The sequence below is a fragment of the Truncatella angustata genome, assembly GCF_020726525.1.
Source record: "Truncatella angustata strain MPI-SDFR-AT-0073 chromosome Unknown BKA67scaffold_3, whole genome shotgun sequence".
Taxonomy (NCBI): Eukaryota; Fungi; Ascomycota; class Sordariomycetes; order Amphisphaeriales; family Sporocadaceae; genus Truncatella; species Truncatella angustata.
This window is the reverse complement of record NW_025763383.1, coordinates 240,165-1,160,160: the sequence shown is the minus strand read 5'-3', so window position 1 is coordinate 1,160,160 and position 919,996 is coordinate 240,165. Positions and strand designations below refer to the sequence as shown.

The window sequence follows — 919,996 nt, the reverse complement described above, 5'->3', positions numbered from 1 at the left end:
CGGGAAATACTCATCTTCAGCCAATAAAAGAAAAGGGGGTGATACATGGAGTTGGATCAATTCATATTCACGACTTGATATCTTATACCTCGCTTAACTGTTGCTGCGTAAAGGTAGCCCAAGATATACTGTCACATATGTCGATCTGACGAGACCAGATGATACATATATCATCATGGTCGAAAATCGAACATGGAGTTTATCAGGGCCACCGCGAGGATGCGCAGCTACGAAGTCCTCCCGGCCATCCTTGGGCCGTAGAAAGGGAGAAACTCGAACCGTGGGAACCGCTTGGTGGCAGTATTTGGCAAGACTCAATATTGAAGCCATTTCAGTTTCCACTCGCCGCATCTGCTTGCGGTGTAGTTCGTGTGAAAAAGCCATGGCGAGGTTCACCCAACCCCCTGTCTCTCTGAGCTATACATCTTCTATTTGTTTCTCGAAACCCTGTCCACAGCCGCAATGCACTAATCGAGACTATGCGTCAGTTCTTTGTCTTCATTCAGCTGGGAGGAAGGAAAAAGACTACGTGTTCCTCTCGACCCCTTAATGGTTGCTCCCTTTTCCGCCCCCGCCCCCCTTGTTGACTCTGACTATACACCCGAATACTCAATGGAATAAGTCACGCGTGTCACTTTTCCCTCAGTGGTATTCATCAACCCTCATCCCCCCCCCCAAAACTTCGTACGAACTCTGCCAGGTCGTCTGTTGATTATTGAGGAGCCAAGTCCGAGCGTAGCTCGATGGAGAGCTCCCTTTGTAGCGGAGAAGAAAGAGGCAGCTGAAAGCTACAACACACGGCTATCGTGAGATCCGATCGTTAGTCTCTTCAGCTCATCGACGATCCTCTCTAGACTAGTTGTAACCTGTCAAGCAACAAAAGTCCTCGGGCCTATTTGTAATATCGACGCCGCGAGATGGGGCTAGCATCCAATCAGCTGGGCCCGACGGGGCTCAGCTGAAAGTTTAGGCGTACGAGTTAGGCGGGACTAGTCAGGTTGCTAGAGCCTATGCTACATAGCGGAGGTTTTTAGCAGGGCGGGAAATGGTGCGATAGGTGTAGACTTTCCGCAGTGCTACGTAGCTGGTCGGCAGGTATTGGATGGGATGGGATGAGACGATGGTACTTATACAAGCTATGGCGTTATGTAACCCCCTGAGTTGGTCCTCAGGTTACAAATGGTATATATGGGTCGCTTGATTTCCTCTTGCTTGTCCAGCGATCCGAGCTGTGATGAGTAAATATTTACAATTATTATTTCCAGTCAACCGTGGGATTTGCAGGCGCTTGAATGCCATTCTTGATGTCAGAGTTTGAGAAGGAAAAAAAAATTTGAGGAAATAAAATATGGGAAAAGGAGGTCATGAGGAAATAAGGGCAATATAGGGAGGGTGCATTGCAGGCCAACAGGCTTAAATCTCGACAGCACGTTTCGATTCGGCCTTTTAAGTTGAATACTCCGACAAGTACCATTACAGGCTCCCAGAAGGAGAAAGAGATAATTACCGGTTTGGCGTTGTCGACATGCCATAATCAAACATCAGGAAATGGGATCGCATAGCTCAAGTCCGAAGACTCCAAGCGAATTCGGCCAATTGCGGATCCCGTTGTCGTACATCATCACAGCTTCTTCTTAACACTTGCGACGACGAGCCACCGCCTCCGATCACTGTCGTCCTTCCGTTCAATCGCCCACTCCCTTTCCTGGCCTTCGACGTCTCGCTCCCAGATCTTCTCGAGCTCGAGCCCAGCCTCGGCCAGTTTCCGATCGTCAAAGAATCCGACCATATTGTGGCGGCCTGTGTGGAAGCCAGCCACAATCCAGGCCCGCGACTCAGCACTATCCTTCATGAACCAGCTAATCGACCGGCGTAGGTTGTCGTGCTGCCAGGGCATCCAGAGGCAGTCACAAGCAAGCACACGGTCGAAACCGCCTTTATGTTTTTGTGTAAACGGACCAGAATCTAGATCACCCCAGGCATGGCCCTCCACTGAAATGGATTCCGCGGGTTTGCCCAATGGTGAGAATGTAGGATGCGTGTTGTGTGACAAATTCGCATGCAACAGCTCCATGAGTGGTGGCGATGGGTAGTCAGTGGCCACGACACTTTTGGCACCTGACAGGGCAGATAATATGCTGGGCAGTGCAGTTCCCGAACCGAGCTCGATCGTCGACAAGCCGCGAACATCAAACGCCGCTTCGATCAGCCTTCCCTCTCCTAGTTCTAAAGCCTCGCCACGTCTGAGCGGAGGACAAAGCTGCAAACCTGACGTCCCGGCTTCGATAAACTCGGCAAGCATGAGAGAGGCGTTCCAGAGATAGTGACCGAATAGCACACGGTCCTCCTCTTCGTCTGGGTCCGCTAGCCGAATATATAGTGGCTTGGGTAAGTGAGGCGAGGTGTATCTAAGCGCATGAGATGCGTCGCCATGTTGAGTCATAACATCATCGGGAAATATGGTGGCCAGCGACTCGTTCAGGAAGTCTTCAGGGTCCTCGCACACTTCGACATTGGTTATCCTGAGCAGAAGAGCCATGGTTGTGCAGATGAAGGGGTCAAAAAAGATGCGTATCCGGGAAGCCAAGCCTCAGGCGACCCAGGACTCGAATCAATGGTTGTCTCGAGAATGGAATTCACACCCGTGGTGACACCGGGGCACACGGAAGCCTGAGCCACAACCCCGGAAATGACGATATATCAGCACGGAGCTGTGGTACGAACTCAATATACGGGAGCTTGGAGCTTGTAATTGGATGGTCGGACAGGATGCGGGCCGGTCCGCCAGGAGTCCAAAATCTCGCACGTCACCGCAGCAGAAAAAGAAGCAAGGGACTGGCGATCCGGGGTACGCTGGACTCACCCTTGGCCAATTCAGACGAAAGCGTGATGAGGCAGTGCGACATGCGTCAACCCAAGTTCTCGGTACCCAATACGGTCTAATGGAGGGGCAGTGCTTCCCAAGACTTTTTAAAAAGGAGGAGACGGGCATGTCGTCAGCGTGGGATTTGAGTGCTTTGGGTGCCATACTCAAAACCCACACCGCTTAGGGCCGGTCTGATACCCAAAAGAGCATAGCTCAGAAAGGAAAACCAGCGGCGTTCATTCCATTCCTTCCGCCACGGGTCCTTATACAAGTCCCGCAGCACCCCCTGTACAGCAATCGCTTATTATTCCTCTCTTTGATTTAGGCCGGCGGTGTGCTGTAGCTTTTTTTCCTCTTCCTTCACTGCCGCAACGATGCTGCTTCTTCGATTGGGCTGTGCCGCTGCACGAAAACAAACAAGTGTACCGCGAATATCCACCTGCATGAATTTAAGGTACGTTTCAGGACGAGGCCACTTTGGTCACGAGAGGCTATTGATGAGCTGGGATTTGAGGAGAAGCAAAAACAATGCGGGCTTGCGAATATTTCGTGCCGCGATTGGCGATTCCATGTGCAGCGTGGTAGGTGGTGGCGCGTGGGCGTATGGGGCTATAACCAAGTTCAATGCTGTATATCCAATATTTGCGCGACTCTGTTTCTTGGCCTCTGAGTTTGAGAGTCTTTCGCGGCATTGAGACATTTTGTGTCTTGTTAAAAAGGACAAGTCGATCAAGAGCCGATTCGTTGGGGGTGCATATACAGGTAAGTTTGTCATTATGGTTGTCAAGCGTCAGATATTGATTTGAAATGATCTTATTCCCCAGATTGCTGGGTTTTGATTATAGTAGAGATTCTCATCATGTAGCCATCATAAGCCAGTGAAAACCTGAAGAAGAAAAATAAACAGGGTATCGTCACCACGCTCGAAAGGTGAAGTAAATACAAGCCAAATAAAGGCAGTCGCTTCGCAAATACAATGTCCCATGCCGAGTATGACCAATTCGCTCTGTGGTATTGGCACACCCCAATTTGTAGTATCCCCATATGCCATTAGTCCCACCATAAAAGATCTGCGCCAGCCATGCTCCATGATTTCCTTTTGTTTTTGGTTGGGGTCATCTCTGCATGCGGTGTGCCGGATGATATTAGATGGTATATATACGGTGCTCATCCGGAGTATGTATAGTGATGGGGGGGGAATGCTGTGAGAGGATGCTGTTTATTGACCAGCAAGCTCAAGCATCTTGCGCATGTCCTCCTCTGTGGGGTCATCTGAAATCCAGATGCCTTTCTCCTCTTCGGTAGCATCAAGGAAGCCTTGCGCGCGCTTCATTGTTTGTACATCCAGGTCGGTCACATACGACTTGCCATCGGCAAGCTTGATGCGTACCTCTTGCTCAGTTGATAACATCATGTCATCCTTGGCGAGGCGACGAGAACCGTCAAAAACCGTCATGACTCGCTTCTTCATGGTCATCTGACCCTTATCGAAGCCCCAGGACGAAGGATAGTCACGACGGTTCTTTCGACTCTTGGACTTGCTGCTCAAGCTAACACCACCACGAGAGTGTGTCATGCCCCGCGACTTCTGCACACCATTGACAGGGTTACCCTTTCTGTTCCTGGGTGAAGGCCTTTTTCCCTTGAAGTCCTCGTCAAAGTCGTCATCATCCATGTCATCATCATCATCCATGTCGGAGTAGCTAGTCGTTTGCGTAGTAAGAGGCAGAGAGTTCTTCTCCAATGTCTGGTGGACATCCTTGTCGTTCTCAACCTCAGCTAGCCGTCTTGCGTTGACAGATTCGGCAGGGTCTTCTTGTTGAACGATGCGGAGAACACAGTCGTCCAAATGCTCATAAAAGTCTTGTGCATTGGAGAAAGTCACTGAACAAGTCGAGCACTTGCCAGTGGCATCGGAAGCATAACTGCTCAACTTCTTACCACTATTTGCGGACGAAGACTTCTTGCGGCTGTTGGGTGGTGTCTGCTCAACGCCGTGAACGGCTGTCAGATGACGTTTGAAGACGTCCGCCCTGTTGAATGACTTCTCAGCCGCCGACCCGGATCCAGGACAGAAGCCGCACACCATTGTCCCTTTGTAGTGGGTCAAGGTATGTCTGTTCTTGTCATACTTGCGCGCAAAACCCTTGATGTGGTAGTCGCATGTCTGGATTGGACACTTCTCTGGACGCTCATTTTGATGCGTTAGCATGTGGGCTTTCAAATCCTTGAAAGTCTTCCCGCAGTCGGGATGTGGGCACCGTTGCTTCTCCTTCAACTCGTCACCGCTGTAAGAATACTCCTGAGGTGACTGGAAAGAGGACATGCTTGGACGCCTGGCATCCTGCTGAGGAACAGCAAACGGACTATATTGAAACCCAGGGACGTATGGCGATGCACTGCCATTTCTGATACCCGGCACAGGGGAGGTGGCTCCTGACAGAGCCGGTGATTGTGGATACGGGTTATGCTCGTATCCCTGCATCGGTGGCCCCATGGGTCCCCGGATCTCAGGATGGATCAGAGAGGGATCTATATGCATTCGAGTCAGTACAGTCGTATTTTTCTCTTGGGGGTTGAAGTGTAACAGAGGAAACCAACAAGAAGAATCAAGAGGAGCGACAAAACGACCACTACTCTGAAAAAAGAAAGAAGAGTGCGAAGACTTGGTGGAAGCTACAGGGGTAATGGGACTGTTCCATTCAGGTCCGGCAGTAACCAGAGGAGAAAAGATTGAAGGGGCTGATGAAATTGGTGATGTCCAAGCTAAGCTTGCTGTCGAAGACATGGGAGTCGTCACTTGGGAAGGAGAGTCCACCTGTGGCGTGGCTGTGTCTAGCGCAAGAGGGAAAGAAGCGGAGTGCGAAATACTTCTAGGAATCTGTGTCGACTCACCAACAAATCCTGGTTTGCTGTCTGTATATGCCAACTCATAGCCTTCGATGGCTTGAGGGACATATGTCGTGTACTCCGTTCCGGTATAGTAGTCGTGGTGTACTATGCTTGGATTTACGCCAAGCGTGTTATGGGTGTATTCAGGAACATATGCCAGTTGCCCATGGTTGGATTGTGGCGAGCCCATATTGGATGATGATGCGGAGGTAGTTGATCGGTTAGACGAGGGTAACCGCAGTTCGCCATCTTCTTGATATGCGACTGGTGAACCAGTCGTATCATAGAACATACGCGGTGCCTCTGCGTATAAAGGATTTACTTCAAAGCCGGTGGTCTGAGGAAACCCAAAGCCTTGTGGGCTATATTGCTCCATTGGTGGTGAAGCATAGCTTCCTGCTTGTTCCCCGGAATACAGCAGGAAGTCACGGTCGCCAGTGGATGTCGGAAACATGTTGTATGATTGTTCTGCTATTGAGGCCATATTGACGGCTCTGTGTGATTTGGCGGTGGGCTTTGTCTTGCGAGCAAAGGCCACGCTGCTCACGCTAGGAATCCCTGCACCGGTCGAAAGGCTGAAAGAAGCAAGAAAAGATGGCAATGTCAGTCAATAGCCGGAGAGTTCTCCGAATCTTAAGACCTCATACACGATCACGGCAAGACTGTTTTCTTCGTGTGGAGTTGGTGGTTGCTGTTTCTGCACCAGGGATCTCGGTGTGAACAAAGCGTGGCGCGGACGATGATTTGATGTGAGATGGGAGGCTTCGTCGCAAGTCAAGGACCGGCAGTATTGGAACAGAATGGAATACGTCAATTTCGTTAATTGACGTATTGCTTCCCTTTTCAACTCGATCGTTCTATATACGGGCTCTCCGATATTATGGGTTCTGACTGTGGGCAATGCGCTTGGTGGAAGGTTGCCACAGGAGTGAAAGTATTGGGTCGGTTTCTGATCTGTTCTCAGCGAGCAGAAGAAGTGTCGATGAGATTGTTATATATTGCTTGGAAGCAAACAGAAGTCGTGATGTCTGAGATCTATGGAGGGGGCCAGAAACATCACGCATAGGTTTCGGGGGACTCCCAGGATAATATACACCATAGCCGTAGAGACTGGGTCTGATGAATCTGGTAGGGCTCAGAGAGGTGGCAGTGATCCATGTGTCGACCAGGGGTCTCGAAGCACTAAAGACGAAAAGTCCGGGTGTACCACGGTACCTAGACGCTCCGCCGTATGGCCTTGTCATTGCTCGTCCTCAATACTTTGGTCGGTTTTTTCTCTGCGGGCCTAGCCTTTAGGAGAAAGCCAAGCTGCGATTGGGCTTGGTGGGCTTTGGTTTAGGCGTACAAACCAATGGCGTCGGGTACGTGGGAAGGTACCGACTGCTGTGGAGGTATGTACAGGTAGTCTGCAGGGCCCTGGACCCAAATTGGAGGAAACTCAAGACCGGGAAGGGGTGGGGCTTTTTCTTACCAGACCCCAAACCCTGGCAACCTGGTACCCAGCCAGCGCACTGGGGAACGAGAACGACGAGCTAGCGTGGAATTTAGCTACTAATCATGTACACTGGTATCGCCCGTATTCCTCTTCAGGTACAGTACGGCCAGCCATCACAGAGGCCCGTTTCCCTCCCTCGAGGGTTATGCACCCCTGATTTCCTGATTCTGGTGGCCATGTCACTCGCGTTCCGTCCAGGCGAGAACATGTCCGCTGTGGACATGCGAGAGAGCAAGCGGAGCAGGCCGACTGCTCTGGCTCCTCTACTTCGTGCTCTGCCAATACCACAGGATTACAAGGACGTCTTGCACAAAAACATACATATCAGATGCCGGTGCTTGCTAGGTTAGCTGACACTGGACGCGCCAGGACAGGTCTCAGGTGGCAGCTTCCGTGTAGTGTGCATGGCATGGCCTGGCGGGGAATTTGCTTCAAGTAACTCTTTTTTGACTTCCTTCTTATCTCACAGTATAAGCAGCCCGGCTGTTGTACCCGGGCTCGCTGATCCATTGCTTTTTCTCAACACTCCCATGCTAATAGCCAAGCAATCCGAACATTGACGAGGCTGCAGCTCAGGGGAGTACCACTACTGATCATGGGACTCGATAATGTCTAGGCTTGATGGCCCGGGACATTTGATGTTTAGCAATTTATTTCCATCGTTTATGGGTGATGGCTGCAACATGACTACTGGTGCTTGAAGCTTTTTGGTAAATGCAGTGAATGCTGACTTTGAGCTTCGAGGAACATCTCCTCGTACTTGATGAACGAAAGCGCCACCGGCTCGAAACCATAAGGATCGGGGCGCTTGTGACTTTGTTCCGGCGAGTGAGAATAGAAGCTAATGACAACGGCTTTCTAGCCCCGCGACTTGTCTCACAAATCGCAGAAGCATTAGTAGTAAGTATGTGACAGACCGTGGTGCCCACGAAATTATCCACGCTATACCCCAAACTTGAAGCAACATATCGGGGAATTCTCAATCGAGTAAAACATAACGAGAAAATGCCTATCGGCCGGTCTCGATGGCCGGTCTCGATCACTGCAATGGCAAAGCGGAGCTTTCAAAGAAGGACAAATCTGGAGCTGGCGAAAGCCAGAAAATACTTTCAGAGCGAGTGGGCATCCGATGCCGTTCTCATGCGGAGAATACGCACATTGATGCATGGTGGAGGCTTTGAACACCGTGGGCGTGGTTCATATTGTTCCCAGTTTCGATGGCCTTGAAGTGTTATCCGATTGTTCAGTCGCACTGCATGCAACCAACAAGAAGAACACAACGAGACACTGGATCAGTCTTAGTGGAGTATATTTTTATTCACTGGGTGTCATCTGCAGTAGTTTGCATAACGCTCGATACTTGTCTTTCTACTTGTGCTATGCACAGCCCATCTGAGTCTGCAACTCGGTCGCGGAGTGACCAATCATATGCTCACAATGCAAACCAACGCCAGGTACAATTCACAGTTAAGCACCGCCCAATAGAAGCCCTATTTGTGAGGCAGGGAAGGGGCTTACACACATATCTCCTACGCTTTGATCGGTGTCTTGCGCTTGAATTATACTGCGTCTGATCCACCCACCACTCAAAGTTAAAACCTATTGCCTAACTGCTTCATCGCCGCGATTCAGAGAGCCCTACATGCATAGGAATGTATCAATCGGGATGGCATGTAGCACCTGTGGTAAGCATCTTATTAATATTACAGGCGGCTCTGCCCAAAACAGTAATGGTCCAGCTGCTGTGGTGCTTCGCATATGTCCGGCGAAGCGACAGCCCTTATGAGGGCTTGCGGGTAAGTTAGCGGTCAAAGAGCAGTACCGAGAAACGCAACAGCATCACACATACCCATGGCGCACCTCACTCTCTAATCAAACGCAGATACAGCATGGTGGCCGTATCTCGTCCAGTCATTTCGTCCCATCAACTTATGGGCCTTGTGTACGTTTTGACTGTCCAACGTTTACCATTGTTAAACTTTGATCATTTCGTGCAGAATTCAACTAGCTTCGCCATTGCATTCCACTGAGAAATCATGGTGCCATGTGGGGTGCGAGACATTAACAAGTCGCACTGACCGTCGAGAGAGGCCGGAGCCAACAAAAGAAAAATGTGCCCAGTTTTTCGACCGGAAGGTTTCGGATGACATAACACAAGGGGACTTTTGGCAGCAGGATACTTCGAGAGCCGACATGAAGACTGCTTCGATCTTGAAGATCATGAAGATCTTCGTTGTGGGTTCTGTGCTGTACTATGTAGATTAGAGGAAAACTTCTGGAACGTACTTTCCCATGCAAGATGATCTCACAATGTCTGAATGCGCAGTGCCCGACAACTCGGTCAACCAGACGAGTCAGCGGCAAAGCATTGCCGCGTTCGATTAAGGTATACAAAGTGCTGACCTACTTGACGAAGGATTTTGACTCGTCTGTGAGAGCCTGTCGGTAGAGGACCCTTTTTGCCTTCGTGGTTAGGCATATTTCTTGTCAATAACCTCAAGACAGTGAGCACAATCGGAACTCACTCCACTATCTCATAGGACACATCCCGCAATGTCAAAGCCGGAATGTGACATGATCGCTGGCTGTCAATCTTAGTCCAAGTGGTGGAGCTTGACGGTCTCAACGTGGGGTTGAAACAGCTCTGATCTTTTGTGCCATTAGGCCAAGTCTAGTATAGTGTCGAGATTAGCGGCGTCACGTCGCCGACTCGGGGACCAAGCACAAGATGTTCTGATTGGCCATTATACGCAGTCGCTTGCGTAGTTCAAATCCAAAGATAGCAATCCAATGAGGCAGTGCGAGTTCGATTCACTGTGTGGAGAACGGGAACTCTCTGCAACAGCATTGCTGCTATCTTTCGACAGTGCAACCTTATGACAAAGAATGTTTCCAATACTGTCTGGCAACACAACTCGATGGTAGTCAATACTACAATGCAAGTTCGCATTTGCAATCGGTTCACCTGGGCGTAGTAAACATTGTCGGGATAGTTGAAGTCGTAATGGAACTTATCCGGCGAAGGTACTGCTTGTACAGACAGGATGCAGTCTGACAGTTCCTGAACGTCATCAAGCATGGACTCGGGTACTCCTCCACGGTGACTGATTCTGATCGTCGCGGTGGAGATTTAATATGGAAGCAACAGCTCCCGAAAGATCACTTGAGTCTCCCCACAGCCGGCATCCTGACCGTACCGTGCAGTACCGATGCAGAAAGTTCATCCCATTGCAAAAGTAAACCCGTTACTTGTCCCGCGTCATAAGTTGCACATCTGTGAAATGATTATCAAGTAGGGTACTGAGACAATGTCGTATCCAGCAGTAAGCCTCGTGCCACTGATATCTGCTCAAATTGGCAAGTGTGGATACAAAGGGATTGAAATTGCCATGGTCAATTCGCTATGCTCAAAATTCTAGTTGTTAGGGGTTTGGTGGCAGAGGTGTGTCTCCGAGGTAGGGGAATGCTACTCTGCTGCATATGCCCATATGGTTTTGGTTACACAGCATGGAAGGATCAGAATTCCTACACCTGAAGCTTTGTCAAGCGCGTAACCAAACAGCCTGATAAAGGCTAGCGAGGCGACATGATAATGGGCAGATTGTGTTCATCACCAGGAAGCTCTTCACGACCGCGGGCACCTTCAGCCCTATCATTGCGGATAAGGCTGCTATGCGCTCTTTGTAAGAATCCATTCGCGGCTATAGAAGGATTCCTTGGCGTTATTAGCATGGCTACCTCCAGAGGTGTGAGGCGCTCCACGTGTTTTTCGAGGATGAGGATCTGACCATCTGCCGATGCGCTCCCCCTCTCACTTTGAAGGATGGCCATGTGCCATTGGCACCCCCTTGCAAGGCAGGACAGTGTCGCAGCCTGATCACCCATAAATATGTAATAATCTCTCATTCGTGTTAGTTGAGCGTGTGAGTGATCCTTCATCATGCTCGCTAGTTTCGCGAATGTTGATTGGTTTTAGTGCACAATGTTTTCCTGTACGATATAGGGGCAGCTTATTCCACGACGAAACACGGAGCTTATGGGCGGCATTAGTCTGTAGGGTCTACAGAGCCGCATTGCAAGTGACTCTAGCCTGAGGATCTGGCTTGTATTATCCCGGCCGTTTATCCCACCGACTCGCTAGTAAGCACAGGGGGGCTTAGCCACTGCAACATCGGCGGGCATATCATCAAGTAATCATGAGCAGGATTGCTTGGCTCGGCTACCATAAAGCCACACTTGAATGTGTCGGCCGTAACGCCAACGACGCTCCCGGACAATATTTGGTAAGCATAAGTTTAAGAAGTGTCAGAAACACTACCTGGTCGCCTCCCAATGCTACAACATGACGACATGAGAAGGAGGGATCGAACTCGTGTCAAACCAGAAGGCTGTCCACTACTGACTACTTTGAGAATATGAGTTGGCAACACTAGGTTCATAGAACGTAACGAACAGTCATGCTATGCTATTTTTTTATAAATTTTTTTTTTTTTACATACGCTCCTTCTACCGAAGAGACGCCTCCCGAGTCGCAAGTAGCCCCAGTCGCAAAGTAGAGTCTAAAACAACGATTGCCTTTCATTCCAGAACACGTACAGTAGTTAATGGTTGATATGATTATTTTTGTAGTTTCAATCTCGTCTCTACCGAACTTACATTTGAATTATAAGTGCTGACCAGTTAGCGAATGACTAATAGGCCGACTATTTTGGCACTGAGAAACATATGTAGTGACATTTCTTCAGGTGTCAGCCTAACGATTTCGGGGTAATATGATGAGTATTCTGCTGCATCTTACCCTCTCGGGTACTACATCTCATCTGATCAATGTGCCAAGACGGCACGACCGAAGCTTCAGAATTGAGCACAGGCCTTGGGTAGGATCCTTTCAGTCGGGGAAACCAAACTCACACGTGGCAAAGGTCTGCTAGCATTAAGCTGCCGAAGCAGAGTTTACAAGTTCAGCCACCACAACCCCGAAATTGGGCTCGGATGCTGCTAATGTGGACGTTCGACTAAAAGATGCTAGAAAGGAGACACCAGCGCTAAATAAAGATAGATTGAAAAGGCTCCCCGTTGAGCGAACAGAAGTCAATGCTTGCGAGTTAGAACTGCTCAACGGTCCAATTGCTGCGTTCAATTAAATAGTGGCTTCCTAATTGCTATCACTGGATTTTACAACTCCCGCCAGAACCGGGATGCATCGCGCACAGTAGATACTAGACAGTCCCGCTCCGCCGCGGACCTCCCTTGTTGGATATCCATAGCTCATCGCAATCACCTGGTTCCTCACAGACGCTTGTCGCTTGTCGGTACATGGTAGACTCTTCAAGCCGTCATGGATCCATCGTTGACCCATCTGCGGAACGCATTGATGGAATGGCAAGCCATGTCAGGGGTAAAGCAGATCTAAGCGCAATACTATGTACTTACTGGGCTCCCCCGTCGGTGCGCTAGGCCGACATCAGAGAAGTTTAGCGAATAATCCACAAATCTGAATGAATCGAGGATGGCGTGTTTACATATTCTGGTCCACTGCATGATTGCATACAACCTTCACTTGGCTTGCAGATGCTTATTGTGCAATATTCCACCATTTGGGATCATGAGTCCCCTAAAACGGCGAACTCCTAACAGGTCAAGTAAACCTTGTATGGAGCAATTGTCCCTAGGCACGTATGGAATCTAAACCTTGAAAGCATCACGGTACCCTCTCTTGGTACTTCAAGGACAAAAAAGCTCGGTAGATGAACTTTAATTCAAGCGAAGCGGTAGGCACCGGTCGTGCATCCGTACATAGAATTCCGTCCTTTAGAGGGGCCCCGTTGTCCCCCTAATTGTACTTCGTCGGTCCTCAAATGGCTGACTGTTGGTAACTAATCATTTCTTCAAAAGGGGATTGTTCCGTGGCCATGTTCCCCGAAGAGAGTCTATGGATGCATAAAAAGACAACAAGGTTCATGCAGAGGATGTCTGTGCAATCGTGCACATCGTTTTGAGCTGTGAGATTTATGTTTCAGGAGTACCGGCAGGCAGGCATTGCTATCAGTGGTTAGTTTGCGTTAGGTTTGTATACTTTGGATTCGTTTTTACGATGATCCCTTATGGACCGCCTTGAGCGGTGTCATAACTCAAATAGTTGAAAATTGCAGCCGCGGATTAGCGAGTTTGGAATTCCTCCTCGAGTGTACAATGTGCCTGTACCCGTGGCAGACAAGGAACACTCCACAAGGCTCAACCAGGATAATAAGATTGTACTGTGTATGCAATGTCTTTTTGTTAGTTTTACAGATTCCCCACCTTCGTCTTGAAGCCGATATATTCATTACTGCGCCGTGGTGTACTGTACTAGGCTAGAAATATGAGAGGCCGGCAGCTTGCGAACACGGAGCCAGTATCTATGGAGCGACATGATTAACCTTAGATGATCTTAATTGAGGGGTCAATGGTATGAGATATCACGATGAGTGAATTCCTTCATTACTACCTTGACCCTGGCAGCCCTGGTATGCCATGTTCTCTGAAGCTTGGCAAGTATCTCAGTTGCAGCCCTGGTGGATTATTAGAGTTGAGAGTAATAAGATCTTCGTATTATGATCTGTGATGGAGGGGGGCCAAGTCCTAGACTGCAGTGATGTCTACGTACTATTGGACAAACGACCCCACTACCATATCATTGGATAAGCATCCTCACCGGGATATTTAAGCACACGGTAACTTTCCGTAAGTCGTGTCTACAGAGCTATCCCCTTTTCGTCGTCTAGTGCTACTCCGTCTAAATTTGGAACCAATATGTAATGTTCAGCGATCTGACATGTTTTACTGTGGTAATCGTCAGATGTCCCCCGACACGAGCTATCAAAATTCATGGAGAAGATGGAGGTTTGTAACAAGTGTGTACTCTAAGGCTAGGGCATAGGCAAGTTTACGCGTCGTGGGAACACAATTTTGATTATCTCGAGGACATCGGGAGAGGCTGCAGTCGACCAACTCAATTGCCGCAGGCTACACGCGCTATACGCTCTATAGCGAATGCTAGACCGAATTTCCAAGAGCAGAGCCACTAAGCGTTTCTTCTTTGCCCAAACCTCAATCTATGATGCGAATACGGAATCCCTACAGCGGTGCTTGCAGATGTTAGTCTGGATAATGCGATGACAGATAATGAGTGTTATTGATCCGGCGTTTTGTGGGTTTGGTTGCCAGAATGACAATGACAACCAAGACAAGCTCCCGGAACGCCCAAGTCCCGAGTGCTCGGTAAACCGTGGCAGCCTATCAACAACCCCTGATACCGTGATACCACAATACCCTGCAAGATCTGTTGAAGGAAAACTTCGCAGAGCCACGGAATTTATCTTGGCTTGACTGCCCCTGCACACTACCCCGGACTAGCCTCTCGGTTACGTGGAGATCAAGATTTCTCGTCAGATTTTAGGGTACCTTTACATTGGGACCACTGTCGGGACCGAGAACATAGCAGCAACCAGGGCTACACGGAGCCAAGGAGCCTCGTGAGCAGAAGAAGAGGATGTTGTGGTGGGGATAGTTTCATTCATTTGAGTTTTCATGTTGCCTTCACGGTGGGCATCGCGCAATCACTCATGGTCTATGGATTCAAGCGAACTGTTTCCTAAGGAGCCGGTGGGCCAAGCATTAGGATCACTTTTTATCTGTGCTCGGATCGTGGATAATAAGAAATCTGGTATCACGTTCGCGACATCTGCAAGGTTGCAATCACTGGATCTGTCGGACTAGCCCCACATATTGGTGGCTCCGTCAATATGCCATACAACATAAAATGAAAGGGCGCTCTTGAGAACCGAGGATTTACGGAAAGGACTCTTCTTTGATCCAAGCGCCCTAGGCGACCGTCATCTCTGACCTGAGGTAGTGCTCTGCCAGTGAATGAACTGGTACTTCAACATTCATCGCGCCTGCTGCAGCAGGTTATACTGGCTAAACCTGACAATACCATACTGCATATTCGGAATACCGAGAAGATGTATCTCTTCCACCCGAGCGATCGGGAGATCGTTGACAACGTTGTCCTGTGGGAATCTAGACCATTGTGACGGTTCCTGCAAGTGCCGCCAATCCACTCTACCGGTACCGACTCTAGTGCCAGCGTACAGTCCGTATGTGTGCCAAAACACCGGTAAAGGTCAAAGCTCCTTACGTACTTGATTGGATGGTGAGCGCTTCTCCCAGTACACAGCAGTGGCTTCTTTGCGGACCTGTGTATTTTAGTCGCAATAAGCTATGAAATCGGCCTTCTCTACACTATTAATGTGGCGCTGATTTGTTCTTCATCACAAGAATAACACCGTGGCGTTAATGATCAACCCAAAAAACAATATCTGATTTCATTTATCCGTGTACCTATACACAGCAAATTTGACGATGTGATATGTGGGAGGTCAGATGCTTAGTTGTGCCGTGAATGGGTCAAGTCATTGATCCCCAGCATAAGGTCCCGAGGAAATGGTGCAGGAGGGGGCTTGCTGATCTGCAAGCCTCAAGCTTACTTGTGAATTGACAGAATTCGATCGCAGCATTTTCTTTTTCCGCGAGCGGTCAATCCTTCACTTCAGATACCCTGGATAGGCATAGACTGCCAATTCTTTACTTGTGCATTGTGTGACAACAACAAAACCTACTTAAACCTTGACCCGACGATCCAATCAATCCTCACTAAGACGCTCCAGAACTTCAAGTTGAACCATGTGCCGTGCTTGGCGCAGCATACAGCTGGTCGCCGAGTTGCCCGAGATTGTAACTGAAAGTACATCACACTCTAGGGTCTGGAAAACAAAACAAAATTCTCCGGAGTGGACTGGACGAAGCAGTAATCTATCAACCTAAACTGATCATTTTGCGGTATGGGGACCACCACGAATGCATGTACAGTACATAACAGGCGAAAGCAACTACTGAACCCTCACGAAAATTGGCACATCAATCCATAGCTGGCATCAACTATAGGCATGGTAATTGAAGTATCTTGTCATCTCTGATACTTTGCTTTTAATTGAAAGCCACAAGATGCATCCTTGGATCACAAGGCTTTGCTGGGGTGACGGGAGTGCCGCAGTTAGGTTGTCCCAACTGAATGGTTCGGAAAGCCACAAGAACTCAGCAGCACAGGGTATTAACGAGCACAGAAGATCTATTGGTGTTCAACAACTCCAATAGCGAGAGATAGTCTGTTCCTTGTTGCTTCCCTGATCATTCAAACCAACTTTGTCACACGCGGGAACCGGTGTCACCGCATTGTACCTTTATTCCTCCGCGCCCATGGAGGCCATTTTAGTTGTTTGGCCTAAGCAGCATGAGCCGTCTTGCTTTTATTGAGATAGACGCAGGGGATATTAGGATTATGGAAGTCAGAATAGGTTCGCACAAATGGGAGTCGCCATGATCAGGGATTTGATCATATCCTTGCATTACCTGTTTCTGTCTTCGTTTCTGCCCACATGCGCCATGGATCTCGCTGTGCTGGAGATCAGAGGAAATCTCCACTCCAGTGATGGAATATTAAGTACTCGACCCTAACAGGTTGAGCGAATGGGTCAAGTACTGTCCCGACGGATTGGTTTTTGTCAACGCGCCGCACCGCTCGACAGGTGCCCCCCTTCCCCGTTTGCAATGGCACCCTAAACGGTTAATTTCTCCAGTCTCAGTCTAGCTTAGAACTTTTGACTGCTGTCAGTGCTGTGGAGAGGTGGATATAGTGATCTTAGCTACCTCTAGGGTCCTGAAGAGCCAGTCGCAACCTCGCCTGCTCTCCGGGATGGATCCGTGCCAAGGTCGAGATCAGACAACTGCAAGAACGTACTTGTTGATGAGATGCTCCTGGGTTCTGTGTTTAATCATGGTATTGTTTACTCATCGCGCAGTAGTAGTGTATGGATTGCTAGCATGGCAGGGACACAAATCAAGACCCCGTTTTTTTTTTTTAGTATTGCGTGGTTCGTTGTACCGCACTCGATCGACAGGTTCTTGACCCTCACAGACCCGGAGCCAGTAAGTTCCGAGATTGTCGAGTTGCATTCCCACGGGTTCAATATTATCATGTTCAGCAGGTTGGCCAAGTTTTTGTCCCCATTTCGCCCCACAGTTGAGGTCATGGGCGATTGGAATGACAGTTGGCGACAATATTGATGACAGCCCAGGTTGGTTACTAAAACTACTGAAATTAGAAACTCGGCGAGGACGACTTAACACACCATTGCCTCTCTCACGGGTATCAAGCCGGGCAATGAAGGTTATGATTGCATATGTGTGGGTAGGGTTGCCTCGTGGCATGGCGCTCTCAGGCAGGGGTGGTAACGGCCGTAAAGGAAGTTCATCCCCGTAAATGCACCAACTGCTGGAACGCAACATATCTAAGCCCGTGTCCCCTGCAAACCTTGCAGTGCTGCACTTCGCCCACTATTGGAAATTGCTTCGCCATGATACAATGACAGGGCTCTGTCAATTGACGGCAAAACCGCTTGACATCCTGGTACCGTAAACCAGCCTATTTTTGAGCCTCAACCCATAATGACACGATTGCAAACAACATGGCAGCTACATGGGATGGATACATCCGTGTGATCTCGATTCTATATGCACGCATCTTGCATGCGATTTGAGGAGCTCGAAGCGTCAAGGGTCGTCAATAGGGCAAATGAGAGCCCTTACAATCCAATCCCTTGCTTCTGTGCTTTGCATATATGCCTACTTACTTGGAAGGATCTAGACTTCAAGTCGCCTGACTTGGAAACGACGCTTCCCTATCCCAGCGCGGGCGCACCCGAATTGACAACCCATAAAAGAACATCGGTGATGCAAAGGCTCGAATGCCGCACAGCTGCCCGGAGTAGAGATGGAACTGGCTCCAATTACTCGTCATGTATACGAGTCCAAGATTTAATTCATGCCATACTTTTTTTGGCCTACATTAGGGAAAAGATTTTTGTGTTCCTGGCTTATATAAATATAAACACGGATGAATATATGCACATATTGTTGATGAAATCTCGGGACAATGGGAATGGGTTTCGAGAAGAAGTAAAACTCTAGATTTTCCTACTTAACAGACTGCTCAAAGAAAAAAAGAAAAAAAAAAGAACATGGAGTTTCAGCGGGAATAAGACCAGAGTTTCCATCCAGTGCAGGCAGGGGAGCTTTACACATTGGCGACCTCAGTCCTCCATCCCCACCCCCCTACAGCATCTTCAGCCAGCCTCTGCATGCCAGAAGCCTCACAGATCTGCATGGCAACTTCCCGAACTGCTCGCACCTCCTCAACGGTCGCGCCCCCATTGAGCGCACCCCGGAGATGGCCCTTGAGCTGAGGGTTCACCTTTTTGTGTTTGCGACCTGTCAGTATTCCTTCTCCCAGCCAATACCACGCACATCGGCCTTGAAGCTGAAATGGACTTACATCCTGCGGAATGAGTCCCGCGATCATGACGAAAGATGTCTCTATTGGCGAGAGGATGCTGATGTTGCTCAGTACATGCCCGTACACCAGTCGCGCGGTCAGCCCCAGGTCTTCAGTGCCAGACCTATCCATCTGGCCCATGATCCTCTTGGCTATCTTGCCGTATACCTTTTCAAAAAAGGATTGGCCTCTCCGCAGGACTTCGGAAGCCGGCACATCGTAGAGGTCTCTCAATCTGCCAGTCGGTGAAGGGGACCCAGGCTCATCAATCAGTTCAGGAGGGGTTACTTGCTTCAAAGACAGAAGGGAGTTGATTGTCTAGTAGCGATGTGAGCGCCCTTTAGTCAAGACATTACGTTTGCAAGTGCCTGAAGGCGATGTGGTTCGATGCATGCAATTACCTTTGGCACTCCTCCAACTGCTGATGTTTTGATGAGTGCCTCCCTGATCCTCCTGGTGATTCTGCGCTGGCGCTCCTGGTCCGGCTCGTGTTTCACACCATGGCTCCCATCTTCAATGGCAAAAGACCAGACCTTCGCTACCTCGTCGGGCCTGTTGAGAATAGTCAATGCAGAAGCTGCAACGATGTACCAGCCATGAGGCGGTAAAGTGGGATGGTTTCGAATGGTAGATAACAAAGATGGTGTCATGACAGAAGCGAGCGTAGGGGGCGCCATCTCGACACCTGGACAAGACCAGATTAAATGACGGGACTAATGCCAATTGGATATCGTCACAGAACTTACTTTTGTGACGAAATCTGGGAAGAAACAAACACGGCTTTGAGATCGGGACTCCGCGAAGCAACTCGGTGGCCCACTCCGCCGTGGAAGAGTCCGAGTCCGAGGTAACGTCACGTGGCCTGTTTTCCACCGTTACGTTAGCTTCGGGTGCGTCATGCCCATCCCTATCCTCATCCCCATCCCCAGCCAGTCCGCGCCGCCCGCGCTCTACTAAGCCAAAGCTCTAAACGTGGCAACAACGAAAGGCTGCATTCGCCCTGTAGCAAACAGGAGAACCGTATCGCTCGCTCACTACAGACATAACCCGCCATCAAAATGATCGACACTTGACCTTCTCTCTGCAGTACTTTCTTTCCAGCACATTTAGGCCTCATCATCCCGCCACGATGAGGCTCTTATGGTATGCCGGGGTAAGCTTGGACAACCACCACTCCCCTTGTTGCAGTCCTCAGCTGTTCTATGTGGGTAGCTATGCAGAGCTCCAAGCTAACCACCATGGCAGTCTTCCGCGGCCCTGGCTGCGGGCGTTGTCACATATGCCTTCAACCAGAGGGCCAACTTCTATTCGGCTATGGTGTACCTTTCACAAAACAACCTCAGCTTAATGGTAAGCTTGCTGTATTGCATCCGTTCCCCGTGCAGGGCTCCGTCGTGCTCACCGGTGCAAACCGCCCAGATCCTCATCAACCTCATCCTCCTCGTCTACGGTTCGTTTGTTTACGGCCTACAACGATTATGCTATGGCCAGCTCCGACCAGTTGAAATCGAACAGCTTTACGAAAAGGCATGGTTTGCCGTGACGGAAACATGTCTCGCAATGACCATATTTCGGGAAGAAGTAGGTGCGTGGTTTCTGGTCATGTTTACGGCATTGGTCACCGGGAAGGTATGGGAATGGATCGGCGAGGGACGAGTCGAGATTCTCGAGCAACAACCACCCGCAAACCCTCGACTCTTCCACACTAGATTGAGCATCTCGCTGCTTCTCAGCATCATATACGACACATGGCTGTTCTCATACACCGTAAATACAGTCATCCAGCAAGCCCGACCAAATATGATGGTAATGTTTCTGTTCGAGTTCGCCATCCTGTCAACCTGCTCATTTCGTACTGGGCTCCGATATATCTTGTCCCTGGTGGAGATGAATATTGTCAACAAGCAGACCCGCACAAGACTACAAGAGCGTCGCAAGGAGGTCCGGGAGCAGCGCGCCGACATCCTAAGGCGCCGGGAGTCAGAGGATGCGGCAGAGGCAGAGGCGGCGAACCAGGAGGAGTTGCCCGACGAACATGATATTGATGAGATGGACATTGAGGTACCTGGCTGGGAGACTAAGGGGCAATGGGTCTTGAGTTTAGACCTCTTCGCAGGTAAGTCCGGCTAACAACGCGATTCGGTGGTGCTGGAGACTGACATGGTACCAGATTTCGTCAAGCTAGGCGTCTATGTCGGTTTCTTCGCCGTCCTCATGATGTTCTACGGTCTGCCCATCCACATCATGCGAGACCTATTCCTCACCACACGCTCTTTTCTCAAGCGTCTGAATGCCTTGGTTAAATACCGCAAGGCTCTCGCAGACATGAACAAGTATCCCGACGCTACCCAAGAAGAATTAGCGCGTGAAGACACCTGCATCATCTGCAGAGAGGAGATGAGGCCCTGGGATCCTGCTACACCAGGTCAAGTCGAGCGATCACGACCCAAGAAGCTCCCTTGTGGTCATATCCTCCACTTTGGTTGTCTCAAAGGTTGGCTGGAGCGCCAACAAGTATGTCCTACATGTCGACGTTCGGTCGTTATTGACGGTGCGGCTCCCAATGGTGGCAATGCAGCTCGTCCAAATGTAGATGGTCAAGCACCTGCTCCTGGTCAGCCAGGTGTAGCTAATGGAGCTGCTAACGGCAACCAAGGCCAGGAGGGTCGTCAAGGCGGTATGCGCATGTTCCAGTTTGGTCCATTGCGCCTCGGCTTCGCGCAGGGCAATCCACAGAGGGTGCAAGAGCTCATACAACAGCGCTTTAACGGCGGGCTGGATGGAGCGAATGCGCCTATGGGGCTACCCCAGCCTGGTGCAGCTCAGCCACCCCAGCAGGCAGCTCCAGCAAGTCTGGGCGTTGGGACCGATATCAATGCACAACTTTCACAGATACAGCTACGGCTACATCAGGAGATACAAACTTTGCAAGTCACCCAGGCAGAATTGCAAACCACAGTCACTCTCATGGCTGAACTGAACCGCTTGCGGCTACTCCAACAGCAACATTTGACTGGGACAGTACCTCTACAAGGCACGCCTATGATTAATGGTCAATTGCCGCCGCCTCAACACGTAATGGGCCAGCCATTATACCCGGCGGTGCCCCCAACCGTTGCATCATTCCCGCCATTTACTCATCGGAGCCAGACGCCGTCCGTCATCAGGCATGTGGCGCCACCGAATACCACAGCCATTCCCGCGGGTAGCCCGGATTTGCCGGAAGGGGTTGTGATTCCTCAAGGCTGGTCATTGATGCCATTACAGCGGATGGACGGCTCGAGCACACAACCCTCGCAGCCCACCAGCTCACACACTGGCCCAGTATCGTCGCTTATCCCACCGCGTGGTGGTGTTGACACGCCATCGGCGACGTCGGCAGACGCTTCGGGCACTTCACAACCACAAGCGACGTCTGTTGATGGTTCTACAGCTAGCTCGCTGCAGGTACAGACAGAACCTCCTATAGTAGCTGCACCGACGCCTCGGCTTCCAAACTGGGGTGGCGCTGCCCAGCTGTTTGCTAATGGTGGAGTGGGCACTTCTACGTCAGGAGTCGAAAGCGAAACTGCCGACAGCTTAGAGGATAGCCACAGAGAAAACGAGCCGGAAGGGTCAAGCTCAAGCGATAAGGGGAAGGCAAAAGCTGTGACGATCGAAGAAGCAGAGGATGAATAAGCGGATACCCATACACTATTGTGTAGTCTAGATGAAACAAATCCTGAGCTGGCAACATTTGTGCCCAGAGAGATGCGTATGCATGGCGTTGGTGGTGTTGTTTGATTATCCTGTGTGCCCTCAAAGGTACAATCGCACTTGGCTCCAAAAGAAATAACATTTTCCCGCTCAAAACAACAGGAACACATTTCCCACATTCATGCGCATTCGCGGTATATCTAGTTTGCTCTAGCAGGAGTGTGATATTGACAATGCTTGCATCTTTTGAGACATTTGATCAATTTGGACCCTACGCCGGAATCGTTTCATCAACCGAAGATTTGAAATATTGAGCAGTGACTTGAAGGATACGGGTTGCGATTGAGCAGGCTTATGGTGTGATGACAATGTCCGCAACAGTCTAATACCGTAACCCCGAGTCGTTCACATCGTACTGATATGAAGCGGGAAGTTTGATTGGTTTCTAGTACTCCCTCCTTGGCCTTGATGTTTTGGCAGAATGCCGGGGGCTATTGATTTGATGCCTGACCTTGCCATATGGACCAGCGCAGTTCCAGGCCCAATCATGAGAGACCAGTATTGCGATGTCGACGAATTGGCGCTGGCATTATTTATGCCACCATTCGAGTGTGCTGGCTCTGTTGATACTGGAGGTTTTTATTATGCCATTCTGCACGCTTTTAGTTCCACGCCCAGAAAAACGCAGCATGCAGATGGTAGTTTCGCATAAATATCTGATGTGTTGTGCTATATGTTTTCCGGTTCCCGTCTCTGATTCTGATGTATTATTCCTTTCGTCTACTATCTGAAGAACTCATATCCCGGAATCATGAACATGTCTACCTCGTCAACGCCTTCTCTTCGCGACGGGTGGGTCCTTGTTCCTCTCTGCTTCGCGAGAAGAATCCCAGCACTAATCGCAGACAATAGGCAAAATCATCGGCAGCATACTCAAAATTCAATTGAGTTGTTCCCTCCAGCTGAACGACCAAGCCCGGCAATGCTCCAACAACATCGACTGGACGGGTTCATGGCCGAGCCAGTGTGTTCGAGTAATCGAAACGTGATGCTGCCCGATCAGTCTCCATGCCCGGATGTCGCAGTTCAGGCTGCGAAGGCCAGTATGTCAGCCGAATTGGAAAGTCTGACGCGGAATTTGGTGCCAGCCGACTCCAGGGCTAGCCCAGCCACTCCTACCGACAAAATCTAATCACCGTTTGCTTAAGGCTAGGCGTTGACAGGACACGTATAACTCGTACCCGTAACCCTGTCCCGTTTGGCTTGGTCAGACAGAGGCTGAAGGCAATTCAAGTGGATCGTGGTATTCAACTCGGTGGTTTTGTATTACTTGGCAAGATTTGGCCGAGAAGCCTTTATTGGTCTTGGATTTGCTGTCCAAAGATTTGATGATTGGACGGGGCACGCCACGTTGTTTCTTGTATGGTATTTGGCGATGAAATCTATCTTTACTTTGTGCTTATTGGATCGGGCAGCGGATTGTGGACGGTGGACGACGGTCATTGTGCATTGTGCATTTCGGGCCATTCGCCTCGAAAGAGCGATATACACTTAGGGGTGACGGATAAGCCGGGTATCATAATCGTGACCTGGGGTATGAATCAAATCTTGTATGTATCTCCTTGTGTTTGAGCAAGTCCTTTAACAGCGGCGATTCGTTTCTTCTTCTTCTGCTTATGCTACGAGTATCCTCGTCACTCACCATTGTTAAATTTCGATGTTTTGTGTCGAATCCCATTCCACATAGCTCTTTGCAAAGTGCACCACGTATCTTATGTAGGTGAGGGATGCGCCTCGTATTGCCGAGCCTGGTTCATCCTGCCCCGTTAAGCTGGACACTGTATTCCCCCCACCAAACTCTGAAACCACTGGCAGAGTTCAGGCTGACTCCCCAATCGGAGAGTGCTGACCTCCTATCGACCTCATTTTCCATCCATACTTACTAAGAGACGTGTAGATGCCAGAGGGGTTTCCGAGACTTGTTGCAAGAGTTCTGACCCCTCACCAGACCACCCAGAAATTCGCCACTTAATGCTCGATGACTGGTTTCCATCTATGAAATAAGCGAGGCTGCTGTCACTTATTCTTGCCAAAACACGATGGTACGGGCCCACATGCGACCAATGAAAGTCAACTGCACCATGACTGATCATATGTGGAGCACATAAGAAATAGATACAGACAACAAACAAAAATGGAAGTTGGGCACATAGATCTTTGATTCGACAGCCACCATCTGATTTCACCAGCCATTGCAGGCTCGCCCCAACAATCACCGCGTGGAGTATTTCCAGATCGGCATGCTGAGTTGGCAAGTTTGATGCATGGAATGCCACTGCGTTGTGGTTGTTTGACTACTTAGCTTCATTGACCTGACCTAACATGACCCCAGACCAAATAATAATAGCCAACGACTCTCTACCGTCTTACAACTTGAATGTCGTGCTACGAAACATAGTAGGGATCACTAGCAGACCTGTCAGGTTGATGGCTGCAACGTCACGAACATGCACTGATCCAACCAAGCTTGTGGAACACAATTTCCCATGTCAGGCCGGCACCGGGTGAACACTGCCGCTGGCTCTTTCTATTGCCCTCCGTCACAGAGGCTGATTCAATCCGATGCGAAGTGCTCAGAACATCACCGACTCTAGTTGCTTGAGATTTCCGGTCGACACAAGGGGCATCGGAGATAGTCTTATTACTATAAGAATTAGTGGCATGGGATCACAGGGCAGCATCGTATAAACACGTTGTGGAACCGGGCGATCTTCTCAACATTGCAACTCAGCAACATATTTCCCTGCCCTCTAACTTACGGTCGCCGAGAACCAGACAGACGATAGACCGTACGGCTTTTTTATCAACTGCACCGCGCCCCCGACAATGTCTCGTGGTAACGAAATAGACCTGACAAATTTGCCGCGGAGATATTCGGACTCCATTGTCCACGGGCCAAACGCGCCCCAGGTTGAAGTCAACCAGCCAGCCAGCCAGCCACTCGTCGTCGAAATCCGGGCCTATAGGCCTGTTCCCTTCGACCTATCACGATGCATTCCGGCTGTGATTGGCCTCAGATCCCTGAGCTGCGATGGGATTTGCCCTTCCGGTATGAAAAGTGTGGGCCACCAGCACCTCATTGGGCACAGGTATATCTGCGCCGGGATCACGTTACCGATGGTTCATGCTGGGCAATTTTTGATCAACAAACCATAAACATGGTTTCGGGCTTTTCTTTTTCTTCCAGGGGGGTTTTCTTTTGTCGTAAGCGCGTCTGCATAGCAGTTGTCCTTTCTTTTTTCTTTCCCCCGCCCCGAAGCGGTCGACTGCCCGCCATCGATAGGTTGCGCACCTGGGCAGGCTTGCATTTCGACCTAAACACCAAAGGCTCAGTACGGTTACACACTGGGAGAACGGGGTGGGGGGATCTGGGTTCCACCAGACCAAAGAACAACCTGTAGAGCGCTCTGCAAACAATTGGGCGGGATAGGACACGTTGGATTGTCATTTTCAACCACCAATGAAAGGTCAAGTCCTGATGGCTATGCACACATCGAGAGAGACTGTCTTCACAGAGGCCAAAGCGAGCTCGGCAGCTGCAAGTTTTCTTGTGGTGTTGACAAAGTTATACGGTTTACCTGCTCTGTGGAGATGAACATTTCGAGTTTTGTCAGAGATTGTACTCAAGACATGGCCCTCAAGTGGATGGAAGGGTTCCGGGAACTTGACTATTTTAATCGATCACGGCGCTGTGGCATTTCTAATGATCATGGGGCTCACCTGACAGTGGTGGTTGACGTGTGGTTAGAAACATGGCAAAAAACAATTAGCCGCACGAGCAAGAGAGAAAGTCCTGGATGCATGGGATGAGATACAGCCATAAGAGCGCATGCTGGGTCGTTCGTATGGTCTTGGAGTCGAACCGGCCACACCACTGCTTATGGTAGATCATGTCGTGTACCAGTGTCCCGTAGAAGCTCAGGGCTTACAATGTGGTTGCTATTATCGACGGAGCATTGTCGTGATTGTGAATGAGATGTGCCAGGGTCGAGAGGACTGCCGGTGAATGGCACAGCGACACCATGAGGGAAGGGAACGCTGTATAAGATTGATTACACGACCAGACGAAATTCATTTGGTGGATCCAATTTCGTATATATGGGGAAGGAAAAGTAAGTATTGTGGTCAATTCTTGAGGAAAATAAGAGGCTGAAAGCTAGAATAACCCATGGGGACAGCCTCCTGTCATTACCCAACAATCCCCCAAATCTGTATATCCGTGAACCGAATGACCCAGACGGGCTGAATCAACCATGCCCTCTGGGTCAGCCCCCCACCAACAGAGTAAGAAACGTGTATGCTTCGTAGCGGCGTGAGATTGGGTATTGGCGAAAGAGACACGAAACGAGTAGGTCCCGGCACATTTACTTCTGCATCATCAGTTGGACGAACTCGTTGTCTGGTCTCAAGTTAGTAAGGCGTGGTGGGTGAATTCAAGAGCCAAAGGCAGAAACATACAGTCGATACGCCCATCGCCGTCCTGGTCAGCCTCACGGATCATCTCATCGACTTCGTCGTCAGTCAATTTCTCGCCAATAGAGGTCATGACATGACGCAGCTCAGCAGCGGAGATGAAGCCGTTGTTGTCGCGGTCGAAGACCTTGAAGGCTTCTCGGATCTCCTCCTCGGAGTCAGTGTCCTTCATCTTGCGGGCCATCATTGTTAAGAACTCTGATGGGGCAGCTGTCAGCCTGATGCTATATCTCTTGTCCCCGCTTGGGTTGACTCACCAGGGAAGTCAATGGTGCCGTTGTTGTCAGCATCCACCTCGTTGATCATATCTTGCAACTCAGACTCGGAAGGGTTCTGGCCGAGGGATCGCATGACGGTGCCGAGCTCCTTTGTGGTGATTTGACCTGTTGAGTGTCTGCCTTAGTATGCTGTTCACTTCGCGAATCGAGGCGTTCAACGTGATCGGCCAAGGTTGTCTCTCATAAGGGAGAGATTGAAGCACCGAGGGCAGGGTCGGGATATTGTGTTGGAGAACGCGCAAAGGACTCACCATCGCCATCCTTGTCCTGCGATAAGAGTTAGTGGTGCGTTATGGCAGCCACGGCGCAGGCAGCGTGTATTTGAGCTGGACGATTGGACTTACAAAGAGGGAGAAGGCCTCCTTGAACTCGGAGACTTGTTCTTCGGTCAGCGAATCGGCCTGTTGGTGATAGCCTCAAGTTAGCACTGTGCCTGTTTCTTTGCGTTGCAGCCCCTCCCCCCCCCAAAAAAGCCCCTCAACGGTGACGGTGAAGGTGAAGGTGAACCTGGACCAGAACCCGAACCGCGGGGTCAAGAAATGGCGGGGAGGCAATGCAGAAGCAATGAAAAAGCCAAGAAGACGGACGGACCATTTTGAGTTTCGGGAATTGCTTGTAGTTGGTTACAAACAAAGAAACAGAGGATCAATCAATGGATGGATCGTATCTTAAAAGATGTTCTGTTGAGCAGAAGTAAAGGAGCGTTGCTGTGTGGAGCGTGTGGTGTGTTTGGTTGATTGCCCTGTCGGTGTCGGGGGGGGGGGGGGGGGGGTTCACTGGTGGGTTTAGGGGAAGGAGAACTTTAAAGCTTAGATATCCACGTTTTCCAAGTTGACGTTCCAAGGCAAGGCAAGGCAAGACAGGACAGGACAGGACAAGACAAGGCCAGATGCTTTTGCTCTCGACTGCTGCTGGTGCAGGTTAACTGGTGCTGGCTGGAGCTGGTGCTTCCAAAAAGTGGTGCCTTCCGTCTTCCTTTCTGCCCAGCCAGCCAGCTGCGCAAATGAGAGCCTAGCCGCATGTCGAATGGCCGTTTCCTAGCGAATAGCGTGGGATGATCTGGCCCGCCAGGCTTCCCACGGCTGCTATGGTGGCCCGAGCACCTTTCCTGGAATCCATTGAATTGAAACAAGTACAACGTTAGCACAAGCACAAGCACAAGCACAAACGACGACGGCAGATGTGTCAAATTCAGGACTTTTCCACCCAGCAAGCTTTCTGCGTGCTATGCCCAGCCAACCCCAGTGGAGGAGTGGGACAATGCACACACGGCATTTCTGCTGCCTCAGGCACAACATTCTCCCATCCATCTCCTATCCTTCGGCGTCCAAGTTCCAAGATCCAGCCAGTCCGGACTGGTCCTAGCGGGCTACCACTAGTCATGCTGAAGCTACGTCAGCCTCATTGACATTGGCTTGCATGCGCCGTTGTTGCATCTGAATCTCTCGACCGTTTGGAGGAGGGAAGGCTGGCAGCTGATACTGCACAAGTACTCCAATACCTCAATGTACACCATGTCCTGTAACCTATCATCGAAACCACCACCGACCCCAACACTGTCCGCCATCTCCGGAACCACAACAATAGCTTGAGATTCTGCATTGCGCATCAACCCCCATCGTTTACAAGTAACCATTACAACATAATCGGCGGCCGCCATGTGGCGCGACCGTACTAATCTGTAGGACTGACATCCCAGCCCCAGACCCGACCTCCCACCATTCACCCAAGCCTATACCATGCTGACACGAGCCAAAGCTATATCTCATATCGCCAATCATATGCGCACCATCCCGCCAAGAAGACAAAACACTCGGCGTCAAGCGGCAATGGCTTCTCAGACTTCGGCCGTGGCAGCGCAGCTGCCTCGGAGGATCAGCAGGGTCTCCTGTCCGGCGCCGATTACGACGATGGCGATGCCGTGATCGAGATGGATCTATTGCCCCCGCGCTGGGCTGATATATCCGACGAAGTGACAGATCTCTTGGTCGACATTGCGAGGAAGTCTCAGGCCTTGGAAAGACTACACCAGAAACATGTGCTCCCCGGCTTCAACGACGACGAAGCAAAGAAAGCCGAGGAAGACGAGATCGAGCGTTTGACACAGGCCGTCACAAAAGGCTTCCACGACTGCCACCGATGTATAAAAAAGGTCGAGAAAATGATCAGCGAGGGTAACATGACCAGGGCAGAGGAGACCATGGCCCAGAATATACAGGTCAGCTTGGCGACACGCGTTCAAGAGGCAAGCGCTGGCTTCAGAAAGAAGCAGAGCGCTTACCTGAAGAGTAAGCCTTCACACCCCGACTTCTGGATACACACACACACACATGTCAAGAGCGTGCCCCTCGTGAACTAACAGCATCACAGAACTCCGCGGCATGTCCGGTCTAGGCACGGCCTCACCAGCGGAGCGATCATCGACACCAATGGCATCGGGTTATGCTGCTGATCCGTCACTGCTCGAATCAGATGCCGATCGCTCCTATTCGCAGTCAGCTTTACAGGCAACCACTCATCAGAAGATGCTCCAGAGCAACGATGCTGCTATTGCTCAACGTGAGAGAGAGATAGAGGATATTGCTCAGGGGATCATCGAGCTCTCCGATCTATTTCGAGACCTGCAAAACATGGTCATTGATCAAGGCACAATGCTGGATCGGATAGACTACAACGTGGAGCGCATGACGACAGATTTGAAAGGAGCCGAGAAAGAGCTCGTAATAGCCTCTGGCTATCAAAAGAAAACAACAAAACGGAAGATCATCTTGTTATTAATACTCGTCATTGCAGGCATGATTATCCTACTGGTAGTCAAGCCGAAGAGAAGCAGTAGTGAAAGCGCATCAGCGCCAGTGGAAGTACCCGATTCAGGCGGCAGCGGAGAAGGATAGAAAACGTCTACTTTGGGGCCTTCAATGCCCCGAAAAAGAATGCCCATACAACCCAATTCTGGCATTTATTTTGTATGCATCTAGCGTAATTCTCGAGCTCCTGCGACGGGTTTCGACGGGCCCGGCATGAGCTTTGTAACAATACAGATCATTCAAGAGCCCAAGGCTCTATTCCCAACATTGGCCGCAGTGTCTTTACACCATTTCACTTGACAGACGACCCGGCATGTTTGCATATGTGGATCCATCAGGTTCGATGCGCCAAATATGGCAGCATAAGTACTGATGCATAGGTCTTTCTCACTCAAGTCTTGAGCGATGGCGTATGCGGCCACAAATAGCCTCCTTTCTTGACGCCACTAGGCATCGACGCGGCCCATCAGGGTGGGAGACAGAAGGGGGTTTTTGCCAACTGGGCCCTTGAAATGAGTAATACGCGGAAGAATCTTTGGAGTTTGACTGCTGGCTTCAATGCCAATTACAAATGACATTTACATCCGATCTTCCGAGACTTAGCCCCACACCCGAACCCTAGGTTACATCGAGCATTGTCCCGGTTCTTGCTCATCACCATGAGGCTGAACAAGCAACGTTGACAAGAAGCGCCGCGTGGCCGCCATGCGATCATATGTTTCAGAGATGCTACCTTCGCGCAACGGTATCTGGTGAACCGTCTTCAAAATTATCGTTGCACTGCCACGACAGTTTTCATATCTATCGTTCTACTGCATCAAGATGGAACAAGTTCCATATTGCTATGCCTGGATCAACGTTGCACATCTTACAAGCGTTATGCTAAAATCAGATACTCTTCAAGAACCCTGGACGAATGTGAGTTGGGGGCTGAGCCTTCTCTCCGCTAGCAGAGCTGTCAGAAATGCAACACTTTGTGGGTTCGAGATATATTTGGGGATTGAATCTGACATGCGCATGATTGCCCTATTCGCTGGTTTTCAACGCTTTTAGCGACGCACGCGTTTACGGCGTTTGCTCAACCTCTCACCTGCCAAAAAGCCGCGAGCCCCCGCGATAATTCGTCGTAAAAGGTTGCATTGCTCAGCTTATGCAGGTTGATGTCGGCACCTCGTGGTTGAGGCTCTACGCGATGATGGCAGTGAACCATTCCGTTGTTACCTTAATCTTTAGTATGCGTCGGGTGTGTTGGCTCGCGTATCACTTGCAAGAGCCGCAGTCTATAAGGGTAAAGTCTGTGGTACCCTTCCACTTCGGGTAGTTGTCTATCCGTGTAGTGATTTGTACGAGCATATCAATGTCCAGCTTATGTGTGCGTGGTTGACCTTTCGGGCTGTGGCCCCCCAACCTCTTCTCCTTAAACGGGCGCCTGACGATGGAGAATACTTCCAGGCAGCTTCCGTGCAGACATCACATCGCCAAACTATCACGTATTGGGTTTTCTCACCGAGTTGGACGGCTAGGGCCTAAAGAGAGCGTATGACGGCTGCGGATTCTATCCATCTGCACATGTAATGGATGCTGCATGCTACTTACTCACCTCGTCGAGTGGGCTAGAGTAACACAGCAAGTAACATATAACATTGATATGCCGCCTCCCTGAAGCCTACATAGAGCCTGTAAAGGATCATATAAATCATTATACAACGTCACTCGGTGTCCTCGCAGAGTTTTGCTTTACAAGAAGACTTGTCGACCATAATCAAGGGCCTGTCGTCACATTTCGCGCGCATCACTTCCTAACGGCCTATCATGTCATCCACAGATTCATTGTGCTCGGGGTATGATAATCGTCAGTTTCTAACAATGATATGCGCACTCACTAATTTCTTTCTCCTAGAAAATGCCCAGCCAAGCCGGCGTGCAGCTTCCCAAAGGCCTCGGGGGCTGCGTCTGATCAGCAGCTATCTTCGCAACGCCTGGCCTCCTACTGTGGGGAGCCGGCCTCTTCTGGTACTCGCTCCGTGATCATGGCGGTAGATACCTCGTCTTCTGCTGCTGGAGGTCCGACATCCCTCCAGCGAGCGCAAAATACCATGGTGGCGCATATAGGTGGCATTATGACGGTTTTCGGCAGTAATTAGCGGCTTGGGTCAAGTGTGCACGATGTGTCGACTTCTGGAGTTGATATTGCCGAGGTTCATCATGCGGTGGATTCTATTGGATTACTTACAGTTTGTACCATTATGTAATTTACCGGTTGTCTCTGAAGGTACAGCTTACTTTTTGATATTTATCGGTAGCGAAGGTATCTGTTTCTAAGCCTTGAATGGGGAATTTTACCCCCTGTTTATATATGAATAACCTGCAGCGGAGTTGTGTGAATCTTTACCACCATACTGCAACATGCCCCTGTGTCGGTTCTCTTCAACGAACATCTGTCGTATATGCGAGCAAGTACAAACAAAGACCTTTACCAACTTCCTGCCAAGTCGCCGATACGGCGATCTGAAGTTATCACCGATCGTTCAACTCGGTAGTCTTGTCCACTAACTCTGCGACATTCCAAATGCGTTGTTCCGGCACTGACCCGGAACATGGCGAACTTCTTTATTGTGTCAAAGGCGGCAAACGCGGGCTCACGGCTACACACATATATGTATATGCACGTGGTCCGAAGAGCGGTCAGCGGGCTGGTAGCCAATCATTTTTTCCTGCTCTGAGAGCTAGCTGCCGTTTGCTTCGGGCGATTGCACATAGGCTCGAGATTCATTACAATGAGCGCCGCGTCCGATTAGTCCTGGCCGAAGAAGTGGGTAGCCCTTCTGACACGTTTTTCTGTTTCTCGGCGGACATGTACGTCGTAATATAGGCACTCCATCATGCGATTGGAGGAAATAACCCAAGCCGGTACATGATTAGACACGTTGCCGCTAAGTTATGCGGTCGATTTGTGAATCATATATCACCAAGGAGTCGAGTGATTGTCACAGAGGTCGAGTTTGTACCCCTGGGGGCGAGAATGCCCACCATGCTTCAATCGCTAGAGAACCTGTACCATAACTGATTTAAAGTTTGTTCGCCCCGTGCTCAAGGTGAGTCCCAAGGATATCCATACGTTGAAACTTCATGATCAGGTCGAGACCGTGGCACTGCCAAAGCCAAAACGACCTCCTGCCCCTTACTTGCTCAAAACTTGGCATCTCCCAACATGCCTCGACCTAACGCTCTGGAAAACCTTTCATTCAAAGACCTGGCAGAGTGGGATATAAGTACAGAAATAAAGTTGTCGCTTCTAACAATCCACGAAGCCACAGGACACAGTGGTGTAGTGGTTATCCGCTCAAACCTAGGATTAATATCCTTATCTCCTGGCTGAGCCGTCCCCCCTCAGCCATTCTTCTTTTGCAGGTTGTGAGTTCGAGTTGGATAAAACTCCTTTTGTCGGTACTTTTCTGACATGCAAAATTTTCATTTCTATATGACGTACTGCCTGTTACCGTGGTAGTAACTTCTTAGTCGATTCGTCCCAGAGCATCTGATTATTGTTCCGTATTACTCTTTATTGTCCTCTAAATCTTACTAGTCAAGTCGTTTTTTTCCCCATTGGGTCGACGAGCGCAAAGTACATTAGATCGTCCTCAGTACGTATTGTAACAAGGACATCATCATTTTATCGGAGGACAAATTGCCAAACAAGGGCATGTGTAACGGCTATGGACTCTCAAGAATCTCACTTCCTAGGTGTTGATACTTTAAAATAAGAAAATGCTTTGTTTCCTGAAAACACTGTAAAATATGATAAATGACACCACAAATGATCGAGATGAACAGCCTGGAACGTCTACCTTGATGTAATGGTGGTATGATGAAAACCAATGGAAATAAAAGCCTGGGTAGCGCACTTGCAGACTTGTGGCCTATCAGCTACCCCCTATCGTAGGAGTAATCTTAGCCACTGGAATCTATTGGGCGACCTGCAATTATCAACAGGAACCTTACTAACATGTTACATAATAATATGGGCAGTTCTCATCATGCCGGTGACTATCAGCCTTAATGCAAGCATGCGAACTTGTGCGTTCACTACGTAGGTAGATACATCCATAGCGGAAAGACGATCACTTAAACAACCTATAGAAAATACCAAATATGATTGCTCAGTTGATTGCAACGAGCACACTTCAGCTTTGCAACTTATGCGATGGTATTGTGCGTGGTGTAGTTCAAAAAGAAACGCATAAAAAACATCCGGCAGCACACCTAGCTACAGTTGCAAGCAAGGGCGCGTGGACAACCGTGGACAACGCAGTGCCTGCGCCGGCTGAAAATTATGCACTGGCGAGATCTTGGAAGCTGAGAGAAAGGCATTTCTGAGAAAGAAAAGAAAAGACTTCGGGTCACCATTCGTGTCGGGGGCTCGCAAGTCGGATGCTTAAATAATGTCTGTAGATCTGTCGTACGACAAGCGGTCCGAGTGCTGTTCATACCAAATACAACGTGGAATTATTGGTTAAAAGAAACTTGCTTGGCTCTACGTAACATGTTGTTGCCTATCATGAGATACTTCCCATGTTGTGATCTTGACGAGGCTCCATAATGACAACGATTTAGGTCTTAGACCTGGAGCAGTTTGACGGAGTTTCTGGCTGCCCCCTGTCAAACTTTGGGATCATGGCGACATGATGCACCTTCTGTTAAAACTGATTTGGTTGATCAGAAATCACTTATAAAAGCGGTCGTGTGCAAGTATATCTACATGCCCCGACTGTACTCCTCTGTTATGCACGGCAATGCAAGTAACCACATTGTGTTCGGCTACAACGTGAAAGGTTGCTGGTTGAGTTACACAAAATCCCCACGCATCCTAGTGTTTCCGAGTCACGTATTAACCAACATCCACGATGATCGTATAGCATAGTATTATATCCTCTTGCGCGAGGGCAGCAGGATTTGATCTCGCGTCGAATATGTGTTCTCGACATGCTCTAAATATCTGCTCTTAGACAAGGATTGTCTGTACATAGCTTCACATTCTTTGACATTTCATTGTATAGCCACGGTGGGGCAAGCCTATCCCTGATTACGCTCTGGTACATTCATATAGCTAACAAGCCAACACATCGTCGATTGTAATGGAATGCAACTAGTCGTCGGCCGATGTCAACCTGGACCTGGCATCGTCGTACCATCAAGGCGCGAGACCCAGCCTCACTGAACTTATTCTTGAACCTCCGGGCTCGGTCAATCGACTAGTCGTGCTCCCAGATTTACCTTGCTCTTGCGTTGTGCCCATCCTGGTGGCCTGAGCCCCTGAATGAATGATAGCACTACAACTACCATGTAGAACTTCGTATAGTAACTAATTGCGGCTTACGAAATCACCAGTACATGCTCGTCAAAGTCGATACAAGATAGATATCCCCAGAAATGTTCGATCTGTGGTATCTCACCAAGACCAGAAAGCGTCCAAGATTAAGCCAAGAACATCTGCACAATGTTTAGCGACATAGCAGTTTCTATTGTAATCGCGGTGCCATATTGGCGTTTTTGCACCATCGACCAGGTTGAGAGATAAAAAGTAAAAGCCGCCCTTGTAACAGAAACGATCGGCATTTCTTTTTGCTATGGTCCTTTTTGTGGCGGCTTTTCATTCTGGGCACACATGGGATGTGGACGTGAGCGGTCATTATTACTTTGGGACTCGTGAAATGCCTCGGGCATGTGGGAAGTGGCATTGTGCGACACAATGTGTCACCAAGATTGTCGAGTTTCTCCATATACGATTGTCCTAACGTGTGTAAAAGCTCTTGTATTTCGTCATGAATGCCCTCATACTAACAACGTGAATCCAGTTGATTCTCTTGAGGCCGGCGAAAGCACGGAGTGCCAGTAGTACTTACATATAAACAAAGTGTTTTAGTACGTACTGACGAAGGATTTCTTGCTTTATGTCTGTGAAGAAGTACGTAAAATCCACCGTTTCCATCGGGTATGGGTCTGAGGGACGTCCTGTGAATTGTTCTACCCTAGAGTTTGTGCATAAGCAGGACGTTATTCAAATAAGGTATCTACGCTCGAGGAGCGTCTGCCCAAACTCCTGTCTCCCGGCTGGCCTGGAGGCGTTGCACAGGACAAATCACGGTGAGTGTCCATGGTACGAGATCAATCAGTACTTTCCTTGGGCCGTGGAGCCCACCAACAGATCCGCTCAGGGCTCAGCAGCCATGGCAGTGAAGCAAATTACTTCTTTGAGGAGCTTTCATGTCAGAAGATGCAACGTCATCTCCCGTTCACTCATATCACCCATATCAGCAGGTTATGCAACTGACTTGCTTTTTGCTGAGTTTTTGAACCGCTAGGGACAAGTTACAACGAGACCAGGACTATATTTTCGTCAGAGCTAAGTATGTTTCGGTGAATGGAACCCACTTAACCTAGATAGAAAGCAATATCTGGTTATTACACTTGGTTCGCTCGGCTAGGCGCCTCGAATCCATGCCCCAAAGGAAAATCGACTGCCCATATTCACAACCTTACCTTACGCCAATCCGACAAAAACAAAACTTGAGCAACGCACCCGAAGATCTGTGCTAGTCAATCTTGCATCGGTATGCATAGAGCAGGTAAAAAGAAAAAAAAGAAGAAAAATCTGAAGCTCGGATCTTCGGCGAAGCTTGTATCTAAGGAACCTTTTTTCTTCTCCTTTATCCCCTGGCGCTAAGAATGTAACAATGTGGGCGCCACTGGCCCCCAATGTCAGATTAAGAGTTACTCATGAGAAATTTTGCGAGGGTTCAGCGGGATTCAAAAAGTTGATTCCTGCTGAGTTGTGCTAGGAGCAGACAACCAGTTTTGCATTATGACCAAAGGTTGTGGTGTGCATTGACTTTCTGACAGCCAGCATTCGACCCATGGTTCATCCAGAACAAATAGTGTACAGATCTTTAATGACATACATGTTTCTTGGTCTTGAAATTATTGTTGCATCACGCAATGAGCAACCCAAGCTGTGTTCCTCCACGACTCGTGACAGCAACGGTTCCGCTTCAACTCAAGAAACTAATTAGTGCTCGGCCTATGAACCATGGCGGCCTTGATCGACACATGGTCCCTGCAAGAGAGACAAGGGATCAAGGCAAGATAAAAATTCCGTGATTGAAAAAACAACCTCTCACTTCCACAACGGTGATGTCCTTGATTGAGGCCAGTTGTCAAGGATTGTCTGTCTGCGATCCTCACACTTACGCACATAGTGTAGAGCACCGGGATGTGATTTTCGTACGTCAGATAGCGTCGACGGGTGATCCCTTCGGGGGAGGGTCCGCCGGCCGCAAACTCCACCCAGACCCTATTCTTGCGCAGGTACTTGCAGGTTAACCAGTATCCACTGATAGGGCAGGGCAGGTCCACGTACATAGTAACTGCCAGCCGGCCCCAGCTAACAAGCATAGAAAGACATGTACAAAGTATATTGTTACTAAGTAATCAGCACTTCTTGCGCAACGACAGCCTCTCTCGTAGCTCAAATATAGTATGCGTCTCGTTGCCGTTGAATGTTCATATAATGCGCGAGCTTCATCTTTTCACTGAAGTAACTACGCTCGTGGTGGCAGATGCGTCCGTTCACTTAGCGTCCGTTCACTTAGCGCCGTTGATTTGAGAACGACGATCTTGGAGCCTTGAACAGTTTGATCTTGTTTCCAGAAAAAAACCAAAGAAACACCAGGGATTAGGAAAAGATGGGTGGGAACTTAACGGTAGTACCGTGTCAGAGAAGCTATGCAGCACTACTGGGGTCCCCTAACTCGATGCGAAAGCCTCAAGCTCGCTTGGGAACTTTCTTTCTTACTTCTTTTCCACGTGCCCCGTTGGCAACTTTTCCTTTTTTGCCGAGTGCCCTTAAGGCAACTTTTCATCGTTACATTTCCCCTTTGACCTATTGACCGTTGAAAATTGACCTATGTCCTCTGACCTTGAGAAACTTGTCCTTTCACCGCTTTTCCTTTTGAATGCGCATTTGCCCTCTCGAGTGCCCCTTAGCTCTGTTGCCCCTTGGCTCTCTGGTGTCCCCCTGCTCCCTGGTGTCCCCCTGCTCTCTGTTGCCCCTTGGCCCTCTGGTGTCCCCCTCGGCTCTCTGGTGTCCCCCTGCTCTCTGTTGCCCCTTGGCTCTCTGGTGTCCCCCTGCTCTCTGGTGCCCCCCTTGGCCTTTTGGACCCATGGCTGCTACCACTTGTCAAATAATTTTCATCAATACAATTGTCCGTCACATGGTCTCAGCTGCTCATCTTGCGCAAGAACCCATGCTTGTGGTTAAACTTGGTATAGCTTTAGTGGTGAAGGATTTTTGGCAACAAGGCTTTGCACATTATTCTCTAAAGCTTTCATCACGTTCTCTCTGCAAGTGACAGCCTATCCTATCTCAAGCTTGGCTTTGCTCACGTACTACTACTAAGCTCAGCATATTGATATTTCTATATCTGATGCTCGAAGAATGTATTTATCTTGATCTTGTAAAATTTAATGTCTAGATTTAAATATCACCGTGGAAGAACATGTCGGCCAGAGACTGATATTCTGTGTACTGAATTTTGTGGCTGACTCAAAGCTTGGCTGGCGCTTTGAATGCCGACGCAAGTCAACGGTATTGCAATCTTCATATTGTCTAAGGCAAGGATGCCGAAAGCGGTCAGAGTCCTGGGATCTAGAGTGGGGTGCTCCCGGCACTGGGTGTACAGTCTTCTTTTGTATCCCTAGAGACTTGACAAAATGACGGACTTATGGTTTATGTTATTAAGTTGCGAGCGAATGGTGCTAATGACTTTGCGAAGCAGGATACGTCAGGGTGTAGCATTTTCCGGATATCTTGTAGGGTATCTAGAGATAACATCAGCTAAAGCCGGAACTCGCTTTCCTACTCTAAGTTGTAAGGAAACATTAAGCATGCGAGGAAAATGTGGAAACTGTCCGGATGTACTCCTGCATCCATTCCCTGTGCCGCCCTTGCTCTGGTTACGTGAAGTGTCGCCGACCACCCATGTGTCGGGGTTCCTACCACGCAAGACGACACTTAATCATATTCCACAAATGCGGATGAAGTGATTAGTGGCATGCAGCTCGAAACTCTATTCAATCTGGTCTGGTTTTCCTTGCGTTTGGAGGGTATTGCGTCCTGCAGTATCCAACACTAGCATGCCGGACACAACGGTCCGGCGCCAGATCCATGATGGCCTTTCGTCATCCGACCCTGTCGCTTCTTTACTTGTGCATACGGCAATGCAAGATCTGGAACCCTGAATCTTGTACATAATCCATGAACGGACGTAAGAAGTGAGGCAGCGGGACTATCACTGACATGAGCTGATTTATTTTGGATTGTTTGAAATAGCATGTCGCCTTCTCACTTGCTTTGTTCCATTGGAGGAGAATTAGGTCTGCCCGGTAGATAGCCAAAAGGTATAATTAGACAATTATCCCTTCGTTCTGTATCTCTCAGATATTGCTTGTTCAACCACTATCTCTACTCTTCCATCATTCATTACATTGTGACTTCTAGTCCAGCAAAACTGCTGATCTTCCCTAACCTTCGGCGTGGCATGTGCCATCTTTGATTCCAATTACCGTTCGTCTCGTTGAGAACACTTGATTCCTTGATTGCCTTGTATTGTGGGAATCATGCCACAGACTAGCATCGAGTCTGTCATAGACGGGTACGGGCTATCCTCATGTCTCTCTTCCTTTACAATTTATAATTAGGTTTACTAATCTATTTGTATGTGCAGAGCTCAACCAACGAAAGAGGCTGTGAGACTCACCTCCCGAGTATCATCGAGTACGGACCATGATATTGAGCGACAACCCCTGAGTAGCTACCTCCACGAGCCTTTATCAGCGGGGAATAAACTTGTGAAGCTCCCAGACGGTCCTGACTCTGAACACGCGAGTATTATGGCAGCCCAAGATAAAATATCTTCTGAGATAGAGGATATAATGGAAAAATTTGACGAGTCATGTGGTGGTGAAATATCTCATCAACTATCCAAGAATATAGCTTAGAGATGCAACACATTCTACTCATGTGCAATCAAACTATACTATATCTACTCATCCTACCTTGTACTGGTAAGCTCTGCAAAACAGTAATCCAGAATCTTTTTGGTTTACTAAGACTGTTATGTAACTTGTATGGATCACTGCGAGGTTGGGTGTATCCATATACCATACATTTTGAGCTCACGGGTCATGGAGCGACCGCTGCCGTTGGGGGAGCGCTCTAGAGGCAATAGTTTTGCTTAGAACAATGAGCATCAACACATACGTTCATCCAAATGCTACGGAAATTGCCTGTTTGTGAATCTTGGTAAAATTTGTACTCGAATACAGTACTTTATTGTTTAAATGACACCCTGTGATACACAGGAATCCGACTTGTTTTAGACTTGATGCAAGAGCAGCGTGCAGACCCCCGGCTCCCACGTTGGCAGCCCAAACGCCAGAATTGCTTGCAAGAAATATTACGATTTATCGGTGTGCTGTGGAATCCGAAGAAGTCAATCGTGAACTTGCATTTTAAGATGAAGATCGAAACAAACTTCGCGTACTAGTGCAGCTATACTCTTGGGATATGATGGCTAGTCATGATTGGTGCACGGTCTCTTAGACCAGTGTCACTTAATATTCATCGCCACACCAGCCTACGGATTATGGCGGGTAGTGACACGCAATTTGTGGACAGTATCATCTACGGTTAGCTAAACTCACTGATTCTTAACCGCAACCTGTGGCCCCCTTTCCCTCTCCCCAGCGCATCCGATATTAACCACATTCCAATATATGAACACCATCACCGATGTCGCAGGTCATGTACCCGACATGAAGAGGGGTCGATCAGCCAACCCCTTCAGCCTCTGCTCAACTCTAATTCCGAAGGCTGTCCATGTTAACGCAGGCATATGAGCAGGTAGTTGCAAACCCTTATCAGATGTTTAGCGAGCTGACAGATGATGGAAACTCGCCTGATCACATAGCAAGACTTCAAAGTGAGATCACCTTAAAGTTATGCGCCCAGTGGTCACCACATCGCCATTTTTGATATCGTAGGCAAAACTGGATCACGAATCGCCCATACAATCGGTAATGATAGCAGAACTTCATTAAAGAAAAGACTCTCGCCAAGTATTTGCAGATCACTTGATATAAGTCGAGACTCCAGTCTATCACGATCATGCCGCCAAATAATAACAGCAAGTAGACTGCTCACACATATATAAGAAATACCGTTCACAAGTTGGGCGGACTCTTCATCTCCCTGTTGCTCTCATTCATGTGCTAATATCGTTGTATAACTTTATGTTAGACTATACAGACAGAGTATAAAGAACTTCACTCCATCACGTGTATTTTCGTAAGTCAAACGAATATTACCACTATTAACGCGCGCTCTAGCCTCTCAACGAGGCTACTCTTTCAAATCTGGCATTGTTCTCAAATGCCGAACGAAGAATCGCAGTCACGAAAGGTCTGAGCATAGTTCACACTTCATCGCCGACTTCGACTGGGCTTGTTTCGAGATCACATTCCAAAAGGAGATTATGATGAAACCGGACCGAATCTTGGGGTTGAATGACACATCTACACGTCTTGCGATATTTTATACCTTCGACTGATGTATATTGAACGAACGGCGGTAACGGTGATTTGGAGAGCTACCTTGACATGGCTAGGACTTGTGTCGAACTTCTGAGCATGCATTTTAATTACAACTCTACTGCACCAATGCATTAGACTATTATCTTCTTGCTGCGAATTAATCGAAGAGATGTGAGCAAGACATCCTCTGCTAGTTGCACAGACTAATTCTTACTTATATATTTGTGAAATTTTTATTCTGGCTGATTCGTTGTGTTGGCAGACTACGATGCCGTTGATAGTAGAACCAATTGATGACACTCAGCAACTGGACACATGAACTGGCGTTGACGCATCGAGTCTTACTATTACCGGAAACCAGAACCACCCATGCCATTATGTATTATGCTAGTAAGGTTCACTTACATAACTTTTGATCACCCCTTAGAACCCAGCGAGTTATTGGTCTTAAGTCCGTGCCATTACTGTGGGTAAATGACAAGGTTAGTGCCCATTGCTTGGCTGTATTATACAGTAGCAATATATTAGCTGCTCCTCTACATCTGACCCGCCGTAATCGTGAAGGATTGGTGCTACATTACTCGTTCGGCAATGGTGATTCTTGGCAGTTAGAATGATAATCAAAAGGCGACATTCAAAACGAGTATATTGAAGTCGTTGTCTGAAGTAAGATTACCATTAATCGATACTCACGCATTCAAGTAGTTGATGTCATTTAGTCAGCCTCGAGGAAAGTTCCGTGGCGGATAGGGCCGAGCCCGACAAGAGTTTCAAATATAATAGCCATGTTTGTTTCAGAACAAAACTAAAGAATACTTGGGCAATATGAAGGCTAATCGCTGACAGCGATGATTGTCGCTTGAGACGAAGCAGCTCCTGTGTTTAAGGAAGCTATTGAGATTGGACTTTTACGAACCCGACCCTCGTGACGATCGCTTTCAGGATTAGTAGAAACCGTTGTGAGCGTACCGGTTTCTGGTGATCTGTGCGACTTGCGAGGCCTGGAAATGGTAATATGATATTTGAAATCTCCATAATGACCACAGCCTAATTATCTGTAGTGACACGAATGTCCGAAGCCTCTTGCATGAATTTGGCATTTGTTGTATATGGCAAAGTAATGGTGAGCATCACTAGCTGTTGTCTGCGGCTGCGGATTCGATCCGTCGCTGATTTCCTGGCCAGTTTACATAATGTTGTTTTCAAGTAGATAAATCGCAGTTATGGGTTATATTGTATTGAACCTTTTCTTGGAGAACATTATTTGTCACCATATTGCTGTCTTCTGATCTTAAACCCAAGGTTCTCAATAGGAATTAATTGATCGTTGCCCTGTAGTCAGCCGTATCTAAGTGGCCAATTACTGGAATTCAGCTATATTGCTACTTTTAGAGATATCGTAAGTGTCTTTAGTGTCTTTCTTCCTATTGGTTCTTGATCGAGGACTACCATGGCACAATACAAGACCAACACTATCATGGCTCATGTTAGTGCATTCATGACATTTGCATCGGTTCTGCCATCGGAAGCAAAACCTCAGTATGACCTTTGGACTTATCGTTTAATGACATATTCGAGCCTGGGGAAAGGGCTCAGTGCACTACTAGATCTATCTTCCTCCGATGCCCAAGAAGCTGCGACGACCTTGGACGGAGTGTGTGATAATGCCAAACACTTCGTGTGTAAAACGCACTAAAGTAATCTTACTACAAATAGACATGATGAAACCAGATATAAGAACTAACTCAGACAATGCACACTGATAAAATATACTTCTTGACTGGGCTGTTCAGCATGAAAGTTGCAAGATGAGTACAATAATCGTGCAGACCTCGGACGATGAAGGTTTACCATAATTATAGAAAAATATATGTAAACAATATCCAAACTTCTAAGAACGAAAGACAAGACAACATCCGGTTTCAAACACACGTGAACCCAAGGTGATAGTTGATGTATTTCTTGGCTTAAGAACATTGATAAAACTCAATGCCTCATGCTTAAGTACTATAAGGGAACTATCTATATCTCTACAAAGTCAACGATTGCGACCGAGTATCGTTTGGGATAAGAAGAACGAAACTTTCTCAAGGAAGGTAAAGCGCAGAGTTCTACACAGATTGCAAGGAAGGACCACGAAGGTGAACATATTTCGAGTATTGGAACTGGTCGAAAATTGCGAGAATCGTTCAAGTTCTAATCTTGAAAGAGGCAAAACGTAACAGGTGCATGACTTCCAAATGCATAGCAATTGATTCTTGAATGTTGTTAGTCTAGACTAGTCGGGATTTCAGATGAAAAGATAGCATTAGACTAGTTCAGAAAGGTCGGAAAACCAGTCATTGAGTTGCGAAAGAACGGATTGCGCATTGGGGTATAGTTTCATGAGTCAACAGGAAACATGAATGCCGAACTATATCCTTGCTTGGAGGCCATAGCTGCCACGTCGATTGTAATTCTCCCAAGTGGGCGGCGTTTCGCAAGCAGGTTGAGGAAGCTTGTGCTGTAAAAGCTACTCATCTTGCGCAGTGATCTTACAGAACACGCCGACAATGCGATAAGGATTGGGGCCGAAAGCTGACACGATTGGCCATATGTTAATTGTTGCAAGACGTAAGTAGCATTTGTTAGTATTACGTGACAAAAGTGGCAGTTACCTGCATCCTTGAAAACTATGACCTCGCAGTAGGGAAGACTAAGCAGAATCTCACCTGAACTCGTACTAACAATGGCAGTTAGGAGATTGCTTTTTGGGGATAGCTATAGGCCTCTGAAAGAAGCTGCCAGATCCCGTGGTTCCTTCCCGGCTACTTGCATACAAGGGCAGCATGACAGCCGCCTTTGCATGTTCAGACACGAGCAAGTTCTCGGGGCCACCGATACATAGTTTGCCAGAACCGATGGAGAGGCACACATCAACGAAAAGGCTTGACATCAAACTCTGGGCGGATGTATATTAGCACAGCGCAACGACCTATGCGGCTATTGCAACAGCGAACACATCCAAGTCGCTGACAAACCGAAGGTTTCTGGGACTGCGTGCATGCAAGTTTCAGCACAGCTTACCGAACGCTGGTAAAGTTGAAGCTCCACGTCATGCACATGGCGAGCACGCCTACGCGGGCGGGAGAAAGCGAGGCGCGAATTGTTCGCGCGGTCTCCCTCCTGCCAGAGGGGTCGGATTAGCAGACAGGACAGGAGCGCCGACATGGGAGGTGCAGACAGGACAGGGGGCCAACATAGGAGCTGTCCAGTTGCTCTATTCCGAATTCTGTGGCCACATCCATGTCGGAGGGGGCAGACAAAACTCTCCTCGAAGTTTTCCTTTCAGTCACCTGGTCCACATGGCTACAAGAGTTACACAGAGACCGACGCAGGTTCCAAGCGGTCGGCTGGGCTGGGGTTGGCAACAAAACCGCAAGATCCTTGTCCAGCTCATGGGGATGGGCTGCTGCCAGCCAGGCAGAGCCGCTTCCACTAAGCAGGGGACCTTGTTGGGATCAGCCCGCTAGCTTCCCACAATCAACGGTATGGTGCACTCTCTCGTGCCATTCTACACCGTACATCGAAACGGTGGGAACACGAGATGGGACCTGCTTCCCAAAAGCGGCGTACGAGCGCCCATGACATACCAGTGGAGAGCGCTCTCTTAGGTGCAGTATTCATGATACAGGGTCATGAACAGCCTAGAAACAAACTAATTCGTTCCTTGCCATTTCCCCACTACAGCTAGCTTCCTATGATGCCGGCCTACACCGTTTAGTCAGTGAAACTCAATACAATCGATAGATAGTGGGTGGATTTTGCCCAAGTAGAGAGATTGCGTGCCTGAATCTTCTACATCGATAATATAAGGACCAACCTCTTCTGCCGTGTGTAACGCTTTGCTTTGCGTCGATAACACACACACACGCACACCTTGCTAGCTTGCAGTCCATAACACCCTACACCTTGTTTGTGACTTGTTCTACAACACTTGGAGGGCGCAAATGCAGCAATGAGGAGCAAGCGGGCGTCTGATTCTGCGATACTTCATAGCAGGAGTCAGCACGTCAATTCCAATAATGCATTGATATGCTCCACCATGATAGTTTAAGTGCTGTATTCATATACCCGAAAACGCTGTGACAGTTCGACCTTGAAGCTCCCGATTTCAAACAAGCGGCCACGTTTCCGTGTGTCGCTCAGAGGTGTAGGACCGCTCGTCAGACATGCTACTCATCAAGGCAGCTTCCAAAACATCCAAGGGTGCCCGCAATTGGAACTGGCGAGCTCTCGAAGACACAAGGGTGATCCTTGGCGAAACCGCATGACTTGGGTGTCACAGGGCTTAGTGGTGGTTTAGTAGTCGGTATTCTTCCGAGCGTACCCAAAAACACGGCAGGACGGGCAAGAATCCCTTGTCACAATCTTGAGCGGACAGGGGGCCCGGTCGCTTTGGGCAGATTTGAACAAAGCGATTGCCGCAAAGATCAGACTGGGGATATGAACGACACATTTGGTGCTAACGGGTGTGTTTCGCCAGGCTTTTGTTGAGCAAAGGCTTTTGTTATCGGTCAATTCAATTCGATGACGACGGCGGCCTTGAAGGGCCCGGAGGATCTTTAGCAGCAGGATCCCTAGCAACTAGGCTTAGCACGGTGCAAGGCACTATATCTATACTACGTCTAACTAAGATTTCCCTAGCTCCATGGACTTAAATCATAGATGCATACATGTCGGTAGACAAGAGAATTTGCAGATGGAGTCATTTCCTGTGCATGTTTCTTAGAAGTAAAAAGTAGGAGCATTTTACACGTCTCCTCGAAAACTAGATTTCCATGAACATGTTCAACGGGGTATCTATACTTAATGATCATCGAGAAAGTTTCAGTCTGCTGTTGCAGTAAAATGGCGGGCAGTCCATGTTGGCGTGTTTTGTGGTATGCTGGAAATGATCGAGGCCCTGGGGAGCGTGTAATATCATCTTTCGTGGCATGTGACGATCAGATCTGTTAGTCTGGACTAGATGGTGATTATTGATTACGAAAAAGAAAATAATAAAAATCTGAAAGAAATCGGACCAGCCGGCGGCTTTGGGGAGCCAGGAGTGCCCAGTTGCACTCGTCCCAACATTTGACATGCAATCAATGCTCGCTGCACAGTGGGATGATGGAAAATTGGTGAAACTTCTAGCGCGTAAAATGCCAGCATCGAAATTGATTTCTATTGTGTTTCACGAAAAGCTACTGTACGTTGTACTTGAAGTTGGTTCTCCACAATTTAAGCCTCTGGATCGGTTTGCTCTATAAGTATTGGGTAGCGATGCTTTGAAACCTTTAGCGTCCTTACTTACTTAGGTTACACCTTTTGAATAGGTGTGAGCCCTGTTGATGTGTTGTCAACCAGAAAATATACCATGACCCTGGCAGCTCACCGAAAGTTTTCCGACAACTGAGGGCGACGGCCGCAGGCACGCGATTTGGGCCCTCAGGTTAGTGGATCTGCCCAAATTAAAAAAAAATTTCTTAATAATAAGAATAAAACAAGTAAAATAAAAACAGGGTTATCTGGAGTCTCGATCGTTTGCTCGATGACCCATGCACCAATTGATTCACTATGCCGGCCCTCTTTGCTTCATCCTCTCATGGCGTTCAGTCCCTTTCGTCGTACGGTGGCATCACCTAGGTATGTTACAGGATGATGCTTCTACGCATATGACACTTGAAGCTGTCATCTTGCAGTGATGAACCCACCTTAGCGGTAAGATCTTTCGGACAGGCGCCAGCATGCACACTCACACATATGGAACGAGTTCCAGAGCATGTTGCACGGTGCATCTTCAGCGAGATTTGTATTGATATCAGTACGGATCGGGATTCGCATGTACCTTCCACGGCTGCAGCGGTTGGTGCGATCTGGTTGCCACCCCTGTGTCTGCCAAATACTTTATCACCCACTTGTCAGGGCCCATTGTACTGCCTGCCTCGTCCACTCATGATGAGATGAGGTCAACTTGGTTTAATCGACGGGTGGCCTGAAGAGCACGCTTTATGGACAGGCTTTCCCCTGCGCAGGCCACTTACTTGTTCAAAAGGTTACCTGCCATAGATTCCTTACGGTGCAGGGATAATTGGACAAGATTTACGACTAACCCTCGGCAACCTCTCATCCCGTCACCCCTGTCACGATCGACCTGGTCCAGTCTATGATGCACCTCTTGAGCCTTGACCCTCTTGACTCTGTTGCTTATTTCTTACTACCAGTGAATTCTTCGTCCTCCCACGATGATACAATGTGACCAGCAACACGCTTCCAACTCCACGACTCAAATATAGGAGAACCCGTCTAGATTATGCAATAAATTGCTCTCATGCACATCTGCACACAGCATGAGTATGCAACGAATAATGAGGCGGCGATCCTTGGATGAAACGGCCTCTTCCCCACGATATTGGCCAGACACTACCTCGCTGTTCAGCAGATGATAGATTCTGTGTCAGCAAACTAGTTACTCAGGGAAAAGACCCTGAAGTTTGGCATGAACCTTGTCCAAGATAACCAAGACCTATGAATGCTGTCTACACCCTTGCTTGCAATATAGATTCCGCTGCTGTGGTTCAGAAATTACTAAGTAAATAAAAGGATTACCCTGTTCAGCAACCCAAGTGTTTCTGTGCTTGGCGTGGGGAACTTTTGGCAAAGATTTGGAGAATTAGGTTCAGGATCTATTGGTTGGAAGCTCGCACCGAGGGAATGGTGTTGACGTTGGCAGGTTTTCTTGGTACCTGACATCCCTACTTTCATAACGGCTTGGGCTTCTCATGCTTGACTTTCGTCCACATTGAGCGAATGCAACACGCTTCGGCAAGCAGCATCCACGGCTTTGATACGACAACATGCATGCCTGCTATTTTCGAATCTGCGTACGATACATGTTTTGAACATGAGAGCCCAAGCACGAAGTAAACATTTTAAGCTAGCTATCAATCAAAGGTCTCTCAAATGTGGTTTGTGTACATGTCACTGAAATTGACAGTCGATCCGAAAAGACATTTCTTCGCTTACCCTAGTCTCACGGAGAATATGCGATGCGACATGCTCCTCTACAGGGTCAGCATTCAGTCAAGTGCAACTGTGGGGTTGATTCAAGCTGCATGGCGTCTCCTAAAACTTTCAACATGAGAGGGAAACCGCTGCAAGAACTGGCAAGCTTCTGGGACTACGTAATATCCTAAACCAATTTACGTATCCGCCCTCATATATCGCAACTCTCGCAGAAATCAGGCCTCGAACCGTAGTAGTAAACTCCGAGAAAAGCCAGAAACAGCGTCAATACGTTGTTTACGGTGAAACGACCGCCAAAGTCACTCGATGTTCTTTTGTTTGGAGGAGATACCTGCAGCGGAGCTTTGTGAGTTACTGTAAGTAGACCACCAGCACTCCACAACTGAATGGGGGCAGGGGGGAAGACAATGCTTTAGGTTTGCGCACAGGTTTGATTACTTAGCAGGGAATGATCCTGGTTTGCATTCCCACGCGGCGTTACTGCAGATCGAGGAAAGCGATAACACCCCAGATTTTAGAGATTCGGTTTGCCCAAGCGCTAGCACAACGGGTCCGAAGGCTGCACGGGGTAAGTTACATGTTTGATCTCGCCAACGTCCAACAATAAGAGCGAACTCATTGCCACGGGTATCTTAGATGGCCCTCGCTCGCTCGGCTGAAGTATATCATCATAGTTAAGGTCTGCTCATCGCACCCAAGATCTCTTATTCACCGAATCTTTCCAGGCCGGGCAGGCAAAGAGTAAGGGACAAACGATATGTCTGATGTATTATTACACACGACACCTCGTACTGCGGCCGAGACATTTCCATGTCGGATCAAGCAGGGCACTTGGAAGCACCGAGAGGGGCACCCAGTCAGTGGTGGCTTCCTGGCTTGACAGGGGTTGTGCCGTTGGCCTCGACAGGGGTTGTTACGATTGACAGACGAGACCGTGGGGATTGCCCATCTGTAGACGATACCCTGGGTAGTACACTTGAGCATTCTAGTCTGCAGCAATAAGAGATTGCGGCAGTCTAAGACCCGGCTCTATCTTTTCCATACTCCCGGGTGTCAGTAAACAAAACCTTGCCCACATTCACTCGTGATCTGGACATCCCGGCTGCCTTACTTTCGTAGCAGCTCTGCTGGCTACCTTCTCATATAAGAGAGACGGGCCTCTTCTTGCCCGTTTCTCCTCATGGCTCGATCGACCTTCTTTCAAATTTGATACCGTTGCATTCGTTTCTCATACATTATCCTCGCAGGTGCTTCAGGGTTTCTGTTGACTCTCTTCCTTCCTTGAACCTCTTCCATTCTTTGGTCACTGGTCCAATTCTGTGACTTCGTGCTTTTTAGGTCTGAGAGCTCTTCGGACCATATTCCGCGACCTAATTATGCCAGATACCAGCACAGGATCTGTTATCAATGGGTATGATCTTGTTCATTGTGTACTGGCTACTCTTTAGATTAGTATTGATCAATACCTATACGTAGGGAACATTCTTCGGAAGTCCCCCCTCGATCGGAATATCCAACTTCCCCAGCAACCCAGTCACTCCTTACAGAACAGCGCGTGGGCACCTATCTGCAGGAGCCCACAGGCGAGGGCAACAGATCCGTTATGTTACCGGAACTGCCCAGCTGCCAACGCACGACTACTGCAACAGCCGAGACCGAAATGTCAACCAAGATACAGAACCTCATGGGAAGCTTCGACTAGACCGGTGGGAGCGGTGCCGGCCGCCATTCCCTCCCACAATTCCATTTCGTTTCGCCGTGATGGCCCCTGTAAGTCTCGTCATTGGAAGCATTCAACTTATTTTCTCATTGTTAGTTACAGGGCCATCTACAACCTCGTTCGCTGGTAGCCATGCGGGTATCAATCAACGTATCTCTGCGGATAACTGAACGACGGCTAATGGCAAGTCTTTATGCCCTTACACATGTCGTTGCTTCATGAGCATCACGACTTTTTTATAACTTGGCAGCATTCTTCAACTATTCCAGCTTTACAACACCTGGCCTCCAAGTATGCGATGCCTGCTAGGATGTGGCGCCATGTCATTCACTCATCTCCACCACTGCAAAAGCGTCGACTTCCGGCACCTCTCTAACACATGTTTGCATTCATTTATCTGGCATATTCCATGATGGCGGTGCGGTGGGACACTATCCTTGCTTTCATAGTTGCAAACTCCGGGGCATAGATTGTTGGTCGACAGGTTGTGGCTGGCGATGGTGAAATATTCAAGACTTTCAATTGATTGCCTTTACTTCCAGCAGATGATAAACTGGGAGTTCATTCAATGGAAGTCTTCATCAAACTTTTCGTCATCTTCTGTCCACATAAGCGCCCCTGATCTGTGACCCCCAATTTATGGCCGTCGTTGGCTGAAGCCGTAATCTCTTCTTGTCCTTGGCAATATATCCCGACTAAGCCTGCCTTTATTCTCAGAACTAATAGACCCGGAATAACTGCAGATATTTGGCGTCGTATGATCCACAGCCTTACCAGTATTGTTCTCATTAAGACTGTCGGGGGCTCGGATACGGTCGTGATATTATCTTTAATCGGCTAGATACAGTTACCAAGGTCATAAGCAGAGCCTTCACCAACAGACAATCGTAACGAGTGCCTCTGTTACACTCCATGGGTGGAAGGAACCGGTCTTGGAAGATCGCGTGGTTCGCGATGATAGCCCACCCTGAGCCCATCGTATCTCGTATCTATAGGTGGTGACTGGATGGTGAGGCAGATCCGATATTGTTGTTCCAACTAGAACTGTGCCGATGAAAAGGCTATTTAATTGATTTTGAGCTTTTGCGTGACAGTGCTTGTAGAGTAGTGTCCTCTTTCCTGGGCTTGATGGTTGCCAGCGGCTTAATCCACAGAACCGAGCTTTACAACTCCGTTATGTTTTACTGCCAGAACCTCACAGGTAATCTGGCAGGACATCAGGTAAGACGGTGTATTACACCATCGTATCTCATATAATACTTGTGTCTTTCCTTCAAGATACCGACAAATTCCGGGAATTTTCAGGATCATTTCATCTATTACTGGTGAAAGTCCACTCGCAAGCATTTGTTGAGTCAATAAAATTCTGTACCCAGAAGGTGGAAGGCACAAGAACGATGATCATTTTCGCTTATTTCGATTGACCTGCAGCAAATTCACGAGTACCAATGCCGTAGGCAATGTGTAAGGCGATGACAGGTAAGAAGTCAAGCACTGAATTGTGGCAGAAGCAAGCTCAAGGACTCTGCCTTATGTGACAGTATTATAGGAATAATATATCATTGTTTCGTCCGGTACAACAGATCGTATCTGCAGCGCCATAATATTGTATCTCACTAACAGGGCACAATACCTATCACCCCATGTCACACTACAGGAATAATACATAGCGCAACTCGCTACCCGTTGTGAATCAGCCCTTAGCAGAGCTAAGCGTTGAGATCCTCATCCAACGACACCACCATGGCAGACACAGATGGGGGAACAGATTTACCATGAGCGAGATCGTTGCCCCGTAGACAGTCATATCTTAGAGTCCATGATTCCCGAAAACAGCAAATGTCAAGATTCCTGTCCTGGGAGAGCACTGATGAGAAAATAGTATAGTAACTCCGTGCGGATGAGCGCCTTGATATGGCCTGTATATATCGAGTCCTTCGACGTTTCCAACTTTCTGGGCCAGGGAGCGTTCATAAATACCAAGCTTAAGAAAGCCTTGAAGCGACACGACGGCTTAATTACAAAAACCCACCTCTCGGTTTGCCGAAAAATGCATGTCGCAATGACTGGACGCCTCATGGGATACGCAGAACAAACGCATGATAGTAACCCTACGTACCGAGTTTGAGGAAACCAATTTCAAAAGCAGGGCTGAGTACATGACGACGGTCGGATATCTCTAGGAATATACGTACCGCTTATATCGACTTGACTCTGTGAAAATGTCTACAAATCACAGAAAGGCATCGCACATAAAAGGCGGCAACCTCCACAATGTAAGAAACTATTGGTTCGTTCGATGTGCCGTTTGGCCTACAATGACTTTGTCAAGTCTGCAGCAGTGGTCGGCCAAAAGGTTGAGTCCTTCAATCAAGTGAAGGTGCCCTCTGGCATCTTCATCCGGGTCCGATCAGGAAAAATGCTTAATGTGCCTACGCGATTTTCCAGGGTGGGCACCTGACTACCGATTAAAATTTCTATGCCCAGACACCAATGGCTGGCTGTTGCTGTTCTGACGCAAGTGGGTGGCTCAGAGTCTGAGCGAGTTGGGCTCGGGACCAAATCTGAGCCCTCATGAAGGTGTTACACATTTCGGGTTTACTACAGCGCTATCAAGTAAAGCTAAGAAGACAAGATCTCGAGTTATGCTAAACAATACTAATGGGGTGCTACTGCGTATTGGACGTCGATCCTGGCATGCACCAGTGCCACGGATGGGCAACGCTGGTAAGGCCGAGCGGGACAAACGCTGGATTTCCTAGTCAGATCGTTTAGTCATATTCAGGGTCCTCACGAGGGATCGGCGAGATGATTGCCTTGCTTTTGATGGATGTTGATTGACTGCTCCAAACGCCTATGCAGGATTCAGAGGATCCTTGGTTATTTTCCAGCCAATCTAAACCTCTTCCTATCCCGATCAGTTTTATTAACTCCGTTCTTAGCCCCGCGCCAAGACCTGTATCCTTTTGTACTTGCCATCGCCATAATGTAAAATCAGACCAACTGTGAGATCCATATTAGTTTATCGTGAGTCCTTGTACTCTTGTGTACTCAAAAGTAGTTCTTGCTAATCTTATATTCATATGCCGGTTTGGTGGTTTTGGACACATGCGTTTCATTGCCTCCCTGGAGAAAATCATAAGCTGGCCATGCCTTCCAGATATCAGCGTGTGGTCTTCTTCATTGCTTGATCTCCCATTCCAAGTCTTCACCATACTCGAAGAGTTTGCTTGCCATAAACGAATATATCCTCTTGCTGACCGTCTGAACTATCTTTATCTTTGTTTCAATCGCGCTGCGTCCTTTCTCAAAGCTGCCTTCCTATACTTCGATTGCAAGAAACAATGGCTCACACCAGCACCAGACCTGTGATTAATGGGTATGGCCCTTGCTGCTTGTAACACTGTATCGCAGAAATATGTCAACTCATACATATATATACAGAGACAGTCTTCATCCAAACAATCCAGCTCTCTTTCTTCTCATGCTGCCCAAGTTACAGAGACCGAGTTGCGTTAGTAGCGCTTGGACAGGTACCTGAAAGAGCCTACAACAACCGGAAGCCGACTGGTGATGTTGCCTGACCAACCACGCTCTCAAAACACAAGCACAACATGTGCTAAAGCTAAGATCCGCAATTTCATGGCGGTGACTCAGATGACTGACGACTCTATTGAGCAGTCTGCTCGAATACTCGTTCCACACAGTGGTCTAGGAGCAACATTGTACGCAACCTTGACGCTGGCTCTGGCACTCTCTCTTTTGACAATGTACTGATGAAACTATGCTGACCAACCAATCTCTTATTGGGCAGTGGAATTATCAGTCTTCGTTGTCTGTGTAAGACGTTGAAAAACAATAATGCAGCAAAGTTGGTAGATTATGAACCTTAGTTGCTTTGGACAGGCTTCGGGCACACGATTAGGGTAATTTCACTTCACCACAGTCATATGCATGTTCTCATGCTGTTTCGTAATTTGGCTTAGCACGTGTCAATCCTTGATATCAAGATTTATACCATCACGGCACTTTGCTTGTTGAAGGGCCGTTATTGGTTTGTTCGGTGCAACACATCATATCTCCAGCGGCACACTAGTATATCTCACTAATGAGGTGTAATACCCATTGCCCCTTATCCTCCTGACTAATAATCACACTTGTTGAACGTTTAGGGACTATGGCCCAGGTTTCGAGACTCGACTCAACAAAGCATAATTGTAAAAGATATAGCGAGACACCGGTCACTCTATCCGTATGTCGTAAAATATGGTCCTCGGGAAGGGATTAATGCCATTACGGTGATGAGACCAGAATATTCCAAAGTCACGCTCGGTAGAGGTTGTAGCGAGGCCTGCCCAACAGGTCGGCAGTAGTGGGGAGTATCGAGATCGTGGGCGGGTGTGCTCTGTAATATTCTGGCCCTACAAATGACTGGGAAAATTTGAGATTCTCACCGGGCTTTAATTATTCTATACGGGGACTGGCGTGATGCGTTCATCATGGGAACTTCCCATGGAGACGAGCCATCTTCCATAGCTACATTACGATCGGAAGGCACCAAAGTACTTGTCACCGCCTGGGCAAAGGGGAATGTCGATTTACAAGACAAGCTCCAAGGTGCTAGATTTACAGGAACCTGGCACACAGGCAAAATAGCAGTAGTTTACGACAAAGTGGCCCGAGCTAGGATCCGCTTGCTTTCAGTCACCTCTTGTATCATCGACTTTGTTTACACTTGCATCCTAGGAAAAGCTCAGCGTCGACATACAACGCTACCTTCAAATACGTTGTGTCCACTGCCGGTAAACATGCGTAGCACTAGGACCACCAAGTTGTCAGCCGATCATTACTTCACAAACTCAATCCATCTGCATATCAGGACTCACTATCTGCAATGAAGAGAAAAGATAGATACGCAAACAGGAACTTTAGTTTTTCATGTAGCTATTGTATTCGGTATCCAGTCACCTGTAAGTGGGTATCAGAGAACAGTTTCCACCCTGACTCCGTGCCATGCCTCTGCAAATTTAACGCCGCCCAATGCATTTTTCTCATCCCATTGCTGAATAATGTACTATGTAGATATAAATATGTCAAGCCCAGACCTGTGCTGTAGGCGTCGTCCTCTCGTTGCGTTTATCGACTCTCCAAATTCTTGCCTACCGCCTGAACGTCGTTCAAGAGGCCCTGCATCTGGGCGAGAAGATCAGGCTCATTCTTAATTGACCCACTACTCCTGGCCCTCTTGTGAACACTGGCCGACCTCTCGCTTCTGTATGCGGTGAGATCATCATCCTCGGTGTCGCCGAGACGATAAGAGGCTCGCTTTCGCTTCGATGAAATATCTGACGTGACAGACGGCGAAGGACTAACGCGACTCCTCAGACCATCTTCTAACATGAGCGGCGGGCTTTCGTCGAACAGGCTATCGGCCATTGCAGACGCTGCTGGAGAGGCAGATGCCGAGGGTGGAAGGCCATAGTCGCCGAGGCCAGGGAAGCGTTTGCCTTCGCGCAGCATCGGAAGCGCAAGTGACTCATGTAGGTATTCTCCATTCGGCATTTGTACCAGTCCATTGGCCTTCATTCGCCAGTAAGGATCAGATACTCTGCTCTTCTTGGGTTTCCCAACTCTACTAGTGTTGTAGCCCAAACTCGAGCGGAAGCTAGAGCTGAGTGTTGAATTGCGAAAACTTGTAGTCGATATTGTTGAAGTGTCTTTTCCGGTGAGCTGAGCTTTGAGCATTGCTTGTTTACTGCCTTCCTTATAGATCCGTGGGTGTTGTAGTCGACTTAATGGCGGTAAACCGTGTCTCTCTCTGCGTTTACTCTCTTGTCTGTAAAGCATTTCTGAGGGCAATTGACCGTCGGCCATTGTCTCTTCCTCGTCCATGGCTAATTGCCGCGCTGCTTCTTTGGGATTAGCTGTTCCATTGAGGGCACCTCTTCCCAGCAGTGCGCGCTCAACGCTATCTTCCCGCGATCCCGTCGATTGCCGCGACTTGTCCTCCCCTTCCGCCCTACCCTTCGCCTTTTCTTGCAATAAGTTAACAACCTCATCGTGCTTCCGCCTCTTAACATCCTTGCGCGCAGCTTCCCTCTTTGCTACGTTATCTGGGGAATTCCACTGTCGGAATTTTTCTCTTTCCATCCGAATGCGCTTGACAGATCGGCGCTTCCTGAATATCTCCAGCCAACGGTAGAAGTAAGTGACCGACAGACTATAAGCCCTGAACTTGTTGGCTTCGGCCCACGACTTTTCGTCCTCCTCTTTTCTTTTCCGTTCCTCCTCCGTCTTCACGAAATTGTCCCAGACGTCTCGCAACAAGTTCTCGACCACCCATCCCTCCAGATCCTCCATCAGACCTTGGTCACCGCAAACGAGCCATCTAGCGAAATTGTCAAGCTTCTCCTCGTTTGAGGTTTTTGGGGCAGGCACAAAGGTTCCGGTTGTGGTAGTCGGCGTAAATAAACCGGTCGTCTGGACCGTATTGAGTGGTGCTGCTTGTGGCGCAGCAATTGCCGGTACAGAGGCAGGGGCTGATGTGACAGCGTTGCTGGAAAAGATATTCACACCTGCGACGGGCTGGGTTGAAGAGGCTGGAGCAAAGATCGTTGAACTTTGCCCGGATTCGAAAGCGTTGTCAACATTTGCATTCGGACGAGATATGTGGGTGCTAGGCGGGGACGAAAGACCCCGAGCAGCTGACCCGAACAGTCCACTAGCAGTAGTTTCATTGGAACCAGGAAGCTTAAAGTCAGTACCTGTTGCAGCTGATGCTCCAAACAGAGTAGATTGGCTTTCTTTATTGCCCGAAGTTGGAACCAAGTCAGCTGCTGCAGTGGGAAAGAAAGAAGGACTGTTTGTGCTCGCTTCCTCGATATTTGGTACTGGTTTACTCCCAGTGTTGTTTGAGAAACCGAAAAATCCTGGAGAGACACTGCTATTCCCGGCACTACCAGAATCTTCGCGGGACTCTATATATTTAACGGAAGTCTCGCCAAATGTGACTTTCTTTGCTGCATCCGGGACATGCGTTGGTTTCGTAGTTGTCGACGCTGGTGCTCTGCCGAATAAATTGGATTGAGGCGTCGTGGCTGTCGGAGTAACTTGGGCACTGCTGCCAAAGATATTTCCTGACATCGACGAGGGCGGTTGCGTAGCACCAAGACCTGTGCTGTGTGGCGAAAAGACGGATGTAGTTGGCGAATTGCCAAAAAGGGGTTGCCGAGCGGGTGCGAATCCATCACTTGGCACCGACGCTGCCGCAGTTTCTGTATCCTCCAGATCCGAATCTGCGACCGGAGCAACTTCAGACGGCGTCGACGTTTCTGCCGGAGTATCAACGAAAAGGCTGTCTTCCGCCACATGTGTGCCTGAACCGGTAGTAGCGCCAGGTTCCTCATATATGGTCTCGTGAATGACATCTGGAAAAGGTCTTTCGTTTCGTTTGCGCTCCACGATATCATGCGAGAATGCTTGCGGGATACGCGGTCGCTTGATTTGTGTACGGGGTTCGATGAACAGATAACGAAGCCCATTTTCCTGCTTGAACTCCAGGTCGTGCAATTCTGCAAACGCCACAGCGTCGTCTTCCGTGTCGAATTGAAGTCTTCGTCGAAGAAAGTCGGGAGTGATGTCTTTGGGCGCACCCTTTGGCCGTGAGTAAGATTTTGCGATGGTTTTGAGGATGGTCTGGCGAACAGGGCCGAAATGAATCTCCGCAATGCAGGCCATGGTGTAAGAGATCTGTGGAGATGCGACTATACTGAAGAAAATCGATGCGGCGTTCAACGCAATTTCCGTTGAAGATTCCGGTTTCAAAGGGCCATGTAGCATTGTCGTGTTCTGCATGGCTTCAACAACGCACATGGCAGTCTGGATGTCTTCAGTGCCATATATTTCTTCACCCCAGCTTTCAACGGTCTCCTTCAGGGCTGAATCCCAACCAAAGAAGACAATGTAGTAGGACAAAAACTCGGCCTCATTTTCACATGTTACCCCCATGTCAGCACAGTCCTTGTACCTTTGCTTCAAGGTCATCAGAGACTTGCTAAGCTGCTCGACTTCCTGTTGCTCAGAGTAGTCCTTGTACTTGAACCAGGAACGCGCAAGAAGGTGGGCAGATGTCGCATGGAACCGCACGATGGTTTCGAGTACATAGATTTCATCCTTCATCTCCACCGGCGTCATCGAAGGTGTTTGCATGGAGAGGTCGATGCGGATCGCCCTTGTCCGGTCCCAGGCGAAATGATGATAAGTTGGTAGCCGATCGTCTTGGGCAATCAGTTCATCAATCAGATAATCCAAAGTTCGTCTGCAGGCTGCGGGGGATCGAACATCCATCGGCAATGCCGCTTCTTGTCCGGCGGCAGATCGTGCTAAACGTTTGATCATCTTATCTGGCTCAGGGACCCGAACTCCGCCGTCCTCATATCCTTCGGGACCCCAAAGCCCGTTCTCAACAATTCGTTGTATCCGTTCCCACTCTGGACACATATCCTCGCAAATTCCTTTGAAGGGTAGGGCTTCGTCAAGACGTCGACGTTTGTCAGGATCATCTACAAGGTCTGCTTTCATCAAAGACCTGCGAGCCTTTTCTCGATAGGCGCGATGTTTATGGCGAAGATCATCCATCACAGACTTCTGACGTAAAGCATTATCGTCTGTAGGCCATTCAGGTCGTTTGATCCCGTCTTTGGCGAGCTGCAATTTGATCCTAGTCCCGAATTCGCTTGGTGGTCTTGTGAGAGGAGCCTTTGTCTGAGCTTGCTTCGACCCGAATGGAGTCTTGGCAGGCTGCTGAGACCTGGGTCCATGGTTGCCATTGCTCTGTTGAGGCTTTGCAGGAGCACCAAATGTCTTGAGAGCCGGCGAGCTAAATTGCTTAGGACCAGCAGGAGGGTTGAATCCAACAGGCTTGGCGTGACTTGTGGACTTATTTTGTGTTTGAGGGGCACTCGACTGGAACGAAGGTATTGACTGGCTGGCTAGATTGTTTGTAAAAGGATTCAGTTTAGTCGATTGCGCTGCGAATGGGTTGGATACAGTCTGTAGTGGTGGTTCAGGTGACGCCTTGAATATGTTACTGCTAGGTTTCGGAGAAGAAGCCGCCATATTCGCAAAAGGATTGAAGGGTGTTTGCGACTGCGCTGGCGCTGGCGGAGCAAAAGCTACAAAAGAAAAACCGTTAGTCAAGCATGAGCATGCAGCATACCTATATATTTGGGATCAAATATCAATCAGAGTAAGGACTGCGCGTGCGAGCTTTCAGAACAACGAATAATATCGAAACGTGGTCCATGATCCTAAAAGTCTCGAGCGGCAAGCGACGATGGCTCAAACACACACCAGCCGCCTGATCCCAGAAGGTCCTGAAGAACCATGTATGCGGGCGATCAGGTGCTGTGGCCCCCCCAAAGTTCTCGGCTAGACATGATACGCACGTCGTCGAGGGTATCAGACAGTCATCCGGTAATTCGGTAGTCCTCCCAAGACTTCAGACGTTGAGGATAGTCGGACTGTGGACAGGTCGGAGCGTCCATGTTTGATATTGCCGGACGCATTTCGTGCATGCGATGTCATGGTATTCGCGGAGTGATCGTTGGAGTCTAGTTGGGTGATAGGAGAGGCGTTGGACTCACGATTGTTGGTAGCCATGGCTCCAGGTCGACCACGGCAACAAGGCCGGGAGGTCAAGGATGTCGGCTAGCTATGGGCGCAGTCATTGATGTATCCGACAGGGATTGAAGGCTGTCGGGAGATTGTCCGAGTAGGTTGGAGATGATTCTCGCGCGGGAGGTTTTCGTCAGTGAGGCGCTGGGGGACTGAGGGCTGATTGCAGGTTCAGGTCCAGGTAAAGGCTGGTTTGGGTCGGATCGAGTTCACGATCGCGTCGGGATAGATAGGCGCCCAAGCGCGAAAGTGAATATGGCGTAGTCACAAAGGCACGTAGAATGCGGGAAGGCTGAGTGAACGAATGAATGAATGAATGTGTAGTCTGGCGGTTGGCAGATTTGTGATTGGTGATTTGGGCCTGTTGTCGCCCGAGTCGAGATGTCGGGGCGACTTTGGTGTGGCGCTTTTTGTTCTCGTCTCGTCTCGTCTTGTCTCGTCGATTCAATGTGAGGTCGAGAAGCGGGAAGCCGGACGCGGGAAGCGAGAAGCGAGAGAGCATTTGAATGTTCTATCGCAAGCTGGATGCGGAAGCTACGACCAGCCCGTCTGCCATTCTGCCATTCAGTAGCTTTGACCACCCCCACTCACGCGCCGGATCAAGTCTGGCGCAAGCCAGCGGGCACTGACCGCCCCAAAACCCCACTGACAGCCGTTGAATGCAGAGTGGCTTGCCACGGAACAGTGAGTAGTTGTTGAACATCTCAGCTCACAGCTTGTCGCGTCGTCTTCAGCACTTCAGATACCGATTACAAGGAGAATTTTGATTTCAAGCAAGATATAATCACCCGCCTCACCACGGCGGATGACAATTGACTGCGGGCAGTGAGGAACCAAACTTGTACATGTTTTTAGGACGATGTTCTTGAGCATTAAAATCAGAATTATGTTTCCAGTCAGCCAGCGCCACCCCCAGACGTAGTCAAATCGCTTGGGGACCTCACCCGCGCCATGACATGAATAATTCACCCCATCCTGAAGTACTCAGCACATCCTCGGAATTCTAAACCTAAGATCTTATCGCAAGCTGGAAGCAGATCACATAATGCTCGGAATATGTACAACGTTGCAGTCCTCACACTATTAGGTTCATCAGACTGCCAATGAGGTCATTGCAACCAAGCCAAATTAGTGGGCAGCCCTCGACCGTACCATAGAGCGGCTGGGGCTCTCGGCAATCAATGCAGCGCCAAAGTCAGCCCAAGAACAGTTGAGGTCAGCCCTGGCAACACGCAATCTTCGCAGCGCAAGTCACAACTTAAATGTTCTCTGAACTTCACAGACTCACAAACCACCAGCGGATGTCTCACATAGTAAAAGAGTTGCGGAGCCGCAGCCGTTGCGCTCACTGTTCGCTTGCGATCTGATTGCCCGCTTTAAGCCATCAATGCGCGTGTTATCTATCATACCTTTCTCACCGTCTCAGCTCATGGATCCGAGGAGCAGCCTCATCTCGGCCTGCGATACTTGCTAACTGCATTGCGCACCTTCGATCCAGCCGGGACCACGCTGCGTAGGACTGTAGAACAGCGCGTCCTCCCTCATCTATTTTGCAACCTGCGACAACAGAATCTTTTCGAGTCACGCCCGCTCGTTGGCCATTGACAGCCCAAGGACTGAACTTGTTGACCCTGCTGTCTGTGGTCTCCCCCGGTCGCCGCGATGGCGTTCCTGGAAGACCCCCGATTACGCCAGCGCTGGAATCAGATCTCTCACACTACGGAGGCGGTCACTGAGAACGCTGCCGCCGGTATATGGACATTTGGTCACCAATACATAAACCCATGTTTTGCCTCGATAGGAGCCGTAGTCGACAGCTGCACTGCACCCTGTTTTGGCGACCACGAAGAACGAGCGCGAAGGAAAAGAGAGCGTGAGCGGGAGGCGGAATACAGCTTCGACTTCTACGATGATTGGGATGAAGACCTTGTCGGCGACAGCGGTCAAGGAGGCTTCGGGGCCTGGCGCAACGAGGACTGGGAGCGTCTGATTGGGGGGTCAGGCGCCAGTAAAAGTCAACGAGCAGCTACTGGCGAAATTCAAGAGCAACCACATGGCAGAAAACGGGGCATGAGTTACGGAACCAGAGGAACTAGGCGGAAATCTAGTGTGGCTGCCGAAGATCCTACCATCATTCCTAGTACCCAACCTATCGGCTTTCTCGGGAAACTGCCCTTCAAGATCAAAGGAACTCTGAGGTATAAGCCGAGTGCGGCAAACCTACAAGACCATCCTGGTGCGTCGAGGCATCTGGAAGGCGAAAATCAACCTTTGCTAGGACATCACGAAGAGGAGTATCATCCTCATACGTCATTGCCGCAGACTAGGAAACGAAGCGGTACGACGAGCAGTGGCGACACGAGCGATTCGTACAGGTCACGAGGGGATCTTTTCCCTAGCGATGAAGAGGGAGAGGAGGATGCTGTTCCTCTTGACGATGAGTTTGCAGTGGCCCTAGATCGTGTCGATGACAGGTCGAGCAATAGAACCAAGAGCAGCAAAGGCAAGAGAACTGCGAGCTACACAATACCACGCAGCGTATCAAGGACCACCATAGGCACAATAACACCTTCCAGGCCCACTTCATTGCGGCAGGTACAAGATCCGATCTCAGATGCGGATGAGGCATTAGAAGCATCCACACTGTCACTCAAAGACCTGCTGCAAGAGGAAGAACAAATACAACGCGAAGAAGATGAAGAGATCGAACGAAAGAGGCACATTGCAGCACACCTGGCCATGGAACGCGGACTTCAACGCGATAATGTCGACTATGGTTTTGTCCCGGAGGCCAAGCCCGAGCTGATCAAGGTCGAGAACATTCCAACACCAGAACAGGCCGAGTTTGTTAACGCCGAGAGCCCATCGCCTTGGTCGAAGAAGAAAGAGGAAGCAGCCGAGACCACGGTGTCTCAAGCACACAATCCCGATCAGACTATTGATGAATTCGTACCGGCGCGGTTACCTTATTTCAGGTAAAGGGGTCTAGCGATGATGACGAGACGAATTAAGAGCTACGAATTGTACACTTGTCGCAACTATGCATATTCTCAAATTACTACTTAGTCAGCGCACTTCGTTGGTTGGCTGCCGTTGAACAGAGAAAACAGAGAGTGAAAACTATGCCACAGCATTGTCCATTATTGTAGAAGACCGTTAGGCAATAGACGCGGAAGAACAATTCCTTCGCTCATCATACTAAATCATTTATGTTCGTTGGACCTACTAGTAAAGTGGGCGATTTACATCACTTGGGGAGTTTTACATGGAAACGAGAATCGGTGATTGTAAGCCTGCCGAGTATATGTATGCAAGAAGCTTGGCACTTTCAGTCAACTCCAATTGGTACATGATTTACGATCTGGTTGCCTCATCTCGGCAGGCCATCTCTGCTATGCACTGGAAAGCAATTTGCCCTACCAGAAACTGTCAAAAGTGCCTCGGCACTATGTTACTCCCCCGCATTGAACTACCCCAGACGCCCCACTGCGCCTCCCCATATTAGGGGATACCATGCGGGAACCGACAGGGGGGCCAGCGACGTCAGGACATTATTTCAGCCTGTCCGTCGCCAACATATTTGTGTTCTAAACAGGCCGATTTTTGTGTGAAAATAAGGGAGAGAGTTGAAATCAGTGAAGGATTGAGATCACGGTGGTAGCACTTATTTCCCTCAAGTTTCAGTGTGTGAAACTGGTCGGGATCTTGTTCCATTGCTTTACCCACTCAGCGGCGCCGGCCGATTACTTTATATCATAGACCGAAGCGCAACTCGTCCGAATACCTGCCTTTCCTAGCAAAACTGCCAACATGACATCCGCCAACGCCAATCTCACGCCCACGGGTCCCATCACGACGCCGCTGACCACTCTCTTGGGGATCCAGCACCCCATCGTGCTGGCGGGGATGGCTCGCACATCCGGCGCGGCGCTCGCAGCCGCTGTCTCCAACGCAGGCGGCCTCGGCGTGATTGGCGGTTTCATGTACACGCCAGACCAACTGCGGTCGATTGTCAAAGAGATGAAGTCCTTGCTCAAGAGTCCGGACCTGCCCTTTGGCGTCGACCTCGCGCTCCCGCAGATCGGCGGCAACGCCCGCAGGACGAACCACGACTACACATCAGGAAAGTTGGACGAGCTGATCGACATCACCATTGAGAGCGGCGCCAGGTTGTTCATCAGCGCCGTCGGCGTCCCGCCCAAGTACGTCATTGATCGTCTACACAGTCACGGCATCCTGATCATGAACATGGTCGGGCATCCGAAGCACGCGGTCAAAGCTCTGGATCTAGGGGTGGACATGGTGTGTCCGCAGGGCGGCGAGGGCGGCGGGCATACGGGCGATATCGCGAACAGCGTGCTGATCCCGGCCGTGGTGGACGTGGCGAGGCGGTACAAGCCCGCGGCGCTCAAGGGCAGCCCAGCGCTGGTCGTCGCCGCGGGTGGCATCTATAACGGACGCGGCCTAGCTTCGAGTCTGATGCAAGGCGCGGCGGGCGTTTGGGTGGGCACGCGGTTTGTGGCCTCAGTGGAGGCCGGATGCTCTGAGGAGCACAAGAAGGCAGTGGTCCAGTGCAAGTTCGAGGAGACGGACAGGACGCTCGTGCTGTCGGGTCGCCCACTGAGGATGCGCGTCAATGATTATATCGCCAAGTGGCATGCGCAGCCTGCCAAGGTCAAAGAGCTCTGCGATCAGGGCATCGTGCCTATAGAATGGGACTTTGATCAGGGCAACGATGTCGACCCGCCACACTTGATGGGTCAGGTTGCTGGCGCCATCACCAAGATACAGCCCGCTAGCGAGATTGTGCAGGAGATGGTGCAGGAGGCTGTCGAGATGCTCAAGATTGGTCGGGGTTACTTGACGCCGGAGGGGAAGAGTAGGCTTTAAAACGGTAGCAAAGCTCCCCAGCAGGGCTCAAGAAGACCCTTGGTGCGGATGAAGCACATGTGGGGTGACTGATGCATAAGGCCCTAGGCCGTCATGACGCTTGTTGCAGGCGGGCCGGCCAAAGAGGAGTGGAGACCGAGAGTATAATGAGGCCGGCGACAGCAGGGCCCGACTCGCCGATGTCACTACGTAGAGTTTGCAGGAAGTGAAACCACGGGAGCTTTGTTGGTGGTTGGCGATTTGCAAATCATTCTTGGCGATTACACCACATTTCACCGTCTCTACAGGCGAGAGCGAGTGGCTTGGGAAAGCTTCTCGGATGTTTTTGGGATCAGCGTCCTTCCCGTGTGCGACTACAGCATAGTCGTACTAAATCACAGATCGTACAGCTCTCGTCATACATCGGTGATGCCACGCTGTATTTGGACAGGTAGTCTGTAACACACAGATGTCAATTGGTTGATCTAGAATTGTGACTACCAAGAACAGATAAATCGTTATGACGTAATTTAAGGCTGGACGCGAAGACGTCACTCTTCTAGGTCCAACCGCCCATACTATGTATATTATGTCTTGCTTGACCGCGACGTTTTGAGTTGAACCACTCCTTGGGGGTCCTGCGGGAGCCGCGCGCCCATTCCTACTAAACGCAACGTGGGACTAGGGAGTCCGGCTGAGTTTCCTCAAATCATATTTTTGACTTCAAGTATTCCCAAGCGAACCCCTATTCGTTTGCAGTACACAGTAGACGTGCAGAAGCTAACTTAATCGTGTCGCTGTTTCATCGCCAGACGGACATTGCGTCGTGCGACGAGACTGGACACAACGTCTGCACTGCACAAGTGGCGCTTCCGAAAGTTCACAGAATAGTATTCAACCACCACGTAATTCCTGATGGACATCTAGTAATCTAATTTGGGACAACCATGAAATTATGAAATTCGTGGGCGTTTTGAATAGAAAGCCAGTAGCATAATATGTGACGAGATTGAGTAACACAGTCAAACCACGCAATGGCAATATCTGTGCGACTTTCATGAACTTTTGTGTAGATACGTTCTACTGCATACGCAGAGGCCCGATTTGTCTGCCGTGCCGACTTTAAACCCAAGATAGTCGGTCTGGTTGATAATTGCCCAAGCGGGAAGGACATGCTGCACTATTGTGGCCTTTTAGCTGGTGTCGGCAGTATCGGGGCTTGAAGACGGTAAGATCGACGGCACGCTTGAAGATCACTGATCTGCAGGGTACTAAGAGGGGCAGAGTCCCAAAAGAATTTACGGAAATATTGGAGAAATGGCAGCCCCCCACCACATGGTGCGCTTTGGGCAGGTAGTTTTGCAGAACAGAGTGAGAAGCAAACAATAGGGTCACTGTGCAGTTGTGATTGAGTTGAAAGATTTGATGAACTTGGTATTGTCTTTATGAAGAGATTGGTATTTCATTCATCATTTGAGTAGCGATCGTGGTATTGATCTTCGGGTATCGTCTGAAAATGTAAGAAAATCGTGCAAGTCGTGGATAATTGTACAGCTTCAAATCCGCGCGTCCTGTTCCTCTATGCAAATATAGCGGTCGCGATGATGGGCTCCTTCTCCCACTGGGTCGGTAGTACCATCATCAAAGTATCCAATTCCTCGCGTGCAGCTTGCATTCGCTTCTTCATTTCCTCCTCTGATTGTTGTACCACTGGTGATGATCGTTGTGCCTGCTCGATGCGCTCTACCAATTCCTCAACCTCATCTAGTGCCTCGTCTTCCACCAATTGGGAAGTAGGGCTCAGTTTTGAATTCAAGATGTCATGGACGAAGATCAACTTCTGTAGTCTGTCGAAATTGACCCTTTTATAGCGTAGCACTCTCCATGCACCTTCGGGGACCACTGCAAGTCTCTCTAACTTTTCCAAATCTGTCGTTTTGGCCCATAGCGGTGAGCGACCTGGCGTAAGCTCCGCGTTGCCAATGAAGAGTGTGTCTTTCGAAAAATCGATATAAATTCTTGGTGAGTGCTGTCCCACACCAAAGGACAGTTGATAATGTATCAAGGCCTCATGACGAGCTTCAGCATTGACGTGAAGGAGAGCAGGAATCTCAGTATGGGACGTCCATGCCTCGGCATCGTCATTTTGTTGTAGTAAAGCATTTTCGAGTGATTGTGGAGAGGTTTCTTTGTGGGAGAGAGGTGAGTTGACAACGACTGTTCGCGCTTCAGGCATAGCAGTTTGCCATATCTTAATGCGAAGCTCTGGTGGGAGATCGCCGAATCTGGTGAAACTCGGAGAGCTCTGGGTCGTATAGTTATGTGATGCGACTGACTCCATGGTGAAATTGTTGCGTGGGGTGTACGTTTTGCGGATGATAGTAGTGAAAATTTTATGAGAATCGGGGATATCTTATAGTGTTGTATAAACACCGGAGCAAGGGTCCTTCCAGCAGAATAGACTTCCAAAGGTCGCGGATCAGGTGGTGCTGCTTGCTATGATATGACTGTTTGCGTCAACGGTGGCAAGGTCCAAGCCGCTCTAAGGTTACTATACTATGATAGTGCCCAGCTGCGTAAAGATGATGGGTACAAGCAGGCGCTAATGCTAGTACAACTTTGCGTGGCTGATCGGTAGCCGCGTGATTCAGAAAGGAAAGTCAGTGGCAACGTGGACCTGACGAGGAAAGAGGTAATATGTATGTTTATGAGGAAGAGCGAGATAGCGTCTAACGAGAGGTTCCTCCAATCCTAATCCCTCCAAATTATCTCAGCTGATATGGGGAAGTCTCATTTCCTACAGTAGGCAGCCGATATTACTACTCCCAGCTTGCTAAGTATACTAACCTAGTGCATTGAAGAACCATTGCATGATCCAGGCCCCCCCAGATCGGGAAGCGAGCCAGAAGCTTGGCCCCACTACTGCTGGGGTGGGCGTCTGACCCATTGTGACAGCAATTAGAAACGTGGGCTGATAAGGGATATGACAGCCACACCAAGCTAGACTAGCATTGTCAGCGAGTCGGTTCTTGTACATGCTTGATACTTGAATAACAGAGCAGTTGCGGGCACCGGTGCCGTCGCCGCGTTTTACAGGCGAGTATTGTGTAGTGAAGACGTGAACCCAGTTAAAATCCACAGTCCACAACTCGATGGTGTATGTAGCTAGACTAGTAGCTACCGCGTGGTCTGGTGGTTGCTGCTATCCTCAAGCTGGTAGCTGCATGAAAGATGTAGTGAGGGTATCCCGGTATCACTGAATGGAGCTGTCCAACAAATCTCGGATTAACCAACACCTATGCGGTGTAACACATCTGATTCAATTTGCATGAAGACACGCATGAGCAATGCTTTTGAGAGCCGACAACGAGGGTAAGGTAGCTGTCCGACCAAAAACCCCTCCCGGAGCATTAACCAGATGAATTCCACATGCACTGGGAGCAGTTGCTCTAGCTATTGGTCACATAATGATGGTGTTTGTACAAAGAGGATCGTGCGGGAGGTTGTGCCGGTATCTGAAATGTTGGCAGGCAGGGAAAATTCCAGGCACATCGTAAGGTTCGCTGGTCAAGTCACACGTCTCGCCTTTCAAACCAGTGACGCCACAAGGGTCCCGCGACTTGTGACGAACGGTGATTCGCAAAGCTCCCTCACTTTTAGCATTGCTTCCGAGGAGGAAATACTAATCACGCTACTCTAACGCCAGTGCATTAGACTGGAGTCGGGCATTTCCGGTTGTTATATGCCGACTTCCATTGGGTTGCTCGTGCTAAAATGCCCATCGATTCAGCTGACATAAAAAGAATTCGCGTAGCGAGCGAGGCCTTCGGTCCCGTAGAATGATCTTCAAATTTGAATGCGCACTGACAATACCACAACACTACTCGAGAAATCTCACAGGATGCAGTTCCAATAAATCTTGATAGGCAGTACGTTTGTGTTGACCTCGGTGAGCGGAGCTCTGCATCTCCGCCGCAGCTACCCTTGTTACTTCCCAACCAAGGATCCTGGGAAGTCAAGTTACGCTTTTTGCATGACAAGGCGAGATCATCAAGCAAACAACAGTGCCGGACTACCTAATTGTTGTTGATGACATTAACTGTCTCACTGCATTCCTCGTATGTAAACATTGTGCACGACTCTGGAGTGGGTGCAGCACTGCCACCTCTTTCATGTATGCTATTTACACCGCTTGCTGCTACGCTTACGCGTCCTTGGCTTGACTCAAAGCATCGATCTTCACCTCACTATGTGAAATCGCAAAAACCACGGCCCCGTTGGAGCCAATTCGACACAGGCTCGTCATTTTGCATGAAACCCTCGGGGAACTCTAAATACTAAATAGAGCGCATGGGAACTAGGACATGGTGGATATTTAATACTGGGATCGGAGCTTTCGTGGATACTGACGCCGAGCACCGATCTCAATCATTTCGTTTGGTCTTTTGCCAAGGTCTCGTGAACACTGCCATGATTCGCGGCTGTTAGAGTCACGAGGTGAACTTGTGTATAATCCCCAGCTGCGTCGATGCTAACATCTCAGGGCAGAGCCTCAAAGCTTCGAGTCAAGAACTAAGACTAAGTCACAAATATCATCATAGATCTTGAAACAGCTTCCGCGTCAAAGAAAGCTTCGAAACTCGTCACGAGATCACCCCATGGTCACAAGATGGCGTACACAATTGTCATATGAAGCATTTTTCCCCCAACACTCTTTGAAACTAGAAATAAAGCCTTGGCAATGTCCCTGCGGCAAATTCTCGATACTCTGCAGTTGCAGAGGCTGGGCAGGTCACGCTTATTCTGGCAACGAGTCAAAAGGACCAGCTGGATAGCCACTTCTTCCTCCACATACTTTATGCATCATCTGAAGTCGAATTGACACGTCGATATCAAACTTTCACACCGCTACAGAGCTGGAACTCTCCATTATACCTTTGCCATGGTATGCATCGTGACAGCCCCCATGGCTCCTCCCCCGCATTTCTCCTGACGATCTGAAATCAGGGTCGCATCTGACAAAAGCTGGGTCAGGATCCACCGGTTGATCCGGCTCATACCGTCCCAATCGGATTGTTTGTGATTAACAGTATGCAAAGCTACTCGATAATATGGAGACATACTCGATAGAACACGGAAACACTCGATAGTACGGCTATGCACAGAACAATATCAATGCTCCCCCACGGTGAGGAGACCACATTTCCTATGGTGGTCGTCGAATCCCAGCTTTGATCGTGCCTCCACCAAAACCAACTCATCCAACTTCAATGGAATCTTCCCGGGATGGCCTAGCCACTCCAAAATCGCCAGCAATGAGAAGGATGAAACCTCCCTTCAGCCTTTGGTAGATGGACCGTGAGGATTCCAGCAATCAAATATTTGCTCAGTCCCAAAATCCATCATTGTCGCACTTATGCATGAGACTTTGAGATGGCGCCTATATCGCAAGTGTTCATCAGGAAGCGCTTCGTTGAACGGTTCAACAACCCTTTCTGACGCCTTTTCCACTGCATCCTAAGCGAGTACCAGTCCAAATCTTAACCGCCAAGTGGCAACTATTTTGATTTCATAAAGTTGTCTTTGCCCATGTCAATGTCTAGCATGTGGCCCTTGAGGGGTTTGGACCTCTTACACTACAACAGTGCAAAGTCAAAATTGCCCATTGGTGCCAATGCCCGTGCTGCTTTTCTTCATCTCTATGTGATCTCGTGCCGACGCTTTCAAGTCAGCCTCTTCCCTGAAGGCAGTGCTCATTTCCCGAGCTTGTGTCTATGTTCACGAGCCAGGCACAAAGAGCAATGCTCTGGACCTCGATGGATCCCAACCGTGCCAATGGCATCCAAATTCGCTTCGAGCAAGCCTCTAGGAAATGCAAGAAGCAACCATCGAAACAGCTGGGCCTCACCGTCAAAGGAGGATTGAGTCGTGCGCCCATCAGCCCTAGGCAGTCTAGACTTTAACCCTTGTCTGTTGCCAGATTGCTGGGAAATGGCGGGGGCGCCCGCCTCAGCGTTATAGTCGGGATCTAGAACCCTCAATGGATTTTGTCAAATATTGCTCGGTCCAGGGAGAATGCATGATAACGAATCACATCTTTTCTTATCATATCACATTTGACCAACCAAAAAAGCCGATAACAACGTGGGAAGCGATTCATGCATGCAACCGGAAATGGTATCCAGAACGTTGATCAAAAAACAAGGAACGCGGGCATTGGCTTGCAGCCTGTATTGCAGCCAAGATTGGACAGCTATCTCTTTCAGGCAAACAGCTATCTGGCATATTGCTTAGGCAGTGATATCAGCCGAGGTCGTTGGGAACCCATAGAGATTCGATTCGCCGTTGCCCTTCATGTGACTGATGGCTGTGACCATGCAAGCCAGATTTGGAAAGGAGGCTACGACGATACCACATGTTTTGAGCGATATCTCTGACCAACTCGTTGTTTGGGGGGGCGCGCATATTCTCGCAATCAAACAGCAGAAGCGCACCCCGTCTGCGTAAGCTTATCATTCGACTGGGTGTTACGCCGCTACGTGGCTTTTTATTGAAAGTGTACCTACTTGTCTAGACTAGCCGCTGAAAACCCAGGAGGTAGAAGGCTTTCATTGAAGGGAAGAGTGCAAAAACGTCTATCAGCTACAACATCCTGCTGCACTAGGAGTCTGGTTCCTACCACCCGTCCACGGAGATAGGCAGCGACATTTCTTCCAGGCCAGTAATCTACAACACCATCGTTGCGAGCATCTTTGTGAATGGGGAGCAGAGTTCCGTGCGCCCCTGGCAAGCAAGATGAGGTACTAACCGGCCATCTGACTCAGCCGTCTCACCAAGAACACATACAGCGAGGCTACTTGCTTCCTTTTCCCAAAAGAACCACCACTGTTTCGCAGCTTGCGAGCCCCAAGCCCGACCTATCATTGAAACAAAATCGTACGACAAACAACAGCCGGTTTCTGATTCTGCAGCGAGTGATGTGTAGTTATGGGGGCCAATGATGGGCTGCATTGATCCCGTGTCCAGTACCATTGCAGCAAGCCATGAAATCCCCCAGCTTTGCCCGATCCGGCACGGTGCGTGCAGGGCCCGCGTCGTCTACGCGTTGTGTAGTTTTTGATTTTCCTTGTCCGGCGTGAGGGGTTGTGATGAATGAACAGAGATGTTGCACGATTCCAAATCTCCATCTCAGCCAGAAGAACAGATGAATGGCTGGAACTTGGTCTCGGCCTTCATGCAATGGTATGGAGCACATAAACTTTACGATAGTGCTGCGAATCTATACAGATAACTTGCCAGCTCGACAGCCCTGGTACTAGCAAACATTACTAAGACTGTTTCGAGAATAGCTCGAAATGTAATCCTTGCTGCTGCTGCTGCTGCTGGCTTCTAGGCTCTGTAGGTATGTCCGCGATGTTCCTGGCCAGATATCCACGGCGCTGGCAGCCAGTCTGGGAACTTGTTAGCTCTTGGGACAAGGTTGAATTTTCATGAAGAGCTGTGACAATAGCTTCGCTGGAAGTTCAATAATCATGAACGGCTCATAGGCAAGGCCACTGCAAAGATGCAACTTTTGGGCGAGCATAGATATCAAACTAGGTATACCCAGGTGCAACAAATTTGTTGCACGACAGCAACGTATGCTTAGATACCATTGTTCTGTCCAAGCATTCGATCTGTCGAGGACATATTTGGGAATGCCACATCTGATCCATATGGGCAAATGAGCAGTATGAAGGTTTCTGAAGCAACATCTGATCTGTTTTCATGTTCATTAATGGCCTGTCTGAAATGGTTGCCATACGAAATTTCGCCTTTCTGATACGATTTGTCGGCAGGGCCTTGCACCCCTTCGTTACCCTGATCACCTGGGATACCATCGCTTCGAACTGTTTCCTTGACCAACGCCAATTAGATGTGCCACAAGCTCGCCTGGCACAAGAAAGCTGGCGGCCCTGACAATGAGACCAGTCCACATATGAGACCGGGTACCATTACAATGATTGTGAGTAGTTTATCACGAACCACCCGTGCTGTCCTTGCGCAACATCTCGGCGACATCTGCATCAATACCGTCATCGCCACTGAGATCAGGAAATTCCTCTCCAGAATCAAGACGGCGCTTCTTTGAACCGTTAATGGCGGTCGGTACCGAGTTATAATGGGAAGCCAAGTTAGAAAGCATCTCAATACCATGAGCTGCATTTTGCTGCGGAGGCGCGGCGTCTGGCATAATCTCTGACGACCACTGGTCCTCTTCATCTGCCTCTGCAGGCTCCTCAGGTCCGGCAGCAGGGGGCGTAAGTGCCTCAACCTCAGGCATTTCCACCTCGGGGGCGGCCTGGTCACTGAGCCCATGTGGGCCTGGTGAGTCCGTATCTGACAGGCCCTGCATGATGGCAAACTCGACATCACGCTTCTTGCTGTCAACTTCGGCCTTGCGCTTCTTGAACTTGTCAAGTTGCTCTTCATCAGCCGCCAAGGCAGCCTTGTTTGCTTCAAGAATCTTTTGCAATTCGTCGACTAAAGCACTGCGTGCCTTGACACATTGCTCGACAGCACCCTCGGCATTAGCGAGAGTCTTGAGCAGACCGTTCAGTCTAGCTGCATATACAGGAGCTGTGGGCGGAGTAGCTGTTGGCCCCATAAGCTTGTCGTAGTCCTGGTTCGCACCACTGACCGCTGTCTTTGTGGAGAGAAGCAACTTGGAGACATTTTGCTGAGGAGTGGCCAAGGTGGATAACTCTGCAGGCAAGGAGCCAGAGCTGCCAAAGATTGCTCCTCCGAAGCCAGACTTTGTGGTGCCTCGGGCCTTGTCAAGTTCTAATTTTGGGTCAGCACAACGATTAGTTGGAAATGCATTAACGGTACCAACCTTCAATACGTGACTCAATGGCGGTCTGGATAGGCTCCTCAAACACATGTCGCTCCTTCCAGACATCAACGACACGACGAATGCGTTGCTGAACATCAGACGGTGCACCTCTGTAAGCCGTGGCGCTCGCCTCAGCGATCACAGGCGAGAAAGCGACCAAAAAGTCATCCTTGTGGCGGACTTTGGACTGTTGACAAACTTCTACAATTTTATGGAATTAGTATTTGTTGCGGGCTAAGAACAAGTCGCAGCTACTACGCTGTGTGGAACCTTACCATTGGCCAGATAAACCAGGTTGAGTCTTTTGTGACTAGAAGAATCCTTGAGTCTTTGCAGCCATATCTGCACGGTACGGTCTGCATGCCGCCTGGTATGATGTTGGTTAGTCGGCTCGTAGAGTAATCGGAGTGGGCACTACATGGCAAACTACATACCTATGAAACATAATCCATTGGGCGACGGTGACTATGCTGTCTTGAGTCTCAGCGAGCGTCGAGAGCTTAGCTAGGACTGCATCGTCGGTGTACGACATGATGAAAACTTGGCGTATGGGATCTGAACTGGTGTTGGTTGTCTAGACAGATGGCTGGTGTTGACGCAAACTTGGTTGTGGGATTCTGTGGATTTGTGATTTTGGGCGGTCGTCGACAGGAATCTCAGCAGCTCTCGTTGGTGGATCTGGTGTCGTGATTTGTATTTGGGTTCTCACACGAAGCTTGTTGTTTGTTTACTCAATCAGGTCAAGTTCACAATCTTCATCTACGATAGTGGGAGCAGCAACAATTGTGAGCTTGGCCCGAGCAGTCAAGTGCCGAGTCTAGCTATTACTATGCTGGCCGTCCACCAAGGTGCACTAACAGGATGGAGGTTGCAGATAGTGTAGCAGTTGAATGGGCCCAATCCTGATGGCAGTTGCTTAGTTGTACTTGCGCAACTGGACGAGTTCAGATGTTGTTCTAGCTTTAGGAGCGTTGGATGGAAGTTGGCAAGAGCTCCCATGTTTGTCAAGACCAATCAAAGCCCAGGAAGTACCCGCATTAATATTGGTCCGGGCCAGTCCCTGAGCTAATGGCATTGTGCGCTAGTGGAGTTGTTGTGGTGCGGGAAGGGGGAAGCAAGCACTCAGCGCAGCGCATGTGCAGGCATTTGGCCCGGGCTTTGAGCCTGCTCAGGCTTGAGCTTAGACACTCCGTACTTAGACTTAGCACTGGAGAGGCTTAGGCCTAACTAGGCGGATAAGGAGGCTGAGGACAGCTGCACCTTGTGTGAACTGATCTTAGTGGCCTTGCGACAGCGCAACTGATCCCAAATAACCAGACATCCAGAACAACGTAGAATTGCATTCCACAACGACAAACATCTCAGCATCAGCAATAACGCTTCCGCCGGTTTGCTTCAAGGCCCCCTTCTAAACTTGGACGCTTCAGCATACGAAACTCGTTCCTCCGGTCCCCTTGTCCCCTTGCACTGTCATCCACAATGGCCGACCGCTTCCCATCCCTCGACGATTTCGATTCCGGTGGTAAGATATGCTACCAGATCAACCGACGCATCACATCAGGCTGACTTTCACCCTTGCGTTGCAGCTCAGACAAACGTCAACGACGTCGGTTCTCCAGATGCCGACGACTTTCTTGCCAGGGAGCAAGCCCTCCTTGGTGACGACGCAGCACAGTTCGCAACCAGCAATGACTCGGCTGCTTTCGTAGACACATCCGATGACCTGCTTGGTGAAGGCGACGATTCACATCTGGAGCAATCACAATTCCAGAACCAATTCCCCGACATTAACTCGGGCAATGATGTAAGGCTACCGGTCTGACCTGGATGCACATGGGCACCACATTGAAACCTGACACCTTGCGTAGGCAGTAGGACCCAGCGGCTCCATCACCGGACCTTCGGTCAGCTACAACTCGGGATTTCAGGCGCACGCCGAGGAGGAGCAAGAGCCCGAGGTCATCACGCAATGGCGCCAGAAGCGCGACGCCAGCAACGCCAAGCGAGCCGAACAATTCGCCCAACAAAAGGCCGAGACGGTCAAGGAGGCCCAGCAGAACATCGACGACTTCTATGAGAACTACAACAACAAGAAGGACAAGACCATTTCACAGACCCGCAAGGAAGCCGAGGAGTTCCTGGCAAAGCGAGAGGACACTGTCTCGGGCGGCACTAGCTGGGAGCGTATTGCCAAGCTGGTCGACATCAGCGGAAAGGGCCAGAAGGGTGGTGCTAATGGCTCTGGCAAGGAACGATTCCGTGAGCTGCTCATGACTCTACGAAAAGACGAGAAGGCTCCGGGTGCCGAGGGTTTCTAGACTCAAGCGCATGGTGGGGCGATTGATTATTGGTCTGATTGGGTCGCGAGCAAGTAATCTCGGGGTCATGCCTTGATTCAAGGTTGAAATGACCGCACTGTAATGTAGACTGACTTGCGTTGGCTGAGGAATGCCACTGGCATCTCCGGCGGAGTGAAAACAAACATGGGTTGGGTTATACTGGCTTGGAACTTGCACTGACGGGCACGGTGCCGCGCAGGCAAATCGTAACAGGTGGCCAAAGACCGGTTAGATTAGTGACAAATGAAAGGTGCTGTCATTCGTGTGAAATGCCTGTCTATTCAGTCACTCTATCAACAAACAGAGTACCCCCAGAGGTATCCTCTCCCAGAAGTTTGATATGTAATCTGATGGTCCCCATCTTCTCTCCTTGGACGGGTGGATTTAGTTCTTGCCGAACCAGGAGTTGTAACCAAGAACCTTGCGGCCCATCATGTACAAGGAAGCTATAATCCCGCATTAGTATCTTCACATGCCCGACCGAGTGGATCTTCCAACATACAGCTAAAGGTTCCCCAGAGGATGAGCTTGTAGGGAAGGTAGAGGTAGCTGCTTCGGGGTCCCTGCGTCATATACACGTTAACCAAGACGTCTCTTCTTGGACGGCTCGACCAGTCAAGCGAGGCGATGGTCTCGACGTACAATCTTCCAGAGCCGGGTGTGCTGGGCGTAAGCCTGCTGGTAGAACTTTTGGTGCTGAGGCACGCGGTTGGGAGCGTCGACGATACTAGTGAGAGGCGGTGGGGGTTAGCAATCGTCGTGAGGCCTAAAGTTTGCGGTTTGTGGTTTGTGGTTGGGGGATCGTATGATTCCGATGTGGCCGCAGAGAGCCATTGCCGGTCGCACGGGGTTCGGAAGGGGTCAATGCCAGATGGAAGAAGGCTTACCCCATCTTGAGATCTGTGGAGTGGAGAGTCGGAGGGCGTTTGGATGCGCGAAGGTGTTGCGATGAGCTCTTGTTGAAGCTTTGAATGAAGCAATCCAAGGCTTCCAATTGACAATTGACGTCCGTCGAACGATTGGAGACGGGGGCCCATAAAATGTGACTAAGCTGCTCTTTAGCCGAGATTCTGCCCGTCCCAGTCCGCGTTTCTCGCTTCACGTTTCTCGTTCCAGTTCCCCCGTGCCCATAACTAGTTACCTGTCATTGGACGGAGAAGCGTATTCCGTTTATGAAGCACGTTAAGTACGTTAAGTAGCGAAGCTTTCAGGCTTGGCAGCTCTTTTTTAATCATTATTCTATCTTCAAGACCGCGCCCGCAAAGGACCAACTCATCACCCCAAGTATCTTTTTCAATTTTCATTTTTTTTTAAATGAGATGACAAACAACGCAGACCATCGCTAGCGAGACTGTTGCCATGTGACCGGGGCAGTAATGCGACCGGTGAATTGGACTATCCGAGATGTGAAGCAGGCACGTCTCCTACTCAACCAACAGCTGCCCCTGCGGCATCGCCCTCGCCCTCGCTCTCCGGCTCTACACTCGTCGAGACATGCCGTAGCAGCGTCCTCACGAGCTCATGCTTATCAACTTCGCCAATATGCCACCGGCATCGACCGCCCCGTGGGCCTGATCACGTCTGACCATCTACCTCGATCGCTCCAGCCCGTGCGACCCCTTGGGCTTATCCGCGACTCCAAACCGGACAAGGTCTATGTCCAGGATGCCGCAACATTCGGCAAGTGGCAATGGCTTCTGAGCAATCCTACACGTCTCGCCATAGAAAGCGACTTCAGGCGCCGAGGGCCTGCGCGCAAGTGGAAGAAGACGCTACTCGTCGATCACCTTGACAATTATGGCGACTTCGAGTTGTGGAACTGCCTCTTGCAGCACCTGCAGCGAATGGACGGTGATGAGGGTGTACAGAAAGTGTGGTACGCGTTTTGGGGGAGAAAATCCCTATACCAGCTTCTTCATCTGCCTGACAGAATATTCTGGACCACTTTCGTTGAGGCTGCTCTAAGGCTTGGGGATGAAAAGTTCTTAGACAGCATATATCTTTATGCTGAATTCTTGATGGCGACCCACAACGTTGTATGGCCCGACTTGTACACCACTATCGTTCCTTACTTCCTTCGCACCCGTCAGCACGAAAAGGCCGTCAAGTGGCACCTGCAGCTAGTCCCAAACTTCTATCCTGGCTCACAAGCGTTCGTTTCTATGATGCAGGACTTCTCGACCGATCATACCTTGGCGTCTTCCTTCACATTGCAGTCTTTGTACATCGCGAGTCCCGAACGGCGCTTGTACGACGCGATTGTTCCCCAGCTATATGATCGTGGTCAATCTCGACTAGCTAGGCTATGGCGCAAGATTTGCATCATGCGCGACGACGTCCCACGGCTGTATGCCCCTTCAAGACAATTTCTTCGATACTTGGCAGGTTATTGGGCCAAAGAAGACCTTCACCCACGAGAGGCTGCAGCTTTGACCGACAATAACCAATCGTCCACGAATGAGGAGGACCAGCAGATTGAAGTAACTCGAGAGTTCATGAACCAGGTCCATGGCAAGACGTTTGGCTTCACCGCGAAGACATACAACGACTCTCTAGGCTCGCGGTGGTTCGCGAGCTCTTGGGTTGGCTTGGACTTGGCCATCTCTGTTGTGTCAGCCCTTGGTATTCAAGAGATCGGACCTTTATCGTTGCAAGCTATTTGTCTAAGGGAAGAGACCCCTGCCAATATTCTAGCGCGGATTGCCCAGCTCCAGAGCTCCGGCATTGCAATTCCAACTTCCGGTTACGCCAAAACAATTCAGCATCTTGCCAAAACCGGTGAGGATGTGCTGCTGCTACGTCTGTTGCGTTGCGACATCCACCCAGAAGTTTTTGACGATCTGGATATGCAAGCCAGGTTGATGGCCTCGAGCTCAGCTTCTGGCGATTTGTCAACTTACACCCTCCTCCTCGCTTCTCGCCTCGCAAGTGTTGACGATGCGGCTCAGAAAACAGCCAATGTCATGCTGCGGCTACACCTAGTCAAACATCATTTCCACGCCATTCTACATCTTCTTGACGATGTACGGGGCACCGGTGTTCCTCTTGATGTAGATACTTGCAAATTGATATTTGCGTGGGTACAACGACATGTCGATTGGCACAAGCATATCTCACAACATGATGAACTTAAATTTGCCGTGGCAGTCTGTCGACGTCTCAACTCCATGGACATTCCCGTCCCGGTTTCCTGCTGGGCTCGTATAGCATACGCACTTGGGCGATGGGGATATCTCGATGACCTGCGTGACCTCACGCTCGAGCTCATTGACCACTACACAATCAGACAGTCTTCACGTCCTGGCTTCATACCTGTTAATATAGTCGATGTTCCAGAGTCGCTCACGCAGCCATTAGGAGCTGTCCACAACTTGATGGGTCTCTACATTCCCCTGGACACACCGCTAGGTTTGCCTTTGCACCCCCTCAGTCAAATCTTCCCGCAAAAGTGGCAGACCTCGCTTCTCCGATGGTCCTTCCGCGAGATCCCTTTGCGGTCTAATGCTGCTTCGCCCTTTGGCGCCCAAAAACGACCTGGGACAAGTGTCGAGAATGCGATCCACATCTTGCGTCGGCTTCAGGATCGTGGTGCGAGGGTCAAGAAAGACGGGTTGCGAAAGGCATTGTGCCTCCGTCTGGCCGAACTGTACGGGAACCACCCAGTGGCTAGGAAAATTCAGCAGCAGAGCAAGCAGAGCAATGTCTACTCGCTCAGGGAGATGAAGTCCATGATTGACGAAGCCTGGGGCGGTGAACTTCTACCTTCGTTGATGGAACTTAAAGCCCAAATCAGAAAGTTTGACGAGGGCTACCTGAAGGAATACTACGAAGGTTGGGTCGCCGACAAGCATGGCTGGGAAACAAATCATCCCAGCGGGGTCTGGCGGCAGGTGCAGAGGGAACGCCAGCGTGCTTTCCCAATCCTGTAATTATATAACATAAGATCTTATAGAATGATACCAGCAACAATGTGCAACATATTCTTTCAGTTCTCACAATATTTTAAATTTACGGGATCATCTAGATCAAAACGAGGAACTACTTGACTCTAGTGATATATTAGTTGCGGTTCTTCTACTCATCAGAACTATGGACGAGGGCTTGAGCATGGTTTGGACGTCGTCTGCGTGGTACTTTGCAATCTCATTATAGGGCTGCGGTACCGACGTCAATGGCAAGACTCTAGAATGCACTGATCAGAAAACATGTTCTGGGTGGTAGTGGCCACGACTGTTCGCCGTGAATTTACTAGTAGGAAAAGGAGCAACCTCGAGAGTCGCAAGGCTTTACTGGTTATGAAGAGTGGGAGGCCAGCGGAGAGTAGTATAGTTACGACTGGCCGCCTGCCGGTGCCCGAGTTTCGAGGAAGGGCTATCAATTTGTCCCCTCCGTTGACAAACCAACATGACGCTGATGACAGCCCTACGTGGGGTGCTCTGATGTACCAGAGGCTCAATCAAACTCGTTTACAAAATCATATATGTGCGTCGACATCCTGCCTTTGGCAAGCTTGGTGGCAGTCCGGTGAGAGGTCGGCTGGTCTGGCAACATCACGAGTCTGTTACCATAGAACATGGGTTCGACAAGGTAAGCAAGAATACGTTCTTGAGAAAGTTGTTGGCCATGATTTGGGGTGTGGGCGGATGGTGACACGTCGAACGCGTCCTGGAAGACGGAATTTATGGTGAACTAGTAAGGTGTCGGCTTTGTGCTTCACTATGATCGCAAGAACTACTGGTGGGCTCTTTAATGATGTCAGGGATACAAGAGTAAGAGTCTAACTGATCACATGAAAGTGCAATAAGCTAATGACACGATAAACAAAATTGTTTCTAGATGCAGGAAGACTCAACGACGAGCTGCAAAAACGAAAGTTTTACCGAAACATTGCTGTATAACAGATCAATCAAGAGAGTGTCTAGGGATTATATCGTTCTTATACTCATTTTTCATAGGTCATCCATCCAACACAAGATATAAACAAGACGTTCTTGTTAACAATCCTTGAAGCAGGTGATCTGCTCTCGCATGGAAAATCATGAAATATAGCCACAACTAGCTCACCGAAATTCGAGGGACAACTTGATACTTGTTAACCAGCATTCTTTTGCAAGTAATAACCAATCTTAAAGAGCTCTCAATTAATCACCTAGGCAAATTTACGGATTTCGTAGTCTAGGATATACGCACCGCACCTTACTGAGGAGGCTTTTGTAAGGCTGTTGCTTGGCGCCATCGATGCTGGCATGCAACCGACCAATAAAACTCACAAAGCCTTAAAACTTGACTCTAGCTCATGGAGTATGGCCAAGCCACCTCAATTAGGATGCACGTTTTTAGAACTATGTACCTAACCTAGACTAGTGTAAATAGCGTGAACACACTTTGTTGTGAACCTTGTATCCGTATCTTGGTTTTGGTAGGAGCTATGTTTGATAAACATAGATTCTATTCAAGCATCAGGGTTACTAAAAGCACAGTGTTAGTTAGCGAAGACTTGGCGGGCATCATGTTTCAGATCTTTGTAAATGAATAGGTCTCTGAGGTCGGGTATATTGCCCATATTTGATTTGATCTGGGAAATCATTGACTATAAAAAAGGAGAAGCAGGGGATATGATCGTCCCTTTTCAGTTTGCAAGACTGACTGTAACTGACCCGTTTGTTCAGGGATCTTGTAAGTTTTCGTAACAGTCTGCATGTGTCATTTGCTAGAATATTACCTCCATGCTATTCGGACTCAACGAACTTGGTCCAATTCAAGGGTGCATACATACTAGGAGAAGGGTGTGCTCATCCGTCGGACTACAAGCTGGTCCAGCTCACAAGAAAATGAGGCACAAAAATCCCAAAGCCGAACACAAGACGACGAAGCCATGGCGCGTCAAAGGAAAGTAAAGTATATCATCGGATGACTTAGTTATCGGATAGAAGAACGCTCAACCATGAGTCTTTTGTATGGAGATTAGGTGAGTTATAAGGCAATCACTAATTAACAGTCAAATCATATGAGCTCGGCTGCCGCTATCACATATCACTATATGCACACTTTCAACCAAACTACACTAGATCTGCTCTTTCGACTGTTATAAGAGTCTATTCTGAGATGTCTAGGTAGACCTACTATGGGGTCATCATAGTTACCTCGATCATCAAGCTGATACCGCTTAGAAGTGGTAATGACTATATTACTACTATCACGGAGGAAACTTGTTCTCAACATAAATACGACAATGGTTTGACGACACAAAGGCTCCGTCATGGCATGTATATTATCCTTGACATCGTCTTGTACCAACTTTATCGGCATTAAAGGCTTAAACACATCTAAGGCATAATCGTATAGAGAAACCTGAAAATAAACATAAGACGAGCAAAATTAAGGCACTTCTTGGACATGAATGGAAAATTTACTCCCGGTATCCAGTATCAATTAAAGACCTAGGTGTACAGCGATCTCTGAGCATAGTCAAAGAATTATGTGATATCCTACAAATGATTTAGGACGAGGAGACCTCAGGGCACAGAAGAGTTCTCTAGAGGCTACGTGCACTTTACAGCTTACAAAGCTAGGGAAGTACTGAATATTCTCTACTAGGTCAACTATGATATAAGTGGTTCTGTAATGTATAATACGCTTATGACTAGCGTTTACCGACACACTTCATCCTAGCTCATACTATGCGAATAAGTTTACTATCAATGCCCAATAACTTTCCCGTTGGCTTTCCCCTGGCTTCTTATCCACATCTCTATGACTCTGCTTGTGAGCCCTCTTGCTACGACTTCACATTATGATTGCCTTTTCAATCGCTGAGAAAGTGTAACGATGATAATTCGTGCCCGATGAACGAGATTTGCACCGTGTAACCTCCTTGTCCTAAGCTGTATGACGGGATAGACTAGTGGCGCAACCTCCTTGTTCAAATTTATTCATGATATTGAACAATTTCTCTGACATATCTACTTCAGCCAGAAAGGTGGCAGTTTTATGAGAAGATGGACGGCCTTGCAGCATCATGAGTCTGTCGCCGGAGGACTTAGGACCGATCAGGTAGTCGTGGATACGCACGTCCGCAAGTTGCTGCTGACCCTTCGACACGGGGCATGGCATCTCGCTCTTATAGTCTTCAATAGAGTAAACCCTGAGAATGTGTTACTATGTTTAATGATCTATTATACCCCAGAACAACGCCAAAATCACCTACTCATGCTGAGCTACCGTGCAAGTAGTATTCTTTGACCAGGTTGAGGGAGGCATTGGATACCGTTGGTAGCGTTGAAAGCAGCGTGCTAAGCAAGACAGCTATTGTGTTGATAAGGATGATCGGAAGTATAGTGAAGCTCTAGAAGGCAATGAACCAGGCCCATGTGCTTTTATAAGAAACAACGATTAATTATTTATATATCAGAAAGAAAAACCATAAAAGCCATGAAAGACATCCCGCTGGGTAGCGACAGTATGGCTTGGAGGGGTTACCGAACATCGGAAACTAAACCAGTACATTTGAGGTCATATTACTTGTAGATGTATACAAGCTTTAAGACGAGGTTGCCGCAGATTTCCTATGTATTTGATAATATGGCATGGTTTAGTGATTACAGACCATCCATGTATTGATGCGACCGGGGTCCTTACCCGAAAGCACAACTGCCAATAAGATGCTTGACGGTACAGATACCCTCCCCTAGCTGGAGATGCATAGCTTCCACGCCTTTGCATATCATCATCCCAGTCAATAGTCCTGCGCATATCTCATCAAATCAGAAGAAACAGATCATCGGACACCTTCCGATTCCGGTCGTAGTACCTTGTAAATCGACTCGGACCACATTCCCAAATGGGTAAAGTTTTCCCCAGATAGGATATAATATGCATCAAAATTATGTGCAGCAAGTGTCACAACCATATCATCAAAACGCTTCATGATGATTTAGTTAGTATCTTAAAGACACACTTTGAAATTCAGACTGTTCTTATCGCATTGATTGGCAAATCTTTACTTATCTTTCCAGAACATCGTCCAAGGTTAGTAGGTAACATATCAGTACATCTTATTGATCAAAGGGGAAAAGGACTGAGACTTGAACGACTTGTATTCTGAATCCATTCATGTACGCTATCTATCGTGGAACACCTCACTAGACCCAACTGATTGCCCCTTGCCTTGAAGCTGATTGACTACTGCACGCAGACTACTGTTCACTTGCGTATCTCCACTGTTAATGTACACCAACGAGAACATTAGAACATACGCATAGTTCATCCGTATTCTATCCAGGCTTAACTTCTGAGTTGGTTATTTTATTATGTCACGTTTTGTAATAAACTTGTGCCTTGTTGTTTAAAAATATATCACCATTGTTATATATAATAACATAGTTTATCTCGAAATTGAAACAGGACAAGATTGAATGTATTGCTACATGTTTATGGAAATCGTAAAGGATGACAGATATTTCATTTGGTCTAGTACTAGTAGCGCTTGACAATGACACACTGAGACAACAGCTCCAAAAAGAGCCTTTGTAGTATAAATACTCCAAAAGTGTAAGTACATGGTATAATTGACATCCCAGCTCATGTGTAAGACCTAGTGATTATCTGAAATGATGTAGGCACCATGGGTCACAATTTTTGTATGAACAATGCGGTTCTCCCTTCACGATAAACAGATATACTCGTGACTACGGCGACTTATTTGTCTTGTCCAGTCGTCATCGTAGCGGTAAGGTTGAGAATGCCATCACTGGATAAAACGTAGCTGACAACAAGTAAGGCTAAGTAGTAGGAGAGAGCTCTCTTTGCCGAGGGATGAAATGAACATCTCTAACACGCATTCATGTCGACAGAGTGAATACAGGTTGAGAAGTATATGGAGTACTGTCATCTGAAGAATTTGGAGTCGGGTGCTGTCGGTGAGCCACTGGGTATTGTATTCCCACTCAGATAGTGGCGTGGGATCTAATGACTCATATTATCGTGACGCTGATTAACATGTGGATGGAGCCACCGTTGTTGAGTTTTGTCATGACGAAATCCGTCTCGCAAAAAGCACTTCATAACAGGGATCTAAGCAAAAAGTTTGAGTAGCAATGAAGGAGCCTCCCATTTGTAGTTGATGAGACTTGCAGGTGGGACACCAAGTGAGGTTATAAAACTTGCTGGCGAACTTTTTATGACGAGAGTAATCTCTGTCAACGTATGGCGGGCACATACTAATCTGCTGACAACTGCCGAGGATGCGACTAGACTGACGATGATAGTTTGAATTCAATGGTAGCCTACAGATCACAATACTGCAGCCTCAAAAGTCTGCTAAATACGATAGATAATACCCTGCATAGGTGCCAGGCCATACATGCTATGATCCAGAAGCCCGCATGTATATGAAAGCTCAACCCGAATGGTGCATACTCACCATTCAGTGACCAGTATCTTGTACATGACGTTTCTGACATCATTTTGAGATCACGGTTGGAAGGTCTACAAGACACCTTGTATGAAAATGTGTTACTCAGGGAGTCCCAACAACAACCACCTGAGTTCTTTTGATGATCATCTTAAAAAATCTGGTTGTATTGTGTTCGTACGTATACTTCTTTCGCTCAACGATATTGTTAAAACGAGTAGCCACGACTCATGGGCTGATAGATAAATACATCATCTCCGGTCCTGCTAAGTGTGCCGATAAACAAAGAGGATCCAGCCACTTTTCACGCTCAGGACTCCACGTCGTCATTCTTTGAGGCCCCTTTGAAACCGATACTCGCATCGCGCATGAGTCCATACACATCCGTTTCAGCACTTTTTGCAAGTGAATAATGCGCCCTAATTTCAGGACCAATCCTGGTATACCTTTAATTGTATGGCGACGTTGAAACCATTCTAGCCTCAACGGAGCGCTCAATGTTCATATTACTTTGACAGCGGTTTTAGGTTGCGTGGTTTCCGCCGGTGTCCAGTGGCTTGGTAGAATTTCTTTGTGAAATCATGCAATGTATATGACATTCTGGCTTTGGCCTTGACTGCACTGGTGTGCTGGGAGTTGGTATGGTCTGGTACCATCACCAGTCGGTTCCCCGCTGTCTTGGGCTCGAGAAGGTATGCTTTCAAACGATCTTGAGAGAGTGCTTGACCACAGTCTGATGCCTTCGATGACGAGACACTATGAGGCTTCTTGGAAGAGGTACTCCTGGAGACAAAAACATGAGATTCCAAACGAAGGAACATCAAGCGACCGTGCAGGTTTGAACACACCTCTTAGCAACCACATTCTTGTTTGTGCAGGGCATTGTCTGGGTTCCAAAAGAAGAAGTAGAAGATGAAGAAACTCCTCACGTTTTTCGATAAGAGAATAGAATAAGAAGAGATTATGTAATTAGATGAGTCTTAGTATTCGTATAGCTTCATGGAAAATCACTGAAAGCTGCACAAAAAGGCCGCCTTTATATATCATAAGACATGTCTTTGGCATAACAACAAATTCTCAGTGGGAACCCTAGCATTCACTTTTCCGTGCCTCACGGGCTGCTTGATACTTAGACATACGAAAAAAAAAATTGTATGGAGAAGACGTTTTTGCTTTTTTATACAGTGTGTCTGCACCATTACCTGTTTGGCTAGTCCTGCTGATGGGACGAAGAAGTACAAGCGTTCTGCCCAGTATACAACAGTTGATACGAGTTTAGGGCGATGGGCATGGTAACATGGGCAATAGTGAAGGATAAATTTAAACGCCACAAAACTTCTGTAACAACACCTGCTTGCTACCGGTCAATCGTATGTGGCACGCCATTTCCGAAAAGATACGCCCATGCCGTGACAATTTCCAATTCAGATATGCAAGTGTCACGTTATACAGGGGCATCCCGTGTGCCTGGCGTTATGTTGAAGCAGGGTTTTCAGTCATTGGCCAATTCGAAGCTCAGTTCAGCTCGTTGTAGTCGCGGCACTAGCCTGAGACTATCCTAGTGGTGAGTGGACCGCTATGAAGCGTAATCGCTATACGTATGTTGCCATGTTCCACTGCATCATTTCCTCCACCTTTTCTATATCAACAAGCCTCTTGTTTATTTCTTTTTCTTTCTTCTTATGGAATTAAATAGGAGGAACCTCAATACGTTTTGGCCAAGATCCTTCTCCGCATGCAATGTTTTTAAACAAAGTGCTCCAAGAAAAGTACATAATAAGGATGGAAGGTATCTGATACTGTTAGCTAACGGGGCATTGAGCGGCTTAAGACTTTCTGGGTGACTCGTGACATACCCGCTGGTTTTTCCGTAGAAAAGCACTTCATCCTGGTTCCGGACTGAAGGATGCACTGTGAGGTTAGGCCCGTCGATCAATCTGGCATAATATGATTTCAACCCCGATAATTTTGTGCAGCATCGTGGCGTTGTTCCAGTATCTCTTCCAAAACGCCTAAACGGTTTCCGATCTTGTGGCTGACCTTACCTGCGTCTGTTTGCTTTTGCGATGGAGCCTATCTTGGCAACACCCTGGTCCCAAAACTTTACCATTGACATCCATGATCTTGGGATTTGACGACACGCAACAATTTGCACAAATCAAAGTGACTACCGATCGAAAACCACGCTCTTTTTAAGCTCGCTGACCACAAAATTGAGACCTGTGGATGACGTGCTCGATGAACTTGTAAATGTGATAGCCGACCTGATTTGCGACAAAATCACTTGTTAGGCGGTGACATGTCACGAGAAAATTTCTGATTAGAGTACAGTATTAGGGGGTTGTGGAAAGGACACACCGTCACAATAGTGTGTCTGGTTAGAAAACCACTTCTCCTGGGGTTCTTCGCTCGCAACTTTTATTACATCGATAACTATGGTTAGCCATTCATAGTGACGACGGAGCACCCTCCGGGCTACATGGGCCAGGTTCTCAGAACGGTTCCTTGTGGAGGCTCAACGAACCAGATGCTCGGTAGCATCCCCGGCTGCCTCCACCAATCATAACAGCTTAATTGCCCATTGCCAGCCGACAAGCGGGGATTTTGGAATAAGCATAAAAACATCCCACGCCCATTCTCAAGATCCGGCAGAGAACCAGTGGCGAGTGCCCAACGTCGAATGGCTTGTTCATATCTGCACCAATCCGATCCCAGAACAGCTCGAGCTGATAGCCACTTGCGGTCCTACCGTAATCATCAATACAGCATTTAAAACCACCATTGTCTGCAACTCAAAACTCTAATTGGAAAACTAATGCAAACTTCCTCCACGCCAGCTGTTTGCGTCGTCTCGAACATGGCTGAACGTCAGCACAACAGCGCAACAGCGCAACAGCAACCGATGGAACTTTCAGAACTTCTGAGCCATGCTCCCGTCTCACCGCGTTTGTATGCAATCATAGCGGCGTGGGGTTCCAATATTGGGATCAGTTTGATTGGAAGATCTGATCCTACACGACCAGCAAAACGGTTCAGCTGTTCAACACAAGCAACGACTTTGAGCATGGGCAAGCCATATCTTGATTCTCCAGAAAGCAAGGTCCATTAACCTTGGTTACTCGAGTATCTGCCAGGCTGCGGGGGTGTTCGCATTAGTTTCAACCCTCATATCGTCATTCGACTTCCATGCCAATCTTGGTTCGGTATGGCAGGTCAAGAACGACTTTCCGGCATCTCAGATGTCATGGAGCATCGATTCTCTTGCCCGCTCTACAAAACGCCCCGTTCGGCTGAGTTTGAACTCCGATCCTTCGGCTTCCTGATAGAACCGCCTATTGACAGTGCAATGCAGACTGGCAGTACGGCCATTTCAATCTTGGCCATAAGATGTATCATGGTTGAAAGTCTTTTCGAATCTAGCTTGAAAACAATCTGATCGTCTGGGCCTTGTAATTCAGAGGCTAGGGGCGGAAGTACCCTGAATACGATGGTCTGAGTCGGCTATTCTTATGGGACTTATCGACCTCGGCTAATTTACGTATTGGCCGCTTGCATTTTTTTGGATGCGGACAAGTTGCTTTTACCAATGCAATAGCAATATATGTTGCGTGTAGCTGGTGTTGTTCACTTGCTCTAATTGCGCAATAATTTGCCACTGATATGATTCATCTCGTGAGGAGACTGAAATGTGATCTGGATCAACGGGATCCTTAGATCCTTAGCGCCTGAAGTTACTTGCTGGTGTCTTGAGTGACTGCTCTTCTAGCTCTGTTGGTTGCATCATCACGTCGGAACAGCCAGTAGGTCATTCTTTGCATGACCGAATAAGTCTTACGCAGCCTTCTGGCTAACAATGCTCAATCATCACCATATTGAGCTACTTCGTCGCAGTTGCAAGCTGGTCTCACCGTTCCAAAGACAAAACAATCACACAACAGTATGTATCTTCCCCTGGTAATGAACAAAAAGCTAGTGAAGACTAAATAAACAATGAATGGCTGGATGTGCCGTGGCGTCCTTGGAGGCCAGAGATATGAGACTTCTCGAGCGAGAAGAGACACTGGCTCAAGAATGGACCTTGGAAGAACAAAAACTTAACTTTGGTCTTCTTGGACAACGTACGAGAACCATCATGGTTCAATGCAAAACAAGGAAGTATCGCCTGAGAGAAGGCGACTACAAAGAGTCGGCATCGAGTTGACGTCAGGCGGCATCTGTCCGATTGCATGGAGGGAGTTAAAACATACTGTTCAATGCAAAAGGCTAGACTCCAGAGATACTATGACTAAGGTAATAAACTCCTTCACTCTATATGACGATCTTACAGGCGACGGTGTTACCTTTCGCTCCCAAACGCCAGCAATTGAGCGTTGCTTCTATTCACCGTCACCGACTTTTTGGTGTTATTCGGCATGCGATGCCTGACCTAAGACTGATGTTCGGTTGTCGACGAGTGGCATGACTGTTGCCTGAGATGTGTACCAACCAACCAGCTACGTTTTCTAATCTACTAGACACGATCGGCCTAACCAAGAGAACTTTCCTTGGAACTGGCCTGTTCCAGTCCAGCTTTTGATCCTTCATGTAACTTGTTCCAGTCTTTGCAGCCGGCACATTAGCGACTATGTCTACACAAGACGTTGATATCTTTGGAAGCAGATCGCTTGCAAGAGCGTTTGCTCTCGGAGACATTGATGATCCCTCCATACCACCACATCTTCGTTTGCATGATCCTATCACGGGTACCCCAAAAAGCAAGCGTGAGGCACTGCCCAAGTTCAAGTGCCTCCTCCCTACCTGCACGACCACCCTCCGCTCACAGGAGGAGCTCATGGGCCATCAGTGGCAGAAGTGCCATTATTATTGCACTGACTGTGAGCGAGATTATCCTGACCTCGAGTCACTCGGCAAGCACAACAGTATTGTACGTTGTTCACCTCATCCATCCTGTTCCTACGCAAGCTCAATGCCCTTTCCCTAGGTTCACAAGCAATCTCAAGACCTGATTTGTCCTGGGTGCGAATACAAGAGTGAGACTGGAGCTGGATTAATTGGACATGTCGAACGCGGCGAATGCCCCCGCATCTTCCCATCCTTCCTACACAAGCGACGTCAGGATCAGATTGTGTTCAACGAAGCCCTGCGCAAGATGAACCCGGCTAATGAAGACTTTGTCCTCACCGGGAACATGGCCAAGATGGATATCAGCGATAAACATCGTCCCCACACCAAGCCCGATGAGCGCATTCCCAGCTATAAACTTACTACCAAGAACTTCCCCGAGCTTGGCAAGGATCTCCAGGATTATCGTAGCGGCAACGCTCGAGTTCCTGACCTTCTGACCGGGAATGATATGCCGACGCACTGTACTCCTGCCGTTGGACAAGTCGAGAACCAGTGGAATAAGGAGCAGAACCTCCTCTTGGATATCGGTCCCAGCACACGACCTACAACTCGCCAGCTGGAGACGCTCAGCGTGGCTGCCCCTTCCACCCGTGATGTCAATCCCATCGAGAGAATCAGCGACCCGGACAACCCTGGATTCAGCGCGGCCGTCTTCTACCATCCGATCCTGCAGCAATTCGTCTGCCCTCATGGCTGCAAGTGAGTTATTCATCACACTTACAATACCATACTGCCCCAATTACTGACTCGATCGCTAAAACAAAAAAGGAAGAAGCACAAAAACGCCAGGGCCTTGGTCGCCCACCTCAAGTCACCGGCCCACCGGGAAGACGTCGTGTTCAAGTGCCCCCGCTGCCTCCGCGACTACCGGGGCATGGCGCCGGCGCTGGCCCACGCCGAGAACGCCAGCCGCAGCTGCAACATCCGCGAGACGGGGGAGTTCCGCAGGTTCGTCGACCACGTCACCGGCGGCATGCTCGACGGTCTGAACGGCAAGGATGAGTGCCTCGAGGACGGCCGGCCCCGCATGGTCGTCCCCCGGGCCTTCTACGAGGCGCTTCCCCTCCCGAGCCACCTCGAGCTCGGAGGACGTAAGGAGCAGGCTGCTCACCTCGGTCGTGGTAGGATGGCAGAGTGGGAGGATGAGACGCATTGAATCAGGTACATCTGGATTGTGAACTTGGCTGGGTCTGTCTACTGAGTAGCTAGTCATATTGTTGACGTACGAGTGAAACCCCTTTTTATGTTTTTACGCATAAATCACAGACAAATACCATTTTGTACGCTTGCAGGAACCCCAATCTCATTCCAAATCATACCAGGTGTGATGGTGACTAGCTGGGATGTCCGCGTGTTGTTGTGGTTGGTTGCATCAATAATTTGCCCGGACGTCACATGGTCCGAATTCAAATCATCCCCAACAGCCGAGTGTGTGCACCCGTGTCCTCCTACTTGACGATCATCGACGGCCAGTGCTGGCTGAAGCTGTTTGGTATGACAAAAATGACTGAGATCTCATTGGTTGGTCCCTGTCCAGTATGCGTCCTCACATTATCCGCTGCGACCGTCTCGATTCTAAACACGTCCACCGCTCGTATCGATTAACGTAGAGCCAGGCTAGAAATTTTATCCATCGTGGGATTTGGCGGTTTGGTACGGACCAGCACGAACTGGCGTGAAGAAGCCGTGAAGAAGCTGTGCCAATGCGACCGAGAGACACGTAGATTGAACCAATACCAGCGGATTGCATAGATTATGATATCATGCCAGTAGTCATTTCCCCCTCCCGGCTAACTAGCTATTTCATCATCATCAGTCCCACCTTCGCTGAATACCAAATCAGTCGCTATGAGAATGATCCCTCCAGGTGTTACATGCGTAGGTGTACAAAGGGTTCTTCCTATTCGGATTCCATGGCTATGGATATGGCATCGTTCAAAAGTTGAGCCAAAACTTTAGGGCAGGGGTTTTTCTAAGACCTCTGCTCATCCTGCGAGCGCCGGCTGTTGTGGCTTTCGTTATTGTTGTTGTTGTTGCTATTATTGTGTCGCTTGTTTTCGTTGTTGTTATTGTTATTGTTGTTGGCGGCCCTCTCACGTCGTTGCTCGTCAATCGTGGCTCGTTGAGTAAGACTCTCGTCATGGCTCTTGAATTCAAAGCGTGTGTTGGGCGGACACTTGAGTAGGCTCTTCATTGACTCCCTGAGAGAGTCAGTCAGTATGTGTACGACGGGTGATGAATGCATGTCTCTAGGATGATTCAAGCATACCTGATCTTGAGGACCTTGCCCCCTGCAGATGCGGTCCAAATGGAGATGACGTCCTCTCCATTGCGCACACTGAGCACTGCCCCGTTGATTTGAGAGTTGTCGTCACAGAGTGCGCCGCCAACACAAGCCAGAAGTATCTCGTCCCAGTAGCGGTCTGCCACGCCTTTCTTGAGGCGCAAAACCCACTTGCCTCCGTCCTTGTTCTCCTTGTCCTCCCATATCGGGCGAATACCTTCCTTAAAGATGTGGTAGTCGGTCATTAACGGTACCTCGGAGGGAGCCTTGAGATGTGTATACGCAGTCCAGAACTGCTCGATGGTGGACGCCATCATCATGGGGTGTAATGTGTCCTCGTATGGGATGTATCCGTGGGCCTTGCTGATGGGCGGCCGCGTCCAGAATACCCACGTGTCACTGAGCGGGTGGGATCCTCCAGGCTGAGTAGATGGCGAGGAGTCGGCCGTAGTTGAATCGTCGTTGCCGGGGGGTCTCGCAGCGTCCTTGAAGGTCTTCTCTGCTGAGGGTGTTTTACTTCCAATAGTGCCCATAGCCATCTCAAAAGGATTGCCCGTCGTCTTGGGGGTCTTAGCTGAACCAAAGGCCGCGAAGGCACCGCCTGAGCCGAGGGCAAAGACATTGGAACCTCCTGTGCCAATGGGGGATGCTAGGCCGCTGCCAGGCGTGGCCACAGCCGCAAAAGGGTTCGACCGGCCGTGGGAGGACTGGGGGCCATTTCGGCGTGATAGAGATGAGAAGTCTCTTGCTTGAGTGGTCGGTCCCTCTGGGTTGGTCGACAATGACAGGTTGCTGGTGCTGAAGGAGGAGAAGAAGAGGAGTGTCAGTCGAGGTTCAATGAAAGGACAAGACAGGACAGGACAGGACGGACAGGACAGGACAGCAGAGCAGAGTAAAGCAAAGCAAAGCAAAGCAAGGCACAGCAAATGCGAAGGCTGCCCAAGCTGAGCTGAGCCGAGCCAAGGCAAGGTAGGGCAAGGTAGGCTGAACGAACAGCTACTCACTTGGGGCGGCGGCTCCAGATGGTGTTCTTGTTATCCATTGCCGCGACTGGTAAACGAGTGACAGGCGGGGGACTGGATCCAAATGGTATCGTGAGGTGAAAGTAAATTCTCTCTTGACCGGTCCTCCTTCCCGTATCCAAGGTACAGACAAAGTTTCCAATACTATACTTTTTATCGAACCCGAGGGCAAATAAGGATAATGCGCCAAAGAAGTTGATTCGTTGGTCGCGGGGGCAGTTTGGTTGGCCGAAATGTGGCGAATGCAGTTGTAGGAGTCGTGTTTGGCCGTTACACAAGAGCTGGTGATGTCAGGATTCCTCCGAGAGCACAGAGTGCAGAGTACAGAATGCAGTACGGTACAAGTGCTTTGCGGGACAGTATCGGTCAAATGTGTGTTCACTACTACTGGCAGCCTGACGTTCGTGTTCTGGCGTCGCACTGAGAATTGATATGGAATGACGGGGGTGGATGGGTATATTCGTGTGCAGATTTGAGTTGAGTTGATGCTTGTGCAGGTTGAATGTGAACAATTGGTTGAACAGTTGGGTTCTGATGTTGGTGTGGGTATTTACATAGCAGAGAGTTGAACTGTAAGTTTTGCATATGCTAAGTTTTGCATATGCCCCAATGTGCTCCAACGAGACCAGGCGTCTAAAACTCACGTCTGTCTGCATCGTCTGGCGTCTACGTTCTTCGTCTGCGCCTGCGCCTGCGCCTGCGTCTCGTCTCTCGTGTTCCCGGCGTCTGTAGGTGCTTGGTGGCATGCTTTTGCACCACCTGACAGGGGATGCATTTGTTCTTTGGGATCCACAGAAGCCACTGCACAGCATCTGTCTACAGTATGTAGGTTAAAACTGCTTCATTCTTCAGCAAGGTAACGGAGACAGGTTTAGCGCATCTCATCAATGGATGTGCATTGCATGCGGGTCCGGACAATACCCTTCTTTCTCTTGCAAGACTGCCACGCTTTGTCGGCCCGCCAAGCCTCCCCACATGCCAGCTGGCGCCCTGGTCCCCACCCGCTCTGGCTCCTCTTAACTCCAAAACTTTTCGCCCCAGGCCTCACACTTTCCCTTTCTTCTTCATTATGCAAGACCACCAACTCAAATCATCGACAGCATGCCTTTGACCTTACGCTGCTGACGACTCCGATGTGTGTGTCAAGATTGACCAAACGAGCCATTGCTTAAAAACCATCATCACGAGGGCCCCACGCGAGTGCTTCCCATGATGCGGTGATGACCTGAAGCAACACCGGACATTTCTTTATCATTTGAATCCTATCAATTTGCATGTCTACGTATGCATGCGCGCCCATAGATGAGCCTTGCGGCACTACGAATACCATGCTGCTACTCACATCAAATGTAGGTTTCACTCATGCTCTATTAAATCTCGCAATGATGACATTTTGATTATGGTAATCCGACTCAGCCCGCTTTTATCCTTTTGAGGCTGCCTTGACTGGCTCCCAAGGATGAGGTTGAACTTGTCGAGAATGGCACCGTCTGAGCTTGAGTCCATGTTCTGCATACGTGACATGTAGCTTCCAGGATCAGCACGGGCTGACCTAAGCGTCTTGTAGGCGCATCTGTCCACCTGCAAACGCATCCGACTGAATTGGCCAAGAAAGAATAACAATAATAAAAAATCCCCGTTGTCAACGGCGAGCTTATCTCTATTATCATCAGTCTTCTCAACAGGTATTTTCGAAAAGCTTTGTGTCAAATCAGTACCGATGTTTGAGTGACAACGCCAGCACAGTACGATCAGGCACAACTTGTACTGTGAGGCGTCGAAAGGACATGAGCTACTGCGTTGGTAGCAATCATGATTAAAAATTACACCGTCAGCGCCTGGCCTTGACCATGCTGAAGAAACAGCAAGTGGCCTCCGACTAGCGTCCGGTCCGCCATCCAGCAAGCTCAAAATCTTGACAAAATGCAGCATCACCACCCCAATGTCGGTACCCGTTTTATGCATTTGACGGAACTCTTTGATGAGCTGATCCGCCTGGCCTCCACTTTCGGCATCATTATCGTCAGCCCTGCACCTCTGTTGCCTCAGTCGTTGGAAAGTGAGCGGATCGTGGCTCTGTGCATAAGCCCAGCCCAACGCTTTACACCTTACAGTGTTTGAGTATGTTGAATACGTAGCTGCTCAAGACTAAAGCTTAGAGATCTACATTGACAAGCGCCAATTGACATCCATCAACAAGAGTATGCTCTGAAAAATTCGGACTTGCTCGATTTGCAGCAAGAAAGATACAATCAGTGCTTAAGGTAACAGTACACATGTACACCGGCGTTGTGAAATGCGACTTCCAGTGCTGCGCCCACCACACCGTCCGAACAGCCCGTGATCAAGACTTTGTACTCAGATGTCGCCATTCTAGCGTTAATTCGGTCGTGGAACAATGGCAGGATTGACTTGACGGCATGTACAATTCAAATGCCCGAATTTTGACGTGGTTTACAGATCTGGATAAGGATTTATTATAATCAGGATAGTACGTAAATAATAGAGTAAATCAAGCTAAAGGCTTGGGAGGGAAAACTCTATCTTTTACATATATAAAGTTAAGGGCCTTACAGTACAAACGGCTTACGAGATTACAGTCACATAAGTTAGTATTACTCACGATTCTAACAACGGCGTATGAGAATTATTATGATATCTCCAGACAGTAGTAAGGGTCAATTAGTAGCCCTAATTATCTAGGAAAATAGTATAACTTCCAGAGCATAAGCGCCTATCAGGCCCCTTTTACAACGTAGCAAACCCATATCATCGAAGAAAACGGATACATATTCCCCCGTCAGACTGCAGCAGGTTGCCGCCAACGGGTAATTACCTCCGCTGTCAAATCATCCCGAGGTATGCTGTAAATACAATGTCATCATCCCTGCCGCAGGCAACCAAGCTGTTAATAGAACATATTTCATAAACAATATAGATTATTTGTTTACTTGTATCACTATAATGAGCCATCCTATTCCATATTTATACTACTAGCTTATAATTCGAAGACTATACCAAGTCTAATAAGATTCGGGAATATTTCATATTTCATAAGTGGAAAATTATTGAAACCAGTTGTACACTCTATTTACTTTTGTATGCGCTACTTGGTTTTCATGTAATGGTCGAGGGTCCGAGACTACTCGGTCAAATAACCACTCCGCTTCTTTCATTATCAACGGCCCGGCAACAATTTCACGGGCACAAATGATCAATCGCGAACCCGCTGATCCTCCGCTCACAATAATCTTGAGCTGTTAGTGCAAATGCTGGATTACCTCCCTGGTTCTGCCCTCAATTTTCACACTATATGTGTTGTAGGACCAGGCCGCTAAGTGTTTTCAGAAATGGCAACATGGAATCCATCCATGCATCTCATTTGACCCCTGTCGAAGCTGCTCCGTCTTCTAAGACTCTTAAGCTTCCGAATTGTACAGTGAACTTGCATAATATCTTATTCCGAAGCGACTAAGACATGGGGCAAGTGTCTTTCGCTACGCGTTGTTACAACTACGCGGCCTCTCCCTTACACATTTATTGATTTCCTGCTGTTACCCCTGTGACTAAAACGAATGTGAAGAAGAACCATACTCATGGCACCAGAGACTGGCCGAGCATCAGAATAAACTGCTGACGCCAAGGCGCCCTTTTTATTGGACCCTCTTGTCCCAGGAAGAAGGACCAAGTACTGCCTTCACGTCAACACGAAGCTGTTTACTCTCCTTCCCTTTATCTGCATCATAAGACTTATAGCAAATCTTGACGCCACTTCTCTGAGCACTACTCTACTCCTCATCACGAACCAACACAATGACGTAGGGCTGTAAATTGCATCAATCAACGCCTTCAATTAAACTTGCCAGCTAAACGTCATTTATTACCTTTGGCCTGGGTTGGGTGCCTTGCTTCTGTGGGCACTCCTAGCGTTGTCAGTCTCCTGATGAATGGCACTTTCGTAAGACATGTATCGTGGCAGCGAATATTTTGTGGTCGATCTGTCCATCATACGTATAGGATTGCGGGAACATTGTAACTTCACCCCATGACCGAAGACTGCTTCTCATTTTACTTGTGTAACATCTGCCCTAACCCCAGCGCTCCTTACAGAAGACAGGACACAAGAAATCATTGGGAACAGCCGTGGACGAGTGACCATTGAATGTGTTCGGGCTGTCTTCGATCACTGGTGCTACACCCCGATCCTCCTCTAAATGCCAAACCTGGAGCCATGTTCGGACCGGAGCCGGTTGCGTACCGAGGCCATGCACCAATCAACTGTGAAGGTTGGTTCGACGAACCCAAGGACCAGGCCGGGGAGCCGAATTTGGCTTTTACTAGTGCGTAAATATCCGTTAAGATAGTTTATCACGTATTCCCGAGGATTGTCCCAGTGTCTTGGGTACATAAGGAACTTTAGCTGTGACCGGGGGAATTGATTTAATCAGTTATTAGATCACTACACTATCTATGCGGCCGGTTGCTGCACTGGCCCACCTCGACCTCGCCCGCCCCTTCCACCTCTGCCACGGCCTCTACCACGGCCCCTGCCGCGGTCATTCAAGTTGGCGGGAGGTGGTACTGCGTTGTAATTGCCTTGTGGTATGGCACTTTCCTGATGAGCTTGAGGATTGTACAAATTGCCACCACCCCTTGTTCGATATACAAGATTTGCTGACTGAAGCTGGGGAGGAGCACCGCCGTTAGGGAAACCACCTCTGCCCCTGCCTCTACCTCTTTGCGAAGAAGCCGCGCCGTTCAGTGCGCCTCTGTAGCTACCATGTAACGGGCCAGGTGCCGGTGCCTCGCGATACGCCTTCCCGTGAGAGCTGCCATAGGTACCGTGTGCGCTTGCTTTCGGTTGCTGAGCATCGAGCTTTGCCTGCTGCTGTGCGTTGAGTACAACGAGCTGTTGAAACGTTGTGTTGAGTACCGAGTTGGCAGGAACGGTGCCGCCACGGAAGGGGCTACACCGCTCGCCAAGAGTCGTGCCACTCATGAAAGTGCCATCCCAAACGACGTCAAGCACAGGCTTATTACCTATGTTGCTGATACCAATGACGGTTCCCTTAAGGCCAATAGGCACCTTTCCTGAGTTCTGGGCGGACATAACTCTGTCACCAAGACTGAACTTCTGCTTGCCCAGACGCTGTTCGGCATCTTGCGGACGCAATATAGCGTTTCGCGGTATATCATCAAACCTTCGCAGGGAGGGGGCAGGTGCGTCGCTAAGCACCGCGTCAAGCGCCTGCTCAATTTGCTTGACCACCTCAGAATCAAGCTGTTCGGCATCTAGTGGAACACGTTCGAACTTGCTCTTGTCTTGTTCTTTGATCCAAGCCCCGATTTCCTTGACTCGCTTGGTAGCGTATTCAGGATCGGGAAAGAGGTCGGTCTCGGATAGTTCACTGCCTTGAGGATTGCGCTTGATGGCAGCGAAAAAGTCAGGAAAGTGCGCCATGTAATTAGCAATAAGCTGAACAGCAGCGGTGCTAAACTCCCAACCGGATTGAGACTTTCGTGAATAGCCCAATACCTTCAACTTCTTCGCCTCGAACTTCAGGTCGAGGCCAAGGTTGACCCTCATGCCTCCGACAGTGCGCACAAAGAAGGAAGCCGTAATCTTGCTTAGCACCAATGGATGAAGGTCTAGCTCCTTTGCGAGTGCAAACGACGGCCAATAGTTGTTCTGCTTATCAGCTTTTTGGATAACCGCCTTGGCGAAATGTGGTTCCGTCCGAATAAACAAGTCCAGCTTATTCCGTATTGCGATAGGGTCCTCACCTTCCTCAAACTTTTGCTTAACAAAGTAGAGGGAAGTGTTGACCACGGCTCGGTTATCCTTATGGCCAACGACTTCCACAGGGCGGCCATACACCGGCCGTTCCCGGGATAGTGCCGGTTGGTTCTTGTGATTGTCCTTGTGAAAGCCCATCAGCAGAAAAGCGCGACTCCCGACAGGCAACTCTTCCTCAATAGGCAAAGCCTCTTGCTCAATAAACCGTTGATCTTCACTAACGACCTCATCCACGATTGCTTGAGCGGGATAATCTGTCTCAGTGCCCGGAATAAGTCCGTATTCTTTGACCAGTGCACCTTGATCGGTCTTGGTGAGGCCTTTCAGCATCTCAACATGAACCATGGCTTCGACGTCCCCAATGATGATGGCCAGGCGATTGTTGTAAAAGTTCTCAATGCGAGAAGCCTTGGCACTCCAATCGTTAATCTCCTTACCATGGTGCTCGCGCGTGACTACCTGACCAGAGCCATCCTCAGCAAGGGTATAATCGAAAAGCTCATCCGAGACTCTAACAATCTTAGCCTCCTGTAAAAATGGGTAGCCAACGAAACATTTCTGACCAAGCTTGACCTGGGCAGATGAAGCGCGGCTGCGAATGTCGACATCAGACAGGGTCACAACCATGCTCTCGTTGCGGCTTTCCTGCTGGAAAACCTTGACGCCATGGAATCCCAGGGTTGCATTGTAGGCCAATGTCGCCAGACTGGGGAAACCGGCCAGAGCTGCAACATTCAGTTTGGCACCGGGCATCAAACCACGGTATAGCTCGAGGCCTTCCGCGACAGGTAGATCGTAAATGTTCTCGACAACCTTGCAGTGCTGAATGTCGGGAAACTCGCCGACCAATGATGATGGATAGGTGTAATCAACAGAACGATCATACGTGAACTTGAGACTGACCCCAAAGCCATTTCGAGCCTTTTCGTCATCCGAAAGAAGCTCATTCTTCGGAGCCATGGCGGACAATAGTCGATGTTCGTCGATAAATGGAATCTTCACAACTGCCTCCCACTCCATCTTCTTGCCATTCATGTCAAGCTCAAAGTCTCTTGGGTAGAAATCGATAATAGGTGAGTTTGCTTCAGTCATGAGCGGGTGATAAACAGTAGGAACAATCTTTTTGCTTCGATCGGGCAGAACACCCATGAGTTGTTCAAAAGGCCGGAATGGCTGACCCAATTTGAAGTCGAGATCGGCACCAAAGCCCTTGGTAACATCTGAGTAGAGTTAGCAATGACAACACTGGGATAACTTTGGGACGAACGACAAAATTGTGAATATTGCTGAGCAGAACGTCGTCGAGATAAGATAGAATAGCAAGGATTGGATTCGGAAATGCCAACGATATAGGATGAAATAAGACTGGATGGGTGGAGAAGATACACGCGCGTAGACTGTAACACCTATGAAGCAGACAGACTTACCAGAAATCATGGGTGAATAGTGTGAGGCATAATACCACGGCCACGAAGCAACTCCTTGGTAGTAGTAGTATAAGACCCATTGCAAACCTTGGACGTAGTTCTCGCAGAGCTTGCGCAACTCTGATTCCTTGGTCTCAGGGGTCCATTCGTCGAACTTCTCTTTGTAGTACTTCTCCTTCCACTCAAGGAACTTTTCCTTGTACTTAATCTGCATGGAAGCCTGAGCCTCTTCTGCTGACTCATCAACGACCTGGGCATTGTCGTATCGCTTCATTACACGGAGAAGAGCCATATGGCCCTCCTCTTCCTCTTCCTCCTCGTTCTCGCCGGCGGGATTGGACGGCATAGACAATACTAGATGTCTCTCTCCCTCGTCATCTTCAGTAGTGCGCCATTCGATGTGAAGGCTCTCGGCAGCGTCCTGAACAAATTTGCGATCGGCTGCAATGAGTTTGGTGCCCAGATCCAAACCACCTTCGGGGCGTTTCTGAACATACTTCCTGATCTGCTTCCATAGGTCTTTCTGTTGGGATGACATGATCACTTTGCCCTTGGCCTTGCCAGCTGCATCACCATTGGTTTCGACAGCGCGCTTGCTCCTGAGCCACTTCTCGTCAGAGTTCTCGTGCTCGAAGTGGCGAGTTTCCTCCTTGGATAACTCCTCCAATAATAAGCCCAGCCTTGACAGGTTAATAACACCGCCCTCGTTGAGGTAGCCGTCAGTTTGCGGGAGAATCTCTTTGTAAATACGGAACATGGTCGCCAAAGCTCCTTCGTTGATGTGTAGGTAAGGCAGGTTGGGAAGAAAATCGTTTCCGACGAAGAAAGCCATCAAGATAAAATCGTCAATGACTCTTTCCATGTCGAACTCAAACTTGAGGGCATCGTTCTTTTTCAGGTCCTGGAACTCCAACTCCAGGTACTCGCGAACAATGCAGAGATGCATCAAATAGAAATTTTGGTGCTCCAACTCCTTGGACTTGGTCTTGGAAGCCCTGCCAAACGTGACCTCTTCTCTCAGGAGACAGAAGTGTGGGTCATGGCTGAGAAGTCCCAGCATGATCAGATCAGCGTCGAGACCGTATAAACAGTGTCGAACGTTGGGATCATAATCTGGCTGGGCCTTTGCGTTACGGATGTACTCCATAATCTTATGTTCTCCTTCACCAGGCACCTCGTGGCCAGACAGAACGATCTCACAGCCTTGCCAGTCCTTGTCCTCGGACACCTTCTTGGCAATGAAATACTTCAGGTGCTGTGTCAGCTTCTGCATAAAGCCAGTACCGGGAGTGATGCAATTGCTGTCAAAAGCTTCTTCCTTGGGCATCTCTACACCCTCGCGGATGGCCTTTTCACGGGCCTTCTCGGCGTCGAGAGCGGTTCGGAAACGTCGCGCACGCTGCTGATTCATCTTTGCGCGAGGAGCGACACCGTCAATAGCCATGAAGAACAGCTTCTGGGGTTTGATGGTGCCGAACAAGTGCTCAATGTAGTTGAAAATGCGAATGAACATTTCCTTCTCGCTGAGGCGGTAGGTAGCATCATCGCTGTCCTTGTGTGTACAGTTGTGAATGATGCCGTTCATATCGAGGTACAGGTTATCGAATTCGGGAATCCGATTCTCAGCGATGAGCTGAGAGATGGCCGGATAGCGCTCCGACAGCCACCTGAAGAACTTGGGAACACTGAGAGATGGTCAGCAAGAAGCGCAGGTCGGCCGGTACATGTGTAGACAGACATACCCCATGGTAGCTTGGGCTGATTTCGCAGCTTCGAAACGTTGACAATGTGTGTTTTCGGGGGTAGGGGAGGGCGGATGATTAGACGCAGCTCTTGAGGCACTTTCTCAGAAAGTCATGTACCGAGGCGACAATAGATACTATACTTGCACAGGTCGACTGCGACTGAAAGAATCGTAGTACCAAAGGAACTAGAATTAATGAAACTGGTGGCAGCAAAAGACGATGATGGCCTAGACTAGAACTTGAAGCAGAACTAGAAATATAGAATCCTAAAACTCCGAAAGGAACCTATACGGAAAGGAAAGTGTTGCAAACTGATTGTCGCGAAACTCGTGTGTAGCACATTGGGACTTTTCTGTCAAAGTCGAGGCCAACGCGTGGGTTTTGTTGCTGGATGAGGTGAGTCGATGGACTCTCGGTTGGACGTTGCGCACGGCAAGATGCAGGCGGCGAATGGGGGGTGAAGGCTCGGCAAGGAATCACATTCGATATTCGGTCATCGATGGACTCTCACAAGGCTGAGTAACTTATGCCCCGAGCAGCTCAGGCGGTGGGTGGGTGGATATTGCCTTGTCATGAAAATTGCCCAAATTGCCAAATTGCCTTCGGCCTTGCAGCTGCCCGAAATGCTGGCAAAAATAAAAGAACTGTGCACTGTTACACAAGCGCAGTAAGTGTCCAGAATGCTGGGCATGGCATGATATGATGGACTAGTCTAGGTTACATATGCAGTACTTGTATGGAGAAGGCACCGGATAGACTATGCTTTGAACTTATCCCAGACGGGACCGACAGGCGAATCTGTCTGCATCCATTAATTCCCGTCAAGGCAGTTCGCATCGTCCCAGCCTTCCTCGTGAACCTTGGGTGACTTTGTAAATCCCGTATCACAATGCACACTAAGTTACGGTGTGGAGAAAGTTGGGCGAGGTTACATATCAACATCGTTCATCGATTGGGTTTAGGACACCCTACAGGCAAGTTGACTACTGTAACTACCTACATTTTACGGCAAAAGTTCGGCTGGCTCGCCACATCCCTTCAGTTGCCCACCTGCCCCGCCAGGTATTCCTCTGGAGGCCAGAAGCAGAGAAGTCTGAGGCCGGCCCCTGTAGCATCTAAATAGAACCGCTAAACCAAATGTCGGTTAGTGTGCTAGCTAGCTACATAGAGCTCTTCCAACCACTTTACGCGCACCGCGTCTTGAGCTTCCAGTTGTTTTAATTTATCCCAACTCACCTCGGCGCGAAACCTACCGAAGACCAGCTCAGAGCAGTTTCGATTGCGCCGTAATATCTTCAGAACATCACCTTCACATCGCTAGAGCTCCCGAGGTCTTTACGTATTTGCGCCCAGAAACAAACAAACATGGCACCAGCTCCCACGGTTGAGGACGTCGACAGTCAGTTTTGCCCGCCTCCTCCTCGGGCCCTCCGTTGGAAACAACCAGCCTTACTGACTTTTACGTAGTGGACGGCGCCGCCACATACGGCGAGGAGGACGATGAAGCTCAGAGACTCATCAATGAGGAGTACAAGACATGGAAGAAGAACGCGCCTTTCCTCTACGACATGATTCTCAGGTGGGTGTTGCTACCCAGATCATTGATGCTGAGCTGACAATTCAAAGCACTGCCCTTACCTGGCCAACACTGACCGTCCAATGGTTCCCTGATGTCAAGGAGCCTGAGGGCAAAAACGTCAAGATCCACAGAGCTCTGATCGGAACCCACACCTCGGACGACAAGCAGAACTACCTCCAGATCGCCGAAGTCGAAATCCCAAAGGCCGTCCGGCCGAATCCTCGCGATTACGACGAGGAGCGTGGTGAGATTGGCGGCCACGGCAAGGGCGACAAGACAGCAATGAAGTGGAATATTGTGCAGAAGATCGACCATCCCACCGAAGTCAACAAGGCTCGCTACTGTCCCCAGAACCCCGATTTGATCGCATCCCTCACCAGCGATGGCAGCATTCTGGTCTTTGATCGCACCAAGCACAGCAACACACCCAACGGAAAGGTCAACCCGCAGATCAAGCTGGTCGGCCATGAGCAGGAAGGCTTCGGTCTTGCCTGGAACCCCCATAATGAGGGCCATCTTGCATCCGGTAGCGAGGATCAGACGGTGCGTCTTTGGGATATCACGGCGCTGCAGGCTGGCCAGAACACCCTGAACCCCACACGAACTTATACCCATCACACTAGCGTCGTCAACGATGTGCAGTATTCCCCGATATGCAAACACTTCATCGGTACTGTCTCCGACGACTTGACCCTTCAGATCCTCGATGTCCGTCAACCAACGACTACGCAGTCCTCCCTCGTTGCTAGAGGCGGTCACACCGAGCCCATTAACGCGCTCGCATTCAACCCTTCCACTGAGGTCTTGGTTGCCACTGCGTCGGGTGATAAGACAATCGGTATCTGGGATTTACGAAATGTCAAGGAAAAGGTCCACACCCTAGAGGGCCATCAGGACGCAGTCACGGCCATCTCGTGGCATCCACACGAGGCTGGTATTCTTGGAAGCGCTAGTTACGACCGACGAATAATCTACTGGGATCTTGCTCGTGTTGGTGAGGAGCAGCAACCCGACGATCAAGAGGATGGTCCTCCTGAGCTGTAAGTCTTCATCTCCTACCATTTGTTTTTGCCACTAACACACGTGAAAGCCTTTTCATGCACGGTGGTCACACCAACCATCTTACAGACTTCAGCTGGAACCTCAATGAGCCTTGGTTGATGGCTTCGGCTGCAGAGGACAACATGCTGCAGATCTGGAAAGTGGCCGATTCGATCGTAGGTAAAGATGACGCCGATATCAGTCTCGACGAGATGGGCAGATAGCTTCTAGCTCCGTTAGCCGGATAGGCCATTGCCGTTCCCTCGACCTAGGAGCCGACAAAAGTGGCGCACAGTGTCAACGAGATTTTGTAGTGAACAGGACAGATACCCTATGTATTTATGAGTTTATGTGTAAACGGCTGAAACAGTTGTTTCCTCAACCTAAGGTTGCGTTCTGTTACTCGTACCATTAAGCGTTACACGTGTTGACCGTAGCAGCACCTGGTGGTTTGTATGGCATCGCAATGACTCCCCCCTGTTCGTATATGGCGTAAGCCATGTGAATGCTCAGCCTACACGACCTAAAAAGCTGAAATATGTACCAGTAGCGGCATATGCTCTACACTTTCACACCTTGTTCCAGGACGCTTACAGTAGTTCTTGGCCCGACATCCCTTGTTGTCTTATATCATGACTCGGATCGAACACTGAAAACTACTGACTTGCTGGATTATCAAATGGGACAGAATGCGCAAGCGATCTCACCAATATTCTCTAGCACCGTCCTGTCGTAGCCAGGCAGAATTAGATAAGGTGACTTTTGTCAGACTCGGATGCTTCTGAAAGGGATCTGGCATTAATTCGCGCGAAAACTTCTATGAGACTCAGTCTACCATCAACACATCTAAAAAAGAAAGAAAGAAAAAAGAGAAAGGGCTCAAGCATTAATGTAGTACCGAATATCTCAGCAGGCATTAATGCACTGTAGGCCTCTACCGCACAAGAGTTCTGGTCGGGGTACGTTCGCACATGACTGCAATATCTCAACATGTCCTGTCCCTTCTCTTGGTCGCGATATACGGAAGTCCTGGTCGCTCAAGGTGTATCATTGTATGATAAACGCGAGTGTAATCTCTCCAAAGGCACAAGACAATGTGTATATTTCGATATGCCAATAAAAGTAGCTTCGAACTCAAGGGCTTGTAATATCGCTCAAGCTTTTACTCACAGCTTCCATGATTAAGCTAAGACTTTGTACAGCTGATCAGCCAAAGCTCATGGAACTTGCCCAAATATTACATAATAACAATAATGAAGATCAGGAGTTTAAGTACGTGCAGAACTAGAAATTATCCAGGAAGAACTCGATTGTTTGAAGTGGGTATTCTTGTTGCTGTGTTGGACAACCGTTGTTGTGGAAACTTTGACAACCAACAATCACATACGCTTGTTGTGACACTTGACCTGACTATCTGGATACATTATCAGTCGCTCTTTTACGCACTTAACCCAATTTCCAGAGCTGTTTTCTCAGTTCACTGCAATCTAGCAGAAACAATTTCATCACCCTTGTCGACAAAAAGCCACCCTGGATATCAACACCGCTCATTCTACTTCACTTCAGCTGTATTTCACTGGCAGCACTCTGCCATAAAAAAATCTAGTCAGTACCACCCTATTAAGAACTTTCATTCTTTTCCACTCCAACGACCAAACGGGGTTGCTCTGTTTCTTGATTTGCCTACCAACACTGGCGTACCAACGAAGTACGTTCATCGTCAAGAAAATGTTTGGCCAGATTCTCATCAACATTATGATAACCAATATTTAGTTTCTTTTCCAAGCCAATCTTGAACAGCACCTTTAAAGTTGACAGATCTCGTCAGACTTACGGACCCAATACTTCCTCGCGCAACGAGCTCTCCAGCCTTCCTCTTCAAATGTTTGGCCGATGAGCCTATTACAGAAGAATTTAGCTGTAGACTGGCAACCGAGTCAAATAGGATACTCCAGTTATAGGTATGTAATCAATCCAAGGAGTTTTGCATGAGTCTTTTCGTAACATCTCCACATTCCGATATTAGAGCTTGTGCTTCGTCTGCTATTTCGGCTCAATCATCCTATATTCATCTATCCCGTTGTCATTATGTTTGTCTCTACACTTGATCAGCCACACCCACCCTATGTAGAGTTTAAATCTGCACCATAGCCATATGGCGGCATGTTGATTCTGCCAGTTTTCAACGTATGAACACGTCAGTCACAAAAGTATACCATCGCTCACTATATCAATAGATTCTTCGCCATACCACAGCTGGGCCTTCCATCTGAATTTAGCAGGCCACTTCCGGTCCTCTGTCGAATACCTAACTCGGCCCTTGGACCTAACGAACGCACTGTTCAATATTACTTCGACAACTTTGGATTTCTTGTACTAGCACCGCCACACACACACCCTGATTCCTGTACACAAATATCAACAATTCGCTGGGATACCCATCAAACAGCACAAAATGCCCCTAACACCTATTCGCGCTCAGGCACCTGGTACACCTGAGGCTAAGCACAATGGCAACGTGAACCAGCGAACTCCCAACCGGGCCCAGATCCGCAAGCGTCTGGAAGACTGTGCTGCAGAACACCCAAAGCATCTAATTACAGCAGCGGGACTTGCCAAGGCAATACGTACATTGGCAGCCAGAAACCAACAGGATCAACATGCTCTAATCGCTCAGACAGGATACCTTCAGCCGGCTCCAAATCTGACCTCTAGTGCCATCAAAGACTCTGGTAAGCGAGTTGCAGTCGCCAATGATGATCTTGACCGAGATATCGTCTCATCGCCCTTCAAGAAATTCTGCATCAACAAAGATAAGAGCACTCATGTGCCTCTTGGTGAGTATGATGTGACGACACCGCCTAGACGCATTGCCGTTGCAAGAGATAGCCGTCATGAGGACACCAGCGATGTTGAGGACACACCTCGCATTCAAAAGTTCACACCTATCAACAAGCCGCGGACAAACATTACGGATTCGGAGCACATTGGAAAAAGAACTCCACTGCCGAGTATAGCCAACCGGGGAGAAGGCCTGGGATCCCCAATCAAGCACGGCTCGCCCATGCATAGACACGGAGGTACCCCTTCAGGATCAACGCCCTCACCCATACGCCGCAACTTGGCAAGTGACATCCCGACCTTTTCCTCCGGCACCGGTATCACGCAACGCAAGGCTGCCCCTGCACGCCTGAATCTCGAGCTTCCAGGTGCCGCACCGTTGACTTTCGTCAATGAGGCTACCCATTATGTCGCTCTACCAGCATACAACAGAGGTATCCGAGTCAAGGTCGATGAAGTACAGAAAATCATGGACAATGAGGCACAGCGCACCGGAGATAAGCTCGTAGCTCTGTTGAAGACGCCTATATATAACCTGGAGCCTAAGGATCTTCTAGGCCTGCCCGCGCAATTTCCCTTCGTTGTAAAGCCGATACCCAAGACACCTTCCTCGGCTTTTGCAAGATTCTCGCTGGCTACACCTGCTACGGCCCAGTTCAGTGCCGACGCCAAAGTCCGAAGCAGGGCAGCTAATGATCGCGCGCAGTCTAGGATTGCAGAGCAGGTCGGTACTGCTGCTGCGACAGGCAAGCCATCTGCTTATCGCTTCGTGCGTCGCATGCGCCGCACTGACAGAATTTTAGCAGCCTTGAACACGGGTCATGGTGCCATTCGCGAGAAGGACGTAACCAAACTGGTTTCAATGAGCGGGTTTACCGCCAAGTCGACCGGTAGTTCACAACGGGAAAAGGACAAGCATCCATTCGACCTCATATCAGCACTCTCGCGGATCCCGGAGCTCGCTATGGGCGTGGCATTGTTTCTTCCGCCGCGGGACGTCCTGACACTCTACTCTGTGTCCGTCCAGTTTCACACGCAGACCAACACATATCTCCAGTCCAGCATCGCGTTTTGGACTCGTGATTGGGCTCCCGATGCTGCTCGAATCTTCCGTTGGGATCAGCACAAGGCATATGAGCACTTCGCAATACAAGACCCTGCCGGTCGACAGTTGACATTTCCGCTGCAGCTGACTTGGCAGATTGCTGGAAACAACGATGCCGCCTCTAGAAGTCCGTGGGTCAGAGACAATGGCAGGCGAGTACCCAGCATTAAATGGTATCAGATGGTTGCTCTTCGCGACGATATCGCCGCAGACATCCTCGCACATCTTGCCCGACAGGGCTTCCGATGCCCCAAAGGAACCAAGGCCTCACTTCTGAAGATGTGGATGGTCATGGACCTCCCCACCAATGAACAGCGCCGCGGTCTGCTTGCCCGCCACGATGTCTTCTCGGACCTGGATCTCGTCAATCTCGTCATCCTCATCACCAAACTTGCATTCCGCCTAAACGACCCGATCTACGGCCCCGAGACCACGGACCTGCTCGAGCTCATGCTTGGTCAGAAATCCCTCTACTCGCTCTGGCAGATGCTGTTCGGCCACAACTATCGCGACCACGTCTCGTTGATACAGTGCAAGATCCGTTACGATCTCGGCTCGGGCTGGCATCTCGGCAAATTTCAGCTCACCGGCCTCCTTGACCCCAAGTATATGCGACCCTACGCACCTCCCGTCCTAGGCGTCCCGGCCAACCAGATTGGCCGCTTACACCTCGAGCACTGGGGCGAGAAGGGCGTCATGGTCCCCGCCCTGCTGCGACCCTCCGAGTGCATCCTGGCCGAGGGCGCTCGAAGACAGCTCAAGCTCGACGAGCACCTCATGAGCCTCGTGATCTGGGGTCATGTCGATCAAGCCACCGGCCGAAACGTCGCCCCGTCCGAGGACGAGATCTGGATGCGCGATGCCGAGTACAAGAACCGTGCTATCAACACCAGTGCTGAGCTCACACCCTTCCACTGCCGCCGCGCAAGATGGGACGAGCTCGACGAGCGCGGTCGCAAGAGGATCCTGTTGGCCCAGGAGGTCCGCGAAGAGGGTATCTACAAGTGGGACGACCGGAAGTACGACGATCGCGACCTGACTTTCGAAGAGAACCGTGATGTCAACAAGAAAATGACGGAGGCTTTGCAGTCCTCCGCGGGTGTGGATCTTGATGACCCTAGCTTCAGAGTCGACGCCGATGGCAACGAGATCGCGCCCGATGCCGCCTCTCCTTTCGCCCCCGGTATCGTGACCGCTGGTTTGACCAAAGCTCGAGAGTATATCCACCACGACAATGGCGGCGGCTACGAGTCCGATTCGAGCGTCGACAGCCTTGAGGCTACCATAGAGGTCAACGACAACAGCAAGGTGCAGTACGCATGGGAGCCGTTGCTGGAGGACCACATCATGCACATCCCTCGGACGACTGCGCTTCCCGCCCCCAACTTTGGCGATATCTATGGCACAACTGATGACGAGGAAACGGATCAAGACGACGATGGAGATATCCCGGGAGATGAGGACTATGGACGCGAATCCGACATCGAGTACGAGAACATCTGGGACATGTGGGAGGAGATGGAGCTCAAAGTGTTCACATCCCTCTTTGACGACGGTGTCGATGAATACATGGACACGTAGACGGCCAACACCGTCTCGTAAACCAAAACAGCCCGATGTCTCTCTACTCCGCTCGCATTTGGGACCGATCCTTCCGAGTTTGTCTTTGGGGAACGATCTTCGACACCCGCGCCACTTCGCCGACTCTACATTCGTTCCCTTGCGCTAATCGGTAAGCATTTCTACCGTATCCTTTATTTAAAAATTTTTTTTTCTCATTTCTTTTCATCAAGGGCTGACTAACATGGCGGTATTCGTGCAGCCGTTCTGCATGATATGGCAAGTCGCCATAACCTTCTTGCTCGAGCATGGCATCAAACGCAACGACATAAGACCAATCACGACGCCTTGTTTTTCTTCTTTTTCTTTTCCACTCCACACTGGCACCGTTATGATTCTGAAGGAGGGCATTGGCACCAAATCTCTACTAGAGCAGTTGACTGACACAAGCCAGGACCTCGACTCTGTTAGGATAAGCTTCTCTCCGGTCGTTGTTCTTCTTGGTGGATGCAGTTGGTTTCGTAATCCATACCACTGGTTCTTGGCTATGGTTATAGACCGGTAGATAATATAGTAGTAATGCAATGAACCTGCGTATACTCTCTCTGGGTCCCGAATTTTTCTGCGTCTTCACAAGGTTCGGCTGGCCTAAGGAGGGAAATGGATGAGCCGTTCAACGACCATGATGTTTAGTTATTGTGAAAGTACCAGAGACCGATCCAAGACTTGGTCTTCAGTGGGTTTGGTTTCTGTAAGCCTCAAGCTCAAGTCAAATCACCATCAAGGCTTCTCCATGTCCACTCCGAGTAGATAATCGGCGAAGAAGGGACGACACCTAGAACGAATAATCTTTTAATGCAATTCTTTTTTAAAACTTGTCTTTAGTTTATTCATGCAAATATGCAACAAAACATGGCCCCCTCTCTCACTCTCCGTCCACTATTATTAGCCTCTAACAATATCCACCACTATTTTACTTCTGCACCGGCTCCAGCCCCTGGTGGCGCTATCTTACACTCCATTGACACCCCAAGGATGGGGCTTCGAGCCAATTTCTGGCAATGCCTTTCTGCCCATGTAGATAATTGTGCACATGATAAAACACGAATAAAAGGAATGTAATTGACAGGAGAGTGAAACAAACACACAACAATGAGAGCGGGAAACATTGCGGGAAAAGAAGAAGAAAACCACTTTAGACACGAAACGGGACAGAATATAGACCCTTGCACTCCCTGCGCTATGCACCGCCAGTCCGTTCCACAAAAATCCATTCCATGTACAAGTATTGTCCTACTACCGCCTGAGCCAGTATACCACCATCTCCCACAGATACTGGTAATAGGTCAACATGTCGCGCTTGTTGCCATAAATCTGAAGTCGCTTCAGGTGTAGAAGTGCCTCGGCACAAAGATTCCAATTTCAAATTCCGTGCTTTTGTCTTTCCAGCACCCCTCAAAAGATGAATTTTGATGACGCACAACACCACGCCTGCCCTAACCGCAACCTGGACTCCCCCCTTTACCCTGGTACAAAGCCTGACACTCCCTCGAAATAGTAATCCAGAGAAGTATCGCCAAGGAAACTCTTGGTCTATCGAGTGACAGTCTTCCGAGTATGGTGCAGAAATTAGTGATAAAATGCAAGTCGGAGAGTTGTAGAGCTGCACATCGCTATGGCAAATGTGATGTGCAACTTGTTATACTAGGGCGATTGGCATTGCAGAGTAGACAAGCTTTTTGCTGAAAGCGCCATGACGTGATGTATACCTGTCGAAACAGCCCAAGGAGAAATTCGCAGCCACCAAACAGTACTCAGGTACAGATTAATTGAGAAGTGCAAGTTGACGAAGCCTACTAGGCAGCGGGTGACTTGCTCTGGGGACCACCCTGAGAGCCGTTCTGACGAGCGTCTCCACTAACGGAAAGACCGCCCATACCGGATGAAAGGAACGCGAAGGGGTCGTTCTCAGATTGCGAGCCAAAGAAGTTGTTGTTGTTGGAAGGCCCGGCAGAGGCAGGACCATTGCCAGCAGACTGGAAAGCAGCCTCGGCGGCGCGGCTGTCGAAGGGGCCGGCTGAGTGAGATCCAGGGTTGGGGCCGCCAAGGTGGGTGTTGAGGGTAGACGGATAAGGGGCAGCACCACCGCCGATACCAGATGGTAGAGCGTAGGTGCTAGGAGGGCCACCGAAGTGCTGGCCATAGCCACCACCAGCTCCACCGAAGGGAGCACCAGCAGAGGCGTATGGGCCGGGTCCAGGAGTGCCAGCTACAGAGTGGTTGTTCATGCCGTAGTTAGATCCGTTGTCCATGGGGGATGGGTAGCCTGAATCTGCAACGACGGCAGCGCCAGCTCGACTCGCGCCACATCTAAGGCAGCATACATTCTTGGCGAAGTTGTGGTAACCGCACACTTCATTGCCACACTTCCAGTCTCCAGCGCGGAAAGGGACCACGCCACTGCCGCCCATACGACCATGGCCGTGGCCCATACCGCCACCGTGGTGATGACCTCCATGGTGAGGAGGAGGCATCATGGGAGGAGCTGCATAGTTACCACCGTAACCACCGCCGTAGTTACCGGCATCGGCCTGAGGACCACCGGCACCAACGGCGGGGAAAGAGCATCGGAAACAAGCAGTACGTCGTTGGAAGTTACTAAAGCCACACGAAGGACAAGTCCAGTCACCTGGTCTCGGCCGGTTCTTGCTGGGAGGGAAGGGGGTCAGAATCTCTGCGGCCCGGTCCAACACTCTGCTTGAAGAAGGCGAAACCTCGATGGCCTTTTCGTTGAGGGCACGTCCGTTCATGCAGAGGCTCTCGGCAGCCTATACGTCATGTTAGTATGAGATGGTATATTACGTATAAATTTAAACACTGCTCACCTCTTCATGGGACGAGAACACAGCGAAGCCGGTCCCGGTTGGTTTGTGTTGCTCTGGAGTTCGGAGAGTCCAGAAAGCGATGGGTCTACCACCGAATTGCGTGAACCAGCTCTCGAGCTCGGATTGGGTCGTGTCATGGGGCAAGCCAGACATGTGCAAAACCTTGCTGCGCTCAGACAGGAAGGCGCGGACATCAGCGCGGGCGTCCATGGGCCGGGTAAGGACATCGGGGTGCTCGTGAGGAGGTTGAGACTTGCGGATGAGCCCTCTAAGCACACGGGCAAGAGTGACAGCTTCCTCCATGGCACGACGAGGCGAGGCCGGAGCCAGAGCCTGCAAATGGAAAGGCAGGTTGTGCTTGATAGGGGCGCTCGACTGCACGGGCTCGACCTCTAGCGCTGCGCAGATATTAGAGAGCATGCTGGGGCCGAATGGTAGCGACTCGGGGTGGTGCTGTTGCCAGCGCTGGTATTCGGTGCGGAGGTCAAATGTTCGCGAGTGCTGTAGATATGGTGGCAGCACGACGGCTTTGTCCCGAGCCTCACGGGGGAGCTGGACACGAAGGTCCCAAGCATCGAGGGTTACGAAGACGAAGTCAAGGTTCTGGTTGGTAAGATGCTCGGTCGCAAAGGCATCGAAGCGGTTAATCGCGTCACGGAAAGTTCCTGCGTTGCGGACATGCTCCCAGGTGAGCGTCGTCAGGCTCGCTGTTGAGTAGAAAGTATCGTTAGCTCAGTCGAGCAAGGGGCAGGACAAGCATGATATAACACGACGGTAGAAGCTTTCGTGCAGTCATGCGAGAAGGCCTTGATTTTATTCCCGTGCTAGAGATTGATGATATACAACGCGCAACTTACTGCAAAGAGGAGTGATGGGTGTGTTGATGGGTTTCACGAGCACACTCTCGCGGTGAAGCTGCAAGTAGCATTGATATGTCAGCACAAGGTTAACCTGCTGGTGTCGTACACGACGAGATGTGCTAGGTGGCAGGAGTCATACCTCATCTAAAGTCTTAGCATCGAGCTCAATCCATCCGAGCTCAATGACTTCTGCCGAGTCCTTGGTCACGTAGACACCGTGCTCGTCGCAGGTGGTAGCAACATGGATGACGATATATCGGTCAAAGTGCGGCGGTTGAGGCGGCACACTAGACATATTGGGCGACCTGTAGATGTACAAGGTATTTGTAGCACAAGTACAGTACTCGAAAGATATGTGCTGCTGGCTGTCGATATACGGACAGCTCAAGATGCGATCGAGTGATATTCAGTACAAGAATATTTCCGTCGTTGGGTGGGATAGCTGCCTGAGCTTCGTGAAGAAAAAAGAAAAGTCGAGGAGTACCAAGTCTTTGCTTTGAGGTATGAGACGGGTTGCTCGGTCCAAGTGAAGTGAACTGAGCTCGATTGTCGGTCGTGAAATTTACCAAGCCAGATTGAAGGAAACTGTCAGGGGTGCCCGGCCAGGTGATTGTTGGCGAGGGAATTGGCAAAGCGGGTTTTGCTTAATCCCTAGAGCTTGTCTTCGGATTTGTTGGCTTTCGTCGAGGCGCGAACTGTGCTGTGCTGTGCTGTGCTGTGCTGTGCGAAGATCCAATAAAGTCCTGTAGAGGCCAGTCCAGTCCAGTCCAGCGAGCGAAAAGTGTTTGAGAATGGCAGCAGATGAAAAGCTGAAATTTCCAGTCCGGTCTGTTGTCAATGTCCAAAACCGAATAATGGACGGCCCTGGCAAAACCCTTTGCTATCGGAGGAGAGCTGTGGTGAAGGGGGAGGGGGAGAAAGGTGGGAAAGTGAGAGTGGGTTTTTCCAGAGAGAATGGATGCTTGGGCTCGGGATCAAAAGAAGGGGATGAGGTGATGTTGTTTCTGGCTGTGCTGGTGTGGAGCGGCAGCCGGAAGATGGAGTAATTGAACGAGGAGGACCTTTCAAACCTCGAGACCTCAGACCTCACACCTCAGACCTCAGTCCTCGCCGGAGCAGGGAATTAAACAGAACAGACTACCCTCAGGTCCGAAATGGGTACTTGTGCTCTAAATTCGGGGCCTTGCTTCGCTGATGGGTTTAAACCTTGACCTCTAAAATGAAATTCCGTACTTGGCTACAACTAGGATTTCGATTTTCAGCCGTGTCACATCCAATGCGTTCCTGTTTGATGCGCCGGTTTTCGCGAGTGCCCAGCAGATTCGGGCTCTGTCCCAAAACCAAAAGTGATGATCATTTTTTCCACGTAAAGCTCGAGCCTCAATACTGCCCGAAACAGAATAGTATGGTGGGCTAGCAGGCAAGCTCGGCTAACATGGATAAGGGCGGCTGCACTCACTAGGATTGCGAGTTAACGGTCTTGCAGAGTGCACTTTTGGCAGCTTCAGCAGGTACATGGGATGGGACAGGTCAGGACAGGATGGGATGGGATGGGTTAGGCACGAAACAACGGGTTTGGAGGGTTCTAGATGGAACGTTGGCGGACACGGGGGAGTTTTACCTCTTTATAACACTTTTCTCATACGATAAACTAAACTTTGTTGCGTGCCTGTTATGCACTGGCTTTTCTTCATTGATGCTTCACCCGTTCCTGGTCCCTGGTCCCTCGATAGGGTATGTGGGATGCACCTGGGCAGGTTTAGCCTCTACAGCGCCCACAACCACTACATATAAACCTTGGGTGCATAAGTTAGTACCCGCGGGGGAGCTTGACGCGAACACTTAACTCGAGGAAAGTTTCCCGTTGCGTGCGTATTCTCTACCCAAATTTAGTCCAAGCACAGGTATTGTATGGCCAGCAAAACCGTGGCTGTGTCTCTCCTGGGCATTTTCCAACATCAAGGGCACTCTTATTGTGTTTCGACCCTGATCAACACTAACCTTGTGTTGTACATAGTCTGACACAGAGCAAAGCAGAGCAGAACCGACAAAGTCTAGAGTAGCTCATTCTGATCAGGGGATCGTTGTTTAAGCCGCACAGCAGCAACCAGGTATTTCCCTCCAGCTCCAGCTCCAGCTCCAGCTCTTCACCCGAAGGCATGCACTGTACCTTGTCGCCATGGGTCGGATCTGAACCGCAGGAGTGACCAATCTCACACCGGCTCAATGCTCGCGGATCAACTCACTCAACCCATTCAACTCGTCGCTTACATAGTTAGCGTCCTCCCTTGGAGACGTTAAACTTGCGGAATCTCCAAGTCCTCATGGCGCGAGGTCGTTATGTTGGATTAGAATGATATCTGCCTGACTTTCAAATGTGTCAACCGCGGGCAGCCCTCTCAACAATAAGCAGCACAGTTCCAGCACTACTTAACAAATTCGACATCAACTCTACTTGTCACCGTCTCAGATATAATCCTAGGCCTCCCCTCCGTTTGGCATTAAGCCTAATGGAACAGGAAAATTCGGCTGTCATTTAGGCACCTGCCCAGCTTGGATGGTTCAAGGTCATCTCGATATACTACGCATAGCGCTTTTTTATTTATTAATTTTCTTTCTTTTGAGGGAGTGGAATGACTATCACTCCAGATGTTTGACCTCGGAAAGGTCAAGGTTCTACAACTCCAATCCATTCATCTTTGGCGCGCATGCTGCAGGCGCCTATTAAGTTTCAGGGAAAACATGCCTTAGCGTGCGCTGAGTGCGGCACAAAACGTGGTTGATCGGAGCCTGAGGCGCAACTCTGAGATGTTTACGAATCATCATCTTCGTAGTTGCAGAGTGCGCTCCTTACTTTAGATGTATACTGCATCCAACAAACTGTCACCTTCGCAACTACGAGCGCAGCCAGGCCTGATCGTGGTTCTAAAGCTCAAGACAAGCCCAACAAATACTTTAATGTGGTTCATTGCAGAATACCTCAACGGCTGGTTCAGGCTATTTGCTTTTTCCAACACCAGGATCGTCATGAAAGCCCGACGGACTCGGACTTTTGCTAATGTTGAAATTCATGGTTCTGCATTTATTGTGCTATTTTAAGCTTCCGGGATACAGGAGATACTATTTGATAGCCTTGTTCACTTCCTTACATAAGTAGCTTCCAGATCCGAGCTGCAACTAAAAGCGAAGCTAATGGGAACTTATCTTCCCAGGCTTCGAGATACTTTCTAACCTTAGACTAGATCATGACAGATGTTCGAAAAGGGACTAAGTTAGGTATTATCATGAAGCAATTTACTTATCCGTGGGAGTTTATACTACAACTATCGAACGACTCCATAGGATATTACCTAGTATATAGTATGCTTGACGCTCTTGTAAGCAATCGTCATTCGAAGCATAATTACCAAGTATAACAATTTAGCTCACACTACGCTCTATAAACCCCTTGTAGAAACGTCAACCACAACCGCCATGCCGACATATCCCAGTCATGAGCAACATACCGGCATGTTCTGATAACGGAAATGCACTGAATTGGCATCAGCCACGGTAGAACGGCACCTCAACGCCGACATAGCTACGACCGTTTAGAAGGAGGCGCGAGTTTGACCCGCCACTGCCGGTTGCCGAAAGCTTGGCACGTGCAGCATCAGCATACGTCATCATGCCATATTAAGCGCTTTCCATGTTGGTCAAGGTGAAGAACGTGAAGTTTGTTTTGAATGGGTAGAACAAAACTTGGCAGCGTTGAACATAGCTACTAAATCACACCACGAACATAAAGCACTGCCACAGCGTTTTTGCCTCTGCCACGACGATTTCACAACCACAAAACCACCAGCTCGGAAGGAAACACTGAGAGAACCATTTCGCAAGGTTCCACCACCAACAACAAACAAAGCAACACATCTAAAACAGCAGCAACACAGACAAAATGGGCGCCGTTTCAGCCGTCTTCATCGTTCTGATCACCATTCTCTGTGCGTTCTCCTGGCATTGTTCACATTCATTCAGCTAACATTCTAGTGCCCCCGGTCGGTGTTTGGGCAGTCGCAGGGTGCGGTGCTGATCTCTTCATCAACATCTGTCTGACACTTCTCGGGTAAGCGATACCTCTCAGATGCCTCCTGTTTTGGGCTCCCCTGTTACCATATAATTATGCTAACACGTCTTGCGTGCTCTAGTTATATCCCTGGGCACATCCACGCATTCTACATCGAATACGTCTACTACGACCGTAGAGAGCAAGCAAGGGAAGGTCGATTCGCCGCCAGAAGAGCTGCCGGTGTCTACAGCGATCGTGTACAGACAGGTGGACATGGCTATGGCACAATGGCGCCGCCTACTTCTTAGAGAATGGCTAGATTTCAGTGAAGAAAGACGGGCGAGCGACACGTAGCAATCTTAGTATTTCCCTCACTACCGATGCTGTCCTTGGATGGCATCTGCGTGGAACCACTAGTTCTCCGGGTAGTCACATTGGCGCACAACTCATGTCGAGGCCTGCACGGAATGAGTGTTGTGTGGCGGTTAGCGTATTTGGTTTGCTTTGTGCGGACGGGTTTGTCAGGTATGTTGTGATGTAATACATCTATCGAGAGACTCCATTGCAGTGGTTCAAGCCTCGGCCCGGGGCCGTATTCTTATACCAGTGGATCTCCATATAACAGACAACACACCAGGCATACATAGTAATGAGACGTAATAATTGGACGGATTAGCCTCTTGAAACCTCAGCAACGCCTGCGTCCCTGCTGAATGATTATCTATAAGATAAAGCAAGTAAAACAAATGGACGGAATGCCTCGGTCTCATAATTCTGTTTTTGTAAACACTTTGTAGTGATCGTTACTCATTTTCTATATTACTATGATTTGTCTTACAGCTTCACATCCCTTCTTACCAGTGGGCCCTTCACGAAACTGACCGAGGGTGTCTGGTATCTACAATGGGCTGGATACAGGCATGGAAGATACTTTCGCTTGACCGTAAGCCATCCAAAGCATCTTGTCTTACTTCAAAAGGCTCAGGCATTGACAAAAAGCATTATTGGACAGCTGCCACAGCTCGCAGTGGATAAGCAGATACGTATACAATCAGTCGAGCAGAGTCATCGAGCCGAACCAGACGTGCGTGTACACGTAGCATATTCTCGGAGGCTTTATCAACGTTTGTAGAAGCCGGCCACAACCGACACGTCAAAAATCATGAACCAATCCGGTGCCATGGCATTGGTACCAAGTACATACCTATAATAATGACCGGTCCGCATGGTGGGGCAAACCAACGGCATACCCAGGACCCCAAACTCAACCTTGTGGTATGTAGTGAGGTAGTTCCTTCCCCCCCCCCCCCCCCCAGCTCTCTCCACATTGAATAAGGAACAGAAACGTCGGCTGTTGTACCCAATTGCATGTCACGCTAACGATTCTAAGAAGAATGCCACGCCATAGTTTTGGATTTGCTATCAGTGGCAGTTCGACTTCCAGCTATTGCACCGTGTTGCGATCAACTGTTCAAAATAGCACATGTTTGGTTTCTCTACACAGCACTTCGCTGTTCCGCATCATAAGTACATGCATAACCTAGTGTCCGTGGTGGGAGTGGCAGTTTGGACGGAAAAGGTTCTAAAATGTCCTAGGCTGCATGTGCAGTAGCTGAATTGGATAGGCAGGATGTCCACATATTTCCCCTCTCAGATCCCTGTTGACCACGCCCGAGCTGCCACGCCTTCGTGCAGCCCGCATTGCTTCTGGACTGAACTCCAACGACCACTCATCGCGAGGCTTTGGTTTTCTCTGCAGACGGCCGAGCAAAAGAAACAAATACTTTCCGCTCAGCATCACATCGGGGTCAATCCACCTCTCCGTCCTGGCAATATCTTTCGCATTCACTCATTCCGGTTCCAGGGTTGATTCCATCGCCTATCTGCTTCCGCTTCCCCGTTTCGGTGTCCGCCTGAGGCGATGACAGCAAAGCTGTGGATGGCTGGTTGATTGAGCGAAAACCATTGCCGTTTATCGCCTCTCTCACGTTTCCAGGAACGAACTCGAGGTTCTTCCCCAAGATCGTCCTTGGGGCGTCCAAGACTCCTGTCTGTACCCCACTCCCTCGCACACCCAAATCCACGTTTCTACGTTGCGTGCGTCTTTCTACCATCACAATCCTGTATATACTTCGCACACCCAAAAGACCCTACCTCTTCTACGACCCGCTCCTTGCGCGCGTATCTCTACCCGCAACAGGTCCTAGACTTTGTTTCATTGTCTATGCTGAACTGAAGCCTGGCCCCACTAAGTGCAGCTGCAAGACAATATCGAGCTCTAGTTGAGCATTGGCTCAACTCTGCATATCTCGTCTCGTCTACCCACAAGTGGAATGTGGGAAACCATATATGTCGCTATAAGCTAGAGACGCATATCAGGCGGCACACGTACATCCCTCTATACGGACCCACGACCACCTACATATGCCCGCTGCTTGCTTACAGATTTCCTGCAGCAACCCAATTTGATACTCTTGCCGAACATCATACCTGTTTCTCCCGCTTTACAGTTGTTCATGCATATATGAAATGGCATCTATCCCTCAGCCCCAGCAGAGAGCCGAAGCTACGTTGACACCATCGGCATCAGACACACGTCCGCCATGTCTTCAACCTCATCTAGACTCTATGCCGTCTAATGGTACTACTCATAAACCTCTGCCATCCCCTCGACTGCCTCCTCCTGTTGCCCGAAATCCTAAACGACGTCGGCACTCGCTTCCCTTCTTCATATTCCCCCTCTTGCTCAGCCAAACACTTCTAGCATCTCGCTCGTGCCTTCTACTGCTGAGGGAAAGCCAATACCCGTAGACAACACCTCGACTACGGGCCGAACCACCGCACTGCGCGAGCTCAATCGCTCGCAGCCGTCAGCCCGCCACCGTTATACAAAAAGTAGCGGCGTCCCGAGCACGGCTACGAGTACAACGACTGGTACGCATTCGCAACCAGTAATAGTACGCACGTATTCAGGCCCACCACCCTCTGCAACCGGCAGTCGGCCAGCCAGTCGCAGGGTTCCTCTCTCTGCCGTTTCGATCACGCCGAACGTATCCAATTGGCGGCCAGGTCGCAATGGCATGGTGCTGAGCATGGCACGCCATAAGGGGCAGAAGAAACCCCGGGGGCGGGGCGCTGAAGACGTTAAACTACCACCGCTCGAGGCGTTCAGCTTCAAGAGTATCATGGCGGATATACAACAGGACATCGGAGCAGATCTGGACAGGATTGCTGAAATATGCGCGAGGTCCAAGTACTCGCTGAGCAATCAGTATGAAGTGCATGTTGCACCTCACGGATCAGGGTCCAGTTTTGTGGCTTCTGTTGCATCCTCGTCGAGACATCACGGACCTACACTGCAGGCTATCTCGAGTGACGATGAACACAGTAGTGCAGGGCACAGGAAGCGTCGAAGTGGGCCACGTAGGAAAAGCGCAGCTTATGGCACATTAGAGACCATCATGAGCTCTAGTCGGTCTTCAGAGGAAGAAAAAAGTAAGAAGAAGTCTGCTCAAGAGCTCACTGATGAGGTGAGAGGACGGGTTTCAAGGCATATCAAGGGTGATGGTGGAGCTTCTCCAAGCAGTACAGGTAACTCGAAAGAACAACAGAAGAAGCTCGCCCGGAAGAAGTCAGCTTCATTCGCAACAGCATTGCTGGACAGTAGTCGACAACAGGCCATGCCTCGGACATCGGGCACTGCACTGGTTAGTGAACCTGCCAAGCCCAAGACATCAAGAAGTCATCTCGAAATCAGAACAACCCACGAGGATCCAGCGGTTACTAATTACACGCATGAACCACCGAGTGAGCCCTCGAGACCTACTATATCAGATTCAATTGCCAATGCGGCTATCTTCAGCCCAGATGAGCCAAGAAGTTCTTCGAATCTTCTGTCGGGGCTCGGCAACTGGATACCATGGCGAGGAGGTAACACCATGACGGAAATTGCCTGCTCGGATTTGAAAGGCAGTAGACCGAAAAGCTATGCTGAAGGGAGTCTAAGAGACCTACTCAAAGGTACTGACAACAGTTCAGGAGTATCTGTAGACGTGAAGGGGAAAGGTATTGGACGTTGAGAGTGGCAAGCGTAATGTTTCGGTATGCCAAATCAGGCATTCACCAAGTTGCTCGCTACAACTAGATGGCCTTGCCTTTATACTGCTGTCTTCTTCGAAGTCGCACGTTCTGGCATTCGAAGAAATCGCTTGATTGCTAGGCAGGCCTTTGTTGACGACTTAAACTCCATGAAATGGAGCCTCACGAGCTGGGAGGCGATGACAAAGGCTCAATTCAAGTCAAGACTCACGGAAGACTCATAGATAACACAGCCAAACTACCCTCGTCTGTGTTGAGAGGTCCAGAATACTGATCTGCGGAACTCTTTGGGCAAACGACCCAAAGTGATATCAGTTGCCATGTTACTGAGTCCGCACGTACAAGATGATAACCTGAATGAGCCAGGAGAACGTGTCGATGCGTTTGATCTTAGCTAAGTAGACTTGGCCGATAGAATTCCGCTCTCTCATCAGAATTGTGTATGTGCTAGCAGCAAGGACATTGCTTGTGGAGAGAGAGAGAGAGAGAGAGAGAGAGAGAGAGAGAGAGAGAGAGAGAGAGAGAGAGAGAGAGAGAGAGAGAGAGAGAGAGAGAGAGATGACAAAGTAAGCACTCTTGAAAATTGAGTCTGCTTTGGTCGAGTTAGTATGGCATGTGGAGATGCCATGGGGCTTTGGACAACCCAGCTACAGACAGAAGTTCCAAGAAATTGGACAAATTCTAACATCTACTAGCGTGACTATGATATCCCTTCTTATTCCTTATTATACTGCTGGATTTTCACTTTGAGTACTCATTGAAATATAATATATTTCGAGTCATTCTACATATTAGTAGAAGTCTACTATGAACCAATCCTAAGGTAGACAAAATTTTGTTGCCGCCATTTAGACGACACGAGTTTAAAGTGGTGCACAATACTAGAGTGCTAACCTATATGTGTGGGAGATGTTCCATTCGATGTCTTGTTTGTTTACCTAGCAGCAGTTGTGGTCTCTACTCGTCCGTCGTGGGTTGTATAACCCATCTCACAAGCAGTTACTATTATCATAAACTTGCACCCAATACACCAAAATAGATAGGTAAAACTACTTAGATAGTTAAAGGGGACCAATATATCATCTTGATTGGCGTCCCTTTATCAAAGAGTTACGGTGGTGTCTTCTACCCCGTGATTCTGTTGGTATTGCTACGCCTTACCATTCATCACGCCTTGGAGATAATATTTTCCAACGAGCATACAAGTTCCATCGCCATTTCTCTCAACGTCATTGGAGCTTTACAGCTTTTTGAGAGTATGAAAGTTACATCTCCCTTATTGAGTAGCTCGTCGAGCCAGGACCAGAAGGCCTGTTCCAGTAGCTGCTAGTTTACTCCGAAGCATATACGCCTGTATGAGATCGCCCAAGCCGTTGAAGCTACCCCCACAATAGACCCATATCGTCAGCTCCACCTTTTATTATGCGTCCTCTCATTGAAACATGACCTTATAGGGCGACCGCAGATTGAGAGATTCAACTTGATCAAATACTATAAGTTTTCCCACAACAAGGGAATACCACGGAAGCAAGCTGATGTCGTTTGATAAATTCCCCTTGAGCTTCGGGCCCTATAGCCTGCCATCTATCAGCGTATCGGGATAAATATACCGTAGCTACAAACATAGTGCTCATGCTGCTTATTTTGTTACCAAAGAATACGAGCGCAGCATTGTGCGCAGACAATACCTCCTATATAATTCTGAGATGTTTCCAGTAAGACCACATACTCTGCACGCCAAGACCTTGCCAAGCCTATCCGGTCAAGCTTTGATATAAAGGTTTCTGTCATCGAATCATTCTGGCTCAAGTCATCCAAGATCTTTTCAAGGATTTTTCCGGCATCGTACCCATAGTTGATTGTAGACCTTGCCCATACGTTTGACTTGCGCACTCCGCTGAGCCAGGCCATTCTGGTTGATTACGCAGGGCATCAACCCAAATGTATTGGTCCTCAGTGTGAGTAAACTACCGACTGCATATGCTGTGTAGTGCTGATTTAAAGACCTTTGCAACTGTGAGGTTCTCGCCGTTGACAATGGCCTCAATCATTGAGTTCAAATCAGCCCACTTGTAAGAGAACAAAGGAAATCTGCCAATTTGTATTTGCCAGGCACATGGTCTAAAGAAGAGCAGAATGCGGAGTCTTCCAAAGACGACAGGAATGCCTGTCATCTCAGACGCTTGTGGGCAGTTGATCCCAGTCGTTTAGATGATCCGTGATATTCTGCCATCAGTGTTGACATAATAAATCCTTATTCCAAGAATTTATATATATAAGCTCTATAAATAGGTCCAGCTAGAGACTACAAGCCTACGGTTACAACCTGAGCACGACTTCGGCGGCCTCGGAATGGAAGAACATCAAGCTGGTGGCGGCATTGTAGTGCTTCTCCCTGGCCGGATGAATGACCAAGGCCCGAACAAGTCCGAGATTGGGTGTCTCCATGAGTTCCTTGCAACCTTCATAGTTCATATCTCGTATCTTGATTCGATCTTCTAGAGTCTCCACTGGTTCGAAGTCAGCGGCTCCAGGATTGACAGCGAGCTTCATTATTGAGGCTTCGGGTGAGGGGAGCGAGTTGATAAATTCTGTGTAGTTGTATAAGGGGTCCTTATAGCCTGGAGCAAGTCGAGATATGTACAGCGTTCTAAAGGGGCTGCACTTCAATTGGCGCGAGTAGCAGTGGCTTCCATATAGTTCAATTTCTAACTTGGTGACAGCAAGCTCCTTAATAGTGTCTAGCAGCACCTTCATAGGCAGCCTTCCTCGGAAATCTGCGTCAGTGAATAGAGATTTTTTTATCGCTAAATCGGCGAGAAGTATGATATGGGCGTAGCGAGGACCTGTACTTTATTAGTGTATTATATAGGAGGATATAAGGTGCTTAACATACCAGACTTGCTTCCTGTGATTTTGACGATGTTTTCTCTAGGTATAGATCCATGATGATTGAACGAGAAGAGTCGAGAATTTCTGTTGTTGGCGTTAAAATTTATGTGGCCGGATATTCCTCTTATAAATTTGATGCAGTGTAAGGTGGAAGTAAACCCTGTAGAGCCATGAGTCTCAGGAGAACAAGTGAGGAGATCCGACCAAACCGTGCAGGCTTGCAGTGAATTGCTGAGACACTGCTTGATCGCTAGGACATTGAATATATATAATAGGGATATAGAGATAGAGTGTGTGTGTACTATCGTTTTGCACAAGCAACTTATGAATTGCTATTTGTTACTGCTTAACAAATGCTATGTACAATCTGCTAAATACCACTACATCAGAAATAAAGTTTCGAGTCATTCTTAAACATAAAGCCGCCGTATGAGATCAATAACATCATTTACAGGCCTTGCGACATATACTGCGTCCACAGTTATGCGGGGCCGTTGTAGTGTGCAGCCGCGTGGGGGTTGATGACCTTGTTGGGGTTGACGCCAACAGTGGCCCAGCCAAAGATGCCGTCTTCGACGGAGTTGCCAAGGTAAACGTAGTTCAGAACTGGGTCAGAAGTGGCAGCTTCTTGAGCCATGATACCGTCACGAGCGTTCACGGTGAAAGCCTGAGTGTTGGTGTTGTAAGGAGCAACGGTGTCAACCTCCTCGTTCAACGACTGGTCAAAGAAGAGTTGACCGACTTGAGCGACGTGACCACCAGCGATCGTGCCGTTGGCGAGAGTTGTAGCGCCGATATGTGCCATGACTGAAGTTATGTCAGAGTGAGGTCAATATAGATCAAGAGCGGCTACTTACTATGAATGTGGACGGCACGACCAGTATAGTGACCAGGCACGATAGTATCGAAAGAGAGGACACCATCGTCGTCACTATACTGGATACCACGGAGAGCCGTGTTGTATGGAATAGTAGGATCGTTAGTATTACCATTGCCACGAGCGCTGACACCGCCGTAGACACCAGTGGAGTTGCAGTACCAAGCTTCGAGGGCAACGTTAGAGAGTGGCTCGCAAGTAGTGGTGTCGATGAGTTGAACGTCAAAGGTCAATGGGACACCCTCTTCGCCATCGGTGATGTCCTGGCGGACAAGTTCGCCGGAAACCCCTTGAAAAATGTTAGAGGCATCATAGCCTACGCGTGATGTAAACACTCACAGTAAGGACCCTCAGTAACCGTGGGCTGAAGGATGCAGGAGTTGTCAGAACCGAAAATTTCCTCCGGGGTGGAGTCAGGGGTGACGGTCTTGTTGGAGTGGTGGTTGGTGGTTAGGACTTCTTGGAAGGTGCGCTTCTCCATGCCCCGCTTCTCACGGAGTTTGTCAAACTTCTCCATACGAGCAGAGACCAACTTGTGGTCACGAGCCTTGATTGCACCCTGGCATGGCTTCAAGGAGCGGTATTCGGGATGGGCTTGCCAAGCAGCGCTCCTTTCGATCTCAGCTTGAATATCAGAGCCGGGATGTGCCATGACGCCTCCCACAAGAGAGGTTGCCAAGAGGGCAACAACGGCGAAGTAGCGAGCCATTACTGATTGACACGTTAAAATATTGGTAGATGGCTGATGGGACTGAGATGAAAGTAGACTGGCTGACTATGGCGTGGTGCAAGTCAAGTCTCCGAAGAGTAATCGAGCCTCTTATAGTCATCGTCTTAATCATCCGCAGACAACGGAATCAACACGTCTTACTCACCGAGATTCTAGAACCTCTTGGGTATCCAGTAGCATGGCATGATATTGTAACCCCATCGTCGTAATGGGTCGCCAGTAGGTTACGGTCAAGCTGTAGCGCATCCGCCTTTCTAAGAAAAGAAAAACAAGGACCATAGGCTCATACTCTTGATTGCCTTCCTGTATAGTCGAACTCCGGGCTCTTAGGCTGTTGAGACATCGCCTCAACATAAGAGCCGAACACAATGTTCCTTCGAGGCTTGTGTTTCGCCGCGTGAGACACGGTCCGGTCCAAGCACCGTAACCAAAGGATAGTGCATGGACCTCAAGAGACTAAAAGTGTATCTCCGTTGACGTGCATACATTTACCGACATGTTGTGCTGAACATTCGGGCCTCTTTGAAATACTTCATGTTTGATTGGTTTGGATGGTGCGACTTGACTATTCGAGTCAAGTCCCGCGTCTGGGGTAAAGCTTGGGGACTGACGCGTCCCCTCTTGGCGTGATTAAAAAAGGCAGGACAACACCCGTTGTTAATTATCCGGCCTGGCCCGTAATATTATACTGCTCCTATACATCTTGGCGTCGAGTGCATGGAATTACTTATGTCCTATCGATCACTGAGACATATCCTGAGAGTGTGAACCCTGCCAAATGAACTTACCTGCAGCATTTGCCATGCTTTACCATATTTCTCTTGATAGTCAAGTGGTAAGCGATATACATTGGCAGCAGGAACAAGTACTGGCGACTCATACAATATAGCTGCTTTACACGGATGGACACTAGTCATTTTGGTACCCTGCTCAATGAAGGAGGTCATCTAGAAGAATGCATGCTCATATATCGGTGTTCCGCCGCGGGCAGCTCCCGGGAGACAAGCCAACTCGTCACCAACACAGAGCTGTGAAATCATACTACACGCAAATGACCGGCCACATCGACTGAAAGCTCTTAAAGAAAATTTCGGATATTCCATAATTTATCAGAAATCAGCGAGCTGTTTTTTTGATTAGGGGTAACGCCGATGGTTCCGTTAGCATGGGCAACTTGCAACCAGAATTCGCAGACATCGCATCACGAAATAGCTGTCGGGGTTCCTAAGGACTGTGAGATGCTCAGACGAAGCCTTGACGTCACCAGTGACTACTTTGTTAAGAGAAATCTGCGGGGAAGTCGGCAACGGACCGCTTGGCCATGTGCGTTCTGATGACCTGACGTGGCTCTTAGATGACCCAACATTCATAGAACAAGGCTCATTTGTACGGTGAACGAATAAGCCTGACGAGATGTGAGAGCCCCAGCCTGGCAAGCTAACGGCACTAAAGCTCACATGTCACATGAACTCGAATATCGACTAATCTAATCGGAATAACGCAGCATATCCGCATCATACTGTTGGATGTCTACGTGTTACTTTAGTGAGTTGCGAGATTATTCCATGTTATCTTGGTAAATCTGTATTGAAAATAGTGAATAGTTTTCCATAATTCTTGTCTACGCTACCGGTCGAGTATCTCTTCATGAGATCTACCGCTCGCCATGATGCGCTACACTCGTAAGTCTTTATGGGTTCTCTGATATGTAGATTTATGCGCACGCGAATTCCAACACCTTCGAACTCGTCTAATGGCAATGACCAGTCACACTATGTTCCTTTAGCAACGCTGAGGATCATCTGCCATATACCCAGGATGCTCAAATTGGATCAAACATGCGAACTCGTCTCCTTTCCACCAGTTCAGAACTACAAGCTACGGCAAGACCACGAACTGAGACCAACATCATCAGTCGTAATAGGCTGACTCAAGATGACTACATTGTACTCAGTCGTAGTAGTTCTGAACCTTCAGTCCTTTGTACTCGAACGACGTGCCCTCACGTTTGTCTAGGACGGTCTTATGATGTACATCCTTTACGCGAGCTCGAACATACTCGACACCAGACGGAACTGGTATATTGACGTCCTTATCCTCCTCGGTCAGTAGCCCGAGTCGATCTAGTACAGGCGATGGGACAGGTCGCATTGGTGTATGGTCTCCAGGCCGACTGAAATACAGTAACCCCAGACGTGAGATATTGATCTGGTCCTTTGGTGGCGTTACTACGCGGTGGATGGTCGACTTGATAAATCCTAGACTGGTATTAGCCACGAACTTATGGTTATTGAGGTGAGCGGCTTACCTTTGGTTAGGAATGAGAGAGTGTCTGCAGCGTTGCAGGTGATGCCGCCATCAACAGGTCGAACATATTTCCAATCGCCTTCGGGTGTACGAATCTGCAAGCCAGCAACATGTTGGGAAAACAACAAAGTCAAACTTCCGAAGTCTGTATGGCCGCCTTTAGAGTAAGCCTGTGCCCTTTCCCATTCATCCTGTGTCCTGGCGTTGTAGATCATGTATCGCAAATGGTCGTCCGAATCCTCATCATACGCGTGGGCATCTGACAGATAGTTTTCAGGTAGCTCCAGAATGATTGAGATCAAAACAAATAGCTTGTTAATAACTTTCTCCCACAGATCGCGGTGGAACCTCGCAATCTCATCCCAGTTCTCCTCTACTACTTGGTGCTTGCCTACATTCGCATATGCTGGCGTAGCTTTCGGCACATTCAGCTGCACAATGTTAGCTGTGGTATCAGTCGATAAATACAAAACTCAAATACCATTTCAATGTTTTCTTTCACACCGGTATCACCGATCCACCGCGAGTTTTCGCGATACCCGAAATATTCGCCCTCAGCGAAGTTACACGGGAACCTGCGTTTCTCCTCAATTGGTTCCTTGAAGAAGGTATTGCCAATGCTAAATTGACGAAGCACGCGTTCGTCGTCAATTCCTGTGTTGACGACTGACCAAAAACCAACCTTGGTGACTGCTTCATAGAGTTGATCAGCTAGTTCGTGCTTGCCGCCTGGCTCATCGAAGCGCGAGAGGTCGATCTTTGGCAGGTCGGCCCAGTCAAGCTTCTCCGACGTTGGTTGTGGTCGACTCCATGGCTTTACAAGAAGTTTCCTGGTCGGAAAGACAGCGGTTTCATCAAGGGCAATAGGAGCCATGGCAATTTTCAGTTTTATAGATTGACGATGCGACGTATTGGAATCCCTAGCGGATCAACCGACGCGGTCAGAAGGCGGGAACAATGTTTATAGCAAGAGCTCCATGTGAAACTGCTTGGTGAGGGGATAGCTAGCGGGCCGTTAGAGTTGGAGTCGTTTTGATAGTCGGTAGAGCATCCCGAAGTATGTGATTGGTGTTTATTCTGATTGGTTGGCGTACTATGGCGTGCTCCATGCACTAAATGCGTGCTTGTCGCCCATGGTTTAATAGGTCAATATCAGCCTTAAAGACTAATACTCGGCCGACTCAGATGAATCGGATCCATAAAAGGCTCACCTTGGCCGACTACCGATTGCGTTATACTTGCATGGTACGGATCCGTAGAGATCAAGTCTGTAATTGCCCCAACCTTATTGCCGTTTAATAGTCGGGATATGGGTATTAGTGCCCATAATTGCCGATCAGTTTGCCCTCCCCTGGGAGTCAAGTTGCTGTGTTGCCTCTGTTCAGTCCCATGTCCTCGGATGCTAACTTGCGACGAGCATAACGACGTCATACTGCCAGCGATGTCGTGATGGGCAGTGGATTGTGGCGATATAATGTCAATAGAATAGTATCCACAGCAGCATATGTAAATAGACCGAGCCAACCAGGTTATACTTGTTTCTCCCTCCCGCAACCGGCAAAAAGAAACTATCTCCTTGAGCGTCTACTGCTCCTGAGGATCTTTTCCTTTACAAGATATATACACGACCAGGCCCGATGATGGCCGATAAAGCGCAGGCCAAGTTGTCAGCTAATGACGTCTCAGCTCCTGCACCTACGGACGAGTTTGCTGTATCATCCGACTCCGAAGTTTCTGAAATCGACAGGGAGTTCGAGAAGAAAGTGATACGAAAGATTGACTGGTGGCTTGTCGGGTTTTACTCCTTGGTCTACATCTTCCGAGTTATTGACTCTGCCAACTACTCAAACGCAGCTATTATCAACCTCGAGAATGGGACCGGTATCAAGAAACAGCTTGGCCTCAACGCCAGTCAGTGGGCTTGGACTCTGTCGATCTTCTCATACAGCTACTTGATCTTCGAGCCCCCGAATACGCTACTTATGAAGACCTTCCGGCCTTCGCGATGGATGTTTGTTCTTATCCTTGGCTGGGGTATCTCAGCATGTTCTTCCTCAGCAGTTATGAGCTTCAACGGAATGATGTGTGCCCGATTTGCGATCGGCTTGGCTGAGGCAGGCTTCTTCCCTGCCGTACTGTTCCACGTGGTGAGGACTACCGCCAAAGGACGGTTGATAAAGCTGGCTAATGATGTCTCTCCAGAGTAGCACCCGTTCACAACAACCCCGTGAGAGCGGCGACGGGTCGTAATGAATACTAACTTGCGTGGTAGATGGCGTTCTGGTATAAGCCGAAGGAGCTCCCCCAGCGCGTCGCAATATTCTACTCGGTAGGCCAGCTTTCAAGCGCTTTGAGCGGACTGCTAGCATACGCGATCGGGTTCATGGTAAGTCCATTGCCACCAAGTCATCCGCCATCCAGCTTAATTTCATCCCTAGGACGGCCTTGGTGGTATTCCGGGCTGGCGCTGGCTGTTCCTGCTAGAAGGCCTTCCAGCCATCATATTGGCTTTCATCGCCCTTTTCTGGCTGCCGGACTATCCTGAGACCTCAAAATTACTAAGTGAAGAGGAACGCGAGTTCCTACGTGGCCGACTCGGCAAAGCTGCCCCCACAGGAAAGAAAGGTCACTGGGACTTCACGACGCTCAAGGTGCTTTTCAAGGACCCGTCTCTGTATACATTTTCCATATTTTGGATTTGCCACGGCATTGGCGGGTTCGGTGTCGGCTTCGCCCTGCCGACCGTCATATACGAGCTTGGTTTTACGACAACCTCGAAGTCTCAGCTCATGAATATTGTAAATGAACACTCCCAAATGAGTGTCCAAGGAGTTACACACTGACACATAGACAGCCTCCATATGTCGTCACTTTCCTCTTTCTCAATACCGTGGGATATCTTCTGCATAAGAAGATCATCAGACCTTGGACGACAGCTGTGGCCAGTACGTTCCATATTACACCATTTCGCTACGATCTGAGCTAATTATCGGTAGTCGAATCCACTACAATTATTTGCTACATCATACTTATTACGGTTCCTAACGCTGTTGTAAAATACTTGGCACTCATCGTAGCAGTATCCTGTGCCGGATCAGCCTATCCTGTTATCTGGCCGGAACGCATTCGAGCTATTGAAGGTACAGTGGCGGCTGGGATTGGCATTGGTTGGACCAACGCGATGGCGCAGTTCAGTGGTATCGTAGGTCCGCACGTTTATAACACGAATTTCGGGCCGACGTATCGTACTTCGTACATCATTTGCTTGTGCTTCCTCATTGGCTCTATATCAGGTATACTGGCCTCATGGACGTTGGTAGGAAGGAAAGATCGGAGGGCAGCTGAACCTTTGGGGGAACGAGCTACCTAGAAGATATACAAGAGGACGTGTTCTGTGATTATCCATCGGAAAGAAAACCTAGTAACCTATCGCAACCAGCACAGGCATGATGATACACTCCTGTCGTACCTGTTTTGGTGTATCATGTTGCAACTTGGTTCCCGTTCCTGATGACCTCCAGAAGAACCTGATTTACGCCCTGCGATAATCCATCCGTGCCAGGGTCACTCTTCAGATTCCATACAATCAATCACAAGTCGACCACATTGGGAAGCTGGATCCTCATCCCAGTCATTCATTTGCGGAACATATCCCAGTCGAACGCCGTATCACCATCCTGGGCAGGGAATAATAGATCAATTGCAGCTTCTTGTAGCTTCTGCGGCATGTAGTAGGAGCAACTAGATGGCCAGGGGAAGCTGCACGTTGCGGCCTGAGGACACTGTTGTCAATTATAGCGATGGGCTCCCTGTTAGTGGCCAAAGCCATCTGGTTTATGGGTTAACCCTCTACTGTGGAGTTATCTATGCTAGTTCGGCGTTGAAGTGTGAGATCAGTGTGACGTATAGACCTGAGATTTCGGAGCGTGTTGAGCTAACAGACATATCTCTTAGTCGAGAGTAGTAACGAGACGATGGAAGACAGTCAACTACGGAAGTTTCTTATTGGCAAAATTGTGCTCTTTAGGCTAATAGCAAAACTTTTTGTGAAGGTGCTTACTCATTTCCTCCCAGAATCCCCTGAATATTCCGATGAGATTTGCCAGGTCAGTTGTCGAGCTTCGCTGTCCTCTATACATGCTGCGGACGAAAATATCAGGGTTATAGAGAAAACACCCGCATATTCCCTTGCCATTCGGGTGGATTGTGAAACCTCTTATAAATGTCATGTATGGCTGCTGTATTGTCCCGTGTATCGTGATATCTGAGAGCTATCTGAGAGCCTGGTGCCCAAGTATGGAGTCCTGGTGTTGTCCTATTGTAGCAATGGCGTTTGCTCATTATTATCTCCCTGCTCTTGGTCTCCTTCCTGCTCTTCTGTTCCATCGGGATATCTCTCGATTGCCTTTTCCCTAAGCACCCAAGCAGCACATAAACCCGCCCCAGGTCCAAGGAGGATCGAGAGCCCCAGAAACGCTAACGTGACAATAACTCCTGCCTCGACCAAGATCCAGTATACCACTGTCAGCACAATGATGGCGAAGTCGATCTGAATGAACCGAATAGTAACACGAGTCATCTCCTTGCGATCCTCATGGCTGAATAAGTTCCATATCAGCAGGCCATGCGCTAGCACGGAGCATAAGACCGGCACAGCATAGATTCCGACAGTGGGCCATCGCCGCGACTCAAGGTGATATGGCTCGGGGTCGACAACGGAGTTGACTCCAACTATCTTGACCGCGTATCGAATGGCAGACACCCAGAGCGGGAAGAAGAGCCACACAGCGATACTGATCGGACCGTTCACCGCTAGCATGACCACACTTGGCACCACGAATCCAATGACCACTGCAACCGGGATGGCCCAAACTTCAACCTGACTAGACAGACACCGGACCTGACGGTCGATATCAGAGTCAGCTTCCCTGATACGTTCAGCTCTACGCGACTCTCTCGCAGCCTGGACATCCTTTGCTCTCAGCAAGAAACTCGGCACAATGAGCAGATCCCATACCAAGGCGCCACCCAGCAAGTTGAATACCAACCAGGGGATGGTAGGTTTGTAGATGACCCGGCTCGGCTTGTTGCAAAGCCTTGCGGACTCGACAAGATTGGTCGCCAGCAGAGCCGACACAAAGCTGAGAATGACGCTCATGCGGGCGAACGAGCGGGCCGATGCGTTGGCGAACTGGAAGAAACTGATGAGAAAGCAGGTTGGCGGACCGATGACAGGTATTTTGGAGAGTGCGTGTAACCGCGAGTGCGCGCGACACTGCGAATACAGCGCGGGGATGTTGTAATCGGAGTGAAGCACAAGCATGACGACACCCAGGATTGCGAGGAGCAAGGGAACGACGAGCAGCCATTGTAGGCGGACCCGCAGGAGGACAGGCCTGTGTGTGCGTTTCTGCAGTGCTTGCTCCATGATGCTGGATTTTTGACGAACTGTATTGTGTCCACGGATTGTGAAGCTCACGCGATCATCGTCGGGACAATATGAAATGAGGTCAGATGTTGCAGTAAATGGTTTTCCGTATTGGGCCAAGCGCCGCGCATGGAAGGCGAGAGCGGACCATTGGCTCCGCACAAAGGATGCTACCAAAGCCTTGCATGGTACATTCCAAGAGCCGTAACGGTCGTACTTACTTCAACCAGAGAAGATGCTTGTTGCTCAGTGTTTTCTTCATAGAGAGCCCGTCACAGGGACATGGCTAGACACGGGTTAGTGGTTACGATGGCTCAAATTTATGCCTCTCTTCAAAAAATCACCATCTCCATATCGCTCGGAGTTTCTTGATACGCAACATTGCCCGGTAGCGATCCGATCTTTCCCACATGCTCACGGTACTTGGGAAGACAATTGAATCATTGTCGACACAAACGAGGAAGCGCATTTTGTCGTCCATACGGTCGGTCACATCGAGTCGCAAATTTCCCCAAGTGTATCTATTACCGGTCTTGGATCTGCAGGTTGTTACAAATGCCACTGGCAAGCCCTTCCTCAAACATTTTGCAAGGGAAGTCTGTTGAGAACTTGTGCACTGTTCACGTGCAAGTATTTGGTTCTTGAATATACAATAGCCTGCTTGTAGGCCTTATCGTCTATGCCGTTTGACGATGTACATCCTGTTGTACATAGTAATACACGGGTCCTGGTCTGGTCCTGTCCTCTATTTTCTACCGAAGCTTCCTTATTATGCGCTCTCTGACAATTTTGCTGGCGACCTTTCCGCCGTGTTGTAGCGCGATAGCTCCAATGATGGCATATAACGCTCCGGACATGACGACCGGAATGCCGGAGACTTTCAAATTCTCGGGCTGTGAATGGGTTAGCACAACCAAGCCTCCACCTGGATGCACGTCATGTTCTGTACTCACCTTTCTGGGCTTCCACCTGACCACCCGGTTAATGCCCGTCTCCACAGCCAGCTTTTGCATCTTCTTCAGGTCAAAGACGGAATCTGGTAACTGGAAGGCCAATCGGTCCACCCTGTCCAACAGGGCATTCTCGAAAGGCTCCCTCCGGCCCTCGAATGGATCCCTCTCCATAGTCTGGTCGCCCAGAGGTCCGGCGGTCTCGCTCAAAATGCTCTGCATGGCCTCGGTAACAGCGATCTGGCGTCCCAAGTAAGCCAGACGATCGTTGAAGCCCCTACGTCCTTGGTCGAAAGATTTGTGCGTCACAGCGAGCCACTTCAGCTCGTCGGGAAGCAGGCGCTCACCGCCATTGCCGAGCAGGTTGTTCAGGGCGTCATCGAGTTTGGCGGGATCCGTGTTCACGTGCCATACTGAGTTCTTGGGGTCTTTTGTGATGTGTGGAGAAAAAGTTGCCTTCATACGCTCCGGTGTGCGCGCCCATCGAGGTAGGTGGTCTGCAGATTCCGATGCAGGGGCAAGGTCGTCTTGTGGTCGGGGTGTAGAGGTCGAGAAGGGGGATGCTGAGATGAAGGGCCGTAGCAGGGCTGTGCTGCTGGTCGACTGGGCAGATCTGCAGCTCCGGAGAGTCTGTGTGGCGAGCCGCCTGGCTGTACTCGAGACGTTGAGCGACATTGGGATTGCAGACCACGAATTGCCGTCGTGAAGCTGCGATTGGAATACGGCTCGGCTGCTTGGGACCGATCTTGAGCTTTTGCGACAGGGAAATTTTTGGGGGAGCTTCGATTGCAGCACAGCACAGCACAGCAAGCTGATGCGCTGCCACGTGGCGGCGGGCCGCTGATGGGGAGAGCCAGCCGCCAGACGATTAGTGCCATAACGAGAATACGTAGCGAGCCAGCCAGCCAGCCAGACCAGTGGGCCGGTTTTTTTTATTAGTTCACGCTCACTGCTGTGAGCCTGGAGCCTGGAGCCCGTCTTCCTGTGAGCCTTCCCCCGGCCCCACTGCAGAGACCCTTAATTGCGACCCTTGATGATAATTGCGACGCGACTTCTTCCATGCGCGGTCCACAGATTGGTTGCTGTAGTCTAATGTACAACCGTGACTGGACTGTACTGGTAACCCCGTGATTGATTCGTCGGTGAATCTTCACAGCAACTGGGGCGGTTTTTTCTTTCTTTCTTTGTCTTGTTTGTCGTCAAGTAAACGTTGTTTGTTCAACCATAACATAACCATGGTTTGAGGCCAACAACACGTCTGTCTGTCTGTCCGTCAAGTATGGCTCTTCTTCCATGTTCATCATACAATGGCGACCCATAAGTGTTCACTCGAGGCCGGCGCAAACTCCCTCGTCGACGAGTTGGCCCAAGTTCTCCCCAAGGACACACACTTCACTGCCCACCATCTGTCGACACCCCCAACGATCACTGAGCCACTATGCTACCCTCCTGCATATCCAACAAATTCAAATGGCGAGGCGAGAGCTAGGAAGCCACTCAAGACTTACTGCGAAAAACATTTCCTGGCCATTTCAATTCATGCGCCTGCGTCAAAGGCGCAGGTCCTGGCCTTTGCCCTTGAGTTATACATATACACCACGGCTCATTCGAGTATCCTCTTTGTCGCAAAGGCCGATTCCACTGGCTATCTGGGCCTTTTATCACTGCCGAGAGGGACACCATCACCAACACGACAAGTTACCACGGCCTTCATCTCACATCTTGTCGCCAGCCGAACCCGCAAGGGTACACAGTTCGTGGTCAATCTATTTGCCAGGTCGCAATCTCAATATCTATTCCCAGGCAGTGTCAAGAACAAGGGGAAACATATCCTCGACGACAGGGGACTAGTCAAATGGTGGTGTCGGGTTTTGAACCCGTTACTGGAGAATGGACAGGACGGAGAAACAGGGCAGAAGAGCTGGGACAAGATTCACGCATACCTAGTAATTCCTGGACTGGATGAGCATGAGACCCGAGCCTTTCTGCCTCGCACCGTTGATGCATCGAAACATTGGACCCTGGGCCATCCACTAGAGCGCATATCGCCGTACATATCAGACCCTGTGACATATGGAAAAACTATACCAGTACGGTGTCTTATACCTACATACCCAGACGATCCCAAAGCCCGTTTCGTCGAGGAGCTAGAGGAATCTACTTCAGCAAGGGCCAAACTTGCTGGAGGTTGGAAGAGTCCGACGACGCTGGATCAGTTCTGGGAAATGATGGCTTTTCGACAAGAATGCTCCAGTGGAAGAATGACCGGGTTCACCTGGCTTGTCTTTGACCCGCCTTCGTCAAGCCAGCGCTCTGCCGCAACAGTGGGAGCAGTTCGTAGTAGTACAGCGGCTTTCATTCAGAGCCCCAATGTCTCCTTTAATGCGGCGTCGGACTCAACCGTGGCACCTCGACTCCTGACGCCAGAACCCAGCCAGGGACAGCTCGAGTCAATCTCTACGCGACTATCTTCACAAGCCACACCAGCGAGGTCGAGGCTCCGCCAGCTGAAAAAGAAAAAGACTCTCAAAGGACGTATCATTTCTCGTCAGCCAAAAGTCAAGACACAGCAACGCGCTCATTTCCCGAAAGAGACAAAGACTGCGTACTACTACTGGCCCGAAGAGGGACGGGGCCAGGTCGTTCTTGACGATTCTGGATATAATCGTGCAGTCGAGCTTCTATTGAACCTAGAATTCAGCACCCTGGAGCAAGCAACAACGAGCTCTGCTCGATGGACCAAGGAAGTCAATTTTGGAAAGGACTGGGGCCTCCAGGTTTTTGGACGACGCGAGCTTCCGGTTCAACCCATGTTTGGCAGCGCAGGTAGGGCCGTAAACGACCTCTCTAGCATCATTAAGAAGAAGCGACCTGCACCAGGCGCTACTGACACCTCTGGGAACCCTGTTGGTGATCTCGGCGGTCCAAATGTGTTGAGCGCTGGCCTTGTTCGAAAGAAAGCGAAGACAACTTCTGATACGTCAGTGCCCTCGCCAGTTGTCGAAGCTACCCAGGCCAACCTGCTTGGAGCTGGCTTGATCAGAAAGAAGCCGAAGCCAGCGTGAGCTTATAGGCTGCTTTTCGCTGGACAAGAGAGTACTTTGACTTTGGGAATTTGATTTACAGCATTAGGCGTTTACGGTTCTTGAAGGGCCATCCAGAACACTTGAAAGGACTTGAAACGGCTCAAATAGCGGGTTTGAACTGTGAACTGGCGAATCTTTGAATATATACACCTGCTTCGAACATCTATTACATCCCGATCTTGTCGTTCAGATCCAGTGACATGAAACTGCTTTTCAACCTCAATCAACCGATTTTGAGCCATTGCAAGTTATCTGGTGTAATTCTCAGCCACCGAATATTGACTGGCGTAATCGGGTGCTTTCGCCCCAATACTGCCATAATGTTTCGCATTGCCAGTTCCTCAAAACCGATGTGCGTTTCAACCGTGCCTCCCGCGTTGTGGCAAGTCAGCAGTAATTGGTCACCCGCCAATGATCGGAGTCTCTCGTGCACCATCGGCTCGTCCGCGTGAACGTCCAGCGCAGCACTGCTGAGCCGGCCTTGCTCCAAGGCGTTGGCCAGTGCCTCCTCATCCACCAGACTTCCCCGCGCAATATTCACAAACCGTGACCCAAGTTTGAACCACTTGAGACTATCCTCATTGATGAGCGTACCATCCCCCGAAGGTGTACAGAGGACAACACAGTCACTCTTCCGACACAGCTCCTCCAAGTTCCGACAGAATTTCACCCTGAGTTGCTGCTCCAGCTCCGGTGACTTGCGCTCAATATCATAGTACAACACCTCCATATCGAACGCCAACCCCATCTTCTTCGCAAGCTGCTGCCCGATGTTCCCCAGACCTATCAGGCCCAGGCTCTGCGTCCTCAGATTCCGACTCCGGCCCGTCGCGGTCTCGTGACACTCGTTAAACATCTGCCGGTTCCCCGACGCCGCAGAAGAAATACAGTACGGGAGCACCCGGAACGTCGAGATGATCGATGCCACCGCGAAATCAGCCACGGCCTCGGCCGCCGCCAGCCCCCCGTTGCAGTACACTATGCCCCTCTCGCCCAAGAGCCGCGTGTCGGCCCAGTCGAAGCCCGCGCCCGCGCTCGCGAAGACTTGCACCGTGGGCGGCAGCAGGGAGATGAGCTCCTCGTCCCACCTGCCCATCTCGCCGCCCGTGCCCCAGAAGGGCCGGAAGATGGCGTGGAAGTTGCCCCATTTCCGTGACCGCAGGGCCTGGATGAAGGCCGGGCGCTGCCGTTCCGCCGTCGGGGGCCGTACCACGGTGAAGAGGGTGGAGAACTGCGAGTAGGTCTCCGGGTTGTACTTGATCGGGTCGCCGATGTGGAGGACGATGGGCTTCGGACCCCCAGGGGCTGGTGTGGGCGGCGATATGGCGGGCAGTGGCGGCAGTGGCGGCGGCCCTCCTGGTGCGGGGGAAGTTGACCGGGGGGTCGCACTTATGGGTGTGCCCGGGGCTGTGGGCATTGGTGTATTGACGGGTTCAGCCATGATACTTGCGAGAGTCAAGTTACAGGGTCTTTTCTCTCTCTTTCGCGGTTAATTGTCTACGTGTTCTTTGATAAATGGAAAAACCACAAAGGAAAAAGCAATACCAGAGACGAGTGCATGAAGCTTACGAACAGGAGAAGCTGGACCTCTTATGACGCAAAGCCGGCGGGTTGCCGATAACATGCGCCCAATGATGCTTCACCGCCCAACGTCTCCTGGCATCTTACCCTGAAAGAGTTGGCTTCTGGGATACCCAATCAGCTATAAGTGACATTTTCACCAACAACAACAAACCGTCGGTAATATTGAGACCCCGTACTCGAAATGCTTGACCCCTTCGTCTTCCAGTGAATTACAATTTAAACTGACACGCGAATTCCTGCTTGAGTATTTTCGCATAATGTAAGAAGCAACTGAACCACGAGGGTCAGTTTGGGCCTTTTTTTCTTTTTTTTTTTCTTTTTTGGCTGTGCTGTCTATCGCGATCCCGAAACGATGGGCGTTAGATCTTTCATGTCAGATCGCAATGGATAGGTCATTGCGCACTTGCGATAGGACGCTCCTTCAGCTCTCTGCCGTCCTTTTCCATCGATTTGAGCTCATCGTCTGACTTGCGCAATTGTATCCTGTCCCATTGTTGCAGGACGGCGATATCAGCATTCAGGACAACATAATGTATTTGGTTGCCTTCGTCGTCCCAAACCAGCCCGGTGATCTCGGTTTCCCCCAACGCGCCGTGTTCCCTTGTCCATACATCTTCAGATATCAGATTGACGGGACTCCTGAAGGCCTTCTTCGCTGTAGCAATCACCCTTCCCGAATTCGCACCCCTCGTCAACGCCTCGTCAATGAATTCGACCGGGCCCCCATGACAAAGTAGGAGCTCAACCGTGCTGACGTGCCCGTTCCAGACAGTTATCCACAACGGGGTTGGCCCGTTGATAAACTTGCCGGTACCCTTGTGAATGTTTAAACTCCCACCTTGTTCTGAGAACAAAGACTCTACCACCTTGTCATGGCCCGAGCCAGCTGCTGTATATAGGCTCGAAGAGAAAAGAGGCTCCACGTTGCGTGACAGGTGATTGACATCTATCTCATGTTGAGATGATAGGAACCGCGCCATATTATGTGACCCGTGTTCGCAGGCGTGAAAGAACACATCGCCCAAAAGGCTATTCCTTATCTCTTGGAGACTGGCCGTAGTGAGGCGAGATTCCGGACTTAGAGCTATGTCGTGTAGATAGGTGAACGCGGCTTGGTGGTCTTCGTCGTCGCGTTCCACCGCACTCAGAATCCCACCAAGCAGAGATTCTATAGTCTCCGGCCTCAAGGCTTTCCAGTGGTAGCTCCCATCCTCTTCTCGGCTGTCAATATAAGCGAAGAGCGGCTTGAGGGTCGACCATTGGCCCTGGCGTGAGGCCCGTGCAAAAGCGGTCTCGAGGGCGTCCTTTTTTGAATCTGTCAGAGACGCGATATCACCTTCCCAATCCCCGTCGGAGTTCTGGCGCGGGTATCCCCCCACTTGCAACACCAAATCAAGCATCCCGAGCGCCTCATCATTCGGCGTACCAGCCGCAGCCTCAAGAGCTACAGGCGTCGCCAGAGTGGAGGTATTGAGCCCCAACTCCTGGGCCTTCGCCAGGATTGCCTTCGCACATTCAACATTGCCCCCTCCGGCAGCAAATTCGAAAACGCTCGTCCCTGGTTCACCGCCGGGATGGGGTTTCTGTCTGACCGTGATATCGGCGCCTTTCTCAAGGAGATACCGCACCACCTCGGGGCTCTGAGCCTTCCAAGAGGCACGCATGATAGCCGTTCCACCAAGGTCGTCGAAGGTGTTCGCCGACAGCCCTACTTCCTCGATGAAAATCTTGACACAATCTAGGTGTCCGTTACCCGCCGCTGCATGGAATGGAACTAAAGTCTCATCATCGCCTTCGGTTTTGTTCGGCGTAGCTTTCACACCCTGTTCAAGCAAGAATCTGATGACATGAGGTCTTCCTTTGACTGCCGCAGCAAACATCATATCTAGAGCACGGTCGGGCATATCGACTAATAGCTGCTCGAACGCCTTTACTTGGTCGGGCTCGCTGGGGATGGCCCATATCCTTCTTTGCGCAATTGCATCCTGGCCTAGCGAGTCGTACCAGTTCGGATCTGATAGCCACAAACTATTGTAGGGGTATTGATGCCATACCATATCCTCAGGGACACCGGGATCAAGTTCGTGGGGTGTCGGCCAATATTTTTCACCATTGACTGTGATCATTGACATGTTTTTTGGACGAGCGGCCATGGCGTCTAATTCAATAGTAACAGCTTGAATTACAAGGAATAAGTGTACTGCACGCATTACACCGGGGGGGGGCGGTTTGATTTCTCTCTCTCTATATCTAGAAAATCAGGAGACTGAACGATGGGTTAAAGGTTAAATAGTCGACGGTATTTTATTCATGTGGCTGTGTCTCTGCCTGCGCGTCGAAGGATTCATTGCATAATTGTGTCGACTCCACCTCTAGGTTAGGCAGCGTGGGGTCCATGCTGATCATTGCTCTTGTCATTCGGTGGTTCGATTACAATGAGGCTATCACCAAGTGGTGGGCATTGATGTTAATGGAGGCTATAGACTGATCGTCAATCGGCTTTTCCTAACATAAATAGCATAAGGTAGAAGGTCTCTATACTGTACTTAGGACTTCGGCCAATAAGCTAACGACATAATAGCGTCCCAGTTGATTTAGAGGTTATGCAGTCTCCATGAACTTGGTTGATAATGTTTTTCCCAAGCTATTTATCTGCGTTACATAGGATGAACTGTTTAGTACCGCTCAAAAGTATGGATGGGACATGTATACAAGAACGACTAGAATTAGTCAACATGGCAATTTGTCAGCGTCCTTAAGAAGGCAATTGAAAGTCACCGACGAACTAGTCTAACGTCAGACTCTAGCGGATCCTCAGAGACGAGATCACTTAGGCTGAGGTCAAAATAAAGTTCTTGGAGTCATCCTGTGCTTCGCACACATGCAGATCAGCTTTTGGTATACCGGCAGCCGAAGTCCCGCAAGCTCGGAAAAGTAACCTGGAAAGATGCCGTGTCACCCAGTAGCTCGGATGATCATGCAATCTGCCTCGTACGCATGCATGCATGCATCATCGTCAGAGATGCCACGGCTTCCATAGGCCAACACGTTGCCCAATTCCCCAGCGTTTGTGTATTAGGAACATGCTTATCTACCCGATATAAATTTATTTACTGTCATGGCAAAAACTAATGCATGTCCCGGCACTAAGACTCAACAACTCCTTCTCGTCCGCGTCTATGCCTGACTGGGCAAATATGTGGTCCAAGATACCTAACTCCGTAAACCCCTGATCTGTGCTTAGCAATTGATGGCCGACCCACGTAATTAGCTATCTCAGAAGAATACTGCTTGATATCGTAAGTCTAGCGGCCGCGAATTAGGTTTGACCAAAAAAAAAAAAACCCCCCCCTTCATTCTGACTTCGACGATGGCTAGTGTAACTTGCCCAAGTCAGGATATAAAGTAGGATCACACAACTTCAGTTTGCATCGCTAATCGAGCGTACCATGTATATGGACGACATTTTCGACCACAACCATAATCCCATGACACTTGAGGTGCGTAGCCAACTTGATCATCGTGTAATAGTTCGTGATTTTCTAGTTCTGAGGTGCTGTATGCACAGGGTATGACTTATCCAGGTTACTACATGATAGTTCGTTTTAAGAGACGAACTTTATGCAGCCGCTCCGGTCTGTAGCTCCACCGGGCCTTACGTCAGACGGAATAATCACTATACGAAGCCCAGAACGCTGATCATTGATCTAGTCTGCCCAAGGGAACGACCAGGGAGCTGGTATCTTGAATGGGGCTGCTGTACGCAAGAAGTCCAGCTCTTCCGGACTCATCCAAATCCCGGGTATCACCATTATCTCCAGAAGATATATTTTCCCGTAATGACCGTGACTAGGACCATACATCCTTATAAAAGCCTCATAAATTTCTGTACTTTTCGAGTAGTTCCTATCCAGCCAGGCCCTGTCATCCTCTAATCCCAAACTCATCTCGCACCACTTTCACCACATATACACACATTACTTTACTACTCTAATAATATAACGACAACAATAAAAATTATCTCAAGATGGGCTCTCGAGCGGCAGATTTCGACTTTGGTGGTGGTGTAGACAAGGGCATGCTTGCCTATGCTGCCCCTTCGCTCTTCCAGCCTCACAACGCCAGGCAAGCTATCCGTGATGCACACGAAAGGAAAATTGGCCCAATTCTGTGCGTCTACTACGGAATCAGCTCGATTCCTGTTGCAAGATTATTGGCACCTATGGGATTTGACGCCGTCTGGATTGACTGGGAACACTCATCGTGCAATGTTGAGACCATGACGACGGTACGCTACTAATGATCCGGTGCCACTGAGACTATGCATTGTTGACATAAACTCTATAGATAGTACATGAGACGATGTTTATGAGCGGTGGCAAAACGATCCCCTTTGTTCGGTACATTCCCATATTTTGGCCACGGCTGTGTAGCATCGTCGAGCGCTAATTATTGTGTCAGTATCCCTGGCCACGATCACGCAGCCATTAGCTTCGCACTCGACTGTGGTGCCAGCATTGTTGTTCCGCAGGTCGATACCGTCGAGCAATGCAAGCATGTTGTCTCGGCTGCAAAGTATGGCACCAAGCAGAACGGTACACGATCTGCACCTCCTTTCCGCTTGGTTCCCGGCTTGACGGATCAACCCATGATGGGCGACGATCTACACAAATCGCTCAATAATCAGGCTGCTATCATGATTCAGATCGAGACGCTCGAGGGAATCCATAACCTCGACGCCATGTTGGCCGAGTGCCCAGATGTTGACATTGTTTGGTTGGGCTCGCTCGACGCCCGGATCAGCATGAACCTGCCGGGAAACATGGGCAGTAAGTGACTACTACGAATCAATATACGAAAGAAAGCTAAAGATCGTTGCTGCAGTGGGCGGTATGGAGATTGAATGGGTCGAAGCTGAGAAGTTGTTCGAGGAGACATTGAAGAAGCACAACAAGCCTCGAGGTGGCTTCGGTTTCGGTCCAGTGGTTAGGCAGAAGACTGACCAGGGCTATGCTTGTAAGTCATTACTTCTTTCTCTCTATTTTTCTCCCTCCTTTATGATGACTGAAACATGACTAACCTGGGTCGTAGTCATTACTTATGATGCAGATGTGACGAGGCTAGGTGCGATGGTACAGACTCTTGCTCAGACTAAAGCTGACGTTGCTTACTCGGTCAAGAAATAGAACGAAAAGTGGCAAGGAAAGCATGAAGGGCACACCACTGACCTTCTGAAGAATGTAACTTTCGTGTAAAACAAACTCGTGTCACCGTCCACCCTGGGCTAAAGTGGCATTTCGTAATACGAGCCTCACATACATTGATTCACCCCAAATACATCGGGACCACGTTACTGCTGAAGATCGTCCTTGCGGCCTTCTACACTATAGTCCTCCGTGCTAAAAAGGTCTCGGAGCAAAGTGAGACGCTCTGTTTCTAATCACTGGATACAAAATAACTCTGACCAAACGGACAGTTTTATTCCGAATCAAATGATTCAGACATTCTCGGCCGGGCAAATCTTTTTCAAAGTCCGTCGCCGACACTCCATGAAATAGGCATTGGAACTCCTCGAATTTATTAGCAAGACTTATCAGAAAGTCTGAGCATTCGGCAGGGTTGTTCTATTTGATACCTGGAAACAGGTCCTGTATTTAACGCCATGATGGACGAATTTCAGCTGGTGTGGTGGTGATGACAGACCATAGAGTAGAGTGATGAGTAGGCAGCGATGACCTATCCAAGCCAGTCACGTCCTGCTGTAGATGATTTGGCGAGGACTCAAGCCGATAGGCCTGATTTGGTCAGTTTGGAAACAAAATAGACCGTGTCTTCTACCTCTGCGTATCTGTCAAGTGTAAAATTAGATATATGATTGAGATGAAAACGGCGCGTTGCACACTATCTATATCACAAGCGATGCTGAGCCTATCATCATATTCTAGATTTTACTGGGGGAAACATGAATAGTCAAGGTGGGGATTGTCTCATATTGGTCAAGCCGTGGGTTTACTCTGGTAACTTGGCTGTGTTACTAAGTCAGTATGGACGTTGTAATTGATACAACCTTGATAAAAACCCTGAGTTCTTCTGAACTATAAAAAATCGATTGCTAACCTTAGTCAGCCACCAGATACACATAAGCTTGGCGCATCCTTGCGGTGTCCTAAATCACCTAACTTACCAAGTTCACAGAACCTCTCGCAATAGAGACGATGACATATAGGCAGAAGAGAAAACCAGAACCGGTGGACTAAACAATTAGTAGTTGGTATAAATTCCGATATAGCAGGACAGCAGACAGGATGTAGTATACATATTAAACATACTGACATGAGATAAGAGACCGAACGTGCCCGAGTTAATGCCCTAGCGTCACCAATTCGGGCACTGCTTTATATTAGTTGTCCATCGCGAAATTGCCTGCCTTAATATATGGCAATATGCTAACCCCTGGTGACTTCATCAGCATTAGACACCTTGAAATGACATATACATGACCATTCAGGGATTCCTTCTTCGTTAGTTAACAGAACTGTGCACTCAGATATTATCGCTCCAGTCTTCATTCACATATGGTCTTTTGGAGCAAACGAAGCGATACACGCTACAGAAGTTAGAAGTTTCGCCAAAGTACAAAGCGACCAAATCAGCACAAGTTTAGATCATCAGAAATCTTGGAGATGATGAAGTTTGTGATTAACTGTGCCATTATATTCCGATAATCTTGGCTTTCACCTGAGTTCTGGTTTGGTTGTTTGGCTATTACCTATCTGGGTTTGTTTTGAGATACTATTGAGTGGCTGATTGGACGCCAAATGGCGTAGATAACACGCAATCCAATTAAGTATGTTAGATATCACTGGTTGAACACATCTATTTCGAGCATGTCGACTGACGGGGGTCTCATAATTATAACCAAAGTGGTTGTAACTGTCGTTCGGGCTTGGAGATGCCAGGCCTTATTTTGGAGTTATTGGGTCCATTTCCCAGAGACAAAGTTGAGATACATAACACGCATCTCGGTCCTGCCAATAACTATCCAATCCTCACCGGACCTAAATTTCGCACCATGGCCCGTCGTCAGTCTAAGAAAACTGTCCATGCCTACACACTCCTCTAAAGTGCACTCGCCACGGCGGAAATTCGCCGGTGGTGAGCTTTCAGTGTACATCAACAGCATGAAGTGCTCCAAATCCTTGAATAAGGCCTTTGCCCACAACTGCAGCATCTCTCCTGCGTACTCGTGGGCCCAACTACTAATACTAAGCCCTACTCGTTGGAATCCTCTTTTCTCAGGATCCATCCCCATTACTGATTGGAACAAATGCCGGAGTCTTGAATAACCCATGTCCCCCAGCAGAGCGACTGTATCGACAGCCGGATTCATGTATAAGAGGCGCTTGGTAGGATCGCCGTTTTCGTCGCCTACTGGTAGTGCGATGGTATAGAATGCCAGCGCTTCCTCCCGCGACTCGTGACATAATGACAGAGTTACTGGATTTCCACAATCCGAACACCAGTGTGCTGACACTGGCATGGCGTAATGTCCGCGTTTTGAGTGCAGCTCAAGGACCCGTGGCTCAAATGTTGCGTTCCAGATCTTGAGACGGAGCTCGGCCGGGAGCGCCGGAAACAAACCGAACGCATCAGGAACCGTTAGGTCAGCTGATTGTCTGGCCGTACTTGATATCATGTTGAAGCTAAATTTCGAACTGCAATGGTTGATTGCGTTTAGGATGATCAAAGATTCAAACGTTGAGTTGGCGATGACGTCACTCAAATGACCGTCGCTATAGCATATGCGATGTTTCCACGTGCGTTCTCTGTGAAACCTCTCGTCCACGGGATAAAATATTAACAAAAACAAAAAGAAAGCCTGAAGTACACAACGAAAATCGCCTCTTTTAATCAAGTCCTTGAGGCGAAGACGTTGATCCATCAAGGTAACTTCAATCACCCCACATCCCAGAACACTCCATGAGCAAGTGGGCACAAAGAGCTGTGGCGGTCGCTTAGATTTCTTTTCGCCACCAGCGTAACGAGGAATTACGCATCTTGTTCAATTTGACGCCTTCTGATGACCATGCTATCTCACAAATTCTTGAGAGTTCAGATTTGCAAGCCACTGTGTGTTTTCCACCGCCCTAGACGCCCAGCGAAGATTCAAGCTTTTTTCGATATGGCTGACCACAAAATTCCGAGAGATCACACATTACATATCTCTTCAAGAAGGTTTTTAAGGGTTGCAATTAAAATTCTCTGTAGCAATTTTGGTAACACATCAGAATAGTAGGCATTGTGGATTGTGTTCGTGCTGTTCAACCATGTAAAAGCCTCGATCTTCCAGCCATATCCAGAAGTCTTTAAACGCCATCACAGAATCTCGATGCGTTCTCATTAGACAAATCATGGCAGCCTACTTAAAACCTTCAATCGGGCGACACATTTACCTAATAATATCATTGTGGGGACGGTTGCATCTACTCATACTACATGGGTCAACAACTTCCAAGTAAAGTATTTCGGGAGTATATAGGAGCATCTTTGATACCTTGAGAGCAAGGATGGTCAATGAGGCCATCTTCAGCTCAGAAGATGGTCCAAATAGGACATAAAGAACCCTGAATACTGACTTGTTGCAGTTTCTTTACCGCTCGGTCTACTCTTGCTTCTTCCTCTGATCTTCATCCTGCTTTCTATGTTCTGTCTATTTATCAATGCAGGCCCTTCTCCTCGGACGCCTGCTTCTGCGTATGACGATTGTAGCGCTCCACAATGTTGAGTCTCCTCACCCAGGTCATGAGTTGCCCAGCAAGGTAGATACCATCTGTATCGAACTACGAGGCTTTGCCGTTGTGTAAAATCAAGCGACCTGGATTTCTTTCACGGAGTTCTGCATTTTGTGGTTGAACCATGATTTCTTGGCTTTTGTAAGCGTGCTTACCGGAGCTTCACCGGAATTACCATCGCTTTTAAGACTATTCTCGACAGTTTTCAAAAGTCGTCTCGTATTCGTTATAGAACGTTCTGCATAATAAGGCGGTCCAAAATGTATGGCGCTCTGTCCTGTGCTTCAGAGCTTCGCGAAATCGCTTACCCTCCATGGGATTGCCATCATCTTCTGCATTCGTCCGTGTTTTATTCCGGTTTACTGACTTTGTTATCCTCGTCCACTCTACCGTCTCGAAGCCTCTCATCACTGACCGATGTATTCGTGACTTCTTCAGTGTTGCTTTTGCTGGCTGCGGTGGTATCGCTTGAAGGAATAGGGTCTAAGTCCATGTTCTGGAAGCCACCCACTATGCAATAAGCTTGTTGCGCAAGCTTACCATTTGAAGCAGGCTCTTCACACTTCACGGCATCAATTTGAGTAAGTACTGTCTCCATCGAAGTTTTACAAGGTAATTCCTTGGCTCCAAGCTCGCGCATGTAGCTTTGCGTAAATTCGAGTTCAAAGTTTCAACATCCCTAGCATATCCCGATCTGGCATGTATGGAGAGCTCTTTCATGGCCCGCATAAATGTTTTCCAATTGGTTATATTTCCGTTGATCAGTTTGACATCTGAAGCTTCCAGTTTTTGAACGTGCTCGATAACCTGCGGAGAAGTTTGGCACTCGTTACAGGACTTAGATTACAGAATCAGGAAATTTCTGATTCGCATACAATGTGTAATGATTTAAGCACAATGTCTCGTTATTTGTCAAATACCAGAAACTGCCAGGGCCAAGTTTCTGGTTGAGATCTTAAAGGTATTTCGCTAGCAGAACGCAACTGCTAGTCTAATGGTGGCTTCTATGCTTTCGGACTTGGAATGTTCGCACAAGATTTATGGAGGCTCTGGTAGAATTAGTTTGACGTCGCCCATCCGGGCGATACAGCTTCGATTCGCTTAGGTTACTGATTGATAGCATCCTATATAGTTAGATCGTTCCAGACATGTACACCGAATTGATAAGCTCGTGAAGGTGACCGATGCAAGAGATCCTACAGGCATTATGGAATTTCTTGTTCCGCTTACTCACATACGCATGTGAAACCGAACTGCGTGCAGTAAGAATGACGTGGGGGCACATATCGACATAAGCGAAGTGGCCACGGAAAAATACCATGTGCTAAATGAAATATGGACGGGAAATACAGAACGAAAGATGGTAAATAATAAAATAATTTTCTCTATGGGGTCTTCCTAAGAGCAGTGCTCGAGAGGTGGTATCGTACCCCAAGGGAAGCAATTTGGGAATGCCCTGTGAACCAGAATGATAAGCATGGTCTCTCAATTGATGATACGATAAAGCTCTGCTGTCGATGACCTTTGGAACAGGCTGTAATTTCATTGCATGATGAACAAACACAAATGCGCTGACACTTACAGTTCGACATGACCAGCTTGAGACGGGTGAAGTAGTGGATGCAGGTAGGTTACAAAATACAAATCAATGGCCACCACTTGATAATATTCGTTCCAGCTCGAAGGTGATGTGTTACAACACTCCACTGATACCGCTTATCGTCTATCTTGCGAGGGACAAACAGCGCAGCGGACTGTCGTCACTTGACCCAAGGATGTGGTGGATCGAGGTTCTCAGCCCAAAAGGTGGATAGAATGGACCATTTAATGTGCGTTTTCGTAGGACCGTTTTGAACGACTTCCGCCCGAGTGCCGCCAGTTCCGTTGGGACTACCGACAACCGACATCGCACACACCAACTCCACACATTCTGTGGTGAGAGACCCACATGATGCAGCAACACCTGCAGATCAGAAAACAAATCCTGGAAATCAGGCACATTTGTTCAAGGGGTCGAGGATTGTCGTCTCAGCAGTACTCCGGACTGGACAGCCAGTAGTGAGCACCGCGGGATAGATGATGCAACAGATAGCGAAGGACGAGGAGTCAAATATTACTATGAGGGAATAAAGGCATCTCAAGTGCTGTAGAGACAAATTCAAGGACTTATCGGTCATAGCTCGATGATGACACGTGAGATTGAGGCTCCAAACCCAGTCGGGCTTTATGCGCAGCTTATTTGAACCCTTGGCATCACGACATTTTTGCTCATGATGGCAGCATCTCGTTTCGACGTGTTCCATAGGTTTGTGGAAAGTCGGTGTGTGATACAAACTGGCGCCAATTTGCACGGCAAACACTAATCCCCTCAAAGGCACTGGTGGATAATGACTCAGGCTGGATATGCAGATATTGTACCCCGATGAAAGCCTTCACGTCCATCTATGCTAACGACAATGGCTAAAGTACGTATGCAAGGGAAGATACAGACATTGCTGGTCATATGCTCAGGATGACCTCAGCCACTTGATAGATATCGAGTCAACGGTGTTTGAAGGCACGGTCCCGGTTGCACGGCCTACCTTTTCGTTGCTAAAACCCACAGGATTAGCAGTACATTCGGACATGAGTACGTCCTCGTGTCACTAAGTGCAGCAACAGACACATGCGTGATTCCTATTCATGTTTTATCTCATCGGCCTGCAACGACTCATTTGTTCAGAATTCCTAAATAAGACGAAGCTATTGGTATAGCATATCCGTTGACACAACGAACTTGACCAGATCTCATAAAGATAGGAACCGATAGTAGACTAATGTTAGTTGATACTATTAGTAGCATGTTGTACTAACAGGGTTCCAACTCACGTCCGGAAGATGCGCAGGAACTCCGTAAGCGGGAGCCAACGTATTCAATGCCATTTCCTGAACGTGTGATGCAAATTTGTTCCCAAATGATGCGATGGGTCCAAATCCAGTAGGTCTATTGCTTTCCAAGGGTTTATAGGCTTGAAAGCTTTGAGGCTACTGTGCTCGCCTGAGATTTAGTGGATAAGTCAACCTCCCAGCCACTGAAGGACGTTGAATCGAAGCGCTAACTCGGCAAAACCAAGCACCAAGCCTTCAATGTCGCACCCTTTGCTCCATCTCACAGGCTTGGACGAGGATAAACCTACTTTGGGGCGTGCACGTCTCCCCGCGCTTCCTACCAATCCCGATTTCATCCTGACATTTGATGACAATTGTTTTCTTCTGGAAATTTAGTTGTTCCATTAGTGGCATGCTTAATCGCACATACCGAATGTTGTTCTAGCCTTCGATGAAGGCTGTCTTTAGCAGCCATGGAGATGGAAGATATGAGTCTCGAAGTGGCTGAGAAGGATACAGCAGCGGAAATCGCAGCTGAAGCGGCGGTGGCCGACCCGGCAAACCGACCAGCAAAACGCTCGTCGAATACACGAGTATGTTGTCTCATCTCAATACCCAGCACAACTCCGCTGTCTAATGAATGACGTGCTCACTATTATCTAATAAAGACATGCCAGCCATGTCGATTGAGAAAGGTCAAATGTCTAATCGGCGACGGGACCTCATGCGCCAATTGTGAACGGTTGGGATTTACTTGCTCCTTCGCGGATACGTCGCCACAAGGAGACGGAGACAATGCGGCTCAAGTGACTCTGCCACGAAGGCGCGTAAGGCTCGCCTGCATTAACTGCCACTCAAGAAAGGCGCGCTGCAGCGGCGACACGCCAACATGTGCACGATGCCAGACTCAAGGCATCGAATGTGTTTACCGGCCCACAAAGAGATCCGGAGGTGCTATGACCGGACAGGCGGGAATTTCAGATCATGATTCGGTCTCATCGGAACCACCAGAGAAGAGGAGAATGACCAATGAGGACGCCTGTTCAAGAAATACCAGGGTCGGGGTAAACGATCAGGCAAACTTTGGTGGAGGTTACGGCTCATGGCCTCCAACTCACGAATCGTCAGTGTAAACCAATCGAATCCTGCCTGTAAGTAGAGTACCACTGACAAAATATACAGAAACGTTACCTTTCCAGATGAAACCATCATCGCGCGGACATTCAACAACTTCTTCCGCCATATACACCATGTCCCAGTCTTTTCTTTTCTGCATCGCGCATCTCTCATGCAAAGATATCATGCTGGGATGATGGATAAGCCTTTACTGCTTGCTCTGGTTGGCATCACATCGCTACTCACAGATTTGGGCCCGGGTATGAGAGAGTATGGAACAAAGTGTATTGACGAGTGTCAGAGGATGATATTGGCGGACTTGGAAAACCCTTCAACAATCAAAATCCAAGCTCTGGTTTTCATAATGAAACATCGGATGCTCAATCGCCGCTTCACTGCTGCCTTCATGCTGGCATCTCTAGCTGGGCGATTTGCGTATGCGCTTCGCCTTAACTATGAAAACCCGAGCTTGTGTTTTCTGGCTAGAGAATCACGGAGAAGATTGATGTGGGCATTTCTGACCATCGACTCGGGAATCAATGGAGGCTATCCCGACTTTACGATTCTGCCGTCGGAGGCACTGCATATCCAGCTGCCTTGCAACGAGCGGAACTTTGAATTCGATCTTCCTCAAGTCACAGGACACCTGACGCCGATTCCGACGACGCCTTTTCCCGATGATGTAGGGTCATTGGCACTTCACGTGCGCTTGCTTTGGATCAGGAGCAGAATCCTGTATCGCACGAAAAATATCGTTGCGACACCCGAACCAGAACTTGCCGAGTTGCCTCGACTTGTGGATGCGCTTGCGCAAGAGTTGAAACTCTTTAACGAACAACTTCCGGCTTCATTCCGGTTTTCGGAGAGCAATTTGCGATTACGCGCATACTCTCCCCGACTGTGTGTCTTCATCATGATGCATATCTGGTTCCATCAGTGCTACTGCGATCTATACCGCATAGTCATGACGGGCTTGAAGGAAGCGCTACCACGATCAGCTCTTGATAGACTGCCTCACCAGTTCGTGGCTTTGTGCGAGAAGCAATGTATTGAGCATGCCCTAGCCATCGTGGAAATATTCAGGCTTACCATATCACTCGATGGAGGGCTTCCAGTAACTGACCTTGACTTGTCCGCATGTGCTTACCAATGCGCAAGGATGCTTTACTTCGCTCATCATCTGAACTCTAGCGAGTTTCAGCTGACTGCTGACCAAGTACATGACCATGCACAGAAGTGCCTACAGATCACACGGCACATGATGCATATACCGGCAGGTCATGCTATTGTAAGTTTTTCGAGATTATATCTTGTTCGCGGCATCAACTAAATTTCTCAGCACGCCGATCTTGAAAAGCTTGTCTCGCGCGGATTATCTGCCAGTACAACACCTAGCCATCCGGGCAGTCCTGACAACACAAGAAACCCACCCAGACAGATTCTATCTCGACACAATCCTGTAAATCAAATGAACATCATTGATCATAGCGAAATCCCGCCGGCACAGTCACCATCGATACCCCTCTTATCGCCACTCAATCATAGTAATATTAGTGGTGGCTCTGATCATCATACTCCTGTGTCTCAGGTTACCCCCGGAAATCGCCAAGTGGTTTTCGGAGAGGTGCCACCCTATATCAACGAAATGAATCTACCAAAGCCTAATTTACCGCCCGTTGACCCGCCAGAAGGATTGGACAACAACAACGCGTTTGAAGGTGCGATGGATGGATTCGACTTCAATTTCGAATCTTTCGGCAATACGGGTCTTGAATCAGTCTCTTGGTTCTCTCAGGACTGGCTAAACCAGCCGGAACTTCAAACAGTAGGAATCCCGTTTCAGACCTGAGGCGCACTGGAGCAAAATTGACAGTGCAATAGCCGGGTCGCCCAATGTACATGGAACAACGACCACCGCAGTATCCAACATGACCAGGTACCATCAGCCTTGCATCAAATTATTGTGCTGGATATGCCTGCCAGGACTCATAAACGAATGACCGATTCGTATATGAGTCCTGTCCGGCTAAAGCAAGAAATGAATGCTGCGTTACTTGTCCATCCCTGTGGCGGTAGGGAGGGGTTGCCGTCGCGTACACGACAATTTCTGCGTGGAGGTGATACTATTCGCTCGTGAAAGTTCCATCACGATTCGGTCCGATTATGGGGGTATGCGAGTTATGCAGGCTTCACCCGCCGCCAACTCCTGTATCAGTTCATTTCAAGTCAGGCAACGCCTCATCGATAGTTTTGCTGATACACCACATTAGGCTGTATAGCAGTCACCGCCTGGTGGTCTCGATTTGCAAACCTGTAACATCGAGACAACGGTTCTTCAAGTTGCGATTTGGCCAATGACAAAGCAAAACAAAGAATAAGTGGAAGATGCGACTCGGAGCTGTAACACGACGACCTGCTGTGTGAAGGTACAACAATCGGAAATTCATGGAACCTTGAGGCAAGACTATCGCGCCATTGTGTGCGCGGGGTGAACAGGCATGTGCGACAAGAAATGCGAACCTCTATGGCAGCAGAAGATAGGGTTCGGGTGTCGAAAAAGAGAAGATATCAAACGATTTGGGATATACGTTTCGGCTCGGCGAAGTCACATTTGGCGTGGAACTGTTGAAACTCCGATTCAGCATTTGATCTGGAAGCTGAAAAAAATTATCGATTGTACCAAGTATAGCCGATTTAATTCAGCTTTGTGGCTTTTACATACCCCTCTGGGCTAGCTCACGGGTGCAGAACCGTTCAAGCGTTGTATGGGTACACTACATCATCAATGCAAGACCTAATAATGTAAAACCGATGAGTAACATAACCGTCATTGACGTAATTGAATTGATTTTGATTTAAAACAACTTGGAAACACTGTGCAAGCATTTCTCGACAATGTCATTGTATAACCACTTCAACTTGATTGCACTACCTTAGCAGTCGACACCCCTCACCTGACCTTTATATGCTTTGGCATTCGCTCTTATTTAGTTTCGCAACGCCGAAGGTTTGATATACCAGCAAGTCAACAATTCTCAGACTTGTATTACGAAATGTGATCTGCTCTTCACTCCAATTAACTCTACGCGGTGGATATATGCTTAGTATTCCGGGACGATCTGTATTAATTCAAGTACCCTTTTATCTGATGTTCCGCATTATGCGGGTGCCATGTCGTGAGGAGAACCTTCATATCTAAAAAGGCTATGGTTCACGAGATTTGGCATCAGGCTGGTGCGAGGGGGCCGGAACCCCGTCGTTGTTCTGAAGATGGAGTAGCGAGGCCACAAACGTGTGTGGAGATATAGCTGTCGAATGAAAATTCTTGGGATGAGCAGTTTTTGTAGTATATTTGTGGCCTGGTGGTTATTGCAGGTTAATGGCACAATATAGCATGTCATTTCCACAGCACGGCTTTTTCAGGAGCTCGGGATATCAATGCCACGAGTGCCATTGTGCTACCAGACATGAAAGAAACAACACATCCTCGTTCGCATAATACAAAATCAATCTTTATCTTCGTCTCAGATTCGGCTCTCGTGTTGGTGTTTAAACTTTTGATGTGTGTTATACAATTTAATGTATATGCCAATCCGACCGAAAGCTTACGTCTTGCATAATGGCGTATCCGGTCTCTCAACCCATTGCTCACTACCTACACATGTCGTACAGTAGAAGACATTGTCGGGATCGTACTTCTTCTTTGTAGCTAATAGTTTTGCATAGTTGGATCCATAGAATGAAGTTCGCCAATCCGGGTCATTCCGGTCGCCCTCATTCATGTAGCCACCAGTATCAGGCGCAAGCTTCTTCAGGGCTTCACCCTTGACGAAGGTGATGTCATCTTGAGCAGCTTGTCTCACTTCGTTGGTGGCATTCTTGGGAACACCTCGGCCAGCAATAAGGGCATAGTGGGATTTGCGCCAAGCGGGATGCAAGCCAGACGATTTGTCTGATGCATCCTTGAAGACCTGGCCACCCGAAACTAGGAGAACTACGTTCGATGTGTATTCGTCAACTTTACCACTAACGACCTCTACCGCACCACGAACGGTCGAGTGATCCGCCACAGACTCGGGATCGATTAGTCGTGAAGTTAGGATAGACGTATCACCTGTGGGATCGTAGACGGCTGACTCAGCGAAGTAGAATGACCAATAGTCGGTATAGCTGGCCCAGCTTTCTATCATATAGATAGTGCTGTTGAGCTTCTGCAGTGCCGCCCTCACAGGCGCAAATGCTGCTTCGGCTTCTTCCTGGGTCTTGTTAATGGTCCAAAAACCATGGCTGTAACCTGATGTCGAGCTGGGCGGTATGAAAACGCCTGGAAAGTTTCGAAACCAGTATCCATAGCCAGAGAATCCTAAAGATAAAAAGGTTAAGAACTTGCTCTTGGAATGAAAGTAAATCCTTTCTAGACGCTTGACTTACCAGCATCGTTCATGGCTGGAAATGACTGTAACAATACAGTAACTGCATCCAGTAGAGCAGAGTTATTGCCTGTTATATCATTGACCAGGGGCGCGATGGCGAGATGGTGCGCAGTTATCGTGTTGACATTAGGATAGACCTTGATGGTCCTGGTGAGGATGATTCCATAGCCCGGACCTCCCCCACGAATGGCTTGGAAAAGATCTGTATTGTGGCAGTGATCGGCGATAACAATAGTACCATTAGCGAGAAGAATCTCGGCTTCGAGTGTCTGGTCTGCACCCAGGCCATAATTTCGTGTTGCCGGTCCTTTAAGTTTAGTCAGAACGAGTCCCTATTGCCTGATGGAATTTTGATGAACCTACCATGTCCTCCCCCAGAAGGCCATCCACCAATAGCACCAGGGGAAACTGAGCCACCACCAACGACTATAACATTGTTTTCCTTAGCAACAGGATAAACATCTTCCCACTGCCAGGCGCCGTCGATTCGAATAGCACCTCCCGTCCAATGTGACTTGTAGCATGTGGAAGCGGACAAATAATGCTCCTGATACTCAATGCTATTTCTGAAATGTCGTAGCCAGATCTCCAGGCTGCCATAACCATCTGAGCGGCCAAGCAGATCGTGTCCCGTGCTTGTAACTACCAAACGAACATTATTATCTTGAGAAAACTTCAGTGCAGCAAGAATGTGATCGCGTGTAGTGGCATTGACGGCATATCTAGGATTGATACCTAGACTGCAGCTTGTAGGGACGTCACCTGAGGTGTAGTTGACAGGTGCACAAGTGATGTTATATGGATACGGTCTTCCAATGGGATTGGTGGTCATGAAGTCCTGGTCAGACCACATCTTTGTCACATAATCACAGTCCGCAAGGTCGAAGTTGTCGCCCGGATAACACGACTGTGCTATAGGTTCGCTCTTAATCAGTCTGCCATCTACGGACTGATCTAGCGTAGCCCAGGTCTGATTCGAAGGCCAGAACTTGTCATTTGGGCCCTATACACAAATCAGCTTTTGAACAGAGCTTGGTTGAGGAGTGTATATTGAGATATGAAAACTCACATATCTGCAAGTTGTAGAGTTAGCGTATCTGGCTGACAAGGCTTGAGAAGTGACAGACGCAGCACCAGCAAGGGCTGTCAGCACTGGTAGAAGTCCGTTGGTGTGCATGTTGCGCCTTGGAGCACAATTGTTTTGACTGGGGCGGGCTGACAAACACAGAATGATGGAACGAGATCAGCGCGGACTTGCCGCCGTTTTGTTCAAAGTTCATGCGTAACTCGCTGCATCCTTCTCATTGGACGCTATTCGTGCATTCGCAGTGGCTTGCCAGACTCATATGCTTACTCGCTTCCGAGATTACGTGAGATAATAAGAGATTCAGTCACACGCCGCAGGTACCCGGGCAGCAAGGGGAGAAATGCATAAAGTGGACGTTCTGGGGCGGCACCCAATCGCATATCTTCCGGCCATATGTACTATGTAGCTCGCAACCACATTCTGAATTGATCTGGTTTATGTAAGAGATGGACCTCACATAGCACCTCACTTGATTGTTCGACTTTAAGAAGCTGTTGTGAATTGACGTTAGACAAGAACCGACTTTTGTAAAATTGGTATTTAAGACCCGAGCCGCCAGCCAGTTCATTCACACAGAAGAAAAAGCATGTCAAAATGTTTCCTCTTGGTCAATGCCAGTAAATAATTACGAAATTTTCTTTCCTGCAATGTCCATTCCACATCGCATGTCTGAATAAGTTGTTGCCTCCGGGGAAGACATTTGGTGGAAAAGCCAGCAACATGGTTAGCGTAACTGGCGGAAGCTGTGCGCTATCTCCAGCAGGGCCTCGCACCTGCTGTGAACCCTCTGATCTGGAATTACTTCGTATCCATCCCAGAAGCCCAGTGGGAATGTCAAAGTGACCTCTAATATCTCAAAACTCGCGGAACGGTGACAAGCCAAACCTGATAGCACTTGATATTTACCAGATATTTTATTCTAGCAATCGAAGCAATCAGTTGGCCATAAGAGTTCGTATACACACACTCCTGCTATCTACGGACTACTCACTGCACAAGGTGGAACCTATTACCGTAAAATTTTGCGTCAAATATTTGATAAGTTCATGATCCTAGACAGAATTGCAATGGCAATGGTAACGAGGAAGCAATACTCGATGGAGGTCAACTCTGTCCGGAGCCAAGTCCCCGAGTTATCCTTCAACTATACGGAGCACTGTTTCATATAGTGACTAGATTGCGTACTTTCTTTGACCAATTCAGTGGGAGCGCACGGGTTGGCTCGCTCGGGACACGGTACTACCCATGCGAAGGGACTGATTGGAAGGTCAAAAAGATGCAACATCCCATGACCCAGATTCGCCTTGTTAATGTCGATCTTCTAGTATGATTCAAAAACCATACCCAGATATTGGTATATCGTTCCGGGGAGATGGACCCTGTAGGATTCAAGAGTTTCAAGCATACATGGCCATCTTGCACAATGCAGTGTAAGCGAAATTGCTATCACATAAAATCAACCCTGATGAGAAGAGCCACCCTGATGTAAGTGCATGATGGCAATGTCCTTCTCACAGAGTTTGTTAAACAAAGTTGGTATCGCTCTTGTGGGACTCAAGGCAAGCCAAATACGATGATTTATTTAGAACCATAAGAAGGGTACCAATTCCTACAGAGACACCAAACCCATCATGTGTCTCACGCGATATTGACCTTGCTGCATCATATCGGTTAAGTACAGTCTGTTAAGACGTACTTTGCGACTTGATGGATATGGGGACTGTTAAAGACCTTCTACATCGCAACAGGGGATGATTATTGTGGACTTCTTCGTACTGCAACTTCTACCCGGCTCCTGGTTGATACCAACCTGTTAGCATTTGGCCAAGTCGTCCCAAGCGGACTCCGGCGCACCACTATCAGGGACGGCCGCCACTGCTAATGGAAAGAGATTGGTCGCTATCGTCTGGATATCCTCCGCCCATCGCTTTGCTTTCGTCATTCTCCGTTGTATTGCTCGATTGCATGGGAGCCACCAACTTCTAATAGACGAGTAGTGGATTATCATAGCATGGGCTGGTCTCCTTACATCAAGATTTTTTCGGACTGAACTGCAGTCCTCTGATCTATGTGTTGAGAACGGCCACAACCCCCTCGTGCCTTTATAATCGGAATTGACGTCTCTGGCGGCTCAGCCACCTACGATCTAGTTAAGAATTACTCTAACGCCTCGAATATGTTCATAGATCATAAAGGTTTTGACGCATTCGCTCATGATGCCACATCTTGCAACTGAAACAAATTAGTGAAAGCCAATTATATGGATATCAAATACTACGGAGCGTGCGCTTAAAGCTCAAGACGCACAGAAGACAGATCAACTCTGTGAGCCCAGATCCCATGAAGCATGATGTGTGGCCAAGAAAGAGTCGAAAGATTGCTCTAGGGTGTAACATCATCGTTGTAACGCACTACATGTCCGTAGATAATATTTCACGCGACACGTCGTATTCGGAGTTTAGAAACTTATTATTCAGGACTGCTTAGCTGTATGCTCTACCGTGTAGTCAACTATTCATCTTAATAATACCAAGAAAAAGGATCTCAAGCTATACGATGCTGTTCTGCAGTGTATTGCAGCGTACTATATGGTTCTTATATTGAACGAAACATTTCTTTGTTTATCACAACGCCCCTCCTTACACCAAACGTAACCGTTCTAGAAATAAGTGCGTTAATCTCGCATCTGGATTTTAAAGCCCTAACTCACTTGTCTCATTCGAGGAATGGATTGCTTTCTACACCATTTTCTCACGTACTGACGATATTTGTATGCTTAATCGAGCTTCCTCACGTACTCGACCGGCCCGACGTATCGGTATCTTCCACTAAAGACATAGTAAACAAGCGAAAATAACACCACTGCCCCATACATGAGGATGTTCCAGTTCATTCCTGCAGCATTCGGATCAGGCGCCGATGGAAAAAATGCGAAGACAAAGAAGACAATTAAGAATGCCTCTGACACAATGTTGATGAGTAAACCCCACTTTCCAAGACTAAAACTCGAAGGAAGCAGACGACTGTTGGTCCAGCGTCTCCAAACCATGCACCCTATGGAGCAGATGTAACTCGAGAGCAGAGCATTAGTTGACAAGGAGGTGATTGAGTTTAATGCAAGCGGCGAACCGATATTGATGAGCGAAAGTAGACTGGTGGTGATAAATGTCATGAAGAGAGCGTTCAGCGGGACGTCCCATCCAGGTCGGACGTCTGCAAACCAAGTACTAAAGGGTACGGCATCGTCTCGCGCAAAGGCATAGAGCTGCCTCGAAGATGCCGCAACAATACTGAGGTTGGCGAAAATGGTTATAAAAATGATCAAGAACCCCATGGCAGTTGCCCCGGCCACTGACTGCGTTGAGTTGTAAAATACTTGCAAGTGGGGATAGCCGGTGGCAGTGCTAAGGATCTCTTCCAAATCGCCGAGGCAGAAGCAGTAGGTTATAACCATGGCCCATTGCAAGGCGCCATTGGTGACAGTCGACCAGATCATGGACCGTGGAATAATCTTCCCGGCATCTCGGAGTTCTTCAGCCATGTGAACAGCCGCATCACCTCCGAGTAGTGGTATGATAGCTGCAGTAACACCTATAAGGGTACTACCGCCCAGGGTTCCCCAGCCTCCGCCGTCACTGAACTCCGTAAAAACCGACACTGCGTCGGCCTTTGGGGATAAGACCCAGAGTGTCGCAATTATTCCGAAAAATCCAAACAAATGAATAATAAGCCCGATAGTCTCAAGAATGGGGAGCTTGCTAGCAAGGAATATGTTGAATATGACACTAAACACGGCGACCGCAATTGTGATGAGGGTGCCATGCCACGGCTTAGGCACGTAGTTGGTGTAGTTCAAGATTACCAGACCTTGAATCTGAGTGCCTGACAGGTACGCCGATGAGGCACAGCCGGTCTGCCAGGCAAGAACTGCAAGCCATCCTGTTAAATAGCTGAGGAATTTTTGATACTTCCTGGGCGCAAATTCCGAGACCCAATGCTGGTTGCACGACCCTATTAGCGACTAACTCATTCCTACGATGTATAAACTTCTCTGCAAGTGCCAAATGAGATGCGGTTGATCTGACATGTTCTCGTAGTCTACACGAACCGTGAATTTTGTCAGAGCCCAGTCACTTACATATTGTCCGCCAGTAGTGGGCGCCCTGTTCTAAGTAAGCCATGGGCCATGTTAGCAGGCGATGAGACTGACATTGACCCCATCTCTGCCATTGAGACGTTGATAAATATGAACCCTATACAGCAAATAAACGCCATCCAGATAAGGCCAGCCGTCCCGCCGTTGAGCAAACCAATTGTAGAGACACTAAGGACCATGCTTCGGTCAGCCATGTTTCCTCCAGAAGGGATTTCGCTCACCTCAATGCTGTTTCCCAAGAAGTCATGACAATCATGGAAAAGCCAAATATGGATATGAATCGGAAGTTTCTCTGGAATGCACTTAATTTCACAATTATAGCTTGAATAACTTGGCTTACCCGTAACTCTTGGGTCTTGCCCAATCGCACCATGTGAGCGCGGTCGTCCGCTGTTCCTTGTTTTTCATCGTCACTGGTCTCTGATACCTGATGACCAACTACATCGCGTGTTTCAGGATCATTTAATACCATCTTGCTGCCAGGTTTAGCGATTGCGTGGGGAGTGGTGAGCACAAAGAATGGACAAGCATTCAAATCTAGCCCGCAAAGCCGATGTGTTCTGAAGACACATTTGCAATGGCCATGGCCAACACTATTGAATCAAAAAATTGCAGACCGGCTTTTATTGCTTCGGCAGTCTGGGCTCGATATCTGACTGGCGGGGTCGGTGTTACAATGGCAACCTTACGTAGCTGTCGCTTAAGCATCCTGCCTGCCTGCAGTCTTACTCATTCCGGCACACGTTACTGGTGGACCACGAATGTTAGGTTTAGACTTCCTGCAGCCTTCGTTTATACTCAAAAATAAGCTGTGTCGTGCGGTGTGGTTTTGGATTTGAGTCATGAGTAGTATCAGCGTCATTGCAATTGGTATAGAATTGCTAGTGCTCCTTTGACTGACTTCTATTATAGTCCAAAATAATGAGTCGAGAAACTGTCCAGAATACGATTCGCAGCATCCCTTCAGGAGGGAGCAATTCTCTCAGAAAACATCTTGGCCAATCTTTAATGATCGTTCAGGTGTGGTACCAGCTAGGGTGACATTGTGTCGATGTGCATGCAGAGGCAACCTCAAATAGAGCTGAGACACAAGCATCATTTTCTTATCTAAGGCACCCCTAAATATTGAGATTCCGCAGGACTTTAGGACCTGTGCTGCACTTCGGCCTCCCTTTGGCGTCGATGTTTTGATTATTACACACTCAGATGACCAAAAGGTGTGTTATTTGTTTTACTGATACTGTCTGATAGCGAGACGTCGCTGTCATCTGTTGTTCATGTCGTCGAAAACTTGGACAGTCGAACAGCGCGAAGCACGCTACAGCGACCTCCCAGCAGTGGCTCATGTAACAGCCTTAGCCTTCTTTGATGACAATCTGTTCGGCGATTTAATACATCCGTATCGAGAGCAATATCCCAGCGACGTGGAACTATTCTGGCTGCGCAAAGCTCGAGTAAACTACTGGGATTATAGATGGAAATGGCTGGTCGCTATCGAAAAGGGTGAGGATTGCCAGGAGACCATCGTTGGAGTCGCACAATGGGCACGACTTGGCGAAGGAGGCAAGCTAATGGAATGCGGATGGTATGACCCTCGTAAGCACTAACCATCGTGCATTCTCTTTCTCGAAAGTTTTGATGGAGGATCACATTTCTGCGAAACCCCCTCGCTCGACTACTGGCTACTGAAATTAATAGATGTAAGGTAACTTTCTCAAGCCCGCGTCTTCAGTAATCATGAAGATACATGCCCTCCTATGGCCTAACCGCGCATGCGACCCAAAAGAAGAGGACGTGATCGACCGCGCTTACCCGTGCTTTGACGGCGTCTGGTCTGGCGATCGTGCTGAGTCATGGTATTTGGAGACATTGGCAGTGCATCCAGATTATCAGAGCCGGGGAATCGGTCGGGCGTTGGTTCGATGGGGTATTTACCGTGCTGAGAAAGACGGTATCTGCGCCTCAGTTGTCAGTGCGAAAGGCAAAGACGAGTTTTATCGCAAGGCTGGCTTCGTGCTACAGGATGGCTCCTCAGGTATGGGACCAGGAAATCCACTTGCCAACGTGGAAGGCGGAAATATTTGGTGGAAAATGCGCGAGGGGTCTGGATGATTATGAATGGATTATCATGAACGATGCAATCGTAGGCACTACCTGAACTGTGCTATGTACTCGCATTCGGTTGTCATCATTATCAGGAATTCTGTGCTACTTGTCAATGGCCGAGATCTTGTTTTCCGTATATAGTCCGACTCATGGCTTGAATGGATTTGTGTTCAAACCCACATGATGGGGAGTTCCCCAGGGCGGCTCAAAAGAATGAGGGGAGCGACTGGGGAAGTGGGTCTGAGGCGGGATACTAGCCAATTGCTAGTAGACCAGATGCGGGTCGGCGCAAATTTCTGGTTTTCTAGTTGCCACTTGCTGAATACGGTTTGCAGGGCAACTCTGCCCGGATCCCCTCCTATGTCTTGCCATGATGTTGATCGTGAAGAGAACGAATGCATTAGCCCCCTACAGAATTCTGCGGTGAACATTAGTTTACTTTCCGTCATGATCAGATCCGGAAAGAGCAGATTCCTGCGAGATGTGATGTGCCGTAAGGGTCAACTGTGCAGAGTCGAACGGAAGATGCTTTCATATAAGAGAGCCTGTCGTACTCAATGTGATCAAGTAGGATGGTATTGCAGCATCTCCCAGTTCAACCCTTACTCTCAACCCATCGTCGAAGACTCTCCACGCATTGCCGCACAGTAACCTACCAAAATGGCACCAGTTCGCAAGTTGCAAGTTGGCATTGCTGGCCTCGGTCGCATGGGAGCTCGCCATGCCCTCAACTTCCAGAACCGCACACCCCGATGTAATCTTGTCGCTGCTTTCACACCTGACCCAAAGGAGGCAGAATGGGCAGCAACAGAACTACCTGGTTGTAAGATTTACAACAACTACGACGAGATGCTTAAGCACGAAGGCCTCGAAGCTGTTGTCGTTGCATCGGTCACAACAGCCCATGCCGAGCAAGCAATCAAGGCCATTGACGCAAATAAGCATGTACTTTGTGAGAAGCCTTTGAGTACCAGTATCGAAATCGTAAGCCCCCTTACTCTATCAAAATAACAATTTCACTAGAACAAGAACTAACACGCTAGCCTTAGTCACAATCAGTAGTGGACGCAGCAGCTAAGAAGCCACACCTCAAGGTCATGTGCGGTTTCTCGCGGCGCTTCGATCAGTCTTACAGACAGGCATTCGAGCGCATGGATGCAGGTGCTATTGGTCGACCATCGGTTTTCCGCTCTCAGACTTGTGATAAACTTGACCCTTCAGGCTTCTTCGTTGCATACGCCGAGTTCAGCGGGGGTATCTTTGTCGACTGCAACATTCACGATATTGATCTGGCTTTATGGTACTTTGGCCAAGACTCCGTTGTCAAGAGCGTCGTCGCTATGGGCATCACGGCTGTGCAGCCTGAGCTGAGAAAGCACAAGGACGTTGACAATGGTGTAGGTATCGTGGAGTTTTGGGGCGGCAGGATCGCATACTTCTACAGTAGCAGGATGATGGCAGCCGGTCAACATGATATGACCGAGATCATCGGAACTGATGGAAAGCTGGCTATCAACGCAAACCCCATGGGCTCATTAGTCGAGATGCACGAGCCGCAAGGCGTGAGACGTGAAATTCCTCATGACTATTACGGCCGCTTCGAGCACGCTTTTGTCACAGAGGCCAATGAGTTTACTGCAGCATGCTTGGATAATAACAAGCTGCCGTTTAAGCTTTCGGGAGCTGTTCAGGCAGTTAAGATTGGCTGCGCTCTACAGGAGAGTCTGAACTCGGGCCAAAAGATCAGCTTTGATGAGACTGGCCGACGCATTGAGGCTGCCAAGTTGTAGACAATCCATAGAGACTAATATGCATAGCGAACATTGTAAATTGAACGAGATATTTTCTGTCCTTGACAATAGTATCTGCTATGTACGGTGACTGTGACGACTTGCTTGCCTTAAAATAGTTACAGTTCGGGTGGAACAAAACACAGTTGAACATATGACCAACCAACAGTAATTTTACGCTATCCTTGCACTACACAGCTAATCAAAGAGATACTCTGACTCTCGAATTTTTTAATAAGCGGTCATAACGTTACACGTTGGGGATGCATGGTATGACGGTCGTTGTGGCAATGTCACGCTTGATACATAATCCTCAGAAATCAGTGCATTTTCGATGTCCACGGATGAGAACATCCAGGCTTCCCATACTGATTCGTAAAACAAAAGGTTCATGGGTATATATATATACATACATTCATACTTAAGACTATAATACTTATTGTGGTTCCTTGGTTGAACTGTAAAGTAGTCACAAGTGTTGAAGCAAGTCAGGGCTTCTTTACCAGAGGCGTTCCCAACATCGTCGAGCAAAGCTCATCTGAGCCAGTCTCTCCTTCTCAACCTCCTCAATACCACCCTCTTCCCAATGTCTGCACTCGTCGTCGACCTCCTTCTTGCCACTGATCAAATCCGCTTCGGCTGGTTTGACTATGCTGGTACGCTTGACGACTTTCCAGAGTACGTACATGAAAATGCCAAAGAACAGACCGAAATATGCAGTAATGAAACTACGAGCATCAAAAGGCACGAATGTGTTGTAGCCAACAAAGATCAGCGCTAGGATTCCAAGAACCAGGGCAAAATAAGCCGTCCATGGTGCCCATGGTGCACGGTACGGCAGAGACCGCGGGTCAAGTCCTTGAGCGACTCTGGCACGGTAGAAACCCAGGAAGGCGATGAGCATCATTGTGTATGTCATGATCAATGCCGTTGTAGTAAGGTCGACGAACCAGTAGAAAACCTCAACGGCGGAGTTCGAGGAAACCAGGAAGGTGATGCAAGAGATCAGAGAGACAGCCGCGACGGCATTCATTGGGACACCAGCCTTGGTGCACTTGGCGAATATTTTCGGGGCTTGACCATCCTTTGCAAGACCGTAAAGAGTTCGTGAAGATGAGTATAGGTAGGCATTACCACATGACCACCCTGAAATCATAATAAGGGCGTTGACAATATCGGGTAGGGCTGTGATTCCGAGGTTCTTGATACCGACAACCCATGGAGATGCAGCTGCGCCAGGCTCGCTGTTTTCAATAGCGCCCAAGAGCATAGGGTCGCGCGAGGAACAGATGATGCCAACGCACAAGACGCCAATGACATAGAAGCCAACCAGACGGTAGAAGATGAGCTTGGCGACGCGGGGAATCGTACGGCGGGGGTTCTGGATCTCGCCGGCAGCAAGTGCAATCATGTCCGGACCCGCAATGGTAAAGGCAGCGTAGATGACAACTTTGAACCACCCAAGGAATCGTCCAGTATCTCCAGTGGCGTAGTATTCGTGCATTGCATTGCCGCTGCCCCAATTTCGGAACCCATAGGCTTCATGCTGTGGATTGCCACCGCTCATCGTAATTAAAGTGACAAGGCAGAGTCCAAATAGGAGCAAAACCTTAGTAGATGCCATGATGAACTCAGACTCGCCATACCATTTAACAGCCACAACATTGAGGAGAAAGCACACTACCATGGCCATGGCAATCCATGCAGCCGGGTTGATATCGGCATTCCAGTATTGCATAACCGTTGCGACCGCTGAGTATTCCGTGCACACAAGCATTACACCGGCGAAGAAGTAAGTCCATCCCATGGCAAAACCCAAAGCTGGGTCGACGAACCGCGACGCAAGTTCGAAGATCGAGCCACGGATGGGAAGATAGGCGCACATCTCAGCCACTGTCAAGTTGAGCGGCCAGATAAAGAGGAGCCCCCAAAACGCGTACCCCAGAATAAGAGAGAGTGGGCCAGCTTTGCTTAGAACACCGCCAATACCGACCTGTTGTGGGTTGCGTTTTAGTATGTGTTCATTCTATGTGTCATGGCTCCGGGGTAGATGTGGAGATAGTTACTCACCCAAAGTCCTGTACCGATAGAACCACCGATGGCCATAAGTTGAACATGGCGAGGACTGAGACCGCGTACGGTTTGATTCTGTGTACCGGTGGTGATCACTTCTCCTGGTGCATTATCGCCACTTGATACGGCGGTCAAGCCGCCAATCTTTTCGGTATCCATGTCTGCTGGAGGAACGATGGCTTCGGCGAAGATGTGTGAAGCGTGAGGGATGAGAGCATGTCCTCTGTGGTTTCTCACGCTCGATATATATAAACATGATCAACAAGATACCCCTCAGGCGCCGTCGCAGTAGTTATCAATTCGTGGCAGTCAAGAACACATCCTTGGAGAGATAAGAACTGCCTGCCAAGCAGCCCGTCCGACGCTCCAACCACGCAATGAAAACGTCGCTATCAATCTTGGCGGACGTTGATGCAGGTCAAAAGGCCTGTAAATGCCGGCCAATGCTTGTCGGTTGACCATTGCCAAGCCGGTAGCGCCGTTGATAACAGCATCCTCCTCGGTAGCTCCCCAAGGGTCTGGATTGATTAACGAGTCAGGCCACAATTAGCTGATGAATTGAGGCGGCCCAGTTGACCTCTTCAGATATGCTGGGAGTCAGCTCGCGCGAGATTCAATGCTGCAAGGCTCTTCCAAGACGTCCCGTCGGTTTGGCTGAAGGCTTGGCTTTCGCGTGGACATCCCCATTACTCTTATCTTATTGGCATCTACGCATGTACTTTCCTGTTTCTCATTAGCAACTCCCCGTTCATGCTGTTCCCCGTAGTTCAGCCAAGAACGCCTAGAAGTTTTCCTAAGGCGCACTGCGATAATGTTTCTTTACATAATTGGCATCACTGACACATGCGACGCTATTTCCCCAGATCCGTGATATCAACAATTACAAGTGGCGTAAGTATCCTGGATTGAATTCGCTTTCCGATCGCGGCAAACAATACGTGTGATTTGCATCATCTTCGATCCTGTCCAATGCATGCCACAGACCACGAAATTTACTATCAGTGAGCATCTGCTAGTCATGCTTAACCATGACTCTCTCGATATCGTTCTTAATCTGTCGTGCATTTGGGCTTTGAGTCTGTATATCGTTTCAAGCCGAAAGCACCATGCCCCCCAACTATCGCCTTACACCGTGTACGAAGACGCGTTTTACTGATACACAGGCGCTTGTCTACAACACCCGTATCACTCGAGTATTGCCATTTCTACAATACACAACGCAAGACCGCAAGGATGTCTCAAGAGTTTCAAATTCAACATATATCCGGAGGCTCAGCAAGTGGGCGTACACGATACCGAAATGGCATGATAGTTTGACGGGAAGAGGCACATGGGCTCTTGGATGTGTTAAGCTCTTATTCGTTTGTGGCCTGCGTTGTCGATAGCCATTCTAATAGCTAAGATTCACAAGCCCAAGCATGTGTGCCTGCTCTCTAGATCTGTATCGGAACCGAATCAATACCCTCCGTATTCGAGCAATCCACCATGCTTCTACCGCAAACTTTGCGCTGGCTGCATTGACTGCGCTCGTAAGCCTTGAGCCTGTCGCCTTCGTACCACCAGCCTGTAGCCGGCTTGCCATCCTTCTTGTCGCATACATCGTCAATCGTCTTCCAGGCATTGTCGATCTCCTCACGGCTGCAGGGGTTAAACCAGCCATAATTGCAGATTGCAACGCGTGCGTCGGCCCAGTTCGAATTGACGCCCATGGATGGCCAAACTTTGTTTCCGGCATCGCACCATTCGCTGACAAATTCAGTTATGACTTCAAGATCGTCGGGTTCAAGACTTTTGATGTTGTCGGGCTTGTCGCATCCAACAGTCCAGTGCTGAATGGCTTGACGTGAGATCATGCGATCAGTAGATAGCTCACCAGATACTGAGTTTTCAGAGGCCGAGCGAGTTTTCATGCGCTCATGGATAATCTCGGCTTTGATCCGTGCCATTATCCTCAGGCGTGCCGATTTTGGTGCGGCCAAGGACGGTGTTGATGGTGTCGACAGATGATGCCAATGCAGTACCCGTGACAGCCATCAAGGCGACGACGAATTTCATGGACTTCATTTTTGATTTCTGATGATTGCTTGTGTTATTGTTGTGCGGGTCTCTTGGTGTTGATAACTTGAGAGAGTTGGTTGTGTGGTAATGCAGATGTGTAGCCAAGGTCAAAATGCGCGATCGATAGTTCAAGTGTGTGCTTTCATGATGTTTCCTTTCAGCTCAAACGGTGGGTTTTAAGAGAAGTTTACATTCACATATCGATGTGCAATGTTCACACTATCTCTTTGACAACTCGTGCTTGCTACATGAATTATGCCGAGGTCATTGTGTTGTACTTTTGCTTGTTAGTCATATTTCCTAGCAGCCCTACCGTCTCACATACCGTTAGTGACGCGAAGAGTTCGCCTTTGTTGTAGTATTATCCAGAGAGATTGTGTTATTTTACCATACCTATTACTCTTGTCAATTGTTTGTGTCTTCCAACGATCTCTAGCACTGCCGAATATAGAAACACTAATCATTTCGCAAAATCAAACCTCGCATTTCACGAATCTAGATTCTTTATTTCCATTATCGATGTCTAATGCATTCATGAGGTAGTCAAGCCTTTCATAATAGTTGGCATGATGCTAAGGTATCAATATCTGTTGTCTGAATGTCAGCGTGACAACCTGCTTCGCCCTGTACAAAGTTGACATCATTGCTCAGTGACCATACCACGGATTTCCTTTCACACGTTATGGGCCGATCTTGGGCTTTACGCGCCTAGCGATCGATGAGTCGTGGTCCATACTCTCTCTGTCGGTTCCAGCCACCAGTAAGTACTCTACAGTGCTAGATACTTTATGTAGATTCAAGTTGTTGAGGTGTACTGACGGTTGTATTGCTCGCCATGATATTACACGGCGTGTTTGGTTGGGTGCGTTCTTGATGGCATCTCTAGGTCTGGCATACGCTGGAAGTTTCCTAGCTAAAATCAACTGTAGGCTTTTGGTAAGTACATACTATAAAAGCCACTGGAACAGCAATCCTGAGTATTCTTCCGTCTAGTGAGTATTCTCCATAACGGATACGCATGATATCCTAGGCTGTTGGCTTGCTCTTGACCAATATTCCAACTCAGGAGTTACACACTGATACCATCTATGACTCCTCCAAAGCCTTGATGATGTAGGTTCTGTCAAAGGGCGTTGTTACGTCGTGATATGAGGGCTATAAATACGCTTTCGTGCATTTGTTCCCTATGAAATACACACATCAGTGCCCCATTGATCTGTAGTTGAGGTATACCATATTTACCAGGTGTGCTCATCATGCGATGTTGACCTGATTCACATCAATCGACCGTGAATGTGGCCGACATCCGTGCGACATGCAGTACTTGTTTGCGAGCAGCACTGTTTTCTCGGTCGGAGAAGTCAACGTAGCAAGACTGTGGATGTACGGGGGGTCTAGCGAGTTAGTGAACGAGTGAGGCTGACGAACTCTAAAGTCCTGACACGGGTCTGCGCACCAACTTGACATTCTTTACAGGTTGACTGTGATGACATTATCCAGTCCTTCTAGGGGCAACCTGAAACAGTCGAGCAAAGTCGCATCGCTGATTCCCACGAAGGAAAATGAAGAACCGAAAGGTCGAACAATTTGGTTCAGAAGATTATAATTGGTTTTGCAGCACTGCACTCTGTCTTGAACAATATTCATTGAACATACTTTCCGTCATACTCTTCGCCAATAGATGACACTGCATTGTACTAGAGTGTTATTTCAGGTGGTCCTAATTGTTAAATGGCAAGTTTCTGGCAAGGGAGAGTCCCAATAATGGAGTCATGCGTCATTACCTTTTCCACCTCTCGGAGCTCCGTCTCGTGGCCACGTGCTTTTGCAATACTCATCTCTATGACGATATCTCATCCTAAACAAGTTCGGTGCAACCATAGGGAAAACGTGATATACCCCAGGAATTTACAATTTGGTGCAATTTGACTAGGTTTCATAACACAGATCATTAAGCTGAGGAAAGGGAGGGAAGGTATGCTTCGCTTCAAAACAACGACGTCACGACACTGATGCACTGGTTTGTTTGGCCAAAAGAAATAGAACAATATTCCATAGAAATGTTCCAGGCTTTTTGTGGCACTTGCCAAACCAGCATTGAGTGAGCAGCAAGGTACGTTAACGAATAAGCTTGAACGCGCACAATGTTGCCCCCAGACTAATATCGCGAGCCTGGAGCCGTCAGGCACGATTATAGTATCACCTCAGCCACTTATGGAGCGTTGAGGGGACCGCGTATAAAGTGGAGATCCCATGACCAAAAGAAAAACGCTCTTTTTTCTGCTTTACTAAGTTACCTACCGTATTGTAAAACCTGAATTGCTTCTATGAAGCACCAATTGCACAACGGCTTCGGCATAGTCGAAAAATAGTGCAGCTGCTACGTTCTTGAACTGGGAGACTTGGGAAATTTATCCCCAGCCTGGCTGCCGGTACTTCCGAACTGAGACAGCTCAGCTCCTTGGGCTAAAGCTTAACCCAATGAGAGAGTCGCGGTAAAGCACCAGAGATTCCAAGAAAATGGGCCTACAGTATGAAGCTGCAATTAGTTCTGTTTGCGGTCTTCGAAGCGTTCTTCCGATTCGATCGCGGCGCAAATCCAGTTCGAGAATGCGGGGGACAAGGTGACCCAGCATGACGCTAGTGGCTTGTCCCTAGATGGTGTTTAGTCTGACGACATAGACTTTCGAATACGTGAATTGCATTACGCGAACACAATTTTACGAACACAATTCCCTCGGATCCTGTCAGCAAGATTCGTGCTGGTTACTTTATTCAGCCAACCATGGCATGCTATCTCACATCTCTTAATCCTTGTCCAGGAGGATGAGCTGGAGTCTAAATTGGGTAAGTAGCACCGCTTGAGGCTACGCTCTGATTGGAAGAAACAAGTATGTCGTTTATTGATCGTTTCAAGGTGTCAAAGACTAACTGGAGAGTTCAGGGCTCATGCCAAAGCTCTTCAGCCAGGTCGAGCTCACGGATAAAACGGATTGGAGGATCGACTAGTGTCTTGCAATCGGGCTTGAGTTTATGCACAGCCAAGATGCTACATTGGCTGGTTCTCAGACCACGAACAATGGTGTCTTTTCGTCATTGGCTTCTATGGTAACTAACGCAGCTGGTGGGCTCGGCCTTCCTCATCGACACCATGACTTCACGCTGTTTTGCCATGTGAGGCAGCCCGGTCCATGTCGCCGGTTCCGCAACCTGACGAGGTGATAAAAGGGTTCATGCCTCCCGTCACTTTATCTGGTGGAAGCTTTCTCTTTAGAAACTGTTGCTGGGCCTTTTCGACTAACCAAATTAGTCAGCTTCTGGAAAGAAAAAGGAAACAACTCACAATGCAGCTCAAGCGAACTATTACTCTGGCTTTGGCTGGCGTGGTTAATGCTCAAAACCCAAGTTTGAGTGACGCCCTTAATGCTCAGAACTCCAGCTTGTCCACGTTGAATGGTATGTTTCTCATTTGGACTCGATATTTATCCCATACTTATGGAGGATAGGTCTTCTACAAAGCACCGGTCTTGGCGGCCAGCTCAGTCAACTGAGCAATGTGACCATCCTTGCACCTAACAATGACGCCCTGAGTGCTCTTTTAAACAACTCCGATGCTGCCGCCAGGCTCGCCGACAATTCAGCTCTGGCTGCATTGTTGAACTACCATATCCTAAACGGCACTCACTATGCTGATGCTTTTGGCAACACTTCTGCATTCTTGCCGACATACCTCACCAACCAGTCATACACAAGCGTCACTGGAGGCCAAAGAGTTGAGGCCCGAACCTCAGATGGCAACGTCACATTCTTCAGCGCCTTGAAGCAGAACGCAACAGTTGTCACCGCCAACTTGAACTTCACTGGTGGTGTTATACACATCGTTGATGGCGTTCTGAATATCCCTTCAAACCTGACTACAACACTCTCCAATGCTAACCTCACGGCCGCAGCCGGTGCTATCAACACTGCCAACTTGGAGGGTACCCTCGGTGGTTTGAGGGATATCACTGTCTTTGCTCCGAACAACGACGCCTTCAACGACATTGGCAGTGTTCTTGCCAACATCTCGACAGAAGACCTCGGAACCGTTCTCGGCTACCACGTTGTCGAGAACCATGTTGCTTACAGCTCCGACTTGCAAAACTCAACTTTGACTGCGACCAACGGTGATAAGTTGACCATCTCCGTCATCAACGGTACTGTTTATGTTAACGCTGCACGCGTGACTGTTCCCGATATCTTGATCAGTAACGGCGTTGTTCATGTCATCAACCAGTAAGTTTTCAGCTGCACCCGACATTGTATCGCAATGCTGAATAAATTACAGGGTCTTGAACTCCGACAACTCTACCGCTACTCCTGACACCACCGGCACTGGACCTGCTTACTCTGGTGCTTCAAGCGGTACCGCTGGTGTGCCATACACCAGTGGTGTCGCTACTCCGACGACCACCTTCCCCGCTGCCACATCAGGAGGTACTGCTGCTACTAGCACTAGCAATCCGTAAGTAGACCCTAAGCGACGCTGATATCTTTAGTTGATATTGTCACTTTTTGAAGAGTAATTACTAACTTCGGCTATAGTGGAATGCCCATGAAGACTGCTGCTGTTGGTATGGGTGCCCTCTTCGGTGGCGCTGCCATGCTTGCCAATTTCTAAACTTGTTTGTTACCTCTGGCGCAGAGTACTTACTGCCTGCGCTATCCGCAGGCTCTTTTTGGCTAGATAACAGTTGAACAATATGGATCTGATTGGGGAATTTGGTGTAAAATATTCCTTGCACGAGTTCTGAATACTACTTGAATTGTTTAACTTCATATATTTGTGCTCTGTACAGATTGCGTAGAGATGAATTGGGGATTTCTAACCGCTTGGAGTACTTAATATGGTGCGCAAACCTTGCCGTTGTATGACAAGCTTAACTACTGGAGCCAAAGTGTCATTTCTCATGATGGTCCTTGCACTTATTTTTTATTACTGTATTATATTTGTACCACCTGTAACTTGCCAACAGGGAAACTTAATAACTATGAACTGGGTCTGTGCAAGCCGCATCCCTACGTATATTCCAGTAGCAACCCTCTCTACGTAGCAATCGATCTCCACTGCTGGACCTCGAGTTCTGAGATCTCCCTCAACTTGCCCACCTCTGGAGCGTTTCCAGTAAGCGCACTTGTGGCTATCTCGGTTGCGCGCGTCACGGCGCTCTTATTCGTCAACAAATACGTTGCAGATGTGGTCCTGACCCTGATGACGCCGATTCTTGGGTCGTTCTTCGATCCATCGTGCTTGCCATCTCCCAAGTCGCCCAGCCATGCCTTGAGAAAAGAGCTGTAGTACTTTTTGACGACCTCACGATCCGTCTCTACGTGCGCGTCGCCGGCAAATGACGCCCACTGGCCCGATGAGTCGATGAACGAAATGTTTACATGTGGGTCGGAGGCCAGCTCGTCCGTCTTGTGAGATTCGGTGTTTGTGACAAAAACTAGATCAATATCGCCGGATTCCTGAAAAAGTTTGTTAAAGCTGTGGATATTTTCGACTACTAGAAACACATGGTAAGTCTTGTCTGTACATACTTTGCCGGATAATCCCATGCAACGGGAGACTAGCTTTCCGCTCTTTGCATCGCGAGTGGTCATCATGCCATACTTGCAGGCCGAGATAAATTCGCTCAGGTCCTCGATCTTCTGCTTCAGCGGTACATCGTTGTCCTTGTTCTTCGCGGTTGATGGATCGGCAATCTTGTCGCCGGTGTTGGTGTTCGAGAATGGAGACATATTGAATTGGTGGAATCGGTAGTTTCGATTTGAGTAGGTCTTTTAGTTATGGTCTCCAGGAGATTTACAGGAGAAATTATTGTTGTGATTTTGTGATGATGAGTCTCAGAAAGAGTATTCTCAACGTGTGATGTTCAATTGCATTTACATGGTGCAAAGCTACGTCATGATTTGAGGGTGGGCAGCTTTGTTTCCCCAAACAGGACTGTCATAATGACGTCGAAGTGAGCAGTTTTATATGGTCGGCCAGAGCTCTCAATTCAAAGTATAAATTTGCTTTGGCAAGAGTGTTATATACAATCGTGTGAATGGGCTGGCATGCGATTACCAAACCCGAATTATGCTGTCGTGACAGCCTTCGGATCCCCTCTACAGCCCCACTTCAACTCCCGAACGAGTCAGTTACGCAGTTATATCTAGCCACGTCCATACTATAGCAATACTTCATGGTAGAATTTGCGTGCTACCCAATTTGTTGCCAAATACAGACATTTCTGAGCCATAATCACCTGGCTGTATTACCTGAGCCAGTGATGCTTTCACCGTCCCACAACTAAACTCTATCGGAGACGCATTTCTCCAAGGCTCATCGCGCTTGTCACCTTGGGAGAAGTGCCATGTGATACCAGCTCCTGAAGGTTGAGTTCATGCATGATGAGTGAGTAGACAACATTCCCTGTGTATGTGGTGGTTGTAGTTATGGTGGTGATGTTGATGACCTACCGATGCTCATAATATTGCATGAAGGCCCAAGGAGGTCTGTATATGCTTACATATTTCTATTTATGACTAAATATACACCTCTTTTGGATGGCTGAACATTTTTTTGGGTTTGTTGGGCTTTTCGTGGTTGGATTACGATGCACGGTCTAAGGCAGTGGGATACCAATACATTCATACTAGCACCTATGCTATACTTATGTTAGTGGTCTAAATATATATATATGGCCAAACTACGATGTTCTTATTGGAAAGTTGTTTTCGATACCGAGAGTATGACAGCCTTTCACATTAGTTCACCGCATGATCGTTTTGAGAACCACCATACACTCTTTTACTAAGGTCATCCAAGCATATAAATTTATTTATCACGCAATACAAACTACAGCAATGTCATCGTTGCAGTATTTGAAGATATCATTTGATCTATCTTGGACAATCTATCTCTAGTATAAACGGAATATCTGTGCGGCTCCCAATCATTTCGTGCCCTAAATGAGGTTCCGTGGATGCTGTCTTCAAAACACCCGTGAGACAGTGCAAGTACAGTCGCGCCTGGCGAGATAAATAATCAACGCGACTCCAGTCACATTATGTACTAAGTGCGAGTAGCTTTAAGAAGATGAAGGAATCAATTAAATATGAAGTTTTTATTTGGTTTGTTGAGCTTCATAGCTGCCTTCCAACGGATTTGGTTACTATAAGTAAATTTATCTATTTGACAAGACTCCGAGTCGCTCAGAACGTCAATTCATGAAGTATCAACTCTGAATTAATTCGGCAAGCTTAGGTGATAGAGCCAGTTGTTAGGCCTCTGAATATGGAAAAGTAAACAAACCTGTGTTCCTGTCGCAAATATAGCTGTGGCCAGGAAAGTCTTGCGCCATCCAGCTGGATGTGTCAGTGCTAAGTAAGTTATTTGTTCAAGAATAGACAAAATCTCCCGAGACCTCTCAAGAGCAGGCAAGAACCTGTTAAGGTAATCATCTGTAGAAACATTTGCTATCTGCTCTGGCGATAATAGAGGTCAATCATGCTCGCTACGAGTGCTGTTGAGCGCGGTCTTGGTAATGTCAGGGTTGTCGAGTCGCCTTCAAGCTACTGCTGCCATTGACTGCGGCTGCTGGTATGTTAACGTCCGGTTGCATTGAAAACAGTCTGAACAGACTGCTGCATAGTTTGAAGACGTTTGTAGCCGTTCGGAAATGAAGCTAGGGGAACTACGAAGTCGAAAAGAACAGTTCCAGGTGCGAAGTTTTGGAGCCGGGTCAAATAAGCGGGGATTATACGAAGTCGGCATACAGACCCACCCAGAACCCCGCTATAACCTTTGGAAACCAGAATGTTTAACATGTCGGCGTTACATCGTATTCTATGTCGGTAAGGCCATCCCGTCAATAGCCTCATTATTCTTACAAGCTTGTACTACAAACATTGTAATATAAAGATCGGCCTGGCCATGGAACAAGAATAGGAATCTCAGCATTTGTTTCTTCAGCAAATTGCCAAGACTATTCAACATGGCAAACTACACATGGTCGTTTGACCCCATCCCTTCCGCGTTTCCGCAATTCGCTGTCCCTAATGTCGCACTATGGAATGTAACGAACGGTGTTGATCTAAACTACCAGATTCAATTGTCGTGGCCTTTGGATTGGGCATCACGCGATGTGAACAACGTCACCGCACTGCCTATGTGGGTGATTTATTCAAATCCGACTTCAAGGACAATTTTCTAACCAGTGTCTCTCAGGTACGTCTTAGATGGCAACGCCCTCGGGATGAGTGCAACCGAAGCCTGGCGGCGCCGCGACGCCGTCGAGCTCGCGCAACCGGACTACGTTGTCGTCAGCATTGGGTATCCCATCACCGGCTCCGTCTACGGAGCGCAGCGCAGCATTGACTTCCAACCCATGACACCCGGAGAAGACCCACCGGCTGTCCCCGGCGTGCGTGAGGGTTCCGACGACTTCATTTACTTTCTCGAACACACCCTGAAGCCTTTTGTGGCAGGCCAGTTTCCCAACGTGTCGCTCGGTAGAGAGGCGCTTTACGGACACTCATGGGCGGGTATGTTTGTCATTTATGCGCTCCTGACGAGACCAGATCTGTTCGATACGTTCTTTTCCAGCAGTCCTGCATTGTATTGGAATGACAAGTACTTGCTCAATCACACGTACTGGCTGAATGAAATTGAAGTGCCTGCCGAAGAGGCTGAGAAGCCTGCTTTCCGTCTTGCATATGGCGATCTGGAGCAATATCCTGTCAGGCGGAGAACGGAGACCGACGAGCAGTGGGAGTTCCGAGAGAGCTTGTTTGCCACGTTTGCCATGGCGGACAACTGCAATGCGCTATACGAAAGCCTGAAGGGGAACGAAAGATTAAGAAATGTGGTGCTCAAGGAATACCAAGGGAGCGATCATGCGTCTGTAGCTGCTGTGGCGTTGGCCGATGGGATTGATTACTTTGTGGATTGGTGATTTAGATTAGAGTTGTCATAAGTGTAGTGAGTAATTCAAGTTGTGCTGTGCTGTGAATGTTTAATGGCGCCTCATGATGAGCGTATATCACTTGCGTGCGGACTGCAGGCTTGGGATTGGCCAGCTATGTATCTATAAATGCCATCGGTTTCGAACAAGTTAAGTGCACCATTCAAGAATAAAATAAGTGCTCTCAAACGTGTTGTACATCCCGTTTGTTGCGCTTGAGACCAATCAAATGCAGTATCTCGGTCCAGAAGCCTGTCGGAGGCCCTTCGAAAGTAGACTCATACGCCTCCACAATTGGTCTTTCCCATATCAGATCCGCCTCACGTGGCTTTACCACCTTAGTACGGTGAATCAGCTTCCAGCCGAAAAATAGGATTGGGGCGAGGATGACCATTGTGTAGTAGATGAAGAAGTTCTCCACGCTCCAAGGCTTGAAGCTGGAATAACCGTATGTGAACACAATGGTGGTCATGCCACACAAAGAAATCCAAGCGCAGTAGGGCTGGCCCCAGCCGTAATAGGGGAAGAGCTTACGATCGACTCCTTGCGCCTTGCAGGCATAGTAAAAGAAGAGGTAAGTAACCGACATGGTAATATAGTCGATGATGCCTCCAGCAGTGATCAAGTTCACAAGCCAGTTCAGTACCACACCCGAGCTGCTGGACACGGAGAGGAACGACAGGAAGGGAAAGATCATGACGATGGCGATGCAATAAATCGGTACACCGTTCTTTGTGCATCTGCGCAGAAATCTAGGGGCGCGACCTTCCAGGGCCAAACCGTAGAGATTACGGCTTGCGCAATACGTGTAGGTGTTGCCAGCGGAAAAGATACTCGTCAGCATAAGGGCATTGACAAGGTGAGGAAGGCCATCGATGCGGAGATTCCTCATAGCGATGACATAAGGCGATGCCGCAGCTGTGCCAGCTCCCCCACTCTCTCCACCAAGAATTGCCAGGAGCGTAGGGTCGTTGTAGGGAATAACGATACCGACGCAGAGGGCGCCAAGCATGAAGAAAATGCCAAATCGCCAGTAAACGGTTTTGAAAGCGGCCTTGATATAGACACTGGGACGCTTGGCCTCGGCAGCGACCATGGCAATATACTCCGGTCCTACGACGCAAAAGGAGGCGGACCAGAGCGCAGCCAGAAACCCTTCCCATCGACCCAGACTGCCGGTACTACGATGCTCAGCAAATGGACCTGGATCAGACCAGTATCGAAATCCATATGCATCATGGTCAGGGTTGCCTCCGCACATTGTGATTAGTGTGAAGAAGAAAAGGATAAAGATCAGAATGACCTTTCCTCCCGACAGCCAAAATTCAGCCTCTCCGTAAGCGCGTACCGCCAGGACGTTCAAAGTACTATTCACCATTAGGGCTGCCCAGACAATCGTCTAGTTAGGGTAACTTACGCATATAATACGATGCAAACTGCACATACTGCGGCTACAGGAATGTCATCACGCCAAAAGGACAGAACCAGGTTGATGGCAGTGATTTCATACGGAATCAGTAGTGCCTCGTAGAAGAAGAAGTTCCAGCCGACCATGAAACCAAGAGCTTCATCAACCCATTTTCCTGCCATACGGATGAAACCACCGCTGACTGGGTGAAGCGTAGCCATCTCAGCCATACCATTATTGACGAGACCAAGCAAGCAGGCATATCCGCTATAAGCCAAGAAAAGACTGGCTGGACCACCTTGCATCAGACCAGTGCCAATGCTGACGAATAGAGCCGTGCCAATGGAACCTCCAATCGCAATGAGCTGGATTTGACGATTGTCAAGGCGGCGCTGTAGTTGATCGGCATTGTCAGAAGAACCGTGCTGAACATCAATGCTGCCGGGAGTCTCCTTGGATGCTGAGAGCACCCTGGAAGGAGACTCATTTCCGATACTATCTGACTTCTTTCGTCGGAAGGCGTCCATGATGTAAAAGCCAACTGCCTTTTCACAGAATTTTCTTCAATTGAGCAAGAAGCGTACTTCCAAAGGAAATCCAGAAACGGGCGATCAACGGAAATCATGGTTCTTAAGGTTCCTGGTAGGCAACGGATTGGAAAATGGCCTATCCACATTTGCGGGCCCGTCCTCCGCGCCGATGACCCCCTCCCCCCCATTTACTCGGCGGGTCCCACAAGGAGAGACACCGTTCTCACCTCGTCGCCTACACCAAGCGGCGCAAGAAGGCAATGAGGCACACCCAGAACACCACGTAACGACATGATTTTATCCTTGAAAGTGCAGATTCTAGCCTGCATGTGGCTTAGCCTGATCCTTGAACATCTGTAAGCTTGCTTTGTACGGCGCATTAGCTATGAAATTTGTGCTTGGCGGCTAGGGGTTCGATTTTCAAAGACAACCAATCACATGCAACTCTTGTCTTCGGTTTGCCCCTGTGCAAATAAGAGATATGGACATTTACACCCATGAAAAACAGTCTGCAAAAAAAAAACCCTTTTTAACAAATCAGAATTGATTACGATACGAGGCTATGGTGAGTCCGGCACAACACCACGTACGATAGGCCCCTTGCAATATTGTCGACGTCGTTTTGAGTTGCGGCTTGATGAGGTCGGCAGAGGCTAATGCTCAACAGAAGAGCTTCCATTGGCCATTCATCAACAAGCCTAGGATTCCTTTAGGAATGGTCACACGACACCAGCATTTTAGTCAATTTCCAGGGTCAAGTCTCCCAAACTCTTACATACCATATTAATCGCGCAAAAGTCGGTTTGGTACCTTATGGGCCGACAATAAGTTGCCGCCAGCCCGCTATCCTCTTCGTTTGCGGCAAGCCGCGGATATCAATGTTCTATGACGTAGATTGTTACTATTGCGGCTCTTCTGCCCCGGTCAGCTGAGCGGCTATTATGTTATGGCTTCTAGGCAAGCATGTTCATATCTCAGCTGCGAACCGACGATGAAGCATGCCGAGACCCGCGAGCACACAGTCGCGTAATACTTGGCACGTCTAAGGCGATGGAATGAACCGGGCGGGGGGGTTGATGCATTGTGAAAATCGCCTTGTGTTGCACAACATCACCTGCTGTCATCCGCGCTGTGATTTGCCACAATAAGGAAGTGGTATAATGTGGGTAATTATGATACATACAAGAGTAATTCAGCTTATCTGAACTGAAGATACGTTATCTCACTACGGAGCACTAAGTGTAGTCATGACAGGGCTGTACCAAGGATTTTCACCGACAACCTTGCCGATGTGACGGGCAGTAGTGTGCATATGCCGGGATGCTTATCAACACGGTACGTACTGCTTATTTTGCGCCAATACATACCATCACCGTTTCGCACGGCACAGATCAGAAAATAGGTTATAGAGTTGCAGTCCTTATAGGCATGGGCGTACTATGGTACGCGCCGTCTCGGCCGTTAAAGCCGCCGGTAGTGTTACCCACCACCAGTTCCTCCGCGTCCAGTTAGGCGAGACCCATTTAGCGTGTTCTCCCCACGTTTCCCCAGCCAGGGCTGAGTATCAATGCCCGTTATAGAAGTGCTAGCCAACAACTCTATCCCGGGGGCGCATATCAACTGAACAACGTGCCGGGTTTATCATGCACACCTGCAGCACCTAAGGATTATGGCCGATGCAACAACATGACGACACGTGACCGGGCGAATACCCGCTGCTTCACCGGAGAGCTGGGCTTGGCTGTACTTAGAAAGCTTACAGTGACAGAGTTTGCGACACCTTTGGCCTACATAGGTGCTATGCGATAGGAGCCTCAAAGTGCGCGGAGATATCTCGGACAGTTGACAAACAAAGGATGGATGTCGTGAGTGAGAACCACTAGTCATCCCGGGTACGTTCATCCGTAAGTGATTGTGACCTAGAACTCTGTTCAACGAGGCTGAACGCTGCTTTGGTCCCAGCTCTTACAACGTGCACAGAGGTGGCCGATTTCGTCTGGAGCAGACGTTAGGTAAACGTTGCGGTCGACTCATGGGCAGTCGTTAAAAGGGTTGCGTGTCATTTTCTAATGTAGCGAGCAGCCAAGGCAATGATTATAAGGTATATGACCCCGAGTACCATACCAGCGCCGGCTGTATCTAGCTAAGACTATCAAGTCGTACTTGTACCCACGTGAATGTTTCTGATACATGAGAATCATGTTGATTTGCCGGGCTGTCGCTAATTTCGCTTTGAGCAAAGAGTGATATAATCGTTTACGAAGAACTGATAATCAGAACCCCGGCACGCGTACGTGGCGCAGATTCGCCAATCTCATCATCCCTTGACCTGTTACGTCTTCTCACTAATGTCCCCAGAGGTGGGTGCTCTCGTCACAACGTGGCACTGAGCGGCTACTGACAAGGGGTACGTCGACCGAACTAAGAGGTCTTTGGTAACAAAACCGAACTTGAGAACTCAACTACAGGGGGCTCTCACGTAACCGGGTGCTTGCGTCACTAGGAGATGGGCATTGCAGCCAACGGGACCCGTAGAGCTCCAGCTCTACTCCAAGCTCTCTTCACAAGTATCAAAGCCGCCACTAGGTGTCCTGACGTTCATGATTAGTGTTGGCAATTAGTAGCAGCGCGAAATTCGTTATCGCCACGACGTATCCTTATGTAACTGGGTTCCACCCGTGTACGGTGCATTAAAATATGACTGGAATTGTAACGCAGAAGCGTGTGCTATCAAGTAATCTCCGAAGCTGCCACGGTTGAGACTCGTCGGGTGAGCCATCAGCAAAGGACAACCCCAGGTCAGATTGTCGGCGTAGGGGGCCGCATTGTCGACATTCTGATGGAATTTGTTCCTCGATAGATATGACGAGAATATTTTCCATATCTCATCATTGGCCTCTAGACCGGAACGCAAAAGCCATGATGCTCCATTGTTTTCATCGCTAATTGAAGAATGGAAGAATATACCGCTCGCAAGCGCTTTGCCTCCATAGATCGAAGAGCTAGCATACGACAAGGCTTTATACAGCGCACAGACTCGGTGACCACGGAGACGTGTTCTTGGAGCTTACCTGAACGGATGGGGTAGTGACGGCATATAATGATATTCACTTCCAAGTCTCCCACGGCTCTTATTCGAAAGGGCCCATTTTGAACTGGAAGTGGGTTGTGAAATTGATGGCTACGTATCCCTATGATTGCAGCAGTTTCCGCAGAGATGACACAAGATGTCGTGTTATCGTCCCATGCCTTGCTGTCCTAGGCCAAGTCCGCCACACGAAACCCAAGAAAACGCCCGCGATGGACAAGGCCACGCTGATGATGCAGAATGCTGACCCAAAACCCCTGTGTCCTTTTTCGTCCCCAAACGCCGGTACCCATGTGCTTATTAACGCTTGAACAACTCATTGATTCCAATCTGTCTGCCCCCAAACCCCGAGGCGCCGTGTGGCCCTTGGCCTCCCTGGGGCGACAGGGCCGTTTGTCTGGGTGGCTTGGGCAGCGTCGCCAGCTTCCACAAGTTCATGATGCTGTTGACGTGGGTAGCGCGGGGATTGTCGCTCGAGTCGTGTATGAAGAGGCCCCAGATCTTGAGTTCGCCATCGTGGCCACGGCTCTGAGCATACAGCATCTCGCCTTGCTGCTCAAAGTTGATGACCTTTGCCAGATCCATGATCAGGTTGTCGGTGGTCTTGCGATTGAGGATGAATATGCAGTACTCGAGGTTTGTCTCGTCGAGCCCGCAGGCGAATAGCGGGCCTTCGGTGTTGGCCTTCTCGAATGCGCCGCCGTCGGGGGAGTTCTCGTAGGTATAGAAGACCGCGTTGGAGGCGATGCTGTGGATCTTGGTGATGGAGGGGATGTAGCGCTTCAGGACGGTCAAGTTGATGTTGTCAACAGAGCGCTGGGCCAGGGCGGGATTCGGCAGGGTCTGGGCGGCCGTGTAGCCTGCAGTGTCGGACTCATAATCTGAGGTGATCTGCTGGGTTGCCAGGTCGGCTTGTTGTACGGCGAGGTGCTGCGAGCGTGTTCTTTGATGGCCATGGAGGGTGGGGTGTGCATGTGCGGATGAGCTGTTCTGTTGGTTGTTGCGCTTCTTGCGCGGTGTGGAAGACATGTTTTCGGGATTTTGTTCTTTGTCTTCGTCCTGGGATGCCTAATGCCAGGTGGGGATTGAGGCAGCGTCGCCGACTTGGAGCTGTCCTGTATGTATCGTGTAATGTGACGTTGGTTTGGTCGTCGATTACAGCAAGTATTGGAGGTTTGGGGAGTTTGGGGATGGTGTCTCGTTGGGCAGGCAGGAGCTGCTGCATGGCCCAATGGTGTCCGCACCAACCGTGGTGTTGGAACTTACAGTAGTAGAGATATTACAGATCTGTACCTGGCAGCTCCACAGCGGGGAGCCTGCCGATAAATTACCACGTACAGACGATGCCCAGCTTATCGGCGCTTGTAAGCAAACTATGCACATACCCTGAACCGGCCCTGGACCTACCCTGAACCGGCCCTGAACATAGCCTAAACGCACCCGCAACACACCCTGAACGTCATCGCCATGCTGCCACTAACTGAACCAACCTGAGCAGCCCACGGATGGATGTGATACACACTCGTACAAGCCAAATAGATCACGTTGCACTCTGGAGCAGATTCTGCACTACGTCGGTTTGATTTCATGATGCATTAGTAGCTCCCAATCAACACGAACCGTTACTGCATTTCTTCATGTGCCAGCGCTTAGGCTTAACTCATAGTTGCTACCACCAACTAAGTTAAGTTACCTGCAAGCCACTGAACCCCTCCTACGTCACTAAAATCGCTGCGCTTGCGTCGGTTGCCATCACGCGGCTGTGGCATTTGGACTGGGAAAATTACTTCACCACGTGCAGGTCCTATCTGAATCTGCAGCTCCGAATACCTGTATAGATAGGTATATGCCAAGTCAGGCAGGCATATAATGGGATCCCCCTCATAACACCGGCTTATATAGTTTTCTTTCTCAGCCCTCCAGACTCTCACCAAACTCTTCCTCTCGCAAGACTGTGCGCAAGAGTCCCGTGTCGCACTCCCGCGGCAGAGGCGTCCAACATGGCTGCAGAGGGCAGCTCGTCGACGCAGCAATCCATGCCGGAAACCGACGATCTCGAGAACGACCTGACCCAGACGTCAACACAATACTCCTTGTCCCGTGCTCTCCATGCGCGCAAAGACGAGTTCGTACGGCCGCATCGCATACGCATCAAAGTTGGCTCCTGGAACGTCGCTGCTTGTCCCGGAACAGACAAAGATCTCGCTAGCTGGTTCGTGGACGGAGAGGGTGTCGAGCCCCGGTTCGATACACATCTGGCCGACCAGAGCCTCAAGGCTAGTGGAATCCTCGAGGACGACACCGGAGATGACCAAGACTCGGATGCCGACGACACCACATATGTCGACGTCTCGGGCAGGCAGGACAGCCATAAAAGGCTCAAGCCAGCGTCTCAGGCGGAAAGCCACACCGACGAGCCAAAGATAAGAGTGGTTGGTGGTTCAGATATCGGACTATACGTATTAGGGCTACAAGAGATCATCCCGCTCAACGGCATCGCTGGGTACACAGATACCACAGCGACAGAAAAATGGAAGGCGGCACTGGAAGCGGCAATGCCGCCATACTACAAACTTATAGCTGCGCAACAGCTGTCGGGCCTCCTGTTGTTGATCTATGCCTCGCCTGACGTCGCAGATACTGTCTCCAATGTCTCGACCGTGTCCGTAGGCACGGGGCTTTTTGGGTACATGGGTAACAAGGGGGGCGTGTCAACACGAATCGTCCTCGGTGAGACGACAAGAGTTGTATTCACAGACTGTCATCTGGCTTCCGGGCACGACCAAACGAACCTGGAGCGCCGGTGGTGGGATTACAACAAGATATTATCGCAGACTCAGTTCAGCCCCATCTCCCACAGCGGTGTCTCAGAAGACGAGGCCGAAAAGATCGGAGATGAAGACTTTGCTTTCTGGTTCGGTGACCTGAACTTTCGTCTAGATGGTCTGCCAGGGGACGACATACGGCGACTGCTTATGCTGCATACCCGGGGCGAATACGACCTAGCCAACAAGACACAGAAGTCCCTGTCGGACAATGATGGTGTCATTATCATGCAAAACAAAGACCCCAAAGACGGAGATGGTACCGATACGCCAGGTATGCTATCACGCGAGGCAAGCTTTAATCAAGATGACAGCGACGACGAGAACGCGGAACTTCCGGATCCCAACGATTTTGTACCGGATCCTCATGATGACCCTGCATCTCTACAGGCTACACTGGATTCCCTGCTGCCTCACGATCAGCTGGCCACAACTATCAAAGATAGAAAGGCATTCCATGAGGGCTGGTCGGAAGGTCCGATCACCTTCCTTCCTAGTTACAAGTACGACATTGGCACCGTAGGGTTGTTTGACTCGTCGGAAAAACGCCGCGCCCCGAGTTGGTGTGATCGCATATTGTATAGAACAAAGACCGATTTGGATAAGTACAAGACGAAGATCAAGGAAGAAGAGGAGTCCAAGAAGAAAGATGAGGACATGAAAAAGCGGGGAATCGACGCCGCAGCTGATGACGAAAGCGTATTGTTCGACTATGATCCGGATAAAGACACTTCATCCCATTCAGTAAACGATAGCGCATATGATTATGACGAATACGATGAAGATGAAGTGGCTGAGGGCGAGGGCCAAACCGTTGTTACGAAAGAAGGATACGAGGATCATATCCGTCTTGATTTATATACTACTCACCAGGGCATTACGAGCAGTGACCACAAGCCAATTGTCGCGCTGTTCACACTGGACTATGATGCGGTCGTGCCCGAGTTGAAGGCAAAGGTTCATGCCGAAGTCGCACGAGAACTAGATCGTGCCGAGAACGAAGGACGGCCTGGAATCACGATTGTGGTCGATACCAAAGAAGGAGGACACCACGAAGACCAGGAAGACGATGGAAGTGGTGGAGTGGACTTTGGCGATGTGGAGTTCATGAAGCCTATAACACGAACCTTGACCGTTGCTAATACTGGTGGAGTGCATGCCAAGATCGGCTTTGTGGCAAAGCCAGGCATTGATGAAGACGAAGCTCGCCAAGCAAAGAATTCCTCGAATCCCGAGTGGCTAAGCGTATCCTTGCGTCACTTTTCTGACTCTACGTCCCAGGGACCCGAGATAGAACCCAAGACCGAAACCAACGAAATCACGCTTGAACCAGGCGAGACAGCATCAGCAGCTCTGACCATCTCAGTAACCTCTCTGTCCCACCTCCAGTCTTTAAATTCCGGTACCACGTCGCTGGAAGACGTTTTGGTATTACGAGTCACAGATGGCCGAGATCACTTTATACCAGTGCGTGCCAACGCGGCACCTTCTTGCTTTGGTCGAAGCATCGAGGAATTAATTCGGGTTACACCGCGAGAGGGGGGCCTTAGGGGGTTCGTCTACAAGCTCAGAAAAGACAAGGACGATGTCAAAGAATGGAAGGGTGGAAGTATACCATATAACCTGAATCCGCATTCATCATCGCCGCCAGAGCTCTACAAGTTGACTGCCGCGCTCGAGGCCTTGGCAGAACGCGTCACGGCAGACGAAAGCATGGTACAAGAAGATGAGGCCAAGGTACCACGTGACAAGGCAGGATGGCCTTTTATTGACGATTCGACGAATGTCGAGAGTGGTCACATCTCAGCTTTGATTCGAGCGCTGGATGTTGATGATCCCACCAATCTGCTCGATGCTTTGCCCAAGACGGAACTTTCCAACATCACCAAACTCGAAATTGTCGCCAAAGTAATGCTACTCTTCCTGCGCTCCTTGGTAGATGGCGTAATACCTGCACCTCTTTTCGCCAAAATCGAGTCCGCCCTTCCCGCAATCGGAAGCTCAGCTACCTCAACTAGACCCGCGAAGGAGATCGAGGACGATAAGAGTACCATTCTTGACATCTTAGCTGCGGCCCCTTACCATAATATCTCTTTCGTTTTCGTCACGAGCATGCTCGCTAAGTTGGCCGCGGAAATCACACCTTTAAATCCCAAGGAGCTGGAACTGCTTAATTCAGATGCTAAGAGCAAGGGCACGGCAAGGAAATTGAGCTTCCGTAGGAGCATTTTAGGTGCAATCGGCGCAGGCGTAGACCAAGCAGCCATTCAGAAGAGGCTAGCTTGGGAAAACATGGTAGCTGAGATCTTCGGCCCCGCGGTATGTAGAACCGCCAATGCAGGCGGCGATAAAGGCAAGGATAAGGAAAGGAAAGCAAGCGAAGAGCGGATGAAAGGGCTCTTGGAGTTGTTCATGAGGAGGAGAGATGGAGTATAGAGCGACGGAGTACAAATAAAGTATACCATCAATGGCGAAAGAGTCCTTTGCGGATATGTTCATGAACACGGGTGTCCACTGCACTTCACAATCGTAACGCATGCTGGTACAGAAGATTTGACATAGTGAGTCATTGTGAGAGTTCTCATATAGACTCGCCGACACTATCTAGTGCTCGAATTCTTCCTTATGGGCGTTACGGCTCACTGAGTAAACAAGCTCTCCCGTTACAACCAGCCAGCCGATTAGTTTGGGCTGTTCGACTCAAAGGAACCGCACTTTCATTTCTTGGGCGCACAACACATATAACCATTACAAAAAGGCTGTGATACTCCGCCTGTATCGCCTAATCCCGTCGCATTTATGCCCACCTGCCCAGAAGCAAGCCGCTCCGTGAAGGTGGCTGGAGCTGAGGCAAGATATATTTCCAGCATAAGAGACCGACCCTGCTTGCTTTTGCTTGCGCTAATTCACCGTCAGCTCCGCATCATACCAAATAAATTGGCTGAACGCCGAAATAGTACGTACATGGCACTGGCTGAAGATGTTGGAGATGGTTTGGGTGAAATCTTCGCTGGTTTTGAAGACATACTAAATTTGCGGATTGACAATTTCTAAGAATTCAATGCTCGAGAATAATATTCGATAGATTACTTAGCCAGGTACGATCATATAGGAACAACAGCATGATTTATGTTTTTTTAAATACCTTTCACCTAGATGAATCAACTCAAGCCTGCGTTGCAATACTTGCAAGCCTACTTTGTTTTGCTTCACTGAGTATATCTCGAGAAGTGGCGACAGGTATCTAGTCGAGTAATTATGCTGCTGAGCAGGAAAACGCACGGTGATAAGCTTGGCCAAGTTTTACGCAGCTGCGCAGAACATCCTGCTACCCCACCACCGTCAAGCCACCCTGACCTCATTGTATTGGGCAGGAACATGGAAGGTAAATTCGCGGTGTGCTTGGGTTAGACTCTGTGGCCTAAACATGCCTCGAGGAGCGTTACCGTATCGAATCTTTGATAGCGCTTTAGTGCAATTTAATACAGTTCGGAACACTACATTTTAATGGTCCAGAGAGGTTGTCAGTCGTTTCACTCATGTTCAGTATCGCCTAGCCGGGCTTTATGTGACAGATGGCAAAAGATGCCTCAGGGAAACCCCAAAGCAAGTCCCGCACCATGAGACATTGCTTACTTCATCCTGATAACGTTTTGAATGTAGTGGAAATTGACCGAGAATGCGCCACCGAGCCATCGTTGTTATATTCGATAACAAAAGAATATCGGAGCCAGACAGCGTGTATATCAAACCTTAATGCATTGTTTCGACATTGGATACTAACCATAATAGATGACCATGTAGGAAGCTCCACTTACCGGTACAACGTTGCGATACACAATAGAGGGGGCAGAGGTTACGAACCGGATGACCCTCATCCTGTCTATGCGCCTTCGAGTTCTCAGAGAGCAGTAGCTAGGGCCAGCCAACTGTCCTTGAGAACATTTCACGGCCATTTCTGGGATAAAGATACTTTACTCCAACCCCTTGCTTCTCAAACTGCACCATTACCTGTACCGCTAGATCTGGATACAACTCTGTATGAGAGCTTCAAGAATACCACTGGTACAGAGCGATCAGACTCGGCACATTCTTCATCGATACCATGCAGTCATGCGACTTCAGTCGTCTCTCATGGCCCGAGAAGCCAAGCCGGGTCGACTCCAAGTCAGGACAACAGCGCATGGTCTAATTCGTCGTTCCCTTCGCCCCAACGGTACTTATCGAAGAACATAGTTGTTGCTGGTAGTACGAAAGGGAAGCCATCACGCCCAATAATCAACAGGCCGCTGTTGACTGTGGACGCGGAACCGAGCAGCTCTAAGACTGCGGACAACGTATATGCGTTTCTAGATTCTTTCAGACGTACATCTCTACCAAGTAGTTCTCATGATCGTCATGAATCGGCCCGGCTAGACTACGTTTTCGCAGAGTTTCAACGCGATTTGTTCGCTACTTTCAGTACGAAACCGATAGTCTCGGCCCACGCTGACTGGGAGCTAGAAAGCAGTTCCTCTTTCCAAAGCACAATATCTGACGATGGTAGTGATTATAACTCCATCCCCTCATCACATCAAACGATACCATCAGTGCGGCCGAGATTGTATGTGTCGACTCTGAATGGTCTTGACAGAAGTTTCGCATCCACTGATCTTCTAGCCAGGCGCTCTGTACCTCCAGACTCGACCCTCCTTTGCGAATTTGTGGAGTATTCAAATTGCGATGTTGCCTTCCATCCAACAGAGACGGATCAGTGGATTGACCATGTGATAACACACTTGAGAGGCGTGTTACCTCGCAAATGCTTATGTTGGTTCTGTGATGATTTTGTCTTCGATGCTACGAGAAGTCATGTCGATAGAGAGACAAATTTCATAAATCGAATGGAACACATCCGAGATCATCTCGTCTATGACCATCTTACAGTACGCGATATTCGCCCCGACTTTTATTTTTGGGAGCACCTCGAGGAAATCGGTTTGGCTACTAGCAGGGTATTGACAGGTGCCAAGCCTTTGGATGAAGTTCCAGCACCCTTTGTTTCTGGGATTTATGCGCATGACTTTTTGCCTGCTGAACAAACCAGGAAAGCAGAGCGACTGCAGCGTGTTGTGGTTGTGCAAGACAGATCCCACATCCGTGCAAGGCGCACACGCTATTCCTTTACCAAGACGCTCAGTGACAACAACAGTGCTTCCGAGGCAAATAACCGCCACTCAGGGACCTGCGAAACGGAACCACGTCCTAACATACGGCTTCCAGAAGTGCTTTCTCACGAGGCCACGAGAACCATGAGGCCAAATGACAACCGACCAGCGGGTTCTGTGCATGTGAGCCGAGTCAATGATCGCCACCCGCCCAACCAGCTTGTGACGCTCCAGGATTCAGCAGCGGGTACAACACATCAGAGACACCATGTGCAAAATCGCAGTTCTGCCGACATCGAACTCACTGGTACATCATATTTGGAGGAGGTAGGACGAGGCAGCAAGCATGCCACGGCGCCAACAATCAAACCTTCCGCGGACATGAGTTTCGCTAATAGCGGTTACGGCTCACAGTTCATCCAGGCGGACAGTTTGACTGCGACGTCCTCTCCATCTCTACAGTCGTCAATATGTTTGAGTGAGAGCTCCTCGAATGCATCCGAAGAGCTTCAACCGCCAGTGAATCAGATAAAGCAGGAAATGGTTGAGAAATTGATTGAATATGTGACGCGATCTTTACAACCTCAAAGGGCAGACCGTTACAGCCGTATAGGTAGGCATAGAGAAGAGCCATTCGATCAGCCATCATCATCGACATCTTCATATACCTCTTCGTCAGCGCCGCAATCTTTTATATGGGCTGGTGCCCGAGCGACGGGTCATCTAGGCTCATCCAAAAAGAGGAAACTACTAGACGATCTAGCGGAAGAAGAGGGAACCGACGAGGATGAGGACGACCAGCATGAACAACCTTCCGCAAAGGGTAAAGAGAGACTTGTGGCAAAGTTTGCCTGTCCTTATTACAAGAACAACCCGTCAATATACAAAGACCGGAAGAATTGTTGCGGTCCTGGGTGGCCCGCTGTTCATCGAGTGAAGTCAGAACAGCACCATATCAGGCTTTGAGAATGACATCAGCTAACGTGGTGGCAGGGAACATCTTTATCGACAACATCAGCAGCCAAGGTTCAGATGTAAGCGCTGCTGCCGGAATTTCAAAGATGACCATGCTTTAGAAGTGCACCAACGCGAAGTGGTACCGTGTCCCATTCGGGCGGCAGAGCCGATCGAGGGTTTCGACGAACACCAGATGGCCCTTCTCCGATCACGGAAACAGCCAACGCCTAAGCCAACTGAGTTCCAGAAATGGCAAGGAGTATATAAGATACTGTTTCCTTGGGTTGAGGAAAAGGACATACCTTCACCATGTGAGTTGTTGTATCCGTCTTAAAAGGGAGATGGTGACATTAACGTCGGAATAAGTCTACGACATGAATGAAGTTCAAATCGCTTCGGATCAACCTACTAATCAAAAACACAACAACCTCGAAGAAGTGCAACTGCGTGTCAGACAAAGTTTGGAAGCAAAGCTTAAGCCTTACTTGAGTGAACAAATGGCTACAGATATTATTGGAGAAGTTCTGGAAGATCTCGCAAAAAGGTTCTCCGGGGAACACCCTGTAGAATCGTTGAGTTCAGAACTGCCTCCAAATCCTGCTTCTGTGACGCCAAATTCTGATGAGATCCCCGACTGGTACAACCAAAGCCAGCATAGTTCCGATCTGGATGGTATCGACATCAGCTTCTTTGCCCCATTCACAGACCTAGTGGGCAGGGACTTTGACATGAGCTTTGCAGAAACGCCGCAAAGCTTCTCAGCCCATAACGATGTGGACAAAAGAAGTCTGGATTCTGGTTATCGCTCATTCAAACCCCAAGGATCAGGAACAAGGGCGTCAGAGCCCATGTAAACACAGAACTACGTCTGCCTCGAAAACCACGATATGAAAGCATTGAACTCGGTGTGTTGGCAAGCGGCAGCGACGGAAATTATATCCAGAGCACATATATTCAGTACTTGCAAAGCACTACGTTGTGGAGACTAATTCTGAGGGTCAACCCAGAAAATTCACAATGGACAAGTGGGAAACTCTGCCTGTCGCTATGGCGGCGTCGTGCGTTATTACTGTCACTGTGCAATTCTACATAGCACACACAAGCATTTGCCAAGACGCTTGTCGGTGGGTCACCACTCACAGATGGAAGCCCTCTGGCTGGACCCATGTGCTGCAACGAAGCCGGCCGTTGGAGGACCGTTCGAACCCGATGGCCACAGCAAATTCTATGTGTAATGCTATTGAACAAGTGATACAAAGTCCCCCCTCCCCCAATCAGAGCTCGAGCGCAAAACAGGAAACGCCAATCAGTTGAGAAACTAGGATCAGACTATCATCGGACGAAGGTGACGCTAGCAGTTTTCTAACGGTGGTTCTTGCGAAATTACCCCCCTAAGACCGCTGGCGGGAGCGCTAGCCGAAAAGCGCTACGGGTCCGTACAAGCCCAGATAAGGGGATCAGCATTCCCGAAGGTCTGGTTAGTCTAGCGAGCTGGACTGCGTGAAGGGTCCTTCGGGTATTACGTACAAAGACCATGGTGAACACCTCGTAGGGCAGAGAAGTGGTAGCTATTACTTAATAGCAAGAAGGCTTATATCAACCTTAAAGAAGGGCTTTCGTGGGAGATATAGACGTGTCAAACTAAAAGGGAAGCGAATCAAAACAAAAAAAAATCATAGGGAACGCGCTGTATTAGCACTACATCATGACAACTACCGATATCCTCACGCATGAAACGCGACACGTTTGCCAGTATTCCGGGCTCACTGGCTTGTCGACGACGCTTGCTCGGCCAGTTTAGCACAAGGTCGAGCTCTTGACTGTTTGTATCTGAAGCTGCCGTGATTGCCGCCGCGGTATCGGCAGTGTTTAACGTCATGATGGTCATGGCATGTACTGAGCAGCACGAGTGCTGACCTCTTTAGGAGGCCAAATTATGTTCCAGAGCGCCGCTATTGTAAGGGCGGTTGCCTCTGAAACATGAAACATATGCAGGCTGTGTATGCTGCTAGACAAGGTTTCTACACGTGCTTGGTGAGGTCTTCGTACTAAGCGTACTCAGCCATAACCGAGATGAACACTTGCTCTGGGGAGAACAGAGCCCAGAAAGATAGAATAATGCCTTGAGCGCTCTGCAAGCACGCAAGGCACGGGGATCGGCTTCTGTTCATGGTGCTAAATGCTAGAGGACGCGCCGATTTGGCCTCGCAGCCTAATCGGCTTGGGAGCAAGGATGAATGAATATTGCCGTTTGAGTGGCTTTACTAGGGCCCCTGCTCGGCGTTCGCCATAGATCAACTGTCATTGGTTCTTGAATTTTCTTATCTCTAGGCGTTGTGGACCCGACAGCTTGGCGACTTAGCGAGATGCGCTTTTCGTCTTTAATCCTTCGACTGGCCAGTAAAGGTGTCTTTGGCCGAGTTACCAAGCAGGATGGTTTGACAGGCGCGTGTCAAGTTGACTTGGACGTCCACGATCCTGGGGAAACTCGTGACGGAGGGCAGTACTCATCCAACATGTATCGAACTCTGAAGCCTCAGCTGAAAGCGCCATCGAAACACTAAGCGTGGCGCCGGTGTCCTGTCATGCAAGAATCCTACCGAAATGCAATAAGGATTCGACGGCCACCATTGATTGTCATCGGGGTTGTCAAGCTGTTAATGGCGCATGTCGAGTGCCCCAGACTGAATGTCCCAGAGTCTGCTCCGGATCTCGGGTACGAACCATTGTCAAATTCCTGTGATACCCATACTTACTGGGTCAAAGGATCTAGTATCGAGGTTATCCTGTGCGAAACGAGCACGATGAGTGAGTTGATGTGGCAATGAAATAGGTAACATTGAACAAGATAAAGTCCATATTGCATTCAGGGAGTGGAGATGAGGCGGGGAGACGGAACCCTGAGTACTCCACAGTCGGCTGCCCGCCGATGCGGTCTTGCAATACCAACTAACTGGCGCCTGTACACCCTTCACAAGATTCACAATACCCAAGCTTGCTGTTGCTCCGAGTTCATGACAGCAATAGATTTCCCATCGGTGTCCCTGTCAGAGAAACCACACAGGTCTCAATTTATCATAACACAAACAAACGCAGGCACGGGTTTGTCATCATCACCTCGAGGCTCAAGCTGAACCCCTCATGATCAAAGGTTTGTTCTAGTCAGACTAGACTTGGATCTCAGCCTGTGTACACTTTGCATGCATATATGTAATCCGTACGTGGATCATGCATTCAACGGTTGAGACCATTAAAAAGCAACATCCGATTGCTATTTGCAGCTTTCGAGTCTACTAGCCTAGCCGTCTTTCACGCGTTCTAAGGCTTTGAACATCGAATCGTGCAAGTCCAATGTAGCCGACTCCCACTTTCAGACAAGTCTCGATTACGATCCAAAGTACGATGTGTCAGCTTGATGCGTGGTTGCCCTGATGCTCATCTGTTCTGGAATAAAGTTTTCTCCAAGGACATTGCTTCCCTGCCGTCTCACAGAGCCCCCACGGTTTCATAACCAGGACGAGACCCAGTACCACGTATGCTCGGCCGCCCTGCAGGTGCAAAGCCAGCGAATACGCGCAGGTTGCAATTTCGATACCTGCAAAACCCATCTGTTCAAATCATGTCAACAAGGGTTTTTCCAATCATTAAACTAACCGGCGAGCGGAGAACGTAATAAGACTCTAAGATTTCCTCCTTCGAGAGATCTGATTCCACCTATCTGAAGCGGTGATTGTATACCCTATTACTTCTGGATTACGGGAAGTCCACCGGCGTCATCGTCTTTTCTGACCATGACTGGTTCACTCTCTGTCACACCAAGTGGTACTTTTCTCAAGTTTTATTCAGACGGGGTCCATCATCTCGAGCACTTTTACGCGGCAACTTCCATTCTCAATCTCTGGAAAGTTTCCAGCAGACGGCGGAAACAGGTGGCTCCTGGGATGCCGAGCATGCTTTCAATTCCTCTCGTTTGTATCATGAATTATGAGGAGCATATTCTCCTCGAACCATGGGCCTGCCTGAGCCCAAGTTCGCCAAGGTAAATAATATTGAGCCGAATGATCATGGCTTGCAGCGTCCCGCCCGGGACCTTGGTGTACACACAGAAGTGCCCGGAGGACCGTTGCTGTTTATGGCCTTATCAAGGGTCCCACCCACTAGCGTCAATGGTCACTTCTCAGAAGACTTATGGACCTGCAGGGGTGTCGCACCTTGTTTGGATGCGCATCTCTCACATCTATGGTGCGCTCTGCTGCAAGGCAACTTGTAAGAGGATGGGCCCATCGCTACATCTAATCTTGGTACCTCTCATTTCACCCGGGCGATTGTTCGTAGGTAGGAAGCTCCAAGGGCCCTGTCCATATTTAGCTTACACATGTCCCCAGCTCAACCAGCGTTGATCTTGCCTGCCCTTCTCTCTTCTCACGCCTATTCAATCACCTTTGAAGCGAAACGACACCTTGAGCAAGTGTCTTCAAGGTCATAGCGCTTCATCTACAACCTAAGGCATTTATCTTTCACTGACAAGAGCCACCCCCCGCTACATTCGACAAAATGTCGGCTGGTTTATATGTTGAGGAGTACAATGGCACCATTGCCACGGGCGGTGACTCGCTCACCGAGGACCTGAACGTCTACTACGAAGTAAGCTACAGCAGGACATCCAGTCCTCTCTTGACGCTTTAGCTGATTGCCTCGCTTGCAGAGTGGTGACTTTGCTTGGATCATGACCTCTTCGGCACTCGTGCTGCTCATGATTCCCGGTGTCGGTTTCTTCTACTCCGGTCTCGCCCGCCGAAAGTCAGCTCTATCACTGATCTGGCTGACGATGATGTCCGTCGCATTGATCATGTTCCAATGGTTCTTTTGGGGTTACAGTTTGGCTTTTACACACACCGGAAACAACCCTTTTATTGGCAACCTGGACAACTTTGGCCTGAAGGACGTACTAGGTGCGCCTTCGGTTGGCAGCACCAAGGTTCCTGATATTCTCTTTTGTCTTTTCCAAGGAATGTTCGCGGCTATTACGTAAGTTCATTTCCCTGTTACTCAATTCGTACGAAGGTGTAAAGACTGACATGTCTCAAGGCCGGCTCTTGCTATTGGTGCCGCTGTTGACCGAGCTCGCATGCTACCTTGTATTGTATTCATGCTGGTATGGTCCACCATCGTATACGACCCCATTGCTTACTGGACATGGAACTCCGCTGGTTGGTCTTTCATCATGGGTGGTCTCGACTTCGCTGGTGGTACTCCCGTCCACATCTCCTCCGGTGCCGCCGCGCTGGCCTACTCTCTTATGCTCGGCAAGCGAACTGGCTACTCTAGCTCTGCCGGCCTTCCTTACCGCCCTCACAATGTGACTCACGTCATTCTTGGTACAGTCTTCCTATGGGTTGGCTGGTTTGGTTTCAACGGTGGCTCTGCTCTTGCCGCTAACCTCCGTGCTGTCATGGCTTGCATTGTCACTCATATCGCCGCCTCTGTCGGAGGAATCACCTGGTGCCTTCTCGACTACCGCCTGGAGAGGAAGTGGTCCGCCGTTGGTTTCTGTTCTGGTGCCATTGCTGGTCTCGTCGCCATCACACCTGGTTCCGGTTACGTCGCTCCTTGGGCTGCTGTCGTCTTTGGTGTTGTCGGCGGTGTCGGATGCAACTTTGCTACCAAAATCAAGTTCCTTATTGGCGTCGATGATGCGCTCGATATCTTTGCTGTCCATGGTATTGGTGGTATTCTTGGCAATATCTGCACTGCCTTCTTTGCTGCGTAAGTCGCATGTTAATCACACGAAAGAACTCGTTTACTGACATCAACCAGTGACTACATTACCCACCTTGATGGTTTCTCCGTCATCCCAGGTGGTTGGGTCAACCACAACTGGGTCCAGCTTGGCTACCAACTTGCCGATTCCGTCGCCGGATTCTCTTACTCCTTTGTTATGACCTGCGTCATTCTTTTCATCATGAACTTCATCCCGGGTCTGAGCCTCCGCGTCTCTCCTGAACAAGAGGATATCGGCCTTGACGATGGCCAGATGGGCGAGTTCGCCTACGATTATGTTGAGCTCCAACGCCACACCAGCGACATTGTTCCCGGCGAAAACTTCTCCGCTGAGCACCATGGTAGCTCTTTGAAGGGTGGTGAAAAGAGCCCCACTGAAGTCGTCTAAATCTTCTTTGGTTGGAAAAGAATTGTGAGCAAGAGGCCAAGCAGGCTGGTTGCGTCATTCAATGGAGTGATACGAAGGCGTCGAAGACGCCGACATGGTACATATGCATTTTAATTTGGAATCCTTATTTGGATACTATTGGATATCCGCCCCGCGATTGAACATAGTTTAGAACAATATACCCCGATTTTTAACTCTTCGCACCGTACATGTTACTATAATAATTACGCCGTCTATATGCAGATTGGAATGTCTGCAACTGGAAGTATAGGTTGGGTTTGGAATGGGTTTCGTCAAAAACATAATGAGTGGAATCAAGTTTGAATCATACGAATGACTTTCCAGGAGGACTGGCCTGACTAGTCTTTTCGCAAAATTTCAAGCCGTTATTTGCCACCTACAGCACTGCAATAACTATCACTTGTATCAATCGGGTTTCTTTCCCGCTGAGTTCTGTGCTGATTGGGATGAGCGAGTTGCGACCATACGCGCATCAGTATCATTTCCAGGCCATGTTCTAACGAACGATGATTGGTCCGCCGTGATATTTATACAGCTATGATTTGATCATGTTACAGTCAATCCACCATTTCTCAGCCGTGGATCTAGCTCGATATTTACCACGGGATGTGGTAATTCATAGTTCGTATGAGAGGACCAGCTCAAAGGGAGTAGAGTAGACTTATCTCAGCGTAAAGATTCGGCCTGAAAATCATCGCGTATGCGATACATATTGGACGGTTAGCATCTGAAAAACGAGTCGAGTTCCGGTAGGTCATGATGCGGGTTTAGTCCCGGGGAGTCTAAGGAAACGGTGAGAGTTCTTCCAAGTGGGAATATAGTATCGTAATAGCTGGAATCATGTATAATATGTGCGACGCATGTGCGAGGCATAGACCATACTCTGAAGCTTCTAACGGAAAAAAAAAAAATATCCATTTGCCCTCGAGCTGGGGGGCTCATCTACATATGGATAATACAAAGTGATCGCGGCCACGATCTCCAATGCGCACGGCTTGCCGTCATTCTTAGCGTAGTCTTTGTGCCGGCCGCGATCGCGAGGATCAGTCTCAACCTTGCACATTGCTTATTTGGACGTTCGAGACCCGAAAGCTGGGTAATAGTCTGAATAATCGTATCTCATTGTTCGATTGGTAGCCTGTTGCAGAAATATCACGCGCCTTTATCATGTTTCAGGCGAGACGTCGACCCGATTTCCCTTGTCGGCAGGGTGATGAACTTTTTGCCTGTTGGAGACTTTAAAGTATAGTCCGTTCTTATTACGATCTTGCACTACCTCACTACGCGCGAATCATTGCTGTCATCCATTCATTCGGATCACTTTAGCTTTATGCTTACTTGGTGATGTCTTATAGCTACCAAATCAGTCTCATAGGCTAGGCTACCGTGTCATGTCTCAGCTGTCTAATTCCTAACTACGGCGTGAAGCGTACGTCAAAAAAGTCATCTGTTCCTCACGCCCATGTGTTCAAACCAATGATGGCCGTGAGTTTGACGAGGTCGGATTGCTTTTCAATCTTGGGTTTCACATCATGACGATAATTCGCCAATTGAGGAAAAAGATGTCAACATCATTAAGAAAACGTGTGGCTTTGTAGTGAGCTATTACGTTACTGTGTCTATACATCAAGTTAGCCTCCTTGGATTGAAGCCACTATGGAATTGATACAAATTCTGCGTCTTGGTCGTCTTTCATAAGTCAATTATTTTGTTCTTAAGGTAGTGTGTTATTCTTACTGTTAACATATTAAACACTACTGAGGCTTACTTGCGTTGCAAGTCTTTGGTAGACATGCACTTCCTATATATCACGTTGGCATCGGCCATGCTTGGGCTTGGTAAGATCAAGTGTCCCATTTTTCTTACTAGAATCATAGGTTTCTGACGGTGAATATCTTAGTCAGTAGTCAAAGCTGTCCAGGTGTTGCCGCTCCTCGATATGCATTTGCGACAGATCCTGCATATAAGGCAAAGAAGGTCGCCGGGGGTTTGACGAATCCTCGCGGCCTCACACTAGACAAGGCTGGTCGCATTCTCATCCTCGAGCGTGGTAAGGGAATCAGTCAGCACACTGTCGATTCTGCTGGCTGCATCACGAAGAGCGTCACCCTGCTGAGCTTGACCTCCTTGAACCATGGCATCTATCTCAGCCCCGACGGAACAAAGCTGTATGCCAGCAGTTCCACTGACGCCTTCAGATGGTCATACAATCCCACTACCGGAGCAATTGGCAGCACCCGCACCACTGTTGTTACGGGCATGAACCCGGGGGGCCACTCAACAAGGACATTGGTGATATCGCCGAAGGCCCCAAATCTCCTCGTTGTGTCGCAGGGCTCGAGCGAAAACATTGACGCCGCGTCTATTGACCCAAGTGTGGCTAGAGCGATCGTTAAGGTCTTTGATCTCAACTCTGTGCCCTCAGGCGGGTACAACTATGTCTCGCAAGGCTATAATGCTGGATATGGCCTCCGGAACGAAGTCGGCCTTGCTTTCGATGGACAAGGAATGTGAGTAGGCCCCAAACTTTGTTTAGGAACTCAGCTAACCAATTATTAGGTTGTGGGGCGTTGAAAACAGTGGTGACAATTTCGTGCGCACCGTCAATGGTGTTACGACTGATATACATCTGAACAACCCTGCAGAGGAACTCAACTTCTTAGGAAATGTGAGCAAGCCGAATAATAACTGGTACGGATATCCGACTTGCTTCACAGTCGGCGACCCGAGCCAATTCAAGGATACCACCACTTTCTCCTTGGGCGATCAATTCGTACAGGCACCAACCAGTACCATCAACGACTCGTACTGCAAGCAGAAATCCGTAGCACCGCGCCTCATTTTCCCAGCCCACTCCGCACCTTTGGATGCCAAATTCGACAGTACTTTTTCAAACCTCTATGTAACACTTCACGGCGCTTGGAATCGATCTCCTCCCACCGGCTACGGCCTTGTACGCGTACCCTTCACAAAGGCCAGTGACGGCTCTTACGCTCCAGCCTCGCCCCTGAACAAGGTCGGATATGTCAAGGTCTTCACTCCGTCAAAGTCAAATGGTCCGACATGCTCTGCCACAACATGTGCTCGACCAGTTGGTCTTTACTTTGATGCAGCTGGTCGACTGTATATGACCAGTGATGCATCCGGGGAGTTATTCCTGATTCAAAAGGTGTGAGATGCTCCGTTGAGTATTCTGATGTGGTCGCTTCTTGGATGTTTGATAAGTTAGATGATTGGTAGATTGGTGCTGCTGCCTTGCCGTGCGTATCGAAGGACAAACCACACGAGCACTTTCTTTAAAATATACAGTCCAGAAGATGTATTTGTTAATGTCAATCCGTCTATCCTTTATTAATATTTATATTAGGTCAAAGATGACTAACTAGTCATTCAAGTTATGAAGTTATCGATGAAAAGTCGTTGTATGCTTATTTAAATGAATCGATCTAAGGAATCGAAGCTTCCCGGCATTATAGAACTAACTTTTGGCCTTAGAATACCGTTCAATTTAGGCTTAGCTATGTCTAAAACATTGCCCTGAGAAGTATTCTAATATGTGCTTTCTTCATAATTTATGTGGAGTAAATATGACTGGTGTTACTGTTTATTACAATAAATCAGGAAAGTTAAACATGAATCAATTTATATACTTTCATAAACGTGCAACGAAATGTTGAGACGCAGATCAAGTTTACAATACAGATAACTAGAATACATCTCTTAAGATGCATGGATGCGTAGGTTCCGAACAATTGGCAGCGGTAACACTACGGTAATTACGTCCGTTACGATGTTTGGCACACTCAGCCCGGACTAGATTGGCAGTGAGTCGACGCAGTTGGAAGCAAAAGGGACCGCATTCTGTCTTGATGAAAATGGTCGAAAGGAAGCGAGAAAAGTGATGATACCAACAATTCCGGTTGTGCTTGCACTAATTACTATAGCTTGAGTCGCGAGTCAATACGGTCCTCTAGTGAATGAGCGCCAATATGGCGCCAAATATTGACAGCTTTGGTATTGCGACCACATCACTCTATATATACTCAATGGTAAATACGAATTTAGCCCAAGTTACCACAGCTCACGATTTCGTGGCGCAGAAGTCATGTAATCGTCAATTTGTCGTTGAGTCATATGACTTATAGAAGCGAAACCTGTCGCCCAAATCTAAGGCAATGAATAGAATCGATATTGCTACTAAACGCAGGCCGAGACTTTCCCATACAACCCAGCTAGAGGTTCGGAGGGCTGGAAATCGTGGTGCGGTGGCAGAGAAGGAAAGTAACGGAAAAGTAAATGATGCACAGAAATCTGGAGAAGAAATTGGAAGGCCGAACGAAAACTAAGCTCGGGAGACTGGGTTGCATAAGTGCGGATATATACCAGGATTACTACGCAAATTTATAACCCTTAGTGTTCATGTAATATCTCATAGAGTGCTTCTGCGCATGGTCTTACACTGACTGAGCAATGCATACCTGAAGGACTACTTGATCATACAGCGTCGATACTTTATCTCCAGGCCACAACTTCACTCCATATTAAGGTCACTGAATATAAGCGTTATACACTACTCACAAATGAATCATTAATGAGTTGAGGATGGTAACAGCACTAGCATTCTGGTTTTGTTTCCAACAGCATCGGATGACATTATGGTACACCTGTGGGGTCACTATCCGGGAAAGGCTAATACTATCTATTAAAGGAGTTGGTATCCAGATGTATAATCCTCATCAATGTCCTAGGGGGATATCATGGTGCTGGATGAAATAGAGGAATCATTTGGAGCTTGAAACTTATTTGAGAGGAGATAAAGGAAGTGGGGACTGAAGACCTGTGCGGCGCTGTTGAGATCCGCCGCCCGCCGAGTTCACTGTGATGACCTTAACAATACAACCGTTGAGATCATATTCTATTGTTCATATCTTTCTCCCGACTCATGCCCTGCTCAGTTACAAGCCCACCATGGAGAAAAATAGTCATCCAGTGTCTGGTCGTGTCCGACAGCTTCCTGTCGGCAGGAAGCTGGAAGGCGCACGAAATTCAGCCCTTGATTTGTCCTGTAGTCGTATATGCCTATACCCAGGGGAAGTCAATGAAGCTCGAAGTAATCACGGTAATAATGCGAAGTCGTGGTCGTGTACACCCTGGAGATAATCGTAACCATCTGGCTGCCAGTCTACGCATGGTGCTAAGTCCCCCCAATTGATCCTATCTTTCATATTGGCTGGTAGCTTCATTTTCAGATTGCTCCGGTACCAGGATGGAAACTGTACAGAGACAAGCATAACCCGGGGCTTGTCTGTTTTGTTTGGCACTATAGCATTTGGAGTCAGGAGTTACGTCTTCATGATGGGTCGGGAGTCTTCGGGAGTATTTTGAAACAGCCTTTGAGGACAGTATACCGTCCATGGATCTGCTGAAAAGGGCAGAAAAAGATTATCGCGAAACTTGCTTACTCCCAGCATGCCACAGCCTGAAATCACGAATGATAAGTGACCCTTTCGGAAGCGCAGGTTGAACTGGAGGGCTGATCTTGCGACGTTCTGCCAGCAGGTCCTCCCGGATGACTTCGAATCGGTTAAGAACCTGGTTATCTGTGTTTGCATGGCTGCCTAGCCAAACCTCCGTGGACCCGTTTTCAGCAGATATATCGACCAGACTGATATTGACACAATATCCAAAAGGGATTTTTGGAAAGTCAAAAGTGATGTCGATGTGTGCCGGCTGTCTTCCACTCGCCTTGAAAGCAGTGTTCGCAGAGTAAAATCGTACGGTCGGTTTAGGTCCAAGCATGCACTGAATAACATCGGTTGCCCAAGGGTTCGCGATAACATCTCCAAAGATGTACTCATTTTCCAAGACCGGTTCCTGTTGGATGTTTCCTGTATCGTTGCCAAAATTGCGGTGCGTCGTAGGCCTGGCATAGAGTTCCTTGGCTTCCGGCACCATTCGAGCATTTAACTTGTCCAAGTGTTCCACATTAACGGCGTTTTTCAATGCAACGATTCCGTCGCGATGTAAGGCCTCAACCGCAGCTTGCAGGTTGTGAGATCCCATCTTCTTGCATGCCAGTTCCTCGACCGACAGCTCGATCACTGTGAGCTTAGGCTCAGTCCTTCTCGACGGCATGTTAACAGAAGACATATAGGCTTGTGTGAAACCAAAACTTAATCCAAATATGCCAGCCTGCGCTATTAGGTCTATATTTAGCCATGGTAGGGCAATGGTCTGTCAAAAGGTTGACGTCTAAAGATTTGATTCAATCGTGACGTTCGGCGACCCTACGGGAGTCGCCGAATTCGACCCCCGCTTCAATCGACCCACGCTGCCACGGGAAAGCTTCTCCTTGGTTAATAACCTTTTTAATATTTTAGCTGCGCCTTGGAACGTTACATTCATGAACTCAATGTCATCGATCTCGCGCTATCCGTTCTCAAGCGCAGATATATTCAACGATGCATATCATAGTCACAAATCAGCCTTACCGGAACACGGCATCCCTTGAAGCCCTTCTTGGACATGATCCACTCTTTCCCACCGGCTTTTCGGCACTTGATCAAGGGCCACTATGCGGACGCCCTGCCGAGTTCCGTCCACAGTAGCAATTCACGCGAATCAACATTCAGACAATGTCCAAACAATCTTGGCGACTTCTCCTTTTACGGTTATTCAATGCCTCACCCTTCTCAGTAGCAAGTCACAATCTCTGGGATGCATAGTCTTCATCGTGCCAAGGTGAAGACTCTTGGCTTCAAGCGAAACCGAAAGAATTTCCACCGTCCCATGGCCGGGCATCTTCCTGGACTCGGCCTTTCCCACGTATAGCTGCCGCCTCTGAGGCAACATTTATCATATTCTACATCGCGAGTTGAACTTAATTGGTGCTTCGTCATATACTAATTCCACAATTCCCCATATTCTGTCAGCAGTTGGAGGTCAGCAGGCCCATAACGCACGGAGCTGAAGGTAAGGCTGCCCCAACGTTGGCAGGTACATCATGTCGATCGGGTAGTTTAAGATTCAAGCGTTCCCACATGCCCCTCGTGTTTTGTTACGTTTGTAATTCTTCTGGAACCTCAACCGATCATGGCGGGACCGCGATATTCTGAGGAAGTGCCTCCGGACGCCACCACGTCCAGAACCGACACCATCGAAATAGAATTGGGAGATGTCAAACCCACCCAGGATGTTACACCTCAAATTTTCGACCTTTATCAGCCTCTGCCAAACATCGAAGGCGTGGCCGAGGAGGAAAACCCGTTGACGGTGCGCGCGATTGTGGTTGGAGTCATACTCGGATCGTTGGTTAACGCTTCCAACATTTATCTCGGATTGAAAACGGGTTTCTTGTTCGGTGCATCCATGTTTGGAGCCATATTTGGCTTTGGAATTGTCAAGCTACTCACGAAAGTCTTTCCGGGCGTCCCTTTTCTTGGAAGCCCTTTTGGGCCAAAGGAGAATGCAATCATTCAAGCGACCTCAGCTGGCGCGGGTGGCCTCGGAGGATTGTTCACTGCAGGGCTTCCCGCAATGTACCAACTCGACTTGCTGTCTGAAAATCCGGCCAACGACTTCTCGAAAATCATCACACTGACCCTCGTTTGCTCATTCTTTGGGCTTTGCTTCGCCATTCCGCTTCGCAAATTCTTCATTGTCAACATGGCACGAGAATTACGACTCGTCTTCCCGACCCCAACGGCTACCGCTGTCACCATCCAAGCTATGCATGCCGCTCACAGTGAAGGCGTCCAAGCTATGAGACGGATCAAAGCTTTGTCTTTCACGTTCCTCGGCGCATTCGTCCAACGGGTTGTTTCCTATTACGCGATCGGTATTCTATACGACTGGCATATATTCACCTGGTTTTTTATATGGGGAAATTACAATAACGCGGCGATTTATGTCGAAAATTGGGGTTGGTTGATAGAATGGACACCAGCTTTCATTGGAAGCGGCATGTTAGTGGGCATGAACACAGCAGTCTCCATGTTCTGCGGTACGCTGTTCGCATGGGGCATACTTGGGCCGATTCTAGTCCACCACGGTATCTGCATTGGCACAGCGTTAGCACCTGAAAGCGAACGATGGCACGAAGCTGTCACGTTTACCTCGTTGAATGGCGTGGACGAGAACGGATATGTGCCCTCACCCCGTTATTGGTTTTTGTGGCCAGGCGTTACGGTGCTGGTGTGCTGCTCAGTTGCTGAACTTCTGGTCCACTGGCGAATCTTCTATTACGGCATTAAGTACGCCTGGAAGAACACATCAATCAACGTGATGCGGAAGAGAGGCGGTCGAAGTAAGACCTATCTACCACGTAATGCTTCGCCCCGCCCTGCAACTATGTTCAATGAGAACATCTTCAAAACCGAAGACCCGGCCGAACCCAAGGATCAGGTGCCCAACTGGATTTGGGCCAGCGGAGCCCTGGCTATGGTGGTCGTTGCTTGCATCATCTCGGAAGTTCAATTCAATGTGAATGCTGGACTCGCAATAGTCGCCTCTATACTGGCCGTTTTCTTCGCCTTCTTGGGCATCCACGGAGCTGGAGTGACCGACATCGCTCCTCTGACAGCTAGTGCTAACGCCGCGCAGCTTGTTTTTGGAGGCATTACTTCTGGCCAAGGGCTCACAATTCCTCAAGCGCAGACGGTCAACCTTGTGGCTGGAAGTATCGCTTCGGGTGCTGCTGAGATGGCGCAGGAATTAACATCTGATTTCCGTACAGGTTTCCTGCTGAGAACTCCGCCCAAGAAGCAATTCTATGCCCAAGTCATCGGCGCTATTTTTGCCATGTTCATTGCTCCTGGTGTATTTGTCCTGTTCACATCGGCTTACCCGTGTATCATTCACCCGGACGAATACCCTGGGACCTGTACCTTCTCGGCCCCTTCGGTTACAGCGTGGCGCGCTATTGCCCAAGCTGTCACAGGAGATCTGGATATACCCGTTTCCTCAGGAATCTTCTCATGCGTCTTGGGAGCGATTGCGATTATACAAGTCGTGCTCAAGCACATTTTTCTGAACGACAAAAGAGAAAAGTATCGGTCTTATCTACCAAACTGGATGGCAGTCGGTGTCGCCTTTGTGCTACCACAAACATACTATAGCACTGCGACCTTGATGGGAGCGGTAATAAGTTACACGTGGATGAATAGAAGGAGGGCGAGCTACGACACATATTGCTACGCCATGGCAGCTGGGCTTATTGCTGGAGAGGGTCTGGGTGGAGTGATAGGCGCCGCTCTACAGCTTGGTGGTGTAGGCGGCGATGTATACGGCACTCAAGCCGGCTGTCCACTAGACTTATGTTCGTAATTCAATGCCATAATTAAAGACTCCGTTACTATTCGAAAACCACTGTGCTCGTTGAGGGTGGTTCGTTTTTGGCACGTCGCACATCAATGGGTTGATTATGGTTGTTATTGTGCCTGCAATAGCATTTGTGTACTTGGCTGCGGACCATCTTCGATCCCACTGCATACAACCCGCTACACAAATTGCCGTCTTACGTACAGGAAGCTGAGCAAGCACCAGTCACGGTCAAATATGCCCGCTCTCTTCAAATTCAGAGTCAATCGGGAATAATGTGAAACAGCTAACGTAGCCCCCCGCATTCGAAGCCATCCTCGTGTGCGTCCCCACAGCCAACCAGCTGGCTGTTTATTATGACTAGTATGACAAGCGAGCTATAGATGTGCAACCCCTTAAACCTGTTGCAGCTCACGACACCTCTGGCCGCAACGTCATGCATCACGAGCCTGTCCGGTGATCTGCGCTCTTGCATGATACTGCCGGACCGAAGCGAAAAATCTGGGGTAAAACCTAGCTACCCCGGATCTTCAGATGTGGCTTACAGTGGATTTCTTTAAATGAGGATCATGGACGTCATATCAGGAACACAATTAGCTTGTCTCCAACCCAATAGATCCTTCGTCGATTTGTTCTTTTCTAGTATGGCAGACCATACGCGACGCTCGATCTTTACAATCGGTCTTTGTATCTCCACAGCCGTCCTAGCCCTTCCAGGATGGCCAGCGCAAGGAACCATCGTTCAAGGCAATGCAATCCAATTTGACCAGACCACTTGGGACAGAAATCTAGCACAGCCCAACGCCACCGGGAACTTCTCGATAACGGGTTTCGACCTGTCTCAAGGATTTCCGAGCGAGCAGATTCACGGCTGGCAGCTCTCGGTCAACGTGACCGGCAACATTCCCGACTCGGAGACCCTGAACAACAAGAGCGCGAGCGGCAAGGTATTCACGGGCACCAGTCTGTTTCTGAGTGCGCCCCAGAGCGTCGTCAGCGCCATGAGCTCTTCGGACGCCAGAGATGCCGGGGAGACGACATGGAAGATCTGCGTCACCGTCATGACGGATGGGCCCGAGGAGGACGCCTCGGCCGCAGACAACGGGACATGCAGCTCACTGTCGGCGCAGTGCATTGAAGACATCCAGAGCGTGTATGCGGATGCGTTCGCCCATGATCAAGATTGCTATAGACTTCCAGCGACGCCTTCGAGCTGCGGAAACTCGCTAAAACAGGCGAATTTGACGACGCAGCGTAAGTCATCCACCTCCGATCTCTGGAGGGAGACCAGCGTGTTAACTGAGGCATTTCTACCACAGAGTACCCGATCGACCATCTCAACGGGACGGAAATCTATGTGACAGCATCCGATGCCCACGAGCCGAGCGACAACACAGCATTCGACAGTGCCACCAGGAAAATCTGGCCGGTGCTCGTCGTCTGGGGCTGGAACAACCGTGCCAATGCGAGTGACGGGACAAAGCCTACTGTACAGTTGACTTGTGCCAGAGCAGACTCCATTGAGCCCGGTAGCAGCAGCACGTCGCAGTCTTCAGCTTCCAGGCTGCAGGGTTCAGTGATCATCGCATCTGTGGCTGCAGGACTAGTGGCTATGTTTGCCTAGTAAATCGGGCAAAGCACACAAACCTCTGTTTCCATCACGTCTACCTGCGAACGGTTGGCACTTCTGTATGAGATAGGGTATGTACGAACGTGGTGGTTTCGTCATCGGGATGCCTTCAGTACAGGTTTTCGACCAGCCTCGTGCCGAGTAGTCCTTGATTTTCTGAACGAATAACAACATATTCGCTCATTGCTGCCCCGAGCCCCGAATCGTAGCGTCTTGGTTCACAAATTGGTTGAGTATCGTGAATGGTGGCTTTAATTCCCCGCATTTTTGCGTATATAGTTTTGCGGAGATAGTGGAGTTCATCCGCATAGTTGCCCCTTGTTCCGGCCACAGGGAAGAATTGGGAAAGATATGCTAAGTCGCCATGCCAAGAGTATATATAAACTTGCTTTTTGACAGACGGGACCGGCTCAGTCTTGGGTACTCATACTGGACCTGTGATAGACGGTATATGAAATATTAGTGGTACAATGAGGTTCCTATACCTGATATCGCTATTGCCGTTGACTGCGGCCAAATATCCGTCCACGGCTGCGGAGCCCTCGCAGAACCATACTGTATGGCTATGTGGCGATAGCACGATGGCACCGGGCGGAGGACATAATGGTACGGAGGGGTTTGGACAATATTTGCACTACTCCTTCGATTCCGATCTAATCCGAATTAACAACTCGGCATATGCCGGACGGAGTGCGAGGACATTTACGCGAGAGGGCAGATTTCAGGCAGTGGCAGACAAGATCATACCAGGAGACTGGGTCGTAATCGAGTTTGGCCATAACGATGGTAAACTCCCTTCCTGGATAGACGATGGCTGAATTGAGGTTAATATGAGTGCTAGATGACGGAAAGGGAACGGTGCCTGCAAACGATACAAAGTCCCGGGTTGACTGCCCTGGAATGGGTAATGAAACTTGCATCGGCAGTTACAAGTTGAGGCCGCCCCAAATATGGAACCGTATCAGAAGATGCAACCAATAGCTGACCAATAATCACAGCAATCAAACTGAGATCGTACAGACGTATGTCACATACCTCCAGAACGCATCATCCATCTTCCTCTCCCTTGGCGCTCGAGTTATTATCTCGCCGCCCACGCCCACAAATCCATATCTGACCACCGACGGCTCATTCGCTTGGACGCCGACCAAGTACTCTTATTACTCATGGTATATCGTCTCGTCTCTAGGCGGTCCTAATGCAGGTATCTACTACGTAGATCATAGCAGCTACAATGCTCAAGCACTGAAATTACTCGGCGCCGATGTCGTGAATGCTGCTTTCCCGATGGACAACACACATACGAGTCCATACTTGGCGGACGTGTTCGCAAAGGCGTTCGTTTTAGGGCTGAAATGCGGGACGAGTCCGTTGCAGGCCTATGTAGTGAATGCAACGAGTAGGATCCAAAGCCCTGGATTGGGATCTTGTTTGAGCGTCAATGATACGCTACCGATATAGAAAGCGTTGGTCAGGAATTCATAATCAGTCCTGAGGGTGTAAAAAAAATAAAAAAATTTGACGTATCATGGACCCAGCTACTTGCTCAATCAACCTCTCAACTTCGGGGTATCTTTCTTCCTGCACCACCATTGCAGGCGTATCTCCTCCTGCTGTTGTTAAGCTTGGATCGGCGCCATATTCTTAAGACGATCTTCGTGATGTCGACATGACCATTGTACGCAGCGAGGTAGAGGGGATATATCCCGATTCATCTGCTAGGCTGATGTTGCTACCATGGTTCAGGAGCAGATGTAAAAGTTCGGGGTTGTCACATTGCGGAGCCTAATACAATGCGTTCGCCGTCCTCGCTTTGATGATTGACGTGCGAACCGCCTGTCAGGAGTACCTCTGCTGTTTGAAACGAAAACGCGATAATACCAGTTGCGCCGGCGATTACAGATAAAGGATACATGAGCATTGAGTATAAAAGTCTCGATTGTCAATGATACGTTCGATAATCTAATCTGCGTAGCGGCCTGGGTAGCGCTGGAGACCTCAATCGAAGGATTGGGCGGCCGGATGACTGAGGGAATATGCCTCGGCCACAAGCTGCAAAGCACCTGGGTTAATGCGATGCGCTGCAGCCAATTCACCCCATCGACGGCGCAAGCGTATTTCGTGTAAGCCTACCTATCTCATAGGGCTAGGTTGGCGAGACTTTTAATAAAAGTCAGTGGTCGATGCGACTGCCCTTCTAAAATCAAGTCAAGCTACAGATACTGAAGTCATGAAGCTGGTGTAATATGATCGCCGAAGTCTGATGCTTCATAGGCAGAATCGTAGCATAGCTAGTCAATTCGAAAATACAACCGATAATAAGGATGTTAAATCAAGTGATGAGTTTACTTCATAGATGTCTACCGGGTTGGTCTTGGCCCTAACCCAAGGGAGGTCCGAATGGATCGTCAGTCGTCTTTCGTCGTTTGGCATCTGGTTCAACCAGGGTAGCGCCAAATACTGAAGCGTCTTCCTTCTTTGCGGGCTTCGGCTTCTTCTTTTCTGCTTGCTCACGCCGAGCTTTCTGCAGCGCAACAAGGTCTACTCGATCAGGATCGCGACATTTCTTGAGCTTCCTGACGAACGGCTTCATGGCCTTACTTGTTTCCTGCTGCTTGGTGTTAACCTCAAACAGTACACCAGAGGGTTTTTTCTTCTTGCTTCTCTCAAGTCCAAACTTACAACATTCTGGTCATTTGTTTTTTCCGGCGGTTCTTTCTCTAGTAGCTCGCGGCATGACTGAATGGCATTCCAGACCTGATCTCTGGCGGCCTCGCCTTGGCCGGCGAATGCGTCTCTTAACAAGCGCTGAGCCATACCCTCATCGGCCATTGCCAGAGCCGCGAGCATGATCTGACTCGGTGTATAGTGGAAGTATGCGTCCGTGACTAGAGGGCTGAACTTGAGGATTTCTCTTGCCCGACCATGGCCGCGGTCTATTCTTTTCGTCTCAAAATCGCCCAATCTTCTCAGCTCCATGATTGTGCCCTCCAAAGCTCGGAACGGGTGTTTGACGTCGAATGCGAAACGAATGCCTTGGCATAGAATGTACTCGGCAGCCAAGACGACTTCGGCGCTTGTGTTTGGAAACTTGTCGGCGAATTTGGCAAGGCGCATGTAGTAGCCGTCTGCCTTGCAGCCGAAAAAAAGGCATGTCTTGAGCAGCTCAGTCGGAGGATAGGTCATAATACTGTTGGTGACATAGAACCGTCGCAGGAAGATAGCAGCAGTTGCGCGTATCTCGGTTGGGAGTTCGAGGAAAGCAGCGGCTCGTAATAGTTCGGCAGTGTAGAAGTTGAGCAGAGACAGCTCCTCGGCTGGCGTCAGGAACTCGGGTAGCGGGTCAACAGGCGGGTTCGAGGACTGCAGTCTTGCAGCAATTGCTGCCTTGGCAAGGCTGTTGCTGTCATTCCGTAGAGAGGACAACTGTGCAGGAGTGAACGACCATAGTCGATATTGCGTCGAAGCCCGGTAGCGGGCATCTTCTGTCGCCATGTTGCGAAATGCAGATGGGATGTTGAAGATGCGGCAAGTTGTCGATGAGGATTTGCGACGCGTGAAAGCGGGTCTAGCAGGCTGTTGGAGGTGAACTGGTGATCCGGAAGTGCTTGCCAACTAACCTAAGACCTCCGAAGTAATGAAATGCATGTGAATGCCTGGATCGCAAGTTGCAAGGGAAATCAGCTGCTGCAGGTTCCAGTCAACGAACTTACATACATAATTGAAGCTCCGATAAGAGACAGTAATCAAGTATTGATTATGCACTGTCTGCACACTGTCATCGCCACTACGGGTCCTGTTTAACTTGAGTTACAGGGAACTTCCGAGCCGTAACACTGCGTACTGTGCTCAGCATTCGCTACAACTCAGTAATTGGACCAAAGTTTCAAACGCGACCCTTCCACAGGAGAGAACCCGAGACTGCTGCCCTTCCAAAATACTCAGCACTTGCTCCGTGGCCTTGAACCCACACACCCCCTTTGGTTAGGCCGAGCCTGACTGCCCTGGCCGCTTATCGACCGTATCATCTACAACATCCCGTTCCTGACTGACCATCATTTTGTGCCGAATGATAGCATCAGCAGCCACCGCTAATAGGCTGATATCACATATCGCCGTCACAACCCCATACCAGGCCCAGTTGGTTGGAAACTGTTCACTAGGAGCCTGCGCCGCCCGTGCATAGCTGCGCATCTTTCTCAGGCCTCCGCTCGCCATAAACGAAAGGGTAAATGTTCCGACAAGCGTAAGGCACATGTACAACCACAAAGGCAGGTGAACGCGGCCTACGACGACCAAGTTCTTTCCCGGACGAGGGATCTGTTCGTTCCATTCCCCAATCGTCTTGAAAAGAGAGCCGAGCGAGCCGCCCACGACTGCTGCAAGAATGATTTGCCACTGACTACTGTTAGTCATCATACCCGCCCATCGTGAATGCAACAACCTGGTTCTCTTACAGCCGTGTGAATCCTATAGAATTCCACGCCTGGCGGAATGCCATTGCACAGCGCTTGATCCAGACCATTTATATAGAAAATGGTGAGTATGAGTGACCAGCAATTGCTCGTGTCAACCAAGGCATGGAGGTATGCCTTTCTCTGAGGATGGATCCATCGGGACGTCCACAGCTGACGTAGCCTGCTGTTCTGGGCAATGGTGGATTGTTGCAACCTCGACGAGATCCTTTGTCGGCTCGGCATACTGCCAACGAAGTTGCTCGAGTCGGTGTTTGGCGCCGTAGAGCGGGTCGCTGGGAGGTTGACCAGAGGATTAGCCATTAATACGGTTGCTAATCTGAGGCAATAGAACAAGGTACAGCTTGTATGGATAGTTGTCACTTCTGGTGAAGCTGCTAATTCCGAGGAGATGGGTTGTTTTAAACATAGAAGCATATCATACTACACCAAATGTATTGTTGCATGATATTAAACAGCACCCAGTGTCAGATGCGGATAGCTACCATGTCCAGTGCCGGTTTCTACCCGTTTTTCGTACGGATAAGAGATATTGCTCACTGCCACAATTGTTTCTGTCAGACCTATCAAGGACCAACAACATTTTTGCAAGACGGTCAATGGGAAAAGGTCTTCCGAATGCAGATATCACGTGGTACGCAGGAGATGATTGCTTGAGAGATGTTGCGCAATGCACTACACTTGTTGCCACGTCAAAGCGGCTCTTCACTGAACTCTCGGCTATTTTGCACAGTGGCACGCATGTTTGCTAGTCTTTCATGCGCAAGCGGACATCACTTGGATGCGGTTCTGAACTATTGGAATGACTTTGCTCGATCTTTGAGACGACTCCAATCCTGTGCATCAGCAGGTCTGCTGATATGTATATGAACCTGGGACATGAAGCGTAACACTCTGCGTTCTCGTATCTACTGCATTCGACGGGTCTGTCGGTTTAGCTTGGCCATATTTTCCTTGTGCTACCCAGCTGCAGCTTGCACGTCAACGGCAGTGTCTGAAACCCAATCCTCCCAGACACCTGTCACACCCCTGGCTAACCGTCACCCGCACTTAAGAAGTTCAACATCCAGACTTCGTATCCGATGAAGCATGGTCTCAAATGCTGCCTTCTTTCATGTACGCCGTTCACAGCTTATTTGTTGATTACTAACGTAACTTCGCTTCCACCAGAAAGTCTTTTGGTTTCACAAACCAGTAGTTGTCAGTCGACCACGACACATCAGATCGTGCTAAATCACCGGAAAGCCTGAAATCAAAGGTCTGTACCAGGCGCGGGATAAGTTTCGAAATCTCCAACATGGAGATGTGACGGCCAATACACGTCCGGGAACCAAGGCCAAACTACAAGGATGTTAATGTCAGGAAATAGACAGCCTTCAATAAAGCAAAGGAGTGGAGTATAGTTGGTGTGAGAACTCACAGGCATCCAGTGACGGTTCATGAAGGCAAGCTTCTCAGAATCCTCCGTTAGCCACCTCTCTGGGCGAAATTCATTGGCATCTGAGCCAAAAATGAGCGAGTTACGGTGCTCGATCCAGCAGTTAATGCCAACGATGGACTTGACGTAACTCTGTTAGCCCACCGCTGGTAAGTCTCTTGGAACTATACGTACGCCTTCGGGGAAAAACCTCCCACTAATAGTCGCGCCTCCTTCTGGGACAACTCTCTCCAGTGGCAAGCCCGCGGCAGGATGCAGTCGGAGCGCTTCTTTTATTGTAGCCTGCAAATACGGCATTTCCTGACTCTCTTTGAATGTCACATACTTCTCGGAGGCCTTGCCCTCGGCCTGTAACTCGCTGATCTCATCGCGTAGTTTCTGCAAGCACGACGGATTCTTGAGTAAGTAATAGACGATGGCTGAGAGCGAGATCGCAGTAGTGTCAGACCCAGCCACCATATTCTGAGCGCATCCAACCGCGATGTGGTAAGTAGTGAACGTGTCCGGATCACGAGTGTGGCGAGAAAAGAACTTGGTGAGAAAGTCGGTTGCCTTCCCGGAGACATCTTCCGTCTCGTCGTGATCGAAATCGGTCTTGTCATTGGTGCTGAGCGCTTTGGGATTCGTTTGGTGCTCAACCATGCACTCTTTGGTAAAGTTCTGCACATAGGCGCGACCCGCGCCCTTGGATCCCGCCATGTAGTTCTTCAGTGCAAACAGATATGGATGCAAGTGCGCGTAAACGCCAGTGAGCGTCGCATAACCGAGGAAATTCTCGAGTGCATTGATCACGCCACCGACGTCGTCCCCTTGGTCCAGAAATCCCAGACGTTTGGAATATGTAATTGACCCGATCACATCAAAAGCATAACATTGTAGCCAGTGTCCCATATTGACCTTGACTCCATCTTGCGCCATCTCAGTGAGCCGTGTGCTGAACAGATCTGCGCACTCGTCTACGTACGGTTCGTATGAAACCAGCGACGACATGCTGTATGTATTCTGGAAAAGTCGCCGGTTTCCAGCGTGCCGCTTGACGTCTCGATCTGTAAAAAGTGTCCAGACTCCTGTCCCCGGGTCCCTCCAGCTATTGTACCACGATGATTTTGGAAAAGACGTCCCGTGGCCGTAGATTGCTTTGCCAGCATCGAGGGTTGCAAAACTGTACCTGTTTGGTCCGTAGCGGACAATCGGACCTGTCTACGTGTTAACAGAGCTGACATGTTCAGTACCATATACATCTGGAGTGGATACCGTATTTCTCATGTAGCCTTTGGTTGACAACTTCAAAATTTCCTCCTCTCAGTTGGTAGAGATACCAAAAATTTGTAAAGCGTGCGATGAATGGTCCAGGAATGGAGCGCAGAGGGGATGAGAGGTGTTTGTATATACTGAGGATAACGTTGGCGACGAGACCGCAGCCTACCAGACCTATCAGAGCCAAAGAGTGCATCTTGATCTTGTCACTTCCCCAATTGCAGCGTCTCGGATGTTATAAGTTTGAGAGGCTCCACGATGTTGGAACATCAAATCTGGAGGAACATGCACAGCTGGAATGTGATGATCTCCAAACCTATATGGCAAACTTCCAATGCCGAGAGTCAGCCGAAATCCACGGCCTCCCGCTTGGACTTCTAAAGATGGCAATCCTGCAGCTCATTAGAACCTTGTTCTCGCGTTGCAAGAGCTATCATTGCAGAGATGGTAGTCCGCAGCGGAAGATGTGGGGAAGGTTCCCCCGCATTAACACCCGCCGTTGATGGCGGGGCCGAAGTGCTATATTGTGCTTTATGGGGTAACGTGGGGAATACGCCAATCGGCTGTGTTCACGGTCATTAGTGACACGGATATGCCGGATCTCTCTGAATATTGCTTGCGCCATATCTTAACGACAGACAACTATATCGAGACAGAGCGAGCTTCTATCTTAAGACGTGGAGGGCGTCCGGAGAGCCGCCAGTGCTGCCATTGATTCTCGTTTGATTGAACACTTGAATCGTCATGTAACAACGTGGGCGTCTACAAGCAGAGTACCGTCTCCGTGCAGGGCAAAACGGGTGAGAACAAATCGCATTGTCGTAGGGAGTGGTCAATAAGACTACAAACGGCACACTAATGCCTATCCTGTGTTACTGTTCCTGTCAGAATTCATATCTTAACAAGAGCCCTGCCGACCTTCCATATCTGATCGGATAGATTGCCGCAATGCGCATCACGCCACTCGCTCTGGCCTTAATTGGAACCCTTCTTCTTTTCCAAAGCAGGCCTTCTTGTGACTGACTGTATGTTACTCGATTAATCCGAACTGTGCACAATGAAAGGGGGCATTCTGAGAACATTGACCACAGTGGCTAACCCTGGCGACATGTTTCGGGCGTGATAACGAGCTCTGGAACTAGTAAATGTGTGAGAGTGTGCAACGCTTCTCACAAATTTGTCCGCCCAGATAGCGTATCCACCAAAAGTATTTATACCGGCTCAAAGTAAACGTTCGCGCTGAAAACGGCATTATACACTCTGCAAACAAGACGTGATTGATAGACTTTGTGCTTCGCGATTTGGTCGGCGGATTTGGCGTCTAATAAATAGAAAGTTGCGAGCGTTCATTCTGAAATCCTAGCGGTTTGCAGCCAATGGTACAGGCATGTTTAGTTGTACCAGCGCGCAAACCGTCTCCCCACAACGAGCTCTAAACATCTAAACTTGGAAACAACGCCATGCTTGTTCGGGGACACCTGGCAGCGCTTTCGTATTTGAAATTCGGCTGAAGCCGAAATATTGGAGCAGCCTCCCGAGGTCATCATAAGCGCCAAGAGGTGGGTCCTTTTCCAATAGAACGGCGAATAGCGTCGGTGTCTCCAAAAACTCCGAAGTTGGATCATGTGCTTGCTGGTCGTATGTGTCCCAGTCACATCCAGCGTAGGAGCCGCGTCGGAGAACATGAGGGAAGATGAGCATCGGGGTAAACGGCATCGGTACAGGAACTCTCGGGAAGATGGTGCTGCTGAAAGCTGCATCTGGCGAAGGATAAATAAATCAGATTCGGGTATCATACGCTCAACCAACCAACATAGTACTATAAATGAATTGCTCCCTTTTCACCAAAGGTCTGTTCCTCATCACGCATCCACATTTTCTCGTCTCTCAGGTCAAGCCATGCCGACACCAAAAGCAGAACAGAAAAAACAAAGATGCCCAGGCATGATAGTTGCCATGGGATCATGCGTCTGCTCTCTTCTTGTGACCACTGTCCATGTGCAAGGCCCTGTTGCCCAATGCTGATAGCGCCATATGTTGGATGCCCGACTTCGTACCCAGTTCCTTCTTTGATAAGCTTTTCAGAGTGCTTGTTCACGATTTGTATTGCAGTAAAGAACGCAAGGCTTCCAAATGAGAACACTGAGTTGACAGCCAGTATTGATAAAAGGCCTCGTCGAAGCCATCGTTTCGTCTGACATGGTGTTACTCGCGTGAATCTCTGCAGACGTTGAGGGCAAATGGACTTACGAAAGCGCTAGTCTTGCGCGTACTAAATAGTAAAATCGCTTCTATAAGCATCGAAATTGCCAAACTAAATGTCGCCGTAAATAGCAGAATCTTTTCCGCCATGGCGTATGGGTTTTGATGATGCGTGGACTCCATGGTGTCTTGATTGTGCGCACTCCAACCACAAAATCAACTTAGTCGTGTTCTCTGGATGCCCGGATATTTCCAAAACAAAAGCGGACATGTATCCACTATGCTATCACAATAGGTCGATGTGATGTAGAAACATCAAAACAGGGGATGTCTTCGATGGATGAGCGTTTACTAAATGGCCTTGTCGGAACAGCGGTGTAGTGAGAAGAGGTCGGGCTTATAGGACGATTGGGCCGTCCACGGCTTATAAGTCCCAGCATACATCTGCCCGTGAGTGCGTGCATTTAATGTTGGTAATATCCTATCACGAGCAGCCGCCCGCAGTTAGCATCAGCCTCAAAAATTAGGCCGGGTTTCTTTTTGGGATTGCCAGGTCGCTGCTGTCTTGCTTTAGCGCACCGTGCCTTCACTCTAAATCGTCTGCTGTAACCCCTGTACTTAGTAGGCAGTTGCTAAAAATGCAGACTTGGCAGGACCCTTTACCACATTTAGGCCTAGGAGTCTGGGGCAGATGGGGCTGTTTGAGCAGCTGCGCCGCACTGGAGGGATCCAGGTGCATTACTGGAAGCTGGTGACGGCTTCTGCATTGTGAGAGGAACGCATCCTTTCCCCGACGACGTCAGCGGTTGAACACACGCGCACCACGTTGAGTGATCCTTTCCTCCAAATCTTAGTTTAAGAGTTGCATGACCATCGTCATAATGCTATTATTGACAACTAGAAACCAACTGCTGGCCTAACGCTTCCTCTGCCATAACTGAGACCCATGGAAAGCGCCCCGGCGCTGAGTCGGTCTCGCCTCACAAAGTACGGAATACCGGGCATCGCACCATACCACAAGCCACTACGCTAGCCCGTTTAAATTGTATTCCACCAGGCTCATGGGATTTCTTGAAATATTTGCACAATTCTGGCGTTTTGCATAGGCATCAGCCTGGTCCCTTGACATAACGAACATGTCGCAACCTAATTACTCACAGTAGTTAGTGCCTTGGCACTTTGACGCAAGGGCCGAAGAGGACCAACGCGCCTCCAGTGAGAATCGTGAGAATGCTGGCGCCTAGTGCACATTTCGGTTGGTGCACCACACTTGAGGTTGATCAACTGGAAGGAAATGCACTGATCGTATAAACACAAGACGGCACCGCTTACCCGCATCAGAATTCATTAGCATGAGATAGTGTGAGAGCGACTCACACAGAGCTTGAGCCACGAGCACTAATCCCACCAAATCCAGCAATTACGTCTATACATTTTACCACAATAGGCATCGGAGGATCTATGGAACTAAGTGTATGATATGTATCAAGGAAGTTTGGAACTACATGATCAAACTTGTGTTTTGATCAGTCCAAAAGACCCAATTGGCTGACTTACGCAGTTGCGAACTGAGAAGATGATACAGAGTACTCCCTCAGAATCCCTACCAAAGCTAAATACAGACTAGACTAGGTGGCTCAATCTCTTTTGTGACCCGCTCTGAGGATATTCTCGGGGAGGAATGAAACCTAGACTAAGTTAGACTTTACGTACGCTTCACTAATTTAAGTGACAGCGATGACAGATCACGACTGTTGAAATCACGCCGCACTACCTGCAAGTCTACATATCTATCGGTACTAGTCTAGCACAAAGCGTAAACTTTAGGTTGCAGCAGACTAATCGAAATCATCTTGTATACGGGTGTAACCTGATCTTGTCGGCGCACTTGCACTTACACATGCTCATTAAGCTAAATGAGGCAGATGTCATGTATCAATCGCTGATTTTGTTTGGAACATCCCCTAGACGGTCAAACATTTCAAATGAACATCAAATATCTTGTGTCTTAACAAGCCGCCGCGGACAGATTTCGAAACTGGCAAGATTCATCTACATTCTTCAATACAATGTTTTGACTAACCTCAACAGCAGCTGGTCCTTGTTATCGATTTATTTTAAAACGTTGTAGCGTCGCAATATCAGGTAACTTGGATCGATGGCACCTGCTTCTCGCACTTCGAGGTTTAGATGCAGAACACACCTATTCAAGAACCTGTCACGTGGTTTTGGGCGATGAATCCCTTATTATAATTTTTTTCTTGAATTTATTTTTATTTTTCGCGACACAGCTCAGGTTGCGAGTTGTTCTGAGACGCAACTCCCTGAGTCGGTTCTCAGGCTCAATTACATCCTCATTGATCTCACGACCATGATCGATAACTGCTTGTGGCTGTGAGACATCAAATCAGACACATCGGCTACAACTCGGCAATTGGGAGAAATCGACGTGCACGATTTTCAATACTGCCAACTGCAGCGCATAGATTTAAATACACAAAGAAGTACAAGGATTCACGTAAGATCCAGGCGATTGGTGGTTTCGAAAAGTATCTATGTTAAATTCGAATATTTACAGAGAACAGGGCCAGCAGATGAAATCGAAGCCATTGCGTATGCCAATCAATAAGGTTTCCAACCCAACTCGGGCCATTTCCGGTCAACAAATTAGCAACTGAACACATCGGGGCCTGGAGGAGTGTAAGTTGTGGCTTGGTATGAATCGTATGTAATTCCTGCATCCGAGCCTTTGTAGGCCCCCGGGAAAGCCACCAATCCACTAGGGGTGGTAGATCCAGAGCCAGTGACTTGAATTTGGTGACATCCTGGATAGAACTGTGCGCCAGGGTAGCTGTATGCAGAGTGCAGAGCAATTATCTCATGGCGGACAAGGTAGTAGCCCGACTTCAAGCATGAAGGAATGGTATATTGGTATCCGGCATTGCCGGCTGTCATGAGGCCAGTGTCACCCCAGGTGTTGCTCGTGCCGTCACGACCATCCTCGGAGATCTTGAACCAAACGGCAGCGTTGCCTGGCATGTAGCTCGTGCAGCCAGTGCTAGGGCAAGCAGCCATGTAGGTGATGGTTGGGCCGACATGAGACTCGGGCCACAGCGTCCAGTGGAGAGTGACGGTTGAACCGGCAGCAGCTGGTGCGTGTAGAGCAGCAGGAGATGAACCGACAATACCACCATCAGTGTAACCACCGCACTGGAGATCAGCATACGTCACATCAGTGACAGGACCGTTGCCCTGGACGGGGCGGGAGATTCTGCTAGGCTGTCGACGCAAATAAGTAAATACTTCTCCCACCTAGCGGAAGGGAAATTTTTTTAGAAGCACATACAATAGGCGATGTATAAGGGTCGGTGTAAGGCTGGTAAAACCGATAGTAGGTTCCGCCAATGGTCGCATTGTCGACATATCCGTGCGCGGCAACGAGAGCAGCGCCCCCGAGCCCGAGGAGAGCGGTGGCTACGGCGTGCATGTTTAATGTTGGTATTGATCAGAGCACGGCTGGCTTTTGAATGACTCAGCCTGCTGAGATTATAGAATTGAATAGCACAGCTAAATGGTGTGCTGTAGATCGGAATACCAGAAAAAAGTGGTCGTCAACTATACTAGAAGCCATGAGCTTCTTATACATGCTTTACATCCTTCTATATGCCCCCGTGCCGTAGAAGATGCTGGTGTGTTGGTGTGCCTTGATTGCTTTAGTCATATGGACCTGTTGGATGTTAATTGCCATGTCCCAACGGATCGTAGCAACCAATTTCCCACAATTTTATTGGCTTGCCCCACAGTTGTGGGCAGTATAACTCCCAGTCGACAGGGAGAGGTAGCCAACGGCGTCGTCATGCGACCTGTCAGACGCATCGACAGCGGCAGTTCATCCAATATTATTCCCGGTTCAGGCCTGGGCATGTAGACCGATTTTGGTAGAACGGAAGGGGACCATGCAGTGTTATGGTGATCATGACCAGACTTTCCCGGTCCGCCACGGCGTCTTGGGTCCGTCTTGATGGTGGTTGGTGGATTTAGATGCCATAGTCGAAACATGAGAAACACCCCACAATCCTTGGCAGGAGCCGCAACTTTAAAGGCTTATTGTCAACTTCAGACGGGCTAGTTGTGGACGCCGAGACCTGTGGTCTTGATTAATCAACTTTCAACTACGTTGTCTGACCATTCCCACTTTTTGGATGGTTCTATTGCTTTTCCATGCATTGACACGTTCTAGGATATGCTTGCAATTTCTTGAATAAGATCAGAACAGAACTTGCAATTCACATCGGGTTCGAGATGATGTCGTGAAGTTGCACTAGTTAGTCTAGTAAAGACAGAATCATACAGAAATGCACAAACATACAACACCGGGAATTCTCTCGTGGTAACCCATGTAAGCGCCAATTCAGCGTTCGAAGGACATCCCTAAATGGCGAAAAGGGATTACTTGCCCTGTAAAGTGTAACGCGAAAACGTGTAGCCCATGAATCAGGCAGTCAAGTAAGCCTAACGAGCAACTTTGAACGACATCATTTTTAGCATTCCTATCATTTAATGGCTCTCACATTTCGAAAATGCCTCACCGTTTCTATCCTTTCCTCGAAGGTAAAAAAGCTTAACACAATATCAGCCTAGTACTTTGCAAGTTATCGCCTCATGTTAGCATTTCGTAATCGAATAATGTATCAAATCTAGCCCACAGCTTCTCTTAAAGTATCAACATCTTACTTTATTGCGGATAAGAAAATCGGTCAAGGTCTTGAAACAACGAGATATCATAAGATTTATTCCACCTATCGGTCTATTAAGGATGTCGACTGTCCTTTATGGAACGATGGATTCGGTCGCTCATTTGTACAATGGTCCTGGGCAGGATACTACATGATTTGATTCCCAAAGTTACGTCGTAATTGTTGATAACATCAGTATAACTGGTTACAATCGATCTATAACGATGAAAATGCGTATCCAGAAACCCTCAGATAGGTACTGGAACATTTGATCATTATTGACTAGGGCTTGGTGAGATGTGAGCTAGCTGACGACACGACCAGCAGCCCTTAACGACCATGGTGCCACACATCTACTTTTGCAGTGCTTATAGAACGAAACCTGAGGGCCGATTAGCGATCAACGTACTCTAGTTCAATGAGATCAAGAATGTTTCAGATACCATCCTTTTTCTGGGATTGACAGTTCATTGCCGTGCATTTATCCCTGAGTGTGTCTTGATCAACTTACCATTAACCGAGCCCTTTCGTAAGAATGCTCCTTAGCAATTTGGCGAGTTTCAGTAAGTTAATAGTAAGAAACTTTAGGATATACTATTGACCGAGTCTGTGCTGGCCAAGTGGACTTAGCTGACGGCCACGGCTTGCTTAGTATAGTAGGCTAAGGTCTATCTCTACAGTCATACTTTTGCGGCTAGCATACCTTATTAGTATAAGCCTGACACGCTATAATGGTCTAACCTAGGGCCTTGTTTAACGGGAGCTTGAGCCTATTGTATACGTGTATGATAAACTGAGAAAGGAGAAAGAGAAGGTACTTATGCGTTTAACCAGGGGAAATAAAAGAGAGTCGCCATGGCCCAGGCTCCTGATCGATAATCGGCCGAGGGGTACCCAAGGGCCCCTTACCGGGCCATAGCCCGCGATAACAATATTTTATTCATTATATATTACTCACTATACCTCCATTTAATCTTTACTTACGGTACTTGTAATGACTTTTAAGAGGTTTACGCTTAGCATACAAAATCAATGATCCACTTTATACCGCGCCAATACTACGACATTCTCCACTCGAATTTTTTTTGGAATAATGCGCACCAGCGGCCATGAACGCCACCTTGAGTTAGAAGTTTGAGGCCGTGTGGGACCTCAGCGAATGATATGTCTTGTATCTGAGAACCTATAAGTCTGAGGTAGATCAGTCGTAAGACCTCATATAGCTCTGCAAGACTAGCACTTGTAGAACCTCTCAGAAGATATTCTGAGTAACAATGGACGTTATCGGAGCGAAATAATCTCAGCTGCTAAAATAAGAAGTACTACCTGTCCGCCCGGCTTCACTGCTCCATCGTTGCTCGAGAACAGAGAAGCTCAATGATAACGTCTATAGCATAATCCATGGACGCGAGATTCGCGGCGCATTCCTCAGCGCCCAGAAGATTGGCTTGTTCTAATTCTGCTCTGTTCAAGTCAATCCCGTCCACCATACCATTAAGTTGAAGTCCTCCACAACGGATAATGGCACATTCAGTAAATTTCAAGACGTTCCCCTTGGTAACGACTGCACGGTAAGCCGTCGCGAATGAGTCTGTACTTAATGCAACTTTAGCGAAAGTGACGCGTATGGAAACCTTTACCAGGTTTTTCAGAGGTGCTACCACAAATGTGGCACATCACCATTATAGCCAACGCTAGGGCTTTGTCAACGTTCCATTCCTTGATAGGTTGTCTGACACAAGCTGCAAACCTTTTATTTCTAATCGTAACGATGTCATTGGTGTTACTTCATGTTGTCTGTAGGTAGCTGTCATTACGATATGTAACAGGATAAATGGTGAGTCATACATGCACAATCGCTTGTAACCGCGTTGGTCTCACGTCAAACAAGTACATATTCTCCCGTATGAAATACCTTCCTTCTCAAGTACTGGCAATGGGAACTTTGGGATTGTTGCGGAAATGAGCATGGGGCATGCCTTTCCTATCAGGGGCTGCGCTGCGTAAGTGGCTTGGTTGATCAATCCTAAAATTGGCATTCAGTTGGACTGTGCCGTAATTCCTATTCGTGTACGGCGGCAACACCACCCTTGGAAACCGGAACAAAAGAGCTTCGAGTGGCTTCAAACAAACTAGAATTTTTCAATAATAGACTTTCATGCAATGTTTTGAAGTTCCAAATTATTGTGTCAAGTCAATATAATGAGTCAAGATTCACAAAGATAACAGTAAGGAAGAGAAATAGATGCAATGCGAAAGCGGCAATGATGATGAGGACGGACTAATAGACATTTTGGGTTAAACAGCGAGCACAGTGGAGATCAAAAGTTAGAATCGAATCAGGTGTATTTAAACGACTGAAAATTACTGTCGTTATTCTATAACACGTCATTACGATGAAATTGGTTGTAATATAGCGAAGTGAAAAGCATGTTCAGAAGTGGACGCACACCTGACATTAGTTGAACATGGCAAGCCCAAAGACAAACGCCCAGGATACGAATAGCTAAGGTTAGAAGAACCAACGAGCCTAAATATCAATGACAATCGATTAACCTCAGAAACTAGCACTATAATTTCTCCACAGCGAAAGAGATTTCGAAACAGGCTACATAGGTCCGCAAAAAGCTTTGTAAGAAACGGCTGTTCTCGCAGCTGTAACTCACCAATGCGCGACTTTCACCTTGAATCGTCTCTCTAAGATTGTTTTTAATTTCAATGCCGCCCTCCAGTATTAATTCAGCTCTTGGAAATCCCCCCGAGGTCCTTCAGCAGACAGCCGCGGCCGTACAATATCTTTGTTTGGTCTAGTCAAGACATCATGTTCACACTCACAGTTACATTACTGTTCATTATATCTGTTACAAATTATGACTGCGTACTAAAACAAATGCGCCAGATGTGTGGGTTTTCAGTGATGTGCTTGATGGCTGAGGCGCATATGATATGATCCCGCCTTCCCCCAAAACTATTTTTAGAGCTACAAGGGCGATTTACAATGCGGTTTTAACATCCCAATATGGAAATGCGACATCAGTTATTCTTGTGTCAGCCTATGGAACTTGATGTACTTTCTTTTGAGATGGTGAGTTGTTCCCTGAGCCCGTCCTTTGTGTCATTGCACAGAGTCTTCGACCTGCAACGAGGTCATAAGGAATCTCCTTTGTAATCCTCTGTGATCGACCATTCAAAGCTTGGTCGCACCATATCTAACGTGGGATATTTTATACTTCGAATCTGTTCGCTTGCAATCGCAGCGTTCCAGACCCGGAGTTCATGATGAAGAATTGACGAAAGTATTTTAGATGCGCCATGTACGCTCAGCCACTCAAAGGGGAATGTCTCCAAGGTCCTGTCAGCACTGTAAACTCCTCACGAGCTCGATTAGGCTGCAATCGGCTGCACAGGCCACAAATCCATACACCAACACCAAACCAACCGGGAACGAACAAAATAATGTGACTGGGTTTAGTGGTAACTGCCACTGTTGAAAAGTACCGAGGACGATTCAACACGTTTTTGCGCAAACCATAGTGGTTCCGCCTTTGCTGCCACACGGGCTCTTCCATCCAACTGATGAGTTCCACAAGGTTGATTCAATCCATGACATTGCAGTCTTCACCTTTTACGAGACGAGGCCGGTCCCTGGCCTGGGATTGGTGAGAACGCCTTTTCACAGGCCAAATACGTTCGTATCCGAGACCTAGTCTAGTTGGCTGTCGCAAAGTCGTTGATCAAACTTCCACCACTCTGATGTTCAAGAACGAAGAGTTCCATCCTACTACTGCAGACCACCGATAAATGGTGAGTTTTAGGGGCAGTACCAGCGCTGACTACAAAGACTTTATAGCAACTCTGGAAAGGTTTCGGCGCCCTGATTCGAATCCTCTCGATCATAAGCCAATTACGCACCGGTTGGTTTGAACTTGTCTTGACTTTGAACAAAATAACACTTTGAATCAGGTCAACTCGACCATTTGATTTGGATAAACTCCATCTCCCCTCAAGGGACTTTATTAGCTGAGACCCCATATTAGAGCGTCTCCATGACCAACGGAATTTCGTTACCAACAAGACAAGAGAAACTCAAAAAGTGGCTCCAAGAGAAACAGGAGGTGTAGGAAAGACTCAAACTGCCCTAAATCTCTTCCAGAAACCTTATGACAAAGTCTTTGTGACTGGATTTTGGATCAATGCGTTTTCAACGGCATCCGTAGAAACGGCATTCGACGAGATTATCCATCTAACTGCAAAATCTCTATATCAGGAACCATAGCCAAGAAATCAGGATTCGGTTGACGAAATGGATTTATTATTTAACTATATTTTTGGAAGAAAAAGAATAAAGGAAAAAGAAAGGGAAAAAGAAAAAGAGAGAGAAAAAAGGTCGAGACAGTAGAAGCGGTCGTTCCTCGTGTCATTTGACAATATTCATGATATTGAGGATTTATTATGACAGTTCATCCCATAGTAAGGGCCATGACTTGCTTTAATAACTAACTGCAACAAAAATATCAAAAAGCTGGTATACATGAGATCATGGAGATTGATATGATGGAAGAGAAGGAATTTTTGAGACCCCTTGCAGGCCGTCTCGGAAGTCAAAACGACCAGGTCGAGTGACATGCGGAAGACGTCGGAGCTGTCGTCAAACGACTAGGGTATCTTCCGCTCGCTATCATACAGGCGTCTATCAAATAAGTATACAAGGAAATCCACGCGGGCCTGGCGCGTAGGTATCATGAATTCTCGGGTCATAAATTAGGTGTCTTTGCTACATGGGAACTTCGCCTAAACAAGCTCAAGAAGCGCCACATGGCACAGGAAGATTTTCGAAATCGATGCGACTTTCTGTTAACCTGTGTATTCCTTCAGCTTGGAAAGACCTCCCACGTTCTGTGTGATAAACACTTCTAGCAAAGCATTGACTGTACATTCCGGCCCCAACACTCCTCTTGGCTTACAGAATTTGAGAACCAGGACGGTACTTTCAGCCGCGACAAATTCTCATATTTCGTGACGGAACTTGACGACTTTACACTACTTCAAATCCTACCTTCGAAGTACCTGAGGCCATTCAAGATACATCTGCATCCTCTCATCTGGGACTGGGCTATACGGCGCGAGGAAGATGAGGTACGCCGTCAAGCGTTTTGTACCGAGGCTGGCCAGATACTTAACGATACTGTGCTGTGCGCCATGTATAGGGCAGTAGGGTTCTTCAAATTGACAGTGGACATTTACCCTCTTTCACATGAGCAAAACGACCCACACACACAGGGCGTCAAATTCAGGTTAATTAGTTGAATATATCACGAACGAGTCCGGTTTTCACATGGATAGGTTGATTGAATACTGGAATCTGACGTCTTTCAAAATGTACTTGAGTGGCTAAGCTATCGAGATCATGAAGGTCGGGGAACCTCTTGTCTCCCTAGCACATTTCTTCAAGAGCCTCCATGTGTAACATCATCATGACAGTGCTCACAACCCCGATCGCGGCAGCGCTCCCAACCCGGATTGCACAAGTCATTCCGTAACAGACCGCAGAGCTTCAGCAGCCTATGAGTAACCGACTCCAAGAGGTTATTCTCTGCCTCTCTTATGATAGAAGTTTATTAGAGGTTGTCTACAAGAGCTATGGTCGTATGTACTTGTTTTCACTAAAATTATCATAGATATATATATATATATATATATATCTAATCTATGGTCTCGATAAAGGATACATAGTTAAGTATCGAAGGCCAATGCGCACTGTATCTGGACAATTGTGGGTAATCGCACCTCGATGCGCCCTTATACGATAATCATCAAATTTCATAAGCCGATGATCCGAAACTAGCCTCACACTGCAGCTATCGACATTTAACATCTATTGCCCTCCCCCTATAACATAGTCCTACTTATTAGTTTCGAGCAGCCGCGGTTTAACCGCTGACAGTGCGTGTCACCTTCTCTAGCTCACCTGGCTCATCAGCCCATGCTTTAGTGTATTCCATGGTCATGCGCCGATTCTCAAAGTCCCAGAACATGTTCGTCCACACATATCTCATCCCAGATGAGGGTAGTAAATCACTTGGGCTATCGTTCCAGTCATGCTGGCCTTCAAGCTGTATTAAATTGCTCACAGCGTGTGCTAGACTCATGCCATCCCATGGCCCTTCTCGCCAACGCGATTCACGTAGCAATTCGAGTGCCCCAAGTCGCACTGCATGTATGCGGCATTTCAATGCCACAAAAGTGATCAGTGGTAACCATCCCACCTCGTTGGTAAATGACGTTCCATTCGGGAGTGGAGAACGACTCATGAGATTCCTGGCTTTGGCTAATATGTCCTTGAATTGGGTTGCGTAGCCGTCATATGACATCTCGGTCCGATCCAAACAGCATGGGACCAGAACTTTTGCCAAGAGATGGTAGGTGTCTACAAACGCCAGCCGTCGCAGAGCGGAAGCATTCGTTCCCGCCGCCATCAGCATAGCTAAACCGAAACCAAAGTCATGCAGACGCGCCATGAGAAAAGTCTGCTCACTCAAGAGTTCATCGTCATATCTATAGTCTGGGTTAAGATTGCGCCATATGGCCTTGGCGTAGAACTTCCCAATGGAAGTGCATATGATTTCCCAGATCACACGCGCATGCTCAAGAGTTCGCGGAATGCTTGCTTGCGTTTCAAAATATACATATATAGTGTCGCTGGTATGACTTGCTGGATTGTGGTAGTTGTCCTCAAAAAGTGCGTGAGACGCCGGCTTGCCACGAGGGAAAGGAAGCAGCACAGACGAGATCGAGTGCCGTGAGAATATGTGTGCCATTTCATCTATTTCTTCTGGCGGTCCAAAAGAGTCGCAGTGTGTTTTCCATTTGAATTTCCTTGACTGGGCACGTCCCATGTTGTTGAGAATTCTGATCCCAGAACGTACTAGATTTCTTGAAGAATGATAATTGCCCATCATGTTTTCCAACACAATGAAAAGGAGTGTTGCTACCATAGTACCTCGATTTTCAACGCCAATTTCATGGATCTCTTGTTGCAGGCACCTCAGCGCTCGGGCATGATAACTCAGCGCAGCTTCTCGATGCTTGTTCGAAACTGAAATCGGCCACCACGGGTCATTGGCAGCGTGTAGTGATGAACGCTCAACGCTCAACTCCATGAGGGCTCTAGCGTATGCTCCAATACTCAATATCGAGTATCTTATCGATTTTCTGGTCAGGCTATCTCGGAGAGGTAACCGTGACCAAAAATTGTCACCATGACAGGGCGATAAGTCTCGTGCAACTTTACTGCGGTAAAGAGAGAAATACCAGTTTCCATCTTCACCAAAGTCAAATCCGTTTCGCGGAGAGACCAGAAGGGGAGCTCGAGAGCTGGTCTGTTGCAGAGGGGCACCATCTACTGGAGCCAACGGTGCTAGGCGCGGCTTTGGTAAAAGCAGCCCATCAGCATGCGAAATCTGCTTTGCGCTTTTAGACGGAACATATCCCTCGCAGGGGAAACCGAGATTCTCGCAACGAGAGCAGGCAGGTTTTCGTTCATCGCATTTCACGTGTCTTCGCTTGCAAGATGTACAACCTGGGTCGTTAACATTGAGATGATGCGTGGTTGCGAGTAAGCAGGTTGTTGGCTAACCTGTCCGGACTTTCGGCCTGCTGGCACGCTTCCCAGTTGTTTTAAAACTTCTCCCCCGGCTATCCACTTGAGGATCTTGTATAATGCCGTCGCTCTGATCGCTGCGCGTACTGAGGCTCCTAATAAATGACAAGGGAGAAAAAGCTGATTTGGAAGCCGCAACGGAGCGCTGACTCTTCTGACAAGATGTCATCTTGGTTATGTGTAGGGTGAAATTAAGGTAGGTTCTTGATGATCGGCAAATTTTCAGGAAGGATCCTGTTCACTTCAATCTCGCAGAGAGTTGTCAAAAGCAATTAGAGTGCCTTACTCTACTGTTCAACCTGTTGTTCCATTTGTAATTTCTGTGCAATTTAAATCCAATGCCTAGTGCTCAGCCGTAGGATTCTCAGTTGCTAATCTTAAGGGCCTGGATTCGGAGACTTTCGAGGTGGTCTGTGAGACTTTAAATGGGGCTTTTTAGCGAGTATCGCTGGAACTCGTCATTTTAAGGTGCATGCTATTGTTGTTAGAAGTCCTAGAGTTGTACAATAACCATTGTTCATAGTGTTTTTAATCCCTAGCAAAATTTAACCACGGCAAACCCATGATGCACAGGGCGTGTATCATGATCCAGACAAGAGGCCAATACAGAAGATTTGCCGGAGATCTTAGCCATGATACCTGACCATTGGGTGGTGCATTGTATCACACTACGGGAAAAAATCAATGGCCGCGCCACCAGACGACTTTGCATGCTTGTTTCGTACATCAACTTCAAGGCATAGACCGCTGATTGTGCCGAAATTCAGGGAATCATATCATGTTTGTTTTTTAGCCTGTGTAGCGAATGTTGACCCCAGTGATTCCTTACCAAGAGCATTTTGTCGAGTTAGTAAAGCCCTGCTAGATAGCCTCTGTGGAATTAGTAGTCAATTGACGCGGCCAAAACCATGCAAAACTCCAATTTTGAACTCCTCTGGAAAACCACTTGACATCCGACTGCTTTCCGAGAAGCCAGCTTATGACCATTGTTAGGACTCTCAAGAGTCGCCAGGTTGTTACTGCGAGCTCTACCTAGGTGTCGTTCCAAGGAAATGCTTCATCGGTACTGCGACATGCATTTAACTTATAAGAAGGCATGTATCGATGGTGGTCATTTGTTCTGTACTCCGAGTGGGACGCCAACGATGAGGTAGACTACAAGACAGTCGTCAACTTGCAAATGCTGGCGCATCCGCCTCGAGTTTTATATGGCCTACGCTATCTGTGTATCTATATGAAAAGCATTACTCGAGACTCACTCACGTCGAATTAGCAGTGGCCGAATATATGCCAAGCAACTAAGTCGTATAGGATTGTTTACAACTGATACTGTTTTTACCTGTTGCTTCATCGATTACGATAATTGGCTGCATATCTCCTCATGTACTCACTTTGTTCTGATTTCGGTTTGCTGTTCAGTCTTGAAGTTTATGTACATTATATGTTGCGTTTGTTCCAGTGATAGGCTTTACTCGCCATCTTGACTGGACATCTCTTCCAACGACCTACTTGGTGCGCTTCTTGGCCGCATTTCCTCATGAGTGATATGTTCTTCTTGAGTATTCGGGCTTGGCCCGTCCTAAGTAGGGGAAGGTCATCTATGACTGATTCAGTATATGGTGTCCGTAGCTTCCTGAGAAGACTAATAGTTAAGCTTCGAGCTGAAGAATATTCTGGTAATAGGCAATCATATTGGAACGGTCAAGCCCATCAGCGCATTGTGCTAGTGGCAGATCAACTTCAATTGCGCTCAAAGCAGGTCGAAGCACCTAGGCGAACTGCAAGAGGGCCGATTGAAACTTAAACTCTCATGATAGCATGTTAGTGAATATACCTCACAATTTACACGTAACAATGTCCAAACAGTGAGATCAGGAACAACAGGTTGTAGCCCTGAACTTTGATTACTTCGATCACATGGGCAGGAAAACATCGTGTTTAGCCCAAATCATGCCGGTACTGCACCCTCCACGGATTAAGCACATTCAGGGTTTGTAATTCTACAAAATATCGGCGACCAAGTCCTGACGTTCCATTCTACCATACACCCTGCTTGCAATTTAGTTTGATTTATGAGAACAACCGCTTACTCAGCGGGATTATAGCACATTGTCGCTGATCTGCCTTGGATCCACCCGAGAGACCTTGTCATATTCAATGCACTACAGTAGGGAAGAGTTCTCGTAATCGACTCCATACGTCATGAAAGTGCCGTCTAGTGGTACGATAGAAAAAACAGATCAATAGTCGTGAGTTTCGGATCTTGCACAAGCTATACATATTGCCTTGCAGAACAAAGTTTGCGTGATATGTAAAATCATGTTACTAATGGTAAGTGATAGTGCTTGACATAAGCCCGATGTATCAAGGTTTACCACACAATCTCTGCAAGAATTTAATGCTAAGAAAGTACTTCAAACTGTTCGAACTGTGCCACGTCATGCAAAGAATGAGAGATTATACATAGAAATAGGCATTTTTGAACGTGTAAGAAGCAGAGGAAGAATCAAATGCAAAATTCGCGGGGCCAGGGCGGTATATGGTAAGAATCGACTTGTCTGTACGCCGGTATTAACGGGTCAAGCGCGGGATATGGGCTGATTTCAGCGCCGTCATTTAGTGCCATGCTAATGTTGCGGGTCCGCATATTAGGCCAACGGCCGTCACAAGTGGTGGTATAAGAAAGAATCCAATTCCCACGAGTCTCAGAGATACTGAATACACGACCGCATCTCAAAGATTTTCTGTCAGATTCTCGCTCTTTATTTCTCCCTGTTTTCAAAACACAGTTTCAACATGACAAATACCAACGGAAACCGAGGCTTGTGGCTTGCCTCTTTTGAGGAGCCTGCAAGGATCATTGATCTACCCACCCCAACAGCTACTCCAGGCTCGGTGGTGGTTGAGATTCTAGCAACATTTATTGTTCCTTATACAAATGCCATCCATGCCGGCAAACTTCCCCTACTGAATCTTCATCTCCCTTTGGTGCCACATCCCACATCTATCGCCCGGGTTTATTCAGTGGGACCGGACACCATCCGCTTGACGAAAGGCGACCTGGTCTTTGTTGATGCAACTGTCCGCGCACGAGATGATCCCAATGTGGTAATAATGCAGGGTCACCATGGTGGAGAAGGTAAACAGGGAGCCCGATTGATGCAAGGAGAATGGCGCGACGGTTCTTTGCAGCGGTACCAGAAGGTGCCTCTAGAGAACTGTTACTCACTAGACGAACAACGCCTGTTTGGAAAGCTTAACTACGACGCGGCTGATCTTGCAGCTATCCCGCTCTACCAGGTCGCTGCTGGTGCTATACTTGAAGCAAAGACAATCCAAGCCGCAGAGACCGTTATCATCGGACCTTCCGGTGGCAGTTTTGGTGGTGCGGCCGTGGAGTTGGCATTGGCCATTGGTGCGAACGTGATTGCCTTGGGGCGCAATGAGAGCAAGCTCGAAGAGATGAAACGTGCTTTGGGCAGCCCACCACAGTTCGACTACGTCGTAATGTCGGGTGACTCGGAGAAGGACACTGCAGCCATTCTTGAACGAACACCCAATAGAGCGGGCGCGGAAGTCTACAACGACTGGACTCCGGGCAATATGGCCGAGCCACCCTACCTTCAAGCGGGTCTGCGCTCTCTGAAGACCGGTGGAACAGCTGTCCTCAGTGGAGGTGCATCACAAAATGGTCAGATCCCTTATGCATATATGGTACACAAGAACTTGACCGTCAGTGGAAAGTGGATGAGTAGCCCACAGACGCTTCAACATGTTATCACGTTGATCACCCAGGGAGTCTTGAGAATCGGAAGAAATGGTGGAGCGAAGGTGGCTGTGTATAACCTTGACGATCATCATGAAGCCTTTAACAACGCAGAGAAGACAGGGGGTTGGAGGGATTATACCATCATCACACCGAACACTTCCAAGTAGCTTGTCTAAGCGACGTTGCGGTACTTTTCCGTAAGAAATAGTTCAATACTAGTTTTAATAGAACGATTAAAGCAAAGTGATAGATCTAAACAAGAAGATTTGCCTTAGTCTAGAGCCGCATTCGCTTCTTCGGCAGCCACGGCGACATTTCGGTGTTCATTCCCCTCTTGCCCAAGACAATTGTTTCATCATTATCTCGCTCAATTATTTCCCGGAATTCGGATTTGGGAGATTCGCTCTCACCTCGGCTAGTATCACGCTCATCCGCATGCTCGTCGCATTCGTCTTGCGAGAATTCGCCATCGGAAACAACAGAAGTAGCCTCCACCATAGACTGACTCGAACCAAAGAATAAAGTATGTTCCACGAGCATTTTCGTCAATTTCATAGTAAGTAGATGATGAATCAACAAGGTTTAGAGCAAACAGGATGTCTAAAGAGCCTCCCACTTCGCCTTTCGAATGCAAATCGAGCTCAGTTGAAAGCGCTTGAGCTTTCTATGTACAAGTCTACTCAATCCACGTCTCATAACACCTTAAGCTCAATACTGACCACACTCCTAAAGGCACTAGATCAAGCAGTGCCGTCTCGCCAATTCAGTTCCCTACGTACTAGGGCGGAATTGTCGCTACGTCTTCTTCTCCGCATGGTGGCTGCTCCGTCAGAGGCACCGCCGCATCGTCTTCTTGGTGAGGTGATTTCATACCTCCTAGGCCTACTGATCTTAGTGTAAAAGGGGCCTTCATGCAATGACGGTGGTGCAGCATCTCTCAGTATTCGCGCCGCAATTCATCCACGCCACCTTTGTTCGCCTAGTTCTGTGCACAAAACTACTTATCTATCTGGGTCTAGGCAGTTTTTAGGACTTCTTCGATTTGATATCAATCTTCGTTGCCTTGGAGATTCCGAATTGTATTAGGCGGGTCGGCACGAGCGGCATTGTTGGGAAGACCAATTGAGGTGATTCCTGCAGCCGCGAGACTGATCCCAAAGGTTGCTGGGACATTGGTTGTCCTAATTTCGTTTAATACGCATGGTTTAGACGGGGGAAACATGCTACTAACAGCCTCTCCTGCTTGGTTTTGCTTGATGTGGACGAATCGCATCACCGTGTTTAGGAAACAATCTCAGCTAACTTCAAAAAAAGTTATCGTTGGTTGCCAATTCATGTCTGGGTCGTTTATGTCACCACCACCTCCTTGTAAATTTAATGCGTATTCATGCTTCATCTGCACTTTCCATCTCACAAATGCATTAATAACCAGATTGTAACGAGAGATATTTCTGACTAGGGGTGGAACTTGGCCTGAGTTGTCTATATTCTCCGGCGCAAACCACACTGTCGCATATTAGACGATGAATAAAAGATCGTACTCTCGAGTCATGCTTAAATATAGCTTCTGCTTCGTTTGGGGTTTAGACGGTACGCGATGACAATGCGTTGCGGCTAGACATCTACTCGGTCAATTTTTGTCATCATACTGAGAAATGGTCATTCAATAGACCGGATAAGTGCACCATTCTATTGGTTTCTTGCACAGTACTACAAGTTGGTGAATCGTCTGTGGGTGGTCGAATGTGGCATGAACAAAGTCCACTAGAACCAGTATCGCACTTTGGCCCATGCCTGTTGACCTGCTCCGGTGACTTCCAGTTGTGTCGTGTCATTTCTGATCTTCTCTCCCGAGTTTCACTCAATTGCGTTGCCCAAAGTTTGTTTTTCACAAGCCAGCTCTTCTTGTAATGTCCTCTCGTGATTTTAGGCTTTCCTCCCGGTGGTGAGCCAGGTTGTAGAGTTTATCGTCATACAACCGAATTTGCTCCCGAATCTAGTTTCAAATATATCAAAAACACCAAAAGACCTCAAATATACAAAAAGGTCTCGTAATCGGATCTCTATCCTGGCTCTGGTGTTGTCTAAATTAATGGACCCATTAACCATAATGTTGCAACATGCGCTGCTTACCACGAGCTACTTGCAGTGTTAACAAAGCAACAGAGGAAGTTGATAGAGGTTGCACCCTGTCTTTTGACTTGAATCCTGCCAGCATCAAGCACTATTTCGTTCGTTGTTGTTATTCTTGAACCACAATCAAATATAGGTCTCCACAGCGCATTATTTACACCTATAATAGAAATCATACTCTGCGTTGAATCGAGCCACTCAGCCATGTAGTAAGGTGAGTGGCATTGTCTTCTTGACTAATCTTGGCCCGATTCAAACCACGTGCATCCCCTTACGGGACGATTACTCACGACAAATCATGATAGCAAGTTGTGGCTAATGAAGTCCTTTCGCATAAATACACCTGTCAAATCACTTTAGCCTCGCTAGCTAGGGCTATTCCATGTCGTCTGCTCCATGAATTTTGAGCGTCTACTATGCTGAGGCAAGCGCTGACGAGTCGTCGACGGTGCTATCAAATCATGCATATGGAAGTCCTCCAAATCACAAAGCTGGAACTTCTGCTGGCAAAGATGTGGCCACCCATTCAATTCCAGATTGCACTGTTATGTTTCACTAGTGATGACAACCAACGTTGAACGATTCTTGAGGCAATTAAATATTGCATCAAGAGTTCGCCCGTACATAGTTGTGGCTATCGGGAACTTTGATGCTGCGTGTCCACTTTCGTCACTTAATCAAGTGCTCAGACTTCGGGGTCAATAGACTGGGGATTGGCGAAGACGTTCTGAGGGTCGACTTGTCGCTTGACCGCCTTCAGTCGCTTATACAATACATCGCCGTAGTACATACGACTTGCAGTGTCCTTATCGTACTCAGAATCTACGTAGGGAAGGTAGGCTCCGTATCGGTCAATATGATTCGTCAAGGACTTGTTGAGAGCATCAAGAAAGTTGATACTACGCCCTTGAATTAGCATGGTTTTAATGGCGATTGGCAAGAATGAATGGACTTACCCTTCCCGGGGAAATATTTTGTCGGTGTCCACAGATGCTTGGTGTTGTGCAACCCACATAGTGTCGCGAGCTCCATATGCCGCGAAATTTTGATCCTTTCTATTGATCTGACTTCCTGCACCGCCATAGAGATCCAAGATTGCGTACCATCCGAAGCTCTGTTTTTGTCCCGTGGAAGCAATGAATCGCATATAGCTGATTACCGACTCTCGTGAGGCGCCTGGCTGAGGTATTGTGACACTTTTGGCATAAAAGTTGCCCCGTCCCTTACATGTATCGGCAACAGTTAAATCATCTCCGGCAAGACATTTAAGAGCATCAATCCAACTTAATTCTTTCATAGTGAAAGACTTGGGTTTGGCCACATCCTGGAGGAGTGCAGGCGCTATGGTGCTCTTGAAGCTTTCGAGCGACCCTAGAAATGTCCCGCCAACGTTGAACCATGTTCCAGGACCAAGGACGACACCAAATGAAATATTCCGGTTCATAACGGAAGCATCGTTCGACACAGCTTGCAGATGCAAAAACGTATCTGCAGCAGCCTCGATATCCTCTATGGGTGCAGAGGGTGAGAGATCAATGTCCCACTTCACTACCTGTTTGGGAGCAGGATGGGTTTGAAGGTAGAAGTTGACTGCAATCCCGATCATGTCTGCGGCTCCTCTCATGGCCTATTACATGGGTTTCTTAGTGTATGAAACAGTTTACTATAGTGGTTGATTGGCGCTTGGTATAGCAAATAGACTTACGTAGAAGATAGTGGAGTGTTGGTCTTGATTGGCATGAATCAAGCTTCCGTCGGCGAGTATGACATCTAGGCCAACAATCTGGTCTAGAGCTAGACCCCAAGCACGCGAGAAGTGGCCATAGCCACCGTGAGTATAATGGCCGCCAATACCCACAGCTGAACAGGTGCCATGAGCAAGAGCGCGCTTACCTTGATTCCAGATAGCAAGACCCAAAGGGCCTAGCCTAGTTCCACCTCCAACCTTGGCAATTCCAGTCTTTTGGTCTATCTCTACGTCCCGAAAATTCTGTAGATGAACAATCATCATGCCATCAATGCCACCATTGCTGAAGCTGGCGTAACTATGTCCGCCACATTTGGCCTGAACGTGTATGCCATGATTAGAGGCGCAGATGATAGCCTCCGAAATGTGCTGGAATGTCTTCGGAGTAATAATAACAAGGGGTTCATACGATAGGCGCGTATTGAATGTGCTTGCATGAATCTTCCAATCTGGATCATTCTTTACGATGAATGGGACTGATCTGCTTGCAAGACATTCTAAAATGTGCTTAGAACAGGATCTTTTAGCAGCGGGCTGATTGGGTTTCAAGGACGATGGAGGGTCGCTTGCCATTGGGCTAGGCAGAAGGTAATCACAGAAATTATGGCTCGGATAATATGTGAGAGGTCTTTGAGGTCTGTGAGAGAGAAGATCAGATGAAGAACGAAATTCTGTCAAAAATCTGGGCAAGTACGAAAAACGTCAGTCTGTGGCCTGAGGTAGGTTCATAGTTGAAAGAGGATAGACGTATGCTTCAGGGTGATGTACTCATATGAGAATGAGGCTATGTGGCAATTCTTCAGAAAGGTTTGTGCTTCTAACGTATGATGCTCTTTTTTGATTGCTGACCTATCATGATGAGAGGTTTTATTGCATAGGTTAGTGCGCCGATCGTTGTCGTTGTGAGAAAGCAGAGCAGGAACAAAACTCTCCCACAACGGAAGTGTCGACCAGGTATCATGCAAGGGCTAAATAATTCGGCTCCGACTCAAGCGACGGGAGTATAGAAGTTTGCTAAACGAAGTTTGGATTTAGTACATTCTTTAGACAGATCACAAACCCAATTATTCACATTCACATAAAATCTTGTTAATATGTGTTCAAATTTGAAGACCTTTTATTGACGTTTTCACCTGCATCGCCGCATTAAGCGTTGTTTGTGACTTAATATGTTTTCTCTTGAAGGAAGTATGTATCAATTGATACAAACCAGAATTCTTCACGGTAGGCTGCACTATAGTCTATACCGTCTCAGGTAGGGAATACCTGTTCACCCACAAGCGGAAAACCGCAGCTAGACTAGATAATTTCAAGTAAGCAACAGCAGTATACATAGCTTCAAATCATTCCGTTCTTATGGAAAAATGTGCCGTCCCATTTCACTTTATTAGGTTGCTGGCTGGGTGCTCTAAATATTCTCGATCTTGTTCTATGCATCGAACTGAGTTGTGCTTTCTTAAAACTCTCAGTCCATTGAAGTTCTTGCTATTTCCACGTTTTGATGGGTCGAGAAACATATGTAAAGAGGAGTGGGGGGAGACGTTTTGCGTCTTGGATTGGTTATTTGTTTTTCAATGAAAATAAACTATTGGGTTGTGTCTTTGAGAGACTGCCTAGTTTGACTTTTTTTCTTGGCCTGTATAAAAACGAGATATTCGACATAAGCCCAGAGTCTATTCCTCTCACAATAATGGCTTTCAGCCAACAAGAAACTAAACCGGCTGACGAATACCCCTCCAGCTCCCTGCTGTCAAAGCATATGATCTCCAGTGTCAATTCAAGCACTTCAAGTAACTCTTCAAGCCAGTAATTCTTGCATTCTTACAATATGCCCTGAATATTTTCTCTCTTATAGGCTCCCCACGAACGCCAGCGATAAAAAACGAGTAAAATTATAGCAGATACTAAACTACAGCTTTCGATTTTTAAGGGGGTTCAAGAGTATCAAAAAGCCCAATCGACTCTGATACGCAATATTGCGCTCCAGAGACCTGCTGGAGGGGGCAGAACCCCATTTCGAAAATTTTTACTCTTATAAAACAACCATCCATGTAAATCTTCTTAAACTGTTGAAAACATGAAGAAGGCTTGCGATGTTGTCTAGAACCAAATCTCCGTCTTTGTACTCGGTCAGCCTTGTTTTGGGCCGTTTTGGGCCGTTTTGGACTGGTCTCAGTCCGATCTAGTCTACTCAAGAACTGGCAATGCACCTTTAATCATGTGATGTGTTTACAAGTTTGCTGTGTATACACAATTTGATAATGATTGGGAGGCGAAAAAGTAGAATCTAGATAGATGCTTCGGGACGATTTTGCCTGATAATCCTCGCAGCCAGTGACTTCCCGAAAGTCTATTCCAAACAATTTTCGGTCAAATTTCCATTCGTGTACCGAATTGGATAGTGCCCTTTTTGGTCTTGTTCGAGGGCCGAGCTCCATCCAGTTTTATGTGATTATGGCGATATAGGTTTCTCCCAGCAAGTTGTGGATCTTGAATCATCTAGCAAACGCATGATACGGGTTCACAGTTGAATTACAACTTCCATCCATGAGGTCCGATCATAAGCTCCAAGGCTCTGTGCACGGTCTTACATGTTTGTGAGCATGCTAGGAGATTGCGAATGGTTTTCCGGTAATGACAAGCATCTTGAAGAGACAGTAATATATATCATCGATTAGCAGCAACATGTTGAGAACCAATCAACCGCACTAATTATAGAGCAATAGGTAGCAATGTCAATAGCTTCATCACGTCCAATCGGCCACATTCGACATGTTGTGTTCGGGCTGCTCAAGATCTAGAAGGAATGATGTAAATTTATCAATTTCAGTGTAAGTAAAAGAAGAAGGAAGTTTTAGAAGCAAGCCACAACGCATACGCGTATATTCTCAACAGTCGTTAGATGGAATGCCAGTGTAGGTTGCGAGACTTCATGGGACAACTCACGACGTTTGTTAGACCTGGTTGATAACTATGTCGATGTAAGATTGACCTGTTGGAATTGATGATCTCTTTCTCGCAAATGTTAATAGTCGACCCATGAATATGTGTAGCATGGAATCATGAAGTGCTGAATAGATGTCGGCAGGTGCGTTATCATCCACAACACGATTAAATGGCTCGGGCAAATATGCTAATTGTCAATAAGATAAATCTTACTGGTGGAACTTAATGGAACATCTCCACCTTCAATATACAGGCAGGTCATACACTTTCGCGTTATGTATGTGTGTATGGGTTACCGCTTCACACTGCATTTGACGTGGTTCGTGTCTACTGTACTTGATACAGCCGAAAGCGGAGATCTTTCAGCAGTGGGGCCGGCTAATGTGTCACGCCTGCAAATTCTAACCTTCAACACGCGGGACGTGACGAGTCGAAGATGTGCCAAATCCAAACTCTCCAAGACCAATTACTCGGGGATACGGGCTAGCTAGATGATCGCCGGGTTCAGCTGTCGTACCGTCAGGCTGACAACCATTGGCCGGCGCTATTGCACAACAGCTTGTATTACAGCCACAGTAGAACGTCCTGTCGTAGTGACCACAAGACAAGCCGCACCGATCATCACCGCTTCCAAAGCTAGCTTCAACAGCTGGCAGTCCCAAAACCGGTCCTACAGCACCACTAAGAAGAAGGCGAGCGAGCTCACCAAGATCGACCGCAAGATGTCTGCTGGAAAGGACTACTACCTCACGCTGTCCTGCCCGGACAAGCCCGGTATCGTGCACGCTGTGACCGGCATGCTCGCGGCCCAGAAACTGAACATCCTGGACCTGCAGCAGTTCTCTGACCGCACCTCGGAGAAATTCTTTATGCGTGTGCATTTCGGTCATGCTGACTCCACGGCCAGTATCGATGAGCCTTTAAAGGCTCTGTCTCAGGAGTTGTCATTTGACCACTACGAGGTGCGGGCCACCGCCCAGAAGCCCAAGGTTCTGATCATGGTGTCCAAGATCGGACATTGTTTGAACGACTTGTTGTTCCGTACCCAGAACAAGCAGCTGGGCATCGAGGTGCCGCTCATCGTGTCCAACCACCCAGACTACAAACAGCTGGCCGAGGGGTACGGCATCGAATTTCACCACCTGCCTGTTACCAAAGACACGAAGCTTGAGCAGGAGAAGCAGATCCTGGACTTGATCAAGAAGCACGACATCGAGCTCGTCGTTCTGGCTCGGTACATGCAGGTCCTGTCACCCGGCTTGTGCTCAGCCATGAGCGGCAAGATCATAAACATCCACCACAGCTTCTTGCCGTCGTTCAAGGGCGCGAAGCCCTACCATCAGGCCTTTGAGCGTGGTGTCAAGATTATTGGTGCCACAGCTCACTTCGTCACGGCCGATCTTGACGAGGGTCCGATTATTGAGCAGAGGGTCGCCCGTGTCGACCACGCTATGAGCCCCAAAGAGCTCGTTGAGGAAGGCAGCAACGTGGAGAGCCAGGTGCTAGCCGCGGCTGTCAAGTGGTGGAGTGAGAACAAGGTCTTCCTCAATGGCCACAAGACTGTGGTGTTCAACTAAGCTAAGATTGTGAAATTTCTGGCTAGAGAGCATTTCTGTTCATAAATCGTGATATATAGGAAAGGCGTCCAAAATGAATATCAAAAGTTCAATTAGTTAGAGAAGATGAATTCTCGACTGCCAAGATAGCGTATCAAACTACCTAGACCCGGTACCAAATCCGCAAAGCCGGCTGCCATAAGCCGCCGAAACAATGGAGACACTGCCGCTGAGTGGTAAGAGCGAGTGGCCGTGCTATCATAACTTTCATTTCGAGGGGCCGATAAACCAGCATTTGTGAGTGGTAATAGGTCTGGCCGTCTATTGTGCGCCTGGCTCTATTATATCTAGGTTCTAATTTTGCAAGTTTCCTGACCAAAACACATCACTTTCCGCCCGAGAACGACACAACAGCCCATTTGCCGCTCCAAGCCCATTTTCTAGCTCCACTGTCACCGCCGCCGCCTTCGGTGGCACGAATCTGTTCATCCTGGCCAGGTTTCAGCCCAACGACCACGTCTGCTTTGCACGTACGAAGAGCTAGAACATTAACGCCGGAGCCGGGGCCAAGCGGGCCGATCGCTTCTGTGAATGGAGTTGTCGGATCCCATATAGCCTTGGTGGAGAAGTCAGTATATGTCATTGTTGAACCTGGATTGGTACTCACATCTCCGGTCAATTTCCTATAATTCAAGTCGCCCTTGAAAATGACCAGCTCACTGGTCTTGAGGTCCTCGTGCAAGTCCTTCTCGGCGGGCAACCTCCAGAAGCTTCCTCCATGCGTCCAGAAAGCATTCGGTCGGATTGTAAGTTGACCCTCAGCATGGAAACCGGCCCAGTTCTGAAACAAAAAGGTGAGTTCGTCCACCTCGCTGTCCGTCAAAGGCGCCGGGGTCTTGTCCTGGAGCTTCTCATCGTCCGACGGTGTCTCATAGAAGGGTTTGGGGCTTGCCAAGGCACCGAGAAGTGCTGCAAAGTCTCCAGGTAACACATCTGACACAAACCATGGAATACTTTTGGGATGCAACACAACATGGGTTGCAAGCCCAGCAGAGAGCAGATAGCCGGCCAAGATGAGGTCCACATACAGCTCAAAACCAGCATTGTCGAGGACAATATCGACGCGGCGCTCCTTCTTGCCCTCGTCGCGGGCCTTTCTCAAAACATCGAATGCGGTGTCGAGGTCGTTGATCAGTATGTTCTTCTCGCTGGCCTTGCGAGCTTCAGAACCTTGGAGCTTCTGGATATCCTCATATGTCAAGCTCGTTAGTAACGACAAATCGGTGGCATTGCCCCACAGGCAGATCTCCATCATCTCCCTGAACAAGATCTCTTGTGCTTCTTCCGCCTCCGGTCCAGTCTTGCTCTTGTCGTTTTGGATTTGAATAACAAGATCCCGGTACCGACCAGCAAGTTCCAGCACAGCCGGCCGAGAGGATCGGAACGTACTCATCTTCTGTCTAGAGAAAATGTCATATGACTTCCAGTGTTGCGACAGACTGAACGATGTGTTGATGCGCCTAACTATGATCAGTTATGCTCGGACCATTATTCTGCCGTTTGCTTCACACCTGTATAAATAACACTCGCTGTAGAGCCAGGGCACATTGAACCAAGTCGGGGTACCCAATTTCTCCAACTCTTGATTGTACAAGGCTATGTCAGGCTTTCCGTCATCTCGTATCGGCGTGAGGTGGCGGTCATGTTGCAATTCGTACTTTAGCTTGCCGAGCTCTTCGACGATCTTCTTGCCCTCGTCTTGCTTGGGCTTGTCATCGATCTGTGTGATTGTTCGGTAGACATCGTCAATGGCTTGCGTCTATCTTTGAAGTCAGTCTGAAGTGCTTGTTCAAGTGATGCTATGATTGCTGACAATTATCACTGGCCAGCGGTCTCTGGCAGATATGAACGCAAACGACGTCTTGTCGCTGGTCAAATATAGTGCTACAATCCGAACCTTGTTAGCTCATACTTGTTTTCCATGAGTCAAAAGAGCAATCTTACGTGTCTTAGTATCCAGATCCATGGTTTCGGATGCGAGCAGCGAACGTGAAATGTGATTCGTAGACTTGGAGGCCAGAGATCTTTTTACAAGTCGCGAAAGGCCGCTTCCGTCGCGATTCAGATGCGCTGCGTAAATGGTGGGGGGTTGTTGGAGGGGTCCTTGGCGGGGTAGTTCTCATATCCCAATAGTTGAAAGTCCCGCTTATTCTGATATTTCAAAGATGTCCTCCGTCTTGAAATCCATCCACTCCGTCAAGCCTGATCGATGTCAATGATGCTGAAAGGTGAGTAGACGTCAATGTGCACATCTCGATGTTAGCCGTAGTTATATCTTACTTATTTTGAGGCTCTCTCAAGCCAAAAGGTATCGCCATGCCGGCTTTGTGACTCTGGTCAAACAGCGCAGAGGCCGACAAGCGGGACGCGTCAGTCACTCCGCCGGGCCGAAACACCAGCTTCAGAATGTGAAGCAAGCTCTCCTCGAATTCGCAAAGCCATATCAGTGTGTTCTATTATTGGACTATGCCTGATGATTGGGTACGCCCCAGCATCACCGGACAATGGTGACCAGTTTATTCAAGGTGTTAAAGACTAATGTGCCAGATCTTTCCAGACGAGCGTCACCTTGTCGAACTAGACTAGTCCAAACTTCATGTGCTTTGTGGGGATCGCAGAACAAGAGAACAGCATGATAAACGCGATCGCTGGTGCTGATAAATTTCGAATCAAGTAGTTCCAAGCCAGTAGGTGAACATTGCCCATTATGATAACGTTTACGTTGGTGATCCTTGATGCAGCGGCCACAAACTGGCTGAATAATCTTGGGTTCAGTGATCCTATCGGGCCAGAAGTTTTCTTAGCTCGGCAATATACAAGCGTGAAGTCTGTGAAATCAGATGCGTCTTTGTAGCAGCTGGTTGCTCGATGGAGAAAAGGAGGAACACATTCTGAGAGCCTGACGAGCCTGAGTCTCGATCTCACGACTCAGGAGCTTGAGTTATTGCAACTCTACTGTTTACTAAAGATCTTACGCTAGCATCAAGATGAATGAGATGCAATGTTCTTTGAAGGGTCGTTGGTCTCCTGTGCCCCGATAGCGAAAATGTACAAAATTCTAATTGTTATACTGAGAAATTGGAGAAAGGTAGTGATCTTACAAACCTACTCTTAGATCTACTCTTGAGAATAGACATCTAACGGAGGCGGCCACCACGGTGCAACCCAATACCTGATTCCAAAGAATAGAGGCGGCCGGGTTTCTCGAATTCTCATGCTCATACATCTCATTGAGATCCTAGGATTCAATGCAATGCGGCCTCAATCTCCACCACCGTCACCGTGGCCGTGTCTGGCCAGGTTCACAAGGACAACATCATTGTGCCTGTTAAATACGTACGTCTAGGCGATGGTTACGAACGCAATTTCCGAGTCGTCGTTTGCGTACTCAGATTACTCCCTGGCTATCTACGCGAACATTCACATGTGGACAGAGAGGTCAAGCTGTGTAGAGCAAACTGAGCCACTAGGTTTTCGAGCCGAGTAGTACGGGAGATTTCCCATTGATACACCTACACATCCTGCATTCGGATCTGTGTCGATTGGGCAAGCAATCTAGTAGCGAAATTACCAGATTTTCACTCTGGGCTAGGTGCAGGTTCCATGCAACTAGCTGATTCCTTCTCTTGGCCATATCTGGACTAGAACCGCCCGCACTTCCATTCAAGCTACAGAATTTCCCTCTTGTTCTAGAGCACAAATTTCAGCTATGGTGGAAATGACATTCTACATGAAGTAAGTGGGCTCCCAGTAAGCTTTGAGTACCCGGCCCGGGGCCCCATACAAAGAAAAGCAGCTTGAGTTGAATCCATGGATGATCCCGGGGTGTGAAGGAACGAAATTTGTGGCAATGAATGGGGTATAATTCCTGGGGTACATCGAAGATGCTCAAAGTAGAACTGTTCGACAGAGGAAATCAAAATTAGAGCTAAATTATACTACATTTTAGAAAATCTGCGAGAGGAAAATCTTTAGTCAAGGCAATAGCCATATTATTGATAGCCGTAAGGAGCTCATCTCGCAGCAGGTTATCGTGAGGGCCCAGCTTCGCCTTATTTCGTCCGAGCGGTCAGCAAAAATCATATGCCTCCGAGAAGAATTGACTTTGGCCATCAGCTGCTTCTCATAAAGTCCTTGCCGAAATGCCTACACCTCGGCATGAATGGGAAGGAGCCCAAAGGAGGTCCAGATCCCCCCCGTCATAGTTGTACACAACAGGTTTAGTATCATGCGCCAGGGCAGAATTCCCCTGGCTCACCAAGCCCCTAGCATCCCCACCCCCGGATTTTGCCAGTGGACCCCGGGCGCTAATAGCAGAGGGCCACTAGACCACATGTTGCAGTCGTTCCCGACAAGCTTTTGGCTGCTCAATGCTTCATCGCGCCTGGTTGGTCGACCTTGTCCGATGAATGAGGTGTGAAACTGGGGAACGAGATGATGGCTTCCAAATTTACGTGATGAATGCAACGTCCCGGCCATGGAACAGAAAGTCAGTAGCACTCAAGCAAGAACACCACCCTGCGGCATAGCGAGCTCTCGGCTCTTGTTTTGTTCCTGCAGAAATGCTACCTCCCAGATCAACCGATCCGACTATTGAAGAAACCGATTTGTTTTCTGGCTGCTAAGCAGCATCACAAATTCTATTTTTCTTGTAAGAATGATAGATGGGACTTCAGAGAGGCTGTTTATTTCGATTTTGTTGAATTTTGAAGTAATAGAACAACGGCGTATTTGCTCGCGTTATCAACGACACTAAACTCTTCTTCGGACTTTCACATGGGTTTTTGGTGATCTGATCGACTGCACTGTTAGCACTAATGCACAGTCTACGAATCACACAGGTGAAGGCATGAACCGACTACCGCTGATCATGGGGCAAACCGGCCGAGAAGCATAAACAAGACCCTTGATACCCCAGACTCGAGGCGAGCCAATCAGTTATCATCATTGGGAATCATAACGGTGCTATATCCATATTTGGCAAGTTCAATATATATTGCCTGTCGGCAAGTCACCATACGGTAATACTATTACGAAAGCAGAATAACAAATGGCGACTCCACCCCTGCCAACCTGACCACACTAAACAGGATGCTCTATTGGACGGCCCGACAGCTTTGTTTAATAGGCTTGTCTGTGACTCTGAGACTACTCGTCTGCGCTAACAACCTGTGACGGTGTCCTCGTATACTTGGGATCTGGGATACACGCATGAAGACATAAAAGGTCCAACGTTTCTTCATTGCAACGTGATTTCTTTTTCTTCTTTCTTGTTCAGACACTCGTTTGCCATCTAAGTCGACTATCAATGCTCGTTGACCCTGTATAACACTACCCCAGCTCAATTTCTTGCAACAAGCAACCATAGATCTCCAAGCAAAATGAAGTACGCATTCGCCGCCGCTGCCTTCGCCGCCGTTGTCTCGGCTCAAGACATCTCCACTATCCCATCATGTGCAGTCCCCTGCGTTGATGCCTCGAGATCCAAGGTCACCTCCTGCACAGAAACTGACTACAAGTGCCTGTGCGACAACATCACCAAGATCCAGGGCGATGCTACTACCTGCGTCATCACTTCTTGCGGTGCCGATGTTGCCGTCAGTATGTGAACCCCTATTAGTCCTCTATTCATATCAAGGGAATTATCTAACGACCATCCAAGGCAAGGTTCTTCCCGCCGTCCAGGCCTTTTGCGAGGCTGTCGAGGCCGGTGGTTCAAGCTCATCCAGCTCGGCCGCTGCGACCACCTCTGCCACCAGCGTAGCTGTAACTACCAGCACCGCCGCCAGCACCAAGACCGTCGCGACCACCTCTGTGGCTGAGACGACCGCGACCGTGACCGCGACCTCCAGCGCAACATCCTCAGAGGGTTACTCTGTTTCAATCCCCGAGGGCACGACCACCGTCGTCTCGAGCACCACCTACAAGCCCACGACAATCGCGTCGACTATTACCTCTAAGGCTTCCAACGGCACCGCGTCGGCCACCTCTACCCCCACTAGCGTCGTTACTGCCGGTGCTGCCCTCGCTACCGCTGGCTCCATCGGTATGCTCATTCTCGGTGCTCTTGCTGCTTTGTAATAGTTTGCACTATTCGCTCATACCAACCTCTTTTCTTTACTTTGAGTCAAGGGAGCTGTTACGATATAACGGTTTGGGTATAGCTGGGTCGGAATCTGTATTGTGCATGAGGTTGTGGGTGAATGTGCTGTTCACGTGGATGTAATATTGGCATGTCAAAATGTAAAAAACATCATTGTCGAAGCCTTATAAATTAATATAATTCAAGCTTGGCCACTAGCACAACAACATCTGTTGCCCTTGCTATAGTCGAGTTGATGCTCGTGACTGGCCTAGTTATGGTGTCTTTTAGTCAACAATTGATTCGTGTGATCAACTTACTAACCAGAAGTCTTTAGTCAAACTCTCCTTCTTTTCTTAGCCGGAACTTATTACATTGCGCATCAAAGTTATGGTGCGAGCCCATCCAAATTACCGTTGTAAGACATATTGATGATACTAAGACAGACAGGTCTTGCAACACCTTACCGGCAACCATCATTGTCATCCCACTTGGAACGATGAGGAAGAGTTCCAGCTTCTTCTTTATTATTAAAAAAAGAAAGCAATAATTCGACAAATAATTTGATTGTATATGATACGGTCTCAACTATTCTACAGAGATAATTATTTCTGAAAACTGCCCACGGCCAGATCTAACTGATGCCTTGACACAAGACACTCACTGTTCCCTATGTTTAACAATTCTCAAAATGTCTCTGGCACGGTCACGATTGACTCATATTGGGCTGTATTTCTTAAATGCCAGATATGGGACTTTGACTGCGAATACGGCTCGTATATACGACATGATGCCCGCTCACATTGCTGGGGTTTGTGACCGCGACGCGCATACCTTTTCGTTTCACCCACTTACTCCTGACGTTTCTTTCAGTACAAAAAAAAAAGAGAGTACCTTGTCATCCAGCTGAGTATCGCATGGTTGTGCGTTTTGAGAGAAGACACATCTCGTAAATTCTTGACTGTCGTGGAGGCGATAATGTCTTGGATCCGTCGGTCGAGCAGGCCTCGAGCATGGCGGATGGTTGGGGCCCTCGCCATAGCAACGTCTCTGGTGCTTCTGCTGCAGCTCTCGAATCGGCTGTGGTGCGACCGGTTTGAAATCAGGATAGCGCTGGGCGCTCAGAAAGTATCGGGAAAGCAGCACATAAGCGCTCCGCATGTCCAGCAGTATTGGCACGTCCTACGTGACCACCTGCGCGACTTGACGCCTGATGCGGATCCGATAAAGATGGACGCGCACGCAACAAAAGAAGACCAGGAGGCCGACGCTGTAGCGAATCCAGAGCATCCGCGGCTAGATCTCATCAAGCTTCCGGATCGAACTTTTGAGGCTCTTCAGCGTAGCCACGACTCGTTCGTCAACCTCACCATCAGTTTAGCACCTGCTCTGCCATATCGTTCAGGAACTAGAGGGATCGTCATGACTGCTGGTGGGGGGTACTTCAATATCGTGATTGTCTCCTTACGGATGCTGCGACGGACAGGATCTCGCCTGCCAGTTGTTGTTTTTCTCGACACGCCGGATGATTACGATGAATACGTCTGCGACGAGCTCTTCCCGGCTCTGGTTGCGGAATGTGTGGTACTATCTAATCTATTCGACGTAGCGACACCTTCCATTCCCCAAGACAAATGTCAATATAAAGTCTTCGCCATGCTGTTTGCCCCATTTCAAGAGATGCTCTTTTTGGACGCCGATGCATTTCCCGCGCAGAATCCTGACGCGCTGTTTACTGCCGAACCTTACAAGTCTACTGGACTCGTTACGTGGCCGGATTTCTGGACCAGTACCGCCAGTTCCTTATTCTACGATATCACGAGAATTACTGTACCAACCCTGGCAGCACGTAAGAGTTCCGAGTCAGGGATTATGCTTTACGATAAATCACGACATGCTCGAGACATGCTGCTCGCGCTATTCTACAATTTCTTCGGGCCAGATTTCTACTACCCTTTGATGAGTCAAGGTGCCGAAGGTGAAGGCGATAAAGAAACATTCCTGCAAGCTGCTCTGGTGATGGATGCACCATTTTACGATGTCAAGAGCCCAGTGAGGATAATGGGGAAATGGCTGGATGGGACATGGCATTCGGCAGGTATGATGCAGGCGGATCCGCGGGAGGATTGGGAGCTTTTCCATAAAATAGGAGCTGAGTCCAAGGACTTGAAAGCCCGGTATAACGAAAAGGGGGTATTGGAAATGAGTAACAAACCCACTGATAATAGAGCGGGAAAGGATAGAGGGAAGGCAGCGGCTCCGTTCTTCATTCACAATAACATTGCCAAACTAGACGCTGAACGACTCGTGCAGCCAGATAGCACCTTGCTTGAGACAAATCGGACAGGGCACATGCAGCGGATCTGGGGCGAGCCAGAAGCACTGATTGAAGATTTCGGTTATGATGTGGAGAAAATTCTTTGGGAGGAGCTGATCGTTGCGGGATGCCAGTCAATGGCCAAAAAACACTGTTCGAGACTCCTTCGAATGTCGGAAAGCGTAATAGGTGAAGCTTGGATCAATCCACGCCTCCCGCGCTAGGTATATTATGGGGAACATTTTCACTACATCAAGTAGATAAGAATCAATGATCATAGTATTCATGTCTAACTTGGCTGAGCATAACACTTAGCTTTTTTGTAAAATATACCAAATAGCCTACCCCACAAGGAATGATGCGAGAGTAGCTGCAAAATTTTTGCAGACGTGAAATGAGGCGACAAGGTATGTGTGGGAGTATTACAGGAATAGTGTTTTTTTTTCCCCTTTTCTGACGGGAAGTTGGGATGAGTCTAGTTGCAAAGTGTTGAGGCTAAGTAACCCCACAAGTATTCTACTGGTACCAATCTATAAGGAATCGTTCAGCTGGATTGGCGAGCTCCCGTCCACATATCTGATATATCGTCGTAGATTGGTATCTGCATGCACCCACTAACTCGTCGGGGCCAAGTAGTCTCCCCAAAGAATCCCCAGCCACTTTCCCGCCGAGGATAAGCTGCTGATTGTGTGAAATTCAAGGCGGCTTGCCTGCGTTGCCACGGATGTTCAATCCGTCGATCACTATGATTGTCCAAGAGCGTAATGCTTAGGCCAACGCTTTTCGCCAGGTCAAACAACCGAACCAGTTCGCGACGATTTCCCATGTACCAAGTAGACGCAGCTTCAAACTTGAGTTCCGTGAGCTGCTGTAGTCGCCCGCGCTTCTTGGCATCAAGCACAAAAGAGATTCCCTCGAGCGTTTCTTCGTCCTCATCGGCATGAGTCATATGTAGTGTCTCAAGCTGCTCTGGTAGCGCTCGGAGAAGACGACCCTCGTCAACTTCATTCGTCCAAACAAAGCCAAATATGTATGTGCCGGCGATACGCAAATATTTGAGTTTATTGAAAGTAGAGAAACTGCTCATTGGCGACGTGTGCTGGTTCGAGGCCTCATCCCATTGATAGTCGTGTGGATAGTCAAGCCATATCTTCTCCAGACTATCTTTCTGTTTCTCCAGTGCAGCACGGATCGATTTGTAGCTGATGGGCATGTAATGCTCGGCACGGGTTTGCACCTCGCCTACAACGTAGATGAATGTCTTGAGCGCCTTGGGACTTGAAAGAAGGCGGAGAAGAGACGGGGGTGCTATCCTACAATCGCGAAGCTCTAAGTGTGTGATGTTGAGCATGCGAGGTGCCAGATATGACAAACTGGGACCAAGTCCGGATAGCCGATGCAAGTAGACACTGTCGAGTTTGGGGTGCACAAAAGCTCCAATCCAGCATTCGCCGCGCTGATCAGGGGCCGTGTACCCAAAACACATCCTGCGAAGATTCGCCAAAAAAGGTGACGAGTCGGGAGATTCTGGATTGCCGGTCTTCGACCTTTGTATAACACGATCGAGGAACCCAGTCCTCCACCCGAGAGCAGGCATTTCGAGATCCAAACGTTCCAAATTAGGGAGGCGCGATAGCAGGATTGTTAGAATGACGTTCCTCCGAATTGCCGCACTCCTCTGTGCAAGCCATATCCACCGATCGGCTTCTGTTTCGAAGACTGGAATTGCCTTGTCCGGATCATAGGCCTCGAGCTCATCTTCATCGGCGCTGTCATCAGCCGATTCCCATTCGCTCCCACTACCGTCGTCGTTGACGTGACATGGGGGTGGTGTCCCTGAGAACCTACGAGCTTGACTTCCAGGAATATCAGGTAGCAGGGCTTTAACAAGTTCCTGTTGCTCTGGGCTCAACGACCTTCCATTTTGAGATCTGTCGTGCCGTATGTCTGTCAGCCTAACATTGAGATGCTTTACGAGCCCCGCCAGATGAGGATCTCGGACAACTGCCGCGATAAGTGCATCAATGTCTTGGGCGACATCACGAGTTTGGTAGCCAAAGATGAATCGAGGTAATGAGAGCAAATCTACATGACGGTAGAGGTGTGGTGAAGCTACCGCATAGAATTGACGGGAAGACCGGAAGAAATTGGCAATATCTCTCTTGCTCTGCATAAAATCGCAGATCCGGATCAGTAGCTCTGGCGGTAGAGTCGAAATCGAAGGGGCCATCGTGCCGAGAAGATGATAGCTATGGGGCACTCCCGGCAGCCTCGATTGGAGTTGATTGGGTCCTTATATAGGACTATGAGCTACGGCATACGTAGGTCAAGTTGATGGGGGATTTATCAAAACAAATACTTTGTTGCATCTACATAGTAACACTACCGCAGCTGCGGGAACTCCCCGCCCCGGCTCCAAAAAAGAATTTTAGTGCAAGTACACATCAATTTAATAAGACAGTGGCAGCCGCTCCCAGCTGTCACGGAACTGGAGTGCTTTCAGGTCAAAAGAATATTCTGTGCTAAAAAAGCAATACATGCAGGGCGAAAAAGGCAGGAGTCAATTGGAGATTTAGTTTCTAAATTCTCTTCGTCTTCTACGCATAATATCCTATTTAGACACGGCAAAATCGGATGCGACTTTAATCTCCAGAAACTGACAGCTCATACTACAACAGCCGCTAGATTTCCCACCAGCTTATAGCTCTATGCACTAACCAGTATGCTTGTCCCAGCTGTATAACAAATAAGCTACAAATATCACGCGGACGTTTCATCAATAGAACTTACAGATCTAGAAACAACTTCCAGAGAATAGAGAAGATGATGCCTTGCAAGCCGTTTGCAAGAATGCGAGTGGGTAGACCGCGCCCGAAGAGCCCGGAAATCCCGTCTTGCAACACGACCAACCTTGCAGCTTCCGCTATATGTCATTAGCGATGACCACTCAGACTCAACACCGCTCACAACTCACAATAGGATACTTTCGTGTCGTTGACCTGTCGGTACGTCTTCACGACTCTGAGCGAGTTGGAGATTGAGTCCGATATGACCGATGCACAGAAGCCGATAAAAGCCAAGCGCAACAGGTACAGACCTAGCTGTTGCTTGCCCGGGTCATTGATAAACTCGGTCAAGAAGTTATACTACGCAGGCAATTGGTTAGAAGCGATTTCATTATGACTATGTGCTCGGGGACTTACCGTCGCGAACCAAGGGTAATGTCCAACGAATGTCGCAGCGGCAGTCGCAAAGGCACCCCACCAAAGACTGCCGATGCCATTGGTCTTGACACGCTGACGAAGCAATGCGGTACCACGAGCACCTTGTGCCTGCAGAGTGGTCTTGAGTGTATCAATGGGAGTAAGAATCATCCGAAAAGCGGCCGCGCTAAGATAGAATGAGTCAAAATGCGTTCAGCCTGACTATTGTAGGAGTTCAGACCTACCAAAGCGAAGCAAAAATAGTTTGGACAAGCGTAGGCATACGGTTAAGATACGGGTTAGAATGCAGTAAAGCCAAGATTCCAGCATTTGCTGCTGTGTCACCAAACCGTGCTATAGGGCCTACAGGTAATTAGCCTTGTTCGTGATGTGCGCCTCAAGAAGAATTACCTTGGAAAAGTGCAGCAATAAGACCCGAGTAGTATCTTTTCACTCCTCCTTCATGATATAGTGTCTTGGTAGCTACTGGGAATGACGATCCATGACGGTATTGGTAGTTCATGATGGTGCGCAGTGGCTGATGACCAATTTAGCGAATTGCAAAAGGACGAAATAGAGCATATTTAGGTATATTTACCATCAGCAGAAGGACTTGCAATACCATGGCCGCAGCACCACTCAAGCCACCTCCCAAGGCACGCTTCAGTGCACCGCCAAGGTCAAACTATCGTGAGGTCAGTTGATTACAAATACAACCAACCGGGGAGTTGAGATCTTACATTGGTGTCGCCCGCATCTACCCAGCCTTTAATAAACAAAGCGAGCACCAAAGCACCCAGGACAACCCAAAATGCTCTCCAGATGTACCACCGTTTCGTGCGTTCCTTACGCGGTTGCGGTTCAAGCAACGCGGCCTCCTCGTGCTCGTTGTGCGGAGATTGTCGGTCATCGCGTAGTGTCGACTCCGACGCCTGGTCGTCATCAATCGGGATAGGGCGAACCTCCTGCAACAGTGGCGTCCGCTCAGTGGTCTTTGCCGAAGCACGTTCTACGTCGTCCTGGTGCGCCATCTTGTATATGATTATAGGTGATATCAGTAAAATATGCCATGAAAGCGCAAGGTTGGGTTATTTATGGAGGAGCACATCGGTTTTAATCGGTCGGATCTCTACCGATAATGATTGCGCCATTTGATCCACAATCGCGAGCGCTACGCTCTGGCGGGTCTTCCTCTTCCACTTGCAAGAGCATTGTGTTAACAAATTAAACCGCCAATACAGCCATGAGTTCAATGAAGTTCATTAGAGTTTGTTGCGTTTTCTCTGCAGAAGAAAAACGGAAAAGAAAAGAAATAGAGAGAGTAAATACCACCCCAATTTCCTTCAGCCGTATGGACTGGGTATTGTCTCTCACCTCAAAGGTGATTTGTGGTTGCCACATCATTAGAGTATTGGCAACCCCAACTTTACACGTCGTGCCCGCTGCCATTTGCTGCGCAGCTGTTCATTCCCCATCCCCGCAACCCATGTGTTCTTTCGTATCTATACGATTCTAAATCTATTTCGGGCTGCTAAGCAACTGTCCGATGTAGACGATGACGAGGCCAACACCGCTGCAGACGAGGTAGAAACGCTGACTGATGATGGTGAGCTAGCAGTCAATGCAGAGTTGCCGGCATTGACAGAAATGGTAGCATTAACCACCACCATTGACGTTGGCGAAACCGAACCAGTGCCAGAGGCTGCATCGCTGGTAGTTGGCTGGGCGGCTTCAGAAGAAGTATTCATGCTTGTCGTGGCAGACATGCTTGCACTACTTCTACCAGTCTCGGAGCACCAAGAGAACGGAGCTGCAGGCTGTGGACATGGCCGCTCCCCATAAGCGAAAAGGGTCGGTGTGTTGCATCCATCGCCATCAGTACCATTACGAATAACGTCAGGGTCGGGATCCGGATATAAGACATTGATGCTCGTCTTGGTGAGGCAGCCTTGGGCGGAAGGGACATCTACATTGGAAACGAACATGTTTGGCCGCGTGACTCTTTTCACATGTTTTGGCGACGATCGTTTGGCGCTGCCGCAGGCTTTTAACGTGATGGGCGCGCAGTTCATGTAGAATTCATTCGGCCCTGACCATTTCGGTATCCAACTCCAAGCCATGGTATAATTACCCGGTAGGAAATCGTCTGGTACTTTGAAGGTGTACTCTCCAGGCACGCTTGCCGGGTCGTGATAATCGGTGATCGCAGCACCGTTTCTTGTGAGACAGCCGCCTTCCCACGACTGAAATACGATGAATTTGGAGTCTTTCGTTGGGACACTATCTTCCGTCAAGGATAACTGGCAAGAACCACCTACTCTTTCGTCAGCATCGTAAAAACACTATTATTGTGAATAGGACTTCTGCATGGTGCAACCTACCGCCATGGACTGCGCATCCGTTCAAGGGGTCGCATTGGAATCGTAAGGGTGACTCTTCGCCTTGCGACAAGACAGTAGAGTTCGAACGATCATAGAATTTCACCGCGTCAAGCCCTGCCGGCTTACCGCACGGGAATCTATCTGGAGTCAAGGCTGCCTCAGCAACACCTGTTGTTGACCCAGACTCGGGCAGTCCCAGGCCACCGAAACGCATGGGTTGCAGCAATCTCATATGAGCTTCGGCGACTGCAATCAGCAGGAAAATCCGAGTGAACCGGTCACCCAGCGAGGGCATTGTGAAAAACATGATCTACTGATGTGTGTATTAGTCGAGAGATAAGCCAGTATACACCAGTCATAAGAGAAGAAGCTGCTCCAAATCTTTTATCTAATGCAGATTTCATAGTCTTACAAATGTAAAGTACGGCATTGTGGTTCGCATGTAGTCAACACTTACATGACTCTTGATCAGCTGAGTTGTCTGCTATTTTATCAAGCAAGTTTGGCACTTGATTTTAGATATTTCGAGGTGTATCCATTTCTTGTGGAATGCAAACTACGTGTTGGCTAACGTAAAAAGGATATTGCTAGTTGTTGGTACCAAGTCATGCTTCTTTGTCACCTGCCCAGACCGAATCACGCCAAGGATCTCATCACATTTACAGAAAGATCCTTCTCTAGCTTTCACACAAGCTTTAGTACATCTGATGAGTCGATCCCGAACTTTCAGTGACTGTTGTCAACAAAAATGCATACATCTGGCTTGTGTTACATTATGAATTGAGGACAAGTGCAAGCACTTTACCTAATACCTATCTACACCTACCTATTTTTTGTTGATGTGATAAAAAAAAATATACAATACTAAAGAGCTTAGCTCTTAACAACCTTGGCGACCTGGCTTCTGACAGGGATGTTGGCCGCTCTACCCACCTCCGGGAAGCCCTCGAGCTTGACACCATTTCTGAACAGAAGAACGTGACTAGAACCACCGAAATGGAACATACCGGTCTCGTCGCCCTTCTTGATATGCTGACCCTCCTTGACGGTAATATCGCACGTACTGACTTCATCCATGCCAACTCCAATAAAGGCCATCAGACCAATATCCTTGTTGTCAGCCTCAATGAAAATGACTGCTCTTGTAGCCAAAGCAGTCAGGTAACCCTGAGCTACACTGATGCCGCGCTTGTCGATATCAACCTGACCGTTCTCACCCTGACCCTCAAACAGCGGCTCAGAGAAGTAAGTGCCATCAAGGACGAACTTCTTAACAACGGTCCCACTGACGGGTGCGTGCCAGCGGTGGTATGACAGAGCTGACAGAAATGCTTGGTATATGGTGGCCCCCTGGAACTGATGAGCCAGCTCGTCGTGGCCGAGCATGTCAAGAATGGAGTACGGTTGGCCCTTGATCCAGAATTTGCTGCGCAGCTTGCAGTCATGAGAGATGTTGTACACCTTGGACTCACAGCAGTTGGCAATAACGCTGTCGTCATCTGGGGATGCAACGGGGCGGGCTTCCTCGCGCAGCTTGCGAGTGAAGAAGTCGTCCCACGACTTGTAGCCGTAGTACTTTGCGCTGGGATCACAGATGAACATATTCTCGAACTTGTGGTCGGTCTTCAGAGGAGCGTTGGCTACCTCCATGACATCCTTAGTGGCGTGCTCACCGAACCAACCCTCCTTGTCGTTGCCTAGCACGTGTGCCGAATCCTCAGTCTAAAATCATTAGTACTGTCCTGTGTGTGTATTGGCTCTCGTGGTTGTTGACCTACCAACAAGTACTTGCCCCATTCGTTCAAGACCTTCTTCAAAGAGGCATTGACATCAGGATCCAAGAAAGCTGCATGTCCACTTGGCGTGGCCATGGGGTAATCAAAGATACCGCACATAGGCACACCGACCATACCAGCACCAAAAGCGGCATCTGTCCACTCGGGAGCCTTGCCCAGGATGTGGTTTAGGATATCCAGCATATGCTTGTAGTCTCTGATCTGCTTCTTGCCTGTAGGGTCTTCCAGATAAGGAGCCCTTCGGGGAACCTCGTCCCACATGGCTGTGAAGTACATGTATATACGAGGGTTTGTCTCAATCTGTGCTTGATGTCAGTTACTAGCGTATATTTGAGCCTGAGTAGATAGAACTAACCAGCTCTTTGAACTCCTTCAAGGCCGGGGTCAACTCCTTCCTGTGCCCGGCCTTGTGCTTCTCATCAACATGCTTGATTTGTCTACTCAGCCACTCATGTTGCGTCCTGTGGTCAGCAGGTAGCCATGAACCATGCCTGCGAATAGCTAGAAGTTAGATTATGTTACAGCTACGCCAGCAGTCTTGGTAGAGGACGGCCTACGAATGTCTGTAGTGCTCCTTGGGGACGTTGTGCTCTTCTCCGTGCTGGTGAACCATCTTGAATTATTTTTCAATCAATATTTACAACGTAATAGTCGATATCGAACACTTTTCGACAATTGATTCTTGGCGAAATGGAAATGCCAAGGAAATCCCCCAAGGGCGGGACAACTTATAGCAATGTCGCCGCCCCAGTGCGGGGCTTGAGAGCCTCGGACGCTAATGCAGGAAACAGCCAAGAGATCCATCATGATGTAATGGCGTAGTCAATTGGGCGCAGGTCTACACAGAAGAGCGTTACTAAGTGACCACCATATGACACATTGGAAGTTCATTAGTGTGACACGCAAGCAGGCTTCAAACGTCACTTTACGAAGCCCGTTTTGCGGCCGGGCATCGGGATTGGCGGGCCTCAAAGCTTAAGTGCCTGACATTGCTTGCCATTATGCGAGCTGGGCAGAAATGATACGATGTGATGTGAGTAATCATGCGTCTATTTATGTGCATAACGTATATACGAATCAAGTATGTATAAGAACGAAAAGTGCTTTGTCATCTCCTCGTGTCCCGTTCCACCACATTTGCCAGTGGCAGGTTTTCATAACTCATCTAAGAGAAAGAAGGGTTGGCGTTGTTAAACAGCTGCTCAAAGTATGCCTCAAACCACGAACCAGCCTCGGGCGCAGGCTGCAGGGCGTCGGCAAGGCCGCAGTGGTAGTCATAGCGAGTAGCGGTAGTGTTGCTTGTACCATCGCACTCACCACCTGGCTTGATCCAGACGAAAGCGTCGAGCAACGTGCTAGGAGTGACAGCAGTCGGGCGAGTGCCAAATCCAGTGCCAATGACATTGCACCAGTCACCCCAAGCAAGCTGTCCAGTAGGCTGCTTGCCGCTGCGACCGGTATCGGTGATAAAGTGAGCATTCCAACCCGCTGCTGTCAGGAGAGGAGCGATGGCGGCGACATAGTGCGACTCGTCGTAGTTGGCGTTGCCCTGAGTATATGACGGAGCCGAGCTGACGCTCCAAGCATTGTAGTTTGCAACGTTGGTAGCAAGGCCACGAAGAGCAGCAGGCGAGCCAGCGTCCGTATACACTTTGGCAAAGAGCGTGGCAGCAGGGGACAGGTTAGCGGGCCAGCCGAGCCAACCTGCGTGGCCAGCATCAAGATACATTGCGACGTTGGGAAGGTTCAGTTTGGTCACGGCATAGTTGACACATTCGAGGTATGCCGCCTGAGCGTTGGAGCACTTTGCCACGCTCAGGTTAGTTACCAAGTTAGCCAAGCTATCGGGTTCTATGTAATGTAATTAGCATAAGTGGATTGGAGCAGAGATTGTCGGAAACCTACCAACGACTAGCAAAATGCGAATGTCAGAGTACTTCTTCACGATGGCAACAATGGTGTCGATATAGTTCTTGTAATTGGCAATACCGTTATTGGCAATTGAGTACTCGCCGTTGGATGCTGCTGCAGCACAGTCACGATCCGGAAGATCGTAAACGACGAATATAGCAGCGTTCTGCGGGCTGGCACCAGCCAGGTTCGCCGCACGGATGTCGGCCAATGTGCTGTCCATTAAAGTAGTCTTGGAGAGGGTATCCCTATGAGGCAGGGGTCAGTCAAGCATACAAACGGTGCAGAGGGCTTTACTCACAGCCACATAAAGCTGGGTACTTTAGCAACAGCCGCTGCCTTTGCGCCGAGTGTAGGAACGGCATAGGCAGTTACCTCGGAGGCATAGTAGCTGTTTGCCCATTGCTGGACTCCAGAAAAAGGATTGCCACTCCAAGTAGCTGTTCCACTTCCGACAGGCGCCGTGGTCGTCGTCGAGGCTTTGGTTGAAGTGGAGGAGACCTTTGTCGAGGTAGACGAAACGGCGGTCGATGTCGATGTGCGGGAGGTAGTACCAGCCGAAGTTCCTGCTGAAGTGGTCGTGGCACTGCCAGGCAAGCATTGGGAATAATAATCATTGCCTATAGTACACACACCACTGGAACAGCAGGTCGCGCCAGACCAACCTATGCCGCCACATTGCCCACTAATATGTGTTAACTAGGATTGTATATGAAATGGCATTGAGCTTACTAAAGAGAAGCGCAAGACTGACGCCCCTCGACAGATCCCTCAAGGGGTGCAGCCAACACTATGCTGCTGAGCGCAGCAATGAGCAATGCCTTGGTGACCATGGTGAAAGATAGTACAATCATATGCCAAGACTCTTTGTTGGTTAAATGAACCGCTTGCAGCAAGGATCGACAGGTATAAACAAACAGGATTCCCAGGACTTTTATATCCTGGATTCTGCCTGCTGTCCGGAAAGACGGGATCTTTTTGTCCAACGGAAAGCAGGGCGAGTATTTGCCTTCCATCTACAAAAGAACAGATGCTATCTGCATGCATCCAGGCGATGGAGCTGAAGTCCGGAACGCGGACCGACCCTGGCCATCAATGATCGTGACTTTTAAGCCATGTTGTTACCATGTGACAAGAGCTTGTGGTAGTGACATGACCCAAGTGCTTCAGTACGACCTCGCGCGATTGCAGGAAATCCACCAGCCAAGCAATTCGAGGCCTTTGCGGCTCCCCAGTTGACCTAGGGCTGGAGTGGGCGAAGAGGATCCATGGATGCGTGGTCGTAATCTCGGAGGCCATCTTCCATAAGATACGGAATGGGTGTTGGCGCCGTGAGGTGGGGAAATTAGAGGACTGCTTAAACTGCACGTTGGAGAAGACGACACGGAACAATTACGAGATGCTGCCGACAAAGCAAGCTGAGGCTTGTCGACAGTGGAGGTTGAGTCTAGTCGTTATTATCTTGCTGTGGCAAACAGAATAAGCACGGGTCCGCGACTCAACATGGCATAGTGGAAGAGTGACACAATAGTGTGGTTGGACATCTACGAACAATCCCTCACGGTGTGCTCGGATGATGCTTTAGACTGCCACAAAGGGACGTCGCTCTCTTCACCGCTGCATACAGCAAGTTAGTGGGGAGTCCATTAAAGCAATATGAGTTCCAATCAGTCTTAAAAACCATCGTATTGCCTGCATGGGTTGCTGTTGTGGTAACGTCGAAATCTAGAGTGACGGCTTCGGAATCTAAGCCAGGCGCAACACGTGCGACATTACAATTCATGTAGGCCAAACAAAAGCAAGAAGGGCAGAGTTTCGGGTAAAGTGTAACTATGATCTCCAGGTTTTACAGTGGTTGAAGCCGAGTGCGGGATGTTCAACGGCAGCAGTCCTGCATCGATACCGCTCGTTCATTGCAATAGATTGCTTTGAATACGAGCCAGGCACTCGGATCGGTTCCCGGATGATGATAGATGAAGCGGCTAATGCCAAGGCAGATAGATGAACTGCTTGACAGATGAGCATAAATAGAACCTTAAGTGTATTGCGTGAAGCGCCAAGGCCGACAGGCTCATCTCGCGACGATCATTTCTTCAAATGTCATGGTAGCGGTCACTTGTCACTGTGCGGAACTGGTGAAGCTTAGCAGAAAGGCAGGGAGCCCGGTGGAGGGCGGATGAGTGCGGACCAGAATGCAACTGTAGAACAGAAAGTCTGAACAATCGGTCAGATTCTCCGTGTCCCTGTTCATTGTACCGTGCACATTCGGGTGGCTCCGGCTGGGACCTGAAAGAAGAAGAAGAAGAAGAAGTCTCTAAACCTACACCTCCGTTGCAGTACAGCGTTGAATAGCATCGCTGGAGAGAAATGCCGACTGCAGCGCAGCTCGATCATGACCATGACTATGGCGGGGAAGCTAGCGGAGCGGAGCCGCCAGAAGTAAACTCCGGTGGTCCATTGGCGGGGCTTTCGTCTGGGCTTTCGTCTTTCGTCTGGGCGCTGACAGTGACAGGGGAATGCCCCCTAATTGTAAATGGCCCTGAAGGTATCCGCCCCGTAGTATTCTCAAGCAACCCGACCTAAACTGGGATAGGAGCTTGTGCTGCGCTGAAGTGCTGGCATTCCGACTGGCATCGAACCACGGATATCATCCAGCTCGTCGCGACAACCACTCAATTACCAAACCCAAAAGCTCGACAGGACAGCGTCCGTCGGCCGGCAAGATGCTCTCCGGTATTCTGATCTTCAATCAGAAGGGTGAGAACCTCATCTTCCGCGCATTCCGCAATGACTGTCGCCCGCGCCTTGCCGACGTCTTTCGTATCCAGGTTATTTCGAACCCCCAGGTGCGCTCGCCCATCTTGACGCTGGGAAGTACCACATTCAGCCATGTCAAGCACGAAAACATATATCTGGTGGCCATCACCAAAAGCAATGCCAACGCTGCCCTGGTCTTCGAGTTCCTGTACCGGCTCATCCAGCTGGGCAGGGGCTACTTCGGAAAGTTCGATGAGGAGGCCGTCAAGAACAACTTCGTGCTTGTTTACGAGCTTCTGGACGAGATTATCGACTTCGGATACCCTCAAAACACCGAGACCGATACCCTGAAGATGTACATCACAACCGAGGGCGTCAAGTCCGAGAGAGCAGCAGAGGACTCGGCCAAGATCACCATGCAGGCCACTGGTGCACTGTCATGGCGCAAGGCTGATGTCAAATATCGAAAGAACGAGGCCTTTGTTGACGTTATCGAAGATGTCAACCTGCTTATGTCTGCGACAGGTACTGTGCTTCGCGCCGATGTCACAGGTCAAATCATCATGCGCGCGTATCTCTCCGGTACTCCGGAGTGCAAATTTGGACTCAACGACAGGCTCTTACTCGACCATGACGGTCTACAATCACTACCCAGCGGCAATAGGTTAGGAAGCAAGGCGACAAAAGCAGCCGCCGGAAGTGTTACCTTGGAAGATTGTCAGTTCCACCAGTGCGTCAAGCTGGGCAAATTCGATTCTGATCGCATCATCTCTTTCGTTCCTCCAGATGGTGAATTCGAGTTGATGCGTTACCGAGCGACCGAAAACGTCAACCTACCTTTCAAGGTACACGCCATCGTTAATGAAGTAGGCAAGACCAAGGTGGAATACAGTATTGGTGTCAAGGCCAACTTCGGGAGCAAGCTTTTTGCGACTAATGTTGTCGTGAAAATCCCGACGCCGCTCAACACGGCGCGCATAACCGAGAGGTGCACACAAGGAAAGGCCAAGTACGAGCCGAGTGAGAACAACATCGTCTGGAAGATTGGTCGTTTCAGTGGACAGAGCGAATTCGTGCTCAGCGCCGAGGCCGAGCTTACCAGCATGACCAATCAAAAGGCATGGTCGCGTCCTCCTCTCAGTATGAACTTCAGCCTCCTGATGTTCACGAGCTCAGGTCTTCTTGTTAGATATCTCAAGGTCTTCGAGAAGAGCAATTATTCAAGCGTAAAATGGGTACGGTACATGACGAGGGCAGGGTCGTATGAAATCCGGTAAGCACACCCTTCTCACGATCTTGATAGCTTTACTAACGACAGCAGTTTCTGAGCGCTACTTTGCATTGGCCACTTAAGTACCATTCCTATCGAGTGGTTGAGAGTTGGAGCTCGAGACTACGATCTCATTGACTTGTGTCTTCAAGCTAAGTGGATACATTAAACTCTGAGATATCTGCCGTCAGACGAGCGAAAGTTCACCCGGCATAGCAATGGACAACTTCAATGCGCCCTGCCGGGGACGTTTCGGGATGCTTTATAGCATTAGTCAGCGACGCATGACTCAAATCCCGCGGTCATATATAAGCCGTTCGGAAATGCACAATCCCAGCCTGTTCCGGCGCATGTTGCTTACTGCTGCATTTCGGCATGCCTACCAGGCTTCACGTTGAAGTCGAGAAGATACGATGTGGGGATAAGATTCCGGGGTTTGGGCTTTGTGATACCTCACGCAGGTCTAAAGCTAATAGCGTCAACCATCGAGTGTCGTCATGCATTAACGATCAAATGCCGATGGAGTACATAATGAGAACAAATATTCAATCAATTGAGATACCTTAATTTTCAAATCTATAACTCTTTGATCTAGGCATCTACAAGCATTACAGTGACATTTATCATGTCTTCTACAGCACCAGTGGCATCTGCGAAGGATATTGCCAAGCATGGCTGGACGGCCGTGCCGGTTGACCCGAAGGAGATATTCGGCGACCGGTCATATCAACACAAGCCTCCGCCTGATTCCATCAGTGATCTTCCCTTTCCATACAACGATCCCATCGTCGCCAAAGTACACACATACGCCAGAGCCCATCTACCAGAACCTACCTACAATCACTCAATGCGAGTGTATCACTTCGGTAATGATACCCCCTTTGCGCGCCTCAAAAATAGGTTTTTGGAACTCACGTATGGACAGGTTATTGCATTCTGAAGCACCAGTTCCCGGGCCAGGCTTCCGTCTTGTCAACCTCGACATGGGCACTGTCATGCTTGCTGCATGACATCGGCACCACGCCGGACAACTTGCGCTCAACCCTCCTCTCATTCGAGTGGTTCGGCGGCATCCTTGCCCTTGACCTCCTGAAATCACATGGCGCATCGCAACCCCAGCGCGAAGCCGTTGCTGAGGCCATCATCAGACATCAGGATATCGGGACTGTCGGCAAGATCACCTTCCTCGGACAACTGATCCAGCTTGCGACTATATTCGACAACATGGGCGGCCGGCCGGAACTGGTGGGCCAGAAGACAAGGGACGAAGTTGTGGCTAAATTCCCAAGGCTGGGATGGAGCGGGTGTTTTGCCAAGACGATTCGCGAGGAGAATGGGTTGAAACCGTGGGCGCATACAACGCACCTCGGCGAGGAGGAGTTCCCCAATGGGGTGGAGGGAAACCAATTGATGGCACCGTATGAGCAACAGGAAAGATCAGAGAGAGCAGGGCTAAGTAAGAGTAGTTTCTCACCATCTAACCCCTGAATATCTGTATGGTGTAAAAAGAAAGCGGAGCAAATACGACATGCGTTTCGATTCAAGAAGACGTTAAATAGATCTAACAGTTCATGATTCAGAACTACCGAAGTCACTTAACGGGTTGACAGCGCCGCGGCAGCTACTGGGGAACCCACCCATTCAAGTTAACGTACAATGGGAATTCACCTCAAGAAGCCTCTGAAAACGACACGCGTCCCATTCTTCTTGCCACAAGGGGATTTTGCTAGTAATACTTTTTTCTTTTTTTTCCTGAGGTCAAAGGCTTAACCACAGTTCAGATATTCTTGTCAAATTTGCTAGGCCCTCTAATAGAGCTGCTCCGACTGATCAGCACCAGGTTCCTGCCAACCTATTGTCCTCATCATCGTGTTTCCGAGAAAGTTGTCCAGGATCGCGAGAACACTGTCAACTCTTTCGACTGTCCTAGACTACGTACAAAGCAATGTAGGTCATGACAAAGACCATGATCCAAATTTCCAGTATAGGGCCTAGCTTTGCATACACAAAAAAAAAATTTTTTGTAGGTTACTGGCTGCATTAACTAATTCTGTGTGCTACTGGATGTTAAGAGTGTCAGGCGTCGGGTCATCATTGTGTATATTCCATCTCAGGTTTTTCTCGAAGTCCCCAAACAGCTGAACTCCTAACAAATTGGGAAGGGACATAATAATTACCTCCGGTAAAACCTGCCTGGATTCTTTCTCTTCTTTCCCGGTCGGCCTAATCTTCAGAGGTACCATCGATATGTTCATCCTAGTCCGTTCGGACCGCTACACGTAAGCGAGAGAATCGTACTTCCAGTCACCCAAATTGGCAACTTGCTGACACCAGGGCCTCTTTGCCGTCATCGCCCGTGTTGGCTATGTAGAGAGGCTCAACAATCTCACGTTCGCGGGCGGCAAGCCCAGGATTCGGCGGAAAGCATGCAGGCGTGCAGTCCATCTCACGGCACGAAAGACAGAACTTCAGAAATCATTAGAAAGGTTTTGATACCAGTAGTGCATTCCTCTACAAAGTACCGACGAGTTACAAAAAAACTTAAGTACAAGATTCCACAGTCGCGATCTAACTACCTTTTATAGGGCTTTGACAATCCAACGAAGGGGATGACACAATGAAGAAACCATGACGAGGTGGGGTACTCGATTGCTATGCATGCATTATTTAGAATTCTCAAATCCAACTCCACATAAGACTAGGCCTATTCGTCTGCCTACAGAGCAACCATGGCGGCGCCCACGGCACCCGCAGCTACCAGGTAGATCCCAATGGCGTAGTCGCCTACGGTCATCAGTGTGTCCATGCGAATAGGGCCAGCAGCGAAGTTGGCGGTGGAAGTGGAGGAGGAGCTGCCGCCAGTGGCGGTAGCGACGGTAGAGGCGGAAGAGCTAGCAGCCTCCATCAAGGTGTCGCAAGTGCCGTTGGAAGCGGGCTTGCTGTTAATGGTGGCGGAACCGTCGAAGTCACATGAAGTGGAGGCAGAGTTTTGGTTCTCGTAGTATGCCTGGAGAACGGCACCGAGCTGCTGGGTGGAGTTGCAGCCGACGTAAGGTCCGTATACACCAGTGGACTCATCGTGCTTGATGCTGGCGCAAGCATCGGCGTCATTGCCGCAGATGTAGTTGAAAATGTCACCGTAGTCTTCCGAGTCCAAGCTGGAGGCAGGCTGGCAAGTCAGAGACTTGTACATGCACTCGCAGAGGTCACGGTTGGGTGTGGGAGGCAGGGCCTCGGCAGCTTGCCAAGAATCACCGACGGCAGGGCAGGCCTGAGCAGTGTTGGTGGCCTCGTAAGCACTCATGGAGACAGACGACGGGGTAGCCTTGGCGATCTTGCTGGACAGAACCTCGTAGTTGCTCATGGTGGAAGCATCATCACCGTCGAGCTTAACAAGACCATAGTCGTTGTCCTCCTCAAAGTACATGTAGACAATACCGCCGGAGAAGACACCTGTCATTTCGTCAGAGTAGAGAGCTGTAGTGTCGTCCCACTCGCGGCCCTCAGCACCGTTGACAGTGTTGCAACCATACTCAGCGAAGAAGACGGGAACAGAGTAGTTGGAGAAGAAGTCAACCTGGGTGTTGTAGCCGGACTCGGTGAAAGAGCTCGAACCACACCAGGAGTAGATGTTGTAGCCGAAGAAGTCAATGGCTTCACTCTGGTTACCGCAGTTGAAGTAATCAGCCAGATTGTGACGGATGTTGGCGTCATCGTTGGCAGCATAACCAACACCCAGCCAGCGACCACCGGCGGCTTGCAGAGAGGCAATATGGTTCTTTGTGTCACGAACGGCGGCCTTGACGTAGGCAGAAGCCTCGGTGTTAGAAGCATTGTTCGAAACCTCATTGCCAGCAAAGAAGCCAATGACGTTATCGTACTGGGCGAGCTCATTAACAACGTTCTTGTAACGATCGTACAAATCGACGTTCCAGGCGGGGCTGTCTCTGTTGATAGAGAGCGAAGGCTCACTCAAATCCGAGATGACGTAGATACCAGCGGCGGACAACAGCTTCATGCAAGCAGAGTGGTCCTTGGTGGGATCAATGGCGTAGGTTCGGATAGTGTTGGTGCCGAGGGCTTCCAGAAGGGGCACATCACGCTTGCAGGCGTCCTCGTCAGCGAGGGGATCGCTGTAGGTGGTGGTCTCGGAGGATGTCTCGCCACCGGCAGCGGTGTCTTGCTGGTAAGCTACACCCTTGATGTAGAACTGTGTGCCGTTCTCATAGAAGAACTTGGTACCCTTCATAACAACCGCGTCAAGAGCAGCAACATTGCTCGCAAGGAGCATCGAAGATGCCAATACCGTCTTGAGTAAACCCATGGTGAATGTCTGTGTTGGATCGCCGGGATCTGTTATTGATTATCCGGATGCAAAAATGTATCTTTTAGGCGAGAAGATGCGAATGGAAGTAGCGATTGACTCCTCAAGATGTTCCCTGATGTTGATTTCCCTGTGGAATTCTGGATAGTCTAGTGTTGGAATGGTCGGTAGCTAGTTGAAGATGGAGCCACACAAAAAGATGGTTACAATGAGCGCAAGAACAAATAATGATGTTTTAATGAGTGTATGAAAGAAGGGCAAATAAATCCCTAGTCCTCAACCGTTACCTATCGATTACAAAAGGTTCACGAAAAGAGAATCGACGTTGAATGACCAAGGTAAAGGTTGAATCCAGACTGGCAGAGGGAGGCTCGGTAGAAAAGGCTGTTTCAATGAGACTATCCTAATCCTAGTCGTATACAGGGCCCCACGTCAGGATAGGGGAAGCAGGGGCCCATGATAATCGCTGAGATTGAGACTAGCGCACCACATTCTCCATGCAACTGGAGACCGTGTTAGGCCAATCACATGGAGGAATGGCGATGGCGCGGCATTCAAAGACCCATCTCGAACTTGCTGCTCTTGTCCTGCTGGCATAAATTGCGACGATGCGATGATCGACCAGCCTGCCGTCGCGGTTCCTAGCGGTTCCTGTGAGCTGAGGCGCAGCCACGGTAGATGCTACACTAACAGTGGTACCTCCGAAATGAGCGTTGGCTTCAATCAGTTGAGGTTGGCTGTCAAAATGGCTCGAACCACGCCGGGATGAACATCTCCACAATCATTTCGACTTTTTAGATGGAGATCCACACCCAGACGCGCTTGCAGGAATAATCCCAATCACAATGCGTGCCAAATACGATTGTCCTGTTCCCCAAGACGCTTGATAGCAAGCTGGTTTACCGTCGATAGTCAAAGTTAGGCGGTCGTTGTAACGTCTTGATGAAGCGCCATGTCTGGGGGAAATTCGCCGTGACAATTAGGATGCACGGTCAAGCACTCCGCTGAATTCAAATGTAAATGGTATTGTTTGGCATTCTTGGAATTCCCTGGGCAGAATCTCCGTTACGTATTGCTGAACCAATAATACGGATCTTCCAAGGCCGGCCATCCTGATTACAGACTTGGCATGATCAGCGGTTCGTAATTGCATACATCGGCAACTCATAATCTGTTACTTCATACGACGAGACTTGAGACAACATTTGCTTGGCCACCACCACTTGCCCTCTGTTATCGTCGACATCACAAAGCGTGAGCCCGTTGTTGTTAAGCTTGTCGTCTTGGTCCACCGTACTCCATCAAGCAGACTCCGGCCCCTTAGGGCGCTTTGTCTAGGCCCCAAACTTTACCAAAACTCTATGCCAAGACCTTAAATTTGCACTATTTTGGCACACTTGCGCGTCCCTTTTCAACTTGCCACAACTCGTATTGGCCAACATTGGCAGCAATTCGCAGACGAAAAAAGTGAGAAGCGCTCCGGACTACGAGAAGCGAAGATTTCTTCGCATTCCGGCTACAACGATTTGGTACACAGCCTCGTTCGCCTCGGTCTTGTGTCCAATGTCCATCCTTCTTCCTTCTTGCTTCTTCAAACAGTGATCGGCTTGATCTCCTGTCCACTGTTTCAAGCGGTCGTGTATCAGATTAATGGAGCCGCTCGTCGATCTTTTTCTTGCACATCCAACACCGACGTCATCGCTAATGGTCGGCCGGAATGCGTAGTGGAAGGATCTAATCGTCTGTTTTAATACTCTGGAGAAGGAAGTTCACTTATGGCCCCGTGGTTTTCTGAATTTATAGTAAAGCGAACCAACTCCATAAAGGAGTGCATCCCATAATTCATAAACTTCCCGCAATATTTGCGAGGCCGCGTTGCGTGGCATGGTGCTGGGTGACGTTGGCAGGTTGGTAACAGATTGGACAGAAGAAGTTGGTATCGGGATTTCACAGTGGGTTGATGTTCTGCTAGGTATTGTATGATCGATGGAAATGGCAGTTCTTCAGACTTCGATCCTTTTGCCGAACAAAGGCCTCGAACTAGTCTGGTCAAAGCTCATGGTATATATATGTGTATACACTTGCACTGTGATACATCAAATGACTTCCTTGGCTGCGAGGCTGTCATGTCCGCCTGTTCAATCACGACCGTCATTTTGAGGCAATGCCCTCCACCACCGGCCCGCGCCAAGGTCGCCGGTGCTGTAACCGCAAGGCACAGTCGGCAGTGCATCTATGATGGCCAACCAGATAATCCGTTTTCAATGCCGAGCTCGCCGAGAAGTCTTTTTGCTATCTTCGGCCACAGAGACGGGGCTGTAATGCCATTCACAGGATCATTGGGTATGGTTTGTGCAGCACCTAGGCTGCTAGAGTGCGCGATAAAAGTGTGTTTGTTGATCGGCGAACCATGCGTAAAAAATGGTGATCATACCTATGACGACTTTAGGGCAGAACAGTCACACTATTGCGCATCGAATCACATGACATTCTACACGATGCCGGCCGTGGGATTGTCAGCTATTTGGATGCATTTGCAGCCTTTGATTACCGTACCAACCCACGAAGTCCCGATCTCATATCTCTGGGAACACAATCTCTCGTGCAATTCCTTCATTTGAAGTGGTCGCGTCGCTGTTCAGCAGCTGTCGCTCGATACATCTCGAACCCTTAGCATTTGATGAGTCCGATCGATCCTTCAAGTTGGCTGACAAGTACCTGAAGATAGATTTGATCATGGTATTGAAAACATTGTATTGACCTCAGACGATATTTCTCAATGTCGCGGTGAAGCGTTTTGTTGAAGAAAATGGGAAACCTTTACCTCTTTGGATGCCCCAAGCACAATATACTTGTACTGAAGTTAAAACAAGCTGATTCATTCTATGATCTTGGCTGTGCCCTAGGGAACATGGCCAAGCTAAGAATAGTCGATGTGGCTTCAGTCATGACAGCTGTTTATCCGCTCCCGGTAATGAAGACCTCAAGACTAACAATAATCATTCAAGCAACAATGTTAAGTTGGACAGTTGGAACAACAAATTAGATGCCATCATGACGAAGGCTGCATGATCTCCAGTAAAAATCTAGCAGCGCCTTATTTTAAGCTTGCCTTCGTAAAGTATTGTATAATATTTCCCTACAACCTGTAACTCACCTAATACCATACTAGCTAATATACTTCAGTGTATGGTGGTAACCAAGCTTGCACATGTGAAGATTGCACTTCGGCTTGGATCGGGCATAAAATTCTCTAAATTCGTGATTTTTTTACACGCTAGTTTCTGCAAAATTTACAAATTGAATTCCTGTGCGGCTGTCGAAACGCCCGATACTTGCTTTTCTGTCATGCCTAAGCGGTCAACTATGATGACATCAGAGATTCTCGACTGCTGATGTAACTTTATCGATTGTTAGTTTCACTGGGTCAGTGCTGAACTATGGCACTGTTGCTGAGGGCGCCGTACTCCCTTCAGGGCAAACCCAAATTCTTTACGGAGATTCCCAAAATCCTGCTTCAGTCTTTGCGGCACGGAATGCTTGCTAGTCGAACATGAGGGAGTTAAATGAAAGTATTTTCCAAAATACAATAGGTTTCTGTGACTGATCTGAGCGAGGGGAAGTTGAGACCACTGTGATATACACTCAAACAAGAATTCGTTCCCGCTTCTGCATACTACATATCATATTCGTATATCTAATTTTCGGTCTCAGCACCATCCGACGACCCGCTAATTCTCATAAGGTGGACATATAAGCGGAACGAATAGTTTCGGTAAGAGGCGCCTATTGCTAAACTCATGCAGGTCTCAGCCCGAAACCACACCTCTTCGTCCGGCAGTATACCTGCAGCTTCTATCGGGAACCAACCCGGAGCTATCGGTCTGCAGGCAACCGTTGGCTTGCTCATCGACGAATAGCAGACCTTTTCTGAGCGAGGCTACAGGCATTACCGCTCCGCAATTGCTTGACCTGCCAGCAGTTGCAAGGATCAAAATGTCTCTATCCGATGACACTGACTGTGGTCCCAGAAAGCACATTGAGTCGAAACATGCAAAGTACGACATGTGCATGAAGCGCTGTGATGAATGCATTTCACTGCATATGGTAGTATGCGGCGTCAAGCCCCCGAGGCTTGGTGGCTGCGAGGAGTGGTCAACAATATTACTCGGAATCGCATCATGGCGTTCTTGTGGAACCCAAGAAATAGTAGAGCCGGCATCATCAAGACAGACCCTGAGGTCTGTGAACTGTTCGGCTAGCATCAAATCCTTGCAATTGGCTTCCTAATAACGGTTCCATTCTCACCGTCGTATGCATGAATGGCAACCGAGATCAGATGCAGCTAGGTTAGATACTTTGATGCATGTTCTGTACTGATTAAGCATAGTGAGTCGGACGATCGCAGTCTTGAATAATCAGATGATCATTGATCACATAATATTAGGAGAGTCCCCGATGATCAATGCTTGGAGAAACCGAGCAGACGCCAAGGTGGGATGTCGAGCATATCCCCTTCTGGCTCTGACTGAGGTTTGGCGCCCACAAGAGGCACTTTTTCGTGATTGGTGAATGTACGCCAGGAGAGTAGCTCGTACTGTACAGCCTTCTAAGCCTTGTCCCCCTACCTAATGACCGCTCAGTGTGACTTTCATATGTATTCCTGGCTAGCCGGCCCATTGTCTCACTCGATGGCTTCTGTTGTAGATTGGCAGTTGCCGGTCATCAGCATGAATGAGCCAAATATCATAGGATACTTGGGAACTGAAATTTTCTCTGATGGTATTATGTGAAAATGGTTCGCTAATAATTAATTCTTTCTGTAGACTACTATGCTTAAACAAACGTCAGCATCTGGACGCACAAACGTCAACGAAATGTAAAATTTTGATGACAGGCACGTTCCAAGTATACAAGCTTCGGTGACGCTACATCCGAGATGTAACGGCGACCGAAACCGTTTCTAATAAACTTTGGTATTCGGGGCCATGTGATCTGACCTGCAACACTGTGGGCTTCAAGTTGATAGCATAACACATCACACTTGTCCATGTAATGTTCATGATAGTGGATATTCTATTGCGCCATCGATCCTCGATTACTCGTCCTTGGCCCTCTCGTTTGATGAAGGACGCTTTGGTAATTACCGCTTAAACATCCGGAAACTAGCATCTCGCGTTAGTCACGAGGTACTCAGACGTCATTATGAAATTGCCTCCAAGGCGCTCAATCAGAAATCTGTTCAGCCTCGTCACATCCTCAGCGCTTCAGTCGTTTATGCGCCTATATCAATGCTATCGACCAGCCACCGGCCATTTTGCGACTCGAACTGTCTCCACAGCATCGCCGAACTACCTTGACATATCCTGGATAGCAATTCTATCATTCAAACGATCAGCCTTGCACCTTGCGTATGGTGTTATTCTAAGCATGAAAATCCCAAAAGAAGACGAGATACCTTCCCTATTCTCTCTGCTCAATGTCTTAACCCTTGTCTTAGAGGTGTCTCCACCGGGAGATGTCTGCAGCCACACCACGCGGACCTCAACCACGCTTGCAACGGGTGCCACGTGCAAAACATGCGATGCGCACTCAATAATTTCGTGTCTAGGCAAGTTTGACCGATCAATGTATGTTGGAAGGACTGAATGGCTTCTCAACTATTGAATATCAGCTCCAGTTTGGGCGTCTGGGCTTTGAAGAATCACACGAGGAAATTATCGTATGAATGTGTATCATGAGCTCCGAATGGTATTGGAGCATTTCGTTTCGTTCCTCTACCCTCCTTTCTTCTTCAGGAAACAACCATTTCTGTCCTGTCATGGATGTCAACCTGGTTATGGTTGAACCGGCGTACGGATCAAGGACGGAACCAGAGACTAGAAACCTCTCTGGTGTCATCCAGAGCTTGCGGCGTAATCTCTTTCGGTGATCCAGGCGCTGGGTATGGAAGCATGAAGGAGACACGAACCAAACTTTGACAAAAGGACTGTCCGTCAAGATGTGATATGGTGGTAGCAGTCGATGAACAAGTGAGCCGTTGGCACGCAAGATCTAGACACCTACGAGGGAGACATGTGCCTTGACTCTATATAAAGGGAATGCATAACCACAACAGGGGTGGTTCCCGTGGACCTACAATGTACTCCGCATTCCTTTTCAACATTGTCACATGGTAGGAAAGTAAATACAGTTTTCCTAGAACCTCGTACAGCAACAAGTCAGTCTGAACTGCTGAGAAGGCATCGCCAACGCCTCCCATCTTCAGATCGTACTGTACACTATACCAAGAACGAAGCTCTAGGCCCTCAAGTGGCACGATATCGTGAATGCTTCGATGAACCATTCACTCAAAACTGGCGGAACCCCAGCTTCTCGTTTGATATCATGAGATATCTCAACTCTGTACTGACACAGACCAAGCCAGTTTTCATACCCACGGACCAAAAACTTGAATCGAGACGAGCATCTCCGGGACCCTGTATTCTCACCTCGTGTTTCAAAGGCTGCCTCCAATCTCCCATACACGGTTCTCAAGACATCGTCATCTCGCAGAGCCCAACCTGTCGAGTCATCAGCAGCCTTCCAAGTCCGATCCACGAAGTGATACTGTTCATCTCCACGTGGCCAACGGTGTCACCGTGGCCCAGGTACACGCATACCCTCCCGCATAGCCACCCTCCGTGTCGGGTCGGCCTACCACGTGGCAGCCATGTGCACCTACTACTACCTGCACTACCACCACATCGCACCATGCGCTCGAGACATCGACTACAGCTTGCAGTATGACTTCTGCGAGAACTCAACCATAGTGCGCTCAGTCCCCTCGCCATCAAGCACAGCTAGAAATGCGAACATCGGCAGCAACCAAAACCGGGCTGCAGCCCCCTTCTCCCCCTCCTCCACCACCACCACCTCGGCCCCTTCGACAACAGCGCACCGACCCCGGACGCCAGTCATAGACTACATCCAGCAGCCGTGCGCCTCGCTAACGCACGCCTCCGAGTACAACACGCCCGCCGAGATGATAGACTACAGCAACCCGTGCGCGACCGGCGGCTGCCTCCTCAGCTCCGGGTGCACCTCAGGCCAGTGCCGCCTCGAGGACCTGGGCGGGCGCTGGGTCTGCTGCTGCTGCCTGAGAGGCGGGAATGCGTTCCGCTGGTGCGCCCACCCGATGAAGAAGGTCCCCGACACAATGTGCTACCATACGGTATGCGAGGGCTGCTGGGCTGATGGCTGAGCTTCACTAAATAAGTTCCTCGCTTCGCTGCGAGGAGTTCGTGAGGCGTATCTGGATGATGTGAGGCGACAGTCTAGGCTCGGGGCTGAATGCCACGGCTTCAGCCAGGGATGGGGTCTCGTAACCGACTAACCTAGGGCGGCCGGCGCGACATAGGCTAGTGGCGGTGGGCCCGAAGTGTCGGGTCGTCCCTGATCCGAGGGACTGGGACAGCCCGCTTCCGAAGTTGGACGGTGGTGACGTTGAGGATGGGCTGTGTATATGATGGGGCCAGTCTTTGCTTCTGTGTTCCAGGAGGCTTGCGCAGAACGAAGATAAAAGTGTCGCCAAGGGATACATTAAGTTGCGGACTATTGTCCGCATATTTTGAGTCACACAGGAGTTTCTTTTGTTTGTGGAGTTATGCGAAACGGCTGAATACACGTGTAGCCACGAGGCGTTATTCTCGTACGATTTATCGAAGTTTGACTTTAAGGAATTCGAGTGCTTCTTTTCCACGACGGGAATTTTTTTGTTGAGACTTTTATCTCTTCTAAACCTTCAATTTCCTTAGTTTTTGACTCTTACAAATTGACTTGATTGGGTCCACACTCGAAAGGTTGCGAGATCGCCGACCTCACCACGTGGTCAACGTTGTACATGTTCCTGGCTATGGCTGAACAATTCCAATAACATCCACTCCTTGGCGTCGATCTTTTCTTCTTTTAGGGATTCGGGACAGAAGACGAGAGATCTTAGATCTGTAATGTAAGGCGGGTAGATGCAGATCATCGTCAGTTGAGATCGTAGGACCTGACGATTCACTACTAGTGGTTCGCGCCTGGCGGTAAGGCTTTTGCTTTCTTCGGCTCCAACACATATTGACCAGGCCGTAGATCCCGTTGCGATAATCCTGCAAAGCATTCATCAGAAGACGCACTGGTGACAGGATAGGACACCCACTGACAGTCCATAATAGGTACACTGCAGACTTCATCCGATAACAACCTGGTAGACAACGTGGCAGCCCTTTTCAATAATCTTGAGATATTGCTCGTAGAGTTGCCGATGATGGGTCCAAAGCTCTTTTGGTTACGAGGCTGCCTAGAAAACGGCTCTCCGTATCGACTGGGTAGATATAGAGGGTGGTGGACGATGGTCCACTGTTATAATAAGACGGGCATACAAGCTACAAATTGTCAAACAAGTCTATTGTGCTCATTTTTGAGCAAAACGTCCCAACGATTGTTGAACAAAAACACATGTCAAAGAACTAAACTATCACGGCAAAGTCGTCGGAATCATGTGTACGGAAACAACCTATACCTTACGATGCGAGCACGTCAATACCTTGTCGTCATACTGCTCTGATGCACCGTCGTCGTCCAAGTCGTCCACTCGCAAACAACGAAAGCCTTGCAAGAAGGTTGAGCGAATCGCAGTGAATCATCCGCCACCGCCCGAGTTTGGCAAAGAAGCCAAGTGCCCCGTGGAATCTTGTCCCTTTGAGAAGAAGGATGGTTACTGGAACTGCTGCTGGTGCGGGAAAGAATGGAATGACACGGGGAGGTGCTGTTGTGTCATGATCATCGATAGGCAGCAATACCGGTGTGAGCACCTGTGTTGCGATACATGCGAAGCCGCTGTCGAGATGTGAGAGAAGAGCACGAGTGTGGGCGGTGAACGAGTAGCGGGTGCGTGGCGTAAGCCCGCTCTGGGATTTTAACAAAAATGCGATCAAGCCCTGCGAGCCTGGTGTCACCGAACCGTGTATTTTGTTGTGTGGTATTATTCCACGGTCGTACTCGAAAGAAACAATGTGTGTTAAGAGCCGGGAAAAGGGCCATGTCTCTTGGCAATGGCAATAGCAAGGATTTCTTATGGTATATTGATACAGTCTTGTATGAATTATCGCCTACAAAGACCGGATTCATGTAGAAGTACGAGCTGCGGACGGGGTGCTACAAAGTGCTATGAAAGGACTGGGTCTTGTCAAGGATCCAGCGCCAGAATTGCGTGTAGGCTCGATCTCACGTCGCTAAGTCGCTCAACTGTTAGTGGTGTGTAGCAATGACTTGTCGAAGCAAGGGGTTTAAACGTCGAGGTTCCCCAATAAGAGACGGCGTGAGCAAGACCAAGAGTTTTTCAAGCATATGAGAGCTGTTATTGACTAGTGCACTCGTACACTCTCCGGAACTAGGCACGGGGCGAACCGGATGTTGTAGCTAATGTCGGTTGGAGTCAAGCGACAAAAAAAAAAAGCAGTGAGAGTAATGACAAGGACTCGGAGCAGAGATACGTGCCCGGTGGGGAGGAAGAAGAAAGAAGAAGAAAAAAAGAAAGAGAAAAAAAGCAAAAACCCCTGGGCGGTCCGCTCTTATGGACGTGGGTATGACGGTCGCCCCACTCCAATCGCTGAAGATTTGAGGCTGCTTTGTGCTTGCAGGAAGCCATTACCGATTACCCGGTAAGTTGCAAGCTGCAGTGATGTACTCTAAATGATACCATATATTTTATTGGTCGATCTTAGAAGTGCTGCGGCTATGCGATCAAAAAGAGATCCAATCGGTCTCGTGCATGCAAAGGGATATATGGTTCGCCTCGACAAGGGTACGTAACTATTAGATGACGGTCACTAGCGGCCATTGGATAGGATCCGACGGGGTGTGTTACTGGTGTGGCTGATGGTAAGTAGACTGGATGGGTCGGGACATCTGTAGTTGCACATGATGGCAGCGGGAGTAACTCAGACCGGGCTAGTTGAAGACGACACGTAGGCCGCGTTTTTTTGTGTGATCCAAGGAGGCGCGGCCGAGGCTGTAGTTCCAAGAGACATTGTTGGTCGTCGGGGCGTATGTTCCTTGAAGTACCTGTAACGTATGAACACGGACTGGCAGGGTCTATCGAGGTGTAACAAGATGAAGAAGAAAATCTTTGGAGAATCTAGAAAGGGTCAAAACAAAAGGCTGCAGTTTTCTCTATTCGATCTCTGGTATATAAAGTGGCTGAGATCCCAGGTCAGAATCGCCCTCTCCAGACCAACTCATTCTCAAGAAGTCTATATTGACTAGATTTAATCGCAAATTCTCTTTAGCCATCATACAGAATGTGCCACGGACATCCTCATTCTCATAAGTGTCAACACACCTCTGTGAAGTGGCTTTATTGCCCAGAAGGAGCCTTTGACCCTGAAACTGGATATGAGTCGCCATGCTCAAACCCAATATACTCGACGCCGCAACCATCGAACGCGGACTGCCCCCTTCAAAATTGCCACTATAAAGCCTTGAGAGGCAGCTGGACTTGTTGTCAGTGCGGATACAACACAAATTCCCAAGGCTGGTGCAATGGCAAGGATCCTCGCCTTGGACAGCCTTATTCCCCAGTAGGCGGTGAGTCTACAGGGTGGCAGACTTGTGGCCATGGCTGCTGTAGTAAATGCATGAGAAACAGTAAGCCATTCTTCTGCATCAAGATATGCAAAGGACGTTGCACTCATCACAGTAGTATAGATTCTTCCAGTAGTTCGAGTCCCGAACTAGTCTTCTCGGATGGTCGGAAAGGTAAACACCGAAGCAGGCGAGGGCACAACTTTGAATTCGTCCCGGTCCCATCCATGCATCAAGGTTCATCATCTTCGTCATCATCAGGTGGCTCTGAGTATGTTGTGGATGTCGCCTATTCTAAGAAGTCGAAATCTTCAAGTGGGAAGATGAAAACGCAACGACGGAGTCATCACCATTAGGAGCCGTTAGACATTGGTTGGGGCACTGATGACTGGCAATTTCACACATGTAGACATTGACAGGATCAGGGATTCTGCCGACGGATACATGGCAGAGCTGGTGGGCTAATAAGACAACGTCTCTGAGTAACTGTAATGTAAATGAGTAACCCAGAATTTGGTCAGTATGCACCGATTGCTAAACAATGACGATGAATACTCATGAAAACATGTGACTGATTTCGGGCCATTAATGTGTATGCAGTTCATGTATGCCGTGAGGTCAAGACAGACTTTGTACCTGTGACACGAGGCCGAGTTTGAGGCGACATGCATTAGGAGAACTACCTTCCATGAACTTAGCTCCCAAGGGGCGACATGTAGAACTGTATACCGTTTAGCATCAGTGCTGCGCATCCAATGACTGAGTTGGTTGTACATCAAGGCCCGAGGAAAGGGTTCGTGGAGCGTGTAATGTCGTAATGCATGGCACGGCTCCGAACACGGCCGGATCATTGACGCTCGATAACGACTGCTAGAGGCCGAAGATCGTGCTTAAACGTGCAAGCCCCGTGTCACCAGAGATCACCGAGCGGTCGCTCGACGTCTGCAATCGTCCGAGGGTGCTGTACCTTGCATATATCGGAAAACAAGGTGCAGGAAGTGTCCAGTTGCTAATGCTTTGATGACCTAGCCTTAATACGCACTTGCCATTTGTACCCAATATATTCGTCAACGATCTCCAGGTACAGGCTGCCTTCCGGGCAGCGAAGTGTCTGGAAACCCCATGAGCTTCTGCTAAATATACACGAGCTGTGTAGCCCTATCATCGGCGGCACAGTATATGCGACAACGATCTGTGTAAACCCTATCTTCGGCAGCACAGTATACGCGGGAGCGATCTGTTTCGTACTATGCAGATCTAGATCAGGTGCTGCCCCTTGGGTCTTCCCGTCTGATTTCCGCCACGTGCCAGACCCTGCTGTGATACACTGGACAGGGGTACAACCAACAAGCAACCGCAAATGCTGCGGTCATCCTGGCACATGACAATGGTTTGATGCTGGGCGTTCAGTGGGTAGACTTATCAGATCAGTGTTTTCTACCACTTGATGCCGTGCCGTTGTATGGAAATAATAAAATGCACTATTGATCGGGATTGCATTAGCTTGAACTGAAAAGTACTTTTTTAATTGAATGATGTGCATCAGCTTTATGAGGGAAAGAAGGGAGGGCCGTTGTCAGAGGTGGTGGGGATCTTCGTTGGCAATTGTGCCTTGAATGCCCGAGCGACATGTGCATTGGACAAGACTTTAGGCTCCGCGTGCATTTGTTGCCTTCAGCTTTGACGCCATGTCGTCTGGCATAGATTGAGGCTGACTCCGACTGCATCGGCGCGCCGGCCGCGACACTCTCGGTTCTGCGCCGTGGATGAAGAAGGAATGCTGGTTGAACAGTACAGTACCGGCCGGGCTTCATTTGGATACACGTGTACGCGGTATCTGCGGGTCAGCACCATTGACGTAAGGGAAACTCTGTTGATCTTGACTGAAAATATCTGGAGACATGGATGGTTATTGTCCATCGAAATCTCCACTGACAAGCTGACCTGACTGGGAGGACGGATCCGTAGTACGTTTCAGTCTCAGTCCAATTAGCACGACCGTTAATGGGGGAGTTTTAGCGTTGGGAGTGCGTGCTAGGACGCTTTATTAGCAGTCCCTGAGAAAGAGGCCAGCCAACCTTTACTTTGCTTGCCTACCCGGTCTCCAAAAAATGAATAAAAACAAAATGGATGATTCCGCACTCCCTGGGTCTCCTTGCTAGATTAGGACCTTTCCTTTCCACCGTCAGATGACTAAGTGCGCGCCGTGGCTCACGGTTTTTTTCAACATGGATAAAGACCTAGATGTAGAGGCGAGAGATACATGTCTGAGCGACGCGTGCCACGGGGTCTAGAATTAGCCGGTGTTGATTAAACTTGGAGGGTCGCACGTCGCGTGGCATTCGATAAGCTGCAGGGCAGAGCCATGTGGCAAGAGATGCCGCCCAAGGTTAGTGGAATCCACCGCCGGGTGCTAAAGCGTGGCTCGCTTCTAGTGGCCTCTAGTGCAAGCAGGTCTGCTGGTTGACAGCACCTTTTTGGGAGCTGCTCAGGCTGGATCAGAACATGGCCAAACTCTGTTGGAACAATCGAAACATCAAGCATAAACTATCTGCAAAGTAAACAGAATGTCATCTAGTCTAGTCTAGATTAAACGTTGAATGAGCACAGGGAAAATAAGACCTCGGAAACCTTCGACAGCCGGCAGGCTCGTAATCATGTGTTGTCATGAGGATGCAGATGGAGTGCAAAATAGGGGGCAGGGGGCCGTAAAGGGATACCTATGACCCAATTGTTGTCGATCCTCTGGAGATGCAGGGAAGCAGGTAGCGGTGGACAGCTGGGCTTCGCATCGTGCAAGGGTTTCTCGGCGCTGTTATGGGCTGTGAAAAGCCTCTCACAGAACAAGAGGAACAGAGTTGAGGAGGTTATCTAGGTTTCCTATATCGTAAGTTCAAGCCTCCTGCTATTACACAACTGCATGCTGGGGGAAGGGAGAGAAATTAAAAATTTAAACAAAAACAAAACAACCCAGAAAAAAAAGAGGGCGTTGCGGGACAAAGTTCATCGCAACCATGCTTTGGCCGTGCTTCTCCGCTGTGACCCTTCTCTACTCCAGTCACATCTCTCCCAGCGGCTAAGCCCACTCATCGAAGCACCTCCTCTCAGCTGTGACATTCTCTCTTTCCAAACTTTTTACCCCGTGTTGTTCCCTTCCGGCCTTTGCTTGTCATTCGACCTTTGGAATATCAGGAGCCAAGCACCTTTCGTTTGAAAGGGGATCATCGGCTGCAGCAGAGACGGATCATCATACAGCCATCGCACCACCCACCACGTGAGGCATCTTCAGCACCGCCAACACACATCCTTTCAACTTCTGAGCCCGAGCAAGGAAACGAGCCTCTCAACTGGGAATTGCAGGATTGCAAACAGCTGCATTCCACCTCAATTTTAGCATCACAGAACAGCAAGCCTTTGTCTGCCAACCCGTTTTCGTTTCAGCCGGCAGAACATCACTCAGAATGCCTACTTCGTTGGACTCTTCTCGCCCCATCATGGCTCCCTCGGTACGTTGTCTTTGTCCGGTCTTGGATGTTCTCAATCCCCAGACCATCACTTGCATCCCAGTCAATTGCCTTACTTCTCGAGTCCGGAACTATCGACGATGGATCCAGCGTTCGGCACACCTTGTGTAAACCTAAAACACAAACTCGAGACAAAACATCAAAGCTAATTATACTTTCCCCCCATCCACAGGCCCGCACCTCCGTCCGCTACAGCCAGTACAGCATGCAAGCACCGTCGGTCGCGACGACGGACAGCGCACACGCCGAAATCCGCAACATCGAGACGGGACTTGAGCGCATGGAGAACAAGGCGTTGACCAAGCAGCGCGTCGAGCTGTCGGAAACCAAGTCGGCTCACATGAGCAAGCTTGCCCTCGGAGCTAAGCTCGAGCGCGCCCTTGATCGCCGTATGACAAGCCAGGACGCCGTCATGAGGCCGAGGAAGGACAGTGTGCTGAATGAGAAGACCGGCATCCAGACATGATGCATCAAGACCTGAAGCACCCGGCCAAGCATAATCTGAAAACGAGTGTTGCACACAAACGGCGATCGTGAGGGCATCGGCAGACAGGCGCTCACCCCAGTGGCCAGGAGGAGGAGAAACCCCATAATACGAATCAGAGAAGCGGAGGAGCCAAGGAACACCTGAGGCTCATAGTCTATGTACTTGATTAGACGTCAGATGGATTGGGTGAAAGTATGGTTACGAAAGACATTTTCTTTTGTCATACAGTATACAAGAGAGGCCTCTGGCGGAGGCCTGCCTCATACGGCACGTTAGGAACGCCAAGCTGCATGATTTCGAGCGGGGGCAGGTTACAGAGAGTGAGTCAGAACAACCAATCTGAACTCTCGGGAGCGACCGTGATGTAGAGCCGGAGCGCATCGTCTTGCGAATTATGTCATGTATAGGAGTTTTTTGGTACCGCGATGAATTTTAGTCAATTGATAGGCCGGTCTTGGTCATTTCTCGCCTCATGTCACAGAGGGTCGCCCGGGTCAGCTCCAGACTCGTACAAATAGAGTTTAACATGTTGAATATCAAGCGTGGATCGTGAAGTCTTTCACTAGGCTAGAGCAGATTTGCAGAACGGTCGGTTTTGTGTATTAAGTATCCCCCTAATGAACTTCCAAAACGCCATGAACGAAAATGCCAAATTTCATACCAGCGTAAGCTAAATGCCTCCCTGTCAACAGCTGTCTTGACTAGTATTGTTCAGTCCACTTCCTAAGCTGAATCTTCCGGCGCAAAAATGCTCAATCCCCAGCTTCGTTGGTACTAGAGAGATGCCATGGGTCACAATTGTGGTCGCTGGTCCCTAATCACTAGTTGCATGCTTTCTCCAAGACAGAAGTCTCTACTCAGATCTTTACGAGCTCCTGGACTCAAGCTTGGTGTTGACCTCGCCCAGCAACGTCTTCAGCTCGGCCTCCTCGCCCTCCATCTCGAGGCCCCTCGACACCCACTCTTTGGCCTCCTCCAGCCTGCCCATTTCGTACAGGCACCTGCCTCTCCTCCACCAGGCCTTTGCGTTGCCTACCCGCTTGGCCTCGACGCTGGCCTCGGCGTCCACAGCACCCTCGGCCCAGCTCTGCAATCCCATGTACGCTTGGGCGCGGTTTGAGTACAGTGAAGCAACCTCTTCGCGGACCAGCTGCTGCGGCTCCCAGAGCGGGCGCTTCAGGGCCATATCGAGCCCCAGGCCGTAGAATTTAATGGCCTCGACATACTTCTGCTTGCGGTAGCAGTCGTTTCCGGAGTCGCGCAGCTTGGTGATCTGTGCGCTGCGCTTGGGGTTCACAGGGATCGGCGGAGGGGGGATCTGTGAAGGCGTCTCGAGGGACAGCAGCGAGCGGTGCAATGCGTTGAGAGCGGCGAGCTCATTCTGGAGTGCTTTGTTCGAGCCGAGGGACGTGGCAGAGATGGACTTGGTCTGGGAATCGATTTCGAGTGGGAGAATCTCGATGATCTCGTCCACATCAGGCAGCGCGGGAGGCGCTGCTGGGCGCTGTTGTGCGTTCATGGCGGGCCGTGGTTATATGTGTGGGCAAGAGACGGGTGGGTCGTCGTGTGATGGCTTCAAGGTGAAGCAAGCGAGAGGCAGGCCGTATGTACTCCGTAGTTCGAAGCGTTTCCTCCCGAGCTGGCCGTAAAGTAGTTCGCTGTGCCTTCAAGTGGCCTGTCGGTTCTCTGCCAGGAGATTGAGTGGTAGGCTACGCAACAAAACGCAATACTACAGTGTGTCTCTCGGGAAGTGGGAGGTGCAATGTCGTCGGGCGGGTTGTAATGGGATGGGAACACGCCGGAAAGGCCAGCTTGAGCTTGGAGTGGAGGGTCACCAACAGTAACTTTTGCTGCCACGTAGATGAGATAAGACGAGGCTTATCGTAATCACAACTAGCTTACGGCTTTAGTCTAGAGTCTAGTGGCAAGGCTAGCAATTAAGCCGTAATTGAACTACTTTGCATGCGTATTTTACGCTACGCATTTTGGTGGAAGATGCCTAAGGTTAGGTAGGATACCGTCCTCCGTACAGCGTCAGCCACAGATCAAAGATGAGCAGCCACAACTGAGCGTCACTCGATCAAGACTCAAGTATAACAAGTTGTATACCATGCGTTATTTACACTGTCCCCAATCCACATCACGACGCGACGGAGGAACTCACTCCACCGTCATTAGGCACCAAAACAACCACTGCCGTGGTTCTCTCTTGTTGCTTTTTCTGATTGCTATATATATAGAGGAATCTAGGGAGGCCTTTGATCAGTAATCGTGCGGTTGGGATGCGGTGATCTATGGAGGCCAGATCTCAGTACGAAAAGATGGTTCACCACCAGATCTGCAGCCATAGGCTTATGCTATTGTTACATATATCTTCGCGAGAGCGATCCCCGCAGAGGCGTTCGGCTTAATGTGTTCATCGTCCTAGTCTAGAACAAGCCCTACTCATGTTCGACCGGCCCTTCGTAGCGAATCTCCTTCCACGTTGGCAATGTGTGTCAAACAGGGACAGGGCTGTTCTCAACCTAAGTCGTCCTAGTGAATTCCTCATTCGCTCCCTAGCATATGTTGCTTTCTTCTGCGGCAACTATGTACACATACATTCACCTGTCCAAAGGAGCCAAGAGTGGGACTTTTGGAACGCAATCCTAGGTCGTGCTGTTCCATCGCCGCCGAGAGAGCTGATGTTCACTTTTGACCCTGTCAAGTAACCAGATGCAGCATGATATAATCGATCTAGGGCGATGGGTAGGGTACCCGTCAAACATGCTTCTTTGGCTTGCGTGACATGAATCTATTACTCCATATGTCTGTGTTCGTACGCCCTGTCAGAAACTTGAATATGAGCTGGCATACCCTCTTAATCAGAGATGAGAACAAAAGCGTCTCCTCATTGGACGTCTCGTCGTGGATGTGATTATTATCGGGGCGTACAGCATGATCGACAATCGTAAAGTAGTGCGCTCCAGTAACGTGGTCAAGCTGACAGAAGGTTGTCAGGGTAGTAGGCCTACGGCCGCAGCTGCATGTCATCTTCAAAATCCCATGCATCGTCCATTGCAGTGCGGAGGCTTTATATAAATTTGCAGCCCATGATATGTAAATGTTTGGTCAAAGTACATCTGGTGGCGTCAACCTCACGAACGATATCTCCAGTTTCAAACACGTCATGGATTTCAGAGATGAAAATACTCAAACTCGTCTACCTATCAAAGTAAATACATACAGGCGGTAACGGCGATCGAGCCTGGATATCATCTCAGTTCCGCAGAACATACCATGTCTTTAAACCATTGGAGAATTGGGTTTTTCTTTTTCAATTCTTTTTCCATCAGACCGGTTACATCTTTTGAACAGCCTGCAGACGCCCCTCCAACTTAGTCTTGGGAAAGCAGCAGTTGCATCGCATTTTCGCCAAATGTAAGCAGTGATTAGTGCCTGATCTTATCTAAGAGAAAGTCTGGGCTTTTCTGTTAGGCCTCTCTCATCTGAAGAATAGCCCTTGACATATGTAAATCGCTTGTAGATAGTCTATCGTAAATGCCACGTTCAGCTTCTCAAAACATCCTATTCCACCTGTTATGAAACCCTCGATCCAAGACCTTTTAAATTTAGCTAGCTGTTGGAGGTTTCATGGATGCAACTTTTATTTAGAGAAATTTCCTGACTGTGTACATGAATAGCCAGCGACATGGCAGATGATGATCTAATGTGCTTTGAGCAAGTCCTTAGCATGGGCCGCTTCAAGTACAAGTGAGGCACTGGCGGGAGGTGCAGGAATGTAATGTGCAATATTACACTTAGTTCCGACGATTAACACACTGCGGCCTACTCCACACCAAGTGTCTGGGGTCTCTATAAATTCCTCTTCAATTAGGACGGGTAATCAGTATCCGTGAGTCATCGACATGAGAGAATGAATGACACGCGTGGCCATACTCTGTAAACGATGAGCTTCACTAAACAGGCGACCGGTAGAGTCAAAATTTCCCAGCGTGTTAGGAAGGTTGCCAAGCGGAGTTTTTATACTAGTATGAGTCAACTACTATATCCAACTGAGTTTGGCGCGTCCTCAATATAAATAATTATAGATCATGTTATAAAAGCTCAGACGTTATTCTATACTTTTCATCCAATTGAGACACATGTTAAATAATAAATATATATACATTAGAAGGGATCATTGCTTATAATTATCACTTTGTTTAGGTTTTAGTATGGTTATATACATATCTCACGAAACATACTCACATTCTTAACATACTTAGACATTGGTGTCTTATATCGTTGCTATGTAAAATAGAGTTATCTAGAGTCATTCGAGCTATTGCAATTCAATAGTGGAGTGATTGATACTGAATATTGAATATTACATTCCTAGACTCTGTTGAGTGTTTTATTTCTCCAGGCTTGACACGTTGGGAACACGTATATAAGTGCCAGAATTCGTCAAGAGCATGCACGGACACAAAGGCAGCACGCGCAAATCTTCTAAACAACATCTTTAACATCCGTAATAATATCCTCTGATGATGTAGATGCGCAGTACTTGATTCAGGGTGGCAGATGGTTTTTTAAGAAAAACGCCAGTCCTTTACATCTATTCAAAAACATCCAATATCTCTAATCGCTGACGTCTAAGCGTCGATTATATACCTTGCACACTGCGGACAAATGTTACCAAAAAAAGGCAATTGAAAGCCAATTGAGGTGGTAGAAGACCCAACTGGCATATGAACGAAATGAAACGGCCAGCTACACAGTTAAGACCCACGTTGATTAGGGTACACCAGTTCAACGCCGATGACGAGCAACAAATTTTTCATACCGTGAGATTGCCAAAATCGGGATGGTTCGTTGTGAATATCGTGACATTGCAAATACGAAAATGTGGGTTATCCACCTGAATCCTTTGCACAATAGACGGACGAGCAAAGAGGGAACATTGCGTGCGCGTTCCCATCTGCCGCCAGCCATGGTTTTGCTGCGTGCCACTGATGATGAATATTACAGCCTGATGGTTAACATTCAGGAAAGAATACTCGACACTGCGATGAACATGCGCAGGGGTGATCTGAGTCGCTGTCGGGTTATCTAGGCTAATGGTGACTGCCTCAGCTGCAGAAACATTGTTACTATTTGCCGCATGGTTCGCTATATGATGTGGTATGTTGAGCCCATACTGAAGAGCTCCTATAGCGATAAGACCGAAATATGATAGCATGAGCCACGTTGTGATACAGGCACGGGAACTTTTAGGCCTTTCGGTTAACGCAGTTCAGGGGTGTGTGACAGAGAGAAGGGAAAATCGCATCCTACGAACAACATGAAACTAAGAGTATCTCAGAAGGAACTGAGAAATTATGTCCCAGTGTCATCCACCTAAGTTGGTTGCTATGTACGCGGCTTGAAGATTACCATAGTGGTGGTACCGATATTGGCAACGAGAATTTAAAGAAGGTGGCATGAAAAAAAAGGGAGCATGGCACTGCTGAGTAAGAACTGATGTCCACCAAGCTAACTTTTAAAGTGTCATTGATCGAGTCGGCAGGTGGTATACACAAGAATTGGTGCACTGGCAGGCGAGATATAGTGGTCGTCGCGCCAATTCTTATGTCTACCGCCTGTCCGAGTGTGACGAAAAGTTGACAACTTGCCTTTGGAAATATTGACAAAACGAAACACTTTTGATTGACGGGTACTGCAACACGGCCAAGTAGCATTACGCTCAGTCTGTAATGATGTTCATGCGGCTCGGTATTCCTCAAGCCAGCATCCCGTCAACAACCCAGAACTCGTCATGATGCAGCTTCTCAGAAAACCCTTGCGTTCAATTCTTTGGAAAAGTGGCTTTTCCAATTCGAACATAGTACCCTCGGCCGGATGGGTACCGAGGTCCACCTTGAACCATTTGAGAAGGGTACCATGCAACTCATCTCCTGTATGTACACCCTGTCGATCTAGCCTTTAGAGTTTTGACCAGCTCAATGTGGAAATGAAGTTGTTGAGACCGTTAAAAGTTTTAGAGCGAGGAACTCTCCGCGGTACTCAAACACTTCGTTATTACGATCGTTATTAATCAATGTATCCCATGTTCATCATTTCCTCTGGTACTTCACGATCGGCACGTAACCCATGCCCATCGCACGATTGATGCTCAAGGTCTTCTCCGTCATAACAAACACTCTATCAGGCATTTTGGACAGCATGAGAACCGGTTCTCCGTCACTGCCAGCCCTTTGCTACCTCCACCAGTACGAAAACATCCTCCATAACAACACAACGAGAGGTTATTTTAGAGGTGAAGTTCCAAGATCTTTGGGCTGTAACATTAACGTTCATGCACTGTGTCTCTCAGAAATACTACCATCCAGACCTTCGCCAACTACGGACGACCACATACGTGTCCCACATTGCCGTTGTATACAAAAAGGCTCATAAAACAAGCAATTAAGAGATAAGAAACAACACACACCCGATCGAGCGATATTATTCTAAATATGGGATAAGAACTCTCCCATACGAGATATTAAACATGACGACAAGCCACATGACCTTACGCTGCAGCAACGTCGATGGTCACGTTCCCAAGCATCTGTCGCAAAATCCTCCAGACATGATAAGATCATGGACAGCTGTGTTACTAGTCGACCCCCTGCCCCTATGAAGTATTAGAATATTGATTGGCGTACTACATTCGGTGTTGGTCCGCTGGCTATAAGTCTTCGGCAATACGGAACTACCGCCTGCAAACGTCATTGATGCCTTGCGTCATGATATTTGCTAGCCGCGATTGCGTCGGAAGTCTGTCACCTGTGGATTGACCTGAAGCATTAGCCATTCCCATGGAATTCGAGGGAATGGAACGAACGTCTGGCACTACAAAGTACTGGTTGAATCTCAATAGAAAGTCCTCCCGTTTTCGTCGATAGCGCAGTTTCCATATGTTGGCTGTTACAGAAATGTTTTGCTATTCACTAACTAACACACTATCGTCCCCTTCCTCTTTCAAATTTCCCCAAATCATCTAATTCACAGCAAGTAGACTTCAACTAGACAGATATCCCCTTCTCTAAAGTTGAAAGGCTAGCCTTACGGTGACCTACGATATGCATATTTATTTGCCATATATCCACGCTCGTGAGTCGTTGCATTATTTCGACGCGAGGCTACGTTGCAAAACTTACATCCAAAATGTGGCAATAAGAGATTGTTTTATCCGCAAAAGAACGTGACGGCCCACAAAGCGCCGAGAAGCTTGAGTTAGCAACTTCTGGGCTGGCATCAAAACTTGTGATGCATAGTCTATTATTACGTCAACCAGCGTGAGTAGAACATCGGGCCTGCCTCGTCCAGTGACTGCGAGCCATAGTTACTGTCAATGCTCCACGCAATTTCTAACACAGGTAAGCGTCGAAGATAGGAGCTTCTGGCTCCATCTCGAACACGAAAGGGAGCCAGGTTCAATCAAAGCAACTCAATAGTGCAGCTATTATTGGAAGATGCCTGCTACTACGACTCCTCTGGTTCAATAATACTGTAGCTTTCACCAAAGTTGAAATGTAGTCCATAGATTCTTATTGACTTCGTACCATATTCACCCGCAATGCATTGTGTCAAAAAGCCTCCTGTTACTAGTCGATGTAGACCTAATTATGCCAGTGAGTTTAAGGATGATTCTATTGCAAATCTGAGTGCTCAAACATCGAGCAGTCCATTGATGTGAACTTGTACTATTATCTTACTATAAAAATGGATATCAGCGATTTGGTTGCACATACCCTCAGAATTGACTTACACACGACGTACAATATTTTGCTACGGAGGTTAATGCCTTTCTTCCCTTTTCTCCCCTCGATGTTTCTGTATCATTGATCACGTTACATGTGTTAATGCCTGACCAATCAAACAGTTGGCTTTTCCGGGCAGAAACATGCTGGTTATCGGTGAAGCTGCACATCCCATCCTGTTGATGCAAAATAATATTGTTTCTCCACAACTAAACAGATACATGCGACTGTGATGGTTTCTGACAATGGGCAGGTAGGATCTCGATTATGGCCCGCAAGTACGATTAAGTCTTTGCACCGGTCACCTGGAAATCGAGGCAGGCGTGTGAGGTACTCACAACATAATTTGAAGTTACAAGCCGTGTACATCCCTTGATGGTTTTTGTACAATACCACATCATTGAGGCGAGTGATTGGCCACTACGCTCCCTGCATATCTTAGCAAGGTTCAGGCATCGCATCTTCTGGGAGGCTCTATCATCTCAGGTGATTTAAAAAAAAGCGAATCTGCACGGTAACCAGTATACGCAAACGAGATAAAGCAAAGTGCAGATATGTTGTCAGTTGCAATGTACCGCGATTTCACAATATCAAGCTCTCTCAATCGACCGACATGTGCAATCGGTGATCTTCGGCCTGATATCTGCGTCGTCTTAAGACAGTCTTGTCCTACCCACAACAGAGTACTATGTCAGCAGCGGCGCGGCACGTCCCTTTACCTTATCTGTACCACTTTACGATGTTTTCCGACCACTTTCACGAGATTAAATAGAAGTTGGAAAAGGTATCCCTATGATATCGCACAGCATTTCAGTTTCAAAGGTAGCAATTCAATTACCAATTGCAATAGCAGATCACCGAAAATGGCACAGTAATATTTAACGCTCGCAGTTCTTGATCTATAATACAAGCCATCGCTTGCCATGTTTTGATGAACCTTTTTTCAGGGTGCGATGGTGATTCCATCAGTTCAATGGATATGGTATTTCGAAACGCTTCTGCCATCCTCTCAGCATAAAAAGCCATAGTGGTTGCATGCGCCTTGACAAATCGAGGAGATATGTCAAACTCACGATAGATTGTTCATCTTCAAAGCAGCACCAGCCGTCCTGAAATGCCGAAAATCTCATAGCTTCAGACAAGTACCGAGACTCCAATCACAGTGGACTGATTTTACCGATAGCGCGAAAAGAGTTAGACAATCGCCTGCAATTAGGATTGATGAGCTATTACGAATTTAATAGCAGCTCTACTAAGTACTCCATGTCGCAATTTGCATTAAATCGAATACTGGGAGCGTAAGCACAAGTTATTATGCAGTCAGGATTTTCATTTATTCGAATGGGGGGTAGAAACTTTTCACGTTATATTTGTATAGGATTTTTTCTTCTTTTATTTTTTCTTATTTAAATTCTACGTTCTCTTTTCGGTGCTGTAAATTCGACATCTTCTCCTTTGTTGTCCATTTTCATGAGGAATGAACCCCATCATGAGCAATGTGGGTCATCTTACATACGCTGCCTAATGAGTTCATGTCTCGGGTCCGGGAGTCTCGGCGCGTAGTTGCCGAGAGTTTCTTGCATAGTTGGCGTTTTCGCTTCCGCCAAGCGCGCCTTTCAAGCAACTATCTACGTAAGACGCTAGAAACTACCCCGGCTACATTGTTAACCGATGCTGTAGATTGACGTCTGTGAATGTGGAAACCTGCAATGGCTCGTTGATCAGGCATGGAACGTGTCTAGCCCCTTCCTTGTGGACAAAATTGTTCGGTTCAGACTAATCATCATGCTATATCTGCATGATATTCACAATGGTAATACCCAGGAGCCGAAAACTATCCCACATTGCTTTTCCTTGATTGAAGGACAGCTGACGGAATTCAAAAATACGCTGGAGACATCTAGAACAAACTAATGCACAGCAAACGAAATACCCCGACGTCATGTTATTACACGACGATCTTTCTGTCTGACCGCCAGTCTCAACCTGACCAGATCTACCACAGACAACTCTTGGAAAGAAACTCATGCCTTTATTGAAAGGGAAACGTTCTAACTGGAAATAGTGGCTACCGTCATGGCCCTGATTGGCTCAACACTGGAATCGTGTCTCCCTGATCCACATGATCTCTATCGTGAATACCCCTGGTGGTCGCATTGACATCATCCTCATCCTCATCATCTGTAGGCACGAAGGCTGCCGTTCCTGAATTGTACTTGCTATACATATACACAGGCAATGGTACCAAGGGGTAGCTCAGATTAGGCACGAGCTTAGAGCGTTCGCCAAAGGCACAATCCCATGGGAATGATACCGATTCTGGGACCTGCCATCCCAGCACCGAGTTGCGGAGCCAGAGTCTGACTAGGTGCCGTGAAGACGTCTGACCATCCCGGTACGCTTCCCTCGCATGCAGTAGCCTAAAGATATAAACACATTAGCATTTCCTTTTGCTCGTGTTTGACTAGAACCATGTATACGGTACGGTTAAAACACAATCGCCTACTTACGTCCAGTTGTTGAGATAAACAAGGTCACCAGGTTGGTGCTCGAGCTTCAGCTGGTACTTACGAGCCGTATCCTGCAGCACCGCAAATGCCATCTCTTGCTCTAAAGTAAGTTTAGGAGCTCTGTTACCAGGATATGGGCCAATCCTTGCCGGGTCCGCTGTAATCATGAGGTTGCCACGATGATACACTAGGAGCGGGCATAGTTTGTAGGCTTTAGTGCCAACCCGCACAGGCCAATCATGTTTGGCTAAGGTATGCAGGACCAATGGGTTGTGCTCCCTTAGATGGTTGTAGATTACGCGGATGGGGGCAACACAAGTTCGCCCACCAATTTCTGCAGTCTCGCGCACTTGCAACGCGAGTATCTCAGTTCCCATGTCGTTGTGGAATGGCTGCAGATATAAGTCTACCTTCGACAATATAGTGTGACTGCGGTCAACTTACTAGATGGTCCGTCGTGTGTATACCATGCCTGTGGTCCTTACATACTGATTTCCATTCCTTCTTCTCCACCACGTGTGCTAGTGCGGGAAATGGTTAGTTATGATATTGCACTTGATGTCATAGAGACTTACTAAGCATGGCTCCTTTTGATGACTGAACTCCACGCTGGTCACCTATGTATGACGATATACCAAGATATATCGTCGTACTATCTTCGATGGAGTACTTTTCTGGATCAAGGCCCCTTATGATCACAATGCCGTGGCCCTCGTGAATCTCCTGGCCACAGCGTTCGAGGAGCGGCCCCAATGTGGGCAGGGGGAATTTCTCTCGTTCCACTTCGTCCCCATCAAGTTCATAAACTACAAATATTAGCATGGTTTTCTGTGTATTGAGACCGAAACTTACGCTTGAAATTTGCATTTGCTGCTTCTATTTCAGAAACGTGATGGGTGGTTAGCTGTATGGTATTCTTTTGGAAAAACTTATACAGCTCTCCATTTGAATGACATATGACAGCTGGGAACCCTGACGGTGGTGGGCACGATCCGGTGCTTTGGGCCAGTTCCTCTAGTGATAATCCACCGTATGGGCTTGACCACACACCAGAAGAGCCGTGTAAATTATTGTATATATGAGCCGTCATCTTGCCATAAAATTTCAATGGATGCTTGACGCCAGAACATGGCATCGGACACCGGACGAAGAGCTCCTATTTAAGAACATGGTCAAGTGTCTCAATCATAGCAGAGGAGTGATTTCCCAAGATTAATCTACAACAAGATACTTCGCATGCATGGGGTCACCAGAAGCATGATGGCCACGTTACTATGTTGGTCTGGTAGATATCCAATAGTGAGAGTCTCCCAAAAACAATAGCAGGTACGTGCAACAAAAATAAAGGGTAGCAAAAAACGAAACAAGTAGAGTTTCGCTCATAAACGTGCCAAGTCTTTAGAGCCAAGCACCATAGGTAGTATTTTGACACCGCACAGAATATGTGGTTTTCACGATGAAGTACTCTAGGGGTACAGTCGGATGAGCTTCTCGGTACTAAATATGACCCCATTAAAATTGATCTTCTGGTAGATGTGTTGTCACACTCCGAAGTGACATGACCTCTCAGTTGCCTAACTGAAGACGATGCCTCGTCTCGAGTTGAATGCAGCGGCGGCGAAAAGCATGGGAGGCGACCGCATCAGATACGAAAGGCATGGGTAGCAATGATGGAGGGAGTTATGTGACCTGGAGTCTTCAAGACTATCAGAAGCAATGGGAACCACGACATCAAAGTGCATATGACCATGTAATTACTTTTGTAATTGGTTTTCTGTGCTCCACCGCCTAAGCAAATTGGGCTATATTGGCCTCGGGATTGGGAAATGGGTGTTGATAAATGACGTGGCTCCAGATACACACAGATCCAGACCAGATTTTAGAGTACATCTTGCTATATGATATTGTTGAATATTCAACGCATCCGGTTGCGGCAACCTGCTAGGCCAGAAAAGTCGTGGCAACATCTGAAAAGGGCTTGGCACACGAGGTGCGCTATAGACCCAGAGACCGGGTAGTGAGAAAAGCAAGACAAGAACCACTCGATCCCGTGCAGTGCGAACGTCGGTTTTGCAGGTTTACAAGATACCTTCACCGGTCTCGTCAGTCGGTGTAAAGAGTAGTCGCATTCAAAGGGAGATTTGTATTGCATGCATATGCCTTGCGGGCCATACCGCAATGCTAAACCTGGCATACAAGGATGTATTTTTTGTCGGATCGATTGAGCCAAAAACTAAGGAGGATGTTGTGAAAGGAAAGAATTGTCGGTGTCGGACGAATGTCAAAAAGTTCAACTGGCTTGAGTGGGTATGCATATGCATGTTCATGTTCATAGTTCATAGTTCAGCCTCAGATGGAGAAATTCCAAGACGAATGTCAGGCTCGGCTAACCGCATTTGAATGAGGCACGCTTGAATTGAGATTGGAGGAATCGGGGGCCCCCCGCCTTTCCCCCCAGAAGCGATTGGAAATCTAGGAAGTCAACACCTTCTCGAAATCGGCCACTCTTCTTTGACGTTAGCGGAACCGTGGGGGTTTCGCTCTTCCTCTTGTCGCTAAATCTAGAGTGCCGGGGAGTGAGGTGGCTGGATTCGTGGCTCGTTGCTTTTTACTTGGAAATTTCTCGCTATTGATCAGCAGCTACCTTGATGAGTCCGAGAACGTTGCCTTGTCTTTTCTTTCTCAAAAGGCGTCCAATGTATGAGAAACAAAATGCATCTGCCGAGGCCTTGCAATGACCAAGCGCGTGGAGCCAATATCGACCCCAGCTGAGAGAAGACCGAGTCTTTCAGAAGAGAGAAAAAAAAAAAAGGGGAAAAAAGCAACGGCTCTCGTTGTCAGATTTCAGCGAGACGTTGGTGGACTGCTTCTCACATGAACTCTCAATCTCCAGGTTGAGAGATCAATGCTGCAGTTCACTGCAGGACCTCACTGCGACCGCTCTTTTGCCGTCAAGGGCAATCCCAGAATAGTCATCCGAATACGCTCTATTTTCAATCTGCGTTCTTCTGCCACGATTTGGGCTTGCATCCCTGGCGTCGTCACGTCGCTAAAGGCAAACCACGATTGCAAGTCGGTCTCGTACTACCCACGTCGGTTAACCGACTGCTTCACCGGTTTCACCTACTCCACACTGATAGCTTCCTCTTACTCGCTGGCGTCTTGAATTTCTGGTAACACGACCATTGAGCGCTGAGACTTTGCCAACCCGCTGCGAGGTCCTGATCATGGACAATCCCGCTGCAACCTTGCATTCTACTCATCCTCCTGTAAAGAACCTCATTTTCCCTTTCTGTTGTGACCACTAAGATCTGAGGACGTTGACTAGCTTTGGCAGAAGGGAAGAAAGAGGGTTCGGCCCGTGTCCTCCCCATCTTACACCAACCTACCAAAATATAATGGCGACTCTGCGAAGAGAGGTAAAACCTTGGCCGCACTACCGGCTGGTATCACAGGGTACGACAATTTCTCTTATTGGCAGTCAACCACAATCATGTCACCGGTTTCAGAAAATGCCGTCAATTTGAGTTCCGTCGCCCCAGCATCTGCAGAGCAGGAGACTGGGATGTTTATCGGACATGAGAACCTATATGTACCGAATAGTGTTGTCACAAATCAGCCAAACATGCTTGGTGGGGAGGTCATCAGGGCCATGCCCAATATGGGTCTGCAACCTGCTGATTACACCTTCATCCCTCCGAGTTCAAGTTTTACTCCGGCTTTTGTTCCCGACTATACCACCACGATCCACCAGACAGGCTTTCTTCTTAACCCTTGGTCGGTGTTCGATTTCTCTGTTCCATTGCATTATCCAATCTACCCTACCGACCCCATGTACAACCAGGGCATACCGGCCCAAGAATCTCAGCGGGATCAACAACAGTATCCTGTGGCAACAGAAGAAACCGGCCACCAATACGACGCTTTCGCTGCTGTCCCTCATCCTCTATCTTGTCACGCATCCACGGTCTCCGACATCTCGCCGCACTTTGTGCCTTATCCTTGCTCTGCCAACCCATTCCATGGCTTCCTTGCGCCGAGCATGGACGATCTTACCGACTCTTGGTATGTATGTGAATATGAGTCGTCAAGTGACGGCACAGGCCAAATCGGCTCCTTCGAGCTGGTCAGTCCGGACTCTAGTCCAGCTTATACAACCGAATACGGTCCTCAGGACAACTCGTCTCTGCATCTAGCTATACATCTTGATAAATCAGATGACAGTACCATATCTTCGAGATCTGCACGTCCAAGCTCTCGATCTCCGCGAACTGGGGTGCAGAAGAGGACGGGTAAGCGTAAAGGGCATTTGACCGAATCCCAGCGCGAACAGGCAAGTCTTACACGCAAAATAGGAGCATGTCTTCATTGCAAATTTCAACGTTATAGTGTAAGCTCCCTGCCACACCATCGTCGATTTAAGCTCAAGTTTTTTATTTATTTAGTGTGAACCAAACCCCGCAGCACCAGAAGGCCCCTGTCTAACTTGCATCAAAATGAAGGAATCGGAGTCAAAGAAAGTGATCCATGGGTACTGCCCTTGTGAACGGCTAAAACCGACCGCTATTGTCTTGTTCCGCTCTGGTGGATTGAAATTTACAGAGAGGCCGGGCTGGGAGGGAGCTGCCATGAAAGATCTTGGACCTCAGGACTGGGCATCGGATGAGATACACACCATACACGTGACCCTCGGCCTTTGCGATAAACCCATCACGTTAAGAGCTCGGAGATTTAAGCCAATCAAAGGGGATCAGCTCAGTCGTTTCTGGACGCACAATGGCGCACAGTATGAAACACACATCGCAGCATATGCCCTGGATAATATCCAAAATGCGAGCAAGGTGCTCGAACAGCATATAGAAGCTCATGCGTACGATGCCGTAAAGCTATTTGTCGAGGGGGGCTCGCGCGTTCATCCTCATCCCCTCGTCAGTGAGACTTACAAAGCCGCGTAAGTCTACACCGAGTTTGAAGATGGACTGTCGATTTAATAAGTACTGATAATCTCTTCACAGATGGCATCACATGAAAACTGTTGAGGTGAGTCTACGCATGCACGCAGGGAAGCTCTTTGTTCATAAATTAACACTATGCAAGTGGGTATCGCCCGACAACGTTAACGCACGACTCTTGATGCAGGATCTCTTCAGGCTGTGGTATGCAACCAGTAAGCATGAGAAAGGATCTTCTATTTCTGCTGATCTCTACTGAATGCCAACAGGAAACACACTCGGTTCAGCATGGCTGCTGGGAGAGCCCGAGACTGAGGCGACATTAGGGATGAGGCTCGATCAGAGGGAAGGCTATCCCTTCCCTGGAAAGATCAGTCTTCCGCGTCTGATTGCCCAGCAATTCGATGCCATCAACTACAACATCATGCTCAGGCCTTGGCGAACAAGAGTTCTGAACAACTTGTGGAAGCTCATGTGTGGTAAGATAGACCCCAAGGTCTTCTACACCGTGTACTTGGTTGTCTTCATTCTCCTGCACGAGATATCATACGCTTCGAAAGACCGCTACTGGCATGCCAGAATGAAGAAAGAACAGGTTCGTCTGCGGTATGACATGGAGCTGTTCATGGAAGAGCTCCAGGAGGGCGCCAACAGCTTACTCAAATGCTGGCATTACTTCAGACGCAAGTACCGCAACTTCAACCCACTTGATGCAGAATGGGAGAAGGTCCATGAGAATGATGAGAAAGATGAGAAGGATGAGAAAGACAATTTGTGCGTCGACATCCAGGAGAGCGAAAAATCCGCCATGAGAGCGCTGGCCGAGGCGTCGAGGGATAACAGAGGTCGGCTCCCAGTAATGTTTCCTCCACAACAGTGTTGCTGACCAGTGAATAGTCGAGGTGACGGATGCGGAAAAGAAAGGGTGGGAGGGCCTTTATTTTGACCGCACGCAGCCGAGTCCGTTGATCTGGGAAAGGGATATGCACTTTGTTTCTCAGATGTTCAAGGATGACTGGTCTGCTCAGAAGACTTGGAGTCGTGCCTGGGATTTTGGCCAGGAATTGAGCGTTTGATCTTAGACTTCTACAGTGTGTTGGTGTGCGCATTTAGCAAAGCGTGCGTAACTGGTTTGTTGAGTTAGTTTATCACGAGTATCAATATAACCTCGCCTTGAGGCTCTTTCTGTGTGCTGCCCTGAAGACCTTGAAACGCTCCATAGGTGCGAATGACATGAAGATCAATGCTCAATCCTTTGATATGTCACGTTCCTAACCCGCTTTCATGGTGTAATCCAGGGCAAATTTTATAAGATACGAATTAAGGAACGATTTTGGTGCTATATGCCATTGAGGTTTGTGAAAATGAACGGGTTGTCATGACCCGTCATTTCATCGTTGATTAATTTGTTATACTACTTAACGTGCCATCCTGTTGTGTTTACTCTATTTTCTATCTCATGGTTCTGCAATCGGAAGCAACGCGCGGCGCTGAGTAGTTTACATAGGTTCTATAGTTGACAGGACGGCGACTTATAACCCATAGATCTCCTTGATCCAAACCAGTACCTTCTCAGCTACCGTCTCGCTGTGGTCTGTCGTACAGTTAGTCAACAGTGTTGGAGAGCTCCAATTTCCAACTTACGGATACAGAAGGCGTGAGGCAGATTGCCTTCGTCAACCAACAAGCACGTCCTTTCGGCTTGCTTCTGTCTTCTCTCGATGAAGGCATCCCTCAAATGGCTAGCAACCCAATGATCGTTCTTGCCAAAGAAAAAGAAGAATTTTGGTATCGGCTGCACATTATGCTGCTCAGCTTCATGTGTAATCTCCCAAAGTTCCTCGTCCCATTTGTCCTCAGCAATAACTTGCATCTCGTCCATGCCCATATGTAAAGCCTGCCAGACACCATCACGGCTTTTAAGGAATTTGGTCGTCACGGTCGCCGCGTGCGGCGGGAAGCCGAGCACCTTGCTGACAAACCAGTAGAGGGCCTTGTAGGGCCAGAGACGCAAGAAGCCCTGGGCGATGGAGTGGGCGTTAGGACCTATTAAGGGTGTGCGTCGGAGAAGATTGAGTTTGACGCCTTGAGGTGAATGGCTTATATGCTCGATTGTAGGGAAGAGCAGGATGCCTGCCTTCAGGTGGAGGTGAGGCGCAGAGGATGGGTTCTCCAGGAGCTTGTGAAACAACTGAAGACCGATGTACGTTCCGACAGAGTGGCCGGCAAGAAGCACTTCGTCAAAAGCCTTGCCCTTCTTGGGCCCGCTTCCTACTCTCAGACTCGATAGGGCCTCAAATGAGTTCTGCACCTGGAAGCCCACATTTCGTGGGGGGTGCTTGGTGTCGAAGGGTTCGTGATCATCATCACTAAATCCTGCCAAGTCCTGGCCGTATATGTGAAAGCGGGTGGCCCCAAGAGCGGTAGAGGAATCAATGAGGGCTCTCAGGCTCTCGAAGAAAGGTCCATAATAGTCAATCAAGCCGGGGTTTCCGGAGATAAAGAATATCAAGACATCGCGAGCTGACGAATCGTGGTTGCCGGCTGATGCCGGATATGAAAGTGAATGGACGGGCATTGCGCCCAGGGAAAAAGAAAAGAAAGGGGGAAAAAAGGAGTCCCAATATGACTGACCGTCACTATATCGCAACCATAACCGGGACTTGGCTCTCTGCTCTCTACAACGTTGTATACTCCGTCGGGGTCTGGTCGGGCTTGAGGAGGTGTCTTCAAGTCCGCGGATGCGCAGTGGCAGCTTTTCGGCCGAGGCTGCAGTGGAAAGCCACGCCAGGGAATCTCCATTCCAGCAAAGCTTGAGCCCCGGCGCGCATGTGCTGGGTGCTGGACCCTCTCCATTGGAACAGCGGTGGGGTTCAGGTCGAGTTCAGAAGGTTAGCGCGGTCAACGTGGGGCCAGCGCCATGCAACCATGGCGCCTGATGACCACATGCATCATCAATGGATATTGCGCAACGTACAGAAGAACCTGGAAATCCCATCCTGCGAAGAAGCCAGTCGCTAGTCAAGCTGTCCGCCATTCTCCTCATGAGTCTCTCACACCTGCCTGATCCTTTCTATTAGTGACTCCGTCCATGTTCGAGGGGATACATATCTCACGATGCTGCATTAATATGTATTGACACTTTCAACGGTTCGTCCAAGCCCCTCCGTAGCAGCCCTCTCTTATCACATCCCGCGTCCCGCATGCAGCTTGATGGTGTACTCCTTGGCAAGTGTCAGGGCGAAGCACGCGACAGGCGCATACGGTCTGGTCTGCCTTGCTGACCATGTGCTTGAAGTCGACCATGAGACAAAAGACCATAGACAGATAACCTGACTTATTCTAGATCGACCCCTCCTCATCACCCTTCATCGTTCGACCTTGATATCTTCCAGTCCCGACCAGCGTGCCTGCTGCCCCTAAGAGCTAGCTGTTTTGCTGTCCAAGTCTTGCGACCGACACGACCCGTCTCGAGCGGCGACCGATCATCTGAGCACTCCGCAGCCATGGCGACAAGCGAGCTCCGTCAAAGACCGGCCGCAAAGGACGTGCCGGCCCCGAGTCTGGCAGCTGGTATAACCGGGCCCAAAGATGACATACCGGTGCAAGAACATCCCTCTGGCAAGGCCAAACACGGTCCTATCTACTCAGCATTGCGGGCACTCACATTCGCCGTTTATTTCACGAGCGCATGTGTAGTGTAAGAATTCCACGTTTGAAAAAGAGGTGACATTAATGACTGATAGTTACACCAGCATACACATCACGCAGTTTATCGCTGCGCCGTTATATTGGATAAATCGCGACCTGTACTACGCCTACATGGCACTGACGAAACAGTCCTTCGGTCTTCTCGCCACCACCATGACCCACTGGTGGGCACCGACTCTGATAAGAGTCAGCGGCGATACCTCCGTGGCCGGTCAGCTCAGCTTGACCCCAGATGGCAGGATAGAGTGTGCTTTCCCGGAGCGCATGGTCATGATCGCTAACCACCAGGTATGAAGCACTTGCCATGACAGGACCAAACGCAGTGAGACTAATGGCGAAATAACCAGATATACACGGATTGGTTGTATCTTTGGTGGGTTGGCTACACCAACGTCCCCGCTATGCACGGCCACCTATATATCATATTGAAAGAGTCTCTGAAGTGGATTCCCATAATAGGGCCAGGATGCATGTTCTTCGGATTCATCTTCATGTCACGGAAAATGGCCACAGATCAACCACGTCTAGCCCACCGATTGGGAAAGCTCAAGAAGAAGATCACAGGCCTAGATGGCAAAAAGCACTTACTTCCCATGTGGCTACTCCTTTTCCCAGAGGGCACCAACCTTTCCGACAACGGCAGAGTCAAGTCAGCCAAATGGGCCGAGAAGACTGGTGTCAAGGATGCGAAACACGTCTTGTTACCTCGTAGTACCGGCACTTTCTTCTGTTTGAATGAGCTCAAAGGAACTGTCGACTATGTCTACGACTGCACTGTGGCCTATGAAGGCGTTCCGTAAGTTTTGACCTTTGCCATTGCAGGATATTTGCATTAACGAACTGCCAGCCGCGGCGGATACGGCGAAGAGTACTTCACCCTAGGTAGCACTTTCTTCCGCGGACGGCCTCCAAAGTCTGTAAATTTCTACTGGCGCCGTTTTGCCCTGGCAGAGATGCCCCTCGACGATGAAAAGGCGTTCGGGAATTGGTTGCAGGATCGTTGGTATGAGAAGGATGAGCTCATGGAGCAGTACATCTCTACAGGTCGCTTCCCCGCCAACGGTGCCGGTATCAAGGGTCATATTGAGACCCAAGTGCGAACGAAGTATTGGTGGGAGTTTCTCAAGATCTTTGTCGCACTTGGCGCATTCGGTCTCATTTTCAGAATCATTTTACAGACGCTGTACCACATTCGTGGCTTTTAGGTGAAGTCAAGGTATTTGGGTTGTGCTTCTAACGAGCATCCTAGGGGCGGTGAAGCCAACAGGTCATCGGAGGAAGGTGCTGGAGCCAGAGGTCCCAGCACGGTAAATGGAGAGGGGCACTTGGAAGACGAATGATACCACGAGGTTATGTTTACATGGCAGCGGCGTTCGGTTCTAGAGGGATGCTCCATTCAAGAATTGTTTACTGAACAGGCTTAGCTTAGGTGTTTTGAGAATTCTATCACAGATTACGTTATGCATGCCTTGAAATGAACCCTCACTGCCAACTATGGAATGTTTCTGAGCAGGCCAACCTTTTTGCATTCGCCGGGGCTTCTACTTCTTGAGCCTGCGGGCGCCCTAGAATGCTGAATTATGCGTTGCATGTATAAATATTCTATATCAGTTTTGCGGTGCTACGACATGCTGTTTGTAAATATCAAGTCACGCTGAAATGACTCATGCTTCCACCTGAATGCCTCCCGTTGCACCCACTTGTTTAGACGTTCTACCAGCAACAGTCATTGAAGTCATTTGCCAGAAGACCCAGCTCCACAGTCATGAGTGGGAGCCATACACATTCGAATGCGTGAGAGTTTCAACAAGGCACATTCCTTGGGCTGACTGTAATTGGTTCTTCGTCGTCTACTAAGACTCTTGTTGAGAAAATTTTAGTAGTGATTTTTGTACCATGGACTCAAAACAATTGATGAATTAGCACGTTGTGAATACTGACGGGTGTCTTTCACGTTCATTACTCTGCTCAGCCAATATTGCTGAGCGAATTCGATTCACGGCCTTAGCTACAACAAAGTTTCCTGTGCACATGACTAAAATTGTATTGCCATCTGATGGCCCGCGTATCCTCCAACAATACAATCGGGGTTCGGTCTTTTTTAAGTTGTCTCATTCGACTATACTTCTCCTGGTAATGGCGATGAGTTCAAGAGAGACCACCAGTTTGGCATCGTCTGCTAGTCAATGCAAGCATTTCGGGGCTTATATCAGAGCCTTCTCCGAGAACTCCGTCCTCGTGCTTTAATAGTGTCGACGGTATCATATTGCAATGTTCGGTTATTTGACTGGGACATATTCCTTGTTGTTATCATCTCTAAAGTCTGGTACATTGCTGCTGTCCATAGCGACAATCATGATCGACCCGAGTTTCCGGGAACCCTCCCGCGCTAGTATGTTCCGTGAGGTTGTTTGATCGCCGGCAGTGATTCGTAGGCCGCCTCTTACTCGCCAGACTCGAACTGAACATACAAATCGAGTGACTATAAACATCTTCGGTGTGCATACCGAGTTTGAGCGCCTCAAGCGAGTGTAACGATGGCCTGAGGGCCTTGTTAAAACTCCACAGGGCCGACTTCCACTTCTTCTCCTGGATGTTGATACCCCAGCCCTTGTGTTATAGCTGCAGAACAATTTTCGCCATCCGGCTGTAACTCTGGTAAACCCAGCAGAGAAATTCACAAAGTTTGTGAGCTCCAGAGTGGATGCCCCCCTCGTCAAACTCCGCCCGAGGTTTAAGGGATCATGGTGATTAGCATTAAGTGTCATATTTTGCGGGGCCGCCAACTGAAGGTATTGGATGATCCCGCATGTATACAGTATCCAGTGAAACTCGTGGAACAAAGACATAGAATCGGAAGGCAAATTTGAGGGGAGAAGCACGATGCCGTAGCCCTCCGCCCAGGTCCCTTTGGGATGTGGTCCAAGAAAATCTAGGTGATGACTCAAGGTGCAAAACACTCTCAAAAAGGCGGAATCAGAAAATAAAAACCCTATGTTCGTAAATTCCGCACTCGTAGTTTCTGGGCTGTGTTCATTTCCGAGTTACTGTCCATCATTCCCAACAAAGGATGGAGCTGCAACAAAGCAAGTTTCATGAATCCCAAGCACTGAGCCCCAGGCCACAGCTACAACAACAGAGAGGAAAAAAGAAGAAAGAAAAAAAGTGAAGGGTCTTCGTACGATTTAAGAGCCTGCTCAGATATGAGCTTTTCAAGATAGGATGGCTCCGTTCATGTGCAAACCACGTTTGCTATTTGCTCTTTTACTTCGCCAGTACATGGAAATGTGTATCTTTTATGGCTGCTTGATGCTTTTAATCAATGCTACTCCTAAGTCGGAACCTAACCTCGACCAGAATCAACTGAAACATGACATGCAGAGCTCAAAGACTTCTAAGCAACTCTTAGATGAAACTGATTGTGAGAAGTTACACAAGTGGGTATCTTTAGTACTATGAAACATATTTGAATGACCCAACACCGTATAATGCTTGTAGGGAAACAAACTACCCAATTCCACGTTGTCCATCCAAGACCCTCCCAGCTTATATACACAATTCCGTATTCGTTGCTAATCCCCTCAACCCACGGGGTAATTGAATTTGAGCCTTTCATTGAGCCCTCCTACCCAGCCATCGTCATCATCTCCTTCATCACCCTGGCCGCTGCTTCTAACCACGCATGGTACTCCCCCAACCCAGGTCCCACTTGAAAAGTCCGGTGCAACAAGCTCACCGGTGACACGGATCTCCATACCAATAGTGACACCAGCTCTCCTCTTGCCGTCAATGCTGACCTCGAGCTCGCGACCACGATTCTTCTTGCTCACCTTCAGTACGACCTTCTTGTTCAATGGTAAGCATATATGACGGAAGCTCAAAGTTCGCGCGCAAATAGGGGTCAGAAGCATCGACTTGGTCAGGGGATGGATGATGGTTCCGCCGGCCGAGAGCGAGTATGCCGTTGATCCTGTCGGCGTACTGATGAGGAATCCATCGGCAACGGCCTCGGTGAAATACCGATTCCCGACGTACACATCAACGATGGCGAGATGGGGATTTGGACCACGATGGATGACCAGTTCATTGATGGCATGCACGTCAGGAGTGACTGGTTCCCCTGATTTCGATAGCTCTTTCGTTGCCGGAGGGACAGGGGGCAAAGGTTGGTCCAGAGTGGCGGTCGATGTGGGCATCAGATGCTCATTGATATTGACGCCGTTAGCGTCGTAAACTCCAACTTTGAGGCGATGCCGGAGCAGGATCTTGCTTGTTCGTGTGGCACCCATGTTTTTGCCTTTCATGCTTGCCCACGCATCGTTCTGGATCTCCTCGAGCTCGACTTGCCGCCCGTTCGCAACCTGAGTATGAGGCCCTTGCAGATCGCTCACTGCTACACGACTTCCACTCATATAGACCTCCCTCCACGCACGTTTATACTCTTCGAATTTCCATTCGCCCAGGAATCCCAAAGTGCCCATACTGAAGGACAAGATTGGAGGCACACTAGTGTGCAGACTGAACAGGCTCGCAGCTCGCAGGATGGTTCCATCACCTCCGAGGGTTGCGACCATGTCTATCTTGGGCGGAAAATATGTTGGGTGGGAAGTATAAATTGGGAACGGCAGTGACCCGTGAATTGTCGAAGCTATGCGGTGCTCAAATATGAAGTTGATTTTCGGGTATTCCGCGTTGATGTGCCTCACGAACTCGATGACTGAGGTTATGACGTTTGGCGCATGTAGCTTCGGCACAATCAAGACATTGCGAGGGGGCTCTGGCCATTCCAAGGCAAGCAACGATGAAGTCGGAGAGTTATTGAATCTCGGTAAGATACGGTTGGGTAGGTCCGAAACATCGCGAAGCTCGAGACGTCGCGCTGTCGCGGAGAAATGACGAATCAGACCTGGAACAAGTCCATATCCTAGCTTGGAGCGAATCGCAGCCATTATGCTGAAAGATAGCTAAGCGTGTGGTGCAAGCAATACCGCATGGTGGTGTCGCGAACTATTCGCGCACACGATACGATATGCGTCGCGGCCTTCGTTCTTCAATTTCAAACTGCTTTTTGATGAGTTCGTGACCGGCCCATATTGTGGCCAAGGGTTTCAGTGCATTGCGTAAAGATGCTTTGCGAGAGGAGTTGAGATCGTGATGCAGTAATCAGCGAACAGATGGAAAAAAAAGTCCCGATAACATAACCATGGGTGTCAGGGGGCCCACGCTACATGATGAACAACCAATCAAATCCATTGCAATTCCTCCAGATCTGCGGCTGAGCTGTCGTCAAAGCTTCTGAGCTTTATCATACTTGATTGTCGACATACCACATCGCTCAGACTCACCCACGTCTGTGTGTGCCAGAGCGCACCGTACACTCATCTGGTCTGCAGTCACTGGTTTGCAGTAGGCGATGACCTCTGCAGGCATTCCAAAAAATTGCCATGGGGTTGTCCTCAATCACACAGCTGCCCTGGAGATTGGACCACGGAAAATGACATCATGCCACCTGAGCAGAGCAAACTTTCCACCTGGGTCGTTCTCGCCTTCAACGGCCCTGTTTTCCAAGGACCCCCTTTTCACATCTCTGCTTGAGCTCGACTGTTTCCCGAGCCGTAAGCCAAGAAGGTAAGATCTCGCCGAACTTTACTGCCAGTAGACAACCTTATCAGTAAATCGCGTTACGAAATCAAGCACTTCAGCTTCGGGAGGACCTTCCCTGGAGCTCGTCATGGTGGGGTTGTTTGACCAACCCCAATGCCCCGCAGACCTCACGATGTGCCCGCTGAAGCGCCGGTGCGGAGTACTTATTAGCTTCGGCGAGAGAGTCATTTATGCTTATAAATAATAGCTATACAACTGTACATCACGTGCTATATAATTCACGGTGCTCAATCAAACTTGAAGCGAAGATTGATATTTGCGAAGGGTTGTCTGCACATTGACCAACTTGCCTGTCCATTGCCACTCTTCACACAACCAATATGGCTAGTAAAACGTTCAATGTCGGAGTTGTGGGATATGGGTAAGTACCGTGAATAGCTTTACCTACCGACATGAAAGCTGACTTTGGAGCGCAGAATGTCCGCCAAGGTCTTTCATATTCCCTTCGTGAAGGTGACACCTTTGTTGAAGCTTCACTCCATTCTTCAACGATCGCCCAAACCCACCGATTCAGCGCCTTCAGATTACCCAGATCTCAAGCATCACACTACCTACGATAGCTTTCTGGCGGATCCCGAGCTCGATCTAGTCGTCTTGTCCACCACACCCCCCACGCATTTCGAGCTTGCCAGTAAGGCCCTCAAAGCTGGCAAGCATGTTCTTTGCGAAAAGCCCTTCGTGCCGACTGCAGCTGAGGCAGACAAGTTAGTTGCTATTGCAAGAGACAACAAACGCGTGCTATGCGTCTACCAGAACCGTCGCTGGGACGCTGACTACGCAACTGTTAAGAAGTTGATTCAGGATGGGACTCTGGGAAGAATTGTAGAGTTTGAGACCCACTTCGACAGATATAGGGCTGAGAAGCCGACCAACTGGAAGGCTACTACCAAGATGAGTGAGGGCGGTGGTATGCTGTATGATCTTGGCACACACTTGATTGACCAGGTGTATGCCCTCTTTGGCAAGCCTGCCAGTGTTTTTGCCAAGTTTGTAAACACAAGAGATGGAGTTATTAAGGCACCGGAGGACGAGACCGATAGTGCGACAGTACAGCTATTTTACAACAACGGCCTAGTGGTGCTCGTGCGCATCGGTGTCCTGAGTGTTGAATCGCAACAGCCACGATTTTGGATTCGGGGAACCAAGGGAAGCTACCATAAGTTTAATTTGGACACTCAGGAGCCTGAATTGAAGGATTTCAATGCAGGAAAACCAAATAGCCGCTCGCCCCTGGACGAAAACTTTGGCGTCGAGCCGGCCGACTGGGCAGGCAAGCTTACAACGCTCGGCGAGGATGGAAAGACAAAGGAGCAGAGCTACCCGACAGTAAAGCCACCTACCTACAAAGAGTTCTATAGACTTCTGGCGGCGTCGATAGCTAGTGGCAAGGAGGAGGATGTTCCTGTCCCCGCAGCTCAGGCAAGCGAGGTCCTGAAGATCATCGAGGCTGTCAGGGAAAGCAACAAGACTGGAAGAGAAGTCCCTCTTAGCTAAATCTGCCAATGACCAACAGTGCGTGGCACGACATCAGACGAGAAGTGAAAGCAAAATTTGGATTTCCCAAAATATGTAGAGCATTTGCTGAGTGGGTATGTAGAGTGAGTATTCATCTCTGTCTCTACATTGGGCTTCAAGTGCATGTTTCTTTAGTCGGTGTCATCAAGCCGAATTCAATCCACTTGTCGTCTCGTTCGTATTCTCCTCAATATATTACTTTTCTGGCATGGCCCGCGTTTCTGGTGGCACTCCGTTCAGCATATCACCCGCTGTGAGCGTACCCCGCTTCGCACGAGGACCGAAGCTGCAAGTCTGGTTAAAAACCAAGAGCTGCACAGCACCGGTTTTAGGAGAAGTAACCTGTCCATCATTCACTGTACATATAACATCGTAGGATACAGTACCAGTCTTTACTTTCACATCGTATTTCTAATCCGATCAAGTTTCAAGAGCAAATCGTCACGAGTGCACAAGCACCTGTAGCTTTCAACCACACTGACCAAGGTCTAATAGTTGGCATGAATGGTAGGACAACCAAAACAACCCCACCTGACTCATGTAAATGCTGCTGAGCTGCCTGGGTGTCATGTAGCCATCTTCTACCCAATCCCAGCGACTTTCCAGTGGTACGACAGTCGCGTGGCTCGGGGATCACATTTAACAAGTGCACGCCCTGCTGTTGTGAGGTCGCAAGAGTTCGGACTTACCACGTGAATACCTTAGGCTAACCACCACCGTTGGTTGTCCGCCCATGGTAGCAAGACACATTCCAATTGGAAGTTGGGCTGCTCATTCATGAAATACCTGGGCTCACCCATACTTTCCAGCGGGGTTACAAAATCTTACTATTTTCTATCTCTTATCATTCCTATCGCTCAGATCTTTGGTATTATCAGCCATGCTTTAGGCAAGCCGTGCTGAGGTTAAGCGGGCCAACAATCGTGTATCTTGCCTCCTAGCCAGACGAGTTGGCACTCAATATATGCCTCAGGCTCTCAGGCTAAGGACAATCGTGATCCAGTCGATTGAAGGGAATCATTGCTCGTAATCTGGTCTCGGTATTCACCTAGGATTCGGCATTTCTTGCGGCTGGGCATTTGGAATCTGTTGGTTACAGCCCGTCAAAAGTTACACGAGTACAAAAAGATTGCCCATATTTCACATTGGTTGAAACACTACAGTATTTCTCACACAAACAAAACAACCTTAACAACTGCGATTCGCACATCAAGGTTTAGGTTAGGTGCCTGTTCTAGCTCCATTCTAGACTACTGTGACCTCTTCCTCAAAAGTCGGAGTACTGCGATTGCAATTACGTGGAAACGAACGCAGAAGGCTGACAACCTTCGTCGAGTCTATGCTTGCCTGGCCACGGATTCTGTTCACATCAAGTGGATAAACTCCTCAACTATTGAGAGTTACCGGCGATACTTTAACCACACTTTTTACTTCTACTTTCGCTCAAGGTACCTATGAAACATTCTCCTTCTCACCTCTTGACCCGACTCGATTTCGAAACACTATCATTATCAGTCTCAAACCAACTAGGCACATGATCAATATTCTTGATGCCGAGTTTGGTTATTCCATGCTCTCTCATTCATCCCACCACCTTATTCCATATGGATTCCAGTCCTGACACTAGATTTTGTTTTCTCCAACTGATTATTTTGTGCAATTGTTCAACCTTTGAAAAAGAAGCAAATACACAAGACAATCATCAAAAGACTCGACTGACGTGTCTCTCAGTTTCCACCAACGCATGGTGTATTCTCGACCGAGGGGAAAATACTGACGCATGCCTGAGTATTTCGTCGTTTTGCCTTGACATGCATTCATATAAGCCTTGCGGGCAACCGCTCGGTGTTGGCACCACACCACACAGACAACGCGAGGATATCGATACCACCAACGTATCGAACAACACCGGCAATACCCACATAAGTATTCTTGCACCTTTCACATTTGGGTCACCTCTCCCCTCGCCACAAACTCAAAGTTGCCTTCCGCCCTTCGTACCAGCAGCTTCGAGTGCTGCTGCCGCCTACAACACCTACGGCATAATGGCACCTACACCATCAAAACAGAAGCCGTCAGGAGCGATTTTAAACCCCACACCGCCATCCCATCACATGAAACCAACATCCTTGACAAACTGGTCTGATACTGTCAATATGGGCAACACAGACACTCCATACCCATCCCTCTCCTCGTCGTTCTCACCTCCGTCAACAGAAGAAACCGGAACTTTGTCTGTGCCTTTCTACTCCACGAATTTACCGAATGCATGTGAATATGACCCCGCGATCGATTTCGAGATAGATGAAGCCTTTATTGAGGACTACATCTACGAAACTGCACGCCAAGCGGAAGAGGATGCCGAATTCGCCAAACAGCTTCAGCAACAGTTCGACCATGAGGCCGCGCAAGCGCCTGAGCTTACCAGTGAATACCTGGGCCTTCCGGCTAACAGCAATGACCTTTTCCCAACAGCTTCCAATCAGATCCACTCGCCATCCGCTAGCTTTCACGATTCAACGAACCGCTCGAATGGAATGGACCTCGATCACTCAACCACCTCGGCCACCTACGTTTCTAACGAGGACGAAGGGGACGTGGCTAACATCCCAGCTGATGAAAAGATGAACCTAGAGCAACTGAGGCAATACACGACGTCCCTATCCATTCCATGCGCCGGCTGTGGTAAGAAACACTCGCTGCGTCCAGATGAGATACCGAAGATGACTCGCAAGTGGGTAGCCGCTCCTACAAATCGGATATTATGTGGTCTCCCGTGTCCTGGTAGTAGCTACTGCACGACGGTGACCTGCCCGGGTTGTAGGTCGGCGATTCGAACAGCCAATCCATGGGAAATCGTAAGCACGATAGGAGGTATGAGCTTTTCTCTGAATATTTGCTGCGAAGCTGGAAGAGAGTTCGCTGTCTGGGCTCTGGCGTGTGGATGGGATCAACCCGCACAAATATCGTTACGCGAAACCGTGACAAACAAGCTCAGACCACGCCGCCCCTTGGTCCCAGATCCCCGCGCTGTTCAAGATGCACTTAAAGACGCGGCCAATCGGCCCCGTACCCACAGAGCTTCAGCCACTGCTAAAGGTACCGGCTACGGAAGTGGCCACTATATTCCGTTCGCTAGACACAAAATCTCAAAACCTACCAATCGAAAGCCGGCAGATTCTAGGGAAGAGGTAACCCAAGAGGCGTATTTTCGATTAATGACAGCATTATTGCCAACACTTGAATCTCCGGAGCCGGGCATGATGGACTCAACGCCACCCATTCATCTCCATACCATGCTGGCCCGCAGTCCATTAATGGCCAAAGCTGCGACATTGTTGAGCAATGACTCCATTGAGGAAATATCGAAGCAAAGAAGCGTGTACGATGCTGTTTTAAATTTCGTCAATGTTCTTGGTAACCACTACGCAACTTCGGGTCTTGTGTATGAGGAACGGCATTTGTTTACAAAATGGGGCACCACGATCTCTGTCTCTTTCGATATTGCTGGGCGAGCAGGAAAGAAAACCACGGCCAAGGATACTGGCAAGCCTATGACCGAAATACTTTCACGTCTCGCAAAACAAGGCCGCACGATGCTTCAGCATGCTCGGCAGAACCCACAAGAATTTGAGAGCCAATCGGAGAAGGAAGAACTATCATGGGTCGAGAAGGCAGTCCAGATATCTGCGCTTCATGATATTAACTCTCGACAGCTTCAGCATGGCACTGATGTTATGGACATCGACGAAGGGAAAGGAAAGAATCCAATGATTACTGATTGGTTCAAGTTTCACCAGGATCATGCTGTGCAGGAACTTGATGATGAGCATATTTTGCGTAATCATTACTTCGCCAACCAGGCCATGGCCGTACAAGGCAAACCGCCGCCCAAGGGTAGAATGAAACGCCTTATTCGTGAGATATCTACGCTTAAGACCTCGCTACCCGAGGGCATCTTCATCCATCATGGGAGCTCGCGTCTGGACGTCATGAAGGTTCTCATCATTGGCCCGGAAGGCACACCTTACGAGTATGGTTTATTTGAGTTCGACTTGTTTTGTCCGCTTCAGTACCCCATAGTGGCACCGATGATGCATTTCAAGACCACAGGTGGTGGAAAGATTCGCTTCAATCCCAACTTGTATGAGGATGGTAAAGGTCAGTTGGAGCCATTGCGACTTGAATATCTCTGACACGTATACAGTCTGTCTCTCTCTGCTGGGCACCTGGCAAGGAGAGCCCTGGCAACCGGACAAATCTACGATTTTGCAACTGGTTGTGTCTATCCAATCAATGATCTTTTGCGAAAACCCTTACTACAACGAACCAGGATTCGAAATGCGTGCGAATGAAGACAGTAATACTAAGTACAGCAATGACAGACGGGTCTTCACTATCCAGTATGCCATTCACCCCTGGGTAAGAGCCGTCTCTGCAACGTTGCCAAATGAAGGACAGGCCAACGTACCGACCGAAGCTTGGACGGAACACGCTCGGACACATTTACAGTTGTCTGCCCATAAAATTGTTAAGAGTGCCACTGCGGCTTCCGAAAAGCACAAAAATCATGTTCAGCTCGAAGTTCAGACACGAACCATAGGCTCCGCTTTGCAGAAGCAGGGGTATCTGATCTAGGCACCTCAGATGAACGATCGTTCAGCGGCAGAAATGGCGAAACTTGCAGAACCTCGGCGTAAGCAATACAAAGTGCCCCCAGCACCACCCCCAAGTCCCGAATTGCAAGTGGAAAAGCTCATTCCCCTAACCCCCCCGAAGTCTGATTTTCGCGATGTGTTTTTGAAGAAGGTCCAACGGTTTATGAAGTGTACTGGACGCCTGTTTGCCACGCTTAACGAATAGGGAATAATTGTAGACAGCATTATTGCAGTATAAAGTGTTATTTAAATCCCCGGATACCAACTTGCTAGTGAAGGATCCTGGTTGTCCATCATTTCCAGTTCATCGTCGGTACGAGTTCGATGTTGTAGATTATCGTCTCCTTCAGCTAATCGTATTCTAGTTCCGATCCAGATACGCGAATTGGCTCAGAGCAAACCGTTATATTTGGAATAAATGCCTACTATATTCGGTCAATAGCCCTCGTTCTGTGACTTGTGGGCTCGATAAGAAATCTCCACTGCTGGCTGATTCAAAGATGGTTTCCTCATGTGACCTCCCAGGACACCCATCAGTTACAACGATATAGTCATTGATACGCCACCGAGCTAACAAAGTCCAATGGGATGTTTTAACATTTTTTGTCTTGTTTTCTACAATTTTAACAATGATCTGGGCCAGGCCCCCTATCTCTACTCGAATAACCCATGCGCCTAGAGCAGACCTTTTTCGTCCAGCACCGCTCTACGTGCAGCTGTCGCTGCCGGCTACGAAAGTTCCGTCCGAGTTCTCGCAGCCGCACTCGCCCGTCGAAGGGTCCTGGATGCAGTTGGTGCCGAAGCCCGACTCTGCGCCGCTGTCGTCCCAAAAGAACGTCCAGCAGTCTGAGTCCGAGTCCGTCATCTCGGCGCTGGTCGGGACCGTGCAGCTGTACGCGCTGCAGGTACCGTAAGGGGCGCCGTGGGACGAGTCGTACTGGTGGTCAGTCACGAAAACGGCAAAGGTCTGCGAGGAGGTACGCGTGTTGTGCGAGCACTCAGCGGCCTGGATGGCCTTGGAGATCTTGGAGGCTGTGTTGAGAGCATTAGCAGTTGCGGTTCTGATAGGCGCGGCAAAGTAGGATTCACCTGAGCAGTTGTAGGTTCCCGGACAGGTGTTGTTTGTGTTTGATGTTGCAGGGTCGAGAGTTCGCTTCTGAACGGCCGGAACAGCAGCAGCAGCAGCAGTCTCTCTCTGGAAGAGCGACATAGGCGACCACGCCGCTGTAAGGGTAGGCAGGATTGCGGCCGCGAGACCGAGGACTGTGGTGGACTTCATGGTGGCTTTGACTTTGGAAACTTGTTGTTGTTATTGATGATGTTATTGTTGTTGGAATAACTACCGAGACTATTCTCAATTCGACCAAGACGACTTTTCCTTCATTCTTATATGCCATACGTCCCATATGCATTTCCCCCTGGCTGACGAAACACCGCGGAGCGACGGACACTGCCTAGCGGATCGGAAAATAAATGTCAAACAAAGCTTATTATATTCCACGGATCGGTTCATCTCCACAATGCCTGATCTAGATTGATTCCAGACCTGGGCTTGGGTGTGACAGCGGCCCGCGCACGTCGCCCCGCAGCAAAGTATGGGGTCTCCTCATCAGAAAGACCGGGGCGTTATATAAGGGCAATGCAATCTGCCGCGCAATGAGTCGATTTGTGCGCCTCATTCCTGTGTACTGTTATTTGATGCCGTTCGTTGAGGCTCCTCATAGCACCGGCTAGAAATGCCGTTCGTTGTCCATGAACATGGGAATAATGCAGGTACCCACTTGATACCACTGCCGCTGTTTCTTTGCCGATTGACGAGCACTGCAGAACAGCATTCATCTCATGCAATCTTGGTATGGATACTCATTGTCAAGAGCTCCTGACTTCAGAGTGTTCTGATTTCGTAAAGTAAAGGGGGCAGAGGCTGTATGTGTTTCAAATACAAGTATAGTTATTAGGTCTTATTAGCTCGATGATGCTTCTCCACAAGACGGGAGTAGCCGATATTCATATAGGTAGAACAGCCCAGAACAACATATGACGTGGCTTGCGGGCATTTTGGTACTATTTATAGTAGTGAACTCAGTACAATATCTAGTGGCTGGCTGCTTCTACGAACTCGTGCACTCATGCTCTGCATTATCCGTGTAAAGATAGTCCTTCTCCAGAGTGATCGCAGCGTTCGTCCAGGTGATACCACCATCGGCTGTGGCAAACCCGTCACTGACCGCATTCGTAAGAGACAAGGTACTGCCGTAGTTCTTGTCCGCAGCGGAAAGCTGGACGGTGATGTTTGTCCACGAGTACGAGTCGAGCGTGCCGCACGACTGCAGATAGCACTCGTTGGCACCATAGAAGACGGCAGGTACCATGCCCTCGCTGTCAGTCTGCGTCGAGATCAACTTGCCGTCGGCATAGACGCTCTGGGTGACCGAGCCGTCGACCGTGATCTCGAAGTCGAGCTGCGCGCCCGCGGCAATCGGTTCGTAGGTCTGCCCGTTCTGTCCCTCGGGCGTGTACGTGCTTGCTGCAACACACCACTCCGTATTATCAGATGTGTCGCAGCCTGTTTGCTTTTGGCTCGGCGCCCAGTTTAGCAGGGGCTGTCTAAATGAGTAAGTTGTGTTAGCCATTGGTCTAACTAAATCTTTGTGGGAGTGGTAGCTCTTCGAGCGGGACGTTGTATGTAGCGGCTACATCTTCAAAGGTGTGCACATGTATTTAGACTATAATCATAGCGTATACTTGCACGAAATTTTCTTGCATCACGTCCTGGTTCGTTGGGTCGTCTTGCACGCCAATCCACAGCGCGAGCTCCTCGTTGCCACCGCTAGTGGCATAACCACATGGCGTCGAAGGTGGGATCAAAGAGTATGTAGCTTTGACAATATGCACGCCTGAGGCGGTGGGGCCGGTATAGAACATGTTGCCGAATTTATAAGAACCCGACCAATCAGCCGCTCTGGCCATAGTGGCGGCTGAAAGAAGGGCAGTTCTGCTTGCGACACGCATATTGTTGGGTTGCAAATGAGCGAATATGGTCAGATAAGGCGCTGTCGCTAACAGTGTAAAAAAAAGTAAATATAATAAACAATTAGTACGATATAGGGAAGGAGTATTGAGAGAGGGACTTGATATATATCACTCACAAACTCCTTATTGAAGCTAGTGTTTGAAAGATGCTGATAGAGGTAAGATGATAGAGATAAATAGTGGTTTGAGATATATTATTGAAGCCAATCAAAAGGAAACCCTGAAGTGTTGTGTCTAACGGCGTGGCTTGGCATTAACAATTTCCAATCCCCTGTGGCGAGACCCACTAAGTACATTATGATCGGCATTTGTGCAGGGCAATACGGAGTATTTATCTCAGTGACGGGCCGGCAACATCGTCTTTGACATGAAAACTGGAACATAAAGCATTGCATTGGCGTCAGGCCATGTCTACCCGCAGTTTGAACCTTCATCGAGCGTGGATTACTATGTAAGTAAAATCCTCCAAAGGTAGTATTCAACAATTTCCATTCAGTCAAATAGGGAGAATTGATTCTCCTAAAACTCCAAACCATTGCGCCGTAGTACTGGTCTGGTCGTTCGCTGTAGACATCGGTAAATGGTAGCACAAGTTTCGGCATACCAGGCAAATCAGGCAATTCAGAACCAATGGATGATACACAAGTAATGATTGCAGTTAGTTCTAGACAATTCGAACGAAAATGTAGATACTAAAGTGCAAGTTTTGCTTTATATCCCCCTCTAGAATTAGATAATCTCCTACGACCGGAGCCACAAATTTCCAGGTAAATTAGCCCTTCCTGAGAAAGTAGTCTGTGTTTACAACTTCATGGACTCTTACGCAGCCCATCACCTTCGCTTCCTTTGTTTCTTTCAAAGCAGCTAATCCTTCAAGTGTCGTTTTCTGAATGTTCTGGTCTCCTCAGCCACTTCTCTTGTATGCCTCACACCCTCTTCTATTTATCCGTCTGTTAAAGTAGGGTTAAAAGTACGAAGCCCCTCCATCAGATAAGGTACCACTCAGGAATTGGCTCGCCAGGTCCTATGTTTCGGCTACGACTCTACATCCCAGACGTCTTCAATTAGGTTCTCGGGGTACATGATTCCATTTATGGCTGGCTTCAGTGTATGAAAAGGACATCCCTATGACTTCTTAGGCTGTATCATTGGCAAATTTGTGACTCTGAGTTCTGCTCGTCTTCGCTAGTTACTAGTCATAGTTTCGTTATTTTCATGAAGGAATCAGTGAAAGATGGCTTGCCTTCCAATATACCGCCTGCTGGTTGAGTTTACAACCCTGGTGGGGTTATCTTCCTGCGCTGTTGTCGCCTTACTACCGACCTCTTGAGACTTTTGCCTTTCTCTTACGGAGTGTAAATCTAACTTCAAATTCATCATCTGTGTCCCATTCCACATTAACTGGTGTAAGAAGCTAGAGATAAGCTAGAGCTTCTTTCGATGGCAGATAGTCCTTCTGAGAGTTTCCGTGGCTCCTTGTCAAACAGGCAGAAACCCCCAGTTGCCATCCCATGTATGTCTTTTGATCCAGTTTACGTTCACGCCCTGATAAGCTTCCGGGTCTATACTGTCATCATTCATCGAGTCAGCCAGCATTCGTGACAGGCCAATCTGAAACAACCTCTCGAGCCTTTGAAAGCTAGTATATAAATTTATCGGTCAGATGCAAAGCCTCGCATTCGTCTTGTTCACTGCGTCTTTTGACATAGTCCGTTACTTGAATTAGCTTGTGGCCCTGCTGAAAGGCCATGCGCGACGCTGTCTTCGTTCTAAGCTGTATCAATCTCATGTTTCCCGTTACCATTGACTGAAGGCTCTTTCTTGAGGCTTATAAGATTGCATTGTATCTCTTATTTCGCCCACTCTTCCGTAGTGATCTTACGGAACAACTTAATACAGTCGACTCTTCTTACTAGGTGGAGCTTCATCAGCTACGTAATTCTCCGGATGCTTCTTTTGAATTTGTTGAATCACTTTAAAAGCTAACACTCTGAGTGTGCTAAGTGCTTCTTTCCTTGATGACTTCTCTAGTGTCTTCTAGGTGATTGTGCCTGCTGAGTTTACTGGAAGGTGTTATATTTGGCGTAGATGTTGAAGCGTTTCTATAAAGAAGCTAGAATAACCTAAAACCCTCCCGTGGTCGCAGACATTCCAAATCCGTTTGTTCATCAACAGGTCTAGCTTGACGACTGGAACGCTAACCGCAGCTCATTTTCCAGAGAGCTAGGCCACATTGTTCTTGTTTCATTTACAGCAATTTAAATTTATTTTTGAGTATCGTAAGCCTTGTGACGAAATCTTGAAAAAAAATTCTTTGTCAAACCCCGGCTCACTTTTACCCACGATAGTCGTGAGAGTCATCGCCCATTTAAAATACCCCAACTCACAGGACCGGTACAGGACATATAACAACGAGGATCATGACTGATTAAGAATAAAGCGTTCATTACGTGATCCGGATAGAAATACTTTGTACTGGCGTAGTAGCACTTTCTTCGAACGGCATAGTATATCGTTGATAAAACAGTCGTTCCTCTAGATTAATAGTCTGGCGAAGATAGCATTACTTCTATCACAAGAAGTACGAGAATTGGAATTATAACGGCTTCACCTATACAAAGACACCCTTAATAAAATGCTGAAACTCGTCGAACTGCCCACAGAAATCCTGCTCCTTATTCATAAGCAAGTGGAGATGACAGGAGACATTGTCAATTTGGCGACAGTATGCAGGACGCTAAGAACGACTCTCTGGACTAGGTATATATTCGAAGCTGACGCAACGCTCTGTTGGCGGTGGAAAGAGAGAGAAATAGAGTACAGGCAGTATCAAATGTACCAAACGTACTAAAAAAATCCGAACATGAACTACGCAAGAGACATAACTCGGTATTTTTCTTGACATCTGGAATCTGACGGGAATATAAAAGAATGGAGGCTTAAGCCTAGACCGAAGCCTCTCTTTATACGATGCATTGAAGCCTGTGACAATTTGGACATGCTTAAGTGGGCCGCACAGGAATATAGGCGCAGCCACCTGCAAGCCCTCGTTGGCCACTGGGGTTTTTATGAACACAATCCATTGCTACATGCGGTCTGTCTGGGTCGGAGGGATGTAGTTGAGTTGTTGGTTGCCCAAATAGCTCAATCCGATGAAGTCCGCTTCCGCGGGACAAGGGGAGCAAACTGGGATTTCGTCAAGAAAGGAGACGACTGGTTCTCACACCCTCTTCCGTGGGCACTGGATCGTTCCATCTTGTATGGCATGACTGATACGGCTATGTTCCTCGCAAAACAAGAAAATGGACTGCTGGTCGGTTGTACTCAGATTGCCATCTCTTTCAGGTATGGAGACATGAAACTAATATCATTTCTGATACGGACGTACCATCGAAGATCCGGCAAGAGCTTGAGGAGGGTACTATACGACGCCATCGCATCGGAAAAGATTGAAAAACATCATCTAATGTCTGACATCATTGAACTCATCAGCACTTTACAACCAAATGTGATCAAGGAGCTAGTCGATCTACAGAATCAAGATATCATCTTGCAATCTCTTCGACAGGGCCTTCCACGAAATAGCCTCTCTACTCTCCAGTATCACAAAAGAAAAGACACACTATCTCCAAAGCTTCTTATCGACAACACGCGCCAGGCTGTCACTGACGATAAAACCCTTATCTTCACGCAAACCTTCTACCCCGACTTTGCAAATCGTTCGCTGGATGAACTTGTCCCGGCCAGCTCTACCAACGAGCTGGACGATGAGGAAGAGCAAATTCACGATGGGCTATTAACGGAGGCCATCCACGGTGGGGCATCACGGACTTGTCGTTATCTCGTACAGTCAGGATGTACACCCAAGTTCACGCATTGGCAGGACGCAATCGAGCAGCAGCACCTGGACTTCATCGACTTCTACATGCACAAACTTCCCGACTCGAGCAGAGTCCTGGAGCCCGATACTCGATATAATAGCGAAGATAGCATAACGGCGTTCGAGTGGGCTGTCTGTCTAGCCACGGATGCCATCACAACAGCCTTGCTGCCTCAGAAGGAATGTTTCAAGGCTGTCCTGAGACTTGCATATTACACTGGCGACCTTGACAAGATCAGCCGCAGTACTCGTGATGACTTGCTGCAGTCTTTTACAAACATGAGTTATACGTACGTCAAAAGAGAAAAGTATACCATAATGCGCATCCGCTATGCTGGTGCTGCTGTCCCAGGCGATGCGGATCAACGTTGGCAAGAATTGACAGGCCGTGGGTGCAAGATCAATCTCTGCAGCCAACTGTGTTTGCTGGCCGAGATGATGACAGGCCACCGCTGGATCACAGAGATTAAGCAGGAGAGCCGCAATGACGGATATTATCGATGATCTATGTGATCATTTTTACTCTCATACTGCTCAAAGAACTGAGTTGTAGTGGCAGGACAGGTATTACATGATTCAACGTTCTCGTGCATGCTTCGATGACCAAAATCGATCGACATCGCTAGATCATTTATTTCCAGTAGCATTACGAGTGGTTAAAAACAGACATAGCATGACGATATATGATAATATTGGATTCACTAGGTTCATCGTGAAGCAAGTTGTGAAAATATCAATCAGACAGAGAGGGCAGCTAGATGACCGTTCGCTGCTTGTGCATATTACAAATTGTAAGTCTATGATACAACGCTCCTTCCCCTACTCCAGGTGATGGAATTAAAATGCCTATACCGATGCCATCTTGTTTATTGTATCGTTTCCCATATTAATCCATATTCAATCATGCTTTCATCCAGAAGACACATTATGAGATCGACAAGCTGCATGATACGTCACTCAAGGAGTGCGCCAGTACTTCCAGAAGCTAGAGCTTGACCATGCCAAAATACGCCACTAAACTTCTCCACTTCTTTCAATTGCTTGAGTGAAGTCAGTCCCGTGTTGTACCACTGCGTTCTCCATTTCATCACACTGCTCCATGACTCGCAGTAATTCTACTGCTTATTTGGCCATAACATCAACATACCGGCCGCTCTTTCGAGGCTTCTTGGCTCCCTTTGTTCTTGGTCCAGCAGCTCCTAAAAGATCGTCGATACTGCTGGCGTTACTAAGGCTAGTAGTCGGGCGGCTTGGAGGGCCACTGGGGACAGGTGGGGCAAGAGTGGGAGGACCATTGCTGTCGGCAGATCCGTTACTAATGTTGCTAATATTGCTGACACTGCGCGCCATTGGTGGTGTGCCCCCCATTGCAGGTCCCGGCCTGAGGTTATCCATTGATGCCATCTTGCTGAGGTTGCTCACACTGCGTGGCATTCCCATGGGAGGACCACCCGGAGGTGGAGGCGTACGGGCACTCATTGGCGGAGCACTGCTACTAGATCCTGGCGGAGGGGTACCACTCGCGCGTGGAGGTGGTGGTGTTGCCGTTTTGGCGGGAGTGTCATCTGCGCCTGCCTTCTTGTTCACCCAGCGTTTTTGATCAGGATCGTAGATAAAGCTGCTAGTCTCGCCGAGCTTTGCGCGGATGGGCTTGTTAGTAGGAGCGGACATGTCAGCCTCTTTTTTAGCACCGCCAAACCAGCCACCAAGCCATCCTTTCTTCTGACTCTTGCCTTCTGCAGCGCGTTTGGCTGTTATTCATGTTAGTGTGGATCCGGATAAAACTTAGAGATGACGACTTACCCTCCTCCTCAGCTACCTTCCGGAACATCTCCTGGTTCTCACGGTCCTTTTCGGCCTTTGACTTCTCCTCGGAAGTGGCAGGAGCAGCGGACTTGATTGATGGGAAATCATCGTCGTCGTCCATGAAGCTCTTCTTGGGTTTCGGTTTGTCTGTATCCGATTCCCCACCCTCAGGATCAGGCTCGTACGACGTAGGCGGCTCGTATGAGTATGGCTGGAAGCTTGGGGGTTCCCAACTGTTGCCTGTGGAAGGCGCTGTAGGCGTTTTCTCGTCCATAGCTTCTCCCTGCGCTGCCGAGTTATCAAATGTGTTGAGCACTGGAGGCTCGTATCCACCGTAACCAATATTGGCAGGAACATTATTGACGGCAATTTCTGGTTGAGCCTCAGGCACATGTGTCTCTGGTTGATAGGGGATGTGGGAGTGGCCTGGCGCTTCCTGAGCAGCAGTGGGTTGGTAGGGAGAATAGTTTGACACGGGCTGGGAAGATGCCACAGAGCTGGCCCGTGCCGTAGGTGCAGGCTGGTAACCAAAAGTAGCCGTGGAGAGGCTCTCTACAGATGAGCCACCATATATTGGAGGCAGGCTCTCCTGAGCGGGTCGAGGAAGCTCCAGAGAGCCACGTTGATACTCGCCCGAAGATCGTTCCATGGATGTCCTTGAAGCATAACTGGAGCTTGGATCATAAGAGACTGCTCGCTGGCCACCCATAGGGGCATATCGTGATGAAGTGCTGTTAGCCGGAATGGCAGGCGAAGGACCGCTGAATGTCTCAAAATTGTTGACAGATGGGGAACGGCTGATTGTCGGTGTTCCGCCGGCGATACGGGCAAATGGTCCTGACTCTGCTCCGGGCTCCCCGGGAGATGCTTGGCCGGAGGCCTGAACGTCATCACCGGAAACAAACTTATTAAACTTGTCCCACATAGAGCTAGTGCTAGGTTTTGGTATCCACGAAGAGCCCCCTTCCTTTGGCGTCAGCTTCAGTCTTCCCATAAGGTCGGCTACTGCCGACTCCAAAATAGGATGGTAGTAGGGTGACCTCTTCGTCTGTGCTCCGATGGCGTTCATTATCGTCTCGCAGTAAGCCAGAGCTTTCTCCCTAACACCGTACTCGGATAGTGTAATAGCATGTTGTAACTTGTAAGCAGCAAGATGGGGACAGCTCTGTTGTGCGTTGGAGCCAGCCAACGCAAGGCCGAACTCGTAGACTTCACTCAGTAGCAAAGCTTCGGGTTCCTTGGCAAATTGGTCGGCTTGACTTCGATGGTCGGCACCAACCAGAACGAAGTTGACATTCGGATCGTCCAAACCACCAAAAACGGCATGCTTTCGAGCGAACATGAAGCAAATATGTGCGGCTTCGGCTCTGCCATAGCTAGACAGTAAATTGCCCAGCGATGTGATGGCCACAATATCGTTGTTACTCCTGTTACTAAGGATTAAGCCCAAGGTCTCACGCCATTTGTCCAGACCAGCTAGCGCATCTGTTGATTGGGCCGAAGTCGTGGAGGTAGACATCAATTGTAGACCTGCCCTGGCATGACTTGGCACAAGTGCATCGACCGATTCTTCGTGGTTTCCAGAAAGGACGCCATAAAGCGCAGCAAGTGACTCATTGGCGCCACCAGACTGGTTTACTTCCTTTTTGATGAACTCTTGACTAACCTGCTTATACAAGTCACCCGGGACAGTGCTAGCAATGAGCATGGCATGGCCCCAAAGACGTTTATCAACAGCAACCCAAGCACCTTTCTCACGATCGCCGATAAGAAGATGCTTCCGAATCTGCTCAAGCGCCGATGAATCAACCGCGTCGGTTTGTAAGTTGCCAATGCCAGATGGGGCTCCTTGTAGCTCCGCCATAGTCGCGGTGGGGGCCTCTGACTCGTCACCGCCGGTATCGAGTTCGGGAGAAAGCACGGTCCGCACCGCCTTCTCTACGGTAGGATTACCCTCAAGGGTACCGTCGTTCTCGATAAGAACGCGAAGGATCTTCCATAGCAATACTCTTTCAGTGGATCTTTTGTCCTCATGTGAGATATACTGTTGAAAGGCAGCGTTTGGCAAGTCTTTCTCCAAGCTTTCAATCCCCTGTGACAGCCAAGTAACGGTCTCCTTCTTCTTGGACTTGCCTTTTAATGGCCCAGGGAATCTTGCAAGGCGGTCCTCAATTGGCTGCACGTCCTTAATGTGCTGGAGCTTGACCTCCCCAGGGCTTCGAAGGATCATGGGAAGTGCTTGGTTCATGCCATAACGGGGAATGTCTTTGGGGAAGGAAGTCACCATAGTACCTCCGATACCCCAGGACACGGAAGGAGCACCTCTCCATCTTTGTAAAGGATCAAGTTCGCGGCCATCCGTCGGCGGGACCAAGTTCAAAACCTGCGACATACCTCGAGCACGAGTAACAGCGGGGCGACTAGACTGCGTTGCTGAGGTTTGTCGAGGGGAAAGTGGTCCATGTGCTGAAGATGGCCGAGGGGAAGCCTGCATAACTTTTACAGGGGCACGACCATGGAGCGCACCGGGAGATTGTGTCTGCGATCTAGGCGGAGGAACAAAGCTGACTTCCCGTGTAGGCACAGCCGGCTGTGAGACAGGTGCGTAGTTCGAGATGGTATGTTTCTGAGGAGAAAGTGTAGTTGCAGGTGAGGTGACCGGTGGGGGCGTTCTTCTAGCCTGTTGTGGGCTATAGCGTGAAGATTGCTGCATGGGGGGTGGTGATTGCATCAATGCATTGGTTCCATCCTCTTCAACTTCTCGAGTAGGTGGCAAAGATGGTACCCTAGTGAGACGTTGCTCATATTGAGAGGAGGCGCTCCGAGTCAGTGATGGCACTTGGCCACTACCAGCAAATGTCTTCTCTCGCGAGACTTCGAAATGGGCCAGAGGACTTGACGTTCTGGGTTGGTGAGCAAGAACAGGGGGTGAAACGACTGGATATGCACCACTGTTCGAGCGGCTTGGAGGAGCAGGGGAATAGCGACTTATGGCAGCCACTGGTGGGGTCATGCCAGCGGCTGTAGACATTTGAGCTGGAGCAGGCGAATAACGGGTCGTTGCGGGCGCACTCGGGCGCGCTTGACCATTATGCATTGCATCATATGGGCTGCTTCGCTCTGGGGCGACCAGACCGGCAATGCCGACCTGAGGCTGCACCGGCGGAGACATTGATAACGTTTGAGGAAGACCGTGCTGAGGACCTTGATGAGAGACTTGTGGAGGCTGGCCATAAGGGGGATGCTGCGGCGAAGGTAGGCTGTTCTGACGTGTAGCAGTCCGAGGCTTTGAGCTCATGGGCAGATCCTCGAAGAAGCTTGACTTGGAGGTCAGCTTAGGCGCTGGTTTGAGACCAGATAGGGGCAGATTCGAGCCACTAGACGACGGTGGTGATGGCATAGATACTGGGACAGCGGAAGCCGGTGGCGGCTGAGAATGCAGACTTGTAGACCGAACAGGACCAGCAGGGGGTGCCAAAGGCGCGTTGGCACGCGGGACTTGCTGCATACTGCTACGCTGTCTCGGCTGAACACGAACAACATCCATCGGTAGGTCGTACGGTGAAGAATAGCCGCCCTTCGATTTGTCCGCAAAACTTTGTGCTCTCGACGCTTCTGGCTTCGGTAGTGGTGCCCCATACGGAATCGTAGCCGGTGGGTTGGGGCCCATAGGAGCGTATTGAGGTGGGAAAGCCTGTTGTGTTTGGGGGACATTCGAGGCCGAGTTGAATGTATTCAAAACTGGCTGTGTCTGTGCTGGCACAGCAGCTGGGGTGTATCTCCCATTGACCCCAGTAGTCTCCTGCGCTGGAGCAGAGGCGGTGGGAACTTCTTCGTCCTCGTCTTCAAGGAAACCCTCATCATCACTACCAAAAAACGCTGCAGGATCTAGCTCCTTAGTCTCTGAGTCTTCCAGCAGGAAATCCTCGTCGTCCCCAAATGCGGCCGCCCACTTTGCATCCACGTCTGTCGACTCTCCCGCTACCGTAGCAGTCGCTTCCTTGTTCAAATCTCCATTAGAGTCCCCGTGAGATGATCTGATCTGCTCTTCGCTCTCCGGGTCGATTTGAGTGCCCAACTCGGATGCGTCAAAATCATCGGATGGGTGGCCCACTGGGTCGCTGTTGCTGACACTGGTTACGATATTGGTGAACATACTTGTATCCTTCCGTTGCAGTGCTGGGTTTGAACCAAGTAATTCGGCCTCCGGGTTTTGTCCGTCTTGTAAGTGACTAAAGAAGTCATCACCTCCTGCGGCCTCGTCCGCAAAAGAGGCATCGAATCCGTCGGAGGGAGCTTTTGCATCCTCTCCATTCAGCTGTGGTTCATCCTGAGGAATGAGCGGCAATCCCTCCTCGAAGCGAGCATCAGAAGCATCCTCTTCAGCACCGATCATATCACCACCAACTGGGAACAACTCTTGTTGGTCTTCTGCATCGACATGATCGAAAGTCTTCAGAAAATCGGGCTGAGGAGTCAGATCCGGTTGGGCTTGTTGCTCCAGCTCCTGCATGATTTCCTGGGCTTGAGTTGCTGCAGGAGGTGATGTAGGCTGCTCCAGATCTGCGTAGCTCAGCTCGGGCGGTGGTACAGCTGGAAACGAGTTGGTCCGCTCGTTCGGAGGCATGAACTTGAATGGGTCGGTGTCTGATCGTTGCAGGTTCCACTCGGCATCGTCATCGTCGTTCCAATTCATCTCATGTGGTACTGTTCGTGCAAAGGAGACGGTACTCGAGTGCTTTGCCGCTTTGGTTTGGGCGCGGGATTCCGAGGAATACGATGGAGATTCATCGACAGGGCCGGCAGTATCAGGGTCCTGCGCGTCCTTGTCTTGTTCCGGCGAAGCTGATGTCGGACTGGGGCCAGGGTTCTCGAGATCCCAGCCTCCCGCTTCAGGATCATCATCATGTCCGAATTGGTCGAGAAAGGCGCCATCGTGGGTGGTCGCAGGGCCTATCGTGGTGGCTTCCGAGGGGATTTCCTGAGGTGAAGCTTCCTCGGCCTCTTGCGGTGGCGGTTGGTCTATAGTTGGCTCTGAGTCTAATTGTTGAGGTTTTGCGGAATTCCAATCCGACTTTGCATCCGAGTTCGGCATGAATGCAGGATGCCACGATGCACTGGGGGTATCTGTGTTGGAGGCCATGAGGGCGAGTATTAAAGAAAAGATGGAAATTCAAGGCCGAAGGTCGAAAGTACTAGGAAGCATCATTGTTAGCATCAAATATAAATGCATGTCTCGCGTCCTCAAACGCCGCTCGATCATGCGCGGCTTTTCCCTTCCTTCATCACTACACAGCACGGGGGCGCGCGCAGGCTGGATGGAAACCGCGGACCAGCCGCTGGGGTGAATGCGCGCGCAGCTTAGGTCCAGGAGTCAAGGAGCTTTGGTGACGGGTACGGGTAGGGGGAGGGCAGAGAGCATTGCCCAAGGCCAGAGCGACGAGAGACAATACGTACTTATACAAGAACCGCGGGAAAAACCAAGTATCATTACAGAGAAAGGTCCATGCCTCTTTGGCGTCGCCCAAAAGCAGTGCGAGTAAAGGTGCCACGGTATGCAAAAGGGCGATGATGTTGCAACTTGTCAGATTCAGGATGGACACACGACATGAGCACCTCCTGGTTAGCACTAACCCAACCTGACATAGTGGAGTATACGGAGCATGGTGTTCGCGGTCCCATGCACAACGTGCAGGCTTAGCAGGCCTAGCAGCCCCTTCAGGTCCTTTTCAAGCTTCGAGAATCGAGAATCGAGAAGCGAGGATCGAGGCACCTTTCCCATGCATCTCTGTAACGCTCGACGAATCGGCGACGTGCAACCAGGTGCCGGCTAGGCCTACTTTGGATTAGTCCTAGATCCCACTCCGCTTTTTTCTTTGTTCGGCAGCATCCCTCAGCAGCCCCCTTTTCGAAAGAAGAGCGGCTCTTTCAAAAAGAAGGAATATAACTTGTAATCGGGTATTGAGACCCTTATAGTACAAACCACAAGCTACCAGCTGGAATCGCCTGCCACGGCAACGGGCGGGTTCTTTCCTATTACAGCATCTAGTTAGTACAGTATTCGCAGTCGGAACCCGCACGACGGCGTAACCATCACATCAGTTTCCCTTCCTGTTACGACATGATGCAATATCATATCAAGATCCGGGAAACCTCGAAATACGTATAATGTATATTGCGATGGCACGTGATCAAATGGGCCCCCGGCTCATGGAAATACCAACGGTCGGGAGGCTGCAAATAGTTGTAGGCTCCACGGCCCGTTTTGTTGCGGAAGGGCAGCCAGACAACCCCCAAGGGCACTCGTTAGTAAGGAAGTCTTAAAGGCGTATTTGCAAGAAAGGACATCGGACTGAGCTGCTGCTCTCCTCTCCTGAACTCGACGATCGTACTCGAGTCCAATAATTGTGATGACCATATGTTTGGAATCTGGGTGTTGCGTCTTAAAAGAGAATCGCGTGGCGTCAATGCGAAGCTCATTTATCCCTTGAATTATCTTTGAACTACCAGAGTGCTTTCATGTTACGACTGGATATCAATCATATTCCGATATCATCCCACATCAACTTCTCCTCACCCCGTTTTGTATCAGTGGCTTCATACTCGAGAACGCATATCTCGCAATCTTCCACTGCCCATCCTCCTTCCTCATGATGAACAACTCCTGATTCAAATGCGGCTCTGACTCCGACGTGGCAAGCATCGTCTTGGTCCCCTCCGCCGTTGTGCGCGCGAAGCCCCATTCCGGCCCAGCAATCACAACTTCCTCGATGGTGAACTCGATCTCCAATGCCACACTGGAAAAGATCCGCGTGTAAGAGTCTCGCAGGGCTTGAGTGCCGACGCTGGCGGTGAAATGTGGAGCGAGGATCACGCCGTCGCTTGTGTATAAGGAGATGGCCTTTCCAACGTCCCGTGACTTCAGCGCCGATCCGTAGGCATGCAAGGTTGCGGTTATCTCTTGTACTGCTTGCGAGGTCACTGAATACCGTGTTAGCTTTGTTATGGCGTTTCTACAGAGGTATTCATTCGTACTTGTTGTTGAGGCTGCAATTTTGGAGCAATCAGGGTCCTCAGAGGGGTATAAGAATGAAACCGAAACGTACTCACACAGTTCACAGCTGCCATTCACTCAGACGATGAGGTTAAATATCAATATTATGCTGATTGGTCAGAAGTGGGGGATGTGCTATTCTACAGTATAACTCCTCCAGAATGTATAGTGGCAGAGTGGGGTTCGCTGTTGTGAAGAGTGGGATACGCAGACAGTGGGCGATTTCCTGTGCTCTGAATTACAACAAAAGACGTATATTGACCCGTCAAGTTCGTGAGCGGCCATGACTCGGTGGCCAGGCACTGTTCCGTGCCAGTCACATAATGGCAAGGTCATATCTATTTCTGTTTTGCTCATTTCTCCTTTCAAAATCAAGGAAGAGGGGGTCAGAAGCTCGTTATTGTTCAGACTACCTTTCCAAACTTTCCGATTGTCCAGTTCAGGGTTACATTATGATATTGATTGGTTAAAGGCTGCGGCGAGTTGATTCCCATGTAAGCGTGCGCATGTCTTGAGAGCAGGACTGGGGAAACTGGCCAGAGAACCGTTGGACCTTGAAATGGTATGAATCAAGTGCATTCCTAACAGGACAGGGGCTCAGCTCGAGAGTCCACCTACAACTTTGTGAGCAAGAGATAATGCTGGCATTAACACTTGGATAGTAAAACACATGTGGAGGAGAGCATTTGAAAATGGGCTCCACAGTCATAAAGCGTTCAGAAAAATCGGTATAGGCGTCAATAAGTTTTGTTTTGATCCCTGTTTAGAATGTTGCACATTTTTGTATTGTACTGTTTTGTTTTGTTTTCATAGGTTGCATACCTCAAAGTTACATTGGGTCCGGCTAATAAATAATCGCAATGTTACCAAAGGTCCCAAGGGTCTGGCGCGGAATTCAAGGGTCCGTCGCGTTTGCTGACGCCGCGCCGTCGTATCCGTTGCGTCTCGTCTCGCTGCGTTGCGCTGCGTTGCGTTTTCCGTTGCGTTGCACCGCCACGTGCTGAGCCCCTCCCCTATCCAAACAACTGACAGCGGGAAGTTCACAGCACGGGAGGGCAAGTCATTTTTGTTGGTCAGCTTCCTTGCTTTTGTGTTTCAGCTCGTTTTTAATCTGGCAGGACGGGACACTTGTGACATTGTGCTGCTCTATCCATCATGAGGTAGCATTTGATGTAAGGCTAGAACAACCTTTCACTCACTCCTTGTAGCCTTTGGCCTTTCGCCTTCCGCCCCCGAACTCGAGTGTGCTTTCATGGATGAGGACTCGCCTCGACATTCTTCGCCCTCTTCTCCCCCCATCATCATGGCCCGCCGATGGGTTCGCAAGATCGAGCGTTACTGCTGCTCCTGCCTCACGTACTTTCCTCTCGCTTTCGTGTATGGCTTGACAACGTGGGCCGTATGGGTTGATATATGCGTTGGCAGCACTCGATCCAAAGTCCGTTGGATAGGTGAGTTTCAACTGTCCTGTCTTTCCATCGCGAAGCACAATCGCCTCGTGCGCTGCTCGGGCTGACATGATGGGCGTCTACCCAGGCACGCAATCGTCTATTGGAGCTGTCTTGCTCTACGGCATGCTCAACTGGGCCTACACGACAGCCGTCTTCACCGAGCCCGGCAGCACGACAAACGCCTACGGCTACTCGACCCTGCCCACGAGCGCCCCACCAAGAGCCACCTCCTTCACAGTCAAGTCTAATGGCGAGTTGCGCTTCTGCAAGAAATGTCAGGCGAGGAAGCCGGATCGTGCTCATCACTGCAGCACATGCCGAAGGTGTGTCCTGAAGATGGATCACCATTGTCCATGGCTTGCCACGTGCATTGGTCTGCGCAACCACAAGGCTTTCCTCTTGTTCCTCATATACACAACCCTCTTCTGTTTCTACAGCTTTGCCGTCTCGGGATCATGGGTCTATTCGGAGCTGGTGGCCGAGACGCAGTACGTCCAGACGTTTATGCCCGTCAATTACATCATGCTAGCTGTCATCTCGGGCATTATTGGTCTGGTAGTCGGCGCATTTTGTGGTTGGCATGTACTGTTGGCGAGCAGGGGGCAGACGACTATTGAATGTCTCGAAAAGACCCGATACTTGTCGCCTCTTCGCAAACAAATGCACCAAACCTACAATGCGCAACACAATGGAGAGGGTGTGCAACTCCCCAAGTATGGACAGCAACTACTCGATATCCATCAAAATGCTATTCCCGGAGTCACGAGACCAGAGGAGGGAGAGATCAGCGTCAGTGTAGACGGCCGCGACAACCGCCAACCTTCAAACATGACGTACGAGGACATGGAGAGGCAACGGGCGCGCGAGCGGTACGAGGAGTACCTGGACGAACAAGATTCGGACAAGCTGCCAAATGCTTTTGACCTTGGTGCGAAACGAAATCTTTTACATCTTTTTGGCCACTCGCCTCTCCTCTGGCCACTACCCATCATCAACACGACAGGAGACGGCTGGTCGTGGGAAGCAAGTCCAAAGTGGATCCAGGCGCGCGAAAGGCTCTCGCAAGAGCGTGATGAGCAGAGGCAGAGGGAGCAAGCTGCTGGATGGGGCACCGAAACACCTGTATTCGTGCAAAACACTACGTATACCCCGGACGATCTTGGTGTCACTAGGCAATATCTTGCGCCGTCTCCGGCACTTTCCGCTGGACGACGAACACCATCCAAGGCCGACCGTGTACTCGGGAGGGATCCCAACCTGTACGCGGACGAACCTCCCACTTCACTTCCTATGAGAAAGCTCAGCCCTTATGGCGCTGAGGTCGAGGACGACTATGACACTAGCAGCGATGAGGATGCGGCAAAGGAGCAACGTGCTATGAACGTTGTTACAAACGGCGCGTGGGCACGGAGCGGTGCTAGCGGTCTGTTACGAAAACCCACAAACTCGCGCTTATCACCCACAAGCCAATCGGCACATCATGACGATGAAGTGGACTAAATGTTGTATGTTATAATGATGGCGAAGCGTTCACTTCTTTTCGGTTACAACATTCCTAGGAATACCATATTGCATAGAAATAGGCGTTCAGACTTTGTATATTTGTACTTTGGGGTTTACATTTTCCAAAAAAAAACAGGGCTTGGGTCGATGGCACAAGGCAACCACTTGAGTTGAGGATTTAGCGAGCATACTCGAATTGTGGCATAATCCCAATTGAATCCTCCTTTTCTTAAGATGGTTATCTGCGAAGAGTGAAGTTCAACAGCGAAGGTTTGCAGTTTAGCTATTCCTACAATCTGAACACTCATATTCTCATTCGGTCGTATGTAACCATTGCTACCGGACTGGTGAAATAGGCGACGAGTCGTGTGGCATTCTCCCGCAACAAAAACAATCTGTCAGCATGTCCAATTATCCATTAATTTCTCCGCCTGGGCGAGCTTTCCAATAGTCCTCTCTCGTCCAGTCCCAGGCTATCACGGCTTGTCCCCCTTATCGTTTCCGTCCCTTCCGTTAGCTGCCGGCACAACATTACCACCACTTCCTTCTCTCAAGATGCCCTTCGGGGTCAGTTCCCGTAGCTTGCCGTCTAGTTCACCACCCCTCCTGTTACCGCCATCAACCACCGTCCCTCTCCGCGACCGCGTGCCCGTCCTTGTCAGAGCAGAGGTCCCCATCTCCCTGTCGCCAGTCACCAAGCTGCTCGAACCGCCGCTCTTCCTAGTTCCAGACGCACTACCCGGGCCGCCCATGGCGAGATAATTCCTCGTTCCCCCATTCTTCAGACCCGGGCTGAACCCTCCGCCACGCGCGGCCAGCAGCGTGGGACTGCGTTCCGCCGCAACGGAACCACAACCGCTCACGGAGCTGATGGCGCTGACAGCGCTGTTCATCCGCCTCAACTCGGCGATGGTATTCACGACCTTGGAAGTCGGACGCGCTGGGTTCCGGAGAGGGGGCACGATGTCATCATCATTGTCGTCGTCGGCAAGCTCTCGCGCGTCCTCGCCGCCCGCATCTTCGCCTCGACGGTGGTGATCTCTAAAGAGCGCGGGTTCTGCCGCTCTGGGGCTTTCGGCACGCTTCCTTGACTGTGCAGCACCCACGACCGCGCTCCCCAGAGCCCCAGGCCGAGTCCGATTACTCTTCGGCCTTTCAGGGCCTAGGGTGTCGCCGGTACTTGGTGGGGGTAGGCTGTCGTCCATGCGGATGGCGCTCAGAGTCGCCGTGCTGTGGTCGAGCGTTGCGCTCGCGCCGCTGCTGAACGCATAATGCTCGTAGACGGACGACAGTCCGCCTTCTGACAGCACCGGGCTGGGCCGACGCGGCGAATTACCCAGTGTTGGTGAACTCATCATGGGACGTAGAGCCTGAGGAGGCGGCACATGTCGATGGCTCTTCGGGGACGGAGTTGGGCTGTCATTTAATTTCGTTGACCTCACTACCGGGAAGGGGCCATTCACGATATCATCCTTGGATCTCGGATCATCGCCAGCATAGTTCATGCTTAATGGGATGGATGTGAAGACCTGTGATAGTCGGACAGGATCCTGCGATGGTGGTGTTACTGCTATGAAGGGGTCGTCTTCACAGGGCACATCCAAGGTATATATGTTGAATTGCAGTGACGTCTCTTGTGGGAGCCAAGCCTTGACCAATTTTGCGTTCTCGACAGTTGGGACCTCTGGAAGAGATCGTGGTATTGATAATTGTCCAAGTGTGGTCCTTCTCACGTCGAAAGGCCCAAGATATGGGACTTTTCCTTCCTCGAAGGGGACTCCAGGAGTTATGGGCCGTGCTGTTGTTGTACTCTTACTAGCGGTAGGAAGACATGCTAGTCCTGCATATGTTAACTGGGTTGAACTTTCACCCCCATGGTCCTCATCCTCGCTATACAGTGTCGAAAGCGCTGAGGAGTGCGAACTTGCAACTGAAGCAGGCCGCAAGGGGTGTATTGGCTGTAAGCTATCTTCTTGACTTCTTGGCTCTGTGGTTTGGATATTTCGACTGGGACTTGACAGAGGAGTGGTATGTTCCGGCTGCGAAACTCGTCTTGGTGTAACCAAGCTGTCCGGCTCGGAGATCCAAGACATCTGGGAGACTTGTCTACTGTGTCGTGAAACATGTGATCCTGGTAAACCTTCATCCAGGATCGCATCAATAGCCTCTAGCTCAGTATACATCACTGCTGGGGCGCTCTTCTGACTCTTGACCGGACTTGGTCTGTTGTTCGCGGTGGCTGGTTCTGTGCTCAAGGGGATGAAACCGCCATTCTTTGCTTGAATGAATATAAGCCGTCTCCTCGAGCTTCTTTCACTGTCACGAAGCCTTTCGGTCGTCATTCTCAGAATTTCAGTCAGTTCCGTATCGGTAGCGCTGTGCTTTGGTGCCTGTGGCCTCTGCGGAATCGGAACGCGGGCGCTTCCAGCAAGCTCCTGTGCCGCCTCATGAGCAACGTTTTCCCTGAGTCTTGGATTGTTGATTGTCTCGGATGGCGCTTCAGGTACGCGTGCTGTCGGCGCCGCTGTTGATGCGCTGGTAGTCATTGTCCGCGATGGACCATACTGTCCTTTTCCCAACGGATTACCCTGCAGAACAGTGCGAGAAGGCGTGGCTACCGTTTCGTCTTCCTTGTGTTTCATAGAAGTTCGTTCCCTTAGCCTCCCACGCCCACAATACCCACTGCCTTCATGCTCCATCTGCGGTATAGTCGGACTTTTGAAGACGGACGAGTCGCTAAAATGTTGGCTCAAGCCCAATTTATTTCCTAGGCTCCAGCCTGTGATCCACGACAATCTCCCATTCTTACTCTTATCACTATGACTTGCTGGACAAACTCTCGGCCCATGCAATGCATCCTCGTCAATCCACAGGCTCTTTTTCCTCATACGGGATGCTTCCGCGCTACCCTGCTTGCTTGGTCCATGAATTTCTCCTGTTAACATCTCACAGTCTTGAATCTTAGTGGGCGTTGTACTTCCGCCGTCCTCAGTCCTGTTCGGCAGGAACATATTCAGATCATAGCTCTGTTTCCTAGAAAAGACAGGCGGAAGGACAGGCGGAAGAACGGTCTGACTCGTCGTTCCGATGTCTTCCTTATTCATGATACGCACTTCTCCATCGAGTACCACGAGATTCTGGGTGCTGATACCGAGGCTCTTCTTCCTTAGGCGGCCATTTTTTGGCGGGACAACTAGCTCGTGTGAAAACAATGGTGTTTCATAGAGAATCGACAGCTCTGAACGTGCAGCTGTTTGGAGGAGAGTGAGACGCTTGCGATCCCGTCGTCGTCCCAGGACAATGAAGAGGTGAGATAGGGCCAAGAAAAGTATCACGCTTCCGCCAAGCGCGATGCCTATTAAGGCGGGGCGGGAGAGTACTGTGCTTGAGGAGCCATGTTGACGGCGAACCATAAGTTTCACACGGGGCATGGCGATCTAGTGGCTTCAGAAACATCAGGCAATAGCGTTCCTAGAACAACGAAACTCACATGCGCGTACGCAATAGTCTAGGATGTCAGTTGCACTGAAAGGACGATGCACTATGATGCCTATGTAACAGGCTCGGGTAACTAGAGTAAGAAGCTGCAGAGCATACCTACCTACATGTCGCTAGATAGGTAGTGGGAAATGGGGTTGCAAGCAAACCACTCTTGAATGCGATCTCATTGCGACTGGAATGTGTCGATTGGCGGCGTCACGCATTCCAGCTGCTTATGTTGATTAAGATGCGAGGTTCACAAACAACCATCGAGGCACTCAGGGTAAGTAGATATTCTACTCCACTGTGATGAGTTTATATATGGAATGCTTGTCCACAATCCAAAACCAGTGCAACTGTGGAGGATTTGAGCACTGCTCTGTCAAAGACTCACAAACCAAGCGTCTGATAAATGTGTCAAAAATAACTGCTAAGACATTGAAGCTAGTTCTGGATAGTTCACCGATCCTTTAGCAGCAAATATCATTCTTGGGAGTCGAAACGGCTATCACAGAAACACGGGGGGGGGGGGGGGGGGGGGGATTTAGGGCCAATTGTTTTGATGTTGACAAGAAGAGAAGAATGTTTTTAATGCTTGAGATTGCTCTTGATCATGTGTTAAGTCAATGCCAAGAATTTTGTGAGATTTCATCCCTTGCCAGAAGAGATGTCCGTCCAAATGTATCATCAATCCATCTGCAAGATTTCACAAGAGCTTGCGTAACCCCATTGCCTCATAACGCCAGAAGCCAGTTCCCATATGCAATAACACAAAGTCAACACCAACTTTTCACACCGTCCACATGAAATACCGGCCACTCCTCTCGAGCCTCTCGGTCCTCTTTATTGACAACCATAGTGTGATCTCAGTTCAAAAGTGGATAAAAATATGGTGGAGTATGCCCAGGCAAGTAGCGTGAAGCCCGAAAACACGATGCAATATCCATCGCACCAGCAGAATGTATGATAACTATCTTCATGAATAGAAACCAGAGGACATGCCTAGTGGTGGCCAGCGTGCACATGGCGGTGTCGCAGGAGGTGGTCACGCTGTGATCGCTTGCTTTCTGCCTTGGCGGTGGCAGTTGGGTTAATCGTCACAGTGGTGACAACGTCTTCGGTAACGTAAACAACAGCCTCCTCGTAGACAATTTCCGAAACAACGCGACCGTTAGTGAAGTAGCCTGTGCTGACTGTCTCGTACTGCACACCCGAGGCACTCGTAGGAGCAGAGGTGGTAGCAGGAGCAGTAGCTGAGGATGTTGACGCCTTGGGGATATCCTGGATGGTAGCCTTGCCGGCTGAGGAAGCCGCAGAAGCAGAAGATGCAGAAGACGCCTCGTAGAAAAGGGCACCTAGGGTGGAAGAGCTCGCGGGCGCGTAAGTGAGGGCTGGTGCGCTGTAAGTGGTGGTCAGTGAAGCACTGGAGGAAGCACCACTACCCGAGCCAATAGTAGCCCGCTCTGGGCCGTATTGGATAGCGAGGTTGCCAGGAAGTGATGTCAACACGTCAGCAGCGCCACCAAGAACGTTCTCGACCTTAAGGATAGAGGGCATTGTTTCGATGTGACACTGAGTCTGGTCCTCTTCGCTCTGAATGGTAAAGAGCTCACAATCCTCGATTAAGCCGGACAAGTTTGTGCATTGATCAACGGCCGATTGCAAGAAGTCTTCTTCCCAGCCCATCATGAAATCACCATGGTAACCGAAGCCTAAAGGAGAATTAGTTCATGTGGAAATAAAAGCAGAGCGAAATCGACTGACCAGTAGGATCTCCGTTAGCGATAACGAATTGACCATCAATACCGTCGTACTTGTAGGTTGCCCAGATAGTCTCGTAGAACAGAGTCACAAGACGAGTCTCAAAGCCGTCAGGGCAGTTGCCATCCTGAACCAAGTCGGGATAAGCCATGTGGCTCTTGTGGTTATCGGAGTCGAGGTCCTTGCCATTCCAGCAAGACGGGAAGGCCAGCTCGAAGCGAAGCCCATCAGGGCAGTTGGCATCCAGGTATGACTTCTCTGGCATGAAGTGGCGGTAGAGAGCGGCTTCAGCGGTCTTTGAATAGTCGAGGCAGTTGAAACCCAGTGCACGTTGCTCTAGGTCAGACTGGCCTGTTTGGCCAAGAGCAGCCCAGTTTGACTGAGGTGGGTCGGGTTGGGAAACATCGCCCACAGTGTAGTTACGTCGTAGATTGTCACCTGCGATCATTCTGAAACCCTCAGGGAAAGCCTTCACATTGTCATTGGGGTCGCGCAACAGATAGTACCTTCACAGAAGTATTAGCAGGCCGCCACGTCAATTCGGGTAAATAATGAAAGGGAGGCTTACGCAAGCATGCCGCCGTCTTGTTGAACAAGCTCGAAAGTACCATTCGAAAACTCGAAGTACAACGCGGGAGTCCAGTAGGCTGAGAGATCCTGGGTGACAGCACAGGATGTGCAGTTGCCAGCTAAGAGCTCATCGGTATCGGCAGATTCAGAGAATGCTGTAATATATCAGCCACAACCCAGAGTGAGCACTCAAAGCTAGTCGTCTCATCACAAAATAAAAGACTCACCACTCGAACCATGGATAGTGTGAGCATGCTCCGCTGTTGAGCCTAATGACATGATGGGATCTATTCTTGCCAGTGCAACGCGCCCACGGCACTCCATGCGCCAGAAAGCAGATGCGCCGTTCAGCGCATTAAGCACGACAAGGGAAGTCCAGAGTTTTGGTGCCATTTTGACGGATTGAGGTTGTGGGATGCTTTGATACTGTTTCCAATCTTCCGTTTATTGAGAAATGGGTCAAGGTTGCCGGTTTTGTGAAAAATAATCACAGTGGTTATTTCGCCGAAATAAGTACCAAGGAAGTCAGTGCAACCAATTATCAACGAGTGTCTTGTTGAGATTATCGCGAAGTCCGTCTGTGGTGAAGTGAATGTGTTGTGATGGTACTTCAATGAATCGGTACCAGGTAACTGTGGCGAACAAAAGCGGGTAGACCAGCTTTGAACTGCAAGGCCAAAAGTGATTTCCTGTCGAAGTGACGTTGTTTGCAGACACGAAAATCGGTATAGCCGAGAGGACGATGTTGTTCGCGCCTTCCTTTCTTCGACCACAATAGATCACCTGATGACAAGTTTTGGCCCAAATTCAAGAACCGAAACAACAACCACGTGAGTTATTCCGGGGAACCGATTCTCTTCTACTTGGAGCACGGTTTTTTGTTTGCTGGTAGTACCTTTCCTGTTTCTCGCTTCCGTGTTGATGATGATCACTGCGTTGCAATGACGTGTATGAGATGTGGGAGGGTGTCCTGGTATTGTGGTTTTTCTTCTTCTTCTTTTTTTTTAACTTTGATTTTCACGTCGTTCTTCCAAAGTAACCAACCTCACAGCAGATACCAGATGGCTTCTAACGCTTAGATGGATTTTCAACGAATGAGTGCGATCACAGACCGGTGAAAGAATGTACAAGCCAACGATCTAGACTACAGGTCTCGATCAGATGAACTGGCAGTGCGGTCGAAGTGTCAAGAAAATGAGTGTTGAGACACAAGTCGGAATAAACGAAATGTGTCGTGGTTAGGAAACCAAAGGCAAATGAGTGAATGAATGTGAAGGGAGGTGTAGTGTAAAGAAGGGAGTGCACAAAGAAGGCTGGTGTGGTGGGATATCGGGAATTGGTTCGATTGGAATAGATGCGGATCTTGTGGTGTGGATGATTTGTGACAGGGTACAGGGTCAAGCCGCAGGATCCCAGCATGAGGCCTGTTGCACAAGCGAAAGACATGACATGGGTCAACGACTCAACCCCCTTCCGAGGGGTTCATCACATCCAACGACCATCTGGTTTCCTCGAATCGCTTGCCAACCTATTAGATCCACCCGGTACCTGAGCCTATCTATTTCCATACAATCCTTTACCCTGCGGTACAAGAGTTGCCTTTCGTGGTGATTGGGTCCGGTCCCACAGCATCACTGCGATTTGCCTGTCTGTCGCAATCTGCCAGCAGTCATGTTTATGGGGTGCCCAATTGGCACTGACCACAAAACGAGCCACCACACAGCAAATCTCTGGAGATCCTCATTCTTAGTACGCTTGACATCGGAAATTGAACCAAGCCCTTGCACCAGCGTCCATGTTTGACGTGTCGCTGGTGCGCGCATTTGCGATACCCGACAAGTCTAGTGGAGGAGGCTCCGGGTAGATTGCAACGCTGCAACATGACACTGCGCCGTATTCTGGGGGAAGTTAGGGGCATCTGCAACTATGTATAAATATTTTTTAACCGATCTACTGGGCTGAGGTTCCCGAAGCCACTGACGCCGCACTCAGATCGAGCTTAGGACAGCTCGAGCGTTACTAACTTAGTGTCATGCACACAACTCTGTTGGCTGCCACGTCCCGAGCCTTACACTATAAGTTGGCCACCTCAACGTGGACGATTGCATTCGTTGCCAACGCATCATCTGCAGACACAAACTTACCAACTCTATGGTACAGTTATAAATCTTTCTTGTCTCCAACAGCAAACGCATCTTCCCGAATCAATCTTGGATTCTGCGGGCCTGTAATAGTAGGCTCATATGAAAGATTGCCTAAATTGGCGCAAGCGCATTTGATCGATATTGAAACGCGCACGTCGGTATTCTATCAAAGGGGGCAGGTCCACTGATGTCCCACCTTGTACTCCATATTATTACATGGCGCATTGCACTACAAACGGCCCGCGCATGTGCCAGGTGAAGTCCAAATTGGCGTCAAATTGTTCGCCGTTCAAATACTTGCAATTATGTCATTGAGAATTTGGCATGATCTGAGTTGGCGTTAGGTGATTGTTTGTGCTTCAAGCCGTTGGAGTACTTTCTGTAGGCACATTGAGTCTCCTTCAGCTTATCCCCCAACCAAAGGATGTACGCCTAGAGAGACCAAGGAAAACCACCACGTAGCGCCCAATATGTAATTAGTTGAGTCATGGAGAAATCAGTATGATTGGCTGTGGCCAATGTCAAGACGCAAATGAAAGTCTGCCCACGTTATCATTTCCAAGAAATTGCAATACACCACCACAGCACAGGATAATAGCACATTCAGGCAGTTCTCTAAATGCGGTATTGTTTCCTTTTCATCCATAACCCGATGGTGCTACGGTTCTCGCTTCTTGAGATCTATTGCGGCCAAGGCGCTGGCTGTCCTCTGCGGGTGCAAGCATTTACGTGCGCCGGATCGATCATGCTCCCCTTCTATCGTTGATGCAGATAAGCTGCCTCACGAATTCAGAAGTTCAGCTTGACCGAGCACAACTTATACACATGACAGCGCATTCGAACTGTTTATCGGATGCCTCCCCAAACACCACATTTCCATTTTACACGAATCATTCCGTACTACGACGACCGAAATTCGTATTAACGGTGATAATAACAAGGTCGATTTGCGAAGGCCCAGTGGCAGTTACATCCCAATGGCCGGAGACACCAGAGTACTAACATCATTTTGTTCGAAGCAGCGGACTGAAGCCAATTCATCCCCGAAAGTGGAAGGGGGGGAAAGGGGTACGAGGGGCAATCGCAACGTCGCCCTTACCCAGTAGCGGGGTTTAGATCTACTATACGACAGGGAACTGTTGTTTCAGTATCCTTGGCTGAACCAATCAAAGCTGTTCCCGCGACTGCCTGAACGCCTCTTTGGGCTGGCTATCTACGTCCCTGCATGGCGATCCCCCATTTTTGCAGCGGACCACTGGATTTGACAGGAGCCCTGGTCTCAATTACATCCTGGTTTCGAGCAGATGGAAAAGGGCGCTTCCCACCGCTCTCACATGCATTTTTATGCTGGCGCCCAGAATGCCTGTTCTATATTGAGCCATTTTTGATGTTATTTCCAAATCCTCAGCTCCCTTGGCGCCGAACTCACCAAAACCAAGGTTTACGGAAACAAAAAATGAAATCGGCCCCCATTTGTCGTACGAGGTGGAACAGCGCACAACGCCATTTTGCTGTGTATTGTAATAGTGCAGGTCAATCACCTCGGCCATTTGTCAAGCATTGCTCTATCTCGAAGCCACCTAGGCACATATGTAGAGAGAGTTGTTTGTGGCCGCCTGGCAATTACTGATCTAACCTCTGGGTGTGAAGTGCAGGGCATTTATCCTAATTGGCCGAAGCAATAAGCCGCCATGTTTGCGTATAGCAAATGGTACACCTCATCACTCTGTGTCGTACACACAAATTAGACACGGCATGACGCCGTCCCAGGAGTGACCATGTTTGATAGTCGCAGAGCTCTTGGCATAGGTATTCGTTTGTTGGGTTCCTCTCAAGGTTCTGTGTAGTCACCGTTGAGACTCAAGCCCTCCCACCTGACATCCACCGAAGAAGCTCGGACAAGACAAACCAAACGTGTTTCCAAAATATGCTTCTTTTCTCGTTTTGGTGTCGATTTAAGATGACAGGCTCATGCGACAAGCTATCCTCGGACGAATCGTCTGGGGAGTGACACCATAGCGTGTGAAACTTTATATGTTCTCAAACGGTTCCTGTATGATCTTCAGTACTTCGTCTGCACCTCTTACTACATGTAGGGAAGCTTGGTTGAAAACAGCAGCACCACTGTGCATACCGAGCAGCTGCCGAGTACCTTCATCCTTTGAAATGGTGTCCTGTGTTCAAATCACTGGCAATGGCTTGTAGGCTTCATATTAGCATAGCCAAGTTAATGTATGAGTAGGAAGCTCAGGGCGTGCGAGTTGTCCCAGACAGCACCCCGACCCTCCCACATGCGGCTGGTGCAGGTGTCCAGGTGTGGCTGCAAAGCACTGGATGTATCAGTAGCCCGGCGAACAGCACAGTTTGAGCCATTGGACCAGAGTTCTATCAAAAAAGGCAGTACTGAACCACTGCATCGTTCGGACAATTATTTATTTGTATATACATTTTAACTTTTCTACTTCTCAAGACAGCTGCATCACAACTATCACGAAGAGTGCGATCGTGTGCAAATATAATTAATTAACAGAACATGGCTACCTTTTGCTGCAGAGTGAGCGCTTACGTAAACTGAAGCCACAATACCCCAACTTTCAGCCACGCCATTGGATTGGATATGTAACGGCATCGTCTTGTCGCGTGTTGTCTCGTTTGCGCCTAATAAAGTAAATCGGCTGCCCAAAAGGTGTGCTTTTGCAACCAAAGACTCAATTGTTACGATGATACAGTTTTCCTGAAATACGCCTCACCATGGATGATCTGTTGGGCCTCGATTTGTCGGGATCGGCCAACCAGGCCCAGCCTGGTTCCAAGACGACAACCCCTATGCCCATGAGCCAGAATAGCTTCTACCCAACGCTGCAGCCGACACCTTCGCCCCAAGTATCTGGCCGCAACACCCCGCTCTCCGCCCAGGGCTCTGGTTTCAATGCCTCGAGAACCGCATCGACCAAACCTGTGACCGACCCGTTCAGCAATCTTGGTAGCTTTGGTGGGGCCAAGGGCAATGCGAACCTCAGTCTACGCGAGCGGCAGGAGCAGCTGGAGGCCGAGAAGAGGAGGAAATCAGAGGAGCAGAAGAGACAGATGCAAGCTCAGTATGGAGGCGGTCAGTTCTGGGACAATCTTGGTTCGGCCAGCGCATCGCGAACGGCCTCGCCCGCGGTCCCCTCAGTCGGCAGTGGAATAGGGGCTCAGAACGGACAACAGCAGCAACAAAAACAACAACGAGACGACGATGATCTATTTGCTGCTTTCAACAAGAATACAAAGGTTGACAACTCGAGTCACTATCCGCCGCCAATACAGCCATCATCTGGCAAGAGCACCCCGGCAAATGCAGCAAAACTGGATCTAGGTAGTGCAAGCGCTTGGAACGTTCCAACTACGTCCAGCAGCGGCGACTTTGGAGATGACGATGATCCTTTCGGACTCAACACGTTCAAAGCTAAAACCTCTCAGCAACCAACACCGGTTCGGGAACAAGCTGATGACGATGACTTCTTGGGCGACCTTGGAAGGCCGGTAGAGGAAGTACGACGAAAGACACAAGTCACACAACGAACAGCGGAGCCCGGAAAGCCCATCGAAGACTCCGAGTCTGATTCTGAGCCAGAAGCACCCCAGAGATCAACTGCTGACGATCCCTTCGATAAGGCAGTTGCGGAGTTGGTTGACATGGGATTTACCCCCGAAAACGCTAGGCGTGGTCTGACGGAAAGTGGCGGTGGTCTTAACATCCAAGCTGCTGTCGGATGGCTTTTGGATGATGCACATAAGACAGCAAGAAAAGAAAAGCAGTCATCTAGAGATTCTCCTGCTGATCGGGCAAGGAACCGCGAGGACGCCGGTCGATCACGAAACAACGCAAGTCCTGCCTGGATGAGGGAAGAGAACCCCGGCCTGCCACCACGAAGAGATAACAGATCACCAGTTGCGGGAGGCGACTTGTCCCAAAAGGCGGCGGCAGTGGGTACAAGCTTCTTCAAGACTGCAAACTCTCTGTGGAAACAAGGCCAAAAGCAAGTGCAGAAGGCAGTGGCGGACTTCAACCAGGAAGATGGCGACCCAAGTCAGCCCAAATGGATGCGGTCTGCCCAGCAGGAGAGGCCGCATCCCCGAGAAAAGCAAGCAGTATCGGCAACAGACGAAGCCATGATGCTTGACGCTGGTAGACGTCCAGAAAAGCCATCTCCTCGGCCATCAAGAGAACCACAGCAGTCCGGGTCCTTCAGGGATGCACATTCTCGCGATCGTCCGCAAGATCTGCCCACAAGACCTGCAGCGCAAGCATCTTCAGTGCCCAGATGGCAGCAGTCCCAGCCTGGGGCTGATCCCAAGGCTCGTCTAAATAAACAGTTGGTAGAGGAGCAAAGTGCACAAGCATATGTCAGCCCGGCAAGGAGGAAGAAGGCAACACCACAACCACAAGCAGCCTCCACTGAGCCGGAAGTGGACTTGTTTAGCACCACTGCTCCGGTTGCATCTAAGCCTCAGCCTCAACGGTCGAGCCAACCGTCTTCCGCTGCCACGAACCAATTTAGTCAACCAGCCTCCCGAGCAATTACGCCCAGACCTGCGGCACCAACCAGACAAATCCCCAGTCTTGCCCCGGCAGTTTTGCAAGCATCTACAAAACATCGGCTCGATGGCACCGCTCATTTCAAGCGTGGTGACTATGATGCTGCACATACCGCGTATTCCAACTCGTTGAATGGCATCCCGCAGACGCATCCGCTTTGCATCGTGCTTCTCACGAACCGGTCTCTTACTTCGCTGAAGACTGGTAGCCCCAAACAGGCTGTAGATGATGCGGATGCGGCCATCAAGATCATTGGTCCATCTCGCGGTGAAGGTGAGAAGGTTGCTCTTGGTGACGGAGAGCATCGTGACATGAAAGATCTCTACGGCAAGGCTCTGAGCCGAAAGGCAGAAGCCCTGGAGCAAATGGAAAAATGGGCAGACGCTGGCAGTGTATGGCAACAATGCGTAGAAGCAGGTGTCAGTGGTGCGACTGCTATTGCTGGGCGCCAAAGATGTCAAAAGGCTCTCGCTCCCAAGCCAAAGCCTGTCCAAGCCGTGAAACCCCGGCCGAAGCCCTCTGCCAGTATGGCGCCCCAGAAGGACTCTGAGAGGGTCCAGAGGTTGAGAGAAGCCAACAAGGCTGCCGAGGCGGCAGAGGACGAGAAATTCGCCCTTAGTGAAAAAGTTGATGCCCGCATCTCAGCTTGGCGAGATGGAAAGAGAGACAACCTGCGTGCCTTGATAGGCAGCTTAGATCAAGTCCTCTGGGAGAATAGCGGATGGAAGAAAGTTGGGCTTCATGAATTGGTCATGGCGAATCGTGTCAAGATACACTACATGAAGGCCATCGCAAAGACACATCCCGATAAGGTACGTTTTGTTATTGTTCTCTCGTTTACACCTCGACGTACTAACAGCGGAGTAGTTGCCTCAGGATGCCAGCACAGAGGTCAAGTTAATTGCTGCCACGGTTTTCGCAACGCTTAATGAGAGCTGGGATAAGTTCAAAGCCGAGAACGGGCTTTGAGGTTAACTACAAGTCGTTCAGATATGAAGATATGAATACATGGTTAAAAAGGCCCTGATAGATAGCGCTCAACAGATTTGCTAGGATTATTGATTCAACCATGATCGTCTTCTACGTCTTCATCATCTCAAAGCTGACATCCCGAGGCTTTTTAGTTGTATTCATGAAGATTTTCTGGGATAGTTAAAGTGCTCACTGTTCGTCTTTTGCGCGCTGGTTTCCAGTAGACCATTGTTTTATTGGTAGAATCGCCAAACTACAAATATGTAATGTCCATAGGAGAACTCGACATAAGATCATTTTACCGCACAACATCTGTGGCATCCCATCCGGACGCACCCGAATAAATGTTGGGAGCCTCCAGCATTCCAATTGCCGGCCTTGTGTTCCTCCTCATGTAAGCTTATGCCGACAATCACTTCCCCTTCCGCTGACCTCGACAACCGAAGGTATCCGCCTCCGCTCCAGCAGTCGCGTTTTGTGGCCCGCGATGTATTTAAAAAGAAAAAATGCGGGATAAGAGCTGCCGAGAAGACACCGAACCCGATCCCCGCATGTCTTCTCCAGAACCCTCCCAGCTGCCTCCCCGCGGTCGATCCCCCGTGACTGATCAAATCGTCTTGTTTGATAACAAGGAATAGAAAGATCTTTGGGATCTCGAGATACTGTGACGTCACATCTGGGTCTGCGCGATTTCCTCCGTGCAAACGGACTTCCTCTTTGGGCAATCCGAGGAGCAACTAGACTCCACTCTGTCCACAGGTTTGCGACCTGGGGAATGGAGACGGGAGATGGCTTGATGGCGGCTGGTATGATCTTGATCGTATTAACAGAATTCAAGGATCCTTTTAGAACAGAGACTGAGAAGGCCGCAGTCTTCGCGATCTCGTTTGTACGCATGCGGCCACTTTCTTGCGCTTCAAGTGAAGGAAAAAAATAAAATAGAAAAAAGCCCTTGTAATACCAGCCGCCTTGTCTTTCCTATCGAGCTTTCTCCGGCGGTCTAACGAGAATCGCTTACTTGTCGGCGAGCCTGCCGACTAGATGTGAGATATCCCCATCTATGTAGACTACAGTAAAGCAAGGAATCTCTAGATGTGGATCTGAATGGTGTAAAGCAAACAGCGGCGCAAAGCAGCGCTCCGCTTATGGGATCGACACTTTGAGTTACCATTTCACGCACAACGTCATGCTATCTTAGCAGTACTAAATGAACGGTCGAGGGCTTGGCGTTGAACAACCAGAAACGGAAAGTCAGGTACAAATACGCTGCATGACCGCACCGCACGTGCTCGTTGAGATGATCTTCATTACACTGACTTTCCCACGGCGCGGCTTACGGTATAGTAGTCTTCTGCGGACATTGATGGCCGATCTGGTATGAACTACACATTCCACCTCTGACCAAGCCGCAATCATGAAACCGTTCTTTGGACTGAGGGGCAAGGCCCTCAACTATGCGGTGGGTATTATCGCAGGATGCGATTTCCTGCTCTTTGGGTACGGTAAGTGGCACCTTGAAGCGTCACACCCACGTATACATCATTCTAACTTCAAGGCGCATAGACCAAGGTGTGATGGGAGGCATCCTGACGATGAGTCAGTTCCTCACAGAGTTCCCCGACATCAACCCAGACGCGGAGGGTATCTCAGACGCTCTGTCGCGCACTCGGTCGACGAATCAGGGTATATCGGTGGCTGCCTACAATCTGGGCTGTTTTCTGGGCGCCATCATTACGATCTTCATCTCTAACCCCCTCGGCCGCAAGCGCATGATCGTGCTCGGTACGAGCATAATGGTGATCGGTGCCATACTGCAAGCTTCTGCCACGACGCTTCCCCATCTGATCGTCGGCAGAATCATCACGGGTCTCGGCAACGGCGGTAACACGTCAACCATTCCGACGTGGCAGAGTGAGACGTCGCGATCTCACAAGCGAGGTAAACTTGTCATGATCGAGGGAGCGCTCATCACCTGCGGTATCATGATTTCGTACTGGATCGACCTCGGTTTCAGCTTCATCGACAGTAGTGCTTCGTGGAGGACGCCGCTTGCGTTCCAGATCGTCTTCTGCATTTTCATCCTGGCATTCGTCTGGGGCTTGCCGGAATCGCCCCGCTGGCTTATCCTCAAGGGCAGAGAGGACGAGGCGCAGGAGGTGCTCGCTGCGCTTGCCGACAAGGAAGTCCACGACAAGGAGGTGCAGAACGAATTCGTTGCCATCAAGGATACCGTGCTGGAGATGAGCAAGGGGTCCTTCGCCGACTTGTTCACCATGGGCAAGGACAGAAACTTCCACCGAACTGTCCTCGGATACACGAACCAGATGTTCCAGCAGATCAGTGGCATCAACCTCATCACTTACTATGCGCCTGTCATCTACTCCAGCCTGGGAATGTCCTCCTTCCTGTCCAGGCTCCTAGCCGCCCTCAACGGTACCGAATACTTCCTTGCGTCGTGGCCGGCCGTGTTCCTGGTCGAGCGCGTAGGCCGGCGCAAGCTCATGCTCTTCGGGGCCGTGGGGCAGGCGGCATCCATGGCGATCCTGGCGGGGGTGAACTCGCAGCCGGACAACAAGGGCTGCAACATCGCGGCCATCATCTTCCTGTTCGTCTTCAACACCTTCTTCGCCATCGGCTGGCTGGGCATGACCTGGCTGTACCCGGCCGAGATCGTGCCCCTGAGGATCAGGGCGCCCGCCAACGCCCTGTCGACCTCGGGGAACTGGATTTTCAACTTCCTGGTCGTCATGATCACCCCCGTCGCCTTCAGCTCCATCGCGCACCACACCTACACCATCTTCGCCGTCATCAACGCCTTCATAGTCCCCTGCGTGTACTTCTTCTACCCGGAGACGGCATACCGCTCCCTGGAGGAGATGGACGCCATCTTCCACAAGGCGCCCGGCGCCAAGGGCTGGATCGGTGTCGTCAAGGTGGCGCGCGAGGAGCCCAGACGTTACGGCAAGAACGGCGAGTTGCTGATCGACTACAAGGAGACGGAGGAGCACAAGGCGCACTTTGGGCACGAGGAGGACCCTCATCGCGGCGCTTCCTCGAGCGATGCCGAGACTGGACGTGGTGGTGGTGTGCTTCGTGGTACTGCAGCGTGATGGCCGGTATCAATACAGAGGTGCAGCGTGGAAGACAATGACATGGAAGGCGTTGGTCACTTCAAGTGTCAAAGTTTACATATAATCGAGTAAGAGGAGATGGCCTATAGGACCAAAGAAAGTAACGCCGTGCTATGCATTTGTTGAAACCATGAATAGATACCCCCTTTTCGATTCTTCCTCGATCAGTTTGCCATAAGCCACCCAATATTGCTATGACCTCGCTGCCGACCAGTGCCGTACACGAGCGTTGGCAATATGCGCTTCCACACAAACGAAGAAGATGATGTCCCATGGCTGCCAGTAACCGCATTGTTTCGTTTCGGCGCCGCATGATTGAATCTTTATATTGTAGTTCAAACGGCAAATCTTGGAATCTTCACATATCACAGGCCGAGCATCCTCCTCACGCCGTCGCGGACCTTCTTCTCGTACTCGGCCCTGTGGTTCCGCCACATCTTGGCAGCCTCGACGTTGGCGGGACTCTCATCGTTGGGCTCTGCCAGCATGCTCATGACGGATATCAGGATCTTCTCGACGCTCTGGATGGGGCTCCAGCGCTCGGAGGCATGCTCGTAGTGGTTGGGGTCGTCGCCAGGTGGGTGCAGGATGGAAATGCATACCAGGCCGCTGGGATATACTACGGTGCCCGAAGGCTGATCAGCAGGCGTGCACTTGCTTTGCTTCCGCAAAAGGTGTCTGAAGGGGCATCGGAAGAGAAGGGGTAAGGGGCGGTAAACATACCATTGGGGTGGAAGATCTCTCCCAGGAACTTCATGCTCGGCGGCGCAAGCGGGTAGTCCTTGGGGAACTTGAGCTCAGCGGGGAACACACCACCCTCGAAGGGCGTGCCTTCGGGCCCTTGAATCAGTGCTTCCCAGTGTAGGAGATCATCTTCGGATACTGGGCCGGCGGTGATGCCGTCCGGCGGGTTATTGGTGAGGGCGCGGTACTCCTGGAGAAGCCGGCGGTGGGCGGTGGATTGCGCCATTGTCTGATTTGGTCTGCGGAATTGGAGCCGGAGAAGTGAGAGACTGAAGTAGCTCAAAGGGAATGTGGAAGCACTCGGGTTAATCTAGGAGGTATGCGAATCACTGGGATAGAAAGCCGATTCACGGTGACATCGGAATGGCATTCACGCTATCGCCAGTTCCGTACAGTAAGTAGGTTAGTCAGGTTAGCATGATGGAGCCTGAGGTCGTCCAGCAGTGGCAACCCCCACTAACCCCCCTCCCCCCGCAATCATCACATGTGGCCAGTGCATGACAGTGTCGATATGATTACATACTCGACGAAGGTTAGACTGGACTAAGTTAACGAGTATCAGTATTCTAATATATGTAGCTTTCAGCTGTCCCTGCCCTTATTGCTCCTCTCCATTTCTCAATATACCTGTCCAGGATTGTGAACTCTGATCTATCAGCATCAAACAAGTCATTTCTCCCACTCTAGCATGCTGCTAATATCCCAAGTTTCACTCAACCGGAAAAGAACCCTATCCATTCCTTTAGTAGCCAGGAATTGCACAAAGTGGCAACCTTTGAAGACACCCATCAACTTGTGCTCCGAGGCACATTTCGAGCCATGTTAGACAAATACTATGGCTTCGCGAAATGTATCGATGACCTGCAGTAGAACAACAACAACCACAATGTCGCGTAACTACCCGGATGAAGCCGTCATTTCTTTGGCGAGAAGTTGATGTATTGGCTAAGTCGGGTGCAAGCCATTGAGCCACAGATACTCGTTTGCCGCGTATTCGCAGTTATCCGATTCTGTACCAACCTCTTCGGTCCCACTCCAGATACGGACGTTGCCAAGAAATTCCAACGAAGGGCAGATGCCAGGATCTGGTAAGCTAGGTCAGCTTGGCTTAGGTAAGTAAAAGGGCAATTTACCTCTTATACAACAGAGCTAGCATTAATACTTAATATAGTTTGGGCTTGGAAAAGGTAGAGTTCGGTCAGAGCAATGGTGTGGAAGTAACAATTAGCGTTGTCAAAACATGTCTAGAACGGAGTATAGTGATGGTTGTTTTTGTGTCTTCACGGAACAATATCATGTTTTTCCCTTGACATGCCTTTCCACGGGCAATCGACTGCGCGCCTTCGGGCGAGTTCACACATCGAAGGACTAGGCTTCCTTTATTCTGGGCGTTTACACCTTGTTTTAGAACCAAGACTGGGAAAGTTGTGGGGTGAAGCTGCACTTGTTTTGACCTCGGATGAAGTGTGCTGAAGACAAATTCCTCGAAAGAATGAGGTATTGATAACCGAGGTAGGTAATCAGCCACCCAGTGCTAGTGCCAGTGCCAATCAACGTATACATATTAAAGCTTCGCCCAGAAATGCGATCAGCGTGCCCGAGCAAGCAGCACAATGACTTCTTCGAGCTCTAGCCAATGATGACAGAAGCCACTCAAGTCCAGCGTGGACCGGTGCCACTAATGCGGAATCTCTGCCACATTGAATCCGCCAAGTCGTCCACCTCAAACTCGCGAATCTCACGCTCTACATCAACCCACTGACCGTCTTCGAGCTCTGAGCGCGCTTCGTCCCAATCCACTGGGCAACCCGGTAGTTCTGTCGATGCCTGCCAATAAGAGCTCTTTGCTGGCATTGTGGGTGCTTTTGTTGATGTGAACTGGCTGTCCGACCACACCGCCAGTGTATTTGGTCGCACGTCGAGGCATTGTTCGAAGCTGTTTTTCAAATTATGGAAGTCCTGGAGTGTCTCCAACTCACCGGTTTCAGCCAATTTCACTAGGCCATAGCGATTAACAAGTTCGAAGAATTCATAAACAATACCACCCGAGAAAACACCGGTCATCTCCGAAGAGTATATCGCATGAGTTTCAAGGAATAGGCGAGGTGACGGGATGTTACAGCCATACTCTGAAAAGAAGACGGGTACATGTGCGTTGGCAAATATTGTAACCTAGACATGACTGTCAGCAAAGACACACAGTTTTTAGTGCATGATTCTTTGACTACTCACGAGCCTATCGTAACCTGAAGTCTGCATAGAGGATTTGCCACACCATGAGTAGTTGTTGAACTTGGCTTGTCAGTGCTTGCCAAATACCATGAAGCGGTATACTCACACAAAAGAAGTCAAGGGCGTCAGACTCGTTACCGCTAGTGAGGTAGTCAAACTCGGATTTGAATACATTCATTATTTTTGATGAGTTCACTCCCACAGGCAGTACTCTTTGTTGGCAAATATCAGCCGCGAGCGCCATGTACTTTTTCACGTCTCGCGTGACGGCCCTGATAACAGATGCAGCGTGGGTGCTGGCTCCGGAATTGATGACTTCATTGGCTACAATGACCCCGAGTGTGTTTGGGTATGCCGCAACACAATCAATGGTAGAAAAATACCCCTGGAGTAGATCTTTCTTGTATGATTCCAACGACGCTTGCCTATTGATGCATGATCGGGGCGTCGATAGACACTACCTTTGGTCAGTATGGCGGACATGCCGCCGAGAAGTGCTCAGCTCACAAAGAGTACATGAATACCGCATTCAGCCAATAGATCCATGGCTATATCATGGTTTTTGGTATTATCTATAAAATCTGCCTAAGTTAGTTGTGTTGTTTTTCAGTGAGAGACATGGGGTTTCCTTACAGACAAATATGGTGTTCAATCCAAGTTGTTTCAAATACGGTATGCTGCGTCGAAGTTGGTTGACACTATCATCCTCGAGGGGATCTCGGCCGCTAAGCTGGTAAACGACGCCTTTCAAGAGGAACTAGGAAGAGGGCGTCAGATGTATAAGCAAAGGCATTGATACACGACTTACTCGCTCATCTCCTTTCCAGAAATAACGACCTCGAATTGATACTAGATCCATCATTTCTGCTCAAACTTGCGGTACTACAGTGAACATTAGTTTTGTTTCTGAGTAGTATTGACCATGCCAACCCCGTCTAGAAATTGGTCGAGTTTTGGTGGTTTACGTGGGTAACGTCATCCTGTGGGGGTCGGACTTTCATATCCAATCCTTCAAACTAGGCACCAGTCACCACTCAAACAAGAGAGTTACAAAACAAAGACTCAATGTGACTATCTCATAGATATAATTCAATGGTTTGAAGCACACGAAGCTCAAAGACCGGAGACTGTTCATAGAACGACATCATCAAATCGGACGCTGTTGCTTCTACACAGAAGATGCATTAAAGTACGATCAGAAACAAATTTTGAGCAGTTTAGGTGAGTAATGCATTGCAGTGTATACAGTACTTCGTTAAGTGATCGTTCATACGTAAAAAAATTCAATGACATCAAGATGGCAAGGAAAGGAGTATAAAACAACCCCTTCTAAACTCAAGCAGCGCACGGACCAGTCTTGATAACGTGCACCCAAAATTTCTGGTCTGCACCAGGTTCGTCATCAAGCTCTACACTGTAAACATAACCATCTAACGAAAAGACAATTTTGCGGTGCTCTTGTTCATCAGAGGTGCAAATCCAACCCATCGAATCATTATGGCGAAGCCAAAACAGTTGCTAAAACAAGCGGCAAAGCCTAAGCAAAAGAAGGAGCAGGTAAGAAGGTATGACCCAGTGCAAGGTTCGCGAAACTGACCTGATTAGACATTCAATACTGCAGACGACTATCTTGCAGGTAAGTCTGAGAGACATGGCATGAGTGTGCGCGTCTTTCTGACTGATGGAAAGCTGGCGTGGAGCATGAAGAAGCTGCAGGAAAGTGGCGAGCGGGGGATGCCGCCAAGTCAATGAGATTCTTCCAGCGTGCCATCGAGGCATACGATCAAGGCTTGAAAGCATTCCCATCGAGTTTGGACCTCGCTTACAACAAGTTGGTATCCATGTTCTTTGCTCCAAACGGCACGCTGATTTTCTTGCCAGGGCACGAGTTTTAGTCGAGGTTGCGACACACCCTATTCTGGTTGCGCAACTAAAAGCTCCTCTTTTAGACGCACTAAAGTTTGCTCTAGATGCTCACCAGTACGCTTTGAAGCTTGACCCGGAAAATGCAGACGCTCTCTTCAACACTGCACAAGTGCTGACCAGTATCGCGGAGGAGATCGCTAACAACGATGACATTCCCGACAAGGAGGCGCTCAAACTACTCCAGGAAGCTCTAGAGCTACAGTCAAAATGTTATTCGATTCAAGAGCTTAAGCTTGAGGAGAGCATGGAGCAAGAACGTCAAGCCAACGAGCAAGCCGCCGAGTTGGAGGATGAAACAGAAACGACAGCGACAGATGAACAGCAGCCCGACCAGGGATCAAACGACGAGGATGATCAGTGGTTCGCAGTTGTCGAGCCGGTGACCCGCGACAGTCTGATCGATACCTTGGTTGCACAGTTCAACACTCTCACCACATTGTGTAGCATTTTGACCGATGCCCCTGAGATTGCTCCCCCAGCGACCTTGCCGATGATCGAAGAATACTCGTCAAATCTTGTGCAGAGAATTCCGGGGATCTCTCAAGACAAGCCAGAGAGATTGCAGGAAATATCTCTGTCCAAAGCGAATTTCATCTCCGTCCTCCTCGAAGCTGGCTTCAAATCGGGCAAGATCGATGCTACAACGTATAAACGAGAGCGCGACACGGCCTTCACAGTGCCGGAATTGTCGACAAATGGCACGGCAGAGACGCTTCTTGCTAACGCTCGCTCGCTGATATCTTTCAACTCGGCACTTGCAGATGCGTATTCGAGCGAGTCAGCTGTGCGGTGGAACGCTCTTACTGAGGCCGTTCAGCAGCTCACTGCCGCCGCCAAGGTGCAAGGCACCGACCAGTCCGAATTGGCCACAACTCACTTGCTCCGTGGAGACGCCAATCTTTTCCTATACGCTCTGGCACTTCCACCGGCATCGCATCAGGCGGCGATTACGAACGCTGGTCAACTGACAAAGAATTCTGAAGTGTTTTACCGCAATGCAAGCAAGCTATCAGGAACTCGAGAGGAGAAGGCAACCGCGAGTCTACGATCGGTCGTCGCTCAACACTTGCAACAGCAGATATCGCAAGGAACTGCTCTGGACATAGGAGCTATAGTGAGTGCAAGCTCGAATGGACCGCAGTGGGCATTGGAACAGCTGGAGGATATGATGGCCGAGGGCCTGCTTCCGCAAAGTTTAGCAATCTAGGGTATACTATACACCTCAGCATAGATAATTTCAAGCGGGGGACTTGCCAAAACGAACATGGAACAACCATCTCCTGTTTGACATGCAGAACTGTAAGGTTAGTATGCTCATAGCACGCTGTAGTGGCTCTGACTGGCAGTAGAAGAGCTCCGATGGGCTTTCGGAGCATGCTAATTAAGTGACATAGCACCTAGCATGGTAATTCACGCCAAAAAAGCAATTGTAGAAATCGCGATAAGTTCAGTGACAGCACTGAGTAATTCGACGAGGCCTTGACAAATAGCATTCCAAATGGTAAGATATGTTAAAATAAAAACAAGCAAAGAGGCCAGCAGGGTATTGGCATATGTACAAGGAGAGTCTGTAGTTAAGCTATGTAGGCAAGGAGCTGGTCCGGGCTTTAACCGCCGCTGGTCTGTCTCCACCTTTCGAGGTACCGGCCAAGAGCTGGCGGGACCCGACATGATAATGAAGCTCTCCAAGTTTGGAAGTTGACTCTGGCGTCATTCTCGAATGCCACCATACTATGCCGCCACGACTGCCATTGAGTGCCTCAAAGGCCGGCAGCAGCCTCTTGAGACCCGCCAGTAATGGCGAAAGTCGTGCTGTGTGTTTCTTTTGTTCCCTTGCGAACGCTCCGACGCAACCCTCGACGCGGCGTTCCAGAAGAAAGGCCGCCAATTCGCGAAGACTACAGTCCACCTCAACAACCACCGCTTCCTCCCCTGCCGAGCCTGATGCAAGGAAAGAACTGGAAGACGCACTTGTACAACTCCAAAAGCATGCGGCCAACTATGTCAACCTGTCAAGACTACAACTGGCCATCAATGGTTTGCGACAGCGGCCTGGCAGCGAGTCGATAAGGGTAGCTATCCTGGGCCTTACCAATGGCCGAACCTCTGGAAACTCTGCCAAGCAGGTGTTGAGGCTGCTTCTGGCAGATCCGCTGAAGGACCAAGAGGAATGGGAACAGGAGGTGGACAAACATGACCTGGCACAGCCGATGATTGTTCGGGTTGGTGGAGTCGAACAAGAGAAACAACCGGGGCCAATCTCAGCAACGAGGGGAAGCCTCTTACATGAGGTTCATGTATCCGCCCCAACTCTGAATGGCCACAGTCTGGAGTTGCTACTCATGGAGTCAAATCCTTACACCTTGTCTCCTGATGACGGCGTGGAAGGTCTGGAAGACTCGATTCTGGTGCCAACAGTGGACATCCCGACCTCCAGCACCGGACGATACACGCCAGTGACGACACCAGTGCACAAGGCCTTGCTTGTAACTGATGGAATCATGGGAGCTGCGGCAATGACGTCGATGCCGCTATCGGAAAGCGCAGATGTTATTGCGGCGGCTGTGAACATGCCTGGATATAAAGCTATGGACAGCGAACCTCTACCGTTCACGCCTGTTGACGTAGAGGCTGCTGCGGTCGGTCTGGGTTTGATTCGTAAGAGCGTCAGTAAAGCTATGGAGTACGAGCATATGTGGTTCCAAAGTAACGTCCCGAAACTAGCCGATTGGGTGAAAGCAGATGTTATCACTACAGCCACTGGTACTACGAAACCTCCTGTTCGACGATTGATTGCATCGTTACTACAGAGCGCCACAAATGCAATCCGTCTGGAAGAAGCACGAACACTGTCTTCTTCATTGGAGTCCACGGCAACTAGAACACCTTCGCACCTTGGACCAAGCTTGGCTGCGTGGGCGGAGAGCGCGCACACGGAACTGCAAGAACAACTGGACCTGGCCTTCTCTAGTCGTAGGTGGCGTAAACTGGGGTGGTGGAAACTATTCTGGCGAGTCGACGATGTGCATATGCTCACAAGCGACATTCTCAACCAAAGGTTTCTGCCCGCTTCGGAAAAGAGCGCCATTTATCTGGCTGGTCGCATAGAGGAAGCGATTGCGCCGAGCAGTGTACCCGTTCTGTACAACGCCCACATTGCCACGGAGGCCAATGCTGTCACGTTAAAGCCCAGCCTCTGGCCCACAAATATTCCTGCGGCTCGAGCGTATCTTCAGAATGAAACGATACCGGCTTTACAAGCATTAGCCCAGAAACTCGTCTCCCAAGCATTGAGCACCTCTGGTCTTACCACCTCTCTGGGGGCGCTGGCCTATTTCGGAACAATCACTACTGGGATTTACGAGGCAGGCACAGTTGCAGCACTCGGCATTGTTTGGAGTTTGCGCCACATGCAAAAGCGATGGGAGGCTGCCCGTGACTTTTGGGAGGGTGAGGTCAGGGAGGAAGGTAGAAAGGCCGTTCGTGGAGTCGAGGCCTCTGTTGAGAAAGTGCTCAAGCAGTCTGATATCATCACCAGCAGTACCGTTGCAGAGAACGAACAGCTTACCAAAGCTAGGCAATTGGTCGAAAAGGCTACTGAGGCACTGAACAGGTTGAAATAATGGGTTTCACCGCCACCTGTATGAGTAATGCATAAATGTATAATACCACACAAGCCCCTATTCTGCAACAAGAAAGAGCGAGGCGTGTAAATAGCGCTCCAAGGAGCTAAAAGGGGCACGGTGCTCCCGGGAAGGGGAAGCTCTCCTCGCACACCAACCCTCCCAAGACACACACACTTTGGCTCTCGTTCTTTTTCTCAGCATACAACCGAGGAAGTGAAATGATCAAATGAGTTGGAACGTTCTGGGAGCTTGCAATATCCTGTTGCTTGTGGCCGCCGGATTTAAGTTTGTCTTCCCCCACGATCTGAGTAAACTCTCAAACCTGTTCAACACCACGGCTACGGCAAACCATATTATCTCCATCTATGCACCCTCTCAGGGACGCTGCCACTTGTTCGTACTCGACCAGAAGCTATATAAGATTAAAAAACACAACTCAAACTAACCGTCCATGAAACCACAGGTCACAGTGGTGTAGTGGTTATCCGCGCAAACCTAAGAACATTATCATTATCTCCTGGCGGAGCCGTCCTCCCTCCGCCGCTCTTCTTTTTGCAGGTTGCAAGTTCGAGATGGGCAAGAGTTTTTTTGCATGTGGGCTTTTCGCCATTTTGACGGTTTTCCTTTTATTGTGCGACGCCGAGCAAACATCATCCTGAAAACAATGTATATGTTTGTTCAGACTTCGATTCGATCAAATGTATTCATGCTAACCTCGAGGTATTCCTATCACTGCAGTTTTCCTGCGGAAACACATGGCCAACTGCCAGTGATATGCGTACTGCTAGCACCTGACAAGTGTATGCAATGAAACAAACCGGATAGCCCGAATCATTAGCGGAGATAGCGAACACGCAGCAAGAAAGCCAACTACAATAAATATAGTTTACCCGTATCATCTCTCTGCTGGAGTACCAATCGGTTTGAATATCTTCTGCTGCAACTGCTACGGTGGGCTGAGTTGTTTCTTCCAGTATCTGCTCATCGGCGATGACAAAAGATATTCGGAGTAGGTACAGTGTATTTCAAAACGCATCGTTCATGGACGATATCGTTACCAGCTTGCCAGAAGTAGTACGCGCTCAATACAAACGTTGACGCATATGCTCTGTAGGTCCAGATCCCCTAGGCAGGTGACCAACAGTGATTTTGTTCGAAACAATACGAAATACTTCAGTGGAATGGACTGAAATACTGGGTGTAATTGAATACTATTGTGGTAGTTTTAAATGTTGTTTGTCCAATTACCATTGTGAAATGTGTTCGTTGGTATGAACAAACCGGCCTCACCTATGAGCCAGCATGGGTGGGTGAAGACTCTTGACCAACAGCGGGACCCCATCAAGAAACAGTGCATTTAGGACATGCACGCTAGGGTCGTCGCAAGCCACCTGATCAGTATGGCTAGCCATCACGAATTGTCGCAGTTTTTGATCATAAAACCGCCCTCTTGTCGTATCATCGACAAATTATTTGCAAAATAGCGGCTTCTTATACATAATTCAACAAGTCCTTAAATTCCGACGTTCGTATGGTAATGGCTCAGTACTATATTCTTGATTGCGAGGTGGGTGCCAATGCGTGCCGAATTGGATCCCTGCTTCAGCTCCTGCACGCCATCCTGTCTTGACTATCCTCTATGGTCCGGTATGAATTGGCGTACTGATCAGCCACTGGCCAGGTTAGCGGTTTTAAACCCTCAAATGAAGATGGATCCTCAGCCGCAAACTAGCCATGTGAGTCGGGATCACGAAGCCGTCGATACACCCTCTCTGTGTTGACACGTCTTGGTCGTTTGGGCACGTCGCTAGTTGCAAGCCTGGTGATCGCTGCGTATCACGACTTTCCATAGCAACTACTGGGCAGACGACAATTTCTAACAGGCGAGTCGTGGTTGTCTCATCAGAAATCTGCTTGGTTCATCATTCATCAGCCGCGGCTTGTAGCCTCGTAGCACTGCATTTGATGCGCTGGCAATCTTACTCGGACAGCCCTTTGGAGTGTATCCTCGAAATCTGCAGGAGAATCAACGTTGGGCTCCCCAAAACACAATAGAGCTCTGAATTGGCATTTCCGGCAATGTCGGGCATTCCAACAGGATGGGAGGCTGATTATGATGGTTCGCGATGGTTCTACCGATACAAGCCTACAGGGCTGACACAATTCACGTTTCCGAAGATTGGCGATGAGTTTCCCGAGCATGTAGGCATAAGCGGCGAGACTTTCGATCTTGCTCCGGAAGAACGGTTGGCAAGCGACCAGCAAGTCAAGAGACGCAGTGCCTTAGATGGTGCGCAAAATGAACCGATCCCGATCGGGAGCCGCAAGAGACACGAGCCGTTGGACGAAATTGATGAGATGAGTGCTACAGGCTATTTCGACCCTGCCAGCTTCATGTATTTTGGTCAAGAGACCAACAACGATTCCAGTCCAGTCGCAAATGCAGATACACATAGTGAACAAAAGACCAGTGTGGTGGCGCAATTAGATTCCGCGGTTTCATCACTTACCGCAACGCCAAATACAGGCCAGCCTGCGACGCTTGTTATCAATAACCCGCCCTCCAGCGAACCTGTCATTTCTATCCAGACGACCGGCGATTCTCTTGCCAGTTGTGCTACCGCTCCGGACGATTCCCAGTTTGATGAACGCGGGATACCAATGCTCGATGGGCAACCAATATATGCAGAGCTTCAGGATGTCGGATCAGCTTCGACAACACATGCACGGTGGACTCCTATTGGAGAGATATCAGAGCTTGCCAGTAATGACACAGTCAAATGCGCAGACGAATTGGCCCCAGTTGAGTTGGACGCATCGTTAAATCAAGCAGGTATTGGCCCTGGAAGCACGCAAACAAATGGTCCAGTTGAGCTTCCAACAGAAAGGAGCATATCTCCAAGGTTACAACCGAACTCTCCGCCAGAAGCACAGCACGTGGAAGCCGTAGACTCGTATCCTATTGTGTCCGCCTCCTTCTCATTTCCTCCCTTGAGGGGAGGAGGAACATCTGCGGCAGCTCATGTACCTCAAACGATCTCCACGACTGGAGTTCATGGTAAAGATAAAAAAAATCAGACCGGCGTATCGGTAGCAAATAATCATCATGGCATCTCGCAGTCAACTCGGTCTACAAGTCAATATCCGAGTCCGGAGACGAACCACTCCCAACGATCATCGTATGCTACATCGAATATATCAGCCGTCCAGTCTCAGGAATTGAAACTTGGAACGTCTCACTCATATCGAGATACCACTGCTAACTCATCATCCGCGCCAAATATCATCCAGCGGCATCCGACCATCTTGACACCTTCGGCAGGTCCCAAAGTCCCAAGAAGACTGGAGGTTGAATCATCGCCACAACGTGTGCCACTTTCACCTATCCCCTCGGTCCTGCAACCAGCAAAAATGCCATTGCATCCAGTCGCTGAAGATAAAGTGTCTCAATCTGCACAAGCTCGCATAGCAGGCTCAAACGCAAGACATGAACGTCTATCTTCGGGCTTGATCGATATTTCGAGAACTGACGAGTCAGCTCAAGGAACAGTCCATGTTTCGACTATTCCAGCACTGGCTGATCCTCGCCATAGCATGATTCCTTATGTGCATGGCCAGAAAACTCAGCGTCCTCAATCCCTTCCCTCCGAGCACCAGACAAGTCTGGCAGCTTATCAGCGCGGTGAGCAGTCGGTGCCGCCGGGTCATATCCTGAAGCCTACGGAGCCTGAGGGTAGGCGGGTACCTGCAGCGGCTATCCCCAAGCCTCCTGCCTTCCGGTACATCACTACCGCGTCGAATCCCGATGCTCAAGAGCCTCGGCCGATGCTACACAAGGCGAACACTGTTCCCGATCAACTGCCGTCTCAACATGTTCACAGACCATCATTGAGTGGTCCTGGGCTCTATGTCTTCCAAGAATTCTCGTCTGTTCAAGGGCCGTCTATTACGCAACGCTCACCCCAGGAAAAAAACACATGGCCAAGTTCTCAGCCACACAAGGAGACCAAGACAGTGTCGCACCATAGCCGAGTCCCTGAGGCTAGTCCAAGAGCACATGCGGCGGATTATTCTGGAGGTAGCTGGGGTGACCATTGGTGATGGTGCTTATTGCTGCAGTGAGAGTTAGACACAAGAAAGGGACGGATATAGAGGGTTAGCAGCAGGAATGACATTGCGCATACCTGACCAACTGTAGAGTTCCTCGGGGACCCCTCAAGGGCTCCTCCGAGGGCTATTACCATTTTATACCAACTAAACCAAGAGCACCGAATCCTTGCCCTATGAGGCACAGTCTAATATAAGTTGTGGGCCCATTCAGTTACGTTTCCATCGTATACACTGACGTAGTATCATGCATAATCTCAACTCGACGGTGTGTCCCAAAGAGCATCAAATAGCTCGTCGAGTGGTATTGTCTCTCCATTGACCCGAAATCTACCGACTTGTATATTGTAGCATTCTTCGTAGGTCGGCATCTGGACAAGGTCAAAGTACCAGCAGTCTTCTCGAGAAAGCCATCAGGGTGGCGACCCTGAAATTCTTTCCAATAACTATAGTGTGTCCGCGAGGCTTCAACAACAGTCACATTGGGAAAGCTCGCGGTTGTGAACCATGGTTTCGTAACGTAGGTACTCGATTCCCTTCGTAGGCACCGCGGGTTGTATACTGTAAAGTCTACAACTGTTAGCGTCATGATCTGCATGGCGGATAGAATTGGGCGCCAGATTGGCCATTAGCCCATCGATTATGTTAGCAACTCTGAGACTTAGCAATAGAGACATATTTCGTGAATGGCAACTGGAACATAGCAGCTACCGTTAAATTGAATCATATTGGCGTTACTTAGACTACTGCTGTAATCAGAATAGTCGCCATCGCCACTCACACCTGTTAAATACGGTGACCTCTTAGATATCATGGGCATGGGCAAGCCAGTTCCAGCACTGTTTTTCAATAGGCCTCACATTAGTTGAGAGTTGATTGTAAAAGACTGCATAAATAGATGGCCGGAGAAATCAGAACTGGACAGCAGTGAAACCAGACAGGGAAGCAAAGATTATGACGGCGAAGTAATTCAAATTCTCGCAACATAATAGATCACGGCCTGGCTACATACATACAGGGCTCATGGCTCTGGTTCGCCTCTTATGTGAACTCTGCAGCGTTGAAGCGAGGTCGCATGTTGAATATCGACATGAGTTTACAGTCACTCTTTTGTCCAAGTAGGACGTTTTTCTCCTTCCGGAAATCGATCCGATTCATCGGGAAACAACTATTGTTGGTGCCAAATGCTGAGAGATTCTTGATCCCGGAGCATTACCCCATTCTAGTATTCATTTAAGATTGAAAGTCCTCGACTGTGTGCTGTCCTCATTCAGGTAATGTTTTTGATGGATCTGCCAAGCCGTAGCACCTTCATTCCTCATGCGGTATTTAATACCGACGAACTGAATCACCGGGAAGTAACGTGTTGATAATATTAATCGAGTTGTAGCTTTTACCAGCCCGAGTTGGAGGGATACACTTTTCGGCAGCAATGGTGTATTCGGATGATAATTGAAAGATCCCTTTTGTGATAAACCACAGTGAGTCTTACAAAACGGGGACAGAAACAGTCAGGGGGACATGTCTCCAATTCGTGACCAACAAGACTCCACGCGCCGTCCGTATCACCAAGGAACGGCGCGAGGTCCCTGAATGTCTCTCCATTGTCCATCCTCCCTTGTAGTCGAGGCGATCGAGGCTGGAGTCGACTCCGTCATCCCATCCTGCTTGTTGCTCGCAAGCTGAGCCTCCATCCTCTTTCCAACCTTGGTTTTCGAGAATCCCCATTTCCCGATTGTCCAAAGTGCGCCTATCCCAATGGTGCCAGCGATTGTGGGAGGCGCGACTAACCACCCCACGCCCGTCGCAAAGCTTCCGACAGCCGTAGCTGATAATGCGGCGACAACGGAGCCCACAACGACGTACTTGCCATAGCGCACTATGCGCCAGAATATGAACGTGCTGATATAGCGAAGTGACCGCAGGAGGGCCCGGGTGCGTAGCCTGGCTGGTGCATGAGCTGTGTCTTTGGGATTGAAAAGATAAGTAAGATTGTGCTTTGCCTTTGTCAGGGCTGATTTTGAGGCAGCATCTGCATGAGCGTCTGTGCTTGGTGCTGATGAGGAGGGATGGGATGATCTGGAATTCGATATATCTGCCATTTATACAGTGCCCCAAGGGAGGAAATTGTATATGATTTTGGCAATTAGCCTAAAGGATATAAAATTGCAGCTTCTTCATGCAAAATGTAATAGTTGAAAAATCACGGTGACGTCACGAGACGCTCATTGTGTTGTGAATGTGGTCCAAGCTCATAATGGGCATTCACACCAAAAGAAAACCTCCAGTATGAACAAATTAAGTTGTGGCGAAGTCGATGAGCAGTAAGTATATCGAGGTTTAGTAAAATGCTTCGTTACGATCTGGCATCATGGTATAGATGGGCGAAATATGTGAGAACAAAAGTAAATCGCACATGATAGAGTGGAGACAAGGGCTGTTAGGTGGGTGGAGTAATCTTTGGACTTATAGTGGTTACGTAGAAACACGACTAATCATGACCATTTGATGCACTTTTTCATGCTGACGATGTTCTTTTCCGTTCATGTGCTCTATTTTAGATGTAAAATACAATGCGCTGACGAACGCCTTGTCTGCATTTCATCTTGTTGCGATAAGAGAAACTTGGTATACCCAGATGCGACAACAGTTGCTTTCATTTGATAACACGTTCGAGGTTGGTGTTTAAAAAATTGCATTTTTGAGGCCTGAATATGAGTTGGCCTTTAATGCCTCAACGGCCTTCCTTCCAAGGTCGTCATGAAAAGAATCAATCCACATAACTTGCTTCAAGGAGTTGCGTATCTCAATCCAGGACGGCTTATTTACCGATGTAGCCTTCCAACTTGCCCAGATCTGTGGCTTGTCTGTATCGCTTACGGAAAGCAAGAGCATCAAAAGCAACCATATTTCTATCCTCTTATCCACGTCTGGAATAGAAGCAATACACGCAGCATACGAAACTTGAAGTTCATTTGCCAGAGATTTGCAGTAGCGCTGCTCGCACAAACCCGGCAGCCGAAACGTTGTTGCTAAGAATGCCATCATTCCCAGCCGAAGGCATTTGGAAATTTCGGTTGTGAGCCGGCCCTCAAGCTCTACGATAGTAGAATGAATGTTGCCTAGGCACTGTCGAATGAACCTCCCTTCCATCGGTGTTTTCTCATAGTAATGCTTGTTGAAGAGTATCGTAGTATACTGCAGGTTACGAAACACATGCGCCACGTCGGCTTCAACGAGCCCATCGACGCACAACATGCCTTCTAGACGGTGACTGTTCGCAACCTCAGCAGTAAAAATGGGTACTTTCCAGATGGAGGCATTATAGAGTGGTGTCCAGAGTTTAGTGGCAAGCAAACTCGAAAAGTTCAGACTATAACCTATTAGTAGGATACTGACCAATTCTAGTCCACAGAGCCGTACCGATCTACCGAAAACTGTATCAAGGGATTATAGTCAACCTCTCCAAAGCCGCCACGTAGACGAATTACTTCCGACAAACCCGTCGCGTGCAATTTTGCAGCATTGAAGTCGCCGAATAGGATGGCGATCGACGCCAAGATACTGACAACATAGAGTACCAGGTCATGTTTGAACTCATCCTTATCGGAAAGCCGGTTGTTCAAAACAGGTATGGTGTACCGAAGAAATGTGTATGTAGTGGTCGATAGTGGTTGTTGTAGTACCAAGTCGTTAGAAGCAGAACTTAGTAGTAAGATGGCGCGAAGATATAACTGTTCAGAGCAGAGTGTCCGAAAGCACCATGATGTATCCATGTGAAAATCAATCAGGATGCCGAAGTAATTGAAAGGATATAGTATATCTCGGATCGGGTTTCGTAGATAGTCTTGGAGCAAAAGCATGTTAATAGCCTAACCATTACACTTCTAACGGTAGTACGTACATTGATGCATCAACTTTTGAGACACAACATCCAATTTTTCTGGGAACTCAAAGAGCGCCCAGTCTGATGGTAACGGCGGTGCAATTTGATCGTGATTTGAGACCTGCTTTTGCCCCCTCATCGTGCACTCCTCTGAGTGAGATACAACTAGGGCTTCAATGGGAATCGGCTCTGGCCTGAGACTACTTCTTTCATCCTGGTTCAAGTGATTGCGTGGAGACTTCGCAGACGCTCGAGCAGCCTCCCGCTTAGAACGCCGAGAGTCTGGTTGTTTGTTCTTCTGCCGCATGCAATGGCGTCTTATGAGCTGGCGCTCGGCGGACCGAATCCTAGCAAAATCATCGGTCGCTACAAAGGCAAATTGCTGTGGCATCACAGCGCTCTACTTTGGGAGATCAATATGGTCTGGTTGGTGTACTGAGCTAGTGAGAGGTGGTCTCCATATGATGTACACATATTTTAGATATACGTAGTCAGTGGATGCCTTTGGAAGTGAGATTAGATTTCCGGCACAGCAAAATAAGTGGGACGACCACATTGGTTTCCACATCGGGACTCGAGCAGCACCCATTCGGCATCGTCTTGCTCTGATTGGATGGTAGGCTCATTGACCTATGGCGCACCCCAGACATCAACTGTTGACCTCGCATCTAGACTTCCAGCAATATCAATATTGCTTCTGAACAACCAAACAAGATATTACAAATCAACATCCTATAGAGAATTATATAAAGCGTAATGTCTCAACGCTTCATGTGAAATGTTTCTCACAATATGTCTTTATTAGATCCATTTATCCTCTCCAAGTGGTTGCACTCGAACCAGTAGTTCAAATCCCAGCATACCATGGCAGCTTCCAGTGGTTCGCTTTCCCTGGCACCAGAGGATTACACGTTTCCTAAAATATTCATTAAACACCAGATACGACCAAATCCCAAACCCACATTTCATGCGATCTCGACTGCTCAAAAAACTGCTATCATAACAGGTGGCAACGCCGGGATCGGTTTAGAATGCGGGCGACTCTTGCTATCACTTCAACTTTCTCATCTGATTCTTGCTGTACGAACGCCCCAAAAAGGAGAAGAATCCGCAGCCCCTCTGCGAAAGCTTCACCCAAACACCAGGATTGATGTGTGGCACCTTGACATGAACTCTTACGAATCGATACGCACATTTGCCCGGAAGTGCGCAACACTCCCTCGGCTGGATATAGCTATACTCAATGCCGGGATTATGAACATCAAGCTTGAAGTCAACACTTCTACCGGCCACGAGGAAATGTTCCAAGTAAACTACCTGTCCACAGCACTACTCGCTTTGCTTCTCCTCCCGATGCTCAAAAAAACCCCAACCGGCACCCCAGGCCGACTTACACTGGTGGCATCGGGCGCAGCGCTAATCGCCGAGTTTTCCGAACGAAACGCGGTGCCGCTACTTCCTGCCTTCGACGATCACGGAAGCTGGGGCTCGTCTACTGCCAAGAAAAGATACGATACTACCAAAGGACTGGTACTGATGCTTACGCTTCAGCTGAGCAAGATGATAAAGGCGGAAGACACAATCATCAATGTCGTGGACCCGACGTTCACACCCGGCACCGGCTTTTTCCACGATCTTCCGGTCGTTATGAGGTTGCTTGCCTGGCCGCTTGCGACGCTGTTGGGCACCTCCGTGAACAATGCAGCATGGAGATACGTGGATGCCGCTGTGGCTCGGGGGCCTGAAAGCCACGGAAGCTTTGTTAGTGACTGGGAAATCCATCCGTATGTCCCGTCTCTCCTCGCCGCGTTCCCTTGTTGACTGCACAGAAGCTTCAGCGCGCTAACTGGTTCTAGGTTTCATCCTTTCCAATATACCGAAGCGGGCGACATATTCATGGATCGTCTTTGGGACGAGACTGTCAAGGAACTGGACTTTCCCGAGATAGGTGAGGCTTTGCAATCTTTCTGATGGTCAGGACTTTATGGAGTATGTTGTACTACATATGAAGCGCTAAAAGGCTATGATTGATCCTTAGTAATTCAAAGTAAAAGGAGGCTCATTCTTCGATAAATAGTTATAGGAATTCTTTATTGCAACAAACAAAGTAGAATCTTGAGAGTGAAAATTAAGAGCAGTATACGCTTGGATAAGTTTCGAGTTGATACAGTTGAAGTAGGTACGTTGTATTTTGGTAAAAAGATTAAAGAGCAATTACGTCGCATATGTTACTAAGCGTAAAAGTCCTTCTAGCCACACACTTCCATCCGATTTAGTCTCACGTATTGATGTCTCGTGTCAGAATTGAACCAAATGTGATGCTTCACTAATCTTCTAAGGTGATTTCGATGGATACAAAATGAATTGTTAAGAATTATGTCTTGCTGTCTTCTAGACATCGACTTTTTGACATGAATATGACCTGTAGTACTCACTATTTTCGTTTGCACAAGAACATTAGATAATTATGACCAACTCACCCGCAGGAACAATAACTAAGCCCGCTCAAATCGTACCATCAAGCCTCAAGCTGGATATATCCACCATAGACGTGCTAGAAAGAGTAACAAATGAGTCGAAAAAGGATCGCTTACTAAGAGGTTCTTGGCCAGCAATGGACAGGAGTCGAATAAAGTCTGCGTTCGGCCATGCTTTTGACTACTCGAACTGCTTCTCGAAAAGAGAAGACCTATTGTATATGTGAATCAATTCGCAAAAAGAATTAAAAAATAACAATAATAAAAAAGAGCTCTTGTGTGTTTGAGTAAGCTTCCGAAGAGAAAATGATGCGAATTAGACAATAGACCTTTGGATCTGGCAAGTGCTTTAATGGTGAAACGTATCTTAGAGATATTATGATTCTGTAGGTTTTGACTGGAAGATACTGTAACAAGCAAGGAGCGACAGCCTTTTCCCACGAGATACGGCCATTCCATGTCGTTGATCTAAAATAGCCATAACTGAAAGCAGTATCACTGCGGCACAAATCGCAAGATCCATGACTAGAGTGAATATGGACCAAATTTTCTACGATTTGCTGGTGATGAATGGTACCGACGAACGGGTGGCTGCTACTTTTGTATAATGTTTACGTAGGTAGCGCGACTGCATCTAGTCCCTGCGGTGGTGGGCAAATGGGATGCAATTTGACGATGGTAATGCAGATGCAGAAGCCGCAGCAATTACGTCCAATCCGATTGAGTAATGGGTGGGCAGTCATATTTTGCTAACCAACGACTTACCAGTAATTCGAGTTCGAGGCATAGTATTGAACTAAGTGATGCGAGGGACTCGCCTAGATTATGCGGTTATTGCGTCGAGGAGATGGGGTGGGACCCTCGCAGAAGCTCTGCCAATGTGATAGGCAGGACATTCATATAACACTCTGACGATTTGGGTGTACCTTTACATGATTCCGCCCCAATTCATACTTCGGGTCTTGTATACATATATCATAGTTGTGAATGCACTGATTTGCAATGCACTGTCTGGAAACTTTTGTGATTTGTGTAGAAATTCTGTGATAACCCTCCAAGAAATGGACATTGTGCTGTAGGAGAATTACAAGAAAGAAATATATGTATATATATGGAAGCAAGGTTGTAACTCGAGGGGTACAATCTGGTGAAGTGTATGTGATTCGCCCTATTGCATGCAATTCCTTGCATGGCGGAGGGGGCCATAGATGAGATGAGGCACGAGTGAGTGATGGCACTCCCTTGCGCGACAAGTGCCATGAATTATGTGAGGGGAGTTGGGGACTGTCCTATAAACCGTACGAATGTTTGAAGGTAGAAAACACGTTGGCCATTCAACAATGACGAATCAGGCATGACTGTTAGGTAACTATATGCCAGCGTCGAAGAAGAGAGCTGATTTCGTTATTGAATTGAGTGACCGTGTCTGTCCAAACGACCAAGCCGAGATAGGCAGCTCAGTGCCTTGTATGACGAAGAATGCGCTAAAATGCCCCAGCAACGGGTTTCGCTCCAGGGCCCGTCGGCGATAAGGACTGACCTCACCTCGCCTTATCCATCAGCTGGCCCGCGGTGTCGGTGTCGGTCGCAATGCCTCGTGGACAACATCTCAGACACTTCTTCCACATTCTCTCATCGTCTTTCCACCGTGTCGCTTGTGAATCTCAGTCGACAGTTCTCTTGTGAATCCAGCTACTTGCATTATCCCCGTATAAGAAATGACAGCGCATACGCCTGAATTCTTGCGACAGCGCAGCTCCAACATGTCACTGCGCATGGCCGCCGCCGCAAACGTCTCGAGCGCACCGGCCACGACGCCGCCTCAAGCACGATCTGTCATGCACGAGAACCCGAGAAGCGTAGCGGCCAGAGAAATCAAGCCCGAGGACTACACAAAGCCGTTCTGCGACTTCTTACAGGAAAACCCTACTGTCTTCCACGCCGTGGACTACTTCAAGTCGAAGGCATTGAAGCATGGCTACACCGAGGTCAGAACACACACTAGGAGGGCGTGGACACGTGTTGACTAATACTCTGGGATACAGCTATCTGCGCGTGAGGATTGGTCTGGCAAATTAGTACCAGGTGGCAAGTACTTCTCGACTCGCAATGGTAGCACCATCATCGCATGGACCATAGGGAAATCTTACAAGCCCGGAAATGGCGTCGCCATGGTTGGCGGCCACATCGATGCTCTCACTGCGAAGCTCAAGCCCGTCAGCTCGAAGCCCAACAAGCAGGGATACCTTCAGCTCGGTGTTGCCCCATACGCCGGCGCTCTGAACGAGACATGGTGGGACCGCGACTTGAGCATCGGCGGCCGAGTCATCGTTCGCGAGGAATCTGGCAAAACCTCGACCAAGCTCGTTAAGCTTGACTGGCCTATCGCCAAGATCCCGACCCTCGCGCCTCATTTCGGCGTGGGCATGCTGGGACAGAACAACAAGGAGACCCAAGTAGTTCCTATCATTGGACTCGACAACTCGGATCTCTATCCCACTGCTGACTCATCGTCTGCAAAGCCTCTTGGCCCTGTCGGGTCATTCGTTGCCACTCAGCCACCCAAATTGGTTAAAGTGATCTCGAAACAATTGGGCATCACAGACTACTCTCAGATCGTGAACTGGGAACTTGAGCTATTCGACCTTCAGCCGGCTACAGTTGCAGGCTTAGACAGGGAGCTTATCACTGGAGGGCGTATTGATGACAAGCTTTGCAGCTGGGGAGCATTCGAGGGTCTCCTGGCATCCACCTTGAACGATGACGAGGGAACCATCAAATTGGTCGCTCTCTTCGACGACGAAGAAATTGGCTCTCTGCTCCGTCAGGGTGCCAAGGGTGACTTCTTGCCATTGGTGATCGAGCGGTCAGTGGAGGCTTTGTCAGAGGAGGCAGGCAAGTCATTTGGCCGCGGCGTCATTGGTCGGACTTATGCGAACTCCTTCCTGGTGTCGGCAGACGTCACACACGCCATTAACCCCAATTTCGCCGAGAAGTACCTGAACGATCATGCTCCGCGGTTGAACGTGGGCATCACCATTTGCGCCGACAGCAACGGTCACATGACGACAGACGCTGTTTCCACGGCTATTCTAACACGAGTGTGCGAGTTATCTGACTGCACGCCGCAAGTATTCATGATTCGCAACGACTCCCGAAGTGGCGGCACCATCGGCCCTAGTTTGAGCAGCACGATGGGTGTGAGATCAGCTGATGCTGGCATGCCGCAATTAAGCATGCACTCAATCCGCGCGACCACAGGTGCTTTGGACCCCGGCTTGGGGGCCAAGTTCTTCAAGGGTTTCTTGGATCATTTCGAAAAGGTTGATGGCGAGTGGACCCAGTAGACGGCACTCGACTGCAATGAGCATTAAGTGCTGATTGATGGTTCCAACTTGTTTGAGCGTTTACGCACTTAGAGAGGGAGTTTAGAAGCAGCATATGCTAGACCGTCTGGAGTGAACAGAGGTGATATTCCACCAATCCAAGCGAAGTGTATCCTCGACTCTCAACATATATTATACATAAATAGGCCGAATGATCAAGTACTATGTTCGAGTTCTATCGTGGCACCTAGAATCTGGCGGTCGTCCGAGTCCGCAATCACTTTGCGGCATGCCCCGTTCCTGACATGTATGGGGGGGCGCTAATGTCAAATGATGCAACAACTAGTCTAAGTTAGAATCCAATGCCTCGGCACGACCCGAGGTCTACCTGTATGATCAATCATTTTTCTTCAGCCCCCAAACGAGACGCTGATGTTGGTCGTTCGACGTAACAGCGTGTGCATGATTTGTTTCTTTAAATACACACGTACACATGCTGTTGTTTATGTATGCATTTTATTGGATTTTGAATTGTGCTTCTGGCTGTGTTGGGGGGAGGGGCTGTGCTTCGAGGTGCTTCGAGGTGTTGGTCGTTGAAAATTATCCTGCAGCCTACACCACATTAGATACCGAACATTTTTAGAACATCATGACGTTAGTCCAAGTGAAGTAATCAGACACAAGACCAACTCGCCAACTCGCCAACTCGATCGTTTTTGGCCGCCAACTCCGACCGAGGCTTGCCAACAAGACCATTCTTTTTTCGTCGCCTCTATTTTTGATCCGCCTGCATTTTTTCCCTTTCACCCACGCCTACTACACGTCCTTCTTTTCTTATATATAGACACACGATACCCAATAGACTTACTTTCACGTGCATTATATCAGTCCCGCCCAGAAGTGGACTGTGCGCATCTTTCGTGACGAACATCAGCTCGCCCCTGCCGTGCATTGCGACACGACGCGACGACAACTCAGAGAATAGAATATTTGTGGCCGATCAATTGGCAGCCACAAAGTCATGGCGGCTTCGTACCTGTCCAAGTTGAACCCCGTGCCGGCCTTCGCCGAGTACACAGGTCCGTACAAGGTTGGTACGGTGGACGTAGAGATCCCGGTCGATGAATTGGATTCTCCTGCGCCGGCGCCCGAAGGAACCAATATTGAAACTGTCCATTTCCGCATCTTCTATCCTGCCCATCCTGAATCGAAAGGAAAGAAAATTACATGGCTGCCGGCACCTCAACGGCATACCTTGTCGGCTTACGTACAGTTTCTCGGAGCCGGACCTTTGCTAGCTGAAGCAGTCTCGTACGTCAATACTCGCACCCGCAGTACTGGCTAACTATTGTGCTATCGCTGACAGTCTGTATCATGCTCAAGCTTTCTACCGAGACATCTTCATTACACGACGATACCCGCTATCAAGAATGCGCCATTACTCGAACCGAACACACCGAACAAACGATGGCCAACGGCGATCTTTTCGCACGGCCTCGGAGGCAACCGCAATGCATACTCGCAAGTGACTGGTGCGCTAGCATCTCACGGAGTCGTCGTTATATGTCCAGAGCACAGAGACGGGAGCGCCGTAGCATCGTTTGTGCGGATACCATCAGAACAAAACCGATACTTCATGAAAGATAGGCAACGCCAGATCTTATACAAGCGGATACCACATGATGCCACGGACGAGGTGCACGACGCAAGAAACGCACAGTTACGCATCAGACTATGGGAGATGGGTTTGATACACGATGCCGTTCTCGCTATCGATCAGGGTCTGAAGAAGATAAATCTGAACACAAGCACGCCCTCGTTGGATCAATTCGCCGGCCGCATGAATGTACACCAGCCCGGAAGCATCATATTTGCCGGACACAGTTTCGGCGCTACCACAGCGGTGCAATTCCTGAAATCAGTGTACTACGCCCGACTACCAGAAGTTGCCAATATGACACGGCCTCTATACAAGCCGTCGCCTGACTCATCGATATGTAGACAGGTGACACCGGAGAACGTTACGATGCTGCTTGATATGTGGTGCTTTCCACTTCTGGCGAAGTGCACAAAGACCCTGTTCGACTTGCCGCTGCCAGTCTATGCAGACGATGCCTCTGCGCCTGGCGGCAATGGACTGGTGGCAATCGAGTCTGATGCTTTTTACAAATGGAAAGAACACCTACATGCTACAGCACGGATACTGTCTCCTGACCCATCTGCTGCGGTGGTGGAGACCAAGGCGTTCGAGCGCCCAAGCGGTATTAAGCTGTCGGAGCCCAACTTCTTTTATGTACACAACTCGGCCCACTTGAACCAATCCGATTTCGGTGTTCTGTTTCCCTGGTTGACGAAGAAGGTCTTTGGCTCAGCCGAGCCAGAACGTGTCTTGCGGCTTAATCTTCGAGCAATGCTTCAGGCATTAAGAATCAACAATGTGCCGATTGGAAGGACATGGGTTGGGGATCTGATCGACGGCTCGCCGGAGGGTAAGCTTTCGGCTGCCGAGAACAAGGGCCAGAACGACGGCACACACGACGACAAGGCCATATTTGACCGCAACGGCAACAGCGGAGTCGAGGCCTGGAGTTGGATTGACATCGTCGGCTTGGGCGACAAGCTTGGCGACTTCGGCGTCACCAACAAGACCGATGTCGAGACCCAGGAGCCCGAGATGGCTGGTGAGATTGAGCCGCAGATGTCTGAAGGCGAGGCCGTCAAGACGGTGGTTTCTGCATCAACTTGAGCTTGATTACAAAGTCATGCTGGATCGTACCATTGCGTTGACTGGCGTTCTTGCGTTTTAGGAAACTACGGATGACGTAAAAGCCATTTTATGTGAAACGGCCCAAACATCGATACCAGGCGTTGGGATTTGGGGTTCACGGGGAGTGCATAATAGAACTAGCCGATGATACACTCATCAAGAATAGAAGGCAATAATCATTTTTTTAAGATCCACATCGGTATCATCTGTATGATACATTATACAATGCCTGCATTCAGTATAGTCGATTGTGGCGCCTAGGCTACCAGCATTTCGTGCAAGGATTGGCTTGATCAAAATGTACATACAGAAGCATGCACTTCAGCGTATAATTGGATAATGGCTGGTTGACTAGTATGCAACTCCTACTGACGATCCGAAATCCCACATATACGCGCACTGTATCTGTTGGCTGGTTGGTAAATAGCTCTACCTCGCGCTGAGCTTATAAGCTCTGAGTTGACTGTGAAATTCGTATCTCACCTAATCCGGTGCCCATATCCTTATGGATGGAGCATTTTAAGACTGGACGGTTGTGGAAATGGATTCAGAAGGCCTACAGTATCAAGAGTTCTTGCAGCCTGGCCTATAGTGAACGCTGCGACGAACACAGCCCCAGTCGGCCAGCATTTCAGCGCACTCTGTCAAGGATATCAATGCAATTGACCATGCTTACTCAAAATGACCATCTGCATAGGCGTTATGCTCTTATGCAAGGATGTTCACATTCTATCATAGGTAGTTGCGTCTTTTCGTACATTGAAGGTCACTCACTCATCAATCACACCGAAATCAGTGTGAGGCGGTAAGTAACGAAAACTGTTGACCTCAACGTGAAAAATACTCTTATATTGGAATGTCTCTGGAGCTGGGGTGTCGATACTGCGGTCCCCTCCCAGGTCTCATTTCAGGTTCTAGGAAAGCTCCCAAATATTGAAACGTCTGCCATGAATAGCTATATGCTCTGAAGCAGTGATATGTAGGGATACAGGTTGGGATATGTGTCTATGCATTTAACCCTAAACATTTGGTAAAGTGAGGCTTCAGATGTCTCCACCTTGCATATCCAGAATTCGCCGGCGGCTTCGGAGGTTCCATAATCACAGCGTGTCCTCTAGATTCCATAGCAAATTCTCAGGCTATTTTCTTGATGCCTGAGCCTTCAATTACCATGGGGTGTTTTCAGTGTGCTCCAAAGATCTGGAATCAGTCATTGTTTTCGAGTATTGTTCTTAAAGAAACGAGGTTTCGGGTGTTTGACGGCCCCACGAACGAAGCTGACCGACTGAAGAGCCCCGCGCCAAGATGAGGTGCATCTGAAAAGGAAGACAAGCATTGCCAAGCCACGGGTATCAGCTTCTTGGCATGCACCACCAGAACATCGGTCGATCATACAGACCTCGAATAACAGTTTCGCACCACCTGAGGAGCAACAACTTCAACAGATTCTGGACCAGAAAATACGTGGCATCCGGACCGCCCTCCTCCTAGTTTAGGGCATGACCTCATATATCGATTAGATACTTGTTCACCAGTTTTATCAACAGTGTAACATGCAACTGAGATAACAACTCCAGTTCCCGCCCTGGGGTTGGAGAATACATGATACGCATTTAAGTGATAGGCGCGACGATATTGGTCATGCAATTTACCCAGCACAATTTGTTCATCATTTCTTACACCGCCTCGAATGATCTGGACGTTAGACGGGCTTTTACGCATGAAATTGGGGCGTCAGGGTGAGCAACTAATTGTTGAGACCCGGTTCTCGCTGTGGGATCCGAGCTCTATTTCAATCATGGCAGTCTAGTCTGATGTCAAGTGAAGCTGGATGACGAAGCTCGGCTACTTCAGCATGAAAATGAGGGCAGCGGCTGCACATGGACCCTGATAATACCCGCCTTGGTGGAACGTCTCGCTCTAACCCTTGACGTTGCGCTCATCAAGCGGCAATACTGGACATCAGGGTCCAAACTTTTCGTTCTTACGTATGTAGGAGCTTCAGCCGGGCAGGGCCGGTCACATCGCACAGGCAGCGAAACTGCCAGCTTGAGGTGGGGTTAGCTATGCCATGACTAGTGAGCGCTTGCGTGCTTCGGGTATAGACCTGGCAAATCGAGCTTGACTTCATCCAAGTCACCAAGGTGCATCTTATCACCTCGTTCTTCAACAAAGATATCGCTCGACTCATTCTTGAACTATACTGCACACTGCTTCTGGCGAGCTAAGCTCAACAAGAGACTAATTCAGGAACATTCCCCTGACTTCTACACAATGGGATGAGTGGGACAAATATTCATGAGATCTCAGGGGGTATACCATTGTGGTGGAGCAAAACAAGCTTTACAAGCATCGGAGTGACCCACCAATGCCGCATAGCCGGCATCTCTCTCCTGTAACTCACGCCCACATTACGTATTGGGGCTGAAGCATCGGTAACAGACCGTAATTCATCATGCAATGAGGGGTCTTTCGTCAGTCGTGAGGCAGCCAACTTACCTATTGCCTTGCTGGCACCCTTCAAGTGGCCAGAAGCTCGTGGAGCTCAAGCTTGATCAACCTGGATCTGATACACGTACAGCCCACATGGGTGTAGATCATGATCGATTGGTTGTCTAGCTGAAGCTAAACATGTGAGATCAATAGCTGCATGACGCTATTGTCCCTGGGCCATCTATGTTAAGCAAACACAATGAGGCCACCCGCCTGAGCTGGCGGGGTTTGAGGAGGGGGAAGAGTAATATTTAAGATCAAACTTTCTCCGGCTCTGAGGTTTAACCTTTTTTCTATCATTACAATCTCAAAAACGAACAACCAACCCTTCTTCAACAACACAACCCACCACATATTCCAAGATGTTCGGATTCGGTTCGTAGATTCACTGCAAAAACGCCCCTATTAGTTATGACTTGAGGCTAACACTCATCAAGGCGAAGCCAAGGACAAGCGTGACGAGGTCTACGACTTCGAGGGCGAGCCCCGCGAGCATCAGTCCAAGTTCACCCACGAGGCTGTTGCCGGTGGTGCTGCATTCGAGGCCATGAAGCTCTTCGAGGACCGCCAGCGCAAGAACGGTACGAACAACCCGATGCTGCCATGAAGCACAGCCCTTCACCATGAGACCACACAAATGCTAAGACGTTATACAGGCGAGCCCGTCAACCACCAGTTCGCCAAGGAGATTGTCGCTGGTATCGCTGGCGCTGAGGTCGACAAGCTGTTCGAGACCAAGGGTCTTGACTTCCTCGATCGCGAGAAGGCCAAGCGCCACGCTAAGCAGCAGGCCGAGTCCCTCTACAACGACCACTATGGCCAGTACGACCAGTACGACCCGTAAGTACACACGTCAATATGATGTATACCGGAACTATAGCTAACCAGGAACGTAGTAACCAGCAGCAGCCTCACGAGTCTCTCCAGGGTCGCTGGTAAATGTCTATCTGACGGCCTTGTCGTATAGTAGATAAATAAGAATAAACAAATCAGTTAAACACTACATATGAAACTTGGTCCCATCCCAGCCCCCACTTGTGACATGTCGTCGATATATCATTGCTACAAATAAGCGTGCGACCGAAATTCAAACACGCACATGGAGAGGACAGAACTGTATATCGCCCATGCGGAGCTTCATTGTGTTCCGCGAAATCTGTAGTTCGGATTGGAAAAATCTTGCAATCGCCCTCAACATGTTTGGATTTAGACAGATACGAAACCGTAGCATGTATTGCTGCCAGGATTTGTTCCCTGGGGTGGTGGTTTCCCTTTTCTTTTCACAGTTCTGTACATGACAGCGACGATTTCTCGGGAAATGCTTCACGCATTTTCTTGTGAGAATTGGGTAACGGAGGGCTATCTGGGATACGAGGTCTTCGATTGCGAACCCTAGATATTTTAATTCCACAGTTCTATCAAGTGAGCAACATGTTTCCGTTGTGCTCGGCTAGACGATGTTTCTTCTAACATGTACATACTGCACGGACCTGACTATTGGGTACATTGAGACCGTAGACGGCGAGGCTCCTTTGACTGCAGGCCAGATACTTGAGCCCGGCTTCCGGATCACGTGCGTACAGGCCTCGGTTACTATCTCTAATTCGGGGTATCAAATGCAAGGAATCACCGGGCGCCATATCTATGCACACTGTCGTCCATGCGACTTCTCGTTATGCTCGACCGGCTTTGGCCTCAGTCTTCCGCTTCTTCTTCTCGCTCTTGCCCTTAAGCAGTTCGCGCTTCTCTTGCTTGCGCGTTTCCTTGTCCACGCTTCCTATGACCTTCTTTTCTTGCCCGCACGGCCATCGGGAGTATGCTTCTGTTTCCTGTTCTTCTGACCACTCTTGAGGCAACACGGCGAAGACAAGGTAGGATGTATGTGTCTTGATCTCAGACTCTGTACGGTGTACTAGGCGGCCGAGCATATGCGATGGTACTGTGGTTTCGGCTTTTTGCTCCTTTGCAGGTTTTTGTTTTGGCCCATTCGTTGTAGGTGTCGCAGTGTTGGGGTTGGCGTTGTCGTCATCGTTGTCGTTGTCGTTCATATCAACATCTCCATCGGCATCGGCTTTGGAGGCCTTTTGTCCCCGGCCATGGAACGCCTTGAATCTCCCCTCAACTTGTCGCAGACGTTTTACCGCATCCGACACATCGCCGGGCGTTTGGTTCGTGGCTCGGTCGCTCGGGTTATCCAAACCAATCCGTTCGCGCAGGACACCAATCCGCTTATGTTGGACCTCAACCATCTCGATCTCCATCCAGCCTAGCCGCCGCATGGCATCAACCGTCTTTGTCACTTGCTCAATACAGGGCGAGAACGTACACAGGTGCACTGCACAGTCTGCCCGCAAAGGAGAGACCCAAGGCTTGTCCTCGCCGTTCGCAGGTGTGGTAGCAGGCCGGTTACGCGACAGGTGTGGCAAGGCTTTCCATGGGGCAGGGAGATCCAGAAACACACATTCGGCTTCTGGGCTTTCTCCATCAACCAAGAAGCCGCCAGTATAAGCGTCTCGATGTGTCATCTGCACAAGATCCTTGAGGCCGTGGGCCGCAATTTCTTTTTCCATGACGTGAAAACGGGCCTCGTTAAACTCGTAGCTGAAGACCTTGCCCTTTCGTTGGGCAGGGTCCTTGGAATAGCCGTTGTAGACAGCTCTCACCGATGCATGAGTGAAACTGCCGCTGCCCGCACCGGCCTCGATTATCCTCATGCCCGGTCTTGCTCGTATCCGGTGTAGGATGTAGCTGTAGTCGGGCGTGTAGACTACTTGCGTTCGATGCGGCAGACCCATGGTCCACAGCTCTGGTGTCGGAGGTAGCACATGGACGAAACCACTTGCGGCAGTCGTGGGCTTCTTGAGGGCGGCGGAAGTCGCAGCTTCTTCGGTGTCGTTACTAGGCTCGTCGGTCTCCTCTCTGACTTTGCGTTTTCTGCCCCTGGAGCCCGTGTCGACGATGGAGGCTCGTACTTGAGAACCCCACGGCTGGTTGATAAGGGTCGAATGTGGGAATGAGCCGAATCTCGTATTGATGACAGTGCCCTCTGCGTAGCCGTCCACCTCGCCGGCAATGCCGTTAAGGACCGCTGGCACCAGGTTGTCGCGCGACAGATGCACAATTGACAAGGAACCCGCCTTGGTCCGAGGACCGGCATTCAGAAAAGGCGATACCTCTTCCATCTCAGCGTCCTCCGCGAGCCTGCCCCGATGTTCAGAGTTGAGAAGCGACGGCGCAACCGATATCCAGCGTTGCAGCAGATGGACCGGTAAAATACTTCGTCGCACTTGGCTGCTTCAGTCTCAGTCGACTTAGTGGACGCGAGCCCCAAAAATTTCAGACGAGGCTGAGAGTGCCGTGAACGCGGGGTGAGTCTAGTGGCAGCTGTCCCGCCTCTAGCGGCTTCACTTAGCGAATGGCTGCAGGACAACGGACCCCTGTGGGCTCCAAGATCTACGAGGCTTCGGCGGGTCCGCGCAGCCACCGGGCAATGAGAGACACGAATGATAAGTTTAGCGTACTGTGATATTGCGGTCCCCTTCCTTGCTGCAGGGCGCTGCACAAGAATCCGTAGGGGGATGCAGTGTGACCCCAGTCGTGGTGACTCAAAGGAATAAGGAATACTCGTCACTGTCCCCGGTTGGCTTTCTTTTCTCATATGTGACACGCCTCCTTTCGCATCCTCACTCTCGTTTCGAGGTCCCATTCTCGTCATTCATTTACTTGATGAATTTTCTTTCGCGGTTCGTCAAGCGTCAGATCTTCACTCCTGGACCCCAACTCGTCGTAAAAAGAGGCATCGCCCACATCCCCGCCATGGACTCGATCAAGCTGCACAACTCCCTCAAGCCGGGCGCAACCGTCCCCTTCGAGCCCATCGAGCCAGGCAAGATCAAGTGGTATGCTTGCGGTCCAACTGTCTACGACCAGTCCCACTTGGGCCACGCCAGGAACTATGTCTCCACCGACATCATTCGCCGCATTCTCAGGGACTACTTTGGCTTCGACGTCAAGTTTGTAATGAACATCACCGACATCGACGACAAGATCATCATCAGGGCTAGAAGGCAGCGTCTGCTGGAGCTGGAGAGGAAGAAGGCGCTTTCCGAAGAACAGGTCAAAGGACTAGGGAAAGCCGCTTTCCAGGCCTACGCCAAGAGCAACCTCCCGCTCCTCGCCGGTTCCGACGGGCCGGAGTTGGACCTCAGCAACTACATTCAGAGACGGGATGCCGCCTACGGAAATGTCCTGGCCGGAGGCACGCTCACTGGGGAGGGCAAACCTGGCGATGACGAGGCCAAGTTGAAGATGCACATTAGCAACATGACGCAGGCAGTCATTGGCATGAGTGCCAACAGCGTCTTTGGCCCCGCCGACGAAATCCTCTTGCCATACTTGGACTCTTTGCACAAGGATACCATTGACACGAGCGACCAGACCATGTTCACAGATCTTACACAATATATGGAGAAGGAATTTACCGATGACATGGACAACTTGAACGTCCTGAGACCCGATGTCATCACAAGAGTCACCGAGTATGTGCCGCAAATTGCCGACTTCGTAGATCGACTGGTCCAGAAGGGTTTCGCGTATGAGGCTGAAGGAAGTGTGTATTTCGACATCTCGGCATTTGAAAAGGCAGGCAACCCTTATGCCCGACTCAGACCAGAGAGCAGGAACGACAAGGCCCTGCAAGAAGACGGTGAGGGCTCACTGTCGAAGAACCTCGGCGGCAAGAAGGGTTCTGGCGATTTTGCTCTGTGGAAGAGGAGCAAGGCTGGCGAACCATACTGGCCGAGCCCGTGGGGCAACGGCAGACCAGGCTGGCATATTGAGTGCTCAGTCATGGCTTCAGATGTTTTGGGCGCTCAAATGGATATCCATTCGGGTGGTGTCGATCTTGCGTTCCCACATCACGACAACGAACTTGCTCAGAGTGAGGCCTACTATTGCCAGGGAGGTCATGAACATCATTGGGTGAATAACTTTTTGCACATGGGCCATCTGTCTATCAGCGGCTCTAAGATGTCGAAATCGTTGAAGAACTTTCAAACTATCAAAGAGGCATTGAAATCGACATACACAGCCCGAAACATGAGGATTGTCTTCCTCATGGGCCGCTGGAACGATGGAGTGGAAATCTCGCCTGATATGAGAACTGCTGCCGACAATTGGGAAAGCACAGTAAACGTGAGTTTACCTCTTTGACACATTCGGATTTAATCTAACAGTTGCAGAACTTTTTTGTCAACACCAAGGCGCTGATCTACGAGGCCAAAGGATCGGCCTCGGAAATTAGCTCGCAAATGAAGAATGTCGCTATTACCGATGCACTGGCAGAAGGCATAGCTGCTGACCTGAAGCAAGCCGAAAAAGAGACAGAGAAGGCCCTCACTAACTCTTTTGATACCCCTGCTGTCATGCGCGCTATTGGCGAAGTCATCCGAAAGTCAAATATCCACATTAGCGAACAAAAGTCTGACTTGGATTTGAAATCACTCGAAGCTATCGCAAGATGGGTCACCAAGATAATAGGCATACTCGGTCTTGATGCTAATGCTAAGGCCCCCTATGACGGGCTTGGCTGGGTATCAGCTGCTGCTGCTGCCAACCAAGAGCCCACAGCGGCAGTCGCTCCTTATAAAGCTGTCTACGAGGCTGTGGCACAAGATGTCCAATCACTCAACCTACCATCTTCAGACACGATTACAAACCTTCTTTCGCAAAAACCTGATTCAGAATTTGACTCTCTAGTCAGCTCCGGTAACAGGGACCCCGAGCAACTCGGCTACCCCTATCTACGTGGCGTCTCAAGGCTGCGTGACGAGCTGCGTCGCATTGCACCAAGTGCAGCACCGGAAACCAAGAAGGCCATCCTTGCTCTCAGTGACCGCGTCCGGGATTTCGATCTTACTAACGTAGGTGTCTACTTGGATGATCGTCCGGACGAGCCCTCTCTGGTTAAGTTTATCCCTACATCTGAACTGATTGCGGCACGCCAAGAGAAGGAAGCCCAAGCAGCCGCAAAGGCAAAGCAAAAGGAGGATGCACGACTAGCACGCGAAAAGGCAGACGCAGAAAAATGGGAGAAGGCTAAGGTGAAGCCGGAGGATATGTACAAGACTGGCGAAGCGGCAGAGAAGTACAGCGAGTGGGATGATGAAGGCATGCCTACCAAGTTGAAGGACGGCAGTGAGGTTCCCAAGAGCCAATTGAAGAAGCTCAAGAAGGACCAGGACCGACAAAAGAAGGCGTATGGCGAATGGCTTACCAAATTCGGGGGTGCTAAGGCGTAGACTATAGGTCGAGGAAAGTAATCGAAGCGATATGGGCGCTTTGATTTAGTGCGCTAAATAAATAGAGCAGTTTTGTCTGCGAAACTTGGTTTCAACAAGTCCATTGTCCAGTGTTTTCATGGGCTTGTTCTACTGACTTCCACACTCTTGAAGCCAAACTTGCCGGTGGCAGTTATCAAGACAGTAAAATTCCAATCTTGAGTCAGCACCAACTCCGAATGCAACAGTCAATGACTATTGACGTGAGACCTCAGTTTTGAGCAGTAGAAGCTCAATTGCCACCGACCCAACACCACGACACCAACACCTGCTACTAGTGATGATGCTGGGTACAATCCCTGGACCTCAGACAAGCAACTACGGCGATTACACTAGCTGGAAATCGACAACGTTGCTTGACTCTACAAATCAATGGCCAGAGGGCAGGGTGTGAGGCTGAATGCTACTGTTCTTGCGGCGTTGTTGGTTTGTCAGAAGGCTACAAACATGATCCTTTCAGGAGTGACTTCCTTGCTATGACAATGAGGTACCTGCCTCAGCGTTGAATATTATATGTGGACATGGCTCACTTGGTTGATACAGCCAGTTCATTTTACTTGAAGCTTCTTGTTCATCACGAAGCTTTGGCCGCCTGCTATAAAATCTTTCACTAGCTACACAAACCATATACTACTCACGTAAGACTAGATCATAGTGGGCAATTATCCAAATTGTATTTTCTATTTCTTCATCAACTTCCTTGTAGTATTTGCCGCCGGACTCGCGTCAAGAACAAAGGTGTAGGAAACCATATACATACACGGAAAACTTCGCACCGATGCCCACCATGGAGTCACGAATCGGCACTTTCCTACTACTACTCCTGCGACAATTCAGCTGCCTATCTCTCATGCTCAACAAAACCTCCGTCTTATCTGTGATGTCTGGGCAGTACAATAAGAAGTCTTTCTGGGTTGACAAGACTTGCACGGATCGTGTTGACAAAAGTGGTGTCAAGATATAGGATGCCATCCTCCAAGACGCTATCGCCATGGCATGTTCGGCCAAGAAGTCCCTTGCATGGAACCCTGTCCATCTTGATTTCGCGTAGATATTTTACAGCTTCGTAAAAACCGATGTGGAGAATGAGCAGAAATCCGCTATGCCGCAGAATTACCACCAGCGATTCCGTGATACATCTGAGAAGACCGCCAAGGTTATGGTCTTTGGTTTTACCCTCTTTCCACTTTTGATATCTGATCATAACGGACTAAGAAGGTTACAGATATCACGACAGATATGTGCGACAACTGGTCACAGATTTCAAGTGGGAATCAACCTTCTCCAGGCCAGATCGTCCCGACTCATCTACGTATATAGCGATAATGATGTAGCCAATACTGATAAATAATTACAAATTATATCACATCTTTAGCTTGCAACGTGCAGAACGGCAGGACCGCGTCTCATGAGGATGCCCACGGCAGAGTTGCAGGCATGAAAAATGGGATGACTGACTTCAGCGACTGCAGTCCCTACGAATATATCGTCAACGGTCAGAGACAAACGATGAAACCGAAGGCGTTTGTGCATATGAAGGCAAAGTTTCGCAACTTTGAGAATCTGGATTGAAATGGCATAACGCTCTACAATAAGGCTGTCAAAACTAAAGCGACTTGACCCCCGGAAAGACTGGCAGGCATTCAAGGGCACCAACGGGGACATACAGACGGTTACAGCAAGGACGTTCCGGTATCTGAATTCACTTATGATACTTCATGAGGTGAGCAGTCCCTAGCGAATGATTCCTCGAAGAATGTACTGGCTCCCACCAGTTCATGCACGTTCACCCCTGCTTCCTGCACGATATGAGAGAAAGAAGAAAGCGACGGCACAGTGCACCAGGAGAGTCCTCACGAATGGAAGAATTGCGTCGTCAAGCTCCCACAAAACGCACTCTCGAATGGTTGAGACCTTGGCATATATCGAACTCATGGCAGCATCTGCCAGGGTGACATGCCAGCGCCCGGAAACCACAGCTATAACCGGTAGTTACACTCTGCCACGGCCGCCGCCGGCTAGGGAACTTGGGCAATGCAAACACCTCTCTCTCGCACGGTGATCTTCTCGACAACGGAGAATTGTTCTCCCACCATGATATCACGACTCCCGGCAACCCATGCGGACCAAATCCCCAAAGCCAGGTCTACACAATCATACGCCATATACTACGATCCAGGGATAGTTATGATAAATTTCAACAATGAGAAAATACTAGAGGTTGGATTGTACAGACAGGACCAACTTCATTAGCAAAGTCGTACTAGTGAATCAACGAAGGTTCACCCGAGGTAATCTTGGAGTTCAAATCAGTAGCTGCCGCAAGCGTGAAGTCGTCACACCAAGCGTAGAAGACAGCCAGCCCTTGGGGCCGGCATCTGCGTATCGTCTCACCGAGATCCTCCTCGGTATGACTTCGAAAGGCCTTAGGGCTAGTCCTACGGCAGCCTTCATTACCGAGTCTTTCCACCACTCTGCAATTCGTCGCGGGTCCGTATCCTCATACTTGCAGCCACCGGGTAGAGCACACCATACCATATCAGCTTCGTCCAGCTCTACGAGCTTGTAGTTCTTGTCAGGGTGGTACACGGGCACAGGTGCGGGCTCTGCAGAAAACACCAATGAGACGCTGGACAGGTTTGGTAGCCGGCCAGATGCCACGAGTGCAGCGACCTGCGTGCCCACACCGCCACGGGACAATTGTGCCTCGTGGCCGTCCAGAGCTATGTGATGAGGCTGTCTGTCCGCAGGCCAGCTGTCCAGGAAACGCCAGTCGAAGAACCCATCATAGCGGTCTGTGGGGATGTACAGGACGTCCAGGCCTGCATGAAACCCACGGCAGGCGCCGAGAAACGTCTGGTTCAGATCCCGGCGCATGGTATACCCAAAGTGAGATTGTGCCATGCACCGGCTCTCGTGACACACATGCATCAGCGTGTGTAGATCCACATCCGCCAACGGTGGGGACCGGTTGGCACTGGTGGTGCTAGCATTGGATATGATGCAAAGCCCGACTGACTCATCCTCTAGAGCAGCCTCCCAGATCTGCCGCCGCAGCTCCAGCGGCAGCTGGCTAAACTGCGGGAATGATGTGATCACCGATGGCATGGCGACTTCATCTCCCAGATCCCGATGAGAAAGTGGTTGGCAAGTAATGCAATCGACGGTTACGATCTAAAAAGTATGGCAAAGACAAAGTGGGGTAGGGTCAATGCAGAGATACAGATTTCGCTTGCTGAAAATAGATAAACAACGGGGACTATCATGACAAGGATGGTGTGGTGCCCACGGTGGTGAATAAGCGGTGATGGATCAGTCTCAATGGGCAAGATGTGGTATCGATACGATGTTGGTCCATCACAGAATTGGATTGGCGGTCATGGAAATATGCGAGGTCGGGTGGAAGTGGACCAGCCCGCTCGCGTAGGGGTCCTCATTACCCAGTTAGGCACAGGCTATCAAAATGCTTAGTTTTTGTTTGGGGCCAATTCTATCATTGCACGATACTACGTTTACTGCCGAGCCAAGGTCGTTTAAAATGTGGCGAGGCAGGCCAAGCGATGTCGAGACAGACTTTTCGAACTAGGATGTGCAGAGCCGGATCTCCGAGATTTTGGACATTGGCATTGGCAAGTCTAGCGCCGGGAGGACTCTCAAGGTCCTGGTCAGAGGTGTTTATAGTCAAACCACCACAGGTCTAATGCTCTCAGTGACCAGAATGAGATGAATTTTAGTTTTACGTTACGATGATAGGGCAGAAATGAACCAGTTAATTAAACGTTCACAGAGCTGATTGGTCCTAAAAGTTTCCTTGTTCCTAATACGGTAAGAATTGGTCTGTGCCTAAGATTAATTCGAATTATAGAATATTGTCTGATTGCGAATTTGTGAGACTTGTTGTATTGTCCCGGTCCAGATTACGCGTGCGGATCGCGTATCTGGTTAACACTATCCGGGCTATCTCCAGGGGGAACATCGATGATCTGTTCTAACTAGTCTAGTGGCATCACGAAAACGTGTAGCACCCAGGCACCTTCCAAAAAGGTGCTAACCAAATGATACCGGTGAAGTTCCCGTAGTGTACTGTAAGTTTCCGGTCCTGACGGGCAGAGGCTAGAAGTCGAAACAAGAAGCCCCAAAAGTTCGATTGTGGACAAATCCATTTCTGGAACGCTTCTGGAAGGGTGCCATCGACTCGCCAAACATAGGTACAAAATGAGAAATTTTGATTTGTCGGAGAATTTTCTTTGGGTATAGGATCCTCATGTAAAGTACGTTGGGGTCATGCAGGTGCAAAATGCTTCCGCGGTTTCTTGTGGGCAGAAGTACCGTACTTTGCGTAGGCATTCATTGGTGCGGGCAGCTTTTATTACGCATTGGCAGGCGGGTCCGTGGCACCATCCCTGGCCCCACTGCCCATACCCGCCCATTACCCTTCAGGGCTGCTGGCTTACAATAGAAATGTTGGCCGTCCGAATGTACGTGTTTCACTTTATTTTATTTTTTTGTTTTTATTCCGAGGTTGTCGCACTTTCTTCTTACCAGTGAGCTCTGAAAGTCGCACACCGATTGAGCGAGGCTGGCGACCTGATTCGAAAAATGGGGTTTGAGATGGGCTTGGAATCCACGCGAGCCATGTCTCACAACGCCATTAGAGTTGAGGAGCAAGGTAATAAGGTTAAGAAGACAGCACCATACGGGACATGGGAGAGCGACATTACCAAGGATGCGGTATTTAGTAGCAGCAGAGTCCTGCAATCGCCCAGGGCTGACGTACGAGACTCCGGTGACTGTTGAAGGCATCCCAGGCTAACCTCATCTTAGCGACTCACGGGGCGGGCATTCTTCTGCGAACAGCGCTCCGATGGCAACAACCATCTTTTGGAAGTCAACGGCGCTGATTGTGTCGATGTCTTACCAGATGGCTTCAGCGTGAAAAGCAAGGTCTACGAGTATGGTGGTGCTCCATATTCAATATTGCCTGGGTCACGGATCATCTTCTCCAATTTCAAGGACAGTTCGGTGAATATCCTGGACGTGGACGAAGGAACGGTCGAGCGGTTATTGGAGAGTGACACTCTTCGATATGCAGATTTCGATGCTCATCCAGGAGATGAGCCCTGGGTACTGGCTGTTCAGGAAGATCACGAGATCGACATCCCCGAAAAAGTCAAGAATTATGTTGTCGCCATTAATACGAGCACAGGCGAAGTCAAGAGAATAGTAGAGGGCGCAGACTTTTACATGTTTCCCAGCTTCAGCCCCGATGGCAACAAGATTTCATGGGAACAATGGAACTTCCCGGGTATGCCCTGGGCTGGTGTTAGCCTACACTGGGCTGATTGGTCGGAGCAAGGTATCAAGTCAGATACAATCGAGCAGATTGCTGGCAGCGACACATCTACCGTGACAGAGCCACGATGGGGCTTGGACGGGTATCTCTATTATGCTGAAGAGCAGAGCAACTACTACCAGTTGTTCCGGCGTAAGCCTGGGGGAACTGAATCTACACCACTCAATCTGCCGGGTTTGGAAAAGGTGGAATTCGGCAGTGCTAAGATGGCCTGCGGAAGGTAAGCGTCGTATCTCTGAAGCATCTGTACAAAGATCCTAACTAAATCCAGTCATACATACGCGATCTTGTCAGAGAAAGTACTTGTTGCTTCGGTGACGCAGGACGGTACGGACAAGATTGTTTCGGTTGACCTAGACGCTCTGACTTATAAGATTCTTGACTTGCCTTTCGCAAGCGTCGTATATGATGGCGTCGAAAGGCGCACAGACGAGTCTTTACTGCTCATTGCCAACAGCCACACCAGCCCGAACGTGGTCTGTGAAGTCAAGCTGACTAAAGATGGTGCTGACTTCATCACCCTCCGCACATCTACCGATGTCAAATATCCACCCACCACCTTTTCCGTCCCCGAATCTATCTCTTTTAGCGCGAAGAAGGGCCCCGAACGCGACGTATACGGCTTCTTCTGGCCACCTCACAATCCTAATTTCGAGGGGCCTGTCGGTGAGAAACCACCGCTGATAATCCAGTCGCATGGAGGTCCGACAGGACACACGCCTCCAGCTTTGACACTGGAGCTGCAATATTGGAACGCTCGAGGATATGCCACGTTCGCTATTAACTACACCGGGTCCACAGGATACGGCAAGTCGTACCGAGAGCTGCTCAACGGAAGATGGGGCGTCATTGACGTGGATGACGTGGCCGAATGCGTACAACATCTTGTTGATTCGGGCCGCGTTGATGGCTCGCGTGTTGGTATCCGTGGAGGCAGCGCTGGCGGGTACAGCGTACTCCAAGCTCTATGCACATATCCAGACATCTTCGCTGGAGGAGTCTGCTTGTTCGGAATTAGCGAAGTGAAACTACTTTTGGCGGAGACACACAAAATGGAGTCGCGTTACGTGGACATGTTAATGTTTACGGATGAAATGACTGATGACGACAGACAGAGAGTAATGAAGGATCGTTCGCCCGTGTATCACGCGGGCAATATTACGGCACCTTTGCTTATTCTGCACGGCGAAGAGGATAAGGTCGTGCCGATCTCACAGGCATACACAATGTATAATGACATGACGAAGCGTGGGCGGGATGTGAAATTGGTCAGATTTCCTGGCGAAGGACATGGATTTCGAGGTGGTGCCAATCGACTTAAGTCTCACGAGGAAGAGGAAGCATGGTGGAAAAAGACACTGGTCAAGTCGTCACTAAAGCGAAAGCTCTCAAATCCCGAGCGTATTTAGAGTTGGCAGGCCAATACATTGCTGCCAGTCACAAAGACTGTGGGCCCACCAAGACAGCAATTTAAAATAAGCTTAAACGTTTTGTGTGGCACTGGGCCCGTCTCTATAATGCAGGTACACTGATATCTAAGCTCTAGGATTTTCTTCCCTGTGACCGGCCTCGTTGCGAAGATCGCAGGCAATCTAACAAATCCTGCAACCCAGATCTGTTCTCAAACAAGATAAGCAACGCGTAGAAAGCAACAAACTCCACACACACAGCAGCCCAACGGCACTTGGCACTCGCTCTATCCTTGCTTTGCCTGCCGGTTTTATCGCCTTCTCCACTTCATCCGAGTTCCGTTATCTACCCATCCCCACCCACGGAAGAATCCGAACCCACTCCTCGTCCTTCTTGTAACTTAACTTACTAGATTAGCTACCTACAGTACGATTTATAACAGACGAGGGTTTCGCGAGAGTCATCATGTGCCAGATGCATACCATATTTTGCAGCTGCAGGAACTATTGCCGGCATACTGTGCAGATCGTCAGATGCGACAGCTTTCCGTAATGTGAACATCGTACTGAAGCGATTATAAAGCCGGGCGGTATTGGAAGTGTAGAATAGCTCTTTCCAGACCAGTGCTTCTTGCATGGACATCCAGAATCTGGGACGGAAGAATGTGGACTATTGTCATTATCACTGCTTCGTGGCCGTCATGCTGTCGAGCAAAGTGAGTTGCCTTGGGCTTGATGGACGACAAATTCGCTGGATTCTAGGGCAGTCCCCCCAACTTCGAGCCATGATATTCAATTAAAGCTCGAGTACCTATCCTCGACATGACCGCCACTCGATCGATATGCAGATCGGGCGATTTGCAGACGAAGCTGGCTATACATCAAATTTCGTCGCTTTGAACACTATTTCATGACTATCAATTTCCATAGATATCAAGGAGAAGACACGTCGAATAAACCTCTCAAATAAATTGGCAACCTTCTTGGAGTGGTTTCGATGTTGCGCAGGGGGTTGCAATAAGCCTATGGCGGTAACCTTATGTGGAGCGGGAATGCGACCTGCCTTGACTGCTAAAGGCGATTGCAGGAAGGCAACCTGTTAACAAACATAGGCACCAAATATGCCACTCTTGAGTGCTTACTCTAGGTATAGTGGTCATGTGCAATTGAGTTGCTTATCGTCCTGTACAGCAATAGCCCTACTTAGACATGACTCGATCGGGGTTTTAAGCCACGACTTGCTTCGATATAACTTGTTTGCCCTTTTATGTCAGTTTGGGCACAGTCCTCGAAGGATGGTCATTCTTTGATGCAGGTCCACGAATTTTGTGTTGAGCAAGCTGGTGTAGTCTAGACAGCGAGGCGAACTAACTTCTGAAAATGATGTAGTCGTGCCAGTTTCCATGTTATCTGCATCCCCACGCACGAATCCCGCTGTTCCGCCAAAGGAGGTGATCAAAGTGCAAAGCAAGTAATCGTTACGGTAGTTTGATACTGGGAAGGAAGAGAAAGGGACGGAGCTTGAATGTGAACAAGATCGTTTTACACCTGAGAGATGCTTGAAAACCTGACTGAATAATTCCAGGCACTTGCAAAAATGACATGCTGCACAAGAATTGAATTCAAAGCCATCTTCGCAAGTAGAAACGGGATGTTCATGAGTGAGACAGAAACCCAATCTCACGTGGTCTGTCTTGAATTGTGGATATTGGATCTGGTGATCCAGATCAGCGAGCAAGAACCAGACTTCTAGCCTGAATAACAGCTAACTGGGCCGCAGATGACCGGTTTAGGTGCCTGCTAGGGCGCATAATCACTGCATTAACTGCCATAATCAGCTGCAACCCAAAAAGTAACCCCACTGTGGGCTTGCATCATTTACAGCAACTTCAACTTGAGGCTGTTGCCCCGCATCACACCTGCAGTCACCAAGGTCTTTCATGTTACTACAGTCAACGACTGGAACAGCTGTACTGCAACACCATACGAGGTACGTAGACAGGACATCTGTATGATGGGAAGTTCTGTCGATTCATCAGGTAGCTCAAGTTTTGAGAATCTGAGCATGTTTAAATGGTGTTTTATCTTTAACTAACGCACCTGGGCAGCAATACTGCAGTGCGGCGGCGCCAACGGGCTTCGGGGGTTGTTGCTTGCGTCCCTTCTCGGTATCACATTGACTCTACTCTTTCGGATACCTTCACAGCTTCGCCAGCCAGGAATCAAAAGCTACTTCATTCCAGTACACAGTTCCGCTCTTCGGAAATTATTTGACAAGATATCTGTCCCCAAGATCACTGTCAGTAGTGGCCATTATCGCTTACATCCAGCCTTGTCAGCAATTACACCCAAATACCAGCGTAAGTGATCAACCATTTGTGCCATGGCAGCTGAATGTGGCTTGAGTATTGTCTCTTAACATTATTTGCGTCCTTATTCTCCATCTTGCGACTCCCTCATGCGTCAAACTCCGAACAGATCAGTCTTTGGTCTTGCGTCGCATTATCAGCCGCCCCAGCCCATGAGCTCATGCAAGCCGTCAATCATGCGCTTATCATCGCATTTAAGCCAACATCAAAACACAGTCCACGGCCACTAGAATAATTTAGTGTTCTGTGATATAAACCTGATTTTTCGTTTCTGCCGATGAACATGAATACTGATAAAGATACAGACTCATCATACGGAACGTCTGGTCACGGCCATTCGTCAACACCAGCCGGTTTGACTCAAGCTGTCATCATGCTTGACGAGCTGATGGAGCTCTCAACGCAGGATACAATCGATACTCTCGACACTGTTATGCTTGACACCCCAGTTTTGGCGACCCGGCACCACCGAAACTCTGACCTTGGTACCACTGCTGTTTCAGGGGGGTTGCCACCATCGAAACCCGGGTCTTCGGACTATCCATCTAGCTCCAATGCGACACCATCGTCACAGGCCCTCCAAAAGCTTCAGGATGCGACTGGGCGCTCCAAGACCCCGAGCGTACAGAGGGTATCGAGCCAGTATCTTGAAGCTGGGAATATCCGCGGTCTTCGGCGCTCAAGTAGAATCAAATCACACACTCAAGTTCAAGACACTCTGGTTGCTGGTGGAAAGAAAGCTGTCAAGAAGTCAAAAGTCACCAAAGCAACTCGTACGCCAGTTCGGTTCCCACGACGTTCAGCTCGCCTTGCCAAGCCTCTGACTGAGTTTTACAAATACGATGATCTTCCAACAGAGATTCTCTTGATGATCTGGGAGGAGGCAAGCGCCGGCCGCGCTGTTTACATTCGTAATAGATCTGCGTCAAATTTTAGCCTCAAGGTCCAGAACACCCAGCCCTCCTGGTTTACAGCTGATCATATCAGTATTGATGTTGCCAAACGGAATTACAGGAAGATGTTTGATGCCAGTCAACTAGTCCATCCCGACAGGGATATCATCGTCTTAGAACCATGTTGTAATGGATGTCGTGGTTATTGGTGCACTCGCCACCAGTTCTCAGTCGAGGACAGGAAGGCTGTGCGGTTCATGGCCGTACAAACAGACTCTCCATATCTGTTGCCTACTGCCACGCCTGGTTGGAACTCGATCAGCATTGCCTTCCCCAATATCGAGACTCTCTATTTGCTGAGGACAGCCGTCAAGGGGGACCAAACGACGGAAAAGGCGCTTCTTCGGATCGAAGAGAACAATCACGAGACCCAGCTACGCAAGAAGTTTGAAGAATGGAAGCTAGGTGAAGGCAAATGTCGACCGTTGAATCGGCTGGAGTTTGCCGTAGCAGTCGACAGGGAGCCGGAATCCATCGGCCTGACTAACCGTTATAAACTGGTTGTGGAACGGGCGACAGGGAAGCCCAAAGATATAATTATCGGGTAAATTTCTGTCATGGTTATGGGAGTTGCTGGCGGCAAGCTTTGTTTTGATACCCCACAGGCCTATATCGTTAATGTCATATCTCGGTAGATTACCGATGACATCTACAGGCACAGATTGGCGTTACCAGGAGTTTTAGGTCTTCGAATCTCACGGTATTTCAGGTGGAGGGGACATGATCGTGGCGTAAGAACTCATTAATATTATAGATCGTGGCTATTCTTGGGAATGAAACTTTAATACATCAGTGAGATAATCAGAAGCTTAGACGAACGCTATTGAGACCGGGTAGCTATTTACACTATTGAACTGATCATACAGTACGTAATGACATTTCAAAGCCGCGGCTTTCCTGAATGATTATCTGTTGAAATCGTTGGAGCCTTGGAAAAAGCCACTTGGATACCTTTGACTAGGCTTGTGCTCCCTTTTGCGCTGTTCTCTGATTGCATTTCATATCGAAAGTTGGCACGATTACTGGCAATATACAATATTTGAATTTTCCGAAGCTCTCAACTTATGCGCCTTTCATGTCATGAGTTGCTCCTTTGACCTTCTTATGTGCCCTATGGCCTGCAGAACAGCGACGAACGGGATACAAATCAACGTCTGAAGTCGTTTTTAAAACAACAATTATCTCACGAACTTTGCTTCTGTCAAAGTCCTTGGGAGTGACAATGTTAATGTCTCCGTTGGAATATCTTTCAACAAAAATCTGTTTTGTTAACGAATCATTCTTCTTCTTTTTCTTCTTCTGCCTCTTTTTGGTACTTGACTTCTGTGCTTCCAGTTTTCCAGGCGCGGGGAGAGGATTGAGGTCAGATCCCCCGACCGTAGGGTGATACATGGCATGACGCCAAGTCTCGGACCAGGTCCCTGATATGGCCCCATCGTACGCCTGCGGCCCGTCTATTTGATAATGAAACGCGCCTGTACAGTTTTAGCATACTCATCATGACAGCTGTTGATTTTGCGTACCGTTTGCCAGGGTCACGGTCCGGTATATGAAGTTTCCCGAAGGGTCCATGATCGGGGCAGACCATACGGCGTCAGGTGTCTGATATTCCGATTCGTTGGAACCGAATCCCGTGTGTTCGTTTGCACTGGGCTCTCCTTTATCGCCATGTCTCACGCCATCACTGCCATGATGTCGGCGCGCATGTGGACGACGTTTGTGCGCCATATCAGGCATGTCTTGCCCATGCGGACAAGCGTTGTTATTATGGTGGGAAATTCAAATTGTCCCCGTTTGGATTGCCGCAGGTAGCATATCAACGGCACGAATCAAAGAGGCCTGCTTCGCTTCGTTCTTTTTGTTGGATCGAGATAATTGTTCGAATTCAAGGTTTTGTAATATGGAGACCTTGCCAAACCGTCAAGAGCTTGGCACAGCAAGGACTGCGCCGATTTATATGACGTCCGAAATGCCCAGACTAGTATCCGTGCCATCAAAAAGCCTGTCAGATCATTTACAGCCCCCAACAAATTGCTGAACATTGTGCCGGTTTGAGGCCAAGCCACCGAGGAGGACGGCGTTAAACCAAAGAATCGTCTTATCCGGAAAGAATGTGCCTCTTAGATACACACCCCTACATGAAATTGCATGTTCCGTGAGGCCCGTCCAAGTCTTTTGCGTACGCATAAACCTGCGCATGAGGCCCGAGAGAGGACAATGCTTATGTGACAGCAGGTCTGTGTCACACTTTGCTGCATTGTAACCCATTCGTATACGTGCGTCTGATGCAGCTCGGCTTCTTACGACTACGCTTCTGGCTCGCAAGGCTGTCAGATTGCGCTACTCTTTTCATATGTCCAGTTCTATCACTAGCACACAGGAACCCCAGCACTGACAGCCCGAGTGGAAAATATGCAACATGATAAATGGCACACCATAGGTCGCAATAATAAGGATTTCTATCTTCACCATTACACTTGTGCGAAGCTATGATCCGGGAAAGCAACGGCTCTTCTATGACTCTATTAAAAATCACCTTAGTCTAGTGTGACACGGCAGAGCCTTGATACAATTTTGTGAACGCACTCGACCTATCCTTGACTAGATCAGCGGGCTTTCCAAATTCAATCAGCCGCCCACCATCGAGTACAGCCACCTTATCAAAATCCATAAGGCTCGACAGCCGATGAGCAATCATGATGATAGTGTGGCTCTTGAACTCCGAACGAATGATTTCCTGCATCTGCGCGTCTGTGCGGGTATCAACACTACGAGAAAGGGTGTTAGTTCAGGAACTCCCCTTTTCTTTTGTTCCTCCCATTCTGTTCTAAGGGTCGAAAGTGAACTTACCTGCTTGTGGGCTCGTCGAGGACAAGCACCTTTCCGGGTTTGAGTAATGCCCTGGCCAAGCAAAAGAGTTGGCGTTGACCATGCGACAGGAAATCTTGGTCCATGGGTGTGTCCAGAATCGCGGCCACGTCGCCATCCTCATCGGCTGTCTTTTTCTTGAGCACGCTCCACAGGCCAACCTTGTTCAAAGCTGCGACGATGGCTTCATTGGATGAAGTATCTAGTGGGTCGACATTGGCGCGTATCGAGGCAGGGTACAGGAACGGATCCTGCGTGAGACAATTGAGTCTTTCTCGTACAGCTGCACCTGTCAAGGTGGAGAGATCAATCCCGTCCAGGATAATCTTACCACCCACAAGATCTATCATGCGCATGATTGCTAGGGTCGAGGAGCTTTTGCCGCTGTACTCTAAGTCAGCGTTTGTGAACCATATACGAAAAGTAAGACAAACCTTCCGGTTCTCCCTACTATTCCTAGCTTCTCTCCTCCCTCGATAGAGAAGGTCACATCTTTGAGGACTGGCGATGCTCCCACACTGTAACCAAGATCATATCAGTTCGGAATTTCGTGATGGTCTGTAAGTATGTCTAGCTTACCTGTAGCTTGCAAAGACATTCTTGAACTCAATTGCTCCTTGGCTTGGCCAACTTACATCGGGGCTATCATCCTCCCCAGGTCTTCTTTCAGCTGGCGTATTCTCGGCGAAGTCCTTAATTCGTGCGATCGCACCGAGAGTCGTCTCAAGCATAGTATAATGCTGAACAAGGTCCGTCAAGGAATGCGAAAGATTCATCATGCCTACCAAGGCCAGACCTAAGAAACCGGCGTCAAGCTTGGTTCTGAGCGCAACGGCCATGCCTACCAGCACGGCTGTCAGGCCGGCAACGACGAGATCGAGGACTAGCACAAGCCATCTTTGTATGCACAAAAGAACTAGTTCCACAGTAAGTTCCAAGTTCATTAGGGGCCAAAACGTGGCATTCTCTCTGGACAGGCGCTACTCACGATAGTACGGTTTCTGAGATTCATCTAGCCGCAGTCTATTCTTCAAAGTGTAGTCTCGAGTCCAGCCAAATGATCGGATAGTCGCCAAGCCGCTTTGAGTTTCGATGAGATGGGAGAACAAGGGTGCATTAGCTTCGATCCTGGAAAACGTTAGTTTGTCTCCCTGGTATTTTGAGATCAACACATACTCAAGCAATCTAAGCTGGCGAGATGTCTTCAAGTAGAATCTTTGGATAAAATACAGAACAAAGCAGACCGGGGGAAGGACGGCGACGAAGTATTGTACGGCTGTGACATTGATGGCCATAATCACAAGACAAGACCCAATTTCTATCAACAAAGTCAGAAGAGCACCCAGGATAGACAACGAATGTTACTCACGGAATGCGACATTGATAATCGAACCGGGAAGCGCAATATCAGCAAGGCGAAGATCTTGGCTGAACCTAATAGCTTATCAATAAGAGTTTTCTTCACGCGAAATCTTCTACAAATAACACATACCGATTTACTAAGACGCCAGTTTCTGTTGCAGCGAAAAATGATAATGGTGCTCTGTGGTCGAGTTAGTAGGTACCTGTGTCTCGAAATCCAGCGTAATTAGAATTAACAAGCTACTTACTTAGTTGCTGCATCCAGCATGATACGGTGTAAGTTGTTTCCAGATTTGGGTATGATGTATATCCAGAGCCAGCTTTTGTTGAATTAGTTCGTGAAGCTCTCCATCTGTGTCACGGGTTACTTACGCTACGGCGCTGCACAGTCCGATGCCTTCAAGCAAATTGAAAAGAGCATATATACCTAACCAATATCCTAGAGGTTGACCGATTTCACTCTCGTTACCGGAAGCCCACCACTTGAGCCAGACCGCTGGAAGTATTTAGCCTTTGATTTTGAGAATGATGATAGGTGCACTTACTACCCATCCCATTGGAGCATTCATTAAGTATCACAAGAGCAACGAATATTGAGAGAGGCCAGTGACCCAAAGCACGAGTATAATACCTATACGTTGCCCAATCGCCCGTCTTTCGAGCCATGCTGTCACCAGCTTCGGTAAATCCTGTGGCAGTTGCCTGGATAGGCTGTTCTTGGCACCCACTCTGTTCGTCGAGCACTTGCTCTTTCGCGAGTTCGACCCGTAGACTGTGGATATAGCTCCCTGGTTTATTCAATTCTTGGAATGTCCCTTCTTCGGCGATCCTGCCGGTTGTATCCAGGGCGAGAATTAGATCCGCCTTTGGTAAGCGTTTCACTGCTCAGACTTAACAACGCTAACAGGTCCATGTGAACTGAGAGACCATACCTGAGTGGGTTGCTAAAACAGCTTGAGTCCCTGTCTTTCGGAGTAAACCAGCCGGGCCAAAGACACGCTGGAAGATGATCTCTTCTGTTACCGAGTCCAATCCACTCAGTACATCGTCAAAGATCGCTAAAGACTTTCGGGCGTAAACAGCCCGAGCAATAGACTACGCTGTAGTTAAACTTTGCGCTTCGGTAGATGCGTACGTGTCTTACCAATCGTTGTTTTTGCCCCCCACTGAGTTTCACACCCTTGCTCCCAACGATAGTCTGATCACCATCGGGCATTTTCCTCATATCGACCTCGAGAGCGCAAGCATTGATAACGGAATGGTACCAGGCTTCGTCGAGTTCAGAAGCAGCAACAACGTTATCTTTGATGAAACCATTGATTATCCATGGTGTCTGATCACAAAAAGCGATCTTTGATGATGGAACAAAAACATCGCCACTTATCCTAGGTGTTTCCCCCAAGAGACCTTTGAGGAGCGTCGATTTTCCACATCCAACCGGTCCAACCACAATAGTAAGATGGATGTCTTGGCCAATGTCTGTTGATACATCTTTGACAATGTTTGAGGAGCTGGACCAACCAAAGCTGGATTTCTCAATACGCAGACCGCTTCTAGCGCTGATTCTTCCAAGATACTGAAGCTCAATATCGTCAGTGTGACCGACAGATCCCCGGCTTGGTCTTGATGCTGGGATAGTGCGCTGCTCTATTTGGACTTCTTGTAGCAGGAACTCCTGAATACGCGTGAAGCAGCCTAGGGATGCCCATCCAGTGGGAATGGCATTTAAGAGGCGACCAAGGGGTGTCGATAAAAGTGTGACTGCTGCCAGTGCCGTAACAGCCTGGGACACGGAGAATGAATCGCCTCCATGAAGTTTGGCTACGATGGCGTAGACTGCAAATACCAAGAAATTGTTGAATATGTAAGGAGCGTTAGCTAGCAATTCAAATCAGCGTGGTACCCCAGGAGTATACCAAAACAGGCCTTACCAAGAGAAACATTAAGGCTTTGGACTTTTCGAAAACGTCTTGAGATGTTCATTTCATCTTCTCGCATACTCTGGATATTCTCAGTCATCTTCTGGGAGAGTCCAAGCATCTTCACGTTGCGCATCGACCCTAAAATTTCAGAAGTGTAATTAATCCTCTCCTGGATCGCCCCGTACCAATGCTTTTGCCGTGAGGTAACGTGGCCGGCTAGCACTGTTGATATACCAGTAGAGACTGTTCCGTGTTAAAATAACCGCACACCAAGATCGCTTCTGAAGACTTACTCAGAGCTACTAATACTGGCGCCACACAAACCGCGCCGAGTTGCGTATAGAGAAGATATATGGCAATAGCGAGTTGAACCACACTGGGAACTAGATCGAGTAAAAGAAAATGATACGAAGCAGCAATTGACTGAACGTCAGCTCCCATCAATGTCATTGCAGCAGATTCGTTGGCCCCTGTTATGGGTAGCATCAGTGCTTTGCTATATATGAGGGAAGTCAATTGCCCTCGCATCATGGTCATAAGTCTGTAAGTTAGGTGAGAGGACCATCCCATCATTACCTGGAAACAGTTTAGAATGTATTCTCTGATACGTTATAGGTAGGTTACTCACAGCAAGGCCGATATATACAAGTCCGAAAGCAGCAATCAAGCCATAGCCGCTACTCCACTCATCAGAGCCAGCCTCTGCGACATACCGCACGGCGGCTTGAATCAGGTATGTCTGAGATAGACTCAGTGCGACATAAGCAAATTTGGGGATCAAAATCATTAAAACCTCCCAGCGAAGCGCCCACGTGCATGCAAAAGCCAAAGCATGCTTGCGCTCCTGGTTGCCTGATACTTTGTGAGTATGTATATTCTGAAATCACAAGTCAGACTCACATTGGTCCCAGACTGGTTGAACGTCACGAGCCAGATCCTCGGAATTCAACTTTTCATGGATAGCCGGCAAGCTGTCAATTGACAAAACGGTCTTGCTGCCGGAGAACATCAAAGAGTTCAGCCACCAGAATGCACTGCGACTTATCATTCCACTGGTACTCTCTCTCGAGAAATGGCGATCAAGACCAAGGAGGAGAGATCGCTTTTCCACAGCCTCCAACGCCAGCATGATGCATTTCATGAAGAGCGAAGCACTCAAAGCGCCCGCAGCACCACTGTCTTGCCCCGCCAGCCATTGCGTTCGAACCCTTGTGGCGTCGAACAACACGGTTGTCAGCAGGTAAAAATTGATTAGGAACGAGGGTCGGATTGTTTTTGCATGCTCCAAATGCGACAGCAACGCAAGGCTCAAGCCGGAGACCAGCGATAGCGACGCCGAAGCGATGGAGACCTGCGTGCGCACCACGCGCTGAGTCGACAATACCAGAAGGGCTAATTGCAGTCCAATGTATGCTCCGATGGTGGTCTTCGGGCATCAGCAACGGAAGCTCAGTTAGGGAACCAAATTACATACCAGCTTGCACACATACAAAGCATTTCTCTTGACCCTGATCCTACGACGAAGTAGCCGAAGCGCGCGAAATGGCACCAGAAGGAGGAAACAAGCCGCTGGCAGGATAGCCAGTATGGTTTCTTCGAAAAGGACTACATAGGTATTTAATTAGCTGCTGCTCGAACGGCGGTTTGCATGCTGAGACCTGCCTGTGAAATCAAAACCACCGCGACAGTCCACAGACTTTACGCTTGGGCCAAACGAATCATCGCCACAAACGAAGATGTTTGCTTGTTCCATTCTGACATGAATGCCTTGAATACTTGGAGAGTTCAACAACAGACCGAAGTTGAATTCAAAACATTCCACACGTTGATGCGAAAGTCGGAATACTGCTGCCTTGTCTCGAGCGGAACTCGGTGTTGAACCCCCTGGCTAACAAGCTGCATCTCCGAATCACGGCTACGGATTACTTACTCCGTATTTAATAGATCAACTTGGTTTTCGGACCAAGCCCGTTACAACGGTTGAAATCATATTAAACTTGAGTTTTTAGATAGCCCAGGATCGCTCTTGCAGACTGGGACAATGATGTGATTGTGGACCGAGGCTCAGTTTGGAGGCACATCACAGAACATCAGGAAGGTGGTTAGGGAGGACCCTGAAAATTGCTGAAACCTAGACTTTTCTCTGCTTCATTACTACATTATACCTGAGATGAATATGGTAAAACACTCAGCCTTACCAGTGTCGTGTGCGAGGCAAATGTTGCTTGTATTTACGCCTAGCTTAGACTAGGTCTGGGCCTTCTGGGTGTTCAATCGATAACCTTGATTCTATTGTGGTAAGATGCCTTTTTGCAAACGAAACTGCACAAGCATCGATATGCCCCATCTTTTCTTTCGAGCGGCGACCCTGTTTGAACACTTCAGCAATCGCAAAAAAATATTATCAATGGTTGGTATCGATCAAAATGCTTGATCGAGGCTGACATACTATATTCTATGGTTCAAAGCGTAGGTATTGCAATTAATTCGTATCACACCGCAAGAGATGCCGATCGGCTCCAGAGCGGTTTCTGGAAGAATACGGGATTGCGAGGTGACTTCACCGCTATCACCGAGTATTCTTATGTTTTCAAGGTAAAGGCTAATAGTGTGAAGCTTGGTGTCTGATGATCGTCTTATTGTTTAAGTCCAGTCAAACCGTTCTTCTATGCCATTTGACTGCATATGATATGCTCCGGCGCCCTTTAACGGCCTTTTGTCCGGATAGAGGGCTACAAAAGCTAGGACGATCATGGAGCAATCCATTCTGAGAGGTCCCCCCCCTAATCAGCACATGACAAGAAGTATTGCAGTAAGGGTGCGCACACAGGTTTCTTGGGACTTTTGAGGTCCATCTCCAGCCCCGTATTACTGTGGCCCATCTTCACACGAGGACGAAACATGGTGTAACCCTTTCTAGAACATTTCCAGTATTTTCGAGACCAAACCGTGTCCTAAACGCCAAGCCAAGGTCAAAATCGTGAATCGCCGATGATGTCAGTGCCGGCTTATCTTCCACCACGTCCGCTTGCTCTGGCTCTGCTGACTGTCGCCCTTCCTCTGGCCAAACCAACACCACGGCCCCTCGCATTTCGGCTTCGGAACATGGGCGCATTCTTCAACATGTCGGGCACAATAAAGAATCGCACGTGACTGCCGCGAATGTAGACCTGGTCGAGATGGCTGACTCGTCCGTCGCGTGCTGTGACAGTGATGTCCTTGAGCTGAATGTTCATGTTGTCCTCAGCTACAAAGCCATGTCAGCGCCGCGTCGGGCAGTTCAAAAGAGTATACGGGTCCACATCATATCATACCTTCCAGGAGCTTGCCGCGGTATGTCTGGCCGGAGGTGATCTCGAGGGTCACAACGTGCCCTTGCGCCTCGTTGAGGAGCTTGATGGGTATTCCGATGGTCGAAGTCATTTTGGCGGTGGCTCGAAGTTAGGGGGAAAACCGGTTGTTCGTTGGATTCGGGGTTGCGACGCGACTCCTAGAGCTGAGAATATGGCTGGGTGCTGGTCTACAGTTCCGCGTAAAATGCAGGCAGCTTCACTAGGAGGCTGAATGCGCATTGAGCAATGGGAGCTCTCGTTCTCCGTTCTCCGTTCTCCCCAGGCCACACACAGGCCAAAGGATTTTCCGTGGTAAGGCCGACTCACCGAAAACTGTTTTTAGCGCTCACCTTGGCCCAGATCCTTACTAAGTGTCCTATCGAGATGGGGCCCTGGATTGGCATCTCCTCCCGCTTTAGTGTACTCTTATTGTGTTGCACCCTTTGGCACCCTGGTAGTCCTGGCACCGGTGCACTACACGTGGTGTCCGAACTCGCGGTGACTATAGTGATCCCGTGTAGAGCCACAATGCATGTCTGCTGGTACGTGTTTGATCTTTCATGTATCGAAGCGCAAACACTCGTGGCTGGCTGACTATGACATAAAAACTGAGCTTTCCATTCAATTCAAATTCATACAGAAGGGGGTCACAACAACTGTCTATAAGGGCAGATGATCATCAAATGAGAAGACGGGATTATTCCTCACGTTGGTGGACAGCATCATTCCGCTATTTGCTATTTCGGACACTACGCACGCCGCTGGAACCGTTCCTAGATGTCTAAGGTTACTATAAGGTAGTTATCGCTTTGCCTGCAGTAACCCCACCATCAACCAGACGGAAGTTGCCCCTCCATCGAAATTATTCCAGGGGGGCACACCAAGTTGCGCTTGACTCACAGCTTGACTCACATCATAAGTCAATACACTGTCATAATTTGCTATATTGTCGCAAATCTGGAGGCTAGAGTTCCTTACAACGGCCGGCTTTGTTTCTGATCCTGCACTTTCGTTCCCCGAAACCACTGCCTCGCCTCCACAATGGCTGCCGAACCTGAGGCCCCGACCGACCTGCCCCCCGCCGCGGCCACGGACCCTGACGCTGGATCAAAGAAACAGCTTGTCGACCCTTGGAACGTTGCCGGAGAAGTCGGCGAAGATGGCAAGGTCAAGGCAATCGACTACAATAAATTGGTGGAGGACTTTGGCACGAAGCTCATCGATCAGGCGTTGCTTGACCGATTCGAGAAGGTCACCGGCCACAAGCCGCATCGCTTCATGCGACGTAAGATCTTCTTCAGTGAAAGAGACCTGAGCCTCATTCTCGATCGTCATGAGAAGGTATGCAGCTGCAAAATTGCAACATATGCAAGGCTGAGCTCAGGACAGCTTCTAATTGCCGAGTAGGGTGAGCCTTGGTTCTTGTACACTGGCCGTGGTCCCAGTAGTGACAGCATGCACGTGGGCCACACTCAGATCTTCGACTTTTGCAAGTGGTTGCAGGAGGTTTTCGATGTCCCCATGATCATCATGCTTACGGACGGTAAGCCAACCGCCCAAGGCCGTTTCAAGAGATTCTCTAACCAGTAATCAGACGAGAAGTTCTTGTTTTCCGAGAACAAGACTGTGGAGGAAGTCATGAGTTACACGAAAACGAATGCCAAGGACATCATCGCCATTGGTTTCGACCCCGACAAGACCTTCATCTTCTCCGATTACGACTACATTGGTGGTGCATTCTACAGAAACATCACGCGCTTCTCCAAGTGTGTCACATACAACACCGCCAAAGCTGTGTTTGGCTTCAATGACAGCACCAACATTGGCAAGATCCACTTCGGCAGTATCCAAGGCGCCACATCCTTCGCATCATCATTCCCGCACATTTTCGGCACAGATGAGTCCCGAACTCAAAAGATTCCGTGCTTGATCCCCTGTGCCATCGACCAAGATCCTTACTTCCGTGTGACACGGGACGTTGCCGCACGCCTCAAGTTTGCCAAGCCATCTCTCATCCATGCCCGCTTCTTGGATGCCCTCCAAGGGCCTGGATCCAAGATGTCAGCCAGCATTGAGTCATCGGCAATTTTCTTGAAAGATACACCGAACCAAATCAAGAACAAGATCAACAAGTATGCCTTTTCTGGCGGCCAGGAAACTGTCGAGGAGCACAGACGTCTGGGTGGCAATCCGGACGTAGATGTCGCCTATCAGTGGCTCGGCTTCTTCTTTGAAGATGATGAGGAGCTGAAGAAACTGGGTGAGCAGTACCGAAAGGGAGAGCTACTTACAGGAGAGCTTAAAGCGATCTGTATCAAGCAACTCCAGGCATATGTTGCCAGCTTTCAAGAGCGAAGAGCGTTGGTTAGTGACGAGATCGTCGACCACTTCATGGCAAGGAAGCCTCTCAATTGGAAGAACAAGCCTGCTGCAGAGAAAGTGGTTCCTGTGGCAAAGGGTGGTGCATCTGACGGTGCCGATGGTGCAGGCGACGGAACGATGACGAAAAATCAGCTCAAGAAGCTGGAGAAACAAAAGCAGATCGCAGCCCAAAAAGCTGCGAAGGCAGCAGAGAAGGAAGCAGCCAAGAAAGAGGCAAGTGGCTAATACTAAGGTTCGTATATAACCCACGTTATGCCAGTGGCTCAGTAACGATACAAGTTGGAATATACTCTAGGCACAGTATAATGCAAGCTGAATGACATGGATGCGAAAGGTGTAGCCCATATCGCATGTTATGGCAGAAAAGCAAATGGCTTGGCTCCTCTGATTCAGTAAACTGGTGACGAGAGTGGTGGGACTCGCGCGACTGATCGAAAATCTTGTGCCCGCCACTTAGGAGACTTCATCTCATGGAACAAGCACAACATCTTGTTCAACTAGCCAAAATTGTATTGGCGTCGAGCAAACCAAGCAGTCCGTGTATAGCTTCCAAAAGGACTCTTGGGACAGTCACTTAATCGCGTCCCGCTATACTTGAATCAGATTGTCTACGCATGCCATATGTTTGTGGGAAACAGGAGTATGATGTATATGGTAAAAAACCCCTGAGGGAAACCGTAAACTCATTTACCTCCTGGTCGAAACGAGGCTCCAGAAGGGTCTTGGTGTAGGACCTATGTCTTGACTCTTCTTCGATGAGCGGTTTTCCGGCCGATCCAAGAGCGAGCTTTGCTACGTGGCTTTTTATTTTTATTTTTACCGAGCAACTCTTCTTTTTTCAACTGCTTCTTGGATCCTGCGTTACCTTGATCAAATGATCATTTGTCCTTGACATTTTAGATACCTATCGTATCAGTGAGAACAAGGGTGCAAACTGGACAATGTTCCTGTTTGCTAGCCGTCTTTGTCAGAAAACAAAGCTCAAGTTCATACCAGATACCTTCCCAATCCAGCCCTTTCCTTTTACGTAGACCTTGCTACATGCCAAGGTATAAAACCTCTTTTCCATTGCTGAATGTGCTTCTCCCGATTGTTCTACGGATTATTACATCATTGCAACCATGGTGTCCCGGTCGAGTTCCTCCCAGCTCATCGCCGATCTATACCAGGACAGGAGTCATGCTGTCCGCATAGTGACTCGGCGCAGTGGTCGCGTGGGCCAGCGCGGGCACAAAATAGTCAACCATGCCAGTGGCTGCATGGGCTTCCTCGCCAGCGGCGCACATCTGACGGCCGGCGGCACTGCCGCCGTGTGGGACGTCCATCCCGAGCTGGACTGGTCGCACTACGCGGCCGGCGGGTTGCGCAGAAGCGGCAACCGCAGCGACGGCGGTGGAGCATGCCGTGATCTCTTTGCAGGAAGCAGGGAAGTCGATGCTCGCGAGGCACTGGCGCTGGCGAGGATCCGACGCCACGTCTCTGATGGACAGCCCGCCCCCGGGAGCGTCTTCAAACACGGCCCGTCCTGCGCTTGTTATTGCGTCTATGGGAATGGCGAGCTCAACGGGTCGTTGCCGACAGAGCTGGTCGAGCACGCAGAGAGGTACGAATCCTGGTCGAGAGTGTCGCCTACCTTGCTGGCTGCAAAGCTTTTCCTCGGCATCGAGGTCCCACAGGACTTCCGATTTGTGGATTGGGTGGTTCAAGTTTTGCAGGATACTGACGACGCGCTTGAAGGCATAGAAGGCTACGGCCCGGAGACCGATGGCTAATGTAACGGTAGGTCTCCAGTCTGTAAAGCAACACGACAATTTAGAATTGCTTTATTACATAATACAACCATAGTACCCAGTACAGTCAATCATGTAACTTGATATTCCGATAAATTTCGTTCGGTGAGATCGTCCTGATTCTGTTTTCTTTTAATCTGGCGAGCTTCCACAAGCCTAGATAATCAGCTTACAGCCCTCCGAGACATGACAGCAGGGAAAACAACGAGAAAAGAGGCCATAGGTTTCAACGGCGCAATTCCGTAAAGTGTATTTGTTCTAATTAGAAAGTCCGAACCCCTGGACGTCACCCAAGAACTTGCAGCCAGAGCTTTGTCAAAGCTCCTGTCTTGGAGAACATAAGAGTCTTGTAGATATTTCTGGTGTTGGCGCGGATACGTTAACAAGATATCGTATAAATTCATTGAGGTCATGTACTATGTTGCTGCACGCTACGCTAAGTCTCATCAAGAAAATCATGAAAAAGCCTATCACTGTTCCCCTACGTCCCGGCATGTGTAGTTGTCGGTTTACTCGCCGATTCGTTCTCCAATCCTCCATCGAGATCGTCTTCTCCAACCGCGGTCGTTCCCCTGCTCGTTGAGGATTCACATACGATGGCAGCTTCGTCATTGGTAGTTGTATCGGCCCAAACTTCTCCTACATACCATCCGAGCTCAAGGTCGGGACCTTTGTCAAAAGAGCCATCTGTTGCGGCGGACTTGCCGCTGATGGCGGTATCAAGGCCAGAGTTTCCCAAAGCCGTTTGAAATGCAGGTTTCTGTCTCAGATTTGACCGTCCACCGCTTCGCGTCACTTCATGGGAATTGGGAGTGTTGCCGTTCGAATTCGTAATTTGGATGCTCTGGTTGTTGTTTCTGTACTCGTTGAGATCATTCGAGGCCTTTACTATCTTTGCAATGAGCTCCGCAACATTCATCTCAATGTGCAGCTTAACGAGGTACACCAATGGGTGGAATTGAATGTAGATTGCAGTGTTAGGCAGGGACATCATCCCAATAAGGACCACCTGGATGAATATATTAGCACTTAGGTTAGATTGAATACACCAAGCCTAGCAACTTACATCCATAGACATAGAGAGGAAAATCATCATCATGTTGAACCGAAGAAGCCTCTCATACTTTTTCAGGCCGTTCGCGACAAGTTTTGACCGCACAAGATAAATGAAGTAGAGATTCAAACCGATGTCGCATAGACCAAAAAGAATTTTCTCTGCACGATCCCACCAGTTGTTGATGTCGATCCATCTTTGAGAAATCTCAAGACGGGCTGGTATCCATATGATGAAAACACTGATGTTGATGAGGCCCACGAAGATAGCTACGCTCCATTTTAAGTAATCAGCTTTGCGCTGATCAACCATCAGGAGCCGGACTCGATTGATTATGATTTGAAGGATGCACTGGATTTGGATAACCCATAGACACACTGATGATCACATTAGTTTAGATGCAAGATGTAGTTAGAAGGAAACTTACATAATCCAAAAAAGATCCAGAAGCCGGGCAGAATACTTAGACTGGGGCTCAAATATAGCCATGAGATGATAGAAATGGCCACGCAGACAAACCACTCAGCCCATACCATAATGATATAGGTGTTGTTCCATAGCTTGCCTCTCTTGTGAGCCTTCCAACTCTGTCTTATTCCTTTGTTGAGTGTGAAAACTGCTAATGCTAACGAGAAGCCCCAGATAATACTGGCAATGTTGAGGTCCAGATCACTTGGTTGCTCAGCGGTATACCAGGATGGTAGCAGAAATCCATTGGCATCGTTCCCCATCTAGAGAGCAGTCCGAGTCTCGGACTGCCGCGCTGCCTCTGGTTCCTTCTCGAACCCCTCGATGATGTCGTCGATGCGATATTGGTGACTCGCTGGCCCCTGCAGGAACTAATGGCTGTGCGAACGATTCTTCCCCAGATCCCAAACAACCAATCGACAGCGCAGTCGATACTCTATTGCTAGTTGCGTACAGCGCTCGACCGAAACGGGTATGACAGTAGTTGAGCGCGTGTAAGCCCGGGTTGTTGTGTTTAGCTCAGTGTGTAGATGTGTTTGGCCATGTGGTTGCTTCGGTCAAGAGTCATTTGCGTAGTCATGAGAATCTGTTCGATGTTGAACCTGAGGATTCCACCCCGGGAACACTTCCCAGTGGCAGCGCCATGGAAATCGCACGCTTTTCAAGCATTTATCATAGTAGTGAGTCGGTGAACGTGCAGCGCTAATACCTGCAAGCTACTGCGACGGTTGAAAATTCGGTCTGTTCTGGCCTGGAAATAATAAAAAGACTAGAGATCGGGGTATTGGAGTTGACCGCGAGTCAGCTCTTTGCCCAAACCCGTCAGCCTTTCATACCTTCTCCAAGATCCTGGGTGACGTCGTTTCCTCAAATGGCAAGGCCTTCCCCAGGTAGAGTTTACGGATCGGCAGTTGGCGTATTTTTTCTTCACCCTTGGCAATGCACAGGCACCAAAACTACGCTTGTAGTTAGTATATGTACGTCCGCCGCTGGATTACACCAATCGGACCGAGGGCCTTTTCTTAAGTAGACCACCATAATCCCGAAGATAGACTCTGCAATTGGACATTTCAAGGATCACAGTCGCGTTCGGCGTTTGAAGAGCTGACCAGTCTGAGAGGGTACTAGAGGGCAAGAAGGCCGAAGGAACTGCAGCGCTTGGCTCGGGTAGAAGTGCGTAAGCCGGTCATGGACTACGAAATCGTGCTCCGTACTTGGCTGCTGCGAATTGCGACTATCAGATCATGAATTGGTTGTGACGCTTGAGTACTGTGGTACACGAAGACCCAAAACCTTAGATTCCATAGCTAACTGGAAGCTTTCATTTACATTCGAAAGAGTTTCATATTGAAACCCTTCTCAGTTCTCGTGCTGCGCCTTTGACGTTGTGGGGGGTGGCGGGCTTCCGGGAACCTTGAGCAACATTTTGCCTTTTAAGCACTTGCCTTGTCGGCTTTGAGGGCTTAGTTCTGAAACTCTTCAGCGACTATTAGTGTACCTACTTAAATTTTAGGCCTTGAAACGAGCACGCGGGCTGGCGGGGACGCTCCGCTGTAACTATGTACACCCAAATGGCTCAGGCTCCATTTTCTTTTTCTTTCCCCAACGTTGATCACTTGTCATGTTCTCATTCCAGTCATAATCCCTAAATCTCAAAGCATATATCATAGGAGTTACATAGCCTATAAGAAAGCTATGACAGCAGAAATACCTCAAGTCCCCATGGTCCCTAACAGCTTTTTGCGCGGGTTATGAACCACCAAAATGTGCCACTGTTTATTTGATACCAACACCATTGAGCGGAGGGACTCTAGCGTAAACCCTAATATCGTGACTCGACATGACTTTATTGTTACACGCCCCGGGAGCGACCCATCTCCATGCTCCCTACAATAATACCTCTAGTACCATGGTTATCTCAGTAGCGATGTTCTCGGTTCACAACATTCATTAGTGCCTCAGTGCGACTCAGCTTCCCCAGGTTGGTCTCTAGGATGTTGAGGATCCGGTCCCAGTAATGGATATTCAACCAGCTGACATGCCTGTGCTCGTGGGTTGGTCGTTGCATTGAGATGTATTTCTGCGGCATCAACCAGGTCAGCTGGAGGGAGACACGGATATATCAGAAGATTTCGTGTTTTCCGCAAAGAGATCATTACTGGGTAAAGGCTCTGGATCAGTGACATCAACCGCTGCACCTCAAATCGACCCCCTTGCTAGCGCAGGTTGATCGATGTGATCACCACGCGCGGTATCGACAAGAATGGTCTTTTTCTTGCTCGTTATTCCGAACTGCTATTGTGGCATTATACCGCGAGACGATTCAGTATGAGGCCAACTTGTGACCAGGATGTCCAGATTTTGAGAGAAATGACTGACGTCATCTCGCGAGGATTTGTGGTAGCTACTTGGCAGGTATGAAGCCATTCGGATCGCCGGTCATGGAGACGCAAAGGCTATTATCCTTCCGCAACGAATATGGTAGCTCCCAAAGTACTGCTTCATTTTCCCTTCATGCCTTGAAAATGGTGTTGATTGCCAATGCTGGCTCATTCAACTTGGGGTGTCTTTGCGCTTGTGTTGCAGAAAACCACGTCGCTGTTTAAATACGTATCATGGGCGCATTTATCAGCTCCATCTGAGGTCAATTGCACAGGGCGCTGTTTTGATAGTAGGTCTGCTAGAGGGAGTGCGGAGCCAATAGAAAATCGTCAGCCCGTCCTAGACTACTTCCCGAAGCTTGTCATGCTTATCCAGACTTTGCCGGGGTCGTCAAGGATGAAAATGAGTATCTTTACTTAATTTATTGCCGAGCTGATGTTTTCCGCCATTCTTTGTTGGTGATTCCCAGTAGCCTACCAAGCTTCATTAGAATCTAGATTGCCCAGAGAAACAAATACACACACGTGTCGATATCGAAGCAAGAAAATTTCAGCGATCACGGTTAGTTGTGGAGGCCAGTGCCATTGCGATAAGGCGGCGGGGTCATCATTATCGCATCCCGGCCGATGTTGCGGATAACGTGTTCGGCTCCGTTCCGTGCAGTATAGGGTCCCGGAGGACGCCGGTGGGGCCAGCTAGGCCGACTATAATCCAAACAAAACAGCTTATGGAATATGTAGCTGACAGATTACACCAACCGATTTCTCATAATCCGGGTGATGTTATCATATTAGTGCTAAAAAAGTTTATTCAACCTGCCCTCATCTCCGCAATATCACAGCACCTTCTCTGAGGGTTCGGGAACATTGAAGCCTATAAGGACGTGCTATCAATGCCAACCACGTCAGCGACATATTCTTGAAGACAATTTGTCCCATCTCTGTATATCGCTACATTGTGTTACTAGCGCAACTACCCCTTAAGCCCACATGTTCAAGCCTTCTAACAAGTCTGGATCGATGGTATTCCCCTTCTTCTGCTTTACACAATCCATCCATCGGTCAATATTCTTCGGTAACAAATTGTCCAATCTGCTGTGCTTCGAATAGTCATGGTCACGATAATCAGGCTTCTTGAAAAGACCTCCTGTCTCTTCATCGCTGTCTTCGCAATATATGGTCTCGAAAGCACTGTCCTCGTCACCCTCACGAGTGTAACGTCCTGATTTGATGACATTACTTCCGTCAATAACATCAGACGGTCTTGGTTATAATGTAGAGCCTTTCAAAATTCCTTATTATCTACTAATTGAGGATATGTAAGATTATCGGTCCACGAACCCTTAAATATCATTCATATCGCTTTCATACCATGTCTGACGAAAGCCTTCAGGTCGAGATGGAAACTTGATCCCTTCATCGTCATCTTCCGTTTGCGGTTCTTCGTCTGAACGATTCTCACCCTCATATTCTGCCTCACTAGCCTTCTTTTCCAGGCACTGGCCATACTTGCACATCGGTCCATACTGTCGATCCCAAGCCGCATCCCCAACCAACTTCCAAGCCTCTTTCACAAAAACTCTTACTTCCTGTTCGTTGTAGTTCCCATTGACGTCACGAAGCAACCTTGTCGGTGCGAAGCCTAGACTATAGTTTAAATCCATGATGATTTCCACTAACGCTGTGCTTGCGACGTTATGCCACTTTGTAGTCATGCCTTCAATAAGTGGAATGCAGGGCTTGATAGTGTGATTTATAAGATCGCTCCGCTTGCGCTTTTTTGCCTTTAGGAGTGCTAATTTGTACTCGGCCTTTGTCTTGGGGAACAGATCGAAGATAATAGCACGAACTTGATCACTCGTCATGTACGCTTCCGTGTGGCTGTCTACACAGGTCGGGATGAAGTCTGCTACCCATGATTTAAATACATCACGAACTAGGCGCAAGGGATTACTAAGTATATCTTGAATGCAAGAACGAATCAAACTCACCAGCCATGATCCTGCCATCCTCTCCTGTAAGCTCGGTGTGATGAAATCCGCCAAAGAAACGACATTTTGTCGTGAATTTGAATAGTTGCTCTATGCTCGTAAACTCGTGTTCCCATGCTGGATCGAACGGATCGTAATCGAGTAGTCGGAGTGCTTCGCTGGGCTCGTTGGTTATCAATATGCGTTTTGAGCCATTCCTGATCTCGGGAATGCGCAAGAATAGTCCTTTAGTGCTAATGGTGATATTGAAAGGCCGTATCATGTTTTGAATCATCGGCTTGAGATCTCCGTGAGCGTAGTACCAAAGCATCCAATGGAGTTCGTTAATACTCTGGCAGATATGCAAATCAATCTGGCAATAACGAAGATTCAACTCGTATACCGAGCCGTCTGGCTCGTCCAGGCCTTCTGGCCACTACGATAGTCACGTTAGCTAAGTCAAAGCAAGTGGTCGCTTCATAGATATATTCGTCACGATGCTCATGTATTTGGGATTCCGTACATACAGGAACGGCGAATTGCGCTTCGCAATTTACCAGATCATCGACTCTGGCGTACGGCGCGCCCAGTAGTTGTCCAATATCCTCAAAGTTGCCCAGCGGAGTTTGCGTCTTGTCCCATGCCACGAAAACATCCACATCGCCATAGTCTTTCTTGGCTGGCGCTTCAATCGGTGAGGCAACCGCCATGAATCGTTTTCTCAACGCCGAATGGCAATGATCACGAACTTGACGATATACATTCGGTGGCATGCGGGGCGTATTGAGGCCGCGAGGGTCTTTGAGTGAAAAGGCAATACCACCCATAATGAGTGCTAGATATGAGGAGTATTCCGATGGGTCGATGAAGATTAAAAAGGACGATCCGCATAAGCTGGAAAGTTTGAAGTTGATAAAAGGCAAGAGGACTGTTCCTAATTAATCCAATTGTTCTTGGAATTTGGAAAGTACGACGACTGCTACACTCCCCTTCATCAGTGGCTTGATATTCTGAATTGTCACGATTGTAATCAAAGGTAACTATTCATGCTACTTACACGAACCACTAACCATAGACTGACACACAAGCATCCGATATTGTTACAATTCGATACTTCTTTTTGCAGCTAGTCAGATTGGAAAATTCGGAGAATAGCGATACAAATGCTTTTCACGTTACGAAGCAAGGCTAGTCGCTACTAACGAATTGAACAGCAATTATTGTGCTGTTCATTCCCACCACACTTGCTTTAAGAAATGGTAACTCAATCATCGAAGATAATCTTCTTCCATGCCGGTTTCATTCTCAACTATTATGTGGGGACCTTGAAGGCCTTCTACTCTGCACTCTGCTGCTCCGATTCTAGGCAGTGATGGTCTAATTGAGACAAACTCACGAGCCCTTCTGTTTGGCTGACTGGTGATACTTTCATTATCGATGCTCTGACTCATGGCGTCAGGGCTTCAGCTCAGATCAGATGTGTGTAATAATAAATATGAGAGATTGTCCATGTACTCTAAGGCATACGGAGAGCACACTAGTTTTCAACTGCTAACAGAATGCTAGGCATTGATGAACACGGATATCAAGGTTAACTCTACCAAAACAAATGCCACTATCATCCATAGAGTACCCTGACAGTAACTCAAGCTGCTGTTAGCACCTACACCACAAACGGTGGGACATATACCATGTCTTTCGCGCGAACTGGTCTCACAAAAACTCGCTAGCCTTAGTCATGAGGTTACTATAACTGCCCAGGGCTCTGTCACGGTTACGTCGGTGATCAAGCCATTGTCGAGACTGCAACCACCACTCAAATCTTATTTCCAGCAGGCGAGATCTTTGTAAGTTTGCTCAATCAATTCTATTATTTTCATTACTAGTTATTGGAATGTTCTTTTACATGTCCATTAATTAAGCTCTTTTACTCATCATCATCATAGTCGACGAGTCTACTTGTTGTACATATCTCTTTCTCTTGGAGAAGGTGGAGGTAGAGACAGAGGTGGCGGCGGCGGCTGCGACGGCGGTTATGACCACAACGGCAAAAAAATGCCCCGAGTATGAACCAGCTTGTGGAAATCTCAGATGTGCCACAGTGAAGATTCCTGCCGCAGCCCGAAAATCGACCTTGATGTCTGAATTTGCACAACCCCCTGGTTGAAGGATGACCCTGCGAACCTGAGCCTTATCCAAAGAAGGACGAACCTGTCTGCAATAATTGCAATGGTCTAAAACGGCAAGTGCCAATTCTACATACACCTTGGGCAATTCTCATACTGAAAACTTATAGGTAAATGCACCAATGAGGCTTTCGATCAAGGTCCTTGGTAATACATCGAGCAGTGTCCCGAAGAAGAGTACACGTTGCATTACCGCAACTATAATGACCAGGGAGACCAATAGAGTTTTTTTTTTCTAGTGTACGTAATAAAAGTAGGTTATTATTGGTACATTCTAACTGGAATCAGAACAAAAATAAGGGCGAGGAAGGACGCTTTAAGGGTTGTTACTGTTCTCCGTACGAGTCGACCGACGCCTACCGGAATACGCTTGGTCTCCAACTTACGTCCTGGATCACTTAGCACTTTGAAAGGATGATTGGTATATTAGTTCGGCCGTCCCTATCTATCGAGGCTCTCACGTCACTACTTCAAAGCCAATGCGACTGCCTAACGTCGAGAATAACATTGTGGCTTTCTGCCAAACCTACAACCAAACGGTGCTCTAAAACCGAATATGTCTGGCCCACTCGGTTTGGAGACCTACCTATCAGATCCATCCTGTGAACACCACCGCCGCATTATGGCGCTACCAGTTTTAGGACTGAATCGCCGGACTGATGGGAGTTCTCACAGGAAGTAATCATGACGGAGCACGAGTTCATTCACGTCCTGGACTATGCGTAAGTCATATCCTTCCACTACTCAAAAAGTTGGAGCTCCTGTGTTGTCTTCAATTACACTTTCAATGAAATCGATCCGCTGACGCAAAATCTGCTATGAAGGATGAACGCGTGCGACCCCAGAGAGCATGGCAGTGCCTACTCAGCTGGCCACATCGACTATAACATTACAACAGACTATGATCTTTCAAATCTGCACTCGCTTCCGTGGACAAAACTGGACCCTGATATACGAGAGACCCAGTGCGATACATCGAGTCCTAGTCACGTTCAAGCCAGTTCTGGACGCGTTTTATACTGTACATTTGCAACGCTTTCTCTCAAGATGGGGGCCAGAAATGTATTCGAAAGAACATAGACCTCATCTGATGCTGACGATAAAGATCCTGGCCTCTATCCACCGGGTAATGGCAAAACCTGCCGTTTCATTTTATGATACGAACCATCCGAAAAAAATCGAATCAATCCCGTGCCACTTCACCTGCCAAACTGCGTATGAGCTCATCGCTGACGGACAGTCTAAGTCGTTCACACTGTCCTTATCGCTGTTCAAGCTATGTATGTGCTGATAAAGTAGGTGGCCATACTAAAGACTATCAAAAACGATAGCAATATAACGAATGTCTCGATATGATTTATTTCATACTGGCTAACCGAAGACACAGATAAAAGAAAGTACTTTGTGGGCTGATTACGGAACATACAGATATATTATTAAAGAGCCTAGTCCAGATGAATGTCGATGCTACCTCTAAGAATCTTTTGAAGCCTACAATTTAACGCAGGCTCCGAGCAAGCCTCGACTCGGAACTTCTGTGACGGCAAAGGTATGGCTAGGCCCAGCTCTGCGACAGATATGACTGTAGAGGGTCATAGGAACTGAGAGGCTGAACACAAGAAACCGACGTGGCCGCAAAAGATATTACATTAACACCCATCTATTTAAATCCTTCGATTTTCCATCTTCTTCGCTGACGATGCAGTTCCCCAGGAGACGGTTGATGATCCACACCCAAGCAACAAGCATTGCAACTCAAACGACGCTAGGTCGTTCAACGCTTTTGACCACAAGGACGATTGCTTAGAACCGTTCGATTCCTTCGATGACTGTAAGTTTATTACGGCAATGAAGAAAAAATTTGTTAATCGGCCTGACATAATCAGACCATCCTCTGATTAATATGTCTTCGAATATGGGTGCGGCTGTGATTCAGCATAGAGCCGAGTATGACTGCGCGATGTGGACGATCACTGTATGCAACGGTTTTCTTGACTGCTACTGGAACCAAAATTGTAACTTGGGGATTCTCAATGCTAACATGAATGCGAATTTGCATGAGCCCTACAAGAGGAACATTTTGTCAGTCAAGACAACGTAATGCCACTCGTGCTCGAGCGGTCTTGGCCGGCCATAGCCAAAGGGGCAGATTGTGATGCTGGTGTTTCATCACAGGCGTTCGATAGACGATGTAGGCAGGCCCACTCGCGGGTCTCTAATATAAATATTCGATATAAATATTCACAAAAAGTCCGTCGATTGCACAAAGGTTTAGGCTCTTGTGCTTATTATTGCTCTGCTAGTCGGTAGACAAGGCCTCGCTCGTCTTCAACATTCATTACTCTGACTTGAATGATACAGAAAGCCAGTTATATAGCCTTTCAAGTAGTGGCTAGAGTCTATGTGACTGCGCAAAATCTCGTGCGTGTATCTGCCGGGCGCTGCGTTCTAACTGCTTGATGTCTTGTGACCATTATAATACTGGACTCTAAATCCTTTACTTCGTACTATCTCGGCCAATTTTTGTTTTTCAATCTGTGTTTCCTCGTAAGACGTGCGACGGCCCTCCAACCGTGTGGTTTAAGAGTCAATGGAGCGGCGTTGTTCTGTTCATTCGACCGCATTACTTTGCAAAATGAGCTTATTTCTCACAGCTGTGGCTCCTCCGATGTTAGATCCCTTGCCTAGAAGATAATGGATCAGGTCGATATCTAGATTGTTTGCCACAAGGTCTGAAATGGTACACCGGTAGTCCAACATATATTTCAGGGTTTCACCAAAGACCTCTAATATAGACTAATCCATAACATCTCAACAAATGTCGGAGGTGTAATTGTAAGCCACGCCCTCCCCATCAATGTACAAGCCGATGGCCAATAGGTGATCCCGAACATTCCCCTTCTACCTCACCTTGGCGCAGAACCTGTGGAGTACGTAGGCTTCCATAAATTTTGACATCCATCTAGGAGAAATCTGTTGGTCGCCTCAATATACTTCATCGTCCCGAACATGCCACAAGCAATCCAACGGTCATATAGTTACTTTCCAGTATACAGACATTGGAATCCATCTATACACATCGCAACCATAGTGCGTAGCAATCCGCTGGGCCGGGACAGCCGGTCCAACATCGACGAGACCGACGGCGAGACACTCATTTACGGCCCCAGTCACACACGCCAAGATAATACGGGTAACCAACGTTTTTCAACTCCCGTTGCTTGTTCCGAAAAAAAAAAACGCGCTCTATGTGGTGTCTTTCGGACCATGCCTTTCCCTCCATCTGTCGAGTAAATCCGCAGTTTCCACCTTTGCCGCTGCCCCGGGAAGAAGTCCCAGGGGGGTGGGATCAGAGTCGTCGGAGAGACCAGGCCTACCGTGCTTACCATCTGGCTTCATGTCTCTGTGAATGCCTATTTGATATGGAAGAGCCGACACATCTGTCGTGCCCTCAAATCTGAAAAGCTTTCAATAGTGGCATATCGTCTTCAATGCAGTACATTTCCAGTATGTACTTGGACCAAGGGCTTGCTGGGCACTCCAGAAAGATCTGGCGGACGGTGGTACGGGAAGCTATTTGGGACAGTGTCAAAGGGAGGGGGCGTCTATCGACTCTTTCAGGCTTGTTGTAGATCGAAAATGTTTTGTCTGTTCCTTTATGAGCTGCTGAACCTTGGCAAAGAGTCGAGAACGTGTTCAATGTAGCCGATTGGCTACGATAGTCAGGTAAGAAGAAAGAAATAAAAAAAGAAAGGAAAGAAAAGAAATCGAAAAGGTAGTGGTGGGTTGCATCGCTGTGTTTGCTCTCCTCCATCATGGAAAGAGGACAATGATTTGTCGTTTCACGACAAGGCGGTCGGAACAACGAGAAGTATCACAAACAAAATGAAGACATAAAGTCCAAGGGAATCCACAAAGACAATAATACATAATACGTCTTGTCATTGTATCAAATATGGTTGAGATGTATATAAAGGTGAAGTTCTCCGTAGATACCTATCAGTATTTTCGAATATCCAGCGGCAATAGCAATAAGAAAAGAGCCAAACCAACTGGCATACATAATTCCAGAGATAATCGAGTCAATAGAATGTCTGACAAGGCTAAATCTGAACAGAATGAGTCTGAACAGAGTAGGTTTGAAAAGATTGAGTCTGAAAAGAGTAAGGCTAGAAAGCCTCAGCCTGAAAAGACGCAGGAATGTACTGGAGGCTGCAGCAGGCAAATCCCCATTACCAGCAATCCCTACTGTGCTGAGTGTAGAGTGCCATACTACACAAGTCCAAAACCGAAGAAAAAGAACACGATATAGACAGGTGCTGCATTTTCAACTTTTTGGGTATTTAGTTCACACATCCTCATGCTGATAAATCTAAATCAACTAATCATCATCCTCTGCCTTCTTCTTCTTGCCTTTTGCGCCACCCTTGAAATGCTTCTTTGAGCTCCCTATTTGCACATCTTTGGGGTCCATGCCAGTCTCTAATGCAACCATAGCTTTCGCCTTTCGGCCACTAAGTGGCTTTCCTTGTACAGCTGCTGATGCAGCTTGGCCCTGTTCCGTATATTTGTAGCTAAAAGGCCTGCTCATGTGCCCAGCATTGCCTCCATTTCTGGCAAAGAAATTCTTGTCAAGTCTTTGTGACTTGGGACCAGCCTTCGGGAGAGGGATAACGTCGCTGTCCGCGACAGACGAATCGTCTGGTAGCTCCAAAGCCTCCATGGCCGCTTGGAGCTGGGCACGACGCTTCTCAGGGAGATGGGCCGAGTCGTACAACTCACGATTGAACTCAGCTGCATCAGGGTATCCTGGTGGCGGCTCGCAGTAGAGGAGTTTGCCATTAACGTAGTCCTTGAGGACTGTTCTAGCCGCACGCGACTCGTCAGGCTGACCATGTCCTTGAGTTTGGAAACCACGTGCCTTGGCGTAGGCGGACAATAGTTCGCTGGATGAGGGCACGCCAGTGCCTCCTTCTTCGAATGGTCGTGTCTTGATTTTGATACCATAAATAGCCTCAAGGAAAAGTTGGGGGATTCTGTGGGTAACCAGAGTTGCTGGGCCAGTGTATTCTCTCAGCTGATCAATGGGTAGCACACCATTACAGACTAAGTCGGCGTTTGTTGAAGCGAAGTTGGGGAAGACTAGACCTGGGCAATCGCACAAGATAACATTGTCGCTGAGGTGGATTGTCTGGAAATGCTTTGTCTTTCCGGGTGTAGATGACACGGACACTTTCTTAGCACCGATGAGAGCATTGATGGTCGAGGACTTTCCGACGTTGGGGTAACCAACAAGACCAATTTGCAATTTTTCGTCCGGATCTGTGTGTCTATGTTAGCGCCAAGCTCCTAATCAATATAATAACCAGACTTACTGTCAGGATTGGGTTCTGGCGCATGGGCCAAGAAAATATCTTCCAACTCCTCGACGGTCAAAATTCTGATGTCTTCGTCGTCAAGGTCTTGCTCTAGGCTAGCGCCGGCGGAAGCATCAGCCTCTCCTTCGCTACCCTCTTCACTATCCTCGTCGGATGACGTTTCATCGGCGGTTTGCTTAGGCGCCGGACGCTGAGCAGAGGTTGAGCTGTGGCCAGTCTGAACATCTTCGTCGGACTCGTCCTCGGCGTTTTGGGCGTCAATGAGCTCTTTAGCGAGGTGGGCCGAGAAGAAGCGGTATGCGATCTTGTTGGCCTTGAAGTACTTTGCCCACTCTTTCCTCTGCTTGACAGTCATCATGTCGGCCTTGTTGACCAGCAACAAATTTTCCTTCTTCTGGTCAACATCCTTGACGTAGTGCTCCAAATCTTCAGATCGGAACATGAGAGGGTTCCTGGCATCGACGATTTGGACAACCAAGTGACTGCGCTCGATGACACGCCAGAGCTGTCTCCAGATCTCGAGGTTGCGCTCAAAGGGAGTCATCAAGAGGTCGTTGTTCTCTGCGAGCTCAGCAAGACCTCGCCTCCAGCTCAAGAAGCTCTCGCGCTCTGCGAGATCGAGTTCCTCCGGTGTGGTGTGTTCATCCCACTTGGGCCTCCTCGGAACGTTCAATGCTTTCCTGTGCTTGTCATGCTTTCCCCTGACCCTGCTCTCTTCGGTGGCAGACAGCAGGTAGGGGTTGCGCTGGTCGGTATGGATGATCTTGACATTGTTCATCTTCTCGGCGGTGAAATCGGTGCCAGCCAGCTCGGCGGTGGCGAGGAACTCGTCCATGGCGGACTGCTGTGTGACGGAGCGCATCTTGACCCATGATGCCTCCTTCCTCTCGTTGGTGACATATGACTCGCCGGTGTCCTTTTGTGTTCGTACGACGCTTCCGGTTGCCTTTTTGCGATCTGCTCCCTTGCCCTTTCCGAAGCGATCGTTCATCAGGGAGTTGCCGAGCCCGACGGTCTGCTTCGACTTTGCGAGCGGCATGATGGGCGATGGTTTATCGTGCACTCAGTGAAAAATGGGCTGAAGGAGTTCAACTTATTGGACGAGTGGTGGGAGGAAGAAAAATATCGCCCAAAGAATTTCCTGGAGCGGGATGACTTAGAATTGTGGATGGAGGAACGAGTAATAATAATATAATATCGTGTCTTTCGTTGTTTCCCTCTGCCACAATACTGCCTAGTTGCCTTATTAATTATGCCCTCTCTATGCTGAATAATGGCGGGGCTGCCGCGGGGCAAATTCTTGAACTTTTTCTTTTCTTCTGCACAGAGACTGAGACTGAGACTGAGACTTGCAAGCAACGTTTAGGCCCCACGCTGCGTCACTAATGCCCCATGATAACGATAAGCAGGCCGCGACTAAAAATAACCCCACCAAGAATTTCTACCATGTACGGCACTCTCTGTGTCCCTCTCCTCCTGCCAGGACCTGCTGCCACGAGAAAAAAAAGTTCAGAGGACCCTCCAGACCCTTGAGACCCTTGAGACCCTTGAGACCCTTGAGACCCTGTCCCACTTCAGCGCCCAACAGTGTGGGAGGAAGAATCGACTACTCTTTCTTCTTTTTCTTCTTCTTTCTTTCTTCGCTTCTCTCCTGGTTTATTCCAACGCTTCCCACTCATAGAAGTCCTCTGTCGCCTGTTGGGGGATTTTGAAATTGTTGCTGAGAACCCAGCCATCGCCAATATGCCCAAAAAGTCCTGGATCAACAAAAAGACGGCCCAGCACTTCACGCTGGTCCACCGTCCTCAAAATGATCCCCTCATTCACGACGAGTCCGCCCCGTCCATGGTCCTGAACCCCACGAATGCGCCCGCCGCCGCTGCCTCATCCTCCAAGGCGAAGCCGTCTTCCAGGCACCTCGACGACCTCGCCTCCGAGCTCGGTGTTGATGCCGAGAGGATTCGAGCCAACGAGGGCGAGGCCGCCGAGTATGGCGTCTACTACGACGACACCGAGTACGACTATATGCAGCATCTGCGCGACCTGGGCGATGGCAATCAGGGCGGCAGTGTCACCTTCGTCGAGGCCACCGACGACGGCAGCAACCGGAACAAGGCAAAGGGCAAGGGCAAGCAGCAAACCCTCGACTCTGCACTGAAGCAGCTGGATATCCAGGCCGGAGACGGGAAGAAGAAGGACCTCTTTGACGAAGATTTCCTGCCGAGCAAGAACTTGACCAGAAAGACGTACCAGGACATGCAAGACGTCCCAGATGCTATTGGTGGCTTCCAGCCGGACATGGACCCCAGAATCAGGGAAGCCCTCGAGGCCCTCGAGGATGACGCCTATGTGAACAATGACGAGGAGGATGACTTCTTCGGCGAGCTCACAAAAGAAGGCAACGAAGTTGACGAGTATGACTTTGATGATATGGACGACGCCGGTTGGGAGACGGACGACACGGCAAAGCCAGCCAGCGAATACAAAGCCGGCACATCATCAACAGCAGCAGCAGCAGCAGCAGCAGCAGGCGACGAAGCGCCAGAACTGGTACCAGTTATCATGAACGAGGAGGAAGCAGCAGAGGCCGCCGACAAGGTGAACTGGATGGAGGACTTCAATGCCTTCAAAAAGGACCAGAAGGCCACCAGTTCGCGGAAACTCGGGGCACCCCCTTCACAATCAGACCTCCAATCATCCATCATGACCACAACCACCAACGGTGGCCGGAGGAAAAAGCGCAAGGGTGCTCTCACGGATAACTCGTCCTACTCCATGACCTCGTCGTCCCTTGTGCGGACAGAACAACTCGGCATCCTGGATGCGCGCTTCGACAAGATCGAGGAGCAGTACCAGCCAGACTTTGACGACATGGGCTCAGTCTCGGCCATCTCCACCACATCGACAGTGGATGGACCCGTGAGAGGCGACTTCGACAGCGTGCTGGACGAATTTCTCGGTGGCTACGCGCAATTCAACAAGAAATACGTCCGCAAGGATTGGACGAACGGCATACAACAGCTCGACGAGATCAGACAGGAGCTGGGTCCCGCACGGATAAAAGGCAAGAGCAAATCTACCAAGGCTGGCGGCGGTCGTGCACGGTAAAGCAGGCCGGCGGTGCAAAGGGAGAAACGAAACTTAGTTTAGAGTCGTCGGAGTAAGATACCCTTGGACCAAATCAACCAACTGATTCGGTATGCAAATCAATGAAAGCAATGAATCGAGTTGAAGGTTTTTTTGGGGTGGTGACTTGGTATGCGGATAATACACACTACTGTACGTATATATGTATTGCAGGCATGTCAGTATAGTGTGGGCCAGTCACCTAATGCAAGCAAGCGCACTTGCTTTGAAGGACTATTTGAACCCACAATATACGCCCTAAAAAGGAGTGCACACGGGCCGTCACGTCAGGTCGTCTCGCAGCAACTACGTACGGCTCTGATAGTTGAGTAATACGAGTTCTGCGCCGGGCAATGACCCGACCTTGTGTGTGCGAATAATCTCAGTAGCGGGTACTATCCTCGAATCAACTCGCCACTAGTGAGCATACGCTTTAACCTATTTCCTCCGGTATAGTCGCCCCCCCGACCTAAACATGACCATTCGTCGGAACTCGCACAGGGGGTGGTTGTGGCCCGTAAGGAGTTGATCGAGGAACAGGGGCTGACGGTTCGTGGATCTCCTCTTCCGTGTCGTCGTCGAACTCGCCCTCGCTGCCTTCCTCGTCGCCCTCTTCGTACTCGTCCTCGTACTCGCTTTCCTCTTCCAGATCAACCTCGTCGCCCAGGTCCTGTTCGCCTTGCATGCCCTGCGGGATACCACGGCCCTGCTCTTGCATCTGCTTGATGATGTTTTTGAGCTTGTTGTTCATCTTGTTGCTGGCGTCGATTTCCTTCGTGCACTGATCGGCGTCGTGGGCCATCTTGGCAATATTGGCCTCCAGGACCTCCTTCTTCTTCTTGAGCCTCTCATTCTCCTTCTCCAGCGTCTTGGTCTTCTTGCTCATGTCCTCCATCTCCTTTCGAAACGTTAGAAACAGGTCGTTACTATTGTTAAGCGTGTCCTCAACCTTCCGGTAGGAAGCACAAGTCAACACTTTGCCCACTGGCACGGATAGAGGGCTGCTAAAAAGCTTACCTGGCGGAACTTCTCGACATAGACGTTGAGTTGGTTGCGGAGTTCCATCTCCGTCTTGTGAAACGTGTTGACTTGGGAGTTGAGCTGACTGGACTTTCGGGCCTCGTTCTCGGCGGCCTTCTTCTGCTGGTCGTATCGAGCCATGTGATATTGCACTTCGATCTCTTTGGTGCGCATTTGCGAGTGGAAATGAAGATCGCGAAGCTCGTATTGATCGATGAGGGACTTGAAGCGCGCCTTGATCCTAAGAATATGCCACATATCAATATTTGCACAACAGACCAGAGCCAGGGAAACCTTGAACCATGCTCAACGTACAGATCCTCGACTTTACCGTTCAGAGCCGGTTTCCTCGGGTTGTCCTTCTCTTCCTGGTACCCCTCAAGGGTCTTCAAGATCTCTTCCGTCCTCCGATCGCCATCCTTCTTAAGTTTGGCGTATGTGTCTTGCAGGGATCGGTGGTCATTCTTCAGTTTATTGTTGTCCTTTTGGAGTTCCCTACAAAGCTTCTCAAGCTTCTCCTTGAGCCCGGTCTGCTTGGTAGCTTCGTTGCGGCTAGCGTCCTTCTCTTTCTGGACCTGGTCGGCCCGCTTCTTGTTCCTTGCACTGTCGCGTTCTAACCGTTTCATAGACGTGAATAGCTCGTTGCACTTCTTGGTCAGATGGTCGATCTTGTCCAGATCGCCCATTTTATTTGTTGCAGAGAGCAATTCCCGGTTGTGCTTTTTCACCTCGCGATCTAGAGCAGCAGGAGGCGTCAGTACAAGTCCAGCACATGTATCTTCTACCTGGAACAACATCAACCCTAGGGGCAAACGGTTGGCGAGCAGGTCGAGTGGTCGCGATCATGGTCTGATTGCCTCCACCACCTCGTCCCTCCGCCCCCGCCCCCGCCCCCCTCCGTGATCCGGCGAAGCAGTCGCGTGACAGTAGCAGGCATGACGTACCAATCTCTTCCTGCTGTTCCTTCTCGGCGGCATTGTCTACCTCCAACTGTGATATCCTGGCAGCGACCAGCTTGGATGCCTCGGAGGAATCCATGGCCTTCTTGCTCTTGGCCTTCTTGTTGTTAGCATTGGCGGCGGATGCGGGCGTTGGTGCTGGGCGGTGGTCGTGATGGTGATAGTGGTCGGCTCCGTTGGTGATGGGATTCGAGGCGAGAGGAGCCGGGGTGGCTGCATTACCGGAGTGGTTCGCTGTCGCCATCATCGCTAGAGCCGTCGGATGACTTTCCTATGCCCGTAGCTGTGTGTCGGGAGGTTGGGTAAGCAAGGGCAGGCGGCGACGGGGGAAGAAGCAGTTCAGGGCGGGATGCCCAGAGAGGTGTCTCTTGTGGTGGGCATGGGCATGGGCATGGGCATGGCTATGGGCACGGGTATGGGTATGATGAGTATGGGCATGCACATACAAGAGCGCATTCATAAGTGGCGTTAGATGAGGACGCTGCTGAAGAACAAATGGTTGGTCTAACACTTATGCAGAGTCCGGGTCTAGGTGGTGAGGTCGAAGGATTGGCCGAGCGACGGGGTCTGTCTCAGGCAGTCCAGAGATGGGTTATTTCTCCAGTACTGTAGTCAAACTGGCTGTCTTGCATACAACCACTCGATCAATGATGGCAAGCAGACTTTGACGTCCACTGGGTTAGGCCAGGTCGTGAATGTCGCTAGCGCCTACAAGATTGCTTGGTCAATGCATCTCATCCACTCGGGATGTGCATTAAACCAACAAGACCCCAAATCACCCTGCACCAAGAGCGTCCCTAAACTGCCCCCCAGGTGCTGCGTGACCCCCCCGAGGTGAAGACCCGGCGCAGTGGATCAGCCCGCAAAGGAATGGCGCTGTCGGACAAGCAGAACGTGGCTATATCGGGGTCAAGCCGTTACAGGGGTTGATCTCAGCTTCCATGGCCATCCACCTCCTACCTACCCAAAGGTTCAACATCTGATAATCCGAATGGATATGTACATCAGCTGAGGCTAAAGGCTGTGTTTTTTCGTTCCTCGACTGTCTGCAGCCTACGTTCATCAGCACTGTTTCGGAATGTCTTCCACGTCGATACTGCAACCTAACTAGACTAGTCCGATGAACAATAACTGGGAACTGCTCTTGATTTGTAAGGCTCGTCCGTCCATTCGATATATTCACTAAACCGAGCCGGTGATAAGCTATCGGGCGGTGCGGTGCGTCATCCAGCGCGACAGCTCCAATGGGGTCGGTCGGGTCGTACTTGCCTCGGAAATTTTCGAGGGCCCATCGGCAGTCGTGGTTGCGATTCATCTTTGACAACTCCAAACCACGCATTCTTTTCGTATTCCCCAATTTTCTGTTACTTGTACTTTAGCATCTATCTGCCTTTAATTACTGTTTCGTCTGCTGTTCCGACACAAAATGCTTCGGAATGCTACAAATGCTGTCAAAGGTGCGGCCAAGAAAGCTGTCACAGAGCTTTCCCAGTATCCCAAACCTGGCGAGAAGGTCCATGGCTTCACCTTGCTGAGGACGAAACATGTACCCGAGCTGGAGTTGACTGCTTTGCACCTCAAGCATGACAAGACGGGTGCGGACTATCTACATATTGCCCGCGACGACAGCAACAATGTGTTCTCCATCGGCTTCAAGACGAATCCTCCAGACGACACCGGTGTCCCCCATATCCTCGAGCACACTACCCTCTGCGGCAGTGAAAAGTACCCCATTCGAGACCCCTTCTTCAAGATGTTGCCGCGAACCTTGTCCAACTACATGAACGCCCTCACTTCCACCGATCACACCTTCTACCCCTTTGCGACAACCAACGAACAGGACTTCCAGAACCTCATGTCTGTATATCTCGACGCTACCTTGCATCCTCTCCTGAAGAAGACCGACTTCACCCAAGAGGGATGGCGGATAGGGCCCGAGAACCCGCGCGTTGCCGAGAAGGATGGGGATGCCACACCCGAAGACAGCAAGTTGGTCTTCAAGGGCGTCGTCTACAACGAAATGAAGGGTCAGATGTCCGACGCCGGTTACTTGTTTTATATCCGTTTTCAAGACCACATTTTCCCAGCCATCAACAACTCAGGAGGCGACCCGGAGAAGATTACCGACTTGACCTATGAACAACTCAAGAAGTACCACGCAGACCACTACCATCCGAGCAACGCCAAGTTGTTGACCTACGGAGACATGCCGCTGGCTGATCATCTCAGAGAAGTAGATGCTCAGCTTGCTGCCTTTGAGAAGATCGAGGCAGACGTGGATACCAAGAGACCTATCGACCTCAGTGATGGTCCTCGGAATGTCACCGTCTTTGGCCCTGTCGATCCCCTGGCGGACCCAGATAAGCAATACAAAACATCTGTCTCGTGGATCACTGGAGAGACAAGCGATATCGTTGAGTCTTTTGGTGTCTCGATACTGTCAAGCTTACTCACCGATGGCTACGGGTCACCTCTGTATAGGGGCTTGATTGAATCGGGTCTGGGCACGGATTACAGTCCTAACACCGGTTATGACAGTCATACCGCCACTGGAATATTCTCCGTCGGTTTGACTGGAGTACAAGAAGGAGACGTAGAGAAGGTCAAGCCAGAGATTCAGAAAATATTCAGAGAGGTGCGCCAAAAAGGATTCGACCGATCCAAGATTGATGGATACATGCATCAGTTGGAGCTCTCTTTGAAGCACAAGACGGCCGGCTTTGGCATGGGCCTCGTTCACCGGGTCAAGTCGCCCTGGTTCCGTGGCACGGATCCTTTGGACACCTTGGCTTGGAATGAGGTCATTGATGCATTCGAGGCAAATATGGCCAAAGGGGGCTACCTCGAAGGCCTCATGGACAAGTATTTGCTCAACGACCATACCATGACCTTCACAATGGCTCCCTCCTCGACTTATGGCGCGGATGTCACCAGGGAAGAAGATGAGCGACTGGCCGCCAAGATCATGCAAGCCACACAAGAAGCTGGAGGCGAATCAGAAGCCCGTAAATTCTTCGAAGAACGCGAGCTTGAGTTATTGGCTGAGCAAAGCAAGACTAATACCGAGGATCTGAGTTGTCTTCCTACTGTACATGTGCGGGACATTCCAAGGGAGAAGGAACTTATTTCAGTCAGGGACGAAGCTGCACATGGGAGCAAGATCCAATGGCGCGAAGCTCCCACCAACGGACTGACCTACTTCCGCGCCATCAACACGTTGGAAGACCTTCCCGACGAACTTCGTGCCTTGATCCCTTTATTCACAGACTCGATCATGAGACTTGGTACGAAGAATCTGACGATGGAGCAAATCGAGGATTTGATCAAGCTCAAGACCGGTGGGATTTCTGTTGGCTACCACAGCTCAGCCTCGCCGACTGATTTCCGACAAGCGTCCGAAGGCATTAGTTTGTCTGGAATGGCACTTGATCGCAACGTTCCCGACATGTTCGATTTACTACAAAAGCTGATACTCGAAACCAATTTTGACAGTCCGGAAGCCTCCAAACAGATCAGACAATTGCTTGAGGCATCGTCGGACGGCGTTGTCAGTGCCATTGCCTCCTCTGGGCACTCCTACGCCTGGAGAGCTGCAGAAGCCGGCCTCACGCGGGATGCTTGGTTGGGCGAGCAAGTTTCTGGTCTTACTCAGGTCAAATTAACCGCGTCGCTAGCTGGGCGTCCAGAAACGGACAAATACGATGATGTTATTGACAAACTCAAACAAATTCAAAACTTTGCAATCGGCGGCTCGAACATGCGCGTGGCTCTTACTTGCGGCGCAGACAGTGTGTCTGCAAATTCTAGCGCTCTGGCCAAGTTTATGTCCGCGCGCCCCACGGAGGCAGTAACCTTCCCCGACTCGCAACGACAAAGTTTACCTCGTGACATCAAGGCCTTCTACCCTCTCCCGTACCAAGTTTACTATGGCGGACTTGCCATTCCAACCGTGTCCTATACACACCAAGACGGCGCACCTCTGCAGGTTCTTTCTCAGCTTTTGACGCATAAGCACTTGCATCACGAGATCCGTGAGAAGGGAGGCGCATATGGTGGCGGCGCTTACATGAAAGGTCTTGACGGTCTGTTCGGGTTTTACTCCTACCGTGACCCGAACCCTCAAAACACACTCAGCATCATGCGTGGAGCTGGCCAGTGGGCAGTAGATAAGCAGTTCAGAGATCAAGACTTGGAAGAGGCCAAGATCTCGCTGTTCAAGGGTATTGACGCGCCCAAGTCCATCAATACTGAAGGCATGGATCGCTTCAGGTACGGCCTTACCGACGAGATGAAGCAAAACCGTCGACAACAAATGCTCGACGTCACAAAAGACCAGATCCGGGAAGTCGCCCAGAAATATATTGTCGAAGCCCTTGCCAAGGGCAAGGAAAGAGTCGCCTTCCTCGGTGAGAAGAAGGACTGGGTTGATGACTCTTGGAGCCTACGGGAAATGAATGTAAGTGGCAGTGCCGATGCCGCGGATGATGTCGAGTAGAACGGCGGCGCCTTGTGATATTTGTATATATCGGCGCAGACTGTACAATAATTGTGCATATACCCACCTCTAATAGACATGTACACTACTTGGGCTTGGCTAGCTCAGCTACCAGAGCTACTTCACGCTTTCAGGATGACTTGAATAGTATGCCAAGTGGCGTACAACCTTTGACATATATGCCTTAAACAGCGTTCAGATACCGATACGCCTCACTGCTTTTTCACAGTAGCATTGAGGTCACAAGAGCGACGCAAGAGCAAGAATCAGATCATGAAAACCGTCGAGCAAACTTTTGGGTTAGTGGAAACACAGACCCGTCGTCGACTTGATAGGCTCTACATCTGGCTCGTCCTTTCAGACTCGGATTCCTTGAGCATTGGAAGTCCGGACTATAGGGCAGAGTACATGCTTACGTGGTGACCAGCTGTCCTTGGTGAATTCGGACGTACACCGCTTTGGAAGGAGAATTGGCGAACACTAGACTAGGGGGCCTATGCAGTTTTGCGAATTAAGAAGACATTCCACCACAGGTTATGGTGGGCCAGTAGCAACGGTTGCGCGATTTTCTGAAACCTGCACCATGGTGGTAAAAAGTACAAAAATGTCCTATGGGTAAAAGGAGGCCTCGGTATACTATCAGTTGAGACTGGCTTGTGAGGCATGGACACTGAGACATGAAGTATACACATAACGAGCGAGACACTCTATCGACGAAAAGGAACTTGAAACGAGTTCTTCCGAAGAGGAGAGGGGATGGCTAGACTTCCATGCAAGACAGTGCAGCATTGCGGTCTAGGACAAATGAACAAGTTACGGGGTCTGGTTTCCTGATGCCCGCTTCCGGTCGTTGGTTGGAGCGGTAAATCGCTGCTTGCCCAAGCACGTAATAACAAAACTGTTGTACAAGCTGGCTGGCTGCAACGTCCAGCGACGGTCTGGTTATGCAGCACAGTTGGCTTTGCATTTGCAAGGGTCAAAAGCCCACTTTATCCAATAGTAGCAATCGGCGGACTGCAGCCATTAGGAAATGTGCCATCAAGTAATTAAGTTAGAGCTTTGCGGTTCCTTGCACATCAAGCCGATAGGTAAAAGCCATTACACATGGAAATAGTGGCAGAGGCATGCAAGCAGAATTTTCCCCTTGTTGATCAATGTCACCCAAGCGCGGTGCGCCTGGGGCCTGCGTCCAGCTAGTCAGACATCTCGATGCGTCCCAGTGGTCAGGGTTGTCAGGGCCAAAGTAGTTCGCACCCCCGCTATGGGCTTTTTCGCGCCCGAAGTCGAGCCAAGTCTGGCAAACACCATGGATTGTTCCCATCCCCTTCAATAATCCCCATCTCCAATATTGTTCACGTACCGTCCACATTGTCCAGATAGAAAATCACTCAGCATTTGCCTTGAGGCCTCCTCAGCTCCATCACGCTGATATCCGAAAGGCTGCGCCTCTTGCCATCGTAACGAAAAAATCAAACTGCCGCAAAAAGCCGGGACCGCATTCTACCTGTATAGTTCTGCGTATCCCTGGTCGTCTATTTTCGGTACGTCATTACATTGACCGCGCTCAACACCAATTCACATGCCCCAGATTTTTTGGCCCCACCACTACGAATTTTGGTTTTTACACACACTCGGCTGTGACTCCCCCCAAACCCAAGTTTCTCTTCTCCTAAATTCTCTCGAGAACTACTTTCGGGCCACCGCGAACCATCTTCATCTCTGCTACAGCCCATGCGGCATTTCATCTCACTCCGCTCATAGCGCTATCACGAACTCACAAGTTCGTACCAAATTTGTCCGCGCGACTCGCCTTTGGTCGCTCAAAGGCCCCCTTGTTACTACGGCTTCCACGGCCGTCAACTTCGTCTCTGACCAAGATTTCTCGCTTCGAAAGACTTTCCACATCATCAACTCCCGACCTCCACCTGCTGCTGAAGTTCTCTAAGCGGCAACAAGTTCCCCTCACGCCCGACCATACTTCGGACCAAAACCCCAAGATCTCCCCAGATCACCAGCTGCCGCATAGGACGACTTCGAAGCCTCTTCCTCTTGCCGAGGGGGAGTCGAGGAGACCTCGTCAGATCGCTTCGGGATCAGGAAGCTACCGTTTTCGACCCCCTTAACATCAGAATCTGAATTCTGGTACCCATCATCTCACTATACACTAGGCTTCTATTCATAGAGCTAGCCTTGAATATTAATACCACCAGAGTTCACCTCTGATATTCCCCGAATCGAACGGTCATCTCACCCACCTTTCCCAACTCCCTTCAGTTACAAACGAGGGATATGGTTATGGCAACAGTCGCTGTCGAGCATATCGCACCGGTTATATTTAATAATAACCACAATAATTTTGCTCACGTCAGGAAGAGTTCCTTCTTTGACCCACAGCAGAATGGCGCTTTGTTTGCCAAACTCATGATTGGCGATGCCCTCCGCCGACGTGTGGAGAGTATCGATCATGAATCTTGTGATCCAGGAGATGAAGATACGTTCTTCGTGGGCGATCTCGGCGAGGTCTATCGCCAGCATATGCGATGGAAGAAGAACCTCCCACGTGTGAAGCCCTTCTATGGTACGTTTTCCCCACACGGTTTTTGTCTCCCTCTCCCTCCCTCTCTCTATCTCTCTCTCTCTCTCTCTACGGTGGAAACGATTACTAATCCTGTGTGCAGCCGTCAAGTGCAACCCTGACCCTCAGGTCATAAAGCTTCTCGCGGGTTTAGGCACTGGCTTTGATTGTGCTTCCAAGGCTGAAATCGAACAAGTCTTGAACATGGGCGTCGATCCCTCGCGCATTATTTATGCGCAGCCATGCAAGACCAACTCCTATGTGCGCTATGTCGCCAACCAGGGCGTCAAACAGATGACATTCGACAATGCTGATGAACTGCGCAAGATCGCTAAGCTTTATCCTGGCGCCGAACTCTTCCTGCGCATCTTGACCGATGACTCCTCCAGTCTGTGCCGCTTGAGTTTGAAATTTGGTGCCTCCCTCGACTCTACAGATGAGCTACTGGCACTTGCACGTGATTTGGGCCTCAATGTGGTTGGAGTCAGTTTCCACGTCGGCTCTGGTGCTTCGGACCCTCTAGCCTTCCTCAAGGCTGTCCAAGACGCTGCCCATGTCTTCAAGCAAGCTGCCGCTTACGGGTACGACTTGAAGACGCTTGATGTTGGAGGCGGTTTCTGTGGCGAGTCCTTTGAGGCCATGGCTCATGTCCTTCGTGAGGCTCTGGACCAGTACTTCCCGCCCACCATCGATATTATCGCTGAGCCCGGTCGATACTATGTTGCGACAGCCTTCACCATTGCCTGCAACATTATTGCCCGTCGTACCATTGAGGATCCCACCACTGGTGAGGCTAGCTACATGGCTTACGTCAATGACGGCTTATACGGCAACTTCAGCAGCATTATGTTCGATCACCAGCATCCAGTTGCCAAGGTCCTACGTACCGGAGGCCAGACTTTGTACAACACGCCTTTTGCAGAGGCTTGTCCCGCAGGCACCAATGGAGGCATCGAGTACTCCATTTGGGGCCCTACTTGTGACGGAATCGATCGTATCACCGATAGCATCCGTTTCGACCAAGAACTTGATGTTGGCGACTGGTTCTATTTTGAGGATATGGGTGCTTACACCAAGTGCTCTGCCACCAAGTTCAACGGCTTCTCTGATGCTCACGACGTCATATACGTCTGCAGCGAGCCTGGTGCTAGAGCCCTGATGGGAATGTAATAATTGGTTCGCCAATTAGAGGAAACCATGACACTCGAACAGCAAGACGATTTTTTTTTTGGATCATTTTACAAATATTGTCAATTTTCAACAGAAGTGTTTAGCCAAAACAGCTCCTAGAGTTCAATTTGGAAGAAGAAATAAGAAAGGGGAAAAAAAAAAGTTACATGCATAGACATTCGTTAGAACCAAGTACGGCTAGATCTCGACATAGCTACAATTACAGTAATTCACAGAACCAATTGAAACTCATCATTCTCCCGTAGCAAAATTCGCATAACTGTTTGATCTTGCCCATGGTTTGTGACAGTTCAACGATCTGTTTCACGAAGCTCATTGATAGAGACATTTAAAATGGCCGTCGTTGATCTCCAAAACATGTACAGTTCCACATAATATTTAAAACAAATTCGTGTCTAGCCAGTACGTAATAGAGTCGTAAATTTTCTATCAAGTAATAGCAACAACTGGCCGGCTGGCGAAATGGTATCGCGTCAGATTTCGGTTCACTGAAATCCCATACTCTGAAGATTGCAGGTTCGAGCCCTGCGTCGGTCGGACAACATCAAGCACATCCACGTGCTCGTTCCTTTTTGCAAAGGTCTGACATCTTTTGTTGTTTTCATCACTGGACCCCTTTAGACAAAATATTATATCCACCCATCCACGACCCACTTTACATACACAACTATCTGCCAAAATGCTCCTGCGCTACTTTTGCTTACATTGTTTGCACATGTGCAGAGAATTCAAGCCATCGCAGAGCCTTAATTACTTTATCAACTCAGGGCAGAATGGCCGAGCGGTCTAAGGCGCTGCACTCAAGTATTCGTACTTCTCTATAGTGAAACATAGAGTGATTTGCAGTCTCGATGAGGCGTGGGTTCAAATCCCACTTCTGTCAATATCTGGCTTCGTGCCAACGTGAGAAATTTCTTTTTTTGCAGGAGGGTGGGATCAACTGTGTGAGGGTCAACATGCTCGAACTAGGGTTGGTTAGTTGGTCTATGTACTCGTCAACTCCTGCTTGCAGAGCGCATCTAGAGCACCGATGTATACCGTTTGCTTGTGACCCTTGCGTCGACTGATGTCAGCGGGAGAGACCAAAACAAGCCAATGCTATCGAAAATAATTACCACGATTGCGATATTGGCCGCTTGAAGCTCTTCGAAAGATGAGAGACCATACGATGAGAATCTTTCATGCTTGGGGTCAGAGCTACAATATATTAACGTAACCAGTAAAAAAAAGTGCTACAAATTTAACTTGTTGCAGGTGGCACACCACTACCAGATGAGGACGATCCACTGGTAGATAGATAAATTCGCGGTTTGTGGCCCTCAGAGTGCCTCCAGAACATCGAACCCGCCCCCATCGGGACCAGACTGCCGTGTCGGCGCCAGCCACTGTTAATAGAGCAATAAGGATGCGGTAGCGGCTCGCCCCAGACTGCCAGGAAGGTTTCAAAGCAATTGGCTCGACATAGGGCTATCAAGCCTGCGGACAACATGCATCCCAGTGGATTTTCTAAGCTGACAAGACTCTATCGCCGCTGTGCGCAACAAGCTGTCTCTATCATCTCGTATCGACTCGCTCCCGCCGCTGAGCTCTGCCATCACCCAGTGCCGCACACGCCCCGATCGCACGGCTGATTTCGTTTTCGGGAAACCTGCGTGTTTTCGGCCCCTAATGACTCCTGGGTACATTACTGAGAACATCATGCCCGTGCACTTGCTGTGGCCGTTGGGTGGCCAACACGAACGAAGGGTCAGATTTCTCATCCCGTTTGAAAAGCATGATTTCAGTCGAATCTCGAAAACGATCCGGATCTGGTCAAGTATTCTGGTTTTTGGGGCATCTAATGACTAATGAAAGATGCTGGTTTATTAGTGAAATGTCACTTATAGATTGACTGTCTACCTCGATGGCCGTGCATTTTACATGGGCGCATGCGCATCGCATTTGAGAATGTTGGCATGGAGTTGTTGGGATGCTCTGTGAGTCTGCGAGTCTCGCAGGACGATAAGATACGAGAACGTCCAAGTTTTCCATATAAGAATAGAACGATTCCCAGGAATCTGGTAATCATATCGTGTAACGAGAAGAACGTCAGGGTGGCACAACTGGTGGGGATATAGTGGATGCGGACTATATTAGCAGCTGGACCAATATGTGTCAGCCGACGAGTATATCTTCCTCTCATCCTATTCCGCAATAGTGGATATCTGTGGTATCAGATCTGTCCAACCAACAGAATCAACATCCTTGAAAAGGAAATAAACACTTTCGGATACCATTAAGGTCCTCAAGAATGGCATCTAACTATCGCTTACTAATGATCGGCGATAATTTTACGCCCCCTGATTATCCCTTGAGAGAAGCGCGGGGTTCACAGTTACGTCACCATTCGTTCTTTGCCTTGCAGAATACGACGGTTGTTTATGTTGGTACTTGAGATTGGGAAAGCAAAAAACCCACTTTTGTGGCTACTGACCGAATGTGCTTACCTAACAAATAATGCACAGATTTACCACGGTATACCTTAGGTAATAAGGATGTAGGCATGGCATCTCTTGATATAGACGTGTTCATATTAACACGGAAAGCTCATGAGGTTAAGGGACATGAGAAGGCCGTGGCCCACCACAGTTCTAAGTAATGGTTAAGCTAAGATAGATAGCTTTCAGGGTCCTTGAGAAAAGCCATGATACACTAGCCGTTTACACACCTCTTCACACCCCCCCAAACAGTGCTTATCACAAGCGCACTTAGAATCGCCATATTAAAATAATGGGGAAAATAGGTTTGTCCTAAGCCAATCTCAGCTAAGAGCCCGTCATAGCAGATGGCTTGTTTGCTTTAGGAATGACTTAAATATTAATAAACGCGGTGAAGCGGCCTTCCATAATCGGAAATACTTAAGTCACTCGGCCCCTCCCCCCGCTCCAAACTGTCATGTATACTCGTGTAACAAGACTTTTCAACACTCGTACATTCACCGCACTCACAAGACACTATTCATCTGACAAAATGCCGGCCGTACGATCAGCATATGACCCCAAGGACATGCAGTTCCGCCACCTTGGACCTACTGGTCTCAAGGTGAGCGTGTTCTCGCTTGGTGGCTGGCTCACCTACGGAGGTACTCAGAAGGGTGAGATTGTCAAGAAGTGTCTTCAGACTGCCTGGGACCATGGTGTCAACACTTTCGATACTGCCGAGACATATGCCTCCGGTGAGTCGGAAGTCGAGATGGGTCAGGCACTCAAGGAGCTCGACTGGCCGAGAGACGAGTACGTCCTCACCACCAAGGTCTTTTTCGGTACCGGCCGCAAGGAGCCCAACACCCGTGGTCTGAGCTGGAAGCACATTGTCGAGGGACTGAAGAGCTCGCTTGAGCGTCTGCAACAACCCTATGTGGATATAGTGTTCGCTCACCGTCCCGACCCTGCCACTCCCATGAAGGAGATCGTCGAGGGCTTTACGCAGACCATCCGCAACCTCAACCTGGCCTACTACTGGGGAACTTCTGAGTGGTCCGCTGTTCAAATTCAGGAGGCCATCCAGATCGCCGAGAGGTACAACCTCATTGCTCCCGTTGTTGAGCAGCCCCAGTACAACGCCTTCCACCGCCAGCGCTTTGAGGTCGAGTACGCTCCCCTCTTCCAGCAGTTCCAGTACGGCACGACCATCTGGTCGCCTCTGGCCTCCGGCCTGCTGACCGGCAAGTACAATGATGGCATCCCCGAGGACTCTCGCTTTGCCACCAACAAGTCGTTCTTCGAGAACAGCGTCAAGTCGCTCCAAACAGAGGAAGGCAAGGCCAAGATTGAGAAGGTGAAGAAGTTGACAGCCATTGCCGAGAGGCTCGGTGGAAACGTCGCACAGCTTTCTCTGGCTTGGGCCCTGAAGAACCCCAACGTCAGCACCGTCATCTTGGGAGCGACCAAGGTTGAGCAGATTGAAGACAACCTCAAATCGCTCAAGTTGTCCGAGAAGCTCACACCCGAGGTTTTGGAGGAGATTGAAAAGATTCTGGATAACAAGCCCACGCCCACTCCTACCTACGGTCGCGAGAGAACGATTGGAGGCGGCTACGACGCACAAAGATCTGTTCGCCTATAAAGAATGAAAATAAGGATAGAAGGGTCGAAATCATACACCAAGGAACGTAATAGACGGGCTTGCTAATCCATTTCCGAAATTGTGAAGGATTCAGGGTAGAGTGACAAACGTGCAAACGAGAGGTTTTATCCTTGCAGTACTCTTATAACCATAATTTTTCGTATGACTCTAATACAATAAAAGAAAAATTATTTACTATTGCAACACTATAATGGGTATACGGTGTGTGGGGATGTTTCTAATGCCATGGCTCGTCTCCTATTCAAATCTTGGAGGCCTGTCACGCCTGCGGTACACAAGTGTATTTCCCTATCGTTGCTTGTAGTTGCCATTATCTGTGCACATCAGGCAAAGGTCCTCGATAATGTCATTCCTCAGCTTGCCAAGCTCGTGTTCAAAGGACACCGTTCAAGGTGGTAGCATCTTGCAGTAGCCGCAGGCATCAACCCTTCCTGTTCACTCTGCGAGTACTAGCTGAGCTCTGACAAGAGTGTCAAGGGTCCACGCAAGAGGAACTATAGGAAAGTTAGACGCCCGTCGTATGAGGGGAGATTTCGGCTGCGTGGCGTAGCTATCAGCTATGGTTATCTTCTCAAAAGTGCTGGGATAGTCTAGAGGTTAACCACCAAACTCTCAGGTTTGAGAGGTCAACTATATTTACAAGCTCCATTCCGAATGTTTCATACTCCTTTGGGCAGCTTTTCAGTAGGTATAGCTTGAGAAGCAGCGTCGTTTCGCATGGTAGGTAGGCGGCTTTCGGTGCGACTGGGTAAATAATAGTCGAAGGCAGAGGAACGGATCATAATGCCAAGTTTCTCCAATGTAAACAGCTCTGTGAAAAGCTTGGCTCAAGGAAAACTCGGAACCACCTAACCTAGGGAAGTAATCTCTCATGACATGATATTGACGGCAATCATGCACCAAACCCAGGACAAGCAATCCAACCTGTCGGCTGAGAAATGCATCATGCACGCTCCCATGCCTTGATTTCTCAACTAGTGGCCTCGACCGGCACAATTAACTCGAGTATACACTTTGCTTCTTTATCCTCTCCGCCCTTCTACGAGCCAATTTCTGCTCAGCACAGGAAGCTGGTCGCCGTTCATGCCAGCATGTTGCCGGACGAGAACGAATCGGAGGATTGCAAAGGAGCAGCAGAAAGACGCGGGTTTTCAAAACGACAGACGACCACTTGAGACTATGTGTTAAAAGGGAGCCCTATAATCCTTCGTGGTTGACGGATGCTCGTTCAAGCACTAAGCCACACTAAGAGCAGTGAACTTTGGTTCTTGTTTAGCGGCAGGAATAGAATGAATATGTGAGTTCACGCTATGCTGCAGGGGCGCAGGCGGCAGCTGGAAGTCGCTGGCAGGCTGCTGCTAGCGGTGTTTTCAGTGGCCGCCGAGCTCTGCGGAGGCTGAATAGGAAACAACACCAACCTCGAGCTTCGTTCATCAGCCTCGTCTTGCTGCGAGCACTCTGCCCAGGTATCATCACATCGACGAGCCGGTGACAGTAATAATATCCTCAACATCATCATTGTGACTATCGACACCACAGGGCGATTCCGCACCACTGCGATTGACCAAGAGTTACCATTGGCGATGTCCATCTAGTCCAGTCCCGTCGAGTCCAATGCGCAGTTGAATCAAAGTCACCCCGCCTTGACCGACTTCTGTCACGACCTCAACACTCCCTTTCGTCGAGCTCTTGCGCAATCTGAATCAACGGCGTGTGCGAGTGACCACCGCCGTGTAAAGCCTTCTGCGTGCCCAGTTTCACGGTTCTCATTGAACGGTCACGTGGACGAGAGCTGCTGCGACGGTCCTTCTAGTTTAGACCAACCATACAATATCATTTCAGCGTATCGCTACCTGCCACTGCCTCGTTTCCGGACCAGTTGTGACCCTCAACACCGAGAATGGCATCCAACAGCGCCGCTCGCCCGTCCGTGTCCCAGGAAGCTGGAGCCAAGACGAAAGAGAAGGACCAAGCTCTGCTCTGGAACCCCGACAACGTGAAGGATGTCGCCGAGTCACTGGGTATCGGCAGCCTCAACGAGGAGGCTCTACGCACATTGGCTCAGGACGTCGAGTACCGTATCGGCCAGGTCATCATTGAGGCACTCCGCTTCATGAAGTCAGCAAAGCGCTCCACACTCACAACACAAGACATTGGATCAGCCTTGAAGTCTCTCGATGTCGAACCTCTTTACGGGTATGATAGCACCAGGCCTGTCAGATATGGAGAAGCAAGTCTCGGTCCCGGTCAGCCGCTTTTCTACATTGAGGACGAGGAGGTAGATTTTGAGAAGTTGATCAACAATCCCCTCCCAAAAGTACCTAGGGATAGCAACTTCACTGGTATGTTTGGCCCTGACCAAGACAATCTCCGCTGTCTTTTGCTTTTACTAACTGATTGCCTACCCACAGGTCACTGGCTTGCCATCGAAGGTGTCCAGCCCACCATTCCTCAGAACCCCAGCAGCAACGAGTCGCGATCAACAGAGCTCCTCCCCAAAGGACCTGGTGCTAATTCTGCTCTGCCAGCTCTTGCCGGCAACCAGGGAGCCAGCTTTCGGCCTGCTGTCAAACATATCATCAGCACAGAGCTCACCCTCTACTTCGAAAAGGTCCAATCCGCACTGCTGGATGACAATCCTGAAGCTGTGGCCCAGGAGCTACGCGCAGCAGCTCTGGAGTCGGTCAAGTCGGATCCTGGTATCCATCAGCTCGTGCCTTACTTTGTCAACTTCATCTCCAATGAAGTCACACACCATATGGACGACTTGTTCGTGTTGCGCCGGATGATGGAGTTGACGGATGCTCTAGTCGAGAACCCGGAGATCTACCTAGACCCATATGCTAGTCCCATATCAGCCCCTGTTCTCACCTGTCTGCTTGGCCGCAAGTTGGGCAACGAGAATGGCTCGGACTGGCTGAACGAAGTCTATCAGTTGCGCGAGTTCAGTGCAAGTCTCATTGGTCGGATCTGCCAAAAGTACGCAGCATCTAACAAGATGCTCCGCCCAAAGATAACCCGCACATGTCTCAAGCACTTCCTCGACATCAACATGCCTGCGTCCGTTTGGTACGGTGCAATACTCGGCCTCTCCGCCGCTGGTGGGCCTGAAGCAATCAGGGTTCTTGCTGTGCAAAACTTCAAGAACTTTTCCGACGGCATGCTGCAGAAGCTGAAGGATAGCAGCTCAGACAACAACCAGATCGAGCTGGAAGCCATTCTCGGAGCCATCATCAAAGCTATCAGGACAATGCTCCCGGACCAGGATCTGTTCCTAGCTAACGGTGTCAACGGCGTAAGCGACCGTGAGTCCTCGGACTTGAAGGACTTCCTGGGAGACTTGATAGGAGAAAAAGTGGCAAGGTTGGGAGATCACAGACTTGTCCAGACTGTCCTAGATGCCCGAGCCTTCAATGCGCACTAGCAATTGCGCATTCATCCACCAGACTATAACCCATGGTCCTTTGATTCGTAGCTTCTGAATTAAAAAGCACGACATGTGGCATCACTATGGCCAAAAATTGGAGGAGAGGACACCCTCAGGAAAATATGGCATTTGGGTTAGAGGGAGGCGCTTGTCTTTCACGCTGTGGTATTCTCCTTCTTTTATACCCCAAGGCACCAAATTGCATCGGCTTAGGCGAATGGCGTTCGACATGAGAGCAGACATCATTAGGGGTCTGAGGAAACAGGCTGAGGGTTTGTATTTTAGTCGCCCTGAGTTAGTCTCCGTAGTCTGGACCAAACTTAGGCATCATATGTGCTAGACTTTGATCTTTTATATGCACATCAAATACAAGATTTGCATGACGAGGTACATCTTCCATGCTATCTTGAATAATAGACCCGACCTGACACGTGCTTGTATTTTGCTGTCATCACAGAAACATTCACCTGATCTCAGGCTAACTATAGATATGTATCATGGAATCCTTACGATAGTTTGCAAATCACGGTAAACAAACATAGTACAATTTGTGCGGCATCTACCATGGTAGGTATACATGTAGCCAAGGTCGATCGCGGTATAACTCTCAGTTCCCTCTGCATTTCATCGGAATCATGTAATTCTACAACATATACAGAATCTCCCCCACCTGTTTCTCTGCCCAACCCGACGCAGTCGATGTGGTCGTTATCTTTCAGGCGCATTGATTGCATAACAGCGAGTTTCGTCACGGAAGAACGTGCTCAGCCATGTACGTCTATCTCGTCTTTCGCTAGTCCATCCTTCCCTTATATCGTTCTGCCTCGCCCTCTAGAAGAAGAAACCCAGGTACAATCCAGAAACAATGCTCACTCCCCAGATGGCGGTACCCCAGGTCTTGATGGCAGGCTTGCTGAAGCCCTTGGCGAAATCCCAAGTCAAGTGACGCATGCCGTTGATGCCGTGGAAGACGAAAGGCCAGGCGACCAAGAACTTGAGTCCGCCCTTGACGGCGTAAGGCAGGGAACCGAAAGCAGCGGCGATGGAGGCGGACTCGAGGTGCCAGCCGAAGAGGGGGGCGACGAGGTAGGCGGCGCTGAAGGTGTAGAGACCGCCCGAGAAGATGGAGCCGGTGATACGTGTCCAGATGGAGCCGCCGAACCACGTTTGGGACTTGTCGTAGATCTGCAGATGGGGAGCGACGGGTCGGCTTTGGCGCTGGGTGGCGAGGAGTGCTTGAGCGTCGGCCTCGGAAAGTTTCGAGGTGCTCACGGTTCTGGCAAGGGCCCAGGCAACGTCAGTCGGCTGCTCTTGTTCATCGTGTGTGTCTTGTTTGAGATGTACTCACCTGGCCTGCATGCCCAATGCCAGGCGAGGCAGGTTCTGGGAGAAGAAGGCGGCATTGGGGGTCCTTGCGACTACGAGGGTGTTAGCATCTGATACAAGTCCTCGAGCGATCTTGTGCAGCTCATGACGGGATTCTGTCTCCAGTCCGGCCAAGGCTCGCCCCGTGTGTGGCCTGCAGGCTGTCCAGCAGAGACGACAATATCTCCAGGCATGATGCAGCTCAGAGTGTCCAGTGGTAGCTGGTGACCGACTTACCCTGGCGCATGGCCGAAACACCAACTCTTGAGCCAATCATTTTGACAAACTTCCCGTACCTCACAGAGTGGTTCGTCAATTCGGTATGTTAGTGAAGCTGCCGTCAATGAATTGAAGCTCTCGACGATGTCCTCGAGTCTCTAAGACGGAACCAGTCGGCTCCTCGGTAAATGCCTTGGCCAATCAAGACCATCTGGAAAGTCAGCCTCTCCATCTCCAATTGTATCCCTCCAGCCACAGCCACAGCCACAGCCACAGCCACAGCTACAGCCATAGCCACAGCTACAGCCACAGCAATGCTCAAGGCAAAGTCTCGACTCAAAGAGAGCTAACCTGGGTAAGATGCGGATGGTCTGTGCGTCAATCCATCCAGCTACCTTCAAATACGAAATTTCCTGTCTAACATTTTCATACCTTTCTTTTCCTCCTTTCTTCCCCAGATAGAACGAGCCTTCCAGACCATGCAGCACCCCCTTCGATGGGTGTTGCGCCTTGCGTCGTGTATTACGGAAGTAGCTTGAAGAGTAAAATATCTGGGAAGATGGATCCGTCGTTAATCTCGGCATCGATTTTACACCGTGTCGATGTCGTTTCATTTTGAGATCTACATTTCGCTTCACCTGTCCAACGTGCGTAGTTGAGGGGGGGTGTATCACCGTATATAGCGTTCGTAAGAACAGACCTCGCCTTCGTCGAGGCACCGTCCGTGTTACTCGTCGCTCAAGTAGTGTACCTGTATGGTGGACTCCCCATGTCAGGAAAATCTCCCTAGTCTAGGTGTACAGCCCATAACGGTTATGAGTCTGCCACCAGCCAGGCCAGCGCTTTGTTTTGTGCGCGACAGGAGCCTCCTGCAGACAGATTGAGTGACGTTACAAGTAACAACATTAACAAGCTTTGAGTCCTCAATCATGACGTAGTTGTGTCTTTTTGTTCAGGAAGGGCAATCCTACCATTTTTGGCGAAAGAACGGCGAAAGCACATGAACTTTTGGACCCCAACGGACTTCTGCCTTGCCTCGACTTTTGGCTCACCATCTCCGCATTGCGCAGCCAATCGTCAAATTGTGACTTACGGTAGGCATAAGTCGATCACTACTGTGTTTGCACATTGGTCAAAAATCCTCAGCCCTATAGCTTTGCATAAAACAGGCAGAAGCCAGGATTTGGAGAGATTTAGAAGCAGAACATGATCAAGCTCAAGCCATATGCGACGTCAGCCCGCAGTTTCGTGGTGTTCCGCTGCAGCGATACGGCTAGTCGAGGGAGACTTATGATGCAATCAAATTATGCGGCCGGGAAGGTAGCTTTTGCTGGGGCAATTGTTGCCTTGGTATAATGTTCAATATCTGTGAAGTGGGAGCTGTATAAAGCATGCAACATAGTCCATAATCCCCCGTCAACTATTTTGGCAAAAGTTTTGATTCACTGCCCTCATCCCTACTATACACACGTTTCCACGGTGTGGTTGACATATTTCTTGAGTACAGGATGGCCCAAACTCGGAAGAGAGGAGTCAAGACAAGCGGAAAAGCCACCGCAACCAAGAAGCAGAAAACAACAAAGGGTGCCAAGGCCACACAGCCTCAGATTCCAATTGACGAAGGCTTCGAGGAAGCCGGTAAGTTGAATACAAAGCAAGTGATAAACATTGCTGAGAACTGAAAAGGCGACGTTCGTGTTTACATTGACGATGACGGAACCGCTTGGGACGCCTCCTTGAACCTGAGCAATGTTTCGGGTAACAATAACAAATTCTATATGCTACAACTGCTTGTAGACGACAAGAATGATACCTACTATACCCATGCGCGATGGGGAAGGTATGCACCCTTGGCAACGCTATTGACACTACGTCAGAGAAGACAATTGAGTTGACCCGTTGCTCCAGGGTAGGCGAAACCGGTCAAGTCAAGACAGTGGATTTCTCAGACTTGGATGAAGCCGAAACAGAGTATGAGAAACGCTTCAAAAGCAAGACCGGTCTTGCCTGGGAGGATCGCATGAATGAACCTAAAGCAAGCAAGTACACTTTTGTCGAAAGGGCCTACGACGATGACGGGGTTGACGGGGACAATGCGGCCGCTTCGGACGGCGATGCCAAGCGGACCAAGAGCGAGCTCGACATGCCCACACAGAGGCTCATGGAGCTCATATTCAAGTGCAAACTGTGCTCGCCTAGACTGAAACCGTATCTAACATCAATACAGCGAAAACCACTTCAATTCTGTTCTCGAAGAAATCGGCTACAATGCCGATAAGCTGCCCTTGGGCAAGCTTGGCAAGGCCACCCTCAAAAAGGGGTTCGAGGAGCTCAAAGAACTTGCCAGCCTGATCAAACACCCGAGCCTTGCCCGGAACAAGTACAGCAGAGACCGCGACGAGGTAATCGAGGAATGGACTAACAAGTACTACTCGACCATTCCTCATGCTTTTGGGCGGACCCGTCCACCTATGATCGACAACGATAATATTCTGCGCAAGGAGGTTGCTATGCTCGACACGCTCACAGATATGGAGGTGGCCAACACCATCATGCGGGCCAACGATAAAGCGAAGGACGGTGCCTCCGTTAATCTGCTGGACTCGCGGTTCAAGGAGTTAGGATTGAAGGAATTCGCTGCTCTGGACCACAAGTCGAAGGAGTACAAGCAGCTCTCAGACTACCTCGTTAACTCGAGTGCCGCTGGCCATGGCTTGAGATACAGACTGCAGGATATATTCCGTATCGAGCGACCTGGCGAGCACGACAGGTTCGAGAAGAGCACCAAAATCCTGAAGGATTCCAACCGCCTGCTTCTCTGGCATGGATCACGAACCACTAACTTTGGTGGCATTCTCTCGCAAGGGCTGCGCATTGCGCCGCCCGAGGCGCCCGCTAATGGTTATGCCTTTGGTAAGGGTGTCTACCTTGCCGATCTCTCGTCCAAATCTGCCAACTATTGTACGGCTTCCCTGAGCGGCGGTGTTGGGCTCTTGCTGCTCGTCGAGGCGGAGTTGAGCAACCCCATGTATGAGATCGACTCTGGAAGCTTTGATGCGGCGGAACAGGCCGAGAAGCACAACTGCATTGCTACCAAGGGCGTGGGCAAGCTTGGTTACTCGAAATGGAAGGATGCTAGCTGCGTGAACTCTGCACTGAAGGGAGTTAGAATGGTGAGTTTCTTCCAACAAACTGGGGGTTTGTGGGCTTGCAATTTGGTGACTGACACATTCATCACAGCCTGATGGGAAACCTGAGGATAATCCCAACCATAAGGGAGGTTATCTACAGTATAATGAGTACATATCGTACAATGTACAGCATTTGAAGTTGAGGTACTTGTTCAAGGTTGCCATGTAATCGAACCAATATAGTCTCGATAGTCACGTACGTTACACCTTGACGCAGGCTTATAATAAGAGGTTCCTCTAACTGTTGTCCATTGTTTCTCGATTCCATGCCGTCGGCTTCTTGTGTTCGATTTTGTAATAAAATTGTGAGCCGGAGTGCCATTATTAATAACCCACGTTCACCAGAGTTCATACCGACCCGACCATTGTCCTCAGGCCGTCCAACTTGGGATCCCCTGTATTTTCTATCATGTGCCTGACCCAGGTCCGCATTGGATTGGTATTCTCTACCAAACACCTCCAAGGTTGCGACATATCAGCCTGTCCTCGTTGCCGTCGCTGTAGGATTTACCGTCATCCTCGATCTCTACACCGGTTATAGCTAGACAGATATGTCGATAAAGATCCCTATTAGCCCTGGCTCTATTGCCTGATAGTGGAGAGTTATGATTTGCGGTTGCGAAACCACCCAACAGCGGAGTTTTAAGGAGATCAGGAACTTTCTCCATCGCAAATTTAGCATTTTGGAGTGTGGTGGAATTCTTAAACTCGTAGAGAAACTACAATGAAATTCTTGAGCAGCCCAGCCTTCTAGGAACTCTGTCTTTGTCAGTACTAAGCAACTTATTCTCACTGGTAGATGTGCAGTGGTGTGGCGAATGCCCATGGTCGTCCACCTACACGATCGATGAAGGGGGAAAGAACAGTGGAATGATCAGTATGTGGGACCGCCAGTGTAATAATAATAATTGCTATGTTCTAACCTAGGTGAATAATACGTATAAAAAGAATTGATAGAATTGGTAACTTACAGGAGCTTTAAAGAATAAATATTATTAGCCAGTGCCCATTCGTTGCAATACCTTTGGGACTAACTTGGTTCATATGGGTCTACCTATAAATCAATATCTCCTTCACATCACAGTGCGTCAACTTTTAGATGTCTGAAAGCACCTCACTTCTCGTAATCACACAACTTGTCACATATACAGGCCAGTCTGACATGAGAAACATGGTGCCTAACGACAACCACGGAGTTGAAGTCGACGAGAAGGGCGTGTATATATCAAGCCCTAGAACGACCCGCAGACACTATCTTACGATTCGTTACATGCTTGCGCAAACGAGAAATTCAAGCATGGGTAGAAGCATGAATATATTTCATTAGAAATAAGATATTCCGCGAGTTTCAGGCGGGGATCCTATAACATGGCAGAACATTATAGGAGCCGAGATGAACTAAATAACTCGTCGTCGTTCACCTCATAGTCGTCCTTGGAATTACCGCGCCATCACCCGAATCCGGACCTCTATGGTCAAGAACTTTGGTGTTAGAGAGAATGCTTTGGGCGACCTGGCTAAGCCTCCAACCAGGCGTTGACAGTGTCGAATATAGGCCTAATGACAAAGAGGTGATTGTGCACAAGGACTCAATGGGAACAACCATGAGGACGTTTCTCCTCAAAATCGACAAATTACTTACACAAGTAACGATCGCTACCAGGAGGGTAAAGTCTCGAGGTGTATAAGCGTGTATACGTGGAGATAAACAAACCCGACTCTTGGGAAGCTAGATGACCTACTCCGCGCCCGATAAATTCACTCCCGTAACCATGTCGATTTTGTTGGTTCGCTCGAGTGACATTCGATTTCTCTGCAGAATTCACGAAGTTGCACTTATCCCGGAACAGACGGTTTGGCCCCAGTGATCTATCCGTAGTCACAAACAGGCATTGATTAATTGGCCGTATACACTCTGGAAACCTTATTACAGATGTTCCTCTCTGCACGCAATCTGGTATCGATAGACGCATTAGGGCGAGCAGACTTCCTTATAACAAAACATCTATTCAATAATTGTTTTTTATTCATTTTTAAATTTAAATTTAAATTCAAATTAGTTTCTGTATTTGATTCAATTCGAAGATAACTTTCTGTTAAATGATAAAGCATATTATTTCAAGAGATCTGTTTATTGAGGACCCAGGTTGTCCCACAGGTCCCAGCCGTGACGACACAGACCAAACCTAACTCGGCCTTCCTGCGGAGTAGATGTGAGTAGAGGGGTAGCAGCTGATGCTCTACATCGGTTTAATTGAATCTTGCTGTCCAGTATCGTGAAGGACACATGCGATAATGCGAGCAAACACGGCTACATTTTCGTATTAGAGCTCTGAGAGCTAATTAATCTTCTTTTTGCTTTGTGAAGTCACTCCCAATTCTGAGATGAGATCAAGAAACAATAGACATCCTCACCTCGCTTCCCTATGGAACTGTAAGTAACAGGAAGGAAAGCCAAGTAAACGACCTTTACCCCGAGACCAGGATAAAGTCAAGTATGACAGCAGGTGGACACACTTCATCGCTGATGCCTGGTTGCGCAAAGGCGACTGCCAGCTCGGAGGTAAATCGGCCAAGCTGTGTATGCTCGGCATATTCAACGACAAATCAGTGGCAAAGTCCCTCCTCAGTAGGATAATCTAGACACGCATTCTATGTATCGGTCAAAAACTAACAAACTTCTAGGGACCTCACAACCGTTGTAGTCCCTTGTGACCCAAGGAACTTCGCAAACTTCGTCCAAGTTGATGTCTCTGTTTGCAACCTCGCAACTGAGAGTTGCGAAAGGTGTCTTAACCAACCAGCAACCTTCCGCGGGTCGGCATTGAGGATCGGCAAATGCATGTGAAATCTCGAATGTTGGCTAGATCTTCGAGGTATCGAAGATTTTGCTCAATATTGAAATGGACCAGGCTGTTTGCTCTCAAGGATGGACTTTTTGCCGCGCTGATCCTACAACTCCGAGGATTCAGAGCGTGGACTGTAGTCCGATTGGCTGACAAGAAATGTGACTTCATACGGATGATATAAACCGCCCGAAAATTTTTCAAATTCCTGCAGTCTCGGTTGACTGGATAGAGATAACGCTACTAAAAATCACTCACCGGGCCCCGGGGTACCATCTGACATACAGTCACTGTTCCACCCTATAGACTATACTGGGTCAACCTACTATAGAGGGACCGATTGCATGTTGCAAGGAATATTCCGGTCACTTTGTTATGCGAGCTGCTGCGATTATAGTCATCGGATCGAAGGACAATGCGCAGGACGTTGTCGAGGGCGAACTCTTACGTCGAGCCGCAAGAATTGGACAAGGTGAACCAGAACCACGGCAAAAATCACCATAGAACGCTATGACGAAGGGTAATCCCGCAAATCAACGGCCGAGGAAACTGTTTCTAGTATTGCCTTGACGCATCGCGCCACTGGCCGCACGCGTGCCTCGTGGTGTTCTGTCATGGCGGTCAAGGACTCGGTCAAGGACTTCTGTCACTCTCTAAGTGGCTAATGCATGCAATGACTTGGATCTGCACAAGTGGTTATGCTTGAATCGTGGCCTCATTGTGCATGGTCGTGCGGGTTGCCAAGCGGCAACCATTGAGTGTTCTTGTGCTGGCAAGGGTAAGCGTGGAAACTCCCTGCGAATGCCACGCTTTGTGCCTGCCGATCCGCTGGCTATGACCTGGGCTTTGGGCTTCCAAGCCCTCAGCGAGGTTCTAGAGCCGATCCAAGACCCGCATTGGCGCGGATCCGGCTGAACCTTCCAGGATTATTGGTCTTCTCGGCGCCCACTCGTTGCAAAACTTTTGCAAACATTTCCCCTCTTTGAAACGGGCTGCGCGACATGTAAATTCTACGTCAACCGTACACGAGCTTAGGACCACTATTGTTGAGTTTTCTTTACGGCATTCAGTCCCACGTCTCCATCCTGGTACCAACCCTCAAACGAGTGTCAAGGACTTGCCGAAAACCGACTAGCGGTTCACCAATCGCCATGCTATCTTGGTGCCCATCGCTGCTAGAGAGAGAGCTTTGGTGAAAAAAAGGTGAAAAAGCAAAACCAAGTTTTGACTCGGAATGAAACCCGGGATAACTAGCGGGGTTACAACTGTCCTGACGTGAGCCGGACGCGAGCCTATCGCCATTGGCGGCCAGGCTGTCAGGTCTCACACCGCAGAATCAATTTCAGCGTTGAGTGAGAAACAGTCGCTCGAGAACTAAGTAGCCAGTCGAGGCCAACAAGGGCCTTCTTATGCCCAAACCACCACGCAACAAAGCCCCTGGTGCCAGCAGACGTATGTGATCTTTACACGTGTCGGAAGTCGGGACTCAGGCGAGAGCGGGTAGACACAGCGTCAGCACCTCATTTCGAACGCGCGTTTGGAGAAAAAAGCGGCGGCATGCCTGATGGTTGTAATAAGTGTGTCATTGGATGCAACCACTTTACCGGCTGATGGTGCTCGCGGGATTCTTGTCAGGTACCCGGCGCCACCCTGCATGCCAGGAACAAGTTCTTCGCACTTCTGACGAATTGGATCAATTATCCAATGATGCCACGCATGTGCTCTGATGCAACTAGAAATTCTTTGTTACATTAGCTCAAGAACCACATCAGAACCACCTTTTTAGGGTCGGTGGATCCCGCTGTTCCTTTGTCTCTGTTCTGCGCACCAACAGGGCTGCTGTGTAGTTACATTGTGGGCTCGCGGCTTTGGTCCCGCTGCATTCAACGGGGCCGCGGTTCTGGAGACTTGGCTTCCATCACAAATCAATCACATCGCATCACAGCCTCCCTTACCAGATGAGGTTCCGCATCCAGCACCACTTTGCTCCAACAAGGTTTTAGCAAGCATGAGAAAGCATCAGACTTGGCATCACCCCGGCTTGGACAGAATCGACAAACTTTTGCACATTCTCTCTCTCATGTTCTCATCTAATTAGTATCATTGATTTCTATTCATGACCGTATGCGAAGGGAAGGTAAGGTATGCAGCGAGCAGGCTTCCTGGGTGGATTCAGCCTTGATTCATGGACTACTGCCCCTCACTTCAATTGGGGAAGCCAGAAGCGTCCGTTGCTCGAGACGAGTGTCAGCCAGCACACTACCGGCTAATGCTGGGACCTGGACTGCATCGAAGCACCGGCCGTGTGGTTCTTGGTTGTCTTGTACTGGATGGGTCGAGTGGCCAGCTTGGTACCGGTAGGTCCATGGTCGTGGCCCACTGTTCGCCCACGACATGGAGGGTCCAGACTGACAGGATGGATCCTGTGCCTGACTAGGCCCCGTGTTCTTGTTTTGTATAAAGCGAAGGGGTTGCCCACTCTACAAGTGTGGAATGTTTATTGTTGATCAGTATCAATACTTTCATTCACTCTCACTATAGTCTCCTTCCTTTGACTAGTGATTCACTCCTTGTTCAATCTAGCCACGTGCTTCATACAGTCATTTGACAACTCAAGAGTACTCTATACTCTCAATAGCCCGGTGCCAACAAGCTATCGCAGCAACACACCAACAAGCCAACCAATTCGGCCAAAATCCAAATCTTTTACATACAAACTTTCTTGTCGATCTCTAGACAAAAAACAAACTCAAGTCAAAATGCAGTTCTTCACTAAGCTCGCCACTTTCGCCGCCGCCGCTGCCGCGGTCGTCAACGCCACCAACACTGTCACCTTCGTCAGCCAAGACAGCACCAGTCGCAAGATTATCTTCACTCCCAGCATTGGCCATGAGGAAATCAACTCCATCACTGTTGGCGGTCAGGCTACCGAGACCGTTGAGTTCCCTACTGGGTGGATCGGCAACTGGTTCGCTCAGTGTGATGGTTCCTCCAACACCCTGGGCATGCTGGGTGAGGTCACCTTCCAGGGCTGGAATGACATCACCTACTTCGATGTCTCCGCCATCGTTGATTCCAGCGACCACAATGGTGTCCACATGATGTGGCCCGCCAGCGAGAACTCTGCTTCCACCAAGTCCAAAATGTCCGGCTGCGAGGTCTTCCCTTGCAACACTGCCTACTACCTGGCGGACGATGTTCAGACTGTTACCACCACCGAGACCGCGTTATACTGCACTCTCGGCACGCAGACCAGCTCAACCGAGAAGCGTGACACACCTCTTGTCGGTCGCAACTTCGTCCTTGGCAAGCTCTAAATCATATGTCATCAAGCTCCGTCCTGGCTATTTTTTTGGCGTTGAGCGCGCTGAGCGCTGCAAACGATGACGATCATGATGATTTTATGGATTTTTCTATGCGAAGATACCCCGTTTCCCTACTTTCTCGGCCCCGCCTAGTGCGTTGAGCAAGGTTACAATACCACTGTTAGGTTTACGGAACAACAAAAAGACTATAGACATGGGAGGTACAGGTGTCTGAAGCGAAGCAACACTGTATCGACAGAGTCCCGGGGACTTTTGGCGTTCAAGGCGTGCAGGTTTCCCACCTCCACGCATCCGAGCTTGGGATCGGATCAACATTCATGTTTCGGTCGCGCAAGCCACCGATCACTGGGTAATATTGCATACCCACTTCTTTACACTCTTTTATTGGGAACTAGGGATTTTTAGACTTCATGTATATACTTAGAACATTCTGCGCTCTCCTTTTGGGCTTACCAGTCTTGCCGCACAAAGGCTTATAGATTACATTAGAAAAGTCAATCGTTCTCACCACTTCCATCTCCTGTCCCTCAATGATCTTGCACCACTTTGTCCATCAATCTTCTGCGCTCAATGAACATTTGCCTGAGACTTTCCTCAATCGTAGTGGTTGTATTCATTCGGAACGCCCTAACCTTTCTCTAGCTGCTGATCTCTAACACATCTGTCAGCCTTCGTGTTGTACAGGAACCGGCCGTCGAATCGGCATGTCGGTAATGCGCCACGGTAATAGACTATAAGCCACACCTGGAAGGGCTCGGGAGCATATGTGTTTGTACGCAGGAGCTCTCTCTATTCGTCCAAAAGCGAGCAGCATAGCAGTGATTTTCACAAAGACAAGCCCGATGGAAAACATTTCTTTTTTTGTTTTTGGGGGGGTGTTTTGTTTTTCACTTTCGCAATATTCATCGACGTCGAAACAAAGAACGACGGAGAACAAGGATGCGCCCTGTCCGTCCGTCCGACTTTTTTTTTTTTTTTTTTTTCCCCCCGGGTTCCTCCCACGTTTCGCCAAGACTTTTTATTTTGGTCCATGGTGAGTTTTGCTTATAACCATTCCCGTCGCCCGCGCGCATGAACGTGTTTATACATCCAACGCAGGAAGGGGGGAACAGGGTCTCAACGCGAAACAACCTTATCGAAGACTCATGATGCAGAATCAAGATGTGCATGTATTAAAACAAAAGCAAAAAAAAGCTGGGGTAGGTGGGGAATCAAATGTCTCGGGATCATCATCCATCCCCCCCCCCCCCCCCCCCCCTCTAAAGTGCTGAGGGAATACATACCGTGTGCGAGGTGAGGTCGAATTAAGAATGAGCAACATTTTCTCCCCCCTCCCCTCTGGAGTGCCAAGACGGATGATGTACGACGATTGCAGCGAGTGCAAGCACCACGTTGTGTGGGGGAGATTGCGATGGGCGGTTTGGCATGAGCTTCCTTCCCCCCCCCCATTTTTCCAGACACGCTTCCCGGTTCGAGGGGGTCCCGGGGACACGAAGATGCACTGAGTGTCGCTGCTGTTCGGCCCCTGTCGTCCGGAAGATGGTGTATCTTTTCTATAATTATTCGTCAGCTGTTATAAGTTCCCGCTGGCCTATACGCGGAGTGCCACCCTGCCGCCACCAAAGAAAAAGAAACGAGCCCAAGAAGCACGAGGAACATTCGTAATTCCTACTCGTATCTATATTTAGGGTTCGATTATTCGGGAGTCATGCACGATGATCTATTCATAGCGATAGGCTTCAGAGACGGCTGCATAAACAACATGAGCCACTTACAACTACACTCAATGGAAAGCTGTTTAGTTCTCACACTCGCAAATCGCCTCAAGCTGACCATTTCAAATAAAAAGAAATCATCGAGTATCTGAGCAAGAAAGCATTCCAGTTCTATAAAAAGCCTTTCAGGAAATCAGAGCACAAGAGTCTGCCTTTCAAGAGACTGTAATCTGATAAACTCTGTGCCCTCAGCTGCGGAGGTCTCGGCCTGCATTACGGGGAATGAGAATCGCTCGCAAGGTCGCTCATTTCCGGCGCAATGGGCAACAGAGACCTCGAAACCATGGATTTATATTCATTTTAAATCCACAATAGTCCAGGATACCCCAGGTCTTTGTGCAAGCTGTTGGCCGCCGTTATTTAAGGCGTTGCCGGGTCCGGTCGGGTCAGCACTGGAGATTTGTTGCCAGAGAGGATTATGGGCATCTTTGCTTCGCCGGAGGAGGGCTGCTAGAATATCCATGCGCCCGGACTGACTCGCCATCACCAAGGGCGAGGATTCGCCCGAGATAGCCACTTCTGCAGAGCCCGTATAATCTGGGTCCGCGCCATATTCTAGTAACAATTCCACGAGCTCCAGCCTACGGATCTTGATTGCTGCCTTGAGCGGAGTCAAGCCTTTCTTCGTTGACGCGTTCAGATTCGCGCCGCCTTCGAGAAGCTTTCTAAAGAAGTCAATTTTAAGGAGCGGCCTGGCACAAGCATAATGTAGACAACTCGTCCCGTCCTTCGTGATGTATTTGTAGGGTGCACCATTGTCCATCAACAACTCAACAACACCATCCGTTGCCGTTTTCAAAGATGCGGCAAGTCTACTTGGGGTTGCCATCAACTTCTTGGCACCCTCGAAAGAAAGCACAAATTGTATGGCTTCAATGTCATCGCATTTGATGGCATGTGCAATCATCTTCTTGAGGCCATTAGGGGTTGGGTGCATGGCGCCATACTCGATCAACAGTTTGCTACACGCAAGGTAGCCTCCCATGAAATACTGCAACACAAGGCTCTGTTCACTTCCGGGCGCGCCAATGGGCCGGATCCCTGACCGTAAAAAAGTCCGAACCATGCTTGCAATTACCTCCCTGTCGCTGTTCGTGTACATGCTACTATTCGATCTCAACACGCAGAGAACGTCTAGGACGGTTTTACCAATGTCGGTCTGCGCATGGATCGAAGCACCTCGTTCTAGGAGTAGCTCGACTGTATCCTTCAAAACGTATGCTGGAACTGACGCAGGTGTGCTACATGCGGCTAGTAGTGCAGTTTCATCGCGTTTGGCTCGAACATTGGGATTAGCTCCATGATCGAGTAGCAACTCAATCAACCCAAGATGGCAGCATCTTGCGGCGGATACAAGAGCGACGTCTCCTTCAGCATCCATCGCATCGACGTCAGCTCCAGCTTCTAGAAGGGTTCGAGCAAGGACCAATCTTTTGGAATTCGGAAACCTGACAGCGTTCCTTTGGGATGCACTGCGCCCGGAGGTTGCGTCATTGTAAGTAACTTTGCAGATAGTGTGTAAGGCTGTCGTTCCACTTCTTCGAGCCGTCAGACGGACATCGGCACCATGTTCGATCAGCCAGACAGCATCATCAAAACGGCCGATGTTGCAGGCGATCAGGAGCAACGAGTCTCCATGCTCATCAACAGCGTTGATGTTTGCACCTTGTTCGAGGAGGAACTCTATCACCTTCCATAATGTCTTGCCCAAATATTCCGAGAGATACGCCCAGAGCAATGGTGTGAGCCCGGTAGTATCTGGCGTGTTGATATCGGGGGCGTAATGCTGCAAAACAGCGACAAGCACTGATAAATTCCCCAATATACTTGCAGAATGAAGTGCTGTAACTCCAAGGGATACCTCTTCATTTCCTTGACAACCAACGTTGAAGGACGCGCCTCGAGCCATAAGCAGCTTCATCGTTGACAGTCGATTGCCACACATGGCAATGTGGAGCGGTGTCCATTCGTATTCAGGGTCAATCGCAAGGTAAGTCCGGTACAGTGGCCGGCAATCGCACATTCTCTTGGAAATGCTGTTGACATCCGCTCCATGGCTCAATAGCAGCTCAGTAATCGGGCCATTTCCAGATCTGACGGCAAGATGGATAGGTGTGTGACGAATCTCGATGGCGGTCATGTTGCGTCCAAGCCTAGCTCTACGTGATCTCGAATTGTTAAGTTGCATCAACTGCGCCTCGTAGGAGGCTAATGTATGTGGTGATGTATCAGGACCATTAGAAGTGACGTTCGTCGCAAGAGAGCCTCTATAGCTCGGGCCGAACGGTTGTGACAGGTAATTTATTGATAAAGGTTCCCGTTGATCATGCCAAATCTCTTCTTCCCAGACGCAATTAGTATCAGCGCCCGCGGCAATGAGTTTCTCAATCGTGCCAATATTTTCCTTTTCCACGGCCCAGAATAGGACGCCTATCATGGCCTTGGCACGTCGATAGAGTGCAGGATTGACTGTCGCATAGATGAAGCGACATGATCGACCAAAATTGGAGCTTGACTTATCTGGGAGACTACTATTGATGATGCAGACAAGCTCATACGGAAGACTCTGTATGGAAGCCATCATACTTGCACTTGGTTTGGCTTGTCGGCAGGGTGAATCAATCAAGTATTCAAAGATCCATGGCTGTTAGATAGAGACGGCCAGGTTTCGTGGGGAGAAGCTCGGGTAGATATTTATTGGTAGCAATGTGACACGAGACTGCGGGGTGCCATGGTGTTTGCCTTAAAGCTCTAACTGCTTTTTCAGTGCCAAACACTGTAGCTTCACTGTGATATCCCCAGCTGTGCCTCTCCTGCCTAACCATGGCACAACCCTGGCTTATTGGTCCATTCTGTGCAAATAATTTGGATCTTTTTGGGCCTGATTCACAGGCTGAAGAACCGCAAGCACGATTCACTCTATTGGATGACATGCACAACTCAGTCTAAGTGTCTGTAGCGAATAGAGCAAGCATTCACGATGTAAGAGAAATATTTCCTTTCTGATGCTCACAAGATTGTACGATATTCCATCGGGGATTGGTTGGACACCACTGATGATGGTTTGCAAGCGCAAACTAATATGATAAGATAACACTACAACAATGTTGTGTCTCTTTGAATAGCGACGGAATTTGGTACCAAGGACAGAAGCAACAAATGGCACAGTACATATCTGGATAGAAATCAGGTAGCAGAGCAAGGAAAGAAATGTTGAGGGATGTGCCGGACGTGGGGATGAATGTCACAATGTAAGGCTGTATTTGTGGCGTGTCACTCATGCACCTATATCTTGAATATGTCGCTCTTTCATTTATACTTCCACAGCACATGATATCTCTTGCTACATAAACAATGAACCCAATCAATCACAAAGACTGCGTCAATTCGACTAGTCCACATATGTACCTGGTATTCAAAGATAAGCCAAAGTATTATCCTCCCGAATCTTGCCAACAATGCCGAGCGATGTGGCTCCACCAACGACCGCTGGTCCACGGACGTTGATCTCTCCCTCAACAGTCTGGCCATCCTCAGACGTCTTGTGGCTGCCAGTGTCTTTGAGGATGACCTCGACACTGCTAACTGGCGGACCGAAGTGGGATCCAGATCCATTACCATGGACACGGTAGTCATTGAATTGAGTCTGAGCCACAGAACCAGCAACTTGAGCTGCTGCAAGGGCATAGATAATCCTGGCTCCAAAGAAGATCCGCAGGTCGGAGATGGTGCGCTCGCTCAGGACAGGAGTGCCAGTGCCAGCCGAGTCTGCCACATAAACCAGCCTAAGTTTACCAGGAGTGGTACCGACGGCAGGCCTGATCTTGTCATTATACGAGCTGAGTAAAGAGGCGACTGGCATCGCACCGTTCTGAACCAGGCTCCGCGTCTGGACCCAATGAGCAGCGGATGCGATTCCGGATGCGACCTGCCCCGATGACTCTGTGTGAGTCGTTTGAAGGGTTTGTGGAGTAGCCACAATGACAGTAGGTGCAACGCCTCCGGTAGCTAGAACAATATCTGCAACGGACCCAGCAACGGAGTTGAAAGCGACCGAAGCATTGGAGTAAAGAGCTGCGAGAGTAAGCACGAGTGGAAACGTGGTGGACAAGGGGGCTGCCGAGAGGAAGAGGTCCGAAGGCGAAAGGCGCTGCGTAGTTGGTATGGCAGTCAGCTGAGCAGAGATTGCTGCGACCAGATTCTTCTGGGTGAACTGGACCAACTGCTCTTGGGAAGCAGACTTTGACTTCCAGAAGAAGACAACGTCAGCAGGTGTTTTTTCATCGGCAGGGAGGTCGAGACTAGTCGTGACCGGGTTATCTTGCAGGATGTCTTGCCATGTGGAAACATTGACCTTGCCACCAAACCCTTCAGGAACCTCGCTCCAGTCGAGGTGGCTACTGCCTTGCTCAACCACCCATACGAGCTGCTTCAAGGATGGGTAGCTCTTCACAACCACATCCAGAGGGAATGCTCCAGAGAGGGTAACGACAGTATCAGCGTTTGATTGCCGGAGCATAGAGACAATTGACTCCGGAGACTCGTCGAATGGTACGACGATGGCAGTCAGGTTGAAAAAGCTACAGGCAAAGAGGGCTGCCAGCAACTCGACAGAATTAGGCAAATAGATGGCGACTTTGCTACCTCCCTGTTCGGAGATGTGCTGGCCAACCAACCTGATAGCGCGGGTGATGTCCCCTGAGAAGCCATTAGACACCAACAAATATCAAGGGCGGCACGAATGGGCGAGAATCATACCGAGCTTGTGTTCAATTACTTTCTCGCGTCCCTGGACGGTCAAGATGCGACCTTTGGCGGAACCGTCCTCCGTGCCGGAGATGGCCCGTCTCCAAACATCTCTCAGATCACCGTCTTTGCCCATGGACCACTTGGAGGCGCCGGGGGGCTTTACGTTCAAGCCGCTGTTGAGAGGCATTCCATGAGGAGCCGAGTTCCCACGATAGATGGGAGACTCGCCTTCTTGTCTGACGGGTGAACCTTGAGCTTGACGAGCAAGGAGCATTGGATGAATGTCCGGGTCTACTCTGGTCATGATAGAATATGTGATGATGAGGACGAGGGCGGTGGCCAAGCCGGTAGAATAGCCGTTCCACTGTCCGACTAGGTCGCTGAGAGCAGCATCGAGCTGGCCCAGGACACTTCCGACACCCATGATGAGGGGGGATGAGATGAGATGAGATACGCGAGTGTGGAAACGGGCGAAATGGTGGGGGGGAAAAGGCGATTGATGGATGAAAGCAGCACGATCGAGTGGCCGAGTCTGCGTCGGCCAAGTGCTGACTATAGGTGAAGATGGTTTCGGAAAGCGAAGAGTTATGATCGGAAAGTTAAGCAGTAGTGAGCGGTAGCAAGTAGTAGTTGGCCTCCGGAGACGCGGGCTCCAAGTGGGGTGGCTTATGTGTGTACTATGTATGGGCTTCGCTGCCCAAATTGATGGACGACCGCCAGGGCTGCAGGGGGGGGGGGGGGGGGGGGGGGGGTCCCGAGGCCGACCCCACTGCAGTTTGTTATGTGCATGGCTCAGGTTGACGGGTCTGTGCTCATGACCTGGCCTGCTAACGTTAACTTTGGGCCGAACGTTAACTCACTGCAGTTGGTCTCAATAGTAGTTAAGTGATGGATTGATTCTAGGCTAGGTTCTTTGCTTGTTTTCGCGACCACCTCTCAACTCGGAAAGAAAACAACATTGCAGACAACCCGACAACGAAACCACGACGACAGCAAGTTGCCTTGCCCTTGTGGCATCGCCTCTACTAACCAGACCGCAGCGATTACTAACCTACAGCAAATAATCAATACAAAGTCGCATTTGACTCGACTCGACTCGACAAGCGCCCGGTCGACTGTGCGACGCGGAATTCCTGCCTCGGAGCAACTGATTAGTTCTGCTTCCTTTCTGCTTGTGGTTTTCTACACCTCGCTTGCCTGGCGGTCACGTCGGCCTAGCTTGCTCCAAGCAGCCAGAAAAAGTATGTCTGCGACTCTGCAGAAGACGGTGTCGACACCGAGCAAACCAGCATCTTCCCCTGCTGCAGAGACACCCGGCAACTGGAGACATCCTCGTCTCCAAGAAATCACCAGGCGGCAGAATGCTAGTACATTCAGCGACAAGAACGTCAGAAAGATTGCATGGAACATTGCAGCCATTGCCGCGGCCACGGCGCTGATTACGATGGTGTACAAATACATTGTCTTTTCGTACGTTTCCCCCCTGCCCTGCCCTGCCTTGCTTGTGGCCTGCTCTCGCCCTGCTTTCGCCCTGCTTTCGCCCTTTCACGGAGCCAGCGACCAAATAATACCCAATGCTGATTACCGCGTGGCAGACCAAATGGATCTTTCGCGTACTTTGTCAGCTGGGCATACAAGCTGTTCCTATGCGCTCCCCTGTTCAATATCGGTGTTGCCCTGTTGCCCCTCGTGAGACCGAAAGACGATCTGTCCGATATCCCTCTTACTCCTGGGCAACGGAAGCTACTAGGTCTCGGGCCCTCTTCTGCACCGCCCACGCCGGGCTCGGTCTATAGTACGCCGCCAAGATATTCTCGGACGCCGTCACTGTCTGGCTCGACTGGAAAGAGGAGTTTCTCGGCTTCACAAAGCCCTTCGGCTTACCGCAGTCCTCCAGAGGGGTTCAACGGAAGTTTCTCGGGGAACGGGTCGATCTTCTCAGCGGCAGGGAGTCCACTTATCCAGAAGGCCATGAACGGAGCACGCAGGTCGTCTTTTGGATCGATAGGGTCGCCGAGTCCCTTGGGCAAGAGCTTCGGTGCAAGCACATCTATCTTTGGCCCCGGGATTGACAGCCCGAGCCCCAGTCCTGCTAATGGAAAGAGGAGCAGCGTGGCACTGAACAACAAGTGGTTGTATGAAAGAGGTAGAAGGAGCTCGGGCAGTGCATGGGCTAACTGAGCAAGGGATTCATGGCTGTGAACCTGCGTTGACATGCATGGAGAGGACGGATGGCAGCGTCAACGTTATAGTCGATGTGGGCGAGCAGAGCCATCGAAGGTGCTCGCTCAGCGACATGCACACGCTTCTGCAGCAACTTAGTCTAGATTTATCGTACACTGCCTGCTGATTGGTCTTGCAATGGCCAAGACACAATGAGCTTCTAGGGGCTATGTAGATGTAGATGTAGATCTCTGAGAAATGAATCCAATAATGAACAAAATGGAGCTGGCCCATTGGGTGCAGCTCACAACATGCATGTGTGCATTTTATTTCTTCGTTGCAGCCAAAACGTACACGGAGTACAGCGACTGACGAACGTCTGTTTACACGCTCTACTGCGTGCTCCTCTACTAGTACTGGAAGTACCATGTAACCTTCTGAAGCTCTAGTGGGGCTACAGGCTGCAGGCTGAATGTACAGGCTTGCGAGCTGCAAGGCTGTGAGTAACAAGCTACCTTGTACTGAACCATGACTGCCCCAAACGCCAAAGGTGGCCTTACTTCACCTACCACTTCGCTTACACGCTCCTTTCCCGTGAGCTTTTGACATAAAATTACCATCACCCCACGACGAATGAAACAAACCGATGCGCGCAGTCTCGGTCTAGGAAAACCCCCCATCATAAAAAAAGATCCCAACACACTGCGCGGCGAGGCAGAGGAGCAATAAACCAGCTCCAAGAAGCCAAATACCGAACATGCACAACTCCCTCACCCGCATCCAGAATGTCTTCGGCTTCTTCACCACCGTCGCATTCGTGGTAGCCGCCTTCATCGCCGCCTCCGACTTTGCCGCCCCGCGCACACCGAGCGCGAGCATCAAGACCACCAACGTGCAGGTGTAAGTCCCTCTCCTCTTTCCACCTCTCTCCTTTTGGGGAAGAAGAAAAAAGGAAGAAAGAAAGAAAGGAAGCAAAAACCCTCCGCCACTGACACCGCACGCATCCACAGAGTCAAGGGCCGCCCGCACTACTACTCGACGCGCAAGGAGGAGTACGCCATCATCAAATTCTCGCTGGACGCGGACCTGTCGTCGCTGTTCACCTGGAACACGAAGCAGCTCTTCGTGTATGTGACGGCCGAGTGGGCGTCGCCCGCCGGCGCGAACCAGACCAACAGCGCCGTCATCTGGGACAGCATCATCACGGCGCCGTCGTCGGACCACCTGGCCAACGTGGGGCCGGCGACGCTCAAGAAGCTCAAGCGCAGCGCCGCCGGCAAGGCCGTCGACCCGGCCCGCGGCGTCCTCAGCCTCCGCAACCAGCGCCCCAAGTACCAGATCACCCACCCCGGCGGTAGGATCGCCGAGACCGCCGACGTCGTCCTCAAGGTCCACTACAACGTGCAGCCGTGGGTGGGCGCCCTGACGTGGAGCCAGGACCGCGACTACGGCCTCTGGAAGGCCGTCAAGGGCGGGCTGAGCAAGGCGTTTAGCCTGCCCGCCGTCAAGGTCAAGGAGGCCAAGAAGGCATGATTGGAACTAGAAAAGAAAAGAAGAACCCCCCGATATTCTAGGCTGGGAACGGGGAAATGAAAATAAAATTTGAAAAGCCAACAAGATATGCGAATATTAAAGCTGCTTTAAAGACCCCTTGAATCCCCCTCCCCCCCTTTCTTCTTCTTCATCTTCTTCTCCTTCTTCTCCTTCTTCTCCCAAGTACGGCGATGGCGTTGGGTGTGGAATAAGACTGTATAACATTTTATTGCAATTGGTATCATGAAGATTGTATTACCACGACAGACGTCCTGACAAGAGTATAACTGCCAACTCTCATCCCTTATAAAGCCAAGTCCCCAGGATGATTGCCTCCCCCGACCCCGGAACTCCAGACGTTGAACGCGCATCATTTCGGAAACAACTAAAACAAATCCCTCACAAAGTGCCTACATGCTAGCCAAATCACGCACCGTTCCTATACACCTGTGCACCTTGATTCCGGAACATGATCGTGTCTCTCCTCTGGAGAATCATCAGGGCCCGGTTCAGAGCCTGCTCCGTGAAACCCTTGCCCTCAACCATCTCCCTCCTGAGCGTCGCCAGGCTTGTGCTCCAGCCGATGGGCAGACGTCTCTTGAGCTCGGTCTCGAGGCGGTTGACCTCCTCGTTCAGCTCCCGGCTGCCCTGGTTGCTGCCCTGGTTGACAGCGTCCATGGTGGAGCACAAGAAGAGACGGATGGCCTCGTCGACGTGCTGCTCGGTCGCGATGGGGGACAAGGTGAGCTTGGCGAGCGACTCCGTGATACGCACGATGGCCTCGAGCTGACGGACCGTGATGGGGATGCTCGAGCGGGTGTTGGCCTCCATCTCGGAAGCGTGCACCTGCTTTCGGATGGACACGAAATGCGAAGAGAGCTTTTCTGCTGCTTCGGGGGAAAGACGTGGTGCGCATCGGCTGTTGTCTACGTTAGCTTTGTCTTCGCACAGGAGACATTCTCTGATTGGACTTACGATTTGCAGTATGAGAGGTAACGCTTCATCTTATCGACTGAGATCTCACCCTCGACCGGCTCTTCAAGACCTCGGCCACCCATATGGATGCCCATGACGTGCTTGGCAATGCGCTCATCCTTTTCTCGTGTATGTTCATCCTTGACAATGAAGATCATGTCGAAACGGGACAAGATGGTCGTTTGGAAGTCAATGTTCTCTCCAGGGGTCTTCATATCATCGTAGCGACCAAAGATGGGATTGGCAGCAGCCAGCACCGAGGTACGGGCGTTGAGAATTGTTGTGATACCGGCCTTGGCGATGGAGATGGTCTGCTGCTCCATAGCTTCGTGGATGGCAACACGATCCTCGTCACGCATCTTATCGAACTCGTCGATACAGACGACTCCACCGTCGGCGAGAACCATGGCACCTCCTTCCAGGTAGAACTCTCGAGTTGAGTGGTCTCTCTGGACAGATGCGGTCAAACCAGCAGCTGACGAGCCCTTTCCTGACGTGTAGATGGAGATGGGGGCTGCCCGTTCCACAAACTTGAGCAATTGGGACTTGGCGGTACCCGGGTCACCCAGAAGAAGCACATTGATGTCTCCTCTGAGCTTCATTCCATCTGGCAGAATCTTCTTTGAGCCGCCGAGGAGCAGACACAGGATCGCCTTTTTGATGTTGCGATTGCCGTAGATGGATGGCGCGATGGAATCAGCCATGACGTTTTGCAGGTCGGGGCGTCTGCTCATCTCCAAGAATTCTTGCTCTTCCTCTTCACTGAAAATAGACAAACCCTTGGCGGTAGAGTCTACGTCGGTCTGAATGCCGACAGCGCGGAGGTACGGAGTTCTGATGGCGACCGCGTTACCGCCAGAGCTCTTGGACGCCTTGTTCTGGTAGATGGAGAAGATGCCCATGACTGTACACCTGGAGCCAGGGACGACTCTGTTGGTGAGGTAGCGATCTGCCGAGATCAGTACGTGACGCGGAAGCTCTCCGACCGGGACCTGGTCCGGTGCTTCTTGAAGCTTGATGACCTGCTGGTCGACGAATTGAGACTTTTCGTGTACGACAAAATAAGGGTCCAGAGGACACTTTTCTGCGGGATCGCCAGCGGCTCTCTGGCGGCCACATTGTCTCGGCAGTGTGGCTCCAGTAAACCCTCCAAGAATGGGGACGACCGAGTTGTGCATGCAGTTTCGGCATTGGATGTGTAACTCGGTGGCTTTGGAGGACATGACGGAAGCGCCGATGACTATACCAGGGACTCTAACCAGTCTGGCGATAGTCATAGAGTCGAGGTTTCGTATGGACACATCTTCGGCAGTCGAGTGGATGAGAAGTTGGTGTTCGGGGATGAGGGCCTTCGGGTCATGAGGAAAGAGGATTCGGTGTGTGCATTTCCTTAATGCTGCTTCGAACTGTTCATGTTGGTGTCAGATGGACTGGAGCTGGGGAGCGGTGCCTATGGGACGGACGGACGGGATGGGATGGGATGATGGCGGCTTACCAAAGGTATGATCTCGGCTGGCTCAGAGACCATGCGGTGGGCGAGCTCATCGTTGTATTTGATGAGGTCGCCGATGTCCACATCGCAGTAGAACTTTTTTAGAAGGGCGTTGTCTTTCAGTTGATCTCTGACGCAGCACCGTTAGCGACCCAATGTCCTGTTGAGATGCCCTGTTTTCGGGGTGGGACGGGCAGGGCTCACCTGTAAACAAATTTGTTGTCTAATCTGAAGGTCAGGATGAAGTTGACTAGCTGCTCCTGGATTTGCGACCTCGTGTCTTCGCCCGCATTCTGGGATGCAGAGCTGAAGACAGAGACGGAGTATGCGGATTGGCGGTCCATGGCGACTGACAGTCTACCTTGTACGAGGCGGCGACGGCTTGGTGAATGCGGTCAAAGCGGCAGAGACAAGAGATGTATGTAGTGTTCTGATGGGGGATTTGAGGATCTGAGGATCTGAGGATCTGGGGATCAATTATCGAGAGTTACTGCGCCAACCCGAAGAGGGGCCCGAATCAATTAACCTACTTTAGTACTTCTACTCGGTACTGCTAAAAATCGCGTTGAGCACGCGTCCTCCTCCTGACGCGGTGGGGACCGTGTAAAGTGTCTCCCAAAGCAGCTAAGGTTAAGTATGTCACTAAGTACCCTGGAGTTGAGCCACTTGCTTTAGACTAACACAAGTTACCGAGTAACGCACAGGTCTCGGAGCAGGGGGCTGTGCACTAGACCTACTGTAGGTAGACCCGTTTGAACCTCCGTACCCGGGTCGTGGTTACCTCGTTGTGTACATGTAGCTTCAAAAGGCGACCCGAACCAACGGTGTTATCCGGCCATGCCATTCGACCACCAAACCGCTTTGACGAGAACCGACATTCTAACCAGTTGGCCGCAGCCCTCTCACCGTACGCTCGTCTCATCTAGCAACTCCAGAGTGTGCTTGTCGCCTTGCCCGCTTACAGCCCCTGCGCTGACAGAGCCCGGGCGCATTCCGCATTCCGCATTCCGCATAAGCTGTAACTATCACCGCAACTACAACTACCACTACCACCATAGCTATCGCTATGATCTCCAGGTAATCCGGTCCTCCTGAGCAATACGCTGTAGCCCACCCCCGTCACCTAGACGGCCCGGCAGTCTGGGACGCTGGCCGGATCTGAGCCATGTTCTCCAATCGGGAAGCCCGTATGTCCATGGACAGCCTGACGTCGCCCTTATCACCGAATCGCAACGAGTTCCCCTTCCATCGACAGGCCTCCGTGTCGTCCTACTCCGCCAACAGACGAGGTTCGAATGCTAGTTCCGTACATTCAATCGGAGGACACTTGGATACTGCAAGCAACTGGGGAAAAGTCTCGGAAACTGGGCAAAATGCCATCTCGACTTTGTTACAGCCTCCCATCGTGCGAACCGGCTTGCTGCCACACACTTCCGCCCCTGCCTCGATCGCTCACAAGCAACCGACTACGAGAGACATCCCCCCCGTGACTTTGACCAACATACCCCGTGTTGATCCTGCCGAATTTAAGCCCTACCTGTCACAGGTTGGCGCTCTCTATGAACAACTACGCCGCGTCAGAGAGAGTGACGAAGATGCTGCGGATCAGGTCTTCAGAAGAAAGTCGGAGCTCCCAGATCTGGCAGAGGACGGCCATCTTACCCCGGGAACCGGTCGCGGCCGACCCATGGGCTCCCGTAAAGGCTCAAATGCCTCCTTGGTCTCCATGTCTCCTATCGAGCCCCCCCAACTACGCAGGAGGTCGAGTTCGGGCTACGGTCGGAGGGTAGCTCAGGGACCCCCTCCACTGAACACCATCCCAAATGTCTACTTCGACGAAGAGTTCCATCTGGAAAACCCCCGCACCTTTGATGTGGTGAGTGAGAGGTCCGAAGTTGTCCGGCCTGCCCCAGGATCAGTAGAGGACAGAAATGCCGCAAATGGCAGTGCCGTTGCTCCGCGGAAAGCTCTCGCTACGAATGCTATATTGCAAGAAAAGCTCTCCTGGTACATGGACACCATCGAGATGCACTTGATCAACTCGATATCCACAGCATCGACCACGTTTTTCACAGCTCTGGGATCTTTGAGAGAGCTCCATTCCGAAGCCGCCGAATCCGTGGATAGGATCAAGACGCTGCGCACTGAACTAGAGGCATTGGACCACGAGATTGCCACGACTGGCCTGGATATTGTTCAAAAGCGTAGGCGGAGAGAGAACTTGCAGCAATTGAACAGTGCTGTGCAGCAACTTCGTGAAGTCGTGGAAGCTGTTGCAAAGTGCGAGTCCCAAGTCGACTCCGGAGAGGTGGAGAATGCTCTGCAAAGCATCCAAGGCTTAGAGGATCTGATTGCTGGACGAAAGAGGCCAGCTGCTCCTGGTGCGAAGCAAGACGCTGGGCCGCCTTTATTGGATCTGAGAGAAGCAACTGCTCTCCAAGGTGTCACTACCGACATATCAAGTTTACGGTTCCGTATTGGCAAAGCCTTCGAATCCAAGTTCATTGACATACTACTTGGAGATATGCGGCGTCACGTTGATACCGTTTCCAACCCAGAAGTTCTGCTCAGATGGAGTGCTTCGGCCACGCGAGTTCGGCTCAGCAGAGATCCCTCGGCTTTTCCGGCTTATTTGGCCGCGACTGAAAAGTTGCGATCGGACCTCCTGCCTGTGGTCGCCGGGCTACACCAGTCGAAACATGTCACTATAGCTATAGCGTCATATCGCGAGGTCGTGCTGCGAGAGATTCGGGTTCTGATCAGACGGCCGCTTCCAAGCTCGAATGACGATGACAACATGACAATTAACTCTACATCTACCACAAGCGTGAACAGGCTATCCCAGCAGGAGAAATCATCAATACTTGCGCGCAATCTAAGGGCGCTGGATCCCCAGGATGCCGAAGAGCTATTCCAAAAGATTTACATCAGTGTTACCGAGACACTGCGGAGGTTGACAACCCAAGTGAAAGTCCTCTTCGACGTGGCTAGCTCCATGGGTGAAACTCCAGACCCAACTTCCGGCGCACGCTCGCCTACATCACTAAAATCGCCCCCACTTAATAGTGCGAATCGGGACCTGCAAGAGGACATCCATCTGACCATGGACATGGCAAACCTGCTTGGACAGGCTGTAGACATCTCGCAAGATAAGATCGTCAAGGTGTTACGGGTAAGATCAGAACAGAGCTCGCATCTTCCACTCGTTTGGTTCCTACGATACTTTACCCTGAATTTGTACTTTGCGAACGAGTGCGAGTCAATATGCGGCCGCAGTGGTACTGCCTTGAAAAACGTTGTGAACACGCATATCAAGGACTTCATCCAATATCACGGGGACCAAGAAAAACAAAAACTTGCTCAGAGCATGGAATCTGACCAGTGGAGTGCAAAAGACTTTGCTGAAAAGGACACTGCTCTTCTCGATCGTATCCTAGAGTCAAGCACGAAAGATGCAGAAGCTTGGTCGGAGGGAAAGCAGATCTGGACCCCCTTGTCACAGGAAGAGTCTGCACCAAATGGGCGGCCGCGCGCTGAATCCAACGGCACAGCTCCAAAAGAGAAGACCCGAACTGCCTTGATAGAAGGCGAATCCTTCATTCTTCCGAATTCCGCCATTCTCTGTCTAGAGGGCATGACTCACTTCCTGCACCTCATAGCCGGCATCCCTTCGATGGCCTCGGATATCTCTTCATCACTCATCGCGTACTTGCAACTGTTCAACAGCCGATGTACCCAACTCATCCTCGGTGCTGGTGCTACTCGTTCTGCAGGGTTGAGGAATATCACTACCGGGCATCTTGCTCTAGCGGCGCAAGCACTAGCTTTTATTTCTACCCTGATACCACATGTTCGGGAGTTCGTCAGGCGGCATGCCGGCACTGGCCCCAATGTCAACAACGCATCGGTGTCTTCCTTGATGGGTGAGTTTGACAAGGTGAAACGACTATTCCAAGAGCACCAAAACAGCATATACGACAAGCTTGTCGAGATTATGAGCGGCCGCGCTGCAGCACATACCAAGAGTATGAAGCAGATCGAGTGGGACAGGCCACCATCTGAAAAGGACGGCGAGATCGGGGCGAACGTCTATATGGAGACGCTGGCCAAAGAAACGGTCAAGCTTCATCGGGTTCTGACCAAGTACCTACCGGAGGGCACCGTGCGCTTGATCATGTTGCCAGTGTTCGATAGCTATAAAACCCAGCTGGGCAAAGCACTTCAGGGGCTTGATGTCAAGACGGGCATCAGCGTCAAACGGTAAGCGACAATCCAAAATCAAAATAATCTAGCCGGAGAAACAAAATCACGAGACACTAACTTGAGTGAACCCCAGCATGCAATCCGACATCAACCATCTGAACAATAAGCTCTCCAAAATTGACGGATTCGGAGATACGGGCGATTATCTCCTCAGCATCGTCAACTCGAAGAAGGTGGACTCGTCGCCGCCCGCCGTCCCAGAGAAGAACAGGCCCGAGGCAAAGGCCGGCGATGATGTTAAAGCGGAGGAGAAGCCGAACGGCACCGAAGCCGAGAAGAAGGACGGCGACTCCAAGTAGTAGGATATGAAAGCGATGTTTTTTTTTTTTTTACATTTTGATTATTTTTAAATTTGTATTTCTTTAATGCATGGGCCGGTCGCGAGCACAGGCTGGGCGTTTCTAGAAAGAAAGAAAAAGTCTCTGGTTCTTTCACAACCCTACCGAGGGGGCGGGGGGCTGATTATGATTCAAGGTTGGTGGGCCGGGCGTGCGATGAGCTTATTGTAGAATGGGGGCCGACCAATTTTTGTGTGCTATAAGAAATGAAGACTGTGAGGTCTAATTATACGTTTTGTGAAATCCTCAGTGACCCTCTGCTTTGTCCCTTGTTCCCACTTTCGGAGAACCGTCGGCTGGGCAAACCTCGAGCTGTTTCTACTTCTTCGATCATTAATATCGCCCTCCTACCCAGTGACAATTTGCGATAATTAGTAGTATTATGACCAGCTCGAAACGATGCTTTTCGTCCAAAGTCCGGATACATGCGGTCCGCCAGAAACGTCAGTATAAACGCCCTCCAATTTACCAATCAGGGGATGAACGCCTCGAACTTCCCAAAAGTCTGTGATCTACATCAGTGGCTCTTCGGAGACAATGGCAGGGGGCCGGCTTGAGTACATATTCTTTTCATTCGCGGGGTGCTGCTGCTGCTGCTGTCGCTGCTGCCATACTCTCGATGTCTAACACTAGGGTAGGTATATAGCTGATAGTGACCGAAATCGTAGACACCCGCTCTCTTCGCTTACGTCAAGTCTATTATCATCATCCCAGGGAGCATTTTGTTAAAGCGCTAGAGCCATTTCACTTTGACTTTTATCTTCCAGAGTTTTCAACGCCTTTCCGTGATAGAATAAGTCTGGACTTCGCCTTGCCGATTGATGTCACGATCTATTGTAAGACTCTGGGGGAGTCGCCTTCGAACGTTTACGCAGGATGAAAACGGCACCCAAACTCACGAATCGTAGACCACTGCGTTTAATATGCGTCGCCAACTGCACTTGTCTTCAAGTTTCTCTCCATATCCGTGTGCGGCCTGCGCCTGGCATCTTCTTGAAGCGCATCGTGGCATTCGACTTATGTATGGTCAAATGCTTCATAGAAACCCATTTGTATGGTTAATGTACGTTCATCTTAACATGGCCGTGGTAATGGGGTGATGAAATTTGTCTTTTGCGTGTATTTAACAGCCTCAAATTCGGGCTGTTAGATACTCTGCCGCGCGTTCCCAAATCTTACGATCAGCTGAGGAAACCTGACCGTCACCGAGCGTCTTGACGCCAGTGTGAAGAGCATCGAAGAATGCATGAGCCACCTTCAAGTCCTTTGTGAAATCAGTGGCGAAAGGAACGTATTTAGAAGGAAATTCTTCCAGCTTCTTCTGCTTGACCTCTGCCGAGTCCGTGGGGTGGATGTCGTCCAGCAATGTCTTGACAGCGATGCCCAGACCAACATCGGTGTCCATAAGGAAAGGTAGACTACATACAAGGTTAGATGGTGCCGTTTCAACAAGGATAGAGAACTTACCGCTGACTGATGTCAAGATAATCTTCCCGTTCCTTCTTGCTCTCAGCAAACATCAGCGAAGATGCCACAATGCCCTCAAGAAGGTCACGGTTGGCCTCTCTGATAGAAGAGCTCAAGGAACGGAAATGCAAGAAGTTTTTGCTCAGTGGACCGGTATAACCATTTGCCTCATGGTGCAGTTTTAACAAGATAGCGCATCGACTGATTAATAGAAGACTTGCCTTGTCTTCCTCGCTTCCGTTCATCGGTAGGCCATTAAGCTCCGGATGTTGGTTGCGAGTGTTGAGCAAGTCATATCTAAGCAGCTCGAATGCGAGAAGGACAGCGTCTGAGAGACTGTCATTGGGATTCTCCTCAACTGTGGGTGATATGGCGTCTAATGATGCTGCCAAAGCATCTCCCCAGACTGTCAAATGATGGTTCTCGTCCACATATCCCCGTAGATGCAGGAAACGCCAGATGGCCAATGATGTGACCAATCCTGTCGAATCGATACCTCTGACCTTCTCCTTGACCAGGGTCGCCTTCGCGAAGTCGATATTTTTTAAAGCAGTAAGCTCGAATTGTATGGACCCATGTTTCACATCAGAAAAGTGCTGGCTGACGGTGGTGTCTTTGACGTTCCAGGTTTGAGCTTGTTCCAATGCACGGTTGCTTGCTCCGCGGGGCTCGATCGTGTAAGAGTACTTGTCGTCGTACCAAGCCTTCACAAAGATGGGCTTGTACTGTATTCCTCTATTGAGGCGTGGGATCACAAGCCTCAAGGCCTGCTCTCGTACGGGGTTGAGCTGAGTGGTGACCAATTTCTTGTACTCCTCGGATTTGACACCATCAAGGGTTGGAAGAATGATTACCTGTCCGTTGCTAATATAGCCCGGCAGACGCCCGCTAATCAAGCCAGTGTTCAGGTAGTGGAACAACTCAGCAGGCAGCTGGTAACCCAAGTATTCGTAGTTGTCCTGCGTAAGCGTGTCAAAGTTGTGAACCTTGACGAGACCGGTCTCCTCGACGTAGATGAAGTGCTCAACCATCATGCGTGCTTTGCGATACTTCTCCCGCCACTCGGGGTCGGTCTTCTTCAGGATGTCATCCATCATTCCGCAAAGGCTAGTCACGGACTTTTCAGCGCTGCGCAGCTGATTGGCGGCATCGTTAATGGTGAAAGGTTGGTTGTGAATTACCGTGGGATCCAGGAGGGCGGGGAATGGAGGAAGGAATGAGGTCCCGATCATTAATAATGCATCGACGAACATGGATTCGCTGCAGCTCAGTTTGTGAAGTAACAACTTCTTGGAGGTGAGCTTGACTGAGCTGTTCTCCCAATCGATAGACTTGATGATGTAGTCCTTGATAGGATATAGCAACAACTCCTGTGATCCCATGATACCAGAGCATTGATCTGACTCGATCATATCAAAGTAAGCGAGCTATTGTGCTCTGTTAGCGACGTCTTCGGCACAGTGCATCTCGCGCTCTCATTTGCTTACCTGGGCTGAGGCATTGAAGGGTGGCACGAGGAAGTGTAGGTTGCGCTTCTTCAAGATGCCTTGTAGCAGGGGGAACAGGTTCGAGATGGGGTATGCCCTTCTGTCCTGACCGAAGGTGCTTACAGCCTGGTTCGCTTCTCCTCTGAAGTAGAGGTTCCAGGCCTCGTCTGTCTTGGCAGTGGCGGTCTTGCCACGCTTGACAGAGATGGCATCCTGGCCTTCGACGGGCTGCCCATCGAAGATAAAGAAGGGCGTCGTATTGTTCTCTTTCCAGCTGTCGAGGTCGGCCTCGATATGTGTCTCAATGCCGGTCAACCCACCAAGAGCAGGCAACAAGGGTTCGTGGGTTGGTGCAAGGTCGAGGAATTGCTGGAGATAGTAGGAGGCATCAACGGCGATGGACGTATCCTCAAGCTGTGCGGCCGTAGAGTTCCTGGAGTGATGGGCCATGCGTCAGCTGGGTCAAGTTTACCTGGAAGGACTTCTGTGGTGGCATGATTACTTACAGGGCAGCATCGTTGATCCACATGTCTTCAATGAGAGCTGGGTGAGGACCAAGAGTTAGCATGACTTCACCGACTTGCTCAGAGACATATCATGGCCATGTCATGGGCCAGAAACATATTGTATGCTCGAGAGTACCTCTCCACGCCCCCTGTTCCGGGTCCCATATCACACGTCGCGGTACATGAGGTAGCCTGAATGCAGGTTGGGCGGAGTGTTTCCATCCGCCGGTCGTTTTGAATTGCTTCGTCACCATGGCAAATGCAGCGATTTGGGGGTGAGGGCAGAAGATGTCCCGCACGACCAGGACGTGGGCAGCTTTGTGTAGATAATTTGTGGTTCGGGGAACTATGTGGCAACTTACGAGGCATGTTGGGCTGGTTTTGCAATTGCGCGCAAGGTCAATTGAACCCTGCTTCGATAGGATCAAGAATTGGGTTGGCAGGTGTGTTCTTGGTAGCCTTGGCTGACTAGAATTCAAAGTTGTTGAGGTTCGGAAGTGGAAGACGTTTGGTGGAGGGGAAGGGCGAGTTGAAGTTGGACTTGGACTTGGACCTGGGATGCCTGCCCGCCTGAAGTCCCAGGCTGAGCAGCGAGCGGTACGGGGAAGGTAGGGTAGGTAAAACAAAGTAAAAAAACAGTACGGTACGGTACAGGGCAGTATAGACGTTTGATTTCCCAGGATGGAAAGTTGGGGAGTTGTAGTTGTGGTCGCAGGCGGACTTTCGTGGCCGGCAGTCGTGCCTCAATTAACTTAAACTTGAAGTGACCAAGTTGCGGTAGCTGCAGTTTGGGGCTAGTCTGGGTCGAGGTCAATGGCGATCACAAACTAAACTTCCTACAGCACGGGACCGCGAACCGTGGACCCTTGGGGAATTTACAGCAGGAAGCAATGTTGGTCCATTAACCTAGAAAAGCCGGAGCTGGGGCTGGAGCCAGAGCTGCAGCTTGAGCTTGAGCTGGAGCTGGAGCTAAACCTGGTCCTGGCCCTGGAGCTTCCACCATTACGCCAAGCCACCCGCATTACCCCCCCGTTCGTTCCTGTGCCTGGCGGACCACCAACTTAAACACAGCATCGCGATTCAGGTGTATGCTTTAGGACCCTCTGGCCGTAGTCAAGGGGCTTTCTGACTAGGTATGCACAAGTAGTTCGGCCAGTTCCCATCGCCAGTAATTCTCGAGTTAGTCCAATTCGCTGTTCACGACATAAAAGCAAGACAGGCCTCGAGACAATAATGTGACTGGGAAACACTATCAGGTCTGATACAGTACCAGAACTAAACAATTACTGGACAATCAACTATTCAGACACAATAAACCGATCATCCTTGCAGCCAAGGTTGATTGACCTGCGTTGAAGTCCCCAAGCCATTAAAGTCGACCCTCAGGACCGTCCAATATGAGCACAACTATCTACAATATTCTAAACACGTCAATTTCCTCTGTATAGATATACTATCTCATAAGCCGAGTCTTGATCTTGCAATGTTGATAGCTATCTCCACATATTTATAAAAAGAAATTAAGAAACCAAACTAGACGGAGTAACAGCAACTACCAATGCAAACTAACTTGAGATTAATATCATATCAAAACATGCGATCACCGGCAAAACAACCTGCAAAAAGTAAACCATGATCCGAGGCGGGCTCGATCCGCCGACCTTCAGTGTGTTAGACTGACGTGATAACCAACTACACCATCGGACCTCTGATTGGTTGTTGAAATCTGGTGGCGCAACAAGGTACTCATCCTTGAAATGACCACACCAAGGGTTTGCAAGTTCGAATTCTGATGCTTGGTGGGGCTATGCCAAGACTTCAGTTGAACTTCAATTCAAGCAGCACGATAGAAGAAGCTAACCTGGTACCTCCACGAACATTGCCAAACCCACGCATGAGCACTCAAGTGTCGTAAGGCTTGGTACGAAGGGACTCAGTTGTGAGAGGACTGTATCGTGCTTGGATACAAAACCCATTTGGTTGGTTGGATGTAAATATCATTTAATCAAAATAGCTTTCCATATCAAGAGAGTTGACCTCTGATGAGGGGCACTGAAATGAGACCAACCGATCTAAACAACTCCAATCTGAAGTTCCCAGCATAGTTTGTCCTGTGGAAGTTTGAAAATCATCTAATCTCAAAACTGCGCATAAAGATAGTGACTATCTCCTGTTTGTTCTTGATACGACAGGATACGACAAGATTCGTTCGGGAAAAGAGTGACTTGAGATCCGTGACTGCGGACTCGCCCGAGCTAGATAACCCCAGAGCCCACACGTGTCGGCAGGCCCCGGAGAAGATCAATCTGGAGAAGGTCAAGTATAACCTAGGCTACTTTTACTTTGCTCGTGCAAGTTCGATTCGAGAACAGAGTACTGTTATCACATTAAGACGCAATCATGCCGGAGGCAGCCCAGATTCCCATTATCGACATATCTGCAGAGGGGGCAGACGAGCTCGAAGTAGCCAAGAAATTGGTCGATGCTGCGGCCGAATATGGCTTCGTCTATATCAAAAACGCCGGAAAGGACATTTCAGCACAACAGGTCCAAGGTGCCTTCGATATTGTAAGTCCACCCACCGCCGTTTTATTTTTGTTTTTTTACGATTACAAAATATCCTTGAACCGCAGATCACACTATTGTGTAGCTCGAAGCATGGCGTTCCGATCTTTGATGTCTGCTGTACTAACCAGTTCATAGTCTCGAAAGCTGTTTCTGGAAACCAGCGTGGAAGAAAAGCAAAAATGTACTATCCAGAAGAACAACCGCGGCTGGTCAGGCATGCACAGCGAGACCCTAGATCCCAAGACGCAGCGTGTGGGCGACTTCAAAGAGTATTGCCCATGTGCCCCCCTTATTCTTCTGCCTTACACACACTGAACCCAGGCCACAGAGCATTCAACTTCGGCCCTTTCAACGGCAACACTCCAGAACAGCCCATCCCGTCGACAATGGAGCCGCACCAGGCCGACCTCGCTGCCTTCCGGGAGTCCTGCCACGGTCTCTGCCGCAAGATCCTCTTCCTTTTCGGGATCGGGCTAGGCGTCGACCCCCCGGATTTCTTCACGTCGGCGCACACCTCCTCGCAGCCCTCCGGCACCATCCTGCGGCTCCTGTACTACCCGCCGCCAAACAGCGCGACCACGTCCTCGGCGCAGGTGTCCGACGTCCGCGCCGGCGCGCACTCGGACTACGGCTCCATCACGCTCCTGTTCCGGCTGCAGGGCCAGGCGGGCCTCGAGGTGCTGACGACGCCCTTCAACGTCTGGGCGCCCGTCCCCGTCGTGCCGGCCGGCACGGAGAACGACCCCTCGCCGCCGATCCTGGTGAACATCGGCGATCTGCTCAGCTACTGGACGAACGGGCTCCTGAGGTCCACAGTGCATCGTGTGACATTTGACGCGAAAGGCGTGAACGGAGAGACTAACTCCGAGGCGCGGTACAGCATTGCATTTTTCTGCCATCCGGCAGATAAGACCAAGTTGGCGCCCGTGCCGAGTAAGAGGGTTGAGGAGTTTGTGGGGAGCACGGCGGACGCAAAGGAAGGAAACCCGTATGCGGAACGCAAGGTGCTGACAGCGACTGAGCATTTGCAGATGAGGCTGCAGGCTAGTTATGCTGATTTATATAAGACAGAGGAGCAGAAGGAGTAATATATCGTCTAAGTATTAGAGATGGAACACTTCAAGAGATCATGAGATCGTGATATTCACAGCGATGTTGTACATGAGTTTTGGGATTTGATGTTCGACCTAACACGCCCCTGAGAACGCGTGCTGAGACAAATTATGTAAAAAGGGTATCCTTATGCCGCCTTCGGAACTTCTTTAATGTAATGCGTTGTTTAATTTATGCAAGACCAACATAACGAGACCGCCACGGATCTGGCCCCTTGTCTGGAGCTCCTGATTCTATCTTCGTTATGTCCTCGAGTATGCGCCAGTCGTAAACTGAAACCCAATCTCTTTGCCCATTTCTGCGTGTGAGGCCCGCTGCCTCAATGCTTCTCATAAATTCATTCGTTGCACCTGGGCGTCTCATCTCGACTAAGCAGACCTTTCTGAGTCGGGACACCGTGACATTGTCAGAGGATCCGACTGCAGGACTACCAAATCTTGGAGTACCAGCAGCCGACGGTGACGCTGGTAAGGCCTGTGGTGCCCAGGCACCAGGGTCTGTTGCGAATCCGAGGATTCCATGTCCTTTAAGGAGATCTTGTATCCAGGCGTAGTTGCTAATGCAGGGAGCTAGAAGGATAATACAGTTCTCGAAAGCACACTTAGAACTCTTTTTGATATGGCCACAGCTGACCAATGCTGGAGACATTTCATCCCCAGTCAAGTCTGTCGAAACTGGCTCTTTATCGCTATTCTTTTTGCGCGGAGTTCGACCGGATGGCGACGAAGGTGGCCTATTTGCGGTGTGTAAAAATCCATTCACTGACGAGGTGAAATTGACTTCTACTGGGGGCCTTGTGTCCAGCTCGCTGATACCTGGCGGTGGTGATGCACTGGTACTAGATCTGGTCTTTCTCTGTGAGTCATTCGCGCTTCTGTTGTCCAAAGGTTGTCGGTTCTTTCTGGCTGTTTTCGTGCCTTGCGAAGACGTCTTCGATTTTTTAGAAGGAGACATTTCTCCTGCCACTGGACTTACACGCTTTCTACCATTAGATCGGGTGTTGTGAACTGTTGTGGCAGAATCATTTTCAGTAAGGCCAGCTGTATTGGCCGAAGACCTCGGCGGCGTAACCAGGCCACGTTGTGGATTTAAGGGTGCGGGTGTATCTTTGAAGATAGCCTGTGTCTTGGCGTATTGATGCATGTCATTGCCTGTCGATGACTTGGGGGCAGCTGTGGATACTGCTGAAAAACTAGGTACTGCAGAGACAGTTGAAGCTGCAGAAATAGTTGAGACCGTAGCTTGACTATCATAGTCCAAGGGTTTGCTTTTGGGATCAGCTTTCTCAATCTTAGTGAGCCAAAGGCACATCTCCTGGCTATCCTCCATTTCCGGTACCTCGGTAGCCGCTCGTGCCGCTTCCTGTAGTTTCTCGAACGACAACACATCTAAAAGGGATCGGTCGAAGTGGATCTTGCTGACTTGTGGAAATCTCATCGTCCACATCCTCGAGTTCTGCGATTTTTCAAACGAGAAGCAGTAAACGTCAAATACGGGCGGATCAGGAAAAACATATGTTGGTCTTTCCAAACTTCCAAGACCCTGAAATCTCAGTTCTGCATACGTATTCTCGCTCAGTGGTACCGCAGCTGGATTGCAGTACATCCTAAAATACTTCAATTGTGTATCATTTAGGGTGACCACGTTCGTCACGATGTACTTGGGCTGTTCTGTCCTTGCTTGTACTTCTTTTAGATTTTCCAGACAGGCCACAAAGAAGTGTGTGTATTTGATGTTTTCGACCTTGGATCTTTTTGCTGTTGCTGCGTCGTAAGAAGCGCCGATGACAGCGAAATCTCCCACATCACCGAAATTTTGAAGATACTCTTTCTTGAGCTTGATAGCACACGAGACGTAACGTTTGGACAAGCGGTTGAAGTCGAAGTACGGATCATCTGGTTTTAGCACTAGACCCTCCCCGCGTGCGATAACGCACTTCGCAAAGGCTTCCCTAAGGCGTTTGCAAGCATCTCTTTTGTGGAAATCGATGGTTTGCCGTTGTACCAATTCGGCGTGTCCTTTACGTGTGGTTACAAGACCACTCAGCCGTTTGATGCGCTCGGAATGTATCATTCCCAGCAGTGACACGTCGTCAATCATAAGTACGTCGTAGTAAATAATCATAAGATGTTCATAAAAGTGGCGTCTGTTTCCGTATCAGCGTTGATAGTGGGACCTGGTATTGGGATTTGAGAATATTCTTACTGCGAGTCTCTATGGGTTCCAATAAAAGCCCCGGACCGTGAAACATGTTTACGAATTTTGTGGAATGGCATGATTTTTTTATGCTGCAAGCTTGTCAGGAAAGTGGCCATGGCCAGATATATATTACAACTTACTTTGTCACTGTACACCACCAATTCGCCTTCTAAGATACAACCCTTCGTGATAAGGCAACCGTTTTGTCCAAGTCTCAGTGACTCTCGGATTGCACTAAGTATATATCAACGTAAGTGAATAGTATGATTGGATATCAGAGAAATTACCGATGGAGATTTTCGCGATCCTTTGTGCTATCTTTTCCACTTTTGGAGAAAATCTGAACCTCGCATAGTTTTGGTTTACCCAAATCAATATGTATCTGACAGTATTCCCCGTCGATCTTTTGCTCGCAGCTAATCTGACGCCTGCCAATCATCTCTGCGCAATGGTTGATGCTCCTTGCTTTGAGCCAAGGTTGTCTGCCAACTTTGACACCAACTTTGATCAACTCTTCGAGTCCTGATGCTTGGTTTCCATCTTTCAGAAGGGTAATGGCTGCAGCGAAGTCATCTCGTACGGCTAATGCCTGAGGCAAACGTGGGTTATATGCCTTACACACAACGTATTCGTCCACTACTGCCGAGGCAAAGTTCTTAAGGATCAACCTTGTGAACCATTTCGCATCACGCGCTGAAAGACGGGCATAAAAATGGTCCAGCTCGCTGCTAGTTGCCTTCTGTGTCCCTGCAGCACGGGACGACTGAACTGCTGCGGAGCTGAAACGACACGAAGCTGCAATATGATGAAGAGTCTCGTCAATATGCTCTACAGTAATCTCTTCTCTCTGTCTGGGATTAGGCTGAAATAGTCAGCATAAGATGGCGCATCTAGAAAACAAAGCAAATCCTGACTATCGGAAAATTTCTCTCATCGGCCGCAATCTTACTTACTGCTTTTGTCAATTGTTCTTCAACACAATCTGCCAGGTCCTTGTTAAGGCCGTGTATTTCCCACTCGCGGAGTTGCTTCAAGCGGGCTGTGCCTAAGCAAAGAGCCCGGCCAACGATACTTTCAAGTCTGTTGGCCTGGATACCATAGACGCGGTCTGTTCTCTTTTCAGGAATTAGTGTAGACAGAATCGCAGCTGCGTCTGTTTCCGGAGCGTCTAATAGTTCGCGGTATTCTCGAAACCATTCCTCGATAATGCTTTTGCTTGAAGTCTTTTGTTTCTTTTTTGAGTGGATCTCATCGTCAAGTTTCTGTAGCAAGTCGCATATAAGTCTGAACGGAAAGGGCATCTTGAAATTGCGAGTTCATAACGCGTCGCGTCTCTCTATGTGTAAATTGATTGAATGTCTTGAGACGTCAAACCAGTGTGCAAAGGCAGAAAGCGGCCAAAGAAGCTCAAATCTTTGGTCATTCTTCCAGGCAGCGAAAGCATCGTCGGTGGGGCAAAGAAAACCTCGGTTGTTCGTGATACCATACGCCTTTGTTCATACTATTATACAGGCATCAAAGCAGAGGGGTCGGTATTGTGGGGGATTGCTTTAGGCAGGGGCAGGGCAGCTGATGCCAGTTGACCGCACAACAGTTAATGTGTAACGTCCTTCCTCTGGTCATCTGAGTCGTGATTGCAACTCTGCTGTAATAATGGAAGAGGCAATATGATATGTTAAAGCTTGACGGTATTCTCTCAATTCGAAGCCATACCCGAGTTGTGCAACTTTAATCCATAGTAGGGTGCATTTTGTGAAGGGGCATGTTGGAGTTGTGCTTGACCGCCATGCAGAATCTACTACGTACTTCTTCTGATCTTGGTGACTTCCAAAATTCTCGGCAGGTGATGCTATGTCAAAATAACGTGGAGTTACCTGCCGAGATAGAACTGTTGCTCAAGCAAACCCGGGTCTCTAAAGTTCAAACACTTCAGTGACAGAACCAACAGCAGCCAACAAAAGATATTTTGACATCTTGATCTGCTTGACCGTTGTTGAAGTTCATGACATTGAAAGTACAGGGCTATTTAAGCTGGGGCACGCTAAAAGCATCAGCGTCAGCGTCCATTTTGCAGGTGCGGTCTAGATCATGTACCGTATCCGCAGCAACGCGCATCTCAGCTACAAGCAATATCGAATGGTCCATGATAATGGGTATAGCGGCATAAGCTCAACGACAGAAACCTGCTTGGGCAATTTCTCAACGAACAGCATTACAGCAACAGCTTTCTCAAAATCGTGGAACAACAGCTTTCCCAGCTCTCTGGCATTTCCCATGTATCTATTCGATGCTCAAAGGAACAGGGCTTAATTTGGAACTGCTCAACTTTACATTAAAGGTCATCTGGGAGCTAGAGTCTTTTGAAAGTAATCTGTGTACATTCCTAGACTATAGTGTGCAAATATACGCTTAGTATGCTCTCATGCATTTATAGGATATACTACATCATTGGAGTCTTTGTATTGTTGACATATCCATGTTCTACTCACCGACAAGTAATTGTCTCTCAAATAATTGAGCAGTTTGGAAATAGTGTCTCACCATGCGGAACTCAAAAAGACATGCACATGCTTGTGACATTGTTTGAGCTTTCTGCAACTGCAATATCCTGATAATTACATCAGAGCTGATACTGACACAGTTATTCGTCCTGCAAGCACATATCCCAAGAGAGATCTCTCATGGCCTACGAACGGACGAGACGGATAGACCCCTATAATGATTGGAGGAAGGTTAGGTCATAATGCCAGGGGCCCCATGTCTTAATTAGCGGTTCCTCACAGCTGCGATGCCGCCAAATTTCCCCTTGCAGCCGTACCCTCCACACAAATCGAAGCTGCAGAGAAACGCCAGTTCCTGCAGACCAAGCACACCGAAGAAAGACACCAACCAGCTTTGCCCCTGACGGCTCGTTTGCTTTTGTGGATTTTGGTGGACCCGTTTCCATGTTGACATGGGATTCGAAAGAAACAACAGTACGGATCCGTAGAGAGGGAAATGATGCTCATCAGTTGTTTTTAAAGCGACCAGGAGCTCACGTCCCTGATGACTATCGTACCTTCAGTCTTCTCACCCAAACAAAAGTCGTGATCCATTTCGTTCGGTTCCCACATCTCAACACCCGCGCCCACGAAGAGTCCCCGAGTCCCGTCTTGCTTGCTGCTTGCCTTGGCCAGGCCCGGAAATGGGCTCCATTGGTTCCATTGGCCCTCGTCAGCTCGACTCGTCCTTCCAATTGCATTGATTCACTCCATGCTGAGCAAGCTGTGCTCGTCCATTGGGGATTCGTGCAGGCCCACTTTGACGACGACCACTCCCAGGGTACGGATCCGTAAGAGGTTCCAAGGCTCTGACCGCCCGAAATTCCATTCTACAGCACCCAGTTCAATTTCCCGAAAGGACTTCCCGCCCCAGGATCACCACCATCTGCCTTGTTGCCGGTGGGTGGTTATGTGGCGGCGCTCCTTGTCCAACTCCTCCTTTCCATGAGCTCAGGGCAGCATATGCAAATTTGTTTGATTACTTCTATTTCCAACACTCTCTTGAATGATTATAGACATCTCAACGGCCTAGCCAGGACTGTCAGTGCCAGGCGATACAACCTTTGGAGACCGAGGCATCGGCGTGCCTGTAGCGTCCCATCCACTCCTTTCAAGCGGCGACGAAGACCTCGAGGTCCAGCAGCAAATCAGCTAGTAGCTGTTTCTGCTCGTCGAGCACTCCATTCATTTCCCAGGCCATTCACTGCAGCTCTCATGGCTTCTAGCGAGGTTCGGCGCCGTGGCGCATCCATCAAAACCACATCTATCGATGCTATGTTAGCTGAGACGAGCTCCAATGCGGGAGGCAGCACCATCGTTTGCGATGACCAACATTCAGACATTGCTTCTATGCCACCGCCGCGTGTCGGAAGAAGCGACAGTTCTTCTAAAGATAGCCAGTCGGATTTCACGCTTCAGCCGTGGAGGAGCTCAGCACCTCCCGTCTCCTCCGCAAGTGAAACATTCGAAACGCGCTCGACGCGATCCAGCTCAACAGCCTCTCGGAATGCCAATCGTCTCTCTCTGACGCTGCCTGTTGCTCCTGCGAACAGCATGCCATCAAGACCAACACCGACCTCGATTCCCCCAACGCCTACAGAAACCATTGGTTCGACTATGGCGTCGCCCGTGGATCCCAACGATTTCATAGTAGCAATCGCTGCGCAAGAACGTCGCGTCCTGGAGCTCCGAGAAGAACTCAGCAGAGCAGAGGCCGAGCTCAAAACACTGAAGACGAGGTGGAATTCTTCAGAAGCGCATAAGATCAGAACTACAATCCGGAAACGAGAGCCTGTACGGCCCGTGCCTACTGGAGCGGACGCTCTTGGTGCGAGTGACAGTCCCACCAATCGCCGCAGCCTTGACATTGAGCGCAAAAAGGCCCTGCTCTTGGCTAACGGAACACCGAGAGAATTTAAGAGGAGAGTCATGCGTGGCGGGCATACGCGGACATTATCTCTGCTCTCACCAACAAAATCCGAGCACGATATTTCTATTCATAATGACGTTGATACATTACGATCCCCAGATGCCCTAAGATCTTCTCCAGATTTCCCGCCGGTACATCTGACCAAGCGTGCTACGTGGGCACCACGACAATCGTCGCCGCCAAATGGAGTGAAACAGATAGCCCAGGACTTCAGACAAGGCTTGTGGACGTTTGTGGAAGACCTTAGGCAGGCCACTGTAGGCGACGAGGGAATCTCGGCAACATCGAACAGGACCAGTGAATTCCCAGCAAAGCCAAACAGAGCCAATTCGGATCAAGATACTATTCGTCCTTCTAATGCCAACAGAGGCCGTATTCCTTTCGCCACGGATTCCGAGAGTCAGATGGAGATTCCGAGAAAGGCTTCGCCGGGCAGTTTCCAAGACCGCGCAAGTCAGAATCAAAGAACGCAGTCTAAGCCGGACTACAAAGCTAGGAAACATTTCTCCTGGACGCCCCTGACATTTGACGATTTGGGCGACGACGACTGGTCGAATTGGGACTCGCCATCTATAAAGACCTCGCGATGGAGTGGGAGCACTGTGAACGGGGATATCATTCCCGCTGTTCCCGAGAAAGTTGTTGAAAACGAGGCTACTTTGTAAGTCAACTACTAGCAGAGGTGCAGGCCGGACGGTATTCGCATATACCGTCTCCCCAAGAACAAGAAACTGACAGTTTCACTAGAAGAAAAAAGCGATCGAGCAGCGATTTACGATCCCCCTCACCGCAGACACCTGGCAAGCTTGGCGAGATCCCGTCTGCGCTGCTAAACAGCCTCACGCCTAGCAATATCAAGAGGTTCTCATCAGACTTCATTAAGGAATGGGAAAGGAGTTTGTCGCCCCCAGCCGATTCGAGCACGTTCGAGCCCAGCTGGGAGAGCATTAAGGACAAGGCTCACTGACGTTTCATGCGCATCATATGCATGGAGTCGCCCCTGCTGCGGTGGGAGCTCTATGAACTTGGATGAGAAAGTGTAGACTCTAGAATACGGAGCAAGAATTGTGGACTTTGGTTGCACGCCTTAAAGGACAGTAGGACTCGGGCTGATGGAAGCGTGGGGCTGGATTATTATATATAATGATAATGACTTACGATAGATGATAGTGTGAAACGAATTAGGATCGTTTGCGTTGTTACTGTCATAAATGGGATATCCAAATTGCCTGGCTGAACGTGACCAAAGCACGATTAACGTGGATGGCTTATATGTAGATGCCCACATCATACTATGAGTTTAGAGCAAGCAATCCCTACCTTGCATGGCATAGAAAAGTCGATGATTGGCTCCAAGGATTCATTGGGAGCATGGACAGTACGTGTTGGTTGGGCTGTTTACTTTCCTACCAATATGGTATGCTATGTCAAGGGGGGGCGCAGCGGCGGATGAAGCGTTGCCACGGCCGCTAAATGCAAAGCGACAAGCAACTGTGTCGTAACCCGTAACCCGCATCAACCCAGCTGGGCGGACCAAAACCAAGCGGTAGAAGCGTAAGCAAGTGTGATTACAACGGTGGCCATGGGTGATCAGTCCGTTCCAAACATAACAAGAACCAAATGCACTCTTTTCTTGACTTTCGTACGTGCATAAACAAACATACACACATACATACATACATACATACATACATACATGCGTCGAGAAGGCGAAACAAACCCAACACCCCGCGCTCCGTGACCACTGATTGCACTCTCTCTCTCTCTCTCTCTCTCTCTCTCTCGCACACATTATGCCCACATCTGGAGCATAATACCGATCAACGCAATTGTATGCAGCTCGGGCTACGACCAAGGCTCAAAGCCAGACCGTCGCTGGTGGATCTACTTGAAAGAGCCAGCTACTTGAGGAGTCCACTTGCGTCACCTGCAGCTACACCTGCAGCCAGACCTGCCACTGCGCCCGGTGCCAGTGCCACTCCCAGTTCTTTCTTCGCGCCGCTTGCCAGGCTCGAGGAGACAGCTGTCCAAGCTCTCAGCCAGCCGCTGCCAACCTCTCCGACTTCTGACCTCAGCAGTCATAGCCATAGCCATAGCCATAGCCATAATCATAGCAGCTCCAGCTCCAGCGCCGGCACCAGCAGCATCGCATCGAGCTCCGACCCATCTAATAGCTCACCTGCACCTGCACCTGCAACTGCACCTGCACCCAGCCCTCTCCAGTCACCTCGAGAGCTACCCCCGACCCCTACGATCTCTATCTCTTTATCTGAAGCCAAACCCGAAGCTGCGAAGAGACCGAACACCTTCGCAAAGACGGTCAAGATGGCACCGGTATGTACTGCGGCTTTGCTTTGTCGAAACGCGCAAGCCCGAGAGAGCCATGCTGTTGCCTCTGCCCCACTGTTGGCATGAAGCTGCGAAACAGACACTGTACTGACTGCCCCGAACACCAGAAAGCAAATGGCGACGCCGATGCCTTGAACCATGGTACGATGCACTCAGATGATCCTCTTAAAACAAGCAGCTCACACAATGACCAGGCAAGATTTACTCCATCTCCGGTCCCGTCGTCGTGGCCGAGGACATGATTGGTGTTGCCATGTACGAGTTGGTCAAAGTTGGACACGATCAGCTAGTCGGTGAGGTCATTCGAATCAGCGGCGACCAAGCCACCGTCCAAGTCTACGAGGAAACAGGTATGTCACTAGCCGATACTGGCTGAAGCCGCCCAAAAACATTACAAGCAAACGGGAAGAGAAAAAAACAACGTCTGACACCCAAGACAGCCGGTGTCACTGTCGGTGACCCTGTCCAGCGAACTGGAAAGCCTCTGTCCGTCGAGCTCGGCCCCGGCCTGTTGCACAACATCTACGATGGTATCCAGCGTCCCCTCGAGAGCATTTCCAAGCAGTCTAAGAGTATCTACATTCCCCGCGGTGTCGCTGCGCCCGCCCTCGACCGACAGAAGAAGTGGGAGTTCACCCCAACTGCCAAGGTTGGCGACCACATCGCTGGCGGTGACGTATGGGGTACCGTTTTCGAAAACTCGTTCATCAAGGTCCACAAGATCATGCTGCCCCCGAGGGCTAAGGGAACCATCACCAAGATTGCCAACAAGGGCGAATACACCGTCGACGAGAAGATTCTCGAGGTTGAGTTCAACGGCGCCAAGACCGAGTATGGCATGATGCAAACCTGGCCCGTCCGTGTGCCCAGGCCGACCACCGAGAAGCTATCGGCCGACAAGCCCTTCATCGTCGGTCAAAGAGTCTTGGATGCCCTCTTCCCCAGTGTCCAGGGTGGTACCGTCGCCATCCCCGGTGCTTTCGGTTGTGGCAAGACCGTCATTTCTCAGTCCGTCTCCAAGTTCTCCAACAGCGATGTCATTGTTTACGTAGGATGTGGTGAGCGAGGTAACGAGATGGCTGAAGTTTTGAAGGATTTCCCCGAGCTGTCCATCGAGGTCGAGGGCCGCAAGGAGCCTATCATGAAGCGAACAACCCTCATTGCCAACACATCCAACATGCCCGTCGCTGCCCGAGAGGCTTCTATCTACACTGGTATCACAGTGGCCGAGTACTTCAGAGATCAGGGGATGAACGTCGCCATGATGGCTGACTCTACGTCGCGATGGGCCGAGGCTCTCCGTGAGATTTCTGGTCGTCTCGGTGAAATGCCTGCTGATCAGGGTTTCCCTGCTTATCTCGGTGCTAAGCTGGCCAGTTTCTACGAGCGTGCAGGAAAGGTTCAAGCTCTTGGCTCCCCCGAGCGTGAGGGAAGTGTCAGCATTGTCGGTGCCGTCAGCCCTCCCGGTGGTGATTTCTCTGATCCCGTCACATCTTCGACACTTGGTATTGTGCAAGTCTTCTGGGGTCTCGACAAGAAGCTAGCCCAGCGAAAGCATTTCCCTTCGATCAACACTTCACTGTCGTACAGCAAGTACAACACTGTCCTAGACAAATGGTATGAGAAGGACTACCCCGAATTTCCCAGGCTGCGTGACCGCATCAAGCAGCTGCTTTCCGACTCGGAAGAATTGGACCAGGTCGTACAGCTGGTCGGAAAGTCCGCCCTGTCAGACCCCGACAAGATTACTCTAGACTTGGCCACTCTACTCAAGGAAGACTTCTTGCAGCAGAACGGTTACTCCACCTATGATCAGTTCTGCCCTATCTGGAAGACTGAGTGGATGATGAAGCTCATGATGGGCTTCCACGACGAGGCACAAAAGGCTATTGCTCAGGGCCAGAACTGGAACAAGGTCCGTGACGCCACAAGCGACATCCAAGCCAAGTTGAGGGCATTGAAGTTCGAGGAGCCTAACGACGGCGAGGAGGCTGTGTGTAAGAAGTACGAGGCGATTCAACAAGAATTGCTCGACAAGTTTGCTGCCGTTCTGGACGAGTAAGCCGTTTTGAGGTGCTTGTATACAAACGTGAGGAAAGGGGCAACATAGACGAGTCTCGGGAGTAGGAGCTGAACTTGAAATAGCGGCTTCAATGGGCCTTGTTTGTGCTATCAATTTTATTGCATTATCCGCGCCATGAATATCTCTTACTTGCTTTGTGCACAATAAGTATACGTATATTCAGATTAATTCAATGTACACCATACTGTATCTCTTAAAGCAATGCCAGTTACAAGGTGGTGACAATCTGCGGCTCTATAACTTGCATAGGATTTACCTCCCTGTAAATAATTGTATCATGCGCAGACGAAAGCCCTTGTATTGTTGTAGGGTGGTTCAAGAAGCGTGGGACAGAATGGGTTGAATCACACGCTTGGTTATCCTAAGTTATCCGGGACGCAGACACCTTTGCTCATACAGTATACGCACAACTAAACGGTAGCAATGCTGGATGGAGATAGATACGTCACGTATGGTGATCAATAGCAGTCTATTGATATGAAGTGTGATGTAACGGTGAGGAACAGAGCTATCCTCTGTTCCACTGAAGGCTATTGCATAAAGTGGTTGCCCCATAACTGCTCACGGTAATGAGTTGTTATTTTCACACAGTACTGGACTTGTTATTAGTCATTTTATGTCTGGGAAGTATTTAGTCGACGGGGCTGCGAACTTTGGTTTGGGCAACTTGAGTGGTAAGTGGAAGCTTCTGGATGGTAATTAGATGCGATTAGCGTTGTATGGTCGAGATTGTGGAACGGCCAGCATCTGGGTTTGACCACAGGAACTACATGAAAATGAGCAGATATAACCAAATCTTACAGCTATCTGTGTGGGCAGCGTCGGGGTTAGGTCGTCGCGTTGCAAGTTGATACCACGGTAGTGAACCAATATCTTTGTTCATCTAATTGTTCCAGACTTTGGATCAAAGAACTCGGTGTTAATAGCACGACTTGAGATATGCGATAATAGCTGGTGACTGATTCTTCTTCATTTTCTAGCTGTTCTGATGGCATCATAGACCAATGTGTCATCCTATCGATTTCCCGCCCCATCCCCTGCTTGAAGATATCATTCCTAGCACCGACATTCAATCATATCCTCGTCCCTATGTAGCTCAATGACCACCCGGCCCTTTTATGAGGTTCCAACTGTACACATGTATATAACAACCCACGAGAGTGACATAAGGAAGTACTGGAAACTCTTTGCTTCCTTCTTCGACACCACCCCAGGTCATGCAGCAATAAGCAGCTGTGCAATCCCAGCTCCCTACTGGATATTGAGAGTATATATAAACCTAATGAAAATAGCAAGACTTGCCAGGTATCATGAGATCCCCCGTACAACTCCGCTTTTATAAAACGAAATGAAATGGTATAATGACAGCAAACACTCTTTTAGATCCAGTCACCTCTGCTCTGTGCAGCATCGGAGTTGCCACGACTCCGAGGAGGGGCGGTTCTTGACGAGTTTTGAACAGGGGTGGTGTTCACCCGCTTGGGGGGTGGAAACTGAAATCCAACTCCCTTGGGACTGGGCACCTTCTTGGTGGGGCTCTCCGGTCTGTATACTGCAGAGCTCAAGGTGAGGGATCCCTCTTCGTCCTCCGGTGCCAATGGTGTTTCCTGCATAAGAGTGACTTGGCGTGGGACTGGTGGCAAGGTCTTCATCCTTGCATTCTTGACAGGATCCCGTGAGCTGACTTGGCTGATGGGGCTGGAGGGCTCGAAAGGCGAGACGGGCTCACTTGCTGGCGAGAACGATGCCATCGGAGTTGGCCGAATAGCCTTTGGGCAGTCCAGATTATGCACTCTCTCGGCATTTTTTACGTTCGAGGCTGCCATTGGCGGCATGTCCGCGACGTTGGAGAAGCGGAGGCCGATCTGGACCGTAGCCGACGAAACAAGGGACGAGTTTCGCAGGTGGCGACTCTTGATGGAAGGCGGCGGCTTCAGACTGTTGAAATCATCAAACAGACTGTTATTGTTGTTCTCAACAGGCGAGTAAGTTGTGGGTGGCAGTATTGTAATCGATTGGGTGTTGGCGATGTTTTGGTTGGGAAACAACGAGTACGACGTGGAAGGTCGTCGCTTAGGAAAGCTTATTGAGGGAGTGGCATTTGGTAACTCAGCAGGTTCCGGTGCACGTGGTATTGAAATAGTTGGAAATACGCCATTCGATCTCAAAGGCGTCGGGCTGTATTCATATGCTTTTGTGGAAGGAGACTCGATCAATGCTTCTTCGTCCTTTTCGTATCGTTTTACCAGGGTCTCTTCGCTGTCTACCCTTTGCAAGGTCTTTGGGGAGCTGACTGGTTGTAGCGCGATACTGGAAAAGTCGTATCCTGGGTCTGCCTTCCGAATTTTGTGTTTTAATTGTTGTCTTTCATATTCGGCAAGCTTGTCTTTAGGCGCAATAGTAGATATGATATTAGCTCTGAAGCAAAGGTGAAGGCCACCGTTCATTAGCCCAGATACATTTGCCACTACTTGGGCAATCATGGACAGTGTAAGGCCATTGTTTCCGTCGTTATCATTCGGATTGCTAAAGGTGAGATAGGCAAAAAATGGCACCAAGAACACCTGAAGATCATTAGCAAGTAGGAATAGCCGCTTCAAGAGTGAAAACTCACGTTAGAAACAATGGCTACGGAAAGGAAGTAGACCATTCGCGAAGCTTCAACTCTAGTGCTTGTCTCGATAGTGGAATGCCTGGTTAACTTCAAGAAAACCGTGATGACACATCCTACAAGGACAACAGAAATGACTGTGAACAGTGCAAAACCGCCTTCTGCCCACTTCGCAACGAACCAAAACAGAGATGCAAAGCAGAAATCCGCGGATGGGATAAAAAAGGTGACCAGACCAGTAATTACGAGGAGCGTTGACCACACAGCTAAACAGATGGCCACGGTCCAATGTCCCCTGCTGGGAAACGGTATCCTTCGAAAGCCACGAAGAGTAAGCTCGATGCCGAATATGAGTTGGAGGAACGGTACGATGAAGACCGCTGTCGGTGAGTTAGCAGTGTTATCCACAAGACTTTATGACCAGACAACGTACCTGGCAGCATGAACTGCGAGATCAGAGCGCATCCCTTAGCGAAGAGCCCGTCTAGTCCTCTTGACTGAGATACTGCGAAGATTATGCCTTGAATCACGATGGCCAATGACAAGAAGAATGGATATGTCTCTGCACCCTTGACACAAGTAAGTAGAGACACTCTGTAGCCTTTGTCAGTTTTATGTATCGAGTCCAGAACTTGGAGCAACTCACTTCTGACCTCTTGGGCTGTTCCTCTTGGCTCTCTGGTAACAATCATATAGGATACCCATCGCTGTGGCGAAAGCTGCGATTGTGTTGAACACAGCGAGGATGATTGCGGACGATCGTATTGATTTCGCGGCCAAAAACTTGAGCTGGTTGATCACTGCATAAGTCGAGTTGCTGCTCGATGCCTGTAGGACTCCTGCAGAGCTGTTCGCCATGCTCATATTCATGCCATAGGCGCTGTTGGCAGAGTAGCCGCTGCCAATACTCGAAGATCCGGACATCTCTGCTGGTAGTGAACTCTAGGCAATGGCGAATGCCTATGCTTGTCTTTGGGTCGTGATCATCTAGTCCATAGATGGCTGGTTGTAGCGATCGAATCGATTACTGAGATATTGTATGGTGGAGAATGGGGGGAAAGAGGAAGTCAAGATAATGAGATGGAAAGAGAAGATAGATTGGTCACGTCAGATACCAGATCACAGACCAGACGAAACAGACCCTGAACCCGCAGTATGGAAAAGAATAATCTACAGTCGGAAACGAAAGACACAGTGACCACTGGGGTACTGGGATTAGCGATGGAAAGCAACGCACCAGGCCGCAGTCCTGATCCAGAGGAAGCGGGAAGAACCAAGAGAACGCATGAAAGCTGGTGGTCGTAGAGATGATATTCCAGATCCGACGTGCAGAAATGTCACCTATGATGGTGGCCCCCGCGCGGGCTCGAAGAGGTCCGGCTTCGATATCGAGCTAGGCCTGCAGGTCATCATGGGTGCAGCGTTTATGTGGTATGGTAAGCGGAGTAGAAAGACATGGACAAGCTCGAGTGCTAGATAGCCATTGGATGCAGGTTTCAGGGAGACCCAAAATAGCGATAACTGGTATGATTCTGTCTGCCATGACCCATGGACAGTTGCAAGCAAGCCAATTTCAGGTATCTTCAACTAAACTTGCTTGCACTTGCGATTAAGTGGGACATGAGTACACCCGCTTCTGCCGTGTGGATGGCGCGAACCCTGGCGAGATGGCATTGGGTTGGTGGCCTAGAGCAGCAGTGAGGTGGTGATGTGATAGCTAGCCCGAGCACAACGCGTCTTGAAGCATTGTGTGGCGATGGGGTTGAAGCAGAGCTGGAACACGTTGTGGTTTCGTCGTGCAGCTGCAACTACGACAATAAGGTTGAGAGTTGAGCCCCAAGGGGCGGTACTATACCAATTATAGCCTAGCACCCCCGCGTCCGAACAACCTTCAAACGTCCCGAGATACAGACCCCTGAGCCGTCAGGGTTCAATCTGCAAGGTCCAGCAAGGGCATCTTGCGCCCGCATGCCCGCCTCTCGTGCCGTATCCGGGCTTAGACTAACTTTAACTTTCACATCTTCAACAGTCAACGTGCAGTGGCATGCAACTACTAGATACATAGCAAGCCTCAATCTGCAGCCCACAACGGCCATGGCCCCCTTACACAATGACGGCATGTGACCTTCAACAGAAAGGAACGAAACCGCACATTAATAACTCACTATGGGACAGCCAGTCGCTTGAGGAGTAATGCAGCCATGTGTGATTGATTCTAGCTATGCGATATCCAATCGCATGTTGCAAATCCACATACAGAAATGCTTCGAAACAGTGGAAGCTACGAGGTGCCACTATCAACACCAACCACTGGCTTTATTATTTGAAATATCATCTAGCTCGCCGTATCGCTTGCAACTAAACCGCGGTCGTCGTCATGGTCCGTGAATACCAGACGAAGAAGCCTGTAAGCTGTCAGAGAAACTGCCCTATCTGCTGTTGGTGGCGGACATTTGTCCTACAAAATTATGCACCGATGGATGGGGAAGAAACCTTCCCCCTGTCGGGAGTCGGGTATTGGTTCGTCTGGTCCACTCCAAATGGGTTGCCTCCTGATGCGCAAAAAGTGTCAACAGCATAAAGTGCTCGGACGGTATTGTGAGAGTGGCGCAGAGATCCCTTGCAAAGGTACGAACACCTTCAGTTCTTCAGATGAATGATTCCAATTGCACCAGCAGTTCTTATAACCGAATTCATAGCGTTAAGTCTGCCTGGTTACAAAGAAAGACATATTTACTTGGAATTTTCGAAAACAATTCTGGTTGTATGCATCGATATGTCACAATGACGACAAACTCCAGGCCTCGGGAGAGGTCATCGCCGGCCTGCAGGGCCAAACGTTCAGATCTTAGGGTGACTTTCGGCTCAAGGCCTCAAACTTTGAGCTCTGGAATTGTTCTAGTTGGTCTGGTGGATGAGACAGAACCAGGGTGTACGTGAGTGTTCTAGAATCCACTCACACCATACAAACCGCCAAAGCCTTGCAGATATTGAGGCCGGGCTCTGGGACCAGTGATATCACAGTGATCCTTCATGTCGACAGCCTACTAAGCAAGTGCAGAGGCAACTTTTCATGGGCCTGTTAACCAGGATCCGCTAGATCCTGGGCCTTGACGCAAACTCACCTTTGCCGTTCGCAGCTTCGCACTCCTCGCATGGCTCCTGCGGCATCAAAGCTTGTCTCTACGTGCAAAGTAGGTAGGAAGCTTGTCGATCCGAAATGAAGGGTGAATCTTACAGGTCAACCAACAGCTCAGTAAGTGGCCCATCGCTTCCAGCCTCTCGCTGGAGATTTTGACTACAATATTCTCCGAGTGTTACGATAAGGTTGACTGCGCCTTTGACTTTCATCATGCTTTAAACAAGAAAGTTCGTGACGCCAGACGCACATCTATTGCAAAGTCGTGCCCGGACGTTATCACAGAAGTTTAGTAGCTCCAAGCTCAGAAATTCGGTTGCCAATATTCTAGGTTAGATACAGCGAGGTGAGAAGACTTTTTCGACGTATCATCTAACATATCCCATTTGGTCTACTATCCAAGCCATATATGCTTCTAGAAAACACTGGTGTGCTTAGACATCATCTAAACTACTAAGACTATTTATTGACGAGGCAACCCCAATATGCATAGCCCATGTCTTCATTGCGTGATGGGGGTATTGCATCATCCAATATGACTGCAGATTATTAGTTTGTTCGGGGCAACAGATTATGACTACAGATAACCTTACAATCTATCAAGCCGCTGTCAACTGCCCTAGAACGCTGCTTGTCAAATTTATTCTCCGTAAGTTGGCTCCGAGTCATGGTGTGGGTCTTTCCAATATATACTCGGTTCTTACCGGTGAGTAACGCACGGGATGAAACAAGACGTCCGGTCTCATCGGCAGTGCGGCAGATTGATTGCACACCACCAATTCAAGTCTCCGAGCTGCCAGCATTCTTGCCATGTCGAATAAACGATCCGAAGAAGCCCTCAGACTTTGATGAGACGAATGCACAAACGGCATTCGCGAGAGTGTGACGAAAGAGGCAGCTCGAAGGAACGTCTGTAACTGCATCGGATGGATGAAAATAGACATCCCACAGGCTAGGTTTACATGAAAATTTTGGATGAACTGACATCTTTAGCAAAATACATCGGAAACAGAACATCCAGCGATATAATTTAGGCAGCTCGGAAGTTCTCATTACAAGTATGTGACGAATCCAGATAACCGCGTAAACCGAAATTATTGGATTGATCGTATCTACGATTAAATACATTGACCGCAAATGTAATTGGAGAAGTTACGGCGTAGAAAGCGCTACAATCGATACTGAAGTCAAGCCTTCCTGGTCACTCGCGCACTCTTGTATACGTTTGACTGATACCATCATCAAAGTCCTTGTAAGCTTGGCTATTGTATCGCTAGCAATGGACTACACGAAATGCACATGGAGTCATGCCGTAACCGAAGCAAAGTATTTGATTCCATGAATCACGTCACGATACTAGCACTATCAACAAATAGCACATCTAGCCACACCTATACTCAGCCAAGCATTGGTGATAAAGTGGTCCTGTGAGATGAATTCGTTGCTATCATTAGCATAACCAAATCGCACATTTTACCCTAAAATACGAACTCGACTTTCTCCTTGATCATTGCAGATCCTCACTTACTCCCATGGGCTTCTTATCACCGCTATATGTTGATGATAGTGGAACTTTTGCGGGCTGGGTTTATAGGTGCAACAACTTTAGCATCTACCTCCCGCTTGTCAGTAATATTACATTTTCTACTCTACAATAGCAAAATATGCAACACTATATTTTCTGGTCAAACCCCTATGCCCTGAAGAGCCGGTATACGGCTGGATCCGTGATGAGCAGAACCTCAGACTTTGTTATGGCCAGTATCGCTGTTTTATAGTAAATGTGAGATCTGGACGAAGTTTTACGTTGCTGAGTTTTGTAGCCGACTGCCTCCCCCAAAGAAGAAAACATATTTCATGTTGATTTAAGTTTCTCGGTTCTACCGCTTTCCGTTTGCCAGTTGACCCGCCAGACCAACCCTTTTATTCCATAAGATACGTCTTGAGTTCAGGGCGAGCTATGAGTCACGATATTGCATTATCTTAGATCGTCTTAGCCGCCGCCCGGTTTGCCCATTGCGACATGCTAATGAGAAAATGGGACGACTAAACGATAATTCGACATTAAAGAAACTAATACTCTATGTGTCAACACTATGTTTCACTTCTCGCGTATAAGTGATAGATCATACTAGCAGTAAGAGCGAAATAATGAATTGCGATATGATCGCATTCTTCATTATCCGGATTGCTGACTATATCCATACTAGGACGAATAAACAGACGTAACATGTCTAGATCACGTCTTTTAGATAGACCTACTCCATGGCATAGCATGCCGCACCAGAGTTCCTGTAAGACATACACAACAGGGGGTCATCGTGCACAATTGAGTAATACAAAGTGAATATAACAAGTTATGAATAGCACGAAGTGGGAATAGCCTATCAAACATTAACCATGGGGCAAATGACACACACACCATGACAGGCTGTGTCTAATGCTGATAGTGCAATAGCCCGGGAGAACAGCCTATGCACTTTCACAATCGAGTCTAATGAGCTATTACTGTAGGTTGGGCGACACAAAGGATGTGTCCGAACTAGGGTCAGGCAAAACCAGAGCTTGTCGCATGTCCAATGGAGGAAAGAGGTAAAGACAAGAAGAAGAACTACAAAGAACCTAACGTAGACTATGATTTCCCTCTTCAACTATGAAAATCCAAGACAAACGACACCGAGAGGTAGAGGCTGGTTGTGTCGAGCCTATTCATACCCACACCACACTAAATGCCTAGGTTAGGCACCTACGTTAATTGCTGTGCGGCATAGTTTATGGGCTACCGCCCTGCAAAGCACCCAGACAGACATCGATTGATCTAAGCTGTGATATCATAACACCTCTGATTTAATCAGCATTTAACGACTTCACTTGATGGTTTAGCAGGCGGTCAGGGTGCAACAGTCGGAGGGTCAAGGTATTCATACTCTGTAGTTGTACTCCTTGTAAAAATAAAAATAAAAATAAAATTGATATCTATTTATTTATCTTTCCATTTTGAGTTTCAATTTTCAGCTTTAGCGCACAGCACCAACAAATGGCCCAGTTTGCTGAAGAAAACACAGGCGAGTGCACGTGCACGTGCATTTGCGTTGGTCATGTTCCCTCCAGTAACTCGCAAACTGACGGCCCAGCTCACAGCCAGAGTCTCCAACTCCACACTTATGTCCATCAACACCATCTCTACTACAAGTCCCTGCTTCAAACGCGCATTCACGGTCAGAGTGCACGCGATGCGACACGTAGAAACGTTCCGCCACGATTCCCAAGCTTACTGTCATACATGAAGAGCGACGTACGCTTGATGGGCAAGCAAGCTTCGGATGAGACCACGGTGCTAAGGGTGACCAGACCTGGATTTCCGCATCACCACACCACCATGCTTCATCACGGCCGACCGACCGACACTTTGGGTGATTCAGCAAGCCGTCATAGCATAGCATCAACTTCTCTTCTACACAACGACTGCATAAACAATAATCCGTAGCGTCACTGTGGTGTCTCCCGCGTCCAGCATCCACAGCCGCAACCCCGCCCAAATGCCTGGAGCTCTTTCTTTCTCGAGTTGTACTGCGCATTTCCGCACGTCATGGCCTAAACATATACCCTGAGTATCACGAAACAATCTCGGACAATAATATAGACTCTATCGCAAACGAAGGCAGTTAAGCTACTCCAGTACCGCCAAACATCCACGGCAAACACGGGCGACAAATGGCTGCATACCGAATATCTACGACGCGGGGACGAGGTGTCGCCGGAGCTTCTGGACTGGACTGCGTGATAGTCTCTCTCGTGTCCCTTAATCTGCATCAGGTCGCCCAGCAACTTTTGACCACATGGAAACAAGTTGATCGGTAAAGCAGTTGACTGTCTAACACGGACGACGAAATGGCTGTTTCTTCATTGGATCAGCAACCATCCGATTCCAAGCTGGCGATAGGCGCAGCTTGGCTCTTTGGTGTTCTTGTGCCTCAAGTTACTCTTATGATTCGGACCAACCAGCAGTACTTGTTCGATATCGGAACGATCTCTGGAGGTTAAGGCATTATTCGCTCTTGCTTCTGCTAATTTGACTTCTGCCGCGTTGGTTGTGGAGCGTTCATTTGACACTCTCCAACACGACTGGGCCGTGGTTGTTACAATACTGCTACTCCCCATAGTCCTGCATTCGCCCAAGGTTAATCCGGATGAAAGCCTGCCTCTCTGAGTGCCGTGCCAGCCAATTATTCGTCTACGTGTACTTCTCCTCTCGAGTTGCAAGGGATGCTAATCTACTCGGAATCGCGCCAAACCTAATGGTCATGTCTACGCAACTGGCTTGTCTCGTTGTAGAGAAAGCCCTGTTGTGGGTCGCATGAGGCTGGCTCTGAATTCCTGGAGTGGTTGTCCACGCAGATTTGTAACAGTACAACCCTTCAGCTATTGCATGTCAGGCTCTGCCACTCGGGATACATGCACCTAGTCTGTTCTGGGGTGATGGGATGACCGGATGGCCAGATGACTGGATTGTTGGGCGGGATTAGACGAGCATGGAGTTTCGATAAAACATTTTCATAGATAGCCTCTTTGTGTTGCTGCTTGAGTCGCAGCTGTGCTGGCCAAAAGGCGAGCAACTGCGGGACGTTGCTAGGAAAGCCTTAAGAGGTTCCCATCGTCCCCCACTGCAGTTGCTGCTGCTGTTGTTGCAGTAGCAGTATCCATCCTGCAACCTTAAGAGCTCTGGGCATGCTTGAGTTCTACTTTGATTGGACTTGAATTCTGCTTGGATTTGACGGTATTTTCTCTGGATCGACCGCAATACTGGGCGACAGCCACTGAAGGGTCGATCTGCCGTCGCCCATCGTCGACAACAGGGGACTACCACAGAGCCAAGCAGCAACTTTGAAGCTGTGGTGGTGGAACTATCTTAGCAGCAAAGGGACCACGGACCACATGCCTACCACCCGCGTGCTCGACATGTCACCTATTGAACCTTACTTGCCCCAGCGACTAAAACCACGAAAGAACGGACAACAGGAGCAGCCACTGAAACCACACAATATACATCTCGGCGTCCGACGTTCACATTCTTCAGCCGACAACAAATACTGAAGGCCGGTGCGTGCTTGATCGCAGGGCATTCTACCGAGTGCATTCAGAAACCAGCATGGGAGGCGCACCCATGTCAGTCGGCTAGGTTACCGTCTTCGCTAGCACCAAAAATCCCGACTCCGTGCTGCATTGCACTGCGCTGCGCTGTATTGTACTGCGCTCGCCCAAGCTGCAGCGCGCTCTTCAGTATGAGCTTCGCCGATAGAGACCAGGAATCTCGACGAGGTCCTACACATGACCACCCAGCTTCATTCCACCCACGAACCCGCCACAGCCATCCTCGGCGACTTGACGAGCGCGCCCGTAATGTTGCCATGAATCGCGACGACGATAACCACCGTGGGGAGCGAGGTCGCTCAGGTCGAGACCGAGATTCTGGCATGCAGCCACAAACTTCACACGACAGATTACATTCTACGTCGCCTGCACCAAGACGACATGAAGCCTTCAGAGACCGTGATTACCCTCGCGACTCAAGGCGCGACGATTTTCGAGACAGAGACGACATTCCAAAAGGGCCTCGCCATAGATCGCGTTCGCCAGCTTCACCGGGTAAGAGACGCAGAAGTCCCAGCCCAGGTCTGAACCCGCATCGTGGCAGCAAAAAGTCCAAACGTGAGAGGGAGCGGGAAAAGCGCCGTGCAAGGAGAAACCGTGGGCGCCAGTCATCACCACATCGGCGCTCACCTTCGCCATACCGGAGTCAGCATCGATCGGAAAGATTTGATTCGTTTGACGCTGAACCGTTAAGGGATCGCAGCCGGTCCCCTCATTTTGCACGCGAGGCTGGCTCCGAAAGGAATCAGTCGCCACTTGCACGTCCCAGACGAGGTTCCCTATTGAGTGAACGCTCCCGCTCACCAAGACCAGGCTCTCGTCATTCGCTCCTATCTCGTGGTCATTCTCCCCATCCCCATTCTCATCCCCCACCTCGTTCCGAAACTGGCTCGTACTCACGCCGCTCTTCACCATCTCTTGACCCATCCTTCGCAGCCCGCCCGCCTCGGTCCCCACGCATGGACAGGGCACCACCTACAGGACCCTCGGCGTCTCGCAATAAGAAGAAGCGTCGTGACGATGCTCGTCCTGTAAAGCGAGGCCAGCCTTCGTCAGGTGCCAATAGTATCGAAGTCAATTTTAGCAGGAGAGGTGACGTCCGAAGCACTTTTACATCTCAAGCTTCCCCTCCTTTCCAATCGAAACGTCCCTATGACTCTCGTCATGACCCCTCGCCTCCGCACGGAGTTTCGTCACGACATGAATCCCCCGGCGCCGACTCGCCACATAGAATAGCAGGACAAGGAGAAAGAAACTCTCACCACCAATTCTCACCTCAGAATGCACCTCCTTCTGGACCTCGGGCTCAACTTGGCCAATCGCCACCCCGTGCTCCCACAGGTCCTGCCAACGCCGGTCGAGGGTTTTCACGGAGTGGGTTCCGTGGTGGCAGCTTCAGCTCAGCAAAACCTGATCCTCGAAGCGGTGGCTTCAACCCCCCAACTGGGCCAGCTGCTGACAGGATCAATCCTGCCCGTTCTGGTGAGAACACTCCCAACCCGTTCTCGGTGTCGCATCACTTCGATGCGGTACAGCTCACAGGCAGTGACGCTCCTGATGATGGTGACCATCATGAGGATGTTTTCAGATCACGGGAAGAGTCCCATATGGATGATGATCGTCATGATACTTTCAGATCGCAGGAAGAGTCCCACATGGATGATCATGATACTTTCAGATCGCAGGAAGAGTCCCGTATGGATGATCATGACGGTACTTTCAGATCGCAGGGAGAGTCCCACATGGATGATGACCATCATGGTGCCTTGAGATCGCAGGATGAGCCCCAAATGGATGAGGCAAATGAAGAACAAAAGGACGATGACCAGTTACAGCCTCTTGTTCGTGCTCCCCCCACTGGTCCGGCAGCACAAGCCCCTACAGGCCCGAGGATTAGCTTTTCCTTCAAAGCTACGTCGAAAGCTCCTGTTGCCGCCCCTAAGCCGGAGATATCGCAGAAGTTTAGTGCCGTTCCTCCGCGAAGGGAAGCGCCGCAGCCTGTCGATGATCGGAGTAACAGAGAACGAGACCTGCCCAAAGATGTTCCTACCGGGCCAGCGTCGTCTAGGGCACGACACGAACCCGACCATCACAGTAGGCGGCGAGGACCTGAGCCTTCCGGGGAGCCTCCGAGGGGGCCACGACAGCCTGATAATACCCGAGGGCCAAGACAGCCAGATCCTCCAAGAGGCCCGCGGCAACCTGAACTGCCTAAAGCTCCCAGGCCCCCACGGACGCGAAAGGTCAAGAAAATCGAACGGCGACTCAAACCCAAACCAACACTTCCTGAGCATCTTGCTCTATCCGAATCACCGTTCTACCGAAAACCGGGTAATGAATCAGTGATCGGCTCCGGAACATATGGAAAGGTCTTCAAGGGTGAGCACGTCTATAGTGGACGATTGGTGGCCCTGAAGAAAATACGCATGGAGGGAGAGAAGGACGGCTTCCCCGTCACTGCGGTCAGAGAAATTAAGCTACTCCAATCACTACGGCACGACAACATCGTTGCATTGCAAGAAGTCATGATTGAGCAGGATGCTTGTTATATGGTGTTTGAATATCTTTCCCACGATCTTACTGGGCTGCTGAATCATCCCTCATTCACCCTGGATGCTGCCCAGAGGAAACACCTGGCCAAGCAACTTTTTGGAGGCTTGGATTACCTACATACTCGCGGGGTACTTCATAGAGATATCAAAGCTGCGAACATTCTTGTGAGCAGCGATGGTATAATGAAGCTGGCGGACTTTGGCTTGGCCCGGTTCTATGAAAAACACCACAATAACGACTACACTAATCGCGTCATCACCATCTGGTATCGGTCACCAGAACTACTCCTTGGAGAGACGCAGTATACTGCTGCGGTTGACGTCTGGAGCGCTGCCTGTGTCATGGTTGAAATTTTTACCCGACATGCTATCTTTCCCGGCGATGGAACGGAAACCAACCAGCTAGACAAGATCTATGCTATCTTGGGCACGCCAAATAAGGTTGAATGGCCTGATCTTATCAAGATGGAATGGTTCGAACTTCTCAGGCCCAGCTATCGCAAACCAAACATCTTCGCAGAAAAGTACAAGGAGAAAATTCCGGCCTCTGCTTTCGAGCTCTTGGCATCCATGTTTCAATACGATCCTGTCAAACGTCCTTCTGCTGCTGAGGTCCTGCAACATCCTTACTTCACGACGGAGCACCCCCCGCCTCGACAGGCTGTTGAGTAAGTGATACGATATTAATATTTCCTACATATGTGTGTATACTAACCAATTCGTAGGCTTGCTGATATCCAAGGCGACTGGCATGAGTTCGAATCAAAGGCGCTCCGTAAGGAGAAGGAGAGGAAGGAGAGGCAGGAAAGAGAAGCACGACGTGCAGCCCAGGCAAAAGAGGCAGCAAGGACGGACAAGGAAGGTGGCCACCGAGATAATGAAAGGAAGCGGCCAGGCTCACCACATGATACCCGAGATAACAAACGGCTCCATATTGAGGGCCAACCAACATCCTCAGTAACGCTGTCAGAAGCTCCATAGAAGGACCGATATCAGCGTGCTTGTTTGTGTAGGATATGTTGGGGGGGCTGTTGCGATGTGAGGCTGTCAACTGAACAGTCGCTTAAACCCCAAGCACAATCAATTCTAATTACCGTCTGATCGCTGAATTCCCTGGGTTGTAGCTCGTGCTTTCACTAACATCCGTGAGCTTCATATGTCAACGCATTGGTGTAATTACTTTCCAAAAAGTGTCTAACCGTGAACAACCTACTCGCTTCACACTCTGTCTACATTATTCACGGCCACAAAGCTCATATTGGAGGCCCCAGAACAGCCAGGGCCAACAAGCGATTTCAAGAACAGTCCAATATCAACTCTGTGTAGTGAAGCTTGACAGATCGATAACTACATTAACTTGTAAGAGCTGCAAGGAGTCATGAGCGCCACGATGTTTCGTGGTCCTCGATCCCAGTTGACCATGAATGGCACGAATCTTAGCTAAGGGAATAATAGAAATACCTCAGGATTGACCAACAACTTATTCGAAATCACCAGTTTGTGAGTATATTCGGGAGTTCGTGGAAACGGTGGCCAGATTGCAAATTTTCTGCTCAGGGGACCGTCTCAGGATCGCTATGTTGATGAGGTTTAGCATGAAGAGAGCAGTTCCTTCCCGAAGCTGTATTTAAGAGTTTCTAATACATGTTACCCAAGTTTCTTCTTTCTATTTGTGTATTCTTTGCGGAATAGAAACAAGTTGGTCTTGAAATATTACTAGACTGTCTTGTACGGCAATGAGGAAATGTTCAATTAACAAAGCATGAGAAACTGGCTGTCATAACATTATCCACTCGTGGTATAGGGAGTGACATATCAATGCCACTAGGTCATACATCGTGTTATCGTGCCTTTATTTACTGGTTTAATCGAATTCTGCGATATACGAAACATATTGTCCAGCAGATTAGGTGGCATGGGTGGCAGTAATTCGACTCCACTGATATAGTCATCCCTTGCTAGATCCCTGGGAAGCCATGACGAAGCAATCCGTTCTCAATCTTGTGGCACTTTTTAAGTTAAATTAGCCTCTTCGTGGTAGCAGAAACGATAAGTCTATGACAAGACAAAAGAATATGTCTTCCAGCTAGTTCTTTACACTGCGAACCAAAACCTATTGAGCTGATTTGTGAGCTGGTGGTGGCCCGCCTCTCAACCGCAGATGTAGACTTTGTATGAAGAGTGCTCCTTGAGTGTCGCACTCCAAACCAGGAAATATCAAGGGGTCATGCTCAATTATGAAAACGGTGAGTAACTCGTGGACTCATCTTAAAGATAGTCATTATGATCATCATTCATATCTGTCCTGTTGATCCGGTACTGCGATCACTCATGCGCTATTGACTCTATCATGTAAGTTACTAATTATTAACTTATTTATTATACTCGGCTCTATGATGTAAATTCAGGCTGATGTACTTGAGTATAATGATGACCTTACAAACCCTGGTTGTTGGTGACCTGAGAAGACCTGCCACACGAATGCTCTAAACTGAGAATCCTGCAACGATATGTGTACTAACACAATTGATCAGTGCTTGCAGGGTGTTAGCCATCTGTTTTCCTCTATCAGATGTCATAGAGCATCATTTATCCAGCTGAATCAATCGGTGGATACCTGATATTGAACGCGTCCTGTCAGTGCACTGCTCCGGGCAGTACTTTCTGGACCCGCGTCTCGACCTGTGCTGCATATGGGGACCAGCCAATCAACTGTTTACTTCTAACAACAAACACTCCTTTCTAGTTTCGTTTGAAAGAAGCACAGATTTCCTGTCAACATCTTACCCCCAACTGATTACGACTTCACACTTCACCACCTCTGTTACTCTTTTCGACCCCATTCCCTTCCAAAATCCTTCCACATCTGGGGTACATGATGATTTTCAAATAGAAGCAGTGAGTCTCTCTGAAGTTCCCATCTCGCCTCCCAAATTATCTCCGAGAAGGATGAAACTTCACTATTGTGATTCACCACATGAACACAAACATATGACAGTGTTGTCCTGATGAGCCGTACCAGAATTACGCACTCTAGACTACATATCTCTCGGAAGTAGAAAGTGTGGATGACGTGAACCATTTATGCCAATAGGTAGCTTTAGCAAGTATCTGAGCTCGTCACTCCCAAGGTAGCACGTCTGGTATGCCCTGCTCTCTTTCCCTATTTTCATCACAATTACACTAAAGCCCACATCGTCGATAATGAGATCGAAAACGAAGTCGGAGGATAAAGTATGAACCATTGAAAATACGTAGGTGTTCTGAGACAATCTCTCAAAATTCGCAAAATCACAAGATTCCTTTTGCTGAACACCAACCAACGTCTAGCGGACAGATAAAGCCACATACGTAAACAAGTCTGATGAAGGGGATAGCAAAGTCTCGAGGCTGAAAAGTTCTGTGCTAAGGTCTTGTTGTTTTCCACAAATCAATATATTCACACGTTTCTTAGTTTCTAGGCGTAGACTCATGTGCTATCCCGATTTCGCATAAAAGAAGGCTGGAGAAAATATAGGGACTCGGTACAAGTACTGATTACCCACATCGGATCTCTATGTATCTTCACAAGCGCGTTCTGCGATGAACCTTGGGACTTATGGCTTGTGAAATCTACGTAAGCTTCAGTGCTGTGCTTGACAACGGCAGGCGACGCGAGGTGCATATTCAAGGGGACGCCTCACAACGGCTGCTATGAAGGTCGACTTTATAGATCTGTTCGTATGATATTTACGCCAAAATCGATTCTCCCAAGTCTAGAAATTCCGGCGTATCATCCCGCTCATGTTGTTTTGCGTTTGTTGTTCTATGTTTTTCAACTTAAGCGGTGTAGCGTTGTTGCGACATGATCCATAATTGGACCACTGGTATACAAGACCAGCTCACTCTTCCCCTGGTAATTAGTTCCCGAATACAACATTAGAATCAGGGAGCTGTTCGGTTGCACGCGTCGTTCCGTGGTGATTGTACAAATACTGCAGAGTCGGGGCAGGAGCAGGAAGTACGTGAAAAGTGGACTAAATAACCACGAAGGGCATCGAGAATAATTCGAGGTTAAATTTCTTGATACCTTTATCACTAACTGTTTGCTGGGTTGACAAAATCCGATTTTCAAAGAAACAATTGCATTTATTTCGTAGAGCAGGAAGGGAGATTAACATAGTTCGCCTAAGCCACCCAGACATGAAAACCATGCGCCAAAGCTGGGTATCTCGATGCTACTTATAGATTACATGCCATGTAAAAACCTTGAAACGCCAGTCCTCAGCTACATTAGCTCCAAGAACATGCGAGGTAGTTTTAGAAACACAATAGCCAACTGCTCCGTTCCCTAATGCTAGTATGCAGGACCACATCCCCAAGACCGCTTTTTTGCTCTTGTGCTTTTGCCTCATTCCCGTCACCCATAGAACGATAAACTTTTCATGCTCTGTTATGCAGCAATCGTCCTCCGAGGCCAGATCCTTCGAGGCCAAGGCACACGCTTAGTTGGACACTCCAGTTCGTCATGGTCGGCCAGTCAATCCTTGACGAGAAGGGGTTCCATAACTTCCAGAGCCTTCAAGCTCTGGTCATGCGACAAGATAACAGCACCAGCTCTGGCGGTCGAGAGATATGACAGCTGCTCACCGGCGCCAGTGTCCGTCATCCGCATTTCAGAGACGAGCTTACCAGCAACGCCCGACACAATACCAGTGGCTTCAAGCGTTAGGTTTTCCAGGTCGAGAAAAATTGGAACAAGGTCCCCGCTCATATCTCCAACAACAGAGTCGCCAAAAACTCCAAGATGTTGCTTATCCAACAACAGCGACGGAGGGTCTTCTAAGGCTAGAGTCATGGAGAGGAACCGTGGCTGTAATACAAGCACCGATATTAAGCTAGTGTACAGCTTAGTATCGACACTGTCAAGCCAGCTCCTGCGGTTGTTGTAGCCATTGCCGGTAGGCTGACGACTGGGAGCCGGGCGTCGGTAATCGCTCATCTGAGTAGTTTTCGAATGTTCCTTTCCAGAAACAAGGACCAAGCTCAAGTCGTCCTCGATATAAGGCACGACATTTCGCTTCTTTAGCAGTTCAAAAGTCCGCGTTTGCAACTCGGCAATATTTGAGGGCGGGGGTGTTGACGGAGGTCGACTGCTGACACTAGGACCTCTAGAATGCACAGAAGGCGAGACAAAAGTTGACTCGTCAGAAAACTCGAAGCCTCGTGCAAGCAGAGCTTGTTGCACGGTTTGACGGTCTTTCATCGGAACAAGGATGAAGTCGGAGTAGTAAGTCGTTATGAAGAAAATGGGAATTCCTGCAAGAGCCAGCGGTGATGTCAACTCCATGACCCTACTTCCTGCATCCATGGCGGCGCTTTCAACCGATAGGATCAGGTAGCTGTCCTTCGATATGCTGACTGTTTTTGAGGCATCTTTGGGCAGTCTCTTTATGATCGGCTCAAAGACCTTTTTCGCCCAGTTGTTGTGACATACTACAGAGCATTCGATCGGGGTAATGCTTATATTGAGAAATCCATGCTTGTTGTCTATACTCAAACCCTCAATGGCTTCGTCAAGGTTGTTTGGATCGCAATCCCCTTGTGGCAAAAGTACCTGCAGGATCGGTTGCAGGAATGTCGCATATAGACTGAGAGGTATGTGTATAAGACTGAAAGTACCGTCCTGTGGAAGAAGCATTAGCAGTTGTTCTTTTAGTCATCGCGTGGCTTAGACAATGAGCTACAGTTTCCACGACTGAAGCGCCCCGCAAAATAGACAATGAGAGTCAAGTCATTGCTCGCTTGCAGGGTTGACATTGACGTTTGAATTCATGTCAATCCCGACGATCTTCATAGCATATGCAACATGGGTTAGAGACTTACAAGAAACGATATTTGACTAGGTGTATTCATTGTGAATAACGAACCTCCTCATCGCTAAAAGAATTAGGAAAAATAAAATAAAAAGAATAAAAACAAAAAAAAAAAAACCCCAAAAAATAAAAGCAGCGATGGCCGTTGTTCTTTTCCGTGAGTCTTTGAGCGCAGGGCAGGGGGAAGGACCCTTAAAAAGCACGGACGAAAGCGGTACCGGCGCAGTGATTTTGGCTCTTGTGGCGCTTCGACCGAGGATTGTCGTTCATTGGTCGTCGTCTTTGTATTCCAGGCTGATGTGCTCTGTGTAACTCTGCAAGAACAGAACGGGAGAAGAAAAGGTGCGACTTGGCAACGATCAGGTGTCCGAGGCAGCGCAGCAGAAAAACAAAAAGCTTTAGTAAGAGGCTCACGAGTTATGTTGTAAGCCCGGATGATAGGACTTGAGTCGGGGGAATTCGAGGAGGCTAGGCTAGCACAAGATCGCTTTATGGGGCAAGAGTTTGACTTCAACTGGACGTTACATCCATACATGAGCGAATAGCGCCATCAGCGTGCAACCTCACAGCTAGATGGGGCGATAGCAGGGTATGGACTTTGCAATGATTCTGTAATGTAGTTCTCTGTGTCGAATGCACAGGTTGGAATATGTAGCCTAGGTATGCACCAAGTGTGGCCTCCTGCGGTTGCTGTCTTTAATCGATGCCGGCAGAGATTCCATGCAGCTGCAGAGTGCCCAATGGAGGCATCAGGCTCGAATCCGACTCGACACAAAGAAGATGAGTAGAAGATGGAAAGCGTGTATGTATGTGCCCGACGGGTGTGGCGAGGATACGTTCAATTGATATAGATAGCTCACATTAAAGGCGGTCCCTGTGCGTCACGAGAACCTGGGTTGCCCGGGGCGTGGTCCCTGAGCTCCAGAACAACAAACTCGTCGATGTCCCAGACGGGTATTCCGCTGGCGTGTGAACGACCGTCATGCCCAGCATAAGCGCCGTGGGTGGCATCGCGGGCAGAAGGTAGCAGACATGGGCGGTCAAGTTGGTTTTTGGGGGAGACTTGCAGCGTATTGATGCAGGTTATGGTCCGAGCTGCAGCAGAGCGTAACCCAAGAACGTGGGGGAGCCTGCAGCGTTGTAATAGGGGAGCAAGCAATGTATTATCTGCAGGATGATGTGTGTGGCCAGTGGTGTACATTTGGCGGGGTGGACTCTACGGTAAATGATTCGTGAAGAGTTCTGTCACGTTCGACAATAGCGTGATAGAAGACACACGTCATGAGAAGGCCATTGGGAGAGGAGATTGAGAACATCGGACAATACCACAATCTTCCAGAGCTGTCAATTGCAATGATGAGTTGTGACGACGCATTGATGACCCCCGCGAGATGATCTGTCTGGTTGAAGCTTGCTTTGCATTCCGCTTGCGCACAAGGTTGGGTTCTCCTGGGGGAGACGTGGACATGAACATGGACGTGGACGTGGACAGCGCTGCAGCTTCAATTGAGGCCCGCACTTTTCCACCTCGAGCCGCCCGCTTATACTTCGTACTATTGTATGGTACCCGACACCTTGTTGCACCATGACCCCGCTTCGATCGTTCCCTTGCATGCAATGCAACAGGAACCCTCCTGCTGAATCTTGTACTACGAAGGCGTCATTTTGACCTAAAACAGCACATCTTGCAGACACGTCCCTTGCACTAAAACCTATGATGTGCTGTGTGCAAGATAACGACCCAGATCCATTATATTGGTTTTCCAGCTTCGATGCAGAACTGACCAGCCCGTATTCTGTATCATCTGTTTGCCGAGCCCTTGAACCGTCTCTAGCCTGAATGCTTCTTGGACTCCACGGCGCCGTGAGGCATCCCGCTCCATATCCACTGACCACCAGCCTCTGCTATTTCAGTAGCGCTGTCACGAATCTGGAATCCAGCAGCCATCACAGAGCGCCATGCTGACATGACTATTGCACATGGTCATCTGAATTGCCAAAAAAAAAATTTTATGATGAAGAATATCTGTTCACGTCAGCCGAAGGCATTGTTCCGGCAACGAGACGGCAATTCCTCCAATGGCACAGCTAGAGTAATAAGGAATGACACGCCTCGTCAAATACTGCCGTTGCGATGGCAGATGCAGCGTCAAAGGCGCACTGATGTGAGAGTATCAAGGGTTCTATCATGATGCTGCAACTTCTCTTGGCGTGGATCACTATACTTGTCACCCCACGATGATGATGTAGTCATCTTTGATTTCAACGGAAAACTCGCGCACTGCAGAAGGGCTGTCGTTCGGCCGACGTGACTAATTGTGGTTGAAAATTGACAGGGTGGGATACAGCTGCTCATTAGTCTGCCTCACGATCTTGTGAACAACAGCGTTATGGAGAGCACGGTCTTGCAGGAGACGGGACGACTATGATCGCCTAACTACCAGATCTGCCCCTGTCTCGCGGCTAGACCCGAAGCCGTTTAGACACATCTCGGTATGCTGCATTTCACCATGGCGCCGGCGTCCAACATCCTTCAGGACTGGTTGACTTTTGGAAAATAACAGCCATGAACGGCTCGCTGCTGCCAAATGCACCCACCCTGACGCAAGTTCATGCAAGACATCCTCATTGCCCTAGTGTCCAGTCTGCTACCTACACGGCGGACTTGTTCGCCAGCCGCGCCTGGCGACCAAGTGGCCAATTGTTTAGGCAGAATCAACAACTACAGAGACAATTGGCCTGACTGGCGCCAGATAACGACATTCCCAGCTCATGGCTATCGGGAAGTGGATAGTTCTGATACCCAACTCCATTCCTGCATGATGATCGGGAGTCAACACCCTAGCCTCTAATTCCCAGTACTTCTGGTGCTTTCTTCAGGTCTGCAGCCGATATCCACTGCGAATAAAAAGACATGCCGATGAGATACTTGAGTGGTATCGCGCAGATATTGCAAAGAGCATAGTCTGTCATTGGTCACGTCTCTTCACCCCAACAACGACTAGATTTCGCGGACTCTGCCGAAAGTCAAACACAGTCTCGACCCAACAATCTTGGACGAGATCGGAATGCTGTTTGAGATATAGCCATCGGTCAGTCGCTATCAAAGATTCCACAACACCAGCACTGAAGGCCATCAGGCTCCAGATAGCGCTTAGTTCCCTCTTGCGATGCAGGTAGAGAACCTCGTACTTGGCGATCTCCTCATCGGTCATGTCGCCCATCTTCTCCTTGATGACATCGCATTGCTCATGATAATCCGAGTGTGTGGTTAATTTTGTCACCGCCCCCCTGATATAAGAACGAAGCGAAGAGTAGCACTTTTTTGATAGCGATCCTAAAACCACGGGGTTGGTAGCCACGTTAAAAGGGCTGGAAGAGTTGCTCTCCTCAGCCCCCTCATTATGATAAATTTTCTGGATGACGCCTTTGTCGAGGAAGATCTTTTGTAGAACCGCGCGGTAGAAATGTCGAGTGAAGAAACCATCAGAGTCTTCCTTGCCCCAGTTTTGCGGTGCCTGACACGCCATCATTCGAGCTGTGATGTTGAACCGAACTCCGTCATCATTATATGTGCTCAGTCGTTCGCTCATAGGGAAGCCCTCTGGATCGAATTTGGCGGACTCTCGCTCCACGCGGCCATTGAGTGCCTGAAGACTGGGCCGCATGTAAGGGTGCTTGTATGTCGGTGGGCCCAACTTCTCGGTCATCAAGTTATAGCAGCACCCAACGATTGCGACTGCACGCACTCTTGGATTCATTATAAGAGATCGGATACCGTGGTGTGACAAGTTGCCGCACGAATGGATTGATATAGCCATCAGACGAAGATCGTTCGCTTTATCCGGGGCAGTCTCTAGCTGAGTGACCACGTCAGACAAATCTCCAGATTCCAGTCGTCCTGAGACATATCGAATGTTACCCTTTCCATCCTCTGGTTTGTATATGGCTTCAAGCTCACGCGTGGGGCGGAAGTCTACTACTTTGTCTGATGCTTTGGCCGCAAGAGTCATTTTCTTCAGCATTCTCTCATCCACTTCGTCTTCAGCTTTTTTGCCGATCATTTTCTGGTTCCAAAGCTTCTTGTTCCGCATGACTTTCTCCTTTTCGGCGAACCGAGCTAGCATATCGAGCTCTTTGGCACCAGCAATATTGTGCTCGCGCCCTTCTACCGCAACGATGTGCTTGTTGTAAGGGTCACTAGCCAGTGCTCTCCCGAGATAGTTCTGGCCGCTACCGAAATCGACAAAGTGTGTGATGCCCTCGCCAGTAAGGTCTTCCACGTCTTCGGAGAATTTTTCCACATATCTGGCGAAATGACTGACTTCGTGGATCTTCTTGGGCTTCATCCCCACGGAGACAAACCTCGTCAGCTGCGGTGGTTTTTCCTCGCCTGCAGCGAAATTTCTGCCTAAGCTAAACCTCCGAATATCCTTCACATACTGCAGCAGCCCCTCTGGTGGTCTTTCGGCGTCTGAAAGTGAGCCCAGGTCATCTCTCATGAGAATATCCAGAAGTCGCATGGTATCTATCCGCAGAAGATACTCTTGCCAGTCCTGTGGTACGACTTGTTGAAAAAGCCCAGGTTCATTGGTGAAGAAATCTAGGATATGCACTCCACCGCAAAGTGTCTGAAATATTTCTGAAGTGGTCGCAAATTCCAGTAGATGGGAAACATAGTCATCTGCGCTACCCCAGCAGTCGGGGTATGGCAGAGGTTTTGAGGGTATCATTTTTGTGAGTGATTGTACAGCGACAAGTCTAATTCAGATATCCAGCGTGGTGCTGGGAGGAAAAACTGCGCTGGTGTCTCTGCCTCGCAATTGTTTTTTCGAATGTGGTCAGTCAATGTCAGCGCTCCCGGATCTGTGAGTGCATAACAAGATAATAATGCATAATGCTCGAAAGTATTGCATTTTTGTTTGTATTTAGAAAAAAAATTATACTAACTAATTTTACGGTTGCGATTTGCGGCCTAAATTGGGTAACTTACTTAAACGGCGACCGAAGATCTGCCCTCCCCGGACTTTAGTTGTTAGGGAGGCCTAAACTACCACGTCATCCCTCCAGAGCCCCCTAACTAGGCTTCAGCCTTGTCCATCCTGCACTGCTTTTGCATCTTCAGCAACCCGACTCACATTCGAGAATGATTTATACAGCAGGGCCGCATTCTTTTCATACATAGATCAATTGAAGTCGCGTAGAAACGCTCCAAGGCACCGACAGGCGGTATGATGTCCTCAACCAACGAGGAGGATCCTTTCCTCCAGGTCCAGCAGTACGTGCCCATTCTGTTCCCTCTATTCGATCTGCCACAAAGATGCGCATCATCCCTTGAGTCCTCTGTCTATACGTATCAAGACGCACGTGGGAACCGCTTGATCTAACCTCCCCGAACAGAGACGTCCTTGCCCAGCTCCAGCAAACCCGCCCCATATTCTCCTCCTACGTGCGCATCCGGTCCCTCCAGACCTCGGCGTCGTCGTCGCAACCCTCCTCGAACCCGGAGCTCACATCCGCGCGCTCGGACCTCGAGTCCGCCCTCTCATCCCTCACCGAAGACCTCGAGGACCTGCGGGCCGCCGTCCAGGCCGTCGAGTCCAACCCGTCACAGTATGGCCTGTCGCAGTCCGAGGTCACGCGGCGGCAGCGCCTGGTGCAGGAGATCGGCGGCGAGGTCGAGGACATGAACGAGGAGCTGTCCAAGTCGGGGAGGGGCAGAGGCGGGAGTAGGAACGCGGCGGCACAGGCGGCGAGGGCGGCGGCGTCGGGCGACCTGCCGGACCCGAACGCGTTCGCGCTCGAGGGGGATGGCAACGACGACGACGACTACGCGGCCGAGTTCGAGCAGCAGCAGCAGATGCAGATGATGCGGGACCAGGACGACATGCTGGACCAGACGCTCATGACGGTGGGTAACATACGGCGGCAGGCGGACGACATGGGCCGGGAGCTCGAGGAACAGAGAGAGATGCTCGAGGTGGTGGACACCATGGCGGACAGGGTCCAGGGCAGGCTGCAGACGGGCATGGCCAAGATGGCCTACGTGGTGCAGAAGAACGAGGATCGGTGGAGTGGGTGTTGCATCGCTGTGTTGATCATGGTCTTGATCATACTGCTTGTGCTGTTGTTAATATTGTAGGTTTGTGGCTGACCCAAGATAAGCAGAATTGGCGAGGTCTGTTTAAGCACAGAGCTGAGCTGGCATGCTCAAAGAGGAGTAACTACTGGGGCATGATATAGCATTGGCGTCACGGCTTGGGAAGCACGTTTGATTTGAATTATATAGGCATCCAAGATCACACTTGTACGATGGTGCGAAGTTGAAATGGGTTGTTGCGGTGCTGCTCAACCCGAGAACGGAGCGAGTTGCTCGTTTTATCCAAAAAAAAAAAAAAAAAAAAAAACCCCCTCCCCGGTCTCCCCCCCGAAGGATGCTAAGGCCATCAAATTGGCAACCCACCTGGAGGATTGTACATGGTATAGATTCGCCTTTCACATCTGCTCGTATTCGAGCTTGATGTCATCGTTCTTTCCCAAACGCCATTGCCTCTAGTGATCTGAATACCCAGCCGGGTCTCTGATGCCGTATAAATCATGTAAGTGCATTCGTCGTCATCGCTTCCCGGGTCCCACGATCTGTATCACCTCAAATCTAGACCTATATCTTTCTGGTACAAGTTGGCCAAAACGGCGAGGCCAGATACAGCCGACGTCTTGTTCGGAACCTTCGAAGGGAGTTCTACCAAAGCTTTCCGCAGTGCCGCTATCGCTTGGTTGCCGTAGAAGCTGATGAACCTGTCTTCGGAGAGGTGGATCATGGCTCGCAACACCACGCACTGTGTGTCTGAGATCTCTGCCGGAGGTGTGTTGACGATTTTGGCAAATGCCGTCCAATAGTTGGCAGGCGGGTAGGGATTCGTAGCTTTGGCTTTTGAAAAGTCTCGCAGAGCGATAGACGCATAGCCAACGCCCAGCCCCGACATCCGCTCATAGTGTTGCTGATCGGGCATCCAGTGTCCCTCTGGTTTCCTCCAACCCAAACGCAACCTTCCTTGCTCCGTCTTTTCATTGCCTCTAACACCAAAGAGAACTGGGCAAGCGATACGAAACTTGGCTATCATAATATCAATCAATGATATACCGCGCCACATGAAGTCTTTCGTAGAGAATATCTGGGCAGCCGTAACACCGATAGGGTCGGCTTTATCTGGCATAGGACCACATTCACTGTCAAACTGCTTAATCATGTCCTTTGCCATGCAATTCAGCAGGTAGATGAACAGCGACGGAAGTTGCCCGTTCTGTGCCGCATCCGGTGCCGGCTCACGTTTATCGCGGACGAACTCGGATGGGTCCACCAGAGCACTTCCTATCTGTCCCTGTAAAGCCGCAGTGAGGACTAATCGTATCTTCTCCAGCTGTGCCGGATTTAGTTTGTGTAGCAGCAGCAGAGATGGGAATGGCTTACCTGTTGTTTATTGGATCCTCTCTCTCCAGTTAGTTGACCGATGGACTTGCGAATTTCCCGTCTATAATTGCCTGCGTTTTTCTTCAGGTCAATGTTTGTTGTCATTTGTTGTTTAATCGAGGCTCGTAGTTTCTTCAGAGTCTGGTGTATTTGCACATATCGATCCGGAGTTTGAGCGGCTGGTGTTGGCACCGCTACACGGCCTATCGTAGACGAAGGAACACCAGGTGTGGGTGTATTGAAGCCGTTGACTGCTGGCGCACCGGGAGGCCTTCCAAAGGGGCTCGCAGCTGGCTTATTGCCTGCCGCAAACGGGTTGGAGGCTGGCGTAGCAGCTGGCGTTCCAGAGCTTGCAAATGGATTGGGCTTGGCCGCACTCTCACTCTGTTTTGCGACAAGTGGTGATGCTTCTTGCGCCGGTGGAGCAGTAGGCTGTGTGGTGTTGGCGACATTCGTTCCATTCGTCCTTTGGGTCGAGGGTGCAACTGCATCGAGGCCTTTCGAAGATGCTGCACCTAAAGGTGCTCCTGCAGCGCCATTGGAACCAGTAGGTTCCGTCCTGGCCGCTGCGGGCGCGGGCGCGGGCGCGGCCTCGACGGATGGTTTCGGTGGTAACTTTGGGATCTGTTGAGCCTCGAGTTCTCGAAGTCGCTTCTCTTCCTCACGCAGCTTCTTCTCTCGTTCCAGACGCTCTTTCTCTCTCTTCTGCTTCTCGAGTATCTGAGATTCTTCGTCTTGTATTCGGAGTTGCTCTAGCTGATAGACATGTTTCTCGAGGGCTCTTAGAGCATAATCCCTGACACGGTCGTGCTCATCCTTGGATGCGGCTAATGCTTCGTCATGGTTCTTTAGATTGTTCCGCTCATTTGAGAGGTAGGTGCCGTAGGTGTTCCTCTCCGGGCTGGTGACTTGCAAGCTTCGCCGAGCAGGTGAAGAGCCGGCCATTGTCTGGTTTCGTCGATGCCGACTATCTCATGTTGTCATGCGAAGTACGACACAGGACCCGTCAAGGCAGGGTGATTCGAGGGCTCTGGTGGCAACAGCAGGCCGAAATTCTCGCAATTCTCGTGGGCGGGACAGCGGGAAAGTCCGTAGTATTCACGTACTGACAAGTAGTTAAAAGGCTCGACGTCTTCTTAGCCTTGTCGTTGTTCAGACGGAACTTGCAGCTTGGAGGCTGAAAGCTCGGATTGCATTGTTTCCTGCCGCATGGAGTCTAACCCTTTCGGGCAGCACAGACAACTTGTTTCGCTCTTTTTGGCTGGGCGGTGAGCTGGGTAGCTGGCCAAACCTCAAGCGACTTCGCATAGACTAACAGTAGGTGCATTTGTGCTTACCGCCAGGGAACATGCTCAGATGCTCTGCGATTGAAATGGGCATTGTCGCAGCAATTCAGCCATTCAGCATTTCATACTACTGTACATACGGACAGAATCAAATGACGGTAGCTTGTTACCAGCTCCAGGTTCTGCATAAGGTCTGCAATAGCTGCTTCAGTTGATGTCAACCAAGCAATTTGAAGCACAGGCATTTTGCATCAAATCATGTCTTGATACTTGGAATTTTAGATACGAAGCAGTACTGTAACTGCCTAGTGATAGTAGTTGAAAGGTCGCTCGCTATTGGTCATATGCCCTTTGACATTCAGTTCTGCACATTTGATAGTTTCTCTATAGATCACGTCAGCACTGCATGGGGATATGAACTGTGCATGTGCAGCCGGAAAGAGAGAGAAGAAGAGAAGAAAAACTTACGCTCTAGAGTACATAACTATCGTCGACCACTGGACCTAACAACTTATATTGCTGCAAAGTGTACTCCGTGCTCAAGTCTCTACGTAGAGCGTCCTTACCATGGTACAATGGTCAAGGCTGCGTGTATGTTTGCCCCTGGTCAATTGTGACGCAGTTGGTCTCATAAAGGCTCGGAGCCCCGTGCCATCCTTTTGGAAATGCAATCATGATCGCCAGCCAAGTATTTCTCGCGTAAACGACATAGAATGCGTCCTGCCTGCATCTCCATCTATGCCATGAAAAGAATACATCACGATTACTCGTTTGTTCTTGAGCTGGCGATACGAATTTGTGAAGTTACAGGTGAGATGAATGCCACACCAATACAATATTTGTGCTAAACATGTATGTGGTGAGCTTCGCTGCAAGCTTGCTCACTGGCGTTCCGCTACAACCACAAACATACCTATTCCGACCATCTTTGGGGGAGGATTATATTTTAGAGCTCAGAACAGTGAGAACAACCAAAAGCCAATTCCGGATTCGCTTCTTGTGTGCATGACTGATGACCACCTGTCATACTGATGCAAATCCGAGTGTGTGTCTGTATTTGATTCAAATTCTTGCTGAACTAGATGCTCAATGTTTTTCTTTAGTGAAACTCTTGTACTGACCCTTCTCTGGACCTTTGTATATGGGGGTCATTAGTGAGCACAATCCTTTTTCGTGGCTAACCTAATAGCCCCCAATGCGCAGGGGTAGCTCTGGAGATCGTTATGGACTCTCCAGCTAGAATTAACAGGAAACAGGCTACATATCCATGTCTACGATGTTTTCTGTGCAGCAGCTACCATGAAATTTTCTTCAACGACTGCTACGGGGTCACGAGAGTTTATGAAGACTCTTGGATATGAAGAGATAGCTATTCGCAACGCACGTTTGTTTCAGTCCAAAGACAGAGATAATCCATAACTTGTCTCACACCCTCGTGAGAGCTTTGGCCATGGGGGCTACGACGGGCCGCTAGTGCTTGTGACCAACTGACTTTAGGTGCAGCTAAGCTGGAGCCGGCCTAGTAGTGACGCCGTGGAGGGGCTCAATATCGTGGTGCGGGGCCATGGGGGCGTTGGAGCATTCTCAGCCCCTAAAGGCCAGGCCCCAGTTAGTGCTGAGCACTGTCGTTTCTCCCCCGTGTCGTCAAGCCTCTCGGGCGCACCAGCCAGAAAAAAAGGCTGCTGGCTTTGTCGCTGTTGCTGCTGCTGCTCTGGCTCTGGCTCTGGCTCTGGGCATGTATATCCTGGGAAAAGCTACCTTGCCTTGAACCTTGGGATCACCTACGTTGACGTTTAAGTTAGATCCTCGGACCACAACTTCCTTACATCTCCTCCCCATCATCGTCATCGCCATCTCTTTCCCCCAACTCATCTCAACTTTCCTTCCTTTCCCCTCCGCCGTGCCATTCCTTCTCCACGAAGCCTTCATTCGGATCGGACTACCTCTCACACATCTCAAGGTCACTGGATCTGAGTAACCAAACCAAACCAAACCTCCTTCACATCCTCTCATTCACCCTCCTTTTGTTTAGTCGCAAAAGTCCACGCAATCACCAAACAAATCTACACATTGTCTGTCCATCGACACACAGATATTACATCAGCTCAGCTCCAATCAATCCACTTCAGGTCTCTTACCACCTATACTCTTTTTTTTTTTTGGACTACCACTTCTAGCTACAGCTATCTACAAATCTTGCTTGACGTCTACAAGCACCTGACGTGCACTACCTTTTTAAAACTGCTCGCCCATCATGGAGCAGCAGCAACAGAATCAGCAACAGCCTCAGCAGGGGCAGGGGCAGCAACAGCAGCAGCAGCAGCCAGTGGCCACCGGTGGTGTTCCGGGCCCAACTGGTCGCCGTCTACACATTGCTCATCGTCGAAGCCCATCTGAGCTGACGCCTTTAATGAGCATGTTTGCGAACCCTGGGAGTAAGTAGAACACATCATCACTCCTTCACCCCTCTCTCACTTGCCTCCATGGATTGGATCAGAGCTCCTCGTCATTTTCACAGCCGATAAATGCACGAGATATAGGGCTAATCATACATCTCTCATCCTTTAGTGGAGCAGCTTGCTATTCAGCAACAGATCGAGCTGTTACAGCAGCAACAGCAACAGCTACAAGCGACGCACCAACAATACATTAGCATGGGTATGATGCCACCAGGACAGCTGGCTCCTGGCGGTTTCAACCCTATGCAACAGGCAATGCCCAACATGGCGCAGCAGGGCTTCCAATTTCCCAACCAGCTTCCACAGCAACAAACGTTGGGCGCCCCAAGCCAGCCCATGTCACATCGCCGTAATCAGTCGGCACTCCCTAACATGGGCCTGGGTCCGCCTCCAGCTCCGTCTTCGGGAGCTTCTGGGTCTACTTTTGGCCAATTCGAGAACACCCAGCCCCAGGGCAGAGAGAACGCGCCTCGGGAGGGCGAGGTGGCGGTTCAGGAGGTGGACACCAGAGAAGACACTCTTTAGCTTTGGCCGATGCCAAGAAGGCTGCTGAACTCGCTCAGCAAAAGCGCACGACTTCAGGATTCTCTTTCCCCGGACCTAATGCGGAAAACGCTCAGGCTGAGGGATCTAGACCTGTTGCTGCCCCTGCTCATACTGTTACTGCCGCTGCCCCCGCCGACACCCCCATTGCCCAGGGCTCTTCAGCCTCAGCTCGAGGTGGCCGAGGTGGACATGGCCGCAGCCAGAGCATGGCTGTTGGTGGAGGTGGCCGAGGACACGGTCGCGGTGGTGCCTCCATATCCATCAACAACGAAAGCAGCCAGCAAGGGGGCGACTTCGCCCGAGGTCGTGGTGGTCACGCAAGGACAGGCTCCCGAAACTTTGAGGGTAACTGGCGCAACCAGGCCCAGAACCAGGGGCAGGATCAGACTGGTGGACAGCCATCTTTCCAGCCTGGTCACCGCTCCCGCGGTTCCGTGAACGCTCAATCGATTTCTGGAATGGGTAACTTCCAATTCCCTCAACAGCCCCAGATGGTACAAGTCCCAGGTCAGATGCCGATGATGCAGATGTACCCTGGACAGTTGAACCCCATGCAGTTGAACCAGCTACAGGCTCTTCAGGCGGCGCAGATGAACGGCCAGCACTTGGTTGGTCTTCAGGGAAGCCAGCACGCTCCCCAACTTGGCGGACAGCAAAACCAGCAGCAACAGCGCAAGACTCTCTTTACCCCTTACCTCCCGCAAGCAACTTTGCCTGCATTGCTAGGTGATGGACAGCTGGTCTCCGGTATCTTGCGAGTCAACAAGAAGAACCGCAGTGATGCCTACGTCTCAACGAGCGACGGTCTCCTTGATGCCGATATCTTCATTTGCGGTAGCAAGGACCGCAACCGAGCTCTGGAGGGTGATCTCGTCGCCGTCGAGTTGCTGGATGTTGATGAAGTCTGGGGCCAGAAACGTGAGAAGGAAGAAAAGAAGAAGAGGAAGGATATCACTGACACACGCTCGGGATCGACCGCCGGGAACAACTCTGGCAATGCCGATGATGCTGGTACAGGGGAAGGTGGTATCCGCCGACGTGGTAGCTTGCGTCAGCGGCCGACTCAGAAGAAGAACGACGATGTTGAAGTTGAAGGCCAAAGCTTGCTGCTTGTAGAAGAGGAGGAGATCAACGATGAAGCCAAGCCTCTCTATGCTGGCCACATCGTTGCTGTTGTCGAGCGTGTGGCTGGTCAAATGTTTTCGGGTACACTTGGTTTACTGCGGCCCAGCAGTCAAGCTACCAAAGAGAAGCAAGAGGCTGAGCGGGCCGCCAGAGATGGTGGTCGGCCTCAGGAGAACACACGCCACCAAGACAAGCCCAAGATTGTCTGGTTCAAGCCAACTGATAAGCGAGTTCCTCTGATCGCCATTCCCACCGAACAAGCTCCCAGAGATTTCGTTGAGAAACACCAAGATTATGCAGACCGTATTTTCGTTGCCTGCATCAAGCGTTGGCCCATCACTTCCCTGCATCCTTTCGGAACCCTGGTCGAGCAGCTTGGCAGAATGGGCGACCTTAAGGTGGAAACTGATGCTCTGCTGCGCGACAACAATTTTGCTTCTGATGAGTTCTCGGAGGCTGTTCTTCGAAGTGTTGGCCTTCAGGACTGGTCCATCAGCAAGGAAGAAGAAGCCGCGATTGCCGCGCGCCGTGATTTCCGAAACGAGACCACCTTCACCCTTGACTTGGTTGGTACTGGAGAGCTGGGAAATGCTGTCCACATCAAAACTGAGTCCGATGGAAAGCTTGAAGTCGGCATTCATATTCCGGATATCGCACATTTCGTCAAGGCCAACTCCCTTGTCGATCGTGAAGCAAAGAAGCGTGGTACCGCAGTACACCTGGTAAACCGTACCTGCGCATTGTTACCCCCACAGATTGCTAACGAGGTCTGTACCTTAACCCCTGGTCAAGACAGACTCACCGTAAGTGTTGTATTCCGTGTCAACCCGCAAACCGGTGCGGTAGTAGATGGCGACACGTGGATTGGCAGAAGTGTCATCAAGAGCTCTGCCAAGCTCTCCCTGGAACAGATTGACGAGGCCTTGTCCGGTCAAGCGAGCTTCAAGCACGAAACTGTGGAGGCAAAGGACATCCAGATCCTCAACGTAAGTTACCATCTATTGGTTGGATTGCGGTGCACGATACTAATTTCTCATAAGGCTGTGGCTCAAAAATTCAGAGAAGCACGCCTTGGCTCCGAGGACGAACCAATCGCACCACTGAGACTTCTTCACCAGCTCGACGATGAGAATATCCCTATCAAGCATAATCTCTTCGATTCCACCCCTGGCACTGAACTTGTCGAAGAGCTGCTACACAAGGTCAACACTCATGTCGCACAGCGATTAGCTCAGGGTCTTCCCGAAAAGGCTTTGCTCCGCCGCCAAGGCGCACCAAATGCACGACGTCTCCAAACCATCATGGAGCGCATGAGGGCGATCGGTTACGACATTGATACCACCAGCAGCGGCACTGTCCAAAACAGCCTGTTCAAGATTGACGACAATGATGTCCGAAAGGGTATGGAAACCCTGCTTATCAAGAGCATGAACCACGCCAAGTACTTTATTGCTGGCAAGACCAACAAGTTGTTGTGGCCTCACTACGCACTGAATGTACCCCTCTACACTCATTTCACCGCCCCTACTCGTCGGTACGCGGATCTCGTTGTTCACCGGCAGCTTGAGGCTGTCCTATCTGAGGGCCAGGTAGAGTATAGCGAGGATATTGAGAATTTGGTCAAGACTGTCGAGTCCTGCAACACTAAAAAGGAGTCGGCCCAAAATGCTCAGGAGCAGAGTATCCACATTGAGTCATGTCGAATCATGGACAGAAAACGCCAGGAAGTGAATGGCGATCTTGTCAGCGAGGGTATCGTACTTGCCGTCTACGAATCTGCCTTTGACGTTCTAATTCCAGAGTGGGGCTTCGAGAAGCGTGTGCACTGTGATCAGTTACCGTTGAAGAAGGCCGAGTTCAGGAAAGAGAAGCGGGTGCTCGAACTCTACTGGGAGAAGGGCGTCCCCAGTTCTGCTTACGTACCCGAGGATGAGCGGCCCAAAGCTCACCAGTCGCAGAGAGTTTCCAACGCCATGGCGGCCGCAAGACAAGCTGAGGAGGCGGATAGAGCAAGGAAGGAGCGCGAAGAGGCTGCTCGCAAGCAGACCGAGACTGGCACTATCTCTACGGACGATGTCGATGCTCTGTTCGACGACGACGACGATAATGTGTCGGATGTCACAGAGTCCATGGCCGGCGCATCGCTTGCCGAAAGGCCCACACAGAGTGTCCCTGGCTCGCCGACTCGATCAACCTCCACTGCCGGGATCCTTCACCGCACTAGGTCTGACTCCAAGGTTCCTATGACCGAGGCTGCTGAGACACGTCTGACCAACAAGGAGAAATACCTCAAGCTTTTCAAGCTGAGAGAGGAAGGAGGCGAGTACATTCAGGACGTCACCGAGATGACGAGAGTTCCTATCATTCTCAAAACCGACCTCTCGAAGAGCCCACCGTAAGTGACTCCCCATAGATATATATGATCCAAGCTAATACCGTGCCTACAGCTGCTTGACTATTCGGTCACTCAACCCGTACGCACTTTGAGTGCTCTAAAGGAGAAATATATTGTGAGGACATGCTAGATAATATGTTTGCAGTTGAGTTAAGGGGAAGAAGCATTGTCTGTCGGAAGTGAATTACGAGGAGGGATGAGAAAAGCAAAGTAGATTGTTATTGCCATATAATTAGCCAAAGAGCCCTGAACCATCCATCTCTTACGTTAAGAGTTGATAATACGTGCTTCCAGAACATACGATAGAGGCGTAGAGCAGACCGCTGGTGGCTGAGAAGGATCACAGTGAACCACCATACAAGGTTTTGTCAAGCTTCTGACTGCAAACTATCGTGGCCTTGTGGTTAAGCCTATCACTAACCAACTTAGACCATAGCCGAACGACAGTCGCAAATGGCGGAGACTTGTCTGGATGGGTAAGTTGTCGCAACGCATTGTGATACAAGCTATGCTTGTTCATGAGAGATCAAAGAGCCGTGATTAAGATCCATTCTGTCGAGCGTCTTGTTACTGCCGAAGAAAGTTTTGCCAAGAGAACGCATTGAGGCAGGGTGACACGAGAAACGCCCGGCATGAAAAGGAAAAGGGGACAATACAGCACCCGTACGTGTGGGTTCGGGATAAGCAAGCCTGTGCTCTCTCACTTTTACTGAATTGCCGTCGATCCCGGCTGAAGTGAGCTGAGGAGATCGGATGAAAGAGTTGACCAAGCTGGCAGGGTCATGGAAAGGTCGGCAAGCAAAGAACTCAGTGATACACATGCTAGCTAGTAAGCGTTCGCGCGTACTTTATCTGATGTGCCAACGAACATGCGCGGATACGGAAGTAGTTAGACCTTGGGGTGATGATGCAGTAGGTGAATGAGAAGATCTCGGCAAGTGGATCGTGGGAACGGCTCGACAGGCTGGCGCTCACGGGGACTCTGTCAGCCGCTGGTTTGCGTATAGCTCTGTACCTGAACTCTACCTCCGTGAAGGAAGAGTCCAGGCATACAGACTGCTCAATACTTTGCAGAGGGTGGGGCACACAAGCATATATGTCATCATGGCTAAAAGCGATTGGATGCCTACGGCGGCCGTTGGCATCGCGGGTTCTCCACATGTGATGTTTGGAACCAGCGCTGCGAGGGCGGGTGTCTGTGTGACGTTTGGACCGGAACGGCGGCCGTTCTAGATCTAACAGGAAGTCGCGTGGCCTGCTACGTTCCGTAGAACCCAAGCACGACTGCATGCACTTTGCGCATCAACGCCGGAAACGCTGTGGCGGGCTTGTGTGTGACGGTTCTTTAGTAAACCCCCATGATGGAGTGTTGCGAGATGCGGCCAGACTGGAATTGCCGGGCACGCTGCGAGTCCTTTCGGGAGATTGGACGTTTCTGCCAGGCCGCGGAGAGGCAAGATGATATTCCTTGAGAGGATCACGATCCTGTCATTTCATTCGCCAAGGAGGAAGGGGGAAGATGAAATGTTTCCTTGAAGCCGCTGCTGTCACGCCCACTTGCTGGCTATTTCCGAGGATCTTCTGCTGGAGCCAATAGGCATTCATGAGTGCACGCAAAATTCGACGAAGTCGCGCCCATAGGAGTGGCCATGCCAGGTTCTGAAAAGGCTAGGCGGCGCAGGAGGTACGCCAAGGTCTGGCACATGATTTGACAGAATGAAGAAACGGGGCCGGGGTTTGCAAACATGGCCTCCTGTGATTTGGCCGTTTCGAGGAGGGAAACGACCGGTGCTAACAACAGGAGGCTGCGCTGAGGTTGCGCTGAGGGCGAACTGCACGAGAAAGCCGTTGAGATTATGTGAGCGCCGGCATAGTGAGGTCTCGGTTTCAGATAGTCGGGTTGCAGTCCGTCCGTTGTGTGAAGTCTCGCTTATGCGCCGGGTGGGGAGGCTACTGAAACGGCATCTGAGGCAATAGGCCCCTCAGCAGCCCTCCCACCCCCCGAGCACCCTATACTAAACCCCTGTCCGGTTTAGCCCTGCCCGGGGCTCGGGACCTGCCAAGACTTGTCTTCGTCCCAACTTTCCTTGTAAGCTTACTTGCCTGCAGCGCTTCTCATTGGATCGCAGGAAGCTTATTGTTGAGTTTGTTTCGTTTCCCACTCCGTTCTCGACCTGCTGCGCATCCCTGATTGGTCATCCAGAGGGACCTGCTCCTAGATTGGTGCGTCTGCCGCAGCTATCATCCTCTTCCCATGGATCTATCTGTTCCTGGCAAACCCCTTGGACACCGGGGCTCGGAAGCTTCTGGGTAGGCGATCACTGTGACGAAGGAAGCTCACCTTCCTGTCCCATGAGGTAAGAGCCGAAGAACAGACGGGACCGGAGCACGCTCATGGAGGGTCCATGTCCATGTTCATGCCCATGTCCCTTCCCTGGCCGGCCAACCTTCTTTCCGCGACCCGCATTATCCTCACGAATATCCATCTTCGTTTTCTTGGCAGGTGGTCTTTATTGCCAGCGTTTCCCTCGCCTCTTCATCCAGAAAGTTTCTATCTCCTCACCCCTCTCCACTGTGTCTAACTCCGAATACCAAAAAGCGCTGGTCTGCTTCGAGGGATCAACGACTTTCGTCTATACTCTCCTTCATTAATTAACATTCTTATAATATCCCGGTGGGACTTTTCTGCAGAACAGCCAAGCTAGCCTTGCTTTCGCCAACAACCACTCTTTTTTTATTTACAATATCTCGACTGTCGTTATACCCGGTTTCGGATTTACGAAAGACATTTAATCATATATCGAAAATATGCCTTCCATCATGAAAATCGCAGGCGTTGTGGCCGCCGTGGCCGGTATTGCTAGTGCCCTTCCGGCTCAGCCCAGGTTCACCAAGATGCAAGAGAAGATATTCAACGTCATGAAGCGACAAACGCCCGCGGAACAGCAACTGGGTCTCACTGATGTCGACGTCCTTCAATTGTATGTGTGCCAGGCTTCTACGATCATATAGAACAATTCACTAACTTGACAACCAGCGCTCTGACATTAGAATGGCTCGAGACCACCTTCTACCAGCAGGGTTTCGCCATGTTCCCCGACGACCAGTTCGCTGCTCTTGGCCTTCAGCCCCAACAAATCACTGATCTGAAGACTATCGGACAGACGGAGCAGGCTCACGTGCAGTTCCTACAAAGCGCCATCGCCCAGGCCGGCGTCCAGCCCGTCCAGCCTTGCACGTACAGCTTTGGCTTGACTGATGCCAAGTCAATGGTCGCTACCGCCGGTGTCCTCGAGAATATCGGTGTCTCCGCCTACCTGGGCGCTGCCCCCATCCTGGCCGACTCCAAGATCCTGGCCGCTGCTGGGTCTATCTTGACCGTTGAGTCTCGCCACCAGACATTCATCCGTGCTGCCAGCGGTGTCACTGCCATTCCTCAGCCGTTCGACACGCCTCTCGGACCCAAGGCCGTCTTCTCGCTCGCCGCACCCTTCATTCAGTCCTGCCCGGCCGGCTCTAACCTTGCTCTGCAAGCCTTCCCGACTCTGACTATGGCTACTGCCGCCCCTGCCGCCCCCGCCATCCTCGCTGCTGGTACCGCTCTCCAGTTCCAGAGCGCCGCCGCTGCAGGTGCTCAGTTCTGTGGCTTCACAAACGCCAACGCCCCCGGTGGTACCGCCTTCTCTGCTTTTACTGCCGCCGGTGGCTGCCAGCTGCCCCAGAACTTGGCAGGCATCACCTACGTTACGCTCACCAACGCCGCGCCGGCCACCGGTGTCATCTCTGACGCCATTATCGTGGCTGGTCCCATGGTTCTCTCTTTGTAGGCAGCGCTCACCATTTCGCCGCGGGCCCACATCATTTCTTCGAGGCAGCTCCGGCTGCTCTTGATGGACTCGTCAGTGAGCAAGTGGTAGTGGACTGAAGGAGGGTGGGAGAACGAAAGGACGCGGAAGAACAAAGCAAACGGCACCGGTCTGGAATTGGTCGGTAGCTCGCATAGTACCACCAGTTTTAGACTTGATAATAAACATGGCTGTCATTATTCCGCATAGATATATTCATTGAGATCTGGAGACTTCACTTCTTGATATTTGTATATATTATTTCTTTATCTTTTTATTTTATTTGTCTTTCCTAGTATAGTATTGCTTGTCGTTGGCGGCCTAGCGCCCCGGGACACTTCAGATGAAAAAGGAGAAAAACCCAGATCTCTTTTGTTAATTGGAATGGTAGGGGGGAGGGCGAAAGAAGCATCTTGATGCTAATGATACCCAGTAGCAGGATAGCGAAGCTCACAAATAGCCTCAAAATCAGAATTCAAAAACTAAAACCAAAACCTCTTTGCCAATAGACCTTCCACTTTTTTCGCGTCTGTATTTCTGAGCGACGGAACAGCGGCCCATGGGAAGTGGAGAGTGACTCTTGCCCAGACAGATAGGAGTGCATTCGGGAACCTCCTGCTGCGCGGACCCTCGTTTGATGTTCGAGGATCGCCCTCCTTCCGGCTTGGCATGTGGAAATTCAAAGATTGGCTGAACTACTTTTGCCTGGTACCATGAAATAGCTTTCTGTGGTCAGCCAAGCACCACTTAATTTCGCATGTGTCTACAGTCTGATTTACAGTTTCGGTGGGTGAGTCTTTTCTCGGGCGAGGCCTTCGATCGCGAGCTTTCGAGGCAGCACTCCAGACGTATTGCCTAATATCATCAACATTTCCTGTGCACTACAAGATGTTCCAGATGCTTGACAGAACAACCAAGGTTTTGTTTCCGTCCCCAAACTCTCGTACTAGTTTCGAGAGCTTAGTTAACGAATATGATTACAGAAGCTATGAGGGGCCTGGATGCAACACAACCACGTCATATAACACTTTGCCTGGTGATAAGCATGCGGGCACCTCCTACTCCAAATACTAGAGTGCAGAATATTTGGTTGATTAAACTGTGATATATGAAAACAAGAAAAATTTCCCCTTGACAAGACGTATTGCCCATCAATTATTTTACGCTTCAAGGCAAACAGCAGAACAAAACTCAATGCTTCGAGAACGCGTTCTTGTAAGTTCATACGTGCAGCTGTACACCTCAAATCATCGAGAATGACATGATAGGCCCCTGTCAAGTCGACACACCAACAATATAAGCATCAGCCCAAGCGACGTCGGGCTTGTCAAGGAGCCAGTTCTCGATTCACTTACTTGCCACACAGTCTGAAAATACAGCCCACTCCGGCACAGTTGAAGTTGTGCGGTTGACGTTGGACAGACCCTTATCGAGCCTGATGCATCGCCCCAGCTGCTCACTGAGGCTCCCTACTGTTAGACAAATCGCAAGCGACACATCAGATTCGATACTTGTCTGGTAAAATGGATGGGTGTTATATCATAATGGTGTTGTCTGCTGTTACAAAGTCAAATGGCTCTGTACCTATAACTTCGTGTATTGTGGCACTGCAGATTAAGCCCCAGACTGAATGACCTCTTGATGGCAAGGCCCGCAGCAGAGTACTACATCTCCCTGCTTCGCCTTCTTCGCCGCCATATTATTACTTCCCTTTCGTGAGGGATAGAGAACCACTGGTCGGCCAATGGTCTTGACTTGAAGCCCCCTCTCTCTCGGCTGATGTTGGGCTGAACTTTGACCTAAACAACTGAAACTAGTAGACCACATTATGATAGCTGGTCCATCCCCATGTACAGGCCTAGATATCATATATTAAGATGATTATTTAAGCTGTCTTTTACGGCTTGTCACTGGTGATATCACGATGAATAAGAATTACCATACGGTGTAGTGAACCTGCCGATCTCGATTCATATCACTTCTCTGAACACTCAATCCACGGACTGGGCGCCTGCGGTTATCTATGAGTTGCCAGGCATGTATCAAGGGGCGGGGGACGCTTTGTACTTCTTTAATGGCTTTTTTGCAGACGTGGCGGTCTTCCTGTTGCCCCCACTTTACTGAATTGAATACTCTCCTTGATAATATATGGCAGACACGCCACGATCGGGTGTAAGATCATCCCCTTTCCGTTGCTCCGCCGCGCCTTATACTATTAGGTCGTTGATAAAGAGACATTTGTAGTCATCACGTTTGGGTTGCGGTTCTGCCTACTTATTACAACGCAAGTTTTATCCTCAATAGGAAGAGCGATTCCGATTTTGATAATTCAGTTGTCGCAGCTGCATCACTCGTATACTGCTGAAAGTGCTTGAAGAAGTATATTTGCAGGCGTCTTTGACTCCATTACTTGCCCAACATGAGGTGCGTTCCTCCTTCACTGCAAATTTGCCTTCCACGAGGCATATTATTCGTACATCGTATGGATGAACGGAGCCCCTGTGCTTGTTGCTTGACCGGTCTGTGCCAGAATTATCAGTGTTTAGTCCATGCTTTCTCGGCCGAAACAGGCATTGCCTGTTCTCTATGCTTGAAGCCATGCAGCGTGATCTACGGGAATATCCTATGTATTTTCTGCCACGTGGTGGCCATCATGGCTTGTCAGATCACAATGCGTCAATACCCTCAGGCTCATGCGTCTCGGTTTGGAAATTCTAGCCCCAACCACCGCCCATCGCCTGGCCGTCCCACATGCCATCAGCGCCGTCGACCTGCGCATTGTTGTCCACCCAGCTGACTTCCAGCTTCTCCAATTCTCTTTTGAAAAAGTCCTGTTCCTCCTGCAGCGCCTCCCTAACCTCTTGCGCCATCTGTTCGGGATGTCTTCTGACATTGAACCAATGTGTCAGACTCCTGAGAGCCTGTTCCAGTGGTAGTGCCTCTTCGACTTCAGCATCAACATCACTGCCGGCAAGCCATTCGTCTCTAAGCTCGGGACGACAGTGCAGGTATACTGCGGTGATCACACGCATGTTCGACTGGCGCCATTTACGGCCGCAGTAGGGCACTTGATTTTTAAATAGTTTGAGCGTGTAAAGGCGTAATTCAGACTGTGGGACCTTGAGCGACTTGCGAATGATGTTAGAAGACTTGTACTGCACCAGCAATAGGTTACGATGAGCCTTATTCTTGCAGATCTTCTGCAGAATCCGCAGGTAGTTGATCAATGTAAAGAAGTTTCGGCGAGAGAAATCTGTGATAGGCTCTTGCGGGAGGGGATTGACTGGATAACCCAGCTCATCAACCTCGGGCCTGGTAGGGGCTTGATAGTCCGACATTGCTGCCTGCTCTCCATTGGGTAAAAACCCAGCACCTGATCTGGGCGGTGATTTTTTTCGTTTGATAGGGGGCGGTGCGGCTTCGTCTTCGCTTTCGTCATCTAGTCCATCAATTTCAGTTGGGTCCACCGGCTTGTCGCCCGCACCTCGTGCTCGAAGGTTGCAAAACTGGAAAAAGCTGTGGTCCAAACGATCCGCCCTGCTGTCAACCACTTGTTGGACGTCCTGATGCGCAAAGAACTTTAATATAAGCGGGATGTAGTTGGAATCAAGCAACAACTGAGTTAAATACTCAAACTTGAGAACATCTAAACAAGGAGGTTAGTCATTGGTCAAGAGAATGTGACGCGTCCCACTTACGGGAGATCTTGAACCATTTCAGAAGCAGCAGGAGAACTCCAGAGATAGCTTTGCCTTCTAGCTCACGAGCCCGAACCTGGTCCAAATCTTCAAGTGACATTTCAGAGGAATCTTGAGGACCAGAACCATTGATGCCACCACCGTCCTGGGACCGGAACAACGGTACACCATTCTGGTTCAGACGACTGTTATTTGACTGAACGTCAGGGCCCCGCTGCGGCATGGTGATAAATGCAGTCACGTTGGCTAGGACGACCCTCATAAGCACAATAACAACGGATTGTAGATGCGGCAGCGTGACATCCTGTTCAATCATCAGTGCCCATTAAATCGCTGTTGAACGAGAAAACTTACGTAGAAATTCTCAAGCACTTGCAGACGCTGCTTGATCTCAGGATCTAGATTGTCTGGATCTAGGCCGTAATCAATTGCAGGCGTTTGCGACTTGGCTGTCCTCTTCTCGATGGTAGCGAGAAGCTTGTCGTCATCAACGTCGTCGCTGTCACTTAATGACAAAGCTTCAAGGTCAAGGTCGTCAATCTCGTCGTCTGATCCATCGAATCCTCTCTCAAACTTCAGGAATTTCTCACGTTCTTCCCACAGTTGCCGCGTGGCCCGAGTCATTCGCACTCGGTTAGAGAAGAGCTCGCCTGCCTCGAGGATTGAAGCGGGTATATCACTACCTTCCCATCTACGCCCTACTAAAAGCTCTTGAAGTCCAGCACCACCTTTGCCACCCGCGCTATTGCTAGTAGCATCCAATGGCGGATACATGAAGGGAAAGTTCTGGTTGGTCTGATAGTTCTGCTTCTTTCCGCCCTTACCACCGACAGCTGGAGATGGCGGAGGCGAAGGAGCTGGTGTTGCGATATGGACAGGTTGATGAAGAATCGAAGCACCGCCATTTTGCGCGTTCGGGGGAGCAGGCAGGATACCATTTGACCCGTTATTCCGCGTGGGATGATTTGGTAACGGTGGTAGGAGTGACGTGTCACTAGATTCTAGAGGTAAGGGCAGCTGTGGTGGTACATATGCTGGGTACTTTGACGAGATTTCCTGGCGGAATGCATGATAGTCTAAAGGCGATGCAGTGATTAATTCTTTATCTTTGTCACCCAGAGGCGTCTCCTGAAGGGCCTTCTTGGTCTGGTCGATATCTTTGATACCGCCGAAAACCAATAGTATAGACTTCCAGAATAATAGAAGGATCTCGGCAAGTTAGCCCATGCCCCCGTGAACAATATTCAGCAACGTACTTGAGTCATGGATGTCGGCACACCATCTAGCCAGCGGATTCTTGCTATTGAGGTGAGCATGAAGACAGCTATGTTCGGGTTTAATTCAACTACAATGGAAGGCATTAGCGAGTGTCCGTCTGTCTGAGACGGCGCGAGAAAAACGTACGAAGTTTGTTTTGAACCTCAACCATGTCATGACGGTCGTTCAGAACTTCTTGTATGATAATATACATGATGGTCATTAGATTCATTAGTTTGTCTTGGGCCTCTTGGGCCTCTTGCGTGCCGTCTTGAGGTTGTTTCGCTGTGTCTAAAGTCCTATCATTCGGGTGAGCACCGCACGAGGGCAGAGGGCCATGTTGGATAAAACATACCATAAGGCTTCGAAGGCGTGTTGAAGAGCTTGCCATATGATGGGCAAGCCATCAAGCGATGCCACAAGCTTCGCACCTTCTGTCATGGCAGCTAGCTGACTTGACGTTGCTACGCTCCTGGCTTTCTTGGCATCTGCTCCATTGTTCCTATTCGCAAAGGGGCCTGTCTGCGCTGTATCAACCCATCGTCCCAGGACCAAGTACATGATCTTGTTGATGGCATGCGCTCTTGACTGGTCATGGCCATCGCGAATCTGCTGCAGCACACCTCGCACAAATCTCGATTTGGTGGCGGCATCCGCATCGTCCCATTCCATGGCGTCGCTCGATTGCTCCCAGTCGGACTCGAAGATGCGATGCGCGCCATTGAGGCGCAACCACTGCCAGAACTGGCCGTACACGAACCATTCATCAACTTCCTCAGCATGCGGGCCAGTGTCCTCGTAAACGAAATCGTAGGCTGCAGCTTCATCGCCTGTTCGTGGGAACTCGGATACTATCCTCCTTAGTTGGGCGAGGGACAGCGAATCTGGCGGTTGATTAGGCTGTACCTGACCTTGGATCTGGGAGGGCGGCGGAGGTGGCTCGTCAGGTGGAGGCGGCAGACTGGGGACGCTGGTGTTGGACTGCAAATTCGGTCGCAGGAGGTTGCCGGTGTTGGTATTTGTGTTGGCAGCTGTGGCTGGCGACGCCGAAGATGCTTCGCCAGCATCCTCTGCCGCTACTCCTGTGTCGGCAACATCTACAGGGGCGGAAGAGTTTGTGTCTGGCGCAGCTGCACTCTCAGCGGCGATACTGTTGCGCTCGCGAGATGGCCACAGGTTCATGGTGGTGAGCGGCGGCAGCGGCAGCACATGCAGCTGAGTTTCGGTGGGTATCTAACGAGTCGCGGTCAAGGGGAAAGCATCGTCGTCGTGCTGTGCATGCATGTAATCAACCCTGAATGAGGTTGGACAACAGGCGGTTGGTTATGTATACGTATACGTTGGAGATATGTACAGCTCTGACTCTAGAGTGGTTTCAACCAAGAACATAAGATCATAACGGAATTACATACGTGTGACAGTATTTGGTGTTGCGTTTGTAGTCAGTTATCAATCAGTACTTACTTCTGTAGTTACTCTTATGTAGTATCTGGGCACCTGAGATGAGATACCCAGCTATCGATACGGTACTTGCCCTGCCCAGCCCAGCGCCTACATACCCGCTGGTGCTGGTGATGTGCTTAGGTCAGGGCTCTGGGTTAGTCTAGGCTCTGCTAAGTTGAGTACATAGCTTGGTTGCCTTAAACGGTGTGTACGGTAGCGGGGCAATCTGGCGGCAGCAACGCGACAGCCCCTGAAACTCAATCCAAATACCGTTGCCCCTACGGAAAACCATCGCGCTTGACATCTTTCTGGTCTGGGACGTCATCTTGTCACGGGCCGTGAACGATTGTATATTGGCAGTCTGCGCAGCCAGGCGACGTGTGCGAGCCGTTTTGGTGCGTCATCGGCAGCCTAAAAACTGTCGCCCATGGCTCTGTTACATTTATTATTTACGCCAGTGAGGTTCTCTAAGCTAGAAACCTGACAGACTCCCAATGCAAGTGTACATAATTCGGGTATCTTTCCATTGAATCTATGTGTAGCTCGCAGGTCATGTCTTGGCCTCAAGATGCCTTCTTGTCGCGCGCTTTCAATGCCGTCATCTTATCGTCCCATTTCTCCCAACCAGCCTGAGTAAGATCCTCTTCGACCACCAGATCTCTTATTCTCAGGAACTTGGCAATCGGATGCTCCAAACCCCAAGCCAACCACCCAGACCTCCTGACCGCCACCGTGACAAGAAACCAGGCTATCGCGCTGGCAGTTCCTGCGGCACTTCCAATGAGGACCTGCTTCTGCGTGTGGTAGTTGAGATAGATCCTGCTCCAAGCTACAGCTGCAGCCATGGTCAAGCCTGCAGCGCTCCAGAACAGCCTTTCCAACAATGTCAATGCTGTATGGTTTCTCTTTTTCGCTTGGTACGCCGGTTTGTGTCGAAAGATCAAGAACAACGTCAGGCTCACGGAGAAGTATGCGACAAACTGCGCATGGCTGCTCGGCATGCCATATCCCTTTCCATTCATCTGTCTCGGCCGCTCCTCCTTGATCAGACGCTTGAGAGCAAAATTGAGGGCCTCACAGGCTAGCTGACCGGCGAACATAAGGGCGATCTCGATTTCGCGGCTCGACCATATCAGGGTCGCGTAGACGACACAGAGGCCCTGTGGTACCAGAGCAAGGAAGGCGCAGAAATAGGAGACGGGGTCGTTCGGGTCCTGGTCGCAGATATTAGCCCATAGTTGAGTTGGGCTCAGAATGAACGGCAAGAGCAAGTGCTTACATAGTGAACATGTGTCAGGGACAAGGATGCCAAGGGCATCGTCTCGTCGGACATTTTGGCGATTTTCCACGCCAGACACCTTCCAGAGGATATCGAAATACAATGTTGGGTTTGCGGGCAGAGGTTGCAACCGACTGTCAAGCTGCCGTAGCGGAAACGTGCTTTGAAAGGCTCGGCTGTCCGCGAGGGCCACAGGCGCCGGGTGGAGTACCTATGTCAAGGTATCGAAGAACAAAGAACGAGGTTGCGTAGCACTGTTGGCAGTACGGGTGACTAAATCGTGTGAAGCCCAACGCCAACTGCTGGGCAATGTTATTGGAAGTAGACCTGTCAAGACCTGTCAAGACCTATCGTCGAGAACAGACGGCCGAAATTTAGCGTCACAGTATGTACTTAGCCATTCATAACACCAACGCACATGGCCGCTAGAGTCAGAAGAGTCAGAAGCTACTCCGTTCTTTTAGTTAGTACTAAGTTAGAAGTTGAGATTTGATTGAAGCTGTCAGCGGCGGCCCCGCCAGATCGGAAATGAAACCTCCGCCCATTGCTCGCTGCCCAGAAATCCAACAAATGCACACCACGAAAGTGCATCGCGCACGTCGATCATGCTGGCTGAATGAAAACCGGTTACCTAGTATCCAAGGGCAACACAGCAAATCATCGTTCCGTGCTGCGCCGAACAGAGCACTGCCATGCCAGATTCCTTCTAGACTGCCCCTCCACAACGGGTCCCGTCCCTGGGGTATTATCTTAGCTTCCAGCCCTATCGATGACCAATTCCGCCACCGGGATTCAGAAAACCAAGTCATCACGCCGACGAAAGACTTTCGGGACCGCGTTCGTATATAGCTTTTCTGTCACATGTCCGTTCGTTTGACAACGAGAACATTTTCGTCGTCACACAGCACTTTGCTAGCCACTGCCCGCTGCTGCGTCATCGCCTGCCTGCCAAGACCAGTGACCATCTCATGAAAGTATTTGGTTACACCGAGATATAGCATCAAGCACGACATTGCTTTCAAGAAACGAGGCCAAAGCAGCACTTACTCATGACTCGGTAGCATCGGATCACACACCATGGACGAGGAGGATGCTCGCGAGGTCGAGCTTTCCACCATCACCGCCATATACCCTGAGGAACTGAAAGCCGATGACCAGGATCCTTATTCTTTCACGATAGAGCTTCCTGTCAGTCTGACCAATCCTCTTGTGGTCAGGTTTCCTGCTGCTACTGAACCATCGCTGCCTGTCTCGGGTCAAGATGGTACCGTCATTCCAATCGGGACCCAAGTTGACTCGCAGGAGCTATCAAATCTACCATCATTGCAGATTCATATAACTCTGCCCAATGGCTATCCACAGAACAAGCCTCCACATGTCAAAATATCGACTTCGCCACCATGGCTGCCTAGCACGATAGTCGAGAAGCTTGAGTGTAAGGCTGAGATTTTATGGGAGGACATGGGCCGCGACCAGGTCATATTCACTTATGTGGACGATGTTCAACAATCAGTAGACAACGTTTTTGGCTTGGTCGGCAAGGATAATATCCTAGATGTCGGCCCAGAGCATAAGATCGCCATACTGGATTACGACTTGGAGGCGAAGACCAAAGCCTTCCAGAAGAGCACTTTCGACTGTGGCATCTGTCTAGGTACGCACTACATGACCGATCCAGGCCTGTCCGACCGAGCTAACATTCTTTTAGATCCCAAGAAAGGCGCAGTCTGCCATCGTATGCTCGATTGTGGGCATGTCTTCTGTGTCCAATGCCTACAAGACTTTTACAATAACGCTATCGCAGAGGGCGATGTTTCTTCAATTCAATGTCTCGAACCTGGCTGCGCTAGTGAGCGTGAAAAGGCTGCTCAAAGAGCCGCTACGAGTAAGAAGAGAAGATTCAAGGCCATCGTCAGCCCGAGCGAGCTGCTCCAAATCCCAATAGAGCATGACATGGTAAAACGCTACGTCGATCTAAAGCATAAGTCCGAACTTGAGTCGGACAAGAACACGATTTACTGTCCACGGCCTTGGTGCCAGGGTGCTGCTCGCTCCAAGAAGCACAGGAAACCCGAGGGGCTAGAGTTTGCACAGGGTTCAGATGATGAGTCCGAAGAGGAGTCTGAACGAACAGATGGAAAAAATGAGGACAAGGCCACGTTCTCGGCCGATAAAGAGTTGCTTGCTATCTGCGAGGACTGTGGTTTTGCCTTCTGTTCAAGATGTGGCCAGTCCTGGCATGGGGAATTCAAATACTGCATGCCTAAAGAACGCAAGGAGGGTATCACGGAAGAGGAGAAGGCCTCGCTCGAATATCTCAGGATGCACACGACTCCTTGTCCAACGTGTGCAGCGCCGTGCCAAAAGACACAAGGTTGCAACCATATGAGGTGTTTTAGGTGCCAAACACACTTTTGTTACCTATGCAGCGCGTGGCTGAACCCGGAAAACCCATACCAGCATTTCAACACTGTACCTTCAGGAGACGTTAATGGTTGCTATATGAGACTTTGGGAGTTGGAAGGTGGTGACGGGAATGACGTTGGTATAGCCTACCAGGGAGGAGATGCAATACGTAACCCGAATATACAGCCTGGAGAGTATGGACAACATCTGGAGATAGTGCAAGAGGCGGAAGATGACGAATCTGAACCCGAAATTGATGAGGTGAACGTGGCAGCTAGGAACGATGGTGCGGCTCGAAATCGGCCGCCGCAGGGCCAAGCGCAGGCTGGACAACGTGATCGACCGGTCGCCGTCGCTCGAGAGGGGCCACTGGTGTTGCGGATCGAAGGCAACGCACCGGCGGTTCGTGGTAGGCATGGACAGCAGCCGGCGCCCCTTCCTGCAGCTGCACGCGGTGGTCCCCAAGCGGTGAACGGTGGCGCTCAGCGAGGACGCGGCAGAGGAAATAGAGGCCGGCCGCCTGTAGGCGGAGCGTTTGCGGCGCGGCAAAACAACAATAACAATAATAGGGCGCAGGGGCAGAACCAGAGGGGAAACAGGGCAGGTCGTATCAATGGTCACAATGCGGAACAGCAAGCGAACAACCCCCTTGAGCTTAACCAGATAGACGAGCTATGGGTTCGCCACTTCGTACAGCTAGCCCTTAACGACCAGGAACATCTGCTTGAGGGTGACAGCGGCGATGAAGACGATTAGGGATAGCATCACTTATCCTATCTAGTCATAACTAAAGATACACTGCCCAAAACAGTAATGTCACTAGCCCCGGGAGTCCGGAATCATTGCTTCTAATGTCAAACTACTGCTAGATTCATCACAAGCAAATTGACAGGTGAAGATAGAACAAGCTTGATTGAGAAGTCCCGATAAGAGAACCAAGGCCTCGTGATATTTGGTTGCGATAGGCCCCTCCTAACGTAGTATCGGCTCCACGCCTCTGCCCGCTTGACGGCAGTGTCAGGCCTGTCACGGGGGTTGGAAACCGAGACTGTAGGCGTCAAAACCCCCTGGATTCCCAGGCTGTTTGCCACCTTCAAAGTCTGGTTCGCTTCGGAGAATATTCTCAATTCGAGCGATTCTCTGCCCTTCTCTATTACTTGCTAAAGGTCAGGTGGCGTGATATGACAGTTGACTCGCGCGCCCCTCCTCTCTCCTAGTTTCGGGGGGCTCTGAGGTTCGAGCCCCCTCGCCAAAGGTCCCTTAACGGTTTTCCCTCGACTAAAGTTGCTTGCATGGCTCGGGGGCACGGTTCATGGTGAGGTGAGGTGAGGTGAGGAGGAGCAGGAGGAGGAGAGAGTCATGACGATTCGGCGAATTGACCGAAATCATCTATCATAAATGGGGTACAGGTCGATAGTTCCACTGAGATCTTAACAAAGTAGCAATATGCGCAGGTACAACCGCCTCAGCCCAGCTTACGAGGCCTTCTAATAACTTAAAAACAACTCCTAGGGTCGACTCCGTGATGGAAGGGCCTTTCAAGGGCTCCTTGACCGCTGTGTCATCATTGTCGTAAACGGTGAAGCATCCCCACCGCATTGACGAGACGTTCGCGAAGCCTTCTACGCAAATTAATTGTTGATTACAAGCTCCCGTGTTCTAAGTGAAGTCCCCTTCCCCCTACTATATTCATCAGCGTTCTCCTAAAATGGATCGAAAAGAGCGGGCTCAGTCCTTCTCGGTTGCGCTTCCGGTCGATGATTCCGGACTCCATACGTCCTTCGAGAAGAACTCTTTCTTATTTATTTATTAAATTTTATTTTTTTCCCACCGAAGACCCCCGGGGCCTGGCGCCTCCATACCGGGGAGGCTGTGTAGGGCCCCCGAATCGGGTCGTGCTAGGCCACAAGAAGGCTCACGCATGAATTTGCAACTTTACTGGTATACGCTTTTCGATTAGAAGAACCACTTTCACTTATTGAGAATTCAATATTTCGTAACTCCTGTAGGGAATGTCGGAGATTGTGAAAGAGAAAATCGTGACAGCGGCCACGCGAAACCGTTTGGGATGGGGTCCGGTTCGTCACCAGGGAGAAGCGACGCCCTGCCATGGGTCGTCCGAGTTCCTTGATGGACCCCAGAGTTCTTGCTGGAGCCCCACTATTTGCGCTGATGCTGGCTATGAGGTCTGTGAGTGCAGTAGGTTAGGTTAGTATACTGCTTCGCATTGCTGCAGAGGTCCCCACCTTATGGTACGTGATATAGCAATTTCTTAATGCTTGCATCTCCATCTCTGATAATGAGAGAGCATCACTTGCATTGCTTGGTGGTCATATCCCCAAGGGCATTTCAGTATTGGTGGAGCCTTTAAATTTCTTCCTTTTTCTTCTTCTTGTGCACGTCTATTGACATACCCCTCCGCCGCCGGTTACCGCTACCGTGAAGGGCTACATCGGGAAAACTCGCAAGTTTGTATGATCCCCTAGCGGGCTCCTTACTATACACAGAACATGGACAGAAGGTTGACAGGCACATGGCAGCATGGTTTGCTCGGTCTTCTGGAGCCATTGTAGACACTTTTGTTCATTGTGCCGTTGAATAAGGACTCTAAAACAATTGACAAGAGGCTAGACAAGCTAGAGGTGTCAGGTTGAGAGGGTTTCGAAATCGGTGAATTGCAAAGAGGATGTCATGTCTCCAGTTCCATGCGTTGGAGGTTTCCGAGGCCTGTCGCGAAGCTGTCAAGCTTGCTAGTCGTCAAACGAAGGATCAGTAAAGTGGACTTATTCAACAAATGCTTGCCATTGTCTACTATCCAGCACGTGGAAATCAATAATTCATGTGTCATCGCGTTGTGTCCCACTGGGTCCCACTTGAAGTCCGCGGGACCTTTTCTGTAGCGTGTAAGAATGCCTGCCTGAACGATCTTGACCTGGACGAGTCGGTTTCATGCTTGAAGAAGTCATGTTTCGTCATGATTGAGCGACCCAAAGAACACATGACATGATTGCAATATCTCTTCCAATATGTGCTAGAGGCATAGTCCTTGAACAGCCTGACCATTTTCATTCCAGTGGAGGACATGTCCGTTGAGTAATAGGGTCAGCCAACGGTGCACGCGGGAAAGCACAGATCGGCGCAAGCCGCACCTTGTTTTCATTGTGGTGTGGCTGGCTGGTCTCGGATTGGCCAGGCTAAAAGGTGCAAGCAATCGGCCCTTCCAGGCTAAAGTTGAGGTGCATATAGCTGACCCGTTATATAGCCTTGGTCACCTCGGCAGGATTCGGCTAGGCAAGCTCGCCTTACGCAGTACGCTTTGACTGGTGATGGGACGAAATATAGTTTTCAAGGAATCTGGCATCATCGACAAGCATAGTGGCCGATCCTGTGAGAAGACGGAATGAAAAGATTTGATTTTTTTTTTCTTTCGATATCTGATGAGATGAGAGATTAGCCTCGACAGGATCTAGCGACAGATATCAGATGGACATGTGATTGAAGAATGGCAAAACCATGCGATGCTGCGGGGTAATCATGAACGAGACATGCAGAGGTAACTCCTGCCCGGCCGGTTTAAAGGGCTTGTTCGAACGTGGGAAGTAATGCCGCCGAAGGGGGGGGGAAACATGCTTTCCAATCTGCAACTCCTCTTTGCAAGAGAACCGCCTCGCGTGCTGTAAAAGCTGGCATCGTCAAGTTGTGATTTAGAAAGCCTCGCTTGCGCGGGGCTGGTACCAAAGGAGCGATATGTCTGGTGGAACTTTTACAGTAGAATGTTTACAGCTTTCGGACTATTGATTGAGAAACGCCGGCTTAATAGTGGTTGAATCGTTGGGTAAATCACCCTACCCGTATTGCTCTGAGCTGTGAGTCTTATGCAGAAACTTGATTTCTCCTCCCTGAAAGCGGTGGCCTTACATCATTTCAAACCTCGAAGACGGCACAGCACGCTGCAGAAGAACCAACCAACATTTTTCTCTCACTAGCGACCTCAAGCTCCGAACCTAGTTAGCACCTTGTTGTTGCCATAAGGCCAGTGACACATGATTGATGGTTGATTAAGCATCGGCTGGCATGTGGGCGATATGCAACCATTGACATTGCTGCTACAATCAACCCATCATCTTTATGGGTAGCGAACGATATTTCGTTCAAGCCTCCTAGGGATTCCGTTTAAGCTCGTTGTGGCCAACCCTCAGCGTCGTGTTCGGAGATATTCTTTATGTAGCTAAGGGAGCTCTCCCGTTTAAATCGAGCCCTTAGAGTTACGACCCTAGTTGGAGCTGCTACCCATCCATAGCTTACCCCTGGCGCGATGGTAGCATCAAGCTGGGCGAGCTCGATGCGAGTAACGTTTAGATAATGCGGGAGGAGCCTTGGGGGGGTCACTAGCCGCATCCTTTATAGAATATGCTAGTGGACGTTGCAGCTGCAACTGCCTTCTTGGGGCTCTGACACCGACCGTCATTGAGGAACCGCTGGACGTAATGCTTGGCCCTCATGGCTTAAGCATCTGCAGCTTCTTCTTAGAGTTTCGCTCAAACTCTGTTTCCAGTGCGATCCTATCGGCAGCCAATATCTCTTGACAGGCCCGTAATCCTTCAGCAACAGATATCCCGCATTTGCCGGTGGCTCCCCACTAAGATCTCGTTTGACTTCCCATGCAAGAGCCGTGACTATGTATGTATATATGTGGTGAGGTGATGAAATAACGCGCATTACTTGCAGCACTGGCTTACAGGTAGGGCCAATCTATGCATTCCTCCAGTGGCTTCACACGCCTGCAGGAGGTACCTATACCTGGACGACATTCCCCGGCCAGTACGTACTTGACGAAACCAACCAAAGAAAGCTAGCCCTTCAGACTTCAGTTTGCTATGGTATCAGCATAGTACTACTGTATGTACATACATACTATGCACAGTAGGTCACTGTTGGTAGGATACTCCTGTCGTCCTACAGTCCACGGCTCTACAAGCTATAGAGCCGGTTGCCCCGCTTCGCTGCTCTGTCATTACTCGTTACGCGCATCCTGGGCTTAGCTTCAGATTCGTAATTCGCGTCTTTTGTTGGTGAGGAAAGGGCCGGTTTTCAAAGCGCTGGCGGATCGAATACAAAGTTGGAGCTTGCAGGTACTTACCCTGCAGTTTGCTGCAGGTTATTTGTGTGACCACTCACTGCAGATTATCTGGCCATCCACGCCCCATCCTACAAATTTAGTATCTCTGCATCCTGCTTCTACTTCTGGACTGTCGCATCACAACCAGCAACACTCAGCGAACCGAAACCGCCGAAATCTGCATACCCGCGACGTCTTCGATACCTACGGAATAACAGGCGCGATCCACAACCATCGACATGCCACGCCCTGCTCGGTTCAGGTAGAGCTTCACATAGCGTAATCTTTAAACCTCGTCTTGAACCACGATCCCATCTTCGTTTACAGGCCTATGCTGTAACCGAGCCTCAAGCGCGACCTGAGGCAACAAGGCACCCCCTGTACTATAGTATGGTCCTTGCCCGGGCCCCTGACCCATGGGGTGTCGCGGAAGGTCTCCTACCTAGCGTTCGGAGAACAGGGCCTGTATATCGAAAGCCACGATTAACGACTCGCGACCTAAATCTATTTACTGGAGGCAGACTGGCTGTGAATATGGAATGCAATCCCTCAAATGCCGAATATGCGCGCTTTATGAAGGCGGTCACCTAGGTTAAAGGTCTAGTCACAAACCGTGATGGGCCAACACTCGACATTCAGACTGCGGGTCGTGTGTCGGGGATGCTAGGAGTCTTCAGGCTACTTGCAGCGTGATATGGTTTCGGCTTCTACTATGATTCGTCGCCATTGCCATCTCTTGGAGACCCTTGACACGCCGTTGCTCATACAAACTATTAAGCAACGAAGCCAGGCTCATTTTGGTTCGGTAAAGATTAGCCATTGCTCGATTGAGCTGCACTCATCCAGCATAATTGGGGGTCTTCGTACGAATTTGAGTCTACCCGCCGGAGACGATGCCCAGAGCAGGTTAGAAGTTGTGGAGCTATGCAAGTTCCTGGTCTAATAAGCTGTGGTGGAACAGCAGTGACGAGATTCTGAGCAGCAGGCGAGTTCTTTGTCAGTGATGAGCAACCATCACCATCAAAAGGACGACTCGTTGAGAGGAAAAGCCTATCCATCTGCAAGGCTAAGGCTAAGTTTACTAGCAAGCTGCATCAGCTAACACCCAGAGGCCTAGCTAGTTCTCAATTCGCCTGGCGCTGTTTCTTGTTGATCGTTACAAGCAAATTCCCAGTCGTGCGTTTCATAACGTTGCTGTGTTTCCGACTCCCCCGGGCCTTGTCAATACCCACACAAAGTCCCCTGGGAAAGCGTCTATCTGCCGTGATCTTATGATGGCCCGCCCGACTGGCTTTACCCATGGTCATCTCTCCCTCCTCACAACGTCATCAAAACAATTTAGTATGCGCCTTTCACATGTTTCATGCCCGCGAAATTGGTACTGTAAGCTGGAACCTCTTCAAAGTTCTAGTTACTGGGCATGACCATTCAATCCAGAAAGCTGGTAACACTGTTGTGATATCCCGGGCGAGCTCGTCCTTGCAGTTCAACTAACACAATTCCGCCAAACATTTCTGTGTGGTTGCACAAGCACAGAATTGGCAATCCTCTTGAAACTTTTCCTTGACATGAATGATTTCTAGCACTTGGCAAGCCAGATATGCAAGGTTCTTTATTTACCGCAGGGGCCAATGTTCGGCTCGAGGTATATTAACCACCACATATAGGCTTAATTTGGATATTCTATGGTCATGGAAGAGCTCGACTCTCATTTCGGCCTGCACCTCGGTCCTTGTGCCTGTCGAGCGCAGGCCACATATCACATATGCCAACGAGCATTCACCGTACGCACCTCGCAATACTCCAACATTGGCACACCTTGTGGATTTGTTAGAGCTTACCAGGTCAACAGGAAACTCTCCAATTCTACAAGCTGGCCCTTAGTCGCATTATTAATCATTTTGCGACACGTCTTCTCAATTTGCTTGTTTCGAAGCCTTCAAAGCCCACATTGTCAAGAACAGCCTAGGACGAATCCTTCCCGCATCCTCCTGTACTGTACCTGTTGTGAATTCGAGACTGACATCAGCAGGGAACACTTGCAGAAACCGTAGGCTCCATTAGACGCTATCGATATTCGAGCCAATCACAAGGCGAGTTCCTGTCTTGAGCCCGTAGGATCAGGGGGATCTCGACTGCCGTCGACGGTTGAACCCACAGGGCATACCACAACGATGGTCCTTGAAGATCTTCGTCAGGACTGAAAAATAATAATTGTCCGGGTACCCATTGCCCCTGACCAGCCCCAGTTTGGCCCACGCATCTTGTGGAGTACGCCGCAAACTGGAGGAGCTTCTCGAAGGTGAGAGCGACACTCAAATATTCCGACACGTATTGGGCGAAAGACTCATCGTCATCGAGATAATAGTCTTCTAAACGCGATATTGCATAACAAAATTGGGTTGGAATGATTAGCCACGAGGCTCGGCCACGGGGGTCCAGCCGGCTCCCGACGGACGTCATGCAAACCAATGGCAGAAGGTGGGTGTCTGGGAAAATATCCAATATGGTTTGCATCATGCCGCAAAAAAAGCGACTGCTATTTTAATCATTGTATTTATCTACCCACACGTTCGTTCATTATTCAATTCCGGCACATGAATTGCAGATCTGTATTCCTGTGCTTTGCTTACAATTCAAATATTTGGAGGCGCCTCTACTGGTACGCCCCAATATACAGATGACTTGCTGGAAAACATGGGGGCTGCACAGCATTCGACTATTGCTTACATGCCGGTAGAGACAGGCCGCTATAAACTCAGACCACATCTCACCTCATCTCATCAAGCAATGACCAAGTAGAAATATAGGATATTGTCATTGCTTCTGCTTTAGTCTCAAGATGTATATTCCATCACCCAGCAAGAGGCCCAGCCACCTACACAGTAGTGACTTCGTGATACACCCACTCAGGCTAGACGGTATGTTGTATGCAATAGACGTGTGGCGCGCGGTCTATCCCTTGTGGATCTGGAATTGGGCACTTTGACCCAAATGGGGAATGTGATATAGAAACTGTGGGAGTAGCTCTGATGTCGGCCCTGCAGCTCAGCACAGAGCCCTTATCCTATTGCCGACATCCTACAGTTGCCTGTTCAGTACATTCAACGTTCACACAGGTAACAGGTCTAGGCGAACCATGGCGCATAATCATTCGTAAATCGCTCTTCCTGCTGCGCAGTGCGTGCTGCATACATGACTTTCGCAGGTAATCCACACACAGCAGCTGCGCATGCGAATTTGTATTATTCATGGACATGATGTGTTTTCTACAACGGGTCTCTCATCTCGGTTTTATCTTATTCTGTTAAATCATTCTACAGGTAATGCTTTCGTTACGAGTCGATATTTCTTATAGCATTGTTCACTATAGTGATGTCTACCCGGTTTAGGTTTCTAATTACCGACACTATCCATAAAGCCAAGTCAAAACCATTCAGTGCAGTAATTTCACACTGTCCACCAGACCAAAGTAACTCATCGAAGGCAGTAAACAAGGATTCTTTCTCTCTTTCCTAATGATCGCCATTCGGTACAACTTGCATCCTCTATTCTCGAAGCGAGCTTACTAGGTCCCCACTAGAGGCCCCTGACCCCGGTCCTTTAGCAATCTCGTGAACTGATATCCACACCACAGCCCATGTTCACCACACCATTCCACTCTGGCTCTTCATCGGCGCGTGTGCCTAACGGCTTTCTAGAAAATGAGCGGGACCTCTACACACGGAGCATTTCTGCTAACTAATCAGAGCTCCTAGGTTGGGGGCCAGGGCCGGGTATTGGCAAAAGAATCAAGCCTGAGCATTGGAGAAGGGGCTTCATTGCCCTTGCTCCTCTTGCGGGTCCATCTCGAGTAACTCCAGGTTTAATCGCTCGATGGCCCCGTCCCTCCATTTGATCCATGTACCATCCAACCCCCCCTACCTGCCTACTATGTACCTCTTTCCCTCCACCCACATGTGTTTTTAGAGGTTGTAGGCAGTTTTCGTTGGGCTTTTTATGCTCTACTCACTCCTCCACTGCCTGGCCTGGTGAGACTCAAGCTACTTGTGTACAGTACTTTGCTGGGCCGGCCCCTGTCGCGGTCGGTCGGCAGAGAGTCAGGAAAAGAGGTTCACTTATTATGGGTGGGTTTGCCATGGATAACTCATATGTACATCAGCTTCCCATGTCTCAACGGCAATGCTCAATAAAAGAAATAATAACTTGATCAACTGCAATCATTGTAAATAACAAAGTGCAACAAAACTTTCACAAGCACGACATCTAGAGCCAACAGCAGCCATATTTCGTATTGAATTTCTTGCCCGGGCAGCTCAAGGAACGATACGCAGAGATCTTCAACAGCGTCGTACTGAGATATCGAGGTGCCGAGCAAGAAACAGGCCGGGTGCCGTATTGTCCCTGCCAGATCGTCTGTCGCCTCCGTCTCCTTCCCAGTCTGGTCGCATGCACTGTGGTCAAGCTTGCGATACTGCGCGGTAGTCGTTTTTTTAGACCCAGAGATCCTCCTACTGGACCAGGACCTAGACCTTGACTGGCTTCTCGGCCACCCTGGCCATCGAGCATCTCAAGCGTGGGACCTAGCGATATTCTACATCGACACCAGACGCGGCGCAAGACGACCACAACCCCCTCCGACTATTCATATCTAGCGTATTCGTTCATTCATTCCCATACAAGTACACATCGTCTGCAGCCTCGCATTTGCACTACTACTCTATCCTAACTCATATTTACTCAACTCACCTTGACGGTTTTGTTGGATTATATCGACAACACAGAGTAGGAGAGGTTTCTGGCTTGCCTCTACCACGGTGTTGTCTGTCCTATTCGGGAGACAGTAGATTCAGGCAACCAAGAGATCGTCGCTCAATCGCAAAATATTGAACGTTGAACTACACGTCGTGGCCGGATAGGTTATGCTCCCATGTCAGCCACAGCGACTTTAACGGCGACCATGGCAGACCTGAAGGAGCCGGGTCATGGGAGTCTCTGGTCGAGTTATGCCGGGTCAACTGTACCACTGTCGACTCGCTTTAACCCCGTGGAGTCAACCCTCTCACACTCCTCTTCGCAACACCATCCAGGGCGGACGAGGACCAGCGTTGATCATCCATTCCCATACCCAAGATACTCCCAAGGAGAAACAGAGGCCTTCCACAGACAACAGCAACAGCAACAGCCTCACCATTCATTGGCACAACATCACAGCTACCAAAGCCTGAAGCGGTCATACGACGAGAGCGAACACCCGCCATACCAAGAGATCGTCCAGGACCTTCGGGATGATGGATCCAAACTGACGGTAAACCATGACCATAAGTTGCTTTCGTTTCGGAGAGTACAGGACAAGCACACTATCGTCGATCAGCATGGCCGTATGCAACAACTAGAATTATCAGCACAGCTACACGGAATGTTCTTTCTTTCGGAAATGCCTGCGAATTCAAATGAGGGAGCAATTATGCAGCCGGAGCTAACCTGCTACCGCCGGAACCTCTTCCAGATCAGTGGGTCTTTGATCACTCCGCGCGGACAGCTGTCCATACTGCGAGCAGAAACCGGAGAGCAAGTTCCGGTGAGCAACACCGAAGTGACAGTCTCGGCGATTGAATCCGTTGACGGGCATCCCGTTCGACTGATCGTTATTCCATGGAAGACGCCACCGCCAAACGCGCCAGAGCTGCCTCAGGGGCCTGATCAGGAGCCACCCTCTTTGCCGTTAATCCCGTTCCAGGATGATGGAAGTGAGACAGATGGCGAATACGCCGTGTACCCTATTGGGTGGCGGCGCCTGCAGTTCAGAATGTAGGTCCAGCGTTCCCTAGAGAGAGATCGGAAACTGTGCTGACAATAAAACCAGAGCGACGGCCAACAATGGACGGCGAAAAGAACTGCAACAGCATTTTGTGGTGCATCTCAAAGTAATGGGAACATTGACAGATGGCACCAAGGTTGTGCTCTCAGAAGCGACGACTGCACCCATCGTGGTTAGAGGCAGGAGCCCGAGAAATTTCCAGGCGCGGAAGGAAATTCCACTACTAGGATCGAGCGCTGGTTCGAGAGGACAAGCTCTTGTTGAGACAGGACTGGGTATAGTCGCTGGGCCCTTAAATGTGAAACCTCAAGACTCGAAGTTAAGAGGGTTAAACCTGGAGCTCCCCCGAACCGCCTTCACCTTCAATGCGACGAAATTGCCAGGTACCCCGGTGACGATGAGGTCAAAGTAAGCTCATCCCTGAGGACCACCTCAAAAGTGCATCAAGTCTCCCATTTGCTGACGTACTCACAGCTCTTACCCTACATGGAATCATTCCGGCCAGCATCCCGTCTCGCAGATGCCTCAATCTGCCACGGCAGCCTACGCACCCACAAGCCTCTCAGCCGAATCCTACCAGAAGCTACCGATCTCTGGGAACCAGACATACACGACAGAACCGCAGGATCTGCCACTCCAAGCTACAATGCCACCGGTCCAAGTATCCATGGTAGCCAATGAACAGCAACCGGCCATCCGAACGCAATATGCCTATATCCAGAACACAACCGCACCTCCCCAACTGTCTATACCGGCGACAGCCATGAGCAGCGGATCCGATAACAGCTTGAACGTGCCTCGGTACGTTGATAACAATGCTCGGCCGTCCAAGAGCCCGCGACACGGCAACCACCCATCCGTTCACAGCACTAGCTCCCTGACGAACAACGATGGCTCTGAGTATCGGTACGGTTCTTCTTATGTCGGAGTAAACCACAACAATCCTAGCGACATGACATCGTCGTCATACGGTGCTGGGGACAGCGGATCAGCAGCCGGCCACCAGCACCCGCAACCCCCATCAAGGGAGTACTACCCTCCGGCCACGACCTGGGCAAGCGAGTCGACGCCGACAGTGCAGACGTACCACAACACCGACAGCAGGCCATACACATACTCAGATCAATACAAGACTGGCCATGCGATGCCACCCCTGAAGACTGAGCACGCTCAGACACAAGCATCATATGGCGGTTCCTTGGGCCACTACAACTGGAGCCCAACATGATTGAACTTATGTTCCGATATAACCCCAAGATTTTGGGATCTTCCAAAGTAAAATGGCTCCAAATATAATTCCTCACAGCGGAATAATACCATATCTGTATAATTAATAAGCAATGCATTGGATATCATAGGAGAGAGGAAAATACCCGGCTTCACGTTGATTGGCATTCTCAGCTAGGAGAAGGGAAGAAGGGGCCGAAAGAGATGGAAAACACCTTGGGATGGTACTATGGTTTCCAGGCCAAGAGCAGGCCATGTTTATCGATTTTTTTTTTTTCGGTGGGGTTTCTTGATATTCGTATCAAGTCGCAAGTGCTTGTACCGCATACAGCACACTTGCTGAATCTTCAGCTCAAGAGCGCGACGCAAGGGCAATACACACCAAAGCGACAGGGGTTCCGGCGTTCCACATGAGTTTGATATAGGAGGCTTTTTTTTATTCGCATTTTCTGCTGGTACCCATCATAGTCACGACGATCATAGCATGTTGCTGTCAGCCCTTTGGCATTTATTTTGAGTAGTGTTGATGTTGAGCCGAAGCTGGGCGAACAAGTCAAAGTGTCAAGACAGTTATCGTTCTGCTTTCCCGTGATTTTCTTTGTTTGTCCTGGAATGATCTGTCTGCCGGCCGGTGTTGGTCAAGTCCGTCACAGTTGATCGTGGTGAAACTGGCGGCCACGAGTTGAATCTTTTTTTAAGGAGGGAAAAAATTTGGAGGGCCGTGTAGCATTTCGAGAAGCTGAGAATGCAATGTTACCGACTGGAAGACAAAGTTCAAAAGCACTCTGAATTATGACGGGGAACGGCACCAGTCTCGATGCACAAGTGGTGGTGTTGGCGGCATCTTGTAACATGACTGGCAGGGAAACGGAGAGATGCGAGGAAACTTGACGGGTGAGTGCAGCGATACGAGGGGTCTTATGGCGGAACAATTCAACATCCCAGTACAAGGCTTTTTCAGCTGCTTCAGAGCCAGAAAACTCGTTAGAGATGTTCGCGCGTGCGAATGTTAATAGTGTTGAAACTAGAAACATCAGACGGAGCATGGTGATGATGCCGCTCTTTCCTCTTTGGTGAAGTTTAGTGATTTGTTACTCCCCACCTGATAGCCTCACTAAATACTCCTTGGGACGCGAGATGGAGAAATAGATGGTGAAGATGGTGAAGATCGCCCCGTTCGACAGAGGAACTCTTTCAGCGACGCCCTGCCATCAGGAAGCTGGACCGTATCTTTGATCGGGTTCAAACGATATGCGAGTTCCAATTGGCAAGTTTGTATTACGCACGAGGAAATGCCTGGTGCTGATCCTCCCAATTATCTGTTTCCGGTTCCGCCCTACGGAACGGAATGGGCCATGTAGCTCGCTAACTACATATCAGCCGCTCATAGCTGGTGGATAAGCCCTTTCTGATTTATCGTTCCGCTATCAGCTGGCTGCCAGCCCATTTTTTGCGGCTCGAGCTCCCATCATCTTGCTCAAATCAATTTCACGCCTCTCTCTACCCCCGTCCACGGCAAACAATCATATCGTGATATCTGCGAAAAGCGTCACATCGTCAATTGCCCATGCCGCAAATTTCCAAGAGATATTGACCAAAAATTGGCGCTCAGCCCATTTCCAGCTAGCAGAACTCTCGGCAAAGAGCCTCCTTCTTAGCACCATGCTGGAAGCGCCAGACTCGAAGTGGTACGTTTTTGCGAGCTCAACCCATGGTATCCAGCAGTTGACTCTATTTCAGGGTCCGGCGTGAGGATCTCCATGGAGATGCGACGTCAGATGGCGAAATTGACCTCGATGAGGCTGCCAAAGATGAGCTACGCGCGAAGTTGAATGCACAACTATCCGGCCTTTTTGACTTTGGACTCCCATCCGTTGAGGCAGAGCTTCGGGAAACGCAGCCTATGGAAACGGATGAGACTGATACTGCGCCAGCTGAAGAGCCCGAGGAGCTTGCCTATGAGTTTCGGCTTTTTCGTGATGAAGCACCAAGCCACACCGTGGTTATCGGACATGATGATGACAACCCTAAGGCTCCACGCGAGGGCGCTTTTGTTGTTCCGAAGAGACCCATGTCGTATTACGTAGCTGAAAAGCCGGATTCGGCTGCCATGAAAAGGTTCCGCTTCGCAGCAGTCACTTCAGACTACATCTTTGGAGACGCGGTGCAGAACCGCTGGGGTCTGGAGAAGCCATGGCGAGTCGCGCACATAACGGTCACATCGAGATTGTCGGGAAAGACCGCTTTGACGTCAGCATCAGGTGACATAAAGATGGTTGATGGTAAGAGAAAGCGAGTAGGGAAGAAGAGGAGAATCATTCTTCGAGCTCGCGAGAAAGCAGAGAAGGAAAAGGCCGACGCTGCAAAAAAATATCTTGAGGAGAAGGAGGAGCATCTCGCGGCTAAGAAGAAGCGCTTAAATCGCGAAAAGAAGCTAAAACGAAGAGCAAAAGAAAAAGAGAAGAAAACTACCGCTGGAGACAATCCGGAGCATGCCACCTCAAACAACGATGGCAATGTTAGTGATGGCAACTCAGAAACTTAAACTAGGTCTGATTGTAAGAACGACTTTACCACTAGCTCGTCTGGCAGGTTCAGCCTTGGGTAGTTCACTTCCCTTTCGCGAGTAGGTTCGGGACGCATAATGGCTGAACTCTGGAGATCTAGTTTCGCGCTGCAAGCCTCGATGAACTCCAGACATGGTGTTATTACCACAACGAAAACGCTTTACCGGCACATCATCTTTTCATCGCATCACATCATGCATATGGCTGGTGGAGGCTTTCGGTCTCGCGCAAAGCGGCACAGCGTTATGGATCAGTGGACAAAACTATGAGAGACGTTGATGCGCTGTGATCACCAGAGAGCACTTCGCCTGTTGTACAAGATAGTGATGTTCTTTCGAGAGTGCAACCAAGCAGGTTGACCACCGTGGAAACAATCCCCTCGTCGGGCCTGCACGTTGTGAAGGTTGCGAGTTGATGCTTCTTGTCATGATCAAAGATATTATGTATATATGCTATCGCACGTGTCCGAGCAATTACCTAGGGTGGAAATCCCAATTGGCTCATGGTTATGACCGGGTGTAAGCAGGAACTGCGAATTCGGTCTCAGTGGAGTCATTCCGGAAGAAGTTGTGACTACCCTATACAGTCTGACGAAGGACTCTATTTATATCTTGTAAAGGGGCAAAGTCGTTCCCAAACCGATGCCAGCAGCGCAATACCTTTCAGGTTGTGTTCAGATTGGGCTCAAGTTTTAAGCTTTGAGATGCCGAACCTTAGGTAGCACCGCTATCGTTGTCTTTGCGTGTGCCGGGCTATATTCAGGAGTTGCGTATCTACGACCTTTGGCCAGAAATTGATGAGAACGTTCATCCCAACAATTTCTTCGCATTACAACTAATTATACTCTTGCGACCTTTTGTTTAGCTAAGCAATGATCATGCACTTGCATGCATGCATTTATGTCTGGCTGAAGGTCATACGAAACTCCTAATCAATAGTCAGTAGCTATAATGAGGCTAAGTAGCATCGAGAAAAACTTAATCTCAAAACAAATACTCTCGGGTTTGCGGCAAGCAGCCAATTATCATGATCACTGACTGTTTGGAAATAATACTAAGATTCCGGGGACACATGAGTAAATAGTTTGATATTAATTCGAGTCACTTGAAATTTCTCATCTATCAAGTCTAAAAAAAAAAAAGAGAGACAAATCAATTTGGTATCCGACACAAGCATTGCGAACTTCGCGTACAAAACAATAAAGCTTTTCAACATCAGCTGCTCCCTACCACTTGCCTCTGAAGCCCTTCAACCCCGCTGCATATTCAGGAGCAACTTGTATCCCCAAGTAGCGACTCTTCAAGAACCATACCACTGCACCATTCGGTGTTAGCCATTGCCACTTCAATATTGTTTAAAGGGTATTCGAAAGTGTTCTTAAATAGTCGAAAAGGGCCCAGTTGCCTCTGATAAACAACAAGTGATCTGAAGACTTGCTAAAAAAGAAAAAGGCCGGGGGGCAGCAGAAGATGAACGAGAATTGCTTACATAAACTAAGGGGCTTTATTGTACCCATTTGTCCAGTGCCACCACCTGGTCCAATCGATATACCCACCATGACTTTATTGTCAGGCTTGTACTGTTCGATTTTGCCAGTCTCCAAGTACGTTTGAAATTGTTTGGTGAGATGGCGGAGTTGGGACTCGACATGTATGCCTTGCATTGATTCCAGGTTTCCCGCGTCACCAACAATGAAAACGTTGCTATATTTGGGCGATCGCAGAAAAGTGTCTTGGTTTACTTGACCATTGGCGGCGAGCATGTTTGCAGGCGCAAATTGGGTGTTGATAGTCATTCCATAGGTCGGTACGAAGAGATCGGTCTCGATAGTTGTCTTGCTTCCATCCGACTTGGTCAGCTCGAGGATCTGCTTGCCTCCCGATTGAGTAATATCGGTGACCTTGGTGTCGGTGATGACCTTGACTTTCAGCTTCTCTAGCTGATCCTTTGCCGCCTCTCGCGTACTCTTCATGATTTGGTCTTCAAGGGGCAACGAACCAGCCGCAATCAGCGTGATGGTTTTTTTGCCAGTTTTGGAATACTCCGACCCAAGCTCACCAGCGAATTCCACACCAGTTGTGCCGGCACCTCCTACGACGATGGACTTGGCATTCTTGATTTCTTCTTGCAGCTTCGCCACAGCAGCACGAGTCTGCTGACTACTGCCGAGTGGTTTCCACGGCATGTCTTCCTTGGCGTCTGACCCGGTGGCCACAACGACAGTGTGGTAATCGATGTTCCTCCTCGAGCCATCACTCAGGACAACCACAACGGAGTTTGTGTCTGGGGATAGAGTCTCGGCTTTGCCGAGCACAAACTCAAACTTATCCGAGGGGTATTTGGAAAAGAGTTTCGGAATCGGCCACATATACTGGTCCTCAGTGAGCTTGCCTGGAATTACAACTCGCACCGATGCTAGGTTCCAGTAGAACTCATTGCTGGGGTTGACAAGGACAACGCGCAAGTCGGGAACATTGGCAGCGGTTTTCGTGAGGAGGTAGTGTGCCAGAGGTATTCCTGCAAGGCCAGCGCCCAGAATGACTACTGTCTTGGTCATTTTGAATATGCCAGCTGTGTAGCTCTTTAGATCAGAGCTAATGTCAAAAAGGAAGATGAAAGTAGTGCTTAGAAAAGATTATGATGTACAAAGTTCAAGATATCCTGGTAAACAATTTTTATTTTGCAAGGAATAAAAGACTGACATCTGCCTTCGGTCACGGATATATATATATATATATATATAGATAGAGAGAGAGAGAGAGAGCTTCTTTGGACATCTTCGCATGATTTTACAGCCATAAATCATAAGAATGTATGCCTTTAGTACCATTGTCATAGCCGCCGAGCTGATTTCTCATGAACCGCCAGTGTTACCAATACATTCTTTCGTAATTAAGGGTGGAAATGAGTCAAGTGCTGGGTAGCCTCCCTCCCACCCCCAACAATTATGATATGAAAATCATTGCATTGGGGGGCATTGTTGCCCGGTGCACCGTCGACGTACTGGCGGAGGGCAGCCTGAGACAGGAACCGCGCGGGCTTTACCAACAAAGGTCACATTGGAATAGCCCTTCAAAGGCGCTAATATCTGTGGGGCTTTGTTGCTGGCGGCGCGGGTCCGTGCCTCCCGCGCGGTTGCTGACAGATAGTGTTCCAGATTGCTGGACACATACTCCCTACGGTAGGCAAATACCCATAACCAACCCGTTTCTTCCACGCTTTCTTTGTTACAACAAAATTTGGATTTGGAACACCCTCTGCAGTGAGCTTCGTTCTGCTTCAGTGTTTTAAACACAAAATTGTGGGAAGGCAATTACCCTGCTAAAAGTCTGTTTTGTTCGGCATGTGTATTACCTACCTCTTGCTTCAAGACAGGATGAGCCACGTATGAAGTCTCATGCAAAAATATAGCTGTTCTGGATTGGATCTTGAGAACTGCAATTGAGTTTCACTCTATAGCTCTTTCATTGCAAAGACTAGTACTAGTCTAGCGTTTGAAAATCCTATCTAGAGGCTGAAGTAAGCAGCCCCTACAAGAGCGATGCTTAAAAACAGTAGGTTCGCTTCTCTCGAAACAGCTGATCCCGTCGTGAATGGCGATGTTGTGGAGGACCTCGCTGCCTCTTCAGCAGTACCAGTACCGGTACCTCGACCAGTACCTGTCGTCGAATTTCCAATCGTCGCCCCAGTGGTAACGCCTGTGCTGGTACCTGTGTTGGTGTTTGTGCCGGCGCTGGTGCCAGTTCCAGTGCTAGTGGTCGAATCTACGGCAGGTCCCGGATTTGTCACCATGAAGAAGTTTCCTGCCACAACCTTGCTTTGAAGACCAGCCTGTGTCAGAACCTGCTCCGCGTTGAAGCCCTGGCGGCTTTGCGCTGCTTGCATGAGCACCGACATACTTGCTGGCGATGCTGAAGAAGTATCAATCAGAACTTGAGTGTATCGATGAGAAAGTGGCGTGCGAGCCGGCGGTGCAGGTCCAATATATGATGCTGCAGCGGCGATAGCACCAGGCATTTCAAGGACATAAACGTTGGCAACTCCAGCTGTGGTGTTCATCACGGTCGCAGTGCTGCTCTGTATCAACCCAGTCTGCATCCAGTGGAGCAACGTGCTTGTCTGGGGTGGGCTAGTCGTTGGAATGTCCAGATCGACCATCATTACAGCATACGATGTTCCTGTTAGACGGGTGGCCATCGCGAGTTGAGGTTGCTTTTGCGAAACTAGCATGCTTCGTTAGACGGTTCCTGAAATTGCGTAATAAGCAAACATTCACTCACCCTCCTTCGCGACCTGCTTGCCACCACTGGCGTCAATCCCATTATATGAGACCATCAGAGGGCTCTCCGTCGCGGGCTGGAAGCCTTGCGGTGTCGCAGCTAGCGACACCGAGGCCACCGCGAACACGACAAATGATTTGAATAGCATTATTAACGGCGGGGTAGAACACAGCAGCGCAAAGACCAGCAAAGCGACAGCAGTTCAAGATATTGATATTTCCAAAGTCCCCCGACTCTCTAGAACTTGGAATTGCCGGGCTGGCGATCATTTTGTTCACCCAGGCAGCCTGCTGAGTCTCTGGGGATGATCCACTCAACCGAAACTCGGCCTGAAGAGTGAAACATCTGCTACGTGCCGAGCTTCAAAGCAAAGGCCTCTGCCACGCAACTCAGCTGAACCACAACAGCCTAATCGGTAGTCATTTTGCATTTTCAAAATTTTCTCAAGTTCTGTGTTTTGAGCCTCCGTAGCATATTCTATCCCTCCGACTAGCGATAGCTCTGAGATGCCTCGTCTTGTTCCAAAAACACCACTCGAAACCGCAGGCTAAATCTCATATTTCGTCAGCGATCGACGAATGTTAAAGGATGCAAGATATCCTTGATTTCGTGAAAGGTAGCCAATGCTGATGCTTCATATACAGTGTAACAGCGGCCAACCGTCGCACATGTTGAGACTGTGTACTACTGCCAAGAACACACTGTTTGCTGATTTGGACACATATTTTAGAACATATATTGCAAATCAAGTAAATGCGACAGAAAGTCACAATTACTGCCGTATATTTGACGCTCCTCTATTCTCTTTCGATTCATCGGTCGGATCGAAAATTGTGGGGAGCCCTCGTCGCTGCTCTCTGTCAAGGATTCTCGGAGAGTTCATTAGTGCGGACTCGAGCAACTGGGTCGTGCTTCTGCAAGTGGCCAGAATGGTGCTCGTCCCAAGCCTGGGCTCTGCATGAAACAGTATTTCGAGGCCGGCGCTGACATGTTTCATTCTTCCTGAACTGTTTGAGTCCACGGCCAGATAGATCCCGAATACTGTTGTTTACTAGGTTGGATCACTAACATTGTCAAAACCCACTGCTTGTGCGGCAACCCCGGCGGGGAGCTTGGCGATCAATACATCATCTTGAGCATTAGCAACGTAACTTCACAATGAACCCGTTCAAAAGATAGCAGTGAACTCAAGAGGTGGATATATGCGCCGTCATGGCATCCCACATCTGTGTGCATCCCACGGAGAGGTTGAGCGTACGCATGTCGTGTTTGCCGCCGGAGCTGGCTCGGCGTGCGTTGTTGTATACGCATGCTCTCCTTTCATCGTGTGCCCAGTGGTAGGAGACTCGATGGCGCAACACCTTGTGGATATTCAAGGGCCAACATTGTCTACTATACATATGCCTGGCAATTACATGTTATCAGCTCTCATGAGATGATTGTCCTTCCGCAATAAAGAAGCCACGTTCTTGACTCCTACGCGCGGCTCGCGACTTGACGAATGCCGAGCTATCTCCAGCGGCTGCCGTGCCAGACACATGGCTCTTGAGGCTCCACCTTCTGCTACGTCGTAAGATCTCGTTGCTAGGTATTATCGATCCAACGATATCGGCATTGCTGGCAAAATGGCTCTTCGGCGTATTTCCCGTGTTCGTATTTTTGCCTATCCTGAGCAACTTCATTCGGTATAGATTCGGATTCGTGGGGCCATCGCTATGTCGCCCAGAATTGAATCGAATGCGGGCAAGTTAGCCTCTGTAGCTGCTCTTGATGGCAAGTGAGGCTCAAATAAAATGACAGAAGTCAATTACAAAGCTGTTAATGCACGCTTCAAAGCGTCAAGAGCTGAATTTAGTATGAAGTCAGCGTGGATCTGATCCCGCCAGCCTAACTTCCCCACCAAGATTATGATTGGAAAAATGACATGGTGGTACAAAGCTTCACGAGCTTCCCCGCAATTGTCTCTAATACTGTACAGCTTCCATAAGACACATTGTCAGAACCATAATGAATGCAAAGTGATGTATACAGGAGAGCAATATGCGGGAGGATGCCAAATTCTCGTAATCTGAACCGTTTTCCCCCTGTGGTTTGGTTGAGATACGTGCGTGCTTCTAGACAAATGCTCTACAATATCTGACATACTATATTGGAGTATAGCTCGCCTGGATTCGGAAGGGTGGAGCCGGCGAGGGGCATGTTGGACAATCCGAGTTAACACCGCAGCATTCCGAGTCAATGGTCCATAGAGCATGCAAGCAGACAGAATCAATGGCCAAGCATCATGAAGCGGGGTGCATGTGAGAGTTGGATTCAGGCCGTGTTGCTCTCAAGCCGCTGTCCCCATTGGCGAATTCCCGTGCCACTCTGGATGAAATGCGGGGATTTGCGATGTTTCTGATCGCGTAAGAGTATTATTCTGACTGGAATTCGTAGCCACGAAAGCCAAAGATGGGGCCGCATTGTATCGAGACACCTCTCGCGGTACCTCAGGATCCCCTCCCGGCTATGCGTTTCTGTTATACAGACATTGTGTTGATACGCTCTAGAATTAACTGACTCCACATGATCTTGTAGTACCAAGCCTGACGATATGTACATGCCATCCGGTTGTCCAGGACACTATCCAGGTCCTCATGTATGCAAGAGGTCAAACCATAAATACCATCAACTGATCTCCCGATCTAGCCCCTCTCATTCAGATTTCCAAAGGTTCCCTACTTAAGATCCCGGCCACTCCCAGCATCATCTTACTGTCATCATCTAAGCAATCGTCTTCTTATCCTACCATTAATACAGGGGTTCAGTACTTATATAGTCAACCTCAACGACAATCCCACCCCTCCACCTACAAAAATCAGTTCCTTTTTGTGAACAGTTCATTACAAGATATTCAAAATGGTATTACTCGCTCGTTCCATTCAGCGTTGCACTCGTCCCATTTCTACAAGGGCACTTTCTACGGCTGGTTGTATTTCCAAGAGTCCGCGTCCGTCTTCAATCAGAACTGGTGTGACATCACGACCAGCTCTGGCGTCGACCGCCGGCGCACCCTTCCCCAAACTCAACTCATTCGGCTCCCCAACCTCGATTCGTATGCTGACAGGTCAACGTGAAAAGGTCAAGGTTCTTCTGGTTCTTTACGACGGAGGCGAGCACGCCAAGCAGGTACGTGATCGGGCAAACACGACCCTTATTTCATGCCCCGTCAATTAGCAAGCAACTGGCGTGTCTGTCGGGGCATTGGCGCCCGCACTGCCCCGCATTTCCGTCACTTATAGACGACCTCGGGAGCTTAATTTGGTATTCTCAGCAATGTCCTGAGCCAATTGCGCCGTCTAGGGCTATGACGGAGATTGTGGGGTAGACGGGGGTCATTTGCTTAGCTCCAGTCCGGAAACTCGGCATGAATGTAGTGTTCTGAAAAGTTGCAGTTCACCCTGGCTAACATGCATATTTCTTTCAGGAGCCCAAGTTGCTCGGTACCACCGAGAACGAGCTGGGCATCCGCAAGTGGCTCGAGGACCAAGGCCACACGCTCGTTACCACATCCGACAAGGAGGGCGAGAACTCCACTTTCGACAAGGAGCTGGTGGACGCTGAGATCATTATTACAACTCCGTACGTGACTACCCCACAATCCGTCTGAGAATACAGTTAGTTGTGTTAACACTAGCGAAGCTTCCACCCTGGATACCTCACAAAGGAGCGTCTCGCCAAGGCCAAGAACCTCAAGCTTGCCATTACTGCGGGTATTGGTTCCGACCACGTCGATCTCGATGCTGCCAACACAACCAACGGCGGTATTACCGTCGCTGAGGTGACTGGATCCAATGTCGTGTCCGTCGCCGAGCATGTCCTCATGACCATCTTGGTTCTCGTCCGCAACTTCGTCCCCGCCCACGAGCAGATTGCTGCTGGCGACTGGAATGTCGCCGCCGCTGCCAAGAACGAATACGATCTTGAGGGCAAGGTTGTCGGTACCGTCGCTGTCGGTCGTATTGGCGAGCGTGTCCTGCGCCGCCTCAAGCCCTTCGACTGCAAGGAGCTGCTTTACTTCGACTACCAGCCCCTCAGCGCCGAGAAGGAGAAGGAGATTGGCTGCCGCCGTGTCGAGAACCTCGAGGAGATGTTGGCACAGTGCGATGTTGTCACCATTAACTGCCCTCTGCACGAGAAGACCCGCGGCTTGTTCAACAAGGAGCTCATCTCCAAGATGAAGAAGGGTTCATGGCTCGTCAACACCGCCCGCGGTGCCATCGTTGTCAAGGAGGACGTCGCCGAGGCTCTCAAGTCCGGCCACCTTCGTGGGTACGGTGGTGATGTCTGGTTCCCCCAGCCTGCCCCCAAGGACCACCCACTCCGCTACGCCCAGAACCCCTGGGGCGGCGGCAACGCCATGGTTCCCCACATGTCCGGTACCTCCATCGACGCCCAGATCCGCTACGCCAACGGTACCAAGGCTATCCTTGAGAGCTACCTTTCTGGCAAGCACGACTACAGACCTGAGGATCTTATCGTCCACGGCGGTGACTACGCAACCAAGGCTTACGGCCAGCGTAAATAAGTTCAAACTGATACCCAGAAGGAGAGGAAAGGGAGGATTTGAAGATGTGGTGGGGACTTGAATATGGTGCCCCCCGGCCTTGAAAGTAGGCCTTCTATGTGATATAGTTAGCAATTGTCGATAGCACGGCACATTTCATGAATGTTATGACAGATTTCCAATATCACTGCCACTCGGTGTTCATTAGTTCGTGTGGCATTGAATCAATAAATATAATGATAAAAAAATCGATGTCATGTTAATTCGATTCGAGGCTATCAACGAGTTTCTAGAACCTATTACAGGATCTTGTGCAGGCTGATGCAAAGGAGTCATAATATATTCCGGGATACCCCGCGCTGCCACCTAATGTTGGTCTCCACTAAACCGTATGAATGGTAAACTTGAGCTGCAAAAGAATTACCGATATTCTTGTTACTTGACAATCAGCAAGATTTCAGTCAACCAGCACAATATGGTAGTGCAAGGCCTGTCTGGCTTGCCCGTGGAACTTGTGCAGCAGATTGCGATTCACTTTACGTGCCAGGAGCATGCGGCAGTCCGAGCTACTTGCAAATGGCTAGATGCTGCACTCCTCGAATCCTGGGGCAAGAAGTACGCAAGCAGGATGCAGGTGATGCGCATGGAATTCAGTCTGCAGGCCCTGGTCGACTTGTCCAAGTCGCGGCTATCTCCGTATTTGAAGCATGTGGTTATCAGCATGGAGGAGTTGCCCGCAATTCGGTCTTGGCATAGTGACAAGCTCGAGATCTATGCCCGTGAGCAGAGTAGGTTCGTGCAGGCTGGTGCAGACCTCGAGATGCTGCAGAAGGCATTTTTCAATCTTCAACTCGAGACGGTCGAGGTACACAGTTATTACAAGTACGAACCGCAGGCGCCATGGACCACGTATGGGCGGCGCAAGGTCATGGAAGACCTGCGCCTGGACCTATCAAAGGAAAAACCTCCTGTGAATTTTGACACGACCTTGGCTAGCACCCTGCCGGGCGTCCTCTTCGCTCTTGGAAGGAGTGGTGCTAGACCTAAGAGGTTCGAGGTCAGCCTAGCAAGCGGCAGCCTTCCAGACGGAGCGTTCATTATCCTGAACCACATGAAGGAACTAATCACGTCCGTACTATCAAGCCTAGAGTCACTATCGTTGCCTGTTAGATTCTCAGACCGTGCACCTGGTACGGGTCGTCTTCCGGCAGAGAATCCCAACAGCTCGACGTACAACTTTAGACGCTTTCTACGATGTCTCGAAGGCTCCAGTCTTCGACGTCTCAAGCTCGATATCTCTGGAGGACAGAGTCCAGAGGCCGAGGCATTTTTCCAGTGGCTGGGCACAACGCCCGAAACAACCATTCCGGGTCGACAGCTCCTGAGCGTTGGAGTAGGTCCGAGCCGACCGAGAGCCATGCCGCCGCCTATCTCGTTCGAGCACCTCGAGGAGCTAGAGCTGTTAAATCTATGTATCGGCAGAGCGGCTTTGACCTTAGTGCTGCGTAAAATCCAGCCAAGTCTTCGTTCGTTACGGCTTCAAAGGGTCTGCTTAGATGATCCGAGGAATTCCGGGTCGCGATACTCGGCGAGCTTCGGCGATGAAGTATGGACAGTATTTCTCTGGAGCTTGATCAGCATTGGCTGCGGAGACACGCTGAGAACGATATCCCTACAACAACTATCTTATTTGAAAGGGTCCTCGAAAAGAGAGGTGTCATTTCCTCATGAATACGAAGGGTTCAGAAGTTCATATGAGTACAGCGGTACTAATATGTGCGGTGCCTTGGAGGGCATTGCAGGACAGCTGTATCCTTACGATGACCTCGACGTTTTCCAATGATTAAATGATATGGTTCAAGTTACGTCGATGCTACTGCTGAGTCGGAAGTATTTCGTTCAAATAGCCTTTTAGTCTGGCTCGAATTGATTTTAGTGAGACTTAGTTGTAAAGTGTCATTTGCCAAAAGTACAAGTTTTGTAGTAAAGATTTGGGTGCTTCTGTTTGTATGATTGTATGTTGTGAGGAAGATCATTCCACGAGGAGCACAAAAGCTTACGTACGATACAACTGATTGGAGTGATATCTGTCAATAAAATATGGTTATATCCCGAAAATAACTAGAAGCCGATAGGGTGTCGTGTACAAAGATGCTAGCAGTATAAAATGGGGTGAATGGGCTGTCGCTGTCGTCAGTGCTTGCAGACGTTCGTGCGACTTTATTGGACTCTTCGTCCAACACTTAATCTTCTAGCGATTGAATCTAGAATTTGATGGCTTTGCTGAGCATCCGCTTCGAAAATTCTATTACATATAATGTGTCGATAGTCTCAGAATCTTCGCTCCGCGATATGATTAGATCGCTGTAGTTGTGAAGGGTGACGTTCTGAAGGGCTTTGACAAACATGCCAATATGTTCTCCCGGGAGCTTCGTTCCCTGTTAGTCATCTCAGTATGCTTGGCTTAAAATTATCGTGGAGGAAAGCCGGCAAGAACTGTTACTAATGTTGGAGTTGTGCCCTGTTCGTTTTCGAGATCAAGGTTTTCGTCGGACAGTTGCGCTCAGGCTACTAGATGTGGTAGCCACACTCTCGTCGTGTCTACTCCTCTTCGGAGGGTGTGTCGAATGTGTTTTTGTTCTTGTTAGAGTTAATTTGAAATAAGACTTATGTTTGGCAGTATCCAAAGAATCGGTCAAGAATCCAGTGGTTTCATTATACACGATATTGTCTTGGCTGAGTCTTGAATGTATCTTGCTTATGCGATATCGTGAATGGAAGGTTTATTTGGCCGTATTTGCTGTTTACTCTTGCAAGGTACTTAATACGAAATGATGTGATCTATTCGTCAGGATTAGAGAGCAACAAACATAATCAGAATACAGCTGAAGAATGAGAAGCTTCCCGTGCGAGTACTCATGGTAAGCTGCAATTGTACACCTATTCTCATAAATGTCTGGCTACAGTCTCTCAAACTCTGTTCATATTGCAAGCTTGTCACAAACACGTGGGCAGACAACTAAAATCCAATTTCGCTACATTAAGGGGTTAAACGAGCCTCTTGAAGTCCTTTAAATTAACGAGTCTGTTTCACTACATTAATACCGCAGTCAGTGGCATTGGTGAGCTGAGAAAAACGAAACCGACGCTGCAAGAGCCGCTCTAAGTTGACACGTCTCTTGATGATGCAGAAGGAAGAGCTGATTGACATCTCGAAAATAGGACTACCTACTCGGCAAGCATCACAAACAATCCATACCAGCCGCCCGCGATTTTGGCCACTGTAAATCCGTACGGTTTGTAGAGCTTTGAGGATGCCTACCGTTTCGCTTCCGTTTGACTTATCGTCGAAATTACCCGCATCGCAACTGCCGCGCTGACACATTGCATTCTGTCTAATCCGGAGGAAAGGATCTTATCACTGATGGTCCTCTTTGATCCGGATTGATCTGAAGGATGGAGTGCAGCTATGTCCTGGACCTTTGGTACCCGGATCATAGAGTGGATGCTCGAGATCAGGTCATGCAGACAAATTTGTTCAAGTTCACATTCAGTCAAACAGATATAGCAACTTACTACTAACAGGTCATTACTTACATCCATGAGTAACACATATGAGGAGCTTGTCATGATGAATATAATGGCAATGACTATATTTTGCATGCTCCTAATATGTCCCATGTTGTCGTGGTACGATCCAACACCAACATTATCATAGAACTCAACGGAATTTGCATACTAAGTCGAAGTTACTACAAACGGCTAGATTGTTCTTTGCCGTACCTTGTCCCATATTCTGATCATAGAGCGCTGTGTCTTGGGCACCATTGTCGCAGCTAAGCTGATCCGGCCTTTCTAACTCAAGTTTTGGGACCATTGAACTAGCAGTGGCTCATTGATCATCACGAACTAATCTAGAGAAGAAGATTACCTTCGGCATATGCCAAGCTCGCGAAGCGCAGCCGCTCGGAGTGTACCACTTTAGGCAAAAAACACAGAACGAACCGCCCCCATATACCAGCGGAGACCCAACCTCCTGTATTGGGAGCTCTTTTAGCATCGAGGGTGGATCTCGGGCTGAGCGTTCATAGCTCGAGCAAAGAAAGATCTGGATGGTCGTCACGGTCACACCTGGGGCGAAAAACCATGGTTTGTTTCCCAGGTCGGCCGTCGTCTGACCCCGGTACGCTTCGGCATATCGCAACCCCTCAGGTTTTAGAAACAGTGCATTAGCCTGTACGTACTTTTGCTGAGGCCACCATGGCGTGCGTGGTAGTAACCAAGCTTTTGTTGGGGACATTGTCGCAGATTCAAGTGTCGTGGTTCATCACCCCAGGCGAGACATTGTGGCGCAGGATTACTGCTATCTAATCAGATCCCACGCAACTTTTGTGTGTATAACACGGCTGTAGCGTGCAACATACACTGTGGTATTCTCTTCTCTCGAAATGGATCTACAACTCTTACAAATCCGCCAAGCGTCGCTACGGGCACAATAGATTATTTTAGCACAATAGAAATGCCATCGCGACTAAGCCATTTTGGTGATCGCAGGTGCAACAGTGCGATGGTACCCCGGATTACTCTGACAGCAGACGCTAGGGAAAAAGTAAGATGGGTGCCGGCCGATCTGGGGACCTGAATCACAAGTCAGTGGGCAGACACGGGTCCCGTGCTGGATCTTCGTCCGGGACGTGGCTGTCCAGCGTTACATCCAGCCGGAAGCCTAGAGCGACCACAACCTCGAGTGAAGGCAAGGAAAGAGTAGCCTGCGCACAAACATTCGACTAGACTAGGCTGAATCTGTCACGTAAGATCAGAGGCAAGCAGAGTCTTATCCCTGGTGGATCCCGGCTCTTCAATGGAGAGACCCAGTGAAGAAGGTCTTAATAGGCGTCTTATACCTATACCACTTTGGGCTCCTGCGGGCGGTTGCATAACACGAGCCAAACTCTGTTTCAACCGGTGCCTACTCTGATGTGATTGACACGTCCAAAATGGCCTGATGAGATGGACCTTGGGAAGCACAGAGACATGAGGATATGGGGCTAGAAGGTTAAGACAACGGGATTCTGAAAGCTACCAAGAGACCCGGGAATATTGAGTTATTCGCGGTCCTGAGCCGCTAGCATTTTATTTTGGTTGGACAAACAGCTACCCTGGAGTTATGCAAGGCACAATTGGCATGAGAGCCATGGCAAAGCTTCAGTCTAGACTACTGATCTATGGGCCACAGAATTGTGCCATGGTGACGTGAAAATTGTGGCGGCGCTGAGATGGCGTCGTCAACTCTAATCCATACACGATACAACACCTAGACCACACGAATTTGCAGTAGTATAATTTCTTATACCCGACCAGAGGTTGATCATCCAAGGTATGTAAGCGGCAGCACATATTATCTACGTTGATTGCTGGCTTATGAGACCGATCGACATTTAGCGAGTGACAAATCACTCGAAAACCCCCAGAAGAGCATATGTGATGTCAGGGTAGCTAAGAAATCTTTAATATGGGTTTATGAGGCAACGATGTACCATGAAAATAGTAAAGGATTGGCAAAGAAGTTCGAATATTGTAGAGGATGCCCAATAACTTTCAAGAACCATTCATGTGCTGCGGGTGGCTGCTGTTTGAGACTTCGTGCAACCATCTCCAGATAATCAGGCATCCGACCAAGTATCACGAACGCCGGATCCCAATGTGTTGCGGCAGTGTAATACAGTAATCCCAAGAGCGGGATTCGTTGGGCAAAGGTTACCAGGGGTCCTGCCTTCGTACAACGTGATATGCAACATGTCAACTAACAGCCTGTCCAGGTCATCCCCGCTTGTCGTCGCGCTCTGTGTTGTTACCCGCCAACCGGGAAGTAGTATCTCGAGTCTGACGGGATGGGAGGTGTGTAGTTTGTCCAGGTGAAAGGAGTTCTCTGTCCGCCGCGAAGCGTCACAATAGTGGCTAGCATCGATGATTTGATATTGCTCTTCACATTCGGGGGGATTTGCAGGTAACGACTCGGCGGTGAGCCTACCGGGTGTAAATTATTGTGGTTTCGTGACTGGCATGTCTTGTGTGTTTGAGGCCTACTGGAGTCTGGTTCAGTCTGATGGTGCATTATGGCATCGAGCTTAACTTCAAGAAGACGACCTCGGGGAATTTCTCAGTTAACGAGTCGTCTGTTGAAATTAGCCATGCATCGGCGTTGCATTCCGGAGTGTGACCTTGATGTAGCCGTGGTTGGGCTCATTCCCGGCTAGAAGAGAAGGAAACTTGCCGATCTATGATGCTTGTCAGTTCTGCTGTAGCAGAACTTCAAGCGACGTAGAGCTTTATAAAAGTTTATCGGCTACTAGTTGATACGTTATCCGCACATTTTCTGCCCTGAATGTCAAAGGCAGTTGCCATTCCACATCCATGCTGCAAATGCCCCTCGGTCACGGAATCACAGGGCGAGGTGATACAATTGTAAGAATCTTTGTTATGAGTATTTATGTGTGCGCTTGAGCGAAATATTTGTACAAGGGAGAGCTGAAGCTCTCCTGACCGTGATATGCTATATACATGAGGTAGTTAACCTCAGTTGGCGGCGCTGAAGGCAAACCAATCGAGCAGGACCACGCCACAGGCGAGGTATCTCGACCGCTACTATAGCGCCAGATGTTTCGAAAATTCAGATGTGCGTCGCTCTGCTGACAACGATGGATAAAACAAATGAAAACTCCAGACTCCGTCCAATTCCGCACCTCCACGCTCTACTATGCAAACCAAGGAAATATACCACAAGCTGAGTCTGACAAACACCAATCGAAAATATACATAACAAGACAATGATGCGAGACAGTCCGTCCGCAAGATGAATGGGTATTGAAAGAAGAGAAGTTTTGAATCAGAACAAAACACATGTGCGTCTGATGCTTCGAGCATGAATAGAGATAAAAAGAAAGAGACTCGAAACGTGAAGAAAGAAAACACCCATTTAGGATGTGTGAGGGTAAGCTTGAGGGTTTGGGCCACCACTGAAACTGCGCTTTCGCTGCATTCCATAGCTGTCGCGAGCATACTCGTCTGACCTCTCCGAGTTTTGGCCGTGAGACGAGTGACCAAAAGAATCTCTCATGGGAGTTCTCGTGCTGTGACTAGCAATATGCCCGTGAAGGGCACGGGAGAAATCATGCGGCGGAGCAATCGGTGCGCTCATCTGAGGTATGGAGTACTCCTGAACACCTCTGATACCAGGCGTTCTGGGCTGCGCAAAGTCAATTGGAGCCGTCAATGGTGCGGAAGGGAAGCTAGATGTGTATGCCGTAGAGTATGGAGCGGCCGAGGTAGCCCTCGGTGTTGCTGGTCCAGCACCGTGTATGTTGTGGGCCGATGATACCGATCGATATTGTTGCGTTCGTAGATCTAGATTAAGCGGAAGCGTGGCTGTGGCAGCTCGAAGACGAGAATTTTGCGGAGGGTGCTGGAGGGTCGCCGGCAAACTAGAGTAGTTGATGTGTGTGGGCGAAGATTGGATTGCTCCAGCTGAGATCAGTTAGCAAATGGAATCTGTGCAGGTACAATATGGGAACTTACCAGAATAAGATCCAGACTCATATGAGCTCGAACTAGCTTGTTCATGGTAAACCGACTGGCTTGTATTGTTATTTTGGTAGCCATAGTCAAGATTGTCGCCCTTCCAGGACATGCTTGATCGAAGAGGCGATTGAAGGTTGTCCGACCTGGATCTCGACATAGTCTCCCTAAGCTGCAGTGGCTGCAACGGCCGGATTTGTTGCCTTGACTGCATGTGTAAACCAGTGTCAAGGCTGCTCTGTCGCGCAAAGGGGTTCGATGTCCTAGGACCACTGCTCAATGGGCTAGCCAAGTGGCTAGAATAATAACCACGGTCATTGGATGTAGCCGACATGGGCGACAGCATGTCCGGCGTGCTCATGGCCCCAGAAGGTGCATACCCCATGCTGCCGTAGGACGAGCTCATTCCAGTGGGAGACATATTGGCGTCTCCGTCATTCCTTCTAATGGTATCCAGCATCAATGGCCGCATCATATGCTCCGCGTATGACTGTGCACCAAAGTCTACGGGAGGGGTCATAGGAGTGTTGATAGTGTGCACTGCACCATAGGGAGAGTGAAGAGCCTGGACGTTATCAAAGTCATCAGGGACAGCGCGCATCTTGATCATGCGGTCCCGGTCGTCAGCTGTAAGACGCTTTATCTTCGCACGTCTGTTCTGGAACCAAACCTGCACCTGTCTCGGACTAAGTCCAGGAATCTCTCTCGACAACCGTTCGCGATGCGCTGCATCTGGATGGGGCTGCTTTGCAAACTCGCTCATCAGAAAGCGGGTCTGCTGATGAGTCAAGCGGAAACGCTTCATCTTTCTTCTGGCGGCTGTGCGCTCTGCCGCTGTCATTGGCCTACCCGTCTCGCCATCACCATCACCTTCGACATCCAACATGTCATCGTCATCAACGATTTCGTCATCTTCGTCCTTGCTTAGAATCGTATCATCATTTCCACTCTGCGCTTGGGTATTGTCCCGAGCGTGTCCCGTTGAGGAACTAGAGCTCTGAGCGTTCAAACTTGTTGGCTCGATAGGAGTAGCTATCACGGATGCTTCCTCCTGTACATTCTCGGCTTTGATGCCGTTTATCGCAACTCGTGTTTCCGTCGCGTCGTTGACAGGCGATTCAAGTTTCGGCGCCCGGCGACCTTGAGACTCAGCGTGGGCCGATGGAGAGCTTGCCGTAGCCGGTCCAGACCGACCTGCTTGCTCATCCACAGTGTTGGTAGTACTGGATGGGCGAGGCAGTGCAGCAGTATTGCTAGTCTGCTGGAATGGTTGACCAAAGATGTTGGGCTCACCAGGAGGGAGGTACGAGTAATGGCCCTGCCACTCGGGCTGTGATGACAGCGGGCCCTCAAAGTTCGACATTCGTGGGCTTGTGGGCTTGTGCAGTAAGGTCTGGTACTTGCTGGACCAATGGCTTGACTCCGTATCAGGTTGCCTGGTAACAAGCATTGGAAAGAATGTATTGTTGGCTTCTTGATGTTACCGAACTCGAATCGTGATAGGGCAGCAGCTTGCGTAGCAAGTACTGTATATTCAAGGAAAGAAGGACGCGGTCCTGGAAAGAGTGTTGAAGGGTATCAGCCTTTGGCGTTTGCCTCTCAGAGTGCCTTAAGTAGCAGAGCCAAGCTGCAGCTAGACGTAGTTCTGCTCAGCAGATGCCGTTTGAGAGACAGGATAATGCTGGAGAGTCGCCACAAGAGATGTATGGTAGTCAACTGGCCCCGCAGCTTTTCAAGTCCACCAACCTGTCCTGTAGATATAACGTATTCAAACCCCAAGTTCCAAGTTGAACGCTTAGAAAAATCGTCAAGACTAAAAAGAAAATAGGCAACTGAGGTCGTTACTTTGACATAAGACCGAGTCCAGCCCTAGAAACGAAAGATAGACAGATACAAGCTGCCGTTAAGAAAGACGAAGGTAGAATTTGAAGACAACTTGGGCCAATAAAGGGTAGTGGATAGAAAGGAAGGAAGTCGTTCATGAATTTGAGCCTCCTTAGATTGGGGATGTGATATGTATAATAAATTGAGCAGTGTTAAACGATGCTTGCTCCAGTGGAGTTGATCCGCCTCAACATGCCTGGACCTGACGGACCCATTTATTATGTATGGGTTGGAAGATTGCCCGTGGTCGCAGCGAGACAGCACGTCGAGGGCACCCTTGTTCGTGTGGATGGCAGAGGTGGAATTAATACCGGCGAGTATGGTATACCCTGACGGAGAAATGTCCAGGCTGGATCCGAACGAACGACAGGGACCGCACGGATAGTGGATCAATGATCACAAGCCGTTCAGGATGTTGGGGGTAACTTCAGACGATACGTGACGAGTTACGGTAGTAATATTGTGGAAGCTCTCTTTGCCCGTTTCGAAAAACTTGAACCAAGACTAAACGGTGCCAGGAAGAAGGGGGTCATCTGAAAGATTGCTGAGCCACATGCCCCTCTCTAATCAATCGTTCTCCGAAGCAGCTCTATATTGAGCTGATTCACAGTTGAGTCCTCGGCTGAATAGCTTATGCTATATTTTGACAATTGTGTGTAAGATGAAGTACAAGCGATAATAATCTTGCTATAGACTTGTTTATCGACAGGCCATAGCGTGCAGTCGTAGAATACTTTGGTCACAAACTTGTCCAGCTTGCCTTGATTTCACAGTGAAACCAACCGTTTGGATCGACAACAACAGACCGAGGACATGAACGGAGCTTAGCGGCATCAGGTGTCTCGATCTTGGTTTTGATCGAGAGCCCGGTGCAGACAGGTTTGTTGACAGGGCGGTATCGAAGTATCGCGGCTCGGATAACTTTGGACTCTCCATTGGCCCTTCAGAACGATAATCAGCGTGAATAGGCGGATGGACGCATGACCGTTACAAAACTGCTAGTTTTCTAGCCAATAGGTCTTTTCATGATTCCACTTGGTGCGGCCCTTCGCCTAATGGAAGAGGGTGTGTTTGTAGGCGTTCTGCCACAAAGAGCTGCAAGTTCAACTGGATGTGGGAGTACGTCGAGCAAAGAAAAGCAAGGATGTGGAGGTCTAATGCACGTCCTGGCCGATGCGAACAGGGGATGTTGGAAAGATCAGCTATCCGACCGAAAGTCAAATACCCTGTCAGCAATTGTGTACCTACTCTAACCAATTTCGAGCTTCTTGCAAGGTATTCTTATTAAGTGACTAGTTAGAACTTGGAGGTCTGTGAAATACGGTGCAGCAAGTGCGGCTCTGTTTGCTTAGATTATCCAACGCCCCGCTGGCGTCCGACACCGACATCGCGGGATCTTGCTATTTTGCGTCTGGGATCAAACGAAGCAAAGAGCTAGCTGTTGTGGGAACCGGAAGATTCCAGCCCAGACTTGATGTAGGCCTCGGCTGATAGAGAGTCCCAAACGAGGCGACTTCCACATCTCATGCGCTAACACTGGTGAAATTAACACATCACCGTTATGCCGAACGATGATGGGACATCAGCCATGGGGAAAGGGTAAAAGTAGGGACAGCTAGCACACGGCTCTGCGTCTCCATTTCTTCTCGAAGCAACCCTAGAGGGAGCCTCCGAGGAATGTTGGCCGAATGAGCCGTAGCCTGATTTGTCGAGGTGTCTTTGATAGCCTCACTGGGGCTAGTGCAATTGTGCTGTAGGTAGGTAATGTTCCATATGTACCATGTAATGAGGTAGCAGTGCAGACAACTCTATGCTGTAGGCGGTAAAATGTCCTGTCGTGGCCGCTGCAGGGCATTGCCCATGGACTATGTCACGACGACGTGAATTCCAGACGAACTGCGAGCGCTTGCAGCAGGTTCGTGGATATGATAAACTCTGCGAGGAATATGCCAGAAACGTGTAATGCAAGCCACATCAACCATTCGAGTCGAGCATCGAAAAGTCCGTGCTTGTTGGTGGATACTGCTTTTTTGGTTGCATGGATCCACGCCATGGTTTGTTTCATCAGGGGTTCTGATGATGACATGGATACAGGGTCGGAAGAGGAGTTTTGTGTGTTCCGTAAGTTGGCTTTGCCGCAGGACGAAAGCCCAGCGTGTAAAGGCTGGTGGTAAGGACTAAGTATCAGTCGCCAATCGTGCGATGTGCTGGTGTCTCCTGGACAGAATTTCTCCATTATCGGTCACATCATGCATGTGTTTTGCTATTGTTGCCGCAATCCTAGCTATCTCCAAAACACCCTACGCGGCGGGACGCACGTAGCGAGGGATATTTTGGCAGAAGAGCAAATCTCGGGATGCGAATTTCAAGATTGTGGTTCGGTGGGTAAAGCATGAGTCCTTTGGCTTGCTGTAATTTCGCAAGCGCGGCTCCCACGGGGTAAGCTCACACTAAGATCTCATAGCTTCGGGTATCTTTAATAGAGACCGAAAGCGAAGGTCACTAGAATCTCCCTAGAACCATGAGGTTCCAAACGGTGACGGAGAGGCAGAAAAGAAATTGGCATCACGCCATGACAAACTTTGATCGGGCGCCGTTGCAGTAGAAAAATAAAACAAAAAAGCAAGCCACTTTTGTGGTCCATGATGCAAACTTCGCCTATCGCTTAAATCCAGTTCAGTCCAGTCCAGTCCCGGTCAAATCTGAAAAGAGGGAGGAGCCGAAGACAGACATGCCTGTCATCATAGTACTTGTACCTGCATCTCGGCGTGGCGGGACACTAAGCCGTTAGTATAAACTACGCAGGATTCACATGTTGTTGATCTCAGCGGGTAAATCCCTTGTACGTGACGATCATGTATGATGAATGTCTTGCAGCGTGATGTGGCTGGAGATGCCACACGGCTGACGGGTTGCGATTGATTCTCATGAAAGACGCTGAACTCAATGGAAGAAGCGAGCAATCGCTTTTGTGCCCCTTCCATGACAACAATCCATCCGATTTATCCATGAATGAACTAAGCATAAGTGGCTGTTCGTTCCAAGACTTGCAATACCTTGACGGATGATACTTTTCCGCTGTAATCTTGCTCTGGAACGCACGAAGGTTTACACTGCCGATAATGCCTGCTCGAATTCCTTTTGTCCATGTCCTTTGCCATGCAAAGCAAATAGATCAACAATTCATCAACCGAACTGCATAGGAGCTGAAGGTTGAGACAACGACTGACAAGAGGCGTCCAAATAAGTTTATGCACGTGCAAATTTCCGCCCTCCGATGCACGAAACACTTCGCATAAAAGCCCCAAACCTTAAGCACAGAGATCGACAGTACTCCATGGCTTTCTTTCTTGGCCGATGCCTGACTCGGAGGAGAAGCTGTAAAGAATTATTCAACTCCAAATTATCAAACCTCCAGGCCGATCGCCAAGACATACCAACTTATTTTTTTTCCAGGCACGCATTCCCAACCCAAAGATGACTCTGGATGTATTACAAGATCTCTCGGCGGGCCATCTGGCAACCTGTCTATCCTTCGGGACTATCTGGACTTCCGCAACAGGTCACGACGTCCGACGATGGCATACATAGGAGCTAGACTAGAGTGACTGCTAAAGCTCCCCCCAGCTCTACTACGTTCGGTTATCGGAATATAGCTGGAGATCAGCAAGTATCCGTCGTGTTCGGGAAAACATGGTTCTCGATTGCTCAATGCTATAGTCAAGATAACAACGGACTACAACAAATGATATTGTCTCAACATGTACGCATCCTTTACTCAACCAGTGGGCCTGGATGTTATCCCATGGTCTGGGAAATGTAAGCTTGAGTTTGAGTAACAACAAGCATGTCCCCGTTTATGGGGAAGAGCACATGCTGTGTGCTGAAACACTAAACTCTGCCAACTGACCATGGTTGTTGTTGCTACTGCACGATATGTTCAGACGACCAAAATCTATACCGGAAATATGCACTGTCAAGTCATGTCATCTTATGCGACAATCCACGACCCATTGCTGGACCAGATGAATATCTCAGAAATAATAATGGTGTTTAATGTGGCACAACCATAAGAACGCCATGATCAAATGTAAGCCTGCAAGTGACCAGATTGAATTCCGTGGTCAAAGAAATCGCTGCATGAATTGGGGTTCTGATTTCTGAATTGATCCATATGGTTGCCGAAGACATTCCACGCGCCGAAACACCTGCAGCTGCTGTCGTTTCCAATACAACGACTGACAACAAGAATTGCGCAATCTACAGCGGATTTCGATCGATTTGGTATCAGTGTACAAGGTATAGCTCTTACCGACTATTGACGTTTTCTGTGTTGCTTACACCCCTGTGCCGTTGTCCATCGTGGTCAGCCAAGACCAAGCAAACACACCCCGGTCCGTGGTGAGGCCATCGACAGCAGCACCTTCATCACATGGGCTAGCTGTCTCGAAGCATCCTCGCAAAACATGTGTGCATTGACTGTAGTGGGCGGGTGGTAAGCTGTTCGTACGCGAGGGAATATTCATCATCATCACGTTCAAATCGAGCATCCAATTCCTGCGACTTACTGAACTGATAAAACATGCTGCCCTTTGATCTTCCATGGTGACCTGCCAATCCAGTGAGAAAGTCCCGACAAAGTCTGCGGGCCCACTCAGGTTGAGACGCTGTGATCGCACGCACACCCCATTGCGACCTACCCAACTGGAGATCTGATACAAGGATAGCTGGTAAAGACGACAAACGGGAGCTGCGACAGCCTCATCAGGTTTGGGCGCTATCTGGGATGCCAAAGTCGGTAGCTATAGCACGGCCATTAATAAGATCGCTGTCCTGGATACTACAACATCATAGGCAACACTATTAGTGAGTGATGCCACATGTGCTAGGTATACGTTTACTGTGGGATTACGGAATGTAAGCCACAATTAAACGTCGGCACTAAAGTTGCATAGACTAAAAGTAAGTACAACATACTGGAAAGGGCAAGTCGAGAAGTCCAAGTCTCTAAGCTGTAAAGGGGGTAGTGGTAGTATGCACTGGGGAGCACTGGTGCAGGTGCCCTAAATAAGCTTGTGCCCGTCGCGCTGCCTCTCGGAACTGCGCCGTATAGTGAATGCCAGGGCGGACGGGTAAAGATATTAACAATATAGGCTGCAAATTAAGATGCAGACGGTTCATAACGACTGCCGTAACCCAAGAACAACCTTATTTCGACTTGAAGCGCGCCTAATATCTATTCACTGTAGAGGCTATGGACCTGACAGTTGGATTCTAGTTTTAATCTTTTCTGCTCTGGATATCAACTGTGAACTGGCTATTTCGATCAAGCCTCAATCAGCATCTGTACTGTACGTATCTACCGACACTTGCCCTGGAACCCAATTGGTGGCATTCTCTTTTGGTTTCAGCAGCGCTTGACGCGTCGATCAACTTTCCCACATCTGTCTGTCAGGCCATCCAAGTCAAGACAAGATGGATGCGACAAGCAGCTTCCCGTCAAAAGTCCAGCCTTCCATCACCAATAGCGACTCCCAAGGTCCGTACGACCCACATTGCGGGGGAGTGCTTTTGAGACGGCGACCTATTATTCCATCTATAGATATTGCTTCCAATTGCTGTAAGGCTGGTTTGATTAATGCTGTTCAATTACCATGAGACCATGGTTTGCCATGCATTGCATTGCATTGGCGAGAGTCAGTGTCTCAGAACTCATTTGTTTGGAGCACCCAGATTGAGAGAGATTACGAAGCGCTATCAACTGCGTTCCGGTTGCGAGTCCCGCAGGTCCGCTGGCTAAGTTGGACTTCCTCTTCACGTCTGAAAATAGTTCCCTGCGATGTGGTCTGACGAGCTGTTACGAACGTTGTCCGGTATAATTGTACACACCATGGATCCTCTGCTTTGCGATGTCCTGGTTGGTGCGAATTGACTGGCAGTCCGATACCTGAAGCAGGAACACGCAATCTGCGATCCCACAATTCTAACGCCAAGCATGACGGTGGCTTCACGACTGTAGGGGCGCAGGGGCGATCCGCTACCGCCTCCATCAGCGAGGATACCATGCTGGCATGGGTTCTTTCCACCTGGGCAATCTCGGTCGGGAGCGAATAACACCCTGTATCCATCCGACAGAACCGTTCTAGCCTCCAAGATCTTCAGGATCTATATGCCTCTCCAAGCAGAGAGACATGGACAATGCACGCGCCTCTACGTAGGAACATGTAGTATCCCGCTCGGAAGGCGGGGAAATTATTAAAAAGGGTATGGCTGCGTGACAGAAACATGAGAAACATCAGACCTCGAAAATGTGAATAATTCGCGATTTACAAAACAGCGCCACTGGGGTGAGGCCCAATGTTCCACAGGCTCTGCAAGAAGCACCTTCGAGTGCCAAAGTGCCTCTGAGACCAACTGGACGACATACGGCCATGTTACGATGGCCTTTTTTCAACAAACACCTCGAATTTCGGAGATATTTGCGACCCCGAAAGGCGGGGACTGATGGAAAATTGGAAATCGTCTGATGTTCTGACGCCAAGATTCATCTCGCCTAACCACCGTGCTGGGAAAATCTCAAAAACGCCTAGATGCCACGGTTCGAACATCGCGTCGTCATCATAAGATGCACAACGATCAAGCTTTCCTTGCCATTCCAGGCACTCTAGTCTTGAGACCCTTCCATTTTTAGGGAGTGTGTGGAGACACCTCTATCTATCTGCTTCAACCACCAAATTGGCTACATGGGTCGTATCCCGGTGTCTGCCGCCGACCCAGCAGTCTGGATGGATCATAAAATTTGTCTACTATCTAGAGATTATCCTCAGAGCGCCGCAAAATACGTTGCTCCAAGGGTCGATTTAGCGATCCATCTCCAATGTGACCACAGCCAGGGTAGGTGTGCGCTTGGGATCGCACCTGTCGGAATCTCTCCCCCCTTGTTCATCCCTCTGCACGCTAGGATCAACCTGAAGATGCTTGTTCTTTTTCTCATCGCCTTCTCAAGTAATAGTAGCCGCAGGTATGCTGTCCGGAATTTCCACCATTCCCCAGCTGTATGCGGGGCCACGCAAACATCGCGAGACGTATCAGATAATGTATGGGATTGGTTAATAAGTGGTAAGATAAAAGTCATTCCTCCAAATTTGTGTGCTGCTTTGTACCAGAAACCAGATGACAGGATTAACCGATCTTCACTCCCGCGTTTGATGACCAAGATCCCAGAAGTCTGCTGTGGGAAGCATACCATGTCTGCATACTCATGTAGGTACCAGCTTACGCCGCTATGTAGTGCAATTGCGGTCATACGAACCTGAATCGGGCTGAAGACACGAAGCTGAAGCCTAGGCGTACTACATTAGTCAATACGGCTGACTGGAGAAGTCTCACTCACGTCGTAACATATCCATGGGCAACTTGATTTGGCGCTCGCAGCTTGGGGCCATTGACCGTATCCAGCTTGTCATGATGCAGGAAGGCGGCTAAACGTCACGGAGCCTACCTCTTGATCTCTCGCATCGTTTCAATATGGGCACCCCTTTTCTTGCCGTCATTAATGCTTCTCCGGATTTTCATGCTTGATCAAGATGGGACGGCACTTCTATTCTAGGCTCTGCGGCAATTGATAGTACATTCATGCCGTGTTATTATTTATGCCGATGTTGAAACGGCACGCCGGTCGACAATGCGGTGAATGGTTGTCAGAACCAAGACTTAAAGCAGCCGCCCAACTCCGAATACTAAACTGAGGCGAACGACAATCAATGACTGTTACCACAAAGCCTGAGTCAGTTATTGGCCGAGAAGTTGAAGCGTATCCGTAAATATCTGTGACCCGCTGCAGGCGTCTTGACTCGTAACGTAATTTCGCAACCCAGGCCGTATTGGCACGTCACACTGAGCGAGATGCGAGATTATAGTGGCTTCTTCTCAATCTCGCCTCCAACGGAGATTTTTACGAGTGACACAGGGGCTCGACATTGCTAGATGGCCACACGTACTAGCTACTAGTCATCAATATCTCCCAGAGGTCCTGTGACCACGAAAATGGTGACTGCACCATCTCGATAAGAAGACGTTTTCAATACACCTTAAAAAAAAATTCTATGTTCACTGCCCGTCGACGTGATCATCATAAAACATGGTCATTCTAGCAGCTTTAACATGTTATTCTACTGCCTCGTGGGTTACATGTATAAAATAATTTAACGCGTACGTGTTGATAATACAGGACCATATATTGCTTCACGGGTATTATTCGTGATGGGTAGTGCGCTGTGAATAGTTGAAGTAAATACATTAATCTTGATTAGCAAAAAATGCCATAGACGATAAATAAAACGGACATCAAACCCTTGATAAACACATTACTGGATCACGAGCCCCAACTGCTGTCAACATTGTCTTTACTCAGCTAATCTTCATATCACAAATCCGTCCTTCGATACATATACATAGCGGAGGCAAGGCCCTTGTGCCCATGATCACATAGAGTTATAATTACTATAGAAGGTATTTATTATGAAGATATAAGACCTTATTTTACCGCGTTCACGGGCACTTAGAAGCAGGATGAAAGACTGATTCGCGAGATCTCATAGGAATCGATAGACTAGCTACTGACAGAACTGAGAAGGATGACAACTGCATCAAAATGAACCGTTGATCATCGATGAGCTTATGCTTGCGTTTGTTTTCCATTTTAGCAACTATTAATGGTGAACCATTACCAATATCGCACCGCTTGGGTCGGCCGCATTTTCAGGTACCGGCATAGCCTAGGCGCGATATTCCGCCGGCTAATAGGGCCGGAGAACTACAAACTGGAAGTCGTCTGCTGCTATGCCAGCCACTTAGGACTATTTGAACCAGCTTGAGCGGAGTGGACTTCCTAGACTAAAAGAGTACCCTTCCGCGGATCGCCTCTTTAGACTGTGATGGCCTAGATCGCATGACTACAGAAAAAAAGAAACTGTTCACAAGAAACAGGCCCTTCTAGGCGCAGTCAGATACGATGTCGTGATTGGACATATGACCAGACCCGGATGCTACATGGGCAAATTCTGCGAAATAGAATATGACTGATTCACCTGACCGCTACTCTAATACTAGGGCAATCCAGCTGCTTATCCTCAAATTGATACCCGTGAATAGTTCAAATGATTGGTGAAACATCGATATCTCCAACTTCATCTAGGTGGACACGAGTCAAGTTCGAGAAAAAACATGAAACCCAATTGATTGGTACCAGAATCTACTCAAGGTCAGATATTAAGAGTTACTATGGCATCTGGTAATGAGAAGAAAAAAATAATTCGTCATGATTGATTATCCGCAGAATATAATTTCAAGAGTGGCTTAATCAGCCACACCTGGAGGTACTATATACTGTAGGTCTGATGGTTACCCAATCATCAATCATGCGAAAGCAGCATAGAATCACAACGTTCTTAGCAAGCTTCATTTCTTTTTTCCTAACTTAGTGCTCGTTTTCTCCTGGGCTTGCTCGCTGCTAGAAGGGGCTCCTTAAGACTCTTGATGTAAAGCTTGAGCCTGGTATGCCGATGTCGTGTGATGACCCGGGTATAGGAGGACGTGCATTCTCTGGTCAGGCTGTCACCTCCTTTGTGCCAAATACGAACAATTAGGCGCATGGCAGGCCATCATCTGAATGACACTATAACATCGCTATCAATATATCGTGGCGCAGACACGTAATTGCAATCTACCTCCATCGTCACCACGGCACTAAGCTGTCGCGACTACCGGAGCACTTATTCGGGTTCTCAAATGCCGCAAAGCAACGCATCCTCGGGGAGACGCATCCTCGGGGAGACGTACCCTTAACAACACAGGGAATGCTGTCTGATATGATACAAGGCGGCGGAATCCCACCAGTGATCGGCGATCGGATGGCCCACGCGTCGAAGAAGCTATACTCCTGGACACCACCAGCATATCCACTTTGTCCAATACGGACTCAATACGGGCACCCGTTTGTGACATGTCTTCACTACGTTATCTGCCGTAAAGCGCTTCGCCACTGCGGTAGTTTATTCAGAAATGGTCAGACGGCAATCCTAAAAAAAAGAGGACGCGGGACATGGTCGCGATCAGACGGCGCACTAACGGCGCAAGCGTCGACGTTGCTGGTGGTCGGATATCTGAGACATCTGCCAACGTTTCACTAGTCTAGTTGCCACAGCTTCGAGAAGAAAAGTCTTGTTTTCGAAGCGGATTTCGAACTCTATCACATAGCATAGTCGCTTTTCGGCTTTGCCCGACAAGGCCACAAAGTGGCAGTGTTGGTGTCGCAAGTTGGCGACTATATCCTTGCATATATTGGGGGTTGACTTCAGGGTGGAGCCACAGACATGTCAATACTATGCGTGCTCATCACAGTAGCCCTTACTGCGCGCGGCCCATTTCTAGGATATTCTGTCTACTGGAAAAGTCAATGTTGAAGTCCGCTACACCTGTCAATAAGTCGATATCATGACAGTCACACCCTTATATACCAGAACTAGCGTAAATACGGATGAGATCAAAACGACAGTAGCAAACTTCAGGTGACAGAGCCGCGTTACTTGGCGAAACATCTGGTTATAAGCATAGACCATCCCACCCGTACAACCAGACTATTTGACAAGGGCAAACCTCAGGTAATTCTAGAATGTTATTCCAACGCCGGTATCTTATAATGCTACATTTCTCTAATAGTCATAGAAACCCTTTCCACTCTTCTTGCCGAGCCACCCAGCATCGACCATCTTGGCCAAGAGCACACTAGGTCGATACTTGGAGTCGCCTGTTTCCGTATGTAACACCTTCATGATGGCCAAACACGTGTCCAGTCCGATGAAGTCAGCCAACTGAAGCGGGCCCATGGGCACGTTGGTACCGTTCTTCATAATAGCGTCAATAGAGTCTCTGTCACCAACACCGGTCTCCAAACAGATGACGGCCTCGTTGATGTACGGCATCAAGATACGATTGGCCAAGAAGCCAGGCGAGTCGGCGGAGACTGATGTGATCTTGCCCATGGACTTGCAGAAAGACACGGCCGTCTCGAGCGTCTCGGCGCTCGTTTGCAGCCCGCCGATGATCTCAACGCCCTTCTGCACAGGAACCGGGTTCATGAAGTGAGTCGACACGACACGTGAGCTGGCGGATGTGTCCTTGGGGTCCTTGGTGGTCGCTGCAGCTATCTTTGTGATAGAGATGGACGACGTGTTGGTCGCCAGAATGGCGTGTTTGGGACAGATCTCGGCAAGCTTCGCAAATATGTCATACTTTAGCTTGGGGATTTCCGGAACAGCTTCTATCACGAAGTCGACTTCTGAGAGATCCTCGATGGCGGTGCTTGGCGTCAATAGTGACCTAGCCTTGTCGGCCTGATCTTGGGTAATTCTTTGTTTCGATACATCTTTGGCCAAAAGCTTTTCTATGTGATGCAGTCAGTAAAGCCGAGGTCAAGTAGCACCATGGGAGGGGATCGCGAACCAGCAAAACCCATTCCCTTGTCCAAAGAAGCCTGCGACGAGTCGATAAGTCTCACTGGAACCCCAGCCTTTTGTGCAGCAACGAGAGCAATTCCTAGACCCTATTCTGTCGTAAGCATAGCACTCTTGCGATCATCACATGTCAGGCGTAACATACCATCTGGCCTGCGCCAATGACACCCAAGCTCTTTATCTGGGCAGCATTCCTGGCGGCGGATGAGCTAAAGTGCCGCGCCCGGCCAGCGAGTGGCAGAAGACCTCTTCTCCCGAGCAAAGTCGCCATTGTAGTTTGTATTTCTGGTGAAGTAAGTCAGGAAAGCGAGATAGGCCAATTAAGATATGATGTAGTAACAAGCCCGGCTAACCTCGGGCTCCGTCAGTCTCAATGGAGGCGCGGGCTGGTCGGCATTAGCAAGTGAGCAGCGCTAACCTAGTCGACACTAGTCTAGTTGGACTAGGATGAGCTGAACTAGTCCTATTGTAGTGCTAGTGCCAGAGCAGAGTGCGGGACCACTTTAGTTGGACGCGTTGAGTCGCGCTTTCCGTTGTGGCGGACGCGTCCATTCGAATATTCATATTCCGAGACGCCAGGTTTGCAACAACACCAATGCCCAACAACTGACATACGAAGGCCTCGAGACTCAGCCAGGGTTCTCTATAGTCGTCATGGAGTCCTCAGAAGGCCCCCAAGATGTTGTGCATCCCGAAGTTCGGGCACACATCAACAGTCTGGTGTCGGCCGTGAGTGGACGCACCAAACCATGCATCTACAACAAATGCTAATGTAATGGGCAGCTCGGTGGTTCCAGTACCGAAGATGACGGCCGATACGTCATGGGAGATTCCGCACTGGAGGTTCTCCGCGATATCAAGAAATGGATACGCTTTTACGACGAGAAAACGAACCGAATGGACGTCGCACGATGCTTGGCCGAAGCAAATCTAATCCAAGGCGACTTGTTGCACATTCTAGCCTCCTGGCCCGAGGCTGCGACCGAGAACAAATTCAAGGCGAGAGCAGCACTCGCATGCTACGAGCTCATGGTCCCGCTGACATGGCCGCTGGAGCGTAACCTAGAAGAGATGACAGTAAATCACCATCGGCATCTGCCTGTGCTGCAACTCGCCCAGGTCGGCTACAAGCGCGCAATTATCAACTTCGATGCTGCGCAAATACTACACTCCGCAGTCCGTGTGGCTCTGCCTTCGATGGCTTTGCCCAAAAATGATCGAACGGCAAGGGACGAGGGCATCATCAAGCTGGTTCTCTTGTTTCTGCGCAACATCGCCATGATTACACCTCCGCCTGGCGTCAAATACGAAGGAGATGAGTCCCAAATCTCTCGCTCAGCATTGATCGATGCCTTCTCGTACCAGGATATCCTGATGGTGATCTTGACGCTTGCCTCAAACATGGGCGAGGATTTCAACCATGAGGGCGTCGTCCTTATGGAAATCATCTTTCATCTAGTCAAGCGAGTCGACATCAACAAGCTGTTCATGGATGACAAACAACTGAGTAAGGCCAAGGCGAATGAGTTGACCTCACTAATGAATAAGGAGGCAGCCATGCACCGACCGCACAACCGAAAAGCTCCCACTAGGCACAACCGGTGGGGCACCATGATCTGGGTCCAACGGGACGATGGCAAAATGTCGACAGTCACCGGCCAAGATGCTCTTTTGGATGCTGCTACCAGAGAGGAGAAAATGGACAACAGCAAGACGTTCAGGCCACCGAGGAGACCAAGGAAGGAGGAAATGGAGCCAAAAGACCTTGGCCCACCAGTATCCCTAAACCCAAGGGCACGAGATCAGTTGCGAAGTTTTGTCGAGGAGTTCCTGGATTCTGGTTTCAACCCCCTGTTCTTGAATGTGCGGAAAAAGTTGGACGACCACAAGGAATACGTGCTCGAATATCACTACAGGCAGTTCTTCTATCTTACATCCTGGTTTCTCGAGGCCGAGCGAGTACGGCAAAAGGCCAAGAAGGGCAAAAAGCCGAGTCAGACAAGTCAAGAGGATGTTGGAAGTTTCAATCTGGTCGCTACCGTCTTGAATCAGGAGATGTTCATCACATTGAATCGAGGCCTGCAGGAATCGCTCGACAACAAAAACTGGCCAGAACTCACTGCAGCGATGCGGTGCTTCACGCAGATCCTTTTGACCGTGCAGGACATGTCAGAGACTGGCAATGAGGCAGACGAAGAAATCGCCGAGAACATATTGAGCCGCATCTTCTACGAGGAGGAAACCCATGAACGAGTGGCAACCGTGGTGAGAAACTTCAAGGACCAAGGATTTGAATATCTCGACGCTTGTACCGAACTTGCACACACGTATCTACGAATACTAGAAACATATTCTAAACAGAACGTAGATATGCAAGTGCGGTCTCGGAAGCGAGTCAGGAGTAAGAAGAAGGCGGTCAAGGTTGTAGGGGTTGACAATGACGAGGACAACCCCGTCGAGGAAGATGACGACTCTGAAAATGACCAAGAAAATGCAGAAAAGACCGCGAAGGAACGGAAATTCAACTTCAACAAATGGGCAGACAAGTTCATCCCCCAGCCGGTAGTCGACACCTTCGTGAAATTCACCAAATACTACCAGGACCTCAACGATGCGCAATTGAAGCGCGCCCACCGCTATTTTTATCGAATAGCATTTAAACAAGATTGGGCTGTGATGTTGTACAGACTCGACATTATCCAGCTATTCTACAGCATGATCAAAGGCTCAGAACCCTTGGATAGAAGTTGTCGCAATTACAAGGAGTGGGAAGAGCTTGTGAAGCAGATTCTCAAGAAATGCTTACGCAAGATTGATGAGCGACCTGCATTGATCATCGAAATGCTTTTCTCAAAGACAAACGCCACGGCGCATTATCTGCAATTTGGATACGAGAAGCAGACCATTTCGACCTCGACGCCTAGAGCCGCTGCAGAATTGGAATTCCGCCACGAAGTCGAGCATGATCGACAAGTAGCAATTGCTGTTGGTGCGTTGATAGACAAGGACTTGACTCATCACATCAAATGGGTGAGAGGTCAGCTCAGCGCCGCAGAGAACGAGCGAAGAGCGTGGGAAGCAGCTGAGAAGGCATTGCCAACTGTTGAAGCAAACGGAAATGAGGAGGCAGAACAACCAGCAGTGTCCCGCAAAGAACCTGATCCCATCTCTATTCGCCCGGATGACGATGCTCGCCGGACAGCTATTTTCAAGAACGGTCATCTTCGTCTCTTGATGAAACTAGTCGGGTTTGAGCGCCTCGCGCCTAGCTTGGATGAGACACCAGAATCAGCCTGGGTTATTCCTTCCCCTCTTACGGCAGATCAGCTCAAGGAGTCCTTGGACCTGATCAGCAGAGCTGAGTTCGACCCGCCCACTTTTGAAGATGGCAAGCTTGCCGAGGATCAACTTCGCAGAAAGACAGCGCCACGAGCGCCACGAAAGAAGGCTGTTTTCGACGACGATGACGATGGCGTCGACGATGATGAAAACATGCCATTCCCAGCAAACATTACAACTATCCGTAAAGCGGATCACAGTGATGCGGACAAGCCAAAGAAGATGCGCCGTCGTAGTCGTCCTGGCAAAGAACTTACAGAAGAGGAAAAATCAGAGAAAGCCCGTAAGCGTCGTGAGAAGGAGAAGGAGAAAGCACAGCGCTACAAGTCTGATATTTATGTCCGCGCCAGCGATGATGAAACTGACGAGGAACGCGACCGTGAGTTCTTCGCCAAGGAAGCTCTCCTTCGCGAAAAGCAAAAGAAAGCTACAAAAGGTGCTACTATAACGGTTTTACCTCCTAGTCCGAAATTGCCCGCCGGGAAACGCAAGGCGGCTGCGTTGCTGGAAAGTGATGATGACGATGATGACGATGACGATAGTGGCGACGACGAAGATCTCGGTCCCAGGCGGAAAGGAGAGGAAAGAAATAGTGATGACGATCCAGTTTTAACACAGGAGTCCGCATCTACCAGAAACAAGGATGTGACGATAGTTGACGATGATGAGGGGGATAGTGACAATACCGATGACACGCCCCTGTCGTCGAGCCCACGTGCCGGCTCAGCACCTGCTGGGAAGGCGAAGAGGAGGAGACTGTCCAAGGAACCTTCCCCGATTCGGAGTGAGAAAGCAGCGAACGAAGTCGATGAAGATATGGCAGGTGCGGATGACGAGGAGATTCCGATGCCAAAACCAGCTCGCAGAAGGCCAAGAGCAAAAGCCGGGTTCATCATTGATAGCAGTGATGAGGAGTAATTTTTGGATTGACCATTGAACATAATGAGCACGGCGTTCAGGATAGGAAACGCATAGTTTGATCCTCCGGTTTTATTTAATCCTAGTTAGATCACGGAATGCATTTGAAGTACCGCCATAGCCTGACGTTCTGTTTTTTTTCCCCGTCCAAAACAGCAACGTAACACCATGTTATGGCATACCTTAAATTTTTTGTGAAACCAAGTTTTAAGCATAGTCTGATACAGTTCTAACCTAGCGAGCTCCAAGATATCCCTAATATCGGCCGCATGATATCTGATTATGGTGCTCCCCTCCGCCTTTCCATTTTGCTCTACATCTTGATCTTTCTTAGTCATTCTGCATGCAGAGGACTGTTATACGCTCATGATTCCCTCGAACCTTGCCCGCTCTGCCCGGTACGAGATCGCCGACTTACGCCACTGCCCGCCGTGCCAGACCTACCCATATCAATGTCCTTGCCGCTCCTCTCGTTAGCATCAAGGACACCTTTACTTTGCCCCATCTCCGCCAGGTCCTCCTCGCTCATTCTACCCACCATCAACTCACGGTCGCCCCCCACCGGCTGCTCTTGGCTCGTCGCACTGCCACTGTTCTCCACAAGTCCCTCATCTTGGCCCCCATACGAGCCACCAATGCCTTCCATGGTACGCGCGCTCGCCGTCGGGGCATCCAACAGACCCAGCTCCTCGCCGGTGAAGAGCCTGGGCAGCAACAGCGCCCGCACTGGAATGAGCAGCAGAATGAAGACGGGGAACCCGATGGCGGCGACCGTCTGCGTGATGGCGAAAGTGGCCCCGAACCCGACCAGCTCGAGCGCCACGAACCACCAGACGGCGGCGCGGCGGCGGACCCGCCTCAGCGGGTGGCCCGCTGGGGTCAGCGCCCCGTCGCGCAGCAGGAACAGGATCTTGGCCGTGATCCCGTTGCCCTCCAGCGCCTGGTACCCCATGATGAAGAACAGGCCGGCCAGCACCGCCTGCGGGATCAGGTGCAGCACCACCAGCAGGGGGCCCGACATGGTGCCCAGCGTCAGGAGGCCCTGGGCTAGGTTCGAGACGCGCTGCTCCACCACGTGCGTCGGCTCGTATCTGTAGTTGCCCTTCTTCTCCTCGCCGCCCTCCTCCGTGTCGAGGACCGCCTTTGTCACGCAGAGCGACTCGGTGTGGAAGGGCGCCTGGGGGATCAGGCCGTTGGGGAAGGGGAGGCCGAGGAGACCGGCTACGCCCGTGGTCAGGCCCAGGAGGAACAGGTCCCAGTGGAAGCCTGCGGGCTTGCGGAGGGGGAACTCGGTTCCTTGCGCGATTAATGACGAGACTGGGAGGCCATGTCAGAAGATCTGGATTCTGTGTGAGACAACCCGCGCTTCACGGGAAATACGTACCATTGTGGTCGAACCAGAACAGAATGGTGAGCAAGATGGCAAAAGGAATTGCCAGAAACACGTCGCCCACACTGATATCCCAGAAGTGAATGAACCAACCCCTGTCGGCGGTCGGGAAGAAACTCTTGCTTGTCGGCAGTTTCTCGAGCTCGATCGAGTCCATCCTGCCGAAGTGGACGAAGCCGGTGAAGAAGATGACCGTCAGCGGCGTGCCATAGTCCTTTAAGAAGATCCGTACCGGGTGCCAGAACAGGGGGCTCCCACCAAGCTCGCCGCACGCATATGCGATCATGAAAACGAGCAGCGCCACCATGACCGAGAGATAGAACGGTGCGTCGTTTCCAAATCGCTCGAGGACCTGGATGCCCTTCTGCAGGTAGATGAAGGCGACGTAGAACCCGAAGATATCGCACGGAAAGCGCGTGACGTATTTCAGCCAGTTGCAAGAATTGGTAATGGCGAGGATCCAGTGAAACACGAGAGACCAGAGGCCGATCCAGCACATGAAGGCAAGGTAATTCGTGCCCGTTGGGGCCATGATATCGTAGACGGTACTATTATCTCCTTAGTCTTTCACGTTGCAATGGCGGAGTCGAGAAGCATCTACTCACTAGTTGAACACGGTGATGGGGCCTGTTACGCCTACAATGACTAGCGGCTGACACGCGAGAACGGCAAACACCACTGCGCCGAGGACAGATGCAAGCAGCACCTCGTTGACGCCGTATTGCATGTCTGTCTTGGTGAACATATCGAGTGAGAAAGCCAGGGCAGGCATGATACTATAGACACCATTAGCCGTTCAGTCTCGCAGTTGAACACGCCAAGAGTGACACGTCGATGTCATTAGTTCATGATACATGAGGCGTCTCGGTTTCCTTCTCACTTCTAGATTGTCTGGTGTGTCATCGTAGGGTAGACTCACTTGGCAAAATACATGTATATCGTGGCCGGCACAACACGATAATCCCACGCATCCTTGTAATCACTCCAATAATACGGTGCTCTTCGACGAATATCATTGATCATGCCTCGAAATAGATGAATCTTCCACCAACTGTCGGGCCTTGTGCTGCCCTGGCTGGCATGGCTCCTGCTGCTGGCGAGACCTCTTTGTTGTGTATTCGCTTGGCCCGATTGGCGAGTCGTGGGCAGTGCTGATGAGGGTACTTCCCTTTGATGTGCCATGATGAGGAAATGTCAACAATGTTTGATAATACTGATTCTGGGTCTAATTTGAGACTACCGACAGCAATCAAATGGTTAATGAGATTTGAAATGGCGGACTAGTAATAATTCACCATTTATGACCTCGAAGCCGAGAGGATTATCGAATCTGAAATGTTATTGGAAGTATGAGTCGTCTAAGAGCGATGTCGACATGCCTCCAGTTGACAGCATTGAAATGCGGCTATACTTGAGTCTATAGGCCCAAAAAGCAATTGAGAATACTCGGCATGTACGGTGATGTGATGGGTACCGGATTTAACGTTAAATAGAAACCTAGAGCAACTGAACTATGGGTCTTGCAAATAGTCGACGGGTGAGATGCCTTGCCATCATATGCCGACTAGCGTCCCCCCAACCTGACTGGGTTTTCCAATCGCGACTCGAGAGCAAATGACATGTGGGTAAGGCGTGGAATTTGTGGGGAAGTCGCTGGAAATGCAGATTGTCACAAAACCCAGATGACAGTTTCTTGTGTTGGTCTTCCAACCTCATCGAAGCATGAGAATCGTTGCGACATTTTGCGGTTTCCGACTTCAAACTGGAACTCACATCTCATTAGGAGCCCTCCTGCCCTGCAGAACCCGGATATCAATGGTTTGGTTAGTAAATTATCGAGGGGAATTGGATGACTTCACTTATGTACCTATGGTTGACTGATGGGGAGAATGACTGGGTCCCGTTCCTCCTCCTGGGCAGATATTTCTGTGGGGCTTCTCCAGCACGCCCAAGTTGGCGGCGAGGGGTTATGATCTCGATGAAAAATAACACGTTGGCATCAGGATAAAGTTTGGTTTGCTGGTGAAGGAGCAAAGCAGCTCAATGAGCACTTCATGTTTGAACAAAAGACCTTTACTCCATTTCCGGCAATGAGTATCTAATCTAATGAATATTTGTACAAGGCACTTATACATTTGGGTAATAGTAACAATACAATGTGTGTAAGATGAGTTGAGAGCTTTGCTATTTGGGGCTGTGATCATCAGCCTAAGCAGTTTGTTTGGTCCCAGCTCAAGACCTTCGTAGTCTTCAATGCAGCTCGGAACGCATTACCTTCCAAACTCGTTACCTTTCAACTCCTTGAAAATCGCAGGCTGTGGCGGGACGCCGGGCGTATCTAAGCCACCAGATGGCGGGGAGGGTGGTATGCTCTCCTGACCAGGCGTAGGCTTATTCGGGCCATTGGGGTCTTTGCCACCAAAGTACTTGTTGAATTCCTCTCGGTCCTCGAATGGCCTCGGTCCGAGCAGACGGACCATGTCGTCTCGTGTAAGAACCTCCTTGCTCAGCAGCTCCTCGGCAACAATGCCGACCTCCTTTTTCCTCTCCACAAGCAAATCCTTGCATTGTTTGTATGCTTCATCCACAATACGTCGTACCTCGGAGTCGATGGTTTGGGCGGTTGACTCGGCAAACGGCTTCAGGAACTGGTTGTCCTCGTTCTTGAAGTGCAATGGGCCGATCTTCTCTGACATGCCCCATTGCGTGACCATTGCTGTTGCCATGTTTGTGACCTTCTTAAAATCATCACTGGCTCCGGTGGTCACAGTAGGGAAATGAAGCTCCTCGGAAATACGACCACCAAGAGTCATGGCCATACGATCCAGGAGTTGCCTCTCGGTCATGAGATAAACATCACCAGGCAAATATTGGGCGTAACCGAGGGCGCCCTGGCCACGAGGGATGATGGAGACTTTGAGTAGAGGGTCCGCCCATCTGAAGAACCAACCACAAATGGCGTGGCCAGCCTCGTGATATGCGACTGTCCGCTTCTCCTCAGGGCTGAGGACGAGAGACTTGCGCTCAAGGCCACCGATGACACGTTCGATGGCCTGTTCGAAGTGTTGCATGGTGATAGACAGCGCATTGGCTCTGGCAGCTATGTCGAGTCAGTACATTATTGGTGGAAGGACAACATCATGATCAAACTTACCGACCAACGCAGCTTCGTTGACACAGTTTGCAATGTCGGCACCAGCGAAACCAGGAGTTAAAGCTGAAAGCCTACCACTCAAGTGCTCTATATCCTCGTTTGTCACAACCTTCTTGAGATACACCTTGAAGATATCTTGTCTTCCCTTCATGGTTGGCCTATCGATGTTGATGTGTCGATCGAAACGGCCGGGTCTCATCAAGGCTTTGTCAAGAACGTCTGGCCTGTTGGTACCCGCAAGCACGACGACTTGCTCTGTCGTATTGAAACCATCCATCTCCGTGAGGATCTGGTTTAGTGTCGCCTCACGTTCGTCGTTGCCACCACTGAAACGACCACTGCCCTCGGAACGAGACCTACCGATAGCGTCGATTTCATCGATGAAGATAATACAAGGAGTGCTTTTTCTCGCGGTTGCAAACAGATCTCGAACTCGAGAGGCACCAACACCAACAAACATTTCGACAAACTCAGAACCGCTGACACTGAAGAAAGGAACGCCGGATTCACCGGCAGTAGCCTTGGCCAATAGTGTCTTACCGGTACCAGGAGGACCAGAGAGGATGGCGCCACGGGGGATCTTGGCACCTAACCTCTGGAACTTGTCTGGCTTCTGGAGAAAGCTGACGAATTCGGTGATTTCTTGCTTGGCCTCGTCCATACCTGCCACGTCGGAGAATTTGACCTTGACTGCTGACTCATGGTTGAACTTCTTAGCCTTGCTCTTGCCAAAGCCGAACATGCCACCGGCACCACTGCTACCTCCAGGCCCGCGGCGTGATGCCCAGTAGATTAGTCCGACCAGGAGCAGTGTAGGACCGAATGCCATCAGAATGTTGGTCACACCGCTAGCACCTTGGTAGCTGACAGGTATCCTCTCAGAAGGAGGGATGCCGAGCTCCTTCTGAGCCTCGTCCAATCGTAGTTCGAAGGCATCCACTGAGCCGATGGAGAAGTAGTAGTGGAAGCCGGGATTGGTTGCAACGGAGTCAGGATACATGGTGCGGGTCGCCTCAACATTCAAGTCAACGCGGACCTGGTTGCCGCTGACGACCATTCTCTCGACGAGGCCCTTTTCCAGGAAGTTCTTGCGCAGCTCTTGCCAAGTGATTTCGCGACTGTCGCCGGTGAAGATAGAGTTGTAGATCCAGTACGCGATGAGAGACCCAACAATGGTGGTGACCCAGTCGTTGCCCTTCAGTGGATTTTCCGGTGGTTGTTTTCCATCAGAGCCCTTGCGCTTGCCACCATCCTGCGAGAAAAAGCTCGGGCCGGTAGATTTCTGCTCGCCTTCGGGCTTTTTGCCCTCTTCCTTGCTTGACGTCTTCTTGGATGGATCAATGCCGGCCTCCTTCTCGAGCATTCTTTGGGCGATGTCGGTCGAGAGAGCGTTGATGGACTTGATGTACTGACCGGCATCCTTGAGGGAGAAGGTACCATTCATCTTCTTGCGAATGAGTTCCTGGAGATCCCGAGGCACTCCTGTCTCCTTCAGTTCCTCGACGACGTCTTCTGGACCTTTGCCCTTGTATTTGGGCAGCCATTTCATGCCTTCTTTCGTGGCTCTTGCCAGTTCTGCATGTTCGGCGTCGGTGAGATAGACCCAGCCCTCTGGCAGTGGCGCACGCTCTTTCCGACTCGGATCTGTGGGGTCAGTAGGACCTGGCGAAGAGGAGCTCTTCAGCTCTGGGGATGAGTGCGAAGCACCATCTTTCTTCTCCGATGGTTGCTTCGGGTCGTTCTCGCTCGAGTAGTAGCGGAGTTGCCGGTGGCGCGCAGCCCATGCGGCAGAGGGGAGCTGGGAGAACCGGGTGGCCCTCAAGCTGGAGCTTGCGTAGACATTGAGGGAGGATTTTGTGATGCGCGCGAGGCCTGTCGACCGCCGGATGAAGCTTGACATGTCGGGCAGTGTCGACCGCGCCTCTGGAGGTATTCGGAAGAGACGGGATATACTGGGGGGGGAGGGAAGGTAGTAGGGCGTCGTACGATGGTGTGCTACCGCATGGGACGCAATGAAGTACGGCGGTTTGTCCCGGGGACAATTTCGCGAAAAGAGGTGACGTTGATTACGTGACTCGTCTGGGGCGCCGCCGGAGTTGTGGATTTAGCGGCCTTTTCAGATTTCTGCTTTGCCTCCGAGCTTTTGCGGTTTCGGTTCGATGAGGTGTGCCGATCAACTCATCATCCATAAACCCCACTAAGGTTAGTCTAGTCTAGTCTAGGTTAGTCTAGCGCTGTTTTTGCTACCATCCCATAGTCAGGCAAGAGTCAAGCACTCATCAGACTTCAGGACAACACAACCAGATGCCTCGAACCGCCATCTTATAGGATAAGCTTTACCACGAAATTGGAGCTGCCAACGTGATCATTTACTTGGCGATAACAATTGCGGCCGAGGCCTTTCAGGTAAATAAAATCTAGTCGCGTTAATGCCCAAACTTGTTGCTGACTAAATATGTTGTGTTATACAAGTTATGCCGCGTATATAATGAATGATACACAATGGTTATATAGCTTACAAGATATTTTGCTTGGTTAATATTGAGTGGGCGAGGAGGGAGGATGGGATGTCTAGTATACTTTCTTCTTCTTCTTCCTCATCACCAGCATATAAGCTTCAGATATTGCCGTTCTAATCTGATCGATTCTGACTCTAATTCTCTCATGTATATCATAGTGACACATCACGTCAATTTCTATACACTCCCGCTAGATAGAAAAGCAGCACCAAGATCCAACGTTCGATGGGAATGAAACATTGAGAACGTGTCAGAGCGTGTTATATCTAGTGCCACTTCTTAGTCCACCGCCAGCCTCCCTCACTGATTGGTCCTTACCGTCAATTTTGCCACGTTTGGCGAAAGCAGACAACTCATGGTCATTTTTAGTGTCTCGTCCTCTTTTGCGAAGATTTGGCATTGCAAGGCCCGGTGTATGTGCAATGTGACCGCGATCATTGAAGCTAGGCAATCGTGAAACACTACAGCCACCAGTGTCTAGAGACAATGGTTTCCCAGCGGAAGCTCCATGATCCTCGCTAATTTCCGGCTCGGCGGAACTGCTTGGATTTGGTGTAGTGACGAAATCCTCGTCCACAGAAGATGGACCGGACGGCATGGATACCTGAACAGCTTCATCTGAGACCACTATTGAAGCTTTTGATGGTATAGCATCCTCTGCGGATGATGCTTCTGAGCGGTTTCTCATAAGAGATAGCCTGTTGGAAAAATAGCGAATCCATGGTTGTGCAACCATGGCGTTCTTGTATCGCAAACTCGCTAGCATGTTGATACCTTCCCAAGAGACAGTCTTTGCTTTGATATCTCTGTCTCGGATGAGGTGCTGCATGTGTCTAGCAATTTCCGTAACCATTGATTCTGTGATATCTTTGTCAAAGACAAAACGGAGTAGCAAATCTTGTCTCATTTCGTCATCAAAATCTTCTTCGTCATCTGCCTTGGAGGCTTCGGTTGCTTTCTTTACATAATCATCGGTCAGCGGAGCAAACATGATCTTCCGTTGAGAAGAAGGTTGCCTTTCTGACAGCCTAGGGGATTGATCTTCTGGGAAATATGGCGCTTCATTCTGTATTGTTCGAAGCAACTCTTGGGTGCTGAAGCTCCCTTGCTCGACGAGACGAGTCAGTGACCATATAAGAGCTGATGTGAATGACTCTTTGCCTGGCTTTTTCGTGGTCGATTTTGCAGACGTCGCGGCCAGAAATTCAAACGCACGGCGATTGTAGTGCCCCCTGACATTGCGCTCTAGTTCTCCAGCGTGGCAGCAATCAAAAATAACGAGGACATCCGCTCTCGTTTTTTTTATGTTGTGCTCAGCTGAGCTCCAGACAATTTCGTGAAGTTCACTGTCGTCCTCAGTCCGCAACGAGGTCGACCTGTTGTCAAATGTAAGCCGTAATGTCGGCTACATAATACTAGAAGACTTACCCAGTCAATCTCAAAGCTCCTGGAACATTGCCTGGTCTGCCATGACCAGCATAGTATACGATCAACAGAGTATTTGTGTCGTCGTGATCGTCAACAAATTCGGCGAGATGTCGATTCACTTGAGCCTGGGCCGACCTCCTTGGGTCGTTCCTCAAGGTCTTCCTGATCGTCTTGTACATGAACTTCTGCTTGAAAAGATCTTCCAGAGCGGTGACCTTGAACCTTTAGCTACTACTATGCGTGCTTATTAGATTCTGACATAACTCACCTCTTTGTCTGTTTTCAAATCATCGATATCCTTGTGCCAGGACAACAGAAGAACGAATGCATTCTTGTAGGGGATGTATTTGTTCTCTAGGTCCCCCATCTGATTGTCCCATACGGCCTTGAGTTTCGAGTCACGTGTTTCAGCTTCATCTTGGTAATCTTTAGTTGCGGATTCAAGAGGTTGAAAAAGTCCCTTTTTAGGCGGGTTGCCACGCATTGATGACATGCTGCTAGTTATTTTAGAAGATACGATCTGGGTTGTTGCCCATTAGTAGATGGCACGATCACTTTAAATCCGGTCTCAATGGCTCTAAAAGCTTGCGGTTGTGGGCGAGGATCATCTAGTCTAGTATTGTATATAGATGAAATAGTACTCATGTGCTTAGCCACCAAATTATGACTCACGAAAGAGTGGTCATTAGGCTTTCAGGTCGCAACACACGAACCAAGTCGTTCCGGTGAAGACTTTGGAGTATTGGGTTACATTGAGCGGTCTTCAATCAGTACCGCATGGGGGGTGGACTCTGTCACCAATGAGATCAATTTTCCTACAGCTGACATTGCATAGATGAGGGATAAGCCTCAGAGCCTGCTGCCCATAGTTGTAGTCTTGATACTGCCTTACCGTTTTAAATACTGCCTTGCCCCTATGCCTGGATCCTGGCTGCCCCTCTTCTGGAACTTCTGTTGACGGCTCAAATCGTTCGAACCTACATTCTGGTCAGAAATCAGCCTGGAAAATGCCAGACCAACAGCACCCCGATGTGCAGGTGTGTAACATTCCATTCCCTCACGCTATTGGCGAATTGCAGCTTACCATGGCGGCACCACAGCGTCCTCCAACGCCCGAAGAAAGATCCAATGCTCGGGAATCAGCCAACCCAGTAGATGTGAGTTGGAATTTTGGAATACGGTTGTTTCACTAATAATAACTATTGTCAGTCAACGCCAAAGTTCGAGCTGGATAAAGTAGCCTGGATTATTATTCCCAAAAAAGGTGCCTGTGAAATCACAATCGTAAATCGGAAGAAAGAGGATGGAAAGTTTTTCTATCAGGTCAGGGGGCTTGATGGCGTGCTGTACCAAAAAGGGAAGTGGGTGCCACAAGCAAAACTCACGGAAGCCTGATGTGTGTACAGTTCAGGCTGCATATTTGGCTGCATTGCTCCTCCTCCTCCTCCTGCTCCTCATTCGCACCCGCTGGCTGCGCCGTATAACAACAGCCAGAACTTACATATATTTTACCATAGTCTGACTTCAGATGTATGCAAATCGGCTTATAAACTGGAATGAAAATGCTCTAATTTTCCTCTGTGTCCAGTTTCCCTCATGAAAATTGTCCAAAATGGACTCCCCTATGTCTGACCAACCCGACCTTGAGAAGGGCCTTTCTAGGGACCGACTCGCCAGAACAGGATCAGCAGCTTCTTCTCAACCAAGTTTACAAGCCGAGAGTACTCCCTCTGTACCAACTCGATTTTTCAATCGGTATCTGTGGATGAAAGAGAAGCGAACTCTTGATCCCGTACGAAAGCCACAGCATAGAAAGCGTAAGTTAAGGCTCGCAGAATGACATACCATGGCTCCTAATGAATCCCGTTCTTTTGTAGTAATTTCTCAAGAGAAGAGCTACCGTAAAGTGGCCACCTTTCTTGATAGCGATGAAAATTTCATGATCTATCGCCGTTTTGGGTACTTGCACGCACGTATGCTTCTGCGGCTACAAGACAAGTTGAGAGTGCTAGAGTCCTTGTTGGATGATTATGACGACGAAGACGCTAGCGATGAAACGCAGAAGCAACTTCTAATGTCTAGGGACTTAGATGAAGCCGCTTGCAAGAAGCTGGTGAAGCAAGAACCTGGAACACAGACGCGAACCCAAATCTTGGACGAAATTGAGGTAAACCTAGGAAAATATGGTATGAAACACTATTGCGCAAATTCATCAAAAATGCTCATAATGTTTTAGACGAATGGGTTTTGAAAGCACAACATATGGTGTCCCTTAATAGACCAGCAGAGAGGGACTATCAGAGCGTCGAAGCACACTTATTCAGCAAAAAACCATTGATGGATGAGGAGTATGACTTCATTTACCAGAAAGAAGACCTGATAACTCTACGAGATGGGAAGGAAATGGCACTCTTAGACTCCTTCACTGAGAATATACTTCGGACTTTTCATTGTTCACTGGTGCAGGTGAGTACACTTGGTCTTGAAAATGTCCAGGGTTTGATAAATAACGCTTTTGCCCACAGAAAATCTTCTGCACAAAGGTAATTTCATTTCCAATGCCGAAAATGTATATTGGATCCTGACTTGAGCTTCTCAGCGTGATCTTGAGAAAACAGATGATCCCGACGTGTATTACTATAGCAAAAGCCGCAAAGATTGTTTGAATACCACAATCTTATGCCTAGTGCTATTAAGCCTCCTCGTTCTACCGATATTCATATTATACAGACTTCTGAGGGCACATCCCGATGAAAAGGAGTACACAGTGAGTATCGGGTTACTTATCGTCTTCACGCTGTTGTTTTCAGGCGTGTTGTCGCTTTTCACCAAAGCCAAGCGCCATGAAATCTTCGCTGCGGCAGCAGGGTGAGTAGCTCGCGAGCGAGAAAGATCTGCGGATGAATATATTGACGTTTCGTAGATACTGTGCGGTTTTGATGGTCTTCTTTAGTAATATCTCATAAACTGAGCGCAAAGGGCGGGGGACATTTCAGCGGATCAGAAAACTCTCCGCACCTGCGCACAAAAAGAGAGCCCGGTTAGGTGACATTGGCGATTTTGAGCACACTTTTGAGTTCTACCGTGCCGTAGCCAAAGCTCTTTGAGGAACAAAATTTAGGCCTATAATAACGAAATAGCCTATGTTACTGTTGGGCTTTTTCTCCCAACCCCAACACACACACACACACACCTCTTTCTTTTTCATCTTCTGGTCTCAACTATTATGCCGGGGTGATGACTTAGTAAACACTTGATGAAAATAAAAAATGTTCGAATTGGTTAAAATTGCTGTATAAGAAGGACATAAAGCAGTTTGAGACAATATACAAGTGCGCACTAACTGGCGCCATCCCGCGCAAGTATACTAAACGGTACGCTGCGCTTGTGAGGTCTCAACCTGCGATATGGACTGCAGTCTTCATCTCTTCCGCATAACAACAGGGCATCGTGTCTCTTCGAAATCTGAGAGAAGAGCAGGAGGATGTATGCATGTTCCTCCCCTCATTTTGGCCGCGTGCCTCGGTCTCCAACAAGGCATCGGCAGTACTTCGCCATCACCTACCCATATTTACCTCCCTATGGGCGATGGGTGAAGATCAACTTGAAGGTAACGAAGCTGCTTACCTCTATAATTAGGTAAGACCGAACAAATCTCCAAAATAGTTCAAACAGCGAGAGATGTTTCGCACCAGAACAGATTTTGGTACTTCGCTGGAGAGATCAAGGTAATATTGCATACTTTCTGGATCCTAATGGAGGAACTTAGTAGTAGGAGCTGGTCATTGCCCATGGGACCGGGGTCATTTTGGCCTAGCAGAGCCACAGCGTTGCATCAGGAATTGGCTTCAAGGTACTGTGCGTCGTAGGTACGAGAAGCAGTGGGCACAGCCTTTTCTTGTTTGAGGACTGGGCTTGCTGGTGTTCTCAAGCGTCTCTAGTTGACGCTGCGGTTTGTATCCTCGCCTGTGCCATTTATGACATCTCTGTGATTGAGAGAGCGTCTTATTCATTTTTAGAAAGCCCCACAAGCTGCTCCAACGTAAGAACATGGTAATTAGATAATTCAGCATAGCTAGCACGCCAACAAGGCAATTTCGCAGGTGGCGCCGGCATGTGTAATTCAGCTTGCTGAAATATAGGAACTACTTTACAGCGCCCTGTCATTTGCGAAAATAGTATTCATATGGAAAAGAATGAAAAGATTGGCTGGATTGAGGATATTTGCCTTACCCTTGAAAAGCTTGTCCTTAGAGGATGCCCACCGTTGGAGAGACCTAGGTCGAACTCTGCTTCTAGCGAATGAATCTGAGGGTCTGCTAGGAATCGAAATGTCCCGCGCTCATGGTACCAGATTTCACATCATTGCTGTCACATACAAGGCGAGTCCCGGACGTATCTAACGTTTGATTGGACGAATTACATTTGACCCACAACATTCCTGACTATACTACGAAATATAGTATGCAGCTATTAGCGCTACAAGATCAAGGAAGTAGTACCCGCCGGTTAAGGCTTTCAATTAATCTCCTAGCCTGGTCCAATCAGTAAATAATACTATTTCTTTATGAGTACTCTAGTTTACGTAAATTTATATAAGAACTATGTAAGATCGAAACTTATCAGTCCAAGCTTGCCATAGACACGGCTACCAACTTCACCCTTGATTTTCGATATCGGGTCTCTTATCTCATTACAGCTGAGAAAGGATCCAGGACCCCATGTCCTGAAGGCGGTATTGCAGAAGACGGCTTCGGTACTCCCATTCTCGAGAGAATACTTCGCGATGAATCTACGTTGCGCCGTCTACCCGTCACCTTGAGACAAAGGCTCCTCCATGGAAGTAGAGTACGACAGTCTCTAAAGTCACATATTCTACAGGAGCATCCGGAAACTAAGTTTCTTCCAAAATACTGGAAAGCATGCGATGGAGGCTGCTAGCACGAACGTTACCTATGTTATGAATGCGAAGGCGGTGCCAGCAGCGATATTTACTTTGCTGTCCTGGGTAGTGAGAACCCAGATCTTATGATCCCCTGTCGATAATGACTTGTTCTCCAGTGACTTATAAAAGAGATGATGACCCAGAACAAAAGGAATGCCGATGACTAAGGATGAAATCATGAAACAAGGTGTCCACCAATGGAGCTTTGCATGCTGAGCAATGTTCAACCATATATACGGACCGATGATTCTTCAACCTTCGCCAAGTCAAAAAAGAAAGGTCATGTTTGTCGGTAGTCAAGTAAACCATAATCATCTCTCGCAAATTGGTTAGAACTATGTCCATGTAGACAAACGCAATAGTTCCAGAGCCGATATACAATCAAGCAGCCCACCTTGCCTCTCAGCAGCTTTCCGGGACAGTGAGAAGAACGCCAAAAGAGCACAGCCTAGGCTAGGATGGATAATTCCAGCCGCGGCGCTAAGGAGCGCTTTTCATGGTAGATGCATTTATACTCAGCTTTTGGTATTAGAGTCCACGATTCTGGCGCATATTTGATTCAAGCAGTTTGATTAGGAAATATTTTACCCTGATAGGACAATATGATATACCTAGGTTAGAGCAGTATCAACAATGGTTGACAATTCTCAAAATGGCCTCAATCCCCCCCCCCCCCCCCCCCCAACTCGGGAATAATCGTTCTTTAGCGTTAGTAATGCGCAGTGGGTTACAGATATTTGTGGTGTTAGCTTGATGCATACTAACCACTCAAGGTGTAGGTCCCTCGTGATAACAGGTGTATGCTAAGGAATCAAAGATGCAAACTATTCATAAGCAATGTAAGCCCGGCGCAATAATGTGATACTGACACAGTTTTTCTGATGCCCGCATGAGCCTTAATAGCCCCAAAGGCATGTAAGAAGTGGTTGTGATTTAATTGAACGTGTGCTACAGCCGGTGTAGACACCATGATGCCCTGAAATGACCTGATCAGCGAAAATATCACCGAGATTCGAGGTGATAAGATACTGCGAGAACCCTCGTCGACACAGCAGCTATGCGATGGTTACTAATTATACAGATAGGATTATGTGACCCCAAATCGGAAGATTGTCATGCCGCTTATAAATGTCACAATAGAGCTGGAAAATGCTAACCCCCACTCTCAGGAAGCATGTCTAAGCCTTCGTTCGGTAAGCAATGGGAAAAGTGCAGAATCAGAGGCTTTTGCTATTAGCTATTTTAACGTTGATAAGGCTGTAACGCATTGCGTGCAACCTGCACCAACAATTCAAGCATGCTGAACCGTTTCCAACTAACCCTATGCTTTAAACATAAAGCGCGAGGGTTCGTCGGAACGTTTAAAGACCTCATGAGCTTCCGCAGCAGTCTTGGGATGGTTTTATCTTTTGGATGCTGAGGCTCATCTTGCCCGAGTTGTGTTGCAGTGCTGGGTAGCAATGTCGCTCCAGTGTTGTTTGATCATATACAATGGTGAGGAGGCCACCTCCGAATGACGGATGGCGTAGGTTCTTGTCTTTACTTCCCCCAAATATTATATGTTTCATGACAGCGGTGGCCATGTATGCCCAGTTTAGTCCCTTTCAATTCGTGAATAGAGGTCCAGTAAGTCCATCGGCATTAATCCGGCCTGCCTCATATACTACCAGCGGGAATCTCTCTCGGACTCTCTGATAAAGTCAATAACATCCAAGTTTCTTGCCGAAACCCGAAATTGAGCGGTGCAAAGCTTTGCTTTATATCATCCCAATCAGTCATGCCGATTACGCCTTTGTATATTGTGTCAAGTGTTCTAGGACTGGGTACCTTATCCCGAATGACATACATTTAATTAACACAACACTTGAGGATATTGCTGATAATTGACAGCAAAGTATTGAGACGACTTGCTTCCACATCAACTCGTGCTGAATACACTTGACTCAATCCAAAGAATCCGTTTCCGCTCTCTGACGTCAAATCCAAGCAAAATCTACGATCGTTTATTTGTGATGCGGACTTTGATTTCGGCGTGCTCAGATCCGTGCTCACCAACGTACGTCATGCAGGTGAAGAGAGGGTCAAAACAATTACCCAGGCAGCAGGTTACTTGAGCTGTACGTGAAGCTTCCAAATCCATGTCCCAGAGGCTGGCTTGAAAGACAAGGAGAGCGAAGGAGTGGCAATAGGTATATGATGGATGCAACCCTGAATGGCGTCTTGTTTGCCCTTCTCTTGGGTATTCTGTCATTGGCAGCTAGTTTATACTAGGCATATTGCATACAAGGCTTGGCAATGTCTAATGTCTTTGGCTGGGTCGTGAATCATTCGTTCTATGGTCTCACTTTTCCGTTCAGTCCTTCTGGAAAATGGAGATGGAGAAAAGGTATCGAAGGCAAGCGGTCGATTGGATGATGCATATCAAGTTGTCAATAACATACCAGTCCGGAAACGAGTGGACCATAAAATAATGAATGTAGTGCTCCATTATCCCACTATGGTACGACGTAGTCATTTTAACATGCGCTTTCTTGCGTCATGATTGGATGAAGTGCAATCAAACACTTTACCTTCCATGCTTTAGCCCATGACTGATTTTCAATATCCAGCCTCATTTGATAACTGATTCGTTATCAGGCGGGTTGTTATGATCGAGTGGTCATAGCATCTGCACTCTGCACACAATTGAGCAATATCTCATAAGCAGTTGTGGCTAAAAGCGAAGCATAGCGTGGTTCAGGTACAAACTTCGCGAGCCCAAGCGTTCGCTCATTTTGTGTGGACGATGAGCAACTAAAGCACAATATCCTACGAGGGCAGGAGGGTTTGATTTTAGTCTTTAGACTAGGTAATTGTTAGCATTGAACATGCAACGCAATCTGCCGCACAACCCCAAAGCTATGGCAATTCAATCTTCACTGCGAGAAGGGCCATCGCTCATTTGTTGCTTATTAAACATGCCAAGAACAGCTAGGGAACTCTGTGTTTCTTTTGGTATGTACAGATCCGCACCTGAACCGTCAAACTGGCATGATCTGGGGTGATGTGGGATATTCAGTTTTGTAATGGATATTGGATCCATCGCTCTGGAATGTCGAATGCCGTTCTTCATAAAAGATTGGTGCTTTAAATGCTGATCATGACGTCTGAGAGAATGATTCGAGATGTCGATTGATTGCATTTGGATCGCGAGCCTTGCAGCCTGCAAACTGCAAATGAAGAGCAACGGTCCTGCTCCACTCCCCGTTCCTGGACCCTGCCGCTAAGTTAGTGACTCAACCCTGCTCCCCGTCCGTACTATGTATGTATGCATGCTGGCGCCATTTTTGGACAAATCAATATTGATCTCGCATGGCTGGTCTGTCTCATCTAGTAGGCTCGTCAGGAATTGTTTGTGGGAAGGAAAAAAAAAACCGGAGCGCTGTTATGTAAAGTTGAGTGCTCGGTATCCGATCCAAGAGGTCAAGCATGAGTCGCCGAGCGTGTGTTGAAACAAAGTGCGACCCAGGGAATGTTCCTGCAGCACATGCGCATGCAGCCCCAAAACACGAGAATAGTGGATGAATACGAGGCCTAGCAGCAAACGACCGTGATCTCAGGTGAATTAGGTGAGTGTCTAGTTCGTAAGCCACGAGGCCGCTAGTTGCTGTTGTGCATCCTGTTCCAACCACAAGCATCTGCAAGCCTGCAAGTCTGCGGTGCCTGCATCTGCTAGAATAGTGCTAGTATTGACGAAATCGGAATTTTCGAGTTATGCATGGCTGTATGTACTATGTGGCACGGGAGCTTGCGATAGCCTCAAATCCAGTCCACCTACTCTTTGTAAGACTTCCACAGACCCATGGGCAAAAAGAGGAGCGCTCCATGGCTACCGTAGCATTGCGAAAGGTCTCTAATGTCCGGCTCTGCAAACCGAGCGTTGTTTGATTGCGCACAATTGCTCAGATCCCTGATTTAGTGACCAATGGATGGACATGTCTCTAAGCCCTGGCCAATGTCTTTCTCTTGGCGCCATCCTGGCCGTGTTCGTATGATTGGCTGGCGCCACTGTTTCTGCCCCTGCTCAAAGCTACAGCAGAACAGCGCCCATCTACAAGCGAAATGAACACCAGGTCGCGCTGCGTAAGTGTCTATCCATAGTGCCCATTCATTACAGTGCCCATTTGTGCAGGTGGGCAGGGGGAAAACACACGAGCGTCGACGAGAATGTGGCCCCAGAGAAGCTCATTTTAATTAAAAACGGCATCTCTTACATATTATCAAATCGGCCCCGGTGTGGCCCGTTACGTTTCGTGTTTCTCTTTCTTCCCTTTCCCTCTCTCTCACACCTCTTTTCTGCCGACCGTGTGTGAGGTCGTCTTGATGTGGATGACTGGTTCCCGCGCAACCCAAGAATGACGACCGGATGAACGAGACTTGGAAGCACAGTCCGACATTCCAAGGCAGCAAAAGTTTTGAGCAGAAGCCATCAAGAGCAGGGACAATAATGGAAGTACCCGTACGATCGACATCCACATAGCGCACATTCTTTCGACCTCCTAGCGAGTCAGCATTCAATAGCGACCCAAGGGATTTATCCAGCGAATCCAACACACTCATTCAGGCTCGTATTCATATTCACCGCCACGCGCGATGACCGAACCAGTTTCGGGGTCTTCACTCCTTCAGGCCCGGGACTCTCATTCTTCTCACCACAACCATCACAACCACATTCGTTCGCATCACAATCACGAAAGATTGCACCAACGTCAGGACCAGAGCTCCGAGACAGTCGTTCAGGTTGTTCAAACCATTTCCGTCATTCAAATCATCGATGCATCTGGTGCGACCGTGAGCACAACCACTCAAACGTCAGAGCCTACAACGATACAATACTCAGTCTCTGCCGAGGCCACCTTCGGCATTGAAAGTGAACCGGACGTCACAATTTCATCAGACGCCACAACATCAACAGACGTCGCGTTATCCTCAGGCGCTGCAAGCTCATCAGGCTTCACGACATCGTCAGTCGCTGCAGTCAACGACGATGTTAGTGGTACTGCAGCTTCATCTGTTTCTTCAGAGACCGCGTCGTCAGTAGATACTGCGACGTCCTCTTCAATTTCTTCCATGCCCTCTTCATACCCAACTGTGGAATCTTTCGCTCCAATCACTACTGCTCTTTCGTCTGATTCTTCAACAATCGCTTTTCCCACTTTCGCAGGCGTCACGAATTCCACAACAGCAACTGGCTCCACAACAAACGCTGATTCTACAACAACAGGTTGGTTGTACCCATGTCACAGACACCTTGGTTTTAACTATCTAATACATGATGCTAGCATTTCCCACTTCGTCACTCTTTTCCAACGAAACTGTGTCAACAAAATCATTTACCGCTAACCTGACCACATCAACACTTCCTCACTCGTCTGGTACAATTCTTTACAATGATACCTACACTACAACTATTGGCTTGTCGTCTGGTTTCACTTCGTCATTTGCATCCTTCACGGGTACCGCCACCTCGACTGGGACCGAGGACAATGGATCCGTGACAGGGTTTGGGTTCGGCACCAGCACGGATGGCAGTGGTAGTGGTAGCACTGCCACAGGCGATTCATCTTCACCATCTTCGACATCGACCGACGTTTCTGGATCAGGGTCCGGTTCGAGTTCGAGCTCAACGTCGGCAGGGACTGTCGCAGGAAGCGTACTGGGTGCAGTTGCTGGCATTGGCCTCATTCTCATTGCGGCGTTGATGCTTCTTCGTTACAAAAAGCGACAGCGCGGCCTCCGTCTAAGTGACACCAATGGCCTTCCTGGGACCCGTGGACTTGTTTTAGGTGGTGGGGGTGACGGCCCTTCCGGTGGATCTCCCGGAATGGGTGATATGTCGGAGGGTCGCTCGGTTCCATTTATGGTTCCCGCGGCTCTCGCGAACTTGACGGGGTACAAACGAAATTCTCAAAGAACGGCTTCTTCGGAAGGCACAGAAAGAGGATTTCATAAAGTTTCTGGCAGGAAACTGCCTTCTGTCCTGCAGCATGGTGGAGATGGTTATTCAGACCCAACAAGTGCGGCAAACCCTCGAGATACCATGATGACCGATCAATCGTTCTATCGAGATTCTCAAGGATATTACACGGGTCCCGATATACCAAGACTGGCGGTTGGTTCACCAATGCGTCCAGAAAGCGGAGTTCCAGTCTTTCACCCTGGCCCAGGGCGAACTCCGGTCACAGCGTCAGCATACTTCGGATCAAACTTAGAACCACCTCGGAAAGATCCCCTAGGACGTTCCCTGGCTTCTCAAGACGGTTCAAGAGTATCCAGGGGCTCCGGCTCCCGATTTACGGAAGAGATATGACCTCGATCTTCAGCGTGCGACATTGCTTGTATATTTTTTCACACCTCGATGATACCGCTTGGCATACTGTTGGCTTTTGTTTATATGCCCACAGCATAGGAATGGCGTTTAATGTTTGTTAATTACTGAAGATCATGAGGAGGGAATTCAATGGCTGAAAAAGCCTACACTGCCCAGATGTGGGCAGCGATTTACCATTGCACATAGTCACCCGGTGTTACCAGCTGGGTGTAGAGTATAAAGATCTCCCGGACGAGGATTCCAATCCCCCGGGCTATCCATAATTTAAAGGCATAATTATGTCAAACGACTAGACGCCGGTTTCCTATCACATGTGAAGCAGGTTCCGTATCGGGTTGTAGTCAAGAGCTAGCTGAGGCTGTTCAGCACAATCTACCAAATATTGCACTCTAGACTAGTTGTGAACTTGGCCAACCACGAATTAGTTTAGCCAGGCTGGTCCCAGAAGAATTTCGCCATACACCCACGGTTCCTCCCGAGCACATGACAAGACATTAGGGGAACCGTTTCGTTGCAGAATGACAGCCTTGCGACAATGTTTCGATCTACCACGTCAAGACCATGGGCACCCTGATGGATGGCTAGTGGGGTGTGCCATACCATTGTAGTTGATGAGACGGTTTTGAAACGTGTATGGATTCGCATGACCTTGATCTGGGAATACCGCTTTGGCGCGCAATGACAAATTGTGACCGGACTCGACCAGGCAAACAAAAACTTGAGTGGTCCGTATCGTTGGTGGAAGCTTGGCTCTTGCTTCGTTCCTATTGGACCTGGCTCGGCTACCAGGTATGAGAGAATACCAGATGGGGTCGAGCCAAGGAAACGGGGAAGCCTGATAACTCTCGGACCTCTGCTAAAGCCCGAGCTGTTATCCCGTCATTTTTGAGATTTTGACGAGCCTCCAATTTACAACTTACTGGCTAGAGATCATCAGCCAAGAAAAGTCACGATACAACACGACTATTACGATGTGTGAACTTGTACTTCGACCATCTCGGGTGTAGAACATGTAAAGCTGCATTTCTGTGATCTGACTGGCTCTGCCCTAGTTTCGATACTGAAAACGGCAGGAGGGACTATTACTTTGCACTAGACTAACCTTAGACTAACTGCAGACGACTCGGAGACTTTATTAGTGCTCCGGACCACAGCTGTTGCTTTTTGCATTTCTTTTTGCATGTACGACGGACTTAAGGAATTCACATCTTCCCGTGACCCCAGCGGTGATAGTGCCTCTGTAAAACACAGTACTCAAATCTTGAGTGACAAGGCGCCCATAATGTGACAAAGGGATGAAAGTCGCGAATTTCGGCCCTCTAGTCTCGGTTCCCGGCACCACGAGTGGTGTGCTGCCAAGTGATCAGCATTCTCAGACGACAGACACCGTCGAGGGCCTCCAACGGAAGACTTAGGGTTGCATTGCGGCTCGATTCAACACAGAGGAGAAACCGGCTCAGAGATCGTCCAGTCATTAAGTATATCGAGTCTACTGATGACGATACAACAGGATAGTCTGCATGAAGTTCAGCTTGTGCATGTCAGCTGCCACAAATGACGCTGCGATTTGTGCTGGTAAGTAGTGGCCATATAACCATAAACTCCATATCGTGATGACCAGTGGCTTCCCACGTGAGCATGTGTAGATGGGGGTACTGTAAGGAGCAGAAGGAGTGTGCTTGAACGTCGCCCCCAGTGTCAGTGCTGATCACCAATGAAGCGTCCGCTACCTTGCTCGGTCGGGCGTGATCATCACTCCTGCTCCTGAGCACACCGTCAGGCCGTCAGGCCGGGGGCTGATAAGTATTTCTAAGCTTTGTGTAGCAACTTGGCACCGCTCCATTCATCTGGCATGCAGAACGCTGAAGTTTATCAGCCCATGATCCTTTCTTCCGACACCTGGAAAATAACCGAGACATTACACAGCGTCATACGGAGGGAGTACTTGCTACTACTGTATGCGCCAACCAACGGAATACGCTCCAAGGTTAAATGGCTCTAAGATAGTTTCTTCGCGCCCTGCTTGACCATCGCAGACACCCTCCCTTCCCCTCCATCGCTTCTGGCCCCGGCATTCTGCGGCCATCCTTTGCTTGCCCCACGTAACAATTCGTCAACGGGCTCTTCGGAGTTTACAATTACTGTAGGCATCGCGCACTGGGGGTCGCTGCGGGTGCTCGGTGCAGCGTTTGCTCAGCCACTTAATTCAGGGAGACACCCCCGATCAAGCAAATCGAATTAGCGCGTAGCATCTTGTTTTTAGTTGGCTCCTCGCCGTCTGCCTTCACACCACTGTGATTGATCAGCCCACTTCTTTTCCCAATTCTCCATTCCCGCGCTGCCATCTCCTGGCCCAAGTGCGTGGGACGATTGACTATAGTGCGAACTCTCTTAACCAACAGCCGTCCCTCATGACTGCCGAAGCTTGACTGTCAACCGTGGCTTCAGCCTGCCCTTTGCATTGCACCAACGATACACACTACCCATACCTAGCCGTGGCCACGACACCCAGCACGCTCAGAGCTGCGTCGGAAGCGACGGAATCCATCTGCCAGCCAGCGCAGTGCGCGCAATCACCACCTGAGATTAAGCAGGAGTAGAAAGGACCGGCCATGGATCATCTACGAGTCGACCCGAACGGCTTCCAGATTCCTGGGATGCACGTGCCGCAATTGACGAACCAGCCGCCCCAGATCTTCGGCGCCTATGGCATGCCCGATGGACTCAGTATGCTGCCGCCGGAGCTCCAGATGTTCGACCCCTCGGCGTTAATGGGCGACGACCAAGACGCCAAGAGAAGGAGAATAGCAAGAGTGAGTGCCGGGAGTGGACCTGCTGGAAGAAATAGGTTGCTGAGATTGAGTCCTCCAGGCTTGCGACATGTGCAGGAAGAAGAAGATCAAGTGTGATGGCAAGCTACCAGCATGCACACATTGCATCAACTACAAGACGGACTGTGTCTTCACGCAGGTCGAGAAGAAGCGAAGTCCACCGAAAGGGTAAGTCACCGCCGAGTATGCCACCTATCCTTCAGCAATTGACTCCTGTGGGTAGCGCCAAGTACATCGAGGGGCTCGAGAACCGTCTCGGTCGCATGGAGAGTCTTCTCAGACTTGCCGGTGAGCACCCAATTCCGCGGAGACGCGAGCTCGCTTGGCTCGAGCCAGGTCGAAATTCGGGTTCACTGCCGTATGCCTCGACTTTCGAGTGCTGACAAATGATATAGGCCTACTGGATGATGAGGATGGCGCAACTGATTTGGGCACTCTGGAGAAGAAGTTGACCGAGAAAGCCCAACAAAGATCTAGACAGGCGTCGCATGTCACGTCCAACCCGACATCGCCCTCGCAAGCCACTTCTATCCAGGACGATATGACATCGACCCCGCAAAGCGCACTAACATCGCCTGAACCACAGAAGGACAATCAGAAGGACAAGGATGACGATAAGAGACGCAATTCGTCTGTGGCGCCAGAAAGGAACGAAGAGGATGTTGAGGCGCTGTCCGACATGATGTGCTCGTTGGTCACTACCCACAACGGAGAGACTAGATATATTGGTATGCCTCTCAATGCTCCACCAGCGTGCTTACGATGATGCCCTAACATGTGATACCCAGGCTCTTCGTCCGGTTTCTCCATCTTCTCTCCCAAAGGTATCGAGTGGGTCAATGCAAGGACGGGAGATAATGCTTTCCAGAACATGATCTCCGAAGTCTCGATCGACGACCACAAATGGACCCGCTGGAAGCCCGAGATCTTTGCTGACGTCTTTCGGCGCCCTGTATACATTCCTCTGCCGCCCAAGCCGGAGGCCATGTCCTTGCTCAAGGACTATTTTGAGAACTTTAACTGCATGTTCCCGCTGTTCCACCAGCCCACTTTCATGCACCTTGTGGAAAAACAGTATTCTAATGAGCCCTACGAAGGGTCGGGATGGTGGGCCAGCTTGAACGTTGCCTTGGCGACTGCTCATCGTCTTCGGGTCATGAGCAAGCTTGTGCCAGAGGAAGAGGACAGCAAAGCGTGGGCTTACATGAAAAATGCCATGGGCGTATTCTCTGAATTGACCATGCGGAACACCGATCTACTCAGTGTCCAGGCTCTGCTTGGTATGGCGCTGTTCATGCAAGGAACGCCGAACCCTCAGCCAGGGTTTCTCTTGATTGCAGCAGCCATCAGATTATCGCACAGCATTGGTCTCCATAAAAGAGGCAGTGGCTTTCACCTCAACCCGATCGAGACTGAGCAGAGAAAACGGGTCTTCTGGATTGCGTACATGCTCGACAAAGAACTCTGTCTTCGCGCGGGTAGACCACCGGCACAGGACGACGACGATATGAATGTCGAACTTCCCGACGCCGATCCTGCGGATAATATTGGCAATATACCTCTCGCTGACGGGAAGGGAAAGATGAACCTTTTCAGAGTCATGTGTGAGTTGACTGTCATTGAGGGCCAGGTGTACAAGCGTCTTTACTCGACAAAAGCTGCAAAGCTTTCCGAAGGAGAGCTGTTGAACACCATTGGAGAGCTTGACAAAGACCTCGAAGATTGGAAAGATGGTATTCCCATCGACTTCAGGCCGGAACACGAGATCAAAGCCTCACATACTCCACTGATTCTGCACATTGTCATGTTGCACTTCTCCTACTACAATTGCTTGACGACGATTCACCGCATGTCTGTGCATAGAGGGTATTGGACGAGTCGGTTGTCCAATTACGCTATTCAAGGTCTGAACTCGAAACCACTGAACCCCCGAGTTTTTGCCTCGGCTGCTCTATGCGCTTCTGCGGCACGGGCAACCATTTCCATGCTGAAGTATATTCCGCAAGGCGACAACCAATGTGTCTGGTAAATCCCTCCCATATATCCCGATAGTCGCCCGCTGTGCTAACTTATTCAGGCTTGCCCTCTATTTCCCTGTGTCTGCATTGATGACCCTGTTTGGAAACATCCTTCAGAATCCTTTGGACCCGCGCGCAAAATCAGATACCAAGTTGATGGACATCGTCGTGACATTCCTATCGACACTGGGCCAAGAAGCGGAAACAGGCGGTGTCCACCGAATGCTTGGTGTGTGCGCCGAGTTTGCGCGTATCGCCAAGATGATCATAGACAAGACTGAGAAGGAAGGATCCAAGCGTAAGAGAAGAACGCAAGACCCGCCAAAACCTGCCAACCCAACACCGGCACCACAATCAAATACTACGCCACGGCCAGTATCTTCACAAACCACGCCGACCCCGCACTACAATCAACACAAGCAGCAGGGCTTGAGTTCGCCACCCGTGAGTTCACCAGGCCACATGCGCCGCAGCCAGACTCCTCAGTCAAACTCGAATTACCATAGCCCGATGAACACGGCGAATTCAGGAAGCGGTTCAGCGCCACGCGATGGGCCTAATGCATGGCCGCAGGACTACCCAAGCACTGGGCCGATATATGACACCCCGGACTTCAACAATTTCCATGACTTAACAGGCTTTGGCCAGCCGATAGCTTCACCGCCAATGCAAAATCCAAACGCTGCTGGCTTCATGCCCGCATTATTGCCTCAGGATATGTGGCAGTTACCGATGAATATTGACTGGGACTGGCAAGAGTTTGCTGGTGGAGCCTTGCCAAACTTTGAAAACGGGAATGCCATGCCGCATGGAGGCGGAATGTAACAATGGCGGGTTAAAAACATGGGATAGGGGACATGGTTCAAATATTTATGATTGCGGAAGAGTGGCTGGTGGAGTTGCCATTTCACGATTCACGAGAAGCATGCTGGCATTGATTTGATCGCAACTCAACTTCTGGGACGTGGCAGAGGCGTTTACTTTTGATTTCTGATAGACACAAATGTGCTAGTTTGGGAGATGCCCGGCTGTGGGTGGCTGAGCATATTTTCCTCTTTAATTCCGATGTAACAATGCAGCGTATGGTGCAATGGGACAAGATGTACATATTCCGGGTCTGGGGAGTAGCTAATGTACAAATGAAAAAGGAAACTTGAAACGAGTCGAAACTATAGATCATCGCATGGCCATGAGCCAAAACTGCTCAGCAATCATTATCGAGTCTCCCAATGGGGATGGTACTTCGAATCATAGCCTGAACTGACTGCTTGCTTATTTATGACCAGGACTTGGTGGTTCTGCCTTGACATCGTGCAAATACTTGTCATTTTTCTGCAGCGGCTTGAAGGAGGCAAGACATATTTTAGAAAAGCAGCCTGCGTAGGGTAGGTGAAGAAGGTCTTGGCTGTCTGCTAAGTACCAACACTGTGGCAATGCGACATATCACGACCTACTTGTTTAGCTAAGTAGTGACAAGGCCTTGAATAGTACCTTTGAGTTTTGTTTTATGACGGTTTCCCCACTCCCATGTGCAATAAAGCATTAAGTGAGTAAGTAATGTTTGATTGTTGCTGCCGAGCAACCGCCGACGCTGGCAGCTTTCTCAAAGAACATGCGCCTCTGCCTTGGTTCTGAGCCGGTAAAGCTTATTATCTCAAATGGACCAGAACTCCAGCAACAGAAACAGCATCGCAGTAAATTCAGAAGCGACGTGAAACTCAAAGCTGACACGGTCACAGTGTTCGATTCCAGTTCTTGTCTAACTCACATACACGACTCAACATATACAAACTTGGCATACGACTCGAATATGCGACTCACATGTGACTTTAACATATACGACGCGGGTATTTGATTCAATATGCCACTGAATTATGCGGCTTGACATGCGGATCAATATAACTCAATATATGACTTTATATGCGACTCCTTTGGGCATGTGTGCGTGGAATTATATCAACCGTAAGCCATCTCCATCCCTAGTGAATTGACCATGATGGTGTTTTGTTATTTCTGCCGCCTTTTCTCTCTCTTTTTGTTTATCTATTTATTTTTCTTTCTGTTATTAGTAGCTACAATTATTTGCTAAGCAATATATATAAGTGGACAAGTTCAGAGAGCGTTTCTTCTTGTATTTTATTATATATTAATTGTTATTACCATTTAAGCATCCCCTCCCCCCCCCCCCCCCTTCCAAAACCTTGTTTTTAACGTTCAAAATGTCAGACTAAGTTAAGCGAGTGATGATATCTTGTCGCCCTGATTTATTCTATAGACACTTTCCGGGTTGGCATTCTTAGTAGAGCTTCTGATGTTATCGACCTTGGCAATATTATATCTTTAGAGACAAGAGTAGGCAACTTGCGTGGGATTTAATCTGTCGCACATGGGAAGCTATGTCACGCGAAGCGAGACTAATGTTATTTTGTTAATCTAGTGAGTTGTTTACAGCACAGGTTGCGAAGTCTCCCTCGGTTATTTCCCCGGGGTGGGGGGGCATTACAAGATGTTCCTATACTCAAGTGCTGTTTTTATGTCGGCACTACTGCAAGAGAATGCCCGAAGTGTGAGAGACTGGATCTGTCGTATATGGGATGCTATTCTTGGGGTATCTTTCCATCTCGCACTCATAGCACGTGTATATATATATCCCCTTTTCTGGCTTCAATGAAACGATAACGCCCGAACTCCTCCCAAATGCTTCGAAACACAATATCGCTCTTAAGCAAAAGCTACCCTCTTCTTCTTGGGCTTCGCCGCCCTGCTTCCAGAAGTGACTGCCTCGTTGACCATGGCGTCGTCAGCTGCGTCGAAGGTGGACTTGATGTGCTTCCTCTTCTTCCTCAGGGAGTCCTTGACGTCTTCGAGCTTGGACTTCTTTTCTTCCTCCTTCTTCTCGGCCTCGACCTTCCTTGCCTCGCGGATCTCCTCCATCTGTCGTGCCTTGATCATCTTGGACTCGATCTCGCCGTTCTTCTCGGCCTGCACCAAAGCCAGGATGGTGGTCATGCTCTCCTACATTGTGGGTTGATCGAGTCAGCACGCGAGGACGCCCCTGACAGGTTCGCAGGCCGGTGGGACTGGGGACTCGGGACTTGGACTTACGCGATCATCGACAAAAACCTTGCCCTTCTTCTTTCCCTTTGGCTTTTCGACTCCGATGGGGGTGACCATGTTCAGCTTGGGGAGGTCCAGTTCCTTCTCCGAGTAGACCTTCTTCTTCTTCCTCAGCATGGCGGCCAAGCCCTTGCCCTTGGTGGGCTTGGTGCCCTTTGGGGTCTCCTTCTTCTTCCTTGATCTGACGACGCCATCGGGAGGGCCAGACTGCTGGGATGCTTTGCTGCCACTGATGCCGGAGCCCCTGGTGGCATGCTTGTTCTTGACTGTCTTGGTCCTTGCAACACCCATCTTGTCGACTGTTGATGATGAATCGGAGGGGAGGTGATGAATTGGCAGTTTGGCTGTAATTGGCGGGCGCTGGAACCTTGTCGCGATGGAGGAACTGGAAATAAATTTTGGGCGGGATCTCTTATCGATAACAGATACGGGACCTTGGACGGGACAATGGGGCGGGGGGTGGTTCTTGTGGTCTAGACTGAGGTTAGGCTAGGTTAGGTTGGGTAGAATAGAGGCAACTCGAGGTCAACTCTCAACTCTCAACTCTCAATTCCTACGGCATGTCTCGTACTCGTGCTCGTGCTCATGCCCGTCCAGCAGATTTACATGAAAACCCTCCGGACCTTTTCCATCACGGAAGGGGCAGTTTCTTGCAACCAGTACATCCATCATAGCAGTGCATGGTACAGTATATTGGTCGGGTGGGTACCTGCTTTAGTTTAGGTATGTAACAGTACCTACAGTACGGATAAAATCAATGAATGCGTCAAAGCCCCGCCAACGTCAGAGGCCAAACGAAAAAGAAGAAAAAACTTACGGTTAGTTGGCTGCTAAGGTCAAGAATGTACGAATCAGCGGGCGCCGATTAGTGGAAGGCGCTGTTCAGCAAAATTGTATAGCCCGTTCCTTCAACCGGTCCGCCACAGAGACCAATTGCACTCATATTTACCGGTGCTCTGCTCTACATCTTGTTCTGAGTAAACACAAATCCCCGCTCGATCATACCCCGACATACAAGATGGGTTCAGACTCTCCCAAAGCCCGCTGGGCCGCCCTCGCCCGCGATACCAACGAAACCAAGATCCAGCTCGCTATCAACATTGACGGCGGCTCCTTCCCCCCAGATACAGACTCTCGCCTGCTCTCCAAAGAGGACGCCCACGCGAGCCAGTCCAGCAAGTCGCAAACCATTGCCGTAAACACCGGAATCGGCTTTCTCGACCACATGCTGCATGCCCTCGCCAAACACGCTGGATGGAGTCTGGCCATTAACTGCCAGGGCGACCTGCACAGTAAGTCGCGCCCGGCCCTCCGCTCACTGAACATGCTCTTCATTCTACCTCGAAATCTCAACTGGCTAACGTGATGCCCCCACAGTCGACGATCACCACACGGCGGAAGACGTTTGCATCGCCCTAGGATATGCCTTTGCCCAAGCTCTCGGATCCGCCTCCGGTCTCGCACGATTCGGCTCCGCATATGCACCGCTCGACGAGGCTCTGTCTCGCGCCGTGGTCGACCTGTCAAACCGCCCCTTTGCAGTCGTCGAGCTCGGCCTGAAGCGAGAGAAGATCGGCGACCTGAGCTGCGAGATGATCCCCCATTGCCTGCAGAGCTTTGCGCAGGGCGCAAGGATCACCATACACGTCGACTGTCTCCGGGGTTTCAACGACCACCACAGAGCCGAGAGCGCCTTCAAGGCCCTTGCCGTCGCCACTAAGATGGCCACCAGCAGGGTCGCCGGCAAGGAGGGCGAGGTACCCAGCACGAAAGGAACCTTGAGTGTATAGGGGTACAAAACGGATTTCGGCCGCCGAGACGCTCGCTAGGGTGATGCTTCTGCCTCCTCCCAGTCTTCTATGCCCGGCCCAGCGGGCCAGTTACCACCAGGCACAACCGCTGCGGAGCCATGGCGCTTGCGGGCTTAGGCCGCAAGCCATAGGATCAATAACGGAAAACCTGCACATCTGGGGCGTTAAATGCTTTCTAGACACTAGAAGTTGCACAGGCAGCAAGTCAAGGTCCAGCAAGAGGTCACACAGTCTTGTAGGCTGTATCCTTGGTTGTTTCAATGCAACCAATGCGAAACTTGACGATCTAGCCTGGACGATATGTACAGCAATGACCACATTGTAAAAAAAGCAAGAAGTAACAATACATCACAATACAAACAAAAAAAAACCCGCGCAATTTCCCATGATCTAGTATCTTCAAAGACAAGCTTGATTGGTCCCGAAGGGCTATCTCCTCAATCTGCATATTACTCGATATATTCATGTCCACATCGAGGTATGTATCGGTTGCCCTGAGATTCGAGTAGAAATTTCACGGGTGAACAACGCCAATCCTATGGGGTATCAGTGTCCTAGTTTGTTAACATCATGCCTTTTCTAGTGGTGTGATTCACTAAGATATCTTTATAGTGAATACATTAGAACTGTACGAAGTTAGGGGAAAACCAGCATCAAAATTGCACATAGTATGTAGGCGCACACGTTGAGTTAAAGTTTCTTATTATTAACCATTAATGAAACCACAATGTGTAATTTTACAAAGTGTACATGCTTCGTGTATCTCGTAAATGTGGCAGTAGCCAGCGTGGTCAGTACCCAGTGCTAGTACTACCCGGGTATCTCATATATATGTATATTTTGGCCTCCATAATCTTCGAATCAAGTCAGGAGAGATGTTTCGCTTAATTAAGGGAGCACCATCTTAAGCGGTGTATGTGCCATCATTGTAGCGGTATCCAGCAGGAGTATCTTGGTTGTGGCTAACTGCGGCGTGAGTTCGGCCTGTAGTATCGGGATAACTGTGACCATTGGCGTTGCCGTGATAGATCTCGGGAATGCCACCGGCATGACCAGTGTATCCAGTTTGTTGGGGAACAGTCTCGTTGTTGTGGGCCAAACCACTAGACTGATGGTTATTATATCCAGCAACTCCGGTAGTTGTATCGATACCATCATGAGCGTAACCGGATTCTCCGTGCTTGTTGAACGCAGTACTGTCACGACCAACAGCGGTGGTTTCAGTGTTGTAGCTTTGGCGGATCTGGTCAGGAGAGGTGTGAGTGGGAAGTGCGTTGTCATTGGTAGTGGCGTTGGTGCCACGCTTCTTGCCGAACATGCCAAACCTGCTCTTGCGACCGGAGCCAGAAGTGTAGTTGTTGTCGGGGCTGGGTCCAAAACGCTTCTCCTTGCGGTGGTTACGCATAAGAGCGAATTCCACAAGTGCAGATAGGAGGAAGAAGAAAGCAGCTATGATAGAAACGGCGAAGACAGCAGTGTGCAACTGACAAGCCTGGTGGAAGGTAGGTAGGCTTGTGAATCCATCTCTAGTACCGGTGATCTGGCTGCCTGAATTGCCCGAGCCGAAGATAGTGTTGACGTTTCCTTGGCAAGAGCCGGCTCCGTGTCTGTTCTCAATAGCAATGTAGATGAAGGCGCCGATGAAGCAAACGTCCAACACAATGGCAATGAGAGAGAAGACTGAATGGCCAGCGACGCAGCACAAAAGAAGTAGTCCGATAAGAGTGTATAGCACAGCGGAACCGGATAGACCCTCAACTGCTCTAGACCAGATGGGAATGCCAAGACCGTTGTTCGTTAACGCTGCCAGGAAATAACTAAAAATTCCCAAAGCCACGGCAGCACAACCAAATTCGATACCTCGAATGAACCATTGAAGGGACTTGAGGGCGAGACCACCTTTAGCACCCATGATGACAGAATTGTAAGCGTTTTTCCTTAAATAGAACGAGTTCAGTAGAGTGGTGATGGGTGATTGAATGCTAGAGAGTAAGCCCCCGTGAGAAACTGGTTGCGAAAGAGCAAGAATTAATACATCAGAGCCATAATAGAACTGGGTCCCCGGACGTGACGTGCCGGTCGATCATCCTATCCTAATCTCAGCTGACGTCGAATAGCGAACTCTTGTTCTTTGCCTTGGTGTCCGTCGTCTGCGTCCAATCCTGCCGAAGGCCGATGAACTAGCTGTGGCGATGACGGATAGCCTGGAAGTCTGTTTCGTCAACCCTTCACACATTCGTTCTGGGGCAAGTCCCTGCATTACTGCTGCCCCTCCAAGCCCTCCAGTGACGAAACGTCAGAAGCTTGGCGGGCCACGCCAACCATGACATCATGTAAAAATCAGAGCTGATTGGGTTGTGCTCTCCGCATCTGATCCGCTCTTGTGGTGGCTGCCTCCCATTTTTTCTCGTCTCTGCCACCTACGCCACAAGGAAACGAGGCCCAGGGGTTATGGGCCCGCCGTAGAAGCTGAGTCCCGATCCACCCGATCCGTCGGCAGATGGTCGATAACCTTGACGCTTTGGGTGAGCTTATTCACACCACCACTGCACGCGGCGGGAGCACAGTAATTTCAAATCTAGTAGCCAAGAATTTGTTATCTCTTTGCTACATAGTTTCTTAACTTAGCGACGGCGCCGTTTGTGGAACTCTGACGGATGCAGATCTAGTAAGCCAGCAAGCTTCTCGAGCTTCGTCATGATAGGTCTGCGATGGTCTGTAGATGCGCTCTTTGACCTGCGGAGCAACATCTGCAAGCCAGGCGGCGTCAGATTTTTTCGATAGCCCCGGACGAAGTAATGCGCGTCATCTTGTTGTGCCCGGTTCTTTTTTCTCCTGATACTCTTTTGAACCAAGGCTTATAGTCTTTACCGTCATTTCCTAGCAAAAGCTTTCAGATGACTGCATGACTGCCAAGTTTACATGTGTGAGACACATCGTTTACTTCTGATATATTCTCGTGAACTATACCGTCATGGTATGGTACTAGTTATTCACTACCACCGATAGCACGTTCATGCATGTGATGAGAGGGACACTATCTCAGCTTTGAACCGATTGCTAAACATGTGCAGATTTAAGGTTTAATGCAGCATATGCCTTGTTATGTCGATCCCCGTCAGTTGCCCATCCTTTCCATTCAGCTGAGTTCGAAGTGTCTAGGACCATTCTAATGGAGGCAAAGTAGGTCACGTGTCAATCACATGTTCTTAGGTAGAATTTTATTTTTATAATTCGGAACTCGACTTCGCGGTTTCCATAAGTAGTTTCCGTGTGCAGGCTAGCCACATCGTTAATCATGAGAAATTTGGTGTGCGCCAATGAACTTTTCGAACTGGAATCGCATCGTCCCAGTAGTCCAAGTCGGCAGCTGGGCACAAGGTATCGTACATAGCTGCATCGACAAATTCGATATCGGCAGTGCTTTCAGCACCAACAAGGCCAAGGGTTTCTGCACCTGTTTGATAATGTGGCCATCCAAATAAACCCGCCAGTCCGTCGACTGGATCAGCTGCATAGGTTGACCAGCAGCTTGCTAGGTTTGCGGTAAGGTTGACCTGGGCAGCAGTCGGTGCCGTACCACTGACCAATTCCGAATTTCCCGTAATCATGTGTATCTCAACGCCATGATAAGCACCACTAGAAGGCGTGTCGTACAGACGCGTATTCTCCCAATCTGCCATATTGCGAAGTCGATAATTGGGAATACCTAGCTGACTTCGGTAAAACGCCTCAGCTGCGGCGGCACATGTGAATGTTTCCCGCTCAAACTTCTGCCATACCTCCTCCGTGAGGTTGTTCCCCTGTGCCAAAGCGGAAATCCTGTAAAATCCGGATTCGTGGTCACCATGGATTTGCAGATAGGGGATGCGGGCGATCTCGCCAGACCTGACCCGGGAGATGTACTCCTCGGTCGAGAACCACGTCTTGTTATCCTGGGTCGCCTGAAACTGAGGCTGGGAACGTGTCGGCGAGTTTGTGGGCACGACGGGCACCTTTTTCGCTGCGGAAAGAATTTGTTGAAATGTGATATTTGGCGATTGCATACACTCGAGTGTGGCTCCCGTTGTACCGCACCCCAGTGCGCCTGAGACATTGTACCAATTGCTCGCAGCAAGCTCAAGAGTGTTTGTCGGGAAGGAGAACTGATTCCCCGAGTGTGAAGCGACCGCTGCTACCAACGGTTCATCCTTGAACGCGTATGCCCAGTTGGCTACTGCTGCGGCACCAGAGGATTGTCCAAACAGGGCTACGTTGGTTGGTAAGACATTATCGTGCACCCACTGCACAGCGGCACGATGGTCAAGGAGGCCGACATTCTGGGTTCCTTCAGGAACTCCGGGAAAGCCAAATATATTCACTGACATACCATCAGAATTAGCAGTTGCCTCCAAAACAGCCTGGATGATTCTCCGGGGCATTACGAATGCATTCAATGGCGCAAGTATATCTGCAAGGCAGAACATGCTCTAACCACATATGAAGAAAGCAGATAAAATATCGACTTGGGAAACACTTACTGCGAAAGTTAAAGGTAACAAAAGCAGCATTCTCAGATGCAACAAAGTTGGCACCGTTGTAGAATGGTGTATTAGAAGTGCCAGAGTTGTGTCTTCCTCCATGGATCCACACAAGTACAGGCTGGCTTATGTTCAGCGATTTGGCCTTTACCCAGATGTTGAGCTTCAGACAATCTTCACTTTGGGTGTGGTTGGTTGTCGTCGTGCTGACAAAACTGGTGAACACACTGCTATACTGAGGGGTAGCATTCGGGTATGCGAAAAGCGATGAAGGATTTTGGGGACAGTCGGCACCCTGACAATGATTAAACAACACTGTCGAGAAGTTGCTCACAATGATCGACAACTCACCCATGTATTGGCGACAAAGTCTCCCGTGAGATTCTTCGCTTCTGGAGGCGCAAAGCGCAAGTTTCCAACAGGAGCGGCGGCATACGGGATGCCAAGGAACTCACACACTCCCGGCTGGGTATCACTTTGATGGCCAACGATACGACCGTTAGGTGTTTTTAAGACGCAGTCTATTTGAGCGCCGGCGTGCACACCTCCTACGGTGAATGCGGTTAGGACAAATGCGTACGCCCAGAAAGAGTGGAGGCACAGCATCGTCACATTCGTATGTATGGATCTCAGTATCGCGAGAGATATCCTATAAAACCGTATCACGTGTAAACGCAGCTGTCAAATCGAGCGACTCCGAGGGGCGGCCGGGCTTGTAGCTGAGAGAAGTCGGAGCTCTTCATTTGCCGAACGCCCGCCTTTTGGGCGACTTCGCAACCCATCATGGAGGAGTTGCACAAATTAATGGTGTCGGCCGGCTTTTTGCCCGCATTGGTGCTGAGCGGATACTCTACCAGGTAAACAACGCCGGCTAGCAACATGGCCCAGCTAGTGCATGCAGATCTCCATATGCCCCTGAACCCCTTCCATATATAATATGGCAGAAAGAGCTCTCTTCACGGTCTGGACTCCAAAGCCGATTGCCAACTCGGTTTTGCTAGCGTATAACATAAGCAGTCACTGAGCCAAATGTAACACTTAAGCTATTCAGAGGTGGCCTTTGGCCTTGTGCGGAAGGCGAACCATTCTTGCTATTTAATTAATTGTGAAATTGCGAGTGCACGAACGCTTGTGCCTAACTCTCGCGTACAAGTGACGGACGCAGAATCTTGCGCTCTGTATGAAACGTAAATTCTTGAAAGCGCACGTCTGCAATAATCCTCGCATTATATACCATCTACCTGGTAACAAGCCATCGAGCCTCGAATATCTCAGTGTGGCTGCGAGAAAGATTCAGACACTCGCACAAGCTGTCATGCTTATCGTTTGCTCACTATCGTGGACGTCCAGTCCGTTCATCTCAGAGTTGTTCTGCCAACAAAAGCTAGATTTCTCACTACGGCTGTTTGACTTCTGAATTCGACTGGTCTAGTAGCCGTTCATTTCGTAGGAAGGACACTCAGTGGATGTTGTTAAAATAATCTCCCACATGGGAATAGCTCACCACCAAATAATCAGATCCAGTCACTATGAGCACTCCCAACTATTATAATCAAGAGGTTCGTAGCCGCTTCCAAGATATGTGCTTCTCAACGGCCACCGGCAATGTCGATGAGTGAACGCAATCCCCTGGCTAACATCGTCGTTCACGAATTTGGTGCCTAGCATCGTTTCCGGCGCCGCTCCTAGCTCTACCCAATCCACTATGGCGGCTAGAAGGTTGTGTTCGGCATCGAATGGAATGCCCTTTGAAGGTGCGTTACCACCTTGACCAAGTACCCAGGCGCCGGGTCCACTATTACAGTGATACATACCCGGGACACGGAAGTACCGAAAGAAGTTGTCGATCTGCGCTGAACTATACGCCATGCCGGAACTCAAATGCTCGTAGAATCGCTTCGAGTTGAAACTGGTGATTTGCTGATCTTGCATGCCGTGGAAAGACACGATCTTTCCGCCTGCATCTTCAAAAGTGGCAAGCGAGGATGGCCAGGTTTGAACGTTGCCGGGGTCCTTCTCGTCCGCAATCGCAGCGTCTGCGATCGTGTATGTGGATGCGTTCCAGTCAGGGTCCTCGAGGACAGCGAACCTGAACCAGTCATATGATGGAGCATAGCGACGACCAGAATACAATCCTGTGGCAGCTTGTATCTCGCTCCCCGGTTGCATACCGGGGAAGACCACGCTGCCGTTCGGCCAAAGGTAGTCACTGTACACCTTTCCCACGATCTCTACTTGTGTACTATTGAGACAATTGGTGCTGCTGTCGCCCTGGCACAGTAGAGCTTGGGGGTCGAAGTGGCATACTGTAGGATCCTCAATGATACCGTCTTTAACACCGTCGATCTCGTCACACTGTCTCAAGACCTCTTCGTGGATCGTAGTGTTCCACATACTCGCAGAGATGAAGTTGTAATCTGAGCTCGCACCAGTAAGAGGAAAGAAACTCGCGCGCCAGGAGTACAAGTTGTTGAAGTCAACGGCTGGCGCGCCTGCGACAATACCGTCGAAGTCTTCGGGGAACATCTCCGCAGCTTTGATGCCTTGTCTGCCGCCCAAGGAACACCCTATGTAGTATGACTTGCCCAATGGCAAGTCATAGAATTCTGCCGCCAGTTTCTTGCTCACAATTGCGGATGTGTGCAGTCTGTATAAGAGTGTTATCCCGTGACCCCGCTTATTCAAATATGGACGCAGTGTTGCATGTCACTACTCACGATCGCCAGGCAAAATCAGTCACCACATCCGCGTTGTGGTAGAATGCATCGCCGTAGGTGCCGTTATGACCATTGTTTGTCCCCACTGTCGCGAACCCGTTGGCAACACCATACGCAATGTCCTCATACTTGATACCTGTTTGGACAAGAGTAAGCATCTCGAGTTGCGTGTATATCTATGTCCGGACTACGTAAATGCTCACATCCATCTATGCCGCCATTCCCAGTGGCCAATGTCCGACCTGTCCATATCTCTGGGAGCCACAACTCGAGAGTTATACTTGACCTGTTTGATGTCGGAATCGACAGGGTAACTCGGCACAGGTTGACTGGTACAGCTTGGCTATTGCGGTTACATGTCGTGTCGTGGTCTGGGAAAGTCAAATTCGTACCAGCCGGGACATATTGTAGCTGTGTCCTGGTCGAGTTCCAAACAGCTCGCTCGGGCTGGAAAGCCTCGCACCTTGCTTCAAAAGTCTGGTTCACGAATGCCGCGACAACTGTGGGAAGAGCCAGTCCGAAAAAGCGATGCATCTCTCCGTTTGTGTGACAAGGCTAAGATAATCTCCGCTGCTTTGCCTCTAATATATGTTTAAAAAATTAAAATAAAATAAAATCTTACATCAACGAAATTACTACTATCCTAGAATTAATTCCACTCGGGAACAACAACGTGTCTTTGTTTTGGCTTGCCTTAGACAACTAGAGACGTATATATCCCAGGGGTTCCCCTCTTTGAGGTCTCCAATTGTACTCGGGCAAAGCGCCAATTCTGCATCTACTCCGCAGCCATTTGACTGCCAAGAAGCACGATACTCACCATGGCAACTAAGTCTGCTTAACACATGCAGCTTTGTGAACAAGTCGTTTGTGGTTGTAGCATGCTAAACACCGGATACAAGGGGTTTTGCGCGCCTGCTGAAATTTCCGTCGTCGTTACTACTTAACATGGTTCATTGTGTATAACCACACTTACCCATTACATACTGTTATCCTTCGGTCTTTCATCAACAATCCCATATCACCACCTAATACTTCCAACGGCTTTGTCTCATTATGTCGTATGGAAACAGTGGCATGTTTACGATGAGCTCGGTCAGGAGGTCTTGTTTCCACCGTTTGCATACTGATCGCTTGAAAAGCTGCCGGTCTAGACAATGAGAAACAGTGGCACGCATGGTTGTGTACAGATATTTCCAGACCTATCATCTGTGGTGAAGCGGTAGTGGACCAAGCTGATGCGTTTTTGAAGTCACGGTGTATAGTGTACTGACCATAAAACAGTCCGATTGGTACAGCAAATGATATCACAGTCAAGGTCCGGCCTTGCTTTGATGCAGTAGTATTATCGCCTTGCAGAACAACTCCCCAAATGTGCTTGGGAGCTGTTTGATCTTTGCCATGGGACTGCACAGTTATTACGTTGATAGCTTTGTGTCAATCCTTGTAATCACGTACTTTTTCATTGTGCTCAAATATTCCGCCACGCGCAGACCAATCCCGCATAGTCTCGTGTCGTTTAGGCATTTCACCTCTTGGCCTTGCCCTTTCCCTTGGTAGCCTTTTTCTTGTCCACAAAGTCTTTGATGATACCATGCAGATCTGAGTTGCGTCTGGCAAGAAGCAGAACGTCATCTGTGGTAATGGTGGAACGGCCAGCATGGCGGCTGAAGCTCTCCAGGTCCATTGCTACGCTTTCTAGGCAGGTATTAGTCATGGATAACATCACAGTGGGTAGTGGAGTAAATACCAATTTGTAACCAAACCATCTCCATCAAAGCGCCGATGAATTGAGGCGTGACATTTCTGTTCCTTCTGAGAGACTCCTCGTCGGCGATTTTCCCGACAGCGAACCAAATAGCTGCTTTGAGGCGCTGTTGGAGTGAATGAGTCAGAGAGATATTAAAAAAAATACCAAAGAAATAAGCTGCAAGTTCTCTAGCAATACTTAGTACTAACCTCACGAACCTCGTCATTGGCCTCGTCTGCCATGAAGTATGTCAATCAGCCAGGGTTGGAACAATGCGGTATGGTCCAAGTAGTGACGATGTTTCAGTCCTATTCCAGGCGCGTCTCCATCGCGTTAAGTGGTAATGTAATAAAGGTGGGGTGGGTAGGCGGGGGCCAGTCTCTAACCAAAAATCGCCTCGGCAGCTCAGCTCAGCTCAGGGCTCTGCAAGGTTCTGGAAGTCGCACTAACGTTGCTTAGTGCGCGCTATGAAGCTTGCCAGCGACGTTTTATCGCGCTCGGAAAGTTTCAAATGACCTCGAAGCTTCGCGCGAAATATATTTCAAAAGACTCCCCCCCGGTTTCTCCGGCTCAGATAAAGCCTCATCCTATCCCTCGACCTTCCTTCTGTCCCTGTTCGGATTGTAATTGTTACAGCCTATCCTTATTCTACTACATACCGCCGTCTCCCTCTTGTACGTCCAGTGCAAAATACACCCAGAACCATGTCGGCGACAGAACTTCAGGACTTGTTCGCCCATTTGGGGGAATCAGTCCAACAACTCTTTGGCCTCCTCGGCATGGTCCTTGAGCGCTTTACGACGAACCTCACTGCCTCCTTTTCGACCTTAACATTGAAGCACTGGATACGGCTCATCATGATCGTCGGGACATACCTCCTCGTGAGACCATATTTCGTCAAGCTTGGCGCAAAATACCAGGAAAAGCAGTTTGAGAAGGTGCACCAAGAGGATCCAGCAGCCGAAATATCCCCCAATCAGCTAAGAGGACAGGTCGAGATCCCAGAAGAAAGCGATGACGACGAGGTGGCAGATCCGAACGCGACCGCTTCTACTACATCGGCGGATTGGGGAAAGAAGGCTCGCAAGAGGCAAAGGGTCATGCTCAAGAAGCTTATTGATGCCGAGGAAAAGAGACTACAGGAGCTCCAGGAGGACGAGGAGGACAAAGACATTGAGCAGTACTTGACCTAGGCGTGTGATTGGTCATCTAATTGGATGCTCACGGCAGTCCTTATGATTTGCCCTACTACGTAGGAAGCCGCCATTGTTTGAAATTGCCGACGCCCTCGCAAGAAAAAGTTGTGAACACTCAACGCCAAGTCGATTTCGCCGCCGCCATCATGCATAGGAAATGCAGCCTAAGAGAGGAAACCATGGTGCATAATGAGTGGTGGTAACCTGTCTAAAGTATTAGGCGACGTAGAAGGAGGAGCATCAACTCAACACCTTGCATTTCACAGACAGTGGCCATCTCCAATGTTTTTAACCTGACCATTCCCTCTGGAAACAAATCTGACAGGAATGAGTCCGCCGCAATGTCCACATCGGTGAAGGTCTCAATATCATAATCTCTCCAACTGTCACCTTAAGTCCCTAAACTTGGTCGTATGGCTTACCAGCCCATCTATTTCGTTCACTTTATTCTGTAACATAGCTGTCTCATCCAACCTTGAAGAATATAAATGGTGAAACCGCGAAAATGTGTTGGTTTATATTTAAGCTGGTAAAGTTTTTCTACAGCAAGCAAATCTCGTTTTGCCGTCCCACGGCTGCTGTGAAAGGTACGCCCGTCACATAGCAGGAGCACGGCAGATTTGATTCAATGATCAATCAGGTTCTTTTGGGGAGACATCAAAAACACCTGTGATCTGGTTGATCTAGATTCACGGCCCATTTAATATCACATTGTCACGACCGCACCAAAGCTGCCTCAATCATCGCCTTGCATTTTTCCAACTCTCCTCGCCCTATGCTGACGTTAAAGGTATATTAGCCGCAGGCGCCATGGGTATTACGACATTTGTGCTCCCGCACCACTAAACATAGTCTGGACAGTGCGATGATAGGCAAGACCAACATTTTGTGCTATCACATTTAACCATACCTGGTGTCATTGCCGCTTGATGTTACTTCGGATCGAATAATTCCTCTCGAATCTGCTCATGCTTTCGATGACCATACGGCATCTGCCAAACTGTACATACCATGGCATGACAGGACTGTGACGCTTCGTCGTAGCCTACTTCCGCATAGTTTGCGAAGCCTACGTGGGGATTGTTATATGTGTACAAGGACAGGGGGTGCGTAGCATGCCACGTCGCCGTTCTAACGCCGCTTGATATGGATTCGCCAGTTGCAGAAGTTGTCAGATCGTAGGCCGGGCCTGTTGTATCAGCGAACCAATTCGTCTGGGGAAAAGGCCACATTGGTCATCTCTGGTGACTGCTGTGACTTGATGTCATGTCGATATCATTGTTTAAATGAAGTCACGAGACAGTTTTTCTGGCCATACTTGCATGTGGCTAATAACGGTGCTTACTGGTACTGGATTCTGCGTCCCTTGGCTAGGCTTCTCATGCGAACCATCGAAACGGCGGTTATGCCCTGTCTAGAAACCGCGTCTTTAAGTAAGAAACCTTGCCATTTGCCACGTTCAGGGGTGCGTCTAACATACGGTTGCCAGAATTCTTGAGTTACGTTGAGCCGCCTCGATCGTGGTGTTGGCGTCGATTGCTTCTCCTATCCCTCCATATCGCGAGAATACTCGTCATACACCCCCGGACGCTTGTGGCCAAACAAAACCGAGGCTGCTCATGTCAGTCATGGATGATTGGGAGAGCTGGGGGGAGGCCCATGAACCCAATGCTCGATGTGTCGAACTTGGGGATGACAAGGGTTGCACTAGGCAGGATCAGCACTCACGTTCAGTCGAACTGCAGCGTTCTCAAGTCCCATGCAGTGACTAATTACAGCCATTTTGTGGCCCTAGAGAATATCAATGGAACAGCCTGGATGGACTTGCAACTTCGACAGGCAGTTGCCTTTTGGTGCCTCGTGGTTGCCTTTCGACGCCCGATTTCATCTGATTCACAAAATCGCGCTCTCAATTCTAACGGTCAGAGTTGACCACGAGAATAAGTTGGCACAACTTCAAGCACAGCGGTAATGCAGAAGCCCGCTCATCATGGACGCCAAGAGTATTCGGCCATGCTTAAGGAACACAATCACCCCAGCATGGGCAATATCACATTCACTAGTTCGTGGCAGTCCAAGAATATTAACCTTGCTGGTAAACGAACATGATTCGACTTTGATAGAATTGTGATCATCTGATGTAAGTTCACTCCCCGAACCACCGTCGCATCTCTTGTTATACTGGTGTGGTGCTTCCACAGCTCGTTCGGATATGTCCCGTGGCCAATAACCATATCGCTTTCTCGGCGTATGAGCCTATAAAAGGAGATACAGTTATCGTGGTGATCCTGGTTTGCTTGAATAAAAGTATTCTAGGTTAGATTCTTCGCGAAGTCTTGACGTGGAGGAGGCGTTGCAGTTACGCTACATGACAGCTCTATCAGTCCCAGTCCCAGTCCATCGAAATCTATCAACGATACATGATACATCAAACTGTCAACCGCGGCAACGGATCCGAGCCTGGAAACTTGTCGCACACAAGTCGTACAATTTAACTTGGGTAGCGATGCAGAAACGTTTTGCTGTGTATGACACGCCTTTGATGCAGGATTATGAGCACCTGTGGAACACAGAGGCGTTTCTGAACTACACAACAAATACCGAAAGTAGTATGTCCAACACAATCTCGCACGATTGGCAAGGCACCATATGCAATTCGACGGTAGCGTATGCGAGTGACTTTTTAGTATCACAGGTGCGGCTCCTTGTGGATGACTTCATAGTCTCATCTGCACGGCGCTGCCTCCGGCATTTTTATGCATAGGGGTGGGTATCATCACTCATGCTAATTGCGTTAGCATCACACCTGAGCAAACCAGATTGGCAGAAAAGTCCCGGATCCCTAGTCCCTATACGGGGGCCCCAATCTGCGATGTCATCTTGTCGGATATGTCTCAAACTATTCAAAATGGTAAAATTCTCGCACAACGAGCCCAACGCCATTTGATATCGCCCGATCGAACCTCAGATGTGGGATGATGGTAAGTGAGAATCAAATTGATGTCGCCGCCTGGACATGTTGTTGGCGGCATCTGAAGCCATCAATCAATCTGCGAGTATCCGTTGTCTGTTCCACAATGTTCTCCAACGCCCGGTTTGTTCCCGGTGAGCTTGACAAGCGAAATCATTAGGAAGGAGATGCTGCCATAAGACAGACCTACTTGGCGGCTCGGATGGACGCCTAGCTGCGGTACGGCAGATGGGAGACACGCGAATCAAGCTTGATAGGTGCTTGAGCGAGTGTTTTGGCGAAAGCGGCATAAATGGCTTGTGCAAAACTCATACCCAGCATAGAATCCACAGGTGCCAGGAACATGAAAATTCCGCGATCACTGAAGCATAGTGGAGACGGGCAGCAAGGGATCATACTGTGTAGCCCGCATGGTTGACACTACAGTATGGGAAATACCCGAAAATCCGTGATTATACACATGAGATTATTCGATAAAAAGAGCACATACACAGTTACAAGGTAAAATGGTATACTATACGTATTCTAGTGAGGGGTTGCGAATATGTACCCATAGTCTCTCCACCTTGGTCTCTTTTGACTTCTAGCACCCACTGAGCTGCGCCGACTAGAAACCCGTTGTTGGCTTTAGAGCGCCTGGCACAGCCGCAGCTAGACTAACCTTAGTCAACTCTGACTGCTTCCACTGCATAAGAGCGCGTACAAATGTTGCTTCGTCATGGAGAATGCTTGAGCTCGTGTCGCTCCAAGTGGATGCAGTGCAGCCCAGATGGCCAAAATGCTGATCCATGTCTGTGAGCGACTTCCAGTTCTAACACCGAACTATCATGTTTGACTGGGGCGAGCTATCGGCATTTTTGTTCTTTTTGTATTCATGTTGAAACGGCACCGCCTCATGTTGCCGTATTCAAAAGCTGAAGGTCAAGGCCCCTCTCAACCTTATTCTCATAGCCCACCAAGAATAAGCCGAGAACGACTCACCCCAAAACCCGAGCTTACATCTTATCTGAGAAACACATATTTGCATTGTCAATCTTTCTTCTTACTTGGCCAAGTACCTCACTAACCTAGAGTTGCTACGACACTATTGTCTGTCGCCTTGTTCGCCTTGAATTTGCTCTTGTGAGGAAGTGGTGAAAGAGCCGACTGAAGCAAAGGGATTCGTAAGGCTGTGGAGTCGGTCGGGCGGTTTGATAGCTGCATCTGCCTGCCACCACTCTCTCATTAGGCACCCTAGCCTGCGATGTGCTAAGAGCCCTTCCACACCTTGACATCGACATCATGCGGGAAGGCAATGACCTAGACAGTTTCTTGCAGAACGGCTATTGGGCAAATTCGAGGGCGACCCCGGATCCAAGGCCGTCGAGGTCGTCGAGGCTGTAAGTCAACACCGCTGTTAATTCAATGTATCCCAGTCGACCTTGTCGCTTAGACAGCCGACGATCCAACCCGTCGGCGGGGTACTACTCCAGAACATCAGTATGATACTCTGACCACAATTGACTGAGACATCGCGCCTACTATAGTCCCTTTTACTCGTACAACGATTCTTCCGTGCCCCGATCCTCGCATTCAACCGAGTATCCTACTGACCTTCGGCGGCCCTCGTTTCACCCGCCAGCCCCGACTGTTGAGGACGAGGTCGAATCCATCGCGAAGGAACATGGCTCTGTTGTTTCAGCCCATCCCGAAGAGGAACCAAAGCATCGTGGGGAACCCGACCAAGATTCCCTGATTGACGTTGTACATGAGTACAACCCAGAGCGACGATTTGTTTTCGTCCCAAACTCGTCGTCTGCTACGGACGATGCACGCGATGAGCTCAAGAAGTCTGCCAAAAGCAAGCGAACAGATGGATGGGCCGCAAACACCTCCCCGACCAAAGACAGTGAGAGATACGAGGCAAATACCTGTCGAAAATTCACTCTGGTTGCACCAGACGGAGAGGAAGACAAAAACAAACCCAAACTCGAGCAAGATGAACGTGGCCAGCGCCGGCAGAGGCGCAAGAGCAGACTGGAAGAGCTGCCCTCGATTGTGACTGAATTTGATCGCGAGGGACGTGGGCATGACCGCCGAGACGACATCCGGAGGTCTCGATCTGCTGCTGGTGTAGAACCTGGGCCAGACGATTACTTTTCACCACGTCGCAGCTCGCAACGACTTCAAGAGAATACAATGTTAAGCCCAGACGTCATCAAACACTCTACGAAGGGACGTGATCGGATGTACTATGACTACAGCGGAGCAACAACCCCAAACCAGGGACGGGTTAGGACAAGTCAGACCGAAGACCCGCACAACAAGCGATCTCAACGACGGCCCGATGAGGGTATGTCGCGCTCTTATTCGACGGGTCCAGATCCTCGACAAGATCCTGAGCCGCCGCGAAATGTTAGAAGGACATCTAAAGAAGGCTCAATGGCATACAACAAAGATTACTCCAGATATGAGAAACCTCGCTCGTATCCTGAGCGTCCATCTAAAACAAGTCGGACTGGCTCATCTTCTGCTACATCACGTCCAGATCGTGAGTCTTTAAGACCTCGGTCATCAAGTTTTAGGAGTAAACGAGGATCGTCTCCCTACGAGGATTCTCGCTATTCAAGCGAGGAAGAATATGAGCGACGGCCTGAACATCGACGTGGCAAGTCTTTTGTTCGTGAAGAACGGAATGGCCATCTCTCGACGCCCGTGGAGACAAGTCGGGATGGCAGGAGATCAAAGCCCAGCACGCCTCTTACATCTCCACGTGTGTCGCAGAGAGAGCTACTCCCCGAGTCTTACGAAAATAATTTGTCACGGAGCCCTCGAAGTGCGACTTTCCCAATTATCCGAGACAACCAGAAAGTCTACACAAAATACCCCGGGGAAGAGGATCCACTTTCGAGGCCACTTTCACGCGCTTCTACAGCACGATCTGTACTTAACTCAGCTGCACCCATTGCCATCCCTGTCATTACTGCCGCTGCCGCTGTAGCCGTACAGAATTCTGTGAGTCCAAGTGACCGGCGGTCATCTGGAATACCAGTGTCAGAAAAACCGCGTGTGCCCACTGACACGGGCCCGGACTCGAGGTCCTCGTCATCATCGACACCGTCATCATCAAATTCTTCGAAGCGCAGTTCTTGGCAGCCACACAAATTTGACCCTATCAAAGACGGTGTACAGCGAGACAGGTGGTTTCCTTCATACAGAAGATATTCCGAAGGCTGGAAGGAGGATCTTCCGGATCTTCCTGATTGTTCTAGGACGAGAGAGGAGGCCGGACACATGGACTGGCTTACGTTGCCCAGGTGCAACAATTTTAATATTTGCCCTGCCTGTTATCAGTCAGCTTTCGGGGACACAGAATGGCGGAACGCCTTCGTACCAGCGCCATTCCGACCACGTGATCGGCCACTCAAGTGCGACCTGGGTGGAACCATGTGGTATCGGATCGCTTGGCTACTGACGCATAAGTATCGTCACCCAGATTTGCGTTTGTTCCAAGGCCTCAATAATGTCACGGCATCTCACCGGCCATGCTCGGGAACACAACCAGCTGTTCACGTTTGGTACACAATCAAGGACCCTGCGACGCAGCATCCTGTTCGTGGCTTCAATACATGTCAGTATTGTGCCAAGAGCATTGAGACGTTGCTGCCCAACCTCTCTGGAGTCTTTGTTCCTATGGACTCACCAGCAGAAGCCAGGAATGGCATCTGCTCTATGCGTCAATACGTCTCCTCGAGCGACCCGCGGAAACGATTTGTGGACTACTTCGACCTGATGGAAACAGCATCGGACCGAGCTTTGGAGGCCAGCAGCGCGCCAGACATGCACGCACTCGCCGATAAAGTTCGCGAGCTGTCCCTTATCGACGAGTGCTACGGCAGCCTGCCCATAAGAGAACGCAAGTGGTACAGCATGCGCTCAGTTCCTGCTTTCACCGCATGTGAGGAGTGTTTTAACGAAGTCATGAGCTCACAGATTGAGCGTGACTTTGGTGGTATCCAGGCGGAATTTTATAGAACTGAGAAGCTTGACCTCGCAGCCTGTCAGCTGTATTCGAGTCGTATGCGTAGGTACTTCAAACATGCTGTCGTTAATGATGACCTGGAATACTTCCGAAACAAGGTCGAGCGGCGGGCGGGAAAGGAAGCCGAGTTTTACGCTAGGATTAGGGACTTGGATGCCAACGTACTGGGCCGGGAGTGGGTTGATGCGGAAATAGAAAGGGCCACTGGAGAATGGAGGAGGCACGAATAGAGCAGAGAACAGAAAGTAGCGAGGTATGTTGATTAAGATCCGGAAGATATGAAGTCACGATGAATGATTAACGAGATAAGAATGATAACTTACGAAGAAAAAGGCTGAATATGAATGGATATTACTCGATGATGATAGTTAAATATCGAAGATACCCAGCAGACTGGAGTGCTTAATAGCACAAGTGACCAGATAAAATTCAAATCATTTTACCACATGTAAATGAATTGGTGCCATTTGGCTAAACTCAGCCCATGGATTCATGATAGAGCAACTAGTGTACTGCCTGCAAGTCGCAGCAAGTAATTGTCCCGAGGGTACAAAGCTGCAGCAGCCTAACCCTGCATAATATATCCCGCTTCGTCAACATGGCCCGTTAAGGCGGCAGGCTGAGCTTGTGAGTTCAGCTCGGTAAGTCAATTTCACAGACCGTCTAATAACCATTCAAACAAGAGTTGATATCAGGCAAAAAATTGAGATCGATGGCAGGCAACAGAATACTTTCATCGCTGCTCTGGATTCATCAACCTCGTCCGACAACGACGACGAGAACTCTCTGGCTTTTCCAGCCACCGTCATATCATGTGCTGCTATATCGGAGCCATTGCGCACAGCTTCTTGACACCTTTGAGATTAGAGATTACGGCAACCTAGTGGTGGGCACAATGGAAGATGTGGCAGGATCTGGCCGAGTTGTTAAATTCCAGAAAAACAGCAGTCGAAAATAGTGTCCGGGGGCACTCTGAGCCTGGGCCGTGGCAGAAAGGAGGGCATACGCAGTTGCTTGGGCGAAATTTATGTCGGAGCATTGTCTAAAACTGCCTGGGCGCTATCGCCAATATCTGGTGCTGTAGAGACAGAAAGAATGCCAGAGTTTATGACCTGGGGAACAGATGGAATCAACGCAGCAGAGGAAGCTCGTCCAGCTCAAGACCCTGAGTCTAAGGTAAAATCTCAAGATGATGGTCCCTGGGAAAACGTCAGCAGTTGGGCTGTGAGGAGAGAATGGCAAAGTATGAAGGAGATCAAGAAGAAGAAGAAGAAGAAGAAGAAGAAAAAAACACATGGCCTTCTGACCTTCTAACAACAACAACAACGGCATGCTTGCCAGTCCTAGAAATTAGGCACCCTGATAGTCTGCTCTGCAAACCTTCAGTCCCATTTTTGGATCCCTGGCACTGGATATCAAGACCAGAGAAGGCGAGACCTGTGGCCTCGTACCGAGCGATAATGTCACAGTGGAAAGACTTGGAGTGTCCCTTTTCTGTCTTGTCTCCAGAGGCGTCTATGAAACAACAAATGTTGTACCACAGGAGGGATGGACGTTCTCCAAGGGTGGGCATTCTGTGACATGCACGCAATACACCGAAAGTGGGAGTCCCTAGAGCAGTCTGTTCTTCTAACAAGCGGTATCAAAACTTGCGGTAAATTGTAAATAGTCCAGCCAATTCCTCATGAGCTCCTAACCAATTTCGATTTGACATCATGGAAAAGCCGCCTTGATCAAACTGACACAACGCACTACTAGCCCAGTTCCAGGGCTCACGGAAATCCTCGCGTTGATTATATATTATGGATGTAATTATATTTACATTGTTGTAGGATTTGATATGTTCTCCGGATGCTGAGTTATGCAATCACTTCTCAACTGCATACCACTATTGAGCGACCGTGTGGATCCCTTTGGGTGGGTCAACTCCGCCCGAACGTATAGCAGCAGACACGACACCAACGTTCAGCGGCTTGGCTATTGAAGCAATACGCCGGGCCTGGCTGGCTTCGGATCAGATATTGAGAGACCAACCATTGTGGGCACTCAAAAACATGATAGCAGAAGCGCTCGAAACGGCATTGGTCGACAACGATCATACAAGTTTTTGCATAAAGCAACGAACAGACTTGATCAAGCTTAGGGTTACTTTCTTTGTCGCATACATCATGAGCATTCCGGAGTCATTGGAAGTGCTGAGGTTTGGACAAGCAGGTGTGCCGGTCGAATTGCCAATGGTCTGAGAAAGCTCAACATCGACGGGGAGGTTATTCGGAAATACAAATAATAAGCAAGTCAAAGAACCAGAATGCGTCCAGTTATCATCTGGTTTAACTTCTATCTCGTCTAACGCAGCCGGTTGGACTTTAGGCCCTATCATCTGATGTCTCATCGTCCCTTGGACCAGATATGCTTGAAAGACAAGTCTTCGACAGAGTTTGTTGGCAGGCAATGCCATGTAACGGTGTTTGATCTGATGTCATATTTATTGGGCTATTGTAACTACTGCATCTTGTCAGCCCTAAGGAAATTATTCGGCGGCTTAGTGTATGCGCCTCAAAACAATAGTCTTTGAAGGGAAGCGAGTCCCATAGGAGCGGGCAACAAGAATCGTCGAGTTTATGTCGGCATTACTGGAAGTATATGTGAGAAGACGTATCTACCTACACCACTGTTATTCGGTAGGGCTTTTGATTGATTCAGGCCTTACACGAAGGGACGGCAAGGATGTAGTGAGCATCGAAGCACAGGTGGCCATTGAACTGCATTCAATTCTATAACGGCTAGCGGCACCAGCAGTTTTTCAGTCACTGTGTCATGTCGTTAAGGTAGTCGCTTCGTGATAGCTTGATCACGGCCTTGAGAACAGAGCTACGGAGTATCAGATTCGAAAACGATCTTGAAGCTGGGCCGATGTTTGAGTTGGGTGGGGCTTCTCCTTGCGGAATGATCATGCCGTCTTGATTATTTTCATGTGCACAAAGTCGAGATCCACTGTGTCAGGATTCGGGAAGTAATGTTTCGACAAAGAGCAAGATGAACGAAGCTCGTAGATATTGGTTGGGAGGAATCGCCCGGGTGCCAAATTGGGTTCGACTAGCCAGTGGCTTTGAAAAGGAGCTAAGCCCGGGCCATGCAAGCTCGGGGGAAGTCGGAAGCGATAATGGGTTTCTTCACAGGGGAGGGGGGTTTGTCGCGTGCTCGAAACGTCCCATGTTAACTCCGTCTGATGAAATCCTTTTCCTTCTTGTAAATGGGACCATTCTTGTGATCTCGTATAATTTAACAGGTGGCCTGTTGTCGCCCCATTGCAAGAAAGCTAAGTAAGTAATATTCGCACCAAGCCGAGGATTCATGCTGTTCAAGGGGGACAACATCAGGATGTCTTCTGATGGGATTTCATGACTCTAGCCTCGACTACTAACCTTTTAGAATTTTGCGACACTTCCAAGTCTGAGCTAGGATTTTAAGTCATGCAGGCACAAGTTCCAAGCCTGGGGAATCGCTAACAGGGGCCGGATGCCAGCCGCAATGGATCAGATGGAATCCACTTGGACATGCATTGACAGGGGCATATCCCGACGAATCCTTTTTCTTTTCTTTTCTGTCGGTGCCCGATGACAAGGCCTCTACCATGACAGGCTATTTGGGTTCCTCTACTCCGTAAGATGTGTGCTTGCTGAACAGATATGTCAAAGACAGCAACAGGATCTGTTTCTCTTCAATCTAGACCACACACGCAAGTGGGTATATCTCCTTAATACGGCAAGTATACCCAGCATCACGATAACTCTTCATGCGGATGTCTCCACGGTAGCCCCCGTTGGTGTCCGATGCCGTGGAATAGCTCCAACGCGGACGAACAGCTTCCCCCCACCCTTTCGCTGACTTCAGGCCGAACGCTTACGGTGAGTCGGTGAAGTCTACAAAGTGCGCCAACCAGAGTGTCGGCTCTTCAACGGCAAACATGCGGCGCAGAAGCAGCTTGCATATTAAGGTGCCAAGCCGACGCAAGGCAATGTCGCTATTGGCTCAACTTAGCCCTATCGCAATGCCGATGCATAGTATCTCCTCCCTAGCCCACACTTGCCAGAAAGGTTTAGGACATTCAACAAATCCATTGTCGAAGCTGGTGACTGTTTTTTCGGGTTCCGGTCTACGGCATCATGCAGCAAACATGATGAATTCGAACCATTTTAGCTCCCGAACCCCGTAGTTGGACCCAACAAAATGGTTTTAGAGCGAGATACATCGTGGGAAAAGAAGAAAACCCGGAGATTACCAATCCCCAGGAAGCGACATCGTCTCGGGTCCTATTGCTTGCTGGTGCCATGAAAGTGCCATGAATCACAGTTTCCAGCCATGATCGCCGAAACCTACTGTTCTACCCGTCAATTGACCGTCACATACTCTCTCTAATCTGTATCGCAAGCCCTGTGCATCTAGTGTTGCATAGAGTTATCTGCTCATTAACAGGCTCCATTGAGCTCTAGAGCATCTAGCCGTCTCCTAAGGCTTCGAAGCGAGGCTTACTCAGAGTTACACGAGACTTTACGGCATCCTCCTATATTCCCCTTACACACTTGTTTCGATTTTGACATCAAAATCATTTCCAGGATTCCGGGTAAAATCGACAATCTGCCTGGCTGTTTTATGTTGCATGAAACTGTAACGAAACTGGTGCTTCCCCCTTGTCACGGTTCGCAATATCGGCATGGCCAGGATTTCCAGCGCAGGGTCCTCGACCGGGGCCCACGGGTCAGCTAAAAGAATCTTATTAAAACGAGCACGTCTCACGGCGGGAATAGCGTCGAGGTGTGCGTCTGATTGTATTAGCAACCATAAGTTCGACCGCAGCGCGAGTTCACATCTTACCACTCACAATAATCCTAATTCAACCAAGCACCCACAACCCTGCACACCTAGTTCAGCCGTCACGACTATTTCCGAAGAACCTTCATTACCCTGTCAGGAGTACTCTGTTGTCAGCGCCCACCCCGACGCTCACATCCGCCCGAGGCCCACCTCTTTCTTTTCTGTTCTTCATCGTCCTTCTCCACGTTCAATGGCGTTCAACTCTGCGACCTACAGTACAGCAAGCTCAGAAATTTCCACCCCGCGCTCATCGAGCCCGTCTTTCTCCTTCAACTCCGCCCGCTCTTCCTCCACATCCGTCTCCAAGCGTATGTCTATAAGTTCAAGGAGGTCCTTGACTCAGTTCAATCCAATGTCTTCTGTCAATATCGACGCTATTGAGGCACAGATGAAAATGGCCAGCCTTGACGGCCTTCGAGGATACGCACAAAACCACTACGGAGAAATTCAACAAACTCGCGACACCGAGTACACTCCCAAATCTTCAGCTTGTGGCTACCAAGTCTTGAAGAATCCAATGTGGAACAAAGGTATGAAGCTGTTGATAGCCCGATGTGGTTTATCCTATCCGTGACAAAGACTGACAACAAACTCAGGCCTTTCCTTCAGCCCCGAGGATCGGGTGTCCAAGAACCTGACTGGACTGCTTCCCCATGCAATGGAGACGACTGAGACACAGGTCGCAAGATGCATGAAGATGATCCATTCCAGGCAAACAGGCATCGACAAGTACTTGTATTTGTCCAACCTTAAGGACCAAAATGTCGACCTCTTCTATCGTGTGCTCATCGACAACGTAAGGGATCTTATGCCTTTGGTCTACACACCCACTATTGGCGACGTTTGCCTGCAGTACTCCACTTTGTACACTCGTCCTGAGGCTCTGTACATTTCCATCAAGCAACGAAAATCGATAAGGACTATTCTCCGCAACTGGCCTAACCCCAACCCCGAGATTTGTGTTGTAACGGATGGATCCCGAATTCTTGGCTTGGGTGATCTAGGTGTTAACGGTGTGGGGATTTCGGTAAGTCTATAACTCTTGGCTGTTCCCGGAGCAATGATTTGAGGCTGACATCTACCCCCAGATCGGCAAGCTCGCACTATACACTGGTGCCGCAGGTATCCACCCCGAAAAGACCCTACCAATCGTTTTGGATGCCGGTACCGCAAATGAGGACAACCTCAGAGACCCGCTATACCTTGGTCTCCGTGCAAAGCGCCCAGAACCTGCCGTCATGCAGGAATTCGTGGATGAGTTCATGGCGGCTGCCGCCGAGGTTTTCCCTAACATGCTCGTTCAATTTGAGGATTTTGAGACCGAGAAGGCCTTCAACTACCTTGCCCGCTACCGCAACAAGTACAAGTGCTTCAACGATGACATCCAAGGTACAGGTGCCGTTGTGCTCGGTGGTTACATCGGTGCTGTGAATTTGTCGGGCGTTCCTCTCGAGGAGCAGCGCCTGGTATTCATGGGCGCTGGCTCGGCCGGTGTCGGTGTTGCCAAGCAGATGGTCGAATATTATACCCGTCGTGGCCTCACAGAAAAGGAGGCCAAGGACAAGTTCTGGCTTGTTGACACCAAGGGTCTTGTAACCAACGATCGTGGCGACAAACTTGCAGAGCACAAGAAGTACTTCGCCCGAACAGACAACAATGGTCATCAGTTCAAGACCCTTGAGGAGGTTATCGAGTATGTTCGTCCTTCAGCTCTTGTTGGTCTTACTGCCACATTCGGTGTCTTCACGGAGTCCGTCGTGCGCGCCCTCAAGGCCTCCGTCGACTCTGGTGGTCACGGACGCCGACCTATTCTCTTCCCTCTTAGCAACCCCTTGACCAAGGCAGAATGTACCTTTGAGCAAGCCATCCAGTGGACGGATGGAACCGTTATCTTTGCTTCCGGGTCCCCGTTCTCACCGGTAAATGTCAAGCACAGTGAAGGTGTAACCACCTACTACCCCAACCAGGGTAACAACGTCTATGTTTTCCCTGGTCTCGGTCTGGGTGCAATTCTTGCCAAGGCCACCAAGGTCACTGATGAGATGGTTTACATTTCCGCATCCTCCCTATCAGAGTGCCTCAATGCCGATGAGATCCACAAGGGTCTCATCTACCCACGTATCGAGAGGGTTCGGGACGCCAGCATCATCGTTGCTCGCGAGGTGATGAAGGCCGCCCGCAGGGAAGGTGTCAGCGCTCTGCCCGAATCCCAATGGGTTGAGTGGGAGGAGTGGGGTGATGTCGCCTTGACGAAGTGGATCAAGGACCGTGTCTATGATCCCCTCAAGTAAGATTGTGATGAAGATTTTAGACAAACTGGTCGGCGTTTGGGCTTTTGCTTCTTTGGGAGGCTCCATAGATTCCCATATTGTTTTTGCGGGAGCCGATCTACTTAGGGTTACTGGTAGGAAAAGACGTGTATAGATGCGCACGCAGGTGAAGAGGGAAACCAGCATATACAAATGAGGGGCTTACACATACAACCTCGGAGGACGGGTACATTAATGACCGTGCCAGTTTTCAGAGCTGGTAGTATGAATGGACTCAACAGTTCTCCAGTTCCACATATATATGTTTACAACCTTCGATCTTTTGTGTTATCGTCATAGTTTGCATATATACGTGTTGATTATATCAAACTCGTGTTCTAATTTGGACCATATATAATTCCAAGGTAACAACACTTTCCGCCGCACTCAACTCTATTTGTTTAACTCTCTGTCCATGGAAGCCCTCCACCTCTGCGCGTTTCTTCTCAAAAACCAAATGCACAAATTCCCACTTATCCAAGCAATGAGGCCAAACATAGTCATCATCCACCCATGACCCATCACGTTGATTAGCGGTTGGGCGATAATTCCCCCAGTGCAACTGAATATGTTGCGCACGAAGTTATTCAACGCCACGCCGCTACTACTCTTGCGCGGCATAAACTCGGTCAGCATCGTCGTCGCCGCGCTGAATACCAACATGGACCCAAGGCCAAAGAAGAAATTCGCAACGCACGACGCAATCCAGTGGACGCCGAACTGTGTGCACCACCCGTACCAGATCAGCGCCCCGGGGTAGAGAGTGGCGGAGATCCACGCATTCTCGCGCATCCGATCCTCGGGCAGATATATCAACTTCCCGTTCTCGTCGTACCGACCTGCCCGCTCCGCCGCACGCACCATGATCCGATCGATCCACGGTCCGCCGAGCAAAGAGGCGATGAAGTACCCCATTGAACTCGGGATGTACAGCAGTCCAATGATGATGGTCGAGAACCCGTAGGGCGGCTCTGAGAATGCCGACTGTATACTGATGTTCAGCACGTAGAGAGTGCCAAAAGTGATGGCTGCGTAGTAGACGACGATGGCCACGGCGGGAAATCGGAGGTATGTCACCACCTGCAAAGGGTCGAGGAAGGCGCGCTTGAGGAAAACGGCAGCGCGGCGCGACTGGATCTGGACAGAGCGAGTTGTGGGGACGCGTGATAATCCCGCCCCTTCGGCAGCGGATGGGAGGACAACTGGCTTCCGCTTTGCGAGCGTCTCGGGCAGGGCAAACAGGATTAAGAGCCATACGACCACGCCGTAACAGGTCAGAAACCACATGGTACTTCTCCAGCCGAACCCTTCTGCCAGTGCACCGCCTATGATCGGTGCCAGCAACGGCCCCATGAGCGGACCGAGGTAGAACATCCCCATTGCCCTGCCCCGCTCGGTGGTCTCCCAGATGTCGGCGATTGTTCCTGCGCCCACGGCCTGCACCGAGGCCGCCGCACCGCCGGCGAGGATCCGGAACACGATCAGCATTTCAATGTTTACGCTAAGGCCGCTAACTAGCGAAAAGATGGCATTGAGAAGGAAGGACGAGAGGTATATGGTACGGCGTCCGAGTGTCTCAGAGAAGGAAGACCACCAGAGCGGAAAGATGGACATAGCCAGCATGTAGAAGGCGACTGATAAGTTGACGATTGTAGAGGAGACGCCGAATTCTGCGGACATTTGAGGGAGGGCGGCTGCAACGGGGATTAGCGACGAGGTCCAGAGGAGAAAATCATCTTGGTATGGTAAAACACTAACGATAGAATATAGCTGAGCCCATTGGTGCTGCTGCCGCGGCTATAGCTACAAACGTGGTGATAGTCCATTTTTCTCTGTTTGAGTAGTCGTACGGTCTATTGACCTCTGGTAAGAACGCGACCTGGGCGAAGAGCCCACGACGTTTCGATCTTGGTACGATACTTAAGGCCCGCGATCTAGTAGAGGAGGCACGCGAGGCCTCACGCCGGTGCTGTTCGTTATCTTCGTCCTCATCTTCACTTGGCGCATTCTCATGAATCGGAGGTGGTAGACTTGGTGCCTTCTCGGCTGATTCTTCCTCAACTCCATGTATCCCGGCATCTTCAATACTTGAAGAGCGTCTACTGCTCAGTTCTGCCTCATCCTGAGACTCATCACTTCTTTTCTTTTCATCAGGAGAATTTGGCATGACCACCGTACAGTGCGGGGGCCTTAGCCGAGCCGGAAGCGAATAGCCGCTTGTTGGAAGAACGTGAATGTAAGGCTAATAGTCAAAAGTCGCCGAGACAATTATGATAACTACAATAGATTGTGGAGTAAATATGATGTTATAGTATAAGAGCAGTCAAGATTACGACACTGAAGTAAATAAATTTAAGAAATTTGATTCGGGGCCGAAGTGTACAGAGTATGGGGAAATAAAACGGGAAACGGTTCCTACTAAGCAGCAAGGTGGATCTCTATAGACTAACTGATCCTGGATGGCATCATCGGAAGCGTGCAGGGGTGTGGAGAAACGCTGCTCCCTACGCATCCTTGTGATGATCTAAGCCGCATAGCAGGAGCCGAGATCGGGGTTGCTTATCTAACTGAACTCGCTTCATCGGATTGCGAACCTCTCTCGTATGCTACCGCGATATGCATGCAGGGTGTGTCCATTGGAATGAAGCAACATGATCAAATGGGGCTGAAGCCTATGAACAAATATCAGGAACGATATAATGTGCGTGATGTACACTGAAACTACACGGGTAGCATACTTAAAAAAATATATGAGAAACTTTTGGCCACAGGGAGTTTGCCAAATGTCGTCCAACTACAGCGGCCGATGGTTGTTGTATTGCATCAAATCAACAAGAAGTTTACCCCGTTGGTCATCTAGGCGGACATAGACCGTGGCAAGATTGTCGATTGTTCGTTATTTGTTGATGAAGACTTGGTAAATACGCTGTCAATTTACTAGAAGTTACGGCCCTATGGTATATTTTGAAGACACTGTCACTTGCCTTCCTTATGGCGGCTTCATAGCATATGTTTTCGTTGCTTGATAGCGGCGGTACTGACTTGATGGTGTGTGGCATGTGTTGTGATATGCTGGTGGACAAGAACTTTTTTTCAGAGAATGTGTTTAAGCATGCTACAACTAAAGCTTTCTTCTGATTGAGAATCTAACGATGCCCGTCTAGTTAAAGGTTGATTTATATGAATAAAAATAATTGTGAACTAGGAACATTGGATCGTACTGTTGTTGTAAAGTTGTCTTATTGTTCTATCTATGTATTTGAGTGAAAGCTGATGTGTGAATACAACAATCCCGCACAAAATCTTATGTTAATGGCTGTAAAAGATCTAACTATCCAGAGTTGTGTGTTTGATTGGATTCAGAATGCTGAAAAATAAGATCGCATCTTGATAGCTGGTAGCACCGTCGTTGCCCTAAGCAATTTGTATTTCGGTCCGCTGCTATTGTTTATGGCCTCACTGAATTAAAAACTTGTAAGGCTGCCATTTGAGAACTTTCCAGTGAACTAACAATCACATCATTTCATCCCATTATAACGGCCGAAGCTTGTCGAGCTCTACAAATTCCATCCCACATATCAGGCGTTTTCACTTTCTCATCCAACCTGCACAACACTTCGCCTTCGACACGTCGTCACACGTATTCGGTGCATCGTTAACCTCCATCGCCACCCACAATCTTCAACATCGCATCACCTTTCAAACGACATCATACCAATATCGGCGAAATGTCTGATAACAAGTCCACTCCTGCCAAGAAGGGCGACCTCACTGCCCGCGAGATCGAAGTTCTTGCTGCTGCCTGGCAGTGCATGGACGGCGAGCCCAAAGTAAGTGCCTCGTATTATCACCAACCCTTTGTACTGTCACATACATCGTCCTCAAAAAAATCAGTGCGACCGTATGGCATGCATTCACACCTTTTCTCTTCTCCATCAACTCTTTCCTTCATGCCTAGCAATTTAATATTCATGGTGATGTTGCTAATACAACACCCAGATCGACATGGAGAAGCTCGCTGGTCTGACTGGCTACACCAATCCCCGAAGCTGTGGCAACATCATGGCCGTAATCAAGAAGAAGCTCGCCGCTCTCTCCAAGCAGTCAGACGCTGGTGGTAGCGACGAAGCTGCCACTCCCAGCAAGCAGACCCCCGCCAAGAAGGCCACACCCGCCAAGAAGGCCGCTGCCAGCAGCGCTCGCAAGCGCAAGACCAAGACCCCCAGTGAGGACGACCTCAAAACTGGTGAGGAGGAGGAGAAGGAGGAGGAGGCTGCTAGTCCTTCGTCGGCCAAGAAGCGCACCACTGGTGGCGGCCGCAAGAAGAAGTGCCCGGCCATGGTCCCGAAGGAGGTTCCGAACACGGAAGCTGCGGATGATGAGGGTGCCGAGACCCTCAGCGTTGGCGAGACTACGAAGGATGCTGCAGTCAAAGGTGGAGGCTCTGAGGTCCAGGACGCTGCTGTGAATGCAGAGATCGAGCATGCTATGGATGCTGGTAAGGCTTAAGTGATCGACCTTTCCATTCGGCCACACTTCACATTAAGCTTGGCTACAGGCCTGGCATTTCTCTAGTTTTTCTTGTGGCCGGTAGGTTTTATTGGTCTTCTGGTTTGAAGTCTTTGCGATAGGTGTTTTCGGCACGGATATGATCTGGCGTTTGCTGTCAGCATTGGTTTTCGCCATGAATTTTTCATAGGCTTTAATGACACACTTTAAAAACACTGGTAACCTTTGCTTTTCTCACCCGAATGTGATGACCTTGCTTGATTACATTGTCTCTATCAATCACTCCCCAGGCTGCCAGCGACCCCAGTTGACCAGCTTTCTTAGCATCTCGTATATGAGTAGCTTGAAGATATTTTATTCATGAATTCATGACTCTAAGGACCGCGATTTACAAGTAACCGCTACACCATCATACGGGCTCATCCTAGCAGTCAACCTAGCGGGCAGTAGAGATTTTCTTCATCTGATATGGTAAGTAGTAAGCCGCAGAGTTATGGGTAGGAAGGTCAGGAAATTGATCCTTGGGTGAGAAGCAAGCCCATATGTTACAAAGCACACGAATGCGCAGAGAGAGGGCCGCTTGCCTCCAATTCTATCGTGATCTCCCCCACAAACAGGGCTGACAACGTTGTGATCGCTAGACTATCATGGTCACCATCGCGTGATCCTAGCGGGCAAGAACAATCCAGCCCTTTAATGCATGCAGGTTGTCGTACGACAAGCCATGTCCAGAGTACTGTGGTAGTCTTCGAAAAAGCTAACCCAAGAGCATCTGGCTCTAGTCTAGACTAGCGGTGTTCGCCTACCAATGCGTCCGAGTCAGGCAGTTCGCGTTAGCAAAACATCGGCCGTGTCTTATCAAGTACTTCTAGTAGACTGGATGTGCATTGAGGCAGTTTTCCTCTTGAGTGGAAGAAATCTATCGTCTGGGTGGACAAGAGGATCATATATGCTTGCATTGATAGACGGACCTCAGGATCCTAGAAGTACAGAATACCTTGAGATCTCACAAACCTGCAGGGCTGTTTCCCCGCACAAAAGGCCCCTGTTCCTCCGCATCCAGCCACATTGGGAGGCCAATGAGCATGCAGGAGAAAAGGAAGGGCCTAGATTTGGGGAAATGCCAAGGATAAACCCTCGACAGATATTGGGCAGACCGCGCCAGTCCGCCTTCTCGGGGTTTGATATTTCGCACCACTTTCCATTTGACGAACGTGATCAAGATGCCATGGTAGCGATGTCTAGCAAGCAGGAAGGGCAGGGAAACGACAAGGAGATAGATATCGAACGTGCCAGACCGAGGAAGAGGACGTGGAGGGCGTGCGACAAATGTTCCACGCAGAGGGCAAGATGCGACGGGAGCCATCCTTGGTGAGTGCGGGCGAAACGGGACAGCTGCATGCACGACTGCTGACATCCGCGCCCAAGCCGACGTTGTGCAGGTATGTCTTGGAAGTGCATTGCACGTAATGCCCGAAAAGAATCGCGGTGCTGATACAGAGTTCAGACTATGGCTACACATGCAGCTATGATCGGCCTGTCAAGAAACGAGGTCGAACGCGCCTGGCTGCGCGCAGCAAGACTTCTGGAACAGCAGCAGTGATCGAGAGCCAGGAGGAGGCTGCAGAACGAATGCCATCCGCGTCTACGACTTCTGCATTGTCGTTTCTGGTCGATCCCATTGAGGACGACAGCGCTGATAGCGGAGAAGACCAGTCCGATGAGCCGACCGAGGTTTCAGGCCGTGAGAGCATCTTGCGGCGCAATGGCTTCGGCGATCACATGAGCCAAGCGCTCTCACTGTCTTCACCAATGTCAGTATGGCAGTCCTCGTCGTTGCCTGCGACATCGCACTGTCGCTACCCGGTTCTCCAACCATTGCTTCCACATTTGAACGGCATACTCTCTGTGTCGACTGCATGCGAACTGTTCGACGTATACTTGACCGATCCTGGAAGCTCACTCTTCAAGTTTGCACCTCCTTATATCCTTACTCGTATCTTTCGTAGAAAATCGCTGCTCCACCCCACGAGCCCGCGGCCAATGTCATGTGCTCTTCTGGCAGCAATTCTGTGGTGTTGCGCCCAGGCCGCCGAGGTGCCGTCGCTACTAGCGCCTGGTGCGAGGTCGCGGACCACTAGAACCCTTTATAACCTCGCGGTGTCTCTGATTAACGAGAAAGCCACTGGGCGATGGTGGAGGACAGATACACAGTCACTATCAGAGCAGACATTAGGTGTCTCAACCACAGGTGAGAGATGTGAGTCTCTAACCATGGCAACAGATGACATCCAAGCACAACTAGGCGCTGTAGACGATGTCTTGACCTTTCTGTTGCTCTGCATCGCAGTGTCAGGGGGCGAATTCAAGGCGGATTGTGAGGACTGGTGGCATCGAGCTACACGAACATCTAGGTCCCTAGAGTTACACCGCGAGGACGAACCTTGTCTGCAACTTGGTCTTACTTGCACAAAGCCGTTGTGTTCTTGTCACATGCAGCAACCCGGCGCACAGAACCTATCTTTCGTGGAAGCCAAGGAGGAAAGACGAAGAGTGTTTTGGTTATTGTACTGTCTCGATCGCCATCTTGCATTGTCGTTCAATCGAACTTTGCAAATACCGGATTCCTATGTGGAAGTCAAAGGTAGGATTTTTTGGACCCGTTCAATGCATCGCAGGTCATCGCTGATCTCCTTAGCACCACTGCCGGAACGGATCTGGGAGGACTTGGACGAGATTGTGGACAATATGTATCCTATGAGCACTCTTGGACCACCGACAAGCATTACTGGTACAGGTTTCTTTGAATACTTCCTACCCTTGATGGTTATACTTGGGGATATCATCGAGCTTCATCATGGGCGCCAACATCCTCGCTTGCACGATTTTTGCAACGACGGAATGAGCTTGCTGATTGAGGCGCACATCAGTGAATGCCACGAAAGCCTCAAGGTGTTGAACGAGGACATCCGCTCGTCAGAAGCCGAGGCACAAAACAGGACGCAGCTGGTAGTTGCTTATAGCACCCACATACTATACGTCCTGCAGGTTCTACTACACAGTAAGTGGGATGCTATTAGTATGCTCGACAATGACGATGGATGGATTGCAACGCAGGACTTCTCGAAGTGCGCATCCCATGCTATTGCGGCCTCGGAAGCTGTATCGAGGATTTTGGAGTTCGACCCTGAATTGGGATTCATCCCGTACCTATTCGGCATATATCTGCTGCAGGGCAGTTTTATACTGTTGTTGTTTGCAGATCGTATGCCGCTGTTGGGGTTGAACCAGAGTGTTGCACACGCGTGCGAAACCATTATTCGCGCCCACGAAGTCTGCATCGTCACTTTGAGCACAGAGTTCCAGAGGAGTTTTCGAAGGGTCGTGAGGTCGACGTTGTATAGCGTTCGTGGTATTAGTCCGACCGAACTGGAAGAGTACAAACTGGCTCGGCGAAGAGTCTTGTCATTGTATAGATGGACGAAAGGCGCAAGGGGTTTGGGCATATGAGGTTTTGGGAGCTCCTAGCAGTTGGCCTCGGCGTTGGCATTTATGGGCCGGCGATGGGAAATTGGTGATGTATTGATTCATCCCTTGCGTGCTGATGAAACAAGACCCTATATTCTCCTAGTCATGTAATGGTCTCATATAGAGATCGCTTATTATAGCTTGTGTATCTCAGGGTTTAGTCGAACCGCAGATCGATAGCGACAAGCGTCGCGAATGTAGCCAGCTAAGCCAAGGACAGATATCCCGCTGTGACAGCTCGCTAATAGACACATTGCACTGGACAAAGTGGGTTTTACATGGCTGTGGCTGCAGCATCTGAACTTTGACACACATTTCATACAGGTTTCCGTAGACGTGAACATGTTTCCCTTGACGTCCATATGGTAGTCGGTCGATCTTGTGATCCCGGAACCGATCTCAAGTCAATCGGTGGTCTAACTGCATGGAAGAAAAACCTTGAAATTGCAGACGAAACAAGATTCCAGGGGACCTGGGGACCAACGCGTTGCTGAGCGCGACGCAAGCTGCATCCACTTTAGAGCAAAGCGATACCCCAAATAGCTGATGGATCCACGCTGGCCAAGTGTTTGGGCGAAGCTGATAGGTTCAGATGGCGGCTACAAATGGGTCAATCTCCATTCGGGGCTTGGGATGGTGTTCTGCGCTGTGCTGTGCTGGCTGTGCTGGCTGTGCATCAAATACGGGCTGCAGTATTCCATAATATTCCTCCACCTTTATTCCATTCTGTTCCCTCACCACATCATTATTGGCACGGTTGGCACAGAATCGGTAGTCTGGACGAACATGAAGAGGATCTGGGCCTGTTGCCCATAACCTATGTCATTTTCGTCCACTACCCGCACTGCGGCAACAATTTCTCTCGTCGGGCTGCATCCTGAAGTTGGACAGCGAGCGCATATTGATTTATCAGATATTGCACCAAGCTTCAAGCTCCCCCAGTCATGTCTTAAGATTGGACTGAGACAAAGCAGCTGCCAACTTGACCTGTGCCGTCAGCCTTTGACGCCTCTGTTTCTCACAAACATCATTCGTTCATCTACTTCCACATCCTGGCAATTGTCACCACCACTCGTTTCTTCTGTTCATATTTGCCATTCTACCCCCTTGTCGCTCATTCAGACCCTTAAAAAACAAACCACGACACCTCGAGCAGCCAACTGACCCACGTCACCACATTCCTTGCGCCTCATTTGTATCTCCAGCAGCTTGCCGTTGCGACCGAGATAATCTCCCGCCGACCATAGAAATCCCCGGAATACTCGACACGAATTCTGGAAAGAGCCGATCGCGTGTCACCACTTCCTCAACCCCTCAGGAGCCAGTGAAACAGAAGCAGTCTTTGAGAAATTAGGGAAATGAAAGCCGCCAACCTATCAACGTCGCACACAACCGAACCTACAACAGAGATGGACAAGCACGGTGGTCGCAATTTCTCATAGTTTCCTTTTCCGAAACCTCCCCACCTGGGTGGTGGGCATGTCTCGTGCTTAGGCCCATGAGTAAAGCAGAAAGATTACTGCCCACTGACATACAGCTAAAAACATAATGATAGACCCGAGGGCTCGCTCCCCGGCGGCCGAACGAGGCCATCGAACCGCCATGCGTCGCCCCTTACAGTCAACGTCACAATCCCCCTCTCGACAGCGTCCTGGCGATGCGCTCCTTTCGCGCCTCACGCCGGCGTCCGCGGTGGAAGCTCTGAGAGTTCCCTCTGGCCCTTTGAAGGCTTGTCTGGATGAAGCGTCGCTTTCGGAACAACACTTTGCAATCAAAACTGCTATTGCCTCTAGAAAAATACACGACTGGCTTGACGAGCTATTGGAATGGCCATGGCCGAAAGAAAACACATATGCGGGCTTCGAGATGCCCCCTGCTAAGAGAAGGCTACTGGAATCTCGCCGGGCAAATATGAACCGCAACCCCGATCAAGACCAGCAGGGCGCTCCTGAACCTGAAATAGAATACCTGGGAAGTTTACCGGCAGGCGACATCGTGCGGTATGAAATCAGGATTGAACAAGTCCAAAAGGGAATGGGCGAACTTGATCTCGAGGAGATCAAGTCCCATGTTTTGCTCAATCACATTATGCCTCTATCACGGCCGGGAACACCATATTCAGATGCTGGGCGTTCCATTGCGAGCTCCATATCTTTTACCAAGATGGAGGATATCACCGCTGTTATCACCGCGATCACAGTTCAGGCGCTGCCCAACGTCTCCAGATTGACGCGCTTACTCAGTACCTGGAGTATTCGGATCGTCGTCCTTCGCAAAGTACCGTCTGTACTCATGATGATCACCGATGCCGAAATCGCACTCAAGTCCGGATGGAATGCCATTGAAGACCAGAAGCCCATCGGTGATACCGCTTCCGACGTTAGCAACTCGACTGCGCTATCACAGCAAGATTTCGAGGTCATGAACTCTGTTCTACGTAAGAAGGTGGCACGGCCAGGCAAAGAACTGGACTACATGCTGGACGTTCTCGAAGGTATGAGAGACACGCTTCCCGACGAATGGCTCGAGCGGATGGATGCCGTGGAGAAGGATTATGCGGACTGGGTGGCTATGGCGGAGAGGCGTGTACGGGAAGGAGAACTAGGAGACGCCTATTCACCCTCCAAGTTGGACACCTGGCAAGCTGCTCCTCGGACGCCCCAGCTCAAGATCCAGGTTCAAACACCAAGTCCGACTAGAGATCCACAAGAGAACGAGACTGCAGGTCATGGGTTGACAATCTTGATTAAGGGACCAAGTAGCGACATCCCTAGTACAGTTGATCAAGTTCCTGATCTCGGTCAAAATGAAGCGCAACAAAAGGACACTGATTTAGGAAAGGTCGCTGAAGATGTAAGCCCAGGCGTCGGCCTCGGCATTACTGAGTCACCAGCCGCTACGCGCAAGATTCAAGCCGGTTTCCAGACTGAGCGGACCAAGGCGCGGGACCTTGATGGCTCGGCTAACAACCTCCGAGTCCTCAAGGCAAGCACTGCACTTTCCGAGTTGAATCACAACGTTCTTCGCACAGCTCCGCCAGAGGCACTGGAACCAAGTCCGCTACTGCACAGCAAGAGGAGTGTGCAGAGCATGGACGGGGAGTTTTCATTCCTGGAATCTGTCTACGAAGATGACGAAGACGATGAAGATGCCGATGAACCTCAGCTCCCACCTCCAAGTTTTCAGTACAGAAGAGATAGCCAAATATCAATGGCTTCAACCGTCCTGCATGACCCGGCTAGTATTATCAGCCATTCAGACGATGTCTATTTCAGGGAAGCGTCTTTCGAACCCGAGCTGCCCCGATTGCCAGACCCGGATCAACCATTTTCTAGTGACGCACTGAGCCCTCCCAGTTCACCACCACTACGATATAAGGCTAGAACCCATTCCGTATCGTTCAACGAAATCCCTGAGATCTCAGAGCTGCCTGAAGAGGATGTAACTCCCCCGAGAAGCCCGTTAGAGCCGCCGGAAGTATTCGACCCCGAGAGTTCTTTCGGTTATGGCGCTCCAATGAGCAGCCCCGGCAATGCGAGCGTGATCAGTGAGACTGGCGACGACCTTCACCAACAAATCAGGCGAGTGTTGAAAGGCCTTCCTAATAACATCCAATTATCGACGAGGCCTTCGGCTATTAACCTCAACCCACCCGATTTTCAACACCCTTCAAGGCCAAAACCCAAAGCTCCAGACACTTTCCGCCGCAGCGGCTCGGCGCTTTCCACCAGATCAACCATGTCTTCTCGTGCTAGTACGCCGTCATGGATGCTTGCCCCTGCCAGAACCCCGCGGCCTCAGTCGAGGGCAGAGATAAAGACCTACTATCTCTCGCGTGCTAACGGTGAAGCGCCTATGAAGTTGCTTATCCGATGCGTCGGTGAGAATGGCGAGCGAGTCATGGTCCGCGTGGGCGGAGGATGGGCGGATCTAGGCGAATACTTGAAAGAGTACGCTATACATCACAGCCGGCGATCCAAAGGCGAAGGCAAAGTTGAAGTTAGAGATTCATCTACTCTGGGCTCTAGTATCCACGGGTCGAGTCCCCCGAGCCGCCCAGGTTCCGCTCTCGAAGCACCAATGACCCCACTTGTGGTCCGTAAAACTAGAAGGAGCACGGCCGGAGAGGGCTCATCGAGGCAACCGACAGTGACCCGACCTCCAGGCTTGGGCAATTCTGAGAGCCCTCCATCGGACACATCCGTCGGCTCGCGTGGTTCGCGAGCCATGTCACAACCCAACAGCAGCAGCATCCTAGGTATGGCGGGCCCGCATCCTAAGAAGGCCAGAGCCTTGAGCGAGGAGAGTCGCCAATGGATTGAAGATGTGAGGAACAAAGTCCGCAGCGTTAGTGGCGAGCAGCGGGCTGCCCTCGAGCAGACTCAGAATGGAGGCAAGTTCGGCGAGCTTGGTAAGGTTGGCGGAACAAAGCGCGTGTACAGGAAAAACCTGGCTTGAACATGATCAGGAGCGAAAGTGAACGCTGTCATGATTCCATGAATTGGTGTTTTGGCGTGCAATGGAAGCGTCACGAGAATAGCCTGATGATCAGGGTTGCATTGTTACATCACATGTCGCTATACGGCATCTGACTGCTGTTCATACTGTCGCTTTAGATATTTCCTACTGTCATTATCCGACATCGTTGTCGTTTTGTCAATACCCATTTCTGTTAGTCAGGTGGCTGTTTAAATAGCTGTAATGAAAGACACGGAGGTATCATAATTGTCCTGTTCCATCTGTGCTGGTGACTTTAATTGCAGAAATCTGGGGCTACTTAGGAAACAAGATACTGGAAACATCTCTCTGCATGTGCGATTTGAAATGGTCCCGCCGCTGGTTCTATAAGCGCCGCATACAACGAATCAGTAAAGCCCACCTAGGTCTGTCAAACATCAGAAGTTGCAAAACGGGCCGCCCTCGTGATGGTGGCCAATAGACTGGAAACGTCGAAGATGCAAGACCATGGGCCATGAAGCATTCGCCCCAAACACTGCTGGGCCTGAAGGGTTCATCGAGGATATGCTTCTATAGACTTCACGGTACAGGTACAATCAGTGATCTGCCACAACCTACTCGGCGGCTTGTAATTAGCATCGATATTAGTTCACACTCGAGAAAATAGAACAGCTCATATTGGCGGTGCGATGGTCAGCCAGCGCCGTAGCAGCTGCTCATCTAGAGTTTGTGCTTCTTAAGATATGTGCCGTATAACCGTTGCCATGTTGATATGTCTACCAACGCTCGGCTATGTTAGATATAATGTGTTCATCTCTCGAGATGATTCTTATAAATGGCCTGCTATGCTATCAGGGAGCAATCAATCGAAAGATCATAAGTATAATCCCGCCTTTGGCCAGTCATACTTTCGAACACTATTAAGAACGTCGGATACAACCCGACCTTTTCAGTCTCAACTTCGCCTACGGACACATCACTGACAGCAGCTTAACATGGGACAGCATGTCTTCTCTGCCACCACCACCACGACATTTCTGCCAGTGGTTTCAGACACCAACTTCGACCCCGGGTTCCTTTCTTCTAAGATCGGTACTACATTTTATGTTAGGCTGGCCAACTACGGAGACATAGCGCGGAGCATCAGTCAAGTTTGTCAACAAGACGTTTGGCGACAGTGAGTCTATGAACTGTTAGGTGGATCATTGATAGCTCTTGCGCGTAGGAAAGCAGGGTAGTTGTAGCGCGCACGATTCGCCTGACCAACGTGGATCGATTCCCTCCTGGATAGTTCAAACATGCAACATTTAATGGGGGAACGCTTACGTCAGGCCCTGCAAGATCGATATTCACATCCGGATATAGCAAACATACACTCTCTATCTCGAAGGTCCAGGCCCACTCAGCTGGCGTCTGAGTCAACGAGGTGCGTTCCCCAGGAATAAAATTGCTATTCGCATTCGAGTAGATCGTGCTATAATTAGAATCCCATCAACTAGACAGCCGTCACCAATCAAATCAGGACGAGAGGAGGGTTATAAATTGGCAAGGATTCATTCGACTGCTTTGTATTCAACCACAATGTTTTCGAATGTGTCCTCGAGGATGGTGTCTTCGTTAACGAACCAGGGACACAGGTCGTATAGGCAATTTTTGCACTGACAGGAGTGTGGCCGCAGCCGGTATATAAAGCCCTCCAATCCTCTGTTGATCTCCCATGTTAGGTGATAGTCTAGGGGAATGCAGCGTGGGCAATCGACAATTTTTCTAAAAATGACTAGTCTAGGACAAAAGGAGGCGCCTAAGCAGTGGCACCATGATGTCGGCATCCTCCGCCGACCAAATCATCAAATATGGCTCAGAAACGCATGGTTACTGCATCACTTCTTAGTGCTTACAAGCATGGCTGCCTGCCTATCTATCCATATAAGCCCGTCATGCTCTATTGTAGAGAGCAAAAATGAACGTTGCCCGCTGGCGGAATTGAACCGCCGACTTTCGCATGACGCACGTGAACTTTACGAGTGCGACGCAATACCACTATGCCAAGCGGGCTACGATGGCAATATTCTGCTCGTGATCACTGTCAAGATGGCTCGCAATAGTCCGCCGAACATGCTTGCAAAAAAGTGGCAAAGCACGGCGTCCGGAATTGAGAAGGTTGGCCAAAAATGCAAAACATATAACAAGTGGGATTCCCTAGTCGTTACCGACCTGGGTACTAATCCAACCAAGGGATTATCTTCGAGGTTAGCGGAAGTCGAAATTGGACAATTCTGCAATCCAGTTTCCAGAAACGGATGCCATGCAACCTAGCCCACGCTAGTCCGATGGATCGCTCGGTAAAGATCTAGTTAACGGGTCTAAACTGTTCTATTAGTCTTGTCTTAGTCTATGCCTAGTATTTTTACGTTCTGTTCCCGTATACTCCTTTTTATACCTTTCCAAGGTTATCGTAAAATGTTTAACATGATATAAGTATAACGTTTAGTATAAGTGTCATCAGCCATGAGGGACATCACGCGGTTGACTTCCCACCTTGCTCTGGACTCAAGACTAGCTGTGGACGTGGTCGGCTCGGTGCTTTTTCCAAGCCACGAGCTTCGTGCCTCCGGTCATACATCGGCTGTAGTGGCCACAGTCCAAACACTGATAAGGATAAGATGGGGAATGCAGTTCAGACACATGACTGTCAGATAGTATTTTCGCCCGGTGAAAGCCAGGAATAACTGTGTACTGCCGAGATGGCATCAGTAATTATGGATACGTACCTGGCGTGGCTGCTTTGCCTCGGTTGATTGCTGTTAATGTCAACGAGCAAGACAACGTGACCTTTAAGATATAGAGATTCGTTTCCATGGGGTTATTTCAAGCCACTGTTGGAACCAAATCGGTACCGGATGCCATGCTTGGATGAACAGGACGAGGATCTCCGGCATGGAAGGAGGCAAGCCATCTCAACCCCTGATGATTTTGCCAGTGTGTGCGTCAGGAACCAATAACAGCTCTTACCGCAGACATGCAGTGAGCCTCAAGTTCTAGAGCCTGTAGGACGGTTACGGGGCAAAATATAAGCCTGCTTTGGTTGGGTAGACCGCCCTGCCTGCTTATTTTCCAGTGTTGGGGGTATAATTGGGCTGGTGAACCAGTGCAGCTTGTACCAAGTCCTACACGCTGATAAGATCGATTCAGCCTACTGTTAACGTCCAACTTGCACAACCCAATATATGTCTTATTTAGCAGATACATAATAGCTACCTAGCCACGTTTAATGTCGGGGTTCATGCCACGGGTCACGCTCATCGCCAATCACTTTAACAAGAATCGGCTTTAAACCTCCACCTGTTTTTGAAACGTTCCGGACAAGTCGCACGCTTATTGGTCATAGTGGGCCGGAAGGTTGACCGGAGGTATAGCTTTTACCCCACCAGCCCACCGAGGGCCCGGGATTTGAACACTTGGCCAATCAAGACGACTTGGACGCTCTGAAGGTATTTCACATCCTTACCAAATTCTACTGGGACATCGAGGTTCTTTGCTGCGTCATGTGGAATACGAAGAGCTGGTTAGAAATCAATCCAGTAGATTTCAGGCATTGCATTACGAATCCGTCATCTGCGCTAGAGCTAGATCCAGGGCCGGAGCCGGAGGCTTTCTATGGTTTCTACGGTCCCTCATGGGTTCTTTTGATAGTCTTGATTATTTTTTGTGACGATAAATAGCTTGAAATATCCCAGTTTGAAATTCGTCTAGATTTCAAAACCATCCACAAGCAACGAAAACTTCACTCATTCATTCTTGTTTCCTGCTGATTCAAATTTCGCAAGATCAAGATGGCATCGAAAATGAGACACTACCAGGCCATCTCAGCAGCAAAGAAGGCGCAGCAGCAGGACAGTATTCCCAAAGATTGGCGAATCCCTACAGAGAGGTTCCAGAATGCAAACAATGTCATGGATGTACCTCTTACCTGCGGGCTGTTAAACGAGACAGAATCCAGAATTACTTCTGACTACGATGCAACCGCACTTCTTGAAAAGCTGAAGGCTGGAGTCTGGTCGGCTGAGCAAGTAACCAGAGCATTTTGCAAAAGGGCTGCAATTGCCCAGCAGTTGGTCAGTTGGTGAAGCGCCTGTTGAAGAAGGATCGCTAATTTTGAACCCATGGCAGACGAATTGTCTGACAGAAATATTCTTCGACGATGCTATTGAACGAGCGAAGAAGCTTGACCAGGAATATGACCCGAAGTCTCGCGGAAAGCCCCTCCCGCCGCTATTTGGACTACCAATTTCACTCAAGGATAGTTTTCAAGTTTCCGGATACGACACGTCGACTGGGTTGGGTTGCTATGTGGATGAGCCAGCGGAGGGTAACAGCGCGCTTGCTGCCATGCTGATTGACCTGGGTGCGGTCCTCTATTGCAAGACCAATCTTCCCCAGTCAATCATGACTGGCGATAGTGACAATAATATTTTTGGAAGAACATTGAACCCTCGCAATAAATTGCTCACTGCAGGTGGAAGTACTGGAGGCGAAGGTGCCCTCCTCGCCCTTCGAGGCAGCATTCTCGGAGTTGGGACAGACATTGGTGGCAGCATCCGTGTCCCGTCAGTATGCAATGGCATATATGGATTCAGGCCTAGCGTAGGTTTGATTCCTCATGGTGGTGTACGAGACCTCACCCCGCCGGGGACAGATGGTGTCCGGTCGACAGTTGGGCCCATGGCGACCTCACTCCGGGATTGCGCTCTCTTTCTCAAGTCGATACTTCAAGCAGACCCCTGGAAGTATGACAGCACTTCGATCTCGATTCCGTGGGTGGATCTCAAACCCGCGCACAAGCTCCGGATCGGTGTTGCTCAAAATGACGGCGTCTATACTCCATCGCCGCCAGTTAGACGTGGTTTAAAGCAGGTTATCGATCTTCTAGGCGGCAACAACGACATTGAGATCATCCATATCAATCTGCCCGATGTCAAATCGCACTACCAAGACTTTATCGGCTACATGACCCTATCAGGAAGCGATGTGAGCCCTTCAGAGCCCTGACTTACTAGGTGTAGACTGACCGCAAAAGTACTATCGCGAACAGTTCGAGCGAACAGGGGAACCGGCCATCCCATCACTGACGGCATCCGGCCTTTTAACGGTGCCAGGAACGACGCTGCAGGGCCTTTTCAATTTGAATGACCGCCGAGCCGAGGCCGCGAAAACGTACCTCAAACTATTTCGCGACAATGATCTAGACGTGATTCTCATGCCTCCAGCACCGCATACGGCAGTTCCCCTGGACTGCTGGTCGAAAGTGGCATACACTAGCCTGTGGAACTATCTCGATTACCCGGCTATTGTGATTCCAGTGGACCAGGTGCAAGACATGGACATCGCTGACGATCTGAGCAACGCCGAATTCGGTCCAGATGATGAGCAGCTCTACAGTTTGTGTAGGTACCACCTTCTTCGCAATTTACTTAGCGTAGCTCAAGCTGACACATACCTCCAAAGATACCGGCTCGGAACAGTACAAAGGCGCACCGGTTTGTGTTCAGGTTGTAGGATACAGGCATAAGGATGAGGCTCTGATAAAGGCGGCAGCTATACTGGACTCGATCATAAACAAGATTTAGAGTGGCGATACATGCTAAAATGTGTTCTTCATACGAAATTCCACTCGATCTATTAGCTACTAAAACAAGTTGCATTAATAGAATCCAGCACAGGACATGGTTTGTAGATCGAATCAAACCAACGAGTCGTAAGATTCAGATCTCGCTCGTGCCAAACTCTCGACAAAAATGTCTTGGTTGCCTTTTGCAAAAACTGAGCGTAATGGTCGACGCAATCGTCCACACGCTCGAGCGTCTTGAGGCGTAGACTCTTATCTCGGACCTCAACGGCTGCGATGATGAATGGTAACGTCACAAATCGCATCGATCGCTTCGTGACTCGTTTTGCCATTTCAAGTTCCATCATAACTTCCTTTGACCATATTTCGGCCTGAGCGTCCTCCTGACCAAATGGGAATCGCAACCGGTGGCCCACTAGGAGCGCTCCCAAGCGGTATAACTTGGCTTGTGCAAGAACGTGGACGATTTCTGCGGAATCAAAGTGATCAATAAGTTGATCCAAGTGAGATGGCTGCCATGGCTCCACAATGCAATGGATGTCATCCAGCTGCTTTTGCAGGCCAGCCAGAATGCTCACGTCAGTTGTATTGAGAAGTGAATTGCTGATCACGCAAAGATCATGATAGTAGGGCAACAGAGGCAAACAGAGGCCAAGGCGACAGTCAATAGCAACAGAGGCTGGTACCCGAATCCTGAGTATCGGCTTTTGTCGATAAACAAGACAGTCCATGGTTTCTAACAAGATCAGAAAGCTCTCCCACGGATCTTTGTGTGCATCGGACACTGTTGTTCCCACGATTGGAGTTGTTGTGCCGAGACAGTGGCGACAAATGTCTGGAACTCCTACACCGATGGCTGAAGAAATCGAGAAAGCCAGTAAACCTCCTAGAGAATGGCATAGAACTGCGTCTTGTGAAGACAAAATAGGCAGCGAGCGTAATGCGTCCATGGCCTTTAATATGTAGCGGACACTGGAAGTCGTATCCGAATCCACTGCAGTGCCAGCTTGAAGTTGCTTTATTGTTATAGCACATGCAAGCAAAGCATCCTTGAGGGATGGCAGAGCAGTGGGCAGCTGGACAGACAACAACTGCTGCTGCCCAGCTTGAAAGCTTGAGCACGCAACATATTGATCCAGGCTTCCCGGCTGGCTTAGGAGAAACACTAACAACTCCTTCTCTTCTGGCTGAAGATTGGGAAGTATGTTTAAACATGCGTCAATGCTAGACTGTAATTGCGGCAGCTTTCTGCGTTTGCTCGACGTCATCCTGGCCACAAAGTCCGTATGATGTGCCCTCCTACCCACGGGCCGTACCGGCCGCACCGTTGAACAAACCAAACCCAGCCTGTCACACCGTGCACAGTGGGAGGACGTCGATGCGCGCTCGCATCGTTCTTTCAGCTCGTAGCATCTGTCGCATGCAGTCCTTAGTTTTGGTTTCCTAATTACAGATGCCTCCATACCGCTTAAAAAGGGTGGTGTCGAATATGGATGTACAAAAATTAAGATGACGAACGCGTTAACGGGCACAACTAATTCCCCTTGAAATAAAAGGTGACTTGTCTGCTTGTACGCTAATCGTGTTATTCTCCACTTTATCCGAAATTCACCTCGTCATTTAGTGTAAACTTATAATCACCATTTAAAATACTATATATTATCGTATTAACATTAATTGTATTATTTATAATTAAAATGTTGTTTATTAATAGAATTATATATTTAAAAAAGTATTCACATATGTTTAAAATAACTTAAAAGCTTTAATTACACGAATTATGTGGAATGGCTTCTCCATTCAATTCTCTCCGTACAGTTTGGGCGACAAATAGATCTATTCAGCGCTATCGTACGAAAGGAAGAAGGGATTCTTCCCATCGTACGCGATCTACAGATAGGGGTTTGGCCTATACGGCTGCAAGCTGCCGACAGCCACGGTGTGGCTGTAGTGGCTTGCCGTCAGTACGCCGGTAACTAGCTAGACTATATGGTCGTGCGAGACCGCGGATAACCATATTCCAACAAATTATATAATATTTCGGGCCCGTATATAATATGTTTCGAGGCCGACTTTGAAGAAAGTGCAACGATATTAAAGTATTCTCCCCGTAGGAGTCAATGAGTTAAGGTCGTAACCCCATCTGTGGCCAGTATACGCACGCCCCGTGGAGGCCGGCTAGGCGAGACGCGTACTAAAAGCAGGGAAAGGAAAGACGGAGAGGTGCATAGGATTGGCCAGTCCGTGAGGTCGAGTAAGCTCTTATATTGTGATACTCAAGAAGCTTTACGGGGCCCATGTCAATTATATACTTCTTTGTACCATTGCGCCTTACCATCTGCCCCTTTCAAGGGAGAGAGGAGGACTTTGCGAGCCATCTCTGTCACACGAATTATGGAACAGGGCGCTTGTATAGTTGCATCCAGCGCGGGGAGACGCATGGTGCGCATTTAGTAAGTTGCGAAGTAACCAATAAACTGGGCGGCGACATAATATATCATCTCAGAGTTCACTAGCATATCCAAGCTAAATTGAACGTGCCGAGATATGCGAAATTATAGCTGTTGGCACAAGATCTAGAGTCGAGGTTTGCTTTGTATGATATTTTGCATTTTTCGTAGAAAGTCACTGATCTAGAAGTGTACGTGTAATACGGTGTTACGAATACTCTGTCATCGGAGTGGTCACAACATAGAAGTACAACACACATACTATTAACAGTACTGATTATAAGCCCATATATAGGCAACACTAGTGAAAGTCAACATATAGAACCGTCGACTGCAACTACGTTAATTACTACTTTCTAATACCTGCTTGATGCAAGCAGAATGGTGACCGTTGTCCAAGAACCCTGAATAGAGCTGCGAAGGTGAGCTTAGCAAGTGACTAGATAGTCATGGGTTGTACCAAGGGTGTGAAGGGTTCTTCAGCTCGCGGTGATTTGCTTCATAGATGCCAGTCTGTGGTAGGATGAGTGGGTTTGACAGGTTACGGTCAGTGGCAAAGACCCGATTACAGAACCCAAATCTTCGAGTCTGGTATTCGACTCTGATCATAAAACCTAATGACATACTACCCAGAGGCCATCAAGTATCATGTTGTCGATGAGATGGAGGTTCACTTCCAGAAGCAGGACCTCGGAAATCCCATCCAGCGCAGCTTCGGAAGTATTGCATGTAATACTCCATTGAACAAATCAAGTCCATCCGCATTTGTAAAGAATGTAGGAGGTTGATACTAATCAACAACATAGTGCCTGCGGTGATGCATGTTCAATCGTTTCAAGCTAGATCATCGGCGGCCTCATTTTGGCAAAATACTCTTAATCGTCATTTGGTTTTAGGTATCAACAGACCTACCATGAAGCACTTGTCGGGAAAGTACGGAAGCAACTTCATCGATACCTGGTCTTCATTATGCGTAGCGCCATGACAGTTTATCGCGTTGCACGAAACTACGGTGCCTGGTTGGCTAATAGGCTTAGTACTCAATATCCTGCATGATAGACTTGACGGTAGGTTGGGTCTTTGACATGCAGCCTCATGCAACAGCGCCTATCCTAGCCGAGTTAGCATCATCTGCAAGACGATCACGACCGTTATGCCGTAATTTTATACTAACTCAAGTAGTGTGCTCAAGAAAAGGAGTTACGAGGCAGCCGGCACTCCATCTCTCTGATTCTACATATCCGGTCTACTGTCACTTAACGCACTCGTGTCACCTTCCTGTGTTCGGAAGCCCGATCTTGTACCGGAAGCTTTACCGGAAATTTGTTAAGCAGCGGGTTAGTTCCGGGTTAAGTTCCGAATAGCGAGGACAAAACGATGGGTGGACAAATAATGGGTACTGCTATTCGATTGTTCTATTAAAAGACGAACAGATCGAGACACGACAAACCCACGCTAGATGGTCCAAGGGCTTTCTCTATTTCCTATTTCCTATAAACCCGTACAGTTGCCAAGAAGTGCCCCCAATTCCCAAAAGTGCGGGAGCCCCAGGTTCGGGTTCATAACACATTTTCTTGGAATAATGAGGGGGAGGGGCATTTCTCAAATCGACGTGGAGATAGAAAAAGGGGATTGGATTTGTCTGATAGCGCTACGGGAATCGGGATAACTTGTGGCGACGTAATGATATGACCAGGATCTGCAGTGGTGGGACACCCGTTGATTACGTCCACGGTCCCATACATGGACAATGCAAACAATTGCTGATCGTTTGGCAAACGCTTTAATAACGGTCTAGGTTCTACAGGCAATTCGCGATTTCATTTATTGCCGATGTTCGCGCCTGAAGCTTAGACATTTTCAACTCTTGCTCGCATAATAGCGAGTCCCGTGTGATAATACTCTGCCATACTCTATGCCTAGTCCAAGCTTGGGTTATCTCGATGAACATGCGGCTTCCCACAAGTGTCATGTTTTAATCTATTCCGGCGACGAAGCACTCCCACTCATGCTTGAAAAATGCAAGATTGACCGGTTTCATCCGCTGGAAGCAGCCAATATTGAAGGCTTTGCATTTTCATTTCAAATCTAGGACACTTCATAGGATCAAGATCCACATGGTCGCATTTTGTTATGGAATCATCCACTGCTCTTGTTGTGCGTGACCCGATTTTCGCCGGGGCTGAACAAGGGGTCAAGCGCCAGTCCAGCAGCCTCGCGTTTCGCTGTTCGAGGATCAAGTCTCGGATTAGCGGACTGTTCACCTCCACGACCGGGCAAGACCTGAAGCGGAGCGGACGATTGCCTAAACGACGATAGCTTGCATGCTCACCTTGGGCTCAAGCCCTGAGTTTCATTGCTGCATTTCTCACCTTGAACTTTACAAAGAGATGGTGCCTCGGCACGCGAACAGTACGACTGGGGGCTGGTCAAATCGCCGTCGGGGATTTATACTGTCAAGCTACCACAGTACAAAGTGCCACAACTACAGTAGATCGACTACCTGTACGGGGCCAAACAGGGATGACGCAAAACAGAATCTACGGGAACCTCGGGACGCGGATTCTTCTCGATTGCATCACAAAATCCGCATCGTGTTTCGAAGGCTCGAACACACGCCGACACAGGGACAATGCCGCTAGTATGCGCTACTGCTGTACCTAAAAGGAGCCTGCTGACTCGTCAAGAATGACAACTAGCCTCGTCAGGGTATGGCTCACGAGTTACAACTTACAACGTCGAACATGACCGACGCCTTGGTCCTCAGCACTGATTGGCCACTCCACAATTCCCTATTGTGGAGTGGCTCGTCGTCAATTGGAGGCGGAGCCGTCTGAACCTTTCCTGGGGTGCGGCAACGCAAGCCGGGAAAGGGAACACGTCCGTATCGGTGGCTTCTCGCCGTAAATGAATGACCAGCAATTACATAACGATTGAGCGTGTGATGCTGATGCCGTCCTCATGTTTGACTAACAGATACCAGCTTCGAGAACTTACATGGCTTTCGCCGGCTTTGGCATGAAAGCATGTGAGAAGTAGGAATCGGAATACGGATCTTTGTCTGGGTCCCCTGCCTGATAACTGTTTTTCCTGGGGCTGCCAAGATTACCGTGTGGGCACCTTGGCGGAGAAGTTATGGAGACACGCATTCCAGTTTCGTACTTGGACATGACATGGCAACTAGTACTGTAGATGCAAACGCCCATCTTTTAGGTCCGCCTGTCAGGTACCTATGTACCGGTCGCATTGTGTTCACACCCTGCCGGTCTAACCTACACGATCTGATCGCGTGTGAAAGATCTCCATGAAATATATTAGTCCCTGGTCCCCCACTGGCCCGCTGCCACCAGCTCGGGCGGTCTCATTCCCCAGAAACTTTCTTGCAACATATTTCACGTGCCTAGAATCGATGATCCAGTCGAACAAGACTGTGTTATGGGTGCGAGAGTTCAACTTTCCTAGACTACGGCAGAAAGTTTCCACATAGACAACCCAGCTATTGCCGCAGACATCCTCGAACCCGCACAATTCAGTTATAGCGTGAAGTCCGCGACTACCTGGGAGTTGTACCTCACCAATCGAGCTGACCAGCGATACCTTTGACGAAATCTGAAGGGAAACACAGTCACCAGGAACCTGATTGCCGATTACGGTGTCATTCAAAATTATTCTTTTTGCATATCCCGAGCTTGACCAGCTTATCTTCGTTGCTAGTACGCCAGGATGGCGCAAGACGATTCGAGCGTCCGCTCGCCCGAGCCACAGGACGCCAATTCACCATCGAGAGGAGATAGCACCCAATCGCCTGCGTCAACAGAGGACAAGAGCAATTCGACGTCAAAGAAGCGAACAGCCTCCGAATCAGATCCCAACGGAGCGCCAAAAATCACAAAACGACGAGCCGCACGTGCTTGCGTATCCTGCCGTGCACGCAAGGTGCGGTGCGATGTTGTAGAGGGAGCCCCTTGTGGCAATTGCAGATGGGATAATGTCGAATGCATCGTGCAGGAAAGCCGCCGACGCAAGTGAGTACAAGAGCGTTTCCTACATGTTTTATTGTTTCTTGCATAAATCGCACGGTTGCGATTGAAACCCAAGTATACGTTTTGAATGCGTCATCCTCAAAGCAAAAGACATGTCTGATGCACCTCCAAATTCTCCAACTGTTCGGGACCCCCCCCAGTCTAACCTTGTCGGTACTTTGTAGGAAGAGCGTCTTCAACAGCAACCACAACCACAACCCCAGTGCAGCAGGTCAAAATCCTGTCCATCAAAAGGCCGAGGCACACAAACTTCACTTGGCGAGCAACCCTGTTCTCATCAGCCCAGCTACGGAACTGCGCCGCCAAAGCGAAGTGTCTATTGCAACGACCAACGGCGACGAAACGACCAATTCGGTTGGTCGACAACCCAGCCAAGCTAATCTCTTGGATGCCGGTTTGGAGGGTCACGTTCCGCATCTCATATGTAAGCTTTGACGATCCTCCGGCCCCACGCGCTTTCACATGTCAGAAGCCACAGCTACCCATGAGTTGTCAAGCAACAAACCGTCAGTCACTTGATGAAGTCATACTGACCATGCAATTTTTCATGTGCTACAGATCAGCAATCAGCCAGCCTACATTCAGACCCATTGTTACTGGCTCAATTACAAGTCGGGAACGGTGGATCTAGATATCCAAGTATATGGCCTAATTTGAACGACGCGAGCCAAAACGGCGCTGCATTCGGCGAGGCCAAGACTGCTCACTTTTTGAGCTCGCTGGAGGAACCAGATGCGTCATCATATCTTCCTGCTTTCATCCGGCCTCTGCCAGCCAAGATCGCTGCCGAAGATGTGAGCTACCTGCACATGAAGGGGGCCCTTACGCTACCCAGCCTCACCTTGCAGAATGCGCTGTTGCGATCTTTTCTCGAATATGTCCACCCGTATATGCCCATGTTGGACTTGCATGATTTTTTGGGCGCTATCAACTCAGCCGACGGCCTCAACGGACAGATCAGTTTGTTCTTATATCATGCTGTCATGTTTGCCAGCACTGCCTATGTTGACGTCAAGTACCTGAAGGAGGCAGGATACGCAAACAGAAAAGCCGCCCGGAAGGCCTATTTCCAGAAAACCAGGGTAAGTGACGCTCCAACATGCCATCGCTAGCTGTGCTAATAGCGATAGCTTTTGTATGACTTCGATTACGAAAGTGATCGGCTTATCCTCGTCCAATCATTACTACTCATGACTTACTGGTATGAGACGCCCGATGACCAAAAAGACACATGGCATTGGATGGGTGTTGCCATTTCATTGGCTCATACCATCGGGCTGCACCGCAATCCCGCCAACACCAGCATGTCACCGCGGAAACAAAAGTTGTGGAAGAGGATATGGTGGTCCTGTTTCATGCGTGATCGTTTGATTGCACTAGGCATGCGAAGACCGACCAGGATAAAAGACGAAGACTTCGATGTGCCATTGCTGGAGGAAAGCGACTTCGAGATTGGGCCTCTTGCAGATGACGTTCAAGTCATTACCCATGACTGCACCCTGGCTCGGGATGTCCTGATGCAACAACAACTCGCATCAATGTGCGTTGCCAAGGCGAAGCTTTGTTTGTGTATCAGCCAAATGCTAAAGGCGCAATATTCTGTCCTTGTGCGAGACTCGGAACGAGCAGAGAACACCACGAACAGTACCATGATGCTCCATCCCAAAAAGCAGCTCGATAACCTCGAGACTGTCACAGAATGTGACTTGTCGCTCATGGCTTGGGCTGAACAACTACCAGCTTGCTGTCAGTACCGTGGATTGACGGCTATGGATGTCAAGGATGGTCACAAGACAATTGCCGTTCAACGCAACTTGCTGCACATGGTATACTATACCACAATATCAGCATTGCATCGACCGCAATTCCTTCACGCTTCTCCTCTACACGCCCCGACAACTTCTCGACAAGCTCAGGAGATGTCCCGGATGAAGGTTCGGGATGCTGCCTCTCAAATCACTCGTATGGCTGCCGAAATGCACCATCTTAAGCTCGAGAGATTCTTGCCGACCACTGGTGTCACTGTCATTCTCCCGGCAATGATTATTCATCTGCTCGAGATGAAGAACCCGTTACCCCACGCCCGCGATAAGGCAGTCCGCGGATTCCGCCAGTGCATGAAGGTCATGGAGAGACTGCGCGACATCTACTCAGCTGCTGACTATGCGGTCGCCTTCTTGGATGCTGCGTTACGTAAGGCGGCCATTGACATCCAGGCTTCTCACAGTGCCCAGATGGGCGCCGAGCTTGAAAAGAATGCCATCTTTGCACTCCCCCTTATACCATCAGAGAAGATGGCCACTCCACCACCCGAGAACGCACCGTATATGACACAGCCAGAGGCCGATAGGCTCGGTGCCAACCCCAACATGTATGTCACAACCTCAGACCTGGCGGCTGGCAATTCGCCGCCGCAAACCGAAAAGGATGGCCTCACGCCCACTGCAAGCGACTCGAGCGATGCGGGGGCACCGGCTCCGATGGACCTGGACCTTGATTTCACCCAACACCAGCAGGATGAATTCGACTGGAACGCCCTGACAGGTACAAACATCGATTTCGACCAGTGGCTGCACTTTCCCGCTGAAGGGGGCAAGAAGAACAACGCGGCGCCAAACGCCACGGCTGTTGCTCCCGCCACGACGGCAGAGCCAAATGATAGTTTTATGAATCTGTTGGTGGATACTGGCAGCGCGGGCGATGTATTCGTTTCTTAAACTTTGGTATGGGCTGGGATATAAAGAAAGGTCTTATGGCAACCGTTCTCTATCGGGTTCATACTGTTTTCTTTCTTGGGATATGATGATGACATGGCGTTTGAGAAGGATATAAAAGTGTTTGGGAGGGGGTTAGGATACGAAGTCCCGCGAGTAACCGGAAGCAGCGACTTTCGAGATGAAAGCGAGGAGTACATATACCCACGAGCAGGATAACGGGATTGACGGTGCTAGATATACATCATAGCATTTAGGATAATGGCCCGGCTATGTTAAATATAAATATGAGAAGAAACGTGCTTAAGTTTCCAAAGTCCAATACTGATTGCTGGTCAAATTAATAGACATGAGCAGGTTATGTTCTAGCCCCATTGGCATCGAGCTCAAGTTTATAATACAAAGCACGTTACGGGTACAACCCCAGCTTTTCTTTCATTGGTCCGGAGTTTGTAGGTGGGCTTCGGCGGCAGCATGCTCGGCCGCAACCTCTCCCTCCAACATGTCCACAGCCTGCTCCAGACGAGCAAGCGCCTCGTCTCTTTCCTTCTGTTCTTGTTCCTCTTTATGGAACTCCTTCCACTCATCCTCGGAGACGTGAAGCCACTGCGACACGATGCTCGTCAGCGCCCAGAGCTCGCCTGAAATCAACAACCTTATTATCTCGATGCCGAATATGTTTCCGAAGTTCCGCCAACACAAGCCGTCCAGGAGACTCATCTGGTACATGTTGGCTGTGGGGAGGCCGCGTCTGCGAGCGAATGCCCGAGCCGTCGCCCGGGTGGCAAGGGTATCAAAGGGCGCACATAGGATGTACGTGACGAAGTTGGTCAAGATATCTGTGGCAAGTACAGCCGGCAAATTAGTGAGCGGGTTAACCATATACACTGGCTGGTCCGGAGGCGGCTGCCGTCCTTCTCCCGCAAAGCTAGGACGCAGCTCTGCGGACCAGACGCCCGCTGGCTGCTCATTAGATTCGCTTGTGTCAACGTCGAAGCTGATGAGTGTCGGATTGACCATATCGGCATCTTCTTCGTCGGTGCCGTAGTCTTGATCACCACCTCGGCTAGAAAACGTGCTTTGTCTCCTGATGGCGCCGAACGGGATTCCATTATCGGTGTTTGCCCCCTGGCCTTCCAGAGCTTGCAGAGTAGGGACGTCTCGCTCTGGGCTCCTACCGTGTCGTATCTCGTGGTCGGCATCTCCAAGGGTGGGGGATTCAGGGACGGTGTGCCATTCATCCTCTTCTATTGTCCGTCTTGGCTCGATCGGCAACGGTCTTAGCACATAGTGCTCATTCTTAGAAGGCTTTGGCAGCTGTGCGTGTACGTGTGGCCACAGGTTGATGTGAACATAATTCCAAATGCGACCGCAAAGGAAGAATGCGGCATACGGAGCCATGTTGACAGCAAGATGGCTGATCCAGCCTCCAATGGACGCGGCACTCAACTTGTCAATGGGTGGCGGGGCGGGTAGGGGAGATTTCTCGGTGAAGGGAATGAAGAACTTGGGCCCGGGAAGCCACTTCGAGCTTGGTATCAACCCAAGTCTCTGCATAGTCAGAAACAAGTGGAGATGGAATTGGCACCATCCGAGAGCGACTCTCAACAATGGCTTGTCGAGTACCCAGTCGACTGACAAGCGCGTCCAGTGAATGACATGCATGACCACAAAGGATGGTAGTCCAACAAGCATCAACTGGTTCAGGGAACGTCGCTCGCGTTCGTATTCCCATAGACGCTTGAACTCTACATTGGAGTATGGCCTGTAGAGCTTTGTGAAAGTCAGCGTGTGTGGTTTCCAAGGGGTTGACAATGAGAGGTTCAAAATACCATGATTCTTTGCCGCACGCCATGGACACCCCATATGCCGAGGACACCAAGCGTCCGTCCAATATTGAGCAAGTTTCTGCCGGCTCCCGACTCGTATGCTTGATGGTCCCTGGCCATGACAAGTTCGAGCGAATCGCTTGAGTTCTCTGGCTCCGCCACACCAATGACTTCCATTACTTCATTGTGAGCACGGATGACGTTCTTGGTCCTCTGCCTAGTCTCTGGGTTTATGACACGACCTTTCTCATCATATTGCCGTTCGGGCTCATGAGGATCATCTTGACCCGTACCCTCTACGACGTCATCGTAGGGTGAGCGGCCCTGGGTATGAATGTAAGCGACACGGTGCAGTGAGTTGAGAGATCAAGTTTGCGTGTACCAATGCCTGGGAAGTCAAGGGCCCGAGCCTGCCCATGCTAAAGAAGTGCCCCGAAGGCGCACATGGACATGAGGGGGCTAAGATAGGTTGCTGCAGCCAAGGGCGGGTCTTTTCAAGTCCTCAAGAACTCTTGCACACGTCGGGAGGTCAAGATGCCGGGATTGGAGTTGACAAGCGAGTGGTGCTAAGTCATCGTTTCCGCTGTATCTCGAGCAGAGGTCGATGTCTTGATTGAGCTTGATGATGGATTGAACGCAATGAGACGCCAAGTTGGACTGGACTAACCTTAGGCTGGACTAACCTAGGTTAGCCTCGGGAGGGAAACTATGCAAGTGCACCCAGGCAAGCAAGCTAAGTTACGCCAGACGCCTGCTACGCTGGTACCTACAGTACAGGCTGGGGCCCTCTGCCTCCCCACCAACGGAGCACCTGCAAAGCATCAACAGGGGTCTTGAGAGCCCTGGAGCATGACAACCGCCCGCCATGTACGCGGCCCTTCTGCCCTTTACGCTACGCTACGCGACGCTACAATACGCTGTGATCCGATAAGATAAGCAAAAAAATTCCAGAAAGTCGCATCCGCATCCCGCCTGCGTAAAGTCTTTGGTAGCTTCGCCCGTGCAAGTGGGAGAATTCGAGCAAGTCGTCTGCACCACATTCTGACTGTTCGTCTTTTCATTTCCCATCATGGCTAGCAAGTCGCCTTTCAAGACCACCTTCGAGGCGACCGAGGTCATCAGACCTATCTTTACTGGAGGTGCGATCGGCCTAGACAATGGCGCCCGCATCCTCGCGACTACCTTGGGCGAGGATGTCATCTTCACTGATGTGAAGACCGGACAGCATCTTGGAAAAGTCGAGGGCGATGGCGAGCAAATTTCAACCCTGACAATCACCCCGTCTGGGTCACATCTCATTGTGTGCTCCCGCTCGCTGTCCATGCGCATATACTCTCTGAAGTCCACCGACGCCACCGACGCCATCACCCATCAACTACTGAGGACCCTCAAGCCTCATGCGACCCCTGTTATGGTCCTTGCCGTGGACCGCACCGGAACCTTGGTCGCCACTGGAGGAACCGACGGCGGCATAAAGGTCTGGGATATCGCTGGCGGCTACGTTACTCACACATTCCGGGGACCGAGTGTGCTCGTGTCTGCTCTGCACTTCTTTGAAGTTGCGGCAAGCGCGAAAAAGACATCCGAAGCCAACGGTGCGAAAGAAGACAACAAGAAGAGAAGGAAGTCGAGGACAGCGGCAGATGAGCCCGACGAGGACCAGTCCGTGACTGCCAGATTCCGCCTTGCTTCCGGAAGCCAGGATGGAAAGATTCGTGTGTGGGACTTGCAGAAGCGAAATGTTGTGGCCAACCTGGAATCCCACGTCTCGGATGTCCAAGGCTTGGACTACTCGTCTGAACAAGACGTCTTGGTATCAGCTAGTCGTGACAAGACAATCATCTGGTGGGATGTGAGGTCCTGGAAAGTCCGCAAGGTTGTGCCAAGTTTCGAGCTGGTTGAAGCCGTAGGTTTCGTCGCCGGAGGGAGCATCACATACACCGCAGGATCCAACGGATGCCTTCGGTATTGGAACACGGAAACCGGTCGAGAACTCACCAGAGAGCAAGATGCCAAGGCCGAGCCCGAAGCATTCGTCCGTGCCATCTCAAGACCTGAATTACCTTTCATAGTTTGTGTTCAGGTTGACCACACTTTGACCATGTATGACATCCCCACCAAAGAAACAGCCACACAAGCACCGGAACCCTTCAAGAGGATATCCGGAACGCACGATGAAATCATCGACCTACGGTATCTCCTACCTGATTCGTCCATGATGGCATTGGCCACAAACTCGGAAGATATACGGTTGGTTTCCGTCACGGAGCCTGGGTCTGGGGCTTTGGTTTCCTCCGAGTACTTCGGGCAAGATATCGCGCTTCTAAAAGGTCACGAGGAGATTATCATCTCACTGGATGTGGACTGGTCAGGACACTGGGTTGCCACAGGAGCTAAGGACAATACTGCACGCGTGTGGCGTATCGATCCTGCCAACAACTCTTATACCTGTCACGCTGTTTTCTCTGGACATGCTGAATCAATTGGAGCTGTTGCACTACCTAGGACCAGGCCGCAAGAGGGATCAAAAGCGTTTGCCGACCCTCTGAACCACCCCCCGGCCTTCCTGATAACTGGCTCACAAGATCAAACTATCAAGAAATGGGAGATCCCTCGGGAACCGCAGGATGCGACGAACAAGGGCTTACGAGCTGCATACACCCGCAAGTCACACGACAAAGACATCAATGCTATTGACGTGGACCCACTGTCAAAGCTGTTCGCCTCTGCCTCCCAAGACAAGACCGTGAAAATCTGGGATTTGCAAGAGGGCGAAGTTCAGGGCATTCTTCGTGGCCATCGCCGAGGCGTTTGGTCAGTCAGCTTTGCGCCTTCGAATACTCCCATCATTCAAGGTGAACAAGGCCCTGTCGCCGGGAAGGGGGCGATTGTCACTGGAAGTGGTGATAAGACCGTCAAGCTGTGGAGTCTTAACGACTATACATGCCTGAGGACGTTTGAGGGTCATACCAACAGCGTTCTCAAAGTTATTTGGCTGAATATTCCGTCAAATGAAGACCGCGGGAAGAAGCCCACTCTGTTCGCTAGCGCGGCTGGAGATGGTCTTGTGAAGGTTTGGGATGCCAATAGTGGCGAGGCTGAGTGCACTCTGGACAACCACGAAGATCGGGTTTGGGCGCTAGCAGTTCAACCACAAACCAACATGATCGTGTCGGGAAGCGGAGATTCGACCGTCACGTTCTGGAAGGACACTTCCTCGGAAACGCAAGTCGCCGCGAGCCAGGAGCAATTAAAGCTGATCGAGCAGGAACAAGAACTCCAGAATCACATCCATCATGGTTCTTATCGAGAAGCGATCGTGCTAGCACTGCAGCTCAACCACCCGGGCCGCCTGCTATCGCTTTTTACCAATGTCATCAACTCAAAGACACCAGAGTCAGGCAGCTTGACCGGCCTGTTGGCTGTAGACAAGGTTCTTGCTAACTTGTCAGACGAGCAGCTCTTCATGCTACTTTTGAGGTTGCGTGACTGGAACACAAACGCGAGGACCGCGCCTATAGCGCAGCGTATTCTATGGACGCTCGTGAGGAGCTATCCCGCATCCAAGTTCTCTAATTTATCCGTCAAGGGAGCACGTGGGCAAAAGAGCTTGAAGGAGGTTCTGAATGCGCTAAAAGTATATACCGAGAGACACTACAAGAGGATGGAGGAATTGGTAGACGAAAGCTACCTGGTTGAGTATACCCTGCAAGAGATGGATAGTCTTGCACCTAGCTTAGGTGGTATGGCCATTGCGGATGGCGCGGATGGCGACGTTATTATGGCGACATAGATTTCCTGGTCACCGAGTTAAGCGCACCATTCGAATCAATGCCAATGCACTACGCGAAAATTCTCCCTACGCTTTTCTCACTTCCACGTGGCAAAGCAATGAAAACCAGGCCAGGTGAAGCCTCAGACGTCTATACTCTCATGAGCCCCTTCCGAACTCCTCAATAAACATCGGTCAATGATGGGACGAACACCAGTTGCTGCCAAGAGAAAACCCACTTGTAGTGGTACAATTCTCCTTAAGCGCAGTCAAGGATTGGGTACGGCTTATGGTGAAATTTTAATCAGGAGTGGTGTTGGCCCGTACTGGTTTTGACTTAGTGGAGTTGGAATCACCCCTGGCTCCTGGTTCATCTCTTATTGACTGGTGGAAAACACCATGACCGGGGCCTTCGCACTGGAGCCAAGAAAATTCCGGCGGTCCAACGGAGCTGCACCCCAGATTCCCAAAAGGGGAATAGATGCCGGCAGATGCGCAGCCACATGCACAGGATCATACAAATTGACTTAAAAACTCCCTGATGTATGTCTGGGTGACGATCGTCACTATATAATCAACTTAGTCGTTCGCTTCTCACATTGCCATTCGCACAGGCCGGTCCTTATTTTTAAGCTTATACCAGATCCTGAACTATATGCCCGCATCTTCTATATTTCCAATCATGAAATTCGCAACTCCACTACTGGCCCTGGCGCTGAGTGCCTTCCAAGCCACGGCCTCGCCTACTCCTGTCGATAAAGAACTGGCCGCCCGGGCCACACCAACTCTTTACCTATGCGGTGACAGCACCATGGCCAAGAACGGTGCCAATGACGGTGACACGGACGGTTGGGGTCAATATATTAACAAATATGTGTCCATCACAACCGTCAATAACGCCATTGGTGGCCGGTCTGCACGATCGTACTGGGACGAGGGCCGCTTTGCATCCACAGCCGCATCAGTCACATCTGGTGACATCGTCGTCATCGAGTTCGGCCACAACGATGGCGGTTCGCCCGAATCAAGCGACAACGGACGCTCCGACTGCCCCGGCTCCGGCACTGAGACATGCGTGTCGGACTCCACGGGCGCGACTGTCTACACCTTTGTCTTCTACGTCATACAGGCCGCCAAGCTGATGACAGCCAAGGGTGCCACCGTCATCCTGTCGTCGCAGACGCCGAACAACCTCTGGGAGACTGGCTCGTACGTTTACTCGGCTCCGCGCTTCGTCGGTTATCAAAAGACGGCGCAGCAGGCCATCGGCAGCTCCAGCGTCACCTTCGTCGACCACTTCCAGGCCGTCGCCAACACATACGCCAAGCTCGGCAACACGGCCACCAACGCCCTCTACCCCAATGACCACACGCACACGAGCCCTACGGGCGCGGATCTGAGTGCTCAGGCCTTTGCGGAGGCGATCAATACGGCGATGAACGGGACCACATCTTTGAAGAGTTACCTCAAGAGCGGTAACCCAACCCCGTACCGCTTGATGTAAAAGAAGAGAGGAACCACTAGGTTCATGGGACTGGGACTGAGCGTTGGTTCGGTGAAAGCGAGGAGTTCGATTCTACCATGTCTATATTCTTTTTTTTATTCTCTTGCACAAGCATTGTGCAGAGGCCTTATTGTTTGTACATAACATTTACTGGTACATATGAAGGTACATCCATTTATTATTCCCGTTCAATGCCACCGTTGTGCTGTAGCATGTGTAAAAAGGCCCGGCGGTGTCGTTGGTGGGAACACGAGCTTTGTTGTGTTCATGCTGGGTTTGGGTGTGCCAAAATTGTACCACCATGCTTGCTTGAGGTTTGCGCCTTTAACCATAAATTCCAAGGCCAGGTCCCTTGAACAGCCGGCTCTTCCATGACTTCTTTGTGCTTCCCTCTGGCTTCTCCTTGTTGGCGGATTCTGTGTTTTTGAGATCCCAGTCGGTGCCCATGTGTGCATAACCGCATCGCTCACCGACTGGCCTTGTTGGCAACGAACTCCGCTCTGATGCCGCCGATGTCGTTGTCGTTTGCGCTTGTTCCTTTTGTGAAGACATTGTTTTGAGGTTGTCACAGGTACTCGAAAGTGAAGTATACAGATATGATTGAGTATATTTAAATGTTGATAGTTGTTAAGACCACTATAACATTGGGATTTCCAGGCGGGACCTATGCATGTAAACACCCAGGTTTATTAATCCCGTAGGTTGTGGAGAAGGTTGAGTCTCAGCGGCGCAGTTTGACCAGCTGATCAGTGTGCTTCCACTATGACGTATCGACAAGAGCGATCTGTAATCCTTCGGTCCCCTCAGCCTTCAGCTTATGCATTGAAAGCCACGCGCTTGTCTGAAAAGGTAAAGATATGCGGTACGGTGTGCCGGATAACCTACAGTGCCTTTATATAGGTTTTTACGAGAAGCCATGAGTATAAATCTTTATACGAGCAACCCAACCTGTGGCAAGTGGCGCGTACAAAAGATCTCATTAGTTCCCATACAGTATTCTGATTATATAATATAGTATAATCTCAAAAATTGTTTACGTCAGTAGGTGCCTTGTTTAAAACAACTGTAGCATATGGGATAAAATGGGGTCATATGATCAAATCAGTCGATGTCCAAGTCTATGAGACTTTTCCGAATCTCTGCTCTATGGCTTGCTGTGGACAGAAGAGTTCGCATAGTCGTTCTTTAAATCACCGAGACATCCTTGGCTCTTTTTATTCTATATGATGTGGCTGTTCCCACTTAGTGTTTCCATATCACCACGAAATCCCAGAAACTCTCTACTTTGTAATAGTCTTGTAAAGGTGAAAATATCATGCCAACAGTTGAATGAGCATATAAGTTTGGGCTCTTCCATCTGTCACCTTTGCAGATGCGTCGCTCCGTTTTGGAATATAAAATATCAGTAATCGGACAAGTCAGAGTTGGGACGCAGATGCTGCTTAACAGTTATCAGTGCACTCGTCTTTGCAGCCTTGCTGGCGCCTGCCATGGTCTCATTGCATCTTCAGAACAACGGGAAGACATCAGGCCTCCAAATCTTCCAGCGTGTGCTTTTCTAACCACTTCTTCATAACGAAAGATGTAGCAGCCGGTTGGTCATGTGGGCTCATGTGCCCGGCCTCGTCAACATTGACGATCGCTAGTCGGTCGTGCCATTTAAAATTTCCTCTGGCAATTTCCTCAGCACTGTCGTCGTGCAAGGTCCATGCTCTCAACGCCTGCGTCTTGAATCGAGCTTGCCCGCTCCAAGATACCGAGTTTAAAACTTCAGTCATGCCTTCCCAATTACTGGATGCTTATCAGTAGGGTTTCGTCAAGTTCCACACAAGAACACCTACATGCCAATGTCGTTCATGCCGTTGATCACCAGAACCGACGTTTGTTTCACATCCAAGATCTTAGCGACCTCTCTGGTCGTGGGCACATACGTTTCCGTCGTGTTGGACCACTTCTCGTTGAACTCCCAAGCGACAGAACTGAATACGAATTCGCTTGGCAGTTCCAATGCCCTTTTAACGATGTCCAGGTTGAGAAATGCATCAACCTGCGTCATTCCTAGGTAACAATTGCATTAGACTTTGGGTTCGACATGGCTGTGATGGCTGATTAGAACTCACCTTGGCCGCCACAGAGAGGAGGTTCGTCGCACACCCGTCTGTCGTCGTAGGGGTTCCAACCTCCGGCAATGACCGTCTGGTAAAATTGTGTCCATATGTGGTCGCAAACTTCGAAAGCCGCCCAACATGTATCGCCGTCGTTTGTCGCGAGGCACAGCTTCGCGCTTTTTTCGCAGCTGGGATAAAACTGCTCCATCTCCTCGCAGGCTGTCGCATTGAACTGTCGTCCGTTGCGAACGAGTGGTCCTGGAACACACAAATGCTCATAGGCTCCCAAAACAAGTAGATTCCAATCAATAAATGGATCTACGAGGATCAGAGACGCGATCTTCCGTCGGAGCATTGCAGTATACGATGGGCCATAATGACCGCCGTATGACTCAGCCGTAATGTGAATTGGTCGGTTTTCGAGCTCCGGGAAAACCTCCTCCACAAACGTATCGAGGAAGCGCGAAAAGTCTACCCCGGCCTCAGCAAGGTCTCTTGCCCATAGTTCGCTGTCGTTGGTCGCAGACAGACCAACACCGACTGGTTGACTGAAACTTGGGTAAGCTGCCCAACAATCTCACCTCACGTTAGGCACAATCACTTACTCTATGAAGACTACATTGGCGAATTCGGTCCAGCTGTACTCGTTCCTCCTGGTACCGGTCCCATTGTCGTTCACGCTACAGGGGCCGACCTCGAAAAGTGCACCAAGCATGGAGGAAGCGCCAGGTCCGCTGCATCTCTACGTCAGCCTATACCCCGTAACAGCCAATGATGGGAACACTCGCCCATTCATCCAAAGTACTAGTGGCGCATTCTCGGGATCATGGCGACTCTCGAAGTACCCTGAAAGGTTAACATCTGTGCATCTCGTTACGGAACAGCGCTTACAGTAGAACAGGTTCCTGTCCTTTCCTACCCGAACCGTACCCGTCCATTGAGCAGATCCTGCGTCGCATAGGCTGTCGTTTTGGCGAACGCGACTGAAACCCGGCGACGAGGTGGACGGCGGAGCGGTTGCGAATCCTCCTGTCAAGGGCTGTTGGTAAGGGACCGCGCCCGCTACCTGCGAACTGACAAAAAGCGAGGCCGCAAGGTGTAAATACTTGTGGAAAACCATGGCTTCCAACGAGACGCTCGCGATCAAATGCGCGGGTGTGTTGCTGGAATAGATGAGGTACGCGAATGCTATCAATTCAAGTACGAGATGCGATTGACAGTCACGTATGAGTCGGATTGCTTTCTATTATTATCGGCGTTCGGCATTGAACAGGGTTAGCTATACCCCGTCGGGAGTAAAGCTTGGCGGCTATGGGGCATGCTTCGAAGAACTTGTTAAGATTATACTCTTATAAGCATGAGATCATTAGCAACGCATATAATGTCTCTCTATTTACAAAGAAACGAGACACTCGAGAGAAGCAGAAGAAGGAAAGGGTGAAAGAAACAACTCATTTACTTTAATTGACTCAAAGCTGGGATGTCTTAACATAACAGGAACAAAACCACTTTCGATTCAACAGGGGATTATATGTACGGTATGGGTTGGAATCCTGCCGTTGGCGTTCCTCATTGTGCTCAGACCGACACGGTGTCGTGGGTGGTTCAATAGTCTCAGTGCTCTCCGTATGATTCGAACTATCATTCTGGTCAGTGAATTTGACGCTCTTCAGTATTGACTGTGACGTTGTCCCTGTTACAGGCTTCATTGAAAATCAGAATTGGCATTGAGTGATCAGACCTTGTGCAAAAGCCTATAACGTTATTCACATGCATAGCGACGGTTGTTGCCTCATGCAATAATACGGTTGGTCGAAGTTAATCAGCCAAACAAACATCTTTCCTTGGCAGGCCTATGTGTAATCTCTTGTTCAAGCAGCAAACCCAGCTTGTGAAAGCCTTTTTAGTAACATGGAGAGCTCTAGTCCAGAAGTATCATTGCGAACAGTGACTATCAACCCTATGTAGCTCCCAATCTTGGTTTCAATATCTCCACTAAGTGTCCAGTATAACTCAGCTTCACCTACTTCCGAGCTTTAATCTACAGACCATGGCTGTTCTAATGTCAGGGCCTCACTGCTAGATCAGTTCGCATGTCAACTCCATAGTTCCAGCTCTCGGAGCGCCGGCGATGCTAGTCATCATTTACGGTTGAGCAGCATCAACCGCATCTGCCACGGCACCCACTGTAGCTGGCCCGATCGTGGTCATGTTCCAGAGCTTGGCACTCGTAAAGTATAAACTGTGGATTCCCAACTCGACGGTCCTCTTGATCTGGTCTGCCAGTATCGTCGCATCCACCGCCGGCTCCGGGCGGACGTAGTGCACGATGACAGATGCCTTTGGGTACAGGTCTGTATGGTTTGGCAGGCCGCTGCTATTCTTCAAAGTAGCCACGTCGTAGTGCACATAAGGCATGGGGCATTCCGCGGCATTTTCTGTCGAATTGTACTGCCAGCATGTTTCTCGTGTGACGACGACATCCGCAAGGTCGAACAGCTCGCGCTCGTATGCTGGATCTGGTGCCACGCCCGTGTTCAGCACAGAGGTATACTGGGGCGCCTCGGAGGCGTTGAATGCTTGTCTGGCATGTGCTGTCAGATTTTGATAAAATTCGTAGTTCTCTCTATCAACGCTGGTCTCGTCGAACCAGATCCCGTGTATGGATATGTTAGCGTTTGGGCTGTTGTCGCTCTGCTGTTCTTTCCACTGGGACCAGTTGTCGATGTCGGCGATTACTGCCTCTCTCGTGCGGTTGTTCTTGCCGTTGTTGTATGACGTCGAGACATACCCGATTGTCTGCGCATTAGCCAAGTTGTTGAGCTTTGCGACACCGGTGGTCCAGTCCGTATTATAGCCGTGTGTATAATTGAAGTACGGATCGGGGGTGCTATTGGTAGGGCCGTTGGAAGGATTTACGACCAAGTAAAAGTGAAGGTTTGGATGCGCGTTGACTGTATCGATAGTCGCTTGCCAGTCTGGCTGTGTGGGATATACATAGAACGGGAGCATGATGTTTACCCTTGCAAACACAGCGCCAGTAAAGGCGACAAATGGGAGGAGCGGTCTCATCTTTAGAAGTGGAATGGAGATGAGGCAGATGTCTGTTAGTAATGGGAATGCACGGTTACTTGACAAGCTTTTATAGAAGTTCACGATATCCAAGTGAGCCCTTGCTATAGAAATCACGCATTATTGCTTATATTGTTGAGGAATTATATACCCCTATTCGGCGTCATCTAGTTTTCCTCGTCGTATGATCCTTCAACAACAGGCTTACCATTATAATCAGTCGCACGTACCGTTAAAACACCAAAATTTTAGTCATAACCGTGAAGTTCGCGTAGCTGGTAACCAATAAGCTGTCAAATGGGACATTTAATTAAGTTGATAGCTCCTGTAGCATTGTGCACCTGATCTTGAAAATTATGCACCGTGTCAGATTGCATAATAGCTTCCTTGTGGCTGCTTATGGTTTTGAACACCATGTGTCCAAAAAGACAACCTTGTCCGACAGGGTACTTACGATCCTAAAATTCCTAGATATGAATTAAGATGGAACGAATGAATCTACCGGCAGTTTCGGGCCGTAGAGAGAGACATCAAATAGTTCTTCTCCGGATGGATGCAATAAGAAGTGACACTGCGGAACTACATCCGTTTGCCAGAATTGTATATTCAGCTGCGATGAACAACAAACATTTAAGGTATATTATACACCAATGTGCTGAAATTAAAGACACTGCTCGACTGCTCTACTTATAAAGGTCTTCATCTGTGTTTAATGTAGTGTAGGTGGATTTTGGTCTAACAGGCCTTATAGAACCTTGTTAGCAAATACTTCTACCGGATTTGCGAGACCAACGAACATCTCATAATGCCTCTTTTATGTATTGCTGCCGAAGTAAATGTAGTGGCTCTGAATAGTTCCACCTCCAGCGTTCCAACTCGTAAGAAGGCAGCCTTCTCTACGTGGCAAAAGAATGACTGCTACGAACCATGAGTTCGTAGATTACACAGAGTTTCTCTTCTCGCTGCTAACACCAACAAGCAACCTGGCTCAGATAGGGGTCTGCTCAGTCAGAAACATGGCAGAAACACTGTAGGGCAAAATGCTCTTCCAACCACAGTCTGGCTTGAATGTGCACGGCCGACAATGCGGTCCCACTGGCGGCCGTTAACCAAACCTGGTGCTTTGAAGTTAGAGAATACGGTAATATACAACAATATAGAATAATTATGGTTAGGTTTACAAGATACTAAAGGCTTGTGGCAAGCTGGTATAGCGAATGCAACTACCTGCCTTCTTAATCATTTGTCAGCCACTCGTATTGTGGTTAGCTGGGGAAGTGATCTTCCGGGCTGCTCCTTTCATAATCTGATGCAGAAGATTCATGGGGGTTTGGAATGTATATGGCTAGATATATAAGCATATACCCCATGTCACTCATCAAAGGACAAAGGCTAGTGTAATGCTAGACCACTGACATTATCACGGCCTGGTATCCTAGAAACTAGTAGAGTTACGCTGCAGCGTCGAATGATAGGAACCGATAGTATGTCGTAGTTCAAGCGCTTATAGGATGATATGAAGGAACATCAAGTTGCATAACGCGTTTCGCCAAATAATATCAATGTTTAACGGTTTAGGTAGACTAGTGAAAACATTCTGAGTGATTGCTTGGACGTGTTGAGACGCAGCCGGGGCGCCCCACACAGAAGGCACCGTCCAATCGGCTCCAGCCGCCTTTGGGTCTTCAAATTTCCACTGGGTCCTTCGTGAATGATGATATCAGTATTTCTGTAAGTACCAACATCTCAAACTCGAGTTCCCTGGCGATCAAGGTGCAATTAATTAGTTGCAAAGAGATGAAATAAACGTCCAGGGGTAATCAGAAGTTGCGGCGATGCGTTACGGTGATCTTCTCATCGATTTGGCGGCTGTCTTCAAAGCTTCCCGCAACGTCGCGTCTAGACATGTGGAACTGCGAGGGAGGCAGCTGGATCGGTATGGCAGGACGTCAAGCATAGTGCGGTCGCTGAAGGGCCAAGATCCCTCGGGGTCAGGACATGCTGGAGCCACAGCACCATCACCGGGAGCTACACAACCAGGTGTAAATCCGTCGCAAGCTGCAGCGGCCAACACAGAAGTGCCGGCAGCTCAACCTCCCGGATATGACCCCGGGTTTCCAAAACCGATCCATGAGACGCCATTATCAGAAAGAAGCGACAGATACAGGGAGCTGGTCCAGGGATCGTCGAAACAACCCATACCTGAAGTACCGCTTACGCAGTCTGACCAAGGACGACCAGGGTTTCAGCCGGCAAGCCCTAAGGATGCCGCATTGCATGCAAGTCTGAATGAATCATTTAGCAGCAGCCATCAACCGGAATCGCCAAGGCCTTCGATAGCAGTTGACGGTGTTCCGGAAGGGGTAGACGTTGATAACATTTTTCATTCGAAGCGTGCGGCTTCGCTGCTGGATGGACACAAGGACTACCTAGGGAAAATCCGCCCTACAGCCCCAACGTCAAAGCCAAGCTGGTTCAAGGATTTTGGTCATGACAAGAAGGATAACCAACCGGTGCCTTCCGTACCAGCGGAACCAGCGACACCACCATACGAAGCACACACAGAAGCTCGTCTGGTCAAAGAGGACATCAAACCGGTTGAGAGTACTTTTGAGTCGGTGGACACGAAATTGGAAGAAAGTTCTAGTCCAGTCAATATCGAAAAAGATGCAGCAGTACCTACGGTCACTTCGCTGGAGACGCCCAAGGTAGAATATATCCCCGAACCAAAAGGTCAGGGGGAGGAGCTAGAGCACACCGATATGGTGAAAGACGTCCTAGCCCAAGCCGAAGCTACGTCTGCCCCAGAAGCAGACGTCACATCTGCCATCAATCCTACAGAGCCCGCATCAAAGCCCGCATACGTCCTGCGAGAATCAAAGGTGCCGTCGACTCGTCTCGGCCGAATGTGGAACTATGGCGGTCTCGCCGCAGGAATGCTCGGCGGCGCCATTACTGAAGGACTCAGCCGCGGGTTTGGAGGAGGCTCTAGCCAAGGCTCCGTTCTGCTCAGCTCCGGGAACATGGAACGCCTCGTGGCCAAGCTGTCCCGCATGCGTGGCGCGGCCCTGAAGCTGGGCCAGATGATGTCCTTCCAGGATTCCAAGATGTTACCCGCGCCGATTCAGGAGGTCCTGCAGCGGGTCCAAGACCGTGCCGATTACATGCCGGCATGGCAGCGCGATCGCGTGCTTACCGCAAGCTTGGGTGCCGAGTGGCGGGACCTGTACTCCGATTTTGAAGAGACGCCGATCGCCGCGGCCTCGATCGGACAGGTGCACCGTGCCACGCTCAAGTCGGGCGAAAAGGTGGCCGTCAAGATCCAGTTCCCCGGCGTCGCCGACTCCATCAACTCGGATCTGGACAACCTGTCGATGCTCCTGATGGCGACCAAGATGCTGCCCCGTGGCCTGTACCTCAACAAGACCATCGACAACGCGCGCACGGAGCTCGGCTGGGAATGTGACTACGAGCGCGAGGCCAAGTGCGCACAGCAGTATCGCGAGCTCTTGGCCAGCGAAGAGGACGTCTTTGTCGTCCCCAGAGTCTACCCCGAAGCCTGCGGGAAGCACGTCCTGACCATGGAGTTCATGGAGGGCATCGGCGTGACAAGGGTCACGTCGTTCACCCAGGAACAGCGCGACTGGATCGGCACGCAGATACTCAGATTGTGCCTGCGGGAGATCACCGAGTTCAAGTTCATGCAGACGGATCCGAACTGGACGAATTTCCTGTACAACGCGGAGACGGAGAAGCTCGAGCTCCTCGACTTCGGGGCGTCGAGAGAGTATCCCGAGGAGTTCGTCACGCAGTATGTCAACCTCCTAGCCGCCGCGGCCCGAACAGATCGCGTGACGGTCAAGGACCTAAGCGAGAAGCTGGGCTACTTGACCGGACACGAGAGCAGAGCCATGGTGGACGCTCACCTGGCCAGCGTTCTGACCCTGGCGGAACCGTTCCTGCAAAGCGCCCCCGACGTGTACGATTTCGAGGACCAGACCATCACGGAGAGGGTGAAGGCGCTGATCCCCGTCATGATTCGGGAGAGACTGGCGCCACCGCCGGAGGAGACATATAGTCTTCACCGTAAGCTGAGTGGTGCTTTCCTGCTTTGCGCCAAACTGGGCAGCAAGGTTAGATGCAAGGAGATGTTTGAAAGGGCTTTGGAGAAAACCGCTCTGGATGTCCAGAGGTAATGTGTATCATACTTGGGAAACGGGGAAGAGAGGATTGTATCACCACTTTGTGTATATACGAAAGATCCCATCATAGACAGAGAAGGCATACTAGAGCCTCGTTGGTATCATCAATTGTAAACTTATTCTGCGAAGTCCTGCAAGACTAATATGAAGGAGGCTCCTCGCCGGTCTGCCCGAAACACCATCACCTGGCACGTCTCTCCATGGGCAATTCTTTCTTTTCCTTGGCAGTCTCCTTCTTCCTCCTCCGGACGATAGCCTTGTCGACCTGCCTCTTCTTCATGCCCTGGAACCTCTCAACCAGGACCCTCTTCTTCTGCTCGCTCTTCTTCAGGTAGAAGGGAGTCTTGCCCTGCTTGACCAGTTCCTTCTCCTTCTGCCTGTGCTCCTCGATGACCCGGCTCGCCGCGTCCTTGCGCTCCTGCGTCTGCTTCTTGCTCTGCATGATGAGGAGCTCCCTCTCCAGCCGCTGCTTCTCGAAGGGGTCCTTCGTCTTCTTGATCTTGGCCCGCAGCTCCTTCATCTCCGTGTCGCGGTAGTCGTTGAGGAACGAGTAATTCTTCCGCAGGGCCTCGTCGTTCGTCCTCGCGTCGATGCCGCCCAGCGGGGGTCCGAAGCGCGGGTCGCGGGAATGTATTGTGTTTGTGTCGACGACCTGGCGCTTGCGCGTGACCTGGCGCTTCGAGGTCATCTCGGCGGGCGCGTGCTTGCTCGACCTGCCGGCGATGGGCTTGAGCTTGGTGTTGCCATTTCGATCGACCTCTTCGGGTCCGGAGTCGTCGTCCTCATCTCCCGAGCCGTCCTGGGATGTGCCCTTTTGGTGTTTCTTGCGCGCGCTGGGCAGGGAGGCTTGGGCTTTTGCCAGGGCGCCAAAGGAGATTTGGGTTGCTGCGAGCCCGGGGTTGGCGGGCTCTTCTTCGTCTTCTTCTTCTTCGTCGTCGTCCTCCTCCTCGCTGCCCTCGGAACCTAGTTGAGATACGTCCTCGCCATCGCTCTCTTCTACTGATGACTGACTATCATGGTCTTGTTCGAAATCGGGCTCTGGCTCATTCTTTCTTGCTCGCACTCGTCTCTGCAAGCCGGCGGATGGTAACTTGCGCTTTGCCGACTTTGATCGCTCCATCATGTGGAGTGAATGCTGTAATTTCCCTGGTCTGTCGTGGCAGTGGCGACTCAGGGCTTGTGGCTTTTTAGGAGTCTAGTTCCAGAAGAGAATATATGGCTGTGTATGATCACGGCCAATGCTAAGAGATGCTGGATCAATTATTTTCTTGATGGTCGCTATCGATAACCCCACCCACCACGCTAAAAGCTAAAACGTGGGGGTCCTCAAGCGCAGCGAGTCTTTACCGTAGTGGACATATGTGCTGTAGTGTAGGTGCTGTAGTGTAGGTGCTGCAGTGTAGGTGCTGCAGTGTAGGTGCTGTAGTGTGTTGCAGTTCGTTGTATCATATTCCGTAAACGATAACACTCAGGCTCTCCGGCTTGGCTTGACATACAGCGGTCAATCACAGAATTGAAAACCATGGGCGGCATAGTATAATATGTTCCGTTCCGTGATAATGACACAGGTCACCAATGTCACATATAGCTTGCCACTATCGACGAGTTCAACAATACGCAGATCCATTTTCAAGACACCAAAACACCCCGCTAACCCTCAAAATAACCCCGAACGTCCAAGATGTGGGTATCGACCAGTTTTCCAACAGTAAATATACAAAGTCTTTGTGCCGCCGTCGCAGCACCAACGCCTAACCAAATTTATCGCATGTTCCAGGTGTGCTGCTGCCCATTTCCAGGCTGCTGGGATGTTGGAGAAAACATGGTTTGTCCAGGGCCATTTTGTGGAACATGCGGGTATTGACTGGATAAGTGCCCACTGCTCATGTAGGGACCACTAGCCATTTGCTGCCCCTGGAAGTGTTGCTGCATGGGGAAATAGTCCGGGCTGGTGGACGTCTGAGCCATAGCAGGCGCATTACCCATATCCAGATCCATATCCACGTCGAAGTTTATGATATGCTCCATTGAAGCGGGCCCCATGTTGAATAGCTCGTCAGCCGAATAGAGTGGGTTGGTCGCAGAAGAGCCTACAGCTGCATCCTCCCCCCAGGCCGTCATGCCACTCAACGGTCCATAAGTCGCGCCCGTGGACGGTATGTTGTAGGAGCCGTTGTTCCATTCTGGTGCTTGGAATGGCACTCCCTGTTGCGATGGCAGAGAAGGCTGAGACGAGCCCGGGTATGCTGGGTTGAGCATGTGAGCTGATTCCTGAGAAACTCCCACAGAGTCCTGTCGCATATCCGACGACGTGGTTGATACTTCTTCAATTCGTTGGAGTGGATCGTAACAGTCGTCAGAAAATCTAGTGCTTTGGGGGCTGCTCTGGTGGGCTGGGTGGCCACTCGAATCAGGCGTCAGCTGACCCTGCATGCTGTCCAGACTGTTCAGTCGTGGTGCAGGGCTATGCTCAGCTCCATCAGTAACGCTAGTAGACCGTGATTGGTTTCCATGATCGGAAGAAGTATCATGTTGCGTGATCAAGCCCGAGCCTTGAAGCATGCCGGCAAATCCCATCAAACTCCTGCGCATCAGGGCAACAGCTTGGTCCTGTGTGATGGCCGTAGCCATCCCCATCTCGCGCAGGACGTTGCCAGCCAATGTCGGGATTTGGTTATCCCGGAAGTCCCGATAGATTCTGTGGAACTCCGTGAGATTGACAAATTCGTCTTTATATGGCGTAGCAGGACGTTCTCGTCCTGGAAAGAGAACGTCCCATATGAAATACCATTGCTCTTCCAGCGAGAGTTTGTGGTTCGTACGCGGTTTCAGTATCTCGTGCTGTTCAAGTGTCATGCCTTCCGGGACGGGACGGTCGCTTCTTGCGCATGCATCGTCGTCACGGTGGTGTCTTTCTAGAGCAAGCTGGTTCGGGAAACTGACTCTACAACGAGCACAGTAAGAAATTAGATGACAACGTTTCAGGTGCTGTTTTACGTGCTTGATTTCCTTGAGCTCGTACTTGTGACAATGCTCGTAAGTGATTGGGTCTTTCTTTGCGAAAGGACACGCCAGAAGAACTTGGCGCTTCTGCTCAGACCCAGGAACTTGTGTGGCGTCACTGACTCGGGCTCCTTGAGACCCACTGCTGCTGCCCTGTCTAGCATTTGCCTTTTGTGAACCAGCTCCTGAAGGATGGTCCGATGGTGGTGTTGGTATCGAGGAAGCGCCGTCAAATGAACCGTCACGTTGGCCCTGGTGACCTGCTGGGCGATCCCTAATCCCCTCCGGGTGAGAACGAATAGGCAAGTTGTGGGTTCGAACTTCGAGCGGGCTTCGGTCGCCGTCATGGCTGGCCTCTTCACTGTCCGATGGAGTATCCCATGTGGAATCAGTACTAGATCGATTTGACTCTACCGAGCTTCGGACATGGTGGTAGCCACTGGTAGACTGGGATCCGTTACCACGAATAGCCGCTGAAAGGCCGTTAGAAGCTGGTGGGCTCGAAACAATGGGCATCCCTTTCAAGTCACTGCCAAACCCAGACACTCTCGGCGCAGACAGAGTTGATTCCGATAGCGATATTGCTTCCTTGGAAATTCTGGGCTCGTCATCGTTGGAAGCATTCCTGCTGCTCGTTGAGTTTACTGGTACAAATATCCCTTTCTGTGCAATTGCCTGGCCCGTTGTGTCGGCTTCAATGCTCGCCAACTGTGCATCGTTTTCTGACTCGTAAATGCTCGGTACAGTAATACTTGTTCGACGGGAAGACATGTCATTCGAGAAGACAGAGCCGGGGGCAATCGAAGCTGTGTCTAGGGAAGTCCTACTGGGACTAAAGAAGCTTGAGGCGCTACTTCGAATGCGAGGTTGAATTATCTTGGCGAATACTGACGATCGTGTACTTGGAGGTCGGCTCGATCTTTGTGTACTGCCTGGATGGCTGGTACTCGGGGAAGAGGTACTAATGTGATCTGGAGGTTTAGACGAAGACGCAGTCGCTCTGTGTTTGGCATTCTTCAGCGCGGTCTTCAAATCAGAGGCCCAAATACCGCCGACATAATTGAGGGCAGTTTTCCCCGTGTTGTCTTCGATCGAGGGATCAGCGCCTTTCTTGATCAGCATTTCAACGACGAGTCGTCCCTCGGCATGCGCTGCGGCGTACTGGACGGCAGCTGTCAGAGGTGTTTGTCCACCAGGACCCTTAGCGTTGATGTCGAGATCTCTAGCTTTTTCGACCAGGGATTTCACGATATGTCTAAGACCATGCTCGCATGCCATGTACAGAGGGGACTGGGCATTGTTCTCAGCCAGGTTGGCGTTGGCATCAACGCCAACCAGAAACGAGACCATGTCGGCATAGCCAACCTCACAGGCCGCGTATAGAGCGGTTTTCCCTGAAAAGTCTTGCTTATTCAGAAGGGTGGCATCTTTGTTCAAGAAGAGATTGGTCATCCTCAATACGTCCTTCCTGGAACCCTGGTCTTTGGCTGGACCTTGGGACACGCAGCGATGTAATACTGTCCTTCCAGCAACGTCAACGGCGTCAACATTTGCTTGATATCTAAACAAGAGCTGACACATTGCCATGCTCCGAGCGTCTGCCGCAGTAAGAAGGAGTTTAGAAGAAATTGTGCTCGAAGGGCGAGTTCGTTGGGTCCAGATCAACATCGTTTCCAGATGTACTGATTCGTTTTGCTTGAGAGCATACTCCATTGCTGATATATCAAATCGCTGCCCATCGAAGCCGGACCCAGTCGTCTTGATCCAATTTATAGCTCTCGAGACACGACCGACGACAATATCCTTAGTCTCATCGTGCCCAATTTCTTCTCCCAGCCACTTCACCAATTCTTCGGCACCTAGAGCGTCTCCTGCCATAAAATCGTACAGGTCAGCCAAACATTGCGCAATCGGAAGTATGTGCTCAGTAGGAACAGGTTTTATCCCAAGAAGACTTTTGAGAGATTGGTCAAAAAACGTCGTAGCGGTCTTCAAATCTGCCTTGTCAAGTGACCTCATGTACAAAAACCCAACTTTTGCACATAGCACGCCCCAAGCCATAGCATCCGACCCATGGTGGCGGTCCCGTTGCCGAGACAAATGTTCGATATCAGGAAATAAGGACCGATCGATGCCATCGAAATCCTTGCACATCAGCAAAATGGTTGCTTGCCTCAAGTTTGCGTCAATTTGTGCGGCAAGAGGGAATGGGCGGAGGGAGGAGAGATCCCTGCGGAGATCGACAAGTTTCTTGTGGTGGACAGCCGCTTCTTCAAACTGCCTGCTACAACAAGCATCCTTGAAGTTTTTCTGGCATAATTCGAAGTCGGATTTCATGGGCGCAAAGTCGTGTCGCATGCTACTCGGTCTATGTTCGGGGCTTGCGGAGACTGACGAAGGGGAGCCCTCTGAAACCCCATGTCGCTGAACATGTTCAGGTCGTTTGGTTGCCATCTTGGGTGAAGCACAAATGATTATGCTTGCTTAATGCCGGTCAAATCAATGCGCGCCCATTGCCTGGACTCGCCATCAAATCGCCCAACAATACTGCCGCCGGCTACGAATTCAGTTCAAGAAGGAGGCTCTGGACTCAGCAATCCCGTACAAGATATACGTGATGTACAGGATCAAGTCTCTACTTGGGCGACAAGATGAATGCGTGTTGTGCGATGGTATGGAAGCTTCGTGGAAGGTTTAGCTGTTCCACGGATACGAAAAACCGATAAATCGGAAGAAAACCCGTAGAATCACAGTGAAATTGGTTTGTGTCAACCTGTTCCAGCGCTACCTGCTTCAGAAGTTGGACTTCGGTGTGGCGAAGAAAAGGCGATGGAAGGTGAGAAGAGCTGAGGACGTGAGGGGCTGTGCCGGGAAGACAGTAAACGCAGGATTACCCCGGTGTTGAGGTCGTTGCCACTATGAATTGAAATGGTGCTAAATTAGTCACAGCCCTTAAAGTAGGACTGGTGTCCAAAACTCAATGCCCCCAGATAACACCTGGGCGGAAAAAAGATTGTTAACAGAATGGCCAACGGATGAATGGTCAGCGCAAACGCCACATCATCAGCTTAATTCAAGGCGGTGTGATGCTGCGATCGACGTGTTTCGTAAACGTCGCCAGAAACAGGACTTCTGAAGTGGCAGGCAAACCACCAGGCGCCCGACGACCATCATGCGCGTATTGCGAGGGAATGAGTTCCCAAGACTCCAAGCAATTTCAAGCGGTCGTGCTGAGAGATAAATTGGGGTATGGCGGGCTGGGCGAAGCAAAAGGATCTGTCTCAGTCTTGCTACTCCGCAGAACGTGGCACCACGCTTGTGAATACCCCATGGAGAGCCCCCGTCGCCCGCCATCTTGTGGCGGAACCTTTGACCTGTAAGTCGCGGAGCTGCGAATGTGGGAAAGTACTCATCGCATATTCAATGCGGTAACTCGCTGTAAGGTTACAAGATTCTGCCATTGTGCTGTGCCTGTCCAGTACAGTACCGACGGACGGCCTTTAAGTCGGGTACAAGGGTGTACAAACCATGGGCTCGAGGGCGACAGGAAGCTGAACGTACCCCGCAACCGTCCTTTCATGGGCTATGTACGTACTCCGTGGTTGTGTATGCCTGCGGTGTTCTAGTTCTTCACCGAGGGTTTGGTACCACCTGGAGCTGGACGATCTTGCAGATGTTTGGTCGCATCCGATGGAGCAAACGTCACTTTCTGTGTCCAGGGACTTTTGGACAAGGTAACACCAAGCCAGTACCTTATGTACCTCGTCACAAGATTGTTGCGATACCACCAGTTGAGAATCTTCCTAAGGTATAGGTATCTCATGGGCCTCGACATCTCTCAAGAGGCTTCCAAGCTTTCAACGCTTATGCCTGTTTAACGAAAGCCCACTGGCCACTTCACTCTCTGGAAGGGATGGGATCGAGTTTTCTAGCTCCGTTTAACGACATGGCTTAGCATTGAAATGACCTAGGTTAGCCTAGTCTAGGCGGGGTGCGTTGCGCGTTATTAGCTTCAACTTAGGGGCAATCATGGCAACCCAGGCTCTTGGTGCAAGGCGTGAAGCTGCCATTTCATGTGTACTGAACAACCCCATATTGTAATTCTGTGTCGTCCGTCTGTGAATAATTTTCGGCCTCGTCCCTGTTCCATCAGACCTCACGACCTTTGACCAGGCCTTGGGTCCTGCCACAATCAGCAGAGGTCATATTTTCTAACAACCTGCTGCTGTTGTTGTGCGTTTAAAACTGCCAACGCACGGCGGCCCTCCGGTTACCCGTCCCTGTGGCTGCGCTAGTCTCAACGTGCAATCGCAATTCATCGAAGACATCGGCATGATCTTGTTACCCTTGTGAGGCTGACTTGCTGCCGGTCAACTCAACCTTTCCCCTCTTCGTGCACACAAATTGACCAGAGCACCGCTGTGACTTTACGATATCCATAGATCGACCCTTCTACCTTGCCATAGCAACTCTCGGGTCGCAAGGCTATTCGCAGGCAAGGCAATTATCGAAATGACGGCGCGACACTCGAAATAGGCGAGCCGCGTCGACAATCGCAGTCGCGGAGCCGCGACATGTCTCCACTCGCGGCTTTCAGATCAAAGGTATTGCCCTTTCTTTAGGCATTCAGCGGGTCAAGGCATACGATTGAAGTCATCGGTGCGTCTTGTTGGCCGACGACACTCCCCCAAACCTGGTCAAACCAGCTGTTCCCCCATTGCACCGTATAATTCCCACCGCTCCTACTATACTGTGTGGTGCCATGTGGCCCACCGACCATGTGAACGGAACGTTCTAACCGGCTGTGCCTCAGAAAATGAGCCACCGCCTTACAAACAACGATGCATATCTTGGTGACGCTCTCAGTGAGTCCAACTCCCTCTCATTCTGTTGATTTGTAGTATTTTTAGTCGTGTGTTTCCGATCCGAGCTGAGCCATTGCTAGGTCATATACGTGATGAAGACCTTGCAGCAGATGTTGAGGCATTCCATCAACAATGTCTTCCAAACGTCAACTGTGACCGCTTGAAGCGTGCTGCAAGAGTTGCAAAACATCCAAAAACGTATGAGGATATTAGTCGCGGTAACTGGCCAGGAAGCACCGAAGGCTTGGTCGAGCTGGATGGTGAAGAAAAACAGGCACTGATTGCCGAACATGACTCGGCTATGCCGGAGCGAGGCATGCTGATAGTCATCCTAACCGTATCGCTGGCCGCTTTCCTTCAAGGCCATGTCCAGACATCCATTAACGGCGCTTCATTGTACCGGGATGCTATCGGCCTTCCAGTCAACATGTCCTCCGTCCTTAACGATCCCACCACAATTTCGATCAAACAGGCCGTGTTATATCCATCCCAGCCGAGCAAGGATGACTGGTACTTGGGAATAACGAATGCTGCCCCGTTCTTTGCTGCTGCGGCTCTAGGCTGCTGGATGGCTTTGCCATTTAGCGATCGTTTCGGCCGTAGGGGATCAATGGTCATTGCTGCAGCTGTTGTAATGGTGACCTCGGTACTTTTGGCCATAGTCCCTGTCATCAAAACATCCACTCCGAAATGGCAGATCCTCCTCGGGATAAGAATCATTAACGGCATTGGTAAGCGGCGCAGTTCTGTAGCTTGCCGAGTCGTAATTAACATTGTCTCATAGGCATGGGTATCAAGGCTGTCAATACACCAGTGCTTGCTTCGGAGACCGCTGTGGGTTACTGGAGAGGCACATCGATTCTCGCCTGGCAACTTTGGTGAGCTAGCAGCACCTTGCGACCCCAAATAAGATCATGCCTTGGCTAATCTTTTGTTCTAGGGTTGCCTGTGGTATTTTTGTTGGATTTATACTTAACCTCCTCTTTTCGAAAGCTACCGACGACAACTTCGCTCTTGCTTTGATTCTTGGAGCACCCGTCGTTCCGTCAATAGTACTACTCCTCGCACTCGCTGTCTGCCCTGAGAGTCCTCGATACTACTTAAGGCGCGGCCCAAAATACAGTCCTGAGAAAGCCTATGCCATTATCAAAACTCTGAGGAGATGTGAGGTAAATGATCTTTAGCACGTGTAGTATTCATGTTTCTAGTCTAATAATTCTCCATCTTTAGTTGATAGCTATGCGAGATATCTACCTCCTTCACAAAGCCATTCAACAAGAGGTAGAACTACAGTATGACATGCGCTGGAATCTGAGAGATTTCGTTGGCTTTATGCGGCCTAAAAGGTACTTTTACATAGGAGACTTTACCAGTCAGCTCCGAGAATTGTTTACCAACAGGCGCAATCGGAATCCGTTGATCAGCAGCTCTATCACTGCTTTAGCACAGCAGCTGTGTGGCAGTAAGTGCAGTCTTGCTTGCCCAATTCTAGAAACCTGAACCTAACTCTATGCAGTCAACATATTAGCATTCTACTCAGGTATTTCAGGTAATCTCCGCAAATTTGTGGGCATATCTCTAACCAGTTCAGGGACATTTTTCAATACCGTAACAAACAATAAGGATGCTGCTATGTATTTTAGTATTGGGTTTGGTAAGTAGCTCCTTTCCTGCACAATTTGTATCGTGCTCGCTGAACAAAGAAACCAAGGCTTCTTGAACTTTACATTCGCGCTTCCAGCTATCAGAAGAATCGATACAGTGGGAAGGCGCAGATGGCTGCTCATTACCTTGCCCCTCATGTCTCTTATGATGGCAGCTGCGGCTTTGTCCTTTTTGGGGCTATACAATACTTCTCTAACACCCAGCACAGCGTCTCAGCTGACCTGCGCTCTGGTTGCCATATTTCTATACTGTGAGTGCAGGACAACATGGACATTTCACGAGCAGGATTTGCTGACCTATCTAGTACATACGATATTTTATTCCCCGGGACTTGGTAAGAAATCGCAATAGTAACTTATAAGATCCGGAATGTTGATCGGTAAACAGGACCTATCCCGTTTGTGCTAGCAGCCGAAAGGTATGTTTTAGGAGCTGGATAAACACTCTTGGAGGCACGTTCAACTAACAGCTCGCAGTTTTCCATTGTCACACCGCGAGATAGTAAGTGAATCCGACTAATTCCAATCGTATTAACGGTTTCGATACCAACCGGGATGCAGGGTTGTGCTTTTGCCGTTGCAGTGAATCTTCTTTTCGCTGGTTGTCTGTCGTTGTTCTTCCCAAGGTATGCCCGATGCTCCAACATATGAATGGTCACCTGACTTCGACAGTCTTATATCTGGACTTAGCTCCCCAGGAACTTTGGGCTTATTCTCTTGTTTCAACTTAGTCGCGTGGGTCCTTGTGTTTCTCTTCGTCGAAGAGACGAGGCGGATATCACTCGAAGATCTCGATTTCATTTATTCGGTGCCCAAAAGTAAGTTTTGGAGGTATCAGCTATACGAGTACCTTCCTTGGATATTAAGGAAATACTCAATATCGCTATTTGGGCGAAATCAGGAGGCTATGGACAATCTGGCAGACGAGGAGCCAGTTTCCAAAAGACGACGGAGTCTCTCGAAACCACAACTCTACAAGCCGCCTGATTATCCTGAAGACCATGATTGTCATGACGATCACATGGATGCTTCTACAATCGACTTAGAGCTACGCACACTTGACTCAGATGAGGATAGAATTACTGTGGCTAGTCGAGGCTGAGGTCAGCGAAAATTTATATGCATTTAACAGCCATGGATTCATTGAATCATTAAAATTGAGACTAAAATTTGCCATCCAATCGGGCTTCTCGGATCTCTCATCGATTCGAGTTGTCCGAAGCTCTTGAATTTTGAACCAATAAAAATATACTTACGACGAGCCCAAAAGGACAACGAAGCTACCTCGTCATCAGTTTTAGAACAGCCGTAACTTCACGACGACACCTGGTATTCACATTCTGACTACTGATCTACTGAGACCGCCATCATCGAGGAAACTATTTCCTTTACATATTAAGGAACAACAGGAATTGATTCCTCGATAACGTCAACAGATTGCACAGATGTGCTGAAGCCCACAAGTCTCACACGCGGCTCCTGGAAATGGGGGCCCACGCACACTTCAAAGCTCTAGCACAGATGTGCCAATAGCAACGCCACTTTTTGGAGATCAAGTTAGCCATACGCGCGGCAGCCCCGTCGTTCACAAGTACACTTATCAAACGATCGGTTGGGTGATGGCGTCACTATAACACTTCGTGGCAGTGGAAAGCACAAATGGTGTGACTCACTGACACTTGAGCACATGATAGCTAAGAGCAGACTATGGAAGTCACAATGGGTGTTGAAGTTTATGGCATCAACATATCATCCGGTGATCATAAAGGATACTACTTCACCCCTTCGCTCCCGAATTTCCCCAGGTTGCTCCACACAATATCGGCGACCGCTGCCAGAAAGTCGTGCTCGGCTCCTCCATCAAATTGAAGTCGTACCGACGAACGGCCATTGTGTCCGATCCCTCTCACACCATCACTCTCACACACTCGGACTCGCCTTGTTGTACGTAGAGAATGATGGCTCCTCAGTCCCACGCGTGTGCTGTATGCTCCTCTCACAGTGGGTAAGTCTGTACGCGGTTTACCGTACCCGCTCTGGTATCGACGATATCACGAAGTCCGAACTGACATCAATTAACAGGAAGTCAAAAACTGGGACTCAACAGCCTTGGGCATTAAGACACTACCTCACAGCAGGTCAGACAACTCCAACGGAGCACCTTGCCACTGGCTCTGGCAAGATCGTATCCTTGAAGGAGAAGGTCAAGGAAACAGAAGGCGAAATTGAATCTTGGGATCTTACCTGGAGTAATGCAGTCTCGAAATGAGCATTTCGGCATCCAGATAACTCGTTTGTTCCGAGTGTTGAGGTTGGGAATATGTTAAGTATTATTGGTGTTGAACTGTGCCGTATGGCAGCTTAGTTCAAAGGACGTGAAACCACTCGCCCATGATGGGAAAACGTAAAAAGGGGAGTTATCCTTGAAGCAAAGGTGATACGGACCGTATTATTATTGTGGCAAGAAAACATGTATCAACTTTTGGAATATCGATAAGCTTTTTGGGAAATCTCCAGTCAACCCTCCTGTGACGCGAAAAACAGAGTAAGCATGCCTGGAAGTGACACATAACAAAAGAATGTACCAGGAAAAGATTACAGTAGTTGATTTGCGATGCGTAGAGCCTAGTGACTAACACGGGTATATCTGAGGTTCTGTTTACCCGATAGACAAACGAGAATAGATCTATGAAAAGGGTCTTCTCTCCAGTAGACGGCTTAAATTACTACGCCTGTTTACACAAAATCTCTTCTTCTTTCAAACAGTCCGTCTTGAAAAACTTTGCAAGAAGGTAAGAGAGCAAAGAATAAGAAAAAGGCCATTGTTCTTGACGATGTGCACGCACAACTTGGATAGCGTTTCAGGGGCTCCCAGTCCGATTACTATACAGAAGACTCTAAAATAACAGGCACCGTGGGGACCACTTCGTAACTCTACCATATATCGAACCTTTCACATGCTGTTCAATGTTGTATTGTTCCTATTCCGTTTATCTCAAATTCGTGGCAGTGATCTAGCGCAGTTGTATCCACTTTTGCTGTCACACTACTAAGTGGGGCCCAAAGTCTGTTCGTCCCATGGATGGAATCATGAGCGATTCTTGCTCTTGGTTTCGCAAGCGGATTTTCAAGACAACACGACACATCACTTCCTGGTCTGTATCTACTATATAGGCAGATGAAACTGTTCGCTGCCCGTAGCAGACTTTCGCAGTCTTTTCCACCCCGTGAGTTCGCCCGCCCAAGGGTCCTCCTCGGAAATCACCATCTTCCACATCAACCACGACCGTGGCGCGCCCCATCTACCCACTTCTCGGAACCCTACAGCTCATCTGCATCATCAACACCATCCAAAAACGGCAAGGAGCAGTTTGAGAAGTCGACAGCGGCTCCTATAGAAATCATGAGCTCGCAAGACTTTCACAGGCGACCCACGCGATCGCATGCAGCTGCACCTGCATTTGATCCAACCGCCACAGCTTTCGTACCTGTACCCCCGCCTGGATGGCAACAACAGCTGGGACCAATCTATCACTCCGGGAGCCAAAGCCATCTGCGATATAATCCAGATATACCACCGCAGGGGATGCTTGGTAATCACCCTGTGTTTCGTCAGCAAGCTCAGAGTCCGACTCCATTAGCAGCAGGCACACCACCGTCAAGAGGCGTCGGACACGGAGCTCGTCCTTTAACACAGTCAAATAATAATCCTGACTTCGATCCTGATGTTGATTCTGATGCATCTAGCAATCCCAGTGTTGGAGAGCCGCTGCCTCAGCTGACGCCTCATCAGATCAAAACAGTCACAATTCCCATATTGGGCAAGTCTGCCAACAAGAAGGCTAAACTTCAGACCAAGAAGAGACCTTACATTGTTCCTTCCAAAGCTTCTGGCGGTGTTCCCAATCCGAGCAAGAACTATATCAGACAGTCCGCATTGGCACCTTCTCGGCTGGACGTCCCACGCAATATTCTAGTCATAATCGATCTGAATGGCACCCTTCTTCACCGCCCTAACCACAAAAAGACAAAAACATTCGTCGAGCGACCTTTTGCAAGAAACTTCCTGGACTATTGTCTTCGTACATTCACTGTGGGTGTATGGTCCTCGGCAAAACCTGACAATGTACGCGGGATGATGCCACAGCTCCTTTCACCCCAGGAGCAGGCCAAGCTCGTCACGATTTGGGGTCGAGACACCCTCGGTCTCAGCCCAGCGGATTACAACCAGCGCGTACAAGTTTACAAACGACTAGAGTCAGTTTGGAATGATCCCAAGGTAGCGGCCAGCCACCCGGAGGCGTGCGATGGGAAGCGTTGGGACCAGACCAACACCGTTCTCATCGATGACTCGAAGGAGAAGGCTCGTTCGCAACCATTCAACATCATCCTACTGCCTGAGTTTGAGGGCGATGTTACTGAGCCGGGCTACGTTCTACCGCAAGTGCATGATTATCTAAACGAATGCGCACATCAAAGAGACATTAGTTCTTTCATTCGTGAGAATCCATTTAGATTTGATCCTGCCTTCCTTCTTGAGCCGAAGGGTGCGGCATTGGCAGACCTGAATAACACAACAAATCGTTGATAGACCATACAATCGACGGCTCACACGTGTATGAGACATACACGACCTAGTTGAAGAGGATGAACGGATTTGAGGGTCCTTTTGTGTGTGAGGATATCTGATATGTGCTCTGTAGCCAAAATATACTAATGGATACACGACATACTTGCTTTAAATCAGAGCAGTAAAGGCAATGCCTTTCAGCCTGCGACAGACAGCATATATATTCTTCGAAGAACCGTCCGTCAATCGTCCAGGCTAATATTTTCTTGGGGGGAGGTAAGCTTCAAACCGATTATGAATGATCACAAGCGACACAGCGAAAGAGGTCTGACTTCCAAGTCTGTGGCCAAGAGGGTGTGCAGCAGCCTAGCAACAGGAAATGGCTTTGAATTCCGGACAGACCGTGGTAGGGGTCTATAGAGGAGGAACCAAGGAAGATCATAGGATTGGTGAAAGATGCATAAATATAACTTTATATCGCTGGTTAGTCAACCCAACTAATTGCTTAATATCTCATGAACTTCTAGTACGTCTTAGTCCTCCGTATTTTCTTGCATCTTTGGTGGCGCCCTCCACCTAAGTCAACCACCAGTTTTCGGCGGTTAGGTGGCATCTCCTTTCTCACTATATCAATTGTCGCGATATGCTTTAGGTCCATCCCACTTTACACTTGGAGTGCCAGTATCATGCATTCGCCTTCATACCCTTCCGAGGCTTGCGTTCTAATTACGAACAGATGAAGGACTTCTCAAGCGGATTGGCAGACACGCGTGTCGAACATAGAGTCACCGGGTTGGCAATAGGTGATCCCAGGCGGAAAGAGTGCTCACATGTCCTGGGAGTCGCTTATTCTGATAATTTCTCGAATTGGGATTTACCAGTGCCATGTTCGCTCTTAAAGATCAACCCCGTAGCACTCTTCAAGAATTATGTAGAGATAATATGAGGCTGCAAAACAAGCCACGGAGGGCTCTATGAGAATCACAGCCTGCTCGGCTACGATAGCTAGGTAGCCACTAATTACTATCTCGAAGGAACAGGTTTGTTCTTTCTATTTCGTGTGCAGTTCCTATATGAAGACGGACGGCGTAGTTCGAGACAAGGCCTAGTCACCGAAGACTTCCGCAGTCGAATAAGGAGGTATTGAAATCCCACTTGGTCATATATGCGTTGCCAAGTCCATGAGGGAAAAGCTCCCATCATCCTACACATCTACAAATTTATCACTTCCATAGTCTAATTCTGAATATGTATCTGCCAACCGCCATGGCACCATTGGCACAGCATGGAAGCATCGCGTAAGACGCATACCTGGATAAACTGTAACTAATCACAAAGCTGCCTGAAAGGTGTACCAACACGGCCAACATTGCCATGATTTGAAATTTGAAGACAGTACAAATTGGCCATTCAGACGCCCTCGCTGGTGTGTATTTGACCCATGATGACGCTTCTTGTCAACTAATTACATCTACGACTTGCCTGTGGATTAATGCTTACCCTATAACCAGATAACTCACAAGGTCGCATGAATCGAGCATTAACCAGTGCCGCCGCCGTGGTAGCCCATCTTATCATGTACTGTGCTGCTGGATTTCTACTTGAAACAGATACTGAATTCTAATAACCTTTAAGGAATTAACCGCAACCTCTGTTGGGGTTCCGTGTTGGTCCACTTGACGCTGTAGTTACTGCCATGAGATGGCACTCCAGCTAGTCTGAGTCATTTCTGGACGGCCTGGTTTCTTTGTCGACCATGTGATTAGTTATTTGTACATATTGCGCCTAGACTACTGCCGCGGGAGCTATCTTCAAATCTGAGATCTCGGCTATGCGGGAAACGCCTTGATTGATATGTTTAAGCTCAACCAATGTCTCACCACAATCTGCAACACATCAAAACCAACCGCATTCGGAAATCAGCTCGTCAAACGGATGCGTGGTAATATGTCATAAGTACGACTTGGCAAAATTTTGGCCCAGCGACCGCCAACCTTGGTGGCGGAGTGCGGACGAGATCCTATTGTAGCTTCAGGGGGCCGATCACATTCTTTTGCGATATCGTCCTACAGATGCAGTCCGCCTTGCTTATTCGAGAGATGTCGGTTACATTCGGTCATGAAGTATGTGTCAGGTGTTCCCCAAATACCCACCGGGAGGTGGTCATCGTGTTGGCGGCGAACATTCCAAGGCTGCAAACCTGCGGCTTCGCGCGCACCTGGCGCCTGCATCGGCTGGGATGAGCTGCACGGGAAGATGCATAGGGCAGTTCTTAGTCAGCTGAGGATTGCTTCAAACGGTGTGTATCAAGACGACATAGCATATGCCACATCAGATCTCGCAGGCGAGTTCCGCAGGGGCCGCAGTTAGACGAGAAGCTGGCAGCTGCTTGTTGGCTGGGGATCGTCGGGAGCATATTTAGTTGCAAGGAGGCTTGAGATCTTTCCGGGTCTTCGGGACAAGCCACAAAGGCGCAGGAAGCCAATGTCGAGAGGCTCACCGGCCCAACCTATTGACAGAGTAAAGCAAAAGAAGGTTGAGGCACTTGCCGTAGACAGGGGTTCTGCGCGATGATTACTGGCGCAGAGTCCGGGGGGCCAAGTCATCAGCCGCAGAACCCCAATAGTTTGGTAATAAGGTTGGGTTACGCACCAGAGGGCGGGCACTAGAGCTCGGGAGGCTGGCGGCTAACTAGTGTATGGCTTTTGGATGATAGTATCTTGTTGAACGTTTCTATTTGAGATCCATAGACACGGTTGTGTGCGACTTTTGGGAAAGGGTCTTACCATAAGAAATTGATTGGCACGCTGCGGAACCAATATATCATTGGAGCATGGTCTTAGAGTCAATGTTCCCAAGACAATCCAACAGCAAACAAATGTCCACAAAATGAAGTGGCTTCCCTGCCGTCTTCATAAATTGATGGCTGCACAAAGGACTTTCGAAACATCAGGGTATTTACCTGATCCACTCACCTTGATCCATCATTTGTAGCCTGTGGGAAGGCGATCTCCGTAACCCATGTTCAATGGCTGATTTAGGGCGGATCTTGGAACAGAGGGGTTTGCGTATAATATGATAACTCATCTTGACTAGTCTTGGATGAGAATTGACAGGCGACAAGGGGCACATAACAAGCGTGCCCTCTACATATTGTGTGACTACACTACCAAAAGCAAATGCCCCAAACTCTAATGCATTGAGATTTTGGGTGATTCGTTCAGGCTCGAATGTTCGTGCTGGGACTTAATCTCCGTCACGAAACACATAGTAGTCTATACCCATGCAAGAGCCTGCAGCTGACGCCCCGATAGATGGGTCCTCTCATATCAGCTGATTCGGCTGGTCTCGACCTGCAAGCGATTCGGCACTTCTTCCATGCTTACATGACCAATCGATGGCGCCGCGTCGATGCTAAATCGATCATAAAACGTTGTCGATTGTACAACGTGATTCACCGAGCTGTCGGTCCGCCACGAAGGCGGCATATCAGGAAGGTCGGCACCCCAGAAACCGCGAAATGGGCCATCCGGTATCATTAGTTCCTCGCACAGCTGTGCGGCCAAGTGGTCAAATGACTCGTATCTCAGCATACATAGTGATGACCGGCCCCGGCTGCTGAGTATGACAAAGGACCGATGCATACGACTCACAGCAATAGTCGCTTTCACGAGGCGCAGAAGCTTGAGTCGTGCACTATTTAGCGATCGTATGGGTTCAGCCAAACCCCCCCCCCCCCCATTGCAACTTGGGCTACAATGAATTGCTTCGTAGTTCGCCGTCGATTGTTGGGTTCAGCCTCGAAGACCACGGTAGGAAAGTAGAATGAAGATCACAAAAGCTGAGCAGCGGCACGCATCGGGGGAGGTGGAGTCCCCGAACGCAAAAGAAGGGCGTAAAACATGCTTGATCATTGGGTAGCCACGGTTCCAGCGCCTTGGGAGGCGATCGTGCAGTAGGTCATGCTGCCAGCATCGATAGATTTATTGGTTGTATGAACGTGGGGTGGTGTGGGTTGATGTTGCTTTTCGGTTCGAGCTGGGGGCTAGAGGGAGCTGTCCAGGGCCTACCAATCCGGTGCTCGGTAGCAGCACCATTCGGGCAATATCAGCAGGGAAGCAAGCCATGGTGCGCGCATGACTACCGGCGAGGACTGTTCTGGCGAAGTGACATGGGCTGTTCGCGAAAGCCTGACTGTAGATCGCTTCACCTAGTACACGTGTGATCCTCGATTCCAAGGTAAGGCAGGTCAGCCTTGGAGTTGATGCCCGATAATGCCGAGGGTTGAATGTTATCATCCAGGTTGAAATAAGCTTGGGGTAGCAGCGGTGGCAGAGGTGGCTTCAGGGGTCAAGCTTGGGGCTGTAGGACCCTGATGAAGAACCTGGAAACTGCAGCAGCTTGACGAACATGGTCAAGATCTTCCAGTAAGGCTATTCGCCAATTGGGCAGGAATAGTGCCCAATCAGCGCCACCCATTATTGACCTCAGACAACGTCGTCTCGTCTAAATCCGCTTCACGTTTTCGGAGATAATTGCTCATGCGAGAAACATATGATTGAATAACATTTCTTTTTTCCTTTTCTCTTTGCCCAGGCCGGGCAAAAAATTCATGAAAGAATACAATCGCAAAATGAGACAAATACATGTACAAGCCCGTGCGGTGTATCGCCAGCTACTACCCGCTATGTACCCAGCCATTAGAGTGACCTCGACAACATTTTGCCGAGTATTGCGCCCGTGAGAGCTGTAGTCTTTCTTTCCTCTATAACCCTTTTTGACCGTTGGCTTTCGTCCGATCACCAGTGTATCCCCTGAAACCATTGTACACAGATGCAATAAATCACAACTACTCCCTGCTGGTTTTTCCAAGCCTTGCCATTTGAAGTCTTCTACTCCGCTGCCCGTCCAGTCACATTTCCGTCATTTCCGCGTCGCTCTCATTGTTTGTCAACTAGCCCCTGCCCTGCTCTTAGAAATCAAACGCATACCCGATCAGACGGGAGGCAAAATTACTGCCTCGTTGCAATCGTTTGGTCCCCCACGTAATGCGATGCCACATAATCCCTCAAACTCCAGTGCCCCTCTTGACATGAATCGACGTGGTGGACCCGAGAGGATCCGTCCAAAAGTAGTGCCCAGCTGCAGAGGAATTGTTGCCTAATGAAAATCCATGTCTGCGAAATCCAATTTGACCGCGACAGTATAGTACAAGGGAATGAAATCGTAGCGTTGCAGCCAGATTCTCCCGCCATGTTCGCTTTGTGTGAGGTGACGAGATATTTGCCTATCGAGAGCCGTGGTGACTGCTGCTGCCAGCAGGGTTTGCGTGGGATTGTGAACTCGGACCGGCCTCGTCGTCGTTCTCGTATAGGTCCAGGCATTCTTCGATGACTACGAATGACATTAGTTTGTATTCCGAAACAGGTGCCAGATTTAGCCACTTACTCGCCACAATATGCTCCTCCCACACACCGTACTCGTAATCGACCAGTCCATGCCGCTCAATTCCGTCACACAGCCGCACCAGTTCTTTGCCCATCTTTTTCAAGCCCTCCTCTGAGATGACGCTTTGGCCTCGTTGAGGCGGAACACCAGACTCAGCCAACTCCTTCTGCTTCTGAAATAATGCAAGCCACGCATGGTTGAAGTCGTGCCAAAGTTTGATGCGATCGCTGTGAAGATCTGGGTTGTCGACAACAAGACCTGTAAATAGCATGTTTAGTATTCCGGCGTCGTGACACAGAAAAACAAGTGGCACTTACCCAACTCGGAAACCTTGGAGAGCAGCCAGTCAGACACGTTCAATAACGACTCACTCGCTGCCACCAACGATCCATTGCGCACATTTGTGAAGATCTCCTTGAGAGCCGATTGGTACTGTTCGTAGGCCTCGCCCATCTCTGCCGAAGCAGTATATTCCTGCTCCTCTGCCATGGGCTGGTCCGGCGCACTCGTCTGTGACATTCCGCTCATTGACGCCATATTGCTGGGGTAATTGTGAATCATGGCACGCTGGTCTGCAGGACTTTGTTGATATACTGCAGACGTGCCTGAGGATCCCGCCTGTGCTTGCAGACCAGGCGCAGTAGACGAGTTCGTTGGTTCGCTCGGGAAATAGGGCGCGGCTACATCCGCGGGCATCATCTGCATTGCTGCAGGTTGCCGAGATGGAAACTGTTGAGTCGCATCGTAAACAGCATTTTGCGCGCCCGCTTGCGGTACGTTGTACATCATTGAAGCGTTGTAAGCACCGAAGTTTTGTTGTGTTTGCCTCGTATCTTGTCCATATTCGGACTGGTAGGGCATTGTGTTCTGTGGCATGGTTGTAGAGAACGCCGCGGCCGGTTCCTGATAGTAGCCACTGTAGGCAGCCGTTCCTCCCATGCCTCGTGCCGTCGACGGTGATGTATTCAGAGGCGCAGGGCGATACCTGTCAGTCGCGCCTGCACTCGCGCCGTAGGGTCTCCTTTGCGCATTTGGGTCGTGAACCGGATATCTTGAGTTCGAGGTGGCATTTATAGGCGGTTCGTTCTGCCTCCTCCTTCGCGCGTTGTCATCCATGCCACGGTCAAAAGGGTCGCCTGATGCCTGAAGAGGCGATCCAAGCCGATGCACCTCCGGCAAAGGAGTGGGCGTTGAGTAGATTAAGGCCAGTTTGCTTCAATGGCCGGCCGCGTGACCGACTTTGCCGACTTGAGCGCGTGACAAGGCGTACGTACACCTGACGATTGTCCGATAGGGCGGCGCCGCGACCAGATGGCAATATAACTTCTCCCACACAATGTGGCCGGGCACAGGGGTACGAGGGTGCCTGGCAAAGCAAATCGTTGTAGCTTGAGCGGCGGGAAGGATCACCTTGGTTGTGCAGGCGTCAGATCGGGATGGGACGAATGTGCCTGCGGGAAGAAAAAAAAATTTCCCTGAGAGGCGGCGATAATATATGGTGTAAGCACCGAAGTATAGGTGGTGATACGGAAGGACGTGCTTTTTCTTTCTTTGCTTATTGCAAGGAAGGCGGAAGAAGCAGTTGTTGCACCCTCAAGGAGCAGACCGAATATGTATCAACCACTCCAAAGCTTTGATTTTTTGGACCGCCCTCGATGCGAACGCGCCAACCGCCTAGAGGCTTTGATTTATGCCTTAATAACAGAGTAGGGATGACGATGTCTCCGCCGCTACTCCAAGATTTGGCCTTGCCTTTGAGATCCTTGGGCGGGAATCGTAAACAAAAAAAGCCCGAGTGGAGAGGAGTAGTGTATCCGACTTGTTAACGGTTGTCACTACTGGTACTGGGACTATCCCGGGAGACACTGCAGATGTACTTGGGCGGAACAAGCAGTGTCCTTGCGTAGTCGTCAAAAGAGAAATCCGCACCAAGGTCTCACGAGTAGGCAGTTGCTCCGTCCAGCCGTTACAGCAACCCGATTCGCCTGATGTAGCTGAAATTGGTGGACAATCGTGAACCTATCAAGGTCACGTCTTCCTTTGGATGTTTGACAAGCGTCGTTGGATACAGACTTGAGAGTAAGTGGGTGTGCAATGGATCTAAACTCGATGAACCCGAGGATGCTGGAAATCTCCGATAACAACAAAAGGAATCAGTGCGCGGCAACTATTTGGCACGCAAATACAAAAGCGTGCAAGATCTGAGCCTGATGATAATGAGATGGTTGTGTGATACAAGTAAGTGGGTATGTTGACGATGGTTGAATGTCGGAGGATATTTTTTTAGTCCATCGGTGATCTCCTTTGACATAGTCAAGATAAAAACGCTATGTAAGTAAAAGTGTTCGAGAAGGTACTTCCTTCTCGGTAATATATTAGGCAGTGGCAGATGAGAGATATGCAGGGCGATGTGCCATGGCAGAGTGTGGATCGACTCGGGGTCCCAGCTAAACTAGATGCAATATCCCAGGTTTCGGTGGTTTGTTCTTGCTTTCGCACGTTCATTGGGGCTGTGGGTAGAACATGGAAAACATTGACTGATACTGAAAACGGAAAGCAGGTTGGTCTGTTCAAAGCATACGACGATGATTAACGCCCTGCGCCATGATCTGGAAAAAATTGGGAAGTCGACTAGTTTGGATAGTTGAAAGCTGGGTGATCTGTTTTTTGGTGACGGGGTGAGCGAGATGGCGTGCGTGCACAGGCAGTGGATGCCAAACTAAACCTGAGCTATGGGCTAGTTTCTTGGCATGGTACCTAAGTAACTAAACTTCCCACGCCAGGGTGTCATTAGACTTTCCTCCGTGTGCTTTTTCGGAGGCTTGCAATTCCACGGACGGGAAGCCGTGGGATGAACGATCTTCGAGTAGGGCTGCTAGATGAACGAATTGATAATTGAGCTCCCAAGGTGAGTGAACCCGTACGGCTGGGAATCACAAAGCGACGTCACCACCCTGAAGGCGGATTAGGTTGGTAGAAGTGATCAACACGCCGTAGATTGGTGCAACACAAAGATCTGGGAAGAGCTTGCGAGAAACTGCGGTTTCTTGGAGATCCTATGGGCAGGAGACATACATCAGATGAAGTTCTAGTGTGCGACAGACCCGACGGAGTGGACACCCTCCGAGCGCTTTTGCTGACAAGAATGGTATTCGAAGTCTGTGAGCCAAGTTTCAATATTTTCAACATGAATCTTTGCTTTGTTTTTCCCCGAGCGCGTAGTATAATTTATGGGTTCGGTCGCTGTTTTCGACAATCCGAGCGAAGCTGCGCTACCCGTGCCCCGGAGGGCCGGCAGGTACTATCGTGAAAGGTGACAAGCAGAGGTAACCTTGAAGACGATCGACTGGGAAGACGGCTTACAGAAGGTGTAGCTCGAACAAGGTTGATAAGCGGCGTCACGCCAAAAGCCTACTCAGCTCCAAGAGAGAAGTCTCCGTATCCGGACTCAGAGTTTCGCGTGCATCATTATGATATTTGAAAAATGAGTGGCCCGTCGTTGGGAGCGACGGTTAAAGGTTAAATCACGCCAGTCTGCTCACATGCTGACGAGAATGTATGATGCGTTTCGACAGCACTTCGACAGGACAACTTGTGCAAAGTCGAAAGACTTATGAGCTTGGCCACTACAAGCTACGTGGATGCTATCGGGCACTGTTTATTATGCCTTCGTGCCAGGAGGGCTTACTGTGTTTGACATCCGGCCCGCCATACATTTCCAGATTGAATAGAAAGCTGGACCGCTCGCCAGCCGCGTACCATATTCATAAGACTCCCGGAATTTATGCTTTCCTCGATTGAAAATCCGAATACTGCTATCTCACCTACTGCGGCTTCTCTTAGCGCATTGCCGAACTCAAGCCTGAGCATGCTTGAAGGACATCAGAACTTGGGAGTTCGGTATGTGCATACGCACACACTACGTAATCAGAGAATGATTCACGAACGATAAGCCTGCTACCATGCCCTTCCGCCATTCAGTAGTAACATATGGTGCTTTCTTTTAGTAGGCCACACAGAGGGGTCCTTCATGCAATGACCGCTAGCAATGCTAAGAGGAGTAACTGATACTCGGCATAAGTTGTGATCGGATCTCGCGCCGAAGCAATGCTAAGAAATCGGTCGGCCATGAATTTGGCGTTACGGCACGACTATTGGTCGACGAATAAGGGACCAAAGACGACTCTAAAATAAAGCCTTCCAATCCCTTCCGTCGCAGGAGCTTCACCGAGTCAAATCCGGCCCAAATTAGCCCCGAATTCCCCTTCGGTATTGACGGTTAGGCGGCATTCATAACAGCTACCGCAGTTGACGAAATCGACTTGAGGACAGATTGTCCTTGCCGTGTGGACAGATACTGCTCAATAGTAATGTATTAGATGATGCCCAACCATTATCTGGCTGCCCTATCTTCCCAGGTGGGAGCTTTATCTGGCCATCGGGGAAAATTTTGCTCTGTACTCCGACGCTTTTGAGAGTGTACTTGAATGGAGAGCCAATTTCCAGCAGAAATGCAAGTACCGCATTTCCGAGCTTGCCAGGTGGTGCAACTGTTTCGAATGACCTCAGTGCGTTGGTTTGCTGAGGGTGAGAAAACACAAGAACCTTGTTCCATGTCTGTAGTTGAAAGCAAGCCAGGGGCAATCACGAGGCATGTCGTCAAATGTCATGGGGCGGCATGGGTCAAGCCTCAAGTTTAGATCACCCTCATCCACTCATTAGTTGACCGGGGGCAGCCCAACACAGATTTTGACCACTACAACATACCAACCCAGATCCCCCCCAGCTACAAACCCAAGCAGTGTCTAGGACTAAAATTGACAGCACTCGGAACTCGTCAGAAAAAGAACGATGTTACTGCAACTTTTTTTTTTATACTTTCTTTTTTCTGCTTCATCTTGCAGTTTATCCGAACCACATTGACACCATCAAGGACATCTGCAGCGAACATGTCGCCGATCCTTTCGGGGGGCTCTCACACACCAACTCTCGGACGAAGCAAGAGCCGCATCACCTAACCGATCTTTATCAGATCATGGTTCGGTAGGCCACTCCCGCACATTATCATACACGGCACGAGCATCTGGTGAATGGCCAAGCTTGCGACAAGGTATAGTATGAAGACGAGAACTGTTCTACACTGTACCTGGGTGAGGTTACATCCCATTTGTCGCCATTCCCCGCAAAAAAAATAGGCAAAGTCTTTGTGATGCTGTGCAGCCAGCTTATCCACTTTGCTCACCCCTGCTGCATTGCGAATGCAAGCAATGCAGCACGCTGCAACGATAATTCATCATTTTTTTTGACTAGTGGACCTCAGATCAAACCCATCGTACTGGCACTATACTTGATGAGTATAAGCGTTGATGGAGTAAACCTGGCAAGCCAGGTACCAGAAGCTGTCGATCTACATTTTCACCAAGCTAGTTTCCACCTGAAGAAAGTCGACCTGCCGCTGCTTCACACAACGCCGATTCCAATGGCCTCATTATGTTAAATAAGTCATCGTTACAGGCTTACTAGATGCAGTAGCTTTTGCACAACTGTCCTGGGCACCTGACAATTTCTCGTACGACAGCATACTGAGAGAATCCCGTGTCGCCGTCTTCTGCTTGAAGACATAATCACTTGGCTACCGAACCAGGTGTCTCATATGAACGACAAGCCAAGCCGCGAGCTGACGCTGCCGCCGCACCCTACAAGATGCGCCCACGGAACAAAGCGCCCAACTTGTGCTAAGTTAGGTAGGCAAGCTACGTATCATCTACCGACATATTCGAGCAACGCAAATCTGTCAAAAGTACAATAACTTTTCCTGCCGCAGATTGGTGCGTCGGTCTCTGTCACGTCGGCGACACCGCTTGAGAAATAAGCACTGCGCTTGTAACGTCCGTTGATAAAGTTATGGCGGATGCTTCGATGTCTCTCTCTCCTTCTCCTTCTCTCCCTTTCTCAGGTGAAGTATACGACAACCTAAAGCTATCTTGAAAATGGCCGTCCCCAACTGCACTTGATCGGGCACTGGCTCATGCGCACTATGTACACAGCTGTTCTTAATTTTTTCTTTCTTTCGTTTCTTTTTACTTTCGAGGAAGGATACTGCGGTCATGGCTTTCAGCATCCACCTGATTAGGTTTCTAAGCCGCGGATGACTTCTCACATGCATACTTAGCCAGCCTCATCTAAACAAGCAGTGGCAGCCAGTTGCTTCACTAGCTAAGATCAACGAGGCTGCAGGACCCACAAGCTGGCTCCAGCATGATTACTGGACGATTTGTGAGATTTGCCTTCCATGACTATATGGCCAACAAAAAAAAAGCCCTCTCAAGAAATGAGAGCGTGATGAGATGGATGAGAATATTACGTGCGTATCCCGAACACAAAATCTCGAGATACGAACACGGGCACTTAGGTACCTGTCAAGAAAAGCAAAGAGCCCGCAGAAACCGATGCAAATGTGCTCCGCTCAGACACCACGAAGTACATTACACCGCTGTTATATTGGCTGTGTTCTCCGTCTGACACAACTATAATTTAATGTATGCTGGTCATCAATTTGCTACTTTGACTCTTATTAAACCTAGAGCAGGTATTTATTTGTTATGTAAACTGAGCCTTTTGAACAACAATATCTACTCAGAGGCGTGTCGCTAGTCGAACATGTGTGGCGCTTGTCGCCGTGGTCGTCAAGATTATCCACGGTCGCCGCTGAAGCCTGTGCTTCAACGCAAACCTCAACCGGGGAGACAAGACGCATCGTTCCACGCTATTCTGGAATGTCAGTCCAGCTGTGTCAAATCAAGGATTGCTTGCGGTTGTGAAGCTGATGCAGCCAACCCCTCCCTAGCGCGACGCGAACGTTGTGAAACCACCAATGATCCTTCTAGTCCTTCTAGAAAAGTTCCACGCCAACCCGAAAGGTGAGAATTGCATGAATTGGTGGATTAGATTCATTACAAAGACGCGCTTTCGTCTGTGCATTTGTTGTAATCTTCGCACCCCTTGCCAGTTACAGCGATCCAAAACGAAACAATCTGCACCAGCCTTATTTCTTGAGTTCCACCTCTATACTTGATCAGGTATCGAACATCAGTCCAAACCGGACACGTTTTTATAGCGTTTACGCCGGCTCTTACTCCAATCTCACGCAACTTTGGCCTCCCCCGTCATGTTCGTTATCATTCTCAGAAAGTCGGAATGTTTGCAGTGTCTTTGGTACAGGCCAAATTCCCGACTCGAAGCTATCAAACGTGCTTGGCGCTGCTTGTACAATCTTAGAACCGGGAGATGATAGATCCATGACCCTGTAACATACGGGGTGCTTCAGACGACGTGAGGGATGCTAGATCCGAAGGGCGAGATCTTCTACATGGTCTCAAAGGAAGATTTAAGAATTCCAGGGAAGACCGCTGTCACATTCACCACGTTATCGCCTGCCATTCCGATCCCGTCTGCTTGGCTGCATCGATTGCATGCTTGTTCACAGAAGACGGAAAGGCACGTCACATTGCCAGTATGATATTCCGTTGCTTTAAGAAACGTCACTCGATAGTATCAGCAGTATGGAGCATTGCATTGTTCATGCTATCCAGTGCAGTCTGAAGACACGGAGAAGCCGAATGGTCTCCCTTCTGAGTAGGTTGCGTAGACTGACATCAAATGGGCACTGCCAGCTTATTCTTAGACTCGCAAGAAAGCACGCGCCCAATGCTGAACATGAGGTACCCGCATAGTCTCCCCAGGGACCACCCCTTCCATACTCGTATTCAATCGACTACCTGATACATCCTAGTTAGTCATCTCACCGACCTTTACGCAACCGTCCCAGGTTACTGGTCAGCTGGACTGGTTGATATCTCAGCAGTCTGCCATTCCACACGCTATAAAGCCGTTGCTACTAATTGTTTGCTAACTAGAATTGCCTCAGGTAGCGCGCTATACACCTTGCCACGGTTTGGATGTCCTCACCGGGAATGCCGGCAGCTAGACGGAGACCGCAAGTGATCCCGCACCTGTTTCTGGTCTTCTCTGCTAGTTGTTATGCTAACCGTCGTGGTCCTTTGATCTTCTGGGGTCTGCGGCCTTATGATGACTTAAAGTCTACAGCATTTGGTCCCCAATCTCCAACTCTGTATACCAAGCAGGTCAAAAGGGAGGGGGGGGGGGGGTCGATAAGGGTTTGATCACTAATCTTCATTCGATACATGGCGTTACATATTGCTACATGAATATACAACTGGAAAACCGATTCCTCTAACAAGCACGGATCAAACCGGTGAGGCTGTTCTCTTGTGCGAAGCTCTGAAACTCCCTCACGTAGACACCCTGGCTTCGGATGCAAATCTACATTCCTCTATTGACCAAAGCCCGGATCGTAAGATGGTAGGGCTGATGATGATCGATTGATTGTTCTCGAAAGTTTGGAGCAAGACCGCGCAAAGAAAAGCAATCTCCGCCAATGCTGGTACACCAAGTGTGGCGTCGTTGGGTGAACAAACACAATGAACACGTGGTCGGTACGCCGTGAGACCGAGGTTGCTCCGACTATCTCTTGACCCATGTGGGCATCTTTCTGGCCTTGACATGACCTGGCTTCTTTCTTTCCACCACTCTTGGATCACGGGTGATACAGCCGGCTAATGCAGGATTAGCAGTAGAACTTTTCAAGAAACAAACCTGGCGGGCGCCAGAACATGGCTGAAGCTCTGGAAGTGCAGGATGGGGAGTTCGCTATTCCCCATCCTGCTATTCGGGCATACAATCTGCAAGGAAATCACTGGGTTCAACTCACCTCGTCTCAAGGGATTCTTCAACGCGGGCTCATGAGCGCATAGCGCCTTTGCAACGGCCAGAGTCATGGCCTCGGCTTGTCCTGTAGTGCCACCGCCTTGCACTAATGCCCAGACATTGTACTTGTCCAGGCGTTCCGTAGACTTGAGAGCCCACACGGCAGATTCGCGATCGTGGAGCCGTCCAAAAGCTTCGCTCAATGGCTTTCCGTTGACGAAGACTTCTCCTGTTCCTTCCACCACGAAAGCCCTGGCAACCGAGCTCTTTCTCTTGCCCACGCCTAATGAACGCCCAAACTTGTCGACGGGAATTGGGCTCGGCTTGTTCAGGTAATGGTTGACATCACGCTTGAACGACTGCACACCCTTGGTAACTTCGTCCGGGACCAGGTCCGGGTGGATCTGATGCAGGCGTTTCACCAGCTTCAGACAGGCGGCATAGTCTCGTCCCTTGACATGTTCACCCGTGACCAGTCTGTACTGCTCCTTTGTCCTCCATGCCGTCAGCGCCACCTTGTCCTTTGGCAGGATGGGCAGACGCGCGTACTTCCGTGCCAGGTCCTGCACGACGACGAAGCTGTCGTTGAAAATGGGTTGTCGAGAGAAGTACGAGGGCGAGACGGGGACGGCGCGAGCAAATGGGGTGTGGGCGGTCGCATTCGCACTGACCAAAGAGGTGCCTTCTTGCTGTCGAGCGGCTACCTCGAGCTCTGTAAATCCAGCGGGGGGGTCGCGGGTGATGTTGTTGTCAGTCGTGACGGCTGCTTTCGGCGACGTGGTGGAAATAGTCCTCGAGATATGGGAGCTCTGTTTCTTGGGTCTCAGGACGAGTGTCGAGCCCCATTGTGTTTTTGCTGCGGGCCGTAAGTCGCGAAGACAGCGGGCTGTGTATCGTAGAGTCGACATATCGATGAACGAGCTCTCACCGCATCAATTGGCTCGAGTTGTCCTCCGGGGGGGCGGGCTATCGCTCGAGGTGCAGTGGGATCGCGAATACGGAGCAGGAATAACTTGGAATGTCGATTTGTATTTGATATTTGACAAACTAAAGGAGAATTGGCTCCGACATCCGACCCACGACCCAGATGTTGTGGCTGGAGCTCTTCTACGCCAGCCGCTTGAGCCACACCTTGGGTTTTGAGTCCAACGTTAGACTAGTCTAGGTTAGTGGCCACTTTCTCGCTGGCGTGATTCACCTGCAAAGTGTTGGTGGGGAGTTGGCAAGTGTGCAAGTGTGCAAATGGGCAGCAACGACCCTGCCGTTTGTGTGTGATTGCCCCGCGCCTTCGAGTCGAATATTTTTATTCCCCTCCAAAAGTTGGTACGGTTAGTTCACTTGTCTTTTTCCTTCACACCATCCAGTCCATACACATCAATCGCAAAGATGTCTTTCGGAAAGGTTTTCACCAAGGAGGTAAGCACAACCTGCTCATACATACTGGATTGCCTATGTTTTCATGCTGCATATGTTCTAACTCGCCATCCCTCGTCCAGCGCAACCCCCGCACCACGGCCATCCTCGCCGTCGCGAAGGCCAACGGTCTGGATATCGAGACCGTCACCGTCGACACCACCAAGCCTGAGGCCGACTTCCTCAAGTACAACCCTCTCTCCAAGGTCCCCGTCTTCGTCGGACAAGATGGTTACGTCCTGACCGAGTCCATCGCCGTTGCCATCTACCGTAAGAAACTCCCCTTTGGCCTTTGTTTAGGATACTTGCCCCGCCGCAGCCCACCCGCTTCCGCTCCCAGTGCGGGACATGGGGAGTGAAGACCACGAAAACCCTTCTAATAGCCATCCCTATCTGAATCGTATTTTTCTTTTTCTCTTGGAGATACCAGTCCTACATTTGACCCACGACCTACCCCACCCATCTAACAAACATGGAGCAAATACGCGTGGATGAAGCGGCATAGCTAACAACAAGATTAGTCACCTCCCAAAACGAGAAGACCACCCTCCTCGGCAAGACCAAGCAAGAGTAAGTCTGACAAGTTACCACATTCAAGCACACCCTTGTATTGCACTCACTAACCGTTTTCCAGCTATGCTTCCATCCTGAAGTGGATGTCCTTCTTCAACACCGAGGTCCTCCCCAACCTCGGTGCCTGGTACCGCCCTCTTCTGGGATGGGACCAGTACAACAAGAAGGCCATTGATGATGCCCAGAAGGGTGCCGCCAAGGCCATCGAGGTTGTTGAGAACCACCTCCTGAACAACACCTTCCTCGTCGGCGAGCGTATCACCCTCGCTGACCTGTTCGCTGTCGGCATCATCTCCCGCGGCTTCCAGTTCTTCTTCGGCAAGGAGTGGCGTGCCCAGAACCCCAACGTTTCCCGTTGGTACGAGACCGTCTACAACCAGAAGATCTACTCTGACGTTGCCCACCCCTTCGAGCTCTTGGACAAGCCCGCCCTCGAGAACAAGGCTCCCAAGAAGGAGGCTGCCCCCAAGGCCGAGAAGCCCAAGGCCGCCCCCAAGCCCAAGGCTAAGCCCGTCGAGGAGGAGGAGGATGACATCCCCCAGGAGCCCAAGGCCAAGCACCCCATTGAGCTCCTTCCCCGTGCCACATACCCCATCGATGAGTGGAAGCGATTCTACTCCAACAACGACGAGCCCGTCGCCATGAAGTACCTGTGGGAGAAGGTCATCCCCACCGGCGAGTACACCCTGTGGAGCGTCAAGTACAAGTACAACGATGAGCTCACCAAGGTCTTCATGTCCTCCAACTTGATTGGCGGTTTCTTCACCCGTCTCGAGGGTTCCCGCAAGTACATCTTCGGTGCCGCCTCCGTCTACGGACAGGACAACGACTCCGTCATCGAGGGTGCCTTCCTCATCCGTGGTGACAACTACGAGCACGCCTTCGACGTCGCCCCCGACTGGGAGAGCTACGAGTTCAAGAAGCTCGACCCCGAGAACCCTGAGGACAAGGCCTACGTTGAGTCCATGTTCTCGTGGGACAAGCCTGTCGTCGTTGACGGCAAGACTTACGAGCACACCCAGGGCAAGGTCTTCAAATAAGCTAGTGAAAGTAATGACGACGATGAAATCGGTTGTTCATGATCATGTCTTGATGAGTCACGGTACATTGGTGGAATAAAAACTAAATAAGGACTCCTGAAGGAGTTCCAAATCATCCCTTGATAGAGCAGATATACCGACGTAAAAAGTCAAATTGATTATTTGCTAAGCCAGCATCAATGGTCTCTTCTGAGGTCTGATCCACAGAATTCTCAAGAGAAATGGCTTCTCACTTGTCCTAGAAACAAATGCTCCCATTCGTCAAGATGTATGGTAAAAGCTGTGAAGGACGACACCGCCATTCCTGGGACGAGACAATGGAGCAAAGGATGAGTCATCTCAACTAGTTCATCCGAACCAAGTCGAAACGGCAATGCCTGCTTGGCAATGCGGCGGGCACGTTCTGTTTGAAAAGATCGCATGTGATGGTTTCGAGCCAGGACCAATGGTCGTTGTATTATTTCTTTTATTTGCATCGCCTTTGCTCATACCTCATACGAGCCGAGTCACATGTCATGCAGATCTCACATCGTCTAAACCCGGGCCATTTGTGACGATTAAGTTAGTTTTTAGCGTTTGCTTGATACCAGACAATAATATGATCTAAAGAGGAATCACGTCCCCCGTCCTGCTGGAGAGGACGCACAATGGGTCCCCATCTCCATATAATTGCACAGCAGCATTGCTGCCCGGTGGTGGGTGTCGCCATGTAGTTTGGCACCCGAGGGCTCCGTATATATTTGGAAACGACGATGGAAGATGTGATGCCAGGGGCAGAAGCTCCGGGGCCAAGGGCTCAGTTATAAACAAAGCGATCGCGCTGTTGAGCGGCTGCGCTTCGCGGCCCGGACAGAATCCCATCGACAGATGAACGACAAGGCGTAGCGTGAGGATAGAACTCTATAGGGGAGCACCTCGACTGCGCTGATAAAAAATTATGCTACGATTTCTCGCCCCCGTGAACCGAAGGAGGCTATGCTGCCAGTTTCGGTGGGTGGCATGTTAGTATACTGCATGCATCAGCATAGGGAAGTATAGAGTTCAAAGATCTGGAGGCGGATATCTATTCCCCCCATCACTTTGTCGATAAGCATGACCGTATTCGTCGTGGCGATCAAAAGACAAAGGTTGTGGCAGGCCAGGAACAAAGACTCTATTCGGAGCTTAAAAGGTAAGAAAATGGGGCATTCACTCAATGCTATACCTAGCAGTCGATTGTTGGCCAAGTGCCCGGTGTTTCTAACTAGCTGTCATCAACACCATGTCTGTTCGAGACATATCTGACCCGACCATCTCAGCCTGCAGAAAGTGTGAATACTCGGCATTGCTCATAGACCCGCGAGCGGCGCTTTCCGACTTGAGATTAGCAGACCCTGAACAATCCATCTGCGTTGTCCATCTACGCGAGCCAGTCTCGAACTCATGTATGTTCTGCTTCAGTTTTTGACCTCGGCTATCAACCTTTCATATAAAGTTGTGTTGTCAGCTCTTGGCAACTCTTCTAGCAGCTAAGTGCTTTATACTTGAACCAGGGTTGTGGTTTAGTGAATGATGGCAGCGGAGTATTCAAGTCTACAATACTGGTTGCTGGAGATTGGTAACATACGCACACGTCATTTGTTCTGGGAAAGGTCTGTGCAAGATTGTAAATCCTTCGTATCTCATTACCACGTGTTCTAATCGCACGCTTTCTAGGTATCTAGAACTGATCTGTAGCCGCAAGTTAGCATCTCTCCGTGGATAAAAAGTAGCCTCACGAGGAGTTTGCGATGCCCTCCTACCGAGAGCCCCCCCTGCACTCGTTTCTTTGACATATAACCCGCAGGAAAGAAGCCGGCACTCACCTAAGGTCATGCTCATGCTCACATCCGTACTCTCGACCATCTTGGTGAACTCCTCAAAGCTGATCTTGCCGTCCTTGTCCAGGTCGGCCTCCATGATGGTCTTGTCGACGATCTGCTGCAGCTGCTGGTCCTTGAGGTTGGACCCGACCATCATCTTGAGCACGATGAACAGCTCGCCGTTGCTGATGTAGCCGTCCCTGTCGATGTCGTAGACCTTGAAGGCGAAGCGCAGCTTCTGCTCCTTGTTGCCCTTGGAGCTGAAGGCCGACAGACCGGAGACAAACTCCTGGAAGTCGACGTCGCCGCCGCCGTCCTCGTCGAAGATGGCGATCATGCGGGTCGCGAGCGGGTTCGAGGAGATCTGGGGGAGGGACAGGAACTCGTCGCGCTCGATTGTGCCGGAGTTGTCCTGTGCGAAAGAAACCGAGGTGTTAGCGCCTGTCCTTTCGGGTTGTATATCCCGGGCCTCGTCGTGCGCATAATCGTTTCTTGTCTCGACCTGGGAGAGAGAGAGAGAGAGAAAGGGGGGAGGGGGGAGAGAGGGAGACATGGTAAGAGGTTTGTGTATGTACCTTGTCCAACTTCATGAAACGCTTCCTGAGCCTATCCACCTCCTCTCGATCGACTGTCGCATCATGTCAGCCATATGCGCACAAGGTTCCTAGGTGCATCGTGTGTCCTACAGTTCGATCCTTGGACAATGTTGTCCAGCACACTCGTCGAGTTACCCATCTTTGATGCTGCTCCGTTGTGGGAGCTTCCCGACCGCTTTCTGAGTACGCTCCGTGGTCGCTCTTGCTGTGCCGTGAGGACCTCGATGTATATCGTTTGTCGAAGGTGTACTACGGCTTTCCTAGACTAGTGGCTTGTGTCGTAGAATGTTTGGTCGTGGTGTGTTCCACTATCGTCTTGAGAAAGAAAACAAGGGCAGGTGTATTAAGTAATTGGGGAGGCGAGGCTGAGAGACAAAGGTGAGTGGAAAGAGCCCCTCCCCAATCTGGGGAACACAAACCCCCACTATCTTAAAAGCTGCTACAGTACAGTACATACAAGTGTAAAGGAGGAGGACCGGCGTTGTGTATGACCGACTTGTTGTAGCATTAAGAACAACGTCAAAGTAACCAACCCAAAGCCTTAGCAAGCACACTTACGAAAGCCAAACCTAAAGATGGATGAATTAAATTGAATCATTTCGACACATTACTGTCTAACAATGCTACTTGCTATTCCACGTTATCACGCCTGAAGATGTGACTATCTAATGCTGATGCTGATGCTACTGCTAATGCTCCCCCTATGTGATCCCTATTTCAGTGGCTGTTCCACACAGTAGTCCGTTGGTATGAACAGTGGGTTGAGATAGTTATGCGGAGTTATTCCATTAAAGGGGCATGGTTTTAGCTGTGGCTGTTTCCGGTTTCTGGCCTGTAGCGGGCGGTTAGAGCAACACAGGCAAAGCAAGCAGTGCGGGAACCCGCTAAATCACTCCCATCACTCAACGAAAACTCTGCATCGGCCAACGACAAAGCCCAAACGACAATTTGATATCAACAAACAACGACCAAAACGCGACTATTTCATCAAACAAACTCATTTTTCATCATTCCCATGGTCTAGACGATTGATCTACTGATTTTTCTGGGCCAAAATTCATCTCTTCGGCGTCCCAGGCCTAAGTGCCCAGGAAGCCGTACCCACCTCCCACTTTCGCATTCATCATGTCTTTGATATCATCGAGAAAAGTTCGCATCAAGAAGTTAAACCCCAAGACAGCCCTCCAGGTTCTCATAGAGGGCCAAATCGACCCGAGCGAATATGAGTCTCTCACGACGGACATCTCTTCAACTGCTGGGGTTGACTCCGGAGAATCAAATGTTCGTGTCCCACTCCCCCTTACTAAGCACGAAAGGCTTGGCGCTTTTCGGACATATCGGACATATCACTAACTTGACCAGGAATATCATTTACAACTTGCCGTGAAAGGTGCAGGTGGCACCAAGGAAGACAATGAGATTCCAGTGCCACCACCGCAAAAGAGTGAGGAGGTCGACTACGACGAGATTTACCCCAGAGTATATCATGAGCCTCGTAACTATATCAAGTTCTCCGAGACTGTCGAAGAGACCCTAGGATGTCTCTATGACATGACAACTGAGGACGATGATTACTTGAAGACTTACAATGCAAAGAGGCCGGCCAAGGACCAGCTGTCTGAAGATGACTTCGAAAAGATCATGGAGCTCTTCGAGGACACGGCAGCCGAACAAGCCCCTTACGCTGCCCTCGACAATACTGTCATCCCTTATGAGATAATGAGTCAACAGATGGTCCATTCTTCCATCCAGAGGCTGCAGAACCATGCAAAGATGGTGTATGAACACTGGAAGTCGCAACGTCAGGAGAAGGGCAGGTTACATCCTTCTGTCAAGTTCGAAACACATACAGAGAAGGATGACCTGGACGCCTACGTGTGTTTCCGAAGACGTGAAGTGCGACAGACGAGGAAGACTAGACAAAAGGACGTCCAAGTGGCCGACAAACTCAAGAAGCTGCGAAAGGAGCTTGAAGATGGTCGTCTTTTGGTGGTCATGTCACACCAGCGCGAGGTGCTGAAACAAGAACTTCTTGCCGTTGAGAAGAGATTGTTTGACCACCGCGCCATCCTCAAGGAGAAGAAGACTCGTCTTGGCATTAAAGCCGAGGACGAGGACTTGCTCATCCACACCAAGCCACCCAAGCGCAAGATCCAAGAAGTGCAACCGCCCGTTCGTGCTACCCCAGGATCGAACACACAGGTGCGTCTGGCTGTCCGTATGGACGGCAAACCTGCCGAGCAGGAACTTCCGCTTCTCTGCGATAAGATTGAGGAGAAATGGGAAGAGTTGCGTTCTGATGTCCAACATAAGGCGACCATATATAAGCTCTGGAACTCGAACCACATCGACGTTACCGACGGGTCTCTTCGGCCTGTCAAACAGGAACAGAATACGAGCTTTCGGCTTGCTAAACCTGTGTTTCTCCCAACTCCACCATCTAGTGCATCGGACCAAATGGATCTGGACGAGGAACCCGCAAATGCTGATGCCGCTCCGATATCTGCTGCTCTTTTCCAGTACAACACTGGGCAAAAATCGCCATTGCTTGATGAAAACCCCACATTCAGTTTCCGCCGTCGTCATGGCAGAGGTGGCCGTTTGTGGGTCGATCGTCGCAGAATTGACCGCCGGGACCCCGTCAGTCGATTGGCCAGCCCCCCAAGTGATATGGACATCGATGAAGCTCGACAGTTTGACCGCATGAAATATGACCAGGACAGCGATAGTGATGAGGAGCAGGTCTACCACATCGATCCCTATGACCAGCGCGCACTCAAATTCCGCGCACTGATCCCGCCACCCATGCCTTCGGCACCTCGCGGATATTATAGGCAATTGCCTGAAGGTGCCAATGGTGCTCAGGGGGGGCCATCAGGTCGTCAAGGACCCAGCCCGGCATCACAGACTGCAGCAGCAAGCCCGTCACAAACACCATCGCAGCCTCAAGTGCACGCGCCCAGTCAAGCTCCTGTTCAAGCCCCTGGTCAAGCGCCTGTTCAAACTCCTGGCCAAGCGGCTGCTCAAGCTCTTACTCCAGCTCCTGCCCAGGCTCCAGCTCAGGCTCCGTTGCAAAAACCACAGATCTCGGCATCGTAGGGCGATTTCCGGAACGGGTGGGATAAGCATGACCTCGACATTCTGGCGATGGAGGCTAGAAATCAAATGCATCGCCTGCGATGATCCTTGAACGCTTGCTTCGATGCCCAAGCTCTTCTTCCTCTCCACCTCTTTTCCCCCCCCATATACATTATTATAATATTGCTCGCCTGGTAGAGCTCCCACGTCGCCGCCGGACGGGGTGGTCTGTACATAGATAGAAAGACCTCTGTTGCATCGCTGCAATGTCGCATAGAGGAGTGTCTTCTCCAAGATAAGAGGGCGAGGCGGTTGACAGCCCTGATGGGGCTGATATTTTGTACGATATATATCATTTGCTGAGACGATGAATGCATAGCCAGGAGTTGGTCGGATTTCGGGAGCGTCGCGTTCTGATGCTTGTGGGCAGCAGAGGAACGAAGAAATTAAAACTTGTTTGGCCTTCATTCCGCATCATGCCGTGCTTTCGTACATCACATCTGACGGATCGGCGCATATATCAAAGGTCGGTTCGACCGAAAGACGCCGCATCTCAATGTCCCCAGAAGGTGACGGTGTAATGCGCTGTTGAGGCTGACTTTAACACGGCGGAGACGCATTGTGATCGTCCGGAATTGTAGACAGCAGAAATACCCTCACACGAAAAAGTAAGATATAGCTGTGCCGGCCGAGGTGCAATCGACGGGTGCGGGTCTGTCATGTCGACACCGCAAATGCTCCGAAAGCATCGTGCTATTGTCAAGGGGGCGTCGGCGACATCGAGAGGACCCATCGTCACTGAAAGCCGCAGAATTCTTGACTTCCGGTTTCTGAGGATGGTCTTGTGAGTTGCGATGGTGCTGCGGAGTTTTCATATCGCTTCTCAATGGTTGTGAGAGAGAAGAAGGGGAAGAAAATAATAAAATTTAACAGAATTCGAGTCGTATTACTCCGCTCCTGCGGCGCTTACGCTCAAACCGCCATGCCACTTTTCTGGGATTGTCATGTGCCGCGCGATTCCCCGTATCTTGCCAGGCGAGGGACACATCTAGTCGGTTGTAGTATCAGAAGGTCTAAATCTGACCGCTGAAGTTGTGGCAGCAGACGAAGCAGAGCGGAGAAGGCTCAGTCGGACCGGCTTTCGAAGTGGCCCGTCTTTGCCAGCACGACGAAGCAATACGCGCAGTGCGAGGCCACGGGCGAAACGAATCTTGTGACCGTGTTCATGTCTTCAGAATTGTGCGAGGACGAAAGATAGATGGAGGAGCACAGTGACAAGCAGGCGTGGTATGAGTTGTAAGAGGCGGAGATGGAGGCTGAGATTTAGGGAATGCCTACTCCTCTCCGGGATAACGACATTGGATGTGGGACAAAGTCTGACGGACAGGAACTTTGCGTATCTGTTGGCGACGCTCAGGGTCTCCAAAGAAATAAGCAAAACATGTTTCTGAATAGCAAAAGATGCGCAAGGCAGAGTGAAAAAGAGAGGTTGGTGGGAAAGAGGCCGAAGAGAATCCTCGGCGGAGAGACGGGATATTCTCTACCGTACCCGCATTGTATCGCTTGTGTAAGTATTGGAAGAAACAGAAACTCACCTTTCTTTGTGGTGGTGGGCCCACAATACATCGAAACGCAACGCTAAGCAACGCAGCAGTACGCGGGTCCTACGTGATATTTAGCTAGTCTAGCGGAAGACTGGGTCCGTTTTCAGGGTCTGCGCTTTTCAGTCTCAGGACCAGAAAAGCCCAACGGACTGATAAGATACCGCTGCCCAAAGTATCTGCCCCAGGCTTGCCCGTCCTGGCTGTGCGGTCGCCGCGACTTGATAAGCTCGTATACATGTACTGTAACTGAACTTATCCCGTATCCGCATTTGCGATAAGCCATCTCGAACGGCTTGCAACCCCGCCATGACTTCAAGAAAAGTCAAGGCGAGATTTTGACGAAGATCAATATGGTAGTACTGTAGTAGTTAGTATACATGCTCGACGTCTAAACATCTAGGCCCTTTGATCAAATCCCTACTAAGCCCTGAAGAGCCTGAGAGAACATATTCCCTCGAGACTACATAGATACTGTAGATCGATCTCACAGCCCTCAGAAGCTGAACCGCCACTAGAGAGAGTGGGGGCAAGCCGAGCATCGAACTCTCCCTCGGCGCAAACAGTTCCAGCAAGTCTGCAGACGGCGGCGCGCAGCAACCTTTCTGCGTCGCGCAACCACGCAAACGGGAGGCTGTATATCCCACGCCACGGCCCTGCTTTTCAGTCGACATAGCATCGGCACCCATACCACCATCACATCACAATGTCCCCCAAGCCGCGCAGAACCACGGCCACCGGCCCCCTCTACGCCCTCGGCCTCGAAGGCAGCGCCAACAAGCTCGGCATCGGCGTGCTGTCCCACGACCCCGTCGCCAACACCACCACGATCCTCTCCAACGTCCGACACACCTTCGTCTCGCCGCCGGGGACGGGGTTCCTGCCCAAGGACACGGCGCTGCACCACCGGCGGCACTTCGTCTCGGTGACGCTGGCGGCGCTGCGGGACGCGGGCGTCGCGCCCGGCCAGCTGTCCTGCATCTGCTTCACGCAGGGGCCCGGGATGGGTGCGCCTCTGACCTCGGTGGCGGTGGGGGCGCGGACGCTGTCGCAGCTCTGGGGGGTGCCGCTGGTCGGGGTGAACCACTGCGTGGGGCACATCGAGATGGGGCGGGTGATCACGGGGGCGTCGGACCCGGTGGTGCTGTACGTGAGCGGGGGCAACACGCAGGTCATCGCCTACGCGTCGCAGCGGTACCGCATCTTCGGCGAGACCCTGGACATCGCCGTCGGCAACTGCATCGACCGCTTTGCCCGCACCCTCGCCATCCCCAACGACCCCTTCCCCGGCTACAACGTCGAGCAGCTGGCCAAGGTTGCGAGCCGGGGGGGCCGGACGCCCGTGCTGCTCGACCTGCCGTACGCGGTCAAGGGCATGGACTGCAGCTTCAGCGGGATCCTGACGGCGGCTGACATCATGGCGGCGCAGATGTTCGCGCAGGACAAGATCCTGGAGGCCGGGGGGCGGCTGAAGGACGGGGAGACGAGGATCACGCCGGGGGATCTGTGCTTCACGCTGCAGGAGACGGTGTTTGCCATGCTGGTCGAGATCACGGAGAGGGCCATGGCGCACGTCGGCTCGCGGCAGGTGCTCGTCGTCGGCGGCGTGGGCTGTAACGAGAGGTTACAGGAGATGATGGGCCAGATGGCCGCGGATCGGGGAGGGAGCGTCTACTCAACGGACGAGAGGTTTTGTATCGACAACGGCAACATGATCGCGCTGGCGGGCCTGCTTGCCTGGGAGACGGGCTATGAGACCAAGCTGGAGGACAGTGCATGTGCTCAACGATTTAGGACAGACGAGGTACACATTGCATGGAGAGACGAGTGAATATCGAATGAATTAATGAACAATAGCAGAGCCTTGTATATCTTGTGGGTTGAAACGTATCCAGGTTGCAAAGTATCGCCCCCCGCGTTTCACATGAACTGCTGGGAACACAGTATTTCGAATTGGGTATGAAAGCTTCCGACTTCTCCAGATTGACCTGTTCGGTTGGCAGTCGTTTCGCTTGTCCCGGATCGGGTACCAGTATCCAAGAACTTGTATTATAATACCTTCAATGTTTCGTGGTCTCTGGGACTATTTGTGTCCACTGACATTTCAGGGAAGTATTGTCTCAATCTCTCTTCTACTTGAGAATATGCCAATGCAATACTGGAGCCCATGCAATACGTCAAGAACTTCAACAAACATGTTTCGCCAGAGCCCTAGCTCAGAGCCATCGATAGTCGGTTTGTCAACCGACTAGATCCACAAACATCTAACTTTCTTCGGATGTTGGCTTATATACGATGGTCGTTACGTACTGTTCTTAGCGTCAGCATTCCAATTCAGAGGCACGATTTGTATACTAAAACCCTGATGACCTACCTTATTTCTATATCTAGTGGTTGCTGATACTGCCAGCACGTTGTTTTTTATACTGCTAGTAGCAAGATGGTTTAAAACCGTGTGATTCGGCATGTTCAGGACACTATTGTCGTCTTTGATGAGCGCGTTCGCGTTCATGATTGGCTTGGCCAAGAAGCCTGGTAGTGCAGGAGGGTTCGGTAGCTTGTCGAGAGCTCCTACTGACAGTTGATATGCTCTGGAATCTTCAGGCTGATCAAAGTCGGCCAGATATTGTGGTATAACGCCGCTGAAAGCATCTAGTGGATCGATCGCCTTCTTTGCTGGTAGCTTCACTCCGGTGTCAATATCTGTCTTGGATGGTTGCCTCGAAGGCAGGTTTTCGGCTTCTGTGGCTGACTTTGGGGGCGTTGCACCCAGCATGATGGTGCGAGCTTGAGCATCTCCGCTCACTTCGATGTAATTTACCAGATTATTGCCGAAATCCACTGTCGTGGGCAGATGCATTGAGGTTTCCATACGCCCATCCACCAGGAACTTGATGTGGTGTGTTCCTGGGAATACTGGTATAATCGCTTCAAGGACTCCATCTCGCCCCTTGCTGCATATCGAGGATGATCAGTCAGTAAACTCATGACGCAAAGTAGCACAGCCCGAACATGTGCGCAACACGTTTCTCATGCTGATGTTCTATCCGTCGTAACTGCCGTGATGTGCTCGATTCTAGGATGACGACTTACGCGGGATGTAATCTCTGCTTGCGACTCCACTGGAACGGGGTTCCTGTGACATAGACCTTTTGTCCGCCTTGTAACCATTCAACCTTCGTCTTGACCGTTCTCGACTTGTCGACTCTCAATTCCTCGGCATCCTCGTCATCAGTGGCATTACTGAGGCCCGAAGACTTCCTCGTCAGATCTGCGCTGGTCGATTCTCCGTCTCTATCCAGGCCGCTTTCCAGAACTTCGATGGGAAAACCCATTGCTGGCGCGATGACAGGCGACCCAGGAGTATGGACCTCCTCTTCTATGGGCAGAGGCAGCCTAGGCGGCCTTGGCATTTGGTACGACATGTCTGTGACGCTCGCCGAAGCAGGATTGTTGATCAGGCTAGGGTCGGGATCGATGAAATGTGAAGGTGACCGGACGGACGAGTTGGTACTGTGCTGGGACGTCTGAGGCGCAGGTACGTCTACTGGCTTGCTCGGCTCATGCTGATATTCTAAATGCTGGAAAGGTTTTGAGACTGAAGAGCGCGAGCTGGGCGAGTTCTGTGCGGACTGCCCGCCGAGTATCGACAAGGGTTTCGAGTTCCCAGTAGCCCTGGGTCCTATGGTAGAGCCCTGAGCAGAGACCACGCTTGCTTCTGCGGATGAGGCGGCTGACCTGTGTTGATGTTGATTCTGGGCGGGAGATATCAGATGCTTTGGCTCCTGCTTCTTATTTGCCCGGGGAGAGTCGTGACCGGAGGGACGGTCCACCCGCTCGGCATGCTCGACGTGATGACGCTGAGTGGGGGTGGCCGGCTTCGAGGTAGAGGGACTGTTGCCCATTTTGATCCTGTCGAGGGGGAAGAAGCTCTGAGGGCGTGCGCCTTACATAAACCTCTGGGAGGAGATGAAGCGACTAAGGCCGTCAAGGTGCGACGTGGGGGGTTGGTCGAGCTGGTGGTGCCTATCGTAGCACTAGGTTGAGTGACGAGGATGGTGGCAGTTCGGAAACAGCAGCTGAGCTACGGATCCCGCACATACGGCAAGCTGGGGGTATCAAGGATCAAGGAAGCCAAGCAATGGCACGCGAAACCGTGCTTTAAGCTACCGCAACGTACCGTACCGTAGCGATCAACGCAGGATCTACCTTTGCGACAAGACTGGCGAGTGGGGGGGGAGGGACCAAGGCTATTCTACGGCTACCCTGACGGTATGGAATTGCCTTCGTAACGGGAAACGGCCTGAATCACCGTTGCGTTGCGTCGTGTTGCGTCGAAACTACTTGTGCTTCTGGTTGTGCCTGTGCTTGTGCTTGTCTCGGGTGACTGCAAGAGTTTGGAGGGGGCCGGTGGTTGGATGGTTTAGGAAGTCAAAGGTTGACTCGGAGCTCATGTGGCCCTATGGTCGAGGTCATGAGACCCTGGGACTCGATGCAGGGACAATCTGCGGTGAGGGATCGTGCGACTCTGATTGACGGGAAGCATCAAATTCAAATTCAAAAAACCCCCCAGGCCGAAACCTTTTATAGGACAGGACACACAGCAGAGAGCGCCCAGTCAGACAAGAGGTCACCGTTCTGGCTTGTCTTTTTAGAAGTTTCTGAACCGGCAACTGATCGGCCAAGAGAGAATAAGAACAGAAAGAGCGATCGATAAGCTGAACTGGGCTGGACTGGGCTGAAAGGGACTGGACTGGACTGAATTCAATCGAAATCGAGCTGGTTCAAGTTGAGTTGAGTTGAGCTTCCCACCTCCCACAGCTTGCCCAGTCAGATCCGGCCAATTTGGCGGGGAAGCCCCTCCAATTCATCACAAAAGCCCCGCCGGAATCACCCAACCCACTAAAATGTGCTGCGTACGGAGCACGGATCCGTAGAAAGCTGGGCAGAAGCTGGGCAGAAGCTGGGAGAGCTGGGGCAATGGGCCCGACAGCCAATCGACCCCCCCTTCCTGTCCCTTGTTCGGTAAACCTGTCAACAATAACGTCAGTTGTTCCCGAACAATGCGCCAAGCTCCAGCCTAAAAACATTGTTATGCTGTAACCAACCTGTCCCTGGATATAGCATACATCGTACAGCCTCGCAGCGCTGATAGGGAAAACCTCCCCTGAATTTGGTTTCCGCATTCTGGGGTTGCATGCATGCACTCTGACTAAATTTCAACTTAATTTCTACCTCGCGGCCATTTAATTCCAAGCACCCTCCACAATGCCACGTTTGCAGAACGACTAGTAGTACCTGTTGCTGTGTTTGGCCATGTCTAGCGTTGACTGGCAGACGCCGTTGTCCTCGACCTTGGGGCTCGTATTGACCTCAATCGGGTATTCGCTAACGGCTTTGTACTGGGCTGTCGTTTGGCTCGCACTTCAAGTCGTCGCAAAGGCGCCGGCTTACTTGTACAAGACTGTGTCTATCGTCGCGACCCCCCTGACATATCCACTATACTACATATGGAGGGCCGTAGCCTTCATTCTCTCGCCGGTGTGGGCTCTAGGAAGGATGGTATCGGGCATGGGAAGCTGGGTCGTAGGCGTCATTGTTAAGTTCAAGGTGAGAGAGTCACAGATTCAGGCGCCATATCTATGCGTCAAGGTGGCTAATATGCTTGTATAGTATCTGTATATTTATGTATGTGCCACGATAAGAGGCATTTTGCTCATTGAGATTTTCTGTGGTGCTCACGAGAACTAATGCTTGCTACCGCAGTTCTCCGTGGCGGCTTTGATAGGTATCTTCTCCGCCTGCATGCTTTACGGAACAAGCAGCATAGTCTTCTCCCTGCTCGGAATCTCGCCATCATCACACCCCGCCCGTCGGCAGACGCAGGGTGGGCCGCAGTCGTCTAACAGCAGATACGAGTTGCAAGAGCAGTCGCCATGGGGTGATGGAGACGAACAGGACCGAACCTCGTCATCTTCTAGCGATTCTGATGACTTTCCTCCTAGACTGGGACAGCCGCAGCGCCGAAGTAACAAGCCCGTCGTACGTTGTCGTGGGTCACAATATAATTCAAAAGCGACCACTGACGACTTGTATCTAGTTGACAAACAGAGAGTTCGAGCAGGCGTACCGGCAGGCCAAGAGTACGCGACTCAGTCCTATTAAGCCGAGCCGGAGATTTAGGGGGCTTCTCGCTCAAACGATTCACGAGGAAAGTAGTGAGTCCGGCTGATCGTAAGGCACAGGTGAGCAAAGCATGTGGCATCATGATACCGTTAAGACACTGGATAGCAGTATTTCATGCTGACATGTCACGTAGTAGATCATCAAGGGGGGTTCCTGGAGAGTAAGCAGCAGATATCAATTCAGCCACCTAGACTGGGTGTAACTCCAGCGACGCCTACTGCTATGCAGCGAAAAGAGCCGTAAACACCTATGCTTGTGCGTATCTTTCTGCCGAGTCCATCTCGGTGCAAAGAGGTATTGTGCATGTTACTTCTCATGGTTGAAACCCAGAAGTTTTGCTCTTGCAAGAACGCCATATGACCTAGAACTCCTTACTCAGCCTCGCCCTAACTCTACACATCAATCGAAAACGAGGAAAGAAAAGCTTGACCTCAAGACCCCCCAGATAGACGCGTGATCATCCATGTAGTTCAAACAAACCATCAACGCCCGCGCAAGTTGTTCCAATTCCAACTGCCAAGCCTGCCATGCATACTCTGCTATTGTAACGAGTGGTCAGGCGACCAAGACCACCGCACATTGCCTCCAGTCCTCCAAGGTGGTGGGAATCGGGTTGTCCAAGGATCCGGGGTATCATTTTCATCAACTATTGGGTTGTCGCTGTGGCGTGACCCATGGGATGCCTCAGCTTGTGGTCTTCCATCTTCGCGCAGCCGAGAGCCCCGATTGCCCCAATGACCCCTGATAGCATTAGTGTGACTTGAGTTTGTAGCTCGTCCGTGGTCCTATCGACGGTATGAGTCCCTCTCTCTTTCACGAATGGGCGGAGAACGACTTCTGCTGCGAGTTCTGCTTGAGCGGACTCGCTCATCATAATCCCTCATGCGATCGTCGCGCCTTCGACGGTCGTCTCTAGGTGGGCGATCATCTCTAGGTGGGCGCTCGTCTCTCGGTGGCCTATCCCGACTAAAGCTTGGGTCGTAAGTAGGAATATATGTGTCAACAATGACACCACCGCTACCGCCACCAGCACCAGCGCCGCCGCCGCCGCCGCCGCCGACTGGACCGCGAGTCCTGGGTGCTCGATCCCTGTCGCGATGATCAGGAAAGTCGTCATACCCATTTACAGGCGGTGGCGGCCGAGGCGGCAACCTGGTGTCTGGCCTAGGTGGTAATCTGGTGTCCGGAGGTGGGTGATCGCGATCTCTGTTGTTCCAGGCTGCCCTTCTGTCATTATGACCACCGTTTCTGTGACCGTGCTGATTCGGATGTCTTCCATTCATGCGGGGATTTCCATATCCGTCACCGTTTGCGTACCCTTGAGGACCTTCGTATGGTCCTACACCGACTGTGCCACCTCTAGGAGCCGGCGGTAGAGCAGCTTTTTGAGCCTGGAACTTCCTACGGTCCAGTTCGTGGCTGTCTTCATAGGATGGGATATCCTCGGGTCGCGCAGGTAGCGGGGCAGAAGTGAAGTAAGGATGCTCCAGAGCGTCTACTGCATTGACGCGACCCCTCCAGTCAAGCTTCAGAAGTTCTTTCAATAGAGAAATAGCAGTTCCACCATGTTCTCTGAAACGACTCGACAGATTGCCGGTCCGAGGTCGTGGGCTTATTACTTCGGCGCCTGGCAATTGTCTCCAGCCCGGCATATTCTGGTCCGTCGGCGTCCCACACAGATCGAAGATGATATCCAGTTGGTGGCTGTCGCTTTCGCCGGACAGGATGGGCTTACCGACAAGCATCTCTCCAAACACGCAACTGGTCAACGGTTAGTAGTCATGATCAATGAGGATAGGGTAGAAGAACGTACCCAACACCCCACATGTCAATAGCTGTGGTGTATTTCCTGAGGTTCATGAGCAGCTCCGGAGGCCGATACCATCTCGTCACGACCAGTGCTGTGTACTCCCTCTTGCCTTCACCTCCACCTCCTCCCGGTACGGGCACTTGGCCATCGTAGTGTCTCGCGAGGCCGAAATCGGCGATTTGCAGAATACCCTTGTTGCTGATGAGCAAGTTGGCGGCCTTCATATCTCTGTGGAGGATGTGGTTCTCGTGGAGGTATTGCAGACCTTGAAGCAGCTGCTTCAGGTAGCACTTGATCTGGGGGACGGTAAAGGTGACATTCGGGTTCTCGAGCAGACCAGACAAGTCGTGGTCCATGTAGCGCATGACCATGTACATGATTGGTCGTTTGCGCTTGTCGGTGGCCCTGTTGTGGTGCTCGACGGCCATGTCTTCGAGGCGGAGGACGTTCTTATGGGATAGCAGCTTGAGAAGCTTAATCTCTCGCAGTGCGGTGATTGGGAAGCCATCTTTCTCATTATGCATGATGATCTTCTTCAAGGCGACCAGAGTACCATTGCTCTTTGCGCGAGCTTTGTGTACCTCGCCGAAGGTACCTTCACCAAGCTTATGGAGAAGCTCAAAGTCGGTGATTTTTGCACAACCGGCAAAGTTGTCCTTCGGTCGTTGGTGCTGGCGGGCAAAGGATCGAGGCGAAAGGGCACCATTGCCAGTGCCGTGGGCGGCCATGTTTGCAAGGGCAGAGCGCAGAGCGCGAGTTGTCTCGTCTCGTCTCGTTCCGTCTTGACGTGATGTGATGTGACGCGATAGTGATGGACTATAGTCGGAAGTGGAAATACAAATGCGAGAAGTCTTCAAGTCATGGGAGAACTTGCGTCGGTGTCAGCACTTCCAGAACGAAGCGCCAACATTAGAATCGCAAGTGAGAAATATAAAGCGCCTTTTCAGAGAATGGGTGAGGGTTTGAGAGGTCGCGATGACAACGCCAAAATCAAATTGCTGCAGCACTCCGAACGGAAAGAGCGAACCTCCAAGGGTCGGGAATGGTCCGTGCGATATCTTGACGCAGCAACAGTCTCGCGCCATTGATAAATTGAACGCTAGACCGAAGACGCTAAGCCTTATATAGTAGCCGCTAGGCTCAAGACGCTAAAGTACGTTAGCCCGCCTTCCAGAGTCGAGTTGGAATTGAGTTGAGGTCCCAGTCTCAAAGACGACCTCACTTGCTAATAGCAGAGCTTCGATTGGCAAATCAATTCACTCCTATAACACATCAGCCTCCTGCGAGAGTCTCGACAGTACGCTTCCCACCCTCGCTCATTCTCTTTGACCGACACACAGGCTGACGTCGAACAGCAATCCGACACAATGGCAGGCGGTCCCGGCATTCGACCTCACGTCGCTCCCATCTACAGATTCACCGCCACCGCTCTGGGCGCAAGCATGTGGTTCTTCGTGAGCATAATCGAGAGTTCGTCGAGAGAATGGGTGTAGATGCTGACATGCAGTGTAGTTGATGTACCGCGCGAAGAAGGATGGTAATTGACCCTAAAAGTAATGCCCACACGAAAAAAAGACCACAATTTCTCACCTACCTTACAGGTCCCGTTCTCATGGGCTGGAAGCACCCTTGGGACCACTAGACGGTTCGATCGACGAAATGGAAGCGATGCGGAGGCGGTGACGCGCCCAGGGACATGATTGATGGTGGGGTGAAGATCGAGCTATAGACCATCTCCGACGGTTCTGGCCGCAATCACGAGGCGCAAGCATGGGAGAATCCATATAAGTCCGAATAGGTCTTGTGATCATAAGCCTACGCTGTCCTTGTATATAAGCCCCGCAAAAGATATCACGTTAAGATCTTCCGAGTTTGTTGGACAATGCGAAACTTCCACCCCTACACCAATTCCACATGTCGACAGCTGCGGAATCATGTCTCCAACGACACTCGGCCAAATCAGCTTCTTGCGGAGCGTTCGGAAGGACCATACCCAAGCTCTCTGTTAACACGGGATCCCATGGCCGAGTCCGCCGAAACCATCGACTTGAGAAGTCCTGAGGTGCCGTAGCTGGTCGGGACCGAGATCTTCTTGAAGAGTACAGGTCCAGCTCCGCGGATGGCATCATACCATAAGCAATGAAGTGAATGTTCGTGTAGTACTCCACCTGTAAGGACTATCCTCCCAAGCAAAGACGCGAATGACAACTTTCCGCCCGGCCGGAAGACTTGTATGACAGCCGCCATTGGCAGCTCATAGCCCCTCATATGTTTAAACATTTTACGGAGCCTCTCTGTATGGGTTCACGTAAAGCTCAAGCTACACTCTACCTCGTTTGATAGTAGACAGCCGATGCTCTGCTTTTCTAGCTCCGTCTGGGAAGCAGCGATATTCCCAGTAATGACGTCAACGTTATTGAACTTCGCTATGGTTATGCCAGTACGGGTGCCAAGTTGGCTTACTTGAAGTAAGGGTGTGAGCGTCATGGTACTGCAATTATATAGGTGTTTCCCTTCGGCCCCAAAGTCGAGGTTCAAGTCACAATACCTATGCAAAATCGCAATCTCGTGACACCAGTACTGATAACATTGTTATGGGCAATTATAAGAGCGAGACCTGGGTATGGCTATATTGTACATATAATAGTTTATTCTTCTATAGAGATCTCGAAAGCTTGTTGTGGACTGCTCCGCTATGATTGACACACATGCTACAGCAACGACTAGAAGAGCTTCAGATCAGTCAGTATGGCGTTCATCTGGGCAAGCGACATTTGGGCATCAGCACTCTATGCCTTGCCCTTTCCTTTTCCTTTGGGTTCACGCCGTCTCTCCCATATCTGGAGATACGATTCGCTCAGATACAGCAGCTCCTTCTGTGTGTTTTCCACAAACAGGTCCTGACAGGTCACCCACTCGTCTCTCCCCTTGTCTCTCAATTGCACCTTCCACGCTTTCCTCTCCTCGGCTATATCCGCTACGTCCTCCTTCGCTCGCACCGCCTCGTGCACCACGTTGGCTACCAAGTCGTACCAGATGGGCTCTCCCGGGGGTGCTCCGCCGGATTCGGCTCGACGTACGGCGACACATCCAGATTTTGTGCATCGAAGGTTACAATAGTGGGGTTGCGTTCCGACACGAACTTGTTCGAGGAGAAACGCTTAATGTGGAAGACGAGATACGGCGGTAGCGGGTGCATCAATCTGTAACGCTTCCTCTGGGCGAGATGCTCCTGTGCCTTCATGCCGTCGTACTTGGACAAGATGGTCGTCAGAGGGACCTGTGGAATCATGTTCTGCTCCAGCTCGTCCTGGAAAAGCGGCGCCGCCGGTAAGTCCAGCGTCAGCAGCATGAACCGGTTGATGTCCACCTTGACTTCTCCCGCCTCTTCAAATCGTAGCCGATCACCAACATCTGCTCTTGCCGTGATGTTTTGTGACTCGACTTTGAGCTTTCCTTGGAATATTCTTTGTATCATGCTGCTTCCGGGCTTCGTCTTGCTTCCTCCTAGACCTAGATGCAGATTGTTCAAGAACCACGACAAGAACTCAACGGGATCCGACTGCACCGACAGCGTGAATCGCTTGTTGGATCGTAGCGAGATCTCCTGCAACAGCTCGTGCGGCGACACGTGGTTCTTGAACGCCCGCGGGTTCCATATCTTTCTGAACAGAATACTGCATCGCTTCACCAGCTCCGTCCTCGACGACATGTCTTCCAGCAGGAAGAAGTTCCTCAGCGGCGCCACGTGCGACAGCGCCTGCACCACCACGTTCAGGTAGTCGTTCTCCTTGATGTTGTTCATGCCCACGTAGCCCGGCGCGTATTGCTTCCCACCAAGTGCCCACGCGCTCACGGGCTTGCGGTCCAGCTCCATGACCTCCTGTTTCGTGTACCGCGGATCCGAGACGTACTTGATGTCCTCGAGCGACTTGCTCTTGACCTCGTAGCCCTCCGGCAGCACGTACACCTTTTGTGTTTCCATGTTGATGAAGACATGGTGCCCCTCGTCCAGTGCGTGGAAATAGGCGTGCGACTTGGTACCTCGGCCTTGGAAGTACTTTCCGCAGACCAGGCAGGCGTAGACGTTGATGTTGGACAAGCTGATGGAACACAACTTCTCGAAATCGAAATCGAGCACGTTCCGGTCTATCGTGTCGAGGTACAGGTCGTCGTAGCCGGTAGTGGGTGCCGCTTGCCGTATAGGCGCCTTCTGTTCGACTTCGTCTTCGAAATCGTCGTCGTCTTCAGCCTCGTCGCGTTGCGACGGCGAAGCGCCGTCGCCGTTCAGTCCGCCATTGAGAAATTCTGTGGGTCCATCGTCGATTCTCGACTTCTTGGAAGCTGGCGAGCCGACTCCTAGGGGCTCTTCTAGAGCTTCAGATGCTGGCCGCTTAGACATTGTGGTTGTGCTGGATTGGGCAAAAGTATTGTCGCACATGGCAAAGATTCAAAAGTTGGAAAGCTTCAAGAGCCAAGCAGCACTGTTTTGCCTAGAGCGACCCCACCACTGTTGTTATTGGTACCACTATAGCTTCTATGACTAGCTTTGATAACATAATACAAAGTTGAAAGAATAAGTCGGATCTTCATTTGCAATCATGCCGAAATCCTCGAATGTTGTGCATTGTGACATGCGTTCCTCGGACACGATTATGGCTGCAACGTGCTACAGTCATTAGAGGACTTTCTCCATGGTCAAGAAACCACGGGACATGCCCAACTTTTCCAAAATTTATCACGACATTTAGAAACGTTTTACCTTATGAACTGTGAGTTTCAATCTATGGCTTCTTTGGGGTATCAATCTATCATATCTCGTGAGTGTCTAGCACTTCTTTATTTCGTAACTTGCCTCAACTTCGACACCTTTCGTGCCGGAGTCGGCTGTCCAAATGGCGTCTGCGGTGTCATGCCACCACTTCCGCCTATCTTACCCCAGAGCCTTTGGGCTGCCGGCGTAAGTCCACCTCCCACCCGGGGACTACTCGGAAACTTGGGCACAGGGGTGCTGTCGACCTTGCCAGTCATGCCGGCCTTCTGCGACGTCCTCTTGGATTGCGATATTTTATCTACCATTCGATGGTGGAGGGATTCTCTGCTGCTCTGCTCCTTGATGTTGAACGGATTTGGTGAGGCATCTCCCGGTCCAAGATCGATTTGGGGCGCTCTTGGTGCTTCGTACTCAGGTTCTTCGTCGTCTACAAACGCATAGCCGTTGACCCTAGGTGTCTCACTGCCGACCATGCTCGAGCTTGCGACGGTGCCGGTCCTCTTCCCTGCTATAGCATCCCTGACGGCTAACAGCGATGGCGACCCTGGATCTGACTCATCGTCGCCAATCTTCAGCGGCGGCAATCTGGTATTCTGATAGTCGACAGCCTTCGGCGCTGCTTTGGAACTGGCTTCTGCTCTCTGCGCGACCGTCTCCAGGGAGTCTTCGACCCCATCTGGCGCGAACATGAAAGCGTTGTTTGGCATAACCTTCCAGCTATCAGGCTGCGCTGGTCTTTCGTCTTTATCTTTAATGGCTAATCGGTCCTTCTTCCAGCCATCATCCGTCAGGCTTCTGGTTTCCGATAGTTTTGCTTCAATCTGCTTTTGTTTCAATTGCATTTTTGACGGCAGCTTGTTTCCTGTCCATAGCCAGGCATATTTCTCCGCTCGCTTGCTGTTCTGTTTGTCGAGTAATTTGTAGAAGCTCTCGTTATCTTCGCTGGTGTATTTCGATTGGAAAGCTCCGAGGCTCATGTTCATATCAACATTCGCCTTCTCAGGTGCCACCGAAACCGTCGACTCTCCAAAAACAGATAGTGGTGTATCGCCAACAAAGCCTCTCGGCGTTTGCGCGCCCGGTGGTAATGATGTACCTTTTCTGGCCCTCTGCCGCCCCGGAGTCATAACTTGGTGTAGACGCCTGCCTGCGCTATTGATCCATGCTTGGTCTTTTGACTCTACTGCGTCTAGATATTCTTGTTGCGTCTCGCTTTCGAGCAGTCCGGGAAAGAAGTCCCGGGCGATGATCTGTGACAAGGCATCCGTGTATGTGTCTTCGTCGAGCACCTTCTTGGGGCGCTTGATCCGTTTTGTTGGTGGTGGTGGAGGCATGAGCTCCAGATCGGTCCTCTTGCGTACGAGCGCAGAGGACTGCGCGCCTTGCGACTCCATGATGACGATGGTGATGGCGTTGGACGTGCTCAATGTTGGTGGATAACAAAATTCAAGGTGTCTCGAGGGTGCTATTCCTGGCGTCACGGACAATAATTGAAGGCAATGGTGGGGCTACTATGCAGCTAGGCAGCAGGTGGGGTCTTTAAGCGCCGCATGGTCGCCAGCTAGACACTGACTATTCGAAGCCGGCAACCGATATTCAGGTTGCGTCTTCTTGGGGTATTCGTCTTCCAACATCTTGAGTTCGTATATATTTGATGTCTCAAGCGTACTTCTCCATTTTCTCCATATTAATTGAATCTTAGACATTTATATAAATCATTTCCCTGTCTTAAGTCGTGATGTATCCGTTCAGGTGTATTTTTCTGGTTCTGGTCACGGCTTAAGGCCGACGAAATCTTCATGGGCCTGTTCGAAGTGCATACGCGCCCGCGCTTAGGTATTGGCAGGGGAGTGTACCAGATTGTGTTGGTGATTTGGTAAAGTTCCTATATGGATAATAGAATTGTTCCTTATCCCGAGTCTCGGTTCCCTCTTGGATCTTTCTCCAACTTTTCCTATAATTATTTCGCTTATCGTGAAGAAGCAAAGAGTCGGTCTCAGGTTATAATAGCGAGTTGGGCTCGTCCTATTTTCCCTTTCGTTTCGTTTCATTTCTTTTCTTCTCGGTCTTGATTGTTCTGCTGAAGATGAACTGTTCCCATTCAGATCATTCGGCTAGCAACATAAATAGTTCACAACTTGGCATTCAGCACGACCCGGCACGACTTCAAAACGATGTGGCGGCAAGCCCTCCCCAATACGAATCACTCGACCTCAACGATCGGATAGGATTGAGTGGGCTTGAAAACACTCGTCATGGGCGAAAAGGGAGCAGAGAGCCACAATACACCATTTCAAAGGAGCATAACTGGAAACCATGGAGAATACGCTCCCCCGCTCTGATTGGTTTTATAGTTTTCTCACTTGGGTTGGCCATCACGCTAGAGATCCTTGCGCAAAAGGGCCAGAGGTATGGCGCTCTTGCTCGTTCATCATCCGTCGACGATATATCCGATCTCGCTAGGCTCGCAGCCTTATATCTACCCACAGTTGCTGCTGTTCTATACGGCTTTTTCTTTGCGTGTGTCGACCTAGACCTCAAACGAATACAGCCATGGGTTGAACTGGCGAAATCTGAAGGAACGACGGCTACAAACTCCTTGCTCCTGGACTACGCTTTTGACTTTGTGGCCTTTGTGCCTTTCACGGCCGCAAGACGACGGTAAGCATAGTCATACTACCTAATGGTTCAATTGAGGATAATCTACTAATACATTGAAGTCACTGGCCTGTTTTCTACGCCGGGACCGTTATGATGATCATCTTTTGGGCTATCACACCGCTGCAAAGCTCAATTTTTGGCCCTGGCTCTACAACTTTAACCCACTCAGCAACTATTTCATATCCAGAGATGCTCATTCCTATCCGGCAGCAAGCGGCGGTCATGGATGTTTCTATATTCAACGGCGCTTTCGCTACTACATGGTTAAGTCAGATATATCCATCTTCTACCACAGCAGACTCGGCCACACTTCCGATCCATGCAATACAGAGCCCAGATGGTGGAACAAACATCAGTGCGACAGGCTGGACGTGGCAACTGACAACGGAGTTGAATTGCTGGCCAGCTATCGAGGGAAATCTTACTTGGGATAATGGGCAAGGATGCTCTGTGTCTCGCTCCTTCGCTGTGTCCATGGAAGGAACGCTTAATATGATTACTAACCGGTATATTGGCTATTATGACAATGCGCTGGTAGACTTCTCGCTTGGGAGCAAAACATGTGGTTCGAATTTCAAGCATCAGTTCTTTGCTGTCAATGCTTTCAATTCAACAACCGGAGGCACTCCAAAAGATGCTAAGATAAATGCACTGTTCTGCGAACCAACATACTACAAACGCAATATTACGGTATCTATCTCCCAGGAAACTCTGAAGCCAGATTTCTCGATGATAACATCGCAAGGACCTAAGCTTGTGCTGTCCGACGATGAGTTTAATAGAACAGCATTCGAGTATCTGATTGGCACTGGTGTTCCCTCTGTCGATCTACCAAGGGATATTACTGACTCGGAGAACATTGAACCTTATTATCAGGTCAAGCGTCGCGACGAACGGATATCTTGGCCGATTCAAGCTATGTCTGGATTAGTGATCGGCTCCCGTAACTATACTGGAGAGGAATTGTTAGATTCCGCTGCTCTCATAGACGCCTGTTCTGCAGCACAGAAAGCCATGTTCTCTGTGGCTGTAGCGAAGCTACTTTCGAATGGCTCTGGCACTCAGCCAGGCACGATCACTTATACCGTTCACGGCATCCTGGTCAGTAGACCTATTTCCGCAGTTGTTGAAATACTGTTAGTTGTAACTGCAACACTAGTCGGCTTGACATGGCTTCATTGCCGCAAGATGCAAACGAAGCTTTCGGAAGATCCTTCAACGCTTGCCAAAGTAATGAAAATTGCGCAACGGAACTCTGCTTTAACCGCTCAATTCTCTCGGATGGATCAAATGAATGACGAAGATCTAATAAAAGCATTCGAGCCCATGCAATTCAAAACAGAATATGACAACACTATTGTGAGTATGATGGGGAAATAGGGGCCTTCGGTTTCTTTCACTATTCCTGGAGTTTTCACGACAGTTCAAAGGAGGTCCAACCCCCAAAGAAGGAACCTCGTGCGTCATTCGAGGATACTTCATTTGAAATGAGGAAACGGAAATGCTAATTTATTCCACTTAGACAAGCTTGTCATGCATTTCGGAAAACAACCAGCCAGTGACGTCGCGCGGGGGGGTAATTCAACAACAGGGGGGCATCACGCAAGCAGTGCCTATACAGCCTATGATACTCCGTATCAGGATAGGAGTTTTGGTCATTTCTCTATTATTCGCGGGTACTACGATACTCGCCTATCTCAAGTACCAAGAGATTAAGTTAGGAGGTCAGTACGTAAACATATAGTCGTCATTGTTATTGCTGACAAACGCTCGGCTCTAGGACTCCCACGGCCTTCCGAGAATTTTGAAGTTCTGCAACTGCTTGAAAATTATATTCCTACGGTCTTCGCAACGTTCTTGGAGCCAGTTTGGGTTCTGATCAACCGCGTTTATTGCTTAGTGCAACCTTTCAGATCGTTACAGAAAGGCAATTCAATCGCTAAGCACTCTATCGAGGCAAAGTACACCAGTCTGATGCCTCAGCTCAATGCATTGCGAAGTATCAAATCGTCCCATTACTTTTTGTCCTCGGTCTGCACTGTCGCTTTACTTGCAAACGTTCTTGCCGTTGGGCTCAGTGGTGTATTTGAAGAGACAGTAGTGGAAATGGAATACGATAACCGATACCAGCTACAGCGTTCCCTATCAACCACACGAAAGACAGTTGTAAAAGATAGAGGCACATCCCTTGTCGGGTATAGCGACAACTTACAAGTCGTGCTGAGCAATTTATCAGCACACACAGCGCTGCCTCCTTGGACTAGCCCCGAGGCGTATTTTCTTCCCTTTACTGATACTACGAAAACAGCTCTGTCATCAGATCGATTGAAGGCAAACACAACAGGAATTACAATTGAGCCACGATGTTCCGTTTTATCAGCCAATAGCACGTCCGGGACTTATGTTCACTCAGTTTTTAACTCGACGCATCAGCAGATGTCCGTTTACACGATCAATGAAGACAACTCATCAATACAGTGCGGTATCGGGGTTTTCAAGTACAACTCAACAGTCTCTGATAGTCACGATGATATAATACCGGATGTATACAATGGGGCGCCGATAGGTCAATCTTCGTTGGAGATATATATGAGGATGTCCTCATTGGATGATAATCCCAAACATGTCGACTGGTGTCAACAGAGGCTATTTGCTGGGTGGCTCCACGTGAATGCCACCTCGAATGGCGACATACAGGAACAACCTCAGTCCATGTTTTTACAATGCGTGCCTGTCGTCCGTACGGGATCTTACGAGGTAACGGTGGATAGTAAAGGTTATGTCGTGGAACAAAGGAGAGTCGGCGCTCTCAATGACATCTTCTTATCTGGTACAAACACATCGAAAATCGTGGGTACGGAGCTCGATCCACTCACCGGCGCTCAAAGGAATAAATGGCAGAATACTACAAATGCCGGAGATTGGATGAATAGCTTCCTCAAGCTATACCTGAACACGACGTCCCTCATTGACCCAGAGCTACAATTGCCGGATCCTAATGCTGTACTCCCGGCATTCGAGACGATTATGCAGGAAATAGTTGCGGTTTTATTCGGGTTAAACCCGGATTTTTTCAATGCTACGAATGACGAGACATTCGTTGATGGGTTTCTCGTCCGAACAGAAACCCGCATTTTCATGTCGGATTGGGCACTGTCTGTAAGTCTCGCAATCTTGGGCATCAATATAACCATGGTATTGGTTGTGTATACTAGGGGGTTAGGTGTTATCCTGCCCAGATTGCCCTCGACAATTGGATCTATCTTGGGTTATGTCGCTGCCAGCCGGGCCGTCAAAGAATATACAGAACCTGACGAAATGACTACCGAGGGAGTCAATCAGACACAAACCTTTACATTTGGGAAGTTCATCGGGCAGGATGGTGAGCCCCACGTGGGTATTGAATTAGACCCGTACGTGCTGCCACTAGACATACGGAACAAACGCAGTCCGTTTAGGAAGGATGGCCCTGACTTACCAGACTGGGTTTGAGATATGTTCCAAAGCTCTATATAAGTCAAAATTACATGCGATCAGAATTTTGGCTTATCAAGCGCCTCACCGTGAACACTTTGAAAACTCATTTTCTTTCTTGCCCCGTGTTAGAGTGTAGTCGCAGTGGGCTGCTTTAATCACCAAGACGAGAACAGAATGAAACTGTTGATTGAACGACTGTCAATTGGTTGCTATATCCAACAAGTTGTTACACCAGTCCTCACGCCAAGATAAATAAATATGTACAGGTTAAGAATGAATGAAGTATGGTATCACCAAAAAACGCCAGCCCCATGATGTCGCCCGAGTATCCAACATGATTTCGTGTCAAAGAATCGACTATACGAAAGTCTCGCTCTATGCCTTGAGCGCTCTCATGGCCATTCTACGGCCGGCTGCCGCGATCTTCATGTCTGTTGAGTCACCTGGGGTGCAGACAGTGCCGGCAGCCATTTGGGTGACAGCGGACCAAGAACCACTAGCGCACTGTTGGAAGCTCTTGCCATCAGAGGAGCATGAAAACATGCCTTCCGTAGTACAGCTTCCCGACTTAGTTTGTCCGCTCGCACTTCCACTTCCAGCCGAAGCGGTGGCAGAGGTGGCTGGTACGGAGCTGATGACAGAAGTGGCTGAAGTGACAGGCGCGACGGTAGTAGCAGCCTGAGTCGTCTTGGTGATGAAGACACCACCGGGCACCGAAGCAGTGACCGAAGCAGTGACTGAAACAGCAGCTGAGGTGGTGACTGCTGTACTGGTCGCGGAAGCGGCAACAGAGGTAGCCCCCGAGCCTGAACCAGTCGTTGCGGTGTAGCCCGAAGCTGCGGAAGCACAGGTGGCACCGAAGACTCTGGTTCCCCATCCGCCGGCGACTGCAAGGCTGAGGTTGTCCTCTACTGAGTCGCCGGCGTTAGGAATGACTGGGTCGAAGTCTGATGAAGTATCACCCTGTGCACCACTGGGGCTAGTGCTGCAGCCAGCACTGACGCCGTCGATGTTGGCGACAAATAGATCGGGAAGTTTGTCGAAGTTGGCCTTGTCACCGCTGGTACCAGTCAATTCCAAAACTCCACAGTTCATGTAGAACTCTCGGTTTCCAACTCTGTTAATCCAGGACCAAGCAATTGTGGCATTTCCGGCAGGGATGTCTGATGGGATGGTATAGTCGTAAGTGAAGGGATCTGTCATCTCGGCATCGTTACCAAGGTTGCCTGTAGTGCTGCGGGCTGGGCAACCACCCTGGACTGTATGGATAACCTTGAACACGCTGTCCTTGGTCGGGGCTGTATCGTAGGAGATGCTCAGTTGACACGAACCACCACCATGGACAGCTGATCCCTTTAGGGCGAGTTGTTGCTTAGAGCCGAGGGCGTAGGAGTTGGTTGGACCGGACCAAGCCAAGCCTAGGCTTGGGTTGCGGCAGGGGAAATCGCTGCCGGTCGCATCTAGGGGACGACCGGGGCTGTTCTGACCATCGGTGGTGAGAAATGTATGTCCTTGAGGACTGACTAGTTGCATGTGGGCCTCAACAGCAGAAGCGGCGAGGAGGGCAGTGGCTGCGACAATAGTCTTTGCGTTGAACATCTTGAAATGATCGAGTCTATAATTCGTGCCAGACGAATATGATATTCTGAAAATGATTGTATAGCTTCTGTGCTCAAGCAAGTTGCTTATTTGTTGTATGTTATGTTGATCTGTACAAATAACATAAATCAGTTAGCCACGACTTTCAAGGTCCTGATTTATAGCCCGAGACCTGGTTCTCTTTGCTATCTATATTACAAAGGCACCTTGTCTTGTACTAGTCGAGACGTCATAAAGCCTCGAGCAGATGCTACGAGAATGTTTTGACGGTTTGACAATGATTGACATAACGAGACTATTGTCTAGTCGAAGAAACCATGGACAAAGCCGCGTCATGAGGCAGGACCATTTGTTTGTATATGGATAGAGGTAATCCCAGGGCACGTAAAAGTTTCTGAAAGAACTTACCGAGATATCGCTTTGTATCGTCAAGATAACAATAGCGAATATGACTGATATAGTTCGACACGTTGAGAAAGCTCTCAAGGGAAAGTAATGCTCCAGGCGGGTTTTGCGTTGAAAAACAGAAGTTGAAGATAAGGGGCCTAGCCTCGAAAGGAGTGAAGGAAAGACCTGAAGGTGTCGCTGCGGAAGATTGTGCTGCTGCTGAGTGAGAGAGCCGAAATGAAGGTAGACGGTAGGACGAAACGAACGACTTATACGTCTCTATGGAGGCGAAAAGAATGGAAGGCGACAAATAGAGCGCAAGCTGCCCAATAACCTAGCAAATACGACTTGATGGAGTCTAGATCAACGCGAAGGAAAGCCATGATGCAGGAACGCGAGCTACTTTTAGGTTGATTGGATACTAGGAAAACGGGGTAGAACATGGACACCCTTTCATTCCTCAGACTGACAGCGCTGATGTCCACTTGGTCACGGAGACCAGCGTAAGTCTGAACCCACACAGAACAGGCATCGTGAGCCGAAGTTGTCCATAGACCAGTTGAGCTCAGCCATAATCATGGTCCGGTCGGTTTCAAAGCCTGTGGAGATCGACGGAGGGTTGCGTTGGAGAGACAGGGGTCCGGAAAGGGCATCTGGATCTGTGTCTTGATTGGCTTACTATAGCTTGTTTCGTCTTGGCACGAGATGAACTAAACATTCCTCCTTGACTGGATATGAGTGCAAGATTCGTTTGCAGGCGCCGTCTGGCTTGGAAGGCTTGCCAATAGATTGTTAGCTTCAATTATACCACTACCAGAAGGTGTTTCGAGATGCGTATTGAGCGATGAAGAAGTCCTGTGTAATAGAGAGGACTTGAGAGGCTACCCACAGTAGCAACGCCTTGACCGCTCATGAGCATACCCCGGAGAACGTGTCTCAAAGAATGGTATATGCCCAGGTGCAAACAAGTACCGCAATATGGGCAGAAACATTGGCCACGATCTACCGGTTTTCATAGTCTTTTCGTCGCTGCTGAGTTCACATATAGAGTGGGTTTTACATAAGGAGTATGAGTGACAATTGCCTTTTTCAGCCAATGAAGGCCGCCAATGAGGTCGCAGTGACCCAAGTTTCCGGGTAACGCTGCAGACACTGTACCTGGCCACTCGGCCGCATATTTGGTAGCCCATAGAATTTCTGGAAGGATGTCGAGAAATTGATGACATTACTTCTTATTGTCGTCGCTGTTTCTTGAGGGGAACGCAAGCGGCGCCAGAAGAAACCTTGTCAGGGGCAAAATCGTGAGCCAGCCAATCTCCTGCGATGAATAACTGAACCGCTGAGGCGTTTTGCTACTTGAGACGGATTCCCGTGTGGAACTGGGCACTTCTCAGCCTTTCACGATGGGATCAGTCAGATTGACTTTTTTTTTTTTTAGTACCGAGGGAGCCCTCACAACCTCTCGCCTGGGTTTAGACCACGCCATGTGCATCTCCACAGGGGCATCTTGCATTTTTACAGGGCATCGTTGACCCCTGGCAATACCCCTGAAATGGCAAAGACAGGGCCCCCTCAGCGAACGAGATCTCGTTGTCAGCATGTGGGGTACAGACTAACAGAAGCCTACTGGAGAACTCCGTCCAATGGTGAAACACAGCCCAGTTTCACGAGCTGTGCTGACCGTTCACATTTGCGAGATCCCATCGCATTCTGCCAAATCCAAAACTCCTGACTCTCGTGATGAATACATCAATCTGGCCTGACTGGTTAACGTGGAGTTGAGGATAAAATAACCACCATTGAGGCTGCACATCTGTCAGCGGGAGACGAAGCACAGACCGTCGTGCGGAACAATTCGCCTACGGAGCTGCACGTATGCGTCACTATCCTCGATTAACTAATCGAGTATGCTGCATCGCTGCTTCATGGGTGAGGGACCTGAGCAAAAAGCACGGCTGGACAGACGTACGGGCAAGTTCCAGCCTGTGCAATTGTAGATCCCTCGTACTTGAAAAATCTAGTGCCCATAAGTGTAGACGCTAATCTAGCAATCGTTCGGCTGTTCGTGGATTGCCCGTATTGGATCGCTTGCCTCTCGATCATACAAGATGCACGCCAAAATCTCCAGTCAAATTGTAGAAGCGAGAACAACCTAGACTAGGTTAGAGAAGGCCTCAGCCACCATTAAGCCTCACAAGCAAGCGTTTGTTTCGCTATGCCTAATTCATCGCTCCAGCCCTTACCCACGGGTCATTATAGCTGTCAGTGGAGAAAGATGAGTCTTAAAAACCATACTTCATAATCGTCTCCCTTCCGGGGGTTTCCCCTGCGCCATCAGCAATGCATCATACGGCCCTGTGCAGCCGTGACACTAGATCATGTTGAGCAAGATTGCGTGATCTGGCAAAGCACTTGCAGCATCCACCCGCCGTAGCCTAGCAAACAGGGCCGTAATGTTTCTGGTCAAGATATGATAGTCACAGCGTGGTTTTTGCTGCGTGACGTGGTTACAAAATTGAAGCCGAGTTTTATCGTTGAATGATAGACATGAAGGGAGAGTGGCGCAGAAACGTGTGAAATCCGGTAAGAACCCTGGCTTGCTTTTCTTGCAAGGGCCGAGGCGGAGCTACAGGGATATTCGGGAATTAATCCCAGAGGATCGACGCCGGGCCTTTGGTGGATCGGCAAGGGGTCAATCTGATGAAGAGAGCTGAATTTCGGGTTTCCAAGGGGGAAGTTCGGACGAAATCTTTGCATGAATCTTGGCAACATTAACGGGCAGCTGGTCCGTTGAGGCCACGAATTCGCGCGTGGCACGGTCGAATTCACATGATTATTCAAGGCATTTTCGAAGCGGCTTCGTAATTCATCACAAGCTTTGTATAAGTTCTCGCCACAGTCAATGCCGCGCTGTAGTTAATCGTGGAGTCTACACCGGCACTTGACAACCCATCTGGGGGGCCCCTAAATAGCTTCGAGCTGAGCATTATCTGGACAAAGCTTCAGAAGGGGACAGGCATGTGATGCTTCTGGGCTCGACAATCCGTTCTCGTGTGCTCTAATCTGAGGCAGCCGAGCTCAGTGTATGAGTTGTCACAAGGCGTACGACAAGCCGTGTGCGTGAATCCTCCTCCAGGTTTTGGCAGAATCAAGCTAAACGCTGAATTTGTCAATCAGGTAAGTTCATTCAACAGCTGCAATCCAATATATATACGCATGCTGGTGTTTGAAGACGGCGAAAGACAATGACATTGTATTATGCGAAAGTATGTACATGATTAGAGACCTATGAACAGTAATAAAATTAAACCCCAAAAATATCCACAAGAAGCATGATGATCATGACAATCATGTCACAAATTGATCGCCCACATAACAACAGCCACCAGTCGCACAGATCAAGAGGGCGACGAAAAAAGAAAAAAGAAAAAAAAGAAGAAGAAAAGAACAGAAGAGCATCAAATCGTTGAGAGTCTGACGAAAGAAAAGCGTTCACCACTCCGTGTGTTGTGATGAGTCGCGAAGCAACTGTAAGCCTTACAGCAATGCGTCGCATTTCTTAGATACCAGTGTCGTCCTGGATCTTCTCGCTCTCAGTAGCATAGTCAACCCAGTTGGAGCACCCTTCTTGCAAAATACTGGTGTCGATGAGTGGTGCAATCTCGGACTCGCGCTCAACGAGCTGGAGTGCCAGGCCTTCAACAGTGTGCCAACCAATCTGAATTCACTGTTAGTGTACTGTGCAGGTTGAATTTCCAAAGATGAAGACTCTTACGTGACAGTGAAGTAGCCAGACACCGGGGTTATCAGTCTGGAAACCCATCACAAGATACCCAGCAGCCGGTAGCATAGCAACGTCTCTGCGAGGTGGGTTGATGAAGTTCAGCTGATCGCTGCCCGTATAAGTGGCTGCTGCCGCCTGGCCAAGGACATAGAAGTCGTGGCCGTGAAGGTGGATTGGGTGCGTCTTCGGTCTGGTCAGCGCGCACACAACCACCACGTCATTGCCATAGAAAACGACTTACGATGCCGACTTGGGATTCAATCACAAAGTAGACCCATTCATTGGTCTCGTCGAAGGTGTTGATTTGCTGCTCAGCGGCCCAGGTGCTGTTGCTATCGGTAACCTGTAGTAGAGCTGTTTGAATGTTAGCTTCGCTCGTAGTCTGGACGTTCAGGGTTTCACTTACTTGGGTATTCCCAATGCGTGTAAAACTGTTGTTCATTGATTGTCCAGCGGAATACACCGTTGACTGCGTCAGCCACACAGGTTAGTTATTTCTTGTATCGGAAGACCGGGGATTATGCTTGAACATTTCATGTTGTGTTGAGCCTTCAAATGGCTAGTCTCGGGCAAGCTTCAACGAGGCAGACGGGAGAAGAGGGAAAAAAAAAAAAAGCTCTGATGGCTTTGAATACTGACCTGCAATACCAATTTCGAAATCCTTCTCCAGGCCACCTGTTGCCGCGTCTAGTGCAACAAAAGGAACAAGGTTGGCAGTCTCATCGTTGCAGCTATCAACATAAGTCCAGCCAGTGGTGGTGGGCGTGTCAACATCAACACTGTCATAGTTGAAGATTCCGGTAATATCCAGAGTATTCTCATTGGTGCTCGAACATGAGGTTTGGGGAATAGATCTCAGCCAGTAGTTACCGGGAGCTTGGTTGGCTTCAACAATAACATCGTATCGTTGACCAATGCCAACGCTCACAGTCTCAGCAGTGTATGGTGTGACGGGGACAAGATCAGCAGCAATAACGGTCAGGGTGTGGTTGTCGATACTGAATCTGAAGTGCGTATCCAGGGCAGTGTTGACCAGGCGAAGAAGAGTACGAGAGCCGGCAGTGACCGAAGTCTGGAACTTGGAACCACCCCCATCAGTCCAGGTGTTAGTTCCATTGATCAGACCGTTCTGAGCAGGCGGCGGACCAGCGGTTTGAGCTTGCTGGTAGAGAGCATCGGCAGTCTTGTGGTACCAGTCAGAGAGCAGCAAAGTACCCTTGTCCACATCGTAAGGGGCAGATGCTGGACCATTAATGACGACACCGCCAAAAACACCATTCCTTTCTATTGTCAGCAGGGCTCGAGTCTTCGCAAAATTGGGTGTTCTTTACCAAGCTTGCAAACTAAAATGCGAGTGATACCAGGTTGAACCGTACTGTAGCCTCATGTTAATAGTGTACTAATTTAGTAAGTGATCTTGACATGGACTTGCCTGCGTGGCCTTCCAAGTGTATGTAAAAGAGTCACCAGGAGCAGTGGGACATTGGGTAATACCGGAAACACCGTCAAAAAGGTTTGAACCCCTAAATAAGAAGTCGGTGAGCACTCATCCAGTCACGACATTGTGGTAGGTATCCTACATCTGCCTGATACCATGCCAGTGGATGCTTGATCCGTTGTTGGAGACGGAGTTTTTCACATGGACAACTGTATGCTGTTAGCATCAAGCTGTTACAAGTGTGAATAATTTCAGCTAATCACCGATAGTATCGCCCCAATCAGCAGTGATTTGGGGTCCGGGAATCGTTCCGTTGATAGTCTGAACTGGGCGGGCGAAGCCATCAGGAGCCAGAGTAGTCTCAGTGATCTCCCACCAAAACTCCCTTACAACACCAGTGTCCGGTGCTTCATCATACCAATTGGTGGACAGGGAGTATTCTCCCCAGCAGCTAGGGTTGTTGGCCGAGTCAAACTCACACGTCTGGCGAGGCGAGACATACGTAGCAGGAGTGCCGAGAACGACAGTCGAGAAAAAAGCACAAAGGCTCGAAAGAATGGCCGTTCGATGCATTCTGCAGTGATCGAACTGGACTGTCAAAGAACGAGAGGATGAATAGTGGACAGAGAGGGAGCTCCTGGGTCGATTGCTGTTTAATGAACCTGATTCCGTTCTCCTGCCAGAAGGACTGCTCTCTTATATAGTTCTCGGCTTATTCGTCCGGAAACGGAATTCACATGTTGTCGGCGTCCGAGATCGTCGTCGTATGTCCGCAACGCTCGTGATATCACGAACGCAGTCATACCGCCTTCATAATACCATGAAGGCCATATTGATGACGCGGTCTGCATTGGGCGTCTAGGTGCCAAGTCTCTCCTGCAAGCTCGTGCCGGGGTTGTTCAGTGTGAGCGGTGCACAGATGTATCGTGAGTTGAACATAGTGTGCCTAGCCTTGCAGGCAGATCCGATAGCTTGCGCGGCGGCCTCGATCTGCAATTGGTCGTTTATCCCCGTCTTTTGCAATAACTCGGCCTGACGGGGCCGGTGGACTCGAAGACTTTCATTGAGTGGTGAGACATTGCGCGTAGGTTGTCAGCCCATGTTGATAAGGGAATACAGTGGGGAGGATGAAATCAGACACCAATATTCGTCAAAGTCCCGCAGATTATTGACACATCTAAAAACCTGCAGCATTCGTCCACTTACGTCGAAGGTGGTGATTAAGGAATGACTATTAATTTGCTTAGGAAATGCAAGTTACCCGCTGCTAGCACTACATCAGCTCAATGTAGAAGCAACTCAACGCTTCTGGAAACAGTATCGAGACTTTGGCGAAGAAATCGTGTGGACCACCTCGTAATCTGGTATAGCATAGCTAAACTCGAAAAGGAAATGGCTTCACATAAAGCCCGGGGTAGATCGTCAATATTGAATAAGAGCCGCAAGCGAGCGCCATACACAAGTCCCGAATTAGAGTTCCATTGGGAATGCCTGAGATGTAACCATGCGATGTGCCAAGCGCCAAAAATACTACCACAGCTTATCGTTTGTTCGCTTGGTATATCAAAGAGGCGTGGCCATAACGCTATAACCAAAGAGACCCTCTTACTTGCATGCAGCCCGTAGACTAGTTGAAGATGCTGGATCTCAGCAGCATGGACAAGCAATGAAACCCGATGGCAGCCATGCCCAGATGGCTGGAGCCTCGTATTCTGTTAGTAACCTGGGTTGGTCAACTTTGGGCCGGCACATGTTTTATTTTGTTAACGCATAGCCCGGTAAACGAGTCAGCAATTGACTGCAAACTCGCATGATATGTCAGATAATGAGAAGTTGAGACTTGCCTAATAGGTTGCGGGCCCTGTTATTTTAAAGGACATGTACCGAGCCCCATGACACCACGAGTGGGTACCATCTGTACATAGTAGGTAAACGCTGCGGACCACTTTACCATGGAACGGGTAAGCCAAGACGAGGCTCTTGTAAGAAGCATTGCAGCCGTGCGTTGTTAACCTAAAACTTACGGCAACGACGTTACTCTTCAGCTCAACAGATCCAATGCGGCTCCTGTGAGTAATGCTGTTTCGGGCACAAGTGATATTGAGCATTGAGACGGGTTTCGTCAACTCGGAAAGGCTACCAGATTAACGAGACAGCGCGTCCTCTGCAAAGTCTATTATTGTACTATCCGCTTCGCGGCCTAGTCCCCGGAACTCGGATGACTAATATTCATGGGTATACAGCTTGCGTCTAATTCGGCGAGTGCAGCCAATCGGGCTCGGCCGAGCGGTCAATAGTCGCGCTATTGGCCGCGTCATCACCCTTCCAGAAAAGGAACACGAACCGCTGTACCTGCAGTTGTTCTGCAAGTTGATCCTGTATTTCCTACGAATATATCCATGTCTTTCCAGTAATGTTTGTTTTAACCTTGAAATGCCGCGGGGGTTAGTCCCATGGATCAGATGCTTATTGCATTCAAGCATACTTGAAGTCGTGTGCCTTGGCACCCAAGTCTCAGGTGAAGCGACCAAGGATGAGACAGCGTATCTTGCAGGCCACATGCAGCTTCATCATGATCTCCGTATCTCGTTCTCGGCGGGACACCTCATTCGTGCGCAACGCTGTAAACCTGGCATAAGAGCAATGGTCAGATGTTCGCTTAGCCGGAGCGCGCACCGGGCGCCTGATCACGAGCTTGTCACACCCACAAGTTTTCGCACATCGCGGCTTTTGATTCTGGTATGTCGAGAGGATCGTCTTCTATCATGATTCTACCATATCCACAGTGTAATGATCCCAAACACGCATGGGAAATATACAAGACTTTTTCGGTACCAGCTTTATTTCATGCGCAATGCAGAATAGAAGTGAACAGATTAATATATGGACTTGACGTTTCCGAGGCAAGGAATGGAGAGTATTACGGGCATTGTCTGAACAGTTTCTTAGTGTGGCTTGTAGGAGAGTATCTTCGTACTGCTACAACAGCCCTGCAAAAACAGATCATCTGCTACTAATCGCAAATGGTGCGTATTAAGGGTTGAATAAATTTTTTTTTTTGAGAACTTTGGTTGTCTAGACTACGATGTTACGACTCTGCATAATCGTACCCGCAGGCACATAAAACCGGGTACCTTATCAAATGGGCCGTCGGGATTGTGGTCCATATAGATAGATAATGATGGCCAGTCCCGCATTTACGCCTTATCGTTCTTCGAACAGGATAAAGAAATATGAAATTCAGTTCGTTCAATCAACAAAAGCTGCAATCATGGCGGCTGTGAAGGTCACGATCGACGACCCGTGAACGCCAATTGTCAATCGTCAATCGTCACACTTGATGTGCTCCCTCAGTAGTGACTGTAAAGGATACCAAGCTAGTTTGGTTGTTTTTGGCTTGAATTTGCTTGATATATTGACAATACCTGGAAATAATACCAAAGTATAGATCAGCAGCAGAAGCGTACCAGAAGAGCTGGGACCATCGCACAATCGTGGCGCGATTGACATGAATCGCAAACTAGGTCTATGTTATGCCTTCAAGGTTTATATCAATAGTGCCTCATCATTTTACCTCGGTACAATATCCAACGATACAGCGTATTCGTAGCACCACCGAGAATTGATCGAAGCGCACACAGACGTTTTTGTTTATCACTTGAATTGAAGCCAACCCGAGAAGTTCAATATAACGATATGTAGAGGCTGCGACAAGTATGAAAAGTTTGCTTGTCACGAGAAGGATTGGAGTTCTTATTAGTTCGGTAGGCGGCGCCAACAAAGTTGTTGCTTCGACCTGTACTAATTATTGGGGATATGACGTTAGCCATTCCAACAGGACTGTGCCCTCTCTTCGCATTTCGGACACATCGCGTAATTATCTTAAGAGTTCAGTTAGATTAATGAGTCTAAGAGTATAACTGAAACTATTCGCCCGGGCCACGTTGACTGAGTGCGGAACAACGCAGAAGTGAAGCGCACATGAGTACGTGATTGGGACATGAATTGCAGCAATTGTTATCGAAGTAAGAGTGTAGTAGTGCCATAGCCTTTTCTATACTTATGTGTGACATGCCATTTTTCTACATGTAGAGCCAAGATGCAACGATAGTCTCAAGCGACATCATATCTTCAAGTCATTCGGACATGAATTGCCATCGGCAGACAGTTCGGTCTCGCGAAAGTTGTACTTAGACAGCGGCACCCATTTTCTCTTCCACGTCAGTTTGAACGGGAGCGAAGTCGTCCGAGTCATCAAAACCATAATCCTCTCTGGTCCATCGTTTCATTTTCTGAGTGCGGAACTCGTGGAAGTCCCATTCGCGCTCCTCAAGATACTCGGGATGCTTGAAGACGTAGACGTTTGTCTCAACCTCGCCACCCTCTACATTGCCTTGGCCCTCATCATCGCCAACCTTGGTCAGGAGCTTGACTTTGACTTTCTCGCGGGTGTACTCTGAACCTTCGAAGAAATCGAGATGGTGGATGTTGGCCGAGGTCAAACCGGTGACAAGCGTGCCCCGAACTTCGTGGTCAGCGTCAGGAATGATGCCGGGGTAGTCAGCATGGCGGACGCGCCGACGACAGTAGCCATGGAGGAGTGCAGGCTTGAACTCATGAAGCGACTTGAGAAATTTGGAATCTATGGGCGAATTGCGATAACAAACTGTGAAGAATACTTCTGGCGCCATCTGCATTGGTGGTTAGCCGCATGGACGATTTGTTGCCCTCTGAGAGAGCTCAAATACCAATGTGCCTGTTATGACGTCAGTCACCGCTCGAAGTAATGAATTTTCTTTTTCTGTTGCATGACCGAGAGCGAGCTTACCATAGAAAAATGCAGTGCCATCCGCGGTGTCGGATGCGACGTCGATGGTCATGTTGTTCGCGAGGGTTTGGGGTCAAGTTCGTGGGGTAGCCGTTCTAATTTGACTCCCGCGATCTCGGAGTTCAATAGCTGTATGGTCAAGGTGCGATGGACAACTGAAAACAAATTTGGGCGTAGGTTGGGAATCAATGTTTACGGACAGCGAGGGCGTGGGTAGTAAGAGGTAGATTATTATCCTTGCCTTTAAATACCTCGAGAGAAAGTGATGGACAATTGATGGCAGCCAAAAGCATCCGGTGTTTGTCTCCTATCTAAGTAGTCCTAAGCATGGGTGACAAGCGGCTGGCAGCTTCTGGCAAACAACCGCAAGAGTCATTGCACGCAAGTGGACGACAGGAGCGCAGCGGAGTCTCAAACGGTTTCCCTCCAATTCACTGGCAAACAGCTTCCCTGGAATTCTAACAACTGAGTTTCTACTGCTGCTATCCGTTCGGTCGGATTTGCTGAATAAAGATAACAGTGAGTGAATAGGAAAGAAAGTTTGTGATGGAACGCTCTCAATTGGCTAGCTACAGTAGCTGAGAGGTTAAGCACTTGATCGATCTGATAAGATAAGGCCGAGTGGAGAATCCGGGGTAGCCAAGTACAGCACGTAACCTTTTACAGTATCAAAACTTGTCGAGTAGTTCTGGTCAGCATTACCCTAGAAAACGGGCAAGTGAGACGTCCGTCCTGGCGACGAGCCGCCAAGTATGGCTGGACAAACAGGTGCTGAGCGCACAGGGCTACTTTAGTTCTATATGGATCAACCACAACGTGCATCTGCAACGGATGCGTACATGCTGTGGTTTGTATACATGATGTATACCCGGTAGATGTGCCTTCGGAACGGAAAAACATGCCCAGTAGACAACGCTAGGCCGGTATGGGACTGGCGGCAAAAGAATATTGAGCTGCAACGCCCACGCCCTGGATGCGAGCTCGATTCTCTTTGCAGTTCGCGTTCTAACTTATCTACACACTCGCTCTGCTGTACAAGTCTCGACAGCCTCGAGCCTCGTCCAGGTCGCCTTTCCTACAGTTCATGCATTTATGATACCCCAACTTTCGCCTTTCTTTCGTTCGGCATTTGGCACGCTTTAGACGCTGTAGAAGGCACATTTCGGACCTGCTATATTTATTCTTTAATCTGGGCTCCATCGAATCGACCATCCTCCCGAATCTTGTCGCGAAACCGAAGCTGCCTTCCCTGCACCGCGCACCGCACACCGCACACCAGCCAGCCCACCCCCACCATCGGGGGCACATTCATTCTCCGCCCGACGACTCCGTGGTGTTATAGAGACTGCTGATGCCTGGGAGGTAGTATCATTGTTTGATTGATGCGTGGTGCTTGGTGCATGGTCTGAAATAAGTACGTCACTGCCATTGCGCAGTAGTCGCGATCATGGCCGCCGCCGTATTTGAAGATATCGTCAGGCGGTTGAGCATAGCGGATACAGGTAAGACTGGTGTTGCACCTCCCCCAATTCGACCGACCTGTCTCCAATGCCCATTGGCGCATTGCACACCTTGATGTGCCCTGCAAAGGTGCTGACCACAATACTCTCCCCCCCAGAACTGAAGACAAAGCTCGATGCCGCCACCAGTCTGCGCGATACCCTCGACCATTACACCAACAGCCCGGCATACTCGACGTTCCTCAAGAAGACCATGCCCCCGTTCTTGAACATCTTACGGGGGCAGTGCGTCTTTCAAAGCACATCGGTCGAGCAGAAGCTCCGAAACTGCGTGCTCGAGATCCTGCATCGCCTGCCCACACACCAGAGCTCGCCCGAACCTTTCGAATCGTACGCCGAGGAGGTCGTCGAACTGCTCATGGGTCTTGTCAAGAACGACAACGAAGACAATGCGACACTATGTGTCAAGATCATATCGGACATAATGCGCCACCAGCACAAGGTCCTCCAGAGCAAGGTTCAACCGTTTCTCACCTTGATACAGGACCTGTTCGAGCAGACAGAGCGCAATGTCCGGGAACAACTCGACAGCAGCGTTGGTCCGCCCAACGCAACGGGGGCACCCTCCACCCCCGGTAGCACACAAACCAACTTCCAGTCGCCAAGACCAGGCTCGCCTGTGGCTTCTGTCACGGACCTTGGTCAAGACCTACAACAGCAGACTCGACCCCTGCTGAAAGGCATACAGTCGTTCAAGGTTCTCTCAGAATGTCCAATCATTGTCGTCTCCGTTTTCCAGACCTATCGAAGCATAATACCACAGAACGTCAAGTTATTTGTGCCTCTGATCAAAACCGTCTTGCTGCTTCAGGCGAAAGCTCAAGAGCAGGCGCATGCCGAAGCCAAGGCCAAGGCACAGACCTTCGCCGGAGTCAGCCCAAATATAAAAAATCGAGCCGCGTTCGGAGAGTTCATCACAGCACAGGTCAAGACCATGAGCTTTCTGGCTTATCTACTTAGGCAATATTCAAGTCACTTGACTGATTTTCTTCCCACCCTGCCGGATATCGTGGTCCGGCTGCTCCAAGACTGCCCCAGAGAAAAGTCGGCTGCTCGCAAGGAGCTCCTGGTTGCCATTCGCCACATCATCAACTTCAACTTTAGGAAGATCTTCCTGCCCAAGATCGACGAGCTCTTGGAGGAGAAGACCTTGATAGGCGACGGTTTGACTGTCTACGATACCATGAGGCCTTTAGCATACAGTATGCTGGCAGATCTCATTCACCATGTGCGAGAAGCTTTGTCCCCCGAGCAGATTCGAAAGACCGTCGAGGTCTACACCAGGAATTTGCAGGACAATTTCCCTGGTACCAGTTTCCAAACCATGAGTGCGAAGCTCCTTCTGAACATGGCAGAATGCATTGCCAAGATGCAGAACAAGGTCGATGCTAGGCACTATCTGCTGACCATATTGAATGCCATCGGCGATAAATTTGCAGCGATGAACAGGCAGTATCCGAATGCGGTCAAATTGTCCAAGCTTTATCAGCAACAGGCCCAGGATCAGGTTGCAGACTCCTACCTGGCGGATAAGGAGTCCGCTCCCGAGTGGGATGAGACGGACATCTTCACTGCCATGCCGATCAAGACATCCAACCCGAGGGACAGGGGTGCCGATCCAGTTGTTGACAACAAATTCCTCTTCAAGAACCTTATGAATGGTCTTAAGAATACATTCTATCAGCTAAAGGCATGCAATGGGCCGAATCAAATTAACCCGGACAACGCACCAGCACACTGGCAAGAGGTGTCGTATGGGTTCTCTGCCGAAGAGGTCAAGGTGATCGTCAAGCTCTTCCGCGAGGGAGCATATGTATTTCGGTACTACGAGATTGAGAAACCCGCTTCTGAATCAACATATGCATCACCAGTCGAGTACATGGCCAACTTCTACATGGTTTCGAGCAGTAAGGAGGAGAAAGACCTGTTAGAAACGTTCGCCACAGTCTTCCACTGCATCGACCCTGCGACCTTCCACGAAGTCTTTCAGCAGGAAATTCCGCGTCTCTACGAGATGATCTTCGAGCATACCGCGCTTCTGCATATCCCGCAATTCTTCCTTGCAAGCGAGGCGACATCGCCTAGCTTCTGTGGTATGCTCCTGAAGTTCTTGATGGAACATATCGACGATGTTGGGTCAGCCGATGTCAGAAAGTCTAGTATCCTTCTTCGTCTGTTCAAGTTGGCTTTTATGGCCGTCACGCTCTTCGCGGATCAGAACGAGCGGGTACTCCTGCCACACGTAGTTGACATTGTTACCAAGTCGATTGAGCTATCCACCAGAGCCGAGGAGCCGCTGAACTACTTCCTGCTGCTGCGGTCTTTGTTCAGAAGTATTGGAGGAGGCAAATTTGAGCACCTCTACAAGCAGATATTGCCTTTGCTTGAGATGTTGCTCGACGTACTCAACACTCTGCTCATGGCTGCGCGCAAATCTACGGAACGTGATCTTTACGTTGAGCTATGTTTGACCGTCCCAGCACGGCTGAGCAATCTCCTACCACATCTAAGCTTCCTCATGAGACCTTTGGTAGTAGCGCTGCGAGCTGGCACCGACCTTGTCGGTCAGGGGCTTCGCACATTGGAATTGTGTGTTGATAATCTCACAGCGGACTATCTGGACCCCATCATGGCCCCTGTTATCGAGGAGCTCATGAATGCTCTGTTTGAGCACCTCAAGCCTCATCCTTACAGCCATTTCCACGCACACACAACGATGCGCATCCTGGGAAAGCTTGGCGGCAGAAACCGAAAGTTCATGACCGATGCACTACCGGTCACCTACCAGCGCTACGCCGATGATCCTTCGAGCTTTGATATGCGACTGATCGGCTCAAAGAAAGATCGCGCGTTTCGATCCGATCTTGGCATCGACTGCGCCATTCGCAAGCTTACCGAAATACCAAAGCCGTCCAAGGCCGCCAACAAGCAGCAGGAGGCGTACTATAAGAAGCAGGCACTTCAACTGATCAAATCTCAGATCAAGTTGCGCGTCGGCCTAGACAACCTGCCAGAGGACCTCCCAAGACTTGTTCGACTCCAAGCCCAAGACCTCGTGGCTAGGAAATCTGACCACGACTTTTCACCATTCAACATCTCGGAGCGCGAGAGGTCTGTCATCAAGAAGGACGAAGAGGACAATATTATGAAGCGGCTCTTGAAGGCGATAATATTTGCTGAATCCATCCCGGAATTTCAGGATGAGGCAGATCTCTTCTTGATTAACATATGTCAGCACTTCACCATCATCGAGGTTGGTCGTGGTCTAGTTGACTGGAAGCGAGCCAATAGCCCCTTCGACGTCACCAACGGCGAAGGTCCATTGTTCATCGAAACACGGACTCTGTGCGATGCAATCCTCGAATCGCTTGCCTCAGATCTGACCGAAGTACGAGACGCCGGTTTCCGGGCGATCCGAGCGATCTATGATTCGACGGTCACGATCTTCGGTTCCGAAAATCATGTTTGGCGGCTCCCACTCTTCACTCATCTCTGCCAAGTCTTCTGCCATGGATGCTATGAAGAGGAGTGGTTCACAAAGACGGGTGGAAGCTTGGGTATCAAGTATATCCTGACAGAATTTGACCTTGGGGATACTTGGGTCAGTGCAAGACGAATCGAGCTCATCCGCGCTCTCATGTACGTGATCAAAGATATGCCTCAAGACCTTCCTGAAAACACCAGGTGCTCGGCCCAGGACACCCTCGAATTGCTTCTGCGACGTCTCACCAAGAATATTACGAAAGAGGATTGCAAGCCTGCAGTCCCAACCCCAGGTCAGCCTCAGCAAAAGCCACAGCACCATATGGCACAGATCTGCATACTTTTCAACGATGAACTTGCCCATATGAACAGGCATGTACGCGAGACAGCACGGCGGGCATTGGAAATCATCGCCAAAGCGACCAACTCCGAGTTGTGGGAGATCCTTATGCCCTACAAGGATCGATTGTTGGGTTCAATCTATCCTAAGCCACTCAGAGCCTTGCCTTTCTCTACGCAAATCGGCTATATTGATGCAGTAACATACTACATGGGCCTCAAAAATGATTTTGTCGTTTTTGATGATTCCCTCAACCGCCTTCTCATGGAGTCACTAGCTCTGGCGGATGCTACGGACGAATCATTGGCTGGTAAGCCCGCCGAGTTCAGAACGCACGAGTCGATAGTGAACCTTCGTGTTGCTTGCATCAAGATTCTCAGCAAAGCTATGGGCTTTGACGATTTCTCAAAGGGTCAAAACAACCCCACGCGGACGAAGATAGTGTCCGTTTTCTTCAAGTGCCTGTACTCCGAGTCAAAACCCACAATCGAAGCTGCGAATGAATCTCTCAAAGCAGTATTGTCCCACACTAACAAGCTGCCTAAAGATCTCCTCCAGCAAGGGTTGAGGCCTGTCCTTGCTAACTTACAAGATCCCAAGCGCTTGACTACTCATGGTCTCGAGAATCTAGCCAGACTCTTACGATTACTGACGACGTACTTCAAGGTGGAGATAGGTGCTCGTCTTCTGGATCACATCAAAGTCTTGGCTGATGGCAACCTCCTTCAGCAAATCTCCTTCACATTTTTCGAGCAGCATACTGCAATGAAGGTCATTGCTGCAGTGTTCAACATCTTCCACCTGCTTCCACCAGCGGCTGAGCAATTCAAAGAGCGCCTCATCGATACGGTACTGGAACTAGAGGACAAGCTCAGGAGGACACAATACAGTCCCTTCCGACCTCCGTTGTACAAATACCTGAATCGGTACCCGCAGGAAGTCTGGGCCAACCTGGCTGGCAAGATCGAAGATATCAAGTATGGCAGGTTCTTGGCACAGGTATTGATGGATCCGGACAGCCAGCCTCTTCGGGACCACGCAGCCACCAATGTAGAAGGACTTATCAACCTCTGCAATAGCGCTATCAATGCCAATAAGGAGACTAGATTCGTTGCTGTCGTGAACACAGTCAACATTCTTGACTCTTTGACCCAGGCCTCTAGCAACCTTGGCTGGATGGAACGCAAGGAGACCATGAGCTGGTTGGCCAAAGCTGGCAAGGAACTCGAACGCCAGCTCCGAACCAATCAATTGCCGCCTGGCCTGAGGCTTCCCGCTGACCAAGCAGCTGACCAGCTGATGGGCATGTTCACCAAAGCCTTATCTCTGAACCCGACCGACTTGGATTCTTTATTTAGCTTGGTTGACTCGGTCACTTCTGAAGAGTTCCGCGCGACACCCTCCTTATTCTCATACATCTACCAATACGTCATCTGCAACGACTCCATCGACTACTGGAAATCAGTCATCCTACGCTGTTTGGACGTCTATGCCAGCAAACAAGCGACTCAGAAGACAAAATGGTTCCTGCTGCGCAACATTGTCAACCCGATTGTTGCAATGGATATCATGAGAAATGGGTACCAAGTCGAAGACAAGAAGCCCCAAAGATTGATGGACAAGTCTATCATCGAGACAATCAGTGCAAAGATTTGGAAAATCAACCTTGGTGACCCTCAAGAGGATCTTGCCCAACCGGGGATTGACCACACTCGCATGGAACTGCTTCAACTGTCGGCCATGCTGGTTAAATACCATCACGCCATTCTTCAAGATGCTCGCAAGGATATCATCAAGTTTGGCTGGACTTACATCCGTCTTGACGACGTCATCAACAAGCATGCTGCCTATGTTGTTATCGGGTACTTCATTGCACACTATGACACGCCCGCCAAGATCGTTACTCAAGTATATTATTCGTTGCTGAGGACAAACCAGAATGAAGGGCGCGCGCTAGTTACCCAAGCCTTGGAGTTGATGGCGCCTGTGTTGCCGAAACGCTGCAATACACTGCCAAGCGATCGCAATGCAGTCTGGGCTATTGCTCCGCGTCGTATCCTTGCAGAAGAGGGTCAGAATGTTCAACAAATGACGAGTATTTTCCATTTCCTCGTCAGACATCCAGGTCTTTTCTACGAGTCGCGTGACAAGTTTACACTGCTCATCATTCAGTCGTTGCGCAAGATCTCAGCCCCTCAAACTTCATCCAACGAAAGTAAGAAGTTGGTGCTGAATATGATGAGTCTCATCTGGGAGTGGGAGCAGAGGCGGGTAGAGGGAAAACACGCCAGCCCCAACAGAGCTCTATCCGAATCGCCAAACTCAAGAAAGCGGCGTTTAGATGCTGATGGCCCGACTTCTTCTCCTCCCACAGCCAGACAAAATGCTCCCGTGAAAGAGTTCCAGATCCCCGACGGGTTCCGACTTAAGATGCTGAAGTATCTGGTCGAGTTCATCGCGCAGCTCAACGAGCGTTATGCACTACCTTCGGCGAAGCCAAGAGATGCGGCTGCTGGAAACGGTCCAGCACTTCCGCCCCTGTCTACTGATCTTTGCAAGAAGGCTATGACGCTTTTGTTTAACCTGCTTCAAGAACAATACTGGGCCGATCTCGAAGTCGACCTGTTTCCAAATGTTACCGAAGTTGTTTTGGCCAGCGAGAAGACCCAGAAGATTCTCAACGCAGACCCAAGCGATAAGGAGAATTATGACGAGAAGTTTATTACCAACATTGTCAACACGTTGCAAGTTGTCCGAATCATCCTGAACTCCAAGAAAGATGAGTGGATCGTCAAAAACATGCCATCAGTACAGAAAGTCCTCGAGAAGTGCCTCAAATCCGAAAATCCCGAGCTGCAGGATTGTTTACACTTTGCAGACAAGGAGTACGACGATGGGCGGGACATGAAATCTATTGTCCAAAGAGTTCTTGAGGCTGTGCCAGAGGACGTGCCGATGGAGGATGCCGATGCCGATGGAGAACCTGAAGGGCAAACCTCAGAGATTGTAACCTTCTTATCAGGTATTGCCACGGAAACCCTCAATGCGACCAATTATGTCTCTGGTGTCAATGTTTTGTGGTCACTAGGCCAGCGGAAGCCATCAGTTATCGAGCCGCATATTCCTGCTCTGATGAAGGCCCTACAGCAGAAACTGGCCAGAGAGCATGTTCAGCATTACACCAATGTACAAGCTCACCAAATGAATATGCACGTTCGACCTGCCGACCAAGGTCCCCGGGAAGGAGAGATGTCTCAATATGATCTTGAGATCCAGACCGCGCTGATGATCAAGGCGATCGAAGTTACAGCTATGCGAATGGAGGTTCTTGGTGACAACCGCCGCCCGTTCCTCAGTGTTCTGGCCACTCTTGTCGAGAAGTCATTGCACATTCCTTTATGCACTAAGATTCTGGAGATGGTCGAGGACTGGGTCTTCCGATCTGAGGGCACATGGCCAACGCTCAAGGAAAAGACAGCTGTGCTGCACAAGATGTTGTCATTTGAACATCGTAGCGATACCACAATGCTGACCAAGTTCCTAGAGCTCGTGATTCGTATTTACGAAGATCCCAAGATCACTCGTACCGAGCTCACAGTCCGCATGGAGCATGCTTTCTTGATCGGAACTCGAGCTCAAGATGTCGAGATGAGAAACAGGTTCATGACTATATTCGACAGAAGTCTTTCGAAGACCGCAACGGCTAGACTTGCGTATATCGTCACATCCCAGAACTGGGACACGCTCGCGGACTCATTCTGGTTAGCCCAGGCATCTCAGCTGCTCCTGGGTGCGGTGGAAGTAAATGCCAATATTCAGCTGCACCATGAAGACTTCAGGACAGTTCCCGCCTCTGCAGTCTTCGGTGTTTATGCCAAAGACAGTCGGGAACCCTCTGCCATGGCTGACGACAAGTATGACACATTCATGACCAATCACCGCCGATTTGTTGCCGAGGTAGGAGATGTCAAGGTCCGCGATATCATCGAGCCTATCATTCAGCTTCAGCACATCGAGTCAAGTCTGGCTAACGAGTTGTGGGTCACGCTGTTTCCCATGTTCTGGTCTGCTACACTGAAGGAAGAAAAGATGGACCTCGAGAAAGGCTTGGTTGCACTTCTTACAAAGGATTTCCACTCTCGCCAAATCGACAAACGACCGAATGTAGTTCAGTCCTTGTTGGCAGGAGCAGCTAAATCATGGCCCGAGTGCAAGATCCCTCCTCACGTACTGAAGTTTGAGGCCAAGACGTTTGATGCATGGTACACAGCATTAGTCCAGCTAGAGAATGCTGCTATCAAGCCTGATGTCGAGTCACCTGCCGTTCGCGAGAGCAACCTGGACGCCTTGGTTGAGCTGTATTCAAACCTCAAGGAAGATGATATGTTCTATGGCACCTGGCGCCGTCGTTGTCAGTTCGTCGAGACCAATGCTGCTCTGTCGTATGAGCAGAACGGCATGTGGGACAAAGCTCAGAAAATGTACGAAGCAGCACAGATAAAAGCTCGAACTGGCGTCATCCCCTTCTCGCAGGGCGAATACATGCTATGGGAAGACCATTGGGTCTTGTGTGCTGAAAAGCTCCAGCAATGGGACATACTCCAAGACTTTTCAAAGCACGAGAATTTGCAGGATCTGTTGCTCGAGTGTGCCTGGCGCAACGTCGAAATGTGGCAGGATTTGGCCCACCGCGAGAGCTTGGATGTCCTCATCAAGGGCGTCATGGATGCACCAACTGCTCGTCGCTCTTTCTTCCAGGGCTTCATGTCTTTATTGAAGCTGCACACCAGCAGGACCCCGGAAACACAACAAGAGTTCAGCAAGGTTTGTGATGAAGCTGTGCAGCTTTCAATCCGAAAGTGGCATCAGCTGCCGGGACGCCTAACTGCAGCTCATATTCCCATGCTTCACAACTTCCAACAGCTTGTTGAGCTTCACGACGCAAGCATCATATGCACCAGCTTGTCAACAACCACCGCGGCCAACTTGGACGTCAAGTCTGGCGAGCTTAAGCTCCTTCTGGGTTCATGGCGCGACCGGCTTCCTAATGTTTGGGACGACATCATCGATTGGCAAGATCTTGTTACATGGCGCCAGCATATCTTCGGTCTGATTAACAGCACGTACCTCAACCTATTGCCGACACAAGGTCAAAATGCTAATGGTGCTTCCTTCGCCTACCGTGGCTACCACGAGACTGCCTGGATCATCAACAGGTTCGCGCACGTGGCACGGAAGCACAATCTTCCCGACGTTTGCATTGCACAACTCAGCCGGATCTACACTTTGCCGAACATAGAGATCCAGGAGGCTTTCTTGAAGCTGCGTGAGCAAGCCAAATGCCATTACGAGAATCCCGACGAATTATCTAGTGGACTAGACGTTATTAACAACACGAATCTCAACTACTTCAATGCTCAACAGAAAGCAGAGTTCTACACACTCAAGGGCATGTTCCTCGAAAAGCTCAAGCAAAAGGACGAGGCAGACGCCGCCTACGGCACTGCTTTGTATTACGACATCGGCAAAGCCAAGGCATGGGCCGAATGGGGTTATTTCAATGATCGCAAGTTCAAGGAGGATCCATCAGACCTCAACTCTGCCAAGCAGGCCCTCACCTCGTACCTTCAGGCAATCGGCAGTTACAAGGATGGCAAGTCTCGCAAGCTCATTGCGAGAATCCTTTGGCTCCTCAGCCTCGATGACGCCAACGGCACGATTGCCTCTGGCTTCGAGGACTACAAGGGCGATACCCCAGTGTGGTTCTGGATCACTTTCATCCCACAGCTTCTGACGGGCCTAGGACACAAGGAGGCTCCTCGAGTGCACACAATCCTGCTGAAGATTGCCAAGTCTTACCCACAATCCTTGTTCTTCCAAGCACGTACAAACAGAGAAGATATGTTGGCTATCAAGAAGAACCAAGAAGCAAAGGAGCGACAACGACAACGAGCTCAGTCCGCAGCTTCTAGCGGTAACAAGCCTGCGGGCTCACCCTCGCAACCGAAACAGGAGAACCAGCAACCAAAGTCGGAGTCGTCTTCTCGTCCTCAGACTGCAAATGGCGAGAACAACGTGCAGCCCAAGACAGAAGGCGCTGATGAAAAGGCTGCTTCGGCGCCCGCTGTTGCTACCGCCACCGCGACTACCGTAGCAAACGGCGAGCAAAAGGCCGATGTAGGTGCTGCTGCGAGCGCTCCCCAGAAGCGACCTCCTTGGGAGCTCACAGACGAGATCATGTCAACCCTCAAAACTGCTTTCCCATTACTTGCATTGTCTATGGAAAAAATGGTCGACCAAATCCAGAAGTACTTTAAATGTCCACCAGATGAGGATGCTTATCGGTTGATTGTGGCCTTGCTCAATGATGGACTAGCTTATGTTTCACGAATGCCGGCATCGTATGCTAAAGATGTCAAGTTACCTGGTGGTACGGAGACTAATATCACCCGTTTCGCGGAGACCGTTCTCCCGGCCCATATTAAGAAATCGTTCGAGGCAGACTTTGTGGCGGTCAAGCCCACGATGTTCGAATACATCCACAAGCTACGCAAGTGGCGTGACAAGTTTGAGGAGAAGTTAGATCGAAGAAGCCCGAAGGAACCACTGGAGAAGTACTCTCGAGATCTTAGTGAGTTCCGATACCAGAAGTTTGACGACGTCGAAGTACCCGGGCAGTATTTGCAGCACAAGGACAAGAACCAAGACTTCATCCGCATTGAGCGTTTCCTTCCCGATGTTGATCTGGTCCGCACGATTGGTGTTTCTCACCGGCGCATCAAGATCCGAGGCCACGATGGTAGCATCCACTGCTTCGCCATCCAGCATCCAGCAGCTAGACACTGTCGGCGTGAGGAGAGAATCCTCCAGCTATTCCGCCATCTCAACCAGACCTTGGCCAAGCGCAAGGAGTCCAGACGTCGCGACTTGCAATTTACCTTACCTCTCATGGTCCCTCTTGCCCCGCACATAAGAATTGTGCAAGAGGATACCTCATATATCACGCTTCAGGGCATATACGAGGATCACTGTCGCCGCAACAGCATGCAGAAGGATGAGCCTGTGCTCTTCACAATGGATAAGCTGCATGGTCTAATCGAGCCCAAGGGAACTGTAAGTTATACACGTGGTTTCTCAGACAAGATGACAAACACTAATGTGTATCAGAAACAGCCGGAGCAAACAGCCACTGCTCGTCTTGAGGTCTTCACCGCTATTCAAGAGAAGTGGGTTCCCCATAACGTCGCCTTGGATTTCTTCCAATCCACATATCCCGAGTTCTCGGAGTTTTGGTTGTTCCGCCGCCGCTTCTCGTACCAGCTGTCTTCTCTCACCTTCATGACCTACATTTTGTACATGACTGGTCGCTATCCTCACAAGTTCAACATCGCCCGTGGCTCGGGCAAGATCTGGGGCTCTGAGCTCATGAGCTTCATGGCGCCAGCCAAGCCGTTCTTCCACAACCCCGAGCCGGTGCCGTTCCGATTGACACCCAACCTCCAGACCTTGATGGGTCCCCTCGCAACCGAGGGTATCTTTAGCTGCGCGATCATGGCCATTGCCCGTTGCCTCACGGAGCCCGAGTTCCAGCTGGAGCACGCCCTCACCCTCTTCGTCCGCGATGAGATGATCTTCTGGTTCACATCAAGCCATCGCGCTATGCATCTTAACGAGAACCAGCTTCGCGATACGGTGCAGACCAACTGCGACATGATTGTCAAGCGCGCGGTCAGCTTGGCAGCCAGTCCGGTGGGCAATCTGCCGGCTAACCAGACGGTGATTGACCTCATCAGCAGAGCGGTCAACCCCATGAACTTGGCACAGTGCGATGCACTCTGGATGCCTTATCTATAATGTGGTCGGATTTGTTTCATGTTTGATTGGACCTATATCTGCATATTTGTTTTGCTCGGTTGCAGGGGGTTGCGGTGCATTTGTTTCACTCAGGAAGCAAGGCGTTAGGCACGGTCGATTTGACGATGACGATATTATTCATTATTCGCCGTTGATCGATGTTCAAGAAGAGAACGATGCACGCGAATGGTCGGTATGGAAATGTCACATCATTGAATGCTGTACACAAGGAAAAGTTTGTATGTATTATAGCGCAAGTCTCTTAAGGTAGCACTGCCATGATGGTATTTGAATGCCAGCTACCTGCTATTGACGAATGTCCCACGAGTGGATGTAAGAATCTAGTTGTCCTCCATTGCTATGTGACGAACCCGGAAGCTCAAACGCAGCCGTTCAATCCCGCCAAGTATACCAAAATGGCACTTGAACGGGATGATTACCTGTATATGTATAGTCGGTATAGTAAATTCAATTGAGCATGACCAACCCACAAATGGCAGCTGTGGCCCACAGCGAGCTTAGCTAAGCTTAGTCTAGCGGGGGGCTTTCACTAACCTAGAGTAGCGACACCTGCAACCTTCCATGCATACATAGGAGAGGGTGGGACGGATGTACCTTTGTTATGTATGTATGAGCGAGGCAGTACGTGGTGCGTGGGTAGTTGTAGTTGGGCGTGGTACGTGGCTCTGCAAGGACCCCCGAAAACAGCCCCTGGTCAGTCCAAGTTGGGTACTAGGATTCCGAAATGTCCCAGTGCACCCACCTAGCAAAGCAGTTAGTTTAATGTTTCGTCAGCTCCAAAGTGTCCTCACATGCAGGCATGCAACATCACTGCCTTCGATAGGCGAATACCACGACATTAGAGACCATATCGCAAACACCAAAACCAGCAGTCCCTTTTCTTCCTTCTCCCTCTTACTTTCGCATAGCCCATTTTCTCTGCAGCCGGCCTCCGCCTCTTCACAGCCGCCCGGCCCAGAGGTGACCGTCTACGTTTCTGACCCGTTAGTCTCGGATAGGCCTCCGTCGAACCTTCCTTGCGAAACACCAGCACTACCATACCTGCAGGCAGCATCTTCGTGCTTCCTCTGGGGGATGACCCCGACGCGGGAATGCCGTCCTCAAGCCCTTATCGAGCAACGGAACCGCCAGATTCGCCGGTCCACGACTCCGATTCAGATGCCGATTTAGACCTGCAAGAGCTCGATCCCACCACCTCGTCGCACAGCACGAGCAGCAACCTCCTAGGACGCAACTCGAGCCCCGAACAACGCGCCCCGCGCATTGCGCTGCGGAACCTTCGTATGGGCGGGTTGAGGCGGACCAGTGGTAGGACAAGACGAGCCTATGGCGACCTCGGACACAACAGGGACGGAGACGAGGATGCCATGGGCCTGCTGGACGACGGAGACGACCAGCCACAGCGCTATTCCGACGGGAGCCGGAGCGCCGGCGATGACGCCCCTTTACTGAACGAAGGCGCCCATGGCTCCCGACGGAAGAGGTCCCTGTCCTTTGCCGGTGACAGCATGCAAAAGTTGGGCGCCTCTCTCCGGCTACCGAGCTTCATGTCAAATGCCAGCACGACGCGAGACGACAACGAAGATGCGGTCGAGCAGGAGGAAGATGATCCGTCGGCGTCTCGAATTGTAGCAGTTGGATCCTCGCAGTTGACTCGTTATCCCCCGAACGTCGTGTCCAACGCCAAATACACGGCTTTCACCTTCCTCCCCGTCACCCTATACAACGAGTTCTCTTTCTTCTTCAACATGTACTTCCTGCTAGTAGCCTTGTCCCAAGCTATTCCACAGCTGAGGATAGGCTATCTAAGCACATATATTGCACCTCTAGCTTTTGTGCTTATGATTACTATGGGCAAAGAGGCTTTTGACGATATCGCGCGGCGGAGACGAGATAACGAGGCCAACTCGGAGGAATATGCAGTGCTGCGCTTCGATGAACCAGGGAGCCAGAGCTACCCTGCCTCGCGCTCGCCGCGGAACTTGAAGTCATCGTCGATGCGTAAAAGCCAAAAACGGTCTTCGAACCGCGACAGGCTGTCCGACATCCAGGAAGAGGAGGAGCAGGCAGAGGGATATGGCCTCGGTCAACCATCGTCTTATGTAGAGGAGATCAGCAAAAAGTCCAAAGATCTACGCGTTGGTGATGTTTTGAAGCTCAGCAAGGGGCAACGCGTACCCGCAGACGTCGTGATTCTCAAGTGCCTGACCACGGAAGTCTCAACGGTGCCTATTGATCACCTCGAAACGGTCCAAGAGGAGTCGCTTCTTGTCGACACGGACGAGGACAATCAGGCTTCCGGCAAGGGCAAAGAGGCTGAACAGGTCCAAACACCCAGCGAAGGTAACTCGAATGGAGAGACTTTTATCAGAACCGATCAGCTGGATGGTGAGACAGACTGGAAATTACGATTGACCTCTACCCTGACGCAGAAACTACCCATCGAGGAGTTGGTCAGGTTAAGAGTCACCGGGGGCAAGCCAGATAAGAAAGTGAACGAATTCATCGGCACTGTCGAATTGATGCCATCGAGACAGCAGGCACTTGACCCGTACCCGGATGAGGGCACCCAAAATGATAGGAGCAACTCAGCCCCACTATCAATCGACAATACAGCGTGGGCCAACACTGTCATTGCTTCCCAGGCCATTACTCTCGCAGTCATCGTCTACACCGGTCCTCAGACTCGTTCCGCACTGTCGACATCTCCCTCACGATCGAAAACAGGTCTTCTAGAGTACGAAATCAACGCTTTGACCAAGATCCTCTGCGCCTTGACTTTGGGCATATCTATCGTTCTGGTAGCGTTGGAAGGCTTCGGCAATACCGAAGGAAACGTGTGGTACGTCAAGATCATGCGATTCTTGGTCTTGTTCTCGACAATCGTCCCGATCAGTTTGCGAGTCAATCTGGATATGGGCAAGAGTGTGTACTCGTGGTTTATTCAACGCGATCCAGGTATCCCTGGGGCGGTTGTGCGGACAAGTACCATTCCGGAAGACCTAGGAAGAATCGAGTATCTTCTCAGCGACAAAACAGGAACACTGACTCAAAATGAGATGGAGATGAAGAAAATCCATGTTGGTACCGTGTCGTATGCCAATGAGGCCATGGATGAAGTATCTGCATATGTTAAGCATGTTTTCGCCAGTACAGCTACCGAGTCCACACTGGTCTCTCCATCGTCGTCTTACAGTACAACAGCTGGAGTCACCGCGACCCGTACAAGACGCGAGATCGGATCAAGAGTGCGTGACGTCGTTCTAGCATTGGCCTTGTGTCATAACGTCACTCCAACCACGGAAGAGGAAGACGGCCAAACTGTGACATCTTACCAAGCTTCTTCGCCCGATGAAATTGCTATTGTGCGGTGGACCGAATTAGTTGGACTTCGTTTGGCATATCGCGACAGACAGAGCATGACCCTCGAGTCGACCGACACTGGCAAGATAGTCGTCAAGGTCAAGATCTTGGATGTCTTTCCTTTCACTTCGGAAGGCAAACGTATGGGAATCGTCGTTCAATTCTGGGAGCAAGCTCACAACGCGCCGCAAATGGACAATTCTGAGATCTGGTTCTACCAAAAGGGCGCCGACACGGTCATGTCCTCTATCGTCGCCGCCAATGACTGGCTTGATGAGGAAACTGCCAACATGGCTCGCGAAGGTCTGCGAACTCTGGTAGTCGGCCGCAAGAAATTATCCGCTGTGCAGTATCAAGAGTTTTCCAGCAGCTACCAAGACGCTTCTCTTGCCATTAATGGCCGCGATGCAGGGATGCAAAAGGTTGTCTCCGAGTATCTGGAGCGTGATCTTGAGCTTCTGGGCGTCACTGGTGTCGAGGATAAGCTTCAAAGAGACGTCAAGCCATCTCTGGAGCTCCTTCGCAACGCGGGCATCAAGATTTGGATGTTGACTGGCGACAAAGTCGAGACTGCCCGCTGTGTTGCCGTCAGCTCAAAATTGGTCGCACGTGGCCAGTACATCTACACCATCACGAAGTTGAAGAGGAAGGATAACGCCCAGGATCATCTCGACTTCCTCAGGAGCAAGACTGATTCTTGTCTACTGATTGACGGCGAAAGTCTCGCTCTGTTCCTTACCCACTTCAGGACCGAGTTCATCTCAGTGGCTGTGCATCTTCCAACCGTTGTTGCATGTCGATGCTCGCCTACGCAAAAGGCCGAGGTTGCCAAACTCATCCGTGAATATACTAAGAAGCGTGTCTGCTGTATCGGTGATGGTGGAAATGATGTGTCCATGATCCAAGCAGCAGATGTCGGTGTCGGTATCGTTGGAAAAGAGGGACGACAAGCCAGTCTGGCTGCGGATTTCTCGATCGAGCAGTTCTGCCATCTGACCAAGCTCCTCGTCTGGCATGGCCGGAACAGCTACAAACGAAGCGCCAAGCTTGCTCAGTTCGTTATTCACCGTGGTCTTATCGTTGCCGTGTGCCAGACAATGTACAGTATTGCGATCAAGTTCGAACCCGAAGGATTATACATTGTAAGCCGTTCTTTTCCACATCTTGAGCCTATATCAGCTAACACATTCCGTAGGATTGGCTCATGGTCGGCTATGCCACTGTCTACACTGCAGCTCCCGTGCTATCCCTGGTCCTGGATAAGGATGTCGACGAGAACCTAGCAAATCTATATCCAGAACTCTACAAGGAGCTAACCTCGGGGCAATCTCTGTCTTACCGCACCTTTTTTGTTTGGGTGTTTGTCTCCATCTACCAAGGCGGCATGATACAAGGCCTATCACAAATCCTGACCGAGGTCGACGGGCCAAGAATGGTTGCAGTCAGTTATACAGTCCTGGTCCTGAACGAACTGATCATGGTCGCCATGGAAATCACGACTTGGCACCCGGTGATGATCATAACCATCGTGGGCACGTTCTTGCTCTATGCGGGATCAGTTCCTTTCCTCGGTGGTTATTTCGATCTAGACTTCATTCTCACTTGGTAAGTACTTGACAGTCACGATTTTGTGATAAACCGCTAACCGCAGGACAGGGGCTTCGTATGGCGCGTGTTTGCCATTGGGGCGATTTCACTTATACCACCGTATGCGGGCAAACTGATCAGAAGGGCAATGAAGCCGCCATCGTACAGAAAGGTTCAAGGGATCTAATGCACATGCGGAGGCTCTGCATTGTTCCGAACTAAAGTATCGCATTGCTTGGCGTTTGGGGGTTTGGTTCGTCAACCAGCTGCATCATCATGGTTTTCCTTATTTTCGATTTTGGTCATTTAACGAACCTATTTGTACATAGCGTATTGTAGCTGTGGCAAATACCCCTCAGAGTTCTTTTGTTTCAAGTTGGGAGTGTACGCGGCTACGGGTGCATTCCGCTCCGCAGTTTATACAATGGGCAAGAATGTTCACTACACAGTAAAGCAGTCAAGCTGTCGGCACGAAAGTTCAACGAAGTCGCATACAACCAAACATCGATGGGCTTGACATAACAGTTCACCCTGTCCCGTATTATAGTTAGAAGCAGATGCTAAGTTTAGTAACCCTCAAAGGCTAATTCCATATTCTTGGAAAGTCTGAATGCGGGTTGATGTTGTCCATCAGGAATCCACCTTGTAACCTTTATGAGCTTTCAACTTGTTCAGCACGGGCCAGGGTTGCAACTTGAGCCTCAAAGCGCGGCCAGTCATGATTACGCAATTCAGCGAGCATGCTACCGAATGCTTTTCGCTCCACCGGGTCCTCTACCCGTCCACCATCTTATGTTCCAACAATCACCAGGTTCAAAGCGTGAGGTTGGCAGGTTGGTCAGCACGGTTGGGGGGGTGGCCCCGACGACCTCGGTACCCCTGACATTACTGGGTGGCCCCCCACTGGAGCTTTCTTGATATGATGTCATTCAATATTCGTAGCACTTGCAAGTTGCCAGGTCGCAACCCGCTCATCCACGAAACTGGAGATCAGCTCGAGGCGGATCAGCTGATGCTCCACAGAATCGAAGACAAGTTTGCGGTGCCCCGCGAAAAAGCTTTCGGTCATACAGTACATAGCAATGCACCCCATGACGATCTGTCGAGTCGAGATCCTTTTAATTCGGTGGTATTAACGGCGAGTGTCAACGACGCATGCAGCGGCTGAATTCGGGAGTAGCGGGACATTCTAGAGGGAGAAAGAAATGGAAAGAAGAAAAAGACGGAGTTGCCGCGCTGTTGGGGGTCGCAATGGCTTTTTCACGATGGAATTTCTGCTGCAATTAAAGCGAATTCTTGGAGTCTGGCCCCCCTTCGCAGCAGCCCAAAGCAACCGAGACTAGCAGGGGTCAGACAAATACGAACGTCGCGATCATCGTAGATGGCTTTAGAGACTTCAGAGAGAACAAGCTCTTAAGGTGCGGCGTCGCCAGAATCCGGAAGCTTAATCATATTGTGCACGCAGTGGCTTCACGTTTTCCTGCAGCATGTTTAAAAAAATAAAAAATAAAACCTGTCGCATTGCGCATGCGCCTTGAGTAATGCTCGGCGGAAACTATGAAAGGTCTGAATGCGGGATGGGTTGCAATTTAACGGCAACTCTTTCGCCAACACGGCCAATGGGTCTGGATTGTGCTTGTAGGTCATCGAGATGCCGGCTAGCTGCCGCGAGACAGGGGTATAACAGCGAGAATATCACAGCGTTGAAGTGAGCCTTTTTGTTGTGCGTGTTCTCAATCAATCTACAGGACTTGCTTGGTACTAGGCTCTGCTGTGTATTCAAACAGTTCACCGTTTTCCTCCCGAAAAATAAAACGTATAGCCCTAGCGAGGAGAACGGCAGCAAGAAGGGTCCAGGAAAACAGGTCACAATGGCAAGCAGTCGGACCAATTGCATCCACGAAACTATCTCGATCTAATGCGGGATTTGACCCCTTGGGGAAATTTGGGACTAGACTGCCTAGCGCATGAAAGCTCGTCCCATGAGCTCTACTGTGGTACGTAGTACTTAGTAGCGCAGCTACATAGTACCGAGGAGCGACATCTGGCCAACCACCAGCATTCGCACAACACCAAGTGGGGCATGCCGGGGGGGAGCTCGACTGCAGTGTGATGCCATCTCCTCATGGTCGCTCCAGCGAGCTCCAGGTCGCGGTTGCTGGATGATCTGCTTCTGGGGTGATTTTCTGCCATCCCTCACCTCTCAGTGCTGCTTCCAACTTTTCCGATCCAATTCCGTTCTCCTCACTTCTCGGGCAATCATCACGTCTTCATCCCTCTTATTAGTAGAACGATACGACCTCAATTGATCTTGTGGCGCTGTGTTGGACCGTACGTAGGATTGTTGCCGCTTTCCCACATACACCTACACCTGACACACTGAGTAAGCTTTCCTTCGTCACGAGCACTACACCATACCGTACACTTTGTTATTCATGAACAATTGGAGAAGAAACTTTGGAAGCTTTTGAGACAGCCAAACTTTAAACGAGCTCTTTCGCCTTACTATTGTCCTCCCAAAAAGCCATCCGTGCCTCAAGTTTTCTGCCGCCGCTTCGGTATTCCTATTATAGCCACAGCTGGATCCTCAACTAATCGCTCTGCTCTGCTCTAGACTATCTGCCCTGTTACCCTCAAGGCAGCCAACAACATGAGCGAAGAGGAACGACCGGCCCGCGAGGTCAAGAACCACGTTCTCTTCGAGATCGCAACTGAAGTTGCGCATCGAGGTAAGTCACAATGCTTCAATCGAAGCCTGCGAGTTGTGAAACACGGCAAAGCTGAGCAACGACTTACAATACAACAGTCGGCGGTATCTACTCTGTCATCAAGTCGAAGGCGCCCGTCACAACCGCAGAATATGGCGATCGGTACACTCTCATCGGTCCTCTCAACCACCAATCGGTATGCTACAGTATCTTCACTCATGCCCATCACCCTAACTTTTTCAGGCTGCCGTCGAGGTCGAAGAGCTGGAACCGGTCAACGAAGAGCTTGCTAAGAGCATCGAGGCGATGAGAAGTCGGGGTATCGGCATCCTCTACGGACGATGGCTTATCGAGGGCGCGCCGCGTGTTTTGCTCATTGACACCAAGACAGCATACAAATACATGGACGAGTGGAAGACCGACCTGTGGAACAGTGCCAGCATCCCCGCCCCACCCAATGACGATGAGACGAACGAGGCCATCGTATTCGGGTACTTGGTCGCATGGTTCCTTGGAGAGGTGAGTTGCTCGAGTTTTTACCTACATATCCAAAATGGATACTGACAGCCTCCGCGTAGTATGTCTGCCACGAGAAGACCCGAGCTGTCATTGCTCATTTCCACGAGTGGTTGGCAGGTGTAGCTCTACCCCTGTGCAAGAGGCGCCGGATTGATGTTACCACCATCTTCACCACTCATGCTACACTCCTCGGTCGCTACCTTTGCGCTGGCTCTGTCGATTTCTACAATAACCTCCAATGGTTTGATGTCGATGCCGAGGCAGGAAAGCGCGGTATCTACCACAGATACTGTATTGAGCGCGCCGCTGCTCATTCTTGCGACGTCTTCACTACTGTTTCCCACATCACGGCTTTCGAAAGTGAGCACTTACTAAAGCGGAAACCCGACGGTGTCTTGCCCAACGGTCTCAACGTTACAAAATTCTCCGCCATGCACGAGTTCCAAAACCTGCACCAGCAGTCCAAGGAAAAGATCCACGACTTTGTCAGGGGACACTTTTATGGCCACTACGATTTCGTCCCCGAGGACACCCTTTACTTCTTCACAGCCGGTCGCTACGAGTATAGGAATAAGGGTGTCGACATGTTCATCGAGTCACTGGCTCGTTTGAACCACCGACTGAAGACATCTGGCAGCAAGACAACCGTAGTTGCCTTTATTATCATGCCTGCCCAGACGACGTCCCTTACGGTTGAGGCGCTCAAGGGCCAGGCTGTCATCAAGTCTCTCCGGGATACGGTCGATGTCATTGAGCGTGGCATTGGTCGTCGTGTTTTCGAGCGTTCGCTCAAGTGGCATGAGGGCGACCCTTTGCCAGATGAGAAGGAGCTTATCACCAGTGCAGACCGTGTGCTGCTCCGGCGACGTCTGTTTGCCATGAAGAGGCACAGTTTGCCCCCGATCGTGACCCACAACATGGTGAATGATCACGAGGATCCTATTCTCAACCAGATTCGTCGTGTGCAACTCTTCAACCACCCCAACGACCGCGTCAAGGTCGTCTTTCACCCGGAGTTCTTAAACTCAGCTAACCCAGTCCTGCCTCTCGACTACGACGACTTCGTCCGAGGAACTCACTTGGGTGTCTTCGCGTCGTACTACGAACCCTGGGGTTACACGCCCGCCGAGTGTACCGTCATGGGCGTTCCCAGCATCACCACCAACCTCTCTGGCTTCGGATGTTACATGGAAGAGCTGATTGAGAACTCGAGCGACTACGGTATCTACATTGTCGACCGCCGAAACAAGGGAGTGGACGACTCTGTCAACCAACTTACGTCGAGCATGTTCGACTTCTGCCAGAAGAGTCGCCGTCAACGTATTAACCAGCGCAACCGAACCGAGCGCCTCAGTGATCTTCTGGACTGGAAGAGGATGGGCATGGAGTATGTCAAAGCCAGGCAACTGGCTCTGCGTCGCGCCTACCCTGGATCGTTCGCTGGTGACGGTGAGGACGAGGAGGACTTCATCCCAGGTGTCGGTGAACACAAGATCTCGCGGCCGTTCTCGGTGCCCGGATCTCCTCGTGACCGCAGTGGCATGATGACTCCCGGCGATTTTGCTAGTCTGCAGGAAGGCAGAGAAGGTCTCAGCACCGAGGACTATGTTGCTTGGAAGCTCCCGTAAGTCGAAACGTGCCAGAATGAATGGCCGTGTCACGCTAACCAGAAGAACAGTGAGGAAGAGGACCCCGATGAGTACCCGTTCCCTCTGACGCTGCGGCAAAAGAAGCCATCCACCTCGGGATCTGCTAGCCCCTTGGATGGGATCAAGCTGAACGGCAACTAGTGGTGTTGAGCGGCAGTTATTACTTATACAATCGAGGCTTGCCAGGATGGCTTTCCTTATGGGTTTGGACGGTTGATTTGAAGTTTAATGCTTTATAAAGGATAGATTGGACCGGGTGTAAGATGAACGAATGTACTGGAAAGCGGAAGTCAATACTGCATAGCAATCGCATTAACGAACAGCTGAAGGCCTTTCACTGTCGTTTGAAAATTTCATATGTCACATGAATGACAAATATCCTCACAGAATGCATAAATAAACATCATAGTCGTCTAAAAGCGTGTACATAACGTGTCGATTGTCGTTGCCGGCTTGACGTTTATAGAGGATAGTAAATGCTTTCAAAGGGGCTGCTGTTGTGTCATGAAGCTTGGGGATGACGTTGGATGGAGCATGTGATGTCCTTGGCACTAGGTTAGCTAACACAGCGAAGACTATTCAACAATTCTGGGATATATAAGAGGACCGTTCCCAGGGATCCGGCCCCCGGGAACACTAGATGAATTAATTACACACCACAGAAGCATGTAAGACCAGCGGCCTGGGGATAAGAGGCAGGCACTCGTGGAGGCTGCATGATAGCTGAAATGTTCAAACACAAGTGTTATTTGCAAGTCACTTTTCGAAATGATATTTGCAGGTATCGAAGCTAGCCGAAGCAGGAGTCGGTCTCGTACAAAGAGATTTGAACGTCAGCGAGACGGCGGGTTCCACGGAGTGCAGCTTGATTGATAGCGGCCCGCATTGGGTCTGGCAGGAGAGCTCGTTTTCAGCTCCTTGGGCGGGCCCCCCCTCGGATTTTGGGACTCGACAGGGGGAGGTAAGCGACCGTTAGTGGACAGGGGGCCCCCAAGTCACGCCAAGTCCAATCTTCAGGGGGGCTGAATTGATACTACTTGTACATAGCTCATAGTAGTTATGCCCTACTCACATGGTGAAAAAAGCCAATTGGGACCCAATTGCTACGGTACCGAGTAGCAGGATGCTCGTGCAGATACAACTCAAGCAAAACTAATTAGGATCAACGCTCGAGCCGTCAACGATAGCCAACAGCTGAGCCAAGGCGCAGGATCCGGCTTGCACTAGAGGGAGTGCCTCCGTCGTCCCTCTTGCTCCAACAAACATTCCTGAAACATAGCGCCCCTTTCATGCTGGGTGCAGATCATCTATAGAAACGGAGAAACAAATCCAGATGTGGTGAAGTGCCACGCCAAAAAGATGCGGGGGCAACCCTTCCTTGGGACTTTTATTAGGCCCCCTCGCTTGCAAATGACGGGCGCGTGTTGCTGGATTCGCTCAGGTCTGTCGAGGCTAAACTTTAGCGGCCAAAAAGCGAAAGCTTGAAGCTTTGATTTTTGATCTTTTGATCGGGGATGGAATGGAAGGGAATGAATGGGCGCGAATGAAGGGCCCACCAACTTGGACATTTTTCAACAGGGCCCCAAGCAGCTGACAGCTATTATTAACCTTTCTTTTTCATCTCTGTTGTCAAAACTGGTCTTGGCTCCGAGTTGCAGCCTATCAACCTGGAATTTCATTGTCATTTGCCGGAGCGCCAAGGGAATTCCGAAAGGCAGTATTAGATTCCAAAGAACAAGCCCAACTCATAGTGGTGCAAGCTGCAGGAAAGATACCACCCAACAGGGCTGCTCCACTACACCATCGCACACCAATCTGCTACCCCGGGTCCCTGAAAAGTCCCTAATTCCAGCAGCAAACTAAGTTAAGTACGTAGCCGAAAGGACAAAGGACAGGACAAGCCAGGACAGGTCGGATCAGCTCTTTTAATTACTCCTGCCAGACCGAGATCAGCAGCAAGCAGGGGCACGGCGCAAGAAGGAATCACAGTCGATCATTTACAGTAGTCACCTTGTCCGACCAACAATCAGACTGAGTGTCAACCTACCCAACAACCCAAGCAGGGGGGAAGATATCTGAACATATCGCTTGCGTATGTACCTTGCGCCGACTTGTCGCACTTTACCCAACGTCACAAGCAACAGTTCTTTGACCAACACCAGCGCCAGCATCAGCACCGGCATCACCGCGAGCTCGTTCAAATCTCCCTCTGCACAAACCCCGGGATTTCCCAACTCTTTGTGCTGCCCCAGCTTTGCAGCTTGCTTACATTTATTTCCCTTACCACTTAGTTAATGTAATTCAAGAGAGGAAGAGAGCACAGCACGCCAACGTCTCTGTCTCCTCCCCTCATCTCCCCCAGTCGACCATGAAATTCACCATGATGAAGCTGTTCCGCCGGAGCAAGAAGTCCAAATCCGAAAAGACACAGTCAAACTCAAACTACGACGACGATTCCCGATATGCTTCTGGCGGTCCCAGCGGCCACGGCCCGCAATACGGCAACGGCCACAAGAAGAACGGTTACAGCCTCGGCAGCGCGGGAGGTTACCCCCACCAGAAGGACAACCGCTTTGCCGCCACGCCCATAAACAACGGCGTCTTCGCGCCCTGGCTGGAATTGCCAGCACCCATACTGCAGAGGGTTTTATCGTTCGTGTGCCCTCACTCTCGCGACGAGAGCTATGAGACCTGCGAGCAGAGCGCCATTGAAGATGCGTGCATGCTGTGCGATCTCAGGGACATATCCCATGCCGGTATGGTCTGTCGCGGTTGGAGGAAAGTTGCTGTGCCTATGATGTAAGTTGAGCTGCCTGCGTCCACCTTCTCTTGTTCGATCCAGCGTTTGTGCACTGGGGCCCCGGGCGGAACAAAACAAAGCACAGCATGGCCTACCCCAAAGGTCGTGGCCCAGGCATTGGTATAGGTCTCCGCAAGGGGCAGCCAACTCGGACATAAAAGTTAAATCAGGATTGCAGGACGCTAATAGTGCGCGGCGTAGGTACCATAGCATACGCATCGACGCGGTTCACTACTGCGAGCGCGAAATCTACCTCTCGGAAAAACGAAAGCGCAAGACCAAATTCGATCGGAATGGCCTCCCCGAAGACACGGCAAGCGCACGGCTACAGCTTTTATGCCGCACCCTTCGGGATGATCCCACAAGGCTAGGCAAGATGGTGCAGTACTTCAAGACGCCCTACATGCTGCGAGAATCCAAGACGGCGGATCTGGCGAGGACGATTGCTGTCCTGCCAAACCTGAAGTATCTCGACCTGCCCGAAGGTGTCTTCCTCGGCGACCCGCAATATGCAACCCTCACCATGGAGGTGCAGGCCCGGTGTCCGGATCTTAGAAAGATGTCGTACATTGGTGGCAGCGAACACAATCTGCAGGCCTTGGGTTCAGGCACCGTCTGGCAGAAGCTCGAGGTGTTGGAGCTCGGCAAGATCAACATGGATCCTCAGGTGCTGCGGCATGTCCTGTCGGCGATGCAGTATCTGAGAGCTCTGAAGGTGTCCGAGAGCAGAGTCATGGATGACGACATCTTCAAGCATAACGACGTCTTGCCGCCGTTGCCCGCGCTCGAGGAGCTGATCCTTATAGAAACGCCTCGTGTGACGGCGAGCGGTTTGGTCGCATACCTGTCGCGACAAGATGTGCAGTATCGCCTCAAGGTCCTCTCCCTGCACGATGCTGGTGTTCATCCTCAAGCCTTGCAAGACGTCTTGGCGAATGCGCCCAATTTACAGACCCTTTCGCTGATTCATGAGGTGGACACGGCATTCCCAATGAGCAATACGATCCCGCCCCTCGCAAATTTTGCCCTCAAGACACTGCGATACGAGGTTTCAGCCTCTCCGAACGTCAATCCGTACCTCGGCATGACGCAAGGCTATTACAATTACTTGGCGCAGTCACTCTTCGCTGGCGGCTTCCCGTGCCTTACATCTTTGTATGTGCGAGATCCGAACTTCCCTGATCTTCTGCTCGGACTGCCGCCGCCAGTGCCCGGTTATGCGGGTAGTCAGCAGCGCCCTGGAAGTTCCGGTTCGATGGGCATGTTCTCCTTGGGGAGCAGCGGCTCGCTCAGCCCTACCAACACTGGTGGCTTTACTGCGCCCAATCACGGTCTCGTAGCACCCGGCGGCAACACCAACAGATTCAGCAGCAACAACCCGTTTGCAAATGTACAACGCAACTTTGGATCCGCTGGCAATGGTCTTGGTCCGCCCATGTTGAGCCTGAACCAGCCGCTAGAAGTGTTTACCAAGGGCGACGATGACAATGATTGGGGCCTAATCAAGATGGATCCCTATGATAACCCGGGTTATGCGGGGGGCCGAGGTGTAGGTAGTGGCCCCCGACATGGCAGAAGCAGCTCGACACATACTTTGGAGCGGCCCCTGAGCAGTTACGGGTTGTCAGATGTCGGGGCCGGTTGGAGGGAGGGCACAGGTGGCGCAAGAAAAAGCATCATGATAGGCAACGGAGCCGGCGGGTTCCTGGCCGTGCCGCAAGGTAACGAAGGCCCTTTTCCTAGGCGGAGAAGCGAGGGGACGGGCTCTGATGAGTGGCCAAGACCCATGAGCAGCTCGGGGAAGATCAAGGGTGACAAGGATATGTGGCGATAAACGGCGACTGCATTGTCGTTGTCGTTGGGCAAGAGCGACGCAAATGTCTCGACGGTGATACTAGGCGGTCATCCATGGGGGGACGAAGATATGAGGCAAGATTGGGGCTACGAATAGGATGCGCTGTACGTTATCTGTGAAGAAATTTCCCTAGCAGAGTCTCTACGCTACTAGATTCATCGAACTTGAGCAGGTTCAGGCGAGGGTCCGTATAATTTCTTCATATGATGAATTGGCCAAGGTAGATGTTGATGAGGTGTTATACCCAATGAATAGGAGTTTTTGTTACTTGTACTATATGCCTATCCCATATCATAGGACGTCTTTGCCCGTTAGATTTGACCATGATGTAGAGATCGGATGGCAATCCCTTGTTGAACGGTTCCAATATCGGCTGAGCTTGTGTCTGTAATAGATCTCCTGAGCATGCTTGATCCCGCCTCCCCGCGCAGGCTTGATAGAACAGTCCATCAGAAGGGTAGGGGCAATCAAGCCAAAAGACCAAGATAATACTGGGAGTCATTCGACTAGGGCAAGGATTCGCCATCTCATAAGTGGAGAACCTTACCTCGAACTGATCCCCTACAAGTGGCGAGGTTACCGCGGACGCAGTAACAAGGATGACGCAAGGCATGATTGAAGTGCTTCCTGCACTTGTAGCCGTTGTTTCGATTTTAGCTGAGTCACTCAAAGGCGTGGCGACCAAACTACCAACCGAAAACCAGCCTCTCAGTACCTCGGAGGTGGTGAAGACGATGAAATCACTCCGTGACCAACTACCAGACAATAGTCTGGCGGCGGCAATCATGAATGTGATGATAGAGCTGTAACCGTATGGTGGCCAAACTATTGGCATCTCGGGGAATGTTTTGCATAAGATGATGTACACCGTGAGCCAACGGGAGCATATGAGGAGCAGGAATTGGTGCCGGATGGCGCCTTTTTGGCAGCAGCCCACTTGCGAGTCCTGTGTTCATCAACCAGGCATGCCTCCGAATCCGAGACAATATCGCATAGAATTGATATTACACCGATATCCAACGACATACCACGATAAACCCTATAGGGGACGGGGGTTTCTAACTCAATTAGATGGTCCTCATAATTGAATCAACTTCCTTCTAATAAATGCTAATATGTCTTTTTTTTTTTATAATTTCTTTTTACCCAATAGACTAAATGACGTGATAGATGTGTAACAATATGGAGGTGAGGTGCTGCGTAAGAAAAGAGTGCGAAAACCACAAGATATCCTTGAATCCTTGGTTATATATTCCTACTTGGCTGCTAGTCGTGGTACAGGCACGTGCGTGACTGTTGGCCAACTTGCTGTTGTAGTAGCTATGTGAATCGCCAACCAGTGCCTGTTGTCGCCTTGGTCTGTGTGAGCTTTCCGTGCCGGGTTGAAGCTATTGCTATAGGATGCCTGCGAGGCAAAGTGTCAGGCGTATGTATTATCGTTGCAGCCGGACGCGTTGGCACACCTCGTACGGGATCGTGTAGGTGCTCTTTCGACTGTCAGGCAATAGGCTTGAAGGTATAGTTGCGACAAACCAACGAAATCCCAGAGACCTAATGCAAGTTGGCCAGAAAGACAACGAGCACTGCGATATAAGCGCAGGAACTCAGCATAACACCATCCAAATCGACCCCGCTTCGACACATCATCATTACCAGGAATGAGGGAAAGATGACCACGACGGCAAGGGAAGCTGCCGACGAAGACGTGACAAGGAACAAGATGACCACTGGCACGAGTAGCATGATACACCATGAGAAGCCGACGAGCAATCTCTTGAAAGCAATCAGATCATCTGTATCGATGTACAAAGCGTCAGAGCCTTCGACAGCTTCGCCTTTCCATGGGAAAAGTTTCACGAATAACGTCTTCGGGATGTTAGCACATATCTGGTCAGGAAGCCAATGATATTAATGAGGAATGACGGAGCGAATATCCAATAGGAACAGAAGGCGAAAAATAACAAACAATAACAACGAACATAATGGCAGCGGGGCATCAGGGTCCGAAAAGAAGCATGCGCAAGCATGAATGGGGTTCGACTTGCCTTCAAGAACGGAAGCCGCTCGCTAAGGACCAAACGCTCGAAGGGACCATGGGAAGTTCGTGTAGCGATGAACTCATCGTCCTCTGCGAAAAGCGCTTGCCATGCTTGACTGTCTGGTGGAAACTCGGATTCGATCAGTTTCCTATGGTTCTCGTAGTTGAGATGATCGACCTTGACCCTTCCATTCATTCGGACGTAGACATCAATCAAGTCATCTGCGCGGCGCCAGGTCAGTACTTTCAACCTCGGGTGAATATGGGAACACTGATTCATACAGAAGTCTTTAATCCTGGAAGACAAAACCTTTAATATGCGATCTCTGCGATCATGTGCCAAGCAGTTGACCATGTCACACTCCTCGTAGGTGCGAGTGCACTCTGTCTGGTCCTGTGTCACATTAGATAATGGACATGGCGGAACTAGCCACTCTTTATCGAAGGTGAAATCCATTCCAGATGTGTCTGACTTCTGATATTTGCTATCATCTTCCTGCAGCATCTGTCGCAAGGCCCCTATCTTCATCTGGTGGTCGAGCAGGATTCTGTGGGTGATCTCGTCGTACTTCGGGTACATTGCCGTGTTGTGATAGCGGGTGTGCTTACGAGCGATCGATGGCAGCCCACGCAGATCGTTCACATCTATGAAGGAGTGTCAGATAACCGGTTTGAACATTGCGCCAGGAGACAGAGTGAGATTTGGGTTACCTGGTTCCAGAAAAGGACCATCATGTAGCTTTGGCCCAGAGAAGTTTATCAAGCGCTTCAGCCCCAGTAGCGAGGATCTGAGCTCGACCAGGAACCGGTCCATGGGATGAGTTACTCCTGGTGTGACCCCACCAGCAACATCGTCGGTTCGGGCGGCAGGAAGATTTTGTGTCGCTGTTTGATCTTCTGTAGTAGGAGGAGCAGGCATTTCGCCTAGTTCAGCTTCTCGTAGCGAGTCCATGCTAGGCCAATATTGCCCGTGAGAAAATTAAACCACTTGATACTTTTTTTTTTGTATTTATCTCTTTTCAGTTGCCCAATTGATCTAGCAAGTCGGTTCATATGATCCCCTTTTATATTCGATTCGTGGCGCCGACTCGGAGTGCACACGCTCGCGGTATCAACTAAAAAGCGGTCCGCCTGTAGGCAGGCTCCAGAGGCTCCGGAATATTCTGAGCCCATGAGTGGTTCTTGTTGATGAGTGTAGATGGAAGATGGTGTGATGATTCTGCTCCTAACGAGGCCAGTATCAATCTGCCCCGTAGGATGTGAAGATCGTTGTGCGATTCATGTCGGTGTAGCCTCGTCATTCAATTATGGCAGACCAATTCCAGTTGACTACCGAGCTGCTACATGTAGGCCATTCCTGATATACACTAATAGCCATCTTTTGTCTTCAACAGGTGGTGTGCTGATGTTCGATTAAGCCCCCAATGCAACGTAGAAATAAAGGATGTAGGGGCGGGAACGCGAAGACAGTCACTTGATGGTGTTGGTGAAAAGGCTGCCAGCATCGAGAGCGGTCAGTATGGGCTTCTTGATCGAACATTCACAGCATGTGTATCGCGAAGGAAACCCAATGTCAGGTCGCAATGAGCCAGGCTCTGGAAAGTCAGGTGTAAATGCGGCGCTCGACTGTTGCAAGATCGATCCATGCATAAGCGGCTTGTTCTGTGCAGAGGAAAGATAAATCATCAGGCCTCTGCGCCAATGAGACATGCGTTGAAGTGTCAGAGTTGGGACAGAAGGCGAAGAGTTGCAGATCGTCGCTGGGCGGCTTGTGGGTGGCAGCCTATATACAACACGTCCAGTTGTACTCCACGCAAAACCACGATGTGCTTGGCGTACTTCCCATCCCGGCCGTAAGAAATTTGAAAGAGCTCTTCTTGAGGAACAGACGATAATGATGGGCTGACCACAATGACTTTGTATATTCTTGTCTTCACAGCCTTCTGTGCTAAAGGCTGGATAAACCGAGGATGCCTGTTGGCTTTTAGAGGTGAGCAACGTAGCATTGTAGCCCCATAAGCCATCGACACGGGAATTTACCAAGTCACATAAGCTCGAGTATTTGTCGGTCTCACTTGCAATAGCCCATCTTGTTTCACGTTCTACTGGCTGTCTGTTAAGAGAACGTGATGAATCTCACCACTTTCGAGGTTATTTCATGGAATATTAGGAAGCCCATTAGGAATTAATTGTAAACGCCTTGCTCTGTTGGATGCTTCACTGGCCGCTGTAAAGCGATAAAATAATGATGGTGGGCTCGCATTCGATACCATTGGAGCATTCTTTGCGACCGCGATCAGCATTGTGTCAAGCCCCTATTGGATCAGCAAGTCTTGCAGCTTTGTCTACAATTGTGCGGCATCCGACTCCAGGGCGGTCTATTGAGACTTGGAGGGTTGTTACTCACAAATGCGTGAAGTACTAAGAACGAAGGGAGTGTTAATCCTTTTACCCCATGGTCTATTCTATTCCTACCCTTTGCTATCTTTGGGGCAACTTCATTCTGCTGCAGCAAGTAAGCAAGCAAGTAGGTTAGCCGCTTTGACACTGTCTAAATTAACCACCTTATTTGTGGAAAGGTACCAAGCTTCACATTCCATGCGTCGAGGATCGGGGCCATGGCAGAGCTTGTCAAAAGCCACGAGTGTCATGCCGTCATACATGAAGAGGGCCCAATCACTTCTGACAAGCCCCCGCGTGCTGGCCTACAGTGCAACCATACTTGATACCAAAAATCCTCAATGATGCCTAGCGGGCCGAATGGAGGCTTAGATCTTCCCAGATCTGCCCGACCTCACCCGACATTCAAGGTTGGGGGAACTAGTGGAGAAAGAGCGAATACGCGCGACCCCTGATCCACTTTCTACGTCCCAGTGCGCCGGCACCTTTGATAGCCCTAAGCATAAAGCATACTGTAAGACATACTTACATACGTCGATACTGTCAACGGCCGGTTCCGTTCCAACCGGGTCACCTCAGTGCACTTACCATATGTTTGTGGTTGCAGTATGCAACGCCCCGAAATACCTATCACGTGACATCTCGTATTCCTGCACCACGGCCTGCTGCCCGCTCTGACTTGCATGGAGCCAATATTTAGGTGAAGTTACGGGAGATCTCAAAGATCGATCCCTATATGCTTTTGCACATACCTCGGAGTGCATGTACTCTTGCGCTGCAACAATTCCGTTGTGCTCTTTTTTGATGGAAACCTAAGCACTGTCAAGGATAAAGATGGCAACCGTCATGACCGCTGGGTGGTTAATCCATCAAAAGCACAGTCTTCTCGTGGCATCGTGATGAGACCTGTGGGTTGGGAAGAGGGAAGATCACGGCCCTGGTTGTGAACGGATAGTAGCGACTCTGAGCACCCACGGCAGATGAGCGGTCCGGGCCGCAGCTCGGGGATTAGAGTTGGCCATGGGGGCCTCGGGCCGGGTAAGACAAAATCTCGTCCAGCGCCTGTCGAATCGAGGTGCCATGTGCTTTGGGAAGCGGTAGTGAAGGGACAATCTCCCTTCCTCCAAAGAAGAGTCCTCTCAGAACGCAATTTCGATGTAGAGCGGCAATACCTGCATGCGACGGCACCGATCGCCCAAATTATCCTTCTTGGTCCTGCGCTGTGCGAGACCGTTGCAGCTAGCTTTGGTGACACCGCCCACAATGCCTGGAGAGTCAAAGCAAAGTCCTCAGTGCTCCTTATTTCGCATTCATCGGCAAGCGCGGAGATTAATGTCGTCGGACCCCGGCAGAGTTGTTCATTTTTGTGTAAACCGTTATGCCGAAGATGACGTCCTCTGACTACATCTATCGTGCACTGGCGAGCGACATAACAAAAAGTTGACCAGGGTATGTCGGTCTTGTTCTAGCGCCTCAAACCCCGCTGCCGTGCCGGTTCTGCACTGGCGAGCAAGCTCGTCACGACGGAAAGTCCTGGATTGCACGAAATGGCATGGCAAGACTGGTACAGGCTGGTTCGCTGCTTGTATAATGGAGCGAGGCAAGGTCTCTGAGCACGGGCTCTGCGCCATCGACTAACTGCTTTGACAGACCTTCGCTGGCGCACACGAGGCTTCCCACGAAGTACATATACTCGCCGGGGTGGATTGTTGACCTGGGCACTATGCATTGAGTGGACCTCAAACGAAAGGGCCGGTTCGTTCTGTGTGCTATCCCGGGCGCCTGGCGCTGGAGGTATCCGCAGACCAAGTCTTTCGTAGATTGATTAAAGTTTGGTTGACGACAGGGATAGTAAGTCCCACTGCTACAACGCGATCGTGTCTTTGCATGCTGACTATCGTGTGCTGGCTTGTCATATATCAAAAGCAAAATCTTGAGGCGTTATAAGGATATTCTTTTGTTGAGTCTTCTGTGATATAAATATGGACATGGTACGAGTTTGTCACTCGTTCAGTCCCTCATTCATCGCAGTGCTTCTCTCGCTACATCTGATCATCTTATTCACTTGTTTCCTGGTATTGTCTCACGGGTTCTAGCAGTGAGCGCCCGTGCGAGATCTTATCGTGGGGATTGAAAACTTCAGGAGTACTCAATGGATGCAAAGGATTCAAAGAAATCGACGGACACGATGCAAGAGGTTGTCCCTAGACCTAGTACCCCGTATGTGATGTGCTTGTTATCCTTTTCGTCCTGGAACTTACCAAATATCTAGGCCAGTTGCGGATGTCCGTTCGGGCCAAGAGAGATCGAAGTCTGCCGAATGGCGATCCAGAAGCCGGTACGTATACTGCGCGTCAATCTGTCAAACCGTACGTACTTTTACTGACCTGTAAAATACTAGACCGACTTTTATTGCTGTTGCGGTACGAAGAGCATAGCGGGGAGTTGCGGCGATGACGGTTTTGGCAAGCTTGGGAATTAGAAATAAGCGATGAATGATCTACTCATGTCTGCCTGTTTTCCTCTACAGGGGTGGTCCGCGTGCACAATTCAGTATAGCATTGTGAACATTTTATGTAGGTTGTTCAGTGCCAAAAATAGAAATACTGTTGCTTCTGAATAGTTATACAAAACTGTTGCATTCTCGAGCGCGAAAGGCATAGACAACATTCCTGTACCTGGTCCGATGAACAGGCGGGAAATAAGCTAACAAGGTCAGGCCAGGGTCTCTGCGAAGTTCATGTTACGGACGGGTGTAAAATTTCAACCCCGTGGCAGGCACTTCAGCAGCAAGGGTCCTCTAAGCCACCAAATCTAAAGACTATGTTTTGAATTCTCCAGTCTGACAATAATCGATTGGCCAGTACCCACCGACATCTGTGTAATCTGGTTTTTGGTTGGGGTAGTCTGCAGGATCCTGGGGTGTGTAGGTGCTACCACAGCATACATGCAATCCAGTTGGCGTTTTGATTCACTTGCTTCACTGAAAATCTGGGCATAGAGTCCTCATCACACGTTCTGAGGACTGGCCCCTAAACACGCCTGGAATCGGAGGAAACAATGAGTGGTCCAGACTTGTCACGAGGACATATCTGATGCCTCGACGGAGCACTTCGCCAACCTCTTAGCTATACATATATAACGAATATCGAGTCTAAAAGACCTCGTGATCGGTATTCCCCCGCTGTGTTCGTTGCCAGCTCACGGACCATGGCAGAATTGAACCTTGTCGGCACTAAAACTGCGTGAATGCCTAGTCTGAATGAGGCTCAAAATTGGAAGACGATCTTCGGCCCAGCAACAACAACGCAGGAAAAGCCAAATGCAGGGGTGCCCGCAGACCGCAAGGAATGAGCAGCTGAAGGGACTTTTGGGTCCGAACCCTCAGATCTGTTTGCAAACCAGTGACCCAAATATTGAGAATCTGTAACTCCCTCCAGACGTTGTTTGATAGCGTGTTGTATCTGAAACGAAACGTCTTGCTTGGAGGCGCTCGAACGAAGCTACAGCTGACTCATCGGAGCGGTGAGCGAGCTGTTCACCTTAAGAAACCCCACGTTGTCTGATAATGAGGCTACCGAATCGTGTGTCTGGAGTGAATTCTGACAAGTACCAACCAACAGCAGCCGGCAAGTCTCCGCACCATGACCCTTGCTCCGAGACCATCAGCCTCAAGAGCATGCCGCATATGTATATGGCCTGCAGTAGTACTTGGTGATCGGCACTGTGGCCATGTCCCTTCGCCCATTCTGCAAGGCTTGCCCGGAAAGGCATAATTTGACTGCACGGTTAACCGTGGCCGGGCGTAACAGGGCCCGCAGTAACACGACTTTGTGTTGGACGATGTCCTTGGCAGCGGAAACCCGTCTCGTTCAGAGCAGGCTTCCAACTGGAGCTCTCATGTATGCAGATATCAATGCTGTTCTTGCTACATGAGGCAGCCCTTTCACGATACCCAGAACTCCCGGCCCGCGACGCCCCACCGCACTCGCACGGACTGGTGGACAACCCGAACAGAGGAACTCAATGGTGAGTAAGACAAGTATCTGATACTATACCCGTGGTTTCAGGAAATCATGGCCGCAGAGGGGAAAGGAAGCGGTTGTGGGCAAATGAAGACTGGATACGTCTGTCTACGCGCGTACTATAGGGGCCGATCGGGGACTCCATCATTACTTCAACTAGAACCCCGCACGGTGAGGTGATAGCTCAGCGCGCCGCCTGCATATGCCGCTCTAGACTAAGGTTAGGTTAGGTCAGTTGCTGTAGGTTAGGTCAGTTCTACATGGTTAGTAACCTAGCCTAAGGTTAGGTTACAGTACATACCACCGGCGGGCTATATCGATAAGGAGCTTACCGTCCTGGCGCGTTTTCCAAACTTGCTCGTCCTTGAACCACCATTATTCACAATCACCAATTCACTGCATTGGGCTTTAGACCAATAGACTAGGTTAAGTTAGCCCAACAGTCCATTCTCACGACGCATTCTCACGCCACGCCCACTCTGGAACCTTGTCATCATTGACGAAGTGACACATCACGTAGTCCCGGCCTGTGGCATAGCTTCCTCATTAATTTCGAACCTGATATTCGAATCTGACGCGCCAATGGCATAACGTTAGCTCGGCACGACACGTATCTAGGTTGGCATTTCTGACGAGTGCGCCGACAATGTGTCTTCACAAACACAACAATGTCCGACGACAATACCGAGGCCGCTAAGGCTGCAACGACGGCGATTCCAATTGCCCAGTTGGCCCCCGATACCTCTCAGGATGGCACAGTGGATGGTGTGATCACCATTTTGTGGCCGTACAACAAAATCAACAACTCCGTTGCATTCATTCTAGCTGAACCCGAGTTCCGCCTGCGCCGGAATAAAGGCCAGGTTAGGGTGAACTTTGTGGGTTCCAGCGCCAAAGCGATATCAGAATGTGGACTTGGAAGTAGCGACCGCATTCAGCTGAGCTTGAACGGTGCTGACTTCACGCCCAACGATGCCAGACCACGAATCCCTGGCATGTCGGATTGGCAAGTCAACTACACCGAGCGATTGAATCTACAGGTCAAGTTGGGCGAGACAGGAGAAACGAAGACCATCGATGTCGACCACCCAGCACACCCCGAGCCTGCTCCTCCAACACCAGCACCGGTACAAGAGCCTTGGCTTGATCCCGTCTCTTTGGAACCGTCGACACTGCCAGACCTCGCAACCGCTACCCCTGTCAAGAATGGATCCTCGAAGAGACTTAAGGATGGGGAGTTCGACTCGCCTGCTTTCGTGAAGCGAGCTAGAATCTCCTACGGATCGTTGTTCCACGACGATATCTTTGACGAAGATGATAACGTCAAGCCAAAAAGTCGTAAGCGATCTCGATTCTCGCTCAACCCCGGAACTTGGAGGTACAACAGTCGATCGCCTAGCCCACAGCTATCAGACGCAAAAGATGATAGGGGTTCCGGTGACGAAGAGGTGCAATCCAGCCCACCGCTTCAGCCGACTATGACAGATAGTGCTTGCCAGACTACGGAACTCGATTTTCCCGGACCTCCTTTCAGAGATTCGCTTATGGGACAGCCCCCTAGTCTTGGTGGAGCAGTGCACCAACCCAAACCGTTGCTGAATACCGAAGAGTATATCGATCAGGGTCATCAAACATTTCCTTTGGGTGGCTGGGCAGCACCTTTAGCCGAATCGCAACAGCCTTTCTCCAACTCTGGGCTTTTCGCTATCAGCCAAGCAGCCGCTTCATTCAGTTCTGGTGCTGCAGCTGGCGTAGGGATCGAGGGTGATCACCAAGCATGGAATACGCAACCGTTACCAGAGCAGACAGCTACATACCATGACCTGACCTTAAATATGCCGCACGATGTATTTGCGCCAAATATCGAGCAATCATTGAATACTCGGCCGAACGACGGGTTTGGAGATACACCGGGCATGACACATGGTTCATTTGCCCAACCGGTTCACTTCGGGACGGTTGGAACAGTGGGAGGAAGCACTCATGATACTTCCAGTGATCAAGAGGACATGCCCATGCTCCTTGATCATGCCACTTCAGTTTACCCAGATTTGGAGAAGGACGAGCATATTCAGCATGCCCCAACACATGACGGCCCGACAGACTTGTTATCTACCGAGTCAAGTATGCCTCTTGCCGAGCACAGTAGTACAGCTCCCTCAGGTCCGTTCGCTCGAGAGACTAGTGCTCCAGCAGAGCGGGCAGCAATGAACGCAGGTACTTTGTCTTATACGGCAGTCAATAATCGCACGACTAGCCGATCCCTTTCGCGCCCAACATCAAGCCGCGTAGGTAGTGGTGATGGTCAAACGCCACAATCTGCTATGGTTATTGACGAAAGTGATTCCGAAGAAGAAGAGGAAGAGGAAGAGGAAGAGGAAGAGAAAGAAGAAGAGGAGGAAGAAGAAGAGGAGGAGGAAGAGGAGGAAGAGGAAGAAGACGAAGTTCCAACAGTGGATGCAGCTGATGCCCACTTTGTCGGTGCTCCTGCATTGAATCCTGAGCATGCGGGCCGTACTTCTGCTCAAGTTGCCCACAATTTGTTTGTTGATGGCCCATTGCCTGGTCATCAAGCGACCGAGGAGGAGGAACACGTATATGCCGATCACTCTCCTGACCGTTACGACGACGAGTATGATGAAGACGAGGAAGGAGGAGACTACAATACAAGTACCTACCTTGTACCACAAGATGACGAAGACGACGATGATGACATGGATCTTCGACAACACAGATTAGAGCCTGAGTTCAATGATGGCGCAGGGGACAGCTACGACGAGTCTGGAGAGGAGGGAGAAGAAGAATATGGCGAAGAAGAGGACGAAGAGAGATACGAAGATGACTCAGAAATGGATGCGGACACACCGCAGCCGCAACAACGGCAAGTCATGCGACCCTCGTCTTCTGCCCCTGTTGTAATTGATCTGCTGTCCGATTCGGACGATGACAATGAAGAGCCGCCGTCTCGGCCTCCACCAAACACTGTGCCGTTGAGTCGGCCTCTGCCCATTCCTTCTCAGGCGACAAGGAAGTCGCCCGATTACGGCCCTGGAAGTGATGTTGAGGAGAGTGGCGGGGATGAAGAGGTGCTCCACCAGGCGGAAGAGGATGAAGAAGAGCGAGCTTCGGAGGTTAGCGAAGAGGGTAACGATTCTCATGGTCCGCAAATTCTAGTCGAAGATGACTATAGCGACGAAGGTGACGAAAACAACAACGGTGAAGGGTCTGACGTGGAAGATAAACTTGTTGGGGATACCGAAGAAGACGACCAAATTGACGAAGAGCATGATTTAACGGTTCCTACTGAGCGTCATCGAGATTTGAATATAGAGAGTATACGGGCTCCTACTGAGCGAGGTTCTGCGAAAGCTCGTTCGCCATCGCCCAAGCCCATCTCAGAAGATGCCGTTGAGACCGATAAGGACGATGACATGCAATATGTCGTTGGTGAGAGTAGTCCTCTTGAAAAGATACCGTCGCAACAAGAACGGCAGACAAGCACGGCTCCCGCAAAGGAGAGTCAGCTCACACAAGCCGACCAAGTAACGGCCAGTAGACACAGTAGTGTCGTTGCTCAAGAAGAGGCAAATCAAGCAGTCGGTAGTGAGCAAGAAGCCAACAAGCAACCGACAGATGCTCTGGAAGAAGCGCAACCGGAACCGGAACCGGAGACATTTGATCCATCACCACCACTCACCCAGTCATTCCAGTCTCAGATATTTTATGATGAGGAAGATGTGGTTATGGAAGAGTCTTCGCCAATGTCTATCGCTGTGGAGCCTTCAGGAGAACATCTATTGACTCCTTCGGATACAAAGCCACAAGAGTTGCAGATCCTGGACGATGCGGCGATGCAGATCGATGAAGCTGCTCAGGTCGAAGGTCCTCGCCAGTCTCCTGAACCAAGAAAGCCCTTGATCACACCCGCTATATCTGAAGCAGTACATTCCATAATCGTGGAGCTCGAGCAAGTATCCCACATTTCAGCAGAAACCGCAGCTGGAACGCGAGCCAGAAGCCCTCCGCCACCTTTAGAGCCGGCATCCCATGAAGACATCACTATGGAAACCTCAGAGATGAGCCCAGACCACACTATAGTCGAACCCGATTTGACTTTTGAGAGTCAGGCCGGGAGCCAGGATGCTCTGAGAGCTCCTGATGTGGCATCACAGCCCGTCACCCAGACAACGGAAGGTCCAGTAGCGGAGATCAGGGATGACATCAGCGAAGCAAGCTCCTTTATTTCTCAGTTAGATGGCGACGATGCATTACAAGCTGCTCTTCGCGAGGAAGACTCCAAAAATTTTGACGAGGATTTCCAGGGATCTTTGGTTGCAGAAGACGAAGATGTCCAGAGTCAAAGCGACGATGAACAAGGTGATGGTACAGATCGAGATCAGGCAAGTCATATGCATTCGTCACCTCTCGAGGATCAGGAAGCAGTTCCAACTACAGCAGCACCTACTCAAGCAGGGGCAACGGAAACTCGTGCCTCATCGCCTGATCTAGGAACAACATCACCACAACACGTGAACGAAGCTGGCATTATTGTAGGCAGTCCGGAATGGACGGCTATAGAACGACATGAACACGAAAAATCAGTTGTTGATGACACCCCGTCTGCGGAAACTGCCGCTCCAGCCGTACAAGAGATTGCAGCAGACATCATGGTCGGCAGTCCTGAACAAGCGGCCATTGAAAGACACCAGGACAAGAAGGAGGACGAACAGCTGGGCCTCGAGAAGAATCCTGGGCCTGAGATCGTCATTCCCATTGAATCGAAGCCATTCGATACCGAAGTTGACTCTGATGTCCCTATGGACAGCCCAGTACAAGCAGCTATCGAAAGACATCGACATGAGCATGATGAGTCTGCTTCAAGAAAATCGCGAGCTTCCACTTCTCGAAGGTCGACGCCATCAAGGAGCCAGGTAAATTCAGAGAGCTTCATCGGAAGTCCCGAAAGAGCAGCCATTGAAAGACACCAGCATGATCACGGAAAAAGTGCCGTCAAGAGACTAGCGCGTTCTGATGAGTCAACTCCAGTGAAAAACAAAATCATCTCTGAGATTTTTATGGGAAGTCCAGAAAAGACAGCGAAACGAAGATCAGGGTCTTTAGATCTACGAGATCTTACACCGTCAGATCCAAGCTTGGACCTAGCAAGAGCTGCGATCGCATCAAAACATGGACGCCGCCAACGCGGTGCCACGCCCGAGACTGTGCGGTCGCAAGCACGATCTCTAGCACGATCCCAAATCCACCAGAAGAGTCAAACCCCAGAGGCTTTCAACGAAGATGTTGAGATCGCCAAGGCTTCTCTTGACACACCAACCAAAACAGTAAAAGCGAAGATTCAAGTCCCAGCCAGCTCGCCCGTGTCCTCAAAGGTAGAGGAAGGAAATGACCCGTTAGCAGCCTCGAGACTCAAGCTAGTTCGCCATCTAAGAGATGAACTCTCCGAATGCACTACGCTTAAAGTGCTACGTCATTCAATTGGTAAATCGGTAGAAGTCATGGCGGTAGCTATGATGACTCCTAATGATCCTCAGCGCGCCAAGGGTGGGCCCCGGGAGTACATGATGTCTTTTACTGTCACTGATCACAGCATAAGCCCTGGTGGTGTAGCTGAAGTGCAGCTCTATCGTCCACACAAGGAGTCACTGCCCATTGTTAAGGCTGGTGACATTGTGCTGCTTCGAAGCTTTACGGTGGTTTCACTCAAGGGCAAGGGCTACGGCCTGCGTACCAATGACGGGTCGAGCTGGGCCGTCTTTGACCAAGAAGATGAGCCCGCTCAGATTAAGGGTCCGCCTGTCGAGTATGGGGATGCTGAGACAACGTTTGCTGCGTATCTGAGGGATTGGTACGGTTTGATGGATGAGAAGGCTAAGCAAAAACTTGAGAAGGCCAACCAGAAGATCATCGAAGCGGGGAGGGCTAAGTGATGACAATGATAGCGAGATGAGATGCGTCAATAGTGCACATGAATGTTACAGCAAGAGGAAATACCCGGTTTTTGGAGGAATGTGGCATTCTGGAGAAAATTTGCATTATGGAATGGGCATATGGTATAAGCAGATGACCGCATCAAGCAGTAAATATCAAACCTGGCCTGATACTTTGTGCTCTGTCTATCTTTCTAATGATTGTTGATACGACGGGGATGATTCCCTTGAGGAAAATAGCAAAGAATTTCCACCTAGAAGTAGATAACTCGTCATCGGAAAGGTGACCTTTGGAGTGCGAAGACGAGATGAATTTTGAATTAGGGTACCCAATCGCGAACGGAGCTGTACTAGACCGGATGCCATGATTTGATGCGTACAATGAATGAGTCCAGAGGGACGTGACGCCGACGGATGATAGACAGGAGCCATTTCCAGGCCGTACGATCCCCAAACCTAGCTGGGCGGTTGAGAAAAGCGAAGTGCAGCGTACTCCTTAAAATTGCCAGGATTGCCGCATTATACATACAGATCTATGCTTTTGATATTTTACACGTCCGTTGCCCCTCTCTTTGTTGCGGCTCTCATCCAGTCTTATTCGTAATTCCTCCCGAATACTCTTATATGTACAATGTCTGGGTAATCGTACATTTCATCTCAGCTCCCGATCCTGGCAAGTGTGCTGCCGTATTGTTGCCGCTCCAGCCTGCAGGGGCTCCCATGGCCCTCTCGACGCGGGGGAAAACAAAAAAGAACGCCCCGATCTAGTTCGACAGCGTGTGTCGTCCCTTGGTCCGCCTCCTCTGCAGCGTCCGTCGCCCCGTCCTCGTCTGCACGCGGCTCAGGAACCCGTGTCTGCGCTTTCGCACCAGCCTACTCGAGCGCGCCAGGGTGGCTCGGGGTCCGCAGCGGATCTGCGTGGCGCCGAACATGGGACTGGAGGAGATGGCGCTCTTGGCCACGATGTCTGCAACCTCCTCCGATGCGGTGGTGACGCCGGAAGGTGCCAGGGAGACGGTGGGCGTGGAGGACCGGAACACGGTGCCCGCTGGTCGCGCGAGGGACGGTCGGAGGGTGGGGAGGGATGTGAACGTCCTGAGCGACAGTCAGTAAGTCGGAGAGCAGTAGAGGGCATTTCGGGGAAGAGCTTGCCTCCTGGAGACCAGGCACTGGGCTTGTGAGACGGCCCTGGATGCTCGGCATAGAGCCGTAATGGGCGAGGAGGTGAAGGCGCGCATGGTATATGTGTGACGACGCCACTACGCCGCGAAACTTGGCAGGCAGATAGATTCGAGAAATGGAGACAAGGCACAGCTGTATTGGCTGTCTGCGACGTCTTTCTCACGGATTGAACTGCCTGTCGTCGTCGTGTGATTTGGCACACGATCTGGAAGCTAGGAGAGCTGCGTTCCCCAAAAATTCGCAGCAGGGCAGTTCTCGGCCCGGCAGTTTCCGGCACCGGCTGCCAGGATAGCGGAAGGAGCACAATGGACTGACGGGCGAGGACGAGGGTAAGAAGTAGTTAGACGTGAATCGTTCTTGAATTGTTTCATGACAGGCGTCTCCCAGGTCCAAGTTCGATCATGTCGCTCTACTTGCGTATCTCATTTGCACCCACTTATGAAACAAATCATTGATCTGTCCAACCACACAGATGGCAATGGCAGATCGACATCAGTCTCGTTATTTATTAAGCAGGAACGGACGCAGTCTATTTCTGCTGGAAGTATGGTGTAAGAAGCTTTCAGGAATACGGAGTTGCAAGTGAAATTCATGGCGTATTTTATGGATGAGAGGACCTGAGGAATGATACCTCAAACCCGTGACGTCGTCATTTTCGCTGAGCTGGGATGGAATAGCTTCGTACATGACCGCACCTTGTAAGCCTTTACGAGTGGGAGGTAAACGGGATAGTTTCGGATGAGAATAAACATCGCAGTCATGGTGGTTAGCTGTCCAAGTCGTGCGGTTTCACAACCCGTTGACTTGGTCCAGAACACTTCTACAAAAACCGCACCAGCTGATACACAACAGTCCAATTCGGGGATACTGTTTGATTCAAGACGCCCAACTGAGAGTGGATCACTTCTGGTCAGGGCGACGACAATGCTCCACATTGGACAGACACTTATTGAGCACGCAAGTATCGTGACGTGAGCTGAGCTATCCCATTTACGACATGCGCTGCCACTTGGACCATACGCGGCTCAATCATTCTGGACCGCACACATGATTGGAAACTAGCAAACTCCCTTCCAATTTGCTTGTCATATTTACCTTCTACTAGACATTCGATGTCGAGCAGTACATCGATGGAATTACTATGCTGTTTACTGACTGAAGAATGGAAGTTAAAGTAGAAATGGACATAGCCGTAGTGGAATGCACTTCAGGCTAAGCTACGCAAAATCACAAAACCATGTCTTCCTCATGGCGGTGCTCGAAGCTACCGCTCACAACGAAAAAAAGTGTGGGTGAAATCAAAAATTCCCCGGACTACGATCCCGAAGGATAGAAGACCGCACGACAAGCCGCGCTGTGCTATGCAGTTGTCAGCGCGGTAAGACAGCGAATGCTTGATCTCGCCATCTTCCCGGAAGGTAAGTATGAAGAAGAAGAGAAAAACTTGATGAAATGCTGGGAGGGAGACCAGGTATTTATACAGGCTCAGCCGGACGTTTAGGCGGTGATTGGTGGCAGAAGGTGGGGTTATGCAGCCTCAGGCACCACTGCACGGCCCCCTGGTGCTTCCGCATAGGTGGATTCAGCTTTGGTAATTTCGGGCTTAGAACTATGGAGATACTGCCCAAAGAGCTCGGGATGGCAAGCGCGTAAACGTCCAGGCATGAACATACTGTTCTTGTTTACAGTTTGTCTCTAACTAGTTTCAAATCTCCCAAGTCTGGGCCGAAGCTCTGTTGTATGAGATGACTGTTTAAGTGTTTGCTGGTTACGCCCCTGACGTATGGCGAATACCATTACAACATACGACCCTAAACAACTTTGCTTTGGAGTCTTGGACCGGGCTCAATTCTACCACTACAGCGCGCGTTTATAGACGTACATCGCTTGTGTGTTGGTCCTTCTCATACCTAATCCGAGTTGGGAGGTATCACTAATCTAATACAACTCTTCTGCTAGCCTGAAGAAACATCAGCTACGATCACATGGCATCTATGCGTGCTTGATATCTCATCCGCATTGTTAGTCGTGTAGTTCCTGGTGCTAGACATTTCGTGCCATGAGTATTGCCGATGTGGCTTTCCAAGGCACAACCATCATCTATTTTCGAGAGACATAACATCCGCTAAATCTTGGGCATAGAGCAAAAAGCTCCGCCTAGAGAGTGAAAACCAAGCTTGCCGTACGAAATGGGACGAGCCTGATCATACATTCCCGGAGCTTGGAAAGGCTGCCTTGATTGGGCATTTTATTCTACTCACTCGGGACCTAGCCAATCATCCAGGTTCTGGCACTTTACGTCGCCTGCCTCATTAGGCTTGTATATACTGTACTGTCGACTTTCCTGAGTCTCTAGACAGACCATTACCACTACTTCATTGCCATAGGCGTCCTCAACTATCTCTCACTTACGGCTGGAATGCGCAAAACCACCTGCTATGGATCGTGCCAGACGTTAGGGCATCTGTATTTGCCTCTGGTGTTCAGTTCAGGATGTAAAGCACCTAGCTCTACGTCTTAGACGTCGACCAGACCTATTCTGCTTCGGCGAGCACCGCCGCGACCTTTCTGAGGGCGCCTTTTGCCTTTCTCTTTCCTCTATTCACACCATATCTGTACAAGACGCTGGTTTTCGGCCTGGGGAAACTCGGTCCTCGCCCTTGTTGCTCTAGTGATCGGCTGCCTGCATCTTTCCTATTGTGATTTACGGACCAACCAACATTGCACAAGATGAACCCGTATGCCTCGCGGGTCGAGCACTTATACCTCGTGCCGATTGTCAGTAGTGTGTGGAGCATTCATATGAGGGGCTAATTGGCCAACTTTCCTTGATATCCAAGAGATCCACTCCGTTACTTCCTGGAACTTGACGTCAATCACTATGCACGAAACTCGATTGATGACTGGAACATGTAACGATGCACGCCATAGGCAACCTCTTGTTCTCCTCTGGTTTCTTTCGAAGTTTTTATTGATCTTGATAATCAAACTGGTTTCAGATCTAATGGTAAAATTTCCGTACAAATAAGTGTTACCGTAAATTATCAGCTTGAATAAACTTATTATAGGGGTCCCTCTAAACGCGAAATCTGGCGGACCCTGAAAGAGTTTAATTCCTCCAAATCAACGCACAGACCACTTAGGCCCGAATAGGACCTTATTCCCTTTGACGTGTGGAAATCGCGTTTCTATCGCGTTTCCATCGCGTTTCCCGTCATTCTCCAACTTCATCACAAGCAACGTGACTTTGACATCCCACGCCCCCATTGAAGAGCGATTGCGCCTGTCTTTTTGATCTTGTTGATTTGACTACATTTCGTGCACTTCCCTGCCGAGTTTTCCTATTACCACGTCGCCTGCAGGCTTTCTATAGTCAGAGATATTGTGTACACTACTGTTGGGTCCTGTGCAAAGACAAATCATTGATCATTTCTAGAGCCTGGTGCTCTGGACAGACACAAGCATCCCAATGCCTTTGTTGGAGATGTCGACGAATATTCAGGTACCAGAGTCGCCATCGAGGAAGAGAAGTCACGATCACTTCACCGAGGCTGCAGTAGAAGTTGAGACATCTTCAATTGTGAATCCGCACATCACAGCGGAGGATGCCTCAGCCATAAATGGTTCCTTGCAGGGTGAGTCTTTGACCCTTGCAGGTTTTTGTAGCTCTATCTCCTGCTCATTCTTTTCTGACATGTCCCGAACCAGACGTACCCTCTGTTTCCAGAACGAATCACGACATCAAGCGAGAAAGAAGTGCTAGTATCTCGTCTGACTCGGAACTCTCCGTAAGAGACTCACCCTCGCCTATGCAGATGGACGAATTTACGCCATCCACATCCCCAACGGCACCCGCACCTACAGATACTCTGGCAACGCAAGTCCCTGGATCCTCAACATTATCAGCTTCCGTACAGCCACAGACTGCCACAATGTCCTCTTCTGCTGCAGCCTCCAGCTCTGCGCCCGCCAAGAAGAAGCGGAAAACAGCGGCTGAGAAAGAGGCCGAGGAGAAAGAGCGCGCCATGAAGAAGGCTAAGAGGGACGAGGAGGCAGCGGAGAAGGCTAAGGAGAAAGAGGAGAAAGAGGCCGCCAAAGCAAAGGAAAGGGAAGAAAAGGAAGCTGTAAAGGCGGTCAAGGCTGCCGAGAAGGCGAAGGCCATCGCAGAAAAGGAGGAGAAGGAGCGCAGGAAAAGAGAGGAGGAAGACAAGAAGAAGCGAGCCCAACCTACGCTGTTTGGGTTCTTGAAGACGAAGCCGGCAGTACTGGGAGATGTCTCGCCCAACAAGCAATCTTCTTCTTCTTCTCCTCCCAAGGCTGTCGACAGCTCCCCAATCCGCCTGAAGGCTCCTCTCACTTCTTCAGTGATAGCTAGTCCCTCAACCACGAAGGAGCTCGGGGAGCCCAAGTCAGAGAAGTCAGCGTACCAAAAGATGTTCCAAGAGTTCTACATCAAATCCGATGTCAAGATGGCGCCTACACCTTTCCAGATGGACGACGAGACGAGGCTCACCAAGTCCAAAATCCTGGATGAGTACATTGGCGGTCAGCGAGGGGATGCCAATGTCAAGCCCTTCGATCCCATCTCTACCTTCCAGTTCAATGGTCTCCCTGTGCCACGGGGCAAGCAGCATTTGGCAGTCAAGAAGGTTATGGCTGAGATCTTCGGCGACCCTCTTGACAGTGCTCCGAATAACAGGACTGAATCTCAACAAGTTCGATTCGCCAGCGTGCAGGATCAGCTAAACTCCATTCCCGTCAAAGTGCTGTCGTTCTGGGAGGATGTGCGCCCCCCTTATATTGGGACCGTCACGTCGAAGCCGGACGTCAAGCTTCGCAAGCTGGGAAGACAGCCCAACAGGCGCCTCCTAAAGCTGAACTACGAATACGATTCAGAAGCCGAGTGGGAAGAAGAGGAAGGCGAGGATCTGGATGACGAGGAAGCCGACGACGAAGAGAATGATGGAGAGGAGGAGATGGACGACTTCTTGGATGATGCCGAAGATGTTGCCGCTGCGCGCCCGGCATTCTTGGGTGACTCGGAGCCTGTGAGCACCGGAATCTGCTACGAGGACCGCAAGCGACTATCTCACAACGCGAGCGGTGAGGACTGCGCCACAGTCTACAAGTACAGGATGGAGTTCCTGCTAGGTCAGTCGCAGTTGCCATCCATATCCCACAAACTATATGCTAACAAAAACCACAGAGCCGCTAGAGCATCATCACTCGATAGACCCTTTTTCCTCCGACTACTGGCAACCCAAGGCCACTCCTGGAACATCTTGCGCACAATCCAAGATTTCGTCATCCACCAAGTCTGTAAAGGCCGGCATGGCGCCACCACCAGCACCTGGTTCTTCAACACAGGCGCAGCCCGATTGGAACACTTTAGTGCCCAAGTCATTGCTGGGTGACTTTAAACGCGCGGTTGTTAGCAAGGACATAAATTTCCTTACGAAGGTCGGTATAGTGGACATGCTTTCGAAGACGTTTTCGTCCGTGACCAAGAACCAGGTCAGAGCCACGCTGGATTATGTTGCCGAACGATCATCTCTACCGGGAGCAAAGAAGTCCGCCAAGGTTTGGGTACTGCGTCCGGAACATGCTTTAGATAAGGACTAAAGCATGTCGATTTGATTTCTGTTGGAGATGGCTATTCCACGTTACGCAAAATCGACTGAAACATATCATTGCTATTGTCGGATAGGGTATGGGGCGGACAATTACCGCTGACACGTGTAAGCATGAGAGGAAGTGAAGGAATATGGGCAACGCTGTCGGTATCCACGCGTATAGTCTTGCACGGCGTTAGGACTCAGAGATACAGTATGCTTTACTCGATATGTATGAACGTAACAGGGCACATCGGGGACAGGGAACGAAAAGGAATCGGCGAAAGGCGTTTTGGAACTGACGTTATGCATACTACCTCCATAGAGTTGTCACGGTAATCAAGAGCCCTGAGTTCAGAGATCACTGCTAATTTGTCCTGTGCGCCTACGTTCATATACAATCTAGCCAGCGCACATCGCGGCATACTATTTTTGTTCATCCTCTCGTTTGGTTTTGATGACCTCAAAGATGGTCGACGTGTTCGCGTCTGCAACCGCGCCACCAGTATCCCCACCTACCGCTTTGTGGCTATGGAACTATGCGCCACATCAATGGCTGATCTATGGCTATCACAGGATACATCTCGTCAGCCGGAGCTGTTGACCCATGTGTTGCAGTTTTTCAATTCAAAATTTCCGAAACTGAGCCAGACGTGGTTACAGAATGATGTCCCTGAATTCCGTGGTGGCAGAACCTCTATATCACAGGGGAAATAGGAATACCGCTCGTTGTCACCCCTCTCTTAGTCCTTCGCCACATTTTACAAGCTCAGGCGAGATTATAGCTATGTCGATATCCTATAGTGAGTATACACCATTTGAAATCAAGCATTTACACAATAAGAACATTCATCACAAGCATGTGGTCAGTTAGCGAAGAGAACAATAGTAAGATTGAATCTAAATTAAATTTTTCTCTCCAAAAAGAGGGTGTATGGTTACGCCGAGGTGCCTTTGGTAGGGAAGGAGGAGGGAGAAAGATTTTGACTTAACTGACAGTCGTCTATCCAGACGAGTAGGTGTTTTTCTCCACGGTGCCGTCGTTCGTCTGTCCACACGACTCAGCGTCATCCTCCGCGCTATCGTCGGTCGCCTATCCAGACGACTCAGACTGACGTTCCTCAGCAGTGGCTACCACTTGACCAGATGAACCACTTTGCTTCTTATTCTCTCCGATTATGGCAGGAGTAATGAGCTTCTGACAAGAAGCTTTGCTCTTCACAGCTGTGACCCGATCTTCCTCAGTCTCAAATCAAGAGGAGGCAGAGGAGTCATGGCAGGCACGGGCGCAGGTGTCTTTTTTGGTACTGGCCTTAGAATCTCCCAAGGGCTTGTCCTTAGGTTTTGCAAGCCAAACGTCCTCTTAACGGGAATATGCCAGACGAACCTCGTCGGCGTCCTCGTTCGATGGCGCGAGACGGGCCACCATAATGCGAATAATACGCCTGGCGGTGGTCCATTCTCTGCTCATCTTGAAAACAGATCAGTGGTCCAAAGGAACAACGTATCCAGCCTCCTGACGACTGCTCCTGTACTCTAGAACCCGCCTTCGACCCAATATGCAAGCAGCTGGAGGGTCTTCTCCTGCTAATCCGAAAAATTGTTAGTGAAGAAATTAGTGTCCTGTCCATCATTCTTAGACTTCCGGAGCATTTCGCCGAAAGATGGCTTTGTGAGATTCTGGCAACCTTGCCCAATTGTAAACATATTAGAGATGATGCACGACTGTTGCGTTTCCGAGATTGGTTGCTGTTGCGCACGCCACGATTACCGGGTTGAACCGCTGGTTCAGATCCTTATGGAATGGTAAATTGACCTATTGGCCCAGATGTCCGAGAAGATTCCTGATTGTGTAGGGATTATCTGGGTGGAAAAGAGGGGGTGCAATAAGCGAAATGTTCGGGACGTCTTATAAGAAGTCGGACATATCTCTCCACTAGTCGTCGTGTTGGAGCTTCAACTCACGAGTATCGGTTGCTAATTGGGTGTGTATGAATTCTGCAAGGTCAGGCACACTGTTCGTCTGAGCCATATTGTAGAACCATCTCCAGAAATATTCATCACCACGCCAGAAACTGTTCTCCACCTCTACCATCAATGCATGTTCATTGATGTGACGGACATGGGACAACCCGGTCGAAACAGTCCTCTGTAACTCGGTCGTTGTCTGAAGATTGATTCTGTGAAACTTAACGCCGAGTAACTTCTGCAACTGACTAAAGTACACGGTCGAAATATACTCTACTAATCAGAGCTTCATTTTTAAAATTCCAGCCCCAAGCCGTTTAGGCAGCAGTTGTTGGTAGGGTAAACCTTTAGAGCTAGGGGACGCTCTGGGAAAGCAGGAAGGGCAACGGGGATGGCTTCATGTACATAGATGTAAGCTCTCTGTCTATAAAATGACGAGTTATCATTATGACTATAGCTACAGTTGATTTCATTTGACGGCAAATCCGATGTCCAAAGCGTAAACAAGCTCTGTTCTTCGCTTCATTGACTTCAGTCAGCATGTCAACCTCACTTCTCTATTATCAGAGCTCAAAAATCTCGATGTACGACTCTGGAGGCAATATGTCTAAAATGGAAATGGCACGAACATCTATGGCGATGTCTGCGTATCTATTTTGAGTGATCTTGATTTTGTTCTAGTACGAGATAAGCCGGTACGCTCAATCTTCAACCCCGCCGGATTAAGATACAAAGCAAACTTTGAAGCGGACCACCCACGGTATGAGAGAAAGATTTACCGGTATTTGGCGCACTGGAAGAGCCCAATGCGCGAAAGAAATACTACCATTGGCTTCTATAAATTAAGCCAAATGTACCTAGCCTTTTCGAAGCATGTTGCTATCTAGAGAGTCCACATAATCTCTCATTGTTATGACATGACTCTTCTACCATCCAGGTTACTTGATTCCATGGTATAATAGCGTCAAATGGGCCAGGCACTCGGTGATCGAGACTCCGGACTCGTTGGAGCCATTTATACATGATCGTTTCCTGCAGCGGCATCTAATCGTGTTCAAGTTCAGCGTACAAGTGCCAACTTCAATGTAGCGAACATCGACAAAAGGCACCGTTGCGACCATTAGACAGGCTGCGCGGAAGGAATCGCGAGCGTAGCACTATGACGTGCGGCAGAGAATCGAAGACGCAGTGTAGTCTTGAGCTCAACGACAGCGAACATATTTCCATCAGATAAAACACATGACAACCACATTCAGGTCATCCTCGGCAGGGTGTTATTCATGTAGCCCGAATCTCGGCAGTTCGGCGCTTTTAAGGAAACGGCCACCCCTGACAGATTCGAGTGCTGTGTAGCCATCCTTGGAGTATCCATGATAGACTGTGTGAAACCAGCGTGCATGAAAACCATTCAGAGTATGGTGGTGTAGGCCTTGAGAAACTACATGAGGCTTACGGCCAAATTTTGAAAATACTCCCAAGTGGACTGACAGGTTGGCTAAAGGAGGTGCTGCACTTTGTGGAAGGGTAACTGATTTTCGTATCTGGTTTGAAAAGATTCCGCTTACTGGCGGCCATGGCTTTGAGCTTGGCAAGAGAAAGTACCAGGCGTAGATAAATGCGCCAGTACTAAAGGTTTCACCACGGAAAAAGTTGTGAATGTAAGTGACACGCACACCGGAAGATAATATCCAAAGTTCGTAGACTGTTTGAGTATGCTGTACAGTGAGGCTGCCGTTAATGTATTCTCATATACCACCCGATATAACATTTTGACGACTCTTGTATAAGTTGCAGTGGCAAGGCGGGTAACATGGGCCCTCATCCCATGTCGTCCCTCATGCAAGCTGAATTCTGCCAAATCGTGTGCCAAACAGAGAGTTCCAGTCGAACACAAGACACAGCTGAAAGAGTACCAAATATCCCAGACCTGCGACCAGGTACATTACATCCACACTAACGCATCCGTAAACGTACCCGAATACCTGTAGGAAGCGTCCAAAGCTGACGTGACGTTGTCGTGGCAGGGAGATGTTGGCTCGCGATCTAAAGAATTGGGTCAAAGCAAGCAAGATGAGAACAACCGACAACAAAAAGACCGAGATGACGCTCAGAGAGCCTCGAGTCCTCAGACGGCCGATGGTCTTTAACTGCTTGATGAACTTGAACGCAACGAGGAATGCGTCCATGGCGCACAGGAACGCAATCCATACGGACCAGAAGATCACGTAGAGCACTGTGTGAGCGCGTTCCTGCTGGAAGTAGGGGTGGCCGTTGAAGATTAGTAACAAGAATGATATGGGCAGAATTACGACAGAGTATGCAAGAAGCAGCATTCTCATACTGTCCGAGGTGAGCTTGTGCTCATGCGGATCGTCTGGTTGCCAATCTGACAGTCGACGCGCGGGCGCCTGATCTGGTGACACAGCAGGCGTCCGGTGGCGTACATACGTTACGAATCTATGATCAGCGATCAGCGACGTTCAAGGATTGCTTGCAGGAGTGTGTGTGGCCGTACAGTACCATGGCGCAGGCCCATTGCACGAACACGGCAAGAAAGTCGAGGGATGCTGAATACCCTTTCCATCCGACAAGCTCGCCGCTAGCTACGCAATTGTAGGTCACATAGAAAACGCTATGACTGAAGCGTAGCCCCAGCGTGGTGGTCGAAAATAGGCCGTGATTGAGAATATAGTATGGCGATATTCCGAAGGTGCCTTCCTTGCGTATACGCCGGATTTGTGGAACATAGGCGCCGATAATGGTGATCCATAATAGTCTGCTCTGATGTTAGATATCCCTCATTCACATGCCGGGGGGGCTGGACTGAGGATACTTACGACCCAATAACTGTGCGGGGAAGACTATAGTACTGTGGCGGGTCCTCGCACGATAGAGGTTGGATTAAAACTTCATCCATCTCGGAACATCATCATGGAACAATTTACAATGTCAGGAACAGATTTGGATGTTTGATGACGAATGTCCGGCAATCTGGGAGTATGATCATCGGACAAGAGCACTGACGGCATCCCAACCGTGCATGCATGCCACGTCGGCAAGCCTCAATGTTTCCTGAGACAGCTGCAGGCAAGCTTCTAGCTCGCCTGTGGCAGCTGCAGGGCGGGGCTCATGCATTAGCCGCACCGCTCGCAGTCCGTGTCGATCCGGTGCTGAAACCCCAATTCACGCCCTTGGTAACACGCCGGATGTCACCTCAACGTCTACAAGCACTAAATTCTACAGACCTAGCCGACACGTGTAAAATTCGTTGCGTTTAGAACATTTCCTGCAGACAATTCATAAATATTGGTGGAAATCTTTCTTGTCGAGACACATGTGTGCTAGTCTATACTACGCTGTCGATTTGACTTAACCTAGTCTGTTGACCGAACAAGCGCGGAACAACTTATAGTCGCGTTATCTCGGTCATCTTACTGTTAAAATGTTGCTAGCTACTAGTTAGTTATAGACGAAAAATGAGCAGCTTAACTCTGAAACGTGATCGGCACTACTGGTTTAGCGATGCCGAACTCACGTAGAGAAAATGCTTCTCACGGCAATCGACATCCTCACGCTTTGTAACTAACTAAATGCTTTAGCTAGTGGCTATTTTCCCTCGTTAATACAGCAAGGATTCATAGCATCATATGTATAGAATTATAGAGCCGAACATGTGATAAGTTAACGCCCGAGTATGTATGAAGAACAAAAGAGTAGGACAATCTGTACATTCTCTGCAGCCAAGTGGGCATTATTTTCTAGCACTTACGCCAGTACAAGTATATTCATCACTATCCAGATTTATAAAAACGAAATTCCTCTTTATCGATGCGAAGTTTTACGAGCTCGGAGACTAGGATATGGGAACAACCCCGAGGACAGATAGCACAAATTAGCACTCACATGAAAATAGGTCAAATAAGCACACTGGTTGTCGACTATAAAGATAAAAAAAAGTTCTATTAATTTTATGTTGTATGTCAAGTTTCATAGCCAGTAGATGAGCCTATGGAATATAGCGACGGTAGGTGGGAGGAGATGAGTTTAAATAGTGAACTCCAGGTTGTCATCAGACGTAATCGCGCGGTGATTAGCCACGCTGACTGGCGCCTATCTTTCATTAATGTATTAAGCAAGTGGTATCGAATAATGTGCTCCAAGAATGGCCCTATTCCCTAAGGCTTGTGCAGGCGCAGACACCACAGGAAGTAATCCTCGACAGGCAACAAGTTGAGCAAGAATCTGTTTCCCCACCAGCCGAGAGCGCAGACACAGGATCCAGCGACAGCGTCAAGAATGAAGTGGTTTGCTGTTGAGACGATAGCAATCAGAATGATGAATGGGTAGGCGAAGCCAGCGGTGATACATGCGATACGGCGTATTGAAGGGAATCTCAGGCGCAGACCAGCGACTCTGAGGATCAATGGGCGGCAGTGCTGAGGCGCCAGCGGCAGCATAGCGATTGTTAGGCCAATCATGAGAGAGTATCCGAAGTGAAGCGAGGGCATGGCAGCTGTCTAATAGTTAGTCTTTACTGCTCGGAAAAATATAACAGTCTGTGATGTTGCTTACCATATTGGTTGCAGAACTTGTTTTGTGTCCATACACTGCTCTCGCCTCCCTTTCCGTGTACGGTGTCCACGAATCCATATGTTCTGCCGAGTGTAGCCTCCGGACCCGAAGCATTGGGGTCGCTGAGAAGTCGAGGCGGCATGCAAGGCCACAGCGTGAAAACAATGAAAGCCAGCAAGTTGCACATGGCCATGGTTCTTCTGCGAGCCTGATATAATGCGGAACCAGCGGGTGATCCAGCCCTCTCACCAATATCCTTGCCTGATTGTCTCTCGTTCGTTCGGTTGCGCGTAATGGTGTAGTAAAACAAGAAGACGAGGAAGAAAATTGTTCCCGGTATATGAATATAAGAATAAATACGGTTGATCCAGTGCATCATGGTCTCGTGCTGCATGAATGCATGTTGAATGTAGGGCTCCCAGAAGATCTGGAGTCGCTTCTCGAGGGCAATGACTTGTAGCGCATGGTGTCGAGCGACATCTACGGTACTCTTGTCAAGCGTGAGGGCGGAAACTGCTCTGCCAAGTTGGTAGACCTATATCTGATTAGTCTGGTTTGAGCAACAGAAGAAGTAGACCCTTACCCAGTAAATCAAGGCCCAATACCAACACTCCACCAGGAAAGGGAGTTTGCGCAATAGTCTGCTCAAGAAATACTCCTCAAAGACGGCGGTATTCGGAGAGGTGACATTAAGCCGGTACTTCCAGAGGCCGACTTCTCTTTTCCTCCATGTCGACTCTGCTTGGGCTAACAGTCCGCCGTCTTCGAGTAGTGTCTCGTCGGAACTGCGAGAGAGTGACGTTTCGGGATCATCAGACACAGAATCTCGACGTTTGTCGAATGACTTCTCTTGCCAGTTGCTGCCACGCTTCGAGAAGAGTTTGTATGTTGTGTTGCGATTTATGTACACGCCACCAAAAAGCAATGTTACCACCACGAGTGGCTCTGCAAAAGCGCCCACACCCATGATAGCTGTGGAGAGCAGGTCACCGTATCACGGACAATGAATAGAATAAAAATTAGAGGTCTTCAGCGATACCGCCCCGGCTTGACACGTTCACGAACTGGAAGTGCTAACTCAAAATCAGGTCGATCACTTAAGGAATTAACGTATAGCTGCCTCCTATGTCAAGTGGGAACCATGAGTGTTTTGTTCTTTCCCATCGAATTTTCAACATCCCGATATTTTGACGTCAACGACGCGCCATCATAAATTGCCTTGTACCCATCGCAACCCACTTTCCCTCTCGGGTCATTGCGAGGTCTTGGAAACTAATGCTGGCAGCTCAAGTTTGCCCCACAACGATGGTATAAAGCAATGCAATTTGCCTTGGTCGAGTGCCCACTTGTGCTGTCCATGCTATCGCCGAGTGCCTCGGAGACTTGATCACTCATGTGAACCCGAGAGACCAACAAGGACTGTGGACAGTCCGACGACTCTCGTTGCAGAAGGCGATCAAACCATTTTTGCCAAGGTACGCTATAGAAAAACCATGACGGAGCCGGGATACACACGTTATCCGTTCGCGTCTCTTGGGTCCAATGTTTTTGCCGTTGCTTCCGAGCGGTCCGACGACTGTTACATTTGGCATGAATGGTTCGAATTGCCAAGCTCCGTGAATGATTCACGTATACTAGCCCATGAGCAGCTAATTTCTCTAGGCCGCAACATACATATAGTGATGTGTAGTGCAACAACTTCAGCCTCAAGTGAATAGGTCACATTTTAGTGCCATCGAAAAAGTTCTGCAACGTTTGTGGCGTTGATCCTCCCGTCGTGCATTGTTCATGACCCGTTCGGTGCCTCAACCGATTCGGTCAGAGGCCAGTAGACACTAGATCGTCCACTAACCTAGACATGCACAAGCGTCAGCATGACTTGTGGATGCTGGATTTTAGTACAAGCTAGGAGTCACGCGATCGCCAAAAAGAAGAACTTCCAGAAGTTTTCTATCCATTTATGAGCAGACCCGGGGAGCGACTCACCGATGAATATATGGTGCATATCCCATCGGGGCCTCTACGACACCGAGAACGCCGGTTTGCCTCTCTGAAAGCTCCGGAGCTACATGGCCAATTGATGGACGTGACCAAGCATGAAATCGGAGGTTCCGCACAAAAATTACTTAAGCGCTGCTTCGGCCACTCAATGCTCCGTTCAGCGCAGGTTAAGTGCGAACGCGCGGTCGGCAATGCTTTGCATTGCGTGGACTGGTCAAGTCCGATATGGAGCATGACAGCGAGCGTCACGGCAACAAAACAAGAGCGACACATGATACGACATTGATCATGTCATTATCGTTGCGAATCATTCTTGGGGATCTCGATACTTTTTGAGAGTGTGAAGTATTATGCGATGCAACAGCGCTCTGAAGGGCGTCACTACTTTGTAGGGTCATGATACCGATCAAGTATGTGTATTGATCCTCTGTAGAGTGTTGTTGCGTTGTGAAGTTCCTCGGCTATTCTGAGGGATTCCTGAAGGCCATCTATCAAGGGTGAACTGTGCACCTCAGGCATCTACCTAACTGGTGGCCCCAGGCGACCATCACGCTCTCTTCCATTTGCTCTCGGAAAATATAATCCACTAACCTTGGTGTAGTCTAGTCTAGACAGAAACACAAAAATGCAAAAAACATACAACACCGGGGATCACCCACCTGAGTACTAATCCAGCGGTATAAGGGCTAACCTAGGCGATATAATATTGCTTGTTTTGAGCAACTCTGTCTCTAGAAAAGGAGGTATCGCATCTAAGATATAATATGCACAGATGCTGTTTGTTAAAAGAGCACATTTCAAACGGATAGCAATGGAGCACTAACTCTATTTTCAGTGCTGACTTTTTGAAAATACTCTTATATAGTATGCTTTTATTACTCCTTAGTCTTATTTGAGTTCGGCTCTAATAAATTTACTGCTTTAATCCAACTAGATCTGTTGTGGGATCAGTTGACGAGGCTAGTCCAAGATATTTGTAGCTCACAATGCAGCTTTGTCGGGAAAAAATAAAATAAAACTGTGTGATTCCACGAGTTGCGTGGGAACGACGGTGAACTTGCGTTGATATCATGTTGGACCAGGCGTGTGTAGTTAGTATATCTGCAAGAGCCTGCATAGACTATCAGTGAGTACTATAGTACGCGACAACCTGAAACTTTATTTTCTATTGCCGGCAATCATTATATGCCAAAGTGGCGGGCAGTCCGGATGATGGGCACCCACGGGGACTGGTAGTAATTGGGGATGCATATAGAAGCGCACCAGGCTGTCGTTTACTTGGAGACCGGGGCTAGCGCGACATTATCGTCCGGGAACGACTGCACGGGGATTGCGGCCACTGTGGGGCACCCAACGACCTTTCCTTGGCGAATGACTTTCTTGTCGCTTATCTTCAATCTGTAAGTTACCTACGGTCTCCCAAGCCATGATATCTGGTTTTGGTTCCGCGGCCAGACTGCCTAACCTAGGTATGTCATAATGGCGCAGGTACTGCGGTGGGGGCTGCAAGGCTGCCTATCTGGATGATGCCCTCCTCTCGATGATGGCAATCCGGAGAAAGCTGAAACTAAGGGGTTCTGAGGTTCCGGCTTAACATAACAACATTCTGGTACATTTGTACTCTCCAGGCTGGATCAGCCAGCACAAGTTCCGCATAGCTGTGTGTTTCATTCTCTGGTTACGAGGAGTGGTACTGCGTTAGGTAGCGACCCAACACGTCGGTGAAGCTAAGCCCGCGACACGGTGCGCTGCGAGAGCGAGGCTACGGTCTAGTGACAGCGAACCATCCCTTCGCAATTGTCGGGTCCAGGCATCCTCTTTCTCTTTCGATCAACTCCTCGAAAGCACTTCTAACGGGCTGAGGACTCAACGATCAACGACAGAAATGCGCGCAAACGTGTACCGAACTCCTCTTTCAATTCACGAGACGTCTCAGCGTTTCATCCAGCGATATTGTTTACTCCAATGTAAATGCGGTTTGCGTGGGATCGATTACTGATGCCTGCAAACCATGGCCCCTAACTCTCACAACTCGAACAGTAGCAACTATGCCGACAACGGTGCTCGTCAATTCAATCAGATTTTCAATTTACAATTGTATCGTCCCTGGTCGCCTTTTGCACCGGATATTGCTTTGGAAATGTTTACAAGAGATCATCACGAAGTCGAAGAACTGGGTTCTGCTGGTACGCCAAACGTCACAAACATAGCCTTACATAATTAAAATGCATGACTGACGATAGATCAGCACAGCAATTCTTATATGGCCAAGTTGTGGATCGCCGTAGCTCAATATCCCAAGGGAAGGGTAGCAGTTCGAACCCTGTGTTTTGTTTCCTGAAAGACGGCTGCTTCTCCGAGACTTGTTACTTCGACGTGGATCTAGATAAATGTCTCGCTCATTATCCAACCTCCAGATCTGCCAAACAGGTGATGGACATACTCAATAACACACAAGTCCAGGTCCTCTCCAGCTGGATCAAATCCAAGGAAAGTGCGGTCTTATTGTTAGATCGGTACATCGTTACAAAATCTGGATCATGCTGGACCACAGACTTCACGTTAGAGGTGATAGGTCGCATTACGCATTCAAATGGCAGTATTGACGCAAGCCAAAGGCCCAGCGCTGTGGTGACATACTTTTGCGATGAACGTCTTCGCGCAGGACAATGGAGACAAGATATCGTAGTACAAGATTTCCTTATTCAACTTTGCAGAGCTCGCAACGATTTTTTGCAAGCTCACCACGATTGCGGTGCACTCCAGCAAACTCAGGAGATTTTCCACAAAAGACCGACTGGGACTTCTGAGTTGTGGCACTTATTCCAAAGTTGCGTCACCGCGGCCGGCATCAAAACCCTTTATGTGCTGCTCGACAACGTTGACTCTATTCACGACAGATCCAGCAGTTCTAAGTTTGAAGACTTCACCGCCAATCTTCGAACTTTGCTTGTAACTTGCCAAGAGAAATCAATTCCGGTGAAGCTGTTGGTGACTAGTAGATTAGATAGAACGAAGGCATATTTTCGAAATTTTGGCCTCAGTGTCGGTTATATTAAACTCGACTACCCACCTCAACGACGACTGCCGTATTGACCCTGCATGGTTAGCCAACTCCTGAAAGTTGACTGATAGACAGTGGTGATATCCCAAACACACGCCCCACAAAATATCCAACGCGACAAACAGAGGTTGGTGGTTTGACCGATTACGACACCAATACTGATAAAAGAATGCTGACCTGGGTTGCAGTTCTCTAAACGAGCCATGAGGAAGCCGACCACAATTATGGATGATTTCCAGGATATCGTGTCCGCTACTGCTAGGTTCAAGATTTGAGTGGGATGCTGGAACATGGAGCAGATATTTCCCTATGGTTGTGCATAATGTAGAGCTTGGGAGTCACAAGAGGGTATCTTCAAACGCAATTGACCATTAAAACAGTGCAAAAGATATCTATTATTACAATAAGGAAATATGTTTCGTGACTTCGTTGTGATACAAAGAAAGACTAATACTTTAGTCGATGAAAAAGTTTCGTGCTCTGAATTCTGTCGATTCGTTCGCCACTTGCAAGACGTGGTCCTTGAAATCTTTCCCAAGCTTCAATATCCTCACTATATGGTGATGTTGCAGTTTGCTGGAAGCCTCATTTCGAGCGAGAACTAGGGCAACATCGATGCAGTTCCTAATTTGTCTTCCGTTCATCTCTCTATACCCGCCACTGTCAAGCTCTCCTAGCTCATGTGTGATGAAGTACTGTAACTCATCCTTCTCCAGGTAGTCATGAGGGAGACGGTCAATGACCAGGTGCCATACTTCCTGCTGAGTACCGAAGTCAAATTTAGGGAATGGTACCCCGACGTGGATGCGGGATGCAAACGCTGCATCGACAGGTTCAAACTGAGATATGCTGATGAAGGTAAGGCAATCTGAATATTCCAGGTGCCTAAGAAAGATCGGCAGCAGGGCGTTGCGATTCAAGCTGTATATGTCCCTTTCATAAACATATATATCAGCATCATCCAGGAGGACCATCGAGTTCCAGTTTTTGGCGCGTGTGAAGGTTTCTTGTAGCTTCTGATCCAACACACCGGAGTGAACCCCTAGGTCGCCACAAGTCATTGAATATAGGGGGACATTAAACTTCTCCGAGAGACATTCTATCAACCGTCAGAAAACAGAAAACAGAGAACAGAGAACAGAGAAACACGAAGCAGCGTTCTAATCGCAAATATGTACGTACCGGCTGTCCACGTCTTCCCAGTCCCTGAGCTACCACTGAGTAGTATATTTAGACCCCGGCCCTTCCGGCCAACTGTCTCTTTACTGCTGATCAGCTTAACATCCTCTGTATCCTTCATGTAGCCAGACACGATGTGCCTGAGAGATTGCTTTCGACTTTGCTTCATGCATAGGTCCTGCTCGAAAGATGTGTTTTGTGATTCAACAACGTGCAATTCCTCGTGTGATACAGATTTCCAGGTCTTGAAATTCAACGAGAAGGCCCATAGTCGTGGCGGACAGAAGAGAAGTGCCTTGTCGCCAATATGAAGCTCCTGAGATGCCTTTGACCAGTGGGTTGAATGAGACACGCCGTTGACACAAATTTGCGGGTCATCATCAGCGTGTTCCGAGTACGAGAACAAGCCGAGAGACTCACCAATGCACACAGGACACGAAGACATCCCGTCTTGATTTCTGGCTGTATCACCAGCGGCAGTGTACTTGCTGCTCGTCGAGTAGTCCACAATGACCTTGGTTTTGGACTAGAACTCATCAGCACGGAATTGTATGCAATAACAATTTAAGAGTTTCTGTTACATCATGTGACGCCTTTGGCCAGGCATCCCCTTCGTATTCCCTGTAGTGTGGTTTACCGCCCAAACCAGAGTACTCGTTTCCTCGCTTAACCAGGTTTGCGACAATGAGTGGAGTGGTCCGTTCAATGTACCACTCCGGCTTCAGTCTTAAAGCGCTCATCTTTCGCTCTGAGGTGTAAGAAGTCACCTCGATCACTGTTCTATGTGGTATCAAGCGCCGGCCGGTCCCGTCGAAGTCGAGATAACAGACATGAATCTGCAAGATTGCCGCATGCTCCAACGTGACAGTTTCGGTCCTTTCGATAATATATGCCCGCCACGCGCTATCATCGATGCTGAAAACTGTGCTACCTGGAGGATAGAGGAGCCAGAGATGCTCGAATAGGACTTGCCGACAGCTCCCTGACAATATTTCGTCTTGCTTCTGCCACAAACCAGGTTGGTGAGCTTCTAAGCGCTCTAGAAACCACCCAAGGTGCTTCTTGGCATCCCCATCATCGAGCTCTGAATGATGCTTCACTATCTCGCTTCTGTTATGTACAATCACCTCGAATGGCTCAGTAATCCAACTGGAAGGAGAAAATAGCTTCTCATTTTCTTCACTCCATGGAAGAGCGATCGCAGCTCGCTCGAGGATCTGGCAGAGATCCTCGCAAACAACTTGCACTGCTCGCTTCTCTCCAAACCAGCTCCTTCGGAATACTTTCTTTCGAGTGTCGGGGTGCAACTCACAAGGTGTCGAATCGATCGAAAAGCGCGGGCTATAGCCGCCTTGGAGCTAGAGCACAAGTTAGAATGGACATGGATCCTACTAAAAGACATAAGTCAAGAGTCTGTTGAACTTGCCCCTTTTGTATTGAGTTTCGGACTGACTGGGCTATCGCCAGATCTTCCCCATGTTGTCGCATCCTGTTCATGCTCATTGAATGGCGGGTTTGTCGGCATTCGCTCGAGATAGTGTCCTGATGCTGAGCCATGTGGCTCTATATTGTCGATCGTCCTATTACGATGTGGGTCTGCAGCCTGATGGTCCAGAGTTGCCTCGAAAGGCGCATCACCCTGCATAGAAGGCTCTGTCAACATGACCGGCGTATTGTGACTTTCCGAAGCGTGTTGCGCAGATGATACACTGCTCACTGGTTTTGAAAATATTTTGCCCATGATGCTTCCCGATTCCGAATAGCTTGGAGCAACGGTAAGGGTACCAAAACGACGACTTTCTTTGTTGACACGGGGTAGTGAACCACGAGTGATTTATCATGGAATCTACAGAAACCATCGAGACCATTTGGGACGCATGCCTCGCCCTCATATAGAAACATTCCTCCCCCCCCCCCCCACACTACATGTTTCGAACAAATTTTCCGGAGCAATTTGGGGTCTCCTGCCATGTAGCGACGGCGATTCCTGTGAAAGGGCTTCACCGCTCGGATTGCCACAAAATCTGATAGGGTCCTCTGGTATCCTATCAGGATGCTTTGAAACTGCACACCATGGGCTCATGGGGCCAAGGGCGTCTGACATCTTGCAGAATATCAGCCAGTCGAAACCCGCGGTTTATTGAGGCCTGCATCTGTAGCCCGGACTCACCCTATTTGGTGTAGTCAGGATCCAATATGTGATGCGATAAGGCAAGGCTATTGGGTGGTATAACCCATGCTGCACCTTGATGCGCATCTCCTCATGGTTCTGCTGCAGGTTGAGCTGTCTCTGCAGCCGTTCCTCCGGAAGATAGAAACGAAGCCGAGCCCTTCATTAATATTGAAGGTGGAGGTTGTAAAAATCTTTTTCGTTGCTTGCATAAGGTCTCCGTGCCAGATTACTACCCAAGTGTCCTTTCACCATCCATCGCGCCAATGTTGAACAGTTCGGAGAGATAGTTTGTCTACCCACATCGGCTTTCGCATACATCCCTCCCCATCGTAGACTTTTCAGGATTCCTGCGGGACGAGGCTCATACTCCAATTTGGCGAGTCAGACCTTTCAGATCTTTCCTGCAAGCAGTGTGACACGTTAGTCTTGCAATAATGACATTGATACTGGGGTCTGACATTACTTTGGAATATGTGGTCACATCGGCCACTGTGGGATGTCAATAGCGCACGTTGATGTACCGGAGAAACTCGATATTACTTCCAAGGATAAAAAGGCCCAGGAATTTGTATATGTCCAGCGTTGCAAGATTCTGTGTGGCTGGATCGAAGGCACTCAGAATGCACCAGCTGCAGTCCCTGTCTGTGTTGATTTATTCTCATTATCAAAAGCAACATAATCCTGTCTTGATATTCTTGTGATATACGCTGCATTTTCTTTTTCCAGCCTCAGTCAAAGATCCAGTATAATCGAATATTGAACAGAGATCTGACGCGTCACGCTCCGTGGTACCAGAGAGATAAATCATGACATTCGCTTCCAATTCTAATTCCAAGGTGGTTACGAGGCGAATCAACAAAGTCGTACTGCCACCAAGCAAAATCTTAAAGACGTGGATTTTTGACTGGGAATGCTCACCTCCTGTCATGTGACTAGGTCTTGTTGAACATCGACCTTAATGGCCGTACGCGGGGATGCGCGCGACCCGCCTGATGTCCGGTAAAACCACGAGAAATGCAAGGCAGCGAATCCTAGCGGTTCGACCGTATGATTTGCAGGGATTATCCAGATAAGTCTGCCCGAATAACAAATTCCTGTATTTTGATAGCCCTCAAGGTTTCAAACTGTAAATTAGGCTCATTTTGCCTTCGTTTATACCCAAAGCTAGCTTGACAAATACCACGGAAAAGCAGGGCCTTTTTATCTACACCAGTCCTTTCATATAACCTCGCTACTGCAGCCTAACGAGTATCACTACCTAAGCAAGTTCTTTTCCTCAAACCAAAATAACCAGCTTCCTGGTTCTTTTTCGCACCTTTCATATCAAGGTGAACAAATATTACTGGGTATCGCTCAGCCTGCCACACTGGAATATATATGCACCTCTTGGAATACGATGGTGGGGTCCGGTTCCCCCTCATCTTGTGACACTGCAGGCTAACGAACTTCACCGTCAGGAGGTTCTCGGTTCGGCAGCAGTAATAGCCCAGCTGCTCGGCCAGGCAATAAACTTATGGCAGCAGATCGATTCGGTACGGCAGACTATCAGCGCGGCGCCGAAGTTGCTCAACGATCTGATGGTGCAGTCTACCAACCTCCAAAACATATTGCACGATATTCAGAGCTCAACTGAGCTGCATACGCACGCCATCCATAACCAGCTAGAATACATATGTTCTATCGCGTTGGAGCTCCAGAAGATCCTCATGAACATGGCTATCTTGAACCGCAAAAGTCTGTTACAGCAGAGTCTACACGCTCTAAGGCGCAGAAGTCGAGACGAGTCGAGACTGAATGACGTGCTTTTGCGGCTTGAAAGGGCAAAATTCGAACTATTGATCCAGATGAATATCATACATATCGAAAAAACTGGAGATATCTCAGAAGGGATCCAAAGAATCGACTTGGAGGCTCGCAAGGAAAGTTTCAAATCCTCATCAAGCATGACAGTGGATCTTAACCACACAGAGGGCGCAGCCGACCAAGTCAATGGAATAGTCGGCCTAGAGGATTTCAAGATGCGGGTAACTGCATCGGTGACCGACAACACAGCGCTGGACAGCAGTAGACAAAGCAACCTGATCTTGGGTGGACCTGGGTCCATGAAACTACTACAAAGCGTCTTCGTTGAGGCGTAGCATGCGTTGCTTTCGACCGAGCATCCACGTGGAATAACTATGGAATGAACAGACACGGGAGTGTATTAAGATTCTAGAAATAACACCAATTCTTGTACTGCAAGCCGGTCAGTGCCTTGCCGCTCTGGTCTCTACACACTTGCCGCACCTTTTCGGGAATGACGATTGTTGGACATGGCATGATATAGATTACATCTCGGGAACCGGGCTCATGAATCATTATAGTGGACTGTGTGTGTTTCTCTGGAGTGGTTCTAGCTAATATTCTCAACTACGGAGTGTTGGATGCTTTCAAATCTGGGAGCCTCTTCAAGGAACTACAGAGATCCTGAATCTGCTATGGAGATGAGTATATGTGCTACTTATGGCTTCAGACATGTATCCAGTCATAGACATGATAGACCCTTATGCCACACGTTCATCATGTCCAAGACTGCGCGTATCGTGACATATAGATTGTTTTCCCAAGCTAGAGCAGAGCAGAGCCTCGTTTTTGACAGCAGCATGACTTGGTACTAGTTGTTTGTTCCGGGACAGAGCATCCCCACCTCCATTACTTGAATTAAGACAGCCTGCTTCTTTTGATTCCTCCTCAGGCTGACTGATGGTGTGATCACGCACTGGACATTAGCCGAACCAATTGCATATTTGTACTGCCACATGACGAGGCGTACCCCCTGCTCCAATACCCGGATATATTTATGCATAATGATGAATCTGTCATAAAGCCCGCGATAGTGAGCGGACCGATACGACGAGAGACGGGTAGCCTGCTTTGGTCCTGCCGCCTTGGCTGTTGAGCCTTGTCTATATATATCGAGCCTTCCTCGCAATCTGCCTACGTTAACCACGCTGGGCCAACTGGGCGTTTTTCTCCAACGTGGTAATTACACAGAACAGCACCCGACCACGTACACGCTCGTCATGGAAGAACTTCAGATCATTAACAGTGAGTCCTACCAACTATTCGTCAGGATATAATACCACGCCTATGTTGTAACAGATTGCCGACAGCCCAGGCCATGAGCTAATGTTGCCAGGGAACAGTAGTCAAATGGAGAATATTCTCCAATACCATACCAGTGAGACCGTGGGTGATGTCTACGACAAGATCCGAGCCCAGCGCGGCTTTAGTCCAGATGTGCAGATTATCTTAGTCAGAATCGACAGACTAAATCAAAATGCACCACAGGCAGAGTTGCAGGGCAATGAGCCAATGCGGAAGTACTTTCCCGGGGGAGGAAAAGTATATCTCGAAACGCGCAACAATCCGAACAATTCGAAGCAGGGGCAGAGTGAGGCCAAGATACGTGAGTGATGGCCAACAAATCTCCATTGAGCGTGGCAGATTTGGCTGAATATGGTTGAAGCTTCTCGTATAGTAGGCCGTAACAAAGCGACCCATGAAGCCCAGCAAAAGAACTTCATTACAGTACAATCCGAGAACGTTGAAGCGGAAGTAGTGGATAACATGGCATGCAACCAGGCAAAGCAGAGCAACCTAGTCACAGATGGCCCAATTGATGGAGCGAATTTGGCGACCATGTTTAATTTCTGAAGAGTATAGCAGTCGCATCGCGTAGGAGCCAATGTGTGATATGGCGCAAGATATTCGGTGAAACGTCCATAGTAATCCTCGAATGAGCATACCAAGCAGACAACGTGTTTACTTCTCGCTATAAGCGGGCGTCATGGCTTAAAGTTCAATAATAACAGAAAAAAGAAAAGGGGGTGGGGGGGGCATTATCGCTTGAAGAAATAGGTTCAACCGTGATGCGTCAGAAAAGATGTATGGAGTTTGAAAGGAGGCGACATTTGGTTGTATCTACAGCAGGCGACCTACCCTGGCTCTTGTATACACACACAGTCCAATTCCTCGGCTACCGTGTCTAAGTAGCCAAGTACTCCCACGCAGAGCTTTACAAGGCGACCGGAATATGCAGCAGCATACCCTATCGTCGGTCGTGATGAAGCACACGGTGTGTAGCCTTGCGTTCGCAGAGCCCAAGTATCCCTCAATTTTGGATCGGCCGAGGTGATCCAGTAGTCACTTACGGAACGCGTCCTGTGAAACGGTAAGTTGAAGGCCGGGAAAGCGGGGCAAGCACCTATTTTTGGGGCCGGACCTGCGACTTGGAGCTCCATCTAGGTACCTGGCGCTTCTCAGTTAATCTAGACTAGGGCAAAGCGGACGGGATGCCGAGTTTTCTAAGAGCTATAGTTGTATGTGCTATAAACGTCTATAACTTGTAGATATATCATTAGTATACGATTCCGATTAGGGATATAATCAAGCACTAAATCGAGAGTGCACCCGTAGTGCTAATAAATATTTTTTATACCATATAAGAAGTCTGTCAGTCTAAAGATTCTGAAGATAGTGCCGCTTTTAATATCGTCGCTTGATCATCTGCTTGTTCCCTACCAATGCATATAACTTATAACTTAAATTAGATATCCGAGTAAAAGCCTCAGTCGAGAGCCTGTTGATTTCTTTGTCTAGCTCTTTCCTTGGATCGTCGTCATGTGATTTTTTACACATTTCCAACGTTGCCTGTTGGAAGAATGAGGCCTTTTGCTTGAGCGAATCAACCTCTGCGCTCTTGTGGAAACATGAATAGACGTGTCATCCTGACACATTTGCTCTGTGTCACGAATTACCAATATGATGATGATTGCCTCATCGCGACATTGCAGATTGGCTTCTGGCCTTTTTTCATCATTTGTAAGGGTTGGCGATGTGATGCACTTTGAAATTTTGCTGAAGCTTTTTCAATGTTTGAGAGGATGCTTAATAATCTCCTTGAAGCCATGTAACCAACTTCCCGAAGCAGCCAGTCCTTCCATGGTATCGACAGTATTTTTTAATAGCTCTCTGAGCAGGTTGGACTTTTACTTATATACAGTGTGATTACATAACTGAGTAGTACTTAGACGGCATCTTTCAGTTACGCTCACACAACCTAGGCAGCACTGTGAAGCACAGTATCAAGGCATACATGGTAAGCCATTGTCTTATTCCGGTATTTGTACCTCCAAGCAAAGAAGCCACAACCTTGATAGCAGCTGTTCCTTTGGACTTAGTTCCTAGACGATGTGCAAATTGCACACATTTCTCCAAATGTGTCAGAACGGCCAAAGGGTCGTGGGGATGGTTCTGGCCACTCTGGTTTGTGAGCTCCTTTCCCACAAATTACTGGTCGACCGTTGACTGTGTAGTAGTGATCACCGCCGCATGAAGACACTTGAAAATGACCTGGCCTGTTTCAATTTTGACAAAGGGGCGGAAGCAGGCTACGTGGCCGCACTCGTACCAATTGTTACAAGCTTGCCACTGTCGACCAGCCCGCCGTCATTTGTTGAGATGCAAAGATCCCTTCTAGCTATCCTTAGGAAAGCCCTGATGCTCACGCTCACAAAAGGCTTAACAGACGCGTCAGGGAATTTCAGTGGTGATAGACAACACGACAGTGGCCTTAGAATTACTAGGGGAGTATGGAGTACTTAAGAGGTCCTGGGTCACAATGTCTTACCAGATGCCATTACCAAGGCACTCGGTATAAGTTAGTAGCCCCTCTGTCTGGCATTTAGCTGTTATATGTCACCAGTGTGAGACAATCGCCCATGAATTGATATCAGGGACTCAAACTAAACCATATGTTTCGCTCCCTGTTGATCTAGAGCCATTGATAAAGTGAGTAAGTATAGAATGACCAATGACAAAAAATGGAGGTAGTGTTATATATAGTGCATTTTATCTCCAGCAGACTTAATATAGGATTCGAGGGGAAACATTGCGAAGATTGTTGATAACGCCATCTCTACACGCAAGTACTTCGTGGTGGCATTAATATGATGACGCCGCTGCCACTATTTCAAATATGTCTATCTATGAGTAAATGGAAGTTAATCAACAAGAGATGAATTGGTTGGAGTTTTCGCCTATGCTCTTTACCATGCTGATCATTTGTAACCGCACAAAAAGACTTTCACCATCAACACAAACACCGACGAGCCAGTCAACCCAACGATAGTATTCCTTCTGTTCGTCCCAACTTGAGATCAGTTTAACCCATTTTATCGCTTTCTCGTTGATTGTCAAAATAAAGAAATCACATCGTTGAGGGGGGATAGTGAAATGGAGAGGACGCGCACCACCATCGCTGACCAGTATATCTCTCCAAAGAGTCAAGGAATTTTGCAAGGGTTCATTGCCATCGCCAGCTCGGACCGATGGGACTGGTGAAGTGGCCGGCATGAAGCCTTTCGGATGTGGATGTTCATATGCAGACACATGCTCTCTATTCTGGTGGTCACGATTATCACACTGTATAGCTCAGTGAAGGTTCCCAAAACGCCACAATTACATGAAGCTCAAATATGCTTCTAATTTTCAATATGGTGTTTACACATTTGTGTCCATGGTTCACGGGTCGGTTGGCGTACAAGCGTGAAGATCATTCTGCGAGCATTGACGGGGGCAACGTGGCGGTCTGATCAATTGAGAGAGGATTAACATTACTATAGCAGGCAGCCGGAAGCCAGGTTACCTTGTTTCAGTGTTTATGTTGCTGTGCTAGCTAAATTTCTTGCCAGTCTTCGCCAGATCTCGCATTGCCATAAGCATCACTGCTCAGCCTATGACGTCGGTACTTTCTTATAGTAATGCCAGTTAGATCATGTCAGACTGATCCAGGCAGAGCTCAATATCATTATTTGTTCCTTGTTCATACAAATCTCCTAGATGGTTCTTTCAATGTCCCCAGTACATGGTACAATGGGAATACTCCCTTCCCACTGGTCAATCTCCCAAGTGCATTGCAACGTAAAGCCCTCGGCACCAAGCTCTTTTCCACTAGCCATGATACTCAAGTTCGCGAGAGCTCCTGAAACATTAATCTTGGTCTCATATAGGAAGCGGTGAAATGATACACCATTGGTGGTTCAATCGGAAGAGTTTTCGCCGGAGTCGGGCATTTTAAACTTGTTCTCCCCAAGTCGCTGCCAGCTATCGCCACCTAGACGAGTGGGCGGTCTGTCTAGACTGTAAGTGTAAAAATGCTTCGTGTGTGTCAACAAGCCAGATTCTTGAGTGCGATAATTCTTTTGATAGCTGAAAATCCGGGGCGTAAAAACCTTTTCAATGGAATATTCCCAGTATCCACGGACCATCTTCGCAATATCTGTACGATCCATATTATGCCATACTTTGGCTCCCATGGACTTTTTCATGAATTATGAGAAAGCTTCGTCGATAAAGGATGCGCCACGCAAAACACTCATTGACTGATAAGCGAGAAGAATAACAGTCATTGATGACTGAAAACTCACCATCGCCTTTAACACATTCTGAGATGACTAACGGCGCCACACTCTCGAACTTGTCGCTGATGGGTCCTGTATCACAACTCAGTCTCCTGTACGGTCACGGTGACTACGATAGTGATCTAAGCCACAACTTGCAACTGTGCCACCGTCACAATCATTCAAGACAATGAATTATGGACATGGAGTTTGCCTCTCTTCTCAAATCCAAAAAGTTTGGCCATTGCACCTGCTTCGGGCTCGGAGGCGAATAAAAGAATGGTTTTGCTAGCGAGGCGCTTCTTGAGACACCAGCTCGTTCAGCAGCCTGATGCAACGATCTCAATGGCTGTTTTCTTGACCTCCAAGTTAATATCACGAGCTGTCTTGACACGAGGTGCCTCCCGCAATGCGATATCACATCAGCATTGTCGATTAAAAGGAGTTTGAACCACTGCAAAGGCTCAACATCCTCAGGGATATTATAAACCACCAAGTTTTGCCGATATTGTTGTCGTAGTAGATCTTCGACGAAACCTTGTGTCGATTACTGTTCTGAGCAAGAGTAGATAGGTAGCGTGTGAGTACCTGTTCTAGCTGAATAGATTTCCGAGGCTTCACTTAAATTGTATCGAAGTCGATGCTAATTATTAGAGTAGTCTGCTTCTTCAATACGGACTCCATGATGGTGATCGGTGATTGAGTACCAGTTATGCTGGCTGTCAGAAACTCATAGGAGGATAATGGAAGAAGTAAGTAGTGCCACAACACGCAAGATCGGTGACTCTTTTCATATTGGTCAGAACTTCCGGAATTGATGTTGATCAGGTTTCAACAATTGAGAGGTAAATAAGCTTGAGTCGTAGAAAAACCTGTTGTGCACTTAGCAATGAGGAGATTGTGGAGATTCTTAATTGTTGTTATATTTGAGTGAAAAGGCAGGAACGTTTGTTTGTTATCCAAATTAGGATTATTAAGACTATTTTATGGAAAGAACACGTTCTGTCTATCTCCATAACAACTTTCCAATTTCATTATCATTATAGAAGCTTCACAGTTTCTTCTCGGCACATTTTCACCATTCTTTTAATGATAATCAACCAGGTAACCTTCCCTTCTATTTCCCACTTCAATCATTGTCATTAAGGCAAAACAACCAATCCCTCGCCTACCATTTCTCATCATCAACCCACCAACTAAAAGATGGCCTATTCTTTCCACCCACAGAAAATGGCGAATTCCTACGAAGCAGCGAAAGTCATGCACAAACTCAGTGCTAAACGAGAGCCTTATCATCAAGATGCCATAGATCTGACAGGCGTCGAGTCCACAACATCTTCCACTCAATTCACTATGGCAACAGATGGAGTGCCGACATCCACCTTCTCCACAACCTCACAAGAGAAGTTGATTGGCATTTCTGAGTGCACTCAGAGTGAGTTACTAGATTTCCTAGGTATGATTGACCTAGAAACCATTTTACAGGATGCACGAGTACAGAAGTACATGGACAAAAAGGCCTCTAGAGGTGACGTATATTCGCAAAATCAGATGGACCATCTAGTTGATCAAACCAAAGGTCATGAAGCACAGATCTTGAATCTCAAGGCAACAGTCAACGATTTGCGAGTCAAGGTCGATCACAGCCCTCCCCAGCGCTTACCAACTTATCATTTCGCTGTGCCCAAGGATATGGCATTGCAAAGCCACAACTACAAGAGGAAGCTAGAGACACTTCGAAAGGACCTCACCGAAAAAGAAGAAGAGTGCGCACAGCTCCTTGAAGCCTGGCAGAAAGCAATTGAAGAGGCACAAGCACTCCAGCCCACCGACCATAAGTTCACCGTCGACGATGACACTGTGACGTCAAAATTCAGATCTCTCCATGATGATATCCGAAACTTGACGTCGTTACATTTCAGCATAAAGATATTTAGAAGAGTTAGAGCTCGTGATCACAACCACTTCGTTCGGATATGTCCAACCTATGCGACTTTCCTTGGCGATAAGTATCTTGCGCCGTATCTTTTTCAGGCATACATTTGGCACTTTCTTTGCAAGAATCTGTTCGGATGTCCCCTCAGAATCTTCGGCACTGGTGCCATGGATAATGTTGATCAGCTCAGATGCTTGATTGGTAAGGCATTATATCTATTCTGTGTACGAAGCTACCCAATGAACTAATCACATTTCAGATACATCCAAGCACGGTGACGCGAAGAAAGACGCACAGCAACTACGAGCAATGAATTGTCAATTTTTGCACAAACATCGTGGTATAAAGGGTCAACTAGATGATAAACTTACCGAAAAACTGTGTAGGGAAGGCTTCCTGGGCCATGTCTCCGTTTTGTGTCACGATGAAATCAAGAAGGATCTGAAGACAATCATGAGCAAGGCCATCGAGCTAGCAGTCATCTTTGTGAAGTCTAGATCAGAATTTCGATGCGCCAATGTTCGAATTGGCAAAAATGACACAGAAATTTTCTACGGTTTTCAGGCAGTCAAGCCTTGGACGCAGATTGTTTCAGGTAATGCTCGGCACAATGACGTCAAACTCATAGCCTCACCAGTTCTCATGAAGCGTGGAAACTCGAAGGGAGAGGAATATGACAAAACTCTTGTTCTTGTCCCAGCAGATGTCTGTTGCTAAACAGCCATTGGAGAATGATTTAGTCGTGAAAGGGAGATTTACTTACACCTATACGAGTGGTGAGACAGATTAGATAGAGGCAATAGACGAAGGATCTACGCTAGACTAGTCTGATAGTTCTTATTGCTCTACTTATTATGGGTAAAAGTCTCGTTCATTTCTATCGTGCTTGCTACTGCAATTATTGGGCACTATCGAGATTTTATTCTGTGGAGAATTCTGTCTACTATCTTCATGTTCCAGTACTGGCATTCAGTTATCCCGTACAAGATGAAGGCCTGTTATGTTCTTGTCATGCCAGAGTGGTCAGGAGAGTGATTGACCTGGATTCACAGACGCTGCTAAGTTCGTTGTATACTCTTTCCCGTTCGATGTTTAGTAGAATAGTCACAAGGAAGGAGCGACTAACTACGCACAAGCATTCGTTGAAGCTCAATTCCGTTCTTCCAGGTCTAGACAAACATGAAGTTGCTACCAACAAGGCTATTTGTTCTCTATAATTAATGTATTCTTAGTAGCGGTTGCAACGTTGTTTCATCTTTGATATTTCTTCAAAAACCTCGATCCTGACTCGGTGGCAAAAGACTGGCTTTGAGGAAAAACGATCAGTAGCAGTCTGTCTTAGTCACATATCAATCATGAGATCTAGTGCAGTTATAAGTTACGTAAAATAAAACGGTATACAAGATCTAGAAAATTCACGTTGAAACTAAATTAAACTCCCCCAAAACTAGAAACAATGGAAGAGTCTGTGAAGGTTAGATAGAAACGTCATGTATGGTGACCAATAGTAGTCTATTGATAGAGTGTGATGTAACGAGAGGAACAGGGGGCAGAATTCTGTCAGTGCGGCGCCTGCTTCGCTTCAAGCTGTAAGCGGTTGGCTTGGCAACTAAGAAATTCTGAGTAGAAGAAAGGTATCCTCTTTCCGATAGTGTTGGTATTCTATATAACTATCATGGGTAGTTGCTAATCAGTAGTATCGAAACGAGGTGGTATGATCTGAGAGAAGATCTCGATTGATTTTGCTTTGCTGTGAAGCAGGCAAAGGGGTCAGCGGAAGCTGATAGGGGTTTTTGGTAGTAAAACCTCAAGAAGAGAGGCTCATAACTTTGATAGACACGTCACATATGGTGATCAATAGTAGTCTATTTATATGGAGTGTGATTTAACGGTGAGCAACAGAGCTATCCTCTGTTCCACTGAAGGCTACTGAATGTGGTTGCCCTAGGTGTGTGCCTGAGGCAACAGGCGGAGACCTGAGGCATCCATGAAAGTATATCGAATTGTCAAATACTCGGCAGTTGTTTTTGGTCGAGATGATCGTCTATCAAGACAATGCATTCTAGTCACCTCGGCTTCGGTGTTTCCCGTCTCGGTGAAGCCACCACTGCCTCATGTTGTGCTGCATTTTGTCTTGAGAATGCTACCAAAGAGCTACCAGAGAAAGTCCTATCATGATACTTTCTAAGCAATTAGTACCTTAAAGTCATAACAGAAATATCATCTCGATAATTGATGGATGGGGTAAGTAGACTTCAATTCTCGGAAAAATAATTCTATCAAGACCGATAGCTTTTACATCACAAGCTGACTAGGTTAGAAGTCTATTACATGATAAATACCTCCGCTCTGAGACTCAGCATTATTGTCACTACATGGAGACTAGTTTACGAAAGTGGCTTGTGGAATTTACTTGAGACAATGGAACGGGGTTTATCGGAACATTCGAATATATGACATAATGCAAAGCCTCTGGAACAAAAGATGTGGTTTCAATGCGTAGAGACGAGACAATACCTTGTACAAAGACGATGTCAAAGAAATGTTGTACCGCTGACCAAGTTTGTATTCTTCTCAAAACAGATTATAATACACCTCAAGTTTTTCGTATTCTTATATTGTACTCATATACTTGTTTTAGGTTGCATCTCTTCTCAGGAAAAAGAAGTTGAAGAATAGCAAATAGAATTGAGCTACGAGTTACCTGACCTGCACCGCTGAGTTTGTTGTCAAACTGCACCATAAAGACGAACACTATTTCCAAACGAAGATGTCAAACAACTTCCTTAAATTATTGGCCGCGGAAGAGAAGATCCGGTCGCTCAAATCGAAGCTTAAGGTAAGCCAGAAAGCTGACTGGGTGAAAGAAAATTCCGCGCTCGAAGCGCGCGTCCGCGGCTTGGAGGACGAGAACGACTTACTGTGGGAAAGGTTGTCGAAACGCAAAAAAAAAGTTAACAGAAGCAAGAATGTTAACTGTTTTGATTCATCAACTTCACACGATAAGCAAGGAGCGATCGCCACTGAGATCCTACCAAAGTTCACACTCGAAGCTGCCGAGAAGAGATACAGCGAACTCGAAGCTCAGCTTGAGGCAAAACAGCACCAATGTGACGAGCTGTCGACTGAGCTGGCTGTTATGAGCAACTCGCGTTATTTCCTGCATTGCTCGGTGGACGACGCAGAGGTGTGTCATCAGTGGCGCATGCTTCAGATGGCAATCGACCAACTATGTCACAGCCACTTTGACCAACCTGTCAGGCAGAAAGTCCAAGACAAAATGGCACTCAAGGAACTGGTAGCACTTTCTAGCGATAGTCAATCTTATCTGATCGGCGCTCAGAGATGCTCTCCATCTACGCTTTTCCAGGCGGCGATATGGCGACACCTGCAGCATCGGTTCTTCGAAAGACCCTGGCGATGTTTGGGAGAGGATATACATCGAAAGTCCAAGGTATTCAGCGCGAAGCTGCAAGATAAGGATCCTTCCGAGGCCTACTCTGCTTGGAGGTTGTTCACGGCGAGACTACTCGACGGTAGCTTGCAGATTAACGACAAGACTATTGCAACACAGACGGAGAAGATCTATGCAGCACTAGCCAAATACGCGAATCCGATCCACGAGGTTGAGAGCCGCGAGATTAAGGAGAAGCTGCAGAGTGTTGTCCGTTCAGCTGCGAGACTGTGCTCTGTATTCGCAACAACAACCGCATATCCGTTGATGTCGAATCAGCCAGGAAATTCAGACACTCATGGATTTTGGTTCGATGTAGACACCATGATACGGCACTCGCGATATTCATCCGATAGTACTGACACGATCGTGGATATGATGATCACGCCCATACTTATTCGAAGAGGCGAAAGGGGGGGTGTCCAGCTGCTTGGCAAGGCTAGAGTGACCACAAGTTCTGCTGCTTGGTGAGTATGCTCGAGACTAGCGAACATGGCATAGATCAGGTTATTGCTGGCATTGAAAGCGAGGATATTGGAACACTACATAGCAGTGAGGAATCACCGACCGCTCCATCAATCAATTATTTTTGCTTCGTCTTTGGAATTTGGCACACATCTGCTTTGTGGACATGTTTGGCGCCGGAATTGATCGTCACGCAATATTGATCGCTTCATATGTGTATTATCAAGACCGGCATATTACCACAAGCTCCATGACCTGGGTTCGGGACTGAAGAGATGCACTGAACCCAGATTCAGCCGGCCGTGTATCCGCTCGGTCTCCGAGCTCCGCCCATGAACAGCTGTCGGAGATCCACCAACTCACCAAAAGCGGGCCGGAGTAATAGTTTGCGCCATCGCGGCTGCCACTTAGCGCCTCAGTTTGTTCTTGTAAAGACATGGAAGGTTATCTAGAATATTCGAGTCGTTGTGAATTCGTGTGGCGAAACTTCTACTGAAACAAAACACGTGACTGCTTGTTGTGATAAAGGATACATGATTAGGTTTTATGGTGAGTGTAAACACACTGACAGCATGATCATAGGGTCATTTTTATAGTGGACAAAGTTAGTGTCATACGGCATACTATGTAGCGTCACAGTAGTCATATTGGCGGGTCGCCTATCCGTGTCAATCATGGTAACTCCGAGCAGACCATTTGACGCGCAAGCTTGTGACGTCTTGGCAACGAGCTGAGATGCATAAGAGGCTTTGAACTGCAAGATCGGTCTTCGGATTGATTGAGATGCTCAATACTATCGGATACTCAAAGCAAGTAGCACTGATTAAAACAGAATGCCGCCACCGCATTCAGCTAAAGATGTATGTCGTACCTGCCCCTAGGAAATGATAAAACAGACAATTATCGGGTTATTATCACTAAGACTTTTGCTCACTATGACCACAGTTCGAAGCAATGGCGAAAGCCCGTGCTAAAGCCCTTCGAGAGCACATATTCGCTCTACCAACCGAACAGCTTCAGGGAAAGCCGTTGGCCGTTGCCCAAGAGATCGAAAAGTTTGCCGATTCGCAGAGACTCCCCATGATTTTTCGTGAAGAAAAGATGAGAATCGCACGCCAGGTCCTTCGCAATCAAGATCCGAAGCCGAAAGTGTTGGTCGAGTTCGGCACATTCGTTGGCTGCTCAGCTATTGGATGGGGCCAATTATTGAGAGAATCGAACGAGGAGACAGCAGGCGCCCATGTTCACGTGTACGGCTTTGAGCTGGATCCTGAATTAGCACAAGTTGCTAGAGATCTCATCAAATTGGCTGGACTCGACGATGTAGTCACCGTCATTGATGGTCCTGGTGCCGAATCATTACGGAAATTGGTAGCGGAAGGGGCAGTGAAAGTTGGCGGCGTGGATGCAGTTTTCATCGACCACTGGGAAAAGCTCTATGTACCAGATCTTCAAGTCTGTGAGGAGCTGCAGGTATTCCACAAGGGCTCTGTTATCATGGCGGATAACACCGATTTCCCCGGTGCTCCAGATTATCTGCAGTATGTCAAGGGTGGTGGTAGTGGTCAGCCGGGTGCAGTACGGTATGAAAGCAAATCGTTCGAAACAGATTCAAACGTGTCAGGCCGTCCAGTAAGTTACTCTCCGCAAAAATAACTCAGTAACATCCATGACTGATGAATGAAACAGAAAGTTGTAGAGGTTACTAGTGTCATCCACGTATGAAAAGAACACAATGATCCCGATATATTTACTGGGCACGGAGAACCACTCATGCTAAACAGATGTTGAGCGAGTGCGGGTAGCCTTCTAGAGAGCCTAGAAGCATGTTACTATACAGGTGTCCGTAGATAAATCGTTTCAATACTCGAAAGATGAGATATTCTAAATTCAGCAGCCAGACTGAAACATTCCGAGAAGTTGACGACACAGAAGTGAACAAATATGGCCGCCAGGGATTGTAATTTGGGGGTACCAACTTCAGTGGTAAATCGCAAGCAAAGACAAATAGACGACAAAAAAAAAACCTGTGTGTTCAGCTTGACATCTTATATACTGAGCTGTTTTTTGTACCATTTATTTAGTAAGCGTTACTAAGCACCCAACGGCAGCAGGGTATCACTTACAAGTGCATGGGAGCCGGCGGGGATATGTCATTGCCATTGGCGAGTATAACAAGCACATCACATTTTGCTGAGCCCGAGTCAATCAATCGCAATCATCGCTAGAGCATTGACCACTGGGCAGGTAGTGAGCGGAGCATTCTTCCTCCTGGTAACTGGTGTTATCTTATTTGGCGGCCCAAGTGCAATATACTAGAAATGAAGCTATAGCTGGACAGTGGTATACAGCACGCCCTGGGTCTCGACTTTGATAGCATGCTGGCCATTGATGGACATCTCTGAGTGCTTGCTTCCGAAGTCCGCATTTGCCAAGAAATGTGGGAGTTACAAGAAAAATCGACAAAACAAGTTCCTGTGTCCTTAGCCGCTTAAATACATCAATATGAGTAAGGTATCAATGCCAAGGAGCCAATGTTTCTTGGTGTAACTTTATAGGGCTGGCGTCTGGGCCTAAACCAGGGAATCAACACGGTAGTATCGGGGTAAGAGAATACCTAAAACTTCTGTTCTTATCAGTGTTTGGATATACGAATCTTCTTGTTTCTAGTGTTAACTTTCACCGTTCTTTCGCTAGGACCGCACTAGCCTACTTGTATGATTGGTCTTGTTGCGGTGTTCATGTAGGATTTAGACTTAGAAGGGCAAACGTACTAGCGGTGGCACAGCACAGAACTGATGTTATCGGTAGCACAGCCTCAGTGAAAGTTAGGCCCATCGCCGCGCAATCCCTTTGAATGCACTTAGTCTAAGAGAACTATTTAATCCAGCGATGAGCGGCTTTTCAAACTGAGGCTCGTCGATCTAACCCTATCACTGAGCTCGTCCTCGGGCCGCTAAGGCTTAACCAATCATATCCGCTGCTGTGCCATTGGTATACAAGTCAGCATTCAAGGTAAAAGCGTGAACGCTCGGCTTGGCCGATGCGATAATTCTGTGCTTATCTTGAACCACTCTCCGAGCATCTACTTCCTGACTTATGCAAAGTGAACTTCGTCCTCGACCTCGTGTACTTATACTTCATAGCTTCAAAACATCAATCATGGCCTCGATGGATCAAGCAATACTTAGGCCTAGGTCCAAGGGTCCTCGTCTATACCACAAGAAGTCCCGGACAGGGTGTGTTCGGTGTAAACAACGTCGCGTCAAGTGCGACGAGACTCGGCCAGGTTGCCGTGGATGTTCTCGTCACGGTGTAGGCTGCGTCTACCCTGTGCAGCCCACTGCTGCCGCACCGGCTGTTCCAACACCACCAACACGGTCACATGGCAAGGCAACAGCGCAGCCCGATGTGATGAATCTTTCCGCGATGGGCGCGGAACTACACGATCTGAATGTGCCACCGTCGAAGACCAAGCTGAGCTTTCAATGCAAGGAGAACGGCATGAAATGCCAAACCCCGCAGGAACCCTCTAAAACACCAGGTTTGGAAACGCCGCCTGGTGCGGAGGAAACCGAGCTCGACTTCCCCGAAAGCCGGGAGCGTCGACTGTGGGAGCTGCGCTTACTGCACAACAGCCTGACACAGGCAAAGCCGTTCCCCACGCCGCAGCCGCAACAGATACAAGACCTGTTTGCCCTCGAGGTGCCGAACATGGCGCTGAACGAGGGCCGAGACGCCCTCCTCTACGGCATCATGGCGCATTCGGCCCTGAACATGTGGACCAGGAGCACCGATCCGCAGGAGCGAGAGACGCTGCTGCGGCTGCAGCGCACGTATCTGAGCATGCTGCTACGGCAGCAGCGCAAGGACATCGCAGAGCTGAGCCCGTCCAATGCCGACTCCATATGTCTCTCGAGCCTCAAGATCCTGACGCATGCCTTGGCGCTGATCCAGACGCTGCCGCTGGAGCCGTGGCAGCCCCCGATCGACTTCCTGCAGATGGGACACGGCGCGGGGCACGTCTTCAGGTCGGCCTGGGCCGTGGCTAGAGAGGGCGGCGGGGACGTGAGCAGGATATTGACGTTCGTGCAGAACCCCCCCGCGGTCAACGATCCCAGCGAGACGATCCTCGGCGACCACAGCGCGCTCGACTGGATACTGGAGACCCCACCTGGCGCCGATGCGCAGGTCGACACAGAGCTGGACGACGTGGCGACCAAGTCCGTCTACGACAAAGCCATCGCTTACGTCTGCGGCGTGCAGAGGGCGCTGGACCGCCGGGAACCCGAGTTCGTGGTTTGTAGACGCCTAGGCGGGTTCGCCTACTGGGTTCCTGCGGAGTTCACGCAGTTCTTGACGGAGCGGAGACCTCGAGCCATGGTGGTCACGGCCCATCTGATGTCCTTGTTCCTGGAAATCGAACACATGTGGTTAATTGGCAAGGCTGGCGAGAATCAGATCAGGGGCATCCACAAGAACCTGCCCACGGAATGGAGTTGCAAGCTCGACGGGCTCTTTGAGAAATTCAGGAAGCCTGGAGAAAGCCCTCGCCCTTTCAGTGGGGGTTACGGCTCGATGATGTGATCTGTATCAGAGCCGTAAACATATTTCGGCACAAAAAATTTTTTGAAGAAAGAAAATGCCACATCGGTGACCTGTTTTTGAGTGAAGTGCCATCGAACGACAATTTCATGTCCATAATGTGGTGCTCTATTGGCCCCCTTTTTGACTCTTCCCGCTGTGTACTATGAAGTTACACGATGACGCTATAAACATTACAGAATAGACCCATGGCTTTTCAGATCGCTAAATTTTTCTCGTCCATATGCCAGCCATCATGCTTCTATTGGTCTCCGAGATTTGATACATAATGTACAGATATAAAACACATAGACAAGGGAGATGTGGCCGTACGAGGCTCTAATCTCACACATCCATAAACCATATTAATCCTCGTTCTGCTCGCCGAAAACCTCCTGGTAGGACTTGGGCTGGCTCTCGCCAAGAACGTAAACCGGCCGTTGCTTGGCTTCCGCATTCTCCTCGCTGCGGAATTTGCGGCCTTGACGGGTGTATCGGGGAAGTGCCCCGTCAAACATTTCGTTCCACCCGTGGCTTCTTTGGCCGCCTTTTGAGTAGGCCGTTTCTCGTCGTTTCTTGCACATGTCAAACAGTCTGTGGGCTCTCTCCTCGGGTAACTCTTCAATGTTGTACTCCACTTCCCAGGTATCTTCCTTGGTGAGATTCTCTGGTCTTGGCACGAATTGGTCGTTGACCTTGTTTCTGACTGTCAAAACCATTCCTAGTATGGGGCCACGGTCCTCCGGTTCGGCGCCGGCCCCTGCGGCTGCTTCTGGAGCGTCGTTTGATGCGGGCGTGGTGGTGTCCTCGATGTCTGCAGAGGATGATCCAGTCCGTTCCGTGACGTTCTTTGGTTCAGAAGCCCTGTTGACAGCGCCAGAATCGCCAGAATCCTGCTCGTCCTCCCGAGATTCAGAGATGATCTTGCCTAGAATTCGTTCAAACACCTGCAGCTTCGAAGAGACGGCGTCCTCCGCTTGCTTTTCCGCAACGCCGCTCTCGTCTAGCCTGCGAGTCATGCGCAGGATGAGGTTACTGAGTGTCGTCATATTCGGACTTGAAGAATCGTCTTGAGAGTCGTCCTTTTCAAGCTCGGACTCCTCGTCAGTCTGCTCTTCAGTCTGCACGCGTGCCTCATCAGATCCGTCCATCTGAGCGGGCTCTGATAAATCATCCAGGTCTTGGTTTTCGTTTTGGGCTGATACTGATACGTCCCTGGTCTCCGAGTCAACCAGCTGACTGCCTTCGCTCTCCTCGACAGACGCGGTCGCAGGATCGCCAGATCCGTCGGTCAATGCGCTGAGGAGAGCATCGACGTAACCCCGAACCTCCTCGGGGGTTTGTTCCTCTAGCAGACCGCTCTCTTCGAGAGCGTCCTCGATGGCCTGTCGAACAGCGTCGACGCCAAGCTCCTCGTCTTCCATGGCATCTTCAACCATCGCCTGGATTTCGTCCCAAGACGCAGTGGTATCTTCTTCCTCCTCGACCTCAAGCTCTTCTGGAGTCTCGGAGATATTGTTCTCTTCGCCGTCCGCTACAGCAGTCTCCTCTGCCTCGTTCTCGGCGTCTGGTGATGTCTCGGACTCGGACTCGATAGCACGTTTGAGGCCGAGAATTTCTCTCTCAAACTCTGCCACCGATTCCTTGCCAGCATCTTGAACTGCTTCTATCTCACCACGCTCAACCGGCTTCACGAAGGCATACATGAAAGGAGTGTTGACGGAGGTTCGCGTCTCGACAAACAGGCGCAGCGACTTTTCGGGGAATTTCTTCGATGCGCGGTCGAGCAGCTCGTTTAGGAGAGCGAGACTAAGCTTGAACTCTTTGTCGCCGGTCGTCAGGTCGCTTGTGCCGTGCAACGACAGGTCCATTTCTTCGAGAGGAATGTATTGGAAACCGAAGATGCGTTCAGTGTTGTGAAAAGCAACGAAGATACCATCCATTCTGCCCATGCGGACCTGAAGGGAATACTTCAGGAACGCGGCTCGGATCATGTCATGATATTCGCGCTCAAAGGACTCCCAGTTGCCGTGGCGATGGCGAAGCTCGTACCCAAGACCCTTGGTGAAGCCCTGCGAGTCCATGCGAATGGAGACAACCGCCCGGGTCTTGATATCAAACATACCAGAACCGGGTACCCTGGGATCATAAGCATCTAGTTGTGACCTCATCATGAAGTCGCGGAGTCCCGTATAGTGGTAGGCCTCGGGTGCGTTACGTTCTTGTTCAGAGATTTGATGAGATTTCCCTCGGCGATATTTCTCAAATCCGTCAACCGGTAGCGTCAAAAGCTTTTCCATGGATTTGCCCAGCATGCTGAGAATGCTGGCCGAGTCGAACTCCTTGTCCGCATCGATGGCATAAACACCATCCTTCCAGTGCAGGAAGACGGCAGCAGGTGCCCTCAGAAGACGGGTAAACTGCTGAGAAGGCACCTCGAAATCTCTCGACATCATCGATGAGTTGATCTCTCGCCAAGCCGACAGGAGATAGTGAAAATGGGAAAGCATGCTCGTCATGCTTGATGTTGACCCAGTGTACTTCTTCCCGTTCTCGCGGGCGACATCGATAAGAGCCGTGTCTTTAGATGATGTCACATACTGCTGTAAGGCATCAAAGTCGAATTCTTGGATGGGCATGATGTTCGCCAGATAGGGGTCGAAGTTGTAAACTTTGGAACGAGGATCTTGAAGGTGGTAGACGCCTGGGTTGAAGAGAGCCCGCTCCAGCCCGTGGGCAAGGACTGCTACAGGCGGCTGTGATTTCTCGATCGGAACGAGTTCAAGCTCTTCGGGGCTGAGCTTTGATATATGCAGCGGGGATTTCTTGTGAACGTCAGGCTCCTCGACAGGCTTGGACTTCTTTGGCTTAGCCTGTGCAGGCTTCTGCTTTTGCGTTTTTACTTTGCTTTTCTGCGCTTTTGGATGCCCCTCCCGCTTGGGTTTGAGGGCATTGAGACGCTCCGCCAACGGTGCCTTGTTGGCAGGACTCGAGGCAGCTCCGGTGATGGTATTCTTGACGAAATTTCCCGACTTGGTCTCGGACTGCTTTTTTGAACCCGTGTCGCCCCTCTGCAATGGGTGTTTAATTCTAGAGGAGGATTTCTTGTATCGGTCCAACTTCTCTTTCATGTCCGCAAGCTGTCGCTTTCTTAATTCCAGTTCCTCTCTGTCGGCTTCGCTAATGGGCGGTGCAGGCTCGGGTTCCGGGTCTCCCTTGGACTTGCTTGCCTTTATGTCATCTGGCTGCGCTTTCTGGACGGTTGATTTTGTGGACTCCTTCTCTGGGGATGCCGACTCTGTCTTCTGTTCGGCAGTCGACGACGCGGGCTTGTCTTCAGCGGTCGAAGGCTGTGACTGTTCGATTTGTGACTTGCCAGCCTTCTTCTTTTTCTTGTTCTTTGGCTTTTTGATGTTATCGATGTTGATGTTCTGCTGGCCGAGGACATTCTTGAGAGCGGCCAGTGCGCCTTGAAGTACGACCAACTGCTGCGCAGCATTTTCGGGTGGGCCAGAGCCAGGAGCACGGTTCTCTGCCCTCGAGCGAGCAGCAGCAACACGCTTCTCTGTCAGCGCAGCCTTGTGTTTTAACCTGCGCTTTTGCTTCTCGCTCAGCTGTGTCTCGGTCTGGGGATTTCCCGCATCCTGTAGCGACTCGGTGGGCGCAGCCGGCTCGGTGGTGCGCTCGGATCTCCTCGAGGATACAGTGTGAAATGCTCTGCTCCTGTCGTCATCTATGCGCCGTCTTGCTGCGATGCTGGATTGCAGCCCGGACGGGGCAGGGGTGCGGGTTGCCGTCGCGAGACATGGCGAGCAGGTACAGATCGTCCCGAGGTGACGGAGGGCCTGACTTCTCAACCGAAGCATTTGTGCGACTTGCTGGGGACAAATTGCACCTATGGGGGCCGCAGAAGAAACTGGTGATGCTGGCGACTTCGCCAGAGCAGACACTGGCGCTCGAAGCTCCAACCTACCGTAGACCGGGAACTTTTTTTGGTGGGTCGCTTCGCGTCTTATCGCCGCGATCTGCGTCGGGCATGGCTCGGATTAGCGCACGCGTCAGCCAATTAAACGGTACAATGGTTAATCCGTATAGCAAACATGTGTGAGGCCGCGCTCTTCACTCATGCTGTAAACCACCTCGGTCCGCAGACTTGCATAGTCTGAACATTGTCTGTGATCGTTGGTGCCAGTCCTCGGGCGATGAATTGCGCAGAAGAGGAAAAAGAAGAAAGAGGGTGTTTCGATGTTGCTGCCTTGAGCAAATTTCCAGCAGCGACCGAGCTCGTGCCCATCCCATCTTTGTCCATGCCACCCGGTCATGGATGAGCCATCAGTGAAGAGAAATGCCTTTCCCTGACAAACCCGTAGCTCACCTGCTAGGGTCCAATGGTACGTGACATTGCATGAGCATCGGGGTTGGTTGGTGGCGTCCCTGAATCTACGCGCTCGGGTAGACAGATCTGATTGATACACGTGCTCTACCCCTGCCTTCTTGAGATCACGACTAACCCCATCATAGGCCCCGTACACGCGTTGGCCTACTCGGCCTCGCCAGGAACATACATCTTGGCTGGATCTTCGGACAGGTCAATCCGTCTCTACAACCCCGCGCCCACGACAGCTGTGCACCCCCAGTCCTCATACATCACCCAGCAGCAGTCACAGTCCCAGCCCCCCACCCCCCAAGGCCGCCTAATCCAGACCTACAGCGCACACGGCTATGAGGTGCTCTCGCTGTCCATCAGCAGCGACAACGCGCGCTTCGCCTCGTCGGGCGGCGACCGGACGCTGTTCCTCTGGGACGTGTCGACGGCGCAGACAATCAGGCGGCTAGGCGGCAACCAGCAGTCGCACACGGCGCGGATCAACACCTGTGCGTTCGCGGGCGAGGACGACACGCTCCTGGTCTCCGGATCCCTGGACACCAGCGTGCGGATCTGGGACCTCAAGTCCGGTTCGTTCAAGCCCGTCCAGACGCTGACCGAGGCCCGGGACAGCGTGTCCGCCGTCGTGGTGCGGGACGCCGAGATCATCGCGGGGTGCGTGGATGGGCGCGTCCGGACCTACGACGTACGCATGGGACGCTGCGTGTCGGATGTTATCGGGCCGCCCGTGACGTCGCTGTGTCTCTCCAAGGACGGGAAGGCTGTCTTGGTCGGTGCATTGGATAACAAGGTGCGGTTTATGGATCGGAGGGATGGGACTTGTCTGAAGACATATACGGGTCCTGAATTCCGAAACGACGGGTTGCGAATCCAGAGCATTCTCGGCGGCAAGGAACAATATGTGCTTGCTGGCGATGAGATGACCGGCGAGCCTAATCAGAATGGAGATGGTCGGTTGTGGGCCTGGGACACTGTAACGGGGGATGTCGTTGCCAAAGTTGGTATCCCATGGGGTCCTGCCGGCTCAGAGCCGAGAAAGAAACTCATCGGGAAGGACGGGAAGGAGAAGGAGCGCAGTAATGTCATCAGTTGCGTGGCATGGAGAGAAAACGGCTTCGGGGATCAGTATTGTGTAGGCGGAACATCAGGGGTTGTGACCGTGCTCGGATACCATTAGGTCTCCAGACAGGTTTGGCAATGACTATCAATATAAGTACCAAGGACAAGTGTGCCTCATCATATCTTGAACATTTTTATACAATTTATCATATCGCCAAAATTGGCGAGAGGGGGAAAAAAAAAAAATGACTCTATAAATGCCACCATCTACGCCAGTAACACCCAGTGCCCCAAAGATGCATCAGCCTATATCCTTTTCAAGATCACCCAGAAATTAATATACCCGTGCGTTGATTGCATTCGCTGGTCTTCATACATGACATTACATCGTCTTAGCCCATACCGACATACTTGAACCAGTTCGGGCGACAATCTTCTTTGTTCAGCCAGGCCTCGCCATCGGTAAAGCGGCCCGTCACACAGCCTCTGCACTTTGGAGAGTTGGGGCAGTTGAAGAAGGGAATATGCTGGTAGCCGATATCTCGGAACCTTTGGGTGGCTTGTTAGTTACGTGAAACCCCGCAGTAGTAATAAATATGATAAATGAGACTCACCAGTGGATCTTGCTCTTATCCTCAAACAGACCAAGTGCGATGCTGTGGACTGGCGCATCGCCCCATCTCTCGTAGAAGAAGCCGCCGGCTCTATCCAGGTGGTTGAAATAATCCTCATAGACCTGGCTGCGCCAAAAGTTCATATCGGCAATTTCAAAGTTGCTCCAGAAATGACAGGTCGAGTAGCCGTTTGCCTGCTCGTTGTGGCTCGGGCGGCGAGACTTGTCGGTAACCCACTCCAAGGCGTTGTTCTTGTGCAGGTATTCAGGGTGCTGCGCAATGAACTTGGTGGTCTCTGGCCACAGTGTCGGGATAGACTTGGGGGCATCGTACAGGTTGATGGTGAAGCCGTAGGTCTTGTTCTGGTCTTGCATGTAACGGAATACATCGTAATCGACATCGCAGAAGAAGTGGACTTTAGGCTCGACGCGCCAGTAGAATTGGGTGTTCTGAAGAGCGGGGTGCTTGTAGAAGAGACCGCTGTTCCATCGGCACATTTGGTGGTAGGATAGTTTGTCGGCATATTGAATGTCGTTCTCCTTCAGGATCTTCATGGACTCGGCATATAGGTCATCATTGATCCACGACGGCTTGTCCCAATGTTCGGAAGGAATAACCTCTGCAAGGCAAGGGTCAGTTCTGGCCACTCTCACCCATTCAACAATGTGGTCTGTCTCGCCGCTTACCATAGTTACACTTTGCCTTTGTGGCAGCCTGTGTCTTCTTCTTGAACTCGTCGCTAAAGGGCACCTCGTTGAAGAAAGTCCACGGGTAGTTGAACTTGTGGTTCCAGGTCCTCTCGAGATCGCCCATGGCCTGCAGCATGCCCTCTAATTCCTCGTTTCGTACCAACGCCAACAGAGTCGCATTGATTCGCGCCGAGGGGTTCGCGTCAGGCGCGTATGCGGCGGACTCCCGTACAAGGATGCCTTCGGGCTCTCCTGTAGCTATCGATGGGTGTTAGTTCAGAAGGGTGGTCATGATGGCGAGCCTGGGATGGATCAAAGCTTACGATCCAGGTTGGGGTCTCTCTCGAGGTTCTTTATGGAGTCGCCGGGTCCCAGGGGTGTCGATGGTCTCCATATGGTATATAGGAAGAAACACCACATGAGGATTGCGGCGAGCCCTAAGGCGCGGACTGGCCTCGCGATTGCCATGATGTGGGCTATTGCTGGCGGCGCATCAATGAGATGATGTCGGTCGTGTCGTATGGCGAAGCTCTGAAGGGAAGGGGTGCTAGCCTGTGCGACTGGTCCGGAACGGAAAGGTTAAAGATAAGGTATTTGTGCAATGCACCCCGTTTGGCGTGTCTCAGTTGTGCAGCAAAGTGCTGGTGGCCATTCGAAAATGACAACTCGGCAAAGATGAAAGTCGAGGTGAACAGCTACTGGGCCAAGGAGATGGGTGATGGTGTCGTCTCGACTATCAGATCAGACGTGGGCTCTCGAACTTTTTTCTTTGGCGGCTGTCTCTCTCTCTCCCTCTCTGGCTTGGGTTGATCGGAAAATCCCACGTCGCATTTCATTTGACGCGGCATTCGTCAGAGGAGAAGAGCGAGGAGAAAAGGGGCGCCCACTGTGTAAAACGGCGCATGTGGCTGCAGAAGCGCCGCAATTATCCACGGATGCACTGTGAGGAATGCCGCGCTACCCATGCCTAACTTTAAAATGCAGGACCTCCTAATGGCTGTAGGCTGCGGTCCGTACATACGCTTAAGGCTGTAACGCGTACAGAGATGCATGCTGTAGATTGCCCTTTTGGCGCCACCCCTGTAAACCATTGGCTGCACCTTGCACAAACGCAGTGTACTACACAATATATCATCAACATTAGCACGTCCCGCTTCAACGACGTTCTCCATGTTACTGCGACGAGAATCCCATAGCAACATGGAAAGTTCCATTGCGTAAAAGGGCCACGTACTAGACAGAGAGGAAAACAACAAGAAAAGGAAAAATGAGGACCAGCTGTTACCGGAAGACTGTTATAGACGAAAAGTAGCAACACCGCAAACAACCCCACTCGCGCGAGCACTCCGGTTTGCAAGTCCCCGATCTACGATGGCTCACGCAGCAACATTGAGTGCATTGACTGAGGAGCTTATCCAACTTATCATAGCTGAGGTACAACAGCAATATTTCTGCTTGTACGGCCGTTCTCTGACTGACAAGTGGCCAGACGTCTCCAGAGAAATCCAGAGCTTTGAAAGACACAAGTCTCCATAGTCTGCGCCATCACAATTACCTGCGTACCAACCAATTTGACGTTGAGAACCAGTTCAACGGACTCGAGGAGAGATTCCGAGTCCTCGGTCGAGATGGGTTGGCCGATGCGCTCAGAGACAACTTAGATGCACTGCCTAACCTTTCAAACAAGTTTACCCCCGACGCTTTGCATTTTCTGCTCGAGTTGGCGGATCAGCCTGTGCAGAAGACAAAGCTGGAAACCCTGGAGCTTCTGCGACAAACTGACTGTGATCCCACCCTTGGTCTCGAATGGGAAGAGACTGCCGATGACGATGATTTGGACACTGATCCTAGTCTCTGGCGCAGCGTCGATTTCAGAGATGATAGCTCCGAAGACACATCTCTTGAGAACCAGTCAAATGCGTCACTGGGATCAGAGGATACATCACTTTCCAGCACTCAACCTCAGCATTCTCGGCGGCCTGCTGACTTGGTCGTTGAGACTCAAGACATTCTGAGACTCGATCAGGTACGTGATAGCCAATCATGGAGACCTACCTCTTCAGACCTCCCGCTCGAGGAAAGTGATAAAACAATCATATCAGAGCTTCAGGCGGTGCGGGAGGTTTTGTTCATGCTCAGGGGTCTTCCAAACGATCTCTTCAACTCGGATTATAGACCTGCAGTGAGATGCAAGTTGCAGCACGCCTCGTGGAAATCATTTCAGGTGTTGTTGAACGCATTAGGCGAGTCTGGCAGGGACATCTATGTCTTGAGGAGGTTTGTCCAGAAGGACCAGCAAATACCATTGCTACAGGTATTCCGCAATGCTGTACAGGAGCGGTTGCGACAACTCGACAACAGAATCTCTGCAATCGAGATCTCACTTGTAGATATCACTGTGGATACTGTGGTCAGCCTTGTCAAGGTAGCTGAACAGCTAAGAACACATCTGCAAGCACTTCGCTCACTGTCCCGCGTTGTTCGACAACTCGAGAGGGAGAATTATCCGCACGCTTTCCGCTATCTCGAATTGCTTTTTGACTCAGCCGGCATTGCTCAACTCGAGGGCGACGATGTTCTCTACAAGTTTCTCGGCACCGTGTTCTTCCAATGTTTCGAGGTTTACCTTCGACCAATACGTCAATGGATGCAGAATGGGGACATTCTAGCAGGCGATAGAACATTTTTCATTGCCGAGGTGCAACCTGGCTTACCATTAAGTCAAATATGGGAAGGTCAATTTGCCCTACGCAAGTCGGTATCTGGCGTCTTGCATGCCCCAGACTTCCTTCAACCAACTGCCGAGAAGATCTTCAGAACGGGAAAGAGCGTTGTACTGCTGAAGCACCTTGGCATATACGTTATGGATGATGCACCCAATACAGTCACGGAACCCCTCGTCGACTTCGAGGGTCTCGTGGCAACTAGCATTGGTACATTTACTCCCTTTCCTGAGCTGTTCAACTCTGTTTTCGAAGCATGGATGCAAAGTAAACACCATTCAGCATCTACTAGACTCCGACAAGTGCTGTTTGATCGTTACGGATTATGGTCTAGCCTTTCAGATATTCACCACATCTATCTCATGGCAGACGGGTCACGTATGGATGAATTTTCCCACGCCCTTTTCAGTAATCTTGATCTTCTCAACGTCAACTGGCACGATCGTTTCCTTCTGACGCAGTCTTTCCAAGACGCTTTTGGACCTGTGGTAGCCGCTCATTGCGTTGTCATTTCCGCAGTTGGTAAAGACGAAGAAGATATCACATTGGCGCGCACATCCGTTCGGAAATGTCTTCCCATGGTGACAGTGAACTACCGGATGCCCTGGCCCATCCGCATCATTGTGTCCGATGAAAGCATGGCACATTATCAAGCTGTATTTACACTACTTCTCCAGCTCAACCGCGCCAGCCAAATGATACAGAAACGACGACTCATAATAGACGGCCTCTACGACCTTACAAGCGGCGAGGCACTATACTACGGCCTACGCTCGAGGCTCTTATGGTTCCTTACCTCCTTAAAGTCATACGTGTCGACCCTGGTAATCGCGCCGCTCGTCACACAGCTTCGAGAGGGTATGCGCATATCGGAGGATGTTGACGCAATGGCACTGGTGCATTCGACGTTCGTAAAGCGCATACGGGATGCTGCGTGTCTCGGTAGCAAGCTTGACCCCATCCGAGAGTCGATGCTCGAGATCATGGACCTTGCCATACGACTTGAAGACGCGCGTCATGCGGAAGCTGTGCGCCACAAAGAAACTCAAGAAATCTCCCGGTTGTCTGTGTCCGCACCACTCGGAACTTCAAAAGGGATGTCTGAAAGATACACAAGTGTTAGTGACGAGGAGGATCACTCTTTTCTAGAAGAGCGAGAAAAATATGTTCCTGCTCCCGTGAATGTCATGTACGAAGATACGCTCTCAGAAATTCAAAGACACTTCGATAGACAGCTGAGGTTCATTTGTGGGGGGCTGCGAGGAGCCGCGAGAGCAAGCAAGGATGTTGTTGCCGGTCACTGGGATATGCTAGCAGAAATTCTAGAGGTTGGTGTGGAACAGAGTTCTTGGTGATACACACCTCTGTGTCGTCACGGATGGAACAGCAGATCAGCTACACGTTCAGAGCGTCCCAAGTAAGTATCCTCAAACTAGCCCGGGCCAGAAAACACAGATCTGCACTCAGGTTTATTAGCAACAATGTCGACATGTTCCGACCCCAACTATTTCGAAGGAAAACGGATCAGGCAGGTATTGATGATGTCGTGTGGTCCGGCCTTTCTGCCGTTGATACGACGTCCTTCGGTTATGCTCGAAATGTCAACCTGTGTGAGAGCCTACATGTTTGACATGCGCCCCCAAGTCGCTACAAGGGTGTGGGAACACACACGACGGCGTGTCTACCCCCTTGTCCGTATATATGTGGGTTCGGACGATACCATTATGTATTGTTGCAGCGTCTTGACTCCCTGCGGAAGATCCTCTGACATCATATTACTAGGGCCTCCAACGGCTCACGAAGATAGCATCCTGAATCGAGATAAGACTGAGCGATCAGATTTGAAACAATTGTCTTGGCATACTGAAGCAAAAGGAATTATCGACAAAAAAGTGATTGTGAGCCGATGTTGCGTCATATGGCGAAGGGGATCGAGATCCCTTCGCCTTCCACCAGTTCATCGAGATGTTTGGAGGCTGGCGGGCCCATACTGGCGGCTGCTTTCCCCACGTCCCAGCGACGGGGGAAGCGTTTGCACGTAGCCGGAAGCCAGAGATTATTATTCCCGTGAGGGTCTGGTGTTCTAGGCTCTGGTGTTCTAGGCTCTGGTGATCTAGACTCAGACTGCTGAGCAGTCAGAGTTCGAAGGTACTCGAGACTCTTGAGTTCCTGGGCGAAGTTGCTTCACGTTCGGCAGGTCGCCCGAGCCGCTAGTCTAGATTGTTCAAATGCTTTTACCCACACAGTAACTGCGAGACGCTATCTCACTATTTGCGTGACGATTTATTCATCATGTCGATTCAGGCAGAAGCACCATAACAGTAATGATTGCATCACGTTGACGTTGATTTGTGAAGCATCAGGGCCAAAAGTTAAGGTGACATCAGTGTAAAGATCTCAAGTGCTGGCAGATGGCGGAGGCTGCGTTCTGCATCTGCAGCCTCAGAAGAGCTTCGGGGGTTGAGTTGAGGCTGAAAGCGCCACAATCCTCAAGCTCCGCTTATCCCCGGCGGAAGAACGGACCAAGCTTCACCTAGCCTAGACAGTTGGCAGCCTCTAGATCAATCTCCAAATCATCCTCAAAACATCGTGAACTACACAGCCAGGGTTGTTCATCGTCGCGCATTGTTCTGGAGCAGTGGATTCGATTCCTCGCGTGTTTATTTCAACGCTCTGACAGTACTTGGGCCCAGCGACATCATAGCCCATCATGTCTGAGCGAAAAGTCCTCAGCAAATACTATCCGCCGGTAAGCCCTCCAGCGCCCTTCTCAGCTGCTTGGTTGGTTGTATTTATCCAAGCAGAGCAATACTGACCTCCGACCTTTCGTGTAGGACTTCGACCCGCGCCAGCTCACGCGCTCGCGCGGTCCCAAGCAAGTCGGCCCCAAAGTCCAGACGGTGCGCCTCATGGCGCCCTTCAGCATGCGCTGCACCACGTGTGGAGAGTACATATACAAGGGACGCAAGTTCAACGCGCGGAAGGAGACCCCGGAAAACGAGAAATACCTGGGGATCCAGATCTTCCGCTTCTACATCCGCTGCACCCGCTGCTCGGCGGAGATCACCTTCAAGACCGACCCGAAGAACGGAGACTACGCGTGCGAGCGCGGCGCGAAACGCAATGTCGAGCCCTGGAGGCAGAACACCGCCGACGAGACGGACGAGGAGCGCCTCGAGAGGCTCGAGAAGGAGGAGGAAGAGAGGAACGCCATGGTAGAACTAGAAGCGAAGACGGTGGATGCCAAGAGGGAGATGGCCGTCGCAGATGCGCTGGATGAGATCAGGACGAGGAATGCGAGGTTGGAAAGGTCAGAAAGGGACGGTGTGGAGTTCACAGTTGCCGAGCCGGAGGATGACGACGTGGCCCGGCAGGACAGGGAGGATGAGGAGGCTGCTAAAGCCGCGTTCAAAAATGCCAGGCAACTGGATGATGCGATCGTGGACGAAGTCCTAGAGGATGTTGTTGCGGATGGGGACATGCTGCCTCCACCGCTGCCGAGTGCCAGAAAGGCGCCGCCGCCCAAGAAGAAGACTGGGCCGATGTTGTTAGGCATCAAGAAGAAGGAGCCGCACCCACAATCACAGCCCCAACTGCAGAGTACCAAGCAGCCAGAGAAGAAGGCAGTTGCCAGTCTGGTCAGCTATGATTCGGACTCGGATTAAGCGGGTGTCCAATGTAGTGCAGACTACAAGGCACGGCAGCGCGCGACTTGGTTCATGTTAACGGAGTTCAGTGCACAGCATAGGTTATAGGCGTTCAGGATTGATATTCGCAACTGGTGTTGCTTTACGAGTTTGGAAGATACCACATTACTTTCCATGTCATGATAGTTACCGAAATACATCACACGCACGCGTGGTTAGGGGCCGTTACGCAATAAATTCACAGTATACATGAAATTTTTTGAAACCTTTTTTAAAAAAAGGTAATTTCGATTTCCTTTTCGTTCGGTCTGTTCTATTCGAAGCTCCCTGATCGGAACAAGTCTACCTAGTATCTCCCTGAAATGTGACCAATGCTGAGGATCCCAGGAATTCGAATAGGTTAGAATTACTTTAAAGATCGTAAGATATGTCAGCCCTGGCAGCCTTGGACGTTCCTATGGAGTCTCCCCACCTAGCACGGACATCTTCAAAATCAGGGTTCACTTGTCAACCAGGACTGGGGTGGGGCAGGGGGGGGTGTAATCTTCCACATCCACATGTAATACGCCAGAAGAGAAGCGCAGTATTTCCCTGGCGAGTGCGCCGGACCCTTCCTTCTTTTGACTTAGAAAGACCACGCCGGACGAAAGCAAATCCGGGAAGAGGACCCTGAACTTTGGGAGCTGTGCAGCGATTCCGGGCATCTCGGCGTTTATACGTTGGGTGGGGTGGGTCTCGGTTCGTCCAATTTCCTTGGTACCCTGGTTATGCATTTTTGTCTTGCGTCAGCCGGTTCTTGATTCTTCCTCGATGGCCTCCCCCCATGGATCAGGACCGGTGTTTCAAGAAATTCCATGTCCAGGTATTGCGAAAATGGACAAGTTCCGCATCCTGGAAATGAAATCAAACCCCCCAAACCTTAATTTCTCCCATTTTCCCTGCTTATGGGCGATTTTGCGCGAGAGGGTCCACTCAAGGCTCGTGCCACCAATGTCTCCGCCGCCAAGCGGTTAAAGATGGGGTTGTCAGTCAAGTTCGAGGACGCTCTCTCCTTTCAGGATGGAGTTCAAGCCTCACTTTTACTATCGGGACTTCAGGTATCAGATGTCGAAAACTTGGTTTCGACATGCGTATGGTAGAAACAAGAGCCGAAGCGGAAAACAGGTTGCGGACGGCTTCGATGGACCTGGCGAGAGTAAAATGTCACACAGCATTTTTTTCCGATTCGTGTTATACACATGGCAAACGATGGATAACACGGACCTCTCGACAAGGTGTGTATTAGCAAAACTACACAACTATGCGACGACCAGGACACTATCGTGGGAACCTTTCCTTAAAAATCATCCCGTAGGATGGAAATAGTACTCAATTTTGTGACCCAGGAATCCTAGGCAGTAGCCATTTCATAATGTCAAGCAGTAATGTTGATATATGATTAAGTTCACACTGCGAAACAGTTATTAACGATAGCAAACATTCACTTGAGACGTTCCGACGAAATAATGTAGTAAGTTTCAAAATCTGAATTGAAATTTGAATATGTGTTCTGACGAATCGATAATAGATAACGTCGATCCAAGCAACCACAACGCCGCGTATGTTTTTTCCCCATTCCTTGTAATGCAGTGACGCCCTGCGCCTTGTCGCTCATGTTTATGTTGTACAGTATCCCATTCTATGCGCCAGAATGCCAATTCGTAGAGTCGTTATTTGCTCCGATAACTGTAGCGGTGCTACTAGTCTGGATGCGATAAAATTCGATTATGTTTCATTCATTATGGAATGTTAATCGTTTAAAATTGTTTGATGTTGGATTGAAACTTTTAGTCGTGGTACTCGATCCCATCAGGGCTACGGTCACCCGACGACTGCGAATCGCCATCAGGCAGGCTGGGGTTTGACCTGTGGTTTGATCGATGACCTCGACGGTGTGACGACCTGGAAGCATTCTCCATCTGTTTCTTTGTATGCTGGTGCATGAGCCGGGCATAGGAAGGCAAGTCGCTAGGAGGAGCAGGCGTCATGGGCATGGCCGAAGCAGAGTATGTGCTGCGAGAAGACATGATTTGTTTGTATGTTTGTTTGTATGTTTGTTTGTTGGTAGGTGGAAAGTGGATGGATGAGTTTGTGTGAAGATTCACGTTGGAAGATGAAGTGATCACTTATATGTGTGTGATAGTGGATAAGCAAATTGTGAAGCTTGATACTGATGAGTTAACAGATCGATCTCGATGCGAAGAGGAGCCTGAACTTATATTCAACGACAAAGCCAGACAAGGCCGACAAGGCAGCGCACAAAGGTTTCTATGATGCACCGGCGGCGTTTGAGGCGGCTCTGACTCCAGAGCCCACCCAAGTCTCTCTACCTTCTCCTCGACGTCTATCTCGGCTGGGATACACTAACCAAAGGCGCAAGACTAGCGTTGGCATGTCGCCCGTAAATTCCCATGTCCTGTCGAGAGAATTTGCGAAGATCGACAATCATCATAGCCGTTTCGGTATCATAGTTGGAGCCTACCCTTGCACGCTATGGCGTATGTGTGTCGGCCAGCAAGCCAATCAGCCAGAATGCGGCCTTTAGGGGGTCGCCACGAGCAAGCTAATGATGCAGTGATGCAGAGTGCGGGTCCATACACAGCACTATTACTATGTAGAACGCCGGCCAAAGATTGGCTGGAGCATTTCCCGGTCGCACTCTTGTGTAGGTACTGTGTACATACAGCCTTTACGTGCCTCTCAAGCCAATGATGACTGTTGTCCAGGAGATGGCGGGCTGGGGGTTGGAGAGATGAGGAACGAGGCGAACGGAAGAGGAAAGACCCTGCAGATCTTGAGGTCATGCCCTTATGTCATGCCATTGGCCAAAGCTCCTCGGTGTCGGATGGATACTACCAAGTACACAAAGTACCAAGTAGACAAAGGGTGTAAGCCAAGACTTACGGTATCCAAATACACGCCGGTATGGTGGACTCTGCAGTAGGAACGATTGTTGAGCCTCATCACGGTAGATTCTGTTGCAGCTGAACGTGAAACTAAATTCAATAGAATATCTGACGTCATGCTAGCTACTACAAATACAAGCTTTTCTAAGCCTCGCAACAAGGCCGTGGGAAGTAATGTTCCGAAATTTTGGCAGATCACTTTTAACGAAATGCATGGTACTCCAGCTGTCCCGGGCTGTCGACACAATTGGCAAGCCATGTAGTTGTAGGAAGAGTATCACCGGCAGATTGAGAGCCATTGAGGTCATCTTCGTAGTGCCAAGCCCGCACCAGCTGGCGATTGGTTCGCTTATTTTGATTATAGTACCGCAGTAGTAAGTGGAGATTGGGATGCTCTCTTGCTTTCCCAATCCTTGCTGTTCTGCGACTTGGAGATCTTCATCCTTTTGCGAAGCATGACCCGGGCCATTGCATTAGTGTATAACGGTAGCACTCCAAAGGTCCGCAATCAAGAGGGTACCATAGCACTTCAGAGCTCAATATTGATTCAGTATCCTCCATCCTCTTTCAACGATGACATGCTCCCCAGATTCGGCAGCCATGTCAATTGGCTCGATATCGTCTTAGCCCGTTTGTTGGCTCAATCGATCAGGGGCACAGTCCAATGAAAATCGCTTTCGTGAAACGATCTAGAACAGCACACGTTCAACCCTAAAACGCTCTGATACAATATCATTCACTCGGTGGGAATATCCAAGTTGACATAATGAATATAGTTTTGCTCAGAGGGCGGTCCGGACAATGTTCACTATTTGCCCTTAGGTTTGCCGGTCCTTGACAAGCTTTACTTTCCCGTTGTCGGGGTTGGACAACGTTACGATGCTTAAATTTCAAATGTCCCACGTCCTTCAGAACGGCCTACTTTGGTCTTCAGCATTGCTGGCCTGGCTAGATAACGACCATGAATTCCGGAAGTGTCACAACGAGATGGGAACTCATCCGACGGTAGTATTGACATCAAACATACATTTTCGTTTAGTGTTCCGCGCTTCTTCCTACAGTATGTACGCAAGCAGCCCAATATGAAGATCAGGGTCTTACAGGGGTTCTAATAAGCAGGTTGCAAGCAAGCAGAATGACATAAGATTTCTGTGCCAAGCCCAAGCATTGCGTTTGTGATGCAGAGTGGCAGGGGTTCGTTGGGGTTACAAGCTCGGGATTAATTTCTGACGGGGATTCTCAATGAGGTCACGGCTGCTGAGTTCCACCACCGCCCCGGCAATATACTGTATTTGCCAGTTGTTCTCAACGGCATTGGACTGTGCAAGTGCGCGTTTGTTTCTTAACAGCAATTTGTTTTAGGCGTTCAAATGTTTCAGTATTGACTTTGCAGATATATCGACAAAAGACTAACCTCAGCGAATCATTTGCATCAGCTCGTGCCAAGGACAATTTTGCTGTCCACCATTACATGCACATTTGAAGCCAAGAGAATGGGCAGATTTTTGCAATGACCGTTTCGCTAAGCCTACTATTCTACAGGATGACAAGGGTCGGTTGGATGCATACTCGAACATGACTTCGCCGCTGACGACGTGTTGGGACCCCATGCTGAATGACTTTGATCTCACACACACGCTCACACACACGCACACGCACACGCACACGCACGCACACTCAAATTCCACGTGATGACGAAGTAAGGGGACATTAAAGACCGTTCCTGCTGTCATCGCTTCGTCAAACTAGATCATTGAGTGGGATGCACAAGCAATTTTAACATTTTGGGTTATGCTTTTGGGTGCGTACCATGCAGATCCCAAGTTGAACAAAGCGATGCGTTAAACCCTCTTCACAAACTTGACAGGAGATGCTCTAATGCTTGCCCTTGCAACATGCTCGACAGTCAGAATGGCGGGTTGGCTGTCAACTCCTAATTCAGGGTCCATAATGATTCCCCCGCGAGAGGGGTTCAGGTGGCGAGATGCATTCTCGGAGATGGTTGTGGGTTGTTAATCGGTCAACATTAGCTTCATGTGCATGTACATGTGCCTGTGGATTATCATCTCTGCTGGGGGCTCTGCAAGAAGGTTATGGGTTGAGGTGATCTCTCCATATCTCGCATGAGGCTCGCGTTTCATTTCCGGATAGCATGTCTATCCTATTTCTGGTCCATGCATAACTGTGACATATCCCTTTCGTGATTTGTCTCAGGGGAAGCCTGATGTTCCGCTTTCATGATCTGCAGGCTTATTCAGGCAGCCTCCGGGTTATGTTCTGATTAGAAGAAGAAGAAAAACGTCAGAGAATCGGGTAGATCTCAAGCCAGGTCGCGCATCGGACACGATCTCCCTCAACAAGTGGGCACGGCATCATCGCTACGCACCACCCATTAGCCATGAGATGTCATCACAAACGCTTGGCACGCATCGGTACCGTCGACAAAGGCGAAAAATAGAATGTAATATCGTTGTCGCAGATTGTCCCATCTGAGCAGTCATCATGACCACTCGGAGTTAAATTTATGCCAACTCCTGGCTACAGTTAAACCTTATCTGTAACACAATAATAAGAAAATTGAACTAATCCTTCACAGTGTTTCGCGACTCCGATTATCTCATAGTACGTCATCGTAGCGTTGAGACTTTCCTACCCGATAGATCGGAGCTTGCATCCAATGAACTGCGTTGGAAGTTACTGTAGGCAGTGCTCGGCAGAAGACAAGTCAATTGTATGCCTGCCTGCTCCTACTCAATTAGCTACGAGCATCGCTATCCGATAAATGTGGTTGAATAAGTTTCTGTTTTGACAAAAGCCAGCGACCACACTCGAATCCAGAGGTATCGCTTTTGAAAACACCTTAACGCGTAGCCAAGTAAAAGTCTCGAACCCAACAAATAAATAACGAGGCAACAATCTTGCTATCCTATCATTACATCACTGACCTCGATCGATCGAATAGCTGCGGGCCTGAGTTATGGCCAATATTTAATCAATGGCTGTGGAAGGGTTTCTGGGTTCCTGCAACTTGGTTATGTTGAGAAATCTCCTGTAAACTAGCACACACGACCAAACTAGAAAACTCGGCATCCCGACCGCTCTGCCCTAGACAAGATGAAAAGAGAGGCCTACAACCGATAATACACCATTAAACTGCTCGATAACAAGGCTTTATAAGACAAAAAAACATAAAAGGCGTGAAATCGACACTATACTATTTAGTCAATATGAGTATTCTTCTTAACTTTATTATTTCAATATAGTTTAATTCTATGTTTATAAAGAAGAAAGTGTTTTAGGTGTCGAGAAAATTCTGTCCAGGTCGGCAGAACTAGAGAGACTTCCAAAGAAAAAAAGGTAGGATACTAATCGAGCACACATCTAGTATACGAATGGCCAAGATTCCCGGTCAAGTCGCCTATCTATGGGTAGTAAACATGTGAGAAGGCCAAACAACCGACAAACAATGGCGGAGTTAGGCCTGGGACGCGAATAAACGTTGGGAAAGAAAAAGGTTACTGTCGAAGATATGCTAGTAATCCTGCGAATGTGTTGGCGGCGTGTTGTTGATATCAAGGCCAGTCCAAGCGTCCGTATTGTATTCCACTACGTCTTATTGATACTTGCTGGCAACGAGGAATGAACAAAACCCTTCGTTTAATTGTCGGGATCCTGGATTATCTTGTAGAGCAGGTTTCCCAGACGTAACCGAGGCGCGGTCGGTTTTGCGTCCGGACCGTTCTGAACAGGGGAAGAGATTGCTCAAGACATGCTCTACGCCTTTCAGCGACACGGTGAGAGTGACGAATAAGTGCAATATTAGAGAATAAGTTTCTAGGCTTCAACCAGTATGACAAAAAGAAAGGAAGAAAATACTGCAGAATATAAAGGTGCAGAATCTGGTTATATATCACTCACAGTTTAGCCCTTGTCCTTCTTAAGAAATCCGAAGCCGAAGTTTTCATAGCCAACTATCTGATCCCCATAACCAGACATCGAACTCCCAAAAAGGCTGCTGCCCGATTATGCCCGGAGGCTTACGAGGTCCTGCACCTCTACCAAAATCCCTGAGCCTTTCAAGAGGTGATAGCTCATGCCGTACTATCATGATCCAGAGTGGCTTACCGGATGTTCGTGTCCCGCCATGTTTCTCTGGTCACCTCCTTAGAAATCATATCGTTCCACGGTCGCAGTTTATTTTAAAAACGAGTCGTCATCACATTACTAGGTTAGGTATCTTTGAAATCCTCTCAGCCATGTGGCACCCTATCCAGTCATCCTTGTACAGATCCCAATTACTTTCGCGAGTCCCTTGCGCTCCCTTGTCTCTTGGGCGGAGCCTTGGACAGTATGTAGTCCTGGCCCCGTATTCTCATTGTAAGTCTCTAGAAGTAACGGATAACCTCCCAGCCAGCCATCGATAAGGCAGAGTTCTTCCACTGGCCCAGCAGTCCAGAGCTAATAGGAAGAATTCACAGGGAGCTGTGCTGCCCCATGAAGACCGACTACGGGGTGCCTTTTTCAAAGATCAGCCGTATGAGATAACGGGTCTCACCAGCCCAGGCCGACTCGATCAACGTGTCATAACGCCCCTGCTTTTGGTATATCCTCAGTAATGCGGATGGTTTCTCGTCCTCGGGGCCATCAGCACCTAGCACTTTGCTTTTTTCCCTCCTTGAGAATTTGAACGGGCCTTTGTCTCGGCCGGGCAAGATCTGACGTGCTATCAAAGCTTTAAACTCCATTATAATAAAGGGACCAATCCTAAGTGGATTGTCAAGGGCCAAATATTAAGCATTGGTATCGGGAATATGTATATTCGTTTGCTAACGGATGAGTTTAATCGTGGCTACTTTAATCTGCACCTCTTTGTCAGGATTTATGATCTTTTCTACCATAGGGAAGCGAACCATCCACTTCTCCTACTTGTCAAATACTACTTTGTAATTCATGTTTTAGGCGCTACGACTATCGTCACACTTATACGTAACTAGTCTGCAAGCTAGGCGACCTTCGTGGAGTGTCGACACCAGTCCGTCAGCCGCTCCTCGCAGGCTGTATTATACTTCTATGGCACTGTAAAAACATTGACACCACCGTTATTTCGAGCAGTAGTTGTCATGGTATATATCCGTTGCCATAACAATCGAGAAAAATTGTCAAACCATGCCATCCAGCGGCAGAGGTGATACAATGCAACCAGGATGGAATTCAGCGAAACTCTGCTGTGTACAGATCCCAGACAACAAAATTAGGATATCTTTTAGATTATAAGATAATTTATTTGCCCCGTAAGCCCGTGGGTGGGGTAATATACATGAGAATGTAAAGTTTATTCTGCTCCGTTGTTATCCGTGTAGGAGATCCGTAAAATACAAGCCAACATCCGCTATGCCAGATATTCGGCTGCGATGCCTCCCTTTTGGAGCCAAGGTTGTCCAACTTTGTCAAACCCGTGGCTTCAAGATCAGCCCTACGAAGGGCTCCTTATTCAAAAGATAGTGGGCGATCCGCCTTTTTTAGGAGTGGAGCAGCGTATAGACTTTCATCGTGCGATCCGGAGTGCTAACGGTATAATGGGGCTCGCTGGATCTCAACCTATGCAACTTCTCTCGGTACTAGCCTCGTGCTTTTACGGCCTCTTATACCTCCGTTTTCCCATATCCATTAACCCCGGTCTTTAGATTTCTATCCTTCTTTCATGAGTTGCCAGGCGGAGGTGCGTTACGTAAACCTACGGAACTGCGCAGCCAGCTCACTTCGCCGTGACCGGGACCTTTATTCGGCTGTGTGCTGCTTTTTCATTGCAATTTCTTTTTGTTAGCGTGAAGACTTATTGTTCTTACGCGCGGCGATGATCCCCAGCGCATCGTGGCCGATTCGTATCTAGCTCCGCTGTACCTTTTCGTCCCAGATTGTACTTACCATGCTTGCCCGTTACGTCAGATTCAGTTCCACTAAAGACAGGATAAGGCTACCGAAACTTTCTCAGAATCCATATGAACGTCTGATCGACGATATGATTCCATTTCAAACTGAATTTTATGGCCTTGGCAATTAGGAGTGACCCTTTATGCCTTCCTATTCAGTCAAATTTGTCGGCGTAGCGATAGCTCTCTACCCCTAGATCTGCCCATACAAGCCTATTATATCAATGAGTCGCTTCAAAGAACTGATAAGTTTGCGACTTCTTACCGTTTCTTCCAGCTCCTAAACTGCCTGGGATAGCGTCCGACGCTTGTATTCTGCGACTTCCATCAGCTCGGGCGTGATCATTGGCATCTGAATCTCGCGTGCAAGCCATAGCTGTAAATCAGACAGGCTAAACAAAATGATCTGGTACTGCAAAATGTATTAGATGTAACGCGCTAAAACGAGCTTGATGTCGCCAGGAACAATTTTGTTCCCGTTGGCAACACATTTCTGAGACGCCGGCACCTATTCATCCGCAGGATTATCTGCTTTAAGTGCTGGACGCTGCTCACAATAGAGACTCTATATCAGATTCCGGACTGGACGAAGGTCCCCAGTGAAGTTCTGCTCCACTACAGCTTCTATGTACCCGTCGATTTGATAGTTCAACGTCGTGAGTATCATCGTGTCTTTGAGGACAGCAAGGCTCTCGAGCGTTTCTCTATTGACTGTGGTGGGTCTTGACCAGCGATTTCTCATGCTGGATCCTCGCATGACTGTAGTTTTGCAAATTTGATTCTATCCAATGATAATGTAGCAATGATGATAGCATTAGGACTACATGAGCTGAGGTTTCGGAAATCCCGCCCCATGGCCAATCCCGCCCCTAGGAGTTAAGAACCCAGGATACTATAGGTAGGGAGGTTATAGAGGTCTGCTCCAAGAGAAGTGAATTAACATGCACTATTGTAGTCAGTGAGTTGATTGGGGAAAAAAAGAAAACAAAAAGGAAAATACCAATGCTTGGAGAATGCTGCCTGAAATTAATTATTATTGTCAGATGAGCCTAATCGCCTTTATTGCGTGAGCATGCCTTTTTGGGTTACTCAACGTCAAGAAAAATATGATCACGCTGCAATTGGCACTGTAGTTGGGATCTCTTTCGCCTGTGTGAGTCTGGAAATGATCGTCCTCTTCGAAAAGTTAGAGTAGTTTTTTGACATCATGGCTACAATCAAGATATTGTATAGTAAGATAAGCCTACAACCGATAAGTATTTGCTTCGCTAACGCTCAGCAGGATCTGAGAGGTTTTTATTTCGAATGAACCATATCTAGTCGGGAACGATTCTGACAGTGTTAAAGGATGAGTTGCCATATTTTCGAAACGAGGTTGCATAATCGTGCGTTGATTTTAACCACTGAGACAACTTTGTAGAGGACAAACCACCTCATTCATGGGCGATGGGAGTGACTGTCAGCTAGTTAGATGCTGATACAACTCCTTACGAAGAGGCAATCTTGAGATCCAACGACTCTGGAGTTCATGTTGACCCCTGATCACCCAGGGTCAGTATTTCGCACTGTACATTGCGGCCTATCTACATGTGCGGTGGGAAGACGTTGCATTGATGGAGACCACCTCTTCAGTTTTGGTACAAAATGCCGAAAGCCGATCCGTAAAAACCCGACCTACGAATATTAAATAAACGGATTCCAATATTGACCTATCAGATGCGGCATGATGGAGGTAAGCAAGCGAGTCAAAGAGGGAATCCGGTGCCGCTGGTTACACGCTGGTTGTGGATGCGTGAGCTCTTTGTCACCTCCATTACGCATCGTGTTACACTGCTATGCCTGTCCAGGGTGAACAGCAGTCTGCTTATTCAGCGATGTCCATGGCGAGGTATTGGTCGGGAAACATTCTTGCCGAAACTTCTCAGAAGTCCAGCAAATTCGTATACGCATATCTTTCTACTGCATTGAGGGTGCTGCTTACCTAGCTCATTGATTCTATGGTTTAATTAGCACGGGCCTGTTGCCCTACAATAAATCGATGTTCCACGACTGAGGAAAATCAAACATATCTCTGGATATTGGGGGGAGTGATTCGGCCACTATTGCGAAAAACGCTTTAATACATCTATTAGATAGCGAGTCGCATGAAACAATTTCACTACTGTTCATTCGTAGATGCGCGCACAACATCTAGTCTCTAGGTAGGAGATGAATGCTAAATACATATATATGTCGGCCCAGGCAGCTTTTACGAGGTATCCCGAGGACTACCGATACTTGCAGAGAGCGAACATAATGGAGGACCTGCTTTCCATGTTGTGCTATCATTCCATAACTTCGGCTTCTCGAGCTGGATCTTGATAGTCCTGGCTTTGGGCTTCGATAACGAGTCGAGACTTGCCACCATCCCAGGTAGCTCCCTGGATACCATCAACATGCTTCACAAGGTGGAGACTGGGTAAGATAGACCAGTAGGTTAGAATGAAGAGGCTCTCCATAAAGCCAACCGCAACGTGGGGGACTTTCATCTCGCTTTCTATCGGTACCTTCCACCCCGAATCATTACGAGTAAACCACCTCAACTTGACCGCAGGAAGTCCGCTGGCTATGATATCTCCATTGGCAGCGATGCGTTTCCTTGTCACGCATTTCTTCGACTTTTATACTGCTAAGGAGAGTGAGGGTCTGAAGGCGGCCCGTAGCTGCCAAGAACGAGGCTCTGGCCATTCTCAGATTCAGGCGACGAGACCCAACACCATCCGCGTGGCGCTTGCAGAAAACCTGGTTGGATTACTGGTTTGGATACACGACAAGTTGATTCCATAGACAGACATTTATACTTGGACAGCGCAGGAAGCTTGTGAGTGGGTGAGCTAGTACTGGTTTAGTCGTGATGAACCAGCTGCCAGCATGGCGATTTATCATGAGGATTATAGGGGCGATGGCAAACTAGAGCCGGCCTTTCGGTGACTGGGTGAAATTCATAAGCGTGTCAATTCCGAAAACCGTTATTTCCAACCATTCATATGGCATGGCACTGGTGATTGCCTTGTTTAAAGTGGGGCTCCCACCTCCGGAAGGAGATTCTCAGTACACCCGCCGTACGGAATCGACGGCTGGGACTTATCGTGATGAGCATGAGCATGAGAATGGCGTTCGTTGTGCTGCCTGGGAAAAGCCGAATATTGTCGGCGATCTTCACTCTGTGTTTGGAAAGTGACGGGGGGCACACGGAACGATACCCTGAAAGCGTGAAGAGGAAGATCCTGGGAGTGTAGTTTAGACTATGGAGCTGATGACTACTTATGTATTGTTTTTAATTCCTTTCGACGTATTTGGTATCTGCGTGCTCGCCCTGCTGCTCGATGAGCGAAGGGAAGTGCTCGCCAGAGTCACGGTTACGCGTTGGGGGTTTGAAGAGATCCAACTGAAGGAAGTCTCGCAGGGCCGCTTTCTCGTTGTCTCACAGCATCGGGGCACAACGTTGAAGGCGAAAAGCTGCAGAGCATATATGATAATACATCGGACCGCTACACAGTAGGTACTGCTTTCACAATGTTTAGTGGACGATTCTCAGTAGCAACTAAGGTTAGGTTAGTTAAGCACATAAATAAAAGCCCAATCTCTTCGGACCGGAGTGGGCCGCAACTGCCTGTAATTGCCCCACGTCTCAAAGGCACTCCCCCCAGACGCGTTTCTCAGCTTGACATCACACTGCGACTACATTGGAAAAGGCCGGCCCCAATGCCACCCATCTGGCCTGCCAGACTCAAGTCTCCGAAATGGAGAGGTTCTTGAGAGAATGGAGGCAGGATGCCTACAACAAGGCCCAGTATGACTCGGCCATATTCATCGGCGACAAGCTTTTAGCGCTCACCAGTACATCAACCCCGTGGACTTGAGGACCAAAAACGACGCCGCTAACCTTATCTCACCGTGTAGACAACGATAATGATGCGTTCTGGCTGGCACAGGTTCATTTTGCAACCGGCAATTACACTCGAGCTCAAGCCTTTCTTTCCAAGTCAGACCTCATAACCCGGAACCCTTCTTGCAGATATCTTGCCGGACACTGCTTCATCAAGCAGTCGCGATATGACGAGGCCCTCGCTGTCCTCGGCGATCGAAACCCTACCCATCTGATTGCGAGCTCGACGAACAAGCGGAAGGCTCAGAAGAGTGCCGGGAAGTTGGACAAGTCGAACCGCATGGCAGACGGCTCAGACGAGGAAGCAGCTAACAGACGCTTCGAAGCGGCCATGTGCTTCTTACGCGGTATATGCTACGCGAAACAGAACGCATTCGATCGTGCAAAGGAGTGTTACAAAGATGCCGTAAGGATAGACGTGCAGTGCTTCGAGGCTTTCCAGCAGCTGATGAAGAACTCACTCATGTCACCCGACGAGGAATGGCAGTTTCTGGAATCACTTGACTTTGACTCCATCAGTGTTGCCGGGGATGCTTCATCATCACAGGAAGCAGCCGAGTTCACAAGGATGCTGTACACGACAAGGTTATCCAAGTATAGGAACCCGGGATCCTTCACAACCGCCTGCGAAACTCTGTCGACTCACTACAATCTCGCGGCCAATCCTGATTTGTTGCTCGCGAGAGCAGACTTGCTATATACACAGTGCCGCTACAAGGATGCGTTGGCCATAACGGATTCGATCCTGCAAGAGGACAAGTACAACTTCAACGTTTATCCGCTGCACTTGGCTTGTCTCTACGAGCTCAAAAGGAAGAATGTCTTGTTTCTCATCGCCCATGACCTCGCCGACAGTCATCCGGAGGAACCGTCTACATGGCTTGCGGTGGGCATCTACTACTTTACTATAGACAAAATCGCCGAGGCACGCCGTTACTTTAGCAAGGCCAGCATGATGGACGCTCATTTCGGGCCAGCATGGATCGGCTTCGCGCACACATTCGCAGCGGAGGGCGAGCACGACCAGGCTATCTCGGCATATTCAACAGCAGCACGCTTGTTCATGGGCACGCACTTGCCTCAAGTGTTCCTTGGCATGCAAAATCACGCTCTTAACAACATGACGCTTGCCGACGAGTTCCTAAAGACGGCCTATGGCCTATGCAAGACGGACCCGCTGTTACTAAATGAGATGGGGGTTGTTTACTATCACCAGGACCGGCCGCTCGATGCGGTGAAGCTCTTCATTCGAGCACTGGAAGTCGCCGAGGACATAGACTCTGAACCTACCGCATGGCTAGCTGCGCGCACAAACCTCGCACACGCATACCGCCGCGCTAAAAAGTACCCTGAAGCAATGGAGCAGTTCGACGAGGTTCTTCGCCTTGGTGGGAAAGACGCAGCTGTCTTCTCTTCGAAAGGGCTACTCCTCATGGAGCTAGGGCAACCAGAGGAGGCGATCGCGGCTCTGCACCAAACTTTGGCCATGAACCCGCAGGATCCAATTGCGACGGAGCTACTCAACAAAGCTCTCGAGGAGGCCGCAGGACTGGAACCACTAGTTGGTGAGGCGCAAGACGAAGCACTCGGAGCGTTTGAAAGGGAATTTGAAAAGATTCGAGGTCCGAAGCAACCGCGTCAGTCTAGACCGAAGGAGAAGGGAAAGGGAGTTTCCTTCTACGACAGGAACAGAATGAGGATCATGGGCGGTGCTCCATTGTCGGATGACGTCGAGATGGACGCAATAGAGTGAAGACGGTGCGGATTAGTCAGCAGGCGTCTATGTGCATATCTAGGGAGTTTGGTAGTCATTCGCATATGAATATTGCAAGGAGCAGACGATGCTGGGAAAAGACAGGACTAGGACCGTCACTCTCAGCCTCAACGACACGGAATGACGATTAATGACATACAATATTGAAAGGAGCGTGCGGTTTTCCAGGGACTGTTTGTCACATTATCCAAGTAGCTGTCGTAATCGAGGACGCCATTGGCACCATGTCTTTTGTGACAGTGTGAGCCATGCTCAGCATTAAATGGTCCTGCGAGAACGAAAACGAGATGGCATCCATCATGCAGGTACTGTAATAGTCGTGCGGTAGTCAGCACGCTCCTCGGCTGGCGAGATCCACAGCAAAGGCTTGGCTTCTTGTGGGATACTGTTGCATTACCAGCCGTGCTGTTGACCCACCGCCGGCGGAGTTTGTCAAGCAATACATGCAGGCATAATTTAACTGCCCTCACCAAGCACATAGGTAATGGCAAGGGTGGGAAACCGGAGACGGTGGTGAAGTTAATCCAGAAAGAAGTTCACCACCACCTGGTTAGGGCGGACGTTTCACCCCCATCCCCAACCAAGTAACGTGGCTTGCCTGATAGACGACGCCGTCTCGACCTTTTAGCACGATCGGCAACCTTCTGACTCGCGGCCCGCCTCTGGCCACGAGATTTGATTCATCCAAATACGACTTATGCCGTGCGCTTGCTGAACATCCCATTCATTCTCACATGGTTTGGGAGCTAAAATGCCAGCTACTAGATGAGATTCTGGGGTTTTGGCGTATGTATCGTAGTGGTATGGGAGTGGGGGTGGTGTTGTGACACGTCCCGACATTGTTGCCATGGACATACATACTGACGAGCGAGAAAATGGCTCTTGCCGTTCCAATGGCCTCAGACATTCAGGTAGATGACGGGCGAAGATATTACGCGGCGGTTTGGTCGAGACCTAACGGATGGAATGCCACAGGGACCCCTGATTTGCGGTAGATATCGGCAAGCGAGCGTGGGGGCCCCATAGTTCTTTCTATTCACTCTCCCTCTCAGTGAAACAGATATAACTATGTAAGTAGAGTCTTGAGCCTCGGTTAAGGGTGCTCAGGGAGTAACGACGGAAGCAGGTGAGTGGTACGGGGGTACGGCTGGATGCTAGAGCTCACTCGGGGAAAGTGCGTGGAAGATCCAAGGGCATGTAGGGGAGAATCTTACTTGCATTTTCCCCTTGGTGATCAGCAGACAACGGCTTGGTTTTTTTTAGGTGCTCGGGAGGCGCTCATTGCAAAAGGCCAACCCTGAAGACTCACTAGTCTAGTATGTAACGGGAATACGATAACCCAACCTTCATGAGGATTTCCCAAACGGTGTTCCGAATAGCGCCATAATAGACTCAAATGACAACGGACACTCTTTCTATATTCGTCCGAGCGCATCAATAGGAAACCTGATTTCTGGTCATCGACGGGACAAACTATTGGGACTATTGGATCTCGTTAATCTGGCAGTAGCGTAGGTATGGAAGGGGACCGTGCCCTCCCCTTCCTGAAGCTCAGATACGGGTGTCATTGAGAGCCGACGATGCAGAAGAGCGCAATCAGTCCGCTGATCTACGACGCCGGCATTGATGATCAGCATCGAGTCTAACCGAGCTCCTCTGTCAGGGCGAAGCTTGCATGATCCACGTCTCAGGGAGGGCTTCTCATGATGGACATTTGATGTCACGCAACCTAGTGTGTCCAAGAAGAGCTGATGCTACATCAGTTTTGGAATGGAGCCGTATCATTTCCGCTTTCGAGTGTTCTCGGCCGTGAAGCAATGCATGTTGGCAGTTTTGACAATGAGTCTTACATGTCAATCACGATCCAATATTGCATCTGTGGCCAGCAAGAATCTACAGGAAAGTGTCTCGAAACCGGTGGTAATCTGAAATATCGTGAAGGCAGCCAATAATGTAATACGATATAAGTCGGGTGGTTTGTACGACGCTGGTAACACCATGGTGATCTGGTCACAACTAGTAGAGTTCTGGCAGCTCCTTCCGGCAGGCTAACAAGCTGCACAAATGTTCTGAGCAGCCAAGGAGGATAATTGAAATCATAATTTGATAAATTTCAGCCAAAGCGATGGGGACAAAGCTGATCACCCGCATTGACACGGCGCTTGTGATGTGGTTATGAGACTATGCTCCCGTTACCCGAAATTATAATGATAATGTTCGTAAGAATGTGTCTCTGACAAACATCGGGCTTATGTACACTCCTTGGCAGACGGATCACGTACTATCAATCGAGTTTGGATATACTCCGTCAAATCTAGGGCTTAGGAGATAGAAAATTTCCTGTTCAAGGCGAGTTTTGAGGTACAAATCGTAAGCTGCATACTCTTTTCTTTTTCTTGCTTTTTTGTCTTTTGCCGGTAAAGATCGTGAACTTCGGCAGCCATGTAACTAGCCACGTGCTTTAAGGGAGGCTAACAACTTAGCGCAGGTCTGTGTACGATCTTTTCGAGGGTCAGTCCAGGTCATCTAGGTCATCAACGCTAGCAGAGTCAGCTCCGTCTTGGGCCCTCGGGCCATGGATATGGGATGGGGCTTCTTCAAGGTGATCATGACACCGGACGCTTGGGTGATTGTTACCAATATCGCGGCACAATATGCGGTGAGCCCTGCCATTAGGTCCCACTGTTATTGCTTCGAGCTCGGCTCCAACCGGATTGGGCACCCCGTCAAAGTCCCGGGTTGCTGGAAACGCCAGTCATGCCCGCCTGGTCTGCCTCTTGAGAGTCGCCCTGGACAGTTCAATGAAATCATCAATCACACAGTAGCACGTTAGTCTCAACGCGCGACCTCAACGTGCAACCATTAATGCCGAACATGGTGTGAACATCCTCGGTCCTTCACGCCGCAGAAGCAAATATGTGATTAATCACTTTTATGTAGTCTAGAGTGCGAAACGGCCTCCCCTTTTACGATTGAAGAAGCAACTGCTTGCATGGCGAGCTAGACCCGACTTCGCAAAGTCTACTTTGGCGCTCACCATTCTAGAACAGCTTCTGGGTCTGTTTGCTTCCGCTATCATGCAGGGGCAAATTCACGGCGATGGAAGATAGACCAATAGCCGTCGAATTGGGACGCTCTGACAAGTAGGACTCGTCGCCGCGGTGGCATGCAGGACCTAGCTTCTTGAGGACTGTTGCACCAATTGGGTTTCTGGCACATCATGGCAATGCAGGTGAATGGGGGCTCATGGGCCGTTCGAAGCTGCAGCGGATGTGACCACAATTTCGATATGTAGTTGGAGACGAGTGACTTACCTATGTAGCCCCTGAAACATTTGTTGAATTATTGTATGGCACCTCAGCCAGTTCATCTGCTCCTCATGCGCAACGTTTGTTGCTCTCAGCCGCGCGTTCTTTACATTCCAGTGCCGTCTGCGCCCGCACGAGAAGAAGATGGGCATCCGTTTTCCATGTGACGCTGGGCATTCTCGGTTTGCCAGCAGCCGATGCAGGTTATCAAGAGATGTGCGGGTAAGGCAAGGGTCCAACAAATCACAGGGTTCAGGTGCTTTTGACATTGCTTTACCCACAACCGTAGCAGGCGTACAGTAGAACGCAACTTTGAAGACCAGTCCCGATATAGAAGATTATCCCCCAAATACCATACCTCGAAGGTTTGATATAAACGAGGCTGGTGGGACGATGGGCTGACTATTTCTCCTTTGACTGCGGGCTCATGTGGAGAATGCTTTCGGGTATCGAAAGATTGCCGCCTTTCCAAGCGGGTATTGGTCGGTTGGTTGTAGCTGAGGGCATTATGTGTTGCAGATGTGAAGTTGCACCAGGGCAACTGTGCGCTCACACCAGCAGCCCCCTGTCCTTGTTCTGGATCATAAATTCCAGCACACTGGATTGCACCCGCACAGGCACGGCGATCAGACACTCACCAGTCGCTATGAGTGTTCCCGGGTTTGTAATCCTGACGGTCGTCAGATTAGATTTTCCGATGCCAAAGAAATCGCTGGCTGATGCCAAGTCGCTAAAACTTAAAGTGTCCCCAGTCTGTTAACCGCAAGTTTATTGCCGTTACGGATCTGTAGGCTGGGGGAGACACGGAGAAGAGGCTCCTTACAGTAGCCACATTAGACCCTTCTTGTCTGCAGCTGATTAAACTCAAACTGCCATCACGAGGCATTTCAGGATATTTCATACCACCGTGGCAACGACGAACAAATTTGTTCTCATTGAGCAACCTGCATTGCGCATGAATATTCCTTGTCCGCTTGAGTGCATTATGCCATGCAACACATCTGCAGTTGAAGAAGATTTCGCAATTCCAAGGCCCCACCAGGCCTACAGGAGTGACACATGGGCATTGCGGTGATTGAAGGATCAGACCCGTCCAAGACAAGCAGCTAAAGCAAATCTCATGCAGGCAAGAACGACGAAGGGGGGGAAACCAGAAACCCAACCATCGTGAGAGTAAATTTGCACCACGGATATCCAGAGGGTGAAATGAAGTCTGAGCACTTGCGTAAAGCTCAGAAAGTACAATCAAGACCGTCTAAGGTATGTATGTAGTTAGTTCATGGCTCGAAACGCATAGCTTGTGATCAAGTTTCAATCCGCTGAGCAATAACCCCCCAGATAGTCATGTCTATTGACGTCCGTCCACGTAGAAATTGCCCTGTCATGATGTTGACAGGCGAGATTGCCTCCTTACTCACGCTGGGTTTCTAGTTGAACTTTGTCGTGACTAAACCATGCCTACCGACCACTATGGACTAAGGTTAGCGTGAGACTCCGGCCGTAGTCCGAAGATGCAATGGTCGACAAGCAAGCCACATGCCCATCATCGATCCAGGCACTGCGCTAGAGTTAGCATCTACGGAGATGTTGGACGGACCTGAAGCTGAACACCACGGTCAGCGGAGCCGGAGGGATTTGATGATAAAATCGTGGTGGGTGTGTAGCGGCCTCTTGGCACCAACCGATTGCGCCGCAAGGGCACTTTGTGGATTGTATATGGGGACCGCAGCGAAAGAATGGCCTGATATTAGTATGCTAGAGAAAGAGACGACGAGCCTTGGGCAGTAAACCAGTATTTAGGTATGTAGAAGGACGAGTTTGCGCGTGAACGGATTGTATGGTTGGGCATTGCGTGTGTGAAGCCAGCCAGACAGACCGTCAGCAGGATTTTGGGCCTTGCAGGTTTGTTTGACTCAACATCCTAACCATGCTAATCATAATCATGTTTTGTACCCAGTTACCCAATCCTCGCTTTTTCTGAGAAGGGCTAGTCTAGAGGCTGGAGTTTCGAGGCAGAATGTACCTTGAACTCTTGTACCCTCCAACTTCCTTCCTACAGTAATCCGTACCATTTCCCTGAAACCGTGCAACAGGCAGGCCCTAGGACCTTACTTGGTACTATGTAATTAACTCGAAGAGGAAAGGCTAGGGGGCGTGCCCGCTAAACAATTGGGGAATGGCCATGTGGCCAGTGAGATTGCGCGGAGGAACAATAAACCCAATTACCAGAGCTGCGTTTGTCCTGCAGGTATATTTTCCGTTGGGTGCGACCCAGTGGGTTGTAGGTACACCCTGCAATACTTGTACACTACCGTCCCATCCCATCCCATACCCATACCCATTACGACCAGCATCCTTGAGCCCTTCTGCACCCGGACGTTCGGCCTGTCGTTTTCTGTTTTAAAGAGTGGTCTTTTGACCCCCGGTCTTTGTCCTGGTCCCCAGCAGGTTCTCAGCAGGGTCTCCAAGACGGACTGCAAAGCAATCCTGGCAAGTCTCCATTCGGACGAGGAATAGGAAATTTCATGCCTGCTGCATTCTTCCTTATATTACATATGTACTGTGCGCCTCGTGCAGCTACGCTGTAGTATCCGCCGTTAATCTCCCTTGGGGTCCAAATCCTTCTCTGCCAATTCTTTCCGCCTTCTCTGGGTGGGTTCGCGGGTACTTGTCGACGGTCTGAACTTCTCAGGACTCCATGCCATATCTTTGCTTGTGCTTGTGCTTCCTCGTGACGGAGTCTTCGGGACGAGCCGAATTCTCACTCTCGGTTCGCTTTTCCTCGACGGGCGGGTTGGCTTGGACTTTGTCCTGATACGATACTCACTCAAGAGGAGAAGAAGAAAAAAAAAACCGGGCTCTCCTCTTCCAGCTGTTGATATGTCTCTTTAATCACTAATACACCACGAACGCACTACCAACGATCGTTGCCCAAAACTTGGCGCAACAATATAACACCTGACTTCAGGTTCTTCCAGGAACCGTTGCGCAAGCTGCGCAAAGTCCGACAACCACCCCGAGAAAAGTATGGAAGGAGTATTGCAGATTCCCCCGGATCGGGGAACGATTTTGGGACGGGCTGTTTGGAAGGTACTTGATCTGTTCACCACTAGTCCAAGACAAAAAAAAAAAAAAAAAAAAAAGAAACTGACCCGAGTATAGTCTCGCTTTGTCGTTGTTGGAAGCCCCCTCAGAGATATTGCACAGACGAATCCCAGTAATTCCCAAATATTGTCGACGAATCGCATCAAGGATGCACGCGGCCAGAGTTCCAAAATAAAGAATATTCCCGCGCCGGATGCCATATACCTGTCAATATACAAGACGAAGGATGACTGGGAAGCCGTTCAGCAACATTCAATCGCCTCGATTACGGCCTGCGAGATCCAAATGATGGCCCATCGAAAACAAGGCCCAGTTTTGCCCACGCTCATATTACAGGTGTCTCCCGACCCAGCTACGGATAAGCTGCGAAAGCGAAGATCAAGCCGTACCGCAGGGTTGACGACGACGAAAGATTCCGGCCCTACCACCTTACACTTCAGGCCTGGGGATGATCTGTATACTCTGAATGACTGGGCGCATTGTATCAGGTCCTTGATCCAGCCTGGGATCCCGGGCACCTTGCCCATGAGCCCGATCACGCCTGTCACCCCTAGTTTTATCAACCCTTTCGCCGCCAAATCGCGGGACGCCTCCGAATACCCGGCCCGGCCGTCTAGTGGGAACACCCGACCGCCGTTGCCGCATAGCCAATCCGGAATATCCAGATCGAGTCGCGACCGTCCTGTGACATTCTCGGCCGAATCCCCTAGCTTGAGGTCAAGAAAGAGCGATCTCTCTTCGCATGCCAGCTCCGTGAGTGCGATGGGCATGGGATATGTAGTACCGAATCAACATTACACAACAGTCCTCCCGACAGATTTCCCAGCAGATCTCCCATCGCCAGCAACAACGATTGGTGAATACCAAGGAGAGTATATGCTTGGCTGGACTGCTGCCCAGGGCCGCTCATCAACCCTGAGTTCTCCTGTCAGAGGCAGAGGAAGCGTCGGCTCGCAGGGGCAACCAGCCGGCCCGATATCGAGCTCGCCGCCATTGCCAAGGGAAACCATTCTGGACAGGGCCTTCCAATTGCGTCGCATTCCCGGGTCGGAGCGTGAAACTCTGCCTGGCGAGGAGAAGCTCAGCTCTCTGGCAAGATTCGAGGCGTTGATGCGGGAGGCCGAGGAGCGGCGCAAGAAGGAGAAACAAGATATGGTGCTCACGTCTCCACCGATGACAAGCCATTGGGAGGAAGATGAAGATTCTGAAGGGGACGACCTCAATGATGAGCCTGATGAAGATTCAACTGATGATGATGCCTTTGAAGAAGAAACTACTGGCCAAAGGACTGCGATCGGCCCATCTACCCAGCGTGCGCTCCACTACATCTCAAATCGACACAGTTCAGTATCGCAGACTGGGAGGGCATCCTTGAGTTTTCATGCAGAATCACGGGCCTACGATGGTGGTGCATCAATACTGCGCCCACATACAGCCCATTCCAAGATGAGACCCATCATGTCACCGCGGACAACCAGTCAACCCCAAGTACCTTTGTCCCCTCTTCAAATCCCGGCTGCGGTAAGCCGGGAAGAAGACAGTCTCCGACCACATCACGAAAAACGGCACTCCACCTCGAGTGTGAAACGCTTAAGCTTCAATGAATTTAGTAGACGACTTAGTAGCACCAGCAGCCTCCTGCTCGTGCAAACCAACCAGAGTAACGGTAGCAACCGAGGAAGCGGCGAGTTTGAAGCTCAACAGAGTACTCCTCGCAACGCGCGAGACCCCCGGAGCACCCCGCGGCCCTCCCAAAGAGAACAGGAAAAGTGCAATTGGCGCGGTAGTGTTGGGGTCTTCGGAGGAGGCGAGGGCGGATTCCTCTGAGAAATTTGAGCTTCAACCATATTCGCGCCTTGGCCTGGCTACCCACTTCATGACACGACGGTATCTGGACAAGATCACCGCGATGCTATTATGTACGATAAATATTTTTGTATTGCCGACACGACCTTTTACGAACAAAAATTTACAGAACCTGCCTGTAAGATAGGGCATAGTCGGCGTTTCTTATTTTGAAATTTGCTGAGTTAGAGAACTCTCCAAAGGGCAATCGAAATCCCCTTTGAACTGATCGAAAATCGGTAGCTCCGCGGAAGTGAGCGAGCGAGCATTCTTTGGCGGAACGTGCTTCTGGATAGATGCGGATCCGAAGGAGCATCGCTTGAAAAATAGCGGATGGATGCGATATGATCACATTACTGATACATCTTCAAATTTTTTTTATGTTTGATATCCCTTCCTTTGTTTTGAATTGATCACAGATGATAATGGATGTACATGGAATATCGCATGACGACAAGGATATACCTCCATAACTCCATAGCTATGCATGAATGACCACGTCATAGATTATCACTCTATCAGCCCTGTGCGCCTTTGAAGTGCCCTTATTTGTGTTAGTAAATGCTTGTACATGTTGTCACAACTCTACGGCATTCGTGACAGTTGAGACGACGTTGCTTCCATATTATACTCCCCATTAGAGCTGGTCGGATTATTCTGCATCGGTAGTCTACATCTGTTCGAGATCGAACAGGCTTGTCTCCGGGGACAATATATATGTGCTAGGTTGTACAGTTTCACTAAAATTCTGTGGGCTTGCCATATCCCATCTAGATATACTACATGTATAGGAGGGACGTCTCGGTTCACGGTAAGACTGACGCCCAAGGTTCCGAGAGATTCTTCGACGAGAAATCCAATTCAGATGTTCAGAGCATGCTCGCCATCGACCAAGCTTCCATTGGCAGTAGGACTCAACCAATATTCCAACTTGGCTGTGTTGCTGACTGGTGAGGTGAGGGTCCATCGAGTCTAGCGACGCAAGCTACTCCCATCGGTTGTAAGTAGCAGTACTCTATTGATAGGAAGTGTGATGTAACGATGAGGAGCAGAGTTATCCTCTGCTCCACTGGACGCTACCTAAAGTGGTTGCCCTAGATGTGTACCTAAGGCATCCATCAGTCCGAATTTTCGATACTACATGTGTCTCTTGGCAGAACACATTCATTCTGCCACAATCAAAAACATAGCACAAGCCTGTATTCTCCTATGATAGTACTTGCGCACCATTTGTCCTCGCGGTTCGTGTTACAAACAGACACACTTGCAGGGCAGGTTTATTACTTTCGTCACTATATACTTGAAAGTTTTCTATAATGCAAATTAGTAGACCCCTACTTAGTTGTTGCGAAACCGAATTCAGTCCTCTCGTATATTGTGCTCTAGACATCACGAGGCAGCTCTACCCGACGGGCTCACTACAATGTTATCCTCCACCACAGCCGTGCCGTCTACCAATGCCTGTTGCTGCTCATCAGTGCAATAAGGAAACAATGGGTAGGCCAAAACATAACACTCCGAGGCAGGCTGTGCTGGCGTCTCATTTGTAATATCGAACACCGTTGCCGGCCCCTCGGTGGCGTAATTCGGATGTTCCTTTAAAGATATCTCGTCGGTAGCAACGTCCTTGCCCAAGATGGTACGGGTGAATATCTGGTAGGCTGTCTCGGGCTGGTAGTAGCCGACTGTGTAATTTAAAACAAGTTAATCATGAGCTGGAGTTCCCGTCATAGTGGATATGGGTGATATCAAGGGTAGTTGAACGTACTCTGATGCCCAGCCTCGAACACTCGCGAGAAGGAGAAGCTTCCGTACTGTCTCACCACACCGCCGACGTAGGACGAGCTCGTCTGGATGTCGGCATAGCCTGCCGCGGCGAAGTCGTCCTTGTTTTCGTAGTCGATGGACAGGCTGACTGCTTCGCCACCAACCCCTAAGTACAAGTTAGTTCGGCGGTACCGCAGCAAAGCCTGCAAGACGCAGGCAGACTCACAGTTGCATCTGAAGTCGCGGTCTCCGTTGATCAGAGCCACCTTTACACCATCGTCGAGGAGTGAGCCGAGATCGTCGCTGAAGCCACCGAATATGAAATCGCCAGACGCGCTGAATTCTGATTGGAGTTAGCCAGCCCGTGCGGATCCACCAAAAGCGACTTACGGTTGGCCGTCGGGTTGTGGTTCTGCGTGTAGTTGACTTCGGCGCCTAGGGCCTTCTGTACCCATTCCTGTGCGAGGAAACCGTATGCGTAAGGCGGAGGGAAGGAAGGTGGGTTAAAATGCGCGATATCGAAGGGGTCTCGCTGCCGAATGATGTTAGCTACACCGTTTTTCCAGGTGTCGCCAAGAATTCCAAAGCACCACTTACGCCGGAGAGCGCGTCATATGCATAATACACGGTTATCCAACACACTCCAAATGCAGTACCACAGATCTCGGAGACGGTATCGTTTGTTCCGTATTGATCTCGGTAGCCATTGGGTGTTAGAGCGTGGCAAGCCTCGACCTGCTCCTTGCAGCCGCCCGGCATTGACCAGTTCGCCGCGGCAGACTCCGAGACTTCGATATCGTACGCTTGAATCCCGTACGTGTTGTTGATGGCGAAGCTGGGATAATATTCACCCTGGGTCAGGAAATCGATGAAACCGCTGATGATGCCGACACTATCGACAGTGACGGGCAGAGCATTAGCGGAGCACGATTTGGCCCGCGTCTGCAGCAGATTTGCTATTGCCGGAGCGTAATGTCCACCACTGCACGGTTTTCTTTGGTCAGATCCCATGCGACCATGAAGCAATAGATATATCCTGTATATGCTCTGTGACTCACTATGATTGAGACCAGACGCTGATCTTTTCCCGACGATACTGGTCGAACCTGTGTGTCGCAAGTCAGCCCGTGGCAACCTTAGTCAAATAGTGGGGGCGAACATGCTCTTCCATCCAGACCTGCAGGAACTCCCAGATGGCCTCGGCAGCTACAGCCGTGGTGTTGACGACCTTTCTCTCATCCTGACTCGAGAACGTGCCCTCAACAGCTACATAGTTAAGCGGTCCTGACCATTGATCCTCCAGCGTGATGTCACCCGTCACCGCGTCGATCACACCCGGTGTCGCGACATCGTAGCTGAAGCCCGTCTGCGTAGGCTGGTCAATGTAGAGAAGATTGGCATAGTTGTTCCACGACCAAGGGTTCAGGACAGTAGAATTCGAGTCCGACTGCGCAATGCAAGGGCCGTTTTCGCCAAGCGCCTGATCGACGGAAGGAGCACCGGGGCCGCCTTGCAGCCAGATGCTCAGCGGCGCCGTCTCGGGAGAGTTACGTGCCTCGAAGAACCAGAAAAAGAGCTTCTGCGAGTAAGGCTGGTAAGGCGTTGAGGGAAGGGTGAGATACCCGCTGTAGGATTTGACACCTGGTGTGGTTTCACAGATTCCAGGCTACATGAGGAGATTTCATTAGGCCTTAGAAAAGTGAAAGAAATTGTGCGGCCGGATAAGCAGCCACGCGCATGGAGCTCACCTCATTGTAGCTAATCTCGACGCCATTTGTAAGGCGCGATGTCAATACGTTTGTAGGTGCAGCGGACGCCAGGCCAAGAGCGACCACCAGGCCGCGGCCCAGCAGTCCGGCAAAAGAATGCATCTAATTGTATCGAGCGCTTGCTTATCATAAACTGTCCGAGTGCGCGAGAGATAATAGGTCGGGTGGATCGCTGAACAGAGTATGAACAAGAAGTTTTTCAGTCGGATTTTGGTTGTAACTGGTTTCAATATATACAAAGAGTATCCTGCCGGGCGATCAAAGCAAGTTTCTCTGCAGCCACGCTGCACAGCTTACCCTTACGCGTCAAGCCATTGACCTCTTATACGTCCGACTGCCAAATGAGCTTCTCGCGGTACCACATGCAAGGCTGTTGAATGCTTACTTTGCCGCGGGACCGAGACTGTATTTCGAAGAATTTCGAGGATCCCCGCATGCATACTCGAAGGATTCAATGGCTACGTCGGCCACAAAAAGGTTGGCTAGGTGAAGTAGTTGCTGACAAGTGACAAGCATTCCATACTACCTAAAAGATGCTCCACGCCGTAGTGGGAAACATGTCCAAGCGAGCAAGGGATCTTGCATGCGAGGTCCGTAAGGCTATGCTGGGTGGAGTAGCTAATGTGAGGAGTCTCCAAGTACTCATTACTCATTAGTCCAGGCATTTACTTCCAAAGTCGTGTTTCCAATCAAAGTTCCAGGTCCCCTCTCTAAGACGACGTTGCTCGCGTGGCTCAGACGGCGCAGAGAAGATTTGGACAAAATGAGTGACCTCATTACCAAGGTCACACAAGTCCACAGACGCGCACTTCAGTGATCATCTGTCTGGCAGCTCTGAACGATGCGGGCCGCGTGAACGCTGGGGTTTGCGAGGTAAAATGAATTAACTTGCTTCCCTGACCTCAAGTCAAAGACTTGAAATGTCTCACTTCATGTGTATGTCTCGATATGTTGGACGTCAGGTACTTTGGTTAGCTGGTCTACATAGTAAGGAGTACATAGCACCGGGCCGCACCACACTAATATCCGGGGCCCCCACTAATTAGGCAGGTTACTTGCTGGCCGGGGGGCTTTTGGGGGCCATAATTATGGAGAAACCTCTACCTTATGTCGACTATAGAATTTCAACCTTTACTGCAAAAAGTCTACAAATAGTTGCATAACTTAGAATCTGTAACAGCCAATCTAATACCTGTGCGCCGACATAGAATATGAACACCCGCCATGGTATGTTTACAGGCTATTTTGATATGAGCCCAGCTTCCATCTGGAACCGTAACTAAACAATGGCAACGCGAAGGATTCGCGCTAGAGACAGACTGCAGATGCAGTGCGAGCTGGTGATTTCATGGCAGGGAAATCCCGGAGTCATCATTAACTTGGACGAGCAAGGCCGAGCCTCCTTATCATACACTCAAAACCGTGCCAATCAACTCAACGTAGCATCAGCTCTGACTTATCATTATTGGTTTGCTCGGTGCAACAAATCAAATCTGCAGCGTCACTGTTGCATCTCACCAATGGGGTGCAAACACCCACTGCGCCTTATCCCACTACAGTCCTGTCGTTGAAGTAAAATACTGAGTACATATCATGTCGAAACATTGGTCTCTATTACAATAGTTACGGCTGACTTATCTGTGCAAACGATGCATATCAAGGCGAGGTCCATCCATGATTGGGGTTTGCTAGGCGTATTTCCCATAATCTATCAAAAATGATAAGAGCACAAACATTTTACGGCGTGAAATGAAAACTTACGCAATCGGTCTAGTCTGCTAATACACTACCTCTTCTAAAGGTCTTTCTTGACAAAGTGTTCGGGCTTGTGCGTTGTCTCGTAGTCGACGTGGACGTACGCTCTCTCAATATCTGGTAGATCCTCAAGCTTAAACTGTAGCTCTTCAGCCACATCGTGGGTATCCCGCAGCGAAGCGTTAGGGTCCATGACAATGTCGACCTCGGCGATGAGGCGTGGGCCTGAATGGTAAACACGGACGGTGTCGATGCCTTGGATCAGAGGGGAGTGCGTTACGCACACATACGTGATGAGCTGCTGGGTCTCGACTGAAGCGACCACCCCAACGAGAAGCATGAATTCTTGAAAGGCAGTGCGCAGCCAGATGCCAGAAATCAGAACGGATAGAATAATGGCACCCATGGGATCGATCCACCACGCAAGCTTGGAGCCGCCAACAGAAGTCAGGATACCGAAGCCGTTGATGAGGAGGTCGTTGCGGTGGTCTTGCCACAGGATATCGACTTGGCTGTACTTGTCCTTGATACCCCAGCAGTAGAGGAACAAAGCGAATTTCGTGATGAACGCAATGGCTACGGCAATGATCGAGGGTAGGTGGAAGTTAGTAGTTCCCTCGTTCGAATGATCGGCTAGCTCCTGGGCTGAAAAGGCGATCAGGATCAGGGACACGGCTGTCATCATGAAGCAGAAGAATATATTTCCCACAGTCTCCAGACGCGCCTTGCCACTAGGGAATTTGTTCGGGTCGACTCGCTTGACTGCGCGGTTTGACAAGATAAGTAGCAGATTGCTCATAGGGTCGAAGACGGAGTCGGCCATAGTCGTGAAGAGTGAAAGCGAACCCGAAGAGATAGCACCATACATCTGTAAGACAGAGAGGATTATGTTTGCCGCGAAACTGCCATATACCGCAATCTGGTGTCGAAGATGGTCATCGCCTTGGGCCTGCTGCGCTTCAGCGCGATGCTCCTCTACGGATTTCAGCAGTCGCTCGATCGTTTCGTTCTGCGCCTTGTAGAAACCCTCAATCTTCCGAGCCTTTAATGCGTCTCGTGCAGGCACGCATCCGCGCAGTCCCGCGTTGGCACTCGCATTGCCACCTGTTCGCTTGCGTGATGTGTTGGCCTTGATCTCGTTCAACTGCGCCTCGGACTTGAATGCTGACTGCAGGTTGTAAGGGTCGCCGTCAGAGTATCGTCGAACAACTTGCATCTCAACATCCGGTCCATGATGAAGATGGCGCGCATGAGGCTGCTCGCCCTCGTCATCTACTGCCTCAACGCCAGTGCTGATACCGCCGCGGTGTGCGGGAGCCGTGGTCTCTGATACGAGTCTGGGAGTCGACGTTCGGGAGTGGTGGCTAGACTCATGATGCAGGTGGAAAGGATGTGGATGCATTGTAATGCTAGCCGACAAGTCCGGCTCCATGGTTTCCGTGAATGCTTGATCTTCAATCCACTGTAGAATTTGAAAAATAGGGTGTCGCAACTGACGCCCTGCGTAAGTGAATCGGTGTGCGTTTTCAATAGGACAAGACGAAATGACGGAGAAGCTAAAGATTCCAAGTGAAGTGCAGTGAAGTGATATTCCGCAATTACCGTGGGCGGGGTGCGCGACTTTGGACACCGCTTTGCAAAAGGTGACTGGAGATTACGCCAATGTTACTATAGTAAGGTCAGACAAGCAGGACGAAGATCTGTATCTTGGCTTGTGTTTTTGCCGGCACATTCCCAAATATTCCTGCCCAGCAAACAAGGAGGCAGCCAATATTGGTGGGTCGTTGCCTCCGAAGCCAAGCCGCCGCGTGGATTAGCTACGGCTGGTGAATGATTGCTCTACTACCCATACCCATTTATGATCGTGTAGCATTTGCGGGATCATCATTACCAGATGCCAGAGGCTCTGTGCCATCTAGCAACGCGATGTAAACCGGCGGGGGAGCCAGAGAATATGCAAATCGATTCGTCGAGAGGACCACATGTATTGCCCAGATAGAGCTTCGGAAGGGAAAATGCATGATATCCAAGCCGCTAACGCAAACCAGTGAGGGGCAGCTCATTCTCTGAGCTATGTGGCCCGTGGGCGGCGGGCAAGCTCACACCGAACGGCATCATGAGAGATATCAACCGAGAGGAGTCGTGGAAAGGCTTTACGTGCAGAGTTTGGAGTCCAGAAACAAGAGGGTATTTGAACTTAATGTACTGTGCGGTCCCTAGGACGGGGCGTCGATCCGAATGGTTTTAAGCGTTTCATTTTCGGTGGAAATCGGAAACATGCTTGTCCAAGCGGGTGGTTCCATGCCCAATAGCCGAATCTAGCCCATGCCCGGTATGTCGAGCTCCAGGATCGTAGAGAGAACCTGGATGGCGGGCCAGTTTGAATACTGACTTAACAATAAGGTCAACGTATAGACTGCTAATGAGGCTCTATAAGTCTTGACTTGTCTCTTTCGATATAGTTTTCTTTGGTGTAGAAGCTACCATGGTAGGTTTAGCATTCCATGGTGCTTTTATGGCTCTTAGTCTATGTGCAATATACCATATTAATTAGCCATGTCACAATGTTTCAATATCTTGGACCCATCGTGGTCTTTCCGCCTTGGTTATGATTCCGCATCTGCACGTCTGAGAGGGTGCGCCTCTGTATTCAGCACCCACTTATCCAGATCCACCACATCCCAATCGCTGAATACCAGGTAGAAATACTTTAGCGTTTCCGCGAGCCAGAAACTCTCCATGCTATCGACCTGTTGTGGCTTGTCCTTCGTAACATCGTCCAGCGATGCCGCTGCCACACTGGTCTTGGTGAACTTCTCGATGGCTGTGAACATTTTCCAAGCCTTGTCCATCCAGACGGGATCTCCCGTCATTCGATACATGAGGAAGACAGACTCGATAGCTTCGGGTCTCAAGATATATTTCCGGTCACTAATATCCAGCATGCCCTTCGGAAGCTTGCGTCCTTCCACGATTTTTTGCATCGCGTCATCCTCGACGCCTTTCTGACCTTTACGCCAGTGCTTCTTCAAGGTGTCTAACCAGCGCCTCTCTGACCATTTACAGTCATCTTGTGCGGAATCAGGGTCGCATGCCACAAAGCTGAAGACCTCGGGGCCGATACCCGATTGTGTGGCTGAGTAGGACCACACGCAGCCATCTGTGAGCTGTATAGCAACGTCCATATCAGCAGGCCGGTCAAAAATCTTTGCAGCTAATCCTACCATCCCCCCAGCAAAACAGGTCAGGTGCTGTGCACGAGCCGTGAAGACCACTTCCCTAGTCTCGCCTATAGGATCTTTGACCCTAGCATCTCCTGGGAAGAGTATGGGTATGTTGTCAGGATTGAGGGCGCGACGGAAAAGGTGTTTCTTGGCCACGTCGATAAAGCCTTCATAAAGCCTGCGCGGCTGGTCCAACGCACCACCAAGTAAGATGTATTGTTTCGGAAAGTATTCGTACAAGGAGTCGGACATGCCGCCCAAAGTGAAAGTCTCGCCTGTGAAAGCTAGTGGTGTTTTGGAAGCGTCGAGCGTAACGGGCCACATGCCCGGGAGGTAGGTCTCCTTCTGACCCATCTCAACCTGATCAGATATTCTCTGAGCAGCATCATGCCATGTCATATCTCCGGTCAATTGTGAAAGCTTGGAAAACTCCATACTCAAAGAGCCAATTTCGGAGACGAGTGCCGTGCGAGGTGCTGTCTGCTCTTCGCCCACCAAATACTTGCGCCAATTCCAGCGTGAGACTGGCATTCGATTTGGAGTGTCGAAAGCCGCTATCAGTAACTGTCCTACCTGCTGCGCTTTGGCCAGAAGATTTGCATGCTTCCTCCCGCTTAGCTCATAGGCAGCCAAAAACCCGCCTAGGTATCGGATTGTTGTTTCGAAAACATTTATATCTTTGGCCTGGGTTGTTGTGAAATCGATATAGTCAACAGCTTTTACCGCCATCAGGAAATCAGTTTCCAGACCCATGATCCACAGGGTATCCAGCGAGTCCACCAGTGTGGCGGCCCACCCGCCGAAGGGGTTTTTGTAGTTCCCGGTGATCGGGGTTACTTCATCCTTCAGCCAGCCATACTTCTTATAGCCAGCCCAGCTGTGTTGAAAGCTAGCCTTGACAGCAGCAAGGCGCTTTAATCTCGTGTTCTTTGCGGCGTCATCCTCTTTCGGTCTAGTAGTCTGGACTTTCGGTATGACCGCAGTTGGTGTGTTTGTCGGTAGCGGCGTGAGCTTCTTCACTGGGTACTTCGCGGGCAGCGGCTTCCAGTGTATATTTTCCAGGGCGTCTCCATACGTTATTGATCCATCAGCCAAGGGCGCGAGAGGAGAGGATTGCGAAGGCCCCTCCACTGGAGACCATATATAGTACCATGACGCAAGAACCCAGAAGATGACGACTGCAAGGACAAGCCGTGCGCGACGAAATCCCATGATGCACAGGCGAGCTGATTCGATTATGTTGAACCCAATGCGAGCGCTGGCATGGCTCCAAATTGGTATTCAAAGCCTGTATCGATGAGGCACGTGCTCACCACAGAGTCTGGCGTGGCTGGGTTTGAAAGCGTTGGAACGGGTGTCAATTACGACGCTAGGAATGATCGTGCAGTCCGACACTCAGAGTGAATGGTGCAGACTCAAAACGAAAGAAGTAATGCAGTAGATGCACACCGCGAAGTGAATGCCAGAAGGGAGATTTGGCGAAGAAAAAGAAAGAGAATAGCGACTTGGAGATCCGCTGGAGATAGTCAGGAGTTGCAGATAAATGACGATTAACCTTGATTTGGTCCCCAAAAATTGTGGGCCAGAGCTCTGCTGTACATACAATTCCGCATGTAGTGACTTAACCTACTGCAGTGCACCGTTCCGAGCTTGTGAAGCCCCCAGGGCCCCGTAGGGTTCCCGCCGATGCCGCCGGCAAGTCCATTCGCACAGGCCATTCTGTGGGGAACAAGCCCGCTATGGGCACCTGCATGCAAACCCTTGGCTGCAGGGATTGTTTCTGCCTCCAGCCATCGTACTTCGGACATTGACGAACTCGGAGGAGCCCTCCTCACCTTCGCTTATAACAACCATTTGCCGGGACGCGATCACTACCAGTAAATCCTCACCAAGTTGGTTCCGGCGGAACATACAGCTCGGTTTCGAAAATCTTCTCTGATATTTTCTTGGTGGGCGTGCATGCAGTTAACAATAGCCCGACGTCACTTGCTAGACTAGGTTGGACTATATAATTATAGAAGCTTCGATGCTATTTGCCGTGGTGACCATGAGCAGCTTCGCAGCCATCCGAGATCTCTTAGACCTAGCCGAATCCATCTATGTTTGTCATGTGTCTTTATAAAAGTGATCTACTCTTCGGAGATAGGTCTCGTCGCCACCTCATGCCAAAATGTCGGACTTGCCACAAAGTAATACGGCCAATACCTACTATTTCTGACAAAGCCACGGTTAATACAACACCCGGAAAGTATCACGTCCGTCTACCTTGTGTTGCCCTTGGGGCGGAGATGACCGGGATGGCCGTGGGTTGGCCTACTCAGTCCTCGGGTGGAAGATGTGATTGTTATCTAGCGCAGTCATATATCATAATTGTTACCATTTTGGTTTGCTCATGAGCCACTTCCTTGCTTTCTTATAACAGCTTATGTCAGTCATGGCTTATTTTTGCATCGATCAAAAGCAGAATGCTCCAGACCGCTTCCATCCCAATCTGGTGGCTCGGTATCACCTAAGCTAACGATGCTGACCACCATCCTCAGGTTTCCAAGAGCCGCATTGAGATGCTCTGATACGACAAGTCCAAACCCAAATCTGCGTCGCTTGACGCTTGAGAAAACGGTGGATAATCGCGCCATTCCCCTGCTATCAAGCTGTAATGGCGTTTTGGTCAGCAAAGTGCCCCTATGGCCCTGACTTTATGAGCAGGTTTTCTTTTCCCTTGGGTGGGGGTACTAGATGAAATTCGGTGGCATGATGGTGGCACAGTGACTAAAACATCTGGAGAAAGAGTGAGGTATCAAGAGCACTACCGTTTGCTCAAGTCATCCCAGAATTGGCAGGCCTAGCTGCACTCTTGGATGTATCGCCGCAGCCTGCGTGGGCCTGAACTAGAGACCAAATTGTGTTTGAGGTATCCCTAGTCATAGTTTTCTTAGAAGTGTCATGTATTTGATTAAGGAACTATGGAATGTGTAATGCTTCCTTGCGAAGAATGTTGCCATTCTGCCAATCTAGGTGAAGCTGCGCCAGGGATATCTGTGTATAAAACCGACTTAAATGCAATGTCCAATGATGTGCCGTTGCCATGATGCTATGAATCAGAAAAGCTGTTTCCCCCAACTCCTTTCGAATGCAATGTAGATAGCCCGAGTGTCATGGTTGTCCTACGCAGCCTGTGTTATGGCTAATGAAACGAGTCCCTGCCCGGAAGCAGAAATCGAACCCTCTTCTTGGGCTTGGACGCCGGAATGTCCATGGGTGGCGTCTTCTGCTCCTGGAAGTACGCTTCCAGGTCCTCAGTACTCAAGCCCCGCTCACTCAGCGTCTCTTTCTCGGGCTCCTCCTCGATAGACCAAACATTCGGGCTAGGCTCGCAATAAGAGTGTCTCCGCTGAAGTATTACGCTGCGAGATCTGCCCCGGAACGTACGTCGAGGTGGCGAGAACTTCTTTTCGGGCCGACCACGTGGTGATCCTATATGGAAGGACGCCGTAGATGAAACATCGCTGTTGCCAATCTTCGTCTGTGCTGTCGGACCAGCTAATTGGGGCCGATCGAACCCAAAGTCAGGCAATCCCAACGGGAATGACTTGCTTGGCTTGAAGCGGATATAGTCATCTTCGTCGTCTGAATCATCGTCAAGAATGGCACAGTCGTTGCCGTTACCCCTTCCACGCGGCTTGTACTTCTTGAGGCCATCTAGTGTAGAAGGGCTTATACTGCGGACCATCTCCTGCGGATTGTTTGCATCTTCGATACCGGCATCAAAGTCAAATTGAAAGTCAAACTCTTCGTCGCCGTCGGGTGTAGGCGGTGTGAGAAAGTATTTCAAGGGATGTTGCTGTAAGAGAGGCAGGTCCAGATCGTCATCGTCCGTCAATGTGTCGTCGTCCAGCACTGGAGTGTTCCGGCCAGTTGCCGGCGGCCATGATTCAGGCCGTGTTTGTGGGAATGTCCCACTTGGGAGGAAAGGCATGACACCGATAATTAGAGGGGGTGTTCCCTTAGAAGGTTTAGAGTTGGAAGTGACGGAAAGAACCAAGTGGCATCCCGCTCATTTATATTGATCTTGCGACAGAAGTATCAACCGCAGTCAACGACATTCGCCGGGCTGAAGCCGGCTCAAACCTATGTGCCCAGATGAGAGGATAGAGGAGACCAGAAATGCTCGACTTTGTAAGTGATCAGTCGGGAGGCACAAAAGTCGTATCCACGGTGCTCAGCAGCGGCGACGCCCTTCTTATATACCGCCACTAGGCAGAAAGAAGGACAACCTGCAGGACGCATCCCGGCGAGATGTGTCCAGTCATTGCCCAATCTGAATGGGTTGCCTTGTGAGCAGGCAGCCTGATTATTGGGTGGTCATCCTGCGCCATCGCATTTAGGACATTGCCGCATGCGGGGCCTCATGGCTACTATAATGGCAGTGAAGCGGCCAAAGCCTGCGCCAAGGTGCGCGGGAGCGGTGAATTTCCAAGTAATGATTCCCTTATGCGGAATCACGCGTCTCAGGTGGTGGGTGAGATACGGTGGGTTTCGGTGGTAGTGTGGTGATTACCATGGCATTTAGCTGCGAGAGGATGTTAATTTGTGGACGCCCTCCAACACACGGGGAGATAGCTCACTAAGCTAAGACATGAGGCCACCACCTCTTGGGCAGAAGGGAGCATCTGACTGCTTTGCCCGCGCTCTGCCAGCCGAACTTGCCGTGAACACGGGAGGAGTCATTGTTACACTTGCATGCACGCGGCTCGGAGAGGCAGTCATGCTCTGTGGCCAGTGATGATACAACCGGAATGCTATGCCTTGCCGATCGACAGACGCGTATGCACAGTACCTTGCATATGCCCTGTCGGGTATGCAGTTGCCGACTGGCCAAGTGAACGCGAAGTTCTCATGATTGAATGAAGACGAGATCTGGCCGTAACCTTTGCATGGGAAGGAATTCGTAGCCTGGGCTGTGCCTCAAGGGTGCCCTGAGACCCTCAAAGGAATCATTGCAAAGCCGGCCTCAGTGCTCGACGCGTGGTACAGCCGCCATGATTCGCAATACGATTATGCGTAAGACAGTAGCTCGAACATGGAGAGGCTGTGTGGTAGCATCTATTTGCTGGGCAAATGATCGCTTGGTTCTCGGTCAGAAAGCCACCCGACCAGACCGCAAACTAGTGGGGCTGAGAAATAGGAATAGTTTATCTACAATCCGGCTTTTCGCGCTTCTTTTGTGGAGATTGGGGTTTAGTGTTGGAAATCCTACCTCATTCGTTATCAGATGACACTCGCGAAAACCTTTATCTCTGGCATTTCCATCTGCTATGACAACATGGGAGCACCGCAACTGTCTGTGGTTCCGAGGCATTCATCGTCATCATGATAAGTTGACAGCATACAATACTGACCATTGGTGCTGGATAGCGAGGCATGCGATATTTTGGTGGACTTCTTCTCAATGTGAAAGTCGCTTTCGTAAACATGTCCCGAACAGGACTTGTGTATGCAACTACAGCCCGTTCTTTGCATGGTTAGATAGATCTCAGGGTCATTGATGCTGATCGTATGCGCGCCAGATCTTGCGGGTCGATCAAACCTAGATTATGTCTGGCTGTATCTGAATGGGCCATTCAAAGCTTACTACTGGCTGGGCGGTGATAGTCGTGCTGGCGCAAGGCTAATGCTAGTATGAAGTCGATATTTGCTAGTCCCTATCCAATTAGTTTGTGTGTTCAATCGACCGGGGGCTTTCAAATTCGTTTGCACGAGTGCTACAGGTCGTGATATGGTTCTACCCGTATTTAGAACGTCATCACTTCGAAATCACAGGTTGCTGGACCGTACCCAGGTATTGTTGTATTGATTGTCAGCGCCAACACTTACTCGTGGAAGAATAGGAACAGTGAAGGCTATTGAGTCGTGCATCGAGATTGTACTACAGTATGACTTCAGCTCGATTTGACATTTCTCTCGTGCTAAAAATGAATTGTGCTTTATCGGTCTGCAAGCTGAGGAGTCATGGGTATGGTAAAACAGCCACCCAACACCAGCACACGCCGGGATCGACTCTTTTATGCGCGTCGAAATAATGCCCAACGCGTGCGGGTCCTGCTGAAGTTCCTGCGGCTGCAATCACGCATTTTGGCTCTAATTTGACATCTCAACCACACCGCTGGGTCGTGAAAGATGGGACCAAACTGGTCCATTACGAACTAAAACACCAGAGCCGCATATGCTGGAAGCTTGATTTTCGCTTTGATCCTACCTATACTAAATAGGGCTGAGTGGATCACGCGGTAGCGTCAATAGGTATTGGATAAGCAGCATTGGTCATGACACGCTGCCTCTTATAACGCGTTTCAAGAGATATTGAAGGTCTACTATTCCCTGCTGCCCAATGTCATTCCTTCGCCAAACATGAGCGGCTTTGATCTGGTAAACTTGATCCGGCTGTATCACTATGACATTATCTTTGGCATGTTCTTACCGAGCTGTCCAACCATCGTGAGGCACTGTTTTTACAGCTACACGCCTGACAAAACCCCTGCTCGTGTGGCTCACTAGCTTTCAGCGTGTTTAATGCATATGGGTCTGCGAAGATTTTACTTAAAAGCGCCAATCCGGAGGTTTGAGATTTGGTAAAGACAAGCTTGCTCCAGGGCTATATGGCTTTGGTCTGTTTCTATGGCTCGCGGCCCATCCACACATACGGTGTAAGTCAAGAACATCCTCTATCTTGTATAAATCTCTAACCATTACCTAGACTGGCCGTCGTGTGTTACAAATACCATATCACTAGATGTAGATGCTATAATGAAGGGACTGGCTTGTTGGACTCTATCTATGGGCGAATACCAGCACGCACACTGGAACGCTTCCACGGAAATTAGTCAAGTTCCCAGCGTGCATCATGCCAAGATGTGATGAGCGTAAGAATCTGAGGCGACGGTTGCATGCTGGACAACGAGAGAAGATCACTTTGAAATCTTTCAAGAAGATTTGGCCCTTCCGTCGATACGGACTAAACCTGGTACACAGACTGATTGAACGATCAAGTCTTATCCAGGCAATGATTTCGGTCTCTCTATCCAGAAGACAGCTTCTTAGTTGGCGCAGATTCATTCGAGGTTTATGCAGCGCGAGGTGTTGCGACAAGAGAGGCGAAAGAACCTGAAGACCTGAGAGTAGCGGCTACGCGACGACAGCACTGATGGCAGTCACATCTCGACCATATCGCAATCCAGAATCCAGATTATGAGGAGGTATGATGATATCATATCTTCTTGCTGCGTGAACTGGCTCAAATGCTGCACGTCAAGTCGCTTACACCATAGTGGAGGCTGCGCTGGCTTTCCGGGAAGGTCAAACCTTGTGCGAAGACGCCGACAATGCATCGCATGCTGCCACGCAAACCCAAATCTGATCTCACTTGGCATCTGCTGTGATGATACTATATCTTGGGAAGTAGAGGTTCATACTTATCAGCGCCAATTTGGGGCAAAGGTGATTGCCGGTTGCATCGAGGGAAAATATCCAAGATTGCGATTTCCTCGACAGCACATCCTCTGGGTTATCAATAATGCAGAATTGCTACCTGGGCACTTCATCAGCTAGATTACTACAGTAGACTAACCTAGAAGCATTCTGGGTTGTATGGCAGCTGATAAATGCTCGCTGCATCTCGGCGGGGTCTCCTCAACGAATGGATCCCACACTGTTGCGTCGAAACCAAAAATCGCCTTGGATTTCGATACCATCCGAGTCTTCACCGCTCTTTTCTCGCTGTCGAATCGCCACCAGACAATTGGACAGGTTGTGTATTATATACGTGCCTGCTTCTGTATTCTCTATAGGTTAGCGACTTATCAGAATCGCGAGAGGTTCGATGCGAGTCGGCTTACTGCTGGACGCTCGTATCGTCGCCCTCGGTTGCTTTTCAGCCTCACTTTTGGAGTACTGTCCCGTCCCGTGGCTTGAGGTCTTATTCGATCCTATTCACATTCGACCATCGGATCCACTCTTCAGGCTCGATTCATGCATATACTGATAATCGTCGCAATTGTACTATCTATACCATATTGATTGATCCCGAAGTGCCAATGATTGTCACTTGGTCCAGACTACATTCGGCTTCTTGCAGCTACCTCCATGCTCTATGCTGCAACTACCTTTCTTTCTGCGGCTTGAGTCATCCCGTCGTCTATCTAACCTCCGAGTCAAAGTCGGTTCGAGGTATCCAGGACATCCATAAGCATGGGCCTGCTGACGAGCCGTTGGAATGGGTGGCTGCTTAATCGCGGCTTACTCATTTGCTCAGATTGACACGATTGACACGCAGATATGCAATGCCAGGATAGTCTCGACTGTCTGTTCTGTTCTCGATCACATCCAGACCAACCAATTCGCAGTAATTGAGGCACTCTACGACGTCTGATACTCCCATGTAGCCATTTGGCCCATTGCGGTGAAATAAATTGACATTATGCTTGTTTCACGGTTGGACATCCATTTGGCATTTCCCGTGACTGGGTCCATCCCGCCGATGCCAGTCAGATTTAGCCATCGCATAGCATCATGCATAGTGAAGAGCTAAAATTTTAGTCTCAACCATGTGGAAAAGAAAGATGTCGCAATGCCAGACGGCGCTTTACTGAGGCGGAACACGAATTTCCTCTTTCAATGCGGTTCATGCATGGTTATCCCTGGACATATAACCAGTAACTCCGTGCGGATTATACTCACCACGTTCAGACGAGTATGCTGCAACATGATCATAGTTGAGAACGAAACTTTCGCGCTCTGTTCTATTCAGGAACACCTATGACGAAGCCAATGCATGATTTACATTAGTATTGCACAGCACGCACTGGCTGTGGAGTCAGAAAGAGAACCTACGATGAATTTTTAGTATATTTCGAACCCCGCGATTGGCGTTGCTTCCGTGCCCAACCCCAGCGACAGAAGTCCATGGTGACTTGGACTTATGCATGATTGCTGCAAAGGCAGCACCCAAATCCAATGAGACCCGGGCCTCACGGCTGGGGAAGCATGAAAGCATGGAATGGTGTGCGCTGGCACAATCTTCTGCCTACCGGGCTTGCTGGCAAATGGAAACTCAAGGCTGCCGCCGAGTGGACGCAGACCAGCATCATCGTAAACTGTCGACGAGAAACTCCGGGTGATTCCTGGTATTGCCAACTTCTCTTCAGGCGAACCATTTCCTTCACTCGCATCCTGAAATCTTGGAGAAAATACGAGGCAAGAGGCATTACTTCACATGACTCTATGAGCCTGGCAACACAGTCTGAGAGGCTCGCTTTGAATTTACAGTCACTCGATCGCAGTATTGGTACCCAAAGCTCGCAGTCGGGCATCTACCTAACCCCAGGCTCTGAACACAAAGTCAGCTTTGAGCTTTTCTCCGGCGCCGTTCCGTCCTCTCAGTGGACTGCGTGTCTCCTTTTTCGCCTCCTGCTCTGTTTCTTCCAATCCTGCAATCACGGTTGGCATCAATTCTGCTGGCCACTTAGATCAGTCAACCACACTCGGACCCAAGCGCACCGTGTGCCTGATGAACAGGGTTCGACTAATTCAGTTGAAGTGAGGCCGCGCAAGAAGATTTAACTCAGCGCTAGCCAACGTTTGACATTGTCTTGTATCAGATTTTCTGGGAGACATCCTGCCAACTGTCGCAATAACTATCGTCGACACTCGTCGACCCTACTTGATTGGGTTCAAGGAACCCGATTTCTGGCTCACGTTGACTCCGTAATCGTCACCCAAAAGCCGGCAGACCCCAGTTTCGGAAGGAATCTAGAATCCGGAAAACAGCTCAGCAACGAAGGCGATCAACGAGAGGTCCATAAGGCGACAGAGCCATTCCAACGGCTACCATATTTGTGGGCAGCGACATTTATCAGGCCCATAGTTCGGGTATCCGATCCACCTTTGGGTAGCCACCGTTTCTCGCTAGAAAGCCCAGCCGTCAATCCGCTACCCCGTTCAACCCGTTGTCAATCAATCGTCTCTGGGTCTTGGTCTTTGAGTGACACCCGCCCCAAAGGACGATCACCAAGGATCTCCCCCCCGGTCTCCGTTGTGACCACTATCGATAAAAAACGGTTCCCTGTGAAAGTTGCATTTCTTGACCTGGACCCCTGCTCCGGAAGACCAACCAGCATTCTCCCCCAGCTGCGCTCCTTCGGTCAAAGTCGCACTCATTCCGCCGCCTCTGCCACACTGTCTCCCCTCTTTTGGACGGTGTCACAGCATTTCGACTGACGAAAGGCGACGAGTACATACTGTACTGTCTGCCACCATCCCTACCTGGCAACCCGCTGTCGCAGCCAGACCATCCAATATCCTTCTGCCCACCCGCAAGGCCCAAGGGCCAAAAACAAAACCCATCGACTGTCGCAGGCATTTTATTTTTCTTCCCCCCCCCTCGCCTGCTGGCCTGTCAAAACACCTTTGGAGGTTTCCCAAACCATAGTCCCGCCCACCTTGAGCGATTCTTTTTCCAGAATCACAGAATTTCTTCGCATGCATTCATTCCCGTTCACCGCTTGCTAGATACTTCTGCGTCCTATAACCCAAACTCGCTTGTTCATTCAAGACTCTTCAAGGACATACACGACCGATCGAACAAAACTGGGGCGTACACCTCAAATCGAGGACCCGCCCTCTTTTGAGGCTTATAGGGTTTTTGCATCCTACCACGATCGATTTCGCTCACATGCAACTGTAAAGGTCGACCAAGCTTCGACGTTACAAAATGCCCAGGCCCCAGCCCAGCGCTGCATTCTTCGAGGACGCGGACGAGGACGGCAACGTAATGGCAGATTCTCGAAGATATGCCAAGTCTACAATTGCATCTGCCCCAGGCAGTCCGGTGAAGCAGCAAATGAACACGGGCAAGAAGAAGGCATCGCGACGGACCGAATTGAGTTCACCAGAAGAATCAGACTCAACCGAACATGCCTCGGGCTCTAGCCGGCACAAGAGTAAGGACAAGAGACACTCTGTCAGTAGGAGCAAGGGCAAAGAGCCAGAGAAACAACGACCCATCGTACGATCTTCCAAGACAGCACCCAGCCGGACTGTACGACACCATGATGAAGCCTCGTACTATGGAATGGCAGATCACCATACCATTCCAGCATCGTCGCGGCCGCGCGCTCTGACCTCCCGTCCTCAAACCTACTATGGCCAGCGACCGCCTCTGTCGCAATCGGCATATTATCCTCCAGGACCCCAAGCGCCTCCCACTTCATATCCACCGCCGCCATGGCTAGGAGGGCCGCTGTTGGGTTCGTCTCCTTTGGCATCGTCCCCCATGGCCCACCCCGAGGACTACTTTGCCCGGGGCTCAGACGCATTAGCTTCCCGGTTCGCGCGGGGAGAACAGCATCACCGCCCATCTTCTGCCATGGGACACCACGTCGGCTCCCATGGGAGCATATATGACTATGATGCGCCACCGCCGCCACAAAAGCTCGTTGCACGGAAGCCTTCGTTGTCAACGAGGCCTAGTAAGGAACAGAAAGATCGTGGCCTGATGCCGCCGCCGCCGCCTGTTCGTTCCCAGACGACACAGCCCCGTCAGGCCTTCAAACCGCCACCACCACCACAACAACAACAACAACAACAACAGCATTCCCATCCTCGGAAATCTGTTGGCTTCGACGAGGACGATTTTAGCGAAGCAGATGCGAGGCTATACCGGGACGTTGATCGACGCGGCTCCATTGATTTCACAAAAATGCCCATTAGATCAAAACGCCACAGTTTAGGTCCAGAATATTTCGAGGATGACGATTATTCTATTGAGCCTGCCGCTTCAAAGTCGTCACGACGCGAGAACCGACGCTCTGCCTCATACCAGCTCGACGATCAGGTCAAGAATGCCAGCCGATACCTGGAGGCGACTGGCGGCACTAGCACGGCTTTGACAAACGAAAACCTGCGCCGTATCAAAAATGGGGGAAGCAGCCGTTCGACACGAAGCACCGCCAGCCGCGATGAGAGCAGTTTCAAGCAATCTGCGGCGACGAGAACCACCAGGTCAAGCAGCAACGACGATGACATCACCATCAAGGTACCTAGCGGTGCTGTAGTTGAGGTCGGCAATGCCAAGATAAACTGCACCAACGGCGGAGAAATTAATATTGGCCGTGGTGGCGGCGGCAGTGAACGGGGCACCGTTTATGATGACGATGGCAGAAGCCGGGCGCCGAAATCAGAGAGGCCGTCAAACCGGACCCGGACGAGTTCTCAGAGTGTGCATTCCCGACGCCCACGAGCTCTTCTTGGTGCTCATCCTGAGGACCATGCGCAATATCCCGAGCGACATGGACCCACGTATTCCGAACACCACGCGCCATCTTATCCCTTTCATGATTACACCTATGCTCCGCGGTATCCTGTTGCTTACCCGGGGACACATTATGACGAATCCGACTATGACGATTGAGTCCGTGGCTGTTGATTCGAACCACGTCAATCTCCAATTTGATACAGCTTTTGAGGGTTTTCCTCTTCTTTCTTCATATTTCTTTCCAGTTTTCATACAACATTGCTTGTATTTTTCTCTACCCCGTTATATCCCCTTATATCCTAGTCAAATCTGCTTGTTGTTGCTCCGTTGTCTTTCCTCGCGCGGAAAGGAAAAAAAGTTGATACCCCTTTGAAATGGACGACAAACGGCTAGGGCAAAGGGGGAATAATTCATGTTGTTTTCTTGGCTAAGGATATCGCATTGGCGCTTTTGTATATGAGACATGATTTACGAGACGACTGGCCACGGCTTTAAGAGCACATTGTCGAGGTGGCCTGGCACGGACTAATTCTGGGTTTTGGATCCGTGGGAAAGGAAGTCTGTTCTGGTTTTGTCGTTGAAACACTGTGCAAGATATGGCTGTGCCATGCTACCCATTGCGATACCATGTGCTTTACAGCCAAGTCGTTCGCATTTGCATGGCGTCCAGTGTTTGTTTTGGACTGATAGACTGCAAGGGCATTGAAGTTCACACTTCTGTTGGCTGGGATACATCCCCGACAAAGAGACTTGCCATCTCACTTTGGTTCTGGATTTTATTCACTGGTCGGGAAAGTGACCTGAAGTCGTGGGAACTTGTCACTTTGATGGGATTGATGATGAGTGCTCCCTAGCGGAGTGGAGAGTTTCAATCTGGGAGAAAGACTGGTATCCTGTAGCGTGAGCGTTCGAAAACCGAATCATGAACATGATGATGATGATGAGCATAATGGGACGACGTCGGGATGGCGATGAAATTGGGGGCGACCTTCGGATGGCATTTCTCTTTTGGACACAAATGCCATGATTCAATATAGATACATGGTGCTTGGGGGCTACTCCCTCCTCAATGGAATTGAGACGACAGCCAGCTCTTTGAAGTGTTGTCGTTTGTGGACCATATATGATACCCAACCCCTATACAATGTAACATTGTCTGTGCTACCACGTTTTCTACACATGTACCCGTGGTCTTATTGTGCGACTTGTTCCTATAGAAAATCCGCCAAGTCTAGAAGATATCTTTCTGTTGTCTCCTACCGACGAGTACCTACTGCCTAGATACGGCCAATAATGTTAATTGGTTGACTATGTCATGGCTATAACAGGGATGCGCTTATGCTTGTGCGACTTGGATGTACAATTGGTACATTGGCCGCCCTGTGAGGGGAGCTCACATGCCATGAGGGCTATTTGAAACCAGATGCATTCCCAGGAATAACTAGCAGCCGCCGAGTCCTCCACGAAGCGTCCTGTCGGCCCAAGTGTTTGCCAGGTCGAGGACACGCCGGCAAGCCCGAGAGCGGCTAGCGATACGGGTGGTGTTTCAAACCAGGCCTGGGGGGACGGCCAGACAAATCGGGACTGGATGCGATCCCAGGGTGGACGAATCTTGGAAGGAAAGAAAATGAAAAACACGTTTATAACGTGTGTTTTTTATACAGTCCGCCAATATGTACCCTCAATGCAATGCTACTATCAGTCTAAGCCTGTGGTGATGGGTTGTATGTAAATTAGAGCTCACTCAGGAAAGCCAGAGAGAAGGTGTGGAGGTGGGGACGGTCGCTGGGGCGCTAACGCAAGCACTCAAAAGCTGGGCGCCGGCAGTCTAACCTTGGACAATAGGTACGGGTCTGTAGATGCTATAACAGAGCACTAACTAATATAGGTGTGAATACAGTTGCCTGGCAACGCTAGAGGTTGTTTACTGATGACGTTCCACCCCCACACCTGAACGCCTGCTAATCGAATCGAATCTCCCAACCTCGTCTCTAAATCAGCATGTGCCAGCCCAACCTCGTCAATTGCACAGGTGCCCTTGCATGTCACCATAGGAGACCACTGGACAACGAGCTGCTTCAGCCTGACTAGATTCTGCTTTTCCTCATTCATCCATTCCTGCGTCAACAACCGACAAACACCTGCACGACACAGCGAAAAAGGGCAGTCTGACAGAATTCCTGGTATTTTCAGCAGCTATTACAGCAGTCGCTTGTGTAGTCTAGACTAGTCACTCCCAAGCAACATCACCATCTCATCTCCTCGGATCCGATTGATAGGTAATCCGTGACCACCACCGGTCAGTTGTGATCGTCCATACCCAGCCGTTATACCGGAAAGTCCTCGATCAAAGTTCCGCAGAGAAGGACGAGCATTCTCAGCATCCAGCAAAGATGGCACCACTGCTGCCAACGCTAGCAGCCGGTGCCCGCACCTTGTTGTCGCGTGCCATAGTCTCCAACCCCGATGGCGAGCAGCTCCAACAACGATCACCCGCGACGCCCTCCATCAACCAGCTCGGACCTCTAGCAGCACGCTCGCTGCTGGTTGCACGTGATGACACCACGTCCGACATCGATCCCTCCAGGGGCAGTATCGATCCGCACAACATCAACAACAATGCCATGTTCGCCCTGTTCGCCCTGATCGGTGTCGCCTTCGTCGTGACAGGTATCTGGTTCTTCTTCTGGGCCAAGAACGGCGGCTTCCAGTTCAGAGAAAACGATTGGGACGACTACAAGTCCACCGTCCTGCGTCGCACTGGTCCGAACGGCACCATCTTGAGTAACGCCACCAAGAGCACCAAGCTAGGCGGCGGAAGCGTCTACAAGGATATCGATGACGGCAGGACTGAGTACACTGGCGGGCTGACCATGAGTCACCTCAGCGGCGACACAAGCTCTACTCTGTCAGGTATCACGGCCGGGCCCAGCGACATTGGGGCAAGAGAAAAGCGAGAGGCCAAGAAGCGGAGAAAGGTTCAGGAGAAGGAGAAGCGCGACCGCGAAAAGGAAAAGAAGAAGCAGCGCAAGGACCGGAGTGGCCGCAAGGTGGGCGAGGACGGCGCTCTGATCGACGAGGAGGCCGAGTTGGAGGCTAAGGAAGCCATGCGTCACTACCGCCACGAGAAGCCGGCCAGGGTCGGCGGTCTGAACAAGGAGTCCGAGGGCAGTCAGTGGGATGGCTCGACAAACCCCAGCAACTCAACCGTCGGCTCCGATTCCCTGTTGAGCGGTCGCCAGAGCACGCCAACCAACACGCCCGACAAGAAGAAGGGCGGTATTAGGAAGGTCTACAGTGTCGCGGATCGCAACGCGGCACAGGAGCAAGAGCGCATCAGGGCCGAGGCACGACGATTGCAGGCCAAGGGTCGCCAGGCTGCTTCTAGCCGTCGCGATTTCAGTTTCAGACATGGCGACTCCATCGTGGAGGAAGGCGTGAACCGCAGCGATATCTCCAGCAGCACTCTGCCCCTGATCCAGGACAACGAAGAGAGTGATCTCGGCACCAAGTCGTACACCCACCATATCCCAGGCTTGTCGAGCAGTCAGGCTGGCGGTACGGATGTGGTCGACTATGCGGAGGAGAGGAGGAAGAGAAGGGGTGCCGGGTCGAGAGGTGCTGGATACCGGAGGGAGCGATAGAGCTACGAGGCACAGGTTACGGCTTGATCTACGATGAGAAATGGGAACTGTATGGAACATAAAACATGAGGAACGATGCCAACACCCGCGCGCACACCCGCGCACACACGAAGTCTGTTATGGTCACATCAATGGGAAGCGTCGAAAGGAAATTTTGTAGCAAACAGGCGTTTTTTGTTTTGTTTTTCTTTTTTCCTGCTTTAGGTTATAGCGATCATAATGCACACGTCGCCTGTATGTAGTGTACAAATCCACCCACTTTAGACAGAAACGGACAAGGAATGAGTTGCCCTATCTGGAACATTGCTGGTCTTTAATTCAGTTCCATGTCCGCCGTCCCAGTGTAGGCTGCATCCCGGACACAGTCTCCTATAGACCGCCGGGCTCCTTCTCCCTCGAGGTACCGTTGCCCAAAGGCCCGCCCTTGGCTGTCCAATTTGATGCTTCCGTGTCGCCCGTCGCGAGCTTCGATACAGTGTTGCCGAGCTTGGGGTTCGTCCCAGCAGGTCCGGCGTTGGCTAAACGGTGACGATAATGTGTCAGCCCAGAGTATTCGGGACGTGATGATGGCACGATGAAAAACGTGTTGATGTGTGTCGAGTATAACTTACGGTCAGCTGCCCGGCGGGTCTTGTCGATGCCCTCTTGCATCTTCTGCTGTGCAGCTTCGGTTCCGGAAGGCATGTCGAGGCTGGTATACTTGTTATTATTGGAGTACTGCAAGGCACGATTTTGGTAAGTAGGTTGATGTATGTTGGTGTTTTACCCGCACATATTGATATGCTTGCCCAGACTCGGGAAGTAATCTGTCATTCTGCTTCCTCACATGCGAAGAGCCGCGTTGGTGGTGATGATCACTACTGTCACACTTATGACGTAGCTCTTGGGGATAGACGTCATGATCGCGCAACTAGGGACTAATTTTATGAGATACAATGAGCTTCTCAATTCACAGATATTTGCAGATACAACGGATTACCTGCTGCAACTGGCATGCCAGTTATCACCTGTGGCACTGAATTAACAGTTTTTGAGTATTTTCACCATACGCCTTTTGCTCCATATGGCAGAGTGCACAAGTGGGCACGATACATGAGCGGACACACTTCTTAAAAGTCTATGGCTATGGTTTTTGCTAGCGTGGCAGCTCAAGAAATCTCTAACTTACCAGTCTTGCTTCATGCAAGCCGGCAGTATGCCTAATATCCATAAATAGTCCTCAATGTGATGAGCAGAGGTTATACTTGCTGGCCTATATATTGGCCCCGCCTGTGGGCATCTCACCAACCTTGAAAGGAGGAAACACGAGCGGAATGACATCGAGCACAGAGACAATAACACGTGGTACTAGGAGGCGGTAACGAAAGTGGTATACTGTACTAAGAAATTAAAAAAGAAATTAAAAAATATATAAAAGAAAATCGTACGAACTCAAGGTTCGTTTACATCGTAAGTGCCGCAATCAACATCCATAACGAAGGTGTGCCGAAAAGCCCCCGAAGCCGCAATCAGCAGCAGCGGCGTATACCTAATATAGGAGACATTGAGGCTTCATACCACCACCTCGAGCCCAATGTGTCCTTCGCCTATCATGTCAATCTTGTTCCTGAAGGTAAAGACCTAGCAACCCTCATCCGAAAGCGGCTTAAAAGTCCCTATGTAAGCCCCCCGGGGAACGAGCAATTAACTCCTCCCCAAAAATAGACTGTTGTGCGGACACTGTGCTGACATTGATCCAGCTGCACAGCGTCCCCGTTTAACGTAATTCTGATCGGTAGCCTTGATGGCAAGCCCGCGATTGTCCAACGTGGCGCGGACGAACGTTACGGTCAATGTCCCGTTTGCGTTCGAGAGTGGACCATTATCTCTTGCGGTATTTATCCTTGCGTTTATCCTTTGATGTGTGGCGTTTCTGCGATGGGGTCATCTGTTTCCTCCTCCAACATTCATCGACCGCGTCCTGTACGACCCGCAAAGATTCACTCGCGACAGAACCGATGAATTTGACCCGTGCGTTGTGTTCTATTGTCTGAAGCTTGGAGTAATTGACTCGAGATTCAATGGACAACTTTTCATTGTTCGTCATAAGGATTGACACGGGCTCAAAGCCAAGCGATTGTTCCCCTGAGATTAACTGAGGGTAGTCTGTGGAGCTGTGAGCGATACCGTGCGACTCAGGACGTATGCCCGGCTTTGTGCATGCTCTTCGTTCGTACGTTAAAATTGGACTATGTGTGTCAGTCAGTCGGTTATTTAGGCATATGAAGTACTTACACGCAAGAACTGTTGCCGTGGTCTGTCGCGATGATGATCCATCGTCGGGGGCCGATGTAAAAACCATCCCTTGGGTCTTTACTTTGTATTTCGGTCACTGGGCCCATGTCACCAAGCGGCTCAGCCCATTCGCACTTGAAAACCTGTCAAAGGAGTTAGTCGATTGTAACGCGGTTAAACGGAAGATACAGAGTTATGACTGACCTCTCCAGGTTGGAATTTGTAAGATTTTTCTTTTCGGTAAGCTGTATCACTGATCAATCACTGGGTAAACATATGTTGCGGGTAACTGAAACTTGCTCTCTTCAATGACGACTTGTTGAGTGTCTCTCCCAATGCCCCCAGGGGCCCGATTGACTTGAATGATACTTAGTATAGAGGACATATCATCGACGGCATCCCATAACAAATGCTTTACCGTGAGTACTTACCCAGCCGGCCAGAACCAGCCGCATTGCGAGTATTACTGTTAGAACTCGAGGGCTCTCCATGGCGACGAGGGTGGCGGCTTTCTTGCCGACTTTGGTCCATGCCATACTGTAGGTCATGGTCTTGGATATCTTCCGAGTAATCATCATCGTTCTGGTAGACTTCGGCAATCAGTACCAATCCAACCACATAGATGTCATGCAACCATACGCTGAAGATATGGGTCCTCAGCTATTGGTACCATGTTAGACTGAGACTCGCTTCCTTCGACATCATCATCATCATCCCAGCCGGCAACCCCTTTACCTTTTGGGTCTAATGGAAACGCAACGTTCACGTTCAAGCCAGGGTTCTGGAAAGTCTCCCAGCTTTCGGGATGCGCTAGCTCCTTTTCTCTCCTGTATGATCCCGACACTACCTTATTGTCACCATAGTGGGTCTGCCCAAGCTCAATATAGTCGTCGGTGCTATCTAGCCCTTGTGCGTGTGTTTGAGACTTATTTGCTTGCGTTGTGGATAGTGTGAAACCGGGCAAGGAACTCGCATCGGCAGCTTTTAGGCCCAACGTTAGCCCAGTCCATGTAACAGGATCATTCTTACCATCTACTTACAGTCCACGGCATCACCATCGTTACCAGGAATGTCATTGATGTCGAGGTTGTCAAAGCTTCCCGCCACGTCGAGAGACTCGTCTCTTGGGATGGCTGAATCTAGCTGCTGGTCCTCTGATTCAACGATCCAATCGAACTCTGTCTCACCTATAGTTGTCGGAAGCATTAGTTTATGTGAGTAAAAAGCGCATGAGAACCACCTACCATCTGCACCCAGTCGATAGTAGTATAACTGCTGGTACTCTTGATGCAGGTAAGGGCCCTTCCATGGGTTACCATCATCGATGCCAAAAGTCACCTTCTTTTTGCGTGGCACCTTGTTTGTCTTCTTGGATCCGTGACCCATTACGACGATTTGTGTTTAGATGGGCCTACTGAATGAATAGGGACGTCTGTCAGTCAGTCCTACAGAATGATGGTGAATTACCTCGAAACGACTGTTTCAAGAATTTCTCAATCCGGGAAGACAGCCTTTTCAACTAGATTGGTCTTGCGGCTCTGCTCATCCTTGCAAATAATCACCAAGTGTGGTGTCAGTCCATATTAGGAGCCCCGAGACTGTTCTTATGGGTTTATGCACGGTAGGGAACACGGAGTATGCAAGCCGCAGTGGGTACGATATGATTGGATCTATGCAAAGAGGTTCTGATTGGCGCTTCATCGTGAATTAAGGGCTTGTGATCAATCCAACTAATATTCATTGGCCTGTTGAATACGCATGGGGGTGCTTATGCATATCATCTAGCAAAATGGTAGGAAAGTGCCAAGGCGAACCGGAGAGCGAAGGGTTTCCAAGTGCAGCATCAAGTATATTTTTGAGAAGTATCATGGCTGAGGCGGGTGCTATTACTCGTGTCCGTAATACGTTGAGTAGTATAAAGTATGAATGTAAGTGAAAATAGTCTAAGATCTCGGCCCTCTTGCTCTAGTCATGAGGGTTGCCTTTTGAGGTATGAACCTGGCGTACATTGTTATTTATCTGGAAAACACAGGGAGTACGTTACGACAAAAAAAAACCACGGAGGTGATTAAATCCTGGCTTTCAATGTTAGGCCTGGAAGTCCCGATCAGCCATTGCCACATTGAAGCTGGTGCCCAATTAGGATGAATCTACTTTCTCTTATCACAACAGATACCGTACGGATGGATATGAAAGCCCGAGGCTTGAGATGACAAGCTGTTATCTATTGACTGATGAGGCTCTGCGAATCTGCCCAAGTATTAGTACAAGTGTTACTTACATATTTGTGTCGGGAAGTTGCAAGGCTGGGGGGTCAGCGCGCAAACACGGGAATGCCACACCCGTGCGCGGGATGTCAAGGTTACAGTCTACCGGTGTGAAGGCCGGCCCCCGTGCTACATGAGACAGTCGGTGTGCACCTTGTGCCAGCCTTATTTCCTGCCACATTTATTGTTTTGAAAGAAGAAAACACAAATAATCAGGATGATAAATGGACCGGCATAGTTGGCCTTTATAATCTCAATAATTCTCGGTTTTTGTGTACTGCGCGCGATATAGCACTTCAATAACACAATGTCCAACCGCGACGATCCATATAGTGCTTCTGCCATCGACGGACTTAAACCTGGTCCTCAGGCTAGGTCTTTATCGTCATTTTCTAAACAAGATGGGTGCACTGAGAGATCTAAAGGATGGCATACGGTCGACAGGCAGTGGTCCGCCGTGGCTGTGGAGGAAGATGGCGAGCTTGATGACTCCAGCGCTGGCGATCACTTCAGTAATCTGCAAACAACGTCTTGCACATCATCTATTGCAACTGGTGTGGGCTTCATTGACTTTACTCATGCACCGCCACTTCCGTCGGGACGCTCTTCAGCACACATCAAACACATCGCAGTAAATATGGACAAACTTTATGCCGCGTACAGTGAGCGTCATGCAGCAGCGGATCGCCCTGGTAGTCTTAGCTCAGGAGTCAATAGAGAGGTTAGAGGGCGTCAACATAGCGCAACCAAGCCACGTAGTAGTGCTGTTGCTCTTTCTACTGGCTTCGATCAGGACCAAGCTTCGGTAGATTCCGAAAATAGCTCGATAGATAACGATTCAGTATATGAGAGGCGGCATATTTTTTCTATGTCAGAAAATCGAGACTATAGTATACGAAGACTTGTTTCGTTGACAGACCTCGAGGAGGAAGCATCAGACTTAGATGTGACAAGTGAGTCTGACCCAGATACAGACGAAGGAGGGTCTACTGGGACGATCGAGCTGTCGCTGTTTCGGAGGCGATTTAGGAGGTTACAAGAGCAGAGAAGCGCGCAACGGTCCGCTTGGACGCAGGTCGACAACCAACGTGCTGTTCTATTTGATATCCGTCAGAGACGTACTCAAGCAAATAGTGACTTGCGCATGGCCATACAGAAACTCTTACCTCAAAATCCTCAACTGGACCAGCTATTCAAGGAAGCACAACGTAGCGATCTTAACCTACAGGCGGAAGAAGCAACTTTATACGAGCTTATCGACGATTACCACGAGGGGGAATTACAAGTCGAGCTGGAAGAGCATCAATTTTTCACGAACCAGTCAATACCGCGCTCGCCTTCCGTGGCTTCGCTTCGCGGAATCGAGGGCGTAAGGTCACGCCTTGTGCATCCCTTATTTGAAAGGTTTGAGAATGCCTTGATGGAGCTTCGAAATCAGATCGAATGGCAGAATTATGTTAAATCAAAGAAGCAGTTACTAGAATCTATGCTGCCGAAGGACTTGACCGAAGATGACAGTCATTTCTTACGGGACTATGAACTGTATGAGCGGAAGGCCCAAGATGATGTCAACCACTGGTTTGCCACTTCTACAAGGCTTGAGCAGGAGTGCCGACTGAAGCAAGTTATTCCGGAAGCATCTCCCTTCCAGCAAGAAGGATACTGGCGTAACCCTACCCCCCCGGACGAGATCTTTCTGGAGCAGCCAGAACCCCCGGAATACTCACAAAAGCCCGGCCCCAAGTCACTTGCTCACCCGCTCTACCCATATCTCCTCTCCAACCCCAAGCATCTACTTCAGGATCCGATACCTCGTACGGCCAAGGAGTCTCTGCGGATGGCAGCTTCTCTTCCATCAGCCGTCAAACAAAAAGACAAGTTTGTTGAAGAAGCAAAGAAAGAATTTGGAATAGAACATTTACTTGCAATCTCCGAAAATGAAAGTAAGGAGGACTACATCAATCGATGGCTTCTCCAGAAACTGCGGTTGTCGCCTTTGGAGGTTGAAGTGCTTTTCGGCACATTTTGCACAATTTTCAAAGGTTTCGACATAGATAAATGGCAGCATGATGTCTTAAGTTTCTGGTAGTCCGACTAAACATCAAGTTCGACTAACAACCGGGCGGTCTGCTAGCGAACAGTCCGTAATATGTCACATTTTATATTGCAAGAATCACAGCCTTACCGGGAGATATGAACAATGATGTGATAACCGGCTGCCCACTGGAACGACATGAAATGCCAGACACAAAAGATTCCACCAACCGCGGCGAGTTAAATCTTCTCAAGTGCGTACCAACACCGGTATTAGCCAAACACTGGAGAGATATTCTCATGACTTGGAGTATACTAAATCAGCTATACTAGGTAGAAAAATACAACTCATCGCGAGAGAGTAGCTGCGTGTTGCCAAAAGTGCCTTGCTCTAGTGTGCGTTATCTGATCAAAATAAATCTAACCACAGATTGACAGCACGAAGCTACCCTGACAGACTGTATCATAGGTCAACCATGTTTTGTTATTGGCTTCACTTGCCTCGGCCATTCAGCAGAAGTGCTCTACTCGGCAGTCGATTCTGTATTGTCATGAACGCTCGACGGCCCGTCCCTGCCGCGAGATGCTTCATTGTGCTCGTCCATATGATGACTCATTTCTCATATGCCACGGTAATCTGAGAGTGGCCCGTGGAGGAGACTCTGAGTCGTCAGGCGAATTGTCCTAGACAGGAAGGCAGTCCCAAACCCTGTTTGAGGGTTGCACGAAGTACTTTTGACGGGAGGTACGTAGTGACGGAAAGCGGGGCCATTCGCACTGGGAGTCCACAACGCGACAGCCCTAACCCAAGCATAGGACCACATCTGCCTAAGATATCTCAGTACTACCCGGCAGCTTCTCCGCCGCGTAACCACTGCTGATCGACAATACTAACATGCTCTTCAACGGCTCCTCCCAAGGCTCGCGCCTAGGCACTGCGATAAAGTGCAATAAGTCTCGCTATGTTGCTGCTTGCACCAGTATATCGTTATCATGGTGCTGGGGATCAGCGGTACAGCCAAATCTCATACCATAGGGCTCTGGCAGGAGGCCAACTTATCTCGGACTGCATTGTGTATGATATGCAGATTAGAATGCCAGAGCCTGCTTGGAGACGGCACCACGAAGCGACCTCAGCTGAAAAGAATGCATGGAACATGTGTAACTTCTATGCCGGCCGCATTATTTCGGTTGAGGATATTACTCGATATGATAACGTCCATGGGACTGGCCAGACTAGCCACAGGCATTGTTGCTGCTCACCGGTTAGAATCACATAATTTAATTATGAAACAATCAAATCATAAGGCAAACCCATGCGGGTGCATCGTTTTAGTGCGCTGCCTACTCCAAACATTTCTATGTGTGCGTGCCGTTATTGGAACTCATCTTCGTATTTTTATTTTTATTTTTATTTTTAGTTTGTCGACTGCTTATCTGAGTGTCCCTCTCAATCAAAGCTCCACCACTGTCAAACATCGTTTGTTTGGCCTAGTCAATATCGAATGTGTAGAAAACAGTTTATGCAAGCGACAGATCATCTGCAAGGCACGTTCCGAGTGCCAGACCATCGGTAATTACTGAAAGTCAAATACCCACAGCGGTTCGTGCCGAAGTTCTTATTTTGAGAACACAATGGCGCAGCAGGATCACGCCCGACTAGAGTGTGCTGAGATGGATGTTGGGTGGCCGGAAGTGGAGTGCGCCCGGTTTGTATGCCCTCTATGAAAGCCGAGAGGGCGCAAACGGCCCGCTTACAAGACTACGAAATAACAGCAAACGCGTGATATTTATCGGTTATTTTATGAGCTTTCATCGAGGGACTTTAGAGACGCGACTCAAGTCTTGGATTTCAACATCAAGAATATTGCACAACGATATCAAAGATGTCCCAGCACACTGATTGCCTTGGGGTCGGGACATATGGTCCCTGCCGTGCACATGAAATTGACGAGAGCATGCTCTGATGATTAATTCAGTAGATGAGAAAAAGGAAGCTGTGCAATATAGCTTATGGGAAGCCAATACCTCAGTCGGGACCGGACAGACTCTCGAATCTTCTGAAATTCGCTTCTCTTGAATCATATATGTTGCTTGGAATTAAGTGAGAACATGACAAAGCTTGTGTTATTGCCAAGATGCCTAGTGTATACGATCAATGGTTCAGATGACGTATTGCACCCCGGTAGTGAGATACGACCGCGCGACACTACAGATTCGGTCTGTTGTACCGAACAGACCAATGTTGAACCAGATGACTGCCGGGATATTATAGAAAAGCCCAACGATTAACGATATGGGGTCAAGTGGCCGCCCGACGTTAAGATGCCTGCCGAGGATTTGTTAGTCAAACCATGAGATCATAGACAAAGAGAAATGCTTTGCTTGCTATTCAAAATGAGTGGTCTGCAAAACAATTGTGCCGCCAGATATCCACCATTCCAAATAAAAAGTGAAGTTAGTTATAAACTCTGTTTATATACTAAACAATTTCATATCATTTCTTGCATCACTGCCAGAACGAATCATTTGTATATACCTCTCGTCATCCATGGCTACGCTGTGGATTTCATTAATACTGCAGATCGATGCTTTCATGGCCAATAATCCAAACAGGAATGACCTCGTCAACCAACACAACGAGATAAAATGCGTGGGAGTCGGAATACTGATCGCAAATCGGAGAAATCAAAATAGTTCGTGTAATCCAATACAAGAACCAACGACATTCGTGAAGGTAATAAAACAATTATTACATGGTGGATAACAGGGATCCGAACGCACAACGCGATGAACAGTAACCAAGTGTGCTCCCGGGCACGATATCAAGCCTCCGTTCTCTATAGAAGCTGGGGGTGACATGATCTTTTCCACTTGCTGATGGGACATCATGTTGTACCATTCTTTCAACCTATGAAAGACCGGCACGGTTCGGTACCCACCATCTCCGTGAATACAGGCAGAATTGATCCTTCTACATTCGCCTAGCAGGCCGGTCGTCCTGGAATGGTGTCTTTCAAGGAAAAGCCCGCCTTGAGTATGTGGCCGCTGTTTTTACCATACCCCACTTCTAACTGCCGTAGCCTCCCACAGCAGCGAACATTCTTTTGTCAGAACCTACTCCATCTTTGCAGTACCACGGCTTAAGTAGAAATGGCACTGACATCGTCTACTGTCTTTTCGGAGCTCTGGAGGGAGCCCCGCAAAGAGATGAGTTCAGAGACGAGTCATGGGAACTACTTCCACATCCGGACATGGAGGACAGGGTGGTCGATATGCCCATGCATCAATATACCGGATCACTGTGCCCGAAGCGTTGTTGCTGGACAGCGGCGCAGAGGGGCTCCTTGACGACCTTGAACATTCATCAGGATTCAGTACCGGAATCCCGGTCTACGAATGGCAATAGCCGACTACAGCCGCATTGGACGCTTAAACAAGCACAAGGGGGTTTCATATGCGCTCGAGCTCGTTGCGTCTTTGGGCAGTAACATGAAGACCGGCAACCAACGAACATAATTAGACTTGTGACAAGACAAGATTTGCAATATGGTGTTGCGGTTATGCTGTGGTGATGTATGGAGGATACGATACTGGCCGTCTCAGACATCATTGAGAATACCGCCATGCTACGTCATCCGGGTTGTAAAGATCATACAGGAGCTGTACGGTCCAGCAAATGGCGAAATACAATACCATTTGGTTTTGATTCTAACCATGGAATCTATTTAACGACGACCTTGTGGTTTTTCTTTTTGATTTTAACGTTACATAAAATAAAATAAACCGGGGTTTCCAAATTGAAATTATGTGTCAACCCTCAGATCTGTCGAGTAGCAGAAGAGGGAAAGGCCCTATAGTTCGATGTAGGTCTTGACGGTTTGGTTTTCCCAGTCCCTTTACGACTCATTGATGTATTAATGGAGTTTCTGATGATGAACATGACTGCGAAAGTTTGGCGATCTACGTTATACTTAATTTCTACAGATGGGACAGGCTTTGGGAGGACGCTCAGAAGTTCGTTGGTAATGCTTGACAGGTTGACGTTGATGTTCCAGCGATGGAATTTGTCGAAAATACTTCTTCCGCCCACATCAATCGCCTGGTGCAAATGGACATGGCCGGAAGCAGTACTGCCACAAACTCCGTCAAATATGGTCAATGCAATAGGACTCTAGGGGGAGAAACTCGATGGCAACGTAGGCATGTAATGAAATCGTAGGATCGTCTTGATTAGCTGCCGTAGGAATCGTCACGTAATGCAAATGCCCATTTATCGTACCCTCATCCGCAGATGTTCAGAAGTTCTCTTTTATTTTGGGGAAATTTGCGATTATACCATTTCGCAAATCGCAATGCCTGAACCAAACCCATGCTTTACGATTGACCGCCTTGACACCAGCCGTGAAAGCAATACAACCCTCAAACGAGACCTTCGCCCATGCGTTTAAACCATCACCTGTCCGACCACCGCGTTTATGCGGCGGTGATAGCCTTGCGGCGGAGAACACCACGCTGTCTCGAGCTCAGGTGCTCGCGGTCGGCGACGGACTCGGACTTCTGGATAACCTCCTCACCCTCGGTAAGGATAAGCTCGATGTGGCAGGGGTTGGACATGTAAGGGTTGATCTAGAGCTCTGTCAGTACGGCGTTCGCTGCCCCTCTCAAGGTGAATTATGGGTGGTACATACACGACCGTGAGCACGGTATGTACGTCTGCGCTGCTTGGGGGCCTGGTTGACCTGGATGTGCTTGACAATGAGGTTGGAGGTGTCGAGACCCTTGGCATCAGCGTTGGACTCGGCGTTCTTGAGGAGACCGAGGAGGAACTCGGCGGACTTGGTGGGCCATCGAGCGCGGGAAACACCGAACTGCTTGCCTGCACGTCAAGGTTTTGTCAGCAATCTGTAGCTGGCAGCCAAACTATCGTATCAAGATTTCTGCCATGGGTCGCCCGGCGATTGGTTTCGGCGTGCATGCCCATGTCCCGTGGCAGCGAAAGTGAGGAGGCAAAATCGTACCTTGGGCGGTGCGGCCGGTAGAGCCGGCGTATCGGCGCATGGGGACAGCCTCAGTCTTGGTCTGGACGTTCTCGAGGAACTTGACAGCACGGGTCAACTTCCAGCCGTTGATGGCCTGGGCGGTCTCGCGGGTGTTCTTGAAAGAGACACGGAGGTAGGCACCGCGGGCGCGGGCCGACTTCGCGGGTGCGATCTCTGTGGCGGCGTATCGAACCTGTAGGTGAAGCCATCGTCAGCCCTCCGCCATCGTGATTTCAAAGTATCGCCCCAATATTTTTTGTCTTCTTTCTTGTCTTGTCTCTAGCTTCTGTGTTTTGGCACAAGTCCCCCGTTGGAAATGCACAATCGGACAGCACGTCTTCAAGCGCAGCATCCTTTCCTCCTCTTGCCGACAATTGGTGGGATTCGAGATGCACATACCATCTTTGCTGTGTGGTTAGTATGGAGATGGTGGCCGGAGTTGTCGTCGAAAATGTTCGGGTCTGGTGTGAAGGCTCAATTGACGGGCGATACCAAACATAGAGAATTGAAGTTTTCCCGGATGAAAATATTGGTGGCCGTGGTTTAGCCGGGCTAGCAGTGGGACAACCCTACCAACTTTTTTTGGAGGGATGGCAGTTGCCGCTGCTCTGCTCTGCTTTGCCTTGCTTGCTGCCTCGCTTCACCGTGCACAGACCCCCCGCTGAGGATGGGCCCCCGCCAGCACTTGTTTGATTGGGGCAGGCCCGAGATAAGCCACTAGCTCCAGAAGACTTCTCTTATCTGCACCCCCCACCACGGATTATCTTATCAGCCGACCTGTAGCTCGCCAGAAACTTTTTTTTCTTGTCAAGCTTTGCACAAGGTCCTGCTCCAGCACTTGAGGCGAAGACAGGATAACTTGGTATCTTTCCTGACAACCAATTAACCCCCGCCCACCAATTGATCGCAACGATTCCAGTCTTGCCATTCCAACAGTCGATACCACGTCGTTAACCATCGACCATTTACCACACACTATAATCACAATGGGTTTCGAGAGAGGAGGTCGCGGCGGCGGTGGTCGCGGTGGTGGTGGCTTCCGCGGACGCGGCGGCGGTGATCGTGGCGGCGGTGGCTTCCGCGGTGGACGCGGCGGTGGTGACCGTGGCGGTCGCGGCGGAGGCAGAGGTGGCTTCGGTGACCGTGGCGGTCGTGGCGGCGGTCGTGGACGTGGTGGTCCTCCTGGTCGCGGCGGTCGTGGAGGTTTCGGCGACCGTGGTGGTCGTGGAGGCGCCCGAGGAGGTGCCAGAGTCGTGGTTGTGAGTTCCCTCAGTCTCAGATGTGTGCTTTCAAGTCCCCTACTAACAACAACTCGTTCTAGGAGCCCCATCGTCACCAAGGTGTCTTCGTTTCGAGAGGAAAGGAGGATCACTTGCTCACCCGCAGCTTCGCCCCCGGTATCGAGGTCTATGGCGAGAAGCGCATCACTGTTGAGAACTCCGAGAAGGGCGAGGACGGCGCTCCTGTTTCTACCAAGGTCGAGTACCGAGTGTGGAACCCTTTCCGAAGCAAGTTGGCTGCTGGTATCATTGGTAAGCATTACACCTCGCTCGTTTCAGTGCTCAAGCTCGCTCGCTAACAGACCATCAGGTGGTATTGAGAAGATTTACATGCACCCCGGTGCCAAGGTTCTCTACCTCGGTGCCGCCTCTGGTACCTCTGTATCCCACGTTTCCGATCTTGTTGGCCCTACCGGAAACGTCTACGCCGTCGAGTTCTCTCACAGATCTGGTCGTGACTTGGTCAACATGGCCCAGAACCGTACCAACGTCATCCCCATCGTCGAGGACGCCCGTCACCCTCTCCGCTACAGAATGCTCGTACCCATGGTCGACTGCATCTTCGCCGACGTTGCCCAGCCCGATCAAGCCCGTATCGTTGCCCTCAACGCCCACATGTTCCTGAAGATTGGTGGTGGTGTTGTCATCTCCATCAAGGCCAACTGTATCGACAGCACAGCCCCTGCCGAAGCCGTCTTCGCTCAAGAAGTCCAAAAGCTGAGGGCGGAGCGCATCAAGCCTCAAGAACAACTTACCCTTGAGCCCTACGAGAGGTTAGTCATTTTGCGTATCTTTAATTCCACCTGAACTTGTTACTGACTACCGAGCAGAGATCACTGTATCGTCATCGGACAATACCAGGAGGCAAAGTAAATAGAGAACGAGGCAGCGATGCGTTGTGTTAGAGTCTCTAATGTGTGAATACTCCGTGGGGGTTTTGTGGTTCGAGCCTATATTCATCAGGCATTGGCGAAATTGGCGTTGGGGAAAACTGGTCATACTTTTGCTGATTTTTGTATGCATTTCTCATCGGCAAGGCGTATAAAAAGGCTGATACCATCTACCAATGTCTTGATGAATGTTTACCCCGTGATATTTTCTACCAACGACCAATGGTTGGTCCATGATACTCCACCCAAAGCATGGCCTTCAGGGAGAGGAGTTTACCCAAATTCCAGTGTTAAATCACGCGAGTAATTCGTTGATCAATGAACAGCCAAATACGGAGCCGCGTGGGTTTTCTTATCACACCTTAACAAGTCACCTGTCCCAGCTACCACAGGCAAACCGCATCATCAGGAGGGGTATCCAATGAAACAATTTCAGCAGTGTCTGACACCAATCCCCAAAGTGACCATATCCTGCCGATGTTTTTCAAAGGCTGTATGGCGTAATCAAAATATGTTACTACTTATCCAAGCCATCGTAACTTCCTCACTACCACGCAACGAGACTGTTCTCGCCAAAGGACGATACCGATATGGCCTCTTGCCAGCGCAACTAGCTCGTAACGAGCGTGTTTTGGGGAATGGACCAGACCTGTATTTTGAGCTGTTTGATTTGTATGTAAAGTGCGGTGTTGCCCCATCTACGTTGTACACACGTCACCCCATGCCGCAGCTCCGCTGCTGCTGGTCTGTATCTGAAGCGATTGCACTCTACGGCCTCTTGCAACCAGACTACCTTCTCTTGGGCGATGGCCACAGCGATACTTCATCACCGTAGATAACTGCCAAATGCCCGAGCTGGTAACTGTAGGCACCCGTGCATAATTTAGGCAAGCACAAGACGGAGGACGTGTCAGGCAACACGGTCGAAGTCTGGTGATATCTGTATACAGTCGTGCCTGCTACTCCTCACCAGGCTGTAGGGGAATACTGTTTATGACATGCACACCTGCCTGCGGGCCGTGCGACTCGCCAGCAGCAACGGCGTGACCATGACCTAGACCCTGCCACTGGCCACAGCCATCGATTCCAAGATTCGGCACCCAACCATGCTGCGCTCCCACCTGCACCGTCGGCAACTGCTGCTGTGCCGCCGGCGAGACACTGTGATGAACACCCAGCCCTAGCCCTGACCGCAGCGGCGGCGTAGCTGGCTCCGGGCACGACGCGGCCGCCACGATCAAGGTCACCGTCGGCTCGGGCGTCCAGTCCATGCTCTCGGCGTCGTTGTACCCCAGGTGCCCGTCCTCCCCGCCGTAGATGAAGTCCACCAGCCCTTGTCCGATGCCCTGCAGGCCGTGCACCAGGGCTCGGTGCAGCCGCCTGTCCCGCCGGCGGACCGAGGTCAGGTCCTTCTTGGCGCGCTCGCAGTCTGGTCGCCAGCAGGTCCGTGGCGGCAGCCCTCTCCCCTTGGCGGTGGAGGGCGGGAGGAGGAGCGAGAAGACGTTGTTCTCCGCCGCTGGGAGCTGCTCCTGGTCGAGGTCTGACACATCCGAGTCCGAGTCTGGATCTGTGCTGTCGGCGTCGCCGTGGTTGTGTTGGTGGTGACGAGGCCATTTCCACCGGGGGGTCTTATTGCTGTTGTGACGCTGGTGGTGCTGTTGTTGCTGTGGTCGGTGATGCTGGCTGCGCCCACCATGGCCAGCAGACTTCCATACGCGGGCGCCTTTGGGGTTGTGACTACCTCGAGGTGACCAGTCGTCATCATCATTGTTGTTATTATTGAAGTTTGGCTGGCCTCCCTGATTATCGCCCCGAACGCGGCCTCTGTTACGAGGCATAGTTTTGTTTGGATGCCTGGAGCTCGGATAGAGTGTTTGACGGATGAGCTAGAGTTGATGCTTTTACTTCCGAGTAGAGCTAACATAGGGTATTCACACTACACTATTTTACACGAGGGATACAGTCGAGTGCAAGGGATTGGGACTAAAAGTTCATAGAGTTCTAAGGACCAGTGCCACAATATATAACTACAAGTTGTGGTATCCCAGACTTGCTGCTACATGGTTTAGACGTCCAGGACTATGCGGCTTTGAGCCTTCCTTTCTATTCCACAAGGGAGTCTTGTAAAAACATTTCTGAAGCGGTAGAAGCCTAGCTCTTTAGCAGGTTTTGTATTAGAGTGAATGGACAATGGCTGATTGATTCAAGGAGCATGAGTCTTCTGCTGGTAATTGGCTCCAGGAGGCGAGACTATGAGGCAAGATGTAACGCGGCTACCATCCTACCTGATGATATAAGAATATATTCTAGAAGGTCGCGTTAGGTTCTTGGACACGCTATAGCACAAAGAATGTCTCGCTGTTTAAAGCAGGCTATTTCCACAAAGGCTGTACTTGCGACGTTCATTGACATCTTCACCACAATTCGGCTTGAGATTTTGCCAATGGCCCACAAGACACACGGGACAATGTTTTAGGCGATATGGACTGGCTTGTATTCGTGACAAATAGCTTATCTGGTCAATTGATATGAGACAAGGAAAGGGTGGAAGGAATGCTTTGAAAAGCATGGCAGGCTTTTACCGATGTGCTTTCCCGGTACTGATGTAAGTCTACCACGGTTGTTAAATCAAGATGAACTCTTAAACGGCTATAGCCCTCTCGCAAATGAAAGTTCGATCCATTTACTACATTGGTCTCTTATTCTAATCACTTAACTACATCATTGCATAAGGTAAACTTCGTACTTGTGCCAGGTCATGTGTGTCAAGTCTATACTGTGTATTGGGCTAGGCCTGATAGAATTGTTGTAGAGAAAAATCGGAATGCTATCCCGCTTCACTCTCAAGGTCTCCGTTAGCTGCTATAGGCGTCGTAATGCCCAAGATTAACAGAAACAGAGCAATGTTCAGGTTTGGTGTGATTTCTCGATGCATCTGTACACGAATTCATCCCACTAGTTGCCTGGACATGCTGGGTTTCGGTCAGTCATTAACCGTAACAGTGTGTTCTAGACTCATCAGAGGGTCTATAGTTATCCTTACCACGATCGGCGCCATAATTGGTTTGAGATGTTTTCTCCCACGTGTTGGTATTGTGAAACGCTCCCTGGCGGGGATGGACTGATGAAACCAGAGAATGAGGAATGGCATCAACATGATATGCTGTGTTTGATATTGGCCTAGTACATTCCTACTTGTGCTATACGGAGCTTCTCCCGATATCGCCATATTTGTGACATTGGCAACTCAAGGCTTTCAGTGTGATGCACGCTCATACAGCTCGTATTGTCGAAGGATCTCGCTGCCAGAAAGCCTGGTATGATTTATGCAGCGCATTGACATGATCTAATAATCCAGTAATGATTTGAGCACAGACAACCACTGGACTTGTTAAGGAAAGCTCCCACCCTCAAGCGCGCTGTTTGCTGTTCGGGTATATATTTGAACCAGTTCGGGAATTAGAGCCAATGCTGCAGAGTCTTGAGTACGCTGAAGTGGTCTGATCTGTTTCCGCTAGTCTAGACTAGTTGCCACGTTTAAAAGCAAGCATGGACATCATATCCTTGGATAGCTGGATAAGTGCCCGAAAAGCGTCTGGTCCTTGCCACTGCTGTAGACCTATAGGTATTGATCCTATATCGGTAAGGAGTAGTGTCTATTAGGATATGATAGGCTGGCGTGTTGCAGCACGGACGCTTTCCCAGCAGGATCATGATTCTTTTTTCCCCATCAGGTCGTATTTGAACAACCGACATTACTGTGTGGGTATGCAAACACGAGTTGCAACCTGAATCATTAGTAACCAGTCCTTTGGGACAGTCGACATATGATGACTAGGTATTTAGCGTTGCAGTCTCCCGAACAAATTGTACTCAGTACCAAACTCTAAAGTGAGTAGTTTGCTGCAAGTCCGATCAAGTAACGAAGACAATGAAGCAATCTCATTCTAAAGATTATCGTTGGTAGGTGGCGTGTGTCAAATGCACGTTTCGACAGGAGGAAGCACTAGTATTAGCGTCTCGTGGGAAAGACAGAGGATGTCGATCAGCAATAGACGGCTGCAGGGCTGGCATAAGCCGTTATCTTTCGTGGAGATGTTGATACTTAGCATCGCCAGCGGAATAGGGGCTAGGACTGCAAGTACCACTAGCTTAAGGACGAGACTATGAAGTGCACTTGACAAAGGCTGAATATGCCGAAAACCTGTTCGCGAGGCATGTAAATGCTGGTGCTTGTCGTTGCTCGAAAGCAGAACTTTCAAGTCAGTCTTTTGGTGGAAGCAGGGGCTTCTTTGGAGCTGTTTTTGTTGTCATTTACGTCCGGCTGATCTCGAAGATATTTGGCAAAAGCTCAGAGACGGCATAGATCGGATGACGATGTTTATTGCGTGTTGTGTTTTGTTTTTGTGTCTATACTCAACACACGTACCTCACTTGCGTTGCAAGGCGAGAATTTCTATGTAACACGGACCGTGCGTGACAGATTCATACATCAGAACGGTCCCACATAGCCCATTTGACGACATACTACAGTACGCGTCCAGACTGCCCTAACCTACAGATATTGTGGGCACAGCACTGAGGAGTGATTGCGCTACCCGCCGACGCCTCACACGTCGATCTAACCTTAGGCTAGCCATGCTCTTGAATATGCAACATACGCTTTGTCTTCTGAGGTTTACATATCTGTCTTCCCTACATCAAGCACCGTTCAGAAGCATGTCCAGTGTGACGTGACGACCGTGCCATGCGTGAAGGTTCATAATTGTTCACGTCAACCTGACATTGGAGACGACAAGCAATGGATTTCATGGGGCTTCTTGAGATGTTTCAACGCCAACTCCTCGTAGTACTTGGGAGTGTTCCTGTTGGATAGATAGTACTCGCACTTTACCTACTCTGTCTTTCCAGCAAGGGGTTGTGACTTTCCCCAAATGCCAAGCTGGGGTAGGTTGCCGGACCCCTGTGATTGGACCCACAGGCCCCTGTTCGGCCGAGCCTGGATATTCTCAGTGGTTCATCCTGTTCCCCGCGTTGACCCTAATAGGCGGTGCTCCAGCGTCCGAGCGGGAATGTACTCCTTCTGGACCGAAGGTACACGGGTCACTTTGACTAGTTGTATTCCTGAGTAGCCATCGACACGCGAGGTCTTCAAATGGTAAATGTCAGCACGCATCGATGGAAGACGCCAGCCAATCCGGGACTATGAGCCCCCCTGCTCATACTCCATGCACCCTTGCACACTGTTTCTGCCATGCGTCGTGCCATCTCAGGGCTTTGCTATGTAGACTGGGCCAGAAGTCTTCACCTGTCGCGTTTCCTTGTCCTTTTATGGTTACATTGCTCCCCGTCGCCTACGATGAAATCCCTTGCTCTGGAAGGAGTTGGTTTACTGTTAAAGCTACATAGTTCCTTAACTACATAGTTCCTTAAGGGCGGTGCTTGACATTTCGAAACCTACTTCGTTACTTCTTCCGGCTCGGTTGGCTTTTGACAAGTATTCTTCCCTTGCACATCATTCCGGAGCGTGGTGGATACTTGAACCGCGTCGTCCCACCCATCAGTACGCTTTCGAATTAGATTCACTGTTGCTTATCAGCTGTGATCTGCAAGCTGAATCTGACAAGACCGTCTTCATTCAGACTATCATCGGCACTTGATATTTTGACAGTTCGAACGGTGGCTGCGAAACGGGGTAACGATTTGATCTCTACATCAACCCCGCTAGAATTTGCTGCTACGGGAACAAGTCGTTTATTGTTGCTCGTTCAGTTACTACAAGATACTCCTGACTATCACTTCGTTGCTTTCCGATGATTCCGCGGATCTCGTCATCGTGACCTGCGCTACTTCAAAAGGAGTGTTGGCATGTTCAGATTCTTACGACTTTAGCCGACTATTGCTTTATCGACTACCGTGCCGATACAGACCTTCTGTAGCCAGGATGACGGCAGCAGGAACCAACTATGGGAACTTGACAAAGGATCAGCAGGTTGCCATTGATGCAATCGAGCGTGCCGGATCAGTGTTGTCAATATTAGGATGTGTCATTATCATTGTCACATTCTCAGTATCAAAGGCTTTTCACAAACCAATCAACCGACTCGTCTTCTATGCATCTTTCGGAAACCTGATGACCAACGTCGCCACCCTCATGGCTCGGGACTTCGTGTATTCTCAAGATTCAGTGGGCTGCCAGTTTCAGGCCGCCCTCATACAAATGTGAGAGACAAATACACGAATTGCATGATGTTGAGAGACTTATCTGGGCTTTAGGTTTATGCCGGCTGATGCGCTTTGGACTTTGGCAATGGCCGTCAATGTCTATCTGACCTTTTATCACAAGTTTGACGCCGAAAGGTTGCGCAAGATGGAAGTCTGGTATTTTTTGTTCTGCTACGGAATTCCATTCATTCCAGCGCTCGTCTTTATCTTCGTAACGGAGGCTGGGCGGGGCCGAATGTATGGAAATGCAGCGTTATGGTGTTGGATAGCAGCAGAATGGGACGTCATGCGCATTGCAATGTTCTACGGCCCAGTCTGGTAAGTGGTCGGACTTGAATCATGATTCCCATTCTTTTTCCTAACGGTATCTGCAGGGTCGTGATCATAGTCACGTTCGCTATATATCTCAGAGCTGGGCGAGATATCTACAACAAGCGGAGGCAACTACGGTATTTCAGCAGCAGCCATGATCGCACCGACCCTCTTGTCACAATGGACGACCCCTATTCCCACAAGACTACGGAGGTATCTGTTACTACAGAGGATATCAGAAACGGCAACGGCAACGATGATATCGACCTGTCCACACTCGGTCCTATTGTAATAAGCGCGGGAACAGCACAGGCTTCTCAACAGTACTCGGTGACAATCTCTTCGGAAGTACGGCCAGACCGTAACTCACGCCCTGGGTTTGTGCTTCCAGCTCAGAGCAACACTCAGATGCGTGATCCATCTACAGCCCGACCCGGTCGTACGCGACGAAGAGCAAACATGGAGGCTAACAACGCCGCATGGTCTTACGCACGCTGCGCTATTCTCTTCTTTACGGCTATTTGCATCACTTGGCTGCCGTCTTCAGCCAATCGAGTTTACAGTGTGGTCCACCCAGGCTTTGCCTCGGTTCCACTGGAGTTTATGAGTGCGGTTGTCCTACCACTCCAAGGCTTTTGGAACGCCGTGATTTATATCTCAACCTCATGGTCAGCGTGCAAATATTTCATTTCAGAGATGAAAGATCGGTCAAAACGCTCCGAACAAACGACATCCAATTATCCAGGCGAATTCGCTGGGAGGAATTCAGGTTTCAAGATTACCAGCCGCAGGCCTAAACAGAATTACGAGACGGAAAGCATGACGGAGTTGGCTATTGCCACGCGGCCGAATTCCAACGACGAACCCAAGCAACGAGACTAATACTACTGTTGACTTAGATTAACATGAAACGGAGCGTTGGATAGTATATACAAAAAGAGTTTAGTCATAGGCCGTTTAATTGAACAAGAACCTAACATATGTTTTATGTATCTACTTTCTACCCAAATATTGCCATGTTGTTATGCTTGCTGTTACGATGCTTGCTTAATAAATAAGCCCACGAAATAGCGCGGGCATGCGGTATTGCCCTACAATAGATAATTAATCATCGGAAGTCGAGAATCTGGTAGCCGTCGAGGTTACAAACCTGCGGGTAACACCAGAAGAAAAGAAAGAAAGAAAGCTGTCATCCTTTTCGTTCTGGTGCTACACTCATGATGGATGCCTTTACAGCCTCGGCTGCCCGATGTAGCATTTTGCAATTACGCGTAGCGGCCAATAACGATGCTCAAATCATATAAGCGAGATGTTCGAGTTCCATTCCCTCGGATCTGGCAAGAGCCAACAAGCACCACGCCTCTATTCAATGTCAAAACGCTGCTCCAGGCACGGGTATGGACGCAAGTCTTGGAAATCTTGTCCAGGTAGTTCACTCTGCATGGGGTTGTGTCGTCGGAGATCTTTCTCTATCGGTTCAATGTGCTTCCAACGATCTATTTCATACGGTAGCTCTCATTGCTAAGTCTTCTGGCGGAGCAGACATATAGCAGCAGAAAACGAACAAGTTCATCCATCAAGAACGATTGATTGTACATCAAGATATCAAGTGTATAAATTTGACAATGAATATCAGACCGATTCAATCGGCCCGCCTGCAATTTAGCTAAGCCGACGCGGCTCAAATCGAATCTTCGCCGAGCCATCTGTGAGGCTAAAGTTTATGATACCCAACGTCGCATTAAACCAGAGATGATTAATATATTTCAGTCGTGCCGTCCTATGGCATGGAGCTTGTCAAATTATTTGGGTGTGTACGACCCACCGTTGTTGAAGCTCGCTTGCGCACCTGCAGCAGCAGGCAGCGTTTGTGCAGGGACGAGACAGACCATACCTAAGCGTCTGCACTTTCTTCCTGCTCTGATGCTTTTGGCGAGATTGGCCCCTTTCGCCCGTCACTAACAGGCGAGAAGTAATGGGTTACAGATGGTGAACATGCACGATGGCATTCACAACTTTATCCAATAGGAATAAGCGTCGGATCAACAAACTTACTTCCAAAGTTGGCTAGGGATAGGAGTTGGTTACATTCTCTGGCCACATTAACCTACTAGTCTAGTCGCCCAAATACCTATCGACTAGTTGCCGACAGATTCGTGATTGTCTCAGGGCAGACCGTGTATAAGGATGATTAGATTTATTGTTGGGAGATAAAAGTGACGCCTTCTAGCCAGATTGCTTCGAGTATTAGACATGAGCACATGTCAAGCTGATGACCACCCAAGCTGGTGGGTCCCTGGACGTTTTCAAATTTCTGGGTCCGGGGTAAGGCAGCTTGGCGCACTAATTAGCGTCCAAGGCGAAGGAAGCTCCATTGCGTCCAAGAAGTCGAGACCGTTCTACTAACATCCGACGCAGTCCAGGAAAAGAACAACTCCTCCATGCTCATAAAGGTTGCTATCATACCGTCAAAATGAAATTTGCCCAGTGTCATGATACTCTTGGCTCTTGGATTCCAAGACA

General features: G+C 49.5%; 260 protein-coding genes and 4 non-coding genes across 264 annotated transcripts; 140 read left to right on the top strand and 124 right to left on the bottom strand.

The window, feature by feature from the left end:
* Positions 1 to 1,621: 1,621 nt before the first annotated feature.
* BKA67DRAFT_534195 (uncharacterized protein) lies at positions 1,622 to 2,539 on the bottom strand (the record flags this gene model as incomplete). Its single annotated transcript, XM_046099827.1, has 1 exon — positions 1,622 to 2,539. The coding sequence occupies one exon, from the start codon at positions 2,537 to 2,539 to the stop codon at positions 1,622 to 1,624; it is 918 nt and encodes a 305-aa protein (XP_045959528.1).
* A 1,546-nt stretch (positions 2,540 to 4,085) lies between these two features.
* Positions 4,086 to 6,242, bottom strand: BKA67DRAFT_534194 (uncharacterized protein; the record flags this gene model as incomplete). Its single annotated transcript, XM_046099826.1, has 2 exons — positions 4,086 to 5,398; positions 5,762 to 6,242. The coding sequence occupies 2 exons, from the start codon at positions 6,240 to 6,242 to the stop codon at positions 4,086 to 4,088; spliced, it is 1,794 nt and encodes a 597-aa protein (XP_045959527.1).
* Positions 6,243 to 8,547: 2,305 nt separating this feature from the next.
* On the top strand, positions 8,548 to 9,683 carry BKA67DRAFT_560073 (uncharacterized protein). Its single transcript, XM_046102434.1, has 3 exons — positions 8,548 to 9,042; positions 9,103 to 9,500; positions 9,661 to 9,683. The coding sequence occupies exons 1-2, from the start codon at positions 8,906 to 8,908 to the stop codon at positions 9,281 to 9,283; spliced, it is 318 nt and encodes a 105-aa protein (XP_045959526.1). The 5' UTR covers positions 8,548 to 8,905; the 3' UTR covers positions 9,284 to 9,500; positions 9,661 to 9,683.
* An 8,690-nt stretch (positions 9,684 to 18,373) lies between these two features.
* BKA67DRAFT_231211 (AhpD-like protein) lies at positions 18,374 to 19,654 on the bottom strand. Its single transcript, XM_046095629.1, has 4 exons — positions 19,431 to 19,654; positions 19,086 to 19,369; positions 18,685 to 19,002; positions 18,374 to 18,603 (listed from the first exon to the last, which is right to left on the bottom strand). Exons 2-4 carry the CDS (start codon positions 19,359 to 19,361, stop codon positions 18,427 to 18,429), a joined length of 771 nt encoding a protein of 256 aa, XP_045959525.1. The 5' UTR covers positions 19,362 to 19,369; positions 19,431 to 19,654; the 3' UTR covers positions 18,374 to 18,426.
* Positions 19,655 to 19,901: 247 nt separating this feature from the next.
* On the top strand, positions 19,902 to 22,777 carry BKA67DRAFT_231359 (uncharacterized protein). The gene is made up of 3 exons (XM_046095630.1): positions 19,902 to 20,034; positions 20,104 to 20,800; positions 20,855 to 22,777. The coding sequence occupies exons 1-3, from the start codon at positions 19,999 to 20,001 to the stop codon at positions 22,360 to 22,362; spliced, it is 2,241 nt and encodes a 746-aa protein (XP_045959524.1). The 5' UTR covers positions 19,902 to 19,998; the 3' UTR covers positions 22,363 to 22,777.
* A 3,848-nt stretch (positions 22,778 to 26,625) lies between these two features.
* On the bottom strand, positions 26,626 to 27,889 carry BKA67DRAFT_231041 (EF-hand protein). The gene is made up of 6 exons (XM_046095628.1): positions 27,783 to 27,889; positions 27,536 to 27,592; positions 27,443 to 27,458; positions 27,171 to 27,296; positions 26,899 to 27,111; positions 26,626 to 26,839 (listed from the first exon to the last, which is right to left on the bottom strand). The coding sequence occupies exons 1-6, from the start codon at positions 27,783 to 27,785 to the stop codon at positions 26,805 to 26,807; spliced, it is 450 nt and encodes a 149-aa protein (XP_045959523.1). The 5' UTR covers positions 27,786 to 27,889; the 3' UTR covers positions 26,626 to 26,804.
* Positions 27,890 to 28,849: 960 nt separating this feature from the next.
* On the top strand, positions 28,850 to 30,085 carry BKA67DRAFT_534188 (t-SNARE; the record flags this gene model as incomplete). The annotated part of the gene is made up of 3 exons (XM_046099825.1): positions 28,850 to 28,872; positions 28,950 to 29,479; positions 29,562 to 30,085. 3 exons carry the CDS (start codon positions 28,850 to 28,852, stop codon positions 30,083 to 30,085), a joined length of 1,077 nt encoding a protein of 358 aa, XP_045959522.1.
* Positions 30,086 to 39,276: 9,191 nt separating this feature from the next.
* Positions 39,277 to 40,066, top strand: BKA67DRAFT_560030 (uncharacterized protein; the record flags this gene model as incomplete). Its single annotated transcript, XM_046102433.1, has 2 exons — positions 39,277 to 39,708; positions 39,781 to 40,066. Coding segments are annotated over exons 1-2 (304 nt in total), but the record flags the coding sequence as incomplete, so codon positions are not given.
* A 10,004-nt stretch (positions 40,067 to 50,070) lies between these two features.
* Positions 50,071 to 50,584, top strand: BKA67DRAFT_534187 (uncharacterized protein; the record flags this gene model as incomplete). The annotated part of the gene is made up of 3 exons (XM_046099824.1): positions 50,071 to 50,105; positions 50,148 to 50,464; positions 50,511 to 50,584. 3 exons carry the CDS (start codon positions 50,071 to 50,073, stop codon positions 50,582 to 50,584), a joined length of 426 nt encoding a protein of 141 aa, XP_045959520.1.
* Positions 50,585 to 61,751: 11,167 nt separating this feature from the next.
* BKA67DRAFT_534185 (uncharacterized protein) lies at positions 61,752 to 63,068 on the top strand (the record flags this gene model as incomplete). Its single annotated transcript, XM_046099823.1, has 1 exon — positions 61,752 to 63,068. The coding sequence occupies one exon, from the start codon at positions 61,752 to 61,754 to the stop codon at positions 63,066 to 63,068; it is 1,317 nt and encodes a 438-aa protein (XP_045959519.1).
* Positions 63,069 to 63,899: 831 nt separating this feature from the next.
* Positions 63,900 to 64,979, top strand: BKA67DRAFT_591710 (2-nitropropane dioxygenase; the record flags this gene model as incomplete). The annotated part of the gene is made up of 1 exon (XM_046104750.1): positions 63,900 to 64,979. The coding sequence occupies one exon, from the start codon at positions 63,900 to 63,902 to the stop codon at positions 64,977 to 64,979; it is 1,080 nt and encodes a 359-aa protein (XP_045959518.1).
* Positions 64,980 to 66,289: 1,310 nt separating this feature from the next.
* Positions 66,290 to 67,728, bottom strand: BKA67DRAFT_560009 (uncharacterized protein). Its single transcript, XM_046102432.1, has one exon. The coding sequence runs from the start codon at positions 67,297 to 67,299 to the stop codon at positions 66,538 to 66,540; it is 762 nt and encodes a 253-aa protein (XP_045959517.1). The 5' UTR covers positions 67,300 to 67,728; the 3' UTR covers positions 66,290 to 66,537.
* A 4,754-nt stretch (positions 67,729 to 72,482) lies between these two features.
* Positions 72,483 to 74,501, bottom strand: BKA67DRAFT_230822 (RNA polymerase II-binding domain-containing protein). The gene is made up of 4 exons (XM_046095627.1): positions 74,268 to 74,501; positions 74,109 to 74,200; positions 73,834 to 74,034; positions 72,483 to 73,781 (listed from the first exon to the last, which is right to left on the bottom strand). Exons 1-4 carry the CDS (start codon positions 74,363 to 74,365, stop codon positions 72,976 to 72,978), a joined length of 1,197 nt encoding a protein of 398 aa, XP_045959516.1. The 5' UTR covers positions 74,366 to 74,501; the 3' UTR covers positions 72,483 to 72,975.
* A 473-nt stretch (positions 74,502 to 74,974) lies between these two features.
* BKA67DRAFT_560005 (clathrin light chain) lies at positions 74,975 to 76,442 on the top strand. The gene is made up of 3 exons (XM_046102431.1): positions 74,975 to 75,355; positions 75,420 to 75,637; positions 75,702 to 76,442. The coding sequence occupies exons 1-3, from the start codon at positions 75,313 to 75,315 to the stop codon at positions 76,149 to 76,151; spliced, it is 711 nt and encodes a 236-aa protein (XP_045959515.1). The 5' UTR covers positions 74,975 to 75,312; the 3' UTR covers positions 76,152 to 76,442.
* On the bottom strand, positions 76,432 to 77,160 carry BKA67DRAFT_559999 (uncharacterized protein). The gene is made up of 4 exons (XM_046102430.1): positions 77,060 to 77,160; positions 76,815 to 76,899; positions 76,675 to 76,735; positions 76,432 to 76,618 (listed from the first exon to the last, which is right to left on the bottom strand). The coding sequence occupies exons 1-4, from the start codon at positions 77,062 to 77,064 to the stop codon at positions 76,557 to 76,559; spliced, it is 213 nt and encodes a 70-aa protein (XP_045959514.1). The 5' UTR covers positions 77,065 to 77,160; the 3' UTR covers positions 76,432 to 76,556.
* Positions 77,161 to 77,262: 102 nt separating this feature from the next.
* BKA67DRAFT_559997 (uncharacterized protein) lies at positions 77,263 to 80,159 on the top strand. The gene has a single exon (XM_046102429.1). It carries the CDS (start codon positions 77,549 to 77,551, stop codon positions 80,099 to 80,101), a length of 2,553 nt encoding a protein of 850 aa, XP_045959513.1. The 5' UTR covers positions 77,263 to 77,548; the 3' UTR covers positions 80,102 to 80,159.
* Positions 80,160 to 90,208: 10,049 nt separating this feature from the next.
* BKA67DRAFT_657196 (uncharacterized protein) lies at positions 90,209 to 91,645 on the top strand (the record flags this gene model as incomplete). Its single annotated transcript, XM_046107076.1, has 3 exons — positions 90,209 to 90,508; positions 90,566 to 91,188; positions 91,258 to 91,645. 3 exons carry the CDS (start codon positions 90,209 to 90,211, stop codon positions 91,643 to 91,645), a joined length of 1,311 nt encoding a protein of 436 aa, XP_045959512.1.
* Positions 91,646 to 92,461: 816 nt separating this feature from the next.
* On the bottom strand, positions 92,462 to 93,815 carry BKA67DRAFT_657195 (translation initiation factor eIF 4e-like domain-containing protein; the record flags this gene model as incomplete). The annotated part of the gene is made up of 3 exons (XM_046107075.1): positions 92,462 to 92,690; positions 92,759 to 93,571; positions 93,778 to 93,815. 3 exons carry the CDS (start codon positions 93,813 to 93,815, stop codon positions 92,462 to 92,464), a joined length of 1,080 nt encoding a protein of 359 aa, XP_045959511.1.
* Positions 93,816 to 98,263: 4,448 nt separating this feature from the next.
* On the bottom strand, positions 98,264 to 102,766 carry BKA67DRAFT_534175 (exoribonuclease; the record flags this gene model as incomplete). Its single annotated transcript, XM_046099822.1, has 3 exons — positions 98,264 to 100,812; positions 101,020 to 102,704; positions 102,762 to 102,766. The coding sequence occupies 3 exons, from the start codon at positions 102,764 to 102,766 to the stop codon at positions 98,264 to 98,266; spliced, it is 4,239 nt and encodes a 1,412-aa protein (XP_045959510.1).
* A 1,363-nt stretch (positions 102,767 to 104,129) lies between these two features.
* BKA67DRAFT_657193 (histone acetyltransferase type B subunit 2) lies at positions 104,130 to 105,608 on the top strand (the record flags this gene model as incomplete). The annotated part of the gene is made up of 4 exons (XM_046107074.1): positions 104,130 to 104,163; positions 104,232 to 104,343; positions 104,391 to 105,383; positions 105,434 to 105,608. 4 exons carry the CDS (start codon positions 104,130 to 104,132, stop codon positions 105,606 to 105,608), a joined length of 1,314 nt encoding a protein of 437 aa, XP_045959509.1.
* A 2,231-nt stretch (positions 105,609 to 107,839) lies between these two features.
* Positions 107,840 to 110,911, top strand: BKA67DRAFT_644761 (uncharacterized protein; the record flags this gene model as incomplete). Its single annotated transcript, XM_046105860.1, has 1 exon — positions 107,840 to 110,911. One exon carries the CDS (start codon positions 107,840 to 107,842, stop codon positions 110,909 to 110,911), a length of 3,072 nt encoding a protein of 1,023 aa, XP_045959508.1.
* Positions 110,912 to 112,455: 1,544 nt separating this feature from the next.
* BKA67DRAFT_230562 (uncharacterized protein) lies at positions 112,456 to 115,178 on the bottom strand. The gene is made up of 4 exons (XM_046095626.1): positions 114,775 to 115,178; positions 114,633 to 114,690; positions 113,776 to 114,482; positions 112,456 to 113,718 (listed from the first exon to the last, which is right to left on the bottom strand). The coding sequence occupies exons 1-4, from the start codon at positions 114,928 to 114,930 to the stop codon at positions 112,747 to 112,749; spliced, it is 1,893 nt and encodes a 630-aa protein (XP_045959507.1). The 5' UTR covers positions 114,931 to 115,178; the 3' UTR covers positions 112,456 to 112,746.
* Positions 115,179 to 118,572: 3,394 nt separating this feature from the next.
* BKA67DRAFT_657190 (uncharacterized protein) lies at positions 118,573 to 118,991 on the top strand (the record flags this gene model as incomplete). The annotated part of the gene is made up of 3 exons (XM_046107073.1): positions 118,573 to 118,618; positions 118,665 to 118,740; positions 118,823 to 118,991. The coding sequence occupies 3 exons, from the start codon at positions 118,573 to 118,575 to the stop codon at positions 118,989 to 118,991; spliced, it is 291 nt and encodes a 96-aa protein (XP_045959506.1).
* A 2,221-nt stretch (positions 118,992 to 121,212) lies between these two features.
* Positions 121,213 to 122,762, top strand: BKA67DRAFT_534170 (uncharacterized protein; the record flags this gene model as incomplete). Its single annotated transcript, XM_046099821.1, has 2 exons — positions 121,213 to 121,324; positions 121,495 to 122,762. 2 exons carry the CDS (start codon positions 121,213 to 121,215, stop codon positions 122,760 to 122,762), a joined length of 1,380 nt encoding a protein of 459 aa, XP_045959505.1.
* Positions 122,763 to 126,154: 3,392 nt separating this feature from the next.
* BKA67DRAFT_534169 (Intradiol ring-cleavage dioxygenase) lies at positions 126,155 to 127,259 on the bottom strand (the record flags this gene model as incomplete). Its single annotated transcript, XM_046099820.1, has 3 exons — positions 126,155 to 126,480; positions 126,531 to 126,839; positions 126,890 to 127,259. The coding sequence occupies 3 exons, from the start codon at positions 127,257 to 127,259 to the stop codon at positions 126,155 to 126,157; spliced, it is 1,005 nt and encodes a 334-aa protein (XP_045959504.1).
* A 1,629-nt stretch (positions 127,260 to 128,888) lies between these two features.
* BKA67DRAFT_559969 (gibberellin 2-oxidase) lies at positions 128,889 to 130,678 on the bottom strand. The gene is made up of 4 exons (XM_046102428.1): positions 130,069 to 130,678; positions 129,589 to 130,018; positions 129,045 to 129,538; positions 128,889 to 128,959 (listed from the first exon to the last, which is right to left on the bottom strand). The coding sequence occupies exons 1-3, from the start codon at positions 130,459 to 130,461 to the stop codon at positions 129,231 to 129,233; spliced, it is 1,131 nt and encodes a 376-aa protein (XP_045959503.1). The 5' UTR covers positions 130,462 to 130,678; the 3' UTR covers positions 128,889 to 128,959; positions 129,045 to 129,230.
* Positions 130,679 to 131,143: 465 nt separating this feature from the next.
* BKA67DRAFT_675253 (major facilitator superfamily domain-containing protein) lies at positions 131,144 to 133,043 on the top strand. Its single transcript, XM_046108778.1, has 5 exons — positions 131,144 to 131,734; positions 131,860 to 131,973; positions 132,026 to 132,385; positions 132,442 to 132,532; positions 132,584 to 133,043. The coding sequence occupies exons 1-5, from the start codon at positions 131,225 to 131,227 to the stop codon at positions 132,955 to 132,957; spliced, it is 1,449 nt and encodes a 482-aa protein (XP_045959502.1). The 5' UTR covers positions 131,144 to 131,224; the 3' UTR covers positions 132,958 to 133,043.
* Positions 133,044 to 133,516: 473 nt separating this feature from the next.
* Positions 133,517 to 135,168, bottom strand: BKA67DRAFT_559964 (uncharacterized protein). The gene has a single exon (XM_046102427.1). The coding sequence runs from the start codon at positions 135,013 to 135,015 to the stop codon at positions 133,903 to 133,905; it is 1,113 nt and encodes a 370-aa protein (XP_045959501.1). The 5' UTR covers positions 135,016 to 135,168; the 3' UTR covers positions 133,517 to 133,902.
* Positions 135,169 to 135,767: 599 nt separating this feature from the next.
* BKA67DRAFT_657183 (ribonuclease-III-like-domain-containing protein) lies at positions 135,768 to 136,640 on the bottom strand (the record flags this gene model as incomplete). The annotated part of the gene is made up of 2 exons (XM_046107072.1): positions 135,768 to 135,908; positions 135,969 to 136,640. 2 exons carry the CDS (start codon positions 136,638 to 136,640, stop codon positions 135,768 to 135,770), a joined length of 813 nt encoding a protein of 270 aa, XP_045959500.1.
* Positions 136,641 to 137,015: 375 nt separating this feature from the next.
* Positions 137,016 to 139,199, top strand: BKA67DRAFT_559961 (histone acetylation protein-domain-containing protein). The gene has a single exon (XM_046102426.1). It carries the CDS (start codon positions 137,273 to 137,275, stop codon positions 139,028 to 139,030), a length of 1,758 nt encoding a protein of 585 aa, XP_045959499.1. The 5' UTR covers positions 137,016 to 137,272; the 3' UTR covers positions 139,031 to 139,199.
* On the bottom strand, positions 139,153 to 140,759 carry BKA67DRAFT_230298 (D-isomer specific 2-hydroxyacid dehydrogenase). Its single transcript, XM_046095625.1, has one exon. The coding sequence runs from the start codon at positions 140,490 to 140,492 to the stop codon at positions 139,275 to 139,277; it is 1,218 nt and encodes a 405-aa protein (XP_045959498.1). The 5' UTR covers positions 140,493 to 140,759; the 3' UTR covers positions 139,153 to 139,274.
* A 268-nt stretch (positions 140,760 to 141,027) lies between these two features.
* On the bottom strand, positions 141,028 to 142,788 carry BKA67DRAFT_534163 (ankyrin repeat-containing domain protein; the record flags this gene model as incomplete). The annotated part of the gene is made up of 1 exon (XM_046099819.1): positions 141,028 to 142,788. One exon carries the CDS (start codon positions 142,786 to 142,788, stop codon positions 141,028 to 141,030), a length of 1,761 nt encoding a protein of 586 aa, XP_045959497.1.
* A 1,874-nt stretch (positions 142,789 to 144,662) lies between these two features.
* Positions 144,663 to 145,821, top strand: BKA67DRAFT_657179 (Pyruvate/Phosphoenolpyruvate kinase-like domain-containing protein; the record flags this gene model as incomplete). Its single annotated transcript, XM_046107071.1, has 5 exons — positions 144,663 to 144,923; positions 144,983 to 145,035; positions 145,097 to 145,464; positions 145,520 to 145,651; positions 145,727 to 145,821. The coding sequence occupies 5 exons, from the start codon at positions 144,663 to 144,665 to the stop codon at positions 145,819 to 145,821; spliced, it is 909 nt and encodes a 302-aa protein (XP_045959496.1).
* Positions 145,822 to 147,510: 1,689 nt separating this feature from the next.
* Positions 147,511 to 148,933, bottom strand: BKA67DRAFT_559945 (uncharacterized protein). The gene is made up of 3 exons (XM_046102425.1): positions 148,841 to 148,933; positions 148,745 to 148,765; positions 147,511 to 148,581 (listed from the first exon to the last, which is right to left on the bottom strand). The coding sequence occupies exons 1-3, from the start codon at positions 148,849 to 148,851 to the stop codon at positions 147,609 to 147,611; spliced, it is 1,005 nt and encodes a 334-aa protein (XP_045959495.1). The 5' UTR covers positions 148,852 to 148,933; the 3' UTR covers positions 147,511 to 147,608.
* Positions 148,934 to 152,768: 3,835 nt separating this feature from the next.
* On the top strand, positions 152,769 to 155,260 carry BKA67DRAFT_534160 (uncharacterized protein; the record flags this gene model as incomplete). The annotated part of the gene is made up of 4 exons (XM_046099818.1): positions 152,769 to 152,888; positions 152,964 to 153,418; positions 153,478 to 154,699; positions 154,751 to 155,260. 4 exons carry the CDS (start codon positions 152,769 to 152,771, stop codon positions 155,258 to 155,260), a joined length of 2,307 nt encoding a protein of 768 aa, XP_045959494.1.
* A 1,756-nt stretch (positions 155,261 to 157,016) lies between these two features.
* On the bottom strand, positions 157,017 to 159,021 carry BKA67DRAFT_591703 (FAD binding domain-containing protein; the record flags this gene model as incomplete). The annotated part of the gene is made up of 4 exons (XM_046104749.1): positions 157,017 to 157,774; positions 157,843 to 158,151; positions 158,208 to 158,847; positions 158,914 to 159,021. The coding sequence occupies 4 exons, from the start codon at positions 159,019 to 159,021 to the stop codon at positions 157,017 to 157,019; spliced, it is 1,815 nt and encodes a 604-aa protein (XP_045959493.1).
* Positions 159,022 to 161,707: 2,686 nt separating this feature from the next.
* BKA67DRAFT_515438 (amino acid/polyamine transporter I) lies at positions 161,708 to 163,559 on the bottom strand (the record flags this gene model as incomplete). Its single annotated transcript, XM_046097727.1, has 5 exons — positions 161,708 to 162,928; positions 163,070 to 163,094; positions 163,142 to 163,255; positions 163,309 to 163,379; positions 163,428 to 163,559. The coding sequence occupies 5 exons, from the start codon at positions 163,557 to 163,559 to the stop codon at positions 161,708 to 161,710; spliced, it is 1,563 nt and encodes a 520-aa protein (XP_045959492.1).
* An 805-nt stretch (positions 163,560 to 164,364) lies between these two features.
* BKA67DRAFT_657174 (acyl-CoA N-acyltransferase) lies at positions 164,365 to 165,199 on the top strand (the record flags this gene model as incomplete). The annotated part of the gene is made up of 2 exons (XM_046107070.1): positions 164,365 to 164,683; positions 164,793 to 165,199. 2 exons carry the CDS (start codon positions 164,365 to 164,367, stop codon positions 165,197 to 165,199), a joined length of 726 nt encoding a protein of 241 aa, XP_045959491.1.
* A 325-nt stretch (positions 165,200 to 165,524) lies between these two features.
* BKA67DRAFT_602706 (uncharacterized protein) lies at positions 165,525 to 167,048 on the top strand. Its single transcript, XM_046105336.1, has 2 exons — positions 165,525 to 166,177; positions 166,243 to 167,048. Exons 1-2 carry the CDS (start codon positions 165,854 to 165,856, stop codon positions 166,981 to 166,983), a joined length of 1,065 nt encoding a protein of 354 aa, XP_045959490.1. The 5' UTR covers positions 165,525 to 165,853; the 3' UTR covers positions 166,984 to 167,048.
* A 434-nt stretch (positions 167,049 to 167,482) lies between these two features.
* BKA67DRAFT_516014 (proline permease) lies at positions 167,483 to 169,215 on the bottom strand (the record flags this gene model as incomplete). The annotated part of the gene is made up of 2 exons (XM_046097777.1): positions 167,483 to 168,976; positions 169,054 to 169,215. The coding sequence occupies 2 exons, from the start codon at positions 169,213 to 169,215 to the stop codon at positions 167,483 to 167,485; spliced, it is 1,656 nt and encodes a 551-aa protein (XP_045959489.1).
* A 1,274-nt stretch (positions 169,216 to 170,489) lies between these two features.
* Positions 170,490 to 171,002, bottom strand: BKA67DRAFT_534155 (uncharacterized protein; the record flags this gene model as incomplete). Its single annotated transcript, XM_046099817.1, has 1 exon — positions 170,490 to 171,002. One exon carries the CDS (start codon positions 171,000 to 171,002, stop codon positions 170,490 to 170,492), a length of 513 nt encoding a protein of 170 aa, XP_045959488.1.
* Positions 171,003 to 174,458: 3,456 nt separating this feature from the next.
* Positions 174,459 to 175,774, top strand: BKA67DRAFT_534154 (FAS1 domain-containing protein; the record flags this gene model as incomplete). The annotated part of the gene is made up of 4 exons (XM_046099816.1): positions 174,459 to 174,570; positions 174,621 to 175,389; positions 175,442 to 175,618; positions 175,699 to 175,774. 4 exons carry the CDS (start codon positions 174,459 to 174,461, stop codon positions 175,772 to 175,774), a joined length of 1,134 nt encoding a protein of 377 aa, XP_045959487.1.
* An 82-nt stretch (positions 175,775 to 175,856) lies between these two features.
* Positions 175,857 to 177,188, bottom strand: BKA67DRAFT_559860 (uncharacterized protein). The gene is made up of 2 exons (XM_046102424.1): positions 176,695 to 177,188; positions 175,857 to 176,622 (listed from the first exon to the last, which is right to left on the bottom strand). Exons 1-2 carry the CDS (start codon positions 176,893 to 176,895, stop codon positions 176,200 to 176,202), a joined length of 624 nt encoding a protein of 207 aa, XP_045959486.1. The 5' UTR covers positions 176,896 to 177,188; the 3' UTR covers positions 175,857 to 176,199.
* Positions 177,189 to 179,135: 1,947 nt separating this feature from the next.
* Positions 179,136 to 180,095, top strand: BKA67DRAFT_534152 (Alpha/Beta hydrolase protein; the record flags this gene model as incomplete). The annotated part of the gene is made up of 2 exons (XM_046099815.1): positions 179,136 to 179,311; positions 179,369 to 180,095. The coding sequence occupies 2 exons, from the start codon at positions 179,136 to 179,138 to the stop codon at positions 180,093 to 180,095; spliced, it is 903 nt and encodes a 300-aa protein (XP_045959485.1).
* A 96-nt stretch (positions 180,096 to 180,191) lies between these two features.
* Positions 180,192 to 182,134, bottom strand: BKA67DRAFT_229592 (AAT family amino acid transporter). Its single transcript, XM_046095624.1, has 2 exons — positions 181,522 to 182,134; positions 180,192 to 181,471 (listed from the first exon to the last, which is right to left on the bottom strand). The coding sequence occupies exons 1-2, from the start codon at positions 182,037 to 182,039 to the stop codon at positions 180,289 to 180,291; spliced, it is 1,701 nt and encodes a 566-aa protein (XP_045959484.1). The 5' UTR covers positions 182,040 to 182,134; the 3' UTR covers positions 180,192 to 180,288.
* A 3,296-nt stretch (positions 182,135 to 185,430) lies between these two features.
* On the bottom strand, positions 185,431 to 186,159 carry BKA67DRAFT_534150 (uncharacterized protein; the record flags this gene model as incomplete). Its single annotated transcript, XM_046099814.1, has 1 exon — positions 185,431 to 186,159. The coding sequence occupies one exon, from the start codon at positions 186,157 to 186,159 to the stop codon at positions 185,431 to 185,433; it is 729 nt and encodes a 242-aa protein (XP_045959483.1).
* A 1,007-nt stretch (positions 186,160 to 187,166) lies between these two features.
* BKA67DRAFT_515775 (Endonuclease/exonuclease/phosphatase) lies at positions 187,167 to 190,391 on the top strand (the record flags this gene model as incomplete). The annotated part of the gene is made up of 2 exons (XM_046097751.1): positions 187,167 to 187,410; positions 187,519 to 190,391. The coding sequence occupies 2 exons, from the start codon at positions 187,167 to 187,169 to the stop codon at positions 190,389 to 190,391; spliced, it is 3,117 nt and encodes a 1,038-aa protein (XP_045959482.1).
* An 879-nt stretch (positions 190,392 to 191,270) lies between these two features.
* Positions 191,271 to 192,695, top strand: BKA67DRAFT_229443 (uncharacterized protein). The gene is made up of 5 exons (XM_046095623.1): positions 191,271 to 191,561; positions 191,619 to 191,696; positions 191,748 to 192,402; positions 192,459 to 192,558; positions 192,619 to 192,695. Exons 1-4 carry the CDS (start codon positions 191,531 to 191,533, stop codon positions 192,490 to 192,492), a joined length of 798 nt encoding a protein of 265 aa, XP_045959481.1. The 5' UTR covers positions 191,271 to 191,530; the 3' UTR covers positions 192,493 to 192,558; positions 192,619 to 192,695.
* Positions 192,696 to 192,838: 143 nt separating this feature from the next.
* On the top strand, positions 192,839 to 194,913 carry BKA67DRAFT_657164 (uncharacterized protein; the record flags this gene model as incomplete). Its single annotated transcript, XM_046107069.1, has 3 exons — positions 192,839 to 194,040; positions 194,096 to 194,370; positions 194,426 to 194,913. 3 exons carry the CDS (start codon positions 192,839 to 192,841, stop codon positions 194,911 to 194,913), a joined length of 1,965 nt encoding a protein of 654 aa, XP_045959480.1.
* A 3,700-nt stretch (positions 194,914 to 198,613) lies between these two features.
* BKA67DRAFT_515906 (ammonium transporter AmtB-like domain-containing protein) lies at positions 198,614 to 200,228 on the top strand (the record flags this gene model as incomplete). Its single annotated transcript, XM_046097764.1, has 4 exons — positions 198,614 to 198,703; positions 198,765 to 199,087; positions 199,148 to 199,825; positions 199,877 to 200,228. 4 exons carry the CDS (start codon positions 198,614 to 198,616, stop codon positions 200,226 to 200,228), a joined length of 1,443 nt encoding a protein of 480 aa, XP_045959479.1.
* Positions 200,229 to 201,975: 1,747 nt separating this feature from the next.
* On the top strand, positions 201,976 to 203,612 carry BKA67DRAFT_690037 (uncharacterized protein). Its single transcript, XM_046109122.1, has 3 exons — positions 201,976 to 202,087; positions 202,150 to 202,759; positions 202,809 to 203,612. The coding sequence occupies exons 1-3, from the start codon at positions 202,042 to 202,044 to the stop codon at positions 203,422 to 203,424; spliced, it is 1,272 nt and encodes a 423-aa protein (XP_045959478.1). The 5' UTR covers positions 201,976 to 202,041; the 3' UTR covers positions 203,425 to 203,612.
* Positions 203,613 to 205,363: 1,751 nt separating this feature from the next.
* On the bottom strand, positions 205,364 to 206,399 carry BKA67DRAFT_534145 (uncharacterized protein; the record flags this gene model as incomplete). Its single annotated transcript, XM_046099813.1, has 2 exons — positions 205,364 to 205,569; positions 205,712 to 206,399. The coding sequence occupies 2 exons, from the start codon at positions 206,397 to 206,399 to the stop codon at positions 205,364 to 205,366; spliced, it is 894 nt and encodes a 297-aa protein (XP_045959477.1).
* An 890-nt stretch (positions 206,400 to 207,289) lies between these two features.
* Positions 207,290 to 209,573, top strand: BKA67DRAFT_591691 (OPT oligopeptide transporter protein-domain-containing protein; the record flags this gene model as incomplete). Its single annotated transcript, XM_046104748.1, has 2 exons — positions 207,290 to 207,310; positions 207,441 to 209,573. 2 exons carry the CDS (start codon positions 207,290 to 207,292, stop codon positions 209,571 to 209,573), a joined length of 2,154 nt encoding a protein of 717 aa, XP_045959476.1.
* A 638-nt stretch (positions 209,574 to 210,211) lies between these two features.
* On the top strand, positions 210,212 to 211,191 carry BKA67DRAFT_534143 (uncharacterized protein; the record flags this gene model as incomplete). Its single annotated transcript, XM_046099812.1, has 2 exons — positions 210,212 to 210,821; positions 210,887 to 211,191. The coding sequence occupies 2 exons, from the start codon at positions 210,212 to 210,214 to the stop codon at positions 211,189 to 211,191; spliced, it is 915 nt and encodes a 304-aa protein (XP_045959475.1).
* Positions 211,192 to 211,667: 476 nt separating this feature from the next.
* Positions 211,668 to 212,658, top strand: BKA67DRAFT_534142 (SGNH hydrolase-type esterase domain-containing protein; the record flags this gene model as incomplete). Its single annotated transcript, XM_046099811.1, has 3 exons — positions 211,668 to 211,983; positions 212,196 to 212,219; positions 212,417 to 212,658. 3 exons carry the CDS (start codon positions 211,668 to 211,670, stop codon positions 212,656 to 212,658), a joined length of 582 nt encoding a protein of 193 aa, XP_045959474.1.
* Positions 212,659 to 213,577: 919 nt separating this feature from the next.
* On the bottom strand, positions 213,578 to 214,692 carry BKA67DRAFT_657158 (cyclin-like protein; the record flags this gene model as incomplete). The annotated part of the gene is made up of 2 exons (XM_046107068.1): positions 213,578 to 213,808; positions 213,880 to 214,692. The coding sequence occupies 2 exons, from the start codon at positions 214,690 to 214,692 to the stop codon at positions 213,578 to 213,580; spliced, it is 1,044 nt and encodes a 347-aa protein (XP_045959473.1).
* A 489-nt stretch (positions 214,693 to 215,181) lies between these two features.
* On the bottom strand, positions 215,182 to 216,240 carry BKA67DRAFT_690032 (uncharacterized protein; the record flags this gene model as incomplete). The annotated part of the gene is made up of 2 exons (XM_046109121.1): positions 215,655 to 216,240; positions 215,182 to 215,595 (listed from the first exon to the last, which is right to left on the bottom strand). The coding sequence occupies exons 1-2, from the start codon at positions 216,087 to 216,089 to the stop codon at positions 215,182 to 215,184; spliced, it is 849 nt and encodes a 282-aa protein (XP_045959472.1). The 5' UTR covers positions 216,090 to 216,240.
* Positions 216,241 to 216,680: 440 nt separating this feature from the next.
* BKA67DRAFT_229021 (cytochrome P450) lies at positions 216,681 to 218,716 on the bottom strand. The gene is made up of 4 exons (XM_046095622.1): positions 218,365 to 218,716; positions 217,285 to 218,306; positions 217,093 to 217,230; positions 216,681 to 217,013 (listed from the first exon to the last, which is right to left on the bottom strand). The coding sequence occupies exons 1-4, from the start codon at positions 218,561 to 218,563 to the stop codon at positions 216,819 to 216,821; spliced, it is 1,554 nt and encodes a 517-aa protein (XP_045959471.1). The 5' UTR covers positions 218,564 to 218,716; the 3' UTR covers positions 216,681 to 216,818.
* A 4,520-nt stretch (positions 218,717 to 223,236) lies between these two features.
* BKA67DRAFT_644731 (glycoside hydrolase) lies at positions 223,237 to 224,176 on the bottom strand (the record flags this gene model as incomplete). Its single annotated transcript, XM_046105859.1, has 2 exons — positions 223,916 to 224,176; positions 223,237 to 223,848 (listed from the first exon to the last, which is right to left on the bottom strand). Exons 1-2 carry the CDS (start codon positions 224,054 to 224,056, stop codon positions 223,237 to 223,239), a joined length of 753 nt encoding a protein of 250 aa, XP_045959470.1. The 5' UTR covers positions 224,057 to 224,176.
* Positions 224,177 to 231,109: 6,933 nt separating this feature from the next.
* On the bottom strand, positions 231,110 to 233,300 carry BKA67DRAFT_559803 (uncharacterized protein). Its single transcript, XM_046102423.1, has 2 exons — positions 232,942 to 233,300; positions 231,110 to 232,884 (listed from the first exon to the last, which is right to left on the bottom strand). Exons 1-2 carry the CDS (start codon positions 233,132 to 233,134, stop codon positions 231,236 to 231,238), a joined length of 1,842 nt encoding a protein of 613 aa, XP_045959469.1. The 5' UTR covers positions 233,135 to 233,300; the 3' UTR covers positions 231,110 to 231,235.
* A 2,259-nt stretch (positions 233,301 to 235,559) lies between these two features.
* BKA67DRAFT_559800 (uncharacterized protein) lies at positions 235,560 to 236,977 on the top strand. The gene has a single exon (XM_046102422.1). The coding sequence runs from the start codon at positions 235,762 to 235,764 to the stop codon at positions 236,899 to 236,901; it is 1,140 nt and encodes a 379-aa protein (XP_045959468.1). The 5' UTR covers positions 235,560 to 235,761; the 3' UTR covers positions 236,902 to 236,977.
* A 2,575-nt stretch (positions 236,978 to 239,552) lies between these two features.
* On the bottom strand, positions 239,553 to 241,187 carry BKA67DRAFT_534136 (uncharacterized protein; the record flags this gene model as incomplete). Its single annotated transcript, XM_046099810.1, has 4 exons — positions 239,553 to 239,766; positions 239,824 to 240,494; positions 240,573 to 240,727; positions 240,761 to 241,187. The coding sequence occupies 4 exons, from the start codon at positions 241,185 to 241,187 to the stop codon at positions 239,553 to 239,555; spliced, it is 1,467 nt and encodes a 488-aa protein (XP_045959467.1).
* A 2,760-nt stretch (positions 241,188 to 243,947) lies between these two features.
* On the top strand, positions 243,948 to 245,398 carry BKA67DRAFT_559798 (formyl transferase). Its single transcript, XM_046102421.1, has one exon. The coding sequence runs from the start codon at positions 244,052 to 244,054 to the stop codon at positions 245,135 to 245,137; it is 1,086 nt and encodes a 361-aa protein (XP_045959466.1). The 5' UTR covers positions 243,948 to 244,051; the 3' UTR covers positions 245,138 to 245,398.
* A 103-nt stretch (positions 245,399 to 245,501) lies between these two features.
* Positions 245,502 to 247,142, bottom strand: BKA67DRAFT_657150 (uncharacterized protein; the record flags this gene model as incomplete). Its single annotated transcript, XM_046107067.1, has 5 exons — positions 245,502 to 245,732; positions 245,784 to 246,636; positions 246,688 to 246,935; positions 246,990 to 247,060; positions 247,121 to 247,142. 5 exons carry the CDS (start codon positions 247,140 to 247,142, stop codon positions 245,502 to 245,504), a joined length of 1,425 nt encoding a protein of 474 aa, XP_045959465.1.
* Positions 247,143 to 250,557: 3,415 nt separating this feature from the next.
* On the top strand, positions 250,558 to 251,257 carry BKA67DRAFT_657149 (uncharacterized protein; the record flags this gene model as incomplete). The annotated part of the gene is made up of 2 exons (XM_046107066.1): positions 250,558 to 250,777; positions 250,839 to 251,257. The coding sequence occupies 2 exons, from the start codon at positions 250,558 to 250,560 to the stop codon at positions 251,255 to 251,257; spliced, it is 639 nt and encodes a 212-aa protein (XP_045959464.1).
* Positions 251,258 to 253,013: 1,756 nt separating this feature from the next.
* Positions 253,014 to 253,821, top strand: BKA67DRAFT_559780 (mannosyltransferase putative-domain-containing protein). Its single transcript, XM_046102420.1, has one exon. The coding sequence runs from the start codon at positions 253,131 to 253,133 to the stop codon at positions 253,797 to 253,799; it is 669 nt and encodes a 222-aa protein (XP_045959463.1). The 5' UTR covers positions 253,014 to 253,130; the 3' UTR covers positions 253,800 to 253,821.
* A 15-nt stretch (positions 253,822 to 253,836) lies between these two features.
* On the bottom strand, positions 253,837 to 255,961 carry BKA67DRAFT_559779 (uncharacterized protein). Its single transcript, XM_046102419.1, has one exon. The coding sequence runs from the start codon at positions 255,803 to 255,805 to the stop codon at positions 254,120 to 254,122; it is 1,686 nt and encodes a 561-aa protein (XP_045959462.1). The 5' UTR covers positions 255,806 to 255,961; the 3' UTR covers positions 253,837 to 254,119.
* A 327-nt stretch (positions 255,962 to 256,288) lies between these two features.
* On the bottom strand, positions 256,289 to 257,809 carry BKA67DRAFT_534130 (mitochondrial carrier domain-containing protein; the record flags this gene model as incomplete). Its single annotated transcript, XM_046099809.1, has 8 exons — positions 256,289 to 256,310; positions 256,366 to 256,498; positions 256,550 to 256,721; positions 256,779 to 256,965; positions 257,024 to 257,141; positions 257,190 to 257,316; positions 257,377 to 257,463; positions 257,519 to 257,809. The coding sequence occupies 8 exons, from the start codon at positions 257,807 to 257,809 to the stop codon at positions 256,289 to 256,291; spliced, it is 1,137 nt and encodes a 378-aa protein (XP_045959461.1).
* A 471-nt stretch (positions 257,810 to 258,280) lies between these two features.
* Positions 258,281 to 259,454, bottom strand: BKA67DRAFT_534129 (uncharacterized protein; the record flags this gene model as incomplete). Its single annotated transcript, XM_046099808.1, has 3 exons — positions 258,281 to 259,092; positions 259,160 to 259,219; positions 259,286 to 259,454. The coding sequence occupies 3 exons, from the start codon at positions 259,452 to 259,454 to the stop codon at positions 258,281 to 258,283; spliced, it is 1,041 nt and encodes a 346-aa protein (XP_045959460.1).
* A 459-nt stretch (positions 259,455 to 259,913) lies between these two features.
* On the bottom strand, positions 259,914 to 261,633 carry BKA67DRAFT_559765 (phosphatidylserine decarboxylase family protein). The gene is made up of 4 exons (XM_046102418.1): positions 261,513 to 261,633; positions 261,311 to 261,446; positions 260,938 to 261,255; positions 259,914 to 260,881 (listed from the first exon to the last, which is right to left on the bottom strand). Exons 1-4 carry the CDS (start codon positions 261,566 to 261,568, stop codon positions 260,033 to 260,035), a joined length of 1,359 nt encoding a protein of 452 aa, XP_045959459.1. The 5' UTR covers positions 261,569 to 261,633; the 3' UTR covers positions 259,914 to 260,032.
* Positions 261,634 to 262,120: 487 nt separating this feature from the next.
* Positions 262,121 to 263,699, bottom strand: BKA67DRAFT_534127 (glycoside hydrolase family 6 protein; the record flags this gene model as incomplete). Its single annotated transcript, XM_046099807.1, has 4 exons — positions 262,121 to 262,806; positions 262,861 to 263,081; positions 263,168 to 263,551; positions 263,599 to 263,699. The coding sequence occupies 4 exons, from the start codon at positions 263,697 to 263,699 to the stop codon at positions 262,121 to 262,123; spliced, it is 1,392 nt and encodes a 463-aa protein (XP_045959458.1).
* A 1,647-nt stretch (positions 263,700 to 265,346) lies between these two features.
* Positions 265,347 to 267,031, top strand: BKA67DRAFT_228607 (Mu homology domain-containing protein). The gene is made up of 2 exons (XM_046095619.1): positions 265,347 to 266,896; positions 266,945 to 267,031. Exons 1-2 carry the CDS (start codon positions 265,590 to 265,592, stop codon positions 266,949 to 266,951), a joined length of 1,314 nt encoding a protein of 437 aa, XP_045959457.1. The 5' UTR covers positions 265,347 to 265,589; the 3' UTR covers positions 266,952 to 267,031.
* Positions 267,032 to 267,518: 487 nt separating this feature from the next.
* On the top strand, positions 267,519 to 268,381 carry BKA67DRAFT_657141 (urea hydro-lyase cyanamide; the record flags this gene model as incomplete). Its single annotated transcript, XM_046107065.1, has 2 exons — positions 267,519 to 267,759; positions 267,819 to 268,381. The coding sequence occupies 2 exons, from the start codon at positions 267,519 to 267,521 to the stop codon at positions 268,379 to 268,381; spliced, it is 804 nt and encodes a 267-aa protein (XP_045959456.1).
* A 997-nt stretch (positions 268,382 to 269,378) lies between these two features.
* On the bottom strand, positions 269,379 to 271,433 carry BKA67DRAFT_228622 (Glucanosyltransferase-domain-containing protein). Its single transcript, XM_046095621.1, has one exon. It carries the CDS (start codon positions 271,215 to 271,217, stop codon positions 269,610 to 269,612), a length of 1,608 nt encoding a protein of 535 aa, XP_045959455.1. The 5' UTR covers positions 271,218 to 271,433; the 3' UTR covers positions 269,379 to 269,609.
* Positions 271,434 to 272,790: 1,357 nt separating this feature from the next.
* BKA67DRAFT_228619 (uncharacterized protein) lies at positions 272,791 to 273,932 on the top strand. Its single transcript, XM_046095620.1, has one exon. The coding sequence runs from the start codon at positions 273,197 to 273,199 to the stop codon at positions 273,836 to 273,838; it is 642 nt and encodes a 213-aa protein (XP_045959454.1). The 5' UTR covers positions 272,791 to 273,196; the 3' UTR covers positions 273,839 to 273,932.
* A 3,997-nt stretch (positions 273,933 to 277,929) lies between these two features.
* On the top strand, positions 277,930 to 278,460 carry BKA67DRAFT_534122 (uncharacterized protein; the record flags this gene model as incomplete). Its single annotated transcript, XM_046099806.1, has 1 exon — positions 277,930 to 278,460. The coding sequence occupies one exon, from the start codon at positions 277,930 to 277,932 to the stop codon at positions 278,458 to 278,460; it is 531 nt and encodes a 176-aa protein (XP_045959453.1).
* Positions 278,461 to 279,044: 584 nt separating this feature from the next.
* On the bottom strand, positions 279,045 to 279,675 carry BKA67DRAFT_228587 (uncharacterized protein). The gene has a single exon (XM_046095618.1). The coding sequence runs from the start codon at positions 279,434 to 279,436 to the stop codon at positions 279,110 to 279,112; it is 327 nt and encodes a 108-aa protein (XP_045959452.1). The 5' UTR covers positions 279,437 to 279,675; the 3' UTR covers positions 279,045 to 279,109.
* Positions 279,676 to 279,742: 67 nt separating this feature from the next.
* On the top strand, positions 279,743 to 280,096 carry BKA67DRAFT_534121 (uncharacterized protein; the record flags this gene model as incomplete). Its single annotated transcript, XM_046099805.1, has 1 exon — positions 279,743 to 280,096. One exon carries the CDS (start codon positions 279,743 to 279,745, stop codon positions 280,094 to 280,096), a length of 354 nt encoding a protein of 117 aa, XP_045959451.1.
* A 1,232-nt stretch (positions 280,097 to 281,328) lies between these two features.
* On the top strand, positions 281,329 to 282,237 carry BKA67DRAFT_228543 (uncharacterized protein). Its single transcript, XM_046095616.1, has 2 exons — positions 281,329 to 281,891; positions 281,952 to 282,237. Exons 1-2 carry the CDS (start codon positions 281,546 to 281,548, stop codon positions 282,182 to 282,184), a joined length of 579 nt encoding a protein of 192 aa, XP_045959450.1. The 5' UTR covers positions 281,329 to 281,545; the 3' UTR covers positions 282,185 to 282,237.
* A 2,862-nt stretch (positions 282,238 to 285,099) lies between these two features.
* Positions 285,100 to 285,928, top strand: BKA67DRAFT_228563 (uncharacterized protein). Its single transcript, XM_046095617.1, has 2 exons — positions 285,100 to 285,334; positions 285,525 to 285,928. The coding sequence occupies exons 1-2, from the start codon at positions 285,290 to 285,292 to the stop codon at positions 285,816 to 285,818; spliced, it is 339 nt and encodes a 112-aa protein (XP_045959449.1). The 5' UTR covers positions 285,100 to 285,289; the 3' UTR covers positions 285,819 to 285,928.
* Positions 285,929 to 286,416: 488 nt separating this feature from the next.
* BKA67DRAFT_559718 (uncharacterized protein) lies at positions 286,417 to 287,784 on the bottom strand. The gene has a single exon (XM_046102417.1). It carries the CDS (start codon positions 287,356 to 287,358, stop codon positions 286,705 to 286,707), a length of 654 nt encoding a protein of 217 aa, XP_045959448.1. The 5' UTR covers positions 287,359 to 287,784; the 3' UTR covers positions 286,417 to 286,704.
* Positions 287,785 to 295,351: 7,567 nt separating this feature from the next.
* On the bottom strand, positions 295,352 to 297,229 carry BKA67DRAFT_644711 (uncharacterized protein; the record flags this gene model as incomplete). The annotated part of the gene is made up of 5 exons (XM_046105858.1): positions 295,352 to 296,049; positions 296,140 to 296,531; positions 296,584 to 296,660; positions 296,715 to 296,945; positions 296,992 to 297,229. The coding sequence occupies 5 exons, from the start codon at positions 297,227 to 297,229 to the stop codon at positions 295,704 to 295,706; spliced, it is 1,284 nt and encodes a 427-aa protein (XP_045959447.1). The 3' UTR covers positions 295,352 to 295,703.
* A 2,403-nt stretch (positions 297,230 to 299,632) lies between these two features.
* On the top strand, positions 299,633 to 302,167 carry BKA67DRAFT_534117 (uncharacterized protein; the record flags this gene model as incomplete). Its single annotated transcript, XM_046099804.1, has 6 exons — positions 299,633 to 300,529; positions 300,585 to 301,090; positions 301,155 to 301,179; positions 301,237 to 301,306; positions 301,361 to 301,936; positions 301,989 to 302,167. 6 exons carry the CDS (start codon positions 299,633 to 299,635, stop codon positions 302,165 to 302,167), a joined length of 2,253 nt encoding a protein of 750 aa, XP_045959446.1.
* Positions 302,168 to 302,411: 244 nt separating this feature from the next.
* On the bottom strand, positions 302,412 to 303,970 carry BKA67DRAFT_559691 (uncharacterized protein). Its single transcript, XM_046102416.1, has one exon. It carries the CDS (start codon positions 303,667 to 303,669, stop codon positions 302,701 to 302,703), a length of 969 nt encoding a protein of 322 aa, XP_045959445.1. The 5' UTR covers positions 303,670 to 303,970; the 3' UTR covers positions 302,412 to 302,700.
* A 483-nt stretch (positions 303,971 to 304,453) lies between these two features.
* BKA67DRAFT_228244 (acyltransferase-domain-containing protein) lies at positions 304,454 to 306,094 on the top strand. Its single transcript, XM_046095615.1, has 4 exons — positions 304,454 to 304,791; positions 304,847 to 305,090; positions 305,150 to 305,598; positions 305,650 to 306,094. The coding sequence occupies exons 1-4, from the start codon at positions 304,598 to 304,600 to the stop codon at positions 306,005 to 306,007; spliced, it is 1,245 nt and encodes a 414-aa protein (XP_045959444.1). The 5' UTR covers positions 304,454 to 304,597; the 3' UTR covers positions 306,008 to 306,094.
* Positions 306,095 to 308,092: 1,998 nt separating this feature from the next.
* On the bottom strand, positions 308,093 to 310,157 carry BKA67DRAFT_228084 (mitochondrial NADH kinase). The gene has a single exon (XM_046095614.1). The coding sequence runs from the start codon at positions 309,749 to 309,751 to the stop codon at positions 308,384 to 308,386; it is 1,368 nt and encodes a 455-aa protein (XP_045959443.1). The 5' UTR covers positions 309,752 to 310,157; the 3' UTR covers positions 308,093 to 308,383.
* Positions 310,158 to 310,786: 629 nt separating this feature from the next.
* BKA67DRAFT_657131 (oxidoreductase) lies at positions 310,787 to 311,960 on the top strand (the record flags this gene model as incomplete). Its single annotated transcript, XM_046107064.1, has 2 exons — positions 310,787 to 310,827; positions 310,883 to 311,960. The coding sequence occupies 2 exons, from the start codon at positions 310,787 to 310,789 to the stop codon at positions 311,958 to 311,960; spliced, it is 1,119 nt and encodes a 372-aa protein (XP_045959442.1).
* Positions 311,961 to 313,792: 1,832 nt separating this feature from the next.
* Positions 313,793 to 316,619, top strand: BKA67DRAFT_690006 (uncharacterized protein; the record flags this gene model as incomplete). The annotated part of the gene is made up of 2 exons (XM_046109120.1): positions 313,793 to 316,136; positions 316,189 to 316,619. 2 exons carry the CDS (start codon positions 313,793 to 313,795, stop codon positions 316,617 to 316,619), a joined length of 2,775 nt encoding a protein of 924 aa, XP_045959441.1.
* A 374-nt stretch (positions 316,620 to 316,993) lies between these two features.
* On the bottom strand, positions 316,994 to 318,260 carry BKA67DRAFT_228075 (uncharacterized protein). The gene has a single exon (XM_046095613.1). It carries the CDS (start codon positions 317,916 to 317,918, stop codon positions 317,346 to 317,348), a length of 573 nt encoding a protein of 190 aa, XP_045959440.1. The 5' UTR covers positions 317,919 to 318,260; the 3' UTR covers positions 316,994 to 317,345.
* Positions 318,261 to 318,750: 490 nt separating this feature from the next.
* BKA67DRAFT_657128 (uncharacterized protein) lies at positions 318,751 to 319,609 on the bottom strand (the record flags this gene model as incomplete). Its single annotated transcript, XM_046107063.1, has 2 exons — positions 318,751 to 319,242; positions 319,385 to 319,609. 2 exons carry the CDS (start codon positions 319,607 to 319,609, stop codon positions 318,751 to 318,753), a joined length of 717 nt encoding a protein of 238 aa, XP_045959439.1.
* A 3,061-nt stretch (positions 319,610 to 322,670) lies between these two features.
* Positions 322,671 to 324,056, top strand: BKA67DRAFT_675192 (uncharacterized protein; the record flags this gene model as incomplete). Its single annotated transcript, XM_046108777.1, has 1 exon — positions 322,671 to 324,056. One exon carries the CDS (start codon positions 322,671 to 322,673, stop codon positions 324,054 to 324,056), a length of 1,386 nt encoding a protein of 461 aa, XP_045959438.1.
* A 618-nt stretch (positions 324,057 to 324,674) lies between these two features.
* On the bottom strand, positions 324,675 to 330,501 carry BKA67DRAFT_515071 (Sec23-binding domain of Sec16-domain-containing protein; the record flags this gene model as incomplete). The annotated part of the gene is made up of 2 exons (XM_046097698.1): positions 324,675 to 325,303; positions 325,356 to 330,501. The coding sequence occupies 2 exons, from the start codon at positions 330,499 to 330,501 to the stop codon at positions 324,675 to 324,677; spliced, it is 5,775 nt and encodes a 1,924-aa protein (XP_045959437.1).
* A 1,341-nt stretch (positions 330,502 to 331,842) lies between these two features.
* On the bottom strand, positions 331,843 to 332,639 carry BKA67DRAFT_559674 (uncharacterized protein). Its single transcript, XM_046102415.1, has 2 exons — positions 332,394 to 332,639; positions 331,843 to 332,339 (listed from the first exon to the last, which is right to left on the bottom strand). Coding segments are annotated over exons 1-2 (420 nt in total). The 5' UTR covers positions 332,395 to 332,639; the 3' UTR covers positions 331,843 to 331,920.
* Positions 332,640 to 333,715: 1,076 nt separating this feature from the next.
* Positions 333,716 to 335,363, top strand: BKA67DRAFT_515497 (DHHC zinc finger domain-containing protein; the record flags this gene model as incomplete). The annotated part of the gene is made up of 2 exons (XM_046097732.1): positions 333,716 to 333,863; positions 333,949 to 335,363. The coding sequence occupies 2 exons, from the start codon at positions 333,716 to 333,718 to the stop codon at positions 335,361 to 335,363; spliced, it is 1,563 nt and encodes a 520-aa protein (XP_045959435.1).
* Positions 335,364 to 335,842: 479 nt separating this feature from the next.
* Positions 335,843 to 338,797, bottom strand: BKA67DRAFT_534105 (uncharacterized protein; the record flags this gene model as incomplete). Its single annotated transcript, XM_046099803.1, has 1 exon — positions 335,843 to 338,797. The coding sequence occupies one exon, from the start codon at positions 338,795 to 338,797 to the stop codon at positions 335,843 to 335,845; it is 2,955 nt and encodes a 984-aa protein (XP_045959434.1).
* Positions 338,798 to 339,848: 1,051 nt separating this feature from the next.
* Positions 339,849 to 341,570, bottom strand: BKA67DRAFT_534104 (uncharacterized protein; the record flags this gene model as incomplete). Its single annotated transcript, XM_046099802.1, has 4 exons — positions 339,849 to 340,558; positions 340,611 to 341,113; positions 341,176 to 341,332; positions 341,405 to 341,570. The coding sequence occupies 4 exons, from the start codon at positions 341,568 to 341,570 to the stop codon at positions 339,849 to 339,851; spliced, it is 1,536 nt and encodes a 511-aa protein (XP_045959433.1).
* A 4,502-nt stretch (positions 341,571 to 346,072) lies between these two features.
* Positions 346,073 to 348,872, top strand: BKA67DRAFT_516060 (uncharacterized protein; the record flags this gene model as incomplete). Its single annotated transcript, XM_046097778.1, has 3 exons — positions 346,073 to 347,171; positions 347,256 to 348,715; positions 348,771 to 348,872. 3 exons carry the CDS (start codon positions 346,073 to 346,075, stop codon positions 348,870 to 348,872), a joined length of 2,661 nt encoding a protein of 886 aa, XP_045959432.1.
* A 1,417-nt stretch (positions 348,873 to 350,289) lies between these two features.
* Positions 350,290 to 351,985, top strand: BKA67DRAFT_514895 (general substrate transporter; the record flags this gene model as incomplete). Its single annotated transcript, XM_046097678.1, has 2 exons — positions 350,290 to 350,377; positions 350,439 to 351,985. The coding sequence occupies 2 exons, from the start codon at positions 350,290 to 350,292 to the stop codon at positions 351,983 to 351,985; spliced, it is 1,635 nt and encodes a 544-aa protein (XP_045959431.1).
* A 386-nt stretch (positions 351,986 to 352,371) lies between these two features.
* On the bottom strand, positions 352,372 to 352,976 carry BKA67DRAFT_534101 (ubiquitin-conjugating enzyme/RWD-like protein; the record flags this gene model as incomplete). The annotated part of the gene is made up of 2 exons (XM_046099801.1): positions 352,372 to 352,625; positions 352,730 to 352,976. The coding sequence occupies 2 exons, from the start codon at positions 352,974 to 352,976 to the stop codon at positions 352,372 to 352,374; spliced, it is 501 nt and encodes a 166-aa protein (XP_045959430.1).
* A 1,427-nt stretch (positions 352,977 to 354,403) lies between these two features.
* BKA67DRAFT_657118 (glycolipid anchored surface protein) lies at positions 354,404 to 355,841 on the bottom strand (the record flags this gene model as incomplete). Its single annotated transcript, XM_046107062.1, has 6 exons — positions 354,404 to 354,922; positions 354,983 to 355,042; positions 355,089 to 355,439; positions 355,490 to 355,563; positions 355,616 to 355,739; positions 355,791 to 355,841. The coding sequence occupies 6 exons, from the start codon at positions 355,839 to 355,841 to the stop codon at positions 354,404 to 354,406; spliced, it is 1,179 nt and encodes a 392-aa protein (XP_045959429.1).
* Positions 355,842 to 356,479: 638 nt separating this feature from the next.
* Positions 356,480 to 358,115, top strand: BKA67DRAFT_657117 (uncharacterized protein; the record flags this gene model as incomplete). The annotated part of the gene is made up of 4 exons (XM_046107061.1): positions 356,480 to 356,539; positions 356,588 to 356,618; positions 356,672 to 356,813; positions 356,864 to 358,115. The coding sequence occupies 4 exons, from the start codon at positions 356,480 to 356,482 to the stop codon at positions 358,113 to 358,115; spliced, it is 1,485 nt and encodes a 494-aa protein (XP_045959428.1).
* A 473-nt stretch (positions 358,116 to 358,588) lies between these two features.
* Positions 358,589 to 360,814, top strand: BKA67DRAFT_559640 (uncharacterized protein; the record flags this gene model as incomplete). The annotated part of the gene is made up of 1 exon (XM_046102414.1): positions 358,589 to 360,814. A coding segment is annotated over exon 1 (1,885 nt), but the record flags the coding sequence as incomplete, so codon positions are not given.
* On the top strand, positions 360,647 to 361,406 carry BKA67DRAFT_227812 (uncharacterized protein). The gene is made up of 3 exons (XM_046095612.1): positions 360,647 to 360,927; positions 360,998 to 361,200; positions 361,273 to 361,406. Exons 1-2 carry the CDS (start codon positions 360,761 to 360,763, stop codon positions 361,191 to 361,193), a joined length of 363 nt encoding a protein of 120 aa, XP_045959426.1. The 5' UTR covers positions 360,647 to 360,760; the 3' UTR covers positions 361,194 to 361,200; positions 361,273 to 361,406.
* A 1,004-nt stretch (positions 361,407 to 362,410) lies between these two features.
* BKA67DRAFT_227808 (uncharacterized protein) lies at positions 362,411 to 364,845 on the top strand. The gene has a single exon (XM_046095611.1). The coding sequence runs from the start codon at positions 362,614 to 362,616 to the stop codon at positions 364,633 to 364,635; it is 2,022 nt and encodes a 673-aa protein (XP_045959425.1). The 5' UTR covers positions 362,411 to 362,613; the 3' UTR covers positions 364,636 to 364,845.
* A 1,361-nt stretch (positions 364,846 to 366,206) lies between these two features.
* BKA67DRAFT_657114 (uncharacterized protein) lies at positions 366,207 to 366,743 on the bottom strand (the record flags this gene model as incomplete). Its single annotated transcript, XM_046107060.1, has 1 exon — positions 366,207 to 366,743. One exon carries the CDS (start codon positions 366,741 to 366,743, stop codon positions 366,207 to 366,209), a length of 537 nt encoding a protein of 178 aa, XP_045959424.1.
* Positions 366,744 to 367,290: 547 nt separating this feature from the next.
* On the bottom strand, positions 367,291 to 369,007 carry BKA67DRAFT_559633 (uncharacterized protein). Its single transcript, XM_046102413.1, has 3 exons — positions 368,546 to 369,007; positions 368,065 to 368,488; positions 367,291 to 368,014 (listed from the first exon to the last, which is right to left on the bottom strand). Exons 1-3 carry the CDS (start codon positions 368,916 to 368,918, stop codon positions 367,327 to 367,329), a joined length of 1,485 nt encoding a protein of 494 aa, XP_045959423.1. The 5' UTR covers positions 368,919 to 369,007; the 3' UTR covers positions 367,291 to 367,326.
* A 183-nt stretch (positions 369,008 to 369,190) lies between these two features.
* Positions 369,191 to 370,634, top strand: BKA67DRAFT_227782 (uncharacterized protein). The gene is made up of 2 exons (XM_046095610.1): positions 369,191 to 370,311; positions 370,384 to 370,634. Exons 1-2 carry the CDS (start codon positions 369,392 to 369,394, stop codon positions 370,496 to 370,498), a joined length of 1,035 nt encoding a protein of 344 aa, XP_045959422.1. The 5' UTR covers positions 369,191 to 369,391; the 3' UTR covers positions 370,499 to 370,634.
* A 1,925-nt stretch (positions 370,635 to 372,559) lies between these two features.
* BKA67DRAFT_227523 (peptidase M18) lies at positions 372,560 to 374,557 on the top strand. Its single transcript, XM_046095609.1, has 2 exons — positions 372,560 to 372,992; positions 373,050 to 374,557. Exons 1-2 carry the CDS (start codon positions 372,723 to 372,725, stop codon positions 374,349 to 374,351), a joined length of 1,572 nt encoding a protein of 523 aa, XP_045959421.1. The 5' UTR covers positions 372,560 to 372,722; the 3' UTR covers positions 374,352 to 374,557.
* A 794-nt stretch (positions 374,558 to 375,351) lies between these two features.
* BKA67DRAFT_515880 (phospholipase A2) lies at positions 375,352 to 377,076 on the top strand (the record flags this gene model as incomplete). Its single annotated transcript, XM_046097762.1, has 2 exons — positions 375,352 to 375,641; positions 375,714 to 377,076. 2 exons carry the CDS (start codon positions 375,352 to 375,354, stop codon positions 377,074 to 377,076), a joined length of 1,653 nt encoding a protein of 550 aa, XP_045959420.1.
* Positions 377,077 to 379,864: 2,788 nt separating this feature from the next.
* On the top strand, positions 379,865 to 380,595 carry BKA67DRAFT_559623 (uncharacterized protein). The gene is made up of 3 exons (XM_046102412.1): positions 379,865 to 379,965; positions 380,028 to 380,171; positions 380,247 to 380,595. Exons 1-3 carry the CDS (start codon positions 379,953 to 379,955, stop codon positions 380,432 to 380,434), a joined length of 345 nt encoding a protein of 114 aa, XP_045959419.1. The 5' UTR covers positions 379,865 to 379,952; the 3' UTR covers positions 380,435 to 380,595.
* A 668-nt stretch (positions 380,596 to 381,263) lies between these two features.
* BKA67DRAFT_534091 (S-adenosyl-L-methionine-dependent methyltransferase) lies at positions 381,264 to 382,772 on the bottom strand (the record flags this gene model as incomplete). The annotated part of the gene is made up of 1 exon (XM_046099800.1): positions 381,264 to 382,772. The coding sequence occupies one exon, from the start codon at positions 382,770 to 382,772 to the stop codon at positions 381,264 to 381,266; it is 1,509 nt and encodes a 502-aa protein (XP_045959418.1).
* Positions 382,773 to 383,406: 634 nt separating this feature from the next.
* On the top strand, positions 383,407 to 385,889 carry BKA67DRAFT_515140 (tRNA synthetases class I (C) catalytic domain-containing protein; the record flags this gene model as incomplete). Its single annotated transcript, XM_046097702.1, has 2 exons — positions 383,407 to 384,783; positions 384,831 to 385,889. 2 exons carry the CDS (start codon positions 383,407 to 383,409, stop codon positions 385,887 to 385,889), a joined length of 2,436 nt encoding a protein of 811 aa, XP_045959417.1.
* Positions 385,890 to 388,111: 2,222 nt separating this feature from the next.
* BKA67DRAFT_227515 (uncharacterized protein) lies at positions 388,112 to 389,417 on the bottom strand. The gene has a single exon (XM_046095608.1). It carries the CDS (start codon positions 389,034 to 389,036, stop codon positions 388,233 to 388,235), a length of 804 nt encoding a protein of 267 aa, XP_045959416.1. The 5' UTR covers positions 389,037 to 389,417; the 3' UTR covers positions 388,112 to 388,232.
* A 933-nt stretch (positions 389,418 to 390,350) lies between these two features.
* Positions 390,351 to 392,993, top strand: BKA67DRAFT_559617 (Alpha/Beta hydrolase protein). Its single transcript, XM_046102411.1, has 3 exons — positions 390,351 to 390,701; positions 390,753 to 391,501; positions 391,553 to 392,993. The coding sequence occupies exons 1-3, from the start codon at positions 390,528 to 390,530 to the stop codon at positions 392,688 to 392,690; spliced, it is 2,061 nt and encodes a 686-aa protein (XP_045959415.1). The 5' UTR covers positions 390,351 to 390,527; the 3' UTR covers positions 392,691 to 392,993.
* Positions 392,994 to 394,287: 1,294 nt separating this feature from the next.
* BKA67DRAFT_534087 (uncharacterized protein) lies at positions 394,288 to 396,560 on the top strand (the record flags this gene model as incomplete). The annotated part of the gene is made up of 4 exons (XM_046099799.1): positions 394,288 to 394,377; positions 394,575 to 394,680; positions 394,799 to 395,050; positions 395,365 to 396,560. 4 exons carry the CDS (start codon positions 394,288 to 394,290, stop codon positions 396,558 to 396,560), a joined length of 1,644 nt encoding a protein of 547 aa, XP_045959414.1.
* A 514-nt stretch (positions 396,561 to 397,074) lies between these two features.
* BKA67DRAFT_644682 (uncharacterized protein) lies at positions 397,075 to 397,902 on the bottom strand (the record flags this gene model as incomplete). The annotated part of the gene is made up of 2 exons (XM_046105857.1): positions 397,536 to 397,902; positions 397,075 to 397,487 (listed from the first exon to the last, which is right to left on the bottom strand). The coding sequence occupies exons 1-2, from the start codon at positions 397,747 to 397,749 to the stop codon at positions 397,075 to 397,077; spliced, it is 627 nt and encodes a 208-aa protein (XP_045959413.1). The 5' UTR covers positions 397,750 to 397,902.
* Positions 397,903 to 398,554: 652 nt separating this feature from the next.
* Positions 398,555 to 403,917, bottom strand: BKA67DRAFT_591666 (P-loop containing nucleoside triphosphate hydrolase protein; the record flags this gene model as incomplete). Its single annotated transcript, XM_046104747.1, has 19 exons — positions 398,555 to 398,780; positions 398,863 to 399,264; positions 399,315 to 399,398; positions 399,460 to 399,796; positions 399,869 to 400,008; positions 400,057 to 400,198; positions 400,250 to 400,314; positions 400,373 to 400,423; positions 400,491 to 400,562; positions 400,615 to 400,738; positions 400,788 to 401,123; positions 401,175 to 401,337; positions 401,387 to 402,120; positions 402,174 to 402,407; positions 402,458 to 402,740; positions 402,793 to 403,016; positions 403,065 to 403,590; positions 403,639 to 403,769; positions 403,827 to 403,917. The coding sequence occupies 19 exons, from the start codon at positions 403,915 to 403,917 to the stop codon at positions 398,555 to 398,557; spliced, it is 4,365 nt and encodes a 1,454-aa protein (XP_045959412.1).
* Positions 403,918 to 405,262: 1,345 nt separating this feature from the next.
* BKA67DRAFT_493512 (uncharacterized protein) lies at positions 405,263 to 405,563 on the bottom strand (the record flags this gene model as incomplete). The annotated part of the gene is made up of 2 exons (XM_046097010.1): positions 405,263 to 405,411; positions 405,479 to 405,563. Coding segments are annotated over 2 exons (234 nt in total), but the record flags the coding sequence as incomplete, so codon positions are not given.
* Positions 405,564 to 406,537: 974 nt separating this feature from the next.
* On the top strand, positions 406,538 to 408,103 carry BKA67DRAFT_516380 (uncharacterized protein; the record flags this gene model as incomplete). The annotated part of the gene is made up of 3 exons (XM_046097807.1): positions 406,538 to 406,837; positions 406,904 to 407,039; positions 407,091 to 408,103. The coding sequence occupies 3 exons, from the start codon at positions 406,538 to 406,540 to the stop codon at positions 408,101 to 408,103; spliced, it is 1,449 nt and encodes a 482-aa protein (XP_045959410.1).
* Positions 408,104 to 408,999: 896 nt separating this feature from the next.
* Positions 409,000 to 409,650, top strand: BKA67DRAFT_534082 (uncharacterized protein; the record flags this gene model as incomplete). Its single annotated transcript, XM_046099798.1, has 1 exon — positions 409,000 to 409,650. One exon carries the CDS (start codon positions 409,000 to 409,002, stop codon positions 409,648 to 409,650), a length of 651 nt encoding a protein of 216 aa, XP_045959409.1.
* A 499-nt stretch (positions 409,651 to 410,149) lies between these two features.
* BKA67DRAFT_534081 (uncharacterized protein) lies at positions 410,150 to 411,453 on the bottom strand (the record flags this gene model as incomplete). Its single annotated transcript, XM_046099797.1, has 3 exons — positions 410,150 to 410,677; positions 410,735 to 411,099; positions 411,150 to 411,453. The coding sequence occupies 3 exons, from the start codon at positions 411,451 to 411,453 to the stop codon at positions 410,150 to 410,152; spliced, it is 1,197 nt and encodes a 398-aa protein (XP_045959408.1).
* A 714-nt stretch (positions 411,454 to 412,167) lies between these two features.
* Positions 412,168 to 414,390, top strand: BKA67DRAFT_559579 (uncharacterized protein). Its single transcript, XM_046102410.1, has one exon. The coding sequence runs from the start codon at positions 413,732 to 413,734 to the stop codon at positions 413,990 to 413,992; it is 261 nt and encodes an 86-aa protein (XP_045959407.1). The 5' UTR covers positions 412,168 to 413,731; the 3' UTR covers positions 413,993 to 414,390.
* A 161-nt stretch (positions 414,391 to 414,551) lies between these two features.
* BKA67DRAFT_657098 (uncharacterized protein) lies at positions 414,552 to 416,368 on the bottom strand (the record flags this gene model as incomplete). Its single annotated transcript, XM_046107059.1, has 4 exons — positions 414,552 to 414,810; positions 414,943 to 415,507; positions 415,563 to 415,977; positions 416,069 to 416,368. 4 exons carry the CDS (start codon positions 416,366 to 416,368, stop codon positions 414,552 to 414,554), a joined length of 1,539 nt encoding a protein of 512 aa, XP_045959406.1.
* A 5,740-nt stretch (positions 416,369 to 422,108) lies between these two features.
* Positions 422,109 to 424,144, bottom strand: BKA67DRAFT_657097 (putative ribosome biogenesis GTPase Lsg1; the record flags this gene model as incomplete). The annotated part of the gene is made up of 2 exons (XM_046107058.1): positions 422,109 to 423,049; positions 423,103 to 424,144. 2 exons carry the CDS (start codon positions 424,142 to 424,144, stop codon positions 422,109 to 422,111), a joined length of 1,983 nt encoding a protein of 660 aa, XP_045959405.1.
* Positions 424,145 to 424,848: 704 nt separating this feature from the next.
* On the top strand, positions 424,849 to 426,213 carry BKA67DRAFT_657096 (Low temperature viability protein; the record flags this gene model as incomplete). The annotated part of the gene is made up of 1 exon (XM_046107057.1): positions 424,849 to 426,213. One exon carries the CDS (start codon positions 424,849 to 424,851, stop codon positions 426,211 to 426,213), a length of 1,365 nt encoding a protein of 454 aa, XP_045959404.1.
* Positions 426,214 to 426,700: 487 nt separating this feature from the next.
* Positions 426,701 to 428,454, bottom strand: BKA67DRAFT_657095 (myosin-like coiled-coil protein-domain-containing protein; the record flags this gene model as incomplete). The annotated part of the gene is made up of 4 exons (XM_046107056.1): positions 426,701 to 427,129; positions 427,249 to 427,492; positions 427,567 to 427,987; positions 428,196 to 428,454. The coding sequence occupies 4 exons, from the start codon at positions 428,452 to 428,454 to the stop codon at positions 426,701 to 426,703; spliced, it is 1,353 nt and encodes a 450-aa protein (XP_045959403.1).
* Positions 428,455 to 429,636: 1,182 nt separating this feature from the next.
* Positions 429,637 to 432,705, top strand: BKA67DRAFT_514837 (Metalloenzyme, LuxS/M16 peptidase-like protein; the record flags this gene model as incomplete). The annotated part of the gene is made up of 1 exon (XM_046097677.1): positions 429,637 to 432,705. The coding sequence occupies one exon, from the start codon at positions 429,637 to 429,639 to the stop codon at positions 432,703 to 432,705; it is 3,069 nt and encodes a 1,022-aa protein (XP_045959402.1).
* Positions 432,706 to 434,994: 2,289 nt separating this feature from the next.
* On the top strand, positions 434,995 to 436,450 carry BKA67DRAFT_516219 (ornithine decarboxylase; the record flags this gene model as incomplete). The annotated part of the gene is made up of 2 exons (XM_046097794.1): positions 434,995 to 435,283; positions 435,384 to 436,450. 2 exons carry the CDS (start codon positions 434,995 to 434,997, stop codon positions 436,448 to 436,450), a joined length of 1,356 nt encoding a protein of 451 aa, XP_045959401.1.
* Positions 436,451 to 436,919: 469 nt separating this feature from the next.
* BKA67DRAFT_t86 lies at positions 436,920 to 437,008 on the top strand. Its single transcript has one exon. It is a non-coding gene; the product is annotated as a tRNA-Arg (tRNA).
* Positions 437,009 to 437,238: 230 nt separating this feature from the next.
* On the top strand, positions 437,239 to 437,354 carry BKA67DRAFT_t87. Its single transcript has one exon. It is a non-coding gene; the product is annotated as a tRNA-Leu (tRNA).
* Positions 437,355 to 439,480: 2,126 nt separating this feature from the next.
* On the top strand, positions 439,481 to 440,575 carry BKA67DRAFT_515982 (voltage-gated potassium channel subunit beta-3; the record flags this gene model as incomplete). The annotated part of the gene is made up of 1 exon (XM_046097773.1): positions 439,481 to 440,575. The coding sequence occupies one exon, from the start codon at positions 439,481 to 439,483 to the stop codon at positions 440,573 to 440,575; it is 1,095 nt and encodes a 364-aa protein (XP_045959400.1).
* A 1,921-nt stretch (positions 440,576 to 442,496) lies between these two features.
* BKA67DRAFT_591659 (TATA box binding protein associated factor) lies at positions 442,497 to 444,020 on the top strand (the record flags this gene model as incomplete). The annotated part of the gene is made up of 2 exons (XM_046104746.1): positions 442,497 to 442,938; positions 443,008 to 444,020. The coding sequence occupies 2 exons, from the start codon at positions 442,497 to 442,499 to the stop codon at positions 444,018 to 444,020; spliced, it is 1,455 nt and encodes a 484-aa protein (XP_045959399.1).
* Positions 444,021 to 444,523: 503 nt separating this feature from the next.
* On the bottom strand, positions 444,524 to 445,815 carry BKA67DRAFT_559566 (uncharacterized protein). Its single transcript, XM_046102409.1, has 3 exons — positions 445,626 to 445,815; positions 445,372 to 445,441; positions 444,524 to 445,299 (listed from the first exon to the last, which is right to left on the bottom strand). The coding sequence occupies exons 1-3, from the start codon at positions 445,663 to 445,665 to the stop codon at positions 444,855 to 444,857; spliced, it is 555 nt and encodes a 184-aa protein (XP_045959398.1). The 5' UTR covers positions 445,666 to 445,815; the 3' UTR covers positions 444,524 to 444,854.
* A 1,151-nt stretch (positions 445,816 to 446,966) lies between these two features.
* On the top strand, positions 446,967 to 449,049 carry BKA67DRAFT_227062 (poly polymerase catalytic domain-containing protein). The gene is made up of 5 exons (XM_046095607.1): positions 446,967 to 447,245; positions 447,294 to 447,447; positions 447,516 to 447,785; positions 447,835 to 448,780; positions 448,848 to 449,049. The coding sequence occupies exons 1-5, from the start codon at positions 447,116 to 447,118 to the stop codon at positions 448,965 to 448,967; spliced, it is 1,620 nt and encodes a 539-aa protein (XP_045959397.1). The 5' UTR covers positions 446,967 to 447,115; the 3' UTR covers positions 448,968 to 449,049.
* A 5,193-nt stretch (positions 449,050 to 454,242) lies between these two features.
* Positions 454,243 to 455,298, top strand: BKA67DRAFT_226897 (uncharacterized protein). Its single transcript, XM_046095605.1, has one exon. The coding sequence runs from the start codon at positions 454,404 to 454,406 to the stop codon at positions 454,959 to 454,961; it is 558 nt and encodes a 185-aa protein (XP_045959396.1). The 5' UTR covers positions 454,243 to 454,403; the 3' UTR covers positions 454,962 to 455,298.
* Positions 455,299 to 456,837: 1,539 nt separating this feature from the next.
* Positions 456,838 to 459,744, bottom strand: BKA67DRAFT_226915 (ankyrin repeat-containing domain protein). The gene has a single exon (XM_046095606.1). It carries the CDS (start codon positions 459,327 to 459,329, stop codon positions 457,041 to 457,043), a length of 2,289 nt encoding a protein of 762 aa, XP_045959395.1. The 5' UTR covers positions 459,330 to 459,744; the 3' UTR covers positions 456,838 to 457,040.
* A 416-nt stretch (positions 459,745 to 460,160) lies between these two features.
* BKA67DRAFT_591655 (uncharacterized protein) lies at positions 460,161 to 461,918 on the bottom strand (the record flags this gene model as incomplete). Its single annotated transcript, XM_046104745.1, has 2 exons — positions 460,161 to 461,443; positions 461,504 to 461,918. 2 exons carry the CDS (start codon positions 461,916 to 461,918, stop codon positions 460,161 to 460,163), a joined length of 1,698 nt encoding a protein of 565 aa, XP_045959394.1.
* Positions 461,919 to 462,340: 422 nt separating this feature from the next.
* Positions 462,341 to 463,930, top strand: BKA67DRAFT_644667 (nuclear pore complex component-domain-containing protein). The gene is made up of 3 exons (XM_046105856.1): positions 462,341 to 462,486; positions 462,535 to 462,964; positions 463,090 to 463,930. The coding sequence occupies exons 2-3, from the start codon at positions 462,738 to 462,740 to the stop codon at positions 463,673 to 463,675; spliced, it is 813 nt and encodes a 270-aa protein (XP_045959393.1). The 5' UTR covers positions 462,341 to 462,486; positions 462,535 to 462,737; the 3' UTR covers positions 463,676 to 463,930.
* Positions 463,931 to 464,095: 165 nt separating this feature from the next.
* BKA67DRAFT_559547 (signal peptidase-like protein) lies at positions 464,096 to 465,429 on the top strand. Its single transcript, XM_046102408.1, has 2 exons — positions 464,096 to 464,557; positions 464,668 to 465,429. The coding sequence occupies exons 1-2, from the start codon at positions 464,415 to 464,417 to the stop codon at positions 465,188 to 465,190; spliced, it is 666 nt and encodes a 221-aa protein (XP_045959392.1). The 5' UTR covers positions 464,096 to 464,414; the 3' UTR covers positions 465,191 to 465,429.
* Positions 465,282 to 468,270, bottom strand: BKA67DRAFT_559546 (DNA replication licensing factor mcm5). The gene is made up of 4 exons (XM_046102407.1): positions 467,862 to 468,270; positions 467,661 to 467,787; positions 466,166 to 467,571; positions 465,282 to 466,109 (listed from the first exon to the last, which is right to left on the bottom strand). The coding sequence occupies exons 1-4, from the start codon at positions 467,999 to 468,001 to the stop codon at positions 465,617 to 465,619; spliced, it is 2,166 nt and encodes a 721-aa protein (XP_045959391.1). The 5' UTR covers positions 468,002 to 468,270; the 3' UTR covers positions 465,282 to 465,616.
* A 181-nt stretch (positions 468,271 to 468,451) lies between these two features.
* Positions 468,452 to 472,414, top strand: BKA67DRAFT_559544 (Vps54-like protein-domain-containing protein). Its single transcript, XM_046102406.1, has 2 exons — positions 468,452 to 471,917; positions 471,994 to 472,414. The coding sequence occupies exons 1-2, from the start codon at positions 468,823 to 468,825 to the stop codon at positions 472,217 to 472,219; spliced, it is 3,321 nt and encodes a 1,106-aa protein (XP_045959390.1). The 5' UTR covers positions 468,452 to 468,822; the 3' UTR covers positions 472,220 to 472,414.
* A 976-nt stretch (positions 472,415 to 473,390) lies between these two features.
* Positions 473,391 to 475,780, bottom strand: BKA67DRAFT_657081 (nuclease-like protein; the record flags this gene model as incomplete). The annotated part of the gene is made up of 4 exons (XM_046107055.1): positions 473,391 to 473,676; positions 473,726 to 475,152; positions 475,213 to 475,645; positions 475,719 to 475,780. The coding sequence occupies 4 exons, from the start codon at positions 475,778 to 475,780 to the stop codon at positions 473,391 to 473,393; spliced, it is 2,208 nt and encodes a 735-aa protein (XP_045959389.1).
* Positions 475,781 to 477,351: 1,571 nt separating this feature from the next.
* On the bottom strand, positions 477,352 to 477,425 carry BKA67DRAFT_t74. The gene has a single exon. It is a non-coding gene; the product is annotated as a tRNA-Val (tRNA).
* Positions 477,426 to 477,781: 356 nt separating this feature from the next.
* BKA67DRAFT_689964 (uncharacterized protein) lies at positions 477,782 to 479,374 on the top strand (the record flags this gene model as incomplete). Its single annotated transcript, XM_046109119.1, has 3 exons — positions 477,782 to 478,286; positions 478,422 to 478,555; positions 478,615 to 479,374. The coding sequence occupies exons 1-3, from the start codon at positions 478,119 to 478,121 to the stop codon at positions 479,372 to 479,374; spliced, it is 1,062 nt and encodes a 353-aa protein (XP_045959388.1). The 5' UTR covers positions 477,782 to 478,118.
* Positions 479,375 to 479,472: 98 nt separating this feature from the next.
* Positions 479,473 to 483,081, bottom strand: BKA67DRAFT_226795 (uncharacterized protein). The gene is made up of 5 exons (XM_046095604.1): positions 482,552 to 483,081; positions 481,886 to 482,460; positions 481,739 to 481,832; positions 481,605 to 481,687; positions 479,473 to 481,545 (listed from the first exon to the last, which is right to left on the bottom strand). The coding sequence occupies exons 1-5, from the start codon at positions 482,897 to 482,899 to the stop codon at positions 479,571 to 479,573; spliced, it is 3,075 nt and encodes a 1,024-aa protein (XP_045959387.1). The 5' UTR covers positions 482,900 to 483,081; the 3' UTR covers positions 479,473 to 479,570.
* Positions 483,082 to 484,814: 1,733 nt separating this feature from the next.
* Positions 484,815 to 487,095, top strand: BKA67DRAFT_226789 (uncharacterized protein). Its single transcript, XM_046095603.1, has 2 exons — positions 484,815 to 486,729; positions 486,819 to 487,095. Exons 1-2 carry the CDS (start codon positions 485,084 to 485,086, stop codon positions 487,033 to 487,035), a joined length of 1,863 nt encoding a protein of 620 aa, XP_045959386.1. The 5' UTR covers positions 484,815 to 485,083; the 3' UTR covers positions 487,036 to 487,095.
* Positions 487,096 to 488,132: 1,037 nt separating this feature from the next.
* On the top strand, positions 488,133 to 490,576 carry BKA67DRAFT_226762 (H+-transporting ATPase, vacuolar, 67K chain). The gene is made up of 3 exons (XM_046095602.1): positions 488,133 to 488,558; positions 488,612 to 488,767; positions 488,858 to 490,576. The coding sequence occupies exons 1-3, from the start codon at positions 488,405 to 488,407 to the stop codon at positions 490,477 to 490,479; spliced, it is 1,932 nt and encodes a 643-aa protein (XP_045959385.1). The 5' UTR covers positions 488,133 to 488,404; the 3' UTR covers positions 490,480 to 490,576.
* Positions 490,577 to 491,860: 1,284 nt separating this feature from the next.
* Positions 491,861 to 494,215, bottom strand: BKA67DRAFT_226745 (uncharacterized protein). Its single transcript, XM_046095601.1, has 4 exons — positions 493,758 to 494,215; positions 493,545 to 493,705; positions 493,115 to 493,491; positions 491,861 to 493,064 (listed from the first exon to the last, which is right to left on the bottom strand). Exons 1-4 carry the CDS (start codon positions 494,033 to 494,035, stop codon positions 491,880 to 491,882), a joined length of 2,001 nt encoding a protein of 666 aa, XP_045959384.1. The 5' UTR covers positions 494,036 to 494,215; the 3' UTR covers positions 491,861 to 491,879.
* Positions 494,216 to 503,191: 8,976 nt separating this feature from the next.
* On the top strand, positions 503,192 to 504,934 carry BKA67DRAFT_516395 (kinase-like domain-containing protein; the record flags this gene model as incomplete). The annotated part of the gene is made up of 2 exons (XM_046097808.1): positions 503,192 to 504,621; positions 504,679 to 504,934. The coding sequence occupies 2 exons, from the start codon at positions 503,192 to 503,194 to the stop codon at positions 504,932 to 504,934; spliced, it is 1,686 nt and encodes a 561-aa protein (XP_045959383.1).
* A 3,109-nt stretch (positions 504,935 to 508,043) lies between these two features.
* BKA67DRAFT_559524 (uncharacterized protein) lies at positions 508,044 to 509,840 on the bottom strand. Its single transcript, XM_046102405.1, has one exon. The coding sequence runs from the start codon at positions 509,631 to 509,633 to the stop codon at positions 508,473 to 508,475; it is 1,161 nt and encodes a 386-aa protein (XP_045959382.1). The 5' UTR covers positions 509,634 to 509,840; the 3' UTR covers positions 508,044 to 508,472.
* An 824-nt stretch (positions 509,841 to 510,664) lies between these two features.
* BKA67DRAFT_534055 (uncharacterized protein) lies at positions 510,665 to 511,691 on the bottom strand (the record flags this gene model as incomplete). Its single annotated transcript, XM_046099796.1, has 3 exons — positions 510,665 to 510,975; positions 511,135 to 511,457; positions 511,594 to 511,691. 3 exons carry the CDS (start codon positions 511,689 to 511,691, stop codon positions 510,665 to 510,667), a joined length of 732 nt encoding a protein of 243 aa, XP_045959381.1.
* Positions 511,692 to 512,777: 1,086 nt separating this feature from the next.
* BKA67DRAFT_534054 (methyltransferase domain-containing protein) lies at positions 512,778 to 514,541 on the bottom strand (the record flags this gene model as incomplete). Its single annotated transcript, XM_046099795.1, has 1 exon — positions 512,778 to 514,541. One exon carries the CDS (start codon positions 514,539 to 514,541, stop codon positions 512,778 to 512,780), a length of 1,764 nt encoding a protein of 587 aa, XP_045959380.1.
* A 314-nt stretch (positions 514,542 to 514,855) lies between these two features.
* BKA67DRAFT_559520 (t-SNARE) lies at positions 514,856 to 516,174 on the top strand. The gene is made up of 2 exons (XM_046102404.1): positions 514,856 to 515,086; positions 515,209 to 516,174. The coding sequence occupies exons 1-2, from the start codon at positions 515,040 to 515,042 to the stop codon at positions 515,948 to 515,950; spliced, it is 789 nt and encodes a 262-aa protein (XP_045959379.1). The 5' UTR covers positions 514,856 to 515,039; the 3' UTR covers positions 515,951 to 516,174.
* An 18-nt stretch (positions 516,175 to 516,192) lies between these two features.
* On the bottom strand, positions 516,193 to 518,442 carry BKA67DRAFT_559518 (GLE1-like protein-domain-containing protein). Its single transcript, XM_046102403.1, has 2 exons — positions 517,280 to 518,442; positions 516,193 to 517,229 (listed from the first exon to the last, which is right to left on the bottom strand). The coding sequence occupies exons 1-2, from the start codon at positions 518,222 to 518,224 to the stop codon at positions 516,453 to 516,455; spliced, it is 1,722 nt and encodes a 573-aa protein (XP_045959378.1). The 5' UTR covers positions 518,225 to 518,442; the 3' UTR covers positions 516,193 to 516,452.
* A 2,377-nt stretch (positions 518,443 to 520,819) lies between these two features.
* BKA67DRAFT_534051 (uncharacterized protein) lies at positions 520,820 to 525,182 on the top strand (the record flags this gene model as incomplete). Its single annotated transcript, XM_046099794.1, has 5 exons — positions 520,820 to 521,000; positions 521,134 to 521,522; positions 521,588 to 523,681; positions 523,736 to 525,090; positions 525,143 to 525,182. 5 exons carry the CDS (start codon positions 520,820 to 520,822, stop codon positions 525,180 to 525,182), a joined length of 4,059 nt encoding a protein of 1,352 aa, XP_045959377.1.
* A 2,728-nt stretch (positions 525,183 to 527,910) lies between these two features.
* Positions 527,911 to 528,917, top strand: BKA67DRAFT_657069 (ferritin-like domain-containing protein; the record flags this gene model as incomplete). Its single annotated transcript, XM_046107054.1, has 2 exons — positions 527,911 to 528,071; positions 528,128 to 528,917. The coding sequence occupies 2 exons, from the start codon at positions 527,911 to 527,913 to the stop codon at positions 528,915 to 528,917; spliced, it is 951 nt and encodes a 316-aa protein (XP_045959376.1).
* Positions 528,918 to 531,263: 2,346 nt separating this feature from the next.
* BKA67DRAFT_559510 (uncharacterized protein) lies at positions 531,264 to 535,427 on the bottom strand. The gene is made up of 6 exons (XM_046102402.1): positions 534,246 to 535,427; positions 534,038 to 534,189; positions 533,890 to 533,978; positions 532,988 to 533,842; positions 532,634 to 532,937; positions 531,264 to 532,581 (listed from the first exon to the last, which is right to left on the bottom strand). Exons 1-6 carry the CDS (start codon positions 535,070 to 535,072, stop codon positions 531,650 to 531,652), a joined length of 3,159 nt encoding a protein of 1,052 aa, XP_045959375.1. The 5' UTR covers positions 535,073 to 535,427; the 3' UTR covers positions 531,264 to 531,649.
* A 469-nt stretch (positions 535,428 to 535,896) lies between these two features.
* On the bottom strand, positions 535,897 to 536,666 carry BKA67DRAFT_644648 (phosphatidic acid phosphatase type 2/haloperoxidase; the record flags this gene model as incomplete). Its single annotated transcript, XM_046105855.1, has 2 exons — positions 535,897 to 536,547; positions 536,613 to 536,666. The coding sequence occupies 2 exons, from the start codon at positions 536,664 to 536,666 to the stop codon at positions 535,897 to 535,899; spliced, it is 705 nt and encodes a 234-aa protein (XP_045959374.1).
* Positions 536,667 to 537,555: 889 nt separating this feature from the next.
* BKA67DRAFT_226509 (RWD domain-containing protein) lies at positions 537,556 to 540,092 on the top strand. Its single transcript, XM_046095600.1, has 3 exons — positions 537,556 to 538,266; positions 538,321 to 538,966; positions 539,042 to 540,092. Exons 1-3 carry the CDS (start codon positions 537,690 to 537,692, stop codon positions 539,772 to 539,774), a joined length of 1,956 nt encoding a protein of 651 aa, XP_045959373.1. The 5' UTR covers positions 537,556 to 537,689; the 3' UTR covers positions 539,775 to 540,092.
* An 8,795-nt stretch (positions 540,093 to 548,887) lies between these two features.
* BKA67DRAFT_226357 (NDT80/PhoG like DNA-binding family protein) lies at positions 548,888 to 551,288 on the top strand. The gene is made up of 3 exons (XM_046095598.1): positions 548,888 to 549,948; positions 550,004 to 550,366; positions 550,433 to 551,288. Exons 1-3 carry the CDS (start codon positions 549,068 to 549,070, stop codon positions 551,184 to 551,186), a joined length of 1,998 nt encoding a protein of 665 aa, XP_045959372.1. The 5' UTR covers positions 548,888 to 549,067; the 3' UTR covers positions 551,187 to 551,288.
* Positions 551,238 to 552,333, bottom strand: BKA67DRAFT_226371 (uncharacterized protein). Its single transcript, XM_046095599.1, has 2 exons — positions 551,935 to 552,333; positions 551,238 to 551,303 (listed from the first exon to the last, which is right to left on the bottom strand). The coding sequence occupies exons 1-2, from the start codon at positions 552,229 to 552,231 to the stop codon at positions 551,289 to 551,291; spliced, it is 312 nt and encodes a 103-aa protein (XP_045959371.1). The 5' UTR covers positions 552,232 to 552,333; the 3' UTR covers positions 551,238 to 551,288.
* Positions 552,334 to 552,847: 514 nt separating this feature from the next.
* Positions 552,848 to 553,730, top strand: BKA67DRAFT_657064 (uncharacterized protein; the record flags this gene model as incomplete). Its single annotated transcript, XM_046107053.1, has 2 exons — positions 552,848 to 552,873; positions 552,926 to 553,730. The coding sequence occupies 2 exons, from the start codon at positions 552,848 to 552,850 to the stop codon at positions 553,728 to 553,730; spliced, it is 831 nt and encodes a 276-aa protein (XP_045959370.1).
* A 1,151-nt stretch (positions 553,731 to 554,881) lies between these two features.
* BKA67DRAFT_559490 (uncharacterized protein) lies at positions 554,882 to 556,523 on the bottom strand. The gene is made up of 2 exons (XM_046102401.1): positions 555,241 to 556,523; positions 554,882 to 555,066 (listed from the first exon to the last, which is right to left on the bottom strand). The coding sequence occupies exons 1-2, from the start codon at positions 556,307 to 556,309 to the stop codon at positions 554,978 to 554,980; spliced, it is 1,158 nt and encodes a 385-aa protein (XP_045959369.1). The 5' UTR covers positions 556,310 to 556,523; the 3' UTR covers positions 554,882 to 554,977.
* Positions 556,524 to 557,259: 736 nt separating this feature from the next.
* On the bottom strand, positions 557,260 to 558,180 carry BKA67DRAFT_534043 (phosphatidylethanolamine-binding protein; the record flags this gene model as incomplete). Its single annotated transcript, XM_046099793.1, has 2 exons — positions 557,260 to 557,975; positions 558,033 to 558,180. 2 exons carry the CDS (start codon positions 558,178 to 558,180, stop codon positions 557,260 to 557,262), a joined length of 864 nt encoding a protein of 287 aa, XP_045959368.1.
* Positions 558,181 to 560,930: 2,750 nt separating this feature from the next.
* Positions 560,931 to 562,784, top strand: BKA67DRAFT_675107 (putative formate dehydrogenase; the record flags this gene model as incomplete). Its single annotated transcript, XM_046108776.1, has 4 exons — positions 560,931 to 561,021; positions 561,061 to 561,200; positions 561,499 to 561,653; positions 561,714 to 562,784. 4 exons carry the CDS (start codon positions 560,931 to 560,933, stop codon positions 562,597 to 562,599), a joined length of 1,272 nt encoding a protein of 423 aa, XP_045959367.1. The 3' UTR covers positions 562,600 to 562,784.
* Positions 562,785 to 562,970: 186 nt separating this feature from the next.
* Positions 562,971 to 564,678, top strand: BKA67DRAFT_559482 (uncharacterized protein). The gene has a single exon (XM_046102400.1). It carries the CDS (start codon positions 563,054 to 563,056, stop codon positions 564,419 to 564,421), a length of 1,368 nt encoding a protein of 455 aa, XP_045959366.1. The 5' UTR covers positions 562,971 to 563,053; the 3' UTR covers positions 564,422 to 564,678.
* A 4,876-nt stretch (positions 564,679 to 569,554) lies between these two features.
* BKA67DRAFT_534039 (uncharacterized protein) lies at positions 569,555 to 571,603 on the bottom strand (the record flags this gene model as incomplete). Its single annotated transcript, XM_046099792.1, has 2 exons — positions 569,555 to 570,102; positions 570,154 to 571,603. 2 exons carry the CDS (start codon positions 571,601 to 571,603, stop codon positions 569,555 to 569,557), a joined length of 1,998 nt encoding a protein of 665 aa, XP_045959365.1.
* Positions 571,604 to 573,907: 2,304 nt separating this feature from the next.
* Positions 573,908 to 574,273, bottom strand: BKA67DRAFT_657058 (uncharacterized protein; the record flags this gene model as incomplete). The annotated part of the gene is made up of 1 exon (XM_046107052.1): positions 573,908 to 574,273. The coding sequence occupies one exon, from the start codon at positions 574,271 to 574,273 to the stop codon at positions 573,908 to 573,910; it is 366 nt and encodes a 121-aa protein (XP_045959364.1).
* An 8,203-nt stretch (positions 574,274 to 582,476) lies between these two features.
* BKA67DRAFT_559470 (3-hydroxyacyl-CoA dehydrogenase) lies at positions 582,477 to 583,866 on the bottom strand. The gene is made up of 3 exons (XM_046102399.1): positions 583,696 to 583,866; positions 583,540 to 583,639; positions 582,477 to 583,480 (listed from the first exon to the last, which is right to left on the bottom strand). The coding sequence occupies exons 1-3, from the start codon at positions 583,819 to 583,821 to the stop codon at positions 582,750 to 582,752; spliced, it is 957 nt and encodes a 318-aa protein (XP_045959363.1). The 5' UTR covers positions 583,822 to 583,866; the 3' UTR covers positions 582,477 to 582,749.
* A 338-nt stretch (positions 583,867 to 584,204) lies between these two features.
* On the top strand, positions 584,205 to 587,807 carry BKA67DRAFT_657056 (timeless protein-domain-containing protein; the record flags this gene model as incomplete). The annotated part of the gene is made up of 2 exons (XM_046107051.1): positions 584,205 to 584,279; positions 584,334 to 587,807. The coding sequence occupies 2 exons, from the start codon at positions 584,205 to 584,207 to the stop codon at positions 587,805 to 587,807; spliced, it is 3,549 nt and encodes a 1,182-aa protein (XP_045959362.1).
* A 141-nt stretch (positions 587,808 to 587,948) lies between these two features.
* BKA67DRAFT_559466 (anion exchange family protein) lies at positions 587,949 to 590,768 on the bottom strand. Its single transcript, XM_046102398.1, has 4 exons — positions 590,117 to 590,768; positions 589,803 to 589,973; positions 589,192 to 589,745; positions 587,949 to 589,124 (listed from the first exon to the last, which is right to left on the bottom strand). Exons 1-4 carry the CDS (start codon positions 590,377 to 590,379, stop codon positions 588,172 to 588,174), a joined length of 1,941 nt encoding a protein of 646 aa, XP_045959361.1. The 5' UTR covers positions 590,380 to 590,768; the 3' UTR covers positions 587,949 to 588,171.
* A 699-nt stretch (positions 590,769 to 591,467) lies between these two features.
* On the bottom strand, positions 591,468 to 593,714 carry BKA67DRAFT_515165 (peptidase family M41-domain-containing protein; the record flags this gene model as incomplete). The annotated part of the gene is made up of 2 exons (XM_046097705.1): positions 591,468 to 592,297; positions 592,352 to 593,714. 2 exons carry the CDS (start codon positions 593,712 to 593,714, stop codon positions 591,468 to 591,470), a joined length of 2,193 nt encoding a protein of 730 aa, XP_045959360.1.
* A 1,406-nt stretch (positions 593,715 to 595,120) lies between these two features.
* On the bottom strand, positions 595,121 to 596,791 carry BKA67DRAFT_689937 (uncharacterized protein; the record flags this gene model as incomplete). The annotated part of the gene is made up of 3 exons (XM_046109118.1): positions 595,121 to 596,246; positions 596,299 to 596,513; positions 596,567 to 596,791. The coding sequence occupies 3 exons, from the start codon at positions 596,789 to 596,791 to the stop codon at positions 595,121 to 595,123; spliced, it is 1,566 nt and encodes a 521-aa protein (XP_045959359.1).
* A 419-nt stretch (positions 596,792 to 597,210) lies between these two features.
* Positions 597,211 to 597,802, top strand: BKA67DRAFT_226108 (uncharacterized protein). Its single transcript, XM_046095596.1, has 3 exons — positions 597,211 to 597,335; positions 597,399 to 597,455; positions 597,508 to 597,802. Exons 1-3 carry the CDS (start codon positions 597,306 to 597,308, stop codon positions 597,691 to 597,693), a joined length of 273 nt encoding a protein of 90 aa, XP_045959358.1. The 5' UTR covers positions 597,211 to 597,305; the 3' UTR covers positions 597,694 to 597,802.
* Positions 597,803 to 599,289, top strand: BKA67DRAFT_226109 (uncharacterized protein). Its single transcript, XM_046095597.1, has 5 exons — positions 597,803 to 598,115; positions 598,176 to 598,484; positions 598,535 to 598,764; positions 598,824 to 598,841; positions 598,898 to 599,289. The coding sequence occupies exons 1-5, from the start codon at positions 597,911 to 597,913 to the stop codon at positions 599,168 to 599,170; spliced, it is 1,035 nt and encodes a 344-aa protein (XP_045959357.1). The 5' UTR covers positions 597,803 to 597,910; the 3' UTR covers positions 599,171 to 599,289.
* Positions 599,290 to 606,454: 7,165 nt separating this feature from the next.
* Positions 606,455 to 607,926, top strand: BKA67DRAFT_226070 (uncharacterized protein). Its single transcript, XM_046095595.1, has one exon. The coding sequence runs from the start codon at positions 606,555 to 606,557 to the stop codon at positions 607,590 to 607,592; it is 1,038 nt and encodes a 345-aa protein (XP_045959356.1). The 5' UTR covers positions 606,455 to 606,554; the 3' UTR covers positions 607,593 to 607,926.
* Positions 607,927 to 610,225: 2,299 nt separating this feature from the next.
* BKA67DRAFT_515956 (fungal-specific transcription factor domain-containing protein) lies at positions 610,226 to 613,287 on the top strand (the record flags this gene model as incomplete). The annotated part of the gene is made up of 6 exons (XM_046097769.1): positions 610,226 to 610,426; positions 610,485 to 610,612; positions 610,668 to 610,732; positions 610,840 to 611,172; positions 611,233 to 612,469; positions 612,522 to 613,287. The coding sequence occupies 6 exons, from the start codon at positions 610,226 to 610,228 to the stop codon at positions 613,285 to 613,287; spliced, it is 2,730 nt and encodes a 909-aa protein (XP_045959355.1).
* Positions 613,288 to 615,183: 1,896 nt separating this feature from the next.
* BKA67DRAFT_657048 (uncharacterized protein) lies at positions 615,184 to 615,870 on the bottom strand (the record flags this gene model as incomplete). Its single annotated transcript, XM_046107050.1, has 2 exons — positions 615,184 to 615,477; positions 615,568 to 615,870. The coding sequence occupies 2 exons, from the start codon at positions 615,868 to 615,870 to the stop codon at positions 615,184 to 615,186; spliced, it is 597 nt and encodes a 198-aa protein (XP_045959354.1).
* A 727-nt stretch (positions 615,871 to 616,597) lies between these two features.
* Positions 616,598 to 617,369, top strand: BKA67DRAFT_591637 (imidazoleglycerol-phosphate dehydratase; the record flags this gene model as incomplete). Its single annotated transcript, XM_046104744.1, has 2 exons — positions 616,598 to 616,871; positions 616,957 to 617,369. 2 exons carry the CDS (start codon positions 616,598 to 616,600, stop codon positions 617,367 to 617,369), a joined length of 687 nt encoding a protein of 228 aa, XP_045959353.1.
* A 706-nt stretch (positions 617,370 to 618,075) lies between these two features.
* On the bottom strand, positions 618,076 to 619,771 carry BKA67DRAFT_559448 (uncharacterized protein). The gene has a single exon (XM_046102397.1). It carries the CDS (start codon positions 619,300 to 619,302, stop codon positions 618,295 to 618,297), a length of 1,008 nt encoding a protein of 335 aa, XP_045959352.1. The 5' UTR covers positions 619,303 to 619,771; the 3' UTR covers positions 618,076 to 618,294.
* A 915-nt stretch (positions 619,772 to 620,686) lies between these two features.
* On the bottom strand, positions 620,687 to 622,516 carry BKA67DRAFT_591636 (carboxylesterase; the record flags this gene model as incomplete). Its single annotated transcript, XM_046104743.1, has 3 exons — positions 620,687 to 621,750; positions 621,911 to 622,205; positions 622,262 to 622,516. The coding sequence occupies 3 exons, from the start codon at positions 622,514 to 622,516 to the stop codon at positions 620,687 to 620,689; spliced, it is 1,614 nt and encodes a 537-aa protein (XP_045959351.1).
* A 921-nt stretch (positions 622,517 to 623,437) lies between these two features.
* On the bottom strand, positions 623,438 to 625,161 carry BKA67DRAFT_516095 (Tannase/feruloyl esterase; the record flags this gene model as incomplete). Its single annotated transcript, XM_046097784.1, has 3 exons — positions 623,438 to 624,557; positions 624,628 to 624,763; positions 624,831 to 625,161. The coding sequence occupies 3 exons, from the start codon at positions 625,159 to 625,161 to the stop codon at positions 623,438 to 623,440; spliced, it is 1,587 nt and encodes a 528-aa protein (XP_045959350.1).
* Positions 625,162 to 625,995: 834 nt separating this feature from the next.
* BKA67DRAFT_225933 (kinetochore component CENP-S-domain-containing protein) lies at positions 625,996 to 626,710 on the bottom strand. The gene is made up of 2 exons (XM_046095594.1): positions 626,378 to 626,710; positions 625,996 to 626,325 (listed from the first exon to the last, which is right to left on the bottom strand). Exons 1-2 carry the CDS (start codon positions 626,601 to 626,603, stop codon positions 626,156 to 626,158), a joined length of 396 nt encoding a protein of 131 aa, XP_045959349.1. The 5' UTR covers positions 626,604 to 626,710; the 3' UTR covers positions 625,996 to 626,155.
* A 158-nt stretch (positions 626,711 to 626,868) lies between these two features.
* Positions 626,869 to 627,791, top strand: BKA67DRAFT_225809 (protein trafficking Pga2). The gene has a single exon (XM_046095593.1). It carries the CDS (start codon positions 627,082 to 627,084, stop codon positions 627,568 to 627,570), a length of 489 nt encoding a protein of 162 aa, XP_045959348.1. The 5' UTR covers positions 626,869 to 627,081; the 3' UTR covers positions 627,571 to 627,791.
* A 2,021-nt stretch (positions 627,792 to 629,812) lies between these two features.
* Positions 629,813 to 630,476, top strand: BKA67DRAFT_225805 (uncharacterized protein). The gene has a single exon (XM_046095592.1). It carries the CDS (start codon positions 629,942 to 629,944, stop codon positions 630,335 to 630,337), a length of 396 nt encoding a protein of 131 aa, XP_045959347.1. The 5' UTR covers positions 629,813 to 629,941; the 3' UTR covers positions 630,338 to 630,476.
* Positions 630,477 to 631,718: 1,242 nt separating this feature from the next.
* BKA67DRAFT_225798 (uncharacterized protein) lies at positions 631,719 to 635,009 on the top strand. The gene is made up of 3 exons (XM_046095591.1): positions 631,719 to 631,923; positions 632,071 to 634,818; positions 634,876 to 635,009. The coding sequence occupies exons 1-2, from the start codon at positions 631,826 to 631,828 to the stop codon at positions 634,793 to 634,795; spliced, it is 2,823 nt and encodes a 940-aa protein (XP_045959346.1). The 5' UTR covers positions 631,719 to 631,825; the 3' UTR covers positions 634,796 to 634,818; positions 634,876 to 635,009.
* Positions 635,010 to 639,750: 4,741 nt separating this feature from the next.
* BKA67DRAFT_516535 (NADP-dependent malic enzyme) lies at positions 639,751 to 641,731 on the top strand (the record flags this gene model as incomplete). The annotated part of the gene is made up of 3 exons (XM_046097822.1): positions 639,751 to 639,970; positions 640,037 to 640,467; positions 640,529 to 641,731. The coding sequence occupies 3 exons, from the start codon at positions 639,751 to 639,753 to the stop codon at positions 641,729 to 641,731; spliced, it is 1,854 nt and encodes a 617-aa protein (XP_045959345.1).
* Positions 641,732 to 642,148: 417 nt separating this feature from the next.
* Positions 642,149 to 643,694, bottom strand: BKA67DRAFT_491778 (major facilitator superfamily domain-containing protein; the record flags this gene model as incomplete). Its single annotated transcript, XM_046096991.1, has 2 exons — positions 642,149 to 643,443; positions 643,508 to 643,694. Coding segments are annotated over 2 exons (1,482 nt in total), but the record flags the coding sequence as incomplete, so codon positions are not given.
* Positions 643,695 to 645,477: 1,783 nt separating this feature from the next.
* Positions 645,478 to 646,258, top strand: BKA67DRAFT_534020 (uncharacterized protein; the record flags this gene model as incomplete). Its single annotated transcript, XM_046099791.1, has 2 exons — positions 645,478 to 645,579; positions 645,749 to 646,258. The coding sequence occupies 2 exons, from the start codon at positions 645,478 to 645,480 to the stop codon at positions 646,256 to 646,258; spliced, it is 612 nt and encodes a 203-aa protein (XP_045959343.1).
* Positions 646,259 to 647,431: 1,173 nt separating this feature from the next.
* BKA67DRAFT_559422 (uncharacterized protein) lies at positions 647,432 to 650,134 on the top strand. Its single transcript, XM_046102396.1, has 4 exons — positions 647,432 to 647,629; positions 647,687 to 647,700; positions 647,766 to 648,902; positions 648,957 to 650,134. The coding sequence occupies exons 1-4, from the start codon at positions 647,487 to 647,489 to the stop codon at positions 649,766 to 649,768; spliced, it is 2,106 nt and encodes a 701-aa protein (XP_045959342.1). The 5' UTR covers positions 647,432 to 647,486; the 3' UTR covers positions 649,769 to 650,134.
* Positions 650,135 to 651,388: 1,254 nt separating this feature from the next.
* On the top strand, positions 651,389 to 654,244 carry BKA67DRAFT_657036 (uncharacterized protein; the record flags this gene model as incomplete). The annotated part of the gene is made up of 1 exon (XM_046107049.1): positions 651,389 to 654,244. One exon carries the CDS (start codon positions 651,389 to 651,391, stop codon positions 654,242 to 654,244), a length of 2,856 nt encoding a protein of 951 aa, XP_045959341.1.
* A 1,968-nt stretch (positions 654,245 to 656,212) lies between these two features.
* On the bottom strand, positions 656,213 to 656,299 carry BKA67DRAFT_t73. The gene has a single exon. It is a non-coding gene; the product is annotated as a tRNA-Thr (tRNA).
* A 1,778-nt stretch (positions 656,300 to 658,077) lies between these two features.
* On the top strand, positions 658,078 to 659,871 carry BKA67DRAFT_657035 (putative fatty-acid amide hydrolase; the record flags this gene model as incomplete). The annotated part of the gene is made up of 4 exons (XM_046107048.1): positions 658,078 to 658,359; positions 658,415 to 659,272; positions 659,322 to 659,688; positions 659,750 to 659,871. The coding sequence occupies 4 exons, from the start codon at positions 658,078 to 658,080 to the stop codon at positions 659,869 to 659,871; spliced, it is 1,629 nt and encodes a 542-aa protein (XP_045959340.1).
* Positions 659,872 to 659,923: 52 nt separating this feature from the next.
* Positions 659,924 to 661,333, bottom strand: BKA67DRAFT_591630 (uncharacterized protein; the record flags this gene model as incomplete). Its single annotated transcript, XM_046104742.1, has 1 exon — positions 659,924 to 661,333. The coding sequence occupies one exon, from the start codon at positions 661,331 to 661,333 to the stop codon at positions 659,924 to 659,926; it is 1,410 nt and encodes a 469-aa protein (XP_045959339.1).
* A 4,452-nt stretch (positions 661,334 to 665,785) lies between these two features.
* BKA67DRAFT_225547 (fungal-specific transcription factor domain-containing protein) lies at positions 665,786 to 669,296 on the top strand. The gene is made up of 4 exons (XM_046095590.1): positions 665,786 to 666,345; positions 666,528 to 666,787; positions 666,922 to 667,445; positions 667,494 to 669,296. Exons 1-4 carry the CDS (start codon positions 666,044 to 666,046, stop codon positions 669,078 to 669,080), a joined length of 2,673 nt encoding a protein of 890 aa, XP_045959338.1. The 5' UTR covers positions 665,786 to 666,043; the 3' UTR covers positions 669,081 to 669,296.
* An 89-nt stretch (positions 669,297 to 669,385) lies between these two features.
* Positions 669,386 to 671,569, bottom strand: BKA67DRAFT_559411 (uncharacterized protein). Its single transcript, XM_046102395.1, has 3 exons — positions 671,289 to 671,569; positions 670,910 to 671,230; positions 669,386 to 670,850 (listed from the first exon to the last, which is right to left on the bottom strand). The coding sequence occupies exons 1-3, from the start codon at positions 671,322 to 671,324 to the stop codon at positions 669,513 to 669,515; spliced, it is 1,695 nt and encodes a 564-aa protein (XP_045959337.1). The 5' UTR covers positions 671,325 to 671,569; the 3' UTR covers positions 669,386 to 669,512.
* A 406-nt stretch (positions 671,570 to 671,975) lies between these two features.
* BKA67DRAFT_591628 (WD40-repeat-containing domain protein) lies at positions 671,976 to 674,699 on the top strand (the record flags this gene model as incomplete). The annotated part of the gene is made up of 1 exon (XM_046104741.1): positions 671,976 to 674,699. One exon carries the CDS (start codon positions 671,976 to 671,978, stop codon positions 674,697 to 674,699), a length of 2,724 nt encoding a protein of 907 aa, XP_045959336.1.
* Positions 674,700 to 675,360: 661 nt separating this feature from the next.
* On the top strand, positions 675,361 to 676,182 carry BKA67DRAFT_657030 (SGNH hydrolase-type esterase domain-containing protein; the record flags this gene model as incomplete). Its single annotated transcript, XM_046107047.1, has 1 exon — positions 675,361 to 676,182. One exon carries the CDS (start codon positions 675,361 to 675,363, stop codon positions 676,180 to 676,182), a length of 822 nt encoding a protein of 273 aa, XP_045959335.1.
* A 1,161-nt stretch (positions 676,183 to 677,343) lies between these two features.
* Positions 677,344 to 679,497, bottom strand: BKA67DRAFT_559407 (carboxypeptidase Y). The gene is made up of 6 exons (XM_046102394.1): positions 679,182 to 679,497; positions 679,079 to 679,136; positions 678,896 to 679,024; positions 678,303 to 678,838; positions 678,024 to 678,240; positions 677,344 to 677,973 (listed from the first exon to the last, which is right to left on the bottom strand). Exons 1-6 carry the CDS (start codon positions 679,408 to 679,410, stop codon positions 677,709 to 677,711), a joined length of 1,434 nt encoding a protein of 477 aa, XP_045959334.1. The 5' UTR covers positions 679,411 to 679,497; the 3' UTR covers positions 677,344 to 677,708.
* A 938-nt stretch (positions 679,498 to 680,435) lies between these two features.
* Positions 680,436 to 681,362, bottom strand: BKA67DRAFT_657028 (Spherulation-specific family 4-domain-containing protein; the record flags this gene model as incomplete). The annotated part of the gene is made up of 1 exon (XM_046107046.1): positions 680,436 to 681,362. One exon carries the CDS (start codon positions 681,360 to 681,362, stop codon positions 680,436 to 680,438), a length of 927 nt encoding a protein of 308 aa, XP_045959333.1.
* Positions 681,363 to 682,932: 1,570 nt separating this feature from the next.
* BKA67DRAFT_559406 (ABC1 family-domain-containing protein) lies at positions 682,933 to 685,654 on the top strand. The gene has a single exon (XM_046102393.1). The coding sequence runs from the start codon at positions 683,198 to 683,200 to the stop codon at positions 685,556 to 685,558; it is 2,361 nt and encodes a 786-aa protein (XP_045959332.1). The 5' UTR covers positions 682,933 to 683,197; the 3' UTR covers positions 685,559 to 685,654.
* On the bottom strand, positions 685,655 to 686,858 carry BKA67DRAFT_559405 (uncharacterized protein). The gene has a single exon (XM_046102392.1). It carries the CDS (start codon positions 686,685 to 686,687, stop codon positions 685,746 to 685,748), a length of 942 nt encoding a protein of 313 aa, XP_045959331.1. The 5' UTR covers positions 686,688 to 686,858; the 3' UTR covers positions 685,655 to 685,745.
* A 467-nt stretch (positions 686,859 to 687,325) lies between these two features.
* Positions 687,326 to 691,021, bottom strand: BKA67DRAFT_534009 (uncharacterized protein; the record flags this gene model as incomplete). The annotated part of the gene is made up of 1 exon (XM_046099790.1): positions 687,326 to 691,021. One exon carries the CDS (start codon positions 691,019 to 691,021, stop codon positions 687,326 to 687,328), a length of 3,696 nt encoding a protein of 1,231 aa, XP_045959330.1.
* Positions 691,022 to 693,383: 2,362 nt separating this feature from the next.
* On the top strand, positions 693,384 to 695,616 carry BKA67DRAFT_657025 (uncharacterized protein; the record flags this gene model as incomplete). Its single annotated transcript, XM_046107045.1, has 11 exons — positions 693,384 to 693,432; positions 693,513 to 694,163; positions 694,217 to 694,310; positions 694,373 to 694,601; positions 694,663 to 694,894; positions 694,949 to 694,972; positions 695,024 to 695,086; positions 695,144 to 695,347; positions 695,402 to 695,431; positions 695,485 to 695,515; positions 695,574 to 695,616. 11 exons carry the CDS (start codon positions 693,384 to 693,386, stop codon positions 695,614 to 695,616), a joined length of 1,650 nt encoding a protein of 549 aa, XP_045959329.1.
* BKA67DRAFT_225346 (uncharacterized protein) lies at positions 695,587 to 696,491 on the top strand. The gene has a single exon (XM_046095589.1). It carries the CDS (start codon positions 695,725 to 695,727, stop codon positions 696,196 to 696,198), a length of 474 nt encoding a protein of 157 aa, XP_045959328.1. The 5' UTR covers positions 695,587 to 695,724; the 3' UTR covers positions 696,199 to 696,491.
* A 2,191-nt stretch (positions 696,492 to 698,682) lies between these two features.
* Positions 698,683 to 699,684, top strand: BKA67DRAFT_514835 (HAD-like domain-containing protein; the record flags this gene model as incomplete). Its single annotated transcript, XM_046097676.1, has 1 exon — positions 698,683 to 699,684. One exon carries the CDS (start codon positions 698,683 to 698,685, stop codon positions 699,682 to 699,684), a length of 1,002 nt encoding a protein of 333 aa, XP_045959327.1.
* A 3,710-nt stretch (positions 699,685 to 703,394) lies between these two features.
* BKA67DRAFT_559390 (uncharacterized protein) lies at positions 703,395 to 703,949 on the top strand. The gene has a single exon (XM_046102391.1). The coding sequence runs from the start codon at positions 703,661 to 703,663 to the stop codon at positions 703,889 to 703,891; it is 231 nt and encodes a 76-aa protein (XP_045959326.1). The 5' UTR covers positions 703,395 to 703,660; the 3' UTR covers positions 703,892 to 703,949.
* Positions 703,950 to 704,721: 772 nt separating this feature from the next.
* Positions 704,722 to 706,390, bottom strand: BKA67DRAFT_225115 (uncharacterized protein). The gene is made up of 3 exons (XM_046095588.1): positions 705,432 to 706,390; positions 705,115 to 705,372; positions 704,722 to 705,060 (listed from the first exon to the last, which is right to left on the bottom strand). Exons 1-3 carry the CDS (start codon positions 706,228 to 706,230, stop codon positions 704,954 to 704,956), a joined length of 1,164 nt encoding a protein of 387 aa, XP_045959325.1. The 5' UTR covers positions 706,231 to 706,390; the 3' UTR covers positions 704,722 to 704,953.
* A 6,879-nt stretch (positions 706,391 to 713,269) lies between these two features.
* On the bottom strand, positions 713,270 to 714,950 carry BKA67DRAFT_559384 (ribosomal protein S5 domain 2-type protein). The gene is made up of 2 exons (XM_046102390.1): positions 713,906 to 714,950; positions 713,270 to 713,750 (listed from the first exon to the last, which is right to left on the bottom strand). The coding sequence occupies exons 1-2, from the start codon at positions 714,807 to 714,809 to the stop codon at positions 713,659 to 713,661; spliced, it is 996 nt and encodes a 331-aa protein (XP_045959324.1). The 5' UTR covers positions 714,810 to 714,950; the 3' UTR covers positions 713,270 to 713,658.
* Positions 714,951 to 715,114: 164 nt separating this feature from the next.
* BKA67DRAFT_224544 (uncharacterized protein) lies at positions 715,115 to 717,033 on the top strand. The gene is made up of 6 exons (XM_046095585.1): positions 715,115 to 715,317; positions 715,398 to 715,584; positions 715,836 to 715,884; positions 715,949 to 715,991; positions 716,097 to 716,345; positions 716,409 to 717,033. The coding sequence occupies exons 1-6, from the start codon at positions 715,288 to 715,290 to the stop codon at positions 716,925 to 716,927; spliced, it is 1,077 nt and encodes a 358-aa protein (XP_045959323.1). The 5' UTR covers positions 715,115 to 715,287; the 3' UTR covers positions 716,928 to 717,033.
* Positions 717,034 to 718,769: 1,736 nt separating this feature from the next.
* On the bottom strand, positions 718,770 to 719,406 carry BKA67DRAFT_490932 (calcineurin subunit B; the record flags this gene model as incomplete). The annotated part of the gene is made up of 2 exons (XM_046096974.1): positions 718,770 to 719,180; positions 719,344 to 719,406. Coding segments are annotated over 2 exons (474 nt in total), but the record flags the coding sequence as incomplete, so codon positions are not given.
* Positions 719,407 to 720,489: 1,083 nt separating this feature from the next.
* Positions 720,490 to 722,463, top strand: BKA67DRAFT_657018 (enhancer of polycomb-like-domain-containing protein; the record flags this gene model as incomplete). Its single annotated transcript, XM_046107044.1, has 2 exons — positions 720,490 to 720,645; positions 720,727 to 722,463. The coding sequence occupies 2 exons, from the start codon at positions 720,490 to 720,492 to the stop codon at positions 722,461 to 722,463; spliced, it is 1,893 nt and encodes a 630-aa protein (XP_045959321.1).
* Positions 722,464 to 724,749: 2,286 nt separating this feature from the next.
* BKA67DRAFT_534000 (glycoprotein endopeptidase KAE1) lies at positions 724,750 to 725,874 on the top strand (the record flags this gene model as incomplete). Its single annotated transcript, XM_046099789.1, has 1 exon — positions 724,750 to 725,874. One exon carries the CDS (start codon positions 724,750 to 724,752, stop codon positions 725,872 to 725,874), a length of 1,125 nt encoding a protein of 374 aa, XP_045959320.1.
* A 216-nt stretch (positions 725,875 to 726,090) lies between these two features.
* Positions 726,091 to 727,600, bottom strand: BKA67DRAFT_224753 (uncharacterized protein). The gene is made up of 3 exons (XM_046095586.1): positions 727,137 to 727,600; positions 726,418 to 726,997; positions 726,091 to 726,352 (listed from the first exon to the last, which is right to left on the bottom strand). The coding sequence occupies exons 1-3, from the start codon at positions 727,466 to 727,468 to the stop codon at positions 726,308 to 726,310; spliced, it is 957 nt and encodes a 318-aa protein (XP_045959319.1). The 5' UTR covers positions 727,469 to 727,600; the 3' UTR covers positions 726,091 to 726,307.
* Positions 727,601 to 729,052: 1,452 nt separating this feature from the next.
* On the top strand, positions 729,053 to 730,374 carry BKA67DRAFT_224914 (uncharacterized protein). The gene is made up of 5 exons (XM_046095587.1): positions 729,053 to 729,653; positions 729,717 to 729,731; positions 729,810 to 730,085; positions 730,144 to 730,297; positions 730,363 to 730,374. The coding sequence occupies exons 1-4, from the start codon at positions 729,360 to 729,362 to the stop codon at positions 730,273 to 730,275; spliced, it is 717 nt and encodes a 238-aa protein (XP_045959318.1). The 5' UTR covers positions 729,053 to 729,359; the 3' UTR covers positions 730,276 to 730,297; positions 730,363 to 730,374.
* A 640-nt stretch (positions 730,375 to 731,014) lies between these two features.
* On the bottom strand, positions 731,015 to 732,767 carry BKA67DRAFT_515908 (kinase-like domain-containing protein; the record flags this gene model as incomplete). Its single annotated transcript, XM_046097765.1, has 3 exons — positions 731,015 to 731,433; positions 731,485 to 731,990; positions 732,043 to 732,767. The coding sequence occupies 3 exons, from the start codon at positions 732,765 to 732,767 to the stop codon at positions 731,015 to 731,017; spliced, it is 1,650 nt and encodes a 549-aa protein (XP_045959317.1).
* Positions 732,768 to 733,406: 639 nt separating this feature from the next.
* Positions 733,407 to 733,681, top strand: BKA67DRAFT_657013 (uncharacterized protein; the record flags this gene model as incomplete). The annotated part of the gene is made up of 3 exons (XM_046107043.1): positions 733,407 to 733,493; positions 733,552 to 733,576; positions 733,641 to 733,681. The coding sequence occupies 3 exons, from the start codon at positions 733,407 to 733,409 to the stop codon at positions 733,679 to 733,681; spliced, it is 153 nt and encodes a 50-aa protein (XP_045959316.1).
* A 974-nt stretch (positions 733,682 to 734,655) lies between these two features.
* BKA67DRAFT_559352 (uncharacterized protein) lies at positions 734,656 to 736,496 on the bottom strand. Its single transcript, XM_046102389.1, has 2 exons — positions 735,116 to 736,496; positions 734,656 to 735,080 (listed from the first exon to the last, which is right to left on the bottom strand). Exons 1-2 carry the CDS (start codon positions 736,478 to 736,480, stop codon positions 734,829 to 734,831), a joined length of 1,617 nt encoding a protein of 538 aa, XP_045959315.1. The 5' UTR covers positions 736,481 to 736,496; the 3' UTR covers positions 734,656 to 734,828.
* Positions 736,497 to 736,542: 46 nt separating this feature from the next.
* BKA67DRAFT_559351 (nuclear protein DGCR14) lies at positions 736,543 to 738,446 on the bottom strand. The gene has a single exon (XM_046102388.1). The coding sequence runs from the start codon at positions 738,205 to 738,207 to the stop codon at positions 736,879 to 736,881; it is 1,329 nt and encodes a 442-aa protein (XP_045959314.1). The 5' UTR covers positions 738,208 to 738,446; the 3' UTR covers positions 736,543 to 736,878.
* On the top strand, positions 738,447 to 743,118 carry BKA67DRAFT_559350 (uncharacterized protein). Its single transcript, XM_046102387.1, has 4 exons — positions 738,447 to 739,474; positions 739,534 to 740,833; positions 740,997 to 741,198; positions 741,255 to 743,118. The coding sequence occupies exons 1-4, from the start codon at positions 738,900 to 738,902 to the stop codon at positions 742,964 to 742,966; spliced, it is 3,789 nt and encodes a 1,262-aa protein (XP_045959313.1). The 5' UTR covers positions 738,447 to 738,899; the 3' UTR covers positions 742,967 to 743,118.
* Positions 743,096 to 745,027, bottom strand: BKA67DRAFT_224462 (uncharacterized protein). Its single transcript, XM_046095584.1, has 2 exons — positions 744,959 to 745,027; positions 743,096 to 744,660 (listed from the first exon to the last, which is right to left on the bottom strand). The coding sequence occupies exon 2, from the start codon at positions 744,548 to 744,550 to the stop codon at positions 743,327 to 743,329; it is 1,224 nt and encodes a 407-aa protein (XP_045959312.1). The 5' UTR covers positions 744,551 to 744,660; positions 744,959 to 745,027; the 3' UTR covers positions 743,096 to 743,326.
* A 3,144-nt stretch (positions 745,028 to 748,171) lies between these two features.
* On the bottom strand, positions 748,172 to 750,732 carry BKA67DRAFT_635869 (multicopper oxidase; the record flags this gene model as incomplete). The annotated part of the gene is made up of 9 exons (XM_046105667.1): positions 748,172 to 748,655; positions 748,713 to 748,904; positions 748,963 to 749,075; positions 749,128 to 749,190; positions 749,361 to 750,001; positions 750,053 to 750,096; positions 750,154 to 750,244; positions 750,302 to 750,368; positions 750,423 to 750,732. The coding sequence occupies 9 exons, from the start codon at positions 750,730 to 750,732 to the stop codon at positions 748,497 to 748,499; spliced, it is 1,680 nt and encodes a 559-aa protein (XP_045959311.1). The 3' UTR covers positions 748,172 to 748,496.
* Positions 750,733 to 754,060: 3,328 nt separating this feature from the next.
* Positions 754,061 to 755,533, bottom strand: BKA67DRAFT_559340 (AIG2-like family-domain-containing protein). Its single transcript, XM_046102386.1, has 3 exons — positions 754,988 to 755,533; positions 754,908 to 754,915; positions 754,061 to 754,850 (listed from the first exon to the last, which is right to left on the bottom strand). The coding sequence occupies exons 1-3, from the start codon at positions 755,037 to 755,039 to the stop codon at positions 754,350 to 754,352; spliced, it is 561 nt and encodes a 186-aa protein (XP_045959310.1). The 5' UTR covers positions 755,040 to 755,533; the 3' UTR covers positions 754,061 to 754,349.
* Positions 755,534 to 756,170: 637 nt separating this feature from the next.
* Positions 756,171 to 768,323, top strand: BKA67DRAFT_224381 (uncharacterized protein). Its single transcript, XM_046095583.1, has 3 exons — positions 756,171 to 756,489; positions 756,606 to 767,443; positions 767,498 to 768,323. The coding sequence occupies exons 1-3, from the start codon at positions 756,435 to 756,437 to the stop codon at positions 768,182 to 768,184; spliced, it is 11,580 nt and encodes a 3,859-aa protein (XP_045959309.1). The 5' UTR covers positions 756,171 to 756,434; the 3' UTR covers positions 768,185 to 768,323.
* Positions 768,324 to 769,296: 973 nt separating this feature from the next.
* Positions 769,297 to 773,342, top strand: BKA67DRAFT_515404 (uncharacterized protein; the record flags this gene model as incomplete). Its single annotated transcript, XM_046097724.1, has 3 exons — positions 769,297 to 772,710; positions 772,764 to 773,173; positions 773,225 to 773,342. 3 exons carry the CDS (start codon positions 769,297 to 769,299, stop codon positions 773,340 to 773,342), a joined length of 3,942 nt encoding a protein of 1,313 aa, XP_045959308.1.
* Positions 773,343 to 775,805: 2,463 nt separating this feature from the next.
* On the top strand, positions 775,806 to 778,172 carry BKA67DRAFT_515579 (family 3 glycosyltransferase; the record flags this gene model as incomplete). The annotated part of the gene is made up of 5 exons (XM_046097740.1): positions 775,806 to 775,884; positions 775,962 to 776,059; positions 776,107 to 776,382; positions 776,442 to 778,006; positions 778,061 to 778,172. The coding sequence occupies 5 exons, from the start codon at positions 775,806 to 775,808 to the stop codon at positions 778,170 to 778,172; spliced, it is 2,130 nt and encodes a 709-aa protein (XP_045959307.1).
* Positions 778,173 to 780,109: 1,937 nt separating this feature from the next.
* BKA67DRAFT_224206 (uncharacterized protein) lies at positions 780,110 to 782,795 on the top strand. The gene is made up of 3 exons (XM_046095582.1): positions 780,110 to 780,123; positions 780,200 to 780,830; positions 781,033 to 782,795. The coding sequence occupies exons 2-3, from the start codon at positions 780,400 to 780,402 to the stop codon at positions 782,663 to 782,665; spliced, it is 2,064 nt and encodes a 687-aa protein (XP_045959306.1). The 5' UTR covers positions 780,110 to 780,123; positions 780,200 to 780,399; the 3' UTR covers positions 782,666 to 782,795.
* Positions 782,796 to 782,924: 129 nt separating this feature from the next.
* Positions 782,925 to 783,521, bottom strand: BKA67DRAFT_533987 (uncharacterized protein; the record flags this gene model as incomplete). Its single annotated transcript, XM_046099788.1, has 1 exon — positions 782,925 to 783,521. The coding sequence occupies one exon, from the start codon at positions 783,519 to 783,521 to the stop codon at positions 782,925 to 782,927; it is 597 nt and encodes a 198-aa protein (XP_045959305.1).
* Positions 783,522 to 784,237: 716 nt separating this feature from the next.
* BKA67DRAFT_675068 (uncharacterized protein) lies at positions 784,238 to 786,045 on the bottom strand (the record flags this gene model as incomplete). Its single annotated transcript, XM_046108775.1, has 3 exons — positions 785,436 to 786,045; positions 784,666 to 785,369; positions 784,238 to 784,552 (listed from the first exon to the last, which is right to left on the bottom strand). The coding sequence occupies exons 1-3, from the start codon at positions 785,674 to 785,676 to the stop codon at positions 784,238 to 784,240; spliced, it is 1,260 nt and encodes a 419-aa protein (XP_045959304.1). The 5' UTR covers positions 785,677 to 786,045.
* A 5,772-nt stretch (positions 786,046 to 791,817) lies between these two features.
* BKA67DRAFT_657001 (uncharacterized protein) lies at positions 791,818 to 797,097 on the top strand (the record flags this gene model as incomplete). The annotated part of the gene is made up of 1 exon (XM_046107042.1): positions 791,818 to 797,097. One exon carries the CDS (start codon positions 791,818 to 791,820, stop codon positions 797,095 to 797,097), a length of 5,280 nt encoding a protein of 1,759 aa, XP_045959303.1.
* A 764-nt stretch (positions 797,098 to 797,861) lies between these two features.
* BKA67DRAFT_657000 (uncharacterized protein) lies at positions 797,862 to 798,335 on the bottom strand (the record flags this gene model as incomplete). Its single annotated transcript, XM_046107041.1, has 2 exons — positions 797,862 to 798,192; positions 798,268 to 798,335. 2 exons carry the CDS (start codon positions 798,333 to 798,335, stop codon positions 797,862 to 797,864), a joined length of 399 nt encoding a protein of 132 aa, XP_045959302.1.
* Positions 798,336 to 801,491: 3,156 nt separating this feature from the next.
* Positions 801,492 to 804,242, top strand: BKA67DRAFT_559311 (chromatin assembly factor 1 subunit A-domain-containing protein). The gene is made up of 3 exons (XM_046102385.1): positions 801,492 to 801,914; positions 801,988 to 803,430; positions 803,486 to 804,242. Exons 1-3 carry the CDS (start codon positions 801,749 to 801,751, stop codon positions 803,899 to 803,901), a joined length of 2,025 nt encoding a protein of 674 aa, XP_045959301.1. The 5' UTR covers positions 801,492 to 801,748; the 3' UTR covers positions 803,902 to 804,242.
* A 3,095-nt stretch (positions 804,243 to 807,337) lies between these two features.
* BKA67DRAFT_224053 (uncharacterized protein) lies at positions 807,338 to 808,895 on the bottom strand. Its single transcript, XM_046095581.1, has 3 exons — positions 808,697 to 808,895; positions 808,375 to 808,635; positions 807,338 to 808,316 (listed from the first exon to the last, which is right to left on the bottom strand). The coding sequence occupies exons 1-3, from the start codon at positions 808,774 to 808,776 to the stop codon at positions 807,695 to 807,697; spliced, it is 963 nt and encodes a 320-aa protein (XP_045959300.1). The 5' UTR covers positions 808,777 to 808,895; the 3' UTR covers positions 807,338 to 807,694.
* A 1,139-nt stretch (positions 808,896 to 810,034) lies between these two features.
* BKA67DRAFT_516529 (uncharacterized protein) lies at positions 810,035 to 811,398 on the bottom strand (the record flags this gene model as incomplete). The annotated part of the gene is made up of 3 exons (XM_046097820.1): positions 810,035 to 810,372; positions 810,432 to 810,966; positions 811,015 to 811,398. The coding sequence occupies 3 exons, from the start codon at positions 811,396 to 811,398 to the stop codon at positions 810,035 to 810,037; spliced, it is 1,257 nt and encodes a 418-aa protein (XP_045959299.1).
* A 3,045-nt stretch (positions 811,399 to 814,443) lies between these two features.
* On the top strand, positions 814,444 to 815,528 carry BKA67DRAFT_533981 (uncharacterized protein; the record flags this gene model as incomplete). The annotated part of the gene is made up of 2 exons (XM_046099787.1): positions 814,444 to 814,618; positions 814,681 to 815,528. 2 exons carry the CDS (start codon positions 814,444 to 814,446, stop codon positions 815,526 to 815,528), a joined length of 1,023 nt encoding a protein of 340 aa, XP_045959298.1.
* Positions 815,529 to 815,913: 385 nt separating this feature from the next.
* BKA67DRAFT_559301 (uncharacterized protein) lies at positions 815,914 to 818,593 on the bottom strand. The gene is made up of 4 exons (XM_046102384.1): positions 818,102 to 818,593; positions 817,257 to 818,033; positions 816,679 to 817,201; positions 815,914 to 816,595 (listed from the first exon to the last, which is right to left on the bottom strand). Exons 1-4 carry the CDS (start codon positions 818,414 to 818,416, stop codon positions 815,952 to 815,954), a joined length of 2,259 nt encoding a protein of 752 aa, XP_045959297.1. The 5' UTR covers positions 818,417 to 818,593; the 3' UTR covers positions 815,914 to 815,951.
* Positions 818,594 to 819,850: 1,257 nt separating this feature from the next.
* On the top strand, positions 819,851 to 821,419 carry BKA67DRAFT_559298 (uncharacterized protein). The gene is made up of 2 exons (XM_046102383.1): positions 819,851 to 820,247; positions 820,306 to 821,419. Exons 1-2 carry the CDS (start codon positions 820,245 to 820,247, stop codon positions 820,984 to 820,986), a joined length of 684 nt encoding a protein of 227 aa, XP_045959296.1. The 5' UTR covers positions 819,851 to 820,244; the 3' UTR covers positions 820,987 to 821,419.
* A 6,074-nt stretch (positions 821,420 to 827,493) lies between these two features.
* BKA67DRAFT_533977 (uncharacterized protein) lies at positions 827,494 to 829,261 on the top strand (the record flags this gene model as incomplete). The annotated part of the gene is made up of 3 exons (XM_046099786.1): positions 827,494 to 828,427; positions 828,486 to 828,931; positions 829,187 to 829,261. The coding sequence occupies 3 exons, from the start codon at positions 827,494 to 827,496 to the stop codon at positions 829,259 to 829,261; spliced, it is 1,455 nt and encodes a 484-aa protein (XP_045959295.1).
* A 1,735-nt stretch (positions 829,262 to 830,996) lies between these two features.
* Positions 830,997 to 832,151, top strand: BKA67DRAFT_675061 (uncharacterized protein; the record flags this gene model as incomplete). The annotated part of the gene is made up of 1 exon (XM_046108774.1): positions 830,997 to 832,151. One exon carries the CDS (start codon positions 830,997 to 830,999, stop codon positions 832,149 to 832,151), a length of 1,155 nt encoding a protein of 384 aa, XP_045959294.1.
* An 827-nt stretch (positions 832,152 to 832,978) lies between these two features.
* Positions 832,979 to 833,870, top strand: BKA67DRAFT_656991 (S-adenosyl-L-methionine-dependent methyltransferase; the record flags this gene model as incomplete). The annotated part of the gene is made up of 3 exons (XM_046107040.1): positions 832,979 to 833,005; positions 833,091 to 833,777; positions 833,835 to 833,870. The coding sequence occupies 3 exons, from the start codon at positions 832,979 to 832,981 to the stop codon at positions 833,868 to 833,870; spliced, it is 750 nt and encodes a 249-aa protein (XP_045959293.1).
* Positions 833,871 to 835,307: 1,437 nt separating this feature from the next.
* Positions 835,308 to 836,732, top strand: BKA67DRAFT_533974 (uncharacterized protein; the record flags this gene model as incomplete). The annotated part of the gene is made up of 1 exon (XM_046099785.1): positions 835,308 to 836,732. The coding sequence occupies one exon, from the start codon at positions 835,308 to 835,310 to the stop codon at positions 836,730 to 836,732; it is 1,425 nt and encodes a 474-aa protein (XP_045959292.1).
* Positions 836,733 to 836,798: 66 nt separating this feature from the next.
* BKA67DRAFT_559292 (mitochondrial protein Pet127-domain-containing protein) lies at positions 836,799 to 840,787 on the bottom strand. The gene has a single exon (XM_046102382.1). The coding sequence runs from the start codon at positions 840,593 to 840,595 to the stop codon at positions 837,095 to 837,097; it is 3,501 nt and encodes a 1,166-aa protein (XP_045959291.1). The 5' UTR covers positions 840,596 to 840,787; the 3' UTR covers positions 836,799 to 837,094.
* Positions 840,788 to 840,813: 26 nt separating this feature from the next.
* Positions 840,814 to 842,390, top strand: BKA67DRAFT_559290 (WD40-repeat-containing domain protein). The gene is made up of 2 exons (XM_046102381.1): positions 840,814 to 841,120; positions 841,251 to 842,390. The coding sequence occupies exons 1-2, from the start codon at positions 841,075 to 841,077 to the stop codon at positions 842,291 to 842,293; spliced, it is 1,089 nt and encodes a 362-aa protein (XP_045959290.1). The 5' UTR covers positions 840,814 to 841,074; the 3' UTR covers positions 842,294 to 842,390.
* BKA67DRAFT_559286 (glycolipid 2-alpha-mannosyltransferase) lies at positions 842,391 to 844,411 on the bottom strand. The gene is made up of 4 exons (XM_046102380.1): positions 843,802 to 844,411; positions 843,476 to 843,736; positions 842,790 to 843,408; positions 842,391 to 842,724 (listed from the first exon to the last, which is right to left on the bottom strand). Exons 1-4 carry the CDS (start codon positions 843,944 to 843,946, stop codon positions 842,568 to 842,570), a joined length of 1,182 nt encoding a protein of 393 aa, XP_045959289.1. The 5' UTR covers positions 843,947 to 844,411; the 3' UTR covers positions 842,391 to 842,567.
* A 438-nt stretch (positions 844,412 to 844,849) lies between these two features.
* Positions 844,850 to 847,556, top strand: BKA67DRAFT_656986 (Spc97/Spc98 family protein; the record flags this gene model as incomplete). The annotated part of the gene is made up of 2 exons (XM_046107039.1): positions 844,850 to 844,912; positions 844,968 to 847,556. The coding sequence occupies 2 exons, from the start codon at positions 844,850 to 844,852 to the stop codon at positions 847,554 to 847,556; spliced, it is 2,652 nt and encodes an 883-aa protein (XP_045959288.1).
* A 1,136-nt stretch (positions 847,557 to 848,692) lies between these two features.
* On the top strand, positions 848,693 to 850,097 carry BKA67DRAFT_559277 (CWC16 protein). Its single transcript, XM_046102379.1, has 2 exons — positions 848,693 to 848,950; positions 849,036 to 850,097. The coding sequence occupies exons 1-2, from the start codon at positions 848,912 to 848,914 to the stop codon at positions 849,864 to 849,866; spliced, it is 870 nt and encodes a 289-aa protein (XP_045959287.1). The 5' UTR covers positions 848,693 to 848,911; the 3' UTR covers positions 849,867 to 850,097.
* Positions 850,098 to 851,353: 1,256 nt separating this feature from the next.
* Positions 851,354 to 853,056, top strand: BKA67DRAFT_533968 (uncharacterized protein; the record flags this gene model as incomplete). Its single annotated transcript, XM_046099784.1, has 6 exons — positions 851,354 to 851,358; positions 851,679 to 851,779; positions 851,844 to 851,923; positions 852,073 to 852,389; positions 852,614 to 852,775; positions 852,933 to 853,056. 6 exons carry the CDS (start codon positions 851,354 to 851,356, stop codon positions 853,054 to 853,056), a joined length of 789 nt encoding a protein of 262 aa, XP_045959286.1.
* An 8,295-nt stretch (positions 853,057 to 861,351) lies between these two features.
* Positions 861,352 to 864,404, top strand: BKA67DRAFT_656983 (anaphase control protein cut9; the record flags this gene model as incomplete). Its single annotated transcript, XM_046107038.1, has 3 exons — positions 861,352 to 861,507; positions 862,458 to 862,602; positions 862,666 to 864,404. The coding sequence occupies 3 exons, from the start codon at positions 861,352 to 861,354 to the stop codon at positions 864,402 to 864,404; spliced, it is 2,040 nt and encodes a 679-aa protein (XP_045959285.1).
* A 6,356-nt stretch (positions 864,405 to 870,760) lies between these two features.
* Positions 870,761 to 872,665, top strand: BKA67DRAFT_533965 (uncharacterized protein; the record flags this gene model as incomplete). The annotated part of the gene is made up of 2 exons (XM_046099783.1): positions 870,761 to 870,823; positions 870,896 to 872,665. The coding sequence occupies 2 exons, from the start codon at positions 870,761 to 870,763 to the stop codon at positions 872,663 to 872,665; spliced, it is 1,833 nt and encodes a 610-aa protein (XP_045959284.1).
* A 1,407-nt stretch (positions 872,666 to 874,072) lies between these two features.
* BKA67DRAFT_591607 (Alpha/Beta hydrolase protein) lies at positions 874,073 to 876,321 on the bottom strand (the record flags this gene model as incomplete). Its single annotated transcript, XM_046104740.1, has 8 exons — positions 874,073 to 874,368; positions 874,452 to 874,616; positions 874,677 to 874,793; positions 874,841 to 874,982; positions 875,048 to 875,432; positions 875,509 to 875,556; positions 875,614 to 876,116; positions 876,199 to 876,321. The coding sequence occupies 8 exons, from the start codon at positions 876,319 to 876,321 to the stop codon at positions 874,073 to 874,075; spliced, it is 1,779 nt and encodes a 592-aa protein (XP_045959283.1).
* A 1,693-nt stretch (positions 876,322 to 878,014) lies between these two features.
* BKA67DRAFT_515549 (putative metal tolerance protein 3) lies at positions 878,015 to 879,190 on the bottom strand (the record flags this gene model as incomplete). The annotated part of the gene is made up of 1 exon (XM_046097737.1): positions 878,015 to 879,190. The coding sequence occupies one exon, from the start codon at positions 879,188 to 879,190 to the stop codon at positions 878,015 to 878,017; it is 1,176 nt and encodes a 391-aa protein (XP_045959282.1).
* A 1,177-nt stretch (positions 879,191 to 880,367) lies between these two features.
* On the bottom strand, positions 880,368 to 882,747 carry BKA67DRAFT_559242 (glycoside hydrolase). The gene has a single exon (XM_046102378.1). The coding sequence runs from the start codon at positions 882,408 to 882,410 to the stop codon at positions 880,581 to 880,583; it is 1,830 nt and encodes a 609-aa protein (XP_045959281.1). The 5' UTR covers positions 882,411 to 882,747; the 3' UTR covers positions 880,368 to 880,580.
* A 1,635-nt stretch (positions 882,748 to 884,382) lies between these two features.
* On the bottom strand, positions 884,383 to 885,174 carry BKA67DRAFT_656978 (uncharacterized protein; the record flags this gene model as incomplete). The annotated part of the gene is made up of 1 exon (XM_046107037.1): positions 884,383 to 885,174. The coding sequence occupies one exon, from the start codon at positions 885,172 to 885,174 to the stop codon at positions 884,383 to 884,385; it is 792 nt and encodes a 263-aa protein (XP_045959280.1).
* Positions 885,175 to 890,662: 5,488 nt separating this feature from the next.
* On the top strand, positions 890,663 to 891,717 carry BKA67DRAFT_223430 (uncharacterized protein). Its single transcript, XM_046095579.1, has 2 exons — positions 890,663 to 890,789; positions 890,852 to 891,717. Exons 1-2 carry the CDS (start codon positions 890,761 to 890,763, stop codon positions 891,468 to 891,470), a joined length of 648 nt encoding a protein of 215 aa, XP_045959279.1. The 5' UTR covers positions 890,663 to 890,760; the 3' UTR covers positions 891,471 to 891,717.
* On the top strand, positions 891,718 to 893,846 carry BKA67DRAFT_223431 (uncharacterized protein). The gene has a single exon (XM_046095580.1). The coding sequence runs from the start codon at positions 891,964 to 891,966 to the stop codon at positions 893,659 to 893,661; it is 1,698 nt and encodes a 565-aa protein (XP_045959278.1). The 5' UTR covers positions 891,718 to 891,963; the 3' UTR covers positions 893,662 to 893,846.
* A 1,911-nt stretch (positions 893,847 to 895,757) lies between these two features.
* Positions 895,758 to 897,369, top strand: BKA67DRAFT_223395 (uncharacterized protein). Its single transcript, XM_046095577.1, has one exon. The coding sequence runs from the start codon at positions 895,899 to 895,901 to the stop codon at positions 897,147 to 897,149; it is 1,251 nt and encodes a 416-aa protein (XP_045959277.1). The 5' UTR covers positions 895,758 to 895,898; the 3' UTR covers positions 897,150 to 897,369.
* Positions 897,280 to 898,137, bottom strand: BKA67DRAFT_223409 (uncharacterized protein). Its single transcript, XM_046095578.1, has 3 exons — positions 897,916 to 898,137; positions 897,761 to 897,848; positions 897,280 to 897,667 (listed from the first exon to the last, which is right to left on the bottom strand). Exons 1-3 carry the CDS (start codon positions 897,960 to 897,962, stop codon positions 897,410 to 897,412), a joined length of 393 nt encoding a protein of 130 aa, XP_045959276.1. The 5' UTR covers positions 897,963 to 898,137; the 3' UTR covers positions 897,280 to 897,409.
* A 465-nt stretch (positions 898,138 to 898,602) lies between these two features.
* On the bottom strand, positions 898,603 to 900,809 carry BKA67DRAFT_644569 (uncharacterized protein; the record flags this gene model as incomplete). Its single annotated transcript, XM_046105854.1, has 7 exons — positions 898,603 to 899,377; positions 899,424 to 899,566; positions 899,628 to 899,668; positions 899,855 to 900,013; positions 900,063 to 900,404; positions 900,464 to 900,610; positions 900,668 to 900,809. 7 exons carry the CDS (start codon positions 900,807 to 900,809, stop codon positions 899,011 to 899,013), a joined length of 1,341 nt encoding a protein of 446 aa, XP_045959275.1. The 3' UTR covers positions 898,603 to 899,010.
* Positions 900,810 to 901,997: 1,188 nt separating this feature from the next.
* Positions 901,998 to 903,779, top strand: BKA67DRAFT_656973 (uncharacterized protein; the record flags this gene model as incomplete). Its single annotated transcript, XM_046107036.1, has 1 exon — positions 901,998 to 903,779. One exon carries the CDS (start codon positions 901,998 to 902,000, stop codon positions 903,777 to 903,779), a length of 1,782 nt encoding a protein of 593 aa, XP_045959274.1.
* Positions 903,780 to 906,275: 2,496 nt separating this feature from the next.
* Positions 906,276 to 907,602, top strand: BKA67DRAFT_644567 (uncharacterized protein; the record flags this gene model as incomplete). The annotated part of the gene is made up of 2 exons (XM_046105853.1): positions 906,276 to 906,461; positions 906,859 to 907,602. The coding sequence occupies 2 exons, from the start codon at positions 906,276 to 906,278 to the stop codon at positions 907,213 to 907,215; spliced, it is 543 nt and encodes a 180-aa protein (XP_045959273.1). The 3' UTR covers positions 907,216 to 907,602.
* A 598-nt stretch (positions 907,603 to 908,200) lies between these two features.
* On the bottom strand, positions 908,201 to 909,168 carry BKA67DRAFT_533954 (60S ribosomal protein L17; the record flags this gene model as incomplete). Its single annotated transcript, XM_046099782.1, has 4 exons — positions 908,201 to 908,353; positions 908,416 to 908,603; positions 908,746 to 908,959; positions 909,166 to 909,168. The coding sequence occupies 4 exons, from the start codon at positions 909,166 to 909,168 to the stop codon at positions 908,201 to 908,203; spliced, it is 558 nt and encodes a 185-aa protein (XP_045959272.1).
* A 385-nt stretch (positions 909,169 to 909,553) lies between these two features.
* Positions 909,554 to 910,919, top strand: BKA67DRAFT_621096 (Fibrillarin-domain-containing protein; the record flags this gene model as incomplete). Its single annotated transcript, XM_046105482.1, has 4 exons — positions 909,554 to 910,025; positions 910,088 to 910,298; positions 910,357 to 910,819; positions 910,874 to 910,919. Exons 1-4 carry the CDS (start codon positions 909,753 to 909,755, stop codon positions 910,917 to 910,919), a joined length of 993 nt encoding a protein of 330 aa, XP_045959271.1. The 5' UTR covers positions 909,554 to 909,752.
* A 976-nt stretch (positions 910,920 to 911,895) lies between these two features.
* BKA67DRAFT_656970 (uncharacterized protein) lies at positions 911,896 to 912,774 on the bottom strand (the record flags this gene model as incomplete). The annotated part of the gene is made up of 1 exon (XM_046107035.1): positions 911,896 to 912,774. The coding sequence occupies one exon, from the start codon at positions 912,772 to 912,774 to the stop codon at positions 911,896 to 911,898; it is 879 nt and encodes a 292-aa protein (XP_045959270.1).
* Positions 912,775 to 916,880: 4,106 nt separating this feature from the next.
* Positions 916,881 to 918,355, top strand: BKA67DRAFT_656969 (G-protein coupled receptor; the record flags this gene model as incomplete). The annotated part of the gene is made up of 3 exons (XM_046107034.1): positions 916,881 to 917,158; positions 917,213 to 917,479; positions 917,536 to 918,355. The coding sequence occupies 3 exons, from the start codon at positions 916,881 to 916,883 to the stop codon at positions 918,353 to 918,355; spliced, it is 1,365 nt and encodes a 454-aa protein (XP_045959269.1).
* Between the last annotated feature and the right edge of the window lie 1,641 nt (positions 918,356 to 919,996).

Bases quoted from the DNA above. Each gene is read 5' to 3' on its own strand.
- BKA67DRAFT_560073 (XM_046102434.1), top strand. From the start codon at position 8,906: ATGTATCAATCGGGATGGCATGTAGCACCTGTGGTAAGCATCTTATTA. The intron at 9,043-9,102 runs CTTGCGGGTAAG...CATCACACATAC, and splicing joins AGCGACAGCCCTTATGAGGG to CCATGGCGCACCTCACTCTC.
- BKA67DRAFT_231211 (XM_046095629.1), bottom strand. From the start codon at position 19,361: ATGGCGCCCCCTACGCTCGCTTCTGTCATGACACCATCTTTGTTATCT. The intron at 19,003-19,085 runs GTAATTGCATGC...CATCGCTACTAG, and splicing joins CAGTTGGAGGAGTGCCAAAG to ACAATCAACTCCCTTCTGTC. The intron at 18,604-18,684 runs GTAAGTCCATTT...AAACACAAAAAG, and splicing joins CGGGACTCATTCCGCAGGAT to GTGAACCCTCAGCTCAAGGG.
- BKA67DRAFT_231359 (XM_046095630.1), top strand. From the start codon at position 19,999: ATGGTGTACCTTTCACAAAACAACCTCAGCTTAATG. The intron at 20,035-20,103 runs GTAAGCTTGCTG...CAAACCGCCCAG, and splicing joins AAAACAACCTCAGCTTAATG to ATCCTCATCAACCTCATCCT. The intron at 20,801-20,854 runs GTAAGTCCGGCT...ACATGGTACCAG, and splicing joins GAGTTTAGACCTCTTCGCAG to ATTTCGTCAAGCTAGGCGTC.
- BKA67DRAFT_231041 (XM_046095628.1), bottom strand. The intron at 27,112-27,170 runs GTGAGTCAACCC...CTGCCCCATCAG, and splicing joins CGGCACCATTGACTTCCCTG to AGTTCTTAACAATGATGGCC. The intron at 26,840-26,898 runs GTATGTTTCTGC...ACTTGAGACCAG, and splicing joins CGGCGATGGGCGTATCGACT to ACAACGAGTTCGTCCAACTG.
- BKA67DRAFT_560009 (XM_046102432.1), bottom strand. From the start codon at position 67,299: ATGGAGTCAGTCGCATCACATAACTATACGACCCAGAGCTCTCCGAGT.
- BKA67DRAFT_230822 (XM_046095627.1), bottom strand. From the start codon at position 74,365: ATGTCGTACACCGACGATGCAGTCCTAGCTAAGCTCTCGACGCTCGCT. The intron at 74,035-74,108 runs GTAAGGTTCCAC...ATAAAATTGTAG, and splicing joins CCTGGTTTATCTGGCCAATG to AAGTTTGTCAACAGTCCAAA. The intron at 73,782-73,833 runs GTTGGTACCGTT...ACCCAAAATTAG, and splicing joins CATTGAGTCACGTATTGAAG to AACTTGACAAGGCCCGAGGC.
- BKA67DRAFT_560005 (XM_046102431.1), top strand. From the start codon at position 75,313: ATGGCCGACCGCTTCCCATCCCTCGACGATTTCGATTCCGGTG. The intron at 75,356-75,419 runs GTAAGATATGCT...CTTGCGTTGCAG, and splicing joins CGACGATTTCGATTCCGGTG to CTCAGACAAACGTCAACGAC. The intron at 75,638-75,701 runs GTAAGGCTACCG...CACCTTGCGTAG, and splicing joins ACATTAACTCGGGCAATGAT to GCAGTAGGACCCAGCGGCTC.
- BKA67DRAFT_559999 (XM_046102430.1), bottom strand. The intron at 76,736-76,814 runs GTACGTCGAGAC...TATATGACGCAG, and splicing joins ACACCCGGCTCTGGAAGATT to GGACCCCGAAGCAGCTACCT. The intron at 76,619-76,674 runs GTATGTTGGAAG...GCGGGATTATAG, and splicing joins CCTCTGGGGAACCTTTAGCT to CTTCCTTGTACATGATGGGC.
- BKA67DRAFT_559997 (XM_046102429.1), top strand. From the start codon at position 77,549: ATGCGACCGGTGAATTGGACTATCCGAGATGTGAAGCAGGCACGTCTC.
- BKA67DRAFT_230562 (XM_046095626.1), bottom strand. From the start codon at position 114,930: ATGTCTAGTGTGCCGCCTCAACCGCCGCACTTTGACCGATATATCGTC. The intron at 114,691-114,774 runs GTATGACTCCTG...TGCTACTTGCAG, and splicing joins ATGCTAAGACTTTAGATGAG to CTTCACCGCGAGAGTGTGCT. The intron at 114,483-114,632 runs GTAAGTTGCGCG...TCTACTCAACAG, and splicing joins ACCCATCACTCCTCTTTGCA to CGAGCCTGACGACGCTCACC.
- BKA67DRAFT_559969 (XM_046102428.1), bottom strand. From the start codon at position 130,461: ATGGCTCCTATTGCCCTTGATGAAACCGCTGTCTTTCCGACCAGGAAA. The intron at 130,019-130,068 runs GTATTTGAGTTT...AACATTGTGCAG, and splicing joins TGAAAGAAAACATTGAAATG to CTGAATGTGCCGAAAGCTAC. The intron at 129,539-129,588 runs GTAAGCCGCTCA...ATACCAGTCTAG, and splicing joins TCTCTCATTCCTAACCAAAG to GATTTATCAAGTCGACCATC.
- BKA67DRAFT_675253 (XM_046108778.1), top strand. From the start codon at position 131,225: ATGATGGCCGATAAAGCGCAGGCCAAGTTGTCAGCTAATGACGTCTCA. The intron at 131,735-131,859 runs GTGAGGACTACC...CTTGCGTGGTAG, and splicing joins CTGCCGTACTGTTCCACGTG to ATGGCGTTCTGGTATAAGCC. The intron at 131,974-132,025 runs GTAAGTCCATTG...TTTCATCCCTAG, and splicing joins CATACGCGATCGGGTTCATG to GACGGCCTTGGTGGTATTCC.
- BKA67DRAFT_559964 (XM_046102427.1), bottom strand. From the start codon at position 135,015: ATGGAGCAAGCACTGCAGAAACGCACACACAGGCCTGTCCTCCTGCGG.
- BKA67DRAFT_559961 (XM_046102426.1), top strand. From the start codon at position 137,273: ATGGCGACCCATAAGTGTTCACTCGAGGCCGGCGCAAACTCCCTCGTC.
- BKA67DRAFT_230298 (XM_046095625.1), bottom strand. From the start codon at position 140,492: ATGGCTGAACCCGTCAATACACCAATGCCCACAGCCCCGGGCACACCC.
- BKA67DRAFT_559945 (XM_046102425.1), bottom strand. The intron at 148,582-148,744 runs CTCAAGAATTTG...GATTGAAGTTAC, and splicing joins GTGGCTTGCAAATCTGAACT to CTTGATGGATCAACGTCTTC.
- BKA67DRAFT_602706 (XM_046105336.1), top strand. From the start codon at position 165,854: ATGGCACCAGTTCGCAAGTTGCAAGTTGGCATTGCTGGCCTCGGTCGC. The intron at 166,178-166,242 runs GTAAGCCCCCTT...CGCTAGCCTTAG, and splicing joins TGAGTACCAGTATCGAAATC to TCACAATCAGTAGTGGACGC.
- BKA67DRAFT_559860 (XM_046102424.1), bottom strand. From the start codon at position 176,895: ATGTCTCCATTCTCGAACACCAACACCGGCGACAAGATTGCCGATCCA. The intron at 176,623-176,694 runs GTATGTACAGAC...AAACTTTTTCAG, and splicing joins GCATGGGATTATCCGGCAAA to GAATCCGGCGATATTGATCT.
- BKA67DRAFT_229592 (XM_046095624.1), bottom strand. From the start codon at position 182,039: ATGGACGCCTTCCGACGAAAGAAGTCAGATAGTATCGGAAATGAGTCT. The intron at 181,472-181,521 runs GTAAGTTACCCT...AATGGTGAATAG, and splicing joins GTTTGCATCGTATTATATGC to TACTTTGAACGTCCTGGCGG.
- BKA67DRAFT_229443 (XM_046095623.1), top strand. From the start codon at position 191,531: ATGGCAAAAGATGCCTCAGGGAAACCCCAAA. The intron at 191,562-191,618 runs GCAAGTCCCGCA...TTTTGAATGTAG, and splicing joins TGCCTCAGGGAAACCCCAAA to TGGAAATTGACCGAGAATGC. The intron at 191,697-191,747 runs GTATATCAAACC...TAACCATAATAG, and splicing joins ATATCGGAGCCAGACAGCGT to ATGACCATGTAGGAAGCTCC.
- BKA67DRAFT_690037 (XM_046109122.1), top strand. From the start codon at position 202,042: ATGCACTTCCTATATATCACGTTGGCATCGGCCATGCTTGGGCTTG. The intron at 202,088-202,149 runs GTAAGATCAAGT...TGAATATCTTAG, and splicing joins ATCGGCCATGCTTGGGCTTG to TCAGTAGTCAAAGCTGTCCA. The intron at 202,760-202,808 runs GTGAGTAGGCCC...ACCAATTATTAG, and splicing joins GCTTTCGATGGACAAGGAAT to GTTGTGGGGCGTTGAAAACA.
- BKA67DRAFT_229021 (XM_046095622.1), bottom strand. From the start codon at position 218,563: ATGCACTCTTTGGCTCTGATAGGTCTGGTAGGCTGCGGTCTCGTCGCC. The intron at 217,231-217,284 runs GTACGTATAGTT...AGTTACGTCAAG, and splicing joins GGAGGTTTTTCCCCGAAGGC to TCCATCGTTGGCATTAACTG. The intron at 217,014-217,092 runs GTGAGTTCTCAC...ACATCCTTGTAG, and splicing joins TGAACCGTCACTGGATGCCT to TTTGGCCTTGGTTCCCGGAC.
- BKA67DRAFT_559803 (XM_046102423.1), bottom strand. From the start codon at position 233,134: ATGACATCTTGTCAGAAGAGTCAGCGCTCCGTTGCGGCTTCCAAATCA. The intron at 232,885-232,941 runs GTTAGCCAACAA...TTAACGACCCAG, and splicing joins CAGGCCGAAAGTCCGGACAG to GTTGTACATCTTGCAAGCGA.
- BKA67DRAFT_559800 (XM_046102422.1), top strand. From the start codon at position 235,762: ATGACAAATACCAACGGAAACCGAGGCTTGTGGCTTGCCTCTTTTGAG.
- BKA67DRAFT_559798 (XM_046102421.1), top strand. From the start codon at position 244,052: ATGATCGCCGGGTTCAGCTGTCGTACCGTCAGGCTGACAACCATTGGC.
- BKA67DRAFT_559780 (XM_046102420.1), top strand. From the start codon at position 253,131: ATGCTTTACGATAAATCACGACATGCTCGAGACATGCTGCTCGCGCTA.
- BKA67DRAFT_559779 (XM_046102419.1), bottom strand. From the start codon at position 255,805: ATGGCCCCTTCGATTTCGACTCTACCGCCAGAGCTACTGATCCGGATC.
- BKA67DRAFT_559765 (XM_046102418.1), bottom strand. From the start codon at position 261,568: ATGGTTCACCAGCACGGAGAAGAGCACAACGTCCCCAAGGAGCACTAC. The intron at 261,447-261,512 runs GTAGGCCGTCCT...AGCTATTCGCAG, and splicing joins AAGGAGCACTACAGACATTC to GCATGGTTCATGGCTACCTG. The intron at 261,256-261,310 runs GTTAGTTCTATC...CATCAAGCACAG, and splicing joins TGAAGGAGTTCAAAGAGCTG to ATTGAGACAAACCCTCGTAT.
- BKA67DRAFT_228607 (XM_046095619.1), top strand. From the start codon at position 265,590: ATGCTCTCCGGTATTCTGATCTTCAATCAGAAGGGTGAGAACCTCATC.
- BKA67DRAFT_228622 (XM_046095621.1), bottom strand. From the start codon at position 271,217: ATGGGTTTACTCAAGACGGTATTGGCATCTTCGATGCTCCTTGCGAGC.
- BKA67DRAFT_228619 (XM_046095620.1), top strand. From the start codon at position 273,197: ATGATCGATGGAAATGGCAGTTCTTCAGACTTCGATCCTTTTGCCGAA.
- BKA67DRAFT_228587 (XM_046095618.1), bottom strand. From the start codon at position 279,436: ATGAAGTCTGCAGTGTACCTATTATGGACTGTCAGTGGGTGTCCTATC.
- BKA67DRAFT_228543 (XM_046095616.1), top strand. From the start codon at position 281,546: ATGTGCCACGGACATCCTCATTCTCATAAGTGTCAACACACCTCTGTG. The intron at 281,892-281,951 runs GTAAGCCATTCT...ACAGTAGTATAG, and splicing joins TAGTAAATGCATGAGAAACA to ATTCTTCCAGTAGTTCGAGT.
- BKA67DRAFT_228563 (XM_046095617.1), top strand. From the start codon at position 285,290: ATGCCTACTTCGTTGGACTCTTCTCGCCCCATCATGGCTCCCTCG. The intron at 285,335-285,524 runs GTACGTTGTCTT...CCCCATCCACAG, and splicing joins GCCCCATCATGGCTCCCTCG to GCCCGCACCTCCGTCCGCTA.
- BKA67DRAFT_559718 (XM_046102417.1), bottom strand. From the start codon at position 287,358: ATGAACGCACAACAGCGCCCAGCAGCGCCTCCCGCGCTGCCTGATGTG.
- BKA67DRAFT_559691 (XM_046102416.1), bottom strand. From the start codon at position 303,669: ATGCCCGTCCATTCACTTTCATATCCGGCATCAGCCGGCAACCACGAT.
- BKA67DRAFT_228244 (XM_046095615.1), top strand. From the start codon at position 304,598: ATGGCGACAAGCGAGCTCCGTCAAAGACCGGCCGCAAAGGACGTGCCG. The intron at 304,792-304,846 runs GTAAGAATTCCA...TAGTTACACCAG, and splicing joins TTCACGAGCGCATGTGTAGT to CATACACATCACGCAGTTTA. The intron at 305,091-305,149 runs GTATGAAGCACT...CGAAATAACCAG, and splicing joins TCATGATCGCTAACCACCAG to ATATACACGGATTGGTTGTA.
- BKA67DRAFT_228084 (XM_046095614.1), bottom strand. From the start codon at position 309,751: ATGGCTGCGATTCGCTCCAAGCTAGGATATGGACTTGTTCCAGGTCTG.
- BKA67DRAFT_228075 (XM_046095613.1), bottom strand. From the start codon at position 317,918: ATGAAGTCCACCACAGTCCTCGGTCTCGCGGCCGCAATCCTGCCTACC.
- BKA67DRAFT_227812 (XM_046095612.1), top strand. From the start codon at position 360,761: ATGAGTTGGAACGTTCTGGGAGCTTGCAATATCCTGTTGCTTGTGGCC. The intron at 360,928-360,997 runs GTTCGTACTCGA...ATGAAACCACAG, and splicing joins TCTCAGGGACGCTGCCACTT to GTCACAGTGGTGTAGTGGTT.
- BKA67DRAFT_227808 (XM_046095611.1), top strand. From the start codon at position 362,614: ATGTCGGGCATTCCAACAGGATGGGAGGCTGATTATGATGGTTCGCGA.
- BKA67DRAFT_559633 (XM_046102413.1), bottom strand. From the start codon at position 368,918: ATGCCACAGCAATTTGCCTTTGTAGCGACCGATGATTTTGCTAGGATT. The intron at 368,489-368,545 runs GTACGTACTACC...TTTTGCTCCAAG, and splicing joins TCAAAAGTTGATGCATCAAT to ACTATCTACGAAACCCGATC. The intron at 368,015-368,064 runs GTACGGCTCTGT...AATAGGTTATAG, and splicing joins ATACAGTTTTCGGTAGATCG to TCTGAACTTTTCGAGTTTGC.
- BKA67DRAFT_227782 (XM_046095610.1), top strand. From the start codon at position 369,392: ATGGCAGCTTCCAGTGGTTCGCTTTCCCTGGCACCAGAGGATTACACG. The intron at 370,312-370,383 runs GTATGTCCCGTC...AACTGGTTCTAG, and splicing joins AGTGACTGGGAAATCCATCC to GTTTCATCCTTTCCAATATA.
- BKA67DRAFT_227523 (XM_046095609.1), top strand. From the start codon at position 372,723: ATGACAGCGCATACGCCTGAATTCTTGCGACAGCGCAGCTCCAACATG. The intron at 372,993-373,049 runs GTCAGAACACAC...TCTGGGATACAG, and splicing joins TGAAGCATGGCTACACCGAG to CTATCTGCGCGTGAGGATTG.
- BKA67DRAFT_559623 (XM_046102412.1), top strand. The intron at 380,172-380,246 runs GTACGAACAACC...GACGTTATACAG, and splicing joins GGACCGCCAGCGCAAGAACG to GCGAGCCCGTCAACCACCAG.
- BKA67DRAFT_227515 (XM_046095608.1), bottom strand. From the start codon at position 389,036: ATGCCATCGGTGATCACATCATTCCCGCAGTTTAGCCAGCTGCCGCTG.
- BKA67DRAFT_559617 (XM_046102411.1), top strand. From the start codon at position 390,528: ATGGGGTTTGAGATGGGCTTGGAATCCACGCGAGCCATGTCTCACAAC. The intron at 390,702-390,752 runs GTACGAGACTCC...ACCTCATCTTAG, and splicing joins TGCAATCGCCCAGGGCTGAC to CGACTCACGGGGCGGGCATT. The intron at 391,502-391,552 runs GTAAGCGTCGTA...AACTAAATCCAG, and splicing joins GCTAAGATGGCCTGCGGAAG to TCATACATACGCGATCTTGT.
- BKA67DRAFT_559579 (XM_046102410.1), top strand. From the start codon at position 413,732: ATGCTGGCTCATTCAACTTGGGGTGTCTTTGCGCTTGTGTTGCAGAAA.
- BKA67DRAFT_559566 (XM_046102409.1), bottom strand. From the start codon at position 445,665: ATGATTGGCTCAAGAGTTGGTGTTTCGGCCATGCGCCAGG. The intron at 445,442-445,625 runs GTAAGTCGGTCA...ACACCCTCGTAG, and splicing joins TGTTTCGGCCATGCGCCAGG to TCGCAAGGACCCCCAATGCC. The intron at 445,300-445,371 runs GTGAGTACATCT...GGCCCTTGCCAG, and splicing joins GCATTGGGCATGCAGGCCAG to AACCGTGAGCACCTCGAAAC.
- BKA67DRAFT_227062 (XM_046095607.1), top strand. From the start codon at position 447,116: ATGGCCCAAACTCGGAAGAGAGGAGTCAAGACAAGCGGAAAAGCCACC. The intron at 447,448-447,515 runs GTATGCACCCTT...CCGTTGCTCCAG, and splicing joins ACCCATGCGCGATGGGGAAG to GGTAGGCGAAACCGGTCAAG. The intron at 447,786-447,834 runs GTGCAAACTGTG...ACATCAATACAG, and splicing joins CTCATGGAGCTCATATTCAA to CGAAAACCACTTCAATTCTG.
- BKA67DRAFT_226897 (XM_046095605.1), top strand. From the start codon at position 454,404: ATGCAGTTCTTCACTAAGCTCGCCACTTTCGCCGCCGCCGCTGCCGCG.
- BKA67DRAFT_226915 (XM_046095606.1), bottom strand. From the start codon at position 459,329: ATGATGGCTTCCATACAGAGTCTTCCGTATGAGCTTGTCTGCATCATC.
- BKA67DRAFT_644667 (XM_046105856.1), top strand. From the start codon at position 462,738: ATGTCTGCGACTCTGCAGAAGACGGTGTCGACACCGAGCAAACCAGCA. The intron at 462,965-463,089 runs GTACGTTTCCCC...ACCGCGTGGCAG, and splicing joins TACAAATACATTGTCTTTTC to ACCAAATGGATCTTTCGCGT.
- BKA67DRAFT_559547 (XM_046102408.1), top strand. From the start codon at position 464,415: ATGCACAACTCCCTCACCCGCATCCAGAATGTCTTCGGCTTCTTCACC. The intron at 464,558-464,667 runs GTAAGTCCCTCT...ACGCATCCACAG, and splicing joins AAGACCACCAACGTGCAGGT to AGTCAAGGGCCGCCCGCACT.
- BKA67DRAFT_559546 (XM_046102407.1), bottom strand. From the start codon at position 468,001: ATGGACCGCCAATCCGCATACTCCGTCTCTGTCTTCAGCTCTGCATCC. The intron at 467,788-467,861 runs GTGAGCCCTGCC...GTGCTGCGTCAG, and splicing joins GACAACAAATTTGTTTACAG to AGATCAACTGAAAGACAACG. The intron at 466,110-466,165 runs GTAAGTCCAATC...CGTAGACAACAG, and splicing joins TACCTCTCATACTGCAAATC to CCGATGCGCACCACGTCTTT.
- BKA67DRAFT_559544 (XM_046102406.1), top strand. From the start codon at position 468,823: ATGTTCTCCAATCGGGAAGCCCGTATGTCCATGGACAGCCTGACGTCG. The intron at 471,918-471,993 runs GTAAGCGACAAT...AGTGAACCCCAG, and splicing joins ACGGGCATCAGCGTCAAACG to CATGCAATCCGACATCAACC.
- BKA67DRAFT_226795 (XM_046095604.1), bottom strand. From the start codon at position 482,899: ATGCCCTTTCCGTTCAGACTTATATGCGACTTGCTACAGAAACTTGAC. The intron at 481,833-481,885 runs GTAATTTCTCTG...ATATATACTTAG, and splicing joins GATCGCGAAAATCTCCATCG to TGCAATCCGAGAGTCACTGA. The intron at 481,688-481,738 runs GTAAGTTGTAAT...ACAAGCTTGCAG, and splicing joins TGGTGGTGTACAGTGACAAA to CATAAAAAAATCATGCCATT.
- BKA67DRAFT_226789 (XM_046095603.1), top strand. From the start codon at position 485,084: ATGAGCTCAGGGCAGCATATGCAAATTTGTTTGATTACTTCTATTTCC. The intron at 486,730-486,818 runs GTAAGTCAACTA...TTTCACTAGAAG, and splicing joins GTTGAAAACGAGGCTACTTT to AAAAAAGCGATCGAGCAGCG.
- BKA67DRAFT_226762 (XM_046095602.1), top strand. From the start codon at position 488,405: ATGTACTGCGGCTTTGCTTTGTCGAAACGCGCAAGCCCGAGAGAGCCA. The intron at 488,559-488,611 runs GTACGATGCACT...CACAATGACCAG, and splicing joins CGCCGATGCCTTGAACCATG to GCAAGATTTACTCCATCTCC. The intron at 488,768-488,857 runs GTATGTCACTAG...CACCCAAGACAG, and splicing joins CCAAGTCTACGAGGAAACAG to CCGGTGTCACTGTCGGTGAC.
- BKA67DRAFT_226745 (XM_046095601.1), bottom strand. From the start codon at position 494,035: ATGTCCGGATCTTCGAGTATTGGCAGCGGCTACTCTGCCAACAGCGCC. The intron at 493,492-493,544 runs GTACGTTGTCTG...ACTCACCGACAG, and splicing joins CTCGCAGTTCATGCTGCCAG to CGGTCTTCATCGTACCGTTC. The intron at 493,065-493,114 runs GTGAGTTTTCAC...AATGATCTTCAG, and splicing joins CCGTAGCCATTGTTTCTAAC to GTGTTCTTGGTGCCATTTTT.
- BKA67DRAFT_559524 (XM_046102405.1), bottom strand. From the start codon at position 509,633: ATGCTTCTTCCACAGGACGGTACTTTCAGTCTTATACACATACCTCTC.
- BKA67DRAFT_559520 (XM_046102404.1), top strand. From the start codon at position 515,040: ATGATGTCCTCAACCAACGAGGAGGATCCTTTCCTCCAGGTCCAGCA. The intron at 515,087-515,208 runs GTACGTGCCCAT...CTCCCCGAACAG, and splicing joins CCTTTCCTCCAGGTCCAGCA to AGACGTCCTTGCCCAGCTCC.
- BKA67DRAFT_559518 (XM_046102403.1), bottom strand. From the start codon at position 518,224: ATGGCCGGCTCTTCACCTGCTCGGCGAAGCTTGCAAGTCACCAGCCCG. The intron at 517,230-517,279 runs GTAAGCCATTCC...AATCCGGCACAG, and splicing joins GAGGATCCAATAAACAACAG to CTGGAGAAGATACGATTAGT.
- BKA67DRAFT_559510 (XM_046102402.1), bottom strand. From the start codon at position 535,072: ATGAACCTGTGGCCATCTCGCGAGCGCAACAGTATCGCCGCTGAGAGT. The intron at 533,843-533,889 runs GTACGTTGCTGA...TAACTTGCCGAG, and splicing joins TGCCGACATCCATGACTCAA to ATCCTTCTATTATTCTGGAA. The intron at 532,938-532,987 runs GTAAGTTTTCTC...ATGATTGAACAG, and splicing joins AAGTGCTTGAGAATTTCTAC to GATGTCACGCTGCCGCATCT.
- BKA67DRAFT_226509 (XM_046095600.1), top strand. From the start codon at position 537,690: ATGGACGAGGAGGATGCTCGCGAGGTCGAGCTTTCCACCATCACCGCC. The intron at 538,267-538,320 runs GTACGCACTACA...ACATTCTTTTAG, and splicing joins CGACTGTGGCATCTGTCTAG to ATCCCAAGAAAGGCGCAGTC. The intron at 538,967-539,041 runs GCCGTGCCAAAA...TTACCTATGCAG, and splicing joins CCTTGTCCAACGTGTGCAGC to CGCGTGGCTGAACCCGGAAA.
- BKA67DRAFT_226357 (XM_046095598.1), top strand. From the start codon at position 549,068: ATGTCAGCCACAGCGACTTTAACGGCGACCATGGCAGACCTGAAGGAG. The intron at 549,949-550,003 runs GTAGGTCCAGCG...CAATAAAACCAG, and splicing joins CGGCGCCTGCAGTTCAGAAT to AGCGACGGCCAACAATGGAC. The intron at 550,367-550,432 runs GTAAGCTCATCC...ACGTACTCACAG, and splicing joins CCGGTGACGATGAGGTCAAA to CTCTTACCCTACATGGAATC.
- BKA67DRAFT_226371 (XM_046095599.1), bottom strand. From the start codon at position 552,231: ATGCTCCGTCTGATGTTTCTAGTTTCAACACTATTAACATTCGCACGC.
- BKA67DRAFT_559490 (XM_046102401.1), bottom strand. From the start codon at position 556,309: ATGACCAAGACAGTAGTCATTCTGGGCGCTGGCCTTGCAGGAATACCT. The intron at 555,067-555,240 runs GTAAGCAATTCT...CGAATGGTGCAG, and splicing joins AATAAAGCCCCTTAGTTTAT to TGGTATGGTTCTTGAAGAGT.
- BKA67DRAFT_559482 (XM_046102400.1), top strand. From the start codon at position 563,054: ATGGTAGTGCAAGGCCTGTCTGGCTTGCCCGTGGAACTTGTGCAGCAG.
- BKA67DRAFT_559470 (XM_046102399.1), bottom strand. From the start codon at position 583,821: ATGGCGACTTTGCTCGGGAGAAGAGGTCTTCTGCCACTCGCTGGCCGG. The intron at 583,640-583,695 runs GTATGTTACGCC...ACGACAGAATAG, and splicing joins TCATTGGCGCAGGCCAGATG to GGTCTAGGAATTGCTCTCGT. The intron at 583,481-583,539 runs GTTCGCGATCCC...TGCATCACATAG, and splicing joins CAAGGGAATGGGTTTTGCTG to AAAAGCTTTTGGCCAAAGAT.
- BKA67DRAFT_559466 (XM_046102398.1), bottom strand. From the start codon at position 590,379: ATGGCACATCAAAGGGAAGTACCCTCATCAGCACTGCCCACGACTCGC. The intron at 589,746-589,802 runs GTGAGTAGATGC...AGGAGATAATAG, and splicing joins CCCATCACCGTGTTCAACTA to TACCGTCTACGATATCATGG. The intron at 589,125-589,191 runs GTACGTATTTCC...ATGGCCTCCCAG, and splicing joins GTTCTGGTTCGACCACAATG to TCTCGTCATTAATCGCGCAA.
- BKA67DRAFT_226108 (XM_046095596.1), top strand. From the start codon at position 597,306: ATGCCAGACCAACAGCACCCCGATGTGCAG. The intron at 597,336-597,398 runs GTGTGTAACATT...GCGGCACCACAG, and splicing joins AACAGCACCCCGATGTGCAG to CGTCCTCCAACGCCCGAAGA. The intron at 597,456-597,507 runs GTGAGTTGGAAT...AACTATTGTCAG, and splicing joins AATCAGCCAACCCAGTAGAT to TCAACGCCAAAGTTCGAGCT.
- BKA67DRAFT_226109 (XM_046095597.1), top strand. From the start codon at position 597,911: ATGGACTCCCCTATGTCTGACCAACCCGACCTTGAGAAGGGCCTTTCT. The intron at 598,116-598,175 runs GTAAGTTAAGGC...GTTCTTTTGTAG, and splicing joins AAAGCCACAGCATAGAAAGC to TAATTTCTCAAGAGAAGAGC. The intron at 598,485-598,534 runs GTATGAAACACT...ATAATGTTTTAG, and splicing joins GGTAAACCTAGGAAAATATG to ACGAATGGGTTTTGAAAGCA.
- BKA67DRAFT_226070 (XM_046095595.1), top strand. From the start codon at position 606,555: ATGATGCTAGCATTTCCCACTTCGTCACTCTTTTCCAACGAAACTGTG.
- BKA67DRAFT_559448 (XM_046102397.1), bottom strand. From the start codon at position 619,302: ATGGGTGCTAAAGGTGGTCTCGCCCTCAAGTCCCTTCAATGGTTCATT.
- BKA67DRAFT_225933 (XM_046095594.1), bottom strand. From the start codon at position 626,603: ATGACGAGGTTCGTGAGGTTAGTACTAAGTATTGCTAGAGAACTTGCA. The intron at 626,326-626,377 runs GTATTTACTCCA...ATACCTGCCTAG, and splicing joins GATGGTTTGGTTACAAATTG to AAAGCGTAGCAATGGACCTG.
- BKA67DRAFT_225809 (XM_046095593.1), top strand. From the start codon at position 627,082: ATGTCGGCGACAGAACTTCAGGACTTGTTCGCCCATTTGGGGGAATCA.
- BKA67DRAFT_225805 (XM_046095592.1), top strand. From the start codon at position 629,942: ATGACAGCTCTATCAGTCCCAGTCCCAGTCCATCGAAATCTATCAACG.
- BKA67DRAFT_225798 (XM_046095591.1), top strand. From the start codon at position 631,826: ATGCGGGAAGGCAATGACCTAGACAGTTTCTTGCAGAACGGCTATTGG. The intron at 631,924-632,070 runs GTAAGTCAACAC...CGCCTACTATAG, and splicing joins CCGTCGAGGTCGTCGAGGCT to TCCCTTTTACTCGTACAACG.
- BKA67DRAFT_559422 (XM_046102396.1), top strand. From the start codon at position 647,487: ATGGTAGCGATGTCTAGCAAGCAGGAAGGGCAGGGAAACGACAAGGAG. The intron at 648,903-648,956 runs GTAGGATTTTTT...TGATCTCCTTAG, and splicing joins TTCCTATGTGGAAGTCAAAG to CACCACTGCCGGAACGGATC.
- BKA67DRAFT_225547 (XM_046095590.1), top strand. From the start codon at position 666,044: ATGGCGCAAGACGATTCGAGCGTCCGCTCGCCCGAGCCACAGGACGCC. The intron at 666,346-666,527 runs GTGAGTACAAGA...GGTACTTTGTAG, and splicing joins CAGGAAAGCCGCCGACGCAA to GAAGAGCGTCTTCAACAGCA. The intron at 666,788-666,921 runs GTAAGCTTTGAC...CATGTGCTACAG, and splicing joins TCACGTTCCGCATCTCATAT to ATCAGCAATCAGCCAGCCTA.
- BKA67DRAFT_559411 (XM_046102395.1), bottom strand. From the start codon at position 671,324: ATGGGCAGGCTCGGGCCCTTGACTTCCCAGGCATTG. The intron at 671,231-671,288 runs GTACACGCAAAC...ATTCATACCCAG, and splicing joins CCTTGACTTCCCAGGCATTG to GGCCGCTCACCCTACGATGA. The intron at 670,851-670,909 runs GTATTTTGAACC...ACTTTCACAAAG, and splicing joins GCGTGCGGCAAAGAATCATG to CTCTACAGGCCATACTCCAA.
- BKA67DRAFT_559407 (XM_046102394.1), bottom strand. From the start codon at position 679,410: ATGGTTTTCCACAAGTATTTACACCTTGCGGCCTCGCTTTTTGTCAGT. The intron at 679,137-679,181 runs GTAAGCGCTGTT...TTAACCTTTCAG, and splicing joins GGACAGGAACCTGTTCTACT to GGTACTTCGAGAGTCGCCAT. The intron at 678,241-678,302 runs GTGAGTTCTAAT...ATTGTTACCTAG, and splicing joins TCCTCTCTGTGGCGGCCAAG to GAATGACGCAGGTTGATGCA.
- BKA67DRAFT_559406 (XM_046102393.1), top strand. From the start codon at position 683,198: ATGCGTTACGGTGATCTTCTCATCGATTTGGCGGCTGTCTTCAAAGCT.
- BKA67DRAFT_559405 (XM_046102392.1), bottom strand. From the start codon at position 686,687: ATGATGGAGCGATCAAAGTCGGCAAAGCGCAAGTTACCATCCGCCGGC.
- BKA67DRAFT_225346 (XM_046095589.1), top strand. From the start codon at position 695,725: ATGCCCGATGCTCCAACATATGAATGGTCACCTGACTTCGACAGTCTT.
- BKA67DRAFT_559390 (XM_046102391.1), top strand. From the start codon at position 703,661: ATGAACGTGGGGTGGTGTGGGTTGATGTTGCTTTTCGGTTCGAGCTGG.
- BKA67DRAFT_225115 (XM_046095588.1), bottom strand. From the start codon at position 706,230: ATGGATGACAACGCGCGAAGGAGGAGGCAGAACGAACCGCCTATAAAT. The intron at 705,373-705,431 runs GTAAGTGCCACT...TGCTATTTACAG, and splicing joins CTCCAAGGTTTCCGAGTTGG to GTCTTGTTGTCGACAACCCA. The intron at 705,061-705,114 runs GTAAGTGGCTAA...TGTCATTCGTAG, and splicing joins GGAGGAGCATATTGTGGCGA to TCATCGAAGAATGCCTGGAC.
- BKA67DRAFT_559384 (XM_046102390.1), bottom strand. From the start codon at position 714,809: ATGTCGACTCTACGATACACAGCCCGCTGTCTTCGCGACTTACGGCCC. The intron at 713,751-713,905 runs GTGAGTTGAACC...ATCCTGCATTAG, and splicing joins GAAGAATCCCTTGAGACGAG to CCGGCTGTATCACCCGTGAT.
- BKA67DRAFT_224544 (XM_046095585.1), top strand. From the start codon at position 715,288: ATGTCTTTCGGAAAGGTTTTCACCAAGGAG. The intron at 715,318-715,397 runs GTAAGCACAACC...TCCCTCGTCCAG, and splicing joins GAAAGGTTTTCACCAAGGAG to CGCAACCCCCGCACCACGGC. The intron at 716,346-716,408 runs GCTGCCCCCAAG...CCCGTCGAGGAG, and splicing joins ACAAGGCTCCCAAGAAGGAG to GAGGAGGATGACATCCCCCA.
- BKA67DRAFT_224753 (XM_046095586.1), bottom strand. From the start codon at position 727,468: ATGTCGTACCAAATGCCAAGGCCGCCTAGGCTGCCTCTGCCCATAGAA. The intron at 726,998-727,136 runs GTAAGTCGTCAT...CTCGATATGCAG, and splicing joins AAGCAGAGATTACATCCCGC to CAAGGGGCGAGATGGAGTCC. The intron at 726,353-726,417 runs GTAGGTCATCAG...CGCTAAGAACAG, and splicing joins CCACTAGATATAGAAATAAG to TACGTAACGACCATCGTATA.
- BKA67DRAFT_224914 (XM_046095587.1), top strand. From the start codon at position 729,360: ATGTCTAGCGTTGACTGGCAGACGCCGTTGTCCTCGACCTTGGGGCTC. The intron at 730,086-730,143 runs GTACGTTGTCGT...ACTTGTATCTAG, and splicing joins GCCGAAGTAACAAGCCCGTC to TTGACAAACAGAGAGTTCGA.
- BKA67DRAFT_559352 (XM_046102389.1), bottom strand. From the start codon at position 736,480: ATGTGCGACAATACTTTTGCCCAATCCAGCACAACCACAATGTCTAAG. The intron at 735,081-735,115 runs GTCGAGCCGAAT...CCCCCGGGAGAG, and splicing joins ATCTGGATGTGTCGCCGTAC to CCCATCTGGTACGACTTGGT.
- BKA67DRAFT_559351 (XM_046102388.1), bottom strand. From the start codon at position 738,207: ATGGAGTCGCAAGGCGCGCAGTCCTCTGCGCTCGTACGCAAGAGGACC.
- BKA67DRAFT_559350 (XM_046102387.1), top strand. From the start codon at position 738,900: ATGAACTGTTCCCATTCAGATCATTCGGCTAGCAACATAAATAGTTCA. The intron at 739,475-739,533 runs GTAAGCATAGTC...AATACATTGAAG, and splicing joins TTCACGGCCGCAAGACGACG to TCACTGGCCTGTTTTCTACG. The intron at 740,834-740,996 runs GTGAGTATGATG...TATTCCACTTAG, and splicing joins CAGAATATGACAACACTATT to ACAAGCTTGTCATGCATTTC.
- BKA67DRAFT_224462 (XM_046095584.1), bottom strand. From the start codon at position 744,550: ATGTTCAACGCAAAGACTATTGTCGCAGCCACTGCCCTCCTCGCCGCT.
- BKA67DRAFT_559340 (XM_046102386.1), bottom strand. From the start codon at position 755,039: ATGACCATCGACGTCGCATCCGACACCGCGGATGGCACTGCATTTTTC.
- BKA67DRAFT_224381 (XM_046095583.1), top strand. From the start codon at position 756,435: ATGGCCGCCGCCGTATTTGAAGATATCGTCAGGCGGTTGAGCATAGCG. The intron at 756,490-756,605 runs GTAAGACTGGTG...TCTCCCCCCCAG, and splicing joins GTTGAGCATAGCGGATACAG to AACTGAAGACAAAGCTCGAT. The intron at 767,444-767,497 runs GTAAGTTATACA...AATGTGTATCAG, and splicing joins TAATCGAGCCCAAGGGAACT to AAACAGCCGGAGCAAACAGC.
- BKA67DRAFT_224206 (XM_046095582.1), top strand. From the start codon at position 780,400: ATGAAATTCACCATGATGAAGCTGTTCCGCCGGAGCAAGAAGTCCAAA. The intron at 780,831-781,032 runs GTAAGTTGAGCT...TGCGCGGCGTAG, and splicing joins AAAGTTGCTGTGCCTATGAT to GTACCATAGCATACGCATCG.
- BKA67DRAFT_559311 (XM_046102385.1), top strand. From the start codon at position 801,749: ATGCCTTTGTTGGAGATGTCGACGAATATTCAGGTACCAGAGTCGCCA. The intron at 801,915-801,987 runs GTGAGTCTTTGA...GTCCCGAACCAG, and splicing joins CATAAATGGTTCCTTGCAGG to ACGTACCCTCTGTTTCCAGA. The intron at 803,431-803,485 runs GTCAGTCGCAGT...CAAAAACCACAG, and splicing joins CAGGATGGAGTTCCTGCTAG to AGCCGCTAGAGCATCATCAC.
- BKA67DRAFT_224053 (XM_046095581.1), bottom strand. From the start codon at position 808,776: ATGGATGAAGTTTTAATCCAACCTCTATCGTGCGAGGACCCGCCACAG. The intron at 808,636-808,696 runs GTAAGTATCCTC...ACATCAGAGCAG, and splicing joins CCCCGCACAGTTATTGGGTC to ACTATTATGGATCACCATTA. The intron at 808,317-808,374 runs GTACGGCCACAC...CGCTGATCATAG, and splicing joins TGGGCCTGCGCCATGGTACT to ATTCGTAACGTATGTACGCC.
- BKA67DRAFT_559301 (XM_046102384.1), bottom strand. From the start codon at position 818,416: ATGGGCAAAATATTTTCAAAACCAGTGAGCAGTGTATCATCTGCGCAA. The intron at 818,034-818,101 runs GCAAGTTCAACA...CTTGTGCTCTAG, and splicing joins CGAAACTCAATACAAAAGGG to CTCCAAGGCGGCTATAGCCC. The intron at 817,202-817,256 runs GTAACAGAAACT...GATGAGTTCTAG, and splicing joins GGCCAAAGGCGTCACATGAT to TCCAAAACCAAGGTCATTGT.
- BKA67DRAFT_559292 (XM_046102382.1), bottom strand. From the start codon at position 840,595: ATGCTTCGGTTGAGAAGTCAGGCCCTCCGTCACCTCGGGACGATCTGT.
- BKA67DRAFT_559290 (XM_046102381.1), top strand. From the start codon at position 841,075: ATGCCTTTCCCTGACAAACCCGTAGCTCACCTGCTAGGGTCCAATG. The intron at 841,121-841,250 runs GTACGTGACATT...ACCCCATCATAG, and splicing joins TCACCTGCTAGGGTCCAATG to GCCCCGTACACGCGTTGGCC.
- BKA67DRAFT_559286 (XM_046102380.1), bottom strand. From the start codon at position 843,946: ATGGCAATCGCGAGGCCAGTCCGCGCCTTAGGGCTCGCCGCAATCCTC. The intron at 843,737-843,801 runs GTAAGCTTTGAT...ACCCATCGATAG, and splicing joins GAGAGACCCCAACCTGGATC to CTACAGGAGAGCCCGAAGGC. The intron at 842,725-842,789 runs GTGAGTCTCATT...AGCCACCCAAAG, and splicing joins GATAAGAGCAAGATCCACTG to GTTCCGAGATATCGGCTACC.
- BKA67DRAFT_559277 (XM_046102379.1), top strand. From the start codon at position 848,912: ATGTCTGAGCGAAAAGTCCTCAGCAAATACTATCCGCCG. The intron at 848,951-849,035 runs GTAAGCCCTCCA...CCTTTCGTGTAG, and splicing joins TCAGCAAATACTATCCGCCG to GACTTCGACCCGCGCCAGCT.
- BKA67DRAFT_559242 (XM_046102378.1), bottom strand. From the start codon at position 882,410: ATGGGATTTCGTCGCGCACGGCTTGTCCTTGCAGTCGTCATCTTCTGG.
- BKA67DRAFT_223430 (XM_046095579.1), top strand. From the start codon at position 890,761: ATGAACAGGGTTCGACTAATTCAGTTGAA. The intron at 890,790-890,851 runs GTGAGGCCGCGC...GTCTTGTATCAG, and splicing joins GTTCGACTAATTCAGTTGAA to ATTTTCTGGGAGACATCCTG.
- BKA67DRAFT_223431 (XM_046095580.1), top strand. From the start codon at position 891,964: ATGCCCAGGCCCCAGCCCAGCGCTGCATTCTTCGAGGACGCGGACGAG.
- BKA67DRAFT_223395 (XM_046095577.1), top strand. From the start codon at position 895,899: ATGGCACCACTGCTGCCAACGCTAGCAGCCGGTGCCCGCACCTTGTTG.
- BKA67DRAFT_223409 (XM_046095578.1), bottom strand. From the start codon at position 897,962: ATGACAGATTACTTCCCGAGTCTGGGCAAGCATATCAATATGTGCGG. The intron at 897,849-897,915 runs GTAAAACACCAA...AATAATAACAAG, and splicing joins AAGCATATCAATATGTGCGG to TATACCAGCCTCGACATGCC. The intron at 897,668-897,760 runs GTAAGTTATACT...GTCACCGTTTAG, and splicing joins GACCCGCCGGGCAGCTGACC to CCAACGCCGGACCTGCTGGG.